Source organism: Gopherus flavomarginatus, chromosome 22, assembly GCF_025201925.1.
Source record: "Gopherus flavomarginatus isolate rGopFla2 chromosome 22, rGopFla2.mat.asm, whole genome shotgun sequence".
Classification (NCBI taxonomy): domain Eukaryota; kingdom Metazoa; phylum Chordata; order Testudines; family Testudinidae; genus Gopherus; species Gopherus flavomarginatus.
In genome coordinates, this window is record NC_066638.1 from 18,530,994 (window position 1) to 19,684,426 (window position 1,153,433).

General features: G+C 45.9%; 12 protein-coding genes and 5 long non-coding RNA genes across 51 annotated transcripts; 11 read left to right on the plus strand and 6 right to left on the minus strand.

Moving 5' to 3' along the window:
- Positions 1-4,943: 4,943 nt before the first annotated feature.
- SMPDL3B (sphingomyelin phosphodiesterase acid like 3B) lies at positions 4,944-246,124 on the minus strand. Of its 6 annotated transcripts, XM_050932340.1 has the most exons (11): positions 43,889-44,327; positions 43,260-43,794; positions 27,045-27,258; positions 23,155-23,252; positions 20,597-20,740; positions 19,494-19,666; positions 19,155-19,335; positions 17,240-17,373; positions 13,213-15,832; positions 9,091-9,291; positions 4,944-8,083 (listed from the first exon to the last, which is right to left on the minus strand). In XM_050932340.1, exons 2-9 carry the CDS (start codon positions 43,324-43,326, stop codon positions 15,452-15,454), a joined length of 1,392 nt encoding a protein of 463 aa, XP_050788297.1. In that variant the 5' UTR covers positions 43,327-43,794; positions 43,889-44,327; the 3' UTR covers positions 4,944-8,083; positions 9,091-9,291; positions 13,213-15,451. The 6 variants fall into 6 exon arrangements, with proteins under 6 accessions (XP_050788297.1, XP_050788295.1, XP_050788296.1 ...); XM_050932338.1 differs by lacking the exons at positions 43,260-43,794; positions 43,889-44,327 and adding an exon at positions 245,933-246,124 and having other exon boundaries at positions 15,246-15,832; XM_050932339.1 differs by lacking the exons at positions 43,260-43,794; positions 43,889-44,327 and adding an exon at positions 245,933-246,124 and having other exon boundaries at positions 4,944-8,075.
- Positions 68,878-74,775, plus strand: XKR8 (XK related 8). Its single transcript, XM_050932347.1, has 3 exons — positions 68,878-69,317; positions 72,076-72,272; positions 73,733-74,775. The coding sequence occupies exons 1-3, from the start codon at positions 69,001-69,003 to the stop codon at positions 74,461-74,463; spliced, it is 1,245 nt and encodes a 414-aa protein (XP_050788304.1). The 5' UTR covers positions 68,878-69,000; the 3' UTR covers positions 74,464-74,775.
- On the minus strand, positions 79,276-223,658 carry EYA3 (EYA transcriptional coactivator and phosphatase 3). 4 transcript variants are annotated; one of them, XM_050932325.1, is made up of 18 exons: positions 223,537-223,658; positions 172,712-172,810; positions 168,549-168,592; positions 166,797-166,876; positions 158,460-158,526; positions 151,442-151,584; positions 140,596-140,733; positions 132,187-132,272; positions 130,656-130,839; positions 125,538-125,677; positions 123,496-123,579; positions 114,652-114,741; positions 110,844-110,902; positions 108,123-108,283; positions 94,749-94,863; positions 93,726-93,847; positions 92,244-92,344; positions 79,276-83,241 (listed from the first exon to the last, which is right to left on the minus strand). In XM_050932325.1, the coding sequence occupies exons 2-18, from the start codon at positions 172,742-172,744 to the stop codon at positions 83,161-83,163; spliced, it is 1,728 nt and encodes a 575-aa protein (XP_050788282.1). In that variant the 5' UTR covers positions 172,745-172,810; positions 223,537-223,658; the 3' UTR covers positions 79,276-83,160. The 4 variants fall into 4 exon arrangements, with proteins under 4 accessions (XP_050788282.1, XP_050788283.1, XP_050788284.1 ...); XM_050932326.1 differs by lacking the exon at positions 140,596-140,733; XM_050932327.1 differs by lacking the exons at positions 158,460-158,526; positions 166,797-166,876.
- Positions 101,433-103,915, plus strand: LOC127039156 (uncharacterized). The gene is made up of 2 exons (XR_007770902.1): positions 101,433-101,543; positions 102,172-103,915. It is a non-coding gene; the product is annotated as an uncharacterized LOC127039156 (long non-coding RNA).
- On the plus strand, positions 223,723-236,495 carry LOC127039151 (uncharacterized). The gene is made up of 2 exons (XR_007770894.1): positions 223,723-223,916; positions 235,650-236,495. It is a non-coding gene; the product is annotated as an uncharacterized LOC127039151 (long non-coding RNA).
- A 5,632-nt stretch (positions 246,125-251,756) lies between the features above and the next one.
- PTAFR (platelet activating factor receptor) lies at positions 251,757-818,356 on the minus strand. Of its 11 annotated transcripts, XM_050932355.1 has the most exons (5): positions 271,006-271,131; positions 268,843-269,317; positions 263,340-263,515; positions 259,801-259,931; positions 251,757-258,906 (listed from the first exon to the last, which is right to left on the minus strand). In XM_050932355.1, exon 5 carries the CDS (start codon positions 257,960-257,962, stop codon positions 256,853-256,855), a length of 1,110 nt encoding a protein of 369 aa, XP_050788312.1. In that variant the 5' UTR covers positions 257,963-258,906; positions 259,801-259,931; positions 263,340-263,515; positions 268,843-269,317; positions 271,006-271,131; the 3' UTR covers positions 251,757-256,852. The 11 variants fall into 11 exon arrangements, with proteins under 11 accessions (XP_050788312.1, XP_050788314.1, XP_050788311.1 ...); XM_050932357.1 differs by lacking the exons at positions 268,843-269,317; positions 271,006-271,131 and adding an exon at positions 818,335-818,356; XM_050932354.1 differs by lacking the exon at positions 268,843-269,317.
- Positions 315,177-331,360, minus strand: DNAJC8 (DnaJ heat shock protein family (Hsp40) member C8). The gene is made up of 9 exons (XM_050932374.1): positions 331,272-331,360; positions 329,120-329,221; positions 327,286-327,342; positions 326,125-326,191; positions 322,194-322,288; positions 321,019-321,090; positions 318,977-319,068; positions 318,282-318,357; positions 315,177-315,957 (listed from the first exon to the last, which is right to left on the minus strand). Exons 1-9 carry the CDS (start codon positions 331,338-331,340, stop codon positions 315,835-315,837), a joined length of 753 nt encoding a protein of 250 aa, XP_050788331.1. The 5' UTR covers positions 331,341-331,360; the 3' UTR covers positions 315,177-315,834.
- Positions 369,206-370,847, plus strand: ATP5IF1 (ATP synthase inhibitory factor subunit 1). Its single transcript, XM_050932387.1, has 3 exons — positions 369,206-369,322; positions 369,427-369,539; positions 370,559-370,847. The coding sequence occupies exons 1-3, from the start codon at positions 369,245-369,247 to the stop codon at positions 370,698-370,700; spliced, it is 333 nt and encodes a 110-aa protein (XP_050788344.1). The 5' UTR covers positions 369,206-369,244; the 3' UTR covers positions 370,701-370,847.
- On the plus strand, positions 404,272-466,403 carry HNRNPR (heterogeneous nuclear ribonucleoprotein R). 2 transcript variants are annotated; one of them, XM_050932320.1, is made up of 11 exons: positions 404,272-404,374; positions 416,253-416,421; positions 418,820-418,938; positions 419,337-419,444; positions 420,921-421,034; positions 437,711-437,887; positions 447,917-448,052; positions 453,448-453,653; positions 461,685-461,834; positions 464,827-464,948; positions 465,129-466,403. In XM_050932320.1, the coding sequence occupies exons 1-11, from the start codon at positions 404,297-404,299 to the stop codon at positions 465,736-465,738; spliced, it is 1,989 nt and encodes a 662-aa protein (XP_050788277.1). In that variant the 5' UTR covers positions 404,272-404,296; the 3' UTR covers positions 465,739-466,403. The 2 variants fall into 2 exon arrangements, with proteins under 2 accessions (XP_050788277.1, XP_050788278.1); XM_050932321.1 differs by having other exon boundaries at positions 416,256-416,421.
- On the plus strand, positions 467,513-505,188 carry LOC127039155 (uncharacterized). Of its 2 annotated transcripts, XR_007770900.1 has the most exons (3): positions 467,513-470,542; positions 496,902-496,935; positions 504,866-505,188. It is a non-coding gene; the product is annotated as an uncharacterized LOC127039155 (long non-coding RNA). The 2 variants fall into 2 exon arrangements; XR_007770901.1 differs by lacking the exon at positions 467,513-470,542 and having other exon boundaries at positions 495,346-496,935.
- On the plus strand, positions 570,300-571,020 carry LOC127039150 (uncharacterized). Of its 6 annotated transcripts, none has more exons than XR_007770892.1 (5): positions 570,309-570,496; positions 570,533-570,568; positions 570,641-570,820; positions 570,857-570,892; positions 570,929-571,016. It is a non-coding gene; the product is annotated as an uncharacterized LOC127039150 (long non-coding RNA). The 6 variants fall into 6 exon arrangements; XR_007770891.1 differs by having other exon boundaries at positions 570,677-570,820; XR_007770893.1 differs by lacking the exon at positions 570,533-570,568 and having other exon boundaries at positions 570,300-570,388.
- LUZP1 (leucine zipper protein 1) lies at positions 656,767-687,346 on the plus strand. Of its 5 annotated transcripts, none has more exons than XR_007770874.1 (4): positions 656,767-660,055; positions 679,190-679,357; positions 681,187-681,312; positions 681,410-681,495. XR_007770874.1 is itself a non-coding variant. In XM_050932301.1 (4 exons), the coding sequence occupies exons 1-3, from the start codon at positions 656,873-656,875 to the stop codon at positions 681,491-681,493; spliced, it is 3,435 nt and encodes a 1,144-aa protein (XP_050788258.1). In that variant the 5' UTR covers positions 656,767-656,872; the 3' UTR covers positions 683,611-687,346. The 5 variants fall into 5 exon arrangements, 4 of the variants coding, with proteins under 4 accessions (XP_050788258.1, XP_050788257.1, XP_050788260.1 ...); XM_050932301.1 differs by lacking the exon at positions 681,187-681,312 and adding an exon at positions 683,611-687,346 and having other exon boundaries at positions 681,410-681,493; XM_050932300.1 differs by lacking the exon at positions 681,187-681,312 and having other exon boundaries at positions 681,410-687,346.
- On the plus strand, positions 693,101-695,597 carry LOC127039131 (zinc finger and SCAN domain-containing protein 29-like). Of its 2 annotated transcripts, none has more exons than XM_050932369.1 (2): positions 693,101-694,015; positions 694,906-695,597. In XM_050932369.1, the coding sequence occupies exons 1-2, from the start codon at positions 693,493-693,495 to the stop codon at positions 695,304-695,306; spliced, it is 924 nt and encodes a 307-aa protein (XP_050788326.1). In that variant the 5' UTR covers positions 693,101-693,492; the 3' UTR covers positions 695,307-695,597. The 2 variants fall into 2 exon arrangements, with proteins under 2 accessions (XP_050788326.1, XP_050788327.1); XM_050932370.1 differs by lacking the exon at positions 694,906-695,597 and adding an exon at positions 694,221-694,426.
- Positions 713,972-870,983, plus strand: KDM1A (lysine demethylase 1A). 3 transcript variants are annotated; one of them, XM_050932305.1, is made up of 20 exons: positions 713,975-714,333; positions 737,766-737,931; positions 746,216-746,275; positions 750,271-750,404; positions 762,420-762,498; positions 765,797-765,889; positions 767,466-767,572; positions 774,110-774,191; positions 778,006-778,100; positions 788,591-788,733; positions 791,937-792,027; positions 793,154-793,288; positions 798,384-798,457; positions 816,660-816,771; positions 817,171-817,303; positions 835,654-835,841; positions 855,930-856,044; positions 861,183-861,310; positions 868,325-868,471; positions 870,318-870,983. In XM_050932305.1, exons 1-20 carry the CDS (start codon positions 714,061-714,063, stop codon positions 870,501-870,503), a joined length of 2,541 nt encoding a protein of 846 aa, XP_050788262.1. In that variant the 5' UTR covers positions 713,975-714,060; the 3' UTR covers positions 870,504-870,983. The 3 variants fall into 3 exon arrangements, with proteins under 3 accessions (XP_050788264.1, XP_050788262.1, XP_050788263.1); XM_050932306.1 differs by lacking the exon at positions 746,216-746,275; XM_050932307.1 differs by lacking the exons at positions 861,183-861,310; positions 868,325-868,471; positions 870,318-870,983 and adding an exon at positions 860,413-860,669 and having other exon boundaries at positions 713,972-714,333.
- Positions 870,984-904,726: 33,743 nt separating this feature from the next.
- Positions 904,727-993,567, minus strand: ZMPSTE24 (zinc metallopeptidase STE24). Of its 2 annotated transcripts, XM_050932344.1 has the most exons (10): positions 993,385-993,566; positions 991,332-991,478; positions 977,630-977,716; positions 958,419-958,535; positions 951,760-951,912; positions 938,284-938,425; positions 925,386-925,546; positions 923,285-923,389; positions 919,898-920,041; positions 904,727-905,585 (listed from the first exon to the last, which is right to left on the minus strand). In XM_050932344.1, the coding sequence occupies exons 1-10, from the start codon at positions 993,505-993,507 to the stop codon at positions 905,361-905,363; spliced, it is 1,404 nt and encodes a 467-aa protein (XP_050788301.1). In that variant the 5' UTR covers positions 993,508-993,566; the 3' UTR covers positions 904,727-905,360. The 2 variants fall into 2 exon arrangements, with proteins under 2 accessions (XP_050788301.1, XP_050788302.1); XM_050932345.1 differs by lacking the exons at positions 951,760-951,912; positions 958,419-958,535 and having other exon boundaries at positions 993,385-993,567.
- Positions 993,568-994,025: 458 nt separating this feature from the next.
- LOC127039163 (uncharacterized) lies at positions 994,026-1,021,366 on the plus strand. The gene is made up of 3 exons (XR_007770909.1): positions 994,026-994,312; positions 1,020,141-1,020,247; positions 1,021,089-1,021,366. It is a non-coding gene; the product is annotated as an uncharacterized LOC127039163 (long non-coding RNA).
- A 14,010-nt stretch (positions 1,021,367-1,035,376) lies between these two features.
- Positions 1,035,377-1,139,760, minus strand: RLF (RLF zinc finger). 2 transcript variants are annotated; one of them, XM_050932283.1, is made up of 8 exons: positions 1,139,531-1,139,760; positions 1,136,168-1,136,322; positions 1,103,358-1,103,439; positions 1,097,544-1,097,676; positions 1,086,068-1,086,273; positions 1,076,821-1,076,957; positions 1,046,780-1,046,921; positions 1,035,377-1,040,572 (listed from the first exon to the last, which is right to left on the minus strand). In XM_050932283.1, the coding sequence occupies exons 1-8, from the start codon at positions 1,139,753-1,139,755 to the stop codon at positions 1,035,797-1,035,799; spliced, it is 5,856 nt and encodes a 1,951-aa protein (XP_050788240.1). In that variant the 5' UTR covers positions 1,139,756-1,139,760; the 3' UTR covers positions 1,035,377-1,035,796. The 2 variants fall into 2 exon arrangements, with proteins under 2 accessions (XP_050788240.1, XP_050788241.1); XM_050932284.1 differs by lacking the exons at positions 1,136,168-1,136,322; positions 1,139,531-1,139,760 and adding an exon at positions 1,098,331-1,100,811 and having other exon boundaries at positions 1,103,358-1,103,421.
- Positions 1,139,761-1,153,433: the final 13,673 nt, after the last annotated feature.

Below are 1,153,433 nucleotides of genomic sequence, written 5' to 3' on the forward strand. Positions count from 1 at the left end.
ACACCATCAGGGGCTCATTCACCTGTACATCTACAAATGTGATATATGCCATCATGTTCCAGCAATGCCCCTCTGCCATGTACATTGGCCAAACCGGACAGTCTCTACGCAAAAGAATAAATGGACACAAATCTGATTTCAGGAATCATAACATTCAAAAACCAGTACGAGAACATTTCAATCTCTCTGGCCATTCAGTAACAAATTTAAAGATGGCAATTTTGCAACAGAAAAGCTTCAAAAACAGACTCCAACTAGAAACTGCTGAACTTGAATTAACATGCAAACTAGATACAATCAGTTTAGACTTAAATAGAGACTGGGAATGGCTGAGCCATTACACACATTGAATCTATTTCCCCATGTTAAGTATCCTCACACCTTCTTGTCAAACTGTCTTAAATGGATTATCTTGATTATCACTGCAAAAGTTTTTTTTTCTCCTGCTGACAATAGCACATCTTAATTAATTAACCTCTTAGAGTTGGTTGGGCAACTCCCACTTTTTCATGCTCTCTGTATGTATATATATCTCCTCACTATAAGTTCCATTGTATGCATCTGAAGAAGTGGGCCACGAAAGCTTATGCTCAAATACATTTGTTAGTCTTCAAGGTGCCACAAGTACTCCTGTTCTTTTTGCGGATACAAACTAACATGTCTGCTACTCTGAAACATACCAATTTAGTGAATGTTTGGAAATTTGAATTGAAATTGAAACATTAATACACACTTTAAAAGCTTATACAGTATATGATAAAATATGTGTATCTGAAAGTATACTAGATTTGAGAAGTATGAACATAGACTAGCTTCCTTATACAGCTGTTGTTTTTTATGACAATGTCAGTGCATTCATTTCGGTGATGTTGGCCAACCCAATAATTTCAAATGATGATTTGTAAGCAAAGTCTAAATGAGCTCTCCCTGACAGCTAGTGATGAGCTGGGGGCTGGGGGAAAAGGCCTCAGGACCAGATTTTATTTACATTCACACCTAATCTACCTAGGTAGCCAGCAAACAGAACTGTGTTGCCCAAGTGACAGATTTTGGCTGGGATTGGGTTACAAATCATTTGAATGAGGGGTGGGGGGGAATGAAATATAGTTCTTATTGTATGAGTAAAGGGCAGTAGAACTGTACTTAGCCTGTGCTGATTGAGGGATCAAAAGAGAGGGTGGGGACCTGTCCCTCTCCACTGTTTAAAGACAGAGCTGATTAGGTTCCATAGATAGTCCTTTGTTCTGTTAAGTGACCACTGCCGCTGAAATCACTGATAATCAGGTCTAAGTGCTGAGTCCTGCTGTGGGACAATGTTCCTGTGGAAGAGACAGCCCAGACTGCAGTAGCAGCAAAGATCCTCCACTGACAACTCAGTGGAAATCACTGTGGGCTGGAACCTCGAGAGACCAACTCGCAGACGTCACAGTGGCAGGTGGCAGCAGAAGTGACTGCACAGGGCCATTGGCAACAGAGTGGCAGAGTGAATGGCAGCACAACGAACAGCCATGGCCAAAGTGAACAATGAGCAGCTGGAGGAACGAGCAAGGTGCCTTCTTGCCCCCTACCCGGGAGATGTACTCACATGAAAGCACCTCTGAACTCTGAGTCTCCACTGACCAAGGACAACACTGGTGAGTGTGGTGCGGTGGAGGGAAAAGTGAGGGGCACATTAAATAAACATTTGTTTGTTGGTATATATATATATATGTGTGTGTGTGTGTTTCCTAGTAGGTTGTTATCTCACATTGTTGCTATCTTGAGAAGTCATTATGTTGGGGAGTTTTTGTAGTAAATATTTTTATTATTATAAGCAGCAAAGAATCCTGTGGCACCTTATAGACTAACAGACATTTTGGAGCATGAGCTTTTTCATGCTCCAAAACGTCTGTTAGTCTATAAGGTGCCACAGGATTCTTTGCTGCTTTTACAGATCCAGACTAACATGGCTACCCCTCTGATACTTTATTATTATAATTATTTTTTACATAAGAATGGTCATACTGGGTCAGACCAATGATCCATGTAGCCCAGTATCCTGTCTTCCGACAGTGGTCAAGCCCAGGTGCTTCAGAGGGAATGAACAGACCAGGGAATCATCAAGTGATCCATCTCCTGTTGCCCATTCCCAGCTTCTGGCAAACAGGCTAAGGCTACTCATCCCTCCCCATCCTGGCTAATAGCTACTGATGGACCTATTCTCCAGGAATTTATCTAGTTCTTTTTTTAATCCTGTTATAGTTTTGGTCTTCACAGCATCCCCTGGCAAAGAGTTCCACAGGTTGACTTTATGTTGTGTGAAGAAGTACTTCCTTTTGTTTTTTTTAAAAAACCTGCTGCCTATTAATTTCATTGGGTGACTGCTAGTTCTTGTGTTATGTGACGGATTAAATAACATTTCCTTATTCACTTTCTTCACACCAGTCAAGATTTTATAGACCTCTATCATATCCCCCCTTAGTCGTCTCTTTTCTAAGCTGAAAATTCCCAGTCATTTTAATTTCTCCTCCTATTTCATACCCCTAATCATTTTAGTTGCCCATCTCTGTACCTTTGCCAATTCCAATACATCTGTTTTGGAATGGAGTGACCAGATCTGCACGCAGTATTCAAGGTGTGCACGTACCATGGATTTATATAGAGGCAATACGATATTTTCTGTCTTATTATCTAGCCCTTTCTTAAAAAAGCAAAGGTTTCAGAGTAGCAGCCATATTAGTCTGTATCTGCAAAAAGAACAGGAGTACTTGTAGCACCTTAGAGACTAACAAATTTATTTGAGCATAAGCTTTCATGGGCTACATCCGATGAAGTGGGCTGGAGCCCACAAAAGCTTATGCTCAGATAAATTTGTTATTTTCTATGGTGCCACAAGTACTCTTGTTCTTTTTTAAAAAAGCAAACAGAATGTAGGGAATGCAGCTGCACACTGAGTTGATGTTTTCAGAGAACTATCCACAATGACTCCAAGATCTCTTTTTCTCGAGTGTTAGCAGATAATTCAGACTCCTTCATTTTGTATGTATAGTTGAGACTGTTTTCCAGCGTGCGTTACTTTGCATTTATCAACTTTGAATTTCATCTGCCATTTTTGTTGCCCATTCACCCAGTTTTGTGAGATCCCTCTGTAACTCTTCGCAGTCTGCCTGGGACTTAACTATCTTGAATAGTTTTGTATCATCTGAAAATTTTGCCACCTCACTGTTTACCCATTTTTCCAGATCATTTATGAGTATGTTGAACAGTAATGGTCCCAGTTCCGACCCCTCAGGGATACCACTGTTTATCTCTCTCCATTCTGAAAACTGATAATTTATTCCTACCCTTTGTTTCCCATCTTTTAACCAGTTACTGATCCATGAGAGGACTTCCCTCTTATCCTATGATGGCATACTTTTCAAAAGTCAATTTAAATTAAATACATTTTTTAAAAAAAATATTTTTTTAGAAGTCTAGACCTGTTATGTTTTGTTAAATTTGCATTATCCTAAAAAAATTTACTTTATTCATCTCTCTTTTATATATCTCATTGGTCCTGATGCCCCCCCTGTAAATTCTAACCTCCCCCCCCGTAATTTCAATTCCTGGGGAAACCACTGCCTGCATACCTAGCGTGGGTTACCTCACCCTGCTTCCCCAGGAGCTAGCACCCACCTGCTACTTCCTGGGGACTTTCCTCTGGGAGCCCCCATCCACCCGCTGCATCCCGGGGGCTCCCCTCTGAACACCCCCATACCCTGGGAGCCAGCATCCACCCGCTGCATCCTGAGGGCTCCCCTCTAAGCACGCCCCAGCCTCTGGGAGCCAGCACCCACCTGCTTTGTCCTTGGGGCTCCCCTGAGAGCACTGCCCTGCCTAACTGCTGAGAGTTTAGTACTGCAGCTCAGCAATATGGGGGCAGAGTTACTCCGTTTGCTCCCTGGGGCATCCGTACATGCCATCTCATTGTGAATTTGGAGGGCCTCAGGCCAAACAATTCCTTCTAGGATCCAGCACCAGAAGCCGTTTGAATCAGGGTACAGGGGAAGGACATTTTAAGGTCAGGCTTGACCAGGCTGGGATGATTTATTTGTGGATTTGTCCTGCTTTGAGCAGGGGGTTGGACTAGATGACCTCCTGAAATCTCTATTCTGTGACTCTGTGACATCCCCCAGACTCTACCATCAGGGGCGGCTCCAGGCCCTAGCATGCCAAGCGCGTGCTTGGGGCAGCAAGCCGTGGGGGGTGCTCTGCCAGCACCGTGAGGGCAGCAGGTAGGCTGCCTTCAGCGGCATGCCTGTGGAGGGTCCGCTGGTCCCGCAGCTTCAGCGGACCCTCCGCAGGCAAGCTGCCAAAGGCAGCCTGTCTGCCGTGCTTGGGGCGGCAAAATGCCTAGAGCCGCCCCTGTCTACTATGGTGCCCAGTCAGTTACTGCCATTCCCCCACTCGTGGGCTGGTGGGGACTATTCTGGCAATGAGTGGGTGCTGGAGCTGTATGGAGGGTTAAGTATATCTATTTGGGAGCAGGGTTCAGGGCAGGGGGCATTGCCTGGCTTTGTAGCCTGTAACTGACATTCTCTCTACAGTGTGGGGGATGCTGCTGAGGCAGCAGATGGACTGACCCTCCAGTACAGTTGTCAAGGCTAATTCCCCACTATGGCACTTCGAGTGCGAAGGTGAGGGCCCACAAAGATTCTAAAAATTAATACTGGCCATTCCAGGATTGTATTAAACTCCCAAGGTTACAGCTTTTATCTGACCTTGGATTGGTAGATGCTGCCACCACCCAAGTGCAGAATCCCTTTCAGAGCCCAGGAAGGCACACTTGGGAATTCTGTCCTGTGGGGTACCCTCAAGCCCTTTCACCCCCTCCTTTGGGGAAGAGCTGAGAAAGGAGAAAAAAAATAGCTGTTGCCACCAGCTAATTAAACAACATGTGCACCTCTTAAGACACAAAAATCCAATTCTCTTCTTAAAAAAGGTAAATTTTATTAATTAAAAAAAAGAAAGAAAATACATCTGGGAACTCAGGGCATTGCTAGATTTTAAAAGAGCAACTACAAGGATTAAGCACCAAGAATAGCTTTCTTGAGATCCAGCTTAAAGGTTACAAACAAAACAAAAGCACCAGGGTTAGCACAGAGGAATCCACAAGCCATAACAAAATAAAAGGAATAAACCTAATTGCATCTTCCTAGACATTTCCTGATCTACTTATATAGCTGGGGTTTTAAATCAGTTGTTTCTAGGAATAATACTGATGATTTTTCATACCTGGCGCAAGCTTCTTGCAGAACAGCTGCCATGTCTGCCTCTCCTTGGGAGAACAACCACAGACAGAGGAAAGGGGAATCTTGTTTCAATTTTAAAAAGTTCTAGCCTTCCCATTGGCTCTTTTGGCCAGGTGCCAACTCACTTCCTTTTTCCTATGCATAGCAGTGAGACTTTTTAACCCTTTACAGATAGAGCAATTAATGGCTACTGAGAAGGACTTTATAGGTACTGGCTGGCTGGGTGTCCATAAAAGGGAGTTACCCTCTCCTCCGCTTCATTTATCACATGCCCCCCAAATCACAAATGATGTAGGCCAGCCTGGTTCAGGTCTGGTCCACACCGGCTGGGATTTCTTCCTGGAGGTTTAAGAAAACAGAGTTAATAAGATACATGCATCTCTAATTTTACTACTAATTACATGAAGAACTAAACAGTATTTTCCATTTTTTAAGAACTACAATGACTTAGAATACAGGGACATTTTAAGCCGGCTGATTCTGGGAAACCTTCCCGGGAGAGTGCATCAGCCACTTTGTTAGAGGCTCCTGAAATGTGTTGTATTTCAAAATCAAAGTCCTGAAGAGCTAAACTCCACCGAAGAAGGTTTTTTGTTAGTCTCTTTGACTGTGTGAAGCCACTTCACTGCAGCATGGTCAGTCTGTAGGTGGAAACGCCATCCCCAAATGTATGGGCGTAGCTTCTCCAGAGCATACATAATGGTGTAACATTCTTTTTCTGAGACTGACCAGTGGCTTTCCCTCTCAGAATTTCTTTTGCTGAGAAACACGACAGGATGGAATTATTGATCTGGTCATTTCTGCATTAAAACTGCTCCTACACCACACTAGGATGCTTCTGTGGTTACAACGAAAGGTTGGTCCAAGTCAGGGGCCCTTAGTATGGGTCAGACATGAGGGCTATCTTAAACCGTTTAAAAGCTTTCTGACACTTCTTAGTCCACTGAACTGCATTTGGCTGTTTTTTCCTGGTTAGGTCTGTTAGTGGGATGGCAATTTGGCTGTAGTGTGGTACAAATTGTCTGTAATCCCCAACCAAGCTCAAGAAAGATTGGACCTGCTTCTTTGACTTAGGGACAGGCCAATGTTGGATAGCATTTACTTTAGGATGTAGGGGGTTGGTAGTCCCTTGAACCACCCGGTGTCCAAAGTATATTACCCTGTTTAGGCCTACTTGACATTTTTTGGCCTTAGCAGTTAATCTTGCCTCACTTATGCACTGGAAGACAACTTGGAGGTGTTCCAGGCGTTCTGCCCATGAATCTGAGAATACGGCCACATCATCAAGGTACGTGACTTCAAATTCCCCAAATCCAGCCAGAAGGTTATCCACCAGTCTCTGGAAGGTGACGGGTGCATTTCACAGTCCAAAATGGAACACATTGAATTCATATAGCCCTACATGGGTGATGAAGGCTGACCTTTCCTTGGCTGGGTTATCTAGCGGCACTTGCCAGTACCCCTTAATTAAGTCTAAGGTGGAGATGAATTGGGCACGTCCCAGTTTCTCCAATAGCTCATCTGTGTGTGGCATTGTTAGTTCTCTGGGCAAGTTATAGCATTTAGCTTATGGTAGTTCACGCAAAAGCGGATTTCCCCATCTGGTTTGGGAACTAGAACCACTAGAGGGGTGGATTACACCCATCTGTAACATGTCCTTGATCTCTGTGATGAAGTGGGGAGTTTTCTTAGGTTTTCCAGTGGGTTGCATGCAGAGCGAGTGGGACTCAGTTTCCCTGGGTGTTATGGGTTTAACGAGGTGAGGGGAGAGGGAGTTTGTTGTTACAGAGGACTGGAGAGGGAACTTGGGACCCCAGCCAATGGCCTGGAGGATGGAGACCCCAGCGATTGGTGACCTGGTGACCCGGAGACGCAGCTCATGAGTCACAGCCGGTTCTGGCCAATGGGAAGACAATGGGCTGCGAAGAGAGGACCCTGGTGACCTGACCAGCCAGTTCCAGCCAGAGGGGGCCAGAGGAGGGCTGAGAGGAGAGAAGACCCAGGCCTTCCTGTTTACGACCCTGTTTACCTGGACAGAAGACAATGGACACAGGCGGGGCTTGGGGCCAGGGATATCGGAGGCCCAGATGGGAAGCAGGGGAGCCCTGGGCTGGAGAGGGGGAGCAAGCAGAGCCCACCTGGATGCAGGGAGACTGGGATGTGCTGGGCTGAGGGAGGCCAGGCTTGAGGCCCTGAGAATTTCCTGTGCTGTGTTCAACTCTCAATAAACCCTCCTGTTTTATGTTGGCTGAGAGTCACTCCGGTCTAGAGAACAGGGTCACATCAACTCCTTCGGGGGTGAGGAGGCCCGGGGGGTCCAGAGCACGTGGACTTCCTGAGGGGGCCCATGGCGAGAGACAGACGTGCTAAGGCTCAGAGAGGTGCGGCTCCAGGAGGTGGAGGGGCCTGACCCCGAGAGAGAGTGGACCCCCCGAGAAGGGCTGTCGCACTGAAAGGGGTACCCCCCACAAACTGCACGGTGCCAAGAGTGGGCACGATCTGTGAGTCCATGACAATCTCCCTTTCTATTGCAGTTTTGGCTTGAGGAGTCATCCAGTAGGTTTGGGCTCTAACTGGGTGAGCATCACTTGTGACAGTGGAGTAGTATGCCTATTTTGTCTGTCCTGGGGTGGCTGAAAACATTGGCGTGAAGCTGGTGCACAGGTCCTGGATTTGCTGTTGCTGCTTACACCCAAGGGTTATGGAAAGTCTCACCTCTTCTAAGTCACCGTTGCTTTTTCCTTCATAGTAGACTCCTTTGGGCCACTCAGCGTCATCTCTCTCATGGGCTATAAACTGGAGAACCTTGATTTCTCAGGAATAAAAGGGTTTTAGAGAATTAACATGGTATACTGTAAGTTTTAGGGTAGAGTCTAAGAACACTATGAAGTAACTAACAGCTCCCAGGTGCTCTCAGACCATAAATGGCCCCTCCCACAACACTTCCATCTTATTGGCCTGGAGCACTTTCAGGACCGTGACTTGGTCACCAACTCTGAAAGAACGCTCTCTGGCATGTTTATCATACCAGGACTTTTGCTCTTGTTGAGCATCTTATAGGTTTTCTCAAGCAAGGGCTAAAGAGTCTTTGAGGGTGTTTTGCAGGTTGGTTACAAAGTCCAAAATGTAACCCCCTCTCATTGCTGCTTCACCAACTGTAATGGCCCCTTAACTTCATGGCCATAAATGAGTTCAAAGGGTGAAAACCCCAAACTGGGATGTGGTACAGCCATGTAGGCAAAGAGCAACTGCTGCAACACTAGGCCCCAATCTTTGAAGTGCTCAGTCACAAATTTACGTATCATGGCCCCCAAAGTCCCATTAAACTTCACTAGGTCATTTGTTTGATGGTGGTAAGAGGTGGCAACCAAATGGTTCAACCCAGGAGCTTCCCAAAGACATTTCATGGTCCCTGCCAGGAATTTAGTTCTTGAATCTGTAAGGATGTCAGAGGGCCAAACTACCCTGGCAAAAATGTTTGCCAATGCCTGTCTCACACTTTTAGCCCTGGTGTTGCTTAGAGCTACTGCTTCTGGCTATCGAGTGGCAAAATCCATGAAGGTCAGTGTGTACATCTTTCCTCTGGGTGTCGTAGGGAAAGGTACCCAGAATATCCACAGCTACTCGCTGAAATGGAACCTCAATTATGGGGAGTAGCTGGAGAGGGGCTGGTCTTGGGGCTTTCCCACCCTCTGGCACACGTCCTTGTCCATTCCCTTCCAGGGGAATGGTTTTCCCAAATGGTCTTTGTTCCTATTCACCCCAGCATGATGACTAGCGTGATCATGGACTAAGCTCAAGAGCTTTTCCCAATACTTACTTGGAACTACCAACTGTCTTTGAGGATGTCTGTCCTCCTTGTGCCCACCAAAAAGGGTTTCCTTATATAAGAGTCCTCCTTCTACAACAAACCTGGACCTATTAGAAGAGCTGAGAGGCGGTGGGTCGCTCCGTGCTGCCTTCCAAGCTCCCTTGAGGCTTTCATTCACTTCCTGCTCTGCCTGGAACTGCTCCCTTGATGCTGGAGACATTAGTTCCTCACTGGATTGTGGACTTGGGCTTGGTCCCCCTGGAAGCGATGCAGGTGATGGGAGTGTGTCTCCATCGACTGTGAACTGCTCTCCGTTGGCACACTAGGTTGTATTTCAGGCTCTGGTTGAGCTTCTTGTGCCAGTGTAGCTGCTGCTGCAGGTGCAGGCTCTGTGGCGCCTTTTGGTGCTGGCTTCCCAGACTCTGATGAGGTTGCAAGCATGGGCTTTGGTGCTGACTGCTCCACCAGTTACTATCCGTGGACTGGTTCTGCCTGGGTCTCAGAATCTACAACTGCTGCCATAGACTCTGGTCTGGGGTTTGGTTCCATGCCACCACCTTGGCTGGGTCCCCAAAGGAGGCTCAGGAATGGAGTTAGGTGTGGAGGCCTCTTTAGCTTGGCTGCAGGTGACCATCCCCACCCTTTTTGTTAGCCTTACATGGTTGGCTCAGTCTTCTCCCAGCAGTATGGGAATGAGATAATCGTCATAGACTGCAAAAGTCCATATTCCTGACCAGGCCTTGTACTGGACAGGCGACTTGGCTGTAGTCAAGTTAAAAGAGTTGGCCATAAAGGGTTGCACCGTCACTTGGGCCTCTGGGTTGATGAATTTGGGGTCCACTAAAGATTGGTAGATAGCTGACACCTGTGCTCCAGTGTCTCTCCACACAGTAATCTTCCTTCTGCCCACACTCCCAGTTTCCCTTTGCTTTGGGGGTTCTCTGAGGCATCCGGGCCTGAGGGCTCTGGGTGAGACCCTGGGGTGATGAGTTGCAGTTGGCTGGTGCTCTTGGGGCAGTTGGCCTTCACGTGCCCCAGCTCATTACATCTAAACCATCACGTGGCTGACTGTGGGCTTGGGTGAGCTGGGTGGTGGAGAGTAGGGTAGCGGGATGAGAGGGCACCTGGGGTCTCCCTGTCTGTGTGGAGGGCTCCTTTTTGCAATTTGGGGCCTTGGGCTAACCCCGATGGTGGGGTGTCATCTCAGGTTGCCCTTTCTGGTTTCCCAACCAACTGCTACTAGCTTTCTTCTTCTCTACCACCTCCACCCATTTGGCTCCGATCTCCCCTGCCTCAATTAGGAGCAGCAGGTTTAAAACAATAAAAGGAAGAAGTTCTTCACACAGTGCACAGTCAATCTGTGGAACTCCTTGCCTGAGGAGGTTGTGAAGGCTAGGATTATAACAGGGTTTAAAAGAGAACTAGATAAACTTATGGAGGTTAACTCCATTAATGGATATTATCCAGGAGAGGTAAGGAATGGTGTCCCTAGCCTCTGTTTGTCAGAGAGTGGAGATGGATGGCAGGAGAGAGATCACTTGATCATTACCTGTTAGGTTCACTCCATCTGGGGCACCTGGCATTGGCCACTGTCGGTAGACAGGATACTGGGCTGGATGGACCTTTGGTCTGACCCAGTATGGCTGTTCTTATGTTCTTATATTTCGATTAACATTTTTATTAAAAAAACTAGAATGATATAAAATTAACATGGCTCACATTAAATGGATCAAAAACTGGCTGACAGGTCTAAAAATATAATCGTAAATGGGTAATTGTCATTGAGTGGATGTCAAGTATCAGAGGGGTAGTCATGTTAGTCTGTATTGGGCCATGAATACTGTGGGAACGTCTCGCTACAGAAAATTTTTGCCCAGCACCCTTCCATCTCCCAAATCCCTTCCTGTTCTCTGGCCCCCAAGAGCTACATCCCTTTAGGGGAGGCAAAAGCCCCAGGACAGCAGTTTTTATCCCTGTGCAACCGCAGAGGGAACATTACAGTAACTTCTCCAGAGCTGCATGTTTGCAACGAGCCACAGAGCCACTCCTCTGGCACAGCGAAGGGTTACTGCCCCTTCCAGGTTTGAGGGAAGCTCCATGACTTATCCAAGGGCAAACCTAGCAACTGAACGAACCCATGCAATCAAGGCCTGCTGCCCTGGCGAGCCACTCTATGGCTTCATTTAGATATCGAAAAGGGTCCAATAACAGCACTGCACTGTCTCATCCCTGGGTCTCAGGGCACTTTGGGTTGGGGGTAGGGGGCACAGAGACACTGCATTTCGCCAGTGAGTCACTGAGTCATTAAGAACAAGATTTTTATAAATAGGAGCCTAAATTCAGGCCCCTAAGTCTATGTTAAGGTAGTGAACTAGCGCTGCGCAGGATTGCTGAGTGTGCAGCAGCCCCCTGACCTCAATGGGCGTTGCTGGTGATACGAAAGGATTTTGAGCTGCTCTGCTTTGTTTCTTAAGCACAGAACTGAAAGCCTTGCTTTGCCACCATTAACTGAAAATAGGGGCAGAACTGAAATAAAATTAAATTGGTAAGAAATGAGGTGGCAGTAGTAGACCATAACATTAAGGTGCATAAGTTAACAATTAAGCATATACTAAAGAAATAAGGTGGTACCGTAAGTGTGTGTACAATGTTGGCACACAGCCCAGGACAATGAATTGATAGTATAAGCAGGTTAGCCTATGGCTAGTGTGTTGGTAGTCAGATATGGCCTAAGATCAAGTAAAGGTGATGCCAAAACTAAAGGGAGTGGTCAAGCAGGCATGTTCAGTCCAAAACTAGGTGAGGGTCACCATGCCATAATAGTAAGCATCCCATAATACTAAAACATGTTGTCTAACATCTTTGACAGCTTCAGCAGTTGTGATTGGTCTATAAGTATGGCTCCATCAGAGAGGGTGTAAAGGTGACTGGAGGATAGCTATGCTAATACTAAGATTGGGAAACAAGCCAATCAGAACAGGTCAAAAACTGTATAAAAGATAGAAAGCAGACAGGCAAAAGTCAATCAAGTTAGGACCAGGAGAAGGAGGAGAACCAGGAAAAGATCGGAAGAAACCTAAAAAAGCGAAGCAGCAGCAGAAGGAACTGCAGGGCGACAGCACAGCAGCAATGCTGCTGGGACAGAGCAGGATCCTTAGAAAGAACAGAGCATAAACATGCTAGCTATAGTATAGAAATAGGGTTAATAATGCATGTGTATGCTTGGGATACTAAAGATGAGTGTCTGTGGTGTGTATGTTTATTTTACTGTGTATAAAGTTTGACTTTATTAAGATTTATCACTGTGCTGCATAGCACCATGTGCAGAACAATCACTTAAGTCATTCCAACTGTATAACATTACAGTATTGAGTACTTTAGCTTGTATACCTCTAAGGGATTTATGTTTGTTTTAATTTAGGTTTCGATTAATTAGGAAACATTGATTACAATAAATAAAGAAAACAATTTGTTTTGGAAAAGTATTGCCTGGATGTCAATCCTTTGAGTGGCAGGCTGGATCTGTGTCCTCCAAGAGGTGAACAGAACTAGTCTGTTCTGAGAAGTTTCCTGCAGGACACAGGGAAATCCTTGGTAAACCATGGCAATTTCATAGAATCATAGAGATTAGGGTTGGAAGAGAGGTCATCTAGTCCAACTCCCTGCTCAAAGCAGGACCAACACCAACTAAATCATCCCAGACAAGGCTTTGTCAAGCTGGGACTTAAAAACCTCTAAGGATGGAGATTCCACCACCTCCCAAGGTAACCCATTCCAGCGCTTCACCACCCTCCTAATAAATTTTTTTTTCCAATATCCAACTACACCTCCTCCACTGCAATTTAAGACCATTACTTCTTGTTCTGTCATCTGCCACCACTGAGAACAGCTGAGCTCCATCCTCTTTGGAACCACCCTTAAGGTAGTTGAAGGCTGCTATCAAATCCCCCCTCACTCTTCTCTTCTGCAGACTAAATAACCCCAGTTCCCTCAGCCTTTCCCCGTATGTCATGTGCCCCAGCCCCCTGATCATTTTTTGTTGCTCTCCGCTGGACTATCTCCAATTTTGTCCACATCCTTTCTGTAGTGGGGGCCCCAGCAGTGGACGCAGTATTCCAGATGTGGCCTCACCAATGCTGAATAAAAGGGAATAATCACTTCCCTCAATCTGCTGGCAATCCTCCTACTAATGCAGCCCAATATGCCGTTAGCCTTCTTGACAACAAGAGCACACTGTTGACTCATATCCAGCTTCTCATCCGCTGTAATCCCCAGGTCCTTTTCTGCAGAACTGCTGCTTAGCCAGTTGGTCCCCAGCCTGTAGCAGTGCATGGGATTCTTCTGTCCTAAGTGCAGGACTCTGCATTTGTCCGTGTTGAACTCATCAGATTTCTTTTGGGCCAATCCTCCAATCTGTGTAGGTCACTCTGGACCTTATCCCTACCCTCCAGAGTGTCTACCTCTCCCCCCAGCTTAGTGTCATCTGCAAACTTGCTGAGGGCGGATGACACTCTTTACCTTGCAGGAAGGGATTAATAGGTTAACATTTGGGGACCATAAGAACAGCCATACTGGGTCAGACCAAAGGTCCATCTAGCCCGGTGGCCGACAATGCCAGGTGCCCCAGAGGGAATGAACAGAACAGGTAATCATCAAATGATCCATCCCCTGTCACTCATGCCCAGCTTCTGGCAAACAGAGGCTAGGGACACCATTCCTGCCCATTCTGGCTAATAGCCATTGATGGACCTAGCCTCCATGAATTTATCTAGTTTGTTTTTTAACTTTGTTATAGTCTTGGCCTTCACAACATCCTCTGGCAAAGAGTTCCACAGGTTGACTGTGCATTGTGTGAGAAAATACTTCCTTTTCTTTGTTTTAATCCTGCTGCCTATTAATGTCACTTGGTGACCCCTAGTTCTTGTGCTATGAGAAGGAGTAAATAACACTTCCTTGTTTGTTTCTTCCACACCAGTCATGATTTTATAGACCTCAATCACATTACCCCTTAGTCATCTCTTTTCCAGGCTGAAAAGTCCCTGTCTTATTAATCTCACCAGTTACAGAAGCTGTTCCATACTCCCTAATCATTTTTGTTGCCCTTTTCTGAACCTTTTCCAATTCCAGTATATATTTTTTGAGATGGGGCACCCACATCTGCACACAGTATTCAAGATGTGGGCATATGATGGATTTATATAGAGGCAATATGATATTTTCTATCTTATTATCTATCCCTTGTGTAATGATTCCCAACATTCTGTTTGCTTTTTTGACTGCTGCTGCACATTGAGTGGATGTTTTCAGAGAACTATCCACAATGACTCCAAGATCTTTCTTGAGTGGTAGCAGCTAATTTAGACCCCATCATTTGATATGTATAGTTGGGATTATGTTTCCTAATGTGCATTACTTTGCATTTGTCAACATTGAATGTCATTTGCCATTTTGTTGCCCAATCACCCAGTTTTGAGAGATCTTTTTGTAGCTCTTCACAGTCTGCCGAGAACGTAACTATCTTAAGTATTTTTGTATCATCTGTAAATTTTACCACCTCACCGTTTACCCCTTTTTCCAGATCATTTATGAATATGTTGACTAGGACTGGTCCCAGTACAGACCCCTAGGGGACACCACTATTTACCACTCTCCATTCTGAAAACTGACCCTGTATTCCTACCCTTTGTTCCCTATCTTTTAACCAGTTTCCAGTCCATGTAAGCAACAGAACGGCTACTCTGAGACCCTTAGATCTGTTCCTGGGGTAATGCTGGGAGCGCACCACTTAAAAATTGGACATTTATTTTGGAACCTAAGGTTAGGCATTGACATTGGAAAATCTTGGCCTAAGAGACTTGCTCAAGTTCACATGGTAAATAAGAGTCAGAATAAGGAACCGCACCCAGCTGTCTTGGCTTATGCATCACAACCTATCCTGCTGCCCCACATTCCCACCCACCCATGCCACTCAGTCAGCCTCTGTGGTCTCCTTGTCACTAGGAAAAAAGGCATGTTCTTAACTCCAGTCACCGCACTTGGGCTACAATCCTAGTGACAAAGCAGGCTGTAGTTCCACACTTTTTAGCAGATTGAGTTAAAGATTATGGAACTTGTGAAGTTTCCGCTCATGTCATGGTGGGGTGAACAGCAATTTCCTCACCCACCTTCCTGGTTAGAAAGCACCAGGCAGGACACCATCCCTTCCAAACCCAACAATCTTTATTAGAAGGAGTCAAAATCATGTCATAAAACCCCTGCAATGACAATAGATTTCATCCTCTTCCAGAGTAAGTTCCACCCACTGAGGCATTTGCTGATGTTGATTTATGTGCTGCATTCTCTGTTTGCACAGGGCTCCACCTAGTCAGAGTCACCAGAGGTGCCTCTGGAAGCTGAGGAGGCCCAGCAGTGAGCAGAGAAATAAAAGGGGTTTTGCTGGCAGAGTGGATACAGCTGTGAAGCTCCTGGCTTTAATGCATTCATCGTATTTTAGAAAATCAACTTCCCTGATAGCACAGATATGATCAGTCTGGCAGCTCTCGTCACACTCTGTGAGGTCATACTTGACTGAGTTAAACTGATAGTACTGCTGTAAGTAGTGCTTGTCCTTTGATATCTTCTCCAGCACCATGTGCATAGAGCATGCTGACCCATTAGGCACCTGGAAGGCTTCAGTCAGCCGATACTCTCTCTCCCAGCTTGGGGCCACCAGGTTAGCATGGCTTAGGTTTAAATAATAAGTCACTACATCCTGCAGCAAGAAAGAGGAGACCAAGAGGAGTGTTAGGGCAAAGAGCGCAGAAACAACACTGAGAATGACCAGTTCAGCCAGGGCTGTGATGGGGCTGGGCTTCAGCAGTTTCCCCATCACTGGTGCTGGTGTGAGGCACTTCCGACCACTTCAAACCCAGCTTGGAAGAGACACCCACCACCTAGCAATGAATAGGTGTCTGGCAGGCTCTGGTCAATTCCAGCAGGGCAGTTCTGGCTGGATGTTGGCTCTGCTTGGGGGCCCGGCCATCATGCTGGGGGCTTTATCCTGTCAAGTAACAGGCCATGTACAAAGGGCTGTTAATGGGGCCCAGGTTAAAGGCATCCCAAACCTGAGTATCCTGCAGGGGCCAGCTTTAAAAGAGTTTAACTAGAACTGGATTTGTGCCCCACTTTGCATCTTTATGCTGGATGGAGAAGGGCCAGCAGGGCGCTTGGGGTGTTTGTTTTTACCACAGAAATCTCAAGCTCGTGGTGCTTTGCAGCGGGTGTGGGGTAGGGCGCAGGGTTACTGTAAGCAGGAGCCCTTCCTGGAGGAGATGGGGGCAGAATCTTTACTAAAGCTGCCTTTTGCCAAACTGTTCATTGCTCAGGAAAGTTACCAGGTGTTAACAAAATCAAAGCGAAAGCAGAGCTTTAAACAGTCTGGTTAAAACCCCTGCTGCTCTGTCTCCCAGCATTCACTCTCCGGGCTCCTGTGATCTCTCCTTTACTAGTTCTCCAGCCTTCCAGAGAGTCTTCCAGGACAAATAAACATTGCATTTCTAATGGACCAAACAGAGGAGTTTATAAAAATTATACTTTGGGGCCTTCTTTATTCACTGTAAAGAAGCAAAGAAGGGCACCAGCACATTTTCCCCTTTTCAGGTAGATCACTGAGTCAGGGTCCCCAGTTACAACACAGCTATTCCCTGATCCGGTTACACTACGGTCCTGTTCATAGTGTAGATCAGATCAAAACCGTATTCTGTATGGGAGCTAGAGTCTTGCATGTGAGCTCTAGTCAGCTGTGATTTTATTCCCCAAATGGAAGTGTTGGAAGACCCACTACTTGGGATATTTAAACCCAGACTGGGTAAGGGCCTGCAGAATAAACTGGGAGGAGCAATCCTGCACTGCCCCAGGGGGCTCTGATCCCAGCAGTTGGCTAAGGCCCACATCACCCTCCCAAGCTCCCTGGAACTTACTGCCATTGTCCTACTGAAATCAAACCTTCACGTGCACTGTGACACTGGAATATTTTGCCCCTGCCTCTCTCTCTTTGGCCTTAGATTAACTCTGGCTCTGATTTGTTAGAGCAACTTGGAGGTATTGAGTGAGCAGCCCCAAGGGCTGTTGCAGTCGTGCCCCAAGGGGACAGACCATGCAGTGTGGGGGTGTCTCCCACCTTCACTTGAAGGGTGCCTCGGTCATAGTCAAAGACTCGGATCCCAGGGTTGTTGGCGCCGTTGTGCACTCCGGGTAGCGTTGTTTTCCAGGGAGTCACTCCTGGGGCTAAGAACATGGTGTTGATTGGGGAACCTGAATGGAAAGGCAAAACAAAGCGTATATGAGTGAAAGCCTGGCATTTGTCAGACCCAGTCCAGCTACAACCCCTGTGCTTGTATTGGTAACTAGTCTGTGATGCTGCTGCCTGATCCACTTACCTCAGCCATGTGTCAGTGGTGTTTGTGAATCCACTCCTAATGCTACCCAATGACATCTACAGTGCATGAGCAACAGCCAACATCTGGGCTGACACCAGGATTGAACTGGGGCCCTCCCCAGCTAAAAGCACAACTCTCTACAATCTGAGCTAAAGAATCAGGCTCTACAGCTAGGGACTGCAACAGATTCACATCCTCTGTGCCCAGGGCTGGATTAACGCAGGGGCCCCCACAGAAATAAATTCATAATTCTGTCGACTGAGATCAGCTGGTCAATTCTGGAGCCTCTGCCAGTCAATTGCGATCTCCGGACTGCTAAAAGTCCAGTGCAGCAGGCTCAGGAAGGCTGCCTGCCATAGCCCCATGTTGGTCCTGGAAGCAGCCGGTTGCTGGCACATGTCTGTGGCCCCTGGCAAGGGGGTGGGGGGAAGGAGGCTTCTCGTGCTGCCCCCACCCCTGGCAACGTCCCCAGCCAATGGGAGCTGCAGGGGTAGTGCTTGTGGGCACAGGCAACGCACAGAGACCTGCTGCCTCCCCCTCCCCAAGGGGCGCACAGGGACGTGCCACTATCCAGTCGCTTCCGGGAGTGGCATGAGGCCACGGCAGGCAGCCTGCCTGAGCCCTGCTGCGTCGCTGGCTGGGAGCCGCCTGTGGTAAGCGCCTCCCAGCCGGAAACTGCACCTTGCATCCCCTCCTGCACCCCAACCCCCTGTCCCAGGTCAGGCTCCACTCCTGCACCAAACTCCCTCCCAGAGCCTGCATCTTTAACCCTCTCCCGCACCTGGACACTCTGCCTCAGCCTGGAGCCCCCTCCTGCACCCAACATGACATGCATCCGATGAAGTGGGTATTCACCCACGAAAGCTCATGCTCCAAAACATCTGTTAGTCTACAAGGTGCCACAGGACTCTTTGCTGCTCCTGCACCCAAACTCCCTCCCAGAAATAAACTAATATAACAGCTGTTCTAAGGGAAGAAGTAGACTATGTTGAATCCTACATGATTTAAGACTGAAATGTAACCATAGAACGGCTTCATGTTAATTAAAAGGCAAGTTCAGTATAGCGTTAATAGCCTCAATGCCATAGTGGTGATCATTTTGTTTTAAATTAGGAAAAAAACGTGTATACAGGGGCCCCGGGCCCACAGGAAAGTGAATCCAGCCCTGTCTGTGGCACCCACTACAGAGCTCCATGACCGACACTGACCCGTGAGTTACATAGGCTGGAAAGATCTGTGCTGCTACCCCACAGTGCCTCAGCAGGTAGGGACAGAGTGCCTGGAGGACAGTCGCCATCTTGAGGTGGGGCAGTGCACTCTGAGATGTCCTACTGCACAGTGCTGGGAGGCACGAGGACTCGCCAAACTGTAACATAGGCATGCTTACAGGTCTTGCTACATCATGGTGAAAAGGTTTTCAGCAAAGGATCCCCTGATTTGGTACTGAAAAGAGTCCATGTGCTAGAATAGACTGGACCAAACCGTCTTCCATGCAATTTCAGAAAGTGTGATGCAGAACAAGTCTTTCCTAGCATTTGGACTAATTTCAATAGCATTTGGGGAATGATTACTGAGAACCACGTTCAGTAATGGGATGTTCTCCTAGAGTGGACAGGGCTGTGGGTGAACGGCACAGACCAAGCCAAGGAACAGTACCTCCATTGCTGTAAAACATCCGGAAGCTGTCAGTGTGATGGTGCCCAAAGAACTGGGCAGCTATCACTGCATGGTTTTGCTGCACGATCTCTGTGTATCGTTTGTTAAAGTGCTTCTGAAACCAGGGTTTGCTCCGCTTCTTCTCAAAGAAGCCAGGTGGGATGTGCCCCACAATGTAGACCTACAACAGAAAAGAGCCTGGCTGAGTACAGACTAAGTGCATGCTTCCAAGCAGAGGAGAGGCTCTCCAGGGTTTATAGACTGAGGACCTCCGCGGCAGAAGGGGCTTACAGGAGGGACTTTCCAGGGTGGGCGAAGTAAAGAAAGAAACAGTTTTACCATTTCTTCTGCTTTTGACGCATTGGTCAGCACATCTTCCAGCCACTGGAACTGCCCACCAGGGTCCTCCAAGCCAGCTGTCTGATTATTGCTATCGTAGTACAGATTGGTGTTGAGGACAATCATTTGTCCTTTGGTATTGGGACCAAGCAGCTTCTCGCTGTAGAAAGCACCTGCAAAACACAACCAGCAGGAGAAGGACCTGACTGTACAATGCTTGCTGGCTTTTGTGCCCCAAATTCCTCTCCTATTTCTATCTCAGATTCAGCTCCACGGTGATAGCTGTGATGGGGGCCCTAGCCTGGGCAAGGTGCCAGTGGCTGCCAGCACACTGAACACCATTTGCTGTGGACCTGATCTGAGCAGGGTTAGTGTATGGTGGTTAGAAGACCAGAGGCTTCCTAGAGTCCTGCCTGCATCAGTGCTCCCAAAGCTGCTTCCAGCCATGCAGCTGAAGTGCTGGTCATGCAATGATGGGAAATGTTTTGGTAAAGATGCTCAAAGTGGCTCAGCCCACTGCTCTCCTGCATGTCTGGGAGTTTGTAAATGCATCCTTTGTTCCTGTTCAAGGAGGACAAGCTCATCTGGAGTATAATTATTTCAGGGCAACCTGTGACTCTAGTGTAACCGGCACTTCCACCCATGGCTGCTTATGTAAGCCCAGGATAAAGGAGGCCCTGAGTGGTGATCTGCACAATCTGCGCAAGTGAGTCCAGGAGCTGGAGAGCCAGAGAGAACCACGGGCTTTGTCTTGAGTCCAACAGCCTCAGACCCTCATATTCATTACAGCCCAGTTCTACAACTTCTGCACTATAAGGGACACTCCTGGGACACCCTTCTAGTGCAACTGTGAGAAAGCAGGAGAGATTGAGGCACAAGGAACCGTCTTTCCTTTTCTCATGTGTAAGTGAATTCAGAGCTGGTGAGTGGCACCAGGTTGGCAGCCTATTGCTAGGGCCCTTCCTCTAACTGCAGATATGCCCCAAACTACCCTGTCAGTAGAAGGCAGCACTGCATGGGCAGCATGTCACTGGGGATTCCTCCGCCCTCTTCCCCAGCAATGCAGACAGAAGGAGCTAGCTGTGCCGGAATTACGGGCATGCCTGCTTTGAATGTTGGGATGGAGGCATTGCTGAGCCATGAGCGCCAGAGTTCAGCTGTTGCGTTGTAGATCCTGTGTGTCTTGGCTGGGAACTGGTTCTTGGGATGGAAGTCATGATTGCCCATCGCAGGATAGACTTTAGTGTCTGGAGAAAATCAAGAGAAAACATGAAGGAACATGTGGCCTGTTTTGGTACTGGAGTGCAAGAGAGTTAAGGGAGAGGACAGAATGACTCAGGGCAGGGACGGCTCCAGAGGTTTTGCCACCCCAAGCAGCCAAAAAAAAAAAAGCCGCAATCGCGATCTGCGGCAATTCAGCGGGAGGTCCTTCACTCCGAGCAGGAGTGAGGGACCCTGTGCCGAATTGCCGCCGAATCCCTGGAAGTGCTGCCCCACTCTCGAGTTGCTGCCCCAAGCCCCTGCTTGATAAGCTGGTGCCTGGAGCCGGCCCTGACTCAGCGGCAGGGCAAGAGGCTATGGGACCCATCAATGCTAGGTCACCCCTTCGCAGGGCAGGAATGGCTGAATGATATTCCCATCCACCAGGGTGGTCTCAGCCCAGTGGGTGGGGAACAAAAATGCTAATAGGCCTCTTATGAGCAGCCTGAGGCCAGGACTGGATAGAGTTTGGAGTGAATTCCCCCCTCGTGCTTGGAGGCAGCTACACTGGGGAAAACTGTGGTCTCCTGAACTGCTGCAGCTCCACTAAAATACCTGTAGCAAACCTAGGAAGCAATTGTGCAGGTCAGTCCTTGGGGAGGAGCTGTTTAGGGGGAGCACTTGGGGAACTCCTTAAAGTCAGCACCTGGGGAGCCATTTATAGTGAGTGTCGGAGTGAGCACAAAGGGGACAGGGAGTGCTTAGGGTGAGCACTCGGGGGTGGGGGGGACTGTAGGGTGAACCCCTGGCGAGGAGCTGTTCAGGGTGGGCACTCGGAGGGCGGCTGAAGGGTGAGCCTCTAGTGAGGAGCTGTTCAGGGTGGGCACTGGGGGGGGGACTGTAGAGTGAACCCCTGGCGAGGAGCTGTTCAGGATGGGCACTCGGGGGGGCTGTAGGGTGAGCCCCTGGCGAGGAGCTGTTCAGGGTGGGCACTCGGGAGGGGGCTGTATGATGAGCCCCTGGCGAGGAGCTGTTCAGGGTGGGCACTCAGGGTGGGTCTGTATGGTGAGCCCCTGGAGAGGAGCTGTTCAGGGTGGGCACTCAGGGTGGGTCTGTATGGTGAGCCCCTGGAGAGGAGCTGTTCAGGGTGGGCACTCGGGGGGGGGCTGTAGGGTGAGCCCCTGGTGAGGAGCTGTTCAGGGTGGGCACTCGGGGGGGGGCGCTGTATGGTGAGCCCCTGGTGAGGAGCTGTTCCGGGTGGGCACTCAGGGTGGGTCTGTATGGTGAGCCCCTGGCAAGGAGCTGTTCCGGGTGGGCACTCAGGGTGGGTCTGTATGGTGAGCCCCTGGCGAGGAGCTGTTCAGGGTGGGCACTCGGGGTGGGTCTGTATGGTGAGCCCCTGGCGAGGAGCTGTTCAGGGTGGGCACTCGGGGGGGGGCGCTGTATGGTGAGCCCCTGCGGAGGAGCTGTTCAGGGTGGGCACTCGGGGGGGGGCGCTGTATGGTGAGCCCCTGGCGAGGAGCTGTTCAGGGTGGGCACTCGGGGTGGGTCTGTATGGTGAGCCCCTGGCAAGGAGCTGTTCAGGGTGGGCACTCGGGGGGGGCTGTATGGTGAGCCCCTGGCGAGGAGCTGTTCAGGGTGGGCACTCGGGTGGGGGCTGTAGGGTGAGCCCCTGGTGAGGAGCTGTTCCGGGTGGGCACTCGAGGGGGGGAGGGGCTGTATGGTGAGCCCCTGGCAAGGAGCTGTTCCGGGTGGGCATCTGCGGGCAAATGGAAGCTGTCAATTTCCAGAGCCGCAGCCTGGCACCTTTTGCAGACAGTGCAGTCAGTTGTGGGAGACGCTGACTGACTCCACGCTGTCTGTGTCTGACCTCTGCAGGAGCACTGGAGAGACAACGCTCATTCAGGAGTGGGCCTTTTGCACTAGGTTTCTCGAATGGGCAGTAGGCAGCCATGGCCCTGCCTAGGAATGACCCATGTTTGGTTTTCCATAGCCATAGTTCAATTAGGGCCCTGATGTATTTTGCTGGGGCATTCCAGTGCTAGGCCAGCATCTCTCCACTGATCTGGTGGGTCCGGCCCTAGTGTTGGGATAATTCTTTCGCCCCATTTCTGAGATGTTCAAGCAGGAAAGGAGGTTTCCAATGATTTTTTCCACTATTAATTATTCAAAGGCTGCTGCTTTTCCAAACTTCCCTCTTGCAGTGTGTTGCCCATTCAAGAGTGAAGCTAATCAGCGACCATAAGGTCCCATGAATAGAGTTTATAAACCATAGGAAGCAGGAAAAGGTGCCTTCATATCCCCCCCCATCTACTAGATTCCTTGACCCCTTAGATGGCTGCCCCTTCTCTAGATCTGCCATCTCTAGCTGGCTGAGCTGGTCTTTCCTGCCAGTAGGACGCTGTGTCAGATATTCTCTGCACTACCACCTTCTTGGTTTGTCAGCTCAGGTAAATCGTACCTGGAAACACCTGTTTTATCAGAGCAGTCAAATTGGCAATTATTTCCAGCACTATTTCTTCTCCAAGTTTCTCGTTGGGGACATGAGGGGTATCGTCACTGGAAAACAGCACAAACATCACATGCAACAAGCAGTTTGAAAGGGAAGAGTCTGTATGCAGTGTTGTGGTAACTGTATTGGTCCCAGGAGATTAGAGAGACAAGATGGATGGGTATAAAAGATATTTCCTCACCCACCTTGTCTCCAGGAAGCACCTGCACACATAAAAGAAAAGGCAGCATGTAGGTAACTTATGCCTAGCATGTGGGTGTGATTTCAGGTGAGCATTTGAGGAACTGTTCAGGGCAAGAATCTTTTCCATTTTGTTCAGCTTTTTCTTTTTACATTAGAAATCTGGGTCTGGCTGTACTCTGTTGTTTCTGGATGATGCCATAAGGTTATGAGTTACACATACCAAGAGAGTGAACCCTGATTAATTGAGGGGAAATAAAGCTCTTTGTTTCTGTTTGTTTGTAACTCACCTGCCTGACTGAACAGCTGGAGAAAAGCCCATTTGTTAGAGATACAAACTCCAACCTCTTTAATCAAGGGCTCCCAACCCTGTTCTCTGGGTGCTCCAAGAAGGACCTCCGGCAGAACCCACAGAGCAGACTTGACATTCCTCATAAGTCAAACAGCCCCTTTTCGAACCAAACCTTCCAGACTCTTCTTTAGTGTCATACCAAGGGGCACAAAGCTGTTTGCAAAACCCTTCTTCTGGTGCCTTTGACAATGCACAACTTCGTGCTCCAATGGCTGTGCTAACAGAATTGGGCCAGGACAGTGAGTGCAGCCTAAGGGCTGTCAATCATGGTGCCCACTGTGTGACCACTGTGGATTTGCATGTGTGCAGAAAGGACTCCTGGCCTGAGGTGCATGGGTCTGGTTATGATTTGTGTGGGGTACTAGTCTCACTCCACCAGCCACAGGTTCCTGAGTTGTTAATCTGTTTACCTAACAATAACTCCTTTGTGCTCTGTATTGATTGGTCAATTGTTAATACATATACTGTATACGTTAGCAATTCTCTGGAGTTATCTGGCCAGGAGACACCTGCTAGCCAGGCTGCCCCACTGTGACTCTGCCTGACCAACACGGCTCCAGTGTTTGCGGTTTCACTTCTATAATAAAGGCGATTGTTTAAATACCTACTGAAGGCTCCAGAATTAGTTATCTCGAGCCAGAGCAAACCGCTGAGCACTCTTGCCTGAGAAGAAGTGTCCAACAGATGACAGCAACACATACCTTACTTCTAGGTAGTTGAAATGCCCCGAATGATACACAAGGGAGAACTTGGGAAAGGCTGGCCATATTTAGCAGCTTCTTCATTAGTGAGGACAGCAACTTCTGCTTCTTAATCTTTGTCTCCCCTATATTGTGCATGCAGCTGCCGCAGCAACTTGGGAGCAAGGCCACATATCTCCTTTGTCTTGTGATGCTGCTGCCCTTGCTCCCCAACTCAGCACAGGTCTCACGTTGCAAGCATATCCAAACCCCAAGTGGATACTGTCGCAGGACCCTGGAATCTGAATAGCCTCCAAATACAGTTCTGAGGTTCACTCTTCCCTAACCATTGTCCCAGCCCAGCCTGTACCTTCTACCAACACTACTGGGAGCTCTGGACTACTGAGGCATGCTGCAGGAATGGCCATTCTACAAATAATTAGAAGAAATAAACAGATAAGCAATGTCTTTTTCTTAAAGCCCCAGCTCCTGGAGATTCTCACATAATCACAGGACTCCATTTTCAGTTCTTTAACACAGAAATTTCTAGCTTTCATGGCTATGGACCCGTCAGTGAGGGATTGCATATAACTCCCCCCATACACTTTATCATCTTTTACATCTCATGATTTTAAATCCAGTCTCATGATTTAAATGGGGTTGACTCATAATGCCACTGTGCAAGACATCTGGGATTCTGTGTGCAGCTCTGGTCATCCACTCTCAAGAAAGTATAGGTTTAAGAACCTGGAACAGGAGCAGAGAAGGGCTACAAGGACAATCAGGCAAATGGACAGCCTGAGTTACAACAAGAGACTAGAAGAGCTTAGCTTGTTTAACCTAGCAAAATGGAGCCTGAAAGGCATCTGACTGCTCTCTATAAATACATCAGGGGTAAATGCCAGGGAGGGAGAAGGGCCCAGATCCTAAAAGGTATTTAGGTGACTAACATCCACTGCAAGATAGGTGTTTAAATGCTTTGAGGATCTGGTCCAAGAGCTATTTGAGCTAGAAGACAATGTTGGTACAACAACAAATGGGTATAAATTGGCCATGAAATTGGCTCTGTGGATGAGGGGAAAGCAGTGGACTTGACTTTAGCAAAGCTTTTGATACGGAATCCCACAGTATTCTTGCCAGCAAATTAAAGAAGTATGGGCTGGATGAATAAACTATAAGGTGGATAGAAAGCTGGCTAGATCATCGGGCTCAACGGGTAGCGATCAATGGCTCCATGTCTAGTTAGCAGTCAGTATTAAGCAGAGTGCCCCAAGGGTTGGTCCAGGGGCCGGTTTTGTTTAATATCTTCATTAATGATCTGGAGGATGGCATGGATTGCACTCTTAGCAAGTTTGCAGATGACACTAAACTGGGAGGAGTGGTAGATATGCTGGAGGATAGGAATAGGATACAGAGGGACCTAGACAAATTAGAGGATTGGACCAAAAGAAATCTGATGAGGTTCAACAAGGACAATTGCAGAGTCCTGCACTTAGGTCGGAAGAATCCCATGCACTGCTACAGACTAGGGACCAAATGGCTAGGCAGCAGTTCTGCAGAAAAGGACCTAGCGGTTACAGTGGACAAGAAGCTGGATATGAATCAACAGTGTGCCCTTGCAGAACTACTAATTGTGTATGTATTCAACATAGATGAGGCCTCATCTGGAATACTGTGTCCAGTTTTGGGCCCCACACTACAAGAAGGATGTGGAAAAATTGGAAAGAGTCCAGCGGAGGGCAGCAAAAATGATTAGGGGGCTGGAGCACATGACTTCTGAGGAGAGGTTGAGGGAACTGGGATTGTTTAGTCTGCAGAAGAGAAGAATGAGGGGGGAATTTGATAGCTGCTTTCAACTACCTGAAAGGGGGTTCCAAAGAGGATGGATCTAGATTGTTCTCAGTGGTAGCAGATGACAGAACAAGGAGTAATGGTCTCAAATTGCAGTGGGGGAGGTTTAGGTTGGATATTAGGAAAAAAACTTTTTCTCTAGGAGGGTGGTGAAGCACTGGAATGGGTTACCTATGGAGGTGGTGGAATCTCCTTCCTTAGAGGTTTTTAAGGTCAGGCTTGACAAAGCCATGGCTGGGATGATTTAGTTGGGAATTGGTCCTGCTTTGAGTAGGGGATGGGACTAGATGACCTCCTGAGGTCCCTTCCAACCGTGATATTCTATGATTCTATGAATAAATTTAGGCTGGAAATAGGAAGAAGGTTTCTAAACAGAGGAATGAGGCTCTGGACCAGCCTCCCAATAGGAGCAGTGGTGGCAAGAAACCTTACTGGTTTGAAGATGGAGCTTGATAAGTTTATGAACAGGATGATATGACGATAGAAGTTGCCTGGATCTGGTGACCCAGGAGGTCCCTTCCTGTCCTGTGTTCTTATAATCTGGGAGCTCTTGGGATTTGCAATAGTGGATCAGCCCCACTGTAGCTGAGTGGGGGCTCTCCCTGCAGCCACACATTTGCTAATTGCAGAGTAGGAGCTGTTACACTAAGGTGCTCACGTGCACTGTGAGTAGAATTCAAAGTGTTTCTGCATGTGACATCTAATCACAACATTCATGGGGCTTATCATGTGATCATGCCCTATCTTTCACTGCTATGCATGGACGGACTCCTTACCCAGTCCAAAGGATGAAGTCCGGATCAGGCAGGATGGCCTTCATGGCATAAATGGAGGAGTTTATGAGACTCCAAGGAGAATCACACATGTAATTTCCCCATGGGCCTGCATTGTACGCTGGCTTGGAGCCAGCAGATGGACACACCTGGAGAGGATCGGTTGCCACTCTGTATTCTGGGTCCAAATGAAGGTCTGTGATATGCCAAAAGTGACCTGCCAAAGATAGAACAAACACCATAGTGCAGTGCAATCAAACACCTGAAGTAGCTGTGCCAGCTGGGAAGCCATAGGGTCAGAGAGCATTATACAGCTATACTTCTACTTCTTATTCCAAAACCAGCATCATATGGGAAGTTTACTGAGATAATTATCAAGCCCGCAGTAGAGGCTCAGTGGGGAGGGCACTGGCCTGGCAGTTGGGAGACCTGGCTGCAATTCCCTCCTCTGCCACAGACTTTCGGTGTGACCTGGGGTAAGTCATGTAGTCTCTCCAAGCCTCAGTTCCCATCTGTAACAAGGGGATAATAGCAGTGCCTTGTGTCCCAGGGGTAAATACAGTACAGAGCGTTAGATGTTCAGATACTGCGCTGATGGGGGCCAGGTAAGTACCATAGACAGACAGGATAATACTATACAGCATGTCCAAATAAACACACACTGTTGGGCAGTGCAATTCAAACTAAGCTCTCAGTGCGCACAGCTGCAGAGACTGAGGGTCAGTTAGAGCTAACAACACAATGTAACTGCAGTGAGTGGACAATCCCTGACCTAGGTAATCCCTACCAGAAAGTTAAACATGCCTTGTGTCTTCAATAAACTCAGCAGTGCTGCATCATGAGAGGGTTGGGGGCTTCTACTTCCACCATAAGACCCCATACTACAGTCAGGCAAATGATAAACAGAATTATTATCAGTGTGACTTTCCAAAAGCAGCCCTCCAGCACGCAGCCTAGTAGAACCCCTTGCCAAGCCAGAGAGCAGTATGTGGATTCTGGGCAGCTAAATCTCAGCTAGGGTCAGAGGCAAAACAAGGAGCCTCCCTGAACTGAGCAATCTGGAAGAGGAAGAGATGGGGTTTGTTCCCCAAGGCAGAAAAGCTGCCCTGTGTTCATCTCCCTATTGTTGCTTGGTATTTGCAGGAAGGGAACGTGGCAGAGGCTTTGCTGAATGGTGCTGTGTTGGTGGAACAAGGCCTCTGTAAGTGGAAGACCCAGAGAGGATTTTGGGTTTTCTTAACTGCAGCCTCCCATGCAGTGCCTTAGCCTTTTCTTCTTGGGCCGTGCACACCTGGTGAACTCCAACATTTTGGAGGAGCCTCCTGCAGATGGAGCTCAGGTGCTGTTAGTCACCACTGCTCTGTGCAGGTGACACGGCCACCCTGGCAGTGCAACAGTGGGAGATTTCTAAACATGCTGGTACAGACACTGTCAGGCAGAGCCGGCTCTACAGTTTTCGCCGCCCCAAGCAGCGCGCCAAATTGCTGCCCTGGGCGGCGGGGGCAGTCCGTGTGCCCCTAGGGCGGCAGGCGCGTTTCCGCGGTGGCAATTTGGCGGCAGCTTCTATGTTTAGCTGAAGCAGCCCCGGACAGCTAAACATAGAAGCTGCTGCCGAACTGCCCTCACCGCGGAAATGTGCCTGCCACCCTAATGGTGCACGGACTGCCCCCGCCGTCAGCAGCAGCAATTCGGCACACGGCTTGGGGGCAAAACAACAGGGACTGCCACCCCCTGCAGAATGCCGCCCCAAGCACCAGCTTGGAATGCTGGTGCCTGGAGCCGGCCCTGCTGTCAGGCTGGCTATTCCTGCACAGAGCTTGGACTGGCAGGGTTTCTGCTGGTTCCTTCCCTTGGAGGGGCTGTCCTGGGTTCTGCGAGGATGAGTGAACTGTTTCTTTAAAATCTGCAGCAAGACAAGGGTAAGGAAGTTTTCAGGCAGTAGCTGCATGCTTAAGCAGGAACAGACAGATGCCAGGCAACTGCAGGGAGATGACTGTTGTCCTTATGCTAATCAAGTTCCTTGTTCGGTGTTGGAAGAAAGTGACTCCTCCTGCAATTCTTTACTGTGTTCTCTGCACATGGGGGTTCTGGGGAAGCCAGCACTCTCCGAGCTGAAGCTCTTTGCCCCACAATATTTTTTGACCCCACAGCCACAAACCCACCTCCTGCTGCCAGGACCCCATCCCCCAGTGGAATCCGCAAATAAGCAGCTGCAGTTTAGTGGAGTGGGAGAATGGAGGAGCAGGCCATAGAGCCAGCCCTTTCTAAGGGCTCCCTTTTGGTTTTTGCTCCTCTTGGTTGTAGCAGTGAAGCAGAGCCCCTGCCCTCCATTTACAAAATGTTAGCCCGGCCTAGCTGTCTGCTGAGTAGCATTTCAGGGGAAAAGTTTAGTTCCGACTTGATCTTCTCCCTGTGGAGAACCATTTTCCTGACTCCCTTAGGTCCTGCAGTAACTGAGCACTTGTCTACTCTGTGCACGCACACAAAAACCATTCCTAATGGAGACTCTCAGAGTAGTATCTGGAAAGAAACTAGCTCTGGTTGAAGTCATATTGCAGATGGCAAGTGAGTTCTGGGCATCATCAGCTACAGGCGAGCTCTTGACTGACCCCTGCCTCTATATAGAAAGGATGGGCTCCACCTAAACCAAAACCGAACCAGACTGGTGGCATGTAAAAATGAACATAGAGATGTTTTTAAATTAAGGGCTGGGGAAAAGCCAGCGAGTATGGAGAAGTACATGGTTCAGACAGCGACATCCCTTAGGGGAGGACTTATTAAAGGAGATTCTTTATATCCTAGTAAAGAGAACATAGAAGTTGATAATGTACTGGTAGGAACTGAATAGAAAAAGTTAAACACAAAAAAAGTCCCATTGCTACATCACAACTTCAGACTGACAAATTTTATAAGTGCTTGTCTACAGATACAATAAGTTTAAATACTATGATGGGCGCTGTTATGGTATAATTCTCCACTCTGAACCTTAGTGTCCAAAAGATGGGGTACCAGCATGAATTTCTCTAAACTTAATGACCAGCTTAGATTTTGTAGTGCTGCCACCAACCAGGACTTGCAGTGCCTGGTACACTTTGGTCCCCACAAAACCTTCCCAGAGGACCCCAAGACCCAGACCCCCTGGATCTTACACAAGGAAAGTAAAACCTTCCCCCCACCGTTGCCTCTCCCCGGCTTTCCCTCCCTGGGTTACCCTGGAAGATCACTGTGATTTAAACTTCTTGAATCTAAAAACAGAGAGGAGTGCACCTTGCCCCCTCCTCTTTCCCCCTCCCTGAGAGGTAATACAGATTCAAGCTCTGTGAATCTAAAACAGAGGGATTCCACCTTCCCGCTCCCTTCTCTTTCCCTGGTGAGTACAGACTCAATTCCCTTGAGCCTCAACAAGGGGAAAAAATCAATCAGGTCTTAAAAAGAAAAAAATTTAGTAAAAGAAAGAAAAAAGTAAAAGTTGTTTCTGTAATTAAAATGGTAAAGATTACTGGGTCTTTCAGCTTACAGACACTAGAGAGAAGCCTTCCCCCCAGCCCAAATACAAATTAAAATCCTTCCAGCAAAATACACATTTGCAAATAAAGAAAACAATCAAAAAGACTAAACCGCCTTCTACTTATACTTACTATTTGAAAGAAAATTAGAGAGCCTGTAGGTACGTCTGGTTACTCTCAGAACTCAGAGAGAACAACAGACAAAACAAACAACACAAAACAAAGACTTCCCTCCCCCGAGATTTGAAAGCATCTTGTCTTTTGATTGGTCCTCTGGTCAGGTGGTCCAGGTTCACTGCTTGTAACCCTTTACAGGTAAAAGAGACATTAACCCGTAACTATCTGTTTATGACAAGCCCCCCAAATTGCAGACAGTGGGGAACCTCACTGGCGGTGATTTCTTCCTAGAACTTTAGAATAAACAGATTAATACAAACACATGCACCTTTACATATACTACTAAGAATGTAAACTACAAGACTTTTTATATTTTAAGGACAATTTTTAACCAGTGGATTTTGGGAAACTTTTACGAGAGAGTGCATCAGCTACTTTGTTAGAAGCTCCCGAAATGTGTTGAATTTCAAAATCAAAATCTTGGAGAGCTAAACTCCATCAAAGAAGTTTTTTGTTGTTTCCCTTGGCAGTATGAAGCCACTTTAACGCAGTATGGTCAGTTTGTAGCTGGAACCGCCGTCCCCACACGTATGGGCATAGCTTTTCCAGGGCGTACACAATGGCGTAGCATTCCTTTTCACTGATGGACCAGTGGCTTTCCCTTTCAGACAGTTTTTTGCTGAGAACACGACAGGATGGAAGTTGTGATCCGGTCCTTCCTGCATTAGAACTGCTCCTACACCACGCTTAGATGCATCTGTGGTTACTAAGAATGGTTTGTTAAAGTCCAGGACCCTTAGCACAGGGTCAGACATGAGCGTCGCCTTAAGCTGGGTAAAGGGCTTCTGACACTTATTAGTCCACTTAACTGCATTCGGCTGGGTCTTTTTGGTCAGGTCAGTCAGTGGGGCAGCGATTTGGCTGTAGTGTGGTACAAATCGCCTGTAATACCCAGCCAAGCCTAAGAAGGATTGGACCTGTTTCTTTGACTTTGGGACAGGCCACTTTCGGATAGCATCCACCTTGGCCTGTAGGGGGTTTATGGTTCCTCGACCCACCTGGTGTCCCAGGTAAGTTACTTTGTTTTGGCCTATTTGACACTTTTTGGCCTTAATAGTTAGTCCTGCCTGCCTGTTGCGTTCAAAGACTTTTTCCAGGTGTTTTAGGTGTTCGGGCCATGAATCAGAAAAAATGGCCACATCATTGAGGTAGGCAACTGCATATTCTCCCAGTCCTGCTAGTAGACCATCTACCAGCCTTTGGAAGGTGGCGGGTGCATTTCGTAGCCCGAAAGGAAGCACATTAAATTCATACACCCCCGCATGGGTGATGAATGCTGACCTCTCTTTGGCAGGTTCATCTAGCGGTACTTGCCAGTACCCCTTGGTTAAGTCTATTGTAGAGATGAATTGGGCATGTCCCAACTTCTCCAATAGCTCATTGGTGCGTGGCATTGGATAGTTGTCTGGATGAGTTACCGCATTTAGCTTATGGTAGTCCACGCAAAAGCGTATTTCCCCATCTGGTTTGGGTACTAGAACCACTGGAGATGCCCATGCACTGGTAGATGAGCGGATTATACCCATCTGTAGCATGTTTTGGATCTCCCATTTTATAGCAGCTTGGGTATGAGGAGACACCCGGTAGGGTGGGGTTCTAACTGGGTGAGCATTACCTGTGTCAATAGAGTGGTATGCCCATTCAGTCTGTCCAGGGGTGGCTGAGAACAATGGGGCGAAGCTAGTGTACAGCTCCTTGATTTGTTGTCGCTGCAGACGTTCCAGGGTTTTGGAGAGGTTCACCTGTAACACGGCACCGTCACTTTTTCCTTCGTAGTAGACACCTTCAGGCCACTCAGCGTCATCTCCTCCCTGGGCTGTAAACTGACAAACCTGTAAGTCTCTGGAATAAAAGGGCTTGAGAGAATTAACATGGTACACTCTGGGCTTTAGGGAGGAATTGGGAAATGCTATGAGGTATTTAACAGCTCCCAGGCGCTCCTGGACCGTGAATGGCCCTTCCCATGATGCTTCCATCTTATGGGCCTGTTGCGCCTTCAAGACCATAACCTGGTCTCCTACCTTGAAGGAACGCTCCCTGGTATGTCTATCATACCAGGCCTTTTGCTCTTCCTGAGTATCCTTTAGGTTTTCTCTAGCAAGGGCTAAAGAGTATCGGAGGGTGCTTTGTAGGTTGCTTACAAAGTCTAGAATGTTAGTTCCTGGAGAAGGCGTAAACCCCTCCCATTGCTGCTTTACCAACTGTAATGGCCCCTTAACCTTGTGGCCATACACAAGTTCAAACAGTGAAAACCCTAAACTGGGATGTGGTACAGCCCTGTAGGCAAAAAGCAACTGCTGCAACACTAGGTCCCAGTCATTGAAGTGTTCATTCACGAATTTACGTATCATGGCCCCCAAAGTTCCATTAAACCTCTCCACCAGGCCACTGGTTTGATGGTGGTAAGGAGTGGCAACCAAGTGATTCACCCCAGGAGTTTCCCACAGTTCTTTCATGGTCCCTGCCAGGAAATTAGATCCTGAATCTGTAAAGATGTCAGAGGGCCAACGTACCCTGGCAAAAAAGTCTGTTAGGGCCTGACACACAGCGTTAGCCCTGGTGTTGCCTAAAGCTACTGCTTCCAGCCATCGGGTAGCAAAGTCCACGAAAGTCAGTACGTACTGCTTTCCTCTGGGTGTCTTTTTTGAGAAAGGACCCAGAATATCCACAACTACTCGCTGAAATGGGACCTCAATTATGGGGAGTGGCTGGAGAGGGGCCTTGACCTGGTCTTGGGGATTTCCCACTTTTTGGCACACCTCACAAGACCGGACATACTTGGCAACATCCTTGCCCATCCCCTCCCATTGGAAGGACTTCCCCAACCGGTCTTTGGTTCTGTTCACCCCAGCATGGCCACTGGGGCTTATAAAAGCTTAAGAGCTTTTCCCAGTACTTAGTTGGAACCTCCAACTGTTTTTGCGGATGCCAGTCTTCCTGGTGTCCACCAGAAAGAGTTTCCTTGTATAAAAGTCCTTGTTCTATAACAAACTGGGATCGGTTAGAAGAGCTGAGAGGCAGTGGGGTGCTCTGTGCTGCTGCCCAAGCTTTCTGAAGGCTGTCATCTGCTTCCTGCTCAGTCTGGAACTGTTCCCTTGAGGCTGGAGACACTAGTTCTTCCTTAGACTGTGGACTTGGGCTTGGTCCCTCTGGAAGTGATGTAGGTGATGGAGTTGTTTTCGTTGCTGGTGAGCCGCTCTCCGCTGGTACATCAGGTGGTATTTCAGGCACTGGCTGAGCCTCTTGGGTATGGTTGTTTGCTGCTTCTGCAAGTGCAGGCTCGCTGGCGCCCTCTGGCGTTGGGGTCGAAGATGGGTTTACAAGCGCTGGCATCAGTGCTGGCAATAGTTCTCGTGCTGGTTGCTTTTTCAGTTCCTGGTTTGGGACTGGAGGTGCTGTGGCTGTTTCAGTCGTTGGTAGGGGATCCAGGTCCACTACCTCTGTCTGGGTCTCTGGTAACACAGACGGGGCGTCTGTGGATGGCTCAGGAACAGGAATGGGTCTGGAAGCTTGCCTGGTTTGGCTGCGGGTAACCATTCCCACCCTCTTGGCCCGCTTCACCTGGTTGGCCAAATCTTCCCCCAGTAGCATGGGGATGGAATAATTGTCATAGACTGCAAAAGTCCACATTCCTGACCAGCCTTTATACTGGACAGGCAGTTCAGCTGTAGGCAAGTCTACAGCTTGTGACATGAAGCGGTAAATTGTCACTTGGGCCTTTGGGTTGATGAATTTGGGGTCCACCAAGGATTGGTGGATAGCTGACACTTGTGCCCCAGTGTCTCTCCACGCGATAACCTTCTTTCTGCCCACTCTCAAAATTTCCCTTCGCTCCAAGGGTATTTCAGAGGCATCTGGGCCTGGGGATCGTTGGTGTGATGGTGGTGTAATGAACTGCACTTGGTTGGGGTTTTTGGGGCACTTGGCCTTTATATGTCCTAGTTCATTACACTTAAAGCATCGCCCAGCTGACTGGTCACTGGGCCGAGGTGGGTTACTGGAGACTGGTGAGGTGGGATAATAGGTAGTCTGGGGCTTTCCCTGGGTTGTAGGTGGGGTCTTGGGTTGCCCTCGGTTATAGGGTTTATTGTCGGTGTGCCCCTTGTGGTATTCACTCCCCTTGACAGTAGCTTTATTTTTTTGTCACTTCCACCCATTTGGCTCCAATCTCCCCTGCCTCGGTTACAGTTTTGGGTTTCCCATCTAGGATATACCTTTCTTTTTCCTCAGGGACACCCTCTAAGAACTGCTCCATTTGTATTAGGAGGTGCAGCTCGTCCATATTATTAACATTTGTTCCTGATATCCAGGCCTCATAATTCTTTCCAATGTGGTAGGCGTGTCGTGGGAATGACACATCTGGTTTCCATCTTAGGGCTCTGAACCGCTGACGGGCATGCTCAGGTGTTATCCCTATTCTGAGTCTGGCCTTGGTTTGAAAAAGTTTATAATTGTTCATGTTTTCCTTAGGCATTTCAGCCGCCACCTCTGCTAAGGGTCCACTGAGCTGTGGCCTCAGTTCTATCATATACTGGTCTTCAGGGATGTTGTACCCATGGCAGGTCCTTTCAAAATTTTCTAGGAAGGCCTCAGTGTCATCACCTGCCTTGTAGGTGGGAAATTTCTTGGGATGTGGAACAATAACTGGCGAAGGGTTGCTAGGATCGGCTGTGTTCTTCTGCTTAGCCTGTTCTAATTTCATGGCCTGCTGGTGGGCCGCCCTCTGGAGTTCTATCTGTCTTCTGTGGGCTGCCTCTTTGTCTTTTTCTCTCTCTTCCCTCTCTCTTTCTTTTATCTCCAGCTCTCTCCTGTGGGCAGCCTCTCTTTCTCTTTCTCTCAGCTCCATTTCTTTTTTTCTCAGTTCCATCTCTTTTTGTTTTATTTCTAGTTCTTGTAGTTTCTTTTCCATGTCTCGCTTGTGGTCTGCATCTTTGATTTGTTCCTCTGCATCCAGTCTTTCCCGTTCCTGTTTCAGTGCGTCCTTTGTAGTCATGGTTCCTGCTTTCTTGTGTTGAGGCGCCCTCTGGTGTTTACTGCCTGAAATGCTGCTTCTTTGTTGCCTTCTTAGGGTTGCTAAGCAACAGTGTCTTTTTTAAACACTTTTTAACTAGCCTTTCCCGATAGAGTAAAAAAAAAAAAAGAAACTCTTTGATTGCAAATATGTTTTGCTGGTCTCTGCTGTTCACAGCTTAAGCCTGCTTTGTTTTACAAAAGACCCTCGTTAAACTTAATGTCTGCCTTCAGAGTACTCAGAAGGAAGAGAGAAAAAAAACCCTGAAGACTTGCTTTTAAAAACCCCTTTCTCTCTGCTTATAAGCAGCTAGCAGAGAAAAAGAAAAATAATAATCTTACTGGCTTTTGGATTCCATCTATCCCACACGCTGCCACCATGTCATGGTATAATTCTCCACTCTGAACCTTAGCATCCAAAAGAGAGGGTACCAGCATGAATTTCTCTAAGCTTAATGACCAGCTTAGATTTTGTAGTGCTGCCACCAACCAGGACTTGCAGTACCTGGTACACTCTGGTCCCCACAAAACCTTCCCAGAGGACCCCAAGACCCAGACCCCCTGGATCTTACACAAGGAAAGTAAAACCTTCCCCCCACCGTTGCCTCTCCCAGGCTTTCCCTCCCTGGGTTACCCTGGAAGATCACTGTGATTCAAACTCCTTGAATCTAAAAACAGAGAGGAGTGCACCTTGCCCCCTCCTCTTTCCCCTTCCCCAAGAGGTAATACAGATTCAAGCTCCGTGAATCTAAAACAAAGGGATTCCACCTTCCCCCCTCCCTTCTCTTTCCCTGTCTCCCACCAATTCCCTAGTGAGTACGGACTCAATTCCCTTGAGCCTCAACAAGGGGAAAAAATCAATCAGGTCTTAAAAAGAAAAACTTTTAATAAAAGAAAGAAAAAAAGTAAAAGTTGTCTCTGTAATTAAGATGGTAAAGGTTACAGGGTCTTTCAGCTTACAGACACTAGAGAGAAGCCTTCCCCCCAGCCCAAATACAAATTAAAATCCTTCCAGCAAAATACACATTTGCAAATAAAGAAAACAATCAAAAAGACTAAACCGCCTTCTACTTATACTTACTATTTGAACAGAAAATTAGAGAGCCTGTAGGTACGTCTGGTTACTCTCAGAACCCAGAGAGAACAACAGACAAACAAACAACACAAAACAAAGACTTCCCTTCCCCGAGATTTGAAAGTATCTTGTCTTCTGATTAGTCCTCTGGTCAAGTGGTCCAGGTTCACTGCTTCTAACCCTTTACAGGTAAAAGAGACATTAACCCTTAACTATCTGTTTATGACAGGCGCACCTGAGTGCCTGGCATTAAATGAGGATATTGATATAATAGGCATCACAGAAACTTTGGTAGAATGCTGATAATCAATGAGACACAGTAATACTAGGGTACAAAATATATAGGAATAACAGAGGCAAAGAATCCTGTGGCACCTTATAGACTAACAGACGTTTTGGAGCATGAGCTTTCTTGTGTGAATACCCACTTCATCGGATGCATGTATTCACTCACGAAAGCTCATGCTCCAAAACGTCTGTTAGTCTATAAGGTGCCACAGGATTCTTTGCTGCTTTTACAGATCCAGACTAACACGGCTACCCCTCTGATACAGGAATAACAGAGTAAGTCATGATGGTGAGGGAGTAGCACTATATGTGAAAGAAAGCACACAATCAAATACAGTATAGTCAAAATCTTGGATGAATCAGTGGAGCCACTGGATAAAGGAGCACTCAGGGAAGACTAGGCCGTTGTGGATGAAGCTAAATGAATTCTTTGCATTGGTCTTCCCTGCAGAGAATCTGGGGAAGAATCCCACACCTGAGCCATCCTTTTTAGGTGGCAAATCTGAGGAACTGTTGTAGATTGAGGTGTCAATAGAAGAGGTTTGGGTACAAACTGATAAACAATAATAAGTCACCAGGGCCAGATACATTCCCCCAAGGGTTCTGAAGGATCTCAGATATAAAATTGCAGAATTGCAGAACTGTGTATGTAACCTATCACTTAAATCAGCCTCTGGAGACTGGAGAATAGCTAATTAAGGCTGATTTTTAAAAAAGGCTCCAGGAGCAATCCTGGCAATTACAGGCCAGGATACCTAACTTCAGTACTAGGTAGATTATGATAATTTCAACCAAAGAACAGAATAATCAGACATATGGATGAACCTGATTTGTTGGTGAAGAGTGAACATGACTTCTGTAAAGGGAAATCATGCCTCACCAATGTATTAGAATTCTTTGAACTGATCAGCAAATGAGGATAAGGGTGATTCGGTGGATATTGTGTATTTGGACTTTCAAAAAGCCTTTGATGAAGTCCCCCACCAAAGGCTCTTAGGCAAAGTAAGGAGTCATGGGTTAAGAGGGAAGGCCATATCATGGATCATAACTGGTTACAAACAAAGCAGAACGAAACAGTAGTAATAAATGGTCGGTTTTCATAGCAGAGAGAGGCAAATAGCAGGGTCCCCCAGCAGGGCCGGCTCTAGCAATTTTGCTGCCCCAAGCATGGCGGCACGCCGCGGGTGGTGCTCTGCCACTCGCTGGTCCCGCAGCTCCGGTGGACCTCCCGCAGGCGATTCTGCGGACGGTCAGCTGGTCCTGCAGCTCTGATGGAGCTGCCGCAGGCGTGTCTGCGGGAGGTCCATTGGAGCCGCGGGAGCAGCAGACCGTCTGCAGCCATGCCTGCGGCAGGTCCACCAGAGCTGCCTGCCGCCCTCCCAGCAACCGGCAGAGTGCCATCCGCGGCGTGCACCCCAAGCACATGCTTGGCGTGCTGTGGCCTGGTGCCGGCCCTGTCCCCCAGTACTGGAACCAGTGCTGTTCAACATGTTCATAAATAATCTGGGAAAAGAGGTAAACAGTGAGGTGTCAAAGTTTGCAGATGATACAAAAATACTCAAAATTGTTATATCCAAAGCAGACTGTGAAGATTTATGAAGAGATCTCACAAAAGTGGGAGACCGGGCAAGGAAATGACAGATTAAATTCAGTGTTGATAAATGCAAAGTAGTAATGACAATGGAAAACATAATCCCAGTTATACATACAAAATGATGGGGTCTAAATTAGCTGTAACCACACAAGAAAGAGATCTTAGAGTTATCATGGATAGTTCTCTGAAAACATCTGCTCAATAGTCAAATAAAGCTAACAGAAAGTGAGGAACCATTAGGAAAGGGATAGAAAATAAGACAGAAAATATAATACCACTATATAAATCAGTGGTATGCCCTCAACTTGAATACTGCCTGCAGTTCTGGTCACCTCATCTCAAAAAAGATATATTAGAATTGGAAAAAATACAGAGAAAGGCAACAAATATCATAAGGGTATGTAACAGCTTCCATATGAGAAGAGATTAAAAAGACTGGGACTGTCCAACTTGGAAAAGAGAAGACAGAGGCGAGATATGATTGAGGTCTATAAAATCATGAATGGTGTGAAGAAAGTGAATAAGGAAGCGTTATTTATCCCTTCACATTACATAATGTAGGAGATGACCCACTGATCACCCAGTGAAATTAATAGGCAGCAGGTTTAAAACAAACAAAAGGAAGTACTTCTTCACATAGTGCACAGTCAACCTGGGAAACTTGTTGCCAAGGGATGTTACGAAGGCCAAAAGTATAACTGGGTTCTAAAAAGAATGAGAGAAGTTCATGAAGGATAAGTCCATCAATATCTATTATCCAAGATGATCAGGGACACAGCCACATGCTGTGGGTGTCCCTAAGCAACTGATTGCCAGATGCTGGGCGTGGACGCCAGGGAATGGATCACTCGATAAATTGCCCTGTTCTGTTCACTGTCTCTGAAGCATCTGGCACTGGCCACTGTTGGAAAATAGGATACTGAGCTACGTGGACCATTGGTCAGACCCAGTATGGCCATTCTTATGAGATTCCAACATCCCAGCAGCAGCAGAGTCCCCACAGTTCTGGTGTACAGTATTTCCAGGACGGCTGACAGGGTGGAGCAGGACTGATTGAGACATGGTACACTGTTGGCAGCACATCCATCACCCAGCAGGTTAAGGTCTATGGTTTGGCGCTCCTCCTTTCCCTAAAGGTTCCCCAGTTCCTAATAAACCTAAACCCCTCCTCTAAACACCATCGTCTCACCCACACATTGAGATCTTGCAGTGCTGCCTGTCTAACTGGCCCTGTGAGTGGAACTGGAAGCATTTCGGAGAATAGGTGCCAACTTCTGTTGGCACCGGTGGTGTTCATTCCCCCCTGTCCCCAGCCCCACCCCAACTCCACCCCCTCCCTGCCCCATTGGATCCCTCTCCAAATCCCCGCCCTGGCCCCGCCTCTTCCCCAAGTGTGCCGCATTCCTCATCCTTCCACCTCTTTCCCAGGCTTGCCATGTGAAACAGCTGTGAAGGAGGGGGGAGAAGCAGGACACGACAGCATCCACCAATTTTTCCCTGTGGGTGCTTGTAACGAGGCGGTGTGGCTCCCCTCCTCATCCGGGAGGGTCGAGCCCCATCACTTACCCAGAGGGGCGGGGCCACCAAGCGGAAGTCCCACCCCTCAAAGGGTCAAGCGGTGACCCGGAAGGATAAAAGCCGGCCCTCAGCCCTCAGTTGGGGCCCAGCCACCATCAGGAGCAGACCTGTCAGCGGGAGCTCCTGACTGGGAAGCTGCTGAGGCCGCAGGCCGGTGTCCGGACTGGCCGGGGCCTCCTGACGCTCGCTATACCGAGGAGCTGCCAGAGCTCCCCTGCGCTCGCTGTAACGAGGAGCTGCCAGAGCTCCCCTGCGCTCGCTGTAACGAGGAGCTGCCAGAGCCGCCCCGCCCCGTCCCTGCTGCGGCCCCGAGGACACCCCGGAACAGGCCTGGCCGGACTTCCCGGAGGAGCTGCTGGACTTGCCGCCCAGCCCTGGCCGTGAGGAGCCTCCGTGGTGGGACGTCCCCGAAGCGGGTCCCACGAACCACGTAGGCTCGGAGGGGGATACTGGAAGTAGCCCAGGGGCAGCCGACCCAAGTCAGGCTGCAGATTTCCCGATACCCATGGCAGTGTGTTGCGGTCAGGATCCCCACTGACCACCTGCAGCGGTGATCACCACTACTAGGGCCCCGGGCTGGAACGCACTGGAGTGGGTGGGCCTGCATTCCCCCTGCCACCCGTCCACGGGTGGCAGAATCCCCCTCCTCCCTCGGCCTGAAGAGGCCAGCTAAACGGAGATAACTGTGTGTTGGTGCCCTGCCCGAACCAAGGGCTGGGCCCCCTTTGACTGTGCCGCTGCTTGGTCCTGTCCCAAAGGGCCAGAGCAACCCACACCCTTGCCAGCCCATCCCTGAACCAAGAGGGCCGGAGCTGAGATAACTGTGTGTTGGTGCCCCGCCCGAACCTATGGCTGGGCCCCCTTTGACTGTGCCACTGCTCAGTCCTGTCCTAAAGGGCCCGAGCGACCCGCACCTTTGCCAGCCCGTCCCTGAACCAAGAGGGCTGGAGCTGAGATAACTGTGTGTTGGTGCCCTGCCCAAACCTAGGGCTGGGCCCCCTTTGACTGTGCCACTGCTTGGTCCTGTCCCAAAGGGCCCGAGCGACGCGCACCCTTGCCAGCCCGTCCCTGAACCAAGAGGGCTGGAGCTGAGATAACTGTGTGTTGGTGCCCCGCCCAGACCTAGGGCTGGGCCCCCTTTGACTGTGTGCCACCCAGTTCTATCCCCAGGGACCGAGCCACCCAGATGGTGGGCTACAGTTCCAAGGACCTAGACCCTCAGATGACAGGTTGAGGCCAGTGTGGCTCCCCTCCTCATCCGGGAGGGTCAAGCCCCGGCAACGCCCACGCTTACAGTGCTCCAACCCTAAAGCACCCATGGAGTCGGCACCTATGTTTCAGAGAATACCACTAGGGAAGTCCTGGATTTCAAACTCTTTCCTAGCATCCTAAATTTGGCCTCCAGGACCTTTCTCCTACCTTTCCCTATGTCGCTGGTACCTGCATGTTGTGACTACTGGCTCCTCCCCAGCACTGCACATAAGTCTATCTAGATGTCACAAGAATCTGCAAGCTTTGCATCCAGCAGGGAATTCACCATGCAGTTCTCCAGGTCATCACAAACCCAACTATCTATATTTCTAATAACTGAATCCTCCACTACTATTACCTCTTCCTAATAAGTGGAGTCCCCTCGCCAGAGGGGTACCCTCAGTGTAAAAGGACACCATGACATGATCTGGAAAGAGGCTGCCCTCAGTGGCTGCCCTGGCTGCTTAGGGCAAATTTCTGGCCTGTCTCACTCAGATTTGTGGGGGGGGGGGGCAGATGACCCCCCAGTCAGTGAACCTGTGCAGCAGCAGGGCAGGATACAAGCCGAGTGCTTCTCAAGCCCTAGAAGCGGGCCCTGGCTGAGAAACCTGGCCATGTGCCATGGACTTGTGTCCGGGATCCATGCATGATGCAAGTTGCGGGGAAATGCACTCTGCTCCTCACTGGAGCTGCAGTGCTGAATGTGCAGCTGGAATGAGTCAGGGATCCTTGACTTAACTACAACCACATAGCTTCCACCCCCCCATCCCGGGGGCCTCACACTTGGAAGGGCAGAATTTTAGTACCAGGTGCATTGCCTCCTTTAAAGCTTCAACTATGAGGTGCATTTAATACAGCTATAGAATTACTAGGCACAAACAAGCACTCTCATCAGTGACGTCATACCAGTTCAAAGCAGTCCCATAACCACAGACAGCTATATACTTCACCAGCCCTTCCCCCTTCTCTATACTTGAATTGCACATTCCTCAGGGCAGAGTGCGTGTCTGTTATCGGCTGGAGCCGACATATGGTGTCTAAACCCAACACAATTAAAGGAACACTGTTAGCTTGCAGTCTAATTAATGAATTAGGTTGTTCCAGGCCTCTCCCCCAGCCCTAAGGACCCTGTCAATGTTTGGGTTTTTTAACAATCTTTCTTACAATCCCATTTTCCAGTTTTTTTTAATATCATTCTCTCCCCTATTGCCCAGTGAAAAGCACACACGTGCACACACACAGAACCAGCTCCCTTAGCCACCAGCCCTACTGTGCTGCCAAATAAACCACATGCACAAACTGGACAGAGAAGGCCTTTACCCTCTAATCTCTCTGTCACTTTGGGGGTAACCTGGGGGTTGCTGGGATAGTCGATACACAGGGTACAAGTACAGAAGGGTGCCTTTTCTTAAGTTTGACATGTTTTTCCAGTAACGGGGGCAGGGCTGAGCTCTCTGCCGTCCTGAATAGCCCAATGCTTTCTGCCTGTGCCTCAAGGCAGGGGAGGTCTCAACACAATCTTATGTCACTGGTCAGACAGAAATAAACTTTATGAATGCCAGGAGAGCCAGCCATGCACTGCCCCAGAAGTCATGGGTTTGTTTGTATCTTGCAGTTTGTTTAAAGAAATGTGAGCAAGCCAAGTTTAGTTTAGAAATCAAGTTATGGCAAACCTCCCCTCGAAGAAGGAGCACTTTCCCTATTTCAGGCAGCCACAGAAAGCTCAAGGAATCTGTTACCTTGGACGGTGGCAACGGTAGCAATTCTGCTGTGGATTAGAAGCAGCAGGAAGCTCAAGGAATCCATCTGGAACAGGGAGTTCTGACAGCTGCTGCTTCTGACTAATTACCCACTTCGCTGTAGAGAAGAGAACCAATCCCAGGACGTTGTCACCTCACCTGACTCCGTGGCAATGTGTCAACACCTCCAGCTTGCCTCAGCCAATGGAGGGTCAATTGCAATCAAGTCTGGGCAATGCTGCTGCTGGGAGTCCATGCAGGGAGAGAGGGGCTGTTTGTTCATATTTAACGGAATGCTCACTTTGCTCTATTTCCTTCAGGCCCTAGCACCCATGCAGGGACAAAGGAGTAGTGGCTTGCACCCCCCCCCTCCAGCTTCTGGGGGGCAATTCAATTCTTGGCACAGGCAAGGGTGAACTACAGGCAGGGCCGTCCTTAGGCATAGGCAGAATAGGCAGCCGCGTAGGGCCTCACTCTGCCTGGGGGCACCACTCTGCAGGCAGCCCAGACAGTGTAGAAGCAGGGCTGCTGGGTCCTAGAGAGAGCCGAATGCAGCACAGTCTGAGGAATGAGATTGGCTGTGAGGTCTCTGGGAAGGGGAGGGGGTAGGGGTTGGGGAAGGAGCTCACCTGTGAGTGTGATTCTTTTCCCCCTGGCTGAGGTCAGGTGAGGCAGGCTCTGCGGCTCTGGAACCAGTATCCTTTGTTGTCTCCCATAACATCCATTCTTCTCCCCCCCACCCCACGGAGCACCCCCTCCTTTCTCCCTCCTCCCCAGGAGCACCCCTCTCTCTCTCCTCCCTCCCCTCTGTCAGGGCTGGGTTGGGTGAGGTGCTGGGGGATAGGTGGGGGGAGGGCTGGCTGGCTGCCTGCTGAGGAATGAAAGTGAAAGTAACTCACTTCCTCGGCAGGCAGCCAGGATTGGAATGTCACACAGGGCTTGGCTGGGGTTAGCCAGATGTGTGAAAAATCAGGATAGGGGATTGGGGTACAGTGATCAGATATCCCTATTTTATAGGGACAGTCCCAATTTTGGGGTCTTTTTCTTATATAGGCTCCTTTTACCCCCTCCCCCCCATCCCAGTCCTGATTTTTCGCACTTTCTGTCTGGTCACGCTAGGTGGGGGTAATTGGTGCCTATATAAGACAAAGCCCCAAATATCGGGACTGGCCCTATAAAATCAGGACATCTGGATTTGGCCAGCCTAGCTGGGGAGCGCCTCTCCCCCCGGCTGGCAGCTGCCAGCGATCCATCTCATCCGGGGGGAGCTGCACAGGGCAGGATGAGCTGCTGTGTGGGTGCCCTGTCCCTGAGATCAGATGCTGTGCTAACTTTACCATCGTCCGTAAGGCTGGTGGTGGTGCCCATTGGCGTGTGATTGGACCTGAGGGTTTGCTGCTGCTGTTGCCACTCTGCACCCCAAGAGGTGGATTTTGGGGTCCTGCAGTTTTCCACGTATCTCCTCCTCTACTGCAGCTGTTGGACCAGCAGGCTGGGGGGTGAGCCAAGCATGAAAGCAGTACTGTGTTGCCATTTAGATTGTCATTTAACAACTTTGTTTGGCAAAAATTCTTGCTAACAATCCTGAATCCAATTTCAATTCTTTTTTTTAAAAAAATCAATATCTTAACCAAAAACAGAAAATTAAGTTGTTGACAATTATTAGTGACAGGTTTGGTTTGAGGCAGGGAGTGGGCCAGTTTTCATCAGAGAAACAAAAAATGTTGACTGACTTTCCTATAGCCTGTTACTCCTGATAAGAGCCCTCCAACAACTGTAATATGCTCATCTCCTTACTAGTGTATAAAGCAGGGGTCGGCAACCTACGGCACACGTGTCAAAGGTGGCAGGTGAGCTGATTTTTGATGGTATGCAGCAGCAGGCTGAGCGGCTCAGCCCATCACTGCTCTGGGGTTCTGGCTGCTGCCCTATTGCCAGCTGGGATACCAGCCATCGGCCCCACTCAGCACCTGCTGCTGGCCTGGGGACCCCAAAGGAACCCCAGGCTGGCAGTGGGCTGAGCAGGCCAGTTGAACCACTCAACCTGCTGTCAGCCTGGGGTTCCATTCACTCAGCCGGCAGCGGGCTGAGTGGGCTGGTGGCGGGCTGAGCAGGGCCGGTGGGGGGTTGAGTGGCTCAGTCTGCTGCCAGTCTGGGGTGCCAGCAGCACTCAGCCTACTACTACTACAGGGTTCCGGCTGCCGGCCCCTTGCCAGTCAGGAGCTCAGCCGCCAGCCCCACTCTGCCTCCTGCCAGCCTGCGTGAGCAGAATCCCAGGCTGGTAGCAGGCTGAGGGGGGGTTGGCGGCCGGGATCCTGGCTGGCAGGAGTTGGTTTATTTATATAATATAGACATAGAGAGAAACCTTCTACAAACATTAAAATGTATTACTGGCACGAGAAACCTTAAATTTCAGTGAACTTGGCACACCACTTCTGAAAGGTTGCCAACCCCTGGTATAGAGTGACCATATGTTGTACTAAGATTCTCCTGCTTTTTTTTTTTCCCTGTGAGTCAGTATAACTTTTGCCAGCCCAGAAGTTGGGCAGCCAATGTTTTATGTTTTCACAATGTTTTCTCCAACTTTCATAAAGTAAATACATAGTTAATATAAGTTGAAAAGGCCAGGGACACTTCTTTGTGAAGAATCTGTACAGCAGATCATGCTAGAGCTGTGAAAATGTCAGTTTTTGATGGAACTTTAGAGGCAGTGATTTATCATGTATTTTATCATGTGAATGTGCTGCTATTGCTAATGTCTTTCCAAACAAAATAAGGCACAACAGGACTTCTGTAACATTTCTGTGCTACCTTAATCTAGATGAGATGATTCTGTGCTGACTTCATTTTGGTCACTTTGTGCTTTACCTAGGAGTAAAACTAGGGTTATATTTTCCCACTGTTTGGAAACCCAGCTTATTAAACTGGATAATGCCATTGATTTATTTACAGTATAAGGTTGATATAGAGTTGTAACTAACCTTAAGACTGATGCCCATTACACATTTAAAACTAAAAAGTGGCTTTGTAAAAATGACATGGGTTTCCAGCTCTACTGTGTCTCAGTCTTCGCACTAGCTCAAGTTCACAGGCTCACGGCTATCCTATATTAGCTATTTTAAATAATATTTCTGATAATAACAATAATTTAAACAGTTATTTCTTTAAAAAACACCCTTATAAGTTATGTCCTATCGAAAACAACCTTCTGGGTCACAAAAAAGAAAACGGAAAAATGAAATAGGATTAGCTGTAGAAGCACAGAAGGGTTCTATACTTAAGTTTGTACATCTTGAAAACAATGAAGTTGATCAAGATCATCTGTAACTTCCCAAGAAAATTTTTATGCAGATGAAGCTCAAGAAACGCAAGAACATACAGAACAATCATTTGAAGCAGATGCAGACACAAAACAAGAAATTAAAACAGTTGAAACTGTACTAGCATGGGATATAGATGACATTGGCACATGGCCACAATCTTTAAACAACGAATACCGTGCCATTATACTTGAGAAAGGCCCTGTGAGAATAAAAGGTCTTGAATATCCTAAAGACATTAGAGGTAGGAAATTCACAAAAAGCAATTACTACAAAAGACTTTCTAATGGTGAAATTGTCAACAGACGGTGGCTTGTGTACTCTAAATGCAAGGATGCTGTATTTTGTTTCCCATGCAAGATTTTCAATAGTTGCAATTTTAAGATAGCAACCATGGGTATTAATGATTGGAAAAATCTTAGTCACATATTACCACAACATGAAAAGGCACAATACCACACTGAAAGTATGCACAAATGGTGTGAGCTGAGTGTAAGGTTAAAAAATCAGACAACTCTTGATGCCCCAAATCAAAGATTGCTGGAGTCAGAAAAGCAGCATTGGCGTCGTGTTCTTGAACATCTATTATCTATTGTTGAATATCTATCAACAAACAATCTTGCTTTTAGAGGAAGCGTTGAGAAATTATTCCAGCCCCAAAATGGAAATTTTTTGGGCCTTGTACAACTGCTGGGAAAATCTGACACAGTGATGAGTGAACATCTCCGAAGAGTAACTGAAAATGAAATACATGACCACTATTTGGGACCAAGAATTCAAAATGAACTGATCATGCTAATGAGTAATAAAGTGAGAGACAAAATTGTTTCATTGGTTACTTTGGCAAAATATTTTGCTGTAATTCTAGGTTGCACTCCGGACATAAGTCATCAAGAACAGATGTCATTAATAGTGAGATTTGTCGACATTAGTGATTCAGCACAGATTACAGTTAAGGAATTGTTTATCACATTTTTAGAAGTACAAGACACTACAGGTTTTGGACTTCCTCAAACTCTCGTTGATGAACTAAAACAAATGGGATTGTCCATAATGAACATTCGAGGACAAGGCTATGATAATGGCGCCAATATGAAAGGATGCATTTCTGGCGTGCAAGCTAGATTGCTGAGAGAAAATCCACGAGCCTTTTTTGTTCCATGTGCATGCCACAGCCTTAATTTGATATTGTGTGATATGGCCAAGTCTTCTGTAGAAGCTATACCTTTTTTTGGTTTGCTGCAACGCATTTACGTGCTCTTTTCAGCTTCCACTCAACGATGGCAAATATTCAAAGCACATGTCTATGGTATTACCGTTAAGCCTCTATCTGAGACACGCTGGGAAAGCAGAGTAGAAAGTGTAAAAACGTTGAGATATCAATCTGAGGAAGTTTATGAAGCATTGGTTGCTATTTCGGAAGAAGCCAGAGATCCAAAAGCTAAAAGTGAAGCACAGTCATTGGCCTCTGAAATATCCAGCTTCAAGTTTCTAACATCTGTCGTAATCTGGTATGACATTCTTGTTAAAATCTCAAGTGTAAGCAAAATAATGCAGAGTCCAATGATGCAGCTTGATTCAACACTTACCTTACTAAACAACACACAAGGCTTTTTAGTGAAATACAGAGAACATGGATTCAAAGAAGCACAGGTTACAGCAAGAGAGCTTGCACAGGCACTCGGTGTAGAACCAAAATTTCCATGTGCGAATGTGACACGAGTTTCAAGGAAAAAATGACAAATGGAATATGAAGGAGCAGATGAGCCCATAGATGATCCAGAAAAGAAATTTGAGATTGAATTTTTTAATGTTGTGATGGATAAAGCAGTATCTGCTGTTGATGAAAGGTTTAATACCTTGCAAGTACACCATGAACAGTTTGGATTTTGGTATGACATAACTAAATTCATTGCCAGTGGTTTTAATTAAAACTGTTAAATTTAATTAAAACCACGAAATAGGAAAACAAGAGCAACTAATGACAAAGGTTTCTCTTTTAAAAATAACAGGATGGAGCTTTGATCCATTTGCCAAACACAATAAAACCACCATAAAATGGATTTTTTTCACACGAAAAGGGATGGATGGATGAAAGTGGGACTATTGAATGGCTGGAAAAAGTGTGGAATAAGATACCAGGAGTACTTTTCAAGAAACCTGCTATGCTCGTTTGCGACATGTTCAGGGCACACAAGATGGATGAGGTGAAAAATGTGGCCAAAAATATGAAAACTACTTTGGCTGTAATACCTGAAGACTTAACTTCAGTTCCACAACTACTTGATGACTGCCTGAACAAACCCTTTGAAGACAGGCTACGCAAAATGTGGTCTGAATGGATGTGCTCAGGCATGGCAAAGTTGACAAAAGGTGGAAATCTTATGAAGCCTGAAATCAATCTGGTTGCCCAGTGGATCAAGGACGCGTGGGTGTCCATTCACTCGGAAATGGTAGAAAAATCATTTAGGAAATGTTGTATCAGCAATGCACTTGACGGGTCAGAAGATGATGCCATATTTTTTACCTCATCCATCTTGTGTGCCCTGAACATGTCGCAAACGAGCATAGCAGGTTTCTTGAAAAGTGCTCCTGGTATCTTATTCCACACTTTTTCCAGCCATTCAATAGTCCCACTTTCATCCATCCCTCCCTTTTCGTGTGCACGTACGATGACACCAGCAGGAAATTTCATGTTTTTAGGCAAGGTTTCTCTTTTAAAAATAACAGGATGGAGCTTTGATCCATTTGCCAAACACGATAAAACCACCATAAAATGGATTTTTTTCATGGCCAGTGGCTTTAATTAAAACTGTTTTTTCACCAACACCAGTTACCGTTCTGTTGCTCAGGAGATCAAATGTCATCAGTGTTTCGTCCATATTTCCTATTTGTGACAGTTCAAATGCATATTCCTTTCGATATTTTATAATAAACCTTTGGAAAGATTCAATTTTTATTTCCAGATCGCTCAGCAGCTTCTGCACTATGTTTGTTCGCTGACGAAGACAGAGATTATGACGGTTGATGAAGCGAGTACACCAACCCGCTGATGCAACAAACACTGATGGCTTTACTGACTTGTATTTGTTGTCTTTCGACATTTGCAGAGCACAAATTCTAGTTCTATTGACAATGTACCCATTTTGTTGACATTTAACAACCCAATTATTGTGATCTTTCTCTAGCTCAGGAAATGAAGCACACCTCGTGGACATTTTTTTCTTGCTTCTTGGCAAGTCTTTTAGTGTTGTTTTGTTTTTTCTCCATTCTCTTACTTGCTTCTCATTGATACAGAATTCACGAGCAGCGGGACAATTATTGTTTGCTTCTGCATATTCAACAACTTTAAGTTTGAACACTGTGTGATAAGCAGACCTTTCTCTTGATTTCACTGTTGTTCATTTTAAATACTAGTATGAAAATAGATTATTATTATTGTAGTTATAGATTTAGTAGGACTTTATATAGGAATGTCACCTGCTTTATCACTGTCAAATTATTATTGTTCTTTGTTTATTTCAAAGCAGTCCTGTAGATTGGCATGTCTGTGGGGATAACAGGCTATTTCAATTTTATTAGAGATTCCATCGATTCTGCACATTATATTTTCATATTGGCGGGAGACTTATGAGGTCCAATGGTAGAAATCCATGAAGAGATCAAATTACACAGTAGCAGACTGACACCAGTACTATAGTACTATCATTCATTGTATTTTTCTGATTGGCCTGTAAGGTATAGCATTTTGTGAAATGCATGGGTCAAATGTCATGCAGATCTACAGCACTGCTCTTTTAGTATTCATTTCAAGCCAGTCTAATCCACTAAACAAAGCCTTTGCAACTTTAAACAGTTGCAGTATTGACATCAATAAATGGGTCGGCAAACTTTGGCTCCCGGCCATCAGGGTAAGCCGCTGGCGGGTCAGGACATTTTGTTTACTTGGAGCATCTGCAGGCATGGAGCCCCTCTGCTCCCTGTGGCCGTGGTTCACCGTTCCCAGCCATACAAGGTAGGTGATGATACAGAGGACTTCTTAGAAAATTTTGAAAGGGCCTGCATTGGGTACAACATCCCTAGTATATGGTGGAGCTGAGACCAAAGCTCAGTGGACTCTTAGCAGAAGTGGCAGCTGAAATGCCTAAAGAACACATGAATGTGTACGAATTTTTTAAACAAAAGGCCAGAATTAGAATGGGGCTAACACCTGAGCATGCCCGTCAGTGGTTCAGAGCCCCAAAGTGGAAAATGGATGTGTCATTTTCCCAACACGCCTACCACATTGTAAAAAATTGGGAAGCCTGGATATCAGGAGCAAATGTTAAGTCTCTGGAAGAGCTCTCTCTTCTCACACAAATGAAGCAGTTCTTAGAGAAAAAACAATGAGGAGTCCTTGTGGCACCTCAGAAACTAACAAATTTATTTGGGCATAAGCTTTTGTGGACTCAAACCCACTTCATAAGATGCATGAAGTGAAAAATACAGGAGCAGGTATAAACACATGAAAGCATGGGGGTTGCTTTACCAAGTGTGAAGTCAGTGTAATTAGATAAATCAATTAACAGCAGGATGTTCCTGAGGAAATAGAAAGGTACATCCTAGATGGGAAGCCCAAAACTGTGGCCACTTTCTCCGCAACACTCATGATTTTATAATCATTTACCTCTCACAGCTGCTGTGATGGGTTGGGTGCACTAGGGGAATGCTGCCGGTTCCACTAGAGACTGGTGTGGGGGTATGGTGCTCTGTGTCTATAGAAGTGAAATATCATTACAGTCTATTCAGTTCGAGTTCTACTATAATGGGATGTCTCTCAGGAAGCTGATTTAGCTTAATGATAGTTAAAGGTAAGAAATGCTACTTAACTGGGACAGTATTGAAATGAATGTAGCTTGTGTCAGATGCTGAAATCAGATCTATTAATACACAAATATATAATAAAGTTTAAGGGTGTGTGTGTTTTCCTTAGGACTTGAGAGGCTGAGTCAAGGCACCTCGGTTCTGGTGACCTCTGTCCATAAGGTTCTAAGTTATGAAATGTATGCGCACTAGTTCCACTTTTTTGCATGGCAGCACAGTTGCAAAGCCCTGGAATGCTGTGGCTCTTTCTGTTGACTTTTCTCCCCTTTCTGTTGACTTTTCTCCCCTTTTTCTTCCCCAAAATGGCTGGAAATTCCATACAAAAGTATTTTGAGAGAATGTGAAAGTTGTGTGCTTAATCATTCAAATGTATAACTTCCTGCACCTTCAATGGTCACATGGTGTGGTCCTGCTCTGTGCATGGCAAGCAGCGATTTAACATCAAAGTAATTTATATGACAGCTACGCCATAAATCAGCCTTAGAAAACATGCTACAGATGAAGTATAACAAATTGTAAAGTATTCAGAGAAAAAGGTTAGAACTGAATTGGGACGATCACTTTTTACTGGCTACAGCACTGGCAGTGTCATTTACCATAATTTACTTTGACCTAGACTAGAAATAAAAATACATTTTAATGTCAGATTAAGGAAAAATTCAGTTTTCAATTCACTTGTCCATTTAGAATTCTATTGATAGTTTCCCCGCCAGTAAGGTACAGCTGTAGATCTGTACTCACATTCAGATTCATTAAAGAAACACATGTTGCCAACTCTCAGGAGTTTGTCCCCTGTTGCAGGGGCATGTTTTTATGTGCTGCCAATAGCTCAATAGTTTTTTCCCCTCAGCCTAGAGATGGTTCCCTGAGCTATAAGCCAGGAGACCGAGGTCAAGGCCTAGCTTTTCCACTGGTGGTTGTTAATATTTCTGTAGCATCACTATATCCCTTCTATGAAGCCTAGCTTAATAATGAGAGGCAACTACTTAGCCATTTTACAAATAACTGAGGTTACTTCAAAGAGACAAGTTGTGTGCGATAATATCTTTTATTGGACCAAATCCTGTTAGTGAGAGACAAGCTTTCAAGCTTATACAGAGCTCTTCCTCATGTCTGAGGTTACTTCTGGCAGAGTGGGGAACAGAATCTACGTTTCTAATACACCAGAGCCACATTTCTTGTGCTTTACCTCATCACCTTTCAGAAGAATTATGTGAAATGATGTACTTGTGTAATTGACACCGACCCAATGTTGCTCTGTCACATGCTCTATGTGGTTAGAGCACACAAAGAGATGCAGACCTCTGCTATTGTCCTCATGCTAACAGAGGTGCCCTTTTTAGCAGCTTGGGCTCATATGTTTACATCCAGAGCCCTGGATTCAATCTCTAGAGACAAATCAAAATTGGGCATTTCTACATGTGATCATGTGACCAGATGGCATTCACCCAAGAGTTCTGAAAGAACTCAAATGTGAAATTGCAGAACTATTAACTTTGGTTTGTAACCTGTCCTTTAAATCAGCTTCTGTACCCAATGACTGGAAGTTAGCTAATGTAACGCCAATATTTAAAAAGGACTCTAGAGAAGATCCCGGCAATTACAGACCGGTAAGTCTAACGTCAGTACTGGGCAAATTAGTTGAAATAATCGTAAAGAATAAAATTGTCAGACACACAGAAGAACATAACTTATTGGGCAAAAGTCAACATGGTTTCTGTAAAGGGAAATAGTGTCTTACTAATCTATTAGACTTCTTTGAAGGGGTCAACAAACATGTGGACAAGGGGGATCCAGTGGACATAGTGTACTTAGATTTCCAGAAAGCCTTTGACAAAGTCCCTCACCAAAGGCTCTTACGTAAATTAAGTTGTCATGGGACAAGAGGGAAGAGTCTTTCATGGACAGAGAGCTGGTTAAAAGACAGGGAAAAAGGGGTAGGAATAATTGGTAAATTTTCAGAATGGAGAGGGATAACTAGTGGTGTTCCCCCAGGGTCAGTCCTAGGACCAATCCTATTCAACTTATTCATAAATGATCTGGAGAAAGGGGTAAACAGTGAAGTGGCAAAGTTTGCAGATGACACTAAACTGCTCAAGATAGTTAAGACCAAAGCAGACTGTGAAAAACTTCAAAAAGATCTCACAAAACTAAGTGATTGGGCAACAAAATGGCAAATGATATTTAATGTGGATAAATGTAAAGTAATGCACATTGGAAGAAATAACTCCAACTATACGTATGATATGATGTGGGCTAATTTAGATACAACTAATCAGGAAAGAGATCTTGGAATCATCGTGGATAGTTCACTGAAGATGTCCATGCAGTGTGCAGCCACGGTCAAAAAAACAAACAGGATGTCAGGAATCATTCAAAATGGGATAGATAATAAGACAGAGAATAGCTTATTGCCCTTATATAAATCCATGGAATGCCCACATCCTGAATACTGCATACAGATGTGGTCTCCTCATCTCAAAAAAGATATACTGGCATTAGAAAAGGTTCAGAAAAGGGCAACTAAAATAATTAGGGGTTTGGAACAGGTCCCATATGAGGAGAGATTAAACAGGCTAGAACTTTTCAGCTTGGAAACGAGGAGACTACGAGGGGATCTGATAGAGGTCTATAAAATCTTGAGTGATGTGGAGAAAGTGAATAACTAAAATTTATTTATTTGTTGGGCAGCAAGCTTAAAACAAATAAAAGAAAGTTCTTCTTCACACAGCGCACAGTCAACCTGTTGAACTCCTTGCCTGAGGAGGTTGTGAAGGCTAGGACTGTAACAGGGTTTAAAAGAGAACTAGATAAATTCATGGAGGTTAAGTCCATTAATGGATATTATCCAGGAGGGGTAAGGAATGGTGTCCCTAGCCTCTGTTTATCAGAGGGTGGAGATGGATGGCAGGAGAGAGATCACTTGATCATTACCTGTTAGGTTCACTCCCTCTGGGGCACTTAGCATTGGCCACTGTCGGTAGACAGGATGCTGGGTTGGATGGACCTTTGGTCTGACCTAGTACAGCTGTTCTTATGTTCTTAACCACAAGGCTATGCCCTGCTTCTAAGGCCAGGAATACAAATGTGGAATCCTTATGCCCAACATTTTACTGCTTGTCTCTTAAGTAGCTGTGTGACCCACTAACAATGTGCATGTTCTGTTACCCTGTGCAAGCCGGTCTATGTGGGAAATAACAGCATATCATCCCTATGTGGATTAGAAGGTTTTGGGTTTAACCCCTGTCTATGATTTTGGGTGTGTGTGAAAAATAGATATGTATAAAAATTAGTATAGGAGCTTAAGGCTGACTATAATGGGTGGGCTTCTTTTATTTTGGAAAACATGTTGAGAGATTAATTTGGTTGTTGCCTTAATGTTTGTTTCAGCATTTGTCTTGTTGTTCATGAGCACTGTCTTTAAGAACTGGAAGACACTGTAGTGCACAGTGTGTCTGAGCCTGACCGCAGCATGTGCCTGCCTGTGTCAGCTCCACCACTGGCAGAACATGATTTCAGAAAGCAGCCTTGTTCTCAAAAGTGCAACATGAAAACTTCTGGGGACTGGCTGCCTCAGGGCATAGCTAAGAAGCTGCAGAGCCTTCAGTCTGTTGGGCACAAGTCTGATCCTGCCCAGTTCAACAGGGAGTAGAAGTTGTTCCATCTAGTCAGTGGCAGATTAGCCATTGGGTCAACGGGGCCCGTGCCCAGGGACCCCGGCCAATTGGAGGCCCCATGAAAAATGGGCACCCTTGTGCTCTGACCCCCTCCACCTGCCCAGCACTTCTGCTGGGGTGCGGGCAGGGACTGTCTCTGTCTGCAGAGTGCCTTGCACAAGAGGGCCCTCAAGCTCAGCTGAATGCTCAAGCACAAGTTGCTGCAGTGGGGGCCAAAATTACAATAAATTTGTGAGAATCAGCACCATGGTGATGCTCTCTCTCACTCACACACACACACACACACACACACACACAAAGTCTGCAAATCAAAAGACGGGGGAAACACCGGCAATTTAATATTTTTTTTAAAAATCTAATGGATTTTGGACAATCTCCTGGCTATTTGGATTCTGACGTGATTTTTGAACTTTTGGGATTGGCAATACTGGAAAGAGTTTAACAATGTTTTAAGGAAAGTATATCTAATATTTGAACTTTATTAAGGTATTTTAAAGAGTGAAATGAATTGTTAGACACAATCATAAAATATATCCCCTGCGTGAACACAACTCTGGACACGTCCTTCTCAGAGAAACAGTTTCTGAGGCATTAAGGGTTTGATCCTACCGATGTTATTGTATGTGAATAACGGGACCACTTGGCTGTGTAAAGCTCCTCAGCTGTGCAAGTGTTCATAGGACTGGTGCCTAAGTCATATGTGTGATGCAAACAAGCTGTGCCACTGACGCCCTCTTCCACTCATTAGGCGGCTGGGTCGGGGCCATACCGAATCTGGCCCATAATGAATTACTGTTCAGAATTTTCAAAAAAATCCTTTAAATTGATGGTTGGTGCGATGGAGCTGAGTACATTATTAAAACAGAGAGTTAGAGTGAGAGAGAATCTAAAATGGAAGAGTCAGACCCAGTTGGTGCTCAGCTCATTTTAGGCCACATGGTGAGGCTCATTATTGTACTTAGAAAATGAATTTCATTTTGGCAACAGGGATCGTACTCACTCTCTGCAGAGTTATATAGCCAATAACCACTGAGAGTTTGTGCTAAACATTCTCTACAAGAAACCCTGAGTTGTCTGTCATGGCACATCCAGAGTTAGGGTGACCAGACAACAAGTGTGAAAAATCGGGACAGGGTGGGGGGGGGTAATAGGAGCCTATATAAGAAAAAGACCCAAACATCAGGACTGTCCCTATAAAATCAGAACATCTGGTCACCCTATCCACAGTTACTAATTTTGACACATTCTTGTTCACAACTTCATTAATGTTAGCCCTGTAAAATCCCAAATTAGCTGAAAATGATTGAAATGTATATGGAAGTATATTCAAGGCAAGACAATGGATTGAGCAACTCAGAAGTCATGTACAAGAAAAAATATTGCAAATAGCTAATTTGGGTGAAAATTCTTTTATCTGTTAGTATTTGTGGGCAATAAAATATGCTAAAGAACTAAAAATTCTTGCCCTACTGGGGGGGTTTTATAAATCAATATTTTCTACAGACCTCTGTCTAACAGCTAATTTGCAATAAATTACCATGTTTATCTTTTAGTAATAAGTATAGATCAAGGTACTGTATAACCCTCCCTCCCCCATTTATTTTTCTCGGGAGCACTCACCTTTCACTGTAGGCCAGACTATGTTACCATTTACCTTGAAGAGAAGTATTTGTACGCCAACCAACTAAGTGAAATGATACATGTAATACATCTGAGGCATTTTGTAAATACCTAAAATATTACTATTTTCCTTGACAACCAGCAAATTTTCCTCAGCAACAGCACTGAAAAAAGTAAAACACAAACCTTTTTACTGGAATCCCCTTGCACATGGCATTTATTTCTCAAATAGGTATGTATAGATAACCGTTCATCTGGATTGGTATGAATTGACTAATTACTGACATCAATCAACATTGGGTTTTCTTATTCAAATCCAGTGCTTGTTTTGAATTCCACGTAAAAACTATTTGTATTTCCCAGGCTGACTGTCATGGCGTTTTACTTGTCAAACTCACTCTCGTCGGACACGTCATCATTGTGAGTGGTGGGTCCAGCAGCTTTTTACCAATGGTCTTGCCCTTCTGACTCTGTACATAATGTGCTTGAAAGCCTGGCAACAAGACAGGAACCCCTCCCAGTCTAACATTTCACATGCTTGCTGGGACAATGCCATAGGCGCAGGAACTAGGGGTGCAGGGGGTGCTGCAGCTTCCCCAGGTTTTGCATGGGGTCCTGGCTGCTGGCCCCATGCCCAGAGTCCTGGCTGCCAGCCCCGCACCCAGGGGCTCTGCTGCAGGCCCTGCACCCAGGGACTCTGCTGCCAGCCCTGTGCCCCAGCTGCCAGTCCCATGCCTGGGGGCTCTGCTGCAGGCCCAGCACCTAGGGCCTCTGCTGCAAGCCCTGCACCTGGGACTCAGCTCCTGGCCCCGGCCTGCGGCTCTGCACCCATCTCCAGCTGTGGCCCCAGCCTCAGTTCTCTTACCCCATCTGTCTCCCCAACTCCTGAAACCACAGCCCTGCTCCTGGTCCCAGCTCTAGGGGGCAGTGAAGGGCACAGACAGGTGGGATGGGTGGGTTGCACAGCTCAGCAGCCCCACTCTAAAAACTGTTCCAGCACCACTGGACAATACACTGCCTGCAACATACTGTCTGGTGCTGGACTCATGTCACTCAGGTCATCCATGGCCAGCAGGGGAAAGAGCATTCATCCTATGCCTCAGTCGAGCAGGCTGGTAATTTGCCTGCTTGCTGTGCTGGTGTAGAGCATCACATGGTGGTGGCAGGCTCTGTTCAGGCAGTGAAGACGATGCCAGGTGGAACACCTTGCATTGCACCCCATAGACATCCTGCGTTGGAGTTTGACCATACAGATAGACACACATTCCTCAAGCACAAGGAATAGATACATAGATTCACAGACTCTAGGACTGGAAGGGACCTCGAGAGGTCATCGAGTCCAGTCCCCTGCCCTCATGGCAGGACCAAATACTGTCTAGATCATCCCTGATAGACATTTATCTAACCTACTCTTAAATATCTCCAGAGATGGAGATTCCACAGCCTCCCTAGGCAATCTATTCCAGTGTTTAACTACCCTGACAGTTAGGAACTTTTTCCTAATGTCCAACCTAAATCTCCCTTGCTGCAGTTTAAGCCCATTGCTTCTTGTTCTATCATTGGAGGCTAAGGTGAACAAGTTTTCTCCCTCCTCCTGATGACACCCTTTTAGATACCTGAAAACTGCTATCATGCCCCCTCTCAGTCTTCTCTTTTCCAAACTAAACAAACCCAAACTAAACAAACCCAAGCCTTCCTTCGTAGGTCATGTTCTCAAGACCTTTAATCATTCTTGTTGCTCTTCTCTGGACCCTCTCCAATTTCTCCACATCTTTCTTGAAATGCGGTGCCCAGAACTGGACACAATACTCCAGTTGAGGCCTAATCAGCGCAGAGTAAAGCGGAAGAATGACTTCTCGTGTCTTGTTTACAACACACCTGTTAATGCATCCCAGAATCACGTGTGCTTTTTTTGCAACAGTATCACACTATTGACTGATATTTAGCTTGTGGTCCACTATGACCCCTAGATCTCTTTCTGCCATACTCCTTCCTAGACAGTCTGTTCCCATTTTGTATGTGTGAAACTGATTGTTCCTTCCTAAGTGGAGCACTTTGCATTTATCTTTATTGAACTTCATCAGGTTTACCTCAGACCATTTCTCCAATTTGTCCAGATCATTTTGAATTTTGACCCTGTCCTCCAAAGCAGTTGCAATCCCTCCCAGTTTGGTATCATCTGCAAACTTAATAAGCATACTTTCTATGCCAACATCTAAATCGTTGATGAAGATATTGAACAGAGCCGGTCCCAAAACAGACCCCTGCGGAACCCCACTTGTTATACCTTTACAGCAGGATTGGGAGCCATTAATAACTACTCTCTGAGTACGGTTATCCAGCCAGTTATGCACCCACCTTATAGTAGCCCCATCTAAATTGTATTTGCCTAGTTTATCGATAAGAATATCATGCGAGACCGTATCAAATGCCTTACTAAAGTCTAGGTATACCACATCCACCACTTCTCCCTTATCCACAAGACTCGTTATCCTATCAAAGCAAGCTATCAGACTGGTTTGACACGATTTGTTCTTTACAAATCCATGCTGGCTATTCCCTATCACCTTACCACCTTCCAAGTGTTTGCAGATGATTTCTTTAATTACTTGCTCCATTATCTTCACTGGCACAGAAGTTAAACTAACTGGTCTCTAGTTTCCTGGGTTGTTTTTATTTTCCTTTTTATAGATGGGCACTATATTTGCCCTTTTCCAGTCTTCTGGAATCTCTCCCATCTCCCATGACTTTCCAAAGATAATAGCTAGAGGCTCAGATACCTCCTCTATTAACTCCTTGAGTATTCTAGGATGCATTTCATCAGGCCCTGGTGACTTGCAGGCATCTAACTTTTCTAAGTGATTTTTAACTTGCTCTTTTTTTATTTTATCCTCTAAACCTACCCTCTTCCCGTAAGCATTCACTATATTAGACATTCCTTCAGACTTCTCAGTGAAGACCAAAACAAAGTAGTCATTAAGCATCTCTGCCATTTCCAGGTTTCCAGTTACTGTTTCTCCCTCCTCACTGAGCAGTGGGCCTACCCTGTTCTTGGTCTTCCTCTTGCTTCTAATGTATTGATAAAAAGTCTTCTTGTTTCCCTTTATTCCCATAGCTAGTTTGAGCTCATTTTGTGCCTTTGCCTTTCTAATCTTGCCCCTGCATTCCTGTGTTGTTTGCCTACATTCATCCTTTGTAATCTGACCTAGTTTCCATTTTTTATATGACTCCTTTTTATTTTGTAGGTCACGCAAGATCTCGTGGTTAAGCCAAGGTGGTCTTTTGCCACATTTTCTATCTTTCCTACCCATCGGAATAGCTTGCTTTTGGGCCCTTAATAATGTCCCTTTGAAAAACTGCCAACTCTCCTCAGTTGTTTTTCCCTTCAGTCTTGATTCCCATGGGACCTTACCTATAAGCTCTCTGAGCTTACCAAAATCCGTCTTCCTGAAATCCATTGTCTCTATTTTGCTGTACTCCCTTCTACCCTTCCTTAGAATTGCAAACTCTGATTTCATGATCACTTTCACCCAAGCTTCCTTCTACTTTCAAATTCTCAACGAGTTCCTCCCTATTTGTTAAAATCAAGTCTAGAACAGCTTCCCCCCTAGTTGCTTTTTCAACCTTCTGAAATAAAAAGTTGTCTGCAAGGCAGTCCAGGAACTTATTGGACAGTCTGTGCCCCACGGTGTTATTTTCCCAACATATATCTGGATAGTTGAAGTCCCCCAACACCACCAAATCTTGGGCTATGGATGATTTTGTTAGTAGTTTTAAAAAAGCCTCATCCACCTCTTCCACCTGGTTAGGTGGCCTGTAGTAGACTCCTAGCACGACATCACCCTTGTTTTTTACCCCTTTTAGCCTAACCCAGAGACTCTCAACACTTCCGTCTCCTATGTCCATCTCCACCTCAGTCCAAGTGTGTACATTTTTAATATATAAGGCAACACCTCCTCCCTTTTTCCCCTGTCTATCCTTCCTGAGCAAACTATACCCATCCACACCAACATTCCAATCATGTGTATTATCCCACCAAGTTTCAGTGATGCCAACAATGTCATAGTTGTATTTATTTATTAGCACTTCCAGTTCTTCCTGCTTATTACCCATACTTCTCGCATTTGTATATAGGCATCTAAGATACTGGTTTGCTCTTGCCTCCCAGTTTTGCCCTGACCCTCCTTTCTCTCTGCCATTATAGCCCACGCTCCCTCTTGTTTCCGACCCATCTCCCAGGTCTTCATGTTCCCCACATACCTGTGGGCTTTGCTCACCTGTCCCCGTCGAACCTAGTTTAAAGCCCTCCTCACTAGGTTAGCCAGTCTGTGTGCAAATAGGGTCTTTCCCCTCCTCGAAAGGTGAACGCCATCTCTGCCTAGCAGTCCTTCCTCGAATAGCATCCCGTGGTCAAGGAAGCCAAAGCCCTCCTGGCGACACCATCTTCGCAGCCAGGCATTCACCTCCATGATGCATCTGTCTCTGCCTTTGACAGGAAGAATTGAAGAGAATACCACCTGCGCTCCAAACTCCTTCACCCGTACTATCAGAGCCCTGTAGTCACTCTTGATCCGCTCAGCGTCACACCTCGCAGTATCATTTGTGCCCACATGAATGAGTAGCATGGGGTAGTAGTCAGAAGGCCAGATAATCCTCGACAATGCCTCTGTAACATTTTGGATACGGGCCCCTGGCAGGCAGCATGCCTCTCGAGATGAAATGTCAGGGCAACAGATGGACGCCTCCGTCCCCCTCAGCAGAGAGTCTCCGACCACCACTACCCTACATTTCCTATTTTCAGTGGTGGCAGCAGACCTCCCAGCCTTAGGGGTACGAGGCTTCTCCTCCTTTACTGTAGGGAGTGATTCCTTCTCTCCTGTGTCAAGAAGAGCATAATGGTTACCTATTACCATGGCGGGAGGGTTCGCAGCAGAGGTGGAGCACTGCCTGCTGCCAGAAGTAACCAGCTGCCAGTGTCCACCCTGAGCCATCTCCTCCTCCACCAGTGGTGTGTCAGCAGTCCTGTGAACTGGGACAGCTACCTCAGCTGTCTCCACATGGACACTATCCAGGCATTGCTTGTGGATACGGATGCTCCTCAACCTAGCCACCTCCTCCTGTAGCTCTCCCACCTGCTGCCTGAGAGATTCCACCAGTAGGCACCTTTCACATTGGATGCCCCCCCCAGCCTGGATATCAGTAAGTGGAAATTGCAAGTTACAGTCTTTGCAAAACCACACCAGTATCTGGGTAGAAGCATCCATGCTCTGGTGATCTGTCTGGCTACAGGCGCAGGTGGAGGAGACAGAAGCAGCGCTGCCACAGGTGTTGCGGGTCTTCCTAACCATCGTAAGCCTCCCTCTGTCAAACTCCCTCTCAGACTCCCGTCTGCAGCTCCCTGTTCGCTCCGCTCTGCTTTAAAGAGAGAGGTTTTGAATGTAGTTTGGTTTATAGGTGTTCAAGGGACTAATGGGTCACGGATACGACCGACAAGGGACCCCCGCTCCCTTCCTACTCCCCTTGCAACACACAGAAATGAAATGCAGGTATGGAATTCACCAAGCCACGCTATCAAACGTCTTGTGTGGCCATTGTCTTTCCATCAAAGACAAAGAGTACATGTTTAATTTCAAGATGATCAGCTTGAAATTAAACATACTTTATTTCAAAACAATGTAGACAGTATATGTGACGTTGCAATCTATATAATTTTATAAAAATATGCTAATGAGTGAATATAATGTAACTGGAATATGCGTCATGCAAAAGGTATCTTGTAAAGTATCATTACAAAGCTTATAACAGGGGTCACCAACCTTTCAGAAGTGGTGTGCCAAATTCACTGTAATTTAAGGTTTCCTGTGCCTTAACATTTGTAGAAGGTCTCTCTCTCTCACTCTGTCTAAACAAACTATTGTTGTGTTTAAAGTAAATAAGGTTTTAAAAATATTTAACCAGCTTAATTTAAAATAAAATTAAAATACTGGTCTTATCAATTTAGTGTGACCCTTCCCTGGGATCGTTGTCTGAGGTTCCAGCCACTAACCCCGCTCAGACCGCTGCCGGTCTGGAGTCCAGCCACTGGTCCTGCTCAGCTTGCTGCCGGTCTGGGGTGCAAGTAGCACTCAGCATGCTGCTGGTCTGGGATTCCAGCTGCTGGCAGCTTGATAGTTGGGGTCCCAGCCTCCTGCCAGCCTCGGTGAGCAGAACCCCAGGCCGGTAGTGGGCTGAGGGGGGCCGGGGGCCGGGACCCCAGCTAGCAACGGGGCAGCAGCTGGAACCCCAGAGCAGCGCGTGCCATCAAAAATTGGCTTGCGTGCCACCTTTGGCATGTGTGCCATAGGTTGCTGACCCCTGGCTTATAATCTACTGAGTGTGATCATCCTATTTGTATAAATGTACCGCTCTTGTATCTGAAACTAGAAATATGAAACATAACTCTGATGGACTATTGTAATTATGCAAAGTGTGGGCCGCTAATGGTGGTTTGGAATCTTGATGACTCCCATCAGCCAAGACAATTGTCTGCAGATGGGTGTGTTTTACCTGTAAGTCTTCCTGTAGATGTGTGTGCTGGCAAGTGGGCAATGAAGCCCTGCAGTGACTTTCCATTGAAAAGGAGGGAGTGGAAACCCAGAGAGGGACAAAAGGATTCCCACCTTATGCAAAAGATATATAAAGGGGTGGAACAGAACAAAGGAAGGAGAGGAGCCATAATGAGGAATCCCCTAGCTACCACCTGAGCTGGAACAAGAGCTGTACCAGGGGAAAGAATTGTGCCCAGGCTTGGAATGTGTCCAGTCTGAGACAAAAACTTACTGAAGCATCTCCAAGGGTGCGATTATCTGTATTCAGTTTGATTAGACATAGATTTGCGTATTTTATTTTATTTTGCTTGGTGACTTATTTTGTTCTGTCTGTTACTACTTGGAACCACTTAAATCCTACTTCCTCTATTTAATAAAATCACTTTTACTTATTAATTAACCCAGAGTATGTATTAATACCTGGGGGAGCAAACAACTGTGCATATCTCTCTATCAGTGTTATAGAAGGCAAACAATTTATGAATTTACCCTGTATAAGCTCTATACAGGGTAAAACAGATTTATTTGGGTTTAGATCTCATTGGGAGTTGGGCGTCTGAGTGTTAAAGACAAGAACACTTTTGTTAGCTGCTTTCAGGTAAACCTGCAGCTTTGGGGCAAGTAATTCAGACCCTGGGTCTTTGTTGGAGCAGACAAAAGTGTCTGGCTCAGCAAGACAGGGTGCTGGGGTCCTGAGCTGGCAGGGAAGGCAGGGGTAGAAGTAGTCTTAGTGCATCTGATGGCAGCTCCCAAGAGGGTTTGTGTGATCTAACCCGTCACAGTAGACATCTCTGTTGGTCATGCCTCGATGCCTGGGAGGTAATGGATAGTTGACTTCTCGAGAGTACAGTCATGTTGAAGAGCAATATGAAAACCTGTCCAGCCAGGAAGTGTCCATGAGTCAGCATTGAGAACCTTCATAAGAATGTCCGCCAGTTCAGTTCTCAGTGCTAGTTCCTGGTTTGCGCTGCACCTGTCAGCCTCTAATGGGGCATGTGCATCATGATTCAGGTTTTGGGGACCTTGCCTCTTGTTCTGGTGGCACTCCTCTATTGCAAAACTAGGAGGTGTTTTAAGAGAATACACTCCCCTTTCGACAGTGGAGCTCTGCCTGATGTTGGGGTTGATTCAGTGATGTGGCTCTGCAGCATTATTCCATTTGCACAGTGGAGCCACGTCTAGAACTTTGGGAGCTTTCTTTGCAATTTCCACTGGAACCTCATCAGACCCTTGAACAAGCTATAGTTGAGCAAGGCTCATGTCATGGCTAATCACTGTATTCCAGTTTGTTTAGCATGGAGACAACTTGAGAGGATTCTGTCAAGTGTCTAATTGTCAGTTCAAGGCAAAAGGATTTAGGGGTCTGTTTTCAACCCTTGGAAAAAAGATAAACAATGTCTTGGCAAAGTGATATGCAGGAAGTCCACATCAACTGGAAGATCACATAGCCAGCCAGTGCTGGTGCCTCTGATACTCCAGTAATCCAGGCCATCATAGAATCATAGAATATCAGGGTTGGAAAGGACCTCAGGAGGTCATCTAGTCCAATCCCCTGCTCAAAGCAGGACCAATCCCCAACTAAATCTACCACTCCTCCCAGTTTAGTGTCATCTGCAAACTTGCTGAGGGTGCAGTCCACACCATCCTCCAGATCATTAATGAAGATATTGAACAAAACCGGCCCCAGGACCAACCCTTGGGGCACGCCGCTTGATACCGGCTGCCAATTAGACATGGAGTCATTGATCACTACCTGCTGAGCCTGATGATCTAGCCAGCTTTCTATCCACCTTAGAGTCCATTCATCCAGCCCATACTTTTTTAACTTGCTGGCAAGAATACCATGGGAGACCGTATCAAAAGCTTTGCTAAAGTCAAGGAATAACACATCCACTGCTTTCCCCTCATTCACAGAGCTAGTTATCTCTTCATTGAAGGCAATTAGGTTAGTCAGGCATGACTTGCCCTTGGTGAATCCATGCTGACTGTTCCTGATCACTTTCCTCTCCTCTAAGTGCTTCAGAATTGATTCCTTGAAGACCTGCTCCATGATTTTTCCAGGGACTGAAGTGAAGCTGACTGGCCTGTAGTTTTCCAGATCCTCCTCCTTCTCTTTTTTAAAGACGGGCACTACATTAGCCTTTTTCCAGTCATCTGGGACCTGCCCCGATCACCACGAGTTTTCAAAGATAATGGCCAATGGTTCTGCAATCACCTCCGCCAACTCCTTTAGCACCCTTGGATGCAGCACATCTGGCCCCATGGATTTGTGCTCATCCAGCTTTTCTATGGGTCTGGCTACACTTGCACTTAAGTTTCAAGTGTGGTCACAGCACCAGCGCTGGGAGAGAGCTCTCTCAGCGCTGCACATACTCCACATCCTCTACGGGTGTAGCTCGCGGCTCCCAGCGCTGCGGCACTGTTTACACTGAGGCTTTACAGCGCTGTATCTTGCAGCGCTCAGGGGGGTGTTTTTTTCACACCCCTGAGCACGAAAGTTGCAGCGCTGTAAAGCGCCAGTGTAGCCATGGTCCTGAACCACTTCTTTCTCCACAGATGGCTGGGGGGGGGGGCTGGTCCAGATACACCAACTGGGAGGCCAGATCTTGAGTGAAATGTCTTTCTGGGCCTGGACAAAGGTGTGGAACTGGTGCTGGAAGAGGCAGACTGTGCATCATCCCGTTTCCCCAGTGATATCAAATGCTGAGCATGGCACTTTCTTGCACTCTTTGCACTGCTTGTCTATAAAATGCCTATAGCAGGTGAGGTGGAACCCCATGTCACTGAGGATGCCATCAAATTCTTTTGACAGGTGCTGATGACATGATTCTGCAAGGGATCCATTATCACCAGACAAGTTCAACCATGCTTGAGCACGGTCACAGTATTTATCCCACCTGCCATGTGTAAATGGTCAAGTGGACTCCTTCTTTACTGAGGCTAAATGCATCTAACAATGCAAACAGTTATAAAACTGGTTTCAGAGTAGCAGCCGTGTTAGTCTGTATCTGCAAAAAGAACAGGAGTCCTTGTGGCATTTTAGAGACTAACAATTTCTTATGAATCTCAGATGATTGAGATGGGATTTCCTGGTCTTTGTCACTACCCTTGAGCTGGCCATATTGGTTCTGCATGAATACATGTCAACTGGTCAAACCCAATACCTCCTAACTGCACTACCAGCTCTTTTAAAGTGGTGCATGATGTGGGGCTGACTCCGTACTGGTGTAACTTTCCCATATTTGCACCCTGGGCATGGAAATGTAAAAAAAAGCAAGGTCTAGGACAGAGGTGGGAGACCTCCGGCCCCTCCCCTGCTCTTCCCCCTCCCCTGTAGCCTCAGCTCGCCGTGCCACCAGCGCTGTGAGTGGCAGGGCTGCAAGCTCCTGCCAGGCAGCGAGGCGGCATGGCTGGCTCTGGCCAGGTGGCATGGTTGCCAGTCCTACTGCTCTGAGCGGCATGGTAAGGGAGCGGGAAGTGGGGGGGTTGGATAAGGGCAGGGGATCATGGGGGACAGTCAGCAGACTGGGAGCAGGAGGCGGTTGGATGGGGTGGAGGTTCTGGGGCTCATCAGGGGATGGGGAACGGGGGGGTTGGATAGGTGTGGGAGTCTGGAGAGGGGCCTCTCAGGGACGGGGGTGTGGATAGGGGTCAGGGCAGTCAGGGGACAGGGGGGGGGGGGTTGGATAGGGGGTGGGGTCCCGGAGGGAGGTGGTCAGGGGCAGGAGTCCCAAGAGGGGGTGGTCAGGGGACAGGGAGCAGGGGGGTTGGATAGGGGGTGGTCAGGGGCAGGGGTCCCAAGAGGGGGCGGTCAGGGGACAAGGAGCGGGGAGGTTGAATAGCGGGTGGGGTCCCAGAGGGAAGTGGTCAGGGGCAGGGGTCCCAAGAGGGGGCAGTCAGGGGACTAGGAGCGGGGGGGGCTGGATGGGTCAGGGGTTCTGAGGGGGGCAGTCAGGGGACAGCACGTGGGAGGGGGAGGATAGGGGGCAGGGGCCAGGCTGCTTGGGGAGGCACAGCCTTCCCTCCCAGCCCTCCATACAGTTTCTGAACCCTGATGCGGCCTCAGGCCAAAAAGTTTGCCCACCCCTGGTCTAGGAGACTACAGTGAAGTCACTTCCTGAAAACTGACATGGTTGACAATGTTCATTGCTGTGGCTGCAGTATCCCCTAATACTGATAGTAATAGTAGCTGCAAGGAAAATGTGGTGGTGCTGGGTTCTTATCCTGTCTTTTTCTTTGAAATAAAATTTTTTTTATCGCCGGTTGAGTCATCAAACCCTCCCTGTAAGATGTAGACGTTACGTGCCCTTTTTCTACACTGCCGTCAAGGAGAAGATGCTGTTTGCCATGAAAACACTGGACTGTGAATATTTAGAAGAAATTAATTTAAAATACGCATTTATCATCCAACTGCTTTGCCTGGAGTTCGCTGGAATACGGGAAGAGCTAAACTGGACCAGGAGAACTGCTGAAGAGAGACGCAGGAGGGGCTGGGGTAATGTTTTGCCCCAGTACCTTTACCAAGACGGAGAGATTATCACCAAGCCAGCTGATCGCTGCCCACGTGCCATTCTCCGTTTGTAGGATCCAGGAGGAAATACCGGTGTTTAATACGCAGCCGGCCCAGCTCTCTGGGCGTTAAACACCGTGTAACGCCCACAGAGAACGACCGGGCTTCCCAGCAGTGTAACGCCTTTCCCTCCGTGTCTTACGCGGAAGCGTCCGGTGCGTCCCCTGCTCTGTTCAGCCCCGAGGCAGCGTTCCGGGCCGGCCGCGGCTCCCGGGGGCGGTGCAGCCAGGCGCGCGGCAGAGCTTCCCCCGCGGGAGGCGGCGCAGAGCTCCGGCCTGCAGGGTCAGGGCCGGGCCGGGCCGCTCGGCCGCGCCCTGCCTGGCCCCGCCCCGCCCCGCCCCGGACAAGCCGCTGCCGCCCGCGGCGCTGGGAGTTCTCTAGGGCGGCGCAGTGGGGCCGGGGAGCGAGCGGGGTGAGCCCGGGGCAGGAGGGATCCCGGGGAAGGGGAGTCCCGAGGGCAGGAGGGGACTCGGGGGGATCCCGGGGAAGGGGAGTCCCCAGGACAGGAGGGGACCCGGGGGGGGATCCCGGGGAAGAGGAGTCCCCAGGACAGGAGGGGACCCGGGAGGGGATCCCGGGGAAGAGGAGTCCCCAGGACAGGACGTGACCCGGGGGGTATCCCGGGGAAGGGGAGTCCCCAGGACAGGAGGTGACCCGGGGGGGATCCCAGGGAAGGGGGGTCCCCAGGACAGGAGAGGACCCAGGGAAGGGGGGTCCCCAGGACAGCAGGGGACTCGGGGGGGATCCTGGGGGAGGGGGGTCCCCAGGACAGGAGGGGGCCCCAGGGGGATCCCAGGGAAGGGGGGTCCCCAGGACAGGAGGGGACCCGGGGGAGGGGGGTCCCCAGGACAGAAGGGGGCCCCGGGGGGATCCCGGGGAAGGGGGGTCCCAAGGACAGGAGCGGACCTGGGGGAGGGGGGTCCCCAGAACAGGAGGGAGCTGGGGAAGGGTTCAAGGGGCAGGAGGGGATTTCAGGGGGTTCACCAGGGCAGCAGAGAGCCTAGGGCAGGAGGGTTCCAGGGAGGGTTTGGTAGGAGGCCAGCAGGCAGAGAGTAGGGCTGTGCAGGGAGAGCAAAGCGGTGCCATCTGTGGCCCCTTTGTGCCATGGCAGGGTCAGGTCATGGCTCTGGTGGCCCCCCACCTTCATCTCCTCATTACCGGTACCTGGACCTGCTCTTCGCCCTGCTGGGCGCGGCTGCTTTCTTGGCAGACCTGCTCGCTGACCTGTGGGTGGCCTCCAGTTACATGCAGGCTGGGCACTGGTTCTGGGGGGGGCTGGTGCTGGCACTGCTGGGCCTCTCCTCCCTGGTCATGCAGTTCTTCAGCTGGGCCTGGTACCAGACGGACGACATCGAGCAGGACCTTCCCAGTGGCTGCTGCTTGGCTCTGGTGCACCTCCTCCAGCTGGGCTATGTCTACAGGTAAGGGCGCTGCGGAGAGTGAATGCAGGTTAAGTGCCCCCTGCCCAGTAACTCACCCTCTGCTGAGATCTTGCAGCCCAGGGCCACCTGTCCTTCACCCTGACCTCAGCTGGAGAGGGGTCCAGAAGGTCCCTGCAGGCCCTGCTGCTGGGCACACACAGATCCTGGAGGGAAGGAGGGAACTAATGGTGCCAGAGTGAATGGTGATTTCCTTAGGCACAAGTGGGTGGGAATACCCATATCTGTTCCCCTGGCTCAGAACTGCAACACTAGCCTGGTGGCAGGTGCTGGCCTGGTCGGCACATCCTAACGGCACCTTCCCCGTGCCACTGGTGCCCTGCATTTGCAGCCTTCTCCCCAGTGTGGTGAACACACATTTTGCCTTGCCTTGCCCTTCACCATCACAGCTGCTGTCATTTTCCTGGGTAGGTAGCCTGCTCCATATAGGCTAGATTTGAATTTCCCTCTAAAATTTACAAATTAAAAACTACACTCTGCTGAAGTTGAGGCTGAGTACGTCAGTAATCAAAGGGTTAAAATATCATATCCCCATACCTGCTGTTACAAACCCAGGAAATTCAGGGTTAAGGTTCAGCTGAAATCCAGAGAGCAAGGGTGTGGAAGTGCCTAGTCAAGGCACCTGTATTCCTGCCTGGTAGTGAGGCCCCTCAGCAATTCTTAGTGCACTGTAGGGTGGTGGTCCCTGATGAAGCTGATTTTGAAAGACAATGTAATTTTTTTCATTTTCCCTTCCTTGGTGCCCCTCCGTTATACAAACAGTAACGTGCTGGTCAGGGACTCGTTCAGTGAGCGGCAGGGCTTGGCTGTGGTGGGGCAGCTGCAATAGGTGACAACATGAGAAAACATCAGAACTGTGCGACTCCCTGAGCTATCACATACAAAACAGTGCATGTTTTTGTCTTTATTCCCAGCATGCACAAGGAGGCCAGGTCTACACTACCAACTTATCTCGGTATAACAACGTTCCTCTGGGGTGTGGATCTCCCACCCCCGAGAGCGACCTAGCCCCTAGTGTAGATAGTGCTGTCGACAGAAGGGCCTCTTCTGTTGCCATAGCCACCGCCTCTCAGACAGATGGCATTCCTGTGCCAGCGGGGGAAGCTCTCCCTCGGTGTCTTCACTACGTGCAACAGTGACATAGGTGCACTCTGTGCCATTGCAGTGCTTAGATGTAGACAGGCCCTAGCAGGCATAGCAATGCCAGTCAGAGGTGGATTTGTTTGCAGCATTGCTATTCCAGCAGATCACCTGGTATAGATGTGGCTGTACACATAAAGTGCGTTAGCCAGTCTAGGTGCCTTGGCTTGTGGAACTGGTATAAGCAGAAGTTATACCTCCAGGAGGAGGGTTTGCTCGTAGAGCTACACTGGCACAGTTATACCAGCAAATCTTTTCTGCTTGAACTAGGCCTAAGTGTGAAACACACTCAGCTCCCTCAGGCCTCGCCCGCATGACCTCAGGTCTGGGGTTGGCTGCACTGGTACAGTCCAGTGGCAAGCGCAGAGAGCGGTGGTTCACTAACCTGGTTGTTGAAGCTGTGCTGTCTTCTGGTGCAGAGGAGACATAAACTACTGCAGCTGCCTTGTCAGTTCCAGCCATTGTCCCTAAAATGTCCCACCTTTGCTAGCTGGTTTTGCCCTGCTAGGAGTAGTAGCACCAGGAATGCTAGTGTAGACAGGACTCAGAGGCCACCATCCCATTGCCTGCTTGGGTGTTCTGCTGGCAGCCCCTATTGCTAGTTGTTGCGGTCACAGGTGGTGCTGCAGGGCTAGTAGCTAAGAAGAGGCTGATGCAGACAGCCTCAGTGCTGCGCTGGGCTCATGTGGGCCTGTCCCTCTCCAGCACTGCCTCTGGCAGTGCCCCATGTTCTTCTCTTGGTGGAGCATTTCATTCATTCTCTGCCCAGGGCACAGGAACAAACTGCCGAAGTTCCCAGGGTTCCCTGCACATTGAGGCTGTGTTTCAGGCTGCTACTGGCAGGTTCAGTATCCTGTGTGTAAAAAGCCATGTCATTTCCTGTATTTGAACCTATGGTGGTTAGAACTGGGCTGTTCACCACTTGAGCTGGTTGCTGGGAGTTGTATTTTGTTCAGCTGGGACAAGGAAAGTCGACAAGACACTTTCTCTTTTGGTTCTGGTCCAGTTCTAGTGGATTTCAGGTCATTCTGTGTAGTGCTCCTGGCTGCAGTGTTTGGGTTGCAAATACTGCAGGGGAATGTTGAACCCAAACCAAAAATTGTTTTCATTGGGGCGGGAAATGCCGTCCCTGGATTTCTTTCTTCTGATGGTGGATTATTAATACAGCCTAAACTTGGGCCTAAAGTGACTTGACAAGTGAGTGTAAGATCTCAGCCTGTCAAACGCAGCCCAAAGCCCCCCAAATGAGTGACATTCTGAAGTTATTCATGCAGGAAACGTAACCTGCTGTGGGACCCTGGTATTAGCATACGCTCTGTAGCATCCACATCATGAATGCTGACGGGTGATGTAGATAGTTGTCCGTAATAGAAGTCAGGGAAAGGCAGGTACTGGGAATTAAAATGAGATCTCCCTTGACATGAAGGGCATGAATGAGTGTCCCATTCATTTTGTCCAGCATGGATTTAGAGCTGTCTTGAGGGCAGGCTGGCTCTGGAATCCAATGCCCTAGTGACAGACAGACGATGCTGTCTGTGGCATTGAGGTGCTGCCCTGGTGTAGAGCAGCCTCTCATGGCAGGGCCGCGATGTCTGCACAGGTGTTTCCGAATGCTGAGAGTGGGCTGGCGCGTATGCAGGGCAGAGACTGCACCGCAGCAGGAGCGAGGCTACGCTGTCTTCCTGTCCCATGACATCAGCATGCTGCGCCTCTTTGAGACCTTCCTGGAGAGCACCCCTCAGCTCACACTTGCTCTCTCCATTGTTCTGCATACAAACAAGGTGGAGCTTTTCCAGGGTGAGTGGCACAGCTCTGGGTGTGGTGGGAGCAGGGCACTGTGGATTTCTTATCACAGAGCCACCTGGTGAGGATTGGGTAAGTGGGATAAGGGAACGATCCCTTGAGCTTCTAAAGGATACGAGAGCTGGGTCTCATTCTGGAGCCCATGGGTCAGACTGGGGCGTGCTGATTCTCCCTGGGAATGTAGCTTGACCCCTCCTGCTCAGTGTCTTGTGGTCCCAGCCTGGGGGATTTCTCACTAGGCACCGCATTAGCTCAGAGCTGGGGTTGAGCGTAGTGCAGGGCCGGGCTCCAGTTAGACCCTGCAGGGTTGGGAGGAAGGTTGGGATGTGCTGTGCTGCAAGGAAGGGGGTTCTGGCTGCTGGGAGACTGGACTGTTACCTAGTTGCAGGTATTTCCCCTTCATGCTGATGTGCCCATCTCAGATGCTGCAAAACAGTCTTCTGAGAAGAGGGGAGGGATTGGGATTTTGGTGCCCATCGGGAGGGATCCTCTCTGGGAGGTGGAGGGCAGAACACTCTGAACAAGGGGGCCAAAGCAGGGCCCTGCATTGAGCCAAGACCTTGCTTCAGCTGGGAAAGGGGTGTCTAGCTGGGTACAGGTGTGGCACCTCCCTGCATCTGGGCACATGTGGGGTGGGTAGTGCCCTCGGAGATCAATTGGCTCTCAGAGCTTCCCAGTGGGACACACAACTGGGCCAACCCTGAGCCCCCAGCTCAGCTGAGGGCCAGATGCTGTTCCATTGACTCCAGCAGGTCAGGATTTCCCCCAAGTGTTTAGTGCTGGGCTGCAGAGAGCGGCACAGATCAGGCTTGGTTCAGGTCCTCTCTCCAGGCTGGGCTCCCTGTCGGGAAGTAGTTGGGTGCCTCTGGCCTTGGCTTCAGAGGCTTGTCACTGTGGCCTAGGTCCTGTGGCTACACCCCACTCAGTCCTAAATGGAGATGGCTGAGTCATCCCCCCAGCCCCATGGTGCACCCCTCCCCCGCCCCGGCTTTTGGCATCTGGGCCAAGGAGGGCTTCCCCTAAGCCCCACAGTTCTCTTCCGGTGCTGCCCTGTGGGGGTGGGGAACTCCCGTTCCAGGCATCTCACAGGGAGCAGGGCGTGGAATAAGGGCTGGCCTGTGGCTGGGTACTTCCTAAGCATTTCTGGGGCTCCCTGAAACAGGAAGTGGCATGTTTCAGCACAGGCCTGTGGGGCGGGCAAGCGAGGTGTGCAAGGGATGTGAGAGCAGCTGTGACACAGAGCCCTTCTGCTGGGCCGGCTGGGGGCCCCTTGAAAGCAGTGGGCTTTGTTCGTTGATCCAGGGCCTGGTTGCAGTGATGCCTCGTTGGGGTGAAGGCAGCACCTCTGCATGCTGGTCACTGTTGCCCAAGGCCTGAGCCGCTGCCTGATGCCCCATGCAGCTGCCCCCACGGCCTATGTTCCCCGGTGACCCTTTCTCCCACTGTCGTCATAGGGCTTGGGATTTGCACTGCCTTCCTATGCGTGGCATGGTCACTACTGGATTATCACCAGTCCCTCCGCTGCTTCCTGTTGGACAAGCATGAGCTGGGCCTGCTCTCCTCCACCATCTACTTCCTGTGGAACTTCCTCCTCATCTGCCCCCGTGTCCTGGCAGTCGCGCTCTTCGCCACACTCTTCCCATGCTACGTCAGCCTGCACTTCCTGGGCATCTGGGCTGCCATGCTCCTCTGGGTCTGGCTGCAGGGCACTGCCTTCATGGAGTGCCCCAGGTGGGAATGGCTCTACAGGGCAACGGTGGCCGTGATTCTATATTTCTGCTGGTTCAATGTGGCCAAGGGGCAGACGCGGCAGCGCAGCGCAATCTATCATGGCTTCATCCTGGTGGACAGCATGCTCCTCGCTGGCTCCTGGCTCTGGTACAATGCCCCTCTGCGTGAGCGCTCCTATCTGCTTCCTGTGCTTCTTGCTGCCCTGGTCTGCTCTGTGCTCGGGCTGCTGCTGAGAATCACCTACTACAAGTGGCTCCACCCCACACTGCAGACCCGTTGCCAGGCGAGCTATGATGAAGTAGACACTGCAGAAGGACCAACTGGTTTCCGAGCCGGCCCAGCGCCAGCCCCTGTGAACAGACGGATGTACCAGCTGTCCCAGAACCACTTCTTGGTCTCTTTGCAGGCCGGGCGAAACCGGGGGAATGGTGTCCTAGATGACGTGTCTCTCTGAGCACAGCTGTCCCTGCTCCAGGCAGAGGGAATTACACCTCAGGGATTTGTGCTGGGGGATCCCATTCCAGACCTGGCCCCAGCATTCCCAGGGACTGAGCAAACCTCCGGTATGGGCAGCTGTCGCAGGGAGAGGAGATTGGAGAGAGCAGGGCAGGCCGAGAGCCCTGGCACTTAGGTTCCAACAGCTGGCATCCAGCACGGGTAGCTGTGAAGCCTGTTCTGGGCTGGCACTAGTCCAATGGGAGTGTCATGGGAGAAACCCGCTATAGGAGTGCTGGATGCTGAGTGGGCTCAGCAGCGTGTTAGGCCCCTGCCCCGGGTTCTGCTCCACTGCACTGAACTCCTCACTTTTTTCCTGCTGGTTGCGGTTGCTCCCGACTTCTTCTCTGCACATTGCCCTGTTTAGCCCCATCCCCATTTCCCTGCCAGGCTCTCCCCTGCTTTGTTTCATTTCAGCAGAGTTCAATGGGAAACCATGTGCTCTGTTCTTGGCAGGACCTGCCAGATTGCCCATTTGTCTGGGATTTCCCTGCACTTGTAATTTCAAAGCTTCCCTGTAGTAGGGGGTAACCCATGGCACTGCATTGGGCAAGGCTTGGAGCCTCTAGGGCTGGCTTGATCACTGCGGGGAGCATCAGTTTGCTGATGTTTATAAAGGGAAGGGTGTCAATACATGGTGGTATAATACTGTAACGCGGTATTGTGCCTTAGACAGAGACGCAGGAGGGAACAGCAGAGTGTTCTTGTTGTAGAGACAGGGTGTGTGTGTGTGGGGGGTAGGCATGTGGAGAATTCAGGGGGGTGGAGGGGAAGTGAATGGTGTGGAGAATTCAGGGGAGGGGAAGGGGAGATGAATGACGTGGAGAACTTAAGGGTGGGGGAGGGGATGGTGTGGAGCAGAAGTTTTCAAACTGTGGGTCGTGACGCAGTACTGGGTTGCAGCGGCTCTGGTCAGCATTGCCACCTGGGACATGAAAAGTACTATCAGCGATGCTGCCCGGCTAAGGCAGGCTAGTCACTACCTGTTCTGAACACCGCACTGTGCCCTGAAAGCGGGCAGCAGCAGGTCCAGCTCCGGGGGGGGGGAGGGGTGGGGACACGGGGCTCCGCATGCTGCCCCCACCCCAGGCATGGCTCTGCACTCCCACTGCCCCAACCCTGAGCCCCCTCCCCTACCTTGAACCCCGCATTCCCAGCCCCAACCCTGCACCCCAATCCTCTGCCCCAGCCCTGAGCCCCTCCCTCATCCCCAGCTCAGTTGGGTCAGGGCATCAACAATTTTCTTCAACTGCGTCGCCAGAAAATAATTTGAAAAGCACTGGTGTAGAGTAGGGTGGGGGGGAGGGGAATGGCTTAGAGAATTCATGGGTGTGAGGGGTGAGTGCTCTGAGCTGATTAAACCCTTTGCCTTTTTCAAAACGAAGCTAAAATGCTGAAGTCTTTTCAGTGTTGGTTCTTTGTCACAAAGATACTTGGTGTGTTCCTGCATGAATCCCGGCCCTGATCTCAGCCCCCTGCTCTCCCAGCCTTACGAAATAGCTGCTGTGTTGCTGGAAGTCGAGCTTGGTTTGGGAGTTGTCATGCTTGGGTCCTGCAGGGACCCACCGCAGGGATGGGGCTGCTGATTGATTGCAGTTTCCAGTGCGGTGTAGCTAAGTCGCTTAGTTTCCAGTTTGTAGGAAGCATATAGACCTGGCCTCCTGCAGGTTCTTGGCTTGGCTCGGCTCTTGTGGATTTAGGTGGTGCCCAGCTGGAGAGGTGTTTCCATGTAACAGTCCCAAAGCTTCCCCAGCTGGGCAGGAGAGGGGCTGAGGTTTGTGGCACGTGAATATCAACCTTAGTGCTGGGTTTGGCTGGATGGCCAGTTCTGTAGGACCCTGGGCCTCAGTCCACTCCCTCCCTTCCTCCCAGCACCAGGGCAGGAGTCTGGGAGTGTGCAGGTGAAAGGGGTGCTGCCTTTGGCTGTGGAGTAATTTGTTTCCTCCTCTTTCTGTACCTCGTGTAAGACTGGCTGTGGGTTGCTAAAGCCCCAGGTGGGCAAATGTGTCAGGCAGACACTCAGAAGGGTTTTTTTCCCCCAGGCAGGGCTCAAATTTGCTAGAGGACTGGAGCATCTTGTGTCACTGCCAGGTAGCTGCAGCCCAAAGCACACGACTGGGGCTACGTCTTCACTACCCGCCGTACCAGCGGCTGGCAATCGATTTCTCGGGGATCAATATATCGCGTCTCATCTAGACACAATATATCAATCCCCGAACAAGCTCTTGTTGACTCCGGAACTCCACCAACGCAAACGGCGGTAGCGGAGTCAACGGGGGAGCCGCGGACGTCGATCCCGCGCCGTGAGGACGGCAAGTAACTCGATCTAAGATACTTCGACTTCAGCTGTGCTATTCACGTAGCTGAAGTTGCATATCTTAGATAGATTTCCCCCCCCCAGTGTAGACCAGCCCTGGGAAAACATCATGAACTGGCAGCACTGAGACTGGGCCCACCTAGGTGGGGATGTGGCACCATCTTCAGGTGGTATTTTTAGTATGTTAGAAAATGGTGAAGGATATTTTACTAGATAACTTTTTGCTCATTTGTGTCAAGCTGTGTTCGGATGGTAACTGGAATTTAAACAAACAAAACTATATAAAATTTATTTTTATTAAACAAAGCTACTTTAAAAGTTGTTTTACATAGATGTCTTATTTGAAACATGTTTTGATAACAATGGTTTAATCAGAGAGGGATTAACTGGTCAGTGAATTAAACTGATTATTTCAGATGTTGTGATAATTGGTCTAAAACCTTTGCCTTCTTTGGAATGTACATGGAAAGCAGGTCAAGTTATTTTCAATTAAAAAAAACAACTATAAACAGGTAAAAGAGAACCAGACAAAGTAAACCAAAAAGCCCATTCTGATATAATCCAAAGCCTACAAAAAGAACAGGAGTACTTGTATCAGAGGGGTAGCCGTGTTAGTCTGGATCTGTAAAAGCAGCAAAGAATCCTGTGGCACCTTATAGACTAACAGACATTTTGGAGCATGAGCTTTTGTGGGTGAATACAGACAGGAGATATTTATACATACTTCTACCTTTTCATGTTATCTGTATGTATAAATATCTCCTGTGTGTTCCATTCTATGCATCCGAAAAAGTGAGCTGTAGCCCACGAAAGCTCATGCTGAAATAAATGTTAGTCTCTAAGGTGCCACAAGGACTCCTGTCCTTTCTGCAGATACAGACTGACACAGCTGCTGCTCTGAATCCAAAGACTGTTGAAATTATGCTTGTTAAAAACAGATACTGGAGCCAGAAGTTAATGTACCAAAATTGGCGTACCTTGCATCTTTTTGGTGCATTGTTTACATTCAGCACTTGTTCCTTTTTTACCCAGAGGTACAGGAATCTCTCAAAATTATTCTAATAGGGTCTTTTTTTATGACCTGCAGCCATGGTGGCTATTTCCCCTCCAGTTTCCAGGTGTTGAAATCAGAACTAAGGCTGCACGCTGAAGAATGTTGTCCCTTCTTCCCACTGCAGTTTCGACACTGGTGTTGCTCCTTTCTGCTCCTTCTCCCCTGTTACATAACTCCCCCCTGCAAAAAGAACTTACAGCAGTCCAAGACTTCTGCTTGTATAACCCACATGCCTGTTGCACTGCAGTATTGCACTTATTTAAAGACAGACATCCAGTAACTTCTGAACTGCCTCCTTTCTCTGTACACACACACAAGGCCATTTACTGGAAGTGCCCAGCCCCATCCAGAAGCAAGGGCTGGGAGTTACTAAGCAGATCAGGGTTTTTCCTGAGCTGGAGCGTAAGTGTCCATAGTGGATGGAACCATAGTTTGAGAACAGAGGCCATAAGGGCTCAGGTAGGTACAAAAGAGGAGTATGAGACCCCCCCCACCCCCAGGAAGGCTCAATGGACGATCCTGATGAGATACATGATGGCATATCCTAGAGAGTCAGAGACCAGGTCTTTTGCACCCAGTAGCACGTACCTAGGTCCCCCACAGGATCAAGCCATTAACGCAGCTCTGGCCCTATTGTGCCATATTTATAAAGCTTGACCTCAGAAGTTAGAATCAGGGGAAAACATCTTTCTTTCTACAGAAAAACAGCCTTTAACCTAATGGTTTTGCTAGAGGCTCATGGATTCAGCATAGTTATTTTTTATTTAAATGTTTAAGAGACTATAAGAAGTTTTGGCTGTAACAGATTTTGTATTACATTTTGATTTCATTTTAAACAGGTTTATTTTTAAAAATAAAAACATAATTTAAACAACAAAATCAAAAAAATTCCATGTAAGTCACAGAACTCATCAATGGTGCGGAATAAGCAATTGTGGTTCTCTGTCCAGCCCACGCAGTAAACACGAACTACCCCATGTTGGCAGCCACAGCACAGAGGCAAAAGTCTTGCATGAGCCATGAAGAGCATGCTCATTCGCCCTGAGAGACGGCCCCTCCAGGGCAGGGTTCAGAATTCTCCCCTGCCTATAATCAGCTCCAGAGCTGTCATATTGCATTTTAAAGCCAGCTGGGTGGCTTTCATGTCATTTACATTGAACATAAGAACAGCCATACTGGGTCAGACCAAAGGTCTATCTAGCCCAGTATCCTGTCTTCCAACAGTGGCCAATGCCAGGTGCCCTAGAGAGCAGGAACAGAACAGGTAATCATCAAGTGATCCACTCCCTGTCGCCAATTCCCAGCTTCTGGCAAACAGAGGCTAGGGACACCATCCCTGCCAGGGCACAATTCCTGCTGGGCGGGGATGAGACAGGTTTTCAGAGAACAGACCATAGCAATTATTAAAGAAAATAGACTTTATTTTTCCAGTTTATAGGACAGTTCCCATCTCACAGAACATGACTGGTCACTGAATCCACAGCCATTAATGCCTTCAGTCACATACATACACTGCAACCAACACCTAGTTCTGTGTAAGGCATCTGGCGGGTCCAGAGGGAACCACCTGCTTGCTAATATACTAGAGTACAAAGGTGTAATGCAGCCCTGCCAGGGCACTGGGAACCAGCAAGCATCAACAGGCTGGTTTTTAAAGTAACGGGGCTACAGCAAAGTTGAGGACACAGACTTTCCCGACTCAGCCTGGAGGGCACAGGAATACTCAGAAGGAGCATCTTAGGGCTGGGCCACTTTTCCAGCTTTAGAATTTGACACGTTGCTGGTTAAGTTACAGTCAAATTGAAAATAATCAAAAAACAACAAACCAGCAGGCATTGTCAAACAATCCTCTTCTGAAGAGAATCCCACACCTGCCAGCTCCCTAGAGAAGGGACAAGTCTCACAAAATGCAGCCAGCCACAGAAAGAATAAAACAGCCAGGTTAACCTTTATTAATGTAACACAGAAATGTACCATCAACCTCCTGGTAGAAAAGTATTTTACATACATTCGAGGAGACATCGTATAAATATCATTAAGAAATGTCACTGGCTGCAATAGTTTCACACTCAGCCTAAATTTTGCTGAGGTCTTAAAGGTTCCTTAAAATAATCTGAAGTAAACAAACACAAAGCAAAGCCTGCCAGCTCTCTGATTGCTCAGTACCTCAGCTTCTATGCTCACTACGAACACCGGGGGGATCCTCCCCAAGGCAGGGCTCCCCTGCAGTTCTACTTTGTACAATGACTGAAGGGAAGGGGGAGTTTCCCAAGGTTAAGGCACAGGTTTCAAATCCCAAATTCAGCTCACTGAAGTATGACACGTGTTCCAAACAGGCTCAGTTTCACAGGACAAAGTGCCTCAAGCATGTTTACAAGAGAGCTTCTGGCCAGCTGGTGACCCTCATCAGTGAGAGAGGCTTATGGAAACAGAACAGATTCTCCTTTGATCATCCAAAGTAGATCTTTCATCTTCAGATGCACACAGCATCTGTGTCTTTGGAAATGATGCATTTTCATGTGGCTAATTTCCTGCTGGCTCCTCTCCACTCTCGGTGGTTAATGTAGTAGCTAACTCTTCTATGGGTTTTATTTTACAAACAGGTGCTTTAAGGAGCTGAGAACAGGGCAACTACAGTACCTTCTGTCACACATAGGACACCCCTCACCGCACTCCTCTAGCCTCCCCAAACTCACAGGCACCACCATATACAAGTGCATATCTTCCCTGCCCACAGTCCTTCTCCCCCAGCACACAACATGTTAGGGAGAGCAGGGACAATGGGATCTCCTCCCAAGGTCAGTGTGTAAACCTCACTGGGGTAATGGCAGCAACACGGGCGAGAGATGTTAGCGTATCTGAACACTACATGACCAGGTAGCCTCTCTCAGGCCGCCAATGCAGGGAACAGAGCAGTAGTTACAAATACAGACATATTTCCAGACATTAGGACAATTCCCATATAATGAGCCATATAATGAAACTGGCGTCACGGATTCTCTACCAGGGAAGATGCTTCCCAGACTGAATGGTTTCTATGTACATGGCACTAAGCACATGGAAGATGTTTCCTGGGGAGTCAGCTACAAATGCAGCCAGCTTTGGAGTATATCAGCTTAAGGTCAGAGTGCAGAGCTAGTGCCTAACGAGTGGATAGTACTAGAAAGGCAGGCTTCTAGTCCCAGAGCTCCCCTTGGCAGTTGGGAGATGACATTCCTTAGTTGTTGTTTTATCAAGGAGGTCAAAGATATAAATAAACCTGAAATCCAGAGACTCCCATGCTTTCCCAGTTCTCACCACGTTGGCTCTGCCTAGATTAGCAAACCCATCCAGCTGTCCCAGGATAAGCAGGGTTGGGAGCCCTAGTATAGAAGGGCCATCTGCTTGCCACCAGTTTTTCAGTCATTGTTTCTCCTGACCCTGTTCAGAGCTGACAGCAGGCTCTCCACAGGAGGCTCCAGCACTGCCAACACCCGTGCAGCTGAGCTGGTGCTAGCCATAATGCTGAATTCTCAGAGTGTCTCTGGCACTGACAGGGTTCACTGTCAGTGGACTGCCTTAAGACATGCATGAGCTTGATGGCATGGGGGAGTAGGTCAGACACTTTGGTAACTATGGCCAAAACATGCAGCTGCTCAATATCCTTCTCCGTGTGTAGCTCTTTGGAGTAAAGTGCTGAGCTTCCCAGACCATCCCCTCTACAGGTTCCAGATCAGGGATCAAGGGCTGTCTAGGATGCTCAGGATGTCTAAAGATGGGATCCTCCAGATACCTCGAACCTTTCATATCCCAGCTGAGTGCGAACAGCAGTGAGGATGTGCTGCTGCTGGGCACGAGAGGCTCCTACATTGTACACAGGAACCTCCAAGTAGCTACATGTTCCAGTGCTGCCATGGCACATGTTTAGGAAAGAGGCAGAAGAATTTCACATGGGATGGGGAGAGCTATGCAGAACAAAGCCCTGCAGCTAACACTGGAACTGGCCTCTGGCATGAAGCCCCTGACTTGGAGGTGACAATCTCCAAGGTCAAACACATGGCTGGTTCTGAGCAGGGTGGTGCTAAGATACAGGTCTTCTCACTGGGAGCTGATGTCACTTACGCCCTAGCAGAAAGGTCAATGTAACTACAATCCGTGTCTGGGTGCAGTGGGGGTGGGTGGGTGAATGTCTCCACTCATTGCTAGTGGCTCTCGGTCTCAGTTGTCCTAGAAAACAGAATTCCACTGACAAATTGATTTTTGTTGGGTGTAACTGGGGCTGCAGTGTAGTAGAAAGAAATCCAAGCAACGGAACCTGATTCTTCCAACAGGAAATTAATGGACACGGACAGAACTGGGAGAAACATCCCAGAAAGCCCATTGCCATTTCCTTGTCTAATAAAATCTGTGAGAATAATTGTGCCTTAAATCACTGGTGGCCAAGTGAAGAACCTCCCACCACATCAGCAGTGCTGAATGAAATACAGCACGTTCCTATAGTGTCCATCACTCTGTAGTCCAGATCACTGGCCACTGGAGAGGCTAGAATTTGTTAATTCTTAGCTGGGAGACAGAGCCGAAGGGAAGGGGTGTGTGGTGACTGAATAGAGATCCACGGGTTCACTCAGAAAGCCAACCTTTTCCTATACAGGGAACTACAAGTCCTGAATACGTGCCCTTCTCCCTCGTTACTATTCAGTGAAGCTGCTTGGAACAAGTCAATCTAAAGGAATGGCACTAAATTAACTCTTCTGAACAGACGGGGTGGGGGAGGGCTCATTTGCACAGTGACAGAGGTATATTTGTCATTTTCATTAATATTTCCCATGAAAAATTAACAGACTTTTTGGCCTTGCAAGATGGGAAAAGTTCGACCCTGCCCCAGATGCTAGACTCTTTTCTATAAAAATAATGTCTATACATTCACTGTGGGATCTATAACTAAGTTGGTTAGAATGGGAGAGGGATCTTACAAAAGTCTGCTGCTATCATATTACCACAAGGATATGCACAGTGAATCTCTGGAAATTACCAGCTAGAGCTCCTTGGCTCCAGCCATTCCCTTCTTTATAAAACAGAGAACAATTAAAGACTGTAGCTATACTGTGTCTGCTGCTTTGGGTAAACCTCTTTGTTCCTGGCAGTACCCGTGCTCCTGAGGAAGTGACTGGGTGTCACCTCCTACTGTACAGTTTGCATTAGCTACAGTTCTTCATCAAGGTGAAAAGAAAGCTCCGAGATAGACAAGATTTCTGCCCCTCCTGGAGAGGGGCTTGAAAGGAGCTCCATTTGCTCCTCTCAGCTTCTTACAGGAAGTCCAGCTCGAGGGCCTGGTGAAGGGACACAAGGTCTGCATGGTTCGTGATCCTCCAGAAGGGCATGTTGTGCTACAACAGACAGTTACAAAATCACTGTTACAGACAGAGCAGGTGCAAGCATGTTTCGCGCCCTCCTTCCACCTTGCACCCTCGCCCTCCCACCCCTGAACCCTGCGGCAGCTCTTCGCCCCTCCTGCCCTAAGGCGCCCCCCTCCACCGCGGCAGCTCCCCGCCCCAGCTCACCTCTGCTCCGCCTCCTCCCTGAGCACACTGTCACCGCTCCACTTCTCCCGCCTCCCAGGCTTGCAGTGCCAATCAGCTGTTTGGCGCCGCAAGCATGGGAAGGAGAGAAGCAGAGCGGGGCGGCATGCTCAGGGGAGGAGGTGGAGCAGAGGTGAGCCGGGGCGGGGAGTGGTTCCCTGTGTGCCGCGCCCCCCCTACTTGCCGCAGGAGGCCCTCCCCACGCCCCCCTGCCCCAGGTCCCTCCGCCTAAATGCTGATGACGACCGGGGCGGCCAAAGATCTGACCGCTGCGGTCACCGCTGAAGGACCCAAAATGCCACCCCCCAAATGCTAACGCCCTAGGCGACCGCCTAGGACGCCTAACGGGTTGCACTGGCCCTGGTTACAGAACAGCTATCCATCTCCACGTAGTCACAGCAAAGTGCACAGGTCGAGTCTGACAATGCAATCCCAAAGCTGACAGGCCCTAGCACACAATGGGCCATCAGGACTCCACTGGCCTGTTCATGCCTGTGCTACCCACACCTCTGTGTTCAGGATGAACAAGGCTGCAGTCAGCAAAGGTGCTGACCTCAGGCTTTGGGCAAGCTGCTGCTGCTCTCAGAGGACAATTTGCTGCATAATTTACAGGAGGAGCATGCTTAGAGGAGAAAGCAGCTGCATGGCACACAAAGCTCACAGCATGCAAGCGAGTCGCGTCTGCATAATGACTGTTCAGACAGTGACTTAGCGCACGTGATGGTGTCTCAGATCACGTAGTTAGCAGGATTGGATTGAACAAGCCTGAAGAGCTTGCTTAACCAAACTGTCAATACCCACTGTTTGTCTAATTTATAAAACTGAGAGAGGTTAACCAGGAGCAATCTATAAAAGCAGCAAAGAATCCTGTGGAACCTTATAGACTAACAGACGTTTTGGAGCATGAGCTTTCGTGGGTGAATAGCCACTTCGTCGGATGCATGTAGTGGAAATTTCCAGGGGCAGGTATACATATGCAGGCAGGCTAGAGATAATGAGGTAGTTCAATCAGGGAGGACGAGGCCCTGTTCTAGCAGTTGAGGTGTGAAAACCAAGGGAGGAGAAACTGGTTTTGTAGTTGGCAAGCCGTTCACAATCTTTGTTTAATCCTAGGCTGATGGTGTCAAATTTGCAGATGAACTGAAGCTCAGCAGTTTCTCTTTGAAGTCTGGTCCTGAAGTTTTTTTGCTGCAGGATGGCCACCTTAAGGTCTGCTATAGTGTGGCCAGGGAGGTTGAAGTGCTCTCCTACAGGTTTTTGTATATTGCCATTCCTAATGTCTGATTTGTGTCCGTTTATCCTTTTCTGTAGTGACTGTCCAGTTTGGCCGATGTACATAGCAGAGGGGCATTGCTGGCATATGATGGCGTATATTACATTGGTGGACCTGCAGGTGAATGAACCGGTGATGGTATGGCTGATCTGGTTAGGTCCTGTGATGGTGTCGCTGGTGTCGATATGTGGGCAGAGTTGGCATCGAGGTTTGTTGCATGGATTGGTTCCTGAGCTAGAGTTACTATGGTGCAGTGTGCAGTTACTGGTGAGAATATGTTTCAGGTTGGCAGGCTGCCTGTCGGCGAGGACTGGCCTGCCACCCAAGGCCTGTGAAAGTGTGGGATCGTTGTCCAGGATGGTTTGTAGATCCCTGATGATGTGTTGGAGGGGTTTTACCTGGGGACTGTATGTGATGGCCAGTGGAGTCCTGTTGGTTTCTTTCTTGGGTTTGTCTTGCAGTAGGTGGTTTCTTGGTACATGTCTGGCTCTGTTGATCTGTTTCCTTATTTCCTCGTGTGTGTATTGTAGTTTTGAGAATGCTTGGTGGAGATTTTGTAGGTGTTGGTCTCTGTCTGAGGGGTTAGAGCAGATGCGATGGTACCTCAGTGCTTGGCTGTAGACAATGGATCGTGTGATGTGCCCGGGATGGAAGCTGGAGGCATGAAGGTGGGCATAGCGGTCAGTAGGTTTTCAGTATAGGGTGGTGTTAATGTGACCATCAATTATTTGCACCGTGGTGTCTAGGAAGTGGACCTCCCGTGTAGATTGGTCCAGGCTGAGGTTGATGGTGGGGTGGAAGCTGTTGAAATCGTGGTGGAATTTTTCCAGTTTCAGGGTCCAGATGATGAAGATGTCATCAATGTAGCGTAGGTAGAGAAGGGGCATGAGTGGACGAGAGCCAAGGAAGCGTTGTTCCAGGTCGGCCATAAAAATATTGGCATATTGTGGGGCCACGCGGGTGCCCATAGCGGTGCCACTGATCTGGAGATATATATTGTCATCAAATTTGAAATAGTTGTGTGTGAGGATAAAGGCACAGAGCTCAGCAGCCAGTTGTGCTGTGGCATCATCAGGGATACTATTTCTGACAGCTTGTATTCCATCTGTGTGGGATGTTCGTGTAGAGAGCCTCTATGTCCATGGTGGCTAGGATGGTGTTTTCTGGAAGGTCACCAATGCATTGTAGTTTCCTCAGGAAATCAGTGGTGTCACGGAGATAGCTGGGAGTGCTGATGGCATAGGGTCGGAGTAGAGAGTCCACATATCCAGACAGTCCTTCAGTGAGAGTGCCAATGCCCGAGATGATGGAGCGTCCAGGATTTCCGGGTTTGTGGATCTTGTGTAGTAGACAGAATAACCCAGGTCGGGGCTCTAAGGGTATGTTGATTTGTTCCGGTGTTAGTGTAGGAAGTGTCCTGAGTAGATGTTGCAGTTTCTTAGTGTATTCCTCAGTGGGATCTGAGGGAAGTGGCCTGTAGAATTTGGTATTGGAGAGTTGTCTGGCGGCCTCCTTTCAGACCTGTTCATGATGACAACAGCACCTCCTTTATCAGCCCCTTTGATGATAATGTCAGGGTGGTTTCTGAGGCTGTGGATGGCATTGCGTTCTGCACGACTTAGGTTATGAGGCAAGCGATGTTGTTGTTCCATGATTTCTGCCTGTGCACGTTGGCGGAAGCATTCAATGTATAGGTCCAGACTGTCATTTCAACCCTCAGGAGGAGTCCATGTGGAGTTCTTCTTGTGCTGTTGGTGGGAGGGTACCTGTGTATCAGTGCGCTGTTCAGTGTTGTCCTGAAAGTATTCTTAGAGTCGGAGACGGCGAAAGTAGGTTTCCAGATCGCCACAGAACTGTATCATGTTGGTGGGGGTGGCAGGGCAGAAAGAGAGTCCCCGAGATAGGACAGACTTTTCTTCTGGGCTGAGTGTGTAGTTGGATAGATTGACGATATTGCTGGGTGGGTTGGGGGTACCACGGTTGTGGCCCCATGTGGCAGGTAGGAGTTGAGACAGCTTACAGTCCTTTTTCCTTTGTAGAGAGGTGAAGTGAGTAATGTAGATCTCCTGTCTTATTTTAGTGAAGTCCGTTTGTATGGAAGTTTGGTTATTATTAAGAGTCTCCAGGTTGGTTTTGATGTTTTCCTGTTTGCTGTATAGGATGCTGATCAGGTGGTTCCTCAGTTTCTTTGACAGAGTATGGCATAGTCTCTCACTGTGGTCTGTGTAGTATGTACACAGCAGTGGATTTTTTACCTTTAGTCCATTTGGTATGATGTCCATCCGTTTGCATTTGGAAAGGAAGCTGATATCTGTCTGTATTTGTGCAATCTAGTGATCTAATGACTGTTAGGAACGGGGTCCTCATTGATTTCAGAGACCTTGCACCTCACCGATCAATGTAATACAGCAACATTCTCTGAGTTTATCTTATGAGGATGGTATTGTACTAACAGTTTATGAATGCAAGTTAAATGCAACCAAAAAAGGAAGCACCCAAAGGAGACATTAAGGCTGAGAAATCAAGCCCTCAAGAGTCAGGTAATTCTCCAGATTAAAGGATCTCCCACCATGTTAACTCTGCCAGGCTGCATATCATACTATACATATACCCACTGTTAAACAGTATAGCTTGGGGGAGGGGAAAGTAGGGTTACTGTCCCCGCAGCAACTGTGATTCTTTGAGATGATGCGGTCAGTGTGGATCCCACTGTAGGTTCGCATGCACCTCTGGTGTGAGATTGGGGTCTTCTGAGCAGCATCCATCGAGGCTGTGCATGTGTCCCATGCCCCCATACGAGGGCATAAAGGGAAGGACAGCCATGACCCTCCTTCAGTTCCCTCGTAATTCTCCCTGGATAGCGGGATGAGGAGTCTTGGCTGTATCAGTTACACAGGGACTGAAATAAAGCACTGCTGTCCCGAACCTGTGGAATGTTTCACAAAGGTCAGTGGGTTGCTCCACGTGGCTGCCCTACAGAGATCATTACAGTTCTGCAGCAGGCCAGAGATGTTGCCTGTTCCTGCTGGAGTGTGCCTTGATGTTTGGAGGGGCAGGCTCAGCAGCCATCTGATAGGAAGTGGAAATGCATTGTGTGATCTCCTTCAAGATTTGCTGGGATGAGATGGCTTGGCCTTTCAACACATCACATATGGCCACGAAGAGGCAGAGAGTAGGTCTGAAAGGCTTGGCCTTGTTGATGTAACAAAGCAGGGCTCTTGGAACATTCACAGTATGAAGATTCTTTTCTCCTAGCAATGAGTACAGCTTTGGGAAGAGAACTGGTAATGATAGAGACTGGTTCAGGTGGAATTCTGAACTTAGGGTGGTTTCATCACCACTGTGTCCCTGTGGAAGGGAGTACGTGGCAGTCCAGCCATGAGAGCCTGTGCTTCACTGACTCTGTGCTGATGTGATGGCTATGAGAAAGGCAGTCTTGATGGTGAGATGGCATAATGAGCATTCCGCTAATTATTCACAGGGGGACTCCATAAACTATAGGAGAACCACATGAATCTACCATGTGGGAGTAGGGTCTCTTACTGGAGAAAGGTCTGGAGAAGTCCCTTGAGAAATCTTGACATTGTATGGTGTGAAAAAACTGAGTGTGACTGCACTGGAATGTGGCACACTGATACGAGTGCCAGATGGTCTTTAAGGGAGCTAAGGCCTAGTCCTGCCTGCTTCAAGGACCAGTATGTAGTCCAGAATCTTTGGTATCAGGGCCTTAGCTAGGTTTACATCATTTTGAGTTGTCTACATAGAAAATCTTTTCCACTTTGAGGAGCAAGTCTTCCCACAGGAGGGTTTCTGACACTGTAGAAGGATCTCTTGGACCTGCAGGGAGCAGTCTCCATCAGTCCTCTTGAACCTTCCAACATCCAGGCCATCAGAGGCAGAAACCACAGGTCCAGGTGCAATACCAGCCCCTGGTTCTGTAATTGCACGTCAAGGTAGGTGGAAAGGTGTATTAGTGGGGATGTCTACAGGAGACCTGACAGCCAAACTTGCCTCATCCAGTAAGAGGTTATCATTATGACCATAGCTTGGTCCCATCTGAGCTTGGATATGGTCCTGGGGATCGGTAGGAAGGCAAGTAGTCCTTTAGACCACTGAAGTAGAAAGGTGTCTGTAAGGGAGTAGGACTAAAACCTCCTATGGAGCAGAAGTCCTTGCACATGGCATTGTTCACCATGCAAACAGGCCTATGGTGGGAATAGCCCACCAGCAAAACACTGGGTCTAGGGATGGATTTCTGCAGTGACCACTTGTGGCTGGTTACCACGTTCCTGCTCAGGAAGGTGCCAGGTTGTTGCTGACCCCTGTTCAGTGCAGAGCTACTGGAGTCAGTGTGTGTCAGTGGCACCATTTCCAGAACATGATCACCTCCAGGTAGGAAGGAGATGATTGAGTACCTCCTTGCTTGTTTATGTAGAGCATCACCAGTGTTGTCCATAAGGATCTGCACCGTGGCGCTCCAGAGGGCAGATAAGAATGCTATGCAAGCCAGCCTGATGGCTCTTAGTTCCAAGACATGCACATGGAGTTTTAAATCATCCTGAAGCCAGAAAGCTTGTATCTGCAGGTGGTTCAGGTGGACACTCCAGCCTGGGACCAGCACCATCGTCAGTGAGGGGACTAAGAAAGGTACCTCTTTTCTTATGTACAGTGGGTCTAGCCACCATTTGAGGTACTGCAGGGACATGGGGTAGGTCCAAGACTTGTTTGGTCATAAGGTGCCTAGATGGGGAACAGACTGTCCTCAGCCAGTGTTGCAGGAGGCTGAGGTGAAGTCTGGCAAGTGGTGTCACATATGTGCACACGGACATAAGGCCAAGGGTCTCAGACATGTACACACTATGGTTGTTGGCCTTGTCTGCAGGTCACACACTACAACTGCAGAGACTGGAACTTGTCTACAGTTTGGCAAAAGCTTTCCTCAAAGGAGTTGAGCAGAGTTCCTTTGAACTAACATCTGTGCCGGTACAAGAGACAACATCTTGTGGTTCACCAGGAGTCCCAAGTGGGAGAATGGAGCGAGGATATGAGCTGCTTTGGTCTCCCCTCGGGATCTGCCTCTGGTCAGCCAGTTATCTAGATACAGGGAGACAGATTACTTATTTCCTTAGATTCTCGGCCACCACAGACAGACACTTGGTGAACATTCTTTGCTCCATAGAGTGTCAAGAGAGCAGAACCATGTACTGATGATGGTTGGGCCCCACTGTGATGCTCGATACTTCCTGTGGGCCGAGTGGATGGTCATGTGGAAGTATGTATGTATCCTGAAAATCAAGAGCCATAAACCAGTGGAGCCTGGAGCCAATGGAGGCAAACATTATCATCCTGAACCTGAGATGGCATATGTATTTGCTGAGTCTCTTCAGGTTTAGGATAGGTGAAGACCCTCCTTTCTTCTTTGGGACAGGGACCCATCAGGTTTAGAAGTCTCTTCCCCTGCACTCCTGAGGTACCTCTTCTATGGCTCGTAGGCAAAGCAACAGGGGCCACTTCTGTTCGTTATAGGCTCTTGTTAAAAGCGTCCCTGAAGAGGGATGGGGCAGGGTTGGGTGGTTATAAGGTAGGGAATGGAACTGGACAGAGTAGCTCTGGGTGATGATCTCCAGCCCCATCTGTCTGTTAGCACAGACCATGCCCAGTGGAATGGGGTGAGGTGGCATCCAAAGGTCATGCTCAGTGGACTGGTTATGCAGTTCTTGACTGTCCAATCAAATGTGCTGATGGGTGGTCATGGGGCTGAGGAGCAGGAGGGTTGGTGACATGCCTTGTTGTACCTTTGCTGGCCTGGTACTCTGAATGTCTGTGATAAAACGGGATATGCGGTCTCTGTTGGTGCAATGATTGAAAGCAGTATGCATTTCTAGAGGGTGGGGAGTGCAGTTTCCCAGAAAGCACAGATCACATTGGAATCAGGGAATGTAGGGTGCCCTCAGTCCATTCACTGAACTGCTTTGAAGCCTCGAAGGGCAAGTTCTGGTGGGTTGCTGGCCAGACCAGTGCCAATGCAAGTGTGCTGGAGGTTAAGTCTGTAGAGACCCTCTGGTTTATTGGTGACATTGCTCACAGAAGTCAGTGGTGAAGGGTCTCTGCTAAACTCCAATAGAGAGGCATGTCCTGGGGATGGTGAGGAGGACAACTTCTCTTCCATAGGCAGCACTGATAGAAAAGGTGGCACTGGTGCCAAGGAGTGTGTGGGTGCTAGTGTATATGTCTGTGTCGAGTGCTGCCCTGGTTCACTCCCAGTCTGTACTGCCAGTACCAGAATCATCATCAATGGAGGTACTTCTGGTACCTGTACCAGTGAAGTCTGCTACAGCACAGTGTGCTTCTCTCCACTCATCTTTGTTGCCACATATGACTTGGTCAGCTTGTCTCCCAATGTTTTCCTGTGATCCTTATTATGGGAGGACACTGAGCTCCTGCTCTGATGGCTAGGGAGACCCCTCTTTAAACCCTATTTCCATGTCTGGGCTACTGATGGCTTGGCACTAATGTCCACACTGCTGACAGTGTTGGCTCTGGCTTCAGTGCTGTTTTGTTTGCATAGGTCTTTGGCATGGCCTGCCTGCTGTGCTGGAAGATGCAGGCTTGATCACTAAAGGGGTCTGAGCTTGGCTCTTCTGCATCCAATGTCACTCTCGTAGCTTGCTCCAGAAGACAAAGATTCAGCTTCATATCCCTTGACTTGTGGGTTCCTGCAGGGAGGATAGGCAGACCAAGTCCTTGCTTGGGATGCGAGGCTCTCCCCAGCAGAACAAGTACCTGCCGTGCCTGTCATTCTGAAGAATCACACCATTGCAGGAGGGTTGGGGCTAGAAGGCAGCATGTTTTGAGTCTGCCATTTGAGTCTGTACAGGGGGGCTGTCTCTATGGGCAGGTTGTACAGGGGATCTGCAAGCAACTGTTAGTTTGACAAGCGCTAAGAACAGAGTAGGCCAATAAAAATAAAGAATAAAGGTGGTTCTGAAGAATCTCAGAAGATCTGAAGGAGTTTTTTGATAAGTTTAGCTGAAGTGAAAGACTAGTGGGTTGGACACCATCTAGGCTCAGTCTCGCAGCCATGGGTGGTAAGAAGGAATTGAGGGAGAGTTGCGGTTGCCTGTCCTTTCTGACCTGGTAGGGGAGTACGAGGAGACACAGGGCACATGTTTGTCCCTGCCAGGTACTGCAATCCAAAAGAATCCAATCTCATGCATGTGAGATGCATGCACACCCTACAGTGGATCCTCATCGACGCACACAATGGAGAACACTACAGGAGTGCAATGTGACAGAGTTAATGCTGGCAACGGCACCAGAAGGTAAAGAGACCAAGGGATCACAGCTACACAGAGACAAGAGAGGAAGAGCAGGATGGAGTGCACATCACAGGAGGATCGGGGAGGAACTCCACACCACTGGGGAGCAGCCAGGGAAGAAGAGCCAAGCCCCAGAAGCAAAGTCTGTGGAAAAGAAGAGCAGTCCAGGTCCCAGTTCGCATCAGCCCCACACCTGGGCTGCAGTCTCAGACACTCACCTGTTTAGCTGCTATCTCTTCATCGCGCCCATCTCCGATCACCACATATGTTACTTTCTTTCCAAATCGTGACACAATCCTCTCAAAACAGCTCTCTTTACCTGCCAAAACACACCTTAATGGTGAATGCTCATAGGAGCAGCACTATCCACCCCAGCACGGGCCAACCTTCCTGGCCAAAGGAAAACTGTCGTTTGGTTCCTTTCACAAGGCTACCATCTCCTTGGCAAGGACAGAACACCTGCTTTGGACTCTACTGGTACAAGCTGTTCCTATTCACATGAGCAGTTGGGGAGAGCCAGGAATCAGGATTTCTCATTTGCACAGTGCCCTGATTTCCTATCCCAGGATAGAGAGATGGTCATTTTCAAAGCACACAATACAAATACTGGCTCCGTCTCTGATGGGGGAGCCCCAGTCCATGTCTTTTTCAAATCCAGTACTGGGCTGTCTAGAAGGAAGAGTTCACAGCCACTGCAGACTAGGAGAGTTGGGCACTAAGGAGAGATTTGTCTGTGTCTGCCACTCCTTCCACAAGGACTGGCTGGAAACACTGAGCAACTATAGATCTAGCTCCAGTGACTAGATGGGCCCGTCTGCCATATCCAGGCCATTTGAGGGGTGCATGCCAAGGGGTTCCCCAACAGGACTGCTAGCCAATTCAGACATCACAAAGCACTACGCCATTCCCGAGAGGGTGCAGTACACTCCCCCACCCAGCTGGCTCTACTGTCCAGTGCTGAGGAGGGTAAAGTCATGGCCTTGCCCTCATACTCTGTCAGGTATCTAGCTCCCAGAGGCATGCCAGCAGGGCCTGTGCTCTCCATGGGATTCTGGCCAGAACCAGGGCCCTCCCTTCTCCTGCACATCCCAACACAGGGCTTGACCAAAACTGGAGCTTGAGAGGGACAGTGGGACTCTGCCAATTGAGCAAAGCTTCTTTCCAGTCCCTTTAGCAATGGCTGCCTGCTGCAGCACTATATGCCAAGTGGCTGCAGACTCTCTTTATTTCCTAAAGAGATTTTACTGAAGAGTCTTAAATCTCAAATATCTACTGATAAGAATGTGTTAAAACAATCTGAATACTTCAGGAGCAGTACTGAAGCCATATTCTGTGCTGTCTGTGGAGTGCCCAACGATAAGGATGAGGGCAGAAGTCCTCAACTGGCAGTCTTGGGCAGTGCTGTTCAAAAACTTAGCTGTGTTACTGGGGACTTGTCTACATTAGGGTTTTTGCATCAGGGCAGCTACCCGAGTGTCAAACTGGCATGGATATTCTGCACCAGTGTAAAGTGGGGTTTATCCCAGGATAAGCTGTGAAGGTACAAGCCCTGTGCAGTCCATCCACATTGGCGCTGTAGCAACAGTGCTAAAATCCCTGACATAGTTGAGCCCTGGCTCTCCCTCTAGAGGTCCCAGCCAGCACTCCCAAACAGGCACCCCTTGGCAACAGCAAAGAGCTATTTGGAGCAATAACCATACCTATTTTTGTAGCACTATAAATATTTTCAATGGGGAACACTTCTCCCAAGCCGTACAAGAGAACTTTGGCGAGAGCTGGCACCAGCTGTGTTGTCGTGATCAGGACATTCACACAATTTTTTCTAAAGGGTAAAAGAAGAAACAATGAAAAACAGCCATGGCAGAGGATGCAGGGGCTGGCTCTGGAGAGCTGGCTTAGGCAACCACAGCAGGGGCCACGTGCTTTGCTGGACACTGCTGTACCTTTCAAAGCAGATCACGATTTAGCCTCTCTCTTTCTGCCTGCTGAAAAAGTCTCCTCCTTGCTCTCCCCCTCATCCCTCTCTTACATTTAGCGCTTTTTGTACATCCCTCCTCTTCTTTAAACTGCATTCAGTGCCTTTAACAGTAGCTGGGCTCTGTCTGTCAGTATTGCTTTCTGTTCCAAGTCACTGACATGAGCACGCAAGTCAGTTTGAGTCTGAGCTAAGAACACAGCAGCAAGGCAATATGCTGTTATGCAGAAGTCCGTCCCTCACTCCCCTGGGGTGGGGGAAGCAGCATCTTTGGCCACTGGAAAAGGAGCACTCAGTTTCAGTTCCTTTGACTGATGCTTACATGGACATTAACAAACACCTGCCAAAGCCACGCCCAGCCTACTTTCGCCAAACAGAGGGCTGCTGTATCCCAGGTCTCTAAGGGGGCAGGAAACACAAAGTGGGAGGGAACAGAGTGAGCCCAGGGGATCCCTTCCAAAAATTATATCAAATGCTGCTAAGGAATAGGTAGCTAGAGGAAGCTGTGCATGGATACTGCAACCATTAGCTGCAACCTTTTGCTCTGCTTTTTGGCACTGGTGTGTTGCCGTAATGCTGGACAAGCAGCAGGGTAAGAAGATCACTATGCCTGAGCACCCTGCCCCTCCACAAGTTCTGCTGAGTTACCCTCTGTTCTGATAGAGGCATGGGCACTGCAGCGGGGCCTGGGCAGCTAGTCATTGACAGTTACTGTTGGAGTGACACATACTTGGCCCCATTTCCGTACCTGGACTGTATGAGAAGTAGGGATTTTAATGCAGTTCCCAGCCAGGAATCCGTTAACACTTCTATATCAGCCCGTAGTCTCTGCAAAGCTTCCCTCTTCTGTGGGCTGAGGAGGCCTATAGGAGGTGCAGACAAACAAAAAGCTCCTTAGAAAACCATATTTCCCCAAGTAGAAGTATTGTCCAATGCAGAGAACTGCCCCATTTGGACCTCAAGGTAACTGCAGTGCTTTCTGGTCTGATGGGCTGGAAAAGGCATGTTAGAAGGGTTGTTTTCAAACCTGGCTGTGAGATTAAGAAAACAGAAGCTGGTAAGTCAGTTTCCATGCACATAGGTGACACGGCTGGGAAGTCAGGATTGTAACTGGTGTTTGAATTCTACGGAGTGTGGGGAAGAGGAAACAGGGCAGGCATTTCGTGATACTTTGACAGGATTGCGTAAAACTAACTCTTAGAGGACTGACAGTACAATCTGTTCCATTTTGTTCCATTCCAAAGTGCACTGAGTGAAGGACAAGGAGCTAGGTAGGAACTCCTGGGTTCTATTCACAGTCCTGACACTGACTTACTGTGTAGCCTTGGGCAAGTCTATAACCTCTATGTATCTGAACTTCCCCATCTGTAAGAAAGGAAAAATGCTGACCTAACTACCTCAACATTGGGGCAAAGATATCTGTGCAGCACAATGAAGCAGTAAAGCACTATATTTATAGATTCATAGGGCCTGAAGAGACAATTCTGATCATCCCATCTGACTTCCTGCATAGCACAGGCCAGAGAATTCCATCCAGTAAATCCTGTACCAAGTCTAGAATGTATGTTTGAGAGCTAGAGTACAGATCTTTTAGAAAGAGACTTCCAACTTTAGTGAGAAGACTTAAATACAAGGGTTAGTAGTGCTGTCACTAGTACATTTGCACATCCCACTACCGCTCTAGGGTTAGTGTGGGCAATACAGAGTTTTGGGATCATTAAGAGAACACTTTGTGGGAGGAAGGGAAGAGAAGAAACTGGATAAGGAATTCAAAGAATTCTGCCAACAAATTTTAATAAAAAGACGCACCAAACTGTGGGCCCAGCATTCTGAACAGAGCACACAGCACACATTTCAGGAAAACTCGCTGCAGTTAAGGATGAATCCAGTGAACCTAAGGAGACGTAGGCAGTGTGATAATGTGCAACACTTCATACTCCTCACCAGCTAACATTGTGCCAATTCACCTCAGTCCTGACCTCTAGCAACGATAGTCCAGCACCACACCAACACGAGCTAAGCCTGGGTAATGCAAACAAGGCCTAACATGCTGCAATTCCAGTTGAGGGATTCTCCATCTCACATCACAAACCAGTGTCATTCTGCACTCTGTACTGCTGAACAACCTTTTGAATATCTCCTTTTTTCACATGGGAAACAAATTAAGATTTGTGAAAATAAATGTTGTTAAGTGTAGAATGGTTTATTTCGAGCTATTTAAGGCGAGCAATATGGAGCTCCAATGGGAAATTTTACATTTAATGCAAAGATTATAACCTGCTAAAGGCACTGGAGACTGATCAAGGCGATCTGCATAACTAGCAAATGGCATCAGATTGCCTTTCAGTTCTGGCCTTTCAGTTCAGTTCAGAGTCTCAATGCGTGGATGAAACAATGGTGTAGAGAAGAGGGGTTTAGATTTATTAGGAACTGGGGAAACTTTTGGGATGGGGGAGCCTATACAGGAAGGATGGGCTTCACCTAAACCAAAGTGGAACCAGATTGCTGGCACTTAACATTAAAAAGGTTGTAGAGCAGTTTTTAAACTAGGAGATGGGGAAAAGCTGACTGCTGCAGAGGAGCATGTGGATCGGACACAGACTTCTCTTAGGGGACAGTCTATTGATAGAGATTCTCTAGGTTCTAGTCAAGAGGAGAGGATGGAAGAGGATAAAGTATGGGCCAGATCAGACGAGAAACATTCACATAAAGAATCCGACACATCAGAAAAGGGCAGATAAATAAACAGTGACAAGTTTTTAAAATGCTTGTACACAAATGAGAAAGTTACTCACCTTGCAGTAACTGAGGTTCTTCGAGATGTGTGTCCCTGTGGGTGCTCCACTCTAGGTGACGGTGCATCCCGGCGCCATTGATCAGAGATTTTCGGTAGCAGTGCCTGGTTGGGACGCACGCACTCAGTTGGTATCTCCCGTCTCGTTGGAAGCTTCCTGAGTGCGTGCGCCCTACACCCTCCTCAGTTCCTTCCCTACTGTGGAGAATCATACTAGTACTCCAAAGTAGAGGGGAGGAGGGCGGGGAGTGGAGCACCCACAGCGACACACATCTTGAAGAACCTCAGTTACTGCAAGGCGAGTAACTTTCTCTTCTTCTTCGAGTGCTGTCCCTGTGGGTGCTCCACTCTAGGTGAATGTGTAGCAGTACCCACTATGGTTGGTGGGACTTTGGAGATGCAGCAGTGAGTATTGTAAATAGTACTGTATGGTCTACTATGGTGTCTGCCGTGGTGTCTTGCGTGAGAGCATAGTGTTTTGCAAACGTGTGTTCAGATGACCCCATAGCCACTTTGCAGATGTCAGGAATGGGAACATTGTGTAGGAAGGCAACGGATGTCGACATGGCTGGAGTGGAATGAGTTCTAATGCTTTCGGGCGGTTGAAGATTTTGCGCATGGTAACAGGATCTGATGCAGTCAGAGATCCACTTGGATAGACGTTGTTTAGAGATAGCCGTACCTTTCGATCTTTCGGTAATGGAAACAATGAGTCGTGGGGACTTCCGAAATGGTTTGGTCCTGTCTAAATAACAGGCGATTGCTCGCCTGACGACAAGAGTATGCAGGGTTGCCTCTTACGGAGTCTTGTGAGGTTTGGGATAGAAAGTAGTTAAGTATATAGGTTGGTTGAGGTGGAAGGTTGATACCACCTTAGGAAGAAATTTAGGATGTGGTCTCAAAGTGACTTTGTCTTTGGAGAAGATTGTGTAGGGAGGGTGGGCCATCAGGGCGCTCATTTCACCAACTCTCCCTGCTGATGTTATGGCAACTAAGAAAGCCACTTTCATGGACATATGAAGATGAGAGGAGGTAGCCAAGGCCTCAAATGGAGGTTTCATGAGAGCATGAAGAACAAGGTTAAGATTCCATGCAGCCACTGTTGGGTAAATTTCAGGGTAGAGATTTTGCAGGCCCGTGAGAAAGCGTTTTATGGTGGAGTGCGTAAAGAATGAATAACTGTCTAATAGGTCATGGAAGATGGTAAGCGCCGCCAGGTGCACTTTGATGGAGCTGAGCGAAAATCCTTCCTGTTTTAGTTTCAGGAGGTAGTCTAGAATGTTAGGGAGGGTCACGTTATTGAGTGCTAAGTGATTACGTGAGCATCGGGGCGAAACGCTTCCACTTCTGCAGGTAGGTTTTACGAGTGGAGTCTTCCCTACTGTGCAGGAGGACATATTGGACTTGCTCGGAACAGGCTAGTTCATGGGTTTCGAACCATGAAGGAACCAGGCTGTGAGGTGGAGCTTTTGGAGTTGGGGTGAAGAACCCGTCTGTTGTCCTGGGAAATGTGGTCTGGCCTGTTGGGGAGAACCCATGGGTGACGGGAGGATATGCAGAGTAGGTAGGGATACCACATCTGTCGTGGCCAAGCCGGGGCAATAAGGATGACCCAGGGCTTGCCTTCCGCAATCTTCCGAAGAACCCTGTGTAACAGAGGGATTGGTGGAAGGCGTACAGGAGGGAGTTGTTCCATGGGATGAGGAATGCATCTCCAAGGGATGCAGTCCCGAGTCCCGCTCTGGAGCAAAACAGAACATTTTCAATTCTGGGTCGTGGCAAAGAGATCTATTGACGAGGTGCCCCAGAGGGAGAAGAGCTGTTGGAGTACTGCGGGGTGCAGTTCCCATTCACGTTGTGTCAGGAAGTGCCTGCTGAGTGCATCGGCAGTCGTGTTGCGGCAGCCTGGTAGGCAGGAAGTGATGATTTGTATTCGACGTCGTATGCACCAATTCCATACTTGAATGGCTTCCATGCAAAAGGAATGTGATCAGGCTCCCCCTTGTCGGTTTATGTAGTACATGCATGCTATGTTATCTTTTAAGGCTCAAAGAGATTTGTTCTTTCTGAGGGGAAGAAAGTGAAGGCATGCTCACCTCACAGCTCTGAGCTCTAAGAGATTTATGTGTAGGTGCGTCTCTGATGCGGACCACCGGCCTTGTGCCGCCCTAGGTGCGCTCCCCAACTGATTAGGGAAGCGTCTGTGGTGAGCATGAGCATTGGGGAACATTGCTGGAAGGAAACCCCTGTGCAGAGGTTTTCTGGACTTGTTTACCAATGCTGGGAAGCTATAACATTGGGAGGAGGAGTTAGCAGCATCCCTAAGATGTGTCTGTTGGGTTTGAAATTGGAAATGAGCCAGCCCTGGAGACATCTCATGTGTAGCCTGGCGCGGTGAACCACGAAAGTGGTGGCTGCCATGTGACCAAGGAGCTGTAGGCAAAGTCTTGCCTGTGTCCTGGGATGAATAGAGAGCGTGCGTTTGAGCTGCGTGATAGCGAGAAATCTGTGATATGGGAGTGAGGCCCTGCTCTGGATTGAGTCGAGATGAGCTCCAATGAACTCGATCTGTTGTTTAGGTGTCAGAGTGGATTTTGGATGTTTATTTGGAGGCCCAGGCTGTGAAAGAGGGAGATGGCGAAACGGGTAGCTTGAAGTGTCTTGCCATAGGAGTTGCTCTTGATAAGGCAATCGTCCAGATATGGGAACAGCGTGACCCCGTGTTTGCGGAGGTGAGCCACGACCACGGCTAGAGTCTTGAAAAAAAACTCTCGGTGCTGTGGCGGGTCCGAAAGGAAGAACTCTGTATTGAAAATGGTCATGACCGATTGCGAATTGTAGGAAGCGTCTGTGAGCTGGATGAATTGATATATGAAAGTAAGCATGCTGTAGGTCGAGGGCTTTGAACCAGTCCCCTTGATCCAGTGCAGGTATTATTGTGCCCAGTGTGACCATCTTGAATCTTTGTATCCTCACGAATTTGTTCAGTCGGCGTAGATCTAGTATAGGCCTCCATCCTCTGGTCTTTTTCTGAGTTAGAAAGCAATGGGAGTAGAAACCTGACCCTTGATTTTGCGTCGGCACAGGTTCCACTGCACCTAGTTGTAGAAGATGCACCACTTCTGTGCGAAGTAAGTGGTCGTGAGAACGGTCCCTGAAGAGGGACAGGGAAGGGTAGGAGGGTAGGAGAAAGTTTGTCCTTATCAAAAGGGAGATCCTCCACTTTGGTCTGCAGTTCTTTGGGGATGCCAGATGCAGAGAGCCATGAGGATCTGCGCATAACCACAGCAGTTGCAGTTGTACAGGCTGCTGTGTCTGCCGTGTCTAGAGATGCCCGTAGGGCCGTTCTGGAAATCAGTTGGCCCTCAGTCAGGATTGATTTGAAGTCTGCTCTCATATCCTCTGGAATGTAGGAGGCAAATTCAAAAGTTTAGTGTAATTATCAAAGTTGTAACTGGCTAGGGGAATAGAATAGTTTGCAATTCTGAATTGTAGTGTGGAGGACATATAAACCTTGCGGCCCAAGACATCAAGGCGTCTAAGGTCCTTGTCTTGCAAGGTGGGTTGATATTGTGACTGTTTCGTACTCTGTGCAACTGCATCCATTACAAGGGAGTTCGGTGGTGGATGAAAAAAAATAGGAAGTCAGCGTCCATAGCAGGGATATAGTATTTACGTTCGGCCTTTTTGCAAGTTGTACTAAAGACGCTGGGGTTTGCCAGAGAGCGTCAGCCGGCTCCAGGAGTGCTTGGTTTATAGGGAGCGCGATTTTTGAGGGTGCAGACGGTTGAAGGATTCTGAGGAGTCTGTGTTGCATTTCCTGAACCTCTTGAAAGGGGATATCTTGACTGAGTGCCACCCTCCTGAAAAGTTCTTGAAATTGTTTACAGTCGTCCACGGCCCGTGGAGGCGGAGGGAGGAGGGCTCCTTCCAGGGTTAATGGAGAGTTAAGGATATGGCGTAACTTGCATACTCAGGAGAGGGCTCAGGCACCTTAGAAGTGGACGGAGCAGGAGATTGATGCACAAAAGGAGGATGACGCCAAGGGTACCGCTGAGGCCAAGGCATAGGGTAGGAGAACCCAGGTGTTGCCCATGGGGGGACGAAGTAGGGAAACTGAGGCTGGTGGTCTTGAGCCATGACCTGAGGTGGCAGAGGTGCCTGTGGAGGAGAAGCAGGAGGGGAGAACTCCGTTTGCTGCTGTAAATCAAGTTCACCGTCAGTGAAAACCAGTTCAGGTGGAGAGAGCGGCGGTTCAAAAAATGAGCCCTGTGTACCTAGGAGCGGAGAGTGAGGCTCAGGTGGCACTGAAAGGTCACATTGAGTGAGAAACTGTTGCTCCTGCTCCCTGGGCTGAGCTGAGCCTGCTCTCTGCTCTAGCTCATTAGCAGGAGAAAGTGCAAGAGACAGTAGTGCTGCAGACTGCTTGGAGGTGCCCTGCAGGGCATCTGCTACTGGTCCCCGGGTGGAAGATAGCCTCAGTGCCAACGTTTTTCTCCCTGCAGGGGAACAGCGCGCTGCCGGCGCCACGGCCGTTTGAGGTGCCGAGGAGCAGCGCGCTGCCGGCACCACGGCCGTTTGCGGTGCCAAGGAGCAGCGCGCTGCCGGCACCACGGCCGTTTGCGGTGCCAAGGAGCAGCGCGCTGCCGGCACCATGGCCGTTTGCGGTGCCAAGGAGCAGCGCGCTGCCGGCACCACGGCCGTTTGCTGTGCCGAGGGGACCAGAGCCACAAGGACCTTCCTGACATGGTAGGTCGGGTCCCTGCCTCTGCATTCTGTCAGAGCTGTGGCTGAGGCATTAGAAAAAGCTGAGGCACCTGCGTTTGGTGCTGTCAGCACAGAAGGTAGGGATCTCCCGGGAGACCCCCTACCCTTGTTAAAGTCTCTCCTATGAGACTGTTCTGCTTCTTGCCTCTGCTCCAGGGAGGGTGAAGCAACGCTGCCCACCGGTTCCGATCTGGCTGGGGAACGTGTGGGAGCGGGTTTAACCTTTCCCATCTCTGAAAGCGGCTGTAAGGATTTTTCCATCATCAGCATTTTGAGCCGCAGATCCCTGTCGCGACAAGCTCTTGACTTGAGGCTCGCGCAAGGGAGGCACTTCACAGGGATTTGGGTGTCCTCGAGGCACTTCACACAGTATGAGTGCCCATCTGTCCGCGGCATGGATTCCTGACAGGAAATACACCATTTGAATCCTGAAGCTCCTGTCATTATGAATTAGAGATGGCCGAGGAGAGTGTCTCAATGCGAGACAAGCCTGAGGGATTTTTTTTTTTTTTAAACTAAGTAACTAACTATGTAACTACACTCAAGGAAGGGAAACAACTGGGATGTAATTAATAATTATTTCTATGTTCTTTGTTACTGTTTCCTATAGAGACCAGGGAAGAGAAGGCAGCACTGCCTCGAGTTCCGTCTTCGGCCGAGGATGGTTGAGAAGGAACTGAGGAGGGTGTGGGGCACACACACTCAGGAAGATTCCAACGAGACGGGAGATACCAACTGAGTGCGTGCGTCCCAAGCAGGCACTGCTACCGAAAATCTCCGATCAACGGCGCCGGGACACACCATCACCTAGAGTGGAGCACCGACAGGGACAGCACTCGAAGAAGAAGCTAGAAGTCTAAATATTAAGATGAGTGAACTAGAGTGCCTTGTGATAAAGGAGGATATTGATATGATAGGCATCACAGAAACCTGGTGGAGTGAAGACAGTCAATGGGACACAATCATTCCATGGTACAAAATATACTGGAAGTACAGAACGGGTCACGCGTGGGGTGGGGAAGTGGCACTATATGTGAAAGAAAATGTGCAATCAACTGAAGTAAAAATCTTAAGTGAATCCACATGTTCCATAGAATCTCGATGGATAGTAATTTCATGCTCTAATAAGAACATAACATTAGGGATCTATTATCGACCACCTGACCAGGACAGTGATAGTGACGATGAAATGCTAAGGGAGATTAGAGAGGCTGTCAAAATAAAGAACTTGATAATAGTGGGGGATTTCAATTATCCCCATATTGACTGGGAACATGTCACCTCAGGACAAAAAGACAAAATTTCTCGATACTTTAAATGACTGCTTCTTGGAGCAGCTAGTACAGGAACCCACTAGGGGAGAGGCAATTCTCGATTAAGTCCTGAGCGGAGCACAGGATCTGGTCCAAGATGCAACGCTCAGCAGCAGCTCCAGGCATCAACGCTCCAAGTGTTCGCCTGGGGCGGCAAGCCGTGGGGGGCAGCCTGCCAGTCCCTGTGAGGGTGGCAGTCAGGCAGCCTTTGGCGGCTTGCCTGCAGGAGGTCCGCCGGTCCCGCAGATTCGGCGGCAATTCGGTGGCGGGTACGCTGAATCTGTGGGACCAGGGACCTCCCACAGGCGTGCTGCCGAAGGCCGCCTATCTGCTGTGCTTGGAGCAGCAAAAAAGCTAGAGCTGTCCCTGGTAATGCTTGGAAGTAGCATAATACAATAACTTTTAACATGCCTGTGGTGGGCAGAACACTTCAACAGCCCAACACTGTGGCATTTAACTTCAGAAAGGGGAACGATGCAAAAATGAGGGGGTTAGTTAAACAGAAATTAAAAGGTTCAGTGACTAGAGTGAAATCCCTGCAAGCTGCATGGACACTCTTCAAAGACACTGTCATAAACAGATGGTTAAGGGTTAATGTCTCTTTTACCTGTAAAGGGTTAAGAAGCTCAGTGAACCTGGCTGACACCTCACCAGAGGACCAATGGGGGGACAAGATACTTTCAAATCTTGATGGAGGGAAGTCTCTGTTTGTGTTGTTCGCTCTTGGGACAAAGAGGGACCAGACGTACAACCAGGCTCTCCAAATCTTTCTGAATCAGTCTTTCATGTTTCAAAATTGTAAGTATAGCCAGGCAAGGCGGATTAGTCTTATGTTTGTTTTCTTTCAACTTGTGAATGCTTTTCCTTTTGCTGGAAGGATTTTTACCTCTGTTTGCTGTAACTTTGAATCTAAGGCTGGGGGGGCAGGGGAGGTCTCTCTAGTCTATATGAATCTGAATACCCTGTAAAGCATTTTCCATCCTGATTTTACAGAGATAATTTTTACTTTTTATTTCTTTAATTAAAAGCTTTCTTTTTTAAGAGCCTGACTGATTTTTTCCTTCTTTTAAAATCCAAGGGATTGAGTCTGAACTCACCAGGGATTGGTGGGGGGGAAAGGAGAGGGGCAAGGTTAATTTCTCCTTGTGTTCAGATCCAAGGGGTTTGGATTTGTGTTCTCCCAGGGAAGGTTTTGGGGAACAGGAAGTGTGCCAAACACTATATTTTTGGCTGGTGGCAGCGTTGACAGACACCATAATACAGGCCCAACTTAAATGTATACCTCAAATTTAAAAAACACAGTAAAAGAACTAAAAAAGAGCCACCGTGAAGAAGCAGTGGGAGATAAAAAGGCATGTTTTAAAAAGTGGAAGTCAAATCCTAGTGAGGTAATAGATAGGAGCATAAACACTGTAAAATTAAGTGTAAAAATGTAATAAGAAAAGCCCAAAAGGAGTTTGAAGAAAAGCTAGCCAAAAACTCAGAAGGTAATAACAAAATGTTTTCTAAGTACATCAGAAGCAGGAAGCCTCCTAAACAACCAATGGGGCCCCTGGACGATAGAGATACAAAAGGAGCACTTAAAGACGATAAAGTCATTGTGGAGAAACTAAATGGATTCTTTGCTTCAGTCTTCACGGCTGAGGATGTTAGGGAGATTCTCAAACCTAAGCCGGCTTTTGTAGGTGACAAATCTGAGGAATTGTCACAGATTGAGGTGTCACTAGAGGAGGATTTGGAATTAATTGATAAACTTAACAGTAGCAAGTCACCGGTACCAGATGGCATTCACCCAAGAGTTCTGAAAGAACTCAAACGTGAAACTGCAGAACTAACAACTATGGTTTGTAACATGTCCTTTAAATCAGCTTCTGTACCCAATGACTGGAAGATAGCTAATGTAAAGCCAAAAATTAAAAAGGGCTCTTTAGAGGTGATCCCAGCAATTACAGACCAGTAAGTCTAACGTCAATACCGGGCAAATTAGTTGAAACAATCATGAAGAATAAAATTGTCAGACACATAGAAGAACATAACTTATTGGGCAAAAGTCAACATGGTTATTATAAAGGGAAATCATGTCTTACTAATCTATTAGAGTTTTTTGAAGGAGTAGACAAACATGTGGACAAGGGGGATCCAGTGGACTTAGTGTACTTAGATTTCCAGAAAGCCTTTGACAAGGTCCCTCACCAAAGGCTCTTACGTAAATTAAGTTGCCATGGGATAAGAGGGAAGTTCCTTTCATGGATTGAGAACTGGTTAAAAGACAGTAGGGGCATTGCCAGCAGATCGAGGGACGTGATCATTCCCCTCCATTCAACACTGGTTGACGCTAATGCAGTTTTAGGATGCATCAGGCGAGGTATTTCCAGCAAAGATAAGGAGGTGTTAGTACCATTATACAAGGCACTGATGAGGCCTCATCTGGAGTACTGTGTGCAGTTCTGGTTTCCTATGTTTAAGAAGGATGAATTCAAACTGGAACAGTTACAGAGAAGGGCTATTAGGATGATCCAAGGAATGCAAAATTTATCTTATGAAAGGAGACTCAAAGAGCTTGGCTTGTTTAGCCTAACCAAAAGAAGGCTGAGGGGGGATATGATTGTTCTTTATAAATATATCAGAGGGATAAATATTAGGGAGGGAGAGGAAATATTTAAGCTTAGTACCAATGTGGACACAAGAACAAATGGATTTAAACTGGACACTAGGAAGTTTAGACTTGAAATTAGACGAAGGTTTCTAACCATTAGAGGAGTGAAGTTCTGGACCAGCCTTCCAAGGGGTGTAGTGGGGGCAAAAGACATATCTGGCTTTAAGACTAAGCTTGATAAGTTTATGGAGGGGATGGTCTGATGGGATAACCTAATTTTGGCAATTCATTTGGCAACTGATATTTGATTATCAGCAGGTAAGTATGCCCAGTGGTCTGTGATGGGATGTTAGATGGGGTGGGATCTGAGTTACTACAGAGAATTCTTTTCTGGGTGCTGGCTGGTGAGTCTTGCCCATATGCTCAACTGATCGCCATATTTGGGGTTGGGAAGTAATTTTCCTCCAGGGCAGATTGGCAGAGGCCCTGGAGGTTTTTCGCCTTCCTCTGCAGCATGGGGCACGGGTCACTTGCTGGAGGATTCTCTGCAGCTTGAGGTCTTCAAACTACAATTTGAGGACTTCAATAACTCAGACATAGGCTAAGGGTTTGCTACAGGAGTGGATGGGTGAGATTGTGTGGCCTGCGTTGTGCAGGAGGTCAGACTAGACGATCGTAATGGTCCTTTCTGACCTTAAAGTCTATGAGTCTATGGAGTACTGTGTCCAGTTTTGGGCCCCACACTACAAGAAGGATGTGGAAAAATTGGAAAGAGTCCAGCAGAGCGCAATGAAAATGATTAGGGGGCCAGAGCACATGATTTATGAGGCGAGGCTGAGGGAACTAGGATTATTTAGTCTGCAGAAGAGAAGAATGAGGGGGGATTTGATAGCTGCTTTCTACTACCTGAAAGGGGGTTCCAAAGAGGATGGATCTAGATTGTTCTCAATGGTAGCAGATGACAGAACAAGGAGTAATGGTCTCAAGTTGCAGTGGGGGAGATTTAGGTTGGATATTAGGAAAAACTTTTTCACTAGGAGGGTGGTGAAGCACTGGAACGAGTTACCCAGGAAGGTGGTGGAATCTCCTTCCTTAGAGGTTTTTAAGGTCAGGCTTGACAAAGCCCTGGCTGGGGAGATTTAGTTGGGAATTGGTCCTGCTCTGAGCAAGGGGTTGGACTAGATGACCTCCTGAGGTCCCTTCCAACCCTGATATGCTATGATTCTATGACAGGGAACAAAGAGTAGGAATAAATGGTAAATTTTCAGAATGGAGAGGGTAACAAGGGTCAGTGCTAGGACCAAGTCTATTCAACTTATTCATAAATGATCTGGAGAACGGGGTAAAAAGTGAGGTGGCAAAGTTTGCAGATGACACTAAACTGCTCAAGATAATTAAGACCAAAGCAGACTGTGAAGAACTTGAAAGATCTCACAAAACTAAGTGATTGGGCAACAAAACGGCAAATGAAATTTAATGTGGATAAATATAAAGTAATGCACATTGAGAAAAATAACCCTAACTATTCATGCAATATGATGGGGGCTAATTTAGCTACAGCTGATCAGGAAAAAGATTTTGAAGTCATCATGGATAGTTCTCTGAAGACGTCCATGCAGTGTGCAGCGGCAGTCAAAAAAGCAAACAGGATGTTAGGAATCATTAAAAGGGGGATAGAGAATAAAACAGAGAATATCTTATTGCCCTTACATAAATCCATGGTACGCCCACATCTTGAATACTACATACAGATGTAGTCTGCTCATCTCAAAAAAGATATACTGGCATTCGAAAAGGTTCAGAGAAGGGCAACTAAAATGATTAGGGGTTTGGAACGGGTCCCATATGAGAAGAGATTAAGGAAGCCAGGACTTTTCAGTTTGGAAAAGAGGAGACTAAGGGGGGATATGATAGAGGTGTATAAAATCGTGAGTGGTGTGGAAAAAGTGAATAAGGAAAAGTTATTTATTTGTTCCCATAATATAAGAACTAGGGTCCACCAAATGAAATTCATGGGCAGCAGGTTAAAAACAAAAAAGGAAGTTCTTCTTCACACAGTGCACAGTCAACCTGTGGAACTCCTTGCCTGAGGAGGTTGTGAAGGCTAGGACTATAACAGGGTTTTAAAAGAGAACTACGTAAATTCATGGAGCCTAAGTCCATTAGTGGCTATTAGCCAGGAGGGTTAAGGAATGGTGTCCCTAGCCTCTGTTTGTCAGAGGGTGGAGATGGATGGCAGGAGAGAGATCACTTGATCATTACCTGTGAGATTCACTCCCTCTGGGGCATCTGGTATTGGCCACTATTGGAAGACAGATTGGCTAGATGGACCTTTGGTCTGACCTAGTATGGCCGTTCTTGTGGTCAATGCATTTTCAACACATGAAAACGATGAAACATGCCACCAGGGCAGTGGCCATGTCCCTGAAGCTAGGTAATGGAAACAATGAAGGATCTGGGCTCTTCCAAAGGGTGGATCCCATATGCTGTCTTAGGGGCCGCGGCTTTGCTAATGCCCAAGTACCGGGACAAGTAAAAGTTACTGTATGTGGAACAGCTTCCAGCAAGAACTCCGCTTTGTGCATGGTGCTCAAACTCCAGCCTGTGGTCAAGGTTCCAGCACCTGTGCACACATGTGTGGCCTGCACTCACCTCCAACGTTGCTTTTGTGCTTGTCATAGATCTCTCGCACTCTGCGGTAGCGGAAAGCCAGTTTTCTCATCCAGTCCACTCCTCCCTGCGCCCCCACGGTGGAGCTGTGATTTGCGTTGCTTCCTGAGCCAGTGAAGCCGTCCGTGGAGAAACTGTAGTTACTACAGCAGAAAAACAAACCTGTTACACAAGCTACAGCAGCAGGCTGGCTGACACCCTCCTAACTGGTGATTTTCTAGTTTCACTCTCTGCCCATGGCTGATCAAGCCTCTGGAACCGACAGTCCTTTCCCTCCAGCCCCCTCCATTGCAGGCAGGACCTCCCTCTACATAACAGGCCTGTTCCTCAGCACCAGTGAAGATGGGGACTCTGTGCGCTCACTGGGAAATTTACTTCAATGCTCAACTGGTCTCACTACTGCACCTGAACCATTGCATTCAAAGTGTGAGATTATTCCTCTTTCACTCCATCACCGACAGAAACTGTCTTCTCCTCCCTCAGCTAACACCTCCCAGCTATATAGCATTATATTCCCCTTTAATCACCTCTCCTCCAGGCCATAGTAATCAAATGTAATCACTCTCTTTTCATAGGTCTCTTCTTCTCTCATTGGCATCATCCTTCTTGACCCTCAACTGGGGAGACAGGAAGCACTCCAAGCAGCGTCCCCAGCACAGTCTTAACAGGACAAGAGGTCTTTGCTTTACTGGAAATGCCTCTCTCTACACACACATAATGGCACTTGTTTCTCCACTAAGACTTTCTAAATAAGTCACTTTCCCCTTTTCACTGCTGAGCTCGAACTGCCACATTTCTTGGCTTTGAGACACTGGATTTTTTTTTAAGTGAGAAGTTTTAATAAATTTGTTTAAATTCACAGATATGTATCTAGAACCTAAACTCCTCAAAAGCTAAGTATGTGAATCCCTCCTGGTTTACGGCATCTCACTAACCTCACTTTGCACTTCAGATCATATTGTACTGAGATGCACAAGCCAGAGACTGCCTGTAAGAGCCCATTAGCTACCTCCCTCATTTGTTGGTTACCCATTAAGATCTTGCTGCCTCTCAGCCAACGTGTTCCAGTTTTCTTTGCAGTTGCTTTCTGACTTCCTGCTTTCATTGGCTTCTGTACAAAAAGGTTCCATTGAAATCTAGTTACGTTACCTTTACTGTGTTACCTGTCTACCTCAGGCCAGCAGATCTGTCAAGTGCAGTTTAGGTTTACTGAGCCCATGCTGCTTACTATGCATAATTCTTTCCTCTAGGTATTTAGACAATTTTTTCATAATTCAATCCAAGATTGTCTGGTACTGTATTACACTCAGACTAATGTGTCGGTAGGGTTGCAAGTCTCCCATTAAATAGTCTGGAACCGAATCTGCCTTTTCAATTGTCAGGTAATTGGGTACAACTTCCAAGGTAAGGACATGCCATTATAAATACTGTCAGCGGTATTCTCTAGCCCGTTTAATGACACTTCACACCTTGTTTGCTTTTTTGCACCAAGCTGATGCATTCACAGACATGACCACAACCATAGCCTGGTCTCTTTTTCTGAAGGGTTAATTTGGAAGCCAAGTAGTTCAAATTATTCCTTTCAATGTGCTCTTCCCTGCACTTGTCAATACTGAAGTTCATCTGTCAGCATGTTGCTCTGTCACCTAGTTGTGTTAGGTTCCTCTGAAGTTCCTTGCAGTCTTCTGTGACCATTTTAACTATATTATATTGGTGTCACTTATTTAATGGTCCAACTGTAGTTACATCTCAGACCGACACCTGTGTGTTACGTGAGCCCAGATCACAAAAAGCCTCTCCTCTTGTGTGCGCTACAGCTAGCTACACCTTTTGTGTAAGGGGTCAAGAGGCTGCTTTGCTAAACCCTATCCCAGCTGACCAGTTTCCATGTGAATAGCTGAAATTTTAGAAATTTGTCTTTGGTTTCTCTCAACACTGTGCACTTGCTCTCACTGTCCTAATCTGGGCAAACTGGGAGAGAGGGGGAAAACACTTTCTGAACCCTCTATGGCTGCTTCATCTCTTTGTGGACAGTTTCTTTGGTGTACATTCAATCAAGCCAATTTGCAAAGACCATCATATATGGAGGGGCAGCAGCCAGCCCAAAACCTGACTGCAGAGTGTCCTGGCGAGGGCGGAGATTCAGGCCTAGCAAGTGTGAAGGACACCCCTGCCAGGGAGAAGAAATAAGATGCCAAGGACCACCGCCACCCTCCCTCCTCCAAGGAGAAGCACAGATACCATCCAGACAGTTGAACCAATCTTGTCTCAATACTGTCCTAATATTGCTTTACTTCCAATCAAGGTGTAGAGTTGGTCCAGGGAAAGTGGGAAGCTTAGATTCAGAGATGGCCCCTCTATGATAAAATGTGAGAACCACAAACAAGGGAGTAAGCCTGTGCTGGCCAAAATGATCTAGAAGGCCTTTCTAGCTTGTGTCAACCATTCACCCTAGGTCACAGCTGCACGGTGTCATGTCAAAGACTGTGGCAGGACTTTCAGAGGGCATGATCTCAGACTCTGAGCCTGCTCAAGTTTATCCAGTTTCAACCACCAGATAGTACAACAGAGCACAAAAGTGGTGATGCTGGATTGTTTGGCTAAGTAGCTTCCCCTTCCCCCACAGCTTTTCTTGTAGTAAATCTCTCAAACAGAGAAGCACTAGATCAGTTGCTCACTCCACACACATCTTAAATATACCACCTTAAGTCTTGTCCATTGTCATCTGATGCAACATCTTCTACATGCACCTGGTCACACTCCTGTTGAAGACAAAAGACCCACAGATTGCTGTAGCTGAGGAATGCACTGATATACAACCAGCTAATTTCTGTTCTATGTCCTAATCTTAGATTACCCAACACGATTAGCAAACTGGTTTAGATGAAATCTTCCATCTTGTCTCCCAAAACAAACCTTTCTGAGGTTCAAAGAACTTCACTTAACTTTGCCTCTCACATTTGAGATTTCATTCCTCAGCACCTCTGCACTTGCAGGTTCTGGCCAAGACTGGAACTTAGCACCAGAAATGTCTGGACGGAGTTTGCTCCCATGACATTTCAATTCAGGTTTGTGACTCAAAGGTTCAGAACATTTGAACAAATAATTGAAATTGTCGGAGTTTACCACGATTGAACTTCTGATGCTCACTTAGAGTGACAAAGTGAGTGAGGTGGACCAACTGTGAGCTCCACACAGCATGTCTATGCTGCTGTTAGAAACCCACAACTGGCTCATGCCAGCTGACTCAGGCTCACAGGGTTTGGGTTGTCGGGTTGTTTACTGCAGTGTCGACTTTTGGGCTGGGGCTGGAGCACAGGCTCTAGGACCCTGAGAGGTGGGAAGGTCCCAGAGCTTGGGCTGCAGCCTGAGCCTGGAGATCTACACTGCAATTAGACTGCCACACAGCCCCAGCCTGAGCCAACTGGCACAGGTCAGCTGCAGGTGTCTAGCTGCAGTGTAGACATACCCACAGAGCTCTTCTTCAGCTCTCGGGGAGGCACTCAAGCATCATAGATAAATGCAAGGTGGAACAGATTGTTTAGCATAAGTAGTTAGTACATATTGTAAGGGACAATTCAAGGTAGAGTGGCCCATTACACCTCTGCAGTCATAGGACACAAAGAAGGGGTTAGTGGGTTACAGATTGTTATAAGCAGTCATAAATACAGTATCTCTGTTCAGTCCACGATTTTCAGTGCCTAGCAGAGATATGAATTTAAGCTCCAGAGGTGTTAACAGACCACTCTTCCTTGAATGGTCCCTTAGAGTATGTGCTAGCTACTTATGCAAAACAATCTGTTTAACCTTGAATTTAGCTGTGATGGGGAGTATCTTTCCCAGACCTGAAGAAGAGCTCTGTGTAAGCTTGAAAGCCTGTCTCGCTCACCAACAGAAGTTGGTCCAATAAAATACATTACCTCTCCCACCTTGTCTCGCTAATATCCTGAGATTGATACCTCTGCAGCTATACTGTATGAAGCTCATTTGTTATTTTCACCTTGGCTACCAAATCCACACTGTATTTTACTGTATTTTGTGCCATGCTGAAACATTTGATCAATGATGATCCAAATACAAAATTAATTCCATCCCCATAAAGCAGCCATGGAGACGCGCCACCAGCCTGTAACGCAGTGGCGATATTGCAAACAGTGCAGTGCTGAGTAGAGAAAGAGCCAGTGCAGAATCATATCCCTAAATGCCCTTTTTCTTGAAAATTTTTCCCCTGCTGTTACCACTGGAAGTTACGGTAAGACCACGCGTCTCAAAGAGCTCACTAGCAGCTGCTGGCATTTTAACCACCTTGTGGAGACCTGCCCTGAGCATAGGTGATGTGGCAGTTAAAACTACAGCTCAGCATAATTTTTTTGGCAAATAGTAAATTTGCCAATAAATGCATTGTTCAGGGCACCAAACCCATTAGCAAATTTGGTCTGAATTTGGCAAACAGTTTCAGTCAAAAAAAAGCAACCCCAAACCTGAAAACAAATTTTGAAAATTTAAAAATACATCAATCTGACATTGTTTCAAATCAACATTTCAAATGAAACGTTGGTTCAAATTGACATTCAAAACGTTTGTTTGAGCCAAATGAAATTTTTTCTTTTTTTTCATTTCGTTGAGAAAAACAGAGAAAATTCAGTTTTGGTTTGAAACTAACCTTTTTATTTTGTTTTTATGGTGTTTCTGTCTGGACACCAAACAAACGAGTCAGTCATTGGCTCGGTCTAGTAAAAACACTGGTGGCTGCCTGGAGCCTAGTCTAAACTCCTGATCCCAACATCGCTCTGCCCATTTGAGCTGAAGCAGTGGTAGCAAACATGAGGAAGTGAAGGAAAGAGCTAGTAAAGACACCACCAAGGACCAGGGGAAGCTTTGAATATAGTGCAGGATACAAACCTAAGTGCAGCGCTTGCATCGCTGTTGAGAATTGGGACCCACAGACTCCTTGGTGCCAACGGGCAGAGGGCACAGAGTGCAGGGGTTTTACAGGGATCCCCCGGATCAGAGATCTGCATAATAGTTCACCAGAGGGTGGGATGTGAGAGCTCTGCCAAGAGCCAGTAGTCCACTATGATTCCTAATGATCATAGTGAAATGTGTGTACAGATAATATTTAAGGCATTATGTATCTATACTAAAAATTATGTTCTTAAAGTCTTGAAGTTAAGACAGGTCACCAGGATGTGAGAGAGCTGCGATATGCTCCTTTCAGGCAGGAGGTAACAGATATCTACCTATCTGTCTGGCCATTTGAATATTGTAGGTGAATTGCTGATTGTTTTTAAGTTACATTTTTTCTGTAATACTTTTGTACTTTGTGTCAGAGACAGTAGAGCTGCAGGTGCTGATCTAAATTCAGACGTGCTGGGACAACCACAGTGAACTGCAGGAGAAGTTGCAGCTGAAATCCCCAGTCTAGAGGGAGAAACGCACAAGACTCTGCCCTGAGAAATGTCTCAGACCTCTAGCCATCAGTTAAGTAGGATGCCAGCAAAGCGTCTACAAAAGAGTCAGAAGTGCAGTAACGTCGGAAACTGTGACAGGTGGCAATAGGGAGATTATAGTCAATTCAAAATCCTCACTTCAATGCCTTTAATTAGCCCAAAGTGCATTTCCTACAGTAGTAACATCACAGAACATGTTTACACTTGTATCAAATTCAGGTTAATGCAGCCAAGATTAAGCAATCTCTTATAAATGTCAAGGCAAAATCATGTACGTAGCTCTTTCTACCTTGGAGCACTGAGCTGCCAACAAGAGAGACTGTATTTTGGGCTTTACCATCTCAGACCGTCCAGACTGCACTGTGTGGAGAAGACTTGACAAGCATCATGAGCTGGAACGTGACATAACTTGACTGCTTTCTTTGTAAAGCTCAATGCCAAACAGGGCCAGCAGAAAATTAACAAAAAACTACATTTTTGGAAACACTAATGAAAATTGTTGGCAGTTTTTCTAATATTTGTATTTTTAAAAGCAACTGTGGAGTACACTGAGATGCTCACACATGTAATAGTTCATGGTTCCTGATCTAAACCCAGCAGCTATAGTGTTATCTTTTAAAAATAGAAGTGTATACTCAGGGGCAATGTAAACTAGTATTTATAGTAAGGGACTAGACGTCAGTAAGATCTGATTTCTACTCCCAACCATTTATTTGCAGAATCTGAAGTACTTCCACACCTCCTTGGGTAAGCCATATTTATTATATATAATATTCTAATTTATAATGTATTATTATGATTGGCTGAGTGAAGCGAGGCCTTACACACTTCAACCGCATTTCTGTATTTGTCAATTACAGCAGGCTGATTGACTGAGTGTGTTCCATTTTGTATGATTTTGGCTCACACATCAGCTTTGTTCCTGTACAGCTTTAGTTCTGGTAGATGCTATTAGCTTTTCATATTAAGTTCTGTTTCACACTTGTTTGTGTCATTAGAAATAGTATTCTCATCCGGAAGTTTCTGATGTTTAGGTTCCTGAAGAAACAACTGGCACATACCTCTAAGTCATTGAAAAATAAGTGTGTGTCGGCCACTTCGAAAATCATCTCCTCCATTGTCAGACCTGAGCCAATCACTAGAGTTGGGTCCTGGAAAACAAGACAGGAAAAGAAAGTTTTGCCCTGGTTCTGTACTAAAGTAGAGATAAACCTCTGGCCAATGAAGTTTCACAGGTTTCCCACTGGATCCCAAGGCTAAAATGTGCTGGCATGGGTTGTTGGTTTTTTTCCATACCATTCAATTGTATGGATTGTAATACCCCTAAAATATTGTGGGCACTTGAAGAAAAGCCAGATTCTATTAAAGTATCAAAGTAAAACAAATCAAACTACAGTGCTGTGCAGTTTGGACAGATATACTTCCAGAAGCAAAACAGAAAAATTATTTGTGATTGTTCAGTATGTTTCCGAGAGGCTCTATTTATCTTCACTCTATACTGGAAACTCACTGATTCATACTAATGACAGGGACATACTTTGTTAATCACTGGAGTTAGCAAGAAAGTGACCACACAATAAAAAAGCAAGCTTAATGTGCTTTGCTCATTTATTTTGAAAATTATATAGCAGCTGTAATACTGACATTTTTAAAATGTAAGCCAAAACAAATATTATTTTAGCTTACATTTAAGCACTTAAAATATTTGACAAATGAAACCTCCAAATGATGAAAGTTATATGATCTCAGCACAAAGGGGCTGAAATTACACAGTGCATGATCCTTAATTTCTGCCAGCGTTTGCACTTCAAAAATACATCAATTCATAGCCTTGTACTTAATTAAAATGAACGTGTTTGCAGTCTTCACCTCCTAGCTCTGTAGGTACTTGATCTAGTATTCTCTTCTTTGAAGTGGTTACTCCTTTGTTCAAATAAAAGGAGAGGTTACTTACCTGTAACTGGCAGTTCTTCGAGATGCATGGCCTCTATCTGTATTCCCCTGAGGGTTATACGCATGTGCCATGCGCCCAGGGCCAGAGCTTTTGAAAATAGTAGTGTCCAGTCTGTGCACGTGCCTCTGTATTGCCTCGTGGTTTCGCCTGAGGCGACAAAGGGCAGGCGGACCAACTGTGTCTCCACCGCAGAGGGGAAAGAGAGTGGGATTGGAATACAGATAGGAACCACACATCTCAAAGAAAAAATGGTTACTTACCTCTTGTAACTGTTGTTCTTCGCAATGTGTTGCTCATGTCAATGCCAATAGGCATATGAGCGTGCCACGTGCATGATTGCTGGAAAGCTTTTCCACTAGCGGTACCTGTCGGGTCGGCTATGGAGACCCCTAGAGTGGTGCCTACATGGCGGTGTATACATGTCCCTGGCAACCCGCCACTGCTCAGTTCCTTCTTGCCAGAATATTCCAACAGTGGGGAGGTAGGCGGGATTTGGAATGGACATGAGCAACACATCTCGAAGAACAACAGTTACAAGAGGTAAGTAAACGTTTTTTTCTTCTTTGAGTGATTGCTCATGTACATTCCCATAGGCAACTTCCAAGCAGTTATCCTGGGGGAGGAGTCGGAGTTCAACTAGTTACCAAGTGTAGGACTGCCCTACTAACCGAGCATCATCCCTCGCCTGCTGGGTGATGGCATAGCAGGAAGTGAAGGTGTGAACTGAAGACCAGGTCACAACCTTGCAGATGTCCTGGATAGAGATCTGTGCCAGGAAAGCTGCGGAGGCAACCTGCGCTGTAGTAGAGTGTGCCATAATCGGAGGGGCTGGAACTTCGGCCAGGTCATAGCAAGTCCTGATGCAAGACGTGATCCATGATGAGATGTGCTGGAACAAGATCAGCCTTAGCAATAAAGAACTGCAGTGACTTACGAAATGGCTTTGTGCGTTCAATGTAACATGCTAAGGCACATCTAACATCCAAGGAATGGAACATGTGCTCCCTGTTAGTGGCATGGGATTTAGAAAAGAACACAGGTAAGAATATATCCTGGTTCACATGAAACTGCGAGACAACTTTAGGCAGGAACACAGGGTGGGGGTGTAGCTGCACCTCGTCTTTATAAAATACCATATAAGGCGGTTCAGACGTCAGTGTCCTGAGTTCAGATACCCTTCCAGCAGAAATTATAGCCACTAGAAAAGCCACCTTCCAGGAAAGGGAGGAGAGAGGGGGCCCCATGAGCGAGGACAGGACCAGGTCACAGGGGAACTGGTTGATGTAGTGGGAGGACAAAGTCTGTCTAGCCCCTTAAGAAACCTGCCCACCATGAAGTTACTGAACACTGACCCACCCGCTGTTCCAGAGTGAAAGGCCGAGATGGCCGCAAGGTGTACCCTCGGGGATGATATTACTAACCCTTGGTGTTTGAGCTATAAAAGATAGTCCAAAATAAGGGGAATTGGGGCTGATTGTGACTCAGTTCCCCTTTGTCAAGACCAAATGGAGAAACCCTTCTACTTAGCCAGGTAAATGGCTCGTGTGGAGGGTTTCCTACCTTCCCAACAGGACCTCCCTCACTGAGTGCGAGCACTGAAGCTCAAGAGGGTTCAGCCATGGAGTTTCCACCCCATAAGGTCGAGCGACTTCAGGATGGGGTGCTGTAGACAGCCGTGGTCCTGTGTGATTAGGGTCCGAGAGAGAGGGAGCGCTACTGGTTCGTCCACTGAGAGATTCAGTAACATGGTGAACCAGTGCTGGCGAGGCCACGCTGGCACTATGAGGATCAGGGAAGCCCTGTCCTGACGAGTCTTGAGGAGCACTCTGTGTATGAGGGGGAATGGTGGGCACGTGTACATGACCCGTTCATGATAAGTGAAAGGTGTCCGCGGTGCAGCCTGGGCTGTGGTTCAGGAAGGAGCAGAATCTCTGGCACTTACTGTTGCTCTGCATTGCAAAGAGGTCCATGTGGGGAGAGCCCCACCTCTGGAAAATTGAGTGAGCAATGTCCGGTCTGAGGGACCACTCATGTCCATGGAACGAGCGACTGAGGCGGTCTGCCAGCTCCTTCTGCACCCCTGGAAGATGTGATGCCTGCAGGTGTATGGAGTGGGCGATACAGAAGTACTACAGCGCAAGGACTTCCTGACAGAGGGGAGAGGAGTGAGCACCTCCATTTGTTTATATAGAACATCGCTTCAGTATTGTCCGTGACCACTGATATGCACATGCCCTGAAAACGGGTCTGAAACGCCTGGCATGCCAGGCGAACCACCCTCAGCTCCCTCACGTTGATATGAAGCGATATCTCTGCATGGGACCAGAGGCCCTGGGTTCAGGTATTGCCCAGATCCACTCCCCAACCAAGTGCTGAGGCTTCCGTGGCCAAGGAAAGCGTGGGTTGGGGTTTTGCAAACGGGTACACTCGCACAAACCAGCTGTGGTTGCAGCCACCAGTGGAGAGAGTGGAGAATGCGAGGCAGGAGGGTCACTATTGAGTCCAGTGGGTCCCTGCCTTGCCTGTGCACCTGCGCTCCCTCTGCCTGGAGCAGGGGTGGCTCCAGGCACCAGTGCAGTAAGCGCGTTTCTGCGGGAAGTCCGACGGTCCCGCAGTTCAGCGGTGGGTATGCCAGTGCGGGATCAGCAGATCATTCGCAGAACCGCCACCGAATCCGCATGACTGGGGCAGACCTCCCACACAAACATCACCGAAGGCTGTCTGACTGCCATGCTTGGGGTGGCAAAAAACAGAGCCATCCCTGGCCTGGAGGGGCTGCAGGCACAGCCTGGCGTGCTGTACCACGTCTGTACAGGCCACCATGTGCCCCAATAGTCTCATACAATTTCTGGCCGTGGTTGTGGGGAAGTGGAGAAGGGTCTGGATAATGTCTGTGAGCTCTTTGAATGCAGTTCCGGAAGGCACACCTTGCGTGCCTGGAGCCCAAGAGAGTGCCAATGAACTCTATCCTTTGTGTGGGGGTCAATGTGGACTTGGGCTCGTTCAATATAAGACCCAGCCTGTGAAACGCAGCCCGGGCCACGGACATGTGCTCTGCTTCCTGTGCTTGGGACTCAGCCTTGATGAGCCAGTCATCCAGATAGAGGAATAGCAGCATCTGGCGCTTGTGGAGGAAGGCCGCCACTACCGCCATACACTTGGTGAACACCTGGGGGGCCGTTGACAGACCAAATGGGAGTACCCTGAACTGGTAGTGCCAACCACTGATCCCGAATCTGACAAAGCATCTGTGGGCTGGGATAATAGCAATGTGAAAGTACGCGTCCTTCAAGTCAAGGGCGGCGTACCAGTCTCCCGGATCCAGGGAGGGAATGATGGTGGCCAGAGAGACCACGTGAAACTTCACCTTTATGAATGTGTTGAGGTCTCGTAGGTCCAGGACAGGCTGAAGCCCACCCTTGGCCTTCGGGATGAGGAAATAGCGGGAGTAGACCCCCTTGCTCCTGAATTCCTGAGGAACCTCCTCTATTGCCCCTAGAGCAAGGAGCGATTGCACCTCTTGTAAAAGGGAGTTGCTCGTGAGAGGGGTCCCTGAAGAGGAACAGGGAAGGGGGTTGGGAGGGCGGGAGGGAACAGAATGGGATAGAATATCCCGCCCCCACTGTGCTGAGGACCCAGCGGTCTGATGTGATCAGAGATCAAGCACAGTAGAAGCAGGAGAGTCGATTCACAAAGGGGAGGGGAGAGAGAGGGGGAATGCAAGATGGCGACTGATGCACCGTCCTCGGGCTTATCTTCAAAAGTTGGGCTTGGGGCCAAGAGGCTGTTTGGTTGAACCCTGGCCTTGGCCCGAGGAGGATTGAGGTGGGCGCCTCCTATTATTTCTGCCCCTCCTCCTAGGGGGATCTTGCTGAGGAGGCCCCAGGTAGAAGCGGGATGGGGGCTGAGGTCTAAAGGGCTTTCTTTGAGGCACTGGGGTGTATAGCCCCAAAGACTTCAGAGTCGTCTAAGAGTCCTTCAGTCTGTGCAGGTGCGTGTCCATATTTTGGGTGAACAGGCCCTCACAGTCAAATGGGAGGTCCTATATAGTGTTCTGAACCTCTGGTGGGATACACAAAACCTGTAGCCACGCACTGTTCCTCATTGCTACTGTGGTGGCCATGGTTCGAGCCGCAGAGGCTGCCACGTCCAGGGCTGCCTGGAGGGCAGTCCGAGATACTACTCTACCCTCCTCAAGGAGCGCACCAAACTCCTTGCGTGAGTCAGTTGGGATTAACTCCTGGAACACAGCCAACGAGTGCCAGGAATCAAAAGCGTATTGGCTAAGTTCTGCCTGCTGATTCGCTACCTGAAGCTGGAGCCCGCCAGTCGAATAAACTTTATGGCCAAAGAGATCTAGTTTCTTGGCATCACGTGACTTAGGTGCGGGGCTGGTTGTCCTTGTTGCTCCTTGCAGTTTGCCACATCAACCACCAAAGTCCCCGGTTGGGGGTGGGTAAAAAGGTGCTTATAGCCGTTTTGTGCCACAAAGTAACATCTCTTGGCCCCTTTAGCCATTGGTGGTATAGAGGCCAGGGTTTCCCAGAGCACTTTCATGGTATTCTGAATTGTCCTTATGAGAGGCAAGGCCACTCTAGAAGGACCCTTGGAAGTGAGGATGTCTTCCATCAGATCTGAATCCTTCATAACCTCAACCTCCAGGCAGAGGAGGTTAACTGCCACCCTCACAAGGAGGCCCTGGTGGCCTTGTCCATTGATGGTAGAGTGGTGGAAGTGCCCGCCACCACCTCGTCCGGTGAGGAGGAGGAATTGGTTCCCAAGTCTTCATATCCCTCAGGTTCTCTAGTTCTCAAGTACCTCAGAGATGCCCGCAACCAGAGGATCAGGTGCCACCAACGTCGGTGGAGATGGGGCTGTGATTGTACGTGGCCGCTCAATAGCCGTGTCCTGTACTGGATCCTCAGGGGCCCTAGGGGTGTAGTGTGCCATCGATGTCGCTGATGGAGGAGCCGATATCACCGATACAGGTCTAGATCCCTGAGCCTGGTGGTAGGCCCAAGGGGTCCAAAAAGGCCACTGCACTGAGTCCTGCCACTGAAGTGGCCAAGTGATGGCTGGTGCTGGTTGTTCTGCTGGTCTACGGTGCCAAGATTGGTGCCGGGATTGGGAATGGTGGTGGCTGTGTCAGGACACAGACAATTCTGTGTCTGACTCTGATGAGTACTTTGTACCCAACCATGGGGGAGCAGAGCCCGACGGTGATAGGGAGAGGGAGAGCGGCACCGTAACATCATGGGCTTCCCCCGATGATGAATCAACGGCGGTGCCACCATCGGCGCCGTGATGTGTGTCAGAGTTGTCTGGGGTGCCGGGCATGATGCCGCAGTCAATGCCGTCGCTGGTGCTATTGGCCTTGCCTGAGTTTGCGAAGCCAGGTACTGTGCTGTCATGGCAATGAGGTCTCGAGCTGCCTCATATGTGTCCAGAGTGGAGGGGAGGTCAAGCTCATCCTCCAAATTGTCCCGGGTAGGAGTGTCCATTCTCACCGGACTCAATGGCTCTGCAACTGGGGCCAGAGTCAATGGCGCCGGTTCTTGGGGACCAGACCAAGGTGTCCCACCAAAGGACATACCCCACTGGAATCTCTCCTTGGCTTCCTGACAGGGGAACATCCCCTTTCTGGTTTCTTTTTCTTATGTGGCACCGGGGACTGTGAACAGTGTCGCCGTGTGGCACTGGCCTTGTGGGACAGGGAGCGGTGCCGGTGCTCCCTGGCGGAGTCCTTCCTCAGTGCTGGGACATCCCGCACTGAGGCCGGTGTGCTGCACACCAAGGATGCTAGTGTCTGCTCTGGCTGAAGGGCGGACTCCATCAGGAGGAGCTTCAGGCAACAGTCACGCTCTCTCTTAGTCCCAGGTCTGATACTCCTGCAAATAGGACACTTATCTGTCTGATGTCCCTCCTTGAGGCACTTGAGACAGGTGGCATGCGGATCGCTTATTGGCATAGATTTCGCACACCTCTCGCACGCCTTAAACCCCTGAGACCGAGGCAAGCCCCGGAGCTGGGGAGTGAAGAGCAGGGGGGAACCCCCCCAAAGCAAGCTAAACTAACCTACACTATTAACTAACAACTACTGAACTATTTACACAGAAAAACCAGGGAACCACTAAGTAAGGCACTTGCAGAAGCAACAGACCGAGCTGTTCCAACGACTGTCATGGGCGGTAAGAAGGAATTGAGCAGGCGGCGGGTTGTCAGGGACATATATACACCACCATGAAGGCACCACTCTAGGGGTCTCCACGGCCAACCCAATAGGTACCGCTAGGGGAAAAGCTTTCTGGCTATCGTGCATGTGGCGTGTGCACATACCTATTGGAATGCACATGAGCAATCACTCAAAGAAGAACCTTCAGTTACAGGTAAGTAACCTCCACTACTACTACACTACTTCAAGTGATGGTCCTTATTGTATTCCACTGACGGTGATTAACAAGCAGTACCTATGTAGGAGGAGGATGTGAGGAAGATGACAGAGAACCGTGGAATGGAGGACTACTGCACTGAATGAGGTGTCCATTGCAGAATCACGAACTAAAGCATAATGAGACGAAAAGGTGTGTACCGAACTCTATGTGGCCACTTTACATGTCTGCAAGGGACAAGTTGTGGAGTATGGAGGTAGTTGATGCTTGTGCTCTTGTGGAATGGGCCCATATCCCACCTGGTGGGGACTGTTCTGATAACTGATAGAGTGTAATGCATCCTGAGACCCACTTTGAGATTCTCTGGGTGGAGATGGCCTGGCCTTTAATTCTCTCCACTATGGCAACTAATAGTCTAGGAGACTTCCAGAAGAGCTTCGTTCTCTGTAGGTAAAAGGCCAGGGTCCTATGCACATTGAGGGTGTGAAGCTTCCATTCCTCATTTGAGGTGTGTGGTTTGGGAAAGAAGGTTGGCAAATGTATAGGTTGATTGAAGTGGAAGCGGAAATTTAGGATGCAAGTGCAGCAAAACTATATCCTCATGAAAAGTGGTGAAGGGGGGGGTTGTCATCATGGCTCACAGTTTGCCAACTCTTCTTGCAGAGGTGATAGCCACCAGACAAGTGACCTTCATAGAAAGAAGAGAAAGTGGTGGACCATAGGTAGCATATGAATCCTCAGACTCAGAGGAACCAGAGTCTTACATGAATGGGGGTGTTGATGGAATGGGATATGTTGTAGGAACATGACCAGAAGGAGGCAGATCTGATGTAGGAGAGGGGGTCCTCTTAGCAGGTGAATGGACCAGAACACATGGAGACCTTATCCATTCTAAGACACACAGTTTGTGAGGCCCAAGAGCATATCCAATTCTCCCGGCTTCAACGGCACCTGGATCCACAGATGGAACCAGGGCCAGTAAGGGGACCTGCCTCAGGACAGACAATTCATGCTGCGCCAGCGAAGCCATTGCAGGAGGGATGCATTGTTCTGGAACCGGGATTGGTGGATCTGGCGAATGATGTGACTTGTCACTCTTGTGGGCTCCACCATGGCCAGAAGTCATGGCAGCGTAGCATCTTTCTTGGATCTGGAGGAAGACTTACTGCCATGCTTATGCACATGCTTCCGTGTTTCATGGCTAGGCCCCACCATGGGGTCCATAGCGCTGGTACAGGTGGAACTGGACTGGGACTCCGCAGCAGGAGGTGCACTCCTGGATTGCTCAGACCGATGTATGAGGACAGGGGAGGGTTCCCCAAACCAGATCCAATTGCGGTCCCTTGGCAACCTCCAGGAGGTGCTTCTTAAGGCACAGAGAAGTCTGGCCTTCCTGGATGCAGGCAGGGAAGGAGAGGCATGCATATAACCCTCAGTGGAATACAACAGGACCATCACTCGAAGAAGGAGTATGAATTTTCTACTTCTTTCACTATAATTAATGTATACTTATTGATAACATTTATGATCTTAGCTCTGAGAAAGAGGTAAGATAATATTACCTTTCCATATTTCTGGGCGTACGACCCCGTGAGAAGGGAATGGAAAATGATGATGGTCTCATCCAAGTCCCACAGAAACACTCGCTGGGAAAGGAATTACAAAAGGAGGTTAATCTTGGGATTTTCCAACTGCTATGCTGCAGCAAACAGCAAAATCATAGAAACGTGGGGCTGGAAGGGACCTCGAGAAGTCATCAGGTCCAACCCTCTGCACCGAGGCAGGACCAAGTAAACCAAGACCATCTCTTACAGATGTTTGTCCGATTTGTTCTTAAAAACCTCCAATGATGGGGATTCCACAACCTCCACTGTAAGCCTGTTCCAGAGCTTAACTACCCTTATAGTTAAAAGGTTTTCCCTATATCTAACCTATATACCCCTTGCTGCAGATTAAGCCCATTACTTCTTGTTCTACTGCCAAAGGACATAGAGAATAATTGATCCTCATCCTTATTATAACAGCTCTTAACATATTTGAAGACTTATCAGTTCTCCCTCAGTCTTCTTCTCTCAAGACTAAACATGTCCAGTTTTTCCTCACGGTCAGCTTTTTCATAATTTCTATTGCTCTCCTCTTGGACTCTCTTCAATTTATCCACATCTTCCTTAAAGTGCGGTACCCAGAACTGGACACAGCACTCCAGCTGAGGCCTCACCTGTGCCGAGTAGAGCGGGACAATTACCTCCTGTATCCGAAGATATGTATACAGTAAAAAGAGACATGGCACAGCTGAGCTGCTGGAGCGCTTCAGTGTGGACACTCACTACAGCGAAGTAGTTAATCTACCTCCCTGAGAGGCAGTAGCAAGGTTAAGGAAGAATTCTTCTGTTGACCTAACAGTCTCTACACCAGGGATTAGGTTGGCATAGCTACATCTCTCAGGGGTGTGGATTTTTCATACATACAACACTTCTGCTAACACTTCCCCTAGCACGATACCAACTGCCTCACACTGTTGACTCATATTCAATTTGTGATACACTAGAACTCCTAGATCCTTTTTAGCAGTTATTCCTCATTTTGAGCTGTGCATTTGCACTAGTCTTTACTGTATTTCACCTTGTTGATTTCAGACCAGTTCTAAAATATTGTATTGAATTCTAATCCTGTCCTTTAAAGCGCTTGGAACTCCTCCCAACTTGGCATTGTCTGCAAATTTTATAAGCATACTCTCCATTATCCAAGTCATTAATGAAATATTGAACAGTACCACACCCAGGACAGAGCTCCGCGGGACCTCACTTGACACACCCTACCAGTCTCACAGCAAACCATTGATACGTACTCAGACTACTCTTTCAAATTACACCTTATAGTAATTTCATCTAGACTAGATTTCCTGAGTTTGCTTACGAGAATGTCATGTGGGACTGTGTCAAAAGTTTTACTAAAAATCAAGATATATCATATCTATTGCTTCCTCAATCACAGGACCAGTAACCCTAACAACGAAGAAAATTAGGTTGGATTGGCATAATTTGTTCTTGAAAAATCCATGCTGGCCATTCCTTATAACCTTATTATCCTCTAGGTGCTTACAAAAGGATTGCTTAATAATTTGTTCCAATATTTTCCTAGGAACCAAAAAGATAGGCTGACTGGTTTTTTGTTTCCCTGCATCCTTGTTGCTTCCCTTTTTAAAGTTAAGTACTAAGGTTTGCCCTTCTCCAGTCCTCTAGGACCTCACCTGTCCTCTAGGAGTTCTCAAAGATAATTGCTAACAGTTCCAAGATAGCTTCAGCTAGTTCCTTAAATACCCTAGGATGAAGTTCTTCAGGCCAAACCTGCTCTGTCACCCACTTTGTGGTTAGGTGGAGTGTCCCCTACAGGAATGGCCCACCGCTCTTTTATCGAGCTCCATCAACAGTGTCTTAATTTTGTGCCTTTGGTTAGAGAGCGGCATTTCTGGACTTCCAGTGTTCCTCCTGTTTTTTACCCAATTATCCCAGCCCCCTTTCCCCTGCCAGAAAGGGGAAGGGAGACACGCTGACCTGACTGCTCTTCCAAAACGACTGTTCAGAAAACCAGACTGTTCACTTACTTCCAGTTCACTGTCCTGAGGGGAGGAGGCATCTGCTTTCCTCTTGCCCCTGTTTTTCCCAGCCATGTTTTTCCTAGTCTGCTCATCTAACTCTTTACTGGCTGTTGCTCTTGGCAAAGATGGACTTGTGGATGGATCTCCTAGAAGAAACACACAACACTGTTTCCATCTCATGATGATACAAAATGAGCACCCAGTCCCAACACACCTCTCCTCCTGACAGTTCTTGGCCATAGATCAGAGTCAGGAAACATGAGATGTTATTGCACCTCACTGAGGCAACAGCAAAGGCATAGTTTTTCTGTCCAGTCATGTCAATACATACCCATCTCCCCAGTCAATTCAGCAGTAAGCCATGATGGGGGCACAGTCAGATGGTACGTCTACACTGCTGGCCCAGGTCAGGTGTCTCAGGTTTGTGGGGCTTGAGCTATGGGGCTAAAAATTGAATGTAGACACTTGGGCTGCAACCCAGAGTCTGAGACTCCACGAGGGGAGGGCCTCGAGCCTGGGCTCTAGTCTGAGAATCGACACTGCAATTTTTACCCCCACAGCCCAAACCTGTGTTAGTTGCCCTGGCCCCTGAGACTTGTGCCATAGATTTTTTTTTTTTTAAATAGGTTAGACCGGGGTCGGCAACCTTTCAGAAGTGGTGTGCCAAGTCTTCATTTATTCACTCTAATTTAAGGTTTTGTGTGCCAGCAATACATTTTAATGTTTTTAGAAGGTGTCTCTCTATAAGTCTATAATATATAAAAAAAACTATTGTTGTATGTAAAATAAATAAGGTTTTTAAAATGTTTAAGAAGCTTCATTTAAAATTAAATTAAAATGCAGAACCCCCCGGACTGGTAGCCAGGACCCGGACAGCGTGACTGCCACTGAAAAATCAGCTCGCGTGCCATAGGTTGCCTATCCCTGGTGTAGAGATACCCAGAAATGAATGCTATAGGCTAGGTAAAGTACAAGATCAAAGGCAGAGTTCCTCCAGCCACCTAGAATTGTACCAAGAATACAACCCTCCTCTGCCTTACTGCTATTAGAGCTACTTCTATTTAAATTTCACTTACAAAATGATAACTCACTATTTGTAGAGGGTTCTCGCAAGACCCTCAGCCCTGGGAAAGAGTTCTCTTGGAAAGGATTCTGACCCATTTTAGAGTACACTTATTATTAAGTTAGCTCATCTAACATCTCGTTTCCCCTAGGTTCCTGGGCTAGTTGGAGGCCTTTCCTCATTGACCATCTCCCAGCGGTTAGTATCTTGTACCACTTTCAATGCAGTGTGAAATAGGAGAGACTCAACAGGGAGTATTAAACCACCAGTTTAGTTAACTGTTGCTGGAGGGCCAAGAGACCTTGCTGAAAAGGCAGCAGGTCTAACAAATGAGGCGCAATGGTAGGCATTCATTTCCTCTTTAAAGTATTTTAAGCTACTGAACCGGAAGCCCTAAATCTAAAAATCAGGTTTTTTTAAGCAGTAGCTAGTTAAACTCGGCCCCACAATTTTCTCAACCTTTGCCAAGCAGCCTAGCCAGGCTCTGGCCTAACACTCCTCCCACAGTGGCACATCAAAACGGAAACCACCACTGCCCCGTCAATCCTACTGCGAGGAGCTCAGGAAGTTATAGATCTATCTCTACCCCTGTAAGAAAGGGATGTGGGGTTTTTGGTGATGAGGTCCCAGTCATGCACTATTGTGAGTTGAATCATGACATGACGTCAGCAGAAAAGGTCAGCCAGCCAACAGGAAAACAGCTTTGGACCAACAATTAAATCCCTCTCAGTTACATTTGCTGCATCTTTTAACTAAAATACCTGACAAAAGCCTGGGGAAATTAATGGGACACACAAAGACATTTATATACGAAGTGCTTTCTGGAATTTCTCTTTTCCTGGTTTCTGCCTCAGATCAGTGAGGAAATTTCATCCAACAATTCCAGCATGAAGGCCAATGAGTTGTAGTTAAATTAGGGCATTTCTTTTAGAAAGACATCTGATCTTGATTTAAAGAGTCCAAATCATGGAGAATTTACTGCATTGCTTAGCAATCTGTTTCAATGGTTAATTACATTCACTATTAAAAAACAAAAAGGCACATCTTAGTTGCAGGTGAACTTTGCTGCCCAACTCCCAGCCAGTGGATCTTGTTATGCCTTTGAATGCTAGATTAAAGAGCCTGCTACAATCAGAAATCTTGTCCCTGTAAATATTTATAGATGAGTGATAAGATGAACAGGTTGAGCTCCTTCACTCACCCACAGCAAGGCGGGTTTTCTAGGCCTTGAATCATTCTTACATCTTTTCTCTGTTTTTAAAACATCCTTCCCCTCTTGGTGTCTCATTTTCCCAGTTGTACAATGTGGGTTTGTAAAGTGCTTTCACATCCTCTGACAGGGCTGCCAATTTCGGTTGGACGTATTCCTGAAGGTTTCATCACATGACAATCTTTAATTAAAGATTTTTCTTTCATTCCTGGAGATTCCTGGAGGTTGGCAACCCTATCTCTCTGATGAGAGGATTTCTACATATGAAATCTTTGTGTGTGACTATGACACACACTAGGGGATAGAACACTGCATAGGTTGTAATGGCTGAGTTCATTGCACCCACCAGGGGCTACTATATCCCTCCATCAGACCCATGTGGGCCACCCTCCCACTCCCTCTACTTTAAGGACTCCCAGGAACTCTCCCACACACCCCTCATGCCAGGGGCTCTGTGTGCCCCCATTTCCTCCTCCCTCTATACCAGGGTCCCCCATTAACCCCCAAGTCAAGGGCTGTGTGCAACCCATTCCCCCTTCTACCCTAGGCCAGGGGCTGTGTGCGCCACGATTTCTTCCTCCCTTCATTCCAGGATCTCTCATTCTGCCTCCTATGTCAGTAGCTTTGCTCTGTGTGTATCCTCATTTTCCTTCATACCAGGGTCCCTCTCCCAGTTAGGGTCCCCCATTCCCAAGGTGTTCACACCCCCCTTACTCCCACACCAAGATCCCCTATTCTTTTCCCCACTGGGATTTTCTGCTATCCCCTTCTTCCCCTCATATCAGAGGCGCTGTGCATGCCCCCATTCTTCTCACCCCCAACCACGGCTCTATATGACCCCCCACCTTTACTCATAATTATTATTTCTCTTCTTTCTGTCTGGGAGTAAAAGTATTTCAGGATGTTAACACATTACACTCTATTGGGAGGGTGGGCAGAGATTAGATGCAGGGTACTGTTATGCTGGAAGATGCTCATCGGTGTAATCTGCCAGTTCTTTGATCTACAGACATTTGCACAGGTGCATGAAACTGTGGCTGTGATAAAAACACTGAACACATGGTAAGGGCTCCATGTATCCTGCATTTTCGCCTTCTTGGTTTTCCAATTTCCCCCCAACACAACAGGGTGCACACTGATACCTAGAACATTTGCTGAACTTTGGAATTAATTGGGCAGGGCATTCAGAAGTTATGCCGTGATAGACAGACAGGCAAATACCACCAAACTGAGCGTAAGGCCTCAAGCTCAGCCCATAAAAATAAGTGCAAAGTGAGTGTTTCTTTTTCCCCTCAGGATCCCTCCTCACAACCTTCCCCAGATCCTAACGGTCATAAACAGATAGCTAAGGGTTAATGTCTCTTTCACCTGTAAAGGGTTAACAAACAGTGACCTGCAACACCTGACCAGAGGACCAATCAAGAGACAAGATACTTTCAAATCTCGTGTGGAGGGAAGCCTTTGTGTGTGTTTTTGGGTTTGGCTTTGTTCTCTCGGGGTCCTGGACGGGACTAGAGGTGCAACCAGGTTTCTGCCAATTTCCCTGCTACAGTCTCTTATCTATTCAGAATAGTTAGTAAGTAAAAAGGCAGTTATAGTCTTTTAACTTGTTTTTCTTATTTGCAGATGTGTACTTGCTGGAAGTAGCTTAAATTGTGTTTCTGCTGGAGAAAGCGTCTTTCTATTGCACATTGATACCTAGAACATTTGCTGAACTTTGGAATTAATTGGACAGGGCATTCAGAAGTTATGCCGTGACAGACAGACAGGCAAATACCACCAAACTGAGCGTAAGGCCTCAAGCTCAGCCCATAAAAATAAATGCAAAGTGAGTGTTTCTTTTTCCCTCAGGATCCCTCCTCACAACCTTCCCCAGACCCTAACTTTCACCAGCTCATCCTACCATAGCCAAGGGAAGTGGTCATCACGGGGAAGCTGGGTCTTTCAGAGTTAGAGAGGGGCAAAACATCTGCTAATTTAGAAAAGAAAATGTCAGCTCCTCTTCCTCTGCAGAGCCTGGTTTAACTTTCATTTCCCTTCCCTGAAGGGCCTTAGAAACAACTAATGGGATGGTTCCGGGTATCGCTAAGAGCTGGACGAACTGTCTGGAGCTTCATCCACTCGGAAAGGAGTCTTTACTTAGTGCACGTTGGTTTCCCCTCCCTGGAAGAAGAAAGTTGCTTCAGAAGCACTGTGAAACAAACGGATGTCACCATGGAGGAAAAGGCAACAAGCAGAGCTGCCTTCATCAGTGCCAGTTAATATGACAAAGGGGATTGGAGGAAGGAAAGGGAAGAATTTCATGAGGAATGCTGGGAAAGAACTTGTTCTCATGCAGGTGACTTTCAGAGCTAAGGAATCCCAAAGTGCTTTGCACAACAGTGAGCTAGATGCCCGCAGTGCAATGACACAGCTGCACTAGCTCATACATGAGAGCATGTTATTAAGAGAGGGAATGTTGGCCATTACCCCAAAATTATCTTTAACTTTTATTTGAAGTGTTCTAAGGGATCTTTAATTCCCACCTGACAGCAGCCACCAGAGACAGGCAGAAGGTTCTTTAGTTTAATCCAGATGACATCTATTACCATATGACCGCCGCAGTCTTCCACATCATACTGAAGGGTGTGTAGTGGGAGCATAAATGCAGAACGGGTCAAGAAAACAGATATTTTAGGCCCAAAATATGGCAAAAATTCTTCCCTGAAAATGGACGGAAAATGTGCTGCACACATCAACACACAATGATGCCCCCCATTACACTTCTGAATTGCACTCCCCGGTAGGCCCGCCAGCATGCCTTATAACAGAGGGGGTCTGAAATCCACCCTGCTAAAGCTGCAGCACTTACCAGATAAATGTCTCTGCGCTGTCCGCGTAGGCACCATGGCATTTGTTTTTTCAATTGGATATGTGGTGGTTGCTAATGTGGTACTCTCCATGCTGCTGTCTGCTGGCGCTATAACCCCAAAGCCAGAACTTGGGTAGCATGGCTGGTACTGGCTTTGGCCAAGAATTGTGTAGGTAGGATATTCCTATTCAAAGAAAGGATCAAATAAGGCAGGAAAAGGCTGTTCCTCAGAAAACATTGAAAACCAAATGGGCTGCTTGGCTAGAATGCCCTTGGAACAGAGAAGTGCCAGCAAAAGTTCAGGCTCTCTCTGCTTTGGTCCCCAGCACCATGAGAGAGCTCTACAGCAGAAAGAGTTGGCCCCCAAGGGGGAAAGTGCAAATAGGCAGACAGGATCGCCCACTCCAGACTTACGGAGGGAGAAGAAACAGCGTTGCCTGCTAATGAATGGTTTTTAAATTCCAACTATATCAGAAGGGTTCTTCCTCTCTGCTCACCATCTTGTGAGACTCTTTGGATGCATCCCCTTCCCCTTTCCCTGCTGAGGGAGACTGAGAAGGGTTTAAAAAGCTGTGTGACTATATTCTTCGCTGTAGAATTCTACACTTGAAAATTAGGTTGGCATAACTACGTCAATCAGGGCTGTTCAAAATCCACACATCCCGAGCAGCGTAGTTCAGTTGACCTAAGTCACTGTGTAGACAGAAGAATTCTTCCATTGACCTAGCTACTTCCGCTCGGGGAGGTGGATCCTCTATACTACCAGAAGACCTCCTCTCCGTGGTGCAGGTAGCGTCTACGCTGAAGTGCTCCAGCTGTGCTGTTGTAGTGTTATAAGTGTAGATAAGCCCTAAGCTAATCATAGTTATGCTACTTACACTTCTGTAGTGCCTGCCACACAGGGATCTCCAAGTGCTTTATGGTTACTGACCCTCACTTCTCTCTAAAATTGACAGGGTGGGAAACTGAGGTACAAGGAAGTGAAGTGACTTGCTCAAGGTCCCAAAGGAAATCTGTGGTGGTCAGGAGAATCACAGAATACCAGAGTTGGAAGGGACCTCATGAGGTCATCTAGTCCAACCCCCCTGCTCAAAGCAGGACCAATCCCCAGACAGATTTTTGCCCCAGATCCCTAAATGGCCCCCTCAAGGATTGAACTCACAACACTGGGTTTAGCAGGCCAATGCTCAAACCACTGAGCTATCTCGTGACTCCCAGTCCTGTACTTTAACCACAAAACTAATTCTCCACACACAGTGAACTTGCTCTCTGTAAATCCAGTGCCCAACAACAGAATTTTGAATTTACTTCATGCCCCAACTAGGTGTCCCAATTGGCAAGAAAATGCTGCAGTGAACAAGCTCTGGGGACCATTTAAAGTGGTTACAAATATTTAGCCTTAAAATACTCAGGTACTTAAAAAAAAAATGAATAAACAGTTACACTCCAACTACTGTGATGTCAGAATATTTGAAAACAAAAGCTACACCAGATGTGCCCGAGAGAAGAAAAACTAGCAAGATGTTTTTACCTGGTGCGAGATGCTGGCTACAGCTGGTGTTGAAATATTGACAACAGTGGAGGACGTGGAGACTGGGCTAGCATTGGTAGTTGATGCTGTAAAAAAATAAATAAATCAAAGAATAACCATATGTTAATACATTTTAATAATGTAAAAGGGAGAAGACCTATTGTAACTGTGAAGCAGTCACATTTTTAGCCCCAACTACACGAACTAATAGCTTAAACAGGGTTTGCCAGGACAGTAGGGATGGAGCATAATGTTTTAAAACTATGTTTTTATAATGTGCTATATAACACTTTTCCAAAGGCCTTGCCCCCTCAATTCCTGTCACACAAATAGTGCAAATTAGGTTAATGTGATGTGTTTTTCTATTAATTTGTGTTTCAAATTTTGAGACAACAAAGACCAGAATACAAGATGTATTTGTTTGTAATTGTTACAACATAAAAACAAATCAATCAATATTGACAGTAAGAAATCTGAATAGCATTTAAATTAGTTCTGATAACATTTTATTCAACACTGTGGATGAAGCCTTAAAATACTTGATTTCACTGAATTCAACAACTTCAGGAAATACTAAAACCCATTTAAATAATTACATATAAAGCTACTTCATACTGAGAAACTGTTGGTATTTAACCTTTGAAATCCATGTGAAATTACAAGTATTTTCTGGAACAGGTCCCTTGAGATCACTGTTGACAGTAGCTCTGTGAGACAGACCATGCACTTACAGATACAAATTTACTCGTACATAAGAACATAAGAATGGCTGTACCGGGTCAGACCAAAGGTCCATCTAGCCCAGTATCCTGTCTACTGACAGTGGCCAATGCCAAGTGCCCCAGAAGAAGTGAACCTAACAGGCAATGATCAAGTGATCTCTCTCCAGCCATCCATCTCCATCCTCTGACAAACAGAGGCTAGGGACACCATTCCTTACCCATCCTGGATAATAGCCATTTATGGACTTAACCACCATGAATTTATCCAGTTCTCTTTTAAACGCTGTTATAGTCCTAGCCTTCACAACCTCCTCAGGTAAGGAGTTCCACAAGTTGACTGTGCGCTGGGTGAAGAAAAACTTCCTTTTATGTGTTTTAAACCTGCTGCCTATTAATTTTATTTGGTGACCCCCAAGTTCTTGTATTATGGGAATAAGTAAATAACTTTTCCTTATCCACTTTCTCCACATCACTCATGATTTTATATACCTCTATCATATCCCCCCTTAGTCTCCTCTTTTCCAAGCTGAAGAGGCCTAGCCTCTTTAATCTTTCCTCATATGGGACCCTCTCCAACTCCCTAATCATTTTAGTTGCCCTTTTCTGAACCTTTTCTAGTGCCAGTATATCTTTTTTGAGGCGAGGAGACTACATCTACACACAGTATTTGAGATGCGGGCATACCATGGATTTATATAAGGGAAATAATATATTCTCAGTCTTATTCTCTATCCCCTTTTTAATGATTCTTAACATCCTGTTTGCTTTTTTGACCGCCTCTGCACACTGCGTGGACATCTTCAGAGACCTATCCATGATGACTCCAAGATCTTTTTCCTGACTCGTTGTAGCTAAATTAGCTCCCATCATATTGTATGTATAGTTGGAGTTATTTTTTCCAAACCCCACTGCACCACGCCTAGTGCAATGGGGCCCTGACCTTAGAAATCAGAGATGTAGTGCTGCAAGTGACCTCTTGATGTGATCTAGTCCATTCCCCTTTGCTGAGGCAGCATTAAGTATACCTAGACCATCCCTGATGAGTGTTTGTCTAACCTGTTCTTAAAAACCCTCCAGTCATGGGGATTCCCTAGGCAACCAGTTCCAGTGCTTAACTATCCTTAGAAAGCTTATCCTAAAATCAAACCCAAATCTCCCTGGAAGGGTTACATTTTCAAGTCAATTTTAGTTCACCTGAATCCCTGGAGGCCCTCTGTGCCTCCCTTTGGGGAGGGATGTAAATTAGCAGCATTTATGGTTTTCAAGCAGCACAACACTCAGATTAGACTGCGGCCTGTTTTGGGTCTCAGGAGGTCGAAACACAAAATGACAAGTCCAGTGAAATCCAAGTGTACACATTAGGTTCAGTCAGAGAATGCCATTATGCCTCCATCATGCCTGCCCAAACTACATAAAAATAAAGGTTCCTGGTAGCATAGACTGTAAAGAGAACTTTGCGGAAACTGCACAGTATCACCTATCTTATCTCCTGCCATAAAAAAAGAAAAAATCATTTTAACAGATACCTCCTGTGGAGGAATCTCAGCATGAGACTGAAAAACAACCCAGGCTCTTCAATGATTTGGTGTTTTCCCATCCTTGAGGGAGGCAGCAGAAGGGAAGAGCTCATACCAGGCCCTTCCTGGTCATCGAATGCTGCCTCCTGGCGGTCTAGATGCTGCCCTTTGAGGATTCCAGTCAGTTCCTTCAATTTAGTAGGAGGTGAAGCTTCCGAAAAGAAAAACTGATCCAAGATGTGCCTTAGAGAAAAAAGAAAACCCCGGTGCAAGAAAAAAAATCCCAAGAAAGGCGACCTTCCCTCAGAGAGGTGAGAGAGAACCCTCCAAGATGGCATCTCAAGAAATGCAGAATGACAGTGAGGTAATGCTCTCTTCTCTAAAGACACCATTGGTGCAGGTTATGCCACCCTGAAGAGGAAGCGCCAAGGAAAGAGGAGTTTAGCACATTTAGAAGACGCCCTTTCTCAGAACAATGCACACAGCACACCTGTCTGGAAACTCTCCTCACCAACCCAGAAGCTGAACTCTGCAATGGATCCTGTGGAGGCCTCAGATGAATTTCATCACCTTGGGATCCCTGTGCCCCAGACAGAAGCCTTAGGGGCAGATGGGGAACAACTGCACAAGGTGATGTGTTCTTGGACAAAGAGAACCAACTATTTATTGTGAGCCCCAATCGGGTGGAATCTCTCAATAGGAAACACCGAGTGCCCTACCTCTGCTTCACCCACACTGGCAGAGCCATTGGCCCCATGCAGAATCCATTAAGAACTACAGAAACTCCTTTGAAAAGTCTGTGGGGAGGAAAATCTGATTCCTGCTCCCAGTATGAAACTAGGAGAAGCTTGAGAGCCCACAGAGCGGGGGGGGGCGGGGGGGAAGGGAGGAAAGAATGGTTGGGGAAGCCGGTCAGGAAGCCAGGTAACCGGAACACCTGTAGGATCCTCTGAGGAAACCTGCAAAGCTTAAGAACTCTGTAGGGCTATAGGAGTCACTAGGGTCAAGGTGAAGTGGAGTTCTTGTGCTGCTGCTGTGCCCCTACTGTTCACAGGTACCCGTGGTGGCACATTGTAAATCCCTCACCTTTGTGAACAGTACAGAATGGTTTTGCAACACTAAGCATAACAAGATTTTCCACCTTTATCTCGAGTCCCAGGACTTGCCTTTGCCTACCCCTTGGGATCAAAGAAGCATCTCAGATTTGAGCAAGGAATGGCCACATGCCACACACACTTTCCGAAGTTGAAATAAAAGATTTTTGAGGAGTTACAGGGGAGGCCAAGATTAGGCTTACAATGGAAAGCAAGTCTCAACCTTAACCAGGGACAGGAGACTGCTGCTACATTAAAATGGATCAAAGATACTACAGAAAGGAAAAAAACATATTGGGATTCTGGTAGCAACATAGACAATCTCCCCTTCATGCTTCCTCTTGTTACCCAACACCCTGAGGATACTGCCTTGTCATGGCCCACCTGTTTACACATTGTAACATACCAGGTCTTTAACAGGGTTATATTCACCTGTGTGAGCAATGCTCTTTCAGCAACCGCCTGACACAGGTTACCCTGATGGTCAACAACTTTTCTGTGTGTAACAAATACAGCAACATTGTTCTGCTCTGCTGATATGTCAAAAGGAACTATCCCCATGTTCCATGTTTAAATTGAGTCACAGAGGTTTGTGTCTTCCTTCTGTTACCCCTTTCCCTCACCCCTGGTTTTCTTTACTTCTCCCTCCTGTTTCCAGATTGCTTCTCCAGACCCTGCATTTTCACTGTCCCCCTCACTGCTCCGTTCACCCCAGAATGCTCTGCTTCGACCATCCTAAAACGCCCTATTCTACTCTGCTTCACAAGCTAATCACAGACAGCAGAGCAAAGCAGAAGTAGAATTGACAAATTTTGTAAGTTTAACTTGGCTGCTTTGCTCCTACATAGAGTGGAGCAGTGAGGAAGACAAGGAACAGCGGTTCCTTCCACATCTGACCAGAGTGGTTTGTGCCCCCTCTGGCATGCAGGGCAGGAATTGTGGGTTCCTGGGTGTACACATTAGCAAAATTAGCTCAAAGAACATCTGCTTTTCAGCTCCCTGGGGAGCATTCATGTTCATCTGAGTATACTATCCAAGTTTGCAAAGTCAGTAAGTGCACCTGGGCATTCACCAGAGTCCTGAGCCATGACATTACTTAGGTAGAAGTCTGAAGACCAAAACATGCAGAACTTGGACTAAAATACATATCGACTGGGCCAATAATACAGCATAACCACATACCACTGAATATATATTTTCTTGTAAGTTCAGTCAGGCTTTTAGGGTTTGTTTTAAAAAGCATTTATTCTGAATAATTATGCTTAAGTAACATTCAGACTCTAGCTGCCGCCTTATCTTCCTTAGCTCCTTTGACTATGAAGTCATCAAACAGTCTGTTCTACTAAAGTGCTTTTCCATTCCTCCTGCTCTGCCCTTGATCCTTTCCCTTTTGGATTCTGCTCTTTCCACTACATTAATGGCCTCCCCAGGATCACCACTACTGGCTTTCTAATAGCTACAACTACAGTGATCTTTCTTGCCCTCATCTTTCTTGCTTTCTGTTACTTTTGACACAGCTTATCATGTTCTCTTCCAATCTCATCTCTTCTGTGTGTCAGAGATCTCCGGCATCTCCTCTTACCTTGCTGACTGCATCTTATTCTGCAAGCATGTCCTTTAATAGGGGAGGAGCAGCTCTCTCTTGGTGTCCCAATTAGTTCTAGGCTTCAGAGTGGTAGCCGTGTTAGTCTGTATCAGCAAAAACAACGAGGAGTCCTTGTGGCACTTTAGAGACTAAGGCATTTATTTGGGCATAAGCTTTTGTTCCGTTCTCGGTATCCACCTCTTTTCCTCTCCCAGTGACCGTAACTTCTTGGATACTTTCAACTACCACCTCTATGGTGAGGTTACCAAATCTACCACATTCACTCCCAAAACTGACCCGATCTTTCCTCCTAACTCCACCATTCCATCTCCTTTCCTTTTCTGTCTACACTGATAACTTCTCCCTCCCTCTCTTCCAGGCTCATATCTCAGTGCTCCCTCCTCCTCCCAGCATCCAGTGCCTTGCTAAATTCTAAAGCTTTTCTTCCTACTATCCTCCAAATTCATCCTCCCCTCACTGTCCCCAAGGCAAAGACCTCGCTCCTCTTTCCCTTTAACCACCTCCTGCTTGGCCAAATGCCGCTGCTAAATTTGCACCTACTCTGCTCAGACCACACCAGCCTTTTCATTCAGACTTCCTGTCATCATCAACAAGCCCTACCTAAGCTTGCCCCTGGTTACATCTAGCATGGGCACTCACACATCCACAGAACAGCAGACATTTCAGTATTTCCGGGAATGATGTGGGCTGACCCCCACTTGTGTGACCCACACACCATGCCACATGATGGACACCATTTTGAAAAGCATACTACTGCACCCTCATACAGCAAGGTCATGCCACAGGGGAGAGGGCTCTTCATATTGGCTTCCCCCATCCAATACCTGGTGAAATTACATCCAGTTTGGTCTCAGTACAGGACGGGGGACAATCCTTAGAAAAGCAGGACTGTCTGGCTTAAAACTAGCCTGCCTAGCTACATCATAACTCATTCTTCTCTCCCTTCCCTGTCCTCTTGCCAGCCTATCTCCTTTTGCCCCCTCTGGTTTTTCCCTCTTTATCATGCTGCCCTAAATCCGGAACATTCTCCCTCTCCTCATCAAGCACCTTCTCTCTCTTTCAGCCTCACCTCTTAATCTCCTCCCACAACTCCAGTCACTACGCGTGAAGTTACCATCCTTCATGTCACTCAGGTCCATCCCTGTGGGTTATCTCCTTCTTTCTAGAGACCCATGACCAGGCAGTGCCTAAACCCTGGCAATTTTTCCTGAGTAACATCCTTTCCTCTCCATCCACAACTCCCTCTCGATTCCCATCGCCTTGTGTCTTGACTGCTGTACCCTCCTCCTTTTCAGCCTGCACAAAGCCCATCTTGCCCCATTTGTATCCATTCAAAGTGCTGCTGCAGAGATCATTTTCCTAACCCATGGCTTCGAGCACGTCACTCCTCTCTCTGCATCCTTCCACAGGGTCCTTGTTCTCCAGTACACCAAACACAAACTATCGTCTTCACTTCCAAGGCCTTTCAAGCCCTACTCCCACCCATCTACTCTCTGTCACGTGATCGCAACGCTGCTCTGCCCACAATATTGCCCTTCTGTGCCTACTGGTTAAACTTTCAAACGCATCTTTGGGCTGTCCCCCCGGCTGCCCCTAACACTTGGGAGGAAGTGCCTGGAACCATCAGCAAAGCACCTCAGTATCTTCCTTCCAATCCCTCCCGAAAATCCCCTGATGCCTACAACAGTTAGGCAGGTGGTGACCGCTGCCCATCATGGTGAGCAGTGCTGTATGATTGTTTCATGGTTCTCCTCCATCTGTCTGTTCTATCCACCTCGTCTCTCATCTCAGACTTCAATTAGAAGCTCTTTGGAACAGAGACTATCTTTTGTTATACATGTACTGTGTCTACCACAATGAGGTCATAATCACTGACTCCTAGGTGCTACTGTAATACAAATAAATAATCCCTCCTTCCTTCTCCTCACTACTAATCCCCGCTTCTCTTTCTCCTGAATTGCCATCCCATGTCTTGTCTTTCTGTCTCATTCTGATGGTGGTGATGTGGGGTATGACAGAAGTAAGGAATAGCTCATATCGGAGCTTGCAAAACTCTCTCTAGAAAATGTCATTATCTCTATATGATAAGATGATAATAGTGACAGTGAAAAAAGCTGGACGATTCAAAGGAAAGGCTAACACTTTCCAGAAAGCATAATTATGCTCTGAAAGGCGGTTCCATTCAAATGATAACATGGGGCTTCAAATTTATACTCTCACTGCGTATCAAATGCGTGCAGTTTGTAAGTGAAAGCCTCAAACTCCAAGGATCTGAGGGTCAAGTTGGATTCCTTCTACCTCCTCCTTCACCCCTGGTGAGCCTGTATTCTGTAACTGGAACTTAGATGGAAATTCTAGTGATGGTGCAGGATGCAGACAGCATCCAGCAACCTCCTGCATATCTTCTTATTTTTATGGTAATTTCCAAAGGAGTGAAAAAAAAATTTTGTCAGCAAAGGTACACATAGAACAGCTTCACTGAAAGGTGCCATTTCTAGACAGACAGTCACTTTTCCAGTTTTAACTCACAACATGTCGTACACCTTGGCAGGGGTTAGACTAGATGTTTCCAGCAGTCCCTTCTAACCCTATGATGGGAAATGAGTTCGGGATAAATGCATCCTTGGGCCTTTCCTGCTCACAATGCAGTGAGCTGAGAAAGCATCAGCCTTAATGATCCATTTCACCAGCTGTACAATTTAAGTCATGTTAAAGTCCACACAAATGAGAAACTAGCAGTTCTTGAAATTCCTTTCTGAAAAGACATTTCTGGGAGGTTTTCAAAAATCCAGGAAATTAGTCAAAAGATTAATTTTCACCAGAAAACACATTTTCACTAATAAAATGGCAAAAAATCAAACCTGAAACAAGTAACTTTGCATACATTTTTTATAACTAAGCAGCACTTGCTTCCCAATATTAAAATGTGAGTCCCTGGCAGGGGGTGGGTGGGTGAATATTTGTATCCCACTCTAGTGTCTACAGCTTCACTTTCTAGCTGACCTTGTATAGTGAAGCAAGCACACACACTGGTGGTACCCAGTGCAGACCATCTCTGCCACCCTAGCTGGCACACAGAAAAGAACACCCTTTACCTCAAGAAGCAACACATGAATCTTAGTGCAACTCATGCCCAGGACTGCTAAGAAACAGCTTGAGCTACAAGAGCATTCTGAGGAGTGGCATGCAAGTGAACAACATTCAGTCTCCTCTTTCCCATTCCGCCTTTGTTCTTCACCCTGTTAGGATTCAGCAGCATGGCATAAGCCGGCTGGGTGCAGGCAGAGCTCTATATAGAGTACAAACCACACACACATACAGGGTCTGGAGCGTACAAGAAGAGAAAAATATGGCTTGCAAGGCACAGAGAAGCATGCACAAACCAAGAGCAAACATGCTGGCCTCTTTATTTGTGGTATCTGGACACAAATAGGTGGAGAGAGATGTAGATAAAAACCATGCCAAGTTACCTTGAATAGGATAAGAATAATGTGCTGGGCAGGGCTGGCTTGTGGTTAACCCTGTAGTGCAGGTAAGAACATTGTGCTGACTTGGAGATGGAGTCTGAATTAAACCACTTTCAGGTTTCATACCTGGCCACAGTGCACCTGAATCAGATAAATTGGACCAGTTACAAACAAATACACTGGGACCAAACAGCATGCTTACTACCCGAGAACAGTTTGTCTGCTTGTTACCAAAGTAAATGACTGACAAAGTCACATATAAAAAACAATATTGCTTTTATTTTGCAATAGCAAATTCCTGATTCTCGGGTTGGATTTGAGCTGCTGAGATTAAGCTTTTCTTTTTCAGCTAGCTTTGAGACCAGCAAGGGTAGTTTCTAAACCTTTCAATGGAAAATTATTTGACCCAACAATAGGAGCTATTACGATGCTGGCACCAAGGAGCCACTCATCACTCTCTGGGACTTGGACTGCTACCACAGTGTTCTCAGTAGCCCAGACTGCTACTCAGTGAGATAATGATCCAGCGCTCATTTAGTCAATGGCAGTCCTTCCATTGGCTTCAATGGACACTGAGTGGCTCTTACAGCATTAAAGGGGAATTCAACTTCCTATCTAGTACTTTAAAAAAACAGAAGAAAGAAGAAAAAAGAATAATTAAAAGTAGTGTCAGATCCTACACCTGCCCCTGAATCTCCGGCCGATTCATGTGGTTTTAAAATTACACTTGACTGTTTAAAAAAATTCTTTCCCTTGTTTCTGTGCAAACTAACACAAATGGGGAAAATGACTGACTGCCTTCAGGGGAAAACAGTGAAATTGACTGTATAGGCAGGGATCACTAATGCACAAAGCAAACAAACTGCAAACACGAGAAATAAGCTTTTCCTCAAATCTCTTACAGGTATTGCTTAAGATCACTGGAACTGTAACAACAGTGGCACACATATAGCAGTATGACTTCGCAATCCACATATCCCTTTAAGGTTCTGCCTACTGCACTCAAGTTGGAACTGAATCAGCAAGAACAGCATCTCAACAAGGCAGCCTAGTCAGGAGCAGGGTTCTGCAGACCTCCTCAAGTCCCTGATTTCAGCTGCTTTCTGAACTAACTCCAACATCAGCAATAACAAAAAATGTGGAAAGGGCAGAAGTGCCAAATGACTTTTTTGTTTCAGTTTTCACCAAAAAGGTTAGTAGTGACTGGATATCTAACACAGTGAATACCTGTGAAAATGAAGTAGGATCAGAGGCTAAAATAGGGAAAGAAAAAGTTAAAAATTACTTAGACAAGTTAGATGTATTCAAGTCACCAGGGCCTGATGATATACATCCCAGAATACTCAAGGAACTGACTGAGGAGCTATCTAAGCTACTAGCAATTATTTTTGAAAAGTCATGGAAGACTGGAAAAGGGCAAGTATAGTGCCCATCTATAAAAAAGGAATAAGGACAACCCAGGAAATGACAGATCAGTCAGCTTAACTTCAGTACTCGAAAGATAACGGAGCAAATAATTAAGCAATCAAGTTGCAAATATCTAGAAGATAAATAAGGTGATGAGTAACACCATGGATTTGCACAAGGGCCAAGTGGCTGAGATAGAACTGCTAAAGAGACTCTTCATTTTCTGACAGCCTCTTCCCCATTTTAACTAGGAAATCTTACAAGTAGGATTACTTTTGTTCGTTTGTATTTAATTTCCAAGTTCCTTCTTTTACTTTTAAGTAGAAGAGGACAGAGGAACGCAAAATACTCTCATTTGTCTGGCTCATTGGCAGCTACCAGCTTCGAGACATTGCCTTTACCTTAAAAAAAAAAAAAACTTTCCCGTGCTAATGTTGGTGCATAGGGCAGAAGCCAGCGTCTTCCATTCCTCTGTCATTTGCTACTGCTTCCATTTGTTCTGTGGTGTTGAGATAAACCAATGGTTCCCAACCTTTTTGTCTGGCGGGCGCCAGATGAAGGATCATGGCGGTGGTGGACCATCCACCAAAATGCCGCTGAATTTCTGAGGCATTTCGGCAGCGACGCCTCTCAATGACATCACTTGTCGGCGGCAAGTGGCGTCATTGAGAGGCAGCAAACACGGCAGCTAACACGGCTACCCCTCTGATACTTGATACCATGCAAGGCACTGCATTTAGCCGTATGGAGTGGAAATCCATCAACCTCATGAAGAAACTTGCACAAATACAGACAGATTAACACGGTTACCCCTCTGATACTTGACACCATGCAAGGCACTGCATTTAGCCGTATTGAGAGGCATCGCCGCCAAAATGCCGCAGAAATTTGGCGGCATTTCAGCGGATGCTCTGCCGCCAGCCAGGACGTGGGCACATTTAGATGCCCCCACGGGTGCCATGGCACCCATGGGCACCACCTTGGGGACCCCTGAGATAAACTATTCATCCGTTCCTGCTAAGGGTTCTTCTTAAGGTTTCTTTTAGGCACCCTCATTTCCTCACACCAGTTGGTTTCCACTTGACAGCTTCATGTGGGAGTCTGTGTGTGGGAGTGCTGCAGAAAGATCTGGGGATCATAGTGGATCACAAGCTAAATATGAGTGAACAGTGAAACACTGTTGCAAAAAAAAAACCACCATATAATTCTGGGATGTATTAGCAGGAGTGTTATAAGCAAGAAATGAGAAGTCAATCTTCCACTCTACTCAGCAATGATTAGGCCTCACCTGGAGTAGTGTGTCCAGTTCTGGGCACCACATTTCAGGAAAGATGTGGACAAATTGGAGACAGTCCAGAGAAGAGCTACAAAAATGATTAAAGGTCTAAAAATATGACCTATGAGGGAAGACTGAAACAATTGAGTTTGTTTAGTCTGGAGAAGAGAAGACTGAAAGGGGACATGATAACAGTTTTCAAGAACATAAAAGGTTGTTACAAGAAGGAGGGAGAAAAATTGTTCTCTTTAACCTCTGCAGATAGGAAAGAAGTAATGGGCTTAAATTGCAGCAAGGGCAGTTTAGGTTGGACATTAGGAAAATCTTCCTAACTATCAGGGGGGTTAAGCACTGGAATAAATTGCCTACGGAGATTGTGAAATCTCCATCATTGGAGATTTAAGAGCAGGTTAGACAAACCCCTGTCCTACAATTCTATGATTCTACATGCCCCAAATATGTCCAGTGTTTCCTTCTGATTCTGGTGGAAACAAGCTGCTGGCTGGTGATTCTCGGATCTTTTAACTGGTGAAGAAGTCTTTCCAATCAATGTCCAGAATCCTTCATAGGCACTTATTTTTGAAGGTGTCTATAATTTCTGTCTAATGTCTTAATAGACCTCCAGCTCTCGCAGCCAGATTTTAGCACCAAAATTATGTCTGAATTGAAAATTCAGAGTTTTGTTCTGCTGATGTATATATTTGATTTCCATATGTTGTTGAGTTTAGTAAATGCTGTGGATGCCTTTCCTACCCTTGATGTCATTTCCTTTTTGAGATCTCCACTGGCTAACATGGTGCTACCCAGGTAGATGAACTGTTCTACTTTCTTGATATTTCTGCCTTTTAATGTGTTGTTAATGATTGATGTCTGGGTTTCAAAGGCGTTTGTTTTAGCATAACTAATTTTGAGCCCTGCGTGGTCTGCTTTTTTTGCCAAGTTGTCTGTCTCTGTTTGTAACTTTGCAGGGGATGTTGTTCAGTTGCACAATATCATTAAAGTCTAGTTCTTATAGGCGTTCGTCACCTATCCATGGTATACCGGTATTTGTATTCTTCATTATCCAGTATATGGTGATGCCAAACAAGAGCGCAGAAAAAATGCAGCCCTGTTTCATGCCACTGTCCACACTGAACCACTCTGTTGCTTGGTTGTTCATCCTTACAAGACTACTTCACATCTTTGTATGTGGCTTAAATGAATTTATGTAATGCTGATGAAAATTGCATAGTGATGTGTGCATCCATGAGAAGCCCATGACAGAACTTTCACAGCTCAGCTGGGTTTGAGTTATCACAGTGAAAGAAACTACTTTTTAAAAGTAGGAAGTAGTGTATTTTTCCCAATGTGATATACCATATATACTCATTCATTAGCCCATTTGTTTATAAGCCAACCCCCCAAAAATGGATAGGTAAAAACAGCAAAAACTGTATGACCCTTTCATAAGTCGACCCCATATTTCAGGGGTTGGAAAACTTTGGCTCCTGGCCTGTCAGGGTAAGTTGCTGGTGAGTTGGCAGGTTTTGTTTACTTGGAGCATCTGCAGGCATGGAGCTCCTCAGCTCCCTGTGGCCACGTTTCGCCGCTCCCAGCCAATGGGAACTGCATGAAGTGTCGTGGCCTGTCAGGTAAACACTCTGGTGGGAAGCAGCGTGGGCCGAGGGATGTGCTGGCCGCCGCTTCCTGCCACCCCCAGTGGGAACTGCAATCGGCTGATGCGGCAGGTAAACAAACTGGCCGGCCCACCACAGTGCCTACCCTGGCGGGCCGCGGGCCAAAGGTCCCTGATTCTTGTATTAGATATTCAATTCAATCATTCCATAGAGTTTAAAATCATCAAATTTTGGTGTAGACCCATTTATAAGCCAACCCCCACTCTTTGATGTGTCACTTTTTTACCAAAAATATTCTGCTTATGAATAAGTATATACGGTAATTCAAAGATGGCCTAACACAACTGGCTCAAATTTGCCGAAGAAAACTTCATTTTGGGGCTGAGATCAAACATGAAAAGAGGGGTTCAGAAGGAAACTCCTTTTTCAACCCTAACTACAGTGATCACTAAGCACAACTGCTATAAAAATACCTACATATGTTAAGGTGATGTAACATATTTTATAAAGCCATTCACATTATTGTTATAGAGAGCAAGGATAATGCCAAACGAACCATTTGGGCTGAAATTTTCCATGCTGGACATCTACCTCAGATGGAATTTATTTATTTATGAAAGTTTCAGCAAAAGTGGTTCAGCTGTCCATTAGGGGGAAATGCACAGAATCACAGGACTGGAAGGGACCTCGAGATGTCATCTAGTCCAATCCGCTGCACTCATGGCAGGACTAAGTATTCTCTAGACCACTGCTGACAGGTGTTTGTCTAACTTGCTCTTAAAAATCTTCAATGATGGAGATTCCACAACCTCCCCAAGCAATTTATTTCAGTGCTTAACCACCCTGACAGTTAGGAAGTTTTACCTAATGTCCAAACTAAACCTTCCTAGCTGCAATTTAAGCCCATTGCTTCTTGTCCTATCCTCAGAGGTTAAGAACAACAATTTTTCTCCCTCCTCCTTGTAACAACCTTTTATGTACTTGAAAACTGTTATGTCCCCTCTGTCTTCTCTTTTCCAGACTAAACAAACCCAATTTTTTCAATCTTTCCTCATAGGTCATGTTTTCTAAATCTTTAATCATTTTTGTAGCTCTTCTCTGGACTGTCTTCAATTTGTCCACACCTTTCCTGAAATGTGGTGCCCAGAACTGGACACAATACTCCAAGTGAGGCCTAATCAGTGCTGAGTAGAGTGGAAGAATTACTTCTCATGTCTTGCTTACAACAGTCCTGCTAATATGGTCCAGAATGACGTTCACATTTTTTGCAACAGTGTTACACTGTTGACTCATATTTTCCTTGTGGTCCACTATGACCCACAGATCCCTTTCTGCAGTACTACTTCCTAGGTGGTCATGTCATTTCCCATTTTGTATACGTGGAACTGACTGTTCCTTCCTAAGTGGAGTACGTTGCATTTGTCCTTATCGAATTTCATCCTATTTACTTCAGACCATTTCTCCAGTTTGTCCAGATCATTTTGAATGATAATCCTATCCTCTGAAGCACTTGCAACCCCGCCCAGCTTGGTATCATCCACAATCTTTATCAGTGCCACTTATCTTTTTATGCCACTATCTAAATCAGTGATGAAGATATTGAACAGAACCGGATCCAGAACTGATCCCTGTGGGACCCTACTTGTTATGCCCTTCCAGCATGACTGCGAACCACTTTTAACGGTATTCCAACCAGTTATGCACCCACCTTATAGTAGCTACATCTAGGTTGCATTTCCCTAGTTTGTTTATGAGAATGTCATGCAAGACAGTATGAAAAGCTTTACTAAAGTCAAGATATACCACATCTACCGCTTCCCCTCTATCCACAAGGCTTGTTACCTTGTCAAACAAAAGCTATCAGGATGGTATGACACAATTTGTTCTTGACAAATCCATGCTGTTACTTATCACCTTATTATCATCTAGATTTCTGAAAACTGATTGTTTAATTATTTGCACCATTATCTTTCCAGGTACAGAAGTTAAACTGACTGGTCTGTAATTCCCTGTGTTGTCCTTATTTCCTTTTTTATAGATAGGCATTATATTTGCCCTTTTCCAGTCTTCTGGAATCTCTCCTGTCTTCCATGACTTTTCAAAGATAATCGCTAATAGTTCAGATATCTCCTCAGTCAGCTTTTTGAGTATTCTAGGATGCATTTCATCAGGTGTTGGTGACTTGAAAACATCTAACTTGTCTAAGTAATTTTTAACTTGTTCTTTTACCTATTTTAGCCTCTGATCCTACTTCATTTTTCACTGGCATTCACTATTTTAGACGTCCAATCACCACCAACCTTTTTGATAAAAAATGAAACAAAAGTCATTAAGCACCTCTGCCATTTTCATATTTTCTGTTATTGTCCCGTCCCCCCCCCCCCCCCCCGCCCATTGCTCTCCTTAAAAAAATGGAGTAACTACTTTATTGAGAAGTCTAGTGCCAGCATGCATTTGAGGTCAGAAATGTATTTTTTCCCATCCTTCTGAAAGTCTGCTCAAATTTAGCCAAGTTTGCACATGCTCATGTTAGAGTCTGCCAAGGTTATTCTCCATTCATCCACATGGAGTATGCTCAGTCCCCTAGCTCCTACCTGTTGGCCAGCCTCAGCATGTGCCGTTTTCATAGAGTGACATCATCCTGGGGATGTTATTAAATATGTTAAAACAATACATCTTTCAATGCCTACCTCACATTTGGTTAAGGACAAAATTTAAAAAATAGGAACCTACCATTAGGCTCCTAAATCCATACTCAGACAAGTGGTCAGGTTTTAAATGGTGCTGTGAATACAACAGCTCCTACTAAAGGCTACTCCTGGGGGAATTCTGCACCAAAAAAATAAAAATTCTGTGCATGACATTTTAAATTTCTGCAAAATTTTGCATATTTTGTCAAAACAACAACAACAATACAGTCAAGTCAGTTTCAATTATTTTGGTAATTTATTTCAAAATACCTGTCAGCAAGCATGTCTGTAACAATACAGACCAAAAAAAAAGATTCTGATAAAAAAAATTAAAAAATAATTTGTTTTTTACAAAGAAATTCCTAACTAGGCATATTAATACAGAACTTTGAATAATTCATTCAAACTACAATACAGAAACGTACTTCCTGCACCCATCAGAAGCAATGCAAAGGCTTGGGAGAGTTAGGGGTAACAGAGAAACTGAGGGAGAAGGAAGGAGCCTGGAGTGAACCTGGTGGGTTGTTGGGTATGGGTGGGAGAGGTATGGAACAGGGTTTTTTTCGGAGGAGGGGAGGGACTGCTAGGGAGTTGGGGAGCCTCCTCCATGCAGACCCTGGCTGACCCAAAGCCTCTCCCATTCAGTCATGCATATCTGTCCCTGTTCCCACATCCCACATCTCCGTGTGGCTCTGCAGCCCTCCTCTCCCATCCCCATGTGGCCCTGCACCCACACTCCCATTAAGTCTGGCTCAATGCTGTCACCCCACTAGCTCTTGAGCTCGCACCCCAGTCTATCCAGCTCACTAGCCATTCCGAACACCAGTCTGTGACTCTCCCCCCACCCCAGCAACCCTGTGTGCCCCACTTTGTTTGTCCTAACCAGGCTCCATGGGCAGGGTGCTGTGATGAACTTCTGCTCCCGAGGGAATTCTGTGCCACTGTGCACAATTCCCCCCCACCACACAGAAAATACATTCTGCTCAAGAAGAGCTGCAGTTCTGCCTTTGCCCACAAGACGCTGCTGTGGTGTCAGAACAGCCAGCAACTGGCTGCATTCATGCTGCCGGCTGTTCCGGCACCATAGCGGCCTCTGGTGGATGAAAGGCAGAACTGCAGCACTTCTCAGGCAGATTATATTTTCTGCGGGAAAAAAATTCTGCAGCCAGACATGAATTCTGCATGCGCACGGTAGTGCAGAATTCCCCCAGAAGCATTAATGGCAATGGGATGCAGGGCTCTTAGTGCTTTGGGAAATCAGACCAATTCTTTAGATGTCGAAATATGGACTTAGACACTAAATCTAAGTGCTGTTTAAAATCTTGGCCTAAACACTTTCACAAAAACAAGCACAAAAAAATCCCAACCAAATCCACACACTGTTAGAATAACCAATGAAACACATGTAGGAAGACAAGAGTACACACAAAGCAATACGTATTCTTCAGGTTTACAGTAAATGAACCATCAGTGTGCAGGTCATCTATGTCAGCAACTGAATGAACCTTTAAACAAATGCTCAAATTAACAGAAAACTATATGTGAATGTGAAACAACATCCTGAAATCACAGACTGGATACACAGCAAGACAGACACACATGCACTCAAGACCATAGCCTGGGAAGTCTGCAGAGGCAGATTGACATTCTAGTTTCATTTTGCTCAATACAGCCTGACTGTTCTATTTATTCCTACAGCGAACAGACAGTTCCTGAACAGTACATGAGAGTGAAGACCTAGCTATCAAGAGAGCTGCAGCACTATAAGTTTCTCTGTGCTGATCCTCCGCTTCACATGGAAGGAATCGCTCCATGCGTGAAATGGGAATTCAGTCTCCACTACCAACACAGATCTCAGGATCTAACAAGATGGATGCCATGAAGGGCAAATGCAATGTAGGTACCCACCAGAGACTCTGCTGACACCATCAATTCAGATGCCTCTTTCCATGAACATCCCCAAAATGGTAATAAATCTCAGTCATTACTGACACTGTCTGGGCCAAATGTGATGAAGCAAAAAGTCCTCAAAGTCACCCAATTCCCCCCACTATCCAAAGAGCCAGAATTTCTAACAGTCACTCCCACAGACATACATCCCCAAAGACTCCTAGTTCTATAGCTTTCATCCAGCTAGTGTCATGATTCTGGCACTGGAGGTTTTTAAGAACAGGTTAGACACACACTTGTCAGGGATGAGATAGATAATACTTAGTCCTGCCTGAGCGCAGGGGGCTAGACTAGATTACCTCTCAGGATCCCTTCTAGTCCTATGATTCTATCAAAGGGCAAATTTCTGAACACTAATGCAGAAAAGGTGGTCTGGAGGATTCAGACCCCCAATATATAAGTGATTAGATGAGGAATCATTACCACTAATATCAGCTTTTTTTTTTTAACATACATATTTTGACCCAAGAAACACCATCATTCTCCCATTTCACAAATGAGATAACAGAGTCTACACCATTTCAGCAGGCAGAGCTGGGGATAGAACCCAGGTCGCTAATAAAACTGAGCCAAGTATCTTCCACTTTGCGAATCTTTTACAAGCAACATGGCAAATTAGACAGTGTTGCCAACTCTCTCAGGTTTACAGTGAGAGAGGCAGCTTTGGCCCCTATTGTAGGAGCTCTGGTGAGAGGAAGAGCATGTTACTCTCTGTAAACTAGCCCATACACAGAGACATGACATACACACATTTCAGTAGGCTACACAAGTATTGTAAGACAGCAGTGAGATGCTAGGCATCAGGATTGGTTAAACAGCATAGCCAAATGTAATGATGCATCTCCTGGGGTCCTCTGTGGGGACTGATCCCTGGACCATGGATATAAAATCATGAGCCACTACCACTTAAGCTGAATAACTAGATCTCTTCAAATGGACGCAGCTGCAGAGTACTATGTGGTTCAGCAGTTAACGGGTGATAAAGCCACACTGTTTTTATGTAAGTTACCGAAGCAAACTGCCACCCACACACTAGGGGAGGGTGGCAGGGATGGGGGGGTGTTCAAAAATCGGAACACAGTCCAAAAGACAGGATTGAGTTTTGTTTCTCTCATTACTTTTGAGACAATCTTACTATTTCTGGGGAGTCTAACCCATAATTTTTTAATTTTGAGGGTTCACAATATTAGAAAATGAGGAAATCCAAAGGAAAATTCAGTGATACAATCATTCATGACACCTTGAAATGGCTAAGGCAGAACTTAAATGTTACTGCAATGTAACCATCTGTTTCAGTGGCTTAATACATAACAGGAGCTATGGAGCTAAATATTATTATTAGCTAAGTAATTTCAAAGACAGCGTAACGGACAATCTACATGCAGTGAAATGCAAGGTGAGGCAACAGGTCTTTTAATACTAGCCAATGGGCCAGTATTAATGTACTAGCAAAAGGAAAAGAAAGATGATACCTAGTGGAGAGATGTTAGATAGAGCAACACTGGAGAGGTGCTTTGTACCATTTCACCTGGTACATAAATCAGCACTGAAGCAGTTAAGTAATAATCTGAGAAAACTCTGATCCTCAAGTATCAAACATCCCTGCAGTCAGCTTGCCAGTTCCCCTGAATTAACTGTGAGTACCTCAGATTTTTTACAAGATCTATTTAACACATCCCCACCACAGAGACAATGCACTTTAAACCTGAACAGCTGTCAGCTAAACACACTATTCCCTCATTTCCACCTGTTCTATTATTGAAAGCCAAGCCTGCGGTCTCTTCTGTAAATTCTTCTCTCTAACACACCTGGGAAGTTTGCTGGAAAAGCAATGGGCATGGGAAGTACAATTATATACATTGTTTGAAGAGACAATTTTAAACTTGACAACTTTTCTGTTGACTCCTTACCAAAAGGAGGTAGTCCGTAGGTCTGGGTTGTCTGAGGGTAGATGGCATAGGGCTGAGTCTGCTGCAGCGCTTGGTACTGAGTCTGACCAGGATAAGGGGTCATCGTTTCCGATATAGGTACAGAAAGGATATGTGCATATGGCCTATAAAAATAATTAAAATGTTCATATTATGCAGCTCTCATCATGCACATCCTAAAAGGGCGCTTTAGAAACATGTGCTAATTATAAATACAGGGATGTGTACTTTTTAAGGAATTTAGGAGGATAATATAGCAGCTGACAGAAGCTCCTGGGTCTGATTTTCTGCCATGCCAAGCACCCACATCTCCAAATGAAGTCTTAGAGAGCTGTGGGTACTCAGCACCTCAAGGAAGTCAGGATGCTTTCCCACAGTTTTTAATAGTTTCAGAAGAGTCGAAGTGAGTTAGTGGCAAACTCCACCGGGTTCAGTAGGATTTGAGCACAGAGTTCCGGCAGAAATCCCAGCCAGTATCATTGATATCAATTAATCAAAGGGATACACAGTTACAAATGTTTAATGGTTAAAAAAGTAAAAAATATTCCAAGTTAATGAAAGCCATCCCATCTGCTTGGCAACAAAGCCATACCTTAGAGCTTGTCCATACTACAATTTGTAAGTGTTTTAACACATTAATACACGACTGCGGTATGAGGTTATGAGACTGCATGAAAGCAAATATGGAGAATTAACGTATATAGAAATTATTGTGCAATGGGAGAAAATACTAAAATCTACAAGTATAGAAGAAGGCAGGGGCATCCTAAGACGAAAATCAAGGTGATGGCAATTTGTCTTAAAACAAGATAAAGAACAAGCAGATGACAATGTGGCTTGAAGCTCTGAGCTGAGGTTTAAAAAACTGTACTGAAGTGACAGAGCAGGGAGCAACTGAACAAGAATATACAATCAATAAAGGCATTCCAGTATCACAGTGAAGGGCATAGAAACTGGACAGAATACATGATAGGGAAAGAAAACAGCAGAATGAGCTAATGGTAGCTAATAAGGCTAATAATAAGAGAAGAGTTTTATAATAAGGAGCAAGGAAAATAAACTAGCATGAAAGTAAGGCCACTAATAAATTAGGAGGGTGAAATATCAGTAACATCTCTTAAATGGCTTACTGAACGGTTTTTTAAAATCTAGTTTCATCAAGAAAAATAAAGGAGAGGTTTGGACAGTTAGGAAGTAATGAAGACCAAATATTAAGAAGCAGGCAAGGGAACACTTAGGATTTCTGTGAGATCCATGCTCTACTTTCCGGATGAAAACACATCCTACGTTTGTAAGCTTACCAAACCATTATTTATGAAAAGTTATGGAGTACTGGGGAGGTACCAGAGGATGGTGGGCAGGGTGGAGAAGGTGGTATCGATCCTCAAAAAAGGGAAGATAAGTGATCCTAGAAATGACCAACAGGAAACTCTACATTCAACCCCTAATAAAATAGAACAAAATATGTAAAGTAAATGGTAAACATCTAGGCTGAGGTTTTCAAAGGAGGCTAAAAGGGCCACGAGTCCCAGTGACTAGGATCGGAATACCTAGCTCCCTTTTGAGAAAAACATCAAACAATGTACAAAGAGAACACTGGAGATGTAACACATCTGATTATTTCCATTTCCTTTACATTTGATGCTAACAGCTCCTTTTCCCAGGTATGCAAGTGCTTAGATGTCACCAATGCCTAAATAAAAAGGAGATAGTTGAAGCTAAATATTGGTGAGATGGAATGCATGATCCTGTTGGTATCCAGGAAGTGGGAGGGCAAAGCTCGCCCACTGCTAAAGGGCCTCCCCCCAGCCTAAGAGGAGGATCCACAGGTCTGTGATACCAAATAACTGTGTGAAACAAACGATGAAAAAAAACAGGATCGGGGTGAGGTCATAGGGCTAAACGAAGGGAACCTGATGGGGATACTGAGCAGAGAACCCCAGACAGCGCCCACTGCTCCTCGAAGGTGTCAAGGGAGCCAGTGGACGCCGCTCAGAGGAACTCTGTCCGGATGCGTGAACGGACGGAGTAGCAGGAAATCCCGTCAGCCAACCTCCTCTCCCTGGTTTTGCAGATGGCTAGTTTGGCCAGGGCCAAGAGGAGGTTAATAAGGAAATTCCGCAACTTTGTGGGGCCACGTGGGTAGAGGGAAATATCTATAGGAAGTAGCAAATACCATAACATCTTCCATCAAGGGCATCTATTTTCCAATCATCAAGATGATATGCAGCGTACTGCTCAGAGTCCCTGACTGAGATCAGGGCCTCTGTGCTAGGTGCTTTACCTGTATACAGTAAGAAACAGTTGCTGCCTTGAAGACCTTCCAATCTTAGACCCAGCCTTACAAACTCATGCAAATGGTTAATTTTACATAAGTGAAACCACTGATTTCAGCAAAATTTCTCACATGGCTAAAGTCAAGCAGGTACATGTTTACAGGACATGGGGCTAAACCAACAAGACATACAGCAGGTAGAAGAAAGGGAGTATTATCCCCATTTCACAAATGGAGAACTGAGGCAAAGAGAAACTGAGTGACTTGCCAAGGGTCACACAGGAAATCTGTGGTAGAGCGAGGAACTGAACTCAGACCTTCTGAGTCCAAGAGGGGCCTTCCTAGATACCTCACTGCTACCAGATATCCAGGTAACCACAGCTGGTAAAGGTATCTTTTTTCATCCGTGGTAAATCAGATGGATGAGGACCTGGCTTTGTGACCTGTGCACTGACAACCTTCGGGCTAGATACTACAATGCACCACCAACCTGGGAATGAAGGCTTGAGACTGAAAAGGCTCGTTATGGTTCAGAAGGCAACAGTTTGCCTGCCCATCAACATAAACTGCCGGGTTTCCTACTTTTGACCCTTTGACCCTCACACCTGTTGTCCTTGTTTTTTTCTGTTGTCCCCCATAATTATTTGAGACCTGGGCTCAGTGGATCCTCGCCATAGGCTGGGGAAGAGTCCTTTAGCTGTAGGTGGGTTTGCACCTGCCCACCTCCTGGAACCCAATAGGAGGACCCTCTTGCTGGTGTGGGGCTGCTATTACTGGGCCCAGAGTACCCTCTTCAGCTTCGACTGGGCAAGATTCCTTCCCCACACCCCACTACCTCACCCGTTGGTGCTCTCGCTGGCGGCTGTTGCTCCTTGGATAGGAGGAGTGAGGACCCTGACAGTGCTTTGCTACCACCTGTGGGGTCCCTCCTGGCTGTCGGCTGGTTGCTGCTACTGTTGTCTAGAAGCCTGCTGCTGCCTTGGGGAGGAAGAGGAGGACCTTTGCTGCGGGGAGAGCATGTAGGACCACTACAGGACACTGTGGAGGAGGCTTACTGCAGGACAGAGCAATTTTTTCCAGCTTTGCTCTTGTGGTGGTGGTAGCTAGTGTTGCTGCAGGGTGCAAGGGGAGCGGCGTGAAGCCCTCCCCCGATCCATCTGTCCCTGCCCCCCCCATCACCACCACCGCCCCCTCCACCACCCCCTGCCTACCACCTGGACCTGTTCCTCATCCCTCCGCTCAGCTGCTTACCTCGTCCCTTTTTCCCCACCATTTGGGACTGCAGCAACAGCAACAAGCAAGGGCAGCATTGTGCAAGGGCACGTGGGCACAAATGCTTTTCCCTTCCCTTTAGACTTGCCCTTCCCTTCTCTGCTGCTTTCAGCTGATGGACCTCCTCACCCTCTGCTTTGCCCACCAGCCTTCCCGCAGCAGTTTGCCCCCTTGCTGCCCATATTTGCCCCCCTGCCCTCCCGCTCAGGTCTCATAGCAGTTTTTCTGTTTGTTTGCCTGCCCCGCTCCAGTCCCTGGGAGTCTGCCAGTTTGCCTGCCCCACCCTCGCCCTTGCAGTTAGCCCTTGCAGTTTTCCTGCCCTGGCTTGCTTCCAGCCTGTTCCTTTCTCCACTGCCCTCCCTCCTGCACTGTCCAGTCCCCTCATTAAGTGAGCCCATGTCTCACCCCTATGCACTTGTACCCCTTCTCCGTTTATGTTGAGCCCCTTTGTTCACTGCACCCCCTCAATGATATTATAGTCCTTCCCTTTCCCAAGGCAGCTGGAGGCACCGGTATTTCCAACACATGTTGGTAATCACGCCTCTCCCCTGCCTTGGTGTCTCCAAGCTCCCTGCCCCCCATGGTGCCCTCCTCCCCTGCTTGCAGCCTATTGGGGAGGAGTAGTTGGCTTTTCCTCCTGGCCTTTCCCCCCTCTTTCTGGTGGTGTCCCGTCTGAGAATGGCGGGGGAAACAGCAGGTGAGCCCCTCCACCCCCCCAGGTTGACCTTGCTGTTCTCTCTCAGCCTGCTCCCCCATCCATCTCCAAAAAAACAAACTGCCAGGAACATATCTACCCAGTGTTCCAGACACAGCCCTGTTTCCCCAAACACCCGGTCAAACTCACAGCCTCACCTATCTTACTCCAGAGCCCTACCATGACAATTTCACGCTTCAGGGACAACGGAATTGTCAGTAACTAGGGTCAAGAATTATTCAGGGTGCTAAAAGGAGCAGAACTAGAAGCAACAGAATAAAATTAAGAGAAGGAACAGTAAAGATGAATATGAGAGGACAAGTCCAGTTCCTGTTAGACTGTGAAACAGTCTCCAAAGGAAAGTGGGGGAAGCTCATTCACTTGGAATATTTAAGACTAGAGAAAACAAAGCACTGGAGACAACAGGGAATCCTTCTGCGCTCAGTTACGTGAATCAGATCATAGGTACAAATTTCAAAAGGACATAAGTGACATGGGAGCCTAAATCCCACTGGAAATCAGTGGGGCTTTGGCTCCTAGATCAATTAGATGCATTTGGAAATTTTACCCCTTTCCTTTCTTTCTCTCCAGTGTGTCTGATTTTATATATAAGGAAACTACACCTCTACTTCGATATAACGCTGTCCTTGGGAGCCAAAATATCTTACCACATTATAGGTGAAACTGTGTTATATTAAACTTGCTTTGATCCACCGGAGTGTGCAACCCCGCCCCCCAGGAGCACTGCTTTACCGCATTATATCCAAATTTGTGTTATATCAGGTGGCGTTATATCGAGGTAGCAGTGTATATTTCATTTTCACTCATGTCCAGTTTGTTCATTCACTGAATACCTTGGGCTTGAGTCTATACCACCTTACATTATCAGTCATTACCAAGTGACACGATACCTTAGCAATCACTAAAGGCCCAATCCAACTCCCATTGAAGCCAATGGCAGCCTCACTGTGTGCTGGACTGGGTCACATATGCAGCAATGCCAATTTGTTGTATATAAAAATACCATTCTGCAATGTTAAAGGTTCTGCTAAAAGTAGGTTGAGATGGGAGGAGGGAAAGGTTAACATAAGAAGGGACATAGTGGGTCAGACCAATGTTCCATCTAGCCCAATATCCTGTCTTTCAGCAGTGTCCGATGCCAGATACTTGAGAGAGAATGAACAGAACAGGGCAATTATCGAGTGATTCATCCCTTGTTGTCCATTCCCAGGTTCTGGCAATCAGAGACTAAGGACACACAGAACATGGGATTGCATCCCTGACCATCTTGGCTAATTAATTGCCATTGTCTCCATGAATTTACCTAGTTCCGTTTTTAAACCAGTTATAGTTCTGGCCTTCACAACATACCCAGGTAGTGAGTTCCACAGGTTGACTGTGTGTTGGGTGAAGAAATATTTCCCTTGTTTTAAACCTGGTGCCTATTAATTTAATTGGGTGACACCTGGTTGTGTGTTATGAGTAGGAGTAAACAACACTTCCTTATTCACTTTCTCCACACCATTCACAATTTTATAGACCTCTATCATATCCCCCCTTAGTCATCTCTTTTCCAAGTTGAAAAGTCACAGTCTTTTTAATCTCTCCTCATATGGAAGCTGTCCCATATCCCTAAACAGTTATGTTGCCTCCCTCCATACCTTTTCCAATTCTAATATATCTTTTTTGAGATGGAGTAACCAGACCTGCATGCAGTATTTCAGGTGTGACAATACCATGGATTTATATAAAGGCATTATTGTAGTTACTGTCTTGTTATCTCTCTCTTTCCTAATGGTTCCTAACATTCTGTTAGCTTTTTTGATTGCCAATGCACATTGAGCAGATGTTTCATAGAACTGTCCACAATGACTCCAAGATCTCTTTCTTGAGCGGTAACAGCTAATTTAGACCCCATCATTTTGTATGTATAATTGGGACTATATTTTCCCATGTGTATTTACTTTGCAATTATCAACACTGAATTTTATCTGCTGTTTTGTTGCCCAGTCACCCAGTTTTGAGAGAGCCTTCTGGAACTCCTCACAGTCTGCTTTGGACTTTACTATACGGAGTATTGTCTGCAAACTTTGCCAACTCATCGTTTACCGCTTTTTCCAGATCATTTATGATTACGTTGGTCCCAGTACAGATCCCTGAGTGACACTGCTATTTACCTCTCTCCATTCTGAAAACTGATAATTTATTCCTACCTTTTGTTTCCTATCTTTTAATCAGTTACTCACCCATGAGAGGACCTTCCCTCTTATCCCGTGATTGCTTACTTTGCTTAAGAGCCTTTGGTGAGGGACTTTGTCAAGGCTTTCTGTAAGACCACATACACTATATCCACTGAATCACTCTTGTCCACATGTTTGTTGACTCCCTTCAAATAATTTTAATAGATTGGTGAGGCATGATTTTCCTTTACAAAAATCACATTGACTCTTCCTCAATAAATCACGTTAATCTGTGTGTCTGATCATTCTATTTTTTTACTATAGTTTCAGTTTGTCTAGTACTGAATTTAGTACTGGCCTGTAATTGCCAGAATCGCCTCTGGAGCCTTTTTTAAAAACTAGTGTCACATTAGCCATCCTCCAGTCATCTGGTGCAGAGGCTGATTAAAGTGACAGGTTATGTACCACAGTTAGTAGTTCTGCAATTTCATATTTGAATTCTTTCTGAACTAAATCAAAAGTTTTAACAGTTTAGAGAAAAATGCAGTTATAAAATTTAGAACCAATTTTTCAACTTACTTTGCAGAATATAGCTGTGAGGTATAGTCATTTGGTGACCTTGGGATGTAATCAGTGCATGTCAGAACTGAAAAAGAAACATTTTACACAACAGAATTGTAAAGAAAGGATTTTTTTAAACTACACAATTTCCAAAAAAAGTAACAAAACTTAATGAATCACAGTGAAACATTAGCACATCCCACAATAAGTTCTAACCTGACAAACCATGTAGTGGTTAAGTTTTTGGAGTGCTTTGGATATATGGCTTTAAAAATATTTACAAATGTGTTTAAACAGGGTGAAATGTAACTTCCTGCCCCTGCAAATAAGTGCATCATTCAGAGCACAAGTTGTCCCTTCAGAGACGATAAGACCAAAATCTATGGCTTTCATGGTATATTTTGATTTTGGAAGTGTGACAAATCCCCTGAACATTCTACAGTTCTGCACGTGCAACAATGCCTCACTTCAGCATGCACTGCACTGAAAATCCCCTGGAATCCAGCTGTTATCAGAGCAGCTATGGTGGCTAAGGGATAGAGATACCGCGAGGCCAAGTTGAGCCAGACTCTGCCCCAAGACCCCTCTCCCCTGCCCCCAAAATACATGGGCCCAGCAGCCCATCTTCTCCCACTAGTGGCACCACATTAGGCAGGATCCCCCCAACCCATCTCTTCGGGAAGGACAAGAACTCACGGAGCTGAGAAACAGCCTGGCTGCTGCCAGAACAGCTGTAGCAGCAATGGGGAGAGCACGAAGTTTTACCACCTGCTCTGGATCCTTCACGTGGCCCTGGCAGCCCACCTCCCCCTTGAGGACACTACATGAGACAAGAGTTCAGGGGCAGCATAACAGAGCCAGTCTGAAAACACATCCACTTAGCCTCAACGCCTGTTCAGAAGAGCCTGTTATATCTTGTCCTTAGCTATACGGTCTGTAAAAGGAGGTTACTTAGTCCAGTATTGCTTCTGTGGGTTATCCATCCTCCTCTAGTGGCTTGTTCACATACAGTAACAGTCTTCTGCTGCCAGCTAATGTAGTTAGCCCTGTAGCTCAAGTAATACATCTGAGGTGCAGTTCAAACACTGATAATGTGAAGTTTATTACAGTTGTGCATGTCAATGTTTTTAATTTTTTCTGTTTAAAACAGCAAAAGGAAATTTAAAAAGTTATTCGGATTGCAAGGGCAAGCACTCAAAAGTGCAGAAATTTCATATTTAATGTTCTGCATGTGCCTTATGATACACTCCATAATTACATGGTCACCTACTGTTTTTTCCACAAGACCTCTGCCTCATTCAGTGCACAGGGCAGTTGGTGTTCAGGGAATGAATCAAGGCTGTGCAATAAATGAGGTCATTCTAGTCCAGGGGTAGGCAACCTATGGCACAGGTGCCGAAGGCGGCACGCAAGCTGATTTTCAGTGGCACTCACACTACCTGGGTCTTGGCCACCGGTCCAGGGGGCTCTGCATTTTAAATTTAATTTTAAATAAAGCATCAACATTTTGAAACCTTATTTACTTTACATACAATAACAGTATAGTTATATATTATAGACTTCTAGAAAGAGACCTTCTAAAAAAGGTTAAAATGCATTACTGGCACGCGAAACCTTAAGTTTGAGTGAATAAATGAAGACTCGGCACCCCACTTCTGAAAGGTTGCCGACCCCTGTTCGAGTCTGTGGGCTCTCTGCCTCATTTGCTCTAGAAGTTGGAAGGCACACAGGAAGGGAAGTGCAGGAAGAAAAAGGAGGATCCTGGGGTAAAGGCACTTAAATGCCACTTAGAACTGGCTTCTATCCTGGCTCTCCCACACACTTCCCATGCTTCTTAAACCAATATTGTTGGCAGCTGGCCACTGACTGGAGGGAGGGATAGCTCAGTGGTTTGGGCATTGGCCTGCTAAACCCAGGGTTGTGAGTTCAATACTTGAGGGGGCCACTTAGGGATCTGGGGCAAAAATCAGTACTTGGTCCTGCTAGTGAAGGCAGGAGGCTGGACTCAATGACCTTTTGAGGTCCCTTCCAGTTCTAGGAGATAGGTATATCTCCAATTATAAATAAATAAAGACTGCATGCTCCTCACTTTCTGGGTGCCCAATGTGATGACTTGGAGTTCTAGATGTACAGAAGTGCTGAGTGCTCAGAACAGTAAGGGCACATCCACACTACTCGCCAAATAGGCGGGTAGCGTTCAATCTATCGAGGATCGATTTATCATGTCTCGTCTAAACGCAATAAATCGATCCCCGAATGCGCTCCTCGTCGACTCCAGAACTCCACTAGAGCGAGAGATGGTAGCGGAGTCAACGGGGGAACTGTGGCCATCGATCCCGCGCCGTGAGGACGGGAGGTAAGTCGATCTAAAATACGTCAACTTCAGCTACACTATTCTTGTAGCCGAAGTTGCATATCTTAGATCGATCCCCTGCCCAGTGTAGACCAGGCTTAAGTCATGTCAATGGGAGCTGTGAGTGCTCACCACCTCTGGCAGCAAGGCTGTGAGATGTGGAGTTGAAGGCACAGGAGCTGGCAGTCTGGATCCCGAGTTCAGATCCTGGCTCTCTCACTGATTCAACATGCGTCCATAAACCTCTTTCTTTGCCTCAGTTTTCACAATTATGAAATGGAGATGATAAACACTCTCCTACCTCACAGGGAAGTTGTGAATATAAATTCATTTGTGTCTGTGAGGCTTTCGTACTACATCAATGAGAGCCACAGAGGAGCCAATGAGCATATTACTAATTCTGTATTCAGTGTGGGGCTTGGATGGGGCATGGTAAATAAGGCAAAGGCCACACATTGAATGATGAGCATAAGAGCTGCCTCATTCCCTAAGTGCAGTCTGCCCTGTGCACTGGATTGAGGCAGGGGTTCTCTGGAAATAATAGGGTGTGACCTTCAATTGATATTTTGACTTTGCAACCAAAATAACTTTCTTTTAACTTAGTGTTTTGGGATGTAGTTTAATTACACGATGTAACCCAGTCTGATATTACAATCCTGTAAACAGTCGGGACTTTGTAGAAGCTAATGAAATAGCTCCCTCTGCTGCTTAGTATTAATTACTGAATGTTGCAGGCTATGAGTAGAGATGACAAAGTCTCAGGGCTTGTCTATACAAAGGACTAGCGTGTAGCAAGATGGGATGTAAATCTACAGTGCACTAGCTTGCCACATACTAACCAGCTGTGCGGGCCCTGCAGCCTTAATCTAAATGTTCCCAAGTGTGCTTTGACCTACTACTAAACAGCAGAAGGTCAAAGTGCACTAGGGGAGAGGAGGTTATTTCCCGGTAATTGGAGATTCTTCGAGACGGGGCTCCTTTCTGTATTACACTGTGGGATACGCATGTGCACCCATGCAACTGGAGTCAGAATTTGAAAGTAGAGTCCACTGGTCCGCACATGTTCCCTGACTTGCCTTGTGCTGCCATCCAAGGCGATAAAGGGCAGGACAGACAGACTGCGTCTCCGGTTCCTTCTCCACTGTGAATCAGACAGATTCAAAACACAGGGGAACAGCAAGTGGGTAGTGGAATATAGATAGCAACCACAAGTCTCAGAGAACCTGCAGTTACAGGGGAGAAATCTCCTTGTCTTCTTTGAGTGATGGTCCCTATTGTATTCCACTGTGGGTGATTGGCAAGCAGTACCTTAGTTGGAGGAAGGTGCAAGGATGAGGGTGGAAGGGTCGTGCAAAGAACAACCATGCCAAAGGATGCATCTACTGCCGAGTCCTGCACCAAGGCGTAATGTGTTGCCAAGGTGTTGACAGAACCCCATGTGGCTGCTTTACAGGTCTATAAAAGGCACAACTTGAAGGTCATAGCTTGGAGTGAGCCCATACCGCTACTGGGGGAGGTTCGACAGCTGGTAGCAGAGTATATATCAGCTAGAAATCCATTTGAAAGATTCTCTGGGTGGAGCTAGCCTATCCCAAGTCTCTCTGCTACCTCAGTAAATAGACTGTCTGACTGGTTTTGTTCTCTGCAGGTAGAAGGCTAGAGCTCATTGGACGTTGAGGGAATGGAGATGATGTTCTTCTGCAGATGCGTGTGGTTTCGGGAAGAAAACAGGTAGGTGAATGGATTGGTTAATGTGAAACAGATTACCTTCGGTAAGAATTTCAAGTGTAGGCATAAGGAAACATTATCTTTGTGGAAGACTGTAAATGGCTCATCTGCCATCATAGCATCTGAGTTCCCCTATCCTCCTTGTCAAAGTAATAGCAACAAGAAAAGTGACCTTCATGGAGAGGAGGGACATAGAGAAAGATTCTATTGGCTCAAACTGGGGTTTCATTAATACCAAGAGTATCAGATTCAGGTCCCATTGAGATGCAATTGTTTGCAGAGGTGGGAAGGTTCTGACGAGGCCTTCCAAAAAATTTAGCAGTTAGTGGGAATATAAAAACAGAGTAACCTTCAACAGGAGGATAGAATGTGCTGATTGCCACTAGGTGGATTCTCAAAGCACTGAGGGCAAGGCCCAATGCGTACCAGGACAGAATGTGGTCCAGGATTGGGGGAATACCAGTTGCTTCTGGTAAAACTCTTATGTTGTGCCCAAGACAAAAAACATCTCTACTTAGCTCAGTAATATTGTTTAGTGGAATATTTGCCTACTATTAGAGAGACTGCCTTGTACCACTGAGGAACATGTCTGTTCTATAGTTGATGCCCATCCAAGTACCATGCACTGACGTGAAGTGGACACAGATTGGGGTGCTTGATCTCGCCATTGCACTGTGTCAAAAGGTCAGGAAGTACGAGATGGGGATTGGTGGCCACGGCAACATGAGCAGAAGTTTGGGGAAGCAGAATTGTCTGGGTCAGAAGGGGGCACTCAGAATGACCGGTGCCTTGTCTCGATGGATTTTGTGCACCACTTGAGGTAGGAGCGGTACAGGAAGGAAGATATAGTTGAGGTGGTGTGACCAAAAGAGAAGGAGGGCCTCATCCTGAGAACAGTAACCGAAGGCTCCCCTGGAGCAGTATGTGGTGCATCTGCTGTTTGTCTGAGAAGTGAATAGATCCTTGGTTGCGGTCCTCCATTGCGCGAAGATGTCATGTAGCACTGTGTTGTGAAGTTCCCACTCATGACTGATTGCAAAATGTCTGCTGAGTGATGTTGTGAGAACATTCTGTGTCCCTGGAATATAGGGTGCGGATAGGCTGATCTGATTGCTGATGAACCAGTTCCAGAGTTTGACCACTTTTGCACATAGAGAGGTGGATCTCATTTGTTCGTTGCAGTAAAAGACCACAGTGGTGGTGTCCAACATGATCAGGACATGATGAGCGCAAATGAGTGGAAGAAAGGATTCATGTTTTTCTCATGGCTCAAAAGTTCTCGAACACTGATGTGCATTCTGGATTCCTGAAGAGTCCATGTCCCTTGTGTGGTATGGTCATCGATATGCGCTCCCCAGCCTAATAGTGACATATCAGTGATAATAGTTCTGTTCAGGGAAGAGGGAAAAAATGGGGACTCCCACACACATACAGTGTGGGCCTGTCCACTATAGGAGGGATGACAGTATCTTAGGTGGGACTGTCAGCATGAGGTTCATAGAGTGACAGTTCAGTGAATACATGGACTGAGGCCATGTCTGCAGGCAGAGAAGGTAAAGTCTAATGAAGGGGGTCATGTAGGTGCATGAAACCATATAGCCAAGTAGAGAGAGGCACATCTTGGCTGGTACAAAATGGTTGTTTGTGATGCAAGCTATGACAACATTTATTGCTTGAAATCTGTCTGTAGGCAGGTACTCCTGTGCCATGATAGAGTTTAGGGTAGCTCCAATGAAGTCCAATGACTGCGTGGGGTTGAGGATTGACTTCTTGATGTTGATGCTGACTTCTAGTGAAGCAAGGAGGCTGAGTAACATGAAGATAGATAGTGGGCTTCTTGGCAGGACCTGGCAGCTAGGAGAGAGTCATCAAGGTATGGAAAACCAAGGAGACCATAAAGCCTGATGTGAACCGCTACTACAGAAAATACTTTGGTGAAGACTGAGAGCAGTAGCTATCCCAAAAAGTAGTACTCTGTATTGGAAATGGTTGGAGCCCACCATAAATCTGAGAAAATGTCTATGGGCAGGGTGGTTGTTGATGTGGAAGTAAGCATCCTTCATAATCAAGAGCCGGGAACCACATGCCTTTTTCTAAGGATGAAATTATTGCTGCCAATGTGAAACTTCAGTTTGCAGATGAAGCAATTGAGGTGGGAGAGATTGAGGTTTGGTCTCTAGCCACCCCTCTTCTTGGGTATGAGGAAGTAAGTAGCGCAGAACCTGTTCCTTGATATGCTAGAGAAACGTGTTTTATTGCTTCTCATTGTAATAAGGAATTCACCTTTTGGGTAAGAATACTGTTGTTAGAGTGGTCCCCGAAGGGGGGGTCTTGGGTCTTCTTCTCAGGCCAGTGGGACTTAGAATGTGCTGTGGCCCCTGGGGCTGAGCTGGTGAAGGGAATGTCCAGTTTCCTGAACTGGGAGGAAGACTTAGTCCCAGGCTTACTAGAGTACTTCCTAATCTCCCAACAAGGCCTCATCGTGTGTGTGTGTGTGTGTGTGTGTGTGTGTGTGTGTGTGTGTGTGTGTGTGTGTGTGTGTGTGTGTTTGTGTGTGTGTGTGTGTGTTCGTGTTCTGCTGGCATCAGAGTTGGACATAGCACCAGGAGGCACACTCCTCGCAGAATCAGGCTGATGTACGGTGGGGAAGGAGGGATGTTCCTCAGCCTGGGTCTGACTGTGTTCTCATGGTCATCTCCATAAGATACTTGCGGAGATGAAGTGCACAGCCCTCTCTGGTCCAGTTGGGGAAGGACTGCACATAGCCACGACATGAGCTTCTCCCAAGCTGTAGAGGCAGCGTTGAATTGGTTTGCGCTGACTGAGCGGGATAGAGGGCAAGAGGTGCAGTTTGAAGCCCAAAGTCCTCATCATAGTCTGGTATCCGAAAAGAGGTACGAATGGGGGCAGGAAACCCTTGAAGTCTTCAGTAAACTGTTAAAACTATTAACTATTAAAACTAGAAATGAAATAAAACTAGGTAAACTGCCTTAAAAACTGATAAAGCTATTTATAACTGCAATTAGAATAGTATGAGAGAGGATACTGAAGGTTCTGGTCCAGACCATGTGGTGGTGAGAAGGAACTGGAGATGCAGTCGGTCCACCCCACCCTTTATATCACCTTGGATGGAAGCACGAGGCAAGTCAGGGCACATGCATGGACCAACAGACACTACTTTCAAATTCTCTGACTCTGAGCACACAATGCGCAAGCATAACCACACAGTGGAATACAATAGCGAGGACCATCACTTAAATTTTCAGTGCGGTAGCAAGGTCAACACAGCCAGTTAGTGCATAGCAAGCGGAGTGCACTATTTACACCTCCACTTGCTATGCACTAATTCTTCATCTAGACAAGCCCTCAGAGGATTGTAGACACCATGCAAGTCCTCAAACAGGGACCCTCACAGAGTTCTAGTCTGTCACCTCTTGTTCATCTATATTAAAGGCACTAGGGGACATTTTCAGGCATTTTGGGGCACCAGTATGTTAACGACACTAAGTTTCACATCAAGTACAGAGTATGTACTCCCCTTCCCACCTCTGCCACTGTCTCACTGTGTGACCTTCCACGAGTTATTGATTCTGCATCTCAGTTTCCCATCTGCAAAATGAAACTACTTACCCTCACAGTGGTTTTGAGAAACTTTTTCTGTAAAGCTCTGAGAGCATCAGATTAACTGCGCTTCCGCAGCGCAAATGATTGTAAGTTGTGTTTGTGTTGACGTAGTAACAATTTATGAGAGACGGTTCACATTCATTTGTCATTACCAAACAACAGTCCCTGCCCAAAGGAAATTACAGTCTAGGATTTAGACAATGCACAAAGAGGAATGAACAGGCAAATAGGGGAATGGGGAAGACACGGTAATGGTAGAGTCAGGAATGTTGCATTAGTAGTCACAGGTGGTCACCAACCCCAAGGCCAGGCAGTAGTGATTTGTAGGCACCGCAGCAAAGGTAGGTTTTAAAGAGTGATTTAAGAAGTTACGATAGAGCCTTTGTGAATTTTGACCAGGAGTTCTTCTCAAGAACAGGGATGTGCATGGGAGAGGTCAGAAAGGTGTCTGTGAGAGAAACTGACAGGAGGGAGATGGAGATTGGCATCATTACTGGAGCAAAAGCAGGGGACAGCCTCTGATAAGTAATTAGATTTGAAAGATAAGGTGGGGTAAATGGTGAAGGACCAAGAAGTTTGTGCTTGATGCAAAGACCCTGAGGAACCAATGGACACAAAGATGGGAGTGAGAGGGTCAGAACGAGCCTTACTTTCACTTGACATGGGAAGGTTTGGGCCAAGGCTTGAAGATTCAGATTTCGGATCACTGACTTCTGTGGTGCTCACTTGACTGAAAGGATAAAAAGCACACATTAGCTACCAATATCACAAATCTGTGCACTAACAGCACTGGAAATTTTAAGCAATTGATTTTGACCTTCCTAGCCAACAATGGCCACAGGCTGCTAGGGAAACACTCTGCATTCTGTACTATTTCACATATACCCACACACTAGAATCTGAAAGATATCCTTGCATCTCTTTGTACAAACTTCAAATCCTCACCTCCTTCAGAGTGAGTACTAACTCACAAATTTTCTCAAAATAATTAAACCTTTTAATAGAACATGGAAATCTAATATAACCTTTGTTGTAATGTGTAAAAGTGAAAAATCCCAAAGGGACAAAAATAATCCATGTCAAAGCTGAGTCATGGGCGGCCAAACAAGGCGAATCGCCAGGTAGCGATCGATTTATCGGGGATCGATGTCTCATCTAAACGCGATATATCGATCCCCAAACATGCTCCCGTCAACTCTGGAACTCCACCAGAGTGAGCAGCAGTAGCAGAGTCGATGGGGGAGCCACGGCTGTCAATCCCACGCTGTGAGGATGAGAGGTAAATCAAAATATTCCCATAGCTGAAGTTACATATCTTACATCACACGCACATACCCCCACCCCAGTGTAGACCAGGCCTTAGTAGTCAGAGCCAGTCCACGGTCACAAGACTGGGTTTAGGAGTCAGCTAGGTCAAGATACCAGGAGCTGAGAAACAGGAGACAAACCGGGGATCAGAACCACAAATCAGGAACCAGAGTCAGGCTGGATCAGGACACCGAGAGGGCAGAAAACCACAAATCAGATGCCAGGAAATCAAGCAGCAGGAGCAGGAAGCACAAGGAACGCAGTCCAGAATGGGGTGGAGTCCAGTTGTTTGGACAGCTTCCTGTTCCTGCTGCTGGTTTAAGTAGGGCCAGCCAGCCAGTCAGTCAGCTTCTCCAGGACTCTGCCAATAGGATTGCAGGGGCAAAGCCTCAAACTGGAGCTAGGTTTCTTTCGTCCCAAGCAGGCAAGCATCAGCAGACTGCCAGATGGAAGGCTGGAGCACGGCTGCTCCTGGATATTGTGCAGACCCAGGTTTGAGACTCATGGGTCATGACAATCCAATTAAAGACAGAAAGACAATCAGAAAAGACAATGCTGTCCCACTCATTTTCTCATACAATTTGATATGCATAGCACACTTCTCTCTAAATGTAGTAATAGTGATTAATATTATCAAAGTAAAGATGTACTTAAAAACAGCTGCTAAGCAAAAACTATGTACCATTGAATTAATTCCAAAATAAAAGATCCTATCAGTCAGAGAATTCCTTACACAGTGAATGGCTGTCTCACCTGACTGCTCCATGGAATGTATTAAACAGAGCACTACAACGCAATAGTAAAAGCAAGATGTAAGTTGATACTATTTAAATTCTATGCAGTCATTCACAGAAAATGCTTTTGGCAAGATTTAGCATTCTTTAAAAAGCTCATTGTGTCTCAAAGAATATTTTTGTTTAAAACAGAAATTTCTCAAAATTGTGTTCCTTGATAAAAGGAAGATAAATGATAAAAGTCCAGGTCTTGTGAGAAATGCACACAGCAACATAAACCTGCTTTCTCAACTGAAGCATACAATGAAAAAAAGAAACTAACAATTGGTGAACGCTAATATCAAAATCAGTACTACACACCTTAAGTTTTGTTCTCCAGATTCCTGCATCTTGGCCTTTTTCACCTGCAAAGATGAAAATGTTCAAAGACACCATGAGAGAGATCTGTCCTTGACAATCTCTGTACACAAGTGATAGGCTGCAGCTACAAGCTAATCACTGTTTGCAACACCGTTACTATTAGTAGCTGTTTAAATTCAAGTAACCTTATGTTTGAGTCCTGGAGTTAAATAGTGAAACCTGTAAGTTCCCTGATTTAAACAACTACTGCTACCCCAGAATTTGTTTGCAAGGTTGCTTTTTCCCTGTCTCCCTCCCCCACCCCTCTACACATTTTTTTGCACTGAACTCAGCTCCCAAGGTTTGATAGGGACTGTTCTTTGTAACTCAAGGAACTTTGTTAAATCTAAAATAATCCTATTCTGAACAGATCTAGCACTCAAACTGCATCCAGTGCTCAGCTGCCATGAACTAGGATCCTTTACCCTCTCCCTAGCAAGGTAATACTTGAAGCAAGAAGTTTAAATCATTTCTTTGTTCACAACAGTAGCAAATCAGAAGTCCCAACATGCATTTCAGAGTAAGAGAAATTAAACTAGTATTTAATACTGCATTTGTGGATGGCTCACTAGTCTAACGGTAGCATGATGTACTATTGTAGGGGGATGAATTTAAACACAGATTTGGTTGGCCACTTCTGGTCCAAAATGGACCGGGATCCTATGAAGACTTTAAAAAAAACTACAAGGAGTCCGGTGGCACCTTAAAGGCTAAGATTTATTTGGGCACAAGCTTTGGTGAGTAAAAAAACCCACTTCTTCAGATGCATGGAGTGAAAATTACAGATGCAGGCATTGTTATACTGACATATGGTTTGGCCAATGTCCCCGTATCTACTCCAGCAACACCATCAGAGGACCCAGCCACATCAGCCACACCATCAGGGACTCATTCACCTGCACATCTACCAATGTGATATATGCCATCATATGCCAGCAATGCCCCACTGCCATGTACACTGGCCAAACCGGACAGTTTCTACATAAAAGAATAAATGGACACAAATCGGACATCGGGAATTGTAACATACAAAAGCCAATAGGGGAACACTTCTATCTTCCTGGACATTCTATAACAGATTTAAAAGTACCTGTACATAAACCAAAAAAACTGCAGAAACAGCCTTCAAAGAGAAACTGCAGAACTAAAATTCATTTGCAAATTTACCACCATTAATTTGGGCTTGAATATGGACTGGGAGTGGCTGGCTCATTACAATAGGGCTTCTAGTTATAGCAAAAGAATACAACAGAATGACTGGCTGTGAATGCAACCGCAGTAAAATAGTGCTCCAATCTCAGCTTCCGAGATTGCAGAATACCACTCAACACTGAAAGCTCATGCACAAGTGACGAGCAATGCATTTTTCGGCCATCACTCTAGCCCAATGGTGGCTATTCCTCCTCTCTGCTCTGGCAGCAGCAGCAGCTCTAGCTTTCTTGTTGCTGGTGTTTATGGGAAGTAATCACCATATTGGAGGGCAATATATGCGGGATGTATCTGATGAGTATTCAAATAATACTTTAAAATTGGCCACGCTCATGAGATTTTATTGATTCTTGAAATTTATATCTCAATTTTGGAAAACTGTCAAGAAAAATTTACCAGCTGTGACACAAAATCTACTTGCCCACCTTTTGCAATGCAGGCTTGTTAGAATAAGTTACATAGAATTATATCACTCTTTTTTTTAAACCGATCACGGTATGGGATTATTTTTGAAAATTGTAATCCTGATAAATAATGCAATAATTTTTCATAAGAAACAGTAATCCTTGGATCACTTACCATCACTCTTGCCACATACCTACCTCCCCACCTTTGTCTTCAATGCCCAGTCTTTCTCCTGGGAACCCTAACCACTGAGAGCAGGGGAAGCCCACCTAAAGTGGCAGCCCACACTATGCAGCAGACAGCCCCCTCTTACTGTTGCAAAGCACTTGGAAAGAAAAGAAGGGACAGCAAAAAACAGGGACTAAATTGTCCTGCCTATCAAGATCTCAGGATGCAGGACATAACCTTTATGGTGCGATATTCTGAAATGGGTAACAATCACACCACACAACATCCATGAAAAGCAATTAATGTAAACTTCAAGCAGACATTACAGTTATTCCATATTTGAATAATACCGACTGAATAATATCGACTGAAACAGGAAATAATAAATTGTCTGGAATTACTCCTTTTTTCCCATTCTTCCAAATATTTTGGTAAAATAAATCACATAAGTAATCAATAATAGGTAACACTATCTTTTGTACTAGTAATCAGTAGTTTGTAATAGATTACATTTTCAAAGTAACTGTTGCCATAATTAATCAAAGGGGGAAAAACTGGGAACCCAGATATATACAATATCAACCAACTGCTAATGAGCTAGTAGAATTTTGCAAGGGTGAATTCATTCCTTTCTTTATTTTTAAATGGTAACAGTAGGTTTCAACAATGCTCTCACTGTGAAAAATAATGTTAGCTACATTCATTAGTTCCCTCCTTCACTAGGTACAGGTGACAAACAAATATTTACAGGCAATACAAATTGTACATCAGTGCAGTGATCAATGTAGTCCACTAGTCCATCTCTGACAGTAGCTACTAGGAGACTCAGAGGAAATTGCAAGGAAATTCACAGTGGATAATTTTGGAATAATCTGCCCATTGAGAAAGTTTCCTCCTAATTCCTGTCAGAGGCTGGTTTATAAATGAAGCATGAGGATTCATTGACCTGTTTTCCTTACCTATGGATACTATTATGGATGTTTTCATTACCTATATAAATGTCTTATCCTTTTCTGAATCATACAGAGCTCTGAATCTCAATTGAATCTTCTTGTGGCAGTTTCCCACTCGTGTGTGTGTAGTATAGGAGAGTATTTCTTTGATTAGTTTTAAATTTCCTGCCTTTTAGTTTAATTGAATGTCCCCATGTCAGTTTATCCATTCTTGTGATACACGAAGAGTTACAAAATATTAACTAGATTTCTCAGATAAGTTAACTGGAGGAGATACAGTTCTTCAGTCTGAACATCCCCAAAATATTTCCTATGCGAAGATTATTAAATTTACATTCCTCCCAAAAATACCCCCATGTTTTCTAGTACATTTGATAACTTCGGTATAAAAAGTAGTCACAGACTACCATAAAAATGAAGAAATGTTTTCTTATTTTGTTTGCATCAAGCTTGACTGAATTCTAAATATAATATTGTCATTAATTTTTTGTTTGTAAAGTAATGTGTTTAATTATTACACTGTTGAATTTACTTTAAAGTTAGATGTAGGACTTTATATGCTGACCATTATCCTGCATTCACATTTACTCTTCCAGAACTGACAATAACATTCCATCTAAGTAATTTAAAAAACAAATATGCACTAATATTTCAAATATCTTCAAGAACTTTGTCAACAAATTTTCTATCAAGAAGAGCATGATCAGTGATAAGAAGCACCTCTGAGGAATTTTGAAACTGTAAATATAAATAGTAAAAATTAAAATGTCTTGTTTTTGTTACAGTATTTAAAATCCGTTATTCACTCTAAAATCTTTATTAGCAGAACTTTGGTTTTAGGATGCAGCAAATAGGATTTAAAAACATATATCACTCCAACCATACTTCTTACCTACAGACACTGTTAAATTAAATTAAAAGGTGACAATACTGCTTTCCTGCAACAGCTGCTCACAATGTACTAGGGAATAGGGAACTTCTCTAAGATCTCCAGGGTACCAGAAGAAATTAAAGAGCATAGAGTTTATGGTAACTATTTTACAAGTGCTATCTTAAATAGTAATTTTTCATTTTCCATAAATGGTTTGAAACCATGTATTTCACTGTACAGGTTCTGAACAAAGGAAATATTTATTATCCATGATTTTAAACGAAGATATTACAAACGTCAAATGTACCTATCTACTCACTTTATTACTGTAGTTTGTATAACCCCAGTTAGGCTAAGGCACAATATATTTTACCAACAGCAAGAACAATCCTCACATCTAGAAATACACAACAAATGTAAGACATATTTCCTGTTATACATTAGATAATGACAATTGACTTTTTTTAGACTATTGACTTATTTTCCAATAATTTATAAGATTTTACAAACATACTTACAGGTTGTTCAGGTAAGTCTTGTCCCTCTTCCATGAGTATTAATATTTTTATTATGCTTAAATGGTTAGAATGTGTGTCTTCATCTGCAGTCTTCAAAGCCTGTTAAAAAAGGTGTTCATAGCTTTATATACTTTGTGGGGTGCTTATCATTTAGGTTATCAGAGAATATTAATTTCTATATTTTCTGCTCTCAAGCTTTCTAAAGTCAGGTTGCCATCTCTAAAATAAGAGACCAAACTCACATATGGAGGTTTTCTAAAACAAAGATTTACCATTAAGCCCCAAAGACATAAACAATGGTGTGGGGGAGGGAGGGTTTAAACGCACGTGGCACATTTCTACTGCATTTCACTTGTAACATACTCACTATAGAAGCCAATATATTGAACATTTCAATCATACACGTGTGCTGTGATTGTAAAAACACTTTAGGATTACCAGAGTTAATTTAAGTGATCAACTCCAGGCTACTATGTCAGTAAACAGAATGATACAATCTAACCTGTTTTAATTTAGAACATTTACATAACTGTCACATAAAAAATCAGGACATGACACAACTAAATGTTTCTACAAGCAAGACTGATTATTAGCAATAACTGTTTAAATTGCACACTTAAGAATGAGTAGTCTGACCTTTTACTTTGAAAGAAAAAGTTAATTTCAAAGAAAGTAAAGATTTTAGTACTAAATGCTATCTGTATTAAGTGCTGACTGTAACAAGCAAGAGTTAAGACCCACTGGAATTACCGGAGAAAAGTGACCGTTCTGAAGGAGACTACTTTCAGAATCGCTTTACTGAATTTTTATAGTCTGCTATTCAAAAAATAAAATAAAATAAAATAAAAACATTACTTCTGCAGTGTTTTTTTATCCTTGCCTGGCTTTTTGGCATTTAAAAAAATAAAATCCACTAGACTTATGACAATAAACAGTACCAACAGGATGCAAAACATGAACTATTACAGTTTAAAGTTTAATTGCTCTTCGATTACCTCTTTATCTCCAAACCACTGATGTAAAAACCGTCGGCCAAACTCAGTTCACAACACTGAAATCAATTAGTGTTTCAAGAACTGATTTACCTTCAATATGCATTCAATAGAGTAAGACACTTCTCCCATGATGTACACTAAGATGTGAACAATTTCATACCCTCCCTATAAATCAGTCCTTCCCCACAAAAAGATACATGAAGCACGCAAAAGTAGTATACAACCATTTTACAGCTAGGTTAAAGCAATCACAAAAAGCATACATCATAATTTAGGAATACATAAATAACAGCAATGTTCATAATTTATTGACTGTGTTAGACTCAGATCCTGTCACATTGCCATGGGCTTCAATGGAAACAGGATTGGCCTTATATTCATATCATGTAGCAGCTGTTCTTTCGGCATTTAGATTCTTACATTTTGCCCCTTATGTGGTATCTGAGCACTTTCCAAATAATGAAATCATCCCAATGAAAAATAAATAGGTCAAGAGGTATGACCTTACACAATATACTCAAACTGAGCCAAAAAAATCCAGTTCAGTTCAAACCAAAACTAATTTTTTAAAATTTTTCTTGAGAAAAATAAATGAAAAAAATTCACTTTGGGTCAGACAAAACCTGTTTGACCTGATATTTCTCAGTTTTCCATTTTGGGGTTGGTGTGTGTGTGTTTGTGTGCTATATTTTACATATATATATATATAAAATAAAATTTACTGTGTATAGCACACCGGACCGCACAGCAGATGAAGGAGTGGGTGGTAAACTGAATTTGTAGTTTGTCATTTGAAATTCATAGCATCATCTTACATATAAAATGTTAATTTCCTTTTTAATTGTAATTTACTCCATTTAATAAATAAAGACTGGAAAGGAAAATTGTGGAATTTAAAGATTCTTGAAATATTTTCAGAACTACAGAGTAAATTCTTGGAAAGTTTACAGCTGAAACAAAAAGAGTACTACTTTACAAATCAGATTTTTATTCAAATCCTAACACTTCCATAAAAAATGTTTATTTGGTTTGGTTTTCTACAGAAAGCAAGAGTGAAAACTTTCTTAGTTTTCTGATCTGGATTTTTAAATTTGTTGTTTTCAAATAAATCATAGGGCAAATTTGTTCTCACAAATGCAGGAATTAGCGCTGAACAACTTAAGCCAAACTCACATCTAGTTTATAAATAGAGTTACAATTACAATAAGAAGATCCTCCTTTTCAAACAAATAGCACAGCTTGCTACCATGAATGCAGAAAGCTTCTCCAAATCAAACCATTTACTACACCAAAATCAAAATGAAATCAAAATGGAGAAACTTCTTGTCTAGTTGGCAACTGAATTTGAGCCAAGACTGTTTCCCAGAGGAAAGGAGAGTGTGAAACATTTGCTATAATGAACTGCCATTTAAACAGAGGACATCCTATAAAGACCAATCCAAGTTGTAGCTAGAGTTACAGAGAAGCACACAGAACACAACCAGCACAAGAGAAAGCATGCACTATAGGGGCTGGGATAACTGTAGTGCAGTTAGATAGATGATTAGGAGTTCTCCAAGCAACACAGCTTTTTAGTTTAGAGTGTCCGTTTAATGTTTTATTCACCTTTTGTCAGGACACAAGATGGGTGGCATATTCCATATTATTTACCAAACGCACACCTTTGCTGGCAGAAAGTTGGTTAAAAAATTAGAGAAAATGAACTCTAATTTTCACCATTTTTATTACAAACTAATTTCAAAAACAGATTTTTTAACTCATGAAAAATTAAGGTAACCATGCTTTGATAAATATATCTACACACTTTCCACTGGACAATCTTTAAAAACCAGTACAATCATATTTTACCAAAACCATCCTCAGCATCCCTAGCTCCCCTATACAGTCTGAACTGTTGTACTGTTTCATTTAGGGTCTTCAAAACTTCCAAATGATGGTTAACCTCATAAAAACATGAAGTCACAGCTCAACAGATTAAGAAATCGGAGTATTTTCAAGAAGAAAGTAACTGGTATTTGGGTATATGCTTTCGTGGGCTAAAACCCACTTCATCAGATGCATGCAATGGATAGTACAGGAGGAAGACATATATACACAGAGAACATGAAAAAATGGTTTCTTCTTGCTGATACAAACTAACATGGCTACACTCTGAATGACAGGAAGCAGTCTGGAGTTTCAAGATTCTGAATAAGATTTGTGAAACAGTACATTTCTTTTTTTCATTGTGAAAAATAATAGTGTCATTAAAGGACAAGTTCAGTGTTTAACTGCTGAACTGTCTTCAAGAAACAAAATTCTACTAAAAATAAATAGCAATTTTCGTCAGCTGCAAAATAGAATGAAGGAAATATAGCTGACACTGAAATCTGAATCAAATTAATCAAGTTTTAGTGCTGATATTTTATTTAAACCTGATTTGTCATTGTATTAATTAATTTAAGCTACTTTATTATCATTATGGGCAAGTAGCTGTTTGCTAGAGCAAGTATTATAAAAAAGAAGATTCCAAAAAGATAGGTGCTTTACCCACCATTTTCTTTAGTTTGTTCAATTTACTGAAAAACCATTCTCCTAAACTTCAGAATAAAAGACACAAAAAGCAGAAGCATGGACTATAACATTTCATATATCAATTTCTCTGGCTTCTGTTCCTATAGCAAAATTCTGACACTGTATCTCCATGCCAAACCTATGTTAAAAGTGCTGGCAAGTAAAAAGAGTCTTGTTGCATTAAATCCTATTTTAAAAATCTTAAGAGGCAAGTTTGGAACGTTAAAACTTAGTGAGGATAGAGATAATTCCCTCAGCAACCCAGACTGATATTAGTAGCAAATAGCAATCTCCTTTTCCAGAACCATCGGCTTTGGCTTTGAGTCTTGAAAATGTCAGCTGGAACTTAGTACATCTCTCAAATTGCAAATGATTAAAGTTAAAGATACTGTGATATGAATACCACCAAATAATTAAAGTATCAGTGAAAAGCACTTTAGATACTTTTTTATTATTAAAAAACAGTCACTGCTTTTTTGCTCAAACTGTATTTGCCTGAATGTATACTTTTCAGATTCTACACAATTTTAAATAATGAAATTAAAGATACTAAATAGAAAACTGTAATGAAATATTTCACTATGATATGCTTTGAGGTTTTAAAATGAACAATATTTAACACATTTATTTCAACTTCTTATCCCCCTAAGGACCATCAATAGTGTTTCTGCATGTGGTAGCAATTAATTCTGGAATGAAGGGGTTAAAATAATGTTAAGGCTCTGAGCTACAATGGAAAAAGATATTTCATGATGATCTGCCCCATTTCTCTACCCTATGGGCATACAGAATTAGACAGGAGACAGCTCTGTTAGGACACCTAGTCCATCATCCAACCAATTCCTTAAAATATACTTCAACACTTCAAAATTTATGGTATTGCAGAGTGCTTAATATTCAGGAACTGTGCAGTGTCTAGATGTGGAAGATCCCCAAGGACCCTTTTCTGTATTTAGTGTCTGTATTTTATTTCCTTTAGGGTTTCACTGAATTAAAAAATACAGCAGAGGGAGACGAGGACAGGAACACTAAGTTAGTATTATGTACTGTACTGTAACAACGATTCTGTGCCATAGTGCATAGATACACAGCGCACAGATACACTAATACAGTAGTCATAACATGGAGTTAGACACCATATGGGGACCACAAAACAAAAAAGAAACTGTAGTTATCTAAAATTAAGTCCAATTGTGATCTATAGGCTTGTATACAAAGTGTTAATACACTGTAAAAAATAAAAGATTTGGAAAGTTATTTATTTATAGTTGATATCAAAAGCTGCTTCTGTGAAACAGCTAATTCCCCTTAATTTTTAATTTACAGAAAACCACACATTTTATGGATACTATACAAACTCCACTGATTCCTTTATGATGCATTGAATCTGTTTTATTACTGTCACTTTTGCTCTGGATGTTTAATTTCCTTCTCTCCATACGATGATTATTGTACAATACATACAGCACCTACTAGATTAGCATGTCTTTGAGCAGTGATAATATAGCACAGAATCTCAGCAAATTATTCAAGCATTTGTGGCCTTCTGGACCATCTATAATGTCAGTAAGAAAAATTCTGTTCACATTCACTTTGTACTATACTCAAAGGACCTATTAGAAACACTATTAATATAAAAATTCAATATTCCCACACGTGCCTTTTTAATACCATAAACCAACAAAGGAAATACAACATAGAAAACTGAATGCAGTGAAGGAACCTTAAGGGGTCTGCCTTTAAAACAATCTAAAGCAAATAAATGTAGAGTGAAGGCTGCTGCTTCCTACAACATAGGCAATACTGGTGTGCAGTAGGCTGTAGATACTAGGCATAAACAGAAGCTGAAGTTGTTAAAATAAAAAATTTCCATACTAATACAGAGGGACAAAATTACCTATTAAAATACAGGGGGATAAAAATCCGTATTTGCCAAAAGGAAAAGGGCTCCCTAGGGGAAAAATGCTATCAAGATGAGAGACTACAAATAAAGTAACCAGTAAAACTTAAAATAAACTGTAAAACACTGAAGCCTTGTAAGCCGTCTTAGCAAACTCTACCTCTAAAGTCCGTTTACAGTATTTGTACACATTATTATATAACATCTCCTCTTTGCAAAATGAATATGCCCAATTTCACTGTGACAATGCTGACTACAGAAAAAACTGTCTAGTGCTATCTATGTTCTAGTTAACAGAACAAAAGTAAATATAATTGAGCGAGACTAGCCTACTTGGCATTTTGAGATAAGAGGCCAAGGACACTCAACTTCCTCTCTTACCCTAAAGAAAGCTGGATCCCTCAGGACAGGGTTGAGGCAGATTACTTAGCGAGATTGCACTGTTACAGCCTCACTGTGTCTACACAGTAGTTGGAGGCCCTTGCCCTCCAGGACCACCTTTTGTCAGCAGCAAATTCAGTCAAAAATTGTACTGTCGTGATGAGAAAAAAGCTAAACAGAAACTATTCAAACAAGGTCTATGCAAACTGCTTTCAATTTAGTTTGACACTAAAGGGTGGAGTAAGCTAGACCCAAAAATTCACCTCTGGATTGCTGTATTTTTCAATTCACCACTCTCAGACTGTAAAGCAAAGGGAAATATTTGAATAAGGGTATTTCTAGACAGTCAACATTAAAGCGCTGGCGCGGCAGTGCTTTAACATGGCTGAGTAGTTGTGGCTCCAGCACTAGGAGAGAAACCACCTCCACGAGGGGAATAGCTCCCAGAGTTGGGGGCACGGCTCCCAGCATTGTAGCACTGTCTACACTGCCAATTTACAGTGCTGAAACTTGCATCACTTGGGGGTGTTTTTTCATATCCCTGAGCAAGGAAAGTTTCAGCACTGTAAGTGGCAGTGTAGACAAGCCCTAAGAGTCTCAGTCATTGCTTCTATCCCAAGGGGGTAGTTAAATCATTAAATTGTTAGATCCCACAAGGTCGATGATTGGACTGAATCTATTGTACAAATACCACGAGGAGGTTTACATGTTTCCGCCCCAACATATACTGTATTGTCACTCTTTTGGGGAATCAGGAAGTAGAACCACTTAAATAGGTTAGGAGTTAGAGGATTTCTGTATTTGCATTGCTAATTGCTTTCTTAGTCTTCATTTGGAGCCAGAAGATGGTAACTTTTCAATCCCCACATAATGACCTCTGTTCCTCCATGTCAGAATACAAGCAGTCATACATATACAAGCAAAGAGAGAGGTCTACTTCCTGATCCAAGAGAGGACTTCCTTGTGCCCTGGTCCCTACCCAAAGGATAGTTCAGATGGGTTCCTCGGGTTTTCCCACTACTTCATTCATCAGCTGGCCAAAATTTTCCCATTTATCATTCAGCTTCCAGCATTCATTTCCATTAGTGACCTCCTATTCCCCATATCCAAGTCCTCTTCTTCAATTAATCAATGTTCTACCTGGAATCGGCCAGCCAGGGGGCCTCAGTCTAGTTCCAAATTCAGACAATTTTCCATTTTGTTTTAAGTTCAGACCTATGTGAAATGAATTAGAGCTTCAGCTGGAATTCTTACAGGTAGAGCTGTCCAGGAGTGAGTAAATCTGAGGACTAAACTTCACTTTTTCTCTCCCTGAAGGGGTCACTGAAGGGTGGAGGGATGGCAAGATGTGCCTCCAAAACAATGCAAACGGATAACTAAGTGGACAAAAAGAAGGCTTGATTCTCTAGAATGGTCAATCTGGCAACTTTCGATAACACAAAATTTACTTTAAAAATATGCTCAGAAGCAAAAGTAGCAGCAGCATTCAGTGACCAATATTAACTCCAGTGATACAGAAAAAAGGCTTTTAATAAAATGTATGTGCCACTAAAAAATGAGAGAATTTTAGAATTTTTAAGTAGATAATTCCCCTTTCAAAAGTAAGCCCTGAACTAGGATTGAAGGATCAGATGCCATTTGGATCCAGTGATTTTCAAAAACTAATTTCAAAAATGTTATATCCAGGATACACATCCAAAATTTGGCCACCTTCAGACCCTCCCACCAGATATGGAAGACAGCACCCACCCCCCATATATTTGCCTGCATGCACTGGATTTACATTTTAATATCTTTTCCATGTGAGAAGTCATAAAATTCCATGGGACCAGTACCTTAGTGATTCTCTTTAACAGAAACACCAATAGGTGAGTTAACAGCTCTGTTCCAAATTTGGGATCACAATTCAAGAGATTTCTCCTTTCTCATTTTATCATCTAACCACATTTATACCCCATATTACGCTTTATTAATTCTATATCAAAACCTAGAAATTAAATCCTTACTATAATATTAGGGATTCCATTCTAGAAAAGTTTGTGTTTTTTAACAGAATGATAATTGCACAAGACTCCTTAAGAGTTCTAGAAAAGTCTTAATTAAAATTAGTCCTTTTATATTAAAAGAAGCAATCTCTGACCTTTAAATTAGCATTTTAAAATTTTTTCAGAAGATTAACTTTTCTTCACAATGGCTTTTTTGGGGAATTGTGTCTATCTTTTTCTGTTATTAAAACTTCAACGTTATGGAATCTATGTTTTACTATTTCACATGAAATTTTAGTTGTGCTCTAGTATGATAAAATCATTTTATTCTGAAGGCAGAAAAACACTAAAAGTAAAATGAATCTCTTGGTAAGGCTGGAGTATTTCTGATTGCTTAGGAACATCTATAAAGATTTGTCAATATTCAGAAGATCCCGTACGCTGCCAGATAAATAACCAAAGAAATGCTTATGGCTTTTCAGTACTTTGGAGCAATATAGCCAATATAATATGATTTAGTTGGTGTTGGCCCTGCTTTGAGCAGGGGGTTGGACTAGATGACCTCCTGAGGTCTCTTCCAGCCCTGATCTTCTATGATTTTATGATCCAGGGCAGCTGAGCTGTAGATTCACTGAGTCACTGATTTTTATTAAGAAACCCCTGAAAGTAAATAATCTAACTTCTCAAAACATTTAAAATGCAATAGACTGTAGTTCCCCTTAGGCTTTTTTAAATATAAAAATAATACTTAAACCATTTTAAAATAATGCTTCGTTCAGGTTATGAAAATAAGTTACAACCTATGAGGAGACATGAATGAGTGAATAGATGTTAGTAGCACTACTGGTAAGGGCAATCTTGTTTTCTAATGTTTACACATTATGTTAAGAAGGAAAACATTATTTACCTGCAGCATTATGGCACAAACAAGAATGATTAGGTCATGTTAGGATATAGGGTTAACCTAAAAGAGTAATATGTCAATATGTAAACAGCCTTATAATCAGCAGCACTTATCATAGCAGCTTTAGTCTTTACATCCTAAACTTTATGCTAATACTAAAAGCTTCCTACCACCTGAAAAAATCTGTCTGAGACATCACAAACCCAACAGCCAGCAGCTTTCCTACGAGAAGCGAATTATTTGCCATTCTTCTTACTCCAGCTCTTGTGTCTTAAATTTAAGTACATGAGAAATTCCTTAAACACGTAGACCAGCAATGCAGACTGAGTTAAAGATCATGAAAAATGCTATTTGGCAGCCCCAGACAATTATGAAGGACATGAAACAACCAGATCATAAAGCAGCTCAACGGGCTAACAAAATTTGAGGGCATTAAATTACGTGTTGTTTAATGTGCCTTCCTACACTTAAAAAGATGAGGTTTGTGTAAGGGAGGAATATCTCTGATGGGAAAAATAAAACATTGGGAACCCAGCTGGGAGATAAATTTAACTCTTGTTTATGATTTAGTACAAACTGGAGAACCATAACACATTAACATTAGTCAAATTAATATATATTTTTAAAAGACAAAAAAGAACAAGGACACCAAGGGCAACAGCAGAGCTTTCTTGGGGGCTGTTCCAAGATTGTGGAATGAACTCTCCAACGAACAAAGGACCATCATAATCCTTATCACCTTCCACTCCAGGAACAAACATGTGACACGTTAATACAAATTACAAATAGTCACATTGCTTAGTAGTATTACCATAACACATAGCACTGGTGGAAGGCATTCAGACACTATGATGATGAGCATGGTATAAGAATCTATATAGAATAGACACCAGGCAGGAAATAAACGAAGGTACAAAAGAACCAAAAGGCTTTTAAAGTAGTATAATTGACTAAGTCGGTTCAGAGAAAAACATACACTGAATCTTTCATTTCTTCATGCGCAGAACTACTCTGTAACAATGTTCCTGAGCCCCATTCATGAATAAATCCATTCTATTTGCCTTATTAGAAATGTAATTTAAAAATTTCCACACAGTGTGCCCCCCTCCCCCCTAATTCCCTAAGCACTTAGGACAGAGATCGGCAACATGCGGCTCCAGAGCCCTTTGGCTGCCCCTGTACAGGCAGCCATTTTTTTGAGGGCGTGCGAAGTGCAGGCTTTGGCTGGGAGGTGCTTACCACAGGCGGCTCCCAGCCAGGGGCATAGCAGGTCTCTGGCCCCACGTCGCTCCCAAAAGCAGTGGCTGCAGGTATGTCTCTGTGCACTGCCCCATCCTCACAGCTGCAGGGGCGGTGCTTGCAGGCACGGGCAGTGCACAGAGACACTCCCCCCGGGCGCGCAGAGTCGTGCCACTAGCCAGACGCTTCCAGGAGTGGCATGGGGTGACCGCCTGAAGCCTGCCTGAGCCCTGCTGCACTGCCGGCTGCCTGTGGTAATCTCCTCCCGCCCAGAGCCTACACCTCACATCCCCTTTCACACCCCTACCCCCTGCCCCAAGTCAGAACCCCCTCCTGTACCCAAACTCCCTCCCAGATCCCACACCTCCTCCTGCACCCCAGTTCCCTGCCCCAGCCCGGAGCCCGCTCCTAGTTATATTCAAATTCAAATGGCAGAAGTCGCATTAAAAGTATTGGTGAGTAGTTATAACTTTAATATGTTCAATTCTAACTCTACAAATAGCTTTGCATGTGATGCAGCTCTCGAAATATTTTGGTCAAAAATAAAAAAAAAAATGGCTTTTCTTTGAAAGGCTGCCGACCCTTGACTTAGGATCATGGTGATCCATCCCTCCAGCTGAGGAGAGCTGGCTTTCCACAGCCAGTTAAATACCCCTCCTAGGTTGCACCAAGGGTGTTTGAATAAAACATACAGCTAATGAAGCTAGGGGCTATATTGACTTGCCTGATTGCATTCCCAGATAGGGAATAAAGAACCATGTTTGAGATGCAAACTCTGATCTCCTTAATTGCGCCTTAAAATCGCAGTCATGTTATATGAGCCATCTACTTTATTTCTGAAAGAAAAATGATCCAGTCTGCCAAAGTCCAGGCTAAAAATCCTATGGGGCTAAAATGGAATTATGGATTACAAATATTAAAGCATTTAGTTTGCACACTTGTGTAAAAATATAAAGAAAGAATGAAATCCTTTAAGCATTTTTACTAGAAGAAAACTATTTAAATCATAGAATCATAGAAGTGGAAGGGACCTCAAGACGTCATCTAATCCAGTCTGGGGCACAAATGTCAGGGTTAAAACTTTACTGCTAGTTAACATCTCCATCATGTCCCAAGAATTAACTTCAGATGAAATACACTGTAATAGAGGTCAGAATGAAGGACAAGAATTCCTGATTATTAACCCCGTCTGACACGACCTACCTCTGTTAGCAAGTCATTTAACCTCTCTGACTCAACTCGGTCTGTTACACAGGTACAATATATAGCTACCTCACAAGGATGTTGTGAAAAGCAAAGTAATTTGAAGATGAAGTTCATTGTACCTATAATAAACTAGTCACATTGTTAAAAGTGGGAACATAGGTTGGATATTTTTGGCAGATAGTTTAGTGCAAAGAGAAAAGACGATTATGGAAGATAAGTAAATGTAAGCAAAAACCAATCACTTTATTTGGAAACCTTAAAGAGCCGTTTGACATGTGGACACATTACCGGATAGCATCACATCAACAAATGGTTTCATTAGGTGGACAAATTGAATCACAAGATCAGTATTTAAAAGTGATTATTTTAAAATTCCAATTAACTTATCACAACAAATGCTTTTCAGTGTACACTTAGCTGGAACAAAGAATATATTGGTCATTTTTGTTGTTTTTATTTCTCTTCCACTCATACAGTGCTCTAATGTTTGGATTGCAAACACAGTTAGGGAATTTTAAATGGAAAAATTTGTTTTCCCTGGAATATCAAAAATATAGTATGTGAAAGCAAATCAATTTTCACCTTAAGTTATGCAAAATATTTTTTTCTTTAAACAAAACCTTACATTTTGAGCCTAAAACATCCCAAATGTCCCTTCAAACTAATCTAGAGAGAACAGAATTAGATCACAAACATAAAATGATCTACTCTTACAATATTTTCATTTTTAGCTACCTGATAGAACACTCTTGATCACAGAAACATAACATAATAAGCGACAGTGAGATTATTTCCTGTTTTGGTAACAACTGAATTTACACCTTGATCAAACACGTAGTTTCTAAATTCACAATCCAGTTACAACTGTGCTGAATAAATCGGATGTCCAGAGTAGAACTCTTGTTTTCAGTCAACATGCAACGATGGGGTCCCTAAACACTGCCCTGTGAAACTAAATTATGCACATGTGCTATACACATATCTACTCATGCAAGCAAGCCATGTCTCTGTGGCTCGTATGTACTTTTATACATCCACAGACAATCTATACAATTGCTAGGATTGCATCTTCTGAGGGAAAATCTACGCTAAATAAAGTTTACAATACTCTTTTAAATGCATTTTAAAAAACCACCACCACCCTCTACAGGCCACTGCTAAACTTTCTCGAAGCTAACCTTCACAGACTGCACTGCATGTTAAAACACAATAGGTAAACAGCTTTCCAGAAAAAAAGCCTTTTCAGAGCTCTAGCAGGTCAGCTCACACAGCCACAGCATATTAATCACTAAGAGTGAACTGTATTCATTTACCTTAGGCTGCCCTCAATTTTATTTTCAACAAGAAGCAATAAATATTTTGCAAATGCATGTCTTGACTTCATATGTTGACTATTAAAGGGCTGCCAGGAGCCAGCACATTTGAAGATTAATCTCTAAATAGATCTTTCATCATTTCCCCAAATCTGCTTAAGTGCTCAGCCATAAGCCACAACTATATTTAAAACATAGTAACTATGGCAAACTTAGTGATTTCTCATTATTATTTTGCTTTAGGAATGGCCATGATACTTATCATGGTGCAAGCAGTTCTAGGACATCTAGCAATTTGCGTCTTAGCAACCACTGATTGCCAGAGTAACCTACTCAAAAATTTAAAGAAGGAATGAATTCTTGGGTAATTTAGTATTTTTACTAAAAGAAAATTGTTTCAACATCAAATTTCAAAGCTTTACTGCCAGTTAACACATCCATCATGTTCCCAAAATTTACTTCAGAAGAAGGATACTATAGAAGTAGTGGCCTGACCACAGGACTCATTAGTACAAGTGCCATCTGACACTATCCCCCTCTGTTAGCAAGTTGCTTAACCTCTCTCTACCTTACTTACTCACTCAATCTGTTAAACAGGTGTAATATTTAGCCACCTCACAAGGATGTTGCGGAAAGCATAGCCATCTGAAAATTAAGCGCAAGTTATGTGTAAGTATAATTACACAAAAAAGTCTTTAAAAGAACATTAGTAAGGTTGCAGAGCTAAGCATTCCATAGTTAGGAATTGCAGAATTAAGGTTGTCTCTGCATATACATAATGATACAGTCTTTAATTATGTGATTACATACTGTTTTTTCTCATAGTTGCCCTTCCCTCCTTCAGTGCACAGATTTGAGGGTGCTCAGTGAATGAACTAGTGTTGTGTTGGGAAGGAGACTATTGGACCCTGGCCTCATTTGTTGCAGAAGATGGAAGGAGCGTGTGATGGTCTACACTGTTATGTTCACCACTTTCACAAGACTATGTTAAATTGTGTACAAAGTATGCCTTGTGAGGTATCACTTGAAAAGTCATAATCTGCTAAATATCATTATCCCGTTGGACTACGTATAGCAACACTATACGTGCAGTTATGAGACTCTACTATATGACATGCGTCTGACGAAATGGGTATTCACCCACAAAAGCTTATGCTCCAATACGTCTGTTAGTCTATAAGGTGACAAGACTCTTCGTTGCTTTTTACAGATCCAGACTAACACATCTACCCCCTGATACTTTACTATACAATTGTTACTGAAATATGCTGTAATTCTGGGTAACACCCACAAACCAGTTTTTCAGTGACAAAGATACATTGGCCCCAGCCAGGTGTTAAAGAGCTTAAGCTGCCATTCTGCAGCAGGGGAAGGTATAAACAAGAAATTTTCATTTAATCGTGTGGACAGTCCAGACCTTATGTCAACAAGAGACTGCTTGTCACCTGCGCCCCAGCTGTGGTTAATCCTCAAAGAGGGGAGAGTGACATAAGAATGAGAGACAGTGGACTCGAATTTACCTCTCTCACCTCTGCTCATGACATCAACGACTCTCAAAAAACTGAACCCAGCCTGAAAGAAACCAAGCCCGTGAAATTTTCTGCAGAACATGGTAAGACAAAACCTTTTGCTTTTAAGTTCACTTAGCTTGTTACATTAGGTATTAGCTTGCATTTTATCCTTTTATTTTCTTTTGTAACCAATCTTGATTTTTATGCATCATCGCTTGTAATCACTTAAATCTATCTTTCTCTAGCAAATAAGTTAAAACAATAAGATATATTTAACCACTGTGTTTGGATTACAGTGTGTGGGAAACTCCAGTTGGGTTCACAAGGCTGGTGCATTATTATTTTCCTTTGATGAAATGACAGACTTTATGAGCTTCTACTATTCAGAAGGATACTGAGCAGTACAAGACACACATTTCTGGGTAATGTCACAGAGTGTAGTGAACTAGGAGGTCTAATACCCTTCACAATACTACCCCTGTCTGAGCAGGGTTTCTCCCCAGTCTCTTTACCTTTGGAGTCTCACAGCCTTCCACTCCTTCCTCATCCTTCTGGTCTCAGCTAACAAACGACCTGCTCAGGCCCTGCAGCTCCTTTTAACTGAGCCGGTTGGACTCTGATTGGTTGCTTTCCGTAACCTTTCAAGGTAGGCTTGGAGGACCCACCTTCACTGCTCCTTTCTGGGTCGGGCTGGGGTGTAGTAGGAATATGAGCTCTCCAGTGGGGGCCTCAAAGAGCCAAGTACAGCCCATCACACACACCCTCACCTCAGGGGCATTCTGAAAATATATTTATTAATATTTGTGAAGCACTCAGATATTGAAGAGCACCAGTGACAAGCCTGTGAAGAAATTAATAATTCCGCCTTGAGAGCAGGGTTTGAATAGTATGCAGTAAATAAGACCTGGGGCCACACATTAAACAAATAAGGGGAAAACAAAATCTTGAATAGCTGCTCATTCAGTGAACCCTGTCTTGTCCATCCTGTGCACTGAAAGAGGCAGGGATCCGGGGGGGGGGGAAATAGTATGTTACTGTGTAATTGAAGACTGTACCATAAGGCATATGCATAAAAGGGCTGAATTAAGGTTGCACAGGTAACTTTAATTCTAGTAACTATGGAGTGCTCGACTTTGCAATCTTAACAGTGTTCTTTTAGTATAAGTGTGTGTGTGTGAGAGAGAGAGAGAGAGAGAGAGCGAGCGCGCTTCTAGGTTTTTTAAAAAGCAAACTGAAAAAAAATAGAATTCCATCATGCAGCATCATACTGACTGCCCACATGATTAATCGAAAGGGTTGGAACCTTTAGATCCACCTCACAGACCTCTGTCACTTGAGCTAATGGAGTAAATGATAGTATGAGTAAGTTGCTATCCTCTGGGTACATCTGCATTAGTGAGGGCTGGGACACTTTGCCAATGGGATTCACAGATATTTGCTGACAGCAGAGGAATGGTGAGACTCAGGGATCTTGGATTCCATCCCAGGCTCTGGAGGGGACTGTGTTTAGTGGGAACAAACTCTTCTGCCCATTCCTCCCAAGACTGACCCCCTCTGCCTCATTCCCTTTAACCTGTCCCCTTTCTTCCCCACCACTAGTTCCTCATCCCAGTCTCCACTCTTCAGGCTTCTGACCCCAGTTTGCCTTTCGCAGAAGCCCTCCTCTCACCCGTACAGTCTTCTCATCCCAGTCCCCCTCCCCAACCCTTCCCAGTCTCCCATTCAAACTCCCCAGCCTCCTTGCACTTCCCTTCCCTGATCTGTTTCCCCACCCCCATTTCATCATCCAGTCTCAGTGCCCTCTCCTCACCTGGCACCTTGTCCCTGTCTCTGTGCAGCCAGTGCCAGTTCTTCCTCCACACCCTGGCTTCCTGTCAGTTCTGTCTCCCCTCACCCGCATTGGTTCCCAGTTCCAGTATCCCTCTTGGCTCCTCATTCAATCTCAGTTCCCTCCTCACCCACTGGCTCCCTGTGCCCCTTTCTGGCTCCCAGACCTAGCTTCCTTGCCCAGCCAGTGCCAGTCTCCACCCCGCAAGCTCCCCATCCCAATCTACCTCCCTGACCCTCCCCAGGAATGCTCTAGGTCCAGCTTTTGTCCCCTCTGCATTTAAATCAGACAGCTTCTTCCTTACTCCTACACACTGCCTGGGTGGAAGCAGGTGCATCACTGAGAGCATAAGAGAGACAGGCTCCCTGCTCTCAGTTCCAGTGCCCAGCCCCACCTCAACTCCTACCAGACATTACCTGCACAGTCCAGCTTCACCCTTGTAGCCTGGGGCTACAGTCAACATGCTAGTCACTCTGCAGGGATAGCGCATGCAGAGTTTGATCAGCACTAGATGCAGACTGAGGCTTGACTTGAGCATGCTCAGTGAGGACAATAGAGAAGTTACCTACCGGTACAGTAACTGGAGTTCTTTGAGATGTGTTTCCATACTATATCTACACATATACATATTTTTTTCATACAGCTCTTGGCATGCATGCACCCCTTGCACTCAAGATCTGAATCTTTTGGCCAGCAGTTTCCACTGGGGCTGCGTGATCCCATATCAAGAGCACAAAGGGCAGTGCATGACCAACCACTGCTCAGTTTGTAGTTCATAACCCTTCCCCACAAAATCCAACCAATAGGACTCCAAAACAAAGGGGAGGGAGGACAGGTTGTGGGAATACATCTATGAACAACACATATCAAACCCCAGTTACTGTACAGGTTACTTTTCTTTATTCTTTGAATGTGTTTCCATATATTATGGAATACCCTCCCTAACAATGATCTGAGGTGGTGAATGGTCAGTCTCATTTAAAAACAGACTGCAAAATAGCTCTGCCAAAGGAAACATCTGCTCCAGATGCTTCCACTAAGCCATATGTCCAATGAAGATATCTAGAGAACCCCAGGTGGCAGATTTACAGAGGTCAGTTATGGGAACGCTTTCCAAAACAGTAGCTGAGGCTGCCTGAGCCCTCGCAGAATGGGCTCTAATATTTCCTGGTGGATCGAGCTTAGCTAGTTCATAGCAAGGTCTATTATACCTCAAAACCAGCTTGGGTAATCCTTGGGTAGAGATAGAAAAGCCTTTCATCCTCTTAGATAGAGCCTAGGAGAGGAACTGAGCAGTGGGTTAGATCCTTATGGACACCAAGGGTACGTAGCTTAGCTTCACCATGATTAGAATGGGGGTTGAGAAAAAATAATATAAGTAGATATGTAACCTGACTTAAATGGTAGTCTGGAGCGAACTTTTGGCAAGAACTTAGGGTGCAGCCTAAGGAATATTTTGTCAGAGTGGAAAACAGTATTAAAAAAGTCTGCCATAAAGAACCCTATCACTCCCACCCTCCTAGCTGATGAGACTGCCACAAGAAAGGAGGCCTTTACAGATAGGTGTATGAGAGAACATGAAGCCAGGGGCTTAAATGGAGAACACATGAGACCTGCCAGAACCACATTAAGATCCCACACATGGGCTGGTGTCCTTATAACTGGAAAATCCGTCAATGGAAACCATAAGGAATATGGATATCGTGGGATGGGAAAAGACTGTATACGCCTCCAAAGGAACTAAGCACTAATAGTTGTAAGGTGTCCTCTGACAGAATTAATTGGAAGTCTTGAGTTCTGTAGAAAGAGCAAGTAGTCCAAAATTGCAGAGACTTGTGTCTCAAGAAGCTGAAGTTGGTGGTGTTCACACAAAGATAAAAATCTTCTCCATTTAGCAGCATTAGGGCAAGTCTACACTACAAAATTAAGTTGACCTAAGTTACGTCGATGTACAGCCACTGCAGTAATTACATCACTTTTGCATGTCCACATTATACTCCTTATGTCGGTGGTGCAGAACCTAACCAGAAGTGCTTGTACCAATTTAACTGTCAGTATGGGACATTATGGGACAGCTTCTGAAAGGCAGCAACCGTCAATGTAAGCAACACAGTGTCTACACTGATGCTGCGTTGACCTACCTACATCGACCTAAGTGCTACACCTCTCATGGAGGTGGAGTTAACTCAGTGTAGTGGGTAAGTTACATCGGTGGGAGCTACATTTTACTGTAGATGCTTACAGAGTTACGTTGACTGAAGTTTGTAGTATAGACCAGGGCTAAGTTTTCCTGGTAGAGCTTTTTTATGCTGATAATTAGAATGCTCTGTGCATCTATCAAACACGACATCTCTATTCCTGACATCCATCCAGAAACCATCCTATTAGATGTATAGTGGATGGGATGGGAAGAAGGGGGACTCCTTTGTTCTGAGGCATGAGATCTGAAGATAGTGGGAGACGTATTGGAGCATGGCTCAACAAGCCTATCAGTTCCAGGTATGAGAAATGAATTGGAGGAAGGGGCCTTAGGGGAATATGTTGGAGAGCCCTTCCTATTTTGTTGGGAGTGAGAAGAAGAATAAGAAAATTCCAATGCCAAAGGAGGGGATGCAGAGGCAGAGATGCTAGGTTGTAACTCACTGCAGCTTTCAGTGCCAGACAGGAGGTTGGTACCATTGAGGCAGTGGTCACACATGCTGGTGGAATGTGGAGTCCTACCAATAGCAAAGGAGATTCAGATTCCTCCATAATCTAGAGATCCTTCAGTACTATATTTCTCATTAATACTGAGGTAAATGGAACTCTTAACTTCAAGGGTAAAGTTGAAGTACTCTGCACAGATAATGGTGCCAAAGAAAAGGTAGCAACCAGTATATATGGTACCATAGATACCTGTGGTTGCAGTCTTTGTACAAATCTTTGACAAGGTGCCCTCAAGAGACAGTATCAAACAACAGATACCATAATCCCTAGGAGTTTCTCTGGTACCTAACTTGGGCCATGGAGTATCCTTAGATAGGGAGCAGAGAGACAATTTTGACCTTTTCTTTACAGAGTCTTTTGCATAGATCTGCCTCTACTCTTAGAGGAGGAATGGTGCACTCTTAACAAGGACAGTCCTATCAGTATTCCTGAAAGTTGAAGGCATATCCAGTAAAGCCTTGGAAATAACTCACACCAAGCACCACAGGACCACTTCTCAGCACCACAGGCAGATGTCCAGGGAGGTTGGATGGGTGTGTGTGTGTGATAGGTGGACTCAGGTCCAAGGCAGGCTGCATGGAGCAGTCAAGAAGAAACATTTTAAACCTGGCTTTCTGACTTTTAAAATCCTTTTTTAAAAGGACTTGCACACTTACTGAGGATATGAGATTCCCTCAAACCTAGCTTTAACTGGAATGGCCATCTCTCAAGAGGGGCAATATTTAAATCCAGGTGACTTTGCATGAGACATCCTAAAGTCCTGGTACTTGGAAAAGCAGCAAAGAGTCCTGTAGCACTTTATAGACTAACAGACGTCTGTTAGTCTATAAGGTGCCACAGAACTCTTCGCTGCTTTTACAGATCCAGACTAACACAGCTACCCCTCTGATACCTGGTACTTGGAGATTCCTGTGGGGTATATACACAAGGGGAGGAAGAATTAAAGCTTCCCCAAAAACTAAAGCCTACTGAAAAAGGATCTGCCAACAGAAAACTAACTACCTACACTGTCAAAAGAGGGAATATATATTGGATATTTCTGGCAGATGATGTTTATTTCTCTTTGCACTAAACCAAGGATGATATGTGAATGTAAGCAAAAACCAATCACATTTTGAATACTATGTACAGATGTGGTCACCCCATCTCAAAAAAGGTATATTGGAATTGGAAAAGGTTCAGAAAAGGGCAACAAAAATGATTAAGGGTATAGAACAGCTTCCATATGAGGAGAGATTAATAAGACTGGGACTTTTCAGCTTGGAAAAAAGATGGTTAAGGGAAGATATGATCTATAAAAATCATGACTGGTGTAGAGAAAGTAGATAAGGAAGTGTTGTTTACTATTTCTCATAACACAAGAACTAGGGGTCACCAAATGAAATTAATAGGCAGCAGGTTTAAAACAAATAAAAGGAAGTATTTCTTCACACAATGCACAGTCAACCTGTGGAACTAGGGTGTTGTGAAGGCCAAGACCATAACAGCATTCAAAAAAGTAGTAGATAAATGCATGGAGGATAGGTCCATCAATGGCTATTAGCCAGGATGGGCAGGAATGGTGTCCCTGCCTCTGTTTGCCAGAAGCTGGGAATGAGCAACAGAGGATGGATCACCTGATGATTCCCTGCTCTGTTCATTCCCTCTGGGGCACCTGGCACTGGCCACTGTTGGAAGACAAGATACTGGGCTAGACGGACCTTTAGTCTGACTCAGTAGGGCCAGTCTTATGTTCTTACTTTAGTTGGCTGGAAACCTTAAAGAGCAATTTGACATGTGGACATGTTACCTGATGTCCCCCTAATGAAGTCCTTTGTTGATGTGAAGCTAAGTTGAATCATAAGATCAGTTTTATGTCAGCCCCTCCATTTCCTCCTCTTCACAGGAGCTCAGCACTTGCACCTTAGTTGTGACATAAAAGTCTGCTCTCAAAATATTTACTACCAGTAATGAGAAACCTAAATCAGCACTAAACAAGTGAAAGAAATAAATTTTTCTTTCCTTCCTACAATAATTTTTTTCATTTCAACAGCCTGCAAACCTGCAAGTCACAGAAACGGATATGCAGTATGTGTCCAACAAAACCCAACAGGACAGAAACACTTCAGACACCTCTGCATAGGTCAAGCATGTGAAAAATAAACAGAAAAAAAATTCCAAACCCAAGTCTCTGAGACTTAGATCTCCACTATAATAAAAGGACAAAAGCAATCAAAGAGGGAAATAATTCTATAGACAGACCAGTCAATTTTTGCCTGAACCAATTTTAAAAAGGAAATTGTAAAACCTTCCAGGAATGATCAATGCTTGAATTTTAAAAATGTTCTATGCACAAATGAAAGTTAATTTTGCTCTGACTTTTCATCAGCAGTTTCCTATTCAACTCTGATCAGGCAAAAGGAAATGTATTTATCTGATGGCTATGGTGCTGCTCAGGTGTGCACCTCCATTCCCGGAAATCTAAAATGCAAGTTTTCATATAGTGGTGAAATTGTCTCTGAGCTAGAACTTTCCAATATCTTGTTACCTAATTTGTAGGCAGGGTGACTTTAGGTTCCCCATCGCCTTATTAAAGAGTCTTATGTCATAAGAGAAATACATTATTATATATTAAATATATTAGTAATTTTGTGTTAGGTGGTTCACCTCAGAGCATTAGAATTATTACCACACTATTATGATAAAAGGTCTAGAAAACGTCACCTGTAAGGAAAGATAAAAAACTGGGCATGTTTAGTCTTGAGAAAAGTGACCTGATAACAGTCTTCAAATATGTTAATTGCGGTTATAAAAAGGATGGTGCTTAATTGTTTTCCATGTCCACTGAAGGAAGGACAAGAAATAATCTGCACCAATGGAGATTTAGGTAGATATTAGGAAAAACTAACTATAAAAAGGACAGTTACACTGGAACAGGTTACCAAAGAAGGTTGTGAAATCCCCATCACTGGAGGCTTTTTCAGAACAGAGCAGACAAACATCTGTGAGGGTTGGTCTAGGAACACTTGGTCCTGCCTCAGCATGGAGGGAATGGACCAGCTAACCTCTCAAGGTTCTTTCCAAACATACATTTCTACGATTTTTGACTGCAATTACTTAAATGTTGGCCTTTTGTCCCTGGAGATTTAATTTAAATTATATAACCACTATTACAATATTTTCTTGGAGAAGTCTGATTTTCTCTCTTTGCAATGATACTGAGGCCTAAAGTAGTACTTTGTTATAGACAGAAAAAAGTTCTACAGATCATTGTTATATTTAATGATACATGGATGTTTTTGTTTGATATTTTAGCATTTGAAATTAGAAATAAAGTAAGAAGAAAAAGCGACCCAAGGTTTTAACTTCAAAATAAGTAATCTCAAAACAATTGGGATTCTAATACTAACAATTATTGTACTCCTCCTCATTCAAAATGCCACACAACAAATTTATGAGGACTTCTTTGCAAACTCCCATACCATCATCATCATCATCATCATGTACACTATATATAAGCATTGATAGGTGCAAAGTAATGCACACTGTAAAAAATAATCCCAATTATACATACAAAATGACAAGTTCTAAATTAGTTATCAATCAAGAAAGATCTTGAAGTTATTGTGGATAGTTCTCTGATAATATCTGCTTAATGTGCAACAGCAGTCAAAAAAGCTAACAATGTTAGGAACCATTAGGAAAGGGATAGATGATAAAACAGAAGATATCATAACTCCACAATATAAGTCTATGGGACACCCACACCTTGAATATTCTGAGCAGTTCTGATCACTCCATCACAAAAAAGATACATTAGAATTGGAAAAGATACAGAGACAAAAATGATGATGGGTATGGAATAGTTTCCATAGAAAGAGATTAAAAAGACTGGGACTATTCAGCTCTGAAAAGAAACAACTAAGGAGGGATATGATAGAGGTCTATAAAATCATGAATGGTGTGGAGAAAAAATGGGGAAGTGTTATTTACTCCTTCACATAATGCAAGAACCAGGACATCACCTTATGAAATTAATAGGCAGCAGGTTTAAAACAAACAAAAGGAAATACTTCTTCACACAATGCACAGTCAATCTGTGGAACTTATTGCCAGGAAACATTGTAAAGGCCAAAAGTATAAGTGGGTTCAAAAAGGAATTAGATAAGTTCATGGAGGATAGGTCCATCAATGGTTATTATTAACCAAGATGATCAAGGATGCAATCCCATGCTCTGGGATGCCTTAAACCTCTAACTGCCAGAAGCTTGGACAAGATGACACTAATAAATTGTCATGTTACGTTCATTCCCTGTAAACATCTGGTACCAACTGCTGTCAGAAGACAGGATACTGGGCTAGATGGACCACTGTTCTGACCCTGTATAGCCATTCTTATGTTCTTAATACCGTATATCCAACATTTGGTTATGTTGAATTTCCCTCTGCTTGCAAGGACAACTCTCTAAAACTTTCATCTAAAACTCTGATTCCTTGAGGACCTGCTCCATGATTTTTCCAGGGACTGAGGTGAGGCTGACTGGCCTGTAGTTCCCCAGATCCTACTCCTTCCCGTTTTTAAAGATGGGCACTACAGTAGCCGATCGCCATGAGTTTTCAAAGATATTGGCCAATGGCTCTGCAATCACATTCGCCAACTCCTTTAGCACCCTTGGATGCAGGGCATCCGGCCCCACGGACATGTGCTCATCTAGCTTTTATAAATAGTCCTGAACCACTTCTTTCTCCACAGAGGGCTGGTCACCTCCTCCCCATGCTGTGCTGCCCAGTGCAGCAGTCTGGGAGCTGACCCTGTCTGTCAAGACAGAGGCAAAAAAAGCATTGAGTACATTAGCTTTTTCCACATCCTCTGTCACTAGGTTGCCTCCCTCATTCAGTAAGGGGCCCACACTTTCCTTGACTTTCTTCTTGTTGCTAACATACCTGAAGAAACCCTTCTTGTTACTCTTAACATCTCTTGCTAGCTGCAACTCCTAGTGTGATTTGGCCTTCCTGATTTCACTCCTGCATTCCTGAGCAATATTTTTGTACTCCTCTCTGCTCCTTTGTCCAATCTTACACTTCTTGTAAGCTTCTTTTTTGTGTTTAAGATCAGCAAGGATTTCACTGTTAAGCCAAGCTGGTCGCCTGCCATATTTACTATTCTTCCTACACATCAGGATGGTTTTTTCCTGTAATCTCAATAAGGATTCTTTAAAATACAGCCAGCTCTCCTGGACTCCTTTCCCTCTCATGTTATTTTCCCAGGGGATCCTGCCCATCATCTCCCTGAGGGAGTCAAACTCTGCTTTTCTGAAGTCCAGGGTCTGTATTCTGTTGCTCACCTTTCTTCCTTGGGTCAGGATTCTGAACTCGACCATCTCATGGTCACTGCCTCCCAGGCTCCATCCACTTTTGCTTCCCATACTAACTCTTCTCTGTTTGTGAGCAGCAGGTCAAGAAGAGCTCTGCCCCTAGTTGGTTCCTCCAGCACTTGGACCAGGAAATTGTCCCCTACACATTCCAAAAACTTCCTGGATTGTCTGTGCACCGCTGTATTGCTCTCCCAGCAGATATCAGGGTGATTAAAGTCTCCCATGAGAACCAGGGCCGGCGATCTAGTAACTTCTGCTAGTTACCAGAAGAAAGCCTCGTCCACCTCATCCCCTTGGTCTGGTGGTCTATAGCAGACTCACACCACGACATCACCCTTATTGCTCACACTTCTAAACTTAATCCAGAGACTCTCATGTTTTTCCTGCAGTTTCATACCAGAGCTCTGAGCAGTCATACTCCTCTCTTACATACAATGCAACTCCCCCACCTTTTCTGCCCTGCCTGTCCTTCCTGAACAGTCTATATCCATTCATGACAGTACTCCAGTCATGTGAGTTATCCCACCAAGTCTCTGTTATTCCAATCACATCACAGTTCCTTGACTGTGCCAGGACTTCCAGTTCTCCCTGCTTGTTTCCCAGGCTTCTTGCATTTGTGTATAGGCACTTAAGATAACTCGCTGGTTGTCCTGCTTTCTCGGTCTGAGACAGGAGTCCTCCCTTCTTGCACTCTCCTGCCCATGCTTCCTCCTGGTATCCCATTTCCCCACTTACCTCAGGGCTTTGGTCTCCTTCCCCCGGTGAACCTAGTTTAAAGCCCTCCACACTAGGTTAGCCAGCCTGCTTGCAAAGATGCTCTTCCCTCTCTTCGTTAGGTGGAGCCCATCTCTGCCTAGCACTCCTCCTTCTTGGAACACCATCCCATGGTCGAAAAATCCAAAGCCTTCTCTCCGACACCACTTGTGTAGCCATTTGTTGACTTCCACAATTCGACAATCCCTACCCAGGCATTAAATATCTTATTTAAAATCAGAAACCTATTGGCTCAACTACAGAGAAGGATATTGGAGTGTAAATCTTATCACTAAGCTCCATACGCTTTTTCACTACCACCACTCCCTAACTGCCACACTACATGGTCCTTTCTTCCCCTAGACTAACCTGCAAAGGATCCAGGGCTGAGATACAAGAACTGTTTTGTGCATCATTGGAAAATAATTGGACTCATCACTATTTTGGAAGGCACTGACTGCCACAATCAGCAAGTATAAGCAAGTCTGAGAGGAGAGACTAAAGCGTATGAGTTTGAACAGAACTTATGGATCTTAAATGAAAAATAAAAGCCTCAGCAATCTGTGAAAATGATAACGGGCAAACTCTGAACTTAGAAGTAACAGTGGTGGACTAAAAATATCTACTTTTCTGTTAACCCCTCCAGTATTTAAAAGTGATCATTTTAAAATTCCAATTAACTTATCGCCATAAATTGCCATAGAGACAACATTTTAAACACAGTAATAGCTTACTAAAGTCAGTGTACACTTAGCTGGAACAAAGAGAATATATTGGTCAGTTGTGTTGGTTTTAGTTCTCTTTCACTCATACAATGCTCTAATGGTTGGATTGCAAACACAGCTGGGGAATTTTAAATAGAAAAACTTGTTTTCACTGGAATTTCAAAAACATAATATGTGAAAGCAATTCTATTTTTATCTTAAGTTATGTAAAATATTTTTAAACAAAACCTGACATTTTGAGCCTAAAACATCCCAAGTGTCCCTTCAAATCAATCTAGAGTGAACAGAATTAGAACACAAAACATAAAATGTTCTACTCTTATAACATTTTCATCTTTAGCTTCCTGATAGAAGACTCTTGATCACCAAAACGTAACATAATAAACGACAGCGAGATTAATTATTTCCTGTTTTGGTAACAACTGAATTTACACCTTGATCAAAAATGTAGTTCCTAAATTCATAATCCAGTTACAACTGTGCTGAATAAATCAGATGTCCAGAATATAACAACAAAGAGTCCGGTAGCACATTAAAGAATAACAGATTTATTTGGGCATAAGCTTTTGTGGATAAAAAAACCTCATTTCTTCAGATGAGAAGTGAGGTTTTTTACCCATGAAAGCTTATGCCCAAATAAATCTGTTAGTCTCTAAGATGCCACCAGACTCGTTGTTTTTGTGGATACAGACTAACATGGCTACCCCCTGATACTTGACACCATGCACAGTATAATAGTTGTTTTCAGTCAGCATGCAATGATGGGGTCCCTAAACACAGCCCTGTGAAACAAAATTATGCATGTATGATATACACATATCTACGCACGCAAGAAAGCTATATCTCTGTGGTTTGCATGTACTTTTATACATCAGATAATTACAATTGCTAGACCTGCACCTTCTGAGGGAAAAATCTATCCTAAATAAAGTTTACAATACTCTTTTAGGTGCATTTTAAAAACGCCACCACTCTCTACAGGCTGCTGTTAAACTTTTCCTGTACCTAACCTACACGGACTGCTGTGCATGTTAAAACACAATAGGTAAGTAGCCTTCCAGAATGCTGAGCAGACTCAGGCCTCTTCAGCACTCAAGCAGGTCAGCTCACACAACCACAGGACATCAATCACGAAGAGTGACCAGTATTTATTTACCTCCGGCTGCCCTCAATTTTATTTTCAACATGAAGTGGTAAATATTTTGCAAATGCATGTCTTGACTTCATATATTGACTATTAAAGGCTGCCAGGATCCTGCACATTTGAAGATTAATCATTAAATAGACCTTTCATCATTTCCCCAAATCTGTTTCCATGCTCAGCAGTAAGCCATCACTGTATTTAAAATGTTGTATCTTTGGCCAATATAGTGATATATTATTTCTCTTTAGAATCAGTCATGGTATTATCATGGTGCAAGTAGTTTTAGGCATCTCTAGCAATTTGTAGCTTAGCAACAACAGGCTGCCACACTAACCTGTTCATATTATATATATCTGTATCTATATCTCTATATGAAATTGAGTAGTTTAAACATTTTACTTACTAACAGTTATTTTTCTAATGTCAGTGTTCAAAGCTTTACTGCTAGTCAACACATCCTTTCTGTTCCAAAAGTACTTATAAAATTTATGTGGTTCACCTTTCCCATGTATTTCAGCACTTGAACAATACAAGTTTAAGAAATGAGTATTACAACTCTAATGTCTACTGTAAATTAATACTATGAGGGTGATGATTAACCTGGGAGGAGGAGAAAAGCCTTCACTGGGAATTAAACAATCTTGAAGACTTACTACAACTGCTAACTCCAGTTGATTTAATAGTTTTATTATTAGTTCTTTATTTTCTGAGTTTATATTCCACTCTCATACCGTCTATTGGTCACATCATTTTAGAACAAAAATTTGCCGAAAAGATCTGCAGACAGAGAGCTCCAGCATGCCTGCTGACGCTCACTGCAGCTGTTTGAAAAAGCGGAACAAAATTAACATAACTCTTATCAGTTTCATTGATGGTGTTGAGGAGCCTGTGAGTAGGATTTAAACCCAAGTATCATGTCAGTTTATGCCTCTACTACTTTGCAAAGCTATGAACTGCAGTAGAAACAGGGCCTGAAGCTAGTCGCAAGATAAGACCACCATCTCTCTCTCTCTCACACACACACACAGCCCTCATCCCCAAGAGGGATCTCTCTCCCCCTATTCAGGACCCACAACACTGGGAAAAGCATATAGTAGGAATCCCCCCGTCCCCTGCAGCCAGGAAACTGTAGAGGATGGAGAAGAATCAGAAAACTCCTCCCTACCAGCACCTGGGAGAGGGGAGTAGTTGCAGATTTATTAGACACCATTGAGCCAGATTAATGCAAATAGGTAGAGACTCCAGTCAGGGTCTAGCTACAGCACCTGACACAATCCTGAGCTCTCTCATCCTTCTCAGCCACTATTGGCAGGTGAACCCAAGCATCTCACCAGGACCTTGAATACTGAGGCCCCCACATCCCCATATCTTTTGTATCTTCCCCTCAGGCAAACAGCTGTGATAAATTTTTCCAGTCCTGCCTAAAGGGGCTTCCGGGTTCACTGGGGAAGAAGAATAAACTTAAAACTATTTTTCTCTATTCCTCTCTCCACAGCTAGCCCAGCTGCCTTTCTGGCAGGCAGTTGGGATCTTTTCAAGTATTAATCATAGTTAGGCTTGGAAGGATTAGATTTTTTTCAACAAATGTCAATAAACGTTGATTTCACCAGACACACAAACCAATTAAAAAGATATTTCCATTGATAATAATGGAAGCTTACAGATAGGCAAAGAAAGAAAAATACTGCTCGAGAATTTATTAGAATAATTTAAGGCTATTTACTTTGTATACTTCAACATGCGATATTGACAAATTAGGCTTTAGTGGTTATACAGCTTTAACTTCTTGAATTTCAACATCTACTGTCATTAAAAAGTTGTCGTCTGATCCCCTCCATGATTTCCCACAATTGTGAAAATTTAAATTAAAAATAAAAATAAAATGCTTTAAAATGAACTTATTTATTGTCCATTGAAATTATAAAAATGTAAAAATTGAATTCTGCCAAGCCTAACCATAGTTAGTACGAAGTTGTTATTGCTGACAGTCTCAGATGTATCCTGGAAACTTTTCTGAATATAAAATCCAGAGCAGGTTAGTACTACTTTACCCAAACAGAAATAGAAGGATATGGTTCCTTTATTGAGAGCGCATCAAGTTCACTTACTCTCCTGGCTAAGGTAATTAGTATCAAAAAGGTTACCTTGAGGCATAAAATAATGGCAAGGCATCTACAAGGATTCAAGAGGTTTAGTGAGGGCTTGCAACTATGGCAACCAGATTTTCACAGTGAAAAACAGACACCTATTTCTCCTCTCTCTCTTTCCCCTTGTCCTTCAACCATTCAATCACTGCATAACCCCTAGATAATAAACATCTTCCACAATTCATTTTGTTCACAAAAATGCCTCTTCTCCAAATGCCAGAGGAGATGAAGATGGATTTTACAGAACTTTGTTTGGCCACATATCTGCTCTCAGCCCTTTGCTCTCTATTCCTCCTCCCTTCTCCTGCACCCCACAGATTCCCTTTTGTCCCCCTAGACCTGACACCCACAAGAGCCAAGCCACAGGACACCTCCCGCCCCAAACACCAGCCTCCCTTACTCCCCACCACAGAGCCCAGCCGCGGGTCACCCCCCAGACACCAGCCAACACTCCCAAAATAGCCCACCCACAGGGCAGCCCATCAGATACCAATCCCCACTCCCTACAGAAACCAGTCGCAGGGAAGCCCCCCAGACACCAGCCTCCCCCCGAGCCCAGCCACAGGGCAGCCACCAGACACACACAACCCAGCTGCAGGGCAGAACCCACCCCTTTCCAGAGACCCCAACCGCAAAGCAGCCCCCAGACACAAGTTCCACCCCCCAAACCCGAGCCGTGGGGCAGCACCAGACACCAGTGCCCCTCGCCCCCACAACCCAGCCACAGGGCACCCCAGACACCAGCCCACCCACCTCCCCGATCCCAGACACAGGGCAGCCGCCATACACTAGCTCCCCACACACACACACAGCCCAGCCACAGGGGAGCACCTGGCCCAGACGCCATCACCCCCAGAGCCCAGCCGCAGGGCAGCCCCCAGACACCAGACTCCCCTCCCCACAGAGTCCAGCCATCGAGCAGCCCCTGGATACCAGTCCCCACTCCACAAAGAGCCCAGCCATGGGGCCGCCCCCAGATATGACCCCCACCCCCCGCACAGAGCCCAGATTCAGGGCACCCCCAAACACCAGCCCACCCCTCCACCTGAGAGCCCAGCCATGAGGCAGCCCCCAGATCTGAGCCGAGGACAGTGCCCTGACACCAGCCCCCTCACCCCCCGAGCCCAGCTGCAGGACAGCCACCAGACACCAGCCCCACCTCCACACAGAGCCGAGCCATGAGGCAGCCACCTGACACAAGACCCCACCTCCCCACAGAGTCCAACCGTGGAGCAGCCCCTGGTATCAGTCCCCACTCCACAAAGAGCCCAGCCATGGGGCAGCCCCTAGACAAGCCCCACCCCCGCCCTTAGAGCCCAGCCAGAGGGCAGCCCCAGATACCAGTCCCCCGTGCCCCCAGAGCCCAGCCGCGGTGCAGTGCCCTGACATCAGCCCCCCCATCCCACAGAGCCCAGCCACAGGTCAGCCCCCTGACATCTGGCCCCTTCTCCCCCAAAGCCCAATTGCAAGGCAGCTGCCAGACACTAGCCACCCCCTCTCTCCCCACAGAGCTCAGCCACCAGGCCCCCTACACAGAGCCCATCCAAGGGGTAACCCTCTGACACCAGCCCCCTCCTCCCGACAAGAGGCAAGCTGCAGGGCAGCCCTGAGACACCAGTCCCCACCTCCACCAGCCCCAGACATACACCCCACCCCTCCGAGAGCCCAGATCCTTCCTCATCCTTTGCAAGAGCTGGCTGGGTCTCTCTGACGCTCTCCCCTCTCAGGAGAATGGGGATCAAACAGCGTGCAACCTCCAGCCACGCCAGGCTGGGTGCTCCGCTCATTGTGAACTGGGCTCTGCAGAGTCCAGCAGCCCCTAGTGCAGCCAGAAATTCTGCAGGGGAAACAGGGAATTCTGCAACACTCTGTATTCTGCAGTAGCACAGAATTCCCCCAGTAGTAACTTCAGAAGTGCAGCCAGTGGCCTGGGTTGGGTCAGTTGCTGCCTTCAGATGGCAGCAGTGGAGATGATCAGCTTCGAGGCTCACCACTAACCACAGTCAGTGAGTCTCCAAATCCAAGTTAATCTGAGTCTATGTGCAGGGAAGAGAAATAGCCAAAGGATTTATGCAAGTATGTGGGGGGAACTTATTGAGAGGACAGCAGTAAAGGAAGTAGAGCAGAGAGGAGTTCATTTGTAGTCATGTGACAGGTAAGGCATGGGTTAGTCCCTGACTATGCCTCAGCTGGAATGCCAGTTTTACTGACATAGCTGGCCAGTGTGCAGGGTTTACAAAGTCGGACAAAATCCTGTTTTTGTCAAGCTGATGGGGGCAATATGACAGGCCCTGAAAGCCCCACTTACAGAATAGGTTTGTGTCACAATGGGTTTTTTTTGACCTAACATTCTTCCCAAGCTACAACTTTTAAAGAAGTAAGAAATACGTGAGCAGAAAAGACTGGAGTTTGGAAATTTAGGAGTCACAGCTCCTGCGGTTTCAAAGAAGCTGAGACCTGAACCACTGTAGAAAAGTTCCAAAAAGAGATTTTTGTGCATTTTTGATCAATACAAGAAGATTAATACCTTGATTCTTGCACCACATAAACCTTCTGATACTGAGGTATTCTCAGGCAGACAAAGGGATTCTCAGTTTCAGGAGGAAATGAACAAGATTCTGAGAATATCCTGATTGCAATAAATCTTTGGTTCCAATCACCGGCCACTAATCTCTAAACATCCAGATGATTCAAGGACCCTAGCAAAGGAGGTCCTCTCATGTCTGAAGTTTCCAGAGATTAGACTGAAATCTGAAACTGGCTGGGAAGCCAAGAATTTTGAGGACAGTGAGGAGTGAGCTCTTGGAGTGAAGGCTGGGAAGGCATACAGCTGCAACTTTAGGTTATTTCTCATTCCCATATCTTCCCCTCATTTGGAAGCCAAAATAGAGAGCAAAAGATCAGTATTTTTCTGTTGTCCTGGGTCACTAACAAGTTCACCTAGTGAGAAACCCATTTGGTGCTCAGCTCCTTGAAAACATCCAGACTGTGGCGTGGACAGTGGGTGTGCTGACATCACGGTTACTGACTACCAGACTGTCTTGGGCCTTACAATGATGAGGTCCAAGGGTCAGAGTCAAAGCAGCGGCCCTTGGGTTCTGGGCTGCATGGCCTAATAGCCAGAGTCAATACAGTGGTCCTTGAGTTCAGGGCACCTTGCCCAGTGACCAGAGTCAATGCTGCGGCCCTCAAGTGCATGGTAGCATGGCCTAATAGCTAGAGTCAATATAGCAATCCTCAGGTATAGGACAGAGTGGCATAGCAGCCAGAGTCAACATAGCAGCCCTCAGGTGCAGGGCAGTGTGGTATAATGGCCAATACCAGGGTGGCAGCCCAGGTATGGGGGCCAGACCCAGGGCCCTAACAGTGGTGGAGTGGTCTGCCACTGGGTCAGCAGGGAATCCCACCAAAGCCCGCTGACCTCACACAGATGGGAGATACCAATCGCTCACCCTCCCTGGGTCACTTCCTACCATGCTTCGTGAAGCTGCAGTCCATGGGGCATCAGGATCTCTGGTGTCCTCAGCACAGGTAATTCCCTGGGGCTCCACTGGCCACATATCTCCAATCCGGATGTCGGGATTGGCAGCTCCCGCAAGCAAGGGCTGTGACAGCTCCTCAGCTGCAGCCTCCACCAAAGGTCCTTCCTCTCCAGCATTCAGCCCAGACTGAGCCAGGCTGCTCCCTTTTTCACTAGCATAGCACTAGGAGCATGCCCAGTATGGCCTGAGGGGCGGGACTTCCTCCACCCATAGTGTGAGGTATGCACACCCCATCACACTGACCTAATTGCTCAGTAATGGGTCTTGATGACCATGCCAGTTAGTTAGAAGGTTCATTTTGCCTGTATGTAGATCAAGCTTTCATCAACAGGCCTTGGCCAGCAGGAATAAGATCCTGGTGGCTACTTCAGTTCAGAACCTGCTCTTATTCCTCCACACCAGTCTATGTAAGCCTTTTGTTTGTTTGTTTGTCACGGTCATGAATCTGTATGTGGTAGAGTGCTCCCTTGTAATGACAGCTACCAGCACATTATCCGTGCTTTAGTATTTTCCATAGTCTGGAAGCTGCCAGATATACTTCACTTTAGATTTTATGAAAGGTTACTGGCAAAAACCATTGATGCCAGAATCCAGGAAGACAACACCACCTAACTCACCGCAGTCTGTGATCAAAGAAAAGGAGTTTCCCAACTAATACCATAGGGAGTCCAAAGCCCATTTTATTGCCAGTGCTTCCTTCTCTGTGATGGACTATGTTTTCTCGAGGGAACAGCTTCTGACTTATATAAAGTAATGGGTGTTGTTCTCCTTCAAAATGACTGCCTCAAACCCATGTCTGAAGCATCAGTTTGCAGGATAAATCCGTTTGAAAAGCCTGGATTAAAAAGGACCACCTCCTGCAATGTCTTGAAAGCCTTATCATCCGACCACTCAAACCTTCCTTTCTTTATAAGGTCTGGGAGGGAGGCTGCAATTGTGGGATATCCTGGCATAAGTCCAAAAGTATCTGCCAGACCCGCTAAGCACTGGATTTGTTTTTTTGTGTGGGCATTGGACAGCTGTCAACACTTGGACATTACTCACTGGTGGCTGCAGACAGCCCCCTCCCACGGTGTACCCCAAAAAGGTGACTTTGTAGTTCCCTATTTTATGTTTTTCCTGGGTAGTTTTAGGCCAGCATGTGCAAGGGCCTAGAGCACTGCTCCGAACTGCTTTATGTGGGTATCCCACATCCAGGTGAATGACTACATACTGCCCATTCCAGTTGTAGTACTCAGTCCATTAGTCGCTGGTAAGTCTCCTTTGTGATATCCAAGTAGCTGAGAATGGTGGCCTTAATTCTGGGGTAATCCTGATTAGTCACCAGGTTGATCTCCCAGTAGACCAGCTGGGAACATTTGGTCAGATGAGCGGAGCCAACAAGATGGCCCAATACTCCGGGGCCACCGTGTTGCTACCGCCACCCACTCTAATGTCATAAGGAATGCCTCAGGGTCATCACCAGGGCCCATCTTCATACCCTTCACCAGGATCAATGCTTTTGCTGGGCTACTAGATCACTAATCAATTGTTGCTGCTGTTGTGCCATCTGCTGTTGTTATTGAGTGGCCAACTGTTGCAGCAACTGTTACTGTTGCTGCTGGGCAAACTGAGTATTCTCCACAACCCATTTTAATAATCTATCGAGGTCCATTATTTTTTAAGCAATATCATTTTCCCTTATCCCAAGGACTAGCAACATGTCCATATTCTCCACCAATTGTCATGAATCTGGACATGGTAGAGCTTCCCTTTAGGAGATGCATGTGGTGCGCTCACATGTGAGTCTAATTACTCCCACCCCAGTGGGTACTGCAGAGTGTGTCTTTCTAGACAACCAGTGCTCAAACCTTCAGTCCCTCTCTCAGGGTCTCAGGTGAAACAACAAACAGTCTATAGTCAATAAACAAAGTTAAACCAAAGAAAGAAAAAGAAAAACCAGCAGACAGCTCCTTTCAGGGAGATGGGCCCTCTTCCTTCAGAGGGCCCTGGGAATTCAAAAGCATACTCCAGAGGTTACTGGAGCTCCAGTTTAAGTCTCACTCTTTTTCCCCCTTTTTGTTCAGGGAATCTGCACCCAAGTTCTGTGAGGGCAGAGGCTCTGCAGGCAGCCAGTCCTCTCTTCGGGGTTGGAGAAGTTCAACAACCTGTTCCCTTCCCAGGGTCATCCTCATCTGATCACAGTTTCCTCCGCTTAACTCCTTCAGTCCTGGCCTGATCGGTATATGCACAGGGACAGCGCCACTCCAGCTCAAAATAGGTCCTTAACATCTTCCATGCTAGTGCAGAGTGTGTATGCCCTGTCACAGTCACGTTTGACATGCCTGGCTGAGACACTGCGGAATTTCATGAAGGACTCTACACGATATACAACCATCTTTAGCTCCAACAAACTGATATTGTGATGAGTTTCCCCAACAGGATCATTTTTCTTTATTGTGGCTCTACTCCAGACAAAAAGAGTCTGCCAGGGATTTTCCCTGAGCTGGTTCATTTTTTATTTCCACCATTTCTGGGAGAAACAGTGGCAAATACGGCAGAGCCAATACAATTAGAGATCGGACCAACGGGTTGATCACATTTAGGATCTTGATTAACTTCTCTTGAGAAAACAGGAGCCTTCTATGTCTTAGGGAACTATCTGATGAATAATGTTTTTGAAAAAGGAACAAGGGAACTCTTTTGCAGGTCAATAATGAAATCATGACATAATCACTAAGGAGTCATCCTGATTGTGTGGAGTACTACACAACAGTACCTTTATCTTAATCTTTGCTGGCTCAAACAGATCATCGGGATGACCATTAGATTTGATCACAGCAGAGATAACAGACAAAAAAGTACTGCTGATCTTGTAATCATAGAATATCAGGGTTGGAAGGGACCTCAGGAGGTCACCTAGTCCAACCCCCTGCTCAAAGCAGAACCAATCCCCAGACAATGTAATGACCTGAAGCACAGGCCAAACAAATTTTGCTTGTCCTTCAACTTCAAAATGGAGGAAGTGTTGGTGTCATTGTCATATGGGCACATGGAGACAGGCTTCCTTCAGGTCAGCTGGACATATATGGTCTGGACAATTACTTTCTGGACCAGGAGAACCAGTTTTTTCCATATCCAGCTAGGCCTTCATGACCAATAGGGTTAGTGTGGCTAGGTCAAGCATTAAGGAGAAACCTCACTGTCTTTTGGATACTATAAGAAACTGGAGTAAAACCTTTACAATCTCTTTTTGGGAACCATCAGAATTAAAGCCCACCCCCACCCCCAAATCCAGAAGTACTGCATCCTATATTATCTTTATATCTTTTACTATTATCATCCAGGAAGCCTTGGCTTAGTCCCCTCCTAGATCAGGTGGGGAGCAGGAGTTTGAGAGACTAGGAGAATCAAGGTGAGGGGCTCCTGAAATTTTAAGAGCTCCTATAATTTCAAGAGCTCATATATTGTGCCAAAAAAATAATAATAAAATTTAAATCTCAGCCTTCTCCTTAAATCCTTGAAGTTCCTGGGCTAACAACGATTCTTTGTTTGGGAGTGTTCTCCCAAGAGCTACTCAGGGAGAGCTGTGCTGACTGGTACTTCCACTTTTTCATGTTTTCTGTATGTATAAATATCTTCTGTCTGTGTGCTCCACTCTATGCATCCGAAGAAGTGAGCTGTGACCCACGAAAGCGTATGCTGAAATAAATATGTTAGTCTCTAAGGTGCCATAAGTACTCCTGTTCTTTTTGTAATAGGAAAGTAATTTTTGGTACATTTTAGTGAAAGAACTGGTGATTAAGTCAAGGTCAAAAACTTAGGTTGCTTTGAAGAGACCACTAACCTCTCCTTCTATTGTGCAGTGAGTTATTTATAATTTACTATTTTTCCCAAGTGATTCTGGCGTAAGAAAAAATACTGCTCTTCTTTCATTTCATTTTAAACCAGTCCCATTTGGTTAAGGAGGAGTTTCTCAATCTCTCTCATGCAGATTAGGTCAGCAGTGAAAAGACCAGTATAATCCAACTCAGACGATTATACTGGAGAATTTTCAGAGAGGACTTCCTTGTGATGATATGGCATCTAGGCTGATAAGAATGATCTTCCAAGGACAAAGCAGTACTGTGAGTTTTGACCTGATTTTGTTTCAGATTATGGTTCTTGGAGGAGAAAGATCTGTGATACTCTCAGGTCTGAGGAATAGTGATTTCAACACTTGGCAAGGGGTAGCTTTTGGAAAGTACATGTAGCTTCCTAGCCCAAGAGCAATTTGAGAGTTGTAGCTTACAGCTCCAAGGGGATGGAGAGGCCATCTTCTGTACCCATGTGTTGTATCAAGTTTGGGACATCCCCAAGAAAGGATGTAGACCTTGCACAATCATTCAAGTCTTCTTTTGAGTTAAAGTTTAAACTATTGAGGTAAAAGATGATGGTTTGTCTAAGGGCAAGCTTAGCCACAATACTGCGTAACCTTTTGGATATACAACCTGTAGCTTAGTTACATGGCCTAGCCAGAGAGGCTGATGAGTAAAGACCCTGAGGAGAAGATAAGAGAGCTGGGGAATGAGAACAGGAGTACAGCACAGCAATTAGACCTCACCCACATTAGCAGTTTGTTATGCCATTTGTGGGCACTTTCTTCCCACAGCACCAACCTTGGCATCACTCTTCACAGAATCATAGACTTTAAGGTCAGAAGGGACCATTATGATCATCTAGTCTGACCTCCTGCACAATGCAGGCCACAGAATCTCAACCACCCACTCCTGTATCAAACCTGTGTCTGAGCCATTGAAGTTCTCAAATCATGGTTTAAAGACTTCAAGATGCAGAGAATTTTCCAGCAAGTGACCCATGCCCCACGCTGCAGAGGAAGGCGATAAACCCCCAGATCCTCTGTGAATCTGCCCTGGAGGAAAATTCCTTCCCAACCCCAATATGGCGATCAGCTAAACCCTGAGCATGTGGGCAAGACTCACCAGCCAGACACGCAGAAAAGAATTCTCTGTAGTAACCCAGATCCCACCCCGTCTAATCTCATCACAAGCCATTGGGCATATTTACTGCTAATAGTCAAAGATCAATTAATTGCCAAAATTAGGCTACTATTCCATCCCCTCCATAAACTTATCAAGCTTAGTCTTGAAGCCAGATGTGTCTTTTGCCCCCACTACTCCCCTTGGAAGGCTGGTCCAGAACTTCACTCCTCTGATGGTTAGTAACCTAACCATAGTAACCTATGTCTGAGTTACTGAAGTCCTCCTTTGTCTAATTTCAGGTCTAAACTTCCTGATGGTCAGTTTATATCCATATGTTCTTGTGTCCACATTGGTACTGAGCTTAAATAATTCCTCTCCCTCCCTGGTATTTATTCCTCTGATATATTTATACAGGGCAATCATATCTCCTCTCAGTTTTCTTTTGATTAGGCTAAACAAGCCAAGCTCTCTGAGTCTCCTTTCATAAGACAAGTTTTCCATTCCTCGGATCATCTTAGTAGTCCTTCTCTGTACCTGTTCCAGTTTGAATTCATCCTTCTTAAACATGGGAGACCAGAACTGCACACAGTATTCCAGATAAGGTCTTACCAGTGCCTTGCATAACGGTACTAACACCTCTTATCTCTACTGGAAATATCTTGCCTGATGCATCCCAAGACCGCATTAGCTTTTTTCACAGCCATATCACATTGGTGGCTCATAGTCATCCTGTGATCAACCAATACTCTGAGGTCCTTCTCCTCCTCTGCATCCCCATCTTACAACAGTAACATCAGTTGGAAGTAATTCTTGTTATTAATCCCTAAATGCTTGACCTTGCACTTTTCTTGAATGGCATACTAGTAGGTCTGTGAGTAAGCAATCTGCTGAGTTTGTACAAGTAGCACTGCTTCATGAAGATCTATCTGCTGCTACATTTGGAACAAGGAGATAGATCAGCCGCTCAAGGTCCCAAAGCGGTAAAATGGCATTCCTTTGAAATACTACTGAGATGTACAGATGTAGGGGTGGGTGGGGTGGTGAACAGGCCAGTGGCAGGCTGGGGAGTGAGGGTGAGCCAGCGGTAGCGGGCGGGGGCAGTGGCAGAAGTTAAGAGGCCAGCTGCAGGCAGATAGATGAGCTGGCGGCAAGGGAGGGGGGGATGAGGAGGCGAGCGGGCGACGAGTAGATGAGCCGGGGGGAGGGGAGAGATGACAAGCTGTGCGGGTGGGCAGTGGAGGGGACAGGTGAGTAGGGCTGAGGAGGCAAGTGGGCAGAGGGGGCTGAGTAGGCAAGCCACGGGGGGTGTGGGGATGATGAACTGAGCCGGTGGCAGTGGGGGGGGGGGCAGCTGAGCCAGGGGCAGGGGAGGGGGGGCTAAGGAGGCAAGCGGGCAGCAGGGGGTGAGGAGGTGGACCGGGGGGAGGGGGGATGATGAGCTGAGCAGGTGGGCAGTAGCAGGGGGGCAGGTGAGCCGGCGGTGGGGTAGGGGGGCTGAGGAGGTGAGTGGGCGGCGAGGGGTAAGCAGGCAAGCCGGGGGGGGGGGGGGAGATGATGAGCTGAGCAAGCTGGCAGTGGCGAGGGGGGCAGGTGAGCCAGCAGCAGGGGAGGGGGGGCTGAGGAAGCGAGCAGGCAGCGTGGGGTGAGGAGGCAAGCCGGGGGTGGGAGGGGATGATGAGCCAAGCAGGCGGGGTGGCTTTATACTTGGGGGTGGGCAAGGGGATGGAGGCGAGCAGTGAATTGGTGGGTGACCTATTCTACTGATCTTGTCTCTCATAAAAATTGGTCCTTTTTGCTGCTTCTCTCTGGGCTGGGGGTTGTCCCAATGCTGTAAAGAGGGTGTTCCCAAAGGAAGGTGCTTGTTTCTAACCCCCAAGGCCGTCAGTATGTCTGCTCTTCTCTAGTCAGCCCACTTCACAAGTTTGATTGTCCTTAGTCCAGCTCCCAGCCCCTCTCCAAGGGTTGCAGCTGTCTAGAGGTGCCTGCCTTCCATGCCTTCCTCATTCACACCTCATTCATTCAACAGGGCAACCGATTACAAAGTGGGGGAAAGCCTTATTCTACTTCTAGCAAAAATACATTTTTTTTTTACCTTAATTATACTACCTTAGGGGCCCGCTATAACATATTACCAATATTCAATACCGCTGTTTCGGGGTTGGGGGGGAGGGGTGTTTCCGCAGGGTTGGGCAGTGCTGGGGTGGAGGGAGTGTTTTGGGGTGGCTGGGCGGTGCTGGGGGGGAGGGGATTGTGGGGGCGGGGTGGGGAGGGTTCGGCCCTCAGCTATTTTCTTTGGAGTAATATGGCCCTCAGACTCATAGACTAAGGTCAGAAGGGACCATTATGATCATCTAGTCTGACCTCCTGCACAATGCAGGCCACACAATCTCACCCATCCACTTCTATAACAAACCCCTAACCTATGTCCGAGTTACTGAAGTCCTCAAATTGTGGTTTGAAGACCTCAAGCTACAGAGAATCCTCCAGCAAGTGACCCGTGCCCCATGCTGCAGAGGAAGGCAAAAAAACTCCAGGTCCTCTGCCAATCTGCCCTGGAGGAAAATTACTTCCCAACCCCAAATATGGCAATCAGTTAAACCCTGAGCATGTGGGCAAGACTCACCAGCCAGCACCCAGGAAAGAATTCTCTGTAGTAACTCAGATCCCACCCCATCTAACATCCCATCACAGATCACTGGGCATACTTACCTGCTGATAATCAAAGATCAATTGCCAAAATTAGGCTATCCCATCATACCATCCCCTCCATAAACTTATCAAGCTTAGTCTTAAAGCCAGATATGTCTTTTGCCCCCACTACTCCCCTTGGAAGGCTGTTCCAGAACTTCACTCCTCTGATGGTTAGAAACCTTCGTCTAATTTCAAGTCTAAACTTCCTAGTGTCCAGTTTATACCCATTCGTTCTTGTGTCCACATTAATACTGAGCTTAAATAATTCCTCTCCCTCCCTGGTATTTATTCCTCTGATATATTTATAGAGAGCAATTATATCTCCCCATAGCCTTCTTTTGGTTAGGCTAAACAAGCCAAGCTCTTTGAGTCTCCTTTCATAAGTTAGGTTTTCCATTCCTTGGATCATCCTAGTAGCCCGTCTCTGAACTAGTTCCAGTTTGAATTCATCCTTCTTAAACATGGGAGACCAGAGCTGAACACAGCATTCCAGATGAGGTCTCATCAGTGCCTTGTACGATGGTACTAACACCTCCTTATCATTACTGGAAATACCTCGCCTGATGCATCCTAAAACTGCATTAGCTTTTTTAATGGCCATATCACATTGGCGGCTCATAGTCATCCTGTGGTCAACCAATACTCCAAGGCTCTTCTCCTCCTCTGTTACTTCCAACTGATGTGTCCCCAATTTATAACTAAAATTCTTGTTATTAATCCCTAAATGCATGACCTTGCACTTTTCACTATTAAATTTCATCTTATTACTATTACTCCAGTTTACAAGATCATCCAGATCTTCCTGTAGGATATCCCGGTCCTTCTCTGTGTTAGCAATACCTCCCAGCTTTGTGTCATCTGCAAACTTTATTAGCACATTCCCCCTTTTTTGCCAAGGTCAGTAATAAAAAGATTAAATAAGATTGGTCCCCAAACTGATCCCTAAGGAACTCCACTAATAACCTCCTTCCAGCCTGAGTAACCTCCTTCCAGCCTGCTTTACGAGTTGTGCAGGCCTGAATTGGACCATAACTCTTCCAATAAATTACAAAAAGGGAGAGAGAATTCACAGCAAGAGAAAGATGGAAGGAAAGTGAAAAAAGGCTCTCCTAAACCTGAGCTTCAGTTCATCTGCAAATTTGACACCATCAGCTCAGGATTAAACAAAGACTGTTCCTGGCTAGCCAACTACAAAAGCAGTTTCTCTTCCCTTGGTGTTCACGCCTCAACTGCTAGAAGAGGGCCTCATCCTCCCTAACTGAATTAACCTCATTATCTCTAGCCTGATTCTTGCTTGCATATTTATACTTGCCTCTGGAAATTTCCACTACATGCATCCGACAAAGTGGATATTCACCCACAAAAGCTCATGCTCCAATACGTTTGTTAGTCTATAAGGTGCCACAGAACTCTTTGCCGCTTTTACAGATCCAGACTAACACGGCTACCCTCTGATACTCTCCTAAACCTACTAGTCACAGGACCCACCAGCAAGTGCTATAGGTAATGCTCTGGTAAGACAACTAGTCCTCACTTGCAGATACTGAGGTTCTTATCAGAGTGCTGTTCCTGAACATTGCTTGGAAGATCACTTGTATACCTAGGTCTCTAGCTAGTTGGCTTTTGATGTCGTCACTTTTCAAACTTGAACAGCAAAGGTTTTTAGAAGATCTAATCACTGGATGGGTGTAGTACATCGCATGTACCATCATGCCAAGTCTCAGTTTTAACTAAAATTCAATTTGTTTCTTAGTTGAAAGTAGAAAGAGGAGCACTGAGCTTTTAAACATAAATAAATAAATAAATACATACATACATACTGTTTCTGTCAACTAAAAAGACATCTAAGGTGACATAGGCCTGATCTACACTACAAAGTTTTATTGGCAAAACATGCTTTATTTTGGCACATCCTTGTGAGCATCCATACTCAATTTTGAGTCCTACTGGTAAAACTCTGACTTTTTAATCAAATTAAGCCACATACCCAAATGAAAGAAGCCACCTACCAGCTCTGTTCCACCAATAAAATGCCTGTGTCGACACTGCATTCGTAAAAATAGTCTTCCAGCACAGTTCCACAAGTGCCCCTGCCCCCACAAAAGTGACTGCTCTGGCCACAGTTCTGCTCTTTGCTGCCCACTGACTGGAAGGAAGCCTTTGAAAATCCCAGAGTGTTTTTGCAACGCTTCTCTTCCTGATAGCCCACCTGGCTCCATCTGAAGCTGCAGGAAAGTCATGTGCTGCTGCCTGGTCCAGGAAAGAAGTCTTGGTTTCTGTCTGCCTGTGGGGAGAAGAGGCAGTGCAAGCCCAGCTGAGGAATACCCTCAGAAATAATTTGGACAATGCAGAGAAGATGTAGCAGTTGGGATACAAGAGGGATGAGCAGTGTGACAGACCAAAAATTTCCTGCAATATCCTGAGTGAACTTTATTGAAATAAGTTAAACCTTACTGAATTTGTTTTAAATATCTTGGAAGTTCACTGTATTAAAATACAGTTGTATATGCATTATTGTATGTACTTCCATGTGACAAGTAAATAGGAGAACAACAGGGGCACTTCATTTCAGAAAGAGGAACTACACAAAAATGAGGAAGCTAGTTAAACAGAAATTAAAAGGTACAGTCCCAAAAGTGAAATGTATGCAAGCTGCATGGAAACTTTTTAAAAGCACCATAATAGAGGCTCAAATTAAATGTATACCCCTTAAAAAACACAAGAGGACCAAAAAAGTGCCACCATGGATAAACCACAAAGTAAAGGAAGCAGTTAGAGGCAAAAAGGCTTCTTTCCTACTGAGAAAAATAGAAAGGAGTATAAACTCTGGCAAGACAAGTGTAAAATAATAATTAGGTAGGCCACATACAGCAACTAGCCAAAGACTCAAAAAATAACAGCAATTTTTTTTTTAAGTGCATCAGAAGCAGGAAGCTTGCTAAACAATCTGTAGAGCCAGTGGATGATTGCGGTGCTAAAGGAGCACTCAAGGAAGATAAGGACACTATGGAGAAACTAAATGAATTATTTGCATCAATATTTACTGCAGAAGATGTGAGGGAGATTCCCATACCGGAGCCATTCTTTTTAGGTGACAAATCTGAGGAACTGTCCCAGATTGACTTGTCATTAAGAGGCAGCTTTGGAACAAATTGATAAATTAAACAGTAATAAGTCACTAGGACCAGAAGGTATTCATCTAAGAGTTATGAAGGAACTAAAATTGCAGAACTACTAACTGTGGTATGTAACCTATCATTTAAATCAGCTTCTGTAGCAGATGACTGGAGGATAGCTAATGTGACACCAATTTTTAAAATAATTCTGGAGGCAATCCTGGGAATTACAGGTTGGTAAACCTAATTTTAGTATCAGGCAAATTGGCTGAAATGATAGTAAAGAACAGAATTATCAGAGACATAGATTAACATGATTTGTTGGGGAAGAATCAACATAGCTATTGTAAAGGGAAATCATGCCTGAGGGTGTCAACAAACACATGGACAATGGTGCTCCAGTGGATATAGTGTACTTGGACTTTCAGAAAGCCTTTGACAAGGTCCCTTACCAAAGGCCCTTAAGCAAAGTAAGCAGTCATGGAATAAGAGGGAAGGTTCTCTCATGGATCAGTAACTGGTTAAAAGATAGAAAACAAAGGGTAGGAATACAGGGCCAGTTTTCGGAATGGAGAGAGGTAAATATTGGTGTCCCCCAGGTGTCTGTACTGGGACCAGTGCTGTTCAACATATTCATAAACAATCTGGAAAAGGGATAAAAAGAACTAGATAAATTCATGGAGGGTATGTCCATCAATGGCTATTAGCCAGGACGGGCAGGGACGCAACACCATACTCTGCATGTTCCTAAGCCTCTGACTGCCAGATGCTGGGAGTGAACGCCAGGGGATGGATCACTCAATGATTGCCTGTTCTGTTCTTTACCTCTGAAGCACCTGGCATTGGCAACTGTCGGAAGACAGGATACTACACTAAATGGACTATTGGTCTGACCCAGTATGGCCGCTCTTACCTTCCTAAGGTTGTCACATCTCCAGAGAAACCACTTCTGGAAAAGTACATATACTTCCTCAGACTGGATTCTCCAGGGACCAACAGACAAAGGAAAGGCTTCTGGATAAATAGCCTTGTTTAAAACTGGCTCTTGGCCTTCTTCCTGATCCAGCAAACAGATAGTATCTCTGGTCCACAGAGGGCCCCAACCTTAAGGTAGGACTGGGTGCCTGTTCTGAGCTGAAGCTATGATGAACCAGTAACCATAAGGAATCCTCTTGGGTGGTGTACTGAAGGACTGCTCCTGCCAGAACCCATGTTAGGGTTGAGGGTAATTCTGGTAAGCTTAGTAGCATGTATGTAGGTTCTTCTATTGTTTTAATACATTTTTTCTAATGCTTTTCACTTCAAGAATAAGCAAGCTTGCACAGAAAGAACTGTGTAGCAACCTGTAACTGCAGAAATTACACCTGCTTGTCTCTGAAGAGAAAGCAAGCAGGTGTCCTTGGGCAACCTATCTGTGCTGGGAAATCCACAATGAAGGCAGAGAACTGTGCAGCCTGGAAATTCTCTGTTCAGAAGGGAGAGGAGCCTAAGAGTGGGTGTTGATGGGCTACTGCCAAAAAACAGAGGCCAAAAGAAAATCTGGGACTGGCCTCCATACCTGCCACTTCTCTGAGGCACTGGATGCCATACTCTGCGGGGACCCCATTACCACTCCACAAGTGACAGTGGACACCTCACGAAACCCAGAAGGAGGAGGCTGTGACACAGAGACCTCTTGGCAAAGGGTCCTCTGTTCTTTAAAATAACTCTCATCTCAGACCTGACAAACTCACTACACCAAACATATCCTGCAGGATATTTATCCATAAAGAGTTACATGTTAGGAATCTAAAGAAACTTCGTGACTTCTCAAGATTCATATTTTTTGTGAGATGTACATACAGGAAATATATAAGAAATAATATATTTATTCTGAAAGTATATTTTATGGACTCAGAGTAAAAGTTAGTCACCAGTGGATACAATGTTTTGGTGATGGCCCACTGCAGCAGGACTGAGCTGTCACGCTGCCATGGTTAGGCGGTGATGTAACGCAAGGCTCAACTGTCTAGCCTTGCTCCATTGCAAAGCTATCAATGGAAAACCCTCAGAGACAATTGCAAACAATTGAAACTGCTTGTAGGTAAAAAAGGAACATTACAAAGGAGAGCTGCTTTGATTACATATACACTGACCTGTGATTCGTTCAGGAGTAATCAGCACCTTACATTTAGCTTTTAAGTTATTTAACATGTTTTTAAGAAGGTCTTTCATTATTTATTACTGCTCAATAAAATTGTTTTTAGTAAAAATCATGATTTATTTACTGTATTACAAATCAGGCACGTGACATCATCCGCACCCCTCCCACCAGATTTACAACAAGTATTTACACTTATTAAAATTCATATACATGCAAAGTACAGTTTACTCACAAAGTGTCACAATAGCAAAGCAGCATACTGCAATACTATGGCAAAATGTTAAGAGTTCTTTTAAGACCTCCCATGTAGCATCTGTGAACAGCCTGACAGCATGGATGCACTCTGATAGTTGTCCTTGTGGCTGGCTGTTAAAGATCAGCAGACACTCCTTTCCACCTCACTGGTAACATTTCTCCCTTTGCTTCACAAGTATTATGTAAAACACAACATACAACAATAGGAAAATTTGGCTCTCAGAGATCCAGCCTAATCATGAGGCACCTCCAGTGTCTTTTCAATCTACTAAATACACATTCAACAGTCATCATCCTGCACCTGCTCACGTGGTAGTTAGATCTTTCCTTGCTGCCATCCGGGTTCCTGCTGCACGGTTTCTGAGCCGGGGAAGCAAACAGTAAGCTGGGTCACTAAGAATCACGGTTGGCACTGTAACTCCTCCAATGTTAATAGTCAGGGGGAAATGTCCCTGCTTCCGGCTTTTCAAGAAGTCCTGTACTTCTAAAGATGTGAGCACAAAGCACCTTCCATGACCACCCAATGTTCACGTCAGTGGAACATCCTTGGTGATCCACCAACGCTTGCATAACCATAGAGAACTACCCCTTCTATTTATAGTCTCAAAAACAAGGTGTAGGGGGGTGTCAGAATGGGGATATGTGTCCTATCATCTCACTACAGTTTGGGAAACCCACTGCATAGAATCCCTCTATTATTTCCTAAACATTGCCCAGATTGACTCACAGTCCTTGGCAGCAGGACGTGCTGAATGGCTTTGCACATTTAAATGACGACAGCCCTACTGTAGATTTTTCAACACCAAACTGATTGTCCACAGATCAACAGCGGTCTGGGATGGCAAGATTCTAGGGTGCAATCGTCACCCACTTTTCCACTGTCAAAAGCAGCTCTCATTTTGGTATCTCTGCACTGGAGGACTGGAGAAAGGTCAGTGCACAACTTCAGGAATGTGGCCTTCCACATGTGAAAAATTTGCATCCATGGCTGATCATCCCAGATTTGCATCACGATCTGATTCCACCACTTGGTGCTCATCTCACAGACCCAGAAATATCACTCCATTGCATGTACCAGGTCGCAGAATGCCTACAGCAGCTGGCAGTTGTCAGTCACTATCTGCATCATCCACTCCTTCCTTTTATCAGAGGGGTAGCCATGTTAGTCTGGATCTGTAAAAGCAGCAAAGAGTCCTGTGGCACCTTATAGACTAACAGACGTTTTGGAGCACGAGCTTTCGTGGGTGAATACCCACTTCGTTGGTTGCATAACAAAGAAAGAACCCCTAAGGGAAAGAGAGATGGCAATTCCTAGAGTACAGACTTCTTTTGCTGAAGGAAGTTATCCCCTACCAGAGTTGATGCCGGAGGTGCTACTCTCACAGAAGGGAAATCATAAGCAATAGGGACAGGTCCATGCTATATGGGGACAGATACTGGAAAATCAGCAGAGACTGTGGGAGACCCAAGTTTACTTACAGGACTATTTGGTCAACACCAGCAGCTGATCAACACCAGCAGCTGTATAAAATCCTACAAAAGGGAAGTTGAAGAGGTTGTAAGGGCCAGGTGCTCCAGGACTAGGAGGCCAGAGGCCAGTGCAGAAGGCATTACAGCTGTGAGTGCAGGAAACATCTGAAGAGAGGGTGCCCCTATTTATATAGAGATAAAAACCCTGTGACAATCCTATACATCAAGTTTTTGCCTAATGCAGGTTAAATCAGACACATTACAAACTTCACAATACCCAGCTTAATACTGTAAAGGATATGGTGCAGCTAGCCCTGAATTGTGCCAAATACATCCAGATATTATAAACAATAATTCTGAACACACTGATTAATCCCTTTCCCACAGCACTGCACAGTACACACTGCATTCCAAGTTCTCAATATGCTGTAAGTTTCTGTATTAAAAATGGATAGCTGCATTGTAGGTGGTGTCAGAGTGTGGACGGAAAAGGGAAATTTACATCAGGATAGTGCAGTAGTCAAACTGGCCATCACCTCCTTGTGCATCTCCCTGCCTTTATACCAGTGGTTCCCAAACTTTAACAACCTTTGAACTCCTTTCACTAAAATGTCAAGCCTCATAATTCCCCTCCTAAAAATGAATATTTCCAGGGATTTTCTCCTTTATCTGAGTATAAATTATAAAAGCAATGATCTTGGGAATATAAAATTTGTTTTTATAACATGCCTATTACACACTATTATTAAATATTATTTATCATTACAGTATTTTTATTACATTATGAAAATGGCAACACTCTTCCAAGATCTCACTTTCATAGCTTGTATCACTTTGAATAAGCCTTTTATAAGACAAGGCTCCCGTGCTTCATCAAGGAGTATCAGATGTGAAACAGCATGAAGGTATCTAAGAAGCCAACTCAAAGAGTTCCTCCTACACAAGCATTCAGGTCTTGAGCAGTCCAGGCAAACAATGCACGTTACAGCAAAGTTTAAACTTGTTCTTCATCATAATTTTAAAAACAATACTAGCTGCCTATTTAATTTTAAAAACAGCAAAAAATATCCAGCTCCCTTTCCATTTCTTATAAGGAGTCTTGAAGTTTAAATCTCCTCAGTGTGACAGATATGCTTGCTTTGATCTGCTTAGATCTTGGAAGTCCAGGGGCCCCAGGCTGCTGGTCCTGCCCCTAGGGACAGCTCTGTCCGCCATTAGGGAATTCCCGCCCCCCCCCCCCAAATCCCCCTGTAACATTTCACAAACCCCAGTTTGAGAACCACTGCTCTAGACTCTCCAAACCCTCAAAATGCTACTGTTAAAAAATAGAGAGGGAAAAAAAAGGTACCTTGCCTGATGCTCTGACCACATCTAGTATATCTAGCTTTGGCTTCCCCACACCTTTATATCTTTTAAATTTGAGCTCCTGACCTGACCTTTACCTTCAAAGCCCTTCACAATTCAGCACTTCCCACAGAACTGATTTTACCCCTCAAAGCACACAATGAGCCACCTCCCTAGTTGCATTTCCCAATGTCACCTCGTGGCCTTTTTCCTTGCTGCTGTTCACACCCAGCTCATCATGCCTCATCTTCTTTCTCAAGACTCTGTTTAAAACAAACCCCTTCTGTGAGATCTATAAAACCTTACTCTTTCTCTTATAATGAAAATATCCAAGTTACAAACCCATAAAGTACCTGAATGTATTACTAGCCAAAGTAGATATTGCTGTAATCTTTGTCCTCCTTTTTTCCCCACCTCCTTATTGATCACTATAATGCATCATCACATTATGTAGTAACCTGGGTCATGATACTGCAAGCTGATCTCTAGTGATAGATCTTTATGCTCATTTAGAGCCCCACTGACCTCATCCACATGGACACAGGAGTCCGTACGGATTAGCTAGTGGGATCAGGACTTCAGACTGTTAGTCCTTGGGCAGGAACATTGTCATTTGTCTCAGACGTTCACTGCCCACAGTGGTACTAAATAAAAATTAGCAGTCTCTGCTGCTAACTCTAGAGTTTATGGGCTTAGGAAGAGAGAGTTCCCTTAAGCAGTCTCTCCCCACAATAAAGATCTGTTATAGCAAAACTTGACACTATTTCAAACCACCTCATGGTTTGAATAATACTGTAACCTTACACCCTCATTTGGCATATTAAAGAGGTAGTCATCTTAAGTATCATTTTTACAAGTTTACAAAGATTAAAACTGAAAATGTTAAAAATCTAATTACTGTTATACCTTTAATGTCATTTACTTTTTCCATTTCTCTCAGATGGGACAATTAATGTAGTTTTTAGTCAATTTCACATTCAAATTCTCCTGCACTAGCCTAGCACCGCAAAGCATGAAAAAAAAAATCTATTGGTATCAGGTTGAACTTTTCCAAATATTAATTCAGGGGCAATTTTGACCTGACAATATCCCTTTGACATCAATGTACTGCTTACATTTCTAGCACACTTCAATACTCAAGGAGAACAACATTTTGGGACCCCTTTATCTTAATGATTAGATTTGGCCATCAAACGAAAACATTCCAATCTGCCTTACCCAGCCTTCTTCTGTGTCTCTGGGTCCTGACCCAGATGAAGCTCACCATAAATCCAGAACGGTCATCAGCTGTTTGTGGGGCCCACTATTTACACCAATAAGCTCAGCATGTGGCACATGAAAGCTAAGAAACAGTATGTTAGCTTATCATGGAGATTCTTCCACAAATCCTATTATCACACACTCTGCAAAATACAGATACTTTCTTATATACAGCCCAATTCAAAAGTTATCCTACAACTAGACATTTAAAGGTTAAAAATGTTTACAGATGGTAAATGAATCAAGACTGAATTATGGTCAGCCAATATCTAGGACTTGCTACACTCCATACCACAAAATGCAAAATACACAATTCTAGGCTGATGGGCCAGTGACCATTTCAAAGTCCAATTTCACATTAACTTTAAACCATCTATGACATAAATGAGTGCTCACTCCTAAAATCTTAAGTGACAAGCATTAAGGTCTATTTAAAAATTTGTGAAAATATACTATAAGCAATCAAAATCACATCACAAAAGAGCACAATGGTATTCACAATGACAGGATTTTAAGGAAAGGAAAGGCCACAGGTACACAATGTCAGCAGAACAGCAAACTTTTCCCCGATAGTGAAAATTAGGATTCCTGTGCAGCTACAGAAAGAAGTCACCATAAGAGAAGAGTGAATTAAAACCGCTTTAATTCTACAACATTCTTTCGGAGATGGCATGACCAATAGAGCACATAGTGTCCAGCTGAGGGTGGAACAGTGATTTATATAATGGCATTACATTTTGTCTTTAATTCTCCATCCCCTTCTTATGCACCCTAACATCTTATTTCTTTTTACTGTAGCTGCATATAGAGAAGAGGTTTTCATTTAACTGTCCATAAGAACAGGCTTTCTTAACAATCTGGACCCCGTATTTAGAATCCAGACAATACATCACAATATGGTTAATGCTCCATAGGCTTTCATGCTGCAGACACAGTGCTAGCCACAGGTACAGAAAATAATCCATGTTCAGAGGCTATTGGAGTTGGATGGAAGGACTGAGCCGGGAAATTGGTACATTTACAGGCAGTGCCCGTTTCACTGCGGCAGTGCACGAAAGAAACCTTCACATTAATGTGTCCGGCTCGCTCAGGGGTATGCCCCCGCCCCAGCCAGCCCTAAGACACTCCGTGACCACAAGCGCACCGCCTCCTAAGCCCAGCTACCACACACTCCCAGCCCAGCCGCGGCCCCACGGGAGAGCACCGCCGGGCCCCCAGGCCCAGCGCGGCGGCCTGAACTAGCAGCAGCGCCGTGGGGGCGGTGACAGGGACCGCTCAGTTCCCGCCGTGCCGGTCCCGGGAAGCGGCGAGGCATCCCCCGTCCGGGGGGGCTGCTATGGCGGGGGTCCCTGGGTCTCGCGAGAAGGAGCCTGCGGAGGCCAGCGGAGCAGCCTCTTACCGTGAGGCGGCAGCTCCGGAGCCGGCCCCGGCAACGCGTCCCGTGGGGGACATGGCAGCGGCAGCGGCGGGTCGGTACGAGGAACACTTCAGCTCGGAGCCCAGCCGGGGCGGCGTAACCCGGAAGCAGAACCCCGCGCAGCCGGAAGTGACCTGGGGTGGGGTTGGGAGCGGCCCGGCTCGGCTCGGCTCGGCTGATTCTGTTTTCGTGCTCAGGTTGAGCGCGGGGCCGGGCCGGGCCGGGCCGGGTGTCTCAGCGCTGCTGGCCCGCTCGGGCCGGGTCAGCCTGTGGAGCCGGGCGAGCTCCGGGGAGCACGGGGCACCGGTTAGTGCCGTCACCCGGGTGAAAGCGGCACCCGCCCCGCTTAGGAGCCCCTGCAGGTACCAGTCCGGCCCAGGAGGGGTCACCCCGGAGCTGCTCAGTGCCAGCTCGTCAGCCTGCCCAGGGCCGAGCTCCTGGCGCAATAGAAGTTGTGTGGCGGGCCAGGCTGCTCACAGCGTTGGGGTTTGGCGTGCAGGCTCCGGGGCGGGGTGCTGGGGGGCAGGGCGAGGGCTCTGTCTGCCCAGGAGGGCAGGGGACGGGGCTCGATGGCCTCTCGAGGTCCCTTCCAGCCTGGAGTCTATGAGTCTGGGGATGAGGTGTGTGGGGTGGAGCTGGGTGCTCTGGGCTGGGACAGATGGGTTTGATGGGTGGGAGGTGAATCAGGACTGGGGCGGGGTGCTGGGGGGCAGGGCGAGGGCTCTGTCTGGGGATGAGGTGTGTGGGGTGGAGGTGGGTGCTCTGGGCTGGGACAGATGGGTGGGAGGTGAATCAGGACTGGGGCAGTGTGCTGGGGTTACCTCAAGTGGCTCCCGGAAGTAGCAGCATGTCCGTTCTCCGTGGAGCTGTGGCCAGTCGGCTCTGCACAATACCCCATCTGCAGGCACCGTCCCTGCTGCTCCCTTTGGCCATGGTTCCTGGCCGATGGGAGCTTCAGGGCAGCACTTGGGGTGGGGGCAGGGGGCAGAGTGGAGTCCCCTGGCTATCCGTATGCGTAAGAGCCAGAGGGGGGCCATGTTGTTGCTTCTGGCTCCCGACCCTGCTCCCCAGCTCGAATGCCAGAGTGGGGCAAACCCCAGACCCCACTCCCCAGCAGGAGATCAAGGGCAGGAGTAAAATGGCTGGTGGGCCAAATCCAGCCCACGGACCTTAGTTTGCCCACCTCTGCTCTGGGATGTCATGATGTGCAGTGAAACAGCCAGGACGTGTGGCGGAGGCATGCTCTCTATTGCTGAGGTGGCGAGTGCCACTCCTGCCTGATGCTAAGGTTCGCTTACTGTACTGGTAGCTGAGCACCCAGGCTACTCATGACACAGGAACAAGTGAAGGTGTGAGCCATGCCTCTGAGAGCTTACCGGGTGAGACCCTGATCATGCAGTGTGGTCGCCAGGGCTGGTGTTAGACTTTCTGGGTTAAGCAGCCAAAGCCCAAGACCAAGCTTCACCATCTGGAGCCAAAGACTGTGCCCCATTGCACCGGGCCAAAGCTGAAGCCTGAGTATCACCGTCCGGGTCCAAAACCAGAGGACTTCATCCCTTAGTGGCAGGGCTCAGGTCACAGGCCCCCTGCCTGAGGCTAAAAGCCCTTTGGCTTTGGTTCCCCACCCAAAGCAGTGAAGCTCAGGCTTTGCTGCCCCCTCTCTCCCAGCTGGGCTCATACGGGCTCAGGCTTCAGTACCCCCTCCTGGGTTCATGTAGTAATTTTTATTGTCAGAAAGGGGTCAGGTAGAGGGGTGAAGTTTGAGAACCTCTGAGCTAGAGTAATAAAAAGGAGTTTGCAGTGTTGTTGTTGCTATGTTATTCCTAGGGTAAGAGAAACAAGGTGAGTGAGGAAATATCTTTTATTGGACCAGCTTCTGTTAGTGGAAGGGACAAGCCTTCAAACTACACAGAGCTACATTGACCTGAGGAAGAGCTCTGTGTAGCTTGAAAGCTTCGCCCACCAACAGAAGTTGGTCCAATACAAGATATTACCTCACCCACTATCTCTCTAATGAAAAAAAGGGAGAAGGCAAAATAGGTAGGACAATGATTGCAATAATAAGATCATACAGGTACTCTGATATTTTACTTTAAAAAAAAAAACTTGTACTCTCAAGCCATAATGTTAGGGATGTGAAGGAAGGGGAGAAAGGTTGCTGTGGCAGTTAGGTTTGGAAGCTAATTACAAATGTAATGAGCAGAATATAAGAAAGTCTAGAGGATGGGAAGGAGGAAATTAAATGAAAATGATAAATTTTCCCATTTATTTTTCATATTCCTCCTCAGTGCATTGGTATATTTTCAGCTTTTGATTATCATCCATAAAAGTTCTGCATATGATCTAAATAATTTTCTCTGCTCAGTAAGAAAAACATATCTCAGAAATGTGACGCCTGTTTGTAAAACACTTTGAGAACCATAGAGGGAAGGCACCATAGAAGTGTAGCGTATTTATTTAATTTTCATGATGTGTTGCATTCAGGAGGACTTGGTTAGAAATTAGGGAACAAACTTGATAGCCTTAATATTTGTCAGGCTTTTTTTAATTTCACATTACATTTTATTGCATTCAGTACACTTTCTTTGGCTTGACTATATAACATAGTTGCAAGTCTATAGAGATACTAGATTTTGCAGAATGATCAACTTTTTAAGACTATTCAGGTTGTCTGTTCTACTGAGTGAAAGTATCCACACATCTTAAGGGAAGGTGCACTGTGTTGGGAACTTTACAGACTGCTGTTTGTATTTCTGTGCACTTCATAGCCAAGACCTCATGCCTTAATCCTAGAAGGTAGTCAAGTGGTAGCCGCCTCATTTTGCAAATCACCAGAGAGTTTGCAGTTGGGAATAGAACTCTAGGAATAGGTGTCTAATACAACAGGCCCTATTTTTATCTGCTGATCTGCACTACCTGTCAGACTAAATATGCCAAACCTATGTGTTTTCGTTATCCTATTGCTAACCACTAGACCACACGTCCTTTACAGAGCCAGGAATAGAACTGCAGTTTCTAACTGCCAATATTCCGCCTAGCAAATAGGTGTGTGAATTACTCTCTGTATGTGTCAGGACTCCCTCTAAGGCAGGGGTTCCCAAATGGTGGTACATGTACCCCTGGAAGTATGTGAGACATCTCTGGGGAATAAGTGGGAGAAATTATGTAATGGTGAATTTTATTTATTAATTTTATTTATTGTATTTTCATAATAGGTGTTGTGTATTTGGTTGTCACAGTTTTTGTTCCTATGGCAACTGAGTTAGATTATTAGGGGATAGCCCAGCCAGCTTTGGCCGGTTAGGCGAGCTCTGTGTCTATAAATAAATGGTAGTTTTGTTAGCTGTCTGCTGTCTTGCCTCAAGTGATTTCTTCCTAAACCGGCTGCCCCCAAGGATATAACAAGACGATAGATGAGATTCCAGTGCTGCTCCAGTAACAGAAGGAATTAGAAGTCAAGGTAAAGAACAAACAAAAAAACTGCTTGTTTGCACTGACTGTGAAAGTGAAACTAAAAATCATGGCTACTCTGACCGGGCCACTGGAACCTTTTGATGAGAATATAGTGCAATGGCATGTGTATACTGAGTGTTTTGAGCTTTTTGTTATTGCAAATGACATTACAGAATAGAGAAAGGTGCCAATATTCTTAAGTGTTGTAGGGGCTAAAACCTACTCCCTGCTGCGCAGCTTAATATACCCTGTTAAGCCTGAGACTAAATCTTACAGTGACATTGTGGAAATTCTGGGGTCCCATTTTTCCCCAAAACCACTGGTAATTGCTGAAAGATATCGGTTCCACAAAAGAGACCAAAAAGAAGATGAAACAGTTGTACAATTTGTAGCAATTTTTAAAAAGCTAGCAGAACACTGTGAATTTAAAGAGATGTTAAATGATGCCCTGCGTGACAGGTTTGTGTGTGGCCTGTACAGTGACGCTATACAGAAGCGCCTACTGACAGAGGCTCAGCTTACATTACAGAAGGCTGTTGATATTGCTGTCTCCATGGAACTGGCTACAGGGGAGGCGCAATACATCGGTGCATCCCCTAGGGTGCAAAAAGTGTCACAAGAACCTACCCACAAAACTTTGCAGAGTCAGGAATGTTACCGCTGTGGTAAGCCAGGTCACCAGGCATCAGAATGCTGGTGTAAGGACCTGGCGTGTTGACACTGTGGCAAAAAGGGACACACAGTATGCCTGTAAACAAAAGAAAAAGAGGTCTGTGGTCTGGCCGACAAAAATAGGAACCCTGCATGCCCTAGAGCAGACCCAGGATGATCAAGGTGACACCTCATCACAAGAGAAAGTGCCACTGCATGTTTTGTCTTTGGCAGTGGGCTCACATGAATACTGGGTAACCGCGTTGTTGGATGGCAAACCTATACGCATGAAACTGGAGACCGGTGCAGCCGTCTCGCTGGTCTCCGAGACTGTGTATAAAGAAAAGCTACAGCATCTTCCGCTTAAGGCAACAAAAACTGTTCTGAAGACGTATACAGGAGAAGCTGTGCCCATGTTGGGCACTATTGATGTTAAGGTGGAGCTCAATGGACAGGCTGCTAAATTGCCACTGTTTGTGGCGAGAGGTAACTACCCAGCCTTAATGGGTAGGGTCTTGGCTTGGGAAGATTCAGCTGAACTGGGCAGAAGTGCACTGGATGACTAAAGAAGAAACCAATCTAACCCCTATACTAAGGAAACATGCTGCTGTTTTTGGAGAGGATTTGGGAAGTATGAAGGGAATCACTGTGATACTGAACATTAAACCTGACAGTCCACCAAAATATCTGAAAGCCCGAACTGTGTCATATGCCATCAGGCCAAAAGTTGAAGCAGACCTGGAGCGCCTTGTCACCAATGGAGTCCTAATACCAGTTACCCATAGCCCATGGGCCACTCTTATCGTTCCAACAGTGAAGAAAGATGGCTCTCTCCGGATCTGCGGTGATTTTAAAGTCACTGTCAACCCAGTGTTGTGTGCAGAGCAATACCCGCTTCCCCGCATCGATGACTTCTTCGCAGGCCTGGCTGGGGGACAAAAGTTCAGTAAGATTGATTTGAGTCAAGCATATTTACAGATGCACATCGATGAAAAGTCCCAAGAGCTGTTGACTGTTGTGACTCATAAGGGGCTTTATCGATACTGTCACCTACCCTTTGGAATAACGTCTGCTCCCGCCCTGTTCCAGAGGGCTATGAACCAGATCTTGTGTGGCTTGTCAGGAGTTCAGTGCTATCTGGATGATATCCTGGTCACTGGAAGGAATGAAGAGGATCACTTAAAGAATTTAGAGGCTACCCTACAAAAACTGGAAGAGTATGGCCTACGAGTTCGCAAAGACAAGTGTGAATTCTTCAAGCCCTCTGTTGAATATTTGGGACACATCATTGATTCTGCAGGTCTTCATAAGGCCCCTACAAAAGTTAAAGCTATTGTGGAGGCTCCCCCACCTCGAAATGTAAGCCAGCTGTGCTCGTTTCTAGGACTACTGAACTATTATGGAAAGTTCATCTCACAGTTAGCCACACTGCTAAAACTACATCATGAGCTCCTTGGGCAGAACAAGGCCTGGAAGTGGACTGAATCCTGTGATGCTGCATTTAACAAAGCTAAGGATGCATTGCTAAATTCTGAAGTTCTAATGCACTTTGATCCATCCTTACCCCTACAGTTGGCCTGCGATGCCTCCCCTCATGGAGTGGGAGCAGTCGTGTCACACATTATGCCTTCGGGAGAAGAGAGACCTATTACTTTTGCTTCATGCACTCTAAGCAAAGCAGAAACTAACTACGCCCAAATCGAACGTGAGGCATTAGGAATTGTTTTTGGAATTCGAAAGTTTCATCAGTACCTGTTTGGGCAGAAGTTTACTCTTCTCACAGACCATCGACCTCTGACGTCAGTTTTTGGACCCTACACAGGCATTCCCCCATTAGCTGCTAGTTGTATGCAACGTTGGGCATTGTTACTTTCAGCACACACATATGAAATCAAATATCAGAAATTCACTCTGCACGGCAATGCAGATGGCCTCTCAAGGTTGCCTTTGCCGGTCAAACATCAAGATAGTGCCCAAAAGGAAATCTTCTACTTTGAACAGGTAGAGAATACACCCATCACTGCTACTCAGATAAAGAAGGCAACTCGCGTTGACCCAGTATTGTCCCAAGTTATGGACCTGGTGATGCACGGAAAATCTCCACAAACCTCTCCGGTCTCACCTGACCTTGTTACCTACATGTCCGGGAGGATGGAGTTATCGGTCCAATCTGGTTTTTTGTTGTGGGGGAGACGTGTCATTATTCCACCACCACTGACATCACAGATGTTAGAACAGCTACATTCTAGTCACTGTGGAATAGTGCACATGAAGGAAATTGCACGAAGCTATTTTTGGTGGTCTGGAATGGACAGTGCTATTGAAGAGAAGGCAAAAGCTTGTATGTCATGTCAGGGTCTGAGGAATGCACCCCAGTGGGCACCCCTACACCCATGGGACTGGCCTGAAAACCCATGGCAACGTATTCACATTGACTTCGCTGGCCCCCTTGATGGAAGCATGTTCTTGGTGGTAGTAGATGCCCATTCTAAATGGCCAGAAGTCTCTATAATGCAGTCCACTACTGCCTAGAGTACTGTTCAAAAACTGCGGGGACTCTTTAGTCTTTTCGGTCTGGCAGAACAATTTGTGAGCGACAACGGACCGCAGTTCGTCTCTCGAGTTTCAAAATTTTATGAAAGCAAATGGGATACACCACATCCCGTCAGCACCATATTATCCATCCACCAGTGGATTAGCTGAAAGATTTGTGCAGACAATGAAACACGCTTTGAAATCAGCAAGGGGACAACACTCCATTCAAAAGCGTCTGGATACCTTCTTACTTTCCTACAGAAACACACCTCATGCTACGACCCAGGCATCCCCGGCCTTTCTAATGATGGGACGACAGCTGCGCACTTGGTTTGATCTGCTGAAACCTTCTGAACCCCGACAAATTGTGCAACATCAGCAGCAATATCAAGTCATCAGACTGGCACCCAGAGCAAAAGACCAAACCTTTAGCCCGGGACAGCCAGTTTTGGCTCGGAATTATACTTCCGGAGCTAAATGGGTCCCTGCCACTATCATCACTGAAACAGGACCTGTTTCCTACACAGTCCGGACTGCAGAGAATCTTACCTGGCGGCGACATGTAGATCAGCTGTTGCCAGGTCATGCCAGTCCTCAGGACACATCTGCAGTTGAGTGGTCTGACTTCACCTCTTCTGGTGAGACACCAAATCACGAACCACCTGTTCCTGACTGTTCTCCTCCATTACTGCCGGCGGCTGAGATACCCCTTTGCCCAGCACGAGCTGATACCACCTCCTCACCTGTTCGTGCTGCAGACCCTGATCCCATAGCACTTTCGGGTGCAACAACACCAGAAGTTCGCCGTAATCCACCTAGAGACAGAAGGTCTCATCGGCTGGATCTTTAGCTAGGGCGAACCCACGGTTATGGGGCAAAATAATCACCAGGGTTTAGTCAGGAATGGAGGCAGTCTAGCCTCCTTCTCTAGTCTAGTGTGTGTTTTATTTATTTATTTATTTAATTAATTAATTAATTTATAGGGAGGTGTTCTTATTGGGGGGGAGGAATATGTTGTGTATTTGGTTGTCATGGTTTTTGTTCCTATGGTAACTGAGTTAGATTATTAGGGGATAGCCCAGCCAGCTTCGGCCGGTTAGGCGAGCTCTCTGTCTGTAAATAAATGGTAGTTTTGTTAGCTGTCTGGCCTCAAGTGATTTCTTCCTAACCGGCTGCCCCCAAGGATATAATAGGCTACTCAGATGAAATTTTAAAACTCTGTGGGAATTTGTTATATAAATATGGTAGTTAATTTACTACAAGCTGTACCAATAAGATCACAGAGATGCTGAGGTACAGAGCCATTGTCTCCAATCACTGTACAGCACAGATTCAGTTGCCCAGCAGCCGACCAGTCTGAGCTCAAAAACGTAGTTTTTTTTCCTCAGTTGTATACATTGCACTATAACTATATCTGTATGTAAGAGTGAAATATGGACAGATGGTTAAAGACAGGTAGTGTTAAAAAGAACACCCAAAGTGTCAGTGATGAGAAGGGTAAAGGTACGCAGGCAGCTAGATGTGGAAGGGAGTACATGGGAAGCTGGTAGATCTCAAAGGGGGTACACAATAAGAAAAGTTTGGGAACCTCTCCTCTAGAGGCTGGTCCACAGAACAGGTAGTAATGTTCCTATGGCTCAAATACTACAGATCTGTTCTAGGAATCTGAAGTTGCTGGGTGGCAGGGGTCTTTATGAAAAGGGACAATAAGGGCAACCTGGGGAATTACAGACCAGTCAGTTTAACTTCTGTACCCGGAAAGATAATGGAGCAAATAAATACGCAATCAGTTTGCAAACATCTAGAAGATAATAAGATGATAAAAACAGCATGGATTTGTCAAGAACAAATCGTGTCAAACCAACCTGATAGCTTTCTTTGACAGGGTAACAAGCCTTGTGGATGGGGGGAAGCAGTAGAAGTAGTATATCTTGACTTTAGTAAGGCTTTGGATACTGTTTTGCATGACCTCATAAACAAACTAGGGAAATACAACCTAGATGGAGCTATTATAAGTGTGGGTCCATAACTGGTTGGAAAATTGTTCCAAGAGGTTCATAGTTATGCTGGAAGGGCATAACGAGTGGGGTCCTGCAGGGATCAGTTCTGTTCAATATCTTGATAAATTATGTAGATAATGGCATAGAGAGTACACCTATAAAGTTTGCAGACAGTATTAAGCTGGACGGGGTTGCAAGTGCTTTGGAGGATAGGACTATCATTCAAAATGATCTGGACAAACTGGAGAAATTGACTGAAGTAAATAGGATGAAATTCAATAAGGACAAATACAAAGTACTCCACTTAGGAAGGAACAATCAGTTGCACACATACAAAATGGGAAATGACTGTAGGAAGGAGTACTGCAGAAAGGGATCTGGGGGTCATAGTGGATCACAAGCTAAATATGAGTCAACAGTGTAATGCCATTGCCAAAAAAGCAAACATCGTTCTGGGATGTATTAGCAGGAGTATTGAAAGCAAGACACAAGAAGTAATTCTTCCACTCTACTCCATGCTGATTAGGCCTCAACTGGAGTATTGTTCTGGGTGCCACATTTCAGGAAAGATGTGGACAAATTGGAGAAAGTCCAGAAAAGAGCAACAAAAATTATTAAAGGTCTAGAAAATATGACCTGTGAGGGAAGATTGAAAAAATTGTGTTTGTTTCATCTGGAGAAGAGAAGACTGAGAGGGGACATGATAACAGTTTTCAAATACATAAAAGGTTGTTACAAGGAGGAGGGAGAAAAATTGTTGTTCTTAACCTCTGAGGATAGGACAAGAAGCAATGTGCTTAAATTGCAGCAAGGAAGGTTTAGTTTGGACATTAGAAAAAACTTCCTGTCAGGGTGATTTAAGCACTGGAATAAATTGCCTAGGGAGGTTGTGGAATCTCCATCATTGGGGATTTTTAAAAGCAGGTTGGACAAACGCCTGTCAAGGATGGTCTAGATAATACTTAGCCCTGCCTTGAGTGCAAGGGACTGGACTAGATGACTCCTCAAGGTCCCTTCCAGTTCTCTGATTCTCTGATTGCATAGGAGATGATTTGGGTTTTTTTTAAAAATGATAACTCACACAGTGAAAACAGGGCCTTTAAAATGGTTAAATGTAGTTTGTCACATATGGTTTTAGAGAGACAAGGTGGATGAGATAATTTATTGGACCAACTTCTACAGTAGAAGCTCAGAGTTACAAACACGTTGGGAATGGACATTGTTCATAACTGAAATTTTTGTAACTCTGAACAAAACATTATGGTTCTTTCAAAAGTTTACAGCTGAACATTGATTTAGTAAAGTTTAAAATCTATATTATGCAGAAGAAAAATGTTGCTTTCCCTTTATATATATTTTAGTAGTTTCCATTTAACACAGTACTATACTGTATTTGCTTTTTTTTTTTAAGTCTCCGCTGCTGCCTGATTGTGTACTTCCAGTTCAAAATGAGTGTCCTTGACTGATAGGTTTGTAACTCTGGTGTTCTGAACTATGAGGCTCTACTATATTGTTAAGAGAGACAAGCTTTCAAGCTTGGCAGTCGGTATCAAGCGGAGTGCCCCAAGGATTGGTCCTGGTGCCGGTTTTGTTCAATATCTTTCTTCATTAATGATCTGGAGGATGGGGTGGGCTGTACCCTCAGCAAGTTTGCAGATGACACTAAACTGGGAGGAGTGGTAGATACGCTGGAGGGTAGGGATAGGATCCAGAGGGTTCTACACAAATTAGAGGATTGAGCCAAAAGAAATCTGATGAGGTTCAACAAGGACAAGTGCAGAGTCCTGCACTTGGACCGAAGAATCCCATGCACTGCTACAGACAAGGGACCGAATGGCTAGGCAGCAGTTCTGCAGAAAAGGACCTAGGGGCTACAGTGGACGAGAAGCTGGATATGAGTTGACAGTGTGCCCTTGTTGCCAAGAAGGCTAACAGCATTTTGAGCTGAATAAGTAGGGGCATTACCAGCAGATCGAGGGATGTGATCATTCCCCTCTACTTGACATTGGTGAGGCCTCATCCAGAGTAGTGTGTCCAGTTTTGGGCCCCACACTACAAGAAGGATGTGGAAAAATTGGAAAGAGTCCAGGAGAGGGCAATGAAAATGATTAGGGGGCTGGAGCACCTGACTTGAGAGGCTGAGGGTGTCATAAACAGATAGTTAAGGGTTAATGTCTCTTTAACCTGTAAAGGGTTAACAGGGACCCAAACACCTGACCAGAGGACTAATCAGGAAACAAGATACTTTCAAATCTGGGTGGAGGGAAGCCTTTGTTTGTGGGTTTGGGGTTTGTGCGTTGTTCTCTCTGGGTCCTGGACAGGACTAGAGGTGCAACCAGGTTTCTGCCAATCTCCCTGCTACAGTCTCTTATCTATTCAGAATTGTGAGTAAGAAAACAAGGCGGTTATACTCTTTTAATTTGTTTTTCTTATTTGCAGATGTGTACTTGCTGGAAGTAGCTTAAATTGTGTTTCTGCTGGAGAAAGCTTGTTTCTATTGTCTATAAGCTATAAAAAACCCTGTATACTTACCATCTTGATTACAGAGACAATTTTTATGTTTTTCCTTCTTTATTAAAGTTTTCCTCTTTTTTAGAATCTAATGGATTTTTTTGTTATCCTTTGTAAGACTCCAGGGAAGGGAGTCTGCACTCACCAGGGAATTGGTGGGAGAAAGGAAAGGGAGGAGGGAAGAAAAACCTGCTCTCGGCGTTTATCTCTGTATCTCTCTCCGGGGAAGAAGGGAGGGGAAAGAGGTGATTCAAGGAATTGAATCACGGTGGTCTCCTAGTGTACCCAGGGCGGGAAAGAGCTGGGAGAAAAAAAGGAGGGGGAAGGAAAATGGTTTATTCCCCTTTGTTTTGAGACTCAAGGAATCTGGGTCTTGGGGGTCCCCAGGGAAGGGTTTGGGGAGACCAGAGTCTATCAGGCGCTCTACCTAAGTCCTGATTGGTGGCAGCCTATCAGATCTAAGCTGGTAATTAAGCTTAGAGGGATTCATGCTAGTACCCATATTTTGGACGCTAAGGTTCAGATTTGGGAATTATACTATGACAGAGGGAACTGGGATTGTTTAGTCTGCAGAAGAGAAGAATGAGGGGGACTTGATAGCTGCTTTCAACTACCTGAAATGGGGTTCCAAAGAGGATGGATCTAGACTGTTCTCAGTCATAGCAGATGACAGAACAAGGAGTAATGGTCTCAAGTTGCAGTGGGGGAGGTTTAAGCTGGATATTAGGAAAATCTTTTTCACTAGGAGGGTGGTGAAGCACTGGAATGGGTTCCCTAGGGAGGTGGTAGAATCTCCTTCCTTAGAGGTTTTTAAGGTCAGGCTTGACAAAGTCCTGGCTGGGATGATTTAGTTGGGGATTGGTCCTACTTTGAACAGGGGGTTGGACTAGATGACCTCTTGAGGTCCCTTCAAACCCTAATACTCTCTATTCTATTCTTACGCAGAGCTCTTCTTCTGGTCTGGGAAATGAGAGTCTCAGCTCAATACGAGGTGGAACAGATTGTTTAGCATAAGCAGATAATACCTATTTCACAGGACCAGTGTGACACACTGTACCTCAAAGTAGCACTCTGGACCCACCGTATTGACCATGGTGATATGATTATGATATTTTTTGTACAAAGCATACCTTGTGAGGTATCATTTTAAAAGTCTTGATCTGTTGAACATTAATACCCTGTTGGATTGTATGTACCATCATTGTATGTGAAGTTATGAAGTATTTATATGTGTTTTGAAATATGTTGTGAACACCCACAACCAGTCTTTCAGTTACAACAAAGGAGTAGCCAGACAGCATTAATGGCTCATCAGCACCCATCAAGAAAAGAATCCATTATCTCAGAGACTCCTTAGAGAAGGCACATATGCAGTGGAGACTGCTTGACCAGTGAGGACTTCCTGATCCCCTAAGAAAGAATAAAAGAATGGATGTGACATAATCACTTAGCCTCTCTCTTTCTCTCTCCCCACCCCTCCAGCACTCTCCCCATCCCTCTAACTCAACACCATAGAAGAATGTCTGGAGGACAAAGACTTTGAACTGGGGAAGTTTGGTTGCAGGCTGGAAGGTAGTCCCAGTCTGTGTATTAAAGAACTGTAACCTGCTTGTACTATGTTTCAGGGTGAGACATTGTTTGATTCAACTGTTGCTTAGACTACATTTTAGGATTTAGAATGTATTTACACTTTTCATTTCAACTATCTCTGACCTTTATGTCTACCACTTATAATCACTTTAAAATGTATCTTTCTGTAGTTAATAAATCTGTTTTATATTTTTCCTAAAACAGTGTGTTTTGGTTGAAGTGCTTGGGAAATCTCAGCTCAGGTTAACGAGCGATGTTGCACTCCCACTACCCTTTTTTCGGAGTGGCAAACTAGGTAATGATCTTATACTTTCCAGGCTTCTGACCAGTGCAAGACAGTACAGTTCTGGGGTGCAAGACTACGGAGCTGGGGGGAATTGGTTGGAACCTCTGTACTGATGGTCCATGAGTGACCAGGAAATCATTCATATAACTCAGATGGGTGTGTCCCTGTCTGTGGATGTCTGTATAAGTGCAGTGCCTGTGAGAGGTGTGTAGCTTGACATCAGTATCACAGTGTGAGAGGCAACCCAGGTTGGTGGGTTCAGAGGACTCAGCGGTCCCACAGTCCAGGTTGCACCCTGGGGATCCCGTCACAGCCAGAAAAGGTGAAGTGGCCTGTTAACACCTCTCCAGTCAGGATGGTGAGGGATTAGTGAACTATAGATAGTTGTAATAAGCCACAAATCCAGTATCTGTATTCAGTCATTTATTTTTAGTGTCTAGCACAGCTCTGAATTTAAGCTCCCAGAGTCACCTTTTGAATGTGGGGTGCAGTTTCCTTTGAGGATGGGGTCTGAAAGGTCAGACACAGAGTGATTGCTTTGTGAAAAGTGTTCACCCACAGGTGATACAGTATGTGACAAGGTCAGGCCAGATAGTTACAGGAGAGTGATCCTGTTGGTATCCAGGAAGTGCGAAAGAACCTCCCCCTAGCCTAAGGGGAGGATCCACAGGTCGATCATAAATACGGGGGACAACTAATGAAAAAAAAACATGATCAGGAGTGAGGTCATAGGACTAAATGAAGGGAACCTGATAGGGACACCGAGCAGAGAACCCCAGACAGCGCCCACTGCTCCTCGAAGGCGTCAAGGGAGCCAGCAGACTCCACCCAGAGGAACTCTGCCCAGATGCGTGAACGGACGGATGAGCAGATATAGGCCCCACAGTCACAGGAAATCCTGTCAGCCAACCTCTTCTCCCTGGTTTTGTAGATGGCTAGTTTGGCTAGGGCTAAGAGGAGGTTGATAAGGAGATCCCACAACTTTGTGGGGCCACGAATGGGGAGTGCATAGATGAACAGGTGAGGGGAAAAGTGCAACCAAAAACATAATAAGATCTAAGAGGAGCCGGAATAGGGGCTGCAACCTGGTGCACACTAGATAAATGTAGAGGTAGGCCTGAAGTATGCGCTGGGGAGTGCGAGGTCTGGAGAGCCCCATGCGCTGAGAAAGCGTCAGGAGATCCAGCCAGTCTCCCCGGTTGTAGTCCAGAAGGTCTCTGACGCTGGTGACTTCTGCCAAGACTAGCCTCTGGTGCACCGTGGGGGACTCCGCCACCTGCACACAAAGCTGGAGGTTGTGTAGCGGGCTCCGCGAGGAGATCAGCCCCCATGGTGGCCGCCATGTACCTAGTCGTTGAAATCAGCTTCCAGGTCCGGAGGAGGTCTTGGTAGAAGACCGGCAGCCTGGAGAGGTCTCGTGGAAAACCTCTCGGATGGAGATAAAGGAGCTGCTGGTCGTATCGGAGCCCTCGGAAGCGGCGCAGGAAGGCTTGCGCCAATACGCTCCACGCCGGACTACCTGCACCGTACAGGAGCCTCTGCAGGGCCTGGAGGCAGAAAACATGGACCTGAGTGTGTAGGCACTTCAGGCCCTGCCCTCCCTCCTCCATGGGCAAGTGGAGCACCACTGCAGACATTCATTGAATTCCTGGCCAAAAGAACTCCAGAATCACCGTCCGGAGGTGGGCCAGGAAACCCGAGGCCGGGACCAGGGTGTTGAGCTGGTACCAGAGCATGGACAGGACTAGTTGATTGAGCACCAGCGCCCTCCCTCGAAGGGAGAGGCACCAGAGTAGTCCTGTCCATTTCCGGAGCTGCTCCGTCACCCTGCCCTCTAAACTATGCCAGTTCTCCGGCGGAGACGGATGCGTGGCAGAAAGGTAAACGCTGAGAGAGAGCAGCGGACCTGCACTCCACCGGATGGCCTGAAGCGCGGGTGGGAGGGAGCTCGCCTGTCACCTATCCCTGACCACCAGGCCAGCACTCTTGACCCAGTTGACTCAGGCAAAGGAGGCCGCCGAGTAGACGGCCTGGCAAGCCTCCACCCGCGCCAAGTCGCCCGAGTCCTGGACCACGAGGAGCACATCGTCGGCATACGCCGACAGGACCAGCCACAGATCCGGCTCTCGAAGCACCAACCCCGTCAGCCTCCGACGGAGGAGACAGAGGAAGGGCTCGATCGCCAGAGTGTACAGCTGACCCGAGAGGAGACATGCCTGCCGCACTCCTCGCCTGAAGCTGACCAGCTCGGTCAGGGTCCAATTGAGCCTGACCAGACACTCTGCAGAAGCGTACAGCACCTGGAGAAAACCCACAAACTGGGGTCCGAAGCCGAATGCTTGCAGAGTGCTCAGGAGATACCCATGGTCCACCCTGTCGAACGCCTTCTCCTGATCCAGGGACAAGAGGACGAACGACAGACCATCCCTACACCCTAATTCCAGAAGGTCCCGGACCAGATACAGGTTATCAAATATCGTGCGGCCCGGGACAGTGTAGGTCTGGTCTGGGTGGATCACGTCCGCCAGCACGGACCCTAGCCGCATCGAGATGGCCTTTGCAATGATTTTGTAGTCCGTGCTGAGGAACGAGACGGGACACCAATTCCGTAAGTCACGGAGGTCCTCCTCCTTCGGCAATAAGGCAAGCACAGCTCACCTGCATGAAAGAGGGAGGACCCCGCCCTGCAAAGACTCAGCCCAGACGGTGACCAGGTCTGGGCCGAGGACATCCCAAAACACCCGGTAGAACTCCACAGTCATCCCGTCCATGCCCGGAGATTTATTGGTGGGCATGTGACGGAGGGTTTCCAAGAACTCGGCCAGAGTGAGAGGCGGCTCTAGCAGGTCCTGGTCGTCCGTGCTGATTGTCGGGAGACCGTCCCAGAGCACTATGCAAGCGTTAGGATCGGTTGGATCTGGGGATAAAAGAGTCGCATAGAAGGCCCTGGTCCTCTCGCACACCTCCGCCGGATCCGTGAGGGGAGTGCTGTCCTCCGCAAGGAGGCAGGTGACATGCTTCTTGGCCCCCCTCCTTTTCTCCAGGGCATAGAAGAAGCGGGAGCCGCAATCCATCTCCCGAAGGAGGCGGATGCGGGATCAAACAAAGGCACTCCAGGACCGACGGTCTTTGAGGGTCCAGAGCTCCTCCCGGCACGCTCTGCAGAGGGATGGATCCTTGGGGCTGGTGGACAGACGCCTCTCCAGCCCCAAGACCTCCCGTTCCAACTGCCCTATCGCTGCATCCCTCCGTCGGCTGGCGCCCCGGGTGTACTCATGGCAGAAGAGCCGGGCGCACACCTTCCCCAGATCCCACCACCGCCGCACTGAGGGAAAGGCGCGCCTCTGCCCTCGCCGGGCCAGCCAGAACTCCCGGAAGGACGCCACGAAGCCCGCATCCTCCAGCAAACTATTATTAAAATGCCAATAGGCCAGCCCCGGCCTCTCCGCGCAGAGAGAGGCTGTCACGGTGGCAAGGTGGTGATCCAAAAAGGGGGCCGGCCGAACGCTGGAGGAGTGGGCCCATGAATGGTGGAAACGCAACACTAAATGCAGTCCAGCCAGGAGTGGTGCGACCGATGGACCTCCACTCGGACGAAGGTGAACGTCAAGACGTCGTCCGGGTGGTGGTCGCACCAGACGTCCACCAGGGAGTGGTGTTCAACGATCTCCCGGAGGACGTCCGCAGCGGCCGGGCACTGCTCGGTCCCCGAGCGGTCTCGTTCCTCGAGGGTGGTGTTAAAGTCCCCTCCCAGGACCAGACATTCACGAGGATCCAGGGAGCCGAGGAAGGTGGACGCCTGCTGAGAAAAACGCAACCTCTCCGGGCCCGATGTCAGGGCGTGGACGTTGACAAGATCAACCACAAGCCCCTCCATGTGGACCCGGAGGTGCAGCAGGCGGCCCGGCACAGCCTCAGCGACCCCCAGCACCTCGAGCCGTAGGTCGGGGGAGAACAGGGTCGCCACTCCAGCCGTGCAAACCGAGAGGTGGCTAAAGTAGACCCTGTCCCCCCACTCCAGCCACCAGCTAGCTTCAGTGGCCAGATCCATATGGGTCTCCTGCAGGAAAACCACAGAGTACCCCCTCTCCCGGAGCAAGGAGAGCACATGGCTCCTGTGGAGACCAATCCTACAGCCCCGGGTGTTTAATGTGGCAAAGATGATTGGTGCCATGAGGAGTGCTGGGGGGGATCCTCGCCGGCAGACACGCCCACGGCCTCTGTCGGGCCTCGCAGCAATCCGTGACCTACTCTGTAGGTGAGTAAAGAGTTGCAGAAGAGGCGGACCTGCTGGTAGGACGCGGCGGCCTGCTTCCTGGTCCTCTTACCCTCCTCCATGAAGGCCCTCGCGGCCCGGAGGATCTGATGGAAATCCCCCCAATGCTAAAGCGCAAGTTGGACTTTGTTACAGGAGCCACAGACATCCTCAAGGAACTCCCGCAGCTCCTCTCTCAGCGGATGGGGGAGCGGGGTCACTGATCTACGACCGTCCCCCAGGGCAGCCCCCGTCACAGCCCCATGGCAGACCCCCAACATGGCGTCCGAGGGGCTGATGCCATGCGACCCGCCACGCTCCTCGGTTCAACGGGGTGGCGGAAGGAAAACAGCAGCCCCTGATGGGTCGGGACAGGGAAAAACGTCTAAAGCTGCTCCCTGGGGAGTAACCCCAGGGGCGGCAATGGCATCACGGGAGGTGGAAGGGACAAGGATGGGGCTGGCATCAGGGACAGGGCCGGGGTCAGGAGTAGGGCAGGGATCAGGAAGAGAATCAGGGAGGGGGCAGAAGTAGAATCCTGAGCCTCAATAGTCGGGTCGCTGGAAGGCAGCCCCTCCTGGTTAGGCTCAGGGATCTGGGGAGTTGGAAGGGAACCCCTAACGAGGCCGGGCTCAGCCACCATAGTTCGTGCGACAGCCCCGGCATCCAGAGATAGATGGTCAACGGGGCCCCTGCCCAGGAAGGAGGTCGGGTGCTCCACACCCAAGAGGGACACCCCCTGGGAAACGGGTCCCGGCAGCGGGGCACCGGCCATTGGCCCAATGGGTTCGGCGGCCACCAGCGGGGTGCCACCTGCAGCCGGGTTGATGGAAGATTCCAGGGGACCCTCAGAGGTGGGAGCAGAAGCAGCAGTTAGGGAAGGGAACACGGGGACAAGGGGACCGGGGTGAGGTTGCTCAGATCGAGGCCCACTGGCAGAGGGTCATCCTCCCCCTGCGTGACCAGGGTCAGACCCAGGGCCTCGATCTCCTCGTAGATGGAAGGGAGATCACCGTCCACCACCCCAGGGCCCCCCTCGCCAGCACCCAAGGCGACGCCCACCTCGGCGCTCGCAGAGGCTTCGGATGGTAAGGGGGTGAGAGAGGCTCCCCCCAGGGCTTCCACGGGAAGGGACCCTGGAGGAGGGGCGGAGTCACCTTTCGGTGCTGCCACAGTGTCCCCAGCCAGCACCACAGAACGGGAGTCATCAGAGGGCAAGGCAGAAGGCTCGTCATCGGTGTCCCCCTTCCTGCTCTTCCGAGGAGTCTCCGAATCTAAAGGATGTAATGGGGCCCGAGCCTTCTTCTTGCCCCGCTTCCCCTACACTAAGGACCAGCTCCATGGCATCATCCGGGGGCTGGCTAACAGGGGTCGGGTCGGGGCAAGGGTGATGGCTCAGGGACTCGGGGAGGCAATGGTGGGGTAGCAGGAATGAGGGAGGATTCCCCCTGGGGTGAGCCCTCTCCCAAGCCTGGTGGTATCTCCGCCGCACTCTCCTCCACAGTGGTGGACCGAGAAGGAGGAGGGGCAGCTTTGGATGCCGGGCAGCCAGGGGTATCGGCGGTGACAGGGCCGGCGCCTAGCCGGGGCTCGGGGGTCCCAGACGCTCCTCCATGCTGGGCCAAGAGGCAGTCCCTCCGGACGTGCCCCATCATCCGGCAGAGATAGCACCAGGCCTCCTCTGTCGAATAATGCACCCGGTAGTGGGCTCCCTTGTAGGGGACCAGAAAGGACCCCTCGAGCGCCTCTCCACCACGCTCCGCTGGCGGCAGTTGAAGCTTCAGTTGCCGGTGGAACAAGAGGACGTGATGGAGGGCGGGGTCCTTGCAGCCCAACAAGAGGGGGCTGATGATGGAAATGGGGATCCCCAGGGCAGAAAGGGCGGGCAGCAGGACAGCATTGGCCAGGAAGGGAGGGGTGGAGGTCAGGATCAAGCAGACTCCCAGGTCTTCCAACGGCTGCACGGGGACGAACACGCCCCTCCACTGCCAGGCCCGTCTCTACCGCCTCCTGGGCGGCGGCCTCCAATGCCAGGAAGAAGACCACCCTCCCGTACATTCTGGAGGCTGCCACAATGGCCGTGGGTCCCACCACCCTCACCAACACCCGCACGTAGGTCTCCACATGGGGCGAGGCAGGCACAAGGAGGCAATGGATGCCGTGCTTCCTGGTCAAGGTGGGGAAGGGGCCCCAGCCGCTATAGATGGTAGCGGAAGCGGCAGTCGGAGGAGCAGATGCAGGCGGGGGGGCCGCCACCACCTGGGCATAGGCCCTGGGGGCCAGGGGAGGGACACCCGCAGAGCTGGTGGAGGGAGCAGCAGGGTGGGGCGTTACGGCCGGTAGCGGGGCTGCGGCAGCCGGGGTAGTCCCTGCCATGGAGGGCCTGGTCTTTTTAGCGGGGCCCTTACCCTTCTTCCCACTCCAACCTTTCCCACTGGCTGGGGGGCTCCCCCCGAATTGGAAGGGGCGAGGGACGTGGCAGCAGCGGAGGTCTCCTGGGTACTCACCTCCGCCGGTGCCCCAGCAGGGGCGGTGGTAGGTGGATCGGCAGTGGCGGTCGAGGTAGAGGCTTGGGGAATGGACACAGGGGTAGGTGGAGGAGGGGCAGTGGGAGCATCGCGAAGGGTCTCCCCTGCCAGGTCCCCCGCCATAAGAAGAGCGGGGAGGGGGACAAACAGCGAGGGGAGGGGAAGGAGAGGAGGCGACCACCCCTCCCCGCTAGGCTGCAGGCAGGGGAGGAGGGTGCCAGAAAGGGAAGGCTAAAGGGGTGTGAGGAGCAACTAAGGACCTAGGGATGGGAGGGTGGCAGGTCACCGACTCAGAAGGGAATTCCGGCTCCTCTAGCTGCACTAGGGAATATGGGGGGATAAAGGCATAAGGGGCTGCAGTGAACAAGGGCAAACTCAAACGGGGGAAGGGCACAAGCACATGGGAGGGGGCATGGGTGCACGAGGCAAGGGACCAGTCAGGGCTGGGGGAAACACAGGGTGGGAAAAGGGCGAGCTAAGAAGGGGTGGAGGGACCACGGGGCTAGCTGCAGGGCTGGGGCAGGACAATCAGGGCCGCGGAGGGAAACAGGTGGGGTGGACAAATTTGTCAAAGGAAAGGGGTCAGTCCAGGGGGGGGTGCGCCCACGGGCACTTGTGCAAAAAGTCAGTGTATGGCTGCTGTTGCTGCAGGTTCAAATGGTGCAAGTGGGCATGGTGAGCCAGGCAAGCAGCTCAGTCCCAAAGGCAAGAAGCCAAAACAGAAGGAAAACAGCCAGCAGGGGTGGTGGAGGGGGTAACAATGGTGGTGGGGGCGAAGGGGAACACGGATGGACCTGGGGCAGGCTCCATGCCACACCTCCAGTGTCCCAACAGACACAGTCCAAACCCCCACCACAAGAGCACAGTTCGAAAAAATACTCCGTCCAGAAAAGTCTTCACACGGTCTTCCAGCAGTGGGTGGTCCTCTTCTCCTCCTACTCCTTCTCCTCGGGGCTCCAACAGCTCCCCAGCAACAGCCATAGTAGCTCCAGCAGCTCCAGGTAGTGGCAGTCTGGTGTCCAGGCAGGAGGGACCCTGCTCAGATGGTGGTGTCCTCAGCAACAAGAGCTGGGGTCCCTCACTCCCCTCCTTCCCTGGGAAGCAGGCCTTTAGCAGCCTTGCCCTCCCCCCAGGGCTGTAGGTGGAAAAACAACAGCAACTGGGGGTGAGGGGATCAGCAGCCAGCCAACTAGAGGGTAGCAGAGAAGGGAGTGGGGGGCAGGGTGGAAGTGGTGGTGTCTGGCCCAGCCAAGGGAGCAGCTGGGAGAACAGCAACAGCAGCAAGGAGGGCCAGTGTGCAGCAGCAGCAGAAGTTGCAGCCCTCTGCCTTCCTGCAGCCTCCAGGCCAGATGGCTACAGGAGAGTGTTCGAAGGTAGATACATTAGTCCCAGATTAAGTAGATCCCTTTTCCCTGGGTAAGGTAACAAGGAAGGTTCCAGAACAATAGGAGCTTTCTGAAAACAATTAAGGCAGACAGGCTGATTAGCACCTGCAGCCAATCAAGAAGCTGCTAGAATCAGTTAAGGCAGGCTAATCAGGGCACCTGGGTTTAAAAAGGTGCTCACTTCAGTTTATGGTGTGCGTGTGAAGAGCTGGGAGCAAGAGGTGCAAGGAGTGGGAGTGCGGCTGCTGCTGCTGCTGGAGGACTGAGGAATACAAGCATTATCAGACGCCAGAAGGAAGGTCCTGTGGTGAGGATAAAGGAGGTGTTTGGAGAAGGCCATGGGGAAGTAGCTCAGGGAGTTGTAGCTGTCATGCAGTTGTTACAGGAGGCACTATAGACAGTTGCAATCCACAGGGCCCTGGGCTGGAACCTGGAGTAAAGGGCGGGCCCAGGTTCCCCCCAAACCTCCCAGCTCCTGATCAGACACAGGAGGAGTTGACCCAGACTGTGGGTTCCACCAGAGGGGAAGATCTCTGAGACAAGCAAATCCGCCAATTAGCACAGGACCCACCAAGGTAGAGGAGGAACTTTGTCACAGGTGTTTTTGTTTTTTAAAATCTTATCATGTGAGTTCATTTGAGAGCATAGTGATTGTCTCATTTCATCCACATAGTTGTTGTTGTGGCAATTAATGCACTGGATGAGGTACATCACATGTGATAGGCATACATAGGACCTATGGATCTTGAAAGGTGTGTTGTGAGGAGTGTTGGTCGTTGTAGCAGTGAAGGTATGTCTACAGGTTTTGCATCTGTTGTCTTGGCAAGGTCTAATGTTGCTATGAGTTGCTGTCCTGGTCTGTGGGGAGCTTGCTTTGGATGATGAGCTTGGAGAGGTTGGGGGATTGTTTGAAGGCCGGAAGAGGGGGTTCAGGAAAGATTTATTTCAGAGGTGGCTCCCAATGAGAATGGGTTGTAATCAGGGCCGTCCTTAGGCATAGGCAGAATAGGCAGCTGCATAGGGCCTCATTCTGCCTGAGGGCACCACTCTGCAGGCAGCCCAGACAGTGTAGAAGCAGGGCTGCTGGGTCCTAGAGAGAGCCGAATGCAGCACAGTCTGAGGAATGGGATTGGCTGCTGGGGTCTCTGGGAAGGGGTGGGGGTAGGGTTGGGAAAGGAGCTCACCTGTGAGTGTGACTCTTTCCCCCCAGCTGAGGTCAGGTGAGGCTGTGGCTTTGGAACCAGTATCCTTTGTTGTCTCCCATAACATCCATTCTTCTCCCCCCTGCCCCACGGAGCACCCCCTCCTTTCTCCCTCCTCCCCAGGAGCACCCCTCTCTCTCTCCTCCCTCCCCTCCGTCAGGGCTGGTTTGGGTGAGGTGCTGGAGGGGAGGGGAGGCTTGCTGGCTGCCTGCTCAAGAATGAGAGTGAAAGTAACTCACTTCTTTGGCAGGCAGCCAGAATTGGAATGTCACACAGGGCTTGGCTGGGGTTAGCCAGATGTGTGAAAAATCAGGATAGGGGATTGGAGTAGGGTGAGCAGATATCCCTATTTTATAGGGACAGTCCCAATTTTGGGGTCTTTTTCTTATATAGGCTCCTTTTACCCCCCCCCCACCCCCACCCATCCCTGTCCTGATTTTACACACTTTCTGTCTGGTCACTCTAGGTGGGGGTAATTGGTGCCTATATAAGACAAAGCCCCAAATATCAGAACTGGCCCTATAAAATCAGGACATCTGGATCTATCACCCTAGCTGGGGAGCGTCTCTTCCCCCGGCTGGCAGCTGTCAGCGATCCGTCTCATCCGAGGGGAGCTGCACAGGGCAGGATGAGCTGCTGTGGCTCCATGGGTGCCCTGTCCCTGAGATCAGATGCTGTGCTAACTTCACCATGGTCTTTTTGGCTGGCGGTGGTGCCCATTGGCGTGTGATTGGACCTGAGGGTTTGCTGCTGCTGTTGCCACTCTGCACCCCAAGAGGTGGATTTTGGGGTCCTGCAGTTTTCCACCTATCTCCTCCACTACTGCAGCTGTTGGACCAACAGGCTGGGGGGTGAGCCGAGCATGAAAGCAGTACTGTGTTGCCATTTAGATTGTCATTTAACAACTTTGTTTGCCAAAAATTCTTGCTAACAATCCTGAATCCAATTTCAATTTTTTTTAAATCAATATCTTAGCCAAAAACAGAAAATTAAGTTGTTGACAATTATTAGTGACAGGTTTGGTTTGAGGCAGGGAGTGGGACAGTTTTCATCAGAGACACAAAAAATGTTGACTGACTTTCCTATAGCCTGTTACTCCTGATAAGAGCCCTCCAACAACTGTATTATGCTCATCTCCTTACTAGTGTATAAAGCAGGGTTCGGCAACCTACGGCACACGTGTCAAAGGTGGCAGGTGAGCTGATTTTTGATGGTATGCAGCAGCAGGCTGAGCGGCTCAGCCCATCGCTGCTCTGGGGTTCCGGCTGCTGCCCTACTGCCAGCTGGGATACCAGCAATCGGCCCCACTCAGCACCGGCTGCTGGCCTGGGGACCCCAAAGGAACCCCAGGCTGGCAGTGGGCTGAGCAGGCCAGTTGAACCACTCAACCTGCTGTCAGCCTGGGGTTCCATTCACTCAGCCGGCAGCGGGCTGAGCGGGCTGGTGGCGGGCTGAGCAGGGCCGGTGGGGGGTTGAGTGGCTCAGTCTGCTGCCAGTCTGGGGTGCCAGCAGCACTCAGCCTACTGCTACTCCGGGGTTCTGGCTGCCGGCCCCTTGCCAGTCAGGAGCTCAGCCGCCAGCCCCACTCTGCCTCCTGCCAGCCTGCGTGAGCAGAATCCCAGGCTGGTAGCGGGCTGAGAGGGGGTTGGCAGCCGGGATCCTGGCTGGCAGGAGTTGGTGGTCAGAACCCCAGACCAGCAGCGGGCTGAGCAGGGCCTGGGATCCTTGTCTAGGGTTCCAGCCACCAGCCCGCTGCCGGTTTGGGGTTTCATTTACTCAGCTGGCAGTGGCCTGAGCAGGACCGGTGGCCAAGACCTCAGATAATAACAATAGTTTATTTATATAATATAGACATAGAGAGAAACCTTCTACAAACATTAAAATGTATCACTGGCACGAGAAACCTTAAATTACAGTGAACTTGGCACACCACTTCTGAAAGGTTGCCAACCCCTGGTATAGAGTGACCATATGTTGTACTAAGGTTCTCCTGCTTTTTTTTTTCCCCTGTGAGTCAGTATAACTTTTGCCAGCCCAGAAGTTGGGCAGCCAATGTTTTACATTTTCACAATGTTTTCTCCAACTTTCATAAAGTAAATACATAGTTAATATGAGTTAAAAAGGCCAGGAACACTTCTTTATGAAGAATCTGTACAGCAGATCATGCCCATAGACGATCCAGAAAAGAAATTTGAGGTTGAATTTTTTAATGTTGTGATGGATAAAGCAGTATCTGCTGTTGATGAAAGGTTTAATACCTTGCAAGTACACCATGAACAGTTTGGATTTTTGTATGACATAACTAAATTCAAGAAAATAGGAAAACTAGAGCAACTAATGACAAAGTGCAAGAATCTAGAGAGCCTCCTGGAGCACGGTGATAGTTTTGATTTAAATGGACTTGAACTGTACGAAGAATTGAGTACACTGTCATCAATGTTGCCACATGCAAAATCGGCGATGGACATTGTACAGTTTATTCATACCCGCAAACTTGTTGACATATATCCTAATGTGTACATTGCCACTCGTATTTTACTGACAATTCCTGTAATAGTAGCATCAGGAGAACGGAGTTTCTCAAAACTAAAGCTCATTAAAAACTATCTCCGCTCTACAATGAGTCAGGAACGCTTGACTGGTCTTGCTATTCTTGCGATCGAACAAGACACGACTTTGTCATACGATGACATTATTACTGATTTTGCAGCCAAAAAAGCCAGAAAGATTGCTTTTAATTAAAAACAAATCTTTGTTTCAATACCTCTTCATATAAATTTCCAATAAAATTTTGATAAATTAAAAAAAATATATTATTTGCATCATTCTGTCATATCAGAATTTTTTCTATAGTGCTGCTTCTTTAGTGCTAGTCCATCAGCATTACAGTGTGCTTAATTAAGTTAAACTGGTTTTAATAATGTGAATGTGGCAAGTTTTCCAATACTATAAGCTTATGTTTGTGTTGCTAAGAGCAGATCAGGCACAGGGGCACCAGTTTAATAATCTCGCCTAGGGCACCATAAATCCTAAGGCCGGCCCTGGTTGTAATTGTTTGATGATACCCCATATGGGTTCCAGTGTGGGGTAGTAGGATTAGCAGTTTGTGGTCGGAGGAGGTTTTATTTCTGTAGTGAAGCAGGTTCTATCAGGGTATTTGAGTGGCTCATTCCATGATACAATCTACTTCTCTGGTGGAGTGTCCTTGTTTGATGAAGATGGATTTAAGTGTGTGTTAAGGTGTATATCCCAGACTTTTTCCTGTAGTGTCTGAGTGCCTGGTGTAGATAACAGATTTCTTGGTGTGTTTTGGTTGGTTACTGGATCTGTCAGGTAGGTGTGGCAATCCGTGGGTTTTGTTTATATAGTAGTCTGTAGGGTTCCATTGTTCAAGCTAGTCCTGCTGTCCAGGAAATTGACACTAATGTGAGAGAGTTCAATGGATGAGTGGTAGTTATTGAAGTTGTGGCGGATATCTATAAAGGTCCTCTGTCCAGAGGATGAAAATATAATCGATGTATATCATTGGCTTTGTGGTGCATTTGTCCAGAAATTCTTCTTCTTCAAGGTGGCCCACAAAGAGGTTGGCATATTGGTTTGAGTAGCATGTTTGTTCTTGAATGTAAAATTGTTATGGGTGAGGGTGAAATGGAAGAGTTTGGCAATGTGTTTGGGGAGGATATCTGAATATTGTTCATTATCTTGTAAATATTGGAGGCAGGCAATGATGCCATCATTGTGAGGGATGTTGGTGTATACGTAGGCAAGGATAATGTTCTGAGGGAGGTTGTTAATGTTGCAGAGTTTCTGGAGGAAGTGAGTAGTCTCCTGGAGGAAGATGGCTCTTTGTGTGGTGAGTGTTTTGAGGATGCTTTCTATGAGTACTGATATTCCTTCAGTAAGAGTGCCATGGCCAGATCTGATGGGTCTGCCTGGGTTCCCTTGTTCATGTATTTTGGAAGCAAAAAGACCCCCGGGGTAGGTTCATGGGAGATGAGGTTGTAGAGTTTCTCTTGGAGTTATTTGGAGAAGGATTGGATACTATCCTTACATTCCTTGGTAAATTGTGATATGGCGTCTTCTTTGAATTCTGTAAAGTAGGAGTTGTTAGTTGACTTTGGTAAAATAGTCATCACGGTTGAGGACTACAATGGAACCCTCTTTGTCGATTGATTGAATCACTCTTTGCTGGTAAGATTTCGCAGACTGTATTGCTGTCCTTTCAGTGGTGAAGAGATTGTGCTGATGTGATGTTAAGGATTTCACAGTCAGTTTTTTCCTGAGACAATCGATGTAATTATTAAGAGTGTAGTTTCATCCATTGTAGGGTGTCTAGTCAGATAATTCTTTTTTCTTATGACTGTATGTGAGGACGTGGTAATTGTGTGTGGCATTATCACTGTTGTGCAATAATTCTTTGAGGCGGAGTTAGTGGAAGAATTCTTCTAATTCTCCACATTAGTATGGTATCAGGTATGATGCTGTATGGAATATGTGGGTCACTTTGTAAGAGTGTTGATACCAATATTGGTAAAATTGCAAGGAATCTGACCAGATATGCTATGTAAGGTATAGGTATCTGAAAATGTTAAGATTTACAAAGTATGATAATCTTGTTTATATGTTTGTATCACGTTTGTATTATCAATTATAGATCAGTAGGGTATATCTGTATTTCCAAACTTGTGCTGTGTTTCTGGCTGACACCCTCTGACAAAATGTCCTCAGCATGAAGCCTGCTTGATGGCCCATTAAGGGACATCAACTGTACAATAAACCGACTGAAAGGGCCAGGGACTACACTTTATGACTTAGCAAGGCATGCAAGAGCGTGCCTACGGAGAGAACCCAAAGGCCTTTCAATGCCATGTGCTATGAGTTTGTGTTTGGAACAAAGGAAGTACCAGACACATGGCAAAAGGACTGTAAAGGGCAGCTGCATCATCTCCATTTTGTTTTCATTCCTGCTTCTTACCTCTGGAGGAACTTTGTTACAATCTGAAGCTCTGAACAAAGGACTGAATGACTCATCCAAGCTGTGGATGTACTCCAGAGGGACTTTCAAGCCAGCAAACTCACCAATGCTGCTAAGAACCTGATACATGGACTCTGAATCTACGTATGTGACTGCTTTACCATTTAACAACTCTCTTCTTGTTCCTTCTTTTTTCTTTATAATAAACCTTTCATTTTAGATGCTAAAGGATTGGCTGGCAGTGTGGTATTTTGGGTAAGATCCAACCTAATACTTACCTGGCAATGTGGGCCCTTTGGAGTCAGATGACACTTTGTATAGTGAGCAGAGCTTTAAAATAACTTGTCACAGTACTGGATCTAGATGCAGACTGGGAGCCAGAGAACTGGAATGCAATAAGGGGGCTGTATGATCCTCTTTTTCTTTTTTCTTTTTTTCTTCTTGATAACCAGTGTGAGGATCAGAAGCATACTTATGACATTTCCCAAGGTACAAGCTGGACTGTTGGACATCTCTGTCCCCTCAACTCTCCAACTGGGATGCCTTTTACAGGCTTCACTGTGAGAACAACCACTCCTAGTCTATATACACACAGCCTCCAGCATGCAAAATCACTCCCAGCTGAATTATGAGTGCTTTTAGCCAGCCACTCCTGAATTATATTGCAGTGACACCAGCAAATTCACAGTCCCAGACTTGTCCTGCCCAGTTCTCACCTTCTGTGTAGTACAAGCTCATAGAAAGACCGTCATTTCATTATAGAAAATGGTATGCACAAACCCTGTTATCTTAAATGGAGGTTCCAGACACTTCAGTCCAAACACACACTGGTTTAGATAAAAAAATAAAATGTTTATTAATTACAGAAAGGTAGATTTTAAGTGATTACAAGTAATGAGGCATGAAAGTCAGAATTGGTTACAAAGAAATAAAAGGTAAAAAATATCTAATTTAACAAGCTAGTGAACTTAAAGCAAAAAGGTTTTTCTCACCACATCATCCCAGCAGTCTGGCTGGATTTTGTCCAAGTGGTGAGTCCTGATACTACATGTAACATAACACAGGTGTTCCACATTTTGGTCATTAGTCACACCTTTTGAATGATTGTGTCACCCACTGGCAGGTTTGAAGGTTGAGAGGTATACTTAGTAAACCAGCGTTTGCTTTACTAGTATTTTTTACTAACATTTATGGCCATCCGTGTAATTATGGATTGCTTACCCAAAAACTGAGTTGAAAGAATGTGAAGCAAAATCAAGCACTCAGAAATTAGGAAATGCCAGAATTGCTGTTGCCCTTGCAACCCTAATTCACCTGCCCAATGCATATCCATGTGATGCAGTCTTTAATTACATAATCACATTTTATTTTTCTCCAGGACCCCTGCCTCATTCTGTGCTGAGACTGGATAATGCTCAGGGAATGGTTTCTTATTCAGTCTTTTTCCTTAACTTCATTGTTCAGTGTGTGGTTGTTGGCCGTGTTTACTGCACTCCACTCAAACCTTGCACTGAACACAGAATGGGCTCTTTTATAGATATCTCATGGTAGTGAGTTCCACAAGCTAATTGTGCACTGTGAAAACAAATATTTCCTTTGATCAGTTTTAAATGTGCTCTTGTTCTTGATCACTGATATTGTGGGCGGAGTGGGGGGGAACAAGCAACTAGTTACTGATTGCTAATTTTGGGTTTTTCCCCTAAGCAGCTTGCAGTATCCTAACATAAGAAGAAGTGTGGTCCCATTCCTGTCATTAACTTCCTGTGGGTAAATCCCTCTGTAAAACAAGAATAATAATACTTCCTAATACATTAATGTTTGGAAAATGCTGACTATCACAGTTACTGACCTTGGGGTCATAGGGTCACCTTTAACAGAATTTGAAAACCAGAGTTTTGGTTCAGGTTAATCTTTAAAACTCTTTGCCAATAATAAGGAGGGGAACTTGACTTGTCCCTGATGTTAAGTCTCAACCTGTTCCCTGGCAATGGCCAGTAATACAGCAGTTTGGACACAATGGAGTGGATCATGTGAACAAAGATGTGTGGATGAACATACTCTTTAATTCCATCTTCCATATCCTTGCAAGCAGCCCAAAGGGTAAATGAAAGATAAACTTTGCCAATCTGGCACAGTTTTTTGGCTACATGTAGAATTCCTTGGCACTGGAAAACCAGCACCTCCCTAGCTAAATCCAACTGAAGAAAGGACAAGCACATCCAAACCAAAATTTCTCTAGTAAAAGCCTGTCACTCAGCTGAGAAATGAAAAACAGGTTGAATAAGTGTGAAAGTTGTTTATTGAGAATTAGTTACTTGTTAAGTAATTATAACGTTCAGTGCAATACAAGACACAACTAAAAAGGGAGTCCTGGTCCCTAGTACTTTATAATCTGGCCCTCAAATTGATACTCTTAACACTGAATCGTACATTACCTCTCATATAATCCCATTAGTTTCAGTAGGACTACTCAGTATAAATAGGGGTATTGCAGTTGGCCCTGAGAGAGTATTTATGCTCCTGGAATACAGCTACCATCAATCCTCTCAGCAGGCAAGGTGGTGATTTGGTCCCGACTTCACCTACCAGAAATCACAATGTAAAACTTAATCTGAAAAAAAAATTGAAACCCTCTTCACAATACTGATTCTTCATATGACTGTTAAACAGTCACTTTATGGAGTGAATTCTACCCCAATATCTATTCATTGTTATAGAAATATTCCTCCGGAGTTTTTTCACCTTCTGTTGCAGCATGGGCATGGGTCACTTGCTGGTTTAAATTAGAATAAATGGTGGATTTTCTGTCTTTAAATCATTGTTTAAAGACTTCAGTAATTCAGCCAGAGGTTAGGGATCTATTGCAGGAGTGTTGGGTGAGGTTCTGTGGCCTGCAATTGTGCAGGAGGTCAGACTAGATGATCCTGATTGTCCATTCTGGCCTTTATGTCTAGTCCTCATCCCCTAATTCTGTTCATCATTACAGACATCATTCTTATAGCCCCATTTACACTATCTTAAAAATGTGTGACTTGTTTCATCAAAACATCCAGCTTGGCTTGATTTAAGAATTTCTACCTTTTTGGTCTGGGTGAGAACATCACTTTTTTTCTACCCATTTCTTTTCACATCCCCTTCACACCCCTGCCCCCTTTATTTGTGAATATAGAAAAAATATCAGAGGATTGAGCTCAAGTGGGCAGAGTTTTACATTTATTTAAGACTCTTCTGGAGGATCCATTTTGCTAAGACAGACCAGGACATCCTTGTCCTGCATGCAGTTTAGTTTCCCGTTAGTATAATCCCGTTCCTCCTCTAAAATTGAAATGGTCATCTCAGAAGCAGAAGTGAAAAATTGCAGCAAAATTTTTAAACAGATATATTTTAAATGATTTGGTTAAGTTTAAAAAAAATCCAACTGGAGTGCATTATCTGTCCTGCGCAAATATCTTTGTCTTTCCCTTTAATAAAAAATGCAAACATCTAGTAGCCAAGCACTTATTGCCATAGCAGCTAAGCACAGTGGAGCAAAACATACTTGTACAAAGTTATCCACAATGTGTACCATAAACTAGTCTCTATTGCAAGATTTCCAGGAACACACAGTACAAAATCAACACACTTAACAAACCCTGCAGCAAACACTACCCCCTTTCATTGTTCTCTGAAAGTTGCAAAACTCAAGTAGTGGAGGCCCGCCAATGGGAGAGTTCTCCAAAACCAGAAAATTCTACCACCATGCCTGGGGAGTGCCACCACATCCTCCAATAACTGCCACAGTTGTGCCTAAATGTGAGGTGGTGACTCCAGCAAGTAAGCCCACTAAGAGTTTTTAAGATCATTGACATTACCTTGGATTGCATTCCAAATGAACAGGGGTCCAGGGCAAAGGTTTGAGCATGAGCGTTAGGCACTCAGAATGGTTTGCTCTAATAGCCAAGTGGATGCCATACCTGCACTAGAAGAAGCTCCTATGTCGTCTTCATGGGCAGCCCTAAGCAGAGATCATTGCAGTAGTCTAGCCTAGAGGAGGCAAAGGCACATGCAGTTCTGATCAGGTTCTTATCCATGTCCTGCACTGTAGCATCTGTATGCATGGGTGACCACTGTGAGGTCCATAGTAGAAAGGAAAAGTCTAAACTTTTTGCCCACTCACAAATATCAAAGTTTCAGTGGTCCACCAGTGATGACTGGGGATCGAAGAGCTGGGAATCCTCTCAGTGAAATATGGGCATAATATAATACCATTGTTGGTCAGATGATTGGAGAGGTTTGGAGTTTGCCACACAAACACTCCTAGCAGTTATCTGGCTGGTATCACCAGGCTGCTGCTGACTGGTATAAATAACCTTTTCCAGTGTCAATGTGGCAGATGAGTTTTTCCCATCACCATCTGGGAAATTTTTCTAGAAAAGTTGAGGAACCAAAACCTCATGTATAAGCCAACCAAGTTCCCCACTCTGTTCTACTTCCTATGCTTGATGGAAGTTTAGTATTGAGCAACTCAGGGTTAGACAAGGAGCCTTGAGTGTCTTCTGATCTGTAACCAAGCCTGGCACCCTCAGGATAGCCAGCTTTCTATGTGCCCAAATTGTCTGCTGCCAGCACTGTTTGGAGCAGGATCAAGGGTGGCTCTAGGAATTTTGTCGCCCCAAGTACGGCAGGCAGGCTGCCTTCCGCGGCTTGCCTGCGGATGGTCTGCTGGTCCCGCGGCTTCGGCGGACCTCCCACAGGCATGCCTGTGGGAGGTCCGCCGAAGCCGCGGCATCAGCAGACCCTCTGCAGGCGCACCTGCTGGAGGTCAGCCGAAGCCACGGGACCAGCGGACCCTCCGCAGGCAAACCGAGGAGGCAGCTTGCCTGCCGCCCTCGAGGCGCCGGCAGAGCACCCCCCACAGCTTGCCACCCCAAGCATGGATTTGGCGTGCTGGGGCCTGGAGCCGCCCCTGAGCAGGATCCATTTCATCCTGGACTGAATGCCTGAGCTTAAAACCCTTAACATTTTTGCACTGGACTTACCACCACGGCAGCAGTTGAGTAGTTTGGAGGGTACCCTGGGGTGTGGCCACAAGCTGTTAGTTTATTAATGATAAAATACCAGAAAACAGTCTTCAAATAAGCAACCAGCTACATTACTTTGTTTCCAGCAGCACAAGCTTAGGGACAATAGCCACTCCCCCTTTATAATCTCATCTATAATAAATAAAAGCTATGATGATGAAGCATTAAAACCCTATTTATTTGCCATCTTAACTCCTATGCTGGCAATCATCCTCTGTCACTTGGAGGTTTTCAGTTGATATTCGGTCTCTCTGAAAGATATGTGCTAGCTCAACCAGAAGTTATTGGGCTGGGTCCACGAATAAGGTGACATTCTCTAGCCGGTGACATGCAGGAGGTCAGATTAGATAATGGTCCCTGGTGGCCTTAAAATCTGCACATACGGATCCCAGGGATTGGGGGAGCTAAGGCTGAGGTTTCCAGCACACCACCACTACCCATCGACTTTCACAGACCCCCCTTCTCCCCAGCCTGGTTACTTGGATCAGATTGCATAGACTCTCTGTCATTCATAAGGGTGAGCTCTCTTCATGGCAATTCCCTTGCTTTCCAATGTTAAAGTGCTGACAGATCACACAAGGAGATAGGAGGAGGGGGAAAGACACAAAGTCAATGGCATTTTTCTTCACAGAAAAGAAAACAAGCTGAGCTGTGATTAGTGTCCCATGAAGCATCAGTATGTGTCAGAAGGTGCCTCTTTGCAGTCCCTGCTGGGTCCCTATTCCTCTGGTTGCATTTGTGGATACGGGGATTGAATGCTCATATTTCCTCTTCCTGATGGAAATACTGAGATCTGGCCCACTGATGTGTCCCTCTCCGGCCTGGCTTAGTGAGAGGAAGCTGATGACACAAGTAGCCGAGCCTTGCTCAGTAGGAGACAGGGCTATATTCATTTCTCATGGGGTTGGTGGGGAGGTCATTGATGGGCACTGTGCCCTCAATCGCTGTTTCAGTGGTTTGCCTGGAACACTTGCGACTCCCTTTCATGCTTTTAAGATTCTCTGAAAGGTGCTTCCTGAACTTCTTGGTGAGGAAGCAGTAGATGACAGGGTCCAGCATGCAGTTGGTGCTCAGGAGGCATAGAGTCACCTGATGGGCGTCATTGATCTGCTGGCGCAATGGACAGTTTTCTTTCTGCCACAGCTCTAGGACCGTCAGGGTCCAGGGGAGGTCAATGAGATGGTGAGGTACAAAGCATACGATGAATACAGTGAGGACAGTGCATACCATCCTGAATGCCCTCTGCTTGACACGGGTGCTCTTCTGCAGCTGCACTGACTTGGTCAGCAGTGTCCTGATAATGAACAAGTTACACACCAGTATAAACAGGAAAATGAAGACAAAGATAATGAATATGACAATGTGGATGGCGAGGATGGGCACAGTGTTGTCGGTGGTGCTATAGCGCTCGAAACACCGCTTCATGGTGCCATGGTGAGTCTCCTCCTCATTAGTTCCATCGCCAATGAGGTAGTACAAAGCACTGCTCACTATCACCATCCAGATAGCTGCAGAGAGGAAGATACCCCTTCTCCGGGTGGGGAACTGAGCAGCTGTGATGGGCTTGGTTACTGCCTGGAATCGGTTGTATGTAATGACTGTCAAAAAGGCGATGGAGCAGTAGGTGTTAACAAAGAACAAGTAGCCAGCCACGTTACACAGGAATGTAGGCATAATCCAGTTTCCTTGGTGGTGATAGTAAACGATCCACAGGGGCAGTGTGATTAGGAACAGCAGGTCAGCCACTATCAGGTTCACCATGAAGATCTTGATTTCATTTAGTTTCCTCCAAGCATAAACCCGGCAGAAAATCCACAGCACATAGCAATTGGCAATGAAGCCCAGAATGAAGATGAAGCTGTACAAGATGGTGAAAAGCGGGTATCTGAACTCAGAGTCCACCCCACATGAGGTATTAGCGGACAGGGTGGTGACACTCAGGGGTGAAAGAGTGCTAATTCCCCCCTTCGAGGACATTGTGTCACTGACCCGATTCTTCCAAAGCAGAAAATTTTCTGTCCTCTTCTTTTCTTCTTATTCTAAGAATACAAAACATATGATAACAGCATGTAGGGCCACTGCCAAGCCCCAGGGCCACCTATCTGTTCTTAGCTCATATCCTCTCTGACTGCAGGAGTTCTCCAGCATTCCTCTGTGCACACTCACCCCTCTGATCTCTTCTCTGTCTCTTCAACCTCAGACACCCACCCTGCTGTCTGCCACACCCACTCCACTCCTTCCTCCTCTCAGTATTACTCCAGTTTCATACCCACCTACATACTATGCCCACTTGCTCTGTGGTCCAATACTTATTACTGGAAATCAGATGTGTATCCTAATGTCTCCTTCTTGGACACTGGTCATATCACAGGACATTAGGCACCACATAAGCCATGTTCTTTAAAATACAGAATGGCTGGTCACCCTATGAGCTCATATCTGCCTACCCCACCTGCCCCTCCAATCTCAGCCTCTTTCCAAGAGCTGTGTGGTGGGGAAGTTGCTCTTTAATTGCTGCTGGCCCATTTGACTTGCACTGAACATAAGAACATAAGAATGGCCCTACCAAGTCAGACCAAAGGTACATCTAGCCCAGTATCCTGTCTTCTGACAGTGGCCAGTGACAGGTGTGCCAGAGGGAATGAACAGAACAGGTAATCATCAAGTGATCCATCCCCTCTCGCTCATTCCCAGCTTCTGGCAAACAGAGGCTAGGAACATCATCCCTGCCCATCCTGGCTAATAGCCCTCGATGGACTTATCCTCCATGAATTTATCTAGTTCTTTTTTGAACGCTGTTATGGTCTTGGCCTTCACAACATCCTCTGGCAAAGAGTTCCACAGGTTGATTGTGCATCACTGTCCCTTCTCTCATAGGTTACTTCCTCTCTTTTCTCATTTACTGTTGACCAAGCAACAACCTATTGCCACATAAACACAGAGAAATCAGAATCATTATTTAATCACATATAGTCTATGGGACAGTAGGCCCAGTGAGCTCCGTTAGCTCCACCTCTAAGAGCTCACCCATTTCTTTGAGGGAGGGATGTGTTTGTATAGGGACATATACTGAGTTTCTTGTAACATGACTATACTGTATTAATATATCCCCCATGCTGTGAGCTATGATGCCTGCTGAAGCAACCAATGCATAATCAAAGCCCCTGATGGTGGTGCCCAGCCCTCTCCCCGCACCCTCTCCAGGGTGCAGTGTGGTATACATGCCCCATGAAATAGATCCATTCCATTGCAGGTTTTACTGATAAGCAGCCCGTGGCAGTGGGTGTATTCAAAGCCTCTCTACAGCAGTGCTCGGAGTCTGGGCACAGTTGCACTCTGGAAAGGCCCTGTGGAGTCTCTGCTGATTTATCAATGGAAGGAGAACATACAGGAAACTAATCTGTCCCTAACGCCTCACCAGGAGCCGAGCGGAAAACACAAAGAAACGCCCCTGTTTTCCTCACAATGTCACCTTGCCCGTAGAGCACCTCTCAAGAGCAACTTGCCTGTCTCTGCTAGAAGAACCCTGGCCAGGGAGGGGGAGGGTCCCAAATGGGCAAGGGGTAATTCCTAGACATCCAAGTTGAGGAAGTTTGTAGGCTGGGAGATTGGGACCTGTTGAGGGAAACTGCAGAGAGAAGCTGTCTGGTGCCAGCTGTTCCTCAGTCAGGCTGCTCACTCAGCAGCAGCCCTGAAGCAACCCTTATACTGACTGCCACGAGAGAGCAGAGGGAAGATACTGCAGTGGCTGCAGCACCTGGCAGCACAGAGGGGAGTGTTCCTAAAAGAGAGCTAGAGGTTTGCTCCAAACTCACCTATTGCTTCCAGAGGAGTCCATCAGCCTTGACAGCCAGGACAGTGCTCCTGCCCTGGCATGTGCAGAGGGCTCTGGATTGAGGTGATGCTGTTCAGTGCTGGTTAACCTCTGAGCCTGGTCCTCCCCACCCTGTTCAGTAAAGGAGACTTTTTGTGGCTTTGTTCCAATCCAACCTGTCTGCTGCACCCAGAGATTCACTCATGAGGCTGCTGCACTGTATTTAGTAGCCTGGAGATGTCCAGGCAGAATCATCATGTGCTAATTTAAATCAGATCCAGGAATCATTCCAAGCAAGGCCACCTCCTGGCCTTCCTTCCCCAGTGCGGTTGGGGTAGGGGTCACTATTCAAGCAAGGGGCAAGAGGAATCATCTGGAATACACACTTTGGGGAAATACAATCAAATCTCTGTCTGCATCAACCAGGGGCTTTGAAGTTGCTTCTCTCTGTACATCCCTCCATCTAACCTAGGATTGGATTGTGGAGACTGAATTATCCTCTCTCCTGGAATGACCCCTCTAGGTCAGTGTGGGCATAAAGCTGCCCATGCTGTGACTGAGAGAGGGGACTTTAGGCTTTTGTCTGGCAAACCACCACCATCTTCCAATTAACAGTGAATGGAGGTTGATGCTGAATGTACAACAAACCTTTTGTATTCATTATACACAGCGCCAAGGAGGCCAGCATTATGCACTGTAGTAAGAATATATGGGAGAGTACAGCCTGCAAAGGAATTGTTACCAAGTTCCTAGAGGCTTCCCGCTCCAAGTGCATCACACTTGCTCTAACAGAAAGGATTTCTCTGCCTATTTAATGCAATAACCATGGTCCTGTCTCTTCACACATCCTGTAGGCCTAGTCCAGGGAATGAGCATTGCAGCCCAGTGAGTGCCGCACATTCAGGCCATCCTGGCTCACCGAGTGTGCATCCCAGCATAAATGGACAGATCCTCGGCTGCAACCAAGGCATTTAGTGCAGCTTAGGAAGTCAGGTTAAGAAAGTCACTTTAAGTTACCTTTCTGTTTCCCTTATCCAGGGGCCATCCTGGTCCCAGTTCCAACTCCAGCCTGAAGGCTGCTCTAACTTACAATATTGCCCAGCAGTCAGGGATCCATTGGGCAAGAAGGAACTCTGGGGATAGACCCTTTGCCAGGAGGGGTTTGTGCCATAGGAACTTTTGCACCAGCATGACAAGCGCACTGGAGGGTCTGCCCACATCAGGCTGTGTCCCAGACTGAACAGATATTTCTAGCTCATCACGTGCCTAGCTCCACTCAGTGTGATCTAGGCTTGGACTAGGCACCAGGCTGGGAGTGGAAACTGGGGTTCCATTCCCAGCTCTGCCCTGGACTCACTGTGTGACTCAGGAAAAATCACTGCATCTCTCCATGTCGCCATTAGTTTCCCCATCCGTAAAGCATGTTAAGTGCTACACATACTTATGTGTCCTGGGGAATTATGCCTCACATATTCAAGCCCCAGGAGTACCTGTCCTGATGGAACGTCTAACACTCCCATCCCAGCGATGGCAGGGCCAGTGGATCTCAGCCTGGCCCAGTGAAGAGGTGTCCCAGCACAATGTGCCCAGTGCATCCCAGCTACATACTCATCTCTCAGCACAACATGTGCTGCAGGTCCTGGTACAATGTGCTGAAAGTGACCCAGCTGATGTATACATGATCAACTAAGTCCCTCTGGCCTACTCAGCAGAGCTGAGAAGGGGTGATTTCACTCCAGAGGTCAGACTCTTCTCTGACTGCACTAATGGCTGAGGATGATGTTGGGGCACTATTCTGCTGAGGGCCCTGATGCTAGAATGAGATGTAAAATGAAGCACTAATTGCTTGTGATCATTAAAGATCCCCTGGCACTTTTCAATCTGGGTATGAATTCCAGTGTTGTGATGAAGTAGAGAAACTGCCAGTCAGAACAGCAGGGGTTAAGGAGAGTCTTTGGGCCCAGCTAGCCCCACCCTGGTATCCCTGCAGACAGTGCCAGGCCTGGAGAGGGGAGGGCTGACTGCAAAGAGGCAGGAGCTAGCTGCCTTGCTACCCATAGGCACCAACTCTGTGGGTGCTCCGCCCTGGAGCACCCACAGAAAAAAATGTGCAGCTGCTTATCACCCACTGACAGCCTGCTCCTTCCTTCCCCTCCCAGCGCCTCCCATCCACCGCAATCAGTTGTTCTGTGGAATGCAGGAGGCACTGGGGGGAGGGGGAGAAGTGGGGATGGGGTGCGCTTGGGGGAGGGGGCGGAACTAGGTGGGGAAGAGGCGGGCTTGGGGTAAGGGGTGCAATGGGGGCAGGGCCTGGGGCTGAGTGGAGGTTGGACAAAGGATAAAGACGTCGCCTGTGTCTCTACCTGAGGGGAAGGAGCTCTAGCCTATCAGCCAAGGCAGCCACCTGGGAGAGAGCACTGTCTTCCCAGCCAAGGGAGATTGTGAAGGGGACCTATGTACCCAGCACCCCAGGTAACTGACTGAGTGACCCCAGAGACATTGTGAGGCTTGCCCTCACCAACCTGAGGCTGCCCTGCCCAAAGGAGCTGTGCAAGACCCAAGAGAGATCAGCAAGCCTCTAAACAAACTGGACTGGAGGGGCCACACCCCAAACTGAACAGACTGGTAGGACATAGCCTAGGGCAGTGCATTTTGACTCCCTGCTTGGGGCTACCCCTCCCTCCATCCGTCCCCCCCATCCTCCAGTTCAGAGGTTGAAATGCACAGGGCTCTGGGCTGGGACCTGGAGGAGAGGGAGGGCCTGAGTCCCTCTGCCCCCACTGGCTTTAAAGACTGAGACTCCTCAACCAAGTAGGAGGCTGAGAGCTCTAACCAGCTCTCAAAGCCACCTGTTACAGATGTCTTGGCTAGATTCCAACCTGGGTAATTAGTTCTGTTTACCAAAAATTCCCCCAGCAGCTTTAGTGGGGGTCCATCATTCTCTCTGCTTCTTCCTGTAAACTCTTAAGTAATGCTGCTGCTAAGAGCTCAGGCCAGAGGTGACTGCATTTCAGCAACAGATGAAGTGATTCCTGTGGATGTAGCCTATAAAGTGCTCTGGGATCCACTGGGATGAAAGGTGCTCTGGCAGGCTTCCCTCACCCATTGGCTAACAATATGGGAAGGGTCATCACTTAGGCATTATTATGTTATACTCTAAAATCGAAAAGAGCATGGCCAAAACCAGGAACGAAGGCAATACCTCTGTCTCCAGGATAATGATATTTCATGTTCATTCAATGAGCTCCAGTCACTTGACAAACAAGGATGAGCGTCATTAGTTCCATTTTATACTAGGGGAACTGAGACACAGCAGGGAAGCCACTTGCCCAACATCAGGCAGCGAGCCAGTGGCAAAGCTAGGAACAGAGCCCTGGTCCCTTGATTCCCAGTCCACTGGGCCATGTCACCCCAATACATGATAGACAATAGCATGGCAGCTTGGTACAGCAATCTCACCCAGGTAAACCATTCTAAGAAATTCAGGCTAGAATGCAAATTCCATATGAATAGCACTAGTGAAAGCTAGTCCCTGCTTACCAGAGTCGAATGGATGCAGCGTGATCTTTCCAAAGCCAAACTTTGAAGAGCACTGGCGTATTCTGCTTGCTGGGTCTGCTTCCAGGTCCTATCCATCCCAGCCTGTGGCTGCAGCCTCCCCACACACACAGTTCTATTGATCAGAATTGCAGAACTGAAAGGATTGCAAAAGCTTCCTGCCAAGTCATTAGAGAAGAGGAAATGTCATGTGATAGCAGGGCGAAGGAAAAGAGAAATAAACTAAAACATGGGGGAAAAGCAAATTGACAGCAAAGACTGGGTGTCCCTGAAAAGCCATTAGCAGTAGCATTTCATCAAAGGAACTCTGCTTCTAATGGCTGTGTTCCTGAAAGAGATAAGGACAACACAATTCACCTCTGGAGGCCAAGTAGGAAACCGGTCCCTTGTCCGTGGTTAAGTCAGGAAGCAAACAGCACTTGAATGGCATCTTTCCCAGCAGCAGGGCTGGCCTGTGCACAGGGTGCTTTTTCTTTACAAGTCCAGGAAAATTAATTGCTACATAAAGTCTGGGATTTTTGATGCACAAAGGCCTCAGGAGCTGATTCTCCAGTAAAATAGTCAGCTCTGCATCTTTACACCAGTACTAAACAGACTTAAACCCGGGGAACCCAGCCACACTAGGACTTCTGTTTTGCAAGGGGATCCTCAGAAGTTGCTGAGGCATCCTAGCGGTTCCTATCCTACCCTCTACCAGGCACTGGTGTAGGGGTTAAGACTGGAGGAAAGAAGACATGGCCTGGGGTGTCCTAGTGCCTGACAATCCCTAGCTCTCAGAACAGCCCTGGGGCCATTGTAAGCCGGTACAACTTAAAGCAGCATTGGACCACTCTGTGTTACTCTTGGGAACTGACTTAGTGCTTGACAGCCCCAAGATCAGGGCATCAGAGATGATTTACATAACAGCCTAGGATCTGGGCCAGCGAATGCAAAGTTCTGGTTCCCATAGCCATTGCAACTGGACAGCAATCATAGACTCATAGGGTTAGAAGGGACCACAAAGGTCATCTAGTCAGTCTAACCCCCCTGACAAGATGCAGGATTTGTTGTGTCTAAGCCATCCAAGACTGTTGGCTCCAGCCTCCCTTTGAAAATCTCCAGTGAAAGAGCTTCCACAACCCCCCGAGGCATCTGTTCCATTGTCTTACTGCTCTTACAGTTAGGAAATTTATCCTGAGATTTAATCAGCTATGCTGTAGTTTGAACCCATTGCCTCTTGTCCTTCTCTCTGTGGCAAGAGAGAACAACTGTTCTCCATCTTTTTCAGGGCAGTCTTTCAAGTATTTGAAGACTGCTATCATGTTCACCTTCAATCTCCTCTTTTCCAAACTAAACATACCCAGTTCCTTCAGCCTTTGCTCATATTACTTGCATTCCATCCCTTTGATCATCTTTGTCACTTGCTTCTGGATCCTTTCCAGTTTCTCTACATCCTTTCTATACATTGGTGACCAAAACTGGACACCGTACTCCAGCTGAGGCCTACCCAGCACTGAGTAGAGTGGTACTATCACCTCCCATGACTTGCATGCTGTGCCTCTGTTAATGCAGCCTAAAATTGCTTTTGCTTTTTTTGCAACAGCATCATATTGCTGACTCATTTTGAGGTTGTGATCCACCACCACGCCCAGATCCTTCTCAGCAGTGCTGCTGCCAAGCCAGTTATCCCCCATTCTGTATGTGTGCATTTGGTTTTTCTTCCACTTTACATTTGTCTTTGTTGAATTTCATTTTCTCATCTACAGCCCAGTTCTCCAATTTATAAATTTTAGCTCTATCCTCTCAAATGTCAGCAACTTCCCGCCCCAGCTTTGTGTCATGTGCAAATTTGATCAGTATGTTCTCTATTCCCACATTCAGGTCATTAACAGTGACTTTTAACAATACTGGACCCAGAACAGATCCCTGTGGAACCCCCCTGAGACCTCCCTCCAATCTGACTTCATTCCATTAATAGTTACTCTTTGTTTGCGGTTGTTTAACCAATTATGTGTCCACTTAATGGTAATTCTGCCTGTAACAGAAAGAGAGCCTGAGATATAAGCTCTTGTATCAGAGGTCCAGTCTGTAGCCTGAACTAAAGTAGTGGTCAAGCCTTGCTAATATAAAGCAAAGTTAGTAAGAGACATGCTGTGAGCAGAGTCAGGCTCTGCCTGCATTCAGACTCACAGGATCTGGCAAGAACAGGGTTGGTATTACAAAAACACACATTCCTGAGAAATGCTGGGCACAGGACACTCACGCAAACACTTCCGGAAGGATCGTACCAGAACACCCCAATACCAAGTATGGTACAAACACATGCCCCAAGGATGATACAAAAATTCACTGACCCTGTGTTAGAGATAAGGTCAGGATGACAGTGTGATGGATAGATATGTTTTGATCAAACCAACAAGTACAAGGTAATGGGTGGTAACTAACTACATCAGAGGGGGGTAACTGACCATGTCAGAGGGGCAATACATAACTTGTTTGTATCAGAGTATAAAATGGAGTCTCAGACTGGAAGTGTCTTTGGCTGGCCAGGGGTCAGTGGAAAGTCCTGCCACTGACTGAGCTAGTCCATTGTGATGGGCATATATGTGTTAGTGATCCTGTAGAATCTACAGGATACTAGGACTGTGCTTTGTTAACAATAAACCTGGCCAGGTGCCTTGGCTACTAAACAAGTCTGTGGTTATTGGGCAGTTTGATCAGAACCTGCTGTACGGGCTATCTGGCCAGATCCAGTGCAGCACGCAGAGAGAACACATACACGTAGCCAACATCTGATGACACTGCATAAGCCCACATTTCTCCAGCTTACTTATCAGAATGTCAAGTGAAACTGTGTCAAAAGCTTTCCTGAAATCCAGGTATATTATGTCCACTGTGTTCCCTCTATCCTACAAAACAATTACCCTGTGAAAGGAGGAAAGCAAGCTGGTTTGGCATGATTGTTCTTGGTAAATCCATGCTGGCTGCTAGCAGTCACCTCCTTCATCCTCCTGGTACTTGCAAGTTCCCAGCAAACTCTCCGTGTTTTCTTCTCCTCTGTTCGCTGCTGTAATGCATACACACACTGTGGTGTTAAAGTCTCTCTAGAGGTGACTGGTGAACAGTGGGCCAACACATTGCTCAAGAGCTCACTGGGACTAAAGGTCACTATGGGTATGTCTACACAGCATTTTGAAGCAAGCCTCTCAGCTTGGGTCAACAGCCTTGGGCCTGGTCTACACACAAGTTTAGGTCGAATTTAGCAGCGTTAAATTGAAATAACCCTGCACCAGTCCACACAGAGAAGCCATTTACTTTGACATAAAAGGCTCTTAAAATCGATTTCTATACTCCTCCCCTATGAGGGGAGTAATGCTGAAATCAACATTGCCAGTTCGAATTAGGGTTAGTGTGGATGCAATTTGATGGTGTTGGCCTCCAGGAGCTATCCCACAGTGCACCATTGTGACTGCTCTGGACAGCAATCTGAACTCGGATGCACTGGCCAGGTAGGCAGGAAAAGCCCCGCAAACTTTTGAATTTCAAGTCCTGTTTGCCCAGCGTGGAGAGCTGATCAGCACAGGTGACCATGCAGAGCTTATCAGCACAGGTAACCATGCAGTCCGAGAATCGAAAAAGAGCTCCAGCATGGACTGTATGGGAGGTAGTGGATCTGATCACTGTATGGGGAGAGGATTCCGTGCTAGCAGAACTACATTCCAAAAGACAAAATGCCAAAACATTTGAAAAGATCTCCATGGGCATGATGGAGAGAGGCCAAAATAGGGACTCACTACAGTGCTGCGTGAAAGTTAAGTTGCTCAGACAAGCGTACCAGAAAGCAAAAGAAGCAAACGGATGGTCCAGTGCAGAGCTACAGTCATGCTGCTTCTACGCTGAGCTGCATGCAATTCTAGGGGGTGCCGCCACCACTACCCCACCTCTGACTGTGGATTCCGAGGAGGGGGTACTCTCAGCCATGCCTGAGGATTTTGCAGGTGGGGAAGATGAGGAGGAGGAGGAGGACGAGATTGTAGAGAGCACACAGCACACCGTTCTCCTCAACACCGAGGATCTTTTCCTCAGCCTGACTGAAATAGCCTAACCCTCCCAAGGCTGTATCCTGGACCATGAAGCTGGAGAAGGGACCTCTGGTGAGTGTACATCCAAATGCACATTCTACCACCATTCTGCACTTGCTCAGCATATAGTTGAAGAGCTCCTTACTACTGTCCACGCTGCCTGTGTATGGCTTCATGAGACATGGCATTAAGGGGTAGGCTGGGTCCCCAAGGATAACTATAGGCATTTCAACATCCCCAGTGGTTATTTTCTAGTCTGGGAAGTAAATCTCTTGCTGCAGCCGTTTAAACAGAGTAGTGTTCCTGAAGACACGAGCGTCATGAATGCTTCCCGGCCATCCCACGTTGATGTTGACGAAATGTCCCTTGTGATCCACCAGTGCTTGCAGCATCATTGAAAAGTACCTCTTGCGGTTTATGTACTGGCTGCCCTGGTGTTCCGGTGCCAAGATAGGGATATGGGTTCCATCTATCGCCCCACCACAGTTAGGGAATCCCACTGCAGCAAAGCCATCCACTATGACCTGCACATAGATTCATAGATTCATAGACTCTAGGACTGGAAGGGACCTCGAGAGGTCATCGAGTCCAGTCCCCTGCCCTCATGGCAGGACCAAATATTGTCTAGAACATCCCTAACAGACATTTATCTAACCTACTCTTAAATATCTCCAGAGATGGAGATTCCACAACTTCCCTAGGCAATTTATTCCAGTGTTTAACCACCCTGACAGTTAGGAACTTTTTCCTAATGTCCAACCTAAATCTCCCTTGCTGCAGTTTAAGCCCATTGCTTCTTGTTCTATCATTAGAGGCTAAGGTGAACAAGTTTTCTCCCTCCTCCTGATGACACCCTTTTAGATACCTGAAAACTGCTATCATGTCCCCTCTCAGTCTTCTCTTTTCCAAACTAAACAAACCCAATTCCTTCAGCCTTCCTTCATAGGTCATGTTCTCAAGACCTTTAATCATTCTTGTTGCTCTTCTCTGGACCCTCTCCAATTTCTCCACATCTTTCTTGAAATGTGGTGCCCAGAACTAGACACAATACTCCAGCTGAGGCCTGACCAGCGCAGAGTAAAGCGGAAGAATGACTTCTCGTGTCTTGTTTACAACACACCTGTTAATGCATCCCAGAATCACGTTTGCTTTTTTTGCAACAGTATAACACTGTTGACTCATATTAAGCTTGTGGTCTACTATGACCCCTAGATCTCTTTCTGCCATACTCCTTCCTAGACAGTCTCTTCCCATTCTGTATGTGTGAAACTGATTGTTCCTTCCTAAATGGAGCACTTTGCATTTATCTTTAAATGTCCCAGAGTCACAATCTTTGGTAGCAGCAGCTCAGTGATTGCTTTGGCTACTTGCATCACAGCAGCCCCCAAGTAGATTTGCCCATTCCAAATTGATTCCTGACTGACCGGCAGCTGTCTGACGTTGCAAGCTTCCACAGGGCTATCGCCACTCGTTTGTGAACTGTGAAGGCTTTTCTCATCTTGGTGTTCTGGTTCTTCAGGGCAGGGGAAAGCAAGTCACAAAGTTCCATGAAAGTGCCCTTACACATGCGAAACTTTTGCAGCCACTGGGAATCGTCCCACACCTGCAACACTATGTGGTCCCACCAGTCTGTGCTTGTTTCCCGGGCCCAGAATCAGCGTTCCACAGCTAGAACCTGCCCCCTTAACAGCATGATCTCCAAAGCGCCGCAGTTTGAGAGAATTCTGTGTCCATGTCCTCTTCACTCTCGTCGCAGCGCTGCCGTCACCTCCTCCTCGCCTAGTTTTCCAGGTTCTGGTTCAGCATAAACTGCACAATAATGGACGAGGTGTTTACAATGTTCTTGACTGCTGTGTTGAGCTGAGCGGGCTCCATACTTGCTGTGCTATGGCGTCTGCACTGAAAAAAGGGGCGAAACGATTGTCTGCCATTGCTCTGATAGAGGGAGGGGCGACTGATGACATGGCTTACAGGGAATTAAATTTCACAAGGGCAGAGGCTTTGCATCAATAAGAAACACAAACAACTGTCACACGGAATGGCCCCCTCAAGGATTGAACTCAAAAGCCTGGGTTTAGCAGGCTGTTGATTTCACAGAGGGAGGGAAGAGCAAATGAATACAAAACAAATCTGGTCTACTTCTTTTTTTGACCCACTCCATCTATCTTTTACATCTTAGGCTGGCAGCAGACAGTGCAGTATGACTGCTAGCCATTGTCATCTCCTGAGCGCTTAGCAGAAGATGCTGCATTAAGACTGCTAGCCATTGTCATCTCCTGGCTGCTCGCCAGAAGATGCTGCATTATGACTGCTAACCCTCAACATCTCCTAAGCACTCGGCAGAAAATGAGAAATACCTGGCTGAGTCACTCCCATCTCTGTAGGATGATGATGGCTTTCAGTCCTAATGCACCATCTGGTGCCAAAAGGCAACGAGCTGCTGCTGTGCAGCAATACAGTCCCACATCTGCCAGCACCCAGGAGACTTATGGTAACAGTCAGCTGTGCGGGCTCCACACTTGCCGTGATATGGTGTCTGCACAGATAACCCAGGAAAAAAGGCATGAAACGGTTGTCTGTCATTGCTTTCATGGAGGGAGGGAGAGGGGGGCCTGACGACATATATCCAGAACCACTTGCAACAATGTTTTTTGCCCCATCAGGCATTGGGATCTCAACCCAGAATTCCAATTGGCGGTGGAGACTGCGGGAACTATGGGATAGCTATAGGATAGCTACCCACAGTGCAACACTCCAGAAGTCAACGCTAGCCTCTGTACTATGGACATGCACCGCCGAATTAATGTGCTTAGTGTTGCCGCATGCACTCGACTTTATACAATCTATTCCCAAAAATCGAATTTTGTGCAATCGGAGTAATCCCATAGTGTAGACATACTCTTGAGCTTGCAAGACTCATGCTAGTACTCTAAAAATAGTGTCTAGACAGCACCCCACACACACACACACGATCCACAGTATTATTAAACTGGTTCCCCATCCTCTATTGAAGGCATTCCTCTGTTGGCACTGCCAACCTGTGTGTCAAGGGGGCACCCACCACCCCCACCGTCCCCCCCATTGTTGACACACTGAGCTTCGTACACAGCAGACGCTGCGGCAGTGGCTCAAGGCAGGCTTTGTGCTGTCACATAGAGGCTGCATCTTACTGGAGCCTACAGCCCACCTGCAGCCCCTAGCCACTCCTGGCTCACCACAAGCATTTTGACAGGAAGTACCAAGCAATAATAACAACAACAATAATACAAGTGTGTGTGCATGACAGAGTGTGTGTGTGTGCACGCACACGCACGTGTGTGTATGTATGTATGTGAGTGTGGGAGAGAGCCAGTACGTGTGAGAGAGACAGAGAGAGAGATTGTGTGTGTGTGACTGTGTGTTGCGGGGACTCTGTAACAGAGTGTATGTTGGGGAGTGTGAGACTGTGTGTGTGTGTGACAATCTGTATTATGAGGGGCAGAGTGTATGTGGGTGTGAGAGCCAGTGTGTGTGCGAAAGAGACTGTGTGTGTTAGGGAACTGTGAGACACAGTGAGCGCACTGTCACTTTAAGTCCCCCCCACTCACCGAGTGGCACAGGCAGGCAGGGTTCAGAGAGGGACTCCGCTCTGGGCAGCAGTGGGCAGGGGCTGCACCGCTCTGGGCTCCCCAGGGCTGGGTCGGAGGCTGGAGCCCTCAGCCGGCCAGCTGAGGACTGAGGGAGGGAGGGGGTGGAGTTGAGGAGAAGCCCTCCAGCCCAGTGTGTGGGAGGGGCCAGAGAAGAGAAGATTACAGATGAGGCCAGTGAGGGTGGTGCCCCAAATTTTTGGGTGCCCTACGCAACTATGTATGCCTAGGGACGGCTCTGCCCACCCCTCCTGCCACACTCCAAACCCCTCAGCTTCAACCAAGAGCCCGCACCCCCATCTGGAGTTCTCCCCCACTCCTGCACCCCAACATCCTGTCCCAGCCCAGAGCCCCATCCTGCAAACTAAACCCCTCATCCCTGGCCCCATCCCAGAGTTTGCACCTCCAGCCAGACCGTGCACCACCCTGCAACCCAACCCCCTGCCCCAGCCAGTAGCCCCCTCCTATATTCCAAACCCCTTGGCCCCAGCCTGGAGCCCCTTCCTCCACCCCAAACCCCTCATATCCAGCCCTACCCCACAGCTCACACCCCAGCCAGAGCCCTCACCCCCCTGCAACCCAACCCCCAGCCACGAGCCCCCTCCCGCATCCCTGGCCCCACCCCAGAGCCCACAACTCCAGCCAGTGCCCTTACCCTCTCCCACACCCCAACAGAGTGAAAATGAATGATGGTGGGGTAAAGTGAGCGAGTGAGGGAGGTGGGATGGAGTGAGGGGCCTCAGAGAAGGGGCAGGGACAGGGTAAGGGTGTTCAGCTTTCTGCAGTCAAAAAGTTGGCAACCCTAACGTCAGCTGCAGCTATGAGTTCTGCTGGAAACCAGGCCCCACTCTAGGGGTTTCACATCTGTGTGTCATTTCTGGAGTGCCCAAACTCCAAGGGTAGCTGGGGAATGCTGGCCATATTTTTCCCAGTAAGAGACTCAGTTTCTTGGACAAGCCCTTCCAGTGTGAGCCATTCACCTGCATGTATGCACTGGGTCCACAGCACAGACACCTGGAGGCCAGCTGCCTTCCCCTTGCTGTGTGTGGCCCAGGCACCCAGCTGCCAGACTGCCAGCATACCAGGAGCAGTGAGGAGCCCAGAAGAACTGTCCATGCGGCAGGTTGTGAGAGCAGCTCAGGTGCTTTCCAGCACTAGGGACCTGTTTAGTGTGTCTGCAAATCTGCACACAGATTGTTAATGAGCCAGTACATGTCAGGGTGGGAGGGAGCTGTGCACCACTGCCTGTCACTGGCATCAGGAGACTGGGAATGGCCCAAGCTGTGAGAGCCTGTCCCAGGCCCTTCCCCAAGCCCCTGACATACAGAGGTGTCTGACTGTCTCTAGCTGGCCACAGAGGAACAGAGATGGTGGCAGCAGCCTCACTGTGGCACTATTTGCCTTCTTGGGCTTGACTGAAAGAATCAGAGGTGTCATTCAGATCACACACCTCCAGGTGCAAATTCAGAGCTGCACCTTTGGGAGTTTCTGCAAGCAGCCCCGACTAGCTCCCCTGCCCATAACTCACTACAGACCCTTTCAAGCAAGAGAAGGGCTCACAGGATAGTAAATGTGACGCGAGGGCTATCAAACATGCATTGGCACAACCATCAAACTGAGAACATGACTGAAATGTGGGACGCCTGGCTTTTGTTATACATTGCCCCATAATTGACAGGTTATTTAACTACAGAACTTCTTCAGGGTGTTTTCTGACTGGGTCTTACATAAATTAAGCTGTCATGGGATAAAAGGGAAGGTCCTTTCATGGATTGAGAACTGGTTAAAAGACAGGGAACAAAGGGTAGGAATTAATGGTAAATTCTCAGAATGGAGAGGGGTGTTCCCCAGGGGTCAGTCCTAGGACCAATCCTATTCAATTTATTCATAAATGATCTGGAGAAAGGGGTAAACAGTGAGATTGCAAAGTTTGCAGATGATACTAAACTACTCAAGATAGTTAAGACCAAAGCAGATTGTGAAGAACTTCAAAAAGATCTCACAAAACTAAGTGATTGGGCAACAAAATGGCAAATGAAATTTAATGTGGATAAATGTAAAGTAATGCACATTGGAAAAAATAACCCTAAATGGGGGCTAATTTAGCTACAACGAGTCAGGAAAAAGAACTTGGCGTCATCGTGGATGGTTCTCTGAAGATGTCCACACAGTGCGCAGAGGCGGTCAAAACAGCAAACACGATGTTAGGAATCATTAAAAAGGGGATAGAGAATAAGACAGGGAAAATCTTATTGCCCTTATATAAATCCATGGTACGCCCACATCTCGAATACTGTGTGTAGATGTGGTCTCCTCACCTCAAAAAAGATATTCTAGCACTAGAAAAGTTTCAGAAAAGGGCAACTAAAATGATTAGGGGTTTGGAGAGGGTCCCATATGAGGAAAGATTAAAGAGGCTAGGCCTCTTCAGCTTGGAAAAGAGGAGACTAAGGGGGGATATGATAGAGGTATATAAAATCATGAGTGATGTAGAGAAAGTGGATCAGGAAAAGTTATTTACTTATTCCCATAATACAAGAACTAGGGGTCACCAAATGAAATTAATAGGTAGCAGGTTTAAAACAAATAAAAGGAAGTTCTTCTTCACACAGCGCACAGTCAACCTGTGGAACTCCTTACCTGAGGAGGTTGTGAAGGCTAGGACTATAATAATATTTAAAAGGGAACTGGATAAATTCATGGTGGCTAAGTCCATAAATGGCTATTAGCCAGGAAGGGTAAAGAATGGTGTCCCTAGCCTCTGTTTGTCAGAGGATGGAGACGGATGGCTGGAGAGAGATCACTTGATCATTGCCTGTTGGCTTCACTCCCTCTGGGGCACCTGGCATTGGCCACTGTCGGTAGACAGATACTGGGCTAGATGGACCTTTGGTCTGACCCGGGTTATTTTCTTATGTTCTTATGACTGTACAAATTCAATTGATACAATTTTAAAATGAGAAAATTAGAAAAATTGATACCATTATATGCATCCATGACTCTCTTCCGCCCCCACTGCCAGGTCATCATCAGGATTTGAATCCAAGACATTCAGATCCTTAGCACACATGTTTACTAGGGGAGGACCATGGTCTCATGGTTAGAGCAGTGGCTGATTAGAGAGAATATAGCCAAGCTCACAGATTTGGCACATCTATTATGACAATTTCCTAACTCAAAAAGTGTTGCATCTGACACGGGGGGGGGTCTATATTAGACTTCATCTTCACAGCTAAAGAACTGATCATAGAACTAAAAATTAATGATAATTTAGATACACTTGATCATGATTTGATCACATTTATAATGTGCAAACAGAAAAAAGTCCAAACCAGTGATTTATGTACCTGTTGCTTTAAAAGTGTCAATTTCAAAAAGTGGAAAACAGTTAAGAGCCAATTCAGCTGGAAGTAAGAATTTTAACAGAAAAATGTGAAAGATAATTGGCAATTGCTTAAGAATACTTTACTATATGCCCAAAAGCCACAATCCCACAACTCAGGAAGAAGGCTGTGCTAATTAAAAAACAGACCAAGTTTAGAGGGAAAGTGAAGGCAGTTATTTAAAACATATATAACTAATAGATGAATGGAGAAGGTGACAGTAATGAATATAAATCAGAAGCTAGGAATTGTAGAAAATTGATAAGGTAAGCAAAATAACACAAGGAAAAATCTATGGCCAGTAGAGTTAAGAACAATAAGGCGGCATTTTAAAAAGTAGTAAGATCGGAAAGAATCCTAACAATGGTGTGATGGGGTGTATCAGCCCCTTCGAGGCTTCCTGCTGGAGGCCCTGCGATCCTACCATACCTCGCCCCAGGTAGGGTTGCCACCTTTCTTACTGCTGGCAACTGGATGCCCAAGGCCCTGCCTCTTCTCCACCTCTTCTCCCAAGACCACACCCCTGCTCTGCCTCTTCCCTCAAGGCCCCACCTCTCCTCTGCCTCTTTCTCCCCATGTCCTGCCCCCATCGCTCACTCCTTTCTCCATCCTTCCTCATGTTGCTTGCTGGATTGTCTCAAGGAGTCTGCTTGCAGGAAGGAGGTAGCCTCGATGAGCAGGGGCTGGCACCTCCTGTCACCCCACAGTAACCGGACCTTTGATTCAGGTGCCATTTAGGGTTGCCAGGTCCCCTTTTTGACCAGACTTTCTGGCTGAAAACCAGACACCTGGCAACCCTAATTAGCACCTGGACACAGAAGCCAAAAAATGGACTGTCCAGTAAAACCTGGACAGGTGGCAACCCTAGACCCAGGAAGACGCAGCAGAGGTGGGTCCTCCAGGCCTGCCTAAATAGGCCTCATGGAAGCAGCCAATCAGAGCCTAGCAGGCTCAGTTAAAAGGAGCTATAGGGCCTGAGTAGGTCAGTTCCTGTCTGGGATGAGAACAGCAAGGAAGGGTGCTTGTTGCTGCTGACAGGAGCTCAAGAAGAGAAACAGAAGACAGCTCTGGTGATCCTTGCAGGAGGAGGAGGATCTGAGAACCTCAGCCCTGAGTCAGGGTAAAGAGAAAGGGGCTACATGGAAAAAGGCCCATGGAATAGCAGAAGCAAACGGAAGGAAGCAGTGTGTGGCTGCTGTATGTAGGGTCCCTGGGCTGGCACCCAGAGTAGTGGGTGGGCCATGGTCCCTCCCCCTGCAGCCTACTAGCAAAGTGACCTAAGCCCCCAAGGGGGACAAGGCTCTGTTTGGAAGCCCAAGTGAAGACAGTTTTGTTGAACTCTTTGCAACCCTGGAATAGGACTGAACTTGAGAGACTCAGCTGGAGCGCTGGGGCAGTGAAGATAAAGAGGCTCCAAGCAGAAAGCCCCCAGGGGCAGTGCTCTGTAACAGGGCAGGGAAGGACAAGCAAACTCCTGCTTTCCACTTTAAACTAGCCCTGCTGCTGTTAATAGCTCCAGCAGGGAGGTTTGCTAACCATACAGGAATTTCAAATTCAGGCCCCAATTCTTCCTGATCTCAGAACAACTCAGCCTTAGCATTGCCATATGTAGCATTGTACATGTTCAAAGCAGTGTGCAGTATTACAAAGGCCAAAATTTCACAAATTATGAGTCAGACCCTGCTTGGAATTGAGAGTCTACTGGGAATTGTGTGATTATGGGAGATTTTAATTTCCCAGATATAGACTGGGGGACAAATGCTACTAATAATAGTAGGGCCCAAATTTTCCTGGACTTGAGAGCACACAGGTTTCTTCACCAAACAGTCACTGAACCAACAAGAGATGATGCCATTTTGGATTTGGTGCTGGTGAGTAGTGAGGAGCTCATAGAATAGGGGAGGCCAACCTGAGCCTGAGAAGGAGCCAGAATTTACCAATGTACATTGCCAAAAAGCCACAGTGATATGTCAGCAGCCCCCAATCAGCTCCCCCACCCTACTCCCAGCTCCACCCCCTCCCTCCCTGCACCTCCCAGTCAGCTTTTTCGTGGCTTGCAGGAGGCTCTGGGAGGGAGGAGCGAGGGCACGGCAGGCTCAGGGGAGGGGATGGGAAGGGGTGGAGTGCGGGCGAGACCTGTGGCAGAGCCAGGGGTTGAGCAGTGAGCACCCTCCCGCACATTGGAAAGTTGGTGCCTGTAGCTCCAGCCCCGGAGTTGGTGCCTATACAAGGAGCCTCATATTAACTTCTAAAGAGCCACATGTGGTGCCGGAGCCACAGGTTGGCCACCCCTGTCACAGAAGAACTGGTTGTAGGAGTTCGAGTGATCATGAGCTAATTTAGTTTGAACTAAACAGAAGGATAAACAAAAATAGATCTGAGACTACGGTGCTTGATTTCAAAAGAGCAAATTTAAAAATTAGGGGAAGTAGTTAGGGACGTGACTGGACTGAAGAGCACAAGGATCTGAATGTGAAGTAGGCTTGGAATTACAAGTCAAAGTTGCAGAAGTTATATGAAACCTGCATCCTAAGCAAGGGGGAAAAATTCATAGGGAAGAGCTGCAGCCCAAACTGGATGGGATAAAGTACAACATGGTTTTACAAAAGGTAGGTCGTGCCAGACCAATCTGATCTCTTTCTATGAGAAGATAATTGATTTTTTAGACAAAGGAAATGCAGTAGATTTAACCTACCTGGATTTCAGTAAAGCATACAATTCCACATGGGAAATTATTAGTTAAATTGGAGAAGATGGGGATTAATATAAGAATTGAAAGATGGGTAAGGAACTGGTTAAAGGGCAGACTATGATGAGTTGTACTGAAAGGTGAACTGTCAGGCTGGAGGGAGGTTACTAGTGGAGATCCTCAGGGATCAGTCTTGGGATCAATCTTATTTAACATTTTTATTACTGACACAAAAAGTGGGAGTGTGCTAATAAAATTTGCAAATGACACAAGGTTGGGAGGTAATGCCAATATGGAGGTTGACCAGAATATTATACAAGAAGAGCTGGATGACTTTGAAAACTGGAGTAATAGAAATGGGATGGAATTTAATAGTGCAAAGTACAAGGTCATGCACTTAGGAACTAACCAGAATTTTTGCTATAAACTGGGGACATACCAGTTGGAAGCAACAGAGGAGGAGAAAGAGCTGGGTGTGACGGTCAGTCACAGGATGACTATGAGCCACCAGTGTGATGCGGCAGGCAAGGGATTTTCAGTAGAGATAGCAAAGATACCATTATACAAGGCACTGGTGAGACCTCATCTGGAGTACTGTGTGCAGTTCTGGTCTCCCATGTTCAAGAAAGATGAATTCAAACAGGAACAGGTGCAGACAAGGGCTATGAGGATGATCAGAAGAATGGAAAACCTACCTTACAAGAGGAGACTTAAGGAGCTTGCCTTCTTTAGCCTAACCAAAGGCTGAGGGGAGATATGATTGCTCTCTATAAATACACTGGGCAGATAAATACCAGGGAGGGGCAGTTTAAGTTCCGTGCCAACGGTGCACAGGAACAAATGGATATAAACTGGCCATCAATAAATTTTGGCTTGAAATTAGGCGAAGGTTTCTAAGTATCAGAGGAGTGAAGTTCTGGAACAGCCTTCCATGGGGAGCAGTGTGGGCGAAAAAACTAACTAGCTTCAAGACTGAGCTTGATAAGTTTATGAAAGGGATGCTACGCTGAGACAATGGCATGTGGCCCATCTACCACTGCTGGTAGCAAGTATCTCCGGCCATTAGTGGAAGAGCTGGGATAGGACTGGTCTTTGGGCTTGCAGTTCATTGTCCTTTCCCCTTGGTGCCAGGGCACTGTTTCTCATTTGGCTTCCCAATCTTGTGTGCAGTATTGTGAGTCTGCCTGTAGCAAGGGCCAAAATCACATTATGATAAATTTGCAGGAGTGAGTAAACTGTCATTCCTCTAGGCCAGCAGTTCGCAAACTGTGGGTCGGGACCACAAAGTGGGTCATTACTCCATTTTAATGGGGTTGCCAGGGCTGGCATTAGACATGCTGGGGTCTGAGGCCAAAGCCCCACCACCCTGAGCCAAAGCTGAAGCCAAAGATCTTCAGTCCTTGGTGGCTGGAGTCAGGTTACAGGCGGTTGGGCTTGGGCTTTGGCCCCCCTGCTTGGGTGGACTCAGGCTTCAGTAACCCCTCTTGGGGTCACACAGTAATTTTTGTTGCCTGAAGAGAGTCACGGTGCAATGAAGTTTGAGAACCGCTGCTCTAGGCCATGCTGCCTTAGCATATGATCCAAGGGCCCCAGATTAGTTGTGTTGTCTTGTCTCTCCTCTCTCTGGACGTGACCTCCCATCACATTCACTGACCAGCAGAGCACATAGGATTCCAAAACCACCCCCTTGGAGCCCCAGGGCTGGGAATGCCTGTGTATCCCTGACTCCCTTGTGTCACTGCCTCTGTGGTCAGTTTCTATTAAAGAGACTGACACACAAAGATCACCAATGTTCATGTCATTTTGTGGGGAGAAGGATTATTTGCTGGCAATGAAAGGACAATTTGTCATTTTTGCTGAATAGTGATTTATACTGAGACAATTCAAGACATAGAAACAGTCAAAAATGCTTATTACTTTAAAAGAACCAAATCATTTCCAGAGCCCAGACAGACATTCCATGCACAGGAAATTATGTCATAGTTCTTACTATAAGCAGAAAGCTAGTGATTTCACAAAACCTCTGGTTCATTAGTTTTACCTTCACTAATTAACAGAGAAGCGGAGGAGCTGCCAGAGTGGATCAGACCAGGGTCCCTCTAGCTCAGAATCCTGTCTCTGACAATGGCCATCACCAGCTGCTCTGGAGGAAGGAGTGAGGAGCCCGCAGTAGCAGTTATGGGACAGCATGCACGAGGAAAAGGCTCGTGCTGATCCCTTTAACTAGAGGTTGGTTCATGCCCTGAATCAGGAAGATTCTATCCCTTCCAAAATTCTGGGGTGGTTTTGTTTGTTTCTTTGTTTCAATCTTTCCTATTATATCTCTGGATAGTCAGGTCTTCCATATAAACATCCAGACCTTTTCTGAACTCTGCTAATCCCGTGCCTCAATGATTAATAATTTAAAGGAATTATGGATTATCTAGTATGACCTCCTGCATATCACCAGCTACTACATTTCACCCAGTTAGGCCTGTGCTGAGCCTTTAATCCTTTATTAGTTGAATCCTGTATCAGCTTTCCCATTATTTTGCCTAGGACTGATGTCAAGCTAACTGGTCTATAATTACCTGAGACGTTTTGCTTGGTCTTTATGACTATTGGTATAACATTAGCACTCTTCCTGTAGCTGTGAGTTCCACCTGCTAATTGAGCAATGTGCAAAAAAGTATTCCCCTTATCAGTTTTGAATCTGCAATCTTTCTATTTCATTGAACATGCCCTTGTTCCTGTATTATGAGAGGATGTGGACAGGAGTGCCTGATTTACTTCCAGTGTTAGTTTGTCTACCTGTCATGTCTCTTCTCATCCCTTGAAGACCTGGACTTCACAGATGATGTCACTCTCCTGTCACATACCCAACACCATATACAAGAAAAAAACAATTTGCTTAATGCATTCATCCAGCAGTAAGACAGCTATCATGGCCTTTAATATTGCCTCGCCATCACCAGTATGGATAGAGGATTATGTTCTCATCAATGTAAAAACATTCACATACTTGGGCAGCACCATAACCCAGGATGGTGGAACAAGCCGGGACATCCGGAACAAAATCAGTAAAGCCAGGAACACCTTCAAGAGCTTAAATACAGTCTGGAAATCATCAAAATACAACACCAAAACCAAACTCAAGATTTATCAGAGCTGTGTACTTTCAACACTACTTTATAGTGCAGAATTGTGAATGAGAAAGTATGATATGTCCAAACTGTCTTCGTTCCATACAACCTGCCTCAGAAAAATCCTCCGTATCTTTTGGCCCAGAACAATCTCAAACTAAGATCTATTGACACAGTGCAGCCAAGAGGATCTGAGCACCATCATTGCCAGGAGACGTTTGGAGATGGATCAGTCATATGAGTCCATCACCAGAGTGGCAATAAGATGGACACCTGAAGGCAAGCAAAATGAGGCCACCCGAAAACAACATGGTGAAGAGCTGTGGAAGCCGAGCTGAAAAACCTGAGGCACAGCTGGGAAACCATTGAAAGACTTGCCAGAAACAGACAGGAGTGGAGGAGCTTTGTCATTGCCCTAAATGCCAGAGGCATAATAGGAACATGATGATGATGGTAAATGCTGATGGCCAGATGCTAGCTTTGCAGATGCAATTCTCTCGTATGAATCGGGCAGCAAAAAACAATGTTATAAAAGAAAGTCCAGAGACCTTTGTCAATGAGCATAAATAATTTTAATGCATTTGTTTGAGAAAAATTCTCATTGGAATGCAATAAAGATTCTGCTCTCCTGCCTGGAGTCAGACATGTCACTATTAATTAGAAGTATTCGGACATGCATTGCCATCATGCCCAAAAGGACCAGTCAGGACCAGGACGTTGCTGTGCTGGGTACTGCACAAACACACAGGTAGGGCTGGTCACTGTCCCAACGACCTCTAATGACAAGTCTGTTGCAGTTTTACTGACTAGCAGCTAATGAGTCAATGAGAAATGCTGTTGTCTGTGTATGTCCATTAAGCAGCTGCTGAATGTTAACTGGACTCATTGCTGAAGCCTGAGGAATTCAGCATTCTCACAGGAAAGGCTGAAATTCAGTGCCTGACTCTGCATTATGCCATCACTCATGGCTGTGCAGAGCAGTTGTAATACAGTATCCTGCCATTTCGTAGCAGATGACATCCCCTTCGCACAGGTGCAAATAGCCACGTTGGATACAAGGCATTAGGAATCAGGAGCTCATCCTGCACCACATATAACCCCGGGACATGTAGCTATGTAACTGTTACGGTTTTGTGTTCTGTGTACTGTACCTTTTACATTTCTAGGAGCCTTTAGGCTGCAGAGACAGCGGCCATTTTATGCAGCAGAGTGGCTGCAGCATGTTACAGAGGAGGCACACACTGTCATCGTTAAAGTCATTGTCACTAAAAGTATCTTGCTGCTTTTTGTGTTGGAAAATGTACATGAAGACAGCCACTGACTGTGCTATAGTTCTGCTCTGGTCACAGCAGTACTGGAAAGTCTCTCAGAGGCCTCACTGAAATTCCAATAACAGCAGGATTTGGAGCCAGGACAGAACTGTGCTTCCACCATTCAGTAGTGACCGAGCCATGGTATACGTGACTCAGCGACATAAGATGCTAGTTCTAAATCTACTGCACGGAGTGATTCTCTGAAATCTTGACCTTACAATTCCAGATGTGTAATCTGTGGCCCATACACAACAGCTCCTGTGCAGCACTGCCAGATTTTGTCTATTTTGTTATTTTAATTCATGGTCACGCAGATACTGACACTTTCCAACCTGATTGCTTCAGCAGTGCAGCATGGTGTCTTCTGCGGCAGAGTTCAAAGCACAGCTCTGTGTGTAGCTGCATAATTTGGTTCTGATTTCTTGTGACTGAAGTGGGAGGCAACACAGGTCAGTATTTCTGCCTTTGCCGGAAGCACCAGTGCTGAGTTAGATTTTCAAAGCACATCGCAATGGGGACAGTACTGAGATGGGCCTTGATGTGAACTCATTTGTCTGGTTAATTTCGCCGGTGGGTTGAGTCTGTCAACTCCCATCTCAGCCACATTCCAGGGGGCAGGAGTCAGCAAAGTGTCTCAAGCTTCCATGGCCCTAAGCAGTATTTTCTTTTACTCATGCCAGTAAAGAAATATTAAATCAGCCCCCGTAGGTTTCCACCCTGTTAGCACTCCATAGACTAGCAGGAAACAGACCTGCCTTGCTGGCCATTTCCAAACCGGAGTGTTTAAAATACACTGCAGGAAATTATGCAACACAAAATGAAATGTGTAATGTGTAAAGCTCTGTGAAGCAGAGTAATAGAAGCTCAAATGAAATGTTATCCATGACCCCAAATTTAACTAAATAGTGAGAGGGCCAAAAAAGTGCTGGTGTGGCTAAACAACAGAGTAGAAATGGTCAGAGGCAGAAAGGCAGCCTTTAAAAACTGGACGTCAAACCCTGCTGAGGAAAAGAGAAAGGTGCATGAGCTCAGAGCAAGTGTAATGTGCTCCCATGCTGATGTTGCTGCATTTCACATCCATGTTCTCTCATCTGGGTTCTTGCATTGGGTCCATCACTGCAGTATCTGAGCGTCTCCCAGCAGAAAATAATGGCATCCAGGGCCTCTCTGTCTTTCTTCCCTGTTCACCATAAGCAGGCTCTAGCTGCTCCTGAATGCAGAAGAGTGGTGCTGGCCACAGTGATGGGTATTGCATTAGCTTTAAATGCAGCCAGGCTGGCCATCCTGGTTTCCTCTGCCAGCGAGCTGCGTAGTCTGGGTCTGGTTCCCATGAGAACTCTGTCAAACCCAATTGTTAGTTTCCCCGCTCAGTTAGCAGCTGTTGTGGGAAGTCATGGCTGAGGAGGAAGAGAGCTGATACCTCAGGCAGGTGGGGCCAGTGTCATGCAGGGCTTTGAAACTGAGGGCAAGGAGCATAAACTCTGTGTTCAGTGGGGAGCCAGAGCAAAGAACTGGACAATGTGTTCCTGGGAACCGGTGCGGCTGGGCAGACGCTGCTGCACTATGAACCAAGTGGCGCATTCTCAGAGCTTGGCCTCCATTTCCTGAAGACAGAGAACTGCAGCAGTCTTATCAGGGCATTTCCCATGCAACTCTGTGGCCTGCTCAAGCAGCTGATAAGATCAGGTGTGACCTGCTGGCCGGATGCACATTGGAGGGTGTTCTGCTGTGGGAGTGTGCAGGAGCAGGGCAGAATCAGGCTGGCCTGCACAGATGCGGATGGTTCAGCTAAATGAGATTCCTAGTGGTTATGTGAGTATTTTGGTGCAGATCTGTGTGGATGGTCTGACCCTGGAATAAACCTGGGCTTAGGGTGGATTCAGCTGTGGCTGGTAACAAACCCAATTTAGCTAACTCTGTTCCAGCTATGTAGTTTCCAAGATAGGAATGTCCACACAGCCTGGCACAGGAATACCCACTCCAGTTAAACCAATACAAGAGGTGCCTAAGGCCATGGGACCATCTAACTGTCTAAGGCCAAGAGATGGGGTTGCTCTGGCAGAGCTCTCCAAAGTATTCCCCTCTCACTGCCAGAATCAGCTCCACCTCATGTGGGGTGGCTGTTGCCACTCCTCTCACCCCAGTGCTGATGTTGGCCAAGCAGCAAGAGACCTAGGAGACAGTGCAGGTAATGTTGGCCATGAAACCAGAGCAAAGCTAGGTGTGGTCTGTGCCCTGATGGTCCTTCAACCTGGGCATCTTGGCAGCTCACCTGCTGGTTTTCTGCAAATGCTGAATGGGGAGGGGAGTGGATGAGCCCCAGGAGATGGGAGCCCTGGAGGTTGAGGAGTAGTTGCCTAGATTGACCCTGGGCTTCAGTCAGAGATGAAAGGCCAGAGCCATTTCAGGGCCTTGCTTGTCCTCCTGCTGCTTTGGAGGCAGTAGCACAGCATGGTGGCAACTGCTGCAGAGACCTGCAGCAGGAGCAGAGGGCTGCACCCCTGGTCTGTGGGCAGAGCCCAAGTGCTAGAGCCTGGTAGGGATAGGGCAGGAGCTGCTTGCAAAGTGGGGGAGCATTTAGTTTGCACAGGTGGAATGAGCAGACATGCTATCAGGTGCAGCGCCGGGTCCATGCCTTAGTCACCAGGATTCACAGTAACTTTTCACTCCAGAGACTCTAGCCCCGCTGGAAGGAGCTGAGCAATATCTCCTCAGGCTGGCTTACCGTAACTGGAATATGTTCACACTTCACAGCCTTCAACCTGGCTGGGGTCACTGTGAGGCAAGTGCCTAGTCCCTTGTCCTGTGGTGTGGCACCTCTGTGCGCTGGCTGCACAGGGGAAGCCATGTTACCTGGAAGGAGGAGGATGTCCCAAACTGTGCATGTGGCTTTTGCATGAAAAGCTCCCACAGTGAGTGTCTTTGGTCTGGTGCTTTCCCCACAAGAGCCAAAGCAGGACCATCCCTGGGATGCAGCAGGATGCTGTGTTTGAGTGCTGGCTGGCTGGTCACTGGTCTGGCCTGCAAAGGCAGCAAAGGCCAGTGGGCAGAGTACTAACCTGGGCTCTGTGCCTCCTAGGGTTAGAAGAGCACTGTGGAAGGGCTACAGATTGCGATGGGCATGAAGGCTTCAAGTAGACCTCTGGGCTCAGTGTCACTGCCGCATTATTCAGCTGAACCCAAAAAACAGGAAGGAGCCATTTGTGCACAAGGCAAATCCCCTGGGAGTCCCCTTCCCACCCATGCTGCTGCATGCCCAGGAGTTTGGGGCTAGCTCCTCCCAGGTCCATGCTGTAGCCTTCCCTCCCACCGCCAAACCCAGGCCTGCCTGCCTGTCCGCAACACCCCCAAAATGATGTCCTTGGAGCTAACACCTGGAAGCAGTGGGTCACTGCACCCTCCTGCTGACTTGGGGTGATTATCAGTGCAAGGGGAGTTCCCTGTCCCCCAGAGCTGAGGCTGGAGAAAGCAGCTGCTCCTCTTCCCTTCCCAGGAGACACACCATCCCCTCCTCCCTGACCCTTCAGTAGTACATCTCCATCAGGCAGAAACTTTTGTTTTACAGCCCAGCTGGCATTACCTTGGCTAGTGACCACTGACTCCTGATGCTAACCCCCCATCACTACCCACCCCTGTGGTGTTGGTTGCTCACCTGCCCCTGTTGTGTCAGTCCTAGACTATGGGTGCTCTGCAGCAGGGACACACATTCTTTGCAGTGTTTGTGGAGTATCCTATACAATGGGGTGCTGCTCCCTATCTGGGGTCCTTTGGCATGACTGCCGCAACAAAAATAAATAACCCAGGAAGTGGCCTCCTTCCCTGCCCTTGATTCTCCCCAGCCTATTCCCAGAGCACCCCTGCTCTGCCATGCTCAGAGTGCAGGCACCACAGCCAGGGCCGGCTTTAGGAAGTGCGGGACCCAATTCGAACAGTTTCGACGGGGCCCCGACAGGGATGACTTAAAAAAAAAACCAAACCAAAACAACAACAAAAAACACCTGTAAAACACGTGGGGCTTGTATTCACTGGGCAGTGCTCTGAGCCTTCAGCAGCACTTCGGCGGTGGGTCCTTCACTCATTCCAAATCTTTGGCGGTACTGAAGGACTCGCCACTGAAGTGCCTCCGAAGACCCAGAGCAAGTGAAGGACCCGCCGCCGAAGTGCTGCTGGAGACCCGAAGTGCCGCCAGGTGAGTAAAAATTAAAAAGGCTCCTCTAGCCAGGGAAGGGATTCTCACTGGGTGCGGGGCCCTCTTAGGCGCAGGGCCCAATTCGGGGGAATTGGTGGAATTGGCCTAAAGCCAGCCCTAACCGCAGTCTTGGGGCGGCTCTCTGCTGGGCAGCTCCAGCAGGTGATGCAACCAAGAGCCTTGGCATGCTCAGGCTGTGAACGTAGCCAGTTCCTCCTGTCTCTGTGAACAGCCTCAGGATGGTCTCATTTCTAGGGAGCTTCTATGCAAAATCAGAACTACTGACTGCAAAGGACTGGGGATGGGCCAGTGATACCTCTCAAGCCTAGGTCATGGGTTCCAGTCCCACCATGAGGAGCTGGGGATGAGACAGTCCCATATGATGGCTGGGCAGGGAAGGGCACATCAAATGGAAATGAGAGGCCGCACATTTAACACTGAGCAAACAAAATACATTTTGGACAATGCATAGTAACCTATGGAACTCACTGCCACAAAGTATCACAGAGGCCAAGAGCTTAACTGAATTCAAAAACAGATTGACCGTTTGTACGGAGAATAAGAATGTGCAGAGATATGACAATAGAGAATGTTATTAAATCTAAGCAAGAGTTTTTGAAGGAACACAAATCTTCCTGTTTCAGAAGAGGAGCCAATCCTTACCTAAAGAGGTCGAAGGGGTCAGGAAGTGCCTTCCCCCAGGGCAGGTTATCCTGTAACTGCTACTGCAGGGTTCCTTCCACCTTCCTCTGCAGCAGCTGGTGCTGGCACTGTCAGAGACAGGATCCTGGGCGCCCCGCTCTGATCTACTATGGCAGCTTTTAATGAAGGTGAAACTAACAAAGTGATGGCGCTGTGAAATCACTAGCTTTCTGAATGTACCAAGAATTGTGAAATCATTTCCTGCACATGAAATGTTCAGCTGGGGCGTGGAACTGATTCAGACTGGATGCCGTGTCTCAGAGAGCAGGCAATGGGTTCACGGGTATCTCTGCTCCTTGTCCTTCCTCCTGTATCAGAGGGTATGGCTACACTTGCAGCCGTACAGCGCTGCCGTGGGAGCGCTCCCATGGCAGTGCTTTGAAGTGCGAGTGTGGTCGCGGCGCCAGCGCTGGGAGAGAGCTCTCCCAACACTGCAGGTACTCCACCTCCATGGGGTTAGTTTACAGCACTGTAACTTGCTGCACTCAGGGGGGTGTTTTTTCACACCCCTGAGCGAGAAATTTGCAGCGCTGTAAAGCACCAGTGTAGCCAAGGCCTAACTGGTGCAGACACTTCAAGCAGGTAGGAGTCGAGTGGTGACCGTAGTGGTGGGCATGGGGAATTCGGGGGTTGTGAGCTGAGTACCACACTCTGGTCCCCTGCAATTCAATCCTTCGCCACCCAGAAATGGAATTTTCCTGGATCTCTGAGTCCCCTCCTCTCTGCACGGTGTGCAAATCTCTCAGCTGGAAATTCATGGAGCAAGCACCAGTGGCTTCTGGTGAGAATGTAGCACTATGGACACTAACTCCATGCTAGGCGAGAGAGCAGCACAGAACATCCTGTTTGGAGAACAGGGACCTTGCCTGCTCACTGTTCAACTCTCCACTTACTCCAGCTTAATATTCCCTGGCTGAGTGAAACCTGCTCAGTGTGAAATGGTGCCAAACTGCTCCTGGCCTGTGACTGGCTAGAGCAGCCCCCAAAGCGCCAGCATCTCTGGGTGCCTTCACCCCATGCCCCAAACAAAGCAGCAGCTAGCAGAAAACAGCTGACCAGAAATAACCAGCCATCCTGTGACACCAGAGCCCTGGGCTGGTGCTTCCCAAAGGCCTGGGTACGGTCCATTTGCAGTACTTGACAAGAAGATGTGAGGAACAGTTGGGGGGGGGGGGGAATAAACATGGAGAAATAGTTTTACTTTGTGTAATGACCCATCCACTCCCAGTCTTTATTCAAGCCTAATTTGATAGTGTCCATTTTGCAAATTAATTCTGATTCAGCAGTCTCATTGGAGTCTGTTTTTGAAGTTGGTTTGTTGTAATATTTTAGGTTTGTAATTGAGTGACCAGAGAGATTGAAGTGTTCTCCGACTGGTTTTTGAATGTTATAAGTCTTGATGTCTGATTTGTGTCCATTTATTCTTTTACGTAGAGCCTGGCTAATGTACCTGGCAGAGGGGCATTGCTGGCACATGATGGCATATATCACATTGGTAGATGTGCAGGTGAACGAGCCCCTGATGGTGTGGCTGATGTGATTAGTTCCTATGATGGTGTCTCCTGAATAGATATGTGGACAGAGCTGGCAACAGGCTTTGTTGCAAGCAAAGGTTCCTGGTCTCTAACGTGCCACAAGGACTCCTGTTCTTTTTGCGGATACAGACTAACACGACTGCTACTCTGATACAGAGTTAGGGTGGCCAACTTTCTAATTTGTGAAAACTGGACACTGAGAGACAGAACCTTTCCTGCCCCCTGCTCAACCTCTTCCCCCTCAGACCCCACCGCTACTCTGCCTCTTTTCCCTAAGGCCTCACCACCGTGCCTCTTTCCCCCGCCTGTCACTTGCTGCTCACTCCATCTCCTGCGCCCTGCCAGCTGGGTGAGATGTGCAGGACGTTCTAGGTCGAGCCACACTCTGGGTCTGGAGGGGTGACTGGGGCAGGGAGAACCATGCTCCAGGGTGGAGGTGCCTGGGGCAGGATGGAGGGGCAGCACCGCAGGGGTGAAGCACAAAGGAGGCTGAGAAGGGGTCCCGGGTGGGGAATCTGGCCCCACTCCTCAAATGCCACATGCTTCAGGAGCCCTCCCCCTGGACCCCAGCTGCTTGTGCCTCTCTCTGCCAGAGCCAGGCAGTTCCCGAGTGCTCCTCCTACTCCAGCAGTAGCTGCTCTTCCCACCTTCGAAGCCGACTGCGGACAGTTACTCGGGTAACTGGACTCTTGGTGTTGGGTCAGTAGTGCTGACCAGACACTGCCGGCTTCCCTTTTTGACCAGACTTTCCAGTCGAAAACCGGACACCTGGCAACCCTATAGAGTGCAGCTGCAGACACGACTGCAGCTGGATCCCACCAAGACACCAGACACCCTGAGCAACAGGAGGAAATGTTGCTCTTATTTGCACTGAGCTTTAGCAGAAACTCTCTTCCTTCCACTCTGGTGAGGCTGGGTGTGACGAGCTAAAGATCATCACCAGCAGGAGGAAGGTACTGTAGCCCCCATCTTCCCACTGCCGCCCTCCCCACAGAACCAAAATGGGGCACAGGCAGAAACCTGCTGGGGGGAGTTGCAGACAGCTATTCATTCCCACGTGCCCTTGGATGTTTTCCTGGGGGCTCAGATAGCGAGCCATAGGGAGCGCTGATTGCACTGAAAACAAGTGCTGGGCAGAGACCCCCAGCTCAGGTAGGGATGCACAGCGTGGTTTCTGGCCCAGGCAGATGGAGGAAGCAAAGGGGTTTTGGAGGCAGCCAAGGGATCAGCCCAGTGATGGGGGAGAGAGATTCCCACCAGGAGAACAGCCAGGAAAGGACCTTCTTACCTTGGGGACATGAAGCAGCAGAGCACCGGGAGCTGGAGCTGCCAGGAGATTTTGCAAAGGCCAAGCTCTGAGGGATCCCTGAGAATGCAGCCTGTTTCCTGTCTGCTCAGAAGACTTTGCCCCACAGTAATGAGCAAGAAGGGGAGGTATGGAAGGGGAGGGATGCACGGGTTCACAGCTGAGTGAGTCATCTTCCTCTTGGCAGCTGCAATACTCCCCAAACCTGCTGCTGCTCTCAGGGAGTGGCCTGGACCAGGTGCTGGGGATCCCACCCATTGACTCACACAGCGTGTGGCAGCTGTTCTTGCAACTGGGCTGCTGCTGAACGGCGGGTCCCGTCCCAGGGAGGGAGCTGTGGGAGACAGGAGGCTGTGCATAGCACCTTATAAATCAGGACTATTGGTGGTGTTATATCAGCGGTTCTCAAACTGAGTCGGGACTCCAAAGTGGGCAGGGCCGTCTCCAGTGTTTTTGTCACCCCAAGCAGCAAAAGTAAAAATAATAATAATAAAAAAAAGCTGCGATCACGATCAGCAGCTCCACTTTCTTCATCAGTGGCAATTCGGCAGCTGGTCCTTCATTCCGAGAGGGAGTGAGGGACCCGCCGCCGAAGAGCTGGACATGTGGCCCCTCACCGTTGGCCACCCCAAGAAGCTGCTTGCTGGGCTGGTGCCTGTAGCCAGCCCTGAAAGTGGGTCACCAGGGCTGGTGTTGGATTTGCTGGGGCCCAGAGCTGAAGCCAGAGCCCGAGCCCCATCACTGGAGGCCAGAGCTTAAGGGCTTCAGCCCTGGGTGGTGGGGCTCAGGTTATAGGCCTCCACCTGGGGCTGAAGCCCTGAGCACTGGCTCCACACGCCCATTGGCCAGGAACCATGGGGTGGGTGGGGGAATGGTGCCTGCAGGTAAGAGCAGTGCATGGAGCTTCCTGGTCCCCCCGCCTAGGAGCCGGACCTGCTGGCCACTTCCAGGGCACAGCATGGAGTCAGGACAGGCAGGGAGCATTCCTTAGCACCGCTGCGCTGCTGACCGGGAGCCGCTTGAAGTAAGCCCATGCCCCAACCCCCTGCCCCTAGCCCTGAACTCCCCCAAACCTGGAGCCCCCTCCCACACCCTGAACCCCTCATTTCTGGCCCCACCCCAGAGCCTGCACCCCTAGCCAGTGCCCTTGCCCCCTCCCACACTCCATCTCCCTGCCCCAGCCCAGTGAAAGTGAGTGAGGATGGGTGGGTGAGAGCAAGCCACTGAGGGAGAGGGAATGTAGTAAGTGGGGACAGGGCCTCGGGGAAGGGACAGGGCTAGGGTGTTCATTTTTGTGTGATTAGAAAGTTGACAACCCTACCCAGCATGGGACCATGGGCAAGCCACTCCTTTGGGCCCACTTCCCCCTCAGAACTTCCTTCCCACACAGGGTAGGGCAGCCAGGCGTCTGGTTTTCAAGCAGAACACCCAGCTGAAAAAGGACCCTGGCAGCTCCAGTTGGCATCACTGACCAGGCTGTTAAAAGTCCAGTCGGTGGCACAGCAGGGGCCCGAGGCTAAGGCAGGCTCCCTGCCTGCCCTAGTTCTGTGAAGCTCCCAGAAGCGGCTGCCAGGTCGTTGCAGCCCCATGGCACATGGGCAGCCAGGGAGGCTCCATGTGCTTCCCCCGCCCTGAGGGCCGGCTCCACAGATCCCATTGGCTGGGAACCATGACCAATGGGATCTCTGGGGGTGGCGCCTGCACAAGGGCAGTGGGCGGAACCTTCCCGGCCATGCATGCATCTAAGGCCTGCAGGGACCTGGCGGTCGCTTCCCATGAGCTGTGGTAAGCGCTGCTGAGACCCCACGCCCCAATCCCCTGCCCCAGTCTAGAGACCCCTCCTGCACCCAAACTCCCTCTCAGAGCCTCCACTCCCCAGCCTCCTGCCACAGCCCTGAGACCCCTCCTGCACCCCCAAACCCCTCATCCTGAGCCCCACCCCAGAGCCTGCACCCCCAGCTGGAGTCCTCAGTCCCCCACACTCCAACCCCCTGCCCCAGCCCTCTCCCACACCCCAGCCCCACCCCAGAGCCTGCACCCCCAGATGGAGTCCTTATCCCTCCTCTGCACCCCAACCCCCTGCCCCAGCCTGGCAAAAGTGAGTGAGGGTGGGAGAGAGCAAGCAATGGAGGAATGGGGATGGAGTGAGTGAGGGCGGGGCCTTGGAGAAGGGGCGGGACAGGGTGAGGCCTCAGGGAAGGGGTGGGGCAGGGGTGTTCAGTTTTGGGTGATGAGAAAGTTGGCAACTCTAACCCAGGGCAGTAGTGAGACTTGAGTCCCTGCTGTCCAGAGGCCTTAGACAACACACTGGCATTAATGGAGCTTTGGAGCCGGCCTCCTGAGACATGAGTGGCCTTGGTGACTGGCCTGATCCTCGTTACTTTTCTTGGGTTGTCGTCCCCAATGTAAGTGAAGGCATAAGCCCTGCCCACCATCACTGTGCTACTCATGCCTTAGCAACTAAACAAGGCATCTGATCACTAGCACCATGGCAGGCCTACCTTTCTTAGGCACTGGCATACGCTGCTCTGGGAGCACTGCACTCGGATATGACGGGCCATTTCCTCAAATGCATGTGAAGTTTGCAGATTGTGGCACTGCTGAACCATGGGAAGATTGTCCCTCTCTGAGTCTCTGATGTAACAACAGCTCACATGTGCACTCACTCACAGGACTTGCCCAATGTACATAGGAAGAGAGCACTGCAGAGGAATTTTTTGTGTACTCTTTTGCAATTACACTGGTTTAAAAAGAACAGATAAATTCCAGCTAAGGACCAAACAGTCACAAGAGTTAGATGCACAAATGTGTGCCCCATGCGTCTGTTGGTGCATGTGATACCTGCAGTTGGGGGAGGAAACTGACCATTTGCATACTTCACCATCCTATTAGAGTGCATTAGCACTATGTGATGGGCTGTGCCTCGGGGGAACACCTTACACCCCCATGTTCATCCTTGTAAAATGATTGTGTGGTATCCAGTGCAAAGCTTGTCATGTCTTGTGTCTTTGGAAGGCTCATGATGCACTGAGCATTGTTGTTACAGTAATGTTATAGGTTCTAATTTCCTGTATGTAGTTATGAGGCTGAAAATGTATCCTCATCAGGGCCGGTGCAAGGAAGTTTCGTGCTCTAGGCGAAACTTCCACCTTGCACCCCCGCCCCCAGCCCTGTGGCAGCTCTCCCCCCCTGCCCTGAGGACCCCCCCCCCCGCGGAAGTTCCCCCCCTGGGGAGTCGTACGGCACCTCCCCACCCCAGCTCACCTCTGCTCTGCATCCTCCCCTAGCACACCGCCCCCGTTCTAATTCTTCTCCCCTCCCAGAATTGCAGCGCCAAACAACTGATTGGCGCTGCAAGTCTGGGAGAGGGGAGAAGAGGAGCAGCGACCGCAAGCTCCAGGAGAAACCTCTGTGAAAAAAAAATTGGGGGCACCGCTTTTTGGCATCCCCAAATCTTGGCGCCCTAGGCAACCGCCTAGTTCGCCTTAATGGTAGCACCGGCCCTGATCCTCATGGCTTAAAATAAGCCCAGGTAAAAACTCTCCAAGAGCAGAGAAGCAGTTCACACCTCATCAGGGCAGGTATGGGACAAACCCAGGCCAGCCTCACAGGAACAAAGGATACTGGCCTAGACAACAACAAAAGAGGGACTCTCGAGGGAGTCGCCCCCTTCCGTTGGTCAGTTTGGAACTGCAATGAGGTAATGCTTACCTGATTCTGAAGGGGGAGCGCAAAGTCAAGAGGGAAGAAAAGACATGATAAAAGGGAGACCCATTTGCCATGCTCTTCCTCTCTTTTCCACCTCCACCTACAGACATCATCACCAAGAGACTGAAGCACTGATCATGGGAGAGCCTGACTGAAGAGCAACCAGCCAGCTTGTGATGAGAAGCATCTACGTTTGTAAGGGCATTGAAAGTGTTAAGATCATCTTAGAATGCGTTTTGCTTTTATTTTATTTGACCAAATCTGACTTGTTATGCTTTGAGTGAAGGGGCCACTGATATTACTAAAAATATATGGGAGAAAAAATAGTGCCAACCGGAGTGATGTAAGTAAATCTGGTGTATAACAATAAGCTGTGTTTTTTAGGCTTGTATGTTGTTGAGAAGTGGGGACTGGCTCTGTGAGGCCATGAATGGTTACCTAAGGTGCCTCTGGATTAGGACTCTATAAACATGCTGTAGTCACTTTCAGCAGAGACCACGAAAACTGTCAAACAACCACTGAAAGGGACTCTATGTCAGGCATTGTGAGTATTCAAGGAGGGCATAGGAACTCTAAAATTTATGAAGGCTAAAATAATCCTAGCTGAGAAGGGGCAGCTCAAGTTTGACAACGCTCAACCTGCCCCGCACAGTGTCCACTCAAAGGTAGACACTAAATTGAAACAGCTGGAAAGGGAAGGCATACTTTCAAAAGAGTCGTGGAGAACGCCTGTTCTTCCAACTGTAACAAAATGTGACGCAGTAAGGGTGTGTGGAGATTTTAAGCTCACCATAAAAGTACTAAAAGTTGAAAAATACACCCTGTCTCAAATTGAAGATTATTTTTTGTTACACTGGCAGAGAGACAAAAATTTAGCAAAATTGCTTTGTCATGGGCCTACCTACAGATGGAGGCTGAGGAAGAGTGTAAGGCATATTTCTTATTCACGTGATTGCTCATGTGCATTCCACACTAGGTATGTGTGCTCGCCAAGTGCACTGTGCTAAAAGCTTTTCCGCTAGCAGTAGCCATAGAGGTGTCCCCCCCCGCCCAGTTCCTTCTTGCCACCAGTGACGGTGCTTCTGAACTGCTGTGCTCCAGCACTCTGCTGTAGCTTTCTCAGTTTGGACTGTTGTTTAGTTTGTAGATAGTTAGTACCTGTAGTTTTAAAAAAAGAGTTATCTAGCTTGCCCAACGCTCCAGGCTTTAAGTCGTGTGACCCTCGTAAATGGCCTATGCCCGTAAGTGATCCGCTCACTAGCTGCATCGGCTGTCTTGGGAAAAAACCCCTCAGCGGCTGCTGCAAAAGGTGCAGATCCTTCAGGCAGATAGCCATAGTGTTGGTATATGACACTCTAAATACTTTTATTGCTTACAATATAAACCCCACTCACTCCATAGTCACACCACAAACACACTGCACCAGAGTCTGAAGATTAAAACAAAGTCCGGATGCTGGGTCAAGGTTCAGTCCAATCAGAAGGCATGGAGCACCAGCTGTCCCCTCTCTCCAGAGAACAGCAACAAACAGACAAAGGGACAGTTTTTTACTAATTTTTAAAAGTTCTAGCCCTCTTGTTTGCTCTTTTGGTCAGGTGCCCCCTCCCTTTCTTTACTGTGGACTCTTTTAACCCTTTACAGGTAAAGCAAGAAGAGAACAGCAACCAACAGGGATAACGGGAGATCCCCCCATTTATCACAGCTTCCGTATGAGGCGAGATTAAGAAGACTGGTACTGTTGAGACTGGAAAAGAAACAACTAAAGAGGGAAATGATAGAGGGCTATAAAATCATGAAAGGTGTTATTTACCTCTTCACATAACACAAGAACCAGGGGTCACTCTATGAAATTAATAGGCAGCAGGTTTAAAACAAACAGAAGGAAGTACTTCTTCACTCAATGCAGAGTCAACCTGTGGAACTCATTGCCAGGGGATGTTGCAAAGGCCAAAACTATAACTGCATAAAAAAAAATTAGATAAGTTAATGGAGGATAGGTCCATCAGTGGTTATTAGCCAAGAGGGTCAGGAATGCAACCCCCTGTTCTGGGTTTTCCTAGCCTCTTCCTCGCAGAGGCTGGGAGTGGACAACTAGGGATGGATCACTCCATGATTTCCCTGTTCTCTTCATTCCCTTTGAAGCATCTGGCACTGGCCACTGTCGGAAGAAAGGCTACAGGGCTAGATGGCCTGCAATGTTCAGGAGGTCAGACTAGATGATCACGATGGTCCCGTCTGACCTTAAAGTCTGTGAGTCTATAGACCATTGATCTGACCCAGTATGGCTGATCTTAAGTAATATAGAGGAGGAATAAAAGAACCAGCAGCTGTTATTTCCAACAGTAGATCTCCATTGTGGGCCTTAAGCTTTTAGGTGAGAGGCCACCTTAGCTGGGAAGTGATACCCAGAGCCTTTGGGCATTGTTCACAAGGTGATTTCTGGGCTTCAGAAACCTCTCTGGAGCACAGACCCTTTAGGCTGCTTTCCCCCATCTTAGCAGGACCTTTCAGCCTGTGCATGTAGGAGGGGGTGTTGTCTGGGGTTTCAAACAGGGCTCTGGAAGTCAGGACTCCCAGGCTCTAATCCCAGCTCTGCTACTCACTCACTGTCACTTTGGGCAAGTCACTTCACCACCTGGTGGCTCCACTTCCTCATTTGCAAAGTGGGGATAAAAGGAATCCTGGTCTCACAGGTATGAGATGTTTGTAAAGCATCTTGAGAGCCTTGCTGAGAGGTGCCAGTGAGGTGGCCAGTGCAAAACAGACATTACTCTGGAACATCAATGAATTGAGATAGAGCAAGCTCTATTTCCTTGGCCTCTGGGCTTGGGGGTGCAGATGTGGCGAAAGAATAACTTGGTTCCCTGTTGTTGGAGCTACATCTGCTGCCCCTGAGTGTGCAGAACAAGAGAGCTGCTGCGTGAAACTATCACAGTCCAACTGCAGCCATTTACCCTGCACAAGAGAGGGACAGGACAGGGCAGTAATGCATGGGGAACCTTTATTGCAGCTGCTGATCACTGACAGACCCTGTTTTTCTTTGACTCTCCAGCTCCCAGATTGACTGACCCCCACTACACTGCTCAGTATTATCACACAAGCGCCTCTGAATTCTGGCTTGGATTACAAAGGGGTTGCTGACTGCACAACAACTCATACAAAGCTCTGCCCCCCCGATGAAACCAGCTCATGTTTGCATGAACCTGCCACCAAACCCATTTGCCATCACTGTGATCCAGAAACAGCCAGGAGGGTTTGTAGGAAAAAGTTCACCCGAAATGGCCAAGTCCAAGCCCTGGGATTAATGGCAGTGATCAGTCACACTGGGGTCACAACTAAGATTGTTTGTTTCAGCCAAGTTTCGTTGTGAGTTTCTGAGTGCAGGGTTTGGACAAACCCAAATGCAACAATGAAATGCATCTTCTGATATTTGGTGTTTTAATTCAAGCCCCCATTCCAGAAGTCAGTTGCCTTCATAAGAATCTCGGCTTTCACTTTAAAAAAGTAAGTGGCTAGCCTGACTGGTTGCAGAGAAAAGTCTGAAAATCTGACCCAAATGTGTCCCAAAGACTCAGAAACCAGAAGGAAATGAAAAGAACCACAAATATATTATTTATTAAAATCTATTGACTTTTAAGCCAATTATTGGGTGGATTGGCTCACGATTGTTAACTGTTTGGTTTGGCAATGCTGAAAGTCACCAAACTGCATAAATCAAAAGCAGCAGCATATGGACAGCTCCAGGACAGTTACCTCTTTAAAAAGAAATTTGCCAGACTTTGCTAAACCTGTGAAAAGGGGCCATGCTTCAGACCAGTCCTTATTTTAGTTCAACCAGTTTGCCCACCAGTGATGAAAATCTCTTGTACTGATAGTTCCAATTTCAAGGGCAGATGACACCAAAAGCAAGAGCACAGGAAAAGTGGCCTAAATTCCTTGCCTGTAATACTAACAACACTCAAACCTATTCAGAGGGAAAGAATTGTTTAAGAACATGTTACTCGATGCCCCAAAAAGCCACAAGCAAGGAAGATGGCTGCATTGGTTTAACAATCTGACCTGGTTTAGAAGGGAAGTGAAAGCAGCTATAAAAAATAATGTATAACTAATGAAAGAAGCCAGAAGTTGATAGCAATGAGTATAAATCAGAAACTAGGAATTGTAGGAAATTGATAAGAGAAGCAGAGGGACACCAGGGAAATGTATGGCAAACAGAATGAAGGGCAATAAGGTGTTTTTAGATGATTAGGAACAAAAAGAATCTTAGCAATAGTATATATTGGTCCATTTGTAGAAGGAAATGGTAGAATTATCAACAATAATGTAGAAAAGTCAGGAGTATTCAATAAATAATTCTCTTTCGTATTTGAAAAAAAAAGACAGATGATGTAGTCTAATTTGATGATGATGATGATGAACACTTTTACCATTTCACTAATATTTCTGGAGGATGTTAAAGAGCAGCTACCACAGTCAGACATTTTTAAATCAGCAGGTCCAGACAACTTGCATCCAAGAGCTTTAAAAGAAGTGGCTGAGAAGATCAAGGGCCTGTGAATGTTGATTTTCAATACTTGTTGGAACATCAGGGAAGTTCCAGAGGCCTGGAAGAAAGCTAGTGTTGTGTCAATATTTAAAAAGGGTAAAAGGGATGACCTGGGTAAAATTATAGGTCTGTCAGCCTGACATCAATCCCACGTAAGATATGGAACAGCTAATACAGGATTTGATTAATAAAGAATTAAGGAGGATAACAGAATTAATTCCAATCAACATGGGTTTATGGAAAATAGATCCTGTCAAACTAATGTAATATCTTTTTTTTTTTTAAATAAGGTTACAAATTTGAGTGACAAAGTTAATAGTGTTGGTGGCAAAGGCATAGACTTTATAAATGATATAAAATTAACAAGGCAAACATGAAATGGATTAAAATCTGGCTAACTGAGAGGTCTCAAAATGTAATTGTAAATGGGGAATCATCATAGAGCAGGTATGTTTCTACTGGGGTCCTGAAGGGACTGGGTCTTGACCCTACACTATTTAATATGTTTATCAATGATGTGGAAGACAACATAAAATCATCTTTGGTAAAGTCTGCAGATGACACAAAAATTGGGGAAGTGGTGAATAATGAAGAGGACATCTCACTATTACAGTGTAATCTGGATTGCTTGGTAAACGGCACAAGCAAACAATAAGTGTTTTAATATGGCAAAATGTAAATGTGTTCATCTGGGAGCACAGGATGTAGGCCATACATAATAGGAAGGGGGACTCTATCCTGGGAAGCAGGGACTTTGAAAAAGATTTGGCGGTTGTGACACAGAGACCCACTGGCAAAGGGTCCCTTGTTTTTGTAAATAGCCCTCATCATAGGCGCCAACTTTCTCCAGCGCTGGTGGGTGCCTGCACCCCCTCCGCCCCTGGCCCCGTCCCCATTCCAACCCTATCCCCAAAGTCCCCGTCCTAACTCCACCCCCTCCCTGTCCCTATTGGATCCCTTCGCTAAATCCTTGTCCCAACCCTGCCTCTTCCCCGCAGCGCGCCACATTCCCCCTCTCCCTCCCTCCCTGCCCGCAAATCAGCTGTTTCAGGGAGCAAGCACTGGGAGGGAGAGGGGAGAAGCAGGACGCGCCAGCATACTCACAGAGGAGGCGGGGGTGAGCTGGAGCAGTGGGGCGGGACCCACGGATTCGGTGCCTATAGCCCTCACCTCAGACCTTACAAACTCATTACACCAAACACATGTCTTGCAGAATATTTATCCATAGAGAGTAACATGTAAGGTATTTAAGGAAAGCTTGTACTTTGTCAAGATTCATAATCCATGTGAGGTGCATGTACAGGAATATTTCAGGAATAATGTGTATATATATATATATATATATAAAAAAAGCATCCTATAGGGACTTGAAGTAAAAAGTAAAGATTAGTCACCAGGATGTCTCAGGAATGGCCCATTTACACCAAGGAGATTGTCATGGCCCCCAACTTGGCCAACTCAATTGTTTAGCCCAGGGGTCAGCAACCTTTCAGAAGTGGTGTGCCAAATTCACTATAATTTAAGGTTTCCCATGTCATAACATTTCTAGAAGGTCTCTCTGTCTATATTATATCAATAAACTATTGTTGTGTTTAAAGTAAATAAGGTTATAAAAATATTTAACAAGCTTCATTCAAAATAAAATTAAAATGCAGATCTTATCAATTTAATGTGATCCTTCCCTGGGATTGTTGTCTGGGGTTCCAGCCACCAACCCCGCTCAAACTGCTGCCGGTCTGAGGTCCAGCCGCTGGTCCTGCTCAGCTCGCTGCTGGTCTGAGGTTCCATTTACTGAGCCAGCAGCGGGCTGAGCAGGCCGGTGGCAGGCTGAGCAGGGCCAGCGGGGGGGCTGAGTGACTCAGTCATCTGCCAGTCTGGGGTGCCAGTAGCACTCAGCATGCTGCTGGCCTGCGGTTCTGGCTGCCGGCCCTTTGCCAGTTGGGGTCCCAGCCGCCGGCCCCGCTCAGCCTCCTGCCGGCCTCAGTGAGCAGAACCCCAGGCTGGTAGTGAGCTGAGGGGGGCTGGTGACCAGGACCCCAGCTGGCACCGGAGCAGCAGCCGGAACCCCAGAGCATCGCACGCCATCAAAAATCGGCTTGTGTGCCACCTTTGGCATGTGTGCCATAGGTTGCCGTCCCCTGTATTAGCTAGTGTCATTCGGTTGCACAATCCAAGGAGCAGCTTACATGCCAGAAGCTGTGCGTGAACAGCCCAGGAGTGGGGGTTCTCACAGCAGAGGAGGGTAAGGCTGGATCCCAGAGCAAAGGATTGGAGTGACGTAGCAGATCACCAGTCCGGATAACACCAGAGGGGAACATCACACAAGGTCACTGAATATGCAGCTTAGACACACAATTTCTGTCCTAATATTTATGGAAATAGTCCCCTAAATCTCCCCAGAGAACAGCACTACAGATTTATGCTGGCCCCTCACACAGAGCTGCTACAGGTGCAATTTTAAACCATGTTAGTTAAACGAGAGAGAGAGTGTGAGTGTGTGTGTGTGCGTGCGTGCACTTGTCCAGCAGTTTAAACCTGCCTTCTAGTAGGGCAGCTTGCCCTGTCATTTACAAATGCTAACTAAACCATGCTGAGGCATAAATTGATCGAGGTGCTTCCAGGTCAGGGTCTGCACCAGTAGTACCACATTGGGTTTAAACCAAGTCCAGTGGCTCTTGTGTGCATAGAGGATCCCATCAATGGAGGGAGGGCCACGCCAAACCTGTGTGGTGCTGTAAGCCTGTTGGGCCCGATCACTACACCAGTCCACAGGTTTGGGGGCCGTCTGAACTTGGGGAGGGGAGGTCTGCTGCAAAGTGCCCCTCCTGTACAGGTGCTGGGTCCAGAGCAGTTCCCCAGAAAACCCCCACTGTGGCTGAAAAGGCCTTGGGCTCCTTCTGCCAGGAGAGGAGAATAAGGACCGGTCACCCTGTTTCTATCCAGTGCCTGGTTGGGCTGATGGTGTCACCGCTACCTGCACAGGGGCAGTGCTCCTACCACGCCCTGTCCCTCTAACACCGAACAAGTGGCCAGCTGGTGGGGGGCCAGGGGCCCCAGGCCTGCTTGCACTGCAGGGCAAGCTCTCCCACACTACAGGTTTGACACTCCTTCATTCCATCACCTCCAGCCTGTGGGCACCCCTGGCAGTGCCACAATGCTCTCTCCAGGCCAAGCCCAGGGCAGGGAGTGCTGTGGGGAGCTGGCATTGTCCAGGCCTATGATGGACCTGCTAAGGAGGGCTGTCAGTCTGGCACTACTGTCGCTTGTGCTATTGCGGCTCTCAGCAGCACATACCTGGCCCTTGGCCCAGAGCTCCTCTCTCACAAAGCCCCAGCCCTGGTGACCCAGCTCCCCGGGCCCAACAGTGGAGTGACTCTAGGCTCATTCTTCCTCCCCATCCCTGTCCTTGGGCCAGGCTGCAGAGCTGCCAATGGTCACAGAGCCCAGCTGGGCCTGGCCCAGCGTGGGGGAAGGGAAGGCGGGGTGTGTGTGGGTGCAAGGCTGGGCCTTTCCAGCCTCTCACAGAGGCTGCCAACTTCAATTTTGTTATAGAAAATTAGATCTGGCAAGAACCATGTGGCTCAGGCTGCCTATTAGCATTGGCGCCGGCAAGCTGGGAGCTCAGCTCTTCTCCCCACTCCTACAGCAACTGGCCTGATTCCAGCCTGTCTCCACTGCTGCATCATGCCCCAGGAGCCCCTCACCCCCATGCCCAGGTACACAGCTAGGCCCTAGCACCAGCGTGAGGTAAGGTACAGTGCCTTGGGCAGAGCGGCCCGGCTGGCAGCCCAACCTGTTTGATATTGTCCATTGGTGACAGCTCCTTGGGGCAGGCCTCAGGTTAGAGCTCGTGCTAAGTGCCACAGGCTGTGGACGCAGAACAAGCAACACTCACACTGCCTGGGCAGCCAAGGACTCAGTGCGAGAGTAAATTTATACCAAGGGCTGTTGCTAACAGTGCTTTAGCTTATGGCTTAATAACATGTGAAAATTAATTCAGATTAAGGTAGAGTGTGAATTTAACAATCAATAGCTATTCCTGAATAGCTGCCCATGTGGACAAGCCCTTAGGCACACAGCTACTGTACTTGAAAGCCCATGATTTTCCCATTTGCTAGTCACCTTGGACATGTTCCAAGGATCTTTCGGTCCTAGGCCATTTTCCCTTCAGTTTAGCGCACCCTGTGACCTCATGCTGTCCGAGCTGAGCTATGAAAGGAGCTGTGGTGCCTTCTCTCACCTCCTTAGGTCCTACGTTGATATCTGGGCACAAGAAAGAGGGGCAGGTGGGTGGGAAGCGCACATGTGCAGACTCCAGCTCAAAGAGCTCCCGCTACTGGCAAGTAACCTTAATTTTTAGTTCAAGAGGCTGCTGCACATTATTCCCACTCCTAGGAATCTGGAGAGACTGAGGGAACTGGGGTTACTTAGTCTGCAGAAGAGAAGAGTGAAGGGGGATGTGATAGCAGCCTTCAACTACCTGAAGGGGGGTTCCAAAGAGGATGGAGCTAGGCTGGTCTCAGTAGTAGCAGATGACAAAACAAGAAGCAATGGTCTCAAGTTGCAGTGGGGGAGGTTTAGGTTGGATATTAGGAAAAACTATTTCACTAGGAGGGTGGTGAAGCACTGGAATGGGTTACCTAGGGAGGTAGTGGAATCTCCATCCTTAGAGGTTTTTAAGGCCCAGCTTGACGAAGCCCTGGCTGGGATGATTTAGTTGGTGTTGGTCCTGCTTTGAGCAGGGGATTGGATTCATAGAAACATAGAATATCAGGGTTGGAAGGGACTTCAGGAGTTCATCTAGTCCAACCCCCCTGGCCAAAGCAGGACCAACACCAACTAAATCATCCCAGCTCTTGTCCAACCCTAATATTCTATGATTCAGTGTATGAACTATCACGTGCATATGATGTTTCCTTGGTGAATATATGCTGGCCAGCCAGCCCCGTAGCTCTCTGAAACATAGCCTGACATATTGGACTACGTAAGTGCACGCTGCCATATGCCCTAGCAGCCTCAAACAGCTTCTTACTGTGGTGAGAGGATATGTTGCTAACATTAGAATTATGCCTTGCATCATCTGAAAACCTTGCCAGTCGAAGGAAGGCTTTGCCTGTTGTGGAATCCAGGACAGGTCCAAAAAATTCTAATTTCTATACTGGAAACAGGACAGACTTATCTGTGTTGATCAGCAAGCTAAGCACATTGAACATGAACCAGATAACGTCTACACTGGACAATGCTTGCTACTTGACTCAACCTCTTACTGACCAGTTGTCCAGATTACGGAAGATGTGGACTCCTGATCTCCAGAGGAAAGCCGTTACCACAGCCATACAATTTGCAAATACACAAGGGACAGCTGACAGAGAAAGGGGCAGCACTGTGAACTGATAGTGAGAACTATTGACTGAATTTTAGAAACTTTTTGTGGCCCCAATGAATTGCCGTGTGACAGTAAGAGTCCTTTAAGTCAAGAGCAGTGCACCAGTCCCTTAGCTCCAGGCGAGGAATAATGGAAGCTAGAGCGATCATCCGGAATTTCAATTTCTTAAGGAACTTGTTTAACTCTCTCATACCTCAATAGGCCCAAGGCTACCTCCCTCCTTTGCTTTTGGGATCAAGAAGTATTGGGAGTAAAAACCATTTCCTCTGAGCAACAGAGGGACTTCTTCTATAGTCTCAACAAGAAGCAGCAACTGTATCTCTCACAACACCATGGTTTCAAGAGAGAGGCCCCTGAAGGAGGGACTGGGGATGGGGGGAATAGAAATTGAAGGGTTTATCCCACTTCCGCTGTGCTTAGAACCCTCCAATACATGGTGATGTGGCCCAAGCACAATGGTAATGGGACAGGCAAGTTGCAAAAATCGGGGAAGGGAAAAAGCACTTTTGGAATTGGTATTCTGTCCTCCACCAACCCACCAAAATGTGCTCTTGGAGGAGGCAGCCCACACGGCAGGGGCAAAGGGCTGTGGTTCTTGTCTCTTGTAACCCCTACCCATCCTCCTTGACAGATCACAGGCTCAGAGGTACAAACCCTATGAATTACTGGGTCTGATAGGGGTGCAAGGACCCCTTTCTGCCACTGGTCTGTAAATCCCCAGGGGCCTCAGAGTCACTCTGGAGTCCCTGTGCAGACTCTGCACAATCTCAGTTTTTCCTGAGAATAGTGACAGCCCCTCAGAGGGGAGACTAAGGATTGTTTGTTGAACCTCCAGGGAGCCCAGAGGACTGCAACTATGAAGATCATTGCATAATGATGGCGAAGGCCCACAATGAGCTACAGAGTTAGATGCACCTAGACCAGCCTGTAGAGCTGTTCTAGAAACCAACTTGCCCACCTCCACCATCACCTCCAATTCTTGTTTTGTGTCATCTGGGAGCTTGTCCTTAAACTTTGAAATTGTATCCCACAGGTAAAATCATCGCTCCCCAGCAGAGCTTACTGGTTTGCAAATCAAAGCTGTAATCCTCCTGTGGAATAAAGCTTCCATCCGAACAAGTCTAGTTTCTTAGCCTCCTTGTTTTTTGAAGTCAGTGCCTGGTGACCATGCCTCTCCCTTTCATTAGCTGCAGATACTTCCGGGGAGCCTGGAGGGGGACAGTTGTAGAAAATGTTCGAACTGCTGAGAGAGGACATAGTATCTCTTCTCTGCTCTTTTTGGGGTAGATGGTATGGATGCTGGGTTCTGCCTAGAATAGGTTATTCTAAAGTAGGCTCTAGAATAGCCTCACCAACCGGCAGAGTTATCCTCAGTGGAGCTGCCGATATTAAAATGTCCATAAGCCTTTGGGACTATTCCTGGAGCTCCTATATGTGGACATCCAGAGCCAAAGCCATCCTTCTCAACAACTCCTGATGGGCTTTTCAGTCATCCAGTGCTTGGGACAGAGGCTCCCCCACAACAGCCTCATCATGGGATGAGGAAGATGGTGCCAATGACTCTTGGGGCTGATCCTGTCACAACTCTTCCCAATGTAGCTTGTGAGAATGGCCCTGTCCTGGCATGGTGCCAGACCCAGCACTGAGAGTGAGCTGCTTATAGTGATGTTCTTGATAAGCAGCCAAAAAAGGATATGGGGAAAGCGGTGAATGTGATATATCTTGACTTTAGCAAAGCTTTTGATAACGGTCTCCCACAAAATTCTTGTCAGCAAGTTAAAAAGATATGGATTGGATGAATAGACAATAAGGTGGACAAAAAGCTGGCTAGATTGTCAGGCTCAATGGGTAGCAATCAACGGTTTGATGTCTAGTTGGCAGTCAGTATCAAGTGGAGTGCTCCAGGGGTTGGTCCTGGGACCAGTTTTGTTCAACATCTTTATTAATGATCCAGATGATGGGATTAATTGCACCTTCAGCAAGATGGCAAATGACACTAAGCCAGGGGCAGAGGTAGATATGCTGGAGGGTAGGGATAGGGTCTAGAGTGACCTAAGGAAATTGGAGGATTGGGCCAAAAGAAATCTGATGAGGTTCAACAAGGAGAAGTGCAGAATCCTACACTTATGAAGAAAAAATCCCATGCACTGCCACAGGCTGGGTACTGACTGGCTAAGCAGTAGTTCTGCAGAAAAGGACCTGGGGATTACCGTGGACAAGAACCTGGATATGAGTCAGCAGTGTGCCCTTGTTGCCAAGACAGCCAATGGCATATTGGGCTGTATTAGTAGGAGCATTGCCAGCAGATTGAGGGAAGTGATTATTTCCCTCTATTCAACACTGGTGAGGCCACACCTGGAGTATTGCGTCCAGTTTAGGTCCCCCCACTACAGAAGGGATGTGGAAAAATTGGAGACAGTCCAGGAGAGGGCAACGAAAATGATTAGGGGGCTGGGGCACATGACTTACAAGGAGAGGCTGAGGGAACTAGGGTTAGTTAATCTGCAAAAGACAAGGGTGAGGGGGGATTTGATAGCAGCCTTCCTGAAGGGAGGTTCCAAAGAGGATGAAGCCAGGCTGTTCTCAGTGGTACCAGATGACAGAACAAGGAGCAATGATCTCAAGCTACAGTGAGGGAGGTCTAGGTTGGATATTAGGAAACACTAGTTCACTAGGCAGGTGGTGAAGCACTGGAATGGGTTACCTAGAGAGGTGGTTGAATCTCCATCCTTAGAGGTTTTTAAGGCCCGACTTGACAAAGCTCTGGCTGGGATGATTTAGTTGGTGTTGGTCCTGCTTTGAGCAGGGGGTTGGACTAGATGACCTCCTTTCCAACTCTGATATTCTATGATTCTAAGTAGGTTTGGAAGGATGTACGGATGCTCTGGATGAAGGTGGGAACCCCCATGAGTTCCAAAAAGGCCATTGATATGGCCCTGCTCCCTGTGTGCAGACCAAAGGTCCTTGCAATATGCACCTGCTGGATTTGGGAGTGAAGCCAAGGTGGGCAGGCAGTGAATGCTGCCCCGATGGGTACCACTAAGGAGAAAGCTCTCTGAAAATTGTGCCCTGAAGTGCACATACATCTACAGTGGAATAGATATGTGCAATCACTCAAAGAACCACCACTGTTGTCTTGCTCAGGCCAGACCAATAAGGATAGCCATGGCTCCGTTGTGTTTGATTTTCCTGAGAACTCCCTGAATTGGAGGAACTGGGAAAACACAAAGAGGAGACCAACTCCCCAGTCTAGCAAAAAATCATCCAGATGGACAGGTTGTCTGCTCTTGTTCTGGAGCACATTTAGAGTTGTACCTTATTGCGAGCAGGTCTCTCTCTAGATAATCCCACAGAGAGAAGACATTGCTTGCTTCCGAGTCCTTGAATGACCGCTCAGGCTGATCACGGGTCTCTGCTCAGCAGCTTGGCCTGTATGCTCTCCTTGCCTGCAAGGCAAGAAACTATAGAATAAATTCAGTATATGATTCATAGATTCCAAGGCCACACAGGACCATTGTGATCATCTTCCCATATAGCACAGCCTCCCCAAAACAATTCCTATGGCAGATCTTTTAGAAGAACATCCCATCTAGATTTAAGTGATGGAGAATCCACCACAACCCTTGGTAAGTTGTTCCAATGGTTAATAACCCTCACTGTCAAAAAGTACACCTTATTTCCAGTCTGAATTTGTTTAGCTTCAATTTCCAGCCATTGGAACACATTAGACCTTTCTCTGATAGACTGAAGAGCCCATTATCAAAAATTTGTTCCCCATGTAGGTACATACAGACTATAATTAAAGTCACCCTTAACCTTCTCTTTGATAGACTAAATAGATTGAGCTCCTTCAGTCAGTCACTGTAAGGCAGGTTTTCTAATCCTTTAATCATTCTCATAGCTCTTCTCTGAACCAGCTCCAATTTTTCAACATGCTCCTGGAATTGTGGGCACCAGAACTGGACACAGGATTCGAGCAGTGGTCACACCAGCACCAAATATAGAGGTACAATAACCTCTGTACTCCTAGTCAAGTTTCCTGTTTATGCATCCCAGGATCATATTAGCTCTTTTGGCCACAGCATCACACTGGGAGCCCATGTTCTGCTGACTATCCACCACACTCTTCCTCCCCGCCCCAAATAAATCTTTTTCAGAGTCACTGCTTCCCAGGATAGATTTCTCCATCCTACAGTTATGCCTAAAATATTTGCTCCTAGATGTATACATTTACCTCAGATATACACATTTACATTTATGCACCACTCCCACAGAGCTCTGGCCTCTTTGTACAGCTGGCTAGAATTGCACACCCTCTTTTCATACTGAATGGTGCTGTTGGCTGGGGAAGAAAGGACGTGAGAGCCCTATGAATTGTTCTTAATTCTAGAATGTTGCTATTAGGTTTTTCTTGCAGAAATTCCAGTGATGATGCCTTGGCAGAGTCTTGTAATGAGCTTCACAGCCCTGCCTGGAAATACTGGAGGTGATTGTGGCCAAGAGAGCTGAAGGGTTGAAGACAACTCTGTTGAGGATATTGCGAAGTTGAGTCCACCACGAAGGACAGGAACACATCTCTGGGCAGTGCCAATCTCATAAACATGCTGTCTGAATTTGGTATACAGCATTTTGCTAGCCAATGTAGAGGCTTCATCTTTGGATGAGGCCCCTCAGTTTGAGGAAGGACATCACTGTTTGACACAAGTTCCAAAAAGGGGAAACAGTGAGAAAGTTGAAGGGATCTCGTGCTTTCTGCCGAAGCTGAAAGGCCGTTGCAGCAGAAGATGATGTGGCAGATCTCTCCTGTGGGTTTTACGGCTTGTACTTCTGCCACTACTGAGCAGGGAACTGATGTTGGCATTGCTTCCTTTGAAAGGAAAGGGAAGCAGAGGTTGGGTTTGATGTCTCTGATAACAGAACAACAGTACCTTGAGTCTCTTTAGAGGGGAGCTGAGACATCCCCAGAGCTCTTGCGATAGGATTGGTCTCTTTCAGTTTCTCTAGAACCTTTTCTGTTCTGCAGCAACAGCCCTTCACCATCCCATGGGAAGTCTCCTCCCCAGTGTAATGGTGGCTTGGGGCAAATGAAGATGCTCCAGCTCTAGATGTTATATCAGAAGCGATGGCAGATGCCCTCAGGCCATGCTTAACTACCAGCTGAGTGTCAGGGATTAGGGCTTTGGCCAGTTTTCTCTGTTTTTCCAGCAGTGACTGAGCAAACAGTGCTATTTTCTCCCAAAAGGGATACTGGTATTGGGACATCAGCACCTGACAGTTCACTCCTCTAATACCTAGCGTGCAGAGAAGCATCTAGCTTCTTACCTTTACTAGCTGAAGGGCTAGAGTGGACTCGACCACCTACAGCTCTTTGACTGGCAACCACCACTACCAACAAATCTGGGACTGGGAGAGCAAGAAGCCCTCATGAGGCAGATAGTACAACTTGTCTGCAAGTTTAGAAATTACCTGCCCAGAAGCTGGGTTTATTCAGGTGTTCTTTGTTGGCTACAATAGGTCATCCTGGCCTGGCAAGGTAATCTGACTCCTAGATGGTGAACCCAGGATATTGAAAGCTAGCTATGTCATTTCCTCCAAGGTCACTGAAGGGATGTGTAGGGTAATAGCCTCCTTCTCTGTGCTCATGAAGTTATAGCATATCCTCTGGGCGAGAGGAGGCATCCATGGTCATCCAACAGAGTCTGAATGTCTGGATCTGTACATCTGTCTTGTGAGTTCAATAGGACTTTTCATCTCATCCCCAGCCACCACATGCAGGAATAGTGAAGTAGACTGTTCCTTCGGTAACAGGAAGAGTAACAAACGCAGGCGGGACAGAGCCTGTGCAGGACCCTCTCTTTGAGCTCTTATATGAGAAGGCTCTTTTTCCAACTGTCCTTGCTCAGTCCTTTTGATTTGGGGGAAGGGTTTCATGGACACATTGCCCATTGTGGTACCTTCCAGCCCTGCCACTACTCAGCAAGGAATTAATTCCTATCATACACCTGGATGAAAAAGTGTGATCTCATGGTCTAAAGGGCTGGAGCCAAAAGCCTTGGTAATGCTCTCTAGGTTCCCTGGGAGAGGAAGGATAAGGAAGGTGTCAAGCCAGTCAGTCTCTTTCCAGAGTAGAGTGCAGATACTCAGGTTTCCAAGGATGACAACAATGGTTTTAATAAATGCAAAGCTGAGAAGGGTCAGATATTGCCCTGGAAAACTAGTAAGAGTCCTAGGGGGTGGTTAGTGTGTTTCTGGGAGGTTTGCATAACTGGGGGAACTAGCTTAGCCTTGTACACTTTTCTTTTTCTCTCCCAGAGGAGGAACCATCCCTACTCCCTTACATTTCCTCCTGCTGCCTTTTTGCATTAAGGACAAATTATTTAGTGCTAGTGAGGTGCCCCTGATCTAAGGATGTATCCTCACAAGGGAATCCCAGGGACTTGATGAGATTAAACTATGTCATTATCAGAGGGGTAGCCATGTTAGTCTGGATCTGTAAAAAGCAACAAAGAGTCCTGTGGCACCTTATAGACTAACAGGCGTATTGGAGCATAAGCTTTCATGGGTGAATACCCACTTCATCAGACAAATACCCACTTCATCACCCACGAAAACTCATGTTCCAATACGTCTGTTAGTCTATAGGGTGCCACAGGACTCTGTCACCTATGGTAAGTATGGATCCAGTAGGAACTGAGGCTCTGAAAGAGCATCAGGCACCTTATCTGGCTTATAATGAGCATAAGACTGGCACTGTAGCCCTATGTCAAGCATAGAGAATGAATTCATATTACAGCCTTGGCCCTCAGTACCAGTCTTTATTTTGACTCTGGCTTTGGTGGCTGGAGCCTTGAGGGGAGACTTTTACACATCAGTGCACAGAGCCAGAAAAGCCAGATCCGGAGGGGAGAGCCCTTGAGGGCAGGCTGTCAGCAAAGGTTGACACCTGTAAGGCCAAGCGTTTATTAGAACTTGCTCCAGGCTAGGAGGCTGACAAGACTTTGCCAGGCTTTTCAGACACCTCAGAGGACTGCTGCATCTTGCGGCCAGATGGAGCTGCTAATTCCCCCTGCAATGGCACAGCTCAGAGATGCTGCTTTCTAGCCCTGGGGGTGGAGGTGCAGCCTGTGGAGCAGTGAGGGGAATTACCTTCCCCCCACCTATTTCCCTAGGCAAGCCAAATGGATGTGTGCCTGAAACAGGAAAAACAGCAGGGCAAGTGACCCAGCTCTTGAACCCTGGTTTCTCAATCTTTGGTTCTAACATTTGGAAATTGGGGAAGGGTGCATGGGTGGGGGTGCTCTGCACTAGAGTATCAGTGCTGGGGGGCGAGTGGAGGACTTGGCTTTGTACCCCAGTGCTGAGATCCTGAGAGAAAAGAAAGGCTACATAAGACATTTTTTAAAAATTGGCCAGCTAAGGTGGCGGAAGTGGAAATGATCCATTCCAATTAGTCTGGGTCAGACTGACGCTGTATGGCTCCTGGTTCATCTACTACAGCAGGGGTCAGTAACCTTTCAGAAGTGGTGTGCCAAATCTTCATTTATTAACTCTGATTTAAGGTTTCACATGCCAGTAATACATTTTAATGTTTTTAGATGATCTTTCTATAAGTCTACATACAATAAGAGTTTAGCTATATATTATAAAGTAAATAAGGTTTTTAAAATGTTTAAGAACCTTCATTTAAAATTAAATTAAAATTCAGAGCCCCCCAGACTGGTGGTCAGGACCCAGGCAGTGCGAGTGCCACTGAAAATCAGCTCGCGTGCTGCCTTCGGCATGTGTGCCATAGGTTGTCTACCCCTGTACTACAGCATTTGGAAGGAACTGAGGTTGCTGGTGCAGCATGCCCCCGATATCCCCATCTTTGACTGTTCAGAGCTGGGGGGAGGGGCTGGTGTGCACGAGCCCTCCAAGAGGGACTGCTACTAGCGAGTTCCACTAGTCTAAGCTGTACCCGTGGTGCATCGTCAGCAGCAGGAATGGGCAGAGACCATTCAAAGACACCACTGATTTCACTTAACAAAGAGAAGGTTAAAGGGGTTATGAGTATAGTTGACAGGTATTGACATGGGCAACAGCTATTTAATAATGGGCTCCTCAGTCTAACAGAAAGATTCATAGATTCATAGACTCTAGGACTGGAAGGGACCTCGAGAGGTCGAGTCCAGCCCCTGCCCTCATGGCAGGACCAAATACTGTCTAGACCATCCCTGATAGACATTCATCTAATCTACTCTTAAATATCTCCAGAGATGGAGATTCCATAACCTCCCTAGGCAATTTATTCCAGTGTTTAACCACCCTGACAGTTAGGAACTTTTTCCTAATGTCCAACCTAAACCTCCCTTGCTGCAGTTTAAGCCCATTGCTTCTTGTTCTATCATTAGAGGCTAAGGTGAACAAGTTTTCTCCTTCCCCCTGATGACACCCTTTTAGATACCTGAAAACTGCTATCATGTCCCCTCTCAGTCTTCTCTTTTCCAAACTAAATAAACCCAATTCTTTCAGCCTTCCTTCATAGGTCACGTTCTCAAGACCTTTAATCATTCTTGTTGCTCTTCTCTGGACCCTCTCCAATTTCTTCACATCTTTCTTGAAATGCAGTGCCCAGAACAGGACACAATACTCCAGTTGAGGCCTAACCAGTGCAGAGTAGAGCAGAAGAATGACTTCTTGTGTCTTGTTTACAGCACACCTGTTAATGCATCCCAGAATCACGTTTGCTTTTTTTGCAACAGTATCACACTGTTGACTCATATTTATTTTGTGGTCCACTATGACCCCTAGATCTCTTTCTGCCATACTCCTTCCTAGACAGTCTCTTCCCATTCTGTATGTGTGAAACTGATTGTTCCTTCCTAAGTGGAGCACTTTGCATTTGTCTTTACTGAACTTCATCCGGTTTACCTCAGACCATTTCTCCAATTTGTCCAGATCATTTTGAATTTTGATCCTGTCCTCCAAAGCAGTTGCAAACCCTCCCAGTTTGGTATCATCTGCAAACTTAATAAGCGTACTTTCTATGCCAACATCTAAGTCATTGATGAAGATATTGAACAAAGCCGGTCCCAAAACAGACCCCTGTGGAACCCCACTTGTTATACCTTTCCAGCAGGATTGGGAGCCATTAATAACTACTCTCTGAATACAGTTATCCAGCCAGTTATGCACCCACCTTATAGTAGCCCCATCTAAATTGTATTTGCCTAATTTATCGATAAGGATATCATGCGAGACCGTATCAAATGCCTTACTAAAGTCTAGGTATACCACATCCACCGCTTCTCCCTTATCCACAAGACTCATTATCCTATCAAAGAAAGCTATCAGATTGGTTTGACATGATTTTACAAATCCATGCTGGTTATTCCCTATCACGTTCCAAGTGTTTGCAGATGATTTCCTTAATTACTTGCTCCATTATCTTCCCTGGCACAGAAGTTAAACTAACTGGTCTGTAGTTTCCTGGGTTGTTTTTTTTTCCCTTTTTATAGATGGGCACTATATTTGCCCTTTTCCAGTCTTCTGGAATCTCTCCCGTCTCCCATGACTTTCCAAAGATAATAGCTAGAGGCTCAGATACCTCCTCTATTAACTCCTTGAGTATTCTAGGATGCATTTCATCAGGCCCTGGTGACTTGCAGGCATCTAACTTTTCTAAATGATTTTTAACTTGCTCTTTTTTTATTTTAAATCTTCTAAACCTACCCCCTTCCCATAAGCATTCACTATGTTAGACATTCCTTCAGACTTCTCAGTGAAGACCGAAACAAAGAAGTCATTAAGCATCTCTGCCATTTCGAAGTTTCTTGTTACTGTTTCTCCCTTCTCACTGAGCAGTGGGCCTACCCTGTCCTTGGTCTTCCTCTTGCTTCTAATGTATTGATAAAAAGTCTTCTTGTTTCCCTTTATTCCCATAGCTAGTTTGAGCTCATTTTGTGCCTTTGCCTTTCTAATCTTGCCCCTGCATTCCTGTGTTGTTTGCCTATATTCATCCTTTGTAATCTGACCTAGTTTCCATTTTTATATTTTTTATAAGATATAACATGATCCAATGGTTGGAAATTAAAACTGAAATAAAGCATGTTTTTACCAGTGCGAGTAATTAATCATTGGAACAATTTATCAAGGATCATGGTAGATTCTCCATGACAATTTTTAAATCGAGATAGGATGTTTTTTAAAAGCTCTGCTCTAGGATTGCTTTGGGGCTGTTTTCTGGCCTGCGTTACACAGGAGGTCAGACTACATAATCATAGTGGTCACTTCTGTCCTTGGAATCTATAAAAACCACTGTTTTACAAACTGAACATGCGACCCAAACCAGCCCAGCAGCATCATTTCAAGGGGCTGGGGAAGTCTTTATCTAGCAATGGCAGGGTGCTTGGGCCTCTACATGCCAAAGAGAGACAGTTCCAGTGCCCAAGGGCATCCAGCCTCCTGGCCAGAATAGATGGGACACAGGCAGGAGTCTGGAGGAGGAAATCATACAATTACAAAGACTGTACAGTCAGCACTGAAAGGAACAGCAAGAGCCATTGCTACATTTTTTTTGAGCAATGATAGCTATCATCGAGCTATCATTTTGAGCAATGATGAGCTATCATTTTAATGTTTTTAGATGATGTTTTTTGAGCTATCATGGCAAAGCCAAGCAGACCTTTCCCTCACAGCCAATCAACAGGCAGATGCTCCGATTTGCAAAATAGTTCTGCTGTGGTATGAGCCTGCAGAAGCAACCCTGCAACCAAGAGCAGCTTTGTGGGAAGCGTGGCCTCATGGAAAGAAGATTCAACCTTGACAATGGAGTCAGCGCTGTGACTCTAATAAACACTGAATAGAGTGCCCATGAGGCAGGCTGCCAAATTATCCCCCAGCCAGAAAGCAGGGGTAATTTCTACCAATACTGGACTCAACTGCTTTTGCCAGCCATGAGGGAATGAAAACCACGTGGCACGTCACATGTCAAAGCTCCACCAGCATCTCCAGAACCAGACTGAGCAAGATGGATGGAAACTCCTCTGGCAAACACATCCTAGTCGTGCTCCAGACAGCCAGTTCACCACAACCAACTGATCCCACCTCCAGAGAGAAGCCAGCAATACTTGTTGGTTCCTCTCAGGAACAAGAGTATGGACACAGTCACCTCCCTGCAGGAACCAGCAGCACTACCCACTCCACCTGAGCTCAAAGCCGATCAGCCCCGGCAACTGGAGATGATAGAGTGAAGGTGATTCATGGAGCAGCAGCAACTGCATTCACTCAGCTCTTCACCAGTCTGACTCTGCACATTAATGCCCATTGCGTCTTCTTATGGAATGACGTGCCAAAGCAGTGACTTAGAGAAGGGATCTTCACTCTCCAGAGCAGGGGTCGGCAGCCTTTCAGAAGCGCTGTGCCGAGTCTTCATTTATTCACTCTAATTTAAGGTTTCGCATGCCAGTCATACATTGTAATGTTTTTTTAGAAGGTCTCTCTCCATAAGTCTATGTATTACATAAATAAATTAGTGTTGTACTGTAAAATAAACAAGGTTTTCAAAATGTTTAAGAAGCTTCATTTAAAATTAAATTTAAAATGTTGATCTTATGCTGCCGGCCCACTCAGCCCACTGCTGGTCTGGGGTTCTGTTCCACTAGGCCAGCAGCGTGCTGAGTGGGGCCTTCAGCCAGGACCCCAGCTGGCAAGGGTCTGGCAGGCAGAACCCCAGACCGGCAGCAGGCTGTGCGGGGCCAGCGGCTGGGACCCCAGTGGCTCAGCCCACTGCCGCTCAGGGGTTCCATGTGCCAGCTCCTGCCAGCTGGGATCCCGGCTGCCGGACCCGCTCAGCCTGCTGCCAGTCTGGGGTCCGTGTCCACATACAGTGGGTACCTACCTTCTCCCTGGTTCTGGCCCATTCTCTTCCTGTCTCTGCACTGAGCTGGGGGAGTGGAGGGCAGAGGAGAGCAAGCCAGGCTGAGCAGGATTTTTAATGGTACGCTGGAGTCTCGGCAGGCAGCAGCATGCCATTAAAAATCGGCTCACATGCCGTCTTTGGCACGCATGCTATAGGTTGCCGACCTCTGCTCCAGAGTCAAGTCATAGCAATTTCTATAGTGACCATCTAATGAATTTGCAAGCAGGTGCTGGAGCAGAAGCTGGCCTGAGGAAGCATTCACACCAAGCAAAGAAGTGCCAAGTACCAGAGGCTGATGTTCTCCCTCAACAGCTCAAATTTGCATCTTCGGAATAATTCTGCACAAGAATCAAATAACTTGGGTAAAAATTTATTTTACATACAGAACAGATCATTTTCTTTACAGGTGACTAGCAAGTCTGAAATTCCCAGAGCTCTGAACTGGAGAGCCAGGAGATTGCAGTTTAGGAATCAGACACAGGAGGTGGCTTTCAGCACCACACACTTTGATGGGGAACTGCAGAAAGTTTAACTGCACAACTCCAAGTCAGACTCAAGCCCCCACCACCTGTGTCGGGCTGACAAATGACCCCCGGCTGGTAGAGATCTTTCCAAAGTTTGACTCGCTGAGAAGGACGAAGCCTGGGAAGGTGCCAGGCACCATTTCAAGCTTCTTGTTTAATTCGACTCTCACAAAACTATACATGAAGGTGGTGGAACAACACAATCTCTGTGAAGTACAAAACATTAAGTTACAGGGCTGCAAACAAACAGGACAGCAACAACAGAAGGACCTTCCTAAGCTGGTTATTCTATGAGCAGCTGGTTCATGACTGATTTTATACCACGATCCTAATTCAAATGTACAGAGTACAAAAAATACTTTGACCAATATTCAGCCGTACCGGAACCAAGCAATCTACTAAAAGCAAGTATTACTCTAGAAGCCAATAAGTCCTTAAAAGCAGGGATGGGGCTGAGAAGACTTGCTCGTGCATAGCTGCCGCTGGACTCATTCGCGCTGCTCCATTTTTACTTTGGGAGGTCTCAGGAAGGTCCTGTTTTTTTTTTCTTTCTTCCCTTTTGTATTTGCCTGGAAGTTTCTCCAGCTGTCTACACGGCCATCTCGACTCTCCTGAACAGGACAAAGGAGGAGGAAGGGTTAACAAGAGCCAAGAATGGGTCACCTCCTACCAACTCCAGCAGATTGCAGGCATTTTCCTCTTTGCCTAGCAGAGGGAACTCCCCACAGAGATCCCCTAGCACAGTGGTCCCCAAACTGGGGTACACCCCCCAAAGGGGGCACGGAGGAACTTTCAAGGGGCACCGGGGGGATCCTTGGCCAGCCCCCACAGGGAGCGGGGAGGGAGTACCACTCGGCCCTGCTCTTGGCCCTGACTCCTGACTGTGGTTCTGGCCCCACTCTCGGACTCGGCTCCTGACCACAGCTTCTGAGCTGGCAAGAAGAAGGCTGCTAATTGGACGTATACACCTACCTAAAAGGAATCAAGCATTAATAGTATAAACAGGTGCCAGGATGGAACCAGAACAGTCCAGTATGAACACATTCCACAGAGATAAGGAGGTACAGGCTGACCCATCCTAAACAACAGGATCAAAAGGATAATACGATGGATAGACCTGTTTGTTCGAACCAACATGTACCAAGAGAGAGGCAGCACCCCAGCACGCAGAGGGGTTGTACCTCGATGCACCAGGAGGGTTGTGTAACTTGTTTGTACCTGTGTACAAAAGAATACATGCCTGGAACAATGTCTTTGTCTGGCCTAGGGTGCAGTGGAGTGTCCCACCACTGACTGAGCCGGTCCATTGTCAGGGGCACATATTCATAGTATGTCCTGTACAGTCTGTGGGAAACTATTACTGTGCTTCGTTTGACAATAAACCTGGCCATGTGCCTTTGTACCTTATGTCTGGGTCATTGGGGGTTCTCTCAGGGTTTGCTGTGTCAGCGATCTGCAGAGCCGGGACAGCACACAGAGGGAACACACACACGCAGCCGACTGTTATCATCATTGAACAGAGCAGAGCACACCAGTGCCGTCTGATGACATAGGAAACCATTTCTCACTGTCCAGGGACAGACAAGGCACTAACTGATCCTTTCCTTTCCTGACTCCTAGAATTCTAGGAAGCAGACTCAGACCGGAGCATGATGCGGCAGAGAGGAAAGCAAGACGTACATGAACAAATACTAGCAAGTCAGATGGAGACGCAGGAGGAGCATTACTAGAAAAGTTAATCCATCTTAAAATACAAACGTGGTCCAGTTTACATATAAAGTGCAGTTATTGTCTGGAACGCAACTGAATAAACGCGGTTCCTACTACAGAGACCTGCTCCCTATGTGAAGCTGCCAGAGCTACTGGCTTCAGTAACACAAAATGAGGTTAAATTACCCCGCAGAGCCTCACAGCTCTGGGAGGGAAGCTGGATTCCCCTTTGGCTCTCAGGCCAGAATGGTTCACCACATTCTGATTGCCAAACCTTTGCTGCTGGTGTTGATGCACATGCCAGAAAGAGCCTTGAGTGACCAGCAGGAGCATATACCACTGGCTGCCAGAAAGAGCTTTTTATTTGTGAACTCGGCGGGTTTGAAATGGAATCAGAGGAACATGGAACTTTAAGGTGCCATTTTCAGGGTCACTTTCCAGGTCCGAATCCTCATTTGAAGCAAAAACATTTGTCTTGCAGCACTGAGAGCTCAGAGGAGAACCTCTCCTAGAAACAAGAAACCTGAAACAACCTCAGCAAGGGTTTCCTCTCCAACAACACACACAGGCTCTGACCAAGAATTCACATGCTCTTCTGTCTCAAAAACTTCTCTCCCAGCTAGAGAGGAGGGTGTGTGTGTGTGGGGGGGTGGGTGTCAATTACTCCAGTTCCCAACATTAGCACACCTAGAGGGGAGCTCCACCTCTGCCCCCATTTGGTCTTTGATACTCTGTGCCTCTGGCAATCTCAGCAAATTGAGATGGCAATTTTTGTGACGCGAGCACCTGACCACCTGAAACTAGCCTGGGACCCACCAACTAATTCCACACTGGTTGTTGAACAGCCATCAGAGGTTAACTGTTATTGGTCACCAATGACCTGGGCTCAGAGGCAACCCAATCTCCTGACTTGGGGTAGATATCAGTCGGTGACCTGGAGGTGAAAGACACTGGACTGCAATTCACCAGACACCTACTCTCAGAAGGGGCAGTGAGACACCCTTCAGTACTCATGAGACACGCATGGGTCTGGTTTCTGCCCATCAAGAAGGCAGAAAACAGGTTCCTGTAGGATCCTTCACTAAAATGTGCCTACTTGGAGTGCCTCGTGCCTTCAGTGGATGGGGTGATCTTCCTTGTTCTTTGTGTACATGCTCTGCAGCCTACCCAAGAGCGGATATGACTCTCTAAATGCAGGTGGCAACTGGTTATGCTTGCAGATTACCTCAAAGTTCTTCTGCCATTCTCGCTCTCGCTTGGCTTTCTCTTGAGCCTCGATTTCCTCCTCTCTCTGTCGCTTCCTGTACAACAGGCCATAAAGCAATAGTTATGGACCCACCAGCATCTACATTAAAAAAGACACACAAAATCCCTCACCACAGAGACATCTGCTCTGATTGTAAAGGGGAGACTAACTGTTTATCAGAACAGATGGATGAAATACTCACTTCTAAGCATCTAGTAGGAGAAAAGTGCAATCTAAGGTAGCATTATTGATACAAGATCCTACTTGCAAACCATACAGATGACGAAAAAATTATATACATACACATATACATACACACACATATACATATACATACACACACGCACACTCCAGACCATACAAAAAACTGACTGGTGAGCCACCAAGACATGGATGTCACCAAAGGACATCACACAATACCCAAAAGATTTCAGGCACATAATTAACACTAGGAATTTAGCCCTTTGCACACAAACATACATGCCATTTTATGTAATTGTTCCTCTGGGAAATGCCAGTATCCTCAGTTTAAAATAACATTGTCTTTACAAACCAAGTCTCCACACCGTAAATTTACACACACAGAATTCTGCAGTCATGACACAGTCTCTCTTCTCAGTATACTTGAAAAAAGATCATCTTTCACACAGACAGAACTCCGATGTTGCTCATACCTTTCATGCATCTCTTTAGCCTCTCTCTCTTTCCTTTTAATTTCCAGTTCAGCAAAGAGCTTCATTGTTTGTTTGTATACAGCCTGTTTGAACTGTAAGCAACAGAACTTTATTTCAACAACATAATGTATCGTAATGTGGCTACATAAGCCTCTGTTTTACACTAGCCCTTCAGGTCTACAGTCTAGCATCCAGGGGTTATTAGGGACAAGTAAGAAGCTCCATATGAGACCCATAGTCAAAAGGCATTAATCATAATGTGGTGTGACACAAAAGCTCAACTCTTGGCATCCAAGTTAATGCATTTCCATTGACCTCCACAGGAGCTGACAGGTCAGCAGGCCACTCCAGCCTTCCCCTGCTACCTCAGGATCCCTGTTACCAGCAACTGCAGAGCCAGAGGAACGGGATAATGCTGCACAGAAACACTCTGGTCACACAGCCTATTGGGTATGGATGGCTGGAGTGAAGAAGTGCATCCCACTTCAGTTCTGCCATTGGTGGGAAAGGAAGGGGAAGCATGCAAGGGGGGGGGAGGGTACTTCCGCACAACGCCACTCTGCCCAAAATCCCTACCCAGCACCTCCTTCCACAGCAAGAGAGTCAAGTATCACCCAAGGTCAGAATCACGTACCTTTTGGAGGCCCACAGGACAGAATTTTAATGCTTAAAAAATTGTAATGCTCTTTTATTTACAAGGCAGCCAGCCTTAATAGCAACCCAACCTAATGGGAGGCATTGAGGAGCCATCTCACATTACGGCCTGCCTCAGAAAAGAGCTCTGTTAGCCTGCCATAGTCTTTTTTCCCTCCACTTTATTACTAAAGCACAGTCGGAGACAAAGCTCTCACTGACAAGCCCTGCTACCCTTCTGTTGAGTACTGCAATGTAGCCTTGTCTGCTGCTACAGAAAGGACAAGAGGTCACTACCCAGGTATTATGGACTTCACTGCAAAATCATTCTACACTAAAAAACATGCTGAAAAATGGGAAACCTGGGTTTAAATAAAAGAACCTTTACTAACCAACATACATAACAAGGAACTTCTAGAAACAAATAGAAAGTAAACAATGGTACTTCACTAAGGGCTCTTTATTAGCTGTCAAAAGAAAGTCCCTTTGTAAGAACAAAAGACTGAAACTAGAAGAACATCCTTTAGTTTCTAAATACCTATTGAAACATACGCTCTTCCAAGTCACAGACAAGTGTTCCTGCATCATTGTAGAAATAAAAACTGCTTAGCAGTCCCAGATTCCAAGGTCAGAAGGAACCACTGTGCTCACGTAGTTGACCTCTAGTCTGGAGTCATTGTGGATAGTTCTCTGAAAACATCCACTTAATGTGCAGCAGCAGTCACACAAGCTAACAATGTTAGGAACCATTAGGACAGTGATAGATAATAAGACAAAAAACATCATCACATACTATATAAATCCATGGTATGCCCACACCTTGAATACTAAAAGGAGTTCTTGTCACCCCATCTCAAAGAACAGATATTAGAATTGGAAAAGGTATAGAGACAAAAATGATTAGAAGAACAGCTTCCATACAAGGAGAGATTAAAAAGCCTGGGACTGTTCAGCTTAGAAGAGATGACTAAGGGCTGATATGACAGAGGTCTTCAAAATCCTGAATGGTAAGGAGAAAGTGAATGAGGATGTGTTATTTATCCCTTCACATAACAACAACAACTAGGGTCACCTGATAAAATGAACAGCCAACAGGTTTAAAACTAACAAAATGAAGTACTACTTCACACAACGCACAGTTGCCATGGGATGTTGTGAAAGCCAAATATAACTGGATTAAAAAAAGAATTAGATAAGTTCATGGAGGATAAGTCCATCAATGGCTGTTAGCCAAGATGGTCACAGATGCAACCCCTGTTCCAGGTGTCCCTAAACCTCCAAGTGCCAGAAACTGGGATGGGATGACTGGGAAGGGATCACTCAAAACTGCAGAGGGCCAAGAACAGATTCCTCTTTGACTTTCATCCGCTTTAAACAGTCCCAAAAATATCTGCTCTCATGCAACTTACTACTTCCGGATCATCCTCCTCTACGTTGGTTGGCTTTCCTTCCTTCTTTAACGACTTCTTTTTTTCTTTCACCTAAAGAGCGTCATACATCAGAACAAAAAGAGCATTTTATTGGTGTTAGGTTAGGGGTGTCCAGCTAATTCTGCAACCCCGACACACCATGTAACTAAGTGTTTTGCAGAGAGACCTTAACCTGAATTTGGTGTTTTACATTACATCCAAGTGTTAAGTATCACAGGGGTAGCCGTGTTAGTTTGTATCCACAAAAACAACAAAGAGTCTGGTAGCATCTTAAAGACTAACAGATTTATTTGGGCATAAGCTTTCATGGGGAAAAAACTCCACTTCTTCAGATGCATGGAGTGAAAATTACAGATACAGGCATAAATATATATTGGCACGTGAAGAACTGGCCTTCAACATTGGTTCTCCACTTATAAGGTAACTCCCTTCTCTTGATGTGCCAATATATATTTATGCCTGTATCTGTAATTTTCACTCCATGCATCTGAAGAGGTGGAGTTTTTTCCCCATGAAAGCTTATGCCCAAATAAATTTGTTAGTCTTTAAGGCGCCACTGGACTCCTTGCTATCCAAGCGTTGTGGCTCTATATACACACACACACACACACACACACACACACACACACACACGCTTACTTTGTACCAGTCTACTGAGAAGTTTCCCACAATCGCTATCAGAACAGATGAGTTTCTTGGTTTAGAGAGTCACTGAGGTTCCCCTTATCAGCCACTCTCTCCAGTTTAGTGTGTGTATGACTAAGCCTACCTTTCAGCTTCCTCCATCACTTTACAGGGCTTCTTCCCAAAATAAACCTGCCCCATTACACATCCAGTTCTAACCACCCTCTGCCTCCCTGTGTTTGTTCTGTATCATTCATTCTTAGAGTTTAAGGCCAAATGGGAACATTACACCATCTAGTCTGACCTTGAGTATATTGCAGGCCATTACATTTCACCCAGTTACCCCTGCTGAATTACTTGTGTTTAAGTTCATTCTCGCTCATGCAACTGGACTGTAGAGCTCCTTGGGGCACAGATCTGTTCTGGGTTTTGGACAGCTCACCTATTCTGCCTTTAGCATACACTGTGCTGTACAACTAAATGACAACAATTCTCTAAGCACCAAGGGCTGTCACACATGAAGTACTTACAGTATGTTCCACATATTCTTTCCCTGCCTGTATCACATCCAAGGCCCTCTTCTTTTGCTCCTGGTCCAGTAGCAACTTGTATGCTTTGTCCACAGCTGACAAGAACATAAGAACATAAGAGTGGCCATACTGGGTCAGAACAAAGGTCCATCTAGCCCAGTATCCTGTCTTCCAACAGTGGCCAATGCCAGGTGCCCCAGAGGGAATGACCAGAACAGGTAATCATGAAGTGATCCATCCCCGTCGCCCATTCCCATCTTCTGGCAGAGGCTAGGGACACCATCCCTGCCCATCCTGGCTAATAGCCACTGATGGACCTATCCTCCATGAATTTATCTAGTTCTTTTTTTAACTCTGTTATAGTCTTGGGGTTCATAATGTCTCTGGCAGAGTTTCACAGGTTGACTGTGCATTGTGTGAAAAAAATAATTCCTTGTGTTTGTTTTAAACCTGCTGCCTATTAATTTCATTGGGTGACCCCTAGTTCTTGTGCTATGAGGAGTAAATAACACTTTCTTATTTACTTTCTCCACACCAGTCATGATTTTATAGACCTCAATCATATTCCCCCTGAGTTGTCTCTTTTACAAGCTGAAAAGTCCCAGTCTCATTAATCTCTCCTCATATGGCAGCCCTTCCATATCCCTAATCATTTTGGCTGCCCTTCTCTGAATCTTTTCCAATTCTAATATATCTTTTTTGAGATGGGGCGACCAAATCTGCATGCAGTACTCAAGGTGTGGGCGTACCATGGATTTATATAGAGGCAACATGATATTTTCTGTATTATTATCTATCCCTTTCTTAATGATTCCCAACATTCTGTTTGCCTTTCTGACTGCCGCAGCACACTGAGTGGATATTTTCAGAGCTCCAAGATCTCTCTCGAATGGCAACATTATTTTATATCTATAGTTGAGATTATGTTTTCCAATGTACATTACTTTGCATTTATCAACATTGAATGTCACCTGCCATTTTGTTGCCCAGTCACCCAGTTTTGAGAGATCCTTTGTAGTGCTTCGCAGCCTGCCTGGGACTTAACTATCTTGAGTAGTTTTGTATCATCTGAAAATTTTGCGACCTCACTGTTTACCCCTTTTTCCAGATCATTTATGAGTATGTTGAATAGAACTGGGCCCAGTACAGACCCCCGGGGACACTACTATTTACCTCTCTCCGTTCTGAAAACTGACCATTTATTCCAACCCTTTGCTTCCTATCTTTTAACCAGGTACCAAACCATGAGAGGACCTTCCCTCTTATCCCATGACAGCTTACTTTGCTTAAGAGCCTTTGGTGAGGGACCACGTCAAAAGTTTTCTGAAAATCTAAGTACACTATATCCACTGGATCCCCCTTGTCTACATACCCAGTGAGCCCCTCAGAGAATTCCAGCAGATTGGTGAGGCATGATTTCTCTTTACAAAAACCATGTTGACTCTTCCACAACAAATTATGTTTATCTATGTGTCTGACAATTTTGTTCTTTACTAATATAATAATAATAATAATAATAATAATAATTGGGAGATATACCTATCTCCAAGAACTGGAAGGGACCTTGAAAGGTCATCGAGTCCAGCCCCTTGCCTTCACTAGCAGGACCAAGTACTGATTTTTGCCTCAGATCCCTAAGTAGCCCCCTCAAGGATTGAACTCACAACCCTGGGTTTAGCAGGCCAATGCTCAAACCACTGAGCTAGTTTCAACCAGTTTCCTGGTAGTGAAGTCAGGCTTACTGGCATGTAATCGCCAGGGTCACCTCTGGAGCCCTTTTTAAAAACTGGCATCACATTAGCTATCCTCCAGTCATTTGGTACTGATTTAAATGATAGGTGACAGACTACAGTTAGTAATTCTGCAACTTCACATTTGAGTTACTTCACAACTCTTGGCTGAATACCATCTGGCCCTAGTGACTTATTACTGTTAATTTATCAATTTGTTCCAAAACCTCCTCTAATGACACCTCAATCTGAGACAGTTTTTCAGATTTGTCACCTAAAAAGAACAGCTCAGATTTGGGAACTCCCTCATATCCTCAGCCGTGAAGACCGAGGCAAAGAATTAATTTAGTTTCTCCGCAATGGCCTTCTTGTCCTTGAATGCTCCTTTAGCTTCAAGATCGTCCAGTGGCCCCACTGGTTGTTTAGCAGGCTTCCTGCTTCTGATGTACTTAAAAAAAAATTTTGCTATGACTCTGACTCTTCGGCTAGCCGTTCTTCAAATTATTTTTTGGCCTTCCCAATTATATTTTTACACTTCATTTGCAAGAGTTTGTGCTCCTTTCTATCTTCCTCACTAGGAGTTAACTTCCACTTTTTAAAGGATGCCTTTTTGCCTCTCACTGCTTCTTTTACTTCGTTGTTAGCCACAGTGGCACTTTTTTGATTCTCTTAATATATTTTTTTAATTTGTGGTACATATTTAAGTTGGGCCTCTATGGTGTCTTTAAAAAGTTTCCATGCAGCTTGCAGGGATTTGACTTTTTGCACTGTACCTTTTAATTTCTCTTTCACTAACTTCCTCATTTTTGTGCAGTCTCCCTTTTTTAAATTAAATGCTATAGTGCTGGGCTGCTGAGGTGTTTTCCCTGCCACAGAGATGTTAAATTGAATTATATTTTTTCACTATTACCAAGCGATCCAGCTATATTCACCTCTTGGACCAGATCCTGTGCTCCACTTAGGACTAAATCAAGAATTGCCTCTCCTCCTGTGGATTCCAGGACTAGCTGCTCCAAGAGGCAGTCATTTAAGGTGTCAAAAAACTCTCTCTGCATGCTGTCCTGAAGTGACAAGTACCCAGTCAAGATGGGGATAGTTGAAATCCCCATTGAGTTTTTTTTTTAATAGCTTCTCTAATGTCCCTGAGCATTTCAAAGTCACTATCACCATCCTAGTCAAGTGCTCGGTAGTATATACCTACTTCTATATTCTTATTATTAGAGCATGGAATTGCCATCCATAGAGATTCTATGGTACAGTTTGGTTCATTTAAGATTTTTACTTCATTTGATTCTATGCTTTCTTTCACATATAGTGCCACTCCCCCACCAGCATGACCTGTTCTGTCCTTCCAATATATTTTGTACCCTGTTATTACTGTGTCCCATTGATTACCCTCATTCCACCAAGTTTCTGTGATGTCTATTATATCAATACCCTCATTAAATACGAGGCACACTAGTTCACCCATCTTATTATTTAGACTTCTATCATTTGTATATAAGCACTTTAAAAATATGTCACTTTTTAGCTGTCTGCCATTACGTGATGTAATGGAATGGGACTTTAATTTGACAAAAAACACATTCACAAAACACTACGAGTTTTAGTTACTATGTGATTTTTGTATACTTTTTCCAGGGATCTCCTAGGTCAGTCACAACTTGACTAGCTAGAAGAACTTATCATCAATACAGACTCCAATGGCAAAGACCTTCCTTGGGCCACATTTAGGATTCATTAGGCTTGAAATTGTCAGTCCCAGTAGGTGGTAGGGTTTTAGAGCACCAGGTAGTTAGTTTTATGCTGCATGACTCCTACTGGCTTTAGCGCAAAGTGTGTGGCTAAAACCCACAAAACACTGCCCTCACACTGTGCACATGTTTTTCTACTCCAGTTAGAGAAGTCCCACTAGATCTATACAGCCACTTGAGTTTCAATTTGTCTATTATCAGACTGTAACAAAGCAACTGCTGCCACCTAGAGGAATTCTGCAGCTATAAGAGAAAGTAATCATACTGAATATCTGTATTTCTCTCTCTCTCTCCAAACGCATCTACACTCAAGGCCCAGTTTGCAGTTCCTCACCATCCAGGGAAGAGAACAAGTTCTCTCCTGATCTAATAAATTAAAACATTAAAACCAGCTAAGGAGAAACATCAGTACAATAGCACCAGATGTGACACTGTCAGGGACATTACCTTCAAATGCCTTCTGGGCTCTTTCAGCATCATCTTGATTTTTGTCAGGATGTACCAATATGGATAACTACAAAAAACGAGAAAGTAATGGAAGATTAGAATAGTTTTTACAGATAATGGATATTTCATAGATGCCTCCATGGAAAAAAGCACTCTTTCTGAGGTAAGCGACAGGAGAAAAGCATCAGCTAAAAAGGTATCACACTGCTTATATAGCACAGGATTCTCTCCTAGTGAAGAGAAAATTGACTCACTTGAGCTTCCCCACTTAGTGTAGTATCAGTAAAGGTATGAAGAGGACACTCTAACCAGTGGCAGCTTTACGGCTAAATTTAGGTGGGCATCATGATTCCACAGATCCACATGGGCTCAATAAAAGCGCTTCTGACAGAAGGCTCACTCCTTAGCTTGTGCTGATTACAATGTAGAACAAACACCCTTCCTTAAGTCCCACTGCTCCAGAAGCTCCTGTCCACTGCCTAGCTCAAAACTCTGCTGCACACAGATATGGCCTACTCCTCAGTGAGGTTATTTCTAGGGCACAGGATATTTCAGATGAAAGGCCTGAACACCCTCTCTCTGCAAGGGATGCAAAGTGCAGAGAATTAAGATCAGCAAGTCATAGACATTGAGAAATAACTCCAGGCATCCTGACTCCCAGCCCCATGCTCATTTCCTCAGGCCATAGGAGTATCTGGGGGAGATGCAATGCAACCGTTGGGAGTAGAATCCCCTTCACCACATCCTGTTCTCCCACAATACCGGGAAGTTCCCTGGCAGGGTAAGAAAGTTGTTCTGCAAAAGTCAGGTGCTCACTGGACTCCTTAGCTACACATACAATCCATCATTAGGGCAGGGTCATGGACTTTGCTAACATAAATATGCACTGAGCACTTCAACACTCTCTTGGTCAAACCAAGACCAGTTTCTTCTCAGACCAGGCCATGCACTGCTCTGCAGCAAAGGCTATTTCCCCGCCAACATGCAGCCTTCATACCTCAGCCATTACAGATAGCAAGAGCTGCTCCAAAAAAGTGCAAGGGCTACTCCCTACTGGGCATTCTCCTTATGCTATACACAGCTGACCCAGCTTTGTTCAAGTTCTCAAGGTCCCTCCAGAGACATTCGGCACTACGCTAGACCAACACAATGGCCACATACCTGCCGGAATCTCTTCTTTATTTCTTCATCTGTGACATCAGGATCCATCTGTAGTACCTAGAAGTACCCACAGCAGAGAGAGTTTCATGACAGGCACCAATTGTCAGGTTCCCTGCGGCCCAGCCCTGTAACACCTGTTTCACTGGCATACAGGGACAAAAAGTCAGTCAGCGGGGGCATGGCTGAAGCATGTTGCTGTTCCAGTCTCCAGCTGGCCTCAGTATCTCAATGATGCAAAGGTGCCAGGAAGCCACCTTTAGCTGCTAACTGCAATTTCAGCCTTGCAGTACAGCTCAACTTGTTTAGAATAGAAAACTGGAGTTGGTGGTATTTAGTGAAATACTGGCAGGTTAAGTCATTTTTAACAACCTGTTTCCTGACCAAAATTACTAATATCACTTTTGATTATTGATCTGATGGAATAGCTATGACAGTCTCTACCATTAATAGTGTTTGTTTAATTTACGCATTTTTCTCATCTTGAAATGAAAACAGACTAGTGAGTTTCACTGCCTGGTTCTAGAGCAGTGGTTGGCAACCTTTCAGAAGTGGCGTGCCGAGTCTTCATTTATTCACTCTAACTTAAGGTTTCGCATGCAAGGAATACATTTATGGTTTGTAGAAGGTCTCTTTTTATAAGTCTATAATATATAACTAAACTATTGTTGCATGTAAAGTAAATAAGGTTTTTAAAACGTTTAAGAAGCTTCATTTAAAATTAAATTCAAATGCAGTGCCCCCCGGACTGGTGGCCAGGACCCGGGCAGTGTGAGTGCCGCTGAAAATCAGCTTGTGTGCCACCTTCGGCACTCATGCCATAGGTTGCCTGCCCCTGTTCTAGTGTGACAGCCTTGCAGTCCAGAGTTTGGAAGTTTGTCCAAGGAAGTGCCCATTAGGGTGTATTTGAATTTAGGAAATCTCTCTTATGAACTGGTCTGCTGAATGAAAGATCTGTGGAACATCTGTGCTAGCTCAACTCTTGAGTCTATAGGCACCGCCGTGGATGATGTTAAATAATGAAATTGGAAATTAACTTTAATTCCAGGAAAAAAGCCTCTGTGTAGCTGTTGGATTTCACAGGGTTTTCTGAAAACATGTGTCCACTTTCTAACCAAGTGTCAGGATTCTGTGCAGAACTATTCTGCAGACTCACACTGGCAGACAGAGCAATTGGGCTCCTCTTCAGCTCAAACTCAGGAACGGGGAAGGCTGAGAGTTTCTCAGGCTAGAGACAGGAACAGGAGATCCTGCACACAGGCACCCTCAGAAGAGTCAATTCAGGCTAATGTTTGTTATATGTACAGTACAGCTTCAATGCTTTGCTACATCATGAATGCATGATGCAGTGCCAAAGGGGGCACACTCTCATTTCACATATCTTGTTGATCCTCTAAAGTGCCAGAGGTAACTGACCTGAATTTGCTTACTGCCCTGAAAATTACCTAAAACTTTATTCCAAGAAGCAATCTGTTCTAAAGCTTTGCTTCAGACTCCAAAATAAAATGCACAAGCAGTAAATACCAATGGAGTCGAGTCTGACAAGACCAAAAGCTGGTGAGACAGTCGTGTTATACCCTCACCCAAAAGATGCCAGCCATAAACCTGCCAAGTCTCCCAGTGATACAGCATACCAGTGAAACCTGCCAAAAGGAGGTGCATATACAGCTTGTGCCTCTTATTGGCTGAGCAGGGAACGTGAGGACACAGTCTGTCTGGTGAACCCTTGCTATCCGGAACTATGCCTGGATGTATTTTTCAACCGTTATTAAATATCCAGTAGGTACACAAGGATCTCTAAGTAGGAGTCAGTAATACAGAGAGGGCTCAAACTTACTTCAAATGGATTCAGGTTGAAATAGGAGGATCCAGGTCGGGTCAGTCTCTCAATCTGGTTTTTTGGCGTTAAAACAGAGTCACGCTTTTCGATCTGCTTCACCTGGAGAGGACACTTCATTAACCGAGTGATCACCACATAATTAGTTGCATTCTGATATGACCACCATGACAGAGGGTTTCATTCAAAGGCAACCTACACAACATCCCACCCAGACTCAGGTTTGCAGCCACTAGCGCAGTGGGGACTTTCCTTGCTCAGGTATTTGCTAAGCTCACTTTATTCTTCTGCTGCATGCTATAGAACAATGCTCTCTCTTCACCTTCTCTATCTCCTCAGCCACAACAGTCCAGATACTGCTTTTGCTTCTTCCTGAACTAACCTGTTCAGCAGCTGTGCCCATACCACCTGATTCCTGACATCCTAACAATGTTGCTCACCTTCAGCCTTTATCATTCTCTAAGCTATATAAACCGCCCCTTAAGGTCTTTCTACACACAAACCTTCATGGGTTTAACTAGAGGTGTGGTTTTAAACTGATTTAATTAAGCTGGCACATATGTGTGTGCAGATTTATTTATTTAAGAGTGGGCTAATTTTGGTTCATCTTACTATTTTTTTCTTCTCCACAGGATTAAGCTAAACTGAAATAAGAGTGTCCACATACATACATTGGTTCAAATGAACCAGTTTAAAAGTCAATTTAAGTTAAACCAACACAATATAAGAACAGCCATACTGGTTCAGACCAAAGGTCCACCTAGCCCACTATCTTGTTTTCTCACCGTGGCCAATGCCAGGTGCTTCAGAGGGAATGAACAGAACAGGTAATCAAGTGATCCATCCCATCACCCATTCTGACAAACAGTGGCTAAGAACACCACTCATATGCAGACAGTGCTCATGTTAAACTGATGCAAGTTTATGTGAAGATAAAGCTTAACAATTAGGAAAAAGAAAAGAAAATCCTCTGCACTTGAGTGGGATGGCAGATTGTCTAAGAGGCCAAGTGATGAGGCGGAACAGATTCAGCAATGGTGCAGTGCTCAGCGTGCACACACAAAGCCGCTTTCAGCACAAGTATAATGAAAAAGGGGAGCTGTCTGAAGTGTACATTTCCCACTGAGTGTGATCCTCAAAATACAGTGTACTGTATGTACAACTAAAATATCACACATCAGGACCCCTTCATTTGCAACAAGGGAGGTGAGATGAGCCCCCTCTTGACAAGGAAGGGAAAGACCCCTCTGACCCGCAGCTTTTAGGTCACCTTGAGAGCTTGGAACAGAGATTCAGCACCCTTCATCTGTCCTCATCATTTACACTCTTCACTCTGCTACCCTATAACATGCATTCTGCTGGTTTATCTCCTACTTTGTTACAGTGGCCAGCATACACTGGAATGTAATAAATGCCTTATCCAGTACCATGTTACTCTGACATAGGTAACTTGTTAGTTACCTTCCTTTGGGGTTTTGTTGGGTTTTTGTTTGTTTGCTTGTTTTTTTTTTTTTTTTTGGGGTGGGGGGAGGTAGCATAAGGATGTAGTCCACTTTAAAAAAAAAAAAAAAAAGGCAAAACCATTCTTATGTCAGAAAAAAGCAAGCGGTGCATTTGGGAAGCTGGTCGGTCTCACTGGCTGAAACACTGTAGATAATGTACAGTCGGCTAGTTGCTGCCATTGACACTAATGTTGCCTCTCTCCACGTTGTTTCTCTTCTAGGGGTCTGTCTTTATGAACAAAGTCTAGAAAAAGTCAGCGGGGGAAGGCAAAGCGAAGCCTCCCACAGTGATTCCAGCCCCATCCTCTGCAGAATCCAGCTTTGCATTGAAAGGAAAAATGAAGCTTTTTAGGGCGCAGGCGATTGAAGCCGGAGGCCCAGGCCTGCGGCCAGGGACCCGAAAATCGGGGCTGATGGCCAGCAGCGCTCCTCGGCCGGCAGTGGGGGCGGGGCTGCCAGACCCACGAGCCCGCGGGGATAACACCGGCCGGGCCCGGCTCGCAGCGGCTCTGCAGGGCTCGGGCAGCTGCCCAACTGCCCCCGCGGCGGCTTGTCCGGGAGAGGCCCGGGCCGGGCAGAGCCTCGGCAGCCCAGAGCTACGGGGGGGCCGCCCCGCCCCGCCCGGGGAGCCCCACGGCCCGCGCAGGTACCTCGCTGTAGAAGGTGAGAAACGCCTCCTCGGCGGTGGCCCCCGCCCCGCGCTCCCCCGGAGCCGCCATCGCCCGCGCCACGTGACGCCGACACCGTGCCCAACAGGGGCCGTCACCCGTCACGTGATAGGAGCTCGGATCACGCAAACACGCCCCGCCCTAGCCGGGCCCCGCCTCCTGCTCGCTGCTGGGGGAGGGCGAAAGGCCCCGCCCAGCCCGAGGGGCGGCCCCGCTTGTTCTGGGCGGGACCAGTGATTCCCCCTCCCCCCCGTTCTGTGGCTAGTCACGTGCCGGTTTGGTGACTGCTTGGTCGTGTGATTGGAACACTGGTACCCGCTGGGAGCAGGGCGCCCGCGGGCTCGTCTTGTGTGAAGAGCAGCCCGCTTCTGTTCTCTCAAACCTGCTGCCTGTTAATGTGGGGGTGACGCTAGTGCCTGTGTTGTGTGAAGAGCAGCCCGCTTCTGTTCTCTTCAACCTGCTTCCTGCTAATCTGGGGGTGACGCTAGTGCCTGTGTTGTGTGAAGAGCAGCCCGCTTCTGTTCTCTCAAACCTGCTGCCTGTTAATGTGGGGGTGACGCTAGTGCCTGTGTTGTGTGAAGAGCAGCCCGCTTCTGTTCTCTCAAACCTGCTTCCTGCTAATCTGGGGGTGACGCTAGTGCCTGTGTTGTGTGAAGAGCAGCCCGCTTCTGTTCTCTTCAACCTGCTTCCTGCTAATCTGGGGGTGACGCTAGTGCCTGTGTTGTGTGAAGAGCAGCCCGCTTCTGTTCTCTCAAACCTGCTGCCTGTTAATGTGGGGGTGACGCTAGTGCCTGTGTTGTGTGAAGAGCAGCCCGCTTCTGTTCTCTCAAACCTGCTGCCTGTTAATGTGGGGGTGACGCTAGTGCCTGTGTTGTGTGAAGAGCAGCCCGCTTCTGTTCTCTCAAACCTGCTGCCTGTTAATGTGGGGGTGACGCTAGTGCCTGTGTTGTGTGAAGAGCAGCCCGCTTCTGTTCTCTCAAACCTGCTTCCTGCTAATCTGGGGGTGACGCTAGTGCCTGTGTTGTGTGAAGAGCAGCCCGCTTCTGTTCTCTTCAACCTGCTTCCTGCTAATCTGGGGGTGACGCTAGTGCCTGTGTTGTGTGAAGAGCAGCCCGCTTCTGTTCGTTCAAACCTGCTGCCTGCTAATCTGGGGGTGACGCTAGTGCCTGTGTTGTGTGAAGAGCAGCCCGCTTCTGTTCTCTCAAACCTGCTGCCTCTTAATGTGGGGGTGACCCTAGTGCCTGTGTTGTGTGAAGGGGTCGATAACATTTCCTTTTTCACACCAGTCAAGCTTTATAGCCCTCTGTCATAGCCCCCCTTAGTCATCTCTTCTGAGCTGAACATTCCCCCTCATTTTAATCTCTCCTCCTGTTTCATGTGTAAGCAGAGTCAGGATGAGCGCCACCCTGACATCTGGCGGTGAAGGGTAGAGAGTGTGCAAAGAATTTTAAGAATTTGCATTGGCATGCACCCCCCCACACACACTTAGCATAACCCCACAGCAGCTTGGGATGGGACTGCTTTGTGACAGAAATGACTCAGGGTATGTCTACATCTACAATTTTGCAGCGCTGGTTGTTACAGCTGTATTAGTACAGCTGTATAGGGCCAGCGCTGCAGAGTGGCCACACTTACAGCAACCAGCGCTGCAAGTGGTGTTAGATGTGGCCACACTGTAGCGCTGTTGGGCGGCTTCAAGGGGGGTTCGGGGAATGCGAGAGCAAACCGGGAAAGGAGACCAGCTTCGCCGTGGTTTGCTCTCGCGTTCCCCGAACCACCCTGCAAACCGCAGGGAAGGAGACCTACTTGCTTGGGGGTTTGGGGAACGAGAGAGCAAACCGGGAAAGGAGACCAGCTTCGCCGTGGTTTGCTCTCACGTTCCCCAACCCCCCCTGCAAACCGTAGGGAAGGAGACCTGCTTGTTCGGGGAACGCGAGAGCAAACCGGGGAAGGAGACCAGCTTCGCCGCGGTTTGCTCTCGCGTTCCCCGAACCACCCTGCAAACCGCAGGGAAGGAGACCTGCTTGTTCGGGGAACGCGAGAGCAAACCGGGGAAGGAGACCAGCTTCGCCGCGGTTTGCTCTCGCGTTCCCCGAACCACCCTGCAAACCGCAGGGAAGGAGACCTGCTTGCTCGGGTTCGGGGAACGCGAGAGCAAACCGGGGAAGGAGACCAGCTTGATTACCAGAGGCTTCCTCAGGTATGCTGCGATACCTGCTTATTCCACGGAGGTCAAGAAAAGCGCTGGTAAGTGTCTATACTTGATTACCAGCGCTGGATCCTCTACACCCGAGACAAAACGGGAGTACGGCCAGCGCTGCAAACAGGGAGTTGCAGCGCTGGTGGTGCCCTGCAGATGTGTACACCTCCTAAGTTGCAGCGCTGTAACCCCCTCACCAGCGCTGCAACTTTGTGATGTAGACAAGCCCTCAGCCTCAGTTGGGTGGTATTGCTAAACATGGGACATGGGTTCCAAAACCCCATGAATGGAGAGAGGTTGGGGACTGGTGTGTGTACCTGATGGTATGGGCCCCTTTTGAGGGCCTGGAACACCAATTGCACATCCTCCTCTCTCCAATGTTAAAGAGTAGAGCTAGTTTTTAATTCTACTAGGAGTCTATCTAGAGACTGCTGAGCTGAATTCATGTTGGGCCAATGGTGCATCAGCACCAGGGCTCCCCTACTAAGAGCTGAAATCACTGAAAGAGCTGAATTGAGATCACGGAGTGCTGTGCTAACTAGCGGGGGAGCCTGCAGACCTATTGCTAAGCGGCTGGCAGAGCAGAGCAGTTTGCAGCGTGTTGGAGCAGCCCACAGAACAGTGAGCGGAGTGAAGCGGTTTGCAGGGACGGCTGGAGGAGCGGCACAGCTGGTGTGGTGGAGCTGGTTGTGGTGAAGGCTGCAGCAGAACTCGACGGAGAGGCGGAGCAGTTGGCCCTGGTCCACGTAAGGTGCCCCTTAACACCCTATGTGGACTTCCCCCCCCTTTCCACCCAGGCGGGGGGGGGGGGTAAAACTCTGCAGATAAACTCTCGAATTCTGGGGTGGCATTGACCAGAGACTTTTGGGTTGTTGGACTTTGGGGTGATTGGACTTAAGACCCTAAGGAGAAAAGGACATTGCCAAACGTACCTGGGGGTGGGGGTTTTTTTTTGTTTGTTTATGGTTTGTGTTATAATCCTGTTTGTGGTGTTTCTCCAGTGGGATGCCACATTGTTTCCTTCCTTTATTAAAAAGATTCTGCTACTCAGACTCCGTGCTTGTGAAAGGGGAAGTATTGCCTCCTAGAGGCACCAAGGGGGGGTGGTATGTAAGTGTCCCAGGTCACTGGGTGGGGGTTCGAGCCAGTTATGCATGGTGTTATTGAAACGGAACCCCTGGATACTGAACGCGGCCCTTGTTGCTGGCAATTCAGAGGGGCAGAAGGGTTACACATACCCCTAATCATTTTAGTTGCCCATCTCTGTACCTTTTCCAATTCCAATATATCTTTTTTGCGGATGGGGTGACCAGATCTGCACACAGTATTCAATTCTATTTATACAGAGACAATATGATATTTTCTGTCTTATTATCTATCCCTTTCTTTATGATTTCCAACATTCTGTTTGCTTTTTTGACTGCTGCTGCACATTGAGTGGATGTTTTCAGAGGCCTGTGTTGATGAGTATCTGAGTGTCTGTTGGGGGACAGTTTGTTAGTTTGACCGCGTGTTTGATTGTTCCACGATCACTACTCCCAAGAGAAGGAGGAGGGTGGTGGTGGTCGGGACTCCCTCCTCAGGAGGACTGAGTCATCTATCTGCAGCCCCAGCCAAGAAAACTGAGAGATCTGCTGCTTGCCAGGAGCTAGTATTCACAATGTGACAGAGAGACTGCTGAAACTCATCAAGCCCTCGGATCGCTACCCTTCATGCTTCTCCACATGGGCACCAGTGATACTGCCAAGAATGACCTTGAGTGTATCACTGCAGACTACGTGGCTCTGGGAAGAAGTATAAAGGAGTTTGAGGTGCAAATGGTGTTCTTGTCCATCCTCCCTGTGCAAGGAGAAGGCATGGGTAGAGACCGTCGAATTGTGGAAGTCAACGAATGGCTATGCAGGTGGTGTCAGAGAGAAGGCTTTGGATTTTTCGACCATGGGATGGTGTTCCAAGGAGGAATGCTAGGTAGATATGGGCAGGGCCGGCTTTAGAAAGTGCAGGGCCCAATTCGAACAGTTTTGATGGGGCCCCGGCAGGGATGACTAAAAAAACCCAACACATGTAAAAAAACAGGTCTTTGATGGCACTGAAGGACCCACCGCCGAAGTGCCGCCGAAGACCTGGAGTGCCACCAGGTGAGTAAAAATTAAAAAGGCTCCTCTAGCCAGGGAAGGGATTTTCACTGGGCCTGGGGCCCTCTTAGGCACAGGGCTGGATTCAGGGGAATTGGTGGAAAAGGCCTAAAACCAGCCCTGGAGCCGAGCTCCGCCTAACGAAGAGAGGGAAGAGCATTTTCGCAAGCAGGCTAGCTAACCTACTGAGGAGAGCTTTAAACTAGGTTCACCAGGGGAAGGAGACCAAAGCCCTGAGGTAAGTGGGGAAATGGGATACTGGGAGAAAGCATGAGCAGGAGAGTGCAAGAGGGGAGGACTCCTGTCTCAGACTGAGAAAGCGGGACAATCAGCCAGTTACCTTAAGTGCCTATGCACAAATGCAAGAAGCATGGGAAACAAGCAGGGAGAACTGGAAGTCCTGGCATAGTCAAGGAACTATGATGTGATTGGAATAACAGAGACTTGGTGGGATAACTCACATGACTGGAGTACTGTCATGGATGGATATAAACTGTTAAGGAAGGACAGGCAGGGCAGGAAAGTTGTGGGAGCTGCACTTCATGTAAGAGAGGAGTATGACTGCTCAGAGTTCCGGTATGAAACTGCAGAAAAACCTGAGAATTATCCGGATTAAGTTTAGAAGTGTGAGCAACAAGGGTGATATCGTGGTGAGAGTCTGCTATAGACCAGGAGGTGGACCAGGCTTTCTTCTGGCAACTAGCAGAAGTTACTAGATTGCAGGTCCTGGTTCTCATGGGAGACTTTAATCACCCTGATATCTGCTGGGAGAACAATACAGCAGTGCAGACAATCCAGGAAGTTTTTGGAAAGTGTAGGGGACAATTTCCTGGTGCAAGTGCTAGAGGAACCAACTAGGAGCAGAGCTCTTCTTGACCTGCTGCTCACAAACCAGGAAGAATTAGCAGGGGAAACAAAAGTGTATGAGAACCTGGGAAGCAGTGACCATGAGATGGTCGAGTTCAAGATCCTGAGGCAAGGAAGAAAGGAGAGCAGCAGAATATGGACCCTGGACTTCAGAAAAGCAGACTTTGACTCCCTCAGGGAACTGATGGGCAGGATCCCTGGGAGAATAATATGAGGGGCAAAGGAGTCCAGGAGAGCTGGCTGTATTTTAAAGAATTTTTATTGAGCTTGCAGGAACAAACCATCCCAATGTGTAGAAAGAATAGTAAATATGGCAGGCGACCAGCTTGGCTTAACAGTGAAATCCTTGCTGATCTTAAACACAAAAAAGAAGCTTACAAGAAGTGGAAGATTGGACAAATGACCAGGGAGGAGTATAAAAATATTGCTCAGGCATGCAGGAGTGAAATCAGGAAGGCCAAATCACACTAGGAGTTGCAGCTAGCAAGAGATGTTAAGAGTAACAAGAAGGTTTTCTTCAGGTATGTTAGCAACAAGAAGAAAGTCAAGGAAAGTGTGGGCCCCTTACTGAATGAGAGAGGCAACCTAGTGACAGAGGATGTGGAAAAAGCTAATGTACTCAATGATTTTTTTGCCTCTGTCTTCACGAACAAGGTCAGCTCCCAGACTGCTGCACTGGGCAGCACAGCATGGGGAGGAGGTGACCAGCCCTCTGTGGAGAAAGAAGTGGTTCAGGGCTATTTAGAAAAGCTGGACGAGCACAAGTCCATGGGGCCGGATGCCCTGCATCCGAGGGTGCTAAAGGAGTTGGCGAATGTGATTGCAGAGCCATTGGCCATTATCTTTGAAAACTTATGGTGATTGAGGGAGGTCCCGGATGACTGGGAAAAGGCTACTGTAGTGCCCATCTTTAAAAAAGGGAAGGAGGAGGATCTGGGCAACTACAGGCCAGTCAGCCTCACCTCAGTGCCTGGAAAAATCATGGAGCAGGTCCTCAAGGAATCAATTCTGAAGCACTTAGAGGAGAGGAAAGTGATCAGGAACAGTTAGCATGGATTTACCAAGGGCAAGTCATGCCTGACTAACCTAATTGCCTTCTATGAGGAGACAACTGGGTCTGTGGATGAGGGGAAAGCAGTGGATGTGTTATTCCTTGACTTTTGATACAGTCTCCCACAGTATTCTTGCCAGGAAGTTAAAGAAGTATGGGCTGGATGAATGGACTATGAGGTGAATAGAAAGCTGGCTAGATCGTCGGGATCAATGGCTCCATGTCTAGTTGGCAGCCGGTATCATGTGAAGTGCCCCAAGGGTCGGTCCTGGGGACGGTTTTGTTCAATATCTTCATTAATGATCTGGAGGATGGCGTGGACTGCACTCTCCGCAAGTTTGCAGATGACACTAAACTGGAAGGAGTGGTAGATACGCTGGAGGGTAGGTATAGGATACAGAGGGACCTAGACAAATGAGAGGATTGGGCCAAAAGAAACCTGATGAGATTCAACAAGTGCAGAGTCCTCCACTTAGGACGGAAGAATCCCATGCACTGCTACAGACTAGGGACCAAATAGCTAGGCAGCAGTGCTGCAGAAAAGGACTTGGGGTTACAGTGGACGAGAAGCTGGACATGGGTCAACAGTGTGCCCTTGTTGCCAAGAAAACTAATGGCATTTTGGACTGTATAAGTAGGAGCATTGCCAGCAAATTGAGGGACGTGATCATTCCCCTCTATTCAACATTGGTGAGGCCTCATCTGGAGTACTGTGTCCAGTTTTGGGCCCCACACTACAAGAAGGATGTGGAAAAATTGGAAAGAGTCCATCGGAGGGCAACAAAAATGATTAGGGAGCTGGAGCACATGATTTATGAGAAGAGGCTGAGGGAACTGTGATTGTTTAGTGTGCAGAAGAGAAGAATGAGGGGGGATTTGATAGCTGCTTTCAACTACCTGAAAGGAGTTCCAAAGAGGTTGGATCTAGAGTGTTCTCAGTGGTAGCAGATGACAGAACAAGGAGTAATGGTCTCAAGTTACAGTGAGGGAGGTTTAGGTTGGATATTGGGAAAAACGTTTTCACTAGAAGGTTGGTGAAGCACTGGAATGGGTTACCTAGGGAGGCGGTTGGAATCTCCTTCCTTAGAGGTTTTTAAGGTCATGCTTGACAAAGCCCTGGTTGGGATGATTTAGTTGGGAATTGGTCCTGCTTTGAGCAGGGGGTTGGACTAGATGACCTCCTGAGGTCCCTTCCAACCTTGATATTTGATTCTAAGTGAGGACACTGTGTGACCTATGTTGAACCTAATAGTCCTCCAGCAGCTTTCCCACAATGCCTGACAGTGGCCACTCTGGTTACAATTGTAAATGCCACTGCCCAGGGGTTACAGAGACTAGAACCCTCAACCACCACCACCTCTTTAGAAACCCTGCATAGTTTTGAAATGCTTTTTCCTAATTGCCCAGCCTGGGAGCACACCTGGCAGCTCCCCACTGTCGTGTTCAACTGTCCAACCTACTGTGCTATCTGCACACTCTAGGTGTGCTCCTGCCTGGAGTAGACAGGAAGTATTGGATTTCCTGGCCTATGTGGAGAAGAGGCACAGCTAATGAGCAGATGTAGAAATATCAACATCTACATGCAGATTACACAGGGGATTAAGGAGAAGGGCTACAATAGGGGGCAAGAGCAGTGACCTGTGAAAGTGAAGGAACCATGGCAGGCATAGCAGAAGGCCAGAGGTGCTATCAGTTGATTCTGTAATGAGCCACCCACCTGCCACTTTTACAAGGAGTTGCATGCCATACTTGGTGGAGACCCCACCAGCACCCCACAGAACACCATGGATACTTCTGAGAAACCTGAGACACAGACCATGAACAGTGAGGGGGAGGAGGATGGGGGGTCTTGTGACTGAGGGGTCCAGCTATGCCATGAGCCAAGACTGTTCAAAACTTTACCATAGTCTATTCAGTCCCAGAAGCCTAGCATAGGTAAGCCCGATGCAGGTCAAGGAACCTCAGGTTAAGTGTGTGAATTCATTTTCCATTACAATGTTTAAACGTACAGAGGGTGTCACACTGCAACACAGCAGGACACAGGTATCAAATTTTCATTAAATTTGCTCATACTAGTATAGGTAGTGGTTCAGCAAACATCGGTAGAGTTGTTATCTGCATTTCAATTCCCCTGTAGGTTTGGGGGGGGGGCGCAAAGAATCATAGAAGTGTAGGACTGAAAGGGACATCCATAGGTCATTTGGTCCAGTCCCCTTCACTCAAGGCATGCATAGCAATTTATGTACAGAGGGCTGTCCTTTGATGCCTCCTGAGAGATCTTAATGAAACTTTGCAGCGTACTTCCATGAATTATTTCCCAAAGGTTTCTAGTGATTGCTGGCTTATTTTTTCCTCCATGGTAGGACACTTTCCCACTCCAGCGCATGACGACTTTGGCAGGCACCATTGCAATATACAGACAAGCAGCGTAAGGACCCAGGTGGCTTTGGGATGCCAGCAATTACGCTCAGGAGTGAGTGTCATGGATCTACAGGATTGGTGGTATGGCCTGAGCTTTGGAATGGTCTCTAGGAGGAAAACCTTCAGTGTGCCAGACCCCCTAGGGGTCTCACTCTTCATCTAGTAAGCTATGCAGCTTTCACCACCTCCTAAGACTGGCCTCTTGGCCTGCAGCCCTCCTGCTTCACACTGAGAGCTCTGTTCAGCTAGTCCAACTGAGAAAGACCCCAGTGGAGACCTGTACAGCCTTCAGGGATTAATGCAACTCACCGCGCATTTGCGAGGACACACACACAGCATTGTAAAACAGTTGGGTTTATTCATTAACTTCACACAGCATAGGAAGTCCTAGAATAGTCTAAAGAAATAAAGGTTAAATCATAGTCCATTCTGGTTAGCCCAGAGCCCAGCCAAGCTGTAGTGAACCCCTTGGTGCAAGCTCTGTCTCTCCATCTGACCTCTTTCCTCAGCCTTGGTCTAGACTACAAGTTTAGATTGAATTTAGCAGTGTTAGATCGATTTAACCTTGCACCCATCCACATGACAAAGCCATTTTAAAATCGATTTCTGTACTCCTCCCCGATGAGGGGATTAGTGCTGAAATCAACGCTGCTGGGTCGAATTTGGAGTAGTGTGGATGCAATTTGATGGTATTGGCCTCCGGGAGCTATCCCAGAGTGCTCCATTGTGACTGTCCTGGACAGCACTCTCAACTCAGATGCACTGGCCAGGTAGACAGGAAAAGCCCCGCAAACTTTTGAATTTCATTTCCTGTTTGGCCAGCGTAGTGAGCTCATCAGCACAGGTGACCATGGAGTCCCAGAATCGCAAAAGAGCTCCATCATGGACCGAACGGCGGTACGGCATCTGATTGCTGTATGAGGAGACGAATCCGTGCTATCCGAACTCCGTTCCAAAAGACGAAATGCCGGAATATTTCAAAAAAAAAAAAAAAAAAAACTCCAAGGGCATGAAGGACAGAGGTTATAACAGGGATCCGCAGCAGTGCAACGTGAAGCCTACCAAAGAACCAGAGAGGCAAACAGCCGCTCTAGGTCAGAGCCCCAGATATGTTGCTTCTGTGATGAGCTGCATGCCGTTCTAGGGGGTGCCCCTACAACTACCCCACCCCTGTGCTTCCCGCTTCCCCCACCCCTCCCAGGCTACCTTGGCAGTTATCCCCCCATTTGTTTGGCAAATAAATAAAGAATGCATTAATTTGAAACAGTGACTTTATTGCCTCTGCAAGTGGAGATCAAAGGGGGGAGGGGAGAGCGGTTGGCTTACAGGGATGTAGAGTGAACCAAGGGGGCAGGTTATCAAGGAGAAACAAACAGAACTTTCACACCATAGCCTGGCCAGTCATGAAACTGGTTTTCAAAGCTTCTCTGATGCACAGTGTGTCCTGCTGTGCTCTTCTAACCGCCCTGGTGTCTGGCCGTGCGTAATCAGGGCCATGCAATTTGCCTCAACCTCCCACCCTACCATAAACATCTCCCCCTTACTCTCACAGATATTGTGAAGCACACAGGAAGCAGTAATAACAATAGGAATACTGGTTTTGCTGAGGTCTAACTGAGTCAGTAAACTGCGCCAGCGAGCTTTTAAATGTCCAAAGACACATTCTTCCACCATTATGCACTTGCTCAGCCTATAGTTGAACTGCTCCTTACTACTGTCCAGGCTTCATGAGCCATGGGGGCAAGGGGTAGGGAGACTGCCGGAACAGTGGGATAGCAAACGTCGACGCTAGCCTCGGTACTGTGGATGCACACTGCCGACTTAATGCGCTTAGTGGGGGGACACACAATCGACTGCATCAAATCAGTTAGTCCTTTTTCAGAGACTGAATTAGTCCCAGACGGAGGCACCATTCATACTGTGTCTTACCATGCCCCAAAAGCAAACCAGGGACGGCTCCAGGCACCAGCTTATCAAGCAGTGCTTGGGGCGGCACCTTCAGGTATTCAGCAGCAATTCAGCAGAGGGTCCCTCACTCCCGCTCAGAGCGAAGGAGCTCCTGCTGAATTGCTGCAGATCACGATCGCGGCTTTTTTTTCGGGGGGGGGGACTGCTTGGGGCGGCAAAACCGCTGGAGCCGGCCCTGGAGCAAACAGTCCTTTTCCAACCACTAGGCAACCATACAGCATAGAGAGGAAATTGAAGCACACACAGGCTTCATAAAAATATTACAAAAAATCCCACTTAATCACAGTGAGATATCGGCTAAAATCACCACTGCCTATGGAATATAGTACCAGTATTCGGTGCCACTGCCCTATACTTGTATCCATTGGTTGCATGAAACAGTAAAATGTTGGCAAACAATTACGTCCTCATTTCATCCCTCCCCCACAATACACCATGACTGGGACTGGAGAGCAGTTCTGTGCACTTCAAAGATCAAATGTCAATTAGCATGTCTTGTTTAAAACTTAAAGAGAACAAAGAAGAGAGTTCTGAAACTTCACTTTTGCTTTCCATTGTGACTATAAATATGATACCTGTTTGTTTTATCTGTAGCTGCTGTCACTTCAACCTTGACGAGTCCCTCCCTCCACACCTGCAGATCACCTGACCATAAGGAGAAGAAAGAGGACTCGGGAGGACACGTTAGCTGAGATACTGCAAGCCAGTGTTGCATCAGACTATGAACAGAAGGCCTACAGGGTGAATATTTCAGACAGGTGGAGAAGGAAAGGACAGGAAAAAGATCCAGGAGTCCCAGCAGGAAAAGAAGGGAGATGCACTAGGACATAATGGGGCTTCTCCAGCAGTGAACACAGATGCTGCAAACTCTGGTTGACCTACAGGTTCAATAACCATGGGCTCACCTTTGAAGTCAATGGACAACACCATTTTAGCATCTCTCTACACCCCCCTCCAACATTCAACATGGCTTCAGGGTCACATCCATACCCTAACAGCACGAAGCAATAAAGACAATCATAGCTGCAAATACATTGACTTGTGAGAGCCACAGTTGGTGTATGTGTACCCAAAATGGACTGATATAGACATGAATGTCCTTTCCCCTTGTTAAGTTATGTTTTGTTCATTTATTTCAGAAGTTTTAATTGTATTTGTTTTTAACTTGCACATGGGATTTTTTTCACTGGTTTTGGTACAAAGTAATTTTTAAAAAAAATAATTCCTCTTTATTCCTTCATGCCATATGCTGCTAGTACTTCTGAAAACACCCACTACATGTTATTATTCATGATGACAAAACTCATAGGATCTGTCATAATTATACACAGGGCAGATATACTGAATTGCCTTACCTGTAAGGGGTTAATCAGTTCAATTAACCTAGTTGGTACCTCACCAGAAGGACCAATGGAGAAAGAATATACTTTCAAATCTGGGTAGGGGCAGAGGGGGTTTTTTTTTCTGCTCACTTTGTTCCCTCTCTGGACAGGGAGAGGGTCCAGGCAGTAAAAACATCCCCTGGAAACATACCTGAAATGAGCATCTAAGATTACAAAAATTGTAAGTAAAGTAAAGAAATGTGTTAGACTATCTTTTGTTTTAGCTTGTGAATTTTCCCTATGCTAAGTGGTAATTTTATTCCTGTTTTGTAACTGGAAAGCAGAGTCAGAGGCAAATCCTCTATGTTTTAAATCTTTTTATTCACTCTGTAAAAAGTTACCTTCCATCCTGATTTTGCAGGTGTGAGTCTTACTTTTTTTTTTTTAAATAAAATTTTTCTTTTAAGAACCTGATTAATTTTCAATGTCCTAAAAACCAAGGGGTTTGGTTTGTGCTCCCATTGTAACCAATTGGTTAGTATAATGTTCTCAAGCCTCCCCAGGAAAGGGGGCGAAGGGGCTTAGGGGAATATTTTGGGGAAACAGGGACTCCAAGTGGCCCTTTTTCCTGAATATTTGTCTAAATCACTTGGTGGTGACAGCAATACCATCCAAGGACAAGGAAAGGATTTGTGCCTTGGGGAAGTTTTAACCTAAGCTGGTAGAAATAAGCTTAGGGGGTCTTTCATGCAGGTCCTCACATCTATACCCCAGAGTTCAGAGTGGGGAGGGAACTGACATTGAACTTTTATAATTATTACATCATGTTTGTCATTGACAGGCTCAATGACAAACACGATGTAATAATTATAAATGTTCAATGAGTACTGCAAAATTAATAGGTGCTTTAATAGACAGGCAATGTTATATTCATAAATTTACACCAGGTGACAATTCCTAACAGCCCCCAGAATGTCAGGGGCAGGTAGAGCTCAGCCCACCAACTGTATTACTGTGGCTGACTGTTGAAGTGCTCTTTCAAGCCCTCCCTTAGCTGCATAGCTCCAATAGCCCTTCTGTTTGGATGTTCGAACTCAGCAGACAAATGATCCACTTCACCCTGGCAGCAGGCTTTCCCCTGTTTTCTTACAGATTATGCGAGACACAACAGGCAGCTAAAACCACTAGGATATTTTTCTCAGAGAGCCTGTCAAGGTTCCTTCCCCACTCTGAACTTCAGGGATTTTATAATATTGTACACAGGAGGCCTGTTCCCTTCCCTTTATAGTTATGACAGAGCCAGATAGCCGTGGATCATTTTGTGGATTGGAGGACGATACAAATTTTGTATCTGTGCAGGGCTCTACCTTTAATCTACTAAAAGCACATTCAGCTGTCATTTTGCACTTGCTGAGCTGATCACTGACTCTTTCCTTTATGTTGTCAAGATGTCAGGCATATGGTTTTATAAGCCAGGGAAACAAGGGCTAGGCTGGCTCACCCAGAATCACTACTGGCATTTCAGCATCACTAATGGTAATTTTCTGGTCAGAAGAGAAAGTGCCTTCTTGCAGCTTTCTGAGAGACAAGGTAGGAGAGGTGCTAAACCGGGCCTGGTGACGAGTCGCCCTGCCCACGCTTTGCCCTGTGGACTAGAGTGGAGCCTGGCTGCTGCCCTGCATACAGTGATTTCCCTGCACACCCCTAAATTTCCCCAACATCCACTCCCACCCCAGTTTTGTGAACTAGTTACATGCCAAACCTGGTGGCTGAACTTTGCAACTTTGTCTTTACCCACAACTATTTCACATTTGGGAACAATATATACCTTCAAGTCAGTGGCACTGCTCTGGGTACCCGCATAGTATGCCAACATAAAAATATGGCTGACTTAGAACAACGCTTCCTTAGCTCTCATCCTCTAGCGCCCCATATCTACTTGCGCTACATTGATGACATCATCATCTGGACCCATGGAAAAGAAGCCCTTGATGAATTCCACCATGATTTCAACAATTTCCATCCCACTATCAGCCTCAGCCTAGACAAATCCACACAAGCGGTCTGTTTCCCTGACACTACTGTGCTAATAAGCGATGGTCAAAAACATCACCCTATACCAGAAACCTACTGACCACTATACTTACCTAGATGCCTCCAGCTTCCATCCAGGACACACCATACGATCCATTGTCTACAGCCAAGCTCTAAGACAACTGCATTTGCTCCAATCCCTCAGAGAGAGGCAAACACCTACAAGATCTCTATCAAGCATTCTTAAAACTACAGTACTCACCTGCTAAAGTGAAAAAACAGATTGACAGAGCCAGAAGAGTTCCCAGAAGTCACCTACTACAAGACAGGCCCAACATAGAAAACAACAGAATGCTACTAGCCGTTACCTTCATCCTTCAACTAAAACCTCTCCAGTGCATCATCAGAGATCTACAACCTATCCTGAAAGATGATCCCTCACTCTCCCAGATCTTGGTAGACAGGCTTGTCCTTGCTTACAGACAACCCCCCAACCTGAAGCAAATACTTACCAGCAACCACACACCACAGAACAAAAACACGAACCCAGGAACCTATCCTTGCAACAAAGCCCGATGCCAACTCTGTTCACATATCTATTCAAGTGACACCATAATAGGACCTAATCACATCAGCCATGCCATAAGGAGCTCATTCACCTGCACATCTACCACTGTGATATATGCCATCATGTTCCAGCAATGCCCCTCTGCCATGTACATTGGCCATGTACATCGGACAGTCTCTACGCAAAAGAATAAATGGAGACAAATCTGACATCAGGAATCATAACATTCAAAAACCAGTAGGAGAACACTTCAAACTCTCTGGCCATTCAGTAACAGATTTAAAGGTGGCAATTTTGCAACAGAAAAGCTTCAAAAACAGACTCCAACTAGAAACTGCTGAACTTGAATTAATATGCAAACTAGATCCAATTAACTTAGGCTTAAATAGAGACTGGGAATGGCTGAGCATTACACACATTGACTCTGTTTCCCCATGTTAAGTATCCTCACATCTTCTTGTCAAACTGTCTTAAGTGGGCTATCTTGATTATCACTGTAGTAAGATGAGGCCCTGAAACAAACTCTTGTGTCAGAGGCCTAGTCTGAGGCCTAAAAGCCTGAAGCCTGAACCAAAATACTTCCAGGCACTGCTAAGAAAAAGTAGAGCTGTGGGCCAGAGGCAGGCCTCACTCACAGAAGTAGCAAGAAGAGTAACTTGTGCCAAGATGACATCAGGACACTCCATAGACATAACAAGGAACAGGCAGGTACATCTTAAAGACAGGACAGCATGATGGATAGATCTGTATGTCTGGAACAACATGATCAAAGGGAAGACAGCACTCTAATGAGCCAAGAGGCTGTACCTCAATACATCAGGAGGGATGAGTAATCTGTCCTGTAAAAGTAGGTCCCAGAGTGCACATCTTTGACCAGCCTAGGGGGCAGTGGAAAGTCCCACCACTGACTGAGCTGTGTCCATTGCCAGGGGGACATATTCATAGTATGTCCTGAAGAGTCTATAGGAAACTATTATTGTGCTTCATTTGACAATAAACCTGGCTTGGGTTTCTTCGTACTTTACTAGAGTCTGTGGTCTTTGGGGGTTCTCTTGGGGTTTGCTGTGTCAGCTATCTGTGCAGACTGGGACAGCACACAAAGGGAACATGCACGCAGCTGACTGTTATCATCATTGAACAAGAGCAGAGCTATACACCGGCAGCTATTAACAACAATCACTACAAAAGTTTTTTTTTCTCCTGCTGACAATAGCGCATCTTAATTACCCAACCAACTGTAAGAGGCTAACTCCCACATTTTCATGTTCTCTCTCTCTCTCTCTCTCTCTCTCTCTATATATATATATATCTCCTCACTATAAGTTCCATTCTGTGAATCTGATGAAGTGGGCCCATGAAAGCTTACGCTCAAATACATTTGTTAGTCTCTAAGGTGCCTATTTGGAAATTTGAATTGAAATTGAAACATTAATACACACTTTAAAAGCATATACAGTGTATGATAAAATACATGTGTCTGAAAGTATACTAGATTTGAGAAGTATGAACATAGACTAGCTTCCTTATACAGCTGTTTTTTATGACAATGTCAGTGCATTCATTTCAGTGATGTTGGCCAACCTAATAATTTCAAATGATGATTTGTAAGCAAAGTCTAAATGAGCCCTCCCTGACAGCTAGTGATGAGTTGGGGGCTAAGGGGAAAGGCTTCAGGACCAGATTTTATTTACAGTCACACCTAATCTATCTCGGTATCCAGCAAACAGAGCTGTAGCACAGTGCACACTCACCCCTGCCACGCCTCCTGCTTGTGACTCCTGGGAATTAGCTCGGTCCAGCTCTGGAGCACCCTCTACAGGCTGGTGATCCATCTGTCCTCTGGCCCCCATGTCCTTCCATGGACCCCAGTGCCCTCTTACCTGGGGTGCTGCCCCCTGGCAGTAACCCCTCAGTCTCAGGGTCTCCCCTCCCTGGGGAACCCCCACCCACCATTCCCACCTCACCTCAGTATATGGTTACTGCCAGTCATTGTCTAGCCCCTGCGCCCTGACGCAGACTGCAGTATCAGCCACTCATCACTGACAAGGAGAGTTTGGACCTGCTGCCTTGGCCTACCCCTGGGCTGCCCTCTGCAACCCCCAGTACCTATTAGCCCAATGCTAGGCCGCAGCCTGGGGCTTTCCAGGCTGGAGCTCCCCAGCTTGTCCCCAGCCCTGCTCCACTCAGGTACTTCCTCTCTAGCTCCCTGCAGCAAGGCCCTTCTCCCTCTAAAGGCAGAGGGAGATTGTTTGGGCTCCTGGCTTCTCTGCCTCTATGGGGCCAGCTGAGTCTGTTTGGGACGTGGCCCCAGCTGCAGCCACTTCCCCCAACCAGCCAGGGTTTTACTTTGCCCAGCCCCAGCCCTCTGCAGGGCTTTTCCAACCCCTTCCAGCCTGCAGCAGATGCTCACCCTGCTACAAGAGCTGTGTTCTGCCACCTCTGGAGGGTGAGGAGCCCCGGTGGGCCAGCCTCTACTCCACCCTGGTCCCGAGGCCCACTGGGGATATCAGTTGGCGGCTCCTCCATGGGGCCGTGAGCACGGGCGTGTACTTGGTGCGGTTTACCCCTGTCCCGGACACCTGCCCCTTCTGCGGCGTGAGGGAGACCCTGGCGCACGTTTACTTAGAGTGCGCCAGGTTGCAGCCCCTACACCGGCTCCTCACAGCCATCCTCTTACGTTTCTGGTTACACTTTTCCCCTCACCTCCTTCTCTACGCACTCCCTATCCGTGGCCCCACGAAGTCCCGGGACCTCCTGGTCAACTTCCTCCTCGCCCTGGCTAAAAAGGCCATCCACGTGACCAGAGAGAGGAGGTTGGCCAATGGAGACCCCGGCGACTGTGGGGCTTGTTTCCGATCCATGGTCCGTTCACGCATCCGGGCAGAGTTCCTCTGGGCGGCGTCCACTGGCTCCCTTGACGCCTTCGAGGAGCAGTGGGCGCTGTCCGGGGTTCTCTGCTCGGTGTCTCTGTCAGGTTCCCTTCTTATGACCCTTTGACCACACTCCTGTCCCTGTTCTTTTATTAGTTGTCCCCCGTAATCAGTGGGTTCTGTGGTCCTGTGGGTCCTCCCCTTAGGCTGGGGGAGGATCCTTTAGCAGTGGGCGGGCTTCACCCGCCCACTTCCCAGACACCCAATAGATACAAGAGCTGTGTTCTGCCGCCTCTGGAGGGTGAGGAGCCCCAGTGGGCCAGCCTCTACTCCATCCTGGTCCCGAGGCCCATCGGGGATGTCAGTTGGCGGCTCCTTCATGGGGCCGTGAGCACGGGCGTGTACTTGGCGCGGTTTACCCCTGTCCCAGACACCTGCCCCTTCTGCGGCATGAGGAAGACCCCGGCGCACGTCTACTTAGAATGCACCAGGTTGCAGTCCCTATACTGGCTCCTCACTAATCTTCTGTTGTGTTTCTGGCTGCACTTTTCCCCTCACCTCCTTCTCTACGCACTCCCTATCCGTGGCCCCACAAAGTCACGGGATCTCCTGGTCAACCTCCTCCTTGCCCTGGCTAAAATGGCCATCTACACGACCAGGAAGAGGAGGTTGGCCGATGGAGACTCTGGTGACTGTGGGGCTTGTTTCCGATCCATGGTCCGTTCACGAATCCGGGTGGAGTTCCTTTGGGCAGCGTCCACTGGCTCCCTTGAGCCTTCGAGGAGCAGTGGGCGCTGTCCAGGGTTCTCTGCTTGGTGTCCCCGCCAGGTTCCCTTCTTATGACCCTTTGACCGCACTCCTGTCCCTGTTCTTTTATTAGTTGTCCCCTGTAATCAGTGGGTTCTGTGGTCCTGTGGGTCCTCCCCTTAGGCTGGGGGGGATCCTTTAGCAGTGGGCAGGCTTTGCCCGCCCACTTCCCAGACACCCAATAGTACAAGAGCTGTGTTGCCCAAGTGATAGATTTTGATTGGGGTTGGGTTACAAATCACTTGAATGAGGGAGGGTAGGGGGGATGAAATGTTGTTTTTATTGTATGAGTAAAGGGCAGTAGAACTGTACTTAGCCTGTGCTGATTGAGGGCATCAAGAGAGAGGGTGGGGACCTGTCCCTCTCCACTGTTTAAAAACAGAGCTGATTAAGCTCCATAGAGAGTCTTTTGTTCTGTTGAGTGACCACTGCAGCTGAAATCACTGATAATCAGGTCTAAGCGCTTAGTCCTGTTGTGGGGACAGTGTTCCTGTGGAAGAGACAGCCCAGACTGCACTAGCAGCAAGGCTCCCCCCGAGAGCTCAGCTGAACTCACTGAGAGCTGGATGGAACCTCAAGAGACCAACTCGCAGAGGTCACAGTGGCAGGTGGCAGCAGAAGGTGACTGTGCAGGGCCATTGGCAACAGAGTGGCGGAGTGAATGGCAGCACAACGAACAGCCATGGCCAGAGTGAACAATGAGCAGCTGGAGGAATGAGCAAGGTGCCTTCTTTCCCCCCACCCGGGAGGTGTACTCACATGAAAGCACCTCTGAACTCTGAGTCTCCACTGACCAAGGACAACACTGGTGAGTAGGGTGTGATGGAGGGAAAAGTGAGGGGCACGTTAAATAAATATTTGTTGGACAATATTTTAGCGACTTTGCTCCAGAATGCTAGATTTGTGACTGGGAATGGAAACTTATATAAATATGTTTCCTAGTAGGCCAAGATTTTTTAAATGCATTATTTACCTAGGTTGTTATCTCACATCGTTGCTATCTTGAGAGGTCATTATGTTGGGGAGCTTCTGTACTAAACATTTTTATTATTATAATTATTTTTTACATAAGAATGGTCATACTGGGTCAGACCAATGGTCCATATAGCCCAGTATCCTGTCTTCCGACAGTAGTCAAGGCCAGGTGCTTCAGAGGCAATGAACAGAACAGGTAATCATCAAGTGATCCATCCCCTGTGGCCTATTCCCAGTTTCTGGCAAACAGGCTAGCGACACTCAGATCATGGTGTTGCATCCCTCCCCATCCTGGCTAATAGCTACTGATGGACCTATTCTCTGGGAATTTATCTAGTTCTTTTTTTAATCCTGTTATAGTTTTGGTCTTCACAGCATCCCCTGGCAAAGAGTTCCACAAGTTGACTTTATGTTGTGTGAAGAAGTACTTCCTTTTGTATTTTTAAAACCTGCTGCCTATTAATTTCATTGGGTGACTGCTAGTTCTTGTGTTATGTGAAGGATTAAATAATATTTCCTTATTCACTTTCTTCACACCAGTCAAGATTTTATAGACCTCTATCATATCCCCCCTTAGTCGTCTCTTTTCTAAGCTGAAAATTCCCAGTCATTTTAATTTCTCTTCCTGTTTCATACCCCTAATCATTTTATTTGCCCATCGCTGTATCTTTTCCAATTCCAATATATCTTTTTTGGGATGGGTGACCAGATCTGCACGCAGTATTCAAGGTGTGCACGTACCATGGATTTATATAGAGGCAATATTTTATTTTCTGTCTTATTATCTATCCCTTTCTTAAAAAATCAAAGGTTTCAGAGTAGCAGCCATGTTAGTCTGTATCCGCAAAAAGAACAGGAGTACTTATAGCACCTTAGAGACTAACAAATTTATTTGAGCATAGGCTTTCGTGGGCTACATCAGATGAAGTGGGCTGAAGCCCACAAAAGCTTATGCTCAAATAAATTTGTTAGTCTCTTAAGGGTATGGCTACACTTTCAGCCAGGTCGCTAGCGATCTCTGTATGGGAAGCTGGACTTGGGCGAAAACAGTATCCCCACGGTTATATCTGCGTGCTATACCCTCCATAATATTTGTGAAAGATTCAATCTGGCATGGACCTCCAAGGTTCAACACCTGGAGGCTGAATTTGCACAGCCAGAGAGCAGGGCTATTAGAGGGGCCCAGCACACGGCTGCAAGGATTAGGGATGCCTTGAGGAAGGAATTTGAGCCTGAAAACCAACAGTAATGTTTGGTGCCCTGCACAGGAGTGAAGTGCAGTGGTTACAATGTTAGTAGGAATCTGTGTTTCCTAAGCTGATTTGCAGTGCTTGTTTCTTTCCTGGGCTAAGGTATCTTTTACTTTATGCAATAATAAAGACTGTTTTCAAAGCCAAAAAATCCATTTATTGAAAAGAAAATAAATTAATTTATTGAAAGAAACACAACTTTTTGGGAATCAGAAAGAGCAAGGGGGTGGGGCAGGGAACGGTACAATCACAGATTTGCATATGTCCTATCTGTAGTGCTGTGCAATGACTGCTGCACTTCAGGATGGCTATACTGCATGGTGGCGGGGGTTGAGTGCAGAGGGTAAGGGTCATAGTTCTCAGGGCTGGTTGGTGAACATACACCTGTTGGAGGCAGCTGGTCGTGATAAGAACCCGGATGTTGGGGAAGGGGGGTTGGAGCTGAGATGGGGGCACAAGGGAAAGAGCTTTGGGACAAGGGCTGTGGGGGGGAGGGGGCGCAGGGGCGGTAATGCTCCACCTGCATGGCTACGAGCTCCTGGATAGAGTCCACTTGGTGCTCCAGGATGCTTATCAGCCGCTCCGTGCTTTGCTTCCGGTGCGCTGCGTTTTCCTTGTGGATCCTGCTTTCCCTCTCCCTCCACTCCTGTGCTTTTTGATTCTCTGTGAGAGATTGATGCATCACTTCATACAGCATGTGGTCTTTGCTTTTTCGCGGTCTCTTCCGGAGTTTTTGCAGTCTCTCAGACGGTGATAACACGGACAGCTGAGATCTCAAGGTTGCATCTGTAAAGGCAAAATGCTACACTTAACAGAGGCAGCACTGTTTATACCAGACAGAGTAATGATTCCGCCGCACTTGAGGAGGGCACACACAGTCTACACAATGGCATAGTTTTCCTATCCCAAATAAAGCGCACATAACCCACGGGAGCCCCGAAATGGTGAGTAAGGGGGACTGATTGTTTCAGGGCTGTTCTGTCCTCTGGGTTTCTGTGCCTTGGGGAGAACCAACAGCTGCAGGGGGCACCTACACTGAACACTGTCCCAACATTTTCCACAGGAGTTTATCCTGGAAGATATCTCACTGCTGAGGGTGACCTGGGAAGCAAGGGAGGGTCTTCTACTGCAATGTGGCTTCTGCCCTGGCCCCATGCAGCTTGCCTGTGTGCAGCAATGGTGCCCCCACCCCTCGTGGCACAGTGGCGCTGACATGTTAGCCTGACTGGGACAAGGACCACAGTGGCTCTCCCAATAAACCTGCATAAGCGCATTGCCCATGTTTTGGATGAGACTTTTGAAGAGATTACTGAGGCCGATTACCGCGACGTGATAGACCACATCAATGCGCTATTCCGCATCTAGGCATGCATGCACGCAGCCTTAATCCTCCTCTCCCAAAAAATTTCCATCTTGAAAATGAAAGCCGCTTAGTAGGAACCTGCTCCTCTGTTTGTCCTCCACCAAGTACCGGCTGCTGCGACTGGCTACCTTCCTCCTGGCTTGAGAAGAGCTCCTGGGTGCATGCCTCCAGGGACTCCAAGGTGTCACCCCCCACCCCAATACCCTCACTCTCGCTTTCCTCCTCCTTCTCCCCCAGCTCTGAAGGTTCCATCGTGGTCCTCGGAGTGGAGGTGGGGTCACCCCCAAGTGTCGCGTCCAGCTCTTTGTAGAAACGGCAGGTTGTGGGGGCAGCACCTGAGCAGCGGTTTCCCTCGCGGGCTTTGCAGTAGGCACTCCGCAGCTTCTTCACTTTAACCCTGCACTGCACCGTGTCCCGGTCATGGCCCCTTTCCATCATGGCCCTTGATATTTGCCCAAAGATATCATAATTCCTACAGCTGGCGCGCAGCTGGGACTGGACAGCTTCCTCCCCCCAAGCACTGATGAGGTCCAGCAACTCGCCGTTGCTCCATGATGGGGCTCGTTTGGCGCATGGAGGCATTGTCACCTGGAAAGATTCTGATTGCACTCCACACCTGGCTGAGCAAACAGGAAGGGGATTTTTAAAATTCCCAGGGAATTTAAAGGTCGGGTCTGACGGTTGGTCACCTGAGGCCAGGGCAGTAGAGCTCGAATTGATGAGCAGAGTGGCTAGAACAACCATTCTGGGATACTGCCGAATACTTCTGAAGGCCAATCAGAGCGCTTTGGGAGGCCACACAGGCGGCACAGCGCTGCAGCAGCAGCGCTATACTCTTTATTCTTCTCGTGGAGGTGGAGTACAAGCAGCGCTGTAACCACAGAGATGGACAGAGGACTGTTCTCTCGGGATAGACTTCAACTGAGTAAGGAGGGAAATAGATTTCTAGGATGGAGGCTCGCCCAACTGGTTAAGAGAGCTTTAAACTAGGAATTTGGGGGAGATGGTTGGGAGATGTCCAGGTAATCTCCACGCCGGAATTTAACATTGAAAGGGAAGAAAACAAAGTAAGAGAGGATACAGCTGTGGGCAGGAGAATGGACATAAGGAGGAAGGGTAGTGTAGATACCAGTCTAATAGATGATACTGGTGGTAGAATGACTGGGCCTAATCGAGTAAAGAATGTCAGTGAAGCCAAACAGCAAAAATTAAGATGTCTGTACACTAATGCGAGGAGCCTAGGTAACAAGATGGAGGAACTAGAGCTACTGGTGCAGGAAGTGAAACCAGATATTATAGGGATAACAGAAACATGGTGGAATAGTAGTCATGACTGGAGTACAGGTATTGAAGGCTATGTGCTGTTTAGGAAAGACAGAAATAAAGGCAAAGGTGGTGGAGTAGCATTGTATATCAATGATGAGGTTAACTGTAAAGAAATAAGAAGGGATGGAATTGATAAGACTGAGTCTGTCTGGACAAAAATCACGTTAGGGAAGAAAGCTACTAGAGCCTCCCCTGAGATAGTGCTTGGGGTGTGCTACAGGCTGCCGAGATCTGATTTGGATATGGATAGAGATCTCTTTAATGTTTTTAATGAAGTAAACACTAATGGGAATTGTGTGATCATGGGAGACTTTAACTTTCCAGATATAGACGGGAGGACAAGTGCTAGTAACAATAATAGGGCTCAGAGTTTTCTGGATGTGATAGCTGATGGATTCCTTCACCAAGTAGTTGAAGAACCAACAAGAGGGGATGCAATTTTAGATTTGGGTTTGGTGAGTAGTGAAGACCTCATAGAAGAAATGGTTGTAGAAGACAACCTTGGTTTGAGTGATCATGAGCTAATTCAGTTCAAAATAGATGGAAGGACAAACAAAAATAGATCTGGGACTAGGGTTTTTTATTTCAAAAGGGCTAACTTTAAAGAATTAAGGAAATTAGTTAGGGAACTGGATTGGACTGAAGAACTTGTGGATCTAAAGGCAGAGGAGGCCTGGAATTACCTCAGGTCAAAGTTGCAAAAACTATCAGAAGCCTGCATCCCAAGAAAGGGGGGAAAAACCATAGGCAGGAGTTGTAGACCAAGCTGGATGAGCAAGTATCTCAGAGATGTTATTAGGAAAAAGCAGAAAGCCTACAAGGAGTGGAAGATGGATGGGATTAGCAAGGAAAGCTACCGTAGTGAGGTCAGAACATGTAGGGATGAAATGAGAAAGGCCAAAAGCCATGTAGAGTTGGACCTTGCAAAGGGAATTAAAACCAATAGTAAAAGGTTCTATAGCCATATAAATAAGAAGAAAACAAAGAAAGAAGAAGTGGGACCGCTAAACACTGAGGATGGAATGGAGGCTAAAGATAATTTAGGCATGGCCCAATATCTAAACAAATACTTTGCCTGAGTCTTTAATAAGGCTAATGAGGAGCTTAGGGATAATGGAAGGATGATAAATGGGAATGAGGATATGGAGGTAGATATTACCACATCCAAGGTAAAGCCAAACTCGAACAGCGTAATGGGACAAAACTGGAGGGCTCAGATAATCTTCATCCAAGAATATTAAAGGAACTGGCACATGAAATTGCAAGCCCATTAGCAAGAATTTTTAATGAATCAGTAAACTCAGGGGTTGTACCGTACGACTGGAGAATTGCTAACATAGTTCCTATTTTTAAGAAAGGGAAAAAAAGTGATCCAAGTAACTATAGGCCTGTTAGTTTGACATCTGTAGTATGTAAGGGTATGTCTACACTATGGGATTATTCCGATTTTACATAAACCGGTTTTATAAAACAGATTGTATAAAGTCGAGTGCACGCAGCCACACTAAGCACATTAATTCGGCGGTGTGCGTCCATGCACTGAGGCTAGCATCAATTTCCAGAGCGTTGCACTGTGGGTAGCTATCCCGTAGCTATCCCATAGTTCCCGCAGTCTCCCCCGCGCATTGGAATTCTGGGTTGAGATCTCAGTGCATGATGATGCAAAAACAGTGTCGTGGGTGATTCTGCGTAAATGTTGTCACTCATTCCTTCATCCGTGAAAGCAACAGCAGACAATCATTTTGCGCCCTTTTTCCCTGGATTGCCCTGGCAGACGCCACAGCATGGCAACCATGGAGCCCGTTTTGCCTTTTGTCACTGTCACCGTATGTGTACTGAATGCCGCTGACAGAGGCAGTACTGCAGTGCTACACAGCAGCATTCATTTGCCATTGCAAGGTAGCAGAGACGGTTACTAGTTGTTCTGTACCGTCTGCTGCTGTCATGGGTGCTCCTGGCTGGCTTTAGCTGAGGTCGGCCGGGGGTGCAAAGACAAAAATGGGAATGACTCCCTGAGTCAATCCCTCCTTTATGGTTTCTAAAAATAGAGTCAGTCCTGCCTAGAATTTGGGGCAAGTGTACTAGAGAAGCAGTGTATCAGAGAGTACAGCTGCTCCGTGTCAGATCCCACAGAAATGATGAGCTGCATGCCATTCACGGGGGAGTGCCCCTGCAACAACCCCAACCGTTGATTCCCTTCTCCCCCAATCTTTCTGGGCTACCGTGGCAGTGTCCCCCATTTGTGTGATGAAATAATAAAGAATGCAGGAATAAGAAACACTGACTTTTTACTGAGATAAAATGAGGAGGAGGCAGCCTCCAGCTGCTATGGTAGTCCAGACAGTACAGAAACTTTTCTTTGGACATGAAGGGGTGGGGGGAGGCTGATGGAACTCCAGCCCCCAGTTGCTATGATGAGGACGGTTACCAGCCATTCTGTACCATCTACCGGGAATGTCCTGGAGTCATTCCTATTTTTACCCAGGCGCCCCCGGCCAACCTCACCAAGGCCAGCCAGGAGCACTCACGGGTTGATGATGACGATGGATAGCAGTCATATTGTACTGTCTGCCACCGGGGAGGGGAGGGGAGAGGATGCTGCTATTCATTGCTGCAGCACCGTGTCTACCAGCAGCAAACAGTAGACATAAGGTGACATATAAAAAAGTCAAGAAATGATTTTTTTCTCTTTTCTTTCATGTGGGGGGAGGGAGGGTAAATTGACGACATATACCCTGAAACACCCCGGACAATATGTTTGACCCTACAGGCATTGGGCGCTCAGCCAAGAATACAAATGCTTTTCGGAGACTGCGGGGACTGTGGGATAACTGGAGTCCTCAGTACCCCCTCTCTCCCTCCATGAGCGTCCATCTGATTCTTTGGCTTTCCGTTACGCTTGTCACACAGCACTGTGCTGTGGCCTCTGTCTATCATAGCCTGGAGATTTTTTCAAATGCTTTCTCATTTCGTCTTCTGTAACGGAGCTGTGATAGAACAGATTTGTCTCCCCATACAGCGATCAGATCCAGTATCTCCCGTATGGCCCATGCTGGAGCGCTTTTTGGATTTGGGACTGCATCGCCACCCGTGCTGATCAGAGCTCCACGGTGGGCAAACAGGAAATGAAATTCAAAAGTTTGCGGGGCTTTTCCTGTTTACCTGGCCAGTGAATCTGAATTCAGATTGCTGTCCAGAGCAGTCACAATGATGCACTGTGGGATACCGCCTGGAGGCCAATACCGTCTATTTGTGGCCACACTAACCCTAATCCGATATGGTAATACCGATTTCAGCACTACTCCTCTCGTTGGAGAGGAGTACAGAAACCGGTTTAAAGAGTCCTTTATATCAATATAAAGGGCCTCGTTGTGTGGGCGGGTGCAGCGTTAAATCAGTTTAATGCTGCTAAAATTGGTTTAAACACGTAGCGTAGACCAGGCCTAAAGTCTCGGAAAAAATTTTGAAGGAGAAAGTAGTTAAGGACATTGAGGTCAATGGTAATTGGGACAAAATACAACATGGTTTTACAAAAGGTAGGTCGTGCCAAACCAACCTGATCTCCTTCTTTGAGAAGTGTGGCAAGGCACCTTCTCAGTCTCCCCAGCCTCCACTGCTTTTAGCCCTGGTGAGACAGGCTTGGGTAATCTGGTCCCCCCTGGGACACAGGGGAAGTCTGTTCCTTTCCTCCACCAGTCCTTTTTGGAGTATATGTCTCCCTTGTGGAGTATATGTCTCCCTTACTCCCAGCAGTAATGGTCCCAGTACAGACCCCTGGGGGACACTACTATTTACCTCTCCATTCTGAAATCTGACCATTTATTCCTACCCTTTGTTTCCTATCTTTTAACCAGTTACTGATCCATGAGAGGACTTCCCTCTTATCCCATGATGGCTTACTTTTCAAAAGTTAATTTAAATTAAATACATTTTTTTTAAATGTATATGTTTTTAGATATCTAGACCTGTTCTATGTTTTGGTGTAACTTGCATTATCCTTATGTTAAATTTGCATTATCCTAACAAAACATTTACTTTATTCATATCTCTTTTTTATATATTTCATCGGTCCTGACACACACGCCCTGTAAATTCAAGAATCCCCCCTTATTTCAAGTCCTGGGGAAACCACTGGTGTGATATGTGATGAGTTCAGAAGCTGGAGCAGCATGGCTTTTGGGGCAGGGAGTTTGTTTATAAACAAAGACAGGGTGATAAAGGTAACAAAAAGCTTATCATTACAGTAAATTAAGGATCCTTAGATGATCCTGAAAGTACTGCCACACATTTCAGTTAAAAGATAGCAAACAAAGAGTAGGAATAAAAGGTGAGAATGGAGAGAGGTATATAGTAGTGTCCCCAGGGCCGGTGCAAGGAAGTTTCGCACCCTAGGCGAAACTTCCACCTTGCACCCACAACCCAGCTAACCCCCCCCCCCACGGCAGTTAACTCAGCCCCTGACCCAGGGAGCCCTCCCCGCAGCAGTTACCCCCCCCACCGCGACAGCTAACCCCTCTCCCCACCCATCCCCCCATGGCAACTAACCCCACCCAGGGAGACTTCCCCTCCCCCCCTGCCACGGCAGCTAACTCTGCCTGGGGAGACTTTCCCCCTCTCTCACCCCCGCCACAGCAGCTAACCCTGCCTGGGTAGCCCGCCCTAGCTGGCCTCGGCTCCGCCTCCTCCACTAAGCACGCCGGCACTGCTCTAATTCTCCTCCCTGCCCAGGCGTGGGGTGGTGATTGGAGGAGACTTAGAGCTGGGCTGTGTGCTCAGCGGAGGAGGCAGAGTGGAGGTGAGCTGGGGCAGGGAGCTGTTCCCCTGTGGGCCCCCCCCGTTACTGCGGGCAGCCCTCCCCGCACGCCCCCCCCACTCAGCTCACCTCCACTCCACCTCCTCGCCTGAGGGGACTTTTAGGCGTCCCCAACCACTAGGCGCCCTAGGCGGCCGCCTAGTTTGTCTAAATGGTTGCACCGGCCCTGGGTGTCCCTCAAGGGTTTGTACTGGGACCATTATATGATCTGGAAAAAGGATAACAGTGAGGTGGTAAAATTTGCAAATGATACAAAATTACTTAAGAAAGTTAAGTCCAAAACAGACTGAAAAGAGTTACATAGGGATCTCACAAAACTGGGCGACACAATGGCAGGAGAAATTCAATGTTGATAAATGCAAAGTAATGTACTTGGCAAAATATAATCCCAACTATACATACAAAATGATGGGGTCTAAATTAGCTGAACCCATCAAGAAAGATCTTGGAGTCATTGTGAATAGTTCTCTGACAACATCTGCTCAATGTGCAGTGGCAATTAAAAAAGCTAACAGAATATTGGGAATCATTAGGAAAGAGATATATAAGAAGAGAAAATTATCATATTGCCTCTCTATAAATCCATGGTACGCCACCATATTGAATAGTTCATGCAGATTTGATCACCCCATCTCAAAAAAGATATATTGGATTTGGAAAAGATACAGAGAAGGGCGACAGAAATGATTAGGGGTATAGAACACCTTCAGTATGAGGAGAGATTAAAAAGACTGGGACTTTTCAGCTAGGAAAATAGATGACCAAAGGGGGATATGATAGAGGACTATAAAATCATGACTGGTGTGGAAAAATTGAATAAGGAAATGTTATTTACTCCTTCACATAACACAAGAACAAGGGGTCACCAAATAAAATTAATAGGCAGCAGATTTAAAAATATATATATTTCTTCATAGTCAACATGTGGAACTCCTTGCCAGGGGATATTGTGAAGGCCAAAACTATAACATGGTTCCAATAAGAACTAAATAAGTTCATGGAGGATAGGTCCAGCAATGGCTATTAGCCAGATCCAACACCATGTTCTGCATGTCCCTTACCTCTGTTTGCCAGAAGCTGGGAGTTGGCAACAGGGAAACTTGATCATTGCCTGTTCTGTTCATTCCCTCTGAAGCACCTGGCATTGGCCACCGTTGGAAGACAGGATACTGGACTAGATGGACCACTGGTCTTATGCAGTATGGCCATTCTGATGTTCTTACATAGAACCCAGGTGTATCTGCTCCCCACTGTAACCCACTAGACCCTGCTCTGCTCCAAGATAGAACCTAGGAGTCCTGATCAGGTCTCTCTCTGCACAGAGTTAGTAATAAAGTAAGAATATACATTAAATTTTAAACCTAACCAGTATCCCTGAAGTGACTTGCCAGAAGATGTCAGAACATATTGTTATTAGAGCTGATTGAGTCTAATATTTATTTAATTTTCTTTCTTTTATACAGGAATTAGGTACAGGGCTCCTGCCAGCTAATTACTAAATTATCTGCCAAAAACTAGAGTTTTCAAGTGCCTAACTAGCCCCAAAAATCACAGTTAAAGTTGCTCCCCCCACCAAAATCTGAAATGGTGGCCCTGTCCCAGTGATCCACCAATGCTTGCATAGCCACAGAAAAGTAGCCTTTCCGTTGATGTCTGCTATGGCAAGATGGGCTGGTGCCTGTGCCAGGGTGCTAAGAAGAAAACTGCTTAGCCAACCCTCTGTCACTCCAGCTCCAATGACGGGAGGTGAGTTGGAGCTGGGTAGACAACCTGGCCCTGACTGGGGAAGCTTGAACAGCTGCTGCCTCATCAGACTGGGGCTGGATAAGAGCCTGAGGGGAAGGAAGCCAGGGGGAGGAGCTGGAAAGAGGAAAGCTGCAGTAGAGGAAAGGCAGTGAGGGGAAGCAGAAAAAGATAGCTTGCCCCCTCTCTCCTGCTGGTGGACTGCAAGAAGGGGGCTACTTGTATTGTGGACAGGGCCGGTGCAAGGAAGTTTCGCCTAGGGCGCGAAACTTCCACCTTGCACCCCCCCACCCAGCTAACCCCGCCCCTCCCACGACAGCTAACTCAGCCCCTGGCCAGGGGAGCCCCCCAGCAGCAGCTACCCCCCAACTGCGACAGTTAACCCCTCGTTCCCCCCATCCCCCCACGGCAACTAACCCCACCCAGGGAGACTTCCTCTCCCCCGCTGCCATGGCAGCTAACCCTGCCTGGGTAGCTCGCCCTAGCTCACCTCGGCTCCGCCTCCTCCACTGAGCATGCCGGCGCTGCTCTAATTCTCCCCGCCCAGGCTTGTGGCGCTGGTTGGAGGAGACTTAGAGCTGGGCTGTGTGCTCAGCGGACGAGGCAGAGAGGAGGTGAGCTGGGGCGGGGAGCTGTTCCCCTGTGCGTCCCCCCGTTACTGCGAGCAGCCCTCCCCGTGCACCCCCCCGTGTGCTCCCCCAGCTCACTTCCACTCCACCTCCTCGGCTGAGGGGACTTTTAGGTGCCTCCAACCACTAGGCGCCCTAGGCGGCCGCCTAGTTTGCCTAAATGGTTGCACTGGCCCTGATTGTGGAAAGGTGGAGGGAGCACAGCCTGTAAATAAAAGCATCAAGTGGGCACTGCACCAAAAGATCTCTGTGTGACTTTCTCAGCCCTGTGGCGGCAGGAGCCAGGAGGGCCCTGCAGGGAATCTGTTACAGTGCCAAGTAGGGATATGCCTGCCATCTATCACTCCACTGCAATTCAGATACCCCACTGCTTCAAATCATATAATCATAGGACTGGAAGGGACCTTGAGAGCCCATCTAGTCCAGTTCCCTGCACTCATGGCAGGACTAAGGCCTTGTCTACACTAGCAAGTTTCTGCGTAGTAAAGCATCTTTCTGCCCTGTAACTCCCAAGGGGTACACACTGCCAAGCCAGAAACTGCACAATTGTAGCACTCTAAAAAAACCATCCCAACGAGAGGTGTAGTGCTTTCTGTGCCGAGCCTACAGCACTGCGGTGCCAGTGTAAACACCACGGCAATTACAGCGCTGTGATTGGCCTCCGGGAGGTGTCCCACAATGCCTGTTCTCACCTCTCTGATAATTGGTTTGAACTCTACTGCCCTGTCCTCTTGTGACCAACTGTCAGCCCCACCCTATACATTCCTCTGCAAATCTGAAAATCTCCTTCCTGTCTGCTCAGTGTTGCATGCAGTGGTCTCAGAGCATCTTTCCAGGTGGCCATGCCTGCTCCATGCAGCAGGCGATCCCCTGCTTGGAACAATGCCGAGCTGCTGGATTTCACTGGCCTTTGGGGAGAGGAGGCTGTGCAGTCCCAGCTGCGCTCCAGCCGTAGGAATTATGATACCTACGGACAGATTTCACGATGCATGATAGAAAAAGGCCATGACCGGGATGCATTGCAGTGTAGGGTAAAAGTGAAGGAGCTGTGGTGTAGGAGGCAAACCGCCGCTCCGGTGTTGCTCCCATGAGCTGCCGGTTCTACAAAGAGCTACACACGATACTAGGTGGCGACCCCACCTCCACTGCAAAGGCCCCTGTGGATACTTTGTTGCTAGTTGAGAGTGGACTGAGCCAGGAGGAGGAAATCTTGGATGAAGAGGGAGAGGGGGACCCAGAGGCAGAGGATGATTCGGAGACCAGAGATGCATGCAGTCAGAAGCTCTTTTCTACCCCACAGGAGCCCAGCCAGTCACAGCAGCAGGATCTTGGCAAAGCGCAAACAGGAGAGGAGGCCCTCGGTAACTGGATCTGATTTTGGGAATTGCTGAAGCGAGTTGTTGGGGGCAGGAGGGTTGCAGAAAGCAGGCTTATCTCCCAACGCATGCCTAGTGTGAGTGGTGGAATAGGCTGTTGATAGACTCCCTCCCTTCACGGGAATCTCCCTCAGAGATCTCCAGGAAACTCTCATGGAGATACTGGGCAAACCCCTGCCACAGGTTCCTCGGCAGATCTGCTTTATTTCTTGCCCCATTAACGGTAACTTTCCTGCACTACTTTGCCTTTAAGGGGTGGGGGGACCATTGCTACACATAGGCGAGCCGCATAGGGGCCAGGGAGAAAGCCGCAGGCTTGGAGAAGACCCTCCCTTGATTCCCTGCTCACCCTCAGCAGTGAGATATCTTCCATAATGATCACCTCCTGTGGAAAGTGTGGGGAAAGGAATGATTATCAGCAGGGGCGACTCTAGACATTTTGCCGCCCCAAGCATGGTGTCATGCCGCAGAGTGCGCTCTGCCGCTTGCCGGTCCTGCAGCTCTGGTGGCACATCTGTGGGAGGTCCACTGGAGTCGCGGGACCAGCGGACCCTCCGCAGGCATGCCACCGAAGGCACCCTCCCTGCCACCCTCCCGGCGACCGTCAGAGTGCCCCTCATGGCATGCCGCCCCAAGCACATGCTTGGCATGCTGGGGCCTGGAGCCGCCCCTGATTATCAGTCCCCTCCCCCCCCCCAGTGCTGGCTCTCCCCAAGATCCACATGCCCAGTGTACAGCAGGGTCCGGGAAGAGTGATTTACCCTGCTCCTGTGTCTACTCACAATTTTGGGGGTCTTGTGTGCTTTCCTGGGGTCAGCCAGTTAGTGACAGGTATGTGATTCATGTGTGCTTTCCTGGGGTCAGCCAGTTAGTGACAGGTATGTGAGTACTGGCTGTGTTTTAAAGCACTGAAACAGTGTTGTCTGTGTTGCAAACAATACTGCTTCTGTAAAATGTTGCATTTAAACTTCACAGAGATGACCTTGGGAGCCCAGCCTCCCTCTTTGTTAGCAGCAGCAGAACCTCTGCGCAGAATTAGAAAGCGGCCAAGAAGAACTAAGGAGGACTTTCTCTGTGAGGTTATGATGGACTCAGCCGTCAAGAAACAGGAATTGAAGGAGTGGCAGGACAGCAAGAAGAGGGACCGAAAGGAGAACACGGCACACCAGAGAGAAGCCACAGAGTGGCTCTTAAACATTATGGAGCACTAAGTGGACACGCTCCAGGCAATACTAGCTCTTCAAACCGAGCAGCTCCGTGCCTGCCCTCCCCTGCAGCCACTGTCGCAAAACTCTTTCCCATGCGCCCCACACACACTTCCAACACACTGTTATTAACTTCCTGGCTCCATTCTCTACCTGCAGCATTCCACTCCTCCCTCCTCACAGTCCAGCACTGTGGACTCCCACTACCCATTGCACTCAACATCCATCCCCGCTCTTCAGTTTGGCCATGCTGAAGTACAGCACGCGGGGCATTGTACTCCAAAGAAGAAAGTTGGGTATGATCCCTGGACATACATAAATCTGTAGCCATCCCAGGACCCCTCCTCCTCTTGAGACCTTCCCATTCCCCATCCCCCTCCCTGCTGATGACTTTTTTTGTTTGACTCTCTCCTCCAGTCATTGTCCTTTTTAATAAAAGAATTGTGTTTGTTTGAAAGCAATCTTTATTCTATTAAGTGAAAGCAAAAAGAGCACTGCAAAGCAACATACAATCATATTAAGGCCCCTTCTTGCATCATGTGCACCGATCACCTCCTAGCATTACAAGCACTGCAATCCCGAGCACAGCAACAAATATTAGTGTCTTTCAGCTTCAAATTGCTGCCACAAGGCAGCCCTGATTTTTATGGTCCCGTGCTGTGCCTCTCTAATAGTCTTGGTCTCTGGCTGTTCAAACTCAGCCTCCAGACACTGAGCTTCTGCAGTCCAGCCCTGAGTGAGGCTTTTACCCTTCCCTTCACAAATATTATGGAGCGTACAGCATGTGGCTATAAGCATAGGAATGCTGTCATTGGCCATGTCCAGCTTCCCATACAGGCATCGTCAGCGGGCTTTTAAACAGCCAAATACACACTCAACAGTCATTCTGCATTTGCTCAATTTGTTGTTGAACCGCTCCTTGCTGCTGTCAAGTTGTCCCGTGTATGGCTTCATAAGCCACGGCATTAAGGGGTAGGTGCGGTTTCCCAGGATCACAATGGGCATTTCAACTTCCCCTGCAGTGATCTTCTGTTCCAGCAAGAAAGTCCTTGCTTGCAACTTCTCAAACAGGCCAATGTTCCGAAAGATGCGTGTGTTATGCACCTTTCCGGACCAGCCTGCGTTAATGCCTGTGAAACACCCACAGTGATCCACAAGCACCTGGAGAACCACTGAGAAATATCCCTTGCGATTAATGTACTCTGTGGCTAGATGGTCTGGTGCCAGAATTGGAATGTGCGTGCCATGTATCGCCCCTCCGCAGTTAGGGAAACCCATTGTGCAAAGCCATCCACAATGTCACGCACATTGCCCAGAGTCATGGTCTTTCAGAGCAAGTTGTGATTAATGGCCCTGTACATTTCCATCAACATGACTCCAACGTTTGACTTTCCCACTCTGAACTGGTTAGCGACCGATCGATAGCAGCCTGGAGTAGCCAGCTTCCACAGCTCAATTGCCACATCCTTCTCCAATGACAGGGCTGTAATAACCTTAGTCCCAGATTTGGACCTTAGCGTCCAAAATATGGGGGTTAGCATGAAAACCTCCAAGCTTAGTTACCAGCTTGGACCTGGTACCTGCTGCCACCACCCAAAAAATTAGAGTGTTTTGGGGCACTCTGGTCCCTCTGAAAAACCTTCCCTGGGGACCCCAAGACCCAAATCCCTTGAGTCTCACAACCAAGGGAAATAATCCTTTTTCCCTTCCCCCCTCCAGGTGCTCCTGGAGAGATACACAGACATAAGCTCTGTGAACCCAAACAGAGTGAATCTCCCTCTCTGTTCCCAATCCTGGAAACAAAAAGTACTTTCCTATTCCCCCCAGAGGGAATGCAAAAATCAGGCTAGCAATCCAACACACAGATCTCCCCGATTCCTTCCTCCCACCAATTCCCTGGTGAGTACAGACTCAATTTCCCTGAAGTAAAGAAAAACTCCAACAGGTCTTAAAAGAAAGCTTTATATAAAAAGAAAGAAAAATAAGTACAAATGTTCTCTCTGTATTAAGATGATACAACACAGGGTCAATTGCTTAAAAGAATATTGAATAAACAGCCTTATTCAAAAAGAATACAAATCAAAGCACTCCAGCACTTATATTCATGCAAATACCAAAGAAAAGAAACCATATAACTTACTATCTGATCTCTTTGTCCTTACACTTGGAAACAGAAGACTAGAAAAAAGAAACTACTTCTCCAAAGCTCAGAGAAAGCAGGCAGACGGAAAACAAAGACTCAGACACACACTTCCCTCCACCCAGAGTTGAAAAAATCCGGTTTCCTGATTGGTCCTCTGGTCAGGTGCTTCAGGTGAACGAGACATTAACCCTTAGCTATCTGTTTGAGTAGCCAGCTTCCACAGCTCAATTGCCACATCCTTCTCCAATGACAGGGCACCTCTCATTCATGTGTCCTTGTGCTGCAGGGTTGGGGTGAGCTCATCACACAATCCCATGAATGTGGCTTTCCTCATGCAAAAGTTCTGCAGCCACTGCTTGTCATCCCAGACATGCATCACAAAGTAATCCCACCATTCAGTGTTTGTTTTCCAAGCCCACACGCAGAGTTCCACTGCGGTCAGCACCTCCGTGAATGCCACAAGCAATCTTGTGTCATAGCCACTACGCATGGCAAGATCAACGTCACACTCCTCTTGCCTTTGTAGTTTAAGGAATAACTCCACTGCCACTCCTGACATGTCAGTCAGAGCAAGTAGCATTCTGGTCAACAGTTTGGGATCCTTCCTGCAGCCTGAAAGAGGGATGGAATGCAGTACACAAACTGTTGAAAGATGGCACCAAATGTGGACAGAAGCACAGAGATTGCTGGGTTGCAAAGCAATGCATCACGGGGCATTGGGACTGGACCCAGGATGCCCCACAACCTCCTCCGCCTTCCCAGAAGTCTTAGCGGCAACAGAAAAAGAAGTGTTCTGTGAGATAGTTGCCCAGAGTGCACCGCTCTGAATAGCATAAGTGTGAACACGCTATTGCACAGGCAGCTGTCAGTGTGAACACACAACAGCGGTTTTCCTTCTGTACTCTCTGAGCAGCGCTGCCCTCTGTAACTGCCAGTGCTGTAACTTTGCCAGTGTAGACGTGCCCTAAGTATTATCTAGCCTATCCACTATGCCCTGCACTTTGCTAAGTCACAATCCTGTAACTGTGGCCCTGCACACATATAATAAAATCCTGCACTGTGGATTTTTCACCTCCAAAATTATTTCCCACTGACCAGTAGCAATTCAATGTTGCAGCTTACAGAGTGAGATGGCCACTCACTTGTCCACTGTTAGTGCAGCTCTCTTTCTGATGTCCCTGCACCAAAAGAGCCAGGATGAGCTTGGTGCACAGATCCAGGAATGTGACCTGTTGCATCTGAAAGTGCAGCCATTGCTAGTTGTCCCAAGCCTGCATTACAATGCGATCTCACCAGTTAGCAGGGCCGGCTCCAGGCACCAGCGCAGCAAGCAGGTGCCTAGGGTGGCCAGTGGAAAGGGGAGGCACGTCTGGCTGTTCGATAGCAATTCGGTGGCGGGTCTTTCAGTCCCTCTTGGTCGGACGGACCTTCCTCCGAATTCCTGCCAAAGAATGAAGCAGCGGCAGTAGACCTGCTGCCGAAGTGCTAACGATCACATTTATTTTATTTTATTTTGCCACTTGAAGCGGCAAAAACACTAGAGTCGGCCCTGCCAGTCAGTACTTGTTTCCATGGCTCAGAAGCCATGCTCCACAAGCACCAACAACCTTGAAACATAGGCGCTGACTTCCCCTCTTTGCCGTGGGTGCTTGACTCCCCTCTTGGCCCCCAGCCCCACCCCCACTCCACTCCTTCCATGAGGCCCTGCCCCAGCCCCGCCTCTTCCCCACCATTCCCCCTTCCCCGAAGTCCCCACCCCAACTCCATCCCCTCCCTGCCCCTATTCCAACTCCTTCCCCAAACCCCTGCCCGGCCCTACCTCTTCCTCATCTCCTCCCCTGAGCACATCATGTTCCTGCTTCTCCCCCGTCCCCGAACGTGCTGTTTGGCAGTTGCTTGGCGGGAAACGCTGGGAGGTGGGCAGAGGAGCGGGGATGCGGCGCACTCGCGCGGAGGGGAGGCAGGGAGATGCTACTAGTGGGTGCAGAACACCCACCAATTTTTCCCTGTGGGTGCTCCAGGGCTGGAGCACCCTCAGAGTCAGCGCCTATGCCTTGAACTGGCTTTTGCTATATCCCACAGTAGCAACCTCTCCTCCACAAAATAATCCTGTCCCCACCACTGCTGCAATTTTTCTTAGAGCTCTGTAAACACGGGAGCATCATTCAGTCTGTATTTGCACCACCCAAGACAACAGTGCACATCTGTTTGGGCCCCAGGCGCTATTGGAGATGGTGGACAATGAGAAGCAAGTTTGGAGGATTTTTTAAAAAAGGCATGGAAACGATGATCCCCGGCTACTGCCAAAGGATGCAAAAAGTTGTATGAGGAAAACTTGAGCAGCTGCTCCCAGTCACCCCTGCAGGACACCTTCCTCCACCCCCTGCACTGCCACAACGTCCCGAAGGACATGAGTGCACTGGGCCGCGGCCTCCCGTGGAGCCCTGCACCAGGCATGGACACACACAGCTCCTGCAAGCCCAGGCCTGCGATACTGCTCGTGGCTGGGACACGCGGACTCCCGCGCCTCGGCCCTGTGCACGTAGCCATGGCCAGGCCGCCCGCCCGCCCTAGCGCACCCAGTGGCGCCAGCGCCAAGGCTGCAGGCCGGGGGGTCTAGGCCGCACAGCCCCCAACCTCCCAGCCTGGGCGCGCAACCGCGCTCCTCCAGGGGCGGGGCTGGTCGGCCCCGCCCCACTCTCCAGGACACTGATTGGTACGTCGCCCGGCCCCTTCCGTCGCGCGCGCGGCGCTGGTTGGCCGGCCCGGCCCCTCCCCGTGCGCGCGGCGCTGGTTGGCCGGCCCGGCCCCGCCCCGCCCCCTGCGCGCGCCGCTGTAAGGCTGGGCCGCGGCGCCTCAGAGTGAGTCCGCTCCAAGGGCAGGCGGGCGATGGCGGCAGGGCTGCGCGGAGGCCTGCGCGCGGCCTTGGGGATGCAGCAGCGGGGATGGAGCTCGGGCTCCGACCAGGTACCGCTGGGCCCGGGGGCTCCTGTGTCCCCGCGGCTGAGGGGCCAAAGCGCCGCGGGAGGCGGGCCGGGCCTGGGGCTTCCCTGATGTGTCTCTCTCTGCAGCTGGGCGAGCTGGGCAGCGGCGCTGGGAAGGGCGGCGGCGGCGGCGGCTCGATCCGGGAGGCTGGAGGGGCCTTTGGGAAGAGGCAGGCGGCCCACGAGGAGCGATACTTCAGGTGAGTCTCTTCCGCCCCGTGGGACTCCTGGGTTCCGTTCCTCGCTCTGCTGCCGCCTGCCCAGCTGTTCCTAGGCTAACTAAACCAGGGGTAAGCGTGGCTGCCCCGGCCCTGCCCCCGCTGCTGGGCTGTCTGTGGGGCCTTGGGACACCCGGATTCCCTGGCTGGGGACATTAGCAGAGCAGCTGAACCTTCGGGGGGGCTGCTCGTGTCACGAGGTCACATGCTTGCTGCTCTTGGGCGTTGTCTCCCGGGTCTGGCTTCTATACCGTCAGCTGCCAGGCTTTGCAAGCCGGTGGCCGTCATTCCCCAGGTAGTGATAGTCCTGTCAACTCAACAGCTGATTAACTGAGAGAATCCTGTCTAGCTAAATGCTGCATTTGCTCAGGTATTAAAGAATAAGAGAAGAGTCTAGCTGCAACCATGAGATGAGGGGCAGGTGAAAGATGCTGCAGTATCCCAGCTGAGACATCAAATCCTCCTAGATGTTAACAAAAATCAATAACTGAGATTGTCCTCTGCTAGATCTGTCTAGTAGTATCCAAGCACCTTATGTAGTGACCTGCATGTGTTGCAGACCCTACCCTCTCACCCATTACAATCTGATTTCTCTTCATAAAATTCAACTAAGAGCTGAAACTTTAGCCTCTTCTTTTGGAGCCACTGCTGCTAGATAGGGTCAGGTTTGGTAACTGTTAACGGCAGAGCAGTTCTGATTGTTATCCTGGGAGGGTGCCATACCTGCTTGATGGGGATTGTCAGTGTAGCTGAGCCCCTAGCCTTCATGTCCAATGGTGTCAATCAATCTATAGAAACTTGTGTTTCTATCTAGATGGAAACACTGTCTGCAGTTGTCCTGAAATGAAAGTGGTCCAATTAGCTCTTTAAGCTTTGAAACCATTCTGTGCCTAGGAAATACTTGGGGGAGGTGGGGGAGTGTTTGACTTTAGCTTCCTTTAAGTGGGCTGTCTATCTCAAACTCTCAAATAACTTGGTTTGTCTGAATTGGTGATGCACAGGGAGAAGGAGCGGGAACAGCTGGCCTCTTTGAGGGAACATCATGAAGAAGAAATCCATCATCACAAGGAAGAAATACAGCGGCTGCAGAAAGAAATTGAACGCCATAAGAACAAGATCAAGAAACTTAAAGGTGATGATTAAGCTGCTGTTGGTTGGCGCTTTCATGTACAGCCCATGATTCTCGTTGTAATCATTGCATTGAAGACTGTATGCTTTAGCCAACATAATCTAAATGTTTTCTGTTAGATGACATACTACAAAAGTCAAATAAAAATCAGTCTCCTGTTCTGTTTTAGTGATGGTCTTATTTTTAATATTTTTCTTTTTCAACTAAACTCTTCTTGGAGTTTCATATAGGAGCTCTTCATTCTAGAGTTTAAATGCTTTTTTTTTTTTTTTTTTACACTTTTCTGTAGATCACATCTAAATAAATCAAACTTAAGAGCATCAGCTGAACCCCCATATGAGGTTATGGGCTGGAGAGTTATCAGCTAAATGATAATCAGTTGGGGATTGGTCCTGCTTTGAGCAGGGGGTTGGACTAGATGCCCTCTTGAGGTCCCTTCCAATCCTCATATTCTATGAAAACGTGATACCAATGTTACTCAGTGTTGTACCTCCTTTTGTTGAGCAATTTAAACTTGTTTCACTGCCTCAAACAAGCCTTCACCCTAGTTTAAAGGGAGATGTAACAGATAGGGGAAATAAAGCTGGGATTGTAAGGAGTTTTTAATCAATGTGCAATTTATTATACACTAGTTTAAAAAAAAAAAAAACCCAGAAAGGCTGAAAAACAGAACCAGTAATTGATTGTTAAAATGTTCCCTTATTCAAAAGATTTAACCTAGGGAAATTAGCACAACATGTGATCAAACGAGTATTACTGGTTATGGACATTCAACTTAACTGTATGTGGGGTGGGTAAGTGTGTAACCCACCCTTTGAAAGTGGACTTATGTTGGGCTTGACATTTTACTGTTAGTGGTTTTATTTTGATGGTCAACAGACTTTTTTCTCCACATCTCAAATATTGGCCAGCAACCTACTCAGCTAGTATGTAGCTTCCTGCAAGTAGGGTATGATGGGTTTGGTCACAGAGACCCCCTTGGGACTCTCACCTGATACAGTGCTGAGATTATCTCTTAGCCTTTTTTTTTTTTTTTTTGGCCAGTTGGGACTGAAGAACCCTGTCTTGTTTTGCAACAAACTGGCATGTCTGGCAACACAGATCCAGGGTCTGAACCATGCTCCCAAAACTGCAGACTTAACTGAAACCAGTCTAGCAAGTACTTCTGTCTCCAGCACCCAGACACCCAGCTCCCAATGGGATCCAAACCCCAAATAAGTCCATTTCACTCTGTATAAAGTTTATACAGGGTAAACTCAAATTGTCTGCCCTCTGTATCAGAGAGGCACAGCTGTTTGCTTCCCCAGGTATTAATCACTTAATCTGGGTTAGTTAATAAAAACAAGGCTTTGGAGCAGTGAAGCAGCAGGCTTTTGCCCAGAGCTAGAGCGGAGCTGGAGCACAGAAAATCTTGACTGCTCCAGCTTTTTTTCCTTCATTTTCAATCCAAAGTGAATGATATTTAGCAAGAAAGTTCTAAAGGTGCCAAAAAGATTCAGATTGTATAAAAATTGATATCAGCATCTACTTTACCACTTTACGTAATCTGTCACAGTTATTCTCACTTTGGCCAAAATCAAGATTTAACGTACAGATTCAAAATGGTTTGCCAATATGTTTTATTAAAGAATTAGATAATTATCAGATATCCGGGAACACTGTAGACTGCTCCCACCCTTGTGCCAAGGTTAAGCGAGTACGTACTTGCATGAATTAGTATGTTGATACTTTTGTAAGGGTTGATCAACGAGATGTGTTGCGATTATGGAAAAGTGTGACGCAAGACAACATTTAAGATATCAAAAATCGGTATATTGCAAGTTTTTGTTTATTGCAATATTAAGATACTGTAAGAGATTAACCCCTTAAGCTCATTTCTCACACAGGCTCCAGTTAACAGTACATTTGTACATGCTTCCATATCACTCTGGACTTATTTTATGTCATCTGTTCAACTGTCTTTTGGTAGTGTTTGTAATTTAAAATTTACTGAAAGTCACATGTAGTAGGCATATAAATATACAGGAAACTTTTCTGCGTAAATTAGAAGTGATTTTTGTGATATATCCAGAGTGATTGGAAAATATCCAACACAACTTTGAGCATGAATCCTTGGATCATTTTAAGAAAAAACATTTCTGTGAACACATGTCATAAAATTCATCCTAAGGGAGCTACAGTCCCTTTAAAGAGGTGATAAGTTAACTTCTGATATCTCAAACACTTTAATATAATGTAATTGTCTATTTTAGTGTTAGTATGTGCTACCATATTACATTATCCAAAAGTATTTAAACCATAGGTGTCCCGAACTGGTGGCTGGTCTCTTTTTTTTTTTTTTTTTTTTTTTTTTTTTTTTTTTTTTTAATATTTCAAGAAGGGCTTGTCATTGTCTGCCCCTGGCTATGAGCAGTAATATTATGTTCCATAATAAGCTGTTAATTTTTGGTGGTTATTCTGTTTACTTATTTTTCAACTTTGGAACCATACAAGCAAGTTCAAATATATCATTCTAAGCAGATTAAAATTTTTAAACAGATTTCTCAGAAACAGTTAATTATACAGAATAAATTAAGAGTAACATTTTAATGCATGTTTTAGCATTAAATCATATTCCAGGGTTGTATCTGTTTAAATAGTCAAAGATTTAAAAAATGGCCCAGTCTTCTTCTTCCCCCCCCCCCCACCCCCCCCAGTTGACAACACCTGTAGTTGACATAATTTTTTTTGGAATGATGTTGTATGATAACATTTATTTCCAACATTCTAACAGGAAAGCAGATTCAAATTGCAAGCAGTCCTTTTAGTAAAGAGCAAATTTTCAGAAATATGTTTTTGCTCCATCAGCCTGAATAGATTATACAAGATGATAGAGCACATAAAAACATATTTCTGAAAACTTGCTCTTTACTAAAAGGACTGTGCTTGCAATTTAAATCCACTTTCCCGTTAGCGTTTATTTCCAACCTTGTAATGTGTAGCCTCCTTACTTCCCAACAATTAATGTTGTAGAACAGCGATAGCATGTGCTAATGCTACGGCACATACCAAATTTCATTGATATCTATATTAAAGTGGTTTTTTGAGATTAATTAAAAGCTTAGAAAATATTTTGAATATTTTTACCACAACATTTCATAAGAAACTAACTTGCAATTTATAAATAAAAATGTATATTAAAAATACTTCCTTAAAACTGCAAGAAACATGTTAAAATATACTTTAATAATTTGTATAAAAAGAAAATGCGATCATTTTTGTCCAGCAACAAAGTCCTGTAGCACCTTATAGACTAACAGATGAATTGGAGCATGAGCTTTCATGGGTGAATGACGAAGTGGGTATTCACCCACAAAAGCTTATGCTCCAATATGTCTGTTAGTCTATAAGGTGCCACAGGATTCTTAGTCTGGATCTGTAAAAGCAGCAAACACGGCTACCCCTCTGATTTTTGTCCAGAAAATCCAAAATAAATTCAGAGTACCTTAAGTGGTTAAGATATCACAAGCAGGTACATTTATAAAAAAAAAGTTATGCTTTTGTTCATTGCTTTTTGAAGATCATATAACAAGCAATATTTGGATGCAGTAGCAGCACAAGAAGATTTGGCCTTGGCTTCAAAAAAATTAAATCTGCGCCCCATGATTGATCTCAACAATGTCTTTACTTTTGAATTTGAAAAACCCAAATTTGCCGATTTCTTCTTTGATTTTTCTCAAAAGCCCAATGTACAAGGTGGAAAAGGAAGTAAATGGCGAGCTCAAACCATGTAGCTTCAAGACAAGTGAAGCAAGTGTCGTGAAAAGTTTTAGCCTTTGGTGGCATGTAAAATGTAACCATCCTGAAAACTATATGCAGTTCTGGTTACAAAAAAGGACCAAGAAGATGAGGCAAAACAGAAAGCTGGCACAGCTAAACAACGTTCATCTGGCTCTTTGAAAACACTTGGAGAAGAGATGTTGGTTTTTTTTTTTTTGCAGAGGTTCATCTGAAAAGAAACCCAAAATTGAGGAAACAAAACTTGACTCATTTGAAGTCCTCAAAGGTTACAGTCACTATGGATGCTAATATTTTCCGTGAAGGGCTGATGGAAATGGCTTGCTTGAGTTCAACACTGCTCATTACCTTCAGGCTAAAGAACAAAGGATTCAAAAAAATTGCAGGTGAAATGGGTCGGCAGCTTGGCATTATGACAGGGCATGATGCGGTTTGTCATTTAGTTATCAGCACAGCTGAGTCTGGTCACAAAGAACTCAAAGCTTTGGAGCAAAAATTGTGCTACCTGAAAATGGATGCAGCAACCTGAGGAAACAAATTTCCTTGCAATCAATGCTCAGTACTAGAAAGAAGGAAAAGAATAAAGTGGTGGTAAAAACCTTGGGCATAATCGACATTGAAGGGCATCACAATTCTTCATATGTGAAGAGTCAAAAGCTATTTTAGAAAAATTTGGGATCAGTGAAATGCAAGTGCTGAGCATCTGCATTAACAATGCAGCAAACACGACGTGCCATCAAATTTAGCAAGGACAATGAAACCATTTCTGCCGCTGAGAACAGGGATGTGGACAGAACTGAAGCTAGTTTGCTTGATGAAAGAACTAAAGGAATGGATTAAATCAAACTCACCATGGATGCTGCTGCACAATGGGTTAATGACCCTAGCCTCATACTTCCAACATGGTGTCATGAGGACGACTCATAAGCTCAACTGATGAGGTGTAGTATTAACACTCTTCAGTTGGCAATCTGGGATGCACTGAACAAAACACATGCAAAGAAATTTCTAGCACAGATTTGAAAAGTGGTTCTCAAACTACAAACCCCAAGTATTTGAAGTGTTCTGCTTGATCTACATTGGGTAACTCAGCCATTGGATACTGTGACTTCCTGCGGTTCAACATTTGCGATGATGAAGCTAAGTGGTCAGCTTCTTGGTTCAGTCTTACGGTGAACAAGTGGCGGCTGCTGCTGGAACAAGAGAACTCAAGTTAACAAAAGCTGAATGGGATGAAGTGAAGAATCTGTGAGACCTCTCAGCAAAACCAAACCAAACAGCTGTGAATCTTCAAGCTGTCAATGGTAACCCCAGTATTTTTAATGAAGAATGCGTGAAAACTGTCACAATTATTGCAAGAAAATGGTGGACAACTCCTAGAAGGAATTCTGTCCTCCATGCAGAAACACAGAAGCTTTTTGGCAATATTTCCTTGCGGGAGTTAATGTTGAGCCCCCGCTATCGAGTTCTTCTTACCTCCAACGGAAATACCAAAGGCAAAGGAAGGGCTCCTTGTTCTGAGTTGAGCAACAATCTATTGCTACATTTGAACTCTTCGAAAGAGGTTGAAGAAAACAAAACACAACAAAAGGAGTCCTCAACAATCGAATTTGTGGTTTCAGAAAGTTCACATCCTTCAGAAATAGCAGGCTGGTCTCAAACTATTGTCTCCACTGTGTACTTGTTTGAGCATCCATCCCTGAGACGTCTTCAGCCATCACAGGAAAATGGATATAATTCAAGCATCAATTCTTCAGAAGATGACTTTGTTCATCCAATTCCTTCTCAAAGACAGCGTCAAGTTTCTGCAATTCATAATTGTAATGAAGCATTATTCGAGAGAAACTTTTGGGAAGATCGTGAGGTGATGGAGTCTATTGTAGGCTAAAAGTCTGGTGTGTGTGTGTGTGGGTTTTTTTTAGGCCATTCACAGCTGCCCACGCCGCATTCAGGCTGCCTGTAGAATTGTTTTGAGCATGCCAACAACTCAAGCTAGTGTAGAGCAACTGTTTTTTTGGCTTTAATGTTAATTGTAAATGATTTGCAGCAGGCTATGAAAGATGACTTGCTGCAATATTTTTTACAGAATGAATTCTAGTTTGTATCATTGATATTTAAGTCAGAATATAAATGTGTTTTTAAAATTACACTATGCAGTTTTTAATTTAGTTAAAAATTTAATTTGAGTCAGGGAGCAGAGCTGGAGCAGTCACTATTGGTGCCAGAGCAGAGATGGAGCAGAGCAATTAAAAAATTGGATTGCTCCAAATCCCTGAATTAAAGAAGTGATTTTATTAAGTATAAAACGTAGGGTTTAAGTGGTTTCAAGTAACAGACAGAACAAGGTAAGTTACTTAGTAAAATAAATCAATATATGCAAGGCTAACTTAGCACCAGTGGATGCATTAGATCCTTAGTGTATTGAAGGAGTTGGCTGTTGTGATTGCAGAGCCATTGGCCATTATCTTTTAAAATTTGTGGTGAGCGGGGGAGGTCTCAGGTGATTTGGGTACTATATTTGCCTTTTTCCTTATTTTTTTAAGAAAAGAGAATCCAGGGAACTACAGACGGGTCAGCCTGATTTCAGTCCCCAGCAAAATCATGGAGCAGGTATTCAAGGAATCCATTTTGAAGCACTTGGAGGACAGGAAGGTGATCAGGAACATTCAACATGGATTTACCAAGGGCAGTTCATGTCTGACCAACCTGATTGCCTTCTATGATGAATTAACTGACTCTGTGGATATGGGGAAAGCAGTGGATGTGAGATCTTGACTTTAGCAAAACTTTTGATACAGTCTCTCACGGTATTCTTGCCAGCAAGTTCAAGTATGGATTGGATGAATGGAGTATAACATGGATAGAAAGCTGGTTAGATTGTCAGGTTCAGCAGGTAGCAGACAATGGCTTGATGTCTAGTTGGCAGCTGGTATCAAGTAGAGTGTCTCGGGGTCGATCCTGGTGCCAGTTTAATTCAACGTCTTTATTAATCTGGATGATAGGATTAATTGCACACTCAGGAAGTTTGCAGATGACATGAAGCTGTGGGGAGAGGCAGATACGCTGGAGGGTAGGGATAGGGTCTAGAGTGACCTAGACAAATTGGAGGATTGGGCCAAAAGAAATGTGGTGAGGCTCAACAAGGACAAGTGCAGAGTCCTGCACTTAAGAAGGAAGAATCCCATGTGCTGCTACAGGCTGGGGACTGACTGTCTGAGCAGCCGTTCTGTAGAAAAGGACCTGGAGATTACCATGGACGAGAAGCTGGATAGGAGTCAGCAATGTGCCCTTCTTGCCAAGAAGACTAACAGCATATTGGGCTGTATTAGTAGGAACATTGCCAGCAGATCGAGAGAAGTGATTATTCCCTTTTTATGCAACACTGGTGAGGCCACACCTGGAGTATTGTGTCCAGTTTGGTTGTCCCACTACAGAAGGGATGTGGACATATTGGAGACAGTCCAGTGAAGGGCAATGAAAATGATTAGGGGGCTGGGGCACATGACTTACAAGGAGAGGCTGAGGGAACTAGGGTTATTTAGTCTGCAGAATGAGGGGGGATTTGATAGCAGCCTTAGACTACCTGAAGAGGGGTTCCAAAGAAGAGGGAGCTAGGAGTTCTCAGAGGTGGCAGATGACAGAACAAGGAGCAGTGGTCTCAAGCTGCAGTGTGGGAGGCCTAGGTTAGGTATTAGGAAAAACTATTTAATGAGGAGGGTGGTGGTAACCCATTCCAGTGCTTCTAGGGAGATGGTGGAATCTCCATGCTTCGAGGTTTTTAAGGTCAGGCTTGACAAAACCCTGGCTGAGATTTAGTTAGTGTTGGTCCTGCTTTGAGCAGGAGGTTGGACTAGATGACTTCCTGAGGTCTCTTCCAACCCTAATAATCTAAGATTCTGTCACCCACACCTGCCAGCTGTGAGAAGGGGTAAGTATGGGCTGAGTCCTTGCAAATGAGGAAAACCTTAGCTGTCAAACACAGGCAAAGGACAGCTCTTTTATTGCAAAAGTTGTTACTGCATCAACAGCAGCACAATGTGACGTTCACAGCCCTGAGAATGAGGCAACATTACTAATCCATGTTTTTTGTGGAGTTGATTTCATTGGGGATACTGATTTCGAGGCATCTAAGGTACTTTGATTAGAGAAGACATATGCATACATCATCCTCATACAGGTGAGGTAGCTTTGCTGGCGGTATATGGTAAGGCAGCATGAACAGAATGTATTTGTCTTGAGATTGATGTCCATACAATATGATATGCCTCAAAGGGCTGCTGGACAACGCTTTTGCCTCTTCACCTGCATGTAACAGATTGGCATGTACATGGGAGGCAAGTCTGTAGAAATTTTGGTGGTGTCCAGAACCTGCCCCTGCCCCAACTCTGCCTCCACCTACCTAAGGCTCTGGGTGGGGTTTCAGGGGGGAGGTCTGGGGTGCAGGTCCTGGGCTGGGGATTAGGGTGCAGGAGGGGTGCAGGCTTTGGGAAGGAGTTTGGGTGCTGGGTGCAGGCTCCGGGCTGGGGAACGGGGTGGGTGTGCAGGAGGGGGTGAGGGCTGCAGGCTTTGGGATAGAGTTTGGGTGCAGGCTCTGGGCTGGTGGTGAGGGGTGCAGGCTCTAGAAGGGAGTTTGGGTGCTGGGTGCAGGCTCTGGGCTAGGGCAGGGGGTGGGTGTGCAGGAGGGGGTGAGGGTGCAGGCTTTGGGATGGAGTTTGGGTGCAGGCTTGGGTGGGGGTGTAAGAAGGGGTGAGTTGGTGCACGCTGCGGCAGAGGCTCAGGCTGCAGGGGAATGAGGGGGCTGAGGATGGGTTCATGATGCTGGGGGGCTCAGAGCTGGGGATGAGGGCTCTGGCTGGGGCAGTGGATCAGGGGGATGAGGGTTGGGGCTGAGGATGAGGCTTTGGGGCATTGGAGAGGCTCAGGGTAAGGGCAGTCTGCCTTGCCATTAGTGGATGTCAGGCACTAGGACCTTGGGGCAGCAGACAGCAGTTCTGCCAGGAGCCTATCTGCGAGTAGGTAAGGATGTGGCAGAGGGGGGTGTCATGGTATAATTCCCCACTCTGAACCTTAGCGTCCAAAAGATGGGGTACCAGCATGAATTCCTCTAAGCTCAGTTACCAGCTTAGTACTTGTAGCGCTGCCACCAACCAGGAATTCCAGTGCCTGGTACACTCTGGTCTCCCCAAAACCTTGCCTGGGGACCCCCCAAGACCCAGTCCCTCTGGATCTTAACACAAGGAAAGTAAACCCTTTCCCTCACCATTGCCTCTCCCTGGGATACCCTGGAAGATCACTGTGTGATTCAAACTCCTTGAATCTTAAAACAGAGAGGAAAATTCCCCCTCCTTCTCTCTCTCCCCCTCCCAGACTCTCCCTGAGAGAGAAAGTAATCCTAACACAGAGAGAGAAAATTAACCTCTCTCCCCCTTCCCTCCTTTCTCCCCACCAATTCCTTGGTGAATCCAGACCCAGTCCCCTGGGGTCTCACCAGAATAAAAAAAAATCAGGTTCTTAAACAAGAAAAGCTTTTAATTTTTACTGTCTTTTTCTTTCTTTAATTATCGTAAATTTAAGATGGAATATGTTACAGGGTCTTTCAGCTATAGACACTGGCAATACCCTCCCAGCCTAAGTATACAAGTACACATTTGAACTCCTCCCAGCCAAATACACATTTGCAAATAAAACTAACATAAGCCTAACTCACCTTATCTACCTAGTACTCACTATTCTGGACATATAAGAGACTGTATCAGAGAGATTGGAGAGAAACCTGGTTGCACATCTGGTCACTCTCAGAACCCAGAGAGACCAACAACCAAACACTAACAGCACACACACAAACTTCCCTTCCTCGAGATTTGAAAGTATCCTGTCCCCTGATTGGTCCTCTGGTCAGGTGACAGCCAGGCTCTCTGATCTTGTTAACTCTTTACAGGCAAAAGAGACATGAAGTACTTCTGTTATATTAACCCTTAACTGTTTATGACAGGGGGACACAGGGGGAGGGTTGGAAGGCTGAGGCCAGGACCTGCTCCAGGCAGGGACGTGGCGGGGCAGGGCAGTGGGGGGAGACCTGTGGGGGCCAGGGGAGAGACCCAGCTCCAAATATTGCTGGAGCAGGGCACCAGGCCCTGACTATTCCTGGAGCCTGGGCACCTTGAGCCCATATAACCTGCCACCTATGGGTATGTATGCCTGAAAATCTTACCCAGGAGAGAGTCCTACTGGAGTAGGTTAAGTGTGTTTTGCAGGTGCCTTATCACTCCTCTTGGATGTAAGGGAGATGGGAGTGTGTTTCTTGGGAGTCCGGGAAATTCCCCTTCTGATAAACAACTAAGCAATAGTGCTGGGAATGCCAGAGCCGAGGGAGAGGAATAGTTCACATTCTTGATTGGATGAGCACTAAACTAAACCCCTGCCCCGCCCCCACAGAGATCGCCCCACCTGATGTGGTCAAGCAAGTGTGAGTGCTTCAGTACGCTGGCTCCCTAGATCCTAGCGCCCCTCCCGGTGCTGAGCATGGCTCAGCGCGGGATTCCTGGGGATGAGTAGGGACGGGGGGGTTGGATGGATTGGGGATTCTGTGGGGTCAGTCGGGGGCGGGAAGTAGGCAAGGGTCGGATGGGGCGTGGCTATTTGCTGACTATTAATAAAGTTAATATTTAAAGTATGCAAAGTTAAGCATACAAAGTTAAAGGTGAGAGGGTAGGGTCTGCAACACATGCAGGTCACTACATAAGGTGCTTGGATACTACTAGACAGATCTAAGCAACTTCAATATAACATGGTTTCACCTATAATGCAGTAGGAAATTTTGGCTCTCGAGCCCCGTGTTGTATTGCCTGCATTTCTCCAGCTTATTTATGAGAATGTCATGTGGGACTGTGTCAAAAGCCTTGCTGAAGTCCAGGTATATTATGTCCACAGCATTCCCCGTATCCACCAAACCAGTTACTCTGGCAAAGAAGGAAATCAAGCTGGTTTGGCATAATTTGCTCTTAGTGAATCCATGCTGGATGCTAGTGATCACCCCTCCATCCTCCAGGTATTTACAAATTGCTCTAGTAGCCTCCCATGTATTGAAGTCAGGCTGACTGGTCTATAGTTCCCCAGTTCCTCCTTTTTTAAAGATGGGCAGTACACTAGCCCTTTTCCAGTCTTCTGTTATCCATGAGTTTGTAAATATTATTGCCAGTGGCTCTGAGATTTCTCCAGCTAATTCCTTCAGCACTCTGGGATGAATAGCATCAGGCCCTGCTTTCTTGAATTCATTCAAATTGATTAGAAGATCTCTGATGTTTTCTTTTCTTCTCCCAGTCTGAATCTGTTCCCTTTATTGTTTGTGGTAACTTCGCTAATCATCCAGTCACATGTTATTTTTTTGTGAGAAGACTGAAGCAAAGTCAGCATTGGGCACCTCTGCCTTCCTATCATCTTCTGTTACTAACTCACCTTCTCCATTGAGCAGCAGACCCTCACCATCCCTGATCTCTCTTTTTTTTCTTTTCTGACATTTGTAGAACCCCCTTCCTGTTGTTGCTAACATGTCTTGGCAGTTGTGACTCATTCTTTGCCTTGGCTTTCCTGAGTTTTAGGCCTGGGGAGGGATAGCTCAGTGGTTTGAGCATTAGCCTGCTCAACCCATGGTTGTGAGTTCAATCCTTGAGGAGGCTATTTGGGCAAAAATCTGTCTGGGGATCAGTCCTGCTTTGAGCAGCAGGTGGGACTACATGACCTCCTGAGGTCCCTTCCAACCCTGATATTCTATGATTCTACATGCTTGCCCTCTTCCAATGTATGCTTCCTCAGCACCATGCCCCTCCTTCCATTCCTTGTACTTAACCCCTTTTGGTTTTTAGATATCAGTACAAAGTTCTGCAACTCAGAATTTCAACTGCACCAAGTATCAGAGGAGTAGCCATGTTAGCCTGGATCTGTAAAAGCAGCAAAAAGTCCTGTGGCACCTTATAGACTAACAGACGTATTGGAGCATGAGCTTTTGTGGGTGAATACCCACCTCGTTGGATGCATATCACTGCACCAAGAGAATTCACCACATGCTTAGTAGTCATGGCAGCTCACCTGAAGAATCTATGGAACACAGGCTCCCATTCTAAGCAACAATCAGCCCAAAACAGCCATCCTCCAATGGGGCCCCTTTTAGAGACAGCACTGCAAACCCAGCCATTGGGGCAGGTTCTCAAGATGCTGCATTTCAGTATCGAGGGGATATTGGTAGCTAAAAGGGATATCCTCTGTTTCCTAACTACAAACGTTGAAGCACACATAATCTTGCTTTAGCAGACGCGCTCAACCACCAATATGCAACTTCCTGTTCCATGCTGTGCTGTCACAAACCATATGGAATGGCATCTTATGTTAGAGAAGGGCTGTCTTGTCCAAATGACATCATAGAATGGCAGGCGATAAGGGTGAATGGGCTTACTCTGATCAACACTGTCAAAGTTAAACTCAGGACTCACAGTTTGTCAGACCACTCTGTTTTATTAGCACAGTGCTCTGCTAATAACACCCAGATAGTTTGTGTCTTGCATGGTGCTCACATTATCTTATTTATACAGATAAAAGGGCGGGAACTAAACAAAGGGACAAAGAGAGCAAAACTGTAAAATTTACCTGGGGCACGGCATGCATATCCTACTTTCTTACTAACTCATATCGATCTAAGGCTAACACTTCACCAATCGCCCTTAACTGGAGCAATTGTTTTACCTTAATGTCTGCATTCCTGACACCTGGATTGCAGCAATTCAGCTCTTTTGCTTAAAGGTACAGACAGCATTTCTTTAATCCATTCTTATTTTTACAATATAATTCATTCTACTTTCACAATCCCTCCTTTTGGTCAAGCTACGCTATGACCAACATTTTACTGAGTTCCACGTATTAACCATTCTTTATCTCTTTGTTCATCAGCAATATTCAAAATCATCATATTAGCACTCTGTTTTGGGGCAGTTACCTGGGTGGCATGCCTTACACAATTTTGAATACAACAGGAGACTAACTGAAAACATACAAAAATTATTAGGATTCCAAACAGGATAGTCAGGGCTCTCTGAAACAACCAGTTTCCTATGCCAGAGAAATTGAACAGGTTACTTAGCCACTTCCATAAAGAACTCGTCTATTCATGGAGAAGATATGCAATTTGTTCTAAGTGGCTAGCGTTATCTATTACCTCATTGGTATCATCAGGTATATAAACACACAATATTGTTTTCCAATGAGAGCACGGGTCCCTCCTTTGGCCGCCAGCACTATGTCCAATGTCTGATGGTTTTGGAGGGTCACCTGTTGGATCGCCCCTGTTTCTTTGGCCAGGGCTCTTAAACTTTCTCCAGTTTTATTTGCCATTATTTTAACTACTGCTTGTAACCTCAGGAGCCTTTTTGCATGATGTATTACTCCCCCAAGTGAGATAAAGGAACTGCCAATAGCCTCTTCCCAGGTGTCATTACTGTTCCATATTGTGTTAAATTACAAGGTCCTCCAGTGAGGTCTGGGGAATTGAGTGGGATAGCCAGGACAGGAACACCAGTTTGAGAATGGGCTGGGATGTGGCTGCAGACCCAGCATTTAGAAATATTAAGGGTCTGGGCTATCCACACTTGCTGCTGGATAAAAGAATTGTCATTGTGGACTCCCCAGACCTTAAGACACCAGCAGCCGAGGAACAGGCGCCACCAGAGGCGCATGTTGGAGGCAACGCCCTTCTGGTTCTGACAACCTCAACTGAGGAAACCACAGTCACAGTTCTACGTCCATCAGGCAGCAGGTGCTAGGCTCGCTACTTTTTTGGCCTTGCTTTAGGTCGTAGTCTGCTTCTGGCAACCCTTACGAGAGCGTAGATTGTAAGGTATTGCAGGCTGTTCCTCTACGTCTTCTTCTGAAATCAAAAGTGTGGTCCTGAGGTGATGATTGGTTCGCTGCGGGTGGTGCATTCTTACACTGTGAAGCATGTATCCACTCTGCGATGCCAGACAGTTTAACAGCCGTCTGGCTAGTAAGCAGTGCCTGATGATTCTTTGATGCTCTTTAAGTCTCTTTGCTTCTTTCCTTGACTCTGGCTATAACAATGGCCTTCACACATTATCTTTTCCTGATGCATACATTCCTCATTCACACAAACAGATTGAGAATACAAACAGCAGTATTTTATATCGAGCAAAATGGCATTGTAAATTAAACCTTGCTACAATCAACACAATCAATAACCAAGACAATTTACACTGAGACTCAGGCCTTCAATGTTTCTCTAATTTACTTAACATAGACACAACAGAGAATCCTGTCTCTTACTAACTAAATCTTAAAACAAAGAGTTAGAGAGGGCCCAATTTGTAATGCATTTGGGAAAACAGAATCTTACAGTCCCAGAGGGTCATTTCTTTCTGCTATTCAAAAAGGGTGGCTAGCAGGATGAAATCAAATTATACATTAATAAAGGAGATGCTTGAGGCCAAAGCATCCAGCCAACATAAATGACTCCTACCAAATTTTCTGTGAATTAGTACAGTCAGCTGCTAAGAAATTGATCCTTAGGGGCTATTTTGGACCATGTATTCCTGGGTGGTTGTCAGAGGCAATTAAGCTCTATCAGGAATTCAAATATGCTGATAGTGAACAAGAGGTCTGTAATAAAGACCTTGGTGAGTTAGGTGGCCTAGTGGTTAGCGCACCTAATAACTCCCTCTCAGTGGGTGGGTTTTATAGTCCTGGCCTCCTTTAATCAGAGGTGTGGTGAGGTGGACAGATTGTTTGGCTCCCTCCTTTTGTGGGGGAGTAGTAGGGCAGCCTAGGCCCATGCACTCCACTGGCCTCCAACCTATGGCCCTAGAAGGATCAACAGTGTCTGGCCCCCAAAGGTGCCCTCCGAGTTACTCTCCCTGGATCACTTCCTACCACTACTTTTTTCGGTCCTGGATAAGATGAAAAGAAGAAAAGGTAACCAAACTGTCAGCCTCACTGGGCTCAGCATACTGTCTTACTCCCTCAGAGAGGCTTCTCTGATGACCTTGTCAGGAGTCTGCAGGGTAGGTCTATCCTCCTTCCCAGCCTCCCCCTTCTGAGCTGGGTTGACCCATTTTCAACCCGTTCTTCAGTTGGAGCGTGGCTACTAGGGTCCAGTTCTGTCCTTTAAGCCTTCTGGCCCAGTGTGGAGTATGTATACCCCATCACAAGGTCATTAATAAGCGCAATGAACTCATTCAACTGCTGGATCAAACAGGTTTGATTGATGCAGAAAGACAGCAACAAACATGGACTTAACTTATGCTAGCTAGAAAGCCTGGTAGATCATCAAAAGACTTTCTGGAGTGTCCCGCCTCAGCAAAAAGGAGATTCCAGTCTCTGAAAATGCTATTACATCCCAGTTAATGGCTAGTGGTTGTACACAGAACTTGGCTTAGTCTGTCAGCCAGGAGATCAAAACTGAGGTTACAGACAAGCGGCAGGTAGAGCCCTGCGTGGGACTATTTTAAAATCCTGCTCCCATCCACTCTCGGTCCTGCAAGACCCATGGAAGCCCAGCTCTGCTGCTCTACACTAGTCCTGTGCAGGACTCTACTGGAAGGCTCTAGTGTGGATTCAAACCTGATGGCTCCTTTTTTTCGAAAAGCTAGACCAGGCCATAAGCTTATGACAACAGGAAAGGTTCTAGGCCTGGATTACATCCACATGAAGTTCCTTCTTCATTTAATCCCAAAGCTTGGCTGCTTTGGGTTCCCAACCAATGTTTCCAGGACAACTGCATTCCAAAATTCTGGTGCAGGGCACAAGTCATCGCTATTCTGAAACCAGGAAAACTTCTGGAAGATCCCAAGAGTATCGACCTATCTCGTTTCATTATGCCACAGACAAAGTTTATGGAGAGACTGATTCTGATGTGCATCAACAAAGTTATTGAACCACAATTGCTGTCTGTTTTGGTTGGCTGCAGACGAGACCAGTGTACCCAAGAGCAAGTCACTTGCCTAATACAAGACATAGAAGATGCCTTTCAGAAGGACAAGAAAGTTGGAGCCATTCTGGTGGATCTGTCAGCTGCATAAGACACTGTTGCAGACTATTCTCTGTGAGCCTCTGGTGCAGTTCAACACAGAAATAACAAATCAGAGCTTCATCTTACAAGCTGGAGACAAAGTCAGCTAGCTTAGGTGTCACAGTAACAGAGTCCCCTAAAGATCTGTTCTAGCTCCTCTTCCTTTCAATGTATAGACTTATGACCTACCAACAACTAAGGCTGATAAGTATGTATATGCAGTTCACTTCTGTCTCGCTGATGTGGGTAACGATTGACATGATATTGTAGGGTCACTCAGCCAGGACATGAATGCTCTCTCACTTATCTTTCAGTTAACACTTACATTAAGTGAATTTAAGATGGTGGCCACAATCTTCCATCTGAACAATGACCTGGACAATCAACTCCTTTCAGTCTGTGTTGAGGATAGTCTATTCCTTTTCCAGCCAGTTGTCACTTATTTAGGAGTCAACCTGGACTGTAGTCTAACATACCAGTCCCCTCTAGAATGCTTAAAGAAAAAGATGACCTCCCGCACTATGGTCCAGAAGCTAGCAGGAACCCTTTAGGGAGCAGAGGCAAATGTTTTATGGACCTCAGGACTGGTGCTGCTATTCCTTCCCATGGACTATTTTGCAGCAGTTTGGGGTAGGAGTTAGCTCACACATCTTGTTGATTTAGAGCTGAATCCAGCTACCTGTATCATTAGTTTCAGAGTAGCAGCCGTGTTAGTCTGTATCGCAAAAAGAACAGGAGTACTTGTGGTGCCACAAATACTCCTGTATCATTAGTGATTGCCTTAGCCACACATTAACATTTAATTGATATGTGTTGGCTCATATAGCTTCCCCAAACTTTGATGAGATGCCATCGCCTTTAAAAATGCACAGAGTGCTATGAGAGATGAAAACAATCTGCTGCACACAAGGCTGACAATGGTTTCAATAGGTGTAAATAAGCAACACACCTCGCCACAACCAACTTTTTAACATCCTTTTGTGGTGGCCATTCATACATTCATGTCCAGTGCTGCTGGTCCATTGTCAATCTTGGATGAACAATGGCATATGAGAGCTGACAACTATATCCTTGCAGAGCAGCAGCAACTAAGGGATAGTGAGACAGGCATATCGATGAACTTCTGAAGTCCTAATTTACACCCACCTGTTTGCAATCTGGGATGCAGATCCTGGTTTAACAGGCTGCTAACTGGAACAGAGAATGTGGCTGCCACAATGCAAAAATGTTGGCTTAGCCAAATCTTCACAGTGTGACTAAGGGGCAGCAATGCAGACAGTCAAACACATGGTGGAAGAGCACACAATGAAAAGATTAGAGGGTGAACTGCAACAGCTGCTAAATGATGCAGCACTTAGATGGCTGAACAATTTAGATATTGACTTGTGCTAAATATGAAAGAAGACTTGAAGAGACAAGGGATCCAGGTGTATCCATACCTGGACAATTTGGCTCATTTGAGGAACATCAGATGAATGACTCCATTCACCTGATCCTACATCCTTTCAACACACTGGGCCTCAGGATCAACAAAGAAAAGTTGTTACTGCTGTCAACCCAAATAATAGACTGCTAAAGGGCAGTGCTAGGTTCCACAGCAGCAAGGACCTGTCTGCCATCGGACAGGTTCAAAACCACAGCAGATCTCATAAACCAGCTACAAGCACTTTCAAACATGAGTTCACCTCAGACTTCTGGGTCATATGGCCTCTTTTACTTATGTTACAGAGCATGACAGACTTCATCTATGCTCTGTGCAAGGATAGCCGAAATCTGTGTATCTCCCACACAGAAATAAAGATCCCCTGAGAAATCCTCTCATCCTGAGAAAGGTGGAAGAAACCCTCTCCAAGTAAGCAAAGGGTTACCATTTTCTCCATATCTCCCCACCAAGATGTTGATGACTGTTGTCTTCATGCTCAGAAGGGTAATTCACTTGGACTACTTTTAGACCCAAGGACTCTGGATTTCTGAAGGGACTCACTTTCATGTAAACATCCTGGACCTCAGAACTATTTGTCTAGCATGCATAGCATTTCTTCTCATGCTATGCATTCTTCTCTGAGCAAATGGTCCAAGTAATGACAAACAATACTACAGCAGTGTTTTACGGCAAAAGATCATCTCCTCTTTGGCAAGAAGCTGTTAACTTCTGGAACTGGTGTGTTTTTCATTAAATCACTCCAGTGGTACTGCACCTATGTGACACTGCACCCCATATTCTTCACAATGATGTTATTATTATATGATTACAGCATAATTACGATGCATTTTATGCAAGATGGGTCATGTGAGATGTCATTGGAAAAGTTATGATTTGCTGAATATGATTATCCTATTTGTATGCATGTATCATTTTTGTATCTGAAGTTATGAATATGTATATGTATTTCAAATGTAGTTACACCTGGGTAATGCCCACTAGACAAGATGTTTTCAGTCTAGATAGTGGGTGGGGAAGAGCCTATTCGGGGCAATGGGCCATTAGGAAACAAAATAGTCCTTAGGAGAAGCTTAGCTCTCACCTGGGGAGCCTTCCTGAGAATGCTACAGACAGCCTCGGAGTAATGGCTGCTATGACTCTACAAGGACATGTGATGACACCATGTCTCTAGAATCCATCTTGGGATGTCAGTATTTTTCCACAGACCAGTCTGGGAACCAAGCTTTGGGAACAAAGGGTTCCTACCATATGTAAAAGCTATATAAGGGAGGGAGTGACATCATCTGGTGTTCTTCGCTCCCGACACAGGAAGACTCCTGGAAACACCTGAGGAACAAAGACTGAACTGGGGGAAGTGCTGGACCCAGGGTAAAGGGATTTTTAGCCTGTGAATGAAATACCTGGGGATTCCAAGCTGTAAAGCCAGTGCAGCTTGCCCCTTAAGAATCTGCAGCCTGCTGATATCATCTTTTAGGGTGATAATCTGCTATTCATAGCCAATCTATTTATTATATTAAGCTTAGTTTGAGTTTTTGTTTATTTGCTAGGTAATCTGCTTTGATCTGTTTGCTATCACTTATAATCACTGAAAATCTATATTTTGTAATTGATTAACTTGTTTTTGCTTTATCTAAACCAGTGAGTTGGAGTGAAGTGTGTGGGAATCATAATTCAGGGGCAAAAGGCTCTCCACATTGAGAGAGGGGGCAAATTTTATGAGCTTATGCTCTACAGTTCCCTGTGCAGCACAAGACTGCATAATTTTTGGTTTATACTCCAGAGGGGGTGCATGTCTGAGGAGCTGGGAGTAGCCTTCCCATGCAGGAGCTGGCTAGAGAGCCTGCTTGTAACTGCAGCTGGGTGTGTCCCTACCTGTATGCATTCTGATAAAAGTGCAAGCTGGAGGGCTTTGTAGCATGTCACAGCAGTACAGTGTGAGACGGAGCCCAGGCTGGTGGATCAGGGGGTTCAGTGGTACCCCAGTTCCAGGCTGCACCCTGGGGGAACCTGCCACACTGTGTTTGTCATTAAATCACATCAGTAGCTCTGCATCTACCAGGCTTACTGAATGTCCTAATGCAGCTGTTCAGCAGGCAATTTACAAGCAACCACAAATGGATTGTCAAGGACTTCATCTTGCAGAGCATCTTCCTCAAGTGAGGTTATCTGATAGTAGACCTATTCACCACACACTGGAACAAGAAGTACCAAAAGCCCTCTTGGTGGGAGGTTGGGAGGAGAGCTCTGAGCCCAGGCACTCTGACATCCACTTTACTCATCTTGCGGACCCCAGGGAGCATGTACAGTACACCTAAACTACTGATGCTACTAATATTGAGGATCCCAGGGTACCCCAGACAGGACTCAGTAGTAACGATCATGTTAGCACCAGATTGGCCCAAAAAACTCTGATATTCAGACTCCAGGAACCTGTCAAGTCAGACTACGCTCATGTTACCCATCCTTCCTGATGTGATCTCCCAGAACAAACGGAAGGTCCTATATCTGGACCCAGCAACACTACATTAGCCAGTGTGGATGCTGGCTGGTTACCTATCAACAAAAGAAGCTGCCCTGCTGAAGTTCAGAATATTAGTGTGCAGTGAAATGGATGAGGTGGAAGCACAATGCCACCTGTTTCCCTTAGAATTACAGGAATCAGGGTCTCCGTTAGCCATCCTTACAGCACTCAGGGCTATATTGCTCCGTAAAGGTGCAATATAGTCCAGGAGCCCACTCCTTCCTGGGATCTTAATATAGTTTTGGTCAGGTGAATGGGTCTTCTTTTTGACCCCCTACCAACATATTCACTGTATCATCTATCTATAAAAATGTCCTGTAATAATAGCATCAGCCCAAAGGGTAGGAAAAATTCAGGCACTTATGGTCGGTCCACTTTACATAGTGTTCCTTAAGGACAAGGTGACCCTTAAACCTCTTCCTAAATTCTTACCTGAGATTTTTTCAGATTTTCATTTGATTAACCTGCAAGTTTTCTTTCCCAAGCCCCACTTCAAATGGGAGAAGCCAAACTGCACACCAGGGCACTTTCATTTCAGCTGGACAGAATAAAGCCATTCAGAAGCTTTCCTAGACTACTTGTGGCATACGCAGGCAGAGTGAAAGGTCAACCAATATCCTATCCTACCCAAAGACTATCCATATGGACTTAATTGCATTAATTAATTAATCAGGGTTTCTGCACCTTTTTCTTTCTGAGTCCTCCACAACATGCTATAAAAACTCCACGGTGCAGCGGGGGAGAGGAGGACTCAGGACTCTCGGCTGAGGGGAGAGGGGGCTCAGGCACAGCTACAGTTCGACTTCTATTTTGGGTGGACAGCTGCATTCCCTCTAAGGTGTGCGCCTGAGCGGCTGCACAAGAGAGCAGCAAGGGCTGCACACCCAATTAGTGGAGCCACGCAGATGTGGCTCCACTAATTAGGTGCCTGGACCCTAGAGAGGAGGACCCACATGTAAGCTGGTGGTGTGGGAGAATAGAAGGTACTGAGAGGGGTAATGGACGGGGGGAGGGGGAGTTTGGTGCGCGAAGGGCTGCAGTGGCTGGGGAGCTCGGCTGACTCCCTCCCCTGGCCAGCTTACCTCTTCTCTCCTAGCCCTGGCTGGGCTGCGGAAGGTGGGGCGAGATGCCTCTGGGAGCCAATGGAGAACACAGTAGTAAGTTCACGGTGGCTGGCAGTTGTATTCTGCACAAGCTGGTGTCTCCGTTGCTCAGATGTTTAGCTGCATGTACAGTGACAGTTATCAAGTCTGAAGGTGACAAACACATGGGTTATTGGGGCTAGATCTCCAAGGAAGAAGGGCTAGAGGATTTTAATGGAAGAAGGTGGTGGGGTGTGGTTCTGGTTTTTTGCCACAGATTAGGTTGGGGTTTTTTTTGCCACTGATACTACTTGGTCATTTAGGGGATGGTGAGTGTCTCCCAGACCACAGGTGCCAACTTTCCTTGGTGCTGATGGGTGCTTGCCCCCTCCCCGACTCACTCTGCCCCCTACCTGCCCCTATTGGACCCCTCCCCAAATCCCTGCCCTGGCCCTGCCTCTTCCCTAAGCGCACCGCGTTCCTCCTCCCCATCCCGCCCACTGCTTGCCGCACAAAACAGTTGTTTTGCAGAGCAAGCACAGGGAGGGAGGAGGGAGAAGCAGGACTTGGCAGCACACTCAGGGGAGGAGGCAGAGCGGAGGCGAGCTGGGGCGGTGCGGTAGCACCCATGGAGCTCCAGCCCTGGAGCACCCACGGAGTCGGCACCTATGTCCCAGACAAACTACCTCTCCCACTGCTAATGGGAGTACTTGATCTTCACTGGTGTTCATCAGTGAGCAGGGGCACAGCACAGCTTTCAAATATTTCCAAGGGCTTCTAGCACTTTGTTGTGCAGGAGTTAGGGCCAAACTCTTGTCTGGCCCTCTCCCCAAACAAATTCTAAAACTTAATGGAAATCACTTTTCTGGATTGCAGACAAGTAATCTCCATTAAAGTTTAGAATTTGTTGGGGGAGAAGTATTGGAAACCATTAAGGCCAGATCTTTGCTATCTGCTATAGTTCTGGCTCTTCAGAGTACTCCCATTGACTCTTAAGTAGCAAGCACTAGGTTTGGTGCTAGGTATTTTGTAGGATGAAGACTTTATTTGCAAGCTCTTTGAAGCAGGGATCTGTCTGAAAACTCTAAAGCCATGTGTCATTGTGCTCCATTTACTTAAGGGGCTTGTAAAAAACATTATGAGTCTACACTCAGTTTTTAAGTTGGTGACACATACACAATGTGAAACCAGAACTTTAACTTTGCCTGTTTCTACAGGGCTCTGTTGTACTTGCACAACATGCGCCCTAAACACTAATTTAAAATACACATAAACAACCACTTGATATTTTACTTCCCTTCGTATTTTCAGCGTTGGCATGCGTTTTGTGATTTTGTTTGCTATTTGTGTTATTTTTACTGTTCCATATGTGTGAAGTATTAATCAAATTAAGAATTGACATCCCATAGAAATTTTGTAAGCCTGAGTGAATGACTTTTACTCTCCTTTCCAGTACCAGAAAATATTGTTTTAATATTTGCAACAAGAGCACGACTATTTCCAAGTGACTCATAGATTCGTTGAGCATCTTAAAGCCGTGTGGAGGTAATATGCATGCAAGAGGGATAGTTTTGTGAACTGCAAAAGTCTGTAGCATGCTAGTGTTTTGGCAGTTGCTTCATTTTGCAAGAGCAGCTTTCCCTGAAAATTTAGTGGTCTGCGGTAGGATAGGTATTAAATTGGGCCTCTACTGCATATTTTTTAAGCTTTCACTTAATGACCATGACTTTGTTTTATTTATATAGCTGTTTTCAGTATGTCACATTTTGGCGTGTTTACTACCTTTAAGTTGTTAGAAAGGATGATAAAATACATGTACTTCAAGGGCAATGTTAATTTTCTTTTTATTTGATTTTCATATTAAATAAACAGCTTAAGCACTGCACCTTATTCATTATCCCTTGTTTTAATATTCTTTCTTCTTCCATATCTATGAACTTTAAAAAATAAATATATATATATAGGGCTTTTTTTTTGCACTGGTGGCACATATCCACACACAGGGCCGGTGCAACCATTTAGGCGAACTAGGCGGTTGCCTAGGGCGCCGAGATTTGAGGGCGCCAAAAAGCGCCCTCAATTTTTTTTTAAATGGTTGAGCAGCCGCTGCTGCTGGGACAGAGAGGGAGTCTGAGCTGCCGGCAGGGCGCCTCCGCTGCAGCCAGCAGTCCAGGAGGTCCCCTGGGTCAGGGCACCTCCGCTGCAGCCGGCAATCCAGGGGGTCCCCTGGGTCAGGGCGCCTCCGCTGCAGCCGGCAGTCCAGGGGGTTCCCTGGGTCAGGGCACCGCCACGGCAGCCCACAGTCCAGGAGGTCCCCTGGGTCAGGGCGCCTCCGCTGCAGCCAGCAATCCAGGGGGTCCCCTGGGTCAGGGCGCCTCCGCTGCAGCCGGCAGTCCAGGGGGTTCCCTGGGTCAGGGCACCGCCACGGCAGCCCACAGTCCAGGGGGTCCCCTGGGTCAGGGCGCCACCGCGGCAGCCGGCAGTCCAGGGGGTCCCCTGGGTCAGGGCGCCGCTGTGGCAGCCCGCAGTCCAGGGGTTCCTCTGGGTCAGGGCGCCTCCGCGGCAGCCCGCAGTCCAGGGGGTCCCCTGGGTCAGGGCGCCACCGCGGCAGCCGGCAGTCCAGGGGGTCCCCTGGGTCACGGCGCCTCCGCGGGAGCCCACAGTCCAGGGGGTCCCCTGGGTCAGGGCGCGGCCGCGGCAGCCGGCAGCCCAGGGGGTCCCCTGGGTCAGGGCGCCTCCGACGCAGCCCGCAGTCCAGGGGGTCCCCTGGGTCAGGGCGCCGCCGTGGCAGCCGGCAGTCCAGGGGTTCCTCTGGGTCAGGGCGCCGCCGCGGCAGCCGGCAGCCCAGGGTGTTCGGAAGGGGCGGCAGGCAGCTCCCGTGGAGCTGCCGCAGTCGTGCCTGTGGACGGTCGGCTGTTCGCGCGGCTCCGGTGGACTTCCGGCAGACACCACTGTGGCAGCTCCACCGGAGCTGCCTACCTGCCCAATCAGGGCATAGTGGGGGGTGAGGGGAGGGTTGAGGAATGTTCAGTGTCCCCCTTAGAAATGCTAACAAGCTTATTCAGCGAAGTTTTGATGTACTTGATACATGCTATTAGATAGTCAATTAGGCATCAACGAGATAATTTAAGAGTAAATGTCTTTTTGTTTGAAGTACCACTGAACACTAATCTGTCCATTGCCCTCTCCCTCCTGTGTTACTGCTTGAAGCAGAATCCTGGGTAACAGTAATGGGGATGCTGGTAAAACCTTTTAAAATATTTCCCCTTTATAATGCCACATTTTTAATACAATTTTAAAATTAGATCCCATAATTTCAAGGCATCGATTTCCCCGTTTGGACAATTAAATTGCAATTGTCGGCATGAACATCATTTTAAAGCTGGGTTTTGAAAATCTAATTTAACTTCAAAAATTAATGACTAAAAGATGGACACGTGAAGTAAGGTAAAAGTAATTAACCGAGGGTCTAGCATTCACTCCCAACACCGCAAAAGAGCTGAGGGATTTCCAAAGAACTCCGACACCACTACAGTGTATCATTCAAACGTGAGAACATAGTTACTACAGATAATAAATAATAAGTTACCTGAGTTGGAAATAGATCTTTGTGGAAGGGAAAGCAGGAAACTTGTCTTTTTGATTACAGAATTATTTTGCTTCTGGATCCATTAAAATCATAACCGATTTTTGGGGGGAGGGGATGTGGGGAAGAAACTCTTTTCTCTACTAGGTTTGTTTATAGGCAGCTGAAAAGAAAAGTTAACCGGCTTTGCACAGAACTGAAACCTAAAGGTCTCTCTTCCCTCCTTCTCTACTCTGACCCCTCTGGGCTATTCCAAGTTAATTGTCATCTAATTGCCCAGCAAAGAAAGAGATAGTGGCAGCAATTAGACATAGCCCCCACCAGTTCAGGAGTCATTAACACAGTACAAAGATATGCTGCATGCTTTCCGTGTACCCAGGCCTAATGAGGGACTGGGGGCAAGAGGAGCAGGGCGGGGTGAGCCCCTAGGGAGTGAGCTGCAGAGAGCCAGTGCCCAGGAGGCTGAGAGGGCAAGGGGCTGCAGGGACGTCCCCACTGCTATTTAAAATGCAGATCCCGCAGTGGTACCTCTCCATGGGACAGAGCCGGTTCCTCACAGAAGTTTCTGTCCAACAGCTCTTCCTTCTGCAGCTGCTCTTTGTGCTCCATCTCCATCCATGGCAGCTGAACCCCCTGTCCTGACTGCAGCCAACCCCTCATCCCCTGCCCTGCCTCCAGTCAGCCCCACACCCCTTCTCCTGCCTCCAGCCAGCCCCTCACCCCCTGCCCTACCCGCAGCCACCCCTGCTGCACCCCCTGCCCTGCCCACAGCCAGCCCCACACCTCCTGTCTCCAGCCAGCCCCTCACCCCCTGCCCTACCCGCAGCCACCCCTGCTGCACCCCCTGCCCTGCCCACAGCCAGCCTCACACCCCCTGCCCTGTCTCTAGCCAGCCCCACACCCCTGTATCCAGCCAGCACCTCACCCCCTGCCCGCAGCCAGCCCCGCACCCCCTTCCCTGCCTCAACCAGCCCCACGCCTCCTGCCCTGCCCGCAGCCAGCCCCTGCTGCACCCCCTACCCTGCCTGCAGCCATCCCCACACCTCCTGCCCTGCCCGCAGCCAGCCCCATACCTCCTGTCTCCAGCCACCCCACACCCCCTGCCTTGCCCACAGCCAGCCCCTCACTCCCTGCCCTGCATGCAGCCAGCCCCTGCTGCACTCCTTGCCCTGTCCACAGCCAGGCCCACACCCCCTGCCTCCATCCAGCCCCTGCTGCAGCCCCTGCCCTGCTTGCAGCCAGCCCCTCACTCCCTGCCCTGCCCGCAGCCAGTCCCGCACCCCCTGTCTCCAGCCAACCCCACACCCCATCTCCAGCCAGCTTCGCATCCCCTGCCCTGCCCAGAGCCAGCCAGCCCCACACCGTCAGGTTATTCAATTATTTTCATGAAATATGTAGGCTAAATAATGACATTAATAAATTTTCAAGCCGAATATGTATTCATTCTAATGAGCAATGCCACATTAAGCAGTATTCATTTTTGAAAGTTTATAATAAGCGATGCTCTGGGGGGAGGGGTGGGGGCAGAGGGCGCAAGGTGGAAGTTTCGCCTAGGGCACAAAATATCCTTGCACCGGCCCTGCCCACACATTACCTCGGTATTGGTGCGGCACATAATAAAATTCGTTCTGCACACAGATAGAGAAAATCAGAGGGAACATTGGCTGGCCAGGGGCTGGCGGGGCTTGAGCCAGCTCCGCACAGTGGGATCTGCAGAAGGAGCTTCACCTCCAACCCCTGACCCACCTCAGCAGGCCACCCAGCGTGTGTGGGTGGGGGAGGGACGACAGAAATTATAACTCACAGGTAGGAAGGTCGGCTCAAAAAGTTTGAAAACAGCTCAGGGTGCAGGGAGGGGATAGCTAGGCGCTGTGTGCGGGTATGGGGGTAGCTCAGGGTGCAGGGAGGGGGTCACTTGATGCAGGGAGGGGGTAGCTAGGCGCTGTGTGCGGGTATGGGGGTAGCTCAGGGTGCAGGGAGGGGGGTACGTAAGGGCTGTGTGCAGGCAGGGGGCTAGCTCAGGGTGCAGGGAGGGGGTCACTCGATGCAGGGAGGGGGATAGCTAGGCGCTGTCTGCGGGTATGGGGGTAGCTCAGGGTGCAGGGAGAGGGGTACGTAAGGGCTGTGTGCAGGCAGGGGGCTAGCTCAGGGTGAAGGGAGGGGTCACTCGATGCAGGGAGGGGGATAGCTAGGCGCTGTGTGCGGGTATGGGGGTAGCTCAGGGTGCAGGGAGGGGGTCGCTCGATGCAGGGAGGGGGTAGCTAGGCGCTGTGTGCGGGTATGGGGATAGCTCAGGGTGCAGGGAGAGGGGTATGTAAGGGCTGTGTGCAGGCAGGGGGCTAGCTCAGGGTGCAGGGAGGGGGTCACTCAATGCAGGGAGGGGGTAGCTAGGCGCTGTGTGCAGGTATGGGGGTAGCTCAGGGTGCAGGGAGAGGGGTACGTAAGGGCTGTGTGCAGGCAGGGGGCTAGCTCAGGGTGCAGGGAGGGGGTCACTCAATGCAGGGAGGGGGTAGCTAGGCGCTGTGTGCAGGTATGGGGGTAGCTCAGGGTGCAAGGAGAGGGGTACGTAAGGGCTGTGTGCAGGCAGGGGGCTAGCTCAGGGTGCAGGGAGGGGGTCACTCGATGCAGGGAGGGGGTAGCTAGGCGCTGTGTGCAGGTATGGGGGTAGCTCAGGGTGCAGGGAGAGGGGTACGTAAGGGCTGTGTGCAGGCAGGGGGCTAGCTCAGGGTGCAGGGAGGGGGTAGCGAGGGACTGTGTGCGGGCAGAGGGGTAGCTCAGGGTGCAGGGAGGGGGTAGCGAGGGACTGTGTGCGGGCAGTGGGGTAGCTCAGGGTGCAGGGAGGGAGTCACTCGATGCAGGGAGGGGGATAGCTAGGCGCTGTGTGCGGGCAGAGGGGTAGCTCAGGGTGCAGGGAGGGGGTAGCGAGGGACTGTGTGCGGGCAGTGGGGTAGCTCAGGGTGCAGGGAGGGGGTCACTCGATGCAGGGAGGGGGATAGCTAGGCGCTGTGTGCGGGTATGGGGGTAGCTCAGGGTGCAGGGAGGGGGCATCTCGGTGCAGGGAGGGGGTAGGTAGGGGCTGTGTGCGGGCAAGGGGGTAGCTCAGTGTACAGGGAGCGGGGTAGCTAGGGGCTGTGTGCCGGGAGGGCTCCCCTGCGGTCCCTGTTCCCCAAGGGCTCAGCCAGCCATGGAGCCAGGTCCCCCAACCCAGTGGCTCTTACTGGCTGCCTGAACAAAGGGGACTGGGAGCTGAACAGCAGCTTCAATCCTCTGCACCAGCAGCAGCAGAAGACAAGAGAATGCCATGGCTGCCTGCTCCATGGCACTAGCCACAGCAGCAGCTGTCTCGCACTGGCCGGCTCTGGCTTCCCACCTCCAACCTGGCAGGGGTTGGGGAGAGAAGTAGGTGGAGGGGTGTGTGTGGAGCTGCCTCAGGACTTCCCTGCTCTGGCAGTGTAGTTTCTGGGGAGGGGCAACACAGGCACAGGGCTTCTGCCCCATGGGGAACACTGGGGCTCGGGGGTTCATCCCCACTGCTCCAGCGTCAGGCCTGCAGGGTTGCCTGAGATCGGGGCTTCAGCCCTGCGGGAGGTGCTGGGGCTGAGGCTCTGGGTTTTAGCTGCAGGCCCCCCGCCCCCAAAAGCGTTTGCGGACCCCATGATGAGAACCACTGCATTAGATCATGCTATGCATTAGACTACTTCCACCCTTGCAGGTTAGAGCCCATTCCAACTAGGCTTATGCATCTTCTGTGGCTTCCCTGAGAAGCATACTGTGACAGTCTGGATCAATTTGTGAATTCCACTTTGTTTTATGAACACCACTTATAATTATAATCTTTACTGTGGATTAGAGAGCATCCATTTTGTAGCAGAGGTTTGACACCTAGCGGAGAGACTTTAAATGAGAAGCTATGACAAACCAATGCAGGGCCATCAGCCCTGAATAAGTCTTCCTTAATGGAACGATGTTTTCTATCAACAGGACACACACAAAATGACCTTGCTTCCGATTGTTACTCATCAAAATACCTTTTTGATTAAGGGAACGTGCACTAGGCTGGGCACCAGAATGCCATAAATTAAAGTCACACTTTCTATTGACTGGTATTATTGCACTGTGGTAGCACCAAACAGCTTTGGTCCTGAATCAGGACCCCGCTGTTCTATGCTCTGTTCAAACACACACAATGATGTTCCCTATCCCCAAAGAACTTACAATACTCTACATTTCAAAACAGTTCTGTAAGGCCCGAGACTTTCCCTAGAATGGAAGTGTTGCCGACACAGAAGTGCCAGAGGCAAGCAACAGCGGTTCGTTGCCCAGGGTGCTAAGCGCCAATGAACACACCAGGGTGGAGAAACAAACAACCAAGTTTATTTGAGCTCAAATAAGGTGCAAGGGAGAAAATCTCAAATCCTGCACCCCTAAAACAAGCAGTTTCTTCCTTTTATATCCCAGTTGTTTACTACAAAACTTTTTCGTGCTGACTAGCTGATTTCTCACTCCCCCCTCCTTTCCCATCCAGCTGCAGTATCCTTTCTCATTCAATCTTTTGTCTTCCCCCTTCCTCCCTGCTCTCCGCTGCTGAGACATGTATACAGTATCTTAAAACGGCCTTGACCGTGCTTTAGCCTAGCTTCAATGTATTACAGCAGAGAACTGGCTGTTACAACCGAAAACTAACTGCTAACACTACATTTTTGCAGCTACTAGTACATTAGGTTACACTAGGTTACACAAAGTGTTTAACATGGAGGAACATTGGTTCATTGAGGCCTACAACAGGAGCGCTTCATTGACACTTGTGGTCTACCACCCTCCCGAGTTACCTAGGGTTATGCCAGAGTGACACCAACAGAAGCAAGCATTTTACAGACAGAGGCTGAATAAGGTAATATCTGTCCTACCTGAGAATAGAATGTAGGTCTCTAATATGACAAGCCAAAGTCTCAGCCATTTACTTACATTGCTTCTCAAAAAGAACCTGCAAAAACTATGCTATGTATCCTGCCTGTAAAATAGGTCTTTGCTTGCTTACAAAACCCACTGTTTCAGTGTTTGTGTAACCCACACAGAGTTACATTTTCATTTTGCATCCCCTCTAATGACTGGTTAAAGAGGATAACAGCCACTGCTTCTGCAAGCTAATGTAATGAGTCCTTTAGCTCAAGCAGTAGAGGCTTGTGCTATAGCAGTAAAGGCGTAATCCTACCATTGATCTATGTGAGAAGTTGTTACAGTTGCACGTGATAAAATGTGTTTTTTTAAAAAAAAAAAAGAAGAAAAACCTAGAAAGTTACATATACAATTATATTAAGGACTTCTAAAAACTGCACAAGTCAAGTACTCAGTTGTTAAAAATACTAGAGTTAAGGTTGCCCATCCAATCCTAAATCTGCACCCTTTGTATTCATTATATAATTTTTAATTATTTGATAGTCCCCCCACTGTAATGTCTATAAGGAGATAGCTTTCAGGTCTGAGTCACAGCCATGAAAGATATAGAGAAACTGGCGGCCTATAGTTATGGCAATACAAATTATCAATATGAGTTGAGACTGTTATAAAAACTTGTTCATTGACTACGTATTTGAAAAACACATGGATATTTATATTAAAAGTATATCATGGTCAACTCAAACAGGGCTTCAGATTTACATTTTTTTAATATCAAACTCTTAGCCCTGGTCTTCTCACAAACGTATATAACTACACTGTTCAGGGGTGTGGAAAATCCACACCCCTGAGCGACATAGTTACACAGACCTAACACCCCATGTAGACAGTGCTATGGCGATGGGAGGGCTTCACCTATTGACACAGCTACTGCTTCTCAGGGTATGTCTACACTATGAAATTAGGTCGATTTTTTAGAAATCGATTTGATACAGTCGATTGTGTGTGTCCCCACTAAGCGTATTAAGTCGGCGGTGTGTGTCCACAGTACCTAGGCTAGTGTAGACTTTCGGAGCATTGCACTGTGGTAGCTATCCTACAGTTCTCGCAGTCTCCGCCACCCATTGGAATTCTGGGTTGAGATCCCAATGCCTGATGGGGCAAAAACAGTGTTGTGGGTGCTTCTGGGTAAATGTTGTCAGGCCTCCCTCCCTCCGCAAAAGCAATAGCAAAAAATTGTTTCTCGCCTTTTTTCCTGGATTACCCGTGCAGACAACATACCACGACAAGCATGGAGCCCGCTCAAGTCACTGTCACCGTATGTCTCCTGGGTATTGCTGGCAGATGTAGTACTGCAGTGCTACACAGCAGCATCCCCTTGCCTTGCCTTGCGGACAGCAGACAGTGCAATATGACTGCTAGCCGTTGTCGTCATCCCGTGGGTGCTCCTGGCCAGCCTGGACAAAAATGGGAATGACTCCAGGTCATTCTCTTCAAGTTTTGTCTAATGGAGATTCAGTCCTGCCTGGAATATCATGCCAGCTGGAGGCGGGGTGGGAGGTTAAGGCAAATCACCTGCCTGCTGATTACACGCAGCCAGACACCAGGGCAGTTAGAAGAGCACAGCAGGGTGCACTGTGCATTGGAGAAGCTTTGAAAACCAGTTTCATGACTGGTCAGGCTATGGTGTGACAATTCTGCCACCACTCCCCCCGCACATCTCCTCCCCTGCTCCGCCGCATCCCTGCCTGAAAGAAATCAGTGCGCACCTTTCCCATATCTGCTTGTGCTGCATATTCCTAGATGTAGCACAAGGTGTAGCATATTCCTAGATGGAGTGGTATCCTACACTACACCTGCTGCCGGCATCAACTGCTGTGTGCTGTCCCAGTGTCCTAGTGCCACCGATCCACTAATGGCAGGGCAGGCTACCCTTTCAGAGCCTGCACCCCTCACCCCCTTCTACACCCCTGTCAAACCTTATTCCCAGATTTGGACCTTAGCGTCCAAAATATGGGGGTTAGCATGAAAACCTCCAAGCTTAGTTACCAGCTTGGACCTGGTACTTGCTGCCACCACCCAAAAAAATTAGAGTGTTTTGGGGCACTCTGGTCCCCCTGAAAAACCTTCCCAGGGGACCCCAAGACCCAAATCCCTTGAGTCTCACAACAAAGGGAAATAATCCTTTTTCCCTTCCCCCCTCCAGGTGCTCCTGGAGAGATACCCAGACACAAGCTCTGTGAATCCAAACAGAGTGACTCCCCCTCTCCGTTCCCAGTCCTGGAAACACAAGCACTTTCCTCTTCACACAGAGGGAATGCAAAATCAGGCTAGCAAATCCAACACACACAGATCTCCCCCTGATTTCTTCCTCCCACCAATTCCCTGGTGAGTACAGACTCAATTTCCCTGAAATTTCCCAGTAAAGAAAAACTTTAACAGGTTTTTAAAAAGAAAGCTTTATATAAAAAAAGAAAGAAAAATACATACAAATGGTCTCTTTGTATCAAGGTGACAAATACAGGGTCGATTGCTTAAAAGAAATATGAATAAACAGCCTTATTCAAAAAGAATACAAATCAAAGCACTCCAGCACTTATATTCATGTAAATACCAAAGAAAAGAAACCATATAACTTACTATCTGATCTCTTTGTCCTTACACTTAGAAACAGAAGATTAGAAAGCAGAAACTTCTCCAAAGCTCAGAGAAAGCAGGCAGACAGAAAACAAAGACCTCAGACACAAAATTCCCTCCACCCAAAGTTGAAAAAATCCGGTTTCCTGATTGGTCCTCTGGTCAGGTGCTTCAGGTGAAAGAGACATTAACCCTTAGCTATCTGTTTATGACAACCCCTACCCCAGAACCTGCACCCAAACTCCATTCCAGAGCCTGCACCCCTCACTACCTCCAGCACATCCATCCCCTGCCCCAGCCCAGCGCCTGCACCCAGCACTCAAACTCCATCCCAGAGCCTGCACCCCCAGGCTCCCTCCCCCACTCAAACTCCATCCCCGAGCCTGCATCCTGCACCCTAATCCCCAGGCCAGGATCTGCACCCCAGACCTCCTCCCCTGACACAAAGTCCCTCCCAGAGCCTTAGGCAGGTTGGGGGGGGCAGATTTTGGGGGACAGCAGGTTCTGGGCACCACCAAAATATCTACAAACCTGCCACTCATGGCCAAAGGACTCTTTGATGGCTGGACAAACACCTGCCAGGGATGGTATAGACCAGGGGTTGGCAACCTTTCAGAAGTGACAGAGTCCTGTGGCACCTTATAGACTAACAGACGTTTTGGAGCATGAGCTTTCATGGGTGAATACCCACTTCATCAGATGAACATGCATTCGACGAAGTGGGTATTCACCCACGAACGCTAATGCTCCAAAACGTCTGTTAGTCTATAAGGTGCCACAGGACTCTTTGTTGCTTTTACAGATCCACACTAACATGGCTACTGCTCTGATACTTTCAGAAGTGCTGTGCCGAGTCTTCATTTATTCACTCTAATTTAAGGTTTCATGTGCCAATTATCTAGTTTAACATTTTTAGAAGATCTCTCTCTATAAGTCTATAATATATAATCAAACTACTGTTGTGCGTAAAGCAAATAAGGTTTTTAAAATGTTTAAGAAGCTTCATTTAAAATTAAATTAGAATGCAGAGCCCCCCGGACCGGCGGCCAGGACCCGGGCAGTGTGAGTGCCGCTGAAAATCAGCTCGCCTGCCGCCTCTGGCGCGCGCCATCGGTTGCCTGCCCCGGTACAGATAACACTTAGCGCTGCGCTGAGCGCAGGGAACGGGGACGGAGCTCGGCGCTGGCTGCACGCTGCGGGCTGGGGCAGGAGACAGGACTAGAGGGCGGGGGGGCAGCAACCTGCCCAGGACGGGGATAGAGACCTGCAGGGGCGGACAGACTGTCCCGCCACCAGGCAGCCCCGCCCAGCTCGGGGGCCCTTCTCACCCTCCCTTTGTGTAGCCAGCTGGCGGGAGGAACGCAGCGGCCGCTTTAAACCCCTGATCTCTGCGCCTGCCTGGGCGCCGGCCTTCGTCGTTGCGCGGGTGGCCTCGCTGTCTTCTCTAATTGGCCAGGGGAAACAAGGGTGTCTCGCCTCCCGGCTCTAATAGGTTTCGCGTGGTGCTCGTCTGACGCCCAATATGCTGATTGGCTAATACAGGGATCCCTGGAAGCAGTTCCGGGAAACCCCGCGTGTTGCCGGGGTCGCGCCGCCGTCCATGAGGAGAGGGGAAGTGCGCGCGCGCCATTTGCAGTCGCTGCTTAGGCCTCAGCCGCGCCGCGCAGGCCGCGCTCCGGTGAGTGTCGCTGGGCCGCCGCCGGGCGGGGGCGGAGGAGAGCCGGGCTGCCGCGCTCCGCGGCGGAGAGTCCCCAGCCGGGCCTGCGCAGATGGGGGGTAGCCACAGGCTCTAGCCAGGCGGGCCCGGGGCCTTGTGGAAGGCGGGGGCTGTAGGCCGCGCTCGCGGAGGCGCTGCTGGGCACCTGGCTTGGGACGGGGCCGTCGGGGAGTGGGGCTGCTGAGGCGGTCGGGGGCGCATGGGGCGCAGGCTGTCGCTACCCGCTCTGTAGCGCGCGGGGTGAGAGGCCCAGCGTGGCTGCGGAGTGGCTGGTTCTGTGCGGGGGGGAAGGTCCGCTGTGCGTGCGGGTCGGGCCTGGGGACGGGGGTAGCGGCAGACTGACGCCTCCGCTCCGCTCCACCACGTGGATTGGGTCTGGTAGGTAGGTGACGAGAGGCAGGTGCTGGTTCCTGCTCCGTGTTAGGCTTAACGCCGCCCCATTGCATTCCATCTCCTGTGTGTAAAGCGCAGCTCCCTCCCTCTTCAGCCTGTACCACTAGACAGCAGCTCAGGGAAGGGGCCTGGAGGCAAAGCCTCATGGCTGCTGGCCACATGGGACCCTTTATCTCCACTACCACGTGTGCATGGATTGGTTAGGAAATATTTTGACTAAATGCTGATTTATCTGTATTGCCATGATGATGACACACCTGTTCTCTGTAAAACCACCTGTAGGAAGTATTTGGGTTTTAGTAAGCTAAATTTTGCATTAAACCTATATAAAATAATTCAAGTTACCATTTGTCTACTTCGTTCCAGATGGTAAATCTTGTTTAGTGCAAGAAAGATAAAATTCTCTAGGACCTGATTACTATGAATTTCTATTTTCTTTTGTGAACCTTACTGAACTTCTGTTCTCTAACATTGATTAAAAAATACATGTTTTTAAAGTGGATTTAGTTTCTGTATTTTAGTGGCTTTGTTATCCATTACTCTGTGAATGTAGTCAGTTACCCTATATGACCTATGGTTCCACATAGGGTTATTTAGGGGAGGTTGATCAGACTTTTTTCTTTATCTTTTTTGTCATCTCTCCCAGTACTGAGCAAGAAGATTTCATCAGCTTTGATACTATTGTGCTGTGGAGAGCATTGTGAGGGCCACAAACGTTTTCCTATTTATGATGTATTACAGAACAATTACTAGTGTCATACAGTGTATTTTTAAGGAATAAAAAAGCTTCTGTAATTCCTAACTACAGTGCTTTTTTAAATCCTTTCTGTGAAGTGACTGTCTTTTCTGTGTAAATTATAGGGTTTGCAGACTAGCAGAATTCTACCTAACCTTTTTATTCTAAAAGCCATGTTTCCTAAGAGTATTTAACATCCTTACTCAAGTGTCTGTACGCAAGTATTACCTAGCAGACTAAAAGACATACTGGAGCATGAGCTTTCGTGGATGAATTCCCACTTTTGTCGGATGCATTTCCACTACATGCATCCAGTGAAGTGGGTATTCACCCACAAAAGCTCATGCTCCAATATGTCTGTTAGTCTGTAAGGTGCCACAGGACTCTTTGCTGCTTTTACAGATCCAGACTAGCACAGCTACCCTTCTGATACTTGACAAGTATTACTGTGATTCACACCAAAAACAAATGAGTTTATTCTGGCAGTATCACTGTGGTAGATAAATGATTTTATCTCTGTTTTACAGATAGAGAGCTGAAGTGCCCTTTTGGAAGATAAATTCATGGATGTTAGGGCATGTCTTCACTGTAGAATTAATTTGAGTGATAACTCAAGTATTGTCCCTAACTTGAGTCCCATCCACACTCAGACCTTTAACTTGAGTGTGATCCTGTTTGTAACTTGAGTTGGCTGACCCGTTTGTGGAGTGTGTGTATGTGTTGGGGGGGGGGAGCACAATTTGTCAGCTGCTAGTACAATTACTGAAGCCTGATATCTATAGATACTAGAAATTTAGGTTGGTATAACTGTCGCTCAGAGGCGTGAGAAAATCCATCCCCCTTAGCAATGCAGTTAAACTGACCTAAGCTCCAGTGCAAGGTCACTGGTAGAAACCCTCCTATTGGCATAGGTAGCATCTTAACTGAAGCCCTCCAGTGGTGCATTTGCAGCATTTTAGGTGTAGACAAGCCCTCAGAATCATTCTGTGCAACTGGAGTGTTGTTAGGCTACCTTGAGAGGGAGTTGATTCAAATGTAGATAATGTAATATGAGTTAGTTCTGCGTCGAAGTTATAGCCTTAGGTGTTCGTACCATGATGACAGGGCATATAGATACTCTTGAACACAGCCTAACAACCTAGGGTTGTAATGACCTCCCTCTAGATGTGGGGAAAGTGTCCCTAGGCTTTCCCATATCATTAGGTCATTTGATGGGAAAAGATGAGAAGAGCTGCTCTGGAGGGTTGGATGTGTTAAATACTCATTGTAACAATTGTATTTACTGTGCTAGAAGTTAGACTTTTAACTGTGGTAATCTGCAAAGCTCTTAATTTGCATGAAGGCAGTAACTTCATAGCAAAAATTTAGTCCTGTAGCTTGTTCACTACTCTTGCACTGTCATAAATAACTTATCACTTGTATCACAAGTATTGCTTAAGGCAGTGGTTTTCAACCTTTTTTTTTTTTTTTTTTTTTTTTTTTAAATTTTGTGGACCCCCTGCATTTCAATTGAAGGTGTGGACTCCTTTGGAAGTCTTGGACATGGTCTGCGGGCCAAGGTTGAAAACCACGGGCTTAAGATAAACTGATGCATTACAGTTAGTCTTTTTGGTGTGTAGAACTTGCAAAACTTTCTTCTGGATTGCTAGTCAGTAGTGTGAGGTTCTTTGGTAATTCAATTCACAGTTCAACTTCCAGTATAAACCCTTGCATTCCCTCACATCTTCCTTAAATTCTTCTTTTGGGTTTAAACTTTCTATGATCTAAGGGTGTGTCTACGCTAAGTTTTTTTTTTTTTTTTTTTTTTAATGCAGTTGCTTGTGTGTCCCCACACAAAATACTTTAAGTGCATTAAGGTGGCAGACTGCGTCCACAGTACCAAGGCTAGCGTCGACTTCCGGAGCGTTGCACTGTGAGTGGCTGAGAGTAGCTATCCCACAGTTCCCGCAGTCTCCACTGCCCATTGGGATTCTGGGTTGAGATCCCAATGCCTGATGGGGGCAAAAACAGTATCGTGGGTGGTTCTGGGTAAATGTTGTCAGGCCCCCCTTTCCCTCCCTCATTCTGTGAAAGCAATGGCAGACAATCATTTTGTGCCCTTTTTCCTGGGTTACCTGAGTAGACGCCATACCACGGCAAGCCTGGAACCTGCTCAGCTTGCCATCACCGTACATCTCCTGAGTGCTGGCAGATGTGGGACTGCATTGCTGCACAGCAGCAGCTCATTGCCTTTTGGCAACAGACGGAGCGTTACAACTGGTCAGTCAGGGTGCCTGGGCAGACATGGGAATGACTCAGCCAGGTCATTCCCATCTTCTGCCGAGCACCCAGGAGATGACAATGGCTAGTAGTCCTTCTGCACCATCTTCTGGTGAGCAGCCAGGAGAGGATGATGGCTAGCAGTCAAACTGCACCGTCTGCTGCCACCCTAAAGATGTAAAAGATAGATGGAGTGGATCAAAACAAGAAATAGACCCGATTTGTTTTGTATTCATTTGTTTCCTCCCTCCCTCCATGAAATCAATGGCTTGCTAAACCCGAGGGGGCCATTCTGTGTGTGACAGTTGTTTGTGTTTCTCCTTGATGCAAAGCCACCCCCTTTGTGGACTGTAATTCCCTGTAAGCCATATTGTCAGTCGCCCCTCCCTCCCGTCAGAGCAGACAGTCGTTTCGTTTCTTTCTTCAGCCCAGATGCCATAGCACTGGATCATGGAGCCCGCTCAGATCACCAAGGCAATTATGAGCACTTTAAACACCACGCACAGTATCCTGGAGTATATGCAGAACCACAACCTGGCAAAGCAAAACCAGGCCAGGAGGCGACAGCAGCGCAATGACAAGAGTGATGAGGACATAGACATGGATATAGACTTCTCACAAAGGACGGGTCCCGGCAGTGTGCACATCATGGTGTTAATGGGGAAGGTTCATGCTGTGGAATGCTAATTCTGGGCTCGGAAAACAAGCACAGACTGATGGGACCACATAGTATTGCAGGTGTGGGACGATTCCTAGTGGCTGCGAAACTTTTGCACGCGTAAGGGCACTTTCATGGAACTTTGTGACTTGCTTTCCCCTGCCCTGAAGTGCCAGAATACCAAGATGAGAGCAGCGCTCACAGTTGAGAAGCGAGTGGCGATAGCCCTGTGGAAGCTTGCAATGCCAGACAGCTACCAGTCAGTTGGGCATCAATTTGGAGTGGACAAATCTACTGTGGGGGCTGCTGTGATGCAAGTAGCCCACGCAATAAAAGATCTGCTGATATCAAGGGTAGTGACTCTGGGACATGGGTAGGTCATAGTGGATGGCTTTGCTGCAATGAGATTCCCTAACTGTGGTGGGGCAATAGACGGAACCCATATCCCTATCTTGGCACCAGAGCACCAAGCCAGCGAGTACATAAACTGCAAGGGGTACTTTTCAATGGTACTGCAAGCACTGGTGGATCACAGGGGACGTTTCACCAGCATCAACCTGGGATGGCCAGGAAAGGTACACAACGCTCACATCTTCAGGAACGCTGGTCTGTTTCAAAAGCTGCAGGAAGGGACTTTCTTCCCAGACCAGAATATAACCTTTGGGGATGTTGAACTGCCTGTAGTTATCCTTGGGGACCCAGCCTACCCCTTAATGCCAGGGCTCATGAAGCCATACACAGGCAGCCTGGATAGTAGTCCAGAGCAGTTCAACTATAGGCTGAGCAAGTGCAGAATGGTGGTAGAATGTGCATTTGGATGTTTAAAAGTGCGCTGGCGCGGTTTACTGACTTGGATAGACCTCAGCGAAAGCAATATTCCTGTTATTACAGCTTACTGTGCGCTCCTCAATATCTTTGAGAGTAAAGGGGAGACTTTTATGGTGGGGTGGGAGGTTGAGGCAAATTGCCTGGCCGCTGATTACGTGCAGCCAGACTCCAGGGCGGTTAGAAGAGCACAGCAGGATGTGTTGTGCATCAGAGAAGCTTTGAAAACTAGTTTCATGACTGGCCAGGCTACGGTGTGAAAGTTCTGTTTGTTTCTCCTTGATGACCCTCCCCCCCTTGGTTCACTCTACTTCCCTCTAAGTTAAACACCCTCCCCTCCCCCCTTCGATCACCACTTGCAGAGGCAATAAAGTCATTGTTACTTCACATTAATGCATTCTTTATTAATTCATCACACAGATAGGGGGTTAACTGCCAAGGTAGCCTGGGAGAGGTGGGGGTGCAGGGAAGTGGGGGAGAAGGGAAGGACAAGGCCACACCTCACTTTAAAACTTATTGAAGGCCAGCCTTCAGGTGCTTAGGCAATCCTCTGAGGTGGAGTGGCCAGAGGGGGGGCCCATGTTCTTGGGTGTCTGGGTGAGGAGGCTATAGAACTTGTTGAGGAGGGCGGCTGGTTACACAGGGGCTGTAGCGGCGGTCTGTGCTCCTGCTGCCTTTCCTGCAGCTCAACCATACGCTGGAGCAGGTCAGTTTGATGCTCCAGCAGTCAGAACATCGACTCTTGCCTTCTGTCGGCAAGCTGATGCCACCTATCCTTTTCAGCCTGCCACCTCTCCTCGCGTTCCTGTTATGCTTTCCTGCACTCTGACATCGTCTGCCTCCACGCATTCTGGTGAGCTCTGTCAGTGTGGGAGGACAGCAGTAGCTCTGAGAACATCTCATCCCGAGTGCATTTTTTTTTCCCTCCTAATCTTCACTAGCCTCTGTGAAGGAGAAACATTTGCAGCGGGGGGGAGTGAGATTGGTAGTGAAAAAAACACATTTTAGAGAACAATAAGATCACTCTTTCCCATTAAACGTTGCTGTTCACATTACACAGCACATGTGCTTTCGTTACAAGATAGCATTTTGCCTCTTCTATTGAGGGCCTGCTGGTGTGGTGTGAGAGATCCCTCCCGCCATGCCAGGCAACAGAATTTGGCTTGCAGGCAGCCATGGTAAGCCACAGTCTTTTGGCTTCTTTAACCTTCATAACATGTGGGAATGGTTTCAAACAGCAGCACCCTTGTTTCCCATACCAAGCGGCCGTTGGGTTGGCCATTTAAAATGGGTTTGAAATTTAAAAGGAGGGGCAGTGGTTTGTGGGTTAGTGTGCAGCACAAACCCAAATAACCCCCCCCCCCCAATTCTGTGGGATGATCACTTCACCCCTCCCCCCACCACGTGGCTAGCAGCAAGGAACATTTCTGTTTAGCCACAGCCGAGCAGGAACGGGAACTTCTGAATGTCCCCTTAATAAAAGCACCCTATTTCAATCAGGTGACCATGAATGATATCTATCACTTTCCTGAGGGTAACAGAGAGAGAGAGAGAACGGGTGTTGTCTGAATGCCAGCAAACACTGGGATTTCCGCTCCATCTGCATACATGTTAACAGACTTTTGCAGTAGCTGTACTGGCTGCCAATGCCAGGGCAGATTAATCAATAAACACACTTGCTTTTAAACCATGTGTAATATTTACAAAGGTACACTCACCAGAGGTCCCTTCTCCACCTACAGGGTCCGGGAGCATGCCTTGGGTGGGCTTAGGGGGTACTGGTTCCAAGTCCAGCGTGAAAAACATATCTTGGCTGTTTGGGGAAACCAGTTTCTCCGCTTCCTTGCTGTGAGCTATCTTCAGTCTCTTTGTCATCATCTTCCTCATCCCCAAAACCCGCTTCCTTGTTGCGTGATTCTCCATTGACGGAGTCAAAGCACAGGGTTGGGGTAGTGGTGGCTGCACCCCCCAGCGTAGCATGCAGCTGAGTGTAGAAGCAGCATGTCTGCGGCTCTGCCCCGGACCTTCCGTTTGCCTCTCTGGCTTTGCGGTAAGCCTTAGCTCTTTAATTTTCATGTGTCACTGCTGTGCGTCCCTGTTATGGCCTCTATCCTTCATGCCCTTTGAGACTTTTTCTAATGTTTTGGCATTTTGTTTACTGGAACAGAGTTCAGGTAGCACGGATTCGTCTCCCCATTCGAACCTCCTGTTCGGTCCATGCTGGATCTCTTTTGCGATCTTGGGACTCCATCATGGTCACCTCTGCTGATGAGATCTGCTCTCAGCTGCACCTTGCCATGCTAGCTAAACAGGAAATGAGATTCAAAAGTTTGTGGGCCTTTTCCTGTCTACCTGGCCAGTGCATCAGAGTTGAGAGCGCTGGCCAGAGCGGTCACAATGGCCCACTCTGGGATAGCTCCTGGAGGCCAATACCATCGAATTGCGTCCACACTACTCCACATTCGACCCGGCAAGGCTGATTTCAGCGCTAATCCCCTTGTCAGAGGTGGAGTAAAGAAATCGATCTGAAGAGCCATTTAAATAGGAAAAAAAGGGCTTCATCGTGTGGACGGGTCCAGGCTTAAATCGAGGTAACGCTGCTAAATTTGACCTAAAATCGTAGTGTAGACCAGGCCTTAGACTGAAGGTAACTTTTTTAGGGGGGAGGGATGGATAAATCTGTTCAACTGTGCTTCAGTAAAACTACTGGGGTAAGATAATTTTTCAGTTTTTAAAAAAAAAAATTTTTTTTTTTGATTAATTGATAAATCAAATGGCTGAACTTCAAAATGTTAAATGTAATGTCTTTAAACCTCCAGTGAGGCATTAGCTGTCTAGTAGGTGGTGATGGCAGGGGGATGGGGGGAATTAAAGTAACTAACTTAGGGCAGGTCTACACGGTGGGGATAAATTGACCTAAATTATGCAACTCCAGCAATGTAAATACGTACCTTAGGTCAACTTACTGTGGTGTCTACATGGCTCTAGATCGACAAGAGTTTCTCCCAGTGACTTACCTTATGCTTCTCATTCTGGTGGAGTACCGGAGTTGACGGGAGAGGAATCGGCAGTTGATGTAGCAGGTCTTCACTAGACTCAGTAAATCGATTCCCGATGGATTGATCGCTGCAGCGTCGATCCACCGATAAGTGGATACAAGCCCTTAGAAATGGCTTTGGTGCAGGCTCAATGCAAAATTATCCATAAGGTTTTTAGTTATGCCTGCTGCACTTTAAAGTTGACTAAGTACAGATTTGCTGCTCCATGGTACCACAAGTGTTGTAGCAAGCTGAATAGCAGTCCAGGAGAAGTCACTGTTCTCAGCTGCTGTATCATCTTGTAGTTGGACTTATACTAAAGGAGAACTACTTTTGTGGAAAAATGTAGGTTTGACTACTTGCATTACTTGAGTATAAGCCACCCCCCCCCCAACTAAAAAACACCTAGAGTTCCAATTTTGCATGTGGCTACTAGACCTCAGTGAGGATTAGTTACTTTAAGACTTTGAGATATGGGTGGGCTGGTAACTCAACAAAAATACAGTGCTGTCTTCAGTTGCATAGTTGGCAGTGCCAATATGGAGTCTTATGTAAAACACCATTCTGTAACTTCAAAATGGTGCAGTTAGGTAATGGCCTGGACACCAATATGGATTCTACACAAAACATCCACACTTACAGTCTACAGTTGCTCCCAAACTTTGCATACTGCTGCTTGCTCAAGAGGCACATCTTTATATGTATGCACCTCCTGAAGTCCACCCATCTTTGCACATTCTACATATCTCATACACTTCCAGAAGTATCATTACTTTAGTATGCATCTCTAATCTTTGCATACGTCTGGGTTAAAATATCTCCCTGTCCCCCAGAAACTTCGGTTACTTGTGCACATGAAGAAATTGCACATAATTAGTTTTTATATGTACATTTTGTGCTTTCACATATGGCTGTTTGGTAGTTGAGCCACATCATGGGTGTGATCCACGTGCAAACTCAAATATCTCTTCTTTTTTACACTTGCATAACTTCAAAGTTCTTTTCTAGTCTGAATAATTAAAGTAAACATGTTACCTTCTTAATCAACTGATCTTACAACACATTCGATTAACTTTATTTGGTGGCAAAGAAATTTTGACTAGTGTTTACTTCTGCTGTGTTTGCATATCTGACACAGTTAAGTGGAAGAGAGCTGGATTATCTTCCTCTTTGTGCATCAGTATAACTCTTGAATTCCAGTTTACCTGTGTAGCCCCATTGAAGACATGGGATCATAAGGGTGTTGCAGAGGATGTGATTTGGCTTGTGTGTTGAAGCATGAAAGAAAAATCACCATTTAACACTCAGATTCTAGTCTGACTTTGCAAAACAAGCAGATTTTTTTTTCTTCCATCTGCTAATGATTGGAATGGTGTGCATGTCTTCTGGAAATCACTGAGACAAAAAATACTCCTACCGTAATATCTTCGTTTCAGAGTAGAATCACACTTAAAGAAGCGTTTGCAGTTAGACACATGACAGGAAATACATAGTTAAGGATGAATAATTTTAACTTTGCTGGCTTGTGCGTATGCATTACAATAGTCTTACGTTATATGATCTCATGAGTTCTCAAGTTTTTTTGCAAAGATAAACATATAACATGAAGAAAACACTTTACTTACATGAAGTAAAGTAAAAGGCTTAAAATTCAAACTAAAAGTGCATTCTGCATTGGAGTAATACTGTAGCAAAAACTTATTGGATTGTATACTCCTACATAAATACCAAGCTGATAGTGATACTAAATATTTCATACCATTAGGTTACAAAAGCAGTACTTTATAGCTTATGAGAAGCTTTAGCTGTGGAACTGCAAATGCATTGTTTGCAGCCAGAGGTGTACAGCCAGTGATTCTCAGCATAAGTTTTAGTCAAGCTTGAGAACATGACTAAAGTCTTCAACTCTCTCCTGATGGAAGATGTTAATGCTGTGTGAAAATGACTTTTGAAGTGTTAATCCAATTTTACGAAAAGCCTCTTAAAGGGACAACAACAACTTAAGCTACGCACTTGTGAACATTTTTACTGTTAGAGATAACACATTTACTGAGGCTATTTGTCTATTTCACTTGTTTACTTTGTGTAATCAGTTTCACACTTTCCCTGTATATTCAACCCTGTAAGTGAGAGACACTAAAGTAAAGAAAAATGATTGTCAAGCTACAAAAAACTGGCAGAGGAGTTGGGAGGAGAGAAGAGATGAGACTCAAAGGCTGATGTATAGTGCCTGAAACAGTTTTAAAAAACTATTTCAAGTTTTGGGGGGAAGGGGTGGCTTATGAAGATACCTAACACAAGCAAGTTTTTAGCATTAGTTTTGCATTTATTGACTTTTGTGTAATTCGCTGCACAAACTTAACATTGCAGTAATGTTTTGGGATTTAATATAACATGAGTTTGATTAATATTGTGGGTAGTGGTGCGTAAGCATGGTTCTATTAACACGTTCTGTACAGTAATATTGTCATTGTAAATAGAAACTATACACTATCTTATTTGAATTTATTAGAAAGTAATATGAGGCTTGATCAAGAACAGAATGAATAGTCTAAGTGGATACATATATACCATGCAGCTGCAGAAGTTGGCTTTGTTATATAGCTTGCATAAGGGAGTGTGTCACTTTAGTCTTGTCCCCTCCCAGTCACCACAGTTCTCTCAGTCCATTGCAGAATCTCTTGTCCATCTAATGAGAGTGATTTGGCTCAAGCCAGCAAATTTGTCCTGGTTCATTTTCAGAACAGTGCACAGGTTTTAGTTTAGAAGCTTTGGATATGTTGCTTGTCTGTCTTGGGTGTTTAGGAGATTTGTTCTGTGGTAGCTGACTAGATATCTTGAGGCTTTAACATTAGAAATGGTTTATTCTTGAACCATCTTCATATCATGTATTCCAGTACATATTGCATTGTTCCTGTCATGTTGCATATGTCTGTGTAGTTACCATTCCATTGCTGATACATGCATCATCAACTCTTCTTCCGTGTCTTATACGGCCCAGCACCATTTGAATCTGTGCTGATCTTATACAGTTGACCATCCTAATATATATCTCCTCCATTGGGTAGTTGGTTGCGACCTCAGCCATGAAAGCTGAGGTGAAAACATCTATTGGCTGGCTAATAGAGAAATTGAGACAAAATTTACAGTGAATTAGGCAAAGCCCGTTGGAGTTGTCTAAGATAGTAGCTGTGCGTCTTTTGAATGCACATCCTTGCAACCTGTGTATTGATTGTTGCATCAAGTCTTTTACGAATATGAGAAATTCAAGATGCAATCATGGCTTCGTTTGAAACTAGTAAAATTCCAAGTATCTTGTTATGCTACAATTGGCAGAATCTAAAACATTCCACCTGAAGTGTGTTTCACTTTCAGATTTGTACCACTATGGATTGAAATTGGTAATATGTCTTAGTATGGCACTTTCCCTGTTTGAGTTCTGAAGCATGGAGTTTGAAAGAAGTCATGACAGCAAGCCAGGAAACTATGTGAAAGTTGGCAAACGTGTATTGACATTGATATGTTAACATACCCTGCATAAAAATAATCATTTTAAGATTAGAGGAATGAGAGATGAAAATAGCAGTAGTTCTGATGTGGCTTATTGTTCACGAATTGAAGGGTGTTATGTAATACACCAGTACACTCCAGCTGCTATGGTAACCAGATACCTTACTGAGAATCAAAGTTAAGTTTAGATCTGATGTACATGAAGTACTTAAAAATGTAAATTCTTCCATGTACATGTTCCACAATGTTACAGGACTGTACTTATTGAAACTTAGATCAGCTGCATCCCAAAAGCATTAAATACAATTTTGATACAGGTCATTTGCAGCATGTATGCCAATTAGTTTAGATAAATCATGCATTGTCCTACAAACTAGTTATTTCTGGCTTAATGTAATATAGCTCCTGAATTTTTTCCAGCAGCATAATAAAATGGCTAATCAGGTGAATGGTAATGCGGTACAGTTAAAAGAAGAGGAAGAACCAATGGATACTTCCAGTGTAACTCACACAGAACACTACAAGACACTGATAGAGGCAGGCCTCCCACAGAAGGTGGCAGAGAGACTTGATGAAATATTTCAGACAGGTATAATATACATTTCTTGTTTCTGATTGGTTATGAAAGTGAGGGCATACCATTTTCAAATTTTATAGATTAAGGTTTAAAAATTCTCACTGTGTTTGATCTGTGAAGCTCTGAATGTATTGCTGCTTTCACTTCCCTGAAGGCAAATTGGGTTTGACACTGACTCTTTAATTATTGGAATCATCCTTAGTGTTGAATGATGCCCTAGTTGCTTCAGGAAACAGTGCATCAGTTTGTCTTAAACTTTCACAAGTAAAGATGTATGTTCCAGCATACTAAACTGCACATTTTTCTTAATCCAAATCAGTCATCACTTTGCTTTTACTTTTCTACTGTCAACTCCTTACAGTGACTCTTAAAACACTTAAGGACTGAGTAGATGGCTCAGTGGGGAAAGCAATTAGCTTGTCTTGCCTGGGACGACATTTGAACTCCAGTCTGCCTATGGATTTTATGTTCTGTCTAGTTCCAGCTGAACAGTTTAATCCATGTCAGTCATTACACTGAAGTTTTCACTCTAACTTCATTTTAACCCAAGTCCAGGAGTAAGCTATTCAGCAAATTGAATAATATGGTCTCTGGAAATCCTAGCGAGAAAGGGTCCCTTTGCAGGAAGAGGGGTTTTTTTGTTGTGTTTTTTTGGGGTGGGGAAATAATTTCTCCCCTTTATTTTGGTCTTACAAATGGAAACTTCCTCTTCCTCTTCAGAGTGTTCTTTGAACAGGCTTAGAGACATAAATGGAACTGCTTCATGCACTTACCTGAATACCTCAGTGACAAGATGCCAGTTTCTCCTTTTAAACAGTCTAAAAATTCAACAAACCAAGTGAAGGCAGTTCCATCTTCAGTATGTTGATATTCTGGCTCGTGTGGACGATCTCTTTTGGAAGTCAGTCCAGTGAGTTTCTGCCAGCTTTTATTTGCTTAGAGATGCATTTCTCTAAGTGTGGGTTATGATGATAGCCACATCATGGCTTGAGGGTAGATGTAAATGGCTGGGCAAGGGACTTGTGGGACTCTAGTCTAGAAGGTGTTGCTGTTACGTTGTGTTGTGAGGAGTTCTCAAGAGTATTTTAACCCAGTAATTGACTAGCTAGTGTGACTTCATTGCATGGGTAACTTTTGAAAACACATTTGTTCAAATTTCCTTAATACCAACTGAAGATGTTCTGCACTATGCAGGATTTTATCAGCTCTATTAGTTGCTTTTGATGCCACAGCCAAATTTGGGGATGTACTTTCGGATTTTTAATCTGCTCAGTCTTTTCACTTGTGAGTGATACAGGTGCCTTCCAATATGCAGGATCATTTCTGAAATGCAGTCTTCGTGCTCTGTTTGTTGTGTTTCTGAACACCAGTAGAGATTAAGGAGTGTGCAGTAATTTAAATTCTAGAATGCTCAAAAGTGTTGTGAGGAGTTCTGTATGTGGATTCCCACTGAAGTCTGTTAAATATCAGCAGGTTTCTTGGAAAATGTAATCTTTGTCTGTAATTGGCAACACTCCACAGCTTCCATAAAACCACTGATATTCAAAGAGAGGAAAAACTTCTAAATCTCAAAATAACATGCGCTTCAGAACTGGTCCGCTGTCTTTGGGTCTGTACCTGTAAAGCTAATAGTGTACTTGGGGTACGTAACAGGGCTCAAAATAATGTGTCTCTGGATTCTGGCTGCTAAAAACTGGGTGGGTCAAAATGTTTTTGTACTTTCCCAAGTGGAAAATCCACTGTAATTGCCACTCTTCCCACCTTCTTCAAGAAGTAAACAAATTGTTTCATCTCAATTGCTTTTTGAGCTGAGGTGGGAGGTGGCTGTAAGTGGCTCAGATCCTCAGTCAAGCAGCTACTTTTTGCATATTATGGGTAGGGTATAGGCAAGTGAGTAAGGTATAGGCCAGGGGTCTACAACCTCTGGCACGTGACTTGCTGGGGTAAGCAGCATGCCAGAAGTTGCTGACCCCTAGTATAGGCAATATTCCCCTGTCAGTGTATTTTGGAATGGCTCCATTCAATGAAAGGAAACTTAAAGCTTTGGGTTCCTAGATCTGTTGGAAATATGAGCCAGAGTTCATTATTTCAAACCCTGGTATGTAGCATTGCTTTATGCAGCAGACTAGATTCCCAAAGCTTCTGAAACTATTACTCTTGGTTTAATATTGCAGTTAATATACTTTAGTGCCTAGGTATATACATTTTTCATTTTTTTTTCATTCGTATACCCATGTCCTTTCATATACTTGTATAGGAGTATGTAGTTAATATTAAATAATGCATAATTCTATTTACTAATATGAAGTATAACCGTTGCTTGATTTAAAAGCATATAGCTTAGTTGTTAGCCATCTTGCTTTGTATAATTAAACAGAAATCTGTAACTTTTCTATCTTTAATTTTTTAGGGTTGGTAGCTTATGTCGATCTTGATGAGAGAGCAATTGATGCTCTTAGGGAATTTAATGAAGAAGGAGCCCTCTCTGTATTGCAGCAGTTTAAAGAAAGTGACCTGTCGCATGTACAGGTAAGGTGAGAGCGCCAGAAGTGTTGAGCAAATAAGTATAATCGTGTTTTGGCTCTTCTGACTTCCCATAAAGCAAATACTTGATGTTGCAGATTCTAATGTTTCAAACCCAAATTGGCAGTTTGGCATATATCTTTGGTATTGGTATTTTGAGTGCAAGGCAAAATCCTCTAATGTTGGAATGAGCGCTATACTGAGTGAATGTGTGACCTGTTAGTGCTTGCTGGAGCCTTATTATCTCTATCATTTTGTTCTGATGTATATAGCTGAGATGTTCTTAATGTAATAATCAGAATGCCAAAGGAATCCTTAACATGACACATTGCAAAAATCCAGTGGGTTTAAATGGCTTTTTATAATGTGCTTCAATTGAATTACTTTATAAATTGCGTCTACAGAACAAAAGTGCATTTTTATGTGGAGTTATGAAGACTTACAGGCAGAGAGAGAAACAAGGAAGCAAAGTACAAGAGTCAACAAAGGGACCGGATGAAGCAAAGATTAAGGTAATATATTTAGATACAGCTTACATTTTGTAATGGAGGAACAGGTATATTTGTGTCTAGAAAGAAATGGGGTAAATTTGAGTATGCTCTTAAATTCTCTTCAGTACACTGAAGTAGCATACAACACTGTTTGGCAGCTTTCCATGCTGACATTGCCAGCAAATGCACATAAGACAAATACTGAAGAGGCATGCTTCCCCTAGTAAACTAGCAGGTCTTTCAAATTAAATACTTGATATGAAACTTTGGTTACTGTAAGTACGTTTACTTTGAAGGACTAGACTGAGGCCTGCCTGAAGAGAACATGCCTGCGTGACTTTTTTCCATCAAATTCTGTGGTAATATAGATATTTCTGGACACTTTAAAATAAACAGCGCACATCTTAAGCAACTATTATGAATGGGGTCTATTTAAATCGTGGAAAAATCACATTTTTCACAGGTTGATCAGGGCGTAAAGAGCAAGTTTTGTGGATGTGTTCGTACAGTTGTGCGTTCCATACCACCTTTACTTCTGCACTACTGCTGATGGTGGCACTGCCTTCAGAGCTGGGCAGTGGGAGCATGGAAGCTGCTGGCAGAAGGAAGGGTGGCATGGATATACAGCTACACCTCTACCCTGATATAATGCTGTCCTCGGGAGCCAAAAAATCTTACCGCGTTATAGGTGAAACTGCATTATATCGAACTTTGTTTGATCTGCTGGAGTGCACAGCACTCCCCCACCCGAGCGCTGTTTTACTGCATTATAATCTGAATTTGTGTTATATCGGCGTAGAGGTGTGTGTGAACACAACTGTGAAATTTTGCTCTTTATGCCCTGACCAACTTGTGAAAAACGTGACAACAACCCTCTCCCCCCCCACCACATTTTTAAGTAGACCTATACTCGTAACTGTTGCATGTGAAGTTCCGGGAACTTGGGGGGGGGGGGGGGGAACCATCTAGAAGTATCTATATTACCACAGAATTTTGAGGAAAAGTGTCATACCAGGCATGATCCTATAGCATAGAGTAAAAGTAAAGGAAAAGACAAGATTTCGCGGTGGATGATGTGTTTTTTCACAGCCACGAATTTGATAGACCGCCTAGTTGATGCCCCCTCCCTCTTCTCCCCCCCCCAAAAAAAAAGAAGAAAAAGGGGGGGAATGTAGTGTGCTGTTCAGTGTATCATACAGAATGCAGCAAACACTAGAAATATGTTACATTGACATGGTGTCCCAGAAGCAACATGCATCTGTTTAAAACAGAAGTGTGTTTAGTCTTCCTTTTCTGAAAAGCAAGCTAAACAGTTTTTTTGTTGTAAACTTTTCTATACAATGTAACACTTCTGTGCCCACTGATAGTGACCTGCACAGCCTCCTGAGGAGGCCTATAGCTTGTTCTACAGTCCTGGCAAAGTGCAAATTAGGCAATGTCCTTCCTAATTAACCATCATTAAAACCATCTAATGTGACAACATTTTACAATTTTCAGGCTTTGCTAGAGAGGACTGGTTACACTCTGGATGTGACCACTGGACAGAGGAAATATGGGGGCCCTCCTCCAGACACTATCTACTCAGGCATTCAGCCTGGTATTGGAACAGAGGTTAGTGCAGAGGTCGGGAGCCTTTCTGAAGTGGTGTGCCGAGTCTTCACTTATTCACTCTAATTTAAGGTTTCGCGTGCCGGTAATACATTTTAACATTTTTATAAGGTGTCTCTCTCTAAGTTTGAACTATTGTTGTATGTAAAGTAAACAAGTTTTTTTTAATGTTTAAGAAGCTTCATTTAAAATTAAATTAAAATGCAATCTTATCAGTTTAGTTCAGTGATTCTTAATCTGGGGTGTGCGCACACCCTGGGGCAGGGCCAGTGCAAGGATATTTTGTGCCCTAGGCAAAACTTCCTCCTTGCTCATCAGTTCATTGATGGGCAAATCCCCAGCGAGTCTTTATAGACCCCAGGGGCCAGCCATGCCCAGGGGCTGCTCTCCAGACCAGGTTCCCCCCTCCCCACTCCCTGATCTCCCCTGAAGGGTGCACAGCCACCCCACGAGTCCTCCCAACCCAACCCAGGTGGCCCCCACCCCAAGTCCACTCACTGGCTTTGCCGGGCTTGGGCCGCTGCAGCAGCTTGGCACGGAGGAGCCTCCTTCCAGAGGCATCAGAGAGTCAGAGCATCCCGCTTGCGGCAGCAGTGAGCCGCAGCCATGGAGGAGCCAGCGCAGTGCAGGGGGCCAGCAGCCCTGCAAAGGTGGCAGCAGCACTGCTAGCAGGAAGCAGATGAGCCCTGCCCCTCCTGCTCAGGCTGCAGCCCGGTGCTGCCCCCCCCCCCTCTGGGGGGGGGGGGGCTTCTGCAGGCTGCAGTGGGTGTATGTGGGCGCCCCCTGGATTCCCCCTTTGCCTAGTGTTACCATATTTCAACCATCAAAAAGAGGGGAGAGCCCTGCCATAGCCCCCATCCATTCCCTCCCAATTGCCCCAGTCAGAATCCCCAACCCGCCCTCCCCCACTCCTTGTCTCGTGAGTGTCCCCTCTTGGAACCCCTGTCCCTAACTGCCCCTCGCCAGAACGCCACCCCTACCTAAGGCTCCTTGTTCCCTGACTGCCCCCTCCTGAGACCCTCCCACCTTAACTACCCCCCTAGAACCCTACCCCTACCTGTCTCCTGACTGTCCCAACCCTTATGAACACCCCTGCCCCCAGACAGACCCCCCGGGGGACTCCCACGCCCCATCCAACCACTCCCCGCCCTCTGACAGGCTCCCCAAAACTCCTGACACATCCAACCCTCCCCCTGCTCCCTGACTGCTCCCCGAGACTCCCCTTACCATGCCAGTCAGACGCTGCCTCCACATGGAGTGCTGAGGCGGGCGGAGGGGAGCTGTGGGAGGGACAGCAGCGGTGGCTCACACTTCCATGAGCCACAGAACCTGAGTGCTGTGAGGGGGGACACGGGGGGGCATGCCCTCCTGGGCTGCAGCCCGGTGGGGCCCCCCGGGGGGGGAGGGGCGCTCCTGAAGTGGATGCATGCTGGCGACTGGCCTCGTGCACCCCCCGGCTCCTCCCTCGCTGTGCTCAGGCTCTGCAGCTCCCAGGAGTTTGAGCTGCCACGGCCCCTCCCGCAGCAGGCTTATGGCCCTGTGCCCTGGCATCTCTCACTCCCAGGAGCTGCAGAACGAGCGTGGTGAGGGGTGAGCTAGGGGGGACGTGCCTGCTGCCAGTCTGGGGCCCTGGCCACCAGCCCCACTTCACTCAGCCGGCCGTGACCCCAGCTGGCAGCCACGTGCCAGGCAAAATCGGCTTGCGTGCCAAAGGTGGCATGTGTGCCGTAGGTTGCTGACCCCCGAGTTAGTGTATGCAGATTATTCCGCTGGGCCTTTTTTTTTTTTTTTTTTTGTTATGCTGTTACTAAGAAATTCAGGAAATTAGAATGACTAAAGTAAGTGATATAACAAGTAAAGGCATAGAGCAGGGGTTCTCAAACTGAGGGTTGGGCTCCATCAAGGGGTCACGAGGTTATTACCCGAGGAGTTGCGAGCTGTCAGTCTCCACCCCAAACCCCACTTTGCATCCAGCATTTATAATAGTGTTAAATATATAAAAAAAGTGTTTTTTAATTGTATAAGGGGGGGTTGCACTCAGAGGCTTGCTATGTAAAAGGGGTCACAGTACAAAAGTTTGAGAACTACTGGCATAGAGTCTTGCAGGTAAGGGCACACTACAGTATCAAACCGGCTTTCCTCAATTACGTTCTGCTTCTGCAGAAAATAACCACAGATAGCAGAAGAAGCAGAGATGGGGTATAGAGTAAAATTACTTGAAACAAGCTTTTAAAATAGGATAAGATGACCAAACTCAGATGACTTAAAGAGCCTAGCCAAACAGATCTGATTGAAAAGAAACCATTTGACCTTTACTTACATTTGCAAGCAACTGCATCATTTTTTGCATGTAGCCTCTAACAAAGCCAATTAGTGTCCCTCAATTTACAATCACATTGAAAAGTATGAGGTGTATACTAAATAAATGAGTATTTGTGGATGGGTTGCCTACATTTTGTGGATCATTCACATACACTTTGTTTCAGTTACACAAGCATCCTGAAAACTTTCAGAGAACTCTCAGAACTTCAGTTCTGTCAGTGAAGTTACTGAAGAGACAGATTTAATTGTTAATTGAAGTACTTTTTGTTCAAATAGTCTTGAATTTACTGTAAACATATTGGCATCAATAGCTGTCCCACAGCATCTTAATAGAATCTTCTTGTAAATTGCTGTAGGGAACCCACTAGTGTTAACTGTTTACCAGCTAGCTGAAACATTAGTTTTAAGGTGGTTATTTTCACTTGCAGCAAAATTTCAAATTTATTGCAGAACAACTGGATTTGGACAAGTGACAGTGGACTCAACTAATCAATGTTTATTTACCTACTTCAGTCATTTTGGTTAATATTAAAAGGAAATGACAATCACAATTTTTTTTAATTTTTTTAAAAATACAATTTTTTTTTATAAACCTGTCTGAGCCCTAACTTCACGCTGAAGTTATATATCCCGATATAACGCTGTCCTTGGGAACCAAAAAAATCTTACCACGTTATTTCAAACTTGTTGTAGTCTGCCGCAGTGCTGAACCATCCCCCCCTCCCACCGAGTGCTGCTTTACCGTGTTATATCTGAATTCGTGTTGTAGCAGGTCGCGTTATATCAGGGTAGAGGTGTAATTCAACAAAGGAAAACTGAATGAAGTTGGATATTTGTGATTGGAGTGGCTTTGGGTTTTTATTCAGGTCATTTGTGGTTGCTGTTACCTCATCCCCTTCACAAACGTGTATAAGTTAACTGAATTTTATATCCAAATCGCACTCTGGCTAAGAGTTTGTATGCCAAATTGTAGCCTAGATTGACGTTGTTTGCCTAAATTGAAGACCCTGTGCAATGTGGATGTACAGCTGAAACTGCCATACTACTCCTGTAGCTATTTACAGAAATAGAATTTATGTATCCATTTTATGACACACAATTTCAAATTGTATGTTGGTATGTATATCAGGAGTCTATTACTATCCTTTACATTGTGACGCTATTAATGTTACGTAAGTGGTGGTCTGGCTTCTCACTTCCTCTTTTTAGCTCCTCCACTCTAGCCATATACAACTGCTGGTACTGCAGACTTCTTTTCTACCTAGTGTAGAAGAATGATTGTGAGTAATACAGTGAATGGGAACCCTTGTGAATCTACATTGTATAGTTGAGAGGGTTTAAGAACAGACAACCTGGTGAGCACTAATTTAATCTTGTATAAACGTGCAGAGAAACTCTTCAGTCTCCTTCTCCTGAGGTGGATTTTAAGTTAGGCGTTAACACAGCTTACCTGTATACTAAATGCATGAGATGGCAGTGTGAAACAAAAGTCAAGAAACGCTAAAGTTAAGATTGAACTCGCAGTCTTGTGCATATGCAAAAGAACACAACTTGGGTCTTAAATTCCATCTAATCAGGCCTTAATGATTTGTGTATAGAAATAGTTATATTCATAATAATAAATGGCCTAGAAATGGAAAAAGGCAGGAGATTATTTTGAAGGCTGGGTCTTTCATCTGTTTTCAGTGTGGTCTTATTTATAGGTATTATAGGGCTGCTAAAACTTATACTGAGATTGAGGTCCTGTTGTGCTAGGCATTGTACACTCACTCAGTTTAAACAGGCAAGGCAAAGCATGGGAGGGGAAATTGGAAGCACAAAGGTGAATGAGTTCATTGTGTGGTGCTGCTGATGTGATTACATGACATAGTATGAATGACAAATATCTATTGATCCTTCAGGACAATATAAAGTAGTGTTAAATAGCTGTATTATGACTCCTACCTGAAGGCACTCCCTTTGAGTCTTGGGGGGAAGGGGGGGACTCCATCCTTGTTCATGAAGCCACTAGGGAGACAATGTCATGCTAGTGTAATCCGCTCTTTATACTGCTGTTTACCTCTTCTGATACCTTGTGTATGTTGGGACCTGGGTGAAAATCAACTTGCTGAGGCTTCTTTACAATAAGGAGATAATGCTGATTTGCAGGAGGAATTATTTTGAAGACTTCGCAAAATCTCTAACAGGCCCTACATAGAAGGCATTTTCTTACCTTACAGTCTCATTAGTCTGGAGATCTTGTTAGATTTGTTTTTTAGACCCCCAGATTGCTTCATTTGTCCAGAAATACCCTTTTTGTCAATGGATGGTGATAATTGCATCCCCTTTCCTCCCACAATCCCCTTTTCTCAGTCAACCTATAGTTTTGTTACCTTTTAGTCTTGACTGTTGGGATGGGCTATACATCAGGCCAAATGAGAGCTCGTCAGGAGCTCCACCTTCTGAATTGGGTAGACTGGCAAGAACATTTTGAACTTGATTGCTTCTAGAGATTCAAGACCAATATCGATTATGAACTTTACACTGAATGAAATTCTAAAGGCTTAGCTGACAGCCACACTTCCGGCTGTAGGGGAGTGTGGTATATCTACTTCTATTGGGAAGTTGATCTTAAAGCAGCCTGTGACACCATTTGGCAGACTGGCGTGCTGTATAAGAAGTCAGGAATTCTTCATAGTTTGTCATGGCAGCTAGCTAAGGCTGTGAGGTAGATTTTTTTTTTTTTTTTTTTTTTTTTTTAAGTGGCTCTAACTGGTGATTCTAGAAGAACAGACTTCAAGGCACAGTGCTAGCACCAATTTTATTTAATATAGTCACCAGTGACCTACTGAATACATCAAGGCAGTTCATGTACACCAGTATTTGTTAGCCCACAAGGGCAAGGGACTGTGATTTCAAAAAATTGAAGAGAACCTGAACAGGAGATGGCTGAAATGGAGACTGAAATCAAGAATATTACTTAATTTGCCAACAAGTTTTCACTTTAATATATTAATACTCTTATGGGCTTTCTTCTGCATCTTAAAATATGACTACTTAGAGAACTTGTAATTGCTAGTTCTAAAACATTGGATGCTTGATATCTAAGCCTGTGATTGCAAAGTCCGACATTGTTTGCACAAGGGGCAACTAAAGACGTACATCAACCTTAACTCTTGTATTTCCTAACTTCTTAGTACTTATTATGAAGCCTTTTGCTTAGGATTTTTTGAGTTTAATTTCCTAGGTATATCTAAAGGAAAAGTGCCTAGTTGTGTAGCAAACACCTGTCAGTTACAAATCCACTTGTGTAAAATAGTTTTAGGCTAAGTACACAGGTAATACTTCACATTGTACTATTTGGATTGAGGATGTAACATCCACCATCACCCTGCTGTGCTGATTGTGCAAACTCACACTGTGTACAACTAGCACCACATCAGTGTGCACCTAACAAGCTGGCAGGTTCTGTTGACAAAGCCGCCTTCGTAGCTAATCAAACTTGCCCTGCTTCTGAAGCTAGTAGGAGATGGAGCTTAGTTGCTTAATTAACTACTGCACGCACACACATACTTCATACGTAAGTGCTCAGCTTGTGGCTTAATGGAATCATCTACTGAATGTGCTAAGTTCCACACTTTCAGACTCGCATGAAATTTAAGCCAAACTTCATTAAACTTGGCAAAGCACTTACTGCTCCTCAGGGCCTATTTACAAGTTCAGTTTGACATTACATAGCTCAGATGTTTGTGTTATCCCTGAGGTGGGAAAAGTGGCAGCTGCTTTGTGGTGAGAAAAATGCTTTTTATGCTCTCAATTCCAAAACGTAGGAATTCTGCTCAAACTTTTTAAAAAAATCATGTTTTGGCAGAGGCTGTGTGTTTTGAAAATAGAGATTGTAGTGGAAACTTTTCTTAAATATACTCATCTGCTATTAAGTGACTGCTGTATCTCTCTTCCAAATGGGAAGAACTCTTAAAACTTAAATCTGGATTTTTAAAGATACATGTGAAAACTACTGTTCTACCTGTTAAGTATCTCGGATAAACTGTGTGATATGAATATTTGGCATGTTTAACTTTTTCTTCTGAGTTACCAAACCCCATGTTTTGTTTGTGTGCCATTCAGTGCATGATAATCTTAAATTGTGTTGGAACCCAACTTCAAGTATTGTTTGTGGGTCAGAATTAGGGTACTTGGTATCATGTCCAGCTCTGTTTGGATGGAAATTCAAATTAAAAATGGACAAACAGTTTTATTTCATGTAAAATATCTTAAGTGCACTGAATAACTTTTTAACACCTAATTTCCATTCATACATTGGATGCAAAAAACAAGCATTCCTGCTTTTTTGGCTCCAGGGTTTCTTAACTTTGAATGAACTAGTTAATTAAATAAACTGAAATGGGAAAAAAATATTCTCCCTGCACCTTCAGAATAGGCCACTGCTGTCACAAAGTTTTTTAGCACTTCAGTAAACCCTGGTTCCTAGTGCTTAGCAAGTGACTTCCACCAGTTCGTTGGGTCAACTGTCTGTCTTTTAAAAGTTGGCTGCGAACATGTACAGCTTAATATTTTATATTTCATTTAAATTATTTTAATATATTACATTGAGTTTAGGCTGTAGACCCCTGCAGTTCCTGGTGGTGGCAGAGGGACCCTGAAGCTGCTCAGCAGCTGGACTGGGGCTGGGGGTTGCGGGGGAGAGATGGCGAGGAAAGTGTGTCCACCATTTTGTCAGGCATGGTTTTTAGTAAAAGTTAGGGACTTCTGTGACTTTTTGTTTATTGCATATGATCTGTCCCTAACTTTTTTTTACTAAAAATATCTGAATCATGTATCTTCAGGAACTTGAGCCTGTACAGAAAGCTGTAAGTGGAGACTTCTTTCCAGACCAGAAGATTAAGGTGAGGGATAAAATGCCCGTGGTGATCCTGGGAGATGCTGCTTAGCCCTTAATACTATGGCTCAGGAAACCTGGATAGCAGAAAGGGTCTATTCAACAATAGGCTGAGTAGGGGTAGGATGACCATGGAATGTGCATTTGGCAGATTAAAAGTGCACTGGTGATGCCTTTATGGGAGGTTAGACCTCAGTGAGGATAATGTTGCCATGGTCATAGCTGCATGTTGTATGTTGCACAGTATTTGAGAAGGTAAGCATGAAAAGTTTGCTCAGGGTGAACTGCTGAGGCAGACCCCCTGGCTGCTGATTTTGATCAGCCATATACCAGGGCCATTGGAGGGGCACAGTGGGGGGCAATTTGAGTCAAGGAGGCTTTGAGGCAACACTTTGAAAATGAGAACCAATAATGTAAATTTTCCCACCTTTTTCCACAGCAGGGGTCGTTGTAGCAGATATCTCACTCCTGAGAGGAAGTAAGGGTGCATCTACTGCACGCTTGCGGCTTCTGACCTGGTCCTTATGCTGTTTGACTGTGTGCTGCTTTGGTCTCGGTGCAAGTGATTACAGAATAGTGTGGGAAAGTTTCCTTCAGTGGGGGAAGGAACAAAGCAACTCTTCAGAAGAGGGTTGCTGAGTTCCTTCAGGAATGTTTTTCCTAGACAGATGACTGGAGGAGATCTCCTGAGAGATCTCCATGTGCATTAACATCCTGCTCAGCCGTACTGCTTAGCTGCACAGGGAAATGTTCAGGACACAGAAACACAGCTAGCATGTACATTTCTATGCACTCATCCCACCTCCATACTTCACAAAGCAAAACTACCAGGGGTCTCCTCTCCTGCTTCTTGCTCGCCACAGTGTGACTGCTGAGACTGGCCAGACAGCTCCGGAGTGGAGAACTGGACGCAGTACCATGCGACTCTGTTATCCTAACTCCACCTCTGCGTCACTGACTTTGTCCTCTGGGTGACTGCTCACAGGACTCTTGCGTGGAGACTTGACATCACCATCATCACCACCCGCACCCCCACCGCAGGCGTGAAGCCAGGAGAAGGAACATCAGTCTCCGCTACGACGTAGCAGCAGCTTCCAGGATCCAGAAGCTCTACTAGTCAAACTGCCCTAAAGCTAGGAGAGAGATCCTCAACGGGCCCTCATCTTACTGTGCAGTCTTGTCAGAGACTATTCTCATACTTCAAGAGGATGTTTGACCGTGTAGCTCAGAACGATGCGCAGCATCCATAGAGTCTTCATCCTCTGCCCTGCGTTGACTGTGCAGGGGACCTGGAACAGGACTTTAAAGTCTGGTCTCTACTTCCCATGATGTAAAGACCAAAAACACAGCCCCAGGAAAAGATGGCATTCGCTATAACATCCTAAAAACATGAGATCACGACTGCTTGGTATTAACTGCACTTTTCAACAAATGCAAACAATTCTGCTATACCCCCAGCTCCTGGAAGAAATCTGACAGTGCTCGTCTACAAGAAAGTTGAGCGAGATGACCCCAGCAACTGGTGACCTATCTCTCTCTGCTCCACGATGTACAAAGTGTAAGCCAGGTGCCTCATGGCTAGGATAACAAACTGGTCAGTGAATGGAGGAGCCATCAGCTGTATCGAGAGGCTTCATGTCATGCTAAGGCTGCTATGAACACAACTTTTGTCCTTCAATCTGCCATTCATATGGTCAAGAGGGCATGGAGGTAGTGTGCCATAGCATGGCTCGGACTGGCTAGTGCTTCTGGATTGATGCACAGTCAGCACATTTTTGCCAGGCTATGAGAGTTTGGGATGCCTGAAAACTTTCTCCATCTGATCCAGGAACTATAAGAAGGCTTCACCACCACTACCATCTGCTCCATGAAAGGAAAGAGACCTGAAATGCCTATCTGTAACAGCGTGAAGCAAAGTTGTCCCCTCAGCCCCATCGTTTTCAACTGAGCTGTCTCCTGTGGGCTACATGGTTTTGACTTGTATGGCAACAGTATGAATATCCTGGCCTATGCAGACAATCTGGTTCTGATCGCAGACAACTCCAAGTGACTCCAACAAATGCTTGACATCACCAGCCAGGCTGCCAACTGGACGGGATTTCACTTCAGTGCTAGGAAGTGCGCATCCTTGCATATTAATGGCAGTAGAAGGGACTCAGTCCAGGCGATGTCTTTTTCAGATCCAGGGTAAGCCTATGATCTTCCTTGAGGACAGGCAGGCATGCTAACATCTCGGCACGCCCACGGGTTTCTGTGTCCAGCAGACACCTGAGCATACCATTGTGGAGATCCTACGAGATGTGACCAGGATCAACTCTTCCCTACCTGCACCGTGGCAGAAGATCAACGTCTTGAACACCTTCCTGATCCCCCGTATCTCATTCGTCCTGAGGAGATCTGCTGTGACAAGGTACCTCTGAACAAGGCAGACAACACCATCAGGCAGCTAGTAAAGAAGTGGATGTTTCTTCCCCAGAGAGCCAGCAGTGAACTGGTTTACATCTCGTACAGGCAGGGCGGTGCCAACGTGTCTCGTATGGGTAATCTGTGCAATGTTGCAGTGATCACACCTGCCTTCCACCTTCTGATGGGCCCGGATGCCATGGTGAGGAACATTGCAGAAAATGCCATGTGGGATGTCATCAAGAAACACTAGGGACCCCCTCCAACCAAGATGTCACCACCTACCTGAGCGGCTTGCTGGAAAGCAAATTTGGAAGAGATGGGAGACTTTGCTTCCCAGTGAACTTGTGCCCGCTACGCAACAACTGGAGAAGTGTATCGGCTGCAACTGGACATTGTGTGAGGAACAGTAGGAGCTGGGAGTTCTGGTGCCATAGGTGAAGAATACGGGCCACACAGTCCTCACTCCGAAAGTTAAAACTATACTGGAGAGGACTCTGAAGGATGCCATCTGCTGCCAGTATGTGGAAAACCTGAAGCCATACCAGGGCAAGGCGTTTGATGTGACATGCAAGTGGGAGGCCAGCAACCACCTCCTCCCTGGGGACAGCTTCAACTAATTTTTCTGTCTGGAGGTTCATCCACAGGGTGAACTCAACTGCGTCCTGCTGAATGGAGCCGTCCACCACAGGAATCGGTACAAGTGATGCAGGAAGTGCAGGTATGCCAATGAGATGCTACCCCACGTCCTGTGTAGCTACAATCCCCATTCCAGAGCCTGGCAGCTGTGACACAAGATGGCCTGGCCAGAGCCATCCTGCCACCCCTGGGGAAGGTTGCTGTGAACTCCTCCATCCCTGGAACCGACAGCCAATTGTGATCAGACATCGTCATCGCTTTCCTTGTGGATTGTATTTTCTAAATGGACAACCTACCCTAAATCAGAGGTCGGCAACCTTTCAGAAGTGCTGTGCTGAGTCTTCATTTATTCACTCTAATTTAAGGTTTCGCGTGCCAGTAATACATTTTAACGTTTTTAGAAGGTCTCTTTCTATAAGTCTATATATTATATAACTAAACTATTGTATGTAAAGTAAACAAGGTTTTCAAAATGTTTAAGAAGCGTCTTTTAAAATTGCTGATCTTACACCGCCAGCCTGCTCAGCTCGCTGCTAGCCTGGGGTTCTGTTCACCTAGGCCAGCAGTGGGCTGAGCGGAGCCTGCAGCTGGGACCCCAGACCTGGGGGTGGGTTCAGGGGTCAGGACAGAAGACTGGGTATGTGTGTAGGGGGTGCAGGGCAGAGGGCTGGAGGTGTGTTGGGGTGGGGGGGTTCAGGGCAGAGGGCTGGGGGGTGCAGGGCAGAATGCTGGGTGTGTGGGGGGGGTTCAAGGGTCAGGGCAGAATGCTGGGTGTGAGTGTGGGGTCAGGGCAGAGGGCTGGGGGTATGGGGGCTGCAGGGCAGAATGCTGAGTGTGTGGGGGGGTCAGGGCAGAGGTATGGGGGATGCAGGGCAGAAGGCTGTGGGGGGGGGGGACAGGGCAGAGGGGTGGGGTGCTCGGCTCATGGGGATGCTCCCTGCCCTGAGCGGCTTATGGCAGGGGGCTGGAAGGGAGGTGCCCTGTTCCACACCCCGTCCCTACCTCTCTCTGCGTCCTGCACAGAACTGCCTGCACGCTGCCGTTCTTCCCCCCTCCCTCTCACAAGGGCCATCAGCTGATTGGCTCAGGGACGGAGATGGGGCGGGGCAGGAAAGCACCATGCTGGGGGAAGAAGCGGGGGAGCGGGGAAGCTTGGCTGCCGCAGAACCAAGCGTCTGCCTCCTGCCCCCGCAGGGGAGAGTGGTGGGTGGGGGTCTGAATGGGAGTGGGACCGCGGCAGGGAGCTGCATGCCACTCAAAATCAGCTCACGTGCCATAGGCTGCCGACCCCTGCCCTAAATCCTAAATTACTGAGGGACAATCTTCACTCATTGATATACATGCTTTCCACAACCAGCTCTCTGTGTAACTTTTCAAGAGTGTATAACTTTTCATGCATCCGATGAAGTGGGTATTCACCCACAAAAGCTCATGCTCCAAAACGTCTGTTAGTTTATAAGGTGCCACAGGATTCTTTGCTGCTTTTACAGATCCAGACTAACACTGCTACCGCTCTGATACTTGACACCATGCAAGGCACTGCATTTACCCTTATGGAGTGGAAATCTATCAACCTCATGAAGAAACTTGCACAAATACAGACAGATATCATCTTCCTTTCCAAATGCAAACGGATGGACATCATTTTCAAGAGTGATGTACCTGAATACTCAGATGCTAATGTCTAAAGTATATTCTATTTACTCACCTAAATTTGAGTTACTGCTGATTATGCACTATATCTATCTTATGACTTTGAAAACAAACAAGCATATTTGTGGATAATCTAAGCACTATACCAGATGTACAGACACTTTTCTCAACCTGTGTACTTAATTTTTTAACATTAGCTTTAATAAAATATTTAAATGATTGAGATTTAGAAGAGCTCTACCTCACACACCTCTGTATACACGGGTGAGTCATGGTTTTCAGTTATAGGGATAATAGCTGCTTCACTTGGCTGTAGGAGTCTTTAATTCACTAAAATTTAGAGTGCTTTGTCAGGTTCTGCAAGCATGTATGGTGTTGCTGTTTCTTGGATGGCAGGGTGGTGATGCATGTGCTCACAGGAATTTGCTTTAGCTGCCAGTCTGATATTTGTATTTATTATTTTACTTCACTTATAGGAAGAAACCACCAAAAAACCTGTCAATGAGCTCTGCGGAAGAGATTTTTGCAAGTGCCCAGAGACTTACAAATGCCTCTGTTCACTGTTGTGGTCTATTTTCTTTATTTAGAGACCCAAACGGTGCTATTATAAATACAGTGAGGCATACATGTACTCCAGTTATTGGAAGGTTGCACAAAATGAGAAATGTTTGACTTCCAAGACCTTTTTTCCCCCTAACTTTTCCTATATCATTGGTACCACTGGCCTCAAACGTTCTGCAAATTCTTTAGTTGATGAACAACTGCATTGTAGAACCTGTAAGGATATGTGTAACGTATGTTGGGGATTGATCTGGGTAGTTGAGGATGGATAGGGGTTTGCACCCAGAAAGGATGTAGAAGCCAGGTTTAGTAGGCTGGGCATGCGTGTTCGGGAAAATCTTTCTCTAATTTAGTTAACCTCTATGCTGTTAACATATTCTCATAGGTACTGATGATGTGGCTAGTGCCACAGCTGATCAGGGTCTTTGCATAATAGTGTGATTTGAATACTGCTTATCTCTAATACATGGTGGTAAAAGTTGTGCTAGTCACCATGGCTGAAGAGTATTCTAATCATACTTGGGCTCCTCCTTGTTGGAGAATATTAGGCAAATAATTGTTGCCTTGGGTTTTGTTAAAGGGAAATGGTCAACTTGAAAATCACACCTATTGGAATCTGCCTTCTGTTAAAAGAATCCCTTATGATCCCTGAAGCTGAAGGAGATTAGAGGAAACCTTTCTCTTCTTTCACTGTCTAGTCCATTTCACAGTCTTGTCATTCACACGTCTTATCCTAGCATATGTCTATCCAGCGGCTAGGAGGTGGGATTGCTAGCTCAGGTAGACATGCACATACTGGCTCTGCTTGACCAAGAGATGAGGTTCTCACAGCAATTTTTTTGTTGGCTTCAGAGTGCAGCCATCAACTCTTGCTGGTGACTGCGCTGACAGTTTTTCCTAAAATACTTCATTCACTTTAGGAAAAAAATAAATATGCACGTGTCCAAATAATTGTAATTTATGTAGGGTTTTTAAACTCAGTAATAGAAACAATTTACAGTTATCTCTATTTTTTACTGGACCGAAACAGAATAGAACACAAATAAGGTATTTTGCATGGTCTTGTCTTTTTGTTGAGGCTTTTTTTTTTCCTGCTTTTTTGGTTTCACTTTTTTCCCTAAGACTTGCAAGCTAAGTCTGCTGCTGTGAAAAGTGATATTTATATGTTTGTTAATATCACTTTTCACGCTTACTCAGCGCCAGCAAACCTTTGGACAAATTAAGCCCTGACTGGGAAGGTGGGCAGGGAGACAGTGGAGCCCAGGGACGATGACAGGGGTGGTGAGCCTGGAACCAGAGCCTGCCACTGTGTGGAGGGAGCCCAAAGCCCCGTGGCCGAAGCCTGCCTACCCTACCGCGAGAAAGTGGGGAATTCACCAGCTGCGTGAACATCCAGGATTTGTGTCTCCGGAGGGAGGCAGGGCCCAACTGCTGCTAGTGGCCCTGGGAGAGGCTGTGGCAAGAAAAGGTCCTTGTGGCTGCATTTAGAAACACTGATCTAGAGTGCCAAATATAGTGGTATGGTCACTGCGGCCATCCTGCTATATTCAACATGGTAGCTGAAGCAGAGCTAGTGCGCATATGTCTATCTGTGCTGGTAATCGCACCTCCCTGCTGCACCTTATAGACTAACAGACGTTTTGGAGCATGAGCTTTCGTGGGTGAATACCCACTTCGTCAATGCATGTAGTGGAAATTTCCAGGGGCAGGTAGGTGTGTGTGTGTGTGTATGTGTATATATATATAATATATATTAAAAAAAATAAATATAATGCAAGCAAGCTGGAGATAACGAGGTTAGTTCAGTCAGGGAGGATGAGGCCCTGTTCTAGCAGTTGAGGCGTGAAAACCAAGGGAGGTGAAACTGGTTCTGTAATTGGCAAGCCATTCACGGTCCTTGTTTAATCCTGAGCTGATGGTGTCAAATTTGCAGATGAACTGAAGCTCAGCAGTTTCTCTTTGAAGTCTGGGTCCTGAAGTTTTTTTGCCTTAAGGTGGCCATCCTGCAGCAAAAAAACTTCATGACCCAGACTTCAAAGAGAAACTGCTGAGCTTCAGTTCATCTGCAAATTTGACACCATCAGCTCAGGATTAAACAAGGACCGTGAATGGCTTGCCAATTACAGAACCAGTTTCACCTCCCTTGGTTTTCAAGCCTCAACTGCTAGAACAGGGCCTCATCAGGGACCACTGCATGCATCTGACGAAGTGGGTATTCGTCCACGAAAGCTCGTGCTCCAAAACGTCTGTTAGTCTATAAGGTGCCACAGGATTCTTTGCTGCTTTTACAGATCCAGACTAACACTGCTACCCTTCTGATACCTCCCTGCTGCTAGGCTAAAAAGTATAACTTTAGCTAGCTCATTCTGACTGATAAAAGTTTAATGTAGACACGACACTGCCTCTGGTATGCTGAGATGTTAGAGTTTAAACCTTGCCTTTAATTTCATCAACTTAGTATATGTTTAAAGGTACACTGCCTTAGCTAACAGCAGGTTGTCCACACTTAGACTTAATGTGATGCACAGTGTCTTTTTTTAATCTTGGTCTAGATAAAGGCTGTGAGAATGCGAGGGTGGATATGTCTGTGACTAGAGTACTTGGTGTTTTTCAGTCTGCTCCTAAACCCTTGTACTTTTAAAACTGCCTTAAAAATTCAAGCCGTGCTACTTTGCTTTCTTAAACTGCATTATATTTTTAAAAATCCATTTTTTGAAGAAACTTGGGTGGACAAGTGTCTGTAAATTGGTGGTAAAATCTTCATACTTCTCTGCTTAGGCATACATTGTGTGTATCTTCAGAACCGTTTTTATAATAATACTTGTGTTCGGATGTTCAGAGCTCTCAATAACGTTCACCTGAGAGTAATGAATTTTTTTGATATGCATCCAAAAGTGACTTTGGGAGATCTGATCAAATTTTTGAAAAATAGCTTAACTTTGCAACTTAGTTTAGGAAGAACAAAATTTTAAGTTTAAGTGTCTTCCATTCACTACATTTAGCAAAAATTTGCAAAGTTGTTTTCTAAATAGTAAGTTTTATCATGAGTCTATATTTACAACTTATATCTTAACAACAAAAAATCCACCAGCCAACAAGTACAGCAAGGGTGAGAACTTGTTTCTTTTCCACAGAAGCTACTACAGTTTAGACTAGGGTGGCGAAGCTGAGCCTGAGAAGGAGCCAGAATTTACTAATGTACATTGCCAAAGAGCCATAGTAATACATCAGCATCTCCCCACCTCCCACCCACTGGCAGCCCTGCCAATCAGTGCCTCCCCTCCCTCCCCACACCTCCTGATCAGCTCTGTTGTGGTGTGCAGGAGGCCCTGGGGGCAGGAGTGAGGGCACAAGAAGTTTAGGGGAGGGTATGGGAAGGGCTGGAGTGCAGGCAGGGCCTGTGGCAGAGCCAGGGGTTGAGCAGTAAGCACCCCCCCACACATTGGAAAGTAAGCACTTATAGCTCCAGCCCCGAAGTCGGTGCCTGTACAAGGAGCCACATATTAACTTCTGAAGAGCCACATGTGGGCCACCCCTGGTTTAGACTCAGGAAATGGAGAAGTTCAGATGTGACTAGCTGTGTCACCTCAGTTGTGTTTATATGTTAAACCTGTAGTGTTTTCTGGTTTTCCTTGTTAAGTAAATATTTAAATCTGTCTGTTTTATGTGATATGTTTTAGGTTTGGAATGGTCATGTTACTTATGAATGGCAAGGCCAGACAGACCAAAAATGGAATATCTTTGTACCAACAGTGAATGGCTTGGAAAACTGAAAGCTAAGTTCACTCTAAAAAGTTAAGGTGACCCAGCTACCCCTTTCATTGGTGCGAAAAATCCATGCCCCTGATTGCCGTAGTTAAGCTGACCCGTCCCCGAGTGTAGATAGTGCTAGGTCAGTGGAAGAATTTCTTCCATCAACCTAGCTACTGTCTCTGGGGGAGGCGGATTAACTACTGGGACAGGAGAACTGCTCCTGTTGCTGTAGTGCTTCAGTTTAGCTACTCACTAGAGCTGCAGCTATGCCTGCATAACAGTTTAAATATAGACATTTCCTAATTGTGAAATGAGTCTATAATGGATAGATGGTATTACAACCATAAGTAGGAGTTTCTTCTATAGTTCATAAATCATGCAGTGTTTATTCCCAGAGAACTTCATTTAAAATGCCAATTCCAAGTCAGAATCTGTAAAGGCTTCTAAGGCGGTTTTGTTTTCTCTCCAGGTTTTTGTTGGCAAGATTCCCAGAGACTTATACGAGGATGAATTGGTGCCACTCTTTGAGAAGGCTGGTCCAATTTGGGATCTGCGCCTCATGATGGATCCTCTGTCTGGTCAGAACAGAGGTTATGCTTTTATTACCTTCTGTGGCAAAGACTCAGCACAAGAAGCAGTTAAACTGGTGAGTTGACTCATTCTGGACACAGCAGGTTAATAGTATTACTCCACCAGATTTAACATACTTCTTTAAAATCCCTCCTCAAAGCTCAGCTCTGCTGTAGTTCATGCAGTGAATTGCCATATGACAGTGGCTATGTGATCATTGATTGGTTACAAATTGTGCACACCTCCAGTCTGTGCTAAAACGTACTGTTACTCCCTCTGCAGCCCCAACACCTTATGTACAGATACAAACATGCTTTTTCGTCCACCTGTTATATGTTTGGTTTGGGGCTCTGCATCTAGGGACAGTCCTGGTGCAATGAGGCTTCAGCTGGCTTGGACCTCTAAATTGTGTCACAATATAAGAGTTGTAGGAAAAATAAAAGTATTAGTTACTAGGTTACACTTGTGAGCAGTGACTTTCATTACCTGTTATGTCAACACAGTTCCCCGCAGTACATAGAATCCAAACTCTTCCTGGAGTTTGTGTGTGTGTGTGTGTGTTTGTTTATTTTTAAAGAAAGCATTAGCTCAGACTTTGTCCCTGGACTTGGCTGTTTCTAGAGTTCTACTCTTAGGATTGCTGAACCCTAATCTAGACCTGTAGTATCCAATCTATGGCCATGGGGACATGTAAGTCACCCTTGGGGGCAACTATGTTAAGAAAACTTCAGTTTGATTCCATATTAAAAAATTAACTTTAGTTCTGGAGCTCAGGCAACAGCCAGAAGAGAGTAAGAGAACTGAGACCTCAGGAGAAATGGCAGACTCAGTGCCCCAATCTCCCTTTCTTCTGTCACCTCATCCTTCTCGGTATATGGCCACCTGAAGAGACAACCTCATAAGACCACAGGGCAACTTCATGTGACATTGCTGCTGTTTGCAATCAAGTTTCACTGTGTAGCATTTAAATTGAAGTGTCTAAATCTGCCTTCTCGCTACAAAGAGGTGAACGGGATTACTGTCTCCTATTGCTTCCTCTGCAGTCCCAGGAGAGCTCTGCTCAGCTACTTTACCTTTTCCTGCTGAGGTATAGCAGCTCTTCCTCTATATTCCTGACATCAGGGAGAGCAGGATAGATACTTGATTGACTCAGCCTGAGCCTAGAGGAACTCCTAGAAAGGGATGACTCCCCTCCCCCACAAAACCATGTGGGGCAGCCCAAGAGAGGGAAAGGGTGAAGACTGACAGCTGTTGCCAAAAGGCTATATGCCAGCTATGGAGGACTAGAATGGAAGCTATATATTTGCCTATGACATGCCCCTCCACAGCTCAATAATATCCTCTGTGCTGGGGCTACAGGATATGAGTCATTGCTTTGGTTTTATTCATTCTTGGGTGAATCCTCAGCAGGTGACCTGCAGATGCCTTCTGCTCTCCTTATATTGCCTAAGTAGTCCAAATGGAGCAGAGCAGGCCAGAGAATTCATCCCACTTTGAGGGGAGGGGAGTGATTGGCCCTCAGGCTGAAAAGGTTGAATACTACTGCTATATATATATATGTATAGCCTCTCTCCAGCTTCATCAAAACCCACTTAACCCTTTCCTAATAGGATCAACACCTGTTAACAGGGTGAGGTTTCAAGCAAACACTGACAGCTTATTAGCCTCAGTGAAAAGAACTCAGCAGTCATAATCTAAGAATTTGAACAAACATATCACTGTATAAGATTATTTTGGGCTCTTCCAGGACTTAAGTTCCCAACAGGACATGCATAATTCATCTTTTCCAATAATATGGAGCTGAAATTCATAGCTCTGAGGGGCCATGAAAAGTCCAGATTTGAAATTAATACCTATAAAAACCATTGGCCCACTCCTGTTTCTTGTGCTGGGCCTTGAGACAGTAATTTGAAGCAGGAGAAAACATTCCTTGGGCAAGTTAGTTTAAGAAACTCCGCAAAGTTCTCTCTCAAGCTGCTCAAGATATGGAAATGTTAAAATAACTCTGGGCTGTGGCTTAATGGGTAGGTGATGGGCCACTGGTGAATGATTTATCACAGTTATCTGCAATTTATCACATGGATGTTTTCCCCCATATGTGTATTGTGTATGTATATGAATTTCAAAAGTGTGTCCTATCCAGAATTTTCAAATCCACAATGTTTGTACAGGCAATCCTTTGCTTTACAATGTCCAACTTATGACAAAGAGCACCTATGTTTCTTATGAATTGACACCCTGTTTCAACTTTTGACAATTGATTTTGACTGTATGAAGCTTGGTCCCACAATGGAGTGGATTGCGGTTCAGAGTTATGACATCTTGGCTCACGACACAATTTTCAGGAACCAATTGTATTGCAAGTCTGAGGACTGCCCATATTAGTGTTTCACCTCTTTGCCAAGTATGAATTCAATCATGAAACCTGCTTTTGAGAAATGTCCTTTCTGCAAGATATTGGAAAAAATCAGTCTTTGAGCTTGGTATTAACTATTTAGCAAAGATTTGCGTTTCCATTACGATTGAATTAAGATCATTAAGCTTCAAATAGCATGGGACAATGTTGAGTTGTGTAGGCTTCAATCATAGGGTATGATTCTGCTTTCATTAACATCAATGATGAAATTTTTAATGACTTCAGTGAGAGTGGGAGCAGTCTTGAATTAAAAAAAAAATCAGCACCGTTGGAAAGCAGATTCTGAGTTCACTTAAACTTCTAATAAGTTTCTGTTAAATATTGTATTATGAATCACTCTGTTTGTATTGAAACCAAATTTTCAAATGAATTCGGATCAAATATTAATCCCTTCAGTAAACTGTTCTTTGAGTTCTTGCTCACTACAGTTTATTCTAGATGTGTGCGTGCGCAGTCATCAGATTTTTGCCAATCTGTAAGATTGGCTGTGGTGCCCCTGTGATGAATTGGGAATGTTCTTAATGTTTTCTCTGAATACTGTATTGGTGCCTCAGTGTCCCCTATGCATTTCTTAAGTATCTAGGTGTTGGAATAAGGATGTGTGGTTGCTACAGAGCAAAGGGCCAGTGCACCTAAATGCCTGGCACTCTGTCTCCTAGCACCTGATGGCCTGGGCCCCTCCCCTGCAGAGTGCCCACTGGTGGTGTTGGAGACAGAGATCAGGTGACTTCCTGGCCCAGGGAAGGAACTGAGCAGAGGAGGTGGGGCTGGAGGGGGTTATTAGTCTGGAGCTAGCTGGGGACGAGGAGTGAAGTGCAGATGTGGGGGTCTGGCTCACTGCCCCCCAGAATGGACCCGGCCGAGGGGTCCGGTTCGCTGTATCAGCAAGCTCTGTTTTAGACCCTGTTCCTGTCATCGAATAAACCTCTGTTTTACTGGCTGGCTGAGAGTCGCGTCTGACTGCAAAGTGGGGTTGCAGGACCCTGTGGCTTCCTCAGGACCCCGCTGGAGCAGGCTCGCTCTGGGAAGTGCACAGAGGGGCAGAGGATGCTGAATGCTCCAAGGAGAGATCCAGGAGATGAAGACGTGTGAGCTTCTTGGCCTGAACAAGTCTGCTCCAAGGGAGAGGAGGCTCCCCAAAGTCCTGACTGGCTTTGTGGGGAGCAGTTCCAGAACATCGCCCAGGGACTCCGTGACAGCCCCCTTGCGTGCTGCACCCATGCGCTGGTATATCAGGTGCCGCTGGCCCTATGCCCTCTCAGTTCCTTCTTACCACCTATGGTGGTCAGTCAGAGTACCTGTCCTTGCTTGACAAGGACTAGCGCTTTTTCTCTCTTGATCTTTGTGCCCTGAGGCCTTGTATATAGTTATCCTTAGTAGTTAGTATTAAGTACCTGTTAATAGTTTAATTCTTAAGGATCCAGGGGTGCCCCAGTCTCCGGGTTTCAAGCCCTGCACAAACTGAAACAGGCCTGTGCCTGTTAGTGACTCTCATGGCAGTTGTCTTTGATGTGTGCCTTGAGACAAGTGCTGTATCTGTAAGAACTTTCTGCCTCGTCCACAAAAAGCATGGAACATTTTGCTCCAGGCTGTCCTTCTGGAGTCCATCTGCTCCTGCTAGGCATGAGTCACCAAGCACCTCGGCATCGGTAAAAAGTACACCGGCACTGGGCTTTTCCCAGCATCACTCCCTGCCACCAGTACCAAAAAAGAAGATGCAGAAGCACGGCTCCCCAGTGTCAATGAAGAAAAGCCTGGGGACTGCAGGCAAAGGAACTGCCTTGGGCCATCCACTCACTCGGCACCCCATAGTTGGCTTTCTCCAGCAGGGGCCATTAACCCAGTAAAAGGTCTTCCTCTAACTCCTGTGAGCAGTACTGAACCATCTTCCTTTCAGGCACCGATGCCAACACATGCTCCCCAGGCATTGAAGGAGCACAGGCCTCCGCCCACACAGCTGGCACAGCAGGTGCCAGAAGCTTCTGTGAAGGATCCCCAAGAGGGCGCCGCAGATTTTCCGAAACAACGGCGCGCTCTCCTCCACCACACCGATGCACGCCAGAGCCTCTGTTCAGGCCAGCAAATGCTTGCGGTTGGTCACTGGCACCACGGTCTCTGTCACCTTCGCACCAATGCAGTTCGCCAAGAGGAAGGTGCTGTTCCCTCTACTATGAGCACCTATTGCCATGCTGCAGGTCGTTTTCTCATTGCCACGGTATCAGCGATTGGCAATGTTCTCCTTCCCACCTTTGGCACCGACACAGGTCTCCATGGTGTGGGTACTGCCCCCCCCCCCATCAGGGCACCAGTCACTGTTATCGGTGGTCTCAAGGCAGACTTGGCCATCCAAAGCCCCTCCGTGGTCTCCAGAAGGAGGTTCCTCTGGAACAGAGGGTCTCTTCAGCCCATTGCCTAGACCCCAGCGACTGGAACGGGTTACCGATCCGGCATTGACAGCGCAGAGGCAATGGCAGCTGGTTCAGTGGCCCATGCAGTGGCCTAGTTGGAACGCATGGGGGGTTCCAGTAATTGCTATGACCTTTCATCAGCTGCTCCCTCAGAGCAACCGGCACTGAGCCTGGAACCAGAGAGACACCCAGAAGCTGAGACTCGGGAGGTGGTCCCCACCCCTGAGACACCCTCCCTGACAGAGGAGGACCAGGGCCCCCCTCCGGTGGGAGAGTCATAACCTTTGTCCCTGGATGAGGTGTTTGCAGGACCCTCCACGGCCAGCATGCCCGACTTTTTTTCAGGACCACCAAGCCTTGCTCCGGTGGTTGCCCAAGAACTTGGGCCTCGAGGTGAAGGAGGTGGTCGAACAGGTGGACAATTTATTCAGTGTCCTGTCAACCTCTACCCTGATTAGTGTGGTGAATGATGAGGTCCTCAAAATTGCCAGGGCCATCTGGCAAACACTCTCTCTCCTCCATCCTTCCTACCTCAAAATGGGTCAAAAATAAGTACTTTGTCCTGGTCAAAAGTTTTAAGTATAGTTTTTTGAGTTCTGAGTATACCCACCCTCCCCCTGGCTCGCTAGTGGTCTCCTTGGCCAATGAAAACAAAAAATAGGGACCGTTACCTTTTTTCAATGGCTTCCTCCCCTACTGTTCAGCCTGGTTGTGGCTCACATCAGATTGCTGGGTCCTGGACATAATATCTTGGGGCTATGCCCTGCAATTTTTGGCTACCTCTCCTCTCCCCCTCCACTCCCAGCTTCCCTGTCCCTCTTCATGGACCCTTCTCATGAGCACCTACTTGTTCAGGAGGTTGAGAACCTTCTGTGCCTGGGGGCAGTAGAAGAGGTTCCTCGGGGCATGAGAGGAAAAGGGTTCTGCTCCTGGTACTTCCTAATACCAAAGGCAAAAGGGGGCCTCAGACTCATCCTGGGCCTGTGTTTCTTCAACAAGTCTCTCAAGAAACTGAAGTTTTGCATGTTTTCCCTGGCGTCCGTCATCCCCTCCCTGGATGCAGGAGATTGGTATGCTGTTCTCGACTTTAAAGGACGCTTATTTCCACTCTTCTAGATTCCCGGGCCACAGGTGTTTTCTCCAGTTTATGATGGGAGGGTACCGTTTCCAGTTCACAGTGCTACCCTTTGGCCCTGAGGGTGTTCACAAAATGTGTGGCACCAGTGGTGACTGACTTCAGACATTGAGGGAGCTGTCCTGTTTCAGTACCTCAGCAACTGGTTTGTCAAGGGCAGGTCTCCAGAACAGGTACAGAGAAGCCTCGAACTGGTGCATTCCACCTCCCGCCACCTGGACCTGTTGATGAACATGGACAAGTCCACGTTAACGCCTGTCCAATGCATAGAATTCATCAGAGCAGTTCTCGACTCCAGGTGATCCAGGGCCTGCCTTCCAGAAGAACACTTTCATGCCTTGTCATCCCTGATTTTGTCTAAGGGACCACCTGCTCACTATGGGCCACAGCTGCCTATGCCTGATGGGTCATATGGCCGCTTGCACGTACGTGGTTCCTCACTCTCGGCTAGATCTACGGCCTCTCCACGTGTGGCTGGCCTCGGTCTATACCCCAAACAAACATGCTCTGCACTGTATGGTCAGAATACCGAACCATATCATACGGTCTCTGCGCTGGGTGGCTGGCTCCCCGATTGGTGCTCCAGGTGATCCCCTTCGCAGTTCTATCCCCATTTCTAACCCTGGTCTCTGACTCATTGGATCTGGGCTGGTGAGTTCAGCTGGGTGAACTTCGTACACAGGGCTGCTGGCTGTGGAATAACTTAGCCCACCATATCCATGTGAGGGAGCTCAGGGCAGTCCTCTGTCTGGCCTGCCAGGCGTTCTTGCCCCACTTGAGAGGCAAAGTGGTGCAGGTCCTGACGGACAATACAGCCACATTACATATGCAGGCAGGGAGGTACCAGATCCTCAACCCTTTGTCAGGAGGTGCTCAGCCTTTCGGACTTCTGCATGCAGCATACCATCCATCTGGTTGTGGCTCACCTTCCCAGCTCCAGGAATGTCCTGGCAGATCAGGTCAGTAGGACTTTCTCATCTCACCATGAATGGTCTCTCCATCCCCATGGTCGACATAATCTTCCAAAGGTGGGGAACTCCCCAGGTGGACTTGTAGCACTTCCTGTTCTGTCTGGACTCAAACAAGTTCTTTTCCATCCAGGGTCTGGATAGCCTCCACCTTTTGTTGGGGATGCTCATGTATGCCTTTCCACTGGTGCTGTTAATCCGAAAAGTCCTGGTGAAAGTCAAGCAGGACAGAGCAAGAATTATCTTCGTGGCCCCCGCACGGCCCCATCAGCACTGATTCAGCATGCTGTTGGATCTTTCGGCAGTTGCCCCTCTTCCCTGCCTCTTCAGCTAGACTTGCTTTTTCAGAACCACAGCAACCTGCTGCATCCGAACCTGACAGTGTGGCCCTTGCATGGCTAAGCGCAGAAGAACAGGCATGCTTGGTTTTGGTCCAGCAGGTTTTGTTGGACAGCAGAAAGCCCTCACTCAGGGCGATCTAACTGGCAAAGTGGAAGCAGTTCGCATGTTGGGCTTTGGAGCAGCATCTTCAGGCCTAGCTGCAGGATGTCTTGGACTACTTGTTGCATCTCAAGCTTAAAGAGTAGTCCCTATCTTCCATCAAGGTCCATCAAGCAGCCATTTCAGCGTTGCATCCTCCACTCCAGGGTAGGTCTCTTTGCCTGTCCTATGAGGGCAAGGTTTTTAAAGGGCCTGGAGCACCTCTATCCACATGTCTGGGACCCTGTCCCTCCCTGGGACTTGACCCTCGTGCTGTGCAGGCTCATGGGGAGTGTGCCCTTCCCCTCTCTGGTTCAGCTCAAGAAGTTGATTTCGTAGGCTCATCTGCTGCTGGTGGTTGTTCCTTGAAAAACGTGATCAGCAACTGTCGCTGTTGTCGTTTGAGCTGCTCAAACATTTCTTGATACAGTCTCAAATAGTCCATAATACTATGAGTGATTTTGAGGCTTCGTTCCATAGAGGGATTGTATTCAGAAATTAAATCATTCAAGTGTTTCGCTGCTTGGAACACTTCAGCAAATTTATGAAGGTTTCAACTTGCTGGCTCTTCATGTTAGTCATTGTCATCTGCGTTTTCTGTAGACGATTTTATCAGTTCCTCTAACTCTTCGTTAGTCAGTGTTTCTCTGTGGCTCTCAATTAATTCTTCAGTTTCTTCCTCAAGGATGTCGACGAAGCCATCACCACCCATTTGACTGGCCACCTGAACAGTGCGTTTCACTTCTTTGTCAATGGTTGGGAAACCCTTAAAATCGTTCAGACATTTTTTCCATAAGTTTCACCAACATGCATTGAATGTTCAGGCTTAATTACATCCATTGCCTGTTTTAATATAAGTGATGCAGTTGGCAGTTTTGAAGGACTTCCAACACTCCATCACATTTAAGATTGGGATCAGGATCCATAATGCTACGTATCTGTGAGAATGTAAGCCTCATGTACCTGGCCTTGGTCCAGAGGTTGGAGGATGGAGATGGTATTGGGGGGGAGAAATGCAACTTCAACGTTATGTGCAAACGGGAGTGCCGTAGGGTGGCCAGGACTATTGTCTATGATTAGTAACACTTTTTAAAGTCAAGTCCTTTCTCTTCGAGGTACCACTTGACCTCCAGAATGAAACACTTGTGCAACCAATCCAGAAATATTGCTGCCATCACCCAAGCCTCTTTATTTGATTGCCAGAACACAGGCAGGAGAGGTTTTCTTGTTCTTGTCTTTTAGGGCACGGGGATTTGCAGCGCTGTAGAGCAAGCCCAGCTTTATTAAATGTCCAGTCACATTGCCACAAAACAACAGTCACACGGTCTTTAGCTGCTTTGACGCTAGAGGCTTGTCTTTCTGATTTTGAAATGTAAGTGTGATTGGGCTCTTCTGGAAAAAAAAATGCCCAGTCTCGTCAGCATTAGAAACTTGTTCCAGAAGATAGCCCTTTTCTTCTATGATTTTCTTTAATTGTTCAGAGTAGGCTATTGCTGCCTCTTCATTGGAAGATGCAGCTTCACCAATAGTCTGCACGTTTTTGAGGTTGAAGCAGTTCCTTAAACTGTTAAGCCAACCTTGGCTGGCTTTGAATTCCTTCTCATCAGAAGGCTGTCGCTCTTCGGCCGGAGGTTTGAACAGTGCGTAGAGGCTAGGAGCCTTTTCTCGCAACGCGTTGCCATCGATAGGCCCACGTTTACGGTTCATGTCTTCCAGCCATAAGTTTAATGCCTTTTCAGTCTTCACTAAAGTCTTATCACACACCTGGCTCGTCACCTTAGCAGTTATTGGAGCACTTGATGCCACGGCTTGACTAATTTCTCTCTCAAATCTTGATGGTATGGATGCTAGATTCGTTGCAGCCATATTTACGCGCCATGTTGGAGACCGACATACCATCTCCCAATATGTCCAACACAGCCAGTTTTTCCTCCAGCGTTGGAACAGATCACTTTTTCTTCGGTTGAGCACCAGATGAAGTAGTTGGCTTGTGTTTAGGGGCCGTGTTGTATGAAAAATACATATCTTTGAACATTAGAATCACACTCAGTGAGGTGAGATGCTCACGCTGAGAGGCACACGGGAACTGAAACCGACTGAGGGAACAGCAAATTCATGTCTTCCATCTTACGCTCACTCCGGGGCATATGCTCATTGGGTGGAATTGCCTGCACTATTCACAGGTATCTTCTTATTCTTTTTTCTGCCGAGCGCATATAGTTGAATTTGCGTAAGTTAAATGCGCGTATGATGCGACTCCCAACCTTATGTTGTGTTTGCACCCTCAAGACTGTTTCATAATTTAATAGATTTGATTGTTTCACATCAGGCTAATAATATAACTGGTGTGTGTATTCTGGTAGCAACCACAATATTCAGGATACTCTCCAGGTGAAGGAAAAATTTTCTTTTGGCCTAAGAAGAAAAGCAGCATATGAAGGGTAGTGTGGAGAGAAATGCTATCAAAATATAGTTTTGTCTTGTGGCTTTTCAGAACTTTTCAGTAAGCTAACGAATTCTGGCAAATATAGCATGATTACTGTTACAATATAAAATCTGCACTCTATATATCTGAAATATATAAAATTCCTTAATAGAGATGTTAAGTTAATAATTTTGGCTATCTATCCTTTTGATCCATATTGAATTAAGGAGTTAAAACTGAAATATATTATTAGCATCTCATCATATTCCCCAGTGTGACAACTATGAAATCCGTCCTGGGAAACACCTTGGAGTGTGCATCTCTGTGGCGAACAACAGACTGTTTGTTGGATCAATTCCAAAGAACAAGACCAAGGAAAACATATTGGAAGAGTTCAGTAAAGTCACAGGTAAAGAGCTTCTGCTTAAAAGAGTTTGTATGGTAAAAAAATTAGTGCCAGAAATTAATTTTCATAGCATGATAGCAACTGTTAGTAAATTTTAAATGCCAGTGATAATGAAAAATGATTTCCAAATGGAGTTCCAGGTTCATTGCTGGTGGGAAGTACCATAGGCTTTATGAACTTCCAGATTGATAGCCTGTGTGAAAGGTTCATATTTCTTTTACATTCACCATTCTCTACCTGCTGTGCGTTCTAGATGTAACTGCTAACAAAACTTTTTTTATATGGAGGAAACTGAGCATCAGAAACTAACTTTTTAAAAGGCCAAGCTCAGTTGTTTGTTTTTTTAAATACTTTGTTTAAAAAAAGAAAAGTGAGTGGAGAGCTGGGTCAGTTAGAGTTAATCTACTTTTAAATAAAACTTATTTTTATTCTGAGTGATCAAACTCAGATCTTATAACAGAGGGAGAGGCTCTGGGGCAGCCTCTAAAGATGGACCATCTGGTGAAGAATATCATGGAAGCAGCACCTAGAGTCAATTGAGAGGTTGAAGGGAATGATCAAGCAACTTTTTGACCCACAAAATATGGAGTTGGTGAGGGGTGGGAGTAGCTGGGTGAGGTCAGGTACCAGTGCTAACCTCATTTGTTTTCTCTCCTCTTTTCCACCCCCCTTCTCCCCAATCATAAGCAGAGGTTGTGAGGAGAAAGCAACCTGCCATCACAAAGCTGGAGAAGATGCAGGGAGAGTTGGTGCAGAATTATTGCTCTCTCTTGCAATTCTCCTGCAGGAAGGAAATGTGTCCCATTGCTTCCTTAATAGGGTACCAAGTTATAAGAACTGCAGGGAGCAGAGAGGAAAAGAGTTGAGTCTGCCCCACCCAGCCTCTGACTCTTTTTTTCAGAGAGAGATGGGGAAAGGATCCCTTGAATTCTCTCCTGGGACAGAAGGGATTGGCATGTTAAATATTTTTCAGAAATGAAGAAAATATAAGACAAAAGGTAGAAACTAAAATTGATATTGTATTGGAGTTTTTCATGTTTGTTTGGTGCAGCTTCGTTTGATACACAGAATACATAAATTTCAGAAGTAGGATGATTAAGTATTTTGAGAGAGGCTCCCATGCAATACTGTTTATTGTAGGGGAAGCTTCCTTGACTTGGAAACCATGAATTTCTACCGACTGCTGTTTATATTTCCATATATGTCCCCACCCTTGTTGGCCTGAATTGAGACTCAGACTGTATCAGCCAGTCAAGTATGTACCTTATCGCACTCTAATGCAATGGTGGGCAACCTGCGGCCCATCAGGGTAGTCTGCTGGCAGGCCACGAGAAAGTTCGTTTTTGTTTACATAGACCTTCCACAGGCTCGGCCACCCGCAGCTCCCAGTGGTCACAGTTCGCTGTTCCTGGCTAACGGGAGCTGCAGGAAGCGACAACCAGCGCGTGCTGCTTCCTGCAGCTCCTATTGGCCAGGAATGGCAAATCATGGCCACTGGGAACTGCGGGCAGCTGTGCCTTCCAGATGGTCAATGTAAACAAACTGTCTCGCGGCGTGTCAGCGGTTTACCCTGCTGGGCCGCAGGTTGCCTACCATTGCTCTAATGCAAAACCTTAGTGATGACCTAGGTAATATTAAGGCAGATTAACAGACTGCATAGATGTGGTGTGATACTTTTGCGTCAACACAGTTCTGTGTTAGAATACAGGTTTGAAGCTGGGATATATGTTGCTTTTCAGTATCTGCTGGGGAATGGAAGTGAAAGTCCTATGGACTCCAGAATTGTGTGACCAACTGAGCTGTAATGCAGTGTGGAAGTGTCAAGGAATGCAGGAGACTCTTCCTTTAAGGATTTGAATGGGTCAGATGCGTCACATTGCAACCTTAACTGTCACTAAATGTTTTGGTTAATAACGTCCAAGTCAGGGCTGAAATGGAATATCCGATACATCATATGCCCCATCCTCCTATCCACTTTTGACAATTAATAGGTCTGGTGTGCAATCCAGGAAGGTGAATCTGATGTAGAGGAGTGGTGTGTAGAGTTGGACTGGAGTTTTTTTAGTTCCAGTTTCTGATAACCTGACTTGTGTGTGGGTAAATTGTGTGCATGTATCCAATGGTCTGAGGTACTTGGATGCACTTAGTTCAGTGTTCAGCCGTTGAGTCTGCAGAGACTTGATGGAAACATGTTGAGAGGTGGCTTGTTCACTGTATGGATACTTGCACATGGAAAAGATATATATATATATATATATATATATATATATATATAATATGTGGTTAATGCAGAGCTTTTTAATCTTGTTGATAGAGGCATAACAAAATCACATGGTTGCAGAGTGGATTTGATTTAAATCACTAGTCAGGAAGACTATTTAATCATGTTTTTCTACATAAAAGTGCATTCTTGTTGGTTGTTATAATCTTAATACACCTCTACCTCGATATCGGGCGGATTCGCATACAAGGCAGTAAAGCTCCACTCCACCAGCTCTCACCTGTGGCTCTTCGCTTCCCGCCGCAGGTGAGTGCAGAGGGCGTCCTTTTCCCAACTTCCTCGATTATAAGGCGACCCGCTATAAGGCAGGTTCTCATACAAGGCAGTAAAGCTCTGAGGGTGCTGGGCCAGAGGGTTCGATAAGGGGCAGAGGATCTCGGGGGTGGTCAGGGGCTTCCCCATCCCCAGGAGCTGTGGAAGGGCACTTTTGGGGGCCCACAGTCCCAGAGTGGCCCAGGGGATTAGCAGGGGGCCTGCTCTGCTTCCTTCGCCCCGGCCCCAGCCACGTCGCTCGGGGGGGGGGAGTGGTTGGGGGAAGGGATTCCTCCCCGCACTCACCAGCAGCGGCAGAAGCGGAGCAGCCCAGCCTGCTCCACTCCGCCAGCTCCCAGCCTCAGCACTCCGCTTCCTGCCGCAGGTGAGTATGGGGGGCATCCTTTCCCCAACCTCTCTGTACTCACCTGCTGCAGGAAGCGGAGTAACTCGGCCCCAACCCGCTCTACTCTGCTAGCTCCCAGCTGTGGCGTTCCACTTCCTGTCGGGCAGGTGAGTGCAGAACCTTTCCCCAGCCACCCCCTCCAGCGACACGGTTGGGGCCGCGTTGCTCTGCTTCCTGCCACAGGTGAGTGCGGAGGGGCATCCTTTCCCCAACGTCCCTGCACTCACCGGCAGCGGGAAGCGGAGTGCCACAGCTAGAAGGTGGCAGAGTGGAGCGGGCTGGGGCTGGGCTGCTCTGCTTCCCACCGCTGCCAGTGGGTGCCTGACAGAGGACAGGGGAGCGATGGATAGGGGTTGAAGCAGTTAGGGGACAGTGGGGTTCACTAGGGGGTAGGGTCATGGAGGTGATTAGCCACAGGGGTCTCTGGAAGGGGTGGTCAGGGAACAAGGATCGGGCAGGGGGGCAAAGGAAGTTTGATATAACATGGTCTCACCCATAACACGGTGAGATGTGTTTTTTTTTTTTTTTGTCTCCTGAGGACCACGTTGTATCGAGGTAGAGGTGTACATATTCTTCACAACTCAGATATAGGTTTCATTTTTAAAAGGTACACACTGTTTTTAAACGGTGATGTATTTTGAAGACTTTTCAGATATATCAAAATGAATGATTATTTATTTCATTTACCAAAGGTAATTGGGAAGTGACCTATCTACTTCAGTGACTTCATAAATATCTCCAATTCAACATTGATATTTGGAGGATTTTCTTGCCATGCTGTATTAGGAGGAGAACATCACCAGACAGACATTTAAATTATTTTATTTAGCTAAAACAGCATTAAGAATTCTGGATTTTTTCTTCAACAGCAAACATAATATTATAACAAAACAGGCATATGTCCCTAGCTTCTCACATTTATATCCAGACTTCTCCTTGTCAAGATCTGTTCTGCCCCCAACAATCTTCGGTTCACTGAACTTTCTGAAATTTTGCACTTAGAGGTAAGGGATTGACTCTGTGTACAGAAATTTGCAGAGGGACAGTAGAGTTGAAGTCTGTTATTTCTCACTTCTATATATTTTTTTAAAAACATTTTTGCTGTTAACAAGCATGTTCCCTCTGGGGAGACAAATCCACAGTTTGCGAACTGCAAAACTAAGGATCTCTGATGGCCTCTTCTAAACTGAGCACTGAGTCCCATTGGGTAGATAGAAAGAGTAACCTAAATAATCTGTACAGAAGCCTGTGGAATGCCATAAAATTGGGTCCCTAATCTATTAACTATTGGAACTCATTTACAAAACTTTTCTTAAACACTACATGCATATATTGTCTAATACCGTAGAATTAGAATTTATAATCTCTAGTCTATGATGAGATATCTTTGAGCTATAATGTATCTTAATTTAAAACAATCTTTAGATCAGTTTTTTCCGCAAAAAGCATTTTTATCAAAAACATTTAAATTTAAAAAAAATTGGATTAAAAAAAAATTGATTTTTATGCACCCTGCCTGGGTCTAAAGTTGAAGATGCACAAATTCAACCCTGAAACGCTGTAGTTTCCTAGTAGCCCGAGTGATCAAATAGTGAAACAGTTTACCTGATAAGGTGGTGGACTCTTGCATGCTTTAAGATTAGACAAGATTAGATAACTTCCTGAAATACAGGCTTTAATCCAGTTTATGGGAGAGGTTTTGTGGCCTGTGTACTGGAGTTGGGCTGGATAGTCATGGTCTCTTACCTGACTTGGGAATCTGTGAATTCCTCTCATCATCCCCTTCCCTTGTGGGATTTGGAGGATAATGAGACTGGCTGCATTTCCCTCAAAATCCTCATAACACTTGTAGCTCTGTATTATGGTGACTATACAATCTGATCTCATGCCTCAGATGGCTGCCTACAGGGGTCAGGAAGGATTTTTTTATCCCCCAATACCCAACTGTAATACGGATTTTTCTCTCCTTCTGAAGCATCAGATTTGCCATGGGTAGAGGTGAACAGGGTGGGTCAGTGCCCTTGAGATAGTATAGAAAATTCTGTCTTAGATGCCTGGCTGGTGTCTTGCTCCTATGGTCAGGATCTAATCGATTGCCAGTTTTTTTTGGTTTGGGAAGGAATCTTCTCCAGGTCGGATTGGCAGGAACCTTGGTGGGTTTTTTGGTCTTCCCCTGAAGCATGGATCTTCACTTTTGCTTATCTCACCTAATAAATTCCCTGTCATTGCAGGGGCCTCAAGCATTGGTGGCACCTCGGTTTCTCCTGTTTTCTGCATGTGGCATGTACCTATTCAGTATCCTGAGGAATAAAATGCTGTGGTTTTAACTGAAGTTGCTGGGCTCAGTGTAGGGTATTTGGGAGGAATTTGTCTGAGAGATACAGGAGGTCAGACCTAGATTTAATGGTTCCTTCTGGTCTTAAATTTTATGAAACTATATCTAGTTGTTGGTTTTACAGAGGGTTTGGTTGATGTAATCCTTTATCATCAACCTGACGATAAAAAGAAGAACCGGGGATTCTGCTTCCTGGAATATGAAGATCACAAGTCTGCAGCACAAGCTCGACGTCGGTTGATGAGTGGGAAAGTAAAAGTCTGGGGAAATGTTGTGACTGTGGAATGGGCTGACCCTGTAGAGGAACCAGATCCAGAAGTCATGGCAAAGGTAAGGATGGCAGAGCTACTCTGCGTTCTGTGATGATTTTATTTACACCTTTGGTGGTGGCAGGTGTGCTGCCTCTGAATGATGTCACTCTTCAATTGGTTGAAGAATCTCTAAAAGTTAGATGGACTTACTTTTCTGTGAGTTGAGTGCACTCTCATCCAGTACTCCAGCCCCTCAAGTGAATATAACTAGCACTAGAAATCAAACTTACCTGTCCGGTATGACCGTTCAGGGCACTTCTACTGGAGAGGCCATTCCCATTAATGTAGAGTTAGATAGGAGGAAGATGAATCTACCCATTAGTCATTGACCCCAAGGCTTGTGGCTTATGTCAGCAATATAAACTCTGTAGTATTCTATTGCATAACTCTCTCTCTCTCTCTCTCTGAGGGCTGGATTGTCTGCTGCATCCAGTTTCCTCTGAGTATGAGGGAGATGTGATTGGACAATAGGTCTGAGAATCTCACTCCAGCCATTCCCCCTCCATGTGTTGGAAGGAGCAAGCATAAGAGCTATCTCTGTTCCACTGGTAATCCCTAGCAAGGGATTTGAGACAGGTTCTCCAAGTGCTTGCTCATGTCCATTCCATTGTAGGTGTGTGTGCTCGCTACATACACTGGTACCAGAAGTTTTTCCCTCAGTGGTGTCCGTAGGGGAACAGCTTTGGCGCCCTCTGAAGGGGCATGCATATGCACCAGTGTAAGGGGTGCCACCAGCTCCTTCCACCCTCAGTTCCTCCTTACCGTCAGTGATGGTGCTGGAACATCTCCTTGCCTCGGCAAGCTTACTCCTTTCAACCTTGCCTAGTTGTGAACTCTCCGTATATAGTTTAGTTTTACAGTTCCCTTAGTGTAGACTAGGTGTTAGTCCTGAATGGTACTTAACCCAGGGACGGGGCATGCCCTGGTCCCCGGTCTTCAAACCTTGTGACTGTTGCAAGAAACCTATGCCAGTCAGTCATCCCCAGAGAAGCTGTGCTTAGGGGAAACCCACGTTAGCCACAAGTATCGCATTTGCAAAAGCTTCTGATTGCCGACCAAAAAGGAGCAGGACATTCATCTCCTTATAGAGTCGGCCTTTACACAGGCCTCAGAGCCAACTAGATCGGACTCCACTCCCAGCCCTGAGGCCTTGGTGCTGAGTGCGCCACTGGCATCGTCCTCAGACCGGCACCGATCCCCATCCCTGGTACCAGCTAAAAAGCAAGAGAGACTGGGAGGAGATGTTGCCTTATACACCATAAAGGGGAGGAGAGCAAAGATCCCATGAGGGACAGCTCTTCCCCTCCAGTTGGAGGTCAGGCTCCAACTTGGGAGCAGCAGAGGCACTCAGCACCTGGTGGTGCTGTCCATGCTCAAGGCTTTTCAGGCCGCAAAGGACTTTCTGTCCCTGTCGGTGCTGCCTATGCTGGTCGCAGAGGTGTTCCGTTCAAGGAGTAAACTTGCCTTGGGACCCTTTCAGCGGTCCCCATCAGTACAGCACTGCGCCTCACTGTAGGGGGTGCCCTGTCAGCATTCACCTGAGCAGCACCACCAGGCACGGGTCGGCTTGCCTGTCAGAGTTCCCGGGGTCTGCCCCTGGACTCCAGGCAGCGTTCCTCAGGCTCAAGGCAGTGATAGCTAATCGGCTAGCACAGACCCGCAGAGGCGCGGTACCAGTCACCAGAGCCCTGATGCTGAGAGTGTCCGAGCCAGTCTCCTAGCTCACAGCACTGCTCTGGAGAGTCGAGATGTTGGTCCCTGGAGCCCTGTCACTGGTAGCTGGATTGCTGGTGCAGTTCACTGCAAGCACATCAATGGTCTCCAACACGTGAGTCTGCTCACTCACATTCCTGCTCAATGGAGCGGCATTGCTTGCTAAGTGTAAGGCATTGATCGCTGGGTACTATTGCTGAGCTGCTGAATGCCGTCACTGGGATCATGGCACCGAGAGCCATTGCCCTTGTACAGGTCTTTAGTGGAGGTCCAGGGCCAGAGCCGATGGGATAGGGATAGACAGCCTTGGCACCATCCTGGGTCCCCAGACATGTGTCCCCCCTTCTTGGGCTCCGACAGCGAGGAGATTATACCCACGGGCCAGGGTCACCCATCAGAGGCACTGGTATTCTCTGCTGGGCCACCAGTGGCAGCATGGGCCTCTGGCAACTCTGGAATCCCTGGGGATTTCTCCAACAACTGCAGGGGCATAGGTCGGCTTTGGTGGCATCTGACAAATGGTCAGCAACAGTCTCCCGCCCACCCTCTGATTTGGACCTGGAGTCAGAGCAGGCTCCCCAGGATCAGCCAGTCTCTGCTGAGGCTCCCATGGCAGAAGTGACGGAGTTGGCAGACCTGCCTATACCTGCTTCCTCCTCATCTTTGCCTGATGATGAGGCAATAGTGAGGGCCCTCTCACCCAGTTCCCCAGGACTAAGCAAAGGCTCGCCAGGAGCTCCTGAAGAGGGTCACCTCAAACCTGAGGCTGGAAGTCGAGGAGCTAGCAGAGCTCTTGGACTCTCAATTTGATGTATGGGGTACTGCATCCCCCGCCAGGGTGGCATTGCTGGTGCATGAGGGAGTGGTGAAAATCACTAAGGCCTTGTGGTAGACAACCTCCACCCACATCTTCGAGCGGGCGGAGCAAAAATTCTAAGTCCCCACTAAGCGGTATGAGTATCTTTATACTCACCCTGTTTCAAGCTCACTGGTTGTGTCAGCAGCCAATGAGCATGATAGACAGAGTCAACCGAGATTGACACCTAAGAACAAGGAGGCAAAGAGGTTCGATCTTTTTGATAAAAAAATGTATTCTACATCCTAGTATCCAGCTGAGTGTGGTGAACCATCAGGCCTTGCTTGGCCGTTATGACTTTAATGTTTGGCAGTCTATGAAGGAACTCCTGGCTATCCTTGATGAAGGGAGGGCGATGGCCAGGGTAGCCCTCCAAGCAGCCTCAGATTCTGCGGCCCAAACCATGGCCTCGGCCATTTTGATGAGGCAGGCGTTCTGGTTACAGTCATCAGTTCTTTCAACGGAGGTTCAACAGTCCATCCAGGACCTCCCATTCGATGGCCCTGCACTGTTTTCTGAGCAAACAGACAATCAGTTGCACAGCCTGAAAGACTCGAGGGCTACTTTGTGCACCCTGGGCCTGAACGTTCCAGGGCTGGTGAGGAAGTGATTTAAGCTGCCACAGACCAATTTGTTCAGAGCCAGCCCTGGTCAGAGCTCTTTGTAAAAAGGGAAAGGGGTACAAGTGCCGGGAAGGCCACCATTTGGCATCCTCTGCTCACTCAAGCTCCACCTGTAACCACCTGGGTGGGAAGCAGGCATTTTGAGGGTATACTCGAGGGTGACCTTCCAGTCTCTGTCCTGGATCCTGCTCCCCCTGTTTTCCAACTTCCTCTTTCCCTTACTCCCTGCCTGGGCCTCTCTAACATCAGACTGGTGGGTCCTTGGCACAGTAGCAGGGGGATATACTCTCCAATTTATCTTTCTCCTCCCCCACCCCTGTCCTCCTTCAGGACTCTTTTTTCTCATGAGCATCTGCTTGCTCAGGAGGTGCAGAGCCTTCTGGGAGTAGGAGACATGGAAAAAGTCCTGCTGCGTTTAAGGGGCCAAGGGGTTTTACTCCTGCTATTTTTTTAATCCCAAAGGGGGTCTATAGCCCATCCTCGACCTGCAGACCCTCAACAAGAATCTCAAGAAGTGGAAGTTTCACACGGTCTCCTTGGCCTCCATCATTCCTTTCCTAGATCCGTGAGACTGGTATGCCGCCCTCGATTTGAAAGACACTTACTTTCACATGTCAATATTCCATGATCAGATGGTTCCTACGTTTTGTATTTGGGACCGTCCACTACCAATTTTCAGTGCTCCCTTTTGGCCTAGAAACAGCGCCAAGAGTGTTTATGAAATGCATGTCGATGGTGGTAGCCTACTTCAGGCGTCGGGGTATCCAGATTTGCCTGTATGTGGTTCAGGTCCAGTGCAGTGTCGAGATGCTGCAAGCTGCTTGTCAAGTTGTGAGCCTGCTGATAAATGAACAAAAATCAAAATTAATCCCAGTCCAATGGATAGTTTATTGCGATGGTACTCGACTCTACCCAAGCCAGACCATTTCTGCCGGAGGCCAGGTTCAAGGCAGTGTAACATCTAATTGCCAGCATCACTGCACGTCTGCTCACCACGGCCCGGGTCTGTCTCAGACTGTTGGGTCATATGGAAGTATGCACACATGTCATTCGCCATGTGAGACTCAGGCAGTACCCCCTTCAGATGTGGCTAGCAGCAGTCTACTCTCTGGCCAGACATCACCTGGACAAAGGTCATCACAGTCCCTCATAGAATGTCAGGGTTGAAAGGGACCTCAGGAGGTTATCTAGTCGAACCCCCTGCTCAAAGCAGGACCAATCCCCAACTAAATCATCCTAGCCAGGGCTTTGTCAAACCTGACCTTAAAAACCTCTAAGGAACGAGATTCCACCGCCTCCCTAGGTAACCCCTTCCAGTGCTGCTTCACCCTCTAGTGAAATTTTTTTTCCTAATATCCGACCTAAAACTCCCCCACTGCAGCTTGAGACCATTACTCCTTGTTCTGTCATCTGGTACCACAGAGAACAGTCTAGATCCATCTTCTTTGGAACCCGTTTTCAGGTAGTTGAAAGCAGCTATCAAATCCCCCCTGATTCTTCTCTTCTGCAGACTAAACAATCCCAGTTCCCTCAGCCAGTCCTCAGAAGTCATGTCATACCTCCGAGGATACTTAGCTGTCTGCAGTGGTGGACTAATCCGAGGTTGGTGTTGTAAGGAGTGCCGTACGAGAGTCCACGACCCATGGTCTCCCTGATATCGGTTGCGTCTGACCTTGGTTGAGGAGCACATCTTGGTACACTGCAAACTCAAGAGTTACTGTCTTGAGAGGTGCTTGCGTTACATATAAACATCAGGAAGCTCAGGGTCATCCATCTAGCCTGCAGTGTTTTCCTTCCCCAGCTGTCCAATCGGGTAATGCAGGTCTTGACACAGAACATAGAGGTCATGTTGTTAAACAGACAGGGGGGAGTGTGCACATCGGCTCTCTGCCAGGATGCCCTCAACCTGTGGGACTTCTGCATTCAGCATGTGATCCACGTGGAAGCCTCACATCTCCCCAGTGTCCAAAACACGCTGACAGATCACCTCAGCAGGTCCTTCTCTCACCATGAGTGGGCACTCCACTTGTAGGTCATCAAGGTGCCCTTCCAGAAGTGGGGGGCTCCCTCAGTGGACCTGTTTGCCACCAGACTGAACAGAAAGTGTCATCAGTTCTGCTCTATCCAAGGCCTTGGCAGAGGCTCCCTTTCCGATGCCTTTCTCCTGTCATATTTGGGAGAACTGATGTATGCTTTCCCACCAAATCCACTTATCAGCAAAGTCCTCTCAAAAATCAAGAGGGGCAAGGCACAAGTCGTCATGATCACCCTGGTGTGGCCTTGCCAGCATTGGTTTGGCATGTTCATGGACCTCACTGTAGCAGCCCTGTGGCTACAGCCCAGCCACCTGGACCTGCCCTCACAGGATAACAGTCAGCTCCTGAACCCAAACCTCATCTCTCTCCACCTCACAGCTTGGATGCTACATGGCTGAATCCAGAGGAACAGGCCTGCTCTAGTCATGTACAGCAGGTTCTCTTGGAAAGCAGAAAGCCCTCCACCAGAGCGACTTACCTGGCAAAGGGGAAGTGGTTTTTTCCTTCTGGGTGTCTGGCTGCAACATCTCCCCTACTCAGTCTTCTGTGTACTCCATCCTGGATTACCTGCTTCACTTAAAGCACCAGGGCCTTGCGTTCTGTTCGATCAAGGTGCACTTGGCAGCCATATCAGCCTTCCATCCTCGTGTCCAGAATAAAGTGGTATTCTTGCATAAGATGTCAATCAGGTTCCTGAAGGGACTTGAATGGCTCTTTCTGCTGATCCAGGACCCGGTCTCCCAATGGGACCTCAGCCTAGTCCACTCCAGGCTCACGGGTTCCCTCTTTGAGCCCATGGCTGCTTTTCCCTTTCCCATCTGTCGTGGAAGGTTGCATTCCTTGTATCGATTTACCTCGGCAGAGCATGTATCCGAGAGCAAAGCGCTCACTTTGGAGCCACCGTACACGGTATTCTCAAAAGACAAGATCCAGCTGCAGCCCCATCCAGCTTTCCTGCCTACAATGGTGTCGCATTTCCATGTCAACCAAGATATCTTCCTCCCAGTGTTCTGTCCAAAGCCTCACTCTATCAATGAGGAGAGGCGGCTGCATGCTCTGGATGTCCAGCAGGCCCTGGCGTTCTGTCTGGAGTATACCAAGCCCTGCCGCAGATCAACCAAGCTCTTTATTGTTTCAGCTGACAGGATGAAGGACCTTCCAGTGTCCTATCAGAGGATTTCGAATTGGATCATCATCTGCATCCATACTTGTAACAAGTTGATGCAGGCTTTGCCTCCACTGATAGTGAAGGCTTAGTCGACTAGGGCTCAGGCATCTTCGGCTACCTTCCTGGCACATGTCCCTATCCAGGACATCTGCAGGGCCACAATGTGGTCTTCAGTACGTACATTCACGACACATTATGCTATCACTCAGCAGGCCAGAGATGACGCAGGCTTTGGCAGAGCTATATTGCAATCGACACGTCCATGAACTCCCATCTGCCTCTGGTGGTACTGCTTGGGAGTCACCTACAATGGAATGGACATGAGCAAACACTTAAAGAAAAAAAGACTGTTATCTTTCGTAGCTGTTGTTCTTTGAGATGTGTTACTCATGTCCATTCCACGACCTGCCCTCCTTCCCAACTGTCTGAGTTTCCAGCAAGAAGGAACTGAGGGTGGGGGGGAGCTGGTGGTGCTCTTTATACCAGTGCATATGCACACCGTTTCAAAGGTTCCCCTACAGATACCACTGAGGGAAAAACTTCCAGCACTGGTGTAGGTGTGTGTGGCGAGCTCGCACAGGCCTACAATGGAATGGACATGAGCGACACATCTTGAAAAAGTTATTTTTTTTTTCATAACTGTATTTTCTCTTACACCACCTTAGTGTCATCAGAAAACAGAACGGAGTGAAGAATATGCCCCCAGACTCCAGAGTTCCCAGTCAGAAACCCTGATAATCTTGCACATGACACTGGTTGCCCGCAACGTTCTCTCTGATATTTTTTATCCGTGTGCGGAATGAATTTTATGTGCATCAGTGTCAAGGTGATGTGCGCCACTGGTGGAAACAAAAATCCAAGATATAATACATATTTTTAAAAAGTTACCATAGGGATAATTACTCCAGCCAGGACAAGTTAGGCATTTTAGAAGTCGCTACTCAAGGAATCACATTTTAAACATAAGAGGAATTAAGTTATGAAATGCATAAACCAGTCAAAAAACTAAAATAACAGCACTTTGAAAAAATAAAATTATACGTAAAATATATATATAATATACGTGCATTGCAGGAAGTACGAAGTAGTAACAACACAAGTATGTACTGAGAGGTGAATGACAGAATGTGTGCGTGCGCGCGTGCTGGCTGCTGGAGAAGTGGTATGAGAGACTGTGCATTGTCTTTTTAAGCAGAGACACACTCACAAGCAGCTCTGTCCTGTTCCTGAGTTGCCCTGTTCTTCCTCCTCTGCTCTGTGAAGATGGGGTACATGGATGAGGGCCACCTTCCTCCTCCTTTCCCCCCATGTCCCCCAGCATAGCAGGCAGGAGGGTCCTGGGAGCAGCTGTGTGGGGCTCGACTAATCAAGTGCCCATTACTTGATTGACTCTCGAGCAGCTGTGCAGTTTAGAGGGAACACTGGTTCCCAGCAAGGAAAACAACTAAACTGAAAACCCTCAAAGGGTGTGATCTGCTTTCTTTTGAAAAACTCCGTGCCTATTTTTAGACTTAGCTGAAATCTGTCATTAGGAAGTAGAGCATAGTGGAGGAATGGGTTTGTTTATTGGAAGTCAGCTAATATAATTGTTCCCTCAGATGTCTGTTTAGTTCTGGAATTACTTGCATCTTTGTCTGATACTTATCTTCATTAGGTGAAAGTTTTGTTTGTGAGAAACTTAGCCACTACAGTGACAGAAGAAATCCTCGAAAAATCCTTTTCAGAGTTTGGAAAGCTGGAAAGAGTGAAGAAATTAAAGGATTATGCTTTTGTTCACTTTGAAGATAGAGGTGCGGCGGTAAAGGTAGGACTGTGGTTTTCTTACCTTTTGGATGGCTAAACACTAACTCTAGCCTTTGGTGAAAAATATGTAGGAAGTGTATGTTGGTAAGATTTTTTTTTTTCTCAACTTCATGGTACATTGCAGTGTACATTTAATTCTATATAGTGTAGGATCTGTTTGGTGCTCCTGCTACAGGAAAACTCCAGTAATTTATTCTAATCATTTCAGTAGCTAGAAAGATTCAACAAGCATTGCTGTTGCAGAAATTCCTTTTTTAAAAAGCATTTTCTACTCCTGGGGGAATCTTGCACCAAAAAAAAATTTTTTTAATCTGCACACATTTTAAAATTCTGCATATTTTGTTTGTCAAAATAGCATCACTCCAGTTTAAATTATTTTGGTAATTTATTTCAAAATATCTGTCAACAAATATGTCCATGATACAGATTAGGGGGGAGGTTCCCTCAGAAGTAGAGAGAGAAACCCCTATGATGACCCAGTTCCAGGTTGGGGGACACCCCCTGATCCAAGACGCTTGCACTCCCTCCCTCCCAGAGCCCTTAGTCCCCTCAGCTTTTTTACTGTCCCGCTGGGAGATGTGGTGTGGTGAGGCCTCACTGTTTGCCAGAGCCGGGTCTCCCAGTCTATCTTCCATCCCTGAGCGGATGAGGATCAAGCCAGGCAGCCAGAGCATGCAGAGACTCCATCCCCACAGGGCTGGGTGCTCCACTCAGTGCGAGCTGGGCTCTGCAGAGTACAATGGCCCCTAATGGCTGCCAGCAGCTCTGCAGCCCCAATTCTGTGAGGGAAAACAGGAAATAGTGCACAGAACATAAATTCTGTATTGCGCAGGGACGCCTAATTCCCCCAGGAATAATTTTCTGGCTCTTGTTGGCTGCATGCTCTCTCATTGACGGGAGGTCGAAAGAAGCTTACTGATTTAACCAGTTGAGCGCTTGCCCTGCTACCAGAGTGGAGCAACGTGCCTGGTGGCTGCAGATTTATTCTCTCATAAGTAGCTTTTGGCAACAGCCTGTTGAACGGGCACTCAACTTTTTTACTATTGAGCCAGTGCCTGGGGATGAGGATATAACTTCTCTCCATGAAAGCTTAGCATTTCTCAAATGTGGCCATTGTGGCTGCATGCGTCCACCAGGAGGTTTTCCTGAGGCTACGACAGCCTACTGGGCACAGATGTGGGAGGGGGCAAAGCAGCAGCTCCCCCCTGCAGCGCCTAGGGAGAGGGCTCTGGGAGAGGTCTTCAGCCCCCCCTCCTGATTTCAGCTAGAAGTGGGCTTCAGGCGTGCGCACCCCCTTTCCCCAGCCCAGCTTCAGCTGTGGGACTCTGGGTACAGGGCTTCCGCAGAGCCAGTCTTACTGGGTTCCCTGGCCAAGAGGCAAGGAGTGGGCTGAGCCTGGGGTGTGAGGCTGTGGAAAGGAGCTCAGGACAATGGGGGGCAGGGAGGAGTGGGACCTGGAGGGGACAATGGGGCACCCAGGAGGGTGGAGGGAGGCAGCAGGAACCAGAGTTTGATGGGTTGAAGAGGCAGCGGGGGCTAGGGCACTCTAAAATACAACTGTACATTATTTTTATTATTGACTCTGCAAAAAAAATCATAGAATATCAGGGCTGGGAGGGACCTCAGGAGGTCATCTAGTCCAACTCCCTGCTCAAAGCAGGACAAAATCCCCTACATAAATAAATTGCAATGATTTGGACATGTATATGTGCATATTTATTTGCTTTCTCTAAAGTTAATTAAACATTTTAGGAAAATTTGTCAGAGCTGTCAGCAGCAAGGGTTGGTGGCTGTACTGAGTCCACCAAAAATTTTGCTGTGAAAAAACCTGTTTAGCTGTATCTTGTAGTTAATACATTGAGAGAGTCTACTGTTTTAATTAGGCAAAAGGGAGCTCTGTTTTATAGAAATTACTGCCCAAGAGAATTAGTGAAATGACAATAAATCAAGAATAAAATTTGAGCAATTGAGATCAGAAATAATGTAGTCAGATTTAAAGGGTTTTTTATGTGTCTACTTCAGTTACTAAGATTTTATTTCTCCAAAATGTTGGATTCCTCTTTCAAGTAAGGTTTGAGATCACAATAAACAGTGTCCAAGATCCCCTTAAGTCCTCCCTTTCACAGGGATCCTTTTCCCACCTTCCAGCCAACCCTGTGTGACTTCAGGAAGTTACAACTTGCTCACTTTTTCTTTTTTGTTGTGGAGCATCCCTGGAGGATCCCACGAGCAGCATTTGCCTGGGGATCTCTTAGCAGAATGTCCTTCTGCTCCTCTTTTACCATATACCTTTCAGAGAGAGGACCAGACTTTGAAATGTAGTCAATGTGCATGAGTGGTCTAGCTAAAGACTACTTTTTTGTGTCCAAATGCCTGATATACATGCAAATCAGGTTTTCATAGGTGTTTGTGGGTTTTTTGGTGGGCATGCTGTTCATACCTGTAGTCAAGAACTTACTTCTGTGCATCTATCTGAAATACATGTTTCGTTTTTAAAGAAAGTAGGAGTATTGGCTCTATGCAGTGTACAGTTCAGTTGCTTCTTATTTTTTTAGCAAGTTCTAGACTTGGCAAAGATCAGATTTCTTATTGAGGTGTTCTTAAAAATTTTATTTTTCACTTTATCATACAAAGACAAGATGATCAAAACAAATGTTTCAGTTGTAAGGATAGAAGGATTTAGAATGGAATTGACATGTCATCCTTATAGCTAGTGAAAGAATGGGAGTGTTGGAGGAATTTTTTAACTTCCAGTGGCACAAGTAACCTAACAATTCATAACAGATGCCAAAGTTAAAATTTGGGGGTGAAAAGTCTGTTAGTTTGTTCAGCGTATCCTACAATGTGAAATCCCTGAAAGGATTGATTATATTTTCCCTTCAATTTCAACTGCATCTTTTTTGGTGAACTAGTGAACATTTTTAGAAAGGCTTAAAATTTTTCTGATGTTTGGAAGTAAACTTAAATGTGGTGTTTTTCTGACCTTCATGCAGGCCATGAATGAAATGAATGGAAAAGAGATAGAGGGGGAAGAAATTGAAATAGTGTTAGCTAAACCACCAGATAAGAAAAGGAAAGAACGCCAGGCTGCCAGACAAGCCTCCAGAAGCACTGCGTAAGTCTTCACTTCTGCTATTTGTACATTACAATACTGCAGAACTTCATGCTGCTACAGAACGTAAGCTAACAGAGGCAGTCCTTTCCCAGCCTATGTATTGTTAAATTTAAGCAGAAAGTAATGATGGGTTAGGAGACTCTTGCAAGACAAATTAATGCATGTTTCTTTTTTTATTAGGTATGAAGACTATTATTACTACCCTCCACCTCGTATGCCACCTCCTATTAGAGGCAGAGGTCGTGGAGGGAGAGGTGGATATGGCTATCCCCCAGATTACTATGGCTATGAAGATTATTATGATGATTATTATGGTTACGACTATCATGACTACCGTGGTGGCTATGAAGATCCCTATTATGGCTATGATGATGGCTATGCTATAAGAGGAAGAGGAGGAGGAAGGGGTGGGAGAGGTGCTCCACCACCACCTAGGGGGCGGGGAGCTCCACCACCAAGAGGTAGAGCTGGCTATTCACAGAGGGGGGCACCCATGGGACCACCAAGAGGAGCCAGGGGTGGGAGAGGGGGTCCTGCACAGCAGCAGAGAGGACGTGGTGCTCGTGGAGCCAGGGGCAACCGTGGGGGCAACGTAGGAGGCAAGAGAAAGGCAGATGGGTACAACCAACCTGATTCCAAGCGCCGCCAGACCAACAACCAGCAGAACTGGGGCTCCCAACCCATCGCTCAGCAGCCGCTCCAGCAAGGTGGTGACTATGCCGGTAACTATGGTTACAATAATGACAACCAGGAATTTTATCAGGATACTTATGGGCAACAGTGGAAGTAGACAAGTGAGGAGGGCTTGAGAATGATATTGGCAACATAGAATTGGCTATAGCGCTACATCCTTTTTAAAAAAAAAAAAATTGGCTTAATGTTTCATCTTTCAGTAGCAATTGGCTGCCATTTGTATTGGGCTGAAATCACTCTATTGTGTATATATTCGAGTCTTTTATTTTCCTTTTTCATAAACGCACTTGGACATTATTGGGCTTGCAGAATTCCCAAACTCCGTTTGGGGTTTCAGTGCTTTTATTGTTTTAGGTTTCATTTTAGCAGTTTAAAAGGAGGATGGGCACACTGTTCAATCATGATTTTGCAGAACCTCTGGTTTTGGACAGTTTCCTTTTTTGGATTTTGGGTAGACTACATAGGAGTATGCTGTACATAAAAGTAAAAGCTAGTGCTTTGTCTTAGTAGTTTTAAGAAATTAAAACAAAAAAATTAAGATTTCTTGTATTGAAAATAACATGATTGTATGTTTTGCATTCCTAGAAGTAGGTTAACTGTGTTTTTAAATTGTTATTACTTCACACCTTTTTGAAAATCTGCCCTACAAAATTTGTTTGGCTTAAACGTCAAAGCCGTGGCAATTTGTTCCTTGATGTGATTGTATTTCCAATTTCTTGTTCATGTAAGATTTCAATAAAACTCAAAAATCTATTCAAAACATTACCTATTTCAAATTCAATTGTGTCCTAAAACATTATTTCATTGGTAATTCTTGGAAGAAACATTGTTTTCAAAGTATAACTGCCTATGTGAGTGATCAAATTCATTCAAATTTCTTGTGCTTTCCAACATGTAGCATTGTGAACATCAGACTGAAAGCTAGGCGAAATTACAAATAGTCCAAAGGGGGCACTGTTGTTTAATTGGTGTTCTATAACCTAATCACATCTAGTTCTGATACTTACTTACTGCTTTGCTTTTTAAAAGGGTTCATATGCATCTGAATGTTCTTGCAGAGCTTTGTAAACAGTTATTAATAATCTCATATGGAGAAGGAATTTGGAGACTGCAATTTGTTAGCCCCTGTTCCTTTCTGTTGTGTATTGTGGGGGCCTCTAGCAGCCCCCGCATAGGTATCTGTCCTTATTGTACTATGTGGTGTACAAACACATAGGAAGAGAGTCTCTGTCCCAAGAATCTTAGTTTAGGTCAAATGGTTAAATTTGTTTGTTCTAATGTTTATGATAAGGTTGAGACTTGTAAGTTAAAGTGCTGTGGCAATATAGACTGAGCTTGCTACAGACAACACAAACATGTTCTCTACATTCTGCTTAATTCAGTCACTGGCATTTCGATCTGCCATGGTGAACAATTTGCCTTAGAATTCTCATGCCTTTTAATAATAAAGGCTTAAATTTAAAAAAATGCTAGTCACCATCTTTCTGGGTGATTACTAGCTATGTTTTTTGGAGTATTTTGTTGCTTTTGTTGACTTCTACCTTTGACAATCCTGGAGGTCTTTTTGACTGTCAAGTCATGAAATTCGTTTTCTCGGTATCTTTTGGGCTGTGCTGTACCCCAGTGAACATTTGCTTTTCAAGAAAGAAAAACAAAAGGATTAAAACTTCTGTTACAAGGAAAAAATATCATTTCTGGACCTGCTGAATGTCCAAATTAACACTCTCCTTCAGATATGTTAATCAAACTACATTACAATACTCTAAACGCACAAATTGTTGGGGACATTAAACTTCAGTGGGCACGTGTTCCCTTTGCCTCTCGGTGCTGTTTGCTGTCTTTCATAACAGTTGTATTAGATCAGATCAGTGGGCACGTGTTCCCTTTGCCTCTCGGTGCTGTTTGCTGTCTTTCATAACAGTTGTATTAGATCAGAATGTAGAGACTATTCCTTCCCCCACATACCATTTTTTGTTTTTGTGAGTCTGGTAGACATTTGCATGGGTTTTATGGCTTCTGACCTGACCAAACTGGAGTGAGAAAATGTATACCTGCTTCTCAAAATGAGTTTTCCCTTTGTGTCCATGTACTAACTAAGGGTACAGATCCAATGAAAACATCAGTCATACAACAGTCCATAAAGCATTTTTTAACTTACATTCTAGTCACGGTATGCCAGTTTATTTAAAAAAACTGCCTTAAATCATTGGGCCAAATCCTATAGTCCTTATTCCTTACTCGAGCAGTGAAGTCAGTGAGAATATGGCCTAGGTAAGGGTTGCAAGTTTACGCTTATAGTGACTATCTGGCTTGTAATTCTATTAGTACAAGAAGCATACATCTTAACCTCTTCTATCAGAGTCTGGCTTTGTAGTAGTTAAAGTAATTGTCATGAAAAGATCTCTCTCTTTTTGGTAACCAAACAAAATCTCATAGACCCAAATATCATTTTCATTTTAGTAAATTATAAAGATAGGGGGAGGAAATCTGGTATAGATAAACTGGAGTCAAATTGAAGTACTGCCTTCCCTCCCCGGAAGGAACAGAACTTTTGTTTAATGCACATTTCAGACAGCTTAGAGACCCTTGACAAAGGGAAAGTGTCAAAATATTTGTTTATAGGGACAAAGGCTAAAGTTACTCTAATATAATCTGTTACAGAAAAGATCAGGGAACAGAAATAACATTAAAACAACGAGGAGTCCAGTGGCACCTTAAAGACTAACAGATTTATTTGGCCATAAGCTTTCAAAAGCTTATGGCCAAATAAATCTGTTAGTCTTTAAGATGCCACTGGACTCCTCATGGTTTTTGTGGATACAGACTAATATGGCTACCCCACTTGACAACATTACAACTGTTTGCCTAAACTACAAATCTGCATCTTTGGATACCTTTACACCAAAATACAAGTTATTCTAATGCCTTGATAGACACTGAAAGTCAAATGATCTATTTTACACAAATTTAAAATGAAATTCAGTTAATTTTGATACTTGCGAGACTTACAAGCTGCACTGATTTCTTTATGCAACTTGTGGGTGCTCAAATGCATCAGTTAAACCTTGCAAAAACTCTTTAAATAAAACCCTTCTTTTTAGAAGACACACTAAACTATGGGAAAGAATCAGTGGTATACATTGAAGTTAGAGAACGGCACCAAAAGATATCGCCATAAACATACCATAATAACAAAATGGAAGAGCATAGCATGTTCAGTGACAAACACTCAGGAAGAATTTTATACCACCTTTCCAGTACCATTTTGACAGAACCAAATAGTAAAGAAAATTTAAAAAAAAACAAAAAAAAAAAACTCTTGCACATCTGTGTCCTGACCTTTCCTTCTGTATAACTTGAAAAATCCTGCTATACATTATTTTCTATCTTGAAAGTGAGTTTCCCCTCACACACCCATGTTTAAATTCAATTGTGCAAGTGTCCTGCTGGGGTTGGTGGGGGAGCCATGAAATGGGATTCCTATCATTATTTGATCACTCATTTATAGCAGTTGCTTAAATGTCTGTATTGATATGAAGGTGTTTGACTTTAAAAAAAAAAAAAAATAGGTTGCCAGATTTCTAGTAATTTCAAAACTTTTTGAGCAAAAATGTTAAAGCGATTATGTTCTGGTAGACTTAATTTCACATTGAAAAGGTTAAATTCTTAACTTATTTTAACAATTCATTAAGGTTAGTCTGCATTTACAAAGGGCTAAATGTCTTTTCTAGTACTATAACTTATTCTAACAGGACTCAGTTTCATTAGTATATATTGATACAAGATGACAATCTTTCAATGAGCATACTGTTAAGAATTTTTTCAAAATTCTTAAATCCAAAAGAACTAGGAGATAGCCACACAAATGTGATTTTTGTATTTATAGACACCTGGTTATATTTTTGCCCCCTCTGCATTTGGACCCCATTATCTAAGCCCGTTTATTGTATTTTGAATAATAATAAAAAGGTAAACACTCTTGCTATAAGGCTAGTAATAAAACAAAGCAAAGTATCGCGAGGGAATGTTAGTTTAGTATAGAAGTAGTATTACACTAAGCACCCAATCCTGGAGTCCTAATGCAAACAAAACCTCGGTTCATTTCAACAGGAGTTTTGCTTGGTGAAGTACTACAAGATTGGGTTTTTACTGTTTTCCTATATGTAGGTCAAATCCTGAAAATTTCCTATCTGTAATCTTTTCTAACTCATTGACTTACATAGAACAATTTGTATGAGTAAGGCTACTTGAATTACTACAGCTTGCAAAATTGGGCTCTCAATCACTCAAATGAACTATTTGTGAGAGTGGCCAAGAGCCTTATAGAAAGAGTGCACTGGGTGATGCGTGTTTTCCTATTGCTCTAAAAAATGGGAGCTTCTGTTAACTTAAGACTTGTATGAAGCTGCTTTGTGTGTAATGAATTGGCTTGCTTAATCTGTCTGGACAAAGTCTAGAGTTACAAACTGGTATATTTTAATTTAGCATCTAAAATCTATTGCGTAGAAAAGAGTATCTCAATCTTTAAAATGAAAATCTTGATTGTAGTTTTTATTTATTTTTTTTTTTAAAGCAAAACTTTACATGGGCAAGGTATATCTGTCAAATAACTGAGTATCGGTCAGGAACCTGTGAAATTTAACGTAGTTGAGTCCCTCTGGAGAAATATTTTAACATCTTGTTTGGAGGTTACCAGAAGCTCTGAGTGACAAATCAGAATATATTGCATCATATTTTCTGATGTTATCCAGAAACCTGTAAGTGTCCCTTTCCTGTTTTAACTCCTTCCTTTTATTACCTGACTATCAGGGAAGCGTGGTTGAGGCTGCCCTGACCTGACATGTCATGATGTCGACTTGCTAGGTGGGGTTCGCAGGGGACATTAACCATTGGAATTGTCGGTAAGAGAACTTTCTTTCTAATTTTCTTCAGTAAGATGAAAGGGCTTTTGGGGGTGGAGGGAAGAACTAGGCTCTCGTGCCTGTATTATAAGCATTTGTCGAGAGCCATCATTTCAACGGAGAGTTTCCAAATGTAAAGGTAATGCTTGAAGTTAAATCATCATGTCCATATCTAAGAGGTAAGCGTGACTTGGCTTCTGCTGTTGAACTTCTTAGCTAAATGATCTTTGTTTTTTCTCTTCCAAATTATTTAGGATTGCGTAATATTTGAAAACCAACTATTCAATAGGTGTGTTAGAGACATAGGATGCTCTGGATTCTTCAAAAGTGTATCAAGAATTAAAACAAATTTATTTTGACTACATCAGGAACAAGCTAATGAAGCTTATGAAATGATTCTTCACCAGTCTCAGAAAGCTGATGAATTTTTCCCAATAGGCCTTTTAAAATCATAAAACCATAGTTTTAAGAGACCTTACTAAAACAGAGATGGCAATAGCATAGTGCATGTCCCTGTTGAACCTAGACACCTGAAAATGAGTTGAGGTCTCAACTAGACTGTCCTAAAACATTTAAGCACCTAGCGAAACCACCATGCAATCTAGAACAGATGGGCATTGTTGACGGAAAGCCTGCAGCTATACAGTGTTGTGACAAAGTTGAGGTATGTTGGCAAAACTTTGAGGAAACGAGTTAAATAGAATGTGCTACACGTCAAGATTGAAGCTCATTGACAAGATTGAGGTAGGAATCCTGTACAATACCTGCTAGTACTGTGCTTGGCTTGTGCAATATCTGCTTCCCCACATAACATAAGAATGGGCATACTGGGTCAGACCTGTGGTCCATCTAGCCCAGGGTCGTGTCTTCTGACAATGGCTAATGCCAGATGCTTCAAAGGGAATGTACGGAAGAGGGCAATTGAGTGATTCATCACTTGTCATCCATTCCCAGCATCTGTCAGTCAAAGGCTGAGACACCCATATATCCCTGACCATCTTGGTTAATAGCCATTGGTGGATCTATCCTTCATGAACTTATCTAATTCTTTTTTTTTTTTTTTTAAATACAGTTACAGTTTTGGCCTTCAGCATCCTCTGGCAACAAGTTTCACAAGTTGACTGTGCATTTTGTAAAGTGCTTCCTTTTGTTTGTTTTAAACTTCCTGATCCCATGACTGCTTAGTTTGCTTAAGAGCTTTTCGTGAGGGCCCTTGTCAAAGGCTTTCAGAAAGTCCGTGTATGAGAGATTCATTGGATCACCCTTGTGCACCTTTGTTGCCACCCTCAAAGAATTCTAATAGATTGGTGAGCCATGATTTCCCTTTACAAAAGCTGTGTGGATTCTTCCCCAATGAACTGTGTTCGTCTTTGTGTCTGATCATTCTATTCTTTACTACTGGTTCAACCAATTTGCTTAGTACTGAAATTAGGCTTACTGGCCTGTAAGTGCCAAGAGTGCCTCTGGAGACTTTTTTTTTTTTAATCAGCTTTAATTAGCTATCCTCCAGTCATCTAGTACAGAAACTGATTTAAGTGATAAGTAACATACCCCTGTTAGTGGTTCTGTAGTTTCATGTGTGAGTTCCTTCAGAATGTTTGGATGAATACTGTCTGGTGGTCCTGGTGACTTTAATACTGTTTAATTTATCAGTTTGTTCTAAAACTTCCTCTATTGACAATTCAGTCAGGCACATTTAAGAACATAAAAATGGCCATATTGTGTTCGATCAAAGGTCCATCTAGTTCAGTATCCTGTCGTCTGACAGAGGCCAATGCCAGGTGCTCCAGAGGAAATGAAGAGAACAGGTAATCACCAAGTGATACACTCCCTGTCACCAGTTCCTGGTTTCTGGCAAACAGAGGTTAGGGACACCATCCCTGCTTATCCTGTCTAATAGCCATTGATGGACTTATCCTCCATGAATTTATCTAGGTCTTTTTTGATCCCTGTTATAGTCATGGCCTTCACAACATCCATTGGCAAAAGAGTTCTACAGGTTGCCTGCGTTGTGTGAAGAAATACTTTTGTTTGTTTTAAACTTGCTGCCAGAAGGGACCACTGTGATCATCTACTCTGACCTCCTGCACTTAGCAGGCCACAAAGCCTCATGCACCCACTCCTGTAATAGACCTGTTACCTCTGGCTGAATTACTGAAGTTCTCAAACCAAGATTTAAAGACTTCAGGTTACAGGAATCCATCACTTACTCTAATTTAAACCAGCAAGTGACCTGCAGAGAGAGGTGAAAAATCTACAGGCGCTCTGCCAATCTGACCTGGGGGAAAATTCCTTCTCAACGCCAAATATGATAATCATTTAGACCCTGAGCTTGTTGGCAAGACCCACCAGTCAGACACCTGGAAAAGAGTTCTCTCTGTAGTAACTCAACTGTTTGTGACAGATCCCCAGGATACAAGCTGGACTTGTGGGACCACTGTACTCTCTTGACTCTCCAGCCTGGGCGCTCTCTCATGACGTTTTGCTAGTGTCAAGCAGCAGACTCATCCAGGTGCTTTGATCACTCAGTCAATAACATGCTGCAGGGACACACCCAGCTAAGTTGTATGAATGCTCTCTAAGCCACTTATGAACCCCACACAGGAAAACACAAGCAAATACCCCATGTTGCACCCCAGTAATATGCCATCTTACACTGCAAAAGACCTGCTATTGAACAATATAAAGTAATTAATTCGCTCACTGCTTTATCAAAAGATAGTGGACCTGCACCAGCCTTTGTCATCTGAGCAGATTCCCCAAGCACTTTAGACAAAGTCATTGGTAAAGATAAACCATTAAAATAAGTTTAACTACAGAGATAGATTTTTCAGTAATTTATGAGTGTTATGCATAGAGGTCATAGTTTGTTACATAAGAAATAAAAGGTAAAATTGCAGTCTATATTCTGAACGATATCAGACCAAGCAAGACTGAATCACCCTGCTAGATGTTGCAGGCAGAATTCTATTCACAGTTCATACTAACTAGAAAGCATTCTAGCTAGGACCATCCCTTCTCAGTTCACTGATGCTTCCTTTTCCAAAAGTTCATGTTTCCAAGTGTTGAGATGGAGATGGATAGAGGTGGACTCATGATGCCAGTGTCCCTTATTTTATACTCTCTATGTGCTTGGAAAAATAACTAGCTCAAACATAGAGTCAAGCACCAGGCGTTTGGGTGTGCCTTGCTGAGTCAGAGAGTTAAGCAATCCCTACCTATTGTGTGGAGCTTGAGCAATTCTCTCTTGTTGAATTGTAAATCTGTTTACTATTCCCTACCTGCCAGTGGCTGGTGAGGGTCTCTTAACAGCTGTCTAGATGTGGGCCACCTCTCTTGTTGCCCCTGTGGGAGCTAGCTATGGGCATCTCCCAGACTCACAACTTATTTGATTAACAGCCATATAGCAAAATCTCATAACTCCATATACAATGATGATATACGTATATTGACAGAACAAAGAGTTTCAGCAATCATGACTTTTCATATGATTACCTTGCAAAGCATTCTTTGTACAAAATATAACCATATAACAGGGGTACAGGGTGCTATTTCGAGGTATATTATGTCACACCCTCCCCATCTAGTGCCCCATCTCTGGCTGTTAGGGATATTTGCCTGTAGCAGGTATAGATGGGCCACATATAATTATAGGCAGTCTCATCATACCATCCTCTCCATAAATTTATCCAGCTGGATCTTGAAGTCAGGTTTTTTGCCACCCACTGCTTCCCTTGGAAGGCTGTTCTAGAACTGCACTCCTCTGATGGTTTGAAACCTTCATCTAATTGAAAGCCTAAACTTGTTGATGGCTGGTTTGTATCAGTTTGTTCTTATGTCAACATGGGTGCTTAATTGAAATAACTCCTCTCCCTCCCTGGTGTCTATCCCGCTCATTGTTTAGAGAAAACAATCGTATCTCTCATCAGTTTTCATTTGGTTAAGCTAAGCTTGCGAAGCTCTTTGAGTCTCCCCACATAAGGTAGGTTTTCAATTCCTCTGATCGTCCTACTATCACTTCTCTGAACCTGTTCCACTTTTTTCATCTTTCTTAAACATGGGCGATGAGGAATGCACACAGTATTTTAGATGAGGTCTCACCATGTCATGTATAATGGTACTAAGGCTTTCCTGATCGCATTAGCCGTTTTCACAGCCACATGAAGTTAGCAGCTCCTAGTCATCCTGTGATTAACCAATACACCCAGGTCTTTCTCCTCCCCTGTCTCTTCCAACTAATAAGTACTCTTATTTTGGTCCTCTTACTGTTTTTAATTTGGGGTATACAATTAATTTGCACCTCTAATGGTGGGTTTAATATTTCCATGCAGCTTGCAGGCATTTCACTCTTGTGACTGTTCCTTTTAACATCTATTTAACTAGCTTCAGTTTTGTGTAGTTTCCCTTTAAGTTAAATGCTACTGTGGTCAGCTTCTTCAGTATTTTTCCCCCCAACAACGATGTTATGTTTAATTACTGAGCAGTTCAGCTATATTCACCTCTTGGACTAGACCCAGTGCTCCACCTAGACCTGAATCAAAAATTGCCTCTTTCTTTGTGGGTTCTAGGACAAGCTTCTACAAGAACCAGTTATTTATGGTATAAGAAACTTTCAGTCTGCATCCTGTCATGTAGTGACATGTACACAAATATGGGGATATTTGAAATCTACCATTACTGAGTTTTCTGTTTTTATAGCCTCTGTCATCTTCCTGAGCATTTCACCATCACCATCCTGGTCAGGTGGTCAGTATTCATACTGCTATACTCTTCCTAGTCAAGCATGGAATTTCTTATATAGAGAGATTCTGTTATAGTTTGATTTTTACTATATTTGACTCTACTTTCACGTATACTGGTAGGTGGTTGGCACTACTCCCATTGTTGCTGTATAATTTGTACCTGGTATTAGCATCCCATTGATTGTCATCATTCCACCAAGTGTCTGTGATACCTACTATCTCCATATGCTCATTTAATATCTGGCACGCGAGTTCATCCATCTTAGTATTTAGACTTCTAGCATTTGTATACATGCAGTTACAAAATTGCTCAATATTTGTCTCCCTTAGTGTGATGTAATTGAATGGGGCTTTTTTTCATTTGACTGTTTCTGTTCAGTTTGTACCTCTACTTTATTAACTTCTATCCTCTCCTCCTTACTAGGATATAGAGAATCCCTGTTAATATATCCTCCTCTATTGGATGTCTCTGTCCGAACCATGTGCTCTTCTGCACCTTTCCCCTAGCCTTTTTAAAAAACCCTCTTATGACCTTTTTAATTTTGAAGGCCAGTAATCTGGTTCTGTTTTGGTTTAGGTGGAACCCATCCTCCTTGTATAAGTTTCTACTTTACCTAAGGTTCCCCAGTTCCTATTAAACTTATCCCTTTTCCCAATACTATCATCTCCTACATGGATTGAGCCCCTGCAATTCTGCCTGTCTTTCTCACTGTGCCTGTGGAACTGGAAGCATTTCAGAGAATGCCACCATGGAGGTCCTGGACTTTAATCTCTTATCTTGCAGCCTAAAATTGGCCTCCAGGACATCTCTCCCCTACCTTTTTTCTTCTGTCCATTGGTACCTACGTTTGCCATGGCCACCAGCTCGTCCTCAGCACTGCACATACATCTGTCTCTAGATGTTTTGAGAGATCCGCAACCTACGCATCTGGCGGGCAATTCACCATGCAGTTCTCCCAGTCAACACAAACCCAACTATCTGTATTTCTAATGATTAAATCCCCTGTTACTATTACCTGTCTCTTCCTAATAAATGAGATTCCCTCCACAGGATAGGTATCCTCAGCATGGGAGGATACCAAAACATCATCTGGAAGGAGGTCCCAACCATGGGATCATTTCCCTCCACTCCAGTTTGATGATCTTCTACCCTGAGACTTCCATCCATAGCAGCCCAGAGGCTGTCAGGCTGGGGGTGGAGCTCCTCCCCTGTGTCCGTGAACGTTTCCTTTGTGTACCTCTCTGACTCCTTTTGCTCTTCCAGTTCAGCCACTTTGGTCTCCAGAGCCTGTACCTTGTCTCTGAGGGCCATGAGCTCCTTGCACCTAATGCCTTTGTTTTTACTCCTGTAGCTTTTTTTTGTGTGTTTTTTGGTTGGTGTTTATTGACCTGAGTGTGGGGAACATTAGGTGTCCCTGGTTGTCTTGCTCCTTCTCTAAACTCCCTTGCACAACTGCCCTGTTTGGTCACTTAGGAGCTGGCTTTTTAAACCTCTGTTTTCTCACCGAGTAACCCCGCCCCTGATTAACAGTTAATGGATACTAAATGGATTAGGGCTCAGTCTCATTAAGACACTCTCAGCTTTGTCTCCAAGCTGCTAAGCTCAGCACATAACCTCCCAAACCGACCACACTGTATCCTACACTCAAGTAGCGAGCACACAACATACAGATAATAAACTCACCTTATCTTGGCCTCTTAACTTCTCTTAAAGTTGTATGAGTTTAGAGATTAATAGTTCTAATAGCCTACAGCAGCAATTTTAGAATTTGATCATAATAAATTTTTGAAGTTTATCCCTCCCCCCAGTTGGCACAGCTCAGTGGTTTGAGCATTGGCCTGCTAAACCCAGGATTGTGAGTTCAGTCCTTGAGGGAGCCGCTTAGGAATCTGGCACAAAAATCAGTACTTGGTCCTGCTAGTGAAGGCAGGAGGCTGGACTCAATGACCTTTCAAGGTCCCTTCCAGTTCTAGGAGATAGAATATCTCCAATTATTAAATTTTTAAATTAAATTTTTACAACGACTACAATAAAACAATGTCAAAACCCACAGCTGGTGGCTGATTGTATTCCTTGGAGCTACAGTTTTGAAGCAGTACTCCAAACTCCAAGTGCAAACAGAGGTCTGGTCTACACTGTGGGGCAGTCGATCTAAGTTGCACAACTTCCGCTCTGTGAATAACATAGCTAAAGTCGACATACTTAGGTCTACTTACCGTGGTGTTTTCACTGCAGTAAGTCAACGGCTGACACTGTCATTTAGGGGGAGGGATAGCTCAGTGGTTTGAGCATTGGCCTGCTAAATCCAGGGTTGTGAGTTCAAGCCTTGAGGGGGCCATTTTGGGATTGGTCCTGCTTTGAGCAAGGGGTTGGACTAGATGATCTCCTGAGGTCCCTTCCAACCCTAATATTCTATGATGCTCTCCCGTGCGCCTCTTGCCATGGTGGAGTACTGGAGTAGATGGGAGAGCGCTTGGCGATCTGATTTATCGCAATAAATCAACCCCTGCTGGAAAAGAGAAGACTGAGAGGGGACATGATAGCAGTTTTCAGGTATCTAAAAGGGTGTCATCAGGAGGAGGGAGAAAACTTGTTCACCTTAGCCTCTAAGGATAGAACAAGAAGCAATGGGCTTACACTGCAGCAAGGGAGATTTAGGTTGGACATTAGGAAAAAGTTCCTAACTGTCAGGGTAGTTAAACACTGGAATAAATTGCCTAGAGAGATTGTAGAATCTCCATCTCTGGAGATATTTAAGAGTAGGTTAGATAAATGTCTATCAGGGATGGTCTAGACAGTATTTGATCCTGCCATGAGGGCAGGGGACTGGACTTGATGACCTCTTGAGGTCCCTTCCAGTCCTAGAGTCTAGGAATCCATGAATTCCTGCCCATCGATCCCGTGGGTAATGTAGACAAGCACATAGACTGGAGATGTCACTTTACAAGCAGTTACTAGCATGTTTATATTTCAGCATGGTTGTTTGCATCATGATTGGTGCTGTTTTGATGATCATCATCATCGTGGTCCCGTTTGGCCTTGGAATCTGAATCACTTTACTAAAATACTTTTAACAAGCTTAAAAAAAGTAAATCCTTACAGTTGTGTTTTAACACTGGCATTCCAAATAGGCTGTGTAGAGCTGGGAATAAAAGATAATGGGACCTGTTAAATGTAATCTTGTAGGACAATCATTTGACGACAAAGCAAGTGAAAGGATCATGTGTAATTACAGGAACAGTTAAAATGGTGGGTTAGTAGCTCCCCTACCTGACACGCAGAGGATGTAGTTACAGCAAGCTACAATGGAAATAACTACAGGAGCCACACAAGTCTTCTGAGAAATAATACCAGCAGTCTCCATGTCAGTGAGTGCATTCTGAGTTAATACTGTAGCTCATAACAGAATATTGGTATAGAAACATGGGACTGGAAGGGACCTCGAGAGGTCATCTAATCCAGTCCCTTGCGCTCATGGCAGGGCTAAGTATTATCTCTAGACCATCCCTGACAGGTATTTGTCTAGCCTGCTCTTAAAAATCTCCAATGATGGAGATTCCACAATCTCCCTGGGCAATTTATTACAGTTCTTAACCACCCTGGCGGGAAGTTTTTTCCTAATGTCCAACCTAAACACCCTTGCTGCAACAATTTAAGCCCGTTGCTGCCTGTCCTATCCTCAGAGGTTAATTACATTTAAAAAAATTTTTTTAAAAACATTAAGGCTGCACAGTCAAAACACTCAAGTTTGAAAATGCCCAAATTCTGTGCAATTTTAATTTGCCCCCATAGTAGTTTTTCATTACATAATCACATACTATCTCTTCCATAGGACTCCTGCTGGTTACTCCGTACTTTTCATGCTCTTCTTTCTATGTCTGGCTCTAGGCCTTATTTACTTCACACCACCCAAACTCCCTGCACTAAAATAAAATACAAAGTCATTAACTTTTCATGAATGTTTCTATGGTGCTAACTGTAGTATAAGTGCTGCACATGTTTTAATTAATTAATCTTCACAACAGCCTTGTGAAACTGGTGGTCATATTCCCATTTTACAGATGGGGAACTGAGGCATAGGTATTAGTCAACGTTGTCAAATGTCCACTAATTTTTAATGGCAAACTTGAGATATCTAAGGCCTAATTCTTTTCAGAATAGTTGGCATTTTTCTAGTGCTTCATATGCTCAAAGCACAGATCCTGTTGACTTTAGTTGTAGTTGTGAATGCTTGGCACTTCTGCAAATCTGGGCCTAGGCATTTCACGTTGGGAACGTGTGTTTAACAGCCATTTGTGAAAAGTTTGGTTTAAGTTACACACTGGGGATTTATACAGAACTCTCTGGCAGAGACAGGGTAAAATCCAGTTCCCCAAGGCAGCATTCAACACCATATGCTATCCTTTTATTCCCATTATCTACTGCTTTGTTTGCTGTGCACCTTCCAGCTTCTGTGACAAGTGAGGAAGGAGTCCTGCAGATTACCCTAATTCGTTTCCATAGCAGAAGCCACACCATAGACTGGATAAGGCAGGAGTCCTGTGGCAAAAAGTGTTTTATCATGTAATTCAAAACTTACCATGGGCATTCTAACTTGAGTGCTTGATTTTGCAACCATAACATTCTTTTAATGTAGCTCTTTGGATGCAATTTCCTTCTTTTTAAAGAAGCAGACTGGGGAAAAATAACACATTCCATCACATGGAACCATATTGACTCCCAATTTGGGTCAATAGCAGGATTTGGAAATTCAGATCAACAGCATAGACATCTACTGCTTGAGCTAATGGGGTAACTAGTAGCATTAGTAGTCAGTTACTGTCTGTGAATCTGAATAGGATGAGACCCCACATTTCTGCCAGTAGAGACTTGGGACTTGTCAGTTCAATTCCAGGTTCTGGAAAGGAGTGTGTTCTAGTGCTATTCTGTCCTTGTACCTCCTCACCAGCTTCTATCCCTTTTCCCATTTCTCCTCTCTCTTCGTTCTAGTTAGTGTTTCCTCCTTACATAAAAATGGCCGTAGTGGGTCAGACCAAAGGTCCATCTAGTCCAGTATAGTGTCTTCCAACAATGGTCAATGCCAGGTGCCCCAGAGGGAAAGAACAGAACAGATAATCATCAAGTGATCCATTCCTTGTCGCCTATTTCCAGTTTCTCGCAAACAGAGGCTAGGGACACCATCCCTGGCCATCCTGGCTAATAGCCATTGGGGAAGAAAGGTGTATCTCCAATTATTTCTCTATCTCCTAGAACTGGAAGGGACCTCGAAACTTTTTTTTTCACCTCCTACCCTGGGTGGAGGTGGAGGGGTAAAGGAGGCACATTAATTTGCTCTCCAGCTCTCTCTGCAAGGCTCTGCATACACCTTGTCCATAATACCGGGGTGCCTGTAGGGGATGGGGGGGTGCATTGTCTCCTTGCTCTTAGTTCTGTACCCAGCAACCAGGAGGCACAATTGCAGGCAAAATTCTGCTCAGCCCTGCAGCTCTCAGGTTGGAGTGATCTCAGTGCAGACAATCTTTGGAAAATTTGGCAGCCAAACTCAAATCTCTACTGAGCATATGGGATATAAGCCCCCAATAAATAAATCTTGGCCAAATCTAGGGAAATTTTCATGGGGTCGGCAAAAGGCACAATCCTGACAGCAGTGCAACCCTTCTGCCACATCAAATCCTTGCTCCAAATCATGGAGGCGCTACAGTATCTCAGTGAAACTGTTGCAAACTTTAAGTATAGGGAAGACATTTCCCCATTATTGCATTCTCATATAGTTTAACTATTTTAGCTGGATTGTTCCCAAAATATTTAGCCTTGGATGGAGAAGTTCTACTGTTCGGGCTTTATTTTGGCAAAGTTTTTATAAGCAACTGAAACTGGGTCTATGAAAAAGGTCTATGAAAAGTGATAGGCAACCTTAACTAAAGGCAGTACTACCAGGTCTGCCTTTCATTTACTAGACACAGGTTTCTTAACTTCAGCTCCTTAACTAAGCCAATAAAACCTTCAGCTGAACATATAAACTTCCTTTCCCATGAGACGATTGTTGCATGCTAGTAGATCCACTGTAACCTCAGTGCACTCATTCAAGACTGTTGCTCTTCTCTCTTGACACCAACCAGTCAGAGGAAAGGAACTCCTCTAACATCATAATGTTTCTTTTCCACCCATCTCTCCTTTGTTGCCTTCACATCCAGTTGCATTGATGGTCAGGGTCTTGTGTTTTTATAAAAATGCATTTCTCTCAGCAGAATAAAGGCTTTATGTAAAACTGGGAGACTTTTTTTTCAGTTGACAGGAGTAAGACTAGTTTCTCATATTCAAATTGCTTTCAGCCTGGAGGGTATTGAGAAGTTTCTTGATGACCCCATCACCTGAAAAGTTCCATGGGAGAGAGATCAAAAGGAAGTAAAAGATCCAGTTCTTCCCCTAGAATAGTTGCTACAACCAGAGAAGTTAAACGCATAGTCTCTAGCAGCCCCCCATCACAAAGCAGAGGCCTTTATTTCCTGCTTAATTGTCAAGCACTTTTCTTTTTCTCCCCGCAATAGCCCAAACTTATGTGAGGCCCTCTCATTGGGCCTCCACAGCAGTTCTTTGTTACATACAGCTCTTTCAGGACCTGACTTCCTTCCACTTATCTGAGTGGAAGGCTGCAATGGAGGCTAGCTTTCTCTCCCACTCAAAGGGTTGGGAGGCACTAGCTTACTTGCAAACTTGCATCAGTGAAAATTAGAGAGTTATGTTTAAAATTTAGTTAAACCACTGCAAACACCAGTGTGGATGTTCTTAAATGGGTTTTAAGTACCTTGTATCAGCTGAGTGTAATGTGGTAAGGAATCAATATTAGCAAGGGTTAAATGAATTTAAGACCTACATAGGGGTTTTATACCAGTCTAAATTGTTTTTAAACATGTTTTAATGAAACATTAAGTTGCTCCTATTTAGAAAAGGCCTTGATGTCTCCAGGAGAGTCAAACTTCCAAGTGAGTATCAGACCATACATGGATTGTTCCTTAAGACTGATTTCTTAGTAACACCTGCATCAATTCCCTTGGGAGGGCATGAGACATACTCTTATGACTCATTTGAAAAGAAAACAGGAACTTTAAAAGGAGCTCGTGGCAATAGCCAGAGGGCTAACAGTAATACTCTTGTAATATATTTCCTCTGGCAGGTCTCACATCCTTGATAATGGTCGGTGTATATTTTCTCTATTCTAGAAATGGGGAAATAGACAAAACTTTTTTTTAGTGTCGCCCAATATGCTGTGGACCATTATCACCTTGACATAGAATCTGGGTTTTCATAACTCCCCATACTCTGCTCTGCTCTGACTCATTTACAAGTATCAGAGGGGTAGCCGTGTTAGTCTGGATCTGTAAGTCTATAAGGTGCCACAGGACTCTTTGCTGCTTTAACTCATGTACAGCCTTCTATACTGGATAATTCAATATAGAAGACATCATACTAGGAAACAGGAAGTACAGATAATATGTAGGGTTTTAATTAGGGCTGTCAAGCAATTTAAAAAAAATAAATCGTGAGATTAAAAAAATCGCAATTTTAATCACACTGTTAAATAGAAATATTTTTGGATGTTTTCTCTATTTTCAAATATAGTCTGAGGGCTTCAGCGTCCCTTGCGATGCAGGGCTCAGGGCTTCAGCCCTGTGCCCTGAGAGGGGCTGAAGGCTGGCTCGGGGCTCCAGCTAACCCCCCAGAGTGCCTGGCTCTTCAGCTCACCTGCTGCCCCCAGAGCTGCTGGCTGGGGCTTCAGCCCCCTCACTGCTGATGCCTCCCTCCCCGCTCAGAGGTCTGCAATCAATGTGTTTAAAAAAAATTAATACATTAATTTTGCTTTCAGTTAATCACAGGCATTAACTGTAATTGACACCCCCTTTCTCACACTTTTATAAGCTCACCAATGAGTATTTGGGAGAAGTTTGAACGAAGCGGGTATGTGGCTTGTTGGGCTGGGATATGGACAGAACAAGAAGTAATGGTCTCAGGTTGCAGTGGGAGAGGTTGAGGTTGGATATTAGGAAAAACTTTTTCACTGGCAGGGTGGTGAAGCACTGGAAGCGGTTACCTAGGGAGGTGGTAGAATCTCCTTCCTTAGAGGTTTTTAAGATCAGGCTTGACAAAGCCCTGGCTGGGATGATTTAGTTGGGGATTGGTCCTACTTTGAGCAGGGGTTTGGACTAGATGATCTCCTGAGGTCCCTTTCAATCCTGATATTCTGTGGTTCTCTGGCGGCCCATTGCATACCAAGGGGCAGTATAGAAAAATACAGAGGTATTGTAGCTGGGAAGAATAAGCTATAAATGGGGCACCTGTTACTTGGGGACGGTTTAGAACAGCCCCTTGAAATAGTTCTTATTCATCATATCTGTCTCTTGTGACGGTCACTCCATCTGCAAAAGTCTGGATCCAGGTCAGGTTCTTCTGTTAAACAGACACCAGAGGACCCTCTCCCATCCATCAGCATCACATTGAGAAGAGAACCTATCTATGAAACTTGGGCCACATTCCCCTTGGAGAAGTAGGAACTAGCACTCATGGGGAGGTGCAGAATTTAGAGTTCTCAGTTACCACAAAATTCATAAGTTTTTCTGTAGTGTCAGAGGATCCCCAAAGAGACAGTCCTAACCAGAATAACCATCCGCTCTCCAGAAAAACTTGGGTGGTCTTATTTTTTAGTAACGAAGATCCTCTCAACAGAGAGTGATTAAGTTGCTGTAATAGGCATCACTTCCATGTGGAGCTAGTGATGTGGACATCTGTTGATGTCAGTGACCCCAGAGACTCTGAATTTGAGGACATTCCTATTTACCCAGGCACATCATCCGTAAGTTAGTACAGGGGCCCAGGCTTTTCTGTTCATGCTATTAGAATACTGCTAACTGTCCCAAAGATAGTTTGCAGAGCTTGCAGCTGTTCTGAGAGAGCACATTTAGTGTCCGGGAACAGCTCTCCCACCTGTCCAACCCGTGGCTGAGAGACTGGAGCAGCTTGCTGCACTTGTGGATGAGGAAGCCAGAGGGCAGTCAGCCTATTTGAGCCACTCTGGGAGATCCTTCGGACATAAGCCTGTCTCAGTTGTGGAGCACATAGCTGATGGAAAATGCAGCTGCTCTGAACAATATGCTCTTGCTTAAGGTGCTCCCTGAGTCTTCCTGCAGGCAAAATAAGTGACTTGTGAACCCCTTCCTGAAAATCCCATTTCCTTGTTTTCCACAAGGAAAGTTGTCATTCAGACCATCTTTGTGCTTATTTCTTTTCACTCCAGTCTATACTGAGTTCCTGTCTTGAGCCCAGATCTGAAGAAAATAAAGCCTGGGATGCTTATGGTTACACCAGGAACTCACTGATCCAATACAACTTTAAAAACCTAGATCAGAAATTTCATCACAGAGGCCTACCTAGACTGACTTAGAGGACCAAGAAGTCATTTTGTGGTGCTCAGTACTACAGAAATGCTTGTGTGTAATACAAATATTTCTTCTACTATCATGCTGCCCATCAGCACAAGTGGTATTCCAGAGTTGTCTTTTCTCCCATGTTCTTACCATTACAAATTAGACACTGAAATCTCACCAGATGCAACTTTAGAATACAGTTGGGAGTGTGTGTTCCCTCTAATCTTTTGCTTTTCCTCTTTCCCCATTTGGTTTTTGGGTTTTATTTAAGGATTGCTACAAAGATCCACTTGGTTCTGAGTTAATCCCCTGAAGATACAGAAACAGAAAATCTACCTGTTCCAATTGGATTTGTTTCTCTTTTCCCTAATTCAAGAAATTTTTTCTTAAATTCTTTCCTGGAAGACTAAAAAGCTTAAGTGTCCTAGGAAATTACAGACATCTGAATTTAAAGTAAGCTTTTCTGTGGAATTATTTAGAGAACATGGCAGCGTTAAGCTCTCAGGCCTGGTCTACACTACGCGTTTAAACTGATTTTAGCAGCGTTAAACCGATTTTAATGCTGTACCCGTCCACACTACGAGGCCCTTTATATCGATATAAAGGGCTCTTTATATCGGTTTCTGTAGTCCTCCCCAACGAGAGTAGCGCTAAAATCAGTATTACCATATCGGATTAGGGTTAGTGTGGCCGCAAATCGACGGTATTGGCCTCCGGGCGGTATCCCACAGTGCACCACTGTGACCACTCTGGACAGCAATCTCAGCTCGGATGCAGTGGCCAGGTAAACAGGAAAAGCCCCGCGAAATTTTGATTTTCATTTCCTGTTTGCCCAGCGTGGAGCTCTGATCAGCATGGGTGGCAATGCAGTCCCAAATCGAAAAGAGCTCCAGCATGGACCTTACGGGAGATACTGAATCTGATCGCTGTATGGGGAAACAAATCTGTTCTATCAGAGCTCCATTACAGAAGACGAAATGCCAAAGCATTTGAAAAAAAAATCTACAGGCTACACAGTGCTGCGTGACAAGCGTAACGGAAAGCCAGAGACTCAAACGGACGCTCGTGGAGGGAGAGAGGGAGGGGGTACTGAGGACTCCAGCTATCCCACAGTCCACAGCAGTCTCCAAAAAGTATTTGCATTCTTGGCTGCGCTCCCAATGCCTGTAGGGTCAAACACATTGTCCGGCGTGGTTCAGGGAATAGCTCGTCAATTTACTCCCCCCTCCCCCCCCCCACGTGAAAGAAAAGTGAAAGAAATCGTTTCTTGACTTTTCTCAATGTCAGCCCATGTCTACTGAATGCTGCTGGTAGATGCGATTCTGCAGCAGTGAAGAGCAGTATCCGCTCCTCTCCCTTCCCTGGTGGCAGACGGTACATGCTTGATAACTGCTAAATACCTCTGGCTGGCCTCAGGGGTGCCTGGGTAAAAATAGGAATGATTCCTGGTCATTCCCAGTAGATGGTACAGAACGGCTGGTAACTGTCTTCATCCTAGCCACGGGGGGCTGAGCTCCATCAGCCCCCTCCCTTTCTGGTGTAAAGAAAAGATTCTGTACTGCCTGGACTGTCACAGCAGCGGGATGCTGGGCTCCTCTTCCTCGCACTGCTTAATGTCCTGCCTGGACTGTCATAGCACGAGGAGGCTGCCTCCCCCTCGTTTTATCTCACTAACAAGTCACTGTTTCTTATTCCTACATTCTTTATAACGTCATGACACAAATGGGGGGGGGGGGGGACACTGCCATGGTAGCCCAGGAAGGTTGGGGGAGGAGGAAAGCAACGGGTGGGGTTGTTGCAGGGGCACCCCCCGTGAATGGCATGTAGCTCATCATTTCTGTGGGATCTGACACGGAGCAGCTGTACTCTGATACACTGCTTCTCTAGTACACTTGCCCCAAATTCTAGGCAGGACTGACTCTATTTTTAGAAACCATAAAGGAGGGATTGACTCAGGGAGTCATTCCCAGTTTTGCTTTTGCACTCCCGGCCGACCTCAGCCAGGGGCACCCATGATAGCAGCAGACAGCACAGAAGGGCAGATAACCGTCATCTCATTGCCAAATTACCCTGGCAGCAGACAGTAGAGAACGACTGGTAACCATCTCTGCTATCATGCAAAAGCAAATGAATGCTGCTGTGTAGCGCTGGAGTATCGCCTCTGTCCGCGGCATCTAGTACACATACGGTGACTGTGTTAAAAAAAAAAAAAAAAAAAAAAAAAAAAAAAGCTGAACGGGCTCCATGGTTGCCATGCTATGGCGTCTGCCAGGGCAATCCAGGGAAAAAGGGCACGAAATGATTGTCTGCCGTTGCTTTCCCACAGGAAGGAATGACTGATGACATTTACCCAGAACCATCCACGACAATGATTTTTGCCCCATCAGCCACTGGGCTCTCAACCCAGAATTCTAAGGGGCGGGGGACACTGCGGGAACTATGGGATAGCTACGGAATAGCTACCCACAGTGCAACACTCCAGAAATCGACGCTAGCCTCGGACCATGGACGCACACCACCAAATTAATGTGCTTAGTGTGGCCGCGTGCACTCGACTTTATACAATCTGTTTTATAAAACCGGTTTATGTAAAACTGGAATTATCCCATAGTGTAGACGTACCCTCAGATAAGAAAATGTTGAGGGTACAGTCATTACTGCCCCTTTGTGGCTATGCCTGTAATTATAAGGCCAATTAATTTTTTTTCTCAGTACCGATTCAGACTGAAACTGCTACACCTAGGGTGCTTGCACAAGGAAGAGATTGAAATGCCAGTATGATGTTTATTGCTCCTACTCCTGCTGGGTTGTAGTGAAAAAGTTCTGAAGTGATAACTTGAGGCCCCTGGGAAATAAAGATATTTCCTCCTCCATTTTGGCTTTGGCTTTCAGGTGCTACAGGTTCCTCTTTTTGCCTCTCCTTTTTAGCTGGACACTGCCACCCACTATTTACCTATCTTCGTTCAGTTCTGGACACAATTAGCTGTGACGGCTGGTATTTTAAAGGAATTTGGAGTGCTTGGGGAAGGATGGTAGAAGCTTGCACGCTAAATTTTGAAGTTTGCAGCTGGGAGAGGGAACCACAAATGAATAGCTTGTCAGTGAGCTTCAGATTTGCTAAAACTGACCCTGCTATTTCTCAGATGATCGTGTATCTTGCAATGTTTTTCTACAATCTTAAGAACATAATGAAGTATTTTAAATACTTTTTAAATTTTGCTTACGTGAATTTTCTTCTTATAAAGGTCCAGTATCTTTGTTACCGTACCCTTTTTATAGGATAAGCACAAAGATTGATATTTGAATAACTTGGTCATCTCTGTACTATCCATTTCTTTTCAAAACAGCAGTGCAGACTTTTTTTTTAGGTGCAATTAACTTTGAAGCTAATTTGACCTGTTTATGCTAGTAAATGATCACTGTTCTGTGTACTGAATGTGCATTTTGTGCTAGTACAATGTAAAATGTTTTTCATATTGGCAACTCATAAACAAAGTAGTTCACAAGACTGCAGGATACTGCATGCATGTATGTAAACAGCCCTCTCTAACTCCAGTGCATCTTACAGGGTCCTGAGGAACTGAACCTTTGGCTCAGCCTACTCTGATTTTCTGTCCCCTTTTTACTGTTAGACTCTCTACAACACAGCCTTCCTCAGGCTGAACTTGGTCAAAAATCTGTGCAAAGGGTGCACCGCTTAAGACATTCGAAGGGTCATAAATGAGGCAAATCAAAACCAGTTTCACCGCCTCAATCCAGGGTTCTTGCAGGGAAGACTGCCAAATTTCAGCTTAAGAAATGTTCCGGAGAAGAAAAGAGTTGCAAGAATCTATGATAATGTGGCGTGGGTTTTTTTATTTCCTTTCATGAAACCTGAAAATGTTCCAGAAGGTGAAAGTTTCCAAAAGTTATGAGCAACAGATTGCAAGGGGTTAAAACTGAAACTCTGGTGCAATTTCAATGCTCTAGCTGTAGCATTGGCTGCTGCTTCCCTCCCACACACACACCCCTTCTGTTTGAAGATCTCCAGATAGTTTTATAACACATTCATTGAGTCTTACCCAGCTCACAGGATGTTGTATTATCTATCTTCTGCAGACAAGGAAACTAAATCAGGTATTTTGTCCAGTTATGAATCAGGGAGAGTGCTGGAATACAAATTAGGACTTCATCTTGCATTTCCCTGCTCTTACAACTTGACTAAATTTCCTCCTTTTTTTTTAACGACAGCTGGACTAGAAAGTAAGGTGCAGAATTCATTGAGACCATTTAATTAGTTCTGTTAATTGAGCTGTATTATAGAATCACGTTCAACTGTTGAAGGAAAACCCCCAGAGGACACCAGAGACTTTAATTCCTCCAGTTGGGTGAGTTTTCTGCCTGTCAAGAGCAAGATCAACCCATCAGGAATGTGTGTGTGCTGGGACCCAGTTAACAGGTAAACAGGTAAACTCCATCTTGGAGTTTTGTTTCCATAAGAAGGATGTGGCAATAGGGGAGAGATGCAGTGTGTCAGACCATCTTTAAACAACATAGTTCTTGCTATTCCTGTTTAAATCCTATAACTTGGATTGCCATAAAATTGACACACCTAATCAGTAGCTACTTGTCATGGCTCTACTGGAAAAGCAGAATTTAGAATATTGTCCTCAAGGAGGGAAATCGTCAGTACCCTGCAGATTCACATTCCCTAGCCATCTAGTTAATGTGAGTGGAGTACCATGAGTGCTCTGGGGCCATGATATGAATTGTTCTCGCTAAATATATTCTACTTCATGTGCTCATAGTGACTTGATCTGTGAAGGTCTGGTCTGCTTCCAGTAGGCTTGGCTGGAGGTGGTTGGCAAGAATAACTGAAACTGTATATCCATAAAAATATTTTCAGCACTGTGTACTTTGAATAGAGTAATTCAGTCTGCACTTCTAGACTTCCTTATTATGTTTGTATATGAAGTGGGGGGTCAGGTCTCGAATGAGGTAAAAAATGAAACTGGGTTTCTATTAAACGAGGGGGAAAGAAAGTGGAAGGAGTGATCTTAATATATACTAGTTAGTTTACAGCAAAACAGATCTACTGTTTCTTAGGGACTGACTTATTACTGAATTGAACGCATCTTCACTGTCCAGTCTCTCTCTAACAGTGAGCCAGCAGGCGTTCTGACTGAGAGGAATCATGATTGTTCCACCCCAGAGTTGGCCAAAACAAATCTCTTCTATTCCTCAGTTGATAGCGAATGTAGTCAGTATCAATGAATGGAATTGTACTAGAATAAAGCTACCTTTTGTTTGCACGACTTCTTAAACTTCCATATAGAGACGTGCTTCTTGCTATATAAGAACTGGATGTTATACTTAAAAATAAGATTTTAATTTAATAGGCGTTTCTGAACTTTCCTTTGACGGGCCACCCTACTGCTCAAAAATTTGATCTCATATGGGAATCTGCTTTCATAATGATTGAATATAAAATCAGTAGGATGATCAAGTGATTGAAAATATGAATAGCAATTAATCACACTTTCGTAATAAAATGCAATTTATTTAAATATTTTTGGATGTTTTCTACATTTTCAAATATATTGATTTCAACTTCAACACAGAATACAAAGTGTACAGTGCTCATTTTATTTTTGTTACAAATACTTGCAATGTAAAAAAAAATAGAATTTTTCAAGTCACTTATTACAAGTACAGTAGTGCAATGTCTTTATCATGAAAGTTGAACTTACAAATGTAGAATTATGTACAAAAAATAACTGCATTCAAAAATAAAAGAATGTGGAACTTTAGAGCCTACAAGTCGTACTTCATCAGCCAATCACTAAAACCATTTTTTTTACATTTGCAGGAGATATGCTGCCTGCTTCTTGTTTACGGTCTCACCTGAAAGTGAGAACAGGGATTCTAATTGCACTGGTGTAGCCGGCATCACAAGATATTTACATGCCAGATGCGCTAAAGAGTCATATGTCCCTTCATGCTTCGGCCACCATTCTGGGGGACACACGTCCGTGCTGATGATGGGTTCTGCTCAATAATGATCCAATGCAGTGTGGACCGATAAATGTTCATTTTCATCATCCGAGTCAGATGCCACCAGCAGAAGGTTGATTTTCTTTTTTGGTGGTTCTGATTCTGTAGTTTCCGCATTGAAGTGTTGCTCTTCTTAAGACTTCTGAAACTATGCTCCACACCTTGTCCCTCTCAGATTTTGGAAGGCAATTCAGCTTCTTAAACCTTGGGTTGAGTGCTGTAGCTATCTTTAGAAATCTCATATTGGTATCTTCTTTGCATTTTGTCAGATCTGCAGTGAAAGTGTTCTATAGTGGGGCAATGTGGCCTCCCTCCGAGCCAGAGGGGGGGGAACTGTAGGAGCCAGGCCTGCCTCGCCCTTCCCACTGGAATTGTGTAACAGGGACAGGAAGTATAAAGGGCAGGGCCTCCAGCTCAGCTGGAGCTGAGACACCGAGGGAGGCAGATGAACCCTGCTCGTTCCTGATTCTTGACTCTGCTGCTGCGCCCAGTGGCACCCTGCCTGCCAGAAAACTTGCATCTGCCACAGGGCTGCCGCTCGCCACCTACCTAGAAGAGACTGAGGACTCCCTGGTAATCCAGGTATACCCCAAAGGGAGGAAGAGGCCCAGGGACAGACGACCTCAGTCTGGCTGTAGCTCTGCCCATGTTGCAACTGGAATCCCCACTGACCCAGTGGCAGACCACACCACCACTGTTAAGTCCTTGGGTTGGGGTCCGGTGGAGTAGGGTGGGCAGGCCCAGATCCCACCTGCTGCCTCACCCCTGGGGTGGCAGCTTCCCCTTGCCAGGTCCAGAGGCCTGCATTTGTTGGTCATCTGCCAGAGCTAGGACGTCTGACCTCTGGAGCTTTTGCTCTGTCCCTGCATCAAAAGCCCAGATCTTATTGACTGCTGGGTTTGCTCTGTCCTTAACTAAGGACCCAAAGCCTCATTGACTCCTGGATGTTCACTCTGCCTCTGTATCTATAGCTCAGAGCTAATTGACTGCTGGGTTTGTTCTCCCTGTGCCTAAAGCCTCAGCTGATTGACTCCTGGGTTTGTTGTGCTCCTGCTTGAAGGGCCCAGAACCCATAGACTACTGTGTTTGCTCAATCCCTATTTAAAGGGCTCAGGGACTGAAGACTTTTGGCTGCTCTGCCGTGGGCATATGGACTCATGGGAGGTCCTGTCTATGCCTAAGGACCGGAGCCCGTTGACTATTGAGGATTTAGCCCAGTGGGACTGGCTGGGCCGCTAACGCCTATTTGCTAGTTCTCCCAGATACTAGGTGGCGATCTCCATGGCATAGTAAGGCAGGATGGCCTCCCTTTGACCCGGGGGGGGGGGGGGGACGACTACTACAGTTTTTAAACGAACAACGTGCTGGGTCATCATCCAAGACTGATATAACGAGAAATATATGGTAGTATGCAGGTAAAACACAGAGCAGAGGACATACAATTCTCCCCTAAGGAGTTCAGTCACAAATTTCATTAATGTATTATTTTTTTAACAAGTGTAATCAGCATGGAAGCATGTCCTCTGGAATGGTGGTCAAAGCATGAAGGAGCATACAAATGTTTAGTAATCTGACATGTAAATACCTTGTAATGCCGGCTGCAAAAGTGCTATTCGAACACCTGTTCTCACTTTCAGGTGACATTGTAAATAAGAAGTGGGTAGCATTATCTCCTGTAAATGTAAACAAATCCATTGGTTTTAGCGATTGGCTGACCTAGAAGTAGGACTGAGTGGACTTGTACGCTCTAAATTTTTAAATTGTTTTGTTTTTGCGTGCAGTTTTGTAACAAAAACAATCTACATTTGTAAGTTGCACTTTCATGATAAAGAGATCACACTACTGCACTTGTATGAGGTGAATTAAAAAATACAATTTCTTTTGTTTATCGTTTTTATAGTGCAAATATTTGTCATAAAAATAAATGAGCACTGTATGCTTTGTATTCTTTGTTGTAACTGACATCAATGTTTGAAAGTGTAGAAAAACATCGAAAATATTTAATACATTTCAATTGGTAGTCTCTTGTTTAACAATGCAATTAAAACTGCCAATTTTTTGCAGTTAATTGTGTGAGATAACTGCAATTAATTGACAGCCCTAAAAATCAGCTTATTTATAAAAGTATTTTTTCTGAACCTTAAACCGGCAAGTTACTTTCCATTTCTGCCTCAGTTTCTCACATCTAAAATAGAGGTAATGATACTTGCACTTGTTTCTAAAGTGCCTTGAGATCTACTGATGAAAGCATTGTATAAAAAAACAGGAATGGTAGTGTTGGTATTATAGTAACATGAGAGTTTTGAAATTAGATTCCATTTGATAACATATATCCTCTTTCAATAGATGGTGGCTGCCAACAGGAGACTCAAGTACCCCCTAAAAACCGAAACTTGGATTGAAATACACTTTACCAATTATATATGGTGTGGCTACAAAGCTTCCTGCTAGGGGCACTGTTAGCAGTATTCTAAGATTTGTTCCAAAGGGACTCCGGTTTTCGTGCATTTTTTCTCAGTGCTATACTCTTGGTCATGTGCACCCCATACGTGCCATATTGGGTGTTCATTATGTAGCTGCTGATTCAGCGAAGCACTTAAGTACATGCTTGCCTTCAGGAATGTGATTAAGCTTATCCATATTCAGCAAAACACTTAAGCGTGTGTCAAGTGAGTCAAACATAATGTTTAATCTGATTGCATTGTATTTTGTTTAGCAGATTCTTTAATGCTGTTATTGTCAGAGCCACTAGAGGGCGACAGAGAACTGATGGCGCATGCTAGAGGTGATATATAAAGCATCGCTTATTTTCAAAGTAAAGCCACTGATAGACCCTTTCAAAACAGGCAAATTGAGGGGACAGTATGTGTAGAAAGGGGGATGTGTGGTCTGCTTACTTGAAAATGCTGCAGCTAAGTCATGCAGTGCCCAAAGTGGTAAGACTAAAGACTGAGAACTCCATTCTCATATACTTGGACTTCTTCTGGTACTTACCTTTTAGTGTAGTCCTGAAGGAGGAAATGTAGCAACAGATTGGAGGATTCTAGGGTGTAGTCCAAATTGAATCACAGTCTCCTGATGACCATGGCAACATGATAGCCTTCTCTTAATTCAGCATGTCCAGATGGACATTAGGGAAACACAGCATATTGTTTTACAGAGCAGCCTGCTTATCTGATCTGAGCTTTCCCAGAATGGCCTCCAGGAAGATAGTGAAATTATGCATGAAAACTCTGGATTTCCTGATGCTGTGCTAATGCGTTGGTACTCCATCCCAAGCGTTTAGGTACAATAAACCACAGGTGCAGGCCTGACTAAAAGTTTGATATTTTTACTTTAGACATGTCTAAATCAGGCTATTAAAATCTTCTAAAATGACTTATTTTAATAAAAATGAAAATTTGAAATGGAATAGCTGGTCCCTGTGTCCTGGAGTGTCACTGGTATCAGCAGTAGGTTCCAGGAGTTTGTCGGAAAGACAGAGAGCATGGTGGTATCAAAGTGAAGTATCACTAATGTAAACTGAAATCTTGGTCTGTTCTCACCTTGTGAAAGTTTGCCTCCAGAAGGTGCTGAGACCCAGGCCTGTCTTCCCTACATATCAACTTTCCTAAATACAGGTGTTGAGGAATAGGAGGAGGTGGCAGTAGTGATTTATTGGTGGGGGGAAGCAGGGCATGGCTGGGCTCACACGTTAGATTTTAAGAAGGTAACTGAGAGAGGTTATGCACGTAAACTGTTAAAGTGTGGATAGTATCATCTCAGCCCTGCCCTCTTTCATTGGGCCTATAACTACAAGTCTTATTTGCATTGATTTGTCCCATTGGAATGAATGGATCTTTGTAAATAAAGATCACAGGTCAGGTTGCTGAGGGGGTATACAAATATGGCAAAAATCTGTTGGTTAATAAAAAAATATCCTATTTCCTGACTGAAATCTGACTTTTGAAAAGTGTGACAAAAGAAACTGCTTGTAACCATGGCAGCCAACAGAGTGGTAGCATATAAATGATGTATCTGTATGCTTACTGCTTTAGTTTAATCTGATGTCTTAATTCCTTCACCTGCCAACAATGAGGCATTTTACTGGCTTGTAGTGTATGTACTACCTTTTTGCCGTCTCAAATCTCTAACCAAGCGTCTGACCATGAATAAATTTAAGTCTTAGGAGAGCAAAGTCATTTTGTATGACTTCATATTAAAATTGTATGATATCATACAACAAACTGGACACAGAAAACTGAATAAGGCAATAGATTCATCCCTGAGTTCTGATGACTGGAGTTTTGCTCTTGAATCGTAGAATATCAGGGTTGGAAGGGACCTCAGGAGGTCATCTAGTCTAACCCCCTGCTCAAAGCAGGACCAATTCCCAACTAAATATTGATGACAAAGTAGTTGTCGGAATTACCAGTGAGGGTTGTGGCTGTGTAGTAATTCTGAATTAGCAATCATTGCAGATGGCATGATTCAAAAGGACACTTCAAGTCATTAATGCTTGATAACTTACTGAAGGCTTCAGAGCACTATATCAAGAGTCCAGAGGCAAGCAACCCTATAAAACGTACATAATTTCTGTATAAGCACACCATGAAAGTAATGCCACATTCAAAAAACAATTACAAATGCTCTTGATTAACAAGTCTCTACTAGAGTTGTGTTAAAACCAGGAGAGTATAACAAAAGTTAGAGAGATTATTTAAAAAAAAAAACAAAAAACTATGAGATCTAGTTCATTTCCCTAGGGCTATTGAATGGTTGTTCTGTGGGACATACTGTATATCAGAGAAGTGTTAGGCTGCAAATATTAAAGATTTAACACCTATTCCCTTCAGAGTAAATTGAATTAATGGTTTAGTGGGTGGCCCATTGTTCAGAGGAAGGAGACCAGACAGTCTGAATATAGTCGATCCACTGGGAACATGAAACAACCACACAGCCGTTCTAATGTGCTACTTGTGCTTCAGTATCCTAAACCAATTCTGTCTTTCACACCCAGAGGTGTGGTGTTGAAATCACAGCAGTCAGTGGGGGATGAATAGGGTAGGGTAAAGAATAAGAATACATAGTTGATAATAGCAAAGAACAAAAATGCCTTTTTTCTTTTGGATAAATCAGCTGAAGCCAGGTAATACTGACTGCTAGCACTGAGGGACAAGGGGGAGAGCTGATGCTCACAAATGGAGTCTGTTGGGGATAAGGTCAATCTCCAGATTTGTTTTACTTGTGACTATTACAGTTTTCAAGGGGCAAATATTTTCTACAGCATGGACTACCTTGATGACAGTGGATTCAATGTTCCATTTGAAATGGATTCCTAGTGTCTTTGCATGGGATGATACGTACCATGGAGAATGGGGGATTCTGTGACACCAGAGGAGAGTCAGGCCAGGAATGGGGTCTAGATCTGCAATTACATGGATCCACTGGTCACTCTCATCGAAGGGCGTATGCATGGATTCCAGCAATAGATGTGCTGACTGATGGGAAAGCTTCTGTATTCCCTCCCCCTTGCAGGGACCTTCTTGCACCAAGTCTGTTGCTGTGGCTTAGTGTAGGGGGGCATGCTTTGCCTTGAAAGCATAGAGCCTTTGATGGTATTGGTCACTCAGAGGGAGCTCTTTGGGAAGATAGGACTGTGAGATCTTTAGCTCCAAATTATAATAATAAGGGACTGAACTGTAGTGCCAAAGGCACCTGGATACTTAAACTTCATTTCAGTTGTGGTATACTGGACAATGACATAAATATCTGCAAAAGTGGTGTGATACCAGTGCGTATGGTCCCTTTGCTTCCCTGTGATATTAAATTATGCCCTAATCACAGCTCAGTCAATGAGCTGAATGCTATTTTGCTCCTTTCTGGAAAAATGCAGATGCTGGTGTAAGGAAAGGAGAAGTGAAAGCCTTTTGGTTATATATGTCCTAATATAAAATAACTTTTTCCATGACTAGTGGGGATGGCCATGTTAATGACTTATTAAATGAGCAGATGCTTTGGAAATGGTTAACTAATATCCTGTTTCACTGAGAAACACCAGTCAGAAATTAGTCTTCAAACTGCGTCCATATTTTTAATTTTATTCATGACATTTTTGTAGTGTCTGTTTTTAAAATTTCTTCTCTCCCATGTTCACTAATACATTTTAGCCTCTCTCCCCTTAGGATATTCATCAGATGCTACAAATCTAGATGTATGGTAAGTAATAGTTTTTCATTCTCATGCTTCCGAAGCGCAAATTGGACTCAAATTGCAGTGTAGTTTTGTGTGTTGTTTGTATTTCCTCCCTATTACTGTTTTTAGGCATTCTTGAATCATCTCATCTAAATAATTGTTCTGTTCATCTCCATGTCAGTATATTCACCATTTAAAATCAGACTAGATCAGTTGAATTGCATCTTGGATAAGCTTTGAGTTTATATTGAAAAAACTTCTAAAATATTTTACAATCAAAATTTGCATGTTTCATTTGAATAATGTAATACCATTATGGGAAAACCACTGAGATGCAGAGGCAGAAATATGGTTGGTAATGTCACAAACAATGTAAGCAGGCTTCCAAAATGGGTATAGTTTTCATCTGCTTTATGCTTCCTAAAATATGACATGACATTTTTAAGCTAGTGTCTTGGGGGGTGGGGGAGTGTTTAGTAAAGCACAAATGTTTAAATTTTGTTAATGTTGTGCTCTGCAGTACATTCAACGAGAAAAATTAAACAGGGAAGTAGCTGCAGTGAATCTCTGCTTACACCAGGCTTAACTTTTTGGTCCAGTAGCTCTTTATTTGAAATAGCCTGAGGTGGAAGGTTTAATTTGTGATAATTAATTTCATACATTTTGCCTTAAGTTCTCAAGGTTTGTATAACAATTGAGCTTTGTTGCACATTAATTTAGGAAATCCTGATGTTCCAATGCTATGTTGTAGCAGTAAACTGACAGGATGTGCTGTTTGGCTGAATGCCTTCTGCCACCCAACAAGTGCACCAACAGCTGACCGATTTGCACTCTAAAGTGGCTAATTGCTATTAGAACATGACTCACAATATTTATAATTAAACAGTTTTACTTTTGGTGGGTCAGAGGGTTTATGCAATATGTCCTTCCACTTTGAAAACCAATTCCTAGTGGAAGGATAAATGAAAGATAGAGGAAGTTGTATGCATCTTCTGTTTACTATTTTGAATATTGTTACATTCATTTTAAAAATCTTTCTCCTTTTTAACTTTCTAGGTTGCCTGGATTTCTGTTATCTAGGAGCCTAACCACAGTTTGTGTCCCACAGTCCTTGCTTTGTCAGAAAAATTTAAGCTCCCATTTACTAATATATTAGAACTAATTCTGTTAGCAAATGTAGAAAATTAATTCTCTAGCTCACAGAAGCATCTTCAGCATTTAGCTAATCTTTTTAAGACAGTTCACACTTATTTCTTGGGCACGGTTCAGCCTTAAACTTCCTATGGTAGGAAACTGGGTAATATTTCTGCTATTGTGGCTCATTTTTGCTTAATTCCCTTTATTGATATCTAAAGTGATGACTGGGAATCTCAGGGTATGTCTACACTATGAAACTAGGTCAAATTTATAGAAGTTGGGGTTTTAGACAGACTGCTTCCACAGTACCGAGGCGAGCGTTGACTTCTGGAGCGTTGCATTGTCGGTAGCTGTCCCGCAGTTTCCCAGTCTCGTCTGCCATTGGAATTCTGAGTTGAGATCCTAATGCCTGATGGGCAAAAACAGTGTCGCGCGTGGTTCTGGGTACATGTCAAGCCCCCCTCTCCCTCCCTCTCTTCATGAAAGCAACAGCAGACAATCGTTTTGCGCCTTTTTTCCTGGGGTACCTGTGCAGATGCCATACTACAGCAAGCATGGAGCCCGCTTAGCTCACTGTCACCGTATGTCTCCTAGGTGCTGGCAGACATGGGACTGCATTGCTACATAGCAGCAGCTCATTGCCTTTTGACAACAGATGGTGCATTACGATTGGTAGCAGTCGTCGTCGTATTCCTGGGTGCTCTTTTAGCCAACCTCAGTGAGGTCGGTCAGGGGCGCCTGGGTAGACATGGGAGTGACTCAGCCAGGTCATTCCCATCTTCTACTAAGCACCCAGGAGGAGATGATGGCTAGCAGTCATACTGCACTGTCTGCTGCCAGCCTAAGATGTAAAAGATAGATGGAGTGGATCAAAACAAGAAATTGACCCTATTTTGTTTTGTGAAATCAACAGCCTGCTAAACCCAGGGTTTTGAGCTCAATCCTTGAGGGGGCCATTCTGTGTGACAGTAGTTTGTGTTTCTCCTTGATGCAAAGCCACCCCTTTTGTTGATTTTAATTCCCTGTAAGCCATGCCATCAGTCGCCCCTCCCTCTGTCAGAGCAATAGCAGACAATTGTTTCGCGCCTTTTTTCAGCGCAGATGCCAGAGCACTGGTATCATGGTGCCTGGTCAGATCACTGTGGCAGTTATGAGCACTGTAAACACCTCACGCATTATCCTGGAGTATATGCAGAACCAGAAGCTGCAATAGCAAAACCAGGCCAGGAGGCGACAGCAGCACGGTGACGATAGTGGTGAGGACATGGACATGGACATAGAATTCTCACAAAGTATGGACCAGGCAATGTGCACATCATGCTGATGAACTCTGCATGGTCACCTGGGCTAATCAGCTCGCCACGCTGGCCAAACAGGAAATGAAATTCAAAAGTTCGTGGGCCTTTTCCTGTCTACCTGGCCAGTGCATCTAAGTTGAGAGCGCTGTCCAGAGCGGTCCCAATGGAGCCGGAGGCCAAAACCGTCGAATTGCGTACACACTACCCCAAATTCGACCTGGCAAGGCCTATTTCAGTGCTAATCCCCTTGTCAGAGGTGGAGTAAAGAAATCGATTTAAAGAGCCCTTTAAGTCGGAAAAAAGGGCTTCGTCATGTGGACAGGTCCAGGCTTAAATCGAGGTAACGCTGCTAAATTTGACCTAAAATCATAGTGTGGACCAGGCCTCAGAGCGCACTTACAATGTATCATTGAGGAGCTCACTCCCAGTAATACCGCAGTACTCGTGCAAGTGACTGAGGCCATGCAGGAGGGGATGGAAGGAAGGAGAAGGCAAGGTAGAGTAAAAACCCTACCACCCTTGTCAGCTAAGTAGAGAGTTCAGTGACTGAGGAAGACTCTGATTAGGATTGTGAGAGGGAAAGCAGACATCGGGAATGACTCTGGCTCTCTCCTTGTTCATGACTGCTTCCCTGAGACTTCTATGCTTGAAGTAAAGCCTCCTGCCTGTGCAACACTCTAGCTTTAAACCTCCTGAATAGCGAAGACACTATTACGTGGGCGGGCCCTTGGAAGGTGAGATCTTAGTGCTACTTTCCCCTTTTGGCATGCACATCCATTAAAAGGGCAGGAGTTTTGCCTCTTTGGGCTGTGTTGGCTTGATGTTTAGTCAGTTTTCCAGGTGGAGGTCTAATAAACTGTTCGACAGATCAAGTGCACTGACCTGTATCAGCTGAATCTTACCTACATGCCAGCAGTGAAGGGAGTGGGTAGAGTTCTACTAGAACTTCAGAACAAAGTGTTCGTTGTGATTCCTTTTGTTTTTCTCTCCAGATTTAATGTGATTCTGACAGTATGCGTACTTGGATTTTCTTGTGTGTTGATCTTTAGCCTCTCTTTTTTGTATTTTTTGAGGCCCTTATTTTCTGGATTAAACCTCTGCTCATGTTCTGTTTTTCACCTTGATTTAATTTTTTTGGATACAAAGTGGCTACAAATATATTCTTCTTCCAAACCATTACTTAATGACCCCCATTTGTTTGTAACCTGCTCTCTTACACTTTGTAAAGCAAACTAAAGGCCTGCGGTTCTGAAGAACTTATTTCTTGCTTGTGATAGGAACTTTCTTTGCAACTCTCACTTAGCAAAAAAATTGAAATAAGCATAGAAGCAAAGGAGGATAAAAACCATCAAGGTGCACAGGTGGCCCACCCTTTCATTTTAGGGAATACATCTACCTGTTTCTGAGGCATGATCTGTGCTCGATGACCCCTCCTCTGAGGCCCCTGCCACTGTATCTTGCAGGAAACATCTTTCTTATTCCAAATTGTAAGATTTTCATAGTGGTACATACTCATGAATACATAGTTAAGCATCTGGTTCCATTTATATCCAGAGGTACCATTAGCTTCCAAGGAATTCTTTTTCCTAGAATGATAAGGTGGATTTTGCCAGCAAAATTCCAAATCTGATCTTGTTTTCAGTTGCAAAGGGATCCACACATTCTGCAGCTTACATTTAATTCACATGTATCCTCATTCAAATCTATATCTGGGATATAGGTAGTACTTACACTAAGCAAGAACAATCCCCCTGTCCTCCTCTGTAGCTTTCTGTCACCGAAATAGGGTCATTTAGAAGACTCTCTTCAAATATGTATACATCTCTGTGGAGACCACACAGCACTTTGATACTAAATAAATAGTTTCCTTTGTTTATAATACCCCTCCTGTTCCTGTTTTTTCTCCAATTAAACAGTGAACAATCACACACACTGCTGCTGTTGTTAAAGTGAACTCCAAAATCCTTATCCCTGTCAGTACGTTACATAAACCGGTCGCTTCACAACTGTTAGATCCATAATACCTCCCTTACGTTACACAGCTTTCTGTGGGAGCAGGGCTGTTTGCAAATTCTGAATCCCTTGTTCAGTCTGGATTACATCTTTGCTCTTCATTGTGTACAGATGGGAAGAATGAGGCAGCACTAGCGGATCTGTGATTATGCAAATCCATTAGCCATTGCTTTTTCCCAGAGGGAGGAGCACAGCAGATGCAGAGTGGGAAATTGTGTGACTTGGCAAGCTCATACTTCCCCTAAGTTCCACGCCTTGAAGTTTTCTCTGGTTGCCTTCATCTTGCAGAGAAACGGCACCACGTTGTGAATCACAGCCGCCAAGTAGTTCTTGAGGAATCTTGTATCAGAGGGGTAGCCGTGTTAGTCTGGATCTGTAAAAGCAGCAAAGAATCCTGTGGCACCTTATAGACTAACAGACGTTTTGGAGCATGAGCTTTCGTGGGTGAATACCCACTTCTTCAGATGCATGTGGTGGAAATTTCCAGGGGCAGGTATATAAAACATTGTCTCATCTTGCAAGACAAACCCAAGAAAGAAACCAACAGGACTCCACTGGCCATCACATACAACCCCCAGCTAAAACCCCTTCAACGCATCATCAAGGATCTACAACCCATCCTGGACAATGATCCCACACTTTCACAGGCCTTGGGTGGCAGGCCAGTCCTTGCCCACAGACAACCTGACAACCTGAAACATATTCTCACCAGTAACTGCACACTGCACCATAATAACTCTAGCTCAGGAACCAATCCATGCAACAAACCTCGATGCCAACTCTGCCCACATATCTACACCAGCGACATCATCACAGGACCTAACCAGATCAGCCACACCATCACTAGTTCATTCACCTGCACATCCACCAATGTAATATATGCCATCATATGCCAGCAATGCCCCTCTGCTATGTACATTGGCCAAACTGGACAGTCTCTACGGAAAAGGATAAATGGACACAAATCAAACATTAGGAATGGCAATATACAAAAACCTGTAGGAGAGCACGTCAACCTCCCTGGCCACACTATTGCAGACCTTAAGGTGGCCATCCTGCAGCAAAAAAACTTCAGGACCAGACTTCAAAGAGAAACTGCTGAGCTTCAGTTCATCTGCAAATTTGACACCATCAGCTCAGGATTGAACAAAGACTGTGAATGGCTTGCCAACTACAGAACCGGTTTCTCCTCTCTTGGTTTTCACACCTCAGCTGCTAAACAGGGCCTCATTCTCCCTGATTGAACTGACCTCATTATCTCTAGCTTGCTTGCTCGCATATATATACCTGCCCCTGGAAATTTCCACCACATGCATCTGAAGAAGTGGGTATTCACCCACGAAAGCTCATGCTCCAAAACGTCTGTTAGTCTATAAGGTGCCACAGGATTCTTTGCCGCTTTTTGAGGAATCTTAAAATTCATAATTTCTGCAGAATTGGTGACTTTTTTGCCCATTCACCCCTTGTGATTATCCTGACTAGCTACAAGATGTTCTGTCAGAAAACTCAGTGGAACACTATTACATATGATGTTGCCTGCTGTCTTTAATTTTAGTATCATGGATAATGCTCGTCACTGAAAATCCCTTCCATGGTATTGAGTAATCCTCTGCAGCTCATGTGCCCCTTCAGCCTCCTGTGGTTCCATCGGGCTCATTTGGGACCTTAAGGCCTTATGGACAATAGGAGAATTAGCTAAAAAATGTTTGTCCAACTGTGGTGTCTGATGCCACCAGACCCATCTACAGTAGGGCTCCCACCAGTGCAGCTTGATAAAATTCTTTCTGCCTACAAGGCCTGCAAGAAGTATTGTACAATACGATGCATTCTGTTTGCAGAAGTGTTAGGGGAGAGAGTGCTTACTGAGTCCAAGATTGTTAGATTGCTTTTTATTGGTATTGCCATAGTGCTTAGTTCCACTCCTGGCCCTGGGCCCCACTTGACTGATGCTGTACAAACAGAGAACAGAAATGGTCCCAAAGAGCTTACTATTGAAGTAGAAGACAGGAAATGGGTACAGACAGATTGACAGGGGTACAAGGACACAATGAGACAATAAGGGACAGTAAGCAAAGTAACAATCTGTTCTATAGCTGATCTTTTAGTGGTCTCACATGAGATTTCCATTGTACAGCAGGAAGAACACAAGCAGTAATCTGTACACCATTCCCAGACCTCTATCTTTCTGATTCCTACTTGGAAAGTGGAGTTGGTTGGTTGGCTGTTTTTTTTAAGCACACGTGCCTGTACAGATTAAAGCGTTTGGTGTTTTTCCTAGTTCTTCATACTACACCATTTCAAGATAATGCCTAATTAATCAGATACAAAACAAATATCTTCTCTTTTCAACTCCAATTTTGGCTTATCTGTACAACTCAAAGACCCTACATACATAAGGTCTGCCAGTTTGCAGTACAGTAGAACCTTAGAGTTACGAATACCTTGGAAATTGAGGTTATTCGTAACTCTGAAATGTTCGTAACTCTGAACAAAACATTATGGTGGTTCTTTCAAAAGTTTATAGCTGAACAATGACTTAATCCAGTTTTGAAACTACTATGCAGAAGAAAAATGTTGCTTTTCCTTTATTTTTTTAGTAGTTTAACATAGTACTTTACTGTATTTTCCTCTACTCCTGTCTTCCCCCCACCCCACTCCCCCGCCGCTGCTCTGGTCCCAAGTGAGGTGTGTGGTTGACTGGCCAGTTCATAACTCTGGTATTTGTAACTCTGAGGTTCTACTGTGCCAGATATTGCCTTTGGGAGATCAGTGTTTTCATTACTAATACCTAATAAAATCTGCTGTGGAAGGGAGGCGTTTGCTACAGAATATCATATTCACATCTTTAGAGGAACAAAGTGATTTCCTGGCAAAACTTGGCTGTGAGGCTTCATTCATCCATGTTATTTACTGACAGTTGTATATCAGACTGTATCTACTCATCCAACACCAGCCTCCTTTGCCTTGATGGATCATGTGTCTTAACAGATTTTTCTGTCTGGGATGGTCTTCCTTTATCACTCTCCTTTTAGAACTGCCTTACCTGTAATGAATATAATCTAAAACATCTCATCTCTTCTTCCTTGTGTGTCCTTTTTATAATTGCTATATCCTTCTGTTATTTAGTTTTGAGTTTAATTATTTCCAGTTCATTGTTTTGAGAGCTTGGTTTAGCAACACTACAAATAACTGGAGTCTGTACTAAATGTGGAAGCCAATATTGTGAATGTTAATGGTAATGTTAAAACCTCTGTAATGTACTAACATGGGAAGACTTGGATGCTAAGTACATCTTTTGCTTGGCTAATATCTTTTCTCAGTTGTTTGTGGTGGTTTTGCTATATATTTTCCAAATCTTAATAGCAAATCTTAATAGCAAATGTCTTTTTTAAGAAGTAATGAAACAACATTGTTGAGGTGCAAGCTGATAACAGAGAATGGTACGTAAGCAGCAAAAAGCCTGTACTCTTAACTTTCCTTAACATTGTCTCATCTTATATTCCCAGAACAGAGTGTGAAGTGAATGGGAAGCAGCTGAAACCAGGATAAGATCTAAAGAACAATGCAAGAAGAGCTAGGAACACATTTTTAGCTGTCTAGAGGTAGTATGGTCTGGAGCAATGAACATTAGTTGGAATTAAGGACTTGGTCTGCCACTGATTTGCTCTGTGGCCTTTGACAAGTCACTTCACTTCTGTGCCTCATTTTCACCATCTGTAGAATGGGAATAATGCAGGGGTCTCAAACAAGCCACTGGGCTATTTCCTACGGCCTGCCAAGCGGCTCCTTTTTCCCCCCTTCCCCCGACCTACCTCCAGGCCGGGGGGGGGGCAAACTACAGCCCCCCTCGAGCCCCACGCCACTCCATGAAGCAGCTGGCATCGTCCCTGCAGCCGGGGGCCGGGGAGGGAGAAGCAGAGGGCTCTGTCTGTGTTTTGCTGTGGCTGTCAGGCACTCTCCTCCCACCCCACCCCCCACCCCACCCCCCGCAGCTCCCATTGCCTGGGAACGGGTAACCATGGCCAATGGGAGCTTTGGGGGAGGTACCTGGAGGTGCAGCAACCAGTAAGCAGAACCCTGCATTACCCCCCCGAGGCCATAGGGGCATGGTTCCAGCTACTTCCTGGAGCAGAGTGGGGCCGGGGCCAGCAGCCTGCCCTGGCCCCAGTGTACGCTGCTGCCACCCCGGAGCCCAAAGTCTTCCTGCACCCCAAGCTCCTGCCCTGACCTCCATGCCTGCACCTCAGCCCTGTGCCCTGACCCCCCTGCTGCATCCCACACCTCTTCTACACCCCAACCCCCTGCCCTGAGCCCCCTGCTGCATCCCACTCCCCTTCTGCACCCTGAGCCACCTGCCTGCACCGCAGCCCTCTGCTGAACCTCAACTCCCTGCCCTGAGCCCCTGCCACACCCCACATGCACCCTCTGAGGGCAGGGAGGGGGCGGAATTGGGGTGGGGACTTCAGGAAAAGGGTTGGAACGGGGGCAGGGAAGGGGTGGAATGGGGGTTGGGCTGGAGGCAGCGAGGGGATGTGTGTCAGTGTTGCAGCCCTCAGGCCAATGAACTAGACCTCATGTAGCCCTCATGATCATTTGAGTTTGAGACCCCTGGAATAGGTGAATATGGACTATCTCACATGGAACATGGAAAGCACTATATAGGTACCAATTTTTTCCCCCAGGCAGCTTGCGTACATGTTCAAATTAAGGATCACTGTCTGCTTTGTGGTGAGAAAATGCAGCTTTCTACCACTGATAGGTGGTTAAGGACAGGTAATTAAGTTCATTGAAGTTTTAAGGTAGTGTTTGCTGTGAAGCCTAATGAAAAGTGACTGTGGCAAGTATGGCAAGATTCTCTAATGTTTATACAAGATTTGCACAGACTCTTCATTTATAGGAGGACTTCAGTTTAAATTCCTGAATTGCTGCCCTCATACCTATGAAAGTGATAGGTCTTGTTGATACCTTGACTAGATAAACATTTGTTTAGAAGCTGAAATGTTCAATGAGGAATAATGAACCATAATAATTTGAGAGCAGGAAAATGAGATCATTGGCACAATCCCAAATTTCTTTTTACTAGAGCTTGTATTTTTATTTGTTCTAAATCAATCATGAGAATTCAGACTACAAAGGAAGAGATCCAGGAGAACATTGCGGATACATTAATAGTGCAGGTTAAACAGTTGCTGCAAGAATTCTCAAGTTAAGCATTAACTGCTGCAACAATGTATTCAATCTATATTTTGGAAGAAAAAGGCCTTTTGTCTTGGAATACATTGGCGCTATTTAAAAGGGACAAATGACAGCTAGTAAAATGATGCAAAAATAGCATTGTTTAGGCTGCTGTCCTCTTCGAGGAGCTCCTGTACTTGCTGATCAGACAGCATGTGATCCTAGAAGTGAACTACATGTGTGTCAAAATATCAGGTGGGTGTTGTAAGTGTATTTACAGTGTTCTCTGTTGTAGTTTGCAGTGTATTGAAAACTATGCATATGAATTGTATGTTTTTATTGGTCCTTTTTGTAATAGCCAGATTCCTCTAATAAACATCTATCTGAAGTCGGTATTTTGTGGCTGTTTTCCAAAGGTCTGGGTGTTTTTCAAGTCACCTGTTCTCAGTGCAGCACCATTTTCCCTGCTAAACCAAGAGGAGAAGAGGAATCCTCTGTCATAATCATTAATTTTGGGTTGGAATTCTGTATACGAGCTCTCAGCTTTCAATTAAAATATTTTCCACTCTAGTTTTCAAAAAACATAACATGTAGCTCATTTAGATGTTCTGAAGATGTATTGACTCAACTCAACTGTGAAAATATCAGTAAAATTAAACTTTATCCAGTGATTCCTGTGGAGCATGGTTCAGTAACTTTGGCTATTTTGGGGGGGGGATCTTGGTTGAGATCATGTGTCTTTGCCCCAATTAAGGGCCAAGTCCTGATTGGCATTACAGTAGTGTAAAAGAAGCAGTTACTTTGAACTTGCATCAGTGACAAAGAGGCATTTAGTATCATCTTGGTTTCAGCTGCAGTGGTGCAATTTAAAAAAAAAAAATGTTAAATCAAAATATCTATTGGAATGCAGATGTCCACAACTGCAACACTTGCTGCTTTTGCCAAAAGTATGTGCTGAACTGACTTAAGGCATTGAGTGTTAGGTACCAAAAATGTGGAAGAAGGGAATTGCCCTACAAAATGCAGGCACATTGCATTTTATAGTTTATGCAGTTTATAGTCCCTTTCACCTATGGGAGCTGTTCTGGCCAGTCATGACAATCAGTTGGGCTTTATTTTTAATTCTGAATACACACCTTACCAGAGACAGAAGTGGATTCTTTTTCATGTAGTCTTAGTGCAGTTTATCAACATGCCAATATAGCAGTATCCACAGAGATGAAAAAATCAGTCAACCCTATCAACTTAATAGAAATGAAAGTTCAAGATCTGGGACAAGATGTTAAGGACGGCATGTTTACTAGTAGCTAAGTGAGAAAATTTGATGAAATAAAGGAAACAGAATATCCGGACCCTGCAGGGCTCTTCTCATTAGCATTGGGCAGCATGAGCTGGGGAGTTCTTGACTTAGTCAGTTTTAAGAAGGTTATAAACTCGGTAGTGATTGGAACTTAGATCTGCTATAACTGGGCTTTATTCCAGGTCACACGTACAGATCTCACTGAAGACTGCTTATGTGCAGGTCTTTTAACATTGAGCAAATGACAGTACAGCATTTCCTAGGTATGTGGTGATGTCCTTTTATAGTCACCCCCTCCTCCCACCCAAGGACAGTATTGTGGAATCTGTCAAGTTTTCTTAAAAGTGTCAACTGTTTAATCACTTGATGCTTGTTTCACCATTGGGTTTGCTTAGTAGCATGAGAGCTGTGTGATGTTTCTCTTGAAATTATTTTAGTGATTAAGGATGAGTTAAGCACTGCAACCTAAGATGGGAACAATATGGGTGGGCATCACAAAGCAAGCCTGCCAGTGTCTGCTGAAGATCACGTTGGGAGCAGAACTGATTTAACAGTTGTTTGGGAACATGAGCTACCACTGACTTGGGCCCATCCTAAATGGTGGGCCTACATGTGAAAGGCTGTCTTATTACACTAAATATCTGTGCCAATCCTATCTCTGCATTTGGATTCCACTAGAACCTGAATAAACACATCTTTAGAATTTGGGCTTGATTGTGTGAATTGCTGAAGTCAGTGGAAACTGAGTGTGGAATCTTACAGAGGCATGTTACACCATTATAATCTTAGGGGTCAATTTAAATAGTTGAATTGGTTTGAGTGGCTTTTTAAAGTTTAGTTTAAGGTACAGGCTTCATGAAGAACTTTGAGTTATACTTATGCCAGTATAATTCCTCCATGTGAATCCCTCCCTTTGGTCGTTTTTTTTAGTTTCGCTTAGACGCCTTTCCAAGCAAAATACACTAACCCCCAAAAGCACTCTTATCACAGTAAGTATCCATACAGTGTATAGTATAATTATATTGGTTTAAATTCACATCTTAGGTTATAGTGGAAAAATTTGCCCATATAGATCAAGCCTGAGGCAGTTGGCAACAGGCCTAAATGAAACTGAAATAAAACAAGAACATCACACAGATTTGTTTGTTTAAGGGCAACTTTCCCTATGTTGACAAGGCTGCAAGGAAGAAAACCTTTCATGTAGGAAGAGGATGTAAACCAAAACAGTCTCCTGTCTTTGAAAGAGAGGCTAGAAGTACTTATTAAAATGAAAACTAAGGGTCAGCAGGCTCCTGTACAGGAGCCTCTGCTGACTGCAAATTTTACAGGATTTTCTTATTCTGTGACTGAATTTTAAACCTGCATTCATACTATTTTAACCAAAGCAGGTCCCATAACAATGTTTGTGAAGGGTTAAACTTCAATGTGAGTTTAGCATAAACATTTGAGGGCTTGGCCCACAGTGCCATGTGCAGCTGGAATTGAAAACAGAAAAGATCAAATTTCTTCTTAGTCTTCAGACACTTTCTTATCCAAAGTATGTACAATAAAGACGTGTATGAAGGCAGCTGTGCTCTCTATTTTATTCATGCTCTTATGGATGTATTAACTAATAAGAACAAATTACTGCCTTTGAGGAGCTTCCAAAAGTTTAAAAAATCTGCAGAGACAAGGCCACCATATTCAATGTAGTTGAATAGAATTAAGTGTTCTGGAGACTTTTGTGCAAATAATAGACCTTAAACAGTCTCAAATCAGCATCTTCCCCCCCCCCCCCGAACTTATCTGTGGGATGCGAACAAAAAAGTGAAGAAAACGAGGGGGAACCTAAAGGTCATAAGTCCCATATAGACAAGGTATTGGAGGTTTAAGAAATGTGGTCGTCCTTGGCATTGTAGCCTGCCAGCAGTGCTCTGAACATTCTTCTCAGGGCCTGTTCCAGCATCCTGCTGTCCCACAAGAAGTGCATGAACTTCTCAAAGAAAGAAAAAATTCAATAATGGGGATTTCAGCTATCCCCATATTGACTGGGTACATGTCAACTCATGACGAGATGCAGAGAGAAAGTTTTTTGACACCTAAAATGACTGTTTCTTGGAGCAGTTAATCCTAGAACCTACAAGAAGAGAGGCAATTCTTGATTTAGTCTAAGTGGAGTTCAGGATCTTGACCAAGAGGTGAATATACCTGGACGGCTTGGTAGTAGTGACCATAATACAGGTATAATTAAATTTAAACACCACAGCAACCCAACATTGTAGCATTTAATTTCAGGAAGTGGGACTACACAATGAGGAAATTAGTGAAACAAAAGCAACGAAGAGTCCTGTGGCACCTTATAGACTGATGTATTGGAGCATGAGCTTTTGTGGGTGAATACCCACTTCGTCAGATGCATGTAATGGAAATTTCCAGAGGCAGGTATAAATATGCAGGCAAGAATCAGTCTAGAGATAACGAGGTTCAATCAGGGAGGATGAGGCCCTCTTCTAGCAGCTGAGATGTGAACACCAAGGGGGGAGAAATTGCTATTGTAGTTGGCTAGCCATTCACAGTCTTAATTTGACACCATCAGCTCAGAATTAAACAAAGAATGGCTAACCAGCTACAAGGCAGTTTCTCTTCCCTTGGAGTTCACACTTAAGCTGCTGGAAGAGGGCCTCGTCCTCCCTGATGGAACTAACCTCACTATCTCTCCTGCTACTTGAGAAATTTTATACACACATGGTCAGCTGTGCCTGGTACTCTGTTTATCTGTGCTGGAGAGGGAAGAGCTGAGGGGCCTGCCCAGATCTGATGTTGTGAATGACAGGTGGGGTGGTTCCCACCTAGGGTGCAACCTAGAACGGCGGTACCACTGAGCCTCCTTGAGTCACTAGCCTGGTTCCCTCTCACACTGTGCTGCTGTGACAAGCAACAGACCGCTCACTCCTGGTCCTACACTCCCACCAGCATTCATACACCCAGCTGCAGTTACATGCAGGCTCTGGCCAGCCACTGCATGAACCAACAATAGAGAGACTACAGACAAAATACCTCCAGCTCCCCAGCTTAGGACTCCAGAGTTGTACCACCCTGCGCTGGTCAAAAACCCAACCAGTATGAATTTATTCTCTCTCCTTCCACGGGGAGAGGAATATGCACAACACCTTTGTTAAGTGGGATGAGATTTTCTCAAATACTCAAACACACTAGTTAAGATAAACCATAAAACAAGTTTAACTATAGAAAGAGGTTTTAATTGACAGCAAACATATCAAAGCAGATTACCTAGCAAATAAACAAAACTGCAGTCTAAGCCTAATGTATTAGATAGGATTTGAATCAGCAATATCTCACCCTGACTGGTGATACAAGCAGTCCACTAAGCTTCCATACACAGGCTAGAAATCCCTTTAGCCTGGGACCGGCACTTCCCCTCCGTTCAGTCTTTGTTCCTCAGGTGTTCTCCTATGTGGGGAGAGAGGCCCCGAAATGACATCACTCCCCATCTTTTATAGTCTCTCCATATGACGGGAACCCCTTTGTTCTAAGCCAAGTTCCCAGCCCTTTTGTGGAAAAATACAGGTACCAAAATGGAGTTCAGAATGGACTGGTCACATGCCATTGCATGCCTTGCTGAGTCACAGCAGCCATTGTCCGTGGGCTGTCTGAAGTGTCCACAGGTGAGGATATGGTTTTCCATGGTTCATTGTCTTTGTTAATGGGTCATCAGCACTGTCTAGCTGCTTCATCGTTGTATCTGAAAGGCTAGCTGTGGGTGTTTCCAACTTCACAACATCTTTCAGTAACACATGCATAGCAAAACTTTATAATGTCACATATAGTGACAGCACATACAATCCAATTTGCAAACTAGACACCATTCAATTAGGCTTGAATAAAGATTGGGAGTGGATGGCTCATTACACAAAGTAGAACTATTCCCCCTACTGTTACTCACACCTTGTCAATTGTTGGAAATGGTCCATCCTGATTATCACTTCAAAAGTTTTTTTCCTCTGCTGACAATAGCCCACCTTAACTGATTACTCTTGTTATAGTTGGTATGGCAACACCCATTTTTTCGTGTTCTCTGTGTGTGTGGATATATACATATAACTTCCTACTGTATTTTCCACTGCATGCATCCAATGAAGTGGGTTTTAGCCCTCAAAAGCTTATGCTTAAATATATGTTAGTCTCTAAGGTGCCATATGTACTCATTCTTTTTACAAGATATTAATGTTCAGCAGATCAAGATGTTTACCTCACAAGGCACACTTTGTATAAAACAATTTTATGACAGTCTTGAATTTCAAGGTGCCAGTGTGTCACAGCAAGAGCCTGGGAGTTTCAAATCCATTGCCAGCCCGAGCCTAGTCTCTGCAGCTGAGCGCTTAGGGTTAGGGTTAGGGGGAAATGGAAAGGAAAAAAGGAAAGGAAAGTCCAGTTAGCTGTGACAAATCTCAGAACAAAATAAGGTGACTGCTTCCCATCAGCTGCATCACCGGCTACAGCAGAATCATATGCACTAGGCAAAGCTAGAGATGCCTTGAATTAAAGTGTTACTTAATGGTGACCTACAATGGAAAATACATTGAGTGGCTTGTCTGATTTTGCTTAAACTATTATTCTGGAATAAGTGTTCCCATGGAGCTAGTCAGGAAGAGCTCCAGGATAGACAAGCTCTTATTTAAATAGGTTTTTAAAACCAGAGAGTCTGAATAAAGGTTTCATTTTCTTGGTTGCGGAATGTCCTAGTCCTACTTGTACACCAGTCAGCCACACCACGCTAAACAGTCATCGATAGCCCCCAGTATAGGCAATAACTTAAGCACCTGCATAACTTTATTTATATTATTATCAGCATTTAGGAGCTCCCATCATGGACAAGGATCCCATTGTATTAAGCACTATACAAACCCTTGTGACTAATCCCACTACTTAAATACACAAAACAAAAGGTCGGTGGCAGAAGGTTCCATATTGGCACTGCCAAGACAGTAGGGGAAGGAGTGAAGTGGTGAAATCTACAGAAAACACAAAATAACTTAGGTCAGTCATGACCGAAGAGGACTGTGAGGAACCTGAGACAGACTTAATTCAGCCAGTTGAATGGGCAATTTGTTGGTAAATGGAATTCAGTGCTGATAAATGCAAAGGACATGAATAATACAGTGAAGAGTATGCTTATAAAATGTGCTGGTGACATCAAGCTAAGGGGTTGCAGGCACTTTGTAGGACAGGATTAGAATTCAAAATTATCTTGATAAATGGGAGAATAAGAAAATAAGATGAAATTCAATAAAGATGTGCAAAATACTACATTAGGAAGGAAAAATCAAATGCACAACTATAAAATGGGGAACAACAGTAGGCAGTGCTGCTGAAAAGGATCTGGGTGTTAAAATGGGTCACAAATTGAATATGAGTCAATGAGTTGTGAAAAAGGCTAATATTCTGAGGGTGCATCAGCAGGAGTGTCGTATGTAAACAGGAGTTAATTGTTACATTCTAGTGAGTATTGGTGAGGGCTCAGCTGGAGTATAGTGTCTAGGTTTGGGTACCACACTTTAAGAACGATGTTAACAAATTAGAAAGAATCCAGAGGAGAGCAACAATAATGATAAAAGGTTAGAAAACCCAACCTATGGTGAAAGATTTTTTTAAAATGGTTATGTTTTGTCTTCAAAAAGGAGAGAGGTGTGTGTGTGTGTCTGTCTAAAGGGGGAACCTGATAGCTTCCAAATATGTTAAGAGCTGTTACAAAGAGGGTGGTGATCAATTGTTCTTCTTCGAGTAGTGTCCCTATGGGTGCTCCCCTGTAGGTGTATCTGCACCCCTCCACCTCTAGTTGGAGATTTTTAGTAGCAGTGTTCATTGAGCTTGCACATGCACTGTTCCTCGAGGAAAGCCTCAAGGCTATCTAGCACTGTGCGGGCAACCCTTCCCCCCCCCCCATAACATTCTGCACCCCAAGGCATCCCGTGTTTACCATGGTGATATGATTATATGTTTTGTACAAAATATGCCTTGTGAGGTATCATTCTAAAAGTCTTGATCTGCTAAACATAAAAATCTCTTTGGATTGCATGCGCTGTCATTGTATGTGAAGTTATTAAGCTTTGCTATATATGTTATTGAAAGCTCTTGTGAAGTTGGAAACACTCACAACTAGCTTTTCAGGCACATCAAGGAAAAAGCTAAACAGTGCTAATGTCAATGGACCATGGAAAAGGCTTGTCCTCACCTGGGAATGCTTCAGCCAGTCTACGAATAATGGCTGCTCAGGAAGGCTTGTAAAAGCATGTGACCAGCCCACATGATGCTGAACTCCATTTTGGTTCCTGTACTTTTCCACAAACTGGGCTGGGAACCTGGCTTAGAACAAAGGGGTTCCTGCCCTGTGGAAAAACTATATAAGAGGGAAGTGACATCATGACTGGGACTCACTCCCCTACAAGACAACAGCTGGAAACACTGGAGGAGCAAAGACTGAGCTAGGGAAGGAGATCTCAGAAGGGAAAGAAGAAATACCTGTTTAAAGAAGCTAAAATTTTGTATGATCAGTCAGAGTGAGATATTGCTGAACCAAATCCTATCTAGTTTGTGTGAGACTTAGATTGCGGTTTTGTTTGATTGCCTAGGTAACTGGCTTTGATCTGTTTGTTATCTTTTAAAATCTTTCTGTAGTTAATAAATCTGTTTTATGTTTTATCTTAACCAGTGTGTTTTGAGTGAAGTGTTTGGAAATCTTAGTTCCGGTAACAAGGGCTGTTGCATACCTTTCCCACATTGAGCAGACCCCTGTGCAGTGCAGGAAGGTTTATACTCCAGTAGGGGGTGCAAGGGGAGCTGGGAAATTGGCTGGTGCCTTTATTATTGGTCCATAAGTGGCTTAGGTAAAGCACTCAGGTGACTCAGTTGGGTATGTGGTGCCACCTACTGTCATGTTGAGTGGTAACAGCAAAGCAGTGTGCGAGGCGCTGGTGAGACCTCACCTGGAATACTGTGTGCAGTTCTGGTCTCCCATGTTTAAGAAGGATGAATTCAAACTGGAACAGGTTCAGAGACGGGCTACTAGGATGATCCGAGGAATGGAAAACCTGTCATATGAAAGGAGACTCAAAGAGCTTGACTTGTTTAGTCTAGCCAAAAGAAGGCTGAGGGGGGATATGCTTGTTCTTTATAAATATATCAGAGGGATTAATATTAGGGAGGGAGAGGAATTATTTAAGCTTAGTACCAATGTAGACACAAGAACGAATTAGTATAAACTGGACACTAGGAAGTTTAGACTTGAAATTAGATGAAGGTTTCTAACCATTAGAGGAGTGAAGTTCTGGAACAGCTTTCCAAGGGGAGTAGTGGGGGCAAAAGACATATCTGGCTTTAAGACTAAGCTTGATAAGTTTATGGAAGGGATGGTATATGGGATAGCTCAATTTTGGCAATGGATCTTTGATTACCAGCAGATAAGTATGCCCAGTGATCTGTGATGGGATATTATATGGGATGGGATCTGAGTTACTGCAGAGAATTCTTTCCTGAGTGCTGGCTGGTGAGTCTTGCCCACATGCTCAGGGTTTAGCTGATCACCATATTTGGGGTTGGGAAGGAATTTTCCTCCAGGGCAGATTGGCAGAGGCCCTGGAGGTTTTTCGCCTTCCTCTGCAGCGTGGGGCACGGGTCACTTGCTGGTGGATTCTCTGCAGCTTGAGGTCTTCAAACCACAATTTGAAGACTTCAATAACTCGGACATAGGTTAGGGGTTTGTTATAGAAGTGGATGGATAAGGGTTCTGTGGCCTGCTTTGTGCAGGAGGTCAGACTAGATGATCACATTGGTCCCTTCTGACCCTAAAGTCTATGAGTCTATGAGGTCAACCTAGCTGAATAGTTGGGGACACAGCGGTTCCAATAGCTTCCAGGTTGCATTCTGGGGGTACATACCAAAGCACCCCCCCTCAGGCCACCTCTACTGCCTTTGGCCTCAAACAGGGCAAGCAGTTGTCCCTTTATTAGCATATGTCATTAGCATAAGTAGTAGTTTTTATTTCTTTTTATCTCTTTAATGGTGTTTCTTTTTACTCTATTGGGATTAAAGAAAAACAAAGAACTTTAGTTTACATTTCCTCCCCTGTCTGTGGGGATTCCCCCCCATACACATCCCTGAAGGTTTAGAAGATTTTTTTTTAATCTGAAAAAACCAGAACGGGGAAATAAGACTTTTCTTCAGCATTCCTCACTGAAACAGGACGTGCCCAGGAGTCGATTCCTGTAATGGCCATAGACTCTGACTGTGTCTGGGAGACTTTCATATCCCTCAGAACTGTGCCCCCTGCCGCCAGCTAAAGCTGCAGTCTTGCAGGAACTGGGAGCTGAAGGTAAAACTCCTCCTTATGCAGAAGGCACTTCAGTCTTCAGGGGACGCCAGTGCTGACCCCAGATCAGCCCCAGAGCCTTTAACTTCAAAAGGAGTAGAGTCATGGAAAAACCAGCAGAGTCACCTTGAAAAACATGGGCTCCAAGTAGTTGGCCAGCCAGGGGTTCCCCAGTGCGGCCATCTCAGTGCCGACAGCACCAGCAGCTCTGAGGCACAGCACCCAGAAGGGGGCCTCTGCTATGAGGTCTGCTGCGCTGCCTGGAGAAGCCAGGGGCTCAAGTGTTGAGGCAGTGGTACCACCCGTCTAAGGAGAAAGACCATACCATCTCTAAAGAGCAGCATAGAGAAAACTTTTGATACCAGGTGTGACAAAACTCCCATCTAGGGATGCACCTTCTCAACTAACAATGTACCACAGGCACTCCTCCGCAGGGCCGAGTGAGCCCACAGTACCACATAAACTCCAGTACCCTGGAGACCTGATGGTTGGGGAAGAACGGCAATCCTCAATACTTGGTGCTGGGCCCCTGGTACTGGGCCCCTGGTACTGAGGACATCTTGGCACCCAAAATAGCTCTCAGCACCAGGTTGTGTACCACCAATACCTCAGTCAGCACAGCCCTTACCCAGTGACGAGTCTGACAGGGGCCAAGAGGAGGTCATTTCCCTGGCCCCTCATCGTGGCCCACCGTAACAATACAAGGGCCCTCTTCAATTCCATCAAGCTGACCCATGATCTGGTATGGATCCACTGGAGTAACCCCATTGCCCATACCGTCCTCCCCTTATGGTTGTATTGTGATCCTTGGGTGACCACATCCCACATGTTGTGCCTGTCCAGTGTCTCTTAGAGAGAGTCCACCAGATGGTCTCCTACAGCCTAGATGTCCAGAGCTTCTGAGCCGGGGAGGAGGAAGATTTTTCAGAACAGGAAGAAGGGCTCAAAGGGGAAGCTACCCTTCCAGAAAACGTCACCTCATTTCCACCAGATGAGGCTGTAATGCCTACCCACATCACTAGGTGATGATTTAAAGAACTTTCTCGATCTTAGCAAGAGTGGCAGATGAGCTGCAGATTCCCTTTCAGGAATTGGCAGATACACATCACAAGTTAGTAGAAACTACATCCCTCCCAAAGAAGCAGACATCCTGTTTCAACATCCGCAACCCAACTCCATTATAGTGGATGTGGTTAATGCATGAGACAAGCAACATCATGCCAAGTCGACCCCATACGATCGGCCCTGGGAGGACTACCTCTCTGTCGGCAACATTACAGTATAGAGTGGCGACTTACCAAGTTGTCATGGCCAAATATGATTTTATCAATTATGGGACACTTACTGTGTTTCTGGAACGTTTACCAGCGACACAAAAGGAACAGTTTCAGGCCATTCTCAGAGAGGGTCCTGGAGAGTATTTCAAAGGGTTACGCAGTTCAGTTCATGTTACGCCCTCATCCCAACCCTCCTTCCCTGTCCCTCTTCAGGGACCTGGCTCGTGAGAAGCTACTTTGTTAGGAAATATATCATTTGTTATGCCTAGGGGCCATACTCAGGAGCAAGGGGTTTTACTCCCATGATTTCCTGATCAAAGCAAAGGGAGGTTGGAGGCCTATTCTAGATCTAAGGGCATTAAACAAATACGGGAAGGCACAGACGTTCAAGATGGTCATGCTAGCAGCCATTATCCCAGTTCTAGAGCAAGGAGATTAATTTCCAGACTGCAACTTGTAGTAAGAGGAGGCCCTAAGATATAAACCTTGGTTTCAGAGGCCCGGTATGAGGCCTGAGGCCTGAACTAAAGTAATGGTCAAGACTTTGCTAACATAAAGCAAAGTTAAGCTGTGAGCCAGAGGCAGGCCCTGCTCACAGAAGCTGGCAAGAAAAGGGCTGATGCTGCAAGAAGATATGTACCTAAAAGGTACTGAACACTAGAGATCAGAACATTCACATACTTGCACATTCCACACATAACAAGGAACAGGTTGACCCATCCCAATGATAGGGCCAAAAGGGTAATATGATGGATAGAGTTGTTTTGTTCCAACAACATGTACAAGGTGAGAGGCGTCACCTTACTGCGTAGAGGCGTTGTACCTTCCTGCGTAGAAGGGTTGCACCTCAATATGTCAGGAGTGATGTGTAACTTGTTGGTACCTGTGTATAAGAATGCATCCCTGGTGCGGTGTCTTTGTCCAGCCAATGGGGCAGTGGAAAGTCCCACCACTGACTGAGCTGAGTCCATTGCCAGGGCCACATATTCGTAGTATGCCCTGCATTAGAGTAAAAATCTACAGGGAACTATCATTGTGCTTCGTTTCACAATAAACCTGGCCGACGTGCCCTCGTATCTTACTAGACTCTGTGGTCATTGGGGGTTTTCTCGACATCTGCTGTGTCAGCTATCTGTGCAGAGCCGGGTCAGCACACAGAGGGAACACACACATGCAGCCAAGTGATATCAACATTGTGTTGTCAGATGCTACCACACTGGTAGCATCTGACAACACAACCTACAAGATGTCTACTTCCATATCTCACTGCAACCAACCATACAATCCTACGGCAGGATAGCCTGCTCTGCCCAGGGTATTCTCCAAGGCACTCTACATCGTGGCAGCACACAAAGTCTGATATAGCGACTGGAGTTTATCAATGCCAGCCTCGATGCACTACATGTGAGAGCGTTCCTCCTGCTGCACAGACTCACACTCCTGGGACAGATGCCACCTTAATAGGCTGGGGAGCTTACCTACACAACCACAAGGTTCAGGGCAGAACTGACCCGCCATATGAATCTTTTGGCGCTAAAGGCTGTCAGGAATGCCTTTGCACACTTTTTGCCTTTCAAGAACACCCACACGAAAGTCATGAAGGACAACAAAACCTATGTGTTTTACATAAATTGTCAAGGATGTGCCAGTTCTCCTTCCCTCTGCATGGAAGTACTCAAACTTTGGAATCGGTGCATCTATCACAGTGTGCTCATCTCAGCTGTCTGGGGAGGTGGAGTACGTGCAGTGCTGGGAGAGCTCTCTCCCAGCGCTGGCGCCGCGACCACACTCACACTTCAAAGCGCTCCTGCGGCAGCGCTTTGAAGTTTCGAGTGTAGCCATACCCTAGGACTCTATAAACATGCTGTAGTCACTTCCAGCAGAGACCACTAAAACTGTCAACCAACCACTGAAAGGGACTCTATGTCAGGCTTTGTGAGTATTCAAGGAGGGCATAGGAACTCTAAAATTTATGAAGGCTAAAATAATCCTAGCTGAGAAGGGGCAGCCCAAGTTTGACAAAGCTCAACCTGCCCCGCACAGTGTCCACTCAAAGGTGGACACTGAATTGAAACAGCTGGAAAGGGAAGGCATACTTTCAAAAGAGTCGTGGAGAACGCCTGTTCTTCCAACTGTAACAAAATGTGATGCAGTAAGGGTGTGTGGAGATTTTAAGCTCACCATAAAAGTACTGAAAGTTGAAAAATACACCCTGTCTCAAATTGAAGATTATTTTTTGTTACGCGGGCAGGGAAACAAAAATTTAGCAAAATTGCTTTCTCATAGGCCTACCTACAGATGGAGGCTCAGGAAGAGTGTAAGGCATATTTCTTATTAGAGTGATTGCTCATGTATCCCTTCTGCCCCCTCAGTTGGCAGCAACGAGGGCCGGGTTCAGTATCCAGGGGTTCCGTTTCAATAACACAATACATAACCGGCTCGAGCCCCCACCCAGTGACTTGGGACACTTACATACCACCATCCCCCGAGCGCCTCTAGGAGGCAATACTTCCCCTCTCGCAAGCACGGAGTCTGAGTGTAGCAAAATCCTTTTAATAAAGGAGGGAAACAATGTGGCATCACATTGGAGAAACACCACAAACAGGATTATAACACAAACCATAAGCAAAAAACTCACCTCCAGATATGTTTAGCAATGTCCTTTCCCCCTTAGGGTCTTAAGTCCAATCACCCCAAAGTCCAACAACCCAAAAGTCTCTGGTCAGTGCCACCCCAGAGTTCAAAAGTTTATCTGCAGAGTTTTACCCCCCTCAGCCTGGGTGGAAATGGGGGGGGGCCCACACAGGGTGGTGGGGCCCACATAGAGTGGTAAGGGGCACCTTAGGTGGGCCAAGGCCAACTGCTCCACCCCTCCATGGAGTTCTGCTGCAGCCTTCACCACGACCAGCTCCACCACACCAGCTGTGCCACTCCTCCAGCTGTCCCCGCAAACCACTCCACTTCACTCACTGTTCCATGGGATGCTCCAACATGCTGCAAACTGCTCCATTCTGCCAGCCGCTTAGCGATAGGTCTTCAGGCTCCCCCACTAGTTAGCACAGCATTCAGTGCTCTCAGCTCAATAATTCCAGCTCTTAGCAATTTCAGCTCATAGTAGGGGAGCCCCAGTGCTGGTGCACCATTGGCCCAACATGAATTCAGCTCAGCAGCCTTTAGATGGACTCCTAATAGAACCAAAAATTAGCTCTACTCTTTAACAGTGGAGAGAGCAGGATGTGCAATTGGCATTCCAGGCCGGGGGGGGGGGCCATAATCAGGTACACACACCAGTCCCCAACCTCTCTCAATTCACTGGGTTTTGGAACCCATGTCCCTTGTCTAGCAAGTGCTACTTAATTGAGGTTGAGTCATTTCTGTCATTAAGCAGTCTCATAGCTCCTCATTCACATAGTCAGGGTGACAACACTTTATTCTTTCTGCCCCAATAACAAAGAAATTGGGGATCCCAGAGCTGTCAAAATAACCATCCCAGGCTGCCGTGGGCTATGCTAGGTGAGGTGGGTGTTCCAATGCAAATACTTGAAATTCCTTTCCACACTCCCCATAATTTACCACCAGATGTCAGGGTAGAGCTTGGAGATTTTAAGCTCACCATAAAAGTACTGAAAGTTGAAAAATACACCCTGTCTCAAATTGAAGATTATTTTTTGTTACACTGGCAGAGAGACAAAAATTTAGCATAATTGCTTTATCATGGGCCTACCTACAGATGGAGGCTGAGGAAGAGTGTAAGACATATTTCTCATTTGAGTGATTGCTCATGTGCATTCCACACTAGGTATGTGTGCTCGCCAAGTGCACTGTGCCAAAAGTTTTTCTGCTAGCAGTATCCATAGAGGTGTCCCCCCCACCCAGTTCCTTCTTGTCACCAGTGACAGTGCTTCTGAACTGCTGTGCTCCAGCACTCTGCTGTAGCTTTCTAAGGCCTGGTCTACACTACGGGGGAAAATCAATCTTAGATATGCAACTTCAGCTACATGAATAACATAACTGAAGTCCAAGTATCTAAGATCAAATTACTCACCGTCCTCACGGCGCGGGATCGATGTCCGCGGCTCCCCCTGTCGATTCCGCAACTCCTTTTGGGTTGGTGGAGTTCCGGAATCGATATAAGTGCCTTCGGGGATCTATATATCGCGTCTAGATGAGATGCGATATATCGATCCCAGAGCAATCGATTGCTACCCGCTGATACGGCGGGTAGTGAAGACGTATCCTCAGTTTGGACTGTTGTTTAGTTTGTAGATAGTTAGTACCTGTAGTTTTAAAAAAAGAGTTATCTAGCTTGCCCAACGCTCCAGGCTTTAAGTCGTGTGACCCTCGTAAATGGCCTATGCCCATAAGTGATCTGCACACTAGCTGTATCGGCTGTCTTGGGAAAACCCAGCTCAGCGGCTGCTGCAAAAGGTGCAGATCCTTCAGGCAGATAGCCATAGTGTTGGTATATGACACTCTAAATACTTTTATTGCTTACAATATAAACCCCACTCACTCCATAGTCACACCGCAAACACACTGCACCAGACTCCAAAGATTAAAACGAAGTCCGGATGCTGGGTCAAGGTTCAGTCTAATCAGAAGGCATGGAGCGCCAGCTGTCCTCTCTCTCCAGAGAACAGCAACAAACAGACAAAGAGACAGTTTTTTTTACTAATTTTACAAAGTTCTAGCCCTCTCGTTTGCGCTTTTGGTCAGGTGCCTCCTCCCTTTCTTTACTGTGGACTCTTTTAACCCTTTACAGGTAAAGCAAGAAGAGAACAGCCCCAACAGGGATAACGGGAGATCCCCCCATTTATCACAGCTTCCATATGAGGCGAGATTAAAAAGACTGGTACTGTTGAGATTGGAAAAGAAACAACTAAAGGGGGAATTGACAGAGGCCTATAAAATCATGAACGGTGGGACGAAATAGGGAAGTGTTATTTACCCCTTCACATAACACAAGACCCAGGGGTCACCCTATGAAATTAATAGGCAGCAGGTTTAAAACAAACAGAAGGAAGTACTTCTTTACTTAACGCAGCGTCAACCTGTGGAACTCATTGCCAGGGGATGTTGCAAAAGCCAAAACTATAACTGCATTAAAAAAAAGAATAAGATAAATTAATAGAGGATAGTGGTTATTAGCCAAGAGGGTCAGGGAGGTAACTCCCTGTTCTCATAGACTCATAGACTTTAAGGTCAGAAGGGACCATTATGATCATCTAGTCTGACCTCCTGCACAACGCAGGCCACAGAATCCTACCCATCCACTTCTATAACAAACCCCTAAGCTACGTCCGAGTTATTGAAGTCTTCAAATTGTGGTTTGAAGACCTCAAGCTGCAGAGAATCCTCCAGCAAGTGACCCATGCCCCACGCTGCAGAGGAAGGCAAAAAACCTCCAGGGCCTCTGCCAATCTGCCCCAGAGGAAAATTCCTTCCTGACCCCAAATATGGCGATCAGCTAAACCCTGAGCATGTGGGCAAGACTCACCAGCCAGCACCCAGGAAAGAATTCTCTGCAGTAACTGAGATCCCATCCCATATAATATCCCATCACAGACCACTGGTCATACTTACCTGCTGATAATCAAAGATCAATTGCGAAAATTAATTGCCAAAATTAGGCTATCCCATATACCATCCCTTCCATAAACTTATCAAGCTTAGTCTTAAAGCCAGATATATCTTTTGCCTCCACTATTCCCCTTGGAAGGCTGTTCCAAAACTTCACTCCTCTAATGGTTAGAAACCTTCATCTAATTTCAAGTCTAAACTTCCTAGTGTCCAGTTTATACCCATTTGTTCTTGTTTCCTTATTGGTACTAAGCTTAAATAATTCCTCTCCCTCCCTAATATTAATCCCTCTGATATATTTATAAAGAGCAAGCATATCCCCCCTCAACCTTCTTTTGGCTAGACTAAACAAGCCAAGCTCTTTGAGTCTCCTTTCATAGGACAGGTTTTCCATTCCTCGGATCATCCTAGTAGCCCATCTCTGAACCTGATCCAGTTTGAATTCATCCTTCTTAAACATGGGAGACCAGAACTGCACACAGTATTCCAGATGAGGTCTCACCAGTGCCTTATATAATGGTACTAACACCTCCTTATCTTTGCTGGAAATACCTCGCCTGATGCATCCTAAAACTGCATTAGCTTTTTTAATGGACATATCACATTGGCAGCTCGTAGTCATCGTGTGATCAACCAATACTCCAAGGTTCTTCTCCTCCTCTGTTGCTTCCAACTGATGTGTCCCCAATTTATAACCAAAATTCTTGTTATTAATCCCTAAATGCATGACCTTGCACTTTTCACTATTAAATTTCATCCTATTACTATTACTCCAGTTTACAAGATCATCCAGATCTTCCTGTATGATATCCCGGTCCTTCTCTGTGTTAGCAATACCTCCCAGCTTTGTGTCATCCGCAAACTTTATTAGCACATTCCCGCTTTTTGTGCCAAGGTCAGTAATAAAAAGGTTAAATAAGATTGGTCCCAAAACTGATCCCTGAGGAACTCCACTAGTAACCTCCTTCCAGCCTGACAGTTCACCCTTCAGGACGACCCGTTGTTGTCTCCCCTTTAACCAGTTCCTTATCCATCTTTCAATTTTCATATTGATCCCTATCTTTTCCAATTTAACTAATAATTCCCCATGTGGAACCGTGTCAAATGCCTTACTGAAATCAAGGTAAATTAGATCTACTGCATTTCCTTTGTCTAAATAATCTGTTACCTTCTCAAAGAAGGAGATCAGGTTGGTTTGGCACGATCTACCTTTTCTAAAACCATGTTGTAATTTGTCCCATTTACCATTGACCTCAATGTCCTTAACTACTTTCTCCTTCAAATTTTTTTCCAAGACCTTACATACTACAGATGTCAAACTAACAGGCCTATAGTTACTCGGATCACTTTTTTTCCCTTTCTTAAAAATAGGAACTATGTTAGCAATTCTCCAGTCGTACGATACAATCCCTGAGTTTACCGATTCATTAAAAATTCTTGCTAATGGGCTTGCAATTTCATGCGCCAGTTCCTTTAATATTCTTGGGTGAAGATTATCTGGGCCCTCCGATTTTGTCCCATTAAGCTGTTCAAGTTTGGCTTCTACCTCAGATGTGGTAATATCCACCTCCATATCCTCATTCCCGTTTGTCATCCTTCCATTGTCCCTAAACTCCTCATTAGCCTCATTAAAGACTGAGGCAAAGTATTTATTTAGATATTGGGCCATGCCTAGGTTATCCTTAACCTCCTTTCCATCCTCAGTGTGTAGTGGTCCCACTTCTTCTTTCTTTGTTTTCTTCTTATTTAAATGGCTGTAGAACCTTTTATTATTGGTTTTAATTCCCTTTGCAAGGTCCAACTCTACATGGCTTTTAGCCTTTCTCACTTTATCCCTACATGTTCTGACCTCAATAAGGTAGCTTTCCTTGCTAATCCCACCCATCTTCCACTCCTTGTAGGCTTTCTGCTTTTTCTTAATCACCTCTCTGAGATGCTTGCTCATCCAGCTTGGTCTGCAACTCCTGCCTATGGTTTTTTCCCCCTTTCTTGGGATGCAGGCTTCTGACAGTTTCTGCAGCTTCAAACAGGCTGGGAGTGGACAACTGGGCATGGATCACTCCATGATTGCCCTGTTCTCTTCATTCCCTTTGAAGCATCTGGCACTGGCCATTGTCGGAAGAAAGGCTACAGGGCTAGATGGCCTGCAATGTTCAGGCAGTCAGACTAGATGATCACGATGGTCCCATGATGAGAAGCTCAAGAGCCTGTATATGTTGTTTTTCAATACGTGATTAAACATCAGGGACATTCCAGAGGCCTGTAAGAAAGCTATTGTGTCAATATTTGAGAAGTGTAAACTGTTATACTGACATCAAGCCCAGGCATGGAACAGCTAATACAGGATTTGATTAATAAAGAATTAAGGAAGATAACAGAATTAATTCCAATCAACATGGGTTTATGGAAAATTGATCCTGTCAAACTAATGAAATATCCTTTCTTTTTTTTAATGAGAATACGAATTTTGGTGACAAAGTTAATAGTGTTGGTGGCAAAGGCATAGACCGGGGGGAGGAGTCAGCAGTCTATGGCACACATACCAAAGGTGGCACGCAAGCGATCTGCTCACCATTTTATTTCAAATGAAGCTTGTTAACTATTTTTATAGTTCATTGTTATTACATTTTTATATATGGCATTTTACAAATGTTAAGGCATGGGAAACCTTAAATTACAGTGAATTTGGTACACCGCTTCTGAAAGGTTGCCGACCCCAGCCTATGGCCTCACAGGAGTCATAAACCATCTCCTTGACCTGCTACACAGATGCCATGTTTTATATCTAGGAAATCCCTGTGCCAGGCTGCTCCCCAAAACTGGAAGACTCAGCCTCAGTGTCTTATGTGTAGGTGCTCTGCAATACCAAGGAACCTGAGGGCTGGAAGTGCCAGAGTATATTTCCCCCAATAATTGAAATTAGGGGCGGTGTGTTCGAATATACAGGGCCTACGAGGGGTGAGACAAAGGACAAAGGTGGGCACCATAGTAAAATCATTCACAATCATTGTATTAGATTAAACTCTTGTTTTAAAATCATCACACAAATTAAAGTTAACTACTTGAGCCTGTTATGAAGCACTACATCTTTCTTGCTTTCTGTAAATTTACACATTTCTGTTAATGAACTTGTTAACTGTAATGTGTTCATCTTTGGTGGCGTCTTGTGTGTCCAGTACTTCCAGCCCTTAGCGATATGCTCATGATCAGGCAGACGGCGACTCCTTTCAGAACACAAAGTTTTATTCATTGAGGAACAAGAACGTTCAACTGTAGCTGTGGTGACTGGGAATAACAGGGATGAGTTACTTACGTACTTTTTTCATCCCAGGAAACATAGCAAAAAGGTTGAGTCAAATCACTAGTGATGATGAAGAAGTTGAAGTGAAATCTTCGTTTGTTTGTCATATGACAAATTCCAGGCAGACTGTGAAGAACTACAAAAGGATCTTTCGAGACTGGGTGACTGAACAAGAAAATGGCAGATGAACTTCAATATTGATAAATGCAAAGTAATGGGTAATGTACATGAGAAAACGTAACCCCAACTATACATATAAAATGATGGGATCTAAATTAGTTGTTACCACTCAAGAAGGAGATCTAGGGGTCACTGTGGATACTTCTCTGTAAACATCCACTCAATGAGCAGCAGCCATTAAAAAAAAACAAACAGAATGTTGGGACTCATTAAGAAAGGGATAGATAATAAGACAGAATCTATCATATTGCCTCTATGTAAATCCTTGAATACTGCGTACAGATGTGATCGCCCCATCACAAAAAAGATATAGTGGACTTGGGAAAGGTTCAGAAAAGGGCAACAAAAGTTATTAGGGTTTGGAATGGCTGCCGTATGAGGAGAGATAAATAAGTCTGGGACTTTTCAACTTGGAAGAGGTGATTAAGGTGGGATATGACTGAGGTCTATAAAATCATGACTGGTGTGGAGAAAGTAAATAAGGAAGTGTTTACGGTTTCTCATAACATAAGAACTGGGCGGGGGGAACCAAATAAAGTTAACAAACAGTATGTTTAAAACAAAAAAAAAGGAAATATTTTTTCACGAAATGCACAGTCAACCTGAGGAACTCCGTACTAGAGGATGTTCTGGAAGCCAAGACTATATCCTTGTTCCAAAAAGAACTAGCTAATTCATGGAAGATAGGTCTATCAATTGGCAGGGATGGTGCCCCTAGCTGGGAATGGACGACAGGGGTCATTTTCTCTGGGACACCAGATACTGGGCTAGATGGACCATTAAACTGACACAGTATCATGGCCGTTCTTATGTTGTTCTCATTATATTCCACTCTTTGTTGAAATTCTCGATTCTGTCCTCGTCACATGGCTGTCCTGATTCATTGCTGTCCATGCCACTCGATTGCTGGTGTTTTATAAGACAGGCATCTGTAAAGCCTACATAGAGGTTGAGTAGAATCCAGACGTTGCTGTTGTAGATTTGCATAGCCTCACAACCCCCTACTTATAACACCGGTCATCAGCAGGCTGGCGCGAACCTGGGAGCTTAGGGTACATCTTCGCTACCCGCCGTATCAGTAGGTAGCAATCGATTGCTCGGGGATCGATATATCACATCTCATCTAGACGAGATATATCAATCCCCTAATGCACTTATATTGATTCCGTAACTCCACCAACCCGAACGGAGTTGCAGAATCGACAGGGGGAGCCACGGACATTGATCCCACGCCATGAGGACGGTGAGTAATTCGATCTTAGATACTTCGACTTCAGCTACGTTATTCACGTAGCTGAAGTTGCGTATCTAAGATCAATTTTCCCCCGTAGTGTAGACCAGCCCTTAGTGTATGAACCTCGACAGCATTCGTTAAAAGGCAGCTGGCTATTAGCTAAGGCTACAGAGCTCAATCATTTTAATTCTCTCTCTCTCTGTCTGATCTCAGCACCACTAGATGGGACAGTACACCACACCCTGGTGCAACAGAAGCAGGTACTCCTTTCCCTCCCTTACGGTAGTTGCTGAGGGAGAGAGCCTGCCTTCCTTCTGTGCTTCTGTCCTATGTACTAGCAGGGCTAGATGGCCTTTTCTCACTGTGCTGTAGGGAGCAGGTCCTGGGTACTAAGAGCCTGCAGAAGGTCTCAAGGACTAATTTTTTAAACTATAGTTTATCAGTGAAGTGGGAGAACACATATAATCACTGCTGATAAGCTTGGTGGGTGACAAAATACTGGCGGAATGGTAATAACTGATGAAGAGAGGACAGTTATACAGAGCGATCTGGCTCGTTCGGCAAGCTGACCCCATTCAAAGAAAAAAAATTTGACTGGAGCCAAATGCAAGGTCCTATACCTAGCAACAAGGCATGCCTGCCATGCCTACAGAATGGGGAAGTGTATCCGGGAAAGCAGTGACTCTGAAAGGGATTTAGGGGCCAGAGTGATGAAGCTGTGTGATGGTGTGGTGAACAGGGCTAAAGCCATCATTAGACGTAGGGGCAGAGCCGTGAGTAAGGTATAACGATGCTGGTTCTGACAGGACGCAACTGAGAGTGCCAATTCAGTACAAATTGCTTCTTAGAGCTTGGCATTTAGGGCCCAAGCAACCAAAACATCAGTTTTACCCCACTGGCCAACCACCAGTCACATAAGCAATTCCTTGGACACCACAGTTTCCCAGGATCACCGACAGCCCACTAAAAGACAAAAAGTTCTCTCAAAGGACCAAGCCCTAGTCCCAGGTCAATATAGAAATCAGATCTTACCCACAAATCACACTGCTGCCATTGCTTTAGAATATAAAATCTAAATGTTTGTCCATGAAGGGGAAAAGATACAGCTGAGAGGTAGAATTCATTAAATGGAATCAATTACATACGGTAATGGCAAAATTGTTGGTTCAGGCTTGTAGCAATGATAGAATAAACTGCAGGTTCAAATCAAGTCTCTGGAGTACAGCCACAGGTCAGTTCTTTGTTTAGAGCTTCAATTTGTAGCAAAGTCCCTCCAATTGGAGGTGAAGCATCAGCCTTGTGGTCTTGGCTTTCTTTGTCTCAAGGACACTCTATTCAGCACGTTGTAGAGAAAAACCTGAGAGCTTTGGCCCTGCATACCTTGCTCAGTAACAAGATGCCTTCTCTCTGGCTGTATAGCTGATAGTCCTTAGTGGGACATCAAGCAGGCTAGGCAGAACTGACACCAATTTGTCTAGGGTGTTCTGCGGAAGCATAGCACAAGTTTGAAATACAGACAGTATCGAGCCAATATTATAACATCAACTACAAAAATGATACACATACACAGATAGCATAATTATAATCAGCTAATCATAACCTCTTTCTACAATATTGGCTGGATATAAAGAACAGTGGTTGCCACGGTGATCTAGACAGTTACAGATTCTATCAACATCACAGGACCTGACACGGCATCGGTGAGACAGATATTGGAATACTGCATCCAGTTTTGGTGTCCTCATTTGAAAAAGATATTGTGAAATTGGAGCTGGGGCAGCAAAGAGCCACCAACTGTTCTGAGAGCTGAAGAAAAATGCCTTTTAATGAGCTATTGAAAGAGGTCGACCTGTTTAGCTTATCAGAAGATTGAAAGGTGACTTCATTGAAGTGTTGAACTGCCTTAACTGAGAGAAAATATTGGATATTAAAGGGCTATTTAATTGAGCATAGAAAGACATAACAAGACCCAATGGCTGGAAGGTTAAAAGAGACAAATTCATATTACAAATAAGGTGCAAATATTCAACAGCGAGGATGATTCACCACAGGAACACGCTACCAAGGAAAGAGGTGGCTTTTCCATCTTCTGGTGTCATTTAATGAAGCCTGCATGGCTTTCTGGAATGTGTTTGCCCCCAAAGTAGCTATTGTGTCATACCAGAGGCCTGTGAGATGCAGGGGGTCAGATTAGATGCTCTAATGGTCTGTTCTGGACATCAAGTCGACTAATTCCTGAAAAACTGAGTGTAGCATTGAGAGCAGTGTCTGAGGTTATACTGTCTAGTCTGCTTGCTTCCTACAATGAACATTCCTTGAATGGGGTGACCTACAGGGAATAGCTCAGACCTCCAAAGTGCCTGGCCAGGGGCAGGACATTGGCACAGCAAGGGAGGGGTGTGGCAGTGTCATCACAAAAGCCTTTTGCAGGACCTCAGGCTATTGGTCAAAGGTGGTGACCTCACAGTGAGCTGCTGACATCAGCCAGGCAGGAGAGGGGGCGAGGAGCCAGGGAAATCTCAGAGACCCCTGTGGCTTTGCTTCAGCAAGTCTCCTTCTCCAGGTCTCTCTTTGAGGACTGAGAGAACATTCGGGTTCACGTACGGGAGAGCCAGGAGGAACCTTTTTGAGTTTTCTCCTTCCCTTTAGTGATTTTACTAGAAAACAGACGTCCCTGTTTAGAAGGTAAGAGCCTCCTCGAGGTTTGAAACCTGTTCAGTCTGATCCATCTGGTGACAGTTGAATTCTAGGCATGAAAAACAGGAGCTTAAGGAGGCAGAATTTTATTCCTCACCTGGGATTTTTGTCCCAACTCACTGGGGACCATAGGGTTTGTCCTCTTTGTTTCACCTTTTCCTCCATCCATCCATCCCTCCCTCCGTTCTCTTCGTCTCTGTCATAAACAGATAGCTAAGGGTTAATGTCTCTTTCACCTGAAGCACCTGACCAGAGGACCAATCAGGAAACTGGATTTTTTCAACTTTGGGTGGAGGGAATTGAGTGTCTGTGTCTTTGTTTTCTGGCTGCCTGCTTGCTCTGAGCTTTGGAGAAGTAGTTCTACTTTCTAGTCTTCTGTTTCCAAGTGTAAGGACAAAGAGATCAGATAGTAAGTTATATGGTTTCTTTTCTTTGGTATTTGCATGAATATAAGTGCTGGAGTGCTTTGATTTGTATTCTTTTTGAATAAGGCTGTTTATTCAATATTCTTTTAAGAAATTGCCCTGTATTGTGTCATCTAATACAGAGAGAACATTTGTACTTATTTTTCTTTCTTTTTATATAAAGCTTTCTTTTAAGACCTGTTGGAGTTTTTCTTTACTTCAGGGAAATTGAGTCTGTACTCACCAGGGAATTGGTGGGAGGAAGAAATCAAGGGGAGATTTGTGTGTTGGATCGCTAGCCTGATTTTGCATTCCCTCTGGGGGAATAGGAAAGTACTTTTTGTTTTCAGGATTGGGAACAGAGAGGGGGAGTCTCTCTGTGTAGTTTCACAGAGCTTGTGTCTGTGTATCTCTCCAGGAGCATCTGGAGGGGGGAAGGGAAAAAGGATTATTTCCCTTTGTTGTGAGACTCAAGGGATTTGGGTCTTGGGGTCCCCAGGGAAGGTTTTTCAGAGGGACCAGAGTGCCCCAAAACACTCTAATTTTTTGGGTGGTGGCAGCAGGTACCAGGTCCAAGCTGGTAACTAAGCTTGGAGGTTTTCATGCTAACCCCCAGATTTTGGACGCTAAGGTCCAAATCTGGGACTAAGGTTATGTCATGGTGTGCAGCTGGTGGGATATAGACAGAATCCAGAAGCCAGTAGAAATATTATATTTTTCGTTTCTCTGCTAAGGGCTTTTTAGCAGAGAGAAACAGTTTGGTTTTAAAAGGGAACCAGAGAGAATTTTTTTTTTCTGCTCTCTCTGGCAGTTTGTGGCTTGCATGTTAAGCGAGAAGCCATTAAGAACCTGTTAAGGGTCTTTTGTCATGCAATAGCCCTCCCATTAGGAGTCAAGTACCAGCACTTATAGGCATGCAAATAAAGTGGTTTTTCTGGTTTCCCTTCATTGAACATTAGCTAGAGAGAGAAAAGGAAAAAAGCACTGTTGCTAGGCAGACTTCAGGAGGCAACAGAGAACCTGCAGTTCAGAAGATAAACACCGGAGGGCACCCCAACACAAGAAAACAGGAACCATGACTTCTAAGGCAAAAATTGATGCCAAAGAACAAATCAAAGAAGCTGAACACAGGCGAGAGATGGAAAAACCCAAACAGCAACTGGAAATAAAACAAAAAGAGTTGGAGATGAAAGAAAGAGAAGAACAGATCAAAGAGGCAGCCTACCAAAGAGAACAGGCAGCCTACCAAAGAGAACAGGCAGCCAAAGAGGCAGCCAAGGAGGCAGCACACAGAAGAAAACTAGAAGAAGAAGAGGTGGCCCACCGCCGAGAAATGGAAAACCACCACCGAGAAATGGAAAAACAACAAAAAGAGAATGAAGAGAAGGAAAAACAGAGAAAACATGAACTGGAGTTGGCAAAAGCTGGGCTGCCTGTGCCAGCCAACCCTAACAACCCGGCGCCAAATATTGCTCCACAGCACAGGAAATTTCCCACCTACAAGGCAGGTGATGACACCGAGGCCTTCTTGGAAAATTTTGAAAGAGCCTGTCTTGGGTACAGCATTCCCGAAGACCAGTACATGGTAGAATTGAGGTCACAGCTCAGTGGACCTTTAGCAGAGGTGGCAGCTGAAATGCCTAAGCACCAAATGAATGACTATAAACTTTTTCTAACCAAGGCCAGATACAGGATGGGGATAACCCCAGATCATGCCGTCGGCGCTTCAGAACCCAAAAGTGGAAACCAGAGGTGTCATTTCCCAAACACGCCTACTACATTGCAAAAAACTATGAGGCCTGGCTAACAGGAAACAACATTCAAACCTTGGAAGAACTGAACCTCCTCATACAAATGGAGCAGTTCTTGGATGGTGTTCCTGAAGACATCACACGGTACATACAAGATGGAAACCCCAAGAATATCGCTGAGGCGGGGGAGATTGGAGCCAAATGGATGGAACTGGCAGAAAGCAAGAAAGCTACTGTCAAGGGGAACGATTACCCCAGGGGGCACACAGACCATAAACCCTACAACCGAGGACCGCCAAAGACCCCACATACCACCCAAGTAAAGCCACAGATACCCTACCCTTCAACCTCACCAGTCTCCAGTAACTCACCTCGGCCCAGTGACCCATCAGATGGAAGATGCTTTAAGTGTAATGAACTGGGACATATCAAGGCCAAGTGTCCCAAGAACACCATGCGAGTGCAATTCATTACACCACCATCACACCAAAGATCCCCAGGCCCGGATGCCTCTCAAATACCCTTGGAGCGAAGGGAAAATTTGAGAGTGGGCGGAAAGAAGGTTACTGCGTGGAGAGACACGGGGGCACAAGTGTCAGCTATCCACCAATCCTTCGTTGACCCCAAATTCATCAACCCAAAGGCCAAAGTTACAATTTACCCCTTCATGTCACAAGCTGTAGACTTGCCTACAGCTCAACTGCCTGTCCAGTACAAAGGCTGGTCAGGAATGTGGACTTTTGCAGTCTATGACAATTATCCTATCCCCATGCTACTGGGGGAAGACTTGGCCAACCAGGTGAGGCGGGCCAAGAGAGTGGGAATGGTTACACGTAGCCAAACCAGGCAAGCTTCCAGACCCATTCCTGTTCCTGAGCCGTCCACAGAGGCCCCGTCTGTGTTACCAGAGACCCAGACAGAGGTAGTGGACCCGGATTCCATGCCTACCACTGAAACAGCCACAGCATCTCCAGTCCCAGGCCCGGAACTGGAACAGCAACCAGCACCAGCAAGTGCAACTACATCTTCAAACTCAACGCCAGAGGGCGCCAGCGAGCCAAAACTGGCAGAAGCAACAGACAGCCATACCCAAAAGGCTCAGCCAGAGCCTGAAATACCCTCAGGTGCACCAGCGGAGAGCGGTTCACCAGCAACGGAAACAACCCCATCACCTACATCGCTTCCAGAGGGACCAAGCCCAAGTCCACAGTCTGAGGAAGAACTGGTGACCCCAGCCTCAAGGGAACAGTTCCAGACTGAGCAGGAAGCAGATGACAGCCTTCAGAAAGCTTGGGCGGCGGCACGGAGCACCCCACCGCCTCTCAGCTCTTCTAATCGATCCCGGTTTGTTATAGACCAAGGACTTTTATACAAGGAAATTCTTTCTGGTGGACACCGGGAAGAATGGCAGCCGCAAAAACAGTTGGTGGTTCCAACTAAGTACCGGGGGAAGCTCTTAAGCTTAGCCCATGATCATCCCAGTGGCCATGCTGGGGTGAACCGAACCAAGGACCGGTTGGGGAAGTCCTTCCACTGGGAGGGGATGGGCAAGGACGTTGCCAAGTATGTCCGGTCTTGTGAGGTATGCCAAAGAGTGGGTAAGCCTCAAGACCAGGTCAAGGCCCCTCTCCAGCCACTCCCCATAATTGAGGTCCCATTTCAGCGAGTAGCTGTGGATATTCTGGGCCCTTTCCCAAAAAAGACGCCCAGAGGAAAGCAGTACGTACTGACTTTAGTGGACTTTGCTACCCGATGGCCAGAAGCAGTAGCTCTAGGCAACACCAGGACTAACACTGTGTGCCTGGCCTTAACAGACATCTTTGCCAGGGTAGGTTGGCCCTGCGACATCCTTACAGATTCAGGGTCTAATTTCCTGGCAGGGACCATGGAAAAACTGTGGGAAACTCATGGGGTGAATCACTTGGTTGCCACCCCATACCACCATCAAACCAATGGCCTGGTGGAAAGGTTCAATGGAACTTTGGGGGCCATGATACGAAAATTCATCAACGAATTCTCCAATAATTGGGACCTAGTGTTGCAGCAGTTGCTGTTTGCCGACAGGGCTGTACCACATCCCAGTTTAGGGTTTTCACCATTTGAACTTGTGTATGGTCACGAGGTTAAGGGACCATTACAGTTGGTGAAGCAGCAATGGGAGGGGTTTACGCCTTCTCCAGGAACTAACATTCTGGACTTTGTAAGCAACCTACAAAGCACCCTCCGACACTCTTTAGCCCTTGCTAGAGAGAACCTAAAGGATGCTCAAGAAGAGCAAAAGGCCTGGTATGACAGACATGCCAGAGAACGTTCCTTCAAGGTAGGAGACCAGGTTATGGTCTTGAAGGCGCAACAGGCCCATAAGATGGAAGCATCATGGGAAGGGCCATTCACGGTCCAAGAGCGCCTGGGAGCTGTAAACTACCTCATAGCATTTCCCAATTCCTCACTAAAGCCTAAAGTGTACCATGTTAATTCTCTCAAGCCTTTCTATTCCAGAGACTTACAGGTTTGTCAGTTTACAGTCCAGGGAGAGGATGCTGAGTGGCCTGACGGTGTCTACTACGACGGGAAAAAAGACGGTGGCGTGGAACAGGTGAACCTCTCAACCACCCTGGAACGTCTGCAGCGGCAACAAATCAAGGAGCTGTGCACTAGCTTCGCCCCATTGTTCTCAGCCACCCCAGGACGGACTGAACGGGCATACCACTCCATTGATACAGGTAATGCTCACCCAATCAGAACCCCACCCTACCGAGTGTCTCCTCATGCCCAAGCTGCTATAGAACGGGAGATCCAGAACATGCTACAGATGGGTATAATCCGCTCATCTACCAGTGCATGGGCATCTCCAGTGGTTCTGGTACCCAAACCAGATGGGGAAATACGCTTTTGCGTGGACTACCGTAAGCTAAATGCTGTAACTCGTCCGGACAACTATCCAATGCCACGTACCGATGAGCTATTGGAAAAGTTGGGACGTGCCCAGTTCATCTCTACAATAGACTTAACCAAGGGGTACTGGCAAGTACCGCTAGATGAACCTGCCAAGGAGAGGTCAGCATTCGTCACCCATGCGGGGGTGTATGAATTCAATGTCCTTCCTTTTGGCCTTCGTAATGCACCCGCCACCTTCCAAAGGCTGGTAGATGGTCTACTAGCTGGACTGGCAGAATTTGCAGTTGCCTACCTCGATGATGTGGCCATTTTTTCAGACTCCTGGCCCGAACACCTACTACACCTGGAAAAGGTCTTTGAGCGCATCAGGCAGGCAGGACTAACTGTTAAGGCCAAAAAGTGTCAAATAGGCCAAAACAGAGTGACTTACCTGGGGCACCAGGTGGGTCGAGGAACCATAAACCCCCTACAGGCCAAGGTGGATGCTATCCAAAAGTGGCCTGTCCCAAAGTCAAAGAAGCAGGTCCAATCCTTCTTAGGCTTGGCCGGATACTACAGGCGATTTGTACCACACTACAGCCAAATCGCTGCCCCATTGACCGACCTGACCAAAAAGACCCAGCCAAATGCCGTTAAGTGGACTGATGAGTGTCAAAAGGCCTTTACCCAACTTAAGGCAACGCTCATGTCTGACCCTGTGCTCAGGGCCCCGGACTTTGACAAGCCATTCCTAGTAACCACAGATGCATCTGAGCGTGGTATAGGAGCGGTGCTCATGCAGGAAGCAACAGATCACAACTTCCATCCTGTCGTGTTTCTCAGTAAGAAACTGTCTGAGAGGGAAAGTCACTGGTCAGTCAGTGAAAAGGAATGCTATGCCATTGTGTACGCCCTGGAAAAGCTACGCCCATATGTTTGGGGACGGCGGTTCCAACTACAAACTGACCATGCTGCACTAAAGTGGCTTCATACTGCCAAGGGGAACAACAAGAAACTTCTTCGTTGGAGTTTAGCTCTCCAAGATTTTAATTTTAAAATTCAACACATCACAGGAGCTTCTAATAAAGTTGCTGATGCACTCTCCCGTGAGAGTTTCCCAGAATTCAGTAGTTAAAAAGTGTTCTTAAAATGTACAAGTCTGTTAGTTATATACTTAGGAGTATATGTAAAGGTGTATGTGTTGTATTAATCTGTTTATTTTCAAGTTCTAGAAGGAAATCGCCGCCAGTGAGCTTCCCCACTGTCTGCAATTTGGGGGGCGTGTCATAAACAGATAGCTAAGGGTTAATGTCTCTTTCACCTGAAGCACCTGACCAGAGGACCAATCAGGAAACTGGATTTTTTCAACTTTGGGTGGAGGGAATTGAGTGTCTGTGTCTTTGTTTTCTGGCTGCCTGCTTGCTCTGAGCTTTGGAGAAGTAGTTCTACTTTCTAGTCTTCTGTTTCCAAGTGTAAGGACAAAGAGATCAGATAGTAAGTTATATGGTTTCTTTTCTTTGGTATTTGCATGAATATAAGTGCTGGAGTGCTTTGATTTGTATTCTTTTTGAATAAGGCTGTTTATTCAATATTCTTTTAAGAAATTGCCCTGTATTGTGTCATCTAATACAGAGAGAACATTTGTACTTATTTTTCTTTCTTTTTATATAAAGCTTTCTTTTAAGACCTGTTGGAGTTTTTCTTTACTTCAGGGAAATTGAGTCTGTACTCACCAGGGAATTGGTGGGAGGAAGAAATCAAGGGGAGATTTGTGTGTTGGATCGCTAGCCTGATTTTGCATTCCCTCTGGGGGAATAGGAAAGTACTTTTTGTTTTCAGGATTGGGAACAGAGAGGGGGAGTCTCTCTGTGTAGTTTCACAGAGCTTGTGTCTGTGTATCTCTCCAGGAGCATCTGGAGGGGGGAAGGGAAAAAGGATTATTTCCCTTTGTTGTGAGACTCAAGGGATTTGGGTCTTGGGGTCCCCAGGGAAGGTTTTTCAGAGGGACCAGAGTGCCCCAAAACACTCTAATTTTTTGGGTGGTGGCAGCAGGTACCAGGTCCAAGCTGGTAACTAAGCTTGGAGGTTTTCATGCTAACCCCCAGATTTTGGACGCTAAGGTCCAAATCTGGGACTAAGGTTATGTCAGTCTCTTCCTTTGTTTGTCCTTTCTCCTTTTCCCCCGCCCAACACCACAATCACCATTGCTGTGAACAGTATTAACTTGTTTATTTAAAATTTATTTTGTGTGTGTGTGTGTGTTTGTGTGTGTTTGTGTCGCTCCCACTTTGGAAAGTCCGCTCAAAAATGTGGGGCTTGCAAAGAACTTTCCTCCCACTTGTTATGATTTCAAGAAACAAACTGGGTTTACGCTGAATGGGATTTTCTGACAGAAATGGTTTCAATGAAATGTCCTCACCATCTCGATTCCTGGGCTCTATCCCTGCCTCTGGGGGTGGATTTCTCCGTTAGAACAGGCGTCAGGACTGATGGCTTCTCTTTGTGGCTCTGCCACCGAAAAGCTGTGTAAGCCCTTGGGGAGGTCACTTTCCTTCTCTGTTCCCCAGACTCCTCCCCATGTAGCCAATGCAAACAAGGACAGTTCTCGAACTCTGGGCGGTCATGAGCCTGAGTGAAATAAGTGCCTTTAAAGCCCTCTGTGAAGGAGAAAGGGGGGGTTTCACGGTGTTTAGTACCAAGGAATTCTAAAGTTTGCTAAAATAGTCTAGTCTGTGGCAACAAGAAATCATTGGCGGCCAAACTTTTTAAGCAGTTCCTTTTTTTAAAGTCCGTTCAGGGATGTGAAGCCCTGTCTTTTAGGTACCTTTGGTTCTTTTCCAGCAGGAGAGAAGAGGTTCCTGCCTCGATTTTTGTGGCCTTAACAAACCAGATGTTGTGCTCCAGTTCTCATCTGAGATCCCTGAAAAAGAACATCTCCCCATCCATGAACAAGACAGGACCTATCTTTAAAAAGGGAACAAAGAGAATGCTGGGACTTACAGATTAGCTAGCCTCACTTCCAGAGCTGGAGATATCCTGGAATACATTATGAAGCAATCTGTTTGTCAGCAGCACCTACAGGACAATTTGGTTCTTAGGACTAGTGAGCATGGATTTGTCAAGAGCAAATCATTCCAAACCAATCCTCTTTCCTTCTTTGGCAGGGTTCCGGGCCTGGTGAAGGTGGGTAAACAGTAGTTGTGATCTATCTTGGTGTTACTAAGGCTTTTGACACAATCCCGTAGGACATTCTCACAAGCGAACAAGGGAAATGCGGTCTAGATGCAATCAGTATAATGTGGGTGCAGAGCTGGTTGAAAGCCCAGACTCCAAGAGCCCTTCTCCATGTTTGACTGTCCAATGGAGAGGGTGTACCTAGTGGGTACGGCAGAGATCACCCCGGGATCCGGTACTATTAAATATTTATATTAATGATCTGGAAAATGGAGTGGAGCGTATGCTTCTAAAATTTGCAAATGACACCAAGCACTTTGGAGCACAGGATTGGAATTCAAAGCGCCCTTAACGAATTGGAGAATTTGTCTCTCTGTAGACTGGACTGAAGTGAAACCCCAGAGCCAACCCTGCACTCCGTCCTTGAATGCTCAGATGCTGCTTAGCACTGTCAGAGCAGTTTTTGCTAGGGGAGTCTCCAAGCACTTTACAATAGCGGCAAAGTATTAAATCCCTATTTGACTTCTGGGGACAGAGCCATAGAGGTGGAGAAATTTGCCCAAAGTCCAACAGGAAAAGGAAAAAAACCAGCAGTGGAACCAATAGGAAACCCAGCAATGGAACTCAGGGGTCCTGACTCCCAATCCCCTCGTCTAGTCACTCCAGCGGAGCACACTCCCTCTCAAAGGCAGGGAGAGCAAACATGAGTACCTGCTTGTAATTGCCAGCTGTGGGAGGGAGGGTGCAGCAGTGGTTAGCGAAGGGGCCTGGAAAGAAGGACTGCTGGGTCCTAGTCATTCTTCTGACCCTTAGTGTGACACAGCTAGTATCTTCTCATCCCCAGGCCTTTTTCTCACGAGTATGGTTACGGTCGTTTTAGCGTTTTAGGATCTTTTTTTGTCTTTATTTCTTTTGTAACCACTTCTAACATTAATATCTTGTACACACGTAAAATCTCTCTTTTGTAGTTAAATAAACACGTTTTATTTTTACTCTTAACTAATTCAGTATTCTGTTTAAGCTGAATTTTTGGTAACTTCAGTTAAAGTCACAACCTATTGACTATTGACCTTATGGGTTCTAGGAATATCTGCCCCAAGAAACAGTTATTAAAAGTATCTAGAACAAAATATCAAAACTATCCCTATCATTGCGAAAGAAAGGGTGCCTACCAGTGACTGAACTTGCCTGTGTAGCGCCCTGCTTTAGGAATATGAGTACACTGCAAGTGAGGTGTGATTGCATCTTGGGAAGCATACATGAACTAGCTTTAAACTGACTAATACAGTAACAGTAATATAAGACGCAGTGGCACAGGTTTCAGCATGGGCTAGCAATCTGAATATGTGCTTCTTTGGGCTTGTTTTGAGATCGCGCACTAGTTAGATTAATATTATCACTGCTATGCCTGGCCAAGGTAGGCTACCTTCATTTGCAGTGTAGACATTTCCTAAGAGCGTCTACAGTTTTTTGTGGTTCTTGGACAGTTTAAAAAATTCTGGGGAGTATGTCCTATGGCTTCGACATGTCTGACTCCGTTTCATCGGCGGCAGGTAGGGGAGGCTGGGAGTAATTGTACCAAACAGGCAACTGTGGCTCTGCTCAAACGCCACCCCTAGGGCTCTGATTCGGTGGAGCTGGTGGGGTCTAGGGGCTCGGGCTATAGGGCTTGCCTCACTGGTGCTGCCGCGCCACCACACACTCTCCTTTCCAGGGCTTCGGGGCTGAGTAGACTGCAGCGACACGGTTACGTACCTTCCGTCCCAACGCTCTGGCTGTAAGCACTAGACAGCCTGCCGCAAGTGTCGGAGGCCATGGTGTGGAGGTTCTGGGTTCTAAGGACACAAAAGGGCAGAGTCTCGGGTGCAAATGATGGGGTTTGGGGGGAGGGATGCTAGCCTCCCCAGCCAGAGATCCACGCTCCACCAATTAGTTAAAAAATAACACTACCAGTTTTTAATGTTGTTTTTAAAACATGAAAACATCTTTTCTGCCTACTTCATTATCAATTTTTTAACCCCCTCCAAGAGATAGCAAAATTTAATATAACCCCCAGACTGCTTCCTCAGATGTGTCTTTCTTTCAAGTAAAACCCTTTTAATATACAAAGCTTCTAGAAAGAATTACGCTTTGCCGGCTTACATTTTCCGAGCAAGTGTAGCAATTTGTAGTTTGTCCCTGGGGATTTTTAATAGAACAATGTAATTTGTGTTTAGGTTAATCGTGCGATTGTTTTCCCTGACAAAATACGTTCTGAACTGAATACATGATGGTCAGCTTTCTGTGATGCATATACTTGGTAAAAAGAACTCGAATACCTGTGGCACCTTACAGACGAACCAATTTATTGGAACAAAAGCTTTCGTGGGCTACAGCCCATTTCTTTAGATGCATAGAATGGAACATATAGTATGGACATGACTAATTATCAGTAGGAGGAAAAAAAGTTTTTTAGTGATCCATTTCAGACAGTTGACAAGACGTGAGAGATTACCTAATATGGGGAAATATATTTAATCTATGTAATGACTCAGTGTATCCTGAAATATTATTCCTCACTCTCACAGCTTCTTGGCAACAGATCAGTTCTCGCTTACAGCCAGCCCCCCACAACCTGAAGCAAATACTTACCTGCAACCACACAACACATTCCAAAACCAGGAACCTATCCTTCCAACAAAGCCCTCTGTCAAGTCTGTTCACATATCTAGCCAAGTGATATCATCACAGGACATAATGACATCAACCACGCCATCAGGGGCTCGTTCACCTGCACATCTACCACCATAGTTTATGCCATCATGTTCCAGCAATGTGTGACACCAGGAATCATAATATTCTAAAATCAATAGGCAAATATATCATTCGTGCTGGACACTCAATAACAGATTTAAAGATGGCCCTTTTGCAACAGAAACGCTTAAAAAACAGACTTCAACGAGAAACTGCTGAGCTTGAATTAATATGGAAGCCAGATATAATTAATTTAGGATTGAGTAGCGACTGGAAATGGCTGAGTTATTACACAGATTGAATCCATTTCTCATGTTAAGTTTCCTCATACCTCTTGTCAATTGTCTGAAAGCTACCATCTTGAGCATTACTTCAAAAGTTTTCTTCTCCTGCAATGCGTCAGCTGCTTCTGCCATGTCATTCACTCTGCATGGCTGCTCAGCTGTGCCATTGTTCACTCAGCCACTAGTCGCTGTGCTGCTAGTTGCACTTCCAGCATCACTCACTGCACTGCCATTGGCCAGCCGCCTCTCTATTGCAAGTTCTGCGATGTCTTGCTGTCCCACCACTTAACCCAGTTGTCGGTGGTTTCAGCAGTTAGAGGGGGAAAATATATGCCCAACAGAACCGTCTTTAAGTGAAGTGTCCGGTCTACCCCAAATATCCTCCTTCATCATGCAAGGATGTCACTACCAGATCCCTCAATTCTCCTGGCAAAACCAGCTGATGAGTCATGAAGCAAGTCTCTGGTCTCTTGATATTACAGGCCTCCTTTCAATGTCAACTGGTCCCACTCTCTCAAGATTAGTTTGTTATGTGGCCGGCCATTTTATATGGTATTCAGAGGTTTCCCCAGTCTTTGGGTAGTCAGGATCATTTTCTGGCTAGCATCCCTAAGGTGGCATTGCAGCTATCTTCTTGGTGGAATTTGGGTAACGAAGTAAGGTCCAGATGAGTGGCATTTGCATACATCTCAAGTATACCACCAGGAATGGTTCCAAGCACCTTTATGGCCTTAATCTTGCTCACAGTGGCATCAATAGGATGGGTCTGTGTCATTGAATACAAAGCTCTCATTCCAGGAGCTGCGATGTCACGCCATTCCTAGTCAAACACCTTCTCCCCTAGTGGTCTTTGGGCTAAGGCAGCAGCAGCCAAACTGACATGACCTGGCCAATACTGTATTTTGAAATTAGACGTGGCCAACGCTGCCAACCACCTATGCCCCATGATATCCAACCAGGATATCAATTTGGATATAATATTTTATATATAAATCAGGCTATAAATTAAGGGGTAAGTTATCAGTATGGTCTGTGAATTTTGCTCCATAGAGACAGTCATTGACTTTCTTTGTTACAGACCATTTTAATGCTAAGAAATCTGGTTTATGAACTGGATCGTCTTTAACTGAATGATGTTAAACTCCTACTAGTTTAGGCAACTGGTCTATTAGTAGAGGACGCATCCAACTCCTTCCAGACCAGCATCAATGTGTAGTAGATACTTCCTTTTGTATCAGCAAAAGCTACCACCAGAGCATGACTCAGTGCAGCTATTAACATCTGAAAAGCATACTTACAATCCAGTGTCCACCACCTCCTAAGGGTTCTTTAATGGTGTAGCACTTGTCTGGATGCAGAGCCCGACTTTTTCCTATGGGGAATACAATTTGGTGAGTTCATTTAAGGATCACCCATAGACAGAAAATTCGTCAATATTAATTGCAGAGCTCAAAGAAACTCTGCAATTCTTTCAAAGTTTGGGTTTTGGCCATGTCCTCAAGGCTTCCAGCTTCTCTGGAGCTGCATCAACTACATCTGGAGAGATTATATGTCCTATATACGCTACTTTTTCATGACAGAACTGGCATTTTTCTAGCGATAGCATCAACCCCTCTGTGATAGGATGTACTTGCCCCACACTGGACATTGGGGTTAAAACCACACGTTATTGCAGTATAAAAGGGAGTAGACCGCCGAGGAGCGAGGATGTTTGCCTTAGGCTCCAGCCGTGAAAGTGCAGAAACCTGAGACCGCGAAGGCCAGTACTGCCAGGATTCAAAGAGATACTCGTTTACATGCAGACACCCAGGAGAGCCTGCTGTAAGCTTCACATGCAGAAGACCCAGATACCACAGCACTGGAAGACATGGTAGGACGTAGGTCAGGGAAGTAGAGCTGTTCATTGGTGCAGTTGTAGAAGTAAATGATTAGTCAGTGTGTTTCAGTTGTATACCTGCCGACTCTGTGGCAAATACACTAGCCACTGACAGGGCCCTGGGCCTGGGTCCCCCTATCCTTGCTATTACTTCCCTGGGTAGTGGCCCATGTTATCTGGCCACTCAGCCCTGAGAGAAAGGGCAGCCATGCTGACTATAAGGAAAGTTTCTAATCCTTTAATCATTCTCATTCTTCTTCAATTAATCCAATTACAGTTTCAGACTTTTCAGTAAGCTATTTTTTAATCCGTTAAGTTTGTTCCATGTGAATTTTATTTTATTCTAGTTTTCTAATCAAAATTTTATGCGCTAAGTCAAACACCTTACAGACATCTAAGTATATTATATCAACACCATTACATTTAGAAACCAAAATTGTAATCTCATGAAACAAAAGAGAGCAATTTAGTTTGACAGGATCATTTTCCATGAATCCATGTTAATTGTCATTAGTTATATGCCTCTCTCTTAATCCATTCCAGGATCAGCCCGCTCTATTATTTGTGCAGGCTCAATGTCAGCCTGACAGGACTATAATTAATTATTTCTATCATCCGGTTTACTCCGGTCAAATATTGTAACACTCACCCAGTGTTCCAAGAGGTATTGAAAATCAACATTAATGGCTCAGTGATGTTTTCTGAGAACTCTTTTAAATTTTTTGGATGTAAATTAACAGGACTTGATGACTATACAATATCTAAATTAGTTAACTGCTGTTTAACAACCTCCTGACATACTAGTGCAGTAGAAATATTGTTGTTCTCATCAGTGATGAGATGACATAATTTGTTTTTTCCCAAAACAGACAGAAATAGTTATTGAACACCACAGTCTTTTCTGCATTATTATTGCTAATTCTGCCATTTTCATTTTGTACTTGGTGAATATCATTGTCAGGATTCTTTTTGTTCCTAATAAGTTTAAAAAAAAAAAATCCTTCCTAGTAGCCTTAACTCTGCTGGCTGAAGATTTCTTTGTGAGTCCCTTTTCTTCCTTTAACAATTTTCTACAGGTCCTACCAGCGGGTAGCAATTAGTCTATCGGCAATCGATTTGTAGACTCATCCCTGAACGCACTCCCGTTGAGTCTGGAACTCCACCAGGGAAAGAGACGGAAGCGGAGTCAACTGGGGAGCAATGGCCATCGTTCCCGTGCCGTGAGGACCTGGGCTGGTCTACACTAAGGGGGAAATTGATCTTAGATACGCAACTTCAGCTACGTGAATAACGTAGCTGAAGTCGAAGTATCTAAGATCGAATTACTCACCGTCCTCATGGCGCGGGATCGATGTCCGCAGCTCCCCCTGTCGATTCTGCAACTCCGTTCAGGTTGGTGGAGTTACGGAATCGATATAAGCGCATTCGGGGATCGATATATCGCGTCTAGATGAGACACGATATATCAATCCCCGAGCAATCGATTGCTACCCACCAATACGGCAGGTAGTGAAGACGTACCCTGACATTTTTATATCCTTTTAATTACACAGTGTCTGCAAGACCAGTCTTCACCATCTAGCATGCATTGGAAAACATGCTCTGTTTTCTTTAGAAAAAAATTGCAGAAGAGTGTTTTTTTAAAATATCATTTGCTTGTTCAGGGATTTGTCTGGAAGGCGGTGATCCGGAGAGGGAGGATAGAGAGGAGGGACACAGTCAGGGCCGGATTGACCTTTTCTGGGACCTGCAGCAAACATCTTTTTGCCCCCTCCCCTGGGAATCATAGAATATTAGGGTTGGAAGGGCCCCCAGGAGATCATCTAGTACAACCTCCTGCTCAAAGCAGGACCAACCTCCAGACAGATTTTTTTACCCCAGTTCCCTAAATGACCCCCGTGAAGGATTGAATGCACAACCCAGGGTTTAGCAGGTCAATGCTCAAACCACTGAGTTATCCCTCCCCCTAATGAAGGGGCCTGTGTCAAGAGCGGAGCAAGGCATGTGGGGCAGATTGGTCCCCAGCTGGAGCAAAGTAGGGGCCAAGGACAGGATGAGCACAGTGGGGCAGGACCTAGGGTTGGTCCCTGGAGAGTGGTGCTGGGGTAAACTGAAAGCACAGCAGGGCTGGGGAGGGGGTGAACAGGATTCCGCTCCCACCCCTGCCCACCTACAGCAGATACCAACCTTCACCCTGGTCTGAGCCCTCCCTTTCTCTGCTGCAGAGCAGCTGAGCTAGCTGAGCAGTAGGCAAGGACTCTGTCCCCTTTGATCTGCTCCACTCCGGGCAGCTGGTTGAAAGTCCCTGGCTTCCTGACCCCAGGGAAGCCCGAAGAGGCAGGCTATCTGTCACTGGCTTCCCGGAAGAGCAGCAAAGGAGTGGCTGAGGGCTCCTTTCTGTGCCCCCGCCCCCGGCCCAGGGCTGCGAGCCTTGGCTGCCATTAGGCATAGGGACACCAGTTTAATAATACTGCATAGGACCTCATAAAGCTTATGGATGGCCCTTCAAATGTAGACAATCCCTCAGAGATGGGGCACTTTTCTCAGCTCTGCCTAATATGTCTTTGGGCAAGTCTATTTTTAAAATGCTGCCTCCGTGATAGCGCTTTAATAAAGATGCTCTAAATCGACGGGAGAAGGAGCTCATCGGTGTAGTTACTCCACCTCCACGAGCAGCGGTAGCTCTATCCGGAGGCATGACAGTTATCAGTGTAGATTCTCTGTCATCTAATGGCTGAATGCTAGTTACTGCCCCACCCATAAAACCTTGTCAACATAAACAAAGGTTGTGACATGGTCACAGCAAGCTGGGAAAGAGTTGGATTAGAATTCTCGCCTTTCACTTTAGCGCAAGCTCTGCTTGCTCACAGACTAAGCATACTGTGTGGGTCTTGCTTAGGACCATCCTTATCCATATGCACAGGAAGCAGGAAAGAGCAGGGCGGGATCTCAGAGTGAGCCGAATGTGTTGCGTGCAGCACTTTCTGAGAGAGGGTGTTGGCTGCTGGTGGTCTCTGGGAAGGGATGGGGAAGGAACTCACCTGTGAGTGTGACTCCCTGGCTTGAGCCTTTGTTGCTTACCATAATGTGCATTCTCCCACGGAGCACCTCCCTTTCCCCTCCCACCCTGCGGAGCACTCCTCCATTCCCCCCTCCCCTCCGGCAGGTTTTGAGTGGGGTGAGCTGAGGTGGGGGTACTGCTTCCTCACCAGCCAGCCCAAGCAACAGGGGCTGGATTGGAATGCTCAGCTGCGGTTAGGGTGACCAGATATCCCAATTTTATAGGGACAGTCCCAATTTTTGGGTCTTTTTCTTAGATAGGCTCATATCACCCCCAGCCCCTTCCCCATTTTTCACACTTGCTGTCTGGCGCCTTTCTAAGACAAAGCCCCAAATATCAGTACTCTCCGTATAGTATCAGGACATCTGCTCACCCTACCTGGGGAGAACATCTCTCGTCTGGGCTGGCAGCGATCCAGATCATCCGGGGGGAGCCGCGTGGGGCAGGATGAGCTGCTGTGGCCCTGCTGATGCGTTGTCCCTGAATTAGATGTGCTAACTTCACCCTGGTCCATAGTGCTGGCAGCGGTGCCCGGTGCTGTGTGATCTGACCTGAGGGTTTGCTGCTATTGTTGCCACTCTGCACCCCAAGAAGTGGATTTTGGTGTCCTGCAGCTTTCCACCTATCTCCTCCTTTACTGCAGCTGTTGGACCAGCGGTCTGAGGGTAAGCCAAGCATGAAAACAGTACTCTGTTGCCATTTAGATTGTCATTTAATAACTTGGTTTGTCAAAAATGCTTGCTAACAGTTCTAAATCCAATTTAAATACATAAAAAAATCAATAACTTAGCCAAAAAGTGAAAAGTACGTTGTTGGCAATTATTTGTGAGAATTTTAGTTTGGGGCAGGGAATCAGTCAGTTTTCATCAGCAAAACAAAAAATGTCGGCCGGCTTTCCTAGAGCCATGTTACTGCTAAACAGAGATCTCCAACAAAATGCTCATCTCCTAACTAGTGTATAGAGTGACTACATATCTAAGAGTCTCTTGGGTTTTTTGTTTTTTTTTTCTTTCCCTCAGTGAGTCAATATAGTTTTTGCCAGCACAGAGATTGGACAGCCAATATCTTATGTTTTCGTCCGACTTTCATAAAGTAAATGCATGGTGAATATGTTAAAAAATCCAGGGACTTCCTTGCAAAGAATCTGTGCAGATCATGCTAGAGCTGTGAAAATGTCCATTTTTGATGGACCTTAAGAGGCAGTGCTTTAGTATGCATTTCTGGCAATGTCCAAAATGTGTTGCTATTGCTTAATTCATTCCAAACAAAAATAAGGCATACATTTCTGGCCTCCCTTAAACTAGATGAGATGATTCGGTGCTGATTTCACTTTGGCCACTTTGTTCTTTAACTAGGAATAAAACTAGGGTGCTATTTTCCTTCTGCTTGAAAACCCAGCTTATTTAACTGGATAATGCCATTGATCTATTTACAATATAATGTTGGTATAATGTTGAAAGTAACAGTAAGCCTGATGCCTACATTTAAAACTAAAGGTGACTTCGTAAAAATGACATGGGTTTCCAACTCATGGGTGAAGAGCCTTGCGATGTGTCTTCACAGCAGCTCAAGGTCACAGTCTCAGGACTATCCTTTATTAGTTATTTTAAATAATATTTCTGATAAACTGACAATAATTTAAACACTTATTTCATTAAAAAAATACCCTTCTAAATTATGGCGTATCGAATAAAACTTTCCAGGTCACAAAAAAGAAAACCGAAAGATGAAATATGATTAAATATACAAGCACAGAAGGATTCTATACTAAATTTGTACCTCATTAAAACAATTAAGTTGATCAAGATCATCACATAACTGTCGAAGAAAATTTTTATGCAGCTGAAGCCCAAGAAATGGAACACACAGAGAACACTTATTTGAAACCGACGCAGACACAAGATATTACAACAGTTGAAACTGTACCAGCATGGGATATAAATGACATTACCACATGGTTGCAGTTTTAAAACAATTAATTATGTGCCATTATACTTGAGAAAGGCCCGGGAAACTTACAGTTACTACAAAAGGCTTTCCAATTGTGGAATTGTGGACAGATGGTGGCTTGTGTACGCTAAATGTAAAGATGCTGTATTTTGTTTCCCACGCAAGATTTTCAACACTTTCAATTTTAAGACAGCAACCATGATTGGAAAATCTTAGTAACACATTACCGCAACATGAAAAGGCGCACCACATTGAAAATATGCACACATGATGTGAGGTTAATAAAATCAGACAACTCTTGATGCCAAAAATTGCTGGAGTCAGAGAGGCAGCATTGGTGTCGTGTTCTTGAGCATCTATCAACAAACAATCTTGCTTTTTGAGGAAATATTGAGAAATTAGTGCAGTCCAGAAATGGCAATTTTTTGGGCCTTGGTGGCCACAGTCCAGCAGGATCCCTCCTAGTCCTGCGCCGCCTCCCGCTGCTGCTCCCAGGGCAGGAGCCAACGCCGGGCTCCGGCGATCTGCGGGGGACAGAGGCGGCGGACGGCATCTGAGCGCGCAGCCGCCTCCTCCCCGGGCTCCAACCTTCCCGGCTCCCTGAACCGCGAGGCCCGAAGCAATTCCCCGCCCCCCCCACCCCCCCTCAGCTCCGGCTGCTGCTGCACTGGGGAAGCGCCTGGCCGGGGGCGCATGGGCTGGAGAGCTGCGGGAGCCGGGAAAGCTGGAGCCCGGGGAGGAGGCGGCTGCACTCTCGGATGCCGCCCGCCGGCTCTGTCGCCCGCAGATCGCCAGAGCCCTCCAGCAGGGGCAGTGGTGGCGGCAGCTCACACGGGGGGAGCCGCAGAATCTGAGCGCGGTAAGGGGGGGCCCGGGGGCTGTGCCTGGCCGGACTGCAGCCTGGTGCCCCCGGGGGGCTCCTGCAGCGGATGCATGTGGGCGGCAGCCCCCGTGCACGCCCCCAGCTCCCCCCTCGCCACACTCGGGCTCTGCGGCTCCCAGGAGCAGGCTCAGGGCTCTGCACCCAGGCGGCAGCGGCGGCTCACATGCCCGGGAGCCGCAGAGCCTGAGCGCAGCAAAGGAGGAGCGGGGGGGGGGGGGTCCGCATAGGGGCTGCCGCCCGCATGCATCTGCTGCAGCCTGCAGGAACATGGCTGCTCCCTGCTAGTGGCGCTGCCACCTTTACGGGGCTGCTGCCCGCCCTGCGCTGCGACGGCTCCTTCATAGCTGGGGCTCACCGCTTTTTGGCGCCCCCAGCCACTTGCGCCCTAGGCCACCGCCTAGTTTGCCTAGTGGTTGCGCCGGCCCTGCACGTACCCCAGGTGTTTGCGGCCCCCGGCGGGGTGGCTGAGGAAGCGGCCAGTGCAACTTGTAGGCGGGGACCGAGAGGGAGAAGCTGCAAATCGCGGCCGGTACCAGCTGCGGGGACGACCCGGGCTCTGAAGCTGGGCGGAAGGGGAGAGGCTGGAGCAGAGCGTCGGGCTGCAGCGTGACACAAGAGGTGCGGCGCCGAGAGCTTAAGCAGCTCCCCCCAGCCCCTCCCCGGTGAGGTCCCCGAGAGGGACCCTCTCACCGGCCTTTGCAGACACCGGGCTGGGCTGCCTCTGGGCAGCGGCTGGCTCTGCGGGACCAGAGGAGCGGCTGCTAGGCTGGAAGGGAGCCGCCGGGCCAAGCAGCTCAGAGACCAGCCTTCCGCCTGCTCATCTGCCAGCCCCGGCGCTCCCCTGGCAGCTGCTGCAGGACAGAGCAGGAGGCCCGGAGAGAAGCAGCAAAGGGCCTACACGGGGTGCCAGAGCGGTCCCGGGGATGGGTGGCTCCGGAGCGCCCTGGCTCAGGGTCTGACTGCAGGGGCTCCCCTGGGACGGGGAAGGGCAGTGGACGTAGCGCCGGGGGAGGGAGGCTGATCTGGGAGCAGAGCCCCCGCTCTCAGGTCTGTCAGGGCACATGCGTGGCCCAGCCAGGGCTGAGCTCAGAGAATGTGAACATGTAAGGAGAATTTAATGTCCTAGCTTACCCAGTTAGGAAAAGCAGTTTGGGGGATTAAGGCACAGGGGACCCCTACACAAGGAATCCTGCATCTATCTGGAATGTCTGCTGCAGCAAGAGACATCAACCTGGATGTAAAGCCACCCAGGGATAGACATTTACCCCATCCCTTGCTAATAGTTTCTTATCACCAGCACTGGTCAAAAACGTCTCAACAAAACTTTCTTCCATTAAAAAAATGCGGTTTCGTCAAAATCAAAATGGTTCATGGAAGCACATTGTTTTAGCTGGAAATGTTGCCAGGAGGTCTAAGGCCCGGAATAAACATTCTGGTCAGGGAGGCATGTTTGTTCCTGGCACGAGATTTCAGGGCACTGAGGTTTCTCCAGAATTCACACATTCCAGCTCTACTGTCCTGATGATTTTTAAACCACTCCAAAAAGCTTTTGCTGTTGCAAATCTAAACCTGCGCTGCCCCCTATTGGCTAACATTGGCCAAGCAGCTAGTTCCTGCCTCTCCTTACCCTCTTGTGACAGTCAGATCCTCTTTGGCAGGAGCTAACAGGTAACATTTTCAAAAGGCCATAAATTATTTAGGCTCAATAGCCCCTTTCACTTTCAATGAGACTTAGCACGGGGATGTTTTGTCCCATTCTTGTCTCAGGGACTTCGTTTAAAATGTCCCGTGGCCATACAGTGCAACTCTTTTTTCATAGTCTATGGAAATTTTCCAAGGTTGGCTAACCCACTTTGAACATGGCTTAAGGCCTTCTTGGGATGAGTTTATGTACAAAAAGTGTCAGGTGGCTGTACTTGCATTTTGGATTAATATAGTCCTCCTATTGCTCTCCCAGCATGCATTGTTGGATGTGTTTGTTTACTGCAACTGTGCTGGGATCAGGGTGACTGGATATCACCTCCCCATTTAGATACTGGTATACAGCCAGGTGTGCCCCATTTGCAATCACACACTCGGGAGTCGTAAGCCCGTCTCTCTAGTACAGTAGTGATACAGTGCTTCCACGTGGTGCTGTGCAGAGACCATTGATTTCCCTGAGACCTGGGATAGGAGATGGACAAGTCCTGCTTTAACAGCAGCCACCAGAGTGCCAAGACATATGAGCATCTAGTGAAAGGAGAGGGGGACTCTGGAGACAAGTTCCAGTGTCACAAACAATGGAAAGGAGCTGTGGAAGAATTATAGAAACAAACACAGAACTAAATCCTCCAGCCACACTCTCAGCACCTTCCCCAGTGTCCAGGCGCATTAGCCAGATTAGACTTTTGACCACCAAACCCCAGTATTCTGTGAACAGCACCTAAGGCACCGAAGAGACCTGGACCCAATCTAGGACCCTGATAAGGAGGAGGGTTCCCTGGAAAGCCAGGATCTCTTCCCCAGACAAGCGGCTCAGTCAGACCCCAAGGAAAAGACCAGAGATGGATGGCCAGCTTGACACTGCTGGAGCAGAGAGCATGGCCGGATGGTAGTAAGTGCTCTACTATAATACAACCATAAGGGGTGTTAAACAACCGCTCTTCTGGGCAGGGTCGCTGGAACAATTTGTATCGTGGGGTGCTAGGAGCCACTGAACCAAACTGTAAAGCGTGTATATAATGGAAGCAATTTCAATCCAGGTGGTGTGACAACAACCCCGGTACCCTTAGTTCTAGCACCTATGCCTCTGGAAACCGGATGGCCACTGTCATTTGGGTCAGATGTGCGCGAAGAGCCATATTGGCTTTTATCTCATCCACACCCAGTGTGACATAATGGCATCCTTGCCAGAGAATTTAAGCGCTACAGTTTATTTCTCTGACTTAGCAAATCCTACATCCATTCGCCCAAGCCCATCCCCTTCCCTCCCTGACAACCGCCGCCACCCCATGTGCTCAAAGTGGCATCTGTGATGGTGGGATTTAAGCTCTGAGATAGAAAAACACTCCCAATCATCCACCACGCCTCACTCGACCACACATGCACATTCTCAAGCTGCCAACGCCATAGCGGTTACAAGTCAATCACATTGTGATGCGCTCACGTACAATATCAAAAGTAGTTTGCGTCTTCCCAGTTGAGCAATGCTCTGAGCTTTCATGTACCTTAGCTTTTCATGCTAAACCTTTCTCAGAGTGAGATATTTCAAAATACATGGCAATTCGAAGGCACTTTTAAGCAGACTATTTGCATTTTTAACTCCTTGGGCTCAGATCAGTTACTGCAGAAATCTACCTATTTTGCAGAGCACTTCGTGCTGATTTGCAGCTGTTATAAAAGAGGAACTAAAGTGAAGCTAGTGCTCTATTTTGGCACAGACATGGTAAGGCAAAGCAGTGCTGCCTGAATAGGTGATTGTTAGTTGCCAGAATGAGCCTTGCAGAGGTGTTGCAGGACTGGGGGGCAGCATCACTGCCTATCTTTCTGATCTGCCCGGCGTAATTTTTTTTTAACATAACCCTTCTCTGACTCTTAGCCTCCAAAATAAAGGCCAACCTGCAGAGGTGCACATACAACTATTACCATGTCCCCTGAGGCCCCTCCCCGCCCCTCCCCGCCCCCACCCGCAAACCAACCATAAACCCACCACCAGTCCCGGCTTGGTACAGTGTGCCTGTTCAGAGGAGTAATAAGGTGGAATACCTCCACCTCCTTACAGTCTCCAAGCTCATCCCAAACTGGAACGAGACAAATGATGTTCCAAAATACAGGAAGAAACAATATGTTATCATTATTGCTGTGGAGATCTGAACCAATACAATAAATTTGTTCTGCATTTCCACTCACCCAGCTCCGTGAGCAGACGAGCACAAATGTGTACTTTATACTTTATGCATGCATTGCTCATCTGCACTATGTTCCATAAAGCTTGCACTGTGGTTTATATTCCACTGGTTTTAAGTTTGCCCTGTTTATGTTCAACTTTTCTGAACATGTTCATAGCACTCTGAAAGTCTCTGCATTGCTGCTCCCACCCATTAGAAAGATAGAATAATAGAATATCAGGGTTGGAAGGGACCTCAGGAGGTCATCTATTCCAACCCCCTGCACAAAAATCTTTCATGTCATCATGAGGAAACGCCATCTGGCTTTCAGCCTTCCAAAGGCGCACTCCACTGTCATTTTGCAGCTACTCACGGTAGAACTGAACAGCTCCTTTCACCTGTCCACGTACCTAGTGAAAGATTCATACACCAGGAAAGCTGAGAGTAAGTTGGATCTCATAGAACCATAGCATTAGAAGAGACCACACGAGTCATCTAATCTACCCCTGCCCAGATGCAACATTTGTTTTGTCTGAAAACTAGATGGCTATCCAGCCTCTTTTTGAATACCTCCAGTGAAGGAGCCTCAATGACCTTCCCAGTGTCCTACTCTTCTTACAAATAGGTAGTTTATCCTGAGATTTAATCTAAATCTGCTATGCTGTAGTTTGAACCCATTGCTGCTTGTCCTGTCCTATATGGCAAAAGAGAACAACTTTTCTCCATTTTTTATGGGAACTTTTCAAATATCATATCCCTCCTTAATCACCTCTTCCAAACTAAACATACACAGTCACTTCAGCCTTTGCTTGTATGACTTGCATTCCACCCCGTGATCATCTTTGTTGCTTGCCTCTGGATCCTTTCCTGTTTCTCTACATCCTCCATGTGAGGTGAGTATGATAACACCTGCGTTAAAAGCTATGCAGGAGGGGTTTCCCCACCTTTCCCTCTTTTGTTATAGTTCATGGATGGGGCTCAATCCAGTAGGTGAGCTTTAAGTACACTGACCAGGTAGGACCCCCCCCCCCGGGGGGTTAGGTGAATGAACACCTATTGCCCCCCCCAGTTGAAGTTCCCCACCACCTGATGGGAAGGGCGAGTTATCTTAAGTGCCTATACAAAAAGGCTGGGAAACAAGCAGGGAGACCTGGAAGTCCTGGCACAGTCAAGGAACGTGATTGGAATAACAGAGACTTGGTGAAATAAGTCACATGACTGGAGTACTGTCATGGATGGATATAAACTGTTCAGGTATCAGAGGGGTAGCTGTGTTAGTCTGGATCTGTAAAAGCAGCAAAGAATCCTGTGGCACCTTATAGACTAACAGACGTTTTTGGAGCATGCGCTTTCATGGGTGAATACCCACTTCGTCGGATGCATCTGACGAAGTGGGTATTCGCCCACGAAAGCTAATGCTCCAAAACATCTGTTAGTCTATAAGGTGCCACAGGTTTCTTTGCTGCTTTTACATAAACTGTTCAGGCAGGGCAGAAAAGGTCAGGGAGTTGCACTGTGTATAAGAGAGCAGTATGACTGCTCAGAGCTCCGGTATGAAACTGCAGAAAAACCTGAGAGTATCTGGATTACGTTTAGAAGTGTGAGCAACAAGGGTGATGTCGTGGCGGGAGTCTGCTATAGACCACCAGACCAGGGAATGAGGTGGACAAGGCTTTCTTTCTGCAACTAGCAGAAGTTGGTTCTGGTTCTCATGGGAGACTTTAATCAAGCTCATATCTGCTGGGTGAGCAATACAGCGGTGCACAGAAAATCCAGGAAGTTTTGGAAAGTGTCGGGGACAAATTTCCTGGTACAAATGCTGGAGGAACCAACTGGGGCAGAGCTTTTCTTGATCTGCTGCTCACAAACTGGGAAGAATTAGTAGGGGAAGCAAAAGTGGATGGGAACCTGGGAGGCAGTGACCATGAGATGGTCGAGTTCAGGATCCTGACACAAGGAAGAAAGGAGAGCAGCAGAATACAGACCCTGGACTTCAGAAAAGCAGACTTTGACTCCCTCAGGAAACTGATGGGCGGGATCTCTGCATGGGATAATAATATCAGGGAGAAAGGAGTACAGTAGAGCTGGCTATATTTTAAAGAATCATTATTGAGGCTGCAGGAAAAAAAACAATCCCGATTGTAGGGGACCCCGGAAGATATTGTTACGGTCTAGCTAGGGCCTGCGCTTTCTTAAGGAGAGGTTATTAGCGGACACAAGTTGCTAGCAGCTGCTGCTTCTAACCGGTTAAAACTGCCCTGTGTGGGAAGCCCCGGTGTTTTGGGGAACTGCAGAAAGTCCCTGGCCCGAGGCCAGGGGAGGCGGCCATTGCTGTTGGAAAGTCCTCCATTGCATATGTAGAGGCTGCTTTGCATGATATTAGCATAATGCTATTATTGCTATGGGCTGGGGCTTGCGCGTTGGACTTCGCACCTGACCGAGCTGTTCGGGCGTTGGACTCCCCAAGCCAGTGGCAGCAACGCTTGGAGTCCCCGTTGCGGGTGTGTCACTTAACCTTCATTAAAGCCAATTAACTCACCTGTGTGTGTGGGCCTCGTCCTTGCAGAGCATCCAGGCACGTAACACCTGATGCATAGAAAGAATATAGCAGGCGACCAGCTTGGCTTAACAGTGAAATCCATGCTGATCTTAAACACAAAAACAAAGCTTAGAAGAAGTGGAAGATTGGACAAATGACCAGGGTGGAGTATAAAAATATTGCTCAGGCATGCAGGAGTGAAATCAGGAAGGCCAAATCACACTTGGAGTTGCAGCTATCAAGAGATATTAAGAGTAACAAGAACGGTTTATTCAGGCATGTTACAAGAAGAAGGTCAAGGACAGTGTGGACCCCTTACTGAATGAGGGAGGCAACCCAGTGACAGAGGATATGGAAAAAGCTAATGTTCTCAATGATTTTTTTTACCTCGGTTTTCACAAACAAAGTCAGCTCCCAGACTGCTGCATTGGGCAGCACAGCATGGGGAAGAGGTGACCAGCCCTCTGTGGAGAAAGAAGTGGTTCAAGACTATTTATAAAAGCTGGACGAGCGCAAGTCCATGGGGCCGGATGCGCTGCATCCGAGGGTGCTAAAGGAGTTGGTGGATGTGATTGCAGAGCCTTTGGCCATTATCTTTGAAAACTCATGGTGAACGGGGGAGGTCCCGGATGACTGGAAAAAGGCTAATGTAGTGCCCATCTTTAAAAAAGGGAAGGAGGAGGATCTGGGGAGCTACAGGCCAGTCAGCCTCACCTCAGTGCCTGGAAAAATCATGGAGCAGGTCCTCAAGGCATCAATTTTGAAGCACTTAGAGGAGAGAAAAGTGATCAGGAAGAGTCAGCATGGATTCACCAAGGGCAAGTCATGCTTGACTAACCTAACTGCCTTCTATGAGGCAATAACTGGGTCGGTGGATGAGGGGAAAGCAGTGGATGTGTTATTCCTTGGCTTTAGCAAAGCTTTTGATACCGTCTCCCACAGTATTTTTGCCAGCAAGTTGGCAAGTATGGGCTGGATGATTGGACTATAAGGTGGATAGAAAGCTGGCTAGATTGTCGGGCTCAACGGGTAGTGATCAACAGCTCCATGTCTAGTTGGCAGCCGGTTTCAAGTGGAGTGCCCCAAGGGTCAGTCCTAGGGCCGGTTGTGTTTAATATCTTCATTAATGATTTGGAGGGGGTCCTTTGGTTTTTCAGGGTCAAATGCTAGTGGCAATCCCAGCAACTCCTCAGTGCCTTGGTCACCTGGCTGCTCCATCATCTGTGGCCAGTCTTCAGCTCCATGGGAGTCTGCTGCAGTCTCGCAGTTTGGGCGTGGTAGAGGGGGCATCTGTCTCCTTCAGCCACTGCCCTCTAACTGAGCTCCAGGACTCACCCTTTACACTTCCTGTTCAGCCCAAAGACCCATTGGGAGACATGAGCACAGACTGACTCTGCTCACCCGGATTTAGAGCCATTCTGGCTCAGGGAGAGGCCACTCCGCCTCACCACACACCCCCATTAGTCCAAGCCCTGTGAACCCGAGTCAGCTGGCGTGAGCCAGTCATGGGTTTTAATTGCAGTGTAGCTATACCTTTGTTTCTTTGAGACTCTAGCCATAGACACATGTCTGCTTCTACATGTATCAAAATACCTTTACAAATCAGGCACTATGTGCCTGCAGTCCATTGTCTATCAATGGCATTCAGGCTTCTAATTCACTAAACCACTTTTGAAAATTTTACTCATAGTCCAAGTGTTACCCAAGTTTTATCTAATAAATTGGCTGCTTATTAGGCATCACTTTAGAATGTGGGCAGTCTCCATCTGAATATGTAACATTTTAGCCAAGATACATGCCAACTGGCTGGCAACTGTAACCCCTCCCCGCCCCCCGGTCAGGTCGTGTCTGTCAGAAAGCTGCCGGTAATCACACGAGGAAGTTTATAATACTCATTAACTCAGATGATCAACAGAGGAGACCTAATTCTTATGATCAAGTCCCAGGAGATTTAGTTTCATTCCCTACTGCAGAACTGTGGCCCTTCCCCTAACACCGCTATTTTCAACGACACACCATTCAGTTGATACAAATCAGTAATCACTTCCATTGATATTGTACAAAAAATAACCAGCAGAATCACACTTTAGTTCTTTAATACTCATGCAGTTCAAATCAATAGTCCCCTGTGAATTTTTCATCTCTGGTAAGTTTTACCATATTTTTAACCTCATAAGGAAAAAAATTCTACACAAAGCCAAATCAATATCGGTGTGGTGGTGGTAGGATGGGATTAAAAGATAGTTTTCATAAACTAATTTTTCGGAGGAAAAAAACATGCAATTTAAAAAAAAAAAAAACTAATTCAAGCTCATACATGCAACAGAACAGGGAAATTTGAGTAATCCATCGTCTGTCATCCAGTCCCAATATCTGGTAGTTGGAGGTTGAGTCACACTCAGAGCATGGCATTGTATCTCTAATCATTCTGACTAATATTCTTTGATAGACCTAGTCTCCATGAATTTACATTTTTTTTAACCCAGTTATATATTTTCCCTTCGCAACATCCCTTTTCAATGAGTTACACAGCTTATCTTTTTGTGAAGAAGTACTTCCTATAGTTTGTTTTAAACCTGCTGCCTATTAATTTGATTTAGCATACAAGAGGATCTGGATGACCTTGCAAACTGGAGTAATAGTAATAGGGTGAAATGTAATAGTGAAAAGTTCAAGGTCATGCATTTAGGGATTAATAACAAGAATTTTAGTTATTAACTGGGGACACATCTGTTGGAAGTAACAGAGAAGAAGAAGGACCTTGGAGTATTGGTTGATCACAGGATTTCTATGAGCTGCCAATGTTATATGGCTGTTAAAAAGATGGATTAGGTGTGGTATTTCCAGTAAAGATAAGGAGGTGTTGGGACCATTATACAAGGTACTGGTGAGAACATTTGGACTATTGTGTGCAATTCTGGTCTCCCATGTTTAAGAAGATGAATTCAGACTGGAACAGATACAGAAAAGGGCTACTAGGCTGATCTGAGGAATGGAAGACCTGTCTTATGAAAGGAAACTGAAAGCGCCTGACTTGTTTAGCCTAACCAAAAGAAGGCTGACGGGAGATATGATTGCTGTTTATAAATATATCAGAGGGATAAATATTAGGGAGAGAGAGGAATTATTTAAACTTAGTACCAATGTGGACACAAGAATAAATGGATATAAACTGGATACTAAGAAGTTTAGACTTGAAATTAGACGAAGGTGTCTAACCATTAGAGGAGTGATGTTCTGGAACAGCCTTCCAAGGGGAGTAGTGGGGGCAAAAGACATATCTGGCTTTAAGACTAAGCTTGATAAGTTTATGGAGGGGATGGTTTGATGGGATAGCCTAATTTTGGCAATTAATCTTTGATTATCAGCAGGTAAGTATGCCCAGTGGACTGTGGTGGGATGTTAGATGGGATGGGATCTGAGTTAGTAGAGAGAATTCTTTCCAGGGTGCTGGCTAGTGAGTCTTGCTCTTTGTGAAGCTAGCCTCAAGTAGGTTTTTCAGAAGCGGACCTGGGCACCAGGGCAATTTTGAAAGTCTCACAAAGCACCTGTCGTCACCTTTCGGTGCATGAATATCTTTGAAAATCTGACCCTTAGATGCTTTTGAAAACATTTCCCCAGAACAGTTTTCAACTTGTTTATCATTGTGGGCTGCAGGATGAGAGCCATAGCCCTCCCTCCCCACCAAAAAAACCGCCCACTGTCCCGTATGCCCAGTGCCCTCGCCCAGAGCAGAGCCCTGGGCATGGGCCAGGCAGTCGGACTTTGGACACTATTTATTATTGTGATGCACTATTTAGTTCAATAGCAAACAAAGGAGAGCCATTCCTTGATTAAGTTCTATGTTAATGGGAGAAGGGAAGCAAATGGTTTAATATTGCATTTGATTATGGTTTACAATCATATTGAATTTTAGTAAATAATTTGATACAATAGTTCAGGAAATCTTATATGAAAATAAATTTAGATAGTCAAAGTGAAAGTTCAGATTCAGAACTCCCTTTCCTTGCTGAACCAAAGTTTTACACTAAACATGCTTTTACACAGTTTTACAAATTTTACACTAAACTTCAGAGTGCTTCTTCATGGCAGCGCTCACAGTACCAACTCTGGTGAATATGGCCCAACAAAGATGAGGGAAATGGGGAGGGGATTGTTCAGTTTCATGAAACAATTACTATTGTGCCATGGCACTGACCACTGGCACCCTTTTCCACAGGTTGTGGTGATTTTAGCCGATATCTAACTCCTGTAGACTGGTGTGGGACGGTGTCCTACCATATTTGAAGAAAAAATGCACCATCCCAAGAAACGTTCAGAAAAAGATCTCAGAGTAACTCCATGAGAGTATCATTCAGATCTCTCAGAAGAAGTCAAGAGACATCGCTGTTTACATAATGAAACTGTTCCATATGGTCTCGCTGCCTCAGTCAACTGGGAATAAAAAGCAGATGACAACTTCACCTCTCTTTGTTGTACTGCAACCTCTTCTAGTATGACTAAATTAATTAAAAATTAATAGCTGTGTCCTGTTAAGTTGGAGGCGTCATCAGCACATCACTGTAATGGGAAATACGATTACACACTTATCCGAAGTTCCTTCCCTTGCATCAGGCTTCCCAGGCTCAACTTCCGGGACCCAAACCCCCAGACAAAGGACCCCCCTCTGCACTCCAACTCTCTGCCTCAGCCCTGACCCCACCCCCAAATTCCTTGGCTCCATGCCCACCACACATCACTTCCATATTGGTGCACATAAAATATATTCCGCACATGGACATAAAAAATTAGAGGGAACACTGGTCACAGGCCCCTGACATTAACAGCAACCAAAGGGTCCAACTATTCCATTAGCCAGGGCTTGATTGCAGTCCAAGTCGTCCTGGCTGTTGAGCCTGGGAAGCTTGATGCAGGGATGTTATCCTAATAATATGAGCAATAATATCAAGTATGATGAAACAATGGATTAGGACGGTAAACCACACTGCTTCCCTACAAAACAGGCAGTCCCGCTAAAGACAAGCCATATTCAACACCAATCATCTGTTATAACCCTTTGTCCATTGGGAGGAAGCACCTTTTACTTCTCATACATTTGGGGAAAAGGGAGCTGGGCTCTTTGTTAAATGTATTCAGTCATGCATGTGACTGAGACAAATGCCCATGCCTGGAAGATTTGTACTGGGAAAATTTCCTGCTCACTGTATTGACTCTTTACAAGTAGCAGGGGAAGTGTCCACATGCAGAAGTTTGTACCTGGACCAAAAGCCAGAGTTGGTACATAATGATTCATTTAATGTTTCCACAACTGAAGTCCTCCATTGTCCTGGATCCAAACAGATCCCTTATGGAGCTGTAATGCTCTTAAAATGGCTGGAATGAGCCAGCCTCTTCCCTTGCTGCGCTAATGCCCTTTTCAGGGCTTTGGATCAAACACTGGAAAGCCATGGTTAGGCTGAGGCATGCTGGGTGTCTTCCCCACCTAATCCATCCAACTCCTTGGTGAGGCGAAGGGCCAGGCTGGCCGCCAGTTGTTCAGCGGGTGGAAAGACTCAGATTGTTTATTCAGTGCTCCCCTCCACCAGCTTTTCCCCTCCTTCGTCTGACAATGACTCCCCCGACTACAGCCAGCCCACCCTCACGCCATCCCTCGGGCGACTGTGATGTGCTCTGGCTGGGCAGGGCCAGGCCAGCGGAGGGGCTCCTCTCCGCAGAAGCTCCGGTGGGACTGAGCTGGGCCTCACAGCAGCTGGGACAATAGAAGAGCTGGGAAGCAGAGCTCCAGGGCATCTGCCTCAGGAATGAATAGGCTGGAGTAGAGGACTCCTGCCAGGAGGCTACTGAGAAGCTGCACAAGGACATCACTCTGAGAAGGGACAACTGGACCAATAGGCTGAAAAGCATACAGAAACCAGGGAAAATAGGAAGTAATTCAAGGTATGACAGAAGTCATAGAAGATTAGGATTGGAAGAGACTTCAGGAAGTCATCGAGTCCAACCCGAAGCTCAAAGCAGGACCAACACGACCTAACTCATCCCAGCCAGGAGTCGTTGAGTCCTGATTCTGCCTGTGTGGCTTAAAGCCCCTGAGCTGGAACTCAGTAACGTGGGCAGGCCTAGGTTCCCCTACAAGCCCTATGAGTGACTGGGGGGAAGTTCCAGACCTCCCTGGGCACCAGGATCACCTGACTCCACCAAGAATAAAGAGAAAACCCACACACCTCAGCAAGACTCAGAGGAACTGAATGACCACCCCATCGGCCCAAGCAAACTTTGGTGCAACACTCTGGGCTGGTCTACACTACGGGGGAAAATCGATCTTAGATACGCAACTTCAGCTACATGAATAATGTAGTTGAAGTCGAAGTATCTAAGATCGAATTACTCACCGTCCTCACGGCGCGGGATCGATGTCCAAGGCGCCCCCTGTCGCTTTCGCAACTCCGTTCGGGTTGATGGAGTTACAGAATCGATATAAGCGCATTCGGGGATCGATATATCGCATCTAGATGAGACGCAATATATCGATCCCCGAGCAATCGATTCCTACCCGCCGATACGGCGGGTAGTGAAGACGTACCCTCTGCCTGGCAAGAGGTGGCACTCTGGCTTCCACAAACCAGCCCACACTGCCTCAATTCCTTTGCTTTCATAGCGCACTGCTGCCTATCTTCGTCATAATCCTTCTCCTGCATAGTCCATGCAGTCTGCTTGTAGATGGCTGCACTTCTATGGCTGCTCCGTAGCTGTGCTTGTCATTCTTTCCCCCTGCCGCCCCACAGTTATTGCTCTTTATATCAAGACTTGGGTGCCTATGCAAGGAGGAAAGGATTTGATCCCGTTTGCTTATGATTTCTCTGTAGCTACTACCTCTTATAAATTCTGTTGTAAATACATTTCAGTAGAACTACTCCAATACAGCATTGAGGCAATATTTTCAAAAGTGCACATCAGTTAGTCTGTATCCGCAGAAAGAACAGGAGTTCTTGTGGCACCTTAGAGACTAACAAATTTATTTGTGCATAAGCTTTCCATGGGCTACAGCCCATTTCTTCAGATGCATAGATACACATACAGAGAGCATGAAAAGGTGAGAGTTGTCTTATCACTGTGCATCTGTGATCACGGTGGAGATAAAGACCCAAGTCATATTGTCCAGATAACAAAAGTTCATTCCAATGCTGAATATGTGCAATGTAATAGAAATATTGTATCTGTCCACATGACACCGACTCACTTTTAATAATGCTAAACAGAGCCATGTAACTGCAATATATTTTAATGTAACATGTTTACTAAAGTAAAGATGTCTTGAAAACGATGTTTTGTTTTAACAGAGAAACCTTCCTCAAGAGAAGTAAAGCTCCTTAATGAATCCTCCGTCAGGAATTTAACCCTGCACAGTTTACAGTTATATGAAAAAGTGAATCCCAGTGGTGTCTGTTTTTACTTGTCTAGGGAACGTTTAATTCTGTTTCTTTTCATTCCATCTTAAAACAACTCCCTCTTTTCCTAAAGCTTGAGGCTAAGAACCCTGACTTCCACTTGGTCATGGCCAATTTTGGATGGCCTCTAACTTGTTCAGTTGGGGTTTTACCAGATCTTTTCCTTCCGTGTAGCCAAGATATTTGGCCTCCGTGAACCCCACAACACACTTAACAGGGTTTGCCGTAAGGCCAGTGCGCCAGAAGGTATCAAGGACCATCCCCACCTTCTTCAAGTGGGTTTTCCAGTCTGGGGTATGAATCAACAAGTCATCAAAGTAAGCCGCAGCACAGCTGGCATGGGGGTGGGGCCTAGTAACTTGTTCATGAGGCGTTGAAAGGTAGCTGGGGCCCCATATAGTCCAAAAGGAAGGACCGTGTACTGGAAAAGACCCTCTGGTGTAGAGGACACCATCTTCGCCTTTGCATCTTCTGCTAGTACCCCTTTGTCAAGTTTAGGGTCGCTAAGTACCGAGCATTCCCCAGATGGTCCACTATTTCATCTTTGTGGGGTATAGAGTAGGCATCAAACTGCGATATCTCATTTAGTCAATGGGAGTCATTGCAGAAATTTGTGGTGTCATCAGGTTTGGGCACCAACACTATTGGGCTGGACCCAGGGCTGGTGCAAGGATAGTTTGCGCAATAGGCGAAACTTCCACCTTGCGCTCCCCCCCACCTTCTCTCCCCCCTGGAGCATCGCTTATTATAAACTTTCAAAAATGAATACTGCATAATGTGGCATCGTTCATTAGAATTAATACAGAGAGGGAGGATTTGGCCCATGAAACAATAACTGTATTAAGATGCGGCCTGTGAAAAAGTTTGAGAAACCTTAACTTAAATTTCTTTGGTGACATGATGTAATATTCAGTATTGCCAACTTCAAACATTCAGAGCTCATGAGTTGAGTCCCCACAGCCCACAAAATGACTCGATATCTGACCTATCAGTCCTCATCCTCAAAGGAAACCTGCAAAACACTTTTCAAAAGATGAGCCTGGGAGCTTGAATTAGCCAGACCAGTGGTTGGCAACTTTTCAGAAGTGGTGTGTCGAGTCTTCATTTATTCACTCTAATTTAAGGTTTCGCATGCCAGTAATACATTTTAACATTTTTAGAAGGTCTCTTTCTATAAGTCTATAATAAAACTATTATTGTATGTAAAGTAAATAAAGGTTTTAAAAATTTTTAAGAAGCTTCATCTAAAATGCAGAGCCCTCCCGGACTGGTGGCCAGGACCCGCGTAGTGAGTGTGCCACTGAAAATCAGCTCACGTGCCGCCTTTGGCACATGTGCCATAGGTTGCCTGCCCCTGAGCTAGACATTAAAAATCATGATCTTCATAAAGATACTGGATTTATGGTTAATTACAACAATTTGCAACCCACTAATCTCCCCTTTTGTCCTGGGATTACAAGGGAGTTAATGTGCTACTTCACCTTGAATGGTCCCCTTGAATATGTGTTAACTCCTGTGCTAAACTATCTGTTAGATCTAGTGTTTAGCTGGGATGCTGTTAGTACTTTTTCAGACCTGAAGAACTCTGTAGCTCAAAAACTTGCCTCTCTCACTAACTGATGTTGGTCCAAAAAAAGACATCACCTCACCCACTTTATCTCTTTTAAATAATGTGACAGTACAAAGGATTGTATAAAAATCATGTGTCCCTATAGCTAAACCCCATCACCTTGCTCCTTTTCAAGTATTCATAGTAATAAGTTCAATAACAGATTTGCAGATCTTTGATATCTCTACTTAAAAATGACCTGACAACTTTCCAACAACTGATGAAAAGTGCTTTTTTGAAATGTTCTTTATAAAATCGGCCCCTCCCATGTGATTTCATATTGTAACGTTTGTCTTTAAGCTAATATTACTGAAACTTCTGTTTCTATTTGACATTGACTCTGCTTATGCATAATACTTTACTGATCACTTCCTTATCTGGGAAGTGTGAAACCAACTGTCTTGGCATGATTTTCTTAGTTTTGTGGCTGTGTTTTATAATCAGTTGAATTACTTTTTTAAATGTTAGCTACATTAATTTCTTGGTATGCTGTGGCTTTCTGAACAGTTTAAAGAGCAGGTTACATCATTGCAACTGGAATTGTTTTCTTGATTTAAACACTGCAAATAAAAAGAGTTGGGGCATATTTTTGAAAGTTAGGTTAATGCAAATATCAAGTATTTAATCTTGTAACTTTTTAAATAGGTTGTTTTCTCATCGAAATCCCAGATTAATCCATACAGGGAAATACAATTAGAAAGTCTAGGGCTTTTTTTTTTTTTTGAGTAGTGGAGGCTTAGCCTGTACAACATGTGAGGAAGGGGATCCCCAGGGGCTGCAATTTACAACTCCCAGGTTCAGGTCAGAGCAGCGAAGGTTTCCTGCCAAGCCAGCCAGATGGTGATGCTCAGGAACATTTCCCAGGAACCCCACTCTGCTTGGTGGCCATGGTCCACAGCAGCATCCCTCCTAGTCCTGCGCCGCCTCATGCTGCTGTTCCCAGGATAGAAGCCAACGCCGGGCTCTGGCGATCTGCGGGGGACAGAGGCGGTGGGCAGCATCTGAGCGCGCAGCTGCCTCCTCCCCAGGCTCCAACTTTCCCAGCTCTGAACCACAGGGCCCGAAGCAACTTTCAGCTCCCCCCTACCCAAAGCTTCGTCTGCTCCTGTGCAGGGGATTGCACCCGGCCAGGGGTGCATGGGCTGGACAGCAGTGGGAGCCAGGAAAGTAGGAGCCCACGGAGGAGGTGCCTGCGAACTCAGATGCCCCCACTGCCACTGCCCCTCCCGGAGGGTCCAGCAGCAATCTGCAGGGGACAGAGGCGATGGGCAGCATCCGAGCACGCAGCTGCCTCCTCCCCAGGCTCCAACCTTCCCGGCTCCCTGAACCGCAGGGCTCGAAGCAACTTCCCGCCCCATAAGAACATAAGAATGGCCGTACCGGGTCAGACCAAAGATCCATCTAGCCCAGTATCCTGTCTACCGACAGTGACCAATGCCAGGGGCCCCAGAGGGAGTGAACCTAACAGGCAATGATCAGGTGATCTCTCTCCTGCCATCCATCTCCATCCTCTGACAAACAGAGGCTAGGGACACCATTCCTACCCATCCTGGCTAATAGCTATTTATGGACTTAACCACCATGAATTTATCCAGTTCTCTTTTAAACGCTGTTATAGTCCTAGCCTTCACAACCTCCTCAGTTAAGAAGTTCCACAAGTTGACTGTGCACTGCGTGAAGAAGAACTTCCTTTTTTGTTTTAAACGTGCTGCCTATTAATTTCTTTTGGTGACCCCTAGTTCTTGTATTATGGGAACAAGTAAATAACTTTCCCTTATTTACTTTCTCTTCATCACTCATGATTTTATATACCTCTATCAGATTCCCGCTTAGTCTCCTTTTTTCAAAGTCTGCTTTCTCTTAACTATCTTGAGCAGTTTAGTATCATCTGCAAACTTTGTCACCTCACTGTTTACCCCTTGTCCAGATCACTGATGAATAAATTGAATAGGTTTGGTCCTAGGACTGACGCTTGGGGAACACCACTAGGTATCCCTCTCCATTCTGAGAATTTACCATTAATGCCTACTGTTTGTTCCCTGTCTTTTAACTAGTTCTCAATCCATGAAAGGACCTTCTATTTTATCCCGTGACAGTTTAATTTATGTAAGAGCCTTTAGTGAGGGACCTTGTCAAAGGCTTTCTGGAAATCTAAGCACACTATGTCCACTGGATCCCCTTGTCCACATGTTTGTTGACTCCTTCAAAGAACTCTAATAGATTAGTAAGACACGATTTCCTTTTACAGAAACCATGTTGACTATTGCTCAGTTTATGTTTTTCTATGTGTCTGACAATTTTATTCTTAACTATTGTTTCGACTAATTTGCCCGGTACCGACGTTAGACTTACCAGTCTGTAATTGCCGGGATCACCTTTAGAGCCCTTTTTAAATATTGGTGTTACATTAGCTAACTTCCAGTCATTGGGTACAGAAGACCATTTAAAGGACAGGTTACAAACTTTAGTTAATAGTTCTGCAACTTCACATTTGAGTTCTTTCAGAACTCTTGGGTGAACGCCATATGGCTTGTTAATGTTGAGTTTATCAATTAATTCCAAAACCTCCTCCAGTGACACTTCAATCTGTGACAATTCCTCAGATTTGTCACCTACAAAAGCCGGCTCTGGTTTGGGAATCTCCCTAACATCCTCAGCAGTGAAGACTGAAGCAAAGAATTCATTTAGTTTCTCCGCAATGACTTTATCGTCTTTAAGCGCTCCTTTTGTATCTCGATCATCCAGGGGCCCCACTGGTTGTTTAGCAGGTTTCCTGCTTCTGATGTACTTAAAAAACATTTTGTTATTACGTTTGGAATTTTTGGCTAGCCACTCTTCAAATTCCTTAGGCTTTTCTTATTACACTCTTGCACTTAATTTGGCAGTGTTTATGCTCCTTTCTATTTGCCTCACTAGGATTCGACTTCCACTTTTTAAAGGAAGGCTTTTATCGCTCACTGCTTCTTTTACATGGTAGTTAAGCCACGGTGGCTCTTTTTTAGTTCTTTTACTGTGTTTTTTAATTTAGGGTATACATTGAAGTTGGGCCTCTATTATGGTGTCTTTAAAAAGTGCCCATGCAGCTTGCAGGGATTTCACTTTAGTCACTGTACCTTTTAACTTCTGTTTAACTAACCCCCTCATTTTTGCATAGTTCCCACTTTTGAAATTAAATGCCACAGTGTTAGGCTGTTGAGATGTTCTTCCCACCACAGAGATGTTGAATGCTATTGTATTATGGTCACTATTTCCAAGCGGTCCTGTTATAGTTACCTCTTGGACCAGCTCCTGCACTCCACTCAGGATTAAACCTAGAGTTGCCTCTCCCCTTGTGGGTTCCCGTACCAGCTGCTTCATGAAGCAGTCATTTAAAGTATTGAGAAATTTTATCTCTGCATTTCGTCCTGAAGTGAAATGTTCCCAGTCAATATGGGGATAATTGAAATCCCCCGCTATTACTGAGTTCTTAATTTTGATAGCCTCTCTAATTTCCCTTAGCATTTCATCATCACTATCACTGTCCTGGTCAGGTGTCGAAAATAGATCCTTAATGTTATATTCTTATTAAAGCATGAAATTTCTATCCATAGAGAGTCTATGGAACATGCGGATTGACTTAAGATTTTTACTTCATTTGATTCTACATTTTCTTTCACATATAGTGCCATCTCCCCACCACCCATGACCTCTTCTGTCCTTCCAATTTATTTTGTACCCCAGAATGATTGTGTCCCATTGATTGCTTTCAGTCCACCGGGTTTCTGTGATGCCGATTATATCAATATCCTCCTATTTACCACAAGGCACTCTAGTTCACCCATCTTATTATTTAGACTTCCAGCATTTGTGTACAAGCACTTTAAAAACTTGTCCCTGTTTATTTGTCTGCCCTTTTCTGATGTGTCAGATTCTTTTTGATGTGACTGTTTATCAACTGATCTGGCCCTTACATTATCCTCTTCCATCCTTTGCTCCTGACTATAACCTGGAGATTCTCTGTCATTAGATTCTCCCCTAAGAAAAGTCTGTGTCCGATCCACATGTTCCTCTGCAGCAATCGGCTTTCCCCCATCTCCTAGTTTAAAAACTGCTCTACAACCTTTTTAATGTTTAATGCCAGCAATCTGGTTCCACTTTGGTTTAAGTGGAGCCTATCTCTACTGTATAGGCTCCCGCCCATCCCAAAAGTTTCCCCAGTTCCTAATGAATGTAAACCCCTCCTCTCTACACCATCGTCTCATCCCTGCATTGAGACTCTGAAGCTCTGTCTGCCTACCTGGAACTGGGAGCGTGTGTGTAACCCTTCTGCCCCTCTGAGTTGGCAGCAACAAGGGCCGGGTTCAGTATCCAGGGGTTCCGTTTCAATAACACAATACATAACCAGCTCGAGCCCCCACCCACTGACCTGGGACACTTACATACCACACCCCCCCGGGCGTTTCTAGGAGGCAATACTTCCCCTCTCGCAAGCACGGAGTCTGAGTGTAGCAAAATCCTTTTAATAAAGGAGGGAAACAATGCGGCATGCCATTGGAGAAATACCACAAACAGGATTATAACACAAACTGTAGTACAGCGGCGCTGGGGCTCAACCCTCCTTGCGGGCGGAGGGGAGCCACACCAGCCCACCGCGCTCCGTCGACTCGGGCCCCATCCCTTGCTGCGGGGCGGAGTGAACCCACAACAGTTATCAAGTGGCCCAGGCCCTTAGGCAGGGCGGGGCAACACACACAGTCTACGTTCTGGCCCTTCAGCGGGGCTGAGCACAGGGGAACAGTATATATAAGCCCAGGCCCTTAGGCAGGGCGGGGCAACACACACAGTCTATGTCCAGGCCCTTCAGCGGGGCTGAGCGACAACGTAACCGTATATATAAGCCCAGGCCCTTAGGCAGGGTGTGGCAACACACACAGTCTACGTTCTGGCCCTTCAGCGGGGCTGAGCACAGGGGAACAGTATATATAAGCCCAGGCCCTTAGGCAGGGTGGGGCAATAGTAGTTCAGGCTCAGGCCTGTCAGCAGGCTGAGAAAACACAATAACCCATAAGTCTACACAAGAGGCCTCCTCAGGCCAGGGAGAGGGGGAGTCTGCCACCCTTGGGGGGGTGGCAGGGGGAACGCAGGCCCTCCCACTCCACTGCGTTCCAGCCCGGGGCCCTAGTAGTGGTCAACACCGCTAGCGGTCAGTGGGGGATCCTGACCGAAACACACTGCCGTCGGCTCAGGTGAGCCTGCAGCCTGACCGGGGTCGGCTGCCCCTGGGCCACTTCCAACCTCCCCCTCACTGGGTACCTGCTCTCTGCCAGCGTAGTCCGGGGAGTCCCAGATCATGGGTTCCTCAGGGTGTCTGCCGTCAGGAGGTCCAGTCCACTCGTCGAAGTATCGGGCGTCGGGAGGTCCGATCCACTCCTCGGGGTACCGGGCGTCGGGAGGTCCAGTCCACTCCTCGGGGTACCGGGCGTCGGGAGGTCCGGTCCACTCCTCGGGGTACCGGGCGTCGGGAGGTCCGGTCCACTCCTCGGGGTACCGGGCGTCGGGAGGTCCGGTCCACTCCTCGGGGTACCGGGCGTCGGGAGGTCCAATCCACTCCTCGGGGTACCGGGCGTCGGGAGGTCCGGTCCACTCCTCGGGGTACCGGGCGTCGGGAGGTCCGATCCACTCCTCGGGGTACCGGGCGTCGGGAGGTCCGATCCACTCCTCGGGGTACCGGGCGTCGGGAGGTCCAGTCCACTCCTCGGGGTACCGGGCGTCGGGAGGTCCGGTCCACTCCTCGGGGTACCGGGCGTCGGGAGGTCCGGTCCACTCCTCGGGGTACCGGGCGTCGGGAGGTCCGGTCCACTCCTCGGGGTACCGGGCGTCGGGAGGTCCGGTCCACTCCTCGGGGTACCGGGCGTCGGGAGGTCCAATCCACTCCTCGGGGTACCGGGCGTCGGGAGGTCCGGTCCACTCCTCGGGGTACCGGGCGTCGGGAGGTCCGATCCACTCCTCGGGGTACCGGGCGTCGGGAGGTCCGGTCCACTCCTCGGGGTACCGGGCGTCGGGAGGTCCAGACAGCTCCTCCACAGTCCGAGTGTCGGACCGCTCAGTCGGCTCCTCTGAGTACTGGCCCCTGGGGAGGTCAGGCCAGTACCCCTCCAGGTACCGGGCACGGGGTAGGCCGAGCCCAGCGGGAGCTCGGGCCCTAGCATCTGCCTTCTCTGGCAGCCTCCTCCTAACTGAGCCCTGGGGCCGGGCTTTTGTACTTCCGGTCCCGCCCCCTGACTTTCGGGGGGCGGGGACAGGCGGGACGGGCCTTGGACTTCCTGTCCCGCCCCTTGACTTCCAGGGGGCGGGGACAGGCGGCGGGGCCTCCGCCCGTGGCCACACTTTCTCTGGCCTATGTCCCTCAGGAGCGCGGGGGAGTGGGGCCCCCTCGCTACAAAACCATAAGCAAAAACCCACCTCCAAGTACATTTGGCAATGTCCTTTACCCCTTAGGGTCTTTAGTCCAATCACCCCAAAGTCCAACAACCCGAAAGTCTCTGGTCAGTGCCACCCCAGAGTTCAAAAGTTTATCTGCAGAGTTTTACCCTCCCCCAGCCTGGGTGGAAATGGGTGGGGAGAAGCCCACACAGGGTATTAAGGGGCACCTTATGTGGGCCAGGGCCAAGGCCAACTGCTCCACCTCTCCGTGGAGTTCTGCTGCAGCCTTCACCACAACCAGCTCCACCACACCAGCTGTGCCGCTCCTCCAGCTGTCCCTGCAAACCGCTCCACTCCGCTCACTGTTCCGTGGGCTGCTCCAACATGCTGCAAACTGCTCCGCTCTGCTAGCCGCTTAGCAATAGGTCTTCAGGCTCCCCCACTTGTTAACACAGCACTCAGTGATCTCAGCTCAGCTCTTTTAGTGATTTCAGCTCTTAGTAGAGGAGCCCTGGTGCTGGTGCACCATTGGCCCAACATGAACTCAGCTCAGCAGTCTCTAGATGGACTCCTAATGGAATCAAAATTCGCTCTACTCACTAACAATGGAAAGAGGAGGATGTGCAACTGGTGTTCCAGGCCCTCAAAAGGGGCCCATACCATCAGGTACACAGACCAGTCCCCAACCTCTCTCAATTCACTGGGGTTTGGAACCCATGTCGATTGTCTAGCAAATACTACTTAATTGAGGTTGAGTCATTTCTGTCATAAAGCAGTCTCGTAGTTCCTCATTCACATAATTAGGGTGCCAGCACTTTTTTTTTCCTCCTGCCCCAATAACAAAGAAATTGGGGATCCCAGAGCTGTCAAAATAACCATCCCAGGCTGCCGTGGGCTATGCTAGGTGGGGTGGGTGTGCCAACGCAAATACCTGAAATTCCTTTCCACACTCTCTACAATTCACCGCCAGATGTCAGGGTAGAGCTCATCCTGACTCTGCTTACACGTGGAACTGGGAGCATTTCTGAGACTGCCACCATAGAGGTCCTGGATTTCAGTCTCTTCCCTAGCAGCCTAAATTTGGTCTCCAAGACATCTCTCCTACCCTCCCCTATGTCATTGGTACCTACATGTACCATGACCACCGGCTCCTCCCCAGCACTACACATGAGTCTGTCTAGATGCCTCAAGAGATCCGCAACCTTCGCACCAGGCAGGCAAGTCACCATACGGTTCTCCTGGTCATCACAAACAGTTATCTAACTTTCTCTGGCTGCTGCTGTGCTGGGGAAGTGCCTGTCCGGGGGCACATGGGCTGGAGAGCTGCGGGACTCGGGAAAGTTGGAGCCCAGGGAGGTGACTGCGCTCTTGGATGCCGCCCACTGCCTCTCTCCCCTGCAGATCGCCAGAGTCCTCCAGCAGGGGTAGTGGCAAAGGCAGCGGCAGCTCACACTGAGGAGCCACAGAACCTGAGCACGGTAAAGGGAGAACCAGGGGATGTGCCTGGCCGGGCTGCAGGCTGGCGCCCCCCCCGGGGGGCTCCTGCACTGGATACATGTGGGCGGCAGCCCCCGTGCACGCCCCCAGCTCCGCCTTCGCCGCACTCGGGCTCTGTGGCTCCCAGGAGCAGGCTCAGGGCTCCGCACCCAGGCGGCAGTGACAGTTTACATGCCAGGGAGCCGCAGACCCTGAGAGCAGCAAGGGAGGAGCTGGGGGGGGCGCACAGGGGCTGCCACCTGCATGCATCTGCTGCAGCCTGCAGAGGAGCACAGCTGCTCCCTGCTAGTGGCGCTGCCACCTTTACAGGGCTGCTGCCCACCCTGCGCCACGCCGGCTCCTCCATAGCTGGGCTCACCACTTTTTGATGCCCCCAACCACTTGGTGCACTAGGCGACCACCTAGTTTGCCTAGTGGTTGCCCCGGCCCTGGCTAGACCACTGACTCTGAGATTTTTCAATGATCCCCATCTCCAGCATTTTCCTGACTTCCATTTTTATTTCCTCCCTTTTGGCTGCTGGCACCTGGTAGGGCCTCATTGTTACTCTGGCCCCAGGGTTCGTGATGATATGTCCCAGTTGTGCAACCTGGTTTGGTTGAGAATATGTCTTGCTATTGGGCAATCTCAGTTGTCTCTTTCTTCTGGGCTGTCATTAGATTGGGAGACACCCTCACCTGATCAGGGTTTTTGTTCCCTGGGTGCAGGTCTTCCCGAACCACTGTGCATGTCTCTCGGGTATGCCAGGGTTTCAGAAGGTTGACATGATATATCTGCTCTAGTTTTCGATGTCCCAGTTGTCACACCTTGTAATTTACTTCCCCTAGAGGTTCAACTATTTCACAGGGCCCTTGCCACTGGGCCAACAACTTACTTTTGGCTGTGGGTACCGGTACCATTACTCGGTCACCAGACTGAAACTGATGAACCTTGGCTTGATGGTTTTAGTAGGTTTGCTGGGCCTCCTCTAGGTGCTCCCTCACTATGGGAGTGACCCGGGCTATCCAATCCCTCATCTGTAGCACATGAGCTATTATGTTTTTCCTCTCACTGGGTTCCTTCTCCCAAATTTCCTTGGCTATGTCCAGGATGCCTCAGGGGTTGTGCCCATATAACAGCTCAAAAGGGAGAATCCAGTTGAGGCTTGGGGTACTGCTGGGGTAGCGAACATAAAGTAAGGTAGTAGGGGGTTCCAGTTCTTCCCGTCCTGACTTACCACCTTCCTTAGCATAGCCTTGAGGGTTTGGTTAAAACTTTCTACCAACCCATCAATCTGCAGATGAGCGACTGAAGTTCTCAGAGTATGTATGTGGAGTAGCGTAGAGAGGTCCTTCATTAACTTCGACATAAATGGGGTTCCTTGGTCTGTTAATATCTCTTTCGGTAGCCCCACTCAGGCAAAGATCCCCACCAGCTCTTTGGCTATCGTTTTAGAAGCCGTGTTCTGCAGGGGAATGGCTTCTGGATAGCAAGTAGCATAGTCCAAAACAACTATATATTGGTGGCCCCGAGCTGTCTTCTCCAGGGGTTCCACTAGGTCCATGGCTATTCGCTTGAAGAGGACCTCTATGATGGGAAGGGGTACTAAAGGTGCCCTCAAGTGGGGACAGAGACTGTGCAGCTGATCCTCTGGGCAGGAGGCACAGTACCGCTGCACTTCTTCATGTACTCCGGGCCAGAAGAACCATTGTAGGACCCCTGCCAGGGTCTTCTCTACCCCCAAATGCCCCCAAAAAGAGGACTATGGGCAAGGCTTAATACAGCGTTCCGGTGTTTTTGACGTACTAGGATCTGCTGCACCTTCTGCCCCTGCCCTGGTGCAACCCTGTATAAGAGATTCTTCTTCATTATGAAGTAGGGTCCTGGCCCTGGGGGTTTTCCCTTCTACAAGGAACCCATCTATTTTAGTCACCTCCTTCCTGATGTTGTCATACCTTGGGTCTTCTGCCTGGTCCCATTCAAAATTTCCTCTGGCAGGGCTAATCTGCCCAAGATCTAGGGGCCCAGTCTCTGTTGCCTCTACTGGTTCAGAGGCGTTAGGGTGGGGGTCAGACTTGGATGCTACTCCCTACCTCCTTTCAGGGGCGGCTCTAGGCATTTTGCCGCCCCAAGCACCGCAGGCAGGCTGCCTTTGGTGGCTTGCCTGCAGAGGGTCCGCTGGTCCCGCGGGTTCGGCGGACCTCCTGCAGGCGCCCTGCGTGGCTTGCTGCCCCAAGCATGTGCTTGGTGCGCTGGGGCCTAGAGCCGCCCCTGCCTCCTTTTCAGCTGCTCGGGTCCACCTACCTACGAGAGTGACCCTCTGGCTTTGCGTCAGTATTTGGGTTCCCAAGGCCTTAGCCAGGAGCGGAGCCAGAGTTTCTGGCGCCCTAGGCAGAGTTCGGGGAGGGAGGGGGACATCATTTTGTGCGCGCCTCACGGGACACGTGGGAGCTTCAGTTCCACTCCCATCGCGACACTGAAGAAGGCCCCTCCGCCGAAAGGCTACAGGCGACAGCGGCAGTCATTGAGCTGCTCAATTGCCTGCCACTGTTTTCCACAGCACGTCGGCAGAAGGTCCTTCTTCAGCGGCGCGATGGGAGCGGAACCGGAAGCTTCTGTGCGCCCCATGGGGAGCACACAAAATGCCGCCCCTCGAATCCTGGCACCCTAGTCTACCACCTAGGGTCGCCTAATGGAAGCGCCGGCCCTGGCCTTAGCTGCCCTTCTTTCCCTTTTCATCTTTCTACCCTGTCTGTGAATGGAGAACAAATATGGGGATATTTCAGAGAAAATTAGGGGTTGACAGTCTGCTGTGGATGCCTCACTAATTTCAGGGTTCCCTTCTTTCTCAAATCCTCCTACTGGGAGTAAGTCTCCAAACCCTGGGAAGTCCCTCCCTATGAGCACCGGGTATGGGAGTTTAGGGACTACATCTGCTGCTACCTCAGTAGTGTTCCCCTGGATTTCAATTTTTATTGGGATGGTGGGGTAGTAACTAACTGTCCCATGGACGCATGTTATCCCTGTATGTTTAGCCTGCAGCAGCTGACTACGCTTCACGGGCTTCCCTGAGATAAGCGTGATTGCACTTCCCGAATCAACCAGTGCCGTGGTCTTTACCCCATTTAGTTTCACTGGTCTGGTGTACATATGTGGGGTTAGTGAGACCCCCCTACACAAGTTGGATTAGGGAGCATGGGTCTGCCCAGTTCCCCAGGTTACACTGCATAGGCTCCTCAGCACTGGGAACATTGGGTTGTGTGTCCCTACTCCCCGCAGGCATAATATCTGTATGGAGCCCTTGGTGTTCCCCGGTCTCTTGGTCTGGGCAGTCTAAAATCACAATCCTCTTCTCCCTCAGTGCTCAGACTCTTTGTGGCTTCTGGTGGGCCTTCAGCCCTTCTCTTTTTCCACCTGGGCCCTCCTGGAGGCCCAGTCACCCGAGCTCTAGGGCTTAGTGCTGGTAGTTTAACCCAGGGTGCCTCTTCCTTAACTGGGCAGGTCAGCTACCTTGCTGTTCTTCGCCTCTGTACCAGGGCAACAATCTTGTCACAGGTGGAGGGTTTGTTCTGGCTTACCCAGGCGCGAAGGTCTGGCAGTAATTCCCTCATGTATCGGTCGATGACCAGAATCTCTGGTATCTATTCTGGAGTCTGGGACTCCGCTCGCAACCACTTTCATGTGAGATGGATGATGTCATACAATTGGGACCATAGGGTTTTGTCTTCCTGGTACCTCCACTCGTGATACCACTGGGCCTGCACTGTGATCGTTACCCCAGATCTGGCCAGGATCTCTGCTTTCAACTGGGGGTAGTCTGCTGCAGCCTCTTCAGGCAGATCATAGTAAGCCTTCTGGGTTATGCAGGAATGGGGCAAAGATGCCAGACCACTGATCTCGAGGCCACGCCTCCCATAGGGCTGTCCTCTCAAAGGCCAGAAGGTATACCTCTACATCATCCTCCTGCATCATTTTCTGCAGCCAATGGCTGGCCCATGTGATCTGCAGCCCATCATGGCCGTGGTTCAGCTCTGTAAGGTCTTTACCTTGTTTACCAGTTCCTGCAACATAGTTTGGTCTTGAGCAGCCTGGTCCATCAGCAGATTAGTCTTTTGCTGCAGCTGCACTGCCTCTTTTTGGGCGGCTGCCTGGACACAGGTAGCCTTCTGCCAGGCTGCTGTAGCTTGTATCAATGCCTGTACTACACCATTCATTGTGGTGGGGGGAAAAAAAAAACCTTTTTTTTTTTAAATCACCCTCCTTCTTCTGCCGTGCTGTGCACACCATCTCATCCCTGACACCAGTTGTGACAAAGTTCCTCCTCTACCTTGATGGGTCCTGTGCTTATTGGCGGATTTGCTCGCCTCACAGATTTACCCTGTGGGTCAGGAAACAGACCAGAGACCTTCCCCTCTGGTAGAAGCCACAGTACAGGTCAATTCCTCCTGTGTTTGATCAGGAGTTGGGAGGAACCCAAGCCTGCCCTCTACTCTGAGTTCCAGCCCAGGGCCCTGTGGACTGCAGCTTAGAGTGCCTCCTGGTACAGTTGTACAACAGCTACAACTCCCTGGGCTACTTCCCCATGGCCTCCTCCCAACACCTTCTTTGTCCTCACCACCGAACCTTCCTCCTGATGTCTGATAATGCTTGTACTTCTCAGTCCTCCAGCAGGATGCCTAATCACTCTCAGCTTCTCGCACCTCTTGTTCTCAGCTCCTCACACGCACTTCCTCTCCTCTGGCTCCCTTTGGCCTGACTGGAGTGAGCCCTTTTATAGCATCAAAGGGGCCTTAATTAGAGTCAGATGCTCAACAGCCTCACCTGACTCTTAGCAGGTTAATTGGAGTCAGGTGTTCTCATTAGCCTGGAGCACCCCTGCTCTGGTCACTCAGGGAACAGAAAACTGCTTATCTAGTGGCCGGTATATCTCCCTTCTACTACTACTGCTGTTCCCCACTGGCCTGGGTCTATCACAGTGATTATAAGTGATAGCAAACCGATCAAAGCAGATTACCTAGTAAATAAACAAAACCGCAAACTGAGTTTAACAAGCTTTGTAGGTAGGATATGAATTAGGAAAGTCTCACCCTGAGTGGTAAACAGGCTGGCAGATTCTTAAGGCACAAGTTGCCTTTGCTTTGCAGGTTGAGTTTCCCAGGATTTCATACACAGGCTAGAAATCCCTTTAGCTTGGGATCATCACTTCCCCAGTTCAGTCTTTGTTTCTCAGGTGTTTCCTGGCGTGTTGTTGTAGGGAGAGTGAGGTACCATCATTATGTCATTTCCCCCTTTTATATCTTCTTCCCACTTGCTGGAAAGCTCTTTTGATGTGACCTGGGTCAAACAGTTCCCATTGTGTAGTGCTATTTCTGAGATTTTTTTATTGTACACAGTCCCTGGGGTAATCCTTGTGCTTATGTGCATTTCCTCAATGTGCATTTCCTTAACATTGTTTGGCCTTTTTACTGTTGTACCTGAAAGGCTGCTTGTGGGTGTTTTCAACATACAACATGTTGAGGCCCACTGCTCAATGAGGAGGGGGAAACAGTAACGGGAGACTTGGAAATGGCAGAGATGCTTAATGACTTCTTTGTTTCGGTCTTCACTGAGAAGTCTGAAGGAATGTCTAGTATAGTGAATGCTTACGGGAAGAGGGTAGGTTTAGAAGAGAAAATAAGGAAAGAGCAAGTAAAAAATCACTTAGAAAAGTTAGATGCCTGCAAGTCACCAGGGCCTGATGAAATGCATCCTAGAATACTCAAGGAGTTAATAGAAGAGGCATCTGAGCCTCTAGCTATTATCTTTGGGAAATCATGGGAGACGGGGGAGATTCCAGAAGACTGGAAGGGGGCAAATATAGTGCCCATCTATAAAAAGGGAAATAAAAACAACCGAGGAAACTACAGACCAGTTAGTTTAACTTCTGTGCCAGGGAAGATAATGGAGCAGGTAATCAAAGAAATCATCTGCAAACACTTGGAAGGTGGTAAGGTGATAGGGAATAGCCAGCATGGATTTGTAAAGAACAAATCGTGTCAAACTAATCTGATAGCGTTCTTTGATAGGATAACGAGCCTTGTGGATAAGGGAGAAGCGGTGGATGTGATATACCTAGACTTTAGTAAGGCATTTGATACAGTCTCGCATGATATTCTTATAGATAAACTAGGAAAGTACAATTTAGATGGGGCTACTATAAGGCGGGTGCATAACTGGCTGGATAACCGTACTCAGAGAGTAGTTGTTAATGGCTCCCAATCCTGCTGGAAAGGTATAACAAGTGGGGTTCCACAGGGGTCTGTTTTGGGACCGGTTCTGTTCAATATCTTCATCAACGATTTAGATGTTGGCATAGAAAGTACGCTTATTAAGTTTGCGGACGATACCAAACTGGGAGGGATTGCAACTGCTTTGGAGGACAGGGTCAAAATTCAAAATGATCTGGACAAATTGGAGAAATGGTCTGAGGTAAACAGGATGAAGTTCAATAAAGATAAATGCAAAGTGCTCCACTTAGGAAGGAACAATCAGTTTCACACATACAGAATGGGAAGAGACTGTCTAGGAAGGAGTATGGCAGAAAGAGATCTAGGGGTCATAGTGGACCACAAGCTTAATATGAGTCAACAGTGTGATACCGTTGCAAAAAAAGCAAACATGATTCTGGGATGCATTAACAGGTGTGTTGTAAACAAGACACGAGAAGTCATTCTTCCGCTTTACTCTGCGCTGGTTAGGCCTCAACTGGAGTATTGTGTCCAGTTCTGGGCACCGCATTTCAAGAAAGATGTGGAGAAATTGGAGAGGGTCCAGAGAAGAGCAACAAGAATGATTAAAGGTCTTGAGAACATGACCTATGAAGGAACGCTGAAGGAATTGGGTTTGTTTAGTTTGGAAAAGAGAAGACTGAGAGGAGACATGATAGCAGTTTTCAGGTATCTAAAAGGGTGTCATCAGGAGGAGGGAGAAAACTTGTTCACCTTAGCCTCCAATGATAGAACAAGAAACAATGGGCTTAAACTGCAGCAAGGGAGATTTAGATTGGACATTAGGAAAAAGTTCCTAACTGTCAAGGTAGTTAAACACTGGAATAGATTGCCCAGGGAAGTTGTGGAATCTCCATCTCTGGAGATAATTAAGAGTAGGTTAGATAAATGTCTATTAGGGATGGTCTAGACAGTATTTAGTCCTGCCATGAGGGCAGGAGACTAGACTCGATGACCTCTCGAGGTCCCTTCCAGTCCTAGAGTCTATGAGTCTATGTTTCAGTAACACATACATAGCCAAACTTCATAACTTCACCTATGGTGATAACACATACAATCCAATGAGATATTACTGTCTAGCAGATCAATGCTTTTATAATGATACATCACAAGGCATACTTTGTACAAAACATATCCTAATTACATGACAATGGTGAATAAGGGGGTGCCTTGGCCTGCCCAGTGGCTGTAGCTCAATGGGATGGCAGCCTTACCTAATGGCTATAGTGCAATGGTGGCTGCAATCCCACCCACTAGTCATGGTGCAGACAGAGTAGGGAAACCCAGGCCCACCCTATCTCACCAAATTCTGACCCAGGTCTCTGTGAAACTGATTCGGATGCTCACCTGTCTCTGGATGGTGTCAGCCTCCAGGCAGCTTCCCTGGGCCACTTCCTCCTCCAGTCCATAGCCCATCCAGCCATGTCTCTAGTGAATGTCACCATCTGGATTTCCAGCCCTTATTCCAGATGCTGGCTGCTCACTGAGGGCTCAGCTCCAGGAGTATGTCCTCCTCCCTGGCTTGCCAGCCACAGACTGAGCTGCCTGGCTGGCTTTTAAACCCCATCTCCAGGCTAAGCATGCTCACCAAGGGCATAGGGTCATGGCTTCCTTAACCCAAAACTATTCCTTAACCCCCCTCTTGGCACGAGGGGTTTATACATCCCGTCACAAGAGGTTTGAGTATATCTGAACTTGAAGTTTTGGCACGGTGCAAGATACAACCAGGTGCAGCTAGCCAACTGCAATTCTACATTAACAAAGTGAAAGGTCATGCATTTAGGGACTATTAACAAGAACTTCTGCTATAAACGATGAGTTCATCAGCTGAGAACTACGGAGGAGGAGAGAGACCTAAGTATATTAGTTGATCACAGAATGTCTATGGGCAATTGACATGATGCAGCTGTGAAAAAGACAGATCTAACCCTAGGATGTATCAGGCGAGATATTTGCCAGTAGCAACAGGGAAGTATTAATGTCATTGTACAAGGCACTGGTAAGTCTTCATCTGCAACACTGTGTACAGTTTCAGTCACCTAAGAAAGATGAATTCAAACTGAAACAGGTCCAGAGAAGAAGTTCTAGTCCTATGTCTTATGTTCCTACATTTCTTGCTCCTGTTGGTTGCCTATAGGGGCCAAGAAGGAATATTTTTCCTTCCAATGTGCAGATTCCTTCCTTTGAAGCATCAGAAATGGTCAAGGCTTGATATGGGATACTGGACACGGTGGGCTGGCGCTCTGAAGTGATACTGAGAATTCTTTCTCAGATGCTTGGCTTGTGGGTCTTGCACAGGATCAAACTGGTTGCCCTTCTTGAGGCTGGGAATTAATTTTCCCCAGATCAAATTGGCAGGGATCATGACGGAGAGGTGGTCTGGCTTTCTTCTGCAGCATAGACATGGGTCATTTATTAGGATAATCTGGGCATGTCTCACCAAATCAGTTCCCCGCCATGTATGAGGTCTCAGGCATTAGTGCACTTCTGTTTCTTGTATGTTCTGCTTGCGGCAAACGACAGTTTAGTCTCATCAGATACGTAATACTTTTGTCTAATCCAGATTATTTAGATCAATAATGGGGTAATGGGTAGAGCTTAGTGACTCATGACATGTAGGATGTCCAACTAAATTATCTTGGTGACCATTCTAGCCTTAAACTCAATAACTCTGTGAATTCTAAAAGAAGAAATATTGACCATCTTCCTCAGTCCCCGAATACTGTCTATCCTGTTAATTGACTAAAGCAGGATTTCTGTGGAATAAAAAATGTATATAATTATGTAACTAAAGATGTGCACAGGCAACCTTAATTCTAGCATTTCTTAACTGTCAAGTACTCAACTTTTCAATCCTACTATTGTTTGAATGTAGAATTTTGTATAATATTGTATACATCTTATTAATATTTTAATGATATATGATAAGAAATACATGAGATAATGCTGCAATAGGCCATATCTTAGATACCACACCCAGTCCTTATTCTGACAAAAACCAGATTGCCTGCAAAGGGAGTTTGCCTCAGTAAGGACAAAGGGACTGCAACTTTTCTCCTTGTGAAACTATAATAGCAAAAGAAATAGTTGAATTCAAGAGAGAGACTTCCTATCTCACAGGATACAACATTATTAATTTAAATAGATTTGTTAGGAAAATAATAAAAAATGAAATAGTATACAGTCTGTTTAGATTGTGTAAATATAGACAATGAGTTAATGTTTATATTCAAGTTTATACAATATTTATTAAATTGTCCCCTTTTACTTGTCTCTTTAATCTTATAGTCTTAATCTTCTGTATAAACAGAGGAATATAGAGTAGGACTAGGGAGGAGGTCTCACCTCTGTGTATGGCACTGATGAGACCATTACCGGAATTTGAAAAACCAGTAAGGGTTCAAAGAAAACATCGGAAAAATCTCTTTTACAGTGAGACACTTCAAAAGCTCAATCTGTGGAGTTATTCTGAGAGAAAGTTAAGAGGTGATTTGATTACAGTCTGTAAGTGCCTGCCTGGGGAAAAGATTTCTTCAATCTAGCAGACAGAGGCATAATGTGACCCAATGGCTGGAAGTTGAAGCTAGACAAATTCAGACTACAAGTAAGGCACAAAGCTTTAACTAGAACCATTTACGCAGGGATGTGGTGGATTCTCCATCTCTTGAAATCTTTCACTCATGGCTTGATGTCTCTTTCTAAAAGATCAGCCTCTGCTCAGCCAGAAGTAATTGGCTTGAAGCAGGAATCACTGCCCTGCATTATGCAAAAGGTCATACTAGGTGATCAGAACGGTCTCTTCAAACATCATCTATGACTCTAGATTATTTTTTTCTATCTCTGCATATAGAAATCTTTTCGGGCTTCAAATCATGTTTCTTAATCTTCTGTGGACATTTTCTATTTCTGCAGCATCCTTTTTGAGCTGGGGTATACATTAAAACAAACTCCCAAATCCTGCAGTAAGGCCCTGTGTTCACCACACTCCTCACTCCTCTCTTTTCCTGCAAGTGTATGGAAAAGTCTGAGCAGAAATGAGGTAACTTAGGGGCAGGAGACACTAGAGCCCCAGTAATAGAAATCCTGAGAGGAAAGATCCAGGTTTCCACCCACCCACCCCCATGTTTTCTTCCCCAACAATACCTCACAGCTATGTTTTCATCCCCATCTGCATGTGCTGGGAGTGTGGGGTGGAGTTAAAGAACAGGACATGGAGGAGGGGCTGGAGAAGCCACTGCAGTACATTAAATCAGTCTGGCCACCGGGGCACATGTCAGACTCCCTGGCCCAGTCTGGTCCCACCTTCCAGCCACTGTAGGTCTTGGTGGAGACATCCAGCCCAGGGAAAGGGAAGAAGCACATTTGCCAACTGCCAAGGTGGCGAGGGGGACAAGACAGGGCACCGATGCCTGAGTGGAGGACAGCAGTGCTTTGGAACACAGAGTGCCAAGCCACTGAGTAATTTCTGTAAGAACTACCAGGAAGCCCCTTTCTAACCTAGAGCTGGCTTCCCCTCTCTCTTCTCCTGAGCCTTAATAGCTCCCTTCACTCCCCTACTTATGCCTCCACCCTGCATTCACAGGGAAACTTCTGCCCCCGTGCGTGGGAACAGCCCAGCTGAGTCAAATGGAGATTTGGATGACACATACAGCGTTTTACCTTTCACAAACAATATGGAAGACACCAAATCTAGATCAAAGGTGGAATGCACCCCAAAGTGCCACTCCCACACACATACTTGAATCACAGAATCATAGAAATGTTGAGCTGGAAAAGACATCGAGAGGTCACTAAGTCCAGTCCCCTGCACTGAGGTGTTTGGCCAACCTGTTCTTAAAAACTTTCAGTAACAGGGATTCCACAGCTCAACTATCCTTTGGAAGCCTATTCCAAAGCTTAACTATCCTTTTTGTTAGAAAGTTTTTCTAATATGTAATAAATCTCCCATGTTCCAGATTAAGCCGATTACTTCTTGTTCTATCTTCAGTGGACATGGAGAACTGATCACGGTCATCTTTATGACAGCCCTTAATATCAGAAGATTTATCAGATCCTCTCCTTAGTCTCCTTTTCTCAAGACAACATCCCCAATTTTTTTAACATTTCCTCACAGGTCAGGTTTTCTAAATCTTCTATCATTTTTGTTGGTCTTCTGTGGCCTCTTGCCAATTTGTCCACATCTATCCTAAAGTCTGGTGCCCAGAATTGGACACAGTTCTGCAGACCTCACCAATGCTGAGTAGAGCAAGACCAATACATCACGTTTTATATACAACACTTCTGTTAACACATCCCAGACGGATATTAGTCTTTTTTGCAACTGCATCACATTGTTGGTTCATATTGAATTGGTGATCCACTCTAACCCCCAGATCCTTTTCAGCAGCAGTGCTGCCTACCCAGTTAGTCCCCATTTTACAGTTGTGCATTTGATTTTTCCTCCCTACCCACTAAGGGAGGGATAGCTCCAGGGCCGGTGCTTCCATTAGGCGACCCTAGGCAGTCGCCTAGGGCAGCAGGATTCAGGGGGCGGCATTTTGTGCGCTCCCCATGGGGCACACAGGAGCTTCTGGTTCTGCTCCCTTCGCACTGCTGAAGAAGGACCTGCTGCTGACGTGCCGCGGAAAACAGTGACAGGCAATTGAGCAGCTCAATGACTGCCACTGTCGCCTGCGGCCTGTGGGGAGCGCACAAAATGTCACCCCCCGAATTCTGCCTAGGGCGCCAGAAACTCTGGTGCTGCTCCTAGACAGCTCAGTGGTTTGAGCATTGACCTGCTAAACCCAGGGTTGTGAGTTCAATCCTCAAGGGGGCTGCTGAGGGACCTGGGGCAAAATCAGTACTTGGTCCTGCTAGTGAAGGCAGGGGGCTGGACTCGATCCTTTGGGGTCCATTCCAGTTCTAGGAGGCAGGTATATCTCCATTTTATTTATTTAAGGCTCCTCCACATGCGATTGTTGTGTGCGGTTATCAAAAGCTGAAAACAAGCAGTCTCTGTTCATTTATTTTCTTTCCTCAGTTTCAACCTGTGCAAGGCTCCCAGTGATGCTGTGTCAAGTGACCTTTGTTTGGGAATGGCTCTACATCTGTAATGTATAATCCTGGGCTGCCATTTCCAGGGGGCTAGCTGGATTCCAAGAGCTGACATCATGTCAGAAGACCTCCCTCACTCCTGGCTGGAAATTATGCTGAGTCTTTAGAAGCACCAACCTTCAGAGGAAAGAATGAACCAAGTCACTGCTGAAAGGGTTTGCACTGCTTAGGGTGTAATATGCTCTCTTCTGCCTCCATAATGGAATTCTGGTGCAATATTTGGGATTTATGATGGCAGACACCTCTCTCTTTTAGCAGGACTCAGAGCAAGTCCTCTTCAGTTCAGCTTCAGATATCAAAGAGATTTTGCAATCTCATGTGAGCTTGGATTTGAATTGTAAAATCTGGCAATTTCTTCTAAACTATAAATATTTTACTCAAAACAGATATTTTATTACATTACATATTATGCTTAGGAAATGTGACAGAATCACAATCGTATAGTATGAATAATGCTATTTTATAAGAGAATTATATTATGAACCACCTGCTTTCTGGGTTTCATGATATTGTCTAATTGCTTGAAAATGGGACTTTTAAAATAATTACCATTAATGTACATATGCCCAAAATGAAGAAAGATCTCTGAGATTTTCATATATAATTTTTGCTAGCCAAAAGGCGAAGGGTGTAACAATATGAGAACAACATGAAATGCCTCTCCTGCCAGGATAATGTGAATGTTTTTAGACTATGGGGAATAAACCTGTTATATTTAATGTAATGTATTTTCTAATGTAAATATTAAAAGAAAAAAGCCAGTGCGAGACAGAGCTACAAAAGCAACAATGCAGCAAACATCAATATGGGTTGTTCTTGTGTTATTAGACCAGTATCTAGAGCATTCAGTATTTTATATATATTAATCACGACCCCTCTTCATCTCCTTTTAAGGTAATAATACCAATCTTTTCAATCTCTTCATATGAGAGTTTTTCCAGGCCTTTTACAATTCTCATCATTCTTGCCTAAACCTCCTCCAGTTCTTCAATATGCTGTTTAAGACTGTATGACCAGTCCTGCCCACAGTATTTCAGGTGAAGCTGCAGCATTCATTTAGATACGGGTATTAGCATATTCTCCATATTACTCTCTATCCCATTCCTTATGTAGCCTAACATCTTGTTTGAGCAGAGGTTTTCATAGAACTGTCTGTAGCGATGCCCAGGTCACTTTTTGGCTATAGGTAAATTAGAACCCTGTAAGGTGCATGAGTATTTTACATATCTCCTTCCAATGCTCATTACTTTGCATTTGTTGACATTAGCAGTGAACAGCTAACAGAGTTTCTTCTTTGAGTGATTGCACATGTGCATTCCACTTTGGGTGTGTGCATGCCCCACGTACAGACGCTGGAAATTTTTCCCTCAGTGGTACCCATCAGGGTGGCTGCAGCGTCCCCTGCTGCAGAGTCATAACAAGGAATTTTTGCGTCCGAGGCAAGGGCCTGCTCCAGGCTCTTCGGCGACGGGTCCCCGAGTCCCTGTCGGAGGGAAGGACCTGCCGCCGAATTGCTGCCGCTGCTTCATTCATTCATTCTTCGGTGGCAATTTGGCGGCGGGTCCCTGAGTCCCTCTCGGAGAGAAGGACCTGCTGTCGAACTGCTGTCAAAGAATGAATGAAGCCGCAGCGGCAATTCGGCGGCAGGTCCTTCCCTCCAAGAGGGACTTGGACCCGCCACCAAATTGCTGCCGAAAAAGCGGCGGCGGTAGAGCTGCTGCCGAAGCGCCGCTGATCGCGGTACAGCTGTGTCCCTCTGCTTTGTGTGTCCGAGGCAAGTGCCTCACTCGCCTCACCCTTGTTACGGCCCTGCCCTGCTACCTAGCACTGCTAGCACCAGTATAAAGCACCCAGCTGAACCCCCGCCCCCTCAGTTCTTTCTTATCACCTGTGACAATCATTGGAGTTTTTCCAGGTATTTGCAAGTTTTTTCAGTCGACATTTTGCTGAATAATGTAAATAGTTTTAGTGAAGTTATTAGTTAATTAGGTTACAGTATTTATCACTTTTTTGTCCGATCCCTGGTGCACAGTGATGCCTCGATCTCCAGGCCTGAAGCCTTGCATCTCTTGCAATAAGGCTGTGCCCTTGAGCAACCTGAACTCAAGTTCCTTGAGGTGCATGGGGGAAGCTCATAGTAGGGACCTTTAAGTCTTGCATGAAGGATCAGGAGGCCTGGCTAAAATTCCTGCTCATGGAGGATGCCTTGAGACCTCCATCAGAGCCAGGCTGCTCAGACTCATCACCAAGTGCCTTGGTGTGGATAAGGAATACTCCTCCTACAGTACCACAGACCCGGCACTGATCACCATCTCCTGTGCCTAGAAAAAGGCATAAGAAGCAGGCTGCTGAAAGGGGGCAACCCACAGCACCAAAGGCTGCCAGGCCTGGGGATCACAGTACCGTGCAGTCTAAACCAAGGCACTCCTCTGCCACAGGAGCGCAGAAGCCAGCACCATTGACTCTGGCACCTACACAGGTACCGCTGAATCCAGAGCCAGAAGAGTCTTCCATATCAGTGGCACTATGCTGTACCAATACTATCTTGATGCCAACCACACCAGAGGCATTTGAGGATGCCAGGATCTTCTCTTGTTGTCGGTACCAGAATCACTGGCAGTACAAGAGCTCACGTTATCGGTGCCAGTGAACAGCGGTGTACCAGCTGAATGGCTACGATGCTCAGTACCATGTCAACACCAAGTATCCAGGATGGTATTCCCTTCAGTACTGCCAAAAGGGAAACTCCCAGTGCTTGCCTTGGTGCTCACCTCTCCACCACAGCACAGTTCACTGGTGCCATTGGGAACGGGGGCCCAATGTTACTGAGGACCTGCACTGTTCCAGTGGCCTTTTGGAATCCATGGGGGTTTCCTCCAGTTTTCATGGTGTATTCCAGGTGTTTCTATTCAGGGGCATTGGAAAGACGTACAGCACTGCCCCACTGGGCACCAGCCAGTCCTGACTCCAATCCCAGGCTCAGTACTGGACTCCAAGCCAGCTCAACAGGATCCTGCTGATGCAGAAAAGGAAGAAGAGCATCTGCAGCCCGTGCGGGCTTCCTCTTTTCTCCTCCTCAGACAAGACAGTTTCAGAAGGGGGCATGTCGCCTCCACAAGATGACTACAAGGCTCACCAAGAGTTGTTAAAGAGGTTGGCTTTGAATCTGGGCATACAGTTCCTCTACACACTTCCCCTGCCCATCTCCTGTCCTTTGTAGTGTTGCTGCCAATGAGATAGAAAGGCAGGGACATCAGAGCATAACCCTGAAATCAAAGGGCTCAAAGAAGTTAGAGGATGTTGTACCAGTTCCCATGATGCCAGACCCTTTTTCTCCTGTATTGGTAAACTGCCTTTCCCACTTCCTCAGTGCTTGGTCCCGTATCACCACAGACCATTGGGTGTTGAGCACAGTAGATGTGGGATACATCCTTCAGTTTATTTCTACCCCTCTTTCCCACCCTCCCTCCCCATCCTTCTTAGGGGCCCCTCCCACAAGAAACTTCTTCACCAGGAGGTTCAATCCCTCCTTCGGGTGGCAGCCATAGAAGAGGTGCCATAGAGGTTAAGGGGAAAGAATTTCTACTCCCACTATTTCCTAATTCCGAAGGAGACAGCAGATTTCAGGTCTATTCTAGGCCTGAACCAACTCAATCACTATCTCAAAAAGATACAATTCCACATGGTCACCTTGGCATCTATTATTTCCTTTCTGGATTCCGGAGACTGGCACGCCACCCTCCATTTAAGAGATGCCTACTTCATGTGTTGATATACCAAGGGCATAGAAATGTCCTTGGATTCGTAGTGAACGATTTACAGTACCAATTCACGGTGCTTCTGTTCAACCTGTCTGCTGCTCCTTAGGTGTTCACAAAATGTAATGCCATAGTAGCAGCATTCCTCGGGAGATTGAGGGGGGAAGGTCTACCCTTATCTGGACAACTGGCTAGTCAAGGGCCAGTCCAGGGCTCCAGGGGTGTCCAGCATTCCAGTTATCCAGTTGACGTTCACGGGTCTAGGCTTCTAATCAATCCTGACAAATCTACCATTTGTCCGGTTGCCGACATCTGCTATATAGAAAAGATTAAACCACTTTGGCAGTCCACCCAACTGTCTGTGGCTGTAGTGGACAGAATGAGAGGTCTTTCAATTTGCACTTGTTACATTCAGGCAGGTGTTTCACCATCAAGTAACCTGATTGCTCATTCCACAAGACTGCAAGCAAGCGGTGTTCTGGTGCAGTTCCCTATTCACAGCATTTGCAAAGCAGCAACCTGGTCATCAGTGCACCCATTCTCCTCCCATTATGCCATCACCAGCTACTGTAGGAACAAAGCTAAATTCAGTCAGGCTATGTTATGATCTGAGTGTACATGAACTCTGATACTTTCGCCTAAATCAGTGCTTAGGAATCATCAGAAGTAGAATGCATATGGGCCATCACCTGAAGGAGAAAAAATGGTTACTGACCTTTTGTAACTGTTGTTCTTCAAGATGTGTTAAACATGTACATTCCACGACCCACCCTCCTAGCCCTCTGCATCGGAGTTTCCAGAAATAAGGAACTGAGGGGTGCAGGATCGGCTGGGCACTTTATACCAGCACTGGCATTGTGCAGCAGAAGAGGGCACTCAAGCCGCCCCAATGGATATCACTGAGGGGAAAATTTCCAGGGTATTCACACACCAAGAGTGGAATGTACATGCGCAACACATCTTGAAGAACAACAGTTACAAAGATCAATAACCATTTTTTCTGTGGAAATTTGTAAGGGGGAGTTTGGATGGGGAAGGTTTTTCCATCCTTCTCTTTCTTTTTTTCTAGAAATAGAATCTAGGAAGAAGGTGAACAGATGCAGAAACTGTGGGATGCATATAATTCTTGAGGGGTATCTGATGGAAGATACTTATGTGTGAAATGTTGCCTGATAGAGCTCATGGCAAAAAAAGATTCACGCATTAGAGATGCAGCTGGAGACAATGATGGAATTCAGGTGGGGGTCTGAAGGTATAATGCAGGAGAGGAGAGGAGGTGGTACAGGCAACTCAAGATTTGCTAAATGAAAGGACCTGGAGGGAGGCCTGCCAGAGGAGGAAAGTGATCTGTGGAAGAATATGACCATGAGGACAAGGCAGAGGAGACCAGCTAGTGGTGATGGAATTGAGTTGAGTAACAGGTTTGCTGCACCGGGGATTGAGGAGGTGGATCGGGCAGAAGATAGGGTGGTGAGAAAGAAAAGGAGGGAAGCCAGTACCTGCAGAAGAGATGATGGAAATAAACAGGGACCAGAGCCTAATGAAAAATAAAGATGATGCACAGTGGACTGCTAGAGATAACATGAAACAGATTCATACCAACACCAGGAAGAGACAGGTCTGTGTGATTGGGACTCCATAGAAGAATCAATAGGCCTGTCACCTGACCAAATCCAGAGAATAGAAGAGTGTGCCATCTGCCAGGAACAAGGATGTGAGATGTGGATGTGAGGCTGAAGGGGATCCTGATGGGAGCTGGTAAAAATCCATTGATTGTGCTGCATGTTGGGACAAATGATGCAGCGAGAGTCCCATTGGAATGGATCAAAGGTGACTACACATCGCTGGGTAATATGCTTAAGGAAGTGGAAGACCAGGTAATTGTCAGTGGAATACTTCTGGTCCCTAGAGGAGGGTGAAGACATGACAAGTTAATGAAAATCAAAAGATGGCTGAAAGATTGGTGCTAGGAGGAAGGTTTTCAGATGATTGACCACTGGGAAACATTTATGAAAAGATGACTTTTATGAACTGATGGACTGCACTTTAGTACCTGGGGTTTTAACCTTCCTGGATCAGTTGATAAGAAGGACTTTAATGTAGGAGATGAGGAGAAAAGGTTGGGAGAAACTCATGAAATCTTCATGCCTGGCTTCAAAACACAAGAACAGGAAAATCAGCTAAAGGAAGATCTAGTAAGGAATAATGGAACGCCACATGCTAGAAAACTGGGTGAGGTCCAAATGAACCAGCTGAAATGCTTGTACACGAATGCAAGGAGTCTGGGCAATAAAATGGTGCAAGAGGTCAGACCAGATATTATAGGGGTTACAGAAACATGGTGGATTAGCACTCATGACTGGAATACAGATATTAAACGGTAAATGCTGTTTAAGAGAGAGAGGAATAATGGTAAAGGTGATGGGTGAGTGTGGACATCAACAAAACAGTAAACTGTAAAGAAACATGAAGTGACAGTGTGGACAATACAGAATCTGTTTGGGTCAAAATAAGGGCTGTCAAGTGAATAAAAATATAATCACAATTGTGTGATTAAAAAAATTAATCACAACTAACCACACTGTTAAACAATAATAGAATACCAATTATTTAAATATTTGTGGATGTTTTCTACATTTTAAAATATATTAATTTCAATTACAATACAGAATACAGGGTGTACAGTGCTCACTTTTTATTTATTTTTATTACAAGTGTTTGCATTGTAAAAAGACAAAAGAAATAGTATTTTTCAATGTACCTAATATAAGTACTGTATTGCAATCTCTTTATCATGAAAGTTGAACTTACAAATATAGACTTATGTACAAAAATACTGCATTCAAAAATAAAACAATGTAAAATTTTAGAGCTTGCAAGACCACTCAGTCCTACTTCTTGTTCAGCCAATTGCTCAAATAAACAAGTTTGTTTACATTTGCAGGGGACAATGCTGCCCACTTCTTGTTTACAGTGTCACCCAAAAGTGAGAACAGGTGTTCTCATGGCACTGCTGTAGCCAGCATTGCAAGATATTTACATACCAGATGTGCATGCTTCAACCACCATTCCAGGGGACATGCATCCATGTTGATGACGAGTTCTGCATGAAAACCATCCAAAGCAGTGCCGACTGACGCACATTTATTTTCATTATCTGAGTCAGATGTCACCAACGGAAGGTTGATTTTCTTTTTTGGTGGTTTGGGTTCTGTAATTTCTGCATCAGAGTATGGCTCTTTTAAGACTTCTGAAAGCATGCTCCACACCTAGTCCCTCTCAGATTTTGGAAGGCACTTCAGGTTCTTAAATCTTGGGTCGAATGCTGTAGCCATCTTTAGAAATCTCACATAGATTAATAGATTCTAGGACTGGAAGGGACCTTGAGAGATCATCGAGTCCAGTCCCCTGCCCTCATGGCAGGACCAAATATACTGTCTAGACCATCCCTGATAGACATTTATCTAACCTATTCTTAAATATCTCCAGAGATGGAGATTCCACAACCTCCCTAGGCAATTTATTTCAGTGTTTAATCACCCTGACAGTTAGGAACTTTTTCCTAATGTCCAACCTAAACCTCCCTTGCTGCAGTTTAAGCCCATTGCTTCTTCTTCTTTCCTTAGAGGCTAAGGTGAACAAGTTTTCTCCCTCCTCCTGATGACACCCTTTTAGATACCTGAAAACTGCTATCCTGTCCCCTCTCAGTCTTCTCTTTTCCAAACTAAACAAACCCAATTCTTTCAGTCTTCCTTCATAGGTCATGTTCTCAAGACCTTTAATCATTCTTGTTGCTCTTCTCTGGACCCTCTCCAATTTCTCCACATCTGTTTTGAAATGCGGTGCCCAGAACTGGACACAATACTCCAGTTGAGGCCTAAATAGCGCAGAGTAGAGTGAAAGAATGACTTCTTGTGTCTTGCTCACAACACACCTGTTAATGCATCCCAGAATCACGTTTGCTTTTTTTGCAACAGCATCACACTTGACTCATATTTAGCTTGTGGTCCACTATAACCCTTAGATCCCTTTCTGCCGTACTCCTTCCTAGATAGTCTCTTCCCATTTTGTATGTGTGAAGCTGATTTTTCCTTCCTAAGTGGAGCACGTTGCATTTGTCTTTGTTAAACTTCATTCGGTTTACCTCAGACCATTTCTCCAATTTGTCCAGATCATTTTGAATTATGACCCTGTCCTTCAAAGCAGTTACAATCCCTCCCAGTTTGGTATCATCTGCAAACTTAATAAGCGTATTTTCTATGCCAATATCTAAGTCATTGATGAAAATATTGAACAGAGCTGGTCCCAAAACAGACCCCTGTGGAACCCCACTTGTTATACCTTTCCAGCAGGATTGGGAACCATTAATAACTACTCTCTGAGTATGGTTATTCAGCCAGTTATGCACCCACCTTATAGTAGCCTCATCTAAATTGTATTTGTCTAGTTTATCGATAAGAATATCATGCAAGACCGTATCAAATGCCTTACTAAAGTCTAGGTATACCACATCCACCACTTCTCCCTTATCCACAAGACTCGTTATCCTATCAAAGAAAGCTATCAGATTGGTTTGACACAATTTGTTCTTTACAAATCCATGCTGGCCATTCCCTATCACCTTACCACCTTCCAAGTGTTTGCAGATGATTTCCTTAATTACTTGCTCCATTATCTTCCCTGGCACAGAAGTTAAACTAACTGGTCTGTAGTTTCCTGGGTTGTTTTTATTTCCCTTTTCATAGATGGGCACTATATTTGCCCTTTTCCAGTCTTCTAGAATCTCTCCCGTCTCCCATGATTTTCCAAAGATAATAGCTAGAGGCTCAGATACCTCCTCTATTAGCTCCTTGAGTATTCTAGTATGCATTTCATCAGGCCCTGGTGACTTGCAGGCATCTAACTTTTCTAAGTGATTTTTAGCCTGTTCTTTTTTTACTTTATCTTCTAAACCTACCCCCTTCCCATTAGCATGCACTGTGTTAAGCATTCCTTCAGACTTCTCGGTGAAGACCGAAACAAAGAAGTCATTAAGCATCTCTGCCATTTCCAAGTTTCCTGTTACTGTTTCTCCCTCCTCACTGAGCAGTGGACCTACCCTGTCCTTGGTCTTTCTCTTGCCTCTAATGTATTGATAAAAAGTCTTCTTGTTTCCCTTTATTCCCATAGCTAGTTTGAGCTCATTTTGTGCCTTTGCCTTTCTAATCTTGCCCCTGCATTCCTGTGTTGTTTGTCTATATTCATCCTTTGTAATCTGTCCTCGTTTCCATTTTTTATATGACTCCTTTTTATTTTTCAGATCATGCAAGATCTCGTGGTTAAGCCAAGGTGGTCTTTTGCCACATTTTCTATCTTTCCTACCCAGTGGAATAGCTTGCTTTTGGGCCCTTAATAGTGTCCCTTTGAAAAACTGCCAACTCTCCTCAGTTGTTTTTCCTCTCAGTCTTGATTCACATTGGTACCTTCTTTGTGTTTTGTGAAATCTGCAGTGAAAGTGTTCTTAAAATGAACTTGTGCTGGGTCATCATCCAAGACTGTTAAAACATGAAATATATGGCAGAATGTGGGTAAAACAGAGCAGGGGACATACAATTTTCCCCCAAGGAAGTCAGTCACAAATTTAATTAACGCATTTTTTTTAATGAGCATCATTAGCATGGAAGCATGTCCTCTAGAATGGTGACTGAAGCACGAAGGGGCATACGAATGTTCAGCATATCTGGCATGTAAATACCTTGCAATGCCAGCTACAAAAGTGCCAGGCAAATGCCTGTTCTCACTTTCTGGTGACATTATAAATAAGAAGAGGGCAGCATTATCTCCCACAAGTGCAAACAAACTTGCTTGTCTTAGTGATTGGCTGAACAAGAAGTAGGACTGAGTGGACTTGTAGCCTCTGAAGTTTTATATTGTTTAGTTTTTGAGTGCAGTTATGTAACAAAAAAATATATACATTTGTAAGTTGCACTTTCAGGACAAAGTGATTGCACTACAGTACTTATATGAGGTGAACTGAAAAATATTATTTCTTCTGTTTATAATTTTTACAATGCAAATATCTGTAATCAAAATATATTTTGATTTCAATTACAACACAGAATACAAGATATATAGGAAAATGCAGAAAAACATCCAAAATATTTAATAAATTTCAATTGGTAGTCTCTTATTTAACAGTGCGATTAAAACTGTGATTAATTGCGATAATTTTTCTTAATCATGATTAATTTTTTTGAGTTAATCATGTGAGTTAACTGTGATTAATTGAGAGCCCTAGTCAAAATCCCCTGGGGGAAGGATTATAAAAAGAGGTTCAGCTGGGATATTTTTAGGGGTCTGCTACAGACCCCCACAGTCAGACTCTGATATGGAGAGAGATCTCTTTGATATTATTAGAAAGACTTCTGGGAAGTGTGTCATAATAGGATACTTTAACTCTCCAGATACAGATTGGAGAATAAATGCTGCTTATACTAGTAGGCCCTGGATGTGATTCCTGGATGTGATGATAACAGTTTTCATAGAATCACAGAATATCAGGGTTGGAAGAGACCTCAGGAGGTCGTCCAGTTCAACCCCATGCTCAAAGCAGGATCAATCCCCAACTAAATCATCCCAGCCAGGGCTTTCTCAAGCCTGACCTTAAAAACCTCCAAGGAAGGAGATTCCACCACCTCCCTAGGGAACCCATTCCAGTGCTTCACCACCCTCCTAGTGAAAAAGTTTTTCCTAATATCCAACCAAAACCTCCCCCACCGCAACTTGAGACCATTACTCCTTGTTCTGTCATCTGCTACCACTGAGAACAGTCTAGAGCCATCCTTTTTGGAACCCCCTTTCAGGTAGTTGAAAGCAGCTATCAAATCCCTCCTCATTCTTCTCTTCTGCAGACTAAACAATCCCAGATCCCTCAGCCTCTCCTCATAAGTCATGTGCTCCAGCCCCCTATTCATTTTTGTTGTGCTCTGCTGGACTCTTTCCAATTTTTCCATACCTTCTTGTAGTGTGGGGCCCAAAACTGGACACACTACTCCAAATGAGGCATCATCAATGTCCAATAGAGGGGAACAATCACGTCCCTCAATCTGATGGCAATGCCCCTACTTATTCAGTCCAAAATGCCATTGGCCTTCTTGGCAACAAGGGCACACTGTTGACTCATATCATGCTTCTCAACCACTGTAACCCCTAGGTCCTTTTCTGCAGAACTGCTTCTTAGCCAGTCGGTTCCTAACCTGTAGCAGTGCATAGGATTCTTCTGTCCTAAGTACAGGACTCTGCACTTGTCCTTGTTGAACCTCATCAGATTTCTTTTGGTCCAATTCTCTAATTTCTCTAGGTCCCTCTTGTGAAAGTAGAATGAATTATATTGTAGAAGTAGGATGAATTAAAGAAATGCTGTATGCTCCTTTAAAGCAGGAATAAGGAATGTTGAGAGAAAGTTGTCAGGAAGAGGAACATTAAGGTATTGAACAATGGGTCCACTTAAACTGATGGTGGGACATTAATAGGAGATTGGTGAAAGTTAATAAGGACATGAGATATGTGTCTAGCCCCAGGTAAACTTATCAGTTCTGCTCCCTTTGTAATCTTGTTAATTTCACACCCTTTTATCTGTATAAATAAAGTGGTTTGAGCCTTGTTTGGCATTCACATTTTCTGGATGTATCAGCAAAGCGCTTTTGCTAATAAACAGAGTGGTCTGACAAATTGTGAGTCCTGAGTCTGACTTTAACACTCTGTATCTTATCCCTGCCCTCCAGCATATCATAGAATCATAGACTTTAAGGTCAGAAGGGACCATTATGCTCATCTAGTCTGACCTCCTGCATAACGCAGGACACAGAATCTCAACCACCCACTCCTGTATCAAACCCCTAACCTATTTCTGAGCCACAGAAGTCCTCAAATCGTGATTTAAAGACTTCAAGGTGCAGAGAATCCTCCAGCAAGTGACCCATGCCCCACGCTGTAGAGGAAGGCGAAAAACCTCCAGGGCCTCTGCCAATCTGCCCTGGAGGAAAATTCCTTTCTGACCCCAAATATGGCGATCAGCTGAACCCTGAGCACGTGCGCAAGACTCACCAGCCAGACACCCAGGAAAGAATTCTCTGTAGTAACTCAGATCCCACCCCATCTAACATCCCATCACAAGCCATTGGGCATATTTACCACTAATAGTCAAAGATCAATTAATTGCCAAAATTAGGCTAACTCATCATACCATCCCCTCCATAAACTTATCAAGCTTAGTCTTGAAGCCAGATATGTCTTTTGCCCCCACTACTCTCCTTGGAAGGCTGTTCCAGAACTTCACTCCTCTGATGGTTAGAACCGTTTGTCTAATTTCAAGTCTAAATGTCCTGATGGCCAGTTTATATCCATTTGTTCTTGTGTCCACATTAGTACTGAGCTTAAATAATTCCTCTCCCTCCCTGGTATTTATTCCTCTGATATATTTATAGAGAGCAATTATATCTCCCCATAGCCTTCTTTTGGTTAAACTAAACAAGCCAAGCTCTTTGAATCTCTTTTCATAAGACAGGTTTTCTATTCCTCAGATCATCCTAGTAGCCCTTCTCTGTACCTGTTCCAGTTTGAATTCATCTTCTTAAACACAGGAGACCAGAACTGCACACAGTATTCCAGATGAGGTCTCATCAGTGCCTTGTATAACAGTACTAACACCTCCTTATCTCTATTGGAAATACCTGGCCTGATGCATCCCAAGACCGCATTAGCTTTTTTCACAGCCATATCACATTGGTGGCTCATAGTCATCCTGTGATCAACCAATACTCTGAGGTCCTTCTCCTTGTCTGTTACTTCCAACTGATGCGTTCCCAGCTTATAAACAAAAATTCTAGTTATCAATTCCTCAATGCAGCTTGCATTTTTCACTATTATATTTCATCCTATTACTATTACTCCAGTTTACAAGGTCATCCAGATCTTCCTGTAGGATATCCCAGTCCTTCTCTGTGTTAGCAATACCTCCCAGCTTTGTGTCATCTGCAAACTTTATTAGCACATTCCCACTTTTTGTGCCAAGGTCAGTAATAAAAAGATTAAATAAGATTGGTCCCAAAACTGATCCCTGAGGAACTCCAATAGTAACCTCCCTCCAGCCTGACAGTTCACCTTTCAGTATGACACGTTGTAGTCTCCCCTTTAACCAGTTCCTTATTCACCTTTCAATTTTCATATTGATCCTCATCTTTTCCAATTTAACTAATAATTCCCCATGTGGAACCGTATCAAATGCCTTACTGAAATCAAGATAAAGTTAGATCCACTGTGTTTCCTTTGTCTCAAAAATCCGTTACCATCTCAAAGAAGGAGATCAGGTTGGTTTGGCACGATCTACCTTTTGTAAAACCATGTTGTATTTTGTCCCAATTACCATTAACCTCAATGTCCTTAACTACTTTCTCCTTCAACATTTTTTCAAAGACCTTGCATACTACAGATGTCAAACTAACCATCCTTTAGTTACCCGGATCACTCCCCCCCCCCACTTTCTTAAAAATAGGAACTATGTCAGCAATTCTCCAGTCATATGGTCAGGGCGGCTTTAGGCATTTTGCCGCCCCAAGCACGGAAGGAAGGCTGCCTTCGGTGGCTTGCCTGCTGGAGATCCTCCGAAGCCGCAGGACCAGCGAATCCTCTGCAGGCATGCCTGCTGGAAGTCCGCCAAAGCCGCAGGACCAGTGGACCCTCCACAGGCAAGCTGCCAAAGGCAACCTGTCTGCTGCCCTCACGGCAACCGGCAGAGTGGCCCCAGTGGCTTGCCGCCCCAAGCATGTGCTTGGCGTGCTGGGGCCTGGAGCTGCCCCTGCATATAGTACAACCTCTGAGTTTACTGATTAATTAAAAATTCTTGCTAATGGGCTTGCAATTTCATGTGCCAGCTCCTTTAATATTCTTGGATGAATATTAACTGGGCCCTCCGATTTAGTCCCATTAAGCTGTTCGAGTTTGGCTTCCTGCTCGGATGTGGTAATATCCACCTCCTTATCCTCATTCCCATTTGTCATCCTACCATTATCCCTAAACTCCTCATTAAAGACTGAGGCAAAGAATTTGTGTAGATATTGGGCCATGCCTAGATTATCCTTAACCTCCACTCCATCCTCAGTGTTTAGTGGTTTCACTTCTTCTTTCTTTGTTTTCTTCTTATTTATATGGCTATAGAACCTTTTACTATTGGTTTTAATTCCCTTTGCAAGGTCCAATTCTACATGGCTTTTGGCCTTTCTCACTTTATCCCTATATGTTCTGAACTGAATAAGGTAGTTTTCCTTGCTGATCACTCCCATCTTCCCCTCCTTGCAGGCTTTCTGCTTTTTCTTAATAACCTCTTTGAAATGCTTGCTCATCCAGGTTGGTCTACAATTCCTGCCTATGAATTTTTTCCCCTTTCTTGGGATGCAGGCTTCTGATAGTTTCTGGAATTTTGACTTGAAGTAATTCCAGGCCTCCTCCGCCTTTAGATCCACAAGTTCTTCAGTCCAATCCACTTCCCTAATTAATTTCCTTAATTTTTTTAAAGTTAGCTCTTTTGAAATAAAAAACCCTAGTCACAGATCTATTTTTGTTTATCCTTCCATTTAGTTTAAACTGAATTAGCTCATGATCGCTCGAACCAAGGTTGTCCCCTACAACCATTTATTCTATGAGGTCCTCACTATTCACCAAAACCAAATCTAAATCTCCTCTTGTTGGTTCTTCAACTACTTAGTGAAGGAATCCATCAGCTATCACATCCAGGAAAATCTGAGCCCTATTATTATTACTAGCACTTGTTCTCCAGTCTATATCTGGGAAGTTAAAGTCTCCCATGATCACACAATTCCCATGAGTATTTACTTCATAAAAAAAATTAAAGAGGTCTCTGTCCATACCCAAATCAGATCCCGGTGGTCTGTAGCACACCCCAAGCACTATCCCAGGGGAAGCTCTAGTAGCTTTCTTCCCCAACGTGATTTTTGTCCCGACAGACTCAGTCTTATCCATTCCATCCCTTCTTATTTCTTTACAGTTAACCTCATCATTGATATACAGTGCTACTCCACTACCTTTGCCTTTGTCTTTCCTGAACAGCACATACCCTTCAATACCTGTACTCCAGTCATGACTACTATTCCATCTTGTTTCTGTTATCCCTATAATATCTGGTTTCACTTCCTGCACCAGTAATTCTAGTTCCTCCATTTTGTTACCTAGGCTCCTCGCATTGGTGTACAAACATCTTAATTTCTGCTGTTTGGCTTCACTCACATTCTTTACCCGATTAGGCCCTGACATTCTACCGCCAGTATCACCTATTAGACTACCCTTCCTCCTTATGTCTGTTCTCCCACCCACGGCGGTATCCTTTCTTACTTTGTTTTCTTCCCTCTCAATGCTAAAATCCAGCGTGGAGATTACCTGGACATCTCCCAACTATCTCCCCCAAATTCCTAGTTTAAAGCTCTCTTACTCTGTTGTGCCAGCCTCCATCCTAGGAGTCTATTTCCCTCCCTACTCAGGTGAAGTACATCCCTAGAGAACAGTCCTCTGTCCCAGTGGCCATACATCCCAAAGCCCTCCTTTCAGCACCATTGCCTGAGCCATCTGTTGATCATCATAATCTTGCCACACCTTTGTTGCCTTTCTCTAGGAACAGGCAGAATCCCACTAAAGATCACTTGAGCATCCATTTCCTTAAGTGTCTTCCCCAGCGTGGCATAGTCTCGCTTGATACGTTCCAACGAGAATCTAGCTGTATCATTTGTTCCCACATGAAGGACAATCAGCAGATTGTTTCCCCCTCCCATTAGGATCCTCTTCAGCCTCAGGTCCACATCCCGTATCTTAGCACCCAGCAGACAGGACACCCTTCTGTTCTCTGAATCAGCTCTGGACACAGGCCTGTCTATTCTTCTCAGTAAGGAGTCCCCAATCACGTAGACCTGCCTTTTCCTGGTGATGGTGTGATTCTCTGGTCTATCCTCTGTTCCCTCTGGTTGCAAGTCCTCTCAATTCCTATTCACCCTTGCAGTCCTCTGCAACCCATCCCATATCCTCCTGGGGCTCATGTTTGGTGTCATCTCTATTGACTCATTCCCTCTCCTTATAGAGCTAGCTGCTTTCCTCTTCTTCCTTACCCTCTCACCTTCAGCGACCACCTGCTGTGCCCCTTCTTCATTTTCCAACTCCGCAAACCTGTTCCTGAGCGCTATGGCTCCTTCTCTAGACTGTCTTTTCCTCTGCCTGGTTCGCTTAGTCACATGCTTCCACTGTCCACTTTCCTCACCCAGCAGTCTCCCCTCAGAGTTCTTTGCTCCTGCTTCCATCTGCAAGTCTGAGCTTTTCCCTTCAGCCTCATCGTGTCTTTGCTCCATCACCTGCTCAAGCCCCCTTCTAAACTCAATCAGAGTTTCCACCTGCATCTCCAGTCCTCGGATCTTTTCTTCCATCAGCTCTATCAGGCGGCACTTCATGAAGACGAAACTCTTTTCAGGTGCCTCCTCAGGATCACGTACATGTCGCAGCTTCCACATCCAGTCATCTTCACTGTGTCTTCCACAGCTTGGATCACTACCACTGCTGCTTCTACATCTGTCATAGGATTCCCACCTAAATCCTGTAAATCCAGGAAACACAAACCGAACAACAAAACCACCGCCCACAGCAAAACAAACCCCCAACAAGCACCAAAACACTGCCACAACACCACACACTCCCTTCACTAGCCTATCTATTCCTCTGTCTACCTCTTAGTCCTCCCCCTGTAAACTCCCACTCAAACTCCTGTTTACAGCTCTGTTTGCTGGCTCCTGTGCCGCTGCCTGACTGGCTGGCTACCGTTATAGGACCCCCTAGTCAGAGAAACCCCACCCCCTAATCAGGGCTCAGTTTTGCTCCCAGCACACTCCTGCCAGTTTAGTGTCATCTGCGCAGCCTGCTCTGATTCTACAAAATGGTGTGCCCATAGAAACACATCCTGGTGTCTGTCCAGGAAATCCTCATTTTCTCTTATGCAACATAGGGTTGATACTTGTTTCTCCAGACCGTGAACCTTCTCTTCCAATATGGAAACCAGCCTGCACTTTGCACAGACAAGGTCGCTTCTGTCCTATGGAAGAAAGACAAACAGCACATCCTGTGCAGGTCACAACGGCTGATCACTCACCATCCATATTACCTTCCTTCTAAGAGCTTCCTCAGATGTTGCAGCAACTACTCAGAGGAGCCTGCAAGTCAAAAGCCTCAGCGGGCTCTCCCCAGGCGAACTCCCAGTCAAACTCCCTCTGTTAGCCTCTCTGCTGTTCACCACTCAGCTGACTGCCTTTTTATAAGTCAGGCCCACTCAAGGCACATCTGGAACAAAGCACTCCCAATTCACACTTTTGAAACAATCAAGCACAAAGTCAAACTGACAAACTGTCCCAGCAACAGACATTCAGATACTCACCAACACAGCCCCCCTAATGCAGCACTTAGCGTACCTCCTCTCAGACAGATCCCAGTCAAACTCCCTCTGATAGCTGCTCAGCTGGTTCTCAGCTGACTGCCTTTTTATAACAGTCAGGCCCACTCAAGGCCCACCTGGAACAAAACACTCCCAATTCACACTTCAACTCTCTACTCCAAACCCCTATGACACATGAGCTGTTCCAAACAAGCTGAGAGTTGATCCAGATAAGACTGAAATGAGACTGGTAGGCTGAGGCAAGCAGAGATAATTTCTGTGATGTGCCTCTTTTGAGTGATTCAGTTTGCAATCTGGGCATCTGTTTAGGGGTACGTCTACACTACAGGATAAATTCGAATTAGCTTAAACCGATTTTATAAAACAGATATTATAAAGTTGATTGTGCGCGTCCACACTAGGCACATTAATTCGGTGGTGTGCGTCCATGGTCCGAGGCTAGCGTCGATTTCTGGAGCGGTGCACTGTGGGTAGCTACTGTAAAATAATGAGGCCAATAACATTGATTTGCGTCCACACTAACCCCAAATCGATATAGTAATATCGATTTTAGCGTTACTCCTCTCGTTTTGTAGGAGTACAGAAATTGATTTAAAGAGCCCTTTAAATCGATATAAAGAGCAGTGTATTGTGGACGGGTGCAGCATTAAATCGATTTAACGCTGTTAAAATCGGTTTAATAGCGTAGTGTGGACCAGGTATAGGCGCTCTGCTGCCTCTAGGTCAAGGAGCAGCTACAATCAAGTTGATCATTTTCCATGTAAAACAGCAAGGAGGCAACACCTGCTTTTATCACTTGAGAGCTCTCTCATCAACATAATTAAACCACCCCCAACGAGTGGCAGAAGCAGCTCTCCCACAGACATAGCGCTGTGCACACGATCACTTAAGCCAGTGTAACGTAAGTAGGGCAGTGTAGACATGGCCTCAGACACTGAAATGCTCTCTGCATAGGGCTACCTCTCAAATCTTTCCAGAAACTGCAGTGTTCAGAATCCATTGCTCACCTGCTAGCAGTGACTCTTTACAGGTGTCTATTGAACTGTTGCTGTGCCACCTGCCTGTTGGTTTCTGCTTTGATTTTAAGAAGCTGGCTTTGATCTAAAATGAACTCAGTGGCCTAGGACCTGCCTATCACGACACACTGCCACAACTGCAGTCAACGGAGGTGCCTGAGCTCGAGTCCCATTAGGATAAGAGGGGGCAACTGGCAGGACTCCTCCACCAGGGACCTGGGCCCTTGGAATTCACTTTCCCTTTGCCCATAAAAGCTCAAATTTGTTAACCTTTAGGGTAACTATAACACCCACCTTCTCTCTCTGCTTCATGAGAAGATGGGTGTTGAGTTGGGCTAATTAGTGCTGGTGTGGGACCCTGGTTGGAATTGTGTGGGGAAGCTAAATTCTTAAATTTATTTTGTTGCTTGTTATTTCTTTGTATTTGATGTGGGGTAATTGATGGGTGTGTTTATTAATTCATGTCTTTTTAAAGGATTGCCCAGAGCACTAGATGGGTACTTTTTATGTCTTGCACTATAGTACAAATTCAAATAAAATAAACAAACTAGTCATGTGATAAGAGCAAAGGTCCTCTCATGAACCAGTAATTGGTTAAAAGCTAGGAAACAAAATGAAGGAATAAATGGCCAGTTTTCATAATGGAAAGTGGCAAATAGCAGGCTCCCCCAAGAATCTGTACTGTTCTACATATTCATGAATGGTCTGGAAAAAGGAGTAAACAGTGAGGTAGCAAAGTTTGCAGATGATGCTGAATTACTCAAGATAGTTATGTCCAAACTGACTGCAAAGAGGTTCAGAGGGATCTCACAAAACTGAGTGACTGAGCAACAAAATGATAGATGAAGGTTAGTGTTGATAAGTGCAAAGTAATACACAGTGGAGAACATAATTCCAACTATACATCCAAAATGATGGGGTCTCAATTAGCTGTTATCATTTAAGAAAGAAATCCTGGTATCACCATGGATAGTTCTCAAAAACATCTACTCAATGTGCAGCAGCAGACAAAAAAGCTAACTATGTTAGGAATCATTAGGAAAAAAGATATATTAGAACTGGACAAGGTCCAGAGAAGAGAAACATAAATGACTGGTGGTATAGAACAACTTCCATATGAGGAGACGTTAAAAAAGCTGGGATTGTTCAGTTTAAAACGAAACGACTAAGGGGGAATATGATATAGGTCTATAACATAATGAATGATATGGAGAAAGTGAAAAGGGAAGTGTTGTTTAGCCTTTCATACAATACAAAAACCAGGGGTCACCTAAAGAAATTAATAGGCAGCAGGTTTAAAACAAACAAAAGGACGTACTTCACACAATGCACAGTCAACCTGTGGAACTTGTTGCCTGAGGATGTTGTGAAGGCCAAAAGTTTAACGGGGGTCAAAAAACCATGAGATAAGTTCATGGAGGATAGGTCCATCAATGGCTATTAGCCAAGATGGTCAGAGATGCAGCCCATGGTCTGGATGTCCATCTGCCAGAAGCTGGGCATGGACATCACTCATTCCCTCTGAAGCATCTCATAGACTCATAGACTCATAGGTCAGAAGGGACCAATCTGATCATCTAGTCTGACCTCCTGCACAAGGCAGGCCACAGAACCCCACCCATCCAATTTTATACAACCCCTATCCCAGGACCGAGTTATTGAAATCCTCAAAAATGGTTTGAAGACCTCAAGCTGCAGAGACACCACCAGCAAGCGACCCGTGCCCCACGCTGCAGGGGAAGGCGAAAAACCTCCAGGGCACCTGCCAATCCGCCCTGGAGGAAAATTCCTTCCCGACCCCAAATATGGCGATCAGCTAAACCCTGAGCATGTGGGCAAGAGTCACCAGCCAGCACCCAAGAAGGAGTTCTCCGCAGCAACTCAGTACCCATCGCATGCAACATCTCCCCGCAGACCATTGAGCAGACCTGTCTGGTGGTAATTCAAGATCAATTGCCCAAATTGACGATCCTATCATAACATCCCCTCCATATACTTATCAAGCTTTGTCTTAAAGCCAGGAAAGTCTTTTGCCCCTACTACTTCCCTCGGAAGGCTATTCCAGAACTTCACTCCCCTAATGGTCAGAAACCTTCGTCTAATTTCAAGTCTAAACTTCCTAATATCCAGTTTATACCCATTCGTCCTCGTGGCTACATTAGTACTAAACTTAAATAATTCCTCTCCCTCCCTAACGTTAACCCCCTTGATATATTTATATAGGGCGAGCATATCCCCCCTCAGCCTTCTTTTGGCCAGGCTAAACAAGCCAAGCTCTTTGAGTCTCCTTTCATAAGGCAGTTTTTCCATTCCTCGGATCATCCTCGTAGCCCGTCTCTGAACCTGTTCCAGTTTGAATTCATCCTTCTTGAACATGGGACACCAGAACTGCACACAGTATTCCAGATGGGGTCTCACCAACGCCGTATACAACGGTACTAACACCTCCTTATCCTTGCAGGAAATACCCCGCCTGATGCATCCCAAAATCGCATTTGCTTTTTTAACAGCCGTATCACATTGGCGACTCATAGTCATCCTGCTATCAACCAGTACCCCAAGGTCCTTCTCTTCCTCCGTCGCTTCCAACTGATGCGCCCCCAACGTATATCCAAAATTCTTATTATTAATTCCTAAATGCATGACCTTGCACTTTTCACTATTGTATTTCATCCTATTTCTATTACTCCAGTTTACAAGGTGGTTCAGATCTTCTTGAATAGTATCCCTGTCCTTCTCCGTGTTAGCAATACCCCCCAGCTTCGTGTCATCCGCGAACTTTATTAGCACATTCCCGCTCTTTGTGCCAAGGTCAGTAATAAAAAGGTTAAATAAGATCGGTCCCAAGACCGATCCTTGAGGGACTCCACTGGTGACCTCCTTCCAGTCCGACAGTTCACCTTTCAATACGACCCTCTGGAGTCTCCCCTTTAACCAGTTCCTTATCCACCTTACAACTTTCATATTCACTCCCAGCTTTTCCAATTTAACTAACAGCTCCCCGTGTGGAACCGTGTCGAACGCCTTACTGAAATCTTACTGAACGCCATCTGAAACTAGCCGTTGTCAGAGACAGGGCTACATGGACCATTCGTCTGACTCAGTATGGCCATTTTAATAGAATCTCAGTTTCTTGCTGATGGATGTAAGGCCAGTTGTAAAGATGTATTGTTCATTATCTGACTTCTGATGGAATTCCTCACCTTGCCTGCACCACCAAGACCTAGCTATTCAAATCCACAACCTTCCCTTTGAACAGGTAATCCTTACTGGCTACTCAGCGAAGTTCAAAAGAGCAAGGCAAGAAACAGGAAGTGAAATGGCAGTCATATTCCCATCTGAACTAAGGTGTGAGAAAGGCTCACCCTGGAGATAAAACATAGTTAAATTATTTGAAGTTAAAGATACTTGTGCAGATTCTCCATGCCATTGTTCTTTGCCTGGTGCAGGTGGATCGAAGGGAGTGGAAACCAACAGCAAATCCCTAGCTAAGGACACCAAGTGAACAGAGGAGTAGCTGGAGTAAGGCATACTTTGGCAATCCCCAGCTGGCAAAAGGTCCCTTGTGGACCACAGCCAGCTGGAGCAGTTTAGAGCAGGTCCATGCTGCCTACTGTAGCCTGCACCTAAGGCCAAGTAGAGAATTAGGGTGGTACAACTTGCTCCCTGATTCCCCGTCCCATTCCCCTGTTACATCAGCACAAACAATGGATCAGAAAATCTGGTCCTATAAATGCTCTCCTGGGAACGTTGAGAGTGTCTCTTGCTAGCCTAGGTTTGTTATTGCTAGCTGCATATGAGCACTCTTCAGCTTGAGTCTGCGTGTACAACAGCTGTAGAACCACTCCTGCTCCAGAGTTTTCAAGTCCACAGCAGTCCCATTCCTGGTCCCCACACTGTTCATTGAAAAGTTTCGTGTCAGCTTTTGAGAAATGTTTTAGCAATCAGCTCCCTGATGAAAACAAAAGTTGTGTTTGCTAATACTAATAAGGGTTGTTTTTCCATTTATTTTTATAACTAACCCATGCACTAGTCTTTTAAAGCCATGGACAATTTCAAAAAAGAGATATTTTAACTCTTTCAAACCTTAAACTGCTGGGCTGATTTAGTTGCAATTTTACAGAAAATTTAATCTACACTGTCCAGATATTCTCCCCTCACAAAGGTACAGGTATATTTTCTATAATGTTACAAATAAAACCTTTTGCTAACTTAGGAGTTTGAAGAAGTTCTAACTATTAGTTTTTTAAACTACAGGTAGAGGTAGAGCTAACAAAATATTGTACATAGGCTAGTTAAGGGGAAGATGTTAGCATTGTTTGTCACAACTGTTTTCATTTATGTCACCACAAGCACATGTATAAAATTCTACACATCAAAAAGTTTAAGGGGAAGAAATATGTGAAAAAAAGTTAGAAAATGTTCAGGTTGCAAAGAGAAGAAATTGAATGGGAGGAACTATCACAACTCTGTCTACATATCTATTCATAGGACCTAACCACATCAGCCACACCATCAGGGACTCCTTCACCTGCATATATACCAATGTGATATATGCCATCATGTGCCAAGCATGCCCCTCTGCCGTGTACGTTAGCCAAACCGGACAGTTTCTATGCAAAAGAATAAATGGACACAAATCTGACATCAGGAATCATACCATTCAAAAATCAGTAGGAGAACACTTTAATCTCTCTGGTCATTCAGTAACAGACCTAAGAGTGGCAATTCTTCAACAACAAAAAACTCTCTTACCGCTGAAAAGTTATTTTTCCTCCCTTGGTATCCTGCTGTTGATTGATTTATCTTGTTAGACTGACTTCACACTTGGTAAAGCAACCCCCATCATTTCATGTATTTATACCTGCTCCTGTATTTTTCACTTCATGCATCTGCTGAAGTGGGTTCTAGCCCACGAAAACTTATGTCCAAATAAATTTGTTAGTCTCTAAAAGTGCCACAAGGACTCCTTGTTGTTTCTATCACAAGCGTGCTTACCAAAAATAATGTGAAGAGCCTCATAGCTTCTCTCTCATTATCTTACGTATTTCTACATCTTTCACACACTCCGTCCAGTGAATGCACAGAATGAGGCAGAGGTTCTGCAGAAATAATAGTATAAGATTATGTAATTAAATACTGTCACTATGCATATGCACAAGAGGGCAGAGTTACCATGGCATCCTCAATTTTGCCATTCCCTGACATGTTTTCCAACCATAAACTCTCTTAACATTGTGTCTTAGGGTTTATTTGGTTTATTATTATTATTCCTGGTACTATTTATTTTCCTAGGGAGTTTCTATTGTGGAAGAATTTTCTGATCACAAGAGAATATCATCTTGCAAAACATGTCTGTTCCCTCAGCGAATGTTTGCACTGTGTAGGGAATGAGATAGGGCATTCTATGTGCATCCTTAAAGATAATTAAATAGGCAACTTCTTAGAGGGAAAATCCCATTGACTGCAGCTATGGGCATGTGTCTAAGGGCAGTGGACTATGGAGAGATATATTTGTGCACAGGCCCAAGCTCAGCAGTTTCCTCCCAGGTTAGGGAAAGGCATATGCCCAGGCCAGGCTCTCCCTCCCTGCACAGCTCCCAATGGCTCTCCCAGCCATGGCTTGGCTGGAGTTGCTGCAGGTAAGCAGCTGACTGCTTGTTAATGGCCCCAGTAGCTGTCTGCTCTGCCCTGCAGAGGGCTGGGTTGCCAATTTTGGTTGGATCTATTCCTGGAGGTGTCGTCCCTTGGCACAATCTTTAAAGATTAATCTTTAAATCCTGGAGACTCCAGGACAATTCTGGCGGGTTGGCAACCGTACAAAGGGCTGACCCTGGGTGGCTCATCCTGTGCCCTGCTCCCAGCCCAGGGCTGACAATGCCCCGAAGAGCGGGCCGAGGCTTCCCCCGGCAAAGCCCCCGGAGCCATAACACGGGCCCTCGGCTGGGAAGTCCTGCAGTAGGACGAGCCACTTCTCGGCCCGGGGCTCTGCGGGCTGCCCCTCTGCAGCCCCCGGCGCTGCGAGCTCCCGGGCAGGCCCGCCCGCCCCACCGCCCGGGAAGCCAGCGCCCCCCGCCCCGCGGCTCCCCTGACGTCAGGCCGCCAGCCCGGGCTGGTCCCCGCCTCTCATTGTCAGGAGCCCGAGCCCGAGCCCGGCCGCCCGGAGCCAGCGGGCTGCCTGCAGCTGCGGAGGGCGCCGCGCGGCTCCCAGGAGGAGCCCCCGGGCGGCGAGAGGCGGGACCCGGCTGCCGCGGGAGGAAGCTCCGTCTCCGAGACTCGGGCAAGTTCCCGGCGGCGCTCGGGCTCGGGTGTGCGGGGAGCGGGGCCGGGGAGCGAGGCGGGAGCCCGGCCGGCTCGGGGTGGAGGCGTCCGCTTTGTTGGCGGCGCCAGCGGCGGCTCCGCGGGGAGCCGCTGCGCAGGGCGCGTTGGGATCGGGGAGCGGAGGCTCCTCTGGCCCCCCCGGCAGCGGCTTTGTTAGCGAAACTCCCCCGGAGTCCGGGCTGAAACTTCTCGCCGCGGTTTTCCGGGCGCCGCCTGGCTCCCGAGCTGCCCCGCCAGCCGCTGCCTGCGGTCGGGGGGAGCTGGGCCGGAGACAGCTCGCGCCCTGCCGCACAGCGAGTCCGGCTCCAGGACCTGCTCGCAGCTGGCAGGCGAGCTCCCCTAACAGGCTTTCCTTGCCGCGGAGAGGTTGACTCGGAAGTCCCAGCGCCCTTTCCTTTGTCTTTTTGCCGTTTCAGTATAAAATAGATCAGGGGACAAACACAGGGGCCATACCTCGTCCCTGTGCTTTGCGCAAAAGTCCTCGGACTGCACTGTTCCGTGGATGTAGAGCTAACCTCGCGCTGCGAGTGAAAAATGGTCTCCAGCTGTTGGCTCTGTTACCGAGGAGCAGGATGGTTGAAGCAGAATGTGCATTTTCACGATTTTGAATGGAAAAGCCTCCAATATTCTGGTTGAGCAGGGAATTTAAATGGTTGACTGAAGGAACAAGTAGAGCATTCTTCTGCGTCAGAAGTAATTATTCTGATCAGAACTCTCTCCAGGGCAGATCTGTTTTTGCTCGGTTTACTCCGAGGAATTTTCCAAGTTTCTAAAACGAAACCATTTTCCTGACCATGCAGACGTGAACTGCAAATAGTGAACAGAGGCTTCCTGAGCCAGCTTGCAGTTGTTTCACCCACCATGATCTTTGACTGATCTAGACTGCTGTCTGCAGAAGGAGTCCGCCAATGGCTTCTTCTTTCCTTAAATACTCAGAGCATTTTCTCACTCGGTTAGCACCACTTTGCTGGCTGAGGGGCAGCACTGTTACCTTAGAGCAAATGTGTTTAGTATAATATAGGCATCAGAAACATGTGTGCACGTTGTCCTAGGAGATCTCAGCATAGCCCTTCTTTAGCGGTATTATGGAATTGGCTAGTGACTGGTTTTCAAGATTTTCAGCAATTTCTGTAGAATCATTAAACCTTTTTGTAACCAACAAAATGTTTGTTACAATATGAAATTCATAACAGGCATTCTATACTTTAATGCCCAGTGTGTTGGATTATATTGTCTCTGGTTTTTGTTGTTGTTTTGTTCCAGTTTTATTAGGTGCCCTGAGACCCCAGGAATGGGCACCCTGTAAATAAATATTCCTGTTTTATTAGTATCCTCACTTATTGCCTTTTCCAATAGCTCTGTATTCATCTGAATCCCCCCCACACTCATCCTTCACTTCGTAATACCTTAATAATACCACCTTTAATAAGACCAATTTAAGGTTTATATTTTATTTTTATTTCAGCTTTTCTGATTTTTCCAGAGCTGAGGCTCGCTTTGAAAATACTTGAGGGCTTTGCCTCACTTTCCACCATCCTAAAATCTTGAGGGAAGTCTGTGATTTTAATATTGGAAAACTGATCAAATTTCTTCCTTCTTTTTCTGTTCCCATTTATAATTCTTCCTGAGATGTTACATTTATTGTTTCCAAGTGGTGATTGCTGGTATTTGTGTTTAATGTTTGTGGAGCCCTTGCAGAGGGACTATTTTTCCACAGTGGTAAGACACTTCCATTGCAGACTTGCATTTTTCTAATGCCAAATCTAAACCAGTTAAGCCAGTTTAAAGACACCCAGATCAACCAATAAGTACATTAGAAATAGGCTTGGACGGATTAGATTTTAATCAGTAAATGTCAGTAGTTAGTTTCTCCTTGCTTACCACACCACAGAAAAAATAATGGAAGTGTACATAATGAGTTTTTAAAAATCACTTGTGTGCGTGGATGTACATGAACATATAGCAAACAATCCTTTGTGTTGAGGATGCTTAAAATGACACCTTCTGTCCTTCTGAACTATTCTATAGCACTGGAGTTGTATCTGGCCACCAGAGCCCAGGGAAGATGTACGTTTCTGAGCCATACCTGTGTGCTTATTTTGAAGTTATACACTGTGCTCTGATCATCTGGGATGAGGAAAGGGTTACAGCATTTCTCAATACTCGTACAATATGCAAATAACGCACTTTGGTTAAAAATGGCCCTCAGCCACTGAAAGCATATGAATTTACATAATCTGTGCATAGATCATCTGAATGTCTCCATTGTGAGAAAGGTAGGGCCCTACCAAATTCACGGCCATGAAAAATGCGTCACAAATCATGAAATCTTCTACCCTTACTTCTGTGCTCCTGCCTTCAGAGCTGGGCAGTTGCTGACTGAGGCAGGCAGGAGTGTAGAAGTGAGGGTGGCAGTACCATAGCATGCCATCCTTACTTCTGCACTGCTGTCATTGTCTGTGCTGCCTTCAGAGCTGGACTCCCGGCCTGCAGCCGCCGCTTTCTAGCTGCACAGTCCTGAAGGCAGCGCCACCGCCAGCAGCAGTGCAGAAGTAAGGGTAGCAGTACTGCAACCTCCCCTACAATAACCTTGCAATCACCCCCCCAACTTTTTTTGGGGTCAGAACCCCTAAAATAACACTGAAATTTCAGATTTAAATAGCTGAAATCATGAGATTTACAATTTTTAAAATCCTATGACCGTGAAATTGACCAAAATGGACTGTGAATTTGGTAGGGCCCTAGAGATAGGCCACTGCTGTCAGAATTCTCTGTGGGTATGCCCACAATAAAGATAAAAGCAGCAAAGAATCCTGTGGCACCTTATAGACTAACAGACGTTTTGGAGCATGAGCTTTCGTGGGTGAATACCCACTTCCTCAGATGACTATCTTAATGTGTGACCTTTTCCCCACTCTGTCATCCTTACTTAGATATTAATCATAACTGTTCTTATGAGAGAATGGGGGGTTAAGCCTTCCAGAAGAGATAAGGAAGAGTCAGAAGGAGAAAGATTTAGAAAAGTAGGGTTGATGTATTTTAGGGAGCATCTGGTGGTAGTTCTGAGTGTAAAGATTCCTAGCAATAAATCATACACAGAGGTGGCAGGTGGAAACCAGAAAGCATGGGGTTCCTTGTTCTGTCAGTAGAAACTATCTCCTGGGCTGAGAAACCCTTCCATCTTTATAGCTCATTTAGGCCAGGGCATGTTTAATGATAACTTAAGGGTGTTAATGAAGCAATAATCGTTTTATTTCTGAATACTTCTATGACTGATGCATTTAAAATAAATAATAAGTAGCAATGGAGGGTTCACTTTTTTAAAAATTTCCTGATAAAGAAAATTTGTTAATTAAAGTTGGGGAAAATGTTTGAAAAGAAATACCAGTGTTCATAGAAATTATTAGTCCTATGCACACAACTTGCTCCAGTAAAGTCTCTTCCCTCCAGTTTGAAGCCACATTGCTTGATTCTGGTATCCAGGAAGCTAGCTATAAAAATGCTGACAGGGTACTCTGTGCTAACTTCCCCAGGTTTGTCTATACTGGGAAAATGTTATGTTAGAAAACATGTTATTGAAAACATTTTAACTAACATGATGTTAAACACTACTTAGTTCCTAGTCTAGACAGGAACAAGGCTTGTTTAGAAAGTATTAATCCTTGTGTTGACCACAAGCAGACGACAACCATTTAACACAACATGTCCTTATCCACTCTACATGCTAAATCATATTTAACTCAGGGCTTGGCTGCACTGGAGAATTGCAGCGCTGGTGGTGGGTTTACAGCACTGCAACTCACTCACCGTCCACACTTGCAAGACACATACAGCGCTGCATCTCCCTGGCTGCAGTGCTGGCTGTGCTCCTGCTCTGCCTGTGTGGCCACCAAAAGGGCTGTAATTGGCCTCCAGAGTATTCGGAGGTATCCCAGAATGCCTGCGCAGCCACTCTGCTCATCAGTTCGCACTCTACTGCCCTGGCCTCAGGTGACCCACCCTTTGAATGCCCTGGGAATTTTAAAAATCCCCTTCCTGTTTGCTCAGCCAGGTGTGGAGTGCAATCAGTGAATCTTTCCAGGTGCCCATGCCTCCATGTGCCAAACGAGCCCCAGCACGGAGCAATGGCAAGTTGCTGGACCTCATCAGTGTTTGGGGGGAGGAAGCTGTGCAGTCCCAGCTGCGCTCCAGCCGTAGGAATTACGATACCTATGGGCAGATCTCAAGGGCCATGCTGGAAAGGGGCCATGACTGGGACACGGTGCAGTGCAGGGTTAAAGTGAAGGAGCTGCGGAGTGCCTATTGCAAAGCCCACGAGGGAAACCACCGCTCCGGTGCTGGCCCCACGACCTGCCATTTTTACAAGGAGCTGGATGCGATACTTGGGGGGTGACCCCACTGCCAATCCGACGACCACGATGGACACTTCAGAGCGGGGGGGAGGAGGGGAAGGAAACCGAGAGTGAGGGTACTGGGGTGGGGGGAGACACCCCGGAGTCCAGGAGGGCGTGCAGCCAGGAGCTCTTCTCAAGCCAGGAGGAAGGTAGCCAGTCGCAGCAGCCGGTACTTGGTGAAGGACAAGCAGAGGAGCGGGTTCCCGGTAAGTGGCTTTTATTTTCAGGATGGAAATGTTTTGAGAGAGGAGGGAGGGTTAGGGCTGCATGCATGCATGCCTAGATGTGGAATAGCCCATTGATGTGGTCTATCACGTCGCGGTAATCGGCCTTGGTAATCTCTTCAAAAGTTTCAGCCAGAGCGTGGGCAATGCGCTTGCGCAAGTTTATTGGGAGAGCCACTGTGGTCCTTGTGCCAGTCAGGCTAACACGTCCGCGCCACTGTGCCGCAAGGGGTGGGGGGACCGTTGCTGCACACAGGCAAGCTGCATAGGGGCCAGGGCAGAATCCGCATTGGTGTAGAAGACCCTCCCGCTCTTCCCAGGTGACCCGCAGCAGCGAGATATCTTCCAGGATTAACTCCTGTGGAAACTGCTGGGAGACTGTTCAGTGTAGATGTCTCCTGCAGCAGTTTGCTTTCCCCAACGCACAGAAACCCCTGCACAGCCCTGAAGCAATCAGTCCCCGTTACTCACCATTTCGTGGCTCCTGTGGGTTATGTGCGCTCTGTTGGGTATGGGAAAAGTATGCTAAAGAGAAGACTGTAAACTCCTTCGCTGTGTGGGAATAATTGTCTGGGTGAGATTATAAACAATGCAGCCTCTATTAACTGTTGCCATTTTTTTTTGCCTTTTGAAAAGTGTCCTTGACTACTCGACTGCCCGTATCATCCACTGCTCAGAGGCTACAAAACCTCAGGAAAAAGCCACGAAAAAGCAAAGAAGACATGCTGAAAGCAATTATGGATCACTCTGCCAGAGAGAGTAAAAAACTGCAGGACTGGAGGGAAAGGGAAAGTAGGATCCGCCAGAGAAACACAGCGGCTAAGAAGAAAAGCACAAAGCAGCTGATAAACATCCTGGCGCGCCAAGCAGACTCTATCCAGTCACTTGTAGCCATGCAGGCAGAGCACTACTGCCCCCCTGTCCCAAAGCTCTTTCCCTTGTGCCCCAATGTCAGCTCCAAACCCCCTTCCGCAGCATCCAGGTTCTTACCACCACCAGCTGCCCCCAACACCTGTACGTTCACCAGCCGGCCCTGAGAACTACGACCCTTACCCTCTGCACTCAACCCCCATCACCATGCAGTATTTTCATCCTGAAGTGCAGCAGTCATTGCACAGCACTCCAGACAGGACATATTCAAAGCTGTGACTGTACAGATCACCATCACACCCCCCTGCCCTTTTAGGTTCCCAGAATGTTGTGTCCATCAAGAAAGTTATTTTCTTTTCAATGAATGAATTCTTGGCTTTGAAAATAGTCTTTAATAATGCAGAAAGTCAAAGATACCTTAGCCCAGGAAAGAAACAGGCACTGCAAATCATTTTAGGAAAAACAGATTCCTACTAACATTGTAACCACTGCACTTCACTCCCGTGCAAGGCACCAAACATTACTGTTGGTTTTCAGCCTCAAACTCCTCCCTCAAGGCAATCCCTGATCCTTGTAGCCCTGTGCTAGACCTCCCTAGTAGCCCTGCTCTCTGGCTGTGCAAATTCAGCCTCCAGGCGTTGAACCTCGGAGGTCCATTCCTGACTGAATGTTTCACCCTTCCCTTCACAAATATTATGGAGGGTACAGCACACGGATATAACCGCAGGGATGCTGCTTTCCCCCAAGTCTATCTTCCCATACAGAGATCGCCAGCCCCCTTTTAAACGGCCAAAAGCACACTCCACAGTCATTCGGCACCGGCTCAGCCTGTAGTTGAACCGGTCCTTGCTCCTGTCAAGGTTCTCTGTATACGGTTTCATGAGCCAAGGCATCAACGGGTAAGCGGGGTTTCCAAGGATCACAATGGACATTTCGACATCCCCTACTGTGATCTTCCGGTCTGGGAAAAATGTCCCGGCCTGCAGCTTCCTGAACAGGCCACTGTTCCGAAAGATGCGTGCATCATGCACCTTTCCAGGCCAGCCTGTGTTAATGTCAATGAAACGCCCAATGGTGATCCACAAGCGCCTGGAGAACCATAGAGAAATACCCCTTCCGATTAATGTGCTCGGATGCTAGGTGGGGTGGTGCCAGAATAGGAATATGCGTCCCATCTATCGCCCCTCCACAGTTAGGGAAACCCATTTGTGCAAAGCCATCCAGAATATCCTGCACGTTCCCCAGAGTCACGGTTCTTCTTAGCAGGATGCGATTAATGGCCCTGCAAACTTGCATCAAAACGATTCCAGTGGTTGACTTTCCCACTCCAAACTGGTTCCCGACCGATCGGTAGCTATCTGGAGTTGCCAGCTTCCAGATTGCAATAGCCACCCGCTTCTCCACTGGCAGGGCAGCTCTCAATCTCGTGTCCTTGCGCCGCAGACTGGGGGCAAGCTCAGCACACAGTCCCATGAAAGTGGCTTTTCTCATCCGAAAGTTCTGCAGCCACTGATTGTCATCCCAGACTTCCATGATGATGTGATCCCACCACTCAGTGCTTGTTTCCTGAGCCCAAAAGTGGTGTTCCATGGTGCTGAGCATTTCCGTGAATGCCACAAGCAATTTAGTGTCATACAGACTCTAAGGTCAGAAGTGGCCATTATGATCATCTAATCTGATCTCCTGCACAATGCAGGCCACAGAATCTCACCCACCCACTCCTGTAATAAACCCCTAACTTATGTCTGAGTTACTGAAGTCCTCAAATCGTGGTTTAAAGACCTCAAGGTGCAGAGAATCCTCCAGCCCCATGATGCAGAGGAAGGTAAAAAGTGCCCCATGATGCAGAGGAAGGTAAAAAGCCTCCAGGGCCTCTGCCAATCTGCCCTGCAGGAAAATTCCTTCCCGACCCCAAATATGGCAATCAGTTAAACCCTGAGCACATGGGCAAGATTAACCAGCCAACACCCAGGAAAGAATTCTCTGTAGTAACTCAGATCCCACTCCATCTAATACCCCATCACAGACCATTGGGCATATTTACCTGCTAATAATAAAAGATCAATTAATTGCCAGAATTAGGCGCATCAGGCGACTCGATATCATCATCGGACTCCTCACTATCACTTTGGAGCTGAAGGAATAGCTCAACTGCCAAACGTGATGTGCTGGCGACACTCATCAGCAAAGTCCTCAACAGCTTGGGCACCATTTCCCACGGAAATCGCGCTGCACAGGAACAATGGCACCAAACGTGGACGGAAAAAACAGTGACTGCTGGGATGTGAAGCGATGCACCATGGGGCGTTGAGACAGGAAGCGGAATGACCTGCACCCTTCCGTCCCCTTCCCACAACCCATGGCGCCAAAATGGGACGAGGTGCTGTGTGGGATAGCTGCCCATAATGCACCACTCCCAACAGCACTGCAAATGTGGCCACACTGCAGCACTGGTAGCTGTCAGTGTGGCCACACTGCAGTGCTTTCCCTGCACAGCTGTATGAAGACAGCTGTAACTCCCAGCGCTGTACAGCTGTAAGTGTAGCCATACCCTAAGAGCTCTGTTTAGCTCAGGCTTGTCTCTTTCACCAGCAGAAGTTGGACCAGTAAAAGCTGTTACCTCACCCACCTTGTCTTTCTAAGGGTATGGCTACACTTGAAATTGCGGCAGTGCTTTGAAGTGCGAGTGTGGTCGCAGCACCAGCGCTGGGAGAGAGCTGGGAGAGCTCTCCCAGCGCTGCACATACTCCACATCCTCTACGGGTGTAGCTCGTAGCTCCCAGCGCTGCGGCACTGTTTACACTGAGGCTTTACAGCGCTGTATCTTGCAGCGCTCAGGGGGGTGTTTTTTTCACCAGTGCTGTGCATGGCCTAACATCCTGAGACCAGCACGGCTACGACACCACATATTAAACACCGTGTTAGTGAACACGTTTTAGTTAACACAATGTCTAACAGGACATATTTTCCCAGTGTAAGCAAGCCTTCTTACATTGTAAATTCACTTCTTTTCACTCAGGCCAGCAATTAGGAAATATGATACATTTGGTATTGATTACATAATCTCTTCAAAAAGCGATGTTAGCATAACTGAACCTATTCCCTAAATGGGAAAATATTCAGAAACTTGAATCTCTGGTTAAGCAAATAATCTTGGCTAGAAATGGTTTTAAGCATAAATTTTCTATTATTTATTATGAGTAGTAGTAATAGTTGTGTTTTTGGGGCATTAGTTATTATAATGCAGGACTTATGAGATGTAACAGCTTCTAACAACAATGCAAAAATTGTTTTAAAATTCTAAAATCGTACATATACTTGCTACCTATACTTGCCATGTTACTCATTCACTCTGTTCCAGGCAGGGTCATCTGCCAGGTGGCATGGCTTTCCCACATCTTCACTGTGCTGCATTTTGTTTCCTTTGTTGACAGTAGTCTTAATTCAATCTGTCTTCTCCATAGTTTGGTAAATATTGTTGGATTGCCATGTTTAAATTTAGGAGCAGCAGCCATTTCATTTACCCTCAATTTGACTTTTGGCTTTGTCTCTGGTAGGTTCTGACTACTACTGCTTTTTAACTTTACAAAAGTGAATTTGGAGAAACAATTGGAGCATGCCTAGGAGGACTGGGAATCTGAGTTCCGGTTTCTAGAGCTCTAGCAGCCACTGATTCAGTTGGATGAAGAAAATAATTCAACCTCTGTTGGTTTAAGTTAGGCACCTAAATAAGTGGCCTGATTCCCAAAAGTGCTGAGCACCTGCAGCTCCTATGAAGGTCAAAGGCATTTGTGGTACTCAGCATCTTTGAAAATAAGGCCACTTATTTAAGTGACTAAATATGAATTTAGGTGCCTTACTTTAGCCACTCAAATTTGACAATTCTGGCCTTAACCTCTCTGTGTCTTTGGCCTTTTTTACACTGAGATTTCAACTACTGGGGTATCTGCACCAGTGCAAACCCCATGTGTAGCCCAGATAAACTGCTATAAACCACAGTTTGTCTTGCTTTTTCTTAGCCCTGCTTGGAAGTCGTCATAATCGGTAGGGCCCTACCAAATTCATGGTCCATTTTGGTCAATTTCATGGTCAGAGGATTTTAAAAATCATAAATTTCATGATTTCAGCTACTTAAATCTGAAATTTAACTGTGTTGTTGTTTTAGGGGTCCTGACCCCAAAAAGAGTTGGAGGGGGGAGTTGCGGTACTGCTATCCTTGCTTCTGAACTGCTGTGGGCAGTGGCACTGCCTTCAGAACTGTGCAGCTGGAGAGCGGTGGCTGCAGGCTGGGAATCGAGCTCTGAAAGGTTAGGGTTAGGATGTAAATAGTATCATTTGATTCGAACATATATCTTTTTAGTATTATACCCAACTACCAATCAGCCCATCAACCAGAGTGACATGTTGCAGTTGTAGTCACTGCAGGATGAGCATATGAGGACTGCTAGTTCCATGCACTGGAGCATTAGGCTAACTCTCCAGTCTCTTAAGTTCATTATGTTGTTGTACAAAGAACCATCCTAGGATAGAACTTGGATCAGATATTTATTGGGTTAAGAAGGCTAGGGCCACCCCAGAGCAAGGCTACCAAAGTATAGACATGTCAAATGTTCAAAATATCCATCAATAGGAGTGTGTTTATATAAAATATGCTAGACAGATTCGCAGCTGGTGTAAAGTGGCATATTTCAGTCTCATTGGAGCTAAAGTGACTTACATTATCTGAGAATCTGGCCCTAAGTTTGTAAAGTTGGCTGCATTTCGCAGTTGCAGTGTTTCAGTTTACTACTTATGATGTTACAGCTTTGGACAGTCTCTATTTGGGCAAGTTTTCTGTTGTTCTGAAAAGCATATCCTTTGTGTTTTCTGACCTTTCTATGCTAAAACTGTTTACTACTATGTTCCATTAACATAGCTGTTTGCATATTGTTAAATAAGGGGGGGGGACCCACAAAACTAAATTGCAAAGGGAGAGAGAGAGAATAAATGGATGTGGGTCAGTTTGTGCCAAATCAATCTGGGAGTAACACTGGGGTTTGGAATCATTTAATAGCTTTGAGCACTTGTACGCTCCACTTGTCCACCTCAAAGCTGTACCAATATTAACCAGTAAATTCTCACAATTGCCCTGAGGCACCTAAGTATCATTTGCTGCATTTTGTAGATGGGAAGACTGAGGCAGGTAAAATGACTTATCCAAGGCCACAGAAAGAGTCTGTGTTAGAGCCAGGGTTAGAATTCAAGAGCCCCGGTTCCCAGTCACTAGATCGGGCCTCCAGATTTGTGAAGGGTTGGCACAAAAACTGATCACTTATCTTCCACAGGGATTTAACAGAATTTTTATGATTCAGCTGCACTTTGGAAAGTTGGCATCTGCCGACATAGACCATGGCAGCATTAATATCTGCCCCATATTTTTGCTTACTTGTCTGTGCCACCATGTTGCTTTACTTGTGACTTTGAACAGCATAATATCATTCTTGCCAGCATAGATTGGTGCATGTGCCAAGCACAGTTCTGCATTTGCACAACTGCCAACCCTGTGGGCCAGAAGCTCTGTGAGCTTTGCCCAACTCTCTGCATATAGATCCCAATCCCCTGTGGGCAAGAGAAGAGGGAGCAATGCCACAGGGCTTACATCTCCCACTTTTTCATGCCTCTTCGCACCAAGGGTAATGTAGAGTGTTTTACCCCTTCCAGCCATGATGGGGACAGTTTGGGCTTTAGTCCATTTAATCTATCATTCGTATGCCAACACATGCATCCAAACAGCTATAACTGTGAACTTACTTAGTCAGTTGTTCTCCGAGCAATAGATTTGTGGGGTTTTTTTTTTGTTTTTTTTTTTAAAGGCCAGACTTAACCAGTATGGTGTTCTAGGGCTAGGCTGATTCTTTGCATAAAACAAGCGGGAGAACCTCACTCAGTATGAAACTTGCCTGTCGACAAGCCTGCATTGAGGATTATCCACACACTGAAGTTTTAAATTTCAACCCTTTTTGTGTTTCAACCCTTTTGCAAGAGTAAAACTTTTTATAAATTGGAAACGTTATTTATTGTTTTGGATTTTGTCATGATCACTCAGTTCAGAAATGGCTGGACAGATTTTATTCATACTTCCTAAAAACTGCTTTAGGGCTGGGACCAAAACTTTCAGTGAATAAGGAATATTTCTGAGCAAGGAATGAGCACCTATAAGGGATGATTAGAATGACAGGGCCTTCTCAACTTGATCACTTCTTGGCCTTTTGGCTAAGAGAGGTTAAAACCTTATTCAGTACTGAGACTCCTGCCACCTAGGCAGTTTGCTCAGTTGGTTCTGTGTTTTCTTGTGTATAGGGGTAGCTCAGTGGTTTGAGCAATGGCCTGCTAAACCCAGAGTTGTGAGCTCTGTCCTTGAGGGGGCCACTTAGGGATCTGGGGCAAAAATCAGTACTTGGTCCTGCTAGTGAAGGCAGGGGGCTGGACTCTATGACTTTCGAGGTCCCTTTCAGTTCTAGGAGATAGGTATATCTCCTATTATTATTATTATTACAATGGGTTCTAAAGAATGTATTAAATATTAGGTTCTCAGTTAGTAGAGGGGATGAGTTGATGAGATTTCCTATCATGGCATGTGGCCCATCTGTGACTGCTAGTAGCAAGTATTTCCAGTGGCTGGTGATGGGACACTAGATGGGGAGGGCTCTGAGTTACTACAATGAATTCTTTCCCACGTGTCTGGCTGCTGGGTGTTGCCTGCATGCTCAGGGTATAACTCATCACCATATTTGGGGTTGGGGAGGAATTTTCCTCCAGGTCACATTGGCAGAGACCCTGAGGTTTGTTTGTCTTACTTGGCGGCCTAAGCGTCTCACTGGTTTGAACTAAAGTCAATGGTGGACTGGATTCTCTGTACCTTAAAGTCTTTAAATCATAATTTGAAGACTTCAGTAACTCAGCCAGAGGTTCTGGGTCTGTCACAGCAGTGAGTGGGCAAGGCTCTGTGGCCTATACTGTGCAGGAGGTCAGACTAGATCAGTGGTTCCCAAACTTTAGCAACCTGTGAACCCCTTTCACTAACATGTCAAGTCTCGTGAACCCCCTCTTAAAAATGAATATTTCTAGGGATACTCCTTTACCTAAGTATAAATTATAAAAGCAGTGATCTTGGAAATATAAAATTTGTTTGTGACATGCTTATTACACACTATTCGTTATTATTTATCATTACAGTATTTTATTACATTATGAAAACAGCTACACTCTTCCAAGATCTCACTTTTGCAGCTTGCATCACTTTGAATAAGCCTATTATAAGACAAGGCTCCTATGTTTCATCAAGAAGTATCAGATGTGAAACAGCATGAAGGTATTTAAGAAGCCAACTCAAAGAGTTCCTCCTACACAAGCATTCAGGTCTTGGGCAGTCCAGGTAAACAACGCACGTTACGGCAAAGTTTAAACTTGTTCTTCATCATAATTTTAAAAACAATACTAGCTCCCTATTTAATTTTAAAACAGAAAAAAATATCCACCTCCTTTTCCATTTCTTATAAGGAGTCATGAAGGTTAAATCTCAGTGTGAAAGATCTGCTTGCTTTGATCTTCTTAGCTGTTGGAAGTCAAGGGGCTCCAGCAGAGCCAGTGCAACCACTAGGCAAACTAGGCGGTGGCCTAGGGCGCAAGTGGCTGGGGGCGCCAAAAAGCGGTGAGCCCCAGCTATGAAGGAGCCGTCGCAGCGCAGGGTGGGCAGCAGCCCTGCAAAGGTGGCAGCGCCACTAGCAGGGAGCAGCCATGCTCGTGCAGGCTGCAGCAGATGCATGCGGGCGGCAGCCCCCATGCGCCCCCCCCATCCTCCTTTGCTGCGCTCAGGCTCTGCAGCTCCTGGGCATGTGAGCCGCTGCTACCGCCTGGATGCAGAGCCCTGAGCCTGCTCCTGGGAGCCGCAGAGCCCGAGTGTGGCGAGGGGGGAGCTTGGGGCGTGCACGGGGGCTGCCGCCCACATGCATCTGCTGCAGGAGCCGCTCGGGGGGGTGCCAGGCTGCAGTCCGGCCAGGCACACCCCCCGTCCCCCCCTTACCGCGCTCAGATTCTGCGGCTCCCCCCTGTGTGAGCTGCTGCCACTGCCCCTGCTGGAGGGCTCTGGCGATCTGCGGGGGACAGAGCCGGCGGGCGGCATGCGAGAGTGCAGCCGCCTCCTCCCTGGGCTCCAGCTTTCCTGTCTCCCGCAGCTCTCCAGCCCATGTGCCCCCGGCCAGGCGCTTCCCCAGTGCAGCAGCAGCCGGAGCTGAGGGGGGGTGGGGGGCGTGGAATTGCTTCGGGCCTCGCGGTTCAGGGAGCCGGGAAGGTTGGAGCCCGGGGAGGAGGCGGTTGCGCGCTCGGATGCCACCCATTGCCTCTGTCCCCCGCAGATCGCTGCTGGAGCCCTCCGGGAGGGGCAGTGGCGGCGGGTGGCATCTGAGTGCGCAGCCGCCTCCTCTGTGGGCTCCAACTTTCCTGGCTCCCACTGCTGTCCAGCCCATGCGCCCCCGGCCGGGCACTTCCCCAGCACAGCAGCAGCTGAAGCTTTGGAGAGTGATGGGGAGCGGGAAGTTGCTTCAGGCCCTGTGGTTCAGGGAGCCAGGAAGGTTGGAGCCTGGGGAGGAGGTGACTGCACGCTCAGATGCCACCCGCCACCTCTGTCCCCTGCAGATCGCCGGAGCCCGGCGTTGGCTCCTGCCCTGGGAGCAGCAGTGGGAGGCGGGGAAGGACTAGGAGGGATGCTGCTGGACCGTGGCCACCAAGCAGAGTGGGGTTCCCGGGAAATGTTCTTGAGCATCACCGTCTGGCTGGCTTGGCAGGAAACCTTCCCCGCTCTGACCTGAACCTGGGAGATGTAAATTGCAGCCCCTGGGAGTCTCCTTCCTCACATGTTGCACAGGCCAAGCCTCCTCTACTCAACCCCCCCCCCCTCCACAAATCCTGGACTTTCTAATTGTATTTCCCTGTATGGATTAATCTGGGATTTCGATGAGAAAACAACCTATTTAAAAAGTTACAAGATTAAATACTTGATATTTGTATTAACCTAACTTTCAAAAATATGCCCCAACTCTTTTTATTTGCAGTGTTTAAATCAAGAAAACAATTTCAGTTGCAATGATGTAACCTGATCTTTAAACTGTTCAGAAAGCCACAGCATACCAAGAAATTAATGTAGCTAACAATTAAAAAGTAATTCAACTGATTATAAAACACAGCCACAAAACTAGGAAAATCATGCCAAGACAGTTCGTTTCACACTTCCCAGATAAGGAAGTGATCAGTAAAGGAAGAAACACATAGTGTGCATAAGCGGAGTCAATGTCAAATAGAAACAGCAGCAAAGAATCCTGTGGCACCTTATAGACTAACAGAGGTTTTGGAGCATGAGCTTTTGTGGGTGAATACCCACTTCGTCAGATGCATTTATTCACCCACGAAAGCTCATGCTCCAAAACGTCTGTTAGTCTATAAGGTGCCACAGGATTCTTTGCTGTTTTTACAGATCCAGACTAACAGGGCTACCCCTCTGATACTTGACAAATAGAAACAGAAGTTTCAGTAATATTAGCTTAAAGACAAACGTTACAATATGAAATCACATGGGAGGGGCCTATTTTATAAAGAACATTTCAAAAAAGCACTTTTCATCAGTTGTTGGAAAGTTGTCAGTTCATTTTTAAGTAGAGATATCAAAGATCTGCAAATCTGTTATTGAACTTATTACTATGAACACTTGAAAAGGAGCAAAGTGATGGGGTTTAGCTATAGGGACACATGATTTTTATACAATCCCTTGTGCTGTCACATTATTTAAGAGAGAGAAAGTGGGTGAGGTGATATCTTTTATTGGACCAATGTCTGTTAGTGAGAGGGGCAAGTTTTTGAGCTACACAAAGTTCTTCAGGTCTGAAAAGGTACTGACAGCATCACAGCTAAACACTAGATCTAACAGATAGTTTAGCACAAGGAGTTAACACATATTCAAGGGGACCATTCAAGGTGAAGTAGCACATTAACTCCCTTGTAATCCCAGGACAAAACGGGAGATTAGTGGGTTGCAAATTGTTGTAATTAACCATAAATCCAGTATCTTTATGAAGATCATGATTTTTAATGTCTAGCTCAGGGGTAGGCAACCTATGGCACGCGTGCCATAGGCAGCACGTGAACTGATTTTCAGTGGCACACGCACTACGCGGGTCCTGGCCAGCGGTCCGGGAGGGCTCTGCATTTTAGATGAAGTTTCTTAAACATTTTAAAAACCTTATTTACTTTACATACAACAATAGTTTAATTATAGACTTATAGAAAGAAACCTTCTAAAAATGTTAAAATGTATTACTGGCATGCGAAACCTTTGAGTGAATAAATGAAGACTCGGCACACCGCTTCTGAAAGGTTGCCGACCCCTGGTCTGGCTAATTCAAGCTCCCAGGCTCATCTTTTGAAAAGTGTTTTGCAGGTTTCCTTTGAGGAGGAGGACTGATAGGTCAGATATTGAGTGATTTTATGGGGACTCAACTCATGAATTCTGAATGTTTGAAGTTGGCAATACTGAATATTACATCATGTCACCAAAGAAATTTAAGTCAAGATTTCTCAAACTTTTTCACAGGCTGCATCTTAATACAGTTATTGTTTCATGGGCCAAATCCTCTCTCTATATATTCTAATTAATAATGCCACATTATGCAATATTCATTTTTGAAAGTTTATAATAAGCGATGCTCCGGGGTGAGAGAAGGGAAAGGGGGAGGGAGAGGGGGGGCGCAAGGTGGAAGTTTCACCTAGGGCGCAAAATATCCTTGCACCGGCCTTGGGCTGCTGGCCCGATGCTGCACAGGGTCCCTTGGGACAGCTCTGTCTGCCATTAGGGAACTCTTTTTCCCCAGAGAACCCACTGTAACATTTCACGAACTACTGGACTAGATGATTACAGTGGTCCCTTCTGACCTTTAAAGTCTGAGAGTCTTGTTAAAATTGCATCTTCCTACCTAACTAGGAGAGAGAAATCTAAATGCAGATAGGATACACCATTGAGCAGAGAGATCAACATAATTTCTTTTTTGAATTAAATGTTTCACTTTAAAAATGTTATGTAATCTGGACAATTCAAATTAAAAAAATTTGCTTAATGATATCTGTCAAGGGCTCATCAGAGTGTATCTGTTTTAGCATTTTTTTTCCAGCTCTGTCATATTATGCTGCATTCAGTAGAACATCTTAGAATTCTGAATAACAGATTTTGCTGCAGTACTGCGTCTTCATGACATGCTGCAACTGGACCTGTCCTGCTTTATTTTCACATTAACTCTTAATGCTGTAAATTTGTTTTCATGCATACAGTCTGAATCCTAAAACCAAGAAGTAATAAGTGGCTTCCTTGACTGGATATGTTGAAAAACATACCATACAGTTTCTAAAGCCAAGAAGATACTGCAGACTGAAAGCCTGAGTTGATCATCTGATTCCATTGCAGCACTTTCAGCTGGCTTATGTTGTGAGGTCCCTGTGCTTCATGTGGGTGTGTAATGGGTTACCTTAAAGGGAAAATATGATGAAACTGCTTCAAGGACTTGTTGGTACATGTGATACATTAGTGAAACATAGCAGAGAAGAAAGAAGATTCCTGAACTAGTATTTGGAGCAGAACTGAAAAATCATTCATTCCCTGTTTCGTGTGAATCATTTGGAAATGTCTGTTTCAAAGTGGAGGAAAAATTGTCCTCCACTTTAAAACTAAATAACGTTAATGTAGCATTAATATCAATAATTTAAACATGCAGCAGATATGGGAGCCTAATGCAAAGGTCCCCATAGCAAAGTTACCTCGGTCACATGGCATCTTTGTGTGCAGTATTTTGGAATACAGTTCATGCTATAAAATGCAGAGAATGCCTTAGTCTGGGTGCAACATGGGAGATTTAATGTTTCTGTTGGAAGTTTGTCTTTAAAATGTCTCAGCTTTTATGCATTTAGAGTTGCAGCCTTAATACTGCCTTCATGTAGCTTGTGTATTGGGCAGGGAGTACCAACACGAGTGAAGCATCTTCAGTATCTGGGTGTAACGAAGCGAGACTCACCGGTGTGGTGCCTCCTGCTGATTATCCTGGGAATTAGCTCTCCAGCATACAGAGTGCCTCCTACTGTCCAGTGCCTTAGGGCCCCCCATGTCCCTCCCAGACCCCAGTGCCCCTTTTCCTCTGGGTTCTACCCCAAGCAGTAACTCACAGTCTGGGTCTCCCCTCACAGGGGAACCCCCTAACCCTCTATCCCCACCTTGCCTCAGTGGGGACTGCCCCACTGCAGTCATCCAGCCCTCGCTCACTGGGGCAAACTGCAATCTGTAAACCACTCATCACTGGGAAGAGGTTTTTTGGACCTACTGCCTTTCCCTGCAGCCCAGTATCTCTCTTTAGGCCTTGAACGAGGCCTGCAGCCTGGGGAGTTGCCAGGCTGGAGCTCCCCAGTGCCTCTTGCCTTTCCCCAGCACTACTCTACCTCTGGTACCCTGCTCCCATGTAGCTAGGTCCTTCTCTTTCCACTGCTAAAGAGAGACTGTCTTGGCTCGCAGCCCTTTTATAGGGCCAGCTGTGGCTGCTTCCCCAGTCAGCCCAGCCTTTTCTCTCAGGAGCGGGATAACTGTCCTGCTACAGTGTGGACATACCCTGGACACAGATATTCTTCAGGAGAGAAGTCCTCAGGCCAGATCCACACTGCTGGGGACAAACCACAAAGGTGGCCAAAGGGGATGAAAGCTGTGAGGGTCTGTTGGGTGTGTGTGTGTGTGTAAGATTTGCTGTCCCATGGCGAGGATGAGGGATGTGGCCCTCTTAACCCTTGGATGCCCAGTCTCCCCATGACATGGACAGCAAATTTATTCCCCAGAACTTGTGTATCTAACAGAGATGCAGAGCTGTCCAGCAGACCCTGGAACACTAGCTTCAGAGATCTCTGTCCTCCCCAGCTGCCTGGCACCACTGCTAGAGTTTCACCTGCCCACTAGTGCCCTTGGGAATTCCACTGAAGGGGAGTGCCACAGAGTGGAAGACCTGGTGGAGAGACAATACATAACACATATATTCTGTTAGTGTCTAAGGACCAGCCAAGAATGAGGATGCATTGTGCTAGACTCTGTAAAAACACCATCTGCGCTGCCCTTTCCTCTATGGTGTTTTTGTTACTTCTGAGGGCATTCTGCACCAACAAATTTAGAAATTGTGCGCACAATATTTTAAAAGTCTGCAAATTTTATTTGTCGAGTAAATGTGGAGGCTGAAGCATGGCATTGGGGAACACAGGCCACTGGCTCTACAGAAATGGGAGACTATTGCGCAGCCCCCTCCCCCCCGCCAGGACATGGACTCAGCGCAAGGACCAGACCTGCCCCAGAAACACCCCAGGGCCCTGCTCCTCTGTGTCAGGTAGGCTAAGCAAGGCAGGATCCAAATGTGGAGGAGCTTAATGTGGGGGGCTCTAGGTGTGGGTTGAAAGGGTTTGGTGTGGGGCAATGTGGGTGCGGACAGCTCAGTAGGGGAATCTGGGTGTGGGGGGATCTGGATGCACAGGGTCTTGTTGGTAAGTTCTAGGAGCAATGGTAATGGGACTCTGCAGAGGGATCCAGATGCTGGGGAATTGGGGCTCAGTGGGGATCCAGGTGCAGCTGGTTGGGGCTTAGTGGGGATCTGGGTGTGGCTGGTGGGGTGGTCCAGGTGGAGTGGGGCTCATTTGGGGAGGGTCTGAGTATGGGAGGGTGAGGCTTGGCAGGAGGGTCTAGGAATGAGGGGGTCTAGATGCAAGGGGGTTGGAGGAGCAGCTCCCTGTAGAGGGATCCCTCCTCCTGCAACAGAGGAGCGATGGGTGCAGGAATGAGGTGGTGGTGGGGGTTTGCAGAGCTACCTGCAGCTGGGGGAGAAATCTGGGCATGGGTCTGACCCGGCCCTGGATGCAGTGTAGGGGAAGAGGAAGTCTCATCCTCCTCAGCCCAGCCAAAACTAGCAGCTGAGCCCGGCACAGTATAGGAACCATGTCATGGAGTCAAGAGGCTGATGCTCTGAAACTACTCCCTATGAAACCAGACAGGACTCTGGAGGTTCGCACGCCTCCTCTCTCTGAGCATACTGTCTCCAGGGCAAGAAGCTTACTCAGCTTTGACCTTGCTGGATCTGACTCAGAGCATTCAGTATCCCCTTCCTCACCATGTGCTTCCAGCAGTGAGTCCACCCATTTAGGGCTTCTGTGGAAGCCAGAAGGCGCTGCACCCCAACTCTGCAGTCAGCAGTGTCTCTCAGCCAGGGTAAAATGGAAGGTTTATTAGCTGACAGGAACACAGCAAAGAACAAAACTTCTTAGTCACTGATTTCTGTGCTTTCAGCAAAGTCCATCTTGGAGGACCCCGGGGCCAGACACCCTGGACTTTCCCTCTCCCAGTCCCCCTCAGCAGACTGCCTTGGACTCCACTGCCTGGCCTCTGACATGCCCATTGCTTCTCCTCTGGTCTTTGTCCTGCTTCCTGGGCTGAGAATCACGTGGTTGCACCCCCTCCTGGTTCTCAAGTTACAAAGGGTATTGTCCATCGCTCACATGCAGGTAGTTGGAGCAGCCTCAGCTTCCCCTGAGGGTCTCAGCCAAAGTCACATGCCCTTATTCCCACCACCTTGGCATTAGCGTAGCACACAGGGAAACTGAGGCATACAGTATTTGTGCGAAACAATAAAACTAATATAGGTTCAGCAGTAAGACTCACATAGGCTCACATACAACATAACAAGGGGAAATCCCCACTTTGTCACAAGGCTTTAGCCAAGTCTTTCCCAGTCCCACTCCCTGCCCCACAGTGATTTAGCTCTCTGCTGACTGCCTCGGACACCTGAAACATACTGGTAGGGAGGGTTGCATGACCGCTCTTGTGGCTTCACTTTGCTTCCCTGGCAGAAAATCATTTTTCTGTGGGGAAGCAAAGAAATCTTCTGGGCACATAAATTCTGCACATGCACAGAGGCACAGAATTCCCCCAGGAGTACTCTGTGGGTCACACACAGGAAGGTGAGCTCTGTGTTCTCAGAAATCTCGAGTACAACTTCCAAACTCTGCCAGAAGAAATAAGAACTACTTACCATCCCGTAGTCCGAGCTAAATGAAGAGTCCACCTCTTGGCTTCCCCACAGCAGCTCCTTCATTCACGTTAAAAGCCACCAAAACCCCTTCACCTGCCTCTCTCTGGCCAGGAAGGACAAGTGAGAGTTAGGAGGCGTTCACAGTAACTTTTATAAAAGCACATATGTGACTTAGGTGCCCATTCCTAGCTTCTGGCAAACAGGCTAGGGACACCCTGGATACAAGTGGGACTCTAGCTCCCTGACCCCATGCTGTGAGGTTCCATACAGTGGGGCGGGCTTGCTGCCGCTTCCAGCAGCTCCCATTGGCCTGGAGCAGTGAACCGTGGCCAGTGGGAGCCACGATTGGCTGGACCTGCAGACGGGGCAGGTAAACAAACCAGCCCAGCCCGCCAGGGGCTTTTCCTACACAAGCGGCATCCCAAGTTTGGGAAACACTGCTGTAGAAAATTAAATGCAAAATATTAATGGTAAAAATTTCAAAAGTACCTAAGTGATTTAGCAGCCTAAGTCACATCTACAGAAGTGATTTAGGCATTTGAGTCTAAGGCTTTGTCTACACTAGCACTATTGTCAATAAAACTTTTGTTGATCAGAGATGTGAAAAAAACAGCCCCCTAATTGGCAAAAGTTTCACCGATAGAAGCACAGGTGTGGACAGGGCTATTTCATCAGAGACGCTCTCCTGCCAACATAGCTACTGCCACTCGTTAGAGGTAACTTAATTATGCTGGTGGGAGAGCTCTCTCCTGTCTGCATAGAGCAGCTACACAGGAGACCTTAGAGTGGCACAGCTGCAGCAGTACACTCATGCCGCTGTAAGGTCCATAGTGTAGACATAGCCTAAGTCTCATTGGTTTTCAGTTGCCAATGAAGAAAAAACTCAAATATTCTGAAGCCCCAGCTCAGGGGCCTAGCATTGTTTCCATAAGAGCAGTTGAGATGCCATAAGGAAGTCCAAGGAACATAATTAATGTGTAGGATACTGGGAGCTAAAGGACAGAATCCCAAGAGCATGTAAATAAATGTCAATGCTCAGTGTTACTTGCCGTGTATTACCAAGTCAGTCTTTGCTCGCATGAATTGTCATGAAACAGAATACTTGAGGTCCACCTAGTTCAAATGACTTCACTGTGAAATCACAGGGGTCATGTAGCTGGTGTGTTGCATAGCTGTGAGTCAGTGCCTCATGTAAGTGGGTGTGATATCTGCCATTCCTGCTTAACTGAAAGGCAGGGTTTCCTGATTTGGTAATCATGCCTCATCTTGTCAGTCTCCTGTGCTGTTGTCACATTAGCTCCTCCTGAGCTGTGGTGCAGCCAGAAGCTTGCTCAGTGCTGGACATGGGCTGACAAAGGTTGGAGTTGCTTATTGCAGAAACCCAAGAAGCCCCCTTGAAAGAGCTTCAGGGCTATTGACAGGTTCGTGATCGATTTGCTGAAACCCACAGGGTCTTGCTTTAAAACAAAACTCTAGAATAAGGATTTCTTGAAGTGCAGCTGGAGCAGGTTAGAGCCACTGGTGCAGAGGTATGGAAGGAGTCTTCTTGATTTGATCAAATAGTTTATTTTCATCTGCAGCAACTGAACAATGGTATCAGTGCAGTGGAGTCCTGCAGGGATGCTGTAAGGTTAACTACCTAAAGCTTCAATTCTAGGAGAGTTTCAAGTGGCTGACAACTTCCTTCTAATCTTTTGGTACCAGCAATGTTAACCCCTTATGTCCCTCTGCTGGCTGCCTTAAGCAATGCTGCTTATTAGTGCTCTTTGCTTTCTGGTGAATGTTTTTCTGTAACAGCCTCTGAGCCTGCAATTGTCTCATATACAATTGGGTTCACACAGAATGAAGAGTTAGCACTTACATAACACTGCAGGCTTGCATGGTGGTCTAGAGGCAAATGTAAAGACACAGGTCTTGCCCCAAGTTGCTTACAGTCCAAACTGAGATGAAGACTCAGTCGCCTGCTTCTGCACAGCAGGTGTCAGCAGTGGGTTTAGCACCAGCAGTCTGACCCAGCTTCCATTCCAGTCAATGTGAGCCTTTCCATTGATTTCAAAGGGAGCTTTCTTGGGCCTCAGTTCAGCTGCACATGTTTTAGCTGCAAGTGCAGCCCTGGACAGTCTGTGTTCAGCACCGCTGTGGAAAACCATGGTGAAAGTCTGCTGGGAGCAAATCCCTACCGTAGCTTGCTGAAATGGTGCTATATCCCATTTGGCCAGGTCTACTCTCAAAGCTAAGCACATGGAAATGAGCCAGCGCTGAGTCCTTCTTAGTATTGGGCAATGTTTCTGGCATAGGCCAGGCCAACAAAAGGTCACAGAGGGAAAGATGGACGGGGAGGACAGTGATGTGCAAAGAAGGGCTTCTGCCTCTTAGGGGTTTGTTTTACTATGAAGAGTGGGGGGCAGAAGGTTGCTGCTTGGATTTCTGATTATTACATGTTTCTGTGTTTGAAAAACTAATGGCATATCTTTCAGGGTGGATTAACAATTATAATGAGTTCCTGCAAAAGAAGTGCTAAAATTGTGTTTATGCCCCTTTTTATGGTGGATAAAGGCCAGTAAAATCTTGTGGCAGTGCTGGTTTGTGAAAGTTTTGTTTGTCTCCTTGTTTTTACCTTAGTAGTATCAAGAATGGCACGTTGAGTCATGTTGAGTCTTCTGGGTTTGTAGGAGGACTTGCTGGGAGTCTCAGAGACGTGGCCAGCAAACTCTCTTAGCCTTTACGAGAAGTCATGATGTTGAATTTTAACAGATGTGTTTTCTCCCAAGTGTGTACAGGCATTTGAGTTAAATATGTATAAAACAAATGGAAAACAAGTTTTGAAAAAGACAGATTAAAAATTCCTTCCCATCTCAATTAATCATGTTTCTTTTCCTAAGGACTGTCATGTTATTAACCAGCAGCTCTCCAGTGGCCCATCGAGCTTTCCAAGATAGACAAGAGCTGGATTTCTAATGTTAAAAGAAAGCAGTTAAGAACACTTCAAAAATCCTTTTGGGCCTCATTTTTGTGTCATAAGCAACACAGGGTATTGAGCGGTAGCATTCAGCATGAACTGGAGCGGTATGAGGTTCGAGTTACAGTGAATGGCACTTACAATGCTTCTGAATTGACACCCTGATTCGAGTTACGACAATTGGTTTCAACTTTACAATGCTTGGTCCCTCAATGGAGTGGATTACAGTTCTGAGTTACAATGTTTCGGCTTACGACGCAATTTTCAGGAACCATTTGTGCCATAAGTCCAAGGACTGCATGTATACAGTACTGAAGCCAGGAATAGATAAAGACTTGACCATCATATGCTCTTTACTTGTGTTTGATAGAAAGTGGTGGATTAGTGCTTGGACATGACTAGAACAGATTGGGAAAATTAGCTCAACGCTCTTCAGTCGGGGCGGGGGGATGGGTGGGAGGGAGAGGGAGCAGGGGAGCAGCCTTCCAGATAGAAACTGCTCAGCTTTGTGATTTCCTTTAACTGTTGGCATAGTTCCCTGTTGCATTCAAAAGATATTCGTTGTCGGGTGGAGATACTAGGTTTAATTGGTAAACAATATTTGTAGGCATTGCACACATTAAATAACAGGACACCTGCTCAGAGAGAGAAGAGGACAAAGGCAAAAATCTGGTAATGTGTTCCCAGGTTATGAGTTCAGAGCTGTGTATAGTCAGGGGTGTGAGATCAGAGTAGGTAGTGGGAGCTTCTCTCTGTGTGGCTAGGATAGAAATGATCTCTTTCCTTTCCTGGGCTGCATGGTTAATCCATTTTGCCAAAGCCTTGGAAATGTCCCTTGTAAATGCAGACTCTGCAAGTGTGAATCTGGCATCTATTCTTCAGGACCTGCTTCAGGAGAGGAGCAGACTGAGCTTCCTTCCTCTCTCCCTGCAATTGGAACTATGCAGTGTATATTTTGGAAAGAGGCTCAAGAAGTCATCAGGTGTAACACTTCCATTTCTTGCCTGGAGTCTGGTGAGAAATGGGACCAACCCGCTGGCTCCTCTGGCACTGTCATGCTCCCTGTACACATACAGAGGCTTTGTCCCTCCAGAGAGGAACCTGGTGCCTGAGGGATCTCACAAGCTGATAGGATCCTGGTCTTCCTTGAATGCTCCTTTAGCACCTCCATCTCATCCAATGGCTCCACTGATTGATTCTAAGGCTTCCTGCTTTTGATCTTAAAAAAATGTTGCTGTTAATTTGCTAATTGCTTTTGAAAAATGTTATTTGACCTCTTGATGGAGTTTATGCTCCTTTCTATTTTCCTGAGTAGGATTTGACTTCCAATTTTTAAAGGATGCCTTTTTGCCTCTAACCACTTTTCTCCACTGTTTAACCATAGTGGCATTTTTTGGTCCTTGTCCTTTTTTTTTTTTTTTAAATTTGGAGTATACTTTTACTTTGAGCCTCTGTTATGGTATTTTTAAATAGTTTCCATGCAGCTTGCAAGTATTTCACTTTTGTGACTGTTCCTTTTAATTTCCATTTATCTGCCCGCCTCTTTTTTGTGCAGTTCCTCGTTCTGAAATTAAATGCTACTGTGGTGGGCTTCTTTGGTATTTGCTCCCGTACATGGATTTTTCATTTAATTAGATTACAGTCACTATTACTAAGCAGTTCAGCTATAGTCACTTCTTGGACCAGATTCTGTCCTCTGCTTTGGCCTGAATCAAGAATTGTCCCTCCCCTGGGCTCCAGGACTAGCTGATTAAAGAAGCAGTTGTTAATGGTGTCTAGAAATTTTATCTCTGCATCCCATCCTGAGGTGACATGTTCCCAGTCAATATGGGGATAGTTGAAACCTTCCATTGTTATTGGGTTTTCTGTTTTTGTAGCCTCTCTTATCTCCCTGAGCATTTCACAGGTCAGGTGGTTGGTAGTATAATTCATTCCTGCTGCTATACTTTTCTTTGTGCCATGGGTCCTGCTTCTTTATGGCAGGTAGGTACACAACCTTTCCCTTGGAACAGAGAGCAGGGCTGGCCAAGCTCCAGGGCAACCCTTTCCAGTCCCTGTGCACAGTCACAGAGAAAAGACGGTTACTCACCTTTGTAACTGTTGTTCTTCGAGATGTGTTGCTCATATCCATTCCAATTAGGTGTGCACGCGCCGCGTGCACGTTCGTCGGAAGATTTTTACCCTAGCAACTCCCAGTGGGTTGGCGGGGCGCCCCCTGGCGTGGCACCGCTATGGCACCGAATATATACCCCTGCCGACCCGTCTGCTCCTCAGTTCCTTCTTGCCGGCTACTCCGACAGTGGGGAAGGAGGGCGGGTTTGGAATGGATATGAGCAACACATCTCGAAGAACAACAGTTACAAAGGTAAGTAACCGTCTTTTCTTCTTTGAGTGCTTGCTCATATCCATTCCAATTAGGTGAATCCCAAGCCTTACCTAGGCAGTGGGGTCGGAGTGAGAAACTGCAGAATGCAAGACTGCTAAGCTGAAGGCTGCATCGTCTCTGGATTGTTGGACCAGGGCATAATGGGAAGTAAAGGTGTGTACCAAAGACCGTGTAGCTGCTCGGCATATCTCCTGAATAGGCACTCGAGCTAAGAAGGCGGCCGACTAGGCCTGAGCTCTGGTCGAATGTGCGGTAATACGACCTGGAGAGGCGTGAGGTAGATCGTAGCACACCCGGATGCACGCTGTTACCCAGGACGAAATCCTCTGGGTAGAGACGGCCTGGCCTTTCATCCGGTCCGCCACTGCAACAAAGAGTTGGGGCGTTTTGCGGAAGGGCCTCGTACGGTCAATATAGAAGGCGAGTGCCCTACGGACATCAAGTGAATGTAACTTCTGCTCCGTATGTGATGCATGCGGTTTGGGGAAGAAGACCGGGAGGAATATGTCCTGGTTGAGATGAAAGGCCGAAACTACTTTAGGGAGGAATGCCAGATGTGGGCGTAGCTGCACCTTGTCCTTGTGGAACACCGTGTGTGGTGGGTCCACCATCAGAGCCCGAAGTTCAGAGACTCTCCTAGCCGATGTAATGGCTACCAGGAAGGCAGTCTTCCATGACAAATATAAGAGCGAGCAGGTTGCCAGTGGCTCGAACGGGGGGGAACGTACGTTTCGTTAGAACTAAATTGAGGTCCCAGGAAGGGGCGGGGCATTGCACAAGAGGAAATAGACACTCTAGGCCTTTGAGGAACCTCGAAACCATAGAAGACGGAGTAAACGCCTTCGCCGGGGTGGAAAGTAGAGATAGCTGCTAAGTGTACTCGCAAGGATGAGATTGCGAGGCCCTGTTGTTTGAGATGCCAGAGATAATCCAAAATAGTGGGGATGGAAACCTCCGTAGGTGCAACATCCCACGTGTGACACCAGCAAGAGAACCGTTTCCACTTGGCTAAGTAAGTAGACCGAGTAGAAGGTTTCCTGCTACCCAGGAGTATCTCTTGTACTGGGGCAGAGCAGCGTAATTCCGATCGGGTTAACCATGCAGGAGCCACGCCGTCAAGTGGAGGGATTGCAGGTCTGGGTGGAGAAGCCTGCCGTGGTCCTGCATTATCAGGTTCTGATGGAGGGGCAGGGGGATCGGGTCGGCTATCGAGTGGTCCAGTAACGTGGTGTACCAGTGTTGCAGGGGCCACGCAGGGTCTATCAAAATCAGTCGAGCCCTGTCCCTGCGAAGCTTTACGAGAACCCTGTGCACCATCGGGAAGGGTGGAAAGGCGTAAAGCAGGTGGTTCGCCCAAGAGATTAGGAAGGCGTTGATATTGAGTCCGGGGCGAGACCCTGGAAGGAGCAGAACCTCTGACACTTCCGGTTGTTGCAGGAAGTGAACAGGTCTATGTGGGGAAAGCCCCACTTCTGGAAGATGGAGTGAACAATGTCCGGGCGAAGCCACCACTCGTGGGCGAGAAAGGATCTGCTGAGATGGTCTGCCAGGGTATTCCGGACTCTTGGGAGGAAAGACGCTACAAGGTCTATAGAGTGGGCTATACAAAATTCCCACAGTTGGATCGCCTCCTGACGAAGGGGAGAGGATCGAGTCCCGCCCTGCTTGTTGATGTAGTGCATTGCTGTTGTGTTGTCCATAAGCACTAGAACACAACGGCACTGTAGATGATGTTGGAACGTCTGGCAGGCGAGGCGGACTGCTCTCAGCTCCTGGACGTTTATGTGCAAGGACAGCTCTTGAGCTGACCAGAGGCCTTGCGTGCGGCGATGGCCTAGGTGTGCCCCCCAGCCAAGAGACAAGGCGTCCATTGTTAGGGACACTGAGGGTTGTCTCGGTTGGAACGGCATCCCTGCGCACACCAGGGAAGGCGTTAGCCACCAGTTGAGGGAGCCTAAGATGGCTTGAGGAACGGTGACGACCATGTCTATGGAGTCCCTGCCTAGGCGGTAAATTGAGGCAAGCCAGGCTTGGAGGGGACGCAGGCGTAGTTTGGCGTGCACTTTTGTAACCAAGCACGCAGCCATGTGACCGAGAAGGCTGAGGCAGGTACGGGCCGAGGTCATCGGGAAAGTTTGAAGGCTTTCTATGGCCGAGACTAGCATCCGAAACCGGGGTAACGGAAGGAAGGCTGTTGCGAGCTTGGAGTCTAAAATGGCCCCAATGAATTCTATTCTTTGAGTGGGCACTAGAGTAGACTTCTCTAGATTGATCATCAGGCCCAACCGCTCGAATAGGCTTGTGATGGCGGCCATATCTCTGGTAACTTGGGCCTCGGATGTCCCGCGGACCAGCCAGTCGTCTAGGTAAGGAAAGACGCTTATGCGCCGACGACAGAGAAAGGCAGCCTCTACCGCCATGCACTTGGTAAACACGCGCGGGGCGGTGGAGAGACCAAACGGAAGGACTGCAAATTGAAAATGCTGGTGGTGCACCATAAACCATAGGTACCGTCTGTGCGGAGGGTAAATTGAGATGTGAAAGTATGCATCCTTCATGTCGAGAGCAGCGTACCAGTCTCCGGGATCCAAGGATGGGATGATGGTCCCCAATGACACCATGCAGAACTTCAACTTCTTCAGAAAGACGTTGAGACCGCACAGGTCTAGGATGGGACGGAGACCTCCTTTTGCTTTGGGAATTAGGAAATATCGGGAGTAAAATTCCTTGCCCCTGAACTCCTCTGGCACCTCCTCTATAGCTCCGATTGAGAGGAGCGTGCGAACCTCCTGCCAGAGGAATTGCTCGTGAGAGGGGTCCCTGAAGAGGGACGGGGAGGGCGGGTGGGAGGGAGGGGGCGAAACAAATTGAAGACGCTATCCAAATTCCACCGTGCATAGGACCCAACGGTCTGAGGTTAATTGGGCCCATGCAGAGAGGAAGGAGGAAAGGCGGTTGGAGAACTGAAGAGGATCCTGGGAAAGGACTGGTGCTCTGCTCTCGGGCGCACCTTCAAAAGTTCGATTTTGGTCCTGCTGATGGTTTGGCGAGAGCGTTATTCTGTCCCCCTTGGGAACCCGATTGTCTCCTGCTGTTCCCGCGACCACGCCTCCTGCTAAAGTCTTGTCGTGACCTGGGCGGGGGATAAGGGCGCTGAGGCTGGGTACGGAAGGACTGTCTTTGGGTTTGTGGAGTATGCATCCCGAGGGAACGCATTATGACTCGATTGTCTTTGAGACTCTGGAGTCTAGGGTCCGTTTTCTGGGAGAAAAGGCCTGTCCCTCAAACGGAAGGTCCTGAATAGTGTGTTGCAATTTGATAGGTAGACCCGAGACCTGCAACCACGATATTCTCCTCATTGTAATGCCCGAGGCCACTGTTCTGGCCGCCGAATCAGCAGCGTCGAGCGAGGCCTGCAGGGAAGTCCGTGCCACTTTCTTCCCCTCCTCCAGAAAGGCTTGGAATTCTGGGCGGGAGTCCTGTGGGACTAGTTCAGTGAATTTACCCACCAACTTCCAGGTGTTATAATTGTATCTGCTGAGTAGGGCCTGTTGGTTGGCCACTCGCAGTTGGAGGCCTCTGGCGGAGTAGACTTTACGCCCCAATAGATCCATCCTTCTAGCCTCCTACGATTTTGGGGCAGGAGCTTGCTGGCCATGGCGCTCTCTGTCATTCACAGATTGAACGAACGGAGAGCATTGCGGAGGATGGGTATATAAATATTCGTACCCTTTAGAGGGTACCATGTACTTCCTTTCCACGCCTCTGGCCGTAGGAGGGATTGACGCCGGAGATTGCCGAATGGTGTCTGCTTTGGCTTGGATAGACCGGATGAATGGCAAAGCCACGCGAGTTGGCGCATCTGCCGACAATATGTCTATGACCGGGTCCTCCACCTCCGGGACCTCCTCCACCTGGAGGTTGATATTTAAGAGGACATGCCTTAGAAGGTCCTGGTGGGCTCTGAGGTCAATCGGGGGCGGGCCCGATGAGGTGGTACCAGCCACTGCCTCGTCTGGTGATGAGGAGGACGACAGACGCGGCACGACTGGATCATGCAGTGACTCCTGTTCTCGAGGAACATCAGAGTCCAGGAACACCTGAGGGTCCGGCGCCAGAGCCGAGTCGTGTGTACCCACTGGAGGAGGGCAGCTAACAGTGACCTCTGGTGCTCGATGTTCCGACAGGGCGGAACGAGATGGTACTGTAGGCTCGCCTTGGGCCTGATGATATGCCCAAGGCGTCCAGAAGGACCACTGAGGCACTTGTTCCATGCCCTGAGCCTCCTAAAGGAGACGGCTCTATGGGTCTGAATCCCCATACAAGGCGCTGTCAGCGTGTGAAGACTCAGATGGGTGCCGTGATGGCCATGGCGGAGCAGAGTGCACGTGAGGAGAGGCCCCATGCGCAGGGTACCGTATGTCGTGCCATGCGGGAGAGCGGTACCGGGAGTCGTACCGGTGCCGAGAGGTTGACCGGGACCTGCGACCAGCGCGGTCCCGGGAGGTCGACTGGGATCGTGAAGCTCGGTGGTGAGAGCGGCTGCGGCAAGAACGGTGCCGGGAGCTGGACCACCATCTGGAGTACTGGTCCGGAGAGTGGGATCTTGAGCGGTGCCGCGAGTACGACCGGTACCAAGAAGGGGACCGGTACCAGGACTGCAAGCGGCGCCTGGACTGGGACCGGCGGCGAGATCGGGAACGCTGGTGAGACCTCTACCTCGAGTGGTGCCTGCCTGCGACGTCGATGGAAGGTGACCTGACCAGGGCCGGCTTCCCCGCTGACGCAACAACCCGCACTGGTGGTGCCGGGGGTTGAGGGAGGGTGGGCTCCATTAGAGCAATGAGTTCCCTCGCTGTTGAAAAGGTGTCTGGCGTGGTGGGAACGAGAAGCTCTACCGAGGCATGTGCCGGGGAGCTGTCACGCACCGGACTCAACGGCTCTTGCATGGCGGGAATCAACGGTGCTGAGATCGCCGGTGCCGCGGCAGTTGTTGGTGCTGGGCGACTCGGTCTTGGCTGATGCTCTGACTGTGGCACGGGTATTGGAGCCGCAGGAGCCTTGGCCTTCTTGGCACGCGGGGAGAGGGAGCGGTGCCTGGCTGTCTTCTATGCCGGTGACGGCTGGTGCCGGGGCGTCTTTGCGGTGCTAGCGCTCTCCGGTGCCGACGAGGCACTTCTCTCCGGTGCGGACTGTGCGGCACTCGGTGCCGAGGCTGGAGGAGTGAGCGCCGCCTCCATTAGGAGCTGCTTAAGGCGAAAGTCTCGCTCCTTTTTTGTCCGCGGCTTAAATGATTTGCAAATCAGGCACTTATCTGTGAGATGGGATTCCCCCAGGCACTTTAGGCAGGAGTCGTGGGGGTGTCCCGTTGGCATCGACCGGCAGCAGGCCAAGCACAGTTTGAAGCCCGGTGAACCAGGCATGGGCCTGGGCACCGGGAGAGGGGAAAGGGCTAATCCCCAACCCTCTAAGTATATACACTAACTACGTTAATAAAGGTTAATAAAGTATAAACTACAACTATAACTATATAACTATATATACAATAAGTACTAGAATGGTGAATAGCTAGGGAAGTGGAGGTCAGCTAAGCCGCGCTCCAGTGTTCCAGCGACCGACACGGGTGGTAAGAAGGAACTGAGGAGCGGACAGATCGGAAGGGGTATATATCTGGTGCCATAGCGGTGCCACGCCAGGGGGTGCCACGCCGACCCGCCGGGTGTTGCTAGGGTAAAAATCTTCCGATGAACGTGCACGCGGTGTGCGCACACCTAATTGGAATGGATATGAGCAAGCACTCGAAGAAGAACTGATTGTGTCAGATACACCATTTTAATGGTCCCTATTTAGTGACAAGGCAAAGGCAAATGCCCATTCCTACCAATCTGTCCTGGTAACATCTTATGACCCCAAATCTGCCCATCAGCCTAACCCTGTACATGCAGGAGTCCATCATTATCATGATAGATTCGTACATTTCCAGACCAGAATGGACTGTTGTGATCATCTACTCTGACCACTGTATGACCCAGGCCGAGACCTGCCCAAAATAATTCTTTCTTACAGTAGAGCTTCTTGAAAAATATCTAATCATGATGTAAAAATGATGGAGAATCTGCCATGACCCCTAATAAATTACAGCCCATTTACACTTGGAAAGCATCATGCTGTCCAAACAATTTTCCGGGTGTGTGTGAGAGAGAGAGATTGAGAATGAATCACAGGAATGTGGAGTCTGCCAGAACCATGGGGAACTGTGAATTAGAAATGTCTGTTACCTGGGGGTTGGGTGGGTGGGGAGCAGTGCCAAAGCACCTACGTTTATCCCATTTACATTTCAAAGATTATTTTTTATTTCCATGATTGTCCACATTCTCCTTAAACCATTTGGCTGAAATAGAATATCACCCAAGTCATTGTGGTCTCTTCTGGGGGAGGCAGCATAGTCTTGTTGATTGAAAGATGGGCTGGGAGTCCTTTCCAAGCTCTGCCATTGTCTCACTGTTACTTTGGATGGGTCACTTCACCTTTCCGGTTTCCCCCTCTCTAAAATGACTTAGACTTCTTTGGAAAGCCCTGTGAGTTGACAAGAAGCTGGATATGAGTCGACAGCGTGCCCCTGTTGCCAAGAAAACTAACAGCATCTTGGGCTGTATAAGTAGAGGTATTGCCAGCAGATTGAGGGACGTGATCGTTCACCTCTATTCAACATTGGTGAGGCCTCATCTGGAGTACTGTGTCCAGTTTTGGGCCCCACACTACAAGAAGGATGTGGCAAAATTGGAAAGAGTCCAGCAGAGGGCAACAAAAATGATTAGGGGGCTGGAGCACATGACTTATGAGGAGAGGCTGAGCGAACTGGGATTGTTTAGTCTGTAGAAGAGAAGAGTGAGGAGGGATTTGATAGCTGCTTTCAACTACCTGAAAGGGGGTTCCAAAGAGGATGGATCTAGACTGTTCTCAGTGGTAGCAGATGACAGAACAAGGAGTAATGGTCTCAAGTTGCGGAGGGGAGGTTTAGGTTGGCTATTAGGAAAACCCTTTTTCACTAGGAGGGTGGTGAAGCACTGGAAGGGGTTACCTAGGGAGGTGGTAGAATCTCCTTCCTTGGAGGTTTTTAAGGTCAGGTTTGACAAAGCCCTGCCTGGGATGATTTAGTTGGGAATTGGTCCTGCTTTGAGCAGGGGGTTGGACTAGATACCTCCTGAGGTCCCTTCCAACCCTGATATTCTATGAAAGGTGTTGTGTAAGTACAAAGTATTCTGTACAGCAGGCAGCATTTCGGGAGCCTACATTTCCCCAGACTCTATACCCTAGCTGTTCAGAGCCAAGACTACCTATATCTTTGGCCAGTGTAGTGTGCATATGCTTATGAAATGAGGGTGTATGAAACTGGATGCAGTGGTCCAGGTGGCTGTGCCTCAGGGCCTTCTCCAGTGGCACAGGCCAGGCAGAAAGGTCAGTGATGGTTGCAACGGCAGTCTCTGACACTCACGAGAGCCTGGACTGATGGAGATGGCTGTCATAGGCCACAGGGAGGGACTAGTGGTAGCAAATTCTGCTGCCTCTGATTTTAATGAAAATGTCAGAGAGGCTGATGTTGCTCTCACCTCACGTTGTGAGGGCCTGGGGGAGAGGCTGCTGGTGGCCTCTACAGGGTGATTTGGCCACATGCAGGAACTTTTAGGGCCTAAGTATCCTCATGAGAAACTCAAGAAAGACAACAATGAATAACAAAACAGGACATACTTGCATAGCATCAAAGAAGAAGGGCTCCCCATTTTTGAGTCCTGTTCTGTTTTTGTTCACCTCAACTTTAAATAGATAACACTGAGTTGGAAATGGTCCAGAGAAGGGCATCAGAGGTGGTTTTACAGCTGGGTAGGACTGCCAGTTCCCACAATATGATCTTTGATTACAAAAGCTAGGCCATAATTGTCCACAAAGGGGCTTCTTGCGTCTTCCTCTTTTGCTGGCCACTGTCAGGGACAGCACACTGGGCTCTGACCCAGTCTATGGTCCCTGAATGGTGAATTTATATGCAGCTTAGTAATGACATTGTTAGATATCAGTTGGCCTTTGCTTAAAAAATGAAACAAACAAAAATCTTAACTTCCCACTTGTGCATACATGATACAGTACAGTCTTTAATTATGAGAACACAGGTTCTTATACACAGGTATCCAAAGGGTGCAGGTAAAAATGTGAAATAGTGTGGTGTCAAAGTGTTGCCAGGCATGCCTGCAGATGATCAAAGTTAAGGTTGAGAAGTCAGCTAGGGTTTTACATTTCTGGATTTTGTACATTTAACTATATAACCTTAATGTTGCATTAAACTAGGGGTGCTGGGAGGGGTTCTTTTGCATTTAATTGCTAATTTGCCTGCTTTGCTTCCTGAGGTTTGAGTTACAGCCTGATTTTGCACTAGTGAGTTTAGTGAGGGAGAAAACCTCACAGGGCTGGCGCAACCCATTAGGCAACCTAGGTGGTCGCCTAGGGCACTAACATTTAGGGGGCAGCAACTGCGGCAGCTGGATGTTCGGCCGCTGCAGTCGTTGGTGGTATTTTGGGGGCGGGACCTTCCACCGCCTCTGTCGGGGGCGCCATTTCAGGGGCAGGACCTTCCGCCACCTAGGGCACCAAAAAGGCTGCTGGCACTCCTGCTTCCTCATGGTCTTTTCCAGGTGACGAGGCCTATTATGCCTTTCTCCATGGACTGCCAAAAGCCTCTAAAAATCATTCCCAAAGAGAGGACAGGGAACTAAATGCCAAAGTACTGGTGTGACAGGTTGGATCACAGAAACCCCCCTGGGATCTGCCAACTGTTGTGCCAGGACTACCTCTGCTCCTGTTTTCCCTGCCACTTCAGGACTCCAGCACCCAGTCTTGCTGAGCCAGACACTCCCGTCTGCTCCAGCACAGATCCAGGGTCTGAATTACTGTATAAACTTATGCAGGGTAAACTCATAAATTATTCGCCCTCTATAACACTGATAGAGAAAGATGCACAGTTGTTTGCTCCCCCAGGTATTCATACATACTCTGGGTTAATTAATAAGTAAAAAGTGATTTTATTAAATACAGAAAGTAGGATTTAAGTGGTTCCACATAGTAACAGACAGAACAAAGTAAGTCACCCAGCAAAATAAAATAAAATGCGCACATCTATGTCTAATCAAACTGAATACAGATAATCGCACCCTCAGAGATGCTTCAGTAAGTTTTTTCTTCAGACTGGACACCTTCCAGACCTGGGCACAATTCTTTCCCTTGGTACAGCTCTTGTTCCCGCTCAGGTGAAAGCTAGGAGATTCTTCATGATGGCTCTTCTTCCTTTGTTCTCTTCCACCCCTTTTATATATCTTTTGCCTAAGGTGGGAATCCTTTTGTCTCTCTCTGAGTTCCCACTCCGTCCTTCTCAATGGAAAGACACCAGGTTAAAGATGGATTCCAGCTCAGGTGACATGAGCACATGTCCCTACAAGACTTCATTGCCCACTTGCCAACACACACTATACAGGAAGACTTACAGGTAAAATGCACCCATCTACAGACAATGTCCTAGTTAATGGAAGTCATCAAGATTCCAAACCACCGTTAGTGGCCCACACTTTGCATAATTACAATAGTCCCTCAGAGTTATATTTCATATTTCTAGTTTCAGGTACAAGAGTGGTACATTTATACAAATAGGATGATTACACTCGGCAGATTATAAGCTTTGTAATGATACCTTACAAGAGACTTTTTGCATGAAACATATCTCAGTTACATTATATTTACTTATTATTAAATTTTTATAAAAACATATAGACTGCACAACGTCACAACTGGGTCCTAGTGTGGTTAATAATCCCCCCTCCTTGAGCACATGGGGAGGCTGAGGCTTAACATATGAAAAGTGCCATTACCTCTTTTGATGAAAGTTGCTGTCATTGCTGAGGGCACAAACTCTTGGTGGCACAAGCACTTACACATAGTTTATCCACCCCATGCTTTTATATCCACTAAGTGGATAAAACACAAAATGGTTCTGTCGCACCCTGTTAGCAGCCACAAGCACAAGAGGAAATGTGTGACAATCTAGTTAGAGCTAACCATGTTTCTATCTTGGGATGGCATAGGGGCCTCAGACAGCATGGAGGAGGAACTACTATAACTAGGAAGAATAGCATGAAATAGGCTCCTAGTGGGACTCCGTCTGAGACTGCCAAATGAGAGTAGAGAATTGGACATCCAGCTCCTGAAGCATCTATGTGTAGAAAGAAATACTGTTGTTATGGGGGACTTCAATCTAGGGATATATGCAGGAAGTCTCAAGCAGCCATTAATAAAACATCCTTAAAGTATCTGAAAGCATAGATAGATCAGCAGTTCTCAGCCAGGGGTCTGCAGCCCCCCTGGGGTGGCCACAAGTTGTTCCCAACACTCTCCAAAAACTTCCTGGATTGTCCGTGCACTGCTGTATTGCTCTCCCAGTAAATGTCAGTGTGATTGAAGTCCCCAATGAGAACCAGGGCCTGTGAACTGGAAACTTCTGTTATTTGCCAAAGAAAGCTTTGTCTGCCTCATCCTCCAGATCTGGTGGTCTGTAGCAGACTCCCACCACTACAACGCCTTTGTTGCTCTTGTCTCTAAACTTAACCCTAAGACTCTCAAGAGAGAGTTAGGCTGGAGTCCGTTAGGACTCCACTAGAAACACCCCTGCTGGATGATGATTCCTCATTAATGGTTACATTTTGAACCAGTTTTTAATCCATTTAAAATGTGCAGCATTGAGTCTTTTGTATTATGCTAATTTTTAGTTAGATTATTATGAAGTCCAAGTAAATCCAGAAGTCCAAGTAAAATGCATCAACAGTTATCTTTATCGAACTATTTTATCAGGTTCCTATGACAAGTCCTATTTTCCATAAAACCATATTGATTGGTGTTAATTATATTTCCAATTTTCAGTTCTTAATATTTGAATCCAGTATCACCTGTTCCATTATTTTGTTTGGTATCAGTGTCAGGTTAACAGCCTGTAATTCCTCTGGTCCTCCCATTTAGCCATTTAAAATATTGGATCAATGGGAGCTTTCTTCCAGTCCTCTGGGACCTCCCAGTATACAAAGTTTTATTAAATATTAACGTCAATGGCCCAGAAGGTTCCTCTGCCAACTCTTGTAAAATTCTTGGGTGCAAGTTACCCAGATCTGCTGATTTTAAGTTGTGTAATAAGACTATAAGAATGTCCATACTGGCTCAGACCAGTGTTCCATTTAGCCCAGTATCCTGTCTTCCAACAGTGGCCAGTGCCAAATGTTTCAGAGGGAGTGAACAGAAGTGGGCAGGTTATCGAGTGATCAATCCCCTGTTGTCCAGTCTCAGCTTCTGGAAGATGGAGGTTTAGGGACACCCAGACCATAGGATTGCATCTCTGCCCATCTTACCTAATAGCCATTGATGGACCTATCCTCCACCAATTTATCTAATTCTTTTTTGAGTCCAGTTATACTTTTGGCTTTCACAACATCCGCTGGCAACAAGTTCCACAGGTTGACTATGCATTGTGTGAAGTACTTTCTTATGTTTGTTTTAAACCTGCTGCCTATTAATTTAATTGGGTGACCCCTGATTCTTGTGTTATGTGAAGGGACAGAAAACAACACTTTTCTTATTTGCTTTCTCCATATTATTCATTGTGTTATAGGCCTATATTATATCCCCCCTTAGTTGTTTCTTTTCTAAATTGAACAATCCCAGCTTTTTTAATCTCTCCTCTTATGGAAGCTGTTCTGTACCTCAAATCTTTTTTTTGTTTCCTTTCTTGGCAGCTTTTCCAATTCTATTTTGTCTTATTTTGATATTATGTGACCAGAACTGCACACAGTATTTGTGGTGTGGCGGTACCATAGATTTAAACAGTGGCATTATGGTATTTTCTGTCTAATTATCTATCCCTTTCCTAATGGTTCCTAACATTTTCTTATCTTTTTTGACTGCCACTGCACATTGAGTGGATGTTTTCAGAGAACTATCCACAATGACTCCCAAGACCTCTTTCTTGAGTGGTAACAGCTAATTTAGACCCCATCATTTTGTATGTATTGTTGGGATTATGTTCTCCAATGTGCATTACTTGGCATTTACCAGTATTGATTTTCATCTCTCATTTGGTTGCCCAGTCACCCAGTTTTGTGAGATCCCTTTGTAACTCCTCCAGTCAGTTTTGGACTTAACTATCTTGAGAAATTTAGTATTGTCTGAAAACTTTACTGCTTCCCTGTTTACCCCCTTAACCAGGTCATTTATGAATAAGTTAAACAGCACAGATTCTTGGGGGACCCTACTATTTATCTCGTTCCATTGTGAAAACTGATTGCTTATTCATACCCTTTGTTTCTATCTTGTAACCAGTTAGTAATCCTTTTATACCATGACTGCTTAGTTTGCAGTTTGTTTATCTTTAGTTAATGCTGTTAACATCCTCCTTAATTCATATAGAGATATACCTATCTCATAGAATTAGAAGGGATCTTGAAAGGTCATTGAGTCCAGTCCCCTGTCTTCACTAGCAGGACCAAGTACCAATTTTGCCCCAGATCCCTAAATGGCCTCCTTAAGGATTGAACTCACAATCCTGGGTTTAGCAGACCAATGTTCAAACCACTGAGCTATCCCTCCCCCATCCCTAGTTATTGTTGGGGTTGCATGATGGAAGTGTTTTTAAGCTAGTTAAATAAAATCCAGTGCTCAGAAGTTGAAGCTGGACACATTCAAATTAAGAATAGGACATAATTTTTTAGACAGTGAAAGTTAGAAATCAACATAAATCGAAAGAGGGCATTCTTAAACCAAAATCCACACAGATTTGCACTGGAATAACTAACGGTGTGAATTACAACTGACTGAGTTATTTGGGTTCCAGTTTGTGTGTAGACAAGCCTTCAGGCAGATGTCTTTTTGCATTGGATATACCTGGCTAATGTTTTGTAAGTTTTCCTCAGAACCAGAACTGCTCCAAGCCAAGATCCTCAAAGTTATTTAGATGCATAACTGCTGAAATCAATGGGAGTTATATACCTAACTCACTTAGACCCTTTGTAAATTCCATTAGGTGCCTATCTGCGTCTTTAGGTACCTTGACACCTTTATGCAAATTTGATTCTAGCATATTGAATGAAAACTGAGATTCTGGAGAACAGTTGTCATGTCACTCTGCAATGGCTGTGGAAGTACCTAGTCCTTCTGCACTTCGGAAAATGCTGCTGTAGCGTAACCACAAGTTATCGGCTTTAATGCAAGAATCATAGAGTGAAGTTCTCTGGTCTGTGCTATGCAGGAAGTTAGACCAGGAGATCCATTCTGATTTAGCTGTCATTAAAATCCATGAAAAGAGGGACAATTTAGGGGGAATGTCAGGAAAAGTTTACTGATAAGGCCTATGAGGCTGTAATATCTTTCCTTTAAGACAAGACTGGACAAAACACTAAAAAAAATCCTGTAGGAAAGAAACTGGATTGGTCCCAGGGAACTGGATGATCCGGCAGAGCTTCTCCATCTAAAAAATCATTCTTATTTTTTTTAATTATAACCCTAACACTTCCCCAGATAAGAGAGCCTGGGAAGCTGCCCCCAACTGATGCAGAATTGCCTGAAGAGCTGTGGTGGCTTCACCAGAACCAGAGGAAACCCAACCAGAAACTAAACATTTTTCCTTGTGTTACACTCCCTGAGGCGACCCCCACATTTCCCCAAAGGACGTTCACTCAGGCAGAAGTGTGGTGGACATTTCTTATGCCGGCTCCAGCCTGCATGTCAGAGCTGTGAGCAGGCACTGCTCAAATGTGCTGAATGAGATCCTAGTCATTGCCCACAAATGGCATCCTGCAGGCGAGTTCAAGAGACAGCTGCTGCTGTTCCTTGGCAGGGGCTGAGGCTGATCAAGGCTCCCTGCAGCAGCACAGTTCAGGTACAGAACAGTCACTGATGTGGAGTTAAATGTTAACCACAGCTGCCAGCCATCTCTCTGCCTCAGAGCTCCTGGGTGCAGGGGCGGCTCCAGGCCCTAACACACCAAGCGCATGCTTGGGGCAGCGAGCCGCGGGGCACGCTCTGCGAGCACCGCGAGGGCAGCAGGCAGGCTGCCTTCGGCAGCTTGCCTGCGGAGGGTCTGCTGGTCCCGCAACAGCAGACCCTCCGCAGGCAAGCCGCCAAAGGCAGCCTGCCTGCCGTGCTTGGGGTGACAAAATGCGTAGAGCTGCCCCTGCCTGCGTGCATTTCTGGGCAGCAGGGAACCTCCCTTAGCCCATCAGGTGCAGTTCTACTCTCCTCTGCTGTTCCACCAACTGCTGGCCTGCGAGCAGCGTATCCCAAACAACAGGCAGGAAAAAGGAATCTGGGCTAGGCATGCAGCAGCCCGTAAGCTGTGTATGGTGACATGGAGGGGGTTGGCACTGAACCGGAGGTGTCTCGCCCAGCTTGACCCCTGCATGCCACACAACTGACCTTAGTTTTTGTTACATTTTCCTGCAAAGAGGAACCTTCCTTTGGGGATTTGCCACGATGATGATTTAGTTGCTGCTGCCACTTTCAGTCACTTGGTGTGTGAGGTGGCAGCATAACTGCCCTGCCCCAGCAACCCCTCCCCCCAAAATCTGCTTCAACAAGGGGCCCATTTGGCAGGTGACTGTGTTTGCACTAAACACCCCTCTGCCCAACAGGAAATGAGTCACCTCCTGTCAAGGGCTTCATGTCATGCACTGCAGTCTCCTCCCCACATCCTGCTCTTCCCTTCTTGGCTCTGTGAAATAGGAAACTCATTAAGTGCTTCCTCTATAGGGAACGCTGACAGGAATGCTACAGGCTCAGCAAGGATTGTAGGTCAAAGGAACTGAAACCCTCCTCTCCTGTGGCTGTATTAGCCCCTCAGATGCCTCTCTAGCTTATTTGCTGGGAGACTCACTTCAGGGTCAGATTCCTGAGGAATTAATACAAACAGCGAGAAGAAGATTTCAGGTCCTTTGACCAGCAGTCCCTGCCTCAACTCGAGATGAGGCTGCAGTGGACAGGGCTGCCACAAGTACTCCCATCGCTACTGTGCTCCCTGGAGAGGAAGCACTTACACATTTCCCATGTACACTGCTTGGCGGTTGTCATCAACTGCCTGGCTGAGCATAAAGTTGCTTTTAAAATGAAAAAAGGAACATTGATGCTGAAAAGATCTCCATGGGATTGCAAACGTCAGCTAGGGATGGGGGGAGCTCCAGAGCTTGCCTGTCTTTTTTCAAATAGCTGCTTGTTATTACTGGAAACACCAGAGATGGAAGGAAGCATTTGAGAGAATCCCTCTCCTGGGCCTTGGGGCTGAGAGCAGCTCACAGCAGGGCACCTGACATCCCTCCAAATTCCTTCTGGAGAAGGTAAACATAGTCAGACTCCAGAATTAACTGATGTTACACTCCGAGAAACCACCAGCTGCATCTGTATTTCCTGGGTCTGATCTCAATCACCTTCAATGAGCCCTGTCAAGTAACTGATGCTCTAGAATTGTGTAATGTGATGGGGTCTAAGTGTACGTCCAGATTACCCTCCGGATCGGTGGGTAGCGATCAATTTAGACACGATATACTCCCGTCGACTCCGGAACTCCACCAGGGCAAGCAGTGGTAGCGGAGTCGACGTGGGGGAGCTGCAGCCGTCGATCCCACACCATGAGGACGGGAGGTAAGTCGAAATAAGATACATCGACTTCAGCTACGCTATTCCCATAGCTGAAGTTGCGTATCTTACATCGACACCCCCTTCCTCTCCCCCTCCCCCTGTGTAGACCAGGCCTAAATCTGAGCTCTCCCTGTTCTCTAGATGCCCAAGGAAATGGATTTGAGGCTGTCTCCCTACAGGGTATGTCTGCACTACGGGATTATTCCGATTTTACAGAAATTGATTTTTGGAAACAGATTGTATAAAGTCAAATGCACGCGGCCACACTAAGCATATTAATTCAACGGTGTGTGTCCATGTACCGAGGCTAGCATCGACTTCCGGAGCGTTGCACTGTGGGTAGCTATCCTGTAGCTATCCCACAGTTCCCGCAGTCTCGCCCGTCCATTGGAATTCTGGGTTGAGATCCCAGTGGCTGATGGGGCCAAAAATTTGTCGCGGGTGGTTACGGGTAAATGTCGTCTGTCAATCCACCCTCCGTGAAAGCAACGGCAGGCAATCATTTCACACCCTTTTCCCTGGATTGCCTGCATAAACGCCATAGCACGGCAACCATGGAGCCCGTTCATCCTTTTTTCACTGTCACTGTATGTCTGCTGGATGCTGCTGACAGATGCGGTACTGCAGCGCTACACAGCAGCATCCCCTTGCCTTTTGCAAGTTAGCAAAGATGGTTACCAGCCCTACTGTACTGTCTGCTGCTTTGCAAGTTGACGAAGACAGTTACCAGTTATACTGTACCGTCTGCTGCTGTCATGGGTGCTCCTGGCCGGCCTCAGTGAGGTCGGTCGGGGGCGCCTGGACAAAAATGGGAATGAATCCCCAGGTCATTCTCTTCTTTAAGTTCTGTCTAATGGAGAGTCAGTCCTGCCTAGAATATCAGGCAAGACTACTAAAGAACCAGAGAGGCAAACGGCCACTCCGGGTCAGAGCCCCAGACATCCTGCAGAAATGATAAGCTACATGCCATTCTAGGGGATGCCCCTGCAACAGCCCCACCTATTGCTTCCCTCCTTCCCCACCCCTCCTGGGCTACCATGGCAGTTATTCCCTCATTTGTGTGATGAAGTAATAAAGAATGCATGAATTTGAAACAACACTGACTTTATTGCCTCTGCAAGCAGAGATCAAAGGGGGGAGGGGAGGGCGGTTGGCTTACAGCGAAGTAGAGTGAACCACCATTCTGCACTTGCTCAGCCTATAGCTGAAAATGGGAATCTGTGACAAGCACTAGGATAGAAGCACAGGCAGGACTGAATCTCCAATGCTTTTGATACTGTCTCCCACACTATTCTTGCCAGCAAGTTAAAGAAGTATGGGTTGGATGAATGGACTATAAGGTGGATAGAAAGCTGGCTAGATTGTCGGGCTCAACGGGTAGTGATCAACGGCTCCATGTCTAGTTGGCAGCCGGTTTCAAGTGGAGAGCCCCAACGGTCGGCCCCGGAGGTGGTTTTGTTCAATATCTTCGTTAATGATCTGGAGGATGGCGTGGACTGCACTCTCAGCAAGTTTACAGATGACACTAAACTGGGAGGAGTGGTAGATATGCTGGAGGGTAGGGATAGGATACAGAGGGACCTAGACAAATTAGAGGACTGGGCCAAAAGAAGCCTGATGAGGTTCAACAAGGACAAGTGTGGAGTCCTGCACTTAGGATGGAAGAATCCCATTCACTGTTACAGATTAGGGACCGAATGGCTAGGAAGCAGTTCTGTCAAAAAGGACCTAGGGTTTACAGTGGACGAGAAGCTGGATATGAGTCAACAGTGTGCCCTTGTTGCCAAGAAGACTAACGGCATTTTGGGCTGTATAAGTAGGGGCATTGCCAGCAGATTTTATGATGATCATTCCCCTCCATTCAATGATCAGCAGATGATCATTCCCCTCTATTCATCGTTGGTGAGGCCTCATCTGCAGTACTGTGTCCAGTTTTGGGCCCCACACTACAAGAAGGATGTGGCAAAATTGGAAAGAGTTCCGCGGAGGGCAACAAAAATGATTAGGGAGCTGCAGCACATGACTTATGAGGAGAGGCTGAGGGAACTGGGATTGTTTAGCCTGCAAAAGAGAAGAATGAGGAGGGATTTGATAGTTGCTTTCGACTACCTGAAAGGGGGTTCCAAAGAGGATGGATCTAGACTGTTCTCAGTGGTAGCAGATGACAGAAAAAGGAGTTATGGTCTCAAGTTGCAGTGGGGAGGTTTAGGTTGGATATTAGGAAAACCTTTTTTCACTAGGAGGGTGGTGAAGCATTGGAATGGGTTTCCTAGGGAGGTGGTAGAATCTCCTTCCTTAGAGGTTTTTAAGGTCAGGCTTGGTGAAGCCCTGTCTGGGATGATTTAGTTGGGGATTCTCCTGCTTTGAGTAGGGGGTTGGACTAGATGACCTCCTGAGGTCCCTTCCAACCCTGATATTCTATGATTCCATTGTGTGTGGGCCTTTGGTTGACATTGGTAAAATACAAAATGTCCCAGGATATGTATGTTGGGAGACAGTTCTAAACAGCAGCTTAATGTTTTTTATTTGCAGCAAAATGTAGAGGTCTAAGTATCTGATTTTGAGCCCTGGTAGCAAGGGGTAGGCTGGGGTAGGCGCGACCATGCGGTGCTGCTGACCGGGAGAGCAGCCTGAGGCAGAAGCCTCCAGCTGCCATGATATTCCAGGCAGGACTGAATCTCCATTAGACAAAACTTAAAGAAGAGAATGACATGGAGTCATTCCCATTTTTGCCCAGGCGCCCCCGACCGACCTCACTGAGGCCAGCCAGAAGCACCCACGGGGGCAACAATGACGGATACCATTCATACTGTACTGTCTGCCGTCTGCAAGGCAAGGCAAGGGGATGCCGCTGTGTAGCGGTTCAGCACCGTGTCTGCCAGCAGCATCCAGTAGACAAACAGTGACATTGAAAAAAGGCGCTAAACTATTTCTTTCCATTTACTTTCCCGGTGGTGGATGAGGACATATACCCTGAACTACCCGCGACAATGTTTTTGACCCTTTAGGCATTGGGAGCTCAGCCCAGAATTCAAATGGTTTTCAGAGAGTGCGGGAACTGTGAGATAGCTACAGTCGTCAGTTGCCCCTCCCTCCGTGAGCATCCGTTTGATTCTTTGGCTTTCTGGTTTGCTTGTCTCAGCTCCTTAAGTTTAACACAGCACCGTGTTGAGTCCCTGTTGTGGCCTCTGTCCATCATGGCCTTGGAGATTTTTTTCAAATGTTTTGGCATTTCATCTTTTGGAACGGAGTTCTGATAGAACAGATTCATCTCTCCATAAAGAGATCATATTCAGTATCTTCCGTACAGTCCATGCTGGAGCTCTCTTTTGATTCTGGGACTGCATAGTCACCTGTTCTGATCAGCGCTCCATGCTGGGCAAACAGGAAATAAAATTCAGAAGTTCACAGGGCTTTTCCTGTCTACCTGACCAGTACAACTGAGTTCAGATCGCTGTCCAGAGTGGTCACAATGGTGCACTGTAGGATAGCTCCCGGAGGCCAATAGTGTCGAATTGCGGCCACACTAACCCTAATTTGAAATGGCAATGTTGATTTCAGCACTACTCCCCTCATCGGGGAGGAGTACAGAAATCGATTTGAAGAGCCCTTTATGTTGACAAAAATGGCTTCGTTGTGTGGATGGATGCAAGGTTAATTCGATTTAATGCTGCTAAATTTGACATAAGCTCATAGTGTAGACCAGGCCACAGATGCAGTATCCTGGGTTCTAACTCTCATTCTGCATTTGTTTCCGTCTCCAGTAGATGGCAGCAGGCTCACATACTGGCTGGCAGTTTTGCAGATAGATCAGTTACACAGCTGCATTAGAAAAGTTCTGGGAATATTTTGTTTTTCTGTTCCTGGCTCTTTGAAAACCTAAGAAATTCTGACCTGGGCAGTTTTTCCCAAGAGACAGCTGCTGAGTGGTAAGTCAGTCATCCCTGCAACAATATAGGCAATCCCCACATATACGCTGTGGATTCAGTAAGGAATTCAGCTCACACAAACACCACTTATCAGGTTCCAGCAGAAATTCAGCAAGTCCTCTCCCTCTTCCTTCTCCACCCATCCAGGTCTTGGGGCGCACTCAGATTCTACTCCTTATTGCCATTATGAACTATCTAGATGTTGCCAAAGGGTGTCTGTCAGAGGCAAATGCAATCCATCAGCCATTGCCCAGGTCTAGACTTTAATCTGTTCTGAATTTAACTTGCAAAATATCCAACCTCTGTGGTTGGGTTAACCCCTTTAGGTCCATATCCGATCCAGAGGCAGGTTGCTCCACAGAGCAATGCCATATTTGCCATCTCCTTTCTGCCAGAATCAGGCACAGATGTTCCTTGTTGCCTTTTCATGAAAAGTTCTAGGATTCCTGATTATTTGAGGAAATTTCTTTCCTGTATCCAGTGTCTAGTTACTTTAGCCTCTCCTCTTTTTATGTACTTCGTGTCTTCTAGTTTTCATCTCTAGTTTATGGTCATTGATTCTCTGTCTGATAAGAGTTTGCCTGAGATGTACACATTTCTCTGAAGTGAGGTATCTGCTAATGGAATAGTTTTGTGCAGGGATCCATAATGTGTGCATATGCACACAATTAACCAGTCACAGAGAAGCATGCATCACACACGCATGCACACAAACAGCACTAACCAATCTTGGAGGGACTCTGAGTGGATACACTAGGGCAGGGGTAGGCAATCTATGGCACATGTGCCAAAGGCGGCACGCAAGCTGATTTTCAGTGGCACTCACACTGCCCAGGTCCTGACCACCGGTCTGGGAGGCTCTGCATTTTAATTTAATTTTAAGTGAAGCTTCTTACACATTTTAAAAACCTTATTTACTTTACATACAACAATAGTTTAGTTATATATTATAGACTTATAGAAAACAACCTTCTGAAAACGTTAAAATGTATTACTAGCACACGAAACCTTAAATTAGAGTGAATAAATGAAGACTTGGCACAGCACTTCTGAAAGGTTGCCGACCCCTGCACTAGGATGACCAGATGTGCTGATTTTATAGGGACAGTCCCAATATTTGGGGCTTTTTTTATATGGGCGCCTATTACTCCCCTACCCCATCCTGATTTTTCACACTTGCTATCTGATCACCCTAGGATACACATACATATTGTCTGCCTAACTGAGCTTAGGAGGGTATTCATTTCTCCCACTCACCAGTGGTGGGATACTGTTGGAGACAGTACACTGTATTATTAGACTAAATGGACCACTTATCTTTTCCACTGTGTCACTCTTTATGCTCTGAATTCTAGCTTTCAGAAACATGTTTAATGAAAGAAGAGATTATACAGAAGAAACATTTCCTACCCTCTTGTACTCACTTTATTTTCTTCTTTCAGGCTAAAATTGTCTCTGTCAAAGAAGCTGCAGGATTCAAGGGAAACTGACATGTTTAAATCACTCCTTTGATCCAAACTGAAGAAAATTGAACCTAACAACAAAAAATAAAAATGGCAGAATTTACAGGTTATAAGGAGACTTCAAATCGCCATCTTCGATTCAAGTTACAGAGTCTTGGCCGTCGTCTTGATGAACTGGAAGAAGCAACAAAAAATCTCCAGAAAGCAGAGGATGAGCTTCTTGACCTTCAGGACAAAGTTATCCAGGCAGAAGGCAGCAATTCTAGCATGCTGGCCGACGTAGAAGCTCTGAGAAAAAGAGTGCTGAAAATTGAAGGCAAGGATGAAGAAATACGAAAAGCTGAAGAGCTCTGTCAGTTGATGAAGGAAAAACTGGAGGAGGAGGAAAGTCTCACTCGAGAACTTAAATCAGAAATTGAACGGCTTCAGAAGAGAATGGCAGAACTGGAAAAATTGGAGGAAGCTTTCGGCAGGAGCAAAAACGATTGTACTCAGCTGTGTCTGAGCCTTAATGAAGAAAAAAATTTGACCAAAAAAATATCTACAGAGTTGGAAATACTTAGGATGAAAGTAAGAGAACTTGAAGCATCTGAAGACAGATTGGATAAAACTGAACATAGTTTAGTAAGTGAGTTAGAAAAGCTGAAATCTTTAACACTGAGCTTTGCTAGTGAAAGAAAACGCTTCAATGAAAGAGAAAAGCAGAATGAAAAATTAATCCAGGAGCTAACACAAAAACTAGAACAAAACAACAAACTAAATAGGGCAGATCAAACTAGAAATGCATCAAACCTGCTAGAAAGATCATCAAATAGTCTTCTGGATAGAAATGACCTGAGAATTGAAGATGACTTGACCTCTGCATTGCCCTCTAAAGAAACCAGAAGAAAGGGAAGCTTGGATTACCTAAAGCATGTAGAAAATGAAACCAGAAATAAATCAGAAAATCAAAAGAACAAAAATCAAGAAGACAACAAAGTGAAAGATCTCAACCAAGAAATTGAGAAACTTAAAAGTCAAATTAAACATTTTGAATCTTTAGAAGAAGAACTTAAAAAAATGAAAGCCAAAAATAATGACCTGCAAGATAGTTATCTGAGTGAACAGAATAAAAACAAGCTCCTAACTGGTCAATTGGAAGAGATTAAAATTCAAATAAAGAAACAAAAGGATATGGAGAACGGTGAGGTGGAAAGTGAAGAAATGAGCCTCCCCAGCAGATTTAGACATGATAGGCCTAAATACAGAGGTATCACAGCTGAGCCAGCAATTTCAAAACACAAATCACGGGAGCTTTCACCTCAGCATAAACGAGAAAGAACACGGAACAGAGACTTCTCTTCCAATAATGACAGTTATACCACAAGTAGCAAACAAGCTCCCAGTCCAAGTTTAATTACTAGGAGAACAGCAAAGGCATCTAGTACATCTGCTCTACTAGAAACTGTGATTACTGATACAAAAAGAATGGAAGACAAATCAGCAGCTACTACATATTTATCTATGCAGAAAGATAGTGGTGCTCCACAAAATGAAGTGAAGAAATCAAGAGAGCAGCCGTCTGTGCTGAGTCGATACCCACCGGCTGCACATGAGCACAAATCTTGGAAAGCAGCTTCCAAACCTGGGAATGAAAGTGGACTGAAGACCAAGGCTGAAAAGCTATCTCAATCATTTAGTGATGTTTGCCAAGGTAACTCTGATGCACTTGATGAAAAATCAAGCAAAGGAGAAATGACTGTATCTTTGACTGAAAAGCTGAAAACAAGCCAAACAGAGATGTCTGATCTATGTGTAGAGATACCCTTTATGAAAAATAATCATGCACCATACAATGAAACAGCTTCATCATATAGATACCATATCTCTTCTCAGACGTTAGCAGCTGAATCCACCAGCTCTAAAGCAGAAGCAGCAACAGTCTCTGTTTTATCTCACAGACAGTCCCCAGAAGGGAAATCTAAAACAACAATAAACTCCCAAGAAAGAGAATTTACAGACACTTTTCATGAAAATACAAAACCTCCAACTTTAATAAAGTATTCAAACAGCTCAAAAAGTCAAGAAGACATCTTACAGATTCTCACAAGTCAAGGTAAGGAAGAAATGGACCAATCTGCACCATCAGTTACAGGTCAGTCAAATGCTGGCATAAAATCTGACTCTTCGAGATCCAAAGCCATCAAACCAGCTAGCCATGAAAAACTTAGTACAGATGAGGAGATTGGTAAAAGCACCAATGCTACTACTGAGTCAGAACTGGAGACGAGAAAGAAACCCAGTTCCAGAGAATTCTCAAGCTCCAGAGGAGTTCTCAGAGCATCTCTCTTTGAAAATGATAAAAATACTGGAAATGAAGATGACCCCCCCAAATCCATAAAGACATCTTCAGATGCTGCCAGCGTAGGATTGAGATCCAGAAGGTCATTCAGCCCTAGAGAAGCTTTGAGATCAAAAGCCATCATTAAACCTGTAATAATTGAAAAGGACATGAAAGAAGTAATGAGAGGGGCTGGGTCTGAAGAAGACTCTCAAAACCAGAAATCTCTCTTTAAAACTGTGACAAATAAAATGACAAGCAGCATAACAATCTTCCCTTCTGAGCCAGCCAACACAAGGACCAACACAAATGAAGCCGCAAAGGAAAGACATACTTCTACCAGCAATATTAGAGTCACTCCAAATGAGCTGTCAGCCATAACAAATAACATCAGCACACCCTTTGAGATCTCAATTAATAAGAGTGATATTGCTCTGAAATTATCTGAGGCAGATAAAATTGGGGATTTAGCTCTGAGAAACAGGACAGAAACACTAATTTCAAGAAGCAGTATTATGATAAAACCTTCTGAACCCATTGAGAAAAACAATTTTGAGCCATCCTTAGAGACAATCAGCTGGAAAAGCCATGGGCCTTTAGAAGCAGAGTCACCAGAGACAAAACACATCACTCTGAGAAGTTCTTGGAGGACAAGGCGGGGATTACAATCTTTGGAAGACTCTCAAATCAAAGTGGAAAAAAATACAGCTTCCACTAGTACAAAGGCATGCAAGTCATCTACAGACCTCTCTGAAATGGAAGGGGCCAATGCAAGAATACATTTACTTGAGCAGAATTCAAGAAGGTCCAGGGCCACTATTAATTCTTGGAATACCCCTGAATTAGAATTCAGAAGGACCCAAAGTAGCTTAAGTGCATCTGAGCTATCTACTCGAAGGAGCTATGTCCATGATCCCATCACTGCTTCTACTTGGAATCGCATGACATTACCAGTAAGTGTTTTCTGTCTTCTGTTACTTTTAACCATCATTCTCTTTTTGAAATTGTCCACTAATTCTAGGATGCCCAACTTGAAATACTAACACTTCTGATTTTCAGAGGTGTTACATTCCCACAGCTCCTGTTCACTTCAACTGATTACCTAAATATTGAGGCACCCAGATTAATTAGCGACTTTGGAAAATTGGGCGGATTAGTTGTGTTCCCATCTGCCTCATTCTTGTACTGCTCCCTGTGTAAATAAAACCATACTCATCTGTTCTTGCCAAGGCTAAGAGAGGAAATAATTGGTCCCAGCTTAGTCATGAGCCTATATGTCTTTTAAAGTCAAGCTTTGCAAGGTAGAGTCGGCAGGAAATAGCAAATAATTTATTTAAAGAGTGCTGCACTGCTTCAGTCTAAACTTTCAACTTCTGTTTTTAAAGGGACGCTGGCTGTGTCATTTCCATGTGTGACATACCTCAAACGGCTCCCTGGAACATGTCCTAGCAGACCACAGAGAGACGGCTGGTTGCATGGTGCTGCCATCTCCTCCTAGTTCCAAGTTGCTAGATTACCTCGAGAAAAAGCTTAAAACACATGAACTACTTTCCTAGCATTACTTTTCCTTACTATTGAGGATGTTACCAGGACCGGTGCTAGGAGTTTGAGCGCCCTAGGCAGACGGCAATTTCGCCGCCCCGCGCGCTGGTCCCGCGGCTCTGGTGGAGCTGCCACAGTGGTGCCTGTGGATGGTCCAGTGCTCCGTGGCTCCGGTGGAGCTGCCGCAGTCATGCCTGCGGGAGGTCCATCAGAGCTGCGCGAGCAGCCGACCATCCACAGGCACGACTGCGGCAGCTCCACCGGAGCTGCGGAGCACTGGCCCCTCTGCGGGCACTACTGCGGCAGCTCCACCAGAGCCGCCTGCTGCCCCCTCCGCCAAAATGGTGCCCACCATTTATTCTGGCGCCCTAGGCGATTGCCTAGGCTGCCTAAATGGTAGCGCCGGCCCTGGATGTTACTCAGTTGTCAGTGAGAGGAGAGCTTGCATAAGAGGAAATCCAGGGGATATTCTCACTGTTAAGATGTGGTTCTCTCTCTCTGAAAAGGACTGAGAATCCCTGACATACTTTAAAATATTTATCTGGTGGGGTGTGTCCATTCTGGCCATGCTAAATGTGTTTTAATTACGGTTCCAGTTCAATGTAGCCACTCTTTGTGCATTATCTGTACAATACAAACAGCAGGGGCTCCCACATTAACTCCCACAGCCATTTTCAGTGTTGATCTGAAGCACAAATAAAGTACAGACGAAATCAAAGGTCTTTAGAGTGGTTGTTGAAGGGAGGGAATTCTCAGCCAAATGAATTTGCCACTGAACAAAGGTTTCCATTTGGGAATATAGATGAAGATGTGAGAGGGTATTTTTGTTTTCCAAACCTTGCTTTGTTCCCTAGAACCAACTTCACCTCTGGGAGTAAGCATACAATTCAACACGGCTTTACTTTGTAGCATCTATTGTCATTAGAGAGTTAGGGTCAGATTATCAAAGATATTTGGGCACCAAAAGATGCAGATAGGCATCTAGTGGATCTATATTGGACCTAATAGGCATGTTTGAAAATCCCACTAGGTACATTTCTTCTTTGAGTAGCTGAAGACCTATATTCCAAGTAGGTGTGTGCACAGCCCAAACGCTGGAGCCAAAGACTTTTGCCTAGCAGTACCATTGGAGGGGCAGCATCCAGCGATATGAGATGGCACCGGCTCAGCCCCCCTCAGTTCCTTCTCATCACCCATCAGCTGGAGTCAGAGCTCGTATGGTGGTGGTTTTCACAACCTTACGTTCATTCTTTTTGTGCAGCGTATTGTACATAGTTAAGTGTTAGTTTTAATTAAAAAAAATAGAGAATATTGAGAATATTAGTGGCTGTGCCCCCCCACGATGCCCTCCCCAGGTTAAAGCATTGTCCTTTGTGTGGAGTGGCGTTTCCCAACAGTGACCCCCCTACACACACAGTGCTGGCTCTGCCGTGGCAAAGCCCATCTTAAGGAGTGATGTTCATCTGTATATCGTTCAAGAAGAGGACTCAGGTGGTGCAGGTCCTTTGCCTCAAACAGCACCTGCTTGAACAAACCATGTGGCCTGAGCCCACACAGGGGACTGTCTTGAGCCACAGATCGCCCTTGGGCTCGGAAAGTGCTGCTGCCTCTTGTTCTGGGGTAGTGACCTCTCCGAAGAGGCACAAGAGTCATTCTCCGTTGTTGGTGCCCAAGAAGAGTTGTCCTGGGGCAACTCTTCTGCCTTCCCTGGCATGGGACCAGTCCTGGTACACAGGATGGCACGTGTACATCTGTTCCTCCATTGGTACAGGGCAGGAAGGGCAGAAACCCTGTACAGTTGACTCCAGTTCTGGCCTCCAGGCATCTGAATCCAGTACCGACTGGAGGGATGCCAGTATTGACTGTGTCTGTGACGTCAGCATGCCAGGCTGTAGCAGACTTACTGTGCCTTTTGGTCCCATCATCGCTGCTGGTCAGAGACTTTGTGAGGCTGGTGTCTGCAGTGGCCCCCCAATTAATGAGGTGCTCCTCAAACCTATGAGTGCTTTTTGAGGTACACCAGCTTTGTTACCGCCAGAGGTCAAGTGCTTGGAGAAGCGATCTTTTGTGCCTGTACAGGCATACAAGGGGGTCTATTTCCATCTGGCCCCGAACTCCCTGGTGGTCATGGCAGGACAGGTTCAAGTCCACGTCCAAAGACAGAGACTCTAAACGTTTGAACCTTTGGGAAGGTAGGTATGCACCTCCTAATTGTTACAGATGAGGATTGTGAACCAGCAAGCTTTATTGTCCAAAAATGACTTTCTCAATTGTTTGACTATGGCCAAATTTGAGGAGCAGTTGCCTGATGTGTCTTTTGATGAGTCTTGTGTGTTTGTCACCAAAGACTGCTTGATGGCCAAGATGTCTTTGCAATCTGCCCTCGATATTGTGGACACCTCAACCGAAGTGATGGCCTTGGCAATTACTATGAGGAGGGCTTCCTGTCTCCAAAACACAGGGATTACTCTGAATGTCCAGCAATCAATCGAGGACTTGCCTTTTGATGGCAGAGCCTTGTTTTCAGACAAGACTGAAACCTGTTTTCCTTTAAGGATTCCAGGGCTACCGTAAGGTCTTTGGGGGTGCATACACTGCCCATGCAGACACACCACTTCGGGGCATGGCAGCAACAACTGTACAGACCACAGCATCTTTTTCTCAACCCTTCTCCTTGAGACAGCGAGACTATCCCAGGAAGAAGGAAAGATCTCACAAGAGGAAGCACTCGAGCTCAGGGCTTGGTTGGGCTGTTCGCCCTCCTTTTGCACCTGTTAAGCGCCCATTTTGACTCATTGGTCCAGAGCACCATTCCAGCTGTTCTTCTTCCACTCTCGTTGCCTCCTAACCCCTGTTCCATTGGGGACAGGCTGGTCTGCTTTTATAATGCCTGGGTCTCAATTACCTCTGACAGCTGGGTCATAGACACACTGTAAGATCAGGCTATGCCATCCAGTTTCTCTCCACGCACCAGCCCCACTCTTCAGGGACCCCTCTCATGAGATGCTGCTCTTCGAGACGATCAGCTGTCTGCTAATGTTGGGAGTGGTGGAGGAAGTTCTGTGAGGACACCAGCATCATGGTTTCTACTCCTGATACTTCCTGATACCAAAATCCAAGGGCAGGATGAGGCTGTGATGAAATGGGCCCATTCTTAATGTTTCCTCTGAATACTGTGTGGGTGCCTCAGTTTCCCCGATGCATTTCTTAAGTCTCCAGCATGCATAAATGGCCGACACTCTGTCTCCTGGCAACAAATGGCTGGGACCCTTGCCCCCTGCAAGGGGATGGCTAAAGGTGAATAAAGAGATCAGGTGACCTCCTGGCCCAGGAAGGAGACAAAGGCCAGAAAGGAGAGGCTGGAGTGGGTTTCAGTTGGGAGCTGGCTGGGGACGGGAAGTGAGGGCAGACAGGGTTGTCTGGCTCACTGGGCCCCAGAATGGACCCGGATGAGGGATCCCATTCTCTGTATCTACAAGCTCTGTTTTAGACCGTGTTCCTGTCATTTAATAAACCTCTGTTTTACTCGCTGGCTAAGAGTCACTTCTGACTGTGAAGTGGGGGTGCAGGACCCTCTGGCTTCCCCAGGACCCCGCCTGGGCAGACTCCCTGTGGGAAGCGCACGGAGGGGCAGAGGATGCTGAATGCTCCAAGGTCAGACCCAGGAAGGTGAAGCCGTGTGAGCTTCTTGCCCTGAAGACAGTCTGCTCCAAGGGAGTGGAGGCTCCCCAAAGTCCTGACTGGCTTTGTGGGGAGCAGTTCCAGAGCATCGCCCGGGGGGCTCCATGACAGAGGCCTATCCTCAACCTTTGCAGACTCAACAAATTCATCAGATCTGTGAGATTCCACATGGTCACACTCTTAGCTATCTGCCCTGCTCTGTCTTAGAGTGACTGGTTTGCTGCTCTTCAGGATGCTTATTTTCATGTGGCCATTCTACCAAGTCACAGGAAGTTTCTCAGCTTCTTAGTAGGAGAAAGTTTTCTCATTTGGCCTCTCTTCTCCCCCTGCCCCCCCCCCCCATCCCGAGTTTTCACCAAATATATGGCAGTGGTCATGGCATACCTCTGGAGGAAGGGAATCCACATCTTCCCCTACCTTGATTACCAGTTGCTGACGGGCAGTTCTAGAGAGGAGGTTCTTGCCCATGTCAACATCGCACACCATTTACTCAAGCAACTGGAATTCATTCTAAACACCACTAAGTCAACCTTGGCTCCCGCTCAACAAATGGAGTTCACTGGGGCTCTGTTAGATTCCACAAAGTTGAGGGTGTTCTTGCTGAGAAACTGCTTCCTGGCAGTTCAACAAATTGTGTCTCCATCTACAATCGCAACCTTCCATGACAGTTTGCATGTGTTTGAGCCTGTTGCGCCATGTGTCCAGTTGCACCCAGGTGGTCTAATTTTGGCAGGTTGTGTCTTCACCCTCTTCTGATGTGGCTCAGGACACTTTACCGCCCTGACCTGCATCTCTGGACTGACTGATTCAGCTTCCTCCACTGGTCCTGGAGTCCCTGCTCTGGTGGGAGTCCCAGTGCAATTTGTGCCAAGGAGTTCTTTTCACTCAGCCTCCCCGATCAAGTCAGTGATTAACATTCACCCTTTCTGGGTTGGGGAGCGCATTTGGACTAGTTGAGGGTGTAGGGCAGGGGTAAGCAACTTATGGCACATGTGCCGAAGGCAGCACACGAGCTGATTTTCATTGGCACTTGCATTGCCCAGGTCCTGGCCACAGGTCGGGGGGGGGGGGGGGCTCTGCATTTTAATTTAATTTTAAATGAAGCTTCTTACACATTTTAAGAAACCTTATTTACTTTACATACAACAATAGTTTAGTTATATATTATAGACTTCTAGAAAGAGACCTTCTAAAAAAGTTTAAAATGTATTACTGGCACGTGAAACCTTAAATCAGAGTGAATAAATGAAGACTCGGCACACCACTTCTGACAGGTTGCCGACTCCTGGTGTGGGGCCCGTGGTTGGAACAGGAAGCCTTGTTCCACATCAATGTATTGGGGCTTCAGGCTATCTACAATGCATGTCATGCCTTCCAGGACTGCATCAGGCATTCAGTGGTTCACTTACTCACCAACAGTACCACCGCAATGTACTATGAACTAACAAAGGGGAGCCCACTCCAGATTGCTCTTCCTAGAGCCAATCAACCTATGGTAATTCTGCATGAAAGAAAACATCACTCTGGTAGCTGTCCACTTGCCAGGGGTGATGAGCCATCTTGCGGAATGTCTCAGCAGGTTTTTCTCCTCGAGCCATGAATGGTCCCTTGAAGGAGTGTCCTTCAGTTTGTTTTTGCAGCATGGGGTATCCCCATGATCAATTTATTTTCAACAAGGGAAAACAAGGAGTGTCACCTATTCTGCTCTCAGGGAGGGTCTCAGCTCAGGCTCTCTCTAACACTTTCCACTACAGCTGGCAGTCAACTCTCTTTTATATGTCTTCCCTCCTGTCACAATCATTCCGTAGGTCATTGCCAAGCTCAAAGTGCATCAAGCCAGGGTAGTCCTGATTGCCCTGGCCTGCCTGAGACAGTTGGTTTTCGAGCCTCCTTGTTCTGTCAGATCAGCCTCCCATGCCACTACCTCTCCTTCCCAACCTCTTAACACAGGTGCATTCTGCATCTGGTGATCAGCTTCCTTCACCTTACGACATGGCTGCTGCATGGCTGAATGAAGAGGAAGAACATTCCAACAGGTCCTACTTAGCAATAGGAAACCTTCCACTTGGACAGCCTACTTGGCAAAGTGGAAGAACGGGGACTTCCATCCAGCACATCTTGGAGTACCTGCTACACCTTCAGAAATTGGGCTTGGCACTCAGTTCTCTGAGAATGCACTTGGCAGCAGTATCCATGTTTCATCCATCTATGCAAGGGAAATCAGTTTTTTTCCAACTCCATGGTGACAAGGACTTCTCGCCTGCACCCTCTGGTCCAAGGGCCAGTTCCTTGGTGGGACCTAAACACTGTTTTAGCAGCTCTTATGGGACCTCCATTCGAGCCCCATGCTTCCTGCCTATTGCCCCTCCTGTCTCAGAAAACTTTATTCTTGGTAGCCATTGCCTCTGGGGCCTCCTTACACACAGTTTTCCATGGACAAGATAATGATCCAGCCACACCCGAAGTTCTTATCCAACGTGGTCTCTCAGTTGCATTTGAACTAGGCGGTGCATTTTCCCCTAAGCCACATTTCTCCCCAGAGGAGCAATGCCTCCAAACGTTAGACACTGAATAGGACTGACCTGTTCTGTGCTTCATCTTGCCTGTTCATATCCTGTGTGGACTGCATGAAGGGACAAGGTCTGCACAGGCTATCTCAAGATGGATAATGTCTTGTATTTTAAGACTGCATATGAGATCATGCCAGCTATGATTCCACAGCAGATACGGGCTCATTCCACGAGAGCACAGGCAACATTGGTGGTGTTCCTCAGAGATATTTCCATATTGGACATTAGCATGTGACCATCCATCCATACACTTACGGACCATTACATGATCACTGCATGTTCCAGAATATGCATCCGACAAAGTGAGTATTCACCCACGAAAGCTCATGCTCCAATACATTTGTTAGTCTATAACGTGCCACAGAACTCTTTGCCGATGTTCCAGAATAGACGCTAATGTTGGAAGAACAGTCCTGCGATCCTTATTCAGATAGACTCCGAGCCCCACCTCTGGTCGAGAGTACTGTTTGTAAGTCACCTACTGGGCATACACATCTGCATCTACTCAAAGAAGAAATGGTTACTTACTGTAACTGTGATTCTTTGAGATGTGATGAAGACATGTATTCCACAACCTGCCCTCCATCCCCTCTGCATTAGAGTCTTCCCCTAGAGAGTTGGTGCAAAGGAACTGAGGGAGGTCGGGGCAGCATTGCCTCATATACGGGTTAGAGACACAAGGCGCAAACACTGCCCCTCTACAGGTATTGCTAGGCCTGTCCAGTGCACACACACTTACTTGGAATACACATCTGCATCACATCTCGAAGAACCACAGATACCTAAATGAATCTGAGATAGCACTGAGTTCTCCGTTGCTCAACTGTTATTTAATAGTCTAGGTAAGAAGGAAGGAAAGAAGATGTTCTAGCTCAGGGGTTCTCAAAGCCAATCTGCCACTTATTCAGGGAAAGCCCCTGGTAAGTTGGGCCGGTTGGTTTACCCGCCGCATCCGCAGGATTGACCTATTGCTGCTCCAGGCCAATGGGGGCTGCGGGAAGGGCGGCCAGCACGTCCCTCGGCTCGCATCGCTTTCCACAGCCCCCATTGGCCTGGAGTGGTGAACCGCAACCAGTGGGAGCTGCAGATGTGGCAGGTAAACAAATTGGCCCAGCCTGTCAGGGGCTTTCCCTGAACAAGCAGTGGACCGGCTTTGAGACCCACTGTTCTAGCTGGTATTTTAAATAAGATGGAGGGTTCCTGAGGGATCTTGAAGGGCTGGAGATGTAAAAGGGAAAGTTTTTTCATTGAAATGAGATTGTGTGCAGGGAGAGGCTTGGGGAGGAGAGACTAGAGATAAATAAAGAATATGTGATGGCATGGAATACAGGATTTTTTGGTCATGTACTAAGCAGCTTGAATCAACTTTCCAGACCTTGGAGGGATAGAAAAGGTCTGTACTGCCTAACCTTAAAAGATCATGAGTCAACCAAGTTGTATGATTTTGGAGATCGAAGTGTGAGCCTTTCCCTGCAACTGTAAAGGCTAGCAACATTTTTTTAGAAGAAGGCTGAGCTTCTCACACAATAACATGACTCCAGGAGCTTGGTCTATGAGGAAAAACAACAAATATTGTTAGATTTGCAATAAAATTGTAAAAGCTGGCAACACTGAAAATTATACATTTGAGAAATCTCAAAAAAATCCCCTAAAGGATCTAGGTCTATAGCTGGGGAGTCTCCTAGGGCTACTGTATTCCATGGGAAGACCTTTCTAAGTGACATATAACACCAGTCTTTACTTTGGCAGGGGGTGAGATATCAGGACCATGCTATTACCAACTTTGGGAGTTCAAATATCATGATACAGCTCCCTGCCCCCCAAATCACAAGTTGTCTGTCAAATAATAATTTTTAAAAAATCATTGGTGTTGTCTGGTTTTTGTGCTAAGCTGGGCTCTTTGTGTATGTGTGTTTCATGATGCAGATTCAACACACACACAAACTAGGGGCACCTACCCACTTCTGGCTGATGGGAGGGACACACTTCCCAGGCCCTTCCTGTGCTTCCCCCAGGAGGTTTACCCCTGCTCTCCGATCTCCCCCGTCCTGTCCCCTGCTTTGTCTGCGCAGAGCCCAGCTGCAGCAATTGCTGCAGCAAGGGCAGCTGACTGAGCAGGGCTTGGGAATGGAGGGCCAATGTACCTGCCTTCTCTCTGTCTCCCCCTTGCCCCCCAGCATTGTTCTACCCTCTCAGTGCAGCATGGTGGGAGGTTAAACAGGGCTGAAGCTGCTGCCACTCCCTGGGCTAGGGCCCTGCTCTGCATGCAGACAGAAGAAAGCTTGAGGCTTTCCAGCGTGCTGAGGCCAGAGGTGAGACCTAATGTATGACAAAGACCCTGACTGGGGGACACTGAAATCGTTCATGTAAGGAGGCTAAACTTTGATGGGATGTGCCCCTCAGTGCCATTCTGTGACCTCAGCCTCAGGACTCTTCACTTCTGACAGAAAGAGGGGTCAGTACTAAAATGCACTAGTGGGCAGGAAATCTGTGAGGAGCAGGCAGCTTTAGAGCTTCTGCATCATCAGCAGCTGTTGGAAGCTCTGTCCTGTAGGACCCAGCAAACCTGGCGGAGGCATTTCAGGTGCTGGCCAATTGAGACTGTCAGCCAAAGCCAGCAGCTCAGGCTGTGGGGAGTTTCCTCTGGTGGTCACAGGCAGAAATGCACCTGCACAAACCAGTCAGAAATTCTTGAGCTGCTCAAGAGATCACAAGTGGACGTAACAAACTGTGAATGTTGTCAACATTACATGTCCAGCCCTTCAGACACTCTGGGAGATGCCACACTTCAGAGGAAAGAAGCAGGAGTTTCTCTGGTGGGTTCTTTTAAAAACTGTTTGAAGCTGGCCAGACGTTTGGAATGTTAGACTCTTTCCTGTGAAGATCGACCAGCAGGCAGAGAGCAGGCCCACAAGTCAAAGGTGCAAGATACTTGTAGTTTATCCGGTGGCTCTGCTATTACTTACAGTGGTAGCACTGGCTCCTCGAGGGAGCTGAGCTGTATATTAAAGCAGCAATGGTATGAGAATTAAGTTCCCATCCTCTCCCTCATGCTGAACAATTTCAGACTTTTTCCTTCCAGGCAGAAATTTTATGTCTTTGGCCTCTGCCTGAAGGTAAACTACTGATTTAAAAAAAAAAAAAAAAAAAGGGGGGGGGGGGTTTGAGCACAATCTGTTTAGCCATTTTTCGGCAAGTGGAGAGTGAGTCACCTACTGGGCATACGTGTCTGCATCTCCTCAAAGAAGAAGAAATGGTTACTTACTGTAAATGTGGTTCTTCGAGATGTAATGCAGACATGTATTCCATGTCCTGCCCCACATCCCCTCTGCATTAGCATCTTCCCCTAGACCAGTGGTTCTCAAACTGTGGGTCAGGACCCCAAAGTGGGTCGTGACTCCATTTTAATAGGGCTACCGGGGCTAGCTTAAACTTGCTGGGGCCAAAGCCCTGAGCCCCACTGCCCAAGGCCAAAGCTGAAGCCCAACGGCCCCCTGCCTGGGGCTTTGCCCGTTGGGTTTCGGCTTTGCACCTTCCCCGACATAGGGTGCTGGGCTCCGGCTTTGGCTTGGCACCTCACCCTGCCCCACCCCCTGGGGCAGCAGGGCTTAGGTGAGCTCAGTCCCCCTTTCTGGGGTCATGTAGTAATTTTTGTTGTCAGAAGGGGCTTGCAGTGCAATGAGGTTTGTGAAATCCTGCCCTAGACATTCGGTGCAAAGAGACTGGGGGGGTTGGGGCAGCGCTGCCTCATATAGCCAAGGGAAGAGTTATAGACACGAGACATGAACACCACCCCTGTAAACGTCTGCATCACATCTCAAAGAACCACACTTACAGTAACTGTTTCATTTAGGTACCTAAATACCTTGACAATCTGGCCCTGAGATAGTATGGTTAGCACTGAGTTCTCTGTTGGTAAGAGTCTAGGTAAGAATGAAGATGTTCCAGCTGGTATTTTAAATGGGATAGAGGGATCTTGGAAGGCTGGAGATCTAGAAGAGAAAGTTTTTTCATTGAATTGAGATTGTGTGCAGGGAGAGGTTTCGGGAGGAGAGACAGATAAATAAAGAATACATGATGGCATGGAATACAGGATTTTTTTGCTTCTGTTTGGAAAAAACACATCTTACATGCATGGCAGAGCTATGAATGTGTTAGCAGTGCAGCCCAAATGAAGCTTTTACCCAACATCACACATTTGAGTGGTCATATACTTAACATCTTGAGTCCAGCTTTCCAGACCTTGGAGGGATAGAAAAGGTCTGTAGAGCCTAACCTCAAAGATCATGAGTCGGATCTCAAAAATTATGTGGTTAGGTTAAGTGTGAGCCTTTCCCAGCAACTTTGAAGGCTAGCAACATTTTTTTTAAATGAAAGCTGAGCTTTCAAAACTAGCTGATAAACCTAGGGTGCCCTTTCTCGGAGGCGACATGTATCTGCAGTGGCTCAGGTGTGAACACTAACCTCTGGCCTTGAAATAGCCCTCAGGAGCAAGGCACAACTTCAACCTACAAGGCATTGGCTTTGAATTGATTAATCTGTAATGATTTGGAATGCACAGGACCTTTGTCTGTTAAGCTTGTGAGGTGTCTAATTGAGGAGCCTTGCCTAGCCTTGGCTTCCTCTCATTTGCAAAATGACCCTCTCTCCCTTCTCCCTTGCTTTCATAGATTCCAAGGCCAGAAGGGACCATTGGGATCATCTATTCTGGCCAACTGTGCAGCACAGGCAAGAAACCTGCCGCCAAATAATTCCTAGAGCAGATCTTTCCCCTGCCCCACCCCCACCTCACTAAAGAAACAGTATAACAGTGAAACCTTTCTGAACCTCTTGAGAAGAACAATGAACCCTCCATTGGAGGCAATCAGTTGTAAGAGCCATAGGTCATTGGAAGCAGGTTCCTGAGAGAGAAAATACATCACAGAGAGATGTTCTTAAGTTCTTTGGAAGACTCTTAAAGCAAAGTGCATAAAAATACAACTTACAAACACATTCAAATCATTTACAGCCCTCTCTGTAGCAGAAGGAACCAACTTAAGAATACACCCAGCATTTAAAAAAAAAATAGTGCAACTGTTAATTTCTTCCTTCACATTTCTGAGCATGGAGTCACTTTAGGATGCAAACCTGTTCTCATTCCTGAGAGCAGTTTTAGTCATATCATACTCACACACACACTTCCTATGGGAGGCAGGGGGTAGGACTGGCAACCAATAGGTATGACAGAGCAAAAAGATGGGAGGCAAGATCTTCGGCACACCCCAGCAAACTCACAGTCCTAAGGGATTAGTTCCCTAAGAGTGAACACTGTGTGGAGAGACGCTTAAGAGCATGTTGAAGGGCAAAGTTCAAGCCTCCAAATCCTAGAATGAGCCTGGTGTCTAGTTCAGAGCCAATGTTTGGTGGTGGGATGGCCTTCCAAGGAGCGAAAAACCAAAGTAGTGGGGGAGAATAAAATCTGCCTGAGTAAGTACAGATGTGAACGAGGTGGAGGTTCTCAAATGTGCCTAAGGGATTTAGGGCCTCAAGTCCCATTAAAGGTCAAGGACAGTCAATGGGGCTTGTGCTCCATCATCCATTTGGCACTTCTGAAAATCTTCCTGAGCTCAATAGGCTAGAAGAGCATCCAAAAGAAGTGGAAATCCTACTCAAACACCAGAATTAGACTGGGACGAAACTATGTTGCTTTCATCCTTGTATAACGGGGCCAGATTTTTAAAAGTATTTAGGCATCTAACAATGCAGATTGGTGCCTAGCAGGATCCTAAGTACCCAACTCTCATTGATTTCAGTAGATTTCAAACTTGATTTCAGTGGGAGTTGGGCACCCTGACCTTTTGGAAAATCCTACTAGGCACCTGTCTACATCTTTAGGTGCATAAATACCTTTGAAAATTTGCCTCTTAAGTTCTTTATAAACAGCAGTGGAATTTTGTTGGCGTTTCAGAGACAGTCCACTATGTCAGTGTGGGCAGCCACAAACCATGATATGTGGAGGACTGCAAAATGACTCAACTCTCTGGAGGTCTTCGTGCCTCGAACATCGCTAATAAGAATGCTATGGCTTGGCTTGATCGGATTGCATACACCAAAAAATAAATATTGTAAACAGAATTTATCTTCCCAACACCTCAGAGGTGAGGTGGTATTCCTAGCGGGGGTGTTTTTAAATCTACAGGATACCAGTGTATTAAAAGAATTGGCCAAGAAGTTTTCTGAATCATTAATGTTGATTTTTAACAAGTCTTGGAACACTAGGGAAGTTCCAAAGGTCTGGAACAATGCTACTATTGTACCAGTTTTTTAAAAGGGTAAACAGGATGGTCCAGGAACTATAGATGGGTTATCCTGACATTGATTCCTAGCAAAATAATGAAAAAATAATGGAAAGGCTGATACAGGAGCAGGTATAATAATTCAATTGATAGCAGGATACCAAGGGAGGAAAAATATCTTTTGAAGTTATTTGTCTTGTTAGACTGACTTCACGCTTGGTAAGGCAACTTACATCTTTTCATGTATTTGTACCTGCTCCTGTATTTTCCACTCCATGCATCTGATGAAGTGGGTTCTAGCCCACGAAAGCTTATGCCCAAATCAATTTGTTAGTCTCTAAAGTGCCACAAGGACTCCTCATTGTTTTAGCTGATACAGACTAACATGGCTACCACTCTGAAACCTGTTAATATAATATACTCCTGTAGACTACTGGAAGGCATTTAACTTAGTCTTGTATGACAGGCTGATTAAAAAAGATTAGCACTATATAAAATCAACATAGTCTATGTTAAATAGCTTTAAAAGGTAATTGTAAATGTCATTCAATGAGGGTGTTTCTAGTGGTGTCCCACGGGCTTCTGTTCTTTATCTTAATGATCTGGAAAAATATAAAATCATTGCTGGTAAAGTTTGCAGATGAGATAAAAAATTAGAGTGGTAAATAATGATGGGGACAACTGAACTGGATTGCTTGGTAAATTGGGCTAATTTGAACAACATCAGTTTTAATACAGCCAAATACAAAGTCATACGTCTAGAAAGAACGAATATAAATCAGCCTTCCAGGATAGGGGACTGTACTCTGGAAAGACGTGACTCTGAAAAGGACCTAAAGGTTATGGTAGATAACCAACTGCACTTGAGTTCCCAGTGTGAGGCTATAAGGGGTCCCTGGATGTACAGTAGGGAGGTGGTATTACCTCTGTGTAAGACCTTAGTGAAACCATCACTAGATACTGTCTAGTTCTGATGTCTGTATTTCAAAAAGGAAGTTGTCAATGATGGCTGGTCTTCAACAGAGGTCTCCCCCATCCTCACTGAATGCCCTAACTGCTGGGCTAAGAGTCAGTCACTCTTTTTCTGGTCCAGTGACTAATTATTTATACAGAGTGGAACAGCATCAACAGGCAAGACTAGAAGAGACATACTTCATGCTAATCCCCAGCCCAGTGGCTAGGGCAGCCTGAAGGGAGATGGGAGTTCAGATCCCTGCTCCACAGCAAGCAGAGAGGGATTTGAACCTAGGTCTCCACTCCAAAGTCAGTAGGTGGGCTGAAGGCTATAAGGGGGAGGCAGCACCAACACCTGCATTTCCAGGATCAGCATTGTTTAGCACAGGGCTCTCAGCATGCCTGCCAAAGTGAGGCCCCTAAGACAAGATAGATGGGCAGAGTTGGCCCTAGGTGTTTTGCCAACCAGGGTGGAAAAACCCAGCCAAGTGATGTCACACACTCCAACTCCATGGTGTTGAGTTGGTGCCCCCAGAAATTGGCACCTGCCTCTCCAGCTGGCCCTGTCGGCATAGGAAGGCTGAAATTGAGGCTGCTGCCAGGACTCATGTGAGAGAGGTACCTAGGTGTTAGGACTGAGGTGACTGTGTGCATACTCAGTGGCAGTTTTTAGGTACCTCAGTGACTTTGCAGGTGGAAATCTAGGTGTCTACAGGGTTAAATGGCAGCTGAGTGGGGGTTCTGAGGATCTAAATGTTGGATGCAGGCATCTGAAGTGTCTGTTAGGGGCCTGAATTCCTTTGTGGATCTAACCCTTTCTGTTCAAAGTTTCTGCTGTGGGAGTTGTGCTGGGGAACTAAAGGGGGGTGTCCATTGTCTCCTTTAATCTTCACATTAGCCATGGATAAGGCTACATTTTAGTTACAGGTATTTTTAGTAAAAGTCATGGACAGGTCACGGGCAGTAAACAAAAATTCACGGCCCAAGACCTGTCCATGACTTTTACTAAAAATACCCGTGACTAAATCTTGGGATGGGGATGCCACGGGTGCTGTGGGGAGGCAGCCTGGGGGGGGCCATGGCCCCAGTCCCTGGAGATGCTGGGAGGGAGGCAGCTGGCACTGCATGGCCTGGGACCCCCACAGCTCCCCAGAAGCAGAACCATCCCTCAGCTCCTAGGTGGAGATGTGACCAGGCAGGTCTGCGCATTGCCTCCACTCCAAGCACTGGCTTTGCAGCTCCCAAAGGCAGCACGCAGGGCCCCCTGGCCATGCCTCCACCTAGGAGCCGAGGGATGTTGCCGCTTCCGGGGAGACCTTCTCCCCCCCAAGGTAAGCGTTGTCCAGAGCCCCTACTCCTTCCTGTGCCCCAACCCCCAGCCCTGAGCCCCTCATCCAAACTCCTGTTGCTGCTGGGGGAAGGGGGGCCTAAGGCTGCCCCCACAGCAGCTGGTGCAGCTGGCCCAGGGGCTGCCCGAGCTGCTCAGGCAGCCCCCAGGCCAGCCACTGCAGAAGTCACAGAGGTCCCAGAATATCATGGAATCTGTTACCTCTGTGACAAACTCGCAGCCTTAGCCGTGGAGCCTATTGCACAGTGAATTTATCACAGGAATAGAACTTGTAAGAACATATCAGCTGTAATCACCAGGGATGTGATATTATTTGTATCTAACCCAAACAGCTAAAGAAATCCATGACTTTAGGAAAATGAGGGGCTTTAAAGTAAAATGTTCTAAATTTGAAGTGCTGTCTGTGAATTTGCCAGTCTCTGAGAAGTCACCCTTCCAGAAAACATTTGATACAAATACCTGGGAATCAGATCTCAAAGTGCCTAGAAGAGCTCCATGATTTCAATATCAGACCACTACCTCAGGAAATGAGAAAAGATTTGGAGTGCTGGGGGAAGTATGCATTTTCTTGTTTAGGGATACTAGCCACACTCAAAATGAGTATTTTTTCAAAGGACATTCTTCTTGTTCCAGAATCTTTCTGTAATCATCCCAGATAAAACTCTAGCAAGAATACACAGAGTGGTGGTGGTCATAGATTCCAAGGCCAGCAGGGATCATTTTGATCATCTTCTGTGGTCATCCTGTGTACACAGGCCAGAGAAACTGCCCTAGCTTTTACAAAAACAGCCAATCTTGATTTAAAGATGGTCAGTGATGCAGACTCCACCACAACACTGGGTAAATTGTTCCAATGGTTAATTACTCTTACTGTTAAAAATGTACACCTTATTTCCAGACTGACCTTCTCTTGCTTCAACTTCCAGCCATTTCTCTGCTAAATATACGAGGCTAATCTGACGCCTACTGAATTAAACCAAACTCTTCAGAGTTAGTATATAATAATTTTTCTTTAAAACAAACTAAATACATAAAGTTATGTTTATGTGACTTGAATGTTGCATAATTGCAACCACAAAGTCCAGAAATGGAAAAGTTGTTCCAGTAGCAACATTTAACCAGATGCATTGCACACGTGGAGTATATTTTAATTCTGCGTTGTTTGTTTAAGAGGTAGTTTAGACTCCCATCTTCAAAGACAGCTGCTCATTTTAGAGTATCCAGTTTTTGGCTACCTGGCTGAAATCAATAGGAGCTGTAGACGTTCTTCATCTCTGAAAATCAAATATTAGGGCCCAGATCCTCAAAAGTGCTTAGAGGCCTATCTGCCTCTGCAGGTACCTAAGCACACCATTGAGATGCCACTGGCATTTTGAAAGCCATGACTCAGCTGACGCCTAAGTGCCCTGGGTGCCTAAGTTTCCACTGGTCACACCGAAGAACTAACTCTGCCCCACAACTATTGAGCTGCTCTGAACCCTCGCTGAAGCCCTATAGCCCCCGAAGCAGGATTCTCAAACTATGCAGGGAATTCCTGGCTTGCTATTGGGGCCTAATCCAGTCAGCATTCTCTGATCAGGTCTAAGTCCTGATACCAGTCAGACCAACAGCAGGAGGGCTGGAGGCAAGCCACTAATAGGCAGCAGAGAGCCTGCAGAAGAGAGCACCAGGACCAATGGAAAATGTAGAGCAAGCATGAGAAAGGTAGCAAGCATGAGCAGGAAACGGAGAGAGAGAAACGGTTACAGATGCTCAGACATGGGCTACCTAAGCAGCTGAACTGGCTTAGAGCCCTGATCCTCAAAGGTATTTAGACACCTGTCATGGTATAATTCCCCACTCTGAACCTTAGCGTCCAAAAGATGGGGTACCAGCATGAATTCCTCTAAGCTCAGTTACCAGCTTAGTACTTGTAGCGCTGCCACCAACCAGGAATTCCAGTGCCTGGTACACTCTGGTCCCCCCAAAACCTTGCCCGGAGACCCCCAAGACCCAGACCCTCTGGATCTTAACACAAGGAAAGTAAACCCTTTCCCTCACCGTTTCCTCTCCCAGGCTTCCCCTCCCTGGGTTACCCTGGAAGATCACTGTGATTCAAACTCCTTGAATCTTAAACAGAGAGGAAAATTCACCTTCCCCCCTCCTTCTCTTTCCCCATCCCAGACTCTTCCTGAGAGAAAGTAATCCTGGCACAGAGAGAAATCAGCCTCTCTCTCCCTCTTCCCTCCTTTCTCCCCACCAATTCCCTGGTGAATCCAGACCCAGTCCCCTGGGGTCTCACCAGAAAAAAAAAAACAATTAGGTTCTTAAACAAGAAAAGCTTTTAATTAAAGAAAGAAAAAACAGTAAAAATTATCTTTGTACATTTTTTAAAAATGGAATAGGTACAGGGTCTTTCAGCTATAGACACTGGGAACACCCTCCCAGCCTAAGTATACAAATACAAATTAAAATCTTTTCAGCAAAATACCAATTTGAACTCCTTCCAGCCAAATACACATTTGCAAATAAAGAAAACAACCATAAGCCTAACTCGCTTTATCTACCTAGTACTTACTAGTCTGAACTTATAAGAGCCTGTATTGGAGAGATTGGAGAGAAACCTGGTTGCACGTCTGATCCCTCTGAGCCCCCAGAGTGAACAACCAAAACTAACAGCACAGCACAAAAACTTCCCTCCCTCCAGATTTGAAACTATCCTGTCCTCTGATTGGTCCTCTGGTCAGGTGACAGCCAGGCTTACTGAACTTGTTAACGCTTTACAGTCAAAGCGATATAAAGTACTTCTGTGCTATTAACTTTTCTTATCTGTTTATGACAACACCTAACTCCTGTGGGAATTAGGTGCCTAAATACCTTTGAAACTCTGGGCCTAGATCCCTAACTGCAGGAGAGCATTCGTGGCTGAGGATCCTCAGTGGAGGGAGATGCTAGGTAATCCAGGTCAGCCACTTAAGCATATATACCCCATTCTTCTCTCTACCCGTCTCCTCAACCTTTTGCTCCTGGCTGGCTTAGACAGCTCCCTGCTCAGCTACCTGGTTTCTAAGAACCCCTTCTTTAAACACCTACCGTATGGCGGGTCTGGGCACCTAGCATGGGCTGAAATGCAACAGGGTGGCAGAGCACCTAGGGGTTACACATTGCAACCCTGATCAGAGCAATGCTGAGGTATCTCTAAGGATCTGGGCCTATGTGTCTAATGCTGGGCACCCAAAAAGGGAAGCCCCTCGCTCAGGGCCCACTTCGAAAAATGTTGGCTTCAGAACGCTGCTGTTTATAAATATTAATTGAAAACGAACCAGTTTGCCCTGAAGCCAAGTTAATGGTGCTGTTGCAGTTCTAATTTCCATATTTCTTGCCTGGTTAAACTGTTTTTTTGACTTTGGAACCTTGTCATTGCATCAGTTATTCTGCACTCTGGGTTTGCTGTGGGAATACATGGGCAGCAGGTCATTTGCTGATGATGCAAAGTTATTTTCATCAGTAAATCTGACAGAGTTCTGTGAGGTTCCCCAGAAGGCCTTATGCCCTCTGTGAGACTGGACAGCACAATGAATGGTGAAACTCACTGTGGGGAAGTGGGCACATTAGCTAAATTAGCCATGACTTCTCCAGTGCTGCACACCTGCAGGACTCTTGGAGGCAGCTAAAGTTCTGGGTAGTCTCTGGTGTATTAAACAGCACAATCCAACCTTTTTGCTCCTATTACTACAGGAGGAAAGCAAAGATTTTGTTCCCACTTCCAGAAGAAAACAGTATGGCTCTTTTGAGCAGCTGTCCCAGGCGGAGACTTCAAAGAAAAGGCCAACCTCCCAGGTAGAGCTGCAGCAGCGCCCTGGAACCAGCCCCCATGCACAGCTGGGCTGCAAAACAGAGGACCAGGTAGGTCAATCTAAGTGCTATTCTAAAGAGAACTAAACTGGTCATAAGGCATAAGGCTTTTGCTTCAGAGATTTGAAAACTCGCTGACTTTCACCCTACAGCCAGGTCAGCCCTGGGGCCACTGCTGCAGGGTTGAGGGTCCATTCCTGTCCATGTGCTTGGGGTAGGCGGATCCTTCCGACCTCTTTTCACACGGGGGACAGGGTCACAGGGGTATAGATAAATGGATGGAGGGTCAGGTGGCTATTTTCGCTCCCTGTGTGATTAGGGGTGAAGAACAGTGCTGGAGCTGCCCAGAACTCTTTCTGTTCCATGTTCATTAAGAAGCAAACCCAACAGATTGCAAGTCAGTCGGGATGACATCCTATTTTGCCTCACTCTGAACTTTCCTTTGGGTATAAGCTTGTGTGCAGGGTTTCTTCCCATTGATTTTCATTTATCAGTATTTGGAGCAGTGGGTGGTGAGGAAATCGTCTCTCACAAGCACCACTTCCTTCCCCATACAGAGAACTCAGAGGGGATTTGCATGAGCCTACACTGCACTTTAACACTCATGGCTGGTCCATGGCAGCTGACTTGGCTTTGCAGGGCTTGAACTGCAGGCCTGTAAAAATTGCAGGCTTGGGCTTGGGCTGGATCCTGAGCTTTGGGACCCTCCCCCTCATAGGGTCCCAAAGCCTGGAAGTCAGCCTGAGCCCAAATGCCTACTTAGTGATTAAACAGCCCTGTTGCCTGAGCTCCGCAATCCTAGGTCAGCTGACATGGGCCTGAGCACATGCATGGCCAAGCCTGAGAAACACTGCCTGGGAATTCGTCAAGATATGAATTTTTTGACAGTTGGCTGCTGTTCCTTCAGAGCCTGTCTGCACTGGCACTTAGAGATGCATGGCATCTGTCCTGAGTATGCTTTTTTCGACGGATGCTGTTAGCAAAGTAAACACTATGTAACTTAATGTGACTGCTGTGAAAAGCGACTGTCCAATGGCATCATGGGGCTCCATGACTTGAGATCAGATTTGTCTAATTTGGAAATAAGAAGACATGTTTTATAACTGTCAATGCCACCAACTCCCCTTTGGATCTGAGAGTCAAGCTGAATTCTTTGCATTCCCTGCATCATCACCAATGGTAATTGTTCTGCAGTCAAAGTATTCCCACAGGGACACCTTAAGGCTAATGACATTGCACGGGTGTCATTAGGATCATGATCTGCAGAAAATGGGGCTCCACAGATTTAGCTGAGGGCTTATTTTGGCCCTGCAGGGTCACCTATTACTGGTGATGATGCACAAGATGAACCCAGTGTGATTCATAGATCACAGGCTGCCTTCTTGAGGCTGGCAGCCGGAAAACCCTGAACACTAGTGCCCAGGTTATATCCACTGGGAAACAGGCCAGGTCCCTAAGGGAAAAATTCCATAAAACTGAGAAAATAGCAACTACAAAACTGTGTGCTCCTTCTGTAGCTCAAGGAGGCTGATTTAACAAATATGACTTGTCCCTGGACAAGGCCATGGTATCCCTGAGAAGCCTAAGGATGAGATGGGGCATGTCAGAGCTGTTCCAGTGTAAATACAGAAAAGGGGGTAGGTTCCACTGGCCAGATCTGACCCTGTCTGCTCCCTCTGAGTTGCCCTGTCTGGTGCATGAGGCTGTGGGATTTGCTCCCCCCAGGGGAAGGTAGGAGAGGAGGTAAAGGGAGAGGGTTTGGAGGGTGGTGGCTGTCCAAGAGAAGTTGTGATGTTTGTTCCTGTGGTGCATACTGCTGTTGGAGGGGAACAGATCTCTGAGCTGCTGAGTATGTGATGATGTGGGGTTCTCTCTTCTAGGGCATTTCCCGCTCCTCCCGGATGACATCTAGGAGATGAACTTCTTTCCTTTCTCCAAACGAACACTCCATTTCGTGGGGCAAGAGCTAAGGATGTTACCAGCTGCATGGGTGTCATTCCTGCCTTGTAAATGCGACAAAGCCTTCAGCTAGCCTGGAATCTGTTTTCTAATGTGATTTGTGTGAGACAGAAGATTAACCAGCACATTTTCCTTCTCTGCCAGGAAGGTGGCTGCAGAGACTTCTCTCAGGGGAACCCCATTTCTCATCTCTGGGCTGAGACTGGATTTGTCTCCACAGGAATATAGGTCTGTATGGAAACTCTTCTGGGTCCATGGCCACTGCTTCTATATAGCCTGCTATGATACTTGCAGTACAAAAGAGAACTCTACATTAACCACTGTAATTTATAAAGAACACTAGAGCTACCCCAATGGCCACAATGCAACTGGCTCTCACAGATGCTGAGCACATCTGAATTTTCAAAAGGAACCACGTCCTTCCACATCTGAAAGTTTTCAGTGTCATGATGAAAGTTTGCATTACTCTTAATCTGCCTCTGCTATTGTTCAGTCAAAACACCTTGCACCAGGAAAGCAAATGAGTTCCCAGATCTCTTCAACCACATGTAGGAGGAACGCATTCACCGCAGGTCACATCTGTGTGCAGAGAACATTGCTTAGAGAGCTTGTTCACCAGGACTCCTGCCACAGGCCTGGCATGCCTTGCCACCCCATTCCTCCTTGGCCAGAGATTTGATAATACAAGGCTGTTTACTGAACCAAGCATAACAGCAATGAATGCTTCCCCCAGCTTGGACCTGGCTGCCTTTCAGCCAGAGCGCTGTGCTCCCACTGCCCCCCTCTCCCACCTTAGCTGCCATGCACAAAGGTTCATGAGTGGAGCTTTGCACCTTGCACTTGAAGGCAGAATCCTCCTCTCCAAGACGGGCTTCTCTTCCTTCCCAAAAGGCATAAATGAGCATTGAGCTAAGCTGGGATTGATATGCTCAGGCCATTGTCCAGCCTTGCCAGGAGCCATCCTGTGCATCTCCCTTCTGGCCAGAGGCTGTTCTACCTTCTCCCTACTACCCCTCTGGACAGGGGCTTTTCCTTACCCCTCCCTGTTACCACTCTGGACAGGGGCTATCCCATGAACCTCCCATCATGCTTCAGGACAGGGTGGTTGCCTGAACCTTCCTGTCTCCCCTCTGGCCATGCTGGGAGCCATCCCATCCTGGCTAGGATCGAGGCACAATCAAAGACTATAGGCGTGTGTTTCCAAGGTTAATATCCTCCGCAGAGAGAGACGGGGAGGGGGAGGGGACAGAAGCAGACTCCATTGCACTGGCTATTAGTGCTGCAAGGCACCCAGCCCAGTCTGTGCCGTGATCTCGTAGTCTGTTTGCTCTCAGGGAAGGCAGTTTGCATGTGAACCACAGATGGGTACAGAGCTCTCATGTTCCCATAGGCAACCCCATCCCTGTCCCATCTTCCCATCCCCAACTCACATATAGAAACAGCTGCTCTTTTCCCCAGACCTCTCCTTTAGCCATCAGGAATGGCAGCCCCTCCCCATAGGAGATCACCAGTGGGCCCAGCCAATCCAGGGGCTGGGGTTAGGGAGGGAGGCTGGAGCAATAATAGGAGAAAAGAAGAGGAGCCTACTGAGCCCTTATCTTCTGCACCCACTTAGCCCCCATGCACTGTCACTGGGGCACTCTGCACTCTGGGCCAGGGAGGACGGAGTCCCTGTTGGGTCCTAAGAAGCAACATTGCCTTCCCCTCATGCTTGCCACTGGGTCTCCCAAGCACCTGGAATCCATGGAGGAGCTCAGCCTGGGAGGCTGCTGGATAAGGCCCAGCTCACTCAGAGCCCTGTGCTTGGCCTGTCCAGTACAATGCGAGGGGAGGATTCATTGCCTGACATTCATGCCCTCAGCCCCACTCCAGGAGAGCTGAGCTCATTTTGTGGCTGCTTCCTGCCCATGCTGCAACCTTGTATGGTAAGGATAGCAGAGCCAGGCATGCCCCAATGACAGGAGTGTCCTGAGCCTACGTTGTTGTGGGCAAGAGAGGGGGTGATCTGCTCCCAGAACAAACCACTTATTAGGTGACATCTCAGGGCTGGGGAGCAGCCTGTCGCAGGTACACACACCAATTCCCCTTGGGGCCCACAGCTCCATCCCTCTACTTTACACCATCTGCTGGGCAAAGAGAGTTCTGCAGACTCCTCAGCCTAAGCTTTGAGGCAGCTGCAGTAGGCTCTTTGCTCTCTGCTGGTAGGACACCCTTGCGTGTAACGGTTTCCTCCTCACTCTCTCACAGCCACCATGAACCTCCACTGAAAGGGAACGAGGCTGGAACTCAGTGTTTGCCGACAGTGTTAATGCTCCACTCAATTGCCATGTTTGTCCCTTCCACAGGTGCTGGGGGAGGGTTTAGCCTTCACTTGCCTTTTAAGCTGAGCACGTCCTGTCCCACCACAGCTGGAAGCAGCAGTGCTCTGAACACTGTACCATCACTGGACCCAAATTCCCAGTGTACCCCACAGGAGGCAGCACTTTATGAGCAGTAAGGAAGAAGTGCTCCCCAGGCCAGCTGCTGGACTGGCAGCAAAGGGTCCTGGCTGGTTTCATTCTCTTGGGAAGTGTGATTGCACTTGTGTGTTAACTCCGCTCTAAGCATAGTTAAAGTCACAGTACAAGGTTTTCTTTGTATGCTGATAATAGACCAATCCTTCCTCTTTACATCTACCCCTCTTACTTTCCCAAGGTTCATGGCTAAAATTTTCAACAGTGCTGAAGTCACTTCAAAGCCTAAATCCCACTGCTGTCACTGGACCTCATGTCAGCAGTGAGTTGGGCCATGTCATCTGTGGTAAATGGCTCCCTGGGCACCAGCAGCATGTGAGCCTCTCCTACAAAGGCTTGTTCTGCTGCCGTTTGTGCCTCTATCCTGGTCCATGCATTAGCTTGCTGCTGGCTGAGCCTGCCCCTCTGCGCAGGGCTAGGGTAGCTCTCTGAGCCTTGCCACTCATGCAGGGAACTAGCTGAACCATTCCCATGGCCACCAAGGGGTGTTAGCCTGCTGTAGCTGAGCCCAGCCTTGGTGAAGGTGTCTGTGCTGTGGCTGTTCCCCTGCTGGACAGCCCTTCTCAGTGCCCTCGAGGGTCACATACCCAGCATAGACTCTGTGGTTCCTTCCAAGCCTTTCCTCATTCAGGCACTGCCTCGGCTGAATACAGTGCTGCAATAGGCATTCATTTCACTCCTTACTGGGGTAGCTTTGAGGTCATCAGATGCTAGTCTTGTACTCACAAGTCCCTGCCTTGTCCTCTAGCCCTCACAGCCTCCCTCCCTATGATGCTGTGCAGCAAAAAGTCATTTTGACCTTGATCCAATGAAACTCCTAAGTATGTGCATAACTTTCAGCCCAAGTACAGTCCCACTAACTTTAGAATGAAAGCTGCACACATGCATAGATAATTTGCTGGATCAGGGCCTTGGGCAAACCCAGCCAGCATAGTCTGCAGTGATCTCTGGCCTCGCCATTCCTCAAGCCACATCTTAATGCCCTCATGTCTCCTGCTCCTTTCAGTCTGCACAGAACCTGGGCAGGAGGCCTCATGTTCTAATTAGGCAGAGTTCACACAGCTCCTCTGTATGCTCCCATTGAAGCCAGAGGGGGTGTTGCCACACATGTCACTGAGAGCAGGAATGGGGCCATGCTAACTTAGATGCAGTCATCCAAGCACTGGGCAGTGCCCTTCCTTAGTCTACCTGCAAACAGGAATTCCCCATTTGGACAGCCATAAAACTCAAGCCTCACAATCAGCACGGGGGCAGCCCACCACTGAAATCCAGGTCAAATGCGCCCACTGTCCTTTCCCTCTGACGGCCTTGTCACCAGAGCCAAGGGCGAATGCAGTGAGCCTCATTGTTAACTCTGAATGGTGCCAGCTCCCATCAGAGCCTGTCCACACACCTGGCATCAGCAGCCTTTCAGCAGCGGACTAGGAGCACTGGAGTGTCCAGTACCACTTCTGCTCTCCACAGGAGGGTCCTGTGGAAGCCAGACACAGTGGATCGAGAGCTGTCTCCTTAACTCCAGGGTCCTGGGGCCCAGAGAGATGAGCAGATAAGAACTTGTCTTCATTTATCCTGGCCAGTAGTTTGGACTGTTCATTCACTACTTTAAGTCATATTATTTGGATCCCTGTTCTCGAACAGAAACAATCTCACTACCATTTCACTGGTTGTAAATAATGAATGTAAATGTCAGTAACTAGGTTGTGGGTTGTCTTCTTAATAAATCTGAGATTAACTCTGAGCGAGAAATCCTCATTGAAACCTAATGGGGACATATCCCCTAAACCTGAGTGCAATAGGAGCTGATTGTATTATTAAACTAATATTAATGATTTCAGGAAACATGACATTTTACTCAAATTGCACACTTTTGAGAACAGCTGTAAAATAGAGTAAATATTTGTAAATATTGTCAGCACTGGGGAAATGTTGTTTGTAATTGTAGCATATGAATATGGTGGGGTTTCCGTGGACTTGATAATGCTGAAAATGTGAATCAGACATTCAGAGAATTCCAAAGTTGTAACTGTATTTGCTGCCTGTGGGAGTATGTACTGGTTGTTCTCGTCTCCCAAGAAACACTTGAAGAAAAATCCAACCCTTTATATGCAGACCACACCTCCCAGCTAGAGAGGAGGTTTTGGAAAAACTGGTATTTACCAAGGGGGTTTTCACACTGCCATGGATAGCCTCAGACCAGGCCTGCTTCAGGCACCTCTTGGCAGGACCGGCGCTAGGGGTTTGAGTGCCCTAGGCGGACAGCGATTTCGCCGCCCTGCGCGCTGGTCCCGCGGCTCCGCTGGAGCTGCTGCAGTGGTGCCTGCGGAGAGTCCGGTGCTCCGTGGCTCCGCTGGAGCTGCCGCAGTGGTGCCTGCGGAGGGTCCGGTGCTCCGTGGCTCCGGTGGAGCTGCTGCAGTCGTGCCTGTGAGAGGTCCACCGGAGCCGCGTGAGCCCCCACCGTCCGCAGGCACGACTGCGGCAGCTCCAGCGGAGCTGCCTGCCGCCCCCTCTGGCAAAACGGCACCCACCATTTATTCTGGCGCCCTAGGCGATTGCCTAGGCTGCCTAAATGGTAGTGCTGGCCCTGCCTCTTGGACTAGGTGGTTCAAGAGTAGCTCCCTTCAGCTTCCCTAATGTCTGGAAATGAAACTGCAGCCATCCTTGGGGAGGCGTTGAGCAAGGTATGGCCCCTCCAGTGGCTCTGGAAATTCAAGAGTCTGAATACCTGATGTTCTTTGCTGTCTCTGTCCATCAGTGGTGGGAATTGTCAGATACCAGCTCATTAGACATGACGGGCAACAGGAGGGCTGTGATGCTGAAGATGCTCAGAAAAGCAAGGAAAACACAAGGAATAGGCTGCAGGTGGCTCCCGTGGGTGTTTGGGGGGAAGGATTTACACAGAGTGAAGAAATAGTTACACTAGTGTGCACCTTTAATAGAATTAGCCACAATCATCCCACCCATGTGCATAAAGACCATTTACTGCACAAGAGGTGAAGAGTGATGTAGCCGCTTTGTAGGGCATACAGCACAAGGGATCATCTAACTCTTCCTTGATTATTTCAGTGTGCATTGGGGAGGCACCTTTGTCTTGCTGCCATTCAGCAGCTGAGCACTCCAGACAGTGTGGGATGTATTTTTAAGAGACTAAATACATTTTTTGTATTTGTAGATGTTCGATTGTGGAACTGGGTCCAGTCATGATGTTACAGGCAGATAGTAAACCAGGTCTCTTTTTCTTTTCACATATTACTGCTAAGTTATGTGAGTCCAATTCAAGTTAATTCTTTTCTGAGGTTCTGCTATTCACAGTTCCTCTCTACTCCAGACAAGAGAGCTACCAAGAGAACTACCAGCACTGTCCTGACTCTCACAAAACTCATGTAAGCATGTTCAGTAGGGGAAAGCCTGTTCCTTCCTCTCCACACTGCTTAAAGATGGTGCTCACCTCCTACCAGTTATATAGCGCTCCTAGTCTGCATGCCAAGTTTAAACACAGTTGATCTGCATGTATCTCCTGACTAATGCTGTCAGCTCTACAGTATGTAATCAATAAAATTATCCCTTTGTACGTGTTATTGGGATATGTGTGATTTGGGGCTGTTGTTTGTGACTTGGTAGGTTTTTGGCTTCTCCGTCTATGGAGTTGACATCCATGCTCCCTCTGCAGAAGATGAGCAGAGGCTTTGTGAATTCCAGTGGGGCCTGATTCGGGGATGTAAGTGCCTAAATTGGCAGTTAGACACCTAAGTCCCTGTGTGAATCTAGCTCCAAGTGAGTTTAGGCACCTACAGGGTTCAGCAGGCATTTTGTGAATCGCAGTGGAGCCTGTAACTGGGACTTAGGCGCCTAAGTCTTGTGTTTAGACCCTTAAATACATTTACGAATCTAAGCCTAAAAGCCTTTAACGTGTCAAGCTCAGAGGAGTTTGGAACAGCAAAACCATATCACCTATGTAAAGAAGGACAGACACAAATCAGTCCAGTAGTTTGAGAGGGAAATACTGTACCCCTTCTAAACCCATCACAACTTCATTAATGTGGAAAAAAAGAGGAAAGAGGCCAATAAGCAACCCTGATGGCCTCCCTTTGTGATGGAAAATAGAGACAGATAGGCTCACCTTGCCCACCTAGCCTAACCTGGGTCAGTTTGGCTAGGAAGGGCTCTCAGATGCTATATTAGCTTTGGCTCTATGCTAGCCCTCACAAGGTTCTCCCAGAGATGATGTCGCTAATTCTCAGGACCATTTCTGTCATTTTTTTTATAAAGAGGAACAATAATACTGGTGGACCAAGTTGGTGGAAAATTGCTGTATTAGTTAGATAAAGGTGGTTTGCCTGGCCTGCCAGGCGTTCTTCCCCACCTGAGGGGCAAGGTGGTGCAGGTCTTCACAGACAATACTGCCACAATGTATTACATCAGTGGTCAGGGACAGGGTGGAGCCAGGTCATCAGCCCTTTGCCGAGAACCTCTCAACTTTTGGGACTTCTATGTGCAGCATGCCATTCATCTGGTGGCCATGCACCTGCCTGGGACCAGAAATGTGCTAGCAGATTGCCTCAGCAGGACCTTTTTGTCTCACCACAACTGGCTAGTACGAACTTCCGAAAGTGGGGCCCTCCCCGGGTGGACTTGTTTGTGTCCCGTCAGAACAGAAAATGCCATGTGCCCTGTTCACTCCAGGAGATGGACAGGGGCTCCCTGTCAGATGCTTTCTTGCTCCCATGGTCAGGTGCTCTGATGTACGCCTTCCCTCCGGTGCTGTTGATTCATAGAGTCCTTGTGAAGAGCAAACAGTACAGGGTGAAAGTTATCCTGGTAGCCCCCAAGTAGCCTCACCAGCAGTGGTTTGGCATGCTTTTGGACTTTTCAGTAGCCACCCCACTGCGGCTCCCCTTCTGGCCCGACCTGCTGTCACAGGGCCACACCAGTCTCCTGCACCCAAACCTAGAGGTGCTGTACTTGTCAGCATGGCTATTGCATGGCTGAATGCGGAAGAGCAGGAATGCTCCACCTGGGTGCAACAGGTCATCTAGGTAGCAGAAAGCCCTCCACTAGAGCAACTTACCTGGCCAAGTGGAAAAGGTTCATTGCTGGGCTTTGGAACGATACATCTGAGCTGAGCAGGCCTTGCTGCGGGTTATCCTGGATTATCTTCAACACCTCAAATTTAAGGATTTATCCCTGTCATCGGTCAGGGTCCACCTGGTCATTATTTCGGCTTTCCACCTTCCATTCCAAAGCAAGTTGGTCTTCGCTCATGACTGTTCTTGATAGATCTGGACATCTTTGCCCTCACATCCGGGACCCTGTCCCTGCCTGTCATTTAAATCTTGTCCTGTTGAGGCTCATGGGGCCTCCCTTCAAATCTCTGTCTTCCTGCTCTCTTTCTTTTCTCTCCTGGAAGGTTTTGTTCCTGGTGGTGGCTACTTCCACCCACAGGCTGTCTGAGATCAGGGCACTTACTTCAGAACCACCCTATATGGTGTTTCTACAAAGATAAGGCCCAGTTGTGCTGCCCAAGGTAATTTCCCAATTTCATACTGGGCAGGACATGTACTTACCAGTCTTCTTTCTGAAGCTCCATAAATCCAAAGAGGAGAGCAAGTAACATACCCTGGATGTCAGGAGGGCGCTGACCTTCTATATTAACAGTACAAGGCCATTTCTCAAGACAACACAGCTGTTCGTTGTGGTGGCAGACAGGATAAGTGCTTCACTTAGAATAAAAGAATCTCATGCACTGTTACAGGCTGGGGACCAACTGGCTAAGTGGCAGTTCTGCAGAAAAGGATCTGGGGATTACAGTGGATGAGAAGCTGGATATGAGCCAACAGTGTGCCCTTGTTGCCAAGAAGGCTAATGGCATATTGGGCTGCATTAGTGGGAGCACTGCCAGCAGATTGACGGAAGTGATTATTCCCCTCTATTCGGGCACATCTGGAACATTGCATCCAGTTTTGGGCCTCCCACTACAGAAAGGATGTGGACAAATTGGAGAGGAGGGGTACAAAGAATATGGAGCTAGGCTGTGCTCAGTGGTAGCAGATGACAGAACAAGGAGCAATGGTCTAAAGTTGCAGTGGTTGGATATTAGGAAAAACAATTTCTTTAGGAGGGTAGTGAAACACTGGAATGGGTTACCTAGGGAGGTGGTGGAATCTCCATCCTTAGAGGTTTTTAAGGCCCAGCTTGACAAAGCCCTGGCTGGGATGATTTTAGTTGGTGTTGGTCCTGCTTTGAGCAGGGGGTTGGACTAGATGACCTCCTGAGGTCTCTTCCAGCCCTAATCTTCTGTGATAAAAGGACACCAAGTGCCTGCTCAAAGGATTTCATCCTGACTCACAGCCTGCACCTGATACTGCTATGAGCTGGCAAATGTGCCTCCATCAGCGATAGTCAAAGTGAACTTCACTCGAGCGCAAGCATCATCATCAGTCTTCTTGACTAAGGTGACAGCCCAAAAGATCTGTAAAGCTGCTAACTAGTTGTCTGTCCACACATTTACGTCCCATTATGTGCTTACCCAGCAGGCCCGGGACAATGCTGGCTTTGGCAGGGCAGTGCTGCAAGCTGCAAGACTCCATTGGCACTGCTTGTGAGTCACCTAGAATGGAATTGATAGGAGTAAGCACTTGAAGAAAAAAAAACAGTTACCTACCTTTTCATAACTGTTGTTCTTTGAGATGTGTTGCTCATGTCCATTCCATTACCTGCCCTCCTGCCCCTCTGTTGGAGTTGCCAGCAAGAAGCAACTGAGAGAGCTTAGGGTCAGCGGCACCTGATACACTGACACATAAGCGTGGCAATCAATGGGGTGCCACTGCCGAGCCTACGGATACTGCTAAGGCAAAAATCTCTGACGACTGCACACATGGACGTGTACACACCTAGAATGCAATGAACATAAGCAATACACCTCAAAGAACAACAGTTACAAAAAGGTAGGTAACCATTTTTTCCTTCTCTACCACAAATTGATCAATCCACAGCAGATAGGGATCACACATCTCAAAGAACCTCCATTTACAGATAAGTAACCTCCTCTTCTTCTTTGAGTGATGGTCCCTACTCTGTACAAACAGAGAGCCCAAGACGTCTATATATGATATAAGGCCTGAGACCTGAACTAAAGTAGTTGGGGTTGGTCCTGCTTTGAGCAGGGGGTTGGACCAAATCAGTGGTCCCCAACCTTTTCGTCTGGCGGGCACCAGACGAAGGACAGTGGCGGCGGTGGAGCATCTGCCGAAATGTCGCCAAATTTCTGCGGCGTTTCGGTGGCGACGCCTCTCAATGATGTCACTTGTAGGCAGAAAGTGGTGTCATCGAGAGGTGTCGCCGCCAAATTTCTGCTGCGTTTCAGCAGTGACGCGTCTCGATGACGCCACTTGCTGCCGACAAGTGATGTCATCGAGAGGCGTCGCTGCCGAAATGCAGAAATTCGGCAGCATTTCGGCGGATGCTCCACCGCCAGCCAGGATGCGGGCGTTGGGGACCCCTGGACTCGATGACCTCCTGAGATCTCTTCCAACCCTAATCTTCTATGATTCTGTGGTCAAGCCTTTCTGATGTAAAGTAAAATGAAGCAAATGTCAGGCTGTGAGCAGAAGACAGGCCCTATTATAAAACATCCCTGCTGGATCACAGAACCTGGCAAGAACAGGGCTGATATTGCAAAAACACACCCATTTCTGAAAAGTACCTGGCACAGGACATTCATGCAAACACATTCTACAAGTGTGATACCAGAACACCCTGATACGAAGTGCAGTATGAACACATTCCTCAAAGATAACAGGAACACATTGGTCTCTCTTACAGATAAGTCAGGATGACAGCATGATGTATAGAGACGTTTTGATCAAACCAACACATACAGCGTGGTAACTAACCACTTCGGGGCAATACATTACTTTTTTTATCAGTGTTTAAAAGAGGTCTTAGAGGGAGTGTCTTTGTTGGGCCAGATCTCCAGGGAATGGAAAGTACTGCCATTCACTAAGCTGGTCCATAGTGATGATCATATATGTGTTAGTGGTCCTGTAGGGTCTACAGGATACTGGGACTGTGCTTCATTAATAATAAACCTAGCCAGGTGCCTTCACTATTGAATGAAGTGTTATGGTCTTATGGGGTGGTCTGATCCAGATGTGGTGTACCGGCTATCTGCTCAGAGCTGGGACAGCATACCGAAAGAACACACCCAGAGCCAACTACTGACAACACTAGTGACCCAAACTGCTGATCTGGTAAGTAAACAAGCTGTCCTATGCAGCAATCGTGAGCTAACATGCAGGGCTGGTGCAAGGATATTTTGCGCCTTAGGCGAAACTTCCACCTTGCGCGCCCCTCCCCCTTCTCTCACCCCGGAGCATCACTTATTATAAGCTTTCAAAAATGAATACTGCATAATGTGGCATTATTAATTAGAATTAATACAGAGAGGGAGGATTTGGCCCATGAAACAATAACTGTATTAAGATGCGGCCTGTGAAAAAGTTTGAGAAACCTTGACTTAAATTTCTTTGGTGACATGATGTAATATTCTGTATTGCCAACTTCAAACATTCAGAACTCATGAGCTGAGTCTCCACAAAATGACTCAATATCTGACCTATCAGTCCTCATCCTCAAAGGAAACCTGCAAAACACTTTTCAAAAGATGAGCCTGGGAGTTTGAATTAGCCAGACCAGGGGTCGGCAACCTTTCAGAAGCGGTGTGCCGAGTCTTCATTTATTCACTCTAATTTAAAGTTTGCGTGCCAGTAATACATTTTAACATTTTTAGAAGGTCTTTTTCTATAAGTCTATAATTAAACTATTGTTGTATGTAAAGTAAATAAGGTTTTTAAAATGTTTAAGAAGCTTCATCTAAAATGCAGAGCCCTCCCGGACCGGTGGCCAGGACCCGCGTAGTGAGTGTGCCACTGAAAATCAGCTCACGTGCCACCTTTGGCACGCGTGCCATAGGTTGCCTACCCCTGAGCTAGACATTGAAAATCATGATCTTCATAAAGATACTGGATTTATGGTTAATTACAACAATTTGCAACCCACTAATCTCCCCTTTTGTCCTGGGATTACAAGGGAGTTAATGTGCTATTTCACCTTGAATGGTCCCCTTGAATATGTGTTAACTCCTCGTGCTAAACTATCTGTTAGATCTAGTGTTTAGCTGTGACGCTATTAGTACCTTTTCAGACCTGAAGAACTCTGTGTAGCTCAAAAACTTGCCCCTCTCACTAACAGAAGTTGGTCCAATAAAAGATATCACCTCACCCACTTTATCTCTTTTAAATAATGTGACAGCACAAAGGATTGTATAAGGCCATGGCTACACTAGAGAGTTGCAGCGCTGGTGAGGGGGTTACAGCGCTGCAACTTAGGATGTGGCCACACTTGCAAAGCACGGCCAGCGCTGCAACTCCCTGATTGCAGCGCTGGCTGTACACCCGGTCGAGCCTCGGGTGTAGCGATTCCAGCGCTGGTGATCCAGCGCTGGTCAGCAAGTGTGGACCCCACCAGCGCTTTTATTGACCTCCGGGGTATAAGGAGGTATCCCAGCATACCTTTTAAGCCTCTCTGGTAATCCTGCACACTCCACTACCCTGGGCTCAGCTGACCCCACCTTTAAATGCCCCAGGAATTTTTAAAATCCCCTTCCTGTTTGCTCAGCCAGGTGTGGAGTGCAATCAATCAATCAATCAATCAGCGACCATGCCTCCACGCCCCAGACGAGCCCCAGCATGGAACAGTTCTGAGCTGCAGGACCTCATCAGTGTTTGGAGTGAGGAAGCTGTGCAAGCACAGCTGCGCTCCAGCCGGAGAAATTATGATACCTATGGACAGATATCACAGTCCTTGCTGAGAAGGGGCCATGAACGGGATGCGTTGCAGTGCAGGGTAAAAATTAAGGAGCTGCGCAGTGCTTACTGCAAAGCCCGTGAGGGAAATCGCCGCTCAGGAGCTGCCCCCACAACCTGCCGTTTTTACAAGGAGCTGGATGCCATACTTGGGTGTGACCCCACTGCCAATCCTAGGAGCACGATGGAGAGTTCAGAGCAGGGAGAAGTGGGGGAGGGTGTAGAGGAAGCCGAGAGTGAGGCTACTGGGGTGGAGGGAGACACCCCGGAGTCCCAGGAGGCATGCAGCCAGGAGCTCTTCTCAAGCCAGGAGGAGGCTAGCCAGTCGCAGCAGCAGGAAGTTGCTGGTGAGGAAGAAACTGAGGAGCGTGCTTGGGGTAAGGAGATTTTTATGTTTTGGGAGAGGAGGGTTTGGGTTATGGCTGCCTGCATGCATGCCTAAACGTGGAATAGCCCATTGATTTGCTCTATCACGTCTCTGTAATCGGCCTCGGTAATCTCTTGAAAAGTTGCAGCCAGAGCGTGGGCAATGTGCTTTCGCAAGTTTATCGGGAGAGCCACCGTGGTCCTTGTCCCGGTCAGGCTAACTCGTCCGATCCACTGTGCAGCGAGGGGTGGGGGGACCATGGCTGCACACAGGCAAGCTGCATAGGGGCCAGGGCGGAATCCACATTGTTGTAGAAGACCCTCCCTCTCTTCCCAGGTAACACGCAGCAGTGATATATCTGGCAGTAGGAAACCCTGTTGAGAATTTAGGGATACTTCAGTGCAGGGCGCCAGGTTCGCGGTCTCCCCACACCCCTTGCAGCAGGTAGCCAGCCCCGCGGTGCGTTCCGGTCTCCCTCCCCCTTCCAGCAGGTAGCCAGCCCCGCGGTGCGTTCCGGTCTCCCCCCTGCCTTCCAGCAGGTAGCCAGCACCGCGGTGCATTCCCCCACCCCCCAGCAGGCCGGCAGTTCCGCGGACCGCCCCCCCCCGCCAGCAGCTCGCCACCTTCATGTTCCCTACTGTCCCCTGTGCAGGCCACCAGCTACCTCCTCGACCCAGTGCAGATAAACCCCAGTGAGCCATCAGTCAGTTCCCCCTCCCAGGTGAAGTCGGGGCAGAAACACTCTCCCCATTGCTCGACATGCCTTCACTTCCCTGGCCTCTCTGTGTTATGTTAGGTATGTGGGAATGATGCTACAAAAAGTCTACAAACTCCTTCACTGTGTGATAATAAACAATGTAGCCTCTGTGTATTACATGTTTCTATCTATGTTTTTTTTAGTGACCTTGACTAATGCAGCCGGATCACCGGCCTCACGTCGCTTGCAGAACTTGAGAAAAAATCCGCGAAAATCAAAAGAAGAATTGATCAAAGCAGTTATGATTCACTACAACAGAGAAAGTAGGAAGACGCAGGAATGGAGAGAGAAAATGTATGAGTGGAGGCAAACACAAAGCAGGAGAAAGGAATTGGCTACCAAAAAAACCTCAAAGCACATGATAAGCCTCCTGGCTCGCCAAACTGACTCTTTCGAGTCTCTCGTAGCCATGCAGGCAGATCTGTACCGTGGTAACCCACAACCCTCCCAAAGCTCTCTTTCTTGTTCCCCAGTATTTGCACAAAACACCTTTCTCCAGCAGCCAGTTTCTTATTACCCCCAGCTGCCCCCAACACCTGTATGATCACCTACCAGCCCTGATAACTACAATTCTTACCCTGTGCACTCCACCCCCATTACTCTGCAGCATAGTAATCCTGAAGTGCAGCAGACATTGAACAGCAATCCAAACAGGACATATTCAAACCTCTGAATGTACAGTCCACCACCCTAACCCTCCTGGCCTTTTATGTACTGTACTTTGAATAAAGGATTTTATGGCTTTTACAATACTTTTTATTATTGCAGAAAGTGGTAAATACTGTACCCCAAGGTAGAAAGGAGCACAGCAAAGGCACCAAACATTACTGTTGGCTCTCAGCATCAAATTGCTCCCTTGAGGCATCCCTAATCCTTGAAGCCCTTTCCTGGTCCTCTCTAGTAGCCCTGCTCTCTGGCTGTGCAAATTCATCCTCTAGGTGTCGAACCTCGGAGGTCCATTCCTCACTGAATCTTTCACCCTTCCCTTCACAAATATTATGGAGGGTACAGTACGCGGATATAACAGTGGAGATGCTGCTTTCCCCCAAATCTAGCTTCCCATAAAGACACTTCCAGTGGGCTTTCAAACGGCCAAAAGCACACTCCACAGTCATTCTGCACCGGCTCAGCCTGTAGTTGAACCGGTCCTTGCTCCTGTCAAGCTTCCCTGTATATGGTTTCATGAGCCAAGGCATTAAGGGGTAAGCGGGGTCTCCAAGGATCACAGTGGGCATTTTGACGTCCCCTACTGTGATCTTGCGGTCTGGGAAAAAAGTCCCGGCCCTCAGCTTCCTGAACAGGGCACTGTTCCGAAAGATGCGTGCATCATGCACCTTTCCGGGCCATCCTGAGTAAATGTCAGTGAAACGCCCACGGTGATCCACAAGCGCTTGCAGAACCACGGAGAAATACCCCTTGCGATTAACGTACTCTGATGCCAGGTGGGGTGGTGCCAGAATAGGAATATGCGTCCCATCTATTGCCCCTCCACAGTTAGGGAAACCCATTTGTGCAAAGCCATCCACAATATCCTGCACGTTCCCCAGAGTCACAGTTCTTCTTAGCAGGGTGCGATTAATGGCTGTGCAAACTTGCATCAGCACCATTCCAACGGTGGACTTTCCCACTCCAAACTGGTTCGCCACCGATCGGTAGCTGTCTGGAGTTGCCAGCTTCCAGATTGCAATAGCCACCCGCTTCTCCACTGGCAGGGCAGCTCTCAATCTCGTGTCCCTGCGCTGCAGGGTAGGGGCGAGCTCAGCACACAGTCCCATGAAAGTGGCTTTTCTCATCCGAAAGTTCTGCAGCCACTGCTCGTCATCCCAGGCTTGCAGGACGATGTGATCCCACCACTCAGTGCTGGTTTCCCGAGCCCAAAGGCACCGTTCCACGGTGCTGAGCACGTCTGTTACTGCCACAAGCAATTGAGTGTCTTGAGCGTCAGGCGTTTCAATATCATCTTCTGACTCCTCACTGTCACTTTGCAGCTGAAGGAACAGCTCCACTGCCATGCGTGATGTGCTGGCAACATTCATCAGCAAGGTCCTCAGCAGCTCAGGCTCCATTTGTAACAGAAATCTCAGAAATCGCGCTGCAGACTCACAATGCCGCCAAACTGCTTGGAATGTGTAGCAAAGCCCCACGTGGCGTTGGAACAGGAAGCGGAAAGACCCGCACACTTCCTTCCCCTTCCCACAAGCCACAGCGCCAAAATGGGACGAGGTGTTCCGTGGGATAGCTGCCCACAATGCACCACTCCCAACAGCGCTGCAAGTGCTGCAAATGTGGCCACATTGCAGTGCTGGTAGCCGTCAGTGTGGCCACACTGCAGCGCTGACCCTACACAGCTGTACGAACACAGCTGTAACTACCAGCGCTGCAGAACTGTAAGTGTAGCCATGGCCTAAAAATCATGTGTCCCTATAGCTAAACCCCATCACCTTGCTCCTTTTCAAGTATTCATAGTAATACGTTCAATAACAGATTTGCAGATCTTTGATATCTCTACTTAAAAATGACCTGACAATTTTCCAACAACTGATGAAAAGTGCTTTTTTGAAATGTTCTTTATAAAATAGGCCCCTTCCATATGATTTCATATTGTAACGTTTGTCTTTAAGCTAATATTACTGAAACTTCTGTTTCTATTTGTCAAGTATCAGAGGGGTAGCCGTGTTAGTCTGGATCTGTAAAAGCAGCAAAGAATCCTGTGACACCTTATAGACCAACAGACATTTTGGAGCATGAGCTTTCCTGGGTGAATACCCACTTCCTCGGTATTCTGACTGCATCTGACGAAGTGGGTATTCACCCACGAAAGCTCATGCTCCAAAAAGTCTGTTAGTCTATAAGGTGCCACAGGATTCTTTGCTGCTGTTTCTATTTGACATTGACTCCACTTATGCACACTATGTGTTTCTTACTTTATTGATCACTTCCTTATCTGGGAAGTGTGAAACCAACTGTCTTGGCATGATTTTCCTAGTTTTTTTATAATCAGTTGAATTACTTCTTTAAATGTTAGCTACATTAATTTCTTGGTATGCTGTGGCTTTCTGAACAGTTTAAAGAGCAGGTTACATCATTACAACTGGAATTGTTTTCTTGATTTAAACACTGCAAATAAAAAGAGTTGGGGCATATTATTGAAAGTTAGGTTAATACAAATATCAAGTATTTAATCTTGTAACTTTTTAAATAGGTTGTTTTCTCATCGAAATCCCAGATTAATCCATACAGGGAAATACAATTAGAAAGTCCAGGATTTGTGGGGGTTTTTGTTTGTTTTTTTTTTGAGTAGAGGAGGCTTGGCCTGTGTGACATGTGAGGAAGGGGACTCCCAGGGGCTGCAATTTACATCTCCCAGGTTCAGGTCAGAGCAGCGAAGGTTTCCTGCCAAGCCAGCCAGACGGTGATGGTCAGGAACGTTTCCCGGGAACCCCACTCTGCGTGGTGGCCACGGTCCAGCAGGATCCCTCCTAGTCCTGTGCCGCCTCCCGCTGCTGCTCCCAGGGCAGGAGCCAACGCCGGGCTCCGGCAATCTGCGGGGGACAGAGGCGGCGGGCGGCATCCGAGTGTGCAGCCGCCTCCTCCCCGGGCTCCAAGCTTCCCGGCTCCCTGAACCGCGAGGCCCGAAGCAATTCCCCCCCTGCCCAGCTCCGGCTGCTGCTGCCCTGGGGAAGCGCCTGGCCGGGGGCGCATGGGCTGGAGAGCTGCGGGAGCCGGGAAAGCTGGAGCCCAGGGAGGAGGCGGCTGCACTCCTGGATGCCGCCCGCCGGCTCTGTCCCCCGCAGATCGCCAGAGCCCTCCAGCAGGGGCAGTGGTGGCGGCAGCTCACACGGGGGTGGGAGCCGCAGAATCTGAGCGTGGTAAGGGGGGGCCCGGGGGGTGTGCCTGGCCGGACTGCATCCTGGCGCCCCCGGGGGCTCCTGCAGCGGATGCATGTGGGCGGCAGCCCCCGTGCACGCCCCCAGCTCCCCCCTCGCTACACTCGGGCTCTGCGGTTCCCAGGAGCAGGCTCAGGGCTCTGCACCCAGGCGGCAGCGGCGGCTCACATGCCCGCGAGCCGCAGAGCCTGAGCGCAGCAAAGGAGGAGCGGGGGGGGCACATGGGGGCTGCCGCCCGCATGCATCTGCTGCAGCCTGCAGGAGCATGGCTGCTCCCTGCTAGTGGCGCTGCCCCCTTTACAGGGCTGCTGCCCGCCCTGCACTGCGACGGCTTCTTCATAGCTGGGGCTCACCGCTTTTTGGCGCCCCCAGCCACTTGCACCCTAGGCCACCGCCTAGTTTGCCTAGTGGTTGCACCGGCCCTGCATCTGTGCACTGACTGTGCAGGGCATCACAGCTGATGTTGCATGGGAGACACCCCACCGGATAGAAACCAGCAGGGCTGTGTCCTGTGGTCCCACAGGGCACCATCCCACCAGACACATTCTGCATCACACACCATTCAAGGCATGTGGGGTCAGCCATGAGTTGTGGGCTCAGGGGAAGTGAGTACATTCCTGGAGTGATTAAGTGCTTAGAAATAATGTAAGGGGGAGAATTGGGGCAGAAACCAGAGGAGAAGGATTTCTGGCTGCACCACTGGCCTGCTGGGTGACCTTGGGCAAGTCATTGCCCTGCTCTCTGCCTCAGTTTCCCTGTCAGTTAAATGAGGATAATGTTACTGACCTTTGTAAAATACTCTGAGGTCTAGTGATGAAAACCACTAGATAAGAGCTGGGTCTTATTATTTTATTTTATTTTATTAAGGAGCAGCATCTTGGGCTTATTGATTGTTGCTTGGGTGCCTGTGATATGAGATTACATTTGTAATGTGCAAACAGAATAATATTCAAACCAGTATAATTATATCTACACTTGTGCTTTAAAAGGGCCAGCTTCACAAAGCTGAAAACAGTGACAAATCAAATGAGCTGGGAGAAAGTATTTAATCAGAAAATTGTGAATGATATTTTGGAGTTGTATAAGAACATTGTACTAGACACCCAAAAAGTCAAAATTCCCCAAGCAAGAAAGAAGGCTAAAGTGGGGGGAAAACAAACAACCTGGCTTAGAGGAGAAGTGAAAGCAGCTATAAAAAATACAATATGTAACATATGCGGGGGGGGGGGGGGCGGAATATAATTTAGACTTTAGGAATTGTAGAAAATTGCTAAGGGAAGCAAAAAGACACAAGGAGATTATCTATAGCCAGCCAAGTTAAGGACATTAAAAACACATTATAAGAATATTCAGAACAAAAGAAAATCTAACGATGGTATTTGTCCATTATTAGGTGGAAATGGTAGAGCTGACTAATAATGCGGAAAAGGCCAAAGTGTTTAAATATTTCTGTTTCTGATAATGTATTCATGTTATATGATGGTGAGAAATACTTTCTGTTCCAACAGTGACTAAGGAAGATGTTGACACCAGCTACTTTTAAAGCAGCAGATCCAGATAACTTGCATGTAGGAGTTTTAAAAAAGCTGGTTGAGGAGCATGCTTGCTCATTAATGATCATTTTTTATGTGTCTTAGTACACTGTGAAAGTTCCAGAGGACTTGAAGAAAGCTAATATTGTGCCAGCATTTTAAAAGGGTAAATAGGACACCTTGGGTAATTGTAGCTCTGTCAGACTGGCATTGATCCCAGGCAAAATAACGGAATGGTAGATATCCAACTCAATCAATAAAGAATTAAAGGCAGGTAATATAATTAATGCCAATAGCATGGGTTTATAGAAAATAGACCCTCTCAAACGAACTTGATATCTTTTTTGGATGTGATTACAAGTTTGGTTGATAAAGGTAAGAACGCTGATGTAGTATACTTAGAATTTGGTGAGGCTTTTGACTTGTTAACAAACAATGTTTTGATGAAGAAACCTCAGGGCGGGGTAGGGGGAGAGCGCAAGGTGGAAGTTTCGCCTAGGGTGCGAAACATCCTTGCACCGGCCCTGGGAATGCAGGCCACATTTACTGGGTGGGGGGCTCTATCCTGGAAGCAGTGACTCTGAAAAAGACATGTACAGCATCTTGGACAATCAGCTGAACGTGAGCTACCAATATGACACTGTGCCAAAAGGGCTAATGTGATCTTTGGATGTATGAACAGGGGAACCTTGAATAGGAGCAGAGAGGTTATTTCACCTCTATGTTTGGCACTGGTGTGACTGCTGCTGGAATCCTGTGTCCAGTTCTGGTGCCCACAGTTCAAGAGGATATAGAATCATTGGAGAGATTCAGAGAAGAACTGCCAGGATGATGAAAAGATTGGAAAACCTGCCTTACGGTGAGACTTAACCTTTTCTTTGCTAAGCTAAACAGACAAACTATGATCAATTCATCCCTTAAGGAGCTCTTAGTACCTACTTCAAAGAAGAAATTTTCTAATGGGCTCTTCAGTCTAGCAGGTAAAGGTCTAACAAGATCCAATCTTTGGAATTTGGAGCCAGACAAATTCAGACTGGAAATAAGGCACACATTTTTAACAGCCAATGATTGTGGCAGATTCCTCATAACTGGCAATTTTTAAACCAAGCCACTCTCTGAACTATTTTGTAATGTATTGTGGGAGAACTTGTCTGTCTGGGACCATGTGTGGATGTGTTTTTAGCCCACCAAGTCAGTAACAGGAGCCATGTGTGGAGCTTGCCCAACCCTTGAGCCCCAGGATGCAGGACGGCCATACCAGTCCAGAAATGGGTTGCCATTGCCATATGGAGGCTGCCAGCCCCAGACAGCTGCAGGGGGAGGGATAGCTCAGTGGTTTGAGCATTGGCCTGCTATACCCAGGGTTGTGAGCTAATTCCTTGAGGGGGCAACTTAGGAATCTGGGGCAAAAATCAGTACTTGGTCCTGCTAGTGAAGTCAGGGGGCTGGACTCGACAACCTTTTGAGGTCCCTTCCAGAGATAGGTATATCTCCAATTATTATTATTATTATTATTATTTTGGTCAGTTTGGTAGTGACAAGCCAACCGTTGGTGTTGTGGTGATGGAGCTTTGGTAGGTGATTATTCCTGTGCTTTCCCCATGGATGATGCCCATTACTAAGGGCCCCGAAATACTGGCTGGATTTGAGCAGATGGCCTCCTCAAGCCGTGAGGGCAGGGATAGTCAATTATTTTTTGTCAAGGTCCAAATTTCTTGGTCAAGGTATAGTCAAAGGTCCACATAATTTTATAACATAATAACAATAATAATTATCATAAGGAAATAGAAACATTCCGGGCTCTGTTCAAAAAGGTCTGGCAGTTCAGATTTGGCCTATTGCCCACCCCTGGTGTAGGGGTCTTTGCTAGCACTCCTGTTCCCATGGGCTGCCTAGCACAAAGGGCACAGGAATATGGCCGCTGGACAAGATACTGCTCCCTTCTTACATAGCCTTTGGTCAAAAGACAGAGGGGGGTTCATAGACACAGCATGGGATGCACCGGCCAGGCACATGGTGCCAGAGCATTCCAGAGATCTAGCATTTATCTGTTTGGACAAGAAGGGGCTTTGGTCCTCCCACATGATATGGTTATCGATAGGGTGTCTGTGCCCACTGTTGTGTGGGTGGCCAGGCCCGCTCCCTGCCCTGGCTTATGAAGCTGAACCCTGATGAAGGAACCCTGGCAGCAGAAGGCTGTGTCACCCCCAGAGCAGTTGCCGGATGGTGGAGGAGTGCGCCTGGGGCAGGCTGAAGGCAAGAGAGTGCTGTCCACAAACCCATCTCTTGTTCCTGGAGGTGCTTTACACTGCACAACATACACCAGGACACAGGTGAGAGCTGTCCCCAGAGGCGCGTTGATGCCCATGCTGGGTTACAGATGCAGTGCACGAAGCCTAACAGTGGCCTCGGCTCAGTGGGGCTTGGTCTAGGAGAGCAAGGGGCGTGAGGGTTGCCCTGTGTGTCCCCAGCCTTGCTCTGCAGAGGGAGATGAGATCCTGTGGAGACACTGGCTCACCTGTACTGTCCATAGCAATGACTGTATCCTTTATCTGTGGCTCTATTACACTTCCCACCCTTCAGGGGATATTGAAAAGGTGGGTACCTGGAGTCAGGTGGCATTTCTTCAAAAGGGCATTGGGCTGGGATGCATCACCAGCCCATTGCCCAGGCCCTTGCCTTCCTGGGGTTAGTGGCTCCTGCCAGGGGCACAACGAAGTGGGGCAGAGCAGCCCCACTCCACTTGGGACTAGACTCTACTACACATTCACAATGCCAGTCTCTCTGTTGCAAGGTGAGAGGGGAAACAGCCCAGCTGGACCCGGTCTCTCTGGTGAGAGAGAAGGGGAGAGACCCTGGATGGTTCTGGTCTCTCTGTTGGGAGGGAAGGGGGGAGATATCCTGGCTGGTCCTGGGAGAAGGAAGGGGGCAGGAGTCCCAGCTGATTCTGGTCTCCCTGGTGGTAGGGAATGGGGGGAGAGATGACTCGGCTTGTTCCGGTCACTCTGGTGGAAGGGAAGTTGGGAAGATGTCCCAGCCATTACTGGTCTCTCTGGTGGGAGGGAAAGGGGGAGACATCCCAGCCAGGCCTGGTCTGTCTAGTGGGAGGGTGTGACGAAGTGGGACTGTCCTTAATGTTTTGTCTGAATAGTGTGCATGCCTCAGTTTCTCCTCTGTGTTACTCAAGTATCGAGGTGGTAGGACAAGGGCGTGTGATTGTTGCAGAAACCCCTAGCGGGCAGGTGTGACTGGCGGCTGGCTGCCTGGGCACAGACAATGGCTGACACTGTGTATCCTGGCAACTGATGGCCTGGGCCTATCCTCTGTGAGAGCCAGCTGGAAGTGCTGGAGAACAAAGCCAGAGGTGGAGGTCAGGGGACCTGCTTGCCTGGGAAAGAGATGGAGGCGGGCAGCTGAGCGTGATGGAGGCTTGGCTGCTGGAAGCAGGTCTGTCTGAGGTTGGGGATCTCAAGAGGTGAGAGCTCTGGGCTAGCGATTCCCTGCCCTCCCCCAAGGAGGGACTTTGCTGAATGTTCCTAATTACTGTACTAATGCTGTGTTCCCAACCACGAATAACCCGTCTGTGTTACCTGCTGGCTGGGATCACTGCTGACTGCAGGGATGGGGTGCATGGCCCCTTGGAGCGGGGTGGGGGTGAGGCTTCCCCAGGTGTCCGATCCAGGGAGACTCCTTGTGGGGAGCTCATGGCATGGAGCAGGGCGCTGAGCACTCTGAGGTCAGACCCAGGAGGCTGCCCTAGGCAGAGTGAGCCCTGAGGGGTGTCATGCCACAAGAGGGTCCTGCCTGAACCTCCAGAGTGCAGAGCCTGTGCACTGTGACCAAGGGGAGGAGGAAGAGTTTGTGGGGGAGGAGGGAGAGGTTCTGGCTAGTCTCCGTCACCTGGGCCTGGCCCTTGGAGATGAGGAAGAAGCACCAACTGAAGCCACCAGAGGCCAGCACAGCAGGAATGGGAGCAGAGGCTCCTCTGGGGCTTCAGCCCCTGAGATCCCCAGACCCGTTTTCCCGCTTCTCAGAACACTGGGCCACCATCTCCTCATGCTGCCTCCTCCAGCCCTGCTGCAGCCAGTCCCGTGTCACGTGATAATATGAAGTGGGGGACCCCTCAAGACACAACGCAAGCGTAAAGCAGGAGCCCATGTGCAACCTAGGCCCTCGGCAGGAAAATTCTGGGTGTGCCCTGGCCATGCCATGAATGTTCCTAGGCACACGCGCTGCCCTCAACAGCATCTCCACGTACAAACAGCATAGCCCAGAGCACGGAGAGCGCCATACCCTGGAGCTGAACTTCCCCAGCGTGGGACTCCTTGGAGCAGCTGGCGAATGCACCCTGGAAGTGGGGGCTGCTGGAGGCCAATGGTGCCCTGCACGGGAGGCAGCGCTGGTGTTACCAGATTGCTCTGTGGGGTCTGAGTTCAGGGAGGTCTCAGCACTACACAGGGATGGGATGGTTCTCTCTTTGTGGGGGTGACTCAGCAGGGGCTTCCCTTGACCAGGAGCCAGCATGGTGCTGGTGGAGCTGTGCTCCTGGGATTGCCACCCTTGGGATGAAACCCTATAATAATATAAGGAGATATACCTAGCTCATAGAACTGGAAGGGACCCTGAAAGGTCATCGAGTCCAGCCCCCTGCCTTCACTAGCAGGACCAAGTACTGATTTTTGCCCCAGATACCTAAGTGGCCCCCTCAAGGATTTAGCCCACAATCCTGGGTTTGCAGGCCAATGCTCAAACCACTGAGCTATCCCTCCCCTGAGCACCTATGCCTGGAACTCATTGGGCACGATGCAGGAGCCAGAAGTGCCAGCACTACCCAGGGGCAAGGTTCAGGCTGGTTCTGTGCATTGTGGAAATAAACTAGGGCATGGGTTCTCACAACACATTTTTTGGTGACCTCAGAGTTCAGCCACCAACTCTTGCTGGTGGCCGCTCTGACAGTTTTTCCTAAAATACTTAATTAACTGTTGCAGATTCAATAATACAAATAATGCACCGTTGTCTCTATTCTTTCCTGGAACCTACACAAAATAGAAACACATAAGGTGTTTTGCACGACAGTCTTTGTTGTTGCTTTTGTTTTTTAGACTTGGTGGCTGTGTCAAAGTCAGGTTTTATTCACCTTATAATGTTGCATATGAGTCTCACTGTCCTATACGAATACTATGTGTGCCTCAGTTTCCCTGTGTACTGCACCAATGCTTTTGGGGTGGGAATTGGGTGTGTGATTTTCACTGAAGCCCTCAGGGCAAGTGAGGCTGCCAAGCTGTCTGCATGTAGGTGATGGCGGATACCCTTCGTAACCTGAGAACCAGGAGGGGGATGCCACCAGGTGACAATTTTTTGCCCAGGAACAGGACAAAGACCAGGAGGAGGAGCAACAAGCGTGTCGGAGGTCGGATCCCTGGAAGCAGGGAAGTCTGCTGTGGGGGACTAGAGAGGGGGGAGTCCTAGGCATTTGGCCTGAGGTCCCATACGATGGACTTAGCACAGAAATCAGTGACTTTCGGACAAGTTCTGTACTACGCTGTGAACCTGTTGACTAATAAACCTTCATTTTACGCTTCCTGAGAGTCGCATCTGACTGTGGAGTTGGGGTGCAGGGCCCTTTAGCTTTTCCAGGAGCCCCGCATGAGCGGACTTGCTACAGGAAATGCACAGGGAGGAAGGGGATGCTGAATGCTCCGGGATCAAACACAGGAAGGTCAAAGCTGTATAAGCTTCTTGTCCTGGTGATGGTAAGCTCAGAGAGATAAGGCATGCTACCCGAGTCCTGACTGGTCTCGTATGGACTAGTTCCAGAGCATTGCTCCAGTGACTCCTTGGCAATGGCTAGTAAGTGTGCTGTGAAAAGTGATATTAACATACAAGTATCACTTTTCACAGCAGCATACTTATTGAGCCCCGGCATGCCAAAGCCCTGCGGCTGGAGCCTGAGCCCAAAGCCCTCAGCTGAAGCCTGGGGCCAGAGGCAATGAGGGTGGTGAGCCCAGGGCCAGAGCATACTGCTACATGGCCAGGGAGTGGAGCCAGAGGATGCCCTGGACTCCCCCTCTTCCAGCATCCCACAGCAGACTGCCCAGCTACCAGCAACCTGACCTCAGACACCCCGTAGCTTCTCCCCATGGTCTTTGCCTTGCTTCCCAGGCAAAGTGTCACCTGGTCATCACCTGGTTGCATTCCCCTCCTGGTTCTCAGGTTACGAAGGACACCGGCCACAGCCTACGTGCTGGAGCAACCTCACCTGCCCCCAAGGGTCTCAGCCAAAGTCACACACCCTTATTCCCACCACTTAGGCATTGGTGCAATACACCAGGAGACTGAGGCACACACAGTATTCATGCAAAACAGTAAGACTCACATAGCTCACATACACCATAACAAGGGAAAATCTCCACTTCATCGAATCCTTTTCCCCTGCCCCCATCAGCTGAGCCTCTGCCCCACAGCTGTCAGGCAGAGCTCAGCAGGGAGAAGAGGGAGCAGCAGTTTAAGGCTTTTCTAGTTTTCACCAAAATCGCTCAACTTCTGCCCATTGATGCCAAAAACATTTCCCAAAATGGTGGACAGTATCAGCTGGGATGTTACTGTCCTGGAGTCCTGGTATTTGGGCTGCACTACAGCTGTCAAACAGTCCCTTGGAGGAGTCTGTCAGTGTGCCAGCCCTTCACATGGCCCCACTGTACCTTAAGGGCAGGCCCATAATTGAACCTTCGGGCTCCAGCCCCTCTGCTTCAGGCTGGGAGCTCTGCTCGGCGAGTCCCACGGCCATAGACTTCTGGTGAGAGACTGCCACGCTCTGCAGGGACTAATGCACTGCAGGAAGTGTTCGCAAGAACCCTCACACCAGGCAGTGTCTGCAAAGCAGTCGGGTTCAATGGGCAGGTGAAACCTAGCATGGAGAGTCCCAAGTTTAGCCTGGAGAAATGACACTTAAAGCATCCGCCAGCTGGTCAAGCCAGAGCAGGCCACAGCCAAGTGGGAGTGGCTCCATCTTAGGCTCTGTCCCTGTCATAGCATAATTCCCAACTCTGGACTTTATGGTTATGGGTTCTAGTCTAAAGTCCTCTAAGCTTAATTACCAGCTTAGATTCTGTGGCACTGCCACCAATCAGGAATTCCAGGGCCTGATACCCTCTGGTCCCCCCAAACCCTTCCCTGGGGACCTCCAAGACCCAGATTCCTTGAGTCTCACCACAAAGGGGAATAAACCATTTCCCTTCCCCCTCCTTTCTTCCTCCCAGCTCCTTCCCGCCCTGGGTACACTAGGGACCCACCCCGAGAGGAATGTTACCTTCCCCCTCCCTTCTTCCCCGGAGAGAGATACAGAGATAAATGCAGAGAGCAGATTTTTCTTCCCTCTTCCCCTTCCTTTCTCCCACCAATTTTCTGGTGAGTGCAGATAACCAAAAAATCAATTAGATTCAAAAAAAAAAAGGAGGAAAACTTTAATAAAGAAGGAAAAACATAAAAATTGTCTCTGTAATCAAGATGGTAAATATACAGGGTTTTTTTAGCTTATAGACAATAGAAAGAAGCTTTCTCCAGCAGAAACACAATTTAAGCTACTTCCAGCAAGTACACATCTGCAAATAAGAAAAACAAGTTAAAAGACTATAACCGCCTTTGTACTTACTCACTATTCTGAATAGATAAGAGACTGTAGCAGGGAGATTGGCAGAAACCTGGTTGCACCTCTAGTCCCGTCCAGGACCCAGAGAGAACAACCCACAAACCCAAAACCCACAAACAAAGGCTTCCCACCACCTAGATTTGAAAGTATCTTGTTTCCTGATTGGTCCTCTGGTCAGGTGTTTGGGTCCCTGTTTGTTAACCCTTTACAGGTAAAAGAGACATTAACCCTTAACTATCTGTTTATGACAGTCCCTCTCTGACACTCTCAGCTAGGAGCAGCCAGCCTCTCCAGATGCCCCCTCTGGGTGGAGTCTTTCACTCAGCCTGTCCCTGGCAGCTGGGGCAGCAGCAGGCTGCCCCCACCGAGACCCTGCTGCAGGGACAGGGTCTGAGTGAGCTGGAGTCCCCTCTCCCCACTCCCACAGCAGAACCCAGGCATGGAGCGGGCTGCTGCTGCCTCCCAGCCAGGCTCTCTCTGGCAGATACAGCTCTGTCCTGCTCCCCACCTTGATGCCAGGGAGAGCAGCCAATTTAGCCAAAGTGGGGGGGTGCAGGGAGAGAAGGGAGAGCCCCTTTCCCTCCCTGCCCCCAGCAGGCCAATCTAGGGGGCCACGACCCCCCATACCACCCCCATGCATTGCTTCTGGATAACTGGTGGAAAGTGGTGGACATAATATACCTTGTCAAGTATCAGAGGGGTAGCCGTGTTAGTCTGGATCTGTAAAAGCAGCAGAGTCCTGTGGCACCTTATAGACTAACAGACGTATTGGATGCATCTGACGAAGTAGATATTCACCCATGAAAGTTCATGCTCCAATACGTCTGTTAGTCTATAAGGTGCCACAGGACTCTTTGTTGATAATATACCTTGACTTTAGCAAAGCTTTTGATAAAATCTCCTACGTTATTCTTGCCAGCAAGTTAAAGTTGTATAGATTGGATGAACAGACTATAAGGTGGATAGAAAGCTGGCTAGATCATTGGGCTAAATGTGTAGTTTATCAATGGCTTGATGTCTAGTTGGCAGCGAGTATCAAGCAGAGTGTCCCAGGGGTTGGTCCTGGGGCCGATTTTGTTCAACGTCTTCACTAATTATCTGGATGATGGGATGGACTGCACCCTCAGCAAGTTCGCAGATTACACTAAGCTGGGGGAAGAGGTAGACACACTGGAGGGTAGGGGATAGGGTCCAGAGTGACCTAGACAAATTGGAGGATTGGGACAAAACAAATGTGATGAGGTTCAACAAGGTCAAGTGCAGTTCCATGCACTGCTACAGGCTGGGGACAGACTGGCTAAGAGGCAGTTCTGCAGAAAAGGATCTGGGGATTACAGTGGATGAGAAGCTGGATGAGAGTCAACAGTGCGCCCTTGTTGCCAAGAAGGCTAACAGAATATTGGACTGCATTAGTAGAAGTGTTGCCAGCAGATCGAGGGAAGTGATTTATCCTCTCTATTGGGCACAAGTGAAGCCACATCTAGAATACTGCATCCAATTGGAGAGAGTCCAGCGGCGGGCAACGAAAATGATTAGGGGGCTGGGGCACATGACTTATGAGGAGAGGCTGAGAGGACTTGGACTTATTTAGTCTGCAGAAGAGAAGAGTGGGGGGTGTGTGTGGGGGGAAGGATTTGATAGCCGCCTTCAACTACTTGAAGGGGGGTTCCAAAGTGGATGGAACTCGGCTGTTCTCAGTGGTGCCAGATGACAGAACAAGGAGCAATGGCCTCAAGTTGCAGTGAGGGAGGTCTAGGTTGGATATTAGGAAAAACTATTTCATTAGGAGGGTGGTGAAGCACTGACATGGGTTCCTTAGGAAGGTGGTGTAGTAAGTGAAGGCCCTGATAAAGGCCCAGTATGAGGCCTGAGGCCTGAACTAAAGTAATGGTCAAGACTTTGCTAACATAAAGCAAAGTGAAGCTGTGAGCCAAAGGCAGGCCCTGCTCACAGAAGCTGGCAAGGAAAGGGCTGATGCTGCAAGAAGATACGTACCTAAAAGGTACTGAACACTAGAGATCAGAACATTCACATACTTGCACATTCCACACAGATAACAAGGAACAGGCCGACTCATCCCAATGACAGGGGCAAAAGGGTAAAATGATGGATAGAGTTGTTTTGATCGAGCCAACATGTACAAGGTGACTGGCGGCACCTTACTACGTAGAGGGGTTGTACCTTGCTGCGTAGAGGGGCTGCACCTCAATACGTCAGGAGTGATGTGTATCTTGTTTGTACTTGTGTATAAAAATGTATCCCTGGGGCGATGTCTTTGTCCGGCCTAGGGGGCAGTGGAAAGTCCCACCACTGACTGAGCTGGGTCCATTGCCAAGAGGCACTTTCTCGTAGTATGCCCTGTAGAGTAACAATCTAGAGGGAACTGCAATTGTGTCCGAAGTCGCAATAAACCTGGCCGACGTGCCTTCGTACCTTACTAGACTCTGTGGTCATTGGGGGTTCTCTTCGAGTCTGCTGTGTCAGCTATCTGCGCAGAGCTGGGGCAGCACACAGAGGGAACACACGCACGCAGCCGAGTGATACCAACAGAGAGAGAGCAGAGCACCACACCAGTAGCATCTGACAACAACACCTCTGACAACAGGTGGTGTTATCTCCATCCTCAGAGGTTTTTAAGGCCTGGCTTGACCAAACCCTGGCTGGGATGATTTAGTTGGGGTTGGTCCTGCTTTGAGCAGGAGGTTGGACTAGATGACCTCCTGAGGTCTCTTCCAACCTGAGTTCTTCTGTGATTCTATGAACACACACAGTGTCTTTGTCCTTAGTATGGACCCCTTGGTTCACACACATTTAAGAATCAATATGTATCAAAAAAACAAAGAGGCAAGGAAAATACTATCTCAGGTGAAAACACAGGCATGAATCCTATGTCGGCACTAGCACTCCTAACACAGTGTATTTTGCTTGAAGTGCTTGGGAGACCTCAGCTCAGGAACAAAGACTGATGCACATCCTCTCCAAATTGAGAGAGGGATGAACTGGGTTTTAAATGTATATCGGTCAGACTTCTGACTAGGGCAGTACGATATAATTCTGATCCCCCCCGCGCCCCTGCCCCGCCTCTTCCCACCCATGCACTACCCTTGCCCCATCCCCATTCCATCCTTTCCCCAAAGTCCCCATCCCACCCTGCCTTTTCCCATTCCAGCCCCTTCCCGTCCCCATTCCACTCTCTTCCCCCAAGTTTCCACCGCGCCCCACCCTGCCTCTTCTCCGCCTCCTCCCTGCTCCTCTCCCTCCCTCCTGGAAAGCCCTAAGCACTGCCAAAACAGCTGTTAGGTGGTGGTGGGGTGGGAAGCACTGGAAGGGAGGGGGAAGAGCGGGGACATAGCACTCTGAGGGAGGGGAAGGAGGTGAGAAGAGGGGAACTTGGCTGCCGGTGGGTGCGGAGCACTTGCTAATTTTTAGTCAGCGTCTATGTTCTGGCGTGCAAGGCTGGGGAGCCTGGGGAAATTGGCTGGAGTGTCTCTATTGTTAATTCATGAGTGACTGGGAGAAGCATTCATGTAACTTCCATGATTCTAACTCAGCTGGGTGTGTCCTTGTCTGTGGACGTCTGTGTGACTACATACCTACCAGAGGTTTGTAGCTTGGCATAGCATCACAGGGTGACAGGCAGCCCAGGTTGGTGGGACACAATGCTCAGTGGTCCCACAGTTCAGGTTGCAGCCTGGGAAAACCTGTCACATGCAGATACAGAATGGGAGCAGAAGGATGTGGTAGAGGAGGAGAAGAGATTATGGTGGCTCACAACCCTAACATGAGTTAGCAATGTGATGCTGTTGCAAAAAGAGCAAATGCAATTTTGGGTTGCATTGACAGAGTCATAGTATGCAAGTTACGGGAGGTGACAGTACCACTCTATTCAGCCCTGGCTGGGCCTCAGCTGGAGTACTGTGTCCAATTTTGGTCATCACTTGGTCAGCTTGGAAAAGAGATGACTAAGGGGGGATATGATAGATGTCTATAAAATCATGACTCGTGTAAACAAGTGTTATTTACTCCTCATAACACAAGAACTAGGGGTCACCAAATGAAATTAATAGGCAGCAGGTTTAAAACAAACAAAAGGAAGTATTTCTGCACACAACACACAGTCAACCTGTGGAACTCCTTGCTAGAGGATGTTGTGAAAGCCAAGACTTTAAGAAGGCAGGAAGGATAGCTCAGTGGTTTGAGCATTGGCCTACTAAACCCAGGGTTGTGAGCTCAATCCTTGAGGGATCATTTAGGGATCTGGGGCAAAAATCTACCTGGGGATTGGTTCTGCTTTGAGCAGAGGGGTTGGACTAGATGACCTCATGAGGTCCCTTCCAACCCTGATATTCTCTGATTCTAAGGTTGAAAAAAAGAACTAGATACGTTCATGGAGGATATGTCCATCAATGGCTATTAGCCAGGATGCACAGGGATGGCCTCTGCTTACCAGAAGCTGGGAATGGGTGAGAGGGGATGGATCACTTGATGATTATCTGTTCTGTTTGTTTCCTCTGGAGCACCTGGCATTGGCCACTGTTAGAAGACAGGATACTGGGCTAGATGGACCTTTGCTCTTTCCCAGTATGGCCATTCTTATGTTCACTGTATAGAAAGGATGTAGAGAAACTGGAAAGGATCCAGCAGAGAGCGACAAAGATGATGAAAGGTATGGAATGCAAGTCATATGAGCAAAGGCTAAAGGAACTGCATAAGTTTAGTTTGCAAAAGATGAGATTAAGGGGGGACATGATAGCAGTATTCAAATACTTAAAAGGCTGCTATAAAAAGATGGGAGAAAAGCTGTTCTGACTTGCCACAGAGAGCAGGACAAGAGGTAATGTGTACAAACTACATCATCACAGATTTAGATTAAATCTCAGGAAAAACTCCACAACTATAAAACCAGTAGGACAATGAAACAGACTGCCTAGGGAGGTTGTGGAAACTTCTTCACTGGAGGTTTTCAAAAGGAGACTGGATAGCCATTTGTCTTGGATGATTCAAACACAACAAATTCTGCACCTTGGCAGGGAGTTAGAAAAAGTTTGAGAACTCCTGATCTAGTCTTTCTGAGGCGCCATCAACATGCTATAAAAACTCCACAGGCCATCTGTGCCATAACATTCGGTTTTCTGCATACAAAAAGCCAGAGCTGGCGTTAAGGGGTGGCAAGCAAACCACTGGTGGCACAGAGAAGCTTAGTTTTTCAGGCGTCTGCATCAGCTACATGTGGCAGGGCTCAGGGCTTCAGCCCTGTGCTGTGGGGTTTGGCTTTCCTCACTGAGCCCCAGGAAGTTTAACGCTGGTCCTATTTGGAGCCCCCAGGCTGACCCCGATTGAGACCCACCGGACTAGACAACCACTGCAGTCCATTCGCACCCTGTGATTTTACAGCACGTCAGTGTCTACTCATGCGATCGCTGACGCACGCAGGTCTGGAGGTTGCCGTGGTGCACAACCACCCAGACCGTTCGCTTGCGAAGTTTGCAGGTGGTGCAAACTCACCAGGATTGGGGGGGGGGGGGCGGAACTTGCACACTCCTGGCTGGGAGAGCAGCCAGCGATGGCAAAGCGGGACCCTGTGTGGCTCAGAGGCCCATGGACCGGCCCGGCCCGGCTCAGCTCCTGTCCCGCACACAACCGCAGGCGCCAGAAGCGACCCCAGCGATGCACGGCCCTGGCCCAGCCCGGCGCATGCGGCTAGGGCACGTCCTGACGACAGGGGCGGGGCCAGACCCGCGGACGCGGCGAGGGCACGTCGTGATGCCGGGGGCGGGGCTATGACGCGGAGAGGGCACGTCGTGATGACAGGGGCGGGGCTATTGACGCGAAGAGGGCACGTCGTGACGCCGGGGCGGGGCTATCCCGCGGACGCGGAGAGGGCACGTCGTGGCGCCGGGGGCGGGGCTATGACGCGGAGAGGGCACGTCGTGGCGCCGGGGGCGGGGCCATTCCGGCGGACCCGGCGAGGGCACGTCATGACGCCGGGGCGGGGCTATCCCGCGGACGCGGAGAGGGCACGTCGTGACGCCGGGGCGGGGCTATGACGCGAAGAGGGCACGTCGTGACGCCGGGGGCGGGGCTATGACGTGAGAGAGGGCACGTCGTGACGCCGGGGGCGGGGCTATGGCGCGGAGAGGGCACGTCGTGACGCCGGGGCGGGGCTGTGGCGTTCGCTCGCTGGCCCCTTTGTGCAGCTCGCGGCAGGCGGCGCGGAGCGGGCTGGAGGCGATGCTGTCGAGTGGCAAGAAGGCGGCCGAGGGTGGCGGGGACAGCGGGCCGGAGGTGCCGGTGCCGCCGCCCGGCCTTCCGAGTTCGGAGGGCGGTTCGGGCGCCGGGGGCCCGGAGCGGACTCCGCGTAAGAAGGAACCGTCCCGGGCCTCTCCCCCGGGAGGCCTGTCCGAACCGCCGACCGCCGGCGCTATCGTCGGCCCCGGCCCCGAGACTACGGGCATAGCCGAGACACCCGAGGGCCGCAGGACCAGCCGCCGCAAGCGGGCTAAAGTAGGTGCCGGCGCAGGCGGGCTGCGCTGGGGCCCTTCCTCCCCGGCCTAGGTAGGGGGGCTGGCTGGGCTCGGGCACCGGTGTCCGAGCAGAGGAGCGGTCGGGAGCTGGATCAGGACCGCCCAGCCCTGCCCATTCTGTGCGGGCTCCAGCTCGCGAGAGGCCGGGGTGAGGTCGGAGCAGCCTGTCTGTCTGTCCTGGTCCCCTGCTGTGTCGGGCTGTGAAATCCCACCGCGCGCCAGGCCTGTGTCTGCAGGGTGGGCAGGATCCCACCCTGAGCGCCGGGGGCTGGGTGTTGGTAGCGGTAAACGCTGAACACGTGGGTGGCGAGAGAAGCCTAGAAAACAAATTATTTGAAAGGGTGAAAATGGTGAAGGTCTCAGGCATTTGGCATAGGATTAAGAGAGAAAACACTGAAAAGTAGTAGATGGGCATACCTGTCTTGTACTTGCTGTAGAAATGCTTTTATTTTAAATGTTATATTGGACTGGCAACGTCTATCAAGAAGTAAAACTGCATTTTTATGTGTTGCTGGGGTGGGGGTCGGGGGGAAGAGATGAAGCTTATGGGGCTACAGATTCCATCTCCCTCCTTTTTTGTTTTTCCGCTAGTACTATCAATAGTGAAATTGCGTGGGCATTAGTATTCAAGTCTCAGGGTAGGTCTGCACTACAGAATTGCATTGGCACAGCTGCACGTCTGCAGCGCTTCTTGTGAAGATGCTCTAAGCAGCTGATGGGGGAAGAGTTCTCCTGTCAGCTTAATAACTCCACCTCCATGAGAGGTGATAGCTATGTCTTCTGCTGGTCTACTTCTGTGTGTGTGTGGCGGGGGGGTGTTAAGGTTGGTATAACTAAGTTGCTCATGGGTGTGGATTTTTCACACCCATGAGCAAATGTAGTTGTACTCAAGTGTGTAGAGTAGTGTGTGTAGTGGCCTTAGTTAATGTATGTTGAAAAGAAAATGGGCTCCAACGTTTTGCACCTTCTTTGCAGACTAATGAAAACTCCTGCATCAAGGCACAATGTGTGTGGGCTTTTTTTTGTTTTGTGTTCGGGCCTGGAAACTTAGATCACAATTTACAAACATTCGTGCCTGAGGTAAAGCACTAAATCCCTTTTGAAGTAACTGGTCTGATTTTTTTTAATAAGATGCTGAATGTAACCTTTGAGAGCTGTGTACCTCTAAAAATTAATTCCTACAGCTGTTGGAAACCATTAAGAATATGATGATCTAATTGTCTAAAAGTGTATTTGGAAAGCAGCAGATAGAGAAGTGATTCAGAATAACATTTCATGAACTTCATGGAGCCCCTGATTGAAAAAGGGAACATCTCTTGGAGACTCCTTTTCAGTACAGAATGATTGTTCATTGTAAGATTACTAACCTGTCCAATGCTAGACACGTGCACATAGTTTTCTTTTGCAGGCGTCCTGCTCTTGTGCTCATGTGAGAGATGGGCTGAAGACTCCCCATGCTCTCCAGTTGGACCTTTGAAGTAGTTCCCTGCCCATTTCCTTTCCAACTTTCCTTTCACTCCAGATCTTGACGACTGACCTATGGCTTTGCCTTGATGCCACTACTGATGCTCTTGCTTTCCCAATGATTTACTATTAAACAACTTTTTAAATTGCTTCTTGTATTTTGTTGGTGCAGTGTGTTATTGGACCTTAGCTGGCCAGGCTTCCAGATCAGTGGGTCATGATATGTAGAGAGTGGGCTAGGGCATCATTATCTCAACATTACTATTGCTGCTCTAGTACTTCGTTGTAGGTCATCAGGGCTCTGTCTCTAGTTAGGCTTTTCTGCATTGTGTCAAACTACAGTGTCCATAGGGAGTTAGTCTGGGTCCTGCAGTGCCACAGTTTTCAGATTAACAGGGTGAAAGTTACTCTCTACAGTTCTTAGATTGGAAGCCTCTAGGAACATACAAAGACAGTGATCATGTGCAGTCGCAAGTAAGAAGTCTTGTCTGTATTAATAGTTTTACTGATTAGGGTTACAATCACACAAGTGTGCAAAACTTGAGAGAGCCAATGGTTCATACATAGCCAAAGATATCGAGTCTGGTCAACCTCTTAAACAGATGGTCATCAGTAGAGGAGTCTTCCAACCCTATCCATAGTAGGGAATCCTTTTTATCCTATTATGACCATGCCTAACAACTTATCCATATGCAGGAGTGTTCCAACCTCCTTTTCCTTATTTGAACTTTGGTACTCTATAGCTTTTTGGGGTGTTCCGCTTCTCATAGGTTGTATTTTTAGATCCTTTTATTCTCATAGCATCTACATGCACATGTTTCCATGGTAACCTGCAGTAAGCAGAACTTACAGTCAGGTTGTCTTGCTGTCTAGATTGGTACACTGTGGCATATTTTCCCAGAACATCACCCATAGGGCACATTCTTTACCATAATCTTGTAATTTCACTGGCACGGGGTCATTCCTGGGTCACCTACGTAGGTCAGGCCTCCTTAAGCCTGAGGCCCAGTGTAACTAAGCTGAAATCTTACAGGCCTTACTTAGCATGTAGGCCCTTGTGTTACAGCTTTGTTTTACTTATATACTCCTACATGCTGGTCAATCTTGTCTACTCATATCTGTACCTATACCTACAACTTAAATCTAGTCACCGCTCATTGATTATGTATGTAATAACATGAGTGTGCCACATCAATAGATAACACAATTAAATGGTAACATGAATTAATTGGCTATAGTTCTTAAGCCAGGAGCACCTGAAAACCCTCCTAGAGGCTCCAGGTGGGTCATCTTGTAATCAAAGACTTTATCCTTAAAGTTTGTCCAAATCCACCACTTTCAGTGCTGGAGTCAGGGAAGCATTAGCTGTGCCTTGTAAGAATGCAGTCTACGCTGTAATTCAGTGATACCTGTGCTATATCTCTAGTGGATGAAAATATGAAAGCAGATTGGAAACCCTTGGAACTGTGCAAGTGTAGTTTGCTTTAGTATGCGAACCTGTGCTACCGGCCCTTGTGTTTGAGACTGCACCAGTGTTGACTTTCATTGCAGTAGTAAAAACTGCAGATGAGTCTCCAGTAGCATTGTTTTAGAATCATAGAATATCAGGGTTGGAAGAGACCTCAGGAGGTCATCTCGTCCAACCCCCTGCTCAAAGCAAGACCAACCCAACTAAATCATCCAGTCTCATTTACATTAGGGCTACTGTTGGTTCAGCATCTGAACCAGTGACAGGGTCAGTGGGAGTTTCTTTTTTAAAATTTCCTAAGGTTAGATACAGCTACATAAATAACATAAAAATATTTTCTTTGATTATGCTTAGGGCTCCATGTTTGTCACAGAAGTCATGAAAGTTGCTGATTCCATCATCAATAGAGGAGTCTTCCCACCCTTTCTGTGACCTCCATAACCCTGGGGACAGCCACACTGGCCAGCTCTTTGGGTGGCCCCGCAGCCAGCCATGGCTGGAGTGGCCCCTGGGCTAACTGCCTGGGCAGCCCCGCAGCCATTTGTGGCTGGAGCAGCCCCCAGGCCAGCCACACCAGTTGCTTAGTGGCAGAACTCTTTGCCACTCTTAGGGCCCTGGGCCTAAGTGGTGGAGCAGGTGGGCCCAAGTCCCCTTACCCTAGCTGCTGCTCCCCTCCCCCCAAGGTGGCAGCCCATCAGCTTGCTAATAGGCCTTACTGCCCTATGAATAAAGCATGGACCTGTTGGCTGGCGAATCCCCAGACAGTTATGTGTGCTACCAAGAGGAGCATTTCCGAAGGGATTGCTCCTATATGGATTGTAACTATGGACAGGTATGTGTAGCCAGCCCATGGGCCAGGAAGAAGGTCCCAGGGAAGGCCAGCATTCCTGTCCATGTAAATGGGACACCCAAACTGGCTTTGTTGGACTCCAGGTGTAGTCAGACCCTCGTCCGTAGGGAGCTGATCCCAGCTCCTGAACCAAATGGATTCTGAATACACCTACAGTACGTCCATGAAGATGTGAATTTTTACCTCACTACCAGGGTGGCCTTGGAAATCTCTCACCATCGTGCGGCCCTGCAGGTCAGCCTAACCCCTGAACTGGCCTATTCAGTCATCCTGGGATGAGACTGACTGTGGTTCTGGGACTTTTTATAGGACTTTGCCTGTTACTCGCTGTAAAGGCGCATGGCCGGGGCTCGATCCTCCCTGCGGAGGAGGGGAGCCACACCGGCCTCAATACACGTCGTCTGCGTCAGCCCCTTTCATCAGGGCTGAGCGACGCTACACAATTGCTTGGGGCCCCGGCCTTCTGCTATAGGGCGGGGCAACAAACACAGTTACAAAGGCTCAGACTGTCGTGGCTCAGGGTCGAGCAGTCAATAGTTCAGGCAGCTCGAGCCCTTTGGGACAGGACTGAGCAGTGGCACAGTTAAAGGGGGCCCAGGCCCTTGGTTTGGGCGGGGCACCAAACATACAGTTACAAGGGCTCAGACCCTCGTGGCTCAGGGTCGAGCAGTCAATCGCTGGACTTGATGGCCTCCTTAGGCCGGGGAGAGGGGGATTCTGCCACCCGGGTACGGGTGGCAAGGGGAACGCAAGCCCACCCACTCCACTGCGTTCCAGCCCGGGGCCCTAGTAGCGGCTATCACCGCTAACGGTCAGTGGGGTTCCTGACCACAACACACTGACATGGGTTCAGGTACACTTGCAGCCTGACTGGGGTCGGCTGCCCCCGGGCTACTTCCACTCTCCCCGTCTGGGACTACCTGTTCTGTGGCGTCGGCCCCTGGGAAGTCCAGCAGCATGGGCCCCTCCCGGCTGGGGCTGGGTGGTAGATCCGGCAGTACCTCTGGGAAGACCAGCCAGGCTTGCTCCGGGGGTTCCTCGGGGTAACAGCAGGGCCGGGGCGACTCTGGCAGCTCCTCCTCGTAGCGGGCGCGGGGAAGCTCCAGCAGCTCCTCCTCGTAGCGGGCGCGGGGAAGCTCCAGCAGCTCCTCGTCGTAGCGGGCGCGGGGAAGCTCCAGCAGCTCCTCGTCGTAGCGGGCGCGGGGAAGCTCCAGCAGCTCCTCCTCGTAGCGGGCGTGGGGAAGCTCCAGCAGCTCCTCGTCGTAGCGGGCGTGGGGAAGCTCCAGCAGCTCCTCCTCATAGCGGGCGCGGGGAAGCTCCAGCAGCTCCTCGTCGTAGCGGGCGCGGGGAAGCTCTGGCCAGTCTGGGCAACTGCCCTGGGCCTCAGCAGCCCCCCAGCCACGAGCACCTCTGACAGGTCTGCTCCCGACGGCGGCTGGGCTCCAACTGAGCGCCGCCGGCCAGCGTTTATACTTCCGGGTTGTCCCCTGACCCCCTGAGGGGTGCGTCCAGTGCCCTGTGGCCCCGTCCCTTCTGGCCCCTGGCGGGGCTCGACCCTCCCTGGGGAGGAAGGGAGCCACACTGCCTCACTACACTCGCCAACGGGAAATTGATGAAAGAACACTGAGGGATCTCCTCGGTTACGACCAGGTTGACAACCCAGGGAAGGACATTCTCCCAATGGGGAAACGACGACTGAATCACCTCCTCAGGCAGATGCAACTGTGGACAACACCCAAGTTGAGGATCCAACCCTTAGCGGAGCATTGGAGCAGGCCATAGTTAGGGGCCAGGAAGAGGAAGATACCCTCTGGGCACCGCAGGGACCCCACTTCAGGGTATGGCAGGACCTTCTCTATTGTGTGGTGGAACATCCCCAGACTCATAAACTGCTCCGACAGCTGTTGGTTCCCTGGAGGTTAGGCCGGGGCCTCTTGTATCTAGCCCATTTGGTGCTCTGGGCCAGACACCTGGGAAGGGAAAAATCTCTCCAGAGGGTGACAAGGAGGTTCTTCTGGCCAAGCATCCATCGGGGAAGGTATGAGATTACTACGACTCATGCCCAGAATGTCAAGGTACTGGGCTGAAGGGAGTGCCAAAAGCTCTCCTTGTTCCGCTGCCTGGGGTTGGGATGCCCTTCAAGCATATAGGGCTAGATTTAGTAGGCCCCCTTGAGACGAGCACGACTGACCATCATAACATCCTGGTTATCATGGACTATGCAAGTATTTCAAAGCTGTCCCCTTGTGATCCACTGCCCCTAAGATCGTGGCGGGACTCATGAAGGTTTTCGCCCACTGTCACCGTGCCTCCGTGGATCACAACTGAGAATATCAAATTCATGACAGGCTGCTGGGAAAAAGGGCAGACACACTCCATGACTGCTGGTTATTCTTCCATGAGACAGATTTAAAAATTTTATTAAAGGAAATGTTTGAAATGAAATATACACAGGTTGAGAGGGAAGGTACTGTACATCTGGGATCAGGCTCGGGTTATGGGGGGTTAGAGATACCATTTGCAAGGATGAAAAGATACATACATATTGCATAACCGGCGTAGACCCAGATTGGGGTGCAAGGGTTTTTTAAAGTGTCAGTGAATAAGTAGGCTCGGGTTTGCCACCCGTGGAATGGATAAGGAGTCCAAGTCAGTATCGGTGGAGCGGATAGGTACGTGGGTGGGGTGCGTCCCTTGGTCCCTCAGGGAAGGAAGTGGGTTATTTCTCTGGTTGGCTGTCTCAATTACTCAGTGTGATATTGGCGGTGTCTGGTGATGGGTTCGGTATAAATGTCTCTGGACCACCTGATGGTGTCGGACACCATGAGCTGTCTCATGAGCCGGGCATAGCGTCGACCAACCCCACATGCTCTCAGAACCAGCTCGTTGTGGGGGTCCCATGAGCCCAGGGCTCCCACAGTCAGGGCGTGTACCTGGACTTCGTAGCCCTGGGCTCTCAGGGTCTCAGCCAGCGAGGCATACTTCGACTCCTTTGGTGCTTGGGCCTCGTGGAAGGCAGGTGAACAGTTTTTGAAAGGCACCGTGACGTCTACCAGGAGGACCTTCTCTTCTGCGTCTGTCATGACGATGTCGGGTCGCAGTCGGCTGTCTGTCTCGGGGATGGCGGAGTCGACGGTGATCTTCCCCAGGGACGGTGGGATGGCTTTCACTGGTCGGTTCTGGATGGCATTGTGGTGCCGCCAGGCTCTGGAGTGCTGCTTGCATCCACACAGGACGTGTGGCAGGGTCTCATTCATGTAGCCGCACTTCCTGCAGCACTTGTCCCGGCTGCCGTGGCGGATGGATCCTTTGAGGGGAACGCTGTTGAGTCGGGCCCTGTGGATGAACCGCCAGTCGGCGAACCTGGTGAAGCTGCCCCCGGGGAGGAAGTGGTTACTGGCGTCCCACTTGCTGGACACCTCGAACACCTTGCCCTGGTCCGGCTTCCGCTTGTGGTTCTCAGCGTAGTGGTAGCGGATGGCGTCTTTCCGGGACCTTTCTAGCATGGCTCTGGCGGTCGGGGTAACGATGGTGTGGTCCGGGGTCTTTACGCATGGCACCAGTATTCCCAGCTCTCAGCGTTCCTCACACCACTTCCAGTAGCAGCTGATCATCTTGCCCAGGCGCCTTGAGGCGTTGTGGGCGCGGGACCAGAGAGAGGATAGGTCTCCCCCCTGTCTCCCAAACTCAGCCTCCAGGGAGCCGCTGAGGTAAGTGGCAACGTCCCGCTCGGAGGAGGCCCTGGTAATGCATATCCTGACCACACCCCTTATGGACTTCTGTGCGATGCTGCTCACTGTTGGGTCCGGGCACGTCAGGAGGCGGAAGGCGTGGGTCATCACTGCCACGTTGCACAGGTCACCCGTCCGAGGTATGTTGGCACCACCCTGTCTGTGGGAAATGTAGACGATGTCCGCGCACACCCTCTGGGGAAGGTGGAGCCATTTCTTCACCAGCTGTCTGATGGTGCCGTCGGCCTCGTTCAGGGGCACTTTGACCACGGCCGATCCCCTGAGGACAAAGGAGATGTGGGGGATCAGGAAGGTGCTGAGGGCGTTGATCTTTTGCCAGGGGGCGAGCAGGAAGGAGTCGATTTGGGCCGCGTCTCGCAGGAACTGTGCGATGGTGTCTTCGGGAGTCTGCTGGACATGGACTCCTGTGGGTGTGCCGAGGTGTTGGTATATCTCTCCCTCTTCAAGGGAGGTCATGGACTCTCCCTGGATAAGGAACCGCAAAGGCCAGGCCAGCTCCCTGGTGCCACCGTCAACGTGGAGGGAGGCGAACTTTGTGGGGTTGAAACGCTGGCCCATCCACTCGGCGGCTTGGCTGGTGATGTTGAACATTTGCTGGAGGCTTTCCGAGCTGTTGGCAACCAGGGCCAGATTGTCCGCATAGGCCAGAATGCTGATTTTCTTGCCAAGCAGGTCGAAGCTGGTCAGACCGTTGGAGATGGCTCGGATGAGCGGTTCCGTGGCCAGGTTGAAAATGATGGGACTGAGGGGGCATCTTTGTTTCACGCCACGGCGGATGGGGATGGCGTCTGTCTCTCCGTCCGTGGCATGGATGGTGGTGGTGCAGTCCTTGTAGAGGTCCTGGAGGATCTGGATGAAGGTGGCTGGCATCCCGAACTCTCCCAGGGCGGCGAAGATGTGGTGGTGGGGTATGGACCGGAAGGCGATGGTCAGGTCGAGCCATGCTATGACGCAGTGCCTCTTGGACCTCCTGGCCTCCTGGATGGCCGTCTGAAGGAGGAAGTTATGCTCGTAGCATCCTTCGGAGGACATGAAGCCCTTCTGGACTGAACTGACGGCGCCCCCTCAAATTGATCACTCCGTGATCCTTGCCGCAAGGCAGCTAGTGTACAGCCCTGTAGATGGTGGAGCAGAGGGAGATGGGCCTCCAGTTGCTGGGGTCGTCTCGGTCCCCTTTTTTGTGAATGAGGACGGTCATGGACTTTTTACAAGAACGAGGAACGCGATGGAACTGCTTGCATTTGGTGAAGATGGCAGCAAGCACCAAGCAGCCGGGGCCTCGCTTCCTCAGGTGGTAGTAGATGCCATCTTTTCCAGAGGCAGTGTTTTTGGTCCTTGTCAGCCTTGCCTGCACCTCCTGGGGGGAAAAATCTCACTCCAGATCTTCAGTGAGGTCGATCCGGGGTAGCGGGAGAAGGCACTCCGGGCGTCGCAAGTCGGTCAGAGCCTCGTTATCGAACACGTCCTTGAGGTAGGAGTGGAGTCTCTCGGGCTGGATGGCACAATATGAGGAGGTCATGTCGAGGATCTCCCTCGTGGCTTTTGGCCGGTTCATCCTGTATAGTTTCTGTATATGGGATGCAGCCGCCGGATCGTAGTGGTGGCCGACGTGCCCCCTCCTGCCTTCTCTGGCGGTGTTGTTATGGCCTGACGTGGGGAATCTGCGTGTGGCCTGTGCAGTCTCCTGGGGTTCCCTGCTTCTGGCAGCAATTTCCGCAGAGAGTCCTGCAGTCAGTTTGTCTGTCAGGCTGTTGAAGGTCTCGAAGTCCTTGGCCTTTGCCAGTTCTCCCACCCAGGCAGATTGCCATGGTGTGGCGACTCTCGCTCGTGGCTGTTGTTCCTCCTGCTGCGGTGTCTCCATGGGTTCAGGTGCTGGTCTTCTTGTTCCTCGACCTAGGGAGCGGTGCTCAGGTGGGTCCTGAGGCAGGGGTCCTGATGTGGTGAAGGGGACCGCTCTCGGTGTCTCCGAGCCAGTGCTGGATCTTCCGGGAGGAAGTGGAGTTCTGGAAGCACCAGTGCTGGGCTTTGTGGGGGCGTGGCTCTGTTTGGAAGCACTGGGGATGGTTCGAGATCTTCTGCAGGTGGTATCCGGCTGTCTGCAGGTGGTATCTGGGTGAAGGGTCCTCGGTGGGGCATGGGTTTTTTGGCAGTTGGAAGCTCGTTGGGTAACCTTAGAGAGGTGTTTGGTCTCCCAGGGGCGGGGTCCGGCCGTGGAAACCGGGGGCTGCGGGAGGCTCCTCCATCGCCTGGGTCTCGCCATGTGGCCTGGCATGTGGTGTTAGTTGCTCCTATGGCAGGGCGACATGAGGTTGCCTGTGGGGGAGCACTGCACAGTCTCGTGGTTGTGTCACACCGGATGTTTTGTATGAAGTCGCTGAGGTGTCTGATGAGGTCGTTGACCTTGGAGGTGGCAGTGATCCCCTTCACAGCAGAGTCCAGCGTGGGGTTTCTGGAGATGGGGCTGGTCCTTTTGGTGGCATCATCAGTCCTCGAGGCAGGGGTTGCGCTTTCCTCGCTTAGCGGTTGGTCCCCCCCTTGCCTGCCGTGACGGTGGGGATGCTGCTTGGGGTGCTGAAGCCGGACTATCGGTGGGGGTCGGAGTTGGAGCAGGATGTCAGCATCACCTTCGTGATTGTGAGGGGTCCCTTGCATGTGGCGGGATGGAACTTGCATTTCTTTTGAGTCTCGAAGAGGGCATTGCAGCGGCTACACCGGAAAGCAATCCGTTTGTTGTAGGTCTTGCGAACGTGCTTGTTGAGGGCCCTGAGGGTCTGGACTCCGTGGATGGGGAGGCAGAAGGGGCAGAGGAGGAGGCCTGTAGGGAGTGGGTACTGGAGGCAGATGTGGTCGTCGTCCCCTGCCTCACCCTCTGTGGGGTGGACACCTGTTGTGCCTGCAGATTCACCAGGAGATTCCGCTGGGTCTGGTGGAGAAGCTTGAGGAGGTGAAGTTGCTCCTGGGAGTGTGCTGGACTCACTGGCCATGTTGTCTCTTTGCCCGGAAGGACAGCGCATGGCATTGAGATCCAGGGCTCTGGAGTCCATTCCCCTTCGAGCAGGCGGGTGGTAAGAAGTTTCAGAGTCTTGGGTTGAGGAGGTTGTTCCTTCTGGAGCATTCCTTTCTGGAACAGCAGAGCAGCGCTCAGCATCCCTGTCCCGGGTCACCTGGGGGGCTCCTCTGATGACATCCTTCCTGGCGGGACGGTGATCGGCGTCTTGGTCCTCGGTCATGTGGGGGGCTCCTCCAGCGGCATCCTTCCCGGCGGGGCGACACTCAGCATCCTGGTTCTGGGTCATCTGGGGGGCTCCTATGGCGGCATCCTTCCCAGCGGGGCGGCGATCAGCATCCCGGTCCTCAGTCGTCAAGGGGGGGCTCTTCTGGCGGCGTCTCTCCTGGCGGGGCGACGATCAGCATCCCGGTCTTTGGTCACCTGGGGGGCTCCTCCAGCGGCATCCTTCCTGGCAAGGCGGCCATCAGCATCCTGGTCCTAAGTCATTGGAGGGGGCTCCTCCAGTGGTGACCTTCTCAGCGGGGCACCCATCAGCATCCTGGTCCTGGATCCTCAGGGGGGCTCCGCTGGTGGCATCCTTCTCGGGAGCAGCAGGGCGGTGTTCAGCATCCTGGACCTGGGAAGCAGGTGAGGATCTTCTAGGGTCCTCCTCCTGAAGAGCTGTCGAGACGTTCTTGCTCCTGGATGTGAGGTCCCGAAGAGCTGGCCGCCTGCTGGTCAATCTTCCTGTAGAGGAGCCCGCCGGGGTGTTTTTTTCTGCCAGCTCCTGATGTTTTCATCCTTGCTGATGGTCTGGGTCTTTGGGCCAGGCTTCCGTTCGGTTTTCTGGAATGTGGGGGGCACAGGAACAGCAGCGGTTGATGAGGGTGTAGCTGAAAGAAAAGAAGAAAGAGAAAGTTCTTTCAAGGCTTTAGCAGTGCTGTGTATATGCAAATCAGCTTCAGCAGAAGCATAGATCTGTAGGGCAGCATCAATTTTTTCAAAAATAGCTGCAGGAGATTCCATCTTCAGGACAATGGTTTGCAGATGTCCATTTGAAGAAATTAAACTGATAAGAACAGACACTACACTTTGTTCTCAGCTCCAAGGAGCCATGTCACCATGCCTCCGTGGGTCACAACTGAGAATACCAAATTCATGACAGGCTGCTGGGAAAAAGGGCAGACACACTCCATAACTGCTGGTTATTCTTCCATGAGACATACTAAACCAGCAACAAAACTAAACTTCTGTCTCACCACCCTGGCTAACGTGAAATCAGAAATGCAGCCTCCTTAGGTATTCCAGTCCTGGATTCAACACACAGACACTAAACTTAATGAGTGATTATTTAAAATCAATTTAATCAAACAAAAGGGTTCTTCTGATCCTAAAGGACCAGCCACATACCCAAGTCAATATACAATTCAGACCTTACCCAATAATCATGCTGTCGCCAATTCTTTAGTAGCTAATATCTAAAGGTTTATTTATAAAATAGAAAGAAAGATGAGAGTTAAAATTGGTTAAAGGAATCAAATACTTACAATAAATGCAGAATTCTCAGATCAGGCTTGTAGAAGTGATGGAATAAACTGCTGGCTTAAGACAAGTCTCTGGTTGCTTCCAAATCATTGGAAGGTCCCGAGTCCCTTGGTTAGAATGCTCTATGCACCAGTTAGTACAGGTTTATAGTCCAGAGATCAGAACAGGAAAAAGGCAAAATGGAGATGATTCCAGGGCCTTTTATACCTTCTGCCAAATGAAGGGAAACCCATTGTTCTAGTTTATGGGAAATTACAGGTACCAAGATGGAGTTTTGAGTCACATGGGCAAGTCACATGTCCATGCATGTTTTGCTTAGTCATAGAATCACAGAAGATTAGGGTTGGAAGAGACCACAGGAGGTCATGTAGTCCAACCCCCTGCTCAAAGCAGGACCAAGGATGCTGGGCCTTTAAAAACCTCTAAGGTTGGAGATTCCACCACCTTCCTAGGGAACCCATGCCAGTGCTTCACCGCCCTCCTAGTGAAATAGTTTTTCCTAATATCCAACCTAGACCTCCCTCACTGCAACTTCAGACAATCACTCCTTGTTCTGTCATCTGTCACCACTGAAAACAGCCTAGATCTCTCTCTTTGAAACCCCCCTTCAGATAGTTGAAGGCTGCTATCAACTCCTTTTCTCCTCCCCCCTCTTCTCTTCTGCAGACTAAATAAATCCAGTTCCCTCAGTTCCCAAGCCCCTTAATCATTTTTGTTGCCTTCTGCTGGACTCCATCTGATTTGTCCACATCCTTTCGGGGGGGCAAAACTGGACTCAATATTCCAGATGTGGCCTCACTAATGCTGAGCAGAGAGGAATGATCACTTCCCTTCATCTGCTGGCAATGCTCCTACTAATGCTGCCCAATATTCTGTTAGCCTTCTTGGCAACAAGGGCACACTGTTGACTCTCATCCAGCTTCTCATCCATTGTAATCGCCAGGTCCTTTTGTGTAGAACTGCCTCTTAGCCAGTCGGTCCCCAGCCTATAGCAGTGCATGGAATTTTTCCATTCTAAGTGCAGGACTCTACACTTGTCCTTGTTGAACCTCATCAGATTTCTTTTGTCCCAATCCTCTAATTCATCTAGGTCCCTCTGTATCCTATGTCTACCCTCCAGCATATCTACCACTCCTCCCAGTTTAGTGTCATCTGCAAACTTGCTGAGGGTGCAATCCATGCTGTCCTCCAGATCACTAATGAAGATACTTAACAAGACCAGCTCCAGGACCAGCCCTTGGGGCACTCCGCTTGATACTGCCTGCCAACTAGACATGGAGCCATTGATTACTACCTGATGATCTAGCCAGCTTTCTGTCCACCTTAAAGTTCATTCATCCAACCCATACTTCTTTAACTTGCTGGCAAGAATACTGTGGCAGACTGTATCAAAACCTTTGCTAAAGTCAAGGAATAACACATCCACTGCTTTCCTCTCATCCACAGAGCCAGTTATCTTGTCATAGAAGGCAATTATGTTAGTCTGGCATGACTTGCCCTTGGTGAATCCAAGCTGACTGTTCCTGATCACTTTCCTCTCCTCTAAGTGCTTCAGAATTGATTCCTTGAGGACCTGCTCCATGGTTTTTCCAGGACTGAGGTGAGGCTGACTGGCCTTTAGTTCCCCAGATCCTCCTCCTTCCCTTTTTTAAAAGATGGGCACTACAGTAGCCTTTTTCCAGTCATCCGGGACCTCCCTCGATCGCCATGAGTTTTCAAAGATAATGGCCAATGGCTCTGCAATCACATCTGCCAACTCCTTTGTCACCCTTGGATGTAGTGCATCCAGCCCCATGGACTTGTGCTCGTCCAGCTTTTCTAAATAGTCCTGAACCACTTTTCTCCACAGAAGGCTAGTCACCTCCTCCCCCTACTGTGCTATCCCAGTGCAGTAGTCTGGGAGCTGACCTTGTTCATGAAGATGGGGAAAAAAGCATTGAGTACATCAGTTTTTCCCACATCCTCTGTCACTAGGTTGCCTCCCCCATTCAGTAAGGGGCCCACACTTTCCCTGCCCACCTACTTGTTGCTAACATACCTATAGAAACCGTTCTTGTTACTCTTCACATCCTTTGCTAGCTGCAACTCCAGTTGAGCTTTGGCCTTCCTGATTACACTCCTTTATGTTTGAGCAATATTTTTATACTCCTTCCTAGTCATCTGCCCAAGTTTCCACTTCTTGTAAGCTTCCTTTTCGTGTTTAAGCTCACCGAAGATTTCTCTGTTGAGCCAAGGTGATCGCCAGCCATATTTGCTATTCTTTCTGTACATCAGGATGGTTTGTTCCTGTGCCCTCAATAAGGCTCTTTAAAATACAGCCAGCTCTCCTGGACGACTTTCCCCCTCATATTAGCCTCTCTGTGGATCCTGCCTATCATATCCTGAAGAGAGTCAAAGTGTACTTTTCTGAAGTCCAAAGTCCATATTCTGCTCCTCTCCTTTCTTCCTTTTGTCAGGATCCTGAGCTCAACCATCTCATAATAGAAATCATCAGCCATACTCTAGATAGAACGTTTACAGGAAAGTCCATTAAGTGTAGATAGGCGTCTCCTATGGTCCATTGTGAGTTGTGTTATTTGACGGGCCATTCAGCTTGAAAAGTCCCTTCACAATGTGCTGGTTAAATACCTTATGGGTGCTACCACATGAGCAAACATTTGAAATACAGGTACATAGTTAATATTCACAACTTCAGATACAAAAATGATACATCCATACAAATAGCATAATGATATTCAGCAAATTTTAACCTTTCCATAGACACCTTACTTGACATGCTTTGTACCAGATTTGTTGCAATTATATAAAAGCGATAGCAACCATGATCTACGTGGTCATATTTTAATCAGATAATGTCACACCCCCAACAGAAGACTGATGCAGGAAGGGTTTCCTATGAGGTATACTGCTGAGTACATCATAGGAACTTCCCATTCTTGGTTCTGTATTACTGCAGCTTCAAATTCAATATTAGAAGTGTCAGTGTATAAAAGAAATGGTTCATCAAAATCATGTTTGATTAAAACAGGCTTCTTCTTTGTAAGGTTTATTTTGGAAGTAACAATATTGAATTTCTTTACGATCCCAAGGTAAAACTTGGTTAGGCCAATAGTGGATTGGATGTGTTCTTACAGCATAATTCCTGTGTGTCATGTGATCTTGCCGAGAGCAAATGAAAATAGCTAATTTATCCGTAGAAACTTCGGCAAGTGTTTGGATCCAATTAACATTGTCAATGTAGATATTAATGTTCTCTGTAGTGTAGGTATCTTCACATTTAGCCCTGAAAGCAATGTGGTGGTCTGTCTCAGTTTCCCTTTTCACAATGCACATTAGGTGGGTGATGCCTTCTCTGCTATGAAAAGTTCCAAAACTGGTTACAAGCATTAACTTTGAAATATCAGTATCACGAGACCTTTTAACATAGTGTGTTCCTATGTGTCACTCTTAACATGTTCAAGGTTTTTTTAAAGATCATGCACATTGTACATTTTTACAGTTTTTGGTATCAGCAACAAATTAGTCATGAGTTAAATTTAGCATTAATATTAACATCAAATCTGTCAAGTGTACATTTACAAGCATTTTTGTCATGCCACGCCTTTGGCTTAATACCGTTGGGGTTTTGGGCATTTTAGGGTTAACCTATTAGTAAGATAAAGTTTTTCCTTTCTTCCCTGTCCTGGAGGGTCAAATTCTGAGCTTTCTTCCTTAACAAAATCCATTGGCTGGTTAGGTGTGTGCTCTCTGCTAACAGCAATGGGCCAATCTTTCTCCCCCCATCATCCAGGTAATTTGCATCCACACAGACATTAACTTGTTCACTAGGTAATGGAATTGTTTTCAGATTTTTACCAAGGCTGGACTCTGTCTTAAAGAGATGCCATCTATTTTCACTAGCATGTTGGACTTAAAATTCTTTTGTTCTTCCATTACCAACTTCTGCTTCCACATGGAATTAGATGTTAAGTCCACTAAGAGTTTACAAGACCTATCCAAAGTGTCTAGAGATGAGTTTGCCTACCATCCCCTGTATTCTTGAGAGATTAACTGCACAGCTGTCCTGCTCTGCAGATTCAGCTTCCCAGTCTTCCCCCTGAACCTGAGACAGACTGTTTACTCAGAGAATCAGTATGGAGACATCCATGTTCCAGCAACATTGTCTCGCCAGCAAGCTGGTCAAGCTCAGCCACTTGGTCATCATAGGGCTGTTCAAATTCCCTGACAGTTTTCATTCCATCTGACGCCTTCTCTAAATTGTTCACACTGTGTCTTTCTAAAGCAAAGTGGATCCATTTTCGACAGAAGAATTCTGGCTCTTAAGAACTGAATCAAATCTCTCAACAAATAAACTGTTGCCTACTATGGACAGAAATTCATCCTGATCTACATCTGTTACTGTATATACTTGTTCATTAGCCCGTTCGTTTATAAGCTGACCCCCCTAAGATGGTTAGGTAAAAATGGCAAAAACTGTATGACCCTTTCATAAGCTGACCCTATATTTCAGAGGTTGGCAAACTTTGGCTCCTGGCCCATCAGGGTGAGCCGCTGGCAGGTCAGGACATTTTGTTTACTTGGAGCGTCTGCAGGTACGGAGCCCCTCAGCTCCCAGTGTCTGCGGTTTGCCGTTCCCAGCCAATGGGAACTGCGTTTAAACAGCGTTTAAAAGAGAACTGGATAAATTCATGGAGGTTAAGTCCATTAATAGCTATTAGCCAGGAGGGGTAAGGAATGGTGTCCTTAGCCTCTGTTTGTCAGAGGGTGGAGATGAATGGCAGGAGAGAGATCACTTGATCATTACCTGTTAGGTTCGCTCCCTCTGAGGCCCCTAGTATTGGCCACTGTCGGTAGACAGGACACTGGGCTAGATGGACCTTTGGTCTGACCCAGTATGGCCATTCTTATGAGACTTTTTAAAGTCTTTAAATCCTTCAAAGTCTGAATCAGTCTCTAATGAACTGTTTGGTGAATCAAACTTGGCTTCAATCACAGCTGCACCTGCATTGTCATTATAGATGTCAGCAGGGTTATCTTGAGACTCAGATTCCTTCTCATCATCAGCCTCTGTTGTGTCATCTAATATGGCATCATCTTCTGACCTGTCAAGTGCATTGATGATACAGCATTTCCTAAATGATTTTTCTACCATTTCCGAGGGAATGGACACCCATGTGTCCTTGATCCACTGGGTGACCAGATTGATTTCGGGCTTCATAAGATCCCGCCTTTTGTCAGCGTCACCATGCCTGAGCACATCCATTCAGACCACATTTTGCTTAGCCTGTCTTTAAAGGGTTTGTTCAGGCAGACATCAAGTGGTTTTAGAACTGAAGTTAAGCCTCCAGGTATTACAGCCAAAGTAGTTTTCATATTTTTGGCCACATTTTTCACCTCATCCGTCTTGTGTGCCCTGAATATGTCCCAAATGAGCATAGCAGGTTTCTTGAAAAGTGCTCCTGGTCTCTTATTCCAGGACTTTAGAGTGGAGGCTGGAGCTGGAGCACAGAGCAGCTCCAGAGCAGTGGAGCTGCAGGTTTTTGCCTGGAACTGGAGCAGAGCTCCAAAGCCCTGTCTTATTCCACAGTTTTTCCAGCCATTCAACAGTCCCACTTTCATCCATCCCTTTTCGTGTTCACATACGATGACATCAGCAGGAAATTTCATGTTTTTAGGCAAGAGTTTTTCTTTTAAAAATAACAGGAGGAAGCTTTGATCCATTTGCCAGACATGATAGAACCATGGTAAAATGGATGTTTTCATGGCCAGTGGTTTTAATTACAACTGTTTTTTCACCAACACCGGTTACTGTTCTGCTGCTTGGGAGTTCGAATGTCATTGGTGTTACATCCATATTTCCTATTTGTAACAGTTCAAATGCATATTCCTTTCGATATTTTATAATAAACCTTTGGAAAGATTCGATTTTTTTTTTCTTCCAGATCTCTAGGCAGCTTTTGCGCTATCCTTGTTCACTGACGAAGACAGAGACCATGACAGTTCATGAAGCGAGTACACCAACCCGCTGATGCGACAAACACTGATGGCTTTACTGACCTGTATTTGTCATCTTTTAACATTTGCGGAGCACAAATTCCAGTTCTAGTGACAATGTACCCATTTTGTCAACATTCAACAACCCAGTTATTGAGATCTTTCTCTAGCTCAGGAAATGAAGTGCACCTCGTTGGACATTTTTTCTTGCTTCTTGGCACGTCTTTCAGTGTTGTTTGTTTTTCGCCATTCTTTTACTTCTCATTGATACAGAATCTACGAGCAGCAGCGCAATTATTGTTTGCTTCTGCATATTCAGCAGATTTAAGTTTGAATGCTGCATAAGACCTTTTTCTTTTGATTTCACCATTCATTTTAAATACTAGTATGAAAATAGATTTATAGATTTTGTAGGACTTTATATAGGAATGTCACCTGCTTTATCACTGTCAAATTATTATTGTTCTTTATTTCAAAGCAACCCTGTAGATTGGCATGTCTGTGTGGATAATAGGCTATTTGACTTTTATTAGACATTCCGTCAATTGTGCACGTTATATTTTCATATTGGCTCGAGACTTATGTGGTCCATTTCAAGCCAGTCTAGTCCACTAAACAAAGCCGTTGCAACTTTAAAAGGCTGCAGTATTGACATCAATAAATGAGTCGGCAAACTCTGGTTCTCAGCCTGTCAGGGTAAGCTGGAGGCAGGGCTTTTTGTTTACTTGGCGCATCTGCAGGCAAACAAAACAACAGTGTATTAGATATTAATTCAGTGATTCCACAGAGTTTAAAATAATCAAATTTTGGTGTAGACCCGTTTATAAGCTGACCCGTTTATAAGCCGACCCCCACTCTTTGATGCGTCATTTTTTTACCAAAATATTCAGCTTATGAACGAGTATATATGGTAATTCACTTCCACACCCTTCAATTACAGCAAGCTGCTTGCAAAAACTACCATGAGGATTCTTTTCCTTAGGAGCTTCTTTAAGCAACAATCCATCTTTCACAGAAATTCTGCTCTTACCCTCTTCAGCCATGACTTGCTCCAAAGGAATATTTTCCTGAGCAATAACAGACTCTTTCTGGGTTTCACTGAAACCCAGAATCAATTCTTATACAACTGATACATTTTCAACCATCATAGGTTGATGTGCTTCTTCTGTCTGCTTCACAAATAGCTAGAGAGAGACACTTTTGCAGCTGACACACTGCTATTCTTAACAGACAAACAATTGGAGATATTCTTTCGTTTGTCCCAGCACCCGTGGCTGATTTCAGACATATGCTTGGAAAGCGGGACAGCTTCCTTAACAGGCAAGTTGCCACTCCCAACAGATAAACTGCTATTCTCCACAGATAGTGGCTCATCCTATTGAGCTGCCTTAAGCAAATAACTTTTACCTTGTTCAGGCTTACTTTCACAAGCTTTACTTGCCATCAGTACATCACCCATCAAGAATCTACCCTTTTCTCCCTCAAGTAGGGTTTAACCTGGCCATCAACTTTAATCTGCTCTAGAGAAACATTTTCCTGATCAGTGAGTTATCTCTGTGCATCATCTAATTCCAGATTCACTCAGACAGATGTTCAGAAACTTCATTCACATATAAACTGCTTTTCTGCACAGACAAAGAGCTATCTTCCTCAGACAAACATTTGGAGAAACCCTCCATAGGCAAGTCATTGCCCCTAATACAAACAGGCTGGGGATCTTTCCTTTCCTCTGACTGGTTCATGATATTAACTTGACTGAACAAAGCTTTGGGGATGATATTAATCCAAAGATCTATAGGCAGTAACTTCCATATACCAGCTATAACTTAATGTTTAGTACCATTTCATTCAAGGTGGATTCTGGCTAAAGAATATTTACAGTAAACTCAGAGAATTATAATATTTGCTTTTTCATCTGGCAAGCTTCCTCTTTGACAAGATCTGCTTTAACTAAAGTGATGTTAGAAGCTGTAATTTTCCCTAAATGGGCTTTTACCATTGATTTTTCCACACACTAGGAATTTTCCATTACCACTCCCATACATAGCATTGGCACAGTTTTTATGGGGTCAGCTTCTTCTGAGCTCACAGTAACAGCATTCACAGCAGTTCCTGTCAACTTTGGATCTGACAAAGGAATATTGGCAAATCCCCCGATGCCAAACTCTTGCCCTGAAACGGCCTTTCTGACACACTTTGGCTTCTACCAATTTATAACAATGCCGTTTGGTCTGCCTGGAGCCGCAGCTAGCTTCTAGCTGCTCATGGACCAGCTATTACGACCCCATATGTAGTACACTGCTGCATACATCGACGACATTGTCATGCACAATATCTGTTGGGAAGACCATCTCCATTACCTATCCAGTGTGCTCCAAGCTCTTAAGGACACTGGACTCACGGCAAACCCCTCAAAATGCAACCTTGGATGGAGCAAGGTGATGTACTTGGGATAGACCATGGGCGGGGGACAACTGCAGCCTCCTGGTCAAGAAGGTACAGACCCTGCGAGATTGGCCCACCCTTACAACTAAGAAGCAGGTGCAGCAATTCCTTGCCCTAACCAGATATTATCATTGTTTTGTCCCAGACTTCGTGACCTGGGTAGCCCCTGACAGACTTAACTAGAAACTCACAACCCCAGAGTGTCCAATGGTCCACTGAGTATGAGACAACCCTTTAGATGTTGAAAAAACTGATGAGGACCAGTCTTGATACATCCATATTTCTGGAAATCCTTCATTTTACAGACAGATGCTTCAAAGTGGGCCTTGGGGCTGTATTGTCACAGGAAGTTGCCAGGGATGAACACTTTGTGCTGTACCTAAGTCGCAAGTCCACTGTTCAGCTATTGAGAAGGAGGCTTTGGCCGTTAAGTGGGCCATTGACATCTGTAATATTATCTGTTAGGAAATACATTCCGATTGGTCACTGCCCTCGTGTCCCTGCACTGGTTAAATAGCATGAAGGACACCAACCTGCAGATCGTGCGGTGCTGTCTTGCCCTACAGCCATATGACTTCAGGTACTACATCGCCTTGGGAAGGTGCATGCCAACACTGAATTTTTTTATTTTTTTTTGAGGATAAGTGTGGTGGAGGAGAGTAAGAGCCCCCAGTTTCTTAAAGGGGAGAGTGTTACTGCGTGAACTCACTACACACTGGATGGGGAAGGATTAACTCCTCACTGTGGGCTGAGGAAGACACACATCCACATCCCTGCTGGGCATACTCCAGGTGTAGCACTAGTATAAAAGAGAGCAGCCCAGCTCATTCTGTGTTGACCTTTGTGGAGGAAGGATGCTCCTTGCTGGCAGCCCCAGAGCAGCTGAAACCCCTGACCATGGAAGCCGGAGCTGCAGAGACTCAGGCTGATGCCCAAGTGCCACTGAACGCCAGAGAGGGATCAGAGTTACCGGGAACTGATGTGCAAAGAAGCCCAGAGACCCTGATAGTGCCTCAACTACAGCTCCAAAAGATATGGTAGGAAGTGACCCGGGGGGAACTAGCTATAGTCCAGTGGAAATTGGTGAATTTTAGTTGGATTCCTGCGGACTCAGTGGTGGAACCCTCTGTTGCTGTTAGGGGCCTGGGCTGGATCCAGGCAGAATGGATTCTAGAACAGTATAGACCCAAGGGGCATGATGTTTCTGAGCAAGTGTCAACCTAAAAAGCCAAATCTCTACATTTTGAGCTGCCTTTCTCTGCTGGTAAGAGTGTAGCCCGTTCTAACTTCTTTTAACTTTGTGTTAATGTTTTTATGAATGACACTGTTTTAGCACCTTGGAAATTATCTTAGTTTTAAAGGAATCTGCCAGAAGGACTTTGAGTTTTGTGAATGTAAAAGGCTTGCAGTGTGGTGTAAACAGCCCCCAAATGCTTCCTTTACAGCCATAATCTTCATTTTTACAAGTCTAGCTTATTGGCAAATATCCTAGTTCTAACAGCAATTTTGATTTTTCAGAAGTCCAAAGAAGATATGGTAAGATCTGCATTGGCCTTTGTCAAGCGCGAGTGAATCTGACACACTTGAAAGCTCCTGGTGTTGTGATATTCATGGTTTTGACAAAGCTCCTTTTGAGTCAGTCAGTGTCTGTGAGCATCAGTTTCTTATGTGGAAGGTAATTTCCTTGCTGACTAACTTCAGATCACAGAGTGAGCTACTTAGAGTGACTGATCATCTTATATCAAATTTTATAGGGATGAAGCGATACTGCAGTTGTATCCTAAATTTCTTCCTATCTTTTTCTGAGCATTACAAGAGAGATGCAAGAGTTATCTGACCTCAAAGATGTGTGAGTTCCGTCTTTAGTGGGCTAATCATCCTGCCAGCATTCCTTCACATGCATGCGTATCTGTGTCAGTGAGGTCCTATTCTCAACTTGATGTTGAAAAAGCCCTTTTTAAAAAAAATCCTAAATCTCTAGTATATGATGTTCATTGACACAGTTTTCTGTCAAGCATTCCTCTAAGTGAAGCTGCCTAGTCTCCTGCCTTTAAATAAGTTACTTTCTTGAATGTCATCTCATACAGCATTCAATGTTCATCTTAATTTGTGGCTTTTGTTTTTTAGTGAGGAGGTCTGTTTTCACTAAGTGGTTTTTATCCCAAAAAACCTCATGGTTTTTCTTCAGAAAAACTTCATGTGATCTGGCTGTTGCTTCATGCTTCAAGGAAACTTTTTGGGTTATGTTCTAAAGGGATCTGAGATACTGATGGTTGGAATGTATTTGATGAAACTTGCACTCAGTTACTTCTGTCTGAGGATCAAAATCCCTGAGAGTGATTCCACCCTGTGTAGTGCTAAAACATCAGCCCTAATAGAGGGATTCCTGTTTGGAGTCCTTTTTCAAAGAAGAATTAACAGGTAATGTCACATGTTCTCTAGTGGGCATTCTGGGAGCCTTCCAGGAGGTTTTCTCAAAGATTCACAATCCTATACGAAAAGGTATGAGACCTTTTAGTCCTTTTACTGTGGTCCTGCTCTAAACGCCCATAAACTGGCAAATTTGTAATGCAAAACTGTCCTCTTGCAGTATCTAAAACTAAGAAGATCACCACTTTAAGCTGAATTTTTGTGGGTGGTTTCTTAACATTGTTTCCAATGCCTGCTTTAGTAGTCAGGTTTTAGAGTGGTAGCCGTGTTAGTCTGTATCACCAAAAAGCATGTGGAGTACTTGTGGCACCTTAGAGACTAATAAATTTATTTGAGCATAAGCTTTCCTGAGCTTATGCTCAAATAAATGTGTTAGTTTCTAAGGTGCCACAAGTACTCCTCATTCTTTTTGTTTTAGTAGTAAAACCCATTGTCTTGTTTGGTCTTGATTACCCTGTGACTGTGCTGTTTGCAGGTGGAGTACAGGGAGATGGATGAGAGTCTTGCAAACCTCTCTGAAGATGAATATTACTCTGAGGAGGAGAGAAATGCTAAAGCTGAGAAAGAGAAAAAGATACCACCACCACCGCCACCAGCCCCTCCAGAAGAAGAGAATGAGAGCGAGCCAGAAGAGCCATCTGGTGAGTGGTGAACCAACTCTTCTAAAAGGTAGCACCTGCACTGTTTCAGTTGCAGAAACTTGTGGTCATTCAGGTACAGCATCATGACCACTGGGTTCAGTTTAGCTCTAGTATGAAGGAAAAAGATGTCTGTCCTATGAAACTTCCTTTGCTGGTCTGTGTGTGAAAAGAGGCTAGAGAAATGCATCGGATCAGATTGCCATCATCTAGTCTTGTGTCAATGTGCGTGATGAGACTGCAAACTGAGACAAATCTTTAGTGCTAGGTTTTCTGTCTTTGAATGCTTGTCTAGATAAACAGATGCTTGTCAAAACAGCTGCTGTTTCCTAGGCTGGCACATCTGCTCATATGCAAATATTCATTCTGTTTGTCTTCTGTGGGTAAAGATGCCAGAAATTACTGTGTGAATTCTGTGATGTGTGCTATGCAGGAGATCAGACTAGTTCAGTGATTCTCAAACTGTGGGTCGAGACCCCAAAGTGGGTCACGACCCAGTTATAATGGGGTCGCTAGGGCTGGTGTTAAGACTTGCTGGGGCCCAGACTTGAATCCCACTGCCCAGGGCTGAAGCTGAATCCTGTGCCCCACCATCTGGGGCCGAAGGCTTCAGCTCTGGGTGGCAGGGCTCAGGTTACAGGTCCCCAACCTGGGGCTGAAACCCTTGGGTCTCTCTCTCTCTCTCTCTCTTCCTCCTCCCCCCCGCCCCCCAGGCAGTGAGGCTCAGGCTTCAGCTTTGGACTTCCCGCCCAGGGCAGTGAGGCTCGGGCTTTGGCCCTCCCACCCAGGGTGGCAGGAGTCAGGCTGGCTCAGGCTTCAGTCCCCACTTTGGAGTCATATAATTTTGGTTGTCTGAAGGGAGTCACGGTGCAATGAAGTTTGAGAACCACTGGACTGGTTGATGATAATGGTCCCTTCATGGCTTAAATTGCAAATCTGTAGACCTGTATTTTTACATTTCTCGACAAATTCTGTTTGCATAAACCTTACTGCTTTCCTCCCTGCCTTTTGGTAAAGGTGAAAGGTCCCCTTTAGAAAAAGGAAGAGGAGTGCAAGTATGCTTAGACTTTACATTTATGAAATTGTGTGGCTGTTTTCTGTGCCCTGTGTCAATCCTAGTTTCTCAGAAGAAAGCACCTGTAAGGCATTTACTGGTAGTTAAGAGTACGAGTGCTGCTCAATACATGCTCTGTGCCTTTAGGTTTACCCAAAAAAAACATTTACCCTTGTATTTCTATATCTCCCTTATGGATTAAGTCATCCTTTTTTTAAATTCTGCCTTCAGGAGAGAGGCTTTAAATGTGTAGTGGCTTTTGGTTTTACATTTCAGTCATTGCCTGTGTAATACCTGCAGCCTTGTCAGTTACCTGTTGATATAGAGATCTTCCTCCCATCTGCTTCTCACAGAGGATGGTGACCGAGCTTGCAAGCGATTGAGGTTGCAGATGGACCTTCCCAGCTTGACATTAGTTTGATGAGGATTATCACCCAAAGCTTCAGTAAATGTTAAACTCTAATTGTGTGTGATCTAGGTGATGCTAAGTAGATCCTGAACCCTGAAATCTCAGTTTGCTCAGGCAATAGGAATGTGCCCTGGTCCTGAAACATAATCCAAAGAGGGAAAAGAATTTTTGTAGGAGTGAAAAAGTTCAGTGATTTAGTTGGGGTTGATTCTGCTTTGAGCAGGGGGTTGGACTAGATGACCTCCTGAGGTCTCTTCCAACCCTAATCTTCTATGATTCTAAGTTAAAATGATAACGATCTTTATGTATGCAGTGGTGTTGAAGCTGTGTTGATCCCAGGTTATTAGAGAAACAAAGTGGGTGAGGGTAGTGCCCTTTATTGGACCGACTTCTTTAGTGAGAGAGACAAGCTATCGAGCACACACAGAGCTCTTCTCCAATAAAGATACTCTCTCACCCATCTTGTCTTTTACTTCATTATGGCCAATCTCTGCCAAAAGTGTTATTTTAATATGTGCAATTAAGAAGTCTGCTGGATAAATGCCTAAGTTAGAACACATTGCATGAGTGTAATCATCATTTCAGTACAAAATTAATGCATTTCACAATTGCTTTTAAGATACCACAAATTCACTATGTATGTCTAAGCATGACCCTTTGGTACTGTTCTGTGAACAACCAAAACAGCACTCTCAGTGCAGTATATCGCAAGAGCAAGAAAAATATTGAGAATTGGCAGTTTGACATACATTTATCTGTACACAGGTGTATATGCTGCGCATTTCTCTTGGCGGCAGGTAGAGTACATACCGTCATAGTCCTACTCCTGTCCCCCGCAGTGAGGTGTGGCTTTTAGGCAAATAAAGAAAGCCTGAAGGGTGTGGGTAAGAGTGCAAGTAGGTACCCTACCCTACTTGCTTTCTGCTTACCCAAGCCGTGCCTTCGTGTCTACACTGCTATTTTGAGCTGCTGCTGTAGCTTTTGCCTGATGCTTCCCCGTAACCAGAGCCTTTCAGTGGCCCATGTAGGTTCAGATGGCAGCATGGAAACAGCCAGCATTTCACTGCAGCATATAGTTTGTGTAGCTAAGTGCTGTCGTCAGTAGCATATAGTATAGTTGTAGTGTTAGATGCACAGTAACTCAGTCAACGTTGTAGTTATGTTCCTGAAAAATGCTACTTGAAGCGAAATGCTAAGCGAATCCAATGTCCCCATACGAATTAATGTAAACGAGGAGGGTTGGGTTCCAGGGAAATTTATTCTCTCTCACTCACACACACACACACACTCTTAAATAAACAATTTAATACTGTCCAAAGCAATGATGATTGTGAAGCTTGGTGGTAAAGTCAGAGGGTGGGATATTTCCCTGGGAATGCCTTGCTGCTAAATGATGAACTTTGCTGAGCCCTCAAGGGTTAACACGCTGTTAATGTAGCCCCACATTCTACAAGGCAGTTTGAATGGAGGGAGGGGAGACAGTGGAGCAGAGTGTGTGAGAGAGAAATGCGCATATCCCCTTCAAGTATGCTGACTCCACTCTAAGTACACTGCCTTTTTAAGCAGATCAGCAAGTTGAGACAATGCTGGCAGCAGCTAAAGTCCCTCTGTCCTGAGCCCTGTTTCCCCACCCCCACACAGCAAGCAGGAGACTCCTGGGAGCAGCTTCAAGGCAGAGGGCAGGAGCAGCACACAGCAGTCTGGGGAGGGACAGCTGAGCTGCCTGGCAATTGATAGCCTGCTGGGCGGGTGCTGCACAGGGAACTTAGAGGAGCGGGGAGCTGATGAGGGGCTGCTGGTCCACCCTGGTTCCAAGTCCCCACCAGCTAGCTCCAATGAGTTGCTCTTTCTGCAAGCAGTGGACAAAGCAGGCAGCTGCCAAACAACGTTATAAGGGAGCTTTGTGCAATTTTAAACAAGCATGTTCTCTGATTGATCAGCAAGGAAACAGTGTTAACCTGGATGACTTTAAGTGAGGAGTTACTGTATCTTGTTTTTAAAACGTGCTACATTTCAGGCAGTTTTGTCCTATCTTTGTTGTATTAGCTGCCCCTGGAACATGCAAAAAACATTGACACATGCTGAGCTTGTGAAGAAAGACTAACTAGAAGAGCTTCTTCCCATAGCCAATCTCTAGCCTTTTTCGCTCTATTTGTAAAACCTGCCTAATTATGCATTTTGGTGAGCATGTCATTTTAGCTGTTAGGATACAACAAACATAAAAAATGAAAACATTTGCTGCTGTGCTGTGAGCGTAGACTTGCTGAAAACTCTTCATCCAAACAATACTAACAGCAAACTCAGGAACTCTATTCCACATTCAATTGATAGCTTTTTCTAATATATATTTACTCACTTTGGTAACCTGTGTCTCATCCCATTCACCTCAATGAAGCATGAAATTTAAAGCTTAATTAGGAATATTATGTTAGGAATAAAAAGCTTATAAGGAAATTAAAGGTGGCAAGTACAGTAATGGTAGATTAGCATTGCACAGCTAAAATTTAAAAAATCAGAAAATGCAGAACCTAGTTTCTGCATCACTATTAACTTGGCTGCATTGCATGATCTGTGTTTTATTATACTTAGTATTATAAACAAATATTAACCAATGTGTAAGCAAGCAAAGAGGACTAGGAAGTAAAATAGGTATGAAGTGGACAAAGTTGATCTTACTGTAAGAACAATTTGCATTTCTTAACAAATTGTAAATTTTGCAAGCTTTACATTCATTAGCTTTTCATTTAACAATGAAAACTATTTTGCAACCTAGCTATTTGTTTACTATCTCTTGGAACAGCAAAGTAAAGTCAAATTAAGTGTCCTCCATCCTGTGGTAACACAGCTTAGAAGGTAGCAAAGCTCTGGGCCTTGTTTAGGATGTGGTGGGTGTGCTGTTTGGGGACAATTTTCAGATGTTCTGGCATAGCTGGACCAGTGGAGCATTTTGGAATTGCAAACTTTAACAAAGAAGGCTCTCAGTATTATAAAACAGCTTTCAGAGGGATATTTAATAATTAAAGTAACTTTTAAAATATTGTGTTAGAAGCTTAATTTCACTTTTTTCCAAGGTAGGGGAACCAGCACAGTTGAAAAGAGTAGAGGGAGGTTTTACAGGTTTTTCTGTTACCGATCTAATTATGTCTGGTAAAGTACCGTATATACTCAATCATAAGCCGGTTCGTTTATAAGCTGCTGCCCCCTCTCACCCCCCCAGATGGATAAGTAAAAATGGAAAATTTTTACAACCTGTTCATAAGCCGACCCTATAATTCAGGGGTCAGCAAACTTTGGCTCCTGGGCCATCAGGATAAGCCACCAGGGGGCTGAGATGGTTGGTTTATTTTGAGCGTCCGCAGGCACGGAGGTAAACTGAAGTAAACAAAGTGTCCCTGGCCAGAACAGCAACTGGTGGGGAAATTTTTTGTGTGGGGAGAGTAACCCCTATGACCCCCCCCCCCACATGACCCCACCCAAGCCCGGGACCCCCACCCTCTCCCCATCCCATCCCATCCCTTCCCACCTTTTCTGGGGAGGGCCAGGGGAGGATGTCTCTGGCCTGGCTGTAACTGCTCCAGTGGGCCGGACTGGGCGGCGCGGCCGCAGCTGCTCTGGAGGCTGGAGGGAGAACAGCATGGCCAGAAGCTGGCCCCGCCTCTTCCCTTCTGTCTCTGCTGGCTGTGCTGCCTCTCCTTGCTCCCTCTGTTAGGGGGGGAGGGGATGTGTCCCACCTCTCCTCTATACCCATTCATAAGCCAACTCTTCTCTGGTGCTTCCCTTTTTTACTAAAAAAAATTCAGCTTATGAACAAGTATATACAGTCTATCTGAGTTATTGGATACCACTATACTCCTTTAAATTAAGCAACCTTTTATCTTTTTTTCTCCCCTCCTTTGGGTTTTTCTTCTCTGCCTTCATCAACTTGGGAGTTTATCCTATTTTTTCCCCATTTCTTGTGGCTTCTGTCCCCACTCAGACCCCATTTGTCTAGTCCTCGGCCAGCCTTTTTAGTTTGTGGTAAGTAATGTTTATAGCTGGTGCTTACCAAGGGAGAACAAGGTTGAATCTGCTCCATAGTAATGTACTGTTGCTTGTCCACAGTGGCAGCTCTGTGCTCTGTCTCATCTGATTTGTCTTCTTTCTTTCTTACGTTTAAACTGAGCATGAAATTTTAGGCCTCCTATGCTACTTTCCTACTGCCTTTATTTGAAGACTGTTGGTGACTGGTACCTTTTTGCTATTGTTTCTCTTGTATGAATGAGAACAAAGTAAAATGGATTCTTCTACCTACCTCTTTCTCCTTGACTACTTTTCAGAACACTCCCCTTTACTCCTCTTCCCACCCACCTCTAGAGGCAGAGGCTCCTGAATTTTCTCCTCTGCATATAGTTTGTTCAGCTGGAACGATGTGACGTTGACAAAGATTGTGTCAGTTTCAGTTTGTTGGTGCTCTGGAAAAGGCAGCAGGAGCATAACCTTCCCCCTGTGGAAGATTAGGCCTTTCTCTGATATACAGTACATCTACCTCCTTGTTCTCAAAAATGTATTTTAAAATCTGAGCTGTGTTCCAGTAACTCTAAACCTTATTTGTGCTCAGAAAATGACTTGTTGCTAACCGTACAAGACAGGAGTGGGTCTCTCTGAACTAGTATTGAAAACATTTGACTGTTGTAAGTGTAAATACAAAGCATCACACATTCTGTAATAGTACTGAGAACATCTTTGTGCTATCTACTCTGGTTGTCAACACCAGTTCAGAGAGACTGATAGTTGACAGCCAGTAAAAGCAAGAGATCTATTTCCTAGTGTACACAAGGCATGAGTGTGTGACTTGATATGCAAATAAACTCTTTGTGGTTTAGAGGCATTCTCTTACTATATGGTTGTGGAGCTCTGAGCACAATAGCCCCCCCTCCCCTTTCTGATTGGGACTGCTGAGTGCTCATTTATTATTCATTCAAATAACTTTTAGCTCAAGCTCTCTAAAAAATTAGCAGTAGGTATAAAAATTTTCAGCACATTTTCCCCAACAATAGTCGTCTGGTTAACTAGTAAGCAAGTAAATCTTAGTCCTCTACTTCAGATGAGTGAAAATGTGTGTGCAGCACCTGCTATGGGCCATTACAGGTGGATCAGCATCTCCAGTAGAAAATGTGTAGTTAACTCACACTTCTCCTAGGAGACTGACTCTTGGTTACATTGGAACTGGAGTGCCCTAAAACTCTCAGTGTGGGTAGCAACTTCTGTGGGATTCTTTATAGAGTTGTATTGTTCAGATTTCCCTTCTTGTGTGTTTCCTATTGTTTGTTTTCATTTTATGTGTAGACTTGGGGTGCTGTGAAGTTCAGAGTGCACTTTCAACATACAAAAGCATGCAAATATCTGATTCACCATGCCATTTTTATTGGGGATTAGATTTGGAGCAGGAGGTAAACTTTAAAATTTGTATGTTGAGTTAGGATGTCAGAGACTCTCCTTAAAGAGCTTCAAACTGTATCCCAACTGCTACAAAAGGATCCCCCCAACCCTAACAAGCAATCTTAACCAGTGTTCTGTACCTCAGGAGGGCCATAACTGTGTGATCTACTTGAGGATGTCACGTTGAGCCATCATGATCTGAGAGAGGCTACTGTCCCATTCGGCACTGTGAGCCCTAGAAGTCTTTTCCATTGAGCCTAGGAGATTTGTTCTTTAGGAACTCTGCTGAGTGTTGGGACATTACCGTGAAGCATTCTGGTTCGAAAGAGCCTCGAAATAAGACTAGACTACCAAATGGTGCTTGGATATCTTCAAATCATTCCACTACTTCCTGCTCTTTGGAGCTGAGAAGATGTATAGACAGAACCATCCAATCATAGAAGCATATCTTCTGTGAGCAAAATTGAGGTAGTTCCTCCAATAGAGATTTAGTGATGCATGAGAAGGGGGCTTATAAAGGCTTGCTCCTATAGGCATCACATTCATACCTATCCCTGTTCCTAAAATTACTCAAGTTTCCAATTAGTATTTTTATTCAGGCAGGACTGCTATCCAGGACTTTTATGTAAGCTGATGTAATTTTGAGGCCTCGTCACATCTTTCCGCTGGTTGCTTTGCATTTCCTTACGCATCCAGCTCTGGATATAGTGAAAGTTCACCGTAAGGTATTAAAGTACTTTGTAACTGAGTGTGTAGATGTCCACATCAGTGCTCTGTGGGTCAACAGTATTGACACGCTGTGCTGCTAGGGTTGTTTTAGTGTTCTAATGGATTGCAAGTGCACCAAGGGCATTGAAGCAGATATTGTTGGGCTGAACCTTGCATGGTTCATACTTCAAGGAAGGGTTTAGGGAAGAGAAGGAAGAGGCTCTCTTGAAAATAATAGATACTTTTCAGAATGGTTCACTCTATCCCATTTCAGTTGGAGAGTGCAGGGATGTCCAGGGCAAGATTATCAAATTCTTGCAGTTTTAGACCCCTAGGCTCTCAATGTACGCATCCAACCAATCTTCAAACTGGTAGTAAGAAGTGTAATCTTATTATTCCACTCCCAGCTATTAATAAAGCTGATCATAAGTATTTAGCCACCAGGAATGCTACATACTGTGTGCTTCTACCTTTCCCACAAGAGTGATTTAAAGAGTTCCAATAACAAGGATAAAACTTTAGAATACGACAAAGTTTGGTGCCCTGGACCTATATTCCAGAAGATGGAATTCTCAGAAAATGTGTTTAGTTAGTTGGTGAAGTTTAATACTTAAATCGCCAACTGCCAGGCCTTTATGTCCAAATATGATTTTAACTTATGGAGTAAGGTCCCTGAGTTCTCCTCTTTCCTTCCACAGGGCAAGCAGGAGGACTTCAAGACGACAATTCTGGAGGGTATGGAGACGGCCAAGCATCAGGTGAGGGTGGCGTTTGATGCTTGCCACTTAATAGCAAGAGCCGCCAAATGAGGGATTGATGCTTGCAAGTGCGCATGGGTGTGGGTGTTCAGACTTTAGCAAGAGGTATAGGAGACATTTACTCCTCTTTGAGAAAGGGAGGAATCTCTCTTCTAATTGCAGTTGAAGGCTATAGTGACTAAGTAAATGGAAAGTAAAACTACACTGAAATCCCTCAGGCCGATCTCTCATCCCTCCACTCCTCTCCATGTTCAGAGGAGACCAAACATGGGAAAGGGTACTTCCTGCTTAGCCAGCTTTTACCTATTAGAATGGTACTGAACTCCAGGCTTCAGTGTGCTAGGCCCTTTTCTAATACTCTTGAAACCCATATATTTTTGAGAGGATTGAGTTCATGAGCAATTTCCCAGCATTTGGCACAGAAGACTTACCTATGGGCTAGGTTAGTCCACTTTTTAATAGACTAGCTCATGAATTAGAGCCAACATTTGATCCTACGTATCGATATAAAGGGGAATGCATTTAGCTTGTAATCCCCACCAATTGCTTTCTTTATTTTTAAGTACTTTCAAAATGCTACCAAAATGTTCATCTTCCTCAAACCATGCCACTGTATGCCTGTGCCACCTGAGGAGTGAGGCATGGGGTTTTAATCAAAGTGAGGCATGGGGTTTTAATCAAAGTAGTTATGAGTCACGAGATCCATTCCAGACTGTGAAGAAGTAAACCTCTTTGAAGCAAATACAAAATTCAAGGTATCTCAGGGGTTCACCCTCACCCATTCTAAATGAAGGAACCTGGTTATGTTTTGGATCTTGGTATCAGCACATATAGAGATCCCTTTTTAAATATTTCAGACTTACAGAGGGGACATAGTGCTTTTTTGCCCTGGATTTTTTGACTCTGCATTTTGCAAATGATACATATGTTACATCAGTATCAAATTGTTTCTGGGAGTGTGCTTTACCCACTTGGATGGATGAATGAATGATTACTAATTCCTGGAAATTGTCAAAAGAATGCAGAATGTGTTGCTTTGAATACTGAAGGAGTTTTTCGTCTGAAAATGTCCCAGTAAGGTGTGTGGTGTGGATTGATTTTTATTGTTTTATTTTTATTTTTTTTAATGGAGCACTGGCCAACAGAATCCTTTTGGGATGTGTCCTGTGAGGAAGGAGAATACCAACATGCAGATGGGGTTAAATATTCATGAATGGTTGGTACTGTAGTCAGGAAGTAATAAATCTGTGTGTGTTTGTAAAAGAGAGAAGAGCAGAGGAGAATCTGTGGTAGTGAACCACCTTACTCATAAAGAGATGCACAGAAAAACTGTCAAAGACAAGTGTGTGTGAATCCTCCAGGAAGAGACTCTTCCATTCCTTGTTGAGATTTTTCATAAAGCATGGTTCATGTAAGAGTAGAGAGGGAATAGTTTAACCTATCTGAAGGTGATCTAAATTTAGCCTGCTCAATTGCAAGAAATCCACTAGAAGGATGTTTGGTTTGAAGTGAGCTCTTCTGGTTGGTGAGCCATATTAAAATATTTTACTGGTGTCTGTGGATTATATTTTACCCCTATTCCATTCTGATCTTCAGATCTGTTTCCTCAGTAGCCATCTTAGTTCACAAACAAGATAAAAGTAAAGATTTCTGCTCAGCCTTTAATTATGGAAGCTTATCAAAGACAACTTGTTTCTGTGACCTTTTAATTTAAAGCCTATAGTCTCATGAGATGCAAACATGGCCTTAGGGGGAAAAAACCCTGCTTGGACCATCCCTTTAAATCTGTTTGTAGGAGCTGAAGATTTTCTTTTTAAGGTTCTTTATAGCTGTAGGAGCTTTGTTTCTCAAAACTGGTGAAACACAAACTCTGCTGACTGTCCATATTCGGTGGAAAGGAGATTTGGTATATGTATCTAGATTCTTTCCCAAGGTTTTATTGGGAGTTTTGCTTTAGTTGTTTAGACAACATGCTTGGTGCTATGTTTTTTCAGAAAGTCTCCAGTTAATCCCTTTGTTTCCAGTAAAAACTCTTAAAAACAGTCTAGTCAGTATGTTTGGCATTTGTTCAGTTTGTCTCTAAGAGCCGTGTTTTAAAACCTTTTTTCTCACTGTTACTTGGTGTTATGGGCACTTAATCTCTGGTAGTCAGTTCTGCTAAAGGTAATGCAGGGGGTGATGGATAGCTTCAGGTTGGTTCACTTGACAGTATATGTAGGGTACTTTTACTATACATGCACAGTGAATCTCATATTTATAGACGGATGGAAAATAGCTATAGAGTAGCCCATCCTCTGGGCTAGTGAACACTTACTACCCAAGGAATTGATCTTCTACCCTCTACAATAGGGGACTTTTTTCAATAGCCTAATAGATATTGCTGTCAAGAAGTCTTACTTGATATTCAACCTAGTTTTTCCAGTTTTTATTTTCAGTTTATACTGCTAAATAATCCCCTTTGTCTACACTCCACAGTTATATGCCTCTGTGGTGTTTAGATCCCGCCAATGATTAGTCAGTTGTCTTCACTCTTAGTTTTCATTCAGTCAAGCTATTCATAGTTAGCTCTTTTTTAATCTTTCCTCATAAATCACTCGTCAACCCCTTAATAGTTTTCTTTAAGTTCCTTCAAATTGGTCTTCATCTTTTTGGTATAAAAATGCTCAGAACAGTTTCACCAGACTTGCAGAAATGATAATTTCTCTCCCACCACCTTCCCATTCGGTAACATGGTGCCTCTGCCCATCCAACCTAAAATCATGCAGATGTTCGTTTTCATAACACACTGCAAAGTCATATCTAATTTGATGCCTTCCACCATCTCTCTTAGTCAATACTGATGCTGGAATTGTTCATTTCAGTGTCATTTCATTATCTGTGGTTTGGCATTTTTTCCTTGGATATTTTAGCTTGTATTTTTCTAGTTTAGCTTCTTTTCTGCTTATATTTCTAACCTTCCTAGGTCACCTGGTATTTTAAAATTGACCTTAGTGACGTTTGCCTCTCAATGTATTTTTTGTCCTGCTTTTTGTGCCTGTAAGATGTACCTTTAAAGTGAAGTCCAGATGTGCCCTTTCCTTTTATGCAGAAATGTCTGTTTTTGTGCACTTTTTTGGTGACTTTTGTGTGTAGTTAGTTTGTGTTCTACTGTAATTTAAGGAATACGGTCTAGTTAATAGTATTGTTCTTGCAGTTTTCTGTAAGCTGTGATTTCCATTTGTTCCAAAAATATTAATGTTCAGGTGCTTTAATTGGACACCATCTTTGTATATAGAGACACGACTCCTAGTTCGTGTCCAGCAGTAGACTTTAAGCATTGCATTATCTAGGAAAAGATAGAATTCCTTTCTTTTATTTCACTCAGGAAAATATAGCAGTCTCTTGCATGGATCAATACTCCATTGCTGTACACATTATGGGTATGCTGGTTAGGCTAAAGGGATGGACTGTGGGTTTCTCTAGATTTAGGTAAAGAAGACAGTGTTTGTCAGTGTTAATCTAGACAAACCCTTAGAAGCTGGAGAGCAGATGTGAGGAATGTATACATTATCCTCTTCGTGGTTTACAGCTCTCTTGGCTTAGGAGGGTCTCCTGGAGGTTTGTGGAGCTTTGAGAGAGAGATCTAAACGAGTTATTTCTTACTGATAAACAGTTTAGTTTTCTTTTCATATCTTTTTATCTCCTCACTTTTACTTGTTGCTTGTTTTCTAAATTCTGTGTTCTTTTGTAGTAGTGCTAGTGCTGTTGCCCAATTTTGATCTGTAACTCAAGGCACTGGCTGAGGTATTTTTGGCTTGCAGAAATAGACAAAAGAAGCTGGTGGAAGTGTAAAACGAAACCAGTTGGCGCATCATTATATATGGATATTCAAGGTGTCTTGACCAGGAGGGGATAGCTTTTTATTAAAAACACTAACATATCAATTACTTTTGGAATACTTGTTAGACACACCTTTTTTTACATTTTATTTATTTATTTATTTATTTATTGTGTAGGTGTGGAGGGTGCAGCTTTCCAGAGTAGACTTCCGCATGATCGTATGACCTCTCAAGAAGCTGCTTGTTTTCCAGACATCATCAGTGGCCCGCAGCAGACTCAGAAAGTATTTCTGTACATCAGGAATCGCACAGTAAGTTCTTCTGTATTAGGAACATTGATGGGAACATTTCCATATCTTTTTAATAATTTGCAAAGAACATCTGGATGGCTCTGTCTGGCGATTGCTTCTTGTGGTGATTGATGGTTTCTATGATGAGCTGTTCTGTTTCAGAAACCTATCACATAAAATCAATACAGATAGTTCTTATCCAGTTCTGGATTGAGGCATTCTTTTGAGGGACAGTATAGGCAAATCTGCACTGGTGTTGGACCTGTTGCTTGAATACCATGCACATTCTTAAGGTTACAAATAGAAGTCTCATATAAGATTTTCTTTTTCGAGTGTCCATAACTTTTTCAACTAGTTTCCTTTTGGGCAGAAACGTCTATGTTTAGTCTCAGCCTGTTGAGAAAATTAGTTAATTTTGTTGCATAAGAGGTCTGAAAACATTTTTACTTAAGGAAATTTAAGAAAAAATTGCTTATACATGGAACTCAAATGCCTAAATATTGAAACATTGAATTATGCATGTCTCTTGTCCTCAGTAAAGAACTTTCATTAAGTGAATCAAACTGATTCTGTGTCTGTTGCATTTATGTTTTAATTCAAAACATCATTCATGTAACTGAAAATGCTGAGGGTGGTGTTTTCAAATGTGACCAAGTCACTTCGGTGTTGGCTTGGCAACCTGGTCAATTGACCAGTAAAATAAGAGAGAGACAAGGTAGATGAGTGTGGTATCTTTATCAGGACCAACTTCTGTTGGTGAAAGAGATGAACTTTTGAGCTACGCCTCTTCTTCCGGTCTCTGATGTCCTGGTACCAACATAGCTACAACAACACTGCAAATAGTCAGGTAATCTCAGCTGGCTACCTGTTATTTGACTACGGTTAAATCTTTTCAGATTTTTCCAGCAAGAATGCCTTGATGTAGGCAGTAGTCTACCTTTTAGATTGCATCATGATGCCATATGTTAGCAAGCTTACTTAAAAGTTTGTGATTGCTCACCTTACTACATGCTAATGCCATCTGTTGCGGGGGGGAAAAGGTGAACTAATTGAAAGGTGAGCATCTTGATTTGCTGAGGTCTTCTAGACCAAACTCAGCTCTGTGTCAGCTGTCCCGGAGGTGTTCGTTATCTCGGTGAACATGTTCTCCCACATTCTCTTTCTCCTCCTAATCACTGAAAGCCTGCTTTCAGGTGTTGATAACACACACATTTTCAGCTGTCAGTCATGGGAAAAACTAAAGGAGCCACTGTACATGAATAAAATGTTTCCATAGCAAGGCCATTTTCATTTAACCTCCCTCCCCCGCCCAAAAAAAACCCCTTACTACACTAGGTGTAAGCCATGACGTAGTCAGAATCTGTAACCATTCACTGTTCCATTTTGCTGTCCAGCCACAGTGAGTAGCTCTCTTCCTCTCCCTCCTCCCCCCCCCTCCCGCCCCCGGATCAAGGGTGACTGTCCTTTTAATGAAGTTTATGGCAGGCTCATGTCGGGAGCAGAGGTAGCTAGTCGAACAATTGCCCTTCCCTATAGGAGGACCACAGGAAGCTGTTTATGAAGCGGGGGAGGGGGGCACAGGGACGGATGACCTTTTCACTCCCAAATTGTGGAATCTTTCATGTGGGGCCCCAGTCCCCTATCAGCCACTTTAAACTTGCCGACCCATGCGGAGCACAGTAAAGGCACATTAGTGGCCGCATGATTTGGCAATCCGGAATATGAGGGAGTCGGTTGGGTCTACATGCTCTCTTTTTTCCTTGTAAGAGCGCTTTTAATGAGAACTTCCCCCATTTCCCCTAGGCAACCCTATGTGATATCAGTCTCCTGAGGGTAACAGAAGTGGAAAGGAAGAGGATGCTGCAAGCATCTGGGTATAGACGCGGTCCTTGGGCTGCTATACTGTGTACTGCAATGATGCTAGCAGAATTAATTCAGGGGTTGCATGGGAAAGTGTTCTACCATGGTGGAAGAAATAAGACTGCCCTGCCCAGAAACCTTCTGCAAAAGATTGCAGAGTACGTCCATGAAAGTTTCCTAGAGATATCCATGGAGGATTCCTGGGCTTTCCCAGTCCACATAAACAGTCTTTTCTGGGGCCACTCTCAGTGTTGCTGGAGTGGCCTCTTATAAACAGAGAACCACAGCGCCTTGCTGTATACTGACCAGAGGAGGTGCCTTCCCCAACATCGCGGTCGGCCACCGTGATGTTCTGCAACCTACAGGGCTCCAGAGTTAAAAATATTTCTGGCTGTCAGGGAGAATGGACCCATTTTCCATTACCTGTCTCCCATTCTCTTCCTCCTTGTCTTCCTCATCCACCATATTGTCCTCTCTGTTGTCTCTAGACTCTCACACCTGTGAGGTGTCTACGTTGCTTGTAGGGGTATTGGTAGGGTCACCCCCGAGAGTTGCATGCATCTTGTTGTAGAACCGGCATGTGTGGGGTTCGGCACTAGAATGACTGTTCGCCTCCCTTGCCTTCTGGGACATTTGGCAAAGTACTTTTTTATTTTTATACGGCACTGCTGTGTGTCCCTCGTGTAACCCATCTCTTCCCATTCCACGAGTGATTTTTGCATAGATATCAGCATTTCTTCTGCTGGATCGGAGCTCTGCCTGCACAGACTCGTCTCCCCACACAGCGATGAGACCTACCACCTCCTGGGCAGACCAGGCTGGAGCGCATTTGGGGCATGTAGTCTCAATGATCAGCTATGCTGGCATGTTCCCAATACTTATCAAACAGGAAATGAGAAATCAAAAGTTCCCAGGGCTTTAGCAGGGGAGAGCCTGTTTCCTGTGTAGCAGAGTTGAGAATGATCTCCAGAGCAGTCACAGATGAACATTGTGGGACAACACCTGAAGACCCATTAAGTCAAATTATACAACGCTGCGTCTGCACTGCCTCGCAGTCGACCCACAAAAATCAAACTAAGTGCTATGCCTCTCGCAGAGGTGGATTATAGAAGTCGACAGAGGTGATTCAGATTGGCGTAAAGGACCCAGTAGTGTAGACACATATGTTAACAGGTTGACTTAAGGTGACTTTGACTAACTTTTTAGTGTAATGGTGCTGAGAGAGGGCATCATGCCTGAAAACATCTTAGTTGGCTAGAATCTTCTGAAATAGCAGGAGTTAAAAATTGACCTGAATGGAACTGATACTTAATAATCTAGAGAGCATTTCTGAAATCATGAGACATTAATAAGTGATATAACTTATGCAGAGTTAAGGAAAGGCAAAATAATTTGTATGGAATTTTTTACCGTGTGTGACTCTAAGCCCTCCTGTATTCATACCCTATACACTACTGCAATGAGAGTTGTACAAACTATTCTTTGAGAAGTATCATTTGAAAACTAATAACACGCTGGTCAAGATCCTTGTGGCATATGTGTGATAATGCTGCATGTGAAGTTATGGATGACCTCTGATGTTTCAGAGTCTCTTTGAACAAGGTAGAAACCGGTCTACATAGGCCTTGAATACAAAGGAAGCAGGGTGACCAGTGACAATGAAATTGCAGTTTACCTATGCAGTAAACAGAACCATCAAAACTCACAAAGTGGTTGGGAAGTTGACATATCTGGATCATAGACAGGCAAATACAGTTCTTTAACCAGTTTGGTCATCAGACAGAGACAGTGAAGGTACATTTACATCAAAGGTTAATCTCCTCCTCTTGTTAGCTTGATGGAGTAAACCACTCAACTATCACTGCTGGATGGAGACTTTTTACCCCCAGAAAGCCTTCCTGCTTCTTGAAGCAGAACCCATGCCTGTTGGAGTTTTACTGGACCATAAAAAGAGAACTGGATAAATTCATGGTTAAGTCCATAAATGGCTGTTAGCCAGGATGGGTAAGGAATGGTGTCCCTAGCCTGTGTTTGTCAGAGGATGGAGATGGATGGCAGGAGAGAGATCACTTGGTCATTACCTGTTAGGTTTACTCCTTCTGGGGCACTTGGCATTGGCCACTGTCGATAGACAGATACTGGGCTAGATGGATCTTTGGTCTGACCCGGTATGGCCGTTCTTATGTTATGAGTAGTGAACCAGTTATCTTTCACTTAAGAAGACAAGGGAAACCAGCGCTCATACTTCTGTGGAAGGGCCTGACTGGGAGACTGTGACGAAGTGGGACTGTTCTTAGTGTTTCCTCTGAATACTGTGTGAGTGCCTTAGTTTCCCCTATGCATTTCTTAAGTCTCTAATGTGCATAAGAGACTCTGTATCCTGGTAACAAATGGCTGGGGCCCTTCCCCCTGCTAGGGAATAGCTAAAGGTGAACAAAGAGGTCAGGTGACCTCCTGGTCCGGGAAAGGAACTCAGTAGAGAAGGAGGGGCTGGAGGGGTTTCAGTTTGGAACTGGCTGGGAACGGGAAATGAGGGCAGGTGGGATTGTCTGGCTCACTGGGCTCCAGAATGGACCCGGCTGAGGAATCCTGTTCTCTGTGCCTACAAGCTCTGTTTTAGACCGTGTTCCTGTCATCTAGTAAACCTCTGTTTTGCTGGCTGGCTGGCTGAGAGTCATGTATGACTGCGAAGTTGGGGTTGCGTGCAGGACCTTCTGGCTTCCCCAGGACCCCGCCTGGGCGGACTCACTGTGGGAAGCGCACAGAGGGGCATATGCTGAATGGTCCAAGGTCAGACCCAGGAGGTGAAGCCGTGTGAGCTTCTTACCCTGAAGACAGTCTGCTCCATGGGAGAGGAAGCTCCCCAAAGTCCTGACTGGCTTTGTGGGGAGCAGTTCCAGATCGTTGCCTGGGGACTCCGTAACAGAGACCTTCGGCCATTTGGATGAATTAAATCATCTTAAACAAAGACTGTGCCTTGCTAGATTAAGCTTTAGACTTTTAAATGAATGTTTTCACTTTTATTTGTCTGTAACCAGCTCTGCCTTGTTTTTTGGTTGTTTTTTTTTTTTAACTTGGCATCACGTCTTGATTGATAAACTTTTTATTTATTTCTTTTTTTAATCTAAACCAAACCAGTGCTGTGTTTTCTGTTTAAAGGACAAAACAAGTGATCCAAGAGAGGGCTGGACACTTCAGGCTAGACCGTTTTGGGAAAATTTGGGATTGGGGTGTGTTCGGGTCACTTGGCTAGTAGTAACCAAGGCTGGTGGAGACCAGAGCGTGCCTGTGGTGTAACGAGCAGGGTGCTGGAGTCAGTGTTACTGAATGAGGGCTGCTTATCATACAGACACTCAGTGACTGCTTGTGTGGTGGCTGCGAGCATCCTGACAAGGGAGCTACAGCAGCAGAGCATTTTAAGGCACCCAGGGTTTTCATTTTAACATTTCTTGTTCCCTTTCCTTTAACTGAAGAGAGTTAGTTGAGATGAGATGAGGCTAGTACTGCTGTTAGCTTGATCCTGTTTTATCTCAAATGGGTTTTTGGCTTCATCTGAAGGTCGGTAGGGGTGGTGATGTCACCCAGATTCCTCTCTATGGTCCAGTCTGGCTAGGACATCCCTCAGGATTGGGATGAATATCCAGTGTCCCAATAGACTGTGTGTGGGGGTGCGGGGGGAAGAGCGGGGGGCATCTAGGCTGATGAAGCTCACTTCAGTAGCCATAGTCTTTTCCTCCATATTCTTTCCCCAAAGTCTCTTTCTTTAAGGACGTACAAAGAGAGTGATGAGTGGAATAGTCCATCCCCTCACTATTTTGTCCACTGATTAAGCCTAATACCCAACACACCAACTTTCATTCATTAATTTCTAGTTCCATATCTTCTGCTTTTACCAAGTATGATTTCAGCATAGTCCTTGAGTTATTTTAACATAGTCTTTTTTGTTTGGACTAATTTTAGTCTCCGGGTCTCTTGTACCTGCTTGTAACACTCAATTATTTGTAGGGGAATTCTGTGCTAAAAAAATTAAAAATTTGGCGCACAATATTTTAAAATTCTGCAGTATTCTGAATATTTTATTTGTCAAAATAACACAGTACAGTTATGCCAGTTTAAATCATTTTGGTAATTTATTTCAAAATATAGATCAGCAAGGATGTCTGTCACAATGCAGACGAAAAAAAAGATTCAAGAAATGTTTTTTGACAAATAGATTCCTTACTATGCATATTAATACTGAACTTTGAGTAATTCATTTAAACTACAATACAGAAACATATTTCCTGAACCCTCAGAATATGTGCATAGGATTGGGAGAGCCGGGGTAATGGAGGAGCTGAGTGAGGAAAATAATTGCTAGGAAGGAGCCTGGGAGTGAACTTGAAGGGTGCCTGGGTGTTAGCAGGAGAAGTGTGGAATTTTTTTTGTGGAGGGGAGGAGGGAAGAGGAGTTGTTAGGGAGATGGTGAGCCTCCCTCATGCGACACTGGGTGACCCTTAATCTGTCCCATTCAGTCAGGTACATCTGCCTTCATTCCCTGCACCCCCTGTGTCTCTTCAGCCCCACTCCCATTCAGCCGTTGGCTCAATGCTGTCACCACACTAGCTCCTGTGCCCCTGTGCCATTCATAACTCAGTTATTACACTATTTTTAAAGGTAGGAAAGCACGCTACACCTGAGATCTATGTATGTTCCATACTTCACATTTTAATGTTGAGTTGTTTTGCAATATCCTACAAAGAGAAAGTTGCAGTGTTTTTTTTTGTTTGTTTGTTGTTTTTTTAAGTGGTGCACTGTTTTGCCCACCTTCCCAAACTCAATGTTTGAAGGATTTTGTTCACTGTGAGACAGAAATCAAATATAAAAAACTCTAGCACAAAATGTCAGTGTTTAGAGGAGCATCTAGGGGAGATCTAAAGCAGTGCTTCTCAAGCTATCTGATGTGGGGGACCGGCAATTTTTTTTTCCAGTGTGCCAGGGACCGATGCCATATTATTATCCTATTTGATGCTCTTATGAGGAAACTCGCCGCGGACCGGCAGCCGATGGCTCACAGACCGGCACTTGTTCACGGACCACCACTTTGAGAATCACTGGTCTAGAGGGTTTTGCCAGGAAACATATTTTAAGGACTCTAGTGCTTGAGTCATGAGGATGCAAAAAAGTCCTGAATTTTCTCTTGCTGAATTACTCTGAAAATGTCTCCCAAGGACTTTCTCAAATCTCCTTTCCTTCTCCTTTATGTAAAAAAATAAATCAATCATCTTTGTACTAAAGTAACAGGGATAACTATGTTAGTCTGTATCCCCAAAAACGGGGCTGGTGGCACCTTAAAAACTAGTAGATTTATTTAGGCATAAGCTTTTGTGGGTAAAACACCAGTTCTTCAGATGCACCTGCAGCAGTGGTGTTTTACCCAAGAAAGCTTATGCCCAAATAAATCTGTTAGTCTTTAAGGTGTCACCAGACTCCTTGTCATCTTTGCACTGACGCTGGGCATGGAAACATTCAGATGATGAAGTTAGCGGGGTTCCAAAGAGGATGGAGCTAGGCTGTTCTCAGTGGTACCAGATGACAGAACAAGGAGCAGTGGTCTCAAGTTGCAGTGGGGGAGGTCTAGGTTGGATATTAGGGAAAAAAATGTCACTAGGAGGATGGTGAATCACTGGAATGGGTTCCCTAGGGAGGCACTGAAATCTCCATCCTTAGAGGTTTTTAAGGCCCAGCTTGACAAAGCCCTGGCTGGGATGATTTAGTTGGTGTTGGTCCTACTTTGAGCAGGGGGTTGAACTAGATAATCTCCTGAGGTCTCTTCCAACTCTAATCTTCTATAATTCTTTTATGAAGTTGTCAAAAAGTTGAGTGAGAGAAAACTGCATTTAAAATGGGGATTCTTGCAATTTTTAGCTCTTCTCTAGTATAAATATAGCGGAGTCTGCTGTGTTTTTTTTCCTTTACAGTTAGAACAATGATTGGTGACATATTGATGAGACCTGGCGAAATTTGTTGTCCACAAACTTTGGTAGATTCTTGAGTGAGACACTGAATGTGGTTCTGTCCCTCTGCATTTCAGAGCAGAAAGCTGTTGTATGCTTCCCCGGCAAGGTTTGGTTTGTAATGAACACTCTCCTCCTAATTTTAGGTTTTGCTGACACACAAATTATAGTATACAAACAAGGGTGTATATCTGTGTATAGAGAATACATAATATATCCTAAGGATTTTATTCATGTGAGTTTGGGATGGCCATCACATATTCTGTTTAATTCCACAAATTATACAGAGGAACTGCTAGAATATTTGGAATGTGTAAAGAGTATATGCTCATATTTCCACAATATCTCCACCCATCACAAATACCCCTACACAAATGTATGTGTTCTTGCACTTTCATATCTCATTAAACCTTGGGGAAAGATGCATGATCAGAGATTTCTTTAATTTTAACAGTTAATTCTCCAATTATGTCATTGCTGAGCATACTTGAACCCCTCACAGCTCCTAGTGGTGACCAGACTGTTCATGTGCCGTTTTCAGAGGCCAAGGCTACAGGGGCAAAGCTAGACTTTCCATGTAGTGGCTGCTTCCAGCTGCTCCAGAGTAGGGCCGGCCACTGAAACTGAAAGCAGGGTGCCAATCTCTCCTGTACTCTGTGCTCTCCTTTTCTCTCCCCACCCCCTTGCACCCAGACATCATGGAGGAGGAAGCCATCTGACTTGAATGCAGAGGGAATGAAAGCCATACCAGGAAGTAGATTGAGACAGATAAGTCTGGTTAGATGGTCTGGAAAGGGGGAGAAGCTGGGCGGATAGAAAAAGATTAGGACCGTGCTTTTCATCTTTAGAGCTCAAAGCTCTTTACTATGGACCTTAGTCTTATTATCCCTGTATGTAAAAATGGGGAAGCTGAGGCACTGGAATGGCAAGGAGACTGGGAGCTGATGGGGGTGAGGCTGATACTGCCTGGACAAGGAGAATCAGACCATGAGCCTGGGGATGGCGGTGACTGTGGATGGCAATGCTGCTCTGGATGCTAGGCAGTCACTTAAACTAAACTTTTCATAGGTGGTCACTAGTTGTGTGATCCTCATTTTTGGGCTGTCTGACTTGAAACCCTTGGGGACAAGGTGAGTGAGAGATCTTTTGTTGGACCAGCTTTTGTTGACGAGAAATAAGCTTTCAATCTTACACAGCTCTATGAAAGCCATAGAAAAAACTCAGAAGGAAAAATAATTGTGTTCACAGCAGGGTTTGATTAGTGTGCAGTAAATAAGGATTAACATCATACATTAAACAATGAGGATAAAACAATGTTGAATAGCTGCTCATTAAGTAAGCACTGTTCATTTTGTGCACTGAATGAGATTGGTCTTGTGGTAAAAGTAGTATGGGATCATGTAACTAATTACCATAGTGCATATGCACAAGGAGGCTTAATTCTGGTACTTTTGAGTGCTTGGCTTGCAATTGTAATTTTTTTTAAGATTGTGTGTAATGTTAAATCAGATCCGGAATGTTTTTAATTTCAGTGGACATGGATTAGTGTTCTCAGGGTATGTCTACACTACGGGATTATTCCGATTTTACATAAACCGGTTTTGTAAAACAGATTGTATAAAGTCGAATGCACATGGCCACACTAAGCACATTAATTCGGCGGTGTGCTTCCATGTACCGAGGCTAGCATCGATTTCCAGAGCATTGCACTATGGGTGGCTATCCTGTAGCTATCCCATAGTTCCCGCAGCGTCCCCCGCCCATTGGAATTCTGGGTTGAGATCCCAATGCAAAAACAGTGTCACGGGTGATTCTAGGTAAATGTCGTTTACCAATCCTTCCTCCATGAAAGCAATGGCAGACAATCATTTCGTGCCCTTTTTCCCTGGATTGCCCTGGCAGACGCCATAGCATGGCAACCACGGAGCCCGTTTTGCCTTTTGTCACTGTCACAGTATGTCTACTGAATGCTGCTGACAGACACGGTACCGCAGTGCTACAGAGCAGCATTCATTTGCCTTTGCAAGGTAGCAGAGACGGTTACCAACCCTATTGCACCATCTGCCATGCCATTGTAAATTGGCAATGAGATGACGGTTATCAGTCGTTGTGTACCATCTGCTGCTATCATGGATGCTCCTGGCTGGCCTCGCTGAGGTCGGCTGGGGGCGCATGGACAAAAATGGGAATGACTCCCTGGGTCATTCCCTTCTTTATGTTTTGTCTAAAAATAGAGTCTGTCCTGCTAGAATATGGGGCAAGTGTACTAGAGAAACAGAGAGCACAGCTGCTCCATGTCAGAGCCCCAGAGATCCCGCAGAAATGATGAGCTGCATGCCATTCTAGGGGGTGCCCCTGCAACAACCCCGTTGCTTCCCTCCTCCCCCAACCCTCCTGGGCTACCGTGGCAGTGTTCCCCCATTTGTGTGATGAAGTAATAAAGAATGCAGGAATAAGAAACACTGACTTTTTAGTGAGATAAAATGAGGGGGAAGAAGCCTCCAGCTGCTATGGTAGTCCAGGCAGTACAGAATCTTTACTTTAGACATGAAGGGAGGCGCTGATAGAGCTCAGCCTCTAGTTGGTATAATGAGAACGGTTACCAGCCGTTCTGTACCATCTGCTGGGGATGACCGGGAGTCATTCCCATTTTTACTCAGGCGCCCCCGGCCGACCTGACCGAGGCCAGCCAGGAGCACTCAAGGGCTGATGATGACGATGGATAGCAGTCATATTGTACCATCTGCCACCGGGAAGGGGATGCTGGTGTTCAGCGCTGCAGCAGCCCGTCTACCAGCAGCATGCAGTAGACATAGGGTGACATTGGAAAAAAAGGCGAGAAACTTTTTTTTTTCCCTTTTCTTTCGGGAGGGGGGAAGGGTGTAAATTGACAACACATACCCTGAAAATGTTTTTGACCCTTCAGGCATTGGGAGCTCAGCCAATAATGCAAATGCTTTTCTGAGACTGCGGGGACTGTAGGATAGCTGGAGTCCTCAGTACCCCCTCCCTCCCTCCATGAGTGTCCATTTGATTCTTTGGCTTTCCATTATGCTTGTCACACAGCACTGTGGTGTGGCCTCTGTCTATCATAGCCTGGAGATTTTTTCAAATGCTTTGTCATTTCGTCTTCTGTAACGGAGCTCTGATAGAACAGATTTGTCTCCCCATACAGCGATCAGATCCAGTATCTCCCGTGCGGTCCCTGCTGGAGCTCTTTTTGGATTTGGGACTGCATCGCCACCCGTGCTGACCAGAGCTCCACGCTGGGCAAACAGGAAATGAAATTCAAAAGTTCGCAGGGCTTTTCCTGTCTACCTGGCCAGTGCATCCAAGTTCAGATTGCTTTCCAGAGCGGTCACAATGGTGCACTGTGGGATACCGCCCGGAGGCCAATACTGTCGATTTGTGGCCACACTGACCCTAATCTGACATGGCGATATCAATTTCAGCGCTACTCCTCTCGTCGGGGAGGAGTACAGAAATCGGTTTAAAGAGCCCTTTATATCGATATAAGGGCCTCGTTGTGTGGACAGGTGCAAGGTTAAATTGGTTTAACGCTGCTAAATTCAGTTTAAATGCATAATGTAGACCAGGCCTCAGTGTAGGTGAGACGGCTAACGGTGTAAGATAAATGCAGTTTATCATATGATCTTGCAGCTGATTGCGTGAATAGCACTACAACATATGTGATATGTATATAAACACAGTGTTACAAAGAAACTACATTGGAAGGATCCTGGGGTTGCAAAGTCAAGAACTCAAAAGTTGGGAAATACCTATGCAACCTTAATTTGGCTTGCTTGTGTGTATGTCATCATTTATTATGGAAAGTGTTGTGGCTCTTCCATTTTGTAACCTTAATGTGTGTTTTTCATAGTCTTTCTTGTAAATAGGTTGAGGAGATCAATAATTATATGTGCTTTGTCTTATTTGAGATGGTATGTGGATATAAAGCACTACATTCAATCATACTTTAAGAATATCAGAAAGGTATAATAGAAAGATAAATCTGCATTATTTACTTCTTGGCTATGCGACAGCAATACAAAAATTTAAATTCTTCTTTTGAATTCTTATGAGTTGAAACTTCATTACAACATTAAAGATTTTTCTGTGTGTGCGTGTATGTTTGTCTCTCTATATATAACACGTAAAAACTGTTTTTGTTTAAATACAGTTGCAACTTTGGTTGGACAACCCAAAGATTCAGCTGACATTCGAGGCAACTCTTCAACAACTAGAAGCACCTTATAACAGTAAGTTGACAATTTTTCAGTGAAACCTCATTGCTTTGTCAGTCTGTGCTGAGAAAAAGCTGTTTCAGATCAAGAAGACCTTCAACCAGATCCCAAACAGTTTTCTTCAGTTCTTAGAACCATAATGTTTGCCTAGGAAAGTGGAATCCATTGGGTGTTTGAATATAAAATTGGGAAGAATATTTATTGGACAGCTGTTTAAATCAGATGTGGGAGCACTTCTGAAATTACTTTCTGAATGTTTCCAAGCAAAAGTTAATTTTGTCAAGTTACAGTTCCTCATAGAATAACTTCAGTCTAGAGATAAATTAATCTTATGAAAGAGAAGCAAAAATTAATTTATAGAGAGAATCTCGTGTTTTACAGAGTTTGCTGTTTTCAGTGGTTTGCCAGTTATGTCAAAGTGAATCTTCAACATGAATATATCCACACTGCATGAATTTGTTTCCTAAAGTAAGAAATGCAATCTTCCTCTATAGTGGGAAGATGTTTTTGGGACATATGTGGTCACTGGAAAATTCTCAGAGTAAGTGTAAGAAGTCCCCCACTTGGATTTCTACTTCTCCTCTGGGGCTTGGCCAGAATGTTCCAAGACCAAAGTTCTTAATCTTAAAGACATTTTACTAGCAACTGTTTCTACTGCTGCCTCCTCATCCACCTTTGACTAGAACAGTTCACTTCTGCAGCTGTAGTTTGCTGTAGTCTAAAGACAGTCTCTTCGCTCTGTAAACACAACAAGCTGCATAATGTAGTTTTGCATTAACTTATGAACTTCCCTGCTCCAGATCTGAGAGAGCAGGCCTTGACTTCAGAAAAGTTAAGTTAAGTTTAGACACAAACCCCACAGTGACATTTATCTGACTGCAGCTGAGGTGGAAAATGTCAAGGGTTGTACTAGTGGTAGTAGGAGCAGCACACACCTTTCTACCTTGAATGTCTGTTATCACCCATTAATGTGACACTACATATATCATAGCATCAACATACTCCTGTTTGGATCTCCCAGTATTATAAGTATGATATGTGCTGACCCAGATTTTTGAGCCCATTTGTGGCACCAGCTACCTCAGAACATGTGACCTCAAAATACGCACATTCCCAGGTTGCTCAGAACACTTACTCAGCAAGATTGAAGAGCAATGGGATTCAAACAGTGATTGCCTCTTGAAAGAATTGGGAGTCAGAACAATTTGAGTCTTTATACTTCTAGGAACAGAGGATGATAAAGTGGCGATCATATCATGGTTGATAAGTAGTCATCCCCTTCACCCCACTTTGTGGTCTAGATAATACTCAGTCCTGCCTTGAGTGCAGGGGACTGAATTAGATGACCTCTCGTGGTCCCTTCCAGTTCTGTGATTCTATGAATAAAGGAATCACACAGCCCTGTATTGCATTCCAGTTCTCAGGCTCCCAGTCAGCACCTAGGTCCTGTACAGTGAGAAGTTATTTTAAAACTCTGCTCACTAATCAATACTGACCAACCACATTGCCAGTCAGTATTAGGTTGGATCTTACCCAAAATACCATGCAGCCAGCCAATCCTTTAGTGTCTAAAACTAAAGGTTTATTGTAAAGAAAGAACACGAAGAGAGTTATTGAATGATAAAGCAATCAAATACATATAGAGACTATCAAACTCCATACATCAGGTTCTTAGCAGTATTGGTGGAGTTTGCTGGTTTAAAAGTCCCACTGGAACAATCTACAGCTTGGATGAGTCATTCAGTCCTTTGTTCAAAGCTTTGTTTATAGAAAAGTTACTCCAGAGGTAAGAAGCTGAACAGAAGACAAAATGGAGATGATGTAATTGCCTTTTATATTCTTTTGCCAGGAGGCTTGGACTTCCTGTGTCTCAAACACAAGCTTCACAGCACGTGGAAAAGCCATAGAGTTCTTTGTCCTTAGGCATGCCCCTACATGGCTTGCTGACTCATCAAGTGTAGTCCCTGGTTTTTCAATGCGTTTATTGTACAGCATTGATGGGGGTGGGATAGCTCAGTGGTTTGAGCATTGTCCTGCTAAACCCAGGGTTGTGAGTTCAATCCTTGAGAGGGTCATTTAGGGATCTGGGGCAAAAACATGTCTGGGGATTGGTCCTGCTTTGAGCAGGGGGTTGGACTAGATGACCTCCTGAAGTCCCTTCCAACCCTGATATTCTGTGGTCAAGCAGACTAGGCAATGGCAATGCCAATGCCAATCTGTCTGAGGGTGTCACCCAGATGCACAGCACAAGTTTTAAATACAGCTATATACCGTACTTATCTATAACTTGTGATACAAACATAAAAAAAATTATAACATTTTTGCAGACACCTACATGGCATATCTGGCATGACTCATTGCAATTTTACAATTTTGGTATCCATAATATCATAAAGTGTCTCCCATATTCCATACAGCACCACAGGGGAGACAAAGAAAGTTCAGACAGGGGAAAACAACCAGCAGGGAACATCCTTACATCTGTCTCCTGAATCTCAGCTGGAAATGTGTTTCAAGAGGGGACTGACACTATAAAAAGAAGGGACAAACACCCCAAGGCACCCCTCCCTCTCTCCCTTGCCCATCACAGTCACGGCACCTGAAATAAAAAAATAAGGAGGTGAGCGCCATCTTTAAGCAGTGTACAGACAGCGTGGAGAGGAAGGAGCAGGCTTTTTCCCCTACTGAACATGCTTATGTGGGGAGTTCAGTGAGAGTGAGACACAGTACTGGTAGCTCTCTTGGTTTGTCTGGAGTAGAGGGAACCTCAGAAAAGAATTAACTTGAATTGGACTCATGTAACTTAATAGGAATATGTGAAAAGGAAGAGAGACCTGTAAAACCATGACTTGACCCAGTTCCCCAAACAAACATCTGCAAATACAAAAAATGTATTTAGTCTTTTAAAAATACATTCCACACTGTCTGGAGTGCTTGAGTGCTGAATGGCAGCAAGGCAAAGGTGCCTCCCCAATGCTGGTAGACAGCTGCGCTGCACACTGGATAATCAAGGAAGAGTTAGGTGATCCCTTTGGTTCCTAGTGCTGTGGGTCCTGCAGGGCCATGCAAAGCAGCTATATCACTCTTGACCTAGAGAATCAAAGTGGGGAGTGAAATTTGTGCAGTAAATGGTTTCTTACAATGATGTTCATGGGTGGTGTAGGTGTGATTAGTTACATTAAAGGTAGGCATCAGTCTAAATATTTCTTCATCCTATGTAAATCCATTAGGCCATCCAGTAAATGTCACTATGGATTGTTTTAATATAGAGTAATTAAAAATACATAATTATTTAATCTTTCTTATTCTGTAGGTGACACTGTGCTAGTTCACAGAGTGCATAGCTATCTAGAGCGTCATGGCCTAATCAACTTCGGTATCTACAAAAGAGTAAAGCCTCTACCAAGTAGGTTTACCAATGATTTTAAATTAAATAATTATTCTTTTCTGTGATCTGTGGGCCCAAAATGTACCTTATTTTTAGCATCATGATATTGGAACACTAGTAAAGGCTTGAGAAGGGCATGCTGTTTGGCATTCTTGATTTGGCTTCCAAAATTTTGCTTTTGGGCTAAAATTTTGTGTTTTTTTCCTCAGCTGAAAGCTGAATTATCTGAAAAGTTTGAAGAAGTTATATTTATAGATATTTCTGTCAATCATACGAGTATTGCCTGTCCTGTATTTGGAGTAAAAAAAATTTTTGCGATGAATATTTCAGACTTCTTCTTGTTTGTGTATAACACTTGGAATTTAAAACTTCAAAACTTGTCATGGTCTTAGTCCCAGTAAAGTGACTGAGAAATAAATCTTAATTTTATTGTGTAAGAACAATACATTTTCCTTAGTTCTATGAAGTTGTGTATAGCTTTTCTATTTTTTTTTAATAGACTCCTTTAACGACCCCCTCATTGGGTGGGGGGAAGGTTCTGTCTATATCAGTATAGTTAAAGCAGTACAATTTTATATGTAGACAAGCCCTTATGTGTCTCCTCTCACATTACTCACGCTTTCTCCTCAGTTTGAGGATCCTGCGCTAAGTGTTGCTTTTCTCTTCTGTTTTCCCTATGCCGCATTGTTGTTTTTATATTTCAACAAAATATTTTGCTGATTGCCTTGCTTTTGGGGATCCTGCTTCCTGTATAATTCAGGGACCACTTGGAAGGTTCCAGGCAGCTGAGAGTGTCGTAACTGACAGGTGGTACATAATTGACCTGTCCAAGGGAGAGATGTGCTAGTTCACCTCCATTGACACTAACTCAAAGGTGCACAAATCATAGTGCAATGTGAGTTTTGCTTGGGAGCACAAGCCAAAGAGGAAGGCTGTTGTGGCTTCTTTGAAGAGCTCATATTTAAAAATAACTTTCCCTTTTAAACCGAAACCACCTCAGTGTCCCTGTAAGTCTGCATCTTGTCCAGATGCAGATCAATGTATATAGATTGCAGATTGCACTTTCAAACAAACATCTGACCCAGCCCTGCCCAATGCTTCCAACTCCTCCGTGAAGGAGAGAAGGAACAAAAACACTTTCCTTCAGAATGACAAATAAGCTGATTCCTTTCCTCAGCTGCACAATCCTCCTGGAACTGCCTCTTTCCCAAGAGTGGAAATGTCTGATAGGGAGATCCCTCCTGGTTACAGTATCCTGCTGTCCCCAGTGCCCTTGTGTGAACGTGCAATCTAGGCTCTCTGTTCAGGTGACTGTTGCTGTTAACTTTCTACCTAGATTGTGCTTTACCTGCATTTTCTTTTCATCATTAACTTCTGCTGGCTACTAAGTGCTGCTTATATTTAATTCAGAATTATACAAATTTTTCCTGCTAACAACTAGCTGTGATGAAGCAATCACAGCTACATTTTACTATTAAACTGTTTTAAAATAGACTTCCATCCTTACTAATTTCAGGATTAAAACTGAGCTTGGACTCCTAGGCTTTCACCAATACACACATCTATTCTGTAACTTATGCTTTCATTTCTCTAGCTAAGAAGACTGGCAAGGTGATCATTATAGGTTCTGGAGTCTCTGGCTTGGCTGCAGCTCGCCAGTTGCAGAGTTTTGGGATGGATGTCACGCTTCTGGAAGCCAGGGTATGAACTTGCTGCTTAAAGAGAGAATTTAGCTAATGAAACAAATTTATTTAGCAGTTATCAGTTGTAATAAGGCACTGGTATGATTGAGTGCCCTGTGACAGCATGCACTGGGACTGGTGAACTTGTGGCTGTGTCCATTGCCAATCCAGATGGGTAGCTAGGTAACTAGACCTACTTCAGCTCAGAGGCAGGAATATTCAGATGTCTTTGTTCAGTGCACTCTGCCTCTTGAGAGTGTGGTGGTGCCATCATTCTTCTTTTGTTTTAGCAAGAGCTGTTGTCAGTGCAGTCATCTCACTCTTGTGTAGTCCAGAAGACCATTAGGAAAACACTTAACAAATACCCCTTTCCACCAAGATTGAGATGGAATTCTTTTGGCTGAGGGTGCACATTTAGGTAATTGTCCATGCAAGGGTTTGTGTTCCCAAAAATCTGCTTCCTTGAGTAGTCATAGAATCATAGAATATCAGGGTTGGAAGGGACCTCAGGAGATCATCTAGTCCAAGCCCCTGCTTAAAGCAGGACCAATCCCCAGACATATTTTTGCCCCAGATCCCTAAATGGCTCCCTCAAGGATTGAACTCACAACCCTAGGTTTAGCAGGCCAATGCTCAAACCACTGAGAGATCCCCCCCAGGAGTCTTCTGATCCGATTTTCATTCCTTCATCTCCCCACAGGGGGGAGGGATAGCTCAGTGGTTTGAGCATTGGCCTGCTAAACCCAGAGTTGTGAGTTCAATCCTTGAGGGGGCCATTTGGGAAACTGGAGTAAAAATCTGGGGATTGGTCCTGCTTTGAGGAGGGGGTTGGACTAGATGACCTCCTGAGGTCCCTTCCAACCCTATTATTATAATTCTATGATTCTAATAATATTCTATGATTCACAGCAGAATATAACAATCACACACTGCAGCTATCTCAAATATCAGGACAGCACCAAAACCCCACTGTTCTCCAGAGTAGAGAAAGCATAATCTTTGGGGTGAGGGTGTCTGGCTGGTGGGTCTTGCCCACATGCTGAGGGTCTAACTGGTTGCTATATTTGGGACAGAGAGGACTTCCCCCCAGCTCAAATTGGCAAAGACATTTTTCTGTGTTCTTCATCCCATTCTTGATGATTCCTAACATTTTTGCACCTCTTGCTTGCTTGCTTGCTTTCTTAAATTGCAGCTGAACATTGAGTAGAAGTTTTCACTGACCTGCCAGCAACGATGCCAGGTCACTTTCTTGAGCTGATTGTACAACATGTTAGTTCTAAATTAACATTCTCCTTGCTTGGATGAGTCCCTCTGAACTTATCTGGATCTGACAAACATAAGTAACTTTGTCATCTTAAAATTTTGCTATCTCACTACTCAGACCCCTTTCTAGAACACTAATATATTAAACACCACGACTGTGATGGGACTTTAAGGTACCCTGCTGTTAGTCAATTGACCATTTATTCCTACTTTGTTTCCCGTTTCTCAGCTAGTTTTTGATACATGACAGTATTTGCTTCTCCCTCTCCCAATATTTAGGCTCTTTAGCAGTCTCTTGTGTGTGACCTTGTCAAAGCCTTTTGAAAGTCTGTTATGTTGACTGGTTCTGCTTTAACCACCACTTCACTGACCTGTTTCAAAAATTCTAATAGGTTGGTGAGACACTGTTTCCTTTGTAGAAACCGTGCTGGTTAGAACCCATCACATTTTTGGATCACATCACATATTTTAGATGTTTTATTCTATTTTTAGTTATAGTTTCATCCAGCTTACTGTGTATAGTGGCTAAGTGTGGTTTGTTTCATTTTTTGTTTTGCTCATTTACCTGCTGTGAACCACAAGGAAAACCTTTTCTTTTCTTATCTCTCAAAGATGGTTTCTTGGTAGTAATTTCCTCTTCAGGGAGGGTCAGAGAATTAAAGTGGTGTCTTCCAAGAGTACCTTCTTACAATTCTTGGGATAGCAACTGAATTTTCACCAAAGACTTATTGTCCTTTACACATCAACATGACTTCCTTCCTTCCTTTTATTTTTCTCTTTATTTGCTCTTTTACCTATCCAAGGAATGCAGGTTGGCTTCTGTGAGTTAAAAACATTTATCTTCCACACTGAAAGGACAGCTGCATTTAAAAATTGGATGCCCCTCCATGCCCTCTGTTTATAACAAAAAAGGTAGGAGGAGTCTTGCAGGCTACAGTTTTCAGATGCATGAAAGTGGCTATCAAAATATTCTATACACTGGAATCCAGACATTGCTTCCTATTGTTGCAGACAGAATCTAGTGCTTTTCTTTCCTTCACTTATATTGGTCCTAGTGTACAGATTTTGAAGTTGCCCAATCTGCTTATTTATTTATTCCTTTTCTCTTTTGCTTTTCATATTCTAGCTTTTAAGATCATAAAGAATCTTAGATGACCTCCTGCATAATATAGATGATAGAATTTCACCCCATGAGTCATGCATCTAACCCAGTTGCTGAACTGGGACTTATCTTTTAGGAGATCCCCTTTTGGTTGTTTAGATTTCAGGTGATGAAAAACTTAACATACTCCTTGATAAGTGGTTTCAGTGGTTAATTGCACTTACTGTTTAAGTTGAATCTTCTTTAGTTTGAACTTTGCTGACTTCAACTTTCAGCCTTTGGATCTTATATCTTTGTTAGAAATCTTCTCTATGTAGATACTTATTAAATCATGATCAAATTGCCTGTTAACATTCTGTTTGATAAGCTGAATACTTTGAATGACTTCTGTAGTTTTTATCTGAACTCTGTCCAATTTTTAACAGCACCAGAGGTTATAATATCCTACATTTGAATATTCCGATTTTTATATATACAAGGATAACACTAGCTCTTTTTGTTATAGCATACTACTGGGTTTCCTGTTCCATATCCCACAAGTCCTTTTCAGCGTGTCTGTTCTCCAGACTAGATCCCAGCCCTGTGTATCTGACATTGTTTTGTTCTTACATGTACGAGCTCACACTTAACTATATTAAAGTGTCTGATTTTTGCCTCTCAGTGACCTGTCTTCATCATTTGTCATCTACCAATCTTTGTCATCTACAAATCGCTGATTTAAGAGATTGTAAATACTACTTCCTAGTAATCATCTGGCTTGGTAGCTGACTGCTTGTAAGAGAATAGTAAAGCTTATGTCTCGTCCATCAATGAGACTACCATTTAACATACTTCAGCCAATCCAGGCAGCGTGTCCATCTCTTGTATCTTTCTTTTCCAGTTTTGAAGCTGTTCTCAGGAGGGGGAGGGGTCAAAGGATCAACCAGGCTCTTAAAGGGTCAGTACCTTGTACTGAGGGGGAAAAAAATTCTGCTTCTGAGCTGAAATGGGCAGAGCTGCTTAATAGCTGTTTTCTGTATTGCCAGTTGGCTCTTCTATGAGAGAATTAATAGATAAGACAATACTGTCTTATTGTGAGTAACGGTTAAAGAATTTTTGGTATTTAGATGTAGATTGTGCTGGTTACATGCTCAAGCAGAACCTTTGGAGGAGCAGTTTAATACTTGATATTTGAGATTAAATAACCATCAGTCTTTGGTCTTAGTTGTACATCTATCAATCTTTGTCATCTACAGATGTTAGCAGAGATTTCATAGCTTCTTCCCCAAATTTTTTAGCTCACGCCCCACACCCGGGGGAGCCAGGGTCTGAAAGCGGAGCTGGGGGCGGGGCTGGAGCTGCGGCCAGGTGTGGAACTGCAGCCAAGCTATGGGCCAAGGCCAGGGCCGAGGCCAGAAATGGAGTTGTGGTAGGGGTGAGGCCAGAAGCCATGGCCATGGCGGGGGGCAGAACGGTGCTGGGTGGTGCTCCCTCCCTGCGGGCACTGGCTTGGGCTCGCTGAGCCCCGTGAACATTCCTAAGTGCCCGCCCCCCAGGAGGGAGTTCATCCCATAGTTTGAGTGCCACAGGTCTAGTCCATCCCAAGCCTCTGGAGGATTGTTTGAGTATGTCAGTCTGGATCCTATTGTAGGGGTGCATGCATCCCATGCATGTAAGATCAGATTTTTCTTTTTGAATTGCAGTGTACAGCAGGGCTGTGCATGTGCCCTTTGCTGTTTTATGCTTCCATGTGGGGGCATAAAGAACAGAGTGGATGTGACTCCTTCAGTTCCCTCTTGCCGCTTGTGTCATCAAGATGGAAACCCTGTCAAATGTCCAACCCACTGTACTTCTCTGAGCATTGAATTCATCCTCTTGAGTAGCTCTGTGAGGAGAATCTGTCTTCATCCTTGGTCTTTGTTAATTCTTTAGCTTGGACATTCCCCTTAAAAGGTGAAGATGTGCCTCCTGTACAGAGGCATGAGGAACCTTGTGCCAACTGCCATGGCAGACTTGAAACCCTTAGGATTTAAGCCCTGCCTCACCAGCAACAGGCTCATTCCTGTGGTCCATGGGCACAGCAAATTATCTCTCTGTCTTGGGGCAAGCCACTTCTCTGATACATGTTAAGTGTGTAAGTCCTCCTTGAGAACTCTCAAGTCGAGGTACACATGGCTGATATTACACTTACACAATGGATGTGTCACCTCATACCTGGCATCCACCTCCAAAGAACCAAAATGGTAGTTCTCAGTGGGAGCTCCAAGCAGACAGCACACCCTAAAGTCCATCAGCGAAGGAGAGGCAGGGAAATAAACACAACTGAGAGAGGCCACATTGACACTATTCTCGTTGGCTCTCAGTCTCTGGCATTGGATGTTGCTACAGATGTACAGACAGACTCAGCACCTATGCCTCCAGTGCTGACATCCTCATATGAACTGGCACCCCAAAAGGGTAGGACTGAAAGGTAGGTCAGGTGGACAGCAGATATGGCATTGGCTCCAAACACAGAAGGGGCACCATCCTGGAGGGAAAAGAGACATCACTGTTCCAAAGACAAAGCATATGAGTTCTCTGTTAAAGGAGATGGTACCGTGAGTAAAATTGAATATGGGGAGGGAACATGGTGTTAGTGACCACTTCAGAAAACTTTGGTTTGTAATTCAAAGGAATCCTACGGCAGAGCCAGGAATAGAACCCAGTTTTCTAGAGTCCAGTGCAGTCCTTAACTACAAGATCATCCCTTTTCTTTGTGCAGTCCTCTCTAATTGATGATGCATGTTTTAGCAAAGGAGACAGGAGATGGCCTTATCGATTACACATCCGTGACTCACTTAGCATCCATTTTGAGCGCAGAATTGAAGCAAAGATATTGAGAGAAAACAGTATGTGATCATGAAACTCAAGTCTGTAACATATGCCATCTGCTCAGTAGAGCTGAATTAATGCTGCCTAGCACTGAATTAAACATTTTAATTATTTTATTGGACCAACTTCTGTTGGTGAAAGTCAAGTTTTCAAGCTACACAGATCTCTTCTTCAGGTGGGAAGGATACTCCAGCGTCATAGCTAAATGCAAGATGGAAAAGATTGTTTAGCATAAATAGCTGCCACATATTCTATGGGACCATTAAAAGTCATAGAGTGGCCCATTACCGCCTATCTTGAATTGTCCCTTAGAATATGTGCTAACTGCTTTCGCTAAACAATCTGTTCTATGTTGCATTTAACTGTGGTGCTATGTGTACCTTTCCCAGACCTGAAGAAGAACTGTGTGGCTCAAAAGTTTCTCTTTCACACAAAGAAGTTGGTCCAATAAAAGATATTACCTCACCTACTTTTTCTCTCTGTTGTTCTGGGACAGAGATGGCTACAATTACACTACATACTAATTTAATTCTGATATTTCCTGTCCTGATTACTTGACTTTGCAACTGTAGCTTTTTCTCTTAACATAGTTTAATTTTATAGGGAATATAGCTGTAGTATGATTTCATTTTGTGTATTTCTAATATACTTACCAATTGATGAAATTTAGAGGACAACAAAGATGCTCTGGGGAATAACGGATTGATTTATGAGGAAAGACTAAAATAGTTAAACATATGTAGAGCTGGCTAAGCAATGACTAAGACTGGGAAGGTAAACGATCTACAGGTATTAAAGTGCGTTAACACCAAGGTAAAGAAGAATTGTTTAGAGTTCAACAGTGGGGCAAAATTAGGAATTCTAGGATAAAATTAAGGGACGAAGATTTTGACTTGATATCAGCCAGAACTTTTGGACAGGATATCGTTTACAATTGTAGAATAGTTTGTTTCTTCCCTCCACGTCTTCCAAGGTGAAGTGCTGGAAGTGCCATTACTTGGTATATTACATAGTTTGTTTAAACGTACTAACAAACATACTGTTATGAACATTCGTACTAAATGACCTGCCCTCCCACCTATAACTTCTTTGCCGTTGGGGAATCTACTAACTACCATGTTTAAATATTAATGCCCATTCTTCAAAAGCTCATGTGAGTGGCTTATTTAAAACCTAGATGTTTGTGTGTTATGGGATTCACTTTATGGCTGTGGCTCAGATAACCCTCTTTAGATGTCTGTAGGAGACTTTCAGGAGAGGGATTTTGAAAAGGGGGCTTTATCATTTTTCTAAATTTGATTGAATGAAAATAACTGATTGATATACTTTTAATTTTTAAAGGATCGTGTAGGTGGAAGAGTTGCTACATTTCGCAAAGGAAACTATGTTGCTGATCTAGGAGCCATGGTGGTAACAGGGCTGGGTGAGTCATTCAAAATAGTAAACTTTTTTAAAGGTTATTGAAAGAGAAGAGTTATAACATTCTAGTTTGGGCCTCTTCTGCATTCAGGGTGCTCTGATGTGTGATGAAGGAATCGTTCATAATAGGGATCAGGTAAGTGGAAGTGTGATTGTGATACACAAGATAGTTTCTCAGTTGTCATTCTTTTCAGACTTGTTGAAACCACTTAGTATGGCGGGAACCACAAAAAACTCTCACCACAGTGGTCTGATTTCTGCAACAGTTCATTTGGGATTTCTGTTACTCTTGTCTTTGCACGCTATCTTATTTTGCCTATGTTTAAACTATTCTTACAACCATTTAGCTGAGCATCAGAGAATCATAGGGACCTTGAGAGGTCATCTAGTCCAGTTCCCTGCACTCATGACAGGGAACTCATGAACACACTTTGCTCACTTCCTCCCCCTCACCCCACCCCCACTCGCCTCCCGCCTCTTCACCCTGCTAGTCTCATCCATCCCCCGGTTGCAGCCAGACCCCCTGCCACCCTCATCACCTTGCTGCTGCCTCACTACTCACCTCCTTACTCCTCCGCCAGGGCTCCCCTGCCACTTGCCTCCTCACCCCCCTGCCCACTGCTCGCCTCACCGCTTGCTTCCTCACACACATCCCTGCTTGCCTCCTCACAGCCGCCTCCCCCAGGCCCGCCTCCTCACCCTGTTGCTGGCTTGCCATTCTCCTCCTTACTCCCCTGCCAGACTCCCCGGCCTGCTGCTCACTTGACCGCTTGCCCCCTCAGCCTGCTCCTTGCCACCTTACCCCCTCTTTGCCACCTCACTTTGCTCCTTAAACGTTGTGTGTCCCATCTGTGTCTCCAGTGAGATGGCACATGCAGGAGCAACAGGGATGATGGGGAGGGGCTGATGCTCTCTCTTCCCCGACCCAGGAAACTGCTGTGGCCACAGGGAACCCCCCTCCCCCCCCGGTGACCGCATTTGAGAAATAGTGATCTAGACCATCCCTGACAGGTCTTTGTCTAACCTGCTCTTAAAAATCTCCAATGATGAAGATTCTACAACCTCCCTAGACGATTTGTTCCAGTGCTTAACCACCCTGACAGGAAGTTTTTCCTGTTGTCCAACCTAAACCTCCCTTGCTGCAATTTAAGCCCATTGCTGCTTCTCCTATCCTCAGAGGTTAAAAAGAACAATTCTTCTCCCTCCTCCTTGTAACAACCTTTTATGTACTTGAAAACTGTTAGGTCCACTCTCAGTCTTCTCTTCTCCAGTCTAAATGAACCCAATTTTTTCAATCTTTCCTCGTAGCTCATGTCTTCTAGACCTTTAATCATTTTTGTTGCTGTCCTCTGGACTTTCTCCAATTTGTCCACATCTTTCCTGAAATTTGGCACCCAGAACTGGACACAGTACTCCCTCCAGTTGAGGCCCAATCAACACAAAGTAGAGCGGAAGAATTACTTCTCATGTCTTGCTTAAATGTTCCTCCTAATACATTCCAGAATGATGTTTTCTCTTTTTTTTTCTTTTTTTTTTCCAACGGTGTTACACTGTTGACTCATTTAGCTTTTGGTCCACTATGACCCACAGATCCCTTTCCACAGTACTCCTTCCTAGGCAGTCCTTTCCCATTTTGTATGTGTGCAATTGATTGTTCCTTCCTAAGTGGAGTACTTTGCATTTGTCCTTATTGAATTTCACCCTGTTTACTTCAGACCAGATCATTTTGAATTTTAATCCTATCCTCCAACGCACTTGCAACCCCTCCCAGCTTGTACTCTCTATGCCATCAGCAAGGTAACAACGAAACAACATTAACCAGGACAACTTTGAATGATGAGTTTGAGTAGCAGCTGTGTTAGTCTGTATCCGCAAAAAGAACAGGAGTACTTGTGGCACCTTAGAGACTAACGAATTTATTTCAGCATGAGTTTTCGTGAGCTACAGCTCACTTCTTCGGAAGTTTTTTTTCTCCTGCTGATGATAGCTCATCTCAATTGATTAGACTCTTCCTGTTGGTATGCATACTTCCACCTTTTCATGTTCTCTGTATGTATAAATATTTCCTGTTCCATTCTATGCATCCGAAGAAGTGAGCTGTAGCTCACAAAAGCTCACGCTGAAATAAATTTTTTAGTCTCTAAGGTGCCACAAGTTCTCCTGTTCTTTTTTTGAATGAGGAGTTACTATAGTTTTCAATTACATGGTCACATATTTTTTTTCCATGAGACCCCTGCATTATTCAATACACAGGATGTAAGGTACTCTGGGACTGAATCAGTGTTGTGTATCCAGTGAGGTTGTGTGTGTTCTGCCTCATTTTTTGCAGGAATTTGGAAGAAGTGTGGTTTTGTGTTTAAAGTTTATTGCTGCTCTGGCGAAGTGGATGGTGTTCTCTGCCTCTGCCACAGAGTTCCTATGTGGTGCTGAGAAAGTCCTTTAACCCAGACTTTCACAGTAGGTTACTAATTGTGTTGTTTTTCTAGGTGTCCAATGTCCGATATCTGCAGTGACTATTGTAGTAGTGCTGAGCACTCACAACTGCAACTGAATGTGTTGGAGGCTAGATGTTTGAAGTTGGACACCCTTAACAATTTTGGCCTTGCTTTCTGTCTCAGATCCCCAGCTGAAGAATTCGGATAACGTTACTGCCTAATCTCACAGGACTGTTGTGAAGATAAATTCGTAAATATTTGTGAAGCACTTGAGTATTCTGGTGAGAGCACCAGAGAAACTGCCAAAGAGGAAATTACTAATTCTGTAAACAGTGCGGAGTTTAAATGGTATGCATTAAATAAGGCCACACATTAAAGAAGAAGGATAAAGAAATATTGAATAGCTACCCATTCACTGAATGAAGCATGGGTCCTATGGAACAAATAGTATGTGATGTGCATTCTGATTGTGTATTATAAAACTGTACAAGGAGGACGAATTAAAGTTGCATGGGCAACTTGAATTCTGGCAGTTCTTAATTTTTGAGTGACTCACTTTGCAACCTTATTGTTCTTTCTATACTTCTGATAGAATGGTGATAATCTGACATAAAGAGCCAGTCTCCTCAAGGCTTCTACTTTTACCCCTGCAGGAAAGGGGCAGGACTTCTGTTCCTACTGTTTTCTGGTGGAGAAGTGTTTGGAGCCTTCAGACATATCTTAGACTTCCGTCTCCTCCACTGGAGGGTCTGCAAGTCTTGCTTCTGTATAGAGACTCCAACTGTTCTCCATTCTGTTTCCTTCAAGCCTTTCCCAGCTTAGTGGACCTCACTGATGCATATCTGCACATCCTTATTTGCCCATTGCACCAGCACTTTATTTCACTCAGCCTTTGTGAACTGTATTCCTCAGGTCCCATCTCTACAGTGCTAAACTTTTCAGAGCCCATTCCTTCAGAGCCCTTTTCAGAGCATTTATGTCCCTCAGTGTGACCTTTCCTCTCTACTTCACGGTTTGTTCTGGTCTACATTTGAACCTCTGGGAGATGCATCCCTGTGGCTATTAACTCTTAAGGCTGCCCTGCTAGTTGCCACCATCTTCTAGCTTAGCTTCTTTGTTATTAACCCTCCTTATCTATAGTTCTTTTCCTGAATGATGGTGGTGCTGGGTTGTTCTTATTATAACAATTGCTATGACGAGCCTTGATAATATTTGAAAGTTCTACCGGTCTGCTGAAAGATGCTCAGCACAAAATAGAGATATACTAATGGGCTTTACTACTGGAATAATGGCTGCTTTTGAACTGTACTTATTGTTTTATTTTCAGACATCTTTTTAGTCTTTGCTTGAATGTCGGATATATTTATACAAAATCTCTTCCAGGAGGGAATCCAATGGCTGTGGTCAGCAAACAAGTAAATATGGAACTGGCTAAGATCAAACAAAAATGCCCACTTTATGAAGCCAATGGACAAGCTGTAAGTTGTAATTTTTCAAAAATAGGCTTTGCCCTAAAAATGGTTTGAAGAAAATAATGTTTTATAGAGGTCTGACTTTACAGTTCTGTACCTTATCCTTTCTAAACTCTAGCTTTGAGGTTTTGGCCTCCATTCTTTTTTTTTGTTGATGCTTGTTTTAATAGTTGTGACTAGTTCACTATAACTCCTCAGTGCAGCCTTCCTTAGAGTTGCACTGCTGGCTAAACGTTCACAGCTGGGAATGTGCAGAGGCCACTCAAGAAAAGAAGAAGGCTACTTCCCAGTAACTGGAATTCATCAAGATGATCCTCTGCATGTTCACATCCCCACCTATCTTCCTCACTTCATTGAAGTCTTAATTCTTGAATTAGTGGAAGGGAATGGAAGGGTGGTTGGGATCACTTCCCCTTCTATATCATCAGAGCCCTTCAAGAGGGGAGAGGTGGGTATCCCCCACAGAGTTTCAGGAAGCTTCCAGTGCATTGCCCTGATCTCTTTAATGGGAACAGACTCATTGTGAGTAACTCCCAGTTACTGGTAACTAACCTTCATTTTTACATCTCATATATGAATATTGTGGCAAAAATTGTTCATATCCCAGATATTCTGAATTATTTAATGTATGCAGTGTTGTAGCTCTGTTGATCCTAGGATATTAGAGAGACAAGGCAGGTGAGGTAATATCTTTTTTTGGACCAACTTCTGTGCCTGAGAGAGGTGTTAACTGGCCACTTTATCCTGAATGGTCCCTTGAAATATGTGTTAACTGCTTATGCTAAACAATCTGTGACACTGAGGCTTTGTCTACACTGGCAAGTTTCTGCACAGTAAAGCAGCTTTCTGCATTGTAATTCCAGAGGTGTACACACTGCCAAGCCACATAGTGTGCAGAAACTGCACAGTTGCAGGGCTGTAAAAAACCCACCCTGACGAGGCGTACAGCTTTCTGCATCAGGGCTACTTTGCCACGACACCCTGGTTGATTGCAGTGCTGCAGTTGGTCTCTGGAAGGTGTCCCACAATGCCTGTTCTTGCCCCTCCGGTCATGGGTTTGAATTCTGCTGCCCTGCCCTCAGATGACCAACGGTCATCCCCACCCTGTACATTCCTTTGGAATTTTGAATGTCCCCTTCCTGTTTGCTCAGTGATGTGTGCAGTGGTCTCAGCACATCTTTCCAGGTGGTCATGCCTGCTCTACATACCAGGCGATCCCCTGCTTGGAGCAATACTGAGCTGCTGGACCTCATCAGCATTTGGGGAGAGAAGGCTGTCCAGTCCCAGCTGCACTCTAGTCATAGGAATTATGATACCTATGGGACACACTGCAGTGCAGGGTCAAAGTGAAGGAGCTGCAGAATGCCTACCACAAGCCATAGGAGGCAAACTGCCACTCCGGTGCTGCCCCCACGAGCTGCCAGTTCTAGAGAGCTGCACATGATACTCAGTGGCGACTGGATACTTCGGTGGACTGAGCCAGGAGGAGGAAATCTTGGTTGAGGATGTGAAGAGGGAGGGGGACCCAGAGGCTGAGGACAACTCGGAGGTCAGAGATGCAGGCGGCGAGGAGCTCTTTTCTACCCTGGAGGAGGCTCGCCAGTCACAGTGGTCAGATCTTGGCGAAGCACAAACAGGAGAGGAGGCCCCTGGTAAGTGCATTTGATTTTGGGAATCGCTGAAGTGAGTTATTGGGGGCAGGAAGGTTGCAGAAATCAGGCTTGTGTCTCTATGATGTGCATACTACCACATGCCTGGTCTGTGTGCGGAACAGGCTGTTGATTGACTCCTTCATTTCAGAGGTGTCTGCCTCAGAGATCTCCAGGAAACTCTCATGGAGATACTGGGCAATCCACTGCCACAAGTTCTTCGGCAGAGCTGCTTTGTTTCTTTCCCCATTAACGGTAACTTTCCTGCGCCACTGTGCCGTTGCTGACAGGGGATGGGGACCATTGCTGCACACAGGGGAGCCACATAAGGGCCCGGGTGGAAGCCACAGTCTTGGAGAGGACCCTCCCTACATTCCCGGCTCACCCTCACCAGCGAGATATCTTCCATAATGAACCCAGCCTGTGGAAAATATGGAGACAGGAATGATTATCAGCCCCCACCCCCCACAGTGTTGGCTCTGCTCCTGTGGCTACTCACCATTTTGGGAGTCTTGTGGCTCTTGTATGCTTGCCTGCAGTGAGCCACTTAGTGGCAGGTATGTGAATAGTGGCTGTGTTTTAAATCACTGAATCAGTGTTCTGTGTGTTGCAAACAATACTGCTTCTGTAAAATGTTGCGTTTTGGCTTCACAGAGATGACCTTGGGAGCCCAGCTTCCCTCTGTTATTGCTGGCTGAATTGTTGTGCAGAATTAAAAAGTGGCCACGAAGAGCTGAGAAGGACTTTCTGCATGAGGTTATGATGCAGTCCGCCACTGAAAAACAGGAATTGAAGGAGTGGCAGGACAGCGAGAAGAGGGACTGAAAGGAGAACGCGGCACGCCAGAGAGAAGCCACGGAGCGATTCTTAAACATTATGGAGGCCAAACGGACACGCTTAGGGCGATACTAGCACTGCAAACTGAGCAGCTCCGCAGCTGCCCTCCCCGGCAGCCGCAGTCGCAAAACTCTTTCTCATGCGCCCCCCCCAGACACCGCTAACACACTCTTATCAACCTCCTGGCTCCAGTCTGTACCTGCGGCATTCCACTTCTCCCCTGTCCCAGTCTGGCACTGCAGACCCCCAGTACCACTGCACTCAACTCCCGTCCCTTTGCCGTTTTGCCCTGTTGAAGTATAGTACCCGCTGCACTGTACTCCAAAGGAGAAGGTTGGATATGATCCCTGGACATACAAATCTTTAACCGACCCTGGATTCCACCTCCTCCTAAGACCTTCCCTTCCCCCATCCCCCTTAGTGCTGATGTGTTTTTTTGTTTTTCTCTCTCTTCCGGTTGTTGTTGTTGTTTTTTAATAAAAGAATCATGTTGGTTTGAAAGCAATCTTTATTCTATTAATTTAAAAGCAAACAGAACCCTGCAAAGCAACAGACAATTATCTTAAATCTTCGTATTGCATCGTCTAGGAGGTGATTGTGATTGGTGCAGCATTACAAGCACTGCACTCCAGAGCATAGCAACAAATATTAGTGGCTTTCAGCTTCAAATTGCTGCCTCAAGGCATTCCTGATCCTTATGACCCTGCGCTCCGCCCCTGTAATAGCCCTGGTCTCTGGCAGTTCAAATTCAGCCTCCAGATGCTGAATCTCAGTGGTACAGCCCTGAGTGAAGCTTTCACCCTTCCCTTCACAAGTATTATGGAGCATACAGCACGCGGCTACAAACATAGGAATATTGTCATCGCCCAGGTCTAGCTTTCCATATAGGCAGCGCCAGCAGGTCTTTAAACTGCCAGAAGCACACTCAACAGTCATTCTGCAATTGCTCAGCCTGTTGTTGAACCGCTCCTTGCTGCTGTCATGGTGCCACATGTATGGCTTCATGAGCCACAGCATTAAGGGGTAAGTGGGGTCTCCCAAGATCACAATGGGCATTTCGACTTCCCCTACAATGATCCTCTGGTCCGGGAAGAAAGTCCCTGCTTGCAGCTTCCTGAACAGGCCAGTGTTCTGAAAGATGCGTGCATCATAGGCCTTTCCGGAGCATACTGTGTTAACGTCCGTGAAATGCCCAGGGTGATCCACAAGAGCCTGGAGAACCATAGAGAAATACCCCTTCCAATTAATGTTCTCAGTGACTAGGTGGTCTGGTGCCAAAATTGGAATATGCGTGCCATCTATCGCCTCTCCCCAAAATTAGGGAAGCCCATTTGTGCAAAGCCATCCACAATGTCACGCACACTCATAGAATCATAGAATATCAGGGTTGGAAGGGACCTCAGGAGGTCATCTAGTCCTACCCCCTACTCAAAGCAGGAGAATCCCCAACTAAATCATCCCAGCCAGAGCTTTGTTAAGCCTGACCTTAAGAACCTCTAAGGAAGGAGATTCCACCACCTCCCTAGATAACACATTCCAGTACTTCACCACCCTCCTAGTGAAATTTTTTTTTTCCTAATATCGAACCTAAACCTCCCCCACTGCAACTTGAGTCCATTACTCCTTGTTCTGTCACCTGCTACAACTGAGAACAGTCCAGATTCATCCTCTTTGGAACCCCCTTTCAGGTAGTTGAAAGCAGCTATCAAATCCCCCCCTCATTCTTCTCTTCTGCAGACTAAACAATCCCAGTTCCCTCAGCCTCTCCTCATAAGTCATGTGCTCCAGTCCCCTAATCATTTTTGTTGCCCTCCGCTGGACTCTTTCCAATTTTTCCACATGCTTCTTGTAGTGTGGGGCCCAAAACTGGACACAGTACTCCAGATGAGGCCTCACCAATGTTGAATAGAGGGGAATGATCACATCCCTCGATCTGCCACTCCTCACAGTTTAATGTCATCTGCAAACTTGCTGAGAATGCAGTCCATGCCATCCTCCAGATCATTAATGAAGATATTGAACAAAATCGACCCTTGGGGCACTCCACTTGATACCAGCAGCCAACTAGACATGGAGACATTGATCACTATCCATTGAGCCTGACAATCTAGCCAGCTTTCTATCCATCTTATAGTCCATTCATCCAGAGCATACTTCTTTAACTTGCCGGCAAGAATACTGTGGGAGACCGTATCAAAAGCTTTGCTAGTCAAGGAATAACACATCCACTGCTTTCCCCTCATCTACAGAGCCAGTTATCTCCTCATAGAAGGCAATTTAGGTTAGTCAGGCATGACTTGCCCTTGGTGAATCCATGCTGACTCTTCCTGATCACTTTCCTCTCCTCAAGTGCTTCAGAATTGATTCCTTGAGCACCTGCTCCATGATTTTTCCAGGGACTGAGGTGAGGCTGACTGGCCTGTAGTTCCCTGAATCCTCCTCCTTCCCTTTTTTAAAGATGGGCACTACAGTAGCCTTTTTCCAGTCATCCAGGACCTCTCCTGATTGCCATGAGTTTTCAAAGATAATGGCCAATGGCTCTGCAATCACATCCGCCAGCTCCTTTAGCACCCTTGGATGCAGCGCATCCGGCCCCATGGATTTGTGCTCATCCAGCTTTTCTAAATAGTCCCGAACCACTTCTTTGTCCACAGAGGGCTGGTCACCTCCTCCCCAGTGCTGCCCAGCGCAGCAGTCTGGGAGCTGACCTTGTTCATGAAGACAGAGGCAACAAAATCATTGAGTATATTAGCTTTTTCCACATCCTCTGTCACTGGGTTGCCTCCCTCATTCAGAAAGGGGCCCACACTTTCCTTGACTCTTCTTATTGCTAACATACCTGAAGAAACCCTTTTTGTTACTCTTAACATCTCTTGCTAGCTGCAACTCCTAGTGTGATTTGGCCTTCCTGATTTCACTCCTGCATGCCTGAGCAATATTTTTATACTCCTCCCTGGTCATTTGTCCAATCTTCCACTTTTTGTAAGCTGCTTTTTTGCATTTAAGATCAGCGAGGATTTCACTGTTAAGCCAAGCTGGTCGCCTGCCATATTTACTATTCTTTCTACATGTCGGGATGTTTTTTTCCTGCAGCCTCAATGATTCTTTAAAATACAGCCAGCTCTCCTGGACTCCTTTCCCCCTCATGTTGTTCTCCCAGGGGATCCTGCCCATCAGTTCCCTGAGGGAGTCAGAGTCTGCTTTTCTGAAGTCCAGGGTCCGTATACTGCTGCTTTCCTTTCTTCCTTGTGTCAGGATCCTGAACTCGACCGTCTCATGGTCACTGCCTCCCAGGTTCCCATCCACTTTGGCTTCCCCTACTAATTCTTCTCTGTTTGTGAGCAGCAGATCAAAAAGAACTCTGCCTGTAGTTGGTTCCTCCAGCATTTGCACCAGGAAATTGTCCCCCACACTTTCCAAAAACTTCCTGGATTGTCTGTGCACCGCTGTATTGCTCCCCAGCAGATTATCAGGGTGATTAAAATCTCCCATGATAACCAGGGCCTGCAATCTAGTAACTTTTGTTAGTTGCCAGAAGAAAGCCTCATCCACCTGGTCTGGTGGTCTATAGTAGACTCCCATAACGACATCATCCTTGTTGCTCACACTTCTAAACTTAATCCAGAGATTCTCAGGTTTTTCTGCAGTTTCATGCTGGAGCTCTGATCAGTCATCCTGCTCTCTTACATACAATGCAACTCCCCCACCTTTTCTGCCCTGCCTGTCCTTCCTGAACAGTTTATATCCATCCACGACAGTACTCCAGTCATGTGAGTTATCCCACCAAGTCTCTGTTATTCCAATCACATCACAGTTGCCCATAGTTATGGTCTTTCAGAGCAGGATGCGATTAATGGCCTTGCACACTTCCAACAACACAAGTCCAATGATTGACTTTCCCACTCTGAACTGGTTAGCAACCTATCGCGAACAGTTTGGAGTAGCCAGCTTCCACAATGCAATCACCACATGCTTCTCCAGTGGCAGGACAGCTCTCATTCTTGTGTCCTTGCACCGCAGGGCTAGGGCGTGCTCATCACACAGTTCCATGAGTACGGCTTTCCTCATCCGAAAGTTCTGCAGCCACTGCTTGTCATCCCAGATATGCATGACGATGTGATCCCACCACTAAGTGCTTGTTTCCCAAGCCCAGAAGCGGCATTCCACTGTGGTCAGCACCTCTGTGAATGCCACAAGCAATCTCATCTCGTAGCTAGTACACGTGGTGAGATAAATGTCACACTCCTCTTGCCTTTGTAGTGTAAGGAATAACTCCACTGCCACTCATGACCTGTTAGTCACAGCAAGCAGCATACTGGTCAACAGTTAGGGATCCATTCTTGCAGACCGAAGAGGCTGGGGGCACAGTACACAAACCATTGAAAGATGGTGCCAATTGCAAAAGGAAACACAGGGGTTGCTGGGATGCAAAGCAATGTATCACAGGGCATTGGGACTGGACCCAGGATGCCTCACGACCCCCTCTGCCTTCCCACAACTCTTAGCCTCAGAAGAGGAAAAGATACTCTGTGAGAGAGCTGCCCAGAGTGCGCTGCTCTGAATACCGCTGCAAGTGTGAACGTGCTATTGCACAGGCAGCTGTCAGTGTGAACACACAATAGCAGTTTCTCTTCAGCGCTCTCTTAGCGGAGCTGTAACTGCCAGTGTAAACATACCCTCAGTACATCTCCCAGACCTGAAGAAGAGCTCTGTGTAAGCTCGAAAGCTTGTCTCTCTCTCTCCAGCAAGTTGGTCCAGTAAAAGATATTACCTCACCTACCTCATCTATCTCAATTATTGAATATAGTGTGGATTCTTATGCTTCCTACATGTACTCCATAATTTCCCTTTCTAGCCTGCATGACAAGTTAAGGTTAGTTACGATGTTATGGGTATACCTAGCAAAGAGTCCTGTGGCACCTTATAGACTAACAGACGTATTGGAGCATGAGCTTTTGTGGGTGAATACCCACTTCGTCGGTATTCCGACTGCATCCGACGAAGTGGGTATTCACCCGCGAAAGCTCATGCTCCAATATGTCTGTTAGTCTGTAAGGTGCCACAGGGCTCTTTGCTGCTTTTACAGATCCAGACTAACACGACTAACCTGCTGATACTTGACATGGGTATACCTGTCTGCCTTCAAAGAACTGGTGCCATTTTATAAGGGAAGCTGCTGATCCCTGTGCTGTAACTGCTCTGTGGCTGAGCAGAGTGCTTCAATCTCCCGGTCTGTCAGTCTGACATTAACCTGTTACTTAAAAACTAGTCATGCTCAAGCTAGCTTTCCAAATCCCATTCAATCCTTACTTTGTCTGAGTTTATTTTCTCTGCAGCTTGTCAGAATATTTGTGTGTAGTATAAATAGAATTCTCATTTTTTTTTCCTGCCACCATCATCTACTCAATTCATTCAAAGCCAGACTGGCGGCATATATTTGATAGTACCTTTGCTTCCACAGTGGATTGTTCCGCAGGTGTTGCGTACACTGAAATTGACTACACTGAGAAGACACGATAGGTATAGAAACGCAGCAAAAGGACAGGACTGTTTAAATTTGCTTGCTCAGGCATGGTGTGATTCTTCAACATCATGTGAGCTTTCTGTTTTCCATTTGTATTGTTTGTCTGTGCTGTTTCTTTAACCTTGTTTTACCCTAAATGCACATAGGACCTGCTGGAAGCTGTTTCATTCATACGTTCACTCTTGGTTTTCTCTTTTCTGAGACTTACCACAATGTGTTCTTTTTGTTTTGTTTTTTGATTGTTGCCACTGCTAAAACAGTAAGTGATGATTAGCTGCTTCTGCAATGCTTTAAATCTTGTTTTGATTTTACCCTATTGTACAAAATTTACCTTGAAACAGCTATCAGGCTATTTATTATTTATTTCTCTTTCTGCTGCAATGGTTAAAAGGACACTGTCAAGGTATCACTTACAATTTTTTAAAATCCCTTTTTTTACTGTTTATAATAATCCCTGAGTTTAAAATTTAAATAATTTGTTACTGAACACTTATTTTTTTCCCTTCAGTGGTACATTCATATTGACTTCTTGTTGTTGGGTTGCTCATGAATGTTGGGCAGATAACTTTGAATCGTTTTAGGGGAGAAAAAAATTTACACTGACTACGCAAACTGAAAGGAAATACGTAGGTCCCATGTTGGACCTACAGCCTTGACAGTGTCCCTTTAAATATGCCTCCCAACTAGTACTGGAGCCAAAGTGCAGTCACCACTTCACTATGAACTTCCTCAGTTTGTCTCTCCATCTTCCTGTCATCATCAGCAGCTGAGATTAAAGCCTGTCTCAGTCCAGGTGGAAGGGTATGAAATCTGCTACTCTCTGCTCTAAACAAGACATTTTGATTAACCCTCACCATTAGTATGTACTCAGAAGGCAAGTTGCAATTCACCACTCAAAGCTCCTTGGGAATTGTCTCAGCCTTCCTGACGAAGCAGCTTTTGAGAGGGTACTAGGAGAGCCACTCTGCCGTGTAATGGTCATATCTAGGATTTACAAGGCCAGGAATAAGAAGTAGGAGGGTGCCCCTCACCCTATGGAATTGTCTCCTGGAGAAAGTAGCCCTTTGTCTGTCCCTGGCCTCCAGAGACGGCCCTCCTGTAAGCCTGACACATGCTATTTCTGACACGTCTCTGCCCATCTGCCTTCCTTTATGGTGCTTGCTGTTTTCTCTCCTCTTTTCTTTGACTCATTTGTCCCTGCCCTCTCGTGTTCTCACCCCTTCTTTTCTTTGTGCTCAGACTCCTAGGTGTTTTTGCCCTAATTCCCTTACTCCCACTTACCAGGCTCAGGACAGCCGAAGCTCCTTAGAGCTTCACTCATGTTCTCGGAGCTCAGGAAGAGGCCCCACAATGCTTATCCCTGCTGGCCCCTCCCCACATGATCAGATCTGCAGCTGCTGTACCTACCAGCTGGACTGTGCTGCTGTGCACTTAACACAGGGGTTGTTCTCCAGTCGGGTGAGGGAGGCCTCAAACACTGGCCTAGTAGAACTGTTGTGGCTCTATGTAGTGCTATTCCGAAGGTTCAGCGGTGTCACAGTAGCAACACCAAAAGTCTTTAAAGAAATGCTCCCCTACTGTGCAATAAGCTGTAAAAACTTATCTGGCTACCAGCAATATCTCTACTTCATGTAGGAATAGATGAGGTTGCCAGGGGGCACTGCTTGTGCCATTTGTAGCCAATCTTCCACATATGAAGTATTTTCCTTCTACCTGATCAGTGTGCCTCAGGCCCTCTCTGAAGGCTTGATGTGCACTAAGCCTCATTGGAAGGTGACAAACCGCTCAGTAGAGCCAGAGTGCACCTTTCTGGCATCCGAAAGAATGTAGACATGGCCCACAGGTGAGCCATTGGACCTCAGGTGTTTGACTTCATCCTTTAGTTGAGGAAGCCTCTTTATACTGACTTGTTTTTTTGCAGTCATGGGGAAGCCCAGTAAACAATGCTAGTTGCCTGTTTGCCAATTCAGAGGTGAGAGAAAGAGAAGAACCTGGCAGATTATCCCTTAATGCCCTGCACACTTTTCTTGTCTGATCATTTTGAAGACTTGAGAACTTACAGGTGCCAGCCCTCAGCTTCTTTTTGTTCACTAGAGCTTTTTTAAAGTATATGACACAGGGTAGTAAAGTAATGATTCTGTCAGCACCAGTGTAACATTACGCATCCATGCTCTGCCTTGCTCTTTTGCATATTACTTCATTGCTATGTACGGTGCTCACATTTTGAGGGGGAAAGATTGGCGGCAACTTGTGTTACTGAATTTAAAACATAACTTGTAATGGAATTAGCATCACAATGGAAAAGGAAGTCTAAGCTTCATGGTTCTGAAGTCTTTCTGGACTTCTTAATTTTACCAGCCTCCACTCCACACCTGTTAGCTTCAACCTTAATTAAGTGTTCATATCTTGAGCTTTGGTGTTTTGTGCCTTATTATTATTATTATTATTTTTAATTTACAGAGACAAATCTGTTCTTTGACTTTCAGGTTCCTAAAGAGAAAGATGAAATGGTGGAGCAGGAATTCAACCGTTTGCTGGAGGCCACCTCCTATCTCAGTCATCAGCTGGACTTCAATGTCCTCAATAACAAGCCAGTCTCCCTTGGACAGGCTCTGGAAGTTGTCATACAGTAAGTACCCTCATGCTTTGCTGATAGAAATTAATAGTCTCATAGACTTTAAGGCCAGAAGGGACCATCATGATTATCTGGGCTGACCTCTCTTGAATTACTGAAGTCTTCAAATAATGATTTAAAGACCAAGTTACAGAGAATCTACCATTTACACTAATTTAAACCTACAAGTGATCTGTGCCCCATACTGCAGAGGAAGATGGAAAAACTCACAGGGTCTCTGCCAATCTAACGGGGGCCAGGAATTCCTTCCCAATTCCAAATGAGGACCCTGAGCATTTTGGCAAGACTCAGCATCCAGACCCCTGGGAAAGAACTCAGAGAGTAGTAACTCAGAGAGTAACTCCCCATCTAGTGTCCCATCACTGGCCATTGAAGATATTTGCAAATGGCAGTCATAGATTGGCTACATGACATTGTAGGCAGTTTCATCATCCCATCCATAAACTTACCTTTGAAGAATCAAGGACAATGGGGGAAATTCCAGAGGATTGGTAGACAGATATAGTGCCAGTCTATAAAAAGGGGAATAAGGACAACTCAGGGAATTACAGACCAGTCAGCTTAACTTCAGTATCCAGAAAGATCAAATAATCAAGCAGTCAGTTTACAAACACCTAGAAAATAATATGGTGATGAGTAACAGTCAAGAACAAATCATGTCAAACCAACCGAATGGCTTCCTTTGACAGGGTAACAAGCCTTGTGGATAGGGGGAAGTGGTAGAGGTGATGTATCTTTACTTTAGTAAGGCTTTTAATACTGTCTCATGTGGCCTTCTCATAAACAAACTAGGGAATATAGCTTAGAAGGAACTATCAAAAGGTGGGCGCATAACTTCTCTGGAAACAGTTTTCCAATCAATTGTCAATGTTTTACAGTGAAGCTGGAAAGGCATCTCGAGTTGGGGTCCTTCAGGGATCAGTTCTGGATCCAGTTCTGTTCAGTATCTTCATCAATAATTTAGATAATGGCAGAGAGATTACAGTTACAAAGTTTGCAGATGATACCACGATGGGAGGAGTTGGAAGTACTTTGGAGGATAGGATTAAAATTCAAAATTATCTGGACAAACAGGAGAAGTGGTCTGAAGTAAATCTGATGAAATTCAATAAGGACAAATGCAAAGTACTCCACTTAGGAAGGAACAGTCAGTTCCACACATACAAATGGAAATGACTGCCTGGGAAAGAGTACTGTGGAAAGGGATCTGGGAGTTTTAGAGGATTACGGGCTAAATATGAGTAATCAATGTAACACGGCTGCGCCAAAAAGAAATAAAAAGCAAACATCATTCTGGGATGTATTAGCTGGAGCATTGTAAGCAACACACGAGAAGTAATTCTTCCAGCCTACTCTGCTGATTAGGCCTCAGCTGGATTATTGTGTCCAGTTCTCGACACCACATTTCAGGAAAGATGTGGACAAATTGGAGAAATCCCAGAGAAAAGGAACAAAAATGAGGAGGAGGAGAGAGAAAAATTGTTCTCCTTAACCTCTAAGAATAGGACAAGAATCAATGGGCTTAAATTGTAGCGACTGCACTTAGGTTGGATATTAGGAGAAACTTCCTAATTGTCAGGGTAAAGTACTCAAATAAATTGCCTAGGGAGGTTGTGGAATCTCCATCATTGGAGATTTTTAAGAGCAGATTAGACAAACACCTGTCAGGCTTGGTCTAAAATAATACTTAGTCCTGCCATAAGTGCAAGGGAGAGACCTCTCCCACTGCAACAAATTTCCACTCCCAACGAGCAGCAGTAGCTTTGTTGGCAGGAGAGCACCCCTGCCGACAAAACGCTGTTTACATCAGCATTTTTCGTCGGCAAAACTTTTGTCGTTTGGGCACGTGCGTGTGTTTTTTTCACACCCGAATGACAAAAGTTTTGTCCTTCAGTTTCCAGTGTAAACAAAGCTAGACCTCTTGTTGGTTCAGTGACTGTTTGGTGAAGAAATCTGTCAGCTATCACATCCAGGAAAATCTGGGCCCTACTATTATTAGTAGCACATGTCTTCCAGTCTATATCTGGGAAATTAGTCTCCCATATTCACACAATTTCCAGTAGTATTTATTTAATTAAAAAAGGTCTCTGTCCGTATCTAGATTGGATTCTGGGGATCTGTAGTCAATCCCAAACTCTGCTCCAGGAGAACCTCTGGGAGATTTCTTCCCCAAAATGATTTGGACACAGACTCTATTTGATCCATTCCATCACTTCTAATTCCTTTAGTCTCCCTCATCATTAATATACAGTGCATTTCTGTCTTTCCTTAAGAGCACATGCCCTTCAACCCCTGTACTCCAGTCATGATGACTATTCCACCATGTTTCTGTTATTCTATAATACCTAGTTTCGCTTCTTGCACCAGTAGTTCTAGTTTCTCCATTTTGTTACCCAGGCTTCTTGCATTGGTATCATCTTAGTGGTTTCTGCTTGGTTTTGCAAAGATTCCTCACCTGATTAGGTAATGGATCTTTTGCCAATATTGCCTACTTGATTCTTAGCTTCATTGGTATTGGCACTATCTTTCCTCTTAATATCCATTCTCCTATCTTTTCTCCATTGCTGTATTTTCTCTTTCTTGATTTTCCTCCTGGTCAATATTGGAATCAGGCATGAAGATTACATGAGTCTTCCCCTGCAAGGATTCTGTTTGGATTTTCTTGGAAGTACATAGTCATGATGACTTCTTGATAATCTTGGTTTCTTGCAGCTACTTGGTACATATTGTGTCCAGCATTTGTGTGCACAGCCTTTCCACATTTTTAGTACAGCTTTGTAGACACAGGATAAGGAATGTTACCTTAACTGGTATCTTTCTTGAAAATTCCTCTTCCATTAGTGATATAGTAGTTAATAAAATAAATGGATATTTGACATAGCACAATGGTGTGATACAGCATGAAGTCTACATATTTGAATCCTACTTGTTTGAAAACATTTCCTGCAAGTAAGGATTTCTACCCTTTGGATTTTGGTAGGCTGTCCTATGTTTAGCTACTAGCTAACCAACTGCTTTCTTTTCATGAGTTGTACAGTTGTTGAAGAATACACTCCATTCTTTACTGAAATGACACTTTTCTGAGTTCTACTTTATTACTTTACACTCATGAATCAGATGTTGATCATGAGAACACCATGCAGCTTACTAGGATTTCCCAGTTAAAACAATCTGTGGCTTCTGTTCCCCATCCCTAGATTACAAGAAAAGCATGTGAAGGATGAACAGATTGAACATTGGAAGAAGATAGTAAAAACTCAAGAGGAGCTGAAAGATCTCCTTAACAAGGTCAGACCTTCTCTCCTTTCTGGCATACATGGATGCAATACTCTATTTTCACTTCCTTCCCTTACAAATGCACTGGAAAACATTACTAGGGACTTAAAGGAGAAACTGATTTCAGAAACTGATTACCATCATTACATTTAATGTTTATGTGAGAAGAAACTAGACCTTGAGAAATAAAGAAATTTTATCTGGATTTTATCAATAAGGAGGGCAACAACACTATTCAAAAATGAATAATAATGCTTTTTTGGTCCACAAGGAGAAGTTGTGTTGTGACAGGCAAGCCCCAGGGAAACTATTAATTTTATTAAGCTGGGGCTTTCCTCTCACTGAAAAACACTTTTTCTCTTCTGAGAACCTCATAGTCTAAAGGCAAACAAGCAAGCAGAGGCCAGGGAAAGTAGGCAGTTTATATAGATGTCGCCTTGATTCACATCATGGCAGAAGTGGCTGTTTAAGGGTGACTTAGATTTGGATGGGGTAGGGACCTTCCAGATGAGCACAAGAAGCCTGTATAAAGAAAACAGGACCCTCTGGAAGAAAGTACAGCTATGATTGTGCCAACAACTGACAAACATGGATGAGTCTGGGAATACTTATGGAGTGGAGAGGATGGACACAGTCAAAGCAATACGTAAAAGCAAGCCAGCTCTTCCTTGAAAGCATCACTGTAATAACCACTTCCATTGGAAATGTTTATTGCAGATATGGTTTGTGATGAGATTAGTTTACAAAGTCACCTTAAAAATATCGTAAGGTAAATAAAAAGATATGTTTAGTCATTTAGAAACATACAACATTGAAACACTGGAAGATTTAGTTCAGATTAACTGTTAAAGGTGATGCTGCTATCCCTCTGGAGAAAGCATACAGAGTTCTGGTATCTTTCCTACCCTCAACCGTTCCATTCTGTACATTTTGCCAGAGGACAGTAATAGCTTATGCTGTGCATATTAATCAGAAAATCTCTAGAAATATAGGATTAATGGTATTATAGTGCCCTGTGAGGTGCATCCCCTGTAACAAGGGAGGAAGTGCCATCAGTGGTGTGACTGTTTTTGAGGCAGAATTCTTATTTTCATTGTAAATGTTACAAAAGCTCCTTTTTTCCTCTTCCCCTTCCCAGATGGTGAATTTAAAAGAGAAGATTAAAGAGCTCCATCAGCAGTATAAGGAGGCATCTGAAGTAAAACCACCTCGGGATATTACTGCGGAGTTCCTTGTGAAAAGCAAACACCGAGATCTTACTGCTCTCTGCAAGGTACAGAATGCCATAAATACAAGTCTACAAACTTTTGTCTTTAAAATCTGAACGGCAAACTGATTATGTAAAATTGTGTCACATACACTTTTTTGAAGAACTGGCTGTGTGAAACTGCTCTGAAAAGTTCATGTGCATGTTCCCTGTATTAGAGCCTTCTGGAAAATAATAATGGGACTGCATGAGCTCCTGTCTCAACAGGATCTGAAAGTTCAGGAATTAGTCCAGTTTTAGATCACAGTTCAGCTTTGGCACTGTTGGACACTGTCCAAGACAGGCATACCACTACAGTGCATGTTGAGATGGCAATCTGGAAAGAAAAAGTTCATGTTCAAAGAGATTTGCCTCCTGTAAGGCCAAAATGTCAGAGACTGATGAATATTTAAGAAACTTGCAGAGGCTGCGAGAGGCTCACCTGCCTGAATGAGGCTCCATTTATGCCAGATTGGCTCTTTTGGCCTGATGAGTGATTTGTCCTTTGGTGCTCCCTGCTTGGGCCTAGGAATTGGATTTCTCCAGTTTTGCTCCTCTGTAGAATCCAAATACTTGTGAAGCAGCCTGAGTGTTCTTTAGATCCAGTCATTCACATCCTCCTGGCTCATTACATTGTGACACTACAGGACCTCTGACCAGGCAACATAATTCTCCCTTGTCTTATGTTTGGAATCATCTTGTAAATAACACCAGGAGTAATCATGAATAAGTCTGAAGGCCTTGAAACTGAGGTGCACTAGATCTAGGCTTGAGAACTGAGGTGGTTCCCCTGATTCCATTAATTCCGGAGTAGTCCTTGAATCCAAACTGTGTCTGTCCTACTTCACCAACCTCTGGTGTGGGAACCACTGAGCAGTCCCCATCACTTCTCTCATTTGGATTTTAGACAGATTCATTACGCCCTTTCAGTCTTCTCCTGAAGGGAAGCTTAGATTTAATACTTTTAGGGCACACCTCCAAATCCATCTCAGATGAACTCATAGAAAACATTATAGTTTCCCAAATCTGAGAAAATAGGCTCCCCATCTTATTCATAGGACTTTAAAAGTCTCCCCTCTGGCTTTTCTGATACGCTGTGAAGTTTATCTGTTCAAGTTCCCACAATTGCCAGTTTGATTATGCTTCATGGTATATTAGCTCTTGTGCCCTCCTCTTCTTCAGTTTAGGGAGTCAGGGTTAAGAGGATAATCAAAAAACCAGGGCCATGTGACTCCTCCACTTCCTGTAATCAGTCTTACGCTTTTCTCCTAGACATGTCCCCCCACTCCTGTGGCTTAGGGAAGAGTTGCTGGAAATAGATACTGGTGAGGGGGTGATAGTGATCTTGAGGATGCCCTTTTCCTTCAGGGTACAGCTCATCCTGCAACCTCTGCAGAAGAGAATACTTTTCTAATTTCTTCATTTCTGCTTAAGTATTTTCAGTAACTGCTGTTCAGTGTGGTAGATACTTTGGACTGATAAGTGTCAAGAAAGACCCCATCACAAATGCAGAATTGCTTTACCAGTAAATGAGAAGCTACTGGTACATGCCAAGATTATTTGTCATGCCTCTTAATCCATTTCACCTAGGGTGAAGAAAACTGCCATCTTTGACATCCCGCAAGAGGTTAGAATATTTTTTTTTCTCCTACCCAGCTCCTGGATTGTTGGTAGTCTCAACTACGGTAGTGAAATACAGTGCCAGGAGCTCCTCCCATTCTCCTCCCCAAACCCTTTTCACAGGGCCCTCTCTGAAAAGTTTGCTTTGGTAGGAACTTACTGTAGTTGACAGAAAAGTTCCTCAGATGCACTGAGGAAAAAATTTTAAATGTGTTTTTTCCTAAATCTGGAAAAGTGGCCTCAATTTGTAAGAAAGTGCAACAATTTTGGAGAAAAGTTATAAGTCATCAAGGTATTCTCATATAACAGGGAAGAAGAATATGTTAACAGCAGAGAGTAAACAGGAAAACTTCACAACTTTGCATTGATCCCTGTCCTGTGACCTTGACCTTCCCAAAGCCATCCTTTGCCAAACAGCTACTCTTCAAGAGCACTCTTCTGAGTCCCTATGCAATGTACATAAAAAAGGCAAGACGAGATTTTTTTTTCCTTAACATATGTTAGGAGCAGGAGAAAGATGAAGGAAAGTGAACATCCTCTACTTAGTGTGGAAGGAGGCTAATAACTGATAATATCAAGAAATCTGAGGTTTTTATTGCCAATTTTGCTTCAGTCATCACTAAAAAGGCTAATGGTGACCCAGATACTCAACATAATTAATATTAACAATAAGGGGGAAGGAATGTCAACCAAAATATGGAAAGAACAGGTTAAAGAATATTTAGATAAGTTAGATGTATTCATGTCAGCATGGCCTGATGAAATTCATCTTAGGGTACTTAAGGAACTAGCTGAAGCAGTTATCTTTGAGAACTCATGGAGGATGACTGAGGTCCCAGAGGACTGGAGAAGGGCAACCATATTACCTCTCTTTTTTTTTTAAATAAAGAGTGTGTGTGTAAAGAGGATCTGGGGAATTACAGACTGGTCAGCCTAACTATGATACCTGGAAAGAGGCTGGAACAAATTATTAATCAGTTTGTAAGCAGCTAGAAAAGGACCTAGGGATTATGGTGGACGAGAAGCTGGATATGAGTCAACAGTGCGCCCTTGTTGCCAAGAAGGTTAACGGCATTTTGGGCTGTATAAATATGGGCGTTGCCAGCAGATCGAGGGATGTGATCATTCCCCTCTATTCGACATTGGTGAGGCCTCATCTGGAATACTGTGTCCAGTTTTGGGCCCCACGCTACAAGAAGGATGTGGCAAAATTGGAAAGAGTCCAGCGGAGGGCAACAAATATAATTAGGGGGCTGGAGCACATGACTTATGAGGAGAGGCTGAGGGAACTGGGATTGTTTAGTCTGCAGAAGAGAAGAATGAGGGGAGATTTGATAGCTGCTTTCAACTACCTGAAAGGGGGTTCCAAAGAGGATGGATCTAGACTGTTCTCAGTGGTAGCAGATGACAGAACAAGGAGTAATGGTCTTAAGTTGCGGTGGGGGAGGTTTAGGTTGGATATTAGGAAAATCTTTTTCACTCAGAGAGTGGTGAAGCACTGGAGTGGGTTCCCTAGGGAGGTGGTGGAATCTCCTTCCTTAGAGTTTTTTAAGGTCAGGCTTGAGAGAGCCCTGGCTGGGATGATTTAGTTGGTGTTGGTCCTGCTTTGAGCAGGGGATAGGACTAGATGACCTCCTGAGGTCCCTTCCAACCCTGATAGTCTCTGATTCTAGAGGACAATAAGTTATAAGGAATGGCCAGCATGGATTTGTCAAAAACAAATCACACCAAACCAACTTACGCTGCATGGCCGCACAAGAATCAATCAGGTGCCGTACACTAGGTTAGTAGAGCCCTGCACATCCAGCGACTGGTGTTTATGTGCCCCTCCCCCTGCTGCTCTGCCTTCTGTCTTGGAGCTTCTGCCAGCTACTCCCAGGACCCTCCTACTTGCTGTGCAGAACAGAGGCGCTGATGTCAGGGTGTCCCTCTCTCTGCCGCCCATGTACCCCATCTACGCAGAGTGGGGGAGGGGAACAGGGCTCTGCAGTTAGATGAGACTGCTGGCCCCTGCTGCGTTCTGAACAAGCCTTCAGGCTGGTGTGCTTAGAGACAGCACACTGTCTGTCTGCAATACACTTCTCCAGCAGCCAGTGTGCGCGCGCGCGCACACACACACACACACACAGTCTCTCTCTGTCTCTCACCTCCCAACACACACACACACACACACACACACACACACACACACACACACACAGTCTCTCTCTGTCTCTCACCTCCCAACACACACACACACACACACACAGTCTCTCTCTGTCTCTCACCTCCCAACACACACACACACACACACACACACAGTCTCTCTCTGTCTCTCACCTCCCAACACACACACACACACACACACACACACACACACAGTCTCTCTCTCTGTCTCTCACCTCCCAACACATACTTGTGATGTTGTTCGTACTTCTTGGTACTTCCTGGAATGCACATTTATTCTCTGTAATTTTATTCTTTCAAAGTGCCTTTATTTTAGTTTTTTGACTGCTCTCTGCATTTCATAATTTTATTTCTCTCATGGTGAAATTTAATTCTTTGAGTAGTGAGTTCTAAAATGCCTCACCTGTCATGGCTAGAGTAATTATCCCTATGGTAACTTTTACAAAATATATATTATAGCTATGTTTCTTGTTTTTACTGGTGCTGCACATCCGCACATTACCTAAATATTGGTACACATAATAAAATTCTTTCCACCTATGGATGGAAAAAATGAGAGGGAATATTGGTCATAACTTCCAGCAATGAGCTCTTCGTCATCAGTTGATACAGTACATTACTCAATAGCTGTCTGTAAAGGTCTTCCTTTAAAATTCTAGCTTGAACTTGGGTGTACTGCCTGTGCTTTAGTATTTTCTATTTTCTTTTACTTTGGAAATATCTCACTTTATACATTCAACAATGAAATAAATAAGTCTTTAATAAGGAAACAAGAATAGAAAATATCACATCCAGTTTGGTTGAGTTCCAGTTACTATGAGAACCATCTGGTATCTCATTCCACCAGAACTGTAATGGATTTTATCACATTCTCTGACCTGAGTGTTTGCTGACAATCCAAGAAAGTAGGGTTTTGTGTTTTAAGGTATTTGTTTAATACAGGTGTGAAATGTGGCTGAACTAATAGTGCTTTTAGGATCCAGTGGTCTGATTCAGTTCCCATTGAAACACATACGAGTGTCTTCAATGGGAGATGGATCAAACCCCATTCTTATTGAGGCTGTGTGCTCTACCATAATGTAAACATTTAATAAAAAAAACCTGTACTTTTCACAGCTTTAGAGAATCTAAATCTCATCCTTTGTGTTAAAATATTTTCCTTTTATGTATTCAGTGTTCATGAGGAAACTACAAAAATAGGCATGTGGCTTTGCGTTTGTATGATCATTATTTGGCAGTAAGTTTACTATGGACACTTCACTTTCTCCTTGTTTTTTATTTAAAAATGAGAAATTTAAAGCTAATACTTGACTGAATCTGTTTAACCTTTTATCAGGAGTATGATGAGTTGGCAGAAACACAAGGAAAGCTGGAAGAAAAGCTCCAAGAACTTGAAGCCAATCCACCAAGGTAAAAAAACAAAATACAAAAAATACCACACACTAGCTGGAGAGCAATCAGGAAGGCTGGTGTTTCTCATTTAGTATTGCATTGACATACTTGGGTTCAGAAACGAATTTTCCCCCAGGTCATATTGGCAGAGACTGGATTTTTTTTGCCTTCTGCAGCATTGGTCACAGGTCACTTGCTGGTTTAAATGAAATACTAAATAGTGGATTCTCTGTAATGTGAAATCCTTTTTTTTTTTTTTTTTTTTTAATCATGATTTGAGAACATCAGTAACTCAGCCAGAGGTTCTGGGTCTATTTCAGGAGTGGATGGGTAAGGTTCTGTGGCCTGCAAAGTGCAGGAGGTCAGACTAGATCAGTGGTGGTTCTTTGAGTGATTGTTCATGTGTATTCCAAGCAGGTGTGCATACCAGCCAGAAGATTTTCCCTTAGCAACGTCCATAGGGTCGGCCCTGGAGTGGCCCCTCCATGGCGCCCTATATAGGGGCCTGGCGACCCTCCACCCCCTCAGTTACTTCTTGGCGCCAGTGATGGCTAGCTGGAACTTTGCTCGCTTTTGCAGCAAGCCTAGCAGTGTCTTGTCTAAGTGTATATAGTTGTTTCCCCTCTCATAGTTTAGAGTTAGTGATAGTTGTAGATAGTTAATAGTAGTTGGGGGGGCTTCCCCCCCTCCCCAACGTGCTTGTTGCCCTGCTGGGGCATGCCCAGGTCCCCAGGGTTTAAACTCTGCGAGGACTGCGGGAAATTTATGCCAAAGAGTGACCCGCACTCGTCCTGCTTGAGGTGTCTCGGGGAGAGCCACCAAAGAGACCGGTGCAGTATCTGCAGGGGATTCTGTTCCAGGACTCTTATGAACAGAGAGCAGAGACTCAGAGTGCTCCTGATGGAAGCAGCTTTACAGCCACACTCGGACCCTGAGCCTGCCGATCCGGTGCCCAGCACCTCATCCTTGGTGCACAGCGCTCCGGCACCGCTAACAAGACAGGAGTCCCAGTCTAAGACCTCAAAGTCCTGGCACCGGAGAGACTCGGGACATAGAAAATCGACCTCAGTGCAGCACCGATCACCATGTCCAGTGCACGCGAAAACAAAGAGGCTGGTGAGGAACCGATCACCCCACCAGAACCTTAAAAGGCCAGCGGTGTCCACGACTGTGGTGGGACAAGCCAAGCCACAGCTGCACCCTCCCAAGGTCCCGATGACTCCCGCCCTGGTGGGGGTGCAGTTGAGTCTGAACCAGTCCAGCTCCCCGGACCTCAGCGAGGATGGGCGTCCCCCATCGACACCCGAGACATTCGAGGTGGCCTCTGAGTTATTAAGCCTCCCAGTGCTGGCCTCCCCGCACCTGTGGAAGGAGCTGTTAGACACAGCCCGACCCCGATCCAATCAAGGGGCAAGCCAGCCATGATGTTTCCCCAGTCCCCGCCCAGTGATGCTCTGGCAGCACTGGCGCAAAGAGAGCACTCCCCGGCCTCGTGACACCGCTCCCTGGCAACAGTGGGTACTGCTCCCCCTTGGTCCTCCTATTCGGAGGCCTCGAACTCAGAGGCAGACTCCTACCGCTCCAGTAGATCAAGGAGCAGAAGTTCGGCTTCTCAGGCAAGCCAATGACCTTACCCTGCGCAGTGGCAGCAACAGTGGCAACCACCCTCCCAGTGGCTGTTCTGGACTCCCTGGGCCTACCATCAGTCCCTGGGACAGGTGCACGGTCCACGCTCTAGGTCTGCGTCAGTCTCCTCAACGTCGGTGGCTCCAGTGCAAATGCTTCCACCACTGGCACTGCTGTCTGACAGGAGTGTGCCACAACAGAACCCGGCACTACGGAGTCAGACACCAGCACTGATGGGAATCATGTTTCTGACGCCGCAGGCACTGCCCAGCATGCCTCGTTGTTCAGCGTCGACCCCCGTACCGGCTGCGTGCCACATCCTACATCCGCACCAGCCACGCAACCACAGTACCGTGCACTGCGGAACTCTGCAGAGGCTAAGGGTACAGAGGAAGGTCCTTTGCAGGTGATCTCCTCCTCTTCCTCGCTGGATGAAGCGGTTGCGGGAACTTCAGCGACACCGGCCCTAGTGGACAACCGGGTGCTTCAGCAGCTACTTAAGCGTGACACTTAGAGCCTGGCGATCCAAGTGGAGGAGATCGAGGTGGACATAGACCCGGTAGTGGACATCCTGGCCCTCTCGGGCCCATCTCGGGTTGCCCTACTGTTGATCAAAACAATAGCTGATACATCCCACACCTTGTGGGAGACACCAGCTTCATTGGTCCCTACGGCCAAGAAGACAGAGAGGCGCTACTTTGTACCCTCCAAGGGCCATGAGCACCTATATACCCACCCTCCCCCAGACTCTCTGATTGTGGATGCTGCCAACCAAAGGGAGCGTCAGGGGTTCCAAGGGTCTACACCGAAGAACAGGGAGGCCAAGAAGTTGGACCTCTTTCCTAGAAAGGTGTACTCGACGGGGGGTCTGCAACTACATATAGCCAACCAACTGGCTATAGTGAGCTGGTATGGCCATAACACGTGCTCAGCCTTGTCCAAGTTCGCTGAACTTCTCCCCCAGGAATTGCAAACAGAATTTTATGCTTTGGTAGAGGAAGGGAAGCTAATTTCCCAGGCATCCCTCCAAGCAGCCCTGCATGCGGCAGATGCAGTCTGCAGTACATTGGCAACTGGGCTGGTCATGCGGCAAGGAGCCTGATTTCAGGTCTCGGGCTTTCCACATGAGGTCCAACAAACTATCCAGGACCTCCCCTTCGAGTGGCCCATGCTCTTCTCCAAGAGGACGGACAAGAGGCTCCATAGCCTAAACGACTCGAGGGCTACCTTACGGCTCACTCTTCCTGCACCACCCCAGCCACCCAACACAGGCAATTCAGGCCGCAGCCAGTTCTTACGAGCCCCAGAACTGCCCGAAGCCCTCGCGTAGGCGAAGAAGAAACAGCAGAAGGAGGCAACAACAGCCCTCCGGCCAGTCGTCCGGCCAGCCACAGCCTCTGTCAGGGCCTACACCCCAATTGATCTTGCGGTCGAGGACGACCTACCAGTCAGGACTCTGGATCCTATCAGCCCTACCTTTTCATCACGTCTGTTCTCCTTCTATCGTGCCTGGTCCTGTATCACATCGGACAGTTGGGTGCTCCACACAGTAGAGAGGGGATATTCTATCCAATTCTCGTCCCTCCCGTCCCACCAGCTCCCCACCCTGTTCCTCTTCAGGGATGCCCTCATGAGCAACTTCTAGTTCAGGAAGTGCAGTCCCACCTCGTAGTAGAGACAGTGGAGGAAGTTCCTCAGGAACTCGGGATTTTTACTCTCAGTATTTCCTAATACTAAAGGTTAAAGGGGGCCTCAGATCCATTCTGGACTTGCGGCATCTGAACAAGTTTGTAAAGAAACTCAAGTTTCGTATGGTCTCCCTGTCCTCCATCATCCTCTCCATGGATCCAGGTGACTGGTACACCACCCTTGACTTGAAGGATGCATACTTCCATATCGCAATAATCCCTCAGCACAGACGTTACCTCAGGTTCATAGTGGGCAACACCAATCTCCAGTTCACAGTCATGCCTTTCGGCCTGTCAATGGCCCCAAGGGTCTTCACAAAGTGCATGGCAGGTGTGGCAGCTTTCCTGCGTAAGCACGGAATTCAGGTGTTTCCCTGCCTGGACGATTGGCTTATCAAGGGCTGCTCCAAGGCACAGACGGAGGCTCAGGTGGTCTTTCAGACAGACTTTCCTCAAGGTCTGTCTCCTGTTGAACAAGGCCAAGTCTTCCCTGTCTGCTGTCCAGCAGATAGAGTTCATAGGGGCAGTTCTGGACTCGTCGCAGGCCAGAGTATTCCTACCAGAGGTCAAGTTTCGGTCCATGTCTGATATCATCCTCGGTTTCTGCCGTTTCCTGACCACTGCGACGAGGAACTTCCTGAAGTTGTTGGAACTCAATGTCTGTGTGCACCTGTGTGGTGTGGCATTCCAGGCTCAGGCTGCGTCCTCTTCACTCCTGGTTAGCGACTGTGTACCGACCAACCAGGGACATGCTGGACTCGGTGGTGACGCTTCCCCGAGAGGTGATGGATTCCCTCCAGTGGGGGCTCGACCCGCGAATGATCTGTGCTGGAGTACCCTTCTCCAGCCCTCAGCCATCCTTTTCCATGGTGACAGACGTGTCGGATCTGGGGTGGGGGGCGCATCTCGGGGAATCTCAGGACTCGAGACCTTTGGTCCCCAGAGGAGCTCTCCCTGCACATCCACGTCAGGGAGCTACAGGCTGTTCTCTTGGCCTGCCTCACTTTCAAATGGCGATTGGCGGGCAGATGCATTGCAGTCCTCATGGACAATACCTCGGCGATGTTCTATATCAACAAACATGGGGATGCGCACTCCTCTCCCCTGTGCCGGGAAGCCGTGCATTATGGGACTTTTGCGTACAGAACGCAATTCACCTAACGGCATCCTACCTCCTGGGGGTGCAGAGTGGCGGATGCCCTCAGCCACTTGTTCCATGGTCACGAGTGGTCCCTTTGCCAAGATGTGGCATGCTCAATCTTCCGTCTCTGATGTTATCCCCAGATAGACCTGTTTGCCTCGAGGGACAACAGGAAGTGTCGAAGGTTCTTCTCCCTCATGGGGCGTGCAGTCCAGGGTCTCTAACAGATGCCTTCCTCCTCTCGTGGGAAGGCGGCCTGCTTTATGCCTTCCCTCTGATCCCCATGGTCCACTGGATACTCCTCAAGATATGCAGGGATCACGCTCTCGTCATACTGATAGCACCGGTGTGGCCGCGCTAGCACCCCTCACGTTGCCCCTACTCCTGGACTTGATCACACAGAATCGGGGCAGCCTTTGCCACCCGAACCTGGAGTCGCTTCACCTTGCAACCTGAATGTTCCATGGCTAAACCCGGTGGAAATGCAGTGCTCACAGCAGGTCAGACAAGTCCTCGATAGCAGAAAACCCTCCACCAGGGCCGCATACATGGCCAAGTGGAAACATTTTTCCATCTGGGCTGAACAGCAAGGACAGGCTCCATTGCTCGTCCTGATACCTCTCATCCTTGACTACCTACTCCAGTTGAGGTAGCGAGGACTTTCGCTCTCTTCGATTCGGGTCCGTTTGGTGGCCATCTCCGCATTCCACCCAGGAGTTGAAGGTAGTTCAGTCTTTGCAAACCCACTGGTTTGTCGCTTCCTCAAGGGCCTGGATAGGCTGTTCCTGCATATTCAACAACCAGTCCCTGCTTGGGACCTCAATTTGGTTGTCTCCACCCTCACGGTGTCCCCTTTTGAGCCACTGTCTACATGCTCTTTGCTATATCTCTCCTATAAGGTCGCGTTCCTCATGGCCATCACCTCAGCCAGGAGGGTATCGGAACTCAGAGCGCTGACGTCTGAGCCTCCATACACAGTCTTCCACAAAGACAAAGTCCAACTCATGCCACACCCAGCGTTCCTTCCAAAGGTGGTCTCCCAATTCCACATGGGTCAGGCCATTTTTCTCCCTGTGTTCTACCCTAAGCCATGCTCCTCCAACGCAGAGCGTAGGCTGCATTCCCTGGAAGTTCGCAGGGCCTTAGCATTCTATACTGAACGAACTAAACAGTTCAGGAAATCTGCCTAACTCTTTGTAGCTGTGGCCGACAGGATGAAGGGACTCCCCATCTCTTCACAGCATATCTCCTCATGGATCACGGCTTGCATCTGCAAATGCTACAGTCAGGCCCAAGGTGCCTGCCCCGCCAATCACAGCCCACTCCACAAGGGCACATGCCTGCTCCGCGGCGTTCCTGGCTCAGGTCCCGACACAGGAGATATGCAGGGCTGCCACGTGGTCCTCAATCCACACATTCACGTTGCACTATGCCATCACACACCAGGCCAGAAACGACGCAGCCTTTGGCAGGGCAATGCACCAATCAACAGTGAATTCCGACCCCACCACCTAAATTCAGGCTTGTGAGTCACCTGCTTGGAATGCACATGAACAATCACTTGAAGAAGAAAAAATGTTTACTCACCTTTTTGTAACCGTTCTTTGAGATGTGTTGTTCATGTCCATTCCAATATGCACCCTCCTGCCGCTCTGTCAGAGGGCCGGCAAGAAGGAACTGAGGGGGTGGAGGGTTGGTGGGCCCCTATATAGGGCTCCATGGAGGCGCCACTCCAGGGGGCACCAGGGGCGACCCTATGGAGGCTGCTTAGAGAAAATTTTCCAGCTGGTATGCATGCGGCGCGCACACACCTGCTTGGAATGGACATGAGCAACACATCTCAAAGAACAACAGTTACAAAAAGGTGAATAAAAGGTTTTTCTCCGCCTTTCTAGACTACTGTACCCCTTTCAGGAGTCTGATTTGTCTTGTGTACCCCCAAGTTTCATCTCATTTTAAAACTACTTGCTTACAAAATCAGACGTAAAAATACAAAAGTGTTGCAACACACAATTACTGACACATTGCTTACTTTCTAATTTTTACCATATAATTATAAAATAAATCAGTTGGTATATAAATATTGAACTTACATTTCAGCGTAGTATAGAGCAGCATAAACAAGTTGTATGAAATTTTAGTTTGTAATGATTTCTCTAGTGCTTTTTATGTAGCCTGTTGTAAAACTAGGCAAATATCTAGATGTACCCACTGGAAGACCTCTGAGTACCTCCAGGGGTACATGTACTCCTGTTTGAGAACCACTGGACTAGATGATCATGGTGGTCTCTGTAGTCAGATGTTTGGCTGTGTGTGTTCTCTCTGTATGCCATTCCAGCTCTGTGCAGACAGCTGGCATTGTAGGTGTCCAGTGACCACAAGATCCGTTAAAATACGAAGGCACTAGGTTAGGTTTATTGCTGACAAAGCACAGTCCTAGCTCCCTGGATGCCTGTGACAATGGATGCAGCTCAGTCAGTGACGGGACTTTCCACTATCCCCTAAGTGGCCACATTCCCTCTGAAACTCCATTTTATATGCCAATAAAGGCTGAGAAAGCTGTTTTTGCTTAGTCTGCAGAAGAGAAGAGTGAGGAGGGATTTGATAGCAGCTTTCAATTGCCTGAAGGGGGTTTCCAAAGAGGATGGAGCTCAGCTGTTATTAGTGGTGGCAGATGACAGAACAAGGAGCAATGGTCTCAAATTGTAGTGGGGTGGGGAAGCACTGGAATGGGTTCCCTAGGGAGGTGGTGGAATCTCCATCCTTAGAGATTTTTAAGGCTCAGCTTGACAAAGCCCTGGCTGGGATGATTTAGTTGGTGTTGGTCCTGCTTTGAGCAGGAGGTTGGACAAATGACCTCGGGAGGTCTCTTCCAACCCTAATCTTCTATGATCTAAGTATCAGAGGGGTAGCCGTGTTAGTCTGGATCTGTAAAAGCAGCAAAGAGTCCTGTGGCACCTTATAGACTAACAGACATATTGGAGCATGAGCTTTTGACGAAGTGGGTATTCACCCACGAAAGCTCATGCTCCAATATGTCTGTTAGTCTATAAGATGCCACAAGACTCTATGATTCTAAGTTATGTATCTCCTTCCCCTCCCCCTTGACATGGCTAGTTGTCACCCATTACCTTGTACGTTTGGTTCGAGCAAAATATCTCTATCCCTCATACTGTCATCTTGACCTTATCTTTGAGAGGTCAGCACGTTCCTGTTATCTTTGTGTTGATATTGAGGTGTTGTGCAAACATTCCAGAAGGATGATTCCACAAGTGTCCTGAGCCTAGCACTTCTTAGGAATGTGTGTGTTTTTGCAATACCAGCCCTGTTCTTGCCAGTTTCTGTGAGCTTGCAAGCAGGCAGAGCCTGACTTGTGCTCACAGCCTTTCTTTGCATTATATCAGCAGAGCGTGGCCACTACTTCAGTTCAGGCGTATGATACTTGGGCTTCTGTCTTAGGCTCTCTTTCTACTACAGTCTCTTCTGGCCTTCGTCTATGGGTATGTCCAGACTACCTGCCGGATCGGCAGCGATCAATATGTCGGGGATCGATATATCGTGTCTAGACGAGACACGCTATATCAATCCCTGAACGCGCTCCCGTTGACTCCAGAACTCCACCAGGGTGAGTGGCGGTAGCGGAGTCCATGTGGGGGAGCCACGGCCATCGATCCCGGACCGTGAGGACGGGAGGTAAGTCGAAATAAGATACGTCGAGTTCAGCTATTCTCATAGCTGAAATTGCGTGTCTTACATCAACATCCACCGCACCCCACCCACTCGGTGTAGACCAGGCCTATGAGTCTGTTTCTTTTGGAAAAATGCTAAGGGATATTCAGTTTGTATTGTATTAGCCAACTGACTTGGTTATGTAAGTGCACATGTATGAAGTCTGAGTTTCGTCTGTTTCAGAGAAGGTGGCTCATAAAGGAGAAAGATCATTCTCAGTTTCCATGACCTGTTAATCATCCCACTTACTGTAGAACCTTGGAGTTACGGACACCTCAGGCATGGAGGTTGTTTGTAACTCTGAAATGTTCATAATTGTGACCAAGACTGCCTGGACTGGGGGCTTGCAGCTATGCCAGTGAACTTCAGCATCTTCACCTCCTAGCCTGGCAAGTGGATGTGTGCATAAGCAGCTGGTTCTAGCCCCCTGGATGCAAGGGTGATGAGTGAGGCACACTGGGCTACAGTGGGTCAAGTGTGGCCTTTTTACAACTGAGATGCTCCTCCAGAGCACAATGTGCAGGGCTGCAGCTCCAGCAGCAAACACTCCAGGCCAGGTTCCAGCAGCAGCCCAGTGTCTTTCCTGGGTTCAGACTGTGCATGCAAGTTATGTCCCCCTCCTGGGCAAGGGGAGGTGACCTACATGAAAGTAGTGCAGACCCCAGCATTGCTCCTGCTCTGCCTGCTCAGGGGCTCACAGCTGTGCCTGTGAAACTTAGCATCTTCACCTCCTACCTGTAAGTGGCTGCGCCCTGTGTGGCAAGTAGCGGGTGGGGCTAGGGACAGGCAGCACAGATGTGCCTACCTTTAAGATGCAATACAGGCACAGTACAGTGTTTGCTGGTGATTTTTTTGTGTGTGTATGTCTCTGCTGCTGCCTGGTTGCTTACTTCCGGTTCCACATGGGGTCTGGTTGAGCGGTCAGACTGTAATTCTGGTGTTCGTATCTTTGAGGTTCTGCTGTATAACTAATTCCATTAATACCTTGTCATAAACAGATAGTAAGAGTTAATAGAACAAAAGTACTTTATATCTCTTTTGACTGTAAAGGTTTAACAAGTTCAGTGAGTCTGGCTGTCACCTGACCAGAGGACCAATCAGGGGACAGGATACTTTCAAAGCTTGAGGGAGGGAAGTTTTTGTGTGCTGTTAGTGTTTGGTGGTTGTTCACTCTGGGGGCTCAGGGGGACCAGATATGCAACCAGGTTTCTCTCCAATCTCTTTGATACAGTCTCTTATATGTCCAGAATAGTGAGTATTAGGTAAATAAGGCGAGTTAGACTTATGTTTTCTTTATTTGCAAATGTGAATTTGGCTGGAAGGAGTTCAAATTTGTATTTTGCTGAAAGGATTTTAATTTGTACTTGTATACTTAGTCTGGGAGGGTATTCCCAGTGTCTATAGCTGAAAGACCCTGTAACATATTCCATCTTAAATTTACAGAGATAATTTTTACTGTTTTTCTTTCTTTAATTAAAAGCTTTTCTTGTTTAAGAACTTGATTGTTTTTTTATTCTGGTGAGACCTCAGGGGACTGGGTCTGGATCCACCAGGGAATTGGTGGGGAGAAAGGAGGGAAGGGGGAGAGAGAGGTTTTTTTCTCTCTGTGTTAGGATTACTTTCTCTCTCAGAGAGAGTCTGGGAGGGGGAGAGAGAAGGAGGGGGAAGGTAGATTTTTCCTCTCTGTTTCAAGATTCAAGGAGTTTGAATCACAGTGATCTTCCAGTGTAACCCAGGGAGGGGAAGCCTGGGAGAGGCAACAGTGAGGGAAAGGGTTTACTTTCCTTGTGTTAAGATCCAGAGGGTCTGGGTCTTGGGGGTCCCCGGGCAAGGTTTCGGGGGGACCAGAGTGTACCAGGCACTGGAATTCCTGGTTCGTGGCAGCGCTACAAGTACTAAGCTGGTAATTGAGCTTAGAGGAATTCATGCTGGTACCCCATCTTTTGGATGCTAAGGTTCAGAGTGGGGAATTATACCATGACATGCCTGATTCAGATAATCTTTTAAAAGGTCCAAAATTCGCATTAATTAGGGGTCCCTAGTGGTAGTCTTTGAATTGGGTTTTTGTTTTCTTATGTGGTGCTGTACGTGGTTTTGTACTTGCCCATTGTGCATCTACCTTTTTGTTTTCCTCACTTTCAAGTCTCTACTTCGCTTCTCCTTGCCTTCTGTTTATTTGCAGTTATTTCCCGCTAATTCATTTACTACTCTAACCAGTCCATCTTACTGAGGCACATGCAGGAATATGCACTCCATTATATCCTTGACTGCCTTGTCCCTACAGGTGTGAATTGTCCCAAGTTACGGGACCTGCTCTCTATTTTGGAAGACTTTTCTACAATGTAAAAGATCTTTCACTTAAATATTTGTTACTACTTAACCTAAATTCACTCTTTCTCAACTTCATCCCATTCTCTGAGCTCATACCCCATTTTCTGAGCTTATACCACTTTGACCCATTCTAAATAATTTCTTATTCCTTTGTGTTTATACTCTACAAATTTTTCGGCCTGTATTGAGCAGGATGTCAGACTAGATCAGGGGTAGGCAACCTATGGCACGTGTGCTGAAGGCGGCACACAAGCTAATTTTCACTGGCACTCACACTGCCCAGGTCCTGGCCACTGGTACAGGGGGCTCTGCAGTTTAATATAATTTTAAATGAAGTTTCTTAAGCTTGGGGGGAGGGGATAGCTCAGTGGTTTGAGCATTGGCCTGCTAAAGCCAAGGTTGTGAGTGCAATCCTTGAGGGGGCCACTTAGGGATCTGGGGCAAAAATTGGTCCTGCTAGTGAAGGCAGGGGGCTGGACTCAATGACCTTTCAAGGTCCCTTCCAGTTCTAGGAGTTTGGTATATCTCCAATTATTAATTAATTAAATATTTTAAAAACCTTATTTACTTTACATACAACAATAGTTTAGTTATATATTATACACTTATAGAAAGAGACCTTCTAAAAACGTTAAATGTATTACTGGCACGCAAAACCTTAAATTAGAGTGATTAAGTGAAGACTCAGCACCCCACTTCTGAAAGATTGCTGACCTCTGGAAGAAATTATCATAATGGCACGTAAAATCTATGAAAATATTTAGTCTGTTCTCGATTAACTTAGCTAAGATACACACTCAGTGTAATATATCCTCCTATTGTAGGTCCACCCTGTTGTAACAACATCCAATTTTGATTTAAAATTGATCAGTGATGGAGAATCTACCACAACCCTTGGTCAATTGTTCCTCTCACTGTTAAAAATGTATGCCTCATTTCCAGTCTGAATTTGGCTAGCTTCAACTTCCAGGCATTGGATCTCTGCTAGTTTGAAGAGCCCATTATTAAATATTTGTTCCCCAGGTAGGCACTTATAAACTGTAATCAAGTCAACCTATAACCTCTTTAAAATTGAGTTCCTTGAGTCAGTCACTATAATGCATGTTTTCTAATCCTTTAATCATTCTTGTGGCTTTTCTCTGAATCAATGTCCTTCTTGAATTGTGGACACCAGAACTGGACACAGTATTCCCGCAGTGGTCACGTCTGTATTTGGCATGATAGGATCTCCCTACTCAAGATTTCCCTGTTCATACATCCAAGGATTGCATTAGCTTTTTTGGCTAACAGCATCGCACTGGGAGCTCATGTTGAGTTGTTCATCATGACCCTCAACTTTTTTTCAGTGTAACTACATCCCAGGGTGGAGTCCCCCATCCTGTACAGAATAGCCTACATTTTTAGTCATAGATCTATAATTTCTTGTTGGCCATATTGATCCATTACTAGATGGAAATGTAGAATTAATGATAATGCAGAAAAGGCAAAAGTGTTCTATAAATTTGTTCTGTATTTGAGAGCAAAAAAAAACAGGCGATACAGTCTCATCATATGGTGATAACATTTTTTCTATTCTACTAGAATCTCTGGAGGATGTTAACAGAAGCTACTGAAGTGATACACATTTAAATCAGGAAGTTCAGATAACTTGCATCCAACAGTTTTAAAAGACCGAGGAGCTTGCTGGAGCATTAATGTTGATTTTCAGTAAGTCTTGGAGTACTGAAGAAGTTCCAGAAAACTGGACATTTTCAAAAAGGATAAATGGGATGACTCAGATGATTATAGGTCTGTCATCCTGACATCTGTCCGTGCAAGGTAGTAGAGTGGCTGATACAGGACTCAATTAAGAACTAAAGGAAGGTAATATAATTAATGCCAATCAACATGGTTTATGGAAATATAGATCCTGTCAAACAGAGTTTGATCCGACGAAGTGGGTATTCACCCACGAAAGCTCATGCTGCAATACGTCTGTTAGTCTATAAGGTGGCACAAGACTCTTTGCTGCTTTTACAGATCCAGACCAACACGGCTACTCCTCTGATACTCGAACAGAGTTGTAATTTCATTTAAAAAAAACAGCAGGTCTGCATGATTAAATTAATAGTGCTGATGTAATAGACTTCTGTAAGACATTTGACTTGGTACGGCACAACATTTTCATTAAAAAAATAGAATATAAAATTAATAACACGACACACACCAAATGGATTAAAAACTTGCTAACTGACAGGTCTTAAAATGTAACTGTAGTCAGGAAATTGTCATTGAGTGGGTCTGTTTCCAGTGGTTTCCTATGGGCTTGGTTCTTGGTCTTATGCAATGTAACATTTTTATCAGTGATCTGGAAGAAAACATAAAATCATCATTGATAAAGTTTGCAGAAGACACAAGAACTGGGAGAAAGTTACATAATGAAGAGGGCAGGTCACTGATTCAGAGCGATCTGAATCACTTGGTAGATTGGGCGTAAGCGAACAATGTGCTTTTTAATATGTCTAAATGTAAATGTATTCATCTAGGAACAAAGAATGTAGGCCATACTTTCAGGATGGGGGACTGTATCGTAGGAAAAGTAACTCTGAAAAAGATTTGGGAGTGGTGGTGGATAATCCTCTGAACATGTGACACAGTGGCCAAAAGAGCTAATGTGTTCCTGGGATGCAAAAACAGGGGAATCTTGAGGAGTAGGAAGGTTATTTTAGTTCTGTGTTTAGTACTGGTGCAATCCTGCCTCTGGAATACTGTGTCCAGTGGTGGTGCCCACAACTTGAGAAGAAAGTTAATAAATTGAATAGGGTTCACAGAAGAGCCATGAGAATCATTAAAGAATTAGAAAACATGCCTAATCGTGGTAGACTCAGGTGCTTAATGTATCTAGTTTAACAAAGAGAAGGTGAAGGGGTGACTTGATTCCAGTTTATAAATACTTACCAGGAGAACAAATATTTAATATTTGTCTAGCAGAGAAAGGTATATAACATACTCCAGTAGCTGAAATCTAAAGCTGGACAAATTCAGACTCCAAATGAAAATTTTTAACGGTGAGAATAATTAACCATTGTAACAATTTACCAAGAGTTGTGGTGGATTCTCCCTTTCTGACAGTTTTTAAATTAAGATTGGAGGTTTTTGTGAAATAGCTGTTCTAGGAATTATTTTGGGGAGTTCTATGGTATGTTTTTTTTTAATAGGAGGTCAGACTAGATTATCATAATGGTCCCTTCTCGCCATAGAGAATCATAAAATATCAGGGTTGGAAGGGACCTCAGGAGGTCATCTAATCCAATCCCCTGCTCAAAGCAGGACCAATCCCCAACTAAATCAGAATATATGAATCTATGTTGAAAAATGTTTGCTTGCTCCCAGCTTAACAAGCAATCCAGATCACTGTGTTTCAGTGACCTGTCCTCTTCGTTATTTTCCCCTCCCCATTTTTTATATAATTGCCAAACTTTATCAGTGGTGATTTTATGTCATATTCCAGGCCATTGATAAAAATGCTAAATAGTATAGGTCCAAAAACCTATCCCTGGACCCCCTTTAGAAGCACACCTGCTTGATGATGATTCCTTGCTTAAAACTACATTGAGACCTATCAGCCAGTTTTTAATCCTTTTCATATGTGCCATGTTAATTTTGTATCATTCCAGTTTTTAATAAAAAGTGTGGTACCAAATCAAATGCCTTATAGAAGTCTTAAGTATATTACATCAACACTATTATCTTTACCAACCTAACTTGTCATCTCATCAAAAACAGATAGTTTTTTATAAGCTCTGTTTTCCTTAAACTATATTGATTGGCATTATGTCATCAGATCCCAGAGGGATGTAGCAGTCCTTGCAGATCAAGTGCCACCTGGATCAAACTCTAGCTAGGCCCTTAAGGTAGTCTGGCTGGATGTTCAGTCTCTGTTCACCATTGGCGATCTTGGTCACCAAAAGCTCTGGTGGTGCAATATGTGATCACTAATGATGTAGCGGCATTCCTTGGTAAACCCTTCGTAATTAATTGGTCATCCATCCTAATATGTATGTACCAAGAAAGCCACCAAAACCGAATCAGTGCTGATGGAAGTGATTCCTCGGTTTGGCTAGCAATATCTTCATTGTTGATCTTATTCTGCCACTTAATATTAAGCAGCTGACAAAGACGACAAGAATCAAAAATGTCATTCTGCCACACTTCAACATTCCTCAGCACCCAGGCTTCACTACTCTCCTTTCATTCTTCGTTAACCGAGATCAGTGATAGGACTTCCATTATTTTTCCTGGGATCATTTTCAGGTTGACAGTCCTGTAATTACCTGGGTCATTCTGCAGATACCTCATGGAGAAAGCTATGAGGCCCCAGTCGCATCCAGGCCATGGAACCCCACCCTATAGTTCGGATTCATTCAACAAGGAGTATGCCTCCTGCTGTGAAGTCCAACTCCAGTGTGGGAGCATCCACCTCCACTGATCTCAAGGCGGGACCTTGTCAGGAAGCTAGGAAGCACTCTCATCCATCATTATGGTAGGCTGAAGAGCCCACGTGAACAACCACACAGCACAAAGTGTGTGGACATCCTGAGAATCCAGGATGCACATCGGTATACTGGAACTATGGACAGAATGGAGGATGTGCGAGTCTTTTCATTCGTCTGCATTCACCATATCCCTGTAATGTCGGACAAGACTACGACTGACTTCTACATCAACAAGCAAGGGGGAGCAAGATCTGCCTCCCTGTGCATCACCCTGTCAGTAGTCTACCTTGTGGGGAAACAGACTTCCTCAGCAAATACTTTGCACTTGACCATGAGTGGCAACTTTGCAAAATGCTGCTTAATGACATTTTTCACTCGGTGAGGAACCGAAACTAGAGATGTATTTGCTTCTTACACAGACAGCAAATGCACCCCATATTGCTTCAGAGGAGCCCTAGGTTACTTCTCCCATTGTGATGCTCTGCTTCTTACCTGGTCAGGCCAGTTCAACTATGTCTTCCTTCCGCTCTCGCTTCTTCCACAAGTTCTGACTGGACAGAGTGAGGGTCTTCATCACTGCCTTCTGTCCCAGACAGTTCTGGTTCCCCAACCTCCTGCTTATGTCATCTTGCCCACCAATTATACTTCGACATTTCCCAAGCTCCTGACCCACTGCAATAGCAAGATCAAACACCTCAATGCACAGCCGCGCCACTTCAGGTGCATGGGCATCATTAAGTTTAAGATTTTGTCACAGTTATTTGTAGTAGAACTCAGGGACAGGTCACAGGCAATAAACAAAAATAAACAGAATCCATGACCTCCGTGACATAATCTTAGCCTTAATTATAGATAGGTGCCAAACGAGTCAGTCATCCAGTTCTCTAATGGTGTTTGGTGTCCTGCAGCAGACACCAACTAGTACCCCATCTTGTGCTTTATCTGTTAGGACATGGATCTATAAGCATTTGGCATCATTTGCTTCTGAGTTGTTAGTGACACAGAAATAGGTAATGCCATTTTTGACAGAGTACTACTCTCCCTACCGTCTTGCCCATGCAATCCTTCCAGCCTCTTTGCTTAAGCTTCTTTCAATTGTATTCTTTGCTCAGCCTGAGCCCATTATCTTAAGTCCTCCTTGTGTTGAATGCCTTCATCTTTGTAAGGAAAGGCCATTCTCTATAAGCCAACACCAAAATTGCTCACGTCTTGTATTGTGAAAATACAGTTTCTGTAAATCTCTTTTCTTTTTCCACTGTTCATGTAGGTCCACAATAGATCATGTATCTAGGGAACAACTAAAGAATTGGATAACTAACTGCATTCCAACGTGTTGTGAAATTGCTTCTTGTGGTTCCGTATTTGTTTTGCACCTACCTGGGATTCACAGTTTGTTAGGTATGAAGAATATAGAATGTACGTCTCAAAATTACAGCACTTACTCTTTAAGTATAGAATGAATTTTCTGAGAATTTACAAGTCAATTGGTTAATTAGTTTAGGAATTAAAATTAATGGGTCCTTGTTAAGAAGCTCAGCACTCTTTTCCTAGATCGGAACAGAACACAGATGCTTCACACTTCTATTTTTTGTATTAATTTAGCACCTTAGAGCCCTTGTCATGGACCAGGACCTCACTGGGCTAGGTATTGTACAAACACTTGGCAGAGATTGTCCCTGCCCCAGAGAGCTTACAGCCTAAGCTCATTTATATAGTTAACTGAGTGAGATCTGACGTGGGCTACATTTGAAGAATTTATTTTCAGGATTATCGATTATATTTTCACCCATTCTTCATAACTGAAAGTTTCTCCTTCAACTGACGAATCATATTCTGCTAGAAAATTCCATATAAAACAGCTATTTTTCAAATTGGCTGACATCTCTCATTGTTCTCAGGGAATTGAGGTCATAACTTGTCCACAGTCGGGTGGGTCTCTTGAGAGGGGCATCTATCCTCCTTTGTTCTCGATGGGACAGAGGCTATAGGCAGGTCTTAGCAAAGATGGCTGCCCCTCCTCCCCCCTTTGGAAATAGTGGTAATCAGAACCATTTTGAATGAGAACACCTAAACTGAGGCCTGCTGTGGACATGCTCCCATTGAGAATAGTGGATGAGTTGTCATTTTAAGAGGGCAGTTCTCCATACATTTCTCTGAAGATTTTTATGCACCAGCCTCAGCTGACAGAAACTTTTAGATATGAAAAATAATGGTAGACAATACCATTAATCCTAAATCTTCCATTTCAAAAGCTGTCCAATTGTATCAAATCTACTCAGCAGAGAGGAGAGTAGGAGTAACTGGGCCAAGGATTGCCCCATAATAACACAAGGGGAAAAAATAATTAAATGTGTCTTTCAAATCCATTTCAATTTTGGACAAGATACACTGAAATGTCTCTCTCATGTTGATAAGGCATGGCATTGCTATAAGGGAAGATTGTAGGAGTGTACTATGTGCATTTCTTAACTCAGCATGTTGGGATTTTGGAGTTAAGGGTAAACTTAGAATTTCCTACTTTTATAATGCTTTATTTGGGAATTATTGTAGCATCCCAGTTATGTATTTTATCCTCAGTTACTTACATGTACTCTCAACCTTACTTCCGTCTTCAGGTAATTTGTCTGGGAATATAAATAGGTTTACAGCTTCAGTTCTAGAACATCTTGAAGCCTGTTCCCTCAGAATTTGTGGAGTTTGTAAAGCATGCTGTATGTAGATTCCTGTATCTAAGATCTACAAATACAAATCCTGTTCAGTGCAAACCTCCAGTTACCATTAATATTGCAAATACAGTCTAATGGAGGTAGGCTTCCAACTCATTACAAGTCAATGGGGTTTGAGTGCCAAATGCCTAGGCATATTTGAAAAATACTCAAAATCAGTTGTGTGCTTTGGTAAGGCTGTCCTAACTCAAGGCCACACTAACTAGTTTCCATGAAGAGAGCGTCCACTGTGGAAGTATTTAATGAAGGACAAAATGAAGGTGTTCTGAGTTCTGTACACTCCTGTATTGGCCTTATAGAACCATGCTCATCCCTCTTTCACCATGCTTATATCTAGAATTGCTGCTTGCAGGTAGGTGGTCAGGAATTTTGAGCTAGGGTTGTGTTCTGTTTGTGTTCTTCATATATCTATCGATGAAGACTGGGCTTTCAAAGGCAAACTTTTTGCTTTATTTCACTCACTGCAAAGTCAACTTTTTTCTTTCCCTTTTTATATTTTTCTAGTGATGTTTATTTATCATCAAGGGACAGACAGATACTTGACTGGCATTTTGCAAATCTAGAATTTGCTAATGCCACACCGTTGTCTACACTTTCATTGAAGCACTGGGACCAGGTACCTAATTAATAAATTCTTGAAAATAGTACTCATAGATTTAGCACATGCATTTCATTCTGACATGTTTCTGTATGTTGGCAAGCATTTCTAAGAGATTTAAATGTCATGTACCTCAGCATTATCCCTTCAACTCTCATTCTGGATTCTACAGGATATTAACAGAGAGTTCCAGAGAGTTCTGCAAATACCCAAACAGATTATAATTAATTTATACTGTTATATTTGTTATGGGAAAATAGTCTATACCAATTATTTTACCAGTAATACTAGGGATTTTCTTCTCCTAATTAAGTTAGGTACAGCACTTTAAGTGGAAAAGTTCTCCATTTATTTAGCTCTATACTGATTGATCTGTTTTGGTTATAAACTTATGTATTTTTATATATTTTATTTTAGGATGATGATTTTGAATTCACAGGCAGTCATCTGACTGTGAGAAATGGATATTCCTGTGTGCCTGTAGCCTTGGCAGAAGGGTTGGATATTAAATTAAATACAGCAGTTCGGCAGGTTCGCTACACAGCTTCAGGTAAATCAAGCTCTCTAACTTCATAAGTTGCACTACCAAGGAGCACTGTCCTTTGACAATTGCCTCTGTTCTTCACTCACAGGATTCATACATTCTTGACACCATGAGCACAGAGCCATAGAAAAGCAAGGCCTGTAGGGCTTGAACTATTTAGGAAGCTTTAACAGATTTACAAATAATAATTTTTGGTTGCTTGTTTCTTTAGTTGTGTGGGCTCTGCATCATGCTGCAATTTGAGTTGCTCATGTCCCAAGTACATCCTGACCTGTTGATTCCCATTCATAATGGGATTAAGGTAAATGCAATAAGGGGTTTTGGTAAGCATCCTAGCCTATGCCGGTTCTGACTATAGAAATTCAGTGGAAGAGCATTGTGCTACTCAGAAATGTCCATCACATTGTTCTCCAAGGCACAGTTCTGTTGGTGCAGGATGTGCTCTGTGGGCCTAAAATGAGACCAAGCAGCATGGGTAGAATCATAGGCTATGTCTATACTAAGGGCCTTACAGCAGCACAGCTGTGCCCGCTGCAAGGTCTTCAGTGGTAGCTGTGTTGGCGGGAGAACCTCTCCTGCTGACATAGCGCTCTCCACACAGGCGCTTTTGTCAGTCGGTGCATACCTCGACTGACAAAAGTTTTATCGACAAAAGTGCTAGTGTAGACATACACAAAGTGTTAGAAGGGACTGCAATGGTCATCTAGTCTAACCCTCTGCCAAGATGCAGGATTTGCTGTGTCTAAATCATCCAAGACAGATGGATATTCAGCCTTCTTTTGAAAACTTCCAGTGAAGAACCTTCCACAACCTCCGTAGGCAGTCTGTTCCATTGTCCTACTGTTTTTACAGTTAGGAAGTTTTTCGTGAGACTTAATCTAAATGTGCTATGTTGTAGTTGGAACCTGTTGCCTCTTTTCCTGTCCTCTGTGGCAAGAGAACAACCTTTCTCCATCCTTTTTGTGGCACCCTTTCAAGCATTTGGAAACTGCTATCATGTCCCCCCCTTAATCTTCGCTTTTCCAAACTAAACATACCCAGTTCCTTCAGCCTTTGCTCATATGACTTGCATTCCATCTCTTTGATCATCTTTATCGCCCACCTCTGGATCTTTTCCAGTTTCTCTACATCCTTTCTATACATTGGTGACCAAAATTGGACACCGTACTCCAGCTGGTTATCATTTAACCAATGCTGAGTAGAGCGGTATTATCACCTCCCGTGACTTGCATGATGTACATCTGTTTATGCAACCTAAAATTGCATTTGCGTTTCTTTCAGTAGCATTGCATTGCTGACTCTTGTTGAGGTTGTCCACCACAGCTCCCAGATCCTTCTCAGCAGTTTGCAACCCCCCCCCGGTAGCTTTATCATCTGCAAACTTGGTCAGTGTACTCTCTGTTCCTACACTCAGGTCATTAATAAAGGTGTTAAATAACACCGAACCCAGAACAGACCCCTGTGGAAACCCACCTGAGTCCTCCCTCCAGTTTGACATCATTCCGTTAATTACACTTTGTTTGCGGTTGTTTAACCAATTCTGTTGCCACTTAATGATAGTTCTATTGAGCTTGCATTTCTCCAGCTTACTTATCAGAATGTCATGTGGGACTGTGTCAAAAGCCTTGCTGAAATCCAGGTATATTATGTCCACAGCATTCCCCCTATCCACTTTTCAGTTACCCTGTCAAAGAAGAAAATCAAGCTGATTTGGCATGATTTACTCTTAGTAAATCCAGGCTGGCTACTAGTGATTACTCTTATATCCTCCAGGTTTCACAAATTTAGGGTTTTATACATTGCTTCCCAGGTATCAAAGTCAGGCTAACTGGTCTATAGTTCCCCGGCTCCTCCTTTTTACCCTTTTTTAAAGATTGGCACTATGTTAGCTCTTCTCCAGTCTTCCAGGACTTCTCCTATCATCCATGAATTTATAAATATTATTGCCAGTGGCTCTGAAATTTTTCAGTTAATTCCTTCAGCACCTTCAGGTGAATAGCATCTAGCCCAACTGATTTGAATTCATTCAAATTGGTCAGAAGATCTAACGTTTTCTTTACCTATCCTGATCTGCATCTCTTCCCCTTATTGTCTATGCTAACTTCACTAGTCATCCCATCACGTTATTTTTTGTGAGAAGGCTGAAGCAAAGTACACATTGAGCAGCTTTGCCTTTTTATCTTCCGTTAGCAGTACACCTTTTCCATTGAGTAGCGAGCCTACACCATCCCTGATCTTTCTTTTTTAGCTGACATATTTGAAGAACCTCTTCTTGTTGTCTGTAACATTTCTTGACAGTTGTAACTCATTCTTTGCCTTGGCTTTTGTGATTTCTGTACTCTTATGGAAGGTGTTTAAAGTTAACCTTTCTCATCTGACTTCTTGATTCTGTACCAATTCAAAGAATTTTGTGATTTCAAAGAGATACTTTGAGTTCTGAGACCTCTTTGGGTGAAATGGATTTTCCTGCACACTCAAAGCATTGTTCTGGAGAAACTAATGTTGGTCCCAAAGCATCCTTAGTTCCAAACCTGCCTGATCAAGCTGTCCCACTTTCCTCTGACGCCGATATCCCTCCCTTCCTGACGGGCAAGTAGCATAGTTCAAATCTGTTACCAAGCACTATACAGGGCACGGGATATGCTACAGATCTAGTAATGAGTCAGCTCAGATATGTCATGCTGATTCAAAAGTTCCAAGGATAGAGAGAGTCGTCCTTGGTTTCAGAGGTTCAGGTTCTGTGGCCTTTTCTTTGGCTATTATAAGTCTTCCTGTTATTTTTGAATCATAGAAGATTAGGGTTGGAAGAGACCACAGAAGATCATCTAGTCCAACTCCCTGCTCGAAGCAGCACCAACCCAACTAAATTGTCCCAGCCAGGGCTTTATCAAGCCGGGCCTTAAAAACCTCTAAGGATTGAGTGTCCATCATCTCCCTAGGGAACCCATTCCAGTGCTTCACCACTCTCTTAGTGAAATAGTGTTTCCTAATATCCAACGTAGACTTCCCTCACTGCAACTTGAGACCACTGCTTCTTGTTCTGTTGTCTACCACCACTGAGAACAGCCTGGCTCCATCCTTTTTGGAACCCTGCTTCAGATAGTAGAAGGCTGCTATCAAATCCCCTTGCGCTGAGGGTGGCTTTGGAGCTGGTGGTTTCCTCAGCTCCATTGCAGGTTCCAAGTCTGTATATGTCACTTGTTATCAGTCCTTTTCCTTCTGGGAGGAGAAGGCACTTGTTTCCAAGTGTAATGGAATACACTTTGCGTTCACACCCTAAATACTACTGTAATAATCTTTGTGCAAAATATGTCTGATAAAGTATCATTTAAAAGGTAATAACTTGCTGGTCAATCTCATAGTTGAGAAGTGTATGTAACAACATTGTTTGCAAAGTTATAGAATTCCTCTGTATGATGATGTTAGCACATGTTCCAAAACCCACAGTCCTTCCCAGGCAGAAGTCATCAAACAGGCCTGTCCTGAGCAAAGGAATGTGTGTTTGACTTAATTTGCATTTTCACAGTCATCAGGCAGAAAGAAGGAAGGTAGCATACACAGGTGAAAGAACCCAGAGCAAGCATCCTTCTATCCCCAGTTGAGAATAAGGAGACTGCTTTTCAAAAGGAGTGAAGTTATAAAAAAGGAGGGGGCAGACACCAAGTTACTACTTTCTCCCTGTCCATCTCCCTCTTTGCACCTGAGAAGACAAAAGAAACAACCATTAAACTCTGAGCAAGGGGTTTGGAAGTCCTCGAAGCATGTGGTCATAAACTTAGCTTTGAGTCTAATATAGTTAATATAGTTTGAATCTAATATAGTATGGTTTGAAAACCGTTCCCAGAGAGTAATCATCAGTAGTTAACAGTCAAGCTGGAAGGGCCTATCAAATGGGGTGCTGCAGGGAGGGTCCTGAGTCTGGTTCTGTTCAGTATCTTCCTAAATGATTTAGGTAATGGCACAGAGAGTACAACTATAAAGTTTGTGGATGATGCCAAGCTGGGAGGAGTTGCAAGTACTTTGGAGCATAAGATTAAAATTCAAAATGTTTTGGACAAACTGGAGAAATGGTCTGAAGAAAATAGGGTGAAATTCAATAAGGAAAAATGCAAACTACTCCACTTAGGAAGGAACAATCAACTGCACACATACAAAATGGGAAATGACTGCCTAGGAAGGAGTACTGCGGAAAGGAATCTGGGGGTCATAGTGGATCACAAGCTAAATAGGAGTCAACAGTGAAGTAATTCTGCTTCATTCCAAGCTGATAAGACCTCAACTGGAGTATTATGTGTATTTCTGGGCACCACGTATCATGAAAGATGTGGACAAACTGGAGACAGTCCAGAGAAGAGCAAAAAAAAAAATTATTAAAGGTGTAAAAAACATGATCTATAAGGAAAGATTGAAAAAATTGGATTTGTTTTGTCTGGAGAAGAAAAGACTGAGAGGGGGACATAAGTTTTCTAGTACACATGATTTTTACAAGGGGGGCGGGGGAGATTGTTCTCATTAACCTCTGAGGATAGAACAAGAAGCAATGGGCTTAAATTGCTGCAAGGGAAGTTTAGGTTGGACAACAGGAAAAACTTCCTAACTGTCAGGATAATTAAGCCCTGGAATAAATTGCCTTGGAGGTTGTGAAATCTCCATCATTGGAGGTTTTTAAGAACAGATTAGACAAACACCTGTCTGGAATGGTCTAGTTATTATGTAGTCCTGTCTTGAGTGCAGGCGACTGGACTAGATGACCTATTGAGGTCTTCTACAGTTCTATGATTCTGTCATTTGTTAGGCACCAGAAAGTGTTTTATCTTTGTTTTTCTTTTATGCTTCATTACTTGTAGTTAATAAACTTGTTTTATTATTTTATGTAATCCAGTGTAGGGCTGTCAAGCTATTAACAAAATTAATCACTTGACTAAACAATAATAGTATAATAATTATTTTTGAATGTTGTCTACATTTTCAAATGTATTGATTTCAATTACAACTCAGAATACAAAAAGTGTATAGTGCTCACTTTATATTTATTTTTAATTACAAATATTTGCACTGTAAAAAAAGAAATAGTATTTTTCAGTTCACCCAATACAAGTACTGTAGTGCACTCTTTATCATGAAAGTTGAACTTACAAATGTAGAATTATGTACAAAAAATAACTGCATTCATAGAACATCAGGGTTGAAAGGGGTCGAGTCCAACCCCCTGCTCAAAGCAGGACAAATCCCCAACTAAATCATTCCAGCCAGGACTTTGTCAAGCCTGACCTTAAAAATAAAACAATGTAAAACTTACAAGTCCACTCAGTCGTACTTCAGCCAATCACTCAGACAAACAAGTTTGGTTACAATGTACAGGAGATAATGCTGTCTGTTTCTTGTTTACAATGTCACCTGACAGTGAGAACAGATGTTTGCATGACACTGTTGTAGCTGGCATTGCAAGATATTTACGTGCCAGATCTGCTAAAGATTCATATGTCCCTTCATGCTTCAACCGCCATTCCAGAGCACATGCATCCATGCTGCTGATGGGTTCTGCTCAATAACGATCCAAAGCAGAGCGGACCGACGCATGTTCATTTTCATCATCTGAGTCAGTTACCACCAGCAGAGGGTTGATTTTCTTTTTTAGTGGTTTGGGTTCAGTAGTTTCTCCATCGGAGTGTTGCTCTTTTAAGACTTCTGAAAGCATGCTCCACACCTCGTCCGTCTCAGATTTTGGACGGCACTTCAGATTCTTAAACCTTAGGTTGAATGCTGTAGCTATTTTTAGAAATCTCATATTGGTATCTCCTTTGCATTTTGTTAGGTCTGCTGTGAAGATATTCTTAAAATGAACATGTGCTTGGGTCATCATCCGAAACTGCTATAAAGTAAAATATGTGGCAGAATGTGAGTAAGACAGAACAGGAGACATACAATTCTCCCCCAAGGAGTTCAAGCACACATTTAATTAACTCATTTTTTAATGAACATCATTGGCATGGAAGCATGTCCTCTGGAATGGTAGCTGAAGCATGAAGGGGCATACAAATGTTTAGTGTATCTGGCACGTAAGTACCTTGCAATGTCGGATACAAAATTCCACACGAAAGCCTATTCTTACGTTCTTGTGACATTGTAAATAAGCAGGCAGCTTGTAAACAAACTTGTTTGTCTTAACGATTGTCTGAACAAGAAGTAAGATTAAGTGGACTGTGTTTTATTTTTGAGTGCAGTTATGTAACAAAATTAAGAGATTGCACCACAGTACTTCCATGAGGTGAATTCAAAAATACTATTTCTTTTGTGTATCATATTTAAAGTGTAAATATTTATAATAAAAATATCAAGTGAGCACTATACACTTTGTATTCTGTATTGTAATAGAAATCAATATATTTGAAAATGTAGAAAAACATGCTAAACATATTTAATACATTTCAATTGGTTTTCTATTGTTTAACAGTGTGATTAATTGTGATTAATTTTTTGAGTTAATTTTGTGAGTTAACTGTGATTATCGACAGCCCATATCCAATGTGTTTAATTTAGTGTCTGGGTAACTCCATTTAAGGTGGTAAGCCATTGTGTATTATTCCCTTAGAGCTGTGGGTCATGACCCCATTTTAATGCAGTCGTCAGGCTGGTGTTAGACTTGTTGGGGCCCGGGCCTCAAGCCCAAGCCCCACTGCCTGGGACGGAAGCCAAAGCCCAAGCGCTTCAGCCCTGGGCAGCGGGGCTCAGGTTACAGGCCCCCCACCCAGGGCTGAAGTCCTTTTGGCTTTATCCTTCCTGCTTGGGGTGGGGGGGCTCGGTCAGGCTCCGGCTTCTATACGACCCTCGTGGGTCGTATAGTAATTTTTGTTGTCAGAAGGGGATCACAATGCAATGAAGTTTTGGGAATCCCCACCTTAAAGAAATAATGGACTTAATATATTTGGACTGTCCAGGATAGGGCTAAGCAGTAGGTTTTGTACATTTTTGGCGGGGGAGGAGGGTCTGGGAATGGGGATGTGGTGGAGTCACCCCGGAGAAGTAACCGGGGCTGGTAAAAATCAGAGTGTAACTCAAGTGTGGCTGGTAGGTTGCAGTTACACAGAGACACCCGGAGTGTGACTTGCATGCTGAAAGGCTGTTTGTGAGCGGCCCAGGTAGGAGCTACTGTAGCAAGGCATTTTAAGGCACCTAAAGTTGCAGCGTAGTGGAGAAATGGCTGCTCCTCAATGTTCCCTCTAATTTTTTCCATCCATGTGCAGAATAAATTTTGTTATGTGCACTGAGGTATGTGCAGATGTGCACCACCGGTAGAGACAAAAGACCTAGATATAATATATATGTTTAAAAAGTTAAATAGGGATAATTACTCCATCCAGCACAGGTTAGGCATTTTAGAACTCACTACTCAAAGAATTAAATGTAACTGTAAGAGAAATAAAAATTATGAAATGCAGAGACCAGTCAAAACACTAAAATAACACACTTTGAAAGAATAAAATTACAGAGAATATATGTGCATTGCAGGAAAGTACCAAGAAGTAACAACAATAATACAATATGTGTTGGGAGTTAAGTGTGACACAGAGACAGTGTTTGTGAGAGACAGTGTGAGACACTGTGTGTATGTGTGTGTGACAGAGTATGACACAGAGACTGCGTGTGCGCTGGGTGCTGGGAACGTTACTGAGATGCCCTGCGCTGTCTCTTTAAGACACTCACTGAAAGTCCTGCTCTGATCTGAGCCCCTGTTGTCTCCCCTCCCGTGCTCTGCGGAGGAGGGGTTCATGGGGAGGTGGGGGAGAGTGTGCATGTGCAGGGCCGGTGCAAGGATATTTTGCGCCCTAGGCGAGACTTCCACTTTGCGCCCCCCTCCCTCTTCTCTCCCCCCGGAGCATCACTTATTATAAACTTTCAAAAATGAATACTGCATAATGTGGCATTGCTCATTAGAATTAATACAGAGAGGGAGGATTTGGCCCATGAAACAATAACTGTATTAAGATGTGGCCTGTGAAAAAGTTTGAGAAACCTTAACTTAAATTTCTTTGGTGACATGATGTAATATTCAGTATTGCCAACTTCAACCATTCAGAACTCATGAGCTGAGTCCCCACAAAATGACTCGATATCTGACCTATCAGTCGTCATCCCAAAGGAAACCTGCAAAACACTTTTCAAAAGATGAGCCTGGGAGCTTGAATTAGCCAGACCAGGGGTCGGCAACCTTTCAGAAGTGGTGTGTCGAGTCTTCATTAATTCACTCTAATTTAAGGTTTTGCGTGCCAGTAATACATTTTAACATTTTTAGAAGGTTTCTTTCTATAAGTCTATAATTAAACGATTGTTGTATGTAAAGTAAATAAGGTTTTTAAAATGTTTAAGAAGCGTCATCTAAAATGCAGAGCCCTTCCAGACCGGTGGCCAGGATCCGGGTAGTGAGTGTGCCACTGAAAATCAGCTCACGTGCCACCTTTGGCACGCGTGCCATAGGTTGCCTACCCCTGAGCTAGACATTGAAAATCATGATCTTCATAAAGATACTGGATTTATGGTTAATTACAACAATTTGCAACCCACTAATCTCCCCTTTTGTCCTGGGATTACAAGGGAGTTAATGTGCTACTTCACCTTGAATGGTCCCCTTGAATATGTGTTAACTCCTTGTGCTAAACTATCTGTTAGATCTAGTGTTTAGCTGTGACGCTGTTCGTATCTTTTCAGACCTGAAGAACTCTGTGTAGCTCGAAAACTTGCCCCTCTCACTAAGGGTATGGCTACACTTGCAGTTGTGCAGCGCTGGGAGTTACAGCTGTCTTCGTACAGCTGTATAGGGAAAGCGCTGCAGTGTGGCCACACCGACAGCTACCAGTGCTGCAGTGTGGCCACATTTGCAGCATTTGCAGCGCTGTTGGGAGTGGTGCATTGTGGGCAGGTGTCCCACAGAGCACCTCGTCCCATTTTGGCACCGTGGATTGTGGGAAGGGGACAGAAGGGTGCGGGTCATTCCGCTTCCTGTCCCAACGCCCCGTGGTGCATCGCTACACATCCCAGCAGTTTGGCGCCATTGTGAGTCTGCGCGCGATTTCTGTTAGAAATGGACCCCGACCTGCTGAGGACTTTGCTGATGAATGTCGTCAGCACATCACGTTTGGCAGTTGAGCTATTCCTTCAGCTCCAAAGTGACAGTGAGGAGTCTGACGATGATATCGATTCGCCTGACGCGCATGACAATAAATTGCTTGTGGCAGTAACGGACGTGCTCAGCACTGTGGAAACGCCGTTTTTGGGCTCGGGAAACAAGCACTGAGTGGTGGGATCACATCGTCCTGCAAGTCTGGGATGACGAGCAGTGGCTGCAGAACTTTCGGATGAGAAAAGCCACTTTCATGGGACTGTGTGCTGAGCTCGCCCCTACCCTGCAGCGCAGGGACACGAGATTGAGAGCTGCCCTGCCAGTGGAGAAGCGAGTGGCTATTGCAGTCTGGAAGATGGCAACTCCAGACAGCTACCGATCGGTCGGGAACCAGTTTGGAGTGGGAAAGTCGACCGTTGGAATCGTGTTGATGCAAGTTTGCAGGGCCATTAATCGCATCCTGCTAAGAAGAACCGTGACTCTGGGGAACGTGCAAGACATTCTGCATGGCTTTGCACAAATGGGTTTCCCTAACTGTGGAGGGGCGATAGATGGGACACATATTCCTATTCTGGCACCACCCCACCTGGCATCCGAGTACTTTAATCGGAAGGAGTATTTCTCTGTGGTTCTCTAAGCGCTTGTGGATCACCGTGGGTGTTTCATTAACATTTACACAGGCTGGCCTGGAAAGGTGCATGATGCACGCATCTTTCGGAACAGTGGCCTGTTCAGGAAGCTGCAGGCCGGGACTTTTTTCCCAGACCAGATCACAGTAGGGGACGTCGAAATGCCCATTGTGATCCTTGGAGACCCCGCTTACCTGTTAACGTCTTGGCTCATGAAACCGTATACAGGAAAGCTTGACAGGAGCAAGGACCGGAATTCAACTACAGGCTGAGCCGGTGCTGAATGACCGTGGAGTGTGCTTTTGGCCGTTTAAAAGGGCGCTGGCAATCTCTGTATGGGAAGCTAGACTTGGGGGAAAGCAGCATCCCTGCGGTTATATCCGCGTGCTGTACCCTCCATAATATTTGTGAAGGGAAGGGTGAAACATTCAGTCAGGAATGGACCTCCGAGGTTCAACACCTGGAGGCTGAATTTGCACAGCCAGAGAGCAGGGCTACTAGAGAGGCCCAGCACAGGGCTTCAAGGATCAGGGATGCCTTAAGGGAGCAATTTGAGGCTGAAAACCAACAGTAATGTTTGGTGCCTTGCACGGGAGTGAAGTGCAGTGGTTACAATGATTTGCAGTGCCTGTTTTTCCCTTGGGGTACAGTATGTTTCACTTTCCGCAATAATAAAAACTTTTAAAAGCCAAGAAATCATTTATTCAAAATACAGGACATAAAAGGGCAGGGGTTAGGGTGCTGGACTGTACAGTCAGAGGTTTGAATATGTCCTGCCTGGAGTGCTGTGCAATGCCTGCTGCACTTCAGGATTAATATGCTGCATGGTGATGGGGGTTGAGTGCATAGGGTAAGGGGTCGTAGTTCTCAGGGCTGGTAGGTGAACGTACAGGTGCTGGGGGCAGCTGGTGGTGGTAAGAACCAGGATGCTGGAGAAGGGGGTTTTGAGCAAACAATGGGGCACAAGGGAGAGAGCTTTGGGATGGTGGGGGGTTAGCACGGTAGTGATCTGCCTGCCTGGCTACGAGTGACCGCATACAGTCTGTTTGGCACGCCAGGAGGCTTATCAGCTGCTTTGTGCTTTTCTTGGTAGCCAATTCCTTTCTCCTGCTTTGTGTTTCCCTCCACTGATGCATTTTCTCTCTCCAGTCCTGCAGCCTCTTATTCTTTCTGGCATACTGATTCATAACTGCTTTGACCAAATCTTCTTTGCTTTTCCTTGGTTTCCTCCTCAAGTTCTGTGGCCTTTCAGCAGGCTGTGATAGGGCCGGAGGATTCAAGCACACTTAAAAAAAAACAGAAATAGAAACATTTATTACAGAGGCTGCATTGTTTATAATCACAGTGAAGGAGTTGGTAGACTATTTGTAGCATCATTTACACATAGCAAACATAGCACAGAGAGGCCACAGCAGAGAAGACATGGTGAGTAATGGGGAATGAGTGATTAATGAAGCCATGTTGCTGCCGTGACTCACCTGGGAAGGGGAGCTGCTTGAGTCAGGGCTCACTGGGGTTTCTGTGCATTGGGGAAAGCAGAGAGCAGCTGCGGGGGACCTGCACTGAACACTATCCCTACGTTTTCCACAGGATTTTATCCTGCCAGATATCTCGCTGCTGCGGGTTACCTAGGAAGAGCGGGAGGGTCTTCTACAGCAATGCGGATTCCGCCCTGGTCCCTGTGCAGCTTGCCTGTGTGCAGCAATGGTCCCCCCACCCCTCGCGGCACAGTGGCGCGGACACATTAGCCTGACTGGCACAAGGACCACGGTGGCTCTCCCTATAAACTTGCGCAAGCGCATTGCCCACACTCTGGCTGAAACTTTTGAAGAGATTACCGAGGCCGATTACCGCGACGTGATAGACCACATCAGTGGGCTATTCCACATCTAGGCATGCATGCATGCAGCCCTAACCCCCCCTCCTCTCCCGAAACATTTCCATCCTGAAAATAAAATCTGCTTACCGGGAACCCGCTCCTCTGCTTCTTCTTCACCAACAAGTTCCAGCTGCTGCTACTGGCTAGCTTCCTCCTGGCTTGAGAAGAGCTCCTGGCTGCATGCCTCCTGGGACTCCGGGGTGTCTCCCACCACCTCAGTAGCCTCGCTCTTGGTTTCCTCTACACCCTCCCCCTTCTCTCCCTGCTCTGAAGTGTCCATCGTGGTCGTCGGATTGGCAGTGGAGTCACCCTCAAGTATCACATCCAGCTCCTTGTAAAAACAGCAGGTCGTGGGGGCAGCACCTGAGCGGCAGTTTCCCTCATGGGCTTTGCAATAGGCACTCCTCAGCTCCTTTACTTTAACTCTGTACTGCACCGTGTCCCCGTTCATGGCCCCTTTCCAGCATGGACTTTGATATCTGGCCATAGGTATCATAATTTCTACGGCTGGAGCGCAGCTGTGACTGCAGCTTCCTCACCCCAAACACTGATGAGGTCCTGCAGCTCACAAGTGTTCCATGCTGGGGCTCGTTTGGGGCGTGGAGGCATGGTCAGTGATTGATTGATTGATTGCACTCCACAGCTGGCTGAGCAAACAGGAAGGGGATTTTAAAAATCCCCCGGGGCATTTAAAGGGCGAGTCACCTGAGCCCAGGGCAGTGGAGTGCGAAACGATGAGCAGAGTGGCTGAAAAGGTATGCTGGGATACCTCCTAATACCCTGGAGGCCAATAAAAGCGCTTTTGCTGGCCACACTTGATGAGCAGCGCTGCATCACCAGCGCTGGAATCGTTACACTCCAAGCAAACCAGGTGTACAGCCAGCGCTGCAGCCAGGGAGTTGCAGTTCTGGCTGTGCTTTGCAAGTGTGGACACAGAGTGAGTTGCAGCGCTGTAACCCCATCACCAGCACTGCAACTCTCAAGTGTAGCCAAGCCCTAACAGAAGTTGGTCCAATAAATGATATCACCTCACCCACTTTCTCTTTTAAATAATGTGGCAGCACAAGGGATTGTATAAAAATCATGTGTCCCTATAGCTAAACCCCATCACCTTCCTCCTTTTCAAGTGTTCATAGTAATACGTTCAATAACAGATTTGCAGATCTTTGATATCTCTACTTAAAAATGACCTGACAACTTTCCAACAACTGATGAAAAGTGCTTTTTTGAAATGTTCTTTATAAAATCGGCCCCTCCCATATGATTTCATATTGTAACGTTTGTCTTTAAGCTAATATTACTGAAACTTCTGTTTCTATTTGTCAAGTATCAGAGGGGTAGCCGTGTTAGTCTGGATCTGTAAAAGCGGCAAAGAATTCTGTGGCATCTTATAGACTAACAGAGGTTTTGGAGCATGAGCTTTCGTGGGTGAATTCATTCATCTGACGAAGTGGGTATTCACCCACGAAAGCTCATGATCCAAAACGTCTGTTAGTCTATAAGGTGCCACAGGATTCTTTGCTGCTGTTTCTATTTGACATTGACTCCGCTTATGCACACTATGTGTTTCTTACTTTACTGATCACTTCCTTATCTGGGAAGTGTGAAACCAACTGTCTTGGCATGATTTTCCTAGTTTTTTATAATCAGTTGAATTACTTTTTTAAATGTTAGCTCATTAATTTCTTGGTATGCTGTGGCTTTCTGAACAGTTTAAAGAGCAGGTTACATCATTGCAACTGGAATTGTTTTCTTCATTTAAACACTGCATATTAAAAAAGTTGAGGCATATTTTTGAAACTTATGTTAATGCAAATATCAAGTATTTAATCTTGTAACTTTTTAAATAGGTTGTTTTCTCATCGAAATCCCAGATTAATCCATACAGGGAAATACAGTTAGAAAGTCCAGGATTTGTTTGGTGTTTTTTGTTTGTTTTGTTTTGTTTTGTTTTGTTTTTGAGTAGTGGAGGTTTATCCTGTGCAACATCTGAGGAAGGGGACTCCCAGGGGTTGCAATTTACAACTCCCAGGTTCAGGTCAGAGCAGCAAAGTTTTCCTGCCAAGCCAGCCAGACGGTGATGCTCAGGAACATTTCCCAGGAACCTCACTCTGCTTGGTGGCCACGGTCCAGCAGCATCCCTGCTAGTCCTGCCCTGCCTCCCGCTGCTTCTCCCAGGGCAGGAGCCAACGCCGGGGTCCGGCAATCTGCGGGGGTCAGAGGCGGCGGGCAGCATCCGAGCACGCAGCCGCCTCCTCCCCGGGCTCCAGCTTTCCCGGCTCCCTGAACTACAGGGCCCGAAGCAACTTCCTGCTCCTCTCTCCTCCCAAAGCTTCAGCTGCTGCTGCACTGGGGAAGTGCCCGGCCAGGGGCACATGGGCTGGACAGCAGTGGGAGCCAGGAAAGTTGGAGCCCGTGGAGGAGGCGGCTGCGCACTCAGATGCCACCCGCCGCCACTGCCCCTCCCGGAGGGCTCCAGCAGCAATCTGCGGGGGACAGATGCGATGGGCGGCATCCGAGCGAGCACCCGCCTCCTCCCTGGACTCCAACCTTCCCGGCTCCCTGAACCGCAAGGCCCGAAGCAATTCCCCCTCCCCCCCACCCCCCTCAGCTCCAGCTGCTGCTGCACTGGGGAAGCGCCTGGCCGGGGGCGCATGGGCTGGAGAGCTGCGGGAGTCGGGAAAGCTGGAGCCCAGGGAGGAGGCAGCTGCACTCTTGGATGCCGCCCGCCGGCTCTGTCCCCCACAGATCGCCAGAGCCCTCCAGCAGGGGCAGTGGCGGCGGCGGCAGCTCACACGGGGGCGAGCCGCAGAATCTGAGCGCGGTAAGGGGGGGACCGGGGGGTGTGCCTGGCCGGACTGCAGCCTGGCACCCCCGAGGGGCTCCTGCTGCGGATGCATGTGGGCGGCAGCCCCTGTGCACACCCCCAGCTCCCCCCTCGCCACACTCGGGCTCTGCGGCTCCCAGGAGCAGGCTCAGGGCTCTGCACCCAGGCGGCAGCGGCGGCTCACATGCCTGGGAGATGCAGAGCCTGAGCGCAGCGAAGGAGGAGCCGAGGGGGGCACATGGGGGCTGCCGCCCGCATGCATCTGCTGCAGCCTGCAGGAACATGGCTGCTCCCTGCTAGTGGCGCTGCCACCTTTGCAGGGCTGCTGCCCACCCTGCGCTGCGACGGCTCCTTCATAGCTGAGGCTCACCGCTTTTTGGCGCCCCCAACCACTTGCACCCTAGGCGACAGCCTAGTTTGCCTAGTGGTTGCACCGGCCCTATGTGTATGTGAGAGTGAGTGAATGTGAGCTAGCTGCTGGAGACATCTCAGAAACAGTGCACTATCTCTTTAAGAAAGGCACTTAAACACTCACTCTTCCTTGCAGCAGCTCCGAGTCCTGAGCCAGGCTGTGTCCCGTCTACCCTGCTCTGTGGAAATGTGGTACAGGGGCTGTGGAGGGATGGGGACACCCTGACACCTGCACCCTTCTCCCTGCCACTCCTTCACAGCTCCCAGGATGGAGCAACATGAGAGGAGTGACACCTGAACACATGCTGCCAGCTGTGCGTGCTCTGCTATCAGCTGGGTAGCACTTAAATCTCTCCTGCGCAGCCACTCAAGCATGCAATTTACAGGGACACAGCCACTTACTGGTTCGAATTGTACCCTGGAATGTCACACCAAGATCTCTGATCTCAGAGCTGTTCAGGGAGATCTTTGAAAATCCATCTCACGTGGCTCTTGAATCAAAGTTCTTTTTGGTTTCTAAAAGGACAAGTTCTGCTGCTGAAATTCGTTGCTGAGCTTTTCTGGTATCTTGGGGATGCCCTTTCCTTGTAGACAGGTTTGCCCATTGATCATTGTGACCCTTCTGATAACTACCATCACCTGCATCTCCCTCTCCCTTAATGCCGTCTTTAGAATGTGTCTTTAGGATCCTTAGCCAATGCTAATGATTCCTTGTCAAATTTTGGTTACAAAGGAGAGGGTAAGAATGATGTTGTGCAATCCAAGCATAATGATTCTAGGCTTATATAGTCTACTCCAGGGGCTCTCAAACTGGCGGTTGGGACCGCAGAGGGGGTCACAAGTTTATTGCATGGGGGGCTGCAAACTGTCAGCCTCCACCCGAAACTTTGCCTGCAGCATTTATAATGGCGTTAAATATATTAAAAAGTGTTTTTAATTTATAAGCACGGGGTTGCACTCAGAGGCTTGCAATGTGAAAGGGGTCACCGGTACAAATGTTTGAGAACCACTGGTCTACTCTGTAGTGACACAACGGGATGGAGAGAGTCAGTTATGTTTTTAAAAAAAAGTTTAATCTGATTTGAGACCACAAATAGTAAAATGCCTTGATCATAATATGGTTATTTCGTTATATATAAGAACATAAGAACGGCCATACTGGGTCAGACCAAAGGTCCATCTAGCCCAGTATCCTGTCTTCCGACAGTGGCCAATGCCAGATGCCTCAGAGGGAATGAACTGAACAGGTAATCATCAAGTGATCCGTTCCCTGTTGCCCATTCTCAGCTTCTGGCAAACGGAGGCTCGGGACACCATCCCTGCCCATCCTGGCTAATAGCCATTGATGAACCTATCCTCCATGAATTTATTTAGTTCTTTTTGAACCATGATGTCACGACAGAGTTGATATAGGATTGTTTGGGTGTTTTTAACTACATTTTTTACCTTAACATGATGGATTTCTTAATTTCATGGGATTCTAATGCTTGATTTCGGGACATTCCTGTAGTGTATTAATTACTGTTATATACAACGGTGACGCCCTTTTAGCACAGCTTGTATCCAGGAATAGAAAGAGAGTTAGGTTGGAAGAGAAATAAAATACATGGGAATATTGTTCTGTTTATGTACAGTGGCTAGCACAAAAGGAGTGCTGGTCCATACTGTTGTTAGTGTTGCTGGTCTTGGAGCTCCAGTGTTAGCTGCCCCAGCAGAGAGTGCAGCTTGCTGATTCAGCAGACTTTAGTGTTGTTCATAAAAGATGACGATGGGCTAGGTTTGTTGTTGAAGGCACTCAGCTAGGTTAATTGTCAGCAAAGCACAGCACTAGCACCCTGTGACTTTTCTTAATTTGTACGTTGATACAAACAAGTTATATATTACACTCCTAGATGTTAGTTACCACACTTACATTGTGTACCTGCTAGATCAGGGGCGGACAAACTTTTTGGCCTGAGGGCCACATCGGGTTTCCAAAATTGTATGGAGGGCCGGTTAGGGGAGGCTGTGTCTCCCCAAACAGCCAGGCATAGCCCAGTCCCCGCCTCCTATCCCCCCTCCTGCTTCTCACCCCCTGACAGCTCCCCCGGGACTCCTGCCCCATCCAACACCCCGTTCCTTGACGGGCCCCCTGGAACTCCTGCCCCATCCACCCCCCAGCCCCGCGCTCCCTGTTCCCTGACCACACCCATACCCCCCCACCCCTGACTGCCCCCTACCGCTCCATCCAACCCCCCCTCTCATTCCTGACTGCCCCCTGGGACCCCGCCTCATCCAACTCCCCTGTTCCCCGCCCTCTGACCGCCCTGACCCCTATCCACATCCCTGCCCCCTGACCACCGCCCCTGAACTCCCCTCCCTCTATCCAACTGCCCCTGTTCCCTGTCCCTTTACCACGCAGCACAGAGTGCTGGTGGCGTTACAGCTGCGCTGCCCAGAGTACCGGTTCAGGACGAGGCTCTGCAACTGTGCTGCCACGTTGTCCGGCCGCCCGGAATGCAGCACGCTGAGACTATGGGGATGGAGGAACAGCAGGGGAGGGGCCAGGAGCTCAGAGTCCGGGGGCTGTAGTTTCTCACCTCTGTGCTAGATCAAATAAAAAATACTCATCCATTATCCTGTCATCCCTTCTTTATCTTGACGAGGGGTTGGTGTGAGGTTGTACCATATCTTAGGAATGCGTTAAGTAAGCACTTGAGAGATCTGTGTTTTTGTACCATCCTCTTCTATCAGAAATGTGCTTACTTGGTTAGCTGACACCTATCTTGTTGCTATTCTGCCAGGGCCTACTCAGGTTCCTACGCCAAGTTATGCCTAGGACTCCAGAAAGGCTATTAAGTTCTTAGATTGGGCTCTGAGGAAACTAGAGTGATTAAAGAGAATTAAAGGAAGCCAGCTCAGCAGGCATAGATGCCACGCTCAGAAACTTCATCATTCTTAATACCCTAGACATCTCTTGCCTTGAATGTGGCAATCTCCCAGTCTGACCTTCCTGCATCTTCCACCTTGTCTAGTCTTCATAAAATGTTGTAGCTGAAATATTTTCCTGTGTCACTGCTCTGCCCATATTATTCCCCTTCTCGAATTTCCGTTGGTATCCTCTCTCCATTTGCACCAAGATTAAGCAGTTTCCCATATCTTTGCAGAGCTATGGGGCAGGGAATGTCTTCATATGTATTTGCTCGGGATGCACTGCAGTGGGGGCCTTAGTACTGACTGTTATCTCTAAGCACTACGGTAATACAAGGACTGTTCAGTTTTGAATATTGAATTATATTGACTATTGAATTCTTTGAATCCTGTTAATGTTGCAGATCAAGCACTCAAAAATTAGACCATTCCAGAGTTAAGGTTTTCTGTGCAACCTAAATTCTGTCCCACTGTGCAAATGCATTATGATAAATCTCCTAAGTATATGATCATGCACTGTTTTTTCCACAGGACCCTAGCTTATTAAATGTCTAAATCCCTGCTTTTCCTTACCTTTACCAGGATGCGAAGTGATAGCTGTGAACACCCGCTCCACTAGCCAGACTTTTATTTATAAATGTGATGCTGTCCTGTGCACTCTTCCCTTGGGAGTGTTGAAACAGCAACCACCTGCTGTACAGTTTGTGCCTCCTCTTCCTGAATGGAAAACGTCTGCTGTGCAGAGAATGGGATTTGGCAATCTTAACAAGGTAACTTGACAAGGAGGGGAAAAGCAGTAGAGGAATGAGTACGATAAATAGATTCTGGAATGCATGATGCTAAGCTGGAGAGCAGGTCCCTCCTCTTTCTTTCTAGCACCCCATTCTTTGAATTGTGTGAAGAGCCATTTGTGTGCAAAATGAGCTTGACTTAGGAACACATCTATAAAAGGGGACCCACGCAAATTCTACCTTTTCCGTTTCTACTATAGGAACTGGAATCTCCCTTAACCTTCTTAAGGTATTTCTCCTCTTTACTGTGTAGCTCTGTAGTGTGCTTCTGGGTACCAAGTGGCATCATAAGTGCAGCACTGAAGCAAAGAACCTCAGTTTAGATCTGTTGAACACCTGTTGGTACACATCAGCCTCACTATACTTTGATTGTGATCTGGATTGGAAGAACAGCTCTTTAGGAGGATAGTTTAGGCCCATGCTGATTAAATCCTTGGTCTCCGTGAGACTGCCAAACGAAATGCCAATCAGTGGTGGTTCTTTTGTGTGATGGTCCCTGTGTATATTCCACATGTGGGAGCTCATGCACCTGAGTCTGAAAGTTTCCTCCAAGCAATGTCTGTTGACTCACGTGTGCAGTGTTTTTCCTCATGTTTCTTACCCAGGATATAAGGCACAGTGCAGGTCAATGCCACCGCAGTTCCTTATTACCACCCCATGGCCTGAGTTGGAACCCCTATTCCTCCTTCGCTCTCATTTCATTAAGAAAGTTGTTCTGTATACCTGTGTAAATACTTTTCCATAGTTAGTATAGAACCCCTCCCCAGTTGAGGGGAAGAACTCCTCGCTACCTGAGGACCAGGTCCAAGGTCCCGGGCTTCAAGAACTGTGTGTCCTGCCATTGTTCCTTTTCCATCAGTAACAAGCATCAATGATGCCTCTACTGTCCGGGTGAGGTGAACATCTCGGCAAAGGATGGCACTTGTAAGTCCTTCCTGCCCAGGCTACAGAGGTTTATGAGATCCTGGACTCAGTCTGATCCTGACCAAGGATACCCCCCTGGACAATGGCGTCTGCTGACTGGTAGTACCCCTTTTAGCATGAGCCATGATGCGGCTTTATCGGCACAGAAGCCCAAGGACAATCTCCACCCCACCCAAGTAAGAAACTATATCTCACAGGCATAAGAATAGATCCCCACAGCAGACTGCTCATAAGAGACGTGTTTCCTCCCTGAGCTGTGCCAGGTCTGGTGAGATGTGGCATGTGGATCCCATGTATCATTGCTAAAGGCCTCCCAACTGGAAGGTAAGCTAAAGAAGAAGCGGGATTCATCAGTACCAGTGTGGAGACATATGGAGCTCCCAACTACGAGTGCGGCCCCACGTGGTCTATGGGTGCCACCATGTCAATCCTCAGACCAGCCTGCTCCGACAGCCAAACTGGGTCCCTCTGTATTCTCAATGGTAACCCCATCGACTCTGGGATGTGCGGAGACATTCCTGACTGAAAGAGGTGTTCCTGCCTTACGCATAGTCTCTGTTCCTGTCTCGCTCATCCATTCTCTGAGACATTCCTATGCCTGAGGATGAACTGTTACTCCTGTTGCAGGAGAGCCCCCTTTCCCAGCCATTGGATTGGGGCTCCCAGTACTTCCGTTTCCAGTGGACCCATCATCTGACTGAGAGGTGTCCCAGGACATAGCCCTGCCAGCGTCTCTGCCACAGCTCAGGAGCCCAGAGAGAGAGGCAACGCAAACTTATCTGCCTGGCTATAACCAGCCCCAGGGAAGCATGAGGTCTTCTGAGACTGATGGAATCCTCTTTCTGGCCCTACTGAAGTCCCTGGGACCCACACCATAGCTGTCCGGCACCATCGCAGGGATCTTATTGTTCCTCCACTGCTCACAGCCAGCTCAACTGGTATATGACAAGGAAGATATGGAATTGGTACTGCCACTGGAGCCTCCTCATTGCCAGATGAGGTAGTCATCCCTTTGCCACCCTCTCTGCTGGATAACCACCAGCAATACCAAGAACTGGTAGCCATGCATGCAGCAATCTACAAATTCCACTGGAGGGGGTCCAGTATCCCCAATGTCTTCTCCTGGATATCCTTCAGCCACAGGGACCATCCAGAGTGGACCTTCCTGTAAATGAGGCCATATTGGAAGAGGCCAGAATGGTTTGGCGCACACCCGATCATGTGACCCCCCCCCACCCCATGCCAGCCAAAGGAACTAATTTCCTGTTTATGCACCCAGCCCCTAATTCACTGGTGGCACAAACAGTTGTGGAGCAGGCTTGACAACACCCACAAAAGTCTACCCCTCTAGACGAGTTGAAAATGTTGACCCTCTTAGGCAGGAAGGTCTTTTCCTCTGTGGAGTTGCAGTTTCATGTAGCCAACTACCAGGCGCTGTTGGCTAAGTATGATTTCAACACCTACAGCAGGCTGGCAGAGTTTAAGGACAAGCTCCACCCACAAACTAACTCTGATGCCACCTACTTTGTCTCCTATCATCTTTAGTGGCCATCTTAACCTCTTTGCCCACAGTTGGGGCAAGATCCACATGGACACATGGGTGCTGGAGATTATCCACCATAGATACTCCATAGTTTGTTTCCTATCTTATCACCTTCCCTCCTGACCCCCTTCAGGGGACCTCTCCCTCCAATTTATTTTCTAGCAGGAAGCAGAGCCCTTGCTCCTCAAGGGTGCTATAGAGTGTGTCCTTCCTCAATACCAGAGGAGATGCTTCTACTAACCATATTTCTTCATTCCCAAAAAAGGCAGAGGCCCATCCTGAATCTTTGTCAGCTAAATATATTAATTGGAAAGCAGTAATTCCGGATGGCCACTCGGGCATCGATAATTCCCTCCCTTCTGGAGGGAGTATGGTTTGTGGCTCTCAGCATGAAAGACACATACTTCCATGTGGACATCCAGCCGTCTCACAGGAAGTTCTTCTGATTTAAGGTGGGGCAACAACGCTGACAGTTTCGCATCTCCCCCCTTTTGGCCTAGCAACAGTACCAAGGGCCTTTATGAAGGTGTTCGCAGTTGTAGTGGCACAGATGAGATGCCGGGACGTATAGTATTCCTGTACCTGGATGACTAACTTCTAATGGAACAATTGAAGCAAGAAGTCCTTGTGATTCAGTCTCTTCAACACCTCCTTTCCTTCTTAGGAGTCTGTTTTATCACCCATGCAGATGATAAACTTTATAGGGACAAGGCTGGACTCAGTCTCTACACAAGCCTTCCTTCCGGTGGACCAGTTCTCCACGATGACCACCCTGATTGCCCACATTGCCACTTTTTCTTGGAGCACATGGCCACCTGCACCTGCATGACATCGCTTGCGAGACTTCACCTGAAGCACCTACAAGCCTGGCTTAATTCAACCTACAACCCAACCAGGGGACCACATTGACTTCAGGGTCACTGTTCCCTCAGACATTCTGGCCCCTTTCACTTGGTGGTCCAATCTGACCGAGGTCATAACTGAGACGCCTTTCAGCCCTTCCATACTGAGGGCTACTATCATTATGGACACCTCTCTTACAGGATGGGGTGCCCATCTGGACCACACTGTGCAAGGTGAATGAATGCCCTGGGATGCCATGCTACACATAAACGTCCTGGAACTCAAAGCAGTTCATCTCACCTGCAAAGCCTGCCTTCCTCTTATACCAGTGGTTTTAAAACTTTGTGTTGGTGACCCCTTTCACGCGGCAAGCCTCTCAGTAGGACCCCCTTATAAATTAAAAATGAGGGGATGGGATTTAATTTAATGGAGGCTTGGGGCTGTCGGCTCCTGGATCTGAAACCCCCATGTAACCACTTTGCGACCCTCAGTTTGAAAACCCCTGCCTTATACTCTCATTCCACATGCAGATCCTATTGGACAACATTAACAAGCAGGGAGAGCAACATCTTATTCCCCCTGCTCCAAGGCAGTCCAGCTGTGGAACTGGTGTGTCAGAACAAGTTAAACTACAGCGCTACTGCTTGAAGGAGACTGTAGGTAGTGACTCCCAGGGTGATGCTCTCCTTTTTTTCTGGACAGGTGACCTTCGATATACCTTTTTTCTGATTCCCCTTCTGCCTCACTTTCTCCTGAAAGTTCACTGAGATGGGGCCACGATCATTCTCATAGCACCTTACTGACCCCGGCAGTTCTGAATCATAGACTATCAGGGTTGGAAGGGACCTCAGGAGGTCATCTAGTCCAACCCCCTGCTCAAAGCAGGACCAATCCCCAACTAAATCATACCAGCCAGGGCATTCTCAAGCCTGACCTTAAAAACCTCCAAGGAAGGAGATTCCACCACGTCCGTAGGTAACCCATTCCAGTGCTTCACCACCTTCCTAGTGAAAAAGTTTTTCCGAACATCCAACCTAAACCTCCCCCACCGCAACTTGAGACCATTACTCCTTGTTCTATCATCTGCTATGACTGAGAACAGTCTAGATCCATCCTCTTTGGAACCCCCTTTCAGGTAGTTGAAAGCAGCTATCAAATCCCCCCTCTTTCTTCTCTTCTCCAGACTAAACAATCCCAGTTCCCTCAGCCTCTCCTCGTAAGTCATATGCTCCAGCCCCTTAATCATTTTTGTTGCCCTCCGCTGGACTCTTTCCAATTTTGCCACATCCTTCTTGTAGTGTGGGGCCCAAAACTGAACACAGTACTCCAGATGAGGCCTCACCAATGTTGAATAGAGGGGAATGATTATGTCTCTTGATCTACTGGCAATGCCTCTACTTATACAGCCCAAAATGCCGTTAGCCTTCTTGGCAACAAGGGCACACTGTTGACTCATATCCAGCTTCTCGTCCACTGTAACCCGTAGGTCCTTTTCTGCAGAACTGCTTCCTAGCCACTCGGTCCCTAGTCTGTAGCAGTGCATGGGATTCTTCCATCCTAAGTGCAGGACTCTGCACTTGTCCTTGTTGAACCTCATCAGATTTCTTTCGGCCCAATCCTCTAATTTGTCTAGGTCCCTCTGTATCCTATCCCTACCCTCCAGGGTATCTACCACTTCTCCCAGTTTAGTGTCATCTGCAGACTTGCTGAGGGTCCAGTCCACGCAATCTTCCAGATCATTAATGAAGATATTGAACAAAACTGGCCCCAGGACCGACCCTTGGGGCACTCCGCTTGATAGTGGGTGCCAACTGGACATGGAGCCACTGATCACTACCCATTGAGCCCGAAAATCTAGCCAGCTGTCTATCGACCTGTGATGAGGTTGGGACTCACCACCGCAGCGCCTCCCGCTGGCACATCTGGGAATTAGCTCTCTCCTCTGTGGGGTGCCCTCTGCTGGTGGTGTCCCATCCATCGTCTGCTCCCATGTTGGTGTCCAGACCCGCATTGCTCCCCGCTTGGCGGCGTCCCCTTCAGGACACTGCCCTCGTCTCACCCCCTTCCAGAGGTCTGATGTTATCAGCAGTCCTCCTTCTGCACCTATTCTAGTGGCCGACTGCAGTTTCAAAGTCTAGCCCCTTTGTCACAGGGACCAGCCACAGCCTGTGTCAGGCCACACTCCTCCTCAGCCAGATGTAGTACAAAGGGGAAGTGGGGGACCCAGGCCCACCTGTTACCATGGCTCCCGACTCACGGACCCCCTAGGGGCAGCATCCCTGCCCTCCTCTGCTCCCCTTGTCAGATTTCTGTCCCTGGGCTGCTTCCCCTTTGGCCCTGTGTACCCGCTTGGCCCTTTGTAGCAAGGCCTGCAGCCTGGGCTTTTCCTCGGCTGGAGCTCCCCGGCTCCTTCTGCCCTTCCTCAGCACTGCTCTGTCCAACGTGCTTCCTTTCAGCCCAGGAGCCAGTCCTCCTCCCTTGGCAGTGAGAGAGAGACCGCCTTTCTTCCTGCTAGGCAGTCTTTATATAGGGCCTAACCTGGCCCTGCCTGGCTCCTAACAGGCTTGCGCAGCCTCAAAGGCCTGTTCCAACCTTTTTCTCAGGGGGTGGGGCACCGCCACACCACACCACCTTGTAGTCCATTCATCCATCCCATACTACTTAAACTTGCTGGCAAGAATACTAGAGGAGACCGTATCAAAAGCTTTGGTAAAGTCAAGAAATAACACATCCACTGCTTTCCCCTCATCCACAGACCCAGTTATCTCATCATAGAAGGCAGTTAGGTTAGTCAGGCATGACTTGCACTTGGTGAATCCATGCTGACTGTTCCTGATCACTTTCCTCTCCTCAAGTGCTTCAGATTTGATTCCTTGAGGACCTGCTCCATGATTTTTTCAGGAACTGAGGTGAGACTGACTGGCCTGTAGTTCTCCGGATCCTCCTCCTTCCCTTTTTTAAAGATGGGCATTATATTAGCCTTTTTCCAGTCATCCGGGACCTCTCCCGATTGCCATGAGTTTTCAAAGATAATGGCCAGTGGCTCTGCAACACCCACCAACTCCTTTAGCACCCTCGGATGCAGCACATCTGGCCTCATGGACTTGTGCTCATCCAGTTTTTCTAAATAGTCCTGAACCACTTCTTTCTCCACAGAGGGCTGGTCACCTCCTCCCCATGATGTGCTGCCCATTGCAGTAGTCTTAGGGAGCTGACCTTGTTCGTGAACAGAGGGAAACAAAAGCATCGAGTATATTAGCTTTTTCCACATCCTCTGTCACTAGGTTGCCTCCCTCATTCAGTAAGGGGCCCACACTTTCCTTGACTTTCTTCTTGTTGCTAACATACCTGAAGAAACCCTTCTTGTTACTCTTAACATCTCTTACTAGCTGCAACTCCCAAGTGTGATTTGGCCTTCCTGATTTCACTCCTGCATGCCTGAGCAATACTTTTATACTCCTCCCTGGTCATTTGTCCAATCTTCCTCTTCTTGTAAGCTTCCTTTTTGTGTTTAAGATCAGCAAGGATTTCACTGTTAAGCCAAGCTGGTTGCCTGCCATATTTATTATTCTTTCTACACATCTACAAATCTCAGACCTCCTGAAGCTCTCCACCGAACCACTGGTCAGGCACTGGTCATTCCTGGAGCTTCTCTCACAGGACCAAAGGGAGACTCAGGCATCCCAGTCCGAACTCCCTTCACCTCACGGCCTGGTGTTTGGATGGGAATCTAACATAGAACATGCTTGTTCAGCCCTGGTCCAATGGATCCTTAACCAGAGCAGGAAAGAGTCCACCAGAACATGCTGTTGGGCAAAGCGGTGCCATTTCTTGGAGTGGGTGCACTGCCATCACCTTTCTCTTAACTGGGATGGTCACCATGTCATCTTCAGTTACCTCCTTACCCTGAAAACATCAGGCTTAGCCATAGGTTCCCTGCATGTGCACCTAGCAGCACTTAGTGCTTCCTTCCCCCACTGGAGGGACGCTCTCTCTTCCCATACCCAACAATGGCATGCTTTATGAAAGGCTTGGTCAGGACTTCCCCACCTGCTGTCAAACCTGTGCCACAGTGGGATCTTAACCTTGTCCTCTCAGCTGTCACAGGACCACCCTTGAAACCTATGGCAACCTTTACATGACCCACTTTTCCATGAAAGTTGCACTCCTACTAGCCATCACTTTGGCCAGGGAAGTCACTGAACTAACGACCATGATGGCAGACCCTCCCTATACAGTTTTGCACAAGGAGAAGGTTTCACTGTGGCTACACTCCAAATTCCTACCCAGGGTTGTGTTCGGATTCCATCTCAACCAATCAATCCACTTACCTGTATTCTTTCTGAAACCACATGCCTCTTCTAACCTGCACTCCCTTGACGTCAGACATGCCCTAGCATTCTGCCTGCAAAGAACGTGGCCCTTTAAAAAGTCTGAGACTTTGGTGCCATGGCAGAAAGATCAAGGAGCCAAGCCATATCCTCACAAAGGATCCCTAAGTGGGTCTCAGGCTGCATACTTAATGCTACAAGATATCAATCCTCCTGAGGATGTTACAGCTCACTCTACCTGGGCATAGGCCGCTTCCATGGCTGTTATCGGCCATTCTATTGCAGGACGATTGCAAATAATAATAATAATAATAATAATAGGAGATATACCAATCTCCTAGAACTGGAAGGGACCTTGAAAGGTCATTGAGTCCAGCCCCCTGCCTTCACTAGCAGGACCAATTTTTGACCCAGATCCCTAAGTGGCCCCCTCAAGGATTGAACTCACAACCCTGGGTTTAGCAGGCCAATGCTCAAACCACTGAGCTCTCTCTCCCCCCCACAGCTCTCTCTCCCCCGTACTCATTTACAGCACACTATGCCCAAGCAGCCATATCATGGATGCAGCAGTGGGATGGGACATCTTGCAAATTGCTCTGCCATCAGCCTCTTCACATCCACCACCACAAGGAAACTAAGACCCTATCACGGACTGTGAAATCTGGTCTCCCCAATGAAATCTGGTCTTTTGTGTGCTTTTATCCTATACAGATTTCATGTGGGAGAACAGAATTTCTCAGTTGGAGTTCCTGACCCAAAGGGAAATTGCAGCTGGGTAATGGTATTGCCACCCTTACTTTTGCACTGCCTTCAGATCTGGGCAGCTGGAGAGAGATGGCTGTTGGCCAGGTGCCCAGCCCTGAAGGCAGCATCCCCCCAGCACAGAAGTAAGCATGGCAATACCATACCATGCTTTCCTTACTTCTGTACTGCTGCTGGCGGCACCTCTGCTTGAAGAGCTGGGTTCCCTGTCAGCAGCCACTGCTCTTCAGCTGCTCAGCTCTGAAGGCAGCGCCGCCACCAGCAGCAGTGCAGAAGTAAGGGTAGCAGTACCACAACCCCCTTTAAAATAACCTTGCAACACTTCCCCTCCACTCCCCACAACTCCTTTTTGGATCAGGATTCTTACAATTACAACACCATGAAATTTCAGATTTAAATAGCTGAAATCGAGAAATTTACAATTTTATAAATCCTATGACCATGAAATTGACCAAAATGGACCGTGAATTTGGTATGGTCCTACTGATCACTGCTCTCAAGGCGTCTCTGTGGAACCATCACTCAAAGAAGAAAAGGAGGTTACGTACAGTAGCTGGAGGTTCTTTGAGATGTGTGGTTCCTATCTGTATTCCACTACCCACTCTCCTTCCCCTCTGCTTCAGACTTGGTTACATTGCAGTAAGAGGGGAACTAGAGTGGCATCAACATGCACCGCTCCTTATACCCTCAGCTGGAAGCACAAGGAAAGACACTACGCATGTGCTGGACAGTGGACACTGTGTGGAGGAAACTTCCCAGACTCAGGCATATAGTGCACGTGTGTGCCCACATTTGGACTATAGTTAGGGACCACACATCTTGAAGAACCTCCAATTACAGTAAGTAATCTCTTTTAGATGGAGATTTTTCAAATGTACCTAACTGATTTGGGGGCGTATATTCAATTGGCATGTTCTACATAGGCCACTTAACAGCGAGTTTGAACAGGTGAGGTAAGATGACAGTCTCTGTATCTCATTGCAGTGAAAATTACTCCTGGAGGAATTCTGCAACTAAAAATTATGCTCACATTTTAAAATTCTGCATATTTTATTTGTCAAAATAACACAATATAATCACTTTAGTTTCAATTATTTTGGTAATTTTATTTCAAAATACCTGTCAACAAGTATGTCAGCAATATAGATAACAAAAAAGATCCCCCAGGAGTAGAGAGTTAAAGAAACCCCTATGGTAACAGTTGTCAACCAGCGGTCTGGGATCCCTGTGGGGCTGTGAACCGGTTTCAGGGAGTCTACCAAGCAGGGCTGACGTTAGACTTGCCGGGGTCCGGGGTGCAAAGTCAAAGCCCCGCTGTGTGGGCAGAAGCCTAGGGCCCCAAGCCCCACCACACAGGGCTGAAGCAGAAGCCTGACCAACTTAACTTCACGGGGTCCCCTTTGGCATGGGACTGCTGACAATTGCCATGCTTGCTACCCCCAAACACCAGCCCTGGCTTTTATACGCAGAAAACTGGTTGTTGTGGCATGGGTGGGCCATGGAGTTTTTATAGCATGTTAGGGGTGCCCCGGAAAGAAAAAGGTTGAGAACACCTGGACCCTGCTCCCTCCAGAACCTCACCACGGGTTACCCCCAAGCCTGGCACCTCGCTCCCCCCAGAGCCCCGTTCTCAGCTCCTTCACTGTCCCGCCAGGTGACGCAGTGTGGTGTGGCCCTGCCCTTCCTCGCCCTTTGCCAGAGCTGGGTCTCAACGGGCCCTCTCCTGTCGCCAGGAAAATGAGGATCAAGCTGGGCATGCAGAGCCTGCATCCCCACTGGGCTGGGCACTCCACTCACTGCGAGCTGGGTTCTGCAGAGCTCAGCGGCCCCTAGTGGCAACCAGTAGCTCTGCAGCCCCGAATCTGCAGGGGAAACATGGAAATCTGCATAAATTCTGCGTTGCGCAGTGGTGCAGAATTCCCCCAGGAGTAGCAGATGCATCTCTGTAATGGGAAAATTAAAACTTAATTGTGATCCTTTAAAATGTTTCCAGGACATTGTAGAATGTGGAAAAAATAAGTGAGGCCTTTTCATACTGAAGGATCCCCAATGAATTTCAAATTTGTTTTTCCTCTCCTATCCTGGACAGATCACAGCTGGAAGGCAGAGGATCTTCCACCATGTTCCTGTGCTGTGTTTGGACAAAAGATAGTTGTCTGTCCCCATTTTTGGCCACAATCATGCATTTTGCTCATCTGCAGGGATTCAGGCTCACTCAGTAATTTTAATGCCTCTCAAATGCTCTAATCTGGAATCACGCCATTACTGCTTTGGGCTGAAAGCTGTTAAATTGTGACGAGAGGATATGAACAACGCCAGTGAGCATTTACTCTTGCTGAAACTCTAACATACACAGTCCAGAGGGATTGGGAGAGAAGGTGTGATTTAAAAAAAGAGGTGAGGCAGGCCTAGCAGGTTGCACTGCATACCGAATAGGGTCCCTGGTATTGACTGACTGTCCTGAATCTTAGTCAGAACTGAAAAGACCTAGTTAGGTGTCTTTTGCCTCTCGGCTGTTGTGGAATTGTTCGCTATGTTATGCTTGCTCCCTGTCTTGTTTTAAATGTCTCAGGTTTTATTCTACAACCTAATTGATCTCCCTAAATCTAGATGTTTGTTGACTTTTAAAATTTCTGCAGACTTAATTTAATGACTGTAATTGCTAATTATATCTCCTTGTATTACCACAATAATTTCTCTGCCTTCTTGGTGTTTTCATCCTTCTAGTATTTGAAGACTCTTACCTTTTGTGTCCCTCCCCCCTTTTACCTTAATAATCAATTAGCTAAATACACAAGGTTTGGCTATTTTAAACATTCATCTCTAGTCTCTCCTTCAAGTCGCCTGATAATTGTTGTTGCTCTTTCTCTGAACTCCCTCTGATTTGTCAATATCTTTTTGGTAAAGTGATGTCCAGAATTGGGTGCAATTTTTGAGGCAATCATGCCAGAGCAGTACACACAGGACATAGGGAGTTTTACATCCCTATCCTGTGCTATTTGTGTGTGCAGACCCATTGATATAGCCTTTTTTTTTTTTGGGGGGGGGGGGCTGTTATGTACCATTGGAGAGACACATTTACTTTGCTGTATCTCTGCCCCAGATCTCTGACAGAAATTACTACTTTCCTTGAGTGTGTGTTTCAGATAAATTTTCCCTAAATATATTTATCTGCATTTTTCCAAGCTGCATGTTTTTTTAAATTTTCTGTCCATATTTCAGACCTCTCTGTCATTTTGCATTATTTGTCCTCATTGGTGTTTGCATTTACTCCCAATGTAATATCAGCTGTGAATTTAATTACTGTATTGTTGACTTCCTCTTCTACACTATCATGGAAGATAATCTAGTGTTCAATACTGCCTTCATCCAATCTCTAATTCACTATTTTTCAATGCTTTTGTTGTCTCTCCAGCCAATACCAGTCAACATTGTTCAATGCAAGACTATGAAAATCAATTTTAAGAGCTGTCTTTCAAAATATAAAATTAAATACCTTACTAAATTTCAAATATAATAACTGCTTTCCTTTCATCTTCTAATTTAGTAATTATTTGGCAAGATCTGTTCTGAACAAAATCTCACAGTGCTGTTTATTCTCTAAATATTTAGGCCTAGTGATTTGGGGTACCTCAATTTTTGGGCAAAAAACTTAAGATGCCTTAGAGGAGCCTGATTTTTCAGACAGCACTGACCACCCATCCTCTGAAGTAGTATTGGAGTGACACTTGTGCCCATTGGACCACCTCCCCCCTATAGGGGACTGCCTTCCTGTTATCCAGCAGGCTTGGAAACTGACCACCATGGAAAAGTGGGTCATGGAGGTCATAACATCTGACTATACCATCCATTTTACATCATGCCTTCTCACCCCCACCTCCTTCCCCATCCCTCTTCAGGACCTGTCTCACGAGCTTGTGTTGAGACAACAGTTTGACTCTCTCCTCCAGCTAGAAGCGATAGAACTGATCCCTTCCCCCAACAAGGCAAGAGGTTCTACTCAAAGTATTTCCTGGTGCCAAAGAAGGAGGGAGGCCTATCTTAGATCTAAGATACTTCAAGCACGTGAAGCCTCAAAAGTTCAGGATGGTGACTCTGGCAACTGTAATTCTCTTATTGGAGGAAGGGAATTGGTTTTCAGCCCTGACTTACAAAATGCCTGTTTTCATATATCGATTAAACCCATCACACAAGAAATACCTACACTTCATCGTAGGCCTGGATAATTTCCAATACCTTCTTAGTTGCCCTCACCACTTCTTGTAGAGTTGGGTAAATTGGGGCCTTAATGGCAGACCTCTCCTCCCCCCTTTATGGTATTCTTCAAGAATAAAGTCTCCTTATATCCTAAATTCTTACAGAAATTTCTGTAGGATTTCCACCTTAATCAATCCATCCATCTACCAGTATATTTTCTGAAACCTCATAATTCTCAGCAGGAATCCTATTTCCATACCCTGGTTGTTAGAAGAGCTTTGGCCTTCTATTCAGATAGGACCAGGCAATTTGAAGATCGCCTAGGCTCTTCATCTCCATCATAGATAGAGGCTGGGGATTATCTTTCTCTACTTAGAGACTGTCAGAATGGATATCTGGTTGAATTGTCACTTTTTATGAGATCACAGGTGCTCAACCCCCACATGTGGTGATAGGACATTTGGCCAGATCTCAGGCAACATATTACAGCATTACTGAAGAATGTAACAATTTCTGAAATACATAGGGCCGCTACCTGGGTTTCTATAAATATCTTTACCCAACTTTATGCCCTTATCCAGGCTGCCAGATCCAATGCGACCCTCTGTTCTGCAGTATTATCTTTAGTTCTGGACTTTGTTCTGAAGCTCCCTCCTCCTTCTGTCAGAATACTGCTTGGAAATCCCCTGAGGTGGAGCACCCATAGGACACTACTAGAGGAAGAGGAGGTTTCTTACCTTGTGCTCTATCTGTGGTTCTCTGAGATGTGTGTCCTTATGAGTGCTCCACTCCCGTCTTCCTTCCCCTCCACTTTAGAGCATTCACTAAGGGATGTTGGGGTAGAGAAGGAACTGAGAGTGGTTTTCCTACGTACTCCTATATAAAACCTCGGTGTCTGACAGGAGGATGCTTAGGTTGCATGTATGGGGTAAATAGATGCTGCTACCTGAAAATGTCTGATCAAGGCATGAGAGGCACATGCACACCTGAAGTGGAGCACTCACAGGAAGAAAAGCAGTTACTGTACAAGGTGAATAACCTCTTCTTGCGGGGAAGGTCTATGGCCTGTATTATAGAGGATTTTCCCAAAGGGACCTTCTGGCTTTGTAATCTATAAATTAAAACCAAATTGAAACACTGCTTTAAAGGGACACACAGTTCTGGGGGACAGCACACAACAAATGAGCAGGAGGCTCCAAGTCACTCTGCCTCTTCTTGTTCTTCTCTCTTCCAGTGTTTAGGGGTTCACACTTATCAGATGTGTTAGCTCGCAGAAGCTGGGCTCCCAAGTGCAATTGTTCTCACTGCTCTGAACTTGGCCCAGGGAGGGGAATGGCATCTCAGAGCCTGGCTGTGCAGGTACAGAGAGGAACGTATGCTGGCGATCCCAGTTCTTCACGTGCTTGCTCATGTTGATTCCATGGTAGGTGTGCACATGCCAACGTGCACAGTCATCGGATTTTTTTTGCCTTAGCAGTATCCGTAGGGCCAGCTTTGGCCCCTCTGGAGTCCTGCACTCATGTACCAGTATGTGAGGCGCTGCCAGCCCTGTGCCTTGTCAGTTCCTTTTTACTGCTTGTGACGGTTGTCAGGGTATCTTTTCTCTTGTATCTGCAAGTGCGATAGCGTTTTTTTCTTCATTACTGACTGTTCTCTTGTACATAGTTTATTTTAGTTAATAAGTAATGTGTGTTAGAGTTGCAAAGAAATTAGACCTTTTGGGGAGAAAGGTTTACTCAACAGCCAGTATCCAGCTCTGGGTGTCAAACCATCAGGCCCTGTTGGGGAGATACAATTTTAATTTGTGGGACTCCCTCAATAAGTTCAAGGACTCACTTCTACAGGACCTCAGTGTGCATCCATTCTGGAGAAGGGCAAGGCAGGGGCTAGAGGCTCTCTCCAGTTGCCGTGGGTTGCGGCTGACTCATCAGCCAGAGTTGTATCCTCTGCTGTGGTCATGAAGCGCCATTCGTGGCTACAATCCCTGGGGCTCTCTCAGGAGATGCAGTTGTCCATTCAGGACCTCCCGTTCAAAGGGAATGCTCTCTTCTCAGAGCAGACTGATGCTAGGCTGCACTGTCTGAAGGACTTTCAGGCCAAGTTACGTTCACTGGGCCTTTACAAGCCGCAAACTGTTAGGAATCAGTACCGGCCACCTCCACCGCCCAGATCTTCGGGGCCACTGCAACAAGGCACCAGTAGGAGAAAGGAATGGGATAAAGGGTTTAAACGCAGTTGTCGTGCTTCATCCTCCTCGCCTGCCCAGTCTGGTCCTGGATGACACCCAGGGGGTCCACAGCAGGCATTTTGATGGTGCGCTTGAGAACAGTGGCCCACTTGAACTTCAGAATCACACACACATCCACCCTCAATTTGGTTTTGAACCGGTTGTGTCCCTTCCTGGCTGCATGGACCTGATTGACATCAGATTGTTGGGTGCTCAACACAATAGCATTGGAAGGAGTTCCCTTTGGTGATTTTGGTCTCCAATGCTTCAGAGCTGGTGTGAGGAGCTCGCCTCTGCACGCAAGGTCGCTGGTCGCAGGAGGATAGCTCTCTACACATAAACATCAGGGAGCTCAAGGCGATACTCTTGGCCTGTCATGCATTCCTCCTCCACCTGATGGGCAAGGTGGTTCAAATACTAAACAGACAATACCTGTGCAGTATCAACAAGTAAGGCAGAGCTTGCTCATCAGCCCTTTGCCAAGAGGCTGTCTGGTTATGGGGCTTCTGTGTGCAGCATGCCATTCGTTTGGTGGCCTTGCGCCTCCCAAGGGCCAGGAACGTGCTAGCAGATCACCTCAGCAGGACCTTCTCATCTCACTGCAAGATGTCACTTCACCTGGAAGTGGGCAGCGTGATCTTCCAGAGGCCGGGGGACTCCCCAGGTGGACCTATTCATGTCCAGACAGAACAGGAAGTGCCACAACTTCTGCTCAATTGTTGGACTCAACAGAGGCTCCCTTTCCAATGCATTCTTGCTCCCATGGTCAGAGGCACTGCGGTATGCCTTCCCACCAGTACTGCTGGTTCAGAATCCTTTTGAAGATGAAGTGAGACAAGATGAAGGTAATCCTGTTAGCACCAGCATGGCCCTGCCAGCACTGATTTAGGAAGCTGTGGCGCACTCAGTAGTGGAACCTATAGAACTACCACTCTAGCCGGACTTGCTCTCCCAGAACTGTGGCCGACTGCTGTATCCGAACCTCGCAGCCCTGCACCTGACGGTATGTCTGTTGCATGGTTAAATCCAGAAGAGCAAGCATGCCTAGTACAGCTTTAGCAGGTCCTGATGGGTAGCAGAAAACCCTCTACCAGGGCAATCTACGTAGCCAAAGGCAACAGAGAGTCCTGTGGCACCTTATAGACTAACAAATATATTGATCATTAGCTTTCGTGGGTGAATACCCACTTTGTCAAGGACATCTGGGAACAATCTGGATAGTAATCCCTTCTGTATCCCCTGTCAGCTGTCCTTACTGCTGCTGCTGGTACACTACCTCCAAATGGCCTTATTCAAAAAAGCAATGAGCAGACCAGTGAGAGACACTGTGAAGTTAATCATCATGATGCCTCCCCCGCCCCCCCCAATGTAGGCAAGCCTTAAGAGAGGTTTTCACCAAATCCTCAGTTACTGTCCCTGCCCCAGTCTACTTACCTAGACAATGTACTCCTGACATGACCACAACTTCCCTTACTCCTCATCATCTTCACAGGAATGTAGTCCTCCCCTGTGCATGCCCCATCATCTCCATGCTTAGTGCACTGGAAGTCTGGAAGGGAGTACAGGAATTAATCCCTTAGGAATGCCATAAAGTCTAGTTTGCAGAGGGAACAGCCTGGCTGATACCTGCCCATGTGCCCTTCCCTTCGCTACCCCCATCATCCATTACCGTATTGGTCCTCTTGGAGTGGGAATCCATATTCAGGAAAAAGCCTGCATCTTCCACAATCTGAAGGGCCAGATCCCGTTCTCCTAGGGAGCAGATACAACCTTCCTAAACTTCTTGTTTGATTAAGCCCCAACTAATGGAAGGTGAGGATGATCTCTCCCCCGAACAGAAACATGCAGGACCACCTCCCGTTTTATATTCCTCTCTGGATGAGGCCCTCTGCAACTTCAGTGGACTTCCAAGACCTCATGAAGACAATACTGGAAATGCTGGATATCCCTGTTATACAGGAGGCCAGACTACATGATCACAATAGTGCCTTCTTGCCTTGGAATCTGTGAATCTATAAATCCCACTGGAGATCATCCAGGAGAAGCAGCACAATCTTCTCAACATCCTCCAGACTGAGACTCCAGGGAAACTGGTGATGCCCACAAATCAAAGGCTTCTCATGCGTGCCATGACAATCCGGCATGTGCCAGCTTCAACTCCCGCTACTTCCAAGAGCACTGAACCCTCCCTATCAAGTGCCTTCAAGTATTTCTATCAGCATCCTGCACCTGGCTCCCTTGTGGTTCATGCAGAATCCATAGATCAAGGTCTTCCAGAGTCCACTCTTTACACAAAGAACCCAAAAAAGTTAGAACTTTTTGTCTTGAAGGTTTCCTTGTTGATGAGCCTGCAAATGAGAGTACTCAGCTACCAATCTCTGCTCTCAAAATGTGACCTTTTAATCTGGAAAAGGCTCTCCAACTTCGTGAATAAACTGCCAGAAGAATACTGGGAGATGAAATCCCTCATGTTCTAAGGTCAGCTCGTGACCAGAACATCACTAACATCTAACGCAACACCGAGAATGATGACCATTCCCTTTACTATGAGGAGGCCCTCCTGGCTGCAGGCATCTGGGATTTTGAGGGAGGTTCAGGTGACCAATGGGGACCTCCAGTTTTGAGGGCAATGAGCTATTCAACAGTAGTATGGAGGAAATGCTCTATACATTTAAAGATTTGCAAGTGACCTTGCAATCTTTGGGACTGTACATTTTAGGGACTGAAGCTGAAGCCACAGAGCCAAATACCTCAGCAAATACTACTCTCAGCAAAGATATTCAAAACCTCCCAAGGAAGAGAGAAATTTCTGGAACCAATCCTCTCCTGCTTCCTCACTTACTTCACTGCCTGGGGTGTCAAACAGGCAACAGATTTGATGTCTGCACTGAAGGCCTGACTTGACCATTTCAACCACTTATCTTACTTGTAAGATGCCTGGGCTAGGATGACTGGTTGGTCCTCAAGGTAATAAGCCAGGGGTATCTCATCTGGTTTCATGTGGTTCCAACCCCTTTTCTGGGACCCTTCTCATAGGCACCATTGAAGCAGGAGTTAGCTAGAAAAGATTTCTCTGGTCTTATTAGACTTTATTCCACTAAGGCTCAGGCATCCTCTGCTATCTGTTTGGATAACATTTTCCATACCTTAGAGCATGCAGAGATGTATGTAGACCAGGGCCAGCTCTAGCAATTTTTCCACCCCAAGCACGGCAGCACGCCGCGGGGGACACTCTGCCGCTCGCCGGTCCCGCGGCTCCAGTGGACCTCCCACAGGCATTTCTGCGGATGGTCAGCTGGTCCCGCGGCTCCGGTGGAGCTGCTGCAGGCGTGTCTGCGGGAGGTCCACCGGAGCTGCGGGACCAGTGGACCGTCCGCAGCCACGCCTGCGGCAGGTCCACTGGAGCTGCCTGCCGCCCTCCCAGCAACCGACAGAGCGCCCCCCGCGGCTTGCCACCCCAAGCACGCGCTTGGCGCGCTGTGGCCTGGAGCCAGCCCTGATGTAGACCAACAGTGTGGAGCTAGGTCCGCAGGTTTGCCACTTGTTGTTCCCTCGTGCAAGCTTCCAGATTGGAGGCTAATTTTGATAGGGCTGTCCTGCAGTCACTCTTCAAGTAGCACGCCTCTTACCCATCTCCAAGCAATTAGGCAACTGTTTGTTAATCACCAAGAATGGACTCTATGGACAATCACTGGGAGAGAATGCTTACCTATCTTACAGTAACTATAGTCCTTTGAGATGTGTTATCCACAAGGAGCCCATGGCTCCTGATTTGGATAACTGATTTGGAGTTCTGCTACTGTAGGATTCTTTATCGGCAAAGGACCTGAGTGGTGGTTGAAGTTGGCTATGGGGAACTAGAGGGAAGCCAAGGGACAGGTGCAGCCACAAATGGATTGCTTTTCAAAAATAATCCGGTATTGATGCACATGAGGAACACATGCATCAAAAGTTGAAGCTGCAGACAACACATCTCGAACCGCAGTTATTGTAAGGTAAGTAACTATTCTTTCTGTTTTACTGGGAATGTAAATAAGAATTCAAGGACTATGATAGAAAGCATCACGCATTTCCTTTTCATAAGAGAAGCATTAATAACTACTACTTTACTCCAAACTTCAGTATATCACCGTGTCTTCATGAGTTTTGAAAACTGGTCAGTGGGAGACCAGATTTTTGAGTGTGCTCAAGTTGTCTAACTATTTTCCTTTCCTGCTTTTCTTCTTCCACAGTTATTTTATGGGGACTTCCTTACTAGCTAATTATATTTTCATTCTTTTTTTTCTTAAAATGGATTTTAAATAAAAAATCCAGTAATCTAACCATTTGTCTCCTCTACAGATGTCCACTCATCCCACCTGCTTGCTTGTCTTTAAATTTTCAAGCAGTTTGTCTTACAACAGAGAACGGGTTTATATATGTAACAGTAGATGGCAGTTAGACTGATACCATAGTGTACCTGCACTGCTAAATCAGATGACTCTCTAGTTCCAAGCAACAGTCCTAATTTGAATGTTTCACAGACTATGGTTAATGTGCTAGATATCCGGATCCTTAAGAGTGCCTACTAGAATGTATAAGCAAGACCATAGCTGGTATGGTAACTTGGGTAGTAATGTTGGGCATTTATATTCACTAATGGGGGAGGGATAGCTCAGTGGTTTGAGCATTGGCCTGCTAAACGCAGGGTTGTGAGTTCAGTCCTTGAAGGGGCCATTTAGGGGTCTGGGGATTGGTCCTGCTTTAAGCAGGAGGTTGGACTAGATAACCTCCTGAGGTCCCTCCCAACCCTGATATTCTATGATTCTACTGAACCAATGCCCCAGCATAGTTAGATGACATTGTGTTGACATACATGCAAATGAGGCTTACAACCTATTGTGGCTGTTAAAGATCCCATGGCACTTTCTGCAAGAGTTCACACTTTTAAATAAAAAGAATTTCACTACCAAATTCTCCCTACATTTTCAGTTAAGGAGCTGTTCCTCACATCTTGTTCTAAACTATTGTGTGGTGGTATGTACTGATACCAGGTGGGTAAAATGATCTCTCTGCCATAGCTTTTTAATCAGGTTGCAAACTACCGTATGATGCTTTTGTATGGAAAGGCAGTATATAGATAAGTGGCTTTGTATTCACTGAATTGTAATAGCCTGAGATTTCCCCTCATTAAAAGCTGTACAGAGAATGCTTATGTTCAGTTTTGGATCCTATTAACTCTTGAGCCCTCTCATTTCTAGGTGGTATTATGTTTTGACCGTGTCTTCTGGGATCCAAGTGTCAATTTGTTCGGGCATGTTGGCAGCACTACTGCCAGCAGAGGAGAACTTTTTCTATTCTGGAATCTCTACAAAGGTAAATATATTGGGTGTTCAGTTTTATTGTGTCATTTTCTTTTTCACAGTAACAGAACTAGAAAAAGCTATTTTATGATGATCGTAATAAAGCTTATAGTGCTTTTCATCAGTAGATTTTAGAAGAAAGTATCAATACCTCCATTTTAAAGATGGACAAACTAAGGCAGAGAAAACAGGTCAGTGACAGAACTGGAGATAGAATTCAGGTTCTTCTTTGAATGCTGATCCCTGTGTGTATTCATAATCTCAGTGCACCTGAGACCAGAAAATTCTAGCAAGTAGTGTCTGTAGGTCTATGCCGGCATCCCTGCTCTCCTTGTGGTCTGTGCCAGGGGCATAAGGGGTGAAACAGACTGATGCTTTTTCAGGTCCTCCCTGCTGCTGAATCTGAGATAGTAGTTAGTAAGAATCCCCACCCTTCCTCAAGTACTGCAGAAGATTCAGCAGGACAGAACATGAATCATTCTCACCCTGCTCAAATGGCCCAAGCAGTTCTGGTTCCCAAACCTCCTACGTACATCCTGGCCACTCATCAGCATTTGTTCCCCAGTGAGGGACTTAGTTTATGCCCAGGCGTTAAGAATGGCTTCTCCTGCCCCTACTCCTTTTCAGTCAGTGATGATCACCAGTGTGCCTCTGCTATCTCAGAGAAGCTCATATCTCTGCTAAGTGCAGTACTGGCTGCTCCTTTCCCAGCTGAACATGTGAGGCACAAGAACTCCACCTTTGGAAGCACCTAATGGAACGTTCCATTAGGCTCTAGTCAGGTCCAGGCCAGAGAGAACCTCTCTGTATATTGACCTGAGACATAGAGGAGAGCACCGCCTAGCTCGATGTTTGACTCAGGAATGGGAATGACTAGAGCAAAGGACCCTTTGGCTGGGCCTTCTCACAAGAATAAAAAACGCTCTCATAGGCATAAAAATAGATCCCCTCTTATATTTAAGAGAAGGGATCCTTAAGTAACTCCACCCAGGTAGGGTGAGTCCTTGCACCCAGGACACAAGGATTTAGGTCTTCCTAAGCCTTGTAGCCATGATCAGAAGGCGCGTGAGAGCACGGCTTCTTCAGTATTGCTTCCTGCATCATCATCGATTATGCTGCCAACTAAGCACAGGGAGCCAAAGATCAAGAACCATCAATCCTGACGATGACCACATGGTCAGAGGCTCCTTCATGGTCAGTAGTGTGTCAGCCATGTAAGGAACCACTGACTACCAAGAGTTCCTTTACACTGACTATGGTAGCATGAGGCAACAAACTACAGCCTTCTAAGGCTCCAATGTCTCCCTCTTCCTGGATCTGCAATCTCTCCTATTGTCAGGTCCACCCTTCACCAGGTAGAAGTTCATGTCTGATTCCATCCACTAGCTGTGGCTTCCCAACATAGGTGCTGATGCTACTACCAGTGGACTGGACTCTCATCATCAAGATAGTCAGATGTGTACCACTGGAACAATCTTCCCCCCACTGAGGTAGATCAGCCTAAATGAGCTCAAGAGTCTCCTACTACCAGTTTCATCCATTCAAATGGAGACACCCCCCCTCAGAACCAGTGGTACCCAAATCTATATCTTTAGTGCAAAATAAAATTTCACATGGTTACCTTGGCATCGATAATACCAGCAATAGAAAGACATGGTTCACAGTTCTCGATATGAAAGATGCAGGCTTTCATGTTGATATTCACCCTTCCCACAGAAGGGTGTGTCTGCTTTTTCTCCTACCATCCTTGGGAATGTCTATGAACATGGAAAAGTCTGTTGGCTCAAACCTAGACTATAGATTTCATAGGCGCAACCTTAAACTCACTCAGGGCAAAGGCTTACCTCTCTACAGACAGATTCGAAGCCAGAAGCAGGCTGATAGGTCAGATTATGCATTACCCATGGACATCAGTCTGGATTTGTCATTCTCTCTTGGTTCACGTGACATCATGTACTTACATAATGCCATTCGCTAAACTCTGCCTCCGCTGCCAACAGGGTTGGCTTCAGACAGTATATGTCTCAAGCAGATACAGCATGAATACTTTAGTGACAATCCCCATCAAGGTAAGAGTGTCTCTGAGCTGGTGGAAAGTTTGTGCACAAATGTGCATGGGCATTCATTTCCTGTCCCCCACACCCAACAGGGCAGTAATCACAGATGCCTCTTTGTATGGAGCCAACTCACATGGATGATCACACAGCAGATAGTCACACTTGGATGCCCTTGGAAACCAGAATGCACGAAAATCTCCTGGAATTCAGAGCAGTCTGACAAGCATGCCATTAATCCAATCTCATCACATTCTCATAAATCAGACAATATGGCAACTGTAATCTACCTTAAAAACCAGGGAGGAGCAAGATCCATTCCCCTGTGTATAGAAGCAGTCAGTTTATGGAACTGGTATATAGAGAACCACTTCACCCTTTCAGAACCATACCTCCCAGGAGCCCAGATTTTGCTGACAGACAGACTCAGCTAGCACTTTGCCGCTGACTTTGAGTGGAAGTTACACAGCTCAGTGGTGAACCCTTCCTCGGGACCTGTTCTCATTTCAGGCAAACAGGAAATGCAGCACATACTGTTCCAGGGCTGCTCAGGACCACTTTTTAGAGGTAACGCCCTCCTAGTCCCTTGGACAGACAGTTTGAACTATGCCTTTCCGCCTATCCTCCTGCTTTATCGAGTACTGCAGAACATTCAACAGGACAGAGCAGGAGTTATTCTTGTGCCCAAATGGCCCAGGCAGTTCTGGTTCCCAGGTCTCCTGCATATGTCAGGCCATCCGTCCATCAGCATTCATCCCTTCCCGGACCTCTTGATTCAAGAGAAAGTTGAGGGCAGGCATCTCAGCCCAGAAGCTCTTCACCTCATGCTTTGTATTTGGTTGGGTGTCAGACCTAGAACGTTTATTTCAAAACTTGTCAAACAGTTCTTGTAGATTACCTCCTTACCCTCAAGATGACAGGTCTTTCCTTTAGCTCAATATAGGTTCATCTCTCAGTTCTTAAAGGGCTGAATTAGAATTTTCCCACCAGTAATAAGACAACCCCTCGGTTGGACCTTAAGTTAGTATTTAAACCCCTGGCTACCTCTTTGATGCTTCCCTGTCTGTGAAGGTTGCTTTCCTTGTTGCCATCATCTCAGTCAGAGGGATAGGTGAACTGGGAATCCTAATGGCAGACCCTCCTGTATTTCATAAAGACCGGGTCTCACTATGACTGCGTCCAAAATTATCATCCCTAAAGATGCTTTGGAATTCCACATAAACTAGACTATCCACTTACCTATAAAAAACAACAGAGTCCTGTGGCACCTTGTTGACTAACAGACGTATTGGAGCATAAGCTTTCGTGGGTGAATACTCACTTTGTCAGATGCAAGAGTATTCACCCACGAAAGCTTATGCTCCAATACGTCTGTTAGTCTATAAGGTGCCACAGGCACTCTATCGCTTTTTACAGATCCAGACTAAGGGCTGGTCTACACTACGGGGGAAGATCGATCTTAGATACGCAACTTCAGCTATTTGAATAATGTAGCTGAAGTCAAAGTATCTAAGATCGAATTACTCACCGTCCTCACAGCGCAGGATCAATGTCCGTGGCTCCCCCTGTCGATTCTGCAACTCCGTTTGGGTTGGTGGAGTTCCGGAATCAATATAAGCGCTCGGGGATTGATATATCGATCCCCGAGCAATCAATTGCTACCCGCCGATACGGCGGGTAGTGAAGACGTAGCCTAACACGGCTACCCCTCTGATACTTGACACCGCTTACCTATGCTCTTTCTAAAACCCCATACCTCCCGCATTGAGAAAAGACTGCTCCTTCAATGTGAGATGACCTTTGGCATTTTATCAATGGAGAACAAAACAGACCAGAAAGTCACCTAGGGTGTTTCTTGCCAAAGCGGAATGAGGCCAAGGACAATCTGTTTCCTACCAGAGGGTCTCCAAGTGGATCTCTGGCTGTATCTTATTGTATCAGTTAGTACACCTTCCTACACCACATAGGGAGCGAGCTCACTCCACGAGAACTTAGGCAGCCTCAGTAGCATCACTTCAAGAAGTATCTCTTTTGATGTTTGCAAGGCAGCAGTATGGTTCCATCCATGCAGGATACATCCCATTTTGGTCCAAGCCTCCTCTGCTGACTCATCCTTCGGGACAGCAGTTCTACAAGCAGCCAAACCACCTATATACATGCACCCTCCTCTGAGTACTGCTTGTCAGTCACCCACAGTGGAATACACAGAGGGACCAGCACTTGAAAAGGAAAGTTAGTTACCTTTTGTAACGGGATTCTTTGAGATGTATGGTCCCTATCTGTATTCCACTACCTGTCTTTTGCTTCAAATCTTCTCTAATTCACAGTAAGAAGAAGAACTGGAGAGTTATTGGTCTGCATCCCCCATTATGCCCTCAGCACTTACTGAGGCAAGCAGCAGCACAGATGCAGACTAACAGACACTACTTGCTAGGATTCTCTAGTCTCAAGTGCATGGAGTACACACATATCCACAGTAGAATACAGGTAGGGAACACACATCTCAAAGAACTCCTGTTACAAAAGGGTAAGTAACTACCTTTTACCAAGCAATCCAGATCACTCTGTACGACAGTCCTGTCTTCATCATTGTTTACCACTCTGCCAGTCTGTCATCAATGATTTTATCTTTAATTCCAGATCATTCATAAAAATGTTGACTAGTGTCAGGCCTAGTACCAGTCCCTGTGGAGCCCCACTAGACACACTCCATGATTCCCCATTTTTAAAAAGCCATGATGTCTCTAATGAGGGCCACCTCCATTTCTTTTACCAACTTAATCCTTTCTAAGCAGGTTATAAACAGTGATTTTTAATATTCCAGTCATTCGGATTGTCCTGGCTAAGAAACTAACAAAATGTCCATTTTAATTATAATGTAACCTCATCTCACTTATTTCAAAGTGAAGTATTCGCACTGTGGTGGTTTACCTGGCGCTTGGTGACTTAAGGCCATTTTGTAATTTTGTTGGGTTTGGTTTGTCCTGAAAATTTAGGTTCTGTTCCACACTTTTCTAAGTTTAAGTACTTTACTCATAATTAAAAAAAAAAAAATCTACCAGCACTTTGATGCATTGTTCTTCCTCCTCCTCCTTAGCTCCAATTCTCTTGGCCTTAGTAGCAGGAGAAGCAGCTGGGATCATGGAAAACATCAGTGATGATGTCATTGTTGGGCGCTGCCTTGCAATTCTCAAAGGCATCTTTGGCAGCAGTGCTGTCCCCCAGGTACTACTCACACTCTGTTTTGTACATCAGTCTCTGAGTCCTAGAAAATATAAGAATCCTGGATAATTGATTGTATTATCTACCTGTCTGTGCTAGGTATTTATGCCACTCTTTGCATGAGTGTTTGAATGCCTCCATGGTATATGGGAGTGCCAGCTATTCTTTTCTAGGACCTGTTTATGGAGTGAATCTATCAAAACCATAACCATTTTTCAAAATGTCAGAGACATTATAGGACTTTAGACAGGTTTTGAATTGTTCATTCTCCAGGGCCACACTTAATCTGACAAGTCTTAAAATTGTGTAAACTAAAATGGGCAGATGTAATAAATTAATTCAGGAATTCTATCTTTGGACTAGGATCAGGGCAAGGATAGCAATGTCTGTGAAAGAATGACAAATAGGATTCTCTGTGCTAAACGTATTAACTGACCTAGCACAATGTTTACATCTTTGATAAATTTATCACAATATCAGATTCTCCTTCGAGTGCTTGCTCATGTCCATACCACATTAGGTGTGTGTGCTCGCCCTATGCACTGGTGCCAGAAGTTTTTCTGTCAACAGTATCTGTAGCAGAGCAGCTCTGGCATCCTCTGGAGTGGCATCCGCATGGCGTATAAGAGACACCGCTGGCTCCCCCCACCCTCAGTTCCTTCTTGCTGCCAGTGATGCTGCACGGAATGTTCTCTGCTCTTACTAGTGTTGCTTAGACTTCGTTCATACAAACTAGAGTTCTTGTAAAGTTAGTGTACGTAGTTAGTAATTGAGTTAGTTAGCCCTTAGCAATAGCTGGAATTTTATTAGTCCCATCAGGGACTTAGCTGCTTGATGGGGCATGTCCTCAGGCTTTAAGCCCTGCAGTTGCTGCAAATGGCCCATGCCCATGAGTGATCTGCTTAGTAGCTGTCTCAGGTGCCTTGGTGAAGGGCACATAAGTGATGAGTCAAATCTGCAAGTCCTTTAAACTTTGGACTGAGTGTGTGAAAACAGACTCAAAGTGCTCCTTATACAGTCGGCACTCACTCTGGCCCCGGAGAAAAGGTCCGACTTGGCACCTAGCACCGCGGCATCGGTGTGTAGTGCTCCAGCGGCACTCATCAACGGCCCCGGCCAAGAAGTCGGAGAAGGCCAGTAGGGGACAGTCTCCTGCTCCCTGCAAGGGGAAGGACAGGGCTTGGGGCGTGCTAAGACTCACACTGGGCGGCTCATCTGCTCCATTGAGAAGTCAGGCCTCAGCTCATGTCGAACCCGGACACAGAGATGGGCCTTCATCAGCTTCGGGTGCTGTCGATGCCTGAAGCGCTCCAGGCTGTGGAGGAGATCCTGATGCTCCCGGTGCTGCCCACACCAGCCCTGGTAGTGGCCAGACCTTGGGGTAAGGCCGCCTTGGGATCTTTCCATCTGCCCTTGCCTCAACGGTACTGCTCCCCATCACGGGGGATGTCCCACCACCGGTCACCCACTCAAAGCCATCATGCCTCCAAGTTAGGGAGGCAGACGCATTGGAGCCCTCTACAATCACCAGACCTTGGGCACCAGCAGTAGGATTCGAGGCGGACCTCGCCAGTTACCTGGTGCAGATCCACAGAGGCATGCGCTCCCCAGCAGGAATGTCAGGACTGGCCCTGCAGATCATCAGAGCACCATTACAGATCCCAGGAACGATCGGATGACCTGCAGGTCCCGTTCCTCGTCTGTTACCGGTCTCAAAGCACGAGACGTGGATTGGCAGTCTCCTGGCACAGATTTGCTGAGCGCCATCAATCACCAAGGTCCCAACAAAGGCGCACATCCTGCTTGGACTGGTCCTTCTTTAGACGTGATCGCGATTATCACCAGGCATGGGGTCGCCACTTCAGTGGATCCGGGTCACCAGCTAGCAATCGCTCCGGATGTGGCTCCAGTACAGAGCAAAGCTCCATATCAGCGGGGCAGCCTTCCAGACCCTCGGTGCCGCCTGCATCATCAGTACCGAAACCTGCCCGGTTGCCGTGCCCTTGGTACCCCTGGAACCTGTGGAGGTTCAGCCAGCCTTCCCAGCCTGCCCACTCGGCGTCGGGAGCCTTGGACAGGCCTGTGGCCTCGATGACCCAACTCCCTATGGTGCTTGAGGCCCCAGGGGGTAAGACCCTTCAAGTCCATGTGGACCAAGGGGAAGAGCTTGCTGGACCACCAGTGAGTGTCATGGAACCCCCGGTACCGGCCTCCTCCTCATCTCTGAATGAGGCCTTCATAGAGCCCCCTCACCTGGTTCCGCAGGATGACACTGAAGTGCACCAGGAGCTGTTGAAGAGGATCGCCTCCAACCTTGGCCTGCAAGCGGAGGAGTAGGAAGAGCAAGTGGACTCCCTGTTCTACATCCTCTCCTCCACAGCCTCTGCTAGGATCGCCCTTCACGAAGGGGTATTGAAGATATCCAGCATTTTGTGGCAAATCTCCTCCTCTCTGCCCCCCCATTTCCAAACGGGCAGAGCGTAAATACTTTGTCCTGACTAAGGGGCATGAATACCTTTACTCCCATCCTGCCCCAAATTCCCTGGTGGTTGAGGCAGTTAACCTCAGGGAACACCAGGGGCAACCCAGAGCTATCCCCAAAAATACAGACTCCAGGAGACTGGACTTTATTCCTCATTGGCCACCCTCAACTATAAACTCAAACACCAGACGTTCCTTGGCTGCTACAACTTTAACACGTAGCAGACCGCGGTCAAGTTTGAGAATGCCCTCCCAGAAGGTTCCAGTAAAGAATACTGGGCAATCCTCGACAAAGGCACGGGCGCTGCCAGGGCAGCCCTTCAAGTGGCATCTGACGCGGCAGACTCTGCCGCCCACACTGTGGCGTCTGCCATCTCCATGCAGCAACCATCCTGGCTGCTCTTCTCTGGGTTGTCCTCCGAGACTCAACAGTCGATTCAGGACCTCCTTTTCGATGACCAGGCCCTGTTTGCAGAGCAGATGGACAACAAATTACATGGGCTGAAGGACTCCCGAACCATCCTAAAAACCCTAGGGCTCTACATTCTGGGCCCAGCACGTAAGTGGTTAAAACTGCAACTTCCCCAGAGGCAAGGGAGCCCACACCTGCAGGATCCGCCACACAAGGGCTACAGACTGCACACAAGCCACCCGCCCCCACCCTCTTTCCAGTCGGGCTCGACCCACTCCAAGCAAGGAGCTAAAAAGTCATTTTGAGGGACGCCCGAAGATGACCTACCAGTCTATTTCCTGAATCTGATGTTCCTAATTTTTTGCAACCGCCTTTCCTTTTTCCTCCTGGCGTGGTCAGCAATAACTTCGGACCACTGGGTCCTCAGTGTGGCGGCGCACAGATACACCCTCCCAGTTTATTTACACACACACACACACACACACACACACTCTCTCCCTATTGCTCTTCAGGTTACCTTTCTCACGAGAGTTTTCTCAAGCAGGAGGTTCAGGGGCTCTTACAGCTGGGGGCGGTGGAGGAGGTCCTGCCTCCTTACCGGAACAAGGGTTTCTGTTCCCAGTATTTTCTGATCCCAAAGGCCGAGGATGGTCTATGTCCCTTCCTGGACCTGCGAGACCTGAACAGATACCTAAGGAAGCTAAAGCTTTGCTTGGTCTCCCTGGCCTCCATTATCCCCTCCCTGGATTCGGAAGACTGGTATGCCACCCTCGACCTGAAAGAGACATACTTTCACATAGCAATCTTCCCAGGACATTCACACTTTCTCTGTTTTATGGTTGGTTCGGCCCCCTATCAGTTTGAGGTCCTTCAGTTTGGCCTGGCTACAGCACCCAGGGCGTTTACCAGGTGCATGGCGGTAGTCACGGCCTACCTCAGGCATCAGGATGTCCAGGTTTACCTGTACCTCAACGACTAGCTGGCCTAAGGCAGCTACAAGGCTCAGGTCCAGCGTGACATCACTATACTACAAGCCATGTGCCACTCCTTGGTACTACTGGTCAACCACAAAAAGTCCATGTTAGTTCCAACTCAAAGGATAGAATTCATCGGGGCCATGATCGACTTAACCCGAGTGAGAGCGCTGCTGTCGTTAGACAGGTTTCAGGCCCTGATGGACCTCATCTTGGAAGTGTCCACAGTTCCCCTGACAACAGCCTGCACCTGCTAGGCCACATGGCAGCTTGCACATACGTGGTCCGCCATGCCAGGCTCTGCATGCAGCCCCTGCAGCAATGGCTGGCGTCAACCTATTCCTAGTCCAGGAACCATCTGGAAAAGATTGTAACCAACCTCCAGCAGTTCTCACCTCACTGCAGTGGTGGACTGATCACAAGAAGATCCTGGAAGTAGTCCTGTTCGACAGTCCCACTCTGTCGAGCTAGTGTCGGATGCTTCAGACCTCATTTAGGGGGCACACCTCAGACATCTCCAGGCCCAGGCGACGTGGCCTCCAGAGGAGACCACGTTACACATGTCAAGAAGCTCAGAGTGGTCTGGCTAGCCTGCAAGGGCTTCCTGCTGCACCTGTCGGGAAAAGTGGTGAGAGTTCTAAAGGACAATATGGTCTTGATGTTCTACATCAACAGGCAAGGAGGAGTGCACCCGTCAGCTCTCTTCCAAGAGGCTCTCCATCTCTGGGACTTCTGCATTGGCCACGGCATCCATCTGGAAGCTGGTCACCTCCTCAGCATCAGGAATGCCCTAATAGATCATCTCAGCAGGGACTTCTCTACCACGAATGATCGCTCCACCTGTGGCCTGCACGATCTCCCAGAGATGGGGAACTCCCCAAGTAGATCTGTTTACCAGCAGGCAAAACAGAAAGTGCCATCGGTATTGCTCTCGGCAGGGCCTGAGCAAGGGCTCCTTCTCCGATGCCCTCCTCCTGTCATGTGCTGAGGGTCTGATGTACATGTTCCCTCCGATTCCTCTGGTCAGCTGGGTCTTAGTAAAGATCAAGAGGGACAAGGCACAGGTTATCGTGATCACCCCTGCATGGCCTCACTAGCACTGGTTTGGCACGCTCGTGAACATGGCAGTGGCCCCTTTTCTGTCCCCTTCCCGACCATCGGGATCTGCTGTCACAGGATCACGGTCTGCTCCCACACCCCAACCTCGAGTCTCTAAACCTCTTGGTGTGGACGCTCCATAGTTGAACTCAGAGGAGCATACCTGCTTGGAGGAGGTCCAGCAGGTCCTCCTCTGAAGTAGGAAGCCATCCATGAGATTAACTTGGCCAAGTGGATGAGGTTTTCCCGTTGGAGTGTGGCTTTTCTTCCTCACATTCCTCAGTGCAGTCCATCTTGGACTACTTACTGCACCTCAGGACCCAGGGCCTGGCGCATTCTTCCATTAGAGTGCACCTTGCAGCCATCTCTGTGTTCCACCAGCCGATCAAAGTTCAGATAGTCTTTTCTCATGACATGACTGTCAGGTTCCTGAGGGGCCTCGAGAGGATTTACCCGCAGGAATGGGCCCTCTCCCGCAGTGGGACCTTAACATGGTCCTCTCCAGGCTCACCGGCCTGCCTTTGAAGCCGCTGAGCTCCTGCTCCCTTTCCTACTTATTCTGGAAGGTCGCTTTCCTGGTGGCGGTGATGTCAGCGAGATGAGTCTCAGCGATTAAGGCCTTGATCTTGGAACCGCCTTATACAGTGTTTTATAAGGACACGGTCCAGCTGCAGACCCACCAAGCCTTCCTACCGAAGGTGGTATCTCTCTTCCACGTTAGCCAGGACATGTTTCTGCCTGTGTTCTTTTCCAAGCTGCACAAGACTGCCGAGGAAAGATGTCTGCATCTGCTGCACGTTCGGAGGGCCTTGGCCTTTTACCTGGTGTGTACCAAGCCTTTCCGTAAATTGACTGAGCTCTTCATCATGAAGGGCCTTCCAGTTTCTTTGCAGAAGATTTCCAAATGGATCACCTCTTGTATAAAGACCTGTTAAGAGCTAGCAAAGGTCCCTCCACTGCCGATTGTCAGGGCCCATTCAGCTAGAGCGCATGCATCTTTGGTGGCCTTCCTGGTGCACATCCCGATCCAGGACATCTTTAAAGCCACGACGTGGTCCTCGGTCCACATGTTTACGTCTCATTATACCATCACTCAGCAGGACAGAGACAATGCTGGGTTCGGCAGAGTTGTATTACAATCTGCACAGCCGTGAACTCCTACCTGCCTCCACGGGAACTGCTGGGAGTCACCTAATGTGGAATGGACATGAGGAAGTACTCAAAGAAAAAAAGACAGTTATCTTTTCTGTAAGTGGTGTCCTTCGAGATGTGTTGCTCATGTCCATTCCACAACCTGCCCTCCTTCCCCACTGTCAGAGTGTCTGGCAAAAAGGAACTGAGGGTGGGGGAAGCCATCAGCGCCCCTTATATTGCGCCATGTGGGTGCCACTTCAGAGGGCGCCAGAGCTGCTCCCTTACAGATACTGCTGAGGGAAAAATTTCCAGCACGGGTGCATGTGGCGAGCACATGCACCTATGTGGAATGGACATGAGCAAAGCATGTCAAAGAACACCAGTTACGAAAAAAGTAAGAGTCTTTTCTGTAATGGCCCTCTAATTTAAAAATGGGCCAGGGTCATAATGTGGCATCCGAGATCTAGAACTGGCAAAAAGAGTTTGATCAGGCAGATCCTTAAGATCCTTCATGAGTCTCAGAAGGGGCTCTTGCTTTCATTGACAATTGTAGGAAGTGCTACCATATAGCATTTTTAAGTGCATAAATTCTATTCCCATGCACAGTCAGTGTGGGAATTGCAGTTCCAACAGGTGCTAAGTCACTGCTTTGTAATTGTGTTCAAAACATCGGATTCCAATCTTCTCTCTCCTGTGGAGATTCTGTACTATTGTCCTGTGAAATGTGTTTGATAGAATATCTGCAGAAGTGAGCTTCCTGATCCATGATAACTGTGGTGCAAATATTTCTTAACACACAGGAAAACAAAAACACACACCGTGGTAGCATTAGGGCCTCATGCTTATTTTACTTGCTGTAACTTACTCATGTAAAACTAGTGATATAGACAGCACAACACTCTTCTCTTCTTGTCTTAGCCCAAAGAGACAGTGGTATCTCGTTGGCGTGCTGACCCTTGGGCCCGGGGGTCCTATTCTTATGTCGCGGCTGGATCTTCTGGAAATGATTATGACTTGATGGCTCAGCCAATTACTCCAGGACCAGCCATTCCAGGTGCTCCCCAGGTGAGAGAATCTACAAATGCAATTGGAAGTGACTGGCATGAGAACATAATAGGATTTCAAAAGCCATTTGTGAAACAGGAGCATTCGGTAATTCATCCATTCTCCAGATACTCTCTAACGATTAGAGCTGGTCAGAAAACAGAATTTCCTGTGGGAAAATCCAACATTTCGAAATTTGTTTTTGTTCTAAACTGGAAAAAGAAGTCAAAATGTTGAAACTTCTCCTGAAGAGAAATTCAAACAAATGTCTATTTGGAAACATGGAGATATTTCATTTTGGTTATGTCAAAGCATTATAGTAAAATATATAATAATAAACATATTCTAATATACAATATTAAATATAAAGGTTGAAAGAAAACATTTTTACCTTATTGAAACGAAAAAGATGAAATGATTTGTTTTCACTCTTTTCCATTGAAACTTTCATCAAAATAGAAAAGTTTTGAGTTTGAAACTGTTTTCTTCACCTGAAAACTCTTCCATCAAAATTTTTTTGACCAGCTCTACTAATGAACCTTGTTCTTGCAGTAAAATGTTTCAGCTGCCTGATGGCAGTGAATGTGCTTGGCTCTTAGTCCAATCCTCCTGTTCAAGAGGTAAAAGTAAGAATTTGGCTCATCTTATTCCATGAAAAAAGCCAAGAGGTAGATGATGCTATAACAGAGGTTCTGTGTGGAAATGAGCACAGATCAGTCTAGTACATCCTCTGCCTGTCAGGAAGCATGTACAGAAATAAGTGTCATTCACAAAGTGTCTTCCCAGCCCCCAAGTTGCTTGAGGCACATTTCAAAGATTTGTAACAAAAATATCAACTCCGCTCCACCTTCGCCATGATGCAGCAAGGGGCCACCCTGTAACATGTAACCACATCGTGTAGTAGGGGAAGGAACGGGTTGTAATAAGTTACAAGAAATGCCTCCGAAGAATCATTTTAAAATGTTTTCAAAGTAAGGAGTGATGGGATAAAGTAGAAGAAATTAGGGAAGTGTCCATACCTTAAGAGCCACAGTGAAAGTTCTGTCTCCTGCTAACCTATTGAGCAAATGGTGAAATCCCTAAAAGCAGGGGGCTTCTGAACACAGCATGGTGAGGTTCCAGCACCAGCGTCTTATTTTAGTCTCTCTGAATACTGTTATGGTTGGTTAAATCCATTAGTTTAGCCCCGATATGTTGCTGGATAGTCTGCACCACAGACTGTAATGTACAAACTGTTAATTGTCTCCGGTTTTTCCCCTCTGTCTTTATTCAAACCACAGTATGTCAATGTTCACTATTGAACTTTTAGTGTGCAGCAGCAGCAGGGGCAATGGGGATGCTTAGTGTGTGGCATGCTGAAACGCTGTAGATTTACACCCCAGCTCAATGTGCAGTGTTTGTGTAGACAGACCTTTAATCAGATGTGGTGGTGTGGAAATGATCAAACACACAATGTTGAATACACAACATTCTGTGTTCTCTCTCAGCCCAATTTCTGGCTTCAAAACTGAACTCTGATAATCTTTCTTTTTGCTCTGATGCCCAGCTCCCTCGACAGCTAGCAGTAAAGTGTTCCCTTCAGCACAACAGATGTCTTTTTAAAGCTGAACATTTGTGATAGTTGGGAGGCAGATGAGGATTCTCCTCTGGTCAAGAGGCATTTATTTGTTGAAGGAAAGATTATAACATTCCCTGAGATTACCTAGTTCATACCTAAACCAGCTTCGTGCAGCAGAAGTAACTCTGTGACTAGGAGGAATGTTTATTTTTAAGTAGTTCGCCTGAGAAATCTAGCATTTATGAGAGAGAACCTGAGCTAAGTCAGATATATGACACTTAACAATGTGTTGTTTGTTCTTCTTCCCAGCCAATTCCTCGCCTCTTCTTCGCAGGAGAACACACAATTCGTAATTACCCAGCAACTGTCCATGGTGCTCTACTGAGTGGGCTGAGAGAAGCAGGACGTATTGCAGACCAGTTTCTTGGGGCCATGTACACTCTGCCACGCCAAGCTACACCTGGCGTGCCCACACCACAGGCCCCTAGCATATAAGGGAGATACAAGCTGCCAGACAGAGGAGCGATGGATTCATAATGCATTTACTGTGGACTTGTTTTTGGGTACAAGATGTCTTCATAGTCTGTAGCAGTAGCCACTGAAAGCACTGTGCCAGAAGTCACTTAATAGCATCACCCCATTGCAATGGCCTTATGAAATATGATCTGACTATTGTCCATGCACCTGGTATACAGATTCCTGTCTGTCTGTTTTTCCGACTATATATAGAGTGTCTTACTGCCAAACTGGTCAGGAATTCCTATGGCAGTGCAAATACATTGGGAATCCAAGCTCCTGGTGTTTAGCAGGATTTCTTTTGGCACATAAAGAACCTACTGGCGTATTCACAGTTCAGTAATTGCACAAAAGGTTTCAGACTCTAGTAGCTGGTTGTTGTTGGTAACAGTGTAGAATTTGTCTCTTATGTGGACTTTTTTTGATTGTTTTGAAAAAAATAAAGTTTTCACCAAGTTCCTTTCTTCCTCTTTCATTTGAGAATTAAATTGGTGTAGTTGTTTCTCCTCAGTAGTAAAAGCAGAGTTGCAAGTAATGCTCATCACAGAGCCACTCCAAAATAGTCCTTAAGCCACTGCAATGTCGTCTCTCACTTGGAATAAATAGTCTTTGAATCAAGGGACTGGAAGCCAAGTGGGTACCCTAACCACCAGGCCACAGCATTATTCATTCTTTCTCCCTTGCTCTTCTCCCCCCGTAATTGTTTTAAGTATTTATACAAAATGGAACAGCTTCAACAGGAGAGACTGAGGGAACCCCACAATAGAATATCCCATAGCTCAATGGTTAGAGTGCTCTCTTGAGAGGGGAGGTGGGGAAAAATTGAATTCTGGTCTCCCACATCCCAGATATATTCTCTAGCCACTGGGCTAAAAGTTGTCAGAATGCAGCAGTGGCTCCTTCTCCTGCATTTCTTGCAAGAATGTCTGACTTCAGGAGAGGGGTTCCCAAGTGAGAGTTGCTAGCATTGAGAGGTGCCTCCTTCCAACCTGGATTTAGATGCCTAACCTCCTGAGGGGGTGGGGCTTAGGACACATTCCTCTCCTCAGCCTTTCCTTTGGCTTGCTTAGGCAGCTCCCCATCTAGGATACTGTCTTCTGTGGATCCCTTTCCTAGATGTCTCTCTCTCCCTGTTCATTATATAGGGAGCCTGGGCACCTAACCTGGCTTTGTGAGTCCCATTGTCATTCCAGTCTAGGCACCTAAATTCCTTTTGTGTATCTGGGCCTCAGTTCTCTAACAGAATTACTCCCATTCTTCAGTCTCAGACAAAGTATTAGCATTTCTGGTCCCTTTCAACTGCAAAAAGAGAGCTGCAGGCTCAGGTGAGTCAGGTTGATTAATGTGAAGAGCTGGATACAGGAAACGAGAGAGAAATTTTTAAGTAATAAAACCTAAGGCAAGAAATCTCTCAGTTATACAGTCTTCTGCGTGGTGGCCATGGTCTTCTGAGTATCATTCACATGCACGCCTAAGTTTGGGTTTTAGGTAACTTTTAAGCTCACTTTAAGATGTTAAGTTTCTTGAGTTCTCCAATTACAAACAAAATAGGAATGTACATTCTTCAGAGCAGGGCCATTATCTTTTTGGCTAGCATGACTCATAGAATATCAGGGTTGGAAGGGACCTCAGGAGGTCATCTAGTGCAACCCCCTGCTCAAAGCAGGACCAAACCCCAACTAAATCATCCCAGCCAGGGCTTTGTCAAGCCAGGCTTAAAAACCTCTAAGGAAGGAGATTCCACCACCTCCCTAGGGAACCCATTCCAGTGCTTCACCATCCTAGTGAAAAAGTTTTTCCTAACATCCAAACTAAACATCTCCCACTGCAACTTGAGAACATTGCTCCTTGTTCTGTCATCTGCTACCACTGAGAACAGACTCCGCACTTGTCCTTGTTGAATCTCATCAGGTTTCTTTGGCCCAGTCCTCTAATTTGTCTAGGTCCCTCTGTATCCTATACCTACCCTCCAGCATATCTACCACTCCTCCCACTTTAGTGTCATCTGCAAACTTGCTGAGAGTGCAGTCCAAACCGTACTCCAGATCATTAATGAAGAAATCGAACAAAACCGGCCCCAGGACCGACCCTTGGGGCACTCCGCTTGAAACTGGCTGCCGACTAGACATTCATCCAGCCCATACTACTTTAACTTGCCAGCAAGAATACTGTGGGAGACTGTATCAAAAGCTTTACTAAAGTCAAGGAATAACACATCCATTGCTTTCCCCTCATCCACAGACCCAGTTATCTCCTCATAGAAGGCAATTTAGGTTAGTCAAGCATGACTTAGCCTTGGTGAATCCATGCTGACTGTTCCTGATCATTCTCCTCTCCTCTAAGTGCTTCAGAATTGATTCCTTGAGGACCTGCTCCATGATTTTTCCAGGGACTGAGGTGAGGCTGACTAGCCTTTGATTCCCCGGATCCTCCTCCTTCCCTTTTTTAAAGATGGGCACTACATTAGCCTTTTTCCAGTCATTCGGGACCTCTCCCGATCGCCATGAGTTTTCAAAGATATTGGCCAATGGCTCTGCAATCACATCCATCAACTCCTTTAGCACCCTCAGATGCAGCGCATCCAGCCCCATGGACTTGTGCTCACCCAGTTTTTCTAAATAGTCCCTGACCACTTCTTTCTCCACAGAGGGCTGGTCACCTTCTCCCCATACTGTGCTGCCCAGGGCAGCAGTCTGGGAGCTGACCTTGTTTGTGAAGACATAGGCAAACAAAAGCATTTTCCTACATCCTCTGTTGCCTCTCTCATTCAGTAAGGGGCCCACACTTTCCTTGACTTTCTTCTTGTTGTTAACATACCTGAAGAAACCCTTCATGTTACTCTTAACATCTCTTGCTAGCTTCAACTTCAAGTGTGATTTGGTCTTCCTGATTTCACTCCTGCATTCCTGAGCTATATTTTTATACTCCTCCCTGGTCATTTGTCCAATCTTCCACTTCTTGGAAGCTTCTTTTTTGTGTTTAAGATCAGCAAGGATTTCACTGTTAAGCCAAGCTGGTCGTCTGCCATATTTACTATTCTTTCTACACATCGGGATGTTTTTTTCCTGCAACCTCAATAAGGATTCTTCAAAATAAGCCAGCTCTCCTGGATTTCTTTCCCCCTCATGTTGTTCTTCCAGGGGATCCTGCCCATCAGTTCCCTGAGGGAGTCCAAGTCTGCCTTATTGAAGTCCAGGGTCTGTATTCTGCTGCTCTCCTTTCTTCCTTGTGTCAGAATCCTGAACTCGACCATCTCATGGTCACTGCCTCCCAGGTTCCCATCCACTTTTGCTTCCCCTACTAATTCTTCCCGGTTTGTGAGCAGCGGGCCCCAAAGAATTCCTGTTCACTGCCAAGCAGAGTATGAGAGGCAGTTTCTCCAGATTAAGGAATGTGGATTCATCTGACTCTCCACAGGTCCAGAGGTAATTGTCCTGTTATGTTCCTTCCCTCTGAAGCACCGTCATTGGCCACTGTTGGAAAAATGGGATACTGGGCTAGTTAGACCATTGGTCTGATCTAAGTATGGCCATTCTTATGTCCTGATGCAAAGAAGGATGGGTGAATGAGGGCATGTGTGGGCTCTCAGTGACTGGAGGCTGCATATCCCCTCCCAAGGACTGATAACACACTTGGCCTGCTGTCCTAAGTTTGTGGAGTTTGTATCACTGATCTGGTCAGCAGATATTAACTGGAAATTCAGCCACAAGACTGGACAAAACATGTATTTACCACCATCCACAGTCTCTTGCATTCCAGATCCTGTCCCCAACCAGTTCCAGAGGTTGGTGCATGTTGTCCTGCCTGATCTCTTAAGAACTCCCTGCCTGGTGTACTGGAATGATAGGATTGTAACTGGCAGGTTTGAGGAATCTAAAAGAACTAGAAGTTGTCCTGGAGAAGTTGTGGGTTGCCATTCTCAAAGTGAAGCCCACCCAGGGCTAGATTCACCAGGAAGCCCTCTACACCAACATTCCACACAAAGAGGGACTACAAGCCATCAGGAATAGTATCCCCGATAATATCACGGCTAACCTGGTGGCTGAACTTTGTGACTTTGTCTTCACCCACAACTATTTCACATTTGGGGACAATGTATGCCTTTAAGTAAGCGGCACTGCTGTGGGTACCTGCATGGCCCCACAGTATGCCAACGTCTTTATGGCTGACTTAGAACAACGCTTCCTTAGCTCTCGTTCCCTAATGCCCCTACTCTACTTGCGCTACATTGATGACATCATCATCTGGATTCATGGAAAAGAAGCCCTCGAGGAATTCCACCGTGATTTTAACAATTTCCATCCCACCATCAACCTCAGCCTAGACCAGTCCACACAAGTGGTCCATTTCCTAGATACTACTGTGCTAATAAGTGATGGTCACATAAACACCATCCTATACCAGAAACCCACTGACCGCTATACTTACCTACATGCCTCCAGCTTCCATGCAGGACACACCAGACAATCCATTGTCTACAGCCAAGCTCTTAAGATACAACCATATTTGCTCCAATCCCTCAGAGATAAACACCTTCAAGATCTCTATCAAGCATTCTTAAAACTACAATACCGACCTGCTGAAGTGAAAAAACAGATTGACAGAGCCAGAAGAGTACCCAGAAGCCACCTTCTACAGGACAGGCCCAACAAAGAAAATAACAGAACGCCATCACCTACAGCCCCCAGCTAAAACCTCTCCAGCACATCATCAAAGATCTACAACCTATCCTTAAAGATGATCCCTCACTCTCACAGATCTTGGGAGACAGGCCAGTCCTCACTTATAGACCCCCTCCAAACCTGAAGCAAATACTCACCAGCAACCGCACACCATACAACATAAACACTAACCCAGGAACCTATCCTTGCAACAAAACCCAATGCCAGCTCTGTCCACATATCTATTCAAGTGACACCATCTTAGGACCTAATCACATCAGCCATGCCATCAGGGGCTCGTTCACCTGCACATCTACCAACATGATATATGCCATCATGTGCCAGCAATGCCCCTCTGCTGTGTACATTGGCCAAACTGGACAATGTCTGTGTCATGGTACAATTCCCCACCCTGAACCTTAGCATCCAAAAAGATGGGGTACCAGCATGAATTCCTCTAAGCTTAATTACCAGCTTAGAACCTGTAGTGCTGCCACCAACCAGGAATTCCAGTGCCTGGTACACTCTGGTCCCCCCAAGACCTTGCCCAGGGACCCCGCAAGACCCAGACCCTCTGGATCTTAACACAAGGAAAGTAAACCCTTTCCCTCACCGTTGCCTCTCCCAGGCTTCCCCTCCCTGGGTTACCCTGGAAGATCACTGTGATTCAAACTCCTTGAATCTTAAAACAGAGAGGAAAATTCACCTTCCTCCATCCTTCTCTTTCCCCCTCCCAGACTCTTCCTGAGAGAGACAGTAATCCTGACACAGAGAGAAATTAGCCTCTCTCTCCCCCTTCCCTCCTTTCTCCCCACCAATTCCCTGGTGAATCCAGACCCAGTCCCCTGGGGTCTCACCAGAATAAAAAAAACAATCAGGTTCTTAAACAAGAAACTTTTAATTAAAGAGAGAAAAACAGTAAAAATGATCTCGTAAATTTAAGATGGAATAGGTACAGGGTTTTTTAGCTATAGACACTGGGAACACCCTCCCAGCCTAAGTATTCAAGTACAAATTAAAATCCTTTCAGCAAAAATACAGATTTTCAGCCAAATGCACATTTGCAAATAAGGAAAACAAACATAAGCCTAACTCGCTTTATCTATCTAGTACTCACTATTTTGAACTTATAAGAGCCTGTATCAGGGAGATTGGAGAGAAACCTGGTTGCATGTCTGGTCACTCTGAGCCCCCAGAGTGAACAAGAACCAAACACTAACAGCACACACAGAAACTTCCCTCCCTCAAGATTTGAACGTATCCTGTCCTCTGATTGGTCCTCTGGTCAGGTGATAGCCAGGCTCACTGTTCTTGTTAACCCTTTCCAGGCAAAGAGATATGAAGCACTTTTGTTCTATTAACTCTTACTTATCTGTTTATGACACTATGCAAAAGAATAAATGGACACACATCTGACATCAGGAATCATAACATTCAAAAACTAGTGGGAGAACACTTCAAACTCTCTAACCACTCAGGGACAGACTTGACGGTGGCAATTTTGCAACAAAAAAACTTCAAAAACAGACTCCAAAGAGACTGCTGAACGTGAATTAATATGCAAATTAGATACAATTAGCTTAGGTTTAAACAGAGACTGGGAATGATTGAGTCATTACACTAATTGAATCTATTTCCCTATGTTAAGTTCTCCTCACACCTTCTATGGGTCATCTCAATTATCACTTCAAAAGGTTTTTTTCTCTTGCTGATGATAGCTCATCGCAGTTGATTAGACTCTTCCTGTTGGTATGCATGCTTCCACCTTTTCATGTTCTCTGTATGTATAAATATCTCCTGTCTGTGTGTTCCATTCTGTGCATCCGAAGTAGTGAGCTGTAGCTCAAGAAAGCTCATGCTGAAATAAATGTTAGTCTCTAAGGTGCCACAAGTACTCCTGTTCTTATAACAGAGATGATGAGCTTTCTAATTGCTCTTTTAGTTCTTTTAGAATTTAGTCCAAAGAGTATAGTCCAATGTCCAATATTATATTCAGGGTGTTCCATCTTAGGACTTAGGACTCCTTATGGTTTAGGCTCCCCCTGCTTGAAACCTCAAGCAGATCTGAGATGGCAGGGTCAGGAGCCAAGGGTCTTTTATACAATGCTCTAGCATCCACTTGGCCATACAGTCCTGGATAAACAATCAGGAATCAGGGCTACATTGAAGTAGGTCTGCTTCCTAAGCATAGGCTGGTAATTATTCACACAGATTAACATAAGGCAATTGCTTGTTTTTCCACCATTCACAGATGGTTTGCTATACATTTCAAAGAGAGAGAATACAGCAAAATCCTGTTTATAGTTCATTTAAATGTTAAGATGTTCTTTTGAACTCTGAATTAACAGAATACAGCATAGACAGAGACTGTTTGATTATATTGTTGAGCTCTACCAATATATATGTAAATACCCAACACCACAAACATTATCTACTCCTATGTTTTTAAGGGTTGAATTTGAGTCATTTATCCTGCAGCACGCTTACCCTTTCTGGTCATGTGTCACAACTAAATATAACGCTTAACCACTAAAATAGATGCTTACAATCTCTAAAGAGGAGAGTGAGGGCCATTACCTGTTTTTGCATAACCTGAATTTGTTTCTCCAGTGTATGCTACTTTTGTGTGCATGCTAAATGGATTGCAGGAGTGTCCTTGCTTGGTGCAGTTACTGTTTCTGGGCAATTCCATGGACTAATGCATCAGATTTAGGTGGTAAATCACTTACTCTCAGTTTTTCAATTTGAAATTATTTTTTTATACACTCATCTGCAATGGTCTGTGAACTATTCATTTTTTTCCCTTCATCTGATTTACCAGGCCAGTGAAAGTACTGTTTGCTGCTTCTCCCTCCCATGCACTTACTTCTCCTGTTCAGATAGGTACCAGTCTAGGTCTCGATTTAGGTTTTACCAGAACCTGGGCTTTTATTATATGGTGGTAGTTGCAGCGCAGTGGCCCTCTCTCATTTTTTAATTTTGCTAGGACTACCTTTTTCCATTTCCGTCCCCATTCTTCAGGCACAGGGTAGCTACCTGAAGCCTGCTGCTGACCACCAATATTTATAACAGGGGACAGCACATCTCTTGAGAGGAGAGTCTTTAGGTTAAATTTAGAGGTGAGAGCAACAAGGGTGATGTCGTGGTGGGTGTGTGCTAAAGACCACTGGATTAGAACAACGAGGTAGACAAGGCTTTCTTTGGACAACTAACGCAAGTTTCCAGATCACAGGCCCTGATTCTAATGAGACTTCAATCACCCTGATATCTGCTGGGGGAGCAATACAGCAGTGCACAGACAATCCAGGAAGTTTTTGGAGAGTGTTGGGGACAACTTCCTGGTGCACGTGCTGGAGGAACCAACTAGGGGCCGTTCTCCTCTTGACCTGCTGCTCACAAACAGGGAAGAATTGGTAGGGGAAGTAGAAGGGGATGGCAATCTAGGCAGTAGTGACCATGAGATGGTTGAGTTCAGGATCCTGACAAAAGGAAGAAAGGAGAGTAGCAAAATATGAACCCTGGACTTCAGAAAAGCAGACTTTGACTCCCTTAGGGAACTGGTGGGCAGGATCCCCTGGGAAGCTAATATGAGGGGCAAGGAGTCGAGGAGAGCTGGCTGTATTTTGAAGAATCATAGACTCATAGGTCAGAAGGGACCAATCTGATCATCTAGTCTGACCTCCTGCACAAGGCAGACCACAGAACCCCACCCATCCAATTTTATAACAACCCCTATCCCAGGACCGAGTTATTGAAATCCTCAAAAATGGTTTGAAGACCTCAAGCTGCAGAGAAACCACCAGCAAGCGACCCGTGCCCCACGCTGCAGGGGAAGGCGAAAAACCTCCAGGGCACCTGCCAATCCGCCCTGGAGGAAAATTCCTTCCCGACCCCAAATATGGCGATCAGCTAAACCCTGAGCATGTGGGCAAGAGTCACCAGCTAGCATCCAAGAAGGAATTCTCTGCAGCAACTCAGTACCCATCGCATCCAACATCTCCCTGCAGACCATTGAGCAGACCTGTCTGGTGGTAATTCAAGATCAATTGCCCAAATTAACGATCCTATCATAACATCCCCTCCATATACTTATCAAGCTTTGTCTTAAAGCCAGGAAAGTCTTTTGCCCCTACTACTTCCCTCGGAAGGCTATTCCAGAACTTCACTCCCCTAATGGTCAGAAACCTTCGTCTAATTTCAAGTCTAAACTTCCTAATATCCAGTTTATACCCATTCGTCCTCGTGTCTACATTAGTACTAAACTTAAATAATTCCTCTCCCTCCCTAACGTTAACCCCCTTGATATATTTATACAGAGCAAGCATATCCCCCCTCAGCCTTCTTTTGGCCAGGCTAAACAAGCCAAGCTCTTTGAGTCTCCTTTCATAAGGCAGTTTTTCCATTCCTCGGATCATCCTTGTAGCCCGTCTCTGAACCTGTTCCAGTTTGAATTCATCCTTCTTGAACATGGGACACCAGAACTGCACACAGTATTCCAGATGGGGTCTCACCAACGCCTTATATAACGGTACTAACACATCCTTATCCTTGCAGGAAATACCCCGCCTGATGCATCCCAAAATCGCATTTGCTTTTTTAACAGCTGTATCACATTGGCCACTCATAGTCATCCTGCTATCAACCAGTACCCCAAGGTCCTTCTCCTCCTCCGTCGCTTCCAACTGATGCGCCCCCAACGTATATCCAAAATTCTTATTATTAATTCCTAAATGCATGACCTTGCACTTTTCACTATTGTATTTCATCCTATTGAGGTTGCAGGAACAAACCATCCCGAAGTGCAGAAAGAATACAAATATGGCAGGCGATCAGCTTGGCCTAACAGTGAAATCTTTGGTGAGCTTGAACTCAAAAAGGAAGCTTACAAGAAGTGGAAATTTGGACAGATTACTAGGGAGGAGTATAAAAATATTGCTAGAGCATGCAGGAGTGTAGTCAGGAAGGCCAAGGCACAATTAGAGTTGCAGCTAGCAAGGGCTGTGAAAGGTAACAAGAAGGGTTTCTACAGGTATGTTAGCAACAAGAAGTAGTTCAGGGAACGTGTGGGCCCCTTGCTGAATGAGGGAGGCAACATAGTGGCAGATGATGTGGAAATGTTTTTTTTGCCTCGGTCTTCACAGACAAGGTCAGCTCCCAGACTGCTGCACTGGGCAGCACAGTATGGAGAGGATGTGAGCAGCCCTCAGTGGTGAAAGAACAAGTTAAGGACTATTTAGAAAAGCTGGACATGCACAGTCCATGGGGCTGGATCTAATGCATCCGAGGGTGCTGAGGGAATTGGCTGATGTGATTGCAGAGCCATTGACCACTATCTTTGAAAATGTGTGGTGATTGGGGGAGGTCCTAGATGATTGGGAAAAGGGAAATATAGTGCCCATATTTAAAAAAGGGAAGCAAGAGAATCCGGGAAACTACAGCTTTACTTCAGTCCCTGGCAAAATCATGGAGCAGGTCCTCAAGGAATCCATTTTGAAGCACTTGGAGGAGAAGAAGGTGATCAGGAACAGTCAACATGGATTCACCAAGGGCAAGTCATGCCTGACCAACCTGATTGCCTTCTGTGATGAGATAACTTTGTGAATATGGGGAAAGTGGTGGATGTGACATATCTTGACTTTAGCAAAACTTTTGATACAGTCTCCCACAGTATTCTTGCCAGTAAGTTAAAAAAGTATGGATTGGATGAATGGACTATTAGGTGGCTAGAAAACTGGCTAGATTGTCAGGCTCAACAGGTAGTGATCAACGGCTCCATGTCTAGTTGGCAGCTAGTATCAAGCGGAGTGCCCCAGGGGTTGGTCCTGGGACGGGTTTTGTTCAATATAGAATATAATAATATAGAATATCAAGGTTGGAAGGGACCTCAGGAGGTCATCTAGTCCAACCCGCTGCTCAAAGCAGGACCAATCCACAGACAGATTTTTACCCCAGATCCCTAAGTGGCCCTCTCAAGGATTGAACGCACAACTCTGGATTTAGCAGGCCAATGCTCAAACCACTGAGCTATACCTCCCCCCAGCTAGCTTTTTATTAATTAATTAATTCCACGCTCAGCAAGTTCACAGATGACACTAAACTGGGGGAAGAGGTCGATAGATACAGTGGAGGGTAGGGATAGGATCCAGAGTAACCTAGACAACTTGGAGGATTGGGCCAAAATAAATCTGATGAGGCAGAATCCTGTATTTAGGAAGAAAGAATCCTATGCACTGCTACAGGCTAGGGACCGACTGACTAAGCAGCAGTTCTGCAGAAAAGGACCTGGGGAGTGCAGTGGATGAGAAGCTGGATATGCATCAGCAGTGTGCCCTTGTTGCCAAGAAGGCCAATGGCATATTGAGCTGTATTGGTAAAAGCATTGCCAGCAGATCGAGGGAAGTGATTATTCCCCTCTATTCGACACTGGTGAGGCCACACCTGGAGTATTGCATCCAGTTTTGGTCCCCCCCACACTAAGGAAGGGATGTGGGCTAATTGGAGAGAGTCCAGCGGAGGGCAACAAAATTGATTAGGGGACTGGAGCACATGACTTATGAGGAGAGGCTGAGGAAAGTGGGATTCTTTAGTCTGCAGAAGAGTGAGGGGGGGATTTGATAGCTGCTTTCAACTACCTGAAGGGGGGGTTCTAAAGAGGATGGAGCCAGGCTGTTCTCAGTGGTGGCAGATGACAGAACAAGGAGCAATGGTCTCAAGTTGCAATGGAAAAGGTCTAGGATGGATATTGGGAAACACTATTTCACTAGGAGGATGGTGAAGCACTGGAACGGGTTCCCTAGGGAGGTGGTGGAATCTCTTTCCTTAGAGGTTTTTAAGGCCCAACTTGACAAAGCCCTGGCTGGGATGATTTAGTTGGTGTTGGTCCTGCTTTGACCAGGGGGTTGGACTAGATCAGTGGTTCCCAAACTTGTTCCACTGCTGGTGCAGGGAAAGCCCCTGGCAGGCCATGCCAGTTTCTTTACCTGCTGCTTCCGCAAGTTTGGCCAATTGCTGCTCCCAGCGGTTCACCGCACCAGGCCAATGGGAGCTGCTGGGAGCGATGTGGGCCAAGGGACGTACTGGCCACTGCTTCTAGCAGCTCCATTGGCCTGGAGCAGCAAACCGCAGCCACTGGGAGCCACGATCCGCCGAACCTGAAGATGTGGCAGGTAAACAAACTAGCCTGGCCCACCAGGGGCTTGCCCTCCACAGGTGGTAGAACAAATTTGGGAAACACTGAACTAGATGACCTCCTGATGTTTCTTCTGACCTTAATATGATTATTAGATTCTATGATTCTTTTTTGCAGATTCTCTACTGCTGTTTCCAATGTTTCGTTCTGTTCTTGTGCTTACTGTAAAATATCTCTAGATTACTTGTTGGCCTGATTGGAGAGTGAGAGCATTCCAGGGCTCTGTTGCTTCTCTCAACTCTATCTTTTTTTATGTTATTTGCCCTGCCAACTTTGTGGCGTGGTGTCTTAAAAGCCATGGCCAAAGTTTGCAATATTCTACATTTCTTACTCTTATGTTTCAAGGCTACAATCTCTGCCCTAACCTGACAGAGCCCATTCCATGTTTCTTCCCTGCTATCTTTTTAAAATTCATACCTACCCTCTTGGCTGACAACGCAGCATGTCCAGACCTTATCAAACTCTGTGAAGATTTTCAGGGAGTGGTTAAGCGGGTTCCCTGGCTTGTGGTTTTCTGCCACCTTAGCAGGGACGGTGCAACCACTAGGCAAACTAGGTGGTGGCATGGGGCGCAAGTGGCTGGGGGTGCCAAAAAGCGATGAGCCCCAGCGATGAAGGAGCCAGCGCAGCGCAGGGCAGGCAGCAGCCCTGCAAAGGTGGCAGCACCACTAGCAGGGAGCAGCCATGCTCCTGCAGGCTGCAGCAGATGCATGCGGGCGGCAGTCCCCATGCGCCCCCGCCCCCCGGCTCCTCCTTTGCTGTGCACAGGCTCTGCGGCTTCCGGGCATGTGAGCCGCCACTGCCGCCTGGGTGCAGAGCCCTGAGCCTGCTCCTGGGAGCCGCAGAGCCCGAGTGTGGCAAGGGGGGGGCTGGGGGTGTGCACGGGGGCTGCTGACCACATGCATCCGCTGCAGGAGCCCCCCGGGGGTACCAGGCTGTAGTCCGGCCAGGCACAACCCCCGTCCCCCCCTTACTGTGCTCAGATTCTGCGGCTCCCCCCCATGTGAGCTGCCGCTGCCGCCACTGCCCCTGCTGGAGGACTCTGGCGATCTGCAGGCGACAGAGCCGGCGGGCGGCATCCGAGAGTGCAGCAGCCTCCTCCCCGGGCTCCAGCTTTCCCGGCTCCTGCAGCTCTCCAGCCCATGCGCCCCCGGCCAGGCGCTTCCCCAGTGCAGCAGCAGCCAGAGAAACATAGATAGCTGGGTTTGTGATGAGCCGGAGAACCGTATTGTGACTTGCCTGCCTAGTGCGAAGGTTGCAGATCTCTTGAGGCAGCTAGACAGACTCATGTGTAGTGCTGGGAAGGAGCCGGTGGTCATGGTACATGTAGGTACCAGTGACATAGGGGAGGGTAGGAGAGATGTCTTGGAGACCAAATTTAGGCTGCTAGGGAAGAGACTGAAATCCAGGACCTCTATAGTGGCATTCTCAGAAATGCTCCCAGTTCCACGCGCTCCCAGGTCTAGGTAGGCAGACACAGCTTCAGAGTCTCAGTGCATGGATGAGACGATGGTGTAGAGAGGAGGGGTTTACGTTCATTAGGAACTGGGGAAACTTTTGGGATGGAGGAGCCTATACAGGAGGGATGGGCTCCACTTAAACCAAAGTGGCACCAGGCTGCTGGCACTAAACATTAGAAAGGTTGTAGAGCAGTTTTTAAACTAGGAGATGGGGGAAAGCCGACTGCTGCATGTGGATCGGACACTGACTTCTCTTAGGGGAGAGTCTGATGATAGAGAATCTCCAGGTTATAGTCAGGAGCATCTGACACATCAGAAAAGGGCAGACAAATAAACAGGGACACGTTTTTAAAGTGCTTGTACACAAATGCTGGAAGTCTAAATAATAAGATGGGTGAACTAGAGTGCCTTGTGATAAAGCAGGATATTGATATAATAGGCTTCACAGAAACCTGGTGGACTGAGAGCAACCAATGGGACACAATATGTTGGAAGGACAGAACAGGTCGTGCAGGGGGTGGGCAAGTGGCACTATATGTGAAAGAAAATGTAGAATCAAATGAAGTAAAAATCTTAAGCGAATCCACATGTTCCATAGAAGCTCTATGAATAGAAATTTCATGCTCTTATAAGACTATAACATTAGGGATCTATTATCGACCACCTGACCAGGACAGTGATAGTGATGATGAAATGCTGAGGGAAATTAGAGAGGCTATCAAAATTAAGAACTCAATAATAGCGGAGGATTTCAATTATCCCCATATTGTCTGGGAACATTTCACTTCAGAATGAAATGCAGAGATAAAATTTCTCGATACTTTAAATGACTGCTTCATGGAGCAGCTGGTACGGGAACCCATAATGGGAGAGGCAACTCTAGATTTAATCCTGAGTGGAGCGCAGGAGCTGGTCCAAGAGGTAACTATAGCAGGACCGCTTGGAAATAGTGACCATAATACAATAGCATTCAACATCCCTGTGATGGGAAGAACATCTCAACAGCCCAACACTGTGGCATTTAATTTCAAAAGGGGAAAACTATGCAAAAATGAGGAGGTTAGTTAAAGAGAAGTTAAAAGGTACAGTGACTAAAGTGAAATCCCTGCAAGCTGCATGGGCACTTTTTAAAGACACCATAATAGAGGCCCAACTTCAATGTATACCCCAAATTAAGAAACACAGTAAAAGAACTAAAAGAGCTTTCTAGCAAGTGAGAAGAGGTAGAAGAGGAAAAATGACATCATGATGGTACCTCATTCTCCCTACAACATCACACCTGGAAACACCTGAGGGGCAAGGACTGAACTGTAGAAAGTGATGGTCCCAGGGTAGAAGAATCTTTAGCCAGTGTCTGAAAACCTGGGAAAGCTAAGGAAACTTGTGCCATAAGAATCTGCCAGCCTGTTTATCACTCAGGGTGAGAATTTGTTAATTTCTATCCTACCTATCTAGTATGTTAAGCTCAGTTTGTGTTTTTTGTTTATTTACTAAAGTAATCTGCTTTGATCTGTTGGTCAAAATCACTTAAACTCTACCTCTTGTACTTAATAAACTACAGTAACTCCTCACTTAACGTTGTAGTTATGTTTCTGAAAAATGCGACTTTAAGTGAAACTATGTTAAGCAAATCCAATTTCCCCATAAGATTTAATGTAAATGGGGGGATTAGGTTCCAGGGAATTTTTTTTGCCAGACAAAAGGCATTATATACATTTTAAACAATTTTAACAAGCAATTTAGTACAGGTATAAGTTTTAAACAATTTTTAACCATGCAATTTAATACTATGTTTGTGGGGAGGGGGGGAGTAGTGTGTACGTGCTGTGTGTTTACAAACATACTGTACATACAGTACTATAATTGGGAGGTGCCCCTGCCTTACAGGCAGAGCCCACTGGCACTGGAGATGAGGCAGACAAGGAGGCTGAAGATGCTGTAGGCTAGGGGAAGCATATTTCACAGCAGTGGCAGCTTCCCCTACTTTGCAAGCACCAGGGGCAGGGGGGGCGGGGGGGGCTCAACTCGCAGCCTACCCACTCCCCCTCTTCCCCAAAGCCCTCATCCTTGACCTGTCTCTTCTCCCCTCCTACCTCCTCCCCCTTTACTTCCCACGCTGCATGCTGGCTCTTCTCTGCTCCCTCCCCTCCCTTCTAAATGCCACAAGCCAGCTGATTGCTGCTGGCAGAAGGCAGGGGGAGCCTGTAAGCCGAGTCCTCACTCCTCCCTCCTGCCTGGAGCAATCAGCTGGCTTGCAGTGTTTAGGAGGGGGGAGGAGCGACGACTCGGCCCGCAGGCTCCCCCTCTCTCCCCCGCAGCCTCCTGCCCAGAGCAATCAGCTGGCTCGCAGTGTTTGGGAGGCATGGGAGGGAGGGGGAGCCTGCGCGCTGAGTCCTCGCTCCTCCCCCCAAAACACTGAAAGCCAGGTGATTGCCACTGGCAGGAGGCAGGAGAGGGAGGGGCAGCCGGCACGCCGAGTCCTCGCTCCTTCCCCCACCCAAGGGCGGCTCCAGGCCCCAGCTCGCCAAGCGCGTGCTTGGGGCGGCAAGCCGTGGGGGCCGCTCTGCCGGTTGCCGCAGGGGCGGCAGGCAGGCTGCCTTTGGCGGCTTGCCTGCAGGAGGTCCACTGGGCCCGTGGCTTCGGTGGACCTTCCGCAGGCATGGGGACCTCCCGAAGTCACGGGACCAGCGGACCCTCCGCAGGCAAGCCGCTGAAAGCAGCCTGCCTGCTGTGCTTGGGGCAGCGAAATGCCTAGAGCCGCCCCTGCCCCCACCCTCCTGCCTGGGGCAATCAGCTGGCTTGTGGTGTTTAAGGGGCAGGAGGAGCAAGGACTGGGAGCGCAGGAACCCCCCCTCCCCCCGCCTCCTGCCAGTGGCAATCACCTGGCTTGCAGCATTCGGGAGGCAGAAGAGGGAGGGAGAGCCTGTGCACCGAGTCCTTGCTCCTTCCCCCTCCCTCCTGCCCCCGAAATGCCGCAAGTCAGCTGATCAAAGGGTCTGCCGCTGGGTGGGAGGCACTGTGTGTGTGGGGGGGGGCATAGGGAGGCTGCCAGCTGTGGAGAAATCAGGCAGCCAAACAACGTAAGAGTGGAGCACTGCACAACTTTAAATGAGCATGTTCCCTAATTGATCAGCACCATAACAACGAAACAATGTTAACCAGGATGACTTAAAGTGAGGAGTTACTTTAGCTTTTGTTTTAAACCCAGCTCATGTAATTCATAACTGGGGGAAGGGGAGGGGGGACAAAAAGCTGTGCATATTTCTCTCCACATTGAAGGAGAGGGCAAATTTCAATTAGCTTGTGCTGTATAGTTCTCTGGGCAGCATAAAACAATAAAATTTGGGGCTTACTCTCCTTAGCTAAGCTCCCCCATGCAGAGCTGATCTCAGCATCTGTGTGAATATAGCTGCAGCTGAGGGGCTTGAGAGCCTGTCACAGCAGCACAGAGTAAGGGGAACCCAGGCTGGTGGGACAGGAGGGCTGAGTGGTATCTCAGTTCCAAGTGGCATCCCGGGGGGAACCCATCACAGTGGCATTAAGATATTTTATTATGAGGATGTTATTTCCCTGTAACTGGAAGTTCTTTGAGATGTGTGGTCCCTAGCTGTGGGTTATGCACATACACCATTCGCCTGGAGTTGAAGAATTTGAAAGTGGTGGATTGCAACTGCTTTGGAGGACAGGGTCATAATTAAAAATGATCTGGACAAATCAGAGAAATGGTCTGAGGTAAACAGGATGAAGTTTAACAAAGACAAATGCAAAGTGCTCCACTTAGGAAGGAAAAATCAGTTTCACACATACAGAATGGGAAGAGACTGTCTAGGAAGGAGTATGGCAGAAAGAGATCTAGGGGTCATAAATATGAGTCAACAGTGTGATGCTGTTGCAAAAAAAGCAAATGTGATTCTGGGATGCGTTAACAGGTGTGTTGTAAACAAGACATAAGAAGTCATTTGAGTCTGCAGCTGATGGTGTCAAATTTGCAGATGAACTGAAGCTCAGCAGTTTCTCTTTTGGAACATAACTCTTTTGAGTTTACTCCTTCACTATACCCAGTTTTCCCTCTTACCATACAGCAGTTCATACACCTCAGGTTGAATGAAACAGGGCTCTTTACTCATTCAATCTGTTGAATCTGGCAGAGGCAGACTAGCACTGTTACACATGCCTCACAATGAAGGTCTTCTGTCTGGTGCTTCACATTTGCGCGATACACCAAACCTTAGCGTTGTCTTCTGGGATTAATTCATTGGAAGACTATTTCAGTTGTATCTTCCACCAAATGAACAGAATTCTCAGCAGAAAGGAATCATGACAAAATGTAGCAGTTTGGAGAGATCGTCCTGCTTTCACAGACTGCACTTGTTAGTACAACAGGCCATTTCTGTTATTTTAATATGTCTTCACTGTGCTAAGGGGTGTGTGCGTGTGTGTGTATTATGTTACTACTACAACCTGTGACATTAATGAAGACCCCACAGCCATCCTGACTAAAATAATTAAGATAACATATGATGTCCCATCGGTGTAAAAAAATTAGAGAAACCCTAAAACAAATTCAGCATGGAGGTCTCACATATGTTGGAATTGTTTCTCTTTGTCACACCTGTCACTTCTAATACACATCCAAAAATATCCACTTTATGGCCTTTGTTCTCATTCCAGCCTTTGCAGCTCTGTCTCCTGCTCTAGCAAACTACTCCCACATGCACCTGCCATCCTATCTGCTCTTTGTCTGGAATGGGTGGGCTCCCTTCATGTATGTCTTACTTGTGCAGCTGACAACTCCATGGGCACACAGGAACTGGGAGTGGATGGGAAAGAAATGAAAGAGATGATTGGCTCAATTCCGCACAAAAGTTAAGAAGCTAGTTAAACAGAAATAAAAGGAACAATCACAAGACAGAAACGGCTGCAAGCTGCAGGAAAACACCGTAATAAAGGCTCAAAGTATATGTATCCCCAAAATATAATAAAACAAACAGTAAGAGTACCAAAAAACCCCTGCCACCATGGCTAAACAGCAGAGAAAAAACATGGTTAGAGGAAAAAAAGGCATCCTTTAAAAACTGAAAGTCAATCTTACTGAGGAAAATAGAAGCATAAACTCTGGCAAGTGTAAAAGTATAATTTGGCAGGCCAAAAAAAGAATTTGAAGAGCAACTAGCAAAAGACGCAAAAACTAAGAGCAAATTATAATTTTTTAAAGTATATCAGGAGCAGGAAGCTTGCCAAACAATCAGCAGGACCACTGGACAAACAAGTGGCTAAAGAAGCACTCAAGGAAAACAAGGTCATTGAAGAGAAGCTAAATTAATTGTTTGCATTGGTCTTCACTGCAGAGGACGTGAGGGAGATTCCCATATCTGAGCTATTCTTTTTAGGTGACAAATCTGAGGAATTGTCCCAGATGCAGGTGCCATCAGAGGAGGTTTTGGAACAAACTGATAAATTAAACAGCAATAAGTCATTAGGAGAAGATGGTTTTCACCCAAGTTCTGAATGAACTCAAATATGAAATGGCTCGAATACTAACTGTAGTATGTAGTCTATCACTTCAATCAGCATTTGCCAGATGACTGGTGATTTTTTTAAAGACACCAGAGCCAATTGAGGCATTATAGGCCAGTGAGCCTAACTTCAGTACCAGGCAAATTGATTGAAACAACAGTAAACAATTATCAGACATATAGATGAACATGGTATGTTGGGGAAGATCGATACAGCTTTTATAAAGAGAAATCATGTCTCATCAATCTATTAAAATTCTTGGAGGGTGTCAACAAGCATTGGGGAAGGGGGATCCAGAGGATATAGTGTACTTAGATTTTCAAAAAGCTTTGGACAACGTCCCTCACCAAAGTCTTTAAATCAAAATAAGCAGTCATGGGATAAGAGGGAAGATCCTCTTATGCATTAGTAACTGGCTAAGAGACAGGAAACAAAGGGTAGGAATAAAATGGTCAGTTTTCACAATGGAGGGGGTCCCCAAGAATATGTACTTGGACTAGTGCTGTTCAACATATTCATGAGTGATCTGGAAAAAAAGGTAAACAGTGTGGTGGCGAAGTTTACAAATGATACTAAATTACTCAAGATAGTTAAGTCCAAAGCAGACGGTGAAGTTACAAACTGATCTTACAAAACTGGATGACTGGGCAACAAAATGGCAGATGAAATTCAATGTTGACAAATGCAGACTAATGCACACTGGAACACAGTCCCATACAAATGATGGGGTCTAAATTAAGTTACCACTCAAGAAAGAGAACTTGGAGTCATTGTGGATAGTTCTTTGAAAACATCCAATGTACAGTCACCGTCCAAAAAGCTAACAGAATGTTAGGAAGCATTAGAAAAGGGATAGATAAAAGAAAATATCATATTGCCACTATAAAAGCCCATGACATGAACACACCTTGAATAAATTGTGCAGTTCTGGTCATCCCATCTCAAAAAAGATATATTAGAAGTGGAAAAGATAGAGGACAACAAAAATGATTAGGACTATGAGATTAAAAAGACTGGGACTGTTCAACTTGGAAAAGAGACAACTAAGGGGGAGGGATATGATAAGAGATCCATACAATCATGAATGTTGTAGAGAAAATGAATAAGGAAAAAACGGTTACCTACCTTTCATAACTGTTCTTCGAGATGTGTTGCTCGTGTCCATTCCAAGTAGGTGGGTGCATGCCACACGCACGATTGTTGGAAGGTTTTTCCCTAGCAATACCCGTCGGGTCGGCTGTGGAGTCCCCTGGAGTGACACCTTCATGGTGGCGTATATAGGTCCCTGCTGACCTGCTGCCTTTTCAGTTCCTTCTTGCCATATACTCCAACAGAGAAGAGGTGGGTGGGTCTTGGAATGGACATGAGCAACACATCTCAAAGAACAGTTACGAAAGGTAGATAACCGTTTTTCTTCTTAGAGTGATTGCTCATGTCAATTCCAATTAGGAGACTCCCAAGCAGCTCCCCCGGAGAAGGGGCTGGAGTTTACTGAGTTGAAGACTGAAGCACCGCTCTAACAAATGCAGCATTGTTCTAGCCTGCCGTGTGATGGCGTAGTGCAACGTAAAGGTATGAATAGATGACCACGTTGCCACCCTGCAGATGTCCTGAATAGGAACCTGGGCCAGGAAAGCTGCAGATGAAGCTTGTGCACTCATGGATGTGCTGTCAATGCTGAGGCCGTTATCTTTGCCAAGTCATAGCACATCCTGATACAGGCTGTGATCCAAAACGAGATTCGTTGGGATGAGACTGGCAGCCCTTTCATTGTCTCAGCATGGCGATGAAGAGTTGTGTTGACTTCTTAAATGGTTTTGTCCATTCAATGTAAAAAAACAGTGTGCGTCTAGCACAGGGTCAGCAACCTTTCAGAAGTGGTGTGCCGAGTCTTCATTTATTCACTCTAATTTAAGGTTTCGCGTGCCAGTAATACATTTTAACATTTTTTAGAAGGTCTCTTTCTATAAGTCTATAATATATAATTAAACTATTGTTGTATGTAAAGCAAATAAGGTTTTTAAAATGTTTAAGAAGCTTCATCTAAAATTGCAGAGCCCTCCTGGACTGGTGTCCAGGACCCAGGTAGTGAGTGTGCCACTGAAAATCAGCTCACGTGCTGCCTTCGGCACACGTGCCATAGTTGCCTACTCCTGGTCTAGCATCTAGGGAATGGAGCTTGCATTCCCTGTCATTAGCATGTGGCTTTAGGAAGAAGATTGGTAGAAAGAGGTCCTGATTTGAATGAAATTGTGAGATTACTTTAGGGAGAAAGGCCGGGTGCAGCTGCAACTGCACCTTGTCCTTATAAAATACTGTATAAGGAGGCTCAGATAGGAAAGCCTTGAGCTCAGACTCTTCTGGCTGAAGTTATAGCCACAAGAAATGCCACTTTCCAAGAGAGGTAAATCATAGACTATCAGGGTTGGAAGGGACCTCAGGAGGTCATCTAGTCCAACTCCCTGCTCAAAGCAGGACCAGAGAACAAGTTGCTAGAGGTTTGAAAGAGCTTCATGACCCTTGAGAGGACTAGGTTAAGATCTAGGGGTATAGCCTGTCTAGCCCTTTAAGGAAGCATCCAACCATGGGGTTAGCAAATACTGCGCCCAGATAGAAAGCGGAAATAGCATTATTGCACCATGATTGATGAGACTGCTGCTTTAAGTACAGTAAGTAGTCCAGTATAAAGGGGATGGAGGTCTGCAGCAGATGAACTCCCTTCTGTGTGGACCAAATAGAGAACCTTTTCCACTTGGCTAGGTAAGTGGCACGACTAGGACACCTCCCTAACTGAATGAGAACACTGGCACTCTAATGAGTTTAACCATGACGTTTCCATGCGGTGAGGTGGAGAGACTACAGGTTACAGACTCAGACTCTCAGATTCTAGGGTCAGAAGGGACCAATGTGATCATCTAGTCCGACCCCCTGCCCAAAGCAGGCCACAGAACCCTTCCCATCCACTTCTATAACAAACCTCTAACCTATGTCTGAGTTATTGAAGTCTTCAAATTGTGGTTTGAAGACCTCAACCTGCAGAGAATCCACCAGCAAGTGACCCGTGCCCCATGCTGCAGAGGAAGGTGAAAAACCTCCAAGGCCTCTGCCAATCTGCCCCGGAGGAAAATTCCTTCCCGACCCCAAATATGGCGATCAGCTAAACCCTGAGCATGTGGGCAAGGTTGGGGTGATGAAGGCGGCTATGGTCCTACATAAGGAGGTCCGGAATCATGGGGCAGGCCAAAGCACAACTGGAGTTGCAGCTAGAAAGGTGAAGGGTAACAAGAAGGGTTTCTACAGGTGTTAGCAACAAGAAGGTGGTCAGGGAAAGTGTGGGACCCTTACTGAATGGAGGAGGCAACCTATGACAGATGATGTGGAAAAACCTGAAGTAATCAATGCTCTTACACTTGTTGGACTTGTTGTCCCTCTCCAAGATACTTTAGACAGGAATCATGTGGGTCTCCCTTCAGCATGGGATTCAGGCAGGACCCATATGACTTAAAGCCCTGAGACCGAGGCATGTCCTGGTTCCCAGGATGGGAACAAAGTAGTGTGTGTGTTTATCACAACTATAACTGCATCACTAAAGGTATAGCTAAACTATGAAATTAGGTCGAACTTATAGAAGTCGATTTTTTAGAAATCGATTTTATGCAGTCGTATGTGTGTGTCCCCACTTAAGACCATTAACTTGGTGGAGTGCACTCACAGTACCGAGGCTAGCGTCGACTTCCGGAGCACTGCACTGTGGGTAGCTATTCCACAATTCCCGCAATCTCCACTGCCCATTGGAATTCTGGATTGAGATCCCAATGCCTGATGGGTCAAAAACATTGTCACAGGTGGTTCTAGGTACATATCGTCAGCCCCCCTCCCCCTCGTGAAAGCAATGGCAGACAATCGTTTTGAGTGTTTTTTCCTGGGTTACCCATGCAGATGCCATACCACAAGAAGCATGGAGCCCACTCAGCTCACCATCACCGTACATCTCCTGGGTGCTGGCAGACGTGGTACTTATTGTTACACAGCAGCAGCTCATTGCCTTTTGGCAGCAGATGGTGCATTACGACTGGTAGCCATCATCATTTTCTCCTGGGTGCTCTTTTAGCCGACCTTCGTGAGGTTGGTCAGGGGCGCCTGGGCAGACATGGGTGCTCCTGGTAGACCTCGGTGAGGTCTGTCGGGGTGCCTGGATATAAATGGGAGTGACTTCAGGTCATTCTCTTTTTAAGTTTCGTCTCATGGAGATTCAGTCCTGCCTGCAGTCACACTGCACCGTCTTCTGGCGAGCAGCCAGGAGATGACAATGGCTAGCAGTCGTACTGCACCGCCTTCTACCGAGCACCCAGGAGCAGCCAGGAGATGACAGCTAGCAGTCTTACTGCACCGTCTGCTGCCAGCCTAAGAGGTATAAGAGAGATGAAGTAGATCAAAACAAGAGACCAGATTTGTTTTGTATTGATTTGCTCCGCGCCCCCTCAATAGATGGGGGAGGGATAGCTTAGTGGTTGAGCAATGACCTGCTAAACCCAGGGTTTTGAGCTCAATCCCTTAGGGGGCCATTCTGTGTGACGGTTGTGTGTGCTTCTCCTTGATGCAACCTGTTACCAAAATATTGGGTTTGCCTAGCTGAGAGCCAATAACAGCCTGACAGGGATAAGGAAATTTGCTTTATTTTGCAGAAGAAAGGAGAGCCTGTACCTTGGTATAGAAGACTTTGTTTTACATAAATTTTATAAATTTTATACACATTTAGATAAAGATTTTTGCATGATAACACTTGATTGGTAGTTGTTAAATTTTATATTTTGTTATTTGTTTAGTAAAAACTGGTTTGATGCAAGTTTTCTCTGCTTTGAGGCAAAAGAAAAGAGTTTAAAAGTTTAGGCTACTGTGTTTGTGAGGCTTTGGCTCCCCCTACTGGCCGCTTGTAAGCTATTAAGGGGGGCCAGCAGTAGCTTTTACAGTCCCCCCTTCGGGCCTGACAATCTAGCCCAGATTGTCAGGCCCCTTACATAATTTATGATTAAGCTGAAGAGACAGGTACTGGGTTTTTTTACGGACAGCAGAGCCTCCTGTCACAGCATTACATACACACTTTGCACATTGCGTTAGTACTTAAACAATACATAGGAAGAAACAGAGGAAAATAATTTATAATTGTTTGGAAAAGGCCAGTAAATCATGACCCAAGGTCTGAGAGAAGGTTTTTAAAATTAAAGGTGTGATTAAGAGATACAGCATGGAAAACAACAATAGCATTTTTAATAGCCTGTACATTTTGTTTAATTAAGCCAGAGTGATTAACATAAAGCAATATTTTTTTTGATGTGAGCACAAGCCTTTTTTAATTTAGCATTTATGCCATTTAGCACACGTTTATTTTGCAAAGTTACTTTTGCTATTTTATTAATTTTTTGTTGCAGTTTTTGGAAAGTGTTTATTGATGCATTAGCTGCTTTTTTACGCTTTGCAGAAATATTTACAACTGCTTTTTTAAGCTTAGCTATTTTTAACCCAGGAATGAGTGCATGGACAAAAGAGTGGAATCCTGTTTGTCTGACAACTTAGGGATTGGGGCACTGACTATAAATTAGTTAGGTATACCAGGTGGTTTAATTTTTTAAATGTTTTAGTGAATAATTTAGTTTTACATGCATCCTCCCCATGGACCTGTCAGGATCTGGTATGTGGGATCCCACACCCCCCTAACCGGTTTAAATGCTTGGAAGGAGCACTGTAAATGTTTACACTTCTACCCAGAAACTGTTTAAATATGTTTTTATGACCACAGATTAGATGGTACTTTTGATGTGTTTGTAAGGGCAATGGGCCAAGTCTGGTGTTTAAGATTATTTTGAATGGCCATTAGCTGGTTATTTAGGAAATTTTGGATTTTTAAACATACTAGATTTTATTGCAATGCCTTTTTAGCCTTAGTGATATTTAATACTATTTTTTTTTGGTGTAGTACTATATTACATTTGTTATTTAATTATTTTTGATATTTTTAAAAGGCATTAACATTAATAGCCTTGGAGGAGGTGTATTACAGGGTAATGGGGGAGATGGCAGGGGCAACAAGTTGCCTTTGGTACCTGTTATTTAAAAATTAATTAGGGAGAGCAATACATACTGAAGGATTTATTTAGAAGACAGGGCGCAGCCTGTAGAACAAACTTTAAAATTTAATTAATACCACATGGGTTTTACAAATTTTTATTTGTCAGTGTATAGTTTGTTTTTTTTTTTACCAGGATTAGTTTTCAATATTTTTTTTAGTTAGGAATTTTTGGACTTTGGCAATTTTAGTGGAGTGTTTTTTTTGTGTGTTTTTTTTTCGAAACAGTTGTGGTTTAGCACTTTACCAGGGAGAGGTTACCTGCACATTACCCTGTAATGGTTTTGATTTTTTTAGAAAAATCCAAAGGCACAGTAGATTTGTTAGTGGACAAGGGAGTTATTAGCACTTCACCTTGTTGTTGTTTTTTTTGCTGTTTAGAAGGCACAGCAGAGCTAGAAGGAGGAATAGGCTAATTATTAGTAGGAGAATTTTTTTTGAGGTGGAGGGGTCTTTTTGCAGTGAGAATTATGGGTCCAAGCAGTTAGTTTTTGGCACTTTACAGCGGTGTTGGTAGTCAGCAGGACTTAATAAGGGCCTTTTTAGCATAGAGCCAAAGCAGTTTTTTGTTGGTGGACCTTTACATAGATTTAGTTTTTTGATTTTAAGGAGTGGCAGGGCTGCTAGGGTCTTTGGATAGCACTTCTTTACCTGTGAGAAAGGAAATCTAACATATTTTATTAGTGCCTGGCAGTGTTTTGCAGATTTTATAGCTGTTTGGGCACATTTAAGGCCCCTCCTTTCTTGGTTGTTAGCCAAGTTTAAGCTGTGAGCAGTGTTCTTGAATGGGGCCAGTTTTATTTTTAGCTTAAGCATGCTATTTTTAGTTAATTTTTTTTTGTTTTGTTTTTTTAACTTATAAAGGAAACTTTTACTTTTTATTTATATATATATATATATATATATATATATATATATATAAAATAATGAAAGCATAAAACATTGCCATTATACAGCATATTGGTATTATTATTTAATATATGCCATATATACTTTTTTACTAAAATAATTTTTTACAGAGCTTTGGAGCAACAAGCCAGGACAAGCACACCTACTTTGAGGAGTTTACTTAATACAATTTTTAGTTTAATAACTTTTTACCATTTCCAGCCCTTTGGCTAGAAACTTGAGGGAGCCAGAAGGATTTGATGTACAATATGGGGAGTGGGTTAACTTTTTATGTTTTTGCTTTTAAAGACTGTTTGTAGGCAAATTTTAACAACAATTTTGTTAATTAACAATTTGGCTAATGAAGTTTTTTTTTTAATTTAAGCAAATGTGTTAGACTTTAGTATATTACATTGTTTTGATTTATTTAAACACTTTGTATTTTAAGTTGAATAAAACAAGTATTTGCATTTAACTTTTTTGTTTGATTTTAAATTAGACTATTTTATGAAAATATTAAACATAACAATTTTAGCCATGAGACAAATACCACAAAACAGAACATAAAATATAATTTTTATTGAGCCAGTAAATGTATGGTACATTAAATGCTGTTTAGCTGGCATTAGTTTTTTTTTTATTATTTGAAAGACAAAAAAAAAAGAGGTTTACTCTTTTGGGCAGTTAATTATTGCTTAAAATATACAAATACTTTTGTTGATTTTAGGCAAAACAGAGGAATTACCTCATATTTTTTTGTATTTGTTTTATAGGCAGCCCAGGTTTTAGTGGCTTTTACCTTATCAGTTAGATAATTTGCATTAATATAGATGCTTTTTGGCTTCCTTTTGGATTCAAAGTTATTTACAGCTTACCTTAAAAGGGACATAATTAACTTTACCAGAATTTTGATTGCTTTTTATTTTTAACTTTTGCTTTTAAACACTGAAAGAAAACAGTACTATTTATAGTGCCCCTTAGAGCCTAATAAAATTTTAATTACATAGCACTGTATACATTTTTAGCTAATTTAACTAAATTGTTTATAGGCAAATGATTGCAATTTAATAATTTTTGCCTGAATTTATTTACAAACATTTTAAAGACACCAAGAACTTTTTTTTAGCATTTTTACAAAGTTCAACTGCTGTTTTCTTTAGCAACTACAGTTAACTTTTTACTTTTTTTTCAATTACTTGCTTGTTTTCCAACAGCCACTTTTATTAACTTAAATTACCATTTTAAGTATTGTCCTGGGTATTTGAAATTCCTATGCTTATATTTACTTTTTTTTTTTTAGCTATACTTTTAGAATTTTTTAACCGGTTTTTAAATTTTTGTTTGTTGCCTGCCCGCCTGGGCCCGATCCTGCTTTTCTTGCTGAACCGTCCCTTCCATGGGCACCAACTTGTTCCACTACCAGTTTAGCTAGGAGGGTGGGCTTCTCAACTAGCCCCCACCCTTTCTGGTCTCTTCCTTTAAACATTTTTACTTACAAGACTACCCGAGTCCTCCCTCGTGAGGCTTGCCACCTGGACAAAACACATGGCCCATTGGCGTTTAACTTTTTAATTTTTTTTTTACATTCCTTTTTGAACACTGGGTAAAGACCATTTACTTAACATATAATTCAAAGGACTATTCTTAGAGGGTTTATTCAGAGACCCACCCATCTGTCTGCTGACACTCAAACCGGACAGAGAATTACACAGAGAACAGAGGGAATTACGGTCTAATCCAGGTTTTTCTACTTCTACACACTGACCGCTACAGGGGACGAGACAGAAGGATCTCAGTTCGACCTCAGAGCTTCATCACATGCAATGGCTTCCACCCTGAGGAATTACGAATGAGAGGTTCAGTTCCGCCCACACACCTAATGCCCAAATGAACAGAGCAAAAAAACAACAGTAACCGGTTAAACAGAACCGAACCAGAACCCGATAAACCAGAACCAGATAGTTTCCTTATCCTATTAGTGCTCACCTTATCGGAGCACGAACCCCAGGGGCTGCGGTGAAGTGAGGAAGAGGGGTTAAGCACCCCAGTGGCGCCGCTCCTAGTTTGCCGCAGCCGTCTGGAGTCCAATGTCCGAGCTAGGAGAGTCCCATCTGGGTCGCCAGAAACTGTTACCGAAATATCGGGTCTGCACAGCCGAGAGCCAATAACAGCCTGACAAGGATAAAAGGAAAAATGCTTTATTCTGCAGAAGAAGGGAGAGCCTGTACCTTGGTACAAAAGACTTTGTCTTACACAAATTTTACCAACCTTTTATAGTCATTTAGACAAGACCCTTGTGTGTTAACACTTGATTGGTAGCTGTCAAATCTCACACTTTGTTATTTGTTCAGTAAAAACTGGTTTGAAGCAAGTTTTCTCTGCTTTGAGGCAGAAGAAAAGAGAGAGTTTAAAAGTTCAGGCTACTGTGTCCGTGAGGCTTCTGCCCCCCGCTACTGGCCGCTTGTAAGCTATTAAGGGGGGCCAGTAGTAGCTTTCACAAACCCATCCCCTTTGTTGATTTTAATTCCCTGTAAGCCATGTCATCAGTTGTCCCTCCCTCCATCAGAGCAACGACAGACAATTGTTTCATGCCTTTTTTCAGCGCAGATGCCATAGCATGGGGCAAGCATGGAGCCCACTCAGATCACGGCGGCAATTATGAGCACTGTAAACACCACACACATTATCCTGCAGTATATGCAGAACCAGAACCTGCAAAAGCAAAACCAGGCGAGGAGGCGACAGCAGCGCGGTGACAAGAGTGATGAGAACATGGACACAGATGTCTCTCAAAGTACAGGGCCCAGCAATGCGGACATCATGGTGTTAAGGGGGCAGGTTCATGCTGTGGAACACTGACTCTGGGCCCAGGAAACAAGCACAGACTGGTGGGACCGCATAGAGTTGCGTATCTGGGACGATTCCCAGTGGCTGTGAAACTTTCGCATGCGTAAGGGCACTTTCATGGAACTTTGTGACTTGCTTTCCCCTGCCCTGAAGCGCCAGAATACCAAGATGAGAGCAGCCCTCGCAGTTCACAACTGGCGACAGCCCTGTGGAAGCTTGCAATGCCAGACAGCTACTGGTCAGTCAGGCATCAATTTGGAGTGGGCAAATCTACTGTGGGGGCTGCTGTGATCCAAGTAGCTAACACAATCAAAGAGCTGCTGATATTAAGGGTAGTGACTCTGGGAAATGTGCAGGTCACAGTGGATGGCTTTGCTGCAGTGGGATTCCCTAACTACACGGAACCCATATCCCTATCTTGGCACCGGAGCACCAAGGCAGTGAGTACATAAACCGAAAGGGGTACTTTTCAATGGTGCTGCATGCACTGGTGGATCACAAAGGATGTTTCACCAACATCAACGTGGGATGGCTGGGAAAGGTACATGATGCTCGCATCTTCAGGAATTCTGGTCTGTTTGAACAGCTGCAGCAAGGGACTTTCTTCCCAGACCAGAAAATAACCGTTGGGGATGTTGAAATGCCTGTAGTTATCCTTGGGGACCCAGCCTACCCCTTAATGCCATGGCTCATGAATCTGTACACAAGCAGCAGCTGTTCAACTATAGGCTGAGCAAGTGCAGAATGGTGGAAGAATGTGCATTTGGACGTTTAAAAGTGCGCTGGCGCAGTTTACTGACTTGGATAGACCTCAGCAAAACCAATATTGCCATTGTTATTACTGCTTGCTGTGTGCTCCACAATATCTGTGAGAATAAGGGGGAGATGTTTATGGCGGGGTGGGAGGTTGAGGCAAATTGCCTGGCTGCTGATTACGCACAGCCAGACACCAGGGCAGTTAGCATAGTACAGGAGGGCACGGTGCACATCAGAGAAGCATTGAAAACCAGTTTCATGACTGGCCAGGCTACGATGTGAAAGTTCTGTTTGTTTCTCCTTGATGCCCCTCCCCCCACCCCCTTTGGTTCACTCTACTTCCCTGTAAGCTAACCACTCTCCTCCCCCCGCTTTGATCACCACTTGCAGAGGCAATGAAGTCATTGTTGCTTCACATTCATGCATTCTTTATTAATTCATCACACAAATAGGGGGATAACTGCCAAGGTAGCCTGGGTGGGTAGGGGGAGGAGGAAAGCACCAGGTGGGGTGGGGGAGGAGGGAAGGACAAGGCCACACTACACTTTAAAACTTATTGAATGCCAGCTTTCTGTTGCTTGGGCAGTCCTCTGGAGTGGAGTAGTTGGGTGCCAGGAGGCCCCCCCACCATGTTCCTGAGCGTCTGGGTGAGTAGGCTATGGAACTTGGGAAGGAGGGTGGTTGGTTACACAGGGGATGTAGCAGCGGTCTGTGCTCATGCTGCCTTTCCTGAACCTCAACCATACGCTGGAGCATACCAGTTTGTTTCTCCAGTATCCTCACCATTGCCTCTTGCCTTCTGTCAGCAAGCTGACGCCACCTATCATCTTCAGCCCGCGACCTGTCCTCGCGTTCATATTGTGCTTTCCTGGACTCTGACATTGTCTGCCTCCACGCATTCTGCTGCGCTTTCAGCGTGGGAGGATTGCAAATGTAGTTTTTTTTGCCTTCTAATCTTCACTAGCCTCTGGAAAGGAGAAGATAGTGTGAGCGTTAAAACATTTGCAGCTGGTGGAAGAAAAAAAAAAAGGGAGTGTGGTAGTTAAAAAGATATTTAGGAGAACAATGGGTAGACTCTTTCATGGCAAACCTTGCTGTTAACATTACATAGCACATGTGCTTTTGGTACAAGGTCGCATTTTGCCTCTTATTGAGAGTAGGGTATGCTGGTTTGGTGTGAGAGATCACTCACGCAGGGCCGGGCAACAGAATTCGGCTTGCAGGCAGCCAGGGTAAGACACAGTCTTTTGGCTTCTTTAACCTTCATAACATGTGGGAATAGTTTCAAACCGCAGCACCCTCATTTCCCATACCAAGCAGCCATTGGGTTGTCCATTTAAAATGGGTTGGCAATTTAAAAGGAGGGGCTGCAGTTTTCGGGTTAATGTGCAGCACAAACCCAACTAACACCCTCCCCCCCATTCTCTGGGATGATCGCTTCACCCCTCCCCTCACAGCGTGCGCTAACAGTGGGGAACATTTCTGTTCATCCACAGGCAAACAACCCAGCAGGAACGGGCACCTCTGAATGTCCCCTTAATAAAATCAACCTATTTCAACCAGGTGACCATGAATGATATCACTCTCCTGAGGATAACAGAGACAGACAAAGAACGGATGTCTGAATACCAGCAAACACTGGGACCATATGCTGTGTTATGCAATGATTCCAGATTACATGCTACTGGCCTGGTGTGGTAAAGTGTCCTATCATGGAGGACGGAATAAAGCTGCCCTCCCCAGAAACCTTTTGCAAAGGCTTTGGGAGTACGTCCAGGAGAGCTTTATGGAGATGTCCCTGGAGGATTTCCACTCCATTCCCAAACACATTAACAGACTTTTCCAGTAGCTGTATTGTCCGTGAATGCCAGGACAAATTAATCATTAAACATGCTTGCTTTTAAACCATGTATAATATTTACAAAGGTACACTCACCAGAGGTCTCTTCTCTGCCTGGCGGGTCCAGGAGGCAGCCTTGGGTGGGTTCGGGGGGTACTGGCTCCAGGTCCAGGGTGAGAAACAGTTCCTGGCTGTTGAGGAAAACGGTTTCTCCACTTGCTTGCTCTGAGCTATCTTCCTCATCCCCAAAACCCACATCCCTGTTGCGTGCTACTCCATTGACGGAGTCAAAGCAAAGGGTTGGGGTAGTGGTGGCTGCGCCTCCTAGAATGGCATGCAGCTTATCACAGAAGCGGCATGTTTGGGGCTCTGACACGGAGTGGCCGTTTGCCTTTTTGGTAGGCTTGTCTCAGCTCCTTAAGTTTCACGCAGCACTGCTGGGGGTCCCTGTTATAGCCTCTGTCCTTCATGCCCTTGGAGATTTTTTCAAATGTTTGGGCATTTCATCTTTTGGAACGGAGTTCTGATAGCATGGATTCCCCATACAGCGATCAGATCCCGTATCTCCAGTTTGGTCCATGCTGGATCTCTTTTGTGATTCTGGGACTCCATTATGGTCACCTCCGCTGATGAGATCTGCACTCACCTGCAGATTGCCACACTGGCGAAACAGGAAATGAAATTCAAAAGTTTGCGGGCCTTTTCCTGTCTACCTGGGCAGTGCATCTGAGTTGAGAGCGCTGTCCAGAGTGGTCACAATGGAGCACTCTGGGATAGCTCCTGGAGGCCAATACCGTTGAATTGTGACCACACTACCCGAAATTTGACCTAGTAAGGTCGATTTCAGCACTAATCCCCGCATTGGGGGAGAAGTACAGAAATAAATTTTAAGAGCCCTTTAAGTCAGAAAAAACGGCTTAGTTGTGTGGATGGGTAGAGGGTTAAATCAATGTAACGCTGTTAAATTCGAGCTAAACTTGTAGTGTAGACCAAGGCTAAGACTTTCAACTATTTACAGAGTGAAAAGGAGAGTACATTAGGGAATCATAGAATATTAGGGTTGGAAGAGACCTCAGGAGGTCATCTAGTCCAATCCCCTGCTCAAAGCAGGACCAAACACCAACTGAATCATCCCAGCCAGGGCTTTGTCAAGCCAGGCCTTAAAAACCTCTAAGGATGGAGATTACATCACCTCCCTAGGGTAACTCTTTCCAGTGCTTCACCACTCTCCTAATGAAATACTGTTTCCTAATATCCAACCTAGTCCTCCCCCACTGCAACTTGAGACCACTGCTTCTTTTTCTGTCATCTGCCACCACTGAGAACAGCCTAGCTCCACCCTCTTTAGAACCTCGCTTCAGGTAGTTGAAGGCTGCTATCAAATCCCTCCTCACTCTTCTCTTCTGCAGACTAAATAACCCCAGTTCCCTCAGCCTCTCCTCGTAGGTCATGTGCCTCAGCCCCCGACTCATTTTAGTTTCCCTCCGCTGGACTCTCTCCAATTTGTCCACATCCCTTCTGTAGTAGGGGGACCAAAACTGGATGCAACACTCCAGATGTGGCCTCACCAGTGCCAAATAGAGGGGAATAATCACTTCCCTCGATCTGCTGGCAATGCTCCTACAAATATAGCCCAATATGCCATTGGCCTTCCTGACAACAAGGGCATACTGCTGACTCATATCCAGCTTCTCGTCCACTGTAATGCCCAGTATCACAGGGGTAGCCATGTTAGTCTGGATCTGTAAAAGCAACAAAGAGTCTTGCAGCACCTTATAGACTAACAGACGTTTTGGAACATGAGCTTTCGTACGTGAATACCCACTTCGTCAGATGCATGCAATGCCCAAGTTGTTTCTGCAGAACTGCTGCTTAGCCAGTCGGTCCCAGCCTGTAGCGGTGCATGGAATTCTTCCTTCCAAAGTGCAGGACTCTGCACTTGTCCTTGTTGAACCTCATCACATTTCTTTTGGCCCAATCCTCCAATCTGTCTAGGTCACTCTGGACCCTACCCCTACCCTCCAGCATATCTACCTCTCCCCCAAGCATAGTGTCATCTGTGAACTCAATGAGGGTGCAATTCATTCCATCACCCAGATCATTAATAAAGACGTCGAACAAAACTGGCCCTAGGACCGACCCCTAGGGCACTCCGCTTGATAGCAGCTAATGCAAGAGAGGAGCTGCTCCAATGACCATCACTGGCAGCAAGAAAGAACCGAAGAGGCGGTGGGTTGGCAAGGACCTATATACACCGCAATGAAGGTGCCACTCCAGGGGGCTCCACAGTCGATTTGATGGGTATTGCTAGGGAAAAACCGTCCGACAATCGTGCACACAGCACACACACACCTACGTGGAATGGATACGAGCAATCACTCGAAGTATTATTTATCACTTCACATTACACAAGAACCGGGGTCACCTCATGAAATTAATAGGCAGCAGGCTTTACAACTTTAGGTAAGTTTGAGGAGGATTAGTCCATCAATGGCTATTAGCCAAGGTGGCCAGGGGGACAATGGATATTCTTTAGCCTCTGACTGCCAGATGCTGGAGCCCTGTCCTGTTCATTCCCTCTGAGGCATCTGACACTGGCCACTACTGGAAGACAGGATACTGCGCCACATGGACCATAGGTCTGTCCCACTATATCCATTGTTATGAGCAGCTGCCACTCCTTGGAAGCAGCAGGAGTTTTGGGGAGGTGGGGCGGGAGGGGGGGACACAGGGATGACAAAAATTTGGAAGCTTTCCTCCCTTCTATGGATCTTCTTGCTGCCTTTCTGTAGCCCCTCCTCCATTGTCCACAGCCCCAATGAAGGGTGAGAAGATGTCACTGGAGCTGACACCAAGCCCCAGTATAGGGCTGCTGGTTAGAGTGCACAAGTGATGACTTCATCAAGAATGATCCCACACATTCTGGAGATGGAATTTATTGTTATTCCTCCATTGAAAGAAGAGGCAGTTTTATTATACCTAGGAAAGTAGCTTTTTCATTCATTGCACACAGGAATTTGAATCCATGGAAAAGGTGAGCCTTCTATCCAATACAACCACTTTTTAAATACATCTGAACAGTGATTAACTAGCATAAACATTTGTCACATGAGGAGTTAAGTCACCCAAACCTTTTTCACTGTGAATTAGGAGCACAGGGCTGAGGTGCTGCCAATCAAACTGATGAGGGCAAAAAGCTACAGTTCACCTTACAAAAAAAACTGAGAAATTGTCAAAAGCCGCATTCAAAATTTACACAAACTCAAAGGGTGTTTGCTTCTGGGGACGAGGGGAATTGCTTTCCCTCAAAGTGTTCTGTCATGTAAAGATAAAATTTAGTGAACATGAAAAGCCTTTATACAATATATTCTCCAAATTCAGTCCCACAAGTTATTTTCTTAAAAATTCAGTTCAGTAAATTTAAGACACATTTCAGAAGCTAACTGCATTCAGATCAGGGAACATTGGAAGGATTACTTTAAAAAAAATAAAAAACAGCTCTGAATTTTGCTTCTGAGATGGAAGCACTGTCTCTGAACCAACAATGATTCCAATCAGTCTTGCTTTGCATCCTTCAAGGCTTGAAGTCTTTCTAACAGGGGAGGGTGGGAATAATGCCACATTGAAAATATCCAGTCAGAAACAGGAAATCCCAAGTTATCTTTGTTTAATTTGATCAGAGCAGAGTACAGGTCTTTAGCCTTCCCAAGCTCCTTGGCAAATGCATCAGCTTGAAACTCAAATCGTCGGCTCAATACAGTCAAGCAAAAGGAGAGAACCTGTAGTGGGAAAAACAGATGAAAATGGTATAAAATCTCAGTTGCCTACAGTTTCCTTATAGTGTCAGTAAATCATCCAGCAGGAATACCATCCATCAGCAAACCAGCTGGAAAGTTTTAACATCAGGGCTGTGCAACATTCTGCATTTGAGCTCAGCCCACCTTCCCATACCACCAAGTTGGGAAGTGTTCCAGGAGAATCCCCAACCAAGTACCCTGTAACCTAGGGGAAGTCACTGATCTTGAAATTAGTAAACAAATTCAAATCTCACCTCTATTGTGAGCTAATATTTCAGTGCACTTCATAGCCCTTAACACTGAAAACCTTGCACCCCCAACCCTAGAAGATAGCCAAATATTAATCTCCCATTTTACAAATAAGTTAACAGAGGATGCACAAGGCCTCTTCACACACTGCTGGGAGTAGAGTCTAGGTCATTAATATGGCAGACACACATCTTATCCAATCAGTCACACTTCTCAAAATAAAAGTGCCAAATCAGTAGGCGTTGGTTATTCCATCTCTAACCACCAGATCGCAACCAGAAGGAGAGGAAGACTCTGAGAGTTCCATTCTCCAGTATTCTACTCATGTCTAGCAGCATTACCCATAGAAAGAGAGTAAGTCAAGTCTATGGTCAGTCTACACAGCAATTACTTCTGTTGCTCAGAGGCAGCAAGATTTCAACACAGCACAGATCTCTGAGGAGTTAGGATTGTGAGAGAACTGTGACAGAACTGTTTAGAACACTGCTTTATTTAATCCACAGAGTGAGAAAGCACTCTTAAAATAGACTTGATAGCTTAAAAACTATTTAATTATGGCGTAAAAAACTGCTGTTTCACATTTCATTCATTTTTCACACATTTTGAATGATGGTGTCATAAATGGGCAGGTTGGAAGGTTAAAGATTCGGCTAACATTTTGGTTAGTAATGGAAGAGTACTGTCACATGGGAGAAGCTCATAGCTACAGCAGCTTCTCCAACGTCTACATCAGTGGTTTTCAAACGTTTTTTCTGGTGACCCAGTTGAAGAAAATTGTTGATGCCTGTGACCAAATGGAGCTGGGGATGAGGAATTTGGGGTGGGAGAGGGGCTCAGGGCTGGGGCACAAGGTTGGGGTGCAGGGGTGAGGGCTGTGGGGTGGGGCCAGGAATGTGGGGTTCAAGGGGGGGCTTTGGGCTAGGGCAGGGGGTTGGGGTGCAGAGAGGCGGCCAGGGCACTGGGGTGGGAGCAGGGATGAGAGGTTTGGAGTGGAGGAAGGGGCTCCGGGCTGGGGTACGGAAGGGGGTCAAGGCTCTGGGTGTAGCCTCTTGCGTGGGGCTGGGGATGAGGAGTTTGGGGTGCAGGAAGGGGCTCCAGGTTTTGGGCATACTGAGTACCACCCTGAGCTCCCTGACGTTTATGTGTGGGGAGAGTTCTTCTTGGCACCAGAAGCCCTGATTCCTGAGGTTGTTGAGGTGGGCTCCCCACCCTAGGTACAACATGTCTGAGATCAAGGTTATCGATGGTTAAGGGGTAACAAAGTGCACCCCCATTATTAATGACCTCAGGTCTTTCCACCAGTCCAGGGAACCAGAGAAGGGACTGTGAGCACTGAGTCCAAGTGGCAGCTGCTCGGGGAGTAAATTGATGCTAGCCACATCTGGAGAGGCCTGAGGCACAGTCTGCATGCTGAACCACATAACTGCATTCTGCCATGTGACCCAGTAGCTTGAGGCAAATCCGAGCCATTATGATTGGGTGAACCCTGACATTGGATATCAGTTCAACATGGCCCAGAATTGGGCCTCCAGCAGGAAGGTCCTAGCCTGGGTCAAGTCGAGCACTGCCCCAGTAAATTCTGTTCTCTGGAATGGGACAAGAGTTGACCTCTGCTTTTTTATTAGCAATCCCACTGCTTGGAAGATGGCTTGGACTGTGCTGATGCTATTGATCAGCCAGTCATCAGGGTACAGGTAGACTTGTACACCTCGCCGCCTGAGGAAAGCTGCTATGACCACCATGCATATCGTGAAAACGTAGAGAGCTGCCAATAGCCAAATGGAAGAGCGGTGAATTGGTAGTGGCATTGACCCACGATAAACCTGAGAAATCTTCTGGAAGACAGAAATGTGTAAGTATGCATCCTTTAAGCTGAGGGACGTGTACCAGTCTCCTGGATCCAGGGATGGAATGATGGAGGCCAGGGAGACCACGTGGAACCTGAGTTTCTTGAGATATGTGTTGAGTCAATGCTAGTCCAAGATGGGCCAGAGACCACCTTTGGCCTTTGGGATTAGGAAATAACGGAAGTAAAACCCCTTCCCTCTCAAATCTCGAGGAACCTCCGCCACAGCCCCCATACGTAGGAGGATTGCACCTCCTGGATGAGGAGTTGCTCATGAGAAGACTCCCTGAAAAGGGACAGGGATGAGGGGATGGATAAAAACTGAAGGATATTCTGACAGTCACTATACTCAGGATCCAATGGGCTGATGTTATGTATGACCATGCTGGGCTGAAGAGGAATAGACAGTCCAAAAATAAAAGGGGAGGCAGATCTGAAACAGCGACTAGTACAGTGCCCTTGGGCACACCTTCAGAAGGCCTGCTTGGGCCTGCCACTGCATCTGAGACCCCAACTGGAAGGCTGAGGTGGATGGGAGTGGTTGGTGCCATTTATAACTTCCACCTTTTTTTTGTAGGGCTCCTGTCTTGGAGGTGCCAAAAACTAATGAGGGTGCTGGGGCCTGAATTGCTTCCTGGAAGCTGATGGAGTGTACAGGGTTAAGGAATATAAGGTGGCCCTTGAGTCCTTCAGGCTGTGAAGTCTTGTGTCCAAGAAAAGAGAGGAGCCTTCAAAGGGAAGGTCCTGGATAGACTGCTGAACCTTGTGAGGAAGGCCATTCGACTGGAGCCAAGAACACCACCTCACGGTGACAGCAGAGGTCACTGTCCTGGCTGCCAAGTCGGCAGCATTCAGAGCAACCTGGAGAGAGATCCAGGCCAGATTCTCATCCTCCTCCAAGAGGACAGCGAACTCCTTTGTTGAATCTTTGGGCAGGGAGTCTTTAAATTTAGTCAAGTAGTTCCACAGATTAAAATCATATTTCCCCAGCAAAGCCTGTTGGTTGGAGATACGTAGTTGAAGGCCACCCATCAAAAAGATCTAGTCTCTTGGTGTCTTTGTGCGTAGGGATAGTGCTCGACTGGCCCTGCCTGTTCCTTTCATTTGCTACAGACACCATCAGGGACCCTTGTGGGGGAATGTGAGTACAGGTATTCGAACCCGCTTGCTGGCACATAATACTTCTTCTCTGCCTTCTTTGAGGTAAGGGGCAGAGAAGAAGGACTTTGCCACAGGGCCTTGACCAGTCATATCATTACCTCACTGATGGGCAAGGCAACCATGGAGGGAGCTGATGCAGCCAGGATATCAATAAGGCCGTGAGACGTCTTTTTGAGCTCCTCAATGTCAAGACCCAGTTTCGCAGCAAACTGCTTCATTCAGGTCCTGATGAGCCCTGCAGTCACCCTGTGGAAGCTGGCTACTGGGTCCCATGACAGCCTCATCTGGGGAGGATGAGGAGGATTGCATCAGAGGAGAGGTTCCTTCCTCTTTCTCTGGCTCAACTACATCTGCTGGAGCCATCTCCTGGACGTCGGTACTGTGGTCGATATTCGAGTCGGGGTCTGCTGCTGAGCAGGAGGGAGTGGTAGCCAGTCTCTCAGAAACCACTGAGTAGGAGCAATGGGAGGGAGGGCCCAATACTGGGGGAAACCTCTGGGGTTCCAGTAAGGCTACTGCATCAGCCACTGACCTGCTGGCCAGGTGCTGGTAGTGGGGTCGTCAGCAAAGTCTGGTGACATATAAGCTGGTAGGCTTTAGATGGCATGTAAGGTTCCCCTTCACACTCAGAAGAGGAGTCCTCTCAGAAACCACAGTGGAGCGGTACTCGCTTCTGCCTCCATGCAGTGCTGGGGTTCCAGAGAAGGATTGGTGATTGGGATGCCAGGATCAGGGAAAGCTTGACCCTAGAGGGTGCCAGGTATCCAGTGCTGGGAAAGGAGCCCAATGCTCTTTGTTCCCTCCCTTGCCTCCAGTCACCAGAGCCAGCAGGTGTCCCACTGGAGTTGACAGGACCAGTAGAGAAAAAAGATTCCTAGCTGCTTGGAAAGCCTCCAGTATTAATGCAACCATCAGATTGCTGGCACCGTGGTAGCTTCCAGGTATCAGCAGAAGGTCCCGGACTAGACTCAACACTTTAGGCAGAGATGACGGTGCCATTGCGGGCCCAAGAGTGGCCTGGCACAGGTTTCACTGTGCTGCCTTCCCCCGCTTGTCTTTCTTCTGTGTTGGCAAGCGCCCTCTGTTAGTGCACTGCTTCTTGTGCTTCTTCCTCAGCACCAGAGATGGTGAACCATTCTGGGAAATGCTCCGTCCTGGAGGAGTGCTTTGCACCAATGCTGAAGTACTTGGTGCCAAATGGAAGCAGCTTGGCTCTGAGACTGGTCTGAGGGCATCTTCAACGAAGACAGCCTTCAGCCTAATGTCTCTGTCCCTTTTAGTGCAGGGTCTGAAGTCCTGACAGATCTGGTACTTGTCCCTCACATGAGTTTCCCCCAAGCATTTTAAGCAGCTGGAGTGTGGGTCTCTCATGGGTAGAGGCTTGGCACAGGAGGCACAAGGTTTGAAGCCCAGGGAACAGGGCATGCACAGCTCCCGGGGCAAACAAGTCCCTTGACAATAGGAACTTACTAACTATATACACTAACACTGATTACAAAAAAATATGTACACCAAACTATGATAACTGCAAATGAAACACTGAGAAGAAAGACTTGCAGGAGCAAAAAGGGTTGTTCCAGCAAACGTCAGGGGAGGAAAGAAGGAACTGAGAGGGTGTGAGGCCGGCAGCACCCCTTACACTGGTGCACAAGTATGTGGCTCCAGAGGGTGCAAGAGCTGGCCCAACGGATACCAGTGAGGGAAAAATATCTGGCAACGGTGCGCACACACTCTAACATGGAATGGACATGAGCAAGCACTTGAACTCTCTCTTTGTGAAATGTTGTCTAGGGAAGGTGTGCTAAGATGGCTTCCAGCTCACTGGCTCTCCTGACTGAAGCAATGCCCACTATGAATGGCCACCTTCATGGACAGTGAGGCCATGGCACATGTTGCCATAGGTTTGAAGGGTAGACCGGTGAGTGTTGACAGGACAAGGTTAAGATTCCACTGAGGAGTAGGTTTAAGGATCAGTGGGAAGGTTCTGATAAAGCCCTTCACAAATATATGAGTTGAGTGTGTAAAGATGGAACTCTTCTCCAGAGGGATGAAGGCACTAACCGCTGCTAGACGTACCTGCATTGAATTAAGAGCTAGACATGTATTCTTCAAGGGTAGGAGTGCCCATGGTACCTAGAAAACTTGGTGGAGTTGTGCCCAGTCCAAAAAGTGTCTCCATTTGACTAGGTAGCAGGTTCTAGCAGATTCTTTTCTACTTTGGTTAAGGGTCTCCTGAATGGCAGCAGAGCAAGAACATTCTATTTCCAAGGCCCATCCAAACATCAGACTGTGAGGTGAAGTGAGCATGGGTTGCTTGATTTTCCCCTTGTCCTTGGTTAGATCAGGAAATGAGCAGATCCTGATAGATTGGTGGGTGGAATTCATTAGAAGTTCAGTGAACCAGAACTGTCTGGGCCAGTAGGGTGCTGGGAGAAAGATGGTGGCTTTGTTGTGGCCTACTTTCCCTATGACTTGTGGGTGTAGGCAGATGGAAGCAAAGGCGTATCTGGGGCCATCCATACAAGAACTAAGAGATCACCACTCTCGGAGTTGTGACCCATTGCTCCCCTGGAATAATATACCAGTCTAATAGGTGATACTGGTGGTAGAATGTCTGTGCCTAACCGGGTAAAGAATGTCAGTGAAGCCAAACGGCAAAAATTAAGATGTCTGTACACTAATGCGAGGAGCCTAGGTAACAAAATGGAGGAACTAGAGCTACTGGTGCAGGAAGTGAAACAGGATATTACAGGTATAACAGAAACATGGTGGAACAGTAGTCATGACTGGAGTACAGGTATTGAAGGCTATGTGCTGTTTAGGAAAGACAGAAATAAAGGCAAAGGTGGTGGAGTAGCATTGTATATCAATGATAAGGTAGACTGTAAAGAAATAAGAAGGGATGGAATGGGTAAGACAGAGGCTGTCTGGATAAAAATCACATTGGGAAACAAAGCCACTAGAGCCTCCCCTGAGATAGTGCTTGGGGTGTGCTACAGACCTGTGGGATCTGGTTTGGATATGGATAGAGACCTCTTTAATGTTTTTAATGAAGTAAACACTAATGAGAATTATGTGATCATGGGAGACTTTAACTTCCCAGATATAGATTCATAGACTCTAGGACTGGAAGGGCCCTCGAGAGGTTATCGAGTCCAGTCCCCTGCCCTCATGGCAGGACCAAATACTGTCTGGACCATCCCTGATATGACATTTATCTAACCTACTCTTAAATATCTCCAGAGATGGAGATTCCACAACCTCCCTAGGCAATCTATTCCAGTGTTTAACTACCCTGACAGTTAGGAACTTTTTCCTAATGTCCAACCTAAATCTCCCTTGCTGCAGTTTAAGCCCATTGCTTCTTCTTCTATCATTAGAGGCTAAGGTGAACAAGTTTTCTCCCTCCTCCTGATGACACCCTCTTAAATACCTGAAAACTGCTATCATGTCCCCTCTCAGTCTTCTCTTTTCCAAACTAAATAAACCCAATTCTTTCAGCCTTCCTTCACAGGTCATGTTCTCAAGACCTTTAATCATTCTTGTTACTCTTCTCTGGACTCTCCCCAATTTCTCCACATCTTTCTTGAAATGCGGTGCCCAGAACTGGACACAATACTCCAATATAGACTGGAGGACAAGTGCTAGTAACAATAATAGGGCTCAGATTTTTCTGGATGTGATAGCTGATGGATTTCTTCACCAAGTAGTTCAAGAACCAACAAGAGGGGATGCCATTTTAGATTTGGTTTTGGTGAGTAGTGAGGACCTCATAGAAGAAATGGTTGTAGGGGACAACCTTGGTTCGAGTGATCATGAGCTAATTCAGTTCAAACTAGATGGAAGGATAAACAAGAATAGATCTGGGACTAGGGTTTTTGATTTCAAAAGGGCTAACTTTAAAGAATTAAGGAAATTAGTTAGGGAACTGGATTGGACTGAAGAACTTGTGAATCTAAAGGCAGAGGAAGCCTGGAATTACTTCAAGTCAAAGTTGCAGGAACTATCAGAAGCCTGCATCCCAAGAAAGAGGAAAAAAATCATAGGCAGGAGTTGTAGACCAAGCTGGATGAGCAAGCATCTCAAAGAGGTGATTAAGAAAAAGCAGAAAGCCTACAAGGAGTGGAAGATGGGCAGGATTAGCAAGGAAAGCTACTTTATTGAGGTCAGAACATGTAGGGATGAAGTGAGAAAGGCTGAAAACCATGTAGAGTTGGACCTTGCAAAGGGAATTAAAACCAATAGTAAAAGATTTTATAGCCACATAAATAAGAAGAAAACAAAGAAAGAAGAAGTGGGACTGCTAAACACTGAGGATGGAATGGAGGTTAAGGATAATCTAGGCATGGCCCAACATCTAAATAAATACTTTGCCTCAGTCTTTAATAAGGCTAATGAGGATCTTAGGGATAATGGAAGGATGACAAATAGGAATGAGGATATGGAGGTAGATTTTACCACATCTGAGGTAGAAGCCAAACTCGAACAGCTTAATGGGACAAAATCAGAGGGCCCAGATAATCTTCATCCAAGAATATTAAAGGAACTGGTGCATGAAATTGCAAGCCCATTAGCAAGAATTTTCAATTAATCAGTAAACTCAGGGGTTGTACCGTATGACTGGAGAATTGCTAACACAGTTCCTATTTTTAAGAAAGGGAGAAAGAGTGATCCGAGTAACTATAGGCCTGTTATAGTTCGACATCTGTAGTATGTAAGGTCTTGGAAAAATTTTTGAAGGAGAAAGTAGTTAAAGACATTGAGGTCAATGGTAATTGGGACAAAATACAACATAGTTTTACAAAAGGTAGATCAAGCCAAATCAACCTGATCTCCTTCTTTGAGTAACAGATTTTTTAGACAAAGGAAATGCAGTGGATCTAATTTACTTCGATTTCAGTAAGGCATTTGACACGGTTCCATATGGGGAATTATTAGTTAAATTCGAAAAGATGGGGATCAGTATGAAAATTGAAAGGTGAATAAGGAACTGGTTAAAGGGGAGACTACAATAGGTTGAACTGAAAGGTGAACTGTCAGGCTGGAAGGAGGTTACTAGTGGAGTTGCTCAGGGGTCAGTTTTGGGACCAATCTTATATAACCTTTTTATTACTGACCTTGGCACAAAAAGTGGGAATGTGCTAATAAAGTTTGCGGATGACACAAAGCTGGGAGGTATTGCTAACACAGAGAAGGACCGGGATATCATACAGGAAGATCTGGATGACCTTGTAAACTGGAGTAATAGTAATAGGATGAAATTTAATAGTGAAAAGTGAAAGGTCATGCATTTAGGGATTAATAACAAGAATTTTAGTTATAAATTGGGGACACATCAGTTGAAGGACCGCAGAGTATTGGTTGATCACAGGATGACAATGAGCCGCCAATGTGATATGGCTATTAAAAAAGCTATTGCAGTTTTAGGATGCATCAGGAGAGGTATTTCCAGCAAAGATAAGGAGGTGTTAGTACCGTTGTACAAGATACTGGTGAGACCTCATCTGGAATACTGTGTGCAGTTCTGGTCTCCAATGTTTAAGAAGGATGAATTCAAACTGGAACAGATTCAGAGACGGGTTACTAGGATGACCCGAGAAATGGAAAACCTATCTTATAAAAGGAGACTCAAAGAGCTTGGCTTGTTTAGTCTAACCAAAAGAAGGTTGAGGGGGGATATGATTGCTCTTTATAAATATATCAGAGGGATTAATATCAGGGAGAGAGAAGAATTATTGAAGCTTAGTACCAATGTGGACACAGGAACAAATGGATATAAACTGGACACTAGGAAGTTTAGACTTGAAATTGGACGAAGGTTTCTAACCATTAGAGAAGTGAAGTTCTGGAACAGCCTTCCAAGGAGAGTAGTGGGGGCAAAAGACATATCTGGCTTTAAGACGAAGCTTGATAAATTTATGGAGGGGATGGTATGATGGGATAGCCTAATTTTGGCAATTAATTTAGCAATTGATCTTTGATTATCAGCAGGTAAGTATGCCCAGTGGTCTGTGATGAGATGTTAGATGGGTTGGGATCTGAGTTACTATAGAGAATTCTTTCCTGGGTGCTGGCTGGTGAGTCTTGCCCACATGCTCAGGGTTTAACTGATAGCCATATTTGGGGTCGGGAAGGAATTTTCCTCCAGGGCAGATTGGCAGAGGCCCTGGAGGTTTTCCGCCTTTCTCTGCAGCATGGGGCACGGGTCTCTTGCTGGAGGATTCTCTGCAGTTTGAGGTCTTCAAACCACAATCTGAGGACTTCAATAACTCAGACATAGGTTAGGGGTTTGTTACAGAAGTGGGTGGGTGAGATTCTGTGGCCTGCATTGTGCAGGAGGTCAGACTAGATGATCATAATGGTCCCTTCTGACCTTAAAGTCAATGAGTCTATAACATATAGAAAGCTTTCTGTTTGGGATGCAAAGAAGTCCCACAGTGGAGTACCCACTGTGTAAATATCATGGTTAGGACTGTGCATGAATCTGCCATTCGTAGTCTGTAGAGAAAATTCTGCTTCATTTGCTGGAAGGGAGCTGTGAATATCCAGGAGGTAGGCAGCCTGTATCATGATGTGGCTCCTGACACATCAGTTCCAAAGTCTGATAGGTCACAGGTAGAGGGGACAGGATCTTGCTCCTCCCTGTTTATATACACTGCTGTGATAATATCGTCCAACATTGTCTGCACATGGAGCAAGTGAATGAGGGAAAGGAAGGCCCTGCACCCTAGGCAGACTGCCCTCAGTTCCAGTAAGTTTATACGTAGCCTGGCCTCTTGTGGGGTCCAGGTACCCTAAGCAAGGTGGTAGTCCCGATGAGCATCCCACCCCATGAGAGAGGCATCAGTCACAGTTGTGGTCCTGAGTGCGGGAGAGCTGAAAGAAGTCCCCACCATGACCTTTTCTGGGCTTGATCACCAAGTGAAGGAGGTGATAATTCTAAAGGGAAGAGTCACCTTGGAGTCAACGTGATCCCTGTTTGATTGGTAAATCAAGTGGAGCAAAACTTCCAGACATTGCAAGTGGAGTCTGGCAAACTGCATCACAAAGGTGCATATGGCAATGTAGTATAACAGAAAGAGAGAACTCTGCACCGTTGTTCATGGTCTGCAGGTGATGCAGGAAATCAGGTTGCTCATCGCATAAAATCCGTCTGCAGGGAGGAATGCTCTTGCTCTTTTAAAATTTATTGTCCTTGTGGGTGACAATATGGACTTTTCTTCCTTTATTCAAATGCATAGAGGCGCAGGAAGTTGCACAAGAAACCGGCCTAAGTCATACAAGTACAGAGATACCCAGCAATTGATAGCCTGCTGGGCAGCTGCTGCACAGGGAACTTAGGGGAGCAGGGAGCTGATGGGAGGCTGCAGGTCCACACTGGTTCCAAGCCCCTACCAGCTAGTTCCAAAGGGCTGCTCTTTCTGCAAGCAGTGGACGAAGCAGAGAGCATTGCGCAAATGTAACAATGAAACAACGTTAACTGGGACAACTTTAAAGTGAGGAGTTCCTGTAGCTGGGAATCCCATATGTCCACAGAAATACGGTACAGCTCTCTCCTCTGATTCTGAGGACTTTTCCATCAGTAGTGGCAGTACTATTGGTACTGGGGCACTCCTGCCTAATGGTTGGAAATGCAACTGCTCCTCAGACATTGATATAGATTCCTCCTCTGGAGTAAAGATCTCCCTCAGGTGGACAGGGTCAGAAAGGCGTGGAGACTGTGGATAGGGGAGGAATAGATCCTCTGTTGTTACAGAGGATCCATGCTGTTGGAATCTCTGAACAGCCTGGGGTCCAAGAAGTTCCAGCAATCATGCCTGAAGGACCCTACTCATCTGTTGCAGCTGAACGATCATTAGATAAACAAGGTGGTGTTGATGACAGGTCTGGACCAGCACTAATAGATGGAATTCGCGAGCGTTTGTGCTTATGCTTCAGTATCACAGTCACCATGGGAAACAGATGGATCTCTCCTTTTACACATCTTGCCCTCCAACTTGGGGATCTTTGGCAGAGGCAGTTCCATGGGTTCTGAGCACAATGCCTGACCTGACTTGGACCAGCTTGGGGAATGATCGTGTTTCTTATGGACAGTCCACCGTAGGGATCTATTCTTGTACCCATGAGTGTATCTTCTACTCTCAAGGGGAGCCATGGAGGAAGAGTCCTGGGGCTTCAGTGTTAGAGGTTCTTCTCCAAGGCATATGCTTGGAGGGACATTATTGGTCAGTTGAGGCCAATGGACAGGGAGACACCTCACCCAGACAGTACAGGCACCACTGATGTTCGTCACGGATGGAGAAGGAACAAGGGCAGGAGATGCAATTCTTGAATTTCCCTCAACCGGGAGGGAGGAGAGGGAAACTACTCTCTACCAACTACAAATTTAAACTGTTAAGCTAAGAGAGAAAACTATTTACAAATACTTTCTACTTTAATGGTTATGCACAGAATGGAGGAGCACGTTTCTGACTCAGGCCATGTGGCAGCAAGAAGGAACTAGAGAGGCATCAATCCGCACTGCCTCGTACACCCTCAGTTGAGAGCATGAGAGGAGCTACTGTGCATGTGTGGGTCAACGAACACTGATTTTGAAGAATTTCTGGATTTGGGTGCACGGTGTGGAATACACATAGGTACCATGACTCAAAGAACTTACTTTAGGGGTAAAGTCTGGACTGATACAAAGAACAGCACAATATATTGCAATTTCAGAGAAAAGTTGCCCACTTCAGACACTACATGCGGAAGTTATAGCCATCATAAAGGCTACTTTGACACAAAGAAAGTGTAAAATCAGTGACAGAGGTCTGACTAGTAGTATGGCAATTATATCTATGATGAGGTTTCACTGTGCCGCTCAGCATTTTCTGAAGAATAATCAGAGATGACTTTCTCAGAAAGCACTTGAGATGAAGAAGAAAAAATTACTTATTCTCCTATTATCAAGAAGAGATTGCTGAGGGCTGTTCCTGGAAAGCAGTTTCAAGTGTAGGGCCAGTAGTTCTTGCTGCCATTCTAGTGCAAGGATTTTTGCCAATTTTGTGTTGATGTTTTTTGCACTGTACCCAGTCACTGAATTTAAACCAGTTTTTGGCATATTCTGCATGAAGAGATTTCCTGGATGCCTGTAGGGTCTCAGTTACTTTAGTGGACTTGCCTGTTTCAGGACAGCTAGTTCACAGCAAAAAGGTGAGATGAACAGAGAAAAGGATATTAATACCCTCCTTGCAAGTACCTAGCTGGGAAACAAATATGTGATAACCGACTCTTATCTAGCAGACAAATGCGTAACACAACTGCACTGGGAGCTCATGTTCAGTTGACTATCCATCAGAACCCCCAAAGCTTTTTCAGAGTCACTGTTTCGGCAAAGCCTACATTCTTTCTTCTGAGATGAATATATTTACATGCTGTTGGAATCTAGATATATTTTGATTATATTTACTGTTGGAAAAAACTTCACCACCATTTCCAACCTCATGAACCTGGCTGCCTTTCCAAATACAGTTTGTGATCCAGAGGCCACACTCACTAACATTACATAAATAAAAGCACTGATATACTGACGGTCAATTCAATGCAAAGTGGGAGCTGAAAGTAGCAAGAGAAGTCAGTAGGGCTTGAAGGGGTGGAGGAAAGAGGCAATTTAAAACTTAACTGCGCTGCTGCCTTTCCCTCACACTAGGGTTCAGAAAGGCCAAGGGGATAGTAGGAAGTGAGGCAGGAATGTACAAGTTCTGACAGCCTTTGCAGCTATTGTATCTTACTTCATTTTGGTATCTGAAAACATAGTGCTCTCCAGAGAAATGACAGTGCAACAAACAAATATCTCCAACAGCCAGAGATGGGACACTAGAGGGGAACAGCTCTGAGTTACTCCTAGATATCTAGTTGGTGGGTCTTGCCCACGTGCTAACTGATCGCCAGATTTGGGGTCAGGAGGGAATTTTCCGTTAGTTAGATTGGCAGAGACTCTGGGGGAGGGTTTCACCTTCTTCTGCAGCATGGGTCGCTAACTGATTTCAACTATTGTAAATGGTGGATTCTCTGTAACATGAAGTCTTTAAATCAAGATTTGAGGATTTCACTAACTCAGCTAGAGGTTATGAGCCTATTAGAGGAGTGGGTGGGTGAGGTTCTGTGGCCACAATGTGCAGGTCAGAGTAGGTGATTATGATGGTCTCTTCTGGCCTTAAAGTCTAAACAGAACACAACATAACTCACTGAGCTATAAGTAAACATTGAGAGAAAAATAAACAACAGATGGGACAAACAAAAAGCAAACCAGCAGCCATTTTACCAGAGAACATTTTCTTGCAACAGCCCTCAAGTTTCAGAAAACAAAATCAGTAAAACTGCATTTCTGTACTGATTGTCACAGGAGTCATGGATTCCATGACTTTCAATTTAAAAAAAAATATCCCTAGCTTGATGCTCTGGGGTGTGTGTGACCAGATGGATGCCATAGTAACAGCTAGACCTACACGGCTGCCAAGTGAGAGACTGGGATGCAGAGGAAACTGAAACAGCAGGAACTCTTGAAAGCGCTAGTGCTTTGTCAAGTAGTCCCGGGATTGAGTCAGGAATGCAGTAGGTGCTGCAAGGCTCCAGTGATGGGCACCAGAGTAGCAATTTTAAAATAGTCTTAACTGTTAATTAAATGTGAAAATTATTGTAAATTACTTTTACTGAAAATAAAAACAGGCTATTTTGAATAATGCAACCTGTGCATTGGGATTTTTACTAAAAATTCATGATTTCCCTTTTTTCACTTTGACCAGTGGGATCACTTACTTATTATTTGAATTGTAGTAGTGTTTTACACCCTGCAGTCAGAGACTGTGAGGCTTATTGTAATTTACTATGACAAATCACTAACCTGAATAAATTAAAAAGAAATAACAATCTAGCAATCAGAAACCTCAAACTATTCCCTGAAATAATAACACATTAGCGAAGTGATTATCAACAAAACACAGTATGATATTCAAATGTATATCTTTTTAAGAGGCCATTTCACAAAGCTAAGTTTTACCTCATTATAAGGTGAAAAAATGAACTGGAAAATAATCATCAGTCCTATCAGGGTGGGCTGAGTCTCATAGAAACCAAATGCAGCAAAGAGTTCTTTCTGACCAATTAATACTGCAAACAAAAAGAAGCAGAGGAAGGAGTTCATCTATAAAGAGAGGAAACAGAATATTCTCATTAATATAATCCTTTCAACCATCCACAAAATGATTGCTTAAATGCTTATTACAGAGGTGCTCAGAAGAAGGAGTCCTGCTGAAAAAACAGCCTGTGATCATATAATTAAACACTGTATCATAATGCATATGCACAAGGGGAGGGAGGTGCTGGAAAAATTTTTGAAGATCCCAACAATAACCCTATCTTGAGTTCCCTTCCCAACATTCTGGAATCATCCCTTAATCCATCAAAATTGCTCGTGTTTGTTCCCTGGCAGTCTACATGACAGTTCCCGAGCATTCTTTGCTATTGTCTCCTGTCCCATCCCAGGGTGCAGCACACTGGCTGCTTTCTTTATCTTGGTCACCACAGATGTTCCACATTATGTCGTCACTGTCAGGTTACCACTTGGGATCAGTCTCCATTTCTTCCTTTCAGGAATTTTATTTTTATCCACACAGCTAAAACTCTCACCCAGGTGCTCATCATCTCCCCCTTGACTTGTAACTTTTTTCTCCTACTTCTTTATGTAACGGGATCTCCAGGGTGCAGCCTGGGACTGTGGGACCGCTGTGGCCCTTTATCTTTCCAGCTTGGGTTGTCTCTCACAGTGCCTTGGTGGTGACAAGCAGCAAATCCCTCCTGGACCTATTATCACTCAGCACAACAGCATGTGGAGCCCCACATCCAGCTAGACTGCATGAATTCTCCCAGAGTCTGGTAATCAACAGCAGTTTAGAACGGAATATTGGATATCTTCTATGAAGACAGAAAACTGTTCAAACTAGACAATGCTGGAGCGCAAGGGAGATTTGGGGAATGTTTCTCTAGCTCTTGTGCATTGTCTAGATTGGTTTGCATGAGTAAACTTATTTTGTCAGACCTTGTAGCCAGATGCAGCCCCGTCCATGGCTTGGCCTCTGCCACGCAGGAGCAGCTCCTGCTCCATAGGGAGGAGGGGCAGCCCACAGCCCCCTACATCTGCTTTTTTAAATGTGTCTGTGTAGACTTTCTGTTATGCCAGCATCACCATGCTCTTAAAGTGCAGTTTGCAGTTTTCTGTCTGAACCACAAACAGCAACGGAAGTCGTCGCTGATGTGAGGGGCTTGTTTAAAGCTATACTACCAGTTGTATTCATGGTTATGAATATGTAATCAATATGTGAGGAGTGAGAGAGATAGTATGAGTGTATGAAACCAGTTGCAAGGCTTAAACTAAAATATTACCATGTAAGGACAATCAAGGTGCATATGGGACTGCATATAAACCTATGGCAGTAGTGGCCAGAGAGAGGTAACCCACAACAGCAAAAACTCAGGACCAGACCAGAAGCAGCAGAGCCCTCCTGCAGTCCCGAACGGGCTTTGGTGACTCTCGTCACCTAGCGGTTCGATCTCTGGGAAGCTGGAACCTGGCCAGTCTCAGTCACCTAAGATCAAAAGCAGCACCCGCGTCTGCAGCCTGTTATCAGTATGCATGGAATGTGTGTGCGAGTATAATTGCGTAAATAAGGGAAGCAAACAATAAATCAGCCCTCAGTATTACTTCAATTCGACCTTTGTTTGTGGTTATTTCTTGACTGGTTCCAAAAAAGGGTAGCAACCTCAATTCAGAATGTTGGGGTGGCCCTTTCACTGCAGCCTGTCCAGTCACCTCATTTTGGAGACCATGGGGAAGTGCTCTACTCCCCAAGTAGAAGGGAACATAAGAACGACCGTACCAGGTCAGACCAAAGGTCCACCTAGCCCAGTATCTGTCTGCCGACAGTGGCCAATGCCAGGTGCCCCAGAAGGAGTGACCCTAACAGGCAATGATCAAGTGATCTCTCTCCTGCCATCCATCTCCATCCTCTGACAAACAGAGGCTAGGGACACCATTCCTTAGCCATCTTTGGCTAACAGCCATCTATGGACTTAACCACCATGAATTTATCCAGTTCTCTCTTAAATCCTGTTATAGTCCTAGCCTTCACAACCTCCTCAGGTAAGGAGTTCCACAAGTTGACTGTGTGCTGCATGAAGAAGAACTTCCTTTTATTTGTTTTAAACCTGCTGCCTATTAATTTCATTTTGTGACCCCTACTTCTTGTATTATGGGAATATGTAAATAACTTTTCGTTAACCACTTTCTCCACATCACTCATGATTTTATATACCTCTATCACATCCCCCCTTAGTCTCCTCTTTTCCAAGCTGAAGAGTCCTAGCCTCTTTAATCTTTCCTCATACGGGACCCTCTCCAAACCCCTGATCATTTTAGTTGCCCTTTTCTGAACCTTTTCTAGTGCCTGTATATCTTTTTTGAGGTGAGGAGACCACATCTGTACACAGTATTCGAGATGTGGGCATACCATGGATTTATATAAGGGCAATAATATATTCTCAGTCTTATTAACTATCCCCTTTTTAATGATTCCTAACATCCTGTTTGCTTTTTTGACCGCCTCTGCACACCGCGTGGACATCTTCAGAGAACTGTCCACGATGACTCCGAGATCTTTTTCCTGACTTGCTGTAGCTAAATTAGCCCCCATCATATTGTATGTATAGTTTGGATTATTTTTTCCAATGTGCATTACTTTACATTTACCCACATTAAATTTCATTTGCCATTTTGCAGAGCACTCTTGTAGGGAGTAGAACACCGTTCTTCTAGAGCATGATGGAAAATGCAACACACACACCCCACTCAGGGAATCCAGAACTTCAAAAAGACGTAGTAGAGGAACGATTTGGGGAACACGAGAGAAGCTGAGACTTTGGGGGATAGGGGGATGTTCTGTAGTAAGAGGAAGACTAAAACGCTGGCTGTTGTCTCTCTTTGTTTGGATTTTACTAAGCTTTGCATTCCCTGAGAGTGTGACTGGATGTGCTGGGTAGAGGAGTTGCATGCAGGATGCAGAACCTAAGATGGGAATTGTAAACAGGCATCGATCCTGTTTCAGATTCAGAAAGAAGTAGGGGAGCCAGACAAAGTAGACAGGAATAAAGTGCCAACTTGGGCACTTTGCCATGGGTTTACAATACCATCCCCAAATAGCTGCGAAGATGCTAGTGTAGGACATTGGACACAAAGACATCTGAATGGCCCAAGGGATGCCACAGACCTTCCCTTCCAGAAGAGTTCATTTGCTGCAGGCAGCATGATTGTGTGTGAACCATGGAGTGTGACAATTCTGGATTGTTGAACACAGTAATGCTCCAGGAATACCACCAATATACTACTATTTACCTGGCTGATGACAATATTTTTGATAGTGTGACCTAGCTTCCAGTGACCCAGTTCATGGCCAAGCACTGCCAAAACTTCTTCATTTTTGCATCCTTGCTTCTTACTCTGTGCAAAACGAGAGAAAAATCTCAAACATCTCACATAACATGAGTAACCAATTTCCTGCCTGCTGATCTGTTTTCTCCAAACTACATGGTATGCCAGCTCAGAAAGCAATTATTTTCCTCTTACAAGCAGAGGAATACAAATAAAAACTAACCTCTTGTAATATTCTACCCCTTTTTTATAGGGACTCACTCATAGGAGCTGGACTGTGTCTAATAACCATTAATGAAGCTACAAACTTTTAAACAATAGTTCAGTGATAGCTGAATAGGGATAGGGATAGCTCAGTGGTTTGAGCATTGGTCTGCTAAACCCAGGGTTGTGAGTTCAACTCTTGAGGGGTCCACTTAGGGCTCTGGGGCAAAATCAGTACTTGGTCCTGCTAGTGAAGGCAGGGGGCTGGACTCCGGGGTCCCTTCCAGTTCTATGAGATAGGTATATCTCCATATATTATACTACATAGTCTTATTTATCAGCAGATGGTTCTATCAATATAGACACACTTTTATACAGAACTTTTATAATGTCTCTCCACTTATAATGTAACTGAATGAGTTAAATTAACAATATAATGAATAATCATTGAGCTTTATCTGTTTGTTCTCATTTGCTATGTCTGGGGGCCTTAATATACCTCTAAAATAAAAATTCTGGCCTCTAGGCAAGGAGACAACAAAATGAGCTATTGAAAACCAGGAGACGTTAACTAAAAGGAAGCCGGACACACAGAGATGGTGCAATGCCCTACCCAGAGTGCTCCACGGAGGAGACAGAAGCAAAAAGAGAAGATTGAGGAAAATTCTTGTTCAGGTAAGAACATAAGAACAGCCATACTGGGTCAAACCAAAGGTCCATCTAGCCCAGTATTTTGCCTTCTAACAGTGGCCAATGCCAGGTGCTCCAGAGGGAATGAACAGAATAGGTGATCCATCCCCAGACGCCCATTCCTAGCTTCTGGTAAACAGAAGCTAGGGACACCATCCCTGCCCATCCTACCTAATGGCCAATGATGGACCTATCCTCCATGATTTTTTCTAGTGGACACAGAAAGGACTGTCTGCTGCTTGGAAGAAAACTCTGCTGAGCCAGCTACCTTCATAATGCTGAGGATGTCCTAGATTTTGTTTTGTCCTGTCCTCTCTCTGCTGGTACGACACTGTCCAGCCTGACATACAGGATGGTGGAGAAAGTTATCACTGTGCAATCAGTCTTTGTAAAATAAATGTGCTTATACTACTGAAGAACACATCATTTGGAGACATCTAAATGTGTTCTTCCAAACAGTTCAAGTCTGAACTATTTCCCCAAAACCTTTATAACCTTTATAATTGGGGCGGACTGAAATCTACTTTTTTGGTTCAAGTCAGTTTTACAAATTCAGTCTGGTGGATTACATTTGCTATCCTGACTCTCTGAAGATGCACACTCTGTTCTGCAGAACAGGTCTGTTTCTGGCCCCACGGCTGAAATATAACCAGGAGACCAACCCATTCCCTCTCCGCCCCTGACGGCCCTTCCTGGATTGAAGTCAGGAATCTTTTTGCCAGTCCCTCAAGACTCAATATGAAAACATGCTGCTGACAGCCTGGAAAAGATTTTTGAATGGGGATAAAAGTAAATTTATCAGGTCTCCAGCTGAAGATAGATACAGGTGAGGGATATACCAAGGTCTAATGAGGGAAGAAATGGTATAGGAAGGTAGAACCCAGAACTTTTGAGGTGGAGAGAGAGGCCAGCAGACTTCTCAAGAGGTTTTTAGGAACCTCGAGCCAAGATTCTAGAACTCCTGGTGTTGCACCCATCCACAATCTTGGAAAGTGCATTTGTACCAGTGTCTCAGAGAGTTTCTTGTAAATAAATCATGACGTTACAAATACTTTCAAGGTTTTGTTTTTACAGGTTCACAATCCTACAACAGAATATGGAGAAGATGTAAGGGAGAATCTCGCTGGGAATCAGGAAAACTACATGACAGGAGAACAAAAATAAAGCTCACTTTGACTTTGGACTTTGAGTCATCATCTTCACCATCTTCTCCCTCTGGGTGATCTTTGTTCAGTGCAGAGTAATCTTCCAGGAGGGTGTCAAACAAAACTATCCGCTTATTCTTGAAGAAGCCATAGAAATAAGCATTGCTATGGGAGGAACGCTTGGAACCTAGCGGGGGTGAAAATTCACATTAAAAACATAGGTCTAAGTCCTTTGTGTGCATTAACGATGCAACCTTCTATTTAAGTCTTTCAAGGGCATTTCCTCTCCACCATGAGATCAGTAGGCATTGATTCATTGCAAAATGCATTAAATCTCAGGTTCAAGCATATTTTTAGACACTCCGTTAGGTTTGTTTAATCTATTACTGTACTACATACATACTGTAAAACCTATTATAGAGGCACTGTGCATAACATCACAGTTAAGGTTGTGTTCTGAAAAGGACTTACAATGTGGCACAAAATTTTCTCTGTATGAAAATAGCCTTTAAATGTGAAATTTTATTTAGTTTTAGTTTAGCACCATACAAAAATCAATGCATCATATTCAATGGATTTAAAACTAGCTAGCTGATACATCTCGAAGAGTAATTCCATATGGGGAATAGTTATGCAATGGGTATATTTCTATTGGGGTCTTATAAGGATGTGTTCTTGGTCCACTTCTATTTGAAAACTTTATCAATGAGAGGGAAGAAAATATAAATTCCTTGCCAGAAAAGTTTGCAGATGACACAAAAATTGGTGGAGTGGTAAACAGTAAGAATGAGTCAGTTCTACACAGCAACGTGGATTGAATAGAAAGCTGGACTAACTTGAACATGCATTTTAGTATAGGTTAATACACGTCATACATCTAAGAACCAAGAAATTAAGTCACACTCTTAGGATGGAAGACTATCCTGAATGCAGAGATTCTAAAAAGGACTTAGGGCCATCGTGGAAACCAACTGAATGTGAGCTCCCAGTGAAACATGATGGCTAACAGCATATCTGACAGGTGCATTAAGGTGTTATTACCACTGCATACAGCATTAGTGAGACTGTTACTGGAATACTGTGGCCACAGAAGCTACAAGAACGATTTAAGGTCTAGAAACATGCGTCACAGTGTGAGTCTAAAGAAGCTCTATCTATTTAGCTTACTTAAAAACACCATTAAGAGATGCTTTGTGCACAGCCTAAGCTCAAACACAGGAAGAGGGTTTCTGACTGTAAAGGGCTCTCTCGTCTAGCAAGCGTAACATGATCCAAAGGCTGGAAGCAAAGGAAGATAAGTTCAATCTAAAAGAAGGCATACATTTTTAATGGTGAGAGTAATCAACCATTGGAACAATTTATCAAAGGATGTGGTGGATTCTTAATCACGTGGGGTCTTTAATCACAACTGGATATCTATCAGTGCAGGGACCACTGGGTGAAATTCTCAGGCATATGTAATGCAGGAGACCAGACAAGATCATCATCACAGTCCTTTTTTGGCCTTAAAAATATATGAATTATGCCCCTTGAGTTTTATATAGTTTTTGTTTAGCTCTGTGTAAGAAATATATCTCTTGTTAAAATTTTTCAGGAGAGTTTCTCATGTTTGATTGTTGGTGTGTGTATTTAAAATATTATAACCTAGCTTCCAAAAAAACAGTCAGAGGAAAATCTTGAGTAGATTAGTATCAGAGGGGTAGCCGTGTTAGTCTGGATCTGTAAAAGCAGCAAAGAATCCTGTGGCACCTTATAGACTAACAGACGTTTTGGAGCATGAGCTTTCGTGGGTGAATACCCACTTCCTCAGATGCATGTAGTGGAAACGTCCAGGGGCAGGTATATATATGCTAGCAAGCAAGCTAGAGATAACGAGGTCAGTTCAATCAGGGAGGATGAGGCCCTGTTCTAGCAGTTGAGGTGTGAAAACCAAGAGAGGAGAAACTGGTTCTGTAGTTGGCAAGCCATTCACAGTCTTTGTTCAATCCTGAGCTGATGGTGTCAAATTTGCAGATGAACTGAAGCTCAGCAGTTTCTCTCTGAAGTTTGGTCCTGAAGTTTTTTTGCTGCAGGATGGCCACCTTAAGGTCTGCTATAGTGTGGCCAGGGAGGTTGAAGTGCTCTCCTACAGGTTTTTGTATATTGCCATTCCTAATGTCTGATTTGTGTCCATTTATCCTTTTCCGTAGAGACTGTCCACTTTGGCCGATGTACATAGCAGAGGGGCATTGCTGGCACCACCCTATATCGAAAACCTACCGACCGCTATGCCTACCTTGATGCCTCCAGCTTCCATCCCGGACACATCACACGATCCATTGTCTACAGCCAAGCACTGAGGTACAACCGCATCTGCTCTAACCCCTCAGACAGAGACCAACACCTACAAAAGCTCCACCAAGCATTCTCAAAACTACAATACCCGCACGAGGAAATAAGGAAACAGATCAACAGAGCCAGACGTGTACCCAGAAGCCTCCTACTGCAAGACAAACCCAAGAAAGAAATCAACAGGACTCCACTGGCCATCACATACAGCCCCCAGCTAAAACCCCTCCAACGCATCATCAAGGATCTACAACCCATCCTGGACAATGATCCCACACTTTCACAGGCCTTGGGTGGCAGGCCAGTCCTTGCCCACAGACAACCTGCCAACCTGAAACATATTCTCACCAGTAACTGCACACCGCACCATAATAACTCTAGCTCAGGAACCAATCCATGCAACAAACCTCGATGCCAACTCTGCCCACATATCTACATCAGCGACACCATCACAGGACCTAACCAGATCAGCCACACCATCACCGGTTCATTCACCTGCACATCCACCAATGTAATATACGCCATCATATGCCAGCAATGCCCCTCTGCTATGTACATCGGCCAAACTGGACAGTCTCTACGGAAAAGGATAAATGGACACAAATCAGACATTAGGAATGGCAATATACAAAAACCTGTAGGAGAGCACTTCAACCTCCCTGGCCACACTATAGCAGACCTTAAGGTGGCCATCCTGCAGCAAAAAAACTTCAGGACCAGACTTCAAAGAGAAACTGCTGAGCTTCAGTTCATCTGCAAATTTGACACCATCAGCTCAGGATTGAACAAAGACTGTGAATGGCTTGCCAACTACAGAACCAGTTTCTCCTCTCTTGGTTTTCACACCTCAACTGCTAGAACAGGGCCTCATCCTCCCTGACTGAACTGACCTCGTTATCTCTAGCTTGCTTGCTAGCATATATATACCTGCCCCTGGACATTTCCACTACATGCATCCGATGAAGTGGGTATTCACCCACGAAAGCTCATGCTCCAAAATGTCTGTTAGTCTATAAGGTGCCACAGGATTCTTTGCTGCTTGAGTAGATTAGGTACAGATACTTCTTAAAGGAAATATTTATGTATAAAAGACAGTTCTAAAGCACACTCCTGAGCAGTGAACAGGAGTTTCAACCAGAGCACTTTCCTGCTAGACGTATAATCCAACTCTGGTAACATCATAACCAGTGAAAAAACAGTTATTGTGATCTTCAAGGGATGTGCTAAATTTTCCTTCCCTCCTGAAGGGAGAGTTTTCCTTCCTGTGCATAAACTGCAAGTAGCAGCTGCATTGGACGAAAGTTTGTAATCTTGAAAATACCAAATTTAGAGTCTGACTACATGGATTTTGTGCTACTATAACTATAATCTGTTGGAAACCAGTATAAAGCGATACAATTCCCTAGTATACCAGTGTAAAAGATGTTATAGCAATGTAGCTTACTCCTTTACAGGTACAGAAATAAACTATACCAGTATAAGCACCTTCATACTAATATAACTGCATCCACACCATGATGAATGCTGATTTCACTAGTTTCATTATAAAAGGCACACTCTGAACCAAAATAATTCAAATTGGTACAAAACTATGTGAAGACTCAGCCTTATGCAGCATTAAAGAGGCTGTGATCACAAAATGGAAGAACCACATACGTCTACACAATTAGATGTACCACACTGATAGGAAGTACTTAGTGTGACAACCATAGGAAATATCACTAGGGAATTAACTAGAGCAATGGTAGCGAATTGCAGGGGACAGACCAGACATAACTCAGACTCAAAGTGTCACAAACATAACAAACTAAGGTATCACAGAATGTGAAAAGAACAATTTTTTAATTGTTCTCGTAGATATCAATGTTAAGAGCCTGGGCTGGAAGGACTGGAAATTTGTGTGTGAGAGAAAAATTCTTCAATAGTTGCTATTATAGAAACCTGGTGGATGGAGTCATGTGAATATTTAAATCCCTGGTTACCAACTATTTAAGAAGGAATGGGTGGGTAAAATTATAATACCCAAATCTTATGTAATGTTATCTCTATTTTACAGATGGGGAAAACTGAAGAAGAGAGAGGTGAAGCGACTTGCCCAAGCTGTCCAGCAGCCAAATGACGAGCCGGAAATAAAACTCTGGCCTCCTGATTATTCTAGCCACCAGACCAAGCTGCCTGCATAAAAAGTAGCATTACCTGTTTTAGTTACTACAACTTTGAAACACAGTCTTTTGACTGATTATTGTCCAGTGTTTTAACTGGTAAAGCATAAGATGAGGTACTAGCATTTAATCTGGATGACACATGAGGATTTAGAAGAAATGGTACTGGAACAAAGCACCAATTTAAAAAGCCACTTGGTCCAGGTGGTATATCTGCTAGTGTGGGTTTTTTTACACCCTCCTTGGAAGCATATGGTACTGGCCATTGTTAGAGGCAGGATACTGGACTAGATGGACCTTTAGTTTGAAGAAGAGTGAGGGGGGATCTGATAGCAGCCTTCAGCAACTTGAAGGGGGGTTCCAAAGAGGATGGAGCTCGGCTGTTCTCAGTGGTGGCAGATGACAGAACAAGGAGCAATGGTCTCAAGTTGCAGCTGGGGAGGTCAAAGTTGGATATTAGGAAAAACTATTTCACTAGGAGGGTGGTAAAGCACTGTAATAGGTTCCCTAGGGAGGTGGTGGAATCTCCATCCTTAGAGGTTTTTAAGGGCCAGCTTGACAAAGCCCTGGTTGGCATGATTAAGTTGGGGTTGGTCCTGCTTTGAGCATTAGATGACCTCCTGAGGTCTCTTCCAACCCTAATCATCTATGATTCTATGGGTCTGATTTAGAATGGCAATTCTGGTACTTGGATACATGGAAAAGATATCTGATAGTGGAGAACTCTGCAACCTTGCTGACAAAGGCATAACAAGAGGCAATGACTGAAAGTTGAGGTTAGAGAAATTCAACCTTTAATTCAGAGGCAATGTCCTAACTGAGAGGTTAATTAAATATTGGAACAGTTTATGAGGGGAGGTGATGGGTTCAACATTGCTTGGAGCCTTTCAGACTAAACTAGATATATTTTTTTAAAATGTACTTTTTATCCAGCTTCTGGGAGAAGTTCTGCATCCTGAGTGCTGGGGTTGAGCTGGATAGTTGTAGTGGTCCCATCTAGCCTTGGAAACAGTGGATCTATGAACCCCCTTCATTCCCTTCCTTCATGGGCCTTGGGGATTAACACTTACAGCTCTGCATTAAGATAACATCTATAATCAAATCTCATGCTTCAGGGCTTCAGATGGTCATCAGCACAGGTCAGGAAGGTATCTTCCCCTGGCTCTCCCCCAGTACACAAGTGGCCAGATGTATTCTCAATTTCTCTTGCTTTTGTTTTTTCTCTGCTTTCCTCTGAAGTATCAGATCGGCCACAGCTGGAATGGAGGCTACATGTAGTGGGCAGTGCTCTAAGACGGAATAGAGAATCCTCTTTCTAGATGCTTGACTAGTATCTTGCTCACATACTTAGGGTGATACTGATAGTCATATCTGGAGTCAGAAAGGAATTTTCATGTGGTCAATTTGGCAGGGATCTGGGGGAAGAGGTGCATTTTTATCTCTGCAGCTTGGAGTATGGCTCACCTGTTGTGATCATCTGGGCATGTCTCACCTAATCAATCTCCTGTCACTGCAGGGACCACGGGCATTGGTGGCACCTTGGTGTCTCCCTGTGGCACACAGTTTAATCTCCTGAGAACTGAAATGCTTTTGTCTAACTAAAGTCTTTGGACTTAATATAGGGGTATCTTGGTGAAAATTAATGGCCTGTGCTATACAGAAGGTTAGACTAGATGATCTCATTGTCCCTTCTGACCTTAATCTCTATGAAATTAAGAAATTTGTATGTCCCCAAGTTTATACTGATGACTCACATCTATCTCTTTACTAGAGACCAATCTCCTTCCATCTAAACTAATGTTTCCATCTCCTTTTCTGAAATCTCCTAGTGGACATCAAGCCAGCAACTAAAACTTAACATAGTCAAAATAGAGCTCCTGATCTTTTCCTAGAAGCTCTCCCCTGCACATCTTATCTCTAAATCAGTGAAGAAATGGTACCTTCATCCTTTCTGTCCCTCAAGTCCATAATCTTTGATTAATCTTTGACTCAGTTCTCTTCCACTGTGTCAAGCACAAACTTTTATTCTTAACTACAAAGCCCTTCACATCATCTTCCCTATAATTTTATTGCACTGCCCATCAGGCCAGCATTGATAGCCTGATCCTGCACCACTCCCACAAGTACAGGCTACTCTTCAGCATGGGAGAAGCTTATGCATGATGCCACAAATAATCACAATGGTGCCTTCTGGCTTTATAAATTTATGTAATTAATGTTGCAAAAGAGTTAAGCTGTATGAGACCAGGGACCCTGATTACATTGATACTGGCACACAACCACTTTAGAATAGCTATGATGACCTGACCCTCCTCCCCTCATATAGATGCAGCTATGTCTACAGAAGAATCCTTTTGTTGACATATCTATTGTCTTTCAGGAATATTGAGTTTCTGTACCAATGGAAAACCCCCTTCTGACAGTGTAGGCTGCATCTACACTACAGGGTTATGTTGGCATAGCTAAGGTGACATAGGCCAGGTCCACACTACAGCGTTAAATCGATTTAAACAGCGTTAAATCGATTTAACGCTGTAACCGTCCACACTACAAGGCACTTAAAATCGATTTTAAGGGGTCTTAAAATCGATTTCTGTACTCCAGGTAAACGAAAGGAGTAACCCTAAAATCGATATTACTAAATCGATTTAGGGTTAGTGTGGATGGATATCGAAGTTATTGGTCCTATTCTTTTACTGAGCTACCCAGAGTGCACCGCTCCGGAAATCGATGGTACCCTGGGATCATGGACACACAACTCCGAAGTAATGTGCCCTAGTGTGGACGCGTAAAATCGATTTTATGAAACCTGTTTTATAAAATCGATTTTACTAATATCGATTTAAAGCTGTAGTGTGGACGTAGGCATAGTGATACTGCTATAGTCTTCATATTGTAGACATAACCCTAAGGCTCCTTTTGCTACTGGGAAACTCAAATTTCTGCATTTAAAATATGTTTCCTCTTTTGGATAGTTCACACTGAGGACTAAATCCTTTATTTGCTACAAACAGAAAATTGTTCAAAAACGCTGTTTCATAAATATGTGGAGTAATTTTTGCTAGTTTTAGGAATTATTAAAGCCCAAATGTTGTAAGTGCTCTAAAATCTGTATGGTTACTTGGAATGCCTCATGGGAGTGTGGGGTTTGGTCAGTGACCCAAATTTGGGGTCATTTGAACCAGGGGTTCCCAAGACAGAGTCCATCCCAAAAAACAGTTTTTCTTAAAGTTCATATATCTAGCAGTGAATTTTTGCTCACAGGGATCAAAGCAGAGCTGAGATCACACCAGGGTCTCAGGTGCTTGAGAGTTAGCCACCCACTAGCCCTTTAGGGGGAAATCAAATTATAACCTTATAAGCCAAAGACTTTAGTTCTTCTGTTAGGAAAGGCACCGTCTTAAATGCTTGATGGCATGTCAAACACATTACACCAAGCAAGTGCTGAGAGAGAGGGGCTAACTATCTGGAAAACTAACTCTACATCACCGGACCTGAATGACTCAAGGGAGAATATACCAATTACTGAATCTAAATAGCTTCCAGACACTGTGAATTCAAATCCAGCCCAGGACAGAAATATGAAATAAAAAGAAAAGGGGCTCCAATCTGTCAGAGGGCTTATTTTAGGGAAATACAATCTGAATACAGCAGAATATTCAGAAGGCAATTAAACTGTTTTTAAAATAAGTTACATGAGCAAATGTGTAACTTCCCAGGGAGGGAAGCATGATTAGTGGTGGAAGAGTAGGTGGTAATAGGGGGAGAGGGAATTGGGATGCAGTGAGAGGAAGAGAGGTTATTTGGATTCATGGGGGAAGGGGGGGTGGGACACTGGGATGGGGGTCCTGGTGGTGACAGGACGACTGGGGGAGAATAGGAGCAGAGGCACCTCCCAGCCCCACATTACCCACCCATGTTTGCACCCCAATCTGGGGACCTATAGACCATCTATGGGGTATGGCCCCTCTTCCTGGCTCTCCTTGTGATCTGGGAAGCCTGCCTTTCGGGGGGGGAGGGAGGGGAACGGGGGACATGAAAGTGTCTAAGCCCGTCTCCCTACTCCTCCTCTGTAAATGGGGGAGTAGGAAGTCTATAGGGGTCTGACTCTTCCTTCTGATCCCCCCATGTGAGCCACGATCTGTGGAAGCCCTGTCCCTCTGGGTGGGGAGCTTAGAACAGGCACCAAGAACACATGGCTGAAACTGGGAATGCATAACACAAATTGGAAACTCTCCTGCAGTCGGGAGGGGAGAAAAGAACACCATGAATGCAGCAGTTGATGTTTCAGAGCTACTGTTTCAGGCTATATTTAGCTCCACTGGGTATGCTTTTTCAGCTAAGAACATCTAATTGAGATGAATGGATCACTTAACACCTCTCTGAGCCTGCTATGCTGTTTTTGTGTTCTGGGTGCTAACTGGACTGGAAGGGGAGGGTGACTTAGAAATGTTGGCAGGGAATGGTGGGGCAAAGGAAGGAGAAAGACACTCACACCAGTCTTCTCTTAGGGCTTGTCTACACTGGCACTTTACAGCGCTGCAACTTTCTTGCTTAGGGATGTGAAAAAACATCCCTGAGCACTGCAAATTTCAATGCTGTAAAGTGCCAGTTTAGACAGTGCACCAGCGCTAGGAGCACTGCTCCCAGCACTGGTAGATATTCCCTTCGTGGAGGTGAGTTTTTTAGAGCGCTAGGAGAGCTCTCTCCCAGTGCTATGCTGTGACTACACAAGCCACTTTAAAGCACTGCCAGTGAAGACGTGCCCTAAGATGCTTAAATCTTTTGGAAAGCACCATATAATAAAACTGTCAAGATTTTGGGACACAGACAATGTCTGAGATTTCTCTCACTGGCACTGTCACCCACTACATGCTGCAGACATTTCAAAGCATGACCATCATCCCCACTGCACTATAACAAGATGTACAGGAAGGGGAAAGGAGCACTGAGGAATCACCTAGCAACCAGTGGGAAGATCACTGGACTGGAACCATTTCTAGCTCTGCCACTGGTCTGCTGGGTGACCTTGGGCAAATCACTTCAACTCTGTACCTCAGTTTCCTGTAAAATCGAGATAATGAAAAGTTCTTTGACCTCTAGTGAAGAAAAGCACTGCACAAAAGCTAGGCCTTTTGATCAGCAAGTTTGCAGATGACACTAAACTGGGAGCAGTGGTAGATACATTGGAAGGTGGGGATAGGATACAGAGGGACCTAGACAAATTAAAGGATTGGGCCAAAATAAATCTGATGAGGTTCAACAAGGACAAGTGCAGAGTCCTGCACTTAGGACAGAAGAATCCCATGCACTGCTACAGACTAGGGATAGAGTGGTTAGGCAGCAGCTCTGCAGAAAAGGATCTAGGGATTACAGTGGACAAGAAGCTGGATATGAATCAATGGTGTGCCCTTGTTGTCAAGAAGATTAGCGGCATTTTAGGCATATAAGTAGAAGCATTGCCTGCAGATCTAAGGGCACGATCATTCCCCTCTATTTGGCATGGTGAGGCCTCATCTGGAGTACTGTGTCCAGTTTTGGGTCCCACACTACAAGAAGGATGTGGAAAAATTGGAAAGAGTCCAGCAGAGGGCAACAAAAATGATTAGGGGGCTGGAGCACATGACTTATGAGGAGAGGCAGGGGGAACTAGGATTATTTAGTCTGCAGAAGAGAAGAATGAGGGGTAGTTGCTTTCAACTACCTGAAGGAGGGTTCCAAAGAGGATGGATCTAGACTGTTCTCAGTCATAGCAGATGACCGAACAAGCAGTAATGGTCTCAAGTCGCAGTGGGGGAGGTTTAGTTTGGATATAAGGAAAAGCTTTTTCACTAGGAGGGTGGTGAAGCACTGGAATGAGTTACCTAGGGAGGTGGTGGAATCTCCTTCCTTAGAGGTTTTCAAGGTCAGGCTTGAGAAAGCCCTGGCTGGGATGATTTAGTTGGGGATTGGTCCTGCTCTGAGCAGTGGGTTGGACTCGATAACCTCCTGAGGTCCCTTGCAACCATGATATTCTATGATTCTATGATGATTCTGTGATTATTACATAGCCCAGTAGCATACCAGCTGCAAACCTAGGTAAGAGGCAAAACTAGCTAAATGGCCACTGCTCCTACCAAAAACAATAATCTTTTTGTTTAAAAAAATTAAATTATATGGCAAAATCTTTTGTTAACGCAGAGTTAAGGTTGCCCAGTAGCACCTCGTCCCTTTCCAGAACATAAAGTTCAGCAAAACTTAAACTTCTGAAAATCAGGAATACAGAATTAGAGATGACTACACAACCCTTATCTCTTTGAGCAATGCTTCACAACACTCATAACACACACACTCCCACTCTGCCTTGTAATGGACAGCTGCGACCTGCACTTGCCCTGTGCTCAAACACTGAAACTACTCCCTTGACAGAATACCAAGCTTTCATTTCATATCCTTTTACAACTCCTTTACATTTGCATACAGGATGCCACTCTTTCCTCTATCCATCATTAATCATCACCAATTCCCATTGACTATTGCCAGCTCCAGAGGGGCAAAGTTAAGGTTGTATGGGCATTTACCTTAACTCTGCATTTCCTGGTTTCAGAAGTCTGAGTTTTATCAACAGGCAACCTTAACTCTGTTAAAGTTTTAATAAGACTGATTTAAACACTAAAAGCTGACCCAAAGCCCAGTGAAGATAATGGAAAGGCTCTCATTGATTTCAAGGGGCTTTGGATCAGATCTTAAGTTAGTACCATAATTAATTAATAGGAAGAGCTGATAATGATACTGATCAGGTAAGGTTTCCAAACACTTTCCATTGTGAGCCTGTTTTTTAAGTTGCTCAGAACTTTGCCAAACTGTAATAATTTGGGCTAATTTTCTCCATTTTTGCTCTTTACCTCAGTCTAATGTTTTGTACATTTCAACAATTCAGCTATTTCCAAGAATTATGTTGGGGAAAAAAATAGGTCGTTTTGCAAATGTTCAAACACCGCCCCACCCCCATTATTTCTTTAAAGAGCTCCAGTGCCTCAGTAATGTGGAATGCGAAATTAAAATTTGGATGGATACTCTTTAGGTCAGAGGTGCTTTTTGCTGTCCTCATGAAAATTAATCTGTATTTGGCCTCTGAAAGTTGTCATTCACACAAGATGAGCAGAGCCTGTTAGAGGCTCACTGCTGAAATTATAGACCTTTTTCACCAAGCACATTCCCATCCCCACCGCTTCCTCCGCGGCAATTCCACTGTACCTGTTCCTAGACTCTAGAGAGCCGTACATGGCTCTGGATGGGATACAGGCAAAACAGGAGCTGCAAAATATCCTTTTGACCTAAGAGAAGGTGTGTTGTGCTAGAAGTTAAGAGACAACATGGGTTCTAGTCTAAAGGCTTCTACTCACTGGTATTAACAATTCTATGCATTCCACAGCCCTTATTCTTAAGCAAGGTATCATACCTTACAAGACATGCTAATATATAATATAATTCACCCCATTTTGCAGACATAACACAAGGTGGCATCTGGAAGAGTCATGAATAGAACCTAAATCTCATACACTGATCACATTGCCTTTCTGAATAAATGTGCTTTGCTGTACCATCTAACCACTGTACTTGAGATCCCTGCCAGAAACAAGAATAGAACCCAGGAATCCTAACTTACAATATTCTTCTAACAAAGAGTTGTGAAAAGCCACTGGCAAAAGGGTATGACACCCACTTCTAACGGCAGGTCCACACAGAAGGTAAGTCTACTACTAATAATAATCCCTTAGCTCAAGTAGTAGAAATCTGTGCTGTGAAATAAAGATCTTAGATTCAGACTGTTGATGACATGTGTGGGGTTGATATGTTTCCACATGATGAATTTTCAGAGGGTTTTAAACCTAGGAAAGCATGTTAAGGTTGTAATGTCATATTCTTAAAAGTTAGAAAATCCCAGAATGAAAGTTGCAGGGTAACCTTAATTTGACTTCCTTGTACGTATGTATTATGGCACTGCCTTTAATCACGATGAAAGAATTTCATTCATTGGATACTTGCTTCAGCAACTGTAGAAAATGGACATTCAGTGAGGCACAGGGTTGCAAGAGGATTTTCCTTTGTTTAACGCACTGAACTGGGACCCAGGAAGCCTGATTTTATTCTTTGCTCTACAACATATTTCCTATAAAATGCTGAAAATACATACACATGTATTGGGGTGGGGGGGCATGCTGAATTAAGGTTGCACAAGCAACTTTCATTCTGGCAACTTTATTATAACTGTACTGACCCTAGGACACAAACAGCTCTATGCTCCTTCATGGAAATAACTAGAGCACATGCCCTGACCTAAAGCATATGAGTTGGCAAACTTAAATAACGACCCCAAATCAATAAAAATAAAAGGAAACTAAAAAGTAAGGGGCTTATGAACACCATCTGTGTGTTTACTTAAAAGTCTCACCTTCTACAACATAGACCTTAGTCAAAGGAAAGTCAATACTTTTTGCCATCGTTTCAATTGCTTGTTTGAGTTCTCCCTCAGGAAGTGGAATGAATTTATCAAACAGAGGGGCAATGTAGTCTGCGTATATTGTGACAAGAACCTGCAAAGAAACACAGGTGTTAAAACCAGGCATAGAAAAATCCTTGGTGAACTAGACCAAAAGTAAATCTTAAAACTTGAAAATAATATTTGTTTCTAGATTTTAGAACACAAGTAAGAAGCCTTCAGCAGAAAGTGGTGTTAAGGAGCCATTCCCTTAGAAGAGGGACTGAAAGAAGACTATGCAGAGAACAAAGTGAGGCACTGAAAATCAGACTTGTTCCCATTACAGTAAAAGTTTGCAATCCTTGAAGACTTCCTCTGATTGGAACCACTGACTAGTCAAAGCTTGGATGCAATTATCCTTTCAATTTTTTTTTTAAAAGGAGATGAAGTATTCCATTTATTCCTCCTCTGACCATTCCACACAACACACTCATTCTTTAGCATAGCACCTTTACCCTGAAAGCATGGGAAGACTGTCAGTGCTCCTCACTGCCAACATTTCAACTGACAGGGGAACAAGCCTTGCAGATCTGGTGAGCACTTTTCTGCCTCTAGCCATAAAACCAGGACTCTTTCAAATTTAAGACTTTAGAGGCCCAAGTGCCCCAGAGTGCCAGCAACCTGGAAAATATATATATATTTTTTTCTTTTCAAGGCAAGAAAAGGAGGGTGGAGAGATGAGGAGAAAATGGCAGGGTGAGTGTCACCATGCCTCAGTGGGTCACAACTGAGAATACCAAATTCAGGACAAACTCTGCGAAATAGAGAAGACTCCTCCCCCCCAAACAGGTGGTTATTCTCCCACAAGATGTACCAAACGAGCAACAAAAGTAAACTTCTGTTTCACAACACTGGCTAACAAGCAGTCTCCTTAGGCATGCCAGTCTTTGTAACACCACTAGACTTAATGATGAGTGGTTTTTTTAAAACCAATTTCATCAACCAAAGGGAACAATGGGTTTCTCTTCACTTGGCAGAAGCTATAAAAGGCCCTGGAAACATCTCCATTTTGCCTCTTTCCTGCTCTGCTCTCTGGACTATGAACTTATTCTAATGGGTGCATTCTAACCAAGGGACTGAGCACCTTCCAATGATTTGGAAGCAACCAGAGATTTGACTTAAGCCAGCAGTTTATTCCATCATTGCTACAGGCCTGATCCAAGAACTTTGCATTTATTATATATATTTGATGCCCTTAACTCTCACCTTTCCTTCTTTTTATAAATAAACCTTTAGATATTAGATACTCAAGGACTGGCAACAGCGTGATTATTGGATAATTCTGAACTGTATATTGACCTGGGTTTGTGTCTGGTCCTTTGGGATCAGAAGTTCTAGTTTGTGGAAAACTACCGCTAACAAGATGGGGTTTGGAGTTATATGTGCAAGTCACATGTCCATGCCTGCTTTGCTTAGTCATAGCAGAAGCTATTACCCACACTCTAGTTAGAGTGTCCTCAGGAAAAATTCATTAAGTGTAGACAGGCATCTTCCATGGCCCATTGTGAGTTAAGTGTTCTTTGATGGGCCATTCAACGTATATAGTTCCTTTGCAATGTGCTGGCTGAATACCTTGTGGGTGTTACTACATGAGCAAACAAATTTGAAATACAGGTACATAGTTAATATTCATAACTTCAGATACAAAAGTGATACATGCATACGAATAACAATCATATTCAGCAAATCATTACTTTTCCATTGACACCTTACTTGACACACTTTGTATAAAATTTGTTGCAATTATATAACAGTGGTAGAAACAATGATCTACATGGTCATGTTTTAATCATATAATATCACAGTGAGTACAAGCTGAGATCAAACAATCATACAGTCATACAAAGCAGGTATTTAGCATGATCCGTATAACTTATGCTTCTGGAAAAGGAACTAGGACTTGGGTAGAATGGGTCAAAATAACAGGGCATTTTACTGACTTTTTTTCGAACAATTTATTTTTTACAAGAAATCTTGAAACGAAATGAAAATTTTCATTTAATTCTCTTATTATATTTTTCATTTCCATTCATTTTAATTTCCATTAGTTTAGTTTTCAGAAACAGAAACTTTTTGGTTGTTGATTTTCATTTTTCTACATCTCCCCGACTTCTTTTTTCATCTGTTCCCTCTTTACCCCAGCTGAAAAAGCATGGGGAAGTTAAACCAAGACAAACCTACTCTCCCTTCCTTATATACTTTTCTGACAATGGAAAAAGTTAGAAAAAAGTTTAAAGTTTGAGAAAGTGGGACGGAGCACGGGGGGAAGACAACATTCACTTTACTTTTTTAAACTGGAAAATGGAGGCGGGGGAAGTGAGCACTAAAAAAATGGGAAAAAGCTCCAAACAGATAGCTCCATCTGCAGCAGAGTGCCCCATTCAGAGAGACCATTTTGTTCTTCAGAAACTGCAGCAGCAGCAGAGGATTTCTCAAAAGAAAGGACTTCTACCATGCTTGATAAACTTAATAGGCAGAATCAGTAACAGTAAAGTTAGAGACACAAGGTGGAGAACGCAATATCTATTATTGGACTAACTTCTGTGGTGAGAGGGACAAGCTTTTGAGCTTATATAGAGCTCTTCTTCTGGTATGGGAAATATGCTCAGAGTTTCAATTCCCAGACCTGAAGATAAGCCCTGTGTAAGCTCAAAAGCATCTCTCTCTCACCAGCAGAAGTTGGCCCAATAAGAAATATTACATCACTCACCTTGTCTCTCTAAAATCATTGTAGCCATGTTTATTCAGGAACAATGCATACAGTACAGGAAAGTTGACTGTTGTAATCCAGCTAAGTCAAATGTCTGACCTGCTTAATGTCATGGACAGCCACATGACATGTTCAGATTCTGCTGGTTTGTCTTTTAAAAAAATAACACATTCTAGCACAAAAGTCTCCAAAATGTGATCCAAGTGTAAAACAAAGTTGCCTTTTTCCACGTGCAGACAGTCTGACTCAACTTCCCCACCTCCATTAATCTCACTCAAAGGTGTAAATCTAAAGCCTGAAGATGACATTTTAAAAGTCAAAACTAACTATTTCATTGCTGACCATTGTAGCAGACGGAAAAGGAGTGAAGCACATGTGAAATAAGAAACAGGGAGCCCACAGACCTCTGCACTAATGTCATGAACGCTACACAATTCTCCTGTGCTTTGCAGACCCACAGGAAGCATAGTAACAATGGGGGACACGACAATTTCTTCGAGGACTGTTTGCTGAGGGACACAGTGAAAACTTGTTGGTGGCATTTACAGAGTAGCTGCAGATGGATGAGCGCTGCTTCTGAACACAAGAAACAAGCACTAATTGGTGGGATCATATGGTAATGGAGGTTCAAGATGATGAGCAGTGGCTGCAGAACTTTCAGACATGAAAGGCCAGATTCCTGGATCTGTATGCCAAGCTCACCCCAGCATTGCAGGGCAGTAATACCACATTAAGAGCTGCACTAACAGTGGAGAAACAAGTGGCAACTGCATTCTAGAAGCTTGGAAACACTGGATTTCTACTGGTCAGTGGGAAACCATTTTGCAACTGGAAAATCCACAGTACATCTCAGACAGGCAGGGTGGCACCAACGTCCCTCAAATGGGTGATCTGCGCAATGTTGTGATCACTCATGCCTTGCACCTTCCGACGTGCCTGGACACCATGATGAGGAACATCGCAGAGTGCTATGCAGGATGTCATCAGGAAGCAAATAATCAGGACCCTCTCCAACCAACATGTCACAATCTAACTGAACGGCTCACTGGAAGACGGATTTGGAAGGAATGGGGGAAACTTTGCTTAGCTCTGGATCTGTGCCCCCAACGCTATGTGACAAATGGAGAAGCATATCAGCTGCCACTGGATGTGGTGTGAGGAACATCAGGAGCTGAGAGTCCTGGTGCCACAGGTGAAGAGCACAGAGCACACAATCATCACTCCGAGAGCTGGAACCATGCTGGAGAGGATCCTGAAGAATGCCACCCGCTGCCAGTGTGTTGAAGACTTGAAACAGAAACTGGACCAGGGGAAGGCCTTTGAGGTGATGTGCATGTGGGATGCCAGCAACCACCTCCTCGCAAGGGCAGTTCCACCCGACTTGCCGAGAGGAGGTTCATCCACAGGGCCCAGTTCAACTGCGTCCCACTGAACAGAGCCGTCTGCCATGGGATACGGGACAAGTGATGCAGGAAATGCGGCTATGCCAGCGAGATATTACCCCATGTCTTGTGTAGCTGCAAGTCCCATTCCAGAGCCTGCAGCTGTGACACAACACCATCCAGAATCGCCTAATCAGAGACACCACCCGAGGGGAAGGTTGCTGTTAACTCCGTCATTCCTGGAATGGAGAGCCAACTGCGACTGGACACCATTACCACCAATGTGGAATGGAAGAAGATAGTCACAGTGGACATTACAGCGTCCTTTGAGAACAGGTTCCCAGCCTTCCACAACACCTGAGCTCGAAACGTGAAGAAATACAATCCTCTGGCCATCGTTTGAGAGCTAGACATTACAAGGTTCAAACACACACTCTGATCATCAGAGCCCAGGGCACATGAGAATTCAGTAATGATTGAGTGTTGCGGGAATGTGGAATCAGTCAGTGCTACACTCATGGTGTCGGACGGCATCAGGTGGTCAAGGGACAGCTATCTAGAACACATCACCAGACATCGGCAATACCATGAGAGATGAGTTGGAGTGTTAAGAACATAAGAACGGCCATACCGGGTCAGACCAAAGATCCATCTAGCCTGGTATCTGTCTACCGACAGTGGCCAATGCCAGGTGCCCCAGAGGGAGTGAAGCTAACAGGCAATGATCAAGAGATCTCTCTCCTGCCATCCATCTCCATCCTCTGATGAACAGAGGCTAGGGACACCATTCTTTACCCTTCCTGGCTAATAGCCATTTATGGACTTAGCCACCATGAATTTATCCAGTTCCCTTTTAAACACTGTTATAGTCCCAGCCTTCACAACCTCCTCAGATAAGGAGTTCCACAAGTTGACTGTGCGCTGTGTGAAGAAGAACTTCCTTTTATTTGTTTTAAACCTGCTACCTATTAATTTCATTTGGTGACCCCTAGTTTTTGTATTATGGGAATAAGTAAATAACTGTTCCTTATCCACTTTCTCAACATCACTCATGACTTTATATACCTCTATCATATCCCCCCTTAGTCTCCTCTTTTCCAAGCTGAAGAGGCCTAGCCTCTTTAATCTTTCCTCATATGGGACCCTCTCCAAACCCCTAATCATTTTAGTTGTCCTTTTCTGAACTTTTCCTAGTGCCTGTATATCTTTTTTGAGGTGAGGAGACCACATCTGTATACAGTATTCGAGATGTGGGCGTACCATGGATTTATATAAGGGCAATAATATATTCTCAGTCTTATTCTCTATCCCCTTTTTAATGATTCCTAACATCCTGTTTGCTTTTCTGACCGCCTCTGCGCACTGCGTGGACATCTTCAGAGAACCATCCACGATGACGCCAAGATCTTTTTCCTGACTCGCTGTAGCTAAATTAGCCCCCATCATATTGTATGTATAGTGGGGGTTATTTTTTCCAATGTGCATTACTTTACATTTATCCACATTAAATTTCATTTGCCATTTTCTTGCCCAATCACTTAGTTTTGTCAGATCTTTTTGAAGTTCTTCACAATCTGCTTTGGTCTTAACTATCTTGAGTAGTTTAATATCATCTGTAAACTTTGCCACCTCATTGTTTACCCCTTTCTCCAGATCATTTATGAATAAATTGAATAGAATTGGTCCTAGGACTGACCCTTGGGGAACACCACTAGTTACCCCTGTCCATTCTGAGAATTTACCATTAATTCCTACTCTTTGTTCCCTGTCTTTTAACCAGTTCTCAGTCCATGAAAGGACCTTTCCTTTTATCTCATGACAGCTTAATTTAGGTAAGAGCCTTTGGTGAGGGACCTTGTCAAAGGCTTTCTGGAAATCTAAGTACACTATGTCCACTGGATCCCCCTTGTCCACATGTTTGTTGACCCCTTCAAAGAACTCTAATAGATTAGCAAGACATGATTTCCCTTTACAGAAACCATGTTGACTATTGCTCAACAGTTTATGTTTTTCTATGTGTCTGACGATTTTATTCTTAACTATTGTTTCGACTAATTTGCCCGGTACTGATGTTAGACTTATCGGTCTGCAATTGCCGGGATCACCTCTAGAGCCCTTTTTAAATATTGGCGTTAGGTTAGCTAACTTCCAGTCATTGGGTACCAAAGCTGATTTAAAGGACAGGTTACAAACCTTAGTTAATTGTTGTTGAAAAAGTAACTGAAAGTACTTTCCTGATGGATTGTATTTTCTAAGGGACAAACTATCTTAAATTCTCAATTAATGAGGGACAAGCTTCACTAATTGCTATATTTGCTTTCCACAACCAACTCTCTGTATAACTTTTAAGAACATAAAAATGGCCATACTGAGTCAGACCAAAGGTACATCTAGCCAAGTATCCCATCTTCCGACAGTGGCCAAAGCCAGGTGCCCCAGAGGGAATGAACAGAACAGGTAATCATGAAGTGATCCATCCTGGCCCCCATTCCCAGCTTCTGACAAACAGAGACTAGGGACACCATTCCCTGCCCATCCTGACTAATAGCCATTGTTTGCCCTATCCTCCATGAATGTATCTAGTTCTTTTCTGAATCCTGTTATGGTCTTGCCCTTCACAATATCCTCTGTTGAAGAGTTTCACAGGTTGACTGTGCATTGTGTGAAGATATACTTCCTTTTGTTTCTTTTAAACTTGCTACCTATTAACGTCATTTGGTAGCCCCTAGTCCTTGTGTTATGAGAAGGAGTAAATAACACTTCCTTATTTACTTTCACCAGACCTAAATCATATCCCCCTTTAGTCGTGAAAAGTCCCAGTCTTGTTAATCTCTCCTCATACAGAAGCCGTTCCATATCCCTAATCATTTTTGTTGCCCTTTTCAGAACCTTTTCCAATTCCAATATATCTTTTTTGAGATGGGGTGACCACATCTATACACAGTATTCAAGATTTGGGCGAACCATGGATTTATATAGAGGCAATACAATATTTTCTGTCTTCTTATCTATCCCTTTCTTAATGATTTCCAACATTGTTTGCTTTTTTGACTGTTGCTGCACGTTGAGTGGATGTTTTCAGAGAATTATCCACAATGACTCCAAGACTTCTCTCGAGTGGTAACAGCTAATTTAGACCCCATCATTTTATATGTATAGTTGGGATTATGTTTTCCAGCATGCATTACTTTACATTTATCAACATTACATTTTTTCTGCTAGTCTGTTGCCCAGTCACCCAGTTTTGAGAGATCCCTTTGTAGCTCTTTGTAGTCTGCCTGGGACTTAACTATCTTGAGTAGTTTTACATCATCTGTAAATTTTGCCACCTCACTGTTTAATCCTTTTTCCAGATCATTTATGAACATGTTGAATAGGACTGGTCCCAGAACAGACCCCTGGGAGACACCACTATTTACCTCTCTCCATTCTAAAACTGACCATTTATTCCTACTCTTTTTTCCCTATCTTTTAACCAGTTACCAATCCATGAGAGGACCTCCCCTCTTATCCCATGATAGCTTACTTTGCTTGAGAACCTTTGGTGAGGGACCACGTCAAAGGCTTTCTGAAAATCTAAGTACACTATATCCACTTGTTCCCCCTTGTCCACATGCTTGTTGACCCCGTTAAAGAATTCTAGTAGATTGGTGAGGCATGATTTCCTTTTACAGAAACCATGTTGACTTTTCCCCAACAAATTATCTTCATCTATGTATCTGACAATTTTGCTCTTTATTATAGATTCAACCAGTTTGCCTGGTACTGGAGCTCTTTTTAAAAATTGGCATCACATTAGCTATCCTCCAGTCATTTGGTACAAAAGCTGATTTAAATGATAGGTTAAATTGATAGGTTTCATGAGTGATGTACCCAAATATTTGGATGTTAATATCTAAATTATATTATTAAATTTATTCACCTAAATTTAGGTTATTGCAGATTATGTACCATATGTATTTTATGATCTTTCAACCAACCTTTGTACTTTAAATCTGCCTGAAATTCCTTCGCTTTCATGCAGCACTGCTGTTGACTCTTGTGGTAGCCCTTTCCTGCATTCACCATGCAATTTTTTCATAGATGTCCATGTTTCCACAGCCAGTCCATAGCTGTGTTCCAATGACTCCTTTCTACTCCAGACAGGAGAGCATCTAGTGTGTGGAGCCAACATGGTTGGTTTGAGTCATACAACTATTGAAGCCAAGGGTTAAATTTGGGAAAACAAAGTGACTTAGGAACCTAAGTCCTACTGAAAATCATTGGGACCTGGAGTACAAGATCTGAATTATCTGGAATATTTAGAATCTAAACATTCCAGTTCCCTATTTGCATTTCTGGAGTTTCTTGTATCTGTAGCATCTAATTATTTTTTATAAAGGACATGGCAAATTCAGAGGTTTCTCCTGTAGAAGAAGTTATGATCTTTGGCTGTTTTCAAAATTTCACACTAAGTGACTTAGGAGACTAAATCCTCATCAAGGGGAACCAACTTGCCCATATTCAACCATCTTTCAAATTTATTCTCCTAATTTTCTAGGACTTTCACTCTTCATCAAACTATGGGCAGACACATAGCCCACTCTGCATGACTGCATGAACTATTATTCTGGATTCCAATACCTTTAAATAGCTCTCCATACCAATGAAAACTACAAGAACATTATTATTTTAGTTGCAGGCTTTGTTGTGCTTCATAACTTGGACGCAATTAAGAAATGGGCCCAAAGGATTGCTATATTAGAACTTTATTCTTTAGTTACTTAGCACAAGGAGCAATGCTATAATTGTTTTGGAGATACATGCAGTACACCAGTAGATCTCAAACTTTTGTACTGGTGATCCCTTTCACATAGCAAGCCTCTGAGTGAGACTCCCCTTATAAATTAAAAACACTTTTTTATATACTTAACACTGTTATAAATGCTGGCTACAAAGTAGGGTTTAGGGTGGAGGCTGCAGCTCACAACCCCCCATTTAATAACCTCGTGATCCCCTGAGGGGTCCCGACCTCAGTTTGAGAACCCCTGCGGTACACAATATTTTTTCTTTGCCACTTTTGAACTGCCTTTCCTTCTTCCGTAAACCTAAGATCTGATACAAATACATTGATATTACCTCATCCACCATGTCTTTCTATACAAAAAATACGAAGTAATACTTATTTGCTGCCAAGCTGGAAAGTCAAACTACTGAACTGGTGGAAGTCAGTGGCAACACATCTGGAACCAGAGTTTGCTGAAATGCCAGACCAGCTTTTGACAGACATAGACTCTTCTCCGGGTACAGAGAGACTATTTTCTTCATTTCAATTTATTCCACTAGTTCAGTTCAATGACTAACTCAATCAGAAGTTAAGAAACCAACTGGGAGTTGAAAAAAGCAGGAAAGCTTGTTTTCCTTTTCCAATTTATGAACAAAAACTAGATATCAGAGGGTGAAATGTACTATTCTAAGATCTTGAAGGACATGGTGTGAGATCCATGAAGGGACTTCGGCATTGGAATGCTGAGTGTCACAGTGCCTAACTTTTATGAGCCTAGAAAATCACAGGAACCACAAAGCTAAGTTAGATGCCTAGGCTCCCTATACAATGAATGGGGAGAGGTAGTTTCTTAAGAAAGCGATCCACAAAAGTCAGTATGCTAGGAGAGAAGCTGCCTAAGCTCGCCAATAGGAGACGCCAAGGAGAGGAGGATGTGCTAAACCCTGCCCCTCTCACAAAGACAGGCACGTAAATCCAGGCTGCAGGAAAACATCTAATTCTGCTTCGCAATCCATGAACAGGAACCCACCCCAGAGTCAGACAGCTTAGGTGCCCAAGGCATTTCTTTCAGGACTCCACACAAGATGGGGAGGCATGGTGTGTGGCGGGTTAATAATGAAAGAGTGATTGGAGCAGGGACAACTGGATGAGAGACAAAGAGAATATGACTATATAGTCCAACGGTTAGGACACCCACCTGGAAGGGGGGAGACCCTATGTACAGTCCCTCTGCTTCAATCACTCTTGGATTATTTACTTACAGTGAAACAGCTTCAGCAGGAAAGTGAAGGAGCCCACGCCAGAATACCCCATAGCTCAACTGCTAGAGCGCTCTCTAGACTCATAGACTCAGACTCTAGGACTGGAAGGGACCTCGAGAGGTCATCGAGTCCAGTCCCCTGCCCTCATAGAGGCGTGGGAGACCCTGGTTCAAATCTTCTCCTCCCTCTGCCTGGGGTGGGAAATAAGCCTATGACTCCCACAACCTAGGTGAGTACTCTAACCACTGGGCGGAAGGTTATAAGTGGGTGACAGCCACATTACCAGCAGGATTGAATTGGGACCTGATCCACTGGGTGTGCTTAGTGAGCGAGTTTAGGCAGCTACAGGGTTCAGCAAAAATTCTGTGGATCACAAATGGAATTTAGGTGTCTAAATCTCTGGTTTAGGCAGCTAAGTACCTTCACAGATCACACCCACACTGACCAGAAATAATCAGTTCAATTACAGATCATACTTCCTTTGCTTAGTTAATCCGTTTTAAAGGCAAAACGTGCTTTGATAAACTCTCTTATGTTTCCAGCACATTTAAAGGTAGTTTTATTTAATAAAGTTAAAATGCCGTTTTTGTGCACTTGAAATTGAATTTCCATCCAAATAAATGTTGACACAAATCACAAATGTTTATTAAATAAGAAATGTGTCATTCACCATTTTCTAAAATTAATAAATTAAGAATTTGAATAAGTGTAAGGAGTTAAAATATATAATGGATTAAATAAATGTGTATAGATATAACATATCCTCCTGGTTAGTAAAAGGCACCAAATTTAGTGCAAATTTAGTTCAAAGGCTACATTTAGTTGCAAATTATCATAACCTTAGTCCCAGATTTGGACCTTAGCGTCCAAAATATGGGGGTTAGCATGAAAACCTCCAAGCTTAGTTACCAGCTTGGACCTGGTACCTGCTGCCACCACCCAAAAAATTAGAGTGTTTTGGGGCACTCTGGTCCCCTTGAAAAACCTTCCCTGGGGACCCCAAGACCCAAATCCCTTGAGTCTCAAAACAGAGGGAAATAATCCTTTTTCCCTTCCCCCCTCCAGATGCTCCTGGAGAGATACACAGACACAAGCTCTGTGAATCCAAACAGAGTGATTCCCCCTCTCTGTTCCCAATCCTGGAAACAAAAAGTACTTTCCTATTCCCCCAGAGGGAATGCAAAATCAGGCTAGCACATCCAACACACAGATCTCCCCGATTTCTTCCTCCCACCAATTCCCTGGTGAGTACAGACTCAATTTTCCTGAAGTAAAGAAAAACTCCAACAGGTCTTAAAAGAAAGCTTTATATAAAAAGAAAGAAAAATACATATAAATGGTCTCTCTGTATTAAGATGATACAATACAGGGTCAATTGCTTAAAAGAATATTGAATAAACAGCCTTATTCAAAAAGAATACAAATCAAAGCACTCCAGCACTTATATTCATGCAAATATCAAAGAAAAGAAGCCATATAACTTACTATCTGATCTCTTTGTCCTTACACTTAGAAACAGAAGACTAGAAAGTAGAAACTGCTTCTCCAAAGCTCAGAGAAAGCAGGCAGACAGACAAAAGACTCAGACACAAACTTCCCTCCACCCAGAGTTGAAAAAATCCGGTTTTCTGATTGGTCCTCTGGTCAGGTGCTTCAGGTGAAAGAGACATTAACCCTTAGCTATCTGTTTATGACACAAATAAACCTGTTTTAATGGTTACCAACCTTTTTTAAGGAAAAAGGAACTAAAAAGTACAAATGCAAAACATGATTAAAGTCAATTATTTTAAATACCTTTGATTTAAATCAAAGCACCCTGGATTTGGAATAAAATAATGTTATTGCTGGTAAAGCCTGCAAGTGACAAAATTGGTGGAGAGGCAAACAATGATAAGGACACATCAGTTCCACAGAGCGATCAAAATCACCTGGTAAGCTGGGCTCATCTTAAAAAGGGGTTTAATGAAGCCAAATGTCATACATCTAGGAGCAAAGAGCACACACAGGTCACACTTATAATATCAAGACCTGTATCTTGGAAAGCATCATCTCTGAACAGGACAGTCATGGTGGAAACCAACTGAACATGAACTCCCAGTATGATGCATTGACTAAGACAGTTAATGCAATCCTTATGTTAGCCAATATATTTTTCTAGAAGGCTTTGTACATTTTGTATTTATGCAAAGCTGTATAGCTATGAATCAAACTCCTAGCATGCTTTTGCACTTATGCTAAGCTTATGGTGAACTGCATATAACCTTTGTTCTTTCTGTGCGCTGAACTTATCAGGAATAAGATGTGTTCTGTAAAGGACTGTTATATATGAAGAGCTGGTAAGTATCGTTAGTGTAAAACAGTTTGTGTCACTATGGTCTGCTGCTACTTGTACTCTACAGTTCACAAACATCTGGAAAGTTATGGTGTCTGGTTGGTATAGATGTCTTTGTATGCTGAAAAATAGATATGAAGCTAGATAAGGAAAAGGATGTAAGGCGTACTAATCCTCTACTTGCTGTAAACAAATGGACAAAAATATGTCAGATTAACTCACACTTTGGAGCAGACACCGATGACGTGAGCTGTGATTGCTGTGAGACCACTTCCCAGAGACTGATAACGTACGACCCTCTCTGTGCTGATTTTTCTATTTAATAAACCGACTGAGTTATCTGACATTTCATTAATGAAAAACGAACCCTAACAATTGGAAACAGAAGCAGGGAAATAAAACCTTCCCTACTTCTACTTGATACTACTTCTGTCAATATTCATGAGATCATCATGGAATACCAGGTCCAGTTCTTCCATCAACCTAGCTACTGCTAGGTCTCCAAAAGTGGAAAGGTGGATTCACTACAGCGAAGGGAGAATCCCTCGCATCACTGAAGTATTTTAAGCGTAGACATACCCTAAGTGCTACATAACTGAAGACCAGTGGCTGGATGTTTGAAAAAGGATGTTAGATACTGCTGACAGAAATCCACGTGGTCAAACTGTTATTGCTTCTTGACAGAAGACACTTCAATATTAGATTAAATGTATTTTTCATTTAAATGTCACATTAATAAGCTTTTATGAACATTCAGAGGAATAACAAACAGGAGCTGCTGCTGCTGGACTAATGATAGTAATAAGATTGTAAAGACTGATAGGGTTTCCAGCTTAAATTTCCTCCAATTTTAAGAAATATATTATTTAAAAAATTGTGCACTATACTCCGAGAACAACTGGACATTCAAAATGGATAAAAAATACCTCCATACTCACCAAGGAAACAACTAATGTGAACAGCCAGGCATAAATGAAGAAGTAGTCTCCCCCTATTTTAATAATGTAAAGCAGAAGAGAGGTCACAGGCAACAGAATACACTGAGTCACGATAAACTTCTTGACGGCATCCTTAAAAAAAAATCCCAGTGTCTGTAAAGAAAGAACATTAGTGATATACATATTGTAGATACCTAAGTGGTACTGTAGGTTAATGAACTGGTCTTTCACCTAATGTTCAAAAATTATTCTAGGTTATAAGTGAGAGGAATACAGCAATACTGGTGTGTGCCATGGAGCAACACAGCACAGGCAACAATTAAATTCTGAAAGAACAGTTACTTACCTTTCAGGAACTATGGTTCTTCAAGATGTATTCTCTACATGGATTCCACTCTGGTGCACATGCATCTCATGAATACCATATAGGATTCTCTTGATCAGCAGTATCCAATGGAGCTGCACTTGCACCACAGATGTCCTTGCACCCCCGCCCCCCACTCAAAGATAAAAAGAGTAGAGGGAGTTCAAACAAAAGGGAACTTTTCGTAATATTTTTTATGAAGCCTATGTGTGCCTCAGCTTCCCTCTGTACTTTCCATTGCTATCCGGGGAGGTGGGGTGTTGAAATCTGATCTCAGGGCAGCACAGCAGATATGAGGTGTTTGCGTCGCTTTGCTGTCTGGGCCACAATGAAAAGGTCCTTAAGGAATCGGATGGAACCTGCCGAAAGTGACCCATATCAGTGCATGAGAAAATGGAAAACCCCAATGACCAAAACACTCACAATCACCAAGAGAAAGGTGTTTTTTCCCCACCACCTCTCAGCAGGGAAGATGAGAAGAGACAAGCTCAGAAACAAAGGACAGAGAGGTGACTGGCATGGGATTAAGAGTGGTTTCTCAAAAAGGCTGGCTGCTCTCATGTGGGACTCACAAAAGGGTCAGAGTCAAAAGCAATAATGGAACCCATTACAGCTTGGCTAATGGTTTGCTCTGGCTTGGCCAGATGGACACACATTTTATTTCTCTGTGTAAACTAAAGACTTCCAATGTTGTATTCCAGTTCACTGATCAATCCTATTCTATTTTGAAAAGACTGCTTGATGTCACCGCAAGTATTTGCTGAGGTGCACAAGCCTCTGATTAGGAGTCTATCACAGCTGGATTTGCTGGCAAAGCTCACAGTGTGAAATAGGAGTGCTTGAGACCAGAAGTTCAGCCTCTGAGTGGGTGAGGCTGCATGGCCTATTCTGAAGGAAGAAAGTGAAACCCCTTGGGAGTCTATTACTGAAGGGATTTCTCCAAGACACTGTTTAAAATCTTGGGCATAGCATGAACTCTGAGGATCTGTGACACTTGTTTTTTCTAAGTCAGTGCGGCAGGCCTCTTTCAAACAATGGTGTGCTGTTTGGCTTCCCTCTAGTTTTAACAGAGCTGGGGAAAGAAAACTGGAAGATGAATCAGCTGATCAAAATGAAAATTTAAGATTTTTTAAAGAAAGAATTTCAGATGAGGCTAAGAGTTACATGGTGTTCCACAAAGACTAATTAAGGTGGACCAAACATGAATTTCCTCTACTCTCTATGTTTATATTATGTAGTCTTCATAGACAAGTGGCATAAAGAGCAGGCTCTGAGGGTATCAGAAGGGGGACACATCAAACCAGTAATACTATGCTGAGGTCCTAGAAAGGAGGGGGCTCTCGGACTGGGGGAAGCACATAAATGAGCTTCTTGAGGAATCTAACAACTGTAGGGTAGGAAACTATGCTATGGCCCTGAACAGGTGGATGATGTGCCCATAATGCTGCTAACTATACCCTTTATGGATTGCCCTGAATGTTTTAGGGCAAGCAGACAGATCAGAATAACACAAACCAACTGTTCCATGGCTGTTCCAGGACTTCCAAGGGAGACGGGAATGTTCATTAGAGATTTTACTACTACATATCAACATGTTCTGGACTTACATAGAATAGCTTCATTCGATGACTGCTAGCTAGCCAGCATCCAGGCTGCCAGATATAATGATGCTAGATTTGAGTGTAAGATACAACCTCCATTTTTGTGAAATCACACCGGGTAGAACAGGAGTGATCTACAGCTGTACTGACAGATTTATCAGATGAGAGTACCAGAACTGTCTAAGTCAAGCTGGAACTACCATAATCACTGAGACTGAATCCTGTCCAAGTTTCCTCAGGACCTGTGGTATTAATGGGATCGATGGTTAGGCATACATGAACTCTGGTGTCCATGAGATGAGGAAGGCATATGACAGGGACCCTGGGATCAAACATCTCTGAAGCAGAACATCCAGCATTTCTTGTTCTGGACTGTGGCAAATAGGGAGGCCCCAAAATAGACCTACCTGCAAAAGATACTCCGCACAACTGAGTTTCACAGATAGCTTGTGGTTGTCTGATCTAGCTATCCAATGGGGCATGCTGATGCTGATCCAATGGGGCATTTTGTAAGCTTGGAGGATGCAAAGCCACAGGTTAGATTTGAAGACCAATGCACCAGCCTAATGACTTCTTGACAAAGCCAAGCTGATCATGCTCCTCCCCATCATTGCTGTTGTATTGTCCATCACCACTTGGATTATGGATCCCTGAAGCAAGGGTTGAAATGCCACACATTCTAGATGTATGGCTCTGAGCTCAAGGACATTAATGTGGAGAGAATTTCCGGGGGGAGAAAAGGAGAGACAAGAGGCACAGAAGAGTCTAAGGTGGTCCAGATGAGCTCCCCATCTGAGTGTGTGGCATCCGTCATCAACTTCTTGGCAGGTGCTGCTCTATCTGGGACAAGGTGTTGCAGTTCATAGAAAGCTTACTGTGGAATAAAAGAGAAGAGAGAAGATCTACAGTATGTGAGGGGCAGCTAGTGGCCTGAACATCTATGCAAAAGTTGCTCTAGACGCATCTGATACAATGGAATGTTCAATGTCTGCTTTCACTATGGCAGACAGGGCTTTGTGGCTCCAGTCTTCAGGAATATCCAGGGAGGGCCAAATGACCATTGAGGACCAGCACACTCCCCATGGACATGAAGATTCTGTGAGAAGTCCTCTCCCCATTAGATTGATGCTCACCACCTGAATGCTGGACCCAAGGACTACATGCACAGACTAATAGTATATAAAAGTGTGACTGGCTCTCCAGGTAGATGCCTGACAAATCTGCTGCATAGTCAGGCTCTTCTTTGGCCCAGGAAGTTGAGTTTTGATTTGCAACTTACAACACAGATCATCAATATAAATCCAAGTCAAGTTTGCTCAAACTGTTCTGGATGCCTTTTGTCCCTTTTTGGGGGTTGTGGAAGAGGACAAAAATGTGGAGAATGTAAAGTCTTGAGTTCTAAGACAGTAACGTTTTAGGTTTCTATGACAAAAGGGCACTTTATTACAAAACACTAGGAAAGAACCAACGTTCCTGACATAGCACCACAAGATGATGGCTACTACAAAAACTTTTGGAGACAGCAAGCAGATGGCAAATGCCTCACTGATTGAGAACAAAGAATGAGATGGGTGAAGAGTGAAGGAAAGTAAGGTCTACGCTCTAGCTTTTCCATTCCCTGGACCCTAGTGAGCAGAGGATAAGAGCCAATTAACCAGCTGAATAACAGTTTCAAGAAAAGAAGTTTGCCACTTGAGGTGATGTAGGATTAGACCACTTTCCAAGATATCTGGCGAAAACAAATCCAAGGCCTACGGGAGTTCTGAATCTCTTAAAAAAATACTAAGCAGAAACAAATTCCAGACACTATAATAGAATTTGGAGGGGACTGCCTGTAGAATTTAAGGAGAACATCAGTTGCCTGACCAAAGAAACCAAAATATTTCAAGGAAACATTCTCAAAACAGGGTTGAAGATTCTCTAGGCCTTTGTGAAGTACTGGGCCTTGAGACAGTAGATATGGAACTAGGGGAAGGCAAGCAGATCCTCAGCTAACAGCATCAGCAATTCATAGAACCAACACCTAAAGGGAATCAAGAATTATCATCTTTCCTCTACAACTTTCAGATTCCTCCAAATTCAGTAAAAAGGGGTAAAGAAAATTTATAAATCTCTTCTTCCCTCTCCATTCCAAGGGATTAAAAAAGCATCCATTGTTCAAATGTCTCTGCACTCGCAACAAAAATCAGCATAAACTGGGTAGGCGTTCTTGGCTGTGGAAAGCAGATCCAGACCTGGATAGCCCAATTTTCAGCAGAATGGCCATGTGTTCAGGAGCCTTTCCCTTGACAGGAAGGCATTAGAAATGTAAGAACCTTACAAGATGAGCTGGTCTGAGGGAGGTAAGATAATGTTTTGCAAACATTATAAAAACTGCTTCTACAAACTAGTGCCTTGCTCCAAGTTCTGCTTTGCCTAAATAAGTAATCCACTATATATTGTCCAGTTGGATGACTATTAGGGCAAATTGCATGGACTGGAGTTCGAAAAAAATCCATACACTTCTTTGCCTCCTTGGCCAGGTGCCGTAAGTCAACCCAAAGATAAACATTGCTCATTGGCTTTGGAAATGACTGAAGAGTAAAAGTTGTGGAGAGGTACATTTTTGTTTAGATGCATGAGGTTTCCACAAGCCCACAGATTGCCTAAGGGTGGCTAAGAAGGAAATTACTTTTCTCAGAGTTGATTATAAAGTCCATGACTGGGCTGACCTTTACACTTGCTGTCTGCCTGCCAAGAAGGATGGAGTATCTAGAAACTATCAGCAGCCGTTGGCACAATATGCATCTTCTGTGAGCAAAATACTGTTGCTATGACAACCATTTTGGAGAATACATGCAGAGCAGATGGTAGGGCAAGATAATAAATTGAAATAGTCATGGTCCAGAGCAAACATCAGGCAACCTCTGCTTCATGAGAACATACTGTCCTGAAAAGGGGAAAAATGGGTCTGTCCTCTTTTTGCTTCTTTATGAAGATGAATGAAAGGCTGAAAGGGGTTTGGTTTTGAACCCACAACACTCTTCCCTCAGATGTTTCTCAGGCATTTAAGTGTGTGTGAAAGAAGTGAAATAAAACGAAGTTAAGTATTTTGAACATATGTCATCTCCCTTCTCAGTTAATCTGTAGTATCTGTGATGCCATGTTTATACTGTCTCCATGGTCCACAGGAAATTTCAGGAAAAAATTGCTAGGCTAGACATGTAATTCTAATGTGTGAAAAGAAGATGATTTTGGGGAGTGGAGTGCGGGGGAACAGAGAGGAGATAGGAAGAAATTTTTCAGGCCTTCTTTATACATCATAGTAAAAAAGCCTCAGTTATTTTTCGTTTGTGAGTCACCTGTAAGTTGATGGAGGCAAAACAGTCTCCTGGTTCTACTGCAGTAAGGGTGAAGTAATGCTACCCTGGCTCTACTTGGAAATGTCTAGAAGTGACAAACAACTAGTTCAGTTACTTTAGGTCTAGCTTTGACTCAGTTCTCCTGGTTCCTGGGAAACTGCAGATAGAAATGAGAAAATCCCAGGGCATCTGGTACTGTGCTCTTGCAAGTGAAACAGATAAATTGTCTACAATATGAGAAAGGGCTTCCCTGACTGATTTCCCAACTTTCAGCCTGTGTTAAACTGGAACTTTCTGGTGGGCTCTGGGCCCTACAGTCCTTTCCGGGACAGATATAGTGCTGTGCAGACAGCTACAGCCAAGGCTTCAAAGTCCACAGAAATAAACTGCCTATTATGATTTGGATAGGAATGTTTCCCTCTCACAGAAGCAAATCCTTTCTTCAGAGGAACTGGAAAGAACTAGGGCGATGGAGGAAGGAAGGAACCAGGCCTGATTTACCCTGAAGAGGTATCCCTAGCTGAGCAAGAGCTAAGGCAGAAATTGAGAAGGGGAAGCTCTTTGAAGAGAAAGGTCCTGCCAGTGTAGAAGGGGGACCAATGCAGGTGATGGGAAAGGGGCAGGTTAAGGAAACTGAAGCTGCTGTTACAAGACACGTGAGTAGTTTGCAGGAGGTGAGAATGAAGAGGTGACTCTTCTGGTTTAGCAGAAGGCAGAATTCACGAGGCAGATTAAGAAGGCAAACCAGAGATGGTGCTCTCAACCCCACTCAATCAACTACATGAAGTGCCTGGACTTGGGTGTCAGATGTGCTTCTCAGGAGGGGTAAGCAGCCGCCTGGCAAAGGAACACTTATTAGACCTCTTCAACACGGAACTGGTAGGGAGAACCAGGTTGTACGAGGCAGAGACAAGACCTGACAGTGGAAGTGATAAAGCAGGAGAGATTCTTGGCTCCACAACTAGGGTATATATTTCTTCTTCTCTTTGCTGCAACAGCTGCCACCATCTTCCCTGAACAACTTGAGGTAAGACATGACTGACCCATTCGTAGCTGCTGGTGTGATGTTTGTGTGAAGGTAGCTGCAGAAAGAACTAAGTACTAAGAATTTGTGGTCTGGAACAGAAAGTGATCTGATGATATATGGGAAAGCAGAAGCTGGCAGATCTGTGAATTAGGGTCAAAACATTCAGAAATTTAGGTTCCCACAGAAACATTAATGTCACATTGCATGTGGTAAAAGAAATACTACTGGCAAACAGAAGGTATTAACAGATATTTGTCCACCTGGCATTTTCCTTAAACTAACTTTAATTTGGAAAGCTATTTCCGTACAGGTATATTTCACAGTACCTGCTGATTGAAGCCATGTTTCTCCTCTATGACAAAGGTATTATATAGACTCCATGGTAGGCCAGTTACCGCACTGAAGAGTGTAGCAAGCAGCAGGAACACCAATGACTGAGCGATCTATACACAAGAAAAAGAGTTCCTACTTATAAACTTCTTACAACATAATTTAGACATCTTATTGCCAATAAAGCAATTGATATAAACAGTATAACAGGAACCGGCTGAAAGATAAAGCTAGATAAATTGAGGCTAGAGATAAAGTGCAAATTTTTAATGCTTGGGTCATTAACCAATTGAACAACTTGTCTGGAGATGTAGCAGGTTAAGACTCCAAGTAACTGAATAAAGTTTGGACATCTTTCCAAAAACATAATGTAGCTTACCCACAACATTTAAGCTTAATGAAGGATTTACTGGGTAAAATTCTTTGGCTTATGCTAATCAGCAGCTTGGACTAGATGATAATAATGGTCCTTTCTGGCCTTAATACCTATGAATCTATAAACACACATTTATTAGTATTTGAAGATAAGATAAGAAATATAAAGGGCAAAGAGCGAATATGTTAAGCCCAAAAACGTAACTGACATAGGATACCCTAATTAGAGCCCAGGATACAGAGGGAATTTATATACACAAATTTCTGATAACAGGATACCCTCCTGAGTCTTGATTTGGAATGAGTGCCATATAAAGAGCTGCATTATACATGGCAATCCACAACAAAATCCTTTTCCATTTAAGACTATAGAACTTTAATTTGGGTTCATTTCTAGGGTATAACAGTAAATTCTGTACTTCTAATGAAAGGCAATCTTCTAGTTCATCTAAAGGTCTATTCCCCATGCAGTCAAGTGAAGGTACCTAAGGTCCAAATGACAGACCTTTCTTGTTTGTTATTATAAGACCAGTGTCCCTGGTAGAGGTTCCACTAATCCTTTTGACAGATGTGTCAAATCCAGATACCACTGTTGTCTGGGCCACACTGGTGCTATTAAAATCACCCTGGTTTTGTCCAGTTTTATCTTATTCTCCAAATAAGGAGAAATGGAGAAAAAGCATATACCAGACCCTGACCCCAGTGTATTAGAAAAGCATCCAATACAGATTCCTTTTCTTTGCGTGCCCTGGAACAATATCTCTGGCATTTTCTGTTGTTGCTGGATGCAGACACGACTATTATTGGGTTCCTCCATAAACTGAAGAGGTGATTCACTACTTCATCCTTCAAAGACCATTCGTGCATCTGACCTGAGGACCTGTCCACATGATCTGCAAGAGGGTCCTGTCCCCCCGTTATGTGAATTACTACTAGATAAATATCACGTTCTAGACAATAGATTTTTGCCTCAGATCCCTAGGTGGCCCCCTCAAGGATTGAACTCACAACCCTGGGTTTAGCAGGCCAATACTCAAACCACTGAGCTATCCCTCCCTTAATATAGCTTTGAAACTTTACTATGCAGAAGAAAAATGCTGCTTTTAACCATCTTAATTTAAATGAAACAAGCATAGAAAATTTCCTTACTTTGCCTTTTTTTCAAAAAATGTTTCCCTCTCTTTTTTTCGTAATTTACATTTAAACACAATACTGTACAATACTTGCTTTTGTGTGTGTGTGTGTGTTTGCTGCTGCCTGATTGTGTACTTTCAGTTCCAAATGAGGTGTGTGGTTGACTGGTCAGTTCATAACTCTAGTGTTCTACTGAATATACATGCTCTGCCTTCTTAGGTATGCTGCAACAAGAGGCATTTTGTAAACATCCTGGGTACAAGGGACAACTGAAAGGAAGGGCTTGTACTGAAAACAGTCCTCTCTAATAACAAAATGCAGATTCTTCCAATTACACTGTCTTATAAAAATGTGGAAGTATGTATATCTTTTAAGTCCAGACCTGCAACCAGTCCTGGAGGGGAAGAGACAGTATTACAGAAGTTAGAGACAACAATGCAGAAGTTAAATTTCTTTATAGAAGTATCTCCTTAAATCCAAACATTTTTAAATTCTTAAATTTTCTTAAATCCAAAATAGGGCAAAAGCTCCCATTTTTGGGAGGGGAACGGGGAATTAGAAAAATAACACAAGTAAAACCCTTCCCCCTTGATCCTGTGGAACTACCTCTATTGCACCTAACTATAGTAGAAACTGAACCATGTTTTTAAACAAATTGAGATCTCTGTCCAGATATGAAGCAGGTGGGTTGGTTGTGTGTGTGTGTGCGCGCGCGGGTTTGAATTGAATTGAATTGTGTAAAACATATGAAATAACTTTTAAATCCATCTGTCTGATGTTATTAACTCCCATTGGTAATAAAAACAGGACAAGCAGTTTCAAAATAATGGACAAAATGTGCAAATAGACTGACTTGAAGCTCCATGTCCTTATGTCAAATCTGGTACCTTGGAGGAACTGTAGAAGATAAAGACAAAACACTTTCCTTTTATTATTGTGAGGTTTGATTTTCTTCCTCTGTTGTAGTTGATGTTTTGGGGTGTAACGTTGAGGTTGGAAATCACATGCCCTTCTCTGATAATTGTAATCATAGAATATCAGGGTTGGAACGGACCTCAGGAGGCCATCTAGTCCAACCCCCTGTGAACTGAAAGAGACTAAGAAGTTGAATATGCTCTTTAATATTTGTTTAATGGAGTTGAATATGGTCTCTTCCTTGTATTAAAGAAACCTAAAGATCTAGTAGTAGATCTTATATTTATACTTCCTCAGCATCCTCATCAGTCTGAATACTAAACAGATCTTCTCCTTCAAATGGAGGCTGGGGACATATCAGTTGGAAGTAACAAAGGAGAAGGACCTCTGAGTATTGGTTGATCACAGGATCGCTATGAGCTGCCAATGTGATATAGCTGTGAAAAAAGTGAATACAGTCTTGGGATGCATCGGGCGAGGTATTTCCAGTAGAGATAAGGTAGTGTTAGTACCGTTATACAAGGCACTGGTGAGACCTCATCTGGAATACTGTGTGCCGTTCTGGTCTCCCATATTTAAGAAGGATGAATTCAAACTGGAACAGGTACAGAGAAGGACTACTGGGATGATCCAAGAAATGTCTTATGAAAGGAGACTCTAAGAGCTTGGCTTGTTCAACCTAACCAAAAGAAGGCTGAGGGGAGATATGATTGCTCTCTATAAATATATAAGAGGGACAAATACCAGGGAGAGAGAGGAATTATTTAAACTCAGTACCAATGTAGACACAAGAACAAATGGCTATCAGGAAGTTTAGACTTGAAATTAGACGAAGGTTTCTAACCATCAGAGGAGTAAAGTTCTGGACCAGCCTTCCAAGGGGAGCAGTGGGGGCAAAAAGACATATCTGGCTTCAAGACTAAGCTTGATAAGTTCATGGAGGGGATGGTATGATGGGATAGCCTAATTTTGGCAATTAATTGATCTTGGACTATTAGCGGTAAATATGCCCAAAGGCCTGTGATGGGTTCTTAGATGGGGTGGGATCTGAAGTACTACAAAGAATTCTTTCCTGGGTGTTTGGCTGGTGAGTCTTGCCCACAAGCTCAGGGTTTAGCTGATCGCCATATTTGGGGTTGGGAAGGAATTTTCCTCCAGGGCAGACTGGCAGAGGCCCTGAGGGTTTTTCACCTTCCTCCGCAACGTGAGGCATGGGTCACTTGCTGGAGGATTCTCTGCACCTCCAAGTCTTTAAACCAAGTTTTGAGGAATTCAATAGCTCAGACATAGGTTAGGGGTTTGATACAGGAGTGAGTGGGTGAGATTCTGTGGCCTGTGTTGTGCAGGAGATCAGACTAGACAATCACAATAGTCCCTTCTGACCTTAAAGTCTATGATTCTGTCACAAGGGAGTTCCACTAATCTTAACCATGTGTGTCTCTTTTATGAGACAGCCAAAGCTACTGATCTTGCTTAAGTATCTGAGGAGTCAAAAGATGCTCTCAATGTCCTTAGTTCTGTCTAAGGAGAATGCTAGTGCTCTTCTAACATCTAGCATATGCAGAATCGTCTCGCTGTTGTTACAATGTGGTTTTTGGGGGAAAAGCAGGGAGAGGGTGCTACTGATTCATATAGAAGGTGGAGGCAACTTTAGGGAGAAACTTGTGATGAAGCCTCAGGATTACTTTGTCTTTTAAAAAAAGGGGGGGGGGATTAGAAATGCTGTCTTCATGGGCAGGTGTAAGAGGGAGCAAATTGCCATGGACTCAAAGGGAGGTCTAGTCAAAGCCCTGAGAACTAGGTTAAGATCCCAAGTCAGAGCAGATGGTCTTACATGCGGGAAGAAATTCCCAATGCCCTTAAGGAAGAGAAAGTTTCTCACCTTGTGCAGTAATGATGGTTCTTCGAGATGTGTCCCCCTATGGGTGCTCCACTGTAGAGTGTGTCGGCGTCCCTGCACTCCTGACGAGAGAATTTTGGTGGCAGTGTTGGCTCAGCTGACCCCACCATGCTTTTCCAAGAAACTAGCCCATGCTGCACAGGCAAACCCTCCCAAGTTCCTTCTCTACCACATAGTGTGTGACGAGAACTCCAAAGTAGAGTGAAGGTGGGTGGGTCATGGAGCTCCCACAGGGACACATACCTTGAAGACCCATCGTTACTGCACAAGGTGAGTAACTTCCTCCTCCTCCTCTTCTTCTTCGAATAGTGTCCCTGTGGGTGCTGCACTGTAGGTGACCCTGGAGCAGTATCCCGCACTGGAGACTGGGACTTTGGAGTTGAGGTGGTGATAGATAGTACCATAGCGCCGAATCTGGCATCTGCAGCAGAGTCCCCCAGGATGGCATAATGTTCTGCAAAGGTATGTGAAGATGCCCAGGTAGCTGCTCTGCAGATTTCTGATATAGGAATACCCTTGGAGAAGGCGATAGATGAGGAAACTGATCTCATAGAATGTGTGCACATTGCGGATGGGGATGCTAAATTGCGAGTCTCGTAACAGAGTTTGATACAGTTCAAGACCCATCTGGAGAGTATTTTGGCAGAAACAGTTGTGCCCTTAACCCTGTCCACGATGGAGAGAAAGTGTTTCAGATTTTCAAATAAAAGGCCAAGGCTTTCCTTATATCAAGCACATGGAAGATGGCTTCCCCTTTATCATGGTGAGGCTTGGAATACTATGATAGAATGTGAATGATCAAATTAGGGGGCAGGTGGGAGAAGAGGAATTCCATGTCCTTTGCTGGCACACAGTATTTTTATTGGCCTGCTTGCATGTTGGTGGGACTGATGCTGGGAGTTTGGCAGGGTTTAGGAGGGCCTCATTAATAGGGATGGCCATTCTGAATGAGACAGAGGGGTGTAGAATGTCCAAAAGTTTATGGTGTGCCTCATTCATCTCTTGTACTGGTAGTTGTAACTCATCTGTCACCCTCTGAGCTAGCTCCTGGAAAAACTTGAAGTTGCCTGTCAATGACAGAGGAGGGGACATCTCTAGTCTAGTCTGGTGATGAAGACAAGAAGCTAGTCTGGGGGGTAATCTCCTCCTCAACTTCAGCCTCCTGTACCTCTCCTAACTGTTCGGGGGCTTGAAAGCCTTCGATGCAGCAGCCAAAGGGAGGTGTATCATTGGCTCCTGATAAGCCAAGCTCGAGTCATGGAAGGCATGATATCTATGTGCCTGCCATTGGTCACAGTAAAGCCATTGAGAGAGTGGGAAGAGCACTGGAGGTTGGTACCACACCTGCCCATACCAAGGAGCTGGTGGTCAGAGGGGCAGTACAGTTGAGATCAATACTGGAAATAAATACCAAAGTGTGGATGAGAGGAGTGGCAGGAAACTCTTCTTCTTCGGCGATCCCTCAATACAAGGATGGTGTTTGTTAAGGGAGTCGGTGTATGGTGTGGAGCCACTGTGTTCTGCTCTGTGCCAAGTCCTTCCAGTTTGTTGGAGTGACACCTCCATTTTGAAGTTGTACTCTCAGTATGTCTTTGAGGTGCTTCCACTGTCCTTTGCAAGCCCTTCTTCCCTGACTTAACTGAGAGAAGAGTACTTGCTTCGGGAGGTGAGTGTCAGGCATACGTACACAGTGGCCAGCCCAGCAGAGGTGAGGCTTCATGACTTGCACTTCTAACGCTACTAATGTTGGCTGCAGAGAGACCACTGATGTTAGTGCGTTGGTCTTCCCAGCTGATCCTGAGAATCTTCCTGAGGCAGCGCTTCTGGAACCACTCCAGCCACTTGAGATGTCATCTGTAGATTACCCAAGTCTCACCCATAGAGAAGGGTGGGGATGACAACTGCCTTGTAAACAAAGATTTTGATGCCTGTTTTCAGATCCCTATAATTGAAGACTTGTTTGAATAATCTTCCAAAGGATGTGCTGGCACAGCAGATCCTACATTCAATTTCTGTGCCAATGCTGGCTGTTTGTGAGAGATGGCTGCCAAGGTATGGAAAATGGGGGATCTCTGCTGATGGTGTTTTGTGGAGTACCAAGAGTAGTTTGTGTAGGTGAGGGCTGATAAGAGTACCTTGGTTTTCCCGATGTTGAGACAGACACCCAGGCTGTGATAGGCATCTGCAGACAGATTTAGGATGCTTTGCAGATTGAGCTTTGTGTGTGCGTTATCTGTCAATTGTCGTGATCTTAGATTTTGTTTGGAGACATCAGAGATTGAGGAATTGGCCATCTATACAATACTCAATCCCAATTCTGTCAGGAAGTTGGCTGTGGATGAGAATCGGGATCATGGCAAGGTAAATGGAGAACAGTGCTGGAGTGATCACAGTGCTGCTTGACACCAGTGCAAATGAAGAATGGTTCAGTCTCTGAGAGGTTGCACAGAATGGTGGCAATCATCCCATCATGGAGTAGTCTGATGATATAAATGAATTTCTGTGGACAGCCAAATCTACAGAGCACCTTATAGGGCCTCATGATTGATAGAGTCCAAGACCTTGGTTAGGCTGATGAATGCTATGAGCAGTTCCTGGTGTTGCTCTCTGCACTTCTTCTGACTATGTCATGCCAGGAAGATTATGTCAGTTGTGCCTTGGGATGGTCTGAAGACACACTGTGATTCGGGGAGGAGTTCCTCAGCAAGAGAAGCAGGCGGTTTAGTAGCATCCATGCAAGGATCTTCCCTGCAATACCTCTGTAGTTCCCACACAAAGATTTGTCCCTTTTCTTGACAATGCTGGCGTTCTTAAAGTCAGGTGGAATTTCTCTGCAGGTCCAGATTTTGTAGAGGAGTTGGGAAAGTTTGTGCTGGAGCATTGTTCCACCAGCTTTAAAAACCTCAACGGGGATGCTATCTGGGCCTCATGCCTTGTGAATTTTTATCTGGGTAATGGCATGCCGGAGTTCCTCAGAAGATGGGGGATCAGCAAGGTGTTCCATTGCTGAGCATTGTGGAATGAACTTGATAGTGTCTTAAGAGACCATGGATTCAGGTTTAGTAGGCTCTCAAAGTGCTCTTTCCAGTGTTGTTTAATAGCTGCATTATCCTTGAGGAGGGTGGAGCCATCCTGCAAATGTAAGGGGGTTGGGCCTTTTGAGCTTGGACCATATATAACTTCTGCTGCTTGAAAGAAGCTTCTTATGTCATCCCGGTCTACGAAACCCTGGGTCTCAGAGACCGTCTCTTGCCACCACTTGTTTTTGATGTCATGTAGCCTCCTTTGGACTTCCGCTTAGAACAGGTGATAGGCCTCATGTTTTCATTGGTTAGAGGAATCATTTTGCCAGTTACAAAATGTATTTCTTTTCTGTTGAATTAATGCTAGGATTTCCTCGTTTTTGTCAAACCAGTCTTGGTGCCGATGAGTGGAATATCCTATGGTTTCAGCAAAGGCATCGTGAATGGTATTTTTATGTTGATCCCAATGCTCTTGAATGTCAATGATGTCAGGCAAGTTAGAGTATTTCAGACAGGTGTTACTGGAAAGTCTTGCTGCTGGCTTGGTCTTGAAGTGCTTTGACGTTGTACCACTTTTGCTTAGTCTGTGGATGTTTGCGGTGCTGCAGATACATGACTGATATTAATAATCACTGGTCTGTCCAACAGTGATCTGTACCTCTCATAGCTCGTGTTATATGACGTCGGTGTTTCGTAGTGTACAGGAGGCTCTGGGATGGAGGGTAGAGGAGTAAGGGTGCAGCAGGCTCAGGAGAGGGGGCAGGGGCCTTGGATCAAGGGGTGGAGTTGGGGCAGGCCTGGGGTTGAGCAGTGGAAAGTTGGCACCTGTAGCTCCAGCCCTGGAGTCAACTCCTATGCAAGGAGCTGCATATTAACTTCTGAAGAGCCGCATGTGAATCCGGAGCCCCAGGTTGACCACTCCTGAGTTAGAACATCTCCTAATGCCCCTGGGGGGGATGGGCAGACGGGCGTTCCCCCCAAAAGGGAGGGAAACGTAAACTAAAGTTTTCTTTTTCATTTTTTTTAAAAAACCCAACAGGGTAAATGGAAACACTCACTAACTATTAAGAAGAAAAAAAGAACCAAAAACAACTACTATTTATGCTAATGATGCAGAGAACAAAGAGACAACTGCTCACTCCATTCCAGGCCACAGCCTGTGGAGAAGGAAGTGAGGTGGGGTTTGCTTGCATAGTGCTAGATAGCCTTGAGGCAGACCATGAGGGAGGGAGAGTGCAGCTGAACAGACACTGTTAACTAAAATCCCTGGTTAGAGGCACAGGGGCTCAGATACACCTACAGTAGAGCACCCCTAAGGACACTGCTCGAAGAACCACCCCAGTGATGGTTCCGGCTGGAAATATTTCTGTGTTTGCGGGTCCAGTGAGGCTACATTGAACTGATGATAATATTTTTTCCTGGTTCTAATCTGTGATCTGCATCTCTCTTCTGGCCCCAATCCATTCACGGCTCTGATGGAAATGGAGACCATAACTTCCTTAAAAAGGAAAGCAGTGAGGAGTTCTTCTCCAGAAGCAATCTTAGGGGGAGGCAGCAACGGAGAGCTCCGTCTCTTCCCTATTATTTGATGACTCTCAGAGAAGTAGACAGCCTGATTGGTTGTAGTAACACATGACACATCCTGAGAGGCAGTACCTAGTATAACTGTCAACAGAGCTGTAGGCGGGTCTGCCTGAGGAACTACTGCTTTAACAGTAATACTATGCAGAGCTGTGCTATTTAATGAACTCTCATCAGTTCTTTTAATTGGATCCTTAGACTCCTGCAGACCCAAGAGTCTGGCTTTACAATAAGAGTCTGTCCCTGTAAATTCTCCTCTCTTTGTAATAAGGCCGACACCAAGGATTGCAACCAAATCTTTCTGAAACAGGACAGTTCCGGAAACAGAGTCTTTCTCCGAACCAAACCTTTTCTTCTTTTCCGCATCCATAACTCTCTAAGATTCTGCACTTGACACAGAAGCTGAATCGTTTGGAGACAAAGCCAGTCTCAGAGGAGCCACCACTGCTGTCAGAGTTTCCTGAAATAAAATTGCCGAGAGCCTGTTTTGTGTCTCTTTCTACACCCCTGTAGTAAACAATAAGCAGTTTGGACATTTTAGAGGGTGGATGACATTCCCTAAAACATTCCAAGCATCTGGCATGTGCATTGGATGCTGGGAATTTTATGCCAGGCATGAGACATCTTTTGAAACAAGACTTCTTAGTCATCTGATCTGATATGTTATCCTTTAACAATCTCAACTTAAAACTATAACACTATGCAAACTATCCAGCTACTATGTTTCTGTAAGGACCATACAACATGAATGTAATTATCCAGCTGATGGTGGTTGAAAGAACTGAGGTGTTGGAGCACCACACTCCTTTTAAACCCATGCCCTTGAATGTCTAGAGTTCGGGGTGGAGAAAGTTTAAGTATATTACATCAATACTATTACATTTATCAATTAAACTTGTAATCTCATTAAAAAAGATATCAAGTTAGTTTGACAAGATTTATTTTCCATAAATCCACTTTGACTGGCATTAATGTGACAGAGAGACTGCCGAGACTCATCAAGCCCTCAGATCGCTACCCCTTCCTGCTTCTCCACGTGGACACCAATGATACTGCCAAGAATGACCTTGAGTGGATCACTGCAGACTACATGGCTCTGGGAAGAAGGATAAAGGAGTCTGAGACGCAAGTGGTGTTCTCATCCATCCTCCCTGTGCAGGGAAAAGGCCTGAATAGGGATCGTCGAATTGAGGAAGTCAACAAATGGCTACGCAGGTGGTGTCGGAGAGAAGGTTTTGGATTCTTTGACCATGGGATGGCGTTCCAAGGAGGAGTGCTAGGCAGAGATGGGCTCCACCTAACGAAGAGAGGGAAGAGCATCTTCGCAAGCAGCCTGGCTAACCTAGTGAGGAGGGCTTTAAACTAGGTTCACCGAGGGAAGGAGACCAAAGCCCTGAGGTAAGTGGGGAAATGGAATACCGGGAGGAAGCATGAGCAGGACAGTGCAAGAGGGGAGGACTCCTGTCTCAGACTGAGAAAGCGGGACAATCAGCCAGTTACCTTAAGTGCCTGTACATAAATGCAAGAGGCATGGGAAACAAGCAGGGAGAACTGGAAGTCGTGGCACAGTCAAGGAACTATAATGTGATTTAAATAACAGAGACTTGGTGGGATAACTCACATGACTGGAATACTGTCATGGATGGATATAAACTGTTTAGGAAGGACAGGCAGAGCAGAAAAGGTAGGGGAGTTGCATTGTATGTAAGAGAGCAGTATGACTGCTCAGAGCCCCGGTATGAAACTACAGAAAAACCTGAGAGTTGCTGGATTAAGATTAGAGGTGTGAACAACAAGGGTGATGTCGTGGTGGGAGTCTGCTATAGACCACTACACCAGGGGAATGAGGTGGATGAAGCTTTCTTGCAGCAACTAGCAGAAGTTACTAGATCGCAGATCCTGGTTCTCATGGGAGACTTTAATCACCCTGATATCTGCTGGGAGAGCAATATAGTGGTGCACAGGCAATCCAGGAAGTTTTTGGAAAGTGTAGGGGACAATTTCCTGGTCCAAGTGCTGGAGGAACCAACTAGGGGCAGAGCTCTTCTTGACCAGCTGCTCACAAACAGAGAAGAGTTAGTAGGGGAAGCAAAAGTGGATGGGAATCTAGGAGGCAGTGACCATGAGATGGTCAAGTTCAGGATCCTGACACAAGGAAGAACGGAGACAGCAGAATACAGACCGTGGACTTCAGAAAGGCAGACTTTGACTACCTCAGGGAGCTGATGGGCAGGATCCCCTGGGAAAATAACATGAGGGGAAAAGGAGTACGGGAGAGCTGGCTGTATTTTAAAGAATCCTTATTGAGGTTGCAGGAAAAAAAAACATTCCGATGTGTAGAAAGAATAGTAAAATATGACATGCAACCAGCTTGGCTTAACAGTGATCTTAACCTTGCTGATCTTAAATGCAAAAAAGAAGCTTACAAGAAGTGGAAGATTGGACAAATGACCAGGCAGGAGTATAAAAATATTGCTCAGGCATGCAGGAGTGAAATCAGGAAGGCCAAATCACACTTGGAGTTGCAGCTAGCAAGAGATATTAAGAGTAACAAGAAGGGTTTCTTCAGGTATGTTAGCAACAAGAAGAAAGTCAAAGAAAGTGTGGGCCCCTTACTGAATGAGGGAGGCAACCTAGTGACAGAGGACATGGAAAAAGCTAATGTACTCAATGATTTTTTTGCCTGTCTTCACAAACAAGGTCACCTCCCAGATTGCTGCACTGGGCAGCACAGTATGGCGAGAAGGTGACCAGCCCTCTGTGGAGAAAGAAGTGGTTTGGGACTATTTAGGAAAACTGGACGAGCACAAGTCCATGGGGCCGGATGTGCTGCAGCCAAGGCGTTGGAGGATGTGATTGAAGAGCCATTGGCCATTATCTTTGAAAACTCATGGCGAATGGGGGAGGTCCCGGATGACTGGAAAAAGGCTACTGTAGCGCCCATCTTTAAAAAAGGGAAGGAGGAGGAACCGGGGAACTACAGGCCAGTCAGTCTCACCTCAGTCCCTGGAAAAATCATGGAGCAGGTCCTCAAGGTATCAATTCTGAAGCACTTAGAGGAGAGGAGAGTGATCAGGAACAGTCAGCATGGATTCACCAAGGCTATGTCATGCCTGACTAACCTAATTGCCTTCTATGAGGAGATAACTGGGTCTGTGGATTAGGGGAAAGCAGTGGATGTGTTATTCCTTGACTTTAGCAAAGCTTTTGATACGATCCCCCACAGTATTCTTGAAAGCAAGTTAAAGTAGTATGGGCTGGATGATTGGACTATAAGGTGGATAGAAAGCTGACTAGATTGTCGGCCTAAATGGGTAGTGATCAACAGCTCCATGTCTAGTTGGCAGCCCGTTTCAAGTGGAGTGCCTCAAGGGTTGGTCCTGGGGCCGGTTTTGTTCAATATCTTCGTTAATGATCTGGAGGATAGCGTGGACTGCACTCTCAGCAAGATTGCCGATGACACTAAACTTGGAGGAGTGGTAGATATGCTGGAGGACAGTGATAGGATACAGAGGGACCTAGACAAATTAGAAGACTGGGCCAAAAGAAATCTGATGAGGTTCAACAAGGACAAGTGCAGAGTCTTGCACTTAGGACGGAAGAATCCCATTCACTGTTACAGACTAGGGACCGAATGCCTAGGAAGCAGTTCTGCAGAAAAGGACCTAGGGGTTACAGTGGATGAGAAGCTGGATGAGTCAACAGTGTGTCCTTGTTGCCAAGAAGGTCAACGGCATTTTGCGCTGTATAAAGTAGGGGCATTGCCAGCAGATTGAGGGATGTGATCATTTCCCTCTATTCGACACTGGTGAGGCCTCATCTGGAGTACTGTGTCCAGTTTTGGGCCCCATACTACAAGAAGGATGTGGAAAAATTGGAAAGAGTCCAGCAGAGGGCAACAAAAATGATTAGGGGGTTGGAGCACATGACTTATGAGGAGAGGCTGAGGGAACTGGGATTGTTTAGTCTGCAGAAGAGAAGAATGAGGAGGGATTTGATAGCTGCTTTCAATTACCTGAAAGGGGGTTCCAAAGAGGATGGATCTGGACTGTTCTCAGTCGTAGCAGATGACAGAACAAGGAGTAATGGTCTTAAGTTGCAGTGGGGGAGGTTTAGGCTGGATATTAGGAAAAACTTTCACTCAGTGAGTGGTGAAGCACTGGAATGGGTTCCCTAGGGAGGTGGTGGAATCTCCTTCCTTAGAGGTTTTTAAGGTCAGGCTTGACAAAGCCCTGGCTGGGATTATTTAGTTGGGAATTGGTCCTGCTTTGAGCAGGGGGCTGGACTAGATAACCTCCTGAGGTCCCTTCCAACCCTGATATTCTATGATTCTAATGCTTTATTATTCAAGTTGTACATTAGCCAATCTATTAACTTGGAATCATAGAAATGTAGGTCAGGAAGGGACCTCGAGAGGTCATTTAGTCCAGTCCTTTGTGTTAAGGCAGGTCTAAGTGTAGTTGGACCATCTCTGATAGGTGTTTGTCTAACCTATTTTTAAAAACTTCCAATGACCGATGTGACAGTTTAGGTCAATTACATTTGTATTCCCGCTCCCTCGTCCTTTGAAGACACCCACTCTTCCCTCCCTCCTGGCCATGGTTTTTCCAGGCTGAACTGTTCTCTGCTGGTATCCCCAGCAAGCCAGACTGCCTAAACAGACGAGCATCTATACTTTGCTTTCTCTCCTTAGGCTAGAAACAGGGTAATTGCCAAGAGTTACCAGTTACACACAGCTCTTTATAACCAACCACATATATTCTTAAGGTGAAAGCATTACAGAGAAAACATTAAAAACAATAAAAGAACATACATACATGTTAAAAAGCTTACCAGAGGTCTCCCCTAACTCTAACTTTGGGCTCTGGCAGGTGTCAGTCTTTTAAAATCCACAACTGGGTTTTTCCCCATGATTACATGTTCATAACTGTCTCAGATTCAGAACCAGAACAACCATGAGTAATTCAGTCTTTTCTTTTTACAGCTTGGGCCTTTGATCGTGGCCTCATGTAACGTGAGCAGCAGAAAATAGCACACTCCTTCGTGCATAATTTCAAAAGGCTAAATTTTTGCATAACTGGAGATGGGGAATTTGCATTTACCTCCCCATAGACATTTTCCAGGAAAACCACTAAACACTTTTTATTCATGAAATCCATGCTTGTCTGGCACAATGTCTAATACAGTTCTTTGAACCTTCAGGTCTCATGTCTGTCACATTACATACAATCCCAGCCCACAATAATACATTTAACACAATGGACCTCAAAAACACAAACTTAATTTAAGATCTCGAAAGGGCATTTCAGGAAATTTGCCCTATCTGTCACAACCAGGATTCCACAACCTCTCTTGGAAGCCTATTCCAGAACTTAACTACTTGTACAGTTAGACAGTTTCACAAATATCTAACAAATTTTCTTTGCTTCAGATTAAGCTGATTACTTCTTGTTCTACCTTCAGAGAACAATTGATCACAGTGCCCCTTATAACAGACCTTCATATATTTGAAGACTTATAAGGTCACCCCAGTAATCAATTTCTTGAGGCCAGCTTTTTTAACCCTCCCACATAGGTAAGATTTTTCAAAACCTTTTAGCATTTTTGTTGCTTTCCTCTTGACTCTCTCAAATTTCTCCACATCTTTCTTAAAGATGAGGATGTTAGTTAAACAGAAATTAAAAGGTACAGCGCCAAAAGTGAAATCCCTTCAAGCTGCATGGAAACTTCTTAACAGAAGTTCGATTTAAACGTATATCCCAAATTAAAAAATGCAGTAAGAGAACCAAAAAAAAGTCCCACTGTGGGTAAACAACAAAGTAAAAGAAGCTTTGAGAGGCAAAAAGACATCCTTTAAAAAGTGGAAGTTAAATCCTAGAGAGGACAATAGAAAGGAATATAAACTGTGGCAAATTAAGTGTAAAAATACACCTCTACCCTGATATAACGCAACCCTATATAACATTAATTTGGATAACGTGGTAAAGCAGCACTCCGAGGGACCGGGGGGAGAGAGGCTGCGCACTCCAGCAGATCAAAGCAAGTTCGATATAACACGGTTTCACCTACAAAGCAGTAAGATTTTTTGGCTCCTGAGGATAGTGTTATATCGGGGTACAGGTGTACAATTAGGAAGGCCAAAAAAGAATTTAAAGAAAAGCTAGCCAAAGACTCAAAAAGTAATAGCAAAAAAATTTAAGTACATCAGAAGCAGGAAGCCTGCTAAACAACCAGAGGGGCTACTGGACAATTGAGAGGCTAAAGGAGCACTTAAGGAGAGTAAGGCCATTGTGGAGAAAATAAATGAATTCTTTGCATCTGTCTTCGTGGCTGAGGATGTGAGGGAGATTCTCAGACCTGAGCCAGTCTTTTTAGGTGACAAATCTGAGGAACTGTTCCAGACTGAGGTGTCATTAGAGGAGGTTTTGGAACAAATTGATAAACTAAACAGTAATAGGTCACCAGCACCTGATGGCATTCACCCAACACGTCTAAAGGCACTCAAATATGAAATTGCAGAACTACTAACTTTGATATGTAAGCTGTCATTTAAATCAGCTTCTGTGCCAGAGCAGACAGTTAAGAGCTACAAAAGGATGTCACAAAACTAGGTGATTGGGCAACAGAATAGCAGATGAAATTCAGTGTTGATAAATGCAAAGTAATGCCCATTGGAAAACATAATCCCAACTATCTATATAAAATGATGGGGTCTAAATTAGTTGTTACCACTCAACATACCCCAGAATGATATTAGCTTTTTCACAACTGCATCACATGGCTGACTCATATTCCATTTGTGATTCATTATAACCTCCAGATCCCTTTTAATAGTACTCTCACCTAGCCAGTTATTCCCCATTTTTTAGTTGTGCATTTGATTTTTTCTTCCTAAGTGTAGTACTTTGCACTTGTCTTTATTGAATTTCATCTTGTAGATTTCAGACCAATTCTTCAATTTGTCAAGAACATTTCGAATTCTAATCCTGTCCTCCAAAGTATTATAATCCTTTCACAGCTTGGTGTCATCTTCAAATTTTATAAACATACTCTCTACTCCATTATCCAAGTCAATGGAAATACTGAATAGTACTGGACCCAGGACATAACCCTGTGAGATCCTACTAGATATGTCCCCCCAGTTTGATAGCAAACCATTGATAACTACTCAGAGTAGTCTTTCAATCAGTTGTGTAGCCACCTTATAGTAATTTTTTTCTATACGTTTCCCTAGTTTACTTATGAGACTTGTCATGTAAGACTTTACCAAAAACATGACTAAAATCAAGATATACCTTGCCTCCAGCTTCCTCCCATCCACTAAAAAGGTAACTATGTCAAAGAATAAAGGTAGGTTGGTTTGGCCCGTTTTGTTCTTGACAGATCCACACCGGCTACTATTTAAAACCCTATTAGCCACTAGGTGCTTACAAACTGATTGTTTAATAATTTGTTCCAAGTACTGAAGTTAATTTGACTGGTCTATAATTCCTCAGGTCCCCTTTTTACCATTTTTAAAGACTGGCTAACACAGTACCTTTCTCCAGTCCGCTGGGACCTCACCCATCCTCCATGAGTTCTCAAAGATAATTGATAACATAAGAATGGTCATACTGGATCAGACCAAAGTTTCAAACAGTCCACTATCCTGTCTACCAACAGTGGCCAATGCCAGGTGCCCCAGAGGGACTGAACCTAACAAGTAACGATCAAGTGATCTCTCTCCTGCCATCCATCTCCATCCTCTGACAAACAGACGCTAGGGACACCATTCCTTAGCCATCCTAGCTAATAGTCATTAATGGACTTAACCTCCATGAATTTATCCAGTTCTCTTTTAAGCCCTGTTATAGTCCTAGCCTTCACAACCTCCTCAGGCAAGGAGTTCCACAAGTTGAATGTGCGCTGTGTGAAGAAGAACTTCCTTTTATTTGTTTTAAACCTGCTGCCCAGTAATTTCATTTGGTTGCTCCTAGTTCTTATATTATGGGAATAAGCAAATAACTTTTCCTTATTCACTTTCTCCACATCACTCATGATTTTATATCTAAAATATCCCCCCTTAGTCTCCTCTTTTCCAAGCTGAAAAGTCCTAGCTTCTTTAATGTCTCCTCATATGGGACCTGTTCCAAATCCCTAATAATTTTAGTTGTCCTTTTCTGAACTTTTTCTAATGCCATTATATCTTTTTTGAGATGAGGAGACCACATCTGTATTCAAGATGTGGGCATACCACCGATTTATATATGGGCATATTCTCCGTCTTATTCTCTATTCCTTTTTGAATGATTCCTAACATCCTGTTCGTTTTTTTGACTGCTGCTGCACACTGCATGGACGTCTTCAGAGAATTATCCACAATGACTCCAAAATCTCTTTCCTGATTAGTTGTAGCTAAATTAGCCCCCATCATATTGTATGTATAGTTGGGGTTATTTTTTCCAACGTGCATTACTTTGCACATTAAATCTCATTTGCCATTTTGTTGCCCAATCACTTAGTTTTGTGAGATCTTTTTGAAGTTCTTCACAGTCTGCTTTGGTCTTAACTATTTTGAGCAGTTTAGTATCATATGCAAACTTTGCCACCTCATTGTTTACCCCTTTCTCCAGATCATTTATGAGCTAAATTGAACAGGATTGGTCTTAGGACTAACCCTTGGGAATACCACTAGTTACTCCTCTCCATTCTGAAAATTTACCATTTATTCCTACCCTTTGTTCCCGGTGTTTTAACCAGTTCTCAATCTATGAGAGGATCTCCCCTGTTATTCCATGACAACTTAATTTACATGAGAGCATTTGGTGAGGAACCTTGTCACAGGTTTTCTGGAAATCTAAGTACACTATGTCCACTAGATCCCCCTTGTCCATATTTGTTGACCCCTTCAAAGAACTCTAATAGATTAGTAAGACACGATTTCCCTTTACAGAAACCATGTTGATTTTTGCCTAACAACTTATGTTCTTCTATGTATCTGACAATTTTATTCTTTACTATTGTTTAGATTAATTTGCCCGGTACTGACATTAGACCAGGAGTCCCCAACATGGTCCGCGCGGGTGTCATTGGAGAGAGAGACAAGCTTTCAGCTTACAGACCTGAAGAAAAGCTCTGCATAAGCTCAGAAACTTAGGGGGAGGGATAGCTCAGTGATTTGAGCGTTGGCCTGCTAAACCCAGGGTTGTGAGTTCAATCATTGAGGGGGCCACTTAGGGATCTGGGGCAAAAATCAGTACTAGTGAAGGCAGGGGGCTGGACTTGATGACCTTTCAAGGCCCCTTCCAGTTCTAGGAGATGGGTATATCTCCAATTATTTATTTATTTATTTAGTGTGTCTCACCATATTGCATACAAAAATGGAGGATTCACGTCAACAGCCCAGAGTGACCATCATGCCAGGGCACTATTTCCAGGATTCATATTCCTAGCATAATGTGGTGCTCAGGGTTTGGGGAAAAAACCAACACCCCAAGTTCCCTAGCTATACCAACCTACCTGTGCAGACAGAGCTAGGTTGATGAAACAATGCTTTCATTAACCTAGCTACCATCACTCGAGGAGGTGGAGTGCCTACAGTTATGGAACAACAGCAAGCATCTACCCTACAGCTGTAGCACTATAGTGCCCATAGTGTAGCAACAGCCTTAGACCATGTATAAAGGAGATTGGGATCCAAGACTAGCATGGCCAGTGAAAAGAGAGGAACTGAGAGATGGGTAAGGAAAGGTAATTTACCCCCTCTGTGGTAGTTACACGGGGATCTACCAAGGCAATAAATGAGAGAAGGAAAAGAAGTTTTTCTTTCCATTTTAAATTAAATTATTCACTGTAAGTAATTTTTCTTACTTGTCAGGGCTTCTAGCATTGAGAATAACACTAATTCATTCACCCAACAAACATCACCCAGGAAGCCTCACACTTCCTCCCCACATCTCTGATCTGGAAAGACCACATCTAGGAGTGAGCCCTCTTTGTGTCCATTCTGAGACTGCAAAAGGATGCCACTAAAAACCTGATAATTATCTTAACTGATTTGTGTGACAAAAAGCTGTTTGGTGGCCAAAGACCAGGCAGGATTTGAGTGACCTAGTAACAAAAGGCTTCATATACTATTATCAGTCCTCAGAACCAGCCAGTTCACCTATCAGAAAATTCACTATAAATATATAATCTTTTTTTACTCTACAGTACAATAAAACTCAATGGGAGCTTTACCATAAATTCTGTTACACACACAGTTTTGGAACCCATCATTTTCACAGTTAAAAATGCCTACCTCGTATTCTGGTTCAAAACCAGCACAGCCAGAGATTTGTCCAGATACATTCCAAAGGAAAGGAATTCCTCCACAGAGAAGAATCAGCTATAACAAAACACATGCAATAGATTCAATTCATTCTGTGTTATCAAGGAGCAAAAGAGCCTGAAAAGGATGAGACCAATTTTGAAAAGTGACCTGGAATTTTTTTTAAACATCTTTTTGCTTCTTTACAATATATAAAGAACACCTGAAAGCTGGCCCCCTCCCCCGCTTTAACCTTGGACATCAGGAAGATCAAGTCAGGGTATGTCTTCACTGCCCGACGTATCGGCGGGTAGCAATCGATTGCTCGGGGATCGATATATCGTGTCTCATCTAGACACGATATATCGATCCCCGAACGCGCTTATATTGATTCCGGAACTCCACCAACCCGAACGGAGTTGCGGAATCGACAGGGGGAGCCGCGGACATCGATCCCGCGCTGTGAGGACGGTGAGTAATTCGATCTCAGATACTTCGATTTCAGCTACGTTATTCACGTAGCTGAAGTTGCGTATCTAAGATCGATCTTCCCTCGTAGTGTAGACCAGCCCTCAGACCTTCCTTGGTTTTGCTTGGGAAACGTTGGGACATCTCAGGGCATGTTTACTGTGGCCTCTACTACTTTAATTGAAGATTTGTGATACATCTTTAACAAAGGCTTCTTTATTCAGAATGACAACCAGTAAAGTTAACTAGCTGATAAAAAACAAAAACAGACTTTGAAATACACCTCTACCCCGATATAACGCTGTCCTCGGGAGCCAAAAAATCTTACTGTGTTATAGGTGAAACTGTGTTATAGCGAACTTGCTTTGATCCGCCGGAGTGCGCAGCCCCGCCCTCCCAGAGCACTGCTTTACCGCGTTATATCCGAATTCGTGTTATATCAGGTAGTGTTATATCAGGGTAAAAGTGTAGTCTGACTTACTTCCTTAGCTAGTGTGATATCACCTTGCACTAGATCTCAGAAACCAGAGCATCTTCCAGCCTGGATAGCAGAATTATTTATTTATTTATTTATTTAAAGAAAAACAACGTTCAGGCTGAAGTTTAGATATCATAAAAGATGGCAAAAGGACACAAGAAAAACTGTTTCTGCCCTTGCAAGTTGCCTCTAACCTTTTGCAGCCTCTAACACCGAGAATTCTAGTTATTGACTAAAGGTCATATAAAGACAAGTTGCTAATCCTCTTTGGTAGAAGATCATGAATAAAGTGAGATGAAAGGGGAAAAAAAAAAAAAAACCTAAAATCACTTACTGGTAATTCTGTTAGTTGCAGTCTCCTCTTCTATCATTCTACTACACAGGATTAATGGCCAGACAGTGCTGTAGTTTCATCTATTGGAAGAAAGGAGTCAAAGAGTTCTGAAACCCCATCTTGATTACATGAGTTTCAGCCAGAAAGCCTCCCTCTAGTCTAACTTCCAAAGTCAGTTTGTAAGACACCAAGAGAAATAACAGGCAAGCACCTTGTAAAGAGAGGAGGTGGGGGAAGGAGGGGAGAGAGGAAACTATGACAAACGTAATTACCAGTAAGTAATGTTCCTTTGTCATATGCCTCTCACTTCTCCCACCTAAGAAAGTGCATTACTGGACAGATAGTGTATGTAACAAGCAGTTGTCACAGGAGGTGCAGGGGGACTACCTTACCGTGTTGCTAGCTGTGCCCTGGAGCCAAAAGACAGCCTGAGAAGCAAAGAGGCCCAGTTAATGAGGTATATCAAGACACAGGATGATGACCACATTGCCACATATACCTAGGCAATGAATACTCAATGCCCATAAAGAGGAGACTTTTCTAGCCAAGTAGCACCTGATAAATCCAAGCCAAGCCCACCAACCTAGTCATATGCTGCAAGAATGCAGCTTAAAGCACAAAAAGCAACACTGGCATTACCTGCAGCCTTTAAAACCCTCAAAACAGAGACAGCTGTTTAGATTTTCTAAATTCCTGAGAATTATTAAGATTACTTGAGAACATACTTAACAAAACACAGCCTATTGTCCAAAGGGCATACCGGGTTCAGACAGATGAAGAACAATAGGTTCACTCACATGGAACTGGGTGTTCACTTTGGGGACAAACAGCAAGCTAACAATAAAACTTTCTGGAAAGAACAGAGGGTGAAGGAGAAGGGATGATTAAAGATGAACTCACTCCCTCATCATTGTGAGATTGTTGCAACAAAGAAAGTATCTTAAAGGACAGAAGTCTGCCCTAAAGCGTCAAAGAATTTCATATCCTAGCCTGTTAATGAAGATCAAGTGATATTGAGGGATCCCAAGATGAATCATTAGTCTTTAAGACACACTAATATTGACAGAAGGAACTCTCAGAATGATAGAAATGCAGGTCTGTCTAGAGGGAATTCAAAAAGTCATCTAACGTAGGCTCCTGTGCTGAAGCAGGACCAAGTAAACCTAAACCATCCCTGACAGGTGTTTGTCCAACCTGTTCTTAAAAACCTTCAGTGATGGGGATTCCACAATGTCCCTTGGAAGCTTATTCCAGAGCTTAACTATCCTTATCAATAGAGACATTTTCTTAATATCAAACCTAAATCTCCTTTGTTCCAGATTAAACCAATTGCTTTTTATCCTACCCTCAATGGACATGGAAAACAATTGATCACAGTCCTCTTTATAACGGTCCTTAACCTATTTGAAAACTTATTAGATACCCCCTCAGTCTCTGTTCCTCAAGACTAAACCACACTGCTTTTTACCCTTCCTCATAGGTCATAGAATCAAAGAAGATTAGGGTTGGAAGAGACCTCAGGAGGTCATCTAGTCCAACCCCCTGCTCAAAGCAGGACCAACACCAACTAAATCATTCCAGCCAGGACTTTGTCAAGCCAGGCCTTAAAAACCTCTAAGGATGGTGATTCCACCACCTCCCTAGGCAACCCATTCCAGTGGGGTCAGGTTTTCTAAACTTTTTTTTTTTGCGCTCTCTTCCGGGTTCTTTCCAATTTGTCCACATTCTTCCCTCACGTGTGGTGTCCAGAACTCAACACAGTACTCCAGAGGAAGCCAGCTAGAGCAGAACTACCACCTTCCATGTCTTACACATGCCTGTTAATACACCCCAGAATGACACCAGTCTTTTTTGCAATTGCACATTGTTGACTCATATTCAATTTGCGGTCCATTCTAACCCCCAGATCCTTTTCAGCACTACTATCATCTAGTCAGTTATTCCCTGAAGTGGGACTTACCAGAACTGCAGCTCTGGACTTTGTGGATGCAAAGATGCTACCACAGAGCTGTATTAGCTATGGCAACAAGCTGCAAGCTGAGGCAAGATAAAATAGTTACTAACCTTTCATAACTGTTGTTCTTCCAGAGATTTTTCCCTCAGAGGTATCTGTTGGTCCAGCTCTAGCAGCCTTTGAGTTGTGCAGTTATGCACTGGTATAAAAAGCACCACCAGCCCCATGACTCCTTGCCGCGTTCCCTCTTGCCGGTAATTTCAACAGAGAGGTAGGAGGGTCAGTTCTGGAATGAACATGAGCAGCAAATCTCGAAGAACAGTTACGAAAGGTTAGTAACTTTTTTTTTAATTTCGAGTGCTTGCTCGTGTCCATTCCATACTAGGTAATTCACAAGCAGTACCCCTCAAGGTAGACTTGGAGTTCATGGACATGCTGACTGCAATACTGCTCTCCTGAAACTGACATCATCACAGATCTGTTGGATGATGGAGTAGCAGGAAGCAAAGGTATGAACCAACAGCCAGGTAGCAGCTCTGCAGATGTCCTGGATTGGTATCTGTGTGATGAATGCTGCCTAGAAAGCCTGATCACTATGGCCAGAAGCAGAACCTTCACCTGTCTGTAGCAAGTTTGGATACAGGCAGTTACCCAGGATGAAATTTTTTTGGGTTGAGACAGATAGCCTTCTCATCCTTTCTGCTACTGCTACAAAGAGTTGTGTGGACTTGCTGAAGGGCTTAGTTCTCTCACTATAGACTGTGAGGGCCCACCTAACATCCAATGTTCCCCAGTAATATTGTGAAGTTTTGGAAAGAAGACAGGTAGAAAAATGTCCTGGTTGTTGTGGAATTGCGACACCACTTTTGGTAGGAAGGCCAGATGGGGACACAGCTGGATCATGTCCTTGAAGAGCACCATATAAGGGAGTTCTGACATAAGGCTTAATCTCAGAGACCTTTCTCGCTGAGATGATCGCTATCTGGAAGGTGACCTTCCAAGAGAGAAGCAGTATGGGACATGATACTAATGGCTTGAAGGGAGGCCCTGTGAGTCCCATGGCGGGGGGTTGGTTCACGAACCTAAGGGTAAAGTCTTTCCAGCCCCTTGAGAAACTTGACCGTCATCTCATGGAAGAACACTGATCTGCCATTCACAGGCAGGTGAAAGGCTGAGATGGCTGCCAAGTGAACCCTAACAGATGAGAGAGCCAGATCCTGATGCTTCAGGTGGAGCAGGTAGTCCAAGATAGACTGCAGAGAAGACTGGAACGGAGAAAGATTCTGTTCAGAGGCCCAACAAGTGAAACGTTTCCACTGGGCCAGCCTGGAGGAAGGCTTTCTACTACCTAGCAAGACCTGTCGAACCTGATCTGAACAGGCCTGTTCCTCAGGCTTCAGCCACACAATCACCATCCAGTCAGGTGAAGGAAGGCGAGGTGAGGTTTGGGTGAAGCAACTAGCCATGGTCTTGTGAAATCAAGTCCGGGAGGAGTGGAAGCAAGAGTGGCTCTGCCACTGAGAGGTTCAGAAGTACACTGAACCAATGCTGGGACGGCCATGCCGATGCTATCAGGATAACCTTCGCCTTGTCCTGTTTGATGATTAGGAGGACCTTATGAATCAAGGTGATCGGTGGGAAAGCGTACAGTAAGTGATCTGCCCATGAAAGCAGGAAGGCATTGGAGAGGGAACCCAGGCTGTGCCCATGCAGCCAACAGAACTGATGGCATTTCCTGTTCTGTATGGTGGCAAACAGGTCCACCTGGGGAGGCTCCTACCTCTGGAAGATGATACTGACAAGGTGGGCTCCCCATCCCAGGTCTGACACATCCGAGACTAGGGTTATCGACAGTACAGGGGCAGCAAAAGGTACCACTTCCATTACGAATCCTGGGTCTCCCCACCATGTCAGCGAAGGCCGGAGGCAGAACTGTGAGTAGAATCCAGGTGGTGTCTGCTCAGGGAGTAGACCGATACCAGCCATATCTGGAGGGGTATGAGGCACAACCTTGCATACTGCACGAGGCAGGTACATGCCATCATGTGTCTAAACAGTTTGAGGCAAAACTGAGCGGTCGTTATTGGTGGGATCATGACCTCAGAAATCAGGTGTGATATAGCTTCCGGTAGGGAGGCTTTGGCCTGGGTCAAGTCGAGCACTGCCCCAAAGAACTCTATTCTCTGAACTGGGACTAGAATTGACTTCTGTTGACTTTCTTGAAATATTTGTTGAAGTGAGGCAGGTCCAGGATAGGTTGTAGATTTCCCCTCTCCCTCACCCCCCAGCCTTCAGGATTAGGAAATATCGGGAGTAAAAACCCCGTCTCGCTCAAGTCCTGAGGAACCACACATATAGGAGGGATTGGCATCTCCTAGACAAGAAGCAGCTTGAGAGAGTCATCCCTGAAGAGGGACAGGGTGCAGGGCAGGAGGGAGGGGTGGATGAAAACTGGAGAGCGTAACTGACAGTTACTGTACTCAGTACCCAATGGTCTGATGTTATATCTAACCACACTGGGTTGAAAGGTGACAGGCAGTCCAAAAATAAAAGGGAAGGTGGATCTGGAGTCAAGACTGGCATATCGCCCTCAGACATACCTTGAAAATGCCTGCCTGGCCCTGCTGGGATATCTATGAGAGCTCGTTTGGGAGGTTGTGGTAGGAGGGGGTGTTGGCGCCACTTATAACCCTTTCCTTTTCTTTTGTAGGGCTCCTATTTGGGAGACACTGCAAACCTGAGAGGCTACTGGGGCCTAAAGTGCTTCCTGGAAGCTGCAGGTGCATAAAGGCCCAAAGAGAGAAAGGTGGCCCTCCAGTCCTTGAGGCTGTGGAACTTTGAGTCTGTCTATTCAGAGAACAGGGAGGTGCCCTCAAAGGGGAGGTCCTGAATGGACTGCTGCACTTCAAGAGGGAGGCCACATGATTGCTGATGACTGCTGATACTATAGTACTGGCTGCTGAGTCAGCCACATACCGAGCTGCCTGGAGAGAAGTCCTGGACACAGTCTAGATCTCCTCTAGAATGGCTGTGAACAACTCCTGCCTTGACTCCTATGGCAGAGTCTCCTTAAATTTGAACAATGAGTCCCACAGATTAAATCTGTACCTTCGCAGCAGGGCCTGCTGGTTGGAGATATGTAACTAAAGGTTGATTGTCGAAACCATACATCGAAACAGGCCCAGTCTCCTGGACGCTATTTTTGTGGGTAGCATTCAACTGCCCGTCTGTCCCACTCATTCACTGCCAACACTACCAGAGACCCCAGTGGGCAGCAAGGGGGGTGAGTAAAGGTACTCAAACCCACTGGTTGGGACATAGTATTTCTTTTCCGCCTTTTTTGAGGCAAGGCCACTCTGGAGGGAGCAGCTGCAGCCAGGATGCTGATTAGGCTGTGTGCTGACTCCTTAAGCTTCTCAACTTCCAGGCCCAAATTCGCAGTGACCCTTTTCAGGAACTCCTGGTGAGCCCTGATGTCATCCTGCAGGAGTGGGTTACTAGGGCCTGCAACTGCCTCGCCGGGGATGACAAGGAGGCGGCCTGTGCCAGAGGGTGGGCTCCCTCCTACTCATCCACCTTCCACCAGAGCCATTGGGGCCATTTACCAGGGTCGGTACTGAAATCAGGGTCCAATATCAGACAGGAAGAGAGAGTAGCTCACCTTTCTGACACCACTCAGTATGAGCACTGGGAAGGGGGGCCCAGTACCAGGGGAAACCCTGAAGGATTCCAATACTGCCACTGTATTAGCCAGTGGCCCAGTGGCCACGCACCAGCAAGAGGGCTGGTACCGAAGTCTGGCATGTAGGCTGTGTACCAGTAGGTTTTGGGTGCAGCCAAGGATTCCCCTTCAGACTCAGAAGAAGATTCTTCCCCTGGAGATCACAGCAGTGCCAAACCTACTTCTATCTCCGGGCATGCTGGGGAACCAGGGACAGGCCAGTGACTGGTCCATCGGGACCATGGAGGACTTGCCTCTGGATGGTGCCACATGGAGCTTGTCGACCCTTGCTCCTTTCTGTCCCTGGTTGTCTTGGCTGATGAGGGTCCTTGAGGGGCCAGCAGGATCAGGAGTGACAGCAGGTACTTTGCTGCTTGGAAAGCCTCTGGGATTGAAGGAACCAGCAGACATCTGATCCCACAGCTGCTCCCGGAAGTCGGTGGCCGGTCCCATACTGGACTCAACACTCTAGACAGAGTTGGCAATGCCATCAGAGACTTGGGGGAGGACGAGTGGCCCGATGCGGGTCTCACTATGCTTGTCCCTCCTCTGCCCTAGAGGATGCTCTCTCTTGGTGAGTTGTTTCTTATGCCTCTTCCTCTGCACCAGGAATAGAGAGCGGTGCTGGGGAGCACTCCACGTGGATGTTGAGGTTCTTGGTGCTGATTCAGAGCAGCACGGCTCTGAGGCTGATCTAAGGACCACCTTCATAAGAATGGCTTTCAGCCAAATGTCCCTATCCTTTCTCATGTGGGTTTTGAAGTCTCTGCAGGTCTGGCACTTCTCTTTAATGTGAGACAGTTTAGGCAACTAGGGTGCAGGTCATCAACTGGCATCACCCTGCCACAGGAGGTACACGGATTGAAGCTCAGGGATCAGAGCATGCCCAGCCCCCTGGGTGACAAATCCCTCAACAACAGGGAAAACTACTAACACCACCATATACTCTGACTCTAAGAACTATACGTTAACTACAATAACTATACAAAATATGTACAGAGAAAGTCCAACCACTGGGAAAGAAGCCTTGCTACAGCAAGAGGGGCTGTTCCAGCAACCGTCCTGGGTGGTAAGAAGGAACTGAGAAGGTGTGAGGCCGGAGGCACTCTTTGCATGCGACTCCAGAGAGTGCTAGAGCCGGGCCAATGGATACCACCGAGGGAAAAATCTCCAGCAACTGTGCACATGGAGCGCACAAACATAGCATGGAATAGACATGAGCAAGCATTCAAAGAAGTTGATAGCAGGCAGGCAGATTGATAGAGCTGTAGGTGTGCCTTTTGTGGCAGCCCATGATTCCAAGCATGAGGGAAGACTGAACACGCCAACATCCCTTAGGTGGGCTCATGACCATCATGTTTCTTCTGGGGTGTTACTTCTGAGGATTGGGGAAGGTTGGACATACCAGCATGCCTCTGACCAGTGGGATTCACAATATGTGAATAGCAGACCCCAGCTTGGAGCCCCTGATTTGGGGCACTGCTCAACTGAAGAGCTACGAGCTCTGCTTTCCACACACTCTCACTGATTTAATGCAGTGTGACAGCCTTGTGTTTTTCCATTAGCCCCGGTCTACATTAAGGGGTTAGGAAGAATTTAGCCGCATTAGGTCTATTTTAAAATAAATGTGTCCACACAACCAACCCCGTTCCGTCGACTTAAAGGGTTCTTAAAATCGACTTCTGTATGCCTTCCTGGCGAGGGGAGTAGCACTAAAATTGACCTTGCTGGGTCAAATTTGGGGTAGTGCGGACCAAATCGACAGTACTGGCCTCCGGGAGCTATCCCAGAGTGCTCCACTGTGACTGCTCTGGACAGCACTTTGAACTCCGATGCACTAGCCAGGTACACAGGAAAAGTCCCAGGAACTTTTGAATTTCATTTCCTGTTTGGTCAGCATGGTGAACTCAGCAGCACTGGTGACCATGCAGTTGCACCAGAAGCGTAGAACACAGAATGTTTCTATGCTCCCCCTATCATCTCTGTCCCTGAGGTTATTGCAGATTAGAAGGCGAAAAAAATGCACTTGTGATAACATGTTTTCTGAGCTCATGCAGTCCTCCCACACTGATAGGGCACAGCTTAATGCATGGAGGCATTCAGTGGCAGAGGCCAGGAAAGAATTAAGCGAGTGCGAAGAGTGGAGGCAGGACGCGATGCTGAGGCTAATGAGGGAGCAAACGGACATGATGAACCATCTGTTGGAGCTGCAGGAAAGCCAGCAAGAGCACAGATCCCCGCTGCGTTCACTGTATAACCACCTACCCTCCTCCCTATGTTCCATAGCCTCCTCACCTAGACGCACAAGAACACGGGAAGGGGGAGGCTCTGGGCACCCAGCCATTCCACCCCAGAGGATGGCCCAAGCACCAGAAGACTGCCATTCAAACAGTTTGATTTTTAATGTGGCTACAATAAGCAATGTGGCCTTGTCCTTCCCTCTTCCCCCACCCCACCTGGGCTCCCTTATCTGTTATCTCTTTTTTTTTTAATTAAGAAAGAAAGAATGCATGGTTTCAAAACAATAGTTACTTTATTTCGAAGGGGGGAAGATGGTTGGCTTACAGGGAATTAAAATCAACGAAGGGGGCAGGTTTGCATCAAGGAGAAACACACACAACTGTCACACCAAAGCCTGGCTAGTCATGAAACTGGTTTTCAAAGCCTCTCTAATGCACAGCACTCCTTGCTGTGCTCTTCTAATCGCCCTGGTGTTTGGCTGCTCAAAATCGGACGCTAGGCGACTTGCCTCAACCTCCCACCCCACCATAAACATCTCCCCCTCTCACAGATATTACTGAGCAGACAGTAAGCTGCAATAACAATGGGAATGATGGTTGCGCTGAGGTTTGACCTAGTCAGCAAACAGGACCAGCAAGCTTTTAAATGTCCAAAGGCACATTCTACCAGCATTCTGCACTTGCTCAGCCTATACCTGAACTGCTCCTTACTACTGTCCAGGCTTCATGAGCCATGGGAGCAAGGGGTAGGCTGGGGTAGGTGCGACTGCGCAGTGCTGCCGGATGGGAGAGCAGCCTGAGGCAGAAGCCTCCAGGTCACATGATATTCCAGGCAGGACTGAATCTCCATGAGATGAAATTTAAAGAAGAGAAAGACCTGGAGCCTCTGGCTCCCATTCAGTGCTCTAAGAGGAGGATAGCCATGTCTGTCCAGGCACCCCTGATCGAGCTCACCGAGGTCTGCCAGGAGCACCCAGGAGACGTATGGTGATGGTGAGCTCAGCAGGCTCCATGCTTGCCGTGGTATGGCATCTGCATGGGTAACCCAGGAAAAAAAGGCACGAAATGTTCGTCTGCTGTTGCTTTCACAGAGGGAGCGAGCGAGGGCAGGGGAGAGGCAGGGGAGAAGGGGGCCTGACGACATGTACCCAAAACCACCTGTGACAATATTTTTGCCCCATCAGGCATTGGGGGCTTAACCCAGAATTCCAGTGGGCAGCGGGGACTGCGGAAACTGTGGGATAGCTATCCACAGTGCACCGCTCTGTAAGTCAATGCTAGCCACAGTAGTGAGGATGCACTCCGCAGACTTCATGCGCTTAGTGTGAATATACACAATCGACTGTATAAAATCGATTTCTAAAAATCAACTTCTATAAAATTGACCTAATTTCATAGTGTAGACATACCCTTAGTGTCCATACAAGACAAAGAAAGAGGGACAGAGACTAAAAAGAGGAGATGAAGTGAAGCCTCCAACTTTCTGCATAGAGAACACAAAACTGGAGAGGGGATGTTCTGACTGAGGCTAATGTTATCAGGATGAGGTTCAAAATTCCTTGCTTTTTTGCTTCTAGTAGGTGGTACCATGATATCATCCGTCCACTAATCCACTAATGTAGGATGCGAAAAAAGAGATGACAGTTTAACAAATAATTTTTTCCATTTTTTCCATTCTTGTTTTCAAAATTAGGCTATTTTAAATTTAAATAAAAAAATCTAACCAGGTCTGTAGTTGTCCAAAAAAAGGGGTTTTATGTCAAAACAATTTTACAATCTGCTGGAAAAATCCTAACTCACATACCACGAACCTGAGTGTTATATCAAGAACTGTAAAATACATGTATACACACAAACACAAAATGCAACTTGAAGCTCATGAAAAGCACTGAAGAAATCCAAGTTAAGATGGAACTTACTTTCTTACCTCTGCTCCCTTGTGTGTATGTTTTACAATAGTCTAATTATATGATCTTATACTATTTCAAGCTGATGCTCTTTTCCCAATCTTGTTTTATAATTGATCAGCTTTACATTATCACATAACGGTTCATGATCATAACTGTGCAGTATAACTTTAATGACAGATCTGTCATGTAAGTTGTTTTCCACAACTTGCTTTGGAAACAGTTACACTTCTGAAGGGTGTTTGCACTTCATGGTTATTTTTCTAACTTCTAATTAAAATTATTGTGAAAACGAAAATCCCACCCCATAAAACTGACATTAAAATGCAGATATGTTTCTAGCTTAACTGTTAATATTATTGTAAAGGAGTGTTTTAAAGTACAGAACACAATAGGAACAGTAAAATATACTAAAAATATACACTAATTTACATAAATATTAAGGTGCTTAACGTTGTAGATACAGAACTTTAATTGATACTGCATATAAAAACTAATAATGTCTTATCACATTTTATTATAATGCATTTATATGTTGCTTACATTTTACTGGATACACCTCTACCCCGCCACAACGTGACCCAATATAACACAGGCTCGCATATAGTGCGGTAGCAGCAGGGCTCTGGCGGTGCTTTAGAGGGGAGCCCCGGGCCCTTTAAATCACCGCTGGAGCCCTGCTGCCCCAGGGCTGTGGCTGTGGGGCTCCGACAGCGCTTTAAAGGGTCCGGTGCTCCAGCTGCTGTGGGGAGCCCCGGGTCCTTTAAATCACTGCCGGAGCCCTACCGCCACTACCCTGGGGTTGCAGCAGCAGGGCTCAGCCGGCGATTTAAAGGGCCCGGGCTCCCCACAGCAGCCGGAGCCCCAGGCTCTTTAAATCACCACTGCAACCCTGCCACCGCTACCCTGATATAATGGCATTTCACCTATAACACAGTAGGGATTTTTGGCTCCCCATGATCACGTTATAGCGGGGTAGAATTGTATTTTGTTCTGTGTATCATTCGCTACTTTCCCACCATAGCAGACAGCTAAGTTCCCTGTAAGCTGCATGGCCGCGCAGCAACCTATTTAGGCACTCAGGGAATCAGCCCGGGGACCTGCCATGGCCAGGGACCAGATGGAGGAGGGGTGCCCCTCTTGCAGCCCCAACCTAGACCGGTCCCCAACTCTGCTGCAGCCTGGACCCAGCTGCGGTGGCATGGATTCAGGCACTGCCCAGCCCAGCCCCAGGCACAGCTGGGGTGGCGCAGACCCAGGCACCCCTCCCACAGCCCAAACCCAGCCTCAACTCGACTTGCTGGGACCAGGGAAGAAGGAGTGCCTATCCTGATGCCCCAGCAACGGAGCTGCCACGGCAGGGAGAGGCACCTTTCTCCCAGCCTAGGGGTTGCTGTGGGGAGAGAGAGAACTGAGAGGAGTTCTCTCTCCCCGCCATAGCCCAGGAGCACACTCTTACACCCCAGGCCCCACCCCAGAGCCCACACCCTCAGCTGGAGCCCTCACACCCCTGGACCTCAACCCTCTGCCCCAGCCCTGAGCCCCCTCCCACACTCTGAACCCCTCGGCTCTACCCCACCACATGAATTTTGTTATGTGCACCAATATGAAGGTGATGTATGACACATCACCTCCATATTGGTGCACGTAACAAAATTCACTCCGCACATGGGTGGGAAAAATTAGAAGGAACACTGGCAGACAGTACTACAAAATGCTACCCATATGAAAACTTACAGTGTTTTCTTTACACACTTAAGAAATAGATCATGTAATTGAAGACTTAAATAGCGCACCCACACAAGGGGACACAACTATGGTTGCAGATTCAAATTTTCGCATTATATTTTCTAGGTTTTTTTGGTATATTTTTTTTAAAAGGAAAAACAATCAATACAAATGCACACATACTGTCCGGGAAAAGAAAAGAGGAACAATGCAAAATTATAACGTAAGATAGCCAAGTCTAGCAGGCTTATAAATTCTGCTGATGATGAATTACTACCAGATGAATGTGGTAATTGTCTGCATGCTGTCCTAGCAAGGAAACTACCCAGGGCAATTTACTCTAAATCCGTAGATATCCACTTTATATCCGTGGATATTTGCAGACCACTTTTGTAGATCGCGGATGAAGGCAGATCCAAATTTTATATCTAAAGCCCAGCAAATCCTCTGATATCCACTTTATATCTGCAGATATCTTCATCCATTGAAGCAGATATCCATGTATTATTTCTATGGGTTAGGGATCAGAAGCAGATACAAATTTTGTATCTGCACATGGTTCTGTGTCAGCACAGTAGCTTTCTTGTTAACAGAGAAGTAATGTACTGCTATGTTCACACTGACTAAATAATTTTTTTTTGACAATTAGATAGCAATCTTGGTGTAAAAACTCACTTTTTTGGCAGTGACGACATAACCAAAAGCTGGAAACCTTACTAAAGACTGCACTCATGGTATGAGGCTTATAAGGCACGTAACAGCATTTACCCTGGAGCTATATTTGAAGGATTAAATATAAAGTATTTTACATTCAGATCGAATGAAAAGTATTGTATAAATTATAGAGCAGCTATGGTACTTACAGTGCCCTCTAGCTCTGAATACAGGCCCGACCAAAAACTGAAAGTACTTTTGTCCAGTTGATACAAACGAGATTTTTCAAAGGTTTCCGAATCCATGATCTGTCCTAATTCCCATGGGACATGTGTTGTTGTTCTATATACCTTCCTCTGAAAGAGAGAAAGACATACTAAAATTAACACATTGGGGAAGAGTCAAAATGGCTTTTGTAAATGGATATCATGTCTCACCAATCTATTAGAATTCTCTGAGGGGGATCAACAAACAGGAGGAGTAGGGTGACTTGAACTTTCAGAAAGCCTTTGACAAGGTCCCTCACCAAAGGCTCTGAAGCAAATAACCAGTCATGGGATAAGAGGAAAGGTCCTCTCATAGATCAGTAGCTTGTTAAAATACAGGAAACAAATGGTAGGAATAAACTGTCAATTTTCACAATAGAGAGAGGCAGATAGAGGGATCCCCCAAAGATCTGTACTGGGACCTGTGTATTCGTAAATGATCTGGAAAAAAGTGTAAACAGTGAGGGGGCAAAGTCTGAAGGCAATTCAAAATTACTCATGATAGTTAAGTCCAAAGCAGACTGCAAGGGATTACAAAGGCATCTCACAAAATTGAGTGGGCATGATAGATACAAAATGTGGGGTCTAAATTAGCTGTTACCACTCAACAAAGAGATCTTGGAATCATTGTGGATAGTTTCCTGACAACAGCTGCTCAATATGCAGCAGCAGCCAAAAAAGCAAACAGAATGTTAGAAACAGGAAAGGGATAGATAAAAAGAGAGAAAATATAATAATGCCACTCTATAAAACCATGGTACACCCGTACTTTGAATACTGCATGCTGTCGTGGTCACCCCTCTCAAAAAAGATACATTTGAATTAGAGATGACTGCAGGGGAGATAAAATCATGAGTGGTATACAGAGAGTGAATGAGGAAGTGTTATTTAACATAACACACAAACCAAGGAGGGGGTGGGTCACCCTAAAGAATTAATATGCCACAGATTTAGAACAAACATAAGTACTTCTTCACACAACACAGTTAACCTGTGGAACTTGTTGCCAGGGAACATTGTAAAGCCAAAAAGTACAAATGGGTTAAACAAAGCATTAGATAAATTCATGGAGAATATATCTAGCAATGGCTAAAAGTGAAAATGATCAGGGTTGCAACCCCATGCTCTGGGCATCCCTACCTCTGACTGCCGGAATCTGGGACTGGACAACGGATGATGGATCACTGGACAAATTGCCTTATTCCGTTCACTCTCTCTGAAGCAACTGGCTCTGGCCACTGTCAGAAGACAGCATACTGGGTTAGACAGACCATTGGTCTGACCCAATATGGCCATTCTTATGCTCTAATAAAATTCTACATTAGATTTGTTATTATAATTTCAGTAAAGATGAAACAATGTCCAGTACTAGGTTTGTGTGATTCTTTATGTATCAAAGCTACATGGCAACAGAATCTCTAGACTAACTGTTGTTCTCAAAATCCTGTCAAATGACAAATGTAAAGTCGGAGTGATTTATTATTTCAGAGACCAAAAGCTGACATTGGAGTTGCTTGTTTATTTATTTCTCTTATTTTAAGATATGTTAAAAAGCGGTTTATGAAGATCCCAGGAATGCTCCGTCTCACAGAGCATGACACGGGGAGCCATGGTGATGACTGAGCAGAATCTAGGTAGAGGATCACATTCTACCCAGCAATTCCACTGACTTCCCCAGCAGAACCACGCATGCAGGCAAGGCCTAAGCAAGGCCCTACGCCAGGGCTTTAACATCACACTGGGGAAGAGTAATGTTAGAGCTCCGGGTCCCGCATTCCCACCTGCCACCACATGCTCGGAGCTTCGCGGGCTTCCCGTGTGCTCCCCGCTCCCCCCTCCAGAACCGCCGCCGCTTCCTCGGCCCCTGCGCGCCCCACTCGGCAAGGCACGAGGCGGACAGACGCGGCCGGTGTTCCAGGCGGCCCCGGAGGGGCTTCACCGCCCGCTCTGCCCAGCGCCAGCCGCCCGGTGCTCCGAGCCAGGGCCCTTCCCGCACCTGCCGACGCGCCAGGAAGGCCTCCCACAGGTACACGGCCCAGGAGAAGAGCAGCACGGAGCAGAAGATCCGCTTCTCCACGGGCAGCTCAGCCCAGAGCTCCGCCAGCAACGGCAACGCCATGGCGGAACGCGCCGCCCGCAACCGCCTCGTGTCCTTGCCGACTTCCGGCCCGGCGCCACGGCAAAACCCTCCCCTCCCTCCACTCCGGCTTCCGGTCCGGCGTCTCTGCAAAACCCTCCCCTCCCCTCCGGCTTCCGGCCTGGTGTCACTGCAAAACCCTCCCCTCCGGCTTCCGGCCCGGCGCCACGGCAAAACCCTCCCCTCCGGCTTCCGGCCTGGAGTCACTGCAAAACCCTCCCCTGCCTCCACTCCGACTTCCGGCCCGGCGTCTCTGCAAAACCCTCCACTCCGACTTCCGGCCCGGCGCCACGGCAAAACCCTCCCCTCCCTCCACTCCGGCTTCCGGCCCGGCGTCTCTGCAAAACCTTCCCCTCCACTCCGACTTCCGGCCCGGCGCCACAGCAAAACCCTCCCCTCCCTCCACTCCGGCTTCCGGCCTGGAGTCACTGCAAAACCCTCCCCTGCCTCCACTCCGGGTTCCGGCCCGGCGCCACAGCAAAACCCTCCCCACCCTCCACTCCGACTTCCGGCCCGGCGCCACGGCAAAATCCCGGCTTCTAGCCCAGTGTCATCGCAGAAGCCGCTGGTTTCTGGTGCCAGTATCACCGCGGAAGCCGCCCCCGCTGACTTTCGGCCCGCTGTCACCATAAAAGTGGCTTAAAAAAGAGAAAAAAGGACTAAAATGTTTGTAATACAGCATCAGCAGCTGTTGGAGGCTGCAGAGAATACAGGCAGAACCGGGGAGCTATTCGCTATTTTTAAGCCATCTGAAAAAATATAAAAGCATTGCTTGTAAAGTTTGCAGGTGAGACAGATTGGTAAATACTTATAAAAATAGGTTAATTTGCAGCGTGGTCTAGATCGCTAGGTTTAAACTGAGTTCATTCAAGCAACAGAATTTTTTTTTTTAATGTGGTCAAATGCAAGGTCGTACAGCTAGGAACAAAGGTTGTAACTTTGAAAAGTGGCCCAAGTGACATAAGACCCATTGACTTGATGTGTTTTTGAAGAATTTACCCAAAGAGTGTAGTGTCAAAAAGGGATCCCTGTGGCTACAGACTATTAAAAGTCCAGTTGGCAGCGCAGGGAGGGCCCAGGGCTAAGGCAGGCTTCCTGCGGCTCCTGCAAGTGGCCACCAGGTCCCTGCGGCTGGCCCCTGTGTCCAAGGAGGCTCCACATGCTGCCTGCTCCCCAAATGCCAGCTAAGCAGCTCCCATTAACTGGGAACCATGATCTATGGGAGCTACAGAGGCCGCAGGGACCTAGTGGCCACTTCCTGGGAGTGGTAAGTGCTGCTGGGACCCTGAACCCCCTTCCACACCTCAACCCCCTACACCACAGCTCTGAGCCACCTCCTGCACCCCATACCCCTCATCCCCAGATCCCACACTCCCTTCCACATGCCAAACCCCTTGGCCTCAGCTCCAGAGTCCCTGCCTGCACCCAAACTCCCTCCTGGAGCCTGCATAATCTGTAAGTCTAGGAGCCTCTGCTGGTATAGTTTTAGAGGCATAGCTGTATTGACAAAGCCTTTTACTGTAGCCTAGCCCTAAGTATGAGACAACAGATGGATACAGGCAGATGGAGAAGTACAAAGCAATAATGAGGCAAATTTTCTAAATAGACAAGGAAGATACAGGGTAGGGGAAGGCCTGTAAGCAGGGTGAACAATCTGATAGCAGTGAATGTGATGTCAGTGCCATGATTTGGGGGGGCATGGATTTAGTTAGGTGGGAATCAGCTAAATAGAAAGAAAAGGGAAAGAAAGGAGGAGAGGGGGAAGAGGAGGAGGGGTTGGTGTGTAGTGAAGCTGAGCTAAAGAGACTTGGAGGGAGGGGAAGCTGTTTGAGCAAACATCTAATCAGCACAGGGCAGAGAAAGAATATTTTACAAGTTTGATTGTAATGTCCAAAGGTGAAAAATGTGTGTGGAATGTTGGCGCATAGCCAAGAAAAACGAGTTAGCAGTTTGACCTTAGTATATAGTTGGTCTGTTGGCAGGCAGACAAACGTGAACTGAGATCAGATAAAGGTCACTCCAACATTGCAGGGAAGCGCCAGTCAGGTATGCTCAGTGCAAAACTAGGTAAGAGTCACCAGCCCATAATAGTAAACAGATCATAATACTCAGGCTAGTTGTGCAACTGCTTTGATTGAGAGACAGCATTTAGCAGTTATGATTGGTCTATAACAGGGGTAGGCAACCTATGGCATGTGTGCCGAAGGCGGCACGTGAGCTGATTTTCAGTAGCAAACTCACTACCCGGGTCCTGGCCACCGGTCCGGGGGCTCTGCATTTTAATTTAATTTAATTTAATTTAATTTAAGATTAAGCTTCTTAAACATTTTAAAAACCTTATTTACTTTACATACAACAATAGTTTAATTATATATTATAGACTTATAGAAAGAGACCTTCTAAAAACGTTAAAATGTATTACTGGCACGCAAAACTTTAAATTAGAGTGAATAAATGAAGATTCGGCACACCACTTCTGAAAGATTGCCGACCCCTGGTCTATAAGAACGGACTAATCAAAGAGGCTCTAAATGTGATTGCAGGATAGAGTATGTTAATGTCAAGATTGGGAAACAAGCCAATCTGAAATGGTCTAGTGGCTGATAAAAACTGAATAAAAAATAGGCAGTCAGCAGGCAAAAGTCAGTGAAGACAGGGAGCCAGGAAAAGAATAAGCATGCTAGCTATAGTGTAAAACATAGCTAGAAATAGGATTAATGAGTATGTATATGTTTGTGTGACTAAAGATGTGTGTTTGTATTATGAATGTTAAACTTTATGCAAGCAGTTTTTTAAAGCTTTTTTTAGCAGATTGGCTCCCAGTTGTGCAATCACACTTTCCGGCAGGAAATTTAAAAAAACAAAACATAAAAAAACAAAACAAAAGCAAACTAACCGAAAACAACAACAACAAAAACCCAACAACCACCCAGAAGCCACACCCCTGAAAAAGCCTCCAAACAAGAAACATGCTACTTAAAGAAATGAATAGTCAATTACATACACAAAGAAGCTGGAGTAGGCTTGGCGACAGCCTTGTTGCTTGCAGCATAGGTGGGGGAAGGAGAAAGGCCAAGCACAGGGCCACGGTGTTCTGTTTTATACCCTTAGTCCATGTGCTAGGAGAGTCCAGGCATGTGGACCTTGCTGAGTCACTCCTGTGAATTGTAACTCCTCTGTGGGACAATGGCTGGTGATGTCTGTTCAGCACACACCTGGGCGTTGGTTTCCTCCCTTGTCATTGTCTCTGGAGAGCTAGTATCTGGGTGCTTCCCAAACTCACAGTATATTGTAGTGACAACCATACAAAACATTCTCATAACTTTGTATGTATTAATGATATACATATTTAGATAGAACAATGCCTTTCAGCAGATCATAACCTTTCCCCTGGTACCTCACATGGCTTGCTTTACATGGACTATCACAATTATATATAAATGAGGAATATAGAATCATAGGATCACAGAACAGGAAGGGACCTTGAGAGGTCATCTAGTCCAGTCCCCTGCACTCAAGGCAGGACCGAGTATTATCTAGACCATCCCTGACAGGTGTTTGTCCAACAAGCTCTTAAAAATCCCCAGTGATGGAGATTCCACAACCTCCCTAGGCAAGTTATTCCAGTGTTTAACCATTCTGACAGTTAAGTAGTTTTTCCTAATGTTCAACTTAAACCGCCTTGCTGAAATTTAAGCCCATTGCTTCTTGTCCTATCATAGAATATTAGGATTGGAAGAGACCTCAGGAGGTCATCTAGTCCAATCCCCTGCTCAAAGCAGGATCAACACCAACTAAATCATCCCAGCCAGGGCTTTGTCAAGCCAAGCTTTAAAAATCTCTTAAGGATGGAGATTCCACCACCTCCGTAGGTAACCCATTCCAGTGCTTCACCACCCTCCTAGTGAAATAGTGTTACCTAATATCCAACCTAGACCTCCCACACTGCAACTTGAGACCATTGCTCCTTGTTTTGTCATCTAAGAACAGCCTAGCTCCATCCTCTTTGGAACCCCCCTTCAGGTAGATGAAGGATGCTATCAAATCCCCCCCAGCTTTTCTTCTGCAGACTAAATAACCCCAGTTCCCTCAGCCTCTCCTTGTAAGTCATGTGCCCCAGTCCCCTAATCATTTTCATTGCCCTCCGCTGGACTTTCTCCAATTTGTCCACATCCCTTCTGTAGTGGGGGAACCAAAACTGGACACAGTACTCCAGGTGTGGCCTCACTAGTGACGAATAGAGGGGAATAATCACTTCCCTCGATCTGCTGGCAATGCTCCTAGAGGTTAAGAACAACAATTTTTCTCCCTCCTCCTTGTAACAACCTTCTATGTACTTGAAAACTGTTATGTCCCCTCTCAGTCTTCTCTTCTCCAGACTAAACAAACCCAATTTTTTCAATCTTCCCTCATAGATCATATTTTCTAAACCTTTAATCATTGTTGTTGCTTGTCTCTGGACTTTCTCCAATTTGTTCACATCTTTCCTGAAATGTGGTACCCAGAACTGGACACAATACTCCAATTGAGGCCTAATCAGCATGAAGTATAGTGGAAGAATTACCTTTTGTGTCTTGCTACCAATACTCCTGCTAATACATTCCAGAATGATGTTTGCTTTTTTTGCAACAGCGGTACACTGCTGACTCATATTTAGCTTGCAATGCACTAAGACCCCCAGATTCCTTTCCACAGGACTCCTTCCTAGGCAGTGATTTCCCATTTTATATATCTGCAACTGATTGTTCCATCCTAAGTGAAGTACTTTGCATTTGTCCTTATTGAATTTCAGCCTATTTACTTCAGACCATTTCTCCAGATCATTCTGAATTTTAATCAATATAGGGGTAACAGGATGCTGTCCCAATGTATAGAATGTCACAATTGTATCAAGGAAGGTTGGTTATACTAGCTAAAGAAAATACTTTGTTTTGGAAGAATACTGCCTGAGTGTCATAGAATCAAAAAAGATTAGGGTTGGAAGAGACCTCAGGAGGTCAATCAATTATATCCGAGGGCTGTATCAGTGTCCTCCCAAAGGCAGCAGGTTTAAGCTGTAGCAGGAAGTTTTTCCTACATTTCCTGCAAAACCATGACAATTTTTCTAAAACTGGCCCTCTTTCATCTTACTAAAACAGATAAATGAGTCAAGTGATGGGAACTTCTGGTAAATCCAGGAAGGGGTAATAGGTGAGCTATTGTGGTGGTATCCTGGGTCTGTTTTGTGGGGTTACAAATATTATAAAGGTATAAGCTTATTCTCAAGCTTATTTAGTTGGGGTTGGTCCTGCTTTGAGCAGGGGGTTGGACTAAATGACCTCCTGAGGTCTCTTCCAACCCTAATGGTTCTATGATTCAATACTGGGAAGAATTATAATGAAAGTAATGAACAGATTATGGCCCGATATCGGCCTTTTTGTGATTTTCATGGACAGGATATCAAGGTGCAGCCCGCTCATGGCGTCATCTGGTGTGGTGACTTGGAGGTAGCATCTCTGCATGCGCACTTGAACATTTCGCTGCTGAGTGTGAAGCAGCTGGGATAAGAATCAGCACCTCCAGATCAAAGGTCTTGGCCCTCTCCTGGAAGAAAGTGGACTGCTCTCTCCAGGTGAGGGCAGCAGCTGCCCTTAGTGGACAAATTAACGTATCTAGGGGTCCTGTTCATGAGTGATGGCAAGCGGGAGTGTGAGATTGACCGGTGGTTCAGTGCAGTGGTGGCAGTGATGCAGACATGGTGGTGAAGTGGGAGCTGAGTTCTCAGATGAAGCTGTTGATTTACAGGTTGCTCTATGTCCCCATCCTCACCTATGGTCATGAACTTTGGATAATGACCAAAAGGATGAGATCACAGGTACAAGCGGTGGAAATGAGGTTTCTCTGCAAGGTGGTTGGGCTTACTCTTCAAGATAGGGTGAGGAGATCAGCTATTTGGGAGGGCCTCGGCGTAGAGCCGCTACTCCTCCGGATTGAGAGGAGCCAGTTGATGTGGTTCAGGCACCCGATAAGGATGCCCCCCGGGAGACTTCCATTGGAACTATACCGGGCACATCCCACTGGGCAGAGGCCCCGAAGCTGACCCAGGACATGCTTCTGGCTGGCCTGGGAATGCTGGGGAATCCCCCAGGAGGAGCTGGAACTTGTTATGGAGAAAAAGGAGGTCTGGTCCTCCCTACTCTCCATGCTTCTGCTGCAACCCTCCCCAGGAAAAGTGGCATTATGGAAAGATTTTTTAGAGGTCCAGATCAGACCACTGCAATTATAAAAGTGATGTACAAAGATTCCTACCATATTGTAATAATTCTTAGAAAATTAAGCAACTGGTTCAAGTCAAAGTTTGGTATAAAGCATTTAACACTTTGGCCAGTGCTACAGTATCGGTTATTGTCTTTCCCTCCTCATTTAATAATGGTCCGATCTTGTCCTTGGTCTTCCTCTTGATTCTTATGTATTTGTAAAATGCTTCCTTGTTACCCTTTATAGCTCTAGCTATTTTAATTTCAGTTTGTGCCTTGGCCTTTCTAAGTTTGTTCCTACATGGTTCTGTTGTTTATATTCATCCTTTGTAAACTAACTTAGTTTCCACTTTTTGTATGACTCTTTTTCGTTTCAGGTCACTGAAAATCTCTCTTACCATACTTCCTCACTTTCCTATACATTGGGATAGTTTGCTCTTGTATAATATGTCTCTGAAAAACTGCTCAACGCACCTGAACTCTTTCTTCCCGTAGCCTTGCTTGTTAAATTCTGCCTTCTTGAAGTCACTGTCTTTATTCTGCTCTTTTCCCTTCATTCCATTCATGATCACTTTCTTCCAAACTGCCTTTCAACTTCAAATTCTCAACTAGTTCCTCTGTTTGTCAGAACCAAATCCAGAATAGACTCTTCTTTAGTCACTTTCTCTACCTTCTTTACTAAAAGGTTGTTTCCAATGCATTCCAAGAACTTTTTGGATAATCTGTGCCCTGTTGTATTGTTTTTCCAACAGATGTCTGGGTAAATAAACATAGAAGAACAATCAACTCAGTTTTATGGAAAAAAAATCTTGTCAAACCAGATTTCATTCTTTAAAGACATTGGAAGTTTGGTTAACTGTGTACATGTAATATACTTAGACTTCGGTAACGCATGACATTCTGATCACAAAATTTGCACTATACACTATTGATAACACATGTTAACAGGCTTGTGAATTGGCTGACATTCAGACAAAAGGTATTTTAATACAGCCAAATGTGAAGTTATACATTGAGGAGCAAGACACCCAGGCCATACCTACAGATTGGGGAACTGTATCCTGGAAAGCAGCAACTCTGAAAGGGATTTAGGGGTCATAGTGGACAAGCAACTCATTATGAGCTCCCACTGATTCTGGGGCAAAAAGGGCAATGCAATCCTTGGACATGTAAATAGGGGAATCGTGGATAGAAATAGGGAGACAATTTTATTTTTGTATAGAACATTGATGTGATTGATACTAGAATCCTATGCTACTGGTGTCCACATGTTAAAAAATTGGAGAGGATGCAGACAAGAGTAACAAAAATGACTTGAAGACTGGAGAAAATGCCAGCCAGTGAGAGGCTCAAGGAACTCAATCTGCTTAGTTTACCAAAAAGAAGGCCGAGAAGTGACTTGACTTATACATAAGTGCCTCCACAGGCAGAAAATACTAGATACTAAAGGGCTACCAGAAGCTGAAGCTAAATAAATTCAAATTTGGAAATTGGTAACTTTTTTAACTCCCTGTGGTCCCTGCTGCCATGCACAACTTCTCTAGTGCACATTGATCTTCCCCACTTTGAAATGGAAATGGATGAAAACACAGTAGAGAACTTTTAGCATGTGGCAGCAGGGTTCACAAAGACAGTTAGTGCATGACAGACTAAGTTGCTATGCACTAACCATTCACCTAGCCAAGCCCCAAGACCGGATGTCTTTCAGCAAGGTATGCTTTACTCAAACACATTTTAGGGCATGTCTGCAATAGCAATTCCTGTTTAACTACGTTGAATTAACTTCCTCAGTGGATGCTCTTATACTGGAATAAGAGTTCCTTATTTCAAATTGGCTTCCAAAGTGAAGTAAACTAATTCAAAATATGGCGCTTGTTTTCCAACGTAAGAGTGTCCACAGTCACAGAATATAATTTTTTTTAAAACAAATATTAAGAACATAAGAATGTCACACCAAAGGTCCATCTAATCCAGTATCCTGTCTACTGACAGTGGCCAATGCCAGGTGCACCAGAAGGAGTGAACCTAAAAGGTAATGATCGAGTGATTTCTCTCCTGCCATCCATCTCCACCCTCTGACAAACAGAGTCCAGGGACACCATTCCTTACCCCATCCTGGCTAATAGCCATTAATGGACTTAACCTCCATTAATTTATCCAGTTCTCTTTTAAATGCTGTTATAGTCCTAGAATTCACAACCTCCTCAGGTAAGGAGTTCCACAAGTTGAATGTGCGCTGCATGAAGAACTTCTTTTTATTTGTTTTAAACCTGCTACCTATTAATTTCATTTGGTGACCTCTAGTTCTTGTATTATGGGAACAAGTAAATAACTTTTCCTTATCCACCTTCTCCACATCACTCATGATTTTATATACTTCTATCATATCCCCCCTTAGTCTCCTCTTTTCCAAGCTGAAAAGTCCTAGCCTCTTTAATCTCTCCTCATATGGGACCCATTCCAAACCCCTAATCATTTCAGTTGTCCTTCTCTGAACCTTTTCTAGTGCCATCTTTTTTTGAGATGAGGAGACCACATCCGTACGCAGTATTCAAGATGTGGGCATACCACTGATTTATATAAGGGCAATAATAGATTCTCCTTCTTATTCTCTATTCCCTTTTTAATGATTCCTAACATCCTGTTTGCTTTTTTGACACCTCTGCACATTGCGTGGACATCTTCAGAGAATTATCCACGATGATTCCAAGATCTTTTTCCTGACTCATTGTAGCTAAATTAGCCCCCATCATATTGTATATATAGTTGGGGTTATTTTTTCCAATGTGCATTACTTTACATTTATCCACATTAAATTTCATTTGCCATTTTGTTGCCCAATCACTTAGTTTTATCAGATCTTTTTGAAGTTCTTCACAGTCTGCTTTGGTTTTAACTACCTTGAGCAGTTTAGTATCATCTGTGAACTTTGCCACCTCACTTTTTGCCCCTTTCTCCAGATCATTTATGAATAAGTTGAATAGGATTGGTCCTAGGACTGACCCTTGGGGAACACCACTAGTTACCCTTCTCCATTCTAAGAATTTACCATTAATTCCTACCCTCTGTTCCCTGTCTTTCAACCAGTTCTCAATCCATGAGAGGACCTTTCCTCTTATCCCATGATAACTTAATTTACGTATGAGCCTTTGTTGAGGGACCTTGTCAAAGGCTTTCCGGAAATCTAAGTACACTATGTCCACTGGATCCCCCTGGTCCACGTTTGTTGACCCCTTCAAAGAACTCTAATGGATTAGTAAGAAACCATGTTGACTTTTGCCCAACAAGTTATGTTCTTCCTATGTGTCTGACAATTTTATTCTTTACTGTTGTTTTGACTAATTTGCCTGGTACTGATGTTAGATTTACCGGTCTGTAATTGTCAGGGTCACCTCTAGAGCCTTTTTTAAATATTGGCATTACATTAGCTATCTTCCAGTCACTGGGTACAGAGGCCGATTTAAAGGACAGGTTACAAACCCTAGTTAATAGTTCCGCAACTTCACATTTGAATTCTTGCAGAACTCTTGGGTGAATGCCATCCAGTCCTGGTGACATGTTAAGTTTATCAATTAATTCCAAAACCTCCTCTAGTGACACTTCAATCTGTGACAATTCCTCAGATTTGTCACCTACAAAAGCTGGTTCAGGTTTGGGAATCTCCCTAACATCCTCAGCCGTGAAGACTGAAGCAAAGAATCCACTTAGTTTCTCCGCAATGGCTTTATTGTCTTTAAGGGTTCCTTTGGTATCTCGATCATCGAGGGGCCCCACTGGTTGTTTAGCAGGCTTCCTATTTCTGATGTACTTAAAAAATTTTATTATGAGTTTTTGGCTAGCCGTTCTTCAAACTCCTCTTTGGCTTTTCTTGTAACATTTTTACACTTAATTTGGCAGTGTTTATGCGATTTACCTCACTAGGATTTGACTTCCACTTTTTAAAAGATGCCTTTTTATCTCTCACTGCTTCTTTTACATGCTTGTGAGGAGTTACTGTACATTAGGTGTTTCACAGAGCAGACACCATGCTCATTTACATTCATATTTTGCTTCCCCCTTCCTTTTTTTTTTTTTTTTTAAGATCTTCAGTACCTAACTGTTCAAAACTTTCATATTAGAGATAAATTAAAAAGGAAAAGTTAATCATTTTGTGGTAACTGGAGGTCTTTGCGATATGTTGTCCCTATGCATGTTGCACTTCAAATTACACCTGTTCTGTATGCCTGAGGCTGGAAAATTCTTCCTAGAAGGATCTGCACATGCACCCGTGCTGTCCTTGTTTTCCACACCAAGAGCATAAGGGGCTGTGCTGGTCCGGCACCATCTCAGTTCCTTCGCCACTGCAAATCTTCTCAACTTTTCCAGACTACTGTACCCCTTTCAAGAGTCTGATTTGTCTTGCATACCTCAAATTTCACTTCACTTGCTTAGAAAATCAAACACAAAAATACGAAAGTGTCACAGCACACTGTTACTGAAAAAGTGTTTACTTTCTAATTTTTACCATATAATTATAAAATAAATTGTTTAGAATTATGTGATACAGCATGGCCAGAGGGAAGCAGGGGAGGGTTAGAAGGGAGCCTTATTCCCTGCAAGGGGAAGAAAGTTTGCTATAGATTAACTAGAGCACCTGACACTAATTAGAGCACCTGCAGTCAGTCACATGATAAAACCCCCTGCTTCAATCAGACAGTGTGGGAGTTGGAGCAGAAAGAATTGGTGTTGGAGCAGAGAACAGTTTAGAGAAGTGCTGCGGTGGGCTAAGAAGTCCTAGACCCTAGGTGAGGGGCACCTGGCTTGTGCAGAGGGAGGGCAGGAAGCCCCTCACAAGCTGAAGGGCAGGAGAGGAAAGTAGCCCAGGGGAAGGAACCATCAGTTCAAGTGGTTCACCACTCTCCTCAGGGCCCCTGGGCTGGGACCTGGAGTAGAGGGCGGGCCCAGGGCCCTCCCTCTCCACTCCCCTCTTCTAGGATACTAGTGGGGCAATTAATATTCCAATTTAGGGGCAAGAAATGGCACCCTGAATGCCCCCAAGAAGAGAGCGTGAGACCCATCATAATAGTGCTGGCAATTTGCCACACGTAGTGTCAGAAGTGGGATTTGTGCGCTGGAGACTTAAACTAGGGTTAGCCAAAACCCTCCCATCCTTAAGATGGATGACATGGTCAATGCCCTAATACAAGCCACCGCGGCCCAACAGGAGGCTACCCAGGTCCAAGCAACCACTCAATAGGAGGCAACTCAGATGCAGCAGGAGACTAATTATCTGTTTATGAGTCAGGCTGCCCAGGACCGAGCCCTACTGAAAGACCTGGTGAACCAGATGAAAGCCCTTGTGGAGCTGAACCACAACTGTGAAGGGACCCGGACCATACGGCCAGCCATTGCCTACAGAAAATGACACGGGAGGATGATGTGGAGGCATACCTCCTGGCTTTTGAAAGAGCAGCCCTGCGGGAGGCCTGGCCCCAAGATCAGTGGTCTGGTATCCTTGCCCCATTCCTGTGTGGAGAGGCCTAGAAGGTTTACTATGATATAGCCGCAGAGACTGCAGCAGATTACCCCCAGCTGAAGGTAGAGATCCTGGCCAGATCTGGAGTAACGACAGCATTGTGAGCCCAGAGGTTCCATGAGTGGCAGTATACGGAGGACAAGACACCCTGATCACAGTCATTTGACCTGATCCACCTGACCTGTAAATGGCTGCGCCCTGAGGCCCTCAGCTCTGAGAATATGATGGAGGTCCTGGTACTGGACCGGTATATGAGGGGGCTACCACCAGGCCTCCGGGCTTGGGTTGGCCAGAATGACCCCTCCACCTATGATGAGTTGGTCTCCCTCATGGAAAGACAGCTGGCAGCCCATGAACCGTTCCAGACCCTAGGTGGGGAGACACAGCAATCCAGGAAGCCAACCCCAAACCCAAGGCCCTGGACTGTCGAGAACTACAGGAGAACTGTAACAGGGAGGAAAGACACTGAGGAATGGCCTGAGGCCAAGAAGGGACCTGGGGGTTTGGGAAGAGAGGTGGGGGGCCAGCCAAATAGCCCCAGGCAGAGGATGACAACCGGAATAAGGGGGAGTCTTATGAGTGTGGGGAATTGGGGTATATAGCAGCCCAATGCCCCAACAGGGAAGAACCTATGCAATGTAATCTGGGGAATTACAGGGAGCAATGTGGCCTAATCAGCCTGGTAGGGGTCACAATGACTTCACATGGGTATACAAGATCAGTAAAAATGAATGGTATTAAGACCATAGCATTAATAGATTCTAGGAGTGCTGTCACGTTGGTCTCGGGGAAGCTGGTGGGGTGAGACCAACTAACCCGGGCCAAAAACACAGGGGTAACGTGTGTTCATGGCACCAGGAATTTCTACCCCACAATCCCAGTACGGACTGAGATCCAGGGGAATACTACCAGGGTGACTGCAGGGGTGGTCCCCAACCTCTCCATCCCTGTCTTAATTGCTATGGACTTCCCCGGGTTTGAGAGCTTACTTACCCCAAGAGAGCCAGGGGAGGGTAGCAATCCCCAGGCTGAGAAGGAGGCACCTACAGATAGACTCACCCCAATGTTTGCCGAATTTGCTCCAGAGTTATTCTCATCCCCTGGGAAACCCCAAAAGTCTAGGCGGGAAAGGAGGGCAGATAAAAAATTAGGGACCAGGATTCTAGCAGAGAATCAAAAAACTTCTCTTGTGGGTAGGCGAACCCATTCAGGAGGCCAGGAGATAATTCAGTCCAGGGAGACTTGGAGGCGGTTCCTAGTCCAAGTAGGGGCAACCCAGGGGGTAAGAGTAGAAATAGGCCACCTAGAATTAGGTCAGATTGATACCGCACGTGAGAATTTCGGGCAGGAGCAGGCCAATGATACGCTATATGCGAATGTGAGGGAGGAGGTAGTGGAAGTAAATGGCATACCTGTGGAAGGAAAGATCAAAGGCCCAAGGCCATATTATGTGCTCAAACCCGATCTCTTGTACAGGATAGAGCAAATACGAGGGGAAGAAGTAGAGCAACTCTTAGTACCACGGAAACACACAAGGGCACTATTAGAGTTAGCACATAGTCATCTATTTGGGGGACATCTAGGAGTAGACAAGACACTGGATAGAGTTCTAAGAAGGTTTTATTGGCAAGAATATGCGCAGAAGTCCAGCGCTATTGTGCCTCCTGCCCTGAATGCCAGTTGCATAGCCCCCGACCTTATTTGTGGGCCCCATTAGTACCTTTGCCTATTATTGAAGTCCCTTTTGAGAGGATAGCCATGGACATAGTGGGCCCACTGGAAAGATTGGCACGGGGCCACCGAAACGTACTAGTCATCCTTGACTACGCCACACAATATCCAGAAGCCATTCCTTTAAGAAACCCCACATCCAAGACAATAGCAAAAGAACTACTCCAGGTTTTTGCCAGAGTGGGCATCCCTAAGGAGATCCTGACAGACCAAGGAACCCCCTTCATGTCAAAATTAATGAACTTATGTGCCCTACTCCGCATCCAGGCCATACGGACCTCAGTCTACCATCCACAAACAGATGGACTGGTTGAGTGGTTTAATCATAGATTCATAGATAATCGTACCCTTAAAAGTATGATCCAGAAGGTGGTAGCACAGGACGGAAAAGACTGGGATACCCTTCTACCGTATCTAATGTTTGCTATACGGGAAGTCCCCCAGGTGTCCACTGGTTTCTCTCCCTTTGAACTACTATACAGACGCCACCCATGCGGGATATTAGCTATCGCCAAGGAAGATTGGGGAAAACAACCCAACCCAGGAAAGAATGTCATTGAGCACGTGACACAGATGAGAGAGCGAATAACTCGAGTAACCCCTATAGTACAAGAACATTTGGAAAAAGCACAAGAGACCCAGTGAACATATTACAACCGTCAGGCGAAAGTACGGAGATTTCAGCCGGGGGAATGGGTGATGGTGCAAGTGCCGACAGCAGAAAGCCAACTTCTAGCCAGCTGGCATGGACCATATGAGATAGTGGAAGCCATTGGGGAGGTGGACTATAAGGTCAGACAATCAGACTGCCGAAAGCCAGAGCAAATCTACCACGTCAACTTACTGAAGCCCTGGCGTGACCGAGAGACATGTCTGGCCATTTGAGGAGCTCCACCTCAGACAGACAACCCACAGGGGCAGGTAAAGATATCTCCTGAATTAACCCCAGAACAATGAACACAGGTCATTGAGATGATCCACCGGAACCTGGCCATACAACACTGGTCCAACATCATATTGTCACCAGCCCCGGAGTAAGGGTGACGATAAGACCATACTGAATACCGGACGCTAAAAGTGAAGAAATTAGGACGGAAGTGAAGATGCTGGAACTTGGGGTTATTGAAGAATCATAGACTCATAGACTATCAGGGTTGGAAGGGACCTAAGGAGGTCATCTAGTCCAACCCCCTGCTCAAAGCAGGACCAATCCCCAGACAGATTTTTACCCCAGTTCCCTAAATGGCCCCCTCAAGGATTGAACTCACAACCCTGGTTTAGCAGGCCAATGCTCAAACCACTGAGCTATTCCTCCCACCATTTAAAAAAAAAATTTAAAGATGGTAATCACAAATTAATGGACATATCCTATCTCCTAGAACTGGAAGGGACCTCAAAAGTTCATCAAGTCCAGCCCCCTACCTCCACTAGCAGGACCAAGTACTGATTTTTGCCCCAGATCCCTAAGTGGCCCCTTCAAGGATTGAACTCAACCCTGGGTTTAGCAGGCCAATGCTCAAACCACTGAGCTATCCCTCCCCAGTCAGTGGTCCAGCCCTATCGTTCTAGTCCCCAAGCCTGATGGCACCCTGAGGTTTTGCAATGACTTCCGGAAATTGAATGAAGTATCCCAATTCAATGCCTATCCGATACCACACATTGACAAGCTAGTTGATCAGTTAGGCAAGGCCCAATCCCTAACCACTCTGGATCTGACCAAAGGATATTGGCAAATTCCCCTGGCCAAGAATGCCAAGGAAAAGACTGCCTTCTCTACACCCGATGGCCTATTCCAATACACTGTCCTCCCTTTTGGACTCCATGGGGCCTCTGCAACATTCCAACGGCTTATGGATAAGTTACTGCGATCCCAGGCCAAATATGCCGCCGCCTATCTAGACGACAGTCATCCATAGCCCTGACTGGGAAACGCACCTAGGAAAAGTAGAAGCAGTGCTAGATGCCCTGCGGAAGGCCAGCCTCACTGCTAACCCTCTCAAGTGCGTGATCAGACTAGCTGAGGCCAGATACCTCGGGTATGTAGTGGGGAGAGGTTTGGTGAAACCCCAGTGGAACAAAATGGAGGAAATACAAGGTTGGCCTCAACCAGTCTGCAAAAAGCAAGTCAGAGCATTTCTAGGGATAGCAGGATACTATCGGAGATTCATCCCTCATTTTGCCATAAGAGCAGGGCCATTGACGGATCTGATAAAAGCTCGGGGCCCCGAGATAGTAAAGTGGACTGATACGACAGAAGCATTTGCAGTTTTAAGGACAGCCCTATGCTGCCATCCAGTACTCATAGCCCCAGACTTCGAGAAGGAATTCATCCTACAAACAGATGCCTCAAAGGTAGGGCTAGGAGCAGTCCTTTCACAGATGGTAGGGGAAGAGGAACACCAATCTTGTACCTCAGCCGGAAACTCCTCCCCAGGGAACAAAAGTACGCTGTCGTTGAAAAGGAATGTCTGGCGGTAAAATGGGCTATGGAGACTCTCCGCTACTATTTACTGGGGCAGTGGTTTACCTTCGTGACAGACCACGCCCCGTTCAAGTGGATGCACAGAAACAAGGAGAAGAACGCAAGAGTGACTAGGTGGTTCCTATCCCTGCAGCCCTTCCATTTCCGGGTACAGCATAGGGCTGGAAGCCAACATGGCAACACTGATGGCCTATCGCAACAACACTGCCTCTCGTCCCAAGTAGTCCAACCCCATGGTGTTGAGTGGTGGCGGGGAGAGATATGTGATACAGCATGACCAGAGGGCAGCAGGAGAGGGTTAGAAGGAAGCCTTATTCCCTGTAAGGGGAAGAAAATTTGCTATAGATTAACTAGAGCACCTGACACCAATTAGAGCACCTGCAGTCACATGATAAAACCCCCTGCTTCAATCAGACAGTGTGGGAGCTGGAGCAGAAAGAATTGGTGTTGGAGCAGAGAACAGTTTGAAGGGAAGCAGAGGAGTTTGGAGAAGTGCTGCGGTGGGCTAAGAAGTCCTAGACCCTAGGTAAGGGGCACCTGGCTTGTGCAGAGGGAGGGCAGAAAGCCCCCCTCAAGCTGAAGGGCAGGAGAGGAAAGTAGCCCAGGGGAAGGAACCATCAGTTCAAGTGGTTCACCACTCTCCTCAGGGCCCCTGGGCTGGGACCTGGAGTAGAGGGCGGACCCAGGTCCCTCCCTCTCCACTAGTGAGGCAATTAATATTCCAATTTAGGGGCAAGAAATGGTGCCTTGACCCCCTCCCAAAGAAGAGAGAGCGCGAGACCCATCATAATAGTACAATATTGTATAAATATTGTACGTGCATTTCAGTGTGATACTTGAGCCTGTTTTTCACTTGTGAGGTTGTCTGAAGCATGTAACTTATCTTCGTGGGTGGGGGGGAAGTGAGAGACAATTGCTTTGCTTGCTCCCCTGCACTTGTAAACCCCCCCCCCCACTACCCCTCTGAGGGTTGCAACCCCCAGGTTGAGAAAAACTGATCTAGATGAGTTGAGTACCCCAGGAAGATCTGTGTACTCCCCAGGGTATGTGTACCCCTGGTTGAGAACCACAGGAGCAGTGCACTACACATAGGGACATCATCATCTTAAAGAGCTCCAATTACTACAAGGTGAATAACTACTCCCCCTTCAACTGCTTGTCACAATGTGTAGGTGCACCTCAGGTAACTCACAAGCAGCCCCCCCCCAACCTAGGGTCTAGGACTTCTTAGCGCCCCCCCCCCCTTGAGGTGAGTGTTTAGATCCTTGTTCCAATACTGATTGAAGGACTCCTTTGCCTAGGGAGGCAGCTGAACCAGCAATCTGTGCCAAAATAGTGCTTTGCGAAGGTGTGGACTGAGCCCCATGTAACCATTCTGCAGATGTCTGTGACAGGGACCGCTATGAATAATGCTACCGGGTCTCTCATTGACTGTGCTTTCAAGTGCTCTCATGAGGGATCTTGTTCAGCTTGTAGCACAGCATTAAGCAACCTCAGATCCATTTTAACAGCCTCCGAGTGGAAATGGCCTCATCTGTTTTGCAAAGTAGACAAACAGAACTTCCACAATGCCAGTCTTCTACAGGTAAAAGGCCAGGGCCCTAAGCAAGGTAAACTCATCCTGCCTGCAAATGTGCAACTTAGCATAGAACACAGGTTGATATGAAAGTTCAATACCACTTTAGGAATCAATTGGGTGTAACATCTGTGATAGAGTTCCTCCTCTACCTTGGTGGGACCTGCACTTATTGGCAGATTTTGCTTGCCTCAGATTCACAGGAACCCTCAGTTTGGCCACTTTCGTGGCTCAAATCTGCTGTTCACTCAGATAACCTCATCACCGGCCAGTATTGGGGGAAAAAAAAAAGAGTAAGAACAATCGCCGCAGTTTCTGCTGATCCACTATGTGGGTCAGGGAACAGCCCAGAGAATTTTCCCTCTGGTGGAACCTCCTGTGTTGGATCATGAGTTGGGAGGTTTGGGGGGAACCCAGGCCAACCCTCTACCCTGGGTTCCAGCCCATGGCCCTGTGGACTGCAGCTGTCTAGAGTGCCTTCTGGAACAGCTGCGTGACAGCTACAATTCCCTGGGCTACTTCCCCATGGCCTCCTCCCAACACCTTCTTTGTCCTCAGCACAGGACCTTCCTCCTGATGTCCTCCCTAACGCTTGTACTCCTCAGTCCTCCAACAGCATGTCCTCTCACTCCCAGCTCCTTACGCACACACCATTAACTGGAGTGAGAGCCCTTTTAAACCAGGTGTCCTGATTCGTCTTAATTAATTCTAGCAGCTTCCCAACTGGCTACCGGTGTCCTAATTAGCCTACCTGCCTTAATTAGTTCTAGGAAGTTCCTGAGTGTTCTGGAATAGTCCCTGTTATTTTACCCAGGGAAAAGGGACCTGCTTAAGCTGGAACTACTTGACATGGGATTGGAAAACAAATCCGGGGATATTTCAGAGAAGACTGGGGGTTGACAGTCTACTATGGATGCCTTACTAACTTCAGGGTTCCCTTCTTTCTCAAATCCTCGTACTGGGAGTAAGTCTCCAAATCTTGGGAAGTCCCTCCCTGTGAGCACCGGGTATGGGAGTTTAGGGACTACACCTGCTGCTACCTCAGTAGTGTTCCCCTGGATTTCAATTTTTACTGGGATGGTGGGGTAGTAACTAACTGTCCCATGGACGCATTTTATCCCTGTACGTTCAGCTTGCAGCAACTGACTACGCTTCACGAGCTTCCCTCAGATAAGCGTGATTGCACTTCCCGAATCAACCGGTGCCGTGGTCTCTACCCCATTTAGTTTCACTGGTCTGGTGTACATATGTGGGGTTAGTGAGACCCCCCACACAGTGGATTAGGGAGCATGGGTCTGCCCAGTTCCCCAGGTTACACTGCACAAGCGCCTCAGCAGTGGGATACTGTGCAGCTATGTGTCCCCACTCCCCGCGGGTGTAACATCTGTATGGGGCCCTAGGCATTCCCCAGTCTCTTGGTTTGGGCAGTCTAACGTCACGATCCTCTTCTCCTTCAGTGCTCCGACTTTTTGTGGCTTCTGGTGGGCCTTCAGCCCCTCTCTTTTTCCACCTGGGCTCTCCTGGTGGCCCAGTCACCTGAGCTCTAGGGCTTGGTGCTGCTAGTTTAACCCTGGGTGCCTCTTCCTTAACTGGTCGGGTCAGCTCCCTCGCTGTCCTTCGTCTTTCTACCAGTGCAACAACCTCATCATAGGTGGAGAGTTCGTTCTGGCTTAACCAGGCACGAAGGTCTGGCAGTAGCCCCCTCATGTATCAGTCGATGACCAGAACCTCTAGTATCTCTTCCAGATTCCTGGACTCAGTTTGCAACCACTTGCGTGAGATGGATGAGATCATACAATTGGGACCGCAGGGTTTTGTTGTCCTGGTACCTCCACTCGTGATGCTGCTGGGCCCACACTGCTGTTATTACCCCAGATCTGGCCAGGATCTCTGCTTTCAGCTGGAGGTAGTCTGCCGCAGCCTCTTCAGACAGATCATAGTAGGCCTTCTGGGCCTCCCCACACAGGAATGGAGCGAGGATGCCAAACCACTGATCTTGATGCCAAGCCTCCAGTAGGGCTGGCCTCTCAAAGGCCAGCAAGTATGCCTCTATGTCATCCTCTCCCATCATTTTCTGCAGGCAATTGCTGGCCCATATGATCCGCCATCATGGCCACGGTTCATCTCTGTAAGGACCTTCACTTGATTTACCAGTTCCCTCAACATAGTATGGTCTTGGGCAGCCTGGTCCCTCAACAAGCAATTGGTCTCTTGATGCAGCCACACTGCCTCTTGTTAGGCAGCTACCTGGACATGGGTAGCCTCCTGCTGGGCAGTCCTGGCTTGTATCAGATGTAGCCCGCACTACATCTTCCATTGTGGTGAAAAACAAACCTGCTCCCTTTAAAAAAGGAAAACAAAAAAAAAATAGCCTCCTTCTGCTGCGCTGTGCACACCAGATCCTACTCCTAATTCCAGCTGTGACAAAGTTCCTCCTCTACCTTGGTGTGTCCTGCGCTTATTGGCGGATTTTGCTTGCCTCAGAGATTTACAGGAGTCCTCAGTTTGGCCACTTTCATGGCTCAAATCTGCTGTTCACTCAGATAACCTCATCACTAGCCAGTATGGGGAAAAAAGAGTAAGAACAATTGCCGCAGTTTCTGCTGATCCACCATGTGGGTCAGGGAACAGCCCAGAGACCTTCCCCTCTGGTGGAACCTCATAGGCTTTAAGGTCAGAAGGGACCATTATGATCATCTAGCCTGACCTCCTGCACAAAGCAGGCCACAGAATCTCACCCATCCACTTCTATAACAAACCCCTAACCTATGTCTGAGTTACTGAAGTCCTCAAATTGTGATTTGAAGACCTCAAGCTGCAGAGAATCCTCCAGCAAGTGACCCATGCCCCATGCTGCAGAGGAAGGTGAAAAACCTCTAGGGCCTCTGCCAATCTACTCTGGAGGAAACATTCCTTCCCAACCCCAAATATGGCAATCAGCTAAACCCTGAGCATGTGGGCAAGACTCACCAACCAGCACCCAGGAAAGAATTCTCTGTAGTAATTCAGATCCCAACCCATCTAACATCCCATCACAGACCACTGGGCATACTTACCTGCTGATAATCAAAGATCAATTGCCAAAATTAGGCTATCTGATTACACCATCCCCTCCATAAACTTATCAAGCTTAGCCTTAAAGCCAGATATGTCTTTTGCCCCCACTACTCTCCTTGGAAGGCTGTTCCAGAACTTCACTCCTCTAATGGTTAGAAACCTTCGCCTAATTTCAAGTCTAAACTTCCTAGTGTCCAGTTTATATCCATTTGTTCTTGTGTCCACATTGGTACTAAGCTTAAATATTCCTCTCCCTCCCTAATATTAATGCCTCTGATATATTTATAAAGAGCAATCATATCCCCCCTCAACCTGCCTTTGGTTAGGCTAAACAAGCCAAGCTCTTTGAGTCTCCTTTCATAAGACAGGTTTTCCATTCCTCGGATCATCCTAGTAGACCATCTCTGAACCTGTTCCAGTTTGAATTCATCCTTCTTAAACATGGGAGACCAGAACTGCACACAGTATTCCAGATGAGGTCTCACCAGTGCCTTATATAACAGTAGTAACACCTCCTCATCCTTGCTGGAAATACCTCGCCTGATGCATCCTAAAACCGCATTAGCTTTTATAACGGCAATATCACATTGGCGGCTAATAGTCTTCCTGTGATCAACCAACACTCCGAGGTCCTTCTCCTCCTCTGTTACTTCCAACTGATGCATCCCCAATTTATAACTAAAATTCTTGTTATTAATCCCTAAATGCATGACCTTGCACTTTTCACTATTAAATTTCATCCTATTACTATTACTCCAGTTTACAAAGTCATCCAGATATTCCTGTATGATATCCCAGTCCTTCTCTGTGTTAGCAATACCTCCCAGCTTTGTGTCATCCGCAAACTTTATTAGCGCATTCCCGCTTTTTGTGCCAAGGTCAGTAATAAAAAGGTTAAATAAGAGTGGTCCCAAAACTGATCCCTGAGGAACTCCACTAGTAACCTCCTTCCAGCCTGACAGTTCACCTTTCAGTACGACCCGTTGTAGTCTCCCCTTTAACCAGTTCCTTATCCACCTTTCAATTTTCATATTGATCCCCATCTTTTCCAATTTAACTAATAATTCCCCATGTGGAACCGTGTCAAATGCCTTACTGAAATCAAGGTAAATTAGATCCACTGCGTTTCCTTTGTCTAAAAAATCTGTTTCCTTCTCAAAAAAGATCAGGTTGGTTTGGCATGATCTACCTTTTGTAAAACCATGTTGTATTTTCTCCCAATTACCATTGATCTCAATGTCCTTAACTACTTTCTCCTTCAAAAATTTTTCCAAGACCTTACATACTACAGATGTCAAACTAACAGGCCTATAGTTACTTGGATCACATTTTTTCCCTTTCTTAAAAATAGGAACTATGTTAGCAATTCTCCAGTCGTACGATACAACCCCTGAGTTTACTGACTCATTAAAAATTCTTGCTAATGGGCTTGCAATTTCATGTGCCAGTTCCATCAATATTCTTGGATGAAGATTATCTGGCCCCTCCGATTTTGTCCCATTAAGCTGTTCGAGTTTGGCTTCTGCCTCAGATGTGGTAATATCTACCTTCATATCCTCATTCCCATTTGTCATCCTTCCATTATCCCTAAGCTTCTCGTTAGCCTTATTAAAGACTGAGGCAAAGTATTTGTTTAGATATTGGGCCATGCCTAGATTATCTTTAACCTCCATTCCATCCTCAGTGTTTAGCAGTCCCACTTCTTTTTTTCCTTTTTCTTCTTATTTATATGGCTATAGAACCTTTTACTATTGGTTTTAATTCCCTTTGCAAGATTCAACTCTACTTGGCTTTTAGCCTTTCTCACTTCATCCCTACATGTTCTGACCTCAACAAGGTAGCTTTCCTTGCTAGTCCCGCCCATCTTCCACTCCTTGTAGGCTTTCTGCTTTTTCTTAATCACCTCTTTGAGATGCTTGCTCATCCAGCTTGGTCTACAACTCCTGCCTATGATTTTTTCCCCTTTCTTGGGATGCAGGCTTCTGATAGTTTCTGCAACTTTGACTTGAAGTAATTCCAGGCCTCCTCTGCCTTTAGATCCACAAGTTCTTCAGTCTAACCCACTTCCCTAACTAATTTCCTTAATTCTTTAAAGTTAGCCCTTTTGAAATAAAAAAATCCTAGTCACAGATCTATTTTTGTTTGTCCTTCCATCTAGTTTGAACTGAATTAGCTCATGATCGCTTGAACCAAGGTTGTCCCCTACAACCATTTCTTCTATGAGGGCCTCACTACTCACCAAAACCAAATCTAAAATGGCATCCCCTCTTGTTGGTTCTTCAACTACTTGGTGAAGAAATCCATCAGCTATCGCATCCAGAAAAATCTGAGCCCTATTATTATTACTACTAGCACTTGTCCTCCAGTCTATATCTGGGAAGTTAAAGTCTCCCATGATCACACAATTCCTACTAGTGTTTACTTCATTAAAAACATTAAAGAGGTCTCTACCCATATCCAAATCAGATCCCAGCGGTCTGTAGTACACCCCAAACACTATCTCAGGGGAGGCTCTAGTAGCTTTCTTTCCCAATGCGATTTTTGCCCAGACAGACTCTGTCTTATCCATTCCATCACTTCTTATTTCTTTACAGTTAATCTCATCGATATACAATGCTACTCCACCACCTTTGCCTTTATTTGTCTTTCCTAAACAGCTCATAGCCTTCAATACCTGTACTCCAGTCATCGGGATCAGGAGTTGGGAGGTTTGGAGGGAACCTGGGCTCACCCTCTACCCCGGGTTCCTGCCCATGGCCCTGTGGATTGCAGCTGTCTAGACTGCCTTTTGGAACAGCTGCGTGACAGCTGCAATTCCCCCATGGCCTGCTCCCAAAACCTTCTTTTTTTGATCAGAACCAGAAATGCCAACATCATGGAAGAATGCCAGCAGGGAGCATGACAACTGTTCAAATGGCACCTCATCGGGGCAATAAGACCAAATTTAGGGCCCAAGCTGGCACTGAGAAGCCAAAATAGGCACTGTGAACACTTGTGTCATCTGTCTTGGACCACAAGTGGCACAAAGGAATTGAGATGGCAGTGGTCCAGCAGAACTACTTACATGGTGTGCATGGAGCATGAGGACAGCAGGGCTACTGGCACACAGTGAGCAGATGCTCCCAGGATGCGCAACCTGAAATATAGCATACCTAGGGACAAGCACTTGAACAACATTTAAAAAACACAGTATAGAGACAGTCATTTTATTATAGGAAAAAACTGAACTATCAATCCCATGTGTGCTTTGAGTGTATGACAGATGCATTTTTCATCCTTTTGCATTCAATCACTCAATAGCTGCAACAACAATCAATGAATGCAAATTCTAGAGTGGAGTTATGCTATTAGAGTCTAACAATTTTCTTTATTTGTTAAAAAGCCCTTTTAAAAGCCAGTGATGAGATTTATACAACTATATCCTTAGGCTATGAAAAGACAGTCCTGTGAAGCAAAGACTTACCTTTTTCTGTAATTGTTGTTCATCAACATGTTGCTCATGTCCATTCAACTCAGGTATGTGCGCTCGCCACATGCACAGGTGCCGGAAGTTTTTCCCTCAGCAGTATCTGTAGGGGACTGGCTCTGGCGCCCCCTGGAGTGGCACGTGTATGCCGCAGCATATAGGGCACTGCTGGCCCCCTCCACCCTCAGTTCCTTCTTGCCAGAAACTCCACCAGTGAGGAAGGAGGGTGGGTCGTGGAATGGAGATGAGCAACACATCTCGATGAACACGTTATGGAAAAAGATAACTGTCTTTTCTTCGAGTGATTGCTCATGTCCATTCAACTTAGGTGACTTTCAGCAGTACCTCTGGAGGCAAGTAAGGAGTTCACGGATATGTAGATTGCTACACAGCTCTTCCGAACCCAGCATCGTTCCCGGCCTGCTACGTGATTGCATAGTGGGCCATGAACGTATGTGCCAAGGACGATGTCATTCTGATCCAGGACATCTGTAAAGCTGTGTTTGCCAGGAAGGCCTCTGAGGATGCCTGTACTCTAGTCGAGTGGGCTCTGACGATCAATGGTGGAGGGACTCCCGCTAACTCGTAGCAGGTCCGAATACAAGAGGTGATCCACTTAGAAATCCTCTGCGTGAACACTGGGAGGCCCTTCATCCTATCAGTGGTAGAGATGAAAAGCTGAGTCTACTTTCAGAAAGGTTTTGTCTGATCTAGGTAGAAAGCCAGAGCCCTTCTTATGTCCAAAGTGTGAAGATGCCTCTCTTCACTAGTCTCATGGGGCTTAGGGCAGAAGACTGAAAGATAGATGTCCTGGCTCATGTGAAAAGCAGACACCACCTTGGGAAAGAAAGCAGGGTGGGGCCAGAGCTGGACCTTGTCCTTGTAGAAGACCATGTATGGTGATTCTGAGGTCAGGGCTCACAGCTCAGAGACTTGCCTTGCTGACGTCACGACACCAGGAAAGCTACCTTCCAAGATAGGTGAGATAGCAAGCACGAGGCCAAAGGCTCAAATGTGGACCCATAAGCCTGGACAGAACCAAGTTGAGATCTCACTCAGGGGTCGGGGACCAGACTTGAGGGAAGAGCCACTCAAGGCCTCTAAGGAACCTGACTGTCATGTCATGAGAGAACACAGTCTTCCCCTGGATTGGTGGATGAAAGGCTGAAATGACCGCCAGGTGTACCCTGATAGGAGTGCGCCAGGCCCTGGTTCCTTAAATGAAGCAGGTAGTCCAAGATTGACAGCACCGAAGAATGTGAAGGGGAGATGCCCCATTCAGCTGCCCAGTGGGAGAACCTCATCCACTTTGCCAGGTAGGTCTGCCTAGTCGAGGGCTTTCTACTCTCGAGGACCTTCTGGACCCCCTCCAAACAGGCTTGTTCCTCAGGGTTCAGCCACACAACATCCATGCCATGAGGTGGAGGGACGTGAGGTTGGGGTGCAAGAGTCGGCCATGATCCTGTGACAGCAGGTCCAGTTGGTTTGGCAGGGGCCACGGAGGGATCACTGACAAACTTGATAGCATCCCAAACCAGTGCTGGCGAGGCCACGTCAGGGCGATCCTGATAACCTGTGCCTTGTCCCTCTTGATTTTCGCTACAACCTTGCTGATGAGCAGAATTAAAGTGAATGCATATATCAGGCCTCCTGCCCATGGCAGGATAAAGGCATCAGAGAGGGAGCCCTTGCCCAGACACCGTCTGGAGCAAAACCTGTGGCATCTTCTGTTCTGCCTGGTGGCGAACAAATCCATGTAGGGAGTTTCCCCACCTCTGGAAGATCGTGCCAGCTACCTGTGGGTGGAGTATCCACTTGTGGTGAGAGGAGAAGTCCCTGCTTAGGTGATCTGCTAGCGTGTTCCTGGCACCTGGAAGGCAACACGCTTCCAGATGGATTCCATGATCGATGCAGAAGTCCCAAAGAAGGTCCCAGAGACAGAAGTCCTAAGTTCCTCTTGGCAAAGGGCCAAGGGTCACGCGCCGCTTGCCTGTTGATGTAGATAATCGAGGCTGTATGGTCAATGAGGACTCTGATCACTCTGCCTGACAGGTGCGCTAGGAAGACCACACACGCCCTGAGCTCTTTGATGTTTATTTGTAGTGTCAACTCCTCAAGGAACTACATACCTTGGGTATGGAGGGTGCTGAGGTGCGCCTCCCAGCTGAGGTCTGAGGCATCCGAAACCAACTTGACTGAAGTGCTGATGAAGAGAATTCTTTCCAGGTAAATACTGTCATGAGGATGGTGATGACCTTCTCTTGGTGGTCCCTGGACTGGGAGTAGACCGTCACCAGCCATTGCTGTAGGGGTCACATCCGGAGCCTAGTGTAGCGCACCACATATGTACATTCTACTATGTGACCTAGTAGGCGCAGGCAAACCCTGGCTGTGGTCAGGGGGAATGCGGAGACTTCTGCGATGAGGTCCATCAGTGCCCTGAATCTCTCTAGCGGCAGGAACACCCTGGTGCAGGTCGAGTCGAGTACTGCGACGATGAACTCTAGCTTCTGTACCGGAACTAACGGGGATTTTGTGTTGTTCACCAACAGGCCAAGGCGATGGCACATAGCTAGCAGCACCATAATGTCCCCTTGAACCTGGAGTTGCCCTTGACGAGCCAGTCATTGGGGTAGAACTAGATACCCCGATGTCCGAGGTAAGCCGCCATCACCGACATGCACTTGGTAAATAGCCACAGTACTGTTGCTAGGCCAAATGGAAGGACTACAAACTGATAGTGGTCACGACCTACCGTGAGCTGGAGGAAGTGTGTGCGCCCCTCAAATATGGTGATGTGGAAGAATGCATCTCTCAGATCAAGGGCGGCGTATCAGTCTCCTGGATCTAGGGAGGGGATGATGGAAGCCAGGGAGACCATGCGGAACTTCAGTTTTGCTAAGTAGTTGTTCATGCCCCACAGGTCTAGTATGGGCCGCAGACCTCCCTTGGCTTTAGGGATTAAAAAGTATCGGGAATAGAACCCCTTGTTCCTGTACTCCACAGGAACTACCTCCATCACACCCAGCAGTAGTAGACCCTCTACCTCCTGTATAAGAAGATTTTTGTGAGAGGGGTCCCTGAAGAGGTATGGGGGTAGAAAGTAACAGAAGGGTGTAACCCTGCGCCACTGTATTGGGGACCCATCAGCCTGATGTTATAGATGCCCATTCAAGGAGGAAGGAAGAAAGACGCCTGGCAAACAGAGAGGAGGAAGGATCCAGGGACCAGTCTGGTAGGTTGCCCTCGGGCATACCCTCAAAACGGGCGCTTTCCCATCTGCTTGATGTGGGTCAAGCCCGCCTGGGATTTAGCCAGAGCGCCTCTTGTAGTCCCTGGATCTTTTGTGGGGAGCCTCCTGGTGAGGGTGGTTCCCCTGGCTCTGAGGCTGCTGCGGCTTAAACGGCAGCAGGGCCAGTGATGTACAGACCCAGTGTCTTTAGGGTCATATAGGAATCTTTCAGGCCATGAAGCTTAATGTCTGTGTGTTCTGCAAACAGGGCATGCCTGTTGAAAGGAGGTCTTGTGCTGACTGCTGGCCTTCCGAAGAAACACCAGAGAGGAGCAGCCATGAAGCCCTGAGCAACGAGATGGCCAATGCCATGGTACAGGTGGCAGTGTCTGCAGCGTCTGATGCTGCCTGGAGAGCTGTTCTGGCAGCAGTCAAGCCTTTGTCCAGGATTGCCCAGAACTCCTTCCTAGAAGCCTCAGGAAGGGCACTCTTGAACTCAGTCAAAGCCTGCCACATAATAAAATCATAGCGGCCTAGTAAGACCTGATAATTGACCACCTGCAACTGTAGACTAGAGGATGAATAAACTTTACACCCAAAACAAGTCTAGTCTCTTTGGGTCTTTATTCTTAGGGGTAGCCTCTGGTTGATCCTGTCTCTCCCTGTGGTTGACCACCTCTACCACTAGGGAATTGAGAGCAGTGTGTATATAAAGGTATTTGTGACCCTTGGATGGCACAAAGTACTTGCGCTCCACCCTCTTGGAGATCAGAGGCAAGGAGGAGGTGGTTTGCCAGAGGGCGTTTGTAATTTGAGGGACCCCCTCAGAGGGGCAAGGCTACCCCTGTAATTTGAGCGACCCCCTCATAGAGGGGCAAGGCTACCCTGGCTGGGGCCATGGGGCAGAAAACATTAAAGAGGGAGTCTGCAGGTTCCTCTGCCTCCTCCACCTGGAGGACCAGGTTGGCAGCAACCCTTTAACAGCTCCTGATGTGCCTTATCATCCTGGGGCACTGTTGGAGGGGGCCCTACTATGGCCTTGTTTGGGGACAGTGAGGAGGAAGCCGGCACTAAGGGGTCCTCTGCAACCATAGGTGGTCTGGTGGCTTGCTCGCCCACTTCCTCCTCTGCCTGCGAGGTGCCTGAAGCTGAGGCCTCCTGGCCTGGAGGGGGGTGGGAGAGGGCAGTAGCCTGTCCCTCCGAAGCTCCAGATACCGAACGGGTGGCCTAAGAGGGCTGAGTGAACCCCCATGGGTTCCATGGGTACCACTGTGCTGGCCATGGAGTCTGAGGCCACGGGCCCAGCTGCAGTGCAGCTGATGTAGCCTGCACCAGAGGTGCCAGAGCCTGTCCCGCCGCCAAGGAACCTTGATCTGAACCTGATCCAAAGCCTGAGTGGTCGCTTCTCTGCGACCAAGATTGGGACAGAGCCACAATCAGCCCTATCAGTACTGGTTGCTCCTCCCAGAGTTTGATCTGGCTGACCTCGATGAGTATCTGCACTGGGGCCTCAGTGACCGCTGGCACTCGGTGGCTCTGCAATGGCCCCAGGCTGGCGATTTACAACTCACACTTAACGAGCATTACCGGGCTGTGGAGTGGGATCAAAAACTAGAGCAGGCTTGGCGTTGCGAAGATGTAGCTACACGCGGTGACGCTGCCTTAGGGGATTGGCGATGCTCTGGGGAATGGTACTGTCGGTCCCTACACCTATCCCTGGAGTGGTACTGGTGCCATGGAGATTCTGGGCACTGACTCAAACTCCTGCTGCGGGGGGCGTACGCTTCCAAAGGTCTGTGTCTGGTTACCAATGAGCTGCGCCTCAAGCCTCTCTGCCCTTGTCCTAGATCTGGAGACTGGATGGGGCTTTGAAGCTTCTGCCTATCACAATCAGAAGTGTGTGGGCTGTGAGAGGGCGCCCGTTGCCAGAAAGGCAGAGACTCTGGTGGTCCCAACATGGGTTTACCCCAGGACCAGGATACTGCAGGAGCCAGAGTGGGAAGCACCAGGAGGGACATGTCCTGTGCCACTTGGAGGGCTTCTGTCATGGACAGCATCTGGAGCAGACAAGAACCTCTGCCGCTATCTGGGGTAGCTGGCAGGGAGCGGGCTAGGCTACATCGCTCGACCTGAGCTGTGGCCCAGGATCCCCAAGGAGGTGAAGAGGTGGCTGGGACGGCCTTGGTTCACCCCAGACTTTTCCTTTCCCTTGCAGGAGACTGGAGACCTTCCTCATCCCATCTTCCTGGGCTTCTTAGCTGGAGCCACAGGAGGAGACTGGTGCCACCTTGTAGATGGTACCAATGGTGCTCGAAGCTGAATTGAAGCACTGCTCCAGCATTGGAGTAAGGGCAGACTCCATCAGGAGCACCATCAAACAAACGTCATGCTCCTTTTTCGTCCTGGGCTTGAAGGACTTGCAGATTTTGCACTTATCACTAATACGATCTTTGCCCAAGCACCGTAAACAACTATTATGTGGCTTGCTAATGGGCACCGGAGCATGCCTCAACCTGAGGCGAAGTCCTACTAAGTCTCTAACTTAACAAATAGGTTGAACTAAAAAGGATGGTTACTCACCTTGTAACTGCTGTTCTTCAAGATGTGTTCTAATTCTAATTAGGTGTGTGCGTGCCGTGCGCACGATTGTCGGAAGATTTTTACCCTAGCAACACTCGGTAGGTTGGCTGAGGTGCCCCCTGGAGTGGCACCTTCAGGGCGCCGGATATATGCCCCAGCCGACCCAGCGCCCCCCCAGTTCCTTCTTGTCGGCTATTCTGACAGACGGGAAAGAGGGCAGCTTTGGAATGGATATGAGCAACACATCTATAAGAACAACAGTTACAAAAGTGAGTAACTGTCTTTTCTTCGAGTGCTTGCTCATATCGATTCCAATTAGGTGACTTCCAAGCCTTACCTAGGCGGTAGGGTTGGAGTGAGATGTTGCAGAGTGAAGGACCGCTGAACCAAATGCAGCATCACACTGGACTGCTGAACTATCGCATAGTGGGCGGCAAAGTTATGCACCAATGACCAAGTCGCTGCCCTACATATCTCCTATATGGGCACGTGTGCCAGGAAAGCAGAGGATGAAGCCTGAGCCCACGTCGAGTGGGTGGTAAGGTTTCAAGCTGGGACACCAGTCAAGTCATAGCATTCATTAATGTATGATGTGATCCAGGATGAGATGCGCTGAGAGGAGACCGGAAGGCCTTTCATCCGGTCTGCCACAGCAAAAAACAGCTATGACGTTTTCCTGAAAGGTTTTGTTCGCTCGATGTAGAAGGCAAGGGCCCTGTGAATGTCCAAGGAGTGCAGCTTTTGTACCAGTCTAGAGGCGTGCGGCTTCAGGTAGAAGCCAGGGAGGAAGATGTCCTGGTTGACATGGAAGGCAGACACCACCTTAGGGATGAAGGTCGGGTGGGGTCGCAGCTGTACCTTGTCCTTGTGGAACACCGTATATGGTGGTTCCGATGTGAGTGCCCTGAGCTCAGACACACGCCTCGCCGATAGCTACAAGGAAGCCTGTCTTCCAGGAAAGGTACAGGAGCAAGCAGGTAGCCATTGGCTTGAACGGGGCACCCATGAATCTGGAGAGGACCAGGTTAAAATCCCACTGGTTGTCTAATTCGTGGGAACAGGCGCTCCAACCCCTTGAGAAATCTAATGACCTTGGGATTGGAGAAGACAGAATGCCCATTTTCACCCAGGTGGAAAGCTGAAATAGCTGCCAGGTGCACTCTGATGGATGATATTGCCAAGTCCTGCTGCTTTAAGGACAGGAGGTAGTCCAAGATGATAGGCACTGATGCCTGTAGAGGGGCCGTATGACTGAGCGCACCAGCAGGAAAAGTGCTTCCACTTGGCTAAGTACGTGGACTTGGTAGAGGGCTTCTTGTTACTCAAAAGGATCTGCTGTACTAAGTGAGAGCAGCACAGCTCAGATTGAGTTAGTCATGCAGCATCCACGCTGTGAGGTGGAGAGATTGCAGGTCCGGATGACAGAGCCGTCCATGGTTTTGAGTGATCAGGTCTGGCCACAGCGGAAGTGGAATTGGAGTGTCCACTGAGCTCCAGGAGAGTGGTATACCAGTGCTGTCCCTGCGCAGTTTGACCAGGACCCTGTGGACTAGTGGAAATGAGGGAAAGGCGTAGCACAGGTGAGACTTCCACTGTATTAGGAAGGTGTCCGACAGGGAACCAGGGGCGCATTCTTGGAGAGAGCAGAACACTTGGCATTTCCGATTCTCTCGAGAGGCGATTAGATCTATCAGGGGAAAGCCCCACTTCTGGAAGACAAAGTGGATGACGTCCGAGCAAATTGACCACTCGTGAGCCAGGAATGATCTGCTGAGATGGTCCACTAAGGTGTTCTGGACTCCTGGGAGAAATGACGCCACCAGATGGATCGAGTGGGCTATGCAGAATTCCCACAGAGAAGTGGCCTCCTGACAGAAGGGGGATGACCATGCTCTCCCTTGCTTGTTGATGTAAAACATGGCGATTGTGTTGTCTGTGAGGACTGCAATGCAATGGCCTTGAATGCGCTCTCGGAATGCTTGACATGCCAAGTGCACTGCTCTGAGTTTCTGTACGTTGATGTGCAGGGATAACTCTCCTGACCATAGCCTCTGTGTATGGAAGTTCCCGAGATGGGACCCCAAACCAGGGATGATGCATCCATGACTAGGGACACGGAGAGCTGCGGGGTGTGAAATGGCACCCCTTCATGCACTGATTTGGGGTCCAGCCACCAGTCTAGAGAGGCTAATATCCCTGGAGGAATGGTAACCACCGTGTTCAAGCTGTCCTGACCTGGTCAGTAAACTGTTGATAGCCAGGCTTGGAGTGGACTTAGTCATCCACTGGCATGCCTGGTCACATACGTACAAGAGGCAATGTGCCCCAGGAGGCATAGGCACGTTTTCATGGTTGAGGTCAGGAAGCTTTGCAGGCCAGGGACGATGTTCATCAGGGATTGGAAGCATGCTTCTGGCAGAAGTGCCCGGGCTAGGCCTGAGTCTAAGACTGCTCCTATGAATTCTATCCTCTGGGTTGGTATCAGTGAGGATTTCATGACATTGAGCAAGAGACCCAGCCGAATTGAACACATTTATGGTGAGCTGAACATGAGACTGCACCTGATCCCTGGAGTGACCCCGAATAAGCAGTCATCGAGATACGGGAACACTTGGACCTGCTGTCGACGAAGGGGGCAACCACAACAGCCACGCACTTGGTAAACACCCTGGGGGCCCTGGAGAGGGCAAAAGGGAGGATGGTGAATTGAAAGTGCTGTTAATTGATCACAAAGCGAAGGAAGTGTCTGTCTGCTGGTTAGATCGCAATGTGGAAGTACGCTCCTTCATGTCGAGAGCGGTGTACCAGTCTCCAGGAAAGGAATAATGGTCTCTAATGAGACCATGAGGAACTTCAACTTTATCATGGATTTGTTGAGTTTGCGTAGGTCCAGGATGGGCTGAAGCCCACCCTTGGCCTTAGGGATTAGGAAGTAGCGGGAGTAAAAACTCCTGCCGCTTGATTCTCTTGGAAACTCCTCTATCGCCTGCACATGTAGGCGTGATTGGACCTCCTGTAGAAGGAGGTGCTCGTGAGAGGGTCCCTGAAGGAGGGTGGAAGGGGGGAGAAAAAGCAAATTGGAGGGAGTATCCCCTTTCTACCATGCACAGGACCCAACGGTCTGATGTTATGCGAGACCACACACGGAGGAAGTGGGAGAGACAATTTTGGAAAGGCAGGGAAGGATCCTGAATGGAGACTTGAAGGTGCACCTGAGGATGGAGCACCAAAGTTCTGCTTAGGCCCTGCTGATGGTTTGGGAGGGCCTTGGCCCTGACTGGCTTGATGCCCAGTCTGTTTTCTTTTACCATCTCGGCCGCGTCTTCTAAAGAAGTCCTGGCTTGGTCGAGGGTAGGATCTCTGAGGCTGCGGACTGAAGGGCCTTCTCTGCGTTACCAATGTATGCATGCCCCCAGTGAACGCATAATGGCCCGGTTGTCCTTCAGACTGTGCAGCCTTAAGTCTGTCTTTTCAGAGAATGAGCCCTGGCCATCAAAGGGTAGGCCTGGAGGGTCTGTTGCAACTCTGGTGGTAAGCCAGAGACCTGCAGCCGTAAGATACGGCGCATGGCTATGCCCTAGGCTAGGGTGCTGTCCGCCGTGTCCAGAGAGGCTTGTAGGGAAGTTCTTGCCACCTTCTTGCCCCCCTCTACTAGAGCCTCAAATTACTCTCTGGACTCCTGCGGAACCAACTCTTTGAATTTTGCTATAGAGAGCCATGAATTATAGGTCATTTCAGATCAGGAGTGCCTGCTGGTTGGCCACCCTGAGCTGCAAGCCTCTGGCTGAGTACACCTTGTGCCCAAACAAGTCTAGGCGTCTAGCATCCTTAGATTTAGGTGCAGGGGCCTGCTGACCATGCCATTCCTTCTCGTTGACCGAAGCCACAACAAGGGAGCATGGTTGGGGGTGTGTGTAGAGGTACCCATATTCCTTTGAGGGGACAAAGTACTTCCTTTCCACCCCCTTAGCCGTAGGTGGAAGAGAGGTCCATGACGGACCTGAGTCCCCTGGTGCTGTATGGTGCCGGGTACCAGAGGGCAGTGATGCAGAGCGGTATCAAGACAGCTATCGGAGCCAGCGGTCGTATCAGTACCTGGAGCCTGATCTGGATCTCGATGGTGACCTCCAGCGAGATAGGCACCGGGATCAGCTCTGGGACAAGTGCTGCTCTGATCGGTAGCGGGAGTGGTGCCGGGAGTCCGATTGGTACTGGCCGTACTGCTATTCAGATCTCCACGAGCCGGAGCAGTGTTGTGAGTATGACCGGCACTGAGAATGAGATTGGTGCTGGGGCTGCGAGTGATGCCATGATGGGTGCCGGGACCACAATCGGGACTGGGACTCGTGCTGTCCTGCTTCGCTTGGCAACGGTGTTAATCTCAGAGGCCGTTTTCCCTTCCACAGCACCGTCCACACTGGAGTCGGCTCTGTGAGTGCAATCAAGTCCCGCGCTGTTGAGGTCTCTGGCGTGGAGGGCAGTCTCAGCTCGACCACGGTGTGCACCAGAGAGCTTATGTGCACCGGACTCGATGGCCCTTGCGGTGCTGGAGTCAACAGTGCTGGAGCCACTGGTTGTCCTGTGCCTTCCAGCAAAGAAAGTGGCTCCGATTGCGGAGCGGGAAGTGTCGGTGGCTGTTGAGCTGGCAAACAAGCAGTTGGCACCTGCTTGGGTTGCTGCTTCTTCTGGTCCAGAGACAAGGACTGGCGACGTGGTGGAGGTGCTGATGAGATCTGGTGCCGCGAGACTTTAGCAGAGTCCAAACGTGGTGCAGGGCCAGTCGGTGCTGCAGGAACACTCCGCACCGAAGACGACGGTGCCGAGTCTCGGTGAGCGGAGGAAGGAACCAGGCGAAGTGCCGCCTCCATAAAGAGCTGCTTCAGTCTAATGTCCCGCTCCTTCTTAGTCCTCGGCTTGAAGGCTTTACAAATGCGGCACTTGTCCACTTGGTGAGATTCCACCAGACACTTTAGGCAAGAGTCATGGGGGTCTCCTGCTGGCATCAGCTTCAGACGGGCCAAGCAGGGTTTGAAGCCCGGAGACCCAGGCATGGGCCTGGGTACTGGGATAGGGAAGAGGGGAAAAGACCCTCTTCCACCCCTCTAAGTAAACCATTTCTAACTGTCCTAAGTAACTAGTAACAACTATCAACAACTAATTACAAACTATCAACAGGTACTAAGTGAATGCTAGGGAGAGTGGAGATCAGCGAAGCTGCGCTCCACAGTTCCAACGACCGTCACAGGTGGTAAGAAGGAATGGAGGGGGCTCTGAGTCGGCTGGGGCATATATCCGGCGCCAGAAGGCGCCGCTCCAGGGGGCACCTCAGCCGACCCACCGAGTGTTGCTAGGGTAAAAATCTTCCGACAATTGTGCACGTGGCGTGCACACACCTAATTGGAATTGATATGAGCAAGCACTCGAACAAGGAGGAAACTATATACAGTAATATTTGCAAGAGGAAAATGAGTTCAAACAAACAAAAAGCAACACCTCTAGCTAAAGCACTGTCACTGGCAGCAAGTAGGAACTGAGGGTGGAGTTGGTTGGTGGCGCCCTACATGCCATGGCATATGCACACCACTCCAGGGGGTGCCAGAGCTGGTCCCCTACAGATACTGCTGAGGGAAAAACGTCCAGTGTGGCAAGCACACATACGTAAGTTGAATGGACATGAGCAATCACTTGAAGTTAGAATACATTTTTCTATTTTGAATACAGTTGCTTATTACTTTAAACTTCTTTCCCAAGCCTTTGTATTTGAAATACAACCTGAATTTTTTTTCTAGTATGTTCACTTTTTTAGAATCATGGTCTATGAAAACCCACTTTCACATTATTTTTGTCAGAACCAACTGTCAGAATTTTTAAAAGTAAAAATAGTGGCTCTAAATTTCCATTCATGGGGGTGGGGAAGTGAGGGACTAGTTCCAGGTCCTGCTGACGTCTCTGCTGTCTGGATGCAAACAGAATTCCCACCTCTCAATCTCACACGCTCAGCTTATATGATCTTAGTTAGAACTGCAATATTGACGTACTTGAAGCAGTTGTGTTTCTTTCAGTATGGAAGTATCAGAGGGGAATGCTCACTGACTAGGGAAAGCTTTCATTATGTTTTTCTCTAACTTGTCCATGGGTTTGTGAGGTCACTAATTTATAAAACAAAGGAGCATGAACTGCTACAGTCACAGGGTGTATCCCAAGGCAACCATCAAGGAATAAAAGATAGAAGAAAAGATGGAGTTAAAATTATTAGGACATAAAACCTTCCATGCTAACACGATGGCTCTTCTTCCTCATGCTCCCAGTCTCAAGAGTTGGAACAATTAGTTTTTAATTGTCTTTAAAAGCTAGATTTGGAATACAGCATATTACTGATTATCCAAGTAGCATAGGGGAACATGGATTTCAGTCAGATAACTCGGAATTCGGATAAACGAGAAGGTAGGAAACATTCAGCAGTGGGGTGGCCTCCCCTGTGGCTGGGGGCTGCTCCTCCTCGCAGTCTTGGCCAAGAGGCTCTGCTCTGCCCCACTCTCTCACATGACAGCAGGGCTGTGGAGGGCTCCCTGTTCAGCTGCAGGGCTGGTGACACCTGATCCCTGAAGGCACAAGGTGCAAGCTACAGTCCTGGCTGGGAAAAGCAGAGACCCAGAGCCAGGATTCTGCTGTACTCTGTCAAGACTGCAGCCTTTCCCCTACATCCTGCTTCTGCAGGGATAGGGTGGCACTAGCCTAGCAGCCATGGAAGTAGCCCTCTGTAGCTTTGTTCACTCACTCCTATGAAAGCAGATTGTAGAGGCTCCCTGTATTGCTAGAGGAGTCATTCAGCTGCAGGGTGGCCTCCCCCATGACCAGGGGTCTGTCCTCCTCCTCCTTGAAGTCTTAGCCCAGAATCTTTGCTCTGTTATCTGAACATCCATATTAGCTGAATTCTTTCCTTGTCCCCCAGCATGATACACATAGGAGACAAGGAAGGGATTCGGATAATGCAGAGGTTCAGATAATAATGTTTTGGGTAAACAGATGTACACTGTACTTGTGACAGTCAGCAGCGACCCCCAAACAGCTAGTAGCCTTATAATGGCTGGCAACCATTAGGGAAAATTGGACACCTCACGGACACAGTAGCCTGAACTTTTGAACTGTCTTCCCTTATCGGTCTTGAGGCAGTTGAAGCTGATCCTAAGCCAGTTTTTGCTAAGCAGATTGCAAAAGTGCAGGGTTTGCTAACCACCAATCAAATGACAACACAACCAAAGCCTGTTTGTGTGTATAAAAAATTCTTGGTTTTTGTATGAAGTAGAGTCTTCGTACCAAGATACAAAACTCTCCTTTCTTCTGCAGAATAAAGCAACGTTTCCTTATCCCTGTCTGGCTGTCACTGGCTCTGCTAGGCAGACCCGACATTTCGGTAACAGTGTCTGGCAACCCCAGATGGGACCCTCCTAGCTCGGACATCGGACTCCAGACGGCTGCGGCGAACTAGGAGCAGCGCCACCGGCGTGCTTAGCCCCTCTTCCCCACGGCCCCTGGAGTTCGTGCTCCAATACGGTGAGCCCTAATAGGATAAGGAAACACTTCCCAGGTTCTGGTTATATTCTGGTTACCTGGTTACTGTATTTCTCTCTTTTACCTTTGGGTGTTAGGTGAGTGAGCGGAACTGAGCTTCCTGTTCATAATTCCTCAGGGTGGAAGCCATAGCATGCAAGAAAGCCCTGAGGTCATATTAAGAGCCTTCTGTTCCATCCCCTGTAGCAGTCAGTGTAAGCAGAAATTCCTGGCTTGGATTTTTTGGATTAAACCATTATTCCCTCCTCCCTTCTGTTTAATTCTCTATTTAAGTGACAGAAAAGGGGATGGGTGGGTCTCAGCGAAAACCCTCTAAGGATAGTCCTTTGAATTACATGTTAAATAAATGTATTCCGGTAATGGGTATAGGCAAAAAGCCATTTAACTGTTCTGTGTTGCAGAAGGCTACTGTGCAAATTTCTGGTGTCTCAGTCTCCCATGCCTTTTTGCTAGCTCCGGATTCCCCAATTAACTTCTTGGGCAGAGACCTGTTGTGTAAATTGCATGCTCAGATCTTTTTTTTTCAAATAACAAAATCGTCCTCCGGTTACCTCAAAACCAACTTCCCAGCTGTGTGCTGTTCTAACCCAGGCTTCAAAAAACTCAATCCTGCCTGTGAACCCAATCCTACCCGAGCAACTAAAACAGGAGGTAGAAGCCTCCCTATGGGGCACTTTAAAAAACAGACTTGGGCACTCTCCGAACAAAACCAGTGTGTATAATCTTAAAGCCAGGCATTGTAATTCCTCGAATTCGTCAGTACCCCATCCCCCAAAAAGCTCTGCTAGGCCTCTGAAACCTTATCACCACATTCCTGCAGTTGGGAGTGCTAGCTCGCACCAAGTCTCCTTTCAACACCCTCATTCTGCCAGTCAAAAAACCTAACACAAATCCAGAGGGAAAACCGGTACACCGATTTGTCTAGAACTTGCGTGCAGTAAATAAAGTCGTTCAGGCTAGACACAACGTGGTACCTAACCCTCACACTATCTTGACTGCCATTCCAGCAGGTACTGCTTGCTATTCGGTAATAGACTTGTGTAATGCCTTTTTCAGTATTCCCCTAAATCAAAACAGCTGGAATATCTTTGCATTTACATAAACAGATCCAGAAACCGGGATGGCAAAACAGCTAACCTGAACTCGGCTACCACAAGGATATGTTAAATCGCCAATCATTTTCTCCTCTATCCTAACATGCCATTTAGCTAACATTAAGCTACCTGATGGGTCCACTTATCTCTTGTATGCGGATAATGTCCTGGTTTGTTCTCCTAATCAGGTATACAGCCCAACTTCAGTCCTTACCCACTAACGTACCTGCTCACTGGATCCAGCCAGGGGATTGGGCCTATGTAAAAGAGTAAAAAATCAAGCTTCTCCAACCCCAGTGCGCTGGCCCTTTTCAAGTCCTTCTTACCTCCCACACTGCAATTCAAGTAAGAAAACGAAATACCTAATCCACCACACCCAAATCAAGCTAGCCCCTAGGCCGGGGCCAAAAGCAAACATCATCAAACTTCAAAAATGCACCACCAGCTCTTCCCACTGCAACCCGGAAAAGCCAAAAGCAAACAATACCTAAAGAACTAAACCTCTCAAGGGACTAAAGCTTTTGTTCTGACGACCAAAATCCTAAAACTTTGTAACTATGGGCTCTCAGACGGTGCTGCGGTGGCTATTATTTCTGAGCCTGCCCCTTGTACAAGCTGAGCTGCACCCAGCACCTAAACCTCTTCAGCAACTGGCCACGTTGGAACACTTGTCTAACTGTTGGTTGCATCACTGAACTCATTCTGAGGAAAAAATAAAACTGTGGTCTGTACCTTAAAACCTCTCTAAAACTCTCTCCCTACAAGTGGTGCAAAAAGCTGAGTGGTGGTGAAAAAAAAATAAAAATCTCTAAATGCAGGGGCGCTAGTAAGCTTTACATCACACTTGTTTGCTGCTACATACTGTGTGGGTATCTTAAACAACACCCACGCCATGGGACATTTAAATGCATCCCATTGGCGGTGCCGGGGCTGGATATTTGGCAACTCCAAACATCAAAATGTTAGGGTAAATTGGCGCCATCGAGTAGCAGGAAGCTCCCTCACCCTTTATTTACAGAACCCCAGTCTGTATTTTATTTGTGGCCATAATGCTTATAAAGCTCTCCCGCTGGGTTGGCATGGTCAGTGTGGTGTGGCCAGAGTATTACCAAACATTCAAGTAAACACCCCACTGGACTCACGCCAAATCCTCAACCTGAAAACTTATTGTCACAAGCTCTTCACACCTTAAAAAGGGGCTCGGGTTAAATGTGCCGAAAACCCCCTAGTAATCAGGCAAACAAAATTTCATTCCTTTATACGTAAACTTATTCCTAAACTGGGGGTAGCAAAGCTAAAAAGGGCAGTGGTAAACATTTCTGCAAAACTTAAAAAAGCAGCTAATGCCTCCTTAAATGCTTTCCAAAAGTTACAACGAAAAAAATCAAGAACATAGCAAAAGTAACACTGCAAAATAGGCGTGTGCTAAATGCCTTAAATGCTATAGTAGGGAGGGGCCTGTGCTTGCATTAAAAAAAATGCTGTTTTTATATTAATCGCTCTGGTTTAATTAAAAAAATTTGCAGGCCATCAAGAATGCAGCTGTTGTTTTCCACAGTGTATCTCTTGATCATACCCTTAATTTTAAAAATCTCCTCTCAAACCTTGGGTCATGGATTACTGGCCTTTTCCGTAAAATTGTCAAATAAATTATTTTATCTCTTTTCTTTCTGCGTGTCATTTGGGTAATGTTGCAATGTGCAAAATGTTTGTGTAGTGCTGTTACTAAGGACTCTACTGTCTGTAAAAAAAACACAATATCTCTCCCTCCAGCTTAGTCGCAAATTGCGTATCAAGCCTGACAATTTGGATTATTAGGCCCAAAGGGGGACTGTAACTGTCAGCAGCAACCCCCGAACAGCTAGTAGCCTTATAATAGCTGGCAACCATTAAAAAAAAACTGAACACCTCACAAACACAGTAGCCTCGACTTTTAAACTGTCTTCCCTTATTGGTCTTAAGGCAGTTAAAGCTGGTCCTAAGCTGGTTTTTGCTAAGCAAACTGCAAAAGTGCAAGGTTTGCTAACCACCAATCAAATGATAACACAACCAAAGCCTGTGTGTAAGTGTCTATAAAAAATTCTTGGTTTTTGTATAAAGTAGAGTCTTTGTACCAAGACACAAAACTCTCCTTTCTTCTGCAAAATAAAGCAACCTTTCCTTATCCCTGTCTGGCTGTCATTGGCTCTCAGCTAGGCGAACCCAACATTTCGATAACATACTGAACACCTAATTTTAGTGTTTCGCTAGAAATACAACTAGAAGTGCCCAGCTTACTAAAAATGATATCACTTTCTCCTCTAGCTCCTATATACCTGCAGAGGCCCTTATTATCTTGTCCTCCCCAGCCATGTTTCCTTCACCCATTTACCTTAATAGCAAAGGGATTTTCTGCATGCATGGGCTTGTTGACACACATTGCACTAGTTTAATATAAAATGGGTTTAAAACATGTTTTTGTTATTCCAGTGTAAACATCAGTATGGACTCCATCAGTTTAAAAACTGGTTATATTGACTTAGCATGCACTGGCTAATTAACAGGAGCAATCTAGGCCGATGTAAAGCAGGTTTAAACCACTCCAGATGTCAACAAAAAAAGCTGGACTTCTAACTGAAATGACTTAACTATCACATTTAGTAAAATCAGTGCAGCTTTTTGTGTAGACCAGCCCAATTCAGTGATAAGGCCCCAGATGTGAACTGTTGGATATTTCATGTCATAGCTGGACACCAACTCCCAACCAGCTAATCAAAATGCAGCTTTGAACAGCCACTCACCATTTTCTCTCTTTCTCATTAATTAAACCAGTCTATTATCTGTTCCTATCTATTTATAACAGTCTTTATTCTCTCAATTACTTTGCCTAGCATTAATTTAGTCTACATCCCTGCAGACCATCTTTTTTTGAAAACCTCATGTGACATAGTTCTTGTTTGGGTCTCTTTTCCAAAATGTTTTTTTTTTTTTAAATAAAGATTTCTGAAAATTTCATCCTGGAATTAACCACTTGTTTCTTGAGTTCTTTTGTCAAAGAAATTGTAAATTTGATAAATCTACTAGATTTCACTTTGAATTCTGATTCCTCATTCTGCAGTACTATCCGGGTTTCATTCCTTTCACTGAGCAGTCTTGAGGTGTAAAATAGGGCTATAGTTCATACTATTGCTGATTAACAACTTCATTTGCTGGTGATCTCATTTTCTTATGTTCAGATGTTTGAACAATTTCACTTACCACAAACAAACGTAAACCAAATTAAAACTTCTGTAATAAAAAACTATGAAGATTTACTGTAGGGTAAATCAAATACGGGTGAAAAATTGTAGTTTATTGAAACTCATAACTCAAAAAATATAAGATGCTGTAGTGTACAATATGTTACACAACGCACCCTTAGGTGCACATTCAAGTCACGTAAGAACTCCATCTTTCCCCAAACCCTGGTACCCTAGTACTTGTTTCATATATAATCATGCACACTTACTTTGCAAGAGGAAGCCCCCAGTATTCTGAGGTGTTAATTAGCACCAAAAACAGCACATTTCATTTAAAAAAAATGAAACTGGGGAGCTAAATTAACTTAGCTAATACTTTTTGACAGACACATTCATGGAATTAAAACAGCTTAATCTAACCTAAACAGTGTGTGTACTGTACCAGTTTCTGTAATAGTTTGCAATTCTCTCCATATAGCAGTAGTGGAGAAGCCAGTTTCTAAACAAACTACCTATGTACTTCCTACACAAAGTTCATCTGACTTTTTTGTTGGAAATAAGTCTATAAGGGGTGTGGAAAATCTGGATCTCTCAAGGACAACTACTGGTCGTAAATAATGGAGTTGTTTTAAGGCAAGGTCTCCACAGTCTGTTAGTGCCTTATCCAATATGGTCCTCAAGTTTTCTAAAGAAGGGACAGATGTCGACTCCGTTGATAATAAAGGCTGTATTTCTGTTAGCTGCCCATGCACTGTAGGTCCATGATTTTGGGGTATGCTTACTTCTGTGTTTTCACACACAAAGCTGTCTACTATCACACCCCTTTGTAAGTCTCTATCTTTTTGTAAGACGCCATCTATTTGAAATTGTTCTGGGGACTCCCATTCATCTAGTTGATCATCATCATCATCATCTTTTCCCTCACTTTCCTGAATAAATTTTAGAAATGAAGATTCAAATCCCATTGGTTTATATGCCTTTAAATCAAATGGTCTGGACACTGAATGCTTCTGAAACTTGTTTCTTGTGGTGTGGGGTGAATTTTTTTTAGCATTCTGATTGCTGTGTTGCCAGCCTTCTGTCTCTTTCTCCCTTGGTAACTGCAAAGGTAAACTGTTAAAATAAGAACTGTTTTCTCTACTTTCAGGCAAACTTTCAGTTTTACACAAAGGCTCTGTTATACTACATTCTTCAAAACAACTGGTTTTTGAACTATGGTTATATTTTAAAGTGCCTGAATACAAAAAAGCACCCGTGTCAAAAACCACACTATTTGCTGCACTCCTATTTTGATTTTCATTGCCTGTACCTTGATAATCATAAGCAGTGTTTGGTACACAATGTTTTCCATTTTCATGCAGGTTGTCTGTGTGCACTGTATTTTCCTTTTTAAACTCTCTGGCTTCCTCTTTATTTAACAATAGCTCTGTTTCCGAAGAGGGTTCCTTTTTAACCATTGTACCACTTTTAACACAAACTACCAGTTTCTCAGTCTGTTGTTCTATATAAATATTGGTCATCTGATGTGTGCGTTTATAATGCCTCAAAATACTGCTTTCCAATTTTACTACAGACAGACACCCTTGAACCATGCAAGGGTACTGAGTCTGGTTAGATTTCTCTCTGCACATTTTCAGGGCTTCCTCCTTTGTTTTAAAATGAATCAAATGTTTTTCTTTATTTTTACCAATTTTCTTACATTTTTCTTTTATCTGCTTCTCATTCTCATTTACATCATATTGATCTTTCAAACAGTCTTGTTCATTTTTATCATTAAGCAGATTATCCTGCTCCTCTTTATGACTTCCAAAGAGACTACCATAATATTCACTATGGCAGAAATACACATGTTGAGAGTAATGGCTGTAATTTGTGAAAATCCTATCACAGCCATTAAGGTCACAATGAATTTCAAAGTCTTTGTTTAGTTCTTCTTCACTAGCATGCTGTTCTATCAAGTGATGTTTCAGCTTGTTAAAAGTATGAAATACAGCAGGGCATTGAGGCTGGTTACATCGAAATCTTGCAGATTCAGTTTCACAAAGCACTTTTTGATCCTCTAACTGATCAAGGTTATGAAAGTCACTGCAATGCTTAGCAAGAGCCTTAGAACATAAAAAGCGTTTACTACATTCTTTGTATGTGCATGCAAATATTTTTTTACATTTGACAAGTTCCCTTTTTGTTCTTGCTTTGTCTTTTTCTAAACAAAGCTGCTCTTTGTTATACTGATGTACAGTTCTATAGTGACGAATCAAGCCTTTCTGATTGGTAAAGGCAGAATTGCAACTTTTATGAATACAGTGGAATGGTTTGTGGTACTTATGCAATATATAACATAAATTTCCTTTGGCAACTGTTCTTTTACTTCCTCTCCCCTCTCTTGATTCCAATTCTTCCCTGTGGCTGTTTAGAGAGGATATTTTAGAGGGTCTTCCAGTTACATTACTATCTGTGTCTTCACTGGACTCCAAATCAGTTTCAGAACTACACTCCTCCTTCTTCGGGTGGCATAGCTGCTCAGTAGATTGCTCAGGTTGTTCAGTATACTCTTCATCTCCGTTAGTACAGCAACCAGGTGTTGAAGCTGCATTATTTTTTAGCTTGCCCTCTGCACATGCACCTATGTGCTCACATTTTTCATTAGCAAACAGCTTGTGAGTTATCTTCTCATTGCCGATTTGATGTTTGTTTCTATAATGAATTCTAAGGTGTGTTTTTCTTGTAAATGATCTTTGACAAATATGGCATTTAAATGGTGAATACCGATGTTGAAACATATTTAACTGAAGAACTTTTTCCTTGGAATAATTATGTTTTTTAACATAATGCATTAAGAGAGCTTCTCTGGTCACAAACTCATATTTACAACCGTGCCGTTCACAGAAAAATGGTTTAGCTGCCAGTTGAGTGAGATACTGTGTAGGTAAGTTGTCTTGTTGCTCTTGAAAATTAAGTTCTGAGGTAGTTTCATTGACAACTGATTGAGGACACTTGGCATCATTTGATGGATATGACTGTAATGACCCTAAAAAAGGCTTGTGTGTTAAAGTGGAAGAATTTGCAGTAAAGTTAGACTTTAAACTTAAATGTTTCAAGCCCAACAGAAGTTCCAACATGGCATCTTCAGTATTTGGCACCTTAGAATCTTCATAAAAGGAAGTTTCTGGGGAAGAACAAATTTCTTCCTTGAGACAACTTTTTCCTTTAGAATTTGTATTACAATACAGACTTTCTGGAGAGTCAGTATTCGTATCAGAATTATGCCTAAGATCTGCACTAAGATCTCCAGTAGTTCTGCTGTTTTGACTATCATTGATTAGATTAAAAATATCTTTAGCTTTGATCCCCATCTTTTTTTTAGGTTTGAAATGGTATGGATGAGCCCTTCGAAGATGTTTTTGCATACCTTTGGCATTTTTGTATGTTGAACTACATCCTTCAAAACCACAGGTAATTTTTTCCCCATCAAAACAAACTGCCACATGGGAGCATTGTTCTTTTAAACCAGAAAGGTGAAAGGCTCCCTGTTGGGATATTCGACTACTAGGAATTGTTTGATTCCGAGTTATTGTTTCTATCGAAGGGGATACCTGCTTTTTGGTTACTACAGTAGAGGTTCTGTGGCTCCCAAAATAAACACTACAGTTGCTTTCACTATCAGTTTCGTCATTGTCAGAGACAGTTTCTTCCTTAATCTGTAGGATTTCTTGAGAACTTGTTGACCCCACAGATAAATTAAGATTTTCATATGGACTGAAATTATCTACTTGATCAACCAGTTGAGACTCAGGAAGATAACTGCATCTGCCTTTTGAAATAGGCTCTTCAAGTTTAACTGATGTCTCCTTCACTTCTCCATTTGCTATTGCAATATTATGCATTGCAAGGTGATTCTGAAATTCTGTTTTTGAATAATAGAACTTTTTGCAACCAAGAAAGTTACATGTGTATGATGCATCCCTAAAATGCTGAGCTTCATGGTGGTAAAGCTGCCCCAAGTCACTGAAAATTATGTTGCAGCCATTTAATTCGCACTTATAACGTAGATCTTCATGCATTTGTTTGTGATTTAATAATTCATTAACTGACCCAAATCTAGCATAACAATCCATAGACACACACATGTAAGGCTGAGGACCACAGTGCACTCGTTCATGCTCCTGCAGATGAAAGGATGTCATGAAGTGACGTCGGCAAAAAGCACACTTCTCTCTTCTGTTTTTCATATCCAAGTAGTGTTTTGCATTTTCATCATTGTTTTGATGTTCAGCCTTTAGATGTACACTTAAATATTTAAATTGCTTAAATACTCTAGAGCAGTCTGTGCCAGGACATGGATATATGTCTCTGTCTTGCAGATGGTAATTTTCTAATTGGCTAAATGTGACATATTCATGTGTGTCACTTCTGTTTTTTTCAGATGGTTGTGGTTGCTGCTGCTTTTCCTCTGATGATGCAGAAGAGTTTCTGGACGTACTGGTCTTTTGTGGTGATCTCTCTTTTTTCAACAGTATTTTCTTTTTTGGTCGGTATGGTCTACTAGGTGGCATTTTAACATGCTCCATTACATGTGGTACAAAAAATTCCTTTCTCTTGAACCTTTTTGTACACACTGGGCATGTATAAATACCATCTTCCATGTGCATCTTAGAATGATGTAGTATTCTAGCCTCTATACATTCTCTTTTGCATAACACACAGAAGAATTTGTATTGGAGCCATCTCTGATATCTTTCAGAAGATCCAATTGGCTTTTTCACTCTTGTTTTTTCTTTAGGTTGATTTGCTGCCTCTTTTCCTCCTTCATAGTATTTATGTTCTTTAGTCTCATCATAATCACTCAAAAGAGTTTCTAACAAGTCAGTTTCATTGATTGACATATCATTACAACTCACATCATCTTCAGAATCAGAAGCTTCTTTCCCTAAGAGTTTAAGACAATGCCGTTTTAAAGTCTTCCAGTCCCAAAATTCAGGATCAAATGGCCAATATGCTTTTAAAGCTAACAGAAGCTCACAACGGAGTGAGTTTGGAACCAGTGCATTTTCTTCATCAAATTTCTGATCTGGTTGCAAATGCAGTTCTTCCAGCACATTGTATCCATCCAAACTTGGCTCGAGCAAAAACTCAGTGAGCTGACATGCTCTTCTAACTTCAAGATCCACTGGTAAAAGGCATGCAATTGTTTTACATACAGATGTCTTCATCTCATCATTTCCATTTGATCTGATCTGAAGCGCTCTCACACATAACAAAACAGACACAGCAAGACCGGCTTCTTCTGCCTGCGTGGAAAAATACAAACAAAAGTTATTTTTCATTTTGTTGGTAGATGCATTCTTCCCTGAATCACACACTGTGGAACAACTGTATCTACATCTTGAAGTCTGCCTAAAGCTAGAAGTAATGTTTAGGATAGCTATTATAAAACTCTTAGTAGAACAGGCAATTTGGCAGCAGAAAAAATTCCCAATGGAGAATTCTGACTTAGATGTTGAGCTTCTACCATTGCTCTTGGCAAACTCTCTCACTGCCCCCCACCTCCACTGCTGTTTTCTTCTAATAATCTGATTTTCCTTTGGCAAATTTTATTCCATTATTCCTAGTAATACACAACAATTCCCCTTTGTCCTTAGAATTCACTCTAATATTTGTACAATTGTAGTTTGGTCAAATTATATACATTTATTTTATTCTCTCTCCTTATAAGTTAACTCCTTAATCATTTTAGTTGGTTTTCTTTGAATTTCTTCCAAGTGTTTTTCAAGCTTTGTCAACTATGTAAATCCCTGGACAAGTAACTGGGATCCACTTCTGTGGATAGTGGTGATTTTTATTTTTTATTTTTTTTGGGGGGGGAGGGAATGCCAGGGGATAATAAACATCTGAAGTTCACCCTCCATTCCATATGGTATTACGTATATTCACATATGCAGTCAATATTGTTTGTATATACAGCAAAGAATCATTTTACTAACTCTCCCCAAAATCCTCAGACTGGCTCTGTGCACCAGGGTATGATCCTGGTACACAGAAATTGGTAATGCTGGTGCCCTTCCACCCCCGCCCCATTCCTTTTAAGAGAGATATTGAGGAGTTGTGATCTACTAAGGTCAGCGGGCATCCTCTGACTACATCAGTATAAACTTTTAAGAAAGCCTGCTGGCCATCCCAAGCCTTACATCCTCCAGTCTGTGAATCACTCGTTTGTTTTTCCTCTCAAGAGGATGCATGCCCTTAATACTCAAATTAAGGGTCACAGAGTTCAAGGCCAGCAGGAACCATTAGATCACTTCGTCTGAACTCCAGCATGTTATAGCCCATTACATTTTACCCAGTTACTCCTATATTAAGCCCAATAAATTGCATTGGGCTAAAACATAACTTGTGTTTGACTGCAGCATGTTTTCCAGAAAGGCATCCAGTCTTGATCTGAAGACATCAGAGATGGAGAATCCACCACTTCCTTTGGTAGTTACTTCCATGGGATAATCACCTCACTGTTAAAAATGTGTGCCTCTTTTCCAGTGCGAATGTGTCTGCCTTCAGCTTCCAGTAACTGATTCTTATGCCCTTCTCCACTAGATTAAAGAGCCCTTTAGTAGCTGGTATTTTCTACCCATTACAACACTTGTACACTGTAGTCAAGTCATCTCAATCTCCTTTTTGATAAACTGAACAGACTGAGTTCTTTAAGTCTCATGCTGTAAGGCATTTTCTTCAGCCCTTGAATAGTTTTTGAGTCTGTTTTCTGCACCCTCTCCAAGTCTTCAACATCCTTTTTAAAATGGGTGTCTCACCAATGCTGGATACAGAAATAAAATAATGGCCCTAACTATTAGTCCCTTGTTTATGACTGTGGCTGATGTTTGACTGTCCATTATGTAGCAGTGCAAATATTTTGTATTTTTGCTGCAACACCTACAAATGTTAGCAAATCAGTATCTTCTGAGCAATTATTGTACTTTAAGATATTGTTAAAATGTAGTGAGAATGTGTAAACAATATCTGTATGGAGATTTTAAAATTTGGTATATTTCCAGTTCAACAAAGACAAAAATGAAAAACAATGTTTCCATAAACTGACATAAGAATGTGTTTCCAGGCACAAAGTACTTAACTGCACTTATGGTACGTCTTCACTACCGGCCGTATCGGCGGGTAGCAATCAATTTTTCGGGGATTGATATATCGCGTCTCATCTAGACGGCGGTAGCGGAGTCGACAGGGGGAGCCGTGGATGTTGATTCTGTGCCATGAGGACGGTAGGTAACTCGATCTAAGATACTTCGACTTCAGCTATGTTATTCACGTAGCTGAAGTTGCGTCTTAGATCAATCCCGCCCCCTAGTGCAGACCAGCCCTAAGTTACCATATTTACAATAAGATGTATTAGAGCGAAATAATGATAGCAAGTAACTGATATTGTTAATGATGTAATTTAATTCTACTGTTTTATTGCAGTGTTGCTGTAGCCATGCTGGTCCCAGAATATTAGCGAGACATGGTGGGTGAGGTAGTATCTTTTATTGGACCAACTTCTGTTGGTGAGACAGACAAGCTTTTTAGCTTACAGAGAGAGTCTGGAAGAAGCTCGAAAGCTTGTCTCTCTCACCAACAGAAGCTGGTTCAATAAAAATATTACCTCATCCACCTTATCTCTCTAACTCTAAGCACAAACACATTTGTACATACATACACACAAATATATGTAAACTAAAATATTTAAATTATTCATGTGTCATACTTGATCTCTATACTATTTCCTACAAAAGCTTATTAAAAGATTAAAGTTTGCAAAGTCAAGAACTCAAAAAGTTGGGAAATACCCAGATGAAGACTGCCTGTGTGACATTCATTCTCCTCCATTTGTGTCTAACTATATGACCACATTCTATTCCTCCCCTCCTCCATAAGGATCCTATAATGCTCAATGAATGAGGCAGCTGTTCAATATTTCTTTTCAAATGCATAAACCAACCTGTGGCCTTATTTGCTCCCCATTCAAACCCTGCACTTAAAAAGCAATTTTTAGATTTCTATACTGCACTCTCTCTCTGTAGTATCTGAGCCTCTACAAATATTAATTTACCTTCACAACACACCTGCCAAGCCTTGACTACACTGGAAAGTTTTTGCTATAAACGAAGGTGTGAATTTAAAAACTGCTATAGTTATACCAGTATCAACCCTCACTTAGCCGCTCCTATCCTAATATGAAGTGGCTTTTTTCAGCTTAGTTTAAACCACTTCCCAAGTGATAAGTTGAATTTTTTTTTAAAGCTTCTCTTATACTGAAATTGGAGTGTCTACATCATTATATCTAGTAAAACTTTTCCAAGCAGACAAGACTTCAGATACAGAAATATTAGTCCCATTTTACAGCTGAGGAACTCAGTAAGAGAGACAGAGGCCAAAATTTATGGAGCTGTCCATGAATTTTGGGTGCTCAACTTGAGACCCTTATTCTGAGGTGCTGAATACTTCCAGCTCCCACTGTCTTCAGTAGGAGCTCTGAATGTTCATCCATTCTAAAAAAATCAATCTCAGGTATCTCAAGTTGGGCACCAAGAAAATGAGGCACACACAATTAGCAGTCACATCTGAAAATTCTTATGTAAGTGACTTCCCTCAGCAAAACAAAGGAAGTCTGTGGCGATTCCAAGAATAGAATACAGTACCCTTGTGTCCCAGATGAGCACCTTAACCATGAGACCATGCATTTTCCTCTCGCAGACCACTGCCTTTTTCATTAAACACCATATGAAGTTAATAAGGCAGGGTCCTTGAGACAACAGTCTCAACACTATTACATCCCTGTCTCATTCCTTTAGTACAGTCCATCCTATGCACTGAATAAGTCAGGGTTCGGTGTAAAAAACAGTATGTGACCGTGTAATTAAGGACTAATGTAATGCATAGGCAGATAAGCAGGGCTGGCTTTAACAAGTGCAGGGCCTGATTCATACTCACCCGGCGGCAGCTTCACTTGGTCCGGGTCTTCGGCGGCTCTCAAGGACCCGCCACTAAAATGCCGGCGAAGACCCAGAGCGAGTGAAGGGCCCACCCCCAAAATGCCGCCGAAGACCCGGAGTGCCGCTGGGTGAGTAAAAATTGAAGAGGCTCTGGCATGAGAAATTGGGCAAAGCGGCCTAAAGCCAGCCCTGCAGATAAGTGATTAGAATTCAGGTTGTACAGGCTATCAGGCCCCTAAATGTGGCATTTCTTAACTTCTGAGTCCTTCCCTTTGCAACCTTTATGTCTTTTTGTAAAGAATGTCCTAGTTTTATTTAAATGAATAAAAAACCAATCACATACTTTAGCATGATTTGAACCTAGAGCCTTCACATTAAATGTCAACCCTCTACCACTTAAGATGAAAGAGTAACTATTACTAGTGTTTAGCAGGCTTTTATCCTCTATCTGCACCAGCTGTTTCCTGTAGATTATACAAGTGTTTTCTAGACAGCTACAGAAATTCCTAATTCTGGAAAAGGAATGTGGTCTAGCAGTTAGGGCAGAGAATAGAGATAGGACTCCTGGGTGCACTTTGTTAATAATGTATTACATTTACATAGTACTTATACAAGTGTGGACCTCAAAGGTGGGAATGCAGGAATAGCCCCATTTTACAGAAAATGGAGACAAGCCATAGCATATTCATTCAGAGAAGTGTTGTGGTTAAGTGGATGAAGCTTGGGTAAGCCATATCAGAGACCCTGGTTTTATTCTTAGCTCTGTCAGAAGACATCTTGTGCAACCCTTCAGATTCACTTCCCCCTCATTTGTAAAATGAGGGGAATGATACTTCTCTTCCTCCTCTTAGGCCTACTCAATAGGTTGTGACGTGCACAGAATTTACTTAGAAGAAGAGAGAAGGCTACAATTTATGGTCTCCTGGCTCCGAGGCAACTGAACACTTAGGTCACAAGATATCTCAATGGGGAAAAGCAGCAGTAGCAGCATCAGTTTTCTGTGTACCGTTTTGAGCTCCAGCTCTGTGCTAGATACCCACATGATGCAGGAAACTCAGTGGAATCTGGGAGTACGCACAGTGAGTTGGAACATTCAGAAACTTAAGATACATATATCAAGTTCTACTTTGCATGTGCAAACGATAGCTTTTCAGCATTTAAATCAATGAAAACTGGATGGTTTTTCACAGGAACAGGGAAAGGCATATCTCTAAACTCAGGACAACTCTCACACCTCATTTCAATTTTCTGCTCCAATCTACAAAGACGTTAGAGCAATTCAAAAAATGGTCAGAAAATATTACCATTAGCAATCAGCCTATTTTTCGTACCCTTGTCCTCAAAAGTGTTTAACTTTTTTTTTTGCTAATTCCTTCCCCCACAAAAAATCCAGTCTGAGGCGAAGAACAAGCATGGAAAATTTCAGTCCAAACTCTTGAAATATGTCAAAAGTTATAAGCATTTGGAAACAAAGGATTATAATAGAAAGTATTAAGATACCTTAACTATAGGTATAACTATTGCTTTGCCTATTAATAGTATCTCACCATATTTGTCACCTTTAAACTACACAATTCCAGTCTTTTCCATCTCCCCTCATGCAGAAATCTTCCCGAGCCTACAATAATCTTTTGTTGCCCACCTCTAGCATCCGTCTATTACTTTTTACAGTTATAGTGACCACAGTTGAATATAACATTACAAGTGAGGCTGTACCATTGATTTATATAATGACACCAATATTTCCATTGGGACAGAAAACAAACAAACAAACATCATATTATTGTTTGCTTTTAAGACTTTCGCTGCACATATAATAGAAGTGTTCACTGAGTAATGCACAGTGATGTCCAAATTTTGTGTGTATGTGTGTGGGGATTTACAATTAATTCAGAACTCAGCAAAGTACATAGCTCAAATACATTATCAAATGCAATATCTTGGATTTCACTGCTGATCAATGTATCTGCCATCATACTGCCTGGCTTTAACTCAAATCCTGTCTGAAGTTCCTCAATCTTCTCTAATCTCGACTAACCAAATGACTTATCTGCAAATTTTAACACCTCATTGTTTACCACCTATTCCAGCTCTTTATTGCACATTTTGAACATCAGTATATAGTATATAAGCCATTAAGCTTTTGGGAAAAAAGGGAACAATGCTCATTTTAAAAATTATATTATTACAATTATACTTCAAAGAAGACCGACATTTTAACATTAGTGAGTATGGCGCTGTGGTATATTTGCTCTTGTTTGAGGAAATGTTAGTTGAGCAATCTACGAGAAATATTCCCAGGTACTACACTGATAGGTGCATTACAAATGTATATAATAATTTTAAAGTATGATTATGACTTAGGTTGGAATGTTTTTTAAAAATCTTCAGTTATTCAAATTTTATTGTTATAGCAAAGCAACAAATTAAGTTATGTTCTACGGTGCAATTGGTACATGGACTCAATAATAAAATGAAATTAACTGCAATCAGCAGACTGCAACATAAATTACTTACTTCAGATTGTATCACTCTAATTAGGAAGAATAAGTGTTGTAGCGTTTTAGCTATGATGCCAAACTGCCGACATCTCTCCAAAAAAGAATCTAAAGAAGGATCAATTCTTCTTTGCAACTTGCTCCAGAACAGAGTCAGCTCCCTGTGAAAAGAGTTCAAAGCAGATTGTAAACATAATGCAAGGTGAGGAAACAGATTTCAGAGTAGCAGCCGTGTTAGTCTGAATCCGCAGAAAGAACAGGAGTACTTGTGGCACCTTGCAGACTAACAAATTTATTTCAGCATAAGCTTTCGTGAGCTACAGCTCACTACTTCGGATGCATAGAATGGAACACACAAACAGGAGATATTTATACATACGGAGAACATGAAAAGGTGGAAGTATGTATACCAACAGGAAGAGTCTAATCAACTGAGATGAGCTATCATCAGCAGGAGAAAAGAACCTTTTGAAGTGATAATTGAGATGACCCATAGAAGGTGTGAGGAGAACTTAACATAGGGAAATAGATTCAACTAATGTAATGATCCAACCATTCTCAGTCTCTGTTTAAACCTAAGTTAATTTTCTCTAATATGCATTTAATTTACAACACAAACTTTGCTTCTCTACAAAAGGACACTAAACTGTCTAAACTGCTACATGCCACAAGGAGCCACAACAGTAGCTCCCTTAACCCACCCAACAATATTGTTAATCTTTCCAGCTATTCTCTTAGCCCAGCAGAAGAATCTGTCCTATCTCGGGGCCTCTCCTTTTGTCCTTCCAGACCCACAAACGTGATACAGTTCTGCGGTGACCCAGAATCCTACTTTCACTGTCTCCGACTCAAAGAATACTTCCAAAACACCTCTGAACAACATACTAACTCACAGAATCCTTCCTACCAACATTGCAATAAAAAGGATTCTGCATAGACTCCTCCTGAAGGTCGAAACAACAGACTGGACTTCTACATAGATTGCTTCCGTCAACGTGCACGGGCTGAAATTGTGGAAAAGCAGCATCACTTGCCCCATAACCTAAGCCATACTGAACACAATGCCATCAACAGCCACAAGAACAACTCGGACATCATAATCAAAAAGGCTGACAAAGGAGGTGCTGTCGTCATCATGAATAAGTTGGAATATGAACAAGAGGCTGCTAGGCAGCTCTCTAACTCCACATTCTACAGGCCATTATCCTCTGATCCCACTGATTATTACCAAAAGAAACTACACCATCTGCTCAAGAAACTCCCTGAGCAAACAGGAACAGATCTGTACAGACACATGCCTAGAACCCCGACCAGGTGTACTCTGTTTGCTACCCAAGATCCATAAACCTGGAAATCCTGGATGCCCCGATGTTGGTGTCACTAGGCATAAATCTAGGTAACTCGGGAGAATGGAAGACCACGAGTGTCAATAAAGCCCTCCTGCTCAGGCCTCAATGAACCAATGTTCCTCCATGTTAAACACTTTGTGTAACCTAGTGTAGCCTAACGTGTTAACAGCTGCAAAAGTGTAGTGTTAGCAGCCAGTGATTTGTTGTAACAGACTGGAGTTAGGCTGAAATGAACTCAAGGCCGCTTTTAGATAAAATGTATATGTCTACAGCTGGATGGAAGAGGGAGGGGGGAACAGGGGATGAGCTAGTCAGCAGGTTTTGCAGTAAACAACTCAGGTATAAAGGAGAAAGCCACGTGTTTTAGGTGTGCTTGATTTGAGGCATCAGTCTCCTTGCACCGCTTTGAGATCTCAAATAAACTTGGCTTGCTTCTCCACCCTAGTGTGTTTATTGGCGCTACGCACACCGGGCAACGGATCCCACTGTTGCTTGCCTCGGGCACCCTGTGCATCTCAAGCATTGGCACCTTAACAGTAGGATTGTCTGGCTATGTGGACTCTCTCCTCAGGCCCTATGCTACCAGCACTCCCAGCTATCTTTGAGACACCAATGACTTCCTGAGAAAACTACAATCCATTGGTGATCTTCCAGAAAACACCATCTTGGCAACTATAGATGTGGAAGCCCTCTATATGAACATTCCACACAAAGATGGACTACAAGCCATCAGGAATAGTATCCCCGATAATATCACGGCTAACCTGGTGGCTGAACTTTGTGACTTTGTCCTCACCACAACTATTTCCCATTGGGGGACAATATATACCTTCAAGTCAGCAGCACTGCTAGGGGTACCCGCATGGCCCCACAGTATGCCAACATCTTTACGGCTGACTTAGAACAACGCTTCCTCAGCTCTCGCTCCCTAACGCCTCTACTCTACTTGCGCTACATTGATGACATCATCATCATCATCTGGACCAATGGAAAAGAAGCCCTTGAGGAATTCCACCATGATTTTAACAATTTCCATCCCATCATCAACGTCAGCCTAGACCAATCCACACAAGCGGCCCATTTCCTAGACACTACTGTACTAATAAGCGATGGTCACATAAACCACCACCCTATACTGGAAACCCACTGACCGCTATACTTATCTACATGCCTCCAGCTTCCATCCAGGACACACCAGACGATCCATTGTTTACAGCCAAGCTCTAAGATACAACCCTATTTGCTCCAATCCCTCAGACAGAGATAAACACCTACAAGATCTCTATCAAGCATTCTTAAAACTACAATACTGACCTGCTGAAGTGAAAAAACAGATGGACAGAGCCAGAAAGAGTACCCAGAAGCCAGCTACTACAGGACAGGCCCAACAAAGAAAATAACAGAACGCCACTAGCCATCACCTACAGCCCCCAACTAAAACCTCTCCAGCACATCATCAAAGATCTACAACCTATCCTTAAAGATGATCCCTCACTCTCACAGATCTTGGGAGACAGGCCAGTCCTCACTTATAGACCCCCTCCAAACCTGAAGCAAATACTCACCAGCAACCGCACACCATACAACATAAACACTAACCCAGGAACCTATCCTTGCAACAAAGCCTGATGCCAGCTCTGTCCACATATCTGTTCAAGTGACACCATCATAGGCCCTAATCACATCAGCCATGCCATCAGGGGCTCATTCACCTGCACATCTACCAATGTGATATATGCCATGTGCCAGAAATGCCCCTCTGCCATGTACATTGGCCAGACTGGACAGTCTCTATGCAAAAGAATAAATGGACACAAATCTGACATCAGGAATCATAACATTCAAAAACTAGTGGGTGAACACTTCAACCTCTCTAACCACTCAGTGACAGACTTCAAGGTGGCAATTTTGCAACAAAAAAACTTCAAAAACAGACTCCATAGAGAGACTGCTGAACTCGAATTAATATGCAGATAAGATGCAATTAACTTAGGCTTAAACAGAGACTGGGAATGGTTGAGTGATTACACTAATTGAATCTATTTCCCTATGTTAACTTCTCCTCACACCTTCTATGGGTCATCTCAGTTATCACTTCAAAAGGTTTTTTTCTCCTGCTGATGATAGCTCATCTCAATTGATTAGACTCCTCCTGTTGGTATGCATACTTCCACCTTTTCATGTTCTCTGTATGTATAAATATCTCCTGTCTGTGTGTTCCATTCTATGCATCCGAAGAAGTGAGCTGTAGCTCACGAAAGCTTATGCTGAAATAAATTCGTTAGTCTCTAAGGTGCCACAAGTACTCCTATTCTTTTTGTGTGAGATTTGTCTAAAATCTCCACAATGTAGCTTTAAGGGCTGACACAATAGTAACTACTGGAGAAAAATCCATTTTGCCTGATATTAATCAGACCCTTTCCTCTTACGCAGCTAGGATCCAGAGTGTAGAAAATTGTGTCTGCTGTTGGTGCATATGTTTTCTCTCTGCTCTAGATGCACAGAGATGGTGGAGTGCTGTGCTGGAGGAAGGAAGGCACAAGAGACATAACAGGAAGGCAGGAGAATCAGTGAGAGGGAATAACAGAAAGCAGCAGGAGCTGCAGAGAAAGAGAAGAGGAGGACCCTCTTATGTACCTCTCCAGCACCCCCAGGAGCCTGGACTGATTAACACCAGCTTCTCAGGGAGCTTCCTGTTTCCTGCTGCTTCCCTGAACCCACCTGAGGAGAACAGGCAGTCAACTGAAGTAGTAGGAGCCAGCCAGGCCCTTAAGATGCTGATATCTTCCCTCACTCAGGCCCTGCTACCAGCCTGAGTATTTGTCCCCTTCAACTGAGAGTTGAGAGCCACTCTAGCTGGCACAGAACAGCAGTCATGAGTGAAAGAAGAAAACGCCCCTCTGGGGCAGCATTCAGAAAAAGCAAGCAAGCAAAGGAAGCTTTTCTGTCTAAGCAGGAAGGAGCTCTCCTGAGATACACAGACACAAATGTTCATGGTGATCCTTCCGGCCCCAGTGAGGATGGGAGTGGTGAGGAGATGCCTGATCTTCAAGTTAGTCAGAGTGCAGGTGCCCTGGCAGCTACTGCAGCATCCACATCTCCATCTCAAATGGATGTAGCCAAGCACATTCCTGAAGAAAAGTGTAGATCAGAGAAGAGTGTGGAGGAGGAACAAGAAACAGCTGCTGCTGAGTTTAGTTCCTTAAGTCTAGATGATCCAGGACTGTGGACCCACTTGAGCAGTAGCCTGAGGGACTTCCTTGTACTGCATGGGCCACAGCAAGTGAAAAACTTCATGTTCCCCAAAGACAATGAAAATAAAAGTTTCCATCCAACACATTCCTAGCATGAAATCCCCAATGGTGACAAAGTGGAGAGGCCATGGATTATGTACTCAAAAACCCAGAATGTTGCATACTGTTTTTGTTGCAAACTCTTCCAGTCTAATGCTCCAGCCACATTGGGTTCTACAGGAACAAAGGACTGGAAAATTCTGGCTAGAAATCTGGCATGCCATGAGAATGCAGCAAATCACCAGAGAGCATTCCATAGATGGAAAGAGCTTGAGATGAGACTAAGGTTAAAGGCTTGATGATCAAGACAAGATTGCATCAGAATCTCTTTACTGGCAAAATGTTCTGAAAAGGCTCACTGACATTGTGAGAATGCTTGCTACCTAAAACCTACCACTGAGTGGCACTTTAGATCGGCTGTATGTGCCAAACAATGGAAGCTTCCTTAAAATTGTGGAGCTGATGGCTAAGTTTGATGCTGTACTCCAGGAGCATCTAAGAAGAGTCACCACCCAAGAAATGTACACACACCACTACCTTGGAAAAACAATTCAAAATGAGATCATACAGTTACTGGGAACAAAAGTCAAACAGAAGATTGTGGCAGATCTGAGGTCAGCAAGATATTACTCTGTTATTCTGGACTGCACACCTGACATCAGCCATATGGAACAAATGACTTTAATGGTGCGTTTTGTAATGGAACCCAGTGAAAATGTCCCTGCAATGGTGACTGTCAGAGGGCATTTTCTAGAATTTCTTGACATTAAGAACATAAGAATGGCCGTACTGGATCAGACCAAAGGTCCATCTAGCTCAGTATCCTTTCTACCGACAGTGGCCAATGCCAGGTGCCCCAGGGGGAGTGAACCTAACAGGCAATGATCATGTGATCTCTCTCCTGCCATCCATCTCCATCCTCTGACAGATGCTAGGGACACCATTCCTTACCCGTCCTGGCTAATAGCCATTTATGGACTTAATCACCATGAATTTATCCAGGTCTCTTTTAAACGCTGTTATAGTCCCAGCCTTCACAACCTCCTCAGGTAAGGAGTTCCACAAGTTGAATGTGCGCTGCATGGACTTCCTTTTATTTGTTTTAAACCTGCTGCCTATTAATTTCATTTGGTGACCCCTAGTTCTTGTATTATGGGAATAAGTAAATAACTTTTCCTTATCCACTTTCTCCACATCACTCATGGTTTTATAAACCTCTATCATATCCCCCCTTAGTCTCCTCTTTTCCAAGCTGAAGAGGCCTAGCCTCTTTAATCTTCCCTCATATAGGACCCTCTCCAAACCCCTAATCATTTTAGTTTCCCTTTTCTATACCTTTTCTACTGCCAGTATATCTTTTTTGAGATGAGGAGACCACATCTGTATGCAGCATTCGAGATGTAGGCATACCACCGATTCATATAAGGGCAATAATATATTCTCTTATTCTCTGTCCCCTTTTTAATGATTCCTAACATCCTGTTTGCTTTTTAGACCGCCTTTGCACACTGCATGGACATCTTCAAAGAACTGTCCACGATGACTCCAAGATCTTTTTCCTGATTCGTTGTAGCTAAATTAGCCCCCCTCATATTGTATGTATAGTTGGGGTTATTTTTTCCAATGTGCATTACTTTACATTTATTCACAATAAATTTCATTTGCCATTTTCTTGCCCAATCACTTAGTTTTGTCAGATCTTTTTGAAGTTCTTCACAGTCTGCTTTGGTCTTAACTATCTTGAGCTGTTTAGTATCATCTGCAAACTTTGCCACCTCACTGTTTACCCCTTTCTCCAGATCATTGATGAGTAAGCTGAATAGGATTGGTCTGAGGACTGACCCTTGGGGAACACCACTAAATTACCCCTCTTCATTCTGAGAATTTACCATTAATTCCTACCTTTTGTTCCCTGTCTTTTAACCAGTTCTCAATCCATGAAAGGATCTTCCCTTTTATCCTATGACAGCTTAATTTACGTAAGAGCCTTTGATGAGGGACCTTGTCAAAGGCTTTCTGGAAATCTTAGTACACTACGTCCACTGGATCCCCCTTGTCCACATGTTTGCTGACCCCTTCAAAGAACTCTAACAGATCAGTAAGACACGATTTCCCTTTACAGAAACCATGTTGACTATAGCTCAACAGTTTATGTTTTTCTATGTGTCTGACAATTTTATTCTTAACTATTGTTTCAACTAATTTGCCCGGTACCGACGTTAGACTTACCGGTCTGTAATTGCCAGGATCACCTCTAGAGCCTTTTTTGAATATTGGTTTACATTAGCTAACTTCCAGTCATTGGGTACAGAAGACCATTTAAAGGACAGGTTACAAACTTTAGTTAATAGTTCTGCAACTTCACATCTGAGTTCTTTCAGAACTCTTGGGTGAATGCCATCTGGTCCCGGTGACTTCTTAATGTTGAGTTTATCAATTAATTTCAAAACCTCCTCTAGTGACACTTCAGTCTGTGACAGTTCCTCAGATTTGGGAATCTCCCTAACATCCTCAGCCATGAAGACTGAAGCAAAGAATCCGTTTAGTTTCTCTGCAATGACTATCGTTTTTAAGAGCTCCTTTTGTATCTCGATCATCCAGGGGCCCCACTGGTTGTTTAGCAGGCTTCCTGCTTCTGATGTACTTAAACATTTTGTTATTACCTTCTGAGTTTTTGGCTAGCCGTTCTTCAAACTCCTCTTTGGCTTTTCTTATTACACTCTTGCACTTAATTTGGCAGTGTTTATGCTCCTTTCTATTTACCTCACTAGGATCTGACTTCCACTTTTGAAAAGATGCCTTTTTATCTCTCACTGCTTCTTTTACATGGTAGTTAAGCCACGGTGGCTCTTATTTAGTTCTTTTACTGTGTTTTTTAATTTGAGGTATACATTTAAGTTGGGCCTCTTTTATGCTGTCTTTGAAAAGCATCCATGCAGCTTGCAGGGATTTCACTTTAGTCACTTTACCTTTTAATTTCAGTTTAACTAACCTCCTCATTTTTGCATAGTTCCCCTTTCTAAAAATAAATGCCACAGTACTGGGCTGTTGAGGTGTTCTTCCCACCACAGCGATGTTAAATGTTGTTGTATTATGGTCACTATTTTCAAGCGGTCCTGTTATAGTTACCTCTTGGACCAGCTCCACTCAGGACTAAATTGAGAGTTGTCTCTCCCCTGGTGGGTTCCCGTACCACCTGCTCCAAGAAGCAGTCATTTAAAGTATTGAGAAATTTTGTCTCTGCTTTTCGTCCTGAGGTGACATGTACCCAGTCAATATGGGGATAATTGTAATCCCCCACTATTATTGAGTTCTTAATATTGACAGCCTCTCTAATTTCCCTGGGCATTTCATAGTCACTATTACTGTCCTGGTCAGGTGGTCGATAGAGTCCTAATGTTATATTCTTTAGAGCATGAAATTACTATCCATAGAGATTCTATGGAACATGTGGATTCACTTACGATTTTTACTTCATTTGATTCTGCATTTTTTTTCACATATAGTGCCACTCTTTCCCCTTCCCCCCCTCCCACTCCCCCCGGCATGACCTGTTCTATCCTTCCAATATATTCTGTACCTTAGAATAATTGTGTACCACTGATTGTCCTCAGTCCACCAGGTTTCTGTGATGCACTCTCGTTCACCCATCTTATTATTTAGACTTTTAGCATTTATGTACAAGCACTTTAAAAACTCATCACTGTATATTTGTCTGCCCTTTTCTGATGCGTCCGATTCTTTGTGTGAATGTTTCTCATCTGATCTGGCCCCTACATTATCCTCTTCCATCCTCTCCTCCTGACTAAAACCTAGAGAATCTCTATCAATAGATCAGAGGGGTAGCCGTGTTTGTCACTTTTTACAGATCCAGACTGAGAGTCCTGTGGCACCTTATAGACTAACAGACATATTGGAGCATAAGCTTTTGTGGGTGACGAAAGCTCATGCTCCAATACGTCTGTTAGTCTATAAGGTGCCACAGGACTCTTTGTCGCTTTCTATCAATAGACTCCTTTAAGAGAAGTCCCTGTCCGATTCATGTGCTCCTCTGCAGCAGTCGGCTTTCCCCCATCTCTTAGTTTAAAAACTGCTCTGCAACTTTTTTAATGTTAAGTGCCAGAAGTCTGGTTCTACTTTGGTTTAGGTGGAGCCCCTCTCTCCTATATAGGCTCCCAAAAGTTTCCCCAGTGCCTAATGAATCTAAACCCCCTCCTCTCTACATCATCATCTCATCCATGCACTGAGACTCCGAAGTTCTGCTTGCCTACCTACCTGGCCCTGTGCGTGGAACTGGGAGCATTTCCAAGAATGCCACCAGAGAGGTCCTGTATTTCAGTCTCCTCCCTAGCAGCCTAAATTTGGCTTCCAGGATGTCTCACCTACCCTTGCCTATGTCATTGGTACCTACATGTACCACGACCACGGACTCTTCTCCAGCACTACACAAGTCTATCCAGATGCCTCGAGAGATCTGCAACTTTCTCACCAGGCAGGTAGGTCACCATACAGTTCTCCTGGTCATCACAAACCCAGTTATGTATGTTTCTAATGATCGAATCTCCCATTACTAACACCTACCTTTTACTAGTGACTGGAGTTCCCTCCCCGGAGAGATAACCTCAGTGGGAGAGGATAGCCCAGCATCATCTGGAAAAAGTTTCCCTCTCCTCCCGTTGACTGCTCTACTTCCCTGGGTCTTTCATCCTCCTCAACAGTGCAAGGGCTGTCTGAACAGAGGTGGGACAATTCTATAATGTCCTGGAAAGCCTCATCAACATACCTCTCTGCCTCACTTAGCTCCTCCAGTTCTGCCACCCTGGCCTCCAAAGCCCGTATGCGGTCTCTGAGGGCCAGGAGCTCCCTGCATCGAATGTACACATATGCCACCCGCCCACAGGGCAGGTAATCATACATGCTGCACTCAGTGCAATAAACTGGATAGCCCCCACTCTGCTGCTTGGCTTCTGCCTGCATTCTCTCGTACAGCTACCCCAAGCATCCTCCATTTGCTCCTCCTTCACCTGGAGAACTCCCTTGCGAAACTCCCTGTTAACAGCCCTGGTCAAAAGGCATTGATGATACTACAGGAGCAGGTATGACAAATGTGCTTCTTAAAAAGCTGGAAGATATGGGAATTGCAATAGCTGACATGAGAGGTCAGGGCTATGATAATTGTTCTTTCCTCTCGTGTTGGCACCAAGGAGTGCAGACACGGATCTGAGAGTTAAACCCTTGAGCTTTTTTTGTCCCATGCAGTTCTCATTAATTGAAACTTGGTGGTCAGTGATGCCGCATCAGCTTGTAGTGAGGCTGCTGAATTTTTTAATGTAATTCAAAGAATCTCTGTATTTTTCTCTGCATCAACTTATCACTAGCAAGTTTTGAAGCAACATCTGGAAACATCCTCACTAACCCTGAAACCACTGAGTGCCACACTATGGGAAAGTCGAGTGGCGGCGATAAAGCCTACCAAACACCAAATTGGGAAGATAGATGATGGCATAGTTGCCATTATGGAGGATAATGCTATGACAGGAACTGTTGCTGGGAGAACAGTGTCAGAGGGAAATGGAATCACTAGAAACATACATAACTTCAAATTTCTGTGTGGCTTAGTGTTCTACTGTTTGAAATAAATGTTGTAAGCAAGAGACTTCAAGGTCTTGGCCTTGAAATATCTGGAGCAATGGAACAACTGGACAAAGCAAAGTCATATCTACAGTCTTACTGGTCAGATGAGGGATTTCAAAACGTTCTGAAGAGTGGACAGAAGTTGGCAGAGGAACTTCACATTGAGGCTAATTTCCCACCCATTCAAGAATACAAGAGTCACTGAAGATGACAACATTTTCATTACGAGGCATGGGATAATCCCATAAGAGACCCCAAACAACAATTCAAAGTTGAATTCTTTAACCAGGTGCGAGATTGTGAAATGCAGTCAGTTGAACATTTCATGCAGCTCAAAGAACACAGGAGTATATTTGGGATGTTGTATGATATTCCAAAACTCTTCACCATACCTGAAGGAGACCTACATCAGCAATGCAGGGCACTAGAGACAGCGTTGATACATGATGACATGCACGATATTGATGCGAGTGATTTAGGTGATGAACTGAAAGCCCTTACATTTCAGCAGGATCAACTCCAAAGGCTTTTCTGGAATATATTTGCACAAATAAGATGATCACCCTTTCCAAATGCTTTTATTGCTCAGTGCATATTTCTAACACTTCCTGTAATAGTTGCCAGTGGAGAACGCAGCTGCTCCAAGCTGAAGTTAATAAAAAACACATCTATGCTCGAAAATGACACAGGCTGGTCGGCCTTGCAACCATCTCAATAGAGCATGACAATGGCCCTTCAGGAAGCAGTTCAAATCTTTGCCATCAAGAAGGTACGGAAAGCAACACTTTGATTATTCAAACAGATAAAAATGCCAGTGTTTACAATGCAGACAAGAAAAGTTACATTTGCTGTTCAGGTGTTTGAAAGTTAAGTGTTACTTAAAATTTTTGACCAAGGCATTTTAAGTTGTTAGTTCTCCTTTACTGGGGTAGGTAGCAGAGCAGTACATGAGAGGAGTAGAACAGGAAGAAGGCAGAATTGAGACTTTCAAAGTTTTGGCCTAAGCGAGGGGGAATGGGGGTGTCATTTGAGCTCCCCACCTCAGATGCCAAAATGTTGTAGGCCAGCCCTGGAAACACAGGTGCCTGAACTTTTACTGCAAAACTTTAGGCACCTAGTGAGTTTAGGAGCTTACAGCGTTTAGTTGGTTGGGAATTGCCAACATCAGGATGTAGGCACCTAACATTTTGTGTGTATTCAGGCCTATATTCTTGGCTCCAGCTCACATTCGGTAACCTGGATCCGGGCAAGGCCAGGAAAGACCTGTTTCAATTTTGAAGCCCGCTTCAGAGGGCTAAACTAAAGAAACCTGTGCCAAAGTCAGTGCTCACCACCACATCCACAGCAAGGGGCCTGTCAGAGGAGAATTCTTCAGTGTTGATGAACCATTGGTGCTGGAAAACAGCCTCATGACTCTTCCAGCCGTGAAAGGATCTGAAAGGATCTTTGCCGTGTTGGCTCCTTGGAAGTGGTTGATTCCTTTGGTCCTTCCCCAGTCTCTGATGCCAAGCCTCCTTCAGACACCAGAAGGCCTCCTCTTTCCCCTGACCTGAAGCATAAGGCCAAGGGCATGTTTTGAGTTCCCCCAGCACTGAATGTGTTTATTCTCAGAAAGCAGCGGCAGCACAGATTCAGGGACACAAGACGCTATGTTACTGATCCAGATTCACCAGTGCTACAGGCCCCATCAGCCCATTTTTGTGTCACTGGATATCTCCAGATGTCAGTTTTGAGGCTAAGACCATTCCCCTGTACCAGTGCCATCTTGTTTCAAATCAACTCCATTCAGATCCTTCCCAGATCCAGATAAGGAGGATTCTTCTTCTGGTTCTTAGTTCGGTACAGTTCGCCTGCCACCATACGAGGTTGCTTATGGAACAGGAATTCCCTCATTTCCCCATGGGATCTGCTTCCTCTACAGCCTCTCTTGGGTTTATTGTGGGAGATTACAACCTGCACTAATGTCATTGGGCTGACATCCCCTTGGATTATGGCTCTCTAATGCCCCAGAAAGCCTTCAAACTGTACATACAGGAAGGTCAAGCCTGCTATTTTCTTGCCCATCAGACTCTCCCAGGATGAAACACAGGCATCTCCTCTTTTTACAGTTTGTCTAATCCTTATGGAGCTACCAAATCCACCTGGATCTCTGGGTAATAGTAAAGACTAGCTATCATGGAACGTTGATGTGGCACCAGATCAGGAGGGTGCTTTTGGTTATACAGATATACAGCTTAGGACGAAGATCCTCAGAGGAGAGAATTAGTGCATTTATCTTCCACTTCTGTGACAGTTAATCTCAAGCAGTTTGAGCAACTTCTTAACAAAATGTCAATATTAGAGTACACCAATTGTTTTTTTTTTTGTTAATAGGTAGTATTGTACCCATGTTGCTCCCAGGATATTAGAGACACAAGGCAGGTAAGGTAATATCTTTTATATTTTATTGGACCAGCTTCTGTTAACAACAGAGACATCATTTCAAGCTTATAGAGAGCTCAAAAGCATGTCTCTCTCACCAACAGAAGTTGGTCCAATAAAAGATATTACTTCATGCACAGTATCTCTCTTTTAAAAAAACCCTTCAGATAAAGAGAGTGGCAAAGTCATCTTGCCAGTGAATGAGGGCGTCCTAGAGCCTGCTAAAGACAGTGCCTAATTCCATGCCTTCTATCTCCAAGAAAGATAGGCCATAATAAGCACCTCAGTATTTCAGGGTACTTTTTCACGACTCTATCCCAAAACTCAACTGTGCTGCCAAGAAGTCCTTGCATTCTGTACTTTCTGATAAGGGGAAGAATCTGGACATAGTTAGCCTGGACATCATTTTGGGGACATATTAGGTATCTGGACAGCCAATTATCAAGCTAAAATGGCATGTAATCACTACAACCTTGGGGAAAAAAACAGCAGCCATTACTTCAGTATCTCCGTTAGGAGTAGACGACTACTTTTATTATTTTTCTTTGTGCGTGTGTGTGTGTGTAGTGACGCATATACTCAAAGCAGCTTTTGAAAGGTCAGTGGCTCAGGCACATAACTCCAACATTATAGTTGGCTTTGCCAATTACGGATAATCTGTGGATTCACAGGTTTTTGCAGAAGAATTTCCCTTTAATAGGATGGGTCTGTTCACCTCAGATTGACAATATGCTGGAAAAACTGAAAGGCACTAAATAAGGAGCTTGTTTGGGGACTGTTAAAATCACCTCAAAATAAGAAATTTTGTTTACTTCATTTCAGATTCCAGCAGAAATACTTGCTGTCTTATTATTCTTAGTGCCAAATTCAGCCCTCAGCTATGCCTCCTGCCCAACACTCTGCCTGTCCACTAAATTCAATATTTTGGTCAAGCTGAAAATTTGATGGTGCATCTAAGCACCTAGAACCACTTATGTTCTCCTTTACTTCCTCACCTTCTGCTGGGGTCAGTTTCTCTCAATACCTTGTGGAGTTACAGGGAGTCTTCAGACTTATGACACAATTCATTCCCCAGAATTGCACTGTAAGTCAAAATTCTAGTCTAAACCACTTTTCCCATACGAATCAATGGTATGAAGAGGGGACCGATTCCTGAACCAAGGTTTGATACACTATTTTCACCACAATAAACAACATTTTTCTACTAAATGTATTATAGATGACTAATGTATTTATTTAGAGAGTCATAGACTTTAAGGTCAGAAGGGACCATTATGATCATCTAGTCTGACCTGCACAATGAAAGCCACAGAACATTTCCCCCCACCCCCACCCCTCGTAACAAACCACTAACTTATGTCAGAGTTATTGAAGTCCTCAAATCATGGTTTAAAGAACTCAAGGTGCAGAGACTCCTCCAGCAAGTGACCAATGCCCCACGCTGCAGAGGAAGGCAAAAAACCTCCAGGGCTCTGCCAAACTGCCCTGGAGGAAAATTCCTTCCCGACCCCAAATACAGCGATCAGTTAAACCCTGGGCATGTGGGCAAGACTCATCAGCCAGTACCCAGGAAAGAATTCTCTGTAGTAACTCAGATCCCACCCCATCTAACATCACATCACAGACCACTGGGCATATTTACCTGCTAATTTGGTTAACAGCATTCAAAGAAACATATAAAAATCACATATGCCATGGCTTTCCAGGGCTCTTGGCTGGGAGCTTCTATGAAGTCTGGGCTGCAGGTTTCTCTGGAGTCTTGTCTGCAGACTTAAAGAAAGTGTCCAAGGAAGTTTGGACAGATGTTCTCCTCATCTTCTTATAAATTTCTCTGTAGCAGCTGTACATGTTGGATATGCCCCTATTCACAGATGCACTGCGTTCAATGTTGGGGTCATGTTCCTCAAACAGGGACATGGCAGCTTCCAAATAAATGTTGACATGTCTCAACCAACACTTTTGTTGTCAAAACTTATGGGCAGGAATCTCAGCAATGGGCGCATCTTCTTCCTCTGCCACATTCTGCTTTTCCAATTCAATGAGGTCCTCATTAGTTAATTACTCACAGTGTGATGCCAGCAACTCAACAACATCCTCTGGTGCAACAGTTAAGTTGAGTTCTTTGCCCATCTCAACAACTCAAAAATGTTGACCCATGCCTTAGGATTGTATTTCCATTTCACTAGGAGAAATGCCTTGGAATATCCCTTGAAAGCCCTGGGTTTTTCCGACCAGTAAACAAGCAAGGGTTTGAGTTTAAAGTCACCTTCAGCATTTGCACTAAGCAAAAGAGCGAGCCTATCCTTAGCAACTATAAAGGTTCCTGATGGCATTCTTTTCCAAGAGAGCCCAGTTTCATCAACATTAAAAACTTGAAGAGCACAATAGCCACCCTCCTCAAAGACTTTAGCCAACGTGTCAAGAAAAGCACAAGCTGCCTCATCAGCACTGGCAGCTTTGCCTGAGACCTGATGTTGTGCAAATGGCCCTGGCTTTAAAATGCATAAACCAGCCCCTGCTTGCATTAAAGGGCTCATAAGTAGAGCTCTCTCTGTTGTTCCTTTAGCTTTTCATAAAGACTTCTAGCCTGAATTATGCCTAAGCTCACAGAAGCTTGGCGTTAATTTTGTTCCTCCAGCTAAACAATTAATAATTTCTCAACCTGAGCAATGAGTCCAACACACTGCTTAGTTATCGCAGTTGACTGCATAGGAGCCGACCCTTGACATGTTCCTGAATTCTAACCTTGTCTTTCAGGATGGTCACGACAGTCATTCGGGGGATATCCAAAGCTCTGCTGATTTCAGTTGCTGTCTCTCGTTTTCCAGATCTCTTAGTGACATCCATTTTTGTTTCCATAGTAATTGTTCTGCGTTTCTTAGAAGAAACAACATCACCTACACTGGATTTACATTTTTCTGCCATTTAAAAAAAATTAGAACCGCCAAGAACAGCAACTGGGGTCTTAAGTCAGGCTGCTCAGAACGCCAGCAACATACTATGCAGAATTGGGCTTGCTTTTTACAGAGTTGCTTGTAAATAACCTTGTGGTCGTGTTACAATGAATGGAGCTGGAAGGGGTCCCTTGCAGTCGCTTGTCTGACTGGCTTCCATGGCCAGGGTAGCTTGTAGCTGGGTAGCCTTGCCACTTGTTTTTGATTGGCTCCCAGCCCTGAGTTCAGCCAATCAGAAAGCTTGAACAGTGAAATCAGTGATTGACTGAGGCTCAGCATGTGATGTGTGCTGTTCTCCCTGCCAGCTTTCATTGTAAGGGCGAAACAAATATCGTAGGGGCAAAATGGGCAGTCAATTGAAAAGTGTCATACGTGGCATCCAATGTAAGCCAGGCATTGTATGTCCAAGGACCTTGTTCATTGGGTATAAACAGTCATTGAATAGTTACATAATGCAATTCCACCCCACTTCATGCTAACCAACTTCACCCATCACCTTTCAGGGATCACTCTCACAAAACAGTAGTTAAGATGAAGGAAACTCTTGTTGACATTGGGAGCAACAGAAGAGGATCCAGAAGAGCAGAGAGGGAAGGGTTTCTACCCTAGAGACTTCCTCATTCCAACTACAGACTGCAGGCTTGCCCAATCAGAGCTCAAGAAACTGTAGATTATCAAGAAGTTCAAATTTCGAGTAACTGCTCAGTCTTCCACCATTTTCTGTTTCCAAACAGAACTGGTTTGGGGATGTCAAACTGAAGAACGCCTATTTCCCTGTCAGCATCAAGTGGTCCCATTAAAGATCTCCGATAATACAAGTTCCTAGCTTTCAGTCTCTGCTCAGCACCCAAATTCTTCAAGTGTGTAATTGTGGATGACGCTCATATGAGATGAGGAATTTATGTCCATCAGTATTTAGACAACTCTCTGATTCAATACTTGTCTTAGTCTTTAAACATTTTGGAAAAAAACTTGCAACTTATTTCAGAATGCAGGCCTTTTTATTAACAGGAAGAAGCAAAATGCAAAGGATTTCATTCCTTTTAGTAGTTCTGGACTCTTCATACAAAAGCTTTCTTGCCAGATACAAGATTTTTGAAACTGCATCAAGCCATATGAACCTTAAGGTCAACTTGAGTAAGTTAATGACATTTTGTCTCAGAGATCAAGGGCTGATGACTTAACTATCTGCACATTTGAGAATAAGGCCTTTACATAATTGCTTGGCTCAACACTACAGGCTAAATGAGAATGTAGCGCCAAACACACCCTGATCATTTCAAAGGATGGCAGCAGTGACCAAATGTTCTAAGAGTGGCATTATTTACAACTCCATCACCAGATACATTAACACTTTTAGATGCCTCCAACTTAGGTTGGGGAGCTCACTGTCAAGACCTCAGGATTCAGGGGCGGAGGAACATACTGGAGGTGAAGTTTATATATTCTATATGTTCGTCTTGTAGAGTGGTGAGGCTTCTGGATACCTGATGTCAGCTGCCCTAGCAGGGAATGCAGCTTTCCGATTCAGCCAACCTTGATATTGTTCATAAAGACAGACCATAGTCTCGGTTCAGTGGCAAAGGTGCTTGGGCAAGTATACTGTTGACAAAGCATGGTACTAACGCCCCATAAGAGCTACAGGTACACTAACACATGTATGCTCATGACAATGATACCAGTTCAACCAGGACACCAAATTCTGCCCACAATGCTAGCTCAAACATGCCCCTCCTTTGCCTTTTTCTTTTATACATTGATGCAAACAAGTTAGGTATTACACCTCATATGCTTTTCATTGGTATTTTGTACCTTGTATTTATTAGTTCGAACAAAACATCCACATCCATTATTTTATTTCCTCCTTATTTTACGAGGGGTCTGTGTATCTTTGTACCACCTTCTAGAAATGAATTTACACAGTAACTTAAAACTGTGGGTGTTCCAGTACCATCTGTGGCATGACACTCCGTATTCTTGCTAGTAATATTATATGATGAATATGACCTAAGATACTTTCTCTGCAAAATGGGTCTTGTAAGATATTATTGGAAAGTTTATAATTTACTGAATGTGATTATTCAATTTGTATGCATGTATCATTTCTGTATCTGATGTTAGGAATATTGACTATGTAACAATTACAACTGTGTGTGTACTTGGGGGAACGCCCACCAGACAGTAAGCAATCATCCTAGAGAAGCCATTAAGGAGAAAAATAGAACTTTGAAAATGCCAGTCTCATTCCTTCCTGAGAAGTTTATTGGGATGCTGCGCTGACACTACAAGAGGTCAGGTGGTAATATCACCTGATGGTAAATACCACCCTGGACATTGCTGGTACTTTTCCACTGGAAACAAAGGCTTCCTGCCTTACGTAAATTCTATTTAAGGCTGGGAGGCAAGGCCATCAGGACTCTTCTCTCCCTTCACTGCCTTCCCATCCAAGAAGTGAGACTGCTAAAAAGTATGTGAACAGACAAAGGAAGTAAGCTGAAGGAAAGGCAAGGGCTGAATCCTGACTGAGACAGACGAGTCTAGTCTGTAAAGAGAAATAACTGGAAATCTAAGCTACATAAACTGCATCCTGCCCAAGTCAACATTTAAGGTGAGATATTATATTTTGTAACTTGTTTCTTTAGTGAATCAAGCTTAGTTTGCTTGTTTTGTTTTATTTGCTTAGTAATCTGCTTTGTTCTGTTTGCTATCCCTTATAATCACGTAAAATTTACCTTTTATAGTTAATAAAACATTTCTTATCACATAATCCATTTTGTGCAATTTATAACTGGGTGGGCAAGAAGTTGTGCATCTCTCTCTTCACAATGAGGGAGAGGGCGAATTTTTATGAGCTTGCGCTGTTCACATCTTTCTATACAGCACAAGACAATATCATCTTGGGTGTACTTTCCAGAGGGAAGCTGCACTTGAGTGTTCGCCAGTTTCCTAGCTGAACCTTCCCATAGAGAGCTGTTTGCAGCCTCTGTGTGAGTCTACTGCTGATGCTCCCTACCTGTGTGTGCGCACGCGCGCTGCCAGAGAGCCTAATTCAGAAAAACAGGGAGAGGGAGCCCAGGCTAGTGGAGCAGACAGACTCAGTGAAATCCCAGTACAACAGGTGGCATCCCAGAAGGGGGGTCCAACCCATCACACCATCCTTTCAAGGATGTGCTTAATGTTAGCTAATACATGGTGCATTGCTATTTTCCCAAGACAAGGCCTTACTCTCAGTTATACTTAGGGTTCCAGAAAAGTCTACATTATATACTGGAATTGCCTGTCAAAAGTGGATCTCCAAACCTTTCTCCTGCAAATATAGATTCATAGATTCTAGGACTGGAAGGGACCTCGAGAGGTCATCAAGTCCAGTCCCCTGCCCTCATGGCAGGACCAAATACTGTCTAGACCATCCCAGATAGACATTTATCTAACCTACTCTTAAGTATCTCCACAGATGGAGATTCCATAACCTCCCTAGGCAATTTATTCCAGTGCTTAACCACCCTGACAGTTAGGAACTTTTTCCTAATGTCCAACCTAAACCTCCCTTGCTGCAGTTTAAGCCCTGGATGGGATTCTTCCATCCTAAGTGCAGGACTCTGCATTTGTCCTTGCTGAACCTCATTAGATTCCTTTTGGCCCAATCCTTTATTTGTCTAGGCTCCTTTGTAACCCATCCCTACCCTCTAGCATATCTACCACTCCTCCCAATTTAGTGTCATCTGCAAACTTGCTGAGGGTGCAGTCCACGCCATCCTCCAGATCATTGATGAAGATATTGAACAAAATCAGCCAGAGGGCCAACCATTGGGGCACTCCGCTTGATACTGGCTGCAACTACACATGGAACCATTGACCATTACTCCTTGGAGATTAATGTAAAACATCTATGATATACTGTCCGGCATGATCTTTGTGTGTTTGTCCCTAATCAGTGGTAGGAATTGGAGACAGGTGTATCTGACTACTTGGATTTCTAGCAGGTTGATGTGTAACATCGCCTCTTGTGACACCCACTTGCCCTGGATTGTGAAAGTGTCTAGATATACTCTCCAATCTAGCAGAGAGGTGTCTGTTACTATAATGACCATTGGGGGAGGACATGCAAATAGAACTCTGCACATGTTGTGATGGTCTTATCACCAGTCAAAGGATTGTTTTGTGAAGGTAGGTATGGAAAGAAGCATATTTAGACTGTCTGGTGAATGAATAGACAATTCTGAGACACCCTTGAAGGCAGCGCATTTTAAGCTTGGCGTGTTCTGTAACAAAGGCAGTGGCTGCCATAGAATCATAGGACCACAAGGGACCTTGAGACGTCATCTAGTCCAGTCCCCTGTACTCATGGCAGGACTAAGTATTTACCTAGACCATTCCTGAAAGGTGTTTGTCTAACCTGATGTTAAAAATATCCACTGATGAAGATTCCACAACCTCCCTAGGCCATTTATTCCAATGCTTAACCACTCCAACAATTAAGAAGTTTTTCCTGATGTCCAACCTTAACCTCCCTTGCTGCAATTTAAGCCCACTGCTTCTTGTCCTATCCTCAGAGGTTAAGAAAACCAGTTTTTCTTCCTCCTCCTTTTAACAACCTTTTACATACTTGAAAACTTATGTGCGCACTCAGTCGTTTTTTCCAGACTAAACAAATCCAATTTTCTCAATCTTCTCTGATAGGCCATGTTTTCTAGTCCGTTAATCATTTTTGTTGCTCTTTTATGGACTCTCTCCCATTTGTCCACATCTTTCCTGAAACATGGTGCCCAGAACTGGACACAATACTCCAGTTGAGGCCTAATCAGTGCAGAGCAGAACAGAAGAATTACTTTTTGTGTCTTCCTTACAAACACATCACAGAATGATGATTTTTTTTTTTTTTTTTTGCGTTACTCTGTTGACTCATCTTTAGCTTGTGGTCCACTATGATCCTCAGATTCCTTTCCGCAGTACTCCTTCCGAGGCAGTCATTTCCCATTTTGTATGTGTGCTACTGATAGTTCCTTCATAAATGGAATACTTTGCATTTGTCCTTATTTCATCCTATTTGCTTCAAACAATTTCTCCAGTTTGTCCAGATCATTTTGCACTTGCAACCCCTCCCAGCTGGATATCATTTGCAAACTTTGTTAGTGTATTCTCTATGCCATTATCTAAATCATTGATGAAGATATTGAACAGAACCAGACCCAGAACTCATCCCTTCGGCACCTCACTCGTTATGTCCTTCCAGCATGACTGTGAACCACTGACAATTACTCTCTGGGAACAGTTTTCCCACCAGTTTTGCACCCACCTTATAGTAGCTCCATCTAGGTTGCATTTCCCTCGTTTGTTTATGAGAAGATCAGGCAAGACAGCATCAAAAGCTTTACTAAAAAGTTAAGATAGACCATGTCTACCATTTCCCCCCTATCCACAAGGCTGTCAAAGAAAGTTATCAGGTTGGTTTGACGCAATTTGTTCTTGACAAATCCATGCTGACTGTTACTTATCACCTTATTATCATCTAGATGTTTGAAAACTGATTAATTAATTATCTGCTCCATTATCTTTAGGGGTACAGAAGTTAAGCTGACTGGTCTGTAATTCCTTGGGTTGTCCTTATTTCCCTTTTTATAGATGGGCACTACAGTTGCCCTTTTCCAATCTTTTGGTATCTCTCCAGTCTTCTATGACTTTTCAAAGATAATTGCTAATGGCTCAGATATTTCCTCAGTCAACTCGAGTATTCTAGGATGCATTGATCAGGTGCTGGTGACTAGAAGACATCTAATTTGTCTAAGTAATTTTTAACTTGTGCTTTCCCTATTTTAGCCTCTTCTGATCATACCACATTTTCACTGGTATTCATTATATTAGTCCAATCACTGCCAACCTTCTTGGAGAAAACCAAAACAAAGAAGTCATTAAGCACCTCTGTCATTTCCATATTTTCTATTATTGTTTTTCTCCCTTCACTGAGTAACAGTACTACCCTGTCCTTGGTCTTCCTCTTGCTTCTAATGTATTTATAAATGTCTTCTTGTTACCTTTTTATGTCTCTAGCTAGTTTGATATCGTTTTATGCCTCGGCCTTCCTAATTTTGTCCCTACATACTTGTGTTATTTGTTTATATTCATCCTTTGTAATTTGACCGAGTTTCCACTTTTTGTAGAACTCTTGAGTTTTAAATCACTAAAGATCTCCTGGTTAAGCCAGGGTGGTCTCTTGCCATATTTCCTATCTTTCCTACGCAGTGGGAAAGTTTGCTTTTGTGCCCTTAATAATGTCTCTTTGAAAAACTGTCAACTGTCTTCAATTGTTTTTCCCCTTAGACTTGCTTCCCATGGGACTTTACCTACCAACTCCCTGAGTTTGCTAAAGTCTGACCTCTTGATATCCATTATCTTTATTTTGCTTTTTCCCTCCTACCATTCCTTAGAATCATGAACTGTACCATTTCATGATCACTTTTACCGAAGCTGCCTTCCACTTTCAAAAATTCTCAACCAGTTCCTCCCTATTTGTCAAAATGAAATCTGGAACAGCCGCTCCTCTAGTAGCTTTCTTCACCTTCTGTAATAAAAAAATTGTCTCCAACACATTCCAAGAACTTGTTGGATAATCTGTGCCTTGCTCTGTTTTCCCAACAGACGTCTGAGTAGTTGAAGTCCCCCATCACCACCAAGTCCTGTGCTTTGGACGATTTTGTTAGTTGTTTAAAAAAAGTCTTATCCACCTCTTCTTACGTGGTCTGCAGTAGACCCCAACCACAACATCACTCGTTTTTTACCCCTTTTATCCTTACCCAGAGACTTTCAACAAGTCTGTCTCCTATTTCCATCTCAACCTCAGTTCAAGTGTATACATTTTTAATACATAAGGCAACACCTTCTCTCTCCAACTCCCAGCCTGTCCATCCTGAGCAAGCTGTACCCTTCTATACCAATATTCTAGTCACGTATATTATCCCACCAGGTCTTTATGATGCCAACTATGTCATAGTTGTGTTTATTTATTCCCCATACTTCTCGCATTAGTACACAGACATCTAAGATACTGATTTGATTCCCCCACCCCTAGTTCTGTCTTGTTTCTCCTTTATCCCTACTTCAGCCCATGCTCCCCACAAATTCTGAACCTTCTCCCAGGTCTCCATGTTCTTGACTTACCTGTGGGCTTTGGTCACCTGCCCCTTTCAAACCTAGTTTAAAGCCCTCCTCACTAGGTTAGCCAGTCTGTATCCAAATATGCCCTTCCCCTTCCTCAATAAGCAGTCCTTCTTCCGGGAACAGCATCCCATAGTCAAGGACGCCGAAGCCCTCCTAGCAACACCATCTTTGCAGCTAGGCATTCACCTCCAGGATGCATCTGTCTCTGCCTGGGCCCCTACCCTTGACTGGAAGGATCGAAGTGACCACCACCTGCCCGTCCAACTCCTTCACCCTTACTCCCAGCGCCCTATAGTCACTTCTGATCTGCTGTGGGTCATACCTCGCAGTATTATTAGTGCCCACATGGATGAGTAGCATGGGGTAGTAGTCAGAGGCCGGATGGTCCTTGACAATCCCTCTGTAATGTGTTGCGGATGGGCTCCTGGCAGTCAGCATACTCCCTGGGATGCCATGTCAGGCGACAGATGGGTGCCTCCATCCCCCTCAGAAGAGAGTCACCAACCACTACTACCCTATGTTTATTCCGGGGAGCAGTGGCTGCGAACTTCCCAGCCTTGGGGGTACATGGCTTCTCCTCCTTCACCTTTGGGGGTGATTCCTCATCTCTCATTGCAGGGTGGGGGGGAAGGGTGTTACTGTCTGCTGCCAGAAGTAACTAGCTGCCAGTGTCCTCCCTGTAACAGAGCCATATCCTCCTCCCCGGGTGGTGCGACAGGAATCCTCTGTAGCTAGATAGCTTTCTCAGCATTGGATGACTCCATATGAATACTCTCAAGGAATTTCTCGTGGGCACAGATGATCCTCAACCTAGCTACCTCCTCTTGTAGCTCTCCCACCTGCTTCCTGAGAGATTGCACCAGCAGGCGCCTTTCACACTGGATGATCCCCCAAACCTGGCTTTCGGTGAGTGGGAAATGCAGGCCACAGTCTCTGCAAATTCACACCAGGATCTGGGTAGAGACATCTATGGTTAGGCTGTCTGTCTGAACGCAAGCACAGGAGGAGGAGAAAGGAGCAGCACTGGCACTGGCTATGCTGCCCTTTCTAACCATAGTGACTATATTAAAACTTCCTCCTACAAATTCCCCTGTTGGCGGTCCCCTGTTCGCTAGCTCCCCTTGGTCACTTAGCCTCTGGCTTTTAAGGCCTTCTCTCCTAGGTCAGTCCTACCCCTTGTTAATCACACGGGGAAGGTGATCACAAGGCTGACTCAGGCTTGTCTCTGTGTCCCAGTAATTGAATGCAGCTCCTGACTGTGGTTTAGGGGCTGAAGTGAATTCTGTTTACTACGTGGGAAAGAGCCACAAACCTGTGCAGGGGAAGGTAGGCACTTGTCACTGATTCAAGATGGTTCCTATGAACACAAAATTTTGCACAGGGTCAAGGTGGATTTTTTGTATGTTCAGCTGTAGGCCAAATTTAAGGAATAGGGCTATAGCATCGGAAGGTTCCCAAGCCATCAGTTCCAGGGAGTGGCCTTTCAGCAACCGTTTGTCAAGGTAAGGGAATACTAAGACATCTTTTCTGCAGACCATCAAAAAGACAGTTAGGGCAGATGATAGGCTGAAGGGGAACACTCGGTATTTAAAGTGGTCCTGGCCAACAAAGAAATGGAGAAATTGTTTGTGGGATGGATGTATAGCAATGTGGAAATATGCATCTTGAAGGTGAGGGCTGAGAAACAATCTCTTGCTCTAGTGATGGAATTATCACTGCAAGCATCACCACTTTGAATTTCTGTGCCTTCACACAGGTATTGAGTAGCCTCAGGTCAAGGATGGGTCTCCAACCTCTGCTTTTTTTGGTATCAGGAAGTACCTTGAATAAAACTCCTTCCCTTTGTGCTGCGTTCTATAGCTCTCAAATGTAAGAGCGTGTGTATTTTTTGATGAAGCATGTTCTTGTGAGAGAGTTCCCTGAAGAGGAACAGGAAAGAGAGGTTCATTGGTGGAAGTGAAGTAAAGTGGATGGTGTAACCTGTGGAGATGATCTCCAAAACCCACTTGTCCATAGTGACTGACTCCCAAGCTTGCCTGAAGCAGTGAAGGTGGTCACCAAAGGGAGGAAGACTGGTAAATCGGTGCAGCTGAAGAGGATAAGGATGACAAGTCAAACCCTCCACCAACCCATCAAACTTGCTGCTTGGAGGTGAATAGGTGCAAGACAGGAGCCTGAGAAGAGAATGGTTTCCTTCTCTGAAATCTCTGGTCTTCTCTAATGTGGCTCATATGGCCTCTGGGAGATAAGGAATTGGAGGAGGTGGGATCTCTGGTCTGTTTCACACTTACTGAGTTTTCTCATTTAGGTCAGAGTTTAGATATCAACAAACATAAGGTCACTCTAGAAACTTTCAATGTTTGCAGAGACTCGTCTGTGCTATTTGCAAGCAACTTTGACCCATCTTCTACTGTACTTCCTGCACTTGTCAGAAGCAGTGCAAAGGCTTGGGGGAGTCAGGGTAATGGAGGAGCTGAGGGAGAGGGAAGGAGCCAAAGAGTGATCCTGGAGGGTGTTGGGTGAGAGGTTTTTCTGGAGGGTGGGGGGGGGGGATTGTTAGGGTGTTGGGAAGCCTCCCCCATGCAGACCTTGGCTGACCTCAAGCCTCTCCCTTCAGTCAGGCATGTCTGCCCCTGTCCCCACACTCCTCATTCCCATGGGTATTTTCAGATCCCCCATCCCCATGCTCAATGCTATCACCCCACTAGCTCCTAAGCCTATGCTGCAGTGTGTCGTTTGCCCACTAGCCATTCTGAACCCCAGTCTGTGACCCCAAAAGCAGCCCTGTATGCTCCACTCTTTCCTAATCTGGCTCCATGGGCAGGGTGCTGTGATTAACTTCTACTCCTGGGGGAATTTTGCAGCACTGGGCATAGAATTTTGTATTTTCCTGAATAAAATACCTTTTGCCCATCAGAGGTCGCTGTAGCACTAGAACAGCCAGCCTGATCGCAGCTGGCTGGCAGGCAAAAGGCAGAACTGCAACAATTAAGCAAAATGTTTTTTATGCAGGAAAATACAAAGTTACGTAAGAGAGGAATTCTGCACATCCACAGATGCACAGAATTTCCCCAGGAGTAGGAAATGAAGAGGAGACGTTGGCCATGGGGGAGATCCCTTCATCAGCTCTAGCTTCCCTTGTCTTGAAGGATTCCTGTGGAGCATCAGGTCTCTGGAGGGAGTAGGTGATGCTGGTTGCTCGTCTCTATGGTGGGGACACTTGATTTCCTGGAAAATTATTGGCGATAAGCTGCCCATGGAGGAGGTGCATACGGTACAGAAGGCAGCAAACAAGGGTGCTCATACCAGCAAGGGGTTGCTGGTAATCGTAGGCCACGAACAGTAGCTCCTTCACAGGAGGATTCTGGGAAGAGACTTCCGAAGGAGTGAGGAGGAGAGCCCAGAACTGACACTTGAATCCTCTTCCTCATGTTCACTCAGGAAAGGTGGGGCACCTGGAGAGATCTATGGTGAACGGTGATTGGTACAAAGGCTGAAGCCTGCACTGAGGTAGCCATGGGTAAGGCTGCTGAGGGTTCCGCAGGCTTTGGGCTCTTAGAGGGAAGCATGATTGCTGATGGCACCAAAATGTGGTTGAAGCCCAAGTCGGTTTCTTTGGTACCGAGGAAGCATAGAAAGAGCTCTTCTTGCTGCCTTGACCCAATAATATTATTAATGGTCTCTCCAGGATCATGGCTTTTCTGCCTTGTGGTCTAACCACATCCTGGGTACCTTATGAAGCGGAAGCCTCAACAGCAACTGCTTGAAGAGCCAGAGGTGCCAGGTTAGCTGAGAAAACTGATGTTCTTGGCTTTTTAGAAGTAGGATCTCTACCAGGTGAGCCCAGAGAATGTTCTTTTGAGGGCTTATGAGAGGAGTCCTGTGTCTTCCACTTAGATGCCACAGAACTGTAGGGCTCTGAAGGAGCAGACTTGCAGGAGGACCGACATATAGGAAGGGTCTCTTTGGCCTAGGTCGAGGCTGGATGTAGAGTGCTCTCCATCATGAGAAGGTGAAGCTCTTTCTCTCTCTATTTTTTTCTGGCTCTTGATTTCAGTGGCAGAGAAAAGTTGCACGTCTGACCAACGTGTGATTCCATGAGGAAATAGAAACTGTGGGAGTGTCTGTCACTGATCAGGATCGCCTCCCAGCAAGACAGACGGTGCTTAAAGCCAGGAGAACTGGGCATTACCACACAGTAAGAAGTAGTAGTAACTATCTAATAAGTAAAAAAGTAATAAGTCACCAAGACCAGATGGTATTCACCCAAGAGTTCTGAAGGAACTCAATTTGAAATCGCAGGACTAACTGAAGTCTGTAATCTATTATTCAAATCAGCTTCTGTACCAAATAACTGGAGGATAGCTAATGTGATGCCAAATTTTTAGAAAGGGCTCCAGAGGTGACCCCGGCAATTACAGGCCGGTAAGCCTGACTTCAGTACCAGGCACACTGGTTGAAACTATAGTAAAGAACAAAATTATCAGACACATAGATTAACGGGATTTGTTGGGGAATAGTCAATATGGTTTTTGTAAAGGGAAATCATGCCTCACCAATCTACTAGAATTCTTTGAGGGGGTCAACAAGCATGTGGACAAGGAGGAATCAGAAAGCTTTTGATGAAGTCCCTAACCAAAGGTTCTTAACCAAAGTAAGCAGTCACAGGATAAGAGGGAAGGTTCTCTCATGGATTAGTAACTGGTTAAAAGATAGGAAACAATGGTAGGAATAAATGGTCAGTTTTCAGAATGGAGAAAAGTAAATAGTGGTGTCCCCCCAGAGGTCTGTTCTGGGACCAGTTCTATTTAACATCTTCATAAATGATCTGAAAAAAGGAGTAAACAGTGAAGTGGCAAAATTTATAGATGATACAAAACTACGCAAGATAGTTAAGTCCCAGGCAGACTGTGAAGAGCTAAAAAAAGTTCTCTCAAAACTGGGTGACTGGGCAACACAATGGCCGAAATTCAATGTTTATAAATGCAAAGTAATACACATTGGAAAACATAATCCCAACTATACATATAAAATGATACGGTTTAAATTAGCTGTTACCACTCAAGAAAGATCTTGGAGTCACTGTGGATAACGCTCTGAAAACATCCACTCAATATGCAGCAGCAGTCAAAAAAGCAAACAAAGTTGGAATGAAAGGGATAGAGAAGACGACAGAAAATACGATATTGCCTCTATATAAATCCACGGTATGCCCACATCTTGAATATTGCGTGCAGATGTGGTTGCCCTATTTCAAAAAAAAGATATCGGAATTGGGAAAGGTTCAGGAAAGGTCAACAAAAATGATTAGGGGTATGGAACGGCTGCCATATGAGAAGAGATTAATAAAACTGGGACTTTTCAGCTTGGAAAGAGACAGCTAAGGAGGGAGGAATATGACAGAGGTCTATAAAATCATGACTGGTGTGGAGAAGGTAAATAAGGAACTGTTATTTACTCCTCATAACACAAGAACTAGGGGCCACCAAATGAAATTATTAGGCAGCAGGTTTATAGAAATGGGTTGCAGAGATATTGGCCACCACTAGGGGCTGCTGAACCCGGTAGAGCTCAGCTCACAAATAGAAGACAAGGCCGGGGGAGGGAACTGGAGGGTTCCCAGCACATCCTGAAGGAAGGAGGCAGTGGCACACAGGAGACTCCATTCAAACCTGGGACCCAGCATCAGGCTATTTCTCCCTCTGGATCCCTGGGCTCTGGGAGGTAGAGGGTGACAGTATCTGGGCTGGAAGAGGGAAGAGGGCGAGAAGAACGGGAAACCTGGGCTCTGGGGGGAGGAGGTGAGAGTGTCTGGTGGCCTTGCAGCTTGCATCTGGGAGGGAAGGTGGTGACAGTGTCTGTCCCCCCAGCTGGGCTCTAGGGGGACAGGAGGCAGAAAAACAGAAACTGGGTTGTTGTGGGGGTTTCTTTAATTCTACTCCTCGGGGGGGGGAGGAGGGGAGAGAGAGAGAGAGAGCGTGAGCGAGAGTGAGTGAGTGTGGTTACATACTTGCTGACAGGTATTTTGAAATAAATTACCAAAATAATTGAAACTGGCATGATTAGAAAGTCTTATTTTGACAAATAAAATTCGCAGAATTTTGCAATATTGTGTGTAGAATTTTTATTTTTTGACGCAGAATTCCCTCACGAGTAAGTTTCTCTCTATAGAAAACAAACACTAACACTATCATTATGAGAGGAAAAATAGCACTTCCTTTCTTCTATCCAAACAGATCAGACTTTGAACAGAAATCTGCTACACCTTAGCCATGGTTCCTGGACCATAGCTATGGGTTTATTCAGCAAGAGTCTGAGCAGCTTCTCTGCACTGCTTCTGCCACATTCCCACTGAGTTATGTAAGCGTGCACTTCTACCTGAATTAGACATGCAGATCTGATGCTAGGATTGGAAGAGTATTTTTTAGATCACTGTTCAGTTAAGAATTCCTAGTCCCAGCATTCTGGGGATTCTAATGCTTTCCAAATTTTCATCAGTGGGAATGTAAAGAGGTCATCTGAAAGAAAAAGAGGTTTCTTACAATAACCGAGTTCTTCAGGGGCGTTCCCCCGCACATTCTCTACTCAACCCACTTTCACTTGTTCCATATAGACCTATCAATCTACCTTTGGCTCTGGGGTTCAATGGAAGAAACTGAAGCACCTGAGTTACATGCCTCTTATTACCTTGGTCCCTAAATGTTCAGTGTCAAGACCAGGTACCTGTGCAGTTTATCCAATATTTCTGTGATCCTAGGGTGCTGGTCATGAATCCCAATAGCATGAATGTGCAGAAGCAACAACCCTAAGAACTCCAGTTAGTTACCCACAGATAACCTCTTTCATAGAAAAAAGTATATTTTTATTAATTGAACCAACTTATTCTGGTTAGTAGCCCAGCTACTTGACTTTTTACTGCCTCTAGAATTCTCAAATCAACGTCATCAAGTTCTGGAGATTTAATTTCTTAAGGAGGTACCATAATCTTTTTCGATACCTACAATGCCTCACCCTGACAGTTTGAAAGAGTGTGATTTCAGATAGGTCACTTTAGCTCTCCTTAACACAACAATGATGAACAGTTTGCATATACTGTAGAGAAGCTAATTTAACATCCGGCTTTAGTCTAGTCATCACTTTCTATATTTTTTTATATGAAAAAGTGGCATTTGAAATCATGTTAAACTGTTTGTTGCACTTTTCATAAACCATACATGAGAAAAACACACACACACACACACTTTTATTACTTACCAAGAGCAATACACGGTTGCAGTTTGAAGTTGCTGGGTGAGGTATGTTGTACAAAGAATAAACGCAGTGTTATCTTGCCCCTCAGATTCCAAATTACATATGATCTCTAGTACTTCTTTGCAGTCCACTTTTGCAATCTAACAAAAACAATGTCATGTCAAAAAGAACAAAGTTTCTTCAGGGATTTTTTTTTGCAAAAATCTTCTAAATGATGTATGTTAACAGACTGTATTTAACATTATTTTTTCTACTTGCAAATATTCCTAGCTTCTTTTAGACATGTGAAATTCAAGGTTTAACGAAAACCAGGAATAACTACTCCAGGAGTAAGCCAGTCTCATAACCTTTCTTCCTCTCATGTTCTCCAATGGTCATCTGTTTATCCTTCCCTACATTTCCTGGTATTTTAATTTTCTTTAAAAGATTTTGGCAAGACACCCTTTGTTGCACTACTGCCAATGGGTTTAAGCTGACGTACCACTTCAGTTGTGTACCAGACATGTCAAACCCACGGAAAAAAAAATATGCAGAAATTGGGCTTGGTTTTGGCTTAACTGCCTTGTGAGTTGCTTGTTGGCTAGTTTTTTGACTAGTAGCTTGTTGCTGCTTTTTTATTTAATCGGCTCCTGGCAAGCAGGGGCAAAAGGGGGAGAGAGTCGGGGGGCACAGTGGGCCTACCACAGTCTCAGACTGCACAGCGGAGGGATCTAGTCACATACAGTGTTGGGGTTCTTAGAGACTGGCTTCTTTTTGCCTTGTTTTGAAATGGAATTAGCTTGATTTTTGGCTTACTGTTAAAGTCGGGGTGCTTATTTACCATGTGAAAGTTGGCAACTGTGTTGTGTACATTCCTTTAATTTTACTGTGTATCAGGATCAGATTAAAAAAAACCAATACCTTATTTAAGATCTACCAACAATCTAGGTAGTCAGATGTTTAAAAAGGAGTACTATTGAAATAGCTTCAATATTGCCTATTAATCACCAATAATAGCCATCTGACACAAACACTACAGAATCATAGAAATGCAGGACTAGAGGGGACCTTGAGAGGTCATCTAGTCCTGTCCCCTACACTTACTGCAAGACTATGTCCTGAAAGCTGTTTATCTAATCTGTTCTTAAGTACCTCCAATGATGGAGATTCCACAATCTTCCTAGGCAATTTGTTCCACTGCTTAACTACCGTGACAGTTAGGGATTTTTCTGATGTCCAGCCTAAACTTTCTTCGCTGCAATTTAAGCCCATTGCATCTTGTTTTATCCTCAGGGGTTTGCGAGAACAATTTTTCTCTCTCCTCGTAACCATCTTTTATATACACCTCTACCTCAATATAACATGACCTGATATAACACAAATTTGGATATAATGCGGTAAAGCAGCACTCCGGGGGTGGGGGACTGCGAACTCCAGTGGATCAAAGCAAGTTCGAGATAACATGGTTTCACCTATAACGCGGTAAGATTTTTTGGCTCCCAAGGACAGCGTTATATCAAGATAAAGGTGTACTTGAAAAATGTTATGTCCTCCTTTAGTCTTCTATTTGCCAGACTAACCAAACCCTTTTTTTCCCCAAATCTTTCCTCATAGGTCATGTTTCCTAGACCTTTAATCATTTCTGTTGCTCTTCTCTGGATTTTCTCCAATTTGTCCTCCTCTTTCCCGAAATGTGGCACTCAGAACTGGATACAATATTCCAGTTGCAGCTTTATCAGTGCGGAGTAGAGCGGAAGAATAACTTCCAGTGTTCTGCTTACAACACTCCTGCTGATACTTTTGCAACAGTGTTACACTTTGACTCATTCAGCTTGTGATCTCATTAATGATCTGGATGATGGAATGGATTGCATCCTCCGCAAGTTTGCGGATGACACTAAGCTGGGGGACAGGTAGATACGTGCTCTTGTTGCCAAGAAGGCCAACAGAATATTGGGCTGCATTAGTAGGAGCGCTGCCAGCAAATCAAGGGAAGTGATTATTCCCCTCTATTTGGCACTGGTGAAGCCACACCTAGAGTACTCTGTCCAGTTTTGGGTCCCCCAGTACAGAAAGGATGTGCATAAATTGGAGAGGGGCCAGAGGAGGGCAACATAAATCCTTAGGGGGCTGGGGCACATGACTTATGAGGAAAGGCTGAGGGAACTGGGTTTATTTAGTCCACAGAAGAGTGAGGGGGGATTTGATAGCAGCCTTCAACTACCTGAAGGGGGTTCCAAAGAGGATGGAGCTAGGCTGTTCTCAGTGGTGGCAGATGACAGAACAAGAAGTGATGGTCTGAAGTTGCAGTGGGGGGAGGTCTAGGTTGGATACTAGGAAAAACTATTTTACTAGGGTGGGTTACCTAGCAAGGTGGTGGTGGAATCTCCATCCTTAGAGTTTTAAGGCCTGGCTTGACAAAGCCCTGGCTGGCATGATTTAGTTGGGGTTGGTCCTGCTTGGAGCAGGGGGTTGGACTAGTTGACCTCCTGAGGTCTCTTCCAACCCTAATCTTCTATGATTCTATGATCCATTATATTCCCCAGATCCCTTTTCACAGTCATTTCCCATTTTGTATGTGTGCAATTGACAGTCCTTCCTGGAGTACTTTGCATTAGTCCTTATTGAATTTCACCCTATCTGCTTCAGATGATTTCTCCAGTTTGTCCAGATCATTCTGAATTGTAATCCTATTCTCCCTAGAATCACAGAATATCAGGGTTGGAAGGGACATCAGGAGGTCATCTAGTCCAACCCCCTGCTCCAAGTCAATGCTGCATTCTTTCTACCTTGTGAGTAATCGCTAGAAATAAACATTCTCCGGAATAAATTATGCCCTCTGACATCTTTGAAAGACACAGCTGTTCAGGTGTCCATGACTGGAACAATTCAATTGATAACGCAAGATGGAACAGAATCCATCTCCATCTCTCTAGCAGTAAAGTTTTTATTTGTCATTCAAGTAAAAAAAAAACAAAAAACCATCAACAAAGCAGGAAGGGATCATTTTTACTACAAAGTATTGCTGGTATGGTATACCGCCAAATACCAGTTCAATCTGATCCACAATTATTAACCCAACCTAATCACTGCTTAATTTAGTGATTTGAGTGTGAGACTTAATACATGCAAGGATTTGTGGAACTATTTGTACAGAACACTATAGAACAAACAACATACCAGAAACAACCTACCACAATCCGATCTCTGTCCCAGTAGGAATGCCAGCCCGCTAGCATACCCTTCCCCAAACATGAGCAATTTACATTTTCAAAAACTTAACATCTCAATTGGATGAGTATTACAGCGGTGACTGTGATCATTTGTATTAATAAGGAAGCAGTTATTGAATTAGATATTCACATACAACTTCTAATGCAAGATGCTTTTTGTTTACATTTTGACCCAAATTCTCTTTCTGTTGCAGGCACTTTGTTCCACTTAGGACTTCAGTGAGACTACTCATACTTAAAGTCACACATGGAAGTAAGGATTTTCCTGAAAGTAGTAGTATATTATAAAGTTTACTCCAGGAGTATTTTCCCAAAGTGGGGGGAGCTAGAAGGACTAGGCAACAGTATATGGAAGATGTACAAATGAATATGGGCAAGCCTTTAACAACAAATGGCAGGGTGAGAAAGGAGGTGAAATTGATTTCCCCCCTCCCCAAAGTTCAGGGAGCAGTGCCCTGAGTTTTGGCTCAATTGTTGCTCCTTCTAGGGCTTCCTCTGGAGGACAGACCCATAGGGAGCACCATGAGACTGGGCAGGGGATTGCAGGAAGAGACAATTATCTCGTGGTTAAGGCAGCTGAGTACCACCAACTGGATTCTATTCCTGCCTGTGCCACAGATTTGCTATGTGATACTGGTCCTGTCATTTAAATCAAAGCCTTGTCGACACTACAAAATTCTTTCCTGGTATATCTATCCTAGAAGAACCCCTAGTGTAGATTAAGTATTTGTCAATAGGAATTTTTCTGCCCAGATCGTACCAATTCCACAAATATTAGCTATGCTGACAGAAACTGTGTCTACACTGGGGTTTTTCCAGTCATAGCTATGTCAGCTAGGGTGTGTGGTTTTTCACACCCCAGACCGACACCTATCCCAACATAACTTTGTAGTATAGATCAGGCTCAAACTTTTCACGGGGGTCATTAATGGTCCCTCTCACTATCGGAATGGCTGAGTTGAAACTGGGGGTCTGATTTATGTAAATGGTGAATACGTGCACACACAGCTGCAACTGAAGTCAATGGAAGCTGTGCTTTATATGTTCAAAGTACTATCAATAGGAAAAAGTCAAGTTAATGTAGACTTAAGGTTGCTTGATGCTATGTCGTCCCCTTACAGAGCACTGAGTTAAGGGGCGGAAAAATTAAAAAAAAAATTAAGCTTCTGATAATCAGGAAATAGAGTTAAGACTGGCCATGTAACCCTAACTCTCCTCTTCTTCAGCAGTGCCCCAATATGCCCTAGCACCAGACATACCTTAACCTTGCTAGCCCCAGTTTCTGAAATGTACAAGGAAGAGCCTCCTTTTACAACCCATTCATTCTCATCCACAGGATTCCATCTATCATTATTAACACAACAAAAAAGGCTGCACACGTCACCTTCCCTCTACCCTCTGAGAAATGCCTCAGTTTTCACATAGCACATTCTCACAATGGCCTCTGGCACGATAAGATTCAGGAGGTTCCAGATCCTGGAATAAACTCACACACTTAGCCCACTCCTAGGAACAAATACTAAGCATGTATAATTTAAGAACCCACTTCTCAGCCTTTCACAACTCCCTTACACTCACTCCCAGAATACAATCTCACTTTCACTTAACCAGCATTAAAGAATCCTCTCATATTCCACCTCACTGTTGACAATATCCTTTACAGTAACAGCACTATGCCCTGCTATTGACATAACCTAAGAAATTCTGAATAGAAATAATTGCATACTGCATCCTGAAGGCACACGTGTACTGCTTTCCTTTCCACACACAAATGAGGGTGGAAAACCTAGATCTCATAAATCACAGCCCTGTCTCACACCTCACAGTAATCCACACGTCCTCCTACCACAAAGACCTTTACCAAGCAGGCTCAACTACCACCTGCACCATTTAGTGTACATTTAAACACACTGACTGCAGCTGGAGTATTCAAATAATTACACCCATTGGCTACTGCCACCTCCAGGGGATCAGAGGAAAGGTGGCATGGGCAACCTTTTTCCCTCTTCTCTTTTTTTGTCCTTTAAGAGTGTTAGATAAAATCTATGGGTAAGAGTGACTGGGTTGTAAGAGGAGGTGAAGAGCTTGCCCATTTCAGCAACTATGGAGTCAGCAGAGTAAAGGTATGTGTGGTTGGCCACATAACATTAACTGTGCATTTCCTAGTTTTCAGAAACTTGAGTTTTGCTCAACTCAATGTTTTGGAAGGAGACGACACCTCAAACAACCTTAACTCTGCATTAACGTGGGTTTTTTGGTTTTTTTTTGCCAATTTCCCTAGTTTCTTTTTAAACAGGAAAAAGATACATTGTTGGTAGGAGTTGGCAGTCATTTAAGGCAGTTGTATATATCATGCCCTTCAATTAACATACTGAGCCAACCATCCTCTCCACTCCCCCATCCCCAGCTGCACCCCATCAGCCCTGCTTCAGCTCATCTTCCAAGCCATGCCCATAGCCCATTCAATGCATTTCCCCCTCCAATCTGGCTACCTCCCCATTACTGCACCCATGCCTCCCCACCACAAGAAGGAAAGACTTCTCCCTGAAGCCTTCACTCCCTGGTATACAAACATTTCCCTCACCGTTAATTCCACCTCCTGTAACATAACACAAATCCATGCTGGCTATTCCCTATCACCTTACCACCTTCCAACTGTTTGCAGGTGATTTCCTTAATTACTTGCTCCATTATCTTCCCTGGCACAAAAGTTAAACTAACTAGTCTGTAGTTTCCTGGGTTGTTTTTATTTCCCTTTTTTATAGATGGGCACTATATTTGCCCTTTTCCAGTCTTCTGGAATCTCTCCTGTCTCCCAAGATTTTCCAAAGATAATAGCTAGAGGCTTGGATACCTCCTCTATTAGCTCCTTGAGTATTCTAGGATGCATTTCATCAGGCCCTGGTGACATGCAGGCATCTAACTTTTCTAAGTGATTTTTAACTTGTTCTTTCTTTTATTTTATCTTCTAAACCTACCCCCTTTCCATTAGCATTTATTATGTTAGGCATTCCTTCAGACTTCTCGGTGAAGACATACGTGATATCTTGTGGCATCACACAGACACCCACATGGGTCATCAGCAGGACTGGAACCTTTGGATCTATCAAACATACCTCCATCATCTGAATTACTGGAGTAACTGATAGAAGTTATAGGCTATCCTCTACGTGAACCAGCACGAGAGAGGAATGGGACACTTTGCTTGTGAGTTTCATAGGAGTTTGCTAACAGTAGACTAATAGAGGAATGGTGAGACTCAGGAATATTGTGTTCCATTCCAGGCTCTTGAGGAGAGTGTTCTCTAGTGGGCACAGTCGTCTACCCATTCCCCTCAAGTGTGACCCCTCTTGCCTCCTCTCCTCCTACTTGGTTGTCCCAGACTTGTCTCATACCCTTCTGTGGTTTCTTGTCCCAGTCCCATTCCCAGTCTCCACTGCTCAAGCTTCTCTGGTCTCAGTCTCCTTTTCTCATACCATCGCAGTCTCTCCCCACCAATCCTGGCCTCCAATTGCCCAACCCCACTCATGTCTGCAGTCCTCATTGGATCCCAGTTCCAATCTACCTACCCCAAGCTCCTCAAACGTCAGTTTCCACTACCCCATGGTTTCTTGTCCCAATCTCTTTGCCCAGTTGCACCCAGTTGTGACAGATCAGAGTAGCTGTACCTTTATTCCCCCTCTATGGTCCACCAAGGGCACCCACTCATGCTTCCAGCACCCTGGCCATCACCTCAAGTGGAGACACATCTCTCCCCCTTGATTGCTTTTTTCCCCCCCAGGCTGCACTTTCTTGCCTACCCTGAGAATTCCCTTCCTAAGCAGGCTTGCTTTGCTTTCTCCTCAGAGGCTATAAACAGTGTAATTGCCCATAGATATAAGGTACCACACAGCCCTTTCTAAGCAAGCACACTTATTCTTCAAATGAAATCATTACAGAAAAAACATTAAAACAATTAAAAAACACTACACACATGCTAATAAGCTTATCTGGAATCACCCAACTCCAACAAGAGCTCTGACAGGTGATCTGTTCTTCAAACTCCATCAAGAGGTTTTTTCGATGTCACAAGTTCATAACAGCTGCTAGCTTAGAACAAGCATCCATGAATAGGTCAAGTTCTTCCAACCCTTCCCCCGAAGGCATGGCGTTTCTCTCGGACAGAATGCCCCATCCACTTGCTGGATAAATAGGCCCTCGCTTGGCCCATTTAAACACTCAGGCTATTAAGGAGAAGATTTCCTGACAGTCTGTTGGTTCTCTGGAGAGTCCAGTCTGAACAAGTACATCCAAGCCTCTCCAGGTGCTGGTTGCTCTCTGGAGGATTACAATCTGAATGAATTTGCCTAACCATCCTCCCCGTTCTTAGCTCCTGGAGGGATGTGGTCCCCCTCCCCCATGGAATTACTTATAATCCCTGGCCCACAATAAACTTAATTCAGTAAGATTTGTCCACAATATTGCAGGAAGTTACCAGTTCTGTCACACCAGTCTCCCCACTATCCACAGTCTCCTTGTCTCAATCTAATGCTCCACTAAAGGTTGGGCTCTTATCCACTCTGCATGTAAATCAGATGGTTTCTTCGTCCATGCTGCCTGGGCCCAGCAGCACAGGGGAAAAAAAGAAAAAAAGAAAAACAAAAAAAAAAAAGACGCTGCCTGTCTCAGTTCAGGTGCTTGAACTTGGACCATGCAGGGCCCACAACCAGGGGCGGCTCCAGGCACCAGCATGCCAAGCGAGGGCGGTAGGCAGAGCGTCTGCTGGTCCCGCAGCTTCGGCGGACCTCCCGCAGGCTGCTGCCAAATTCGCGGGACCAGGGACCTCCCGCAGGCAAGCCACCGAAGGCAACCTGCCTACCGTTCTTGGGGCGGCAAAATATCTAGAGCCGCCCCTGCCCACAACAGTGTGAGTTGCAGCTGCAGGGAAAGTCCTACTCAACCTCAGGTTGCAGCATGCCCACAGCAGATGGGATCTTTGGGGAACTTAGTAGCATGTACAAATTACTATATCTTTCAAAGGCTTACAACTTGGCCAAAATTGGACAGATTTTCACAGAGACAGGAGAAGGCACATCTTGGCAACACTCTTCGCCACCTCGGCTCAACTTCTTGATTCAAAGTAATTGTGTCTGTGCAGCTCAGCTGCCCAGTTAACTCCCAGACAAAGCACTGACAGTATGTTTAACAGATTTGCTAACATACGCAACACCACATTTTCAAATAATGTGTTTGCTCTTAATTTTTTTCCCCCGGACTGAGCAGAGAGACTTTAATTAGGGACCTATTCTCTTGAAGCTGGGAAGTGCAAATATCTGAGTTATTCCGCCACATTTCATTTTAAACAATGGAAGGTCCACCTCATTATCTCCCCTCCACACACACTCAAAAATGGCTTAAAAGATTTTGCTCAAACTCTCTCCCTTCCCCCCAACCCCAAATTCTTATATTCAAGTTGACACCAAGCATTCAAGATTTCAGCCCAAACAGTGAATTCAATAAATAGTAACAAGTGGGGTTACAGTGGCAACAGTTTTGCAACCTTGATTACAATGTTCACTATTAGCACAGTTGTTACTACATTGCAAAAAAAGACTTTTTAATCAAAGTAGTAGGATCATAAAGGGTCAGGTCACTAGACGCTAGAGGATTTTGCCCTGGCTCCCCAGCCCTCCTTTTCTACATTAGTTTTCACTCTATTAGAACAGTCATTTTATTCCTTTGCATCAGAAGAGTACAGCGTCACAGTGCATAGGGCAGCTGAAGGGAAGACTTTAGATTTATAGTTGAGGCATATGAGGATCTAGCGCACTCAAACCTTTTTTGCATGGCTGAACATATGTATAAGCCCACATTGATAGACTGTATATAATGCATATGTGTATCTGTAGCAATAAGATTAAATGCACTTTCATACTGCAGCCTGAAGTCTTTATATTTTAGTTTTTCTTAAAAACTCTATGACTTTAGCATTAGCCAAATTGATGTAGAAATGCACTTGATAGAAACTTCACACATTAATAGGGGCTATGATTACTAACCTCTTTAATAGAGTCTTCATTAGGCAGCATAGAGCACAAACATGTGATGTAGGCTTGGCGAAAAGATGATGATACATTTGAAATTTCTGGAGAATCTGCACAGAATTTTGACAAGAAAGTAGCTTGCGGAATGCAGTTTGACTTCATCAAGTGTTTTACTCGCATCTGCAGAAAGGAAGGCCCTTCTCGTGTAACCAATTTATTGGCTAGGAAAATGAAAAAAAATCTTTGAGAATATACCAAATTTACAGTTGGCACTTAGTTCTCATTGCATTCACACCACTTTGATTTTGTAAGAAACAGGCTGAGGTCTGGTCAATGTTTAGACAAGAGATATGAAACACTTGTTCAGTACAAATGGACAGTAATGAATAAGCAATGGTGTTTTCACACAAATTAGCACACTAGCACTGCACCTGTGTAGCGATAAGGGAATGCTATGCTACAAAAGTAGTGCTAGTATATTAGTACGGGACGGTAGCCTCTTTGGCTCAATACACAGCACAGCACAGCATTAGGAGACACTGACAGCGATGGCACTACTCAGATCCTATAGTACTTTTCATACAAGTAGAAATATTAAAGTTGATCAGGACAACCAGGGTAAAAATCTAGTAACTGGGTTTTGTCTACCTACACTTTTTCCTGTACTTTAAGTTGGGTAAGTTTAATATATTTTATTTCTACACCATCTATCCACGACTAGAAAATTAAGTATCTCAAACAATACACTAAACACTACATGTTCAGCCAAAATAAAAGCAGGTTTTATGAAATGTGTCTAAAATCTAGTTATAACACTACCAAAACATTACAAAATATAGAAGTCCTTTTCTGACATTAATTCTGTGGCACTCTGAAAGGAGGAAAGCACTACTTGACTTCCAACAGGAATTAATTCATAGAAGTTCTATGGCCTGTGTTACACAGGAGGTAAACTGGATGATCACAGTGGTCCCTTCTGCTCTATGAATCTACGAAAAGCATTCTAAATACACAGGAGTCCTGTATTCAGATTCGAGCCCAACCCAATTTTAAAAACCCCAAAATAACATGGTTTCAGTGGCACAGGTGACTACTCAGAGACCCCGCCTAAGTACTATCCCACACAACACCCTGGTACATACTTGGATGGCTAGCCTGAGCCCTGGCCTCCATCGCTGCAGCCATATTGCTATTTTCAGTGTGCTTGCTCAAGCAAAGCTTGCAGTCTGTCTATCCACGTTCCCAGCTGCAGTGCAGAGACACACTCATTGGTGCCTGAGCTAAGATTCCCTAAAAAGGAGGTTGTCTTCAATTCATTTGTGATCATTTATGTTCCATGAATAGTACTAATACCCATTGTTTGCATCGCTGAGTTCTTCCCAGAATGGGTGACCAACTCATAATGCTCCCAACATATACTACGGTTCAGCAGAAGGGTGATACTTATTAGGCACCTAGAAGATCTGATGTTCAAAGATGTCAAGCAGATGAAGCTCTCATTAACTTCAGTAAGGTTTGTTGGCATTCAGAACTTCTGAAAATCATATCACTTATTTAAATCCTATCTATGGATTAAGAGCCTCCACTTTAGACATCCAAGTTTGAACTACATCTGCAGTACTGACCAATTCCCTTCCTTCAGCGGCTAGTCTTCCACATGAAGGACCTGGAGGAGGAGGGCCTATTGCATTATTTGGTCCATGGGCAATATGTTTGAGACCCCTGTGCTAAAGAAAGCGCTCCAAGAAATTGTAGAAAAGAAGGCAGGAAGTGTAGCTGAGCAGAGGCAACATATATTAAACTCTCCAGGTACTAGTAAGCAACCTTTTCTTCCTCCTTTGAGAAGTGCATCTGTAAACCACCTGCCTTGGGAATGTCGAAAGTAGTAACTGATTACAGGAAGACAGAAAAGAAGGGCTTCAATTAAACTGATTTCTCTATCACTCTCATCCATATCATGTATCATATCATGGTGTCAAATATAGACTAGCGCTGTGTAAAAGTAAGACTGAACCTTGCCTACCCTAGAGAACTAAACTGATGACAGCACTAGTGTAAAGTACCCCGTAGCAGGGCAGTCACCCCACTCTGGCTCAGAAAGAGTTAAATGCCAGCCCTCAGAGAGGGCTGGGGCTGAGCGCCAATCAGGAAGAGACAGGAGGCAGCTAATCACAGCTGGCCAAGCCATTATAAAAGAGAGCAGATCAGAAGGAGTAGTCAGTCTCTCTTCAGCCTTGGAGAGAGATGGACCTGGCTACCTGAAAGAGCAACAGGTACCTTGGACAGCACAGTGCTGGGGCAGGGCAGGAGGAGCTGGAGAAGCTCCAGCCTGGCAAACCCCAGGCAGAGGCCTTGCTGTCAGGGCCAAAAGGAGATACTAGGGCTGTGGGGAAGCAGCAAGGGAAGGAAGAGGTAGTGGTCCAACCCCCTTGGCCAATGATGAGTGGCCACTTCAGACTGCAGCTTGCCCTTGAGGGAAGAGACTAGATGAAGACTGGCAGTGGGTCACTGAGACAAGGTGGGATTTGGGTTCCCTAGGGAGGGGAGGACGCCAAATGTGTGGGGACACTGCTGCAGGGTAGTACCCAGGAGAAGGGGCACAACAGGCTGGTGAGGGACGCGGGGCCTGAAGTACAGTGGTGGAGATTGACTAGGAAGCAGGTACCAGTAGGGAAAGACTGGCCAGCAAAAGGTGCTCCAAGGCTGGGGTGAGCTGCAAGCCCTGGCAGCACTCTACCCCCCACCCAAACCCTCAGGGTATTTTTAGTGTAAGTCAGGAATAGGTCACAGGTTTCCATGAATTTTTGTTTATTGCCAGTGACCTGACTTTTACTAAAAATACCTGTGACAGAATCTTAATCTTAATAATGCAACACTCATGCACTTCCCCCTTCACTGCCTCTGCACACAGATGGGTGCTGTACTTGCAGATAAGATGCTGCAGATGGATACCACTACCTAGCTGAGGCCTTTATATGCCACTGAAATGAGTGCCTCACATTTGGACAACCAATTCGTCCCTGGTCTTGCAGAGGGCTGGAGTGCTAGGGGAAAGCTGTTACGAAACTCAACTGCTATTGTCCTGACTGATGCCATATCAGGCAGGAAGTTCAGGTACGAGAGAAGGGTAGGAAATGATGGGTCAAACCACCAGTCAATTTTATTTCTACCTTCTTACTCTGAACTTTTCCAGCTGAAACTATATCCCCCATTTGCTCCTTCCCCTCATTTCTGAAGTCTACCTGCAAGATTTCCTTGTCATAACTCCAAAGAGGTCCTGTTTTGCCATCCATTGCTCAAAATGCCCATCCTACCTGTGATGATTTGTGGAATCTGCCTGCACAGCTTATAAACTCTGTTTTTAATACCGGGGGATCTTTTGATATGGGGTTCTTTATCTTATCTGTTGACTCTTTACTCCACAATGGATTGAAATGGTACATGACAATAGAGGGTTGATAAATCAGGATAGTTATCTACTGAACTGACATCCTAGACAAAAGACTAGCTTCTACCCTGTAGAATTGGTTTGTCAGGGAAAGGTTGCCTGGCAATAAAGTCACCTGGTAAGACTCTAGGTCATCACTGAGGCTGATCAGGAGTCACTTGATAGAGGAGACTGCAAAGTTACAAAGAAATGGAGTGGCTTTATTAGAGTGTGTTTTTGGCCATTTTTTCCAATCAGTATAAGATATGGAAAGCTACTGCAGTAGCAGGAAGAGGTCAGGGACATAGATGATATCCCAAGGACTCTCAAGGGAAAGGTGATCTAGAGTGAGGGGCTGTGTGTTCTGGATGTTTGTTTTTCTACATCTCTGCCCTCTGTGTATTTCTCGTGCTTAAGTAAAGAGCAATACCGTGTTAGATGTCTATGCAAAGTGACTATTATATGCTATATATGAGAGAGAGAGAGAGAGAGAGAGAGAGAGAGAGAGAGAGAGAGAGAGAGCGAGAGAGAGAGAGAGAGAGAGAGCGAGCATATAATGATGGTCCCTTGAAAAGGTAAACCAGAAGGCTCACACCAAGTGAGATTCTGGGAGAAGGTCTGTTTAAACTACAGGAGTGTCTGAGGTGTCAACATTGAGCTCAGAGACTAGGCTGCTGGGTCAGATGGTTACAGCTCTCAAGAGAGGGTCCTAGACAAAAAAAGTGTGCTAGGGACCCCAAGACAGTGAGCAGTGACTGGACTCTGTTCAAGCAGCAAAGAGTCCTGTGGCACCTTATAGACTAATAGACATATTGGAAAATGAGCTTTCGTGGGTGAATACCTACTTCGTCGGATGCATGCGACAAAGGGGTATTCACCCATGAATAAGGTGCCATAGGACTCTGCTGCTTTTACAGATCCAGACTAACATGGCTACCCCTCTGATTCATAGATTCATAGACTCTAGGACTGGAAGGGACCTCGAGAGGTCATCGAGTCCAGTCTCCTGCCCTCATGGCAGGACCAAATACTGTCTAGACCATCCCTGATACGACATTTATCTAACCTACTCTTAAATATCTCCAGAGATGGAGATTCCACAACCTCCCTAGGCAATTTATTCCAGTGTTTAACTACCTTGACAGTTAGGAACTTTTTCCTAATGTCCAACCTAAATCTCCTTTGCTGCAGTTTAAGCTCATTGCTTCTTGTTCTATCATTAGAGGCTAAGGTGAACAAGTTTTCTCCCTCCTCCTGATGACACTCTTTTAGATACCTGAAAACTGCTATCACGTCCCCTCTCAGTCTTCTTTTCCAAACTAAATAAACCCAATTCTTTCAGCCTTCCTTCATAGGTCATGTTCTCAAGACCTTTAATCATTCTTATTGCTCTTCTCTGGACCCTCTCCAAACTTCTCCACATCTTTCTTGAAATGCGGTGCCCAGAACTGGACACAATACTCCAGTTGAGGCCTAACCAGCGCAGAGCAGAGCGGAAGAATGACTTCTCGTGTCTTGTTTACAACACACCTGTTAATGCATCCCAGAATCACGTTTGCTTTTTTTGCAACAGTATCACACTGTTGACTCATATTTAGCTTGTGTTCCACTTTGACCCCTAGATACTGGACTCTGTTCAGGCTCCTGTGTACTTAGAACACCCGGAATTCGGCCTTTGGGTCCCATCAACAATCTGATGGGCTGCTGACAGGGAGAGACCAACCACATCTATGACACACTCTGTCTTTCAACTGTGACCTTCATTTTGGGCTCAACTAACTGGTAAATTCAACCATATTCCCTATTCACATCTCTGTACATGTCCACAAACAGATCCTCTCTGCTCTCCCTCTTTCTGTACAATGTTCCACCACCATGGATTAAGTCTGCCCATCTGCCCCTCTCCCCCTGGTCAAATGTAGAGCATCAGTTATCACTACAGTAACAAAAACATGTTAGTGCTAATAAACATAGCAAAGCCTCAGCCATCATCTGGAATCCCAAGGGATGTGATCAAATTAATGAAGTTCAGTTTCAAATTCTACTGGCTGCTAAAGTTGCCTACTTTACTGGTGGATTAAGAATGGTAAGAACATGACATCTCTGTCATAACATGGAGCATAAAGACAGGTGGGGGATGGGCATTGACCAGTGACTGTTCTCTGCTCAAAGATGGGGGGGGGGGGGAATGGCAAGGTGACAGTGAGGAGGAATTTTGCCAGTTCTGCTAATTTTTATATGATATAGCCCTTCTGATCCACCCACACCACTAAAACTCTTGTCCAAACTCATCATCTCCTCACATTTCAGCTACTGCAACACCCTCTTTTCCGGCCTGACAAACCCAGTCTTGCCCTGTTCATATCCATTCAGAATGCTGCTGCAAAAGATCATTTTCCGAGGCCCTCATTTTGACCATGTCATTCCTCTCCTTGAATGCCTTCGTCATTCTCTTCTGTGTCAAACATAAGCTGCTTGTCTTCACTTTCAAGTACAGTCCCTACCCTACCCATCATCTCTTGTTCACTATCAGGTTTTTGATGCTCGTCTCCAATTGGCCTATGATGCCAGTCTCCACAGCCCACTTACGTTTTCAAACAAGTACCTCTGTGCTTTCTCTCCTGCTGTCCCATGTGCTTGGGAGGTGCCCCTCAAACATCTGCAAAGCTACCTCACCCTTTAAATCCCTATCAAAACTCTTCTTTGCCATGATGCTTAGAACGATTAGGCTTCTTGTGTTCATAGACTACTGCCTATCATGCTGACCAATATTGCCTCACTGTCTCCTTTTACTCCCACCATATGTCTGCTGTCTTTTGTCTTGTAATTAGATTATAAGTTCCTTTGGGCATAGACCATCTTTTCGTTTTGTGTTGGCAGAGTACCTAGCACAATGGGGCTGTGGCCCATGACTAGGGCTCCTAGGCACAATGGATAATATAAATAATAAATAATTTTGAACTCTTAATACCTTCATTGAAGGGGTGAGGTTGTTAATTTTTAATAAAGAATTCCTTTAGTCAAATGTTTGTGCATCTAATTTAAATAGGTATCAAAACCAAACAAAAACCAGGTCTGACTAAAACGTCCTTCCACTCTTAAGAATTCAGCTTTCATTCTTTTGCCTCTTGCAATATCAGGAGGCTTACAGTCTAGGTATGATCTAATTTCTAATGGAAAAAAGCAAATTACTTTCAGGCTTTCTTTGTACATCTTCAAACAGTGTTTCTCAATCTTTTTGATACCAGGGAATGGCTTGCTGCCTTCCTAAACTGTATCAGGTAGATCAGGAACTGGCGCCGGTCCATAGACTGGTCATTGAGAAACACTGTCCTAAGGGAGCAAACAAGCACATGTATGAAGAGGAGATTCCTCACCTTGTGCTGTAACTGAGGTTCTTTGAGATGAGTGTCTCTGTGGGTGTTCCACTTTAGGTAGTTGATCACCCTGAGCCTTTAGTTGGAGAATTTCAACAGCAGTACCTGGCTGTGCTGCACTGCACATGTGCTCTCCCAATCTCACGCCTGTCCTGATAGCTGATTAGTGCTGTACAGCCGCCCCCAACTCAGTTCCTTCTCTACCACAGAGGACTAATTAGAACTCTGAAGTAAGGAGGAGGATGGGGCACCCACAGGGGGACACATCTTGAAGAACCTCACTTACTGCATAAGGTGAGTAACCTTCTTCGAGTGATGTCCCTGTGGATGCTCCACTTTAGGTGACTGAAGAGCAGTGCTCCTCAGGTGTAAAGAGGGGTTCACAGTTAATTCTGAATGGACAATAGGACCATGTGTTCCAGCTGAACGTCAGCTGCTGAGACCTAGTCGATGACAGAGTGTTGTATTAATGTGTTGGGTGATATCCAAGTAGCTGCTTTGCATATGTCATTAACAGGCACATCATTCAAGAAGGCAACTGGTGTGTGTACAGCTCTTGTAGGGTGTGTTCTGACCCATTAAGGAGGTTGTAGCCCATGTTGATAGTAGCAGAGCTGGATGCAGCCCGAAATCCATTTGGAAAGTCTCTGCTTAGAGATGGGTTTGCCTTTGGAGCTTTCTGTTGTAGAGGGGAACAGATTAGAAGAAGTTTTTCTGAATGGCTTGGTCCTCTCTAGATAAAAGACTAATGCCCTTCTGACATCCAATATGTGGAATGTTGCCTCTTGCCTGTCCTTATGAGGTTTAAGAAAGAATGTGGGAAGATGGATGGGTTGGTTAAGGTGGAATGAAGGGAATTTAGGCAAGAACTTAGGATGGGGTCTCAGAGTAACCTTATTCTTTAAAAAGAATTGTATATGATGGGACTGCCATAAGGGCCTCTATTTCTCCGACATGCCTCGTTGACATTATGGCTACTAGAAAGGCTACTTTAATGGAAAGATGTAGTAGTGAACATGTAGCCAGAGGTTTGAATGGAGCAGTTAGAGTTCAAAGCACTAGGGTAGGGTCCCATGGAGAAGTTGGAGCTCTGAGTTGAGGTTACAAATGCCCTGCAGGAATCTTTTAGTAGTTGGGTGTGCAAAGACTGAAAAGCCATCCAACCTTGTGGTGGAAGGTTGTACCTGTGGACAAGTATACTCATAATGAACTCATTGAGACCCCTGATTTCTTAAGGTAAAGTGTGTAGTCCACGACTACGGGCAGGGGCGAATTTGTGGCTTCAATCTGTTTGTTTGGGCACCACGTGTGGAAACTCTTCCTTTTGTGGAGGTATGTCTAGCGATTAGTTGGCTGTTTACTGTTTAGCAAGATATCCTTAACTTCTTCGGAGCAGACCATCTCCTTGCCTTGGAACCACTGAGGAGCCAGGCTCTCAGACGGAGCATCTCTAGGTCCGGGTGCAGAGTTTGGCCTGCATCCTGAGAGGAGATTTGGAGAAAGTGGAAGGACTTGCGGCTGGCATACTGGCATCTGTTATAAAGTATGGATACCATGTTTGCTGGGCCACGCTGGAGCTATCAGGATAACTTTAGCTTGATCAGATCTGATCTAGTGTATGAATCTAGGCAGTAGTGGGATGGGAGGGAAGGCATACAGGAGAGGCGAGTCCCTTCGGATGGGAAAAGCATCTCCTCTGGATTTTGGTCCCAGACCCGCTCTGGAGCAAAAACATTGGACATCTGCTGTTTCAGCTCATGGCAAATAGGTCTATCGGGGGAACTCCTATCATTGAAATATGCTCTGGATCACGGAGATGTTTATTTCCCCCTTGTGGTCGTGTGAGAACTTGTAGCTTAGGGTATCCATTGTGATGTTCTCAGATCTCGGTAGGTAGGTGGCTGATACATTGATGTTGCATTGGATGCACCACCTCTACAACTTTATGGCCTCTGTGCATAGGGAGTGTGATCTCATTCCTTCCTGTTTATGTGGAACATGCAGACCACATTGTCCTTCATGATCTGTATGGTTCTGTTTTTGATTAGAGGCCTGAAGTGCACCCTGGCATTGCGAACTGCTCACAGTTCCAGAATGTTGATTCCAAAGGAGACCTGCCCTGTACTGTGAGGCTAAGTGGTCACCCCATCCCAGTAGGGAGGTGTCCACTGTAATTATCATTTGGGGGTGGGGGCGGGGGAAGGGATCCGCTGGAAGTGGAGTCCTGCGCACACATTGTGCAGGTGGACAGACCATTGTAACGAGTCCTTGACCTTCACTGACATGCTTGTTCAGTCTGTGTTTGTGAGAGATGTACACAGTCCTGAGCCAAGCTTGCAGGCAGCACGAGTAGTCTGGCTTGATTTACAATGTATGTGATCGCCACCATGTGATCTAGGAGACAAAGGCAGGTCCTGGTGGATACCAGTGGACTGCGTATTATGGTATCAATCAAGTTTGTCAGGGTGACAAATCTCTGAGGCAGCAGTGATGCTTTCGCCTCTATACAGTTTAGGTGGACCCTAATAAAGGAAGATGTCTATGTGTGGAGTATGCCCAAGAGACTGTGCTGAGATTTGGTAACCTCTTGAAGAGGGATTTGAAGTGTGTCAGCTGTTCTTTTGAACAGTTCCTGAAACTGTCTGAAATCATCTCTGGTGGTAGGGAGCAGAGGCATGGTGGTCTTGTCAGGTGAGAAAGATGAGTTAGTTGCGGAATAGCCTCCTGGTATAACTCCAGCTCTGTTTCCTCAAAGGTTTGTTCCCAGGAGATGTCAGGTGGTGCTACTGGCTTTGGTGAGGAGTGTCTAGAAATTTCCCTGCTGCTTGATAGCTTGGGAAAATTTTGCCTGTATACTGCCCACAGGTCCCAGACTGACCATTGTGGTGGGAAAGGCACAGGTGGGGATCCCCATACCACCCATGTATGTCTGGTCTAGGATAATGTCTAGTGTGCTCTTGTGGCTCAGATCTGATACTGGTCCGCAGGGGCAAGGAATGCTGAAATGAATAACGTTCCCCCTGTCACTGCATCTGTGCTTTCAGCATCGTGCACACCACCTGCTGCATCTGACCCTTCCCCCACCACCATCCCCTCCAGTGATAGTACCAAGGAGAGGAAACCCAGATTCCAAGCTCACTGTCAGGTCCTTAGGTGCAAGGAACTGCTGTAGTCTCAATAATGGAGGAGGCACTTGCATTTGTTGCGGTGCCGAGAATTGCTGAGGCACCAGAAGTAGTGCAGCACCATGGGGATAGGTGCTGATGTTGACTGCACCAAGGACTAATGAGGCTTTGGTGATGATGCATCAGTGATGTGTGGCAGAGCCAGGAGGCGGTGCCAGTGACTTAAACTGCAGAGGCACTCGGTACCGAGGATTTTCTTGTTGCTGCCAGTGCATAGTGGAAAGGGCAGTCTTTTCTTCCTTCTTGGAACCTGCCCACTTAAGGTCTGTGGCTTCAGTCCCTGCTCACTCAAAGGTACTTTGCTGCAGTGTGGTCCAGTCGGTACCTATGCAGTACAGCGAGCTGGGGAACGCTTCTTCTTAGATGCAGGTTTGATAGGAGGAGAGGAAGCTCTCCTCTTTGCAGGTCTTTTAGGAGACAGGTTCCTTCCACATGAAGCTGAAGAGGGGGAACTATTAGAAGCTGCCACCTTCAGTAACTGATCACCAGAAGTTTGCATTCCTGGGTCTGAGGCAGGCTTAAATTTGAGGTCCCTTGCTTTCTTTGTATGGGCCTTCAGATGATGACAATGAGTGCACTTCTGGGGTACATGTGTTTCCCCCAGGCACCTGATGCATTATGACTGTCCATCAAAGATAAGAATTGCCTCATGGCAGGAGATGCAATGTTTAAATCTAGAGATCCTGGCATTTCAAAGGGAATATCCCATGACAGGGTGAAGTTATAAAGAAAAATAGAAAGTCCTAATCAACTAATCTATTATATACAAAAACTGCTAACAAGAATTCCTGAGGTAAAGCAAGTGAAGACACTGCTGGAGCTCTGACTTGGACAAAGGGGCAGTTGAGAAGGAACTGAGTGTGTGTGGGGGGGGGGGGAGGGGGGGGAGGAGAAATACAGCTGCACAGCACTAATCAGCTACCATGACAGGTGCAAGACAGGGAGAGTGCATGTGCAGCCCAGACAAGTACTGCTGCTGAAATTCTCCAACTAGAGGCAGAGAGTGCTCAATCACCTAAAGTGAAGCACCCACAGAGATCACTTGAAACACTTATTTTTATCATTTTCAAGTAACCTTTGAAATTCTCTCCATTTGCAACAGACGCATTGGTCAGAAGTGGTGAAGAGTTAAGCACGTCAACCTACTGAAAAGTATTGGGAAAGGAGAGAAAATTCCACATTAGCAGGAAAAGAATGAAACATTTCTCTGGCAGATTTTTTAAATGGTGGTTCTTTTAAGATGCTCAAATTTACAATGTCAGAAATGGCCTGGTGCTGAGATACATTATTAAAGATGATTAATGGACAGAGTACCAGTGAGAAAGTTTCATGATAAATGCAGTTTAATGCGTGGCTAGCATCATACAGCTCCAACTGAAATACCGCCAAATTATGTAATAATGAGCAGCTCAAATCAGGACTGACAGGTATCTGTCCCCAACCGAAGGGTACCAACAGTTTACTGAACTCCATATGTTATAAATCAGAATCTCAGTTCTTACCTTCTTCTGCTTCTACTGGCTGTTGTGATAGAATTTTAAGAAGAACTGGATTTTTCCACACGCCTTCTCTAGTAATGTCAACCAATATTTGGAGATTATTATTCCCAAATTCCAGTAAAGCATCATGTGAATCCTATAAAACAAACAAAAACACAAACCCAAAATCCATTAAGAGAATTTTAAGTAAGAAAGATTAAATATTGAATCTAACTTCGGAAAGACAAACCACCAGCAATATCGTTTTGGCATTATACCACCAGAAAATGTATTTAACATCTTTCAATTACATTATGGTCATTCCTGAATGCATCATTTCTATTGTGCTGTGTTGGGACACTACAATGCTGCTCGTTAGCAAGCTGGCCCTAAATTCTGCAGCTAAGTCTTCAGGTTTCTACAGCATTCTGCCAGCTTCAGTTAGAGATTTTTATTGAATTAAATGAAAAAGACATGTCCCTATAGTAGACCCTAGACTATTCATTTTTATATTAAATATGTTTACACCATTTCCTCATTTTCTGCGTGCCTCAAATTTTCCTAGTTTCAATACAGCTAAACAGAATTTGTCAGAGGAAAAGATGGAGGTTTTGGCAGATGATTAGGGATAGATGGGGCTTTTAGTACCAGATAAAATATAGGGTGTGGCTTGAGAATTGTAAGATAAGGACATTAACTTGACCATTTTATGAGAAACAATGCAGATGGCTCAAACTGTCATCTTTCAGAGTTAACACTCCAGTGAGATGAGTAGGGCCAGTTCACAACCTCAGAGAGAATAGCTATTTACCTTGTAGTAATCGTGGTTCTTTGAGATGTTGAAGACGCTGTAGATCCCACTATAGGAGTGCATGTGCCTTGTGCATAGGAGAGTCATGCACTCAACTTTCTCACACTCCCATGCCAGAGCATAAAGGGCATGAGATCATAACCTTCCCTCAGTTCCCTCCCAATTCAAAGTTCATGTTAGTTGAGGACTCCTAAAGCATGGACAGAGGTGGGATTATGGGATTCACACATTACAACAACATGAAGCAGCACAGTTATTGTAGAATAAGTAACCACCCTCTTTTTGTATGTGTCGGTGTGGATCACTCCCATGATAGGTGACTGGCATGCAATACCACTTCTGGATGGTGGGATGAGGCATATCAGCTGCATCAGTCAAACGTGGATCATAGCGCTACTCTCCAAAAACTGGCATCTGTTCAGGCAACTAAGTCCAATGCATAATGCCTGACAAAAAGTGAGTGTTGCGCTCCATGTCACTGCCTTGCAATGCAAATTGGAGATCTCTCAGGCAGGTGGAGGATGAGCTCTAGTAGAGTAAGTCTTGATATTCGGTGGGAGAGGTACAGAGCCAACTGGTAACAATGAGATACATTGCATTAGGTAGTTAGATATTCTTTGTGATGTGATGGCCTGGCCTTTGGAGCTAGAAATAACTGTGGGGGGCGGAGGGGGGGGGGGGGGAGAGAATCTGAACTGTCGCTGTTGTAAGAAGACACACCAGATGTTCTCCCAGGATTAAAAACTTTTATCCAGATGAAGAGTGGGTTTTTGGAAGAAGACAGGCAGGTTAACTATTCACACAAAATTCTGAGACCACCTGAAGGACCATCTTAGGGGGAGGTTTTAGCACCACATTGTCCCTATGAAACATCATGAGTGCTTGGCATTCACTATAAGTGCTTGGCACTCACTCTCTCTTCTGGCCAAAGTGATACCATCCAGGAACACCACGAAGGTACTGGAAGACAGGCTGGAGTACTTCAGAGGCAGCAAATACTCGAGGATCTTCCGAATCCAAGCCTGCACAGGGTCCACACTACGATGAGCCCCCCATATTGAGACCTCTTCCATTTAGACAAATAAGTCCTTCTGGTGGATATAGTCATCCTCTCTATCAGGATCTCTTGGACTTGCCTACAGCAATCCCCGTCCATGGTATTTCACCAGCCAATACCCTGGATGTTACAGGGACTTCAAACGTGAATGGACTATCTGACTGTGGTGCTCTGAAATCAGATCCGGGCTGCCTGGGAGTTGAATGGATATCTGTGGCAAGACTATCAACCAAAACTGCTTTACCCAGTAGCATACTGTGACAGATGAGACACCTTGGAAGTGTGGAAACTTCAAAAGACTATTATAGTGAGATGTGCCAAATGCTAAGGGCCCTAGGATTAGTCAAACTTGTGTCTATAATGCTATATGTATCTTTGTGAGCTTGGGTCTGCGTTCTGTCTCCTCTAGGGGGAGAGTTACCAAACTTTTGCCAGGAACTAAAAATCAATGGAGGTAAATAACTGCAAATTCATGATCAGGTAAACACTCCAGAGAAGTTTGGGTCAGTTACATATACTGGTTCAGACCATGTTCAAGAGGCCAAGGAGACAAAGAATGGCGTCTGGTACAACGGGTTGGCATGAACTGACTTATGAACCTCATTTTGATTTAAAAATTGATGTGATTGTAGTTAACAGGGTAAAACCCTGCCCAGAAGAGAGTTTGAAGAACTGGATCTTGCCAAGGTCTTTAAATGGAAAATAAGAGACACCAGCTAAGCTTATCAGGAATATCAAAACAATATAATTTTATGATGTTTTATCTGTAATGCTTTTGTCCTAAAATAAACGTATACTATGCTTTGTGAAAGCTGGCTGGTCACTAGTGGATACTGTCATTGTCCCTTCAGCAACCTGAGAGATACAGCAAATTTTAGGGGGACTGCAAGCCTAAATCCTCAGTCTGGAGGATGAGGAATTTGGATCCCTGCCCACAAAAAGATGACAGCTGGAGACCTGAGATCTAAAGGGGCACTTTTAGGTCTTGGGGGCCAGAGATGCCATTAACCTCACAACTATGATAGGAGTATGAGAATGACTGTGGCCTCATCCCTTTTGATTCTGGATGTCACCCTAGAGATCAGGCAAATGTGTGGAAGGGCATGAAGGAGGCCTGGTTTCCACAGCAAAAGGAAGGTGTGTGTTGACGACCCCAGGCTCATGACCCCACTGGAACAAAAGTTTTGGCATTTGGTGGAGAGCCTGTCTTCACAGGAAGCCATTCCCCCCCACCCAATGATGGACTATCCGCTCTGTGATGGATCTCTGCAGAGAGGACTCATGATAGGGCCTGGTGAAATACATCCTAGAATACTCAAGGAGCTGACTGAGGAGATTTCGGAGCCATCAGCAACTACGTTTGAAAACTCATGGAAGATGGGAAAGATTCCAGAAGACTGGAGGAGGGCAAATATAATGCCAATCTATAAAAAAGGGAAAAAAGGACAAACTGGAGAATTATAGACCATTCACCTTAACTTCAGTATCTGGAAAGATAATGGAGCAAATAATTAAACAATCAATCAATTTGCAAACACCTAGAAGATAATGTGATAAGTAATTAACAGCATGGATTTGTCAAGAAGAAATCATGTCAAATCAACCTAATAGCCTTCTTTGAAATGATAACAAGCCTTGTCGATAGGGAGGAGGGGGGGAAGCAGTAGATGTGAAGTATCTTGACTTCAGTAAGGCTTTGGCACTGACTCATCTGATCTTCTCATAAACAAGCTAGGGAAATGAAACCTAGATGGAGAAGGTAGGTGCATTACTGATTGGAAAACCATTCCCAGAGAGCAGTTATCAGTGGTTCACAGTCATGCTGAAAAGACATAACGAGTGGGGTCCCATGGGGATTGGTCCTGGGTCTGATTCTGTTCAATATCTTCATCGATTTAGATAATAGTATAGAGCAGTGGTGCACAAACATTTCCATTTGCACCCCTCTTACCATTCATGGAATTTGTCAACCCCCTGCCACTACTCGTAATGTGAAGTAGCCCCCTTCGCGTTGCTGCTGGCAGCAGCGCTGCCTTCAGAGCTGGGTGGCTGGAGAGCGGCTGCTGCTGGCTGGGGTGTTCACATTGTTTGTGGCATGGGAGGACTATTTTTTTAATCCTGCTCCAGTCCTGCCCCAAAATATCCACTCTATTTTTATCCTGCTCCCACTATTATGGCAGAGGGTCCTGTGGGACCGATGGAATCTTAGTTTCTTCCCACCACCCCCTGAGAACCTCATGTGCCCCCCAGGAGGGCACTCCCCCACCCCCTGTCTGTGCACCACTGGCACTGAGGGTACACTTACAAAGTTTGCAGATATCAAGCTGAGAGGGGTTGCAAGTGCTTTGGAGGATAGGATTAAAATTCAAAATGATCTTGACAAACTGGAGAAATCGTCTGAAGTAAATAGGATGAAATTCAATCAAACGCAAAGTACTCAAAAAAAAATCCGATCTTGTGCTTATGAGATATATGTGCCCCTACAGCACAATCCATGCTGCCACATACTCGAAGGCTATCTGCAGACTCAGGCACACAGCACTACATCAGTTCACATTTTTAAGCTTTTTCTTGCAATCTATCAACCTATTAACCTTAAACACGGAGGAACTACATCCTCAACCTAAAGTACAACTTTTTTTACTCTGCCGTTTACAAGAAATATTGGGAAACCACCTTCTCAGACCATGAAATCCTTCAATCTATTTTTCAGCAAGCAGGTAAGTTATGTCCCTCTAGTGACTAGAGTACACAAATGAGACTCCTACTGCCCATTACGCTGAAATTTAGTTAGTTTTTGCTTTTCTAGAATTTTGCATTTCTTCTAGATTGCACAATAAACCACTTTGTTGTTCTCAGCACTAGTGATCAGTGTTATTATGCACATTTTAACATTGCAGGGCTACATTTAGCATCTTCTCACTAACCACCACTACTTAACATTTGTAAATAAAGCATTTATTCTCAGTAGATTTTGTGTAAAACCCTGTTTTACAAAGTGGCCTTAGAATACTTGAAGCAAAATAAGTTGTTATCCACCTGGCAAATCCTAGTTGTCACATAGCCCAATCCCACCCACTCCATTCAAACCAATGTTGCTGAAATCACTCTCATCTTGGAATTCCTCCACTGACTTTCCCAGTTCTGACATAACTCCCACAAATTCAAGGCCATGTACAACTATGCCCTAGCCTACATCCTGGACTTACTGCATCTCCACATCCCTAGCCAATGATGCCAGCCTTGTAGTTTAGTTCACTCACTTCTGTCTATGCCTTTTTCCATGATGCCCACATGCATAAGGCTGCACCTGCAATTCCTGCTCTCCATGACACCACCCTCTCACTCAAGTCCCACCTATAAACTCACTTATTCTGTTATACATATACAAATTCATATATTCTAAGGCCAGAAAGGACCGCTGTGATTTTCTAATCTGACCTCCTGTATTACACAGGCCACAGGACTTCCCTGAATTAATTCCTGTTTAAAATAGAGCTTATCTTTTAGAAATCCATCCAATCTGGATTTAACGGTTTCTAGTGATGGAGACTCCACCCAGGGGTGGCTCCAGGCACCAGCAGACCAAGCGTGAGCCTGCAGTGGCAAGCCGCGGCAGTCAGGCTGCCTTTGGTGACATGCCTGCGGGAGGTCCGCCGGTCCCGCTGTTTCGGCAGCAATTCAGTGGTGGGTATGCCAAAGGCGCAGGACTGGCAGACCTCCCGCAGGCATGCCACTGAATCCGCGTTACCAGTGGACCTCCCACAGGCGTGCTGTTGAAAGCCGCCTGACTGCCATGCTTGGGGCAGCAAAATACATAGAGCCACCCCGATTCCTCCACAATCTTTAGTAATTTTTTGCAATAGTTAATTATCCTAACTTAAAATGTGTGGTTTATTTGCAGTGTGAATTTGGCTTACTTCAACTTCCAACCACTGGATCTTGTTACAACTTAAGGAAATACACTTACCTGTATAGACTGATGGAATCCTAACCATGTGTCACATGGCAATTCACTTTCAGGCACAGAAAGCAGTAGTTCAAAACAACTCCTGTAAAAAAAAGAGCTGTATAAGTAAGATAGCTAAAACACTGCTGTAGCAGCATTAGGACGTGGCAGGTCTTGTTTTATTCCTAGATATAAAACTATTTTAAGATGCAGCCATGGTTGAAATCATGTCTTAGTAGCTTAAGAGTAAAAAAAAGGTTACAGGGATGTAGTAATCATCACAAAACCAAGTATTATAAACTCAGGAAATTCAGAACTAATTAAATTTCTAAGAAATCCTAACTATGTTAAAAGTAAGAAATGCACAGTTAAGACATTCAAACAACCATAACTCTGTCATATAATGATGTCATGAAATAACCATAACATGACTGAGGGATTTTAGTGTTTGTGATCCCAGGCTTCATTAAACTGATTTTTTAAGAGTCACAGTACTTTAATATCCCTCCCTCCTTGTGACATCACTAAAGAGAAAAATTAAGGTTAAGTTACTATGGTACAGCATGAGCCTTAATATCACTTAAAGTGCTTTGTGTGAAAGTTTGCCACACAGTACAATGAAATTTAAAACAAAGTGTTTCTGGAAGAAGCATGTTTCAATTGTGGTGTGGGGGTGGAATGATCAGGGAAGCGGATAGGGCAGGAATCAGGGGACGGGCTAATAGTCTAGAAGCATCCTCTAGCCACAAGTGATGTCCCACAGCTCAGGGAGTAAAGGAGCTGGGGGGGTGGAGGGGGAGCTGAAAGAGGTGTAGTCAAAGGAGAAAGCTTGAGACACGAGGCCTGGTAGAAAAGGCCTGAACTAAAGTGGCAGTCAGGCCCTGCTAATATAAAGCTAAGTTAGCAAAAGTCAGGCTGTAAGCAGAAGTCAGGGCCTGCCTGCGCACAACTTCATAGAAGCTGCTAAGAACAGGGCTGGTATTGCAAAAAACACTCATTCTTAAAAACATGCTAGGCACAGGACACTCATGTAAGCACATTCTGTAAGGATGGTATCAGAACACCCTGATACCCACATGGCACACACTCCTCAAAAATAACAGGAACACTCTCACTTCTCTTAGAGATAAGATCAGGATGACAGCATGATGGACAGAGATGTTTTGATCGAATCAACATGTACAAGATAAAAGGCAGTAACTAATCACATCAGAGGGTCAATATGTAATTTGTCTGTTCTGGTGTATAAAGAGGCGTCTCAGAGGAAGTGTCTTTCGCCAACCGAGGCGGGAAGGGGAAGTCCCACCATTCAGTGAGCTGGTTCATTGTTACAGGTGTACATGTCGTAGTGGTCCTGTCGAGTATATGGGATACTAGGACCGTGCTTTGTCAACAACAAACGTAGTTGGGTGCCTTCACTACTGAAACAGTTCTGTGGTTTTATTGGGCAGTTTGATCAAGGTCTGCCGTGTTGGCTATCTGCACATAATTGTGGCAGCATACTGAAGGAACACACACACACAGCCACTAACCAACTACAAGAGATTGTACCAGAGGTGATAATGGAGTTGATTGCTGGGCTGGTGAGCCCATGACCATGAACAGCTAGATAGCCAATTAGGTAAGCTGTCTGTTGTGCCACTCTTCATGCAGTCTCACAGAGAGGCCTTCCTCTGTTCCACTTGGCGTCCGCTGACACGTGTGTGTGTACTGGGCTCTATAATTCTCTGAGAAGCTGCTCTCAGCAGGTAAGTGGATTATTGACTTGACAAGGCCCATGATGCTCACACAAATACTGCCTGGGCAAAGGAGAGTCACTTCCTCCTCCCAACTTGTGGGTAGCATTTGGTCACCTGCATGGAGAACAAGGAAGGCCCCAACTCATTCTATGCAGGGCAAGATGCGGGCAAGTAGGGTTAGACAGGAGTGTGGCAGAGGGAGGTAAGTGGGACCATTCAGAAATGGTTCCTGTCTGGGGAAAAGGTTCTTTTGTCTACAGCAGTACTGCAGCAACTGAGTTCTGCATGGCAGGTTTCCCTTGTGGACAACTTGGGTCTTTAGCACAGGGGCAATTTGCTGCACATGGCCCTGTCTTTGCAGTGACAAAAGGCAAGAGCACAGCCAGGCTGCAGGTAATACCAAAGCACACAGCCCTGCTCTAGAACAAAACAAGATTTCTCCTTGTGTCCAGGCTCCTGTTAAATCACAAAGCAAGGCAGCCCACCCAGCATGGCTCAGCAGTTCCTGGATTACAGGACTGCTAGAGGTAGAGATGCCACCCCTCTATAATCTACAGCCATCTGAGGCAAATACCTGCCGCGCCCCCTCTCCAGGAGATTCTTTCAATACTTCTCCTAGCATTAGAAAGTACAAGTTCATCCACAGGCAGTGCCTGTTTGATGAGCCTCCTGCAGCATTTCAAACCAGCAGTTCACTAACAGATCTACAAGGGGACCGCCAGCTGGGGAAGCTGATTGTTTTTGGGGTAAATGCTCCCTCATCCTCCTGCACTCAAAGGTAGGAAGAAGAATAGAGTGATGCTGCCTCAAGAACAGCTCTACACCACAGAAAGTTTGCCTGAACTTAGGGAACCACAGGCTGGAGTTGCTGCAAGAAGAAACTCCAGAAAGAATGGAGTCAAGAGTGTGCACGGAAGGTCAGGGGAAGAGATGTTTTGACACTTAATATAGGCCAAGAAAGATTTTTTAAGGCTTTCCTAGGAACAAGACTCCCATGATGCTTTGTAGTTAAGATGAAACTAACTTTAGAGAACAGAATTTTACTGAGCAGCAACCCTTTGCTAAAACATCTCCACCATTTTTGAAAATTATGCTATGTACTAAAAGCAAAATACAAAATGAACTGCAATGGCACAGGAAACTTCAAAATAGCTTAAGATAAGAAGTGCATACCAAAAAGAGAAAATAGATGACCAGAATGATACCTAATAAAAGGTGACAAAGGTATAACTTCCCCAACTCATAGGGGAAGTAAGACCATCTTCAGTCTAGCCACAAACTGTTAGTGAACTATAGGAGAGGTATTCCTAACTGTATGCCTCTGGTATGTGCTGTCTTTACTGTTAATAAATCCAATCAAAGCTGATTTATCCAAGGTTTGTTATTACTGAACTAATACAATCAAAGTTACATATGTTATCAATTATTAGTTATCAATAATTTGGCTATTGATCATTGACAAACTGATAACTGTTGACAACTGATAGAGGGTCAGAGTTGTGCCAAAAGATCAGAAGAATAGTCAGTAGCATGGGCAGATGCTGGAGACCATGCCCTGAAAAATCTTCAGCACCAGCTCTTCCTGTCATCCCATTAATGACTCCCCATTAACTGGAAAAGGAAGATGGCTGTCTGCTACAGAGCTTTGACCAAGTTCCATACAGACTGATTTTTTATGCAACTGATCACCAACCGAAAGCCTCTAAAAAGGTTTTCTAACTACACAGATAGCAATAAGACCCTCTATATCTACACTGGGGCAAAGTGTGTTGAGAAAATTAAGACAAGGAATTTCAGCAACATGGCCATAAGAAAATATCTTGCTCAAAGCTATGTCAGAAGACATAGCTAGCATGAATTCCATTCTGGGCAATGTCCAGTTAACCCTGCAGTATCTTGATTGCATGGATAGCAGAGGATGAAGGGCAGGTTTCAGCTTTGAAGAATCAATCTTCAGCCGCACAAGACAATGGAACCAAAGCAAAGGTTGATGGATCTACAAAACAGATCTCAGTGCTGTAACTCAATTCCCTAAGGAAATGGAGAGTTAAGGCAGCACTTAATTAATTTGACCACATCCCTTGAGATTCCAGATAATGGCTGAGGCTTTGCTATGTTTATTAGCACTAACATGTTTTTGTTACTGTAGTGATAACTGATGCTCTACATTTGACCAGGGGGAGAGGGGTAGATGGGCAGACTTAATCCATGGTGGTGGAACACTGTACAGAAAGAGGGGGAACAGAGAGTATCTGTTTGTGGACATGTACAGAGATGTGAATAGGGAATATGGTTGAATTTACCAGTTAGTTGAGCCCAAAATGAAGGTCACAGTTGAAAGGCAGAGTGTGTCATAGATGTGGTTGGTCTCTCCCTGTCAGCAGCCCATCAGATTGTTGATGGGACCCAAAGGCCGAATTCCTGGGTGTTCTAAGTACACAGGAGCCTGAACAGAGTCCAGTATCTAGGGATCATAGTGGACCACAAGCTAAATATGAGTCAACAGTGTGATACTGTTGCAAAAAAAGCAAACGTGATTCTGGGATGCATTAACAGGTGTGTTGTAAACAAGACACGAGAAGTCATTCTTCCGCTCTACTCTGCGCTGGTTAGGCCTCAACTGGAGTATTGTGTCCAGTTCTGGGCACCGCATTTCAAGAAAGATGTGGAGAAATTTGGAGAGGGTCCAGAGAAGAGCAACAAGAATGATTAAAGGTCTTGAGAACATGACCTATGAAGGAAGGCTGAAAGAATTGGGTTTATTTAGTTTGGAAAAGAAGACTGAGAGGGGACGTGATAGCAGTTTTCAGGTATCTAAAAGGGTGTCATCAGGAGGAGGGAGAAAACTTGTTCACCTTAGCCTCTAATGATAGAACAAGAAGCAATGGGCTTAAACTGCAGCAAAGGAGATTTAGGTTGGACATTAGGAAAAAGTTCTTAACTGTCAGGGTAGTTAAACACTGGAATAAATTGCTTAGGGAGGTTGTGGAATCTCCATCTCTGGAGATATTTAAGAGTAGGTTAGATAAATGTCGTATCAGGGATGGTCTAGACAGTATTTGGTCCTGCCATGAGGGCAGGGGACTGGACTCGATGACCTCTCGAGGTCCCTTCCAGTCCTAGAGTCTATGAATCTATGAATTCCTTCAGTGCACACTGCAGCAGATCCTAGAGCTGCCTAACAAAGGCAATACAGATCACCGGCATCACTGACCAGGAAAGGGGCCAGACTCCCAGTGAAACACTTATTCACTGCTGCTACTTAGATTAAACAGGAAAGAGAGTCACCATGATCATCAGCGTCAACATCTGCATAACATAGGTCAAAAAAATTCAGCAAATGGTTCCTGCATCAAGCCCATAACTTCTAGTTAAGCTAGTTTATTTTAGAATTTACAATGATGGAGAATACACCATACCCCTTGATAAATTGCTGCAGTTGTTATTTATTCATGTTAATAAAAAAAAGGTCTTGTTTCCAGTTTGAATTGGTCTAACTGGAACATCCAGCCACTGGATCACATAAAGTCTTTGTCCACCAGGTTACACAGCTATCAGAAACCTTCTCACCATGTAGGTACTTATAGGCTGTGATCAAGAATCTTTGATAAATATACTGTGCTTCTTAAGTATATCAGTGTAAAAGCAGGTTTTCCAGACAAAATTTATGTAGCTCTTCTCTGAATCTTTTGTCAACTTTATGTGTTTACTGGAATACTGTGTCTAGTTCCTGTGATGGTCTCATCAATAACATCTCCCTACCATTGCTCTCCCTGTCTGTTAAGGTGGAGCACAGATGTTGCTTGGACCGCTCTGATGCTGCCTAGATGAATAGTGAGTGGAGGATGACAGACTAGAAACTCTGACCCTTTTCGAGGGTACATATCTTCTTAGCACCTTTTGGGGACGGTGTGATTGAGTGAAGGATAGCATCGTTGATTAGTAGGGCCACCCTTGCCAGTACCAATGTCTGCTGGATGTCAAGTAACTGGTGTTGACTGTCCTATACTACTTCTAATGCGATCTCAAGAGCATCGACTATTCTCCACAGCGGTTCCTGGAACTGGCGATAGTTGTCTGGTGTAGAGGAAGGGATTGATGAGATGGCCATGTCAGGAGAAGATGAGGGAAGCCTCTTCGAACCTGTTGGTACCTTTGGAACCGGGCTGATCAGCACATCATCTAACACTATTTCTAAGCGTCTACCCGACAAAGGTTGTGGTGGCAATGCAGGTGAGTCCTCACGAAACAAGCGGGACCATTCAGAAGGTGATTACTATGGCCACGAGCTCCAGTATGGTCAACACCGTTGATCCTGCGATTGCTGAGTATGTGACCAAGGGGCCAGATACCAGCTCTGAAGGGTAAGGCTAGGTGGGGAACTGCCATGGTGCAGCTGGAACCTTGCAGTAGTCATGCTTCCGGAACAGGAGGGGTGGGTCACATCGGACACACATATACTCTAAATCAGAGGAATCATAGAATATCAGGGTTGCAAGGGACCTCAGGAGGTCATCTAGTCCAATGCCCTGCTCAGAGTAGGACCAATTCCCAACTAAATCATGCCAGCCGGGGCTCTCTCAAGCCTGACCTTAAAAACCTCTAAGGAAGGAGATTCCACCACCTCCCTAGGGAACCCATTCCAGTGCTTCACCACTCTCCTAGTGAAAAAGTTTTTCCTAATATCCAACCTAAACCTCCCCCACTGCAACTTGAGACCATTACTCCTTGTTCTGTCATCTGCTACCACTGAAAACAGTCTAGATCCATCCTCTTTGGAATCCCCTTTCAGGTAGCTGAAAGCAGCTATCAAATCCGCCCTCATTCTTCTCTTCTGCAGACTAAACAATCCCATTTCCCTCAGCCTCTCCTCATAAGTCATGTGCTCCTGCCCCCTAATCATTTTTGTTGCCCTCCACTGGACTCCTTCCAATTTTTCCACATCCTTCTTGTAGTGTGGGGCCCAAAACTGGACACAGTACTCCAGATGAGGCCTCACCAATGTTGAATAGAGGGGAATGATCGCATCCCTCGATCTGCTGGCAATGCCCCTATTTATATAGCCCAAAATGCCATTAGCCTTCTTGGCAACAAGGGCACACTGTTGATTCATATCCAGCTTTTCCTCCATCGTAACCCCTAGGTCCTTTTCTGCAGAACTGCTTCCTAACCATTCAGTCCCTGGTCTGTAACAGTGAATGGGATACTTCCGTCCTAAGTGCAGGACTCTGCACTTGTCCTTGTTGAACCTCATGAGGTTTCTCTTCTCTCAGTTCTCTACTTTATCTAGGTCCCTTGGTATTCTATCCCTACCCTCCAGCGTATCTACCACTCCTCCAAGTTTAGTGTCATCTGAAAACTTGCAGAGAGTGCAGTCCAGCTTTCTATCTACTTTATAGTCCAATTATCCAGCCCATACTTCTTTAACCTGCTGGCAAGAATACTGTGGCAGACCGTACCAAAAGCTTTGCTAAAGTCAAGGAATAACACATCCACTGCTTTCCCCTCATCCACAGATCCACTCCTCACAGAAGGCAATTAGGTTAGTCAGGCATGACTTGCCCTTGGTGAATCCATGCTGACTGTTCCTGATCACTTTCCTCTCCTCTAGGTCCTTCAGGATTGATTCTTTGAGGACCTGCTCCATGATTTTTCCAGGGACTGAGGTGAGGCTGACTGGCCTATAGTTCCCTGGATCCTCTTTCTTCCCTTTTTTAAAGATGGGCACTACAGTAGCCTTTTTCCAGTCATCCAGGACCTCCCCGGTTCGCCACGAGTTTTCAAAGATAATGGCCAGTTTCCAGAGACCTCCATGAATGACGGTGTCATTGGAGCTGCTGAAACTGGTGGTAGAAGAAACATAGCAGGAGAAGCAGCCCACTGAGCGGAATGGGGTTTGTGGAAACCCCAGTCCTTCCCATGCACACAGTTTGTGGGGACCCGCAGGGCTTCTGACTCTCCTTGGGATGAGTGGTATCCGGTTCGCCAACGGGTCTGGGACCAGTAGAGGCAACTTTCTGGGAACCAATAGTTCATGGAACACCAGAAGAGTTGAAGAAGGTGGCGTACCAGTATCCATGACCAGAACCAATGGATCCTGCTGTGGAAGTAGAGAAAGAACTGACAGGGATTTGTAGGGGATCTTAATGCAAGACAATCTATGTTAGCAAGAGTTAGGCTAACTGTAACGCTAATAACGCAAGATTTGTAGAAGCGAGGATTGTGTGAGGCAAGTGGAAAAAGAACTGTGTGAGAAGTTGTTTCAACCTTGTGTAGATAATACGAAATGTAGACTGGAGTCTCTTTAGAAGGGAGAAAAACAAGATATCAGGATGACCTATGTATAAACAAAATGCAGCTGCTGCTTATTATTGTCTGTAACAAAAGTATAAATGCTTGCTGTGATTGTTTACCTGTTGAGAGACCTGTCTAGGAAAGGGAGATCCTATGTCTTAGTGCACTCTCTCCCTGCTGTAGCTGCTAAATAGAATAAAGTATCTGACTTTGCTGTACCCAACCAAAAAGTGAGAACTAAGTTTTTCTCCGACACTGCAATTAGTGTGGCCTTTCCTCGCACCTGTGGCCCTTGGAACTCATGGGATCCTCTGTGGCCAGAACTTGTGGACAGTACCAAGTCCTTCTTAGACTTGGAAGACTTACTACCATGCTTGTGCATGTTTCCTTGGCTCATGGCTAAGCGCCAACATGGTGTCCTTGGCACTGGTACCGGGGGATCCGGATAGAGGCTCCACAGAAGGGTAGCACTCTAAGTCTACTCATGCAGATATACTGGGGGGTTCCTCCCACGTTCTCTCTAAGTTTTTACGTCCATGTGAGGCAGGGAAGGAGAGGCAGATACCACACCTGGATGCAAGGTGGAATTCCACCAAGCAGTACAAGTAGCACGGGCGCTAGTCACTGATGGAAAATAAGTGAGGGCAGAAAGCACAGGTTTTAAACTCCAGTGTCTGTGGGATAATCCATTAACCATGCCTGAGGTTTTTTGTTTTTGGGGTAAGGGAAGATGTTTGGCAGGAAAACACTGAAGCGGTCTCCCAATTCCTTAATCCTACAAAAACAACTTGAGAGACTATAAAATTTAGAACAAAAAAACCAAACAATAAAACCTGAACTATGAACACAAACACACACCATTTTTCTAAAAGTTTTGAAAAATGTATCACAGGGACGAGAGCATAGCAGAAGCTCTGACTTGGGCCATGCAGCAGTGAGAAGGAACTGGACACACGTGGTCCAACCCACCCTTCATCACCTTGGGCGAAACTACAAGGTGATGCAGGAATACACGCGCCAACTGCTGAACAGTACTACTTTCCAAAGCTCTGGCTCCAGTGGGCAAACTATGGCCCACCAGCCGTTTTAATCTGGCCCTTGAGCTCCCGCTGGGGAATGAGATCTGGGGCTTGCCCTGCTCTGGCACTCCAGCCAGAGAGCACAGATAGGGACTGCTCTGTGTGGCTCCCAGAAGTAGCGCAATGTCCCCACTCCGGCTCCTACACATAGGGGCACCCAGAGGACTCCACATGCTGCCGCCATCGCCCCAAGCACCACCACCCCAGCTCCCATTGGCCACGAACCGCAGCCAATGGGAGCTGCGGGGGCAGCACATGCAGACTAGGTGGCACGCAACAGAGCTGCCCAGCCATGCCTCTGCGTAGGAGCCAGAGGGGGGACATGCAGCTGCTTCCGGGAGCCACCTGAGGTAAGCACGCCTGGAGCCTGCACCCCGAGCCAACCTCCTGCACCCCAACCCCCTGCCCCAATCCTGATACCACTCCTGCATTCCAACCCCTTCAATTCCATCCCAGAGCCCTCACCCCTCCCATTCCCCAACTTTGTGAGCATTCATAGCCCATCATACAATTTCTATACCCAGATGTGGCCTTCGGCCCAAAAAGTTTGCCCACCCTTGCTCCAGGCACATGTGCATAACCCTCAGTGGAATTCAATAGGGACCATCACTCTAAGAAGAATGGAGGTTATTCACCTGGTAAATGGAGGAGGAGATAGACTCTGCATATTCACAGTCTTCGGGTGTGTTGACAGGTGCAGTTAAATAGCCCAGTAACAGTGTCCATTAGATATCCCCTCCTACCTCTCCCCTTATCATTCAAGCAGGTACTGAGGGTGAGGTGTTGCCTGCAGCCTCAGTTTCTTCCATCACTACTGCAGAGTTAAGAACTAATTAGAAAACAATAAAAGAAATGAAGATAGGCAGGAAGGGTGAATATGCAGAGTCCATCTCGAAGAACTCTGGTTACATGTAAGTAAGCTCCATTTCTTCTCTGAGTGCCCTGTGCATATTTCAACTCTTGGGATAGTTTGGTAAACAGTGTCATGGAATACTTCTCTCAAACAGCATCAGAGATAGATGACAAATCTAAAGCATAATGCTTCATACAAGCATGGGTATATCTCCAAATAGCAGCCTTGCAAGTCTAACAATTGGGACACTAAGACATGCTAAAAAGGTACATTGCTCTAGGGGAGTGCATTTTAATACTACAGAGGAGAAAATTGGAAGAATTTTTATAAAACTCTCCTCTATGCATTGTCTGACCCATCCAGACAGCAATTGGGCCAAAACAGGCCACTCCTTACATAAGAAACGAAAAGTTTGAGAGGCTGTGAAGTCTTCTATCCTACTCAAATAGCAGGACAATGCTTTCTTTTAGCATCCAGCCTATGTAATCTAGATCAGTGGTCCTCAATGTTGGGATGTTTGCCCACTGGAAAGAATTCATGGACAGAGGACTGTTTTCTCAGGATGGACTTCACCTGAGTAAGGAGGAAAACAGACTTCTAGGATGGAGGCTGGCACAACTGATTAAGAGAGCTATAAACTAGGAATTTTCTGCAGAACTGCTGTCTGTTTCCAGGCTGTAGTGGTGCATGGGATTCTTTCCTAAGTGCAGGACTCTGAACTTGTCCTTGTTGAACCGCATCAGATTTCTTTTCACCCAATCCTCCAATTTGTCTAGGTCACTCTGGACCCTAACCCTACCCTCTAGTGTATCTACCTCTCCTCCCAGCTTAGCCTGATCTGCAAATTTGCTGAGGGTGCAATTAATCCTATCATCCAGATCATTAATGGAGATGTTAAACAAAACTGGCCCCAGGACTGACCCCTGGGGCACTCTGCTTGATACCGACTGCCAACTAGACATTGAGCCATTGATCACAGCCCGGATGGGAGAGTAGGGAGGATTGCTCTGGGAATGTTGCCTGGGAGTTTTACTGGTACTGTCTGCATTGATGATGGAATATTAAGGTGTAACTTCACTTGATGGACAATAACTGATCATGTAACCTGAACCAGGAGGGGGCTGGGACCAGGTGACACCTTCTTCCTAGGAAACTGAACAAAGGCTGGAGGAAGAACCGGGGTGTGTGGCAGGATGAGACTGCTGGAGGAGATTTCAGCTTGGAGCTGCCTGGGAAAAGGGAGGGAGACCCAGGGCTGGGGTCTAGGCTCCCCGTCCCCCATGATGGACCTGACTGAGGGGGTCCTGTTGTCTGTACCTACAAGCTCTGTTTTGGACTGTGTTCCTATCATCTAATAAATCTTCTGTTTTAAGGGCTGGCTGAGAGTCATGGTGAATCAAGAAAGTGGGGAGTGCACGGCCCTGACTCCCCCACACTCCCTGAGAACTGGCGGTAGGGATGGGATCTACTGCACCCCGTGGTTGGCGCTTCCTGCAGTAAGTGAGTGGGGAGCAGTAAAATGAACTGAGACTGACAAGGACCAGGCATGCTGAAGGCTCAGAGAGGAGCAGATTCAGGGGGCAAAGGCGCTACGTTTAACCCCTGGGAGTGTGTGACCAGCAAGAAAGACGGTTGCAGTAATGGGGTCCCCCTGGCAACCACGTGAATGATTCCAGGGGTACAGGAGTCTGCTGCTTGACCCCGGGAAAGAGAAGGGCTGTTGCAGGAACAGGGTCCCCCTGGTGAGTGATTACAAGGGCGGAGGAGTCTGCAGCTTGACCCTGGGAGAGAAGTGGTGACCTGGAGAAGGGCTGGCACAGTAGAGGGTTCTTCCTGCAAACCGTGGGGAGCTGAGAGCACACAGGCCTGCAAGTCCACAGCAACTTGGGAACAGCACGAAGATGTATAAACAACGCCTTAAGCAGGACCTGGTTGAGCTGTGCAGGCAGAGAGGCCTGTGCGTTGGGAAGCTCACCAAAGAACAGACAGCTGCAGTGGCACAGGAGCCAGCAAACAGAGCTGTAAACAGGGGATTTTGAGGGGCAGTTTACAGGGGGAGGATTGAGAGGCAGACAGAGGAACACACAGGCTACTGAAGGGAGTGTGCAAGCAGTGTCTTGGTGCTTGTTAGGGGTTTGTTTTGCTGTGGGTGGTGGTGTTTTGGGTTGGTTTGTGTTTCTCAGATTTACAGGATTTACGTGGGAAGCCTATGAGAGATACAGAGGCAGCCGTTGTAGTGATCCAAGCAGTGGAAGACACAATGAAGGTGACTGCATGTGGAAGCTGTGGCACGTACATGATCCTGGAGGGGGTACCTGAAAAGAGTTTTGTCCGCATGAAGTGCTGCCTGATAGAGCTGATAGAAGAAAAGATCCAAGGGCTGGAGATGCAGGTGGAAACTCTGGTCGAGTTTAGAAGGGGGTTCGAGCGGATGCTGGAGCAAAGACACGATGAGGCTGAAGGGAAAAGCTCAGACTTGCAGATGGAAGCAGGACCAAAGAACTCTTGAGGGGAGACTGCGGGGTGAGGAAAGTGGACAGTGGAAGTATGTGACTAAGCGAACCAGGCAGAGGAAAAGACAGTCTAGAGAAGGAGCCATAGCGCTCAGGAACAGGTTTGTAGAGTTGGAAAATGAAGAAGGGGCACAGCAGGTGATCGCAGAAGGTGAGAGGGTAAGGAAGAAGAGGAGAGCAGCTAGCTCTATAAGGAGAGGGGATAAGTCAATGGAGATGACACCAAACATGAGCCCCAGGAGGATATGGGATGGGTTGCAGAGGACTGCAAGGGTGAATAGGAATCGAGAGGACTTGCAACCAGAGGGAACAGAGGATAGACCAGAGAATCACACCATCACCAGGAAAAGGCAGGTCTATGTGACTGGGGACTCCTTACTCTGTAGAATACACAGGCCTGTAACCACAGCTGGTCCAGAGAACAGAAGGGCGTGCTGTCTGCCCGGTGCTAAGATATGGGATGTGGACCTGAGGCTGAAGAGGATCCTAACGGGAGCAGGAAAGAATCCGTTGATTGTCGTTCATGTGGGAATGAATGATACGGCTAGATTCTTGCTGGAACGTATCAAGGAAAAACTATGCCAGGCTGGGGAAGACGCTTAAGGAAATTGAGGCTCAGGTGATCTTCAGTGGGATTCTGCCTGTTCCTAGAGAAGGACAAAGCTGTGACAAGATTATGACAATCAACAGATGGCTCAGGCAGTGGTGCTATAAGGAGGGCTTTGGGATGTATGGCCACTGGGAAGCATTCATGGACAGATGACTGTTCTCTTGGGATGGACTTCACCTGAGTAGGGAGGGAAATAGACTTCTAGGATGGAGCCTGGCACAACTGATTAAGAGAGCTTTACACTAGGAATTGAGGGGTGATGGCTGGAAGATGTCCAGGTAACCTCCACACCGGATTTTAACATTGAGAGGGAAGAAAATGAAGCAAGAAAACAGGCAGCAGGTTTAAAACAAATAAAAGGAAGTTCTTCTTCACGCAGCGCACAGTCAACTTGTGGAACTTCTTACCTGAGGAGGTTGTGAAGGCTAGGACTATAACAGTGTTTAAGAGAGAACTGGATAAATTCATGGTGGTGAAGTCCATAAATGGCTATTATCCAGGATGGGTAAGGAATGGTGTCCCTAGCCTCTGTTTGTCAGAGGATGGAGATGGATGGCAGGAGAGAGATCACTTGATCATTGCCTGTTAGGTTCACTCCCTCTGGGGCACCTGGCATTGGCCAGTGTCAGTAGACAGCTACTGGACTAGATGGACCTTTAGTCTGACCTGGTACGACTGTTCTTATGTTCTTAAGAAAGGATACTGTTGTGGGTAGGAGAACGGACAGACAGAGGAAGGGTACTGTAGATACAATTCTCATAGGTGATAGTGGCAGTAGAATGTCTGGGCCTAATTGGGTAAAGAACGTGAGTGAAGCCAAACAGCAAGAATTAACATGTTTGGAGCCTAGGTAACAAAATGGAGGAACTAGAGTTACTGGTGCAGGAAGTGAAACCGGATATTATAGGGATAACAGAAACGTGGTGGAATAGTAGTCATGACTGGAGTACAGGTATTGAAGGCTATGTGCTGTTTAGGAAAGACAGAAATAAAGGCAAAGGTGGTGGAGTAGCATTGTATATCAAAGATGAGGTAGACTGTAAAGAAATAAGAAGGGATGGAATTGATAAGACAGAGTCTGTCTGGGCAAAAATCACATTGGGGAAGAAAGCTACTAGAGCCTTCCCTGAGATAGTGCTTGGGATATGCTATAGACCGCCGGGATCTGATCTGGATATGGATAGAGACCTTTTTAATGTTTTTAATGAAGAAAATACTAAAGGGAATTGTGTAATCATGGGAGACTTTAACTTCCCAGATATAGACTGGAGGACAAGTGCTAGTAATAATAATAGGGCTCAGATTTTCCTGGATGCGATAGCTGATGGAATCCTTCACCAAGTAGTTGAAGAACCAACAAGAGGGGATGCCCTTTTAGATTTAGGTTTGGTGAGTAGTGAGGCCCTCATAGAAGAAATGGTTGTAGAGGACAACCTTGGTTCGAGCGATCATGAGCTAATTCAGATTAAACTAAATGAAAGTATAAACAAAAAACCCTAGTCACAGATCTATTTTTATTTCAAAAGGGCCAACTTTAAAGAATTAAGGAAATTAGTTAGGCAAGTGGATTGGACTGAAGAACTTGGTGATCTAAAGATGGAGGAAGCCTGGAATTACTTCAAGTCAAGGGAATTAAAACCAATAGAAGAAGGTTCTATAGCCATATAAATAAGAAGAAAACAAAGAAAGAAGTGGGACCGCTAAACACTGAGGATGGAGTGGAGGTTAAGGATAATCTAGGCATGGTCCAATATCTAAACAAATACTTTGCCTCAGTCTTTAATGAGCTTAGGGATAATGGTAGGATGACAAATAGAAATGAGAATATGGAGGCAGATATTACCACATCCGAGGTAGAAGCCAAACTCAAACAGTTTAATGAGACTAAATCAAGGAGCCCAGATAATCTTCATCCAAGAATATTAAAGGAACTGACACATGAAATTGCAAGCCCATTAGCAAGAATTTTTAAATGAATCTGTAAACTCAAGGGTTGTACCGTACGACTGGAGAATTGCTAAACATAGTTCCTATTTTTAACAAAGGAAAAAAAAGGTGATCCGAGTAACTATAGGCATGTTAGTTTGACACTTTTAATATGCAAGGTCTTGGAAAAAATTTTGAAGGAGAAAGTAGTTAAGGACATTGAGGTTAATGGTAATTGCGACAAAATACAACAAGGTTTTACAAAAGGTAAAAGATGGGGATCAATATGAATATTGAAAAGTGGACAGAAACTGGTTAAAGGGGAGACTACAACAGGTCATACTGAAAAGGTGAATTGCCAGGCAGGAGGGAGGTTACTAGTGGAGTTCCTCAGGGATCGGTTTTGGGACCAATCTTATTTAATCTTTTTATTACTGACCTTGGAACAAAAATGTGCTAATAAAAAGTTTGCAGATGACAGAAAACTGGGAGGTATTGCCAATACAGAGAAGGACCGGGTTATCATACAGGAAGATCTGGATGACCTTGTAAACTGGAGTAATAGCAATAGGATGAAATTTAATAGTGAAAAGTGCAAGGACATCCATTTAGGGATTAACAACAACAATTAGTGTTACAAGCTGGGGGCGCATCAGTTGGAAGTAATAGATGAGAAGGACCTCGGAGTATTGGTTGGTCACAAGATGACTATGAGCCGCCAATGTGATATGGCCATTAAAAAAGCTAATGCGGTCTTGAGATGCATCAGGCGAGGAATTTCCAGTAGAGATAAGGAGACAAGGAGTACCATTATACAAGGCACTGGTGAGACCTCATCTGGAATACTGTGTGCAGTTCTGGTCTCCCATGTTTAAGAAGGATGAATTCAAACTGGAACAGATTCAGAGAAGGGCTACTAGAGTGATCTGAGGAATGGAAAACCTGTCTTATGAAAGGAGACTCAAAGAGTTGGGCTTGTTTAGCTTAACCAAAAGAAGGCTGAGAAGAGATATACTTGTTCTCTATAAATATATCAGAGGAATAAATACCATGGAGGGAGAGGAATTATTTAAGCTTAGTACCAATGTGGACACAAGAACAAATGGATATAAACTGCCCAGTGGCGTAGCCAGGTGAAGGGAACATGCGGAGCAATAATAAAAAAAAAAGCGCCAGCCGATGCAGTACTTTTACTCACCCGGCGGCGGTGTGAGTCTTCGGCGGCAGGTCCTTCACTTGCTCTGGGTGTCTTCAGTGGCTCTGAAGGTTCCAACGCCGAACTGATGCTGAAGACCCAGAGAGCCGCCGGGTGAGTAAAGTAAAAGTGCTGCTGCAGGTGGAGCCTTCTTTTTTTTTTTTTTTTTTTAAATCTTCCCCCCAGGTGAGTACAAAGGCACCAGGAAATTAACACGGTGCCACTTGTGCTCAGTGCGGGAGCGGCTGCTCCCTCTACCTACGCTACTGAAACTGACCATCAGGAAGTTGAGGCTTGAAATTAGACGAAAGTTTCTAACCATCAGTGAAGTTCTGGAACAGCCTTCCAAGGCGATTAGTGGGGGCAAGAGACATATCAAGCCTAGTCTTGAAGCAAGATAAGTTTATGGAGGGGAATGGTATGATGAGATAGCCTGATTTTGGCAACTAATTGATCTTTGATTATTAGCAGGTAAATATACCCAAGGTCTGTGATGGGATGGGATCTGAGTTACTATAGAGAATTCTTTCCTGGGTGCTGGCTGGTGAGTTTTTTCCACGTGCTCAGGGTTCAGCTGATCGCCATATTTGAGGTCAGGAAGCAGTTTTCCTCCAGGACAGAAGCTCTGTTTTCTTCTGCCTTCCTCTGCAGCGTGGGGCAAGGAGGGGCGGGACAGCTCAATGGTTTGAGCATTGGCCTGCTAAACCCAGAGTGGAGATTTCAATCCTTGAGGGGGCCATTTAGGGATCTGGGGAAAAATCTGTCTGAGGACTGGTCCTGCTTTGAGCAGGGGGTTGGACTAGATGACCTCCTGAGGTCCCTTCCAACCTTGATGTTCTATGTTTCTATGTCACTTGCTGGAGGAGTCTCTGCACCTTGAAGTCTTTAAACCACGATTTGAGGACTTCAATAACTCAGACATAGGTTAGGGGTTTGATACAGGAGTGGGTGGGTGGATAAGGTTCTGTGGCCTGCACTGTGCAGGAGGTCATACTAGACTATCATAAAGGTGGTCCCTTCTGACCTTAAAGTCTATGATTCTATGATCTTCATAGTTTCAGCTAGCGTGTTCAAACCTCAAATGAAGAGAAAGCATCCTTTGATTATGCTCTCTTTATCAAATGTTAGGTCACAGGTTTGACGTAAGAATCAAGTGCTGCAAGCCAATTCATGAATTACCTACTTCCTGACCGGTCTTATTTCTACTATGAATGGATGTCCATCACTTTAGGTAAGTGGATTTTAGAGATAAAGGAAGGGTATACCTGTGACGGGTGGGACCCCCCACCCTGCTGTCCAGGATGCCACCTGAAGTGCTGGGGTTTCACTGAGCCAGCCTACTCCACTAGCCTGGGCTCCCTCTCCCTCTTTTGCTGAATCACGCTCTCCAGCTTCTGGCAGCACACATACGCATGTAGGAACGCACCAGCTGTAGAATCACAGAGTCTGCCAGCAGCTTTCTATGGGGAGATTCATCTAGGAAATGGCCCAGCACTCAAGTGCACATCCCCTTTTGGGGGGTAAACCCAAAGTAATATTGTCTTGTGCCGTATAGCAGGATCTGCACAGCGCAAGCTTATAAAAATTCAGTGTGGAGAGCTATGCACAGCTTCTTGCCCCAGCCCCCCGCCAGATATTATGACATAAACCAGACTGTGTAAACAACAAAAAATAAGTTTATTAACTATAAAAGGTCAATTATGTGATAAGGGATAGCGAACAGAACAAAGCAGATTATCAAGCAAATAAAACAAAACACACATACCAAGCTTAAGATCTTAGAGTGCTTTCAAGAGGCAATTTCTCACCCTAAATATTGTTTTAGGCGAGTTGCGGCGTTTCTGAAGCTTAGAGTTCCAGTTATTTCTCTTCACAGACTAGACTCTTGTCTTAGTCTGGACTCAGCCCCTGCCTTTCCCATCACTCAGTTCCTTTGCCTCTTCAGGTACTTTCAGCAGGCTTTCTTCTAAGGCAGGAAGGTAGTGGCGAAGAGTCCTGTTTGCCTTACTCTCCAGTCTTAAATAGAATTTACATAAGGCAGAAAGCCATTGTTTCCAATGGAAAAGTACCAGCAGTGTCCAAGGTGGTGTTTAGCACCAACTGACATGACCACCTGACCTTGCAGTGTCAAAGCAATGCCCTAGGAAGCTTCTCAGGAAGGAGAGATGAGTATCTTCAAAGCCTTGTTTCTTTCCCATGGTCCGTCAAGGCTCGTGGTCTGTTGTGGTGTGTTTGGGTGTGTGTGAGGGGGGGTCCCTCACATACATAGATCATAAGGGTGGGAAGGGACCTCAGGAGATCATCTAGTCCAACCCCTTGCTCAAAGCAGGGCCAATCCCCAACTGACCCCCTCAAGGATTGAACTCATAACCCTGGCTTTAGCAGGCCAACGCTCAAACCACTGAGCTATCCCTCCTGTAATTGTTACATAGTCAATATTCGTAACTTTAGATACAGAAATGATACATGCATATAAATTGGATAATGTATAATTGGAAAGGCTATAATTTACTGAATGTGATATTCAGTAAATTATAACCTTTTCAATGATATCTTACAAGACCCATCCCATGCTATGCCATATCATAAGCATATTTCCATAAAGAATATGGAGTGTAACATCACAATACCATTCAATTAGAGACTCTTATTCTGTTCAGCCCTTCACACTTCCCTATTCAAGGGTCCCTCCTATGAGAGGGAAAGTAGAAAAAGGTGCCCTGATGCAAGCAAGAGCATAGAGATGTCCCAGGAGAATTCAGAAACCATGGATTTTATTGATATTTCCTCATACAAAAAGATGATGAAAGGCTTCAGTCAATACTGGATTTAAGGAAACTCAACAATTAGAACATGAAATTCCAGTTCAGAATGTTCACTCTTGCATCTATTATTCTCTTTCTTTCCACCCTAGATTGGTTTGCAGTTCTGATTGAAAGATGCATGTTTCTATACACCATCACACCAAAAGTATCTTCATTATGCATTCAGTCAAGACCATTTTCAGAGCAAGGTCCTACCATTTGGCCTTCCCACTGTGCCTAAGGTTTTTACCAAATGCCTGTCTGCAGTAGCAGCCCATTTAAGAAGGCATGGTATTTTTGGTCTACCCCTGTTTAGACGATCTGGCTTCTCAAAGCCAGAGAAGGTCTTACAAACTTCAGTTTACATCTTCCTTATTCAAGAGGCTAGTCCCTTAATAAATGAAGTCCATACTTTTTCCAACACAAATTTCATTCTAGAGTGATCCTAGATTTCTAGGGAGGCAATGTTTTACCACCAGAGGAAAGAGTCAGGAACTTGTCATGCATTGTTCACATGCTACATCAAAACCTCCATAAGGGTGTGTTGCGGGGCCAGTACACCTCGTCATCCTGGGGGTGGGGCAAGGGCATGGTAGCCTCCTGGTTAAAGTCAATATGGCTGCCCTCAGCCTCAGGGCTGCGTGACCTAAGGGCCAGCATCAATAGGACCCCCCTGGCCTAGGGGGAAGTGCTGCCTAAAGGCCAGTCAGTTGGACTCCCCCTACGTTCCTTTCCTTCGCTGGTATTTATCCCTCTGATGACTTGTTGCTATTAATATTTTCTCCTCTAGCCATAACAAAGGATGATGATGACAGCAAATAAAATTATTTGTGTAACCTGAACATGGGACCAGGAGTCTCTCTCTGTAAGAGACTCAATGATCTTGCCACACCAACACTTTCATCAGTGGAACATTTCCCTTCTATTTCTTGATCTGTTGTACATAATCAGTGAGTCACAGACTCTTCTTCCTCCTCTAGTAGCGTAACAGGCACTAGGATAGAAAAATGCTCTCCATGAAAAGGGTGACAAGGTGAAAGCCAATATGATCAAGTCACCAAATATGGCATATGCCAATCCTACCAGCTACCAACTCCGGCACTGTATCATGTCCTGTGGGGTGAGAGAACTAGACTGCCTTCTGAGCACAAAAATCTTGATTAAAGCAGTTAATACACCTCCGTAACTCTGACTCAATCCAATCTTGGATCAGATAAAGAAATTATTGGAGAAGTGACCAATGATAACATCTCAAGAACAGAATGAGGAAATGAGAGAACCTAATGGTGTCTTCAGTGGTTGAAAAAAGGCATCTGAGAAGCTCTCTTATAAGAGAAAGATGGGAAGATTTATCTTATTTCTAAGCATATTTTTAGATTTTTACCTATTTAAATTTTCAGTTGCAGGAAATTATGGATTGTCAGACAACTTAATGACAGTAGGCACAAATTAAAACAGTTAAAACTTTATAACCATTAAACCTCAAACTGTCAACACTATATGTTAAAGTATACAAACCAACCTTTAATAAGTTTTGAAGCAAAATTTTCTTACTTTGCCTATCTGTACATTTTGGTTATCATTGGAAACATTTTTCATGGTTTGAGTGTACAGTGAAATCAACGTTTACGGACATTTATTGACTACAATTAATTATTTAATTGTCACTTAAACCTTAGATTTAATAGATCTAGCTGCCAAGGCCTCCTGTAAAATAAGGGCTTGAAGTCTATGTAGCCTTTCTGTGCTCAGGACTAAAAGCGCTGGCTATTGCATCGCACCTAATTACTTTTTTTTAAAATACTACAGATTACTACAAGTGGAAAGAGTGCTTCATGTCGATTTGTTCTCATCAGCAAAAAAAGAAGCAGTTCAGTGGTACTGATTATCAGCTTTGTTTATTACATCAAAAGAGTTATAATGAGGCACTGGTTAAGACGTCAGCATCCAGCCAGAAATTACTGGAATCCATCCACAAATAGTATGCAGTTACATGACAATTAATGACAATCCCAAAGTATTTTTTTTTTTAATTCTTGCATTTACTTTGGTCTTCATCATTTTTAAGCATCAATGGGAAAATAACTAGCCACTGAATCTTTTACACCTTGGAGGACCTAGTTAAACACAACACTCAGTGGCGCCTTACATGCTGTAAGTGCTCTCAAACTAAATTTGGCAAGGTTGGAGACAAAGTACATTGAGCATCAGAAAAATGCTGAAAAATGCCAGGACAAGTGCCAGTAGGGGGTGAAACTTGCTTTGTACTAGGTCCCATAGCATTCGTGTTTCGAGAAGAACACCTGCTTCCTCTGCCATAAGGCCACAGCCATCCATTAAGCACAGTTTTAACACAGGAGAGCTATATTAGAGAGAACGTTGCATGGAAAGTAAAGTTAAGTAAGTGCATTGACCCAAGACACCCATGCATATGACATTGTGTATTCTCGGTGTAGCACTCGATATAACTTATAGTATCAAAAGGTAAAAGCAATAGAAAAATACCAACTTTTACAACTGCAAACTGTGCAAATCAGCTGGAGTTCATAAATTGTCTTGAAGATGGGACAGGAATGTGGTTGCAATGGCCAATGCAGAAGCCAAGTACACAGAAATATCTGTTTTGAGGAGGAAAAAATGCTCAGCAGAAAGGCTCTGACAGCACTTATTGAAGATGAACTGTAGGATATGGACAGTTTTTAGCAATCCTATCCTCAGAAACAAATCACAGGACACTATCAAAAGTGGAAGAAAGCACCGGTGTCAACAGTAATATGAAGACTGTTTGCAGCTGTGAAGTTTTTATGGAAAAGCATTTTCTCCTGCAGTATGTGGATGTCAAACCTGAAACGATAAAGCCACATAATCTGTACTACTACTTCAAGCAGTGCATCTGTGGTTGCAGTGACTTCAGCACCAGGAAGCATGATAAGCAAGAGGAATACAAGCCTGCCAACTTGTCACAATGTCTCATGTATTAGTGCTTGAAGAAATTCAGGCTTCCAATACATATATGACAACTGTGTGGCATGTGTGATCTACCACAAGTGGCTGTTGGTTTAATAATTCATTCTAAAACCTGCAGCAAACTCCACAGCATTGGCTCCTCAACTGACTTCACCACAGTACTCAACCTGGAGATTGCAGTAGCAAATCAGGTTCTTCACCCCATGGAACTGAATGAAGGGTTGTACATTTCCCCAGACCTCACCATGGGTAGGTTTACATTTTGTGCTGCCAATAACTTAGACTTCCTTGAATGTACAACAGATAGCAACGGTACCCTTCATGTTACACTCGTGGTCTGCTATCAGGAGCTTATTAACAGGGACCAGTCCCAACCTCGAGTGCTGTCTGGACCAACAAAGAACCATTCCCTGAAGGAGCTTCCTAACTCACTCTCCTAACAAGGTCCAAAATTTTTGAGCCAAGAAGTGCAGTGTTCAATGAAGCAGCAGTTAAATTGATTATAGTAGAGCTTTTTACATTCACTAACCTCGACCTCACTTTGTTGTTATGCAAAAGTGTGATGCACTCCAGAGGCAAAAAAAAAGGAAAAAAAATATCACTAAGAATGGCTTCTGTTAAAGAAATATCATACCACAGCATTTCAGGAGAAAGATACATTTCAGCATGGTCAGCCTTTACATCAGCATTACACGAGGTGCCAGAATAAATTATCCTTGTACGTATCATGCCAAACATACTGCCTAGCCCTACTGGTTGCTCAGTTCAGTTAATTTTCCTAATGCATCTGAAATGCATGCACAAATACGGAGTTACCCACATACTGCCTTGCAAGAAAAATCCTCGAGCAAGTGAATTGCTCAAAGAATGTCATCACTGCATGGTGTAATGAAGCTGCTGCCTCACACTGTTCAGTGGAGTTTCTTCGTAGTTCCCATAAGGAGGCTGACACTAAAATTATCTTGCATGCCATCAACATAACAGGGAGCTGCTTACTCTGGATTTTGGCACAAGACAGATGTTCTAGCCCTCTCTGAGAGATGCTACCAACGAGTTCCACAAGATTCCATATTTCGGCCTGGTTCTGAGGAACAGAATCACTGCATATCCCTCAGGGTTTGGTCCTACCACTTGGCCCGTTAAAAGCAACCACACTGCCAGGTTTCCACTCCACTTCAGGATGGGACCTTACTGTAAGGCTGACTGGAAAGATCAAATTATCTTACTGGAAGCCATTTGATTCAGCCTCCCAAGATTCCTTCTCACTCTGAAGGTGCTTGGAAAAAGCTGAGACAGTCACTGATGAGGACATAAATGCACTGGAGGCATTCATATGCAGTTTAACATTTGAAGACCGACATTACCACACTTGCAGAGCTATGCTGGTGGATGTTTTTCCAAGAAGCAGACAAATGAAAAAATATGTCACCGACATAGGGTGAATTTATACTTGCCAGTAGAAGGGCAAGTTACCAAGCAACAGAACACGTCAGGGATGATTAAGCACATCCAAAACTATCCTCCCCTATAAGGCATGAATGGGTTTCGGAGGGATGGATTTATCACACCAGTTACGTGTGAAATACCATGTGGTCCCAAATCAATTCTTCAGCTAATCAAATGCTTCTGTACAAAGACCAGATTCTCACTACCCTGCAAATGTCTGGCCAGCAGCCTGCCTTGTACAGAGAGTACAAGTGCAGCGTGGATGAGGATCAGCGTGATAGTGTGTCTAGCAGTGGTGACCTACTGATGACACCAATTATGACTTTGATAAATAAGTGGTTTTAGTCCTACATGTCACGGACAACTTCCCTAGGATTAGCCAAGTTCAATGTGGGTTTTTTTTACATAAGCAAAGTACACTGGTATTAAATTTCCTAGAACATATTGTTAGGATATAGATATTCAGGCCTTTCTGTAAAGGCCTATACTTCAAGAATTTAGGTGTATTCTTATCACCAAGCTAGTTATAGAGGTATAAAAGAATGAATCAAAATCATTGTCTGTCTGTGTAAGGGCCTTCTCTTATAGTGACAGCCTGAGGCCCTGTTCTTAGGCTAAGGCCTTCAGCTAAGTGGCAGAGGCAGCCATAACCTGGGAAGTGCATGGTCACATCCTTACATTCCAAACTAGCCACAGTGAAATAAAGTGCTATTGGGCTGTTAAGCATTATCAGGACAGGATTGTATTCCCATCACCGCCAGAGAAAGGGAAGAGCTTAGAAGATGTAAAAGGAAACTTAGTTTGATAGCATCCTGTCTGGCAAGAACTCACCTATGAATAGCTGGGATGTGAAATTCTCATCTTTTTGTTGTTCTATCACTCGAGTCCCCAATTCTCTATTGTTAGTCTGTATAATCTCTGTCTGGTTCTATGACTGTTTCTGTCTACTGTATAATTAATTTTGTTGGGTGTAAACCAATTAAGGTGGTGGAATATAATTGGTTAAATACTTATGCTACAATGTGTTAGGATTGGTTGGTTAAATTTCAGTAAAATGATTGGTTAAGGTATAGCTAAGCTGAACTCAGGTTTTACTATATAGACTGAAGTCAATCAGGAAGTAAGGGGGCGGAATGGGAACAGGGACACAGGCAAGGCTCTGTGGTGTCAGAGCTGGGAAGGGGGACACTGAGAAAGGAAACTGGAATCATGCTTGCTGGAAGTTCACCTCAACAAACATTGAATTGTTTGCACCTTCAGACTTCAGGTATTGTTGCTCTCTGTTCATGCGAGAAGGACCAGGGAAGTGAGAGGCTGAAGGAATAGGGCCCCCTAACAGATATATCTACCTAACTGTTCCAGGTTTGTCATGTTTAGCATCATTGTTTTCGTAGGACAAAGGGCTTTCAAATTATACCAAACTCAGTACAATGTCGTCGGAAATGGGTTATCAAAATTTCCACCAACTGCAGGACATGGAGCTGCGGAGAAAGGGATTAGGGGGAATCAGTGAGCATGTCCCTTCTGCCATATGGCAAAGGGTGACACCACTGAAATTATGATTATGTAGATTTTTGTGAATCAAATGACACTCCCACTTACTTTTCATTCATTAACTTGCCCATAAAATGATATTTTACTACATTACCCTCCTAGACTGAATAAGATCCAATGGCTAAAAATTGACAGTAAACAAATTCAGATAAGATGTACATTTTTAACAGTGAGAGTAATTAACCTTTGGACCAACTTACCACCGGTTGTGGTGGAGTCTCAATTATTGGAAATCTTTCAATAAAGATTCATTTTTGAAAAAAAAATGCTCTAATTCTAAGAGGAGTTTATTCAGTGAAGATCTAGGGCCTACGTTATATAGGTCAGACTAGATGATCACAATGGTCCATTCTGGCCTCAAAATGTACGGGCTATATGGAATGCTTAGCTTGCAAGCAGCCTGAGGTGTAAATCTACCCCACGCTAGCTTCCTGGACACTAAGTAGCCATGTAGATCCTGCTACTACACACTAAAAGTTCCATAGGGTGCTTTGATCTAAGCACACTACAGAATTCTCAGTTTGCGGCAGCAGGGTCCACAAAGACACGTGAAGCTAACATGAGGTAGATTTATACCCCTATTTATCAAGAATTAGGTGGTTATATAGACAAGACCTATAACTCAGCCAAACCTGAACAAAGCTTCACAGGACATGCAAAAACCCCTAAGGATTTATTCCTGCATTATTTCAAAGACCAGTTGCATACAATAGAGGTGCTGACACCTTCTCAAAAAACTTTCAATAATTTTATATTAGAAAGTATTTGAGAACCTAAATATAGTGACCGCTACCAGCTCCCCATATAATTTCTAAGGCTACCTACACTATTTAGACCGATTCTCCTTCCATCTACAACCCTGGCTATACTTTCAGCAGCCGACTGTGGCACAGCAATTACTTTCAGTTCCCATTTTCTAATGAGAAAATATCAGGAGCCCAATGAGATCACTTCATATGGTAAAAACTACAAAGTGGTCAGTGGGCAAACAAAGTTGCGGAAGGAACAGCTGGGCTCCTGGTAGAAGGGACACTTTCAAATTGCTATTGCCTCCCTGATTCTTCCCTCTTATATCTTGTTACTTTTCTTCTGTAGTCCTCTCCCTTTCCCTGTAGGGAAACTTCACTTTAAAGCAGCCTAGTTGTTGCTGAGCAGTACAGCTTGGATGCAGAGGAAAATAAGTTAGTTCTTAAACTGTGGGTTGGGACCCCAAAGCGAGTCACAACCTCATTTTAATGGAGTCATCAGGACTAGCATTAGACTGACACCACCGCCCAGAGCTGAAGCCCAGGCCGCACTTCCTGGGGCCAAAGCCCAAGGGCTTCAGCCTGGGGTAGAGCGGCTTGGGCTCTGGTCCCCCTGGGCTCGGGCAAGCTCAGGCTTCGGTCCCCACTCCTGGGGTCATGTAGTAATTTTTGTTGTCAGAAGGGGGTCACAGTGCAATTCAGTTTAAGAATCCCTGGCTTATTCCTTTTGAAGCACCACTGCCACATTTCAAAGCTGCTTCTCTGCAGCCTAGTCATTCCATTCAGCAAAGAAAAAACAACAGGAAAGGACGGAGGTAAAGGCCAAGAAGGGTAAATAAGGCTTTAGCAGACAAGTCTCTACAGCTATTCTACTGAACATGGAAGACAAATTAAGAGAAAATAATCTCTATTTCGACCTCCCACCTTACCCATTTACAACACAGTTGGCACAGTGATTTGCCAGATTCCTTATTGATGAAATCCCAAACCTGGAGATTTGAATATTGATGCATAGTTATTATATTGTTTTGGAAAAATCCATGTCCACACCAGACTAAGCCCTGGTCTACACTACAAGGTTAGGTCGAATTTAGCTGTGTTAGATCTAAGCAACCCTGTTCCACCGACCTAAAGGGCTCTTAGCCAGAAGCTCTTAAAGAGCTCTTAAAATCGACTTCTGTACTCCTCCCCAATGAGGGGAGTAGTGCTAAAATTGACCTTGCTGGGTAGAATTTGCATCTGCACTACCCCAAATTGACGTTATTGGCCTCCGGGAACTATCCCAGATTGCTCCAATGTGACTGCTTCAGACAGCACTTTCAACTCCGATGCACAAGCCAGGTACACAGGAAAAGCCCCAAGAACTCTTAAATTTCATTTCCTGTTTGGTCAGTGTGGTGAGCTCAGCAGCACAGGTGACCATACAGTCCCCCCAGAATCGCAAACGAGCTCCAGCATGGAGCGAACAAGAGACACTGGATCTGATTGCTGTATGGGGAGAAGAATCTGTGCAGGCAGAACTCTGATGAAAAAGAAGAAATTATAATATATATGCCAAAATCGCACAGAGCATGATGGACAGAGGACAGGGACACACAGCAGTGCCGCGTGAAAAATCGAGGCGCTCAGGCAAGCCTACCAAAAAACAAAGGAGGTGAACAGTTGCGCTGGGTCAGAGCCCCATACATGCCGCTTCTATGATCAGCTGCATAGCATTCTGGGGTGCACCCTACCACTACCCCACCACTGTCCATGGACACCTGCAAGGGGGGAGTCTCACACAACAGGGAGGAGGATTTTGTGGATGAGGAAGAGGAGGAGGAGAATGCACAGCAGGCAAGCAGCGAATCAATTCTCCCTGGCAGCCAGCACCTTTTCATCACCTGGAGCCAATACCCTCCCAAGGATCCCTGACCCTGAAGGTGGAGAAGGCACCTCTGGTTAGTGCACATTTGTAACTACAGTACAGGGTTTAAAAGCAATAATGTTTGATTTGCCCTGAAGACTTGGGATACATTCATGGCCAGTACATCCATTGGAAAAGCCTGTTAATGTGTCTAGGGATGGAATGGGAATCCTACAGGGACATCTCCATGAAGCTCTCCTGGAGGTACTCTGAAAGCCTTTGCAGAAGGTTTCTGGGGAAGGCTGCCATATTTCATCCTCCACAGTAGGACACTTTACCAAGCCAAGCCAGTAGCAAGTAGTCTGGAATCATTGCAGCACAATGCATGGCAGCAAACCGTCCTGGCTTTTGGTCGCATTCAAGCAACGTTTGGTTCTATATCCTTCTGTGTTAGCCGCAGGAGAGTGATATTATTCATGCTCACCTGGTTGAAATAAGGGATTTTTTGTAAGGGAACAGTAAAAGGATCCCGTTCATGCTGGGCTGTTTGCGCTTGGCTAAAAGGGATCATCTCTGAGAACAGCCATGCAGCGGGGGGAGGGGTGAAGAGATCATCCCAAATAGCCACGCAGAGGAGTGGGGAGAGGTCTGTGCTGCACATCCACCCAAAAAGCGCAGCCACTCCTTTTCAATGGCAAACCCAGCCGGCATTACTTGCTATGGGAAAGGAGGGTGCTGCAGTGTGAAAACATTCCCACATGTTATGAAGACGTTAGAAGCCAAACCCATGTACCCTTTGACTTATCATGGCTGCCTGGAAACCTAATTCTGTTGTCCAGCTGAGTGTGATGTGTCACCATACCGGCAGGTGCTCAAATATAAAAGGTAAAATGCGATCTTGTACCTAAAGTACATGTGCTGTCTGCTGTGAATTGCTTGATTCACTGTGAAAGAGTCTCCCTTTTGTTTTCAGAAAAGTATCATCTTATATTTTACTCTCCCTTCTTATTCCCCTGGAAGTGCAAATGTTTCTATGCTCCCTCCTATCATCTCGGTCCCTGAGGTTATCGCAGATTAGAAAGTGAAAAAAATGCACTCGTGATGACATTTTCAGAGCTCACGCAGTTCTCCGCACTGATAGGGCACAGCTGAATGCATAGAGACAGTCAGTGGCAGAGTCCAGGAAAGCAATAAATGAGAGTGATGAGAAGAGGCAGGATGCAATACTGAAGCTAATGGGGCAGCAAACAGACATGCAAGAAAGCCTGCAAGAGCACAGACCACCGCTGCAACCACTGTACAACTGCCTGCCCTCCTCCCCAAGTTCCATATCCTCCTCATCCAGATACCCAAGAACGCTGGGGTGCGAGGGGAACGGAGAGGCTCCGGGCACCCAGCCACTCCACTCCAGAGGATGGCCCAAGCAACAGAAGGCTGCCATTCAAACAGTTTTGATTTGTAGTGTTGCTACAAAAAAACCAAAACAAAACAAACAAACAATGTGGCCTTGTCCTTCCCTCCTCCCCCACCCAGGTTACCTTATCAGTTATCTCCCCCACCCTTTTTTTAAGAAGGAATTTCAAAATAATAGTGACTTTGGGCATAAGCCTGTGTGTGTAAAAACCTCACTTCTTAGATGCATCTGAAAAAGTGAGGTTTTTTTACCCATGAAGCTTATGCCCAAATAAATCTGTTAGTCTTTAAGGTGGCACCAGACTCCTTGTTGTTTTTGTGGCTATAGACTAACACAGCTACCCCCTAATACTTGAATAGTGACTTTATTTCCTTTGCCAGCTGTGACTGAAGGGAGGAGGGTGGTTGGCTTACAGAGAATCAAAAAATCAACAAAGCGGGTGGTTTTGCATCAAGGAGAAACACATACAACCATCACACCATAGCCTGGCCAGTCATGAAACTGGTTTTTAAAGCCTCTCTGATGTGCTGCGCGCCTACCTGTGCTCTTCTAAGCACACTGGTGTCTGGCTGTTCAAAACTGGCAGCCAGGCGATTTTACTCTCTCAGACATTATGGAGCACACAGCAAGCAGTAATAACAATGCGAATATTGGTTGCACTGATGTCTAACCTAGCCAGCAAACAGTGCCAGGGAGCTTTTAAACATCCAAAGGCACATTCTATCGCCATTCTGCAGTTACTCAGCCTCTAGCTGAACTGCTCATTACTACTGTCCAGGCTGCCTGTGTACGGCTTCATGAGCCATGGGAGCAAGGGGTAGGCTGGGTCTCCAAGGATAACTATTGGCATTTCAACATCCCCAACAGTAATTTTCTGGTCTGGGACGTAAGTCCCTCCTTGCAGTTGCTCGAACAGCCCAGAGCTCCTAAAGATGAGAGTGTCATGCACCTTTCCCAGCCATCCCAAGTAGATGTCAGTGAAACATCCCTTGTGATCCACCAGTGCTTGTAGCACCACTGAGAAGTACCCCCTGCAGTTTATGTACTGGTTGGCAAGGTGGTCCAATGCCAAGATAGGGATATGCATTCCGTTTATCGCCCCACCACAGTTAGGGAAATCCATTGCAGCAAAGCCATCCACTAGGACCGGCACATTTCCCAGAGTCACTACCCTTGATAGCAGAACATCAGTGATTGCACTGGCTACTTGAATCACAGCAGCCCCCAGAGCAGATCTGCCCACTCCAAATTGATTCCTGACTGACCGGTAGCAGTCAGATGTTGCAAGCTTCCACAGGGCTATTGCCACTTGCTTCTCAACTGTCAGGGCAGCTCTCATCTTGGTATTCCTGCACATCAGGATGGCGGAAAGCAACTCTCAGAGTTCCAGGAAAGTGGCAGCCACTAGGAATCATCTCATACCTGCAACACTATGCGGTCCCACCAGTCTGCGCTAGTTTGCTGGGCCCAGAATTGGCATTCCACTGTATCTACCAGTCCTACTGCCGCCAGGATATCCCAATTGCCACATTCCGTGCTTTCAGCAATGTCTGTGTCCATGTGCTCCTCACAATCGTCCTCATGCTGCCATCTCTTAGCCAGGTTCTGCACATACTGCAGTATAATGAGTGAAGTGTTTACAATGCTCTCAACAGCAGCGGTGAGCTGAGCAGGCTCCATGCTTACCGTGCTATGGCATCTGCACGGGTAATCCAGGAAAAAAGGTGCGAAATGATCGTCTGCAGTTGCTTTCATGGAGGGAGGGGAGACTGACGACATGTACCCAAAACCACCCGCAAGAATGTTTTTGCCCCATCAGACACTGGAAGCTTAACCCAGAATTTCAATGGGCAGCAGAAACTGCGGGAACTGTCGGATAGCTTCCCACAGTGAACCGCTCCATGAGTCGATGCTAGCCATGGTAGTGAGGATGCACTTTGCTGACTTAATGCGCTTAGTGGGGACATACACAATCAACTATAAAATCAATTTATAGAAGTTGATTTTTAAAAAAATAAATCTAATTTTGTAGTGTAGACATACCCTAACTAGGCCACAGATTATTTAAATGGCAAGGAATTGCTTTAAAACAATTATATGAGAAGGAAAGGGAGAAGATAACAGGTGAAAGGGACAAGAGGCCTAATGAATTGAACAAGGGCCAAGACATTGTATGCAGTTAAGATCCATAACATATAGAGAAGGAAATGTGTATGATACAAAGTGTCCCTATGACACTAAGACCATTTCACCTTTGATCTCTTACTTCTACACAGATTATCAGACAGACATCTATTGTCTTTGCTAGCTGGTGCTTGTTAGAGGACTAGTGACATCTGGTTCTCCCTTCTAATTACTTAATGGAAATTAAGAAAAAAAACACTATGGGAATTTAACAAAGTTGTACAGTTAAGCCATCAAAAAAAACAAAACAGAAAATGTCTACGATGAAGTTGAAAAAAAATGTAGTTTTTCCTACACTTAACTCTGCCTCCGATACTCTTATGCTTACATGCAATCAAACCCAAAACATTTACAATTTTGCAAATAGGTGAAGTGTAAAGCAACAGCTACAATTAAGATTGCCTGAATATTTCCAATATAAAGGCTCAGTATAAGCACTTCTTCACAGAACACACAGTCAACCACTGAAATTCATTGCCAGCAGATGCTGTAAAGACTAAAAGTACAGCTGAGTTCAAAAAAGAATTAGATAAATTCATGGAGGAGAAGACCAACAATTGCTATTAGCCAACATGGTCAGGGACAACTCCATGCTCTGGGTGTCCCTAAACTTCCAGCTGCTGAAGCTGGGTCTGGACGATGGGACGGATCAGTGGACAATTCCCCTTTTCTGTTAATTCCCTCTGAAGCATCTGGCACTGGCTACTGTCAGAAGACAAGATACTGGGCTAGATGGACCAGTGGTCTGACCCAGTATGGCTAGTCTTATGGCTTAAGAAGGGCTCAGAACTTGCCCACACTTTCTCCTTTAGGCTAGACAGACAAGGTGGGGGAGGTAAAATTTTATTAGACCAACTCTTTTAGTGAAGGAGACAAGCTTTGGAGCTTACATAGAGCTCTTCTTCAGGTCTGGCAGACATTTCCCAGGCTTAGTCTCTGTCTAAGCATGATTCTTTATGAACAAAACTAAAAAACAATTGTTCAAAATATGTTATCCTATTCAATAACTGCACTCCACTTCTTACAGTGAAGTCATAGTCAGTTTGGGGTTTTGTAAAGGTAAAGAACCTCCTTTTAAATGTATGTAGCATTTAAATCCCTTTGTAAAAAGAAATCAGAAGGCTTTTCCCACCCCTTGTGTGTGCTCAGTAGCCACACCAGACACACACAAGCATTCCCCTTTCTCTATTTTCAACAGTTTCAGGTATATGCAAGCATCCTTTTCCAAACCTGGGAAAGAACACAGACATGAACTCCCCTCAGATCAGAGCCTCATGTTAGTGACAACATCACATCAGACAGGAAGTGAAAATCACTACCAACAAGAAATAGTGAAGAGGGGGTGTAAGTGTCTGGGCAGGAGGGAGCACCGTAGCTGGGCTCTAGGAGGCTAGGGGGTGTGAGTGTCTGTGCTGGGGGGGCGGGGGTGTGACTGTAGCTGGCCTGGGGATTGAAGATACTTAATTTAGCAAAATATACTGAAATACATTCACTAATACATTGAGCATAATTAGAACTACAATTATCAAATAAAAATTTAAGTACAAGAACAATTTTTTTTTATTGCTCACTCACAAATTTGCAAAATTTGGTAATCTGCAAAGTGATGAGATTCTATTTTGTACTCATTTTAAGAGATTAGTACATCAAATTAAACTTACAGTACTAGCCTGCCAAGTACCAAAAGGACATCTTCACATTCCGTAGTCAAGTATGGTCGTGCATTAGCAAAGCTCTGGATGGAGATTCGATACACTTCCAAAAAAGGCAAAATATGTTCGGTTGCACCCCGGTTTCCAGCATACTGTAACAATGTCTGAAAGAAAACAAGTTTTATTATTAAAATTTTCATATGAAATTATATATCTAAATGCAAAAATATCCATTATAGCAATGTTAAGACTACTTCATAAAAAAAAATCACGGAAAAGACAAATTTCCACTATAAAAAGTGACTGGGAAAATGGCAAATTTTTGCTCAACGGAAGTTTTCCATATGATAAAAAGTATTAAAAATAAGCATTGAATTACTTTTACTAATTTTAATCCTGTTAGCATGGCAAATTATCTACTTCAGAGTGAACTAGATTCTATAGTGACTCATGAATTAGAAGACCTGTTAACTAAGATCCAGCAGAAGGGGTAATTCTGCCCTCAACTTCACTATGCAACTCCTCTGAAGTCAACAGGGATACCCAAGCATAACAGAGCAGGATCTTCATTGCTAGTAAGATTTCACAAGCAAAATAAAATACTTTAAAATTACAGAGCAAGATTACAATGCTATTAGATAGTATAAACATTTCATCACCTTCACAAAATGGATACAAAGTCACTGGTAGAGAATCATCATAGAACCCAAAGTGATGCCCTACTCAAAGAGGAATAATGCACCCATAGATCTGCCACCTTGTGCATGAGCAATGCAATACAGCTAGGCCTACCACAATTAGAGGGTTGGGGTTTTTTTAAGTGAGTAAATATTTATTGCTAAACATCAATTTCACAATATACACAATCAAAATTTACAGATAGGCAAAGAAAGAAAAATAGTGCTTGAGACCTTAAGAGTTTGATTTAAGGATATTTACTTTGTATATTTTGACATGTGATGTTGACAATTTGTCTCTTATCCAATATAAAGCTTTAACTTTTTGAATCTCAACATCTACTGTCATTAAATAGATGTCGGACAATCTGCCACAACTGTGAAAATTCAAATTAATAAAAATAAAAAAAGCTTCAAAATAAACATTGATATTACCCACTGAAATTATTAAAAAAAGAAAAGAAGTCCAAAGCCTAAATACAGCCAACTTGAAACCCAGAGTTCATTGGATGCAAGGCAACTTACTTTGACATAAGTGCCTACACTAAAGTTTCACTCCCGCTGACATAACTCACCCACTATGCTGACTTAACTCCACCTCCATGAGAGGCATAGTCAATATAGTTAGGTTGATGCAGTATAGTGTAGATCTAGATAGTGTTACCTAGACTGATTTTAGTGGCCTCCAGAAGGTGTTTCACAATGCCCCACTTTGACCGCTCTGGTCACTGTTTTGAACTCCATTGCTTAATGGCCAGGTACACACTACTCCACTTTAAAGCCCTGTGAATTTTTGAAGTTCTATTTTCTGTTTGCCCAACTGACCATACAGGCTACACATTGCAGACACACTCCCCATCTGGAGTGATCAGGTGTTGGATCTCCTCGGTCTGTGGGAAGAAGAGACTGTGCAGGCACAGCTTGGATCCAGCCACAGAAATACAGACACATGAGGAGAAGACAAATTAAAGAGCTCTCTCCTATGAGATAAAAGCAGAACAAGATCCAAAGACTAAGAGTTGAATATAAACAAATTTGGACTAAAAATAATGTACAAAGTTTAACTCTCAGGGTAACTGACCATTGGAACAATTTACCTAAAGATGTGGTGGATTCTCCACTTGAAGTCTTTAAACTGAGACTGTGGGCAAGTCTACACTTAAAACACTGCATCAATACAGCTGTGCCACTGCAGTGCTTTAATGAAGACACACTATGCTGGAGGAAGAGAGCTATGTCAGCAGAAGAAGCTCTCACAATGACACAGTGCTGTCTACATCAGAGCATAAGTCAGTATAACTATGTCACTCAGGTACATTTATTTTTCACACCTCTGAGTGATGTAGTTATAACAAAGTAATTCCATAGGACAAAGCTCCCTGTATCTTTCAAAATGACCTTATGGGTTTGCTAAAGAAATTACTAGGAGAAATTCAACTTCCTGCATAATGCGGGCTATAAAAAGAGATCAACACGATAGTTCTTGCTGACCTTAAAAATCTTTGAACCTATATATTTTATCAAGTTACTGCACCTCTATAATATACTAACATTATTTTTGAATGCACAGCGAGAAGGTTTAAATAGGTATGCGTTATTTCGAAAGTAGTTAGAGAATTGTTTTGACTCATTCTTTCCCTAACCATTGCCAATTACAACAGGTGTAATACAAAATTTTAACTGACACTGAACACAGAAATAGTATCTTTGATCTTCTGATCCAGGAACCTTCCAAAATCCACACAGCTATCTCCAAACTATTTGTCATGTCAAGTTCACAAATCAAAAGCTGCCTATGGTTTGATGACAAGGCAATAATCCACAGCAAAATGGATTTATTCTGCTTCAAAGTGCCCGAGTGCTCTAGCACTCTGATGCCAGGCTAGAAATTCTGTAGCAATTTTCTTTACATAAAAAATTGTATTTATATTGACTACAAAGAGAACAAAATTCATTTAATTGCTTTGATATTAAGAACATCTTACTAGGTTCTTGCATTTTCAATATGATGCAAATTGTTGTAACAACAAACATAACTGTATTAATACTCAAAGAAACATCTGAGAATTCTGTACCCAAGCATGCAGTTAGCTATTACAGGTAATGGCATTAGCTGGATGTTTCACCTGAAATGAGCACCAAAATAGCTAACAATGTTGACATTTAAATTGTACATTTGAGATTTAAAACTTCCTCAGAACTATTAACTAAGACAAAACTACCACACTTATACCTTAAAGTTGACAAGGGAAAAGCGAAACATTTTCTCTTAAAAGAAAGCTTACATTCAGGAGCACCCACTCGAGGACAAAAATACAACCTCACAGCACGCACGAATTTAACGCTTTAAAGGCAAAGTACCTCATGCCTTAGACTTGGAAGAAACTCCAAATAACCCTCCACCGCTGGCTGGGAACCCAGGTTACACTCGCCAAGAGAAGAGCTCACAAAAGGACATTTCTAAACGCCCAGCTGGCCCGGATTGACGCCCCTGCGCTGCGGCGCTGGCGGCGCCAGGCTCTCCCAGCACAGCCCCTCTGAGCTGCCGAGCTCCCAACGCGAGGAGGCTCCCGCACCACAACGCGCACACAGGCGCTGTGCGGCCTACGGCGAAGGCTGCCGCGCTCTACAAGGGACCCCGGCCCCCGCCCGCGACGCTCCGTGCGGGACCCCGCGGCCCCGGCCCGGCCCCCACCTGGCAGAACCCCCGGCAGTAGGTCCGAGACGAAGAGTCCGACACCTCCTGCTCGCGCAGCTCCTCCTGCAACTGCCAGAGACGGGCACGAAGCGCGGCCACCAGCCGCTCCATAGCGGGGCGCGGAGACGCCTCGGCCTCTGCGTCCGCCATCTGCACCCGTCCCCACCGCGCGTAGGCAGCGATCACGTGATCAGGAGCCACCACTGATGACCTCATCGGCATGGAACGGAGTCACATGACTCACACGTGACTGGCAAACCAAAGTGTTTTCGAAACCACGTGACCAAGGAACTAGCCAAACCGGTTAGCTAGGTGACGTTCTAAAACAGCGCGATGTTGTTGACGCGTTTGTTGGCTCCGCCCTCACCCCGCCCGCTAGGAGGCGCTGCTAGAGACCCCCCCCCGGCCGGCGCGGGGCCGCGGCTCCCAGGCGGGGGCGCGGTGCGCTGCGAGCGGGGAGGGCGGCGGAAGTGGGCGCGGAGGGCTCGCCCCGTCTCTCCCCAGCCCTTCCCGTCTGCCTGGCAAGCTGGCGTGGAGCCTGGGCTCCAGTGCCCCCAGGTGCCAGCACGAGAGCAGCGGGGGTGCCCCGTCCCGACTTGAGGTGGGTTCCATTAGATCCAGGGTTTGCAGTTTGGTTCCGTGGCTCTCGGCATCCCACTGTCAAACTTGTTCCAGTGCCCCTGCCATGCCTGTGTATCGTCAGCCTGGAAGCCATGGCCGTAGCTGGCCTGCCAGCAAAGGCCCCGAGCGCCAGTTCTGCTGTGTCCTAGTGGCCAGCATGCAGGGGGTTCATGACACCATTTCCATCTTCTCTCTCAGACCAGCCTCCAGGAGCTGGGTTCATGTAATCATTGTGCTATATCTCAGAGACCAGATGGTAGCGCGTTCCTAGCACCTTGCCACTGTAGCTCAGAGGTTACGAGGTGGCAGGCTCATGGCACCACTGCCGCTGTGTCTCAGAGGACAGCAGGCCGCGGGTTCATAGGATCACTGCTGCTGTTAGGGTGACCAGACAGCGTGTGTGAAAAATCAGGACGGGGTAGAGCAGACCTGCACAACTCATAAAGCGGCGAGGGCCACATTACTTCAAAGAAAACAGCTGAGGGCCGAACCCCCCCCCGACCTATGGAAACACCCCCCACCCCCCGGCCCAGCGGAAACACTTCACCCAGCACCACTCAGCCCTGGAGAAACAAACCCTCCTTTCCCAGTGCTGCCCCACCAAAACAGCTGTGGTCCAAAAAGGAAGGTTGGGGGTGGGGAGGTGATACTTTATTTTAAATCAACCAGGGAGCTGGGAGCCCTCAGGGTCAAATTAAAGGGCCCAGGGCTACAGCGGCTGCGGGAACCCAGAGCTTTGTGGGGCTGGGGCAGGGATTTAAAGGGCCCAGAGCTCCTGCTGCTGAGGGGAGCCCGAGCCCTTTAAATCCCAACCCCAGTGCATCCGCTGGAGCTGCCGCCGGGATTCAAAGGGCTCTGGGCTGCCCGTGGCAGCGGGGAGCCCTGCGCCCTTTAAATCTCAGCCACGGCCGAGAATGTCTGCAGGCAGTTCAGAGCCCTTTGAATCCCGTCCGCAGCTGGCAGGGCCGGCTTGAGGAAGTGCAGCGCCCAATTCGAACATTTTCAGCGGGGCCCTGGCAGGGATGACTGAAAGAAAAAAATGTAAAAAAAAAAGCCTCTCATTTCTTAGCAACCAGTTCCCTATAAAAAGTTCTGCCACAGTATGTATTTTTTGTACCAATAGGGTTACCATACGTCCGTATTTTCCTCCTGGATGGCGATTTAAGATCCAAAAAGCCTGACACGTCCAGGAAAGTACAGATGTATGTTAACCCTACCTAAAGTTCTGTTTTAAAAAGATGTGTCTGAACTAGAAATGAGCTCCGCCACTCCCTGAGGGTATGGTAGGGTGCACGTGTGGGTCCCAGTTGCTCCCTGCCCACCTCATTGAAGCAAGTGTGCAGGGTTACTTCCCTGGGAACTACAGGGCACCAGTGGACATGGGGCTGGCTGGAGGTGAGGGGAGGGGGCTGGAGGTAGGGTCTGGCTGCAGGCTGGGCAAGGTGTGTGGGGCAGGCTGCAGACGGCATGTGGGATGGGCTGGCTGGCTTCAGGCAGGGCCACGGGAGGGTGCGGCATGGGTTGGCAGGGCTGGAGACAAAGGAGTGCAAGACTGGCTGGCTTCAGGCAGGGGTGTGTGACGGGTTGGCTGGAGACAGGGAAGGGGATGCAGGGCTGGCTGGAGACGGGTTGGTGCAGGGCTGAAGGCAAGGCAGGGGGTGAGGGGCTGGCTGGAGATGGGCTGGCTATGGGCAGCGGGTGCAGGGCTGGCTGCAGACAGGAACTGGTGCAGGCAGGGCAGGAGGTGTGGCAGGGGTTGGCTGCGGGCAACTCGTGCAGGAACAGGGGTACAGCCCATCCTGTATGGTGAGTGCCCCTCCTCCTGCCTCCCCCACCAGGGTAGCAGTAGCAACCCGTGGCTCAGGAGCTATTTAAAGGACCTGGGGCTCCCCTGCTTCCACTGCCCCAGCCCTGTAAATAGTAGCAGGAGCCCTGGGGAAGTGGTGGGACTCCAGGGGCTATTTAAAGGACCAGGGCAGCAAAGGCATCTGGAGACTGCCCCCCCGCTACCCCAGGGCTCTGGGGGTATTTAAAGGGCCCGGGGCTCCCCTTCTTCTACCGCCCCAGCCCTTTAAATAGCCACGGGAACCCTGGGGAAGTGGTGGGGCTCCAGTGGCTATTTAAAGGGCTGGGGCGGTAGAAGCGACAGGAACCCTGGACTTTTTAAATAGCCCCCAGAGCCCCACAGCCCTACCCCAGGGCTCCAGCAGTGGAGCTCTGGTGGCAATTTAAAAGGCCTGGGAGCCACAGGCCTTTTAAATTGCCCCCTGGGAAGCTGGGCCACCCCGCTACAGCGCACTGGCTTTTGCCGGTACACCATACTGGGGCTTGAGCATGTGGTCCTCCTAGGGGCGGGCTGATTCAGGGGAATTGGTTGAATTGGCCTAAAACCGGCCCTGGCGGCTGAGATTTAAAGGGCTCTGGGCTCTCTGCGGCTGCGGGCAGCCCAGAGCCCTTTGAATCCCAGCTGCGCCTGAGATTTAAGGAGCTCTGAGCTCACGGCTTCCTGCAGCTCAGAGCCTTTTGAATCGCCGCCGTGGCTGAGATTTAAAGGGCACTGGACTCCCCGCGGCTGCGGGCAGCCCAGAGCCTTTTGAATCCCAGCGGCAGCTGAGATTTAAAGAGCTCTGAGCTTCTCGCCACTGCGGGCAGCCCAGAGCCCTATGAATCCCGGCCGCGGCTGAGATTTAAATGGCTCTGGGCTCCCCACCCCTGTGGTCAGCCCAGAGCCCTATGAATCCTGGCTGCAGCTGAAATTTAAATGGCTCTGGACTCCCCACAGCTGCGGGCAGCTCAGAGCCTTTTGAATCCCGTCCGCGGCTGAGATTTAAATGGCTCTGGGCTCCCCACTGCTGTGGGCAGCTCAGAGCCTTTTGAATCGCTGCCGTGGCTGAGATTTAAAGAGCTCTGAGCTCCCCACCACTGCGAGCAGCCCAGAGCCCTTTGAATCACAGCCACGGCTGGGATTTAAAGGACTCTGGGCTCCCCGCGGCTGTGGGCATCGCAGAGCCTTTTGAATCCAGGCCGCAGCTGGGATTTAAAGAGCTCTGAGCTCCCCGTCGCTGCGGGCAGCTCAGAGCCTTTAGAATCGCGGCTGCGGCTGGGATTTAAAGGACTCTGGGCTCCCCGTGGCTGTGGGCAGCCCAGAGCCTTTTGAATCCTGGCTGCGGCTGAGATTTAAATGGCTCTGGGCTCCCCGCCGCTGCGGGCAGCTCAGAGCCTTTTGAATCCTGCCGCAGGCCACACACTGAGCCTCTGCGGGCCGCATGTTGTGCAGGCCTGGGGTAGAGGGTAATAGGAGCCGATAATAAGAAAAAGACCCAAAAACTGGGACATCTGGGCACCCTACCCGCTGTATATCAGAATTCATAAGGGGGTGGGTTCCTGGTAGCGCTTCCAAAATATCACTTAGGCTGGCTGGCAGGCGATGGCTTGATGGCACTATTGCTACTGTAGCTCAGGCCAGCAAGCATTGCGTTCACGGTGGTAATGTTGCTGTCTCTTACGGTCCAGCAGGTGGTGGGTTCGTGGCACCCCCCACTGCTGCTGTGTCTCGGAGGACAGCACATGATGGGTTCACAGTAATAGAATCATAGAATATCAGGGTTGGAAGGGACCTCAGGAGGTCATCTAGTCCAACCCCCTGATCAAAGCAGGACCAATTCCCAACTAAATCATCCCAGCCAGGGCTTTGTCAAGACTGACCTTAAAAACCTCTAAGGAAGGAGATTCCACCACCTCCCTAGGGAACCCATTCCAGTGCTTCATCACCCTCCTAGTGAAAACGTTTTTCCTAATATCCAGCCTAAACCTCCCCCATTGCAACTTGAGACCCTTACAGCTTGTTCTGTCATCCTCTACCACTGAGAACAGTCTAGATCCATCCTCTTTGGAACCCCCTTTCAGGTAGCTGAAAGCAGCTATCAAATCCGCCCTCATTCTTCTCTTCTGCAGACTAAACAATCCCAGTTCCCTCAGCCTCTCCTCATAAGTTGCCCTCTGCTGGAGTCTCTCCAATTTTTCCACATCCTTCTTGTAGTGTGGGGCCCAAAACTGGACACAGTACTCCAGATGAGGCCTCACCAATGTCGAATAGAGGGGAATGATCACGTCCCTTGATCTGCTGGCAATACCCCTACTTATACAGCCCAAAATGCCATTAGCCTTCTTGGCAACAAGGTCACACTGTTGACTCATATCCAGCTTCTCGTCCACTGTAACCTCTAGGTCCTTTTCTGCAGAACTGCTTCCTAACCATTCAGTCCCTAGTCTGTAATGGGATTCTTGCGTCCTAAGTGCAGGACTCTGCACTTGTCCTTGTTGAACCTCATCAGGTTTCTTTTGTCCCAGTCCTCTAATTTATCTAGGTCCCTCTATATCCTATCCCTACCCTCCAGCGTATCTACCACTCCTCCCAGTTTAGTGTCATCTGCAAACTTGCTGAGAGTGCAATGCATCCCATCATCCAGATCATTAATGAAGAAACTGAACAAAACCGGCCCCAGGACCAACCCTTGGGGCACTCCATTTGAAACTGGCTGCCAACTAGACATGGAGCCGTTGATCACTACCCGTTGAGCCCGACGGTCTAGCCAGCTTTCTATCCACATTATAGTCCATTCATCCAGTCCATAATTCTTTAACTTGCTGGCAAGAATACTGTGGGAGACCGTATCAAAAGCTTTGCTAAAGTCAAGGAGTAACACATCCACTGCTTTCCCCTCATCCACAGACCCAGTTATCGCCTCATAGAAGGCAATTAGGTTAGTCAGGCATGACTTGCCCTTGGTGAATCCATGCCGACTGATCCTGATCATTTTCCTTTCCTCTAAGTGCTTCAAAATTGATTCCTTGAGGACCTGCTCCATGATTTTTTCAGGCACTGAGGTGAGGCTGACTGGTCTGTAGTTCCCTAGATCCTCCTCCCTCCCTTTTTTAAAGATGGGCACTACATTAGCCTTTTTCCAGTTATCCGGGACCTCCCCCGTTCGCCATGAGTTTTCAAAGGTAAAGGCCAATGGCTCTGCAATCACATCCGCCAACTGCTTTAGCACCCTCAGATGCAGCGCATCCAGCGCCATGGACTTGTGCTTGTCCAGTTTTTCTAAATAGACCCGAACCACTTTGTTCTCCACAGAGGGCTGGTCACCTTCTCACCATACTGTGCTGCCCAATGCAGAAGTCTGGGAGCTGATACTTCCGCTGTATCTAACAGGTCAGCAAGCAGTAGGTTCATAGCACCACTGCTGCTGTATCTCAGAGGCCAGCAGCCAGTGGCTTCTTACTACCACTGCCTTTCTATCTCTTAGACCAGCATGTGGTTTGTTCATGGCACCTCTGCCATTGTATCTTAGAGGACAGCAAGCAGAGAGTCCATGGTATCACTCCCAAAGTATCTCTTAGGTCACTGTGGTGGGTTCATAGCAGTTCTGCTGCTGTATCTCAGAGGCAAGCACTTGGTGGTGTCATAGCACTATTACTGCCGTATCTCAGGCTGGCAGGTATTGGGTTCATGGCACCACTACCACTCTATCTCAGAGGCCAGCAGGTGATGGGTTCATGGTAGCACTGCCGCTGTACCTCACATGCCAGCAGGCAGTGGGTTCATGGTAGCACTGCCAAAGTATTTTAAGGCAGTCATTGAGTTTTTGGCACTGGTGTGTTTCTGTTTCTCAGAGTTCAGCAGCTGGTAGGTTCGTATCACTACTGTCACTGTTTATCAGAGGCCACCTGGTGATGGGTTCATATCACCACTGCCGCTGTCTCTCACAGTCCAGTAGGCGGTGGGTTCATGGAACCACTGCCAAAGTATTTTAGGCCAACAGGTGTTGGGTTCATGACTCCACTGCCTCTGTCTCTCACGGGCTTGCAGGCCATCGGTTCATGGTACCACTGCTAGAGTATCTCCTAGGCCAGCAGGCGGGGTGTTCATGGCAATGTTCATTGCACTACTGCCACTGTATTTCAGAGGACAGTAGGTGGTGGCAGTGCTGCCAAAATATCTCTTTGGCCAGCAGGCGGTGGGTTCATGGTATCACTGCCACAGTATCTCACAGGCCAGCAGTCAGTGTGTTCATGGCTGGTACCGCATGGTATCTTATTCCAGCAGGTGTTGGGTTCATGTCACCATTGCAGCTGTATGTCAGAGGCCAGTAAGCGGTGAGTTCATGGCACCGCTACTGCTGTATCTTGGAAGCCAGCAGAACATGGGTTCGTGGAACCACTGCCAAATTATCTTAGGCCAACAGGTTGTGGGTTCCTGGCAATGCTGCCAAAATATCTCTTAGGCCAGCAGGTGGTGGGTTCATGGCACCACTACCTCAGTATATCACAGGCCAGTAGCGGTGGGTTCAGGGCAGTACTGCCAAAGTATCTCTTAGGCCAGCATGCGGTAGGATCATGGTACCATTGCCACCGTATCTCAAAGGCCAGCAGGTGATGGATTCATGGCACCATTGCGCTGTATCTCAGAGGCCAGCAGCCATTACGCTCATGGCATCATGGCTGCTGTCTGTCATAGGCTAGCATGCCGTGGATACGTGGTACTGTATCTCAGAGGAGAACAAGCAATCAGTCCATGCTATCACTCCCAAAATATCTCTTAGGCCTCCATGTGGTGAGTTCATAACACCTATGATGCTATATCTCAGGAGCAAGCACTTGGTGGGCCCACAGCACTACTACTGCTGTATCTCAGAGGCCAGCAGCCAGTGGGTTTATGGTACTACTGCCTCTCTGTCTCTTAGGCCAGCAGGTGGTGGATTCATGGCACCTTTACACTATATCTCAGAGGCCAGCAGGCAGTGAGTTCATGGCAGCACTGCTGCTGCCTCTCATAAGCTAGCAGGCCATGGATTCATAGTACCACTTCCAGGGTATCTGCTAGGCCAGCAGGTTGGGGGTTCATGGCACCACTGCCAATGTATCTGAGAGGACAGGAAGCAGTGGGTCCATGGTATCAGTGCCAAAGTATCTCTTAGGCCACTGTGTGGTGGGTTCATAGCACCTCTGCTGCTGTATCTCAGAGCCAAGCACTCGGTAGGCTCAGTGGACTACTCCTGCTGTATGTCAGAAGCTAGGAGGTGGTGGGCTCATGGCACCACTTCAACGGTATTTCAGATGTTAACAGGCGATGGGCTTATGGTATCACTGCTGCTGGATCCCAGAGGCCAGCGGGCAGGGGGGTTCATGATTCCACTGCCAAAGTATATCTTAGGCCAGCAGACAGTGGGTTCAGGTCACTACTGTCGCTGTTTATCAAAGGCCAATTGGCCATGGGTTCATATCACCACTGCCGCTATCTCTCACAGTCCCTCAGGCCGTGGGTTCATTGTAGAACTGCCAAAGTATCTCTTAGGCCAGCAGGTGGTGGCTTTGTGGCACCACTACGAAAGTATCTCTAGGGTCAGGAGGCGGTTGGGTTCATGGTACCACTGCCAATTTATTTTAAGGTAGTAGGTGTTGGGTTTCTGGCATCACTGCGTTGCTGTCTCTCACGGTCCAGCAGCCAGTGGGTTCATGGTACCACTGCCAGAGTATTTCCTAGGCCAGCAAGCAGGGGGTTCATGGCACCTCAGCCGTTGTATATCAGAGGCGAGCAGCAGGTGGGTTAGTGGTACCACTGCCTCTATAGCTCTTAGGCCAGCAGACATTAGGCTCATGGTGGCACTGTTGCTATCTCTCGCAGTCCAGCAGGCGGTGAGTTCATGGTACCACTGCCTCTCTATCTCTTAGGCCAGGAGGTGGTGGATTATTTAATCACTGCGCTGTATCTCAGAGGCCAGATGGTAGTGCGTTCATGGCACCACTGTCGCTGTCTCTCATGGGCTAGCAGGCCATGGTACTACTACCAGAGTGTCTCCTAGGCCAGCAAGTGAGGGGGTTCATGGTATCACTACCAGAGTATTTCTTAGGCCACTTTGTTGTGGGTTCATAGGACTTCTGCCTCTGTATCTCAAAGGCAATTATTCAGTGGGTTCATAGCACTACTACTGCTGTTATCTCAGAGGCCAGCTGGCAATGGGTTCATGGCAACATTGCCAAAATATCTCTTAAGCTAGCAGGCGGTGAGTTCATGGTACCACTGCATTGCTCTCTCAAATTCCAGCAGCTTGTGGGTTCGTGGTTCCACTGCCAAAAATATATCTTAGGTCTGGGTGTTCATTTCATGACTGCTGCTGTCTTTTACAGGCTACCGGGCTGTGGGTTCATGGTACCACTGCCAGAGTATCTCCTAGGCTAGAAGGCGGGGGTGTTTATGGCACCACTGCTGCTGTATCTCAGAGGCCAGCAGCCAGTGGATTCATGGTATCACTGCCACTGTCTCTCTCACAGGCTGTGGGTTCATGGTACCACTGCCACTGTCTCTCACAGGCTGTCAGGCTGTGGGTTCCTGGTACCACTGCCAAAGTATCTCTTAAGCCACCCTATGGTGGTTTCATAGCACTACTACTGCTGTATCTCAGAGTCTAGCGGGTGGTCGACTCATAGAATCATAGACTTTAAGGTCAGAAGGGACCATTATGACCTACTGCACAATGCAGGCCACAGAATCTGACCCACCCACTCCTGTATCAAACCTGTGTCTGAGCCATTGAAGTCCACAAATCATGGTTTAAAGACTTCAAGATGCAGAGAAACTTCCAACAAGTGACCTGTGCCCCACGTGACAGAGGAAGGCGAAAACCTCGCAGAGCCTCTGCCAATCTGCCCTGGAGGAAAATTACTTCCTGACCCCAAATATGGAGATCAGCTAAACCCTGAGCATGTGGGAAAGACTCACCAGCCAGACACCCAGGAAAGAATTCTCTGTAGTAACTCAAATCCCACCCCATCTAACATCCCATCACAAGCCTTTGGGTATATTTACTGCTAATAGTCAAAGACCAATTAATTGCCAAAACTAGGCTATCCCAGTCCCTCCATAAACTTATCAAGCTTACCCTTGAAGCCAGATATATCTTTTTCCCCCACTGCTCCCCTTGGAAGGCTGTTCCAGAACTTCACTGATGGTTAGAAACTTTCGTCTAATTTAAGGCTCAACTTCCTGATGGTCAGTTTCAGTAGCATAGGTGGGGGGAGCAGGGGGAGCAGCTGCTCCCGCACTGAGCACAAGTGGCACCGTGTCAATTTCGTGGTGCCTTTGTACTCACCCGGGGGAATGATTTAAAAAAAAAAAGGCTCCACCTGCTGCAGCACTTTTACTTTACTCACCCGGCGGCGCGCTGGGTCTTCTGCGTCACTTTGGCGTTGGGACCTTCAGTGCCACTGAAGACACCCAGAGCAAGTGAAGGACCTGCCGCCGAAGACTCAGACCCCCGCCGGGTGAGTAAAAGTACCGCATCGGCTGGCACTTTTTTTTTTATTATTGCTCCGCCTGTTCCCTCCACCTGGCTACGCCACTGGTCAGTTTATATCCATTTGTTCTTGTGTCCACATTGGTACTGAGCTTAAATAATTCCTCTCCCTCCATGGTATTTATTCCTCTGATATATTTATAGAGAACAAGTATATCTCTCCTCAGCCTTCTTTTGGTTAAACTAAACAAGCCCAACTCTTTGAGTCTCCTTTCATAGGACAGGTTTTCCATTCCCCGGATCACCCTAGTAGCCCTTCTCTGAATCTGTTCCAGTTTGAAGTTATCCTTCTTAAACATGGGAGACCAGAACTGCACACAGTATTCCAGATGAGGTCTCACCAGTGCCTTGTATAATGGTACTCCTTGTCTCCTTGTCTCTACTGGAAATACCTTGCCTGATGCATCTCAAGACTGCATTAGCTTTTTTAATGGCCATATCACATTGGCGGTTCATAGTCATCTTGTGATCAACCAATACTCTGAGGTCCTTCTCCTCATCTGTTACTTCCAACTGATGCGCCCCCAGTTTGTAACAAAAATTGTTGTTATTAATCCCTAAATGCATGTCCTTGCACTTTTCACTATTAAATTTCATCCTATTACTATTACTCCAGTTTACAAGGTCATCCAGATCTTCCTGTATGGTATCCCGGTCCTTCTCTGTATTGGCAATACCTCCCAGTTTTGTGTCATCTGCAAACTTTTTATTAGCACATTTTTGTTCCAAGGTCAGTAATAAAAAGATTAAATAAGATTGGTCCCAAAACCGATCCCTGAGGAACTCCATAGATTCATAGATTCTAGGGTCAGAAGGGACCAATGTGATCATTTAGTCTGACCCCCTGCACAAAGCAGGCCACAGAACCCTACCCATCCACTTCTATAACAAACCCCTAACCTATGCCTGAGTTATTGAAGTCTTCAAATTGTGGTCTGAAGACCTCAAGCTGCAGAGAATCCACCAGCAAGTGACCCATGCCCCACACTGCAGGGGAAGGCGAAAAACCTCCAGGGCCTCTGCCAATCTGCCCTGGAGGAAAATTCCTTCCCGACCCCAAATATGGCGATCAGCTAAACCCTGAGCATGTGGGCAAGACTCACCAGCTGGCACTCAGGAAAGAATTTTCTGCAGTAACTCCGATCCCATCCCATCACCAACCACTAGGCATACTTATCTGGCGATAATCAAAGATCAGTTGCCAAAATTAGGCTCTCCCATCATACCATCCTTTCCATAAACTTATCAAGCTTAATCTTAAAGCCAGATATGTCTTTTGCCCCCACTACACCCCTTGGAAGGCTGTTCCAGAACTTCACTCCTCTAATGGTTAGAAACCTTCGTCTAATTTCAAGTCTAAACTTCCTAGTGTCCAGTTTATACCCATTCGTTCTTGTGTCTACATTGGTACTAATCTTAAATAATTCCTCTCCCTCCCTAATATTAATCCCTCTGTCATAAACAGATAAGAAAAGTTAATAGCACAGAAGTACTTTATATCGACTGTAAAGGGTTAACTAGCTCCGTAAGCCTGGCTGTCACCTGACCAGAGGACCAATCAGCGGACAGGCTACTTTCAAATCTTGAGGGAGGGAAGTTTTCTGTGTGTGCTGTTAGTTTTTGGTTGTTGTTCACTCTGGGGGCTCAGAGGGACCGGACGTGCAACCAAGTTTCTCTCCAATCTCCCTGATACTGGCTCTTGTAAGTTCAAAATAGTGAGTACTAGATAGATAAAGCGAGTTAGGCTTATGTTTGTTTTCTTTATTTGCAAATGTGCATTTGGCTGAAAGGAGTTTAATTGTGTATTTGGCTGAAAGGAGTTCAAATTTGTATTTTTGCTGAAAGGATTTTAATTTGTATTTGTATACTTAGGCTGGAAGGGTGTTCCCAGTGTCTATAGCTGAAAGACCCTGTACCTATTCCATTTTTTTTTAATTTACAAAGATAATTTTTACTGTTTTTTTCTTTCTTTAATTAAAAGCTTTTCTTGTTTAAGAACCTAATTGTTTTTTTATTCTGGTGAGACCCCAGGGGACTGGGTCTGGATTCACTAGGGAATTGGTGGGGAGAAAGGAGGGAAGAGGGAGAGAGAGGCAGATTTCTCTCTGTGCCAGGAGTACTTTCTCTCAGGAAGAGTCTGGGAGGGGGAAAGATAAGGAGGGAGGAAGGTGAATTGTCCTCTCTGTTTTGTGATTCAAGGAGTTTGAATCACACAGTGATCTTCCAGGGTAACCAAGGGAGGGGAAGCCTGGGAGAGGCAATGGTGAGGGAAAGGGTTTACTTTCCTTGTGTTAAGATCCAGAGGGTCTGGGTCTTGGGGGTCCCCAGGCAAGGTTTTGTGGGGACCAGAGTGTACCAGGCACTGGGATTCCTGGTTGGTGGCAGCGCTACAGATTCTAAGCTGGTAATTAAGCTTAGAGGAATTCACGCTGGTACCCCATCTTTTGGACGCTAAGGTTCAGAGTGGGGCATTGTACCATGACACCCTCTGATATATTTATAAAGAGCAAGCATATCCCCCCTCAGCCTTCTTTTGGCTAGACTAAACAAGCCAAGCTCTTTGAGTCTCCTTTCATTTGACAGGTTTTCCATTCCTCGGATCATCCTAGTAGCCCGTCTCTGAACCTGTTCCAGTTTGAATTCATCCTTCTTAAACATGGGAGACCAGAACTGCACACAGTATTCCAGGTGGGGTCTCACCAGTGCCTTATATAACGGTACTAACACCTCCTTATCTTTGCTGGAAATACCTCGCCTGATGCATCCTAAAACCGCATTAGCTTTTTTAATGGCCATATCACATTGGCGGCTTATAGTCATCCTGTGATCTACCAATACCCCAAGGTCCTTCTCCTCCTCTGTTGCTTCCAACTGATGCGTCCCCAATCTATATCTAAAGTTCTTATTATTAATTCCTAAGTGCATGACCTTGCACTTTTCACTATTAAATTTCATCCTATTACTATTACTCCACTAGTAACTTCCCTCCTGCCTGACAATTCACCTTTCAGTATGACCCATTGTAGTCTCCCCTTTAACCAGTTTCTGTCCACCTTTCAATGTTCATATTGATCCCCATCTTTCACCTTTTGTAAAACTATGTTGTATTTTGTCCCAATTACCATTAACCTCAATATCCTTAACTACTTTCTCCTTCGAAATTTTTTCCAAGACCTTGCATATTACAAGTGTCAAACTAACATGCCTATAGTTACTCGGATCACCTTTTTATCCTTTCTTAAAAATAGGAACTATGTTTAGCAATTCTCCAGTCGTACAGTACAACCCCTGAGTTTACAGATTCATTTAAAAATTCTTGCTTATGGGCTTGCAATTTCATGTGTCAGTTCCTTTAATATTCTAGGATGAAGATTATCTGGGCTCCCCGATTTTGTCCCATTAAGCTGTTTGAGTTTGGCTTGTGCCTCGGATGTGGTAATATCTACCTCCATATCCTCATTTCTATTTGTCATCCTACCATTATCCCTAAGCTCCTCATTAAGGACTGAGGCAAAGTATTTGTTTAGATATTGGGCCATGCCTAGATTATCCTTAACCTCCACTCCATCCTCAGTGTTTAGCGGTCCCACTTCTTTCTTTGTTTTCTTCTTATTTATATGGCTATAGAACCTTCTTCTATTGGTTTTAATTCCCTTGACTTGAAGTAATTCCAGGCTTCCTCCATCTTCAGATCACCAAGTTCTTCAGTCCTATCCACTTGCCTAACTAATTTCCTTAATTCTTTAAAGTTGGCCCTTTTGAAATAAAAAACCCTAGTCACAGATCTATTTTTGTTTATCCTTTCATTTAGTTTAATCTGAATTAGCTCATGATCGCTTGAACCAAGGTTGTCCCCTACAACCATTTCTTCTATAAGGGCCTCACTACTCACCAAACCCAAATCTAAAAGGGCATCCCCTCTT

What these genes read in the sequence shown, in the direction of transcription:
- KDM1A (XM_050932305.1), top strand. Translation starts at nt 714,061, where the DNA reads ATGCTGTCGAGTGGCAAGAAGGCGGCCGAGGGTGGCGGGGACAGCGGG. An exon ending in ACTAGAAGCACCTTATAACA is followed by an intron (nt 762,499 to 765,796) that starts GTAAGTTGACAA and finishes CTTATTCTGTAG; the next exon opens with GTGACACTGTGCTAGTTCAC. An exon ending in ATCTTACTGCTCTCTGCAAG is followed by an intron (nt 793,289 to 798,383) that starts GTACAGAATGCC and finishes ACCTTTTATCAG; the next exon opens with GAGTATGATGAGTTGGCAGA.
- LUZP1 (XM_050932300.1), top strand. Translation starts at nt 656,873, where the DNA reads ATGGCAGAATTTACAGGTTATAAGGAGACTTCAAATCGCCATCTTCGA. An exon ending in GGAATCGCATGACATTACCA is followed by an intron (nt 660,056 to 679,189) that starts GTAAGTGTTTTC and finishes CTATTACTACAG; the next exon opens with GAGGAAAGCAAAGATTTTGT. An exon ending in GCTGCAAAACAGAGGACCAG is followed by an intron (nt 679,358 to 681,409) that starts GTAGGTCAATCT and finishes CTTCTCTGCCAG; the next exon opens with GAAGGTGGCTGCAGAGACTT.
- SMPDL3B (XM_050932338.1), bottom strand. Translation starts at nt 246,017, where the DNA reads ATGTTATGGGAGACAACAAAGGATACTGGTTCCAAAGCCACAGCCTCA. An exon ending in GACTTCATCCTTTGGACTGG is followed by an intron (nt 23,253 to 27,044) that starts GTAAGGAGTCCG and finishes GCTGTTTTCCAG; the next exon opens with TGACGATACCCCTCATGTCC. An exon ending in CGTCAAAAGCAGAAGAAATG is followed by an intron (nt 19,336 to 19,493) that starts GTAAAACTGTTT and finishes TTTCTGTTGTAG; the next exon opens with GTCTACATTGTGGGGCACAT.
- EYA3 (XM_050932325.1), bottom strand. Translation starts at nt 172,744, where the DNA reads ATGGAAGAGGGACAAGACTTACCTGAACAACCT. An exon ending in TCTGGAGAACAAAACTTAAG is followed by an intron (nt 166,877 to 168,548) that starts GTGTGTAGTACT and finishes TTATCCTTTCAG; the next exon opens with TCAAGTGAGCACCACAGAAG. An exon ending in TCACAGCTATATTCTGCAAA is followed by an intron (nt 151,585 to 158,459) that starts GTAAGTTGAAAA and finishes TTATTTTTATAG; the next exon opens with GCCATATGCACATATCCTTT.
- PTAFR (XM_050932357.1), bottom strand. Translation starts at nt 257,962, where the DNA reads ATGTCCTCGAAGGGGGGAATTAGCACTCTTTCACCCCTGAGTGTCACC.
- LOC127039131 (XM_050932369.1), top strand. Translation starts at nt 693,493, where the DNA reads ATGCCTCCACGCCCCAGACGAGCCCCAGCATGGAACAGTTCTGAGCTG. An exon ending in AACTGAGGAGCGTGCTTGGG is followed by an intron (nt 694,016 to 694,905) that starts GTAAGGAGATTT and finishes TGTTTTTTTTAG; the next exon opens with TGACCTTGACTAATGCAGCC.
- XKR8 (XM_050932347.1), top strand. Translation starts at nt 69,001, where the DNA reads ATGGCAGGGTCAGGTCATGGCTCTGGTGGCCCCCCACCTTCATCTCCT. An exon ending in CAGCTGGGCTATGTCTACAG is followed by an intron (nt 69,318 to 72,075) that starts GTAAGGGCGCTG and finishes ATGTCTGCACAG; the next exon opens with GTGTTTCCGAATGCTGAGAG. An exon ending in CAAGGTGGAGCTTTTCCAGG is followed by an intron (nt 72,273 to 73,732) that starts GTGAGTGGCACA and finishes CTGTCGTCATAG; the next exon opens with GGCTTGGGATTTGCACTGCC.
- DNAJC8 (XM_050932374.1), bottom strand. Translation starts at nt 331,340, where the DNA reads ATGGCGGCTCCGGGGGAGCGCGGGGCGGGGGCCACCGCCGAGGAGGCG. An exon ending in AGCCCAGAAGGCATTTGAAG is followed by an intron (nt 322,289 to 326,124) that starts GTAATGTCCCTG and finishes TGTTCTTGTCAG; the next exon opens with CTGTGGACAAAGCATACAAG. An exon ending in AATGGCAGAAGAACTTTGAG is followed by an intron (nt 315,958 to 318,281) that starts GTAATCTGCAAG and finishes TGTCCTGTTCAG; the next exon opens with GAGAGTCGAGATGGCCGTGT.
- ZMPSTE24 (XM_050932344.1), bottom strand. Translation starts at nt 993,507, where the DNA reads ATGGCGTTGCCGTTGCTGGCGGAGCTCTGGGCTGAGCTGCCCGTGGAG. An exon ending in AACATGGCTTCAATCAGCAG is followed by an intron (nt 951,913 to 958,418) that starts GTACTGTGAAAT and finishes CTTTCTTTACAG; the next exon opens with ACACTGGGATTTTTTTTTAA. An exon ending in AAAATATTGTCATCAGCCAG is followed by an intron (nt 920,042 to 923,284) that starts GTAAATAGTAGT and finishes CTCTCTTTATAG; the next exon opens with ATGAACTCCTTCCTCTGCTT.
- HNRNPR (XM_050932320.1), top strand. Translation starts at nt 404,297, where the DNA reads ATGAGGAGAGGGGAAGTGCGCGCGCGCCATTTGCAGTCGCTGCTTAGG. An exon ending in GTGACCTGTCGCATGTACAG is followed by an intron (nt 418,939 to 419,336) that starts GTAAGGTGAGAG and finishes TTGCGTCTACAG; the next exon opens with AACAAAAGTGCATTTTTATG. An exon ending in AGAGTTCAGTAAAGTCACAG is followed by an intron (nt 448,053 to 453,447) that starts GTAAAGAGCTTC and finishes TTGGTTTTACAG; the next exon opens with AGGGTTTGGTTGATGTAATC.
- RLF (XM_050932283.1), bottom strand. Translation starts at nt 1,139,755, where the DNA reads ATGCCGATGAGGTCATCAGTGGTGGCTCCTGATCACGTGATCGCTGCC. An exon ending in GCCAGTAGAAGCAGAAGAAG is followed by an intron (nt 1,086,274 to 1,097,543) that starts GTAAGAACTGAG and finishes TCATTTTCCTAG; the next exon opens with CCAATAAATTGGTTACACGA. An exon ending in GCAACCGTGTATTGCTCTTG is followed by an intron (nt 1,046,922 to 1,076,820) that starts GTAAGTAATAAA and finishes CTCTTTTCACAG; the next exon opens with GGAGCTGACTCTGTTCTGGA.
- ATP5IF1 (XM_050932387.1), top strand. Translation starts at nt 369,245, where the DNA reads ATGGCGGCAGGGCTGCGCGGAGGCCTGCGCGCGGCCTTGGGGATGCAG. An exon ending in GGAGCTCGGGCTCCGACCAG is followed by an intron (nt 369,323 to 369,426) that starts GTACCGCTGGGC and finishes CTCTCTCTGCAG; the next exon opens with CTGGGCGAGCTGGGCAGCGG. An exon ending in CACGAGGAGCGATACTTCAG is followed by an intron (nt 369,540 to 370,558) that starts GTGAGTCTCTTC and finishes GGTGATGCACAG; the next exon opens with GGAGAAGGAGCGGGAACAGC.